The sequence below is a fragment of the Panthera tigris genome, chromosome B1, assembly GCF_018350195.1.
Source record: "Panthera tigris isolate Pti1 chromosome B1, P.tigris_Pti1_mat1.1, whole genome shotgun sequence".
Classification (NCBI taxonomy): domain Eukaryota; kingdom Metazoa; phylum Chordata; class Mammalia; order Carnivora; family Felidae; genus Panthera; species Panthera tigris.
In genome coordinates, this window is record NC_056663.1 from 50,596,080 (window position 1) to 51,498,793 (window position 902,714).

General features: G+C 40.4%; 4 protein-coding genes, 2 long non-coding RNA genes and 1 pseudogene across 28 annotated transcripts; 3 read left to right on the top strand and 4 right to left on the bottom strand.

Moving 5' to 3' along the window:
• The first annotated feature begins 115,436 nt into the window (after positions 1-115,436).
• Positions 115,437-130,447, top strand: LOC122237634. Its single transcript, XR_006216221.1, has 3 exons — positions 115,437-115,524; positions 127,375-127,522; positions 130,338-130,447. It is a non-coding gene; the product is annotated as an uncharacterized LOC122237634 (long non-coding RNA).
• Positions 130,448-168,072: 37,625 nt separating this feature from the next.
• LOC102963536 lies at positions 168,073-176,045 on the bottom strand (annotated as a pseudogene).
• A 50,738-nt stretch (positions 176,046-226,783) lies between these two features.
• MSRA (methionine sulfoxide reductase A) lies at positions 226,784-682,414 on the top strand. Of its 10 annotated transcripts, XM_042983565.1 has the most exons (10): positions 227,485-227,641; positions 272,474-272,704; positions 377,720-377,815; positions 403,423-403,491; positions 407,967-408,056; positions 449,774-449,893; positions 530,294-530,398; positions 573,458-573,564; positions 681,652-681,761; positions 682,098-682,414. In XM_042983565.1, the coding sequence occupies exons 6-10, from the start codon at positions 449,776-449,778 to the stop codon at positions 682,393-682,395; spliced, it is 738 nt and encodes a 245-aa protein (XP_042839499.1). In that variant the 5' UTR covers positions 227,485-227,641; positions 272,474-272,704; positions 377,720-377,815; positions 403,423-403,491; positions 407,967-408,056; positions 449,774-449,775; the 3' UTR covers positions 682,396-682,414. The 10 variants fall into 10 exon arrangements, with proteins under 10 accessions (XP_042839491.1, XP_007097185.1, XP_042839499.1 ...); XM_042983559.1 differs by lacking the exon at positions 407,967-408,056; XM_042983560.1 differs by lacking the exon at positions 407,967-408,056 and having other exon boundaries at positions 272,629-272,704.
• On the bottom strand, positions 482,370-503,923 carry LOC122237913. Of its 2 annotated transcripts, none has more exons than XR_006216670.1 (5): positions 503,780-503,923; positions 503,339-503,486; positions 502,893-502,940; positions 494,157-494,220; positions 482,370-482,481 (listed from the first exon to the last, which is right to left on the bottom strand). It is a non-coding gene; the product is annotated as an uncharacterized LOC122237913 (long non-coding RNA). The 2 variants fall into 2 exon arrangements; XR_006216671.1 differs by lacking the exon at positions 482,370-482,481 and adding an exon at positions 491,251-492,033.
• On the bottom strand, positions 680,398-762,429 carry LOC102966428 (serine protease 52-like). Of its 5 annotated transcripts, none has more exons than XM_042983554.1 (5): positions 762,252-762,328; positions 755,935-756,032; positions 754,877-755,130; positions 753,411-753,553; positions 680,398-680,779 (listed from the first exon to the last, which is right to left on the bottom strand). In XM_042983554.1, exons 1-5 carry the CDS (start codon positions 762,315-762,317, stop codon positions 680,489-680,491), a joined length of 852 nt encoding a protein of 283 aa, XP_042839488.1. In that variant the 5' UTR covers positions 762,318-762,328; the 3' UTR covers positions 680,398-680,488. The 5 variants fall into 5 exon arrangements, with proteins under 5 accessions (XP_042839488.1, XP_042839486.1, XP_042839489.1 ...); XM_042983552.1 differs by having other exon boundaries at positions 680,402-680,779; positions 755,935-756,130; positions 762,252-762,333; XM_042983555.1 differs by lacking the exon at positions 680,398-680,779 and adding an exon at positions 748,928-749,053 and having other exon boundaries at positions 755,935-756,130; positions 762,252-762,429.
• A 282-nt stretch (positions 762,430-762,711) lies between these two features.
• LOC102966720 (serine protease 55-like) lies at positions 762,712-814,384 on the bottom strand. 8 transcript variants are annotated; one of them, XR_006216668.1, is made up of 8 exons: positions 803,682-803,800; positions 795,352-795,449; positions 794,367-794,626; positions 793,236-793,378; positions 767,100-767,294; positions 766,484-766,585; positions 765,894-766,015; positions 765,697-765,787 (listed from the first exon to the last, which is right to left on the bottom strand). XR_006216668.1 is itself a non-coding variant. In XM_042983567.1 (7 exons), the coding sequence occupies exons 4-7, from the start codon at positions 795,390-795,392 to the stop codon at positions 792,760-792,762; spliced, it is 741 nt and encodes a 246-aa protein (XP_042839501.1). In that variant the 5' UTR covers positions 795,393-795,449; positions 804,383-804,587; positions 813,831-813,965; positions 814,329-814,383; the 3' UTR covers positions 792,754-792,759. The 8 variants fall into 8 exon arrangements, 6 of the variants coding, with proteins under 6 accessions (XP_042839501.1, XP_042839503.1, XP_042839502.1 ...); XR_006216669.1 differs by lacking the exons at positions 765,697-765,787; positions 765,894-766,015 and adding an exon at positions 762,712-762,777; XM_042983567.1 differs by lacking the exons at positions 765,697-765,787; positions 765,894-766,015; positions 766,484-766,585; positions 767,100-767,294; positions 803,682-803,800 and adding exons at positions 792,754-793,056; positions 804,383-804,587; positions 813,831-813,965; positions 814,329-814,383.
• PRSS55 (serine protease 55) lies at positions 811,762-828,732 on the top strand. 2 transcript variants are annotated; one of them, XM_007097125.2, is made up of 5 exons: positions 811,762-811,904; positions 815,983-816,175; positions 817,484-817,734; positions 819,134-819,276; positions 828,383-828,732. In XM_007097125.2, exons 1-5 carry the CDS (start codon positions 811,826-811,828, stop codon positions 828,683-828,685), a joined length of 969 nt encoding a protein of 322 aa, XP_007097187.1. In that variant the 5' UTR covers positions 811,762-811,825; the 3' UTR covers positions 828,686-828,732. The 2 variants fall into 2 exon arrangements, with proteins under 2 accessions (XP_007097187.1, XP_042839485.1); XM_042983551.1 differs by lacking the exon at positions 811,762-811,904 and adding an exon at positions 814,062-814,231.
• The last annotated feature ends 73,982 nt before the right edge of the window (positions 828,733-902,714 follow it).

Sequence of the window (902,714 nt, forward strand, 5' to 3'; positions counted from 1 at the left end):
TTCTACTCTCACAGCTAGTACTGAAACATACGCCGTCGGTAGGCTGATACCACACCTGAAAATAGTTGAATAGATGACATTGGAGACCCTGAGAGCGATTTCTTCAGACTTATTTCCCGCTAACCTTAAAGTTTGATCCCCGCCTCAACTTCCTCTGCCTGGATTGCACTCCCGGCCTTGTTTGCTGAAATCTTCCTTCAAGATAAGGCAAAAGTTAACCTCTTCAGGATGTCTTCATAGATCCGCAGGTTAACCGTATACGACCTCGCCCTCTGAGCCCCTATCAATCTATTCCAGTCTTGACCTTGGGCTCTGGAACCAATCTGAATTCAAATCCCGCACCAGCACTTTGCAGCGGTGTGACCATGGACAAGTGATTTGATATTTAGTGCTTGTCTTTTCATGATTAAAATGGAGACATTAATGCCTACTTCATAGGATTGTTGCAAGGCTTAAATGAGTTAATACGAATAAGTTCTTTTAAAACTCCCTGGCACATAAGAAGTGATCAATAAAAGTAAGTCATTATTATCTTTGCTTTGTTATAGCACTTATGCTGCGATTATTTGTTCTCCTGCCATATATTTTTTAAACCATACCTTATGTGTGTAGCTTAGCAGGTAGTAGAGACCCAGTAAACATTTATTGCGTGAATGAGTGAATGAATGAATGCATGAAGCCGCGCTAAAATTAGCTCGTTATTAAACCCAAGCAGAGACTACTAACTGGTGGCCTACTGGCCAGATCTGACCTGTAAATATGTTCCATTTGGACCAACAGTACTGTCATGAAAATTAGGAGACTTGTCTGTGTAATTCTGGGCCTGTGCAATTACATCCTGAGAATAATGGATTAGAACTAGGTGGCAGTGGCCACTTTTATGAGAGGCAAGTTTCTCCCTTTCACCATTGCCTACTTCCACTCGGCTTTACCACTCATGTCCCTGGATCCTGTAGGTTTGTGATGCCTACTTGGATATGTTTTAATGATAGTACAAAACTCAGAACTATTTTACAGGTGAATAAATACAGAAAGCCAGCATGACTTGCCCTTTTACCAGCCATCCTATCGTTGACCTGTCAAAAAGGTTAAAAGCACCTTTAAGCGGAATGTAATTCTTGTACCACATATAGATGAACATTGAAGACATTATGCTCATTGAAATAAGCCAGACACCACACACAAAAACACTGTATGGTTTCATGTATATGAGATACCTAGAAAAATGAAATTCATAGAAACAGAAAGCAGAATGGTGGTTGCAGGGGGTTGGAGGAAAGCAGGAATGGTAGTGTGTTTTGTTTTGTTTTGTTTAATGTTTGAGAGAGAGAGAGAAAGAAATGGAGCTCGAGCAGTGGAGGGGCAGAGAGAGAGGGAGGCACAGAATCCAAAGCAGGCTCCAGGCTCTGTGCTGTGAGCTGTCAGCACAGAGCCTGACACGGGGCTCAAACTCATGAGTTGTGAGGTCATGACCTGAGCCGAAGTCGGATGATTAACCGACTGAGCCACCCAGTGCCCCAGTGAGTTAGTGTTTAATAGAGTACAGAGTTTCTGTTTGGAAAGATGAAAAAAGTTCTGGAGAAGGATAGTGATGATTGTTGACAACAATAGGGATATACTTAATGCCACTGTACACTTAAAAGTGTTTTAAATGGTAAACTTATGTTATATTTTACCACAACTTTTTTTTTTTTTTTTTTGAGACAGGGAGAGACAGAGCATGAACAGGGGAGGGTCAGAGAGAGGGAGACACAGAATCCGAAGCAGGCTCCAGGCTCTGAGCTGTCAGCACAGAGCCCGACACGGGGCTCGAACTCACGGACCATGAGATCATGACCTGAGCCGAAGTCGGACGCTTAACCAACTGAGCCACCCAGATGGCCCTACCACAACTTTTTAAAAAGGTTTTGTTATGTCCCCTTTACCAGAGTTGGGTACTCTGGTCCTAAACATTCTTCCTAATAACCGTCTTCCCACATTCAGATTATAGCAAATAAGGATTTGCAATGTGTCAAGGTTCCTGGGCAGCCATTCTTCCCTTTATATCTCTTTTATAATGTGGCAAATGTTGGTTTTAAAAGGCATGTTGTTGGGGTGCCTGGGTGGCTCAGTCAGTTAAGTGTGCGACTTAGGCTCAGGTCACGATCTTGTGGCTGGCGAGTTCGAGCCCCACGTTGGGCTCTGTGCTGACAGCTTGGAGCCTGGAGCCTGCTTCCGATTCTGTGTCTCCCTCTCTCTCTGACCCTCCCCCCATTCATGCTCTGTCTCTCTCTGTCTCAAAAATAAATAAACGTTAAAAAAAATTTTTTTTAAAGGCATGTTGTGATGATAGCTTGAATCTAGCATTGTAAACCGAGGTCAGACAGGCAGAAAAAGAGAAGGCTGCACAGTTTCTGTGGGAACCTTGTGTTTGAATTTATGCTCAAATTTCAGAAGAAAGCCCCTAAGGAGGTGAAGTGGGGGTGGGGCAGAAATTAATAGGGAAGAGGTGAGGACTTTCTCTAAAGTTCCAAAATCATTTAAATTGTTGGGGAAATGTTTGATTGGAAGAAAATGATAGTAGCTTCCCAAAGGACTGTAGAGAAAACCCCTGTGGGCCATTCTCTGTTCTGACTTCTATTCACACCAACTTCTCTCTTTTAACTTCTGCAATATAGATGAGGAGAGAGGATTCTTAGAGAAGAGAGTCCAAGACCAGAAGTACCTTTATCTTCCCATGGAAAGTCTTCCTGAGGTAGACCAGAGAGAAAGGACTGAGATACAGGTTACAACCTGCAGCCCAGGAACTTGGGGGCTTTAACATCAGGCGAACCTGGAAAGCTGCCTAGTCACTATGCAGGGGGTGTGGGCTCAGGCTCCAACAGGAGACAGGAAAAGTCAGGTCTCTCTCTTAACTACTCAGAGGAATGAGGGGAGAAAAAAGAACTTGGTAAATAAAGCACTCCCTTGGACCTTTGTTTTGTAAAGCAAGGATTTAAGAAGCCAACCAATATTTATTGGGTACCTACTAGATTCAAGGCATTGTGATAGGTCTGTTTAAGGTTGATTTTGAGCTGTGTTGATTAAGTGTCTTATTTTTTGCCCTGACATTTTGCAAATTTACTCATTCTAAACCTGATTTCTGGTTTACTTTTTGTTACTTTGATCCACTCATTCAGCAGTTTCTGGAGACGCCTGCGTAGACTGAGGAATACATTTTGCTTTCTCTTTATAAGATCATCACTTACAGAATAATACTAGCTAACATACTCTGAATGCTCACTATGTGCCAGATACTGTCATAAACATTTTACACGAATTAATTCACTTACCACTCACTAACTCTGTGAAGTACTTACTGTTATTATCCTTGCATTACAGATGGGGAAACCAAGGACCTGAGCAAATCACCGAAGGAGCCACGGTGCTCCTACTGTTCAGACCTCCCATCCACAGTCTTCCCAGATGGGAGGTGTCTACATGCAGATTGCTCAGCCCCTTGGAACTTGAGATTTATTTTTCACCATTCTACTTTCCAAAAATCGTTTCTAAAACTCCATTATTGTAAAAAAGTGGGAACTGTGTACTAAGTTCTGTTTTTGCCTTTAAAAAGGAAGGAATGAGCTAATGGCTCCATCAGGCAAAACATTTCTTTCCAGCATAAATCAGGATTTACCTGTGTGTCTTAGCTGTGCCAGAGCTTAGTTTTCCCAATTAGAATTGTCTCTTCCAGTCTCCTCAGCTATACTGTGAGCACAAGGAGGGTGTCTTTTTCAAGTCTCTTTGTCTCCGACACTCACTACAATGCCTGGAACTGAGTAAGCAGGCACTTAATACATTTAGGGGAATGAAGATACTAGCAACACAGCATCACAATTGACCTCAGACAGATTGATTAGATGACTTGCCTCAGATCACACAGTTAGTAAGCGGCTGGGCTGGAGGACAAACACAAATTGGTCTGATTCCAGAAATCTAGGCTGTTTTCACAAAGAAGCCATCCCCATGGGTCCTTTCATGTATTTTTCATGCTTTTCTACCTTGTGAATCCTTGGTGGGAGACTCTGCCTCCATAATAGCAGTCATCATGTCATAGCTGTTATTTATGGAATGCTTCTGTGCCAGGCATTGTGCTCAGCACTCCCCATATATGATCTCATTTAGTTTTCACAACTATCCCATGAAGTGGGTGCTATGATTATAGCCTTTGACAGATGGACAACTGAGACTTAATAAGGCAAGTTAACTCACACAGTAGCCTGAGTAAGAAGTTCCTGAATGCAAATCCTGGGTGTCCCTTGTCTAGACTGCCAAACCATTACCACTACCCCACCCTGTCTCTTCATGTAGTACCTGATGCTCAGCTGGTCTTGCAGTGTTTACTGACACTCCTCATCAACCACCCACTAACAGGACCACACCTGGATCTTGCCATGACCTAAGACTGCTCCACCTATGAAATTCAATAACTCTCATCCATAACCTCAACTTCATCCAAACTCCCTCACCCTCCTACTCCCAAGGACCAAGTACATCGTTCTTAAGCCTCTAGTTCCTCAACCTACCTCATTTCTCATACTCAAACTCCTCTAAAAAAAAAAAGTTTATTTATTTTGAGAGGGAGAGAGAGGGGCAGAGAGAGAGGGAGAGAGAGAATCCCAAGCAGGTTCCATGCTGTCTGTTCAGAGTCTGATATGGGGCCCAATCTCACAAACCTTGAGATTATGACCTGACCTGAAACCAAGAGTTGGATGCCTAACTGACTGAGCCACCCAGGTGTCCCTCATACTCAGACTCCTTCAAGGGTTCATTTTTACCTTATTTTCTTTCTTTCTTTCTTTCTTTCTTTCTTTCTTTCTTTCTTTCTTTCTTTCTTTTTCTTTTTTGTTCTTTCTTTCTTTCTTCCTAGAGATAGTGAGTGGTGCAGGGATAGAGACAGAGGGGGACAGAGGATCTGAAACAGGCTCTGTGCTGACAGAGAGCCCGACATGAGGCTTGAACTCACGAGTTGTGGGATCATGACCTGACCCGAAGTTGGACGCTCAACTGATAGCCATCCAAGTGCCCCCAGAGATTCATTTTCTTACAACCCTAGTCTAAACCTTGCTCTTGACTATATCATCAACACCACTCATGACCTGTAAATCCTTAAACTTATGTAATCAATTTCCCTTATCTTGTGTGCCCAGGAACCCAGCTAGAGGAAGTCACATATCCATACACAGTGGTGGTCTTTGATCAAAGACCAAATCTGTGGCCTTTGATCTCAGCGTGGCCCTCAGTAGAGCTTGAAAACTGTTCTCCTGCTCAGGTCTCCCTCCTGTTCCTCCAGAGGCTTTTACCATCTTCATCACTCTCTTCAAGCCCCCAGCCCAACAAGGCCACCCAGCCCAGCATGGCCACTCCCAAATCATGCCACTCCTACATTGCCGTAAAAGATCAAGGCTCTCAGGTGAAAATTCCCTAAATTTCCTATGCCCGTAATTTTATCTAGGACTATATTAGCACAAACTTTTCCCCTCCAGTTGCAGAGGTAGGTGTACCTCTTGAGCCTCCAGCTCAAGGCTAAGATCTCTTTTCCATGATCTTTCATCCTACCTCCATGGCAAAGTTGTTCTGTTAGTCATTCCCTGTCTAACCAATTAAACCTTTCCTTCTCCACTAGCTCCTTCTCTTTAGCTGGTATCTCCCACAGAAAAATCAAAACAAAAAATAAAACTCAAGGGAAAAAAAAAACAAGGACAACTTTGTGTCAACCCTTGGTCCACTTAGAGTTACCAGCCTTTCTGCCTCGTAGCCAACTTCCCCCAAATAATAATCCATACTCATTGTTTTTCCTTCCTCACCTGTCATTAGTCAACCAACTATTAATTTAATCATGCTTTCACCCACCCTCACCCCTCTAATAAAACTGTCATTGCAATCAGCCTTCCTATTGCAAACCCAGTAAGGTATCTTTCAGCATTTTACTTGATACTTGATTTCTCTGTGATATTTGGTGTTATTAGCCATCCCTCTTCTTGAAGCTTTTGAATCTGTCCCTTGATTTCTATGGCAGCACTCTGTTCTCCTTGTTTTAATCAACTTATTACCCCAGTCAACCAACTTCCCTATCATGTGCTTGGCACTACTGTGTTAGGTGCTTTGGATACAAAGATAAGAAAGACATGGTAACTGTCCTTAAAAACTAAAAGATTTGCTTAGATTTCTGGCAAATTATAACTTCTTCAAGTTCTTTTGCTGCCTCTTTGCTTGTTTCTCAGTGCCATGTAGGAGTCCCCTTTAAAGACAATGGCCTCAAAAAGGGGCAGGCTCAGTATGCCAGGCCTGAGAGATCACACGGAAGGCAAAGCTAAGGATACTCCAGCCAGTTCCAGGGTGGGGAAGGAAGAGCCAAGAGATAGAATGGGCAGCTAAGAGGTAGAGAAAGTAGGCGCAGAAGAAGGCAAAGGAAAGAAACAGTAGTATGCACTCTCCTAAAAGGGTAAGGCCACAGCCTTGGGGTTTAGGAGGCTGAATGGAATTAGCTTGGATTTTGAGAGGTTTAGATGATTAGAAGGGTGCTCTTGAGTGTTGGAGATTAAAGATCTCCTCTGAGGGGCGCCTGGGTGGCTTAGTCAGTTGAGCATTCAACTTGATTTCAGCCCAGGTCATGATCCTGAGCCCCATATCGGGCTCCACATGAGCATGGAGACTATTTAGGATTCTCTCTCTCTCTACCTCTGCCTCTGCCCTTCTCTCTCTCTCTCTCTCTCTCATAAAAATTAAAAAAAAAAAAGATGTCCTCTGAATATACTAAGTAGGGTGGCCCCAGGCAAGGCCCTCTTTCCCTGGGATCTCATTTGGAATGAGATATGGTTTATGAGACCAGAGAGCAAGGTGTAACTTGTAAACTCAATTATTTACGTACTAATGTTCTTTTTGTTCTCTTTTTGTGCTTAGTCAACTTTTCTTAAACTTATGTTTATTTGACCTATGCTAAGGGGAAGCAAAGGAAGGGGCTTTTTAACAGATCTTTAAAAAGCAAGTCTATCTCTGAGGCCAATGTGGTAAGGGCAGTGGGGACTGGGAAAAGACCACAAGAGTCAAATCAGAAGTACAGATTTGAGATCACTGGGTTCTGCTCCAGTAGAGTCCTCTCTTCATGCTGGCTTCACAGACCTGGGTTTTACTCTTTTATGGAGCGTGGCATTCCTCATCTGCCCTTACCACTTACTGCTGTCTCCAAGACTGTTGGTACAGTCTCTATCATCCCTCACACTTGCTTTGATTACTCTCACTCAAAACTGCTACCGTCCTTGGGATGCCCTCCCTCTGCCGGTTGAAATCTAACCATTCAAGCCCTATTTTCTCCGTAAAGTCATCCCTCACTAATCCTACACGCATTACTATTTCCCTTCTGGAAACTTTTCTAGTACTGTACTAGGTTAGCATCAGGTTACGAGCCGACTTCAATAATGTATATAAGTCTTGTCTTCTCCAATTAGACTGAGAACTCAGTAGCAGGGATGATGTCTTCTCATTCTTGGTATTACTCAAAGCAAGGAGCACACAGCCAACACCGCATATACTAGGTGACTGAATTGTTTCCATTTTTAAAAGGCACAGAGGTGAAAGAGCCAGGAGACAAGAGAAGGGATTTAAGTTAATTATTTTGACTGATATTCTAGAGTAACAAGAAATTCCAGGAATAAATAAACCTGGAGAGGAAGTGGGGTAGAAGATCTTTAGAATAGGGTTGCCTGGGTGGCTTAGTCGGTTGAGCGTCCGACTTCGGCTCAGGTCACGATCTCATAGTCCGTGAGTTCGAGCCCCGCATCAGGCTCTGTGCTGACAGCTCAGAGCCTGGAGCCTGCTTCACATTCTGTGTCTCCCTCTCTCTCTGCCCCTTCCCTGCTCATGCTCTGTCTCTGTCTCAAAAATAAATAAACATTAAAAAAAATTAAAAAAAAATAGAACATCATTTGGCCCTTTTTATTGAGGAAATTTAAATTCCTACTAATCTCTGAAGAGCCAGAAGATGGCCTTCCAAAACACAGATTTTACACCAAGCTCCCCCAAAGTGTTCACTCTACGTACAAACATAAATTTACTTCCCCCTTTGCTGAAAAGCATCTCTTGGGATGCCTGGGAGGCTCAGTTAGTTAAGCATCTGACTTAATTTCGGATTAGGTCATGATCTCACAGTTTGTGGGTTTGAACCCCACATCGGGCTCTGTGCTGACAGTTTGGAGGCTGCTTGGGGTTCTCTCTCTCTGCCTCTCCCCTGCTCGTGCACTCTGTCTCTCTCAAAATAAATAAATAAACTTAAAAAAAAAAAGCATCTCTTCTTAAGGACATCAACAACGAATCTCTGATAGGCTTAGTGCATCTCCATAAATCATTCAGGAACAGAGGTCAAGAGGAGGTATTCTTTTGATATTATTCAAGCCAGATTGTACAGATCAGTGCCCGTAAGTGAGCACAAAGGGACATCTATAAAATATTCATGGGCTATGGCACAAAGCACTGACTGCTTGGGGGACCCGCTGCACCACCTAAGGGATTAGATTAGTCAGATCTGTGGTTGCAGTGGTCTACTCCCTTAAACTCAGAGATTTCCACAGCTCATCAACAAATCTGACTTAGAATTTAAAGGGATTTTTTGAATCTTTGAAAGTTTAGGGCAGGCTGGAGGTAAACTATTTGGCTCAGGCTCCTTGCCTAAGGGAAGTGACTGACTTTCACAAAGAAGGCTATCTGGAAAAGGAGCAAAAACCTCCTCTGGGAAATATTGTATAGAGCTGGAAGAAAATTAATCTCTCAGGAATATACCTTGAGAGGAATCTTTGCCATCAAAGATACTCTCCTCCCTTTGTTCCTTATTGATATTGTTAAATCAAATATTATTTAATCTAACCAATATTTATGGGTTTTTTTAAGTTTATTTATTCATTTTGAGAGAGTCAGAAACAGCATGAGCAGGGAGGGGCAGAGTCTAGAGAGGGGAAGAGAATCCCGACCAGGCTCCACACTGTCAGTGCAGAGCTGGACACAGAACTCTATCCCATGAACTGTGAGATCACGACCTGAGCTGAAACCAAGAGTTGGACGCTCAACTGACTGAACCACCCAGGTGCAACTAATCTAACCAATATTTGATTGCATGTGTGTGTGATCAAATACTTGCCTGTGATAAGGAAGCAAAAAATGAGTATGACAAGCTCTACATTTCCAGAAGGTTATAATTTATTTGAAGATAAGTATGCTGTTACAATGGAAGGAAATATCCACAGAATTCCACCTTTGATACGAGGGAGGTAATTAAGATCCTGTTTTCCCGGGGAGATTGTCACATATCACAGTAGCAGGTGGGTGGGGTAGAGGCCAAAGTGTAGCTGGGTAGAGAGGACCATTCTGAGTCACCACAGATTCAGATCTAGAAGGTGTCACCTAGGCAGGAAGCATGAGGGTGGGGCACCCAAATCCCGATACTGGAGGGAAGACAAGAGGAGAGGAAATGTTCCAGGCTAGGATAGATGCCACGTGTGGTTTTAATCTTCTAGGCACCAGGCATGAAGTGGTTAAAGAGAAACCCAAGACAGCTGTAGCCTGGGGGGGCCTCTGTAATAGGAAGTATCATAGAGTTCATTTTTCTATGTCACCAAGGGAGACTTCATTCAGCTGGGACCCAATCTGGAAGCTATTCTACCCACTAGAAAGCCAGGAGCTATAACACCCGCCCAATGCCACAGAATGACTCAGAGGCAGCTGAGCAAGCCCCAGAACGGAGTGGGGACAGCTGCACTATTCTCTCACTGGCACATCATCTGTGGAAGGAAAAGCAAAACCTCCTTCGAAATATAGAAAGATGTAGCCATCATTCACCAGTATGATTCCAGACAGATCAAAGGCTTACATGCATCAACTTGAACTAGAGAAAAGTAAAAGTGAATATTTAGCTGATCGCAAGCAAAGAAAGAAGTCATCAGTAATAGTACAAGTACCAAGAACTTGTTCGAGGTCTGTATAGGTGGAAGTGGGACTCAAACGTGGGTCCGGGCAACTCCAGAACTCTATTCTCAACCCTGTACAAAACTGCTTCTTTAAGAAAAAACAAAAACAAAAACGGGTAGTTCAAAAAACAAAGATTTCTAAAGTGTGCCCAAAAACTTCACCAAAAAAATGGAAAGACCAAGCCACAAATTGAGAAGTGTGGCAAGTTTGATTGACGTAGACTTACAGTCCTAAAGAAGATTTATAAATCAAAAAGACAGAAAGAGACCAATAGAAATGTTTTTAAATTTATTTTTAAGACCAATAGAAATTTTGATAAAAGTAAGAAACAGGCTGTTTCCAAAGGAAAAATATGTGGTTCGTGAACGTGTGAAAAATGCTCAATCTGCTTCATAGTAAAGAAATGCACGTTTGATGGTGTGCCTGGGTGGTTCAGTCAGTTAAGGGTCAGGCTTTGGCTCAGGTCATGATCTCGAAGTTCGTGAGTTTGAGCCCCATGTCGGGCTCTGTGCTGACAGCTCAGAGCCTGGAGCCTGCTTCAGATACTGTGTCTCCTTCTCTCTCTGCCTCTCCCCCACTTGCACTCTGTCTCTGTCTCTGTCACTGTCTCTCTCTTAAAAATAAACAATAAAAAATATTTTAAAAAGAAATGCACATTTGACAAAGACATGGCAATTTTCCTTCTAACAAATTGACAAACTTCTAACAAAAAATTAATGCCTAGTTTTTGGTGACATAAAGTTGGTAAAGGGACTGTTTTTTTAGAGAGCCAACCCAGGACACAATCATTCCAGAAAACAATTAATAACAATAGAATATATAATAAATAACTAGATATATGTGTTATTATTTTAACATAAAAATATGAAAACAAGATATTAATCTAAAACTATATGTTATTTAGTATTGTTTACTTATCCATTACATAAATGCTATTTATTTATTTATTAAATGTTTATTTTTGAGAGAGTGAGTACATGCACACACACACATATGCATGAGCAGGGGGAGAGGCAAAGAGAGAGGGAGACAGAGGATCCAAAGCTGGCTCTGCACTTACAGCAGAGAACCCAATGCAGGGCTCAAATCCACGAACTGTGAGATCATGGCCTGAGGCAAACCCAGACATTTAACCAACTGAGCAACTCAGGCACTCCCATAAATGCTATTTAAACAAAACCACAATAAGACTAGTTAACAAGGGCAACATATATTTGGTAACAAGACAAATTAGAAAATGATGTGCAGGAAAAATATGATTTTTTTAATGTTTTTAATTTTTAAGTAACCTCTACATCCAATGTGGGGCTTGAACCCACAACCTCAAGATCAAAAGTCGCACACTCCACCAACTGATCCAGATAGGTGCCTTGAAAAATGATATTTTTATCATGTTTCTTTTGATTCTCTGATACAGCAACTTACTTTTAACTTTTTAAAACTCTTTTTTTGGATATTTACATTTTGTAGGCTGTATTATTATTGTGTATGCTTAAGATACACAAATGTAATACTTTTCAAAAGGGGAGTGTAAAAACAGTAGGACTAATTAAACAAACCTTAACCTATGTTTAATAAAAAAAAAAAAAAAGATGTTTCTTTCTCTCCCATAATACCATAGGATATTTTTACCCTTTCTGTTTCCTTTTATAATAACTTAGAGCCTCCTTTTGTTTTATATAGTGATAGAATGAATATACTCAAATGTAAAAGTCAGTTTGATTTACAGAGATGCTCCTATCAAGCCCACATTACACTAATTCCAATGTGATGGAAACAAGCTAATATCCTCTCAACAAAGCATTTCAGCATGGAATACTTAGGATTTTACCTACTAGTAATAGCACGGTTTTAGACATGTAAGAATTTGTATCCAACTCTGCAAAAATGTTCATCCACTTTGCAACTACAAGCTTGTTTTGGCAGAAATAACAGCTTATCAATGTCTTTATCAATAACGTCTTTGCGTCTCTACATCCATCTTATCAACTATTCATATCTAAAATGCTCATCATTCGTGAGCACTCCAAAGCAAGCCATTCTCCAGGCCCATGTCTCAGAAGGCTATCTCCTTCCATTTTTATAGCCAAATATCTCATTAAGTTATTCTGCAGTTTTCAAGAGCCTGAAAAAGGACCAAATCTTTTGTAATGAAAATTTCAATTTCATAGGTGAGCAAATCACATTCCTCTTTTAGCAATGTGGTGGTGGTGTACAAGGTATGCAAAATATGTAGCAGAAAAGATCTTTTTTCATAGTCTTTGGTGAAAAAAGTATAGACTGAATGTAATTTGCCCAAATTTACATTTTGAACTGTCTGCCAAATATGCAGATAAGCATGATCCAGCTTGTAGTTGGATAATATATCAACAACCTTTTGTTTTATGTTTTCTATAGTTGCACTAAAGTCTTCATAGAAATCAAGAAGATGATTTGGAATTCCGTTTTTCCTATCAAAGTACCCAAGAAATAGAACTTTTTTTGCTGTCAGGGAGGAAGTTTTCCTATGCCCTCTTAGTTCAGTAGCTGGAGCCTGTGAATTAAACTGACAGAGACCAATTAACAGGAGAAAAGGTATAATTTTTATTTAATATTTATGTGCCCAGGAGTTCACAGAAAAGAAGTGAAACTCAAAGAAGCAGCTAGACTTGGGGGTGTATATACCATTTGAACAAAGGAAAGGAGGTTTGGGTTCCAAGATATGATAAATCACAGGGAAGAGATTGGGGAATATATGGGGGAACTAATGGAAAATAATGGATATTTTAGTAAGGTCTGTTTATGCAAACCCATCTCAGTTTCGACTCCCTATTTCTGATGATGAAAGTGCTCTTCTTCCTGGTGCAAGGGGCAGGGCTGGGGGGAGGGGTGGGGAGGCACCTTTCTCCAGGGAAAATTTAATGTTTTTTTATTTATTTTTGAGGGAGATCGCATGTGAGGAGTGTAGGGGCAGAGAGGGGGTTGGGGGGACAGAGGATCCGAAGCAGGCTCTGTGCTGACAGCAGTGAGCCTGAGGCAGGGCTCCAACTCAGAAACCGCAAGATCATGACCTGAGCTGAAGTCAGATGCTCAACCCACTGAGCCACCCAGGTGCCCCCAGGGAAAATTTATATAGTGCTTTGAGGCAGATGGAAGAGGGCAGAGAGCATGTTTTGTATCCGCTGTTTCTCTAGTGACTTCAGCTCAAAAGAATATGCCAAGCTGGCATATTTGGGGGTGGCATATCCTGATCCCCTTTAGTATCACCACTGTTGCTGTGATTTAACTTATCACTTGATACACTGTAGAAAGTGTAATGTTGGTGAGCTCTGCCAGAGTCGCTCTCCATTGCAGGAGGCCAATACATTCGTTATCAGAATTTCCTCTTTTCGTTCTCCCGTTCTCCCACAGGACACTTCAGTTTTAACCTCTGAATCAGGAAATGTGACTTCACTCAGTCACAGAGCAATCAAAAGGAGAAATATGAAACTGTGTGTTCCTTAGTGTGGTATGTTCACACTAATTCAATGGCCACTCCATTCCACAAAGCATTGGTACCCTTTGGAGAAACAAACAAACAAACAAACTTTTGATTGTCTCATCCCAGACTTCTGAGATTCATTCTTCATCTGTGATTTTATATCTTCTCCACCATACCTGACTCCAATTTTTTTTCTGCACCTGCATAGTGTGCCCTGTTTTGGTTATTTACCTCCCCAACCCCATCCCTGTGTCTTTTCATCTGCCAGTAAAATGACACAGTTTAGCCTTCATTTTCAGCGACTTCTGGGTCATGCTGGAGTTGGTATTATAATCTGAATTCTTAGAAAACATGATCACAATATTCACGATGTTAAATATTAAACTCGCACTCAACACAAATTCTCAGTACAAACAAAGCACAACAGTTAATCCATAGACAGAGACAAAGACAGTTAAGCCTCACAGTTACAAGGCATTTTGAGTTACACTCTTAAGTCAAATCACGCTGATGATCACAAGGAACTGAAAGTCATGGCAGCCAACATGGGTAGTTGGTGACCATGGAGGGTGGATAATCTATGCCATATCCATTTGACGCTAAAAGCAATGTTGTTTTCAGCCACATGTTTTAGCAACCACATGCATCTTATACTTTTCCCCCAAGCCTCCACACCCATACTGAATGAAAACTTGGAGATCTAGAGGGGTTTCCTGGAATGTGGAACTTTCAGTGCTAAAGCCACAGGGGGACAGTCCCTATGACAACAGCGCTTTCAGATGTTTCTGGTAGGAAGTATATATTGGTGCAACTTTTCTAGAGAGCAACTTAGACATTAAAGAGTCTTAAACATGTTTATACCTGTGAACCCTCTGGTCATTCCACTTCTAGGAAGTTTATCCTAAAGAAGTAATTAGAGGAGGTCATAAATAAACATTTACAATTATGGATAATCAGTTGGGTTTTATTTATAGTATTCAAAAACTGAAAATAGTTTAAATTTCCAACAATAGGGACATAGATAAACTGTTATATGTACCTTTTATAAGGAGATGCAGTCATTACACACAATCATTAAAATTCATGTTTTTGGAAAATATTTAATGGCATGGAAAAATACATTCTAACAATAATTTAAAAAAATTTTTTAATGTTTATTTATTTTTGAGAGAGAGAGAGAGAGACAGAGTGTGAGTGGGGGAGGGGCAGAGAGAGAGGGAGACACAGAATCTGAAGCAGGCTCCAGGCTCTGAGCTGTCAGCACAGCCCCCGACATGGGGCTTAAACTCACAAATCGCAAGATCATGACCTGAGCCGAAGTCAGACGCCTAACTGACTGAGCCACCCAGGTGCCTCCTAACAATAATTTTTAAAAACAGTTTTCAGTATGATTCCATTTTTACCTAAGATATGCATTTATACCCATATATAAACCTGTACACTAAAAGAAAAAGAACAACTAGAAATACCCCAGAATGTTAGATTTTAGTTGGGAGGACTATGGCTAATTTTAATGATTTATTATACTTTCCATATTTTCCTAATTTTCTATAGTCAATAAATTTTTTCTGACTTTTTTGCTTTTGTGACATTTAACCATTTCATATTTTTGAATTACATATTTCAATGACAAAAAAAGTGCTATAAAAATAAGACAGTAAACTTCTCTGTACTATAATGAAATCAGAGCAGTTTTAAGGTATGGCCAGATTTCTTGATTAGCCACTGTCAAGATGAGAAGGTTAAAACAATTTTGATAGATACCATCCAAGGTCCAAGCGAGTGACACCAAGGGACCCTACCCTTAGGGTCACTTCATTCAGCTACATTTTGCATAAAATTCAAGCTGGTCTTCATTCACAGGCTCTTCTCAGACTTGGAGCCATTGTTTCTTTCATAGACAATTGATGTAATTATCCTTCAGACCTTCTCTTGTAGATTTGCCTGATGGCTTAAAAACATAATTAGATCAAATGTTTTAATACTGTCTGAGGAAGGAGCAATTGCCAACCATGAATGTGAGTTTTCTGGAATTAGTCATAAGGGTCATAATGGAAGGAAATTACTTTTTTCATTATAGGCTAATATGGGATGCTACTGATGAAGTAAATCATAAGAAAATAGGAGACTCTGTGAAGAAATTTGTCCAAGTTTTCACCAAGATGTAGAAAAGGAATTAATATCAAACCGCTACTCCATATTATTTATAGTTATAATTTAAGTGATTATATTTAAGCTAACTATAGAGTAAATTGTACCCAGTTGTCATTTCCATAGTGTGGATTCCCATATTCTTAGGAAATCTTTTAGTTGCCTGTCAAGTCTTAAGTGAAAGAACCCCTTGAGGTGTCATCCCAGCTGGATTTGTGAGCTAGGTTGCCCTCAGCTGACAACTGCGGAAGGGATGTAGGTGCTGGAAGTGAGCTGATGTGAGAAGCAGCACCCCTTCTCCTAAATTGAGACTAGCTTAGACCTGCATGACCCAAGGCAAGGAGGGAGAAGATGACCATCTCAAGTCTACCACAGGGGCCTTAATTAAAGAGCAGGGCCCTTCCAGATTAACGATACAGACATTACGTGAGGGACCTATACAAATACTGAATCCTGGTACCTGTCACTTTCTTTGCCATTCTGCAGTGGTTCAATTTGACTCTGAAATCTCATTTTGCCCTCACTGTAATAGAAATTCAGATTTCCTATTTGGGCTCCATGTGTTTTGTGTGCTAAAAGGGAGGAAAGCAAAGCTGGAGGAAGGAAGAAATAAGGAGTGGAAAACATGCTATTTAGATGGAAAGGACTGTGATTTTTGCAGTCTACTGGAATACCCTATGCGTCACTTTAGGTTCCTAACACACACACGCAAATGTAAAACTGCCCCCCTCCCTTTTTCTCTGGATTAACTTATTCCAGACCTCTTGCTTCCTTGTTGTTCAAAGCTCAGCTCGTCACCCAGTTCTCTATCAGAAAAGTAAGTAGAATCTGGTCACCCCAAGTGTACTGATGGCTGGGATGGGGGCCGGGGGGGGGACCTGGGATGGGGTTAGAACCACAAGATGGAAGGTAAAGATTGTAAACGCTCAGAAGGCTAGGGGCTATCCAGGTGAAAGTCAGGAGGCTAAGTCCTAAGAGTCAAAGAAATAATCAACTCCTGCCAGTCTAAGACCAGGGAGGAGCCCAGAGAACGTGAAATTCCAGACCCAGCCAAGGGGTGAAGGGATCACTGCAGGTCAGAAACAGGTTCTCCAGCTAGGATGTTATCAGTAAAGTGTAAACTGGATCAAGAGTCCAGGAAGTTATGAGGGTGAGTCAAGATGTGTTTGTGGCCTGATTGAAGACAAGGCTTGTTTTCCTCCGAAGGTACTTCTTTATGAATCCTTCAGGGTAGGATGTGTGTCTGGGGCCTATACCAGGCAAACTGGGAACAGGAACAGCCAGCTAAAAAGCAAGAACCTCAGAACTGTGTGGTTGCAGGTAAGTTGGCATGAAATTCCTACCAGGTATGACAAAGCAGAGGTGATCAGAGTGCCACTCGATCCTGGCTGCATATTAGACTCATGGGGGAGCTTAAAAAAAAAAAAATCCCACCGTGCAGCCACACCCCCAGACCAATTAGATTGGAATTTCTGGGTGTTGGGCCTACTCTTTGGAATGCTTTAAAAAGCTCCCCAGGTGATTTTAATATGCACCTAGGGGTGGGAACCACTGAGTTTCAGTTAGGTTCTCAGAATGCTTCCCTGAAAGGTTAATCCTGACAGATTCATTTTCTTGTGATCAACTCCTAATTACAAAAGAAGCTTTACAAAAATGGTGCTTAAAGAAACATTTAAACAATAATAAACATGTTTATTTAAACACATCTAAACCATAAATCAATACCTACTGAAGTTAAGGAGTTGGGGCTTCATCCAAATTGAGCAGGCCCCTGGAGGATTTTGATCAGGGGGATGATATGACAAAAGTGACATTGTAGAAAGAGTAACTGAACATTGATGTACAGGGTAGAGGAAATTCAATTCAGCAAGCATTTATTAATAATGGTGGCTAGCATTTAAAATTTTTTTTTAATTTTATTTAAAAAATAATGTAATAATGTTTCAGGAGTGGTGTAATAATGGTTTCAGGAGTAGAACCCAGTGATTCATCACTTACATATAACACCCAGTGCTCATCCCAACAAGTGCCCTCCTTGATGCCCATCACCTATTTGGTCCATCACCCACCCAACATTCTCCAGCAACCATCAGTCCATTTTATATACATATGTGTGTGTGTGTGTGTGTGTGTGTGTGTGTACTCACACCACATCGTCACATTGTCTCTATCCATTTGTCAGTCGATGGACATTTGGGCTTTTTCCACACTTGGGCTGTTGTCGCTAGCACTGGAATCAGCTTTTTTGTATCCACTGGATAAATACCTAGCAGTGCAATCGCTGGGTCGTAAGGTAGTTCTATTTTTAATTTTTTGAGGAACCTCCATACTGTTTTCCAGAGTGGGTGCACCAGTTTGCATTCTGGTGGCTAGAATTTATTGAAGCAAACCCTGTGACAGTCTTACTCAATCCTGTCAACAGTCCAGTGCAGTGGGTACTTTGGTTACCTTGTTTTGTAGATGGAGAATCTAAGGTTTAGAAAGGTGAGGTGACTTGCCCAAAGTCACAGATGAGTAAAGAGCAGAGAGTCAGAATTTGAATTCAGGCAGTGGGACTCTGAAACCCCCTTCATAACCACTTAGCTGCACAGCTTCTTGTTCAATGAATGACTGTGCCCATGAATTCTTCGAGAACACAGAGATCACAGACAAGTCAAGAAATAACCACAATGCTGGGGGATAAGTGCCTTAATAGTGTTCTGAGGACACAAATGAGGCACAGTTAATTCTGCCTAGGGGAATGATGCTGGAAGAAAGCAACAGTGGGCATGTCTTTGATCTTAAAGAAGAGAAAGAATGGAAACAGGGGCCTAGTTAGAAAATTATTAGTAGGAAATAATCAGGTCAGGAGCTGGGACTGTGGCTTTGGGGTTGGAAAGCAAGGGTCAACAGGGTGGGACTAAGGTGAGTGTCCTAGTCCTTTCAGGCTGTTAAAATAAAAATAGCACAGACTGGGTGATTTATAAAGAACAAAAACGTGTTTCTCACAGTTCTGGAGGCTGGAAGTCCAAGATCAAGGTGCTGGTAGATTCGGTGTCTGGTGAGAGACTGCTTCCTGGTTCACAGCTGGCCATCTTCTTGATGTGTCCTCATATGGTAGAAGGGGTGAGAGATCTCTCTGGGATCTCTCTCTAAGGGTCCTAATCCCATTTACAAGGGTTCCACCCTCATGACCTAGGTCCTAAAGAATGAGGAAATCCAGGGTAAACCTGACCTTCATTCTCTAAATCTTTTCTGTATTTGGCTGAAGGGAGAGTGACCACTCTCCAAGTATATTTGGAAGAAGGTCAATCCATGACACTGATGGACTAGATGGGGGGGTGAGAAGACCCCAGCTCACCATCATAGCTTCTGTGTCTGTGAGCCAGCCCCTCCTTGGGCCAGTGCAGAAGAGGACTTAACCCAAGACTTGGACCAATAGTCAGGTCTGTATCATGCCCCTGTATCTATGGTATTCATTGGTGGGTTTGCCTCCATTCTCACACAAAGTATGCAATCACTTAAATTATGCAGTTCTCATTTGGTCCCTAATTACTAGTCAATGATTATATTTCTTGTGAAAGGTTTATTTATTTATTTTTGAGAGAGAGAGCACAACAGGGGAGGGGCAGAGAGATAGGGGCACAGAGGATCTGAAGCAGGTTCTGTGCTGACAGCAGTGAGCCCAATGCGAGGCTCTAACTCATGAACCATGAAATCATGACCTGAGCCGAAGTCAGTGCTCAACTGTCTGAGCCACCCAGGTGCCCCTATTTCTTGTGATTTTTAAGGACTATAACACACCTATCATTTATTTCCCTTCCTCTAATGAAATTAGCCATTCTGATATTTTCCAATCATGCTTCAAGATGCCCTTTTGGAAAGTTGTCTCCTCCTTATTTCTGAAAATTTTATTTACCTAGGCAGGAATTTTAGAAGAATGCCCTATGTCTGTTCTCTTTTGTCTTATTGTGACTAAAATAGAATTCTGAGTTATAAAATAGTTCCTCTTTCATCATTTCTATCCACTTTCTGTGGCAATTTTGCCGCTGTTTTAGGCTATGCCAGCCTAGTGGCTGTTGTTAAAATCCAGTGGGGTGATATACATGAAAGCACTTTGAAAAGCATGAAGACACCACTCAGAATGACTCGTTAGTGCTGTTATTCCAAATGGACTTTATTTTTATTATCATTTAAAAAATGTTTATTTACTGAGAGAGAGAGAGAGAGAGAGAGAGAGAGAATGAGGGGGGAGGGGCAGAGAGAGAGAGGGAGAGAGAGGGAATCCCAAGCAGGCTTCATGTTGTTAGCACAAAGCCTGATGTGGGGCTTGATCCCAAGAACCGTGAGATCATGACCCAAGCCGAAATCAAGAGTTGGACGCTTAACCAACTGAGCCACCCAGGTGCCCCTCCAAATGGACTTTAAATAAAGTTGTGTCTTTTTACTTTCAGGAACACGTACATTATTATCACTTGAAACTATATGTAACCTAACAGAAAGCAACTACCGGAAACAACCATCAGTTTTACTGTTTTTTTCTAGTGATGATTTCTACATTTTTCATGGAGTAATTTTTTATTTTATTTTTTATTCATTTTGTTTGTTTTTTAAAGACTTCATTTTTTTTTTTTTTGGTAGTCTTAGGTTTGCCACAAAATTGAGAGTAAGGGCCAGAAATTTCCCATATACTCTCTATCCCCACATATGCACAGCTCCTCCATTATCAACATCCCTCACCAGAATGGCACATTTTCTACTAATGATGAACCTACATTAACACATCGTCATCACCCAAAGTCCATGATTTACCTTAGGGCTCACTCTTGGTGTTGGACATTTTATGGGTTTGGACAAACAGTAGAATGACATGTACCCATCACTATAATATTATAGAGTGTTTTCACTACCCTCAAAATCCTCTGGACTCTGCAGATTCACTTTTCCCTCTCCCTAACCCTTGGTGACCACTGATCTCTTGACTGTCTCCATAGTTTGCCTTTTCCAGAATGTGATGTACTTGGAATCATATGGTACGTAGTCTTTTGTGTTAGCTTCTTGCACTTAGTAATATGCATTCAAGTTTTCTCCATGTCTTTTTGTCCTTGACAGCTCATTCCTTTTTATGGCAGAATAATATTCCAATGCATTTCAGTTTATTTATCTATTCATCTCTGAAGGACATCTTGGTAGCTTCTAAGTTTGGGCAATTATGAACAAAACTGCTATAAACATCTGTGTGCAGGTTTTTGAATGGACATAAGGCTTTTTATTTATTTATTTTTTAACATTTATTTATTTTTGAGAGACAGAAACAGAGCATGAGCTGGGGAGAGACAGAGAGAGAGGGAGACCCAGAATCTGAAGCAGGCTCCAGGCTCTGAGCAGTCACTACAGAGCCCAATGCGGGGCTTGAACTCATGAGCTGTGAGATCATGACCCAAGCTGAAGTCAGATGCTTAACCAACTGAGCCACCCAGGTGCCCTGAATGGACATAAGTTTTTAACTTCTTAGGATAAATACCAAGGAATACGATTGCTGGATCTTAGGGTATGTTTAGTTTTATAAGAAACTGCCAGACTGTCTTCCAAACTGACGTGACCATTTTGCATTCCCACCAGCGATGAATGAGAGTTTCTGTTGTTCCACATCTTCCTCAACATTTGTTATTGTTGGTGTTTGCCTTTGGGCCATTCTAATAGGTGTGTGGTAGCATCTCATTAAAGTTTTAATTTACATTTCCCTACTGACATGATGCAGAGTATTTCAATTTTTAAAATATCCCATTCCCCGGGCACCTCGGTGGCTCAGTCAGTTAAGTGTCTGACTCTTGATTTTTGGCTCAGATCATGATGTCATGGTTCTTGGGATCAAGCCCCGCATCAGGCTTTGTGCTGACAAAGCCTGTGTGGAGCCTGCTTGCGATTCTCTCCCTTCCTCTCCCTCTGCCCCTCCCCCTCTTGTGCACACACACTCTTTCTCTCTCAAAATAAATAAATAAACATTTAAAAATAATAATAATAATAATAATAATAAAAAAGAAAATCATTCAGAATGGAATTTGGCCAATGCTTAGATTTGGATTAAAAAAAGCAGAAACCAAGAGTGTCTATTACTGCTATGTGGAAGAGAGGCAGCACAGGCCACAGGAGGAAGCAGGGAGCCCATTTAGGAGTCCAGGTGAGAGATGGCGTGGCCTGGCCTTAGAGGGTGATGGGGGCCAAGGTGAGAGGCAGTCACCTTCTGGATCTATTTTGAAAGTAGAGCTAATGTGACTTGATGATGAATTAGATGGAGATAAAAGAGAAACAGACCTCAAAGGTGACTCTTGTTTTTGTTTAGAATTTTATTGTGGTAAAGTAAATGTCACAAATTTACCTTCTTGACCATTTTTAATACACAGTTCAGTGGCATTAAGAACATTTACATTGTTGGGCAACCATCATCACCACCCATCTCCAGAACTCTTGCCATCTTCCCGAACTGAAACTCTGTGTCCTTTAAAGAACAACAACTGCCCAATTCCCCCTGCACCCCCCACACCATCCCTGCCAACCATTTTTTATCCTATGTTCTGTCTCTATGATCTGACTACTCTAGATACTTCATGTAAGTGGAATCATATAGGATTGGTCCTTCTGGGACTGACTTGTTTCACTTAGCATAATGTCTTTATGGTTTATCCATGTTGTTACTCTCCTGGGTTTCTGGCTTGGCAACTTGGAGATACCATTTGCTGAGATGGGGACTAACCTTTCTACTCAGTTGGTTGTGAGTGCCCCCTCGAGGGCAGAGACTGATATCTCATCCCTATATGTCTGAAGGACAGGTACATGATAGGTGCTCCATAAAATGATTGAGTGAAATGCAGTCATCCACTATGTTTTAAGCTTTCATAATTAAGTAGACAGGGGCGCCTGGGTGGCTCGGTTGGTTAAGCGTTCGACTTTAGCTCAGGTCATGATCTTGCGGTTTGTGGGTTTGAGCCCGGCGTCAGGCTCTGTGCTGACAGCTTGGATGGAGCCTGCTTCAGATTCTGTGTCTCCCCCTCCCCTGTCCCTCCCATACTCATGCTCTGTCTCTCTCTGTCTCTCAATAATAAATAAACGTTAAAAAAATTAAGTAGACAAAGATGATCCTGAATGTGTGGATCTAAAAACTAGGAATAAAAATAGAATTATGAACTTTTGGGAAGAATAGAGAAGAAGAATTTCTTTTGAAATTCAAAGTTAAGAGAATCATGAAGAACAAGTACAGTATATTTCATACATTCACCTGCAGTGGGCATTTCAAAATACAGACTCAGCGAAGCACTTCAAACAAATGCCTGGAAACTTGAACTGTGCATTTTCTGTAGAATTTTCTTCTAGAAGCGTTTCAATTCCCACTGCAAGAGAACATGCATGTCAGCAAAGTTACTCTGTGAAAAAAAATGTGCTGCCATGATTCATCGTGTGCCATTCTGGTGAGGGATGTTGATAATAGAGGAGGCTGTGCCGGTGTGGGGGCAGAGAGTATATGGGAAAACTCTGGCTCTTACTCTCAATCTGGCTTGGCAATGTAAGGCCTTATTGAAATATTTGCTACTTCTTGCAGGGAGCTTCAAAGGAAAAAAGAGTGAAAGCATGCCTGACGGTTTTCTTCTGAAAACATTGCCAATCCAGATTTGATTAAAATGGTCCAAAATATTTTCTTCCTTCGTTCATAATCAGGAGAGAGTGGGAACCAGGGCAAGTGGCCCACTTAAGCACATGAAACAAGTAATTTCTCTTTTCTCATCCTGTGTAATTAATGAGAAATGTGATATTTCTGATACTGCTATGAAGTCAAATGTATTGAGAAAGTTGAAGCCACTGGCAATCTTTTTTAAAAATTTTTTTTAATGTTTATTTATTTTTGAGACAGAGAGAGACAGAGCATGAATGGGGGAAGGTCAGAGAGAGGGAGACACAGAATCCGAAGCAGGCTCCAGGCTCTGAGCTATCAGCACAGAGCCTGACATGGGGCTCGAACTCATGGACTGTGAGATCATGACCTGAGGTGAAGTCGAATGCTTAACCAACTGAGCCACCTAGGCGCCCCTAGCCACTGGCAACCTTAATCTTTGCCATCTTCAGCTCCAACTCCAGGTGCTGACATTTTTATTTTATTTTATTTTATTTTTTTAACATTTATTTATTTTTGAGACAGAGAGAGACAGAGCATGAACGGGGGAGGGGCAGAGAGGGAGGGAGACACAGAATCGGAAGCCGGCTCCAGGCTCTGGGCCATCAGCCCAGAGCCCGACGCGGGGCTCGAACTCACGGACTGTGAGATCGTGACCTGAGCTGAAGTCGGACGCTTAACCGACTGAGCCACCCAGGCGCCCCAGGTGCTGACATTTTTAATTGCTCAGAGGATGTTTGGGGAAAATTGGGCTAAAAAATGTTTAGTGGGGGATGCCTGGGTGACTCAGTCGGTTAGGTGGCCGACTTTGTCTCCGGTCATTATCGCACAGTCTGTAAGTTTGAGCCCCGTGTCAGGCTCTGTGCTGACAGCTCAGAGCCTGGAGCCTGCTCCGGATTCTGGGTCTCCCTGAATCTCTCTGCCCCTTGCCAGTTCATGCTCTGTCTCTCTCTCTCTGTCTCTCAAAAATAAACATAATTAAAAAAAAATTTTAGTGGATTCATATGAATAGCATTGGTATGAATGGACCTCTCTGCCCTTTCCTGCCTTTAATTTTTTATGGTCTTTGCTGGGTATTTTTTTTCCTCTTTTGGGTTAAAAAAAACAAACACTCTCTAAGATGGTATAGAATAATGCATATAATAATATTTCTTTGCAACTATAAAAAATAATACAAGTAAATAAACTGGCATGCATAAATGCTGTTTTCTAGAAAGGTATGCCAGCAGGAGCTTGGCAGAGAAAAAAAGACTTTTGCTTTTATTTCATGCATTTTTTGTAAGTTAAAAAAATTGTTTAACTACATGTATATATTTTATTTTATTTTATTTTTGGTCAATATTTTTCAGTGATGGGATTGTGAGTCTTCTAGAACGCTTTTCTGGGGCACCTGGGTGGCTCAATCAGTTAAACATCTGACTCTTGATTTTGACTCAGGTCATGATCTCACAGCTTGTGAGTTCCAGTCCTGCATGGGGCTCTGAGCTGACAGCATGGAACCTACTTGGGATTCTCTCTCTTCCTCTCTCCCTGCCCCTCCCCTGCCTTAGCATGCTCTCCCTCCTCTCTCTCTCTCTCTCCTGTCTCAAAATAAATAAATAAACTTAAAAAAAAACATTTTTCTATATTCAAAAGTTAATTTACACCACCCCCCTCACCCCCACCACATGTGTTGGGGCAGGCTCACTGCTTCTCTGTGGTCTCTCTCCTTTGCTTCTTACTCATTTGTTCCTCCTCTTGCCAGAAGTTATCACTAAAGTCTTTGACTCTACACACATCGGGCCTGGAGGTGCCCAGGGTGCACACTCTGGGACTATGTTTCTTTCACTGCAATGACCACTCAAGCAGGTGTTTCATTTGTCACCCCTCATTTTTCATCACAGATTCTACTTACACCTCTATAGCCATGTCGGTGGTGTCTACTGATGGGAAGACCACTCTTAATTTTTTCCCTTCGTTCTAGAGCTCAGAAATTGATGCCATAAAATACTCTGATGTTTTTGGGGTTTTTTGTTTTTTGTTTTTTAGGGAAGGTCTGCTAATGGGCACATGATATATACAGATACACCCATACACATATACATATTATCTCCTCCTCGTATAAGCCACACAGGGGCTTCTCTGACACATGTTGCTGTCCTACCAGCGGCCTCCAGAGCAGAGAGGTATTTCTCTGTTGACCTCTCACTTTGACCTGCTGATCTCTTTGGCTGTTTTTTTTTTTTTTTTAATGTTTATTTATTTTTGAGACAGAGAGAGACAGAGCATGAACGGGGGAAGGTCAGAGAGAGGGAGACACAGAATCCGAAACAGGCTCCAGGCTCTGAGCGGTCAGCACAGAGCCCGATGCGGGGCTCGAACTCACGGACTGTGAGATCGTGACCTGAGCTGAAGTCAGACGCTTAACCGACTGAGCCACCCAGGCGCCCCTGTTGTTTGTTTTTTTTTTTTTTTTTAAAGTTAGTTTATTTATTTTGACAGAGAAGAGGGAGCACAGCGGGGGAGGGGCAGAGAGAGAGAGAGAGGGAGAGACAGAATTCCAAGCAGTTTCCATGTTCGGCCAGGAGCCCAATGCGGGGCTTGAATCCATGAACTGAGAGATCATGACCTGAGCCGAGATCAAGAGTCCCACGCTTAACTGACTGAGCCACCCCGGCGCCCCCCACCCTTTGGCTGCATTGGCTACAGTTTATTGTTGTTGTTGTTGTCCCTACCAGGTGTGGCACTAAGTGAAAATTGCTAGAAATGACTCCATAAATTGTCTGCTTTCGGTGATTCAATTTTTTACATATTCTCAGCACACCCCAAACAGGCCAGAAAGAGTCCTGATAATGACTAGCGTAGAGGTGTTCTCGGATGAAGCCGCCAGCCCCTGCCTTGCAGACTCTCCCAGTCTTTTGAGAACGATGGGCAAGGTTTCTCATAAAATGAAACAGAAAGACCACACGATCCAGCAATCCCACTTCTGGACATATACCCAAAGGAAGTGAAAGCAGGGTCTGGAACAGAAAGCTGTACATAGCTGTGCATTATTCACAACAGCCAAAAGGAGGAAACAACCTGTGTCCGTGGATAGATAAATGGATACACAAAATGCTATACACGTTGGATGGAATATTATTTAGCCTTGGAAAGGAAGGAAATTCGGACACAGGATGAAATTCGTTCACATGGATGAACCTTGAGAGCCATCAAGCTCAGTGGAATAAGCCAGTCTCCAAAGGACAAACACTGAATGATTCCACTTACAGTAGTCAGAGTCAGAGAGGCAGAAAGTAGAATGGTGGTTGCCAGAGACCTGGGGTGGGGGAAGCGGGGAATGGGGAATTGTTGTTTAGTGAGTACAGAGTTTCAGTTTGGGGAGGTGACACTTTCCGTGGATGGATGTTGGTGATGGCTGCACAACCATGTGAATGTACTTAATGCCACTGAAGTGTACATTTGGAAATGGTTAAGAGTAAATTTTGTGTTATTATATCTTACCCCAGTTTTTAAAAAAACAGAGAGAGAGGCAAGTTACAAACGAGATCAGCGTGTTAGTGTGGAACAGGCAGGTGATCAAGGCCCTTTGAGGGAGGGGGGTGAGAAAGCACTTAACTCTGCCCACGGCTGCCAGGGAAGGCTTCTCCAAAGAGGGTTAATTCATGATGTGGTGAATTCTTTCCTCGGTCTGTCTTCTCCTCCATTCAGTGTTGCGGGGCTATGAGCCGCTTAAAGTTCCTTGTATGTACATCCTTCCCACATTCCTACCACCTCTTGTGTAGACTGTCAGCTGCACGCTGGAATCACTGGGGAACTGTAAAAGCCACTGATGTCTGAGTCTCATCCCGGAGATTCAGATTTAATTGGCTCGAGGTGTGCTCTGGGCAGTAAGGGAATTTTGAAATCCCTCTGGTGACGACAGCATGCGGTCTGAGCTGAGAACCCTTGGACACTGTAGTTCAAGACCAGCAGCCTGGGAAGCTTGAAATGCTGAAAGCTGGGCCCTCCTCAGCCCTGCATTTTAACACCATCCCCGGGTGATTTGTTTGCAAATTAACGTTTGAGGAGCTCCATTCTTCCAGGATGCTCTTCTTGCACAGGATCTTGGGTATGAAGTCCCTCCAAGGACGTTTGCTTGCTTCCAGCATCTGGTCTGCCATTTCCTCACACTTACCCACCCCGTTCAGCAGGCCCACCTGCTTTTAGGTTGCCTCCGGCTTAAATTTTCTTTCCTGGGGCCCCTGGGTGGCTTGGTTGCTTGAGCATCTGGCTTTGGATCAGGTCATGATCACAGGTTCGGTTCGTGAGTTAGAGCCCCGCGTCAAGCTCACTGCTGTCAGCACAAAGCCTGCCTCGGATCCTCTGTTCCCCCTCCCTCTCTGTCCCTCCCCCACTCACACTCTCTCTCTCTCTCTCAAAAACAAATAAACATTAAAAAAATAAATTTTCTTTCCTTTCCTGTTTACTTGGGAACTCAGCTAAATGTCCCCTCCTCTGGGAAGCCTTCCCTGACAGCTTTGGGCAGATTTAAATGCTTTCTCCTTCCTTCACCCTTGAACAGCAACACATTGTTCTCCTTGTTTGTAACTATCTCTCCTGCAGGGCTGAGAGACCCTGCATGGCAGCAGCCAGTGGCTTCCTCTGTCAACCCTCTATGGCTAACGAGAGCTTAGCACACAGTAGGCACTCGAGGTATGCACTGTCTCATTGATGGAATTGAACAATCTTCATTAAAGTCATATCAGAGCCTAGTCCCACTGGTTTGGCTACAGGAACAAAAATAAAGTTTTCATAATGTGCAGAGTGGAGCGTAAGGTGTTTTACCTATATTTAATTCCCTAAATTCTCACAGCAACTGGATGATGGGTACTCTTATTCTCCCTCATGTACAGATGAGGAAACTGAGGCACAGAGAGGTTAAGTCACTTGCTCCAGTTTAGATGGCTTTAGTGACAAAGCTGACCCTAAAACCACTTATAATAATAATAATAATAAAAAACCAACCATGAGCATATTACTGTGGAGCCCCCACACTGATCCTCACAAAGAACCCCACTTCCAGTACAGGGCCCCTGGCCCCACCTCCTTTGCTAAAATTTGTGGGAGAGGCTGCACAGGCAAAGCAGAAAGAGGATTCTCTGAGAGGAAGATGTATTCACATCTCAGAGCCACCGTCAGCTGTGTGCCTCCAGCCAAGATCATTAGCCTCAGTTTTGCCTCCATAAAAATGGGGCTAATCGGGGCATATGGGTGGCTCAGTCAGTTAAGTGGCCAGCTCTTGGTTTTGTCTCAGGTCATGGTCTCATAGTTCATGGGTTTGAGCCCTGCGTTGGGCCCTGTGCCAATAGCATGAAGCCTGCTTGGGATTCTCTCTTTTTTTCTCTCTCTCTGCCCCTTCCCCCTCACTCTCTGTCTCAAAATAAATAAATAAACTTTAAAAAATGGGGCTAATCATAGATTCTTCTTGGGACTGTTGTGAGGATTAAATAAAGAATGGCCCAGAGTAGATACAAATGAATTGTTTGGAGGACAGGAGGTGAGTGGGTGCATTCTGCTGAATTGGGGTCATTCATTTATTTGCTTCCAGGTTTGAGACTTTACATTTATTGCAGATTCAACTTCACCTAATTGGGTCTAGCTGTTACTGCCAATTTAGGTCGTTCTGAATCATGATCAAAAGTGTTTGATAACCTTCCCTCCTTTGTGTTGTTGAAAACAGGGTCAGGGTCTGGTGAAACACAGAACTTTTAACTCACCTCTGGAAACCTCCCTCCACACCCCCCCCCCCCCCCCCTCCCCCCCCTTCCCCCCCCCCCCCCCCCCCCCCCCCGGTGTACACACATTCAACCCTCATTTCTTTCTTCCACAAAGAATATGACCTTGGCCATGTCTTACTGAATGACCGCATGGAGTAGACAGAGAAAATCGAGCCCAAGCAGAGTATACTTAACCTCTTAGCTGAGTAACCCTATCAGAAATAGGAAATGAGCTCTAAATTTTGTCTCTCTCTTTTCTTGCTCTGATGAAATCAAGTTGAGTCTCAGATGGACCCAAAGGTAGAGACTGACTGTGATTTCATCATTGTGCCCATCATTTTTCCTCACTTTCCAGATTTAGTGATTCAAACTAACGTGGGGATCATTTAGTCTGATGGGTGGAGACCCGGCATCCCCGCTGAAAGGAGAGGCAGAGGAAAGGTTGACGCTAAGGCAACAGCGCCACCTTGTGACCAATATTTTTCCTGCAGTCAACGTGTCCCAGCAGTAGGCTTCAAAAGCATGTAAAGAATATACACATTCCTTTTCAAATCCTTTGAGTTTTGTCAACTGTTGAAGTCTTAACTTGAGCATCGAACATGGATTATATATCTAAACCATAGATGTATATAGTATGTTACCCATTTCCACATGTATCTTGAGAATCGTAGATTCTGGAGAATTGATGCACTTTATTTCATTAGAGGCTTGCTAGCAAGTCTTGGTTTAAAAAAAATTTTTTTTAACGTTTATTTATTTTTGAGACAGAGAGAGACAGAGCATGAACGGGGGAAGGTCAGAGAGAGGGAGACACAGAATCTGAAACAGGCTCCAGGCTCTGAGCTGTCAGCACAGAGCCCGATGCAGGGCTTGAACTCACGGACCGCGAGATCATGACCTGAGCCAAAGTCGGCCGCTTAACCGACTGAGCCACCCAGGCGCCCCAACAACTCTTGGTTTTTACTACATTATCGTCAACCCATCGCCAAGCTCTGTAGTGACACTGGAGAAGACATGACATATGGTATAGAATCTCTGACTTCAAGCAGATTACAACCTGGTCAAGGTGATTAAATTCATCTTGCCTCAAACTGGCCTGATGTCTCCTTCCTGCAAGCTTATGACACCAAAATGTGAGCAAACACCGACATTCAGCTGATGCCAAATACCACCACTTAATTCCAACACATTTGTCATTGGCCAAAAACGTAATTAGGAGCTTGCTTGATCTAGAAGATTTCCTCAATACATATTTAGTTCTTCCCTAACCCAAGGAAGCTCTATCCAAGGACATATGTCTTCCTATATTGAAAAGGAAAATATAATTATCTTACCCTGAGTAGATAGTTGGACTTCTCTAGCTAAAACTGGTGTTTCCTAACATCCGGGCCTCTGCATCCCAAGGGAATTGGGAAGCCCTATACATCTCAGATTCCCTCTCTCCCTCTCTCCAACCCTCTCTTCTTTCCCCTCCCTCTCCTTCTTTCTTTCTTTTTAATTTTAAGCATTTCAAAGCTCCACTGGATGTTTTACATTTCCCCATGGGAAAGCTAACTAAAAACTATTGGGGGGGGTGGTGGTAGAATTTTGTAATACTGGTTATCTCAGAGTGATGATCTGAAATGTATGGAGGCTATTATTTGCATCTTTGATAAATAAAATTTTGAAACCCAAGTTGATTATTTCTTTATAAACTCAGTTTGTTTGGCAGACAAAATATTTCAAGGCGGTTAGGCTTTAAATGAAAAAGGTAGCAATTCTGCTTTAGAAAGGGAGAAGTGCTGACCTCTAGTGGAACTACATAACATTACAACCTATGAATGAGGATGGGGGTGTGGGGAAAGATATTGCTGGACAAGTGGCTATAGAATGCGTTCTGTAGAGTGCTGTTTTCTTCTTTGAGGATTCTTTGGGGAACGCCTGGGTGGCTCAGTTGGTTTAGCATCCAACTTGATTTTGGCTCAAGTCATGATCCCAGCATCATAGGATGGAGCCCCTCATCAGGCTCCATGCTGAGTGTGGAGCCTACTTGAGATTTCTCTCTCTCTCTCTCTCTCTCTCTCTCTCTCTCTCTCTGTCTCTTCTCAACCCTGCTCATGCAGGTCATGATCTCACTGCTCATGAGTTGGAGCTCCATGTCGGGCTCTGTGCTGACAGCTCAGAGCCTGGAGCCTGCTTTGGATTCTGTGTCTCCGTCTCTCTCTCTCTCTCTCTCTCTCTCTCTCTCTCTGCACCTCTCCTGCTGGAACTCTGTCTGTATCTCAAAAATAAGTAAATATTAAAGCAAAAAATTTTTTAAATGATTAAAAATTTTTTAAAAAGTAAGGTTAGCATCCAACTCTTGATTTTGGCCTCAGGTCATGATCCCAGGGTCATGAGATCAAACCCTATATTGGGCTCCGTTGCGGGTTGTGGAAGCTGCTTAAGATTCTCCCTCTCCTTCGCCCCTCCCCAGCTCATGTGTGTGTGTGTGTGTGTGTGTGTGTGTGTACTCTCTCACTCTCTCAGAAAAAAAAAAAAAAAGGATTCCTTGGGACCCTGAAAAATTCTTCTTTATCTTCTTAACCATCTTCCACGTCCTAGCAGCCACAAAATATCTATAATTCCCTGACTAATAAGCTACCTAATCATCTACTTCTCATAACTAGTACCTTTCCTCTTGCCTGCGTGTGGCCTGATTACAATTTCTTATTCATAAAGCATCCAGATAACCCATTAACCAGGGCTTCTCCTAGTTCTGTTCAGTGTCCATTTCTTGCTGCTGGGGCAAAAGGTAGAGAAAAGAGAATAAGGAGATATTGAGCAATTTCTCTTCATTGTGACCATGAAGGGCCAGTTGCCGGTGGTCTTTTACTCTTGCAACAAGTATCCATTACTTCATAGCATATACAGGCCATTTATATAAAACATATTAGTGAACAAAACCCAAAAGGCATTTTCCCCTTCCTTAAATAGCAAAGCAAACGAGGATGAAGCAGTGTAAAGTCTTTTGGCTGGGGAAATGAACTAGGTTCTAGCCCTAGCCCTACCCAAATGGCCATGGGGCACTGGGAAAGTCCCAGTCCCTCAGTTTCCTCAACTGTAAAATGAAAGCATTGGATTCAGTGAGCTTTAAGAATGAGTTCAGTTCCACTTTTGTAGTTTTACTTGTATTTTTGTCTGGATTTCTCTTCAGAGGTACTTTCTCTGATGATTTTAATTATGTGTTAGTGTATAAACATGCTCAGGAAGACAGTGTGGTCTCAGTTAGACCTGTCCAATATCAGACTACCTCATCTTAGCAGTATGTATTTGTTCTCTACTGTGTACACATGACTCCAAAGCTTAGTGGCTCCAAACAACACTTACTATCTTACAGTTCCCATGGGTCAGGAATGTGGCCATCACTTAGCTGGGCTTTCTGGCTCAGGGTCTCTCAAAATGCTGCAATCATGAAGATAGCCGAGGCTGCAGCCTCATCTGATGGCATGGCTGGGGGGAGGATCTGCTCTCATGTTCATGTACGTGGTTGTTGGCAGACCTCAGTTCTTCTTGGGCTGTTGCACTGAGGGCCTCTGTTTGTTTACATGGGCCTCTCCATAGGACAGCTCATGACATAGGCGCTTGCTTCATTGGAATGAAAAGAGCCAGAAGGAAATACAGACAGTGAGATTAAAGTTAGTCTTTTATAACCTACTCTCAGAAGGGACATCCAACCACTTTTCTTTATGCTGTTGATTAAAGTGAGTCACTACTTTTAGCTCACTTTTTAAAAAAATTTTTTTTAAATGTTTATTTATTTTTGAGACAGAGAGAGACAGAGCACGAGCTGGGGAGGGGCAGAGAGAGAAGGAGACACAGAATCTGAAACAGGCTCCAGGCTCTGAGCTGTCAGCACAGAACCCGTGGGGCTTGAACCCACGAATCGCAAGGTCATGACCTGAGCCAAAGTCAGACACTTAACTGACTGAGTCACCCAGGTGCCCCTACTTTTAGCCCACTTTCAAGGAGGAGGGATAATACACAGTGTGGTGGGGATACCAGGAGGCAGGAATCTTTGGGAACCATTGTGGAAGTTGTGTGTCATGCAGTGTGACTTCAGGAAAGTGAATGTCTTCCTACCTCAGTTTCTTCACTTGTAAAATGGGGATAATAATGCTTATCTCATAGGTAAGAAATAGATGTAGAGTACTGGGCACCTTGTAATTAAGAACTCAATGACCATTAGTTCCTATGTATTCCTTCTGGAAGACCTCTCATATAAATAATTGTAGATTGAATTACCCAGGCTGCTTCATGTTTTCTCCCCAAATAGGCTTTGAGCTCTCTGAGGAACAGTAACAAATGTAAAATAATGGAAACACAATGATTTATTTTACCCTAAAGTTATCAATCAAAATAATAAAATAATCTTTAAGCTGCCAATTATATCCAGGAAAGAAATTAAGTAATCATTAGAAGGCTGGTTTCTGTATTTCTCAGAGTTGTTCTTAGCACCACTGCATCTGATTCATGGCAGACACTTAATAAATATCTCCTGAATTATATGCTCTTTTGTTTTATGAACTATTTCCCAAGGAAACTAACATAACATGTTGCTTTAACTTTAAGGGACAAGCTTCTTAATATATTCTTAATTCATAGAGAATGTTATTAAAAAGAAAGAACCCAGACATTATTGTCTTCTCCTTGTTTAAAGCTAGATATTTCTCCACATGGAACACTGAAATTTCTGGTACTCTAAGAGAAAAGTTCCCAGTGAAGGATATTTTGAATGAAGATCATAATATGAAACTCAGAGAGCCATATCTTTAGAGTAGTGATGACCTCAGAGGGATTTGTTTGTCAGGTTTATACCATCTGAGTGGTTCAGGAAACTTTGGGCAGTGTTGGGACCTGTAGCATCTCCACACCAGGGAGAAGCAAATGCAAATCCTCTCTGGGCAAAAAAACTTCATCTGAGGCCTCAAATACTTCTTGTAAGTAATTCTCTCTAGTACATTAGCAGGACACATAGATGATAAATGCAAAAGGAGAACAAAACTATGACTGAGAACCAGAAGAAACAATAAGACAAGACTCACAGAGACACAAGTTATTGGAATTTTCAAGCATAAACAACTGTGCTTACTATATTTAAATAGATAAAAGATAAGCTTGAATATATTTATAGGGAAATGGAAATAAATGGCAAGAACAAAGTTATTTTAATAGAAAAAGGACAAAATAGAATATCTAGAGGCAAAACTTCAATAACTGAAATTAAAACCTCAGTGGATGAATTCACCACTAGATTAGACATAGCTGATGAGAGAATAAATCATTTTGAAGAAAGGTCTGAAAATTATTCCAGCAGGTAGCACAAAGAGCAAAAAGATAAACACACACACACACACACACATGAAAAGGTTAAAAGAATGAAAAGGTCTAACGTGTATTTAATCAAATTTCTATAAGGAGAGAAGAAAAAAGGGCAACAGCAATACTTGATGAGAGAAAGGCTAGGAATTTTCTAGAACTTTCTAGAAACAATAAGAGACACCAACCCAGAGATGTAAAAACTTAAGAATCACAAGGTGTTTCAATTTCTTTTTAAGTCCATATTGAGATTAGAAGACCAAAAACTAAGACCTGATCTGAAAAGTATCCAGAGAAAAAAGATCTTCAAAGGATCAACAGCAAGACTAATAGCTGACTTCTCAATAGCAACAATGGAAGCCAGAAGACAATGGAATGAAATTTGTCAATTCATTAAAAGAAAATAACTGTCACTTTCTATACAGTGAAGATAGATTCCAAGAATAAGGGTGACATAGAGATTTTTTCATACAGAGAAACATGAAGAGAGAGAGTTTGATAATATCAGAAGCTCAATAAAGCAAATTCCAAAGGATACTTTAAAAAAAAATTTTTTTTAATGTTTATTTATTTTTGAGACAGATTCAGACAGAGCATGAATGGGGGAGGGTCAGAGACAGAGGGAGACACAGAATCTGAAGCAGGCTCCAGGCTCTGAGCTGTCAGCACAGAGCCTGACGCAGGGCTCAAACTCACAAGCCGTGAGATCATGACCTGAGCTGAAGTCAGAGGCTCAACTGACTGAGCCACCCAGGCACCCCAAAAGGATACATTTCTGGGGCGCCTGGGTGGCTCAGTCGGTTGAGTGTCCGACTTCGGCTCAGGTCATGATCTCACGGTCTGTGAGTTTGAGCTCCGCATCAGGCTCTGTGCTGTCAGCTCAAAGCCTGGAGCCTGCTTCGGATTCTGTGTCTCCCTCTCTCTCTGCCCCTCCCCCGCTCATGCTCTGTCTCTCTCAGTCAAAAATAAATAAAAAAAAAACATTTAAAAAAATTAAAAAAAAAACAAAAAAACCCAAAAGGATACATTTCTAACAGAAATCATATGATACCAAATTAATAAATAATAAAGACAAAGTGGCAAATATCCAGATAAAATCTAAATTAACATAAACTAGATAAAACAATAATAATGTCTTGTAAGGTTTAAAATAAAATTAAACTACATAACAATAATAGGAAATATGTTGGACAGAGATAAATGGAGTTAAAGCATTCTAAAGATTTTTAATTGTCTAAGGAAAGAATATCAACTGACTAATCTTAGATTTTGGTAAGTTATTTATGTATGTTTTAATTTTTAGTTATCCATTAAAATAATAGAAGTACAATATTATAATATATAAATCAGTAGGGAGGAAAACAGAATCATAAAACATAATCAAGTGAAAAGATGCAAGGAAAGAGAAAAGAAAATATATAAGCAAAAAAAAAAAAAAAAGAGAGAGAGAATAGATAGGATAATTAGAAAGTATCACATAAGGTATTAGACTTAAACCCAAATATATATAAGCAATTGCATTAAGTGTAAGTGGATCCTATGCTCCAGTTACAAAACAAAGATGATCAGACTGTAAGGAAAAATAAAAGCAAAATTAAATCATATGCTGTCTACAAGAGACTTTTTTTTTTAATAAAAAATTTTTTTGTAACGTTTATTTATTTTTGAGACAGAGAGAGACAGAGCATGAACGGGGGAGGGGCAGAGAGAGAGGGAGACACAGAACCAGAAGCAGGCTCCAGGCTCTGGGCCATCAGCCCAGAGCCCGACGCAGGGCTCGAACTCACCCTGAGCTGTAGTCGGACACCCAACCGACTGAGCCACCCAGGCGCCCCTACAAGAGACTTTTTAAGCATAACACTTAAGAAGTATGAGTAAAGGGATAGTGTATTACTTTTCTATTTCTGCTGTAACCAAGTTACATGAACCATGATCTTGGTGGGTTAATACAAATGAGGTCTCACTGTGCTAAAATCAAGGTGTTGTTGGAGCTGTGTTCCTTCTGGTGGCTGTAGGTGAGAATCCATTTGTTTGCCTTTTCCAGTTTCTAAAGGCCGCCTACATTCCTTGGTGCATGGCCCCCTTTCTCTGTCGTCAAAGTGAGCAATATTAAGCTGAGTCCTTCTTACATTGTACCAATCTTACCTACTCTTCTCCTCTGCCTCTGATATTTTAAACAACCTTTTTGATTACATCAGACTCATCTGGATAATCCAGGGTAGTTTTTCTATTTTAAGGTCAGTTGATTAGCCTGATCAGTCTTAATTCCATCAGCAACCTTAATTCCCCTTTGCCATGTAACCTATCATTATGCACAGGTTCTAGGGATTAGGATGTGGACATTTCTGAGGGGGCACAGGTAGGAAAAGATACACCATGCAAATATTGACCTAAAGGAAAGCTGGTGTACCTATATTTCTATCAGGCAAAATACACTTTAAGAAAGATATCAAAGACAGTCTAAATAAATGGAGATACATGCTCTGTTCATCAGTTGGAGGACTTAATTTCATTAAGATGTGAATTTCCCCTAGTTTGATTTGTATCTTCAATGCAATTCCAATCAAAATCCTAGCTGGAGGTTTTATAGATAGACGAATTAAATCTAAAATTTACATAGAAAAGCACAGGAGGGGCACCTGGGTGGCTCAGCTGGTTAGGCTTTGGGCTCTTGATTTCTGCTCATGTCATGATCTCACGGTGGTGAGATTGAGCCCTGTGATGGGCTCTGTGCTGACAGGGAGGAACCTGCTTGGGATTCTCTCTGTCCTCTCTCTGCCCCTCCCCTGCTTGTGCTTTCTCTCTCTCTCTCAAAATAAATAAAATAAACATTTTTTTAAAGAGCACAGGAAATAGAATAGTCAAAACAATTTTGAAAAGGAAGAAAAGTTGGAGAATTTCCATTACCTAACTCAAGGAGGAAAGAGTAATCTTTTCAACAAAAAATACCAGAACAATTGGACAATTGCAACCCTTGCCCCCAAACAAGCCCCTCAAAACCCTTGACCCATACCTTAGATACTATATAAAAACTAACTCAAAAAATCATAGACTTAAGTGTAAGATGTCAAACTATAAAACTTCTCAAAGAAAACATGTGAAAAAAACTTTTGACCTTGAGTTTGAGAAAGTTTTTGGACATGGCACCAATAGCATGATCCATACAAGAAAAAAAAAGGGAGTTCAATAAAATTAAAAACTATTTAGTGGTGCATCTGGGTGATTCAGTTGGTGAAACATCTGACTCTTGATTTCGGCCCAAGTCATGATCTGGTGGTTGGTGAGCTTGAGCCCTGCATCAAGCTCTACATTAACAGTTCAGAGCCTGCTTGGGATTCTCTCTCTCCCTCTCTCTCTCTGCCCTTTCCCTGCTCTCTCTCTCTCATTCAAAATAAATAAGTAAACATTTAAAAAATTATTTATCTTTGAAAGACATTGTTAAAGGACTGAAAAGACAAGCCACAAACTGGAAGAACGTTATTTGCAAATAACCTTATATGGCAAAGGACTTGTGCACAGAACTCTCAAAACTTGACAACAAAAACCAACTAAAATTTTTAAAATGAGCCAAGGTTTGAACAGACACTCACCAAAGATATAATGGATACCTGTGTAAAATTGTTCAGTATCATTAATCATTAGAGATATGCAGATTAAAAGCCCAAGAGATACTACTACATACTTAACAAAATGGCTAAAATAAAACAAACAAAAGCCTGATAATACCAAGAGCTGACAGCAATACAGAGCAATAAAACTCACACCCATCACTGGTGGGAATGCAAAATAGTACAGCTACTTTGGACAATAGTTTGACAGTTTCTTATGAAGTTCAATGTTGATGTACCATATCACCTAGCAATACCACCCCTTAGAAGAAGAAAAGGTTTGTTTTCATGAAAACCTGTATGTGAATGTTGATAGCAGCTTTATTTCTAACCACCAAAAAAACCCTGTAATGAACCCAGGTGTTTCTCAGGTGGAGAATGGATAAGTAAATTTCAGTACAATCATAATATAGAATACCACTTAGCAACAAAAAGAACAAATTATTGATGTACACAATAATATGGATAAATCCTGAATGCATTATGCTATTTGAAAGAAGCCAGACTCAAAAGGCTGTATACTTCACAGTTCTCTGTGTGTGATATTTTGGCAAAGGCAAAACTATAGTGATAGAAAACAAATCAGATCGCCAGGGATCAGTTGTAGGCGTGTGTACAATGGAGAAGCATAAAATCGTTTTGGAGGCTGAAGGAATTGTTCCATATCTTGATTGTGGTGGTGGTTACACAAGTCCATACACTTGTCAAAACTCATAGAACTGTACCAAAAAGAATGAATTTCAGTATTTGTAAAATAAAAAGACACTATAAAAGGACTTTAAGGCAAAAAGCAATTCTAGACATAAAGAAGGTCACATGAAAATGATCAGAAATATTGATTAATTTCTAAATTTGTATTTACCTAATAACCATTCACAAAACTTAATAAAAGAGAACTTGACAGAATCATAGGAGAAAGAACCAATCTACAATTATCCTAGAAGATTAAAAAAACTCTCAATAATTTATAATTTAGGGATATAAATTTAATAATTCAGGGATCTCTCATTAATTTATAGAAGAAGCTGCAAAAGAATTACTAACAATGAAGATTAGAACATCATGATTAACAAAAGGGAACTAATGTAAATATTTAGAACACTGCTTCCAATAACTTCAGAATAAAAACATTTCTTTTGAGTGCACATGTTATACACTTTTTTGAGTGGCCACTTCTGGGCCACAAGTGAAAAAAATCTTGATGTATTAAATCGTGCACTGCTTATTTTTTGAACAAAATATGATTAGGCTAGAAATCAATAATGAAAATATAACAAAATGATCTCCATAAATTTGGAAATTAAGAAATGTACCAGTAAATAACCATGAATCCAAAAAGAAATAATAACAGAAATTTTGAAATATTTTGAGTTGAGCAATAATAAAAATATTACATTTCAAAACTCATTTTTACAGCTAAAATAATACTTAATGGGGCATTTACAACTCTGAATAATTCTACTCTAAAAGAAAAAAAAAAGACTGAAAATAAATGAGTTCAACATCCATTTTCACTACTAGGAAAGAATAATAAAATAAACTTCAGAAAGTAAAAAGAAGGATTAGTTATGATGAAAGCAGAGATTAGTGGAATGAAAAACGAATCTACAGCAGAGAGGTTTGATACGACCAGAAATTGTTCCTCCAAAAAGATTAATAAATTTGACAAAACTTTGGTGAGACTGATCAAGGAATAAAGAAAAATAGTACAAAAATACAGGAATGGAAAGGAGAGATAACTTAGATACTAGAAAAATTAACAATATAATAATAAGGTATTATAAACAACTTTATGCCAAAACACTTGGGTGACATGGATGAATTCTTAGGAAAAAAAAACACTTGCCCAAACTGAGTCTGAGTTCTAAAATAGGATTGTAGGTGCACAACTCTGCAAATGTACTAAAAATTATTCAATTATACACTTAAGATGCTTGAATTTGATGGGTGCTTGGGTGGTTTAGTTGGTTAAGCTACTGACTTTTGGTTTTGGCTCAAGTCATATCTCATGGTTCGTGGGTTTGAGCTCGACGTTGGGCTCTGTGCTGACAGCGTGGAGCCTGCTTGGGATTCTTTCTCTCTCTCTCTCTCTCTCTCTCTCTCCCTCTCCCTCTCTCTGCCTCTTCCCTGTTCACTCTCTCTCTTTCTCTCTCTCTCAAAATAAGTAAACTTAAAAAAAAGATGCTTGAATTTGATGCTATATAAGTTATCCCTCAATAATGTTTAAGATGAAAACTGACTCTGGAAGAGAAAAAAAAAACCTGAAAATTTGTAGAAGTGATTGGAAAAATTTAATTAGTAATTAAAAATCTTCCTACAAGCAAAATCCCAGGCCCACATGGCTTCACTGGAAAGTTCAACCCAATACTCAAGGAACAAGTGATGGCAGTCTTAAACAAATTTTCAGAAAACAGGAAAAGAGTTTACTTCTAATTTGTTTCTGAAGCTGTCATAATTTTGCTATCAAAATCTGATAAGGGTATGGGGCACCTGGGTGACTCAGTCGGTTAAACATCTGACTCTTGGTTTCAGCTCGGGTCTTGGTCTCAGGGTCATAAGTTCAAGCCCCCAGTTAGGCTCTGCACTGGGCTTAAGGACCACTTGCAAAAAAAAATCTGATAAAGATAGTATGTGAAAAGAAACTTCTAGGCCAGTCGCACACAGATACAAAAACTCTAAACAATATAATAACAAATAGAATCTAGCAATGTAAAAAGGATAATATATTAGCACCAAGTTGGTTTATTCTAGGAAACTAGGGTTGGTTTAATTAGAGAAACAATTAATGTAAATCAGCACAGTAACAGATTAAAGAAAAAACACTTGTGATCATTTTAAAAGATAGAGAAAAGGCATTTTATTAAATTTAGTGTCCATTCATGGTAAAATTCATAGCCAAATGGGAATAGATTTTTTTTTTAACTTTATGAAAACTGTCTTCAAAACAAAACACAGTAGAGTAAAACAAACAAATAAAAAACAAACCCTCAGGGCCCCTGGATGGCTCAGTCAGTTGAGCATCCAACTTCAGCTCAGGTCATGATCTCATGGTTCGTGGGTTAGAGCCCCATGTCAGGCTCTGTGCTGACAGCTTGGAGCTTGGAGCCTGCTTTACATTCTGTGTCTCCCTCTCTCTCTGTCCCTCCCCTGTTCACGCTCTGTCTCTCTTTCTCAAAAATAAATAAACATTAAAAAAAAATTTTTTTAAATCCTCAACAAGCCACACACTTAACGAAACTTCACTTTCTGTTTGAGATGGAGAACCAAATAAGGATCCACTATCACTGCTGTATTCAGTAAATAGAAGTCCTCATTAGCACAGTAATGCAAGAAAAACAAAATTAATAAGGAGGAACAAAAGTGTCATCGTTTTATGTAATCTGGTTGTATGCATAAAAATTCCCCAAGAATTTATGGTTCAAAGGTTAATATCAATGAATGTTTAGCCAATTGACTAGATACAAAAACCAGTTATGTTTCTATTCTACTAGTCACAAACAGAAAATGAAAAATATTTAATGTGTATATAATTTTATAACATAAAAAACGTGAAGTACATAAAAATGTCTATATAATACTTTTACCAAAATAAATAAAAATCTTTAGCATGAGACATTAAAGCATACCTAAATAAATGGAGAAATATACCATGCTTGTAGTTTGGAAGACTCAATATTATAAAATGTTATCTTGGGGTGCCTGGGTGGCTCAGTTGGTTAAGTGTCCGACTTCAGCTCAGGTCATGATCTCACGGTTGGTGGGTTCCAGCCCCGCGTGGGGCTCTGTGCTGACAGCTCAGAGCCTGGATCCTGCTTTGGATTCTGTGTCTCTCTCTCTCTCTGCCCCTCCCCCACTTGCACTCTGTCTCTCTCTATCTCTCGAAAATAAATGTTAAAAAAATTTGTAAGTAAAATCAAAATAAAATAAAATAAAATAAAATAAAATAAAATAAAATGTTATTTCTACTCAAGTTTATCAGTAGATTCAGTGCAATCCAAACAAATTTTGAGGGGAACTTGATGAAGCCAATTCCACAACATGTATAGAAGTACAAGGGGCCAAGAAGAGTCAAGGCACTCATGAAAAGAAACATGGTTGAAGCAGTTATTTTACAAGTTATTGAAAATAATTGTAAAATTGTAATAATTAAATTTTTTTAATGTTTATTTATTTTAGAGGGAGAGAGAGAGAGCATGAGTGGGGGAGGGACAGAGAGAGAGGGAGACACAGAATCTGAAATAGGCTCCAGGGTCTGAGCTGTCAGCACAGAGCCCAAGGCAGGATTTGAACCTGAGAACTGTGAGATTATGACCTGAACTGAAGTCTGACGCTTAACCAACTGAGCCACCCAAGCTATAATAATTAAAAAGGGTAGTATTGGGATAAAAATAAGCAGATAGATCATTGGAACTCCAGAGATATCCAGAAACATTTAAGGATACTACATGTATTCTAGAGTTGGCTCTGCAGAGTAGTGCAGAAAGAATGGTATTTTCAGCAAACAGTTTTAGGATGAGTGGATACCCATTTGGGGGAAAAAATGAGGGTGGATTCCTATGTAACATCATCATTTGCAATAAAGCATCCCAGATGGAAAAAAGTTTTTAAAATGAGAAGAAGAAAAATTATGAGATACAATAAGAGACTATTTTAATAATCTTGAAGAAGAGAAGGATTTTTTTTATGTAGGACATACAAAATTTCCTAATCTTATGATGAGGAAAAGACTATATATTTGACTACATAAGCATTAAGAATTTCTATTTATCACACCATATGGTACCTAACTTGAATGTAAATTAAAAAAAATAAATAAAATTTAAAAAAGAATATAGTCAAAGAAAAAAAGAAAAATAAGAATTTATATTTATCAAGGCTATGAAAAGCCTTTTTAAAAAGACACAGAAAAAAAGATATTTGTTTCAGCACATATAATTTACAAAAGATAGATCTAGAACATAAAAAGAATCTCTGTAAATCAATAATAAAATGATAAACAGCCTTCCCCAAATGAGCAGAACACTTGAATAGAAGAAAATTCAAAAGTTCAATGAAAATATAAAAAATTATTCAACTTTTGGTAACCAGAGAAATGCAAATTTAAACGACTGTGAGATACCAATATGCATTCATCAGCTGGTAGAAATAAAAAAATCTGCCAACTATCCAACATGTCAGGAAAATTTAATACCAATTGTTCACAAACTTTTTCAAAAAACAGTAGAGAAAGGAACACTTTATTTTATGAGGCTGATATTATCCTCATATCAACACCAGGCAAAGACATCAGAAGAAAAGGAAACCACAGACCAATATCTCTTATGAATATGTAGTTGATATGGGTTTGAATAACATGGATTTGAACTACAAGGGCCATTTACATGTAGATTTTTTATAGTACAGTCCTATAAATGTATTTTCTCTTTTTCATGATTTTCTTAATAATGTCTTATTGGTTTACTTTATTGTAAGACTACAGTATATAATACATATACAAAATACATGTTAATGGACTGTTCCTGTTATTGGTAAGGCTTACATTGACTGTGTGTGAGGTCAGGGTCCCCACATTATTCGAGAATCAACTGTAGACACAAAAATCCTCAACAAAAATTAGGAAATTGAATACAGCAATATATGCAAAGATTTTACATTGTGACCAAGTGGGATTTATCCCAGGAATGCAAGTTTGGCTTAACATTCAAAAATCAGTGCAACATTTAAAAAAAAAATGTGTGATGCACAGCATCGATAGAATAAAGAACATGATCATCTGAAAACATGTGGAAAAAAGCATTTGACAAAATCCAGCACATTCCATCATGATGAAAGCACTCAACAAACCAGGAACAGAAGGGAACTTCCTTCATATGATAAAGGCCATCTATAAAAAGCCCACAGCTAACATCTTACTTAATGTGAAAGCTTTTCCCCTAAGATCAGGAATAAAACAAGGATGTCTGCCCTCACCACTTCCATTCAACATTGTATGGGAGGTGCTAGCCAGGAGGATTAGGCAAGGAAACTAAAAATTACAGAGCATGGTTGACAGGAATTAAAGGCTCATTCTTTGGGCCTTTAATGATGAGAAGATATCCTGTGTTCATGATTGATTTTGTTACCATGATTGATATTGTTAAGATGGCAATACTCCCCAAATTGATATACATATTCAATACAGTCACGATCAAACTCCTAGTTGACTTTGCAGAGATTGCCATGCTGATCCTAAAATTCACATGAAAATGCAAGGGATCCAAAAACAATTCTGAAAAAAGACAAAGTTGGAGGATTCATACTTCCCAGTTCAAAATTTACCACAAAGCTGTGGTAATTAAGACAGTGTGATATTGGTATAAGGATAGACACATACATTAATGGAATAGATTGAGAGTAGTCTACAAATAAGCCCTCACATTTTCAGTTAGTTGATTTTTAACAAAAGCGTCAAGACAATTTAATGAGAAAAGAATTGTCATTTCAACCAGTAATATTAGGAAAACTGAATATCTATATACAAATAGATATCCTCATGGAATAAAATTGGACTCCTATCTCACAGTATATATAAAAATTGATTCAAAATAGGTTAAAAATCTAAGTGTAAGAGCTGAAACTATAAAAGTATTAGAAGAAAATGTAGATGTAAATCTGTATGGTCTTGAATTAGGCACAATAGTTTCTTAAATACAACACAAAAACATAAGCAATAAAATAAAATATAGGTAAACTGAAAGTTAAATTTAAAACACTTGTGCTTCCTGCTAGGAATTTACCCAAGGGATACAGGAGTACTGATGCATAGGGGCACTTGTACCCCAATGTTTATAGCAGCACTCTCAACAATAGCCAAATTATGGAAAGAGCCTAAATGTCCATTAACTGATGAATGGATAAAGAAATTGTGGTTTATATACACAATGGAATACTACGTGGCAATGAGAAAGAATGAAATATGGCCTTTTGTAGCAATGTGGATGGAACTGGAGAGTGTGATGCTAAGTGAAATAAGCCATACAGAGAAAGACAGATACCATATGGTTTCACTCTTATGTGGATCCTGAGAAACTTAACAGAAACCCATGGGGGAGGGGAGGGAAAAAAAAAAAAAAGAGGTTAGAGTGGGAGAGAGCCAAAGCATAAGAGACTGTTAAAAACTGAGAACAAACTGAGGGTTGATGGGGGGTGGGAGGGAGGGGAGGGTGGGTGATGGGTATTGAGGAGGGCACCTTTTGGGATGAGCACTGGGTGTTGTATGGAAACCAATTTGACAATAAATTTCATATATTAAAATAAAATAAAATAAAATAAAATAAAATAAAATAAAATAAAATAAAATAAAACACTTGTGCTTCAAAGGACACTAACAAGAAAGCGAAAAGACAGCCACAGGATGGGAGAAAATTTTTGCAAATCATGTATCCAGTAAAGAAGATATATCTATCTTACAACTTAGTAATAAAAAGACAAATAGCCCAATTAAAAAGTGGTCAATGGATACAGAAAAAAAATCACTTCTCTAAAGGAGACATACAAATGACCAATATGCACATGAAAAGATGCTCAACATCAGAAGCCATTAGGGAAATGCAAATCAAAACTAGAAAGAGATACCAAATTACATCCACTAGAATGGTTATTATAAAAAACCAGAGATAATAACAAGTGTTGGAGAGGATGTGGAGAAACTGGAACCATCATGCATTGTTGGTGGGAATGCAAAATGGCACAGCTGCTTTGGAAAACAGTTTGACAGTTCCTCAAAGGGTTAAACATAGACTTCATGTGATCAGGATCTCCACTCCTAGGTATATAATCAAGGGAAAAGAAAACACGCGTCCATACAAAATCTTGTATGTGAATGTTTCATAGCATATGTTCACAATAGCCCCATAGAGAAAGAACCCTAATGTCCATCAACTGATTAATGGATAAATAATATATGGTATACACATACAGTGGGATATTATTTGGAAAAGAAATGAGACACTAATACGTGCTACAACATGGATGACCCTTGAGAAATTATGCTAAGTCAAAGATGCCATCATTAAGTTCCACATATTGTATGATTCCACTTATATGAAATGATCAGAACAGGAAATGTGTAGAGACAGAAGTAGATTAATGGTTGCCTAGGGCTGGGATTGGACGATTGAGCAATGAAGTCTAAGGAGTGTGGGGTTTTTATTTGGGTGGTAATTAAAATGTCCTAAGAATTTAAAGATATTAATTCTTATTTTTTCAGCTTTATTGAGGTATAATTGACAAACAAAATTGTGAGATATTTGAAGTACACATTTTGATGCTTTGATATATATATATATATATATATATATATATATATATAGTCCCCAAAATTTATTATGATGACAGAAGCACAACTTTGTGACTATATTAAAACCCATCAAATTGTACACTTTGAAAGGGTGAATTGTATGGTGTGTGAATTATATCTCAACAAAGTTGTTTTAAAAAACTCTCTGACAATACCACGTATTAAGGGTTATATAGAGCAATGGGAAATCTTAGGCACTGTTGCTGGGGGTGGAAACTAGTATAACCTCTCTGGAGAGATGTCTGGCAATATCTAGTAGTTGAAGATATGCATACCCTTGATTCAGCAATTTTACTCCTGAGTGTACCCCTAGGGAAACTTGTACACACACATACCAGGACGCATTTACAAGAATACCAGCATTACTTGTAATACACAACCCAAATGTGCATCATCAGTAGAATGTGTCATTAAGGTATAGCCATATAATGGAAGACTATCAAGAAAGAAAAGAAATGATCTAAAACTGTTTTCAGCAGAAAATATAAATTAACAAAAATTAAAAAAATAAAACTGTTTGGGGCGCCTGGGTGGCTCAGTCAGTAGAGCGTCAGACTCCTGATTTCAGCTCAGGTCATGCTTTCAAGGTCACGAGATCGAGCCCTGCATCAGGCTCTGCACTGAGAATATAGCCTGCTTGGGATTCTTTCTTTCTGCCCCTCCTCTGCTCAAGCACATAGACACATGTGTGCATGTGCGCTCTCTCTCAAAACAAATAAATAAAATAAAAAAATAAAAATTTAAAATTTAAAAACTCCTATTCTTAGCAAACATGAATAAATCCTAAAAAACCCAATGTTGAGGGAAAGAATCAAAATACAAAAACACACAGTCCATTTACATAAAGCCCAAACCAGCCCAAACTAAAGTTTAGCATTTAGGAGTATATCCATAGACGGTAGAACAAAAAGAAATGCGAGAAAATGATTATCTCAGAAGTCAGGATGGTGTTTACCTTCCCTTTGTGGGAAAGGGACACACAGGGGGGTTGGAGACCCTGGCAATGTTCTTTCTTGACGTGGTATGAGTACATAGCTGTCCCTTTAGCATGGTTCATTAAGCTGTATATTTATACATTTTTGGTTTTTTTTCTGCATGAAATAATGCACAATAAAAAAGGGTCAAAGAAAAGTTTGAAGAAACTTTTGGAACCAATACAAGGAGCATTGTGTTAATATTTTAAACCCACTTTTATTTATTATTTATAGGTATTTGGAGTGAAGTGGGAGAATTATATGTGCTTACATATAATACTGCCCTCCTGACCCAGAAGTTGATATACTGCATTATAAACAAAAGAACTCATTGTCGGTAGTGCCTGGAGTGGGACCATACGCTGAGGTTCAGGAGAGGTTTAGATGAATTGATGGAAGAGAGATCTCAAGTGGTGATACATAAGATAAATTCCTAACCTTTTGAAGTGGATGTCAAAGAGGGTAATTGGATTCCCTTCAACATGTTTCTTGTTGCTGCTGTCAGATAGAAAGCTAGACTGGATCGATGGAGGGGCTGACCCAGGAAGGCAAATCTCATCTTCTTCTGTAACTACAGAAGATACAATTCTTCCCCAGAGGATCTCAGCCCATGTCAGGTGCCCAGAATGAAGGTTGCAGCTGATCAACTAGAATTTGCCATATAATCTTGGACGAGATGAGATTCTTGGTCCCTGGTTTCAAAGAATTTTCAATCTGACTGGGGAGACAAAACTGACACCTGAATGGAAACTTTGAATTTTGAATTATGGGGTTTTAATCACCAATGTATTAAGAGGGAAAATATTTGCAGATAGAGTGCCAAAAAAATTTACAAAGCAATAAGATAGAACAATCCAATAGAAAAATGTGCAAAGGATCTGAGTAGGCAGTTCACAGAAAAAGAAATTCAAACACACGAATAATAAGCATATGAAAATCTGCTCATTTTCCCTCATAATTAAAGAACTGTATATCAGAGCTATTTCTTATCACCTGTCAGATTGGCCAATATTTACTGGTTTGAAAATAGCTGGGGTTGGTGAGGGTGTAGGGAAATAAACATTGTTTGTGGCTGGTAGAAGTGCAAATTGGTATTTAGTAAGTCCTAATTAGTATTACTAATTATTGAATTGATGTTTATTAATAACTCAATATTTACAAATTATGTGAGTAATTTTATATCATAAACTTTATATGAAATTTATTGTCAAATTATGTGAGTAAATTTATATCATAAGTTTTATATGAAATTTATTGTCAAATTGGTTTCCATACAACATGCATTGCTCATCCCAACAGGTACCCTCCTCAATGCCCATCACCCACTTCCCCTCCCTCCCACCCCCCATCAACCCTCAGTTTATTCTCAGTTTTTAAGAGTCCCTTATGGTTTGCCTCCCTCCCTCTCTAACCTTTTTTTCCCCTTCCCCTCCCCCATGGTCTTCTGTTAAGTTTCTCAGGATCCACATAAGAGTGAAAACATATGGTATCTGTCTTTCTCTGTATGACTGAGTACAAACTTCTTGAAGGACAAGTTGCAGTATCACCTAACAACCCTACAAAACCACTATTCTTTGACCCAACAAAGACCCCACTACTCCAAGCTATTACTTGGAATATAGCTCTTGGATGTTCTCTTCACTGTATGGCAATGTAGACATAGGTAAGAAAATAGTGACATTAATTGCCTCTATGGATGGGGCAACTGGGTGGCTGGGGGTTGGTGGAATGGGGATTATAGGAAAGAAGAGGAGACTTTTTACTCTATACCCTCTTGTACATTTGGATTTTGAACCATGTGACGTGTTACTCTTTTTTAAAAAATAGACTTAAAAAGGGGACCTCAAGCCAACTTCATTGGAACATTATTACAACAAAGAACTGAAAATTACCCAATATCCACCAGTAGGGAGCTGCTTAAGTAAATATGCATGTGGTAGAATACTATGTAGTAGTTTAAAATAGTGAGACAGGGGCGCCTGGGTGGCTCAGTCAGTTGGGTATCCGACTTTGGCTCTGGTCATGATCTAGCAGTCCTTGGGTTCGAGCCACGCATGGGGCTCTATGCTGACAGCTCAGAGCCTGGAGCCTGCTTTAGATTCTGTGTCTTCTTCTCTCTCTGCCCCTTCCCCACTCAACTTCCGTCTCTGTCTCTCTCTCTCAAAAATAAATAAACATTAAAAGAATATTAAAAAAAATAAAATAGTGAGACAAATTCTATAGAAAATCTCCCAGATGCATACAACAAAAGCAAGCTGTATATATACATATATGCAGGGTAATTCCATTTTTTAATAAATATATGTATGTGTGTGTGTGTGCGTGTGTGTGTGTGTGTAATCTTTGGGGAGAACTGGCATTGGAGAGGGAGATTTATCTTTATTTTGTAATTTTTGTATTGCTTGAACACTTTACATTTTGCTTTTTTAAGTATGATTTTTAATTTAAAATATTTTAGTAAAGTTCTTTGGGACATCATTAATTTGGCAAACACTTCCTGACGTTTGTTGTGTTCTACACTCTGTCCTCGGCAGAAGAGATGAGATGTGAAAACACACAGCACCTTTGCTGGAGGAACTCAGTCTAACTGGAAACCACAAAAGTGTTTATAGGGAATTGTCATATAATGGAATAAGCCCTGCTGGGAAAGAGTAACTGACACTATCTAGAGAGTCAAGGGAGACCTGGATATTGCAGAATCTGTGAGGGTGTCCCAGGCAGCGAAGAGAATGTTGTCCCCAGCCAGGCAAGTGATGATCAGGATCCAGTCTGGAGCAGTAGCAGTGAGGATGGAGAAGAGATGAGGGATTGGAAAACTGTTTCAGTAGTGGAATTGACCCAATTTAGGTGACTCATGGGATGTGGGTGGGGCTAGGGGGTGAGGGAGGGTTATTTCCATGTGATTGGGTTAGAGACATCAACTGAATTTGGCATTATTCTCAGAGCAGCAGAAGCTTTTATGCATACGGACTATGCTAAGTGTTGGCAAGCAAGAAATGTACAGTAGGGTCCTTATCCCCAAAGAGGGTTACAATCTTGTTGATAAGAAAAATAACATTGGCTTCTACTGACTGTTGGTTTCACTGATCCTTCCGTTCACTGAAACCTGCCCTTTTACTGACAACCACTCATTGTCTCTGTGCAACATTTGTTAACAAGCACCATCAAACACTGTCATTGTGCAGCATTGTTGTGTGGAACCACCCTGTCTGACTTCGTCACTTAATGGCTGTATGATCTTGAGCAAGTGACCCAGCTGCTCTACACCTTACTTTCCTTATCTGTGAAATGGGCATGGTAATAACACCCACGAATCAGACTTTTTATGACAAGTAAATGATCAAAGATGTATAGAGAGCTTAGCACAATGCATGACACATATTTATGCTCAATACATGTTATCCCCTATTGCTACTATGTTGTATTTATATATATTTATATATTATTCTTATGTTATTTATGTTATAAAAATTGTGGAGGTAGGAACTTAGATCCTCATCAGCAGAACTCCTCCTGGATATTTTAAATTGTGAATAGGCAGCAATGCTACTTGAGCTATGAAGGTTAAATACATATATGCAGGCTTTGAGAATAAAGTCCGCAATGAAGGTGGTCCAACCATCTGAGGGAAGTGTATGTTTGTAGTTGTGCTACATGGCAATTAGATATATACAGCAAGCCATTTATATAAATAAAAATAATTAGTGTTTCCTTTTATAGTTAAATAATATTCCATTATGCATATATACTACATTTTATTCATCCATGCACCGGTCGATAGACATTTTTGTTGCTTCCACCTCTTGGCTATTGTGGATAGTGCTGTTCTTAACATGGTGTGCAAATATCCTTTAGATCTTGCCTTCAATTCTTTTGGATATATAACCAGAAGTGGAATTGTTAGATCCTATGGTAATTCTATTTTTAAATTTTCAGGAACTACCATACTATTTTCTATAGTGGTTGCACTATTCTGTAATCCTACTAACAGAGAACAAGCATTCCAATTTCTCCAAATCCTTACCAACACTCACTATTTCTTTTTTTTAAATTTTTTTTTTTCAACGTTTTTTATTTATTTTTGGGACAGAGAGAGACAGAGCATGAACGGGGGAGGGGCAGAGAGAGAGGGAGACACAGAATCGGAAACAGGCTCCAGGCTCCGAGCCATCCGCCCAGAGCCTGACGCGGGGCTCGAACTCACGGACCGCGAGATCGTGACCTGGCTGAAGTCGGACGCTTAACCGACTGCGCCACCCAGGCGCCCCGACTATTTCTTTTTTTTTAAATAGTAGTTATCCCGATGTGTGTAAGCTGATATCTCATCGTAGTTTGATTTACATTTCTATGATGATTAGTGACACTGAGCATCATTTCATTTTGGCCATTTGTATAATTATCTGTGGAGAAATGTCTATTTAAAGTCTTCTGTCTGAGTGGCTCGTTGGTTAAGCGTCAGACTTTGGCTCAGGTCATGATCTCACAGTTCGTGGGTTCAAGCCCCATGTTGGGCTCTGTGCTGACAGCTCAGAGCCTGGAGCCTGCTTTGGATTCTGCGTCTCCCCCTCTCTCTCTGCCTCTCCCCCACTCACATTCTGTCTCTCGCTCTCAAAAGATAAATAAAACATAAAAAATTTTTAAGTCTTCTTATTTTTAACTGGTTATTTGAATTTTTTGTTGTTAGTTGTAGGAATTTTTTGTATATTCTGGACATTAACCCCTTATCAGATATATGATTTGCAAATATTTTCTCCCATTCTGTAGATTGCCTTTTCACTCTGTTGACTGTGTCCTTTGATGCGCAAAAGCTGTGAGGCTTGATATAGTCCTATATGTCTACTTTGCTTTTGTTGCTTGTCCTTGCCATATCTAAGAAATTATTACCAAATCTATGATCACAAGTATTTCTCCCTGTTTCTTCTGGAAGTTTTATAGTTTGGAGTCTTATGTTTAGGTAACACATTGATTTTTAAAATTTCCATGAGTCCATACTAATAGCTAGAATAAAGATAAAAATAAAATTAATGATAGAAGAAATGATAGAAAGCCATTTTTTTAAGTTCATTTATTTACATTGAGAGAAAGAGAGAGAGAACAAGTATGTACAAATATCAAGGAGGGGCAGAGGGAGAGAGGAGAGAGAATCCCAAGCAGGCTCCACACTGTCAGCACAGAGACCCACGTGGGCCTCGAACCCACAAACCATGAGATCATGACCTGAGCCGAAATCAAGAAGAGTTGGGTGCTTAACTGACTGAGCCACCCAGGTGCCCCAAAAGCCATTTTTTAAAACCTCTAATGTAATAGTTGATTCAGGTATGGATTATGAGTGGATGAATACAATTGTTGAAGAATAACTTATTCCCATGGTCTCAAAGTTTCCCCCCTCAGAATCTTACTAATTACCAAGGACAACATGGACTTTTAGAGTGGGCCATTACCTGAGCTCAGAGATTAAATTTAGCATCACTAGTCATGGGACATCCTAACATTCTGTGCCTCCTGAAGTAGAGTGATGGACAAGAGGTGCAACATCACCTAGGATGTACTCTTGCCAAAAATGTCTAACTTGAAACTAAGTTATGAGGAAGCAATAAGACAAATCCAAAACATGAGGCTTTCTATAAGACAATCAGACAAGTGACCCAGACTTGTCAAAAACTATAATAAATATAATATAATATAATATAATATAATATAATATAATAATATAAGCAATATAAGACAATATATTAAAAAGGCAATGAGACCATTTTAACTTAAAATAGAGTAGAAAGTCATTATACCAAATGCATGACATTTGATTAGATCTTGGATCAAAATAAAACAATACCCTAACCAGCAGAAATATTCTTAGATGACTAGAGAAATTTGAATACTAACTGTATATTGGATAATGTAAAATTATGGTGAAGTTTTTAAGTGTGATAATGCTGTTGTGGTTCTACAGGAGATGTTCTTTTCTTAATGCATTATGGAAATATTTAGGGAAGAAATATCACTATATGAAAAGAGAATGGGCAAAATGGCAAATATTAACTAGTGAAGGGTTTGTGGAGCTTCTTATGCTAGTCTACCACTTTTTTGAACAAATAAGTTGGGAGAGAAATGAAATGTTATGTGCCTGATAATGCAGCAGGTGATCAAAAAGTCACTATTATGATGATCATATGTTCATTCATGCTAATGTACGTGCTTATGTAGCCCTTAAGGATTTTTCGTTTTGTTTTGTTGTTTTGTTTTTTTGGTTTTTTGGTTTTTTTAAAACTATGTTCTCAGGGCGTCTGGGTGGCTCAGTTGGTTAAGCGGCAGACTTTGGCTCAGGTTATGATCTCATGGGTTATGAGTTCGAGCCCCACATTGGGCTGTCTGCTATCAGCACAGAGCTTGCTTTGGATCCTCTGTCCTCCTCTGTCTCTGCCCCTTCCCTGCTCCTTTTCTTTCTCAAAAATAAATAAACATTAAAAAACTTAAACAATTAAAAACAACTATGTTCTCTCTGACACATTTTAAAGTTGACACTAAAAATGTTTCATTATAAGTTTAAATATTTGCAAGAGCCATGAAATCCAATATACTGCAAACACTGAAAATTTTAAACAAACTATTATATAACTCTTAGTATATCCTTTGGAACATAAATGTTATGGTGATTTGATACCCAGAATTACCCACTTAAAAAACTAAATTAAACATTTCTTTAATAGTTAGAAATTTTACATAATTCCATTTCTCCTTGGAACTTATAATTTTACTATACTTCCTGCACAGAATTTTATCCTAATGTGACTTTTTTCGTGTGTTGGCAGATTCTTCATTGATCATCTTATCGTACTTTGCTACTATAAAATATGTATATAAAGTGAAACGTTAAATTTGAAATCATAAGGCTCTACAGTTCAACACATTTTTTTTCAGGGTTGAGTTAGTTTTATCATTAATATGCAATCAAAACAACCTAAGTATTTTAGAAATAATGATTCTCTCCATATTCATTTCCAGGCTGGGAAGTTAGGCTGAAGGCTCACTATTTAACCAAAAAGATAGGGGTTTTTTTTGCCTGGGCTTTTCCTGTGCCACAACCAGTTTGGTTCTTTCTTGGATAAATGCTTGGGGTTGTAGAAAAGTGTGCTTGCAGCCGAGGGGTTTCCCCTCAGGAATGCAGGGCTTTCAGGGATAACACTGGGACAGTCCCAGCAAACCAAGACGGTTGGTCACTCTATGTCTGCTTACAAAGCCTTGGTTTGGACTCTGGCTTGGCTATTGTATCAGTTAGGGATCAACATAAATAAATTATACCATGCAAATTAAGATAATTCAGAAAAGTAGAAGAATAGTACAAGAAACACTCATAAACATGTCACCTATTAACATATACCACATTTGGATATGCTTCCACTCTCTCTTTCAAATTAAAACAATTTGAGAGGGTTTTGTTTACAGAGTAACTCATTTCAAAAGTGTTTTTAGGTGAAGAGGAACTACAAGAATGTTGTAGGAACATGGGGCTAGCAGCACTGAAGGTGTTACCACTCTTAAGGTTGAGGGGAAGAAGTTTCCAGAACTGGGAGGGAACGTTATGTAGAACAGGTTGCCTTGACCTTTGGTCCAGAGCAATGACCTTTGGTCCAGGTTCATGGTGCTTTGAGAAAACTTTATTTTTTTTTTAATGTTTATTTATTTTTGAGGGACAGAGCACTAGTGGAGAAGGGGGAAAGAGAGGAGGAGACACAGAATCCAAAGCAGGCTCCAGGTTTTGAGCTGTCAGCATAGAGCCCAACGTGGGGCTTGAAATCACGAACTGAGAAGTCATGACCTGAGCTGGGGTCATGAACTGACTGAGCCACCCCGGCGTCCCCCTTTGAGGAAACTTAAGGAGAGAAACCAGGGGAATAAATATCCTGACCTCTGTCCCCTCCTTCCCTTCTTCTGATCCCTTGCCAAGCTCCTCACTGGCCAGACTCAACCAAAGTCACATGGCACAGGACCCTGCTGGTCACATGAAAGTCAACTTTCTGTGACACTGATAGGGTGGGAAGAGTGGATGTGGAGGGGCCAACAACAGATGTTTGGCGCATGTAGATATTGGCTCTGTGGTTCGAGGCAACCTTAGAGTTGTCATAAAAAGTAAATGGGGGTGATTCTGGTGAAAACGTTGGCTAAGCCGTAAAGAGTTATTACATCAATTCTATTTCATAAAAACCATATCTGCTCCAACTTAAATCCATTGCTTCTTGTCTTATGCAATTCCTAGTGTGGTCCCTAGTACCAACAGGAATCTGGTAAATGTTTGTTGAATATATGATTGGTGGTAGTAATTAGTGGAGGTGGGTTGAGTGGGTGGCTTGATCATAGCTAAATACCAAGATATGCTCGGTTCATATTATTACTCTTATAATTAAAAATAAATAAAATGCCATAAGAAGAAAATGCATGGCTAATAAACTCAGAAAATAATGAGAGAAATTTTTGGTAGAGAAAACTTAGCTAGGGTAAAGACGTAAGGAAGAAACCTCAGAGATTCCATGCCAATGATAAGGGGATAAAGTGCAAAGAACAAAATGTGAAATGAAAGGAGAGGCATTTCTGGAAGAGGGAAGAGTCCTGAGGCACCATGCATGTGTGGGGCAAGGGGTCTGTGGGAAATGTCTATACCTTCTCCTCAATTTTTCATGAACCTAAAACTGCTCTAAAAAATAAAGGCACTAAAAAAATGAGTGAGAAGGGAAGGGTAGGGACAGGCAGTGACTTTTTCTGCTGCCTAAAATGTCTCTTCAAGGAGAAAAGCATCTATTGATGAGCTGTAATACATTCCTCCACTTGACATTTGGAGGTAGTTTTTTTTTTTTTTTTTGGATGGTGTTAACAAGGGAGAAATGAGCAGTATTCTCCCATCCCTTTTGTCTTTTTTTTTTTTTTTTTTTTTTAATATATGAAATTTACTGTCAAATTGGTTTCCATACAACACCCAGTGCTCATCCCAAAAGGTGCCCTTGGAGGTAGTTTTGAGAAATCCTGCCTCAATATACTGGGGGTTGCATGTTAAAGCCTGTCTAATGCCAGATGGCTGGATGGGGGTGGGTTTCTTTCCTCTTGTGTTCTGTGCCAAAGATGCCTTTCGAATGAGGACCCCTTGGCCTTATGAAAACACAAAAGGGGAAGTAGGCTTCCTTGGGTGTAGAAAGTCAATGCTGGGTAGAGTGGAGAATATGGGGTCCAGTTGTTTACTGGTGGCCTGTGCCTCCATCACTATGCCACGTCTTCAAGCCCTGCTGACATGTATCCATGCAAATACATAAGCATGTCCATCTCAGCAGATGTCTATTCAGCAACAGCAAGTTCAAGTGCTAATGTGTGGGCTGACCCATATGATCCTTCCACCAAAAAGTGGAAAGGAGGCCACCAACTCCTAAGAAGCCATACGCTTTTCTTTCTCTTATTTCTCCCAGGGACACCCATTGACCTACAGGTGGTCAATGTTAAATTCATGTGCAGAGGGGTGGAAGAAGAAGAGGAGGGGAACACAGACATAGTTCACAATTTATCGAGAGTGATAGTGGCCATGCTTTATTAAAAGTATCTTTCTAGAGCACCTGGGTGGTTTGGTCAGTTGGGCGTCTGACTCTTGATTTCTGCTCAGGTCATGATCTCACGGTCGTGGGATCAGCTCCCTGTCAGGCTCTACGCTGACAGCACAGAACCTGGTTGGGATTCTCTCTCTCTCTCTCTCTCTCCTTCTCTCCCTGCCTCTCCCCTGTGCACACTCTCTCTTTCAAAAATAAATAAACTTAAAAAAAAAAACCTTTCTATATTATTGGCCCCTTTTAGCAATTTGCAATGTCACTTTTTATATTAGGATCTACAGTCATACTGACTGAGGCTTGTAAGCTTTTAAAGAGCCTACAAAATAGATGGAATGAGACATAGAAAAAAAATGCATGGCTCCAAAATTAAAAAAAAAAATAAAAAAGAAATTAACAGATGTTGAACTAAATATCCACAAAAGATAATTTTATATCAATTTAATAAATTATTAAAGTTATTGTTCATAAAATTCATTATATTTATTATACATATTATATATACATATATTTTTTAGAGAGAGAGGGAGAGAGAGCATGAGCGGGGGAGAAGGGCAGAGGGGAGAGAGAGAATCTCAAGCGGGTTCAATGCCCAGCATGAGGTGGGGCTCCATCCTATAACTCTGGGATCATGACCTCAGCCAAAATGAAGTCAGACACTCAGCTGACTGATCCACCCAGGTGCCCCTAAAATTCGTTATATTTAAAAGCTATCTGTAGGTTTGATTTTTCTCAGTTTACAAGAATTCTGCTATATGGTAAATGATTGCTGAAAAGTCATAGCCAAATTAAATGTGCTCCTTACAGCTAAATTATTTCAAAAGCAACTTATAAAAATCCTTTACATTTTTACTGCAAAAACAGTGATGTTTGATGTGAGCTGGAGGTGTATTTTATAATGTTTGGTATGATGTGGGATGGAGCTGTAAGAACAGGCTGTAATCTTAAAATGGCAATACATGCAAATACCTTTCTACAAGGATGTTCATCACAGTGTGATTTACTTACAAGGTTGTTCATCACAGTGATTTGAAACAACCCAATTGCCAACAACTGGAGACCATTTTAACAAATGATAGTACCACATAATGGATACTAGATGACCATTGAAAATGAAGTTGTGGGAAAATATTTAATGATCAAGAAGGATGTTCACAATACATTAAAATATAAAAAGTTTGTGAAATTATTGCTCTTGTTTGTAAAAGAAAAAAAATATTCTTAGATAAAAGACTGGGACAACATATACCAACATGGTAATGATTAGTGGTTACCTCTGGATGGTAGAATTATAAATCAGTTAACTTTTCTTTTTCTTTCAATTCTCTGTATTTTCTACCACGAACATTTATCATTTCTGGAAAGCAGATAGATAAGGTTTATAGAGAGAGGAAACCCTTTTGATTTGATGGTTCTTTCTCTGATAATTAATAAATTCTAATCCCAAAAGCTTATGTGTGGATTGAGTAGAGGTTGCTCACATTTGCCTTTCTCATGTCTAAGGTTGAACACCATGGGAACATCATTTCAATGTAGATTTTTTTTACTGAATAATGGCAATAAACAAACAAATAGTGACTTGTTTTGATGCAACCAGTGGTCAGAATAAACCACTTAAAAAATAAATTAGGGGCGCCTGGGTGGCTCAGTCAGTTAAGCATCCGACTCTGGCTCAGGTCATGATCTCGCGACGGTGAGTTCGAGCCCCACGTTGAGCTCTGTGCTTACAGCTCAGAGCCTGGAGCCTGCTTTGGATTCTGTGTCTCCCTCTCTCTCTGTCCCTCCCCACTTGTGCTCTGCCTTTCTCTATCTCTCAAAAATAACTAAATGTAATAAAAAATTTAAAAAAAATAAATTAAATTTTGTAGTCCTTTAATGTCTTCTCCTTATTCTTAGGATAAAATCCTAAAGCTTTATCACAACTTACCCCCTTCTCTGCAACTCTCTCTGTATCTCTAGGGTCATTGTCAGCTACTCGTATGCTCCAGTGTGAGAATCTGTAGTCATGAAAAGATGCCCCTATCCCACTGGTGAGGGAAAGGGCAGATTACCGAATCATATTTATGGCTTATCCCCATTTATGTAAAAGTGAATACCTATATTTTAATTTGAATATATGCACAGGATATACTGGAAGTATATACTAAAAAATGTTAACGGTGGTTAACCTTGGGTAATGTCATTTTGAGGAACTTAATATATGGTTTGAAATTCTTACAGAGAAAAAAGGTCACTTTTACAAAATTGATCTGTGACTCTTACGTTGTTTGACGCACTGCTGTTTACTTTAATAGCTCTGATGGAGAAAAGCAAATTAAATAAGGTCTCAAAAGTAAATTTTTAAAGAGAGAAATGGATGGAAATTGTTCTAGAGCAGTAGGATGAAGTAGAGCTGCTGAAATATTTGGTTTCATCCTGTGAGCATGCATGTCTGGTCTTGAGGCTAAAATAACCACTGAGTGTGTTATGAGAAGGACATGAGTATTTGTTGATTTTCTGCAGGCTAAAGGCTCAAGATGTCAACACTGCTGAGGCCACTCTTCTTCCATAGAGGGGAGGAGAGTCATTCTCCTCTAGGCAAGAGTCATAAATGTGCCCAAGGGCCCTACTATCTTGGAGGAGGATACCAATTTGCAGGCAAAGCGCATAAAAGAAGAAAACCATCTTTTGAGAGCTGAAACTTAAACAGTCAATTTAAAGAGTTGTGGGAGGTGCTATAGAAAGCTGGTTCATTGGAAAGGTATGGAGTCAGAGAGGCTTCTGTTCCAAGTCTGCTTCTACCACTCACTGGGTTTGGACCTTCTTAACATTCCAGACTCATCAAATGGGTGATGTGCCACCCATTTCCTGTGTCAATGAAGGACTCTTTGCCCCAGCTGCCGGAAGTGTGATGAGCAGACTTTTTCCAGTTGTCGGCCTCTTTGGGATTTACTTCAGCTGCAGAGCCACCTTACCTAAAGTCCACCCTTCTGAAGGATCCATGTTCAATGACTGATTGAGAGGGAATATAAAGACCTGGCCATCTCAGCCCAATTTGAGGCAATTCTGAAGCACCATTCTGGCTCCAGAGCTACCCATGGGTTGGCTGAGGCTGTCAATGGGCATCATAGCTCAACTTCTCCTTCTACCCACTCCCATTACCACCCCCTCTGCTCCACAGGTCCTAATCTCAAGGGCATTCCCTAACAAACATCCAGCACAATAACTCCAGGGTCTGCTTCCTGGGCAGCCCAATCTGGGACAATTCAGTTACTTGACCACTTGGAGCCTCCACTTCTTCATCTATAAAAATCATCTTCATCTATAAAAACCATAATAATAATAGGCCCATTACATATGGTTGAGAATTACATGAGATTATGTATGTAAAATGCTTACCAAATGCCTGGCATATAACAATTATTCAATAGATGGTAACCATTATTATTGTAGTTACAAAAGAAATAGCCTATCCTTGACCACCCACCACCATCATTAACAGTTTATCAAGAGTTTGTCTCAAAGAGAAGGGTTTTGAAGACATGGATATAGGGTAAAGATATGTTGGTGGAAAGAAGAAGGTTGGGAGCAAAGGTTATTACCAAATGAGGACAGCCTACAGGATATGCATTCTCCTAATAAAAGAGTCAGTCAACAGACATCTGGTTTACCAGTGAGTCTCTTACAAGATTGGTCAGCACAAGGCAGTCCTGCAGGGCCTGGCCACTTTGGAGCAAACTGATCAAGTTGAAGTCCTAGCCTGCAAGGCTGAGAGAAGGAGCTATAACCTCTGTGTCTTCTGGAAGACGGAAGTATTCTAAACAGTTCACCTTCTTGATGCATCATACATCACCATGGTGGCTTACATGGGTAGCGTAAGGGCCCTTAGCAGGGCCATGGGTATGCATGAAGGCAAGCCCTAATTCTTTAACAAGGAATGGAGATCAAGTGGACTGTGTTGTTAGAGGAGCATATGCCCTCCCTCTGTTACGACTGTGTTCTACTGACCTCCACTCACCCTGCACATTTCCAGGGCTTTGGTGTCTACTTTGTGGTCCTCCCCTACTCCCCCACCCTATGTGCACGTGGTGCTCAATTCTGAGTAGCAGAGTGATCGATGACTTTATAGTGACTGGGACTTTTTGTTCCCTGGGTTGTTTTTGTATCAGTCTTGGCTGCATTTTATTCTAGAAATCTGTGTCCTGGGTATAGATTTGGCTTTGAGAGAACTGTCCATCTGGATTTGTTTGATTGTAAAGTTCTGTCTTGTATTTAAAGCTATGGTTGTTCATGATGAAGAGCAGACCCGTGGATGTGGTTTTCTAGTGCAGAGATTGCACAAAGTCTCTGGGGCTTAGATGAATATGGGAGGCGTGTGGTCTGTAAAGTCATCTGGTGTTCTGAGACACCCGATTTGTCCCTGAGCTCTGGCAAGTAATGTTCAGAGCAGCCTTTGGCTGCCAATCTCTTTACACAGTGCCTATAAATTTTAGAAATCTTACTTTAAGGATATTGTTTAGCTAGCATATAATTTTTCTGATGGTTTATTGACACTCAAAAATAATATTTGCAATATTCCAAGTTTGGACCAGTATGCACTGATGGTCTACCATCTGGATCATTAGGAAAATAGGGTAATCCTCTCTCTAAAAAAATGATAATCCTATTACATAGGAAAGTCACTTTCAAGGTAAACATTTCTAAGATATAATACATACTTCATCTTTTTTCAAAAATTTCTATTATTATTGAATAATAATAATAATAGCCATGTACATACATTATTGTATTCAGCCCTTAACAACCCTGTAGATGGGTATTATTATCACCCTCTATGCAGTAAGGAAAACGGAGACTCAGAGAACTTATGTCACTTGGCTAAAATCACATGTTGGGTGAAGGCCAGAATGGGGATTTGAATCCAATTTTGTCCAACTCCAAAGCCAATGTTATTGCTACCACACTGTGATAACTCTCCTACTTTTTACAAATTAGAGATTATCAAGTATATATTTATTTTTTAATTTTATTTTTTATTTTTAAAAATTTACATCCAAATTAGCATATAGTGAAACAATGATCTCAGGAGTAGATTCCTTAGTGCCCCTTACCCATTTAGCCCACCCCCCCACCCCTCCAGTAACCCTTAGTTTGTCCTCCATATTTATGAGTCTCTTCTGTTTTGTCCCCTCCCTGTTTTTACATTATTTTTGTCTCCCTTCCCTTATGTTCATCTGTTTTGTCTCTTAAAGTCCTCATAAGAGTGAAGTCATATGATTTTTGCCTTTCTCTGACTGACTGATTTCACTTAGCATAATACCCCCCAGTTCCATCCATGTAGTTGCAAATGGCAAGATTTCATTCTTTTTGATTGCTGAGTAATACTTCATTGTGTGTGTGTGTGTGTGTGTGTGTGTGTGTGTGTGTGTGTATATATATATATATATATATATACCACATTTTCTTTATCCATTCATCCATCGATGGACATTTGGGCTCTTTCCATACTTTGGATATTGTTGATAGTGCTGCTATAAACATGGGGGTGCATGTGTCCCTTCAAAACAGCACACCTGTATCCTGTGGATAAATGCCTGGTAGTGCAATTGCTGGGTCGTAGGGTAGTTCTATTTTTAGTTTTTTCAGGAACCTCCATACTGTTTTCCAGAGTGGCTGCACCAGCTTGCATTCCCAGATTATCAAGTATATTTTAACCTTTTCTTGATGAATTAGAGACAAAATTATAAACATTAGTGATAACACAGTGCTGAAGTACTGCTTTTGGTGAGACCCTTGGTTGAAGTAACAGAAATCCAGCGATGCTCACATAAGCAAAGGAAGAAAGATTTATGAGAAGATCAGGTGCATTGCAAGGTGTGAGAGCAGCATGCAACCAGGTTTAGCAATGAACTGGGACTTGACACTCAAGCCCATCAGACCTTCCCTGTTCCTCATCCCTGCTTTACTCCATGCATCTTTTTTTCTATTTTCTTGTTTCTCTTCATGCAGACTGGTCTGAAGGTAGGCAGTCCAGGGTTGGTGCCATGGTTCTAGATCATCAAAGACCTAGATACCTTGTAGCTGCCTGCCTGATCTTTCTTTTACTTTTGTTGTCATTATCAGATGGTTGCCATATCTCCTGACATCAAGTTCTTATTTCAGGATAGAAGACTGGAAAGGTGATGGGCAAGAGGGAATTTGCCTTCTTATTCAAAGGATGTTCCAGTGCACAGAATGATTTCCTCCATCTTTTTTATGCTTACATAGTATTCCAAATATATGGATTTATTATAATTTATGTGAATCTTTAAAATTTTTTTAAGGTTTTTACTTATTAAGGGCTGTTTTGTGACCCACTATGTGACCTATCTTGGAGAATGTTCCATGTGCACTCAAGAAGAAAGTATGTTTTGTTGCTTTGGGATGCAGAGTTCTAAATATATCTGTGAAGTCCATCTCATACAATATATCATTCAGGGCCCTTGTTTCTTTCTTTATTCTCTGTCTAGATGTTCTATCCACTGCTGTAAGCGGAGTATTAAAGTCTCCTGCAATTACCACATTCTTATCAATAAGGTTGCTTATGTTTGTGATTAATTGTTTTATATATTTGAGGGCTCCCGTATTTGGCACATAGACATTTATAATTGTTAGCTCTTCCTGATGGATAGACCCTGTAATTATTATATAATGCCCTTCTTCATCTCTTGTTACAGCCTTTAATTTAAAGTCTAGTTTGTCTGATATAAGTATGGCTACTCCAGCTTTTTTTGACTTCCAGTAGCATGATAGGTAGTTCTCTATCCCCTCACTTTCAATCTGAAGGTGTCCTCAGGTCTATAATGGGTCTCTTGTAGACAACAAATAGATGAGTCTTGTTTTTTATCCATTCTGATACCCTATGTCTTTTGGTTGGAGCATTTAGTCCATTTACATTCAGTGTTATTATAGAAAGATATGGGTTGAGAGTCATTGTGATGTCTGTAGGTTTCATGCTTGTAGTGATGTCTCTGGTACTTTGTGGTCCTTGTAACATTTCACTCACAGAGTCCCCCTCAAGGATCTCTTTTTTATGGTTGCATAGTATTCAAAATATATGGATTTACTATAATTTATGTGAATCTTTAAATTTTTTAGAGGTTTATTTGTTTATTTTGAGAGAGAGAGAGAGAGAGAGGGAGGGAGAGAGAGAAATTCAAGCAGGCTCCGCACTGTCAGGGCAAAGCCTGCTGCTGGGCTCAAACCCATGAACCGTGAAGTCATGACCTGAGCCCAAATCAAGAGTAAGATGTTCAATTGACTGAGACACCCAGGAGCCCCTATAATTTATGTGACTCTTGAGGACTTTTAAAAAATTCTCATGCTCTGGGTTTGCCCCAGATTTAATATCTGGACATGATGTGCAGACAGATGTGAGAACCACTGGGGTAGTTTATTGGTATCTTTCTTCTTCAGTCTATGACAGGAATGAGGCTGGTTTACTAGAGCTCAGAAATCTGGTTCAGGGCTCTGGAAAGTCAAGTGAATCCCTTGCTTCTGATGAACAGAAAGCAGTCATAAATAAGATACTCCTTAGCGAGAGACACAGTCACAGGAAATTGAGAAAATCTGGCTTGAAGCCCTGGACCTGCACACAAAAGGAGGGTAGGGGATTGCAAGGTGCAGTCTCCAAGTATGCAGACTGCACAGAACTTACCAGGTAGTGAAAACACAAACTGAGGGTCATAGGATGGAAGAACCTCTTGCCATACTCTTTGAGCTGCAGAAAAGTATCAAATGAGTTTCAGCATGGCTAAATAAAAGATGGAGTATTGAGAAAAATAATAATCCAAACTATACTTACAGCTTTTTGGGCTAATTGTCTGTGGAAAATATTAGACTGTTCTCTGAGTTTATCAGCTTCATGTAGCCAAAAAAAGTTAACTAAGTGTGGGTCCAACCAAGAAAGGTATTAAAAACATAAGAGAAAATATTATCATTGTACTATCATTTAAAAATATTGCATTCTTGATTCTGATTTCTATGTGGAATTTTAGTCAATAAACCTCAGAAAAATATGCTAGGACTCTGAAAAATATGCTAGGATTTTAAAAAGTTAAAGGAACAAACAACAGTAGGGATAAGAGAGGAAACAAAGTATTTGGGCTTTTGAATATGATAAAACTGATGGCTAAAGACCTAATTTAAAATTATTTATTTATTTAATTAATTAATTTTATTTTTCAATGTTTCTATTTATATTTGAGAGAGAGAGAGAGAGAGAGAGAGAGAGAGAGCCTGAGCGGGAGAGGGACAGAGAGGCAGAGACAGAATCTGAAGCAGGCTCCAGGCTCTGAGCTGTTAGCACAAAGCCTGACGTGGGGCTCAAACTCATGAGCAGTGAGATCATGACCTGAGCCAAAGTCATATGTTCAACTGACTGAGCCAACCAGGTGCCCCCAAAGACCTAATTTTTTGAAAAAAAATTTATAAAATCAAATAGATTTTGAAACTGGAAACAACCCAAGTGTCCTTTAGTAGGTGAATTATTCAACTGTGCTACATACTATGGAATACTATTCCATATATACTATGGAATACTATTCTGCCAGAAAAAGAAATAGACTATTGACACCTGCAGCTACTTGGGAGGATCTCAAATCTTGAAAGGTTACCTACTATATGGTTGCATTTATGTAACATTCTATTAACAAAATTATAGAGCTAGAGAACAAAGTAGTGGTTGCCAGGGGTTAGGGAAGGAAGGGAGGAAAGGAGGTGGCTTTGGAATGGTAGCATGCCAGATCTTTGTGGCAAGAGAACTGTACTAAAGCGTGATTGCGTGGTGAGTACACAGGTCTACACCTGTGATAAGATTACATAGAACTGAACACACACACACACACACACACACACACGTGTATGTAAAACTAGTGTCTAAATAAGGTCAGTGGATTGTAGCAATGCCAATTTCCCAGGTGTGATATTATACTGTAGTTATGTAAAATGCTTCCATTAGTAGGAGACTGGGTGAAGGGTGCATGTGATCACTTTGTATTATTTCTTACCCCTGCATGTGAATCTACAATTATCTAAAATCTAATTTAAAAAATTAAATAAGCCTACAATATTAGCATTAGAGAAAATTAGAAGTGGACAAAGCAACACTGACATTGATTTTTATCCCATTCAAAAAGGGGCAGCTCTTGACCTTTAATAGAAGTAGATTTAAAACCAATGGGACTATGTATCCTTTCACACACTGAGTAATGAACTTACAAAATGTATTCACCTAAGAGATGTGAGATAAGCACACTTTTAAAGATTTAAATATACTTTTAAAAAGCAACAATGGTCTCTAAGACACATTAAGATGTTTTGGAAACTTTTTGAATCTTGGAGCTCGATGTCACAAAGAAGAGCTACATACTTTTACAACACGGTCATAATGTGAGATGTAGGAATTTTTAAATTTATTCAGAACACCTTTGCTGAGCTCCCATTTTGTGGCAGGCACTGTCCTAGGTGCTCTGTGTCAGAAAGGCAAATGACACAGCCCTGTCCTCCAGAAGCTCATTACCTAGAGGTCTTCTGTAACTCTGTAAATGTTCCACTGTTCAGGAATTCAATGCTGGTGACATTATTTATGGAACAGAAATGAATGTCATCCTGACAGATATTATTTTTAATGATATCCTGATTAATAGTCACACTTGAGGCTATTTTAAAAATGGAAGCAGCCACCACGAAGTGTGATAGGAGTTACCCCAAAATAGACCATTTTATCCTCTGTGAATAATTTAGACCCTGGCACTCCAAATGCAGTGAAGAGCATGAGGACTGTGGAAGAGTTGATTGGGAGCTTTCAGAAAGTAGGGCCGCCATCTTATTTCTGTATTTCAGGACTTAACAGTGTGTGTTTGGTATGCAGCAGGAGCTCGATAAATGCTGAACTGACAACCTAGAGGATCTTTTTCTCTAATTTTATATGAGTTAGGCTAGGAGGAGCTTATGAACTTGCCTTTCATGACTGCGAATTGATTTTGACTAGTGTCAGAAGGATCTGGAATGGGATATAAAATAAAAGAAAAAAGCTGAGTAGAGATATAAAAAACCATTGACAAAGGACTGACATGTAATTGCACCCGGGGAATGCCTTTGTCAACCAGAGGGACTCAGGCTTGCACCAGATCAACTCTGCACAGTGGCCACTCTGCTCCCATGGACTTGAGTTTCTCCTTTCTGGGTAAAGGGACAGGATCCCACCTGCCCACTCCTTTCCTTTCAGAGGTAGCATGGGGATATGCTTTGATTGACCATTAAACTTTCATGCACAGAGATTAGCCTCACATTGTGAACATTATAAAATGATGCCATGGCAGTGGCAAATCATTGTGAACACTTCTCAGTGGTGAGCTTCTCAGAAGGCAATTATCAAAAAAATTATGGGGGGCAAAGTGTGAAGATGGCCTTTAGCACCCTTGCCTTCATGGACTGCCATCAGTGTTGTTTTTGACCTGTGGGAGAAAATAACAAATACCTACCAATATGGTGGAGATTATGCAGTGATAAGAAGTTTACCTCTGCAATTAATTGGAAGAAGTGGATATTGAGATCAACATTCAAGGATTTAAAAACATGATGTGTTTATTCTTTTGTTGAATGTAACATTTTTTTTTCTCTTTCTTCCCGGTTGGAGTCAGAGAAGGCCTGGAGCACTGTGGAGTAGTGACTGAGCTTGGCCGACTTCTAGCTACAGGGATCATAAGGGACCAATTTCCCTGGCTCTTTTTTCTGAAATCCGCAGCAGTATTTGTGCTGAGTCAGGACTTCCCATTGGGTACTCCCAGTCAGTGACTAAATGTGCAAGGATACTGATAGTTGATGTTGACTCCAATACTTCTTAGTGGCCTTGCTGAAACTTTCTTAGACTTCATGGCAGTCCAGGATGTTTCCATCTAACCTTCTTTCCCCCCTCTCTCCTTCACCTGGGAGAAGTGATCTGACATGGCTCTCTAGCCTTTGGGGCTTTCTTCCCATTTGCTCTCCCATAGGCATTTCCCCTTGCATGCTTATTCCTTTCATGGGTTTGATTCTCAGAGGACTTGGACTAACACAAGTGAAGTGGTGTGAGAGTGGTGTGAGAAAATAAGGGGCAAGATGGGTGTGCCCACCACTCATCCAATATAGAAAGAGGAAGCCATTTTGATTAGTAGGTGGGTCACAAATAGTCACCACAATGTGGTGGCTCAATTGCTAAAACTATCACTGGTGGTGACTTGAGAAAATGTCATGGTGGAGGGTAATTCTGTGGCAGGTGTGATGATACAGGAATTTGGGGAGAAAACGGGGAAAACAGTGCCTACAGAGACAATGGAGCTGACTGATTACTGCAAAGTTGTACTGGTATCCTGCAAAAGGATAATGAGAGACTGAAGGCTATTAAAAAGCAGATAATGGCTAAATGCAAGATCCAGAATGCCTTGGTGGTAGTTCACAAAGAGGCTTTTTTCCACCCAGAGTAAAAAGGCAGACACACTTGAGCAGCAGGCTGAAGACCTCATTGTGAGTCACAAAGCCCCAAATATGTTTGAATGCTCAGCTAAGGCAGGTGCATTATGCAAAGGACAGGGCACTGTGAAAATCTGTGCTATGAACTGAATTGTGTTCCCCTCAAATTCATATGTTGAAGCTTTAATCACCAGCATGATTGTATTTGGAGACAGGACTTTTAGAAGGTAATTAAGTTAAATTAGATAATAAGAGTGAGACTCTAATCTGACAGGACTGTGGCCTTCCAAGAAGAGAAACAGAGATCTCTCTTCCTGCCATGTGAGGACACAGAAAGAAGGCAGCCAATCTGTAAGCCAGGAAGAGAGCTCTCACCAAAAACCAAATCGGTCAGCACCTTGATCTTAGATTTCCAAGCTTCCAGAACTGTGAGAAAATAACTCTCTGTTGTTTAAACTGTGCAGTCTGTGGTATTATGTTATGGCAGCCTGGGACCCTAAAACATGAGACTGGACATTTGGATGGATGTTGAAGATATTAACTCTACAACCACCATAGGACCTTCTGGGCTTGCAGAGGTAGCTCATCCTTCCCTAGTAAGGCCCAGAACTTTTGTTGTGCTGGAAGATGCTGCAGAAATCATTCCCCTACAATCGGGTGCTTCCCCTAAGGAGCTGACCTCATCTCCTCTCCTGGCTGCCAGGCCGATAACTAGTTAAATTTCAGCATAGATTTAAATCTGACTGGAGATGTGCTCAGCAAGAGGAAGGAGAAAAGAGACTTTATACCTAAAGAATTATAAAAACTAGATGACATATACTGGCAGGAGCCGGGGGGCATGTCTGGGATTGAATTTTAGGGGTACTTGACCAAGTACATGGGATGTGATGCTGGACAGGCAAGAATGTATTGACTTGATGGGGCACCTGGGTGGCTCAGTCGGTTGAGCGTCTGACTTCAGCTCAGGTCATGATCTCGCAGTTCGTGGGTTCCAGCCCCGTGTCGGGCTCTGGGCTGACAGCTTAGAGCCTGGAGCCTGCTTCAGATTCTGTGTCTCCCTCTCTTTCTGCCCCTCCCTCACTCATACTCTGTCTCTCTCTGTCTCTCAAAAATAAAGATTAAAAAAAAATGTATTGATTTGGAGGCCCCTCATGAGATTTAACACTCTATTGAAGACCCCAGAGGATGGAAAAAACTCAGCTGCTTGCTGGGGTTGCTCTTAGAAGCCTGGAAAAAGACAACGACCAACACTAAGCAAAGTGGAAAATGCCTGAGTTACTCTGGAAGATGGTAGTAGAAGGCAGAAAGAGGAAGTGGGTATACTAGAATGGACTTATAACAGGAGGCCAGAAGAAGATCCGCCAGAGGATTATGTTCCATGGGAAGGCCTGGAGGATACATCATTTTACCAAGGGCATCAGGAATGAATGAGAAAGTTCTGTAGTGTCTTCCCTCTGCAGGCCAAGATGGGTAGAAGAAGTGGTCGCAGAGCTAAACCCATTAATCTCTATTGGGATTACTTATTACTTATTATTACTCCATTACTGTTGCAGTGGAACAGGGAGTACTCCTCCCCTCTACCCACAGCATCTCATGGAACTAGTGTTCTGTGGACCACACCATGGAAACGCTAGACATGCTGGCATAGAGAATAAAATCCTGGATTTCAAGGCCCCATCGTCTAGGCTGTTGAAGCCTATTTTCCTTCCTAAACGCTTGTTCCAGGAAACAAACCACTCACTGTGTCTTCTTATGAATATGTCTGCCTTTGGATATTTTGCATTCTTCCTTCTGTTTCTATTGTCCTTTTTCCTCTTTACATGTTGAAATTTACTGCCCTTTCAGGCACAGGTCCATGCTACCTCTTCCAGGAAGTCTTGTCTGAAATAACATGATATTTTTAAAAATTGTGGCAAAATACACATTTATAAAACTTATCACCTTGGCCATTTTAAAGTGCACCATTCAGTGCTAATGAAAAATACATTCATATTTTTGTGCAGTCATCACCACCATCTGTCCATGGAACTCTTCATCTTGCAAAACTGAAACTCTGTGCCCATTAAACAATTCCCCAACCTTCCCTCTCCCCAGGCCCTGGCACCACCGTTCTGTCTTTCTCTATGAATTTAACCATTCTAGGTACCTCACGTATGTAGAATCATCCAGGATTTGTCCTTTTGTGACTGGCTTATTTCACTTAGCCTAATGTCTTCAAGGTTCATCCATGTTGTCATGTGTGTCAGAATTTTACTCTTGTTTAAGACTAAGTAATATTCCATTGTATGGATAGATGACATTTTGTTTATCCATTCATCTGTTGATGGGCTCATGGGCTGCTTTCACCTTTTTGGCCATTGCAAATAATGCTGCTATGAACATGGATGTGCAAATATATGTTTGAGCCTTTGCTTTCAATTCTTTTGGATTTGTACCTGGAAGTGGGGTTGCTGGACTATGTGGTCCTTCAATTTGTAATTTTTGGAGGAAACTGGTACTGTTTCCCATGGTGGCCGCACCGTTTTACATTCTTGAAACTACATGACTTTTTTAACAGCAGTCTATGTTAATTATCACTTTCTGTTATGTTTTTAGCCCTTTATACAAGTCTTCTCTTCCCTGTATTGTAAGTTTCTAAAAGTTAAGATCCATATCCAATTTTTCTTTGTTTCTTCCCATACATCTGGATTAGTGCCTTAATGTAGTGCTGTTCTGCCCATTACTCCTGCTTGCTGGACTGAATTTCTATTTACACTGACATCCTACTAATGGTATTCACAAAGAGTCACACGTACACACTCACATCATAATCTTTCTACTCTTCATCATGGCAAATGAAACCTCTATCACAGGATATCAAGGAAAATCAATATATTTATTTGCACCAAAAATATGGTCCTGATGCACCAAAGTGCCCCAGAACACTGAGTAGAGATGGGGCTTTTTCAGTGTTAGTTATTTGTTGCATCAGAACAAACCCACCTCACAGATTCACAAGTATTGCTTTGGGCTGGATGTTTCCATCCTCCCCTACCCCCAAATCTATATGTTGAAACTCTAATCCCCAGTGTGATGATATTTGGAGGTGGACCTTTTGGGAGGTAACTGTTTGAATGAGGTCATGGGGATGGAGACCCCATGATGATTGGTGCCCTTATAAGGGGATAGAGAGACCAGAGCTCTCTCTCTGCCACGTAAGGACATAGGAATAGGGGCACCTGGGTGGCTCAGTCGGTTGAGCGTCCAATTTCAGCTCAGGTCATTATCTTGCAGTTTATGAGTTTGAGCCCATGTCAGGCTCTGTGCTGACAGCTCAGAGCCTGGAGCCTGCTTCAGATTCTGTGTCTCCTTTACTCTCTGCCCCTCGTCCACTCATGCTCTGTCTCTCTCTCTCTCAAAAAATAAAAATAAATAAGTAAATAAATAAATCTTAAAGACACAGGGAGAAGGCAGATGTCTGCAAACCACGAAGGGAGTCTTCACCAGCAATTGAGGTGGCTTCCCAGCCTCCATAACAGTAAGAAGAGTCTGTTGTTTATGCTACCCAGGCTATGTACTTGTTTTTTTTTTAAATGTTATTTATTTATTTATATTTATTTGAGAGAGACAGAGAGAGAGAGAAAGAGCACAAGTGCGGGAGGAGCAGAGAGAGGGAGACAGAGGATCTGAAGCAGGCTCCACGCTGACAGCAGAGAGCTCCATGCGGGGACCTGAACAGAAGTTGGACACTTGCCTACTGAGCCACCCAGGTGCCCTATGGTATTTGTTATAGTAGCCCTAACTGACCAAGATAGGATACAAAACTGGAAGGCTTCCAGGTAGCTCCCAACCTCCCTGTCAAGGTCAGGCTTGGTACCCTGCTTCCATTCCCATCTTGGAGCACAGCTTCTCTGTTAAATGAAGATGGTGAAAATCTCCATCTTTCCTACCTGAGAAGGAAACGAAGGGGAATGGGAAGCGGTTCCTAAGCATTCTCAATCCCCACTACTTTGGGAGGAAGACATCCACACAGCAGGCCTTTCTTTCTGTTTTCTCTTTTACATTCTTCTCCCATAGCTCCTGTCCTTCTTTCCTCAGGTTAACATTTAACTTGGGGAAAAAAATCAGCTACTTAGAATTTTGAGCAAATGTTAATCACCAACAGCAGTCTTAGTAATCTGCTTTTAACATTTCTCCTGAGGTGGGCAAGGCTAATTTAGCTCTTCAGTGGAGGTTCTGTCTGCTATTAACCTCTTCACCTCTTTGTCTTTCCCAAGTCTAGTTGCTTTTGCAGGTTTAATTGGATTAGGGTTAGGGTCTCAGATACTTTCAGATCTGGAACTTTTATTAGATGAGACAATGGAAAACAGGAGGTATGGGGGTTGGGGGACAGTAATTCAATGCCTGGCTCACAGGAGAGAATTAAATCCAGAATTAGTGAGGCCTGGAGGCAGGGCCTTTCTGTGGGGATTTCCTTCAGGTCCCAAATTACTCTCTGTCCAGGAACCCCTGGGAGATGAGGCCATAGGCATTTCTGGTGCTCCCCCACCTTTTCCTTTCTTAGGGAGGAGATAAGTATTAGTGGCTTGTGAGGGAGAGAGCACAGTAAGATAGAGAAGCAGGGTGGTGTTGTGAAAAGCACCAAATGTTATACAGTTGGTTAAAAAAAAAAAAAGTAACAATTTGTGGTCTTCACAACCAGCTTCTCTCATAAACTAAACTTGACCCTGAAGCTTGCTGGGAGCTTGGCACCAGGGTCAGAAGTGATTAACATTTTAAACTACAGGACTCCAGAGGATGTAATGGGCTCTGGTGCTGAGGCCTTCTGAAGAGGGAGGATATAGGAGAGAGATACCAGCCTGGTGGCTTTGAGTCCAGAAATAGGATTTCTACCAGGACCTCCATCACAAGTCCAAGGGCACCATTCACAGGACATGGGTGGTCACAGGACATTGTGGTATTAACTAGCCAGTACCTTTTTCTAGGTGGACACCCCTCCCTTACATCCACAGTTAACATGGGAGCTCCATGCCTACACCTAACTCACACTTAACCAGTTGGGGCTTTCCACCTCTTTGGTCAAGTTGATTGGCCCAGGGTGGGCATCTGACCTAAGCAGGCTATAAAATGTAAAACCCAGGAAAATCCCAATGGCCACATGTCTTGCTGTGAAGACCTGGGAAGCAGAGGCCAGTTTGCAGAAAGAGAAGAATTAAATACAAGCAGAAAGGCATAGAGACAGAAGACTAAAAGAGTGCATGTTTCCAGCCGTCCTTTAGTTACAAACAGATTCTTGTACAGGGTTTCATGAGTCACTAAATTCCCCTTCATGCTTAAACTGGTTCACATTGGGTGTCTGTCACTTGAAATGATCAGAGTTCTGAATAATATGCCAGAGGTCAGGGTCATGGATGTAAACATACTACTGTTTGAAGTCCTTCATCAGATTTGGAATAGGAATCCTCCAGTGGTCAAGCCTTGCCCTGAGGAATTGGAGTCAGGCAAGAAGGGTTTCAGAGATCCAACCAAGGAGGAACATTTGAGGATTTAAGCACAAAGTGCCAGGAGACATGTGATGATCAGAGGGTATGCAGGTGACCAGGGCGACTACCTGATATTAGACTTAGGGCAGTAAAATTTTATTCAGTGGGTTAGGACTCCTGACTCCACTCCATTTGTCAGAACTGCCTCAGAGTAATGATTGTCACAGCAGCAACAAAACCCAATTGAAAAATGGGCAAAGGACTTGAACAGACATTTATCCAAAGAAGATCTATAAATGGCCAATAAGCACATGAAAGATGCTCCAACACCACTAGTCTTGAGAAAAATGCAAACCAAAACCACAACGAGATACCACCTCACATCCACTCGGGTGATTGCTATTAAGAAAAAAACAACAACAGAATAGTAACAAGGGTTGGCAATGTTGTGGTGAAATTGGAATCCTTGTGCACTGTTGGTGGGAATGTAAAATGGTGCAGCCACAATAGACAACAGTATGGTGGTCCCTCAAAAAATTAAAAATAGGATTACTATGTGCTATGAACTGAATTGTGTCCCTCCCACCCCAACTTCATATGTTGAAGCCCTAACTCCCCATGTGATGGCATTTGGAGATGGCAAATAGTATTTGGCAAATGGTATTTGGGAGGCGATTAAGCTTGGGTGAGGGTGGGACTATCATGATTGCCCTTATAAAAAGACCAGAGTTCTCTCTTTCTCCCTCTTTGTCACATGAAGACACTGCAAGAAGACAGCCATCTGCAAGCCGGGAAGAGAGCTCTCACCAGAACTCGACCATGCTGGCACTCTGATCTTGAACTTCCAGCCTCCAGACTTGTGAGAAAATACATTTCTGTTGTTTAAGCCAGCCAGTCTGTGGTATTTTGTTATGGCAGCCTGAGCTTACTAAGACATTATATGATCCAGCAATTCCCACATGCAATCTGGTCCCACACTTTCTTTCTGGTATGTTGTCATTATACCTAGGCTTAGTCTTGCAGAGTCTTCACATACCTGGGATGGTCCTCAAGCTAATCTTTCCATTTAGGATGCTCCCCTCCCCTCAATATCCCACCTGCCTCTTGAAGTTTCCCTAACTCTCTCATTGGAAAAGGCATTTCTTTCGTTTGAACTCTCCTAGCATTTTGACTGTCTCTCTCATATGACACCAATCACACTTATTTTAGTTTTTCTACTGGTCTGTAAGATTACTGAAGGCAGAGAGGGAGTGAATCCTATGTATCTACAAGTTCCTCCTAGCTGACACCAATGTTTGACACACAGCAAGATTTTAATAAAAATTGCTTGAAAAATGAATATGGAGAAAGCTAGAAAAGGTCCGTAATTAACAGTATGAGAAATTAGCACAGAATTAAATTTAGGAGCATGTCCCATACTCGTGTCTATTTTCTCTCACATACAATTTGGTCTGTGAATAGGAACAAATGTCAGTCACTAGTGTGACCACGTTAGTCCTGTCATTTCTGTTGCACAGATGTACCAAGTTATTGTTGCCAAGAATAACCCTCCACAAAAGCCTTGCTCTCCCTGCTCCTTACACATGCACATAGCAAAATAATCCTAGCAATTGCAGAAGGCTTCATGAAATCACAGAGGGGAAGGTCAGGAAGGGCTTGTCTCACAGGCCCTGGGTAGAGCAAAGGACAGGCCTGGTCCAATCTAGAATCTGAGGGAAGAGAAGGAGTCATTCCCTGTGTCTGGGGAGGGATGGACCCTGAGAGTAATGGCCAGTAAGCATTTATTGAGCACTTACTGTGTGCCAAGTATTATGCTGAAACCTGCATTGTCTGGCATGGGGAGCCACTGGCTACATGTTGTTAGTGAGCATTTGAAATATGACTCCTACAACTGAAGAATGGAATCTTTAATTTAAGCTTAAAAACACATGCTCTGTTTGGTTATTAGAAAATGTTAAAAATGGTTAGAACTAACTTGGGCATGTGAATTTACCTCTTTAACTATACACTGTATGAAATTGGAATATGAAACAAGTATTTCTGATGAAAATTTAGCATATGAATTGAGTCATTCTATTGACTAAAATGGTAAGTATAACATACACATCAAAGTTTGAAGACCAACGATGAATAAAAGAATGTTAAATATCTTAGTAACAATTTTTATATTGATTACATGTTGAAATTATAATGTTTTGGGTTACATATATTGGGTTAAATAAAACATGATTAAAATTCATGTCACGTGTTTCTTTCTACTTAAAATGTGGCTACCAGAGAGCTTAAAATTCCATATATGCTTGCATATAATTCTGTTGAATACCGCTCCGTGCTATGCTAAACATTTTAACACGCGTTGTCTAACTTAATCCTGACAACAACTCTATAAAGTAGGTAGCATAATTATCATCACTGTCTTACAGAATATGCTCAGAGAGGTTTAGCAACGTACCTTATTTCACATAGCCCAGTGATGGAGCCAAGAATCAAACAGAGGTGGTCTGATGCTAGAGCTTGCAATCATATACCCTATGCTATGCTCTCCCTGGGGGCCAAGGGCTATGCCTGAGCATACAGGATTTTCTGCTCGGGTGCCAGAGTCACAAAGGGTCTCATATGCAGACTTTTTGGTAACATTTTTGGAAGATGCTATACATACCACCCAGGTTGAGTAGCAGAATTGAAAGCAGACATTAATCATGTAATTTCAAATTCTTCTTTCTTTTAAAGATTGATAGTTCCTCTTTTTATTTCATGTATTATTTTTTTAATATGAAATGTATTGTCAGATTGGTTTCCATACAACACCCAGTGCTCATCCCAACAGGTGCCCTCCTCAATACCCATCAAATTCTTAACTATAAGCACATAAAGTACATCACAAGTTTGGTAACCCTGCTTTTGGCACGTCTTAATTTTATAATATCCTGGAGGCTTCAAAAAATGGAAGAAAACCAAATCCCTCTAGACTTCTGGGAGGCTCTGGTATTGCATTAAATAATGTTCCTAGATGCCCCAAATGCTGTCTCGGATAGGTTTTAGTCAATAGAATGATGAGTGATTCAGGAATTGAGTAAGACAGGTTTAACACAACAGGGATGCAGTATGGCCTGGCAGCAAGATTATGCTCCTAACTTCTCATGCTACCTTGTTGCTATTGATTAATTGTCCACAAGAAGGTGGCGAGATGCTGAGGTAGAAGAGGAAGAGTGGAAAGATGAGAGACATTTGACATTTTCCAAATCCAAGTTTTCTAAGAGGTTGGCAGAAAGCTGAGAAGGCAGTTACTGTATGTGCTGGAAAAAAGTCACAACCTTTTCTGCTTCTTGCCCTACAAGAACATGCTCCGGGTCCTGGCTTTGCCATTGTCTGAAACATAGGTGCGCTGTGGGGACAGGACACAGTCAGGGTGCCAAGGGGAAGAGGGAGCTCCACTAGACAAGGGAAGGGTCAATTAGAGAGAGGAAAGTGAACAAAACCAATGCTGGACTGTGGCAAAGTCAAGCTCTACCCAATTCCAATTGTGCCTGGAACTCCTTTGAGTCTGCTTTGGATTCTGGAGTGAAGTGGGATTACCATGCCATATAGGCCAGCATTTAAGTGAATAATTAATTGTGATTCATGGAACAGCAAAATCAGAATTCACAATTATGCAAAGTGACATGAAAGGGCTGGTTTTAAATGTGGTGGCCATAGCCTGGGCCAGTAGGTATTTATTATGCAAAAATCACAGGTGTTTTTCTTAAAGGCTCTAGGTGCTCCTCCCTGCCTTCTATACTGACTAGTATAATGTCAGAGCTTAAGGTGGGAACCAACAAGGATTCATTTGGGGTTCTTGGAATGTGGGATTTTAAAAAAAAATTTTTAAATGTTATTTATTTTTGAGAGAGAGAGAAAGAGAGAGCATGAGCAGGGAGGGGCAGAGAGAGAGGGAGACACAGAATCCGAAGCAGACACCAGGTTCTGAGCTGTCAGCACAGAGCCCAAAGCAGGGCTCGAACTCACGAACCATGAGATCATGACCTGAGCTGAAGCTGGGCACGCTCAACCAACTGAGCCACCAGACACTCCCTTGGAATGTGTTTCTTAATGAACTATGTCATATCTATGTGTTTGGAGCATTGGTCTGTCTGGCAACGATGCTTTCCTCACACAAAAAGTGGGAAAGCTGGTATTTTCCAACTTTCCCAAGTTGATGTTTCTCTGCTTTCCCACTTTTAAATGCCTTTACAAGAAACTCCAACAACTGAATCTCACTTGTTACATTAAGCATCTCTTCTAAAGTGGAAATATCTCTGGGACAGTTCAGAGACTGAGCCATTCACATATTGGTATGAGATGGCTTGGCATCACTGATTTTCTCCTAACACCTGTTGACCGTTGAGAATATAGATGTTTTCACCGGGCTGGGAGGAGGACAGTAGAAGGGAATAGAATTGGTATTTTTGTGTTTACTTACAGCACACCCCCATGGGGTAGACCTTGGATGATTGGGGGTGATTGGGGGTGATGAAAGGGAGAGATTTGCATAGAAGGGTAATTAGAAAGTGAAAGAAGTGCTCTACAAGGAAGATAGAAGGATTTGTTTGTTTGTTTGTTTGTTTTTATTCTGAATTTGTGTCTGGGACTGGGCATGTACACAGTCTCTACAACGCATGGACCACTTGGAAATCAAACTCCAGACACCTGGATGAGTTAAGCAAGGCTGAGGCTAGGGGACGAACCAGAAACATCTTTAGACCCCTTCATTCTGTGAGGTCACTCTATTCTCTGCCCCAAAGGCCTGAATGCACAATTGGAGCTTTTCTGCAAGAAAAGCAGGACAGCTGCTGCTAATTTAATTACATCCAATTTGGTGGTATTTACTGAGCCTTATGTGTAAGGCACCTTCTTAGCAGTGTTCCAGACCTACATGCACCCTCACTTCCTTCCTCTGAAAAACCTGACCATGGGATTCCCAGGCCATGGTGAAAGCCTTCAGCCTCCTCTGGCTTTATCAGAAGGGGAGGGAGCCTCCAGGTGGCTCAGGGAGGCCTCAGCTAAAACCATTTGCTCTGACATTTTGTTTTCTCTCCATTCGATTCTGATGCTGACACTATGCAGGTTGCTATAGAACTGCCAGAGATAAATGTAAGAGCACAACAGAGCATTTAAAGCATAAATTCAAAGGGGGGCTGGAAGAAGGGAAAACAAAGAAGGATCTTCCTGCTGTCGTTATGATTTTTACTTCTATTTTCCTGTTTCCAGAGCACCAGTAACGGGAAGTGCTTGCTTCTGTGTATCAGTGAACTCGGGGCACACAAATAAAAGGAGGCAAAAAACTACTTTTTTTTTTAAGGCTCTTGTCCCCGGTTGCATCAGCTCCACATGCTAAGGAGGGAAAGCAGGAGCAGTTTCCAGGGTATCTGTGGTAGAGACAAAAGCTGCCTCCTCATCTCTGAAAATGGTTCCTTTTCCAACTCGCATTTTCAAGTTTTCCTCCTTGAAATATGAAATGACATGGTCTGGGCACTGTTAGAGTCCAAGGTGTCATATACATGCAGTAGGTAGCTCGCAGGCGGCCCCTGGGGGAGGTGACAGGAGAGCCAGGCTGCAGGGGAAACTCTAAGGATGAGGCACCCTTGCTTCTGGCTGAAACAGGCTACTCCAAAAACCGCTCCAGAACAGAGAAGCCCAGAGGTGGTGAAGAGAGAGTTGAAAAACTTAAATTTTCTTTTCTAAAAAGTGCCGATTGTATACTTCACCTGTGAAGAAGAAATTTCTCTCAAAAGGAGAAAAAAAAGTCTCAAAGTAACCCCCCACCCAACTGCGCTAAGTGCTGGAACAAACAAAATGACTGATGTGCCCTGTAAATCATCTAGGGGTGGGGGAGGGGTCTGAATCAGGCAAAGGGAAAAAAAGCAGAAGCCAGGCATAGTGTTAGCTGATTCCAGCAGAGGCAGTAAGCAGCAAGGGGCCTGGGCTATGGGATACATAATTGGCTAACGAATAATAAAGCCAAAATTGGATATTAACAGCAATTAGTTTCTGTAGAGGCACTAGGGAAAAGAGCTGCAGAAAACCCCATTGGGCCTTAAACCGAGGCAATCTGAAATTAAACCAGTGTCTCAATTAAATGGGAATAAATATTGCCACATCAATCTGTGTAAGTGTGAGAGGGGGTTGAAGGGAGGCCCCCTGTGAAGTCCAGGTGCACTTTCCTGTATGTCAGAAGCTTTCCCTGGCATGACCTTTGCCAGGCACGTTCTGGTCCGGACCTGTGGTCTCTTGAGGCCAGTGGGCCTCCTTTTCCTGGGGCACATGACCTTGAGACCAGGGCTCTAAAGGTTATCTCAGGGCACTGGTCTGTTAATCCGAAGGAGCCTCACATCATGGACTCTGCACCCTGGTGGGCCTAGCAGGTGAGGAAAAGGAGGGAATTAAGTTCTTTTTAGAAGAGAGACCGCGCCCAGGGGACAGGAAGGACTCCTGGGAGAGCGGCAAGGGTTCGGAGGTTCACGAAGAAAGAGCATGTCTGCTTCTCTCTTTCAGACCAATTTCTCGGCTCCCTTTCCTGTGGTGTAAGACTAGCATCAAGGCTAAAGGAGAAACGTGTATTTTCCTTCTGGGTTGAGGGTTTTGTGTTGCTGTTTTGGCTTCTCTAGAGAGTGCTGTGAGGGTGCGGAAGGAGGGTGTTGGGGATGATGAGGATGTGTTGCTAGGTCCTGGGGGAAGGGGCCCACTGCCCCGGCCCCGTGGCCAGGTCACTGTGGGTATGGGGATAGGGGAGGCTGGGCGCCGTAAAGGGGAGTCACGTAGGATGCACTGGGACGGAAATCCCTCCCCTTCCAAAAATCCACCCTTAAAGTGCTTTCACCCTGCTGCCGGGTTGGTGGGGAGTCAGGGGAGTGGCTGAACAGTGACCTTTCCGTAGAGCCCCAGTCTCAACCAACTCCCTGGGCTGTGCCCGCCCCTCTTTCTCGCACATGCTGAGGCTTTCCGGGGTGCGGGATGAGGTTATGGAGACTGCAGCTTCTAGAGTGGACAGGAAGGCGGCCTGGAGGAGGATAAGGGGAGAAGAACAGCCTCTGGCCCTCCCCGCGCGCGCGCAGGCCAGGCCGGGGGCCACGGCGGAAAGGCGCAGGGTCTAGGCCGCAGCCTGCGGCTGGGCAAGCGCTGGGGTGCCGAGAAGGGAGGACATTCCATTCTGCCAAGGCCTTAGGTTTGCCACGTCCCATTTTTCAAAGCTAAAGATGTACCCCCGCCTTGGCCCTCCCCCTATTCCCACCCCGACTCCGTAATCATCTCTAACGTTGACTGTCGTGTGTCCATCTGGCGCTTGAGCCAAATTGGGAAACGGAGGTGAGCGGCAGGGGAAAAGAGGTGGGCCCTCCAGGGCTGTCTTCACCGTGGGGGTTTCCGAGGCTACCCCCGAACCTCGGATCAGTCCGAAGCTTTGGGAAATACAGGACCACCCAGGGCCTTGGGGCCCAGCTACTGCTCCTCTTCGCCTTGCTCAATTTAGGTCTCAGGGGCATTGGAGAAAGAGAAAAGTGAAAGCCTCCTGCACGCTGGAAAGCAGGTCACTGGGAAGCCCTGGGGGTGGGGCCGCAGGCCGGGTGGGTGGCGAGGCCTAGCCGGGTATCCCCCGCTACCGAGGCTGGACTGCACACTCGTGCTTTCCGCAAAGACCGGCTTTAAACGGGGTAGGCGAAGTAGCAAGTTGAACTTCCCCCGATAGTACTGCCTCCTAGGTTCTAAGTCTCAATATTTGGACATGTTTAAGAAATAGACTGGATTTTAATTTAAAATAAACCTGCCCCCACTTTAATTCTGAGAAAGCCCCTAGTGATCCTCGAGGTTTATTTTGGGGGGCTTATGCAGCAATGACCCAGGTCCTCATTTCTGGGGAAACACTTCTTAGGACAAAGGGAGAAGGGTAAGAAATGAGGTGAGCCCTATTGAGAGCTGCTGACACTTCATTTCTGACCTGGAACATTTTTTGCTCTCAATAAGGCCTGCATTTTTTCCAGGCCATCTAAATTTGGTGCAGATCTCTCCAGGCCCCGGGCATCCGGGATAAGGTGGCACAGAGCACAACACATTGACTGGACTTCAGCCCCTTTGAAGTCCTTTCTCTTGTTTTAGGTCTGCATTGGAGATGCAATGAACTATTAAATATTTTAGTTTTTTTTTTCTTTTAAACTGGAGTCAAATTGAGTAAGACTTGGCAAAAACACCCCAATGAAAGAATTGTAGATGGGACTTGGAAGAAAAAAATCTTTATTAGGCATCATAATTCTCATAATTGTTATTATTGACATACTCATCACTGTGAATCAGCCAGGCGAGCCTCAAACACGTACTACCAGCACAGCCCTCAGTCCCGGTTGACTCATGGGGCTCTAAAACCACCCACAGAGTAGATGAGGGAGGCTCCATCTGTCCTAGGGAGAGTGCTTTGCAGCTGCCCCCAGAGGACTCCATTCTAAGGTTGGAACAAGGGGGTGGGGGTATTATGTAAGTTCAGTAGAGGCAAAGAGAAAATTATTTCCCTGTGGAGACAGTATAGATAGATAGATTTCTGTGTGTGTGTGTGTGTGTGTGTGTGTGTGTGTGTGTTTAAATGCTTTCCTATAAATGTTAGCGATGGATGTGGTTAGGAGAGAAAATGTATGTATATATGTACATACACGGGCATATGCCTGCTCAGAGAGCATGCTTCCGCCCAATTATTTATTTCTCTGGCTAAGGCTCCTCATGCAACCACAAAAATTGTCCCTGCTCCCCACCCCTTTGGTGATAGAAATGACAGAGGAGTTTACCTTAGCTTTTGTTAAAAGATCAGTTTCTTTTCTGCTTAAACAGAGATCTCGGCCTGGGCCGTCGCTGGCAGGGGAGACAAGAATATTACCAATTTTTCCTTTGATACATTTCTAAATCCATCTTAATGTATCTCATACAGTCACCTTGGGCAACATATGAGCTCCCATGGTCACGAGGACCATAATGATGGTGATGTGTGTGGACTCATGGGGGCCTTCTTAGCATATTCAGTCAGCACACTGCCTCAACGTGTCCTGTGTTTTAAAAATCATGCATTTTTCCCTTGGTTTAAGTCACAGGATGTAATTAGAGGGGCTCAAATGGACAGGGAGGGGATCTGAGAAATGCCTTGGAAGAGCATCAGTCTTCAGTTTTCTTACATAAATATCACTAGGGATAAATAGGCCCAGAATATAGCAGAAGGGAAGAAGCTAGGACTGACCTTCACTCAGATACCTCTGTTTGGTGAACACAAAGGGGGCCTTGAAATTACACCAGGAGCAGAGTGTACATTCATCTCTGCCATTTGCAGCCATTAAAGCCCCACATAAAAATACATTTCATAATGAGAGCTGGTGAACACAGGAAAACCCCACACCCATGCACACAGACCCGACAAACCTAGAACACTCCCACACCCATTAAAGCTTTCTGGAACAAGAGTTTACATAAGTAATAAAAAATACGCCCCTCCCTTCCATAGTTTATCAGCAGCAGGAACCTGGCAGGCCTTGTCCATGGTGCCTGTGGTTGAAGCTCTCAGGGAGAAGCGTGTTAGGTTTCCACCTAAAAGGGCCATTACTTGGGGGAGGCATCTGGAGATTGTGCTGACGGGCAGGCACATCAGTGAAGGGTACAGCCCTGTCTGATGGAGTTATGGGAAAATAATCAGAGATGAATCACTATCGTGGGCAACCGTAGGGCAAAGGGTTGGTCATCGGAGGCTTAAATTGTGCCCCCCAAAACCACAAGAGCAGCCTTCTTAGGGAGGAGGGTGGGGAGAGGCAAGGGGATTTATACCCCAAGGAGGCACCATTTGGAGGATGATCTGTTTTGAAGGCAGTGGCTGCCTGTGCCTCTTAGGACAACCCTGGCTAAGGTTCAGGGGGCAGAGAAACTGCGCTCTCTTCTGTCCTTTAGCCAAACTTGCCTTCTGGGAGTTGAGGGATAGCACCATGCCTGCAGTTTGCATGATGGAAACTGCAGCCTTCTAGAGAGAAGGGGTAAGCAGGTGGTGGCAGAGAAGGTTCTGGGAGTATCTAGATGGGGTACAGCACGTTTAACCTCTCCTGACTCCAGATACTCCTTTAGGAGGGCAGAGGAAGAACCTAAGATATAATCATTACACGGTGATTGGCACATAATAGGTACTTAATAAATATCTGGGAGGAAATGAGGCTTGGGATCCATGGTATCTTTAAATGCTAATTTGCTAAGTGGGCTAGACTGAGGCTTTGCAGAGGAAAGAATGCCTCAGTAAGCTTCACCCCGAAACTCCTTTAGGCCTTGGTTAACGCGTGAAGAATCAAGACTAAAATCCTGTGCATCCCTTATGGACTTGGTCTTGCAAAGACAGGCCTCTGCCAAGGGTGGGAAAAGGGATGCAGCCGGCTTCCTGGTAGGATGATCCAGCTCTTGGCCTCCTTTCTCTGCAGGGACCTGTCCCTCTCCCATTTCCTCCACCTGGAAATTTATGAGTTTAGGTCTTGCCACCATCCACTGCAGCTACGGGGGCTCTCTAGGATCAGCTGCTGGTCTGTATCGAATGCTGGGGAGGAAGGCCTGATTTGGGAAGCAGGTTCTTCAGAATGAGGGAGGGTTAGCCCTTTCCATTCCCTGACAGCCCCTTTCAAAAGAGGCTTTCCTCAGAATCAACACTTGTGCACATTCTGTTTTTCCTTCAGTTCAGATTTAAGAAGGAATTCATCCCCTCCCCCCTTTGGTACATGTAGGTTACTGCGCCTCTCCCTTCCTCTGCATCTCCTGGATCTCTGCCTGAAACTACAATTACAGCCGCAAGGAGGAAGTGAGATGCTCCTAAGAGCCCTGGCCACGCTTTCAGCCCTGATTGAGCTTATGAACCCTCCAGGAGTTTGTTCCTTCTTCCTTCTATATCCCAATGACTTCCTTAAGCTTGTCAGGTGCCCACAGCTCGACAGCAAAGAATGACAAACACCTCCCTCCTCCCTTCCAACTGGCTACCCACTCCGCCCCCCCCCCACACCCCCAGCCTCAAGGAGAACACAATATATCTGTGGTCCAAGCCCTGGCACAGACTGCCAGTCTTCTGGATGCCAGATTATTTTTTTTAAAGGGCGAACCAAAAGCTAAGCCCAGAACAAAAACACAGCCACGGAAGGTGTCGACCCACATACAATGCGCCCCGAGCCCAGAGAAAAATATGCACACAGAAGCACTCCGTAATGCGCTCACAGGCACCCCCCCCTCCGCCCCCATCGCATCTGTGCTTGCACAGATCTGTTTCTGTCACAGAATCAGCTTCTCTCCCTGAGTCTGTCTGCCTCTCTAAGCCCATGTCTGTCACAAGCTGCACACCTCCCCGCCCCAGGGGCTCCGGTTCAGGGTTAGCCCAGCCAGCGGGAGCCCGAGACCCCTCCCGCCCGAAGCCGCGGCGCTGAGCTCTGCGGAGGGCGCCTCGGCTCTGTGGCTCCTTCCCGGCGGGCCCTCGCGGACCGACGGTGCTCAGCCAGCCCCATTCTTGGCATTCACCGCGTGCCTTAATTGTATGGACATTTAAATCAAGGTCCGCTGTGAACACGGAGAGAGAGGCCTTTCTCCTGAGGAAGTAAAGGAGGAAGGAAGGACAGGTGGAAGAAAGGAAGGGGGGTGGGGAGAAGATGGGATGAAAAAAAACAAGGAAAAATAAGTAAAAAGAAGGGCGCGTGCGTGCGCACTGACAGCGGGGAGAGGGTTGGGGGTGGGGAGGCAGGGAGAACAGGACCACAGCATCCTCCCTACCGCAGCTCCCCCAATCACACAGACAATGAGATAACAGCGACGTCTTCCAAAGGCTCTTTGTTCTCCCCCATCCTTTCGGATCCAGGCTTTTTCCTGCAAAGCGGAGGGGGTGGAGGGTTGGGGGTGTGGGTGGAAGTGGGAGACGGAGGGGTGCCTCCCCCGTGTTAATTACCCTGACTCCCTTACCCCCTTCCTCACGCCTCGCCTCCCCTGCAGCTCCAGACAATGAAAAAACAAAAACAAAAACAAAAACAAAAAAAACAAAACACAACACCAACCCCACCTCGCCCCAGCACAGCAAACCCTACCCACCCATCTCTCACTCTCAGTTTAGCCCAGTAAACTGAGGGGGCCAGGAGGAGGAAGTCGAGGGCACAGAAAGCGGAGGGCAGCGGGGGCTTGGCAGCGGCTGCCAGAGCAGGGCGCGCCGCCGCCGCCTTTACCTCGCTGGCTGAGAGCGGGCGCAGCCTGGCCGGGCGTGCCGCAGGGGCGAACTGCCGCGCTCCGGGCCGGGATCAGCCTTCCGAAACTCGCCTGCTGCAGTCCTCTTGCTCAGGTCCCAAGTGGTGGAGGGGAAAAAGGAAAAGAGGGGGAAAAAAAGGGAAAAAAAAAAACCCATAAGAGCGAGGCCCATCTGGCCCCTCATCAGCTTTGTCAAGTCTTGCATACGCTAAAATGCTAATGACCTAGATAGCTCATGCAAAATGCAGCAGGGAGGGAGGGAGTGAGGGAGGTGGGAGGGAGGAAGAGAAAGAGTGATGGGGGGAGAGCGAGGGAGGAGGAGACGGAGGGGAGGGGAGGAGAGGAGAGGAGGGAGGAGGGAGGAGAGAGGGGGAGAGGGAAAGGGAGAGGGGGGCAGAGAGAGGGAGAGAGAGAGAGAATATATATGTCTTCGAAACACCCCTACCACTCTCCTCACCCCACCCCACCCCACCCCAAACTGTCAACGGGCTTTACCAGGTAAAGGGTGGGCGTAGATTTAAAAGGTCACTCGTGTCTAATGCAGCTGGATCCCTAGGTCAAAAAAGGGGGGAGGAACAGAGGATGAGAGTCCCCAAAGCCAAAGGGATAATAAGACATTATTTTAAGCCCCCTCCCTCCATGCGCTCCTTCACCTCTCCACTCTGTTTACACACAAATCCAGACGCCTCCTTAAGTGTGTACATGGACATATCAATTTTTCATCAATTTCTCAGAGCTTCTATCGGCAGACACCCATATTCTCCTCCCCAGCAAAACTCATCTTGTGAAGCTGAAGGGGGTTTAAAAAAACCTCTTTTTTTCCCCAAAACCCTCCTCCAGCTGGCCAGTCCCCACTCACCTACACCTCACTCCACTCTCCCGTTAGCCCCCGGACAACATCTCCGGTGTCTACTTTTTTTCTAAGCCTTCTACTTCCTAGTCTCTTCTCCAACACCTGGATCTCGAGGAGGGGAGGCAGGGGAGCAGAAAAGCCAACTTAAAGTCTACCTGACCTCCCACCATTCAGTTCTCTTTCCCAGAAAAAAAACGAAACAAAACAAAACCTTACCCCTTTCCAACAATGTCATCGTTCAAGCATGCCAAAAGGATAAATAAAATTGAATCCGAATATACCCTCAGAGGTCCGCACGCTTCATGGGCGCTCTTTGGCACGGGAGATCACTCCAGTTCCCAGCCAGCGCTCCCGCGCGACCCTTCTTGCCGAGCCCAAAGTGCTTTGTCCTGGGGTCCACTCAAGGTCTTCCTCTTTTTGTTCTTTTTAAGAGACTGGTCGCAGTCCGAAGTGTTTCAGCCAACCCATCGAAAGGCAGTAGATCTACTGGAATAAAGGGATCAAGATATATACATGCAGATGAATGAGGGAGGGATGCGGACAGGCAAAAGGAAGCCCACATCTAGGGAGCGGCCGCCCCGGCCCGGCCCCAATTGCTTCCTTCGCTGGGGAAGGGGCGGGTGGCGAGAAGGCGCTGGTGGTCGCTCCACCTGGCAGGAGGAAATGATAACCATGATAAGGAGCATCATGGTGATGATCATAAGCATGATAAAAAATTCAGAATCTCCCTTTGGTGAACCAGAGCATGCGTGCAGGAGGTACTGCACTGCTGGCTGCAGCGGCCGGGGGGAAGGAGAGGAGCGCAGGAGGCAAAGGTTGTGGCGGCAGCACCCTCAGATGAATAATAATAACGCGCAGCGCAAGTTGCGGTTCAGCCTGAAAATCCAGCCCTCCGCGTGAACTCGCGTCGAGTGCGGATTGCAGGGGATGAGGAGGAAGGGGGGGAGGGGAGGGAGGTGAAGGGAGGGGGAGGCGGGTAGAGAGGGAGGCAGAGAGGGACAGACAGAATTTGGAGCCTTTTAATTTATCCTTACCAAGCCCTAATCTCGTTCGCCATCCTCTTTGGGTGAGGTCGATCTCCTTTTTAAAAATTATTATTCCTTTAACGGATTATTCAGCTAAAAGAAGCCACATCTGCTGACTGTACCGAAAACAAGAGGATTAGGAGCCGGTCCACAGAGCGGGGCCCGCAGCCCCCCACCCGCTCTCTGCACCAGCACACGTCATTCTCACTGCCCCCGGGTACCTCCCTCTCCTTCTTGCTCGGGGAGAGCTGTGCCAAGGAAAATGCGGATTTGGGGAAAGTGAGAAGTGGGAGCGCTCGGAAGAGCGGGAAAGCCAAGGTTGGAGGTGGCAATTCGCACCCCCACATTCACACGCGCTTCCGTTTATCCGTTTCTATCCTGGGCAAAGGGGGCGCTTTCGCGGTGCCCGCAGCGCGGCACCTGCAGTGAAGCGTGCCCTCCGCCCCCTAAACGTAACCGCGGCTGCACCAGTCCGGGGCAGACTCCCTTCAGCAGTCCTGGGTGTCAAACCTATACCTTAGGTCGACCGCCCCCTCCCCTTCCTCCGCCCCCGTAGCCGCGGCACCAGGGTTCACCCACTCCCTGTCTCTTCCGCTTTTGCAAATGGAGTGGGGGGCTCAGGGCACCCTCACGCCCCCAGCTTCTCGTCCCCAGGCTGGAGGCGCCAGACAGAGGTTTCCGCGGACCGCGGCGCGGGCGAGGCCCAAGGTGGGGGGTGGATGGGGGGGGGGTATGCTGCGGCGGATGCGGTTGACATCACTGCGGAGAGCACGCGGCTGTCCGGCCGCAGCAGCGCCGCGAGCGTCTTTGCACCTCCCCTCCTTCCCTCCCTGCCAGCCTCCAGCAGCGTCTGGGCAGGACAGTGGCGGGGGTGGGGTGGCGTGGGGAGAAGGGTTGTGGTGGTGGGGGAAGGTAGTCCCTTCCTCCGCCCCCCGCCCCCCCGCAGTCAAGGTGAATGTGAAGGAGAGCGGGAGCGCGTGCCCGCGCCTCTGGGTACGTGCGCGCGCCCCTCCCGGGTCCCCTCCTCCCGGTTGCCACCCCCCCCCCGCCCCCCGCCCCCCGCCGCCGCCGCCTCCGCGCCCTCCAGTCCGCCCGCGTCCGCCGGGGCCAGATGGACTCCCGAGATTAGAGAGGCACAAAAGTGCGTCTCCACGTCCGGCCGCCACCCGTCCCGCGTACATTTAGACTCACTTCGGGAGGCGCCTTTGTTGTGTTGGTTGTGGCCGTGTAGTGTGTTTTTCCGGGAGCACGGGGTTAGCTTGGCCTTAAGGAAGGACTCAGGATGAATCTGCCTATGAAAACAAAACCCAAAGGCACCCCCCAGACCAGACCCTCCGCAAAAACCCAGCGCCAGCAATGAGAAATCTTCGGTCTTTGCGAAGAGTCCGTTCTGCAGTCGCGGGAGTCCACCTCAATCCCGGCGATTTCCGCACACGCAGGGCCCATCTGCTTCTCCTGTTCGGGCTTTTCTTCTTTGATGACTTTTAAAAAATCCACCACCACAACAACAACAACAATAATAACAACAGCAACAACAACAACAACCCAAACTGTTCCTTGGGCAGCACTGGATTCAATGCAAGGAGGGATGGATAGGTAGAGCAAGCCCCTGACAGCTAAGAGCGGCTCCTCAAATCAGATGGCCCGTGCGGGGCGGCCGAGAGAGCGGTCCTGCGGGGGTCGCTGCAGATGGGCGCCCACCGAGCGGGAATGGTCCAAATGAATGGAGACCCTGGGCGCTGTCCTGCCAGCTTCAAGGCCATTTGGGCTCTGGTCAATTACTAGGTGTTTGTCCCAATAAAAGAATAGCAATCTCAAAACCTCTTAGCACTGGCTTTTTGCCTCCAACAGTGTACCACGAGAAGCTTAAAAATAAGCAGTTTTTGTAAATTCTAAGACAAGGAAAGCTTTGGTTTAAATTGAAAAGGGAGACTGAGACAGACAAGGAGAAATAGAGCCAGAGAAAGAAGAGAATATAAAACACTCCTGCGATAGATTTTTTTTTTTTTTACTTCTGAAGACTGTAGTTAGTTGGAAAGAGCCATCATCTGGGATACCTTTCCGGGGGAAAACTTAACCATTCTGGTAACGTACCCCTCAAACTAAAATACTTTTCTGGTGGAAAAACTATACTGGCGGTAGTTTGGTTCAGGACTTCCACCATTTTGGTAAGGGTTTTAGATTCAGGACTATTTGTTTTCTATTCACTAAGAATTCCTTAAGCAGTTTCTGAACCCCTTCTACGTGGAGGGATGGGGCTGTGACTTGCAGTTTGTCTTGACTGAGAGGAGGCAGGGCACACGGCTGCTGCCCTTTCCTAGGTTTCTCTTAAAGGCCTGGTTTTGTTTGGCTTGAGGACGGTTTCAATGCAGTCCTCCCGCGCTGTTGCTGCAATGCAGGATATTTGCTCTCTCATCTTGCGGCATGGGGGGAGGGGAGCAGAGAGATGGTTTTGTAACAGGCTCTGCAGGCCTGAGTGGGAACGCCTTAAATGATGAGCCCCGGGTTAGAAAAGAAAAGAAAAGAAAAGAAAAAAAAAAAAAGCAGCTGATGCTGAATTAATAGTTACAGCATACCCCTGGGGCTGTCTCCAACGAGGGGGTCAGGAGTCCTTTCCCTTCCCCCAGTCACACATTTCTTATCTGTTTTTAACCAGTCTGATCAGATGCTGGGACATTTGTGATGGCTTCTTAAAACCTAAACCCTTGGGCTTAAGAGCTGTCTCTACCCCTGATCAAACTCACCCCAAATACTAACACGTTAAGAAATTACATTGTAAAACCTCCCCAAATCCGATTGACTGGGCTGTTTGGGGCCCATATGGCTGGACAGCTGTGCTGCTCCACGTGAAAAGACACCATTGCCCCTCGGATGGTATAAAGCGGGGTTCCCCAGAGAGCTCAGACATGACCTAAGTATTAGCTTAGCCTGGGGTGAAGACTGAGTTAAATCTCTCTCTTCTTGGAGGTTAAAATAAAGACAACAACAAAAATCAAAAGAGGTGCACTTTTGAATTCATTGTAAATTGCATGCCTCCTGCTGGTTCCACCAAAGGAAGGAAAGAAGACCGGAGAAATAAACTCTCTTCAGCTTACCAGGAGCATGACGTTAGGCAAACTGAAGACACAGGAGATTGGAAAGAAATATATTATTTGCCAGGCGTACCATGTGTCTGTGACATTTGTGGTTCCCTGTTCAGAGAAGCAGGGTTCTGACCTCAGCCGATGCCTCAGTGTTAACCATAAAGAACAGCCATCAGAACGCAATTTCCATGGTGAGAAGATGAAACCGTGCTTTAAAAAGGAAAGCCCATTATGAAATGCAGCCGGATTTAATTTTTAATATGATGGCGGATCCTCTAACGCATTCTTTGCTGGTGTTTGCATTCAGGAGGAGTGATTCATTCAGTGGCAGAAATCAAAATAACACTGCAGTACTTTTAACCGGCCTCCTCGTTCCTAAAGGTGTCCTGAAATAGAATATTCTATAACCTTCAAGTTGTGGTGGCTGAAGAAACTGAATACAGAGCTCTGTTCCCACTGAAGTGTTCAGGCTAGATAAGAACCAGGCTTGTTCTTACTTACTTATGGGTGCCTACACTTAACTGCCTACCTATTCCTAGTTCTCATCAGGCCTTAACAAACCTTTTTAAATAAGGAAGAGGGGAAAAAAACCCCTCACAAGTCAAGCTGGAAAGTGAAATGGGGAAAAAAAAAAATACTGGTTAGAGGGTTGGATTCATAAGCTCTTAGTCCAAAGTCAGTCACCATTGTTTTGGAGAATTATTTCAATAGTGAAACTACCTCCTTTGAAAGCTTTACATAAATTTAGCAGACACTTCCTTTAGTATCAGTTCACATCTTGGAAATAGCTACAGATAGTTCGGCAGTTACTGTGGCTTCCAAAAACAAATCCGTTTTGGAGATATCATTTGAATAGCATAACTAATGATGGAACCCTGGAGAGCATTTGGTTTTCTTCTTATTTAGATAAAGAGGAAAGCAAGAGAAAAGCAAGGCCCAGAGAGAAGGAAACATTGCTTCTAGAAATCATGTGTATGGTGTGTAGCAAATCCAGTGATAAAGTTAAAAAGAAAGCCAGTTCTCTTCGTTCCTTGCCTGTATATTTTCCTCATATCACATTTGACCTTTAAGTTTTCCTACGACTTTGGTAAATACAAGAAATAGCAAACTGACCCTAGCAAGTACATTCAGTGAGTAACTTGGATTTAATTTTGAAATTCAAGTCTCTATTTAAATTTCTCTAGTTTCAATGATATTTCAGAACATATTTAGAAAAACACACACTGCCAGCCTCTTGTGGCCCCAGAGGGATAGGGCGAGAGTCACACAAAAGTTTCAGAGCCTTTGGCCAAGTACCACAACATGCCTAGAAAATAATTACGTTAAATCCTGGGCCGGAGGTTTTGAGGAAGAACCCCCAAAACAGAGGTCTGGCAAACAGCACCCTTTCATAATCATTTTGGGGGAAGGATGAGGCATGTGGCAAGAGTATCTGACCCATATCTAGTTTATCAGGTGGCAGTTACCAAGTCAATTTGTTTTGTTTCTGCATTATTTAATCAATTATTCATATTGTACAAAAGTGAATCTCTAAAAGAAAACAAAAGAAAATGAAACAGTTGTATGATGAAGGTGACTTGTATGACCTTGGGCAAGTAAGTCACTCTCCTCCTTGTCTCACATCCTCTCATTCAACATGAGGTGGTTGGAGTACATGACTTGTAAAGCCCTTCTCGACACAAATAGTGTAGGATTCTATCGTTTAAAACAAAATCCACATGTTCCTGAGTCTGAAAGATACGCTCTCCCTTTTAAAATCTATCTGGCAGACACTTTTCAGGGCCTGAAAAGTTGAACACAGAAGGCTTAGAGAGAAGTTGTGTGTGTGTGTGTGTGTGTGTGTGTGTGTGTGTGTGTGTGTAAATGTCATTCATCTGAAAGTACAACCCTCTTTGTTCTTGATTACTCTTTGGGTCAGGAAAAGGCCCCTATATCAGGTGAAAGCATTTTTCTATCCCCCTTAAAATGTCTCACCACAATGTAGCTGTCTGTCTCTTGTGCCTTCACATAAGCAGATCCAACCTGAGCCCTGTAGCCGATTTAAAAGCCCTTCCCTTTAGCTCCATCCTGACCTAGATTGCAGGATGACGACTAATGATTCATTTGCAATGCTTATGATGGGCATTTACTGCATGGCTCTCCCTCCCCCTTGCTCAGAAAGAAACCCTGTTACCCTTATCATCTGATATTACCACAAGTAAATATTTTTGTTCAATTGCTACATAGGGCATGAGGCTATTTCCTAATGAATTATCTGCCCCAGGGAGAAGATCTATAACTCGCCAGTGCTTCAGGCAATTTTTAGCCTGTGTCAGATTGTGTTTGCATTGGAGAACTTGGACTGTTTGTGTGTGTGTGTGTGTGTGTGCGCACAGACAAACTGTTTTTCTTTTCGTCCTTATGCAGAGATATACAATTCAACATACCTTTACAAAGAGAAAAGCCTTGTTTGGGTTTAACAGCCTGACGGGAGCATGCAAACAGTGTTCATGTGTATAAAGGATGAGAGCCTAGAGAGGATATGATGTTTGTACTCACATGCCAGATACTGTTTTCATGCAAACTGGACAAGGCTTTCTTTGAGTTTCACTTAATGGCAGCTACCTTGTACTGTAAATTATGAAGTCAGTGCATTAGACTGGAAAAAAATGGTCCTGACTGATAATGAGGTGCCGATTGGTGTGTTCATTAGATATACAGATTTGAAGCAGAATTAGTAGAAATTAACTGAAATGGAAATCTTGTCAATCATAAATGAGACAGCTGACAAGTCAGAGGGAAAAAAAAATCCCGAACGTGATTCATATCTTGTAGGATTGTGTCTGAGGATGATTTAAATAAATTTGGACATTAGGTGGTGACAAGATGAAAATGAAAAATAGCATCCAATTGGGCAAAAGACTGTAGTAAGGCCTGGGGGAGTGTAAAAAAAAGTACAGGGGAAAAAGGAAGAATGAGGGGGTCGTTTGGAGGATAGCTTGTTTGTAATGAATGAATGAATAAATGAAATCTACAATATTTATTTCCCAGTAGCCGACACTCCGGAGACATTCAACTATTGTTCATAAAATAAAATCAGTGTCCCTTCTGTGTTGAGCAGCACCAAACAGATTATCTGCATATATAACTCTGCTGGAAGGCCAAAGAATCGTCAGCCAGAAGTAGAGTGCAGGGAATGTCAGCTTACTTTCAATCTTTAATTTCAAACTGCCGGTAAACAGGCATTTAAAACCACTGTATGTGAAACAAAGGGGGCTGCTGTATGCCAGTCAGCCGCGTGCCAGGCACAGTGCTGTCTAGGTGTTTTTCATATATTATCTACAATCTCACAGCCTTGCTAACTCCATTTTACAGAAGAGGTGGCTGCTTCCCCGAGCGGTTAAATGACTTTCTCAAGTGCATAAGCTGGAATTGGAATTCAGTTATGACCGGCCCCAAAGATTCTGCTTTTTCCATTACAACTCCATGCTGCAGGCTTCCCAGAAGGAACAAGAATAACATTATATAATGTAAAGCTGATATAAAAAAAATCATAAGCGTTTGTCCTACCTCATGTACCAAGTTAAAGCAAGCAGTGTGAGACTGACAGAGCAGATGAGAAACACCACTTAAGATAATTTTTCCTGCTAAACTCTGTTGTACACTATGCAAATATGATTGCAAAAGTGGAACATTATCAACACTTTAATGCTAGTTATCTTTCAAAGATGATACTTAGAGTAATCAACATAAACTTAGTATACTGTATCCTAAATAATAAAAATGTTGGCTTGCATCATTCTGACATCTTAGTACGATCTAGAAAGCTGATCTGGATGATATATGGTGATAATAACATTCTGCATTTAAACAGCATCTTAACCAGTCACAGTGTTTCATCACCTGGGATGAGGTGGGGGAGGGGAGTTGGAAAATAGAGAAGGACTTAGGGGCTCTTTTAAGGGCAGAGTTCCCTAAAGGAAATTCTTGGGATGGAGGATGGTAAACCAAGGTGAATATACTTCCATTTTGTTCTGGGTGATCTCAGGTTCCCTGTCTCCCCCAAGGCAGGGCTGATAAGCAGGACTCTTGCTTGGCAGAGATGTTCCCTGTTTTTGGTGCATGACCAGATACTCTGAGCTGATACAATACGAAGGAAAACAGTGGACTGAAGCAAGTGATAGACAAGTTAGGAGGGAATAAAAGGGACAATGGGAATTTCTTTTTTTTTAATGGGAATTGTTTCTCTCTTTAATATACACTTTTTAAATTATGGGCTACCCTAGGACAGGAAAAGAGGGCATTTCATCCCAAGTTCTTTACTCATTATATGTCAACAACCACAATATTACCAAGAAAGTTCCTTGCAGCATGCAGCAAGACACTGGTCTGGGAGGCCTGAGTTCTAATTCTTCCTTTGCTGCAAGTAGTGACCTTAGACAAGTGATTTTTCCTTTCTGAGCCTAATTCTTGTCTTACTGGGAAATGGAGGGTGAAGGGATTTTTTCCACTCACTCAGAGCTCCAAGCTTTCTTTGTTCTGTTCTCTTCTCCCCTTTCGTGAGGCTCCCTCCTGATGCTTCCAGAACAAGATCCCAGTTGAGTAACCTGTACCTAACTATGCTTCTTCTCTTAGGGGAATTTTTAAAAGGTGGTAACATCAATTAATAGCATTTTGGGGACTCATAAGCCAGTGAATGATGGATGTTTGGGGAAGACAGAGGATGTTTTCCTGGCACTTCTGAAATTGTGCTCGATTTACATAGGTCTTTGACTTCTACTGGAGAGTGTGGATTCTATGGGAGAACAAGTGTGGGTTTTAGAGCCAAGACAGATGTGAGACCACATACTAGTTCTACTACCTATGTACTTTGGGCTGTTTTACATACAATACAAGGGATGATGATAATGCTGGCATCATAGGACTATTGTTTACTGAGAGCACATCTGTACTGCTCTATCTTTCTGCCTTCTCTTTGAAGATGGGCCCAGAGATGATTGGGTTCCTTTCATCGTCTCCTCCACCCCAGAGAAAGGGGTCAGGGAAGCAGGCAGGTGAAATGCAGTGTCACATGCTGTGTGACCCATGTCAGCCCCAGTCTGAGCAGAAGGGAAGCCTAGGGAAGGATTATTTCATGATGTATCCTGTAGTTGACCCACAATCTGACTGAACACGCATTGTAAAAATAGCATATTATGAAACAGGGAGAAATACAGCCATGAATTCCTTCTGAATTCTGGGGAAAGATTTTGAATCCTGAGGATCTCAGAAGCTCCAACAGAAACACAGCTCTGCCTCCCCCTGGTACACTGGCAGTCTGGACCCCATTGTATGTGAAGTCGTCAGAGATGAGAATCTTAGAGCTAAAAGATAAGGAAACTGAGGCCCAGAGGAGTAAAGCATCTTGCCCAAGGCTACACAGTTACTAAGTGGCTAGAAGTCAAAGACAAAAGGGCTGTACAGTGTAGGAAACCAGAGTTGAGTACAGATGAGAAGAAGTAGAATTCTATGTTGGGAAACTGTAGAGTCTGTTGATTTGCTTTCTCCCTGGGCCTGAGCCCAGCTCTGACAGAACCTCAAACTTTGGAGGTCCTCTTTTACAGGGATAATAGTTATATCTACTTCAGAGAGTTATTGTCAGGATAAAATGACATAATGCATAAAAACAACAACAACAACAACAACCACCACAGTGCCCCATCATAGTAAGGGCTAAACAAATATTAAAGACCTTCTTTTTCAACTTAAAAAAAAAAGGTAGCTATTGGCAAAGAAAGACTGTTAGTATAATTTGTTATTAATGAAGCCAGATAAATTCCTCAATGCCTTATGGTAATAGCATACCATTAATTTCCAAGAAGGCCAATTGTAACCACATTTTCCAAGGGTCTAAATAACTCTATTTCCTTTGAAGACCTGAGCCTTAAAGTTAAGGTCTGTTTTCAAGTAAGGGCCAATCTATAAGATCTACTTCATCATTTCACTTCTGGTACAAATCTATTAGCAGGAATAAGAGGAGACACTAAAGACTTCAGTTGTAGATGTGAAGTTCTTTGGGGATGTCTGGGAGGGACAAGATGAAATTTGGTGTAATGGAACAGCACAGACTGAGTGAGAGAAAGGGCCAGTTTTTAACACTCTAAAGGGAGAAACAGTGAGAAGCACCCTTAGAAATCTTACTAAATAATGTGGTCCTAGACCCTTCATTTCTGGCAATAAGAAACCTGAAAACCTCCTAGAAGTCAGTATCTAAAATTTTCAGATAAGATATATCAATATTCTTCTAATGGCATAGCAGAGCTCAAAGGAAATAAATATAACTGGACCAGAAATAAAAATCTAGCTATGTGCTGTTTGAAAGAGATGCATAAAAACATGTTAACAAAAGGGTTGAAAGGAAAGGATGGAAAAGAAATAACAGGTAAATACTAACTAAAAGAAAACTGTGTAGTTCATTAATGTCAGATAAAATAGACTTGAAGACAAAAGACTTTACTGGTGATTAAGATGCTCTCCACATAATAAACAACGTAAGAAGAAGAATTAAGTAGAAGAACAGTTTTAAACTTGTAGGCCCCTAGAAACATAGCTTCAAAATACAATGGCAAAAAAAAAATAATTTTAGGAAGAAAAAGACAAATTGGAAATGATAGTAAGAGATTTTAATGTAGCTCTCTTGGTAATTGATAAGAATAGTTGGAAAGGATATAGAAGATTTGAACTATCAAGCTTGCTGTAATGGACAAGCTTGGAAATTCCTTACCAGTAATTAGAAAAAGTACAATTTTTTGGAGTGTACATGGGACATGTACAAAACTTGATCATGTAGTAGCCCACAAATGCAGACTGAACAAATACTATGATATGATATCATACTGATTGTATTATTTGACTACAATATAATTTAGTGAGATATCATTACCAAAAAAAAAAAAAAAATCCACTTGCTTCTTCCCATGTGTTTGGGAACAAAAGACATTTCTAAATTACTCACTGGTCCAAGAATAAATCATATTGTAAAATATTAATTATTTGAAATAATTAGTTAAAATATCAAGACCTTGTGTCTTGCAGTTATTAGAAGTGCTTAAAGGAGACCTTGGTATTAAAATGCTTATATTAGTAAAGAAGAAAGACCAAAGATGAGTGATCTAAGTGTCCAATAGAAAAAGTTTAAAAAAAGGAAAACAGAGTAAGCCTAAAGAAAGAATGAGAGGAGAAGAAAAGGAAGGACAGGTGGTGAGATTTTCCCTCTAATAACATCTGGAATAGATTCATGGCTATTTAATGGATGAGGAGAAAAATCCCCCATGCAAATACCTTTCCATCTCAACAGAATGTATAGTCTCTCCCCTTTGAAGGCCCTTCTCACTGAATCTGTGCCATCTTTGCTGCAGACTGAAACTGTTTTGTTCGTCTCTGTAGCCTTCACATCTAGCATAGGTGCTCAGCAATTCTATCCAATGACTTTGCTTCTTCGTATTTCTGTATTTGCCCCTTTTGCTAGACTGCAAGCTCTTTGAGGCAGAGATGATATCTTTCTCATCTCTGCTCCCCAAAACATGTAAGCCAGAATCTTGTGCAAAGAAGGTACCTGATATTTAAATGTGTTTGAAGTTGAATTGAGTTTGCAGATAGAGCTTTAGCTTATAGACTGGGAGAAAAATGGGAGAAGAAACATGGAAGTGATTTCTGACTCTTCCAGACTTGGGAATCTGTTCATAAATAGGTTACTGTTGACCTTAAACACAGAAAGGAACTTTCCCAATGTGTGGGCTTTATTTTGTGGCTTCTTAAGAAACAAAAACAAACAAACAAAAAATACCTAAGCCCTCCATTAGAGAGGGAACACATTCCTTTCTGAGTCCTGTCTGTGGTGAGAATAAATGAGGAATGGTTGAGGTAGAAGACTTTGGAGTCATTCTACCTAGGTTAAATTTCTCTGCTGCTGTATTTATTATCATGGTAAAATATACATAATATAAAACTTACCATTTTAACCATTTTAAATTGTGCAATCCAGTGACATTAAGTGCATTCATAATGTGGCACAACCACTACCACTATCTATTTCCAAACATTTTTCATTATCCCAAACAGAACCTCTGTCCCCACCACTTTCTAACTGCAATTTTGGTCAAGTTGCCAGTTTCTTCATCTGTGAATTGAGACTAATCATATTATATACTGAATAGGATTATTGTCTGGATTAAATGATGTAGTGCATGAAAACTGTTTAGCACAGTGCCTGGCACTGTGTTTTACTGAGTAAGTACTCAATAAGTGTTATTATAGAAAAGAGCAAGGGGAAAGGAAATTCAAATCATTTCCAGCTGGGAGGGGACTTGAGTAGGGCATACTTGGTTCCCAGAAAGCATGCTGGATCATGTCTTGATGGAGCTTGACTAGAACTACACCTGCGTGAGTAACTCTGCAGGCTTGAGAGGTATGGGGCTGGAGGAGGTTATCTCTGAAATTCCTTCCACCACCAACACTACATCTGGTATGTCATGGGAACTCAAGAAACACTTAAGTAAGTGAATGAATGAACACATACATAAACATTTCAATGCTCAAAGGGAGGATAGAGATCATCTAGTCTTTGTTGTCAGTTTATCAATGAGAAGATTCAGAGAAGTAAACTGACTTATTCCAGATCACACAATTAGGGGTAGAGCTGTATTTAAAGAGCCAAGTTTCTTAGCCGTGTTGTGCAATCTTAACTTGAACCAGAATCCAGAAAAATAGGAGAAAAACCTGAGAAAACCCCAAAGGCCCATACAATGCCTAATTTGGAGTCAAAACCTGCAAATGTTCAATGTCATTTTCCCTGATGTGACTACACATTTGATCCAGAGTGTTGCAGATAATGGCTTTTCGTTAAGGAGAGAACATTTCCTTCTATTTCAGGGGCAATGGTCATTCTGGTAAAGAGGATCATAGAAAATAACTATTTTTAAAACCACAATTCTTAGAACGAGGAACTTTTAAAGGCACAAAATAGCCTGCATACTTGAACCTCCCTCAGCCTCAGTTTTACTTGTCCAAGATGGATAATAATGCTTCACAAAGCTGTGAGGAGAATGAACTGAGGTAAAGAATGTGATGGTGCCTGGCATATGGGTGGCACTCAGCAAATATTTGTTCCAAGCAAAGGGGGATATTATTGATGAAGCACACTCTCCAGCCCTATCAACAGCCCACTTGACCCCGCTGGGAGGATTTGCCGGTGCTGTATACACTTTGTTTGCTGTGTGACCGGAGAAATCACCTCGAGGGAGGAGGTTGCCATTAGGACTGGAACAATTTACGGCAAACACGTGCTGCTGTTTTTCTGCTGTGCCCCAGATTGCAGTTAGTCAGAAATGGCTCCCCATGCTTACTGGAAACATCCAGAAGGGTCTCAGTGACACTAATGCTGTGGTTACAGGTTTCAGGGATACAGGTCACCTGGCATAGAGGCAGTCATCTTATACCCATGTATAGCAATGGGAAGAATCCTGCACTGGAGATCAGAACACTAGGTTCTAGACCTGGCCACTTACTAATTCTGTAGTCTCAGGCAAAAGTCTTCACTTCTTTGGACGTCAGGATCCTCTTCTGTGAAATAAGGGGCTTGGAATGCATGATTTCTGTGACCCCCTCCAGCCTGAAAACACGACATTCTATCTATTTATTCCACTTATAGCTTTCCAAGTATTGCTGCTCAGTGAAAATATGAGTGCCCATATATGTGTACAATTACATATGCACACACACACACACACACACACACACACACACACACACATCCTCTTACACCCAGAACCTTCACTTAGGAAAATAGCACAAAAACCTAATGCCCCAGTGAATAGCCATCTTACTCACCACCTTTAGAGTGACATAGCCCAGCTGCTTCTGGACTAGAACCTCATCTTCCCTGTGACTCGGTGCTTCTGCTGCCAAATGAGGTAGAAATGGTGCAATCTGATTTCCACCCCCTAGAGCAACTGCTGCTGCTGCGGCTGCTGCAGCCGCCCGCCTTTTTTGACCATGGATGCTGCATCAGCACAGAAATGCTGAGCACAGCACATTTCTGAGCTTTGGGAGGCAGACCGGCTTGCTGCAGAGGGAAATGGGTTTCCATTCTTCCAAGGGCTATTTCCACCCAGTGAGTTTTAGTGGTGGGAGGAAATTTTGTTTTAAACATTGCAGCCCCCAAAGGGATGACTTTGAGAAACCTTGGCTTTTGCCAAGATCAGGCCCCCCTTGTAAAGTCAGATTCCATCATCTGGGACTATGATCTCGCTTCTGACTCCAGACATATACACTAAGGCAACATTTGTGTTTGTTGATGGGGATGGTGACAGTGTCTTTAAAGCATCCTAGGACAAATGCCTGGCTTTTTTCGTAAAAGATGATGTTTCTGCAGGCTTCCTGGGTTCAGGACAACATCATTCAGCCTGATAGAATGAGATATTCTTTGTGGTGCTGGCTTTCCTGGCATACTCTGTTAGGAATAGAACAGAGCAGATCCTGGGACTCAGTAGCTATGGGGGTGGAGTTTGCTTGTTAATTTCCACAGCTGTCTCCCTGAATTGCTCACTCAGCTTTTGGGGTGCCAGTTTCATTGGTGGCCAGACTTCACTTCCACATAAATGTTTTAAATTTTATTTTCAAGAGAGAGTGAAAGCAGGGGGGAGGGGCAGAGGGAGAGGGAGAGAATCTTAAGCAGGCTCCACACTCAGTATGAAGCCCGATGTGGGGCTCTATCCCACGACCCTGGGACTACGACCTGAGCTGAAATCAAGAGTCGGACACCCAACCAACTGAGCCACCAAGGTGCACCTACTTCCACATAAATTTTATAGCTCATGGTCTCTGGGCATTTTTTGCCACTCTGAGTTTCAGTTTTCTTAACTACAAAATAACACCACTCACAAGTGATTCATGAGGAATTGTTCAAATGAGTTATGACAATGGTCTCCAAATCTTTTTGAGAATGTTTTCCATCAGTAAACATGTATTTGTGTGTGTACCCCCAATATATGTATGCTTATGTATTTGTAAATTGCATCACTTATATCATTAGCTAATATCTCAAGTCATAATATACACAAAGGATAAGGTTTATTATTGATGGTAGTGGATGTCAAATGATATTTTAAACAGTTATGATAATTTCAAAAAATTTTGGCCAACTTCCTAGATATGAGTAAGTCCTAATTGTCTTGATCTTGTATTATGGCTATTATATGGTTGAGCTCTTACTAGGAGTGGAAGTGTCAGCCCTGCCTATTCTTGTTGCTTGTCTTATAAGTATTCACTTCCATTTGCGATTTCTATTTATTTATTTATTTATTTATTTATAAATTTTTTAATGTTTATTTTTGAGAGAGAGAGAGAGAGAGAGAGAGAGAGAGAGAGAGAGAAATAGAGAGCACAAGCAGTGGAGGAGCAGAGAGAGAGAGGGAAACACAGAATCTGAAGCAGGCTCTAGGCTCCGAGCTCCGAGCTCTCAGCACAGAGCCCAATATGAGGCTCAAACCCACAAACCATGAGATCATGACCTAAGCCAGAGTCTGATTCTTAACCTACTGAGCCACCCAGGCATCCCTCCATTTAGGATTTCTTTCTGAACCAAGCATCCACTTTGTGTGTGTGTGTGTGTGTGTGTGTGTGTGTGTGTGTATGTGTGTGGTGGGGGGGGGTTAGTTTAATTAAAACTAGATCATATAATCTGCAACCCCACATAAGCCTTCCATGTTGTTGTGGAGCTCTCACTCTTTCCCCAGGTAACACGTATCCTGTGTGTTACACTTGTGCTTCTGACACAGGGACAAAAAGTCATCAATGTCAATCCATGTATTAGATATTAATAAAAATCAATTTTGGCTATTTAACACAGGGGCTCAGATACTTTCTTTCCTACAGTTCATGGATGGTTCTGCCTATCCCCTGGCATATGTATGTGCTTGCACCCTTTTTTGGAGATCCCTAAGTTAATGAATGTAAATGTGCTTTATAAGCTGCAAAGCACTGACTACAGAAAGCAATGGTGAGCAAGTATATTCAAAGAGGAATGTGTTCATGAGCAGAGGCTATACTTACCTAAAGCTTTATGGACCTGTGAACATTTTTTAAAGAAGGATCAATCCCACTGGTGCCTGGTCATTCCTCCTTTGTGATTGGAGTTCCAGGCAAGTTGGGTGGTCACACTTGGTCGTTTCTGACTCCAGCTATGCTCCCTGCATGACTATTAGAAGCACCTTGAGTATAGGTCTCTGCTCCTCCTTCTCTGGGTTGGAGGCCTAAGAGAATGCTCTATAAGGATGATTTCTGTGGGTTTAGTGTGGCTAAAGAATTATAAATGGGAAGAAAGAAAAAATGCTTTTGCATTGCAACTTTGGAAGGCTTTGTTGGACTTCAGAGAATCAGAACTATTATCCTTCCCTGGATCCTGAGAAATTCCAGTTCTTTCTTCAAAAGCAGGTTACAAGGTTCTGATATGAAATATGTGAGGTCAGGTCATATTGGGCATTGAGCCAGAAGAGACGTTGCTATGACCAGCTAGATCTGGGGAGAGATAGGATATTCACAAATTATTAGATAGCTAAAACTTCAACCTGGAAAGTCTCTGTAGCTGATCTTGCATCACATACATAAGGAGGGGAAAAAACTATAAGCCATTGTGCCCTCCAGATTTTATTGAGCATGGAGAAACTCTAGAATATAGGTTTTCTCTAGAACAGATAGTCCCTGAAAGTCTCTTTGATAGTTTTCTGGTCACTTTGAGGGCAGGTGAGAATGGCCCCTATCTGGAGAGCAGTTTGGCTTGACCACTGCCTTGGAGGGAGTGATTCTCTCTGGAATAAATTTGGCTTCAGAAAGAATAATAGAGTAGAAAAGTCTCAATGAATATGTGTTATCCAGCCCCAAAGGGAGGAATAAAACACAAAGAGATAATTTTAGGTTCCTCTTAGTAAGCTGTCTCTTGAAAGTGGAACAGTAGCCGGACACATGCTTTGTGGCAAGACTACCATTCCCAGCTTCCCTTGCTATTAGGTATAGCTATGTGACTGGGTCCTTGGCAACAGAATTTGAGCCACTTCTAGGTCTGTTACTTAAGATATTGGTGTGTCTCCACCATGCTGTCTTTCTCCTTCCCATGACATGAACCCAGACAATATGGTGACCCAGCTTTGGAAATGTGGATGATGTCAATTTTCTAAGGATGGCTAAGCAGTGATGGGATCCTTGAATGGCCATGTAGAGTCAGATTGCTGCCCCCATTCCAAAAGCTGAACTACTGTGTGGTGAGCTGCCTAAATTTCCCCCTTCAGGTTGGAAGCCCTCATTCCCCCTGATTTGGGGAACATTGGCTGCTGAGGGTGCACATTTGGACTTTTTAGGAGTTGCTGTTGGCCAAAGAGAGTTGCCCCACCTTAAGTTCTATTCCCTCCTTCAGGGGAAGACCACCATCCAGTGATGGTCAATGTGTGGTCAAAGGGCCTGGCCCCCATGCCTCAATTTTGGACAACTGTAAAGGGAATCCCAGCTACAGAGCTTCCTGTGATATTCCCTGAAGTTTCTATTGCAATTGCAACAGCCCCTCGGCCAGTTCCTGTTCCAGAAAGCACTCCCCAGTAATGCTCTGGCATACAAGTCTCCTTATCAATCTATTTTCTGGGCCATCCGACCCCATATACCACTCACATTGTGACTGCTACATGAATGGGTAAAATTCTTATTTATACTTCATGTCTCTGCCGTATTGGGTTTATTTGTTGCAACACCTCAAACTTCACCTTAATTCAATTATTGAGTAGTGAGAAACAAATTGACCTGGGAATTAGAAGACACGAATCCTAGTTCTGTTTTCTCAGGAACTCGTGTTTTGACTTTGAACTTCACCTCTCTTGGCCCTAATCTTATCTGTAAAATGAAGGTGTTAGATTAGATCATTTTAAAGATCTCTTTCAACTTTAATAATCTGTGGTTATGCTCTTTCTAAAAAGTATCTCTTCATGAGGCTACAGCGATATCCAGTGGCAGTTATATCAGTTGAAAATTTCCACCCAAGCCAAGGATTTAGAATGTAACCCTATATCATGACCTCTCTTTTGCTTCTCCTCATCCCATCTCCTTTCCCTTCTGCCTGCACCACCTGTCCTCTATTCCTTTCTGATTCATCTCATCCACCAGCCAGAGAGTAGGTCCAGAAAACCTCAGTCATTTCTTTGAGCTCAGCTGCTGCTGTATGCTTCCAGCTGAAATTCCATCTGGAGCTACTGTTTTAGGCCAACTCCTCCTGTGAAAGCCGTCTTTTTTCTATTGCACCTCTCAGCTCTTCACCCCAGGGATGGCTTGGGCAGAACTGGCCACTAAGGACAAACATTGTCCTTTTTCTTTCTCCAAGTCAGAGCTCTTTTGGAATAAGAATGTTCTTGACAACTCTCTCTGGGAACATGATACTTTGCTAGGCACTGGAACCAGTGAGAAGAACCTAGCCCTGCCTTCATGGCACTTACACACAAGCTCAGGTATTGTCACTCAAAGAATCAGAAAATGGTTAGCCTTTTGTTTAATAGTACTTTGCAGTTTAGGAAGTATGTTTTCATATTATGTCAATTCATCTCTGAAATAACTCAGGGAGTCTAGTATTATTACTCTTCTCACTTTGCATGTGAAGAAAGAGAAGCTAAAGGACTTTCATAAGATCACACTGTAATTGGCAGAATTAGGACTGGAGCCCACATCTTCCAACCATAAAACCTGCACGTTTTTTTTTCCTTACCCTTTTATTAACCTGATAAACTTATTTTCTAGATCATTGCCTAGATCCCCTAGACAGGTCTCTGGGCCTCCATTAAACTTGGCTCATGTCTTGATATATAAATTATTAGTTTGCATGATGCCACCCATCCCCTCAACTGTGTTGGGGAAGCTTTGATAATAGAGCTTGTGTCTTGGTCATCCTTATATTTTACCTGAATGACCAAATATCTATCTATCTATCTATCTATCTATCATCTATTTTTATTTAAATCCAAGTTAGTTAACATATGGCCTAAGAATAATTTCAGGAATAGAATTTAGTGATTAATCACTTACATATAACATCCAGCACGCATCCCAACAAGTGCCTTCCTTAATGCCCATTTAGTCCATCCCCCATCCCAACACCCCACCAGCAACCCTCAGTTTGCTCTCTGTATTTAAGAGTCTCTTATGGTTTGCCTCCCTCTCTGTTTTTATCTTAGTTTTGCTTCCCTTTCCCTATGTTTTGTTTCTTAAATTCCACTAAATATTTTTGGTTTATAGTAAGTTCAATGTGTTTTTTCCCTATAATACTAAAATTTTTCACATTGTGTAATGGCAATAATAATGAGGACTGGTTATATGCAGAGACAATAGGAGGCTGCTTATGGGTGTGATGTTGGAAGTCTGGAGGAATCTCCTCCTTCCTTATTGCCTCCCAAATACCTTTATTAAATGGTGGTGTAACCTTTCATTTCATGGTATGTAAGTTCTCAAATGACTTAAATTCATTCTAGTTTAGAAAAGATTACTCCCAGACTCTCTTCCAAGAAAAGGAGAAGCAGATTGTGGAAGACATGTACTTGAGACAGGGTAAGGAGGAACCACAGGTAAACAAAAAGGGACACAAAAAGTGGATTCCTAGGATATTAGTGGCAAATGATCTCACCTTCCAGTTGGCTTGGTACATGTCTCAGAGCTTCAAAAATCCCTTTTCTGTTTCTTCAAGAAGCTTGTGGGAGTGGTGGGAATAAAGGTAAAGGTGGGCATTTTAGGCACTTTTGTCTCAGTTCTGAAACAAGCAATTCCAGGGTTGATGGAAACATGACTCAAGAGAAATCAGAAGTGGAGCATGGCACAGCCCGAAATCACCCTTTGCTGTCTCTGCATGTTCGGGCACTAGGCTGTGCTACTTCAGCACCGAAGACAGCGCCACGAGGGCCCCCATCCTCTGAGCTGGGGCTCTGTGGCTGTTTACACTGGGGAAATTTGCATGTTTGATTCAGTGTCCTCGGCAAGCTGTGCCAAAGATTGGAACCTGGAGTCTTAAGGAAGGCTCAGCATCCAGGAGTCTAACTCAGATTCCTTTGGGTTTTACTCTAGGCTAGTAATCACTTCTTTTTTAAGTTCATTCTTTGGGCTTTAAGCCTCTCCCCTTTCCCCCCAGGCTACTTGAGGCATTTATCTAATCCTTTCTGTCCCATTCTATCAGAAAGAAGATGGAATCCTGTGGCATCTCCACCTCCCCCCCCCCACCCCCCGCTGCCCCCAACTAACCTCATCCCTTTTGGTTTAAATATACTCTTTCATTCCTTGGATCTCAGGCTGTTTTCCATGTAAGATTTGGCTAAACAGCCCTGGATTTCAGGGAAGCATGGATGGACACTGAAATATAATTGACAGAGAATTGGATGCCCATTTCTTTTCCATTTTCCAAGGCAGTACTTGGACCCTATGGCAGGGATCTTTTGAAGACATCATGTCTTAGCTCAATGGACATGTTCCCATGAGTAGGAATTTCAGGCTTAGCTTCAGGGCAAGATTGAAGAAAGTCTCTAAGACTCTTCAAGGCCTCCAAAATGCCACAAATTATGCAATAAAAGGCACATTGATATTCTGCCTCTATGAAAGACCACCCTGGATATAGTTTTAATTTTTCACCATCAAGATTAGAACAGGTCACTCAACTTCCCTGAGTCTCAGTTTCCTCAACTGTAAAGGGTGATAATAAGAAATACCTATCTTATATAAAAATTAATGGGATCAGGGAGCCTGGGTGGCTCAGTCGGTTAAGCGTCTGACTTCGGCTCAGGTCATGATCTCGCGGTTCGTGAGTTCGGGCCCCGCATCGGGCTCTTTGCTGACAGCTCAGAACCTGGAGCCTGTTTCAGATTCTGTGTCTCCCTCTCTCTCTCTGACCCTCCCCCGTTCATGCTCTGTCTCTCTCTGTCTCAAAAATAAACGTTAAAAAAAATTATTAAAAAAAAAATTAATGGGATCATCTATGAGAAATTGTTTTGTTAACTGCAGAGTGTTACCCAATAATTAATAATAACAGTCTCTACAAAAAATTTGATGGGAAGATATTGGCATTTCTGGTTTCATAATCATTATGGACTATAAAAATGTCAAACCATGCCCGTCAGAGATGAGAAGATAGTGATGCCAGGACAATTCAAAGAGAAACTTGTTATCCTGCTTTGAGTTGGCTGTTGCTTGTGAACTTGGCTTTGGTCCCTTCTGCATCTTAAATTTTTTTTTTCTTGTATTAACTTAATAAACCAGGGACACTCACACTGACACTCTTGATTTATCAGACAGTCACAGTGCTGCTGGAAACAGTTAGTGACACACCCCCTCCTCCACTCTCATTTCCCACTGGCAGTTAGACATTTCAGACCCTTGCAGAAGCCTGTGGGTTTTATTAGTCATTGCCCACGTGTTTCCATCCATCCCCCAGCTACCTTCATGTCACTTCCACTCATTGCTGCATATCTTTTTGATGATTTGACCTTTTTCTGGAGTTCCTAAGAAAGATCACTTTGTATTGTGTCTAAGAAAGAATAAGCCCTATCATCCCTAAGTCTGTGGACAATACACTTTCTGCCTATATGCTCATTTAGGTGTTTAACCCTTGCCAGTGGTCCCCTTAAGACCTTGGATGGTTTGGGTAATGTTTGGTTGTCTACACACCTCCATTTCCCCTTCTTTCCCAACAGAACTCCAATTGTGTTCATTCATATGTCCTCCATTCTCCATGTAGCCATGTGCCAACCTTACCTCCCAGCTCCAGAGTAGGTCTGAATGGGGAAGGGGGTATTTCTCTTCCCTGTACCAGTGGCTAGTCCTGCAAAATCTCTGCAAAAGGCTTTTTTACTCTTAAGACTCAGTGAAGTGTCTGGATGAGATGCTGAGAATTGTTGTTGCCAAGTTGCTACGAGCCTAATATTAAAGCTAATACTGCACACCGTAGGGCAGAGACATGAAGAGAACCTGGTTCCTTGGTGACATCGACAGGCCACTGAATCAATTCTGAAACTTGCATTTCTTTGGCCTTCCTGTTATGTGAGCTAGTCAAGTTCTTTATTGATTGAGCAGGGGTTTCTGTCACTTGCAGCTAAAAGCATTCTAATACACTGAGTTGCTAGTCTAGGTCATTTGTGGAAGATACAGTGCATGCTCAGTCTACTGTTGAGCCCCACAATCAGTATTCCAAATTAATCTACAGAGCTTCTTAAACCAATAGCATTTTCACTCACTCCTGCCACTTTTAGCCACATGTGTCAGATGATGTAAGGTGGCAGCAGTTAGGAGACATATTCTGCCAGTTTGTGGATTCTATGTTGTTGGGGGTATTCTGATTCATTATTGATCATCACTGGTTCTATTTCCTCCAGGTGCCAAGCCTCATTTGCTAACTTAATTGCTTAATTCCTTGATTACTTTGTTTTAGTAAAAGAAAGAGTTCTTTCAGCTACATAGAACAATGAATTAACCAGGGAGGGAGATATTTGTCAAGTAGAAAGACCCTTTGCTCCTTGGAAGCCCATGTAGGGGCCCAGGATTCTGTAAATAAAAGATTTCTGGGGGCCACATTTATTAAACTTCTGTAAAGGAATATGTTGGGAGGGTGTCACAACCCCTCTGTGCAAGACTCTCTGATGATCTGTCAGTGGGAACAATAATTTTCTGACTCACAAGGGTGGTAGAAAGTGGAGGAAGCCATTTTTAAAGACTGATTCTTCACACTCATAGACAGAAGGTTGATAAGTTACTGAGGGAAATTAGAAAAGAAAGGACAGATGGGGAAACTGAGGCACAAAAGGAGCTGTGAGGAGATTAATTACATATTCCCCCACAGATCCGGTAGTCAAATCCAGTCAAGAAATCATACTGAGTGCCTCCAAGTGTAAGTTTGGTGAGAGAGGCACTGACTTTCTCTGTCATTGGGGTTTAATTGTCTAGTTGAAAGATGATATAAACAAGCAAAAAGTTACTTTTAACTATAAAACTGCCTGAATAGAAGTTATGAATAATTGTTCTGGACAACAATAAGAGCTACAATGAAAAGATAGGTCATCAATTTTTCAAATGAACTGTACAGATAATAATCTAGAAGAGAAAGGAAATGGAAGCTACTATGGACTAAGAAATAATGGAAGATGTGGGGATGATTTCACTACCTCTGCTGTCCTAATTACTATTACCACTGTTACTCTGACAAGAACAGACTCTGTTAATTGAGCATCTATTCTAAGCCAACACTAGGCACTTACTACAGCCACTCAGTCTTCACAACAACATTGTCAGGTATTATACCCGCTTTGTAGCAATGAAACTGAGAATTAGATGCTAGGAATTTTTAAAAACAGTTTTATTGTGGGGAGCCAGGATGGCTCAGTTGGTTGGGCATCTGACATAGGCTCAGGTCATGATCTCACGATTCATGAGTTCAAGCCTTGCGTTGGGCTCTGTGCTGACAGCTCAGAGCCTGGAGCCTGCTTTGGATTCTGTGTCTCCCTCTCTCTCTGCCCCTCCTCTGTTCTCTCTCTCTCTCTCTCTCTCTCAAAAATAAACATTAAACAATTTTTAAAAAGTTTTATTGATATACAATTCACATAGCATAAAATTCACCCATTCAAAGTCAACAATTTGGGGCACCTGGGTGGCTCAGTTGGTAGAGTGTCCAACTCTTGATTTCAGATCAGGTCATAATCCCAGAGTCATAGGATTCAGCCCTGCTTGAGATTCTCTCTCTTTCTCTCTCTCCCCTTCTGTCCCTCTCCCCGCCCACCACCAAAAAATAAAATAAAATAATTAAGTGTACAATTCAATACTTTTTGGTATTTTCACAATTACACAGCCATTACCACAATCAATTTTCAAACATTTTCATCACCCTGGAAAGAAACCCTAAATCCATTAGCTCCATTTCTCCCCAAATCCCCAAGACCTCTAAGGGTTTTAACTCAGGCCTGTTGAGCACTGAAGGATTTGTGAAAGATTACAATTCCTGAGTTACTAGAATATTACTTAGCTCTCCAAGCCCTACTAAGTTTGAGACTGATTCTGACAAGACAGGTAAGTAAATGGTTTAATTGAAATATGAGGGTGAATTGCTGGATGGATTCTTACTACATAGTGTCTATTGTGCTCAGTTTTCAAAGGTACTGACTGGGATAGGAAGTTCTACATTTGCACTTTTAGGCCATTTCTCTTTTCTCTGTTTATGTGCTGTCCAAGGGTGGGACTATTGCAAATTTCAAATAAAATTTCTTTTGCAGTTTGGGCTGAGAGCAGAGAGCAGAGAGAGCTGATTCACAGATGACTAAACAAATAATGTTTAACATCCTTGGCCTCACCTTCAAACTGGGAAATTGGTTACTAAATAGCATGCTTTCCAGAAGCAAAAGCTCTGTCTTTTCTCCTTTCATCATTGAGTGGTTTAGCCAAGTTGGAAATTGGTATGTGTTCCCGTTATAGAACTCCCAAAAGATCCCTCTGTATTGAGAACCAGTCAGCAAGACTTAAACCCTAATGTCTAAATATAAAAACTTGGTGAATTTAAGATGTGGAATCCAAAACTGAATGTTAAAAACATTTGAAACACAAGCACTAGGATACTGAAGCATAAAGCAAGGACCTGGAATCTTCTGATATCTTACTTTCAGTAAACAAGGACAGGAAATCAGAGAGTGAATGGGTCTGTCCAGACTGTCCTTTAGCTCTGAGATTGAGAGCATATTGAGTAACTTGTCTAAAATCACTCAGCTATACAGTTGAGGAAGAGCTGAACTTTAAACCCAAGTCTGCCTGATTCCCAAGGGCACGTTCTTTCCACTATACCAATGCGCTAAGAGCAAGTAGAGTCATGGAGAAAAACCAATGAGCCCAGAGAATGAGTGATAACAAAACATACTCTGAGCATCCTAGTGGGGAGTAGAAATTGCTTCTCCCTGCCAGCAGGAAAGGTGGGCTCAATACGAGGTTATTTTGAAGGGGGGTAGCAGAAACTCCTTCCCTTTCATTTGCTTATTCTCTCAGGACTTCTGTTTGTTCCTCTAGAAGATGCCATGTGAGTGCGGGGTGGGGGGAATAGGGCTTGAAACACTAACATCCTTCTCATCTTTATTGTTATTTTTTTTTTTAATTTTTATGTTCATTTATTTTTGAGAGAGACAGAGTTTGAGCGGGGGAGGGGCAGAGAGAGAGAGAGAGAGAGAGAGAGAGAGAGAGAATCTGAAGCAGGCTAAAAGCTCCAAGCTGTCAGAACAGAGCCCCCGACGCGGGGCTGGAACTCATGGACCACGAGATTATGAGTTGAGCTGAAGTTGGCCGCTTAACCCACTGAGCCACCCAGGTGCCTCTATCCTTCTTATCTTTAAGAGGCTACAGACCTTGCAGCATATTTATTTCTTGATATTTTAAACTTGATGGAGCAAACCGTGGCCCTCACATAAATTCCCATTTACATGTAACAGTGCCAGGAGCATGACATCTTTATCTTTCATGCCAGGCAAGAGAGAAGTGAAGAGGAACAAGTTCAGACACATGGGCAGGGGCCATGAGCCTCCTTCTAGACTCAGCCTACAGAGAATTGTCCCCGTCCCTCCTCTGGGCTTTTGCTAAGAGCCTGTGGAGAAGAATGTGATCCTGTCTGAAAAGTGAACTGAACTTGGAGCAAGAAGCTAAATAACTCCAAGGTCCACAAGTGCCATTATCTGTCTCCTGTTTCTAATCCTGATTCAAGGACCAGATTGAGTTTATCTTTTAAAAGAACTGGTCAGCTCTCAAATCAAAGAGGCTAGTCCTCTTATTTTCCTTTTCTGGGTTTTGGAATAGTGACGAGAGCCCCCAGTGCCATGGCAACAGAGCTGTAGAAAACCTAACCCAGAAATGTGAGATGGAAAGGAACTCGTGGAGATGGCAGCTTCTGAGGGACAAGAGAGTCATCCTCCTGAAGGCAGATGGGAAACTGGTCCTTCACTCCATTGTGACTGTTGCCCACTGCAGCCAGGATTTCAGGGACTTGGCATGACAGGGAGCCAAAACATGCAGTGCTCAGTCTGAATGCCAGCCCAGATACTTACCAGCCGTGTGACATTTGGCAGGCTGATTAACCTCTCTGAGCCTATGTCATGGGACAGTTGTGTGGATTATACAGAGGCTGAATGATTTTAAGTGCTTGGCACATATTAGATGCTGAACAAATAGAAGTCATTATGGCCTATTTTACGCATTGGGTTTCTCACTCTAAGTTTTTTCCGATGATGTGGTTTGTCTATTTGGAAGAGGCATGGTGAGAACAAACTCCCATATCTCAGGCTTACTTAGATCTGGGAGAATCTGGGGAAAACCTGCCTGAATTTTCCCTATATATGCAGCTCTTCCTGCTCAAGTTGTGATGATAATGGAGGGAAGAGAAAATTTGCAGGCAGAGAGCCAGGAATGGAAAAACCTGGATTTCTACAGCCCAACTCACAGACAGACCCTGGGCAAGTCATTTCCTCTCACTGGCTTTAGACTTCTGCTGTCACATGGGTTCCAAAAGGTTGCAAGCTCATTTAAAAAAACACATATCAGGGTTTGGACAAGGTTGCCCTCCTCTGCAAAATACCTTTCTACTCAGCTCCCTGAGGCCTGAAACCCTACTGCCAGAGTGTCCTTCCCTGCACTAATCCAAATAGAGGTTTTGTCTGCTGGGCCAAATGCAATCACTGGATGAATCACCGGGTACATCACAGCTCTGGGGAGGTTGGGAAAGGACAACCCTGTGCAGGGAGGAGGAAGGAAGGTAACAGAAGGCCAAAGCTGTAAGGCCCCAGGGCATCTTCTACCTTCAGCATTTCCTCAGAGCTGGTCCATTGGCTACCTACAAACAAAGTCCCCATGAAATCAGTAGAGATGATAGAGGGACTCAGGGGCTCACTGGGGACCCTTGGGAAGGTCCCTCCACCTCACCGGGTCCCAGTCCACATCTGTAAAATGAGAGGGTTGGACCATTCAAGTCTGGAGCTCTGATTGGGTTGAGCCTGTGGGAGGATGCTGCCCTCCTGGGTTCAGACTGCCAGGGGTTAGCGGCCAGGAGCTCAGAGTTGGTGCTTTTAGCAACAGCCCTTCTGAGGCTAAAAGCCTGCTCAGAGGGAAAGGCACAGCTCACTGCTGAAGGAAGGTCCTCTTGAACTCTCTTGCAAGAACTCAGTGAGAGAAAAGGGCCAATTGGAGACAGGAATTCTGCAGGAAGTGGTGGCTGGCGCATGGACAGAAACCCCTCTCCCTTTCCTGTTTACTGTTATTTTATCTTTTCAATACGTATTGAGCACCAAAGGTATAGTAGGTAATTGTTCACATCAGTATACAAAGCACACAAAAGCCATGGCTTTGTAAAGCATATGGTCTAGTACAGGGAGATAGGCGGTAAAAATTAGAAAACACTAATTTACAGTGTCTTGATGATAACGACTATGGGAGACAGAAGCAGGGTGTCACGGTGTGGTTTTGACGGGGGTGTGGTTGTGATGAGAATAAGTGACTTTCGAACAAAGATTGGAAGGACGTTGGCTGGTGGAGGGGAGAACATTTGGAATACAACTACCTATGAATATTCACAAAACGCCCTTTAACGATGCTATGCATTAGTGCTACTTGTTTGTTAATAATTAATAAATGAGCCATCATCTGTTCATTCGTTTTTTCCCCCTTCGCAAAGGTTTATGCACGCTTTGTGTTCCCCAGGCTGTCCAACTTTTCTCTTTGTCTCCCTCTTCTTAGGGATGCTACTGTTTCTTCCCTCATTTCTTCCCAGTCACCTGGGGTTTTTCCATCCCAGTTGTTGCCACTGCCGCGCCCCTCCCTGCTTCCCTTCCCCCATGTCGCCCCCCGCCCCGCCCCCCCGCCCCGTCCCGCCAACCCGCACCCCGCTCTGCTTCAGCTCCCCGCCAGCCTGTCAGTTTCAGTCCGCTGCTGCCCGCAAACAGAGTGGAACAGCGGGGCAGAGGGAGACGAGAGGCAGGAAAACCCTGGGGCCATCAGAACTCATTGCGGGTGCTCCTTGGGGGCGCTTCTGCTCAGTTCTCCTTCCCAAAGTGATTGGGGTGCTGAGGACAACGGAGGACGGGGAGGAGGCCTGAGTTGGGGGCGGGGAGGCTTGAGTCCCCTTTCTGATGCAGCTGGGCCGCCTCGAGGAAAGGCACCCCAACTGCAAGCCCGTTTCCTCAAATTGGGAATCAGAATAATGGTAATATTAATCATCATACTAGCTCAGAGTTCTTGTGAAAGTGGAATAAAAAAAAAAGTATGTGACAGTGCTTTGGTAACATGCCCTACTGAAACTCAAGATGTTATCGGGGACGCGGGGCAGGAGGCCCTGTACTGGGCTCTGAGGGGGCTCCCCATGAACACACAATGGCCTGCAGGGGTTTGTGTTTCCCTCTGGGGCAGAGAGAGGTGTGCCACTGGCTTTAACAGCTCACAGACTATGGCAAAGCCCGGCACAGAGCTCTATCCTGGCCTGAGGATTAGCAACTATCCCTTCTTTGTATTGGGCTGGAGGAGTCTAAATGTAACTGTGACTGCAATATGGTAAGGAGCCGATGATGATGGGGCTGGGGAGGTGCAATTCAAGGACAAGTGTCCGTGTGGAATGGGCTTCCATTTCCCAGGAGTTTGGTGACCGGACATGCCGGGTAGCAGGGAGGATGCTGAGCCCAGCAGGATGAAGGTAAAAGGGCTGAGGATGTGGTTAAGATGCTGCTGGAGCCCTCTCCCCGCCTGCTCGCTGATGTCACTTCTGGTCCTTCAGAGTCTGTGGTGAAGGGGGTGTATTTTTACATTCCGTGGAGGCAGAACAATTTTATTTTATTTTAATTACTTTTTATTTTATTTTTTAAATTTATTTTTGAGAGAGAGAGAGCAAGCAGGGGAGGAGCAGAGAGAGGGGGAGAATAGAGAATCCCAAGCAGGCGCCAGGCTCCATACCATAAACCGTGAGATCATGACCTGAGCTGAAATCAAGAATTGGAGGCTCAACTGAGCCACCAAGGTGCCCCACACAGGACGATTTTTGTGCAAGCATGTTTGTCACTGTACCCGTTTTCCATCTCTCTATTTGTATTGTTTTGTCTTATTTTTTGTTTTATTTGTATTTTTAAATTTGCTGAGGCGCTTAATATACTGCAAGCAGTACTCCTTTTCTGGCCTGCTGTCAGTACTTTTTCCAGTTTGTGTTTTAATTTGTTTATAATACTCTTGACACATTTTTTGGGGTTTAGTTGGTGTACAGTAAACTGAGCATATATAAAGTGTTCAATTTTATGAATTTGGAAACGTGTGTATCAGTGAAACCATTATCGTGATCAGACTAACATGCGTTTTTATCACCCTCTGAAGAGTCCTTCAGGCCTTTGGTAATCCCTTCTTTTTCTGCCCTCATCCACAGGTAACCCCTTGGTCTCCTTTCTGCCACTATAAATTAGTTTATAATTTATAAATTTATTATAAAATTATAATTTATAAATTATAATTTATAAATTAGTTTACATTTTCTAGAATGTTATATAAATGGAATTACACAGTATGTATTCTTTTTTGATCTGGCTTCTTTTACTCAGCATAATGATTTTAAGATTCACCCATGTTGTTACATGTACGAAAAGGGTGTTCTTTGTTGTTGAGTAGAAGTCCATTGTATGGATATACCACCGTTTGTGTATCTGTTCACCTGTTGATGGACATCTGTATTGTTTCCAGTCTGTGGGTATTAAAATTTTAGCTGCTGTGAATATTTGTGTTTAAGTCTTTGCATGTCAAGTGGGATTTTGATGGCTAGAGATGCAAACATGTTTCAGACAGAGGGAGTACATGGCCACAGAGAAGTAAAGACAGGACACAAACAAAGATTGGTGTTGTTGCCATCTGGGGTAGGCAGAATATAAGATATTACCTCAGAGAGCAGGGGAGAAGAGAGGTAGGTTGGAGTTGGATCTCAGAGGGCTTTGGAGTTGATGGTTTGGGCTTGTTTTATTCTATACACAATGGGGAGCCATGGCAATTTTTTTTTTTTTAAGCAGGAAAGACACAATTAGAATTTCAACTCTGTTCAGATTAATATCTCCTCAATCCATATTTTGCTGAATAGTTAAGCTAAATAGTCAGGTTGCTTTTAATGTTAGCATTGGGAGAAATTTGCTTAAACTGAAGCTTGGAAGTAGCCAGTGGCAGAGCCCCAGGGACTTGGGATGAAAGTAATGTCCTTTATCTCTTATTTTCCCAATTGTATGATAAAATAATTATAATGAACTGTCCCTTGTGCAGGTATGCCTTTCTGTAGTGGAATATATGTATTCCAAAATGGTTTGTAAGATGTAAAAATGGATTTCTGGTAAATAAATTCTAATTTCTCATTTATTTCCATTGGAAAATTGGATATTCATTACTGTAGAAAAATGGCACCTTACAAAAATAATCCTTATAAAGTGAATTAGTCAGGGTCCCAAGAGGAAAAAGGCAACAACTCAAAATGGGATAAGTAAAAGGGACTTTTTTTTTTTTTAAAGAATTTTTTTACAAAGGCATGAAGCTATAGTGTGGGCCCATAAGAGACTGTGTGAGAGTCAGAAGGGACATGTGGAATGAGCATTTCTTATGGAACCTGAGTGGAGACTTGTGTTCTCAGCTTCCCTTTGTTAAGGTAGAGATAATACAAAACAAACAAACAAATAAATAATAAATAACACCTTGATCATATTCTCATCTCTGTCAATGGCTAAACCCAACTAGAAGCCAGAGATCATGGGATGTGGCCCTTCAATGGGGTCCTCACAAGTAGAAAGTAGGCTAGAGAAGGGTAAGAATACATTTATGAGGTGTATGAAATCAACTTCTGTCACATTTGCCTCGGGCACCCCTTCCCCCTCCTGCTCTACTCTCCATTCTTCACTCCACTTTGCCTCTCAGGGTCACCCCTGCCCTTTGGTTTCTGGTTAGATTTGGCCAACAGGAGGCACCACCAGAAAGAGTGGTAGGGTATTAATTCCCCTGGCTCCCTCCTTGCTGTATTGCTGCAGGCTGGCTGTGCCCTGTACCAAAGGCCACAGCTGCTGTCAGGGAGCGTCTCCCTATAGAGCTACTTTCCCCCAGGGTCTGGCAACCTTTGTCCCTGTGGGTTCAGAAATGGTAATGAGTCCCTGATGTTTTAGCCCCGGGGACATCATCCCTGGTTAGTTTCATCTAAACTGCCAACTTCTTTATAAATAATTTCTTACCATCTCTCCTCTTTTACCTGGCTTGGATTGTTACCCATTTCCTGTCAGACTCTGATGGATAAAAAGTCAAATACAAGTAAAATTGCATTGGCTCTCTTAACATGCAAGTGACTCTCTGCATCTAGGTAGACTAACATGGCGCCTGGAAAAGTTGGCCCATTCCACATCTCCTGGCCTCGAGTTTCCGTACAGATTGTATTAGAGCCTCAGGGATGCTCTTCTACTTCTGCCTCCTACACCTGACCGCTCCATCTTATCTGATCACTTTTGGGGAGCCTCCACTTCAGGCCTGCTTCTCACACACGCAGCCGTGTGCAAGGAGGCACAGCAATGGGGAACTTCAGTTTCCCTCTGCTTGCTCATAGCTGCATCCAGCCTATCCCAATTTGTGTTGTGCAGAAGTGAGATCTTTCCTTGAAAGACAAGGGAAGCCAGGCCATACGTTGGAGTAAGACTTGTTATTACAGTTTCTCCTACCAGTGAGCAGTTGTTAGCAACATAAACTGCATTATGGGTACGTTGACTAAAGATCACAGAATAGGAATAGTGGGTCAGTGGTTCATACCTGTTTTAATTTATCTTTCGATGCATGGCTCCATGTCTAATTCTCTGTCCATTTTTCTTAATTAGGTTGCTGGCATGTACCTTGCCATAGAATTTTTGTTCTCCTCAGAGTCCATCAGCTTGCTCCCCACACTGCCCTGTCCAGGAGCTCCTTGTCATTCCTTGTCTGGGCGAGGTGTTTTCTCTGGCTTCTGGTAGAGTTGCACACCAGAAAAGCTTCTCTTATGACTCCTGGCTTTCTTCAATTGATGGAGGGGTTACGAAAGGCCAGGTGTCACTTAATATTACCGAGCTCATAGACCTTATGAGGCCAGGTGCCTGGTTACACACAAAACACAAACAACAATCATAAAATAGTCAAGATATTTGAACATGAAAATGAATGGAAACCAGGAGTAAGTTTATTTATTCAAAAAATATTTATTGAATATATACTATGTGTCCAGCATTGTTCTAGTTAGCAGGGAATGGATCGGGTCCATAGACTATTTCCAGCCTAATGGTATTAGTATTAGGCTACTGTCGATAGGTATGATTAGATATTAGTGGCTTATTGAGGTATTGGTAAGTCATCAGCTAATTAAATAATTAACTTATAGACTATTTAGCACATACGATGGGGATTTATTGGGCTTGGTAAGGTTAACTCTGAGGAATGTTAATGCAGTTTATTTAGAATCTTATCACATCATCACATTTGCAAGGTAGCATGTTATCAGACTGTATTGTGTATTGTGGTTGAGAAGACAAGATTTGCAGTAAGAAAAGCTGGTCTTCAAAATCTGACTCTGCTGCCCACTGTCTGTGGGATTGTGGGCAAGTTAAGTAACCACTCTCTCTCTTAGTTCTGTTCCTTATCAAATGGGAATAACTGGAGTATCTACCTCGGGTAGATGCTTCCTAAATGGTAACTGATACAGACACAACCCTTATGACCTGCACAGTCTGTCTTTGAATTGTAGTTATTTTTGTACTTTGCATCTCCCCTGATTGCATGTAATTTGGGCTACTCTCAGGCTGCTCTCAGAGAATATCATCAACTGGGTGGCTTATACAGAAGAAAGATTTATTCCTCATAGTTTTAAAGTCTGGGAAGTTTAAGATCAAGGTGCCAGCTGAGTTGATGTCTGGTGAGAGCCTGCTTCCTGGTTCATAGACAACTATCTTCTTCTCCCTGTGTCCTCATATATGAGCAGGAGAGAGGGGGATAGTTGGAGAGGGGCGGGGGGGGCAGGGAGGAGAGAGAGAGGGAGAGAGAGAGAGAAAGAATCTTAAGCAGGCTCCATGCTTAGCACAGAACCCGATGTGGGGCTCAATCCCACGACCCTGGGATCATGACCTTAGCTGAAATCAAGAGTCAGATACTCAACCACATGAGCCACTCAGGCACCCCTGTGGGGTGTTTTTTATAAGGGTACTCATCCCAATCATGAGGCTCCACCTTCATGACCTAATCACCTCTCAAAAGGCCCTGCTGCCTAATGCCATCATATCTGGGGGACACGAACATTCAGTCCATAATGTACCTTTAGTGTATCCCTGTGTTTCTCATGATGCCTAACATAGGAGCTTGACTGGCAATTACTGAAAAATGTAAAATAGCTGCTACCACTTACCAAATGCTTACTACATGGTAAGCATGTAAGGTGGTTCTGACCTTTGACGTAAGAATAGTCCTATGAAGGAGAAACCACTATTATTACAGTTTCACAGTTGAGAGAATGAAGGTACAAAGAATGTTAAGATTATAGAGATAGTAAGAAACAGTATGAATTTGAACCCACAGGCTAACCACTGCGTTAAAATATCTCCCAGAGATGTGTTTGATGGGGCCCTGTACTGAGGCAATTATAGTAGGCATATAGGGATGGATAAAGACAGCTGCACAGAACCTCACTTTCTCCACACTGGGGAATGGTACAACTTCCTTATGTCTCTATTTGCTTCCTTATTTGTCCTTATTTGGTTCCAAGTCCTGTTCAAGTCTGGCATCTGCATTTGAAGAAGTTGTTGCTGACTCCTTAGAGTAGATTTGCTTATTCTTTTTCCTGTACTCTTGCAGATTTACCTGGACTCTCATAGTCTCTGTTATGCTTTGCAAAAGTCAGGGCTTAGATTATGCTATGGAGCAGAGTGAACCCAACTAACTGAGTATGTGCTCATGACTTTTTAAGTTCTTGTCAACTCTTGTCAACTCTTGCTGCCCAGAAGGCCCTCCAACTCAAGAGATGGTGGTCTGGGACCCTGAGGAAAGAACACTGACCTGGGACTCAGATATTTGGCCTTAATTGTGGTTCTGCTTTTCATTAGCCAAAAGTCATACACAAGGAGTTCAACCTCTCTGAGCTTCACTATCTATTTGTGTAATAGAAAGGCTTTTCCTAGCTTGACATTTCTGATTGCATGTAATTTCTGCCCTATTTATTTGAGGGCTGGCCATGTGCTAAGCACAGCTAAGTATGAGTGAAATATGATTTTTGCCTTTAAGGAACTCTTGGTCTGGTGGGCCTGGGGAATTGATATGTTGAAAAGGGGATAATCAGGCATCAGAACAAGCTGAGGTGCCAGTTAAGAATGCAGATTCCTGGGCCCCACCTCTAACATATTGAATTAGACTCTGGTTCTTATGCACAATAAGGTGGAGGACTCTTGCTGTGTTGTATTTGGATGCTGGTGGTGATGGAGCACAGATGGAATGCCCAGCAAGAGGTAACTGCCCCACAGAGGATGGCATCCGTCCCTGTACCACCTTCTTGTTCTTTGCCATAACTATGTAAGCCTGCTCTGTCATTTACTTAATAGTTTTCTTTAGATTCATTTAGTTAATGATCTGAAATATACTTATTTAAAATCAAAAATTTATGCCGTAAGTGTAGATGGTAAACAAATACTGCTTGTCATGATAGAAGGGAACTGCAAGGGGAGCACAGTGGGAAAACAGGTTACACAATGCCTTGAGTCCACATTTTCCCAGTTAAAGTAGGAAATTAGCAAATGTTAGAGAGATGGGAGCTTGTGCTCAGAGAGTAAAAGAGGAGTTACTGAACGGAGGTCAATTTGATGTCTGTGGTGCTAAACACTTGAATGTTGAACAAGAAGAGAGCTTTGCAAATTTATTTCTTGACGCTTCCTCAGAAAACACTATACGGAAAGACTAGTGTGTAAAACAGATTAAAAGCAACAATAACAAAACACAAAACAAAACAGCCGCTCTGAAAAAAGCCAAGATAGGGGACCCATTCCCTACTATGTCAGAACCCAAAGCATTCAGACTGCACTTGGAGAAACACTGGCTTTAGGGACCTGGGGAGCCTGGGGGCATGGGAAGTACCCAGAGCTGGAGGACTTGGCTACAAGGACAGGACTCTGCAACCTCAAGGACAGTGGGGACAGTAGAAGCATAAGGGGTAGGTGAGGGAGAATGATCAGAAGAAATTAGCCATACTTGGGGTAGGACGAGGGTTATGAGATTTCTGACCTAAGAATGAGGCTATTTTATTTTACTAGTTTCTTTAGATCTACGGAGGCAACAAGGCAGCGTTCTCTTGGTCTAGAGCAAATAGCTGGGTTTGGTCCTTTGGTTCAGGAGGTTCAAGGGAAATCCAGGCATGGTGGTTAAGAGAGCTGAATTTGTATTCCAGATTATTTGTTACGGAAAAGGTTTCTGGAATTTGGGATTACTTGAGGCCTGGCTCCTGCCCTGTCGCTCTGGTGAATCAGGGAATCTTTGGAGCCTAGAAAGAAACATCATATGATGATCATTCTAACCACTCCTTGGGAATCTTTTATGACACCTAATTGAAAGCCTTTTTGACTCTAGGAAAAAGTCTATGGTGAATCAGTGTGCTTAATTTTGGAGGAAAACCAGAATTAGATTAAGTCACAATTTTTAACATGAGAAGTTCAGTCAAGATAATAGCCAACTGTAGTGAACATTGTAGGGGTTCAGAATGAGTTACCCCAAGATAGTCAACTTTGGCACACAGATTATTTTGAGTTAAAAACAATCAAGGCCCAAAAGACTCAAGAAGAACTTTCACTTTCTCTCTAACTACCTAAAAGATAGAGGACATGCTCCAGGAAGAGAGCTAACACCCGAGATATCTACATTACAGTATGAACTAGTTATGGTAGACAGGGAGGAACCTAGCAAGGCCAGTTTGATCAAAGTCCTTTCTATGTCTCACTGTTTCTGGATGGCCCCCAAAACACTTGTTCACCAAACATTTACTCTTTCCATTTGTCTTGTGAATTGCCTTTCTTCCCTTTGAAGCCCCAGAACCCTACCCTTTCCTCCTTAGTTCAGGATGACATATGTACCTCATGTTGCCCAACTGGTTCGCAATCTCATGCTTATGTGCATTCCCCATATGTATGAAATTAAAATTGATTTTCTCCTATTAATCTGTCTCATGTCAACTTGATTTTTATACCAGTCAGAAGAACCTTAAAGGGCATAGAAACATTTTTCTTAACCAAGAATATTGTGGCATTCCTCCTAGATCCCCTTTCTGGGGCCAATATGCCCATCCCCGCCCCTGGGAGCACTGGTTTACGAAGGGCTCAGAGTTGCATCTCCTGCTCAGATTTGCCCTTGGCAACAGAGAACGGCCTCTTCCAAGGTTATATTCCCCTCAGGAGGAATCCTGCCTGATGACTGGCTGATATAGGAATACAAAGGCTGACCCCTTGGCTTCACTCTGGGACAACCCTGAAGGGCCATCCTAGCTTAAGAGTCTTCTGTGGGGTTGATTTAGGTCTCAGTTGCAAGCTCATCCTAGGTCAGCTCCCATCTTCCTGCATTCTTGGTGACATCATGATATAAAACCAGACAATGGAATTAAATAATATTAAGTTTCCAGGAAAGTGAAATTCTCCTCAGGAGTAAGGATGCCTCCAGGCAACAAAACTGCTCAGAACTGTAGAACCTGTCTTCCAAGCCTCCTGTATGGGGTGGGCTCTCCCTGTATTCAGGGGACAAGTAATAAAGGCAAGTGAATACTGATAACACCTGAATGTGTGTACATAGATACACAATTCCAATATAAAAGTGGCATCCGTGTCCATCGGTGTGTACATCTGTTCCAGATCCAGTTTATACTCCTTCCTGATTTGCTCAGTCTCAACTACCCTCTAGTTTTGGCTGTCTGATCAGTGAAGAACTCCAGCTGCTTCTTCTGTCACCTCATCTCCTAACACTGCCATCTGTCTCAGCCTCCCCCGAGTAAGGACCAGACTTTGGCAAGGCCTCTGTAACGTCTGCTGTGGTGGTAGCCACAACAGCTCCAGTGTGTAGGGGTGACCTGATACACCCACAGAGGCATAGGTGCCCTCATGTCTGGTTGCAGAGGAAGCACCAAGTCATGGACATGGGGCTTGGTTTCCCTAGTGGCTGCCCTGAGGATGTGGATGACACAACCTGGACATGTAGAAACAGGAATTTTATTTTTAATTTTTTTGACATTTATTTATTTTTGAGACAGAGAGAGAGCATGAACAGGGGAGGGTCAGAGAAAGAGGGAGACACAGAATCTGAAACAGGCTCCAGGCTCTGAGCTCTCAGCACAGAGCCCGACACGGGGCTCGAACCCACGGACCGCGAGATCATGACCTGAGCCGAAGTCGGACGCTTAACTGACTGAGCCACCCAGGTGCGCCGAAACAGGAATTTTAATGCCCATTGGATGAAGTTTGACCAAAGAGAGCCAGGAGACAGAAAGGAACCAACAAATAAATGACTCCCTTTTTCTCCTTCCTGGTGCCACAAATTCCATGTAGTCTTTCTGGAGACTTCCATTGTGACTAAACAACTGGCTGTTTTGTTTTGTGAAGCTGTAGCCAGCTTGGTATTTGTCTCTGTTCTTTCCCACCTCACTTCCCTTTTCCCCCTCACCCTGGTGGCCCTGTGATTGTATCGCTAGTAATATGTTGGCTGATCAGATTTGCATCAGACTGCTTTCTTGGGAACCTGGGGTAAGGCAGCATCTGAGAATTTTCATGTACATTGAAATGAATATTTTATATTTAAGTACTGTGTTTAGCATTCAAATGTGAATAAAACACCAACATGAGCATAACAACTGAACTGAATATGTGCAAAAATTGAATAAGTGTATTAACATCTGAACGGACCTGGGGAAGAGCTAAAATGGGGATGCAGAGCTTGTGGGGGTCGTACATGTTAAAACTGGTGCATTGGTTATCTATTGCTGCATTACAAATCACCCCAAAATACAGCAGCTGAAAACAGCAAACATTTATTATCTGACAGTTTCTAAGTGGGTCAGGAATCTGGAAGTAGCTGAGCCAGCGATTCTAGCTCAAGGTCCCTCAAGAGGCTGCAGTCCAGTTGTCAGCTCAAGGTTCCACTGGGGGAGAATCTGCTTTCATGCTCACTCCTGTGGCTATGGCAGACCTTAGGTACTCACCATGTGGGCTCTTCACAGGGCTGCCTTGCAACGTGGCAGCTTGCTGTTTCTAGAGAGAGCAAAGGGGATCCCCAAAACGAAGCCATAGCCTTTTTACAACTGCATCTTGGAAGTGACATACCATCATTTCTGCCATAATCTATTCATTAGAAGTGAATTGATAAATCCAGACAGCACTTAAGGGGAGGGGATTATGCAAAAGTATAAATACCAGAGGGGGGGATGATTGGGGATATTTTAGAGGTTACCTACCACAATGAGCATTCTCTTCCAGTGTAATTTATACCCACTGCCTCTGCTTAGTCTTAGAGAAATCTCCTCATGTCTTATCCCAAGTTCCCTTGGATTTGTTCTGATGATTATTCTGAATGAGCTGAATAATTCTGCTGTTTTTGTTTCCAGTTGTGTGGGATCTGAAAATCCCAGTTTTCCTAACTGTGTTTGTGATGGTATTTTGTTCAAAGCTGGGAGAAGTATGGCATTTATGTGGGAGCAAAGGTGGACAAGGCTCTATTGGAATGCCATGAGGACAAATCACCCTGAGAGTGAAACTATAGGCCTGAGAAATGAGGACAGAACTTTCTAGGTGGCATGGCCAATCTTGCCTTTGTGTTTAGGAGGCAGAGAGTTTCATGCAGCACTTCCCACTGAGACTTACTATCTCAGTATTGCCCTAGGTACTGTGAGGAATGCACTGATGAATTAAGACAGAATCCCTGTCTTCATGAAAGTTATTTACAAGAGCCTAGAGCTCAGAGAGGGAGGTCAAAGCTACAAGGGGAATATATTTGGTAAAAACATCAAACTATGGGACTATTATAGGGGAGTGGGTGTAGATAGAGCCCAAAGGGGCTGAAGACAGATCAATGGGCACTCCAATATTTAGTGATTGGGAAGACCTAGAAGGAAGGGAAGTCAGGAAGTCTCATCTTATTTGTCCTTAAACAACATTTGACCCAGCTTGGTTAGTACCTTGTTATGAGACTGGCTCTGGCTCCCCCTGAAACCCAGTTGCAGGTCCCCACACCCCCAGTTTAGAATAACCACAACCTCAGGGGGCTCTCAGCAATAGTTTTTTTTAAATTTTTATTGTAAATCGACTCCTTTTTAGAATGGTTTTAGGTTCACAGCAAAACTGAGCAGAAGGTACAGAGATTTCCCATAGACCCCTATTCCCATATATGCATGGCCTCCCCTACCAGAGTGGTACATTTGTTATAACTGATAAACCCACAGTAACACATCATAACCACCCAAAGTGCATAGATTACATTAGGGTTCACTCTTGGTGGTGTATGTTCTATAGGGTTTGGACAAATGTATAATGACATGTATGTACCATTCTAGTATCACACAGAGTAGTTGCACAGCCCTAAAAAATTTGCTCAGCAGTTTTTAAACCCTTTTTGTAACAGAAAAGTGGAGGGGGTTGGGGAAGTAGAGTGGAGCCACTCTACATGTGGCTTCAAGGATAAAGCAAGATGTCATCCTCAGTCTCACAAAGGACACTTAGGCTGACCACTGCCACTGTCTGTCCCTGCACCCTGGCCTGCCCGGTTATGGCTTCAGTCCTGCTCACTCTTACTCTGTTTCTCTGTTCCCTTTACAACATGTGGGAACATTTATCTGGTTTTTGAGTCAAGCTATCCATGTTTAAATGTTTTCTAAAAAACATGTTATCTGTAAGTGCTATGTGTTAGAGCAGATATGTCCACCAAAATTTGAACTTACTGCATCATCTTGACTGCAAGTTTCTGTATGGAGCCAGATTTGCTTTCTTTTGGGTGTGAGTGATCCCTGAATCTCAGATTCCAAGAGTTGAGTGTGATGAAGGCACACGAAGACTGAATTTTATTTAGGTCATACCAGAGGGAGGTGGGTGATCATTATAGCTGAGGGAGTACTGATTTTTGATTGTGAAATAAGAAAAATAATATCTTGCTTTGCATTGAGTCTTAATGAAATGGTATATGTGGAGGTGCCTTGGGAATTGTAAAGTGTCCTATGAGTTATAATTGTGGCCAAAGAAGTGTCATCAACAGGGAGGAGACTCTTTCCAAAGATTTGATTCACAGAAACCTAGGGTACTCAGTCTAATTTATTCAAACAAAGTGTGGTAGGCAGAACCCTGGGTTTTAAAAAATGCATATTCACTCCTCATTCATCCCTCCTTTCAGGCTCTAGGGCTGTAACCAGATATGGACCTGAGGCCATGCCAAAATGAAGGGAGAACCTCTGGCCAATAAAAACAACCTTTCAAACTGGTCCAAAGATTTGGAGCCCAGATCTCTGGTAAATGACTGGCTGAATTTTCTGATTCAACTGGTAAGATGTTTTGGGGTTGCATAGACACTACTTAAGAGATCAAGGGTCAAACAACAAATGGAGAGTTTAATTGGGCTTAAAACTTAGAGTGCTTGTGTTGAGCTAGGCTGAGCTCACCACCCAGTTCTTGGGAGGGGCCTCTGAGTCTGTAGGATGGAAGCTGGGGAGTCAGGGAGATGAGTCCTGGAAGGAGCTCAACCAGGTTCATTTTTCTGGGCGTTAGTCAGGGAGCTCCTTCCTGTCATCCTGGTCCTCTGAGTCTTCCCAGCTCCATTTTAAGTGTCAGCAGTGATGGATCACTTCCTAAGGGATGCCCCTTCCTTTAATGCACCTGGTCTCTGGGGAGCTGTTCTTTCCTGCTCTTCTCCCTGGATGCTTCCATTCGGGTCAAGGCCACCCTGGGGACACTCAGCTTATCAAGACCAACCTATTCTCATTCCCAGAATCATTTCACAGACTGAGATCAAAGAGGCTCAGAGGCCTTCATGGCAGGAAGAAGGCTCAGGAAATAGAAGTCAGAATTATTACGGGAAAACTGAGACATGGAAGGGAAAAATTAAGAGACCTCTCCATAGCACATTGTCTCAATGAGATAATACATGAAGAATGCTTAGAACAGCACTTGACATACAATTAATACTCAAAAGATGTTAGGGATTATGATGATTATTAGCATCATTACCATCTGAGTTTCTCATAGAAGTTTGTTCCTTTTCACTTTGTAAGAGAGACCTCTGAATCTAGTGAGATAATGGATACAAAGCTCCTAGCACTGGGCTTGAAAGTTGGTGCTCAACCCAAGTTTTCTTCTATGTACGTGTCTTCTTCTAGTCTTCTCTGTATCTGCCACAGTGCCTAGCATAAAGTTGATGCTGGATTCAGTCTCCTGACTGAATAAAGAAGCTTCATTTTATTTGACATACCAACAAACAGGCTGTTCCTTAATGGTTCTCAGTTGAGAGAACTCTTTTCCTAGAAAGGGGAACCATGGCCACTCATACCACTGCATGGTAACATGGGTTGGATGTCTGCAAAGATAAGGACTGCCATTTTTTTCTCCTCACTGGGAAATCCAGGGTGAATGTGTCCTCCAACCTTTCTTCCAGGAAGCAATACAGCCTTCCTGGATTTCTCAGTGAATGTTGATAGCTGCTTTCTGCATTATATCCCCACTTACCTCCTTCCACTCCTAACTGGCTGCCCACAAAATACTGCCCCTGAATTTCACTTAGTCCTCATACTACCTTGTGGCTAAGCAATATCCTGATCCCTCTCTCAGAAAGCTGCCATTTCAGACCTATTTCCTGCCTCTCCAGGGCCTGAGCTGTAAGAGACTCTGAAGCTCATACAGTTGAAAAGACTAATCCAGTCAACCAATCAATGAAGAAGCACAGCTGCAATCAGAACACAGGGCTTCAGACTCTCCATCCAGTGCTCTTTCCATTTTACCTAATCTAGCTCTCACTTCCTTTCAAATGTGTGACCCATGTGAGGTTCCTTTTCCTTTTGTTCTTAGTTGACTGTCTATCGAAAAGGGAACGAGTTACTTCATTTCTTATAAGCTCAGCATGAATAACATCTCCCAGAGATGCAGCTACTTTTCAAGGCTACCCTAACGTGGTATCTCAGGTTGGATGGCAGAGTGTCTCTCGAGAAGGAGTCTCTTTAGGGGATGAGAAGAACCTGTGGGATGGCTGGGAAGTTGGCCGGGAATTGGTGGTGGGTGCATGAGCTCCAGAATTGAGAGCCTGGATCATTTGTCAGCAGGTTGCCGGACAACGGTATGTCATGGTGTGGCCTCATCATAGTTTATGCTGAATATCCCTTTCCTCTCAGTCGATCTGTAGTAGTTTAATTTATTTATTGAAAGTACAGGTCACAGAACAGACCTGCTTGAATTTTTTTTTAATCATTCCTTGGGTCCCCTCTCTGGATGGCAGAAAGGCTAAGTACGTACATTAGGGTAATCAGTCAGCCCTGGCTTCCCATACTGCCTCTCCTGATCTACCAGTTATATTAGCCTAGTCAGGATAATAATACCTATGGGTTGTTGTGGGACTAAATATAATGTATGTACCTAGTAGGTGTTTCATAAATAGTAGTTAATATTGTCATGAACATTGTTAATTATATAATCTTGGGCAAGTTACTTAACCTCCCTGAGCCCCAGCCTCTCCTCTGTAAATTAGGGATAATTTTATGTTTAGTGTAATCAAATGTATCAAACTTTTTTTTTTAAAGAAAAAGTTGTTTTGGACTCTGAGGCTGTAAAGATTCAAGCTTCCTATTAGTTTTATATTCATGTGCACCTTTCTTGCCTCAAAAGTTCTTTCTAGACATTAACATCACTTTGTAACACAGAGTTTTGCTTGCATACCTCCTGTGATAACTAAGGAATATCTAGTGCTTTAGCTAGGACCTGAAGTGCCCCATGTGTCCTGTGTCCTATGGGCACCATGCCATGGAGCTTCATATAGTCCCTATGAAATAGATTCTAGAGAAATTCTACTCTGTAGACAAAGAAGTAGCCTTACAGTGGTATGTAGCCTAAGAGTGGACAGGTTTTTTGCTTATGGCAGACATGTTAGCTGATCTTTTTAATCCCCTCCTGCCTTGCTCCCTTTGGTTACAAAGTGTGGGAAAGCTAACTGCTCATTCTCCCAGCCTTCTGTGTACTAGAAGTGGTCATCTGCCAGTACTGGCCAATGAGGCCTAAGTGGGGCTCTCTGGTTCCTTCAGGAAAAATCTTTGTTTTCTTAATGGACAGATTTACAGGAATGACATCCCTTCTCCCTTCTATCTTTCTTGAATGCAGATGTGATCCTTGGAGCAGGGGCAGCTATCCTGAGACTTAGTGACAAAAAGCCAAGAAGCTAAGCCTGGCAGAGTGGGAAGATAGAAAGATCCAGACTTCCTGGTGGCATTACTGAGGTCTAAACAAATAACCACCTACTTCCAATTAACTCTCTAAAATGAAAAGCTATATGAACATCCATATTGTACATATGTGGGGAGGTGTGAGTCCTCTTTATGCCGAGAGAGGGTAATAGAACTTCTTGGCTCTGTCTCAGGGCAGAGTGAAAGGGATGGCTGAATGCACAGCTAAGAAGTTTGCTTTTTTTACATTACTGAGTTTTGAACACATTTCTAGCACAATCTCCACAGAGGGCCCTGCTATGAGCTGTCCGCCAGGGTGGTGCTGATATGCACATAAGCTGCCTAGCTAGTGAGGATCCTAGGAGCTGTCCCTACTACAGCCACAGCACGGCAGCAGCAAGGAAATGACAAGGTGTGTGTGTGTGTGTATGTGTGTGTGTGTCTGTGTTTCTACCATTCAAGGGAGAGTCATTCCTCATAACTGGAATAACTCACTGGCTATGGCATTTTCAAATATTCTTCGCAAAGAAAAGAGAATGTTATGGGGATGGGGGCTAGAGTTCTTGTGCAAGCCCCACTGACAACTGTATGAGAGCCTGATTTATTTCCCAGCCCCTTTGGTTCAGTGTGGGATACAACAAGGGGGTCTATGAAGTCTAATCACGTGGGCAATTGGTTCTGATTTTCAGGTAGATGAAGAATAAAATCCTGAATCATCTCAAGGACATGTCCCACAGGAGCCTTCTTCTGGGACACACTGTCATGAGGACATATCTGGATCACAAGAACAGCCTTTAGGGTTTGATTTTTCCTTTGAGAACCTGAAAGATTGGACATTTTGCTCATCCTTTTTGCTGTCCTGTCTTGTCACAACCTTACCAAAGAGGGCATAGCACATAATTTTCCCCCCTCTCCTCCCATTCCTTGGTGAATGCACAATCCTAAGCATTTTTGCTGAGAGTGATTCCAGAGATACTGACATGGATAAAAACAAAACAAAAACCAAACATAGGTCAGTTGCTAAGTTACATGAAGTCGTAAAAGCTTTTGAGAAATAGCTGGTACTGATCTTGGTTGAAATCTAAATGGAGCTTCTTTTGACTCTATTTAACCCCTTTCTGACCTTTTCACAGGCCCATCTCTTGGATTTTTTTTCATCCCTTGAATTCTGATTTGATTCACTGGACTGGTGCTTTTATATCTCTCAACCTCCTTCTCATTCAGCCTTTGGCTATAGAAAGGCAGCAATCCACTTTATGGAAAGTGCGAGGTACTCAAGAAGACAAGGACGATCCTAGGGGGCTAATGGGAAGTGAAATGTGCTGGTTCTTATCTTCACCCTGAGCTCTTTCTTGGAGGTCTATTCCATGCTTATAGTTGGATATATATATATATATATACATATATATATATATATATATATATATATATATATTTGTTTATTTATTTATTTCAGAGTCCATGACTTGTGCTTAGTAATTTGAAGAGAAAGTCTTAAATAGTTATACCTTTGGATTTAATTATGACAATCTTTTCCTACTTTTCTTTCCATTTTTAGTTTTCCATTCAAGCTCCATTTTTTTTTTTCTGTGAAGGCTTCAAGTAGTCCAGCATGGAAGGATGTATCCTTTTGGCACTTAGAGTTAAGATATGCAGGATGACTTGATTAACACTAAATTACTTGTGTATTGTGTTGCTCCCAACCAGAATGTCTCTGTAGCTAGTTAAGAACTCACAGATGCTCCTCACGTAATTGAATTGACTGTATTTTGAAACATTTTGGATACCATCACGATAAATCCAGAGATGAGTAAAGGTGGATTTAATCATGATTTAAACACAGTTTTCTTATTTTTTGGTGATCATTCACTTTTTTTTCTGTCTACCTCTGATGAGCTGTCTACTGATCAATCTACTCTCCTTACCAGTCTCCCACCTGCTTCATTTGATCCCCGGATCTTCTAGTTACAAAGTTACGTGTTCTTTTATCTATCTACATATCCACATTTCCCCAATGCAGGACTCCTTTGAGCATAGGTTCCCTAACCACTGGACTCTCTTTACAGAGCTCAGTTCTCTGGCACACAAACAAATTGTACTCTGCCAGATATCTATGGGTTGATCTTCCAATCACAGTCTGTTTGGGAACTTCAGCTCTGTAGAACTCTAGATTTAACAAAAGCTTCATTAGTGGGTGATTATCCATTTTACAAAGGATTCCTTTAAATAGCAAATTCCCAGAATGGGCTTAAAATAGGTTTAATTTAACTCCAGTCCAATTGTACACTCTGTTCAATAACATGATGATTGTTAAAGATAAGGTACACTTATGCTTATTTATAGACTAATTGCTTGTTTGTCCTTTTAGTCCCCCTACTTTGTACCTAGTAGATCACACTCCCTCTTTCAAATTCTTCAAGATTCTCTCCTTGGGAAAGCTATTTTCTCATGAAAAAGAATACCGTCAGGTAGCTCCAGCTTAGTCTTGTCATCACTACTGTCCATGATCAAAGAGAAGAAATTATCTCCACCAAAGGCCACCCCTATACACATAGCCTCTCCTATCTCTCTTTGTCTCTTTATTGGTCTCTCTCTCTACCTCTCAGAACACCTAACCAATGATTGTAAAGTTCATAATTGACTTTAGTCTGGGTCTCTGGGTCCCCTTTACTGAGATAGTGTTCAACCCACACATGGTCTTTGAGATAATAGAGAGAAAGACTATGGTCTCATTGCCTGTACTCATCATTAAAACTAGATGAAAGGAAATCTTCCTTCTGCTGAAATTGTACCTGATATTCCACAATAGATATCACTGCATATTTCAGTGCACATAATCTGTGATTCTCATGCTATGGTTGTGTCTATAGGATTCTGACTAAGCTGGTAGTGGCTTGAGGAGAAAATTCAGCTTATCTTTACAAGTATTTTTTGAGTGTTTCACTCATAAACTGAATGTTTTGGAAGGTGGCCTATAGGTGGGTCTATGCATAGGCCATTGTTAAAAAGCTGTTTAAAAGGATGGTTTAGCTAAATGGGTGATGGGTACTAAGGAGGTCACTTGTTGGGATGAGCACTGGGTGTTATATGTAAGTGACGAATCACTAAATTCTACTCCTGAAACCATTATTACACTAGATGTTAACTAAATTGGATTTAAATAAAATTTTTAAAAAGAATGGTTTAACAAATTGTTGCCATAGCCTTTTGACTGGTCTTCCTAAAATCCCACCTTTTTCATGAAAATATCTCCTCTTTAACTGTGCACCTCAAACTTTAATGCATGTGGATCATCTAAGGAGTTTGTTAAAATGCAGATTCTGATTTAGTACATTTGGGATAGGAGCTGGGATTTTTTTAAAATTTCTAACAAGCTCCCATGTTATGCTGATGATGCAAGTCTGTGGATTGCACTTTTGAGTATCAAGGCTCTATAAACTTCTAGAGTCATCATTCTAAATGTGAACCTGATCATATCATTTTCCTACTTGAAATCCATCAATAACCTCCATCACTTCCAAGGCCAAATCCAAAATCTTTAGATGGCATAAAGAGGCCTTTATAATCAGCTCCTTGTGTTCTAGTTTCATCTGCCACTTACATCATTTCCAGAACTTGTCATGTTCTTTGTCACCTTGGCACAGATTATAGACCCCATTGACCTAGCAGAGTTCCACTCACCCTTCTAGATTCAGCTCATAGTTACCTTCTCCAGGAATCCTCACCTGTCATCATGAGGCTTCTATACTTCTTCCTTGTGCTCCCCAAGTACCTGCTATGTATCTCAATTACATATTGCATGGGTGGAAAGTTTTGTCTATATTTTGTTCTCCCTATTAGACTGTCAGTTCCTGTGGGGGCATTGGTCATATTCTCTTAATCTCAGACTCACCAGCCCCTAGCACTGTGAGTGGTACACTTAATAAATACTTGAGTTAATGTAGAAATGAGCTAGTAGTTTTGTCTTTTTGATCGCTACATGGCACTTTCTCAGCTGGGGTCAGCCTATCTCTGATTGTTGTCTGCCAAGCTCTCGTTCTCAGAAATTCATGTTCTACCTTCTATCCGGGGAGATGAGTCTGATGCCTAAAGTCATGTCTAATTCCATGGCCTGAACATTAGCAGCAGTTAATTCATTGCTGTTGTTTGGAAAATGCTAATTAATCAACATGATTTGTTGGGTGCCCAAGGGAAAAAATCAAAAACTATTTTAAAAACAGCACTTACTTCTTTAGGTAACTAAGTTCTGTTAAGTAAGGCAGTGGGTCTTAACCCAAGCTGCCCATTAGAACCACTTGGGGGTCTTTTAAAAAATGCTGGTGCCTGGTCCCAACCCCAGGGAATTCCAGTTTAATTGTTCTGGGGTTAGGGTCTGTCAGCAATATTTTAAAGAACTACCACTGAAAATCACAGTACCAAGTTAAGTGTCATAACTAGCAATCATATCTCTTTCCTAATAGAGTTGCCACTTATCTGATGATGGATTATCCAACCATTGTTCCTCCCTGGAAACTCTTGATTTAAATTTCTTCTTGACATAATTAGCAAAAATGATAAAGTTCTTATTTCAACTTATTCAGTAGCTCTCATTTACCGTTATGCTTCTGTGCAGTCTATAATTTTACTAAGAGGCCTTTTGAATTAAAACCCTTGCTTATCAACTCCAATCGGGTTTGAATCAGAGAGAGGGAAAATCAGCTTCAGGTTGTTTTACATCAACCCTAGAAGTTTTCACTGCTTATCTCTAGAACGTACATATGTATGAAGAAAAGTTCAGGCAAGGATAGGGGTACAACTTTTTGGCTCTCTCTGGGTCAGTTTGGATGGAGTAATTTCTTTATAGCACTGTGTAGTCTTAGAGCCCCCAGATATGATTTATGAATTAGTTATAATTTTGAAGTAAAGCTGTTAATGATATTTCTCTTTTTGGCACAGAGAATTGACAGTAGAACTTATAAAATGTTACCATGGAATCTTGTAGAATCAGAGGTGATTTTTCATAGGGGCCCTGCTTTCCCTTCAGAAGGAATGAGGTTTTTAGGGCCTGGTTTGGGAAGGTGCCTCTCATGTGTTCTCTCCTCACTTGGCAGATACAGGCAAACAGGGTCCTAGGAGCCACTATCCCATAAAGGGAGATTTTAAGGAGACCCATAAACACTGGCCAAGAACACCATCACACATTTCGTAAGGTTATAATGCTTTCTGGCACCAAACACATGGGTTCAAGGGCCCAGTGTGAGGGTCAGAGCAAAGGCTACTAAACTTTTTGTTGACAAGTGGTAGTTTAAAGTCATTCATAGTGCCTGGTCTGGTTCAAAGGAAGGTTAGCTTTTTGGATCATACATGTTTCAGTAGATTTCCCACCTTCAATTTATAAAGCTGTCTCCTAAATAAGATCAAGGGTTTTAGAGTGGTTTTGACTCAGACTGATAATGCCTTGATAATCCTAGAAAAAAGTCAAGAATTTTTTTTTCCTGGTAAATTTATAGGAAAGCTTTATTTTATTTTATTTTATTTTATTTTATTTATTTTATTTATTTTATTTGAAAGAGAGAGAGGTGGAGGGAGCAGAGGGAGAGAGAATCTTAAGCGGAGCCTGACACAGGGCTCAATCCCATGACCCTGGGATCACAACCTGAGCCTAAAACAAGAGTTAGCTGCTTAACCAACTGAGGCGCCCTTTTAAATGCAACCCCACTAGGGGTGCCTCCAGTTCCTGAGATTAAGCTCTGCACCAAGCTCTGAGCTGACAGTGTGGAGCCTGCTTGGGATTCTCTCTCCCTCCCTCTCTCTTTGCCCCTGCCCCAGCTCATGCTTTCTCTCCCCCACCTTAAAAATAAATAAATATGAATAGCCAAAGTAATTTTGAAGAAGAAGACCAAAGCAGGAGGCATCACAATCCCAGACTTTAGCCTCTACTACAAAGCTGTAATCAAGACAGTATGGTATTGGCACAAAAACAGACACACAGACCAATGGAATAGAATAGAAACCCCAGAACTAGACCCACAAACGTATGGCCAACTAATCTTTGACAAAGCAGAAAAGAACATCCAATGGAAAAAAGACAGTCTCTTTAGCAAATGGTGCTGGGAGAACTGGACAGCAACATGCAGAAGGTTGAAACTAGACCACTTTCTCACACCATTCACAAAAATAAACTCAAAATGGATAAAGGACCTGAATGTGAGACAGGAAACCATCAAAACCCTAGAGGAGAAAGCAAGAAAAGACCTCTCTGACCTCAGCCATAGCAATTTCTTATTCGACACATCCCCAAAGGCAAGGGAATTAAAAGAAAACATGAATTACTGGGACCTTATGAAGATAAAAAGCTTCTGCACAGCAAAGGAAACAACCAACAAAACTAAAAGGCAACCAACGGAATGGGAAAAGATATTTGCAAATGACATATCAGACAAAGGGCTAGTATCCAAAATCTATAAAGAGCTCACCAAACTCCACACCCGAAAAACAAATTACCCAGTGAAGAAATGGGCAGAAAACATGAATAGACACTTCTCTAAAGAAGACATCCGGATGGCCAACAGGCACATGAAAAGATGCTCAACGTCGCTCCTTATCAGGGAAATACAAATCAAAACCACACTTGAATATCACCTCACGCCAGTCAGAGTGGCCAAAATGAACAAATCAGGAGACTATAGATGCTGGAGAGGATGTGGAAAAACGGGAACACTCTTGCACTGTTGGTGGGAATGCAAATTGGTGCAGCCACTCTGGAAAACAGTGTGGAGGTTCCTCAGAAAATTAAAAATAGACCTACCCTATGACCCAGCAATAGCACTGCTAGGAATTTACCCAAGGGATACAGGAGTACTGATGCATAGGGGCACTTGTACCCCAATGTTTATAGCAGCACTCTCAACAATAGCCAAATTATGGAGAGAGCCTAAATGTCCATCAACTGATGAATGGATAAAGAAATTGTGGTTTATATACACGATGGAGTACTACATGGCAATGAGAAAGAACGAAATATGGCCCTTTGTGGCAACGTGGATGGAACTGGAGAGTGTGATGCTAAGTGAAATAAGTCATACAGAGAAAGACAGATACCATGTTTTCACTCTTATGTGGATCCTGAGAAACTTAACAGAAACCTATGGGGGAGGGGAAGGAAAAAAAAAAAGAGGTTAGAGTGGGAGAGAGCCAAAGCATAAGAGACTGTTAAAAACTGAGAACAAACTGAAGGTTGATGGGGGGTGGGAGGGAGGGGAGGTTGGGGGATGGGTATTGAGGAGGGCACCTTTTGGGATGAGCACTGGGTGTTGTATGGAAACCAATTTGACAATAAATTTCATATATTGAAAAAAAAATAAAAATAAATAAATAAATAAACATTAAAAAAAATAAGTGCAATCCCACTAGATATAATTTCTTTGTGGATAGGTGGCTATTTTGTTCACTTTTGTATTATTCCCTCTACCCCTTCCCTACATTGCTTTGCATATTATGGACATTCGTAAATGATAGTAAATAAATACAGCTAAAATTATATACAGCACTTATTATATGCCAAGTACTCTATGTACAACCTTTAATTAAACCTTATCAGTAACTCTGAGTGGTCAGTGATATTATCAACCAGTTTTACAGATGGAATTATTGAGGGTCAGTGAAATAAAATAACTTTCTCAAGGCCATATAACCAGTAAGTTGCAGAAATAAGATTCAGCCTAGGTTTGTGTGATTAACATTTGCTCTTAATCTTAAATAGAGCTAGGAGTGTCTCAATCCGAATCATGGGGTAGGGTAGACAATTTGTAGAAATGCAGATTTCTGATTCAATTGATTTGATTCTGATTTAATTGGTTTGATGTGGGACCCAGGGGTCTGCTGTCTCTCAGTTACTTGCTTGTTGGATTGCCTGGCACATCAACTGAGCTTTCTTGGAGAATAAGCATCTTTGTCTTCCTCTCCTGTGGGTGTTGTCAGGACACCCAAAAATGGTTCAAAATTTCCAAGCTCAGACTTTCCTTAGCAACATTAGCCCTCTACACATCAAGAAGAGTTCTTGTGTAGCACAAACACACATTTCACCTTGGTCTCTTATGAGGCAAGTAGCTTCACCTGTTTGCTGAAGTGGGTCCTGTATTACCTACATCAGTATTAATGTATGAATCACATACAGTAAAAGCTCTTAGAATCTCATCAAGGAGTTCCTCAATACCCTCTATCACTGTAAATTGTGCTCTTGTAGGTTTTCTCAAGTGTGGCATTTCCGTCAGCCTTAAATGTTAATTCTGCATCAATTTATAACAGTATTTGTTCAGATTCTCAGGTAATGTGGGCTTCCTCCTTCCCATGAGTTCTAGAATGTGACTTAAGGAAGACTCTTAGACTAAGCAATGGAAGGAAACTTTGAGGTCCTTGTCTGACTTCCCAGTTCCACATGTCTGATAGAGGAGAATTGCCGTACTTGTCTGCTCCATTAGGGGGTGCTCACCCTCTCTACAGACCGTGGATGCCATTGGTTGACAGCTCCAGGTACTCCTTAAATTTTTTTTTTAATTGTAGAATGTATCATACACATACAAGAGTGTATAAAATGTACCATGTAGAGTTGAAAAATAATAGTGAATGAACTCTGTATATATCTCTCACCAGGTTTAGGCACTAAACATGACCAGACCCTTCAAGCCTGACATAGGTACCTCTCTGTATTCCTTCCTCCCAGAGGGGTCTTCCTTCTGGAGTTTTGATATTCATCATTTCTTGATTTTATTTCTATGTTACCACTTACATATGAATCAAGTTGTTTCCTATTTTATTGTAGAGTCTCATGGCAGAGTCCACTAGTGTGGACTCAAAAGCCACACTTCCTGGATTCTCATCTGATTTGTCACATGCCAGTTATGCAATACTGGGAAAACAATCTATCTTCTGTTTTCCTAAGTTTTCCTCATCTGTGAAATCAGAGAAATGATAACAGTTCCTGCTTTACAGGGTTGTTGGGAGAAGTAAATGAGTTTACATTGCAAGCATTTATAATAGGACCTGATACATAATATTATGACAGTGTTATTGTTCTTTACATTAAGCTGATGTCTACCTTCCTGTAGATCAGTGCTTTTCAGATATCTCTGTGGTGGAGGATTTAAAAAAAATTTTTTTCCAATCCATTGTGGACTGATAATTTTGTAAAATATAATAACATTGAATAAGTAGAAAAAATGAAATAAACAAAACAGACATACAAAATTCAAACTCTAATTTTTTATTGTTAGAGTCAACAGAAATAAAATTACCATGTTAAATTGCTATAAGTGTTTTTAGATAATTACTTTCAATTTCTGCACTTACTTGTCATGAGCTGGTAGCAAACAGCTTGTGGATAGTCACTGGCTCACAGACACACTCCACGTCTCCCTGCTCTAGACTTCCACACACTGGCTTTTGCCCAGTTCTGTATGAGGCCCATTTCTTGGTTTGGCAGTCTTTGGTTGGGTGGCCAGGATGTTGTTTTTCTCATAACTGTTTCTTAGAACTGCTTTTCACCTGTTAGAAATAGAAATGATTTTATAAGTTTTTTACTTATTTTTGAGAGAGAGAGAGAGAGAGTTGGGGGGGGGGAGGTAGAGAGAGAGGGAGACACAGAATCCAAAGCAGGATCCAGGCTCTGAGCTGGCAGCACAAGAGCCCAATGCAGGGCTCAAACCCAAAAACCATGAGATCATGACCTAAGCATACCTAACCAGCTGAGCCACCCAGGCGCCCCAAAATAGAAATGATTTTAAAATAAACAAACATAGGGGCACCTGGGTGGCTCAGTCAGTTGAGCATCCAACTTCGTCTCAGGTCATGATCTCACCATTTGTGAGTTTGAGCCTCACATTGGGCTCATTGCTGTCAGCACAAAGCCTGCTTTGGAAGCTCTGTCCCACACTCTCTCTCTCTGCCCCTCCCCTGCTCGTGCTGTCTCTCTCTCAAAAATAAATAAAGCATTTAAAAATAAAATAAACAAACACATTTGGTTATAAACAATAAAGAAACAAAATAAGTGCTTGGCTATTACCAGAGATCACAGTTCTTTTTCCTTCCTTCCTTCCTTCCTTCCTTCCTTCCTTTCTTTCTTTCCTTTGTTTATTTGTTTTGTTCTCTCTCGCTCTCTTTCTCTCTATCAAGAAATGATTTCTTGTGTTAAGGAATCTTAAAGACAAAGAGAAATGTGGGTCTACATTCTGAATTTTCTATTTAGGACTAAGAAAAGAGCAAAATTCTAATTTTCTGAGTCGAATTAGATTGTGAGCTCTTTTTTTGGCAAAAGTTTATTTATTCTGAGAGAGAGCGAGAGTATGTGCACAAGCTGGGAAGAGAGAGAGAGAATCCCAAGCAGGTCTACACTGTCAGAACATCCAGAAGTACAGAGCTGGATGCAGGGCTTGATCTCACAAACTGTGAGATTATGACCTGAGCTGAAATCAAGAGTTAGATGCTTAACTGACCGAGTCATTCAGGCACCTCTAGATTGTGAGGTCTTAAAGCCTTCTGTCTCTTCTCCTTCCTGTCTCTCTAGTAGCACCTTGAGTCTAGTGGACACAGTGGGATTCACAAGACAGCAATCAAGAGACCCATTCATGTTATAAGGTTGAACCACATGACCTTGCTAATGCTCTACCATTTTTGATGACACAAAAGGCAATTTCATATGGTCCAATGTACTATTTAGGTTTCCAGGTTTGACCCATTTCATCTGGAGCCTCTCCCCACAGCTCTGTTGAGTCATCCTTATCTGGGAATGGGATGCTTCCATTTCTAGGTACTCACAGAAGTCTCAAGTCCTGGGTGGGGAAGGGTGGCCTATTGGCCTCATCTTGCCTCTGTGTCCTAGCTTTTCACAGTCGCTACTGGAACTCAAGTTCAAGGAGTGACCTTCCTCCCACCCCAGGTATCTGTCAAGGAAGAATCTGTTTTACTATTAGAGATGAACAAAATCTGGCTGACTTGAGAACTGTTAAAGAAAAATTACTCGGGACACTTGTTAGAGATGGTAAGAAAGATGTTGTTGAAAGGTTGCTACTACAATGAGGTTGTGCGGTAGGAGAGAGAAATTGGGATCAACTCCAAATACAGGAAAGAAGGGGGGATTTGTAGGTGAGGAGCGGAGAAGCGATCAGTGGATGGAACATTACTAAGACAGCACAACAGGAATGGGGGGGATTCTTGTCAAACAGACTCAACATGATATGTGTTGAAGGCAGGCCACGGGGATCCCATGTTACCAAAGGTGGTGGCAGATGAGGCAATCTGAGCAGATATTGAGGGTGATCAGCTATTGAGGACGGGCATTCACTCCAAATTGATTTAGCAGGATTCTTGCCAAAACTAGATTTAGAAGAGCAGAGATGAAAGCCCAAGGTGGAGCCTAGTCAAGCAGGGCTCAGAGGACCCTGACTAAAGTTTGGGCAAGGAGAGAGTCTTTGTCAGAACGTAACCGTCGATCAAAGTTGGAATGCCTGAGCTCTGCTGTGAATTTGCAGAGGGTCATTCTGTCTCATAAATGCAACATTCCTGCAGCAACCCAAAGACATCTACACATGACTGAGATCAGAATTTAAATCAGATGGTAGTTCAGAGCTTCTTCTGAGCTAGGAAGTCTACTATTTATTTTTAAACTATTAATGTTCACCTAAGAGTAGGGGTCAGAGGCTCTGTCTATCTGATATGAAAATAACTGTTTTCAGTTCTAACAACTGACCAATTCTATGGGGGCAAAAACCAGAAAAGCTGTTTGAATTTTAGTCAAAAAATTGTCAATCTGTTGACCCTGGATTAACATGTGTGTTTTCTGAAAGCCCCCAAGAGATGAATTTTCATTGTCATCTTATCTGAGAAAAGGAACATGTCAGTTTCTGCCTGCCAAAATCTGCCATACAAAATTCATGCCTTCCACTGGCCCTCAGACTGAAGGACGAGCTGCCAGAGGCTGTCACAGGTTACTGATCCTGTGTTGAGAGGTGTGCGCTTGAGAGAGCAGGAGGATGGCCACCCTGTGGTAACCTCAGCCTCGCTCCTTCAACAGACACATGTGCTGAGGTTTGCACACGGCCACGTTCATGCAAATGCACACTTGTAGACACAGACACATAGATCACCCACAAACATTCCCAGTCCCATACTCATGCCATATGCACTACCACACACCCCACTGCTAGCGGGAAGGGAGTTAGAAAGATGGTTAAACTCAATCTCAGCATAATTAGTGGACAGTATCTCACATGGGGTAAAGGATGAGGAAGACAAGCACAAAGGATAGTCCAACTTAGAAAAGTGGTAAGGGAGAAAAATTAAGAGGTTGAGCAAGCAGCAGGTGGACTGAGATGGGGAAATTACCCGGGGGGGGGTGTACATGAGAGTCACTCAGTGGCAGGTGGTTTGTTTTGGGCAGTGAAAGGTCTGGGTATAAAGTAGCTGTGCAACTTTGGGGCAGTCACTTTACCTCTCTGGGTCTCATGGGCAGCCACAAGGACTAGATATAACTCTAAGTTGTTGCAGTTCTCAATCGTCAGTGATTTTGTCCTACAGAGGCCGTTTGATGATGTCTGGAGACATTTGTGATTGTCTTCAATCAGGGAATGTGCTATTGGCATCCAGCAAGTAGAGGCCAGAGATGCTGTTAAACATCCTACAATGCACAGGACAGTCCCAACCCCCAACAAAGAATTATCTGGTTTAAAGTATTAGTAGTACCATGGTTAAGAAACTTTGTTCTAAGTGATATTCAGGTAGGTTTGATTTTGGATGAGGTTGGTAGATGCTGGAATACACTGGGTAGTAAGATGGATGTTGAGTTCTCATACCCCAGGAAGGAAAACGTTTACAAAACTGACCCAAGACTCTGCGAGCTAGGTTCTGCTCCTTGTCCCAAGACCTCACTCAAGGCTGAGCAGGGCAATTGTGACCCTTTGGAAGCTTACAGATCTCAGATCCAGGGAGGCTGCCCAACGAAGCACAAGGGCTGGCTCCCAGCAGAGTACATTCCTGAAGCCATATCCATCCAGGCCCTGCACTGGATTAGGACAGTACTAGGTGTTGATTGCATTGTGTTTCCTTTCTCTGCTTCCAACTTGTACGCTAGTGAATGAGGACAGCCCGTGCACGTTCTGATTGCAAGCTTCACATTATCAAGTCCCTAAATTTGCAGAATGTTGTAAGCCAGAAAGACGTGTGTGTGTGTGTATGTGTGTGTGTGTGTGTGTGTGTTGTGTGGTGAGAACCACATATTCAAACCATTCCCTATTTCTGCACCTCATCCTGCCAATTACAATCTGCTTGGTGGTGTGAAACTGACAGCCGGCAGTAGTGATGGAGACAGGAGAACGATGAACAGGGCTTTGTGCATTCTCAGCTTTAGAGAGAATGTTCACTGGGGCGGACAGGCATGTAACTGGCAGGTTTAGGAATCAGTAAAAACCAAGAACTGGAAGTCCTAATTTATTGTCTGTTTCAATACAAGGCTAGACACAGGCTATTTAATATAATGCATTGTTTACAAGTGGAGGAGAGTGGAAGTTATTGATGCATTACAAATGCAGGCAAATGCATCTCATAAGCCAAGGGGTAGGTAATAACAATTGCAGAAGACTAAATTTGACTTTAATCCCCCCGAAGAATGGCATGCATACAGCTTAAAATGATAAAAGCTGGAGGGGTGTGGCGTGGGGGAAGAAGGAAAGAAGGAAGGGAGACAGGGGAAGAGAGAAAGAGACAGAAAGAGAAATGAGAGCTGATTTTCTCCTGGGATTATGCATTTCTCAATTAGGAAATAGAGTGGAAATTGAAAGAAAAGATTTTTTTTAACCTTGTTTTGATAAACAGCATCATGCTTGGCAGTGTGTTTTCGGTAGCAGGTCTGGCGTCGTGGTCAAGCAGCTTGGAGTGATTTAAAGACCTGCCAATCCCTTAGATAATCCTAAAGACAGAAATAGAAAACAAGTCTTCGTTTGATTAGTGCATATAGCCTTTTCTGTGTCCCCCCTTTCTGGGGTTGTTAGAGCCAAGGCCACAGTAGCTGGGCGTAAACAAGCTTGCCCTCCTTTGTGGCTAAAATTCCCCACTGCTGACGCTTGGTGCATGATGCCTTGGAAAGAGCAGGTGTCCGTGAATGTTGGCTGAGTGAATAGGGGCAGTGAAGACGCCGATGAAGAAACGATGTCGCTGGACTCCATGTTTCAGAGTCTCAGCAGCCAAGTGGCTTTACAGTAAGCAAAACTGAGTCCACTCCCCCCCAACCCCGCCAAATCCCCTTTGCAATATTACTGACAAAAAGTGTTCAGGGGCACCTAAGGGGCTCAGTCGGTTAAGCATCCTGCTCTTGATTTCGCTCAGGTCATGATCTCATAGTTAGTGAGACTGGACCCCATATCAGGCTCTGTGCTGATAAGGCAGAGCAGCCTGCTTGGGATTCTCTCTCTGTCCCTCCCCTGCTCTCTCCCTCTCACTCTCAAAATAAATAAGCATTTACAAAAAGTGTTCAAATGTAGAGTGAAAAATCATGTGATAGGGCACCTCTTGTCCCTGATGCACCCCAACCCTTCATGGAATAGGATTTAATAACTGTCAATATTTATTGGGTGTTTTCTGCGTGGCAGTCACTGTGCTAAAATCTCTATGCGGTTTATCTTTATGCGTATATCCAACTTAGGAGGTAGTACGCATCTTTTCCTTTTAAAGATGTTAAAATTGAGGCACAGAGAGTTTTCACCGCTGGTAGGTGGTGGAGGAGGCTCACTCAGTGGGTCACACTAGGAAATATTGGGGACATTCTTTGTGTTGACCCTGAGTTGTGCCTCCCACTGCACCCAATGGACCCATGGTAGGCGTCAGTTCTATGGGCTGGTGTGCCCAGTGTTGGATTTCTATTATCAACATGGTTCACATTTGCCTGGTTTATGGATGTGTTTGCAGTGCACCATCTGCCTTCTCTGGTGATCCAGTGGCAAACAGAGGGAAAAGGAAGATTGGCACTGGAAGATCTTTCTATGACAGCTTTCTAAATGTGACAGCCAAGTGCATCTAGTTTGGGTCATGGAGCACAGAGTCCCTGGTCATAACTGCAGGAAGCCACTATTTGTGGATCACTCTAAGATAAACAAGTGAACTTACTCTGGAGAAAGAGCAGTGGTTTCAGTGGCCCCCATCTGTGCGCTTAAGCTGGTTGAATCCTAAGGGGAGCCAGAATTTCCACCTCTCTAGGCTAACCCCAATATGGTAGGCCCTCGGCAAACATTTGTCAGCTATCTGATCTGACAGCATTTCTGCTGATGGTAATGCTGCCAGCTCATGGCCTCAGAAAGGCTGAGCCTGGAGAGAGGAAACATTTTTTATTTGGAAGGATGATCTTGACCATTTGTCTGTGACTTTGGGGGTAAGAAGACCTCACAACCTGGAGTCCTGTTCTCTTGCAACTGGCTTATATTTTCATGCTTTGTGTTATGGGCGTTTGCCCTTTAGGCACAGTGGAGGTCTTTGCTTGCACCTGGTTTCCTATGGAAAGCTGTGGACAAATCACTTCCTGTCTCGGGGATTAGAAAGGTCTCTCCAGATGCTTCAAAGAGAGAAGCTAAACAATTTCCAACAAAATATATGGCATACCTCCAAACTATTGTGATTATTTCCTTCTCTTTCTGAGGACTGTTTCTTCTAATGGAATCTTAATTTTTGCATTCAAACAAACTTGAAAAAAAAAACAGGGATATCTTTGTCCTCTCTCCTGACTCTCACATTTAATCAATTGCCCATCCTCATGACTTTATTTCAGAAGTGTCTCCTAGGCCAGTTTGGGTCTTCATCATCTCTCAGTTGAGCAGTTGTGGGAATCTCCTAACTGGCTTTCTTGCCCCCAGCTCTCAATCTACTTTGTTCCTGCACACAGGCAGAGAGAATTTCCTAATGAGGTGGTATTCAAACTGTGCCCCAGGAGCCCTAGTGTTTCCCAGAAGTGTTGTAAAGTAAGAGGCTAGGGCTCCAGTCTCCAGAGGTCTCTGGGGGTCCTCAGTGCACTTTAACTGCTTCTAATTTGAAAATCTTTTGAGATTTGAAATAGAAAGACTTAAAAAGCCATAGAAGATCAGCTCTACTTTTTGTCTGTTGTGGGACTTTTGTATGAAATTTTACTTAGAGAAATCTATAACTAAGATTTTTGAGAATCCTGGTCTAAAACACAAGACTTTGTTGAAGAAACTATAAGATGGAGACTTAGTCTAGATTTGAAAGCTTTCCTGGTAAGAGAATCATTTTCTCAACTTATGTCTTTGGTTTCCAAAGGCTAGTGGGGCATGGGGACATTTGGGTTTCTTACAAACCAAGTGGGGGATAGTGGGAGTGAAGACAGTCCAAGGAAAGGTTGGTTGAGTTGATTCAGTTACTCTAAGACTTTTTATCTAATCCCTGAGAAGACAAAACAGGAAATGGCTTGAACTAAATCTGAAATTAAACAGGGGAACCACTTAGATGTCACTGCCACAAATCAGGGAAAGGTATTTATTTCTTCTCCTACTGTTGGTAAGGTGACATACTTTGGAAGTCTAGAGAGGGAGAAGATGTCTAGTGAGTCCTTGTCTCATTTGTGTTTTACAAGCAAAGCCAAAGATGATGGCAGCTTGGTTCAAAGTTCTCAGAACACAAGAAATGAGGCATCTATTCTCTAGCTTTCTTTCTGGTCTCTGGTATGGAGCATGTGAGGTTTCCCAAAGCTGGGATCAGGTGTGCACTGCCCTGGAAAAGCTGTGACTTTTGTTCAGGAATTTTTACAGGTTCTGGTTGTCATGTACATGAGACTTGGCTGGGATGGATGGTTGGAATAACTGAGTCAGTGAATGTGAAAGGAAATCTAATATTTATCAAATGCATCCTTTATGCCAAGATTCAAAGCAGGTCAGTCTGATGACCATGCCTGTGTTCTTACTGCCATTAGCATGCCATTGAGGTAATTTAGAAAGTCTAATTGCTATACAAATGTGAAGTATTATGATGATGATTATTATTACTCTTAGTGTCTGACACAGCATGAAACTACAGGTCTCAAAGAGGAATGTGGCTGTATTTTTAAGTGATTTTACTATGCCCTCTTCAAAAAAGACTTAAATAAAAGACATAGAGCTAGTAAAGCTTAAACCATGAAAACAAGAGTAAGATAACAAGAACCAAGTAATAAAAAGGAGTCAGGAAGTACTTATAAATCAGAAAATGTAGGCTAGATAGCCATTTGTCCTGACTTCTAAGAGCCAGTTGTGAATATCTCCTTTAAACTCCACGCTCAACAATATCCCATCACAAGTAACAATGGTGGGAGTATTCACACCACAGAAATTGGCAAATACCTCAGATCAGGGATCCCCACTCCCCACCTCAAGAGCCGGTTGTTAGCTATTTACCAGCACACCAGTGGACTATGGACACTGCTACACTAGCATGGTGTGCTTTAAGCATTTAGACCTGCTATCCACGAAGTCCTTGTTCCTTACTATCAGCGTGAGTGCTTTCCATTGTGACTGCTGGTGGCAGTGGTGATGGCATCCCCCAGTTGGGTGAGTGGCTAGGATGAGAAAGATTATCTCAGAGACTCTTTGTTTTTAGGGGATAAGATCCCCTAAAACTGGCTTAAGCAAAAAGAGAAAGTCATCAGAATGATAGAGGCGTCTCTCGAAGATCCCAAGGACAGAGTACACGCCTGGGTCTCATAAAGGGTTGGAACCAGCAACTGGAAGACTCACAGGAAGAAGGCTTTCTCAGTCTCTCTCTCCCCCTGCTCCTCTTTCTCTATCTCCCTCCTCCTCTCTCCTGTGCATATTCTCATTCTTCTTCTCTCCAGATACTTTATTTTTTTTCTCTCCGCAGACCACATTTCTCAGTTTGACTTCCATATGGAACAATATAGTCTATTTGTCTTGACCATGTTCCAACTTAGTACTCAAAGGAGGCTACTAGATTATCTGGAACAATGATTGCTCCTTGGAAGAGAGAATCTGGTTGGCACAGTCTGGATCAAGTGGTCATCCCTGGTCCACTGGCTGTGGTTGAGGGGATAGGTCACTTGCTACTGCTTACTCAGCAGGAACATTGAGAGAAGGCAAGAAGACAAATTGACTGATATGTGGTTGTAAGTATGCATTAGTGTCCCTTGTGTCTGCACCAATACCGAGGGGTATGGATGTCAAATCTGGACAACAAGGCATACCATATTGGTTACATTTCCCTTTTAACGTGCATGGTCCTCCCTTACAACAAAGAATGAGTTGTATTAAAGGAAAACTTAACTCTGTTCTTAATCTTTTAATGTTCATATTTCAGGTAGTTCATGCTACATAAAAAGAAAGAGAAGGATAGTGGTAATGGAGCAGGACAAAGAGAACCATGGCAGTGAGGGAAAATATCAAGCAGTCTTCTGGCCCGGGCCCTGTGTCTTGATAGTCAGCAGGTCATTTTCCCAAAACAGATATGTCCTATTTACATGTTGAGTGTTAAAGCCTGGTGCAGCATTTACTGGAGAAGGAATTCTTTCTCTTTTATTTTTTTTTAACGTTTATTTATTTTTGAGAGAGAGACAGAGTATGAGTGGGGGAGGGGCAGAGAGCAAGGGAGACACAGAATCCGAAGCAGGCTCCAGGCTCTGAGCTGTCAGCACAGAGCCTGATGTGGGGCTTGAAATCACGGACTGCAAGATCATGACCTGAGCTGAAGTCGGATGCTCAACCGAACTGAGCCACCCAGACGCCCCTATTGGTGACGAAATTCTTACTGTATTTGTGTTATTTGCCCATCTTTCCACACTGATAAAATGGGAAACAGTGTCTGGAGAAAGAACTCGGGTAGGCTGCTATGTGCTGTTTACCTATGAGTATGAGCCAAATGCTGGTTACCAGGGAAAGGAGGAGAAGGTGCAGGGCTGCTGTGCAGCGGGGTGTGATATCTGCCACTGCGTTGGGATGTAGGCATCATGAGCATGGCTATAATTTATTGAGCACCTACTCTGTGCCAGGCATTGCTCAAATGCTGTTCATACATAATTTCTAATTCTTGCTACAGTTTTGCAGTATAGATGCCTGTATTATCATCCCTGTTTTGCGGATCAGCAGCTGGGGTTCCGTAGAGAGTCAGAGCTACATAGTTGGTACTTGGCAGTGCCAGGAATTGGGTCCAGCTCTTTGGCTTTAAATCCCACCCCTCTGTTCCCCGTCCTTTTCCCCACATCACCCTCCTTCCAGAAAGAGTCAGCGATGGAAGAAGAAATCAAAGGCAGAGTCATCTGCAAGTCACTGAGAAAAAAAAAGGAGAGGAGGGTAATGACTTATTTTTGTTAGGATTTCATTTAGGCTTTATTTTATTTCGGCTTTCACATGGTGATGCTATATGCCTTATCTGAAGTTGCTATCACTGATAGTTATATGATGGGTAATGTGGGGTCTTTAAAGGTCTTTCTTTAAAAATGAAAACGTACTTTATGTGTATATTTTATTTTTTGGGGGTATGGGCCCTTGATGTAAGACATCTCCAGAATACAATCACAGCCGGAGAGCAGTGGACAGGGCGAGGGGGTGCCAGAGGGTCTGGGGTCTGAGAGGCAGAATGGTAAACAACACTGCTTCTGGGGGCATAGGTTTCAAGCCAGAGAAAAGCATTCCTGTGTGATGTGTTGTGGAGAACTATTTGCCACGCATTTGTCTTTTTAGCTGTGTCTGCTCCCCTTGAGAGGAAAACAACAAGACATACCTGTTTTAATTTTGAAGAACTGGAAAGGCTCTTAGGAGGATTGTCCAGAAAGCCAAGAAAAAGCATCAGTGATTTACTTCTTTGAACTTTGAAATCTTTGTAGTTGGATATTACTACTTTCCCATATTTCTGATGCCTAGATAGTCTGTATATATTGTTGAGATCAAGTAGGCAACTAATTTGGAAATCGTTTCATTCATTTGGAAATTGATTCATTTGGGAATTGTTTCAACCACAGAGCCAGATATTTTGGGAAATATTATTAAAAATTCTCACTTGAAAATGAATGTTTATATAATATTTTTAAAAATTGTGGTGAATTAGGGGCACTTGGGTGGTTCAGTTGGTTAAGCATCTGACTCTTGGTTTCGGCTCAGGTTATGATCTCATGGTTCATGAGTTCGAGCCTCACACATCAGGCTCTGTACTGACAGTATGGAGCCTGCCTGGGATTCTCTCTCTCTCTCTCTCTCTCTCTCTCTCTCTCTCTCTCTCTTTCTCTCTCTCTCCCCCTCCCCTGCTCGTGTCTCTCTCTCATTCTCTCAAAATAAATAAACGAACTTAAAAAATTAAAAAAAAATTGTGGTGAGTTATACATAACACAAACCCCACCATTTTAATTATTTTTAAGTGTACAGTTCAGTAGCACTAAATACATTTACACTGTTGGGCAACCATTAGCACCATCCATCTCCAAAACTTTTTATCTTCCCAAATCGAAAGTCTGTCCCAGTATTTAAATTTTTTTTTAATTTTTTAAAATTTACATCCAAATTAGTTAGCATATCATGCAACAATGATTTCAGGAGTAGATTCCTTAGTGCCCCTTATCCATTTAACCCATCCCCCCTCCCACACCCCCTCCAGTAACCCTCAGTTTGTTCTCCATATTTATGAGTCTCTTCTGTTTTGTCCCCCTCCCTGTTTTTATATTATTAAAAAATTTTTTTTAATATTTATTTTTGAGAGAGAGAGAGAGACAGAGCGTGAGTGGGGGAGGGTGGAGAGAGAGGGAGACACAGAATCTGAAGCAGGCTCCAGGCTCTGAGCTGTCTGCACAGAGACTGATGTGGGGCTTGAACCCATGAACTGCGAGATCATGACCTGAGCTGAAGTCAGACACTTAGCTGACTGAACCACCTAGGCGCCCCCCACCCCATTATTTTTTTTTAAAGTTAAACTACTTTTATGATTTTTTAAAATGTTTATTCATTTTTGAGAGACAGAGAGGGACAGAGCACGAGCAGGGGAGGGGCAGAGAGAGAGGGAGACACAGAATCTGAAGCAGGCTCAGGCCCTGAGCTATCAGCAGAGCCCAGCATGGGGCTCTAACCCATGAACCATGAGATCATGACCTGAGCTGAAGTTAGACACTCAACCAACTGAGCCACCCAGGCACCCCTAAAGTCTCTCCCCATTAAACACTAACTTCCCATTTCTCCCCCCAGCTCCTGGCAACTACCACTCTACTTTGTCTCTATGAATCTGACTACTCTAGGTATTTCATATATGTGGAACTGTTTATCCTCTTGTTCCTGGGTTATCTCACTTAACATAATGTCCTCAAGGTTCATCCAAGGCATGTGTGGCATGTGTCAGAATTTTGTTCCTTTATGAGGCCAAATAAAATTTGTTGTATATATAGATCACATTTCATTTATCCATTCGTTCCCCAACAGGCACTGGGTTGCTTTTACCTGGAAATGAATTTTAAAGCAATGTTTTATGTGGGAACAAATACTGATGACTCAGAGACAACTGTCGTAAGCTTGCTTCACAGGGCCATTGGAAATATTTTGATAAAATTGCTGTTTTATACATTCAGAATCCAAACATTTTCTGTAGGATTGTAGTCAGGTTGCTCATATCTAGATCTAAACCAAGCTGGGGGCCAAATATTTTGGTGATGCCACATTTAGACCTGCCTGTGGTAATCTACCCTGAACCAATCCCTAGAAAGTAAAAGGTGTATCAAGGCGGGAAAATGTGATTCTTTTTCTAGGGTCACATATCCTTGAAACTTTTAGGGTCTTAATTTTATTTTTGATGCAATTACACTGTTGCCAGAGTCAGAATTCAAGGAGAGCCCACTTTGGCCAGGGGTGAACTTGGCAAGTTTGCTCTGACACAACAGAGGATGTGAAGTGGTTAAGGAATCACATCTAGGGATGCTGCAGGCAGGGATCAAGTGCCAGAAGTGGTCAGCCAGCAATGCTTTTACAGAGGCAGGGAGAGGAAACAGTATCTATTTGAATTTGCAAATTAATATTCCCATCAAAAGGAGCAAGCTTAGAAGTTCTCTACCTTCCTCTAGGATTTTGAGGGATCATGGAGATTTCAGACAGAGGTAGTCAGGGAGAGACAGAAAGCCACAGTCACGTATGAGGAAAAACCAGTCCTGAGATGACAAATGACGGGCAAACAGGCATTCAACAGAGAGCACTAAAAGAAAAGCAAGCATTCTTCTCTAACTACAGTAGTTGAAGACTCTTAAAAATCGAGGGCAAGAGACAGGTACTTTCTGAAATTAGTAATAATGACACTAATCTCAGGAAGTAACCATTCCAGCACAGAATGGCATAGAACAAGAACAGCTTGGGACGCACAGGACCAGCAGAACCTTAAATCACTTGAGAAGAAAATAAATCCCCACAAGACCAGACAAAACCCATTCCCTGCCACACCTGACTTAAAGGCTTTTTCACCAGTTCCCCAATGAGGGGAGATTGGAAGTTAACATCAGAACGTTGCTGTAGATTTCTTGTTGCTGTTGTTTGTATAATTGTGTTTAAGTTAACCGAATATTAAACCGTATATACTTCTCATTCCATCGTGCAGACTCATTGATTTCCAACCAGCCTTTTCGTTGTCTTCATAATGCCTTGAGTTAGAGAGCCTCTTCAGGTGTTCTTGTAGACTGATTTGTGAACAGGCTGGAATCTTCTTACTTCTGCAGGGAGAATTCTGGTCCTGAGCATCTTCCTTATGGAAGACAGCCTTAGCCTGGAGTATTTCTGTCTGCATGGGCTACACAGTACCCAGCTATTGTTAACGAAATGAAAATTTAGCTTCAATTTACTGCCTCGATTGATTTTGTGTTCTACCATCCTTTTTGTTTCTTTCCAGTACTTTCTTGATGCTGCTAAAGATCTCAGCAGATGCAACGCATGAGTGGGGAGGAACTGAGTTTCCCAAATGGCTTCACTCTCAATAGAAAGCAAAGAAAAGGCTAGCTGGGCTAGTAATCACCAGACTGACCTTGGGAACAGGTAGAGGCCATTTGCAATGACAATGCAGCAGCCTGAACACAGGGCAGGGAGCAGCTGAGAGGGTGGCTGCTGGCCAGCCGTGCCTCTTGAGGTATGACCCTAAAGCTTATTAAAGCGATTAGCCTTTGGGGTTGCCTAAATCTTCCCTCCTAACTCCTGTTGACACACCTGGATGCAGAGCACTTGCTCAGCTAACATGTCCCTCTGCAGGGCTGCTCTGTGCCAGAAGGTGTTCCCTGTGTTCGCTGCCCTCACGAGCTGACATGCCTGCCGGGCTTCCATGTATGGAGACACTGAAAATTACTTTTCCCCCCCAATTCTTTTTTTTTCCCATAGGGAAAGGGAAAACGGATAAGGGTAGGCTCATTTTCCATTGAGTTAGAGCTAACTGTCTTATTTTTAGTTGATTCCTACTGGGTGGCGGGGGGGCTGGCTTCTGGGATACAATATGATTTTCGCTCATCAGTTTCTAAGTCACAATTGATTTTCTGGATCATCTCAGATGGGACCTTTCCCTTTGCCCCTGTTTTGACATCTGTGAATTGGAAAATTCTAGGTCGTTTTTCTGTATACTTCACAGGCATATAGAACAACCAACAAAGCTGTGTTCTATTACAATAAAATAAGTATTTGGGGGAAAAGAGTCTAGACTCAGTTTTCTGAAGTGTTTTCATAGATAGGAAAGGCAAGTTGAGAATATTTACACTTCGATATCCTCTATTACATATGACAGAACTGTAGTCCAGAGAAAGCATATGACTTGACAAAGGTCACAGAGTAGCTTCATGGCAGAGCTGGGTCTGGGACTCAAAGCCTCTGACTCTCAAATTATGTCTCCCCCTGACCCCCATTGTGCTTTGCTCTTTTCCTATTGTCTTTGTTTAATGTATCTTGTCAATTCTGAAACCCCAGACATTTAGGTGCCTGTGTACACCACTCAAAAATGATTCTGTGTAGAAATGAATGTAATTAAACTAGCTTTTCCTTAACAATGGGGCAAGATTGACATTTTAGCAGCTTAAGTCCTACCCACCCCCCCAACAGATTATTTTCTTTATTCAGATAAAGCCTGTGTTCTATTTTGAATGCTGGGAGAATGTAGATTTTTTTTTTCATTTAGAGTTTGAGGCAATTAGAGCCACAAATTAATTTCTCACATTAAGAGGAATGTTTTGTCCTCTGATCTGCACCTGCTCAACCCCATTTCCAGCGATTTGTAGGTTGTAATACTAAAGAGGAAGAGGAAATACTTAGGCAGGGTCAGAGGGAATTACTAATGGCTAATCAATAACTATGGAGGATTTCAAAACTCTAAAGAGACATGGCATAGTGTTGTGGAAGATAGTGGGACCACTTAGTTGTGGTTTACTTGTATGGGGTTTCCGGAAAGATCCAGAATTGACCACCAAGCATCAAACAACTCCATTTATATGTCTTTTAGTCACTTCAAACTCAAGGACAAATTCATGTATCTCCCTTACCTCTCTGTTCTACTCCCAAATTTACTTCTTCTCTGGTATTTCTAGTCTTTGTTAAGGGTGTCAATGTCCACAGCTATCAGAGCCAGGAATCTTGGTGTGTCTTTGGTGCCTTGTTCCTCCCCTTCCATCCATGGATAGGTTGGCTTCTTCCCCAGCATCCATTCCTTCCCTTTCCCATTGTTCACAGGACCCCGCTTTCCTTTGGAGGAATCACTCCCCCACCCCATCCTATATTTGTTATGTGATTTGGGTAGAATTCACCCTGCCCCTAGCCCCACTGGTGCACCAATCAACATGGTTCCATCTCTCTTGCTACAGAGATTGGCTCAGAGGCCCAAGCCATTTAGTGTATGGCCCTCCCCTGGCCCAGAGGGTGGTCCACTTTGGTCTAAATAGAGTAAATGCAGGGGCTTTGTGTGATGACTGCAGAAAAACCTCTTTTTTCCCACCAAATGGGGTGATATGCAAATATGAAGTCAGAAGAAGCTGAGCCCGTTTTGCTCCCATGAAGAAGGCCAGTGAGAGGGTGCAACCCATTCACCTGGGACAGCAGAGCTAAGCGAATCATGGCAAAACAGAGTCAGAGCCCAGGGTCTTTCTCACTGAGGCATGTCTGGAGCCCATTCTATAGCTGGATTCTTTCAATTACATGGGTGAACCGGTTTCCTTTATTGTTTATGCCAGTTTGTGTTGAATATTCTGGCAATCAAAAGTATCCTTAGCTAATATACTCTCCTCCAATCATTCACTACATCCTCCTGATTTTGCTTCCTTAATATATCCCAAATCCAGCCTCCCTTTGCTCTCCATACTATCACTGGATAATACACTAGATAGTCACTATCTTAGTTATTGGGACCCAACTTAATTTTTGAAATAACATTTTTATGATTGAGAAACTTTCTAATAAGGAAGCCCAAAAAGTCTGAGATTAGAAATCTGACTGATGATCCCCAAAGCTACCAAATATGTGGAGTGTTTGTTTATTTAGAGTGACAGAGAGAGAGAGAGAGAGAGAGAGAGACAGAGACAGAGACAGGAGGAAGGGGAGAGAGAGAGAGAGAGAGGGAGAGAATCCCCAGTAGGCTCTGCCAATGCGGGGCTCCCTCTCATGACTGTGAGATCATGACCTGAGCCAAAATCAAGAGTTGGACCCTTAACAGACTGACCCACCCAGGCGCCTCTATGTGGAGTGTTTTATATTCCACACAAAAGCCTTATGTAAACAAGGCCCTTCATGAGTTTGTTCCAGTTTCCTAACCTCACCTTCCACACCCCTTGTCCACATGCCTCATGCTTTCTTGAAGAAACCACCCCATGTTTCTTGAAGTTTCTTGAGTTCTACAGTCTGTTATTGTTCTGTATTTTCTACTTCTTTTTTAATATTTATTTTTTTATTGTATTAAAAAACACATAACATAAAATTTAGCATCTTAACCATTTTAAGTGTATGGTATTGTTGTGCTATTCGCATTGTTGCAAAATAGTTTTCCAGAAGAACTTTTTTATCCTGCAAATCTGAAACTCTATACCCATTGAACACACTACAGCTCCTTTATTCTCCTCCCTCAGCCACTGGTAACCATGATTCTACTTTCTTTTCCTATGAATTTATCTATTTTAGATACCTCATATAAGTGGGATTGTACAGTGTCTTTTGTGAAATGATTATTTCATTTAGAGTAATACCTTCAAGATTCATCCATATGTTAGCGTGTGATAGAATTTCCTTCCTTTTTAAGGCTGAATAACATTCCATGCATGCATATGCCATGTTTTTTAAAAATCTGTTTATGTGTTAATGGACATTACTTTGCTTTCACCTCTTGGCTATTGTGAGTAATGCTGCTATGAACATGGGTGTGTAAATATCCCTTCAAGACCGTGATTTCAATATTTTGAATATATACCTAGAAGTAGAATTCCTGGATCATATGATAATTATATTTTTAATATTTTGAGGAAACTCCATACTGTTTTCCATACACTTGTATCATTTTTCTACTCCACAAACAGTGCTCAATCCCTCCTTTTCCTACCCAGAAAGCTGCCACTCATCCTGTAGTGTAAACTGGAAATGTATTAGTCTGCCATATTGGGACAGATGTAGAGACACACAGGCCTGACCAGGACCAGGGGTCAGAATAGATTGACCCAAGACTCTTGAGTCAGGTGATCCAGAGACTGGTGATTGAAGCATAAATAGGGCTCAGGTGGTTATAACAGGTTCACACAGGCCAGAAATCAGGGCCAGAGTATCTGGCAGAGTTAGAAGGGGGGTCATGCAACAGCGGCCCAGTTAATGGTGATGTTGAGCAGGACTTGAAAAAGAGAGTGCAGACCCCAGAGCTCCAGGCTCCGTGTGAATAGTCCTGAGCTCACTGTGGCTAATCTTAACCAGAAGAAGTCAGAAGATAGGAAAAGAATCCTACCCTTGATTTAGGGACCAAGAGAGTCATGCTGAAATTAATTTCAATGGTCATTTTAACTTAAGATATGAATGACAGGAAAGGAAGGCTAAGAAATGGCTCAGAAATCACAACTCTATGGGGGAAGAGTACCCACATTGTTTGGCTATTTTCAGAAAGAATTTTTGAGGCCACTGAGAAGAAGGTATTCTCCCCCTCAGGAATACTAGGATCTGGAGATGGGGGAGATGGTGATGTGTGATTTTTGAAGAAACTCTTCAAGTATTCCTGATGCCCCCCCCCCCCAACCTGCACTTCATACCCCAGGATTGCCCTGAGGGTGATCCTGCATCTGCTTGTATTTGATTCTTCTGCCCTCACTTCCTCCCTGTATACTCCCTATTTACAAGTCCCTGCCTTTGCTTGTGTTGTTCCAGAGTGTTCTTTTTCCATGTTGTCCTCTGTCACACACCAGCTCATTCTATTCATATCAGCCATCCTCAAGCATTCTATTCTCAATTCTGTCCCCAAACTTCTCTCCCCTTCTACTCCAAGTTAAAGCCCACACTCCCTCTGTTGTCACCATAACCTGACATTCCATTTTAGGATGCATGCTTTGTCTTGCCATTATTTACCTGCTTTTCTGTCCTACCAGGGGTGAACTTTTTGAGGGCTAGGACTGTTTTTTCCTCTCTAGAGCCATAGCTTTTCCTGAACATAGTAGGCTCAATTACTAAGCACATGAATATATGCATGGACCCATCAAATGGAATAAAGGCTGTGAGGGCACTTTGTAAAGCATAAAGTATGGCAGAGATGGAAAGCATTATCACCACTAGTTAAAAACACTGAAAAAATCTCAGAAGTCTTCACATTTTACATTTCCCTTGAATGTCCCCCCAAGACAGAATCAATGACTATTTTCTTAGAATTCTCTCAGTGTACTGCACTTGGCATCTTTTTCCCAAGATGCTTTATGCAAATTACAAGCTTATGCACTTGTCTTCTTTGGTAGATAGAAAAGTCCTTTAGGAGAGAAACGTGATGGCTTTATCCTGGGGATCCTTCCTGGAACCACCCCAGTGCTTTGAACATTAATATTAGTGGGCTTCCTGCCCTCCTCCGTCCCCAGGGCAAATATCTGTATCTGCATCCAACTTCTCTCCTTCCCTGCTCTCAGAGGAAGAAGCAAACCTTTACTCCATTCTCCTGTGCCCTTGGGGTTGAAGATGGGGCTGGATCTAGTTTCCTTTAATCACTGACAGCTAATGTGTCTGCATGATGGATAAAGAGAAGAGGCCTCTTTACCTCCCTGAAGAGAAGCCTCAGGGAGAATTAGAGAAGGGACACAGGAGCCATGTGGAGGACAGGACTTCGGATGGTGAGGGCTTCCTGAGCAGCCGATGGAGCCCAGTGGGGTTCTGCTGGTGTCTGTGCAGAGTCCAAAGCATCCTTGATGGGGACTGAGCCTGGGATTGGCTGGATTTAATCAGGTTGTACAGCACCTTGTGGAAGCAGTCTCTGCTGCTGTTCCTAGGTCAGCAGAGCTGACCTCTGCATCTAGCCTAGGATTTGGTGCTTGCCTGAGCTTAACATAAATAGTGTTACCCTGCTTATTGGTCCTGTCTGTCCGTGGTGAAGCAGCTGCTGTTTTCCTCAAATGGAGGCCTGTGTGAGCACTGTGAACTGATGACCAGCCCAGGGAGGAGGCTGGGGGAAGGGGAAGGGTTTCAGTCACAAATAAAGCCTGGAGCCTCAGGGATGGCAGATGGAGCTAGCTGGCATGGTGTGGAATCATGGGATTCTGGGGCAGGAGGGGTAGAGATCATACAGTGCATCATTTAATGGATAAGTACCTTACAAATGAGGCCCAGGGACTTGCACAAAGTCATTGAGTTAGGCAGAGCCTTAGTGAGAACAAGTCTTACAGCTGACAGACTAGAGCTCTGTCCATGGTACCACAGATTGGGCACCTTTGTAGACAAAAGGGCTTCATGGAGGTCAAAACAAGAACAGTTCTTCATCCTCAAGGGTTGAAAGCCCATGGATGGATCAGGAGAGAAGCTGGCTTGGACCAAGAAGATATTGGGATGGGGCAGAGAGATTGGGGCATGACATCTCTTGGTGGCCCCTTTGCTCCAGTGATGGGCCTTACCTATGTTATCTTGTGGCTATATTAGCTCAGTTCTTTTTTTAAAAAAAATTTTAATGTTTATTTTTGGGAGACAGGGACAGAGCATGAGTGGGGAGGGCAGAAAGTGAGGGAGACACAGAATCTGAAGCAGGCTCCAGGTTCCCAGCTGTCAGTATGGAGCCCAACGCGGGGCTCAAACCCATGAACCATGAGATCATGACCTGAGCCAAAGTTGGACACTTAACCGACTGAACCACCCAGGTGCTCTGATTAGCTCAGTTATGTTACTACATGCTACTTGTCTATTCATGATGAATAAAGCCGATTTCCTCCTTTTCTCTGTCCCTCTCTTCTCTTTCATTGCTTCCTCCCTCCTTGCCTCCCTTTCCTTCTCTATTCCTTCCTGTGTTTTTCTTCCTCCCCTGCCTCTCTCCTTCTTTCCCTCCTTTTTTCTTTCCTGAGCATCACTCTTGTGTCAGACATTGTGTACTGCTGATTCAGAGATGAAAAAGATCGGTTTATGTCCCCTAGGAACACATGGTATAGAGGGGAAGAGATGGGCAGCCAGTTGGGTTCTGTTGGGGAATTAATCTTTGGTTTGAGGACTCCCTCACATGGAAATAATAAAAGAACATCAAAATAACTCTGGAATAAAACAAGATCCTCTTAAAGGCAACCCTCATTATTCAGTGTGAGAATCATTCACGTATGACTCCTTCCCTGATACCCCCACTTCCCTGATACCTCCTTGAATTTATTTATATTTGACCTTCAGCAAAGTTTCATCTACATTCATGCATTTTTATAAACAACAAACAAGTAGAAGGACCATGCACACAGATATGCATTTATGGAATGACAGCTCTACACGAATACACATCCCTCCTCAAACATTCATAAGTATAAATGTGTACAAATGTCAGTTTACGTGGAAACACATATATACAGATATCAGCAGAACTACATAAATGTATACATATACACGTACATGAAAAAAGCTGTATTAGGATTTGCATAACAGCATTTTGGTTGAGGAAGGACAGATAAGTGCTTTTTCAAAACAACAACGACAATGAGAACAACAACACATCGTACCTGAAGAAACATGGCCAGGTTTCAAGTAATTACAACTTTGAATGCCTTGACTCTCACAGCAGAGCTCAGTCAGAGAAAATTCTTCAAAAGAATCTGGTGTTCCATCAAAAGAAGCAGTAGAAATCTGGTTTCTTCTTTCAGAGGAGCACTTTGTGCAGGAGAAGCCCTTCCTTTGTTGTCATCACTGGCTTATTGATTTGTTTCTGCCACTAGACCATAAGTTTCTTAAGGCACCTAGTGTTGCAGTCACCCAGCTCCTAGCACAGTGCTTGATTCAGAGTAGGGGCTCAACAAATATTTATTGACTAGTCAACATGACTAATCAAAGAAAATACACACGCACATGCACACACACAATTGGATACTAGTTAGACGTAGAAAGGAAGGAAATCCCACCATTTGTGACAATGTAGATGGACCTTGAAGGCATTATGCTAAGTGAAATAAGTCACACAGAGAAAGACAAATATTGTATGATCTCAATTATATGTGGAATCTAAAAAAAACCCAACCAACAAAACTCAGAATAGAAATTAGATTTGTGGCTAGCAAAAGTGGAAGTGGGGACATTGGGTGAAGGTGGTCAAAAGGTACAAACTTCTAGTATAAGATAAATATGTTCTAGGGGTGCCTGGGTGGCTCAGTGGGTTAAGCATAGGGCTCTTGATGTGAGATCAAGCCACACTCTCAACCCAGAGCCTGGTTGGGATTTTCTCTCCCTCTCTCTCTGCCCCTCTCCCCTCTCAAAATAAAATAAATAAACTTAAAACAGATAAATATGTTCCAGGGATGTAATGTACAATATGATGACTACTGTTAATAACTATATAGTTATGACTACAGTTAATAACCATATAGTTAATGACTATAATTAATAACCTAATACTGTTTTACATGTTTGAACATTGTTAAGAGACTAGATCTTAATGTTTTCATCACGAGGTAAAGAAATGTGTAACTGTGTGAGGTGATGGATGTTAACTAAACTTATAGACAGTGGTGTTCGTTTTGCAACATACAAAGGTCACCCCTTCCATTTTGGTGCATTTCCCTTCCTCTAGGTGTAGCAGATAGTGTGGCTGGGATCCCTAAGCCTCTATTTCAACCTCCTTCTCTCTAGAGTCGTATTATTACAGACTCTGGAAAGCCAGGAACGACACTCTCCAGATTCCTTTGCAGCTATACTTCTGGATGTGATTTAGACCGTGTCAATCAGCTGCACTAGCGGCAGATGCACAGTTGATGCTGAGAGGGGCAGGCAACTGCATTGCAGCAGACGTGGTGGGGCTGGGGTTCATTGGTGTAGTGGTAGCTCTCTGATTCACTCAGGAATTTCCTGATTGAGGTAGGAAACTAGGTGGTCCAGTTCTGCACTGTGCTTTTTGGAAGGTCAGTGTGGAGCTCTCTGAAGCTGTCTGTCTCTGATACCATGAGCCGCACATGGGATTCCTTGTAAATCCCTTTCTGTTCAAATCAGGGAGAATGGGGTGTGTTCTTTGCAGCTTATCCTGACTAATCCACTGTCTCAGGGACAAGTGTGATCTGTGCTTCAATTTTAGGGAAGCCAGGAGCACAGTTCACATTGAACAGATTAGCCTTCTCATTACGGTATCCATGTGAAATAGTTACAAGCTATAAAGACTGCCCATCTTCTCAAATAATAAAACCTGACATGTTATTTGAGATACAGAGATGAAAAAGACCAATTAGCCTGCAGTCTAGAACGGGAGAAAAAACAGGGAAGCTGCTAGGAGGCGGTTAGGCAGCAAATCTAGCAAGAATGCATCAGAAAGTGGGGGTCACGTGACACACCGGGACCCATAATGGTCAGACCCTGTAGGAGGATGCTCTGGACTGTAGGGAGTATAACTCCCTAATAAGGAGTTCAGAGAGAGCTCTTTCTCTCTCTGCCATATGAGGACACAGGGAGAGGGCAGCCATCTACAAGCCAGGAAGAAGGCTATCACCAGACACCAGATCTGCCGGCCTCTCGATCCTGGACTTCCCTGCTTCTAGAGGTGTGAGAAATAAATGTTCGTGGTTTTACCCACTCTATCTATGGTTATTTTTGTTATAGCAGCCCAAGCTGTGAAGACAGAGGGGTAGTTGATGCAGCAGTGAGCAAAACAGATAATGTTCTTGCCATCATGGGGCTCACCTTCTGATAGGTGACTATGGATAGAAAAAAATGGCAATTAAATACATAATATGTCAGGTCAATTCTCTGACAGTTTATGTATGTTTGCCTCAATTTTTCAGGAAGTTTTAAGGACCTTGTGGGCAAATGGTCTACCATTTTGTGACCCCATAATAATGCCTAGCATTGAACTTGTGGTAAATAAGAGATAAATGCTTGTTGACTTATTACTTGAGGTTAGCTGGATTGCATGGCAAGGCAGAAAGATATGAAAATTGGGCCTCGCTTACATAATTCCAAATGCTATGGACAATTTGCCTCTCACTGGGTTGGAAGTAATATCTCTTGTTTTAAGATCTACGCAATTTTTTTTCTCTGTAACTACCATGATTGCTTTAAAAATCCAATGGTACAAATACAGGCTGAACATATATTACATTTATTTCATCATGACTTGGTTACAGAACAATATAAAAAGGAAAGAGAAGGAATTTTATTAAAATCTTTCCAAGCACTATCCCCAAAGTACCACTGTAATATGTGCTATTATCCTATACTTTCCCCTTTAAAATGGATTTTTTCCTACAAACCTGCATAAATTTTGCTTTATAGCCATTTACCTTCTATATCTATATATCATTAAAACTTTATTGCTTTAATACAAAATTGTATGCTCCTTCTAATTACAACCAAGCAAAATGATGTTTGCACATTGACAAAAGCCAGAAGAGAATAAGAAAAAAGGAAATCAGTTATTGGGTGAGGCTCTGAGACTAAGGGTGGTTCTCTCTTCTTTTTTAGGTATTCCTTTCATGCTCTCATCTCGCATTTATACAAGACTATAATTTACTATTGATTAGGTTTAAAAAAGAAGCTTGTCTGATTGAAAAGAGTTTAAAACCCAGCAGAATGACCCAGAGAGCACTGGTCTGTGCCATGATGCTGCTGGCCTCAGTGAAGCAGCCTGAGGGGTGTCCTTGAATGCACTCTCCACACCTAGAGGATGCAGAAAGGATTTGCTCTCCCCAGATGTCGTGGGCTCCAAGGGCCTCAGAAGGGCCTCAGAACTCTCTGGAACTGGCTTCAGTCAGGGAAAGCACTGGGTAAGGAGGTCTCTGGGGAAGCCATTGCCATCCAAGACCCCTTTGGATCTCTGTTTATGTCCCTTATTTGATTCCGCAGACTTGATGTTATCATTTTGCTATTATCTCCCTTCCTCGTCTCCCCTGTCCCCACTCCAAAGATGTAACACAAAGAGAAAGGAACTATGACTCTGGAGAAACTCAGGTCTAGTTCTGGTTCTGCCACTGCTGCTTAGCACATCCTCTTAACAAATTAGTTCATCTCGCAGAGTCCCAGTTTCTGACACATAAAAATGAGGACGTTTGGTGATCATTTCTGGTATTCCATGATTCGAAGAATAAAAAAGGACAGCAATGCATTTTGTTCATCAGGCAGAGCTTTGGGTCTCAGTCCAAGAATACTACTGTTGTGGCTACTTAAGAGGCCCCCAAACTCAGAAATTTAGGCACCCAATCTAGTGTCTACAAATCAACAAACAATGCTTCCTTATCTTTTCCTTTTTAGTTTATTTATTTATTTATTTTGAGAGAGAGATTGCAAGTATGGGAGGAGCAGAGAGAGAGAGAGAGAGAATCCCAAGCAGGCTCCACAAGCGCAGAGCCCAATGCAGGGCTCGAACTCATGAGCCCAGAGATCATGACCTGAGCTGAAGTCCAACGTTTAACCAACTGAGGCACCCAGGCACCCCTCTACCTCTTTATTTTTAAAGACAGCATTGCTAGGTAAGCTTGGAATTGCCAACAAAAAAAAATTCTACTATTAATTCACATAGCTAGGAACTTCTAACTTGTTATACACACAACAGAAGGCATGAAACAATGCAGGTTTATAAAGACAGGAAGACAAGGACCTCAACTGGAAGTGGGGAGGGGATAGAGGGAGTGGAACAGTTGTTGAATACTAAGCTTTTTTTTTATTTTTAATTTTTTTTTTTTTGAGAGAGCGAGCGCAAGTGGGGGAGGGGCAGAGGGCGAGAGAATGCCAAGCAGGTTCCACACTCAGCACAGAGCCTGATGAGGGGTTCAATCTTATGACCCTGGGATTATGACCTGAGCCAAAATCAAGAGTCTGACACTCAACTGACTGAGCCACCCAGTTGCCCCCATACTGGGCATTTGTAAAGGCAAGTTCCAGAAACCCAAGTCAAAAGCAGACTTTATTGGCTTATGCTATGAATGTGTTCTCCCAAAATTTGTATGTTGAAATCCTAGCCCCATGGTGATGGTATCAGGAGGTGGGACCTATGGGAGGTGACTAGGTCATGAGGGTAGTGTCCTCATGAATGGGATTAGTGTCCTTACATAGGAGGCCCCAGAGAGATCCCTTGCCCCTTCCACCATGTGAGGGCACAGTGAGAAGACTCTGAGGAAGCTGTTCCTCCCCGGACACTGAATCTGCCAGCACCTTGATCTTGGACTTCCCAACCTCCAGAACTGTGAGAAATAAATGTCTCTTGTTTACAAGGCACCTGATTTATGGTATTTTGTTGTAGCAGCCCTACGAACACACCAAAAGAGCTCACATAATAAAAAATCCAGTTTTGCATTCAGCTTGACTGAGGGACTCTAACAATATCATCAGATCTAGATTGTCCTCTTTCTCTGTCCCTGATGCTGGCTCTTCCATGTTGGTTTCACGCATAGGCAGGCCCTTCTTTCAAGATGGCCTCTGTCCCTTGGAGCGTATATCATGCTCACTTCCAATCTCACTCCCCAGGGCACCCACTTTTTCAGCCATCCTTGTTTTGGGTTCTTTTGGTTAGTCATTTTAATAGTCTCTAAAACAAATGATAATATACCAATCTAATCAGGCTTCTGTCACTATTTCTTCCTTTATCAATATCAATTTCTTTTCATGATAGAGAAAGATCAGGTCATTCTTACCTTGTCTAGCCCAACAGAGTTCTAACACTATGCTTGGTTTCTTCTTCTCTGGATGACTTCAGCAGCAATCAACAACATATTTATTCTTCATTCTTGTTCCAGTCACTGTATTTTTACTCTTTATTTTGTAAGAGGAGGAATCTGCTCTCCTCCTTCCTTCCATTCCTCCCAATTGCTTTCCACCTCAAAGTTGGTAACAACTACAATGTATTCCATAACTACCGTGGATTTTTCCAAGATTTCTCAATGTGTTGATTCTATAATCTTAAAACCAGGAAGCATTGTTTACATTATTATGATCATGTAAATATTGTTCACTGATGTGCAAAGTACCACACCCAGGTTTATTTTCTGTGGGTGTAATACCATCACCACTTTGCCACTTGATGGAGATTGTACCTAACGTTGAGTTCAAGCAGATAATTTTTTACACTCCACTACTTGCTTCTATCATATCCTCAACTTTTTCTAACTTCAAACCCTATTTCTATTGCTGTTGTTGTGGTTATAGTTTATATTAGTGTATGTGTTTTCTTGTTTTTTTTCTGCTTACTTTTACAATCCCTTTATCCTTGGTATTCTGAAATTTCATCATGCCACATCCAGGTAGGGATCTTTTTTCATCCTTTGAGCCTTTGCTCAAAGGCTTTCCTTTTAATCTAAAGACTTGTGTCTTTCTTCAGCTCTGGGATGTTCTCTTACATTACTTCCTTGATAATTTCTTCTCTCCTGCTTTCCTTGTTACCGCTTTCCAGAACACTTGTTAATCGAATGTTGACCTCGTGTCTGATCTCTCACTCTTAAAATTTCTCTCATATTCCTCAAAATTTTTTCTTCTTCTACTCTGGAAAATAGTCTCAAACTTATCTTTCCATCCTACTATGGCACTTTTCAAATCTCAACAACTGTACAGCCAGATTTTTGAATTCTAACAGCTCTTCCTTATTCTCTCTTGGCTCATTCATAGAATATAATTCTTGGTTTTACAGACTTTGCTTTGCTTGTGTTTTTAGTTTTCTTCTGTTCCCTGAATTGGGGTGTGTGTGTGTGTGTGTGTGTGTGTGTCATTTTTCCTGCTTGATTTTTTCATTTACATTGCAAACTTTTGTTTACATTTAATACCAGAGCAATAGAAAATGAATTGGGATTTCTGTGTATAGAACTGGGGTTGTTGACTATGAGGCTTTTGGACAGGACAGGTGGGGAGCAGACTGTTATGGGGAGCCCTCTATATGGAACTAAATGGAGGACTCTATTCTGTGGGGATACTGATTAGTGGATGCCCTTATTTCCCCCCAGATAGCATTTAAAGTTGAGAATAACTTTTTTTATAAGTTAAGAATAACTCAATTTCTGGCCAGGGAGAAATATCTGACTGTGGCTGTCCTGCGTTGAGGGGCCACATATCCAACAACTGGCTTTCATTTGCTCCTGGTGTTCTCAGCTCTGCTTCTCACACCTGTGCCCGAGTCACCTGCTATCTCAGAATCTAGAGTTTTTCAGGTTCTGCAGATCCTTTTATTTATATCTGAGGCTGATGCATCCTTTCTTTCCTTTCACCAGTCAACATTCTCCCATCTGCTTTATGTCTTCCAGCAATTTATTCAAACTTTTCATCTATGTTGGCTCTTCTCTTGGTTCTTTTGGGGTAATATCTTTGAAATGATTTTACCATCTTTATCTTTTTTTTAAATTTAAATCTAAGTTAGTTAACATATAGTGTAATAATGATTTCAGGAATAGAATTTAGTGATTCATCACTTACATATAACACCCAGTGTTCATCCCAGCAAGTGTCCTCCTTAATGCCCATCGCCCATTTAGCCCATCTCCCCACCGCCATGCCCCACGAGCAACCCTCAGTTTGTTCTCTGTATTTAAGAGTCTCTTCTGGTTTGCCTCCTTCTGCTTTTATATTATTGTTGCTTCCCTTCCCTTATGTTCATCTGTTTTGTATCTTAAATTCCACATGTGAATGAAATAATATGTTTGTCTTTCTCTGATTGGCTTATTTCGCTTCACTTAATACACTCTAATTCCATCCATGTTGATGCAAATGGCAAGATTTCATTCTTTTTGATTGCCAAACAATAATTCATTATATATATATATGTATATATATATATATATATATATATATATCACATCTTCTTTATCCATTCATCAGTTGTTACTATCTTTTTCATGAGATCTTGGAAGGAGCTGAGATACCCATGTGTGCTTGGCACTCACCCTGCACCACCCAACTTTATGCTGATGTTTTGTGTTGGATGACTCTCTGGATTTTCAATTGATTATGAATGTGAAGAGACTTTGAATTTACTTCAGAATCCTCCAGTTTAGGGTTGGAAGGAGCTTTGGACTGTAATAAAGAAATCCCACCCACCTCTTATTTTATCAGTCATGGTGCAAACAGAGAAGCATGACCACTAGATAGTCATTTATTTTTTATAGGAATTTGACCTTACACCATTGTGGGAGGTGACGAAAAAGTCTCTCTATGACCATTATCTTTGTGTTAGATCCTGGCATTTGAATTCTGCAGGGTGGGCAAGAGAGATAAGTGTAAAGCAGGGGACAGTAGGAACAAGGTGGAATCCAGAAGCATGAGCTGGAGCCTATGAGGATGGAATAAAACAAACCTGTGTCTGTTCTTATTGCCTTTGACCTTGATGGTGTGGATGTCCTGCTGAAGAAGCTGGTGCCCTTCATCACAGTGGTAAACACACATCTATTCCAGGATGTGGAGAAGCTGAATGAAGATCTGAGGGAAGGCAGAGGAGTTTCAGACTGACTGCTGCCCACACTAACAAGTGGAGACAGCATGTGACAATGCACATGACTGCCTGGCCCCCTGCACCAACCTGCTGAGCATAAGAACAATATGGCTACTACTTTACTATGACCTTCCAGTTTTGGAGACCTGTCCTAGGTGGGAATTTAAGGGAAGGGAATTTTAGGATCTGGTCTAGTTTCATCAACTTGACACATTGTTGAGCCACCACATTTCAGATTTGAAAAATTAGGCTCAGAGACATGATGTGAATTAGCTAAAACTCAGTAATTTTTTCAGTGGCAAAACTTGGACTACAACTAGGTCTCTTGATTATCAATTCAAATATTTTCTAAAAAGTTCCCCCTCCATCACTAATGGACACAACACATTCTTATTCAAAAAAACTAGAAAATTAAAAGATCACCCAGAGTTCCATCATTTAAACTCAGCCATTAATATTTTAGTGTATTTCCTTTTTATTCCTTTTCCTATGCATATCTGCCAATATTTTCAAAATTATACTATACATACATATATGTGAATAGTTTCTTATGCATTAAATCCTTATCAGCATCATAAATAATTTATTTAACTATTTGTCTAAAATAGGCATTAAGGATATTTCTAATTTTCTGGCTATTACAAATAATGCCGAGTAATACAAATAATGATGAATATCCTTGTGTATACATTTTTATTCTATCCTTATAATAGAATGTTAAAATTGGCGGCAAATACTCTGAAATTGCTTTCAACAAAGATTATACCAATTTATCAGAAGTGTGAGAATATCTGTCTTCCTCAACCTTTGACAGCATTGGATATCATCTTTTAAATACCTTTGTTATCAAATTTTATCTTATCATTTTTTAAATTTGTATTGTTTTGATTACTTGAGAGGGTGAAAATTTCACCTGAGTTTGTTAATTACTTGTGTTTAATTTTGGTGAACTCTTTGTTTATGCACTTATGAATTGAAGGTCTTAATTTTATGTACTGTCTTTCACTAGATTAAATATATTAACTCCTTGTTATTTTGTTACAGATACACTTTTCTCCTGAGCAATTTGGTGCTCTTAGTCATAACGATGACAGACAATGGGCCCCTGAGAACAGAACCGCAGCCATGTGGGGATGGGAACTAGCTGACATTTAGAAATATTCTGGTCAAGAGTTTCGATTGCTGTTTGTGTTTTGGGGATGCTGGTGTGAAGCCCAGCTAAGTCATCAGGTTTAACAGGTAACCCCTGAGTAGATCAGCAAAGCCCTGTGGGGCGCAGGGAGAAGACAGAAGCTGGTGAAAGGCACATGCCTAGGCCTCCCTGAGAATCAGGAAGAGTGTCTGGTGAAGTGGATGTGATGGAAACAGTTGGAGAGTGTGACTCTGACAACTTAGAGTTACAGGCAAGCACTGTCCTCAGACTTTGGGGGAAGCGTATTTGAAAAAGTTCAGATGACAGATGGATGCAACTCCATTCCCTAGGATGAAGGAAGCTGCTCAAAAACAGAACTATGACAAACGCATGTAAGAGGATCCTAAAAATTTAAACTTGGAGGAAGCAGCCAAAACGTTTTGCTTTTCAATGTAGGGAGAGCAATGGGAAGTATGTTTGGATACCGATTTCATTCTCAAAGGACCAATGAATTTTGTACATAGTGAATGGGAATAGATATTCTCACCTAAATAGCTTGCATATATCATATATCTCATATACGTTGCGAATATAGAAGTTAGGACATAGAACATAAATGATTAATGTGGGTGTGTTTCCTTCCTCTGTCTGAAGAAGGCTTTGTTTATTTGGAGGGCCTGTCAAGGGGAGAGGTTCTGGCCAGGTTTAGAGTATGAGAGAAATAGTATAAGAAAGGGGATTTTTACTAACAGTTGATGTAGTCTATGTAAACTCCCTTTAATGTTCCAAGAGATATGAGCAAATAATGGTATCCCCTCTTGTTTTTCACAGTCTGTTGAACTGTACCTTTGGTAAGGAGTGAACCATCCATGTCTCATAAAATATTGCCTTCAACTTTGGTGTATAAAAAAGTGAGATACGAGGGTATATAGCTTTGTACCCTCAAAGGCCTTTGTGTTCGTTTATTTTGGGCTCCATTTCATTCTAGGGTTTGGGCTTTCCTGTTTTTCCTCTGCTGCTTCCTTTACTGGGAATAATTCCTCTCCTTCTCTTCTCCATGTAGTGAACTCCTACACATACTTGAAGAGCCAACCCACTTATCACCTGCTCTCTGAAACCTTCCCCAGCTTCCCTGGGCATGAAGAACTCCACTTTTGCTGATGGACGGCTACCACGTTGGATTGTTAATAGTTTCTGTGAGATTATAAACTCCCTGAGGTCTCATTGCTCTCTATATCCTCATTATCTAGCCCAGAGCCTGCCAAGTATACATAAATGATTGAAGCATGAAGCACAGAAAGTCCTTCATGGTGAATGGACTTCGTTTCTTTTTGTTTTTCTGTGTGGAGGGACTGAGAGCAACATTTCCGGCCTCCCCTTGCTCTGCTCCCCATCCCCTTCATGTCTCCCCAGGGGAGGAGGAAGGATACCTCTGATTAGCTTGGGCTCCTTGGTCAGTCTTCATGCAGTTGGACTTGACTGAGAGGTGAGTTTAATTCTGGGGTGAAGCATGAGGAAGTTCACTGTGGCCCTGCACCTGAACCAGCTGTTATCAGTAATAAGTCTGACAAGCTGATCTCAGTCTGGCTGACTCCCTGTGTCTCTTTCTCAATTGGTTCCTGACTCAGGAATGGAAGAGAGGCATTATCTATTGCTCCCCTGCTAAACCCCCAACATCTGACATTTGTACAGTGCTTTTCAGTTTACAAAGCACTTCCACATCCATTATTTCGAGGGTTGTAAATAAGGTAACAAAGTGCTGTGGGAGTTTTGGGAGCAAGTGATTAATATCAGCTGGGGAAGCCACAGCTCACATGGAGCTTCGTGTCTGTAGGCCTCGTTTAGCACAGGTGTCTGGCTGAAAAGTCTCTGAATTCTGCCCCTTCCAAGCCTTTATAAAAAGAAGGGAACCAGCAGGGGACATTAGCCTATTTCCAGAATTTGCCTTATCTACCGCCTAGTTTGCTTTTTCTGATCCCCTGCACATCTTGTGTGTCTTCCCCCGAGTTCTGACGTCTATTGGTTATTCTCTGTTATTTCCAGTTCTTACCTCAGGAGGCCCAGGCTTTGTCAATCTCTTTGGACATGCTACTGCTCCGTGACCTGGCATCCCTATGGGTCAGGACCTGATAATCACTCTCTAGGATCATGCTCTGTGACCATTGCTCCTTTCCCCAATCTCACCACCATAAAATCAGCTGGCACAGACAGCTTCGAGCTCTAACGTTCTATCATCATTGGCCTTAATAGCTTTAGAAGCGACTGGATCTCTTTGCTCAGTCACAGCAAAGGCCTCATGACATCAGAGGTATTGTCACATTGGAGGCACACACCGGGTGACTTTGTAGATGCCAGCAGTTTTCCCAGGATGTGGGTCCACCAACAGACACTGCATTGATGTGGATGTGCTAAAAGGCATTTTGGAACAAACAGCTTCCACAAAAGTGCCAAATTCTAATTGACATTGTTTTTCAAAGTGTTAGAATATAAATTGAATTTCAAGGCAAAGGGAAAAAAATTAGAATTGGAAGTAAGAAAGTGAATTTGCAAGCAGAAATGAAATGAGTCAATCTAATTTCAAAGTCTGTCCTGAACCAAGGGTAAAATAACAAACAGTGTTTGTGAAAAAAGAGAATCTAATATTTATAAGGGGTTCAACATCTAAGGGATGATAAATTGCACTTGAGAGGAAACGCTGCATTAGATAAATTTTATCTTGACACTGAACCCTTTAACATGCCTGTAGAGCTTGTCTTGTACATCTGTTGTAGCCCACATACCAGTCTGTCCCTGGTAGTCACCGAAGGGTTATTTTGCTGAGAAAAATCTGTTTGACTTAGAAGCTGGAAGAAGGGAGAGGCAAGCACAGAGATTGGAATCTAAATGAGTAACAGAAAAATTTCAAATGCCACCATGGCAGGAAAAAGATGAACAAGTCTATGATAATTGACGCCTCTTCTTACATCCAATTCCATTCTATATGATCTCCAAACACATTCTTAGCCTGGTTTGACATCATTTACGTCTGTTTGGAATCACAATAGAGAATGTGACAAAGGAAGTTGAAATCAGTGGAGTGCATTGTTGGGTGAAATTATCTGTGGAGATACAAACCCATGGAGATGGGACATGAGGTGGTTCTGTTTCACTGTGGGCCCTAAGTACCTGTGGGTCTTCTTTGATAACAGGTGTTGATGGGACAGAAGAACAAGGAGAGAAGGACAGAGTTCAAGGTTGGGAGTATATAGGCTTGGGTGGGTAGGGAGTTAGGGGCTAACTGAAATCATGTGTGTGTCTGTGTGTATGCGTGCACATATGCATGAATGCCTACAATGAATGTAGAGTGAAAATCGGAATCTAATGAGTGGGGTATGTAGCTGTGGTCGGGTGAGGTTATGGCCAGCAGTTTCTGTTATAACATCTCCTTTCTTTGCTTCATGATTCAGCTTCTTTAGTTGGTGATTGACTTCACTCATCAAAGCTTCAGAAGGGACATGTAAGACAAGGCACTTAATGCAAATAATCCAAACTATGCCTTTAGGATAATCTAGGTAAAGGATAGACATTAACCAGTGTTTGTTTAATATCAAGTATGATAGTTTTATATGAGTGCATTTTAATTTTACATATAAATAATGAGATGATCGTGATATTTTCTTACCTTATAAGTATTTGCTGATGAATATTTGATTTGACACTATAGATATTAAATTTTTTTAAAATGTCATTGAGTTTTGAGAGAGAGAGAGAGAGAGAGAGAGAGAGAGACAGAGTGTGAGTGGGTGAGGGGCAGAGAGAGAGGGAGGCACAGAATCTGAAGCAGGCTGTCAGCACAGATCCTGACGTGGGGCTCGAACTCATGAACCGTGAGATCGTGACCTGGGCCGAAGTCAGACGCTTAAACAACTGAGCCACCCAGGCACTCCAATACTATAGATATTAAATAGATCTGGATTCGAATCCAGTTTCCACCTTACCTTGGGAACTTTGAGTTCTTTGAACCCAGTTTTATCATTTGGAAAATGGGGATAAAATCCACCTTGAAGGCTTCTGATGAGTATTGATTACATGAAAAAAATTGTAAAGAACCTAGAACACATTAGGTGCTCATTAAATTCCCTTTTCCTACATTCTGGACAAATAAAATTTGATTTTCTTAAAAAGAGAAAAGTGTCAAATGGTAGATTTTTGTTTCAAAAAGTCATTTTTGTTTAGACCTTAAATATTTGATCAAGGCACTTCATCCCAAATCTTCAAAGTAAAAGTAATAAAAAATACTATATAATTCTTTTGAAAATAACTGAAAATTTGAAGAAAAGTTTCAAGAATAGGAATAGTACAAAGAAGACCTGATTACATTTTATATGGATTTACCTTTACTTAACATGTTACCTCATTGGCTCTATCATTCTCTCTTTCTCTCTCTCTGTATGTATACACATATACATATATATATACACATTTTTTTCTGAACTGTTTGAGAGTGTGTGGCATACATCCCAGTCCTTACCCTTCAATATTTCAATGTATATTTTCTAAAAATAGGATGTTCTCTCATATTACCACAATACAGTTATCAAGCTCAGCAAAGTTAACATTGATAGAATACTTTATAGCTAATCTCCCATCCTAATTCCAGTTTTGTCAATCAACACAATAATGTTTTTTACAACATATTTCTTTTTTTTCTGCCAGTATAGGATTGGTTGCTGCATTCAGTTGCCATGTCTCCTTTAATCTGATTAACAAAAATTATATATTACCATTTATTTGATCATTGATAAATGATATACATGGCTGGCTAATTTATTTATGATTTAAGTAACAGTGCAATAGAGTAATCAACATAGCAACAATTTTAAACTCATCTGCCTAGCTTTCGAGTCCTCTGTAATCAGCCCTCATTTTTTTAAAAGTTTATTTATTTATTTTGAGAGAGAGAGAGAGAGAGAGAGAGCACAAGTGGGGGAGGAAGAGAGAGAGAGGGAGAGAGGGAGAGAATCCCAAGCAGTTTCTGCACTGTCAGTGCAGAGCCCAAGGCAGGGCTTGAGATTACCACCTAAACTGAGATCAAGAGTCAGGTGCTCAACCAGCTGAGCCACCCAGGAACCTCTGCCCTTACTTTAATTACCTATATGCTGCTCTGCTATGGTGGCAGCACCTTGTAGCTGGAAAAACACAAGCTTGGGGCAGGTGCTCTGGGTGTGAATCCTGGCTCTACTGCCTTTTGACTACATGGTCTGTAACAAGTTTCTTAACTTCTAGCTCCTTCCAAAAAACTTGTAGCTATTCAATTAATAATTGAGGAACCAATAAATAAATCTAGTGCATAGGCTTGGTAGGAAAATCAAATGCAATCATTTGCCTAAATGAGCCCACAAATGTTCTTGGCACATAGGAATTTCTCTGAAAATGTTTATTCTTTTGCCTTCCTCCTTGCCGGAGCCTGGTTTTTGCTATATTCATTCCTGCCTCCCTAGCTTTGTTCACGCAGGTCCCACTTCTGCCTCTTTTTGAAGCCTACCCAAAGCCCAAGTATTTGTTAAGATTCAGCTCTACTTTTTTTTTTTAATTCTTTTTTAATGTTTATTTATTTTTGACAGAGAGAGAGAGACAGAGCATGAGCAGGGGAGGGGCAGAGAGAGAGGGAGACACAGAATCTGAAACAGGATCCAGGCTCTGAGCAGACAGCACAGAGCCCGACGCGGGGCTCGAACTCACAGACCACGAGATCATGACCTGAGCCGAAGTCCGACGCTCAACAGACTGAGCCACCCAGGCGCCCCCCAGCTCTACTTTTTTTATATTCGTCATGAAGTCCTCATTAATCTCAGTACTCTCTCTACCTTTGAAGACTTTATGATCCTTTATTGAAATATTTTCCTTTGTAGTTCTTAACTAGCTGGGCATTCCCCTGCGCCACTGTCGATGTCATCTATGATGTCATAAGGGTGGTGGCCATCAATATGGCAGCTCACAGATTGGGCAGTCCCCAGGATCTTTCTAGTGATTCCAGAGAGTTCTCTGGCTAGAGATCGGTGCTGCATCTGTCAGGCAATGTTGATAATCTTGTCGGAAGCGATGTTTCCGCTGTGCTTGATGTTTTTCTGCTCCTTTCTGTATCTTGGCGGTTCCTTGAGGGCTTTGATCATCGGAGCAGGGCCCGAAGGTACCACTTCAATCTGGGCCTGTGTATTCTGAATGGTCACTTTCACTGTCATCCTCAGACCCTTCCCATCACCAGTTGCATTGGTGATGTCATCACAAACTTCTTTTAGAGACAGACCCAGGGGACCGATCTTCGGGGCCAGGGCAGATGTGGCACGGACTGCCCCACCTGTGCACCTCAGGTATATGCCTTTGATCTCTTTGGAGAATAACTTAGGCAGCATGGTGGAGGCGGCTAGCGTGGGACGAACCAGGGTTTGGGATAACCGAAGAGAGTTGCACCTAGGCCTCCTCCCAGCCAAAAGCCTAAAGTGAATGAGATATTAGACACTAAAATTTAGGGGTCCCAATAAGGCCATAAACAGAGAGAAGCTCTCACATAAAGAAAGGAAAACACTCAACAGTTACTGAGCAGTGACGAGTGCTTTCCCTGCACAATTATGTTTATCCTCACAATGGTCTCAACAGGGAGGTCTTCATAGTCCTATTTTGCTGATGAGAAGCCTTTGGTGCAAGGTCACAGAGCTGGAGATGGCAAAGGTGGATTTTGAACCCACGGTTGGTTGCACACTTCCTTTTAGGTTGGATTGCCGCCTTCACTGACATTTATGTTAAAAAATATTGGTTTTTAACTCACGAGTGATAAGTCCACATTAAGTTTTTGAGAAACTACAATGGTAGCAGAGATGGGCATATCTAACCTCTCGTTCAACATAAATTAATTTTTGTCCCCGTGAGTCAAGGTAGCCTGTGGTTTACTCAGTGTGACTCAAAAATGACAGTTTTATGTGCTTCGGAGGGAGAACTGGTTGACTAATGGGTAGTTCAGAAACCTTTTACACACAAAGAGCTCAATAATTTCCCACTTTAAAAGTGTCACTTGCAGGTATCAGTTAATGACCAGCAATGGCTACTCAACAAACAGGCATTTATGATGAGTGCTTCAGTGTGAGAAGTTGGACAAAATGACCTCTTGGGGCCCTCCCCATGGATGTAATCAATCTCATCAAACCTCAGGCTCAGTTGGAGGCCAGAGTGGAGCACTGCTCTCCTGTTTTGAGCTGTTACGTTCCTATTTTGAAGGAACACACCTTATCTCCCCAACTGGGAGGTTCTGTGAGGGCAGAGACTTGACTTTTCGTTTTTCTCCCAAAGCAGCAGGTGCAGAATTGAGCACGTAGTAGGTACTCAGTAAACACTAATTGAATGATTACTTCAAGATCTTGTAACTCCAGATGCTTATGATACGGGGACACTTAAAGCGGGGTCAGAGCAACAGGGGACTCTAAATAATGGTCCTGAAAAGCCATTACAAAATAGATTGGGCAGACTCCCCAATAACAGACAACATTTATTGCTTTAGAGATCTAGTAGCCACTTTGTTATTGTTGTTGTTAAACATGGACTTAAGTAAAAGAATAGGTCTCTTTTCTCAACTCTGATTCTATTTTGGTCTTAACCCTGACAACATGTGATACAGAAATAAGCCTGTCTTTGTCCCTAATAAAGGAAGTTTCTTGAGTTAGAAACACTAATCAATTTTAGCGGTTTAGAGATGTGTGAGCCAGCATCAAGATTTTTCATAAGCAGAAGTATGGGACACCTTTGTAAAGAAGATAGAGTAAAACTAGATCATAAGCTCTTACTCCTACAGTACCTGATGGAATGAATGACCACGTTAAAAAGTCAAAACAAGGGGCGCCTGGGTGGCTCAGTCGGTTGAGCGTCCGACTTCAGCTCAGGTCACGATCTCACGGTTCGTGAGTTCGAGCCCTGTGTCAGGCTCTGGGCTGATGGCTCAGAGCCTGGAGCCTGCTTCCGATTCTGTGTCTCCCTCTCTCTCTGCCCCTCCCCCATTCATGCTCTGTCTCTCTCTGTCTCAAAAATAAATAAACATTAAAAAAAATTTAAAAAAAAAGTCAAAACAAAATAAAACACCAGAGAAAGTTTTTAAAAAATGATGAGCAGCATTTAAACAAGAAAAAGTGTATTATTTTCTTTATATTTGATCCTAATTTTATAAAAGTATTTCTTATATCCAGTTTATTTAAAATTTTTTAACTGTTTATTTATTTTGAGAGAGAAAGGGAGAGAACATGTGTGTGAGAAGGAGAGAGGCAGAGAGAGAGGGAGAGAATCCCAAGCAGGTTCTGTGCTGTCAGTGCAGAGTTGGACGTGGGGCTCAAGCCCACCCACAGTGAGATCATCACCTAAGCCCAAACCAGGAGCCAGACGGATGCTTAACCGCCTGAGCCACCCAGGCGCCCCTATCCAGTTTATGCACACATGGAGAGCTGCTGAGGTGATGTGCACTTTAATATTATGGGGCGCCTGGGTGGCTCAGTTGGTTAAGCGTCTACCTTCGGCTGAGGTCATAATCTCACCATTCATGAGTTCAAGCCCCACACTGGGCTCTCTGCTATCCGTGCAGAGCCTGCTTCAGATCCTCTGTTGCCTCTCTCTCTGTCTCTCCCCCATTTGCACACTCTCCCTCTCTCTCTGTCTCAAATATAAATAAAACCTTAAAAAGATAATTAATAATGATTTATTTCATGTGGTGGTGTTTGAGCTAAAACTTCACATTTGCATATTCTACATTACTTGAATTCTTTGCTATGTATATACATTACCAAAAAGTCAATATATATTTTGAATGCTGCATTAGCAACTTTTCAGGGTATTGCAAACTGAGGCAACTTCCTCCTGCTCATGTATGGCTGTACTCATGGCCTGCACTCAGCTTCGCTTCTTTTCTTACTCTGGACACTAGTCAATGTATGCACAGCTAATTCTAGATGTAGAATTTCTTCTCCCCAGAGTTCTGCCCTGTGGCGTTGCTATAGATTGAATGTTTGTGACCTCACCCTCACCCCCCCAAGTCACATGATGAAATCCTAACCCCCAAAGTGATGATATTGGGAAGTGAGGCCTTTGAGATGTGATTAGGTCAAGAGGGTAGAGTCCTCATGAATGGGATTCATGCCCTTATAGAGGAGACCCCAGACAGCTCCCTTATGCCTTCTACCATGTGAAGACATGGTGGGAAGATGGTCAACTATGAACCAGGAAGTGGGTTCTCATGAGACACAGAATCTGCTTGCACTTTGATCTTGGACTTCCCAGGCTCTAGAACTATGAGAAACAAATTTCTTTTGTTTACAAGCCATTCACTCTACTGCCTAAATGGATTGAGACAGGTGTCCAGTCTGTCCTGAAGTGGCCTCCTGGCCACTATTTTCTTAATGTTGGAGTTTTACATTGCTTCTGCTAAGGATGGAAATTTTAACTTGTCATCACTGTTTTTCTACATAAATCTTCATTCATAACTTTGACTACTTTCTAGGAGAAAATCTTAGAAGTAGGGTCAAAGCATATGACTTCTTTTCTCTTTTAATGCTCATGATTTTATATAGCCAGATTGATTTTCAAAAAGGCTATACTAATTGATGCTTTCACTAGAGGTATTTACAAAAGTGCCTCTTCTGTAACTCTCTTACAGTCCTAATCATTTTTTGTTTGACATTTGTGCCCATTTGATAACTAAAAATGATATTTAATTGCTGCTTTCATTAGCATTTTTATTATGAGTGAGGTTGACTGGTTTTCATATGAAGATTGAATTTTTTAAATTTCAGTGGAATTCTATAAGTGGGCAGGCAACACAAGTATATTTGTTTATTAGAATAAGAATTTGGGGGAGGGTGTTGCACATGGGTGGCCAGAGGAGCCCCAATGTCAGGGATACCAGAGAGGAGACCTCAGTGACCATCCTGCTGGTAGGTTATGAGGGCCTGAACCAGGCAGGGAAGGCAGGAAATTCGAGGGCGTTCCACCTCCACCTCTGACTTCCTTTTAGGCTTCCAGATTTCCTGTTACAGTTTTCCACTCTGAAAAATTAGTATAGCAATAACCGTGTGACCCAATTAATTTCATGATGTTTTTAATCTCCTTATTGGGGGAAGGTTTGTAATTCTCCTGAAAGATCCATTTCTACATTCCGCATCTAGAGAATCAATCATTCAGAAAAGAATTTGGCTGCAAGGTGATGAATTTTCTTCCCTGTGACACATTTGTGGGGAAAGGTGGAAATGGATTCTACAGATCTAAGTATGATGAAGAAATGCCCTGATTTGCTACCAGCTTTTTGCTAGTGCTGGTTAGTCTCTTGGCTTTTACCTTAGAGTCCTTGTATGTTACATTTTTAAAACAGAGAAGCGAAACATACATAGGTTTTAGCCAAAGCAAATCCTGATGAAAAAACCACCGGCCCTCTGTCATTCTGAGCTGGATTGTAATTCTTTGTTCTCTGTAGACTTCAGATAAAAGGATTCATGTGGGATGGTAGATAGGGCGGTTTTAATTTGGATCAACTGGACTTACTGCTGGATTTTACACCAGCCACGCTGTGAGGCAGGTTCTTTGTTTTCAGCAATTATCAAACTAAGCCTAATTAAACTTGCTTTGCTTTGATGTACTGTAATGTTTTCCATAATTTTATATTCCGAACCATTTTCATAAGTCCTTGTTTGAAATCAAGGATGGACTAGGGATTCATTTTATATCTGTCATGTCATGATTTAGCATGTATCTAATCAGGCTTTAAGATGCTTACTTTGGGTTGATGTAATTCGACATTCTTCTTGTTGTTGTGTTTTTGCAACTGGGACCCATGGGATTGCTTTTAAATACAATATGCTAATATAATAAATACAATAGATATATGTGGAAGGAAAGTGCAGACTTTCAATCCTACCAATTAAATATAGCTCTTAAATTGTATAACACACTCCTCTAGCTTGTAAAATTCAATTGATTTCCCTTTTTGTTGTGTTGTTCCTTAAGGGGACTTTTTTTTTTTTTTTTTTAAACAGCCTGTTTGGCCCAATTGACTCCATGTATATTTCTTTTGTGTAGCTAGGTTAAACAAGGTACTTGGTTTTTTTTTTTATATTCACAAGTTGTTCATTTCCCACTTAGTGGAGGGTCCATTAGATCTCTTTTGCTTTATGGGTGCTAGCACAGAAGAGGTGAATGTTTTTCAAAGAGAATTTTTCTTCATCAAATATAAATAATTTAAAAACACATGTACTTCGTTCATCTAGTATCATACTTGGAGTTCTTGTTGCCACAGTGCCCTTTGCTGCCTTTCAAAATACACTTAACTGGTTTTTTTTATCCTAATTTCCTGTGGCTTTTAGCTTATCAGTTGGAATGGGCAGAGGATACAAAACTTGATCAATTATGTTGCACAGATTCCTCTTTCAGCCCATCTGTAGAGGGGACTTTGCTACAAGACTCTCTTACACATTTTCGAATGAAGTAATTCCTCCGTCTTCAAGATTTGTCATGAAGAAATATTATTCTTATCTGTTGCCATGAAAATCAAGAAAACTTAGGGCTAGAAACTATTATCGATATTAGAAAAACTTTGTATTGCTGGGCATAATTTGATAACATTTTTTAAAACTTTGTGTGGCAGTATAATCCATATAGAAAAGTGAGTGCACAGCTCAATGAATTTTCACAAACTGACCACACCTGTTTAACCAGTACTCAGACCAAGAGAGAACATCCCCAGCATTCCAGAACATATACCCCCTCATGCTCCTAACTAGTCACTGCTTCCCACAATTCACCCCAGAATAACCACTTTCTTGACTTCTAACACCATAGTTCTGCCTGCTTTTATGCATTATATACATGAATTATACAGTAGGCACCCTTTGATGTGTGGCTTCTTTTTTTAACATTGTGTATGCAAAATTCATCCGTATTGTTGGATGTGGTTGTAGATGTTCATCCGCATTGCTTCATCCATTGTATGACTCTACCACAGTTTATGTATCCATTTTACTGTTGAAGGGCAGCTATGTGGTGGTGGGAGGTGGTGAGAAGGCACTGGAAGAGGGGTCAAATGACTTTACCTTTAATTCCTGCTCTAGTATTAGCAGGAACTGTACACAAGTTAAACAGATTTGGTTCTAACCTCTCAGTGCTTGTTCATTCTAGATAGTAAATACCTGGAGGATAAGGGACTAGTTTGGTTTATTTTTCTCCTCCCACTAACTCAGTGCCTCCTACAAAGGCACTCAAATGAATGTTGATACGATTCAAAATAGCTTGCCCAGGCAGAGAAGCAATAAAATGCAATTATGAGATGTACAATGTGAGACATGAGAAAAATAGTGCAGGAATTTCCAAAAGAAGAAATGGCTGAAAGATAGAGAAAGGGGGAAAAGATAAAATATAATATAAAACAGCATAAAACAATACTTATTTATTTTGCTATCATGTAAATGAGCCTAATTAAATAGAGTTTGTAGGGCATTACTACATCATCTGTTAAAATGTATAAATAAAACAGTGTTTTGGTTTGCTGTTTTCTTGTTCACTGCACAGTAACCTCCCTTGATCTCCCATCTTTGATTATTTTACATGTATTTTGTTCAATTCACATGATTTTTTTGACTGCCCAAAGCATCAACTGAACTGAATAAACCAATAATTGTATGAAGTTGACATTCATCACAGCCATGTAAATGTTTGGTATTTTAGCCAATTTTGCTTTTCCATTTTGTTTTTGTATCAGGCTTCACTGTGGATTCTACAAATTCTGGTTGTTGTTTTTTTTAAGAACATATCATAATTTATATTATTTTATTTATTTCTTTTATTGACTTGATTGAAGTTGATCCACAATCTCAATAATCAGTACACTAATACATGAATAATTATTGCTATGTCCCAGTAAGGGGTAGTAAGATAATTATAGAGCTAATACCAGTGCAATAAATAAATTATTCATTAAAACATACAGTGCCTATTTGAATATATTGTTGCATTCTACTAGCAAAAGCATCTAGTACTTTACTGGAGGCTCTCATTTTGATTTAAAAAAAAATAAGATGGCCCATTCATTCTGGTAGATTCAGAGAGTTAATAATTTGACTACTCTAGGAATTGGCCTCAAGGGAATGTAAACAAGTGACACACTTGGAAGAAAGGCAGGGTGGAATTTGATATGGCTGATTTCTGATCTTTGTGTATTAGTTTGTTAGAGCTGTCATACAAAATAAAATAGACAGTGGCTTACACAATAAAGGTTTGTTTTCTCACAGTTCTGGAAGCTGGAAGACCAAATCAAGGTGCTAGCAAGTTGGTTTCTTCTGAGGCTTCTCTCCTTGACTTGCATATGGTCATCTTCTCCCTTTGTATTCATATAGCCTTCTCTCTGTGTGTGCCAGTGTCCTAATGTCCTCTTCTTATTAGGACACTAGTTATATTGGATCACAGTCTCCCTAATGACCTTATTTAACCTTAATTACCTCTTTAAAGACCCTATTTCCAAATACAGTCACATTCTGAGAGGGCTCGGGGGAGCTAGGACTTCAACATACAAGTTTTGGTGGGGAGATACTTTAGCCTGTAACACTCTGTCAAAGACAATACTTGAAACTGATATGAAATACTCAGATCAGGCACATCTCATACTCCTTCTAAGACTCAATGCTGTCACATTCGAGTCCTCAGCTGCTTGTTCTGCTTCAGCTGCTGCTCTGGCCTTCCCCCTCTGGGGCTGCATGGCTCCATTACCTGGACGTGGCCAGTCACTGGGGCCTGATGCACAACCAGACTGATCAGTCACCACCCTGAGTTTTTGTCTTTTCAACCTCCTATAGATCATGGATGAGATGCTGTGTGGTGGGGCATGGGATCTCATTTTTAGAGCACCAGCCAAAGAGGCTACAAGATGCAACTGAAAAATTCAGATGGGTTAAGTCCCCACTGGGGCAAACTTTGACTAACAGAAGGAAATAAGAGATGGGAAGGAGCTGGGTAGATGAATTACTGCTCATTACTGTTTCCCATGGCTGGTCCCAAGCCACAGTTTCTCTGTATTAGCCTGTCTAGAGACTCTGGCCCAGTGGTTATATCTACTGAGTAGTCAGCTTTATATCCTCACAGCTTATCCCTTTTCTCTCTCTAACTTCCCTGGCACTGCAGCTATCAAATGAAGCACTAAAACTCAATCCTTGTCTCAGGCTCTGCTTTCTAGGGAATCTGGAATAAGATAATATTTTTCATGTTATAGAAATCTCACCCTAATTGGAGGGGTAGGAATAAATTTGAATATAGAGACTATTATTATTTAATATTTATTATAGAGCAGTTAGTCACTGTTCTTGAGATCCTACTAGCAAGGGGGCTACAATAAAGTTATGATAAATTACAGTGCACAGTGACAAATATTAACTCAGTAGCACCCCTAGCCTTATGTAGATTCATCAACTGGACTCATCTGCTTTGCTAAATAATTTTTCATTTTAGTTTTTATGAGAAAATGTGTTTATAATTTGAACAAGAGCATTTCTTTTTAAAAAATTTTTTTTTAACATTTATTTATTTTTGAGACAGAGAGAGAGCATGAACAGGGGAGGGTCAGAGAAAGAGGGAGACACAGAATCTGAAACAGGCTCCAGGCTCTGAGCTGTCAGCACAGAGCCCGACGCGGGGCTCGAACCCACAGACCACGAGATCATGACCTGAACCGAAGTCAGACGCTCAACCGACTGAGCCACCCAGGCGCCCCTGAACAAGAATATTTCTTAAACCACATCTTTATCTGCTATGAAGAATGTGCTTTTCTTTCTAGCAGAATCCATGTTGTCATCCATGATGATGACATCATAATGGAGGAATTCATGAATAAAGTTTCTTAAACTGTTAAAAAAAACTCATCAGAGGGGCGCCTGGGTGGCTCAGTCGGTTAAGCATCTGACTTCGGCTCAGGTCATGATCTCACAGTCTGTGGGTTCAAGCCCTGCATCGGGCTCTGTGCTGACAGCTCAGAGCCTGGAGCCTGCTTCCGATTCTGTGTCTCCCTCTCTCTCTGTCCCTCCCCTGCTCATGCTCTATCTCCCTCTGTCGCAAAAATAAATAAAAACATTAAAAAAAATTTAAAAAAAAAACTCATCAGAAAATTTTACCTTCTTCAAAATCTCAAACATTGAAATATAATGTGTTATTAATTATTTTGTATAATCACTAAGTAGTACTAATATTTGGCCACTTGAAAGAATTTCCTGAAAATTCTAGTTTTCAGAAAGTAATTTTTCAATTCCAGTGAATTCTTCAGATAGGTAGTATATAGTAAGACCATACACCTATTATATACCCATACGCAAATAAAGTTCACCTGAACAAATGGGTTAGACTCTTGTGCAAACTTTCTGATGCATTGTGTGGCATTAGTAAATGAGCAGGAAAAACTGTAGATCTGACAAGGGGTTAACATCTGAACTATATAAGAGACTCCTACAATTCAATACCAAAAAACAAACAACCCAATTAAAACATGGCAAAGGAACTGAATAGATATTTTTTCCACAGAAGGCATACAAATGGCCAACAAGTACATGAAAAGGCGCTCAACATCACTAATCATCTGGGAAAAGGAAGTGAAAACCACAATGAGATATCACCTTGCACCTGTTAGAATGGCTGTCATCACAAAGAGAAGAGCTAGGAAGTGTTGTTGAGAATGTGGAGAAAAGGGAACCATTGTGCACAGTTGGTGGCAATGTGAATTGGTACAGCTATTATGGAAAACAGCATGGAGGTTCCTCAAAAACTAAAAATAGAACTACCATATAATCCAGCAATCTCCTGTCTGGATACTCAACAGAACTGAAATCAGCACCTTAGAGAGGTATCTGTGCTCTCATGTTCATTGCAACATTATTTGCAGTAGCCAACATATGGAAACAACCTAAACATATGTTGATGGATGAACGGACAAAGAAACTGTGGTATGTATATAGAATACTTTTCAGCCTTAAATAAAAAAGATCTTACCCTTTGTGACAACATGAATGAAACTGGAGGGTGTTATGCTAAGTGAAATAAGGCAGATACAGAAAGGAAGAAACTATGTGGTCTCACCGATATGTGGAATCTAAAAAAGTCAAGTGAATATAAAACAGAGAGTAGAATAGTGATTACTAGGGTCAAGGAGTGAGAGGTAATGGGGAGATTTTGATTAAAGGACATAAAGTTGTAGTTATATAGGAAGAATAAGTCTAGCGATCTAATGTATAGCACGGTGACTATAGTTAATAATATTGTACTGAATACTGCAAATTTTCTAAAAGAATAGATTTCAGATTCTTTCACCATAAACAAAATCATGGAGACTATGAAAAGGAGATACATTCATTAGCTAGACTGTAGTAATAATTTCACCATATAGATGTAGGTCAAATCATCATGTTTTACACCTTAAATATATACAGTTTCTATTTTAAAATGTACAGGAAATAGAATTTCCAAATTCATGACAGATGTGAGTATTTAGAATTAAAGAATGAGAAGTTAGAATCCCCAGGGATTTCCAGGAATTCCCAAAGCCAAACCTTATATTGTACTTTTTCACAGTTTATTTATGAGTTTAAAAATAATAAGCAACCATAATAATAAATAGTGAATTTCTGTGATGGTGTTATATATATAGAGGTTTTCTATACAAAAATTCTACCCCATGTAATAAATGACTGTTTTATATAAACTGATATATTATGAACAGATTATACATTTCAATAACACACAGAACAATGTTTTCTTGATATAAACATTTGATAGTAGAAAACACCAAAAGAAGGGACCATTGGCACCAAATAAAGGCCAAAAAAACCCCCTCTAACAGTTTGAAAGATACTACAAATATTTAATATTTAAAAGCTGTCATCCTAAAATAAAAATTTTAAAGCACACTACACATGAATTGTCCTTTCCAGTAGTTTTGATCTCTGTTTTATGACAAATATTTCAGACGTAGAGAAATTTCTTTCATTTTACAATATTGGTAGGAATATTTAAGGGTGCATCCAAAAGCATCTCCAAGTTGGATATCAGGGTTTGTGCTGCTTCATTTAAACTCATTTCCTTTTTTAATGTTAAAAATAATTTGTTTTTCCCTATTTTGGTATTGCCATTGAAATCAATATTACTTTTGCCAGTTTGGATTTGAGATCAATTTCTAATTTCATACTTAAATATTCTATGACAATTTTCACATCTTATTCTCTTTGCATTTTTTTTGGTAAAATATTTATAAAAAACTATAGTCTGGGGGTGTCGATTAAGCATTGGACTCTTGATTTCTACTCAGGTCATGATCTCACGGTTCTTGTGAGATCAAGCCCCAAATCTCCTTGCTGACAGTGCTGAGGCTGCTTGGGATTTTCTCGCACCTCTCTCTCTCTTTCTCTCTGCCCCTCTCTCCCTCTTGCTCTCTCAAAAATAAAATAAAATAAAATAAAACAAAATAAAATAAAATAAAATAAAATAAAACAACTTAAAAAGAAGAAAAAAAACTATAGTCTGTAGATAATATTCAACTGTTGGAAAACATCAGTCAATATTATTGGGGAGTGTTTGAATAGTATAACATTTGGATATCCTAGTAAGTTTAATAGCACTACACAGAATCATGTGTTGGTATTGCCAATTTAAGGACTTATTTGGGTTTCAAAACTTGTTATTTCTTAGAACATCACTCATAGGATATTTATAATGTATTCTATGTGTTAAAATTTACTAATATCAATTTTATTTGTAAGAATGATTTACCTACCATTAAGAGCAGCAGCAGAAAAAGAGGCTGTGCATGTGATCACTGATCATCTCGAGACTGATTTAGCTTAAGAAAATAGGTGTCATCATAGAAATGTGTGTATCAAGAAACTGAAAAGAACAAAACCATGCATTTTAAATGACTATGACCCTTGGCATACAGGGCTCTTCTCTCCCTTTATGAACAGAAGACTTTACCATCTCCATGTTATCACAAGTGCTGGGTATAGAAATGCTGGGAGAGTCCCCTCATATTTCTCTTCATGGCCAGAAAGGATCTACTGTTTCCCTCAAGGTTTTGAGATGGGACTACTAGTACTTTGAGTTATCACAAGAAATCTCTGATAATCTTGAAAGACTTCTCAGGTGAGACTATAAAATACCTGGGCACATTTGGCCAGGATTTTGGTATAACTTCTCAAAAAAAAAATTGATCCCCATCATGGATTATGCTGAGCAGACTACCATGTTTTACCCTTACATGTAGTCTTTGGCTGTAAAAGTTTGTATCAGAGCACATGGCATAGTCTGTACCCTCTTTGTTAAGACTATTTTCAGCACTAACTATTGCTTAGTATAAGCAAGGTTAATAGGGAACTGTTTTTTTAGGAATGACAGTGTGATTGCCTCATACAAGGCGATGTGTAAGTAGTCATGTTGAAGTCTTGTGTATGGTTTCATCTCCTTAAGCAGTTTCTTGTAAGGCATTTCAATATAGCATTCCTCCCCATTAATCCTTCAGGCTTGATCAACATGGAAAACAAAATGACCTATGGAAGTGACACCTTATAAGCCAGTGTATTCAATAGCAGATGATTCAATCCATTCATATTCATAATACTGTAGACAGGCATATAGATCTAAGTACCAAGCTGCATATGTAACCCACACATGTAAGAAGGCGTGAAAGAGTAAAGTAGTTAAATCCTATGGGGCAGCAGGTGGCTGCTTTTAACTCTAGCTGCAGTGAGGGAAGGGGGCGGGGTGATGAGTGAGGGAAGTTTCATGGTGGGAGACAGGGCATAATCATAGAAAAACTGGCTGCTGTGTGATGGCTCAGTCCTTCAGGCTGCACTTGGAATTAAAGGCCATTACACCTGAGGACATGTGGAGGCTGGGCAGAGTGAGGGCCAGTAATGGAGTCCTCTGGCATTGGAGGGGAATTACCTCCACAACATTTCCGGCATTTCTTGGCTTTTTTGAAAGGCAACAGAGAAATCACTGGAGCAATAAAAATGCCCTTAATGTTTTTGAGGCACAAGCAGGTAGAGTGATTTTTGAGCAGTTGCAGACAGCAACCAAGAGCACTTCAAAACCAAAAAGCAAATGGACTCTTGTGGGACCTGCAGGGAAAGCAGGTGGCTAGGCAACCCTGTGCACCCAGCTGCCCCAGCCCAACCTGGACAAGTCATTCTTGACCCCTTCAGTTTCCACCTCTCACCTTCAAATGAGTTGTTTCTAGTTTTTTTCCTCTTAAGAACTATATTGCTATGGACATTTTATACATATTTCCTGGTCCATTTGTGCAAGAGTTTTATCAGGTAATGCTAAATTGTTTTTATTAAAAAATTTTTTTTACTATTTTTTTGAGGCCGGGGAGGGGCAGAGACAGAAGGAGAGAGAATCCTAACCAGGTTCCTCACTGTCAGCCCAGAACCTCATGTGGGGCTCAAACCCATGAGCCATGAGATTATGACTTGTGCTGAAAGCAAGAGTCCGACACTTAACTGACTGAGCCACCCAGGTGCCCCTGACTTTTAAACTTTTTAATTGGGTGGGAGTTTTCTTTATTTTTTTAATGAAAAAATTTTAAGGTTTGTTTATTTTTGAGAGAGGGAGAGAGACAGAGTGCAAGCAGGGGAGGAGCAGAGAGAGAGGGAGACACAGAATCTGAAGCAGGCTCCAAGCTGTCAGCACAGAGCCCAATGTGAGGCTTGAACTCATGAACTGTGAGATCATGACCTGAACTGAAGTCAGACGCTTAACCAACTGAGCCACCCAGGTGCCCCTGGTAGGAGTTTTAATATGCATTTCTACTCAGCCTTCATGGCGAGCTTACGTGTTTCTTCCTTGGAGATGCTATCTCCGACCCTAAATCAGCGTCTCCTGCTATACTCTTTGTATTCCAGATTTCTCCTGCATTGCACTCCTCACAATTAATAATTATATATTCATTTGTGAGATTATTTGATTAACATCAGTCTACTGTGCCGTTGTGTAAATCCACCAGGTGGGATACAGCTTTGTTTTCTGCTGTATTTCTAGTGCCCAGCACATTGCCACACACATAGTAAGCACTCAATTTACAGACTGAATGGATGGATGAAGAAGGATCATATATGACACCAATCCTAGGCATATAAGAAGACCTGGGTAGGACTGAGAAGTCACTTCTGGGTGAGAGCTATGTCAGCCACAGTGGCGGTAGGGGTTCATGCCAGAACCCCAAGAATTGTGCCATTTTTTTTGTAATTTGTTCTATATATTTTTACAATTTCTTATAAATATTAACTGTTAATAAACTGCATGTAATTCCTTCTGAGGTAGTGATTCATTCACAATCAATGGGTTATGAAATCCAGAATAAGAAGAAGTCCTCTAGTTGGGGTTCCATACAAAGAACTAGTAGCTAAATTAACTGGGGCCACATGCATGGTGACTGACAATTCTGAAATTTTCACAGACTTGGGAATTTCGGTGCTAAAGTAATGAAACTCCTGGGCAAATCCAGGGTTGGATTGCAAAATATCATTTGCAGTTACCACACTGGGTGCCCACTGGGAAGTCCTGAAAGCATCAGCCTTTAAAGGACAGGATCTAACATCATAGGAACACATTAAGTCTTAAACCAGAGATGTTGGTTAATTTTAAGAGGCCTGTGTTCACAGGCCTATGTTTGCGCATGCATGCATTTTGGAGGGATTTTTATTTATTGTTTGTATCTTCTAATATGTATGCATGATGTGACTGAAACAATCAATAATTTCCAATGGAAAATGTTAAATATTTAATGGGAAATGATAAAAACTCCCCTGAAGAAAGAAACCAGGCCAATGGTAAAGGTACAGCCATAGGAGCAGGGAAGGTTTTGGTCAATTTGTGCATGGGTGACCCTGTAGTTGTATAATAAGCAATGGACAGTGTAGAGGTCTATCATTTAGGGGCCACACCCATTTGTAACACCAGAAAGGAGAGCTATTGCTTATGAGACACAGCACTTGTGTTCATTGACATAGGCTGTCATGGACCAAGAAGTCAGTAACTGAGTTTCCAGAAAACGTCTTCAGGCTGTAGAGTCTACCAACTCTATTGGATGATGAAGTGGTTCAGTAATGGCTGCATTTTGTGGGGGGTAAACTCAACGGCTTTGTGAAACAATTTTTTGAAGTTGCATTTACGGATTATATATTGAATATCCAGTTGATTCCATGGATGACCATTTACTGGTGTGGTGGCAAACATTGCCATATTGAGAAACCTCTCCCTTCTTTATGAAATTCTTACCTCTACTGACTTCTGTTAATAGCCTCCCCTCCTGGTTTTAGTTCTACTTCTCTGGTTCCTTCCTTCCTTCCTTCCTTCCTTCCTTCCTTCCTTCCTTCCTTCCTTCCTTCCCTTCTTCTTCCCTTCTTACTTTCTTTATCATATATATATATATATATATATATATATATATATATATATATATTGTGCTAAAAACACACACAACATGAGATCTGCCCTCTTAATAAAACAATGTCGTACATCAGATCTTTAGAACTTTATCTTGCATGGCTGAAACACTATACCCTTTGAACACCAGTTCCCCATCCCCCCCGACACCCCCCAAGCCCTTGGCAACCACCATTCTACTTTGTTTTCTAACTGCTCTTTCTTGTCCTTTGGGCTCCATTTCATCCCAAGGGGCCTATCCTTGTCACCAGGGCCATTTTGTCCCTGCTTGTCCTCTTCTCATGGAACACACTCTTCCCAGGGTAACCTCATTATAGTATCATTTCTAATAGCAAAACCATGATTTTGAAACAACTCAATAGTTCAACAGTACAGGATTGGATAAATACGGGTTGTTATTTAAGTGGAATACTATGCACCATTTGTTGAAAATTGCACTGTACAAGTACATTTATTGACATAGATGTTCATGCTACTGCTTAGTTAATAAACCATGTTATAATATTGCATGTGTAATGTGATCCCATTTGTGTAAAAAATAGGTAAATATACAGTGACACTTGAATGAACATTCACCAAATATATTAACAGTATTTATCTCTGGGTGGCAGGATTATGCATGATTTAAGCATTATTTCTGCTTGTCAGCAGTTTCTAGTTTTTCTACAAGGAACATATATTTCTAGCGTAATGAAAAAGAAATATATGTTTTATGAAAAAATTCTCTTAGGATCTGAATCCTGGTCAGCCAGTTGACTGCATAAAACTCTGCAATAAATACTCAAGCAATCACTTCAGGTGCAGAGCCAGCCCCGCTCAGGGAAGGAGGCCATGCTCAGTTACTTACCAGTCCTTTGTAAAGACACACTTTTCTTATTGTAATAGAGGCCCAATTCTTTTTTTTTTTTTTCCTAGAAACTCATTGTGCTACAGAGCAGTAATGAACAGATAAGAAATGATCAGGACTTGAATATGGCGTTATTTTCTTGTTGCAACTATTGTAAGAGCCAACCTCACTGCAAAGTGTGGGAATGCATTCAACCTACTGGAATGCAGAAGACACCAAAGCATTCACTTTGAACTGCTTGTCCTGCCCCTGGACCCATGTAACAGGTACCAGAGCTTAAACACCTAGATGAATGTTCTGGAGTCTATATCTTCAATTGTGTTATTATTATTCAAAAAAATTTTAGAAGCCTTTTTAAAAAAATGTTTATTTATTTTTGAGGGCAGGGGAGGGGCAGAAAGGGAGGGAGACACAGAATCCGAAGCATGCTCCAGGCTCTGTCAGCCCAGAGCCCGACATGGGGCTCAAACCCATGAACTGTGAGACCACGACCTGAGCCAAAGTCAGATGTCTAACCAACTGAGCCACCCAGACGCCCCTAGAAGTCTTTTTTGATCCATAATAATAATAATGATCATATTCCTTCTGCCTGGTTCCAAATCCGGTGCAGAAACTTGTCCATGCTGTCTCCAGATCCAGCCTGAAATCCTGTATCTTTATAGCCAACCACATTTTTGACTGAAGACATTAATGACTAGTTTAATCATCTGCTCAGAAAGACTTCAGAGTTAAAGATTAGGCACCAGAAATCATACTTAAAAGGATGTCCCTCAGGTTCTGAAGCCCCGAATCTTCAAAGAAGCATTCCCCAAATGAAATGAAGAGCCACAAATCATCAGAACTGCTATTTAATTTTCCAAGGGATGGCTGTGAAGAACACCACCCATTTGAACAAGTGATTCCAAGTCTTCTTGGGAAAACCAGTTGGTTATTTCCTTTAGAATTCTGTCACTTTGAGAGTCTGAATGGAGTTTTTAGAAAAAACCATGGCTTTAGTCAGAGACATTGGGCTCCATCCCTTAGCAGCTATATGACCTTGGGCTTGTCACTTAACCTTGTTGAGTCTCAGTTTCACCATCTTTGAGGTGAGTCTTATACTAACTTCATTAAGTTGTTTTGAGGATTAATGATCAGACACCCATCTCTCTCACCTGGCCTGCAGTCATTCTTCATAGGATATGAGCTCTGAGAGTCCTTTGTACTATTAAGTAGTTTTGATCTTTATATGACTGATTAACTCACAGAGGTAGTATCTTTTAATGCAAGTTTTATACATGAAATGAGGTGCCAAGTTAACAGCCCAGGAAAACAGAAGGCTTATGTTTTTCCACATAATAAACTGTGAAGAAATGAATTGGGCCAGCTCTCTGGCCTCTCTGTGAGTGCAGTGTGCCTATAAAACACACAACGTACACACAAAATCCTCTTTGAGACCCTGGGTGGCTCTGACTAAGGAATGGAATGCTATGATTATCCAGAAATTTTCTAGAATCTGTAGCCAGAATAGAATAGCCAGGTTTGTTTAGTGCTGCACTTGCACAGAAATCCTATTATTTACCAGACACTGGATATTAGGAGTTCAGAAATAAGACCACCCCCACCAGGATCCTCAGTCTTGGGGGATGAGAGAAGCACAAGCCAGTCGCTTCAATAGCCTGGGGCAGAGCCAAGAGTGAAGTTTTCCCAGGGTGCTCTGGGAGCACAGAAGAGACATGTTCAGCTCATTCCCTTACAGAAGATTGGGACTGACACATTTCGATATCATCAGTAGCAACACAAGCCCCAATGAGGCTCCCAAGTGGCCTTCGAGAATACAACACAGACATAGAGGGAGCAAAAGACTCTTAATTTCCCAGGGAAATGGAACCCCATTTCCTACCTAACACTTGTATGTCAAAGGAGTCGCTTAGTCAACACAGGGCTGGGGCACAGCTTTGGGGAACTTATGAGTAGAATAAGTGCTTCACTTCCTCTGGCTCAGCACCTTCCATAAACAGTCATTGAGGGGGAAAGTGAGCAAGGTGTCGCCTGATTGCCAGGAACGTATAGTCTAGTGGAACGGATTAGTTCCCCAGGGCCGCCATGACAAATTACCACAAGCTGGATGGCTTAAAATAGCAGAAATGTGTTCCCTCACAGTCCTGGAGGCCAGAAGTCCCAAATCAAGGTGTTGGTAGGGCCATGCTCCACCTGAAATGATGGGTAGAATTTTTCTTGCCCCTTTTTAGCTCCTAGAGGTGACCAGCAAGCATTCCCATTCCTTGGGTTACAGCTACATAACTCCAGTGTGCCTCCACCATTACATGGCATTCCCCCTGTGTCTCCACTTCATGTTCCCATGTGGATACTAGTCATGTTGGATCAAGAGTCCACCCTATTCTGGTATGCCCTCATCTTAACTAGTTATATCTACAATACTCTATTTCCAAAGGAGGTCATATTCTGAAGTACTGGGGATTCTGACCCCAGCATATCCTTTTGGGGAATACAGTTCAACCCGGGAGATAAGGTGAATGCACCAATGTGAGGCCATGTCAGCAATCCTCCAGAGCTCTCCGGAGCCCTCCCGTCTCTGTTCCCTCTCCAGCTTCTGTGTGCCTACAGGTGCTCTGCCTACATTTGCGGAGCTCCTTGCCTGGGATTTCACATCTCTCAGAGCAGCCCTTAACCTCTTGCCCCAAGAAGAACAAATTTAGGTATAATTTAGACTCCAAAGGTCCCTGGGGATGAGGCTGAGCCTGGGTCTTTGCCTGAAGCTACGCATTGATTGGTTTCTTCTGCTTTCCTCTCCTATCCCCAACCCCACCCATTCCTTTCTTTAATAAATGAATTGTACCTGAGTCGTCCTCTAGGGGGTGTGCCTCTGGGGAACCAAATCTATGACAACAAGTTACTGTAATACAAGGCAGAATAGAGCAAGACCAGACAAAGTATGTGGGGACCTTAGAGGAGGAAGGGTAAGAGCATACTTGGATGAAAGAATCAGGAAACTGGCTGGCAAACAATTTTTAAAAAGGTGGAGGAAGAGGGAGCATGGAGGGGATTATGTGCTTTTCAGAAGAGAAGCAGCCTACTGTGAGGCATCTGGCAGCCTCTAGCATTTGGAAGAGCCACTGAACAGTTTCCAATGATTCTCTAAATGCACGTCTCTGGTTCAACTCTAAGAAGCCAGAGATGAGAATATAGGAGCTGGGGATTTTCCAGTCTTTTTGCAGGGGACAGTTCCCAAAGCCTGTGCTGTTGGGACCCATCATACTGTATGGTAAAAGGAATGTGGATATAGAGATGGAAAAGCCTGGGATCCTGCCTCACTACCTTGTGCTGCTTACCTCTTGGGCCTGTGTCTTGCATCAGTGAAATGAGATGGTGGGGCCACCTGCCTCCTAGCACGTTCTGAGAACTTTGGTGAGCTCCATTCCCATGACCGAGTTGGGCCTCAGCACGCATAGTAGAAATATTGCAGTGCATAGTCTTTGTGTCTAGTGGAGAGCACTGTGCCTACTTTTTGAGAAGTTATTATGTTTTATCAGGTTTGTCTCCCAACTCTTACTGCCCCCCCCACCCCCAGCTTTTGGCACCTCTTCTCTAATCGCTTCCAGTTAGAACCAAGAAGAATAATTTAGAATTTTCCATCAACTGTTAATTACTCTTTAGGGTGAAGGAATTACCTATCCTAAACATTTGAAAATAAAACCTTCTGACTCAGTGTCTTAAAGGAATTGAAAACACCTGCAAGCAGGCAGGCACGTTCTTTGTTTCAATTCAAGAGATTTGCCATTATTTCTAAAATCACACTTTGAGGGGCGCCTGGGTGGCCCAGTCAGCTGGGCATCTGATTTCTGCTCAAGTCGTGATCTCGCAGTTCATAAATGAGTACAAGCCCCACATCAGGCTCGCTGTTGTTAGCACGGAGCCTGCTTCGGATCTTCTTCTTCCTCTGTCTCTGACCCTCTCCCACTTGTGCTCTCTCTCTCAAAAATAAATAAACCTTAAAAAACTCACACTCTGATGATCATCAGAGAAACCTGAAGTTAACCTACTGAAACCTCCTGGGACAGCCAGAGTTGGGTGGGGCGGGATGGCCTCCATCCACCCCTTCTCCTCTTTATAGAGGCTGATTTGCTGCACCTTTGGGGGTCTGGGGCTCAGACACCTGCAGGTGTGAGGAGAGAGTTTTCCAGCTCCAGGACCTGGTTCCTATCTTGGCTGTGCTTGGGATGGCTGGGCAGGCCTCTCTCTCTGAAGCCTCCCTGGCCAAGTCCCTGCTTTTTGTCTGAGCTTAGGGACAGACCATGTCCTTTTTCACTGTCTCTAGACTCTGATTCTGGGAATGCAGACAGAGCCTTTCTGGAAGTGCTCGCTGAAGTTGGGGAAGGGTGCTCTTGATTTCTTGGGAGGCCCCACACACAGCCTCAGGGTTCTAAGTTTCTGTTGTCCCAAGTCCCCTGCTACTCAGGACATCACAGACAAAAAGCAGAGAGTGACTGACTCTGCTGCTTATGGACATCTCAGCTACGAGAGAGGCCATGGGATGTGCAGAAAGAGGCTTCTTTCTGAGCAGCCAGGAGACTGCGTTTGTGGGAGCTGAATCCTTTACCTCATGTGAGAAAAGGTTCTCAATATTGATGCTGACTGTCGTTACAGTAAAGTAAGGAGATGATAAGTAGAAACATGTGCTAACTGGAAAAGCAAGCCCGCTCATGGCCATTTACGTTGATACCATTCCAGTTGATGCACCAAAATGCCCATCATATTTATAATAATACTGATGTGTATTTTTTAAGGTTTATTTATTTTGAGAGAGAGAGAGAGAGAGAGAGAGAGAGAATCCCAAGCAGGTCCCACACCATCAGCACAGAGCCCAACTCAGGGCTTGAACTCACAAAGCATGAGATCATGACCTGAAACCAAGAGTAGGATGCTTAACTGACTGAGCCACCCAGGCACCCAATACTTATGTGTATTTTTACGTGTTTTGGATTAATGTGATTTATACTTTATATATACTCCCAGCTTTCTGTTGCTATTTATTATTTCCCCTTGCTTCATTGAAGTATAATTTACATACAAAAACATTCCCCAAGATATAGAACATTTTAGTTATGCAAAAATGTTTCCTCCTATCTTTTCATGGTCAGGCCAGTTCCCCAATACCTGGCCTAAGGCAACCATGATCTGCTTTCTGTCACAATTCATCGTTTCTAGAATTCCATGTAGTTAGGATCATACAGTATTTAGCGTGTCTCACTTAGTGGAAAGTTTTTGAGACTCACCCATGTTGTATGACTTAATATTATCTTCCTTTTAATTGCTAAGTAGTAGTCCATTTCATGGATGTATCACAATGTATTTAAGCCATGTATCATTAATGGATATTTGGGTTGCTTCAAGTCTGGGGGGCAGATAGACACATTCACGTACAAATCTTTGTGTGGGCATGTGTTTTCATTTCTGTTGGGTGAATACAGGGCTGTACTCATGGGTGTGTAACATGAGTAGTGGCAGTTAGAAAGGTCTTGTGCTTGGTTGGACGTTCTCCTTTGTGTCTTGAGCAGTTGTGCCATTTTTGCTTCCCCACTGGCGATGTACAAGAGTTCCAGTTGTTCTATACCTTCATCGGTTTCTGTTACTTTCTACTGTAGTTATCTCTTCACCTCTCTAAAACTAGAGAAGGGATTGGTATGTTGTGAAAATGTTGATGCTTATCCATGAACATCTTTACCACCTTCCCACCCTTTGCCATTTCTCCTTTGGACTTTGGCTTCCATGAGTTAGTAAGAGGCTAAATAAACTGGTGGAGAAACTAATAGAATTCATGGAATCATGAAGTTACACAACTGTGGGTCTCTCTTTGTTCTCAAGCTGACACGGTCATGTTGTCTAATATCTACAGTTTATGGAATTTAGGCATACGAATGTTTTCCAAGCAAAGAGACCAAGAGAATTAAACTTCTTTTTTGTCTGTGACCAATAGCAACTCTGAAAAATGCTAGTTGAATTATCCTATAAGAATAATGTGTGTTTGCCATGGGCTGGTTGTCTTTCAATTTAATAAAGACACGTAGAGTTAAAAGGATATCTCCCTTTCAAGTACAACTTCTCCTCCAACAACGTAGCCAGCACCAAACAGTTCACTACATTCTTTGTGACAGAATCATATTTGTTAGAATAAAGGCTTCCTGAAATCCAGACACTTTACATATAATTCTTTGCCCTTATCTAAAAGTCAGTCACCCTGCTCTAGAAGAAATCAGATTCATCTGACATGTTGTGCTCTTCAAAAAACCACATTTGCTGCAGTCACATTGTGATTTTATAGGCATTTCCTTAAAGCAACCAAAATATAACTTGTAAGATGAGCCGTTTCTTCATAAGCAAAGATGACTGTGATATTTTCCTCTATTTCCTGTGATTTCTTAAAATGTCATAACAGAAACATTTTGGTATCTTTTTCAAAAAAATTTTTAAACATTTATTTATTTTTGAGAGACAGAGAAAGACAGAGCATGAGCAAGGGAGGGGTGGAGAGAGGGAGACACAGGATCTGAAGCAGGATCCAGGCTCTGAGCTGTCAGCACAGAGCTGGATGTGGGGCTCAAACTCACAAACTGCAAGATCATGACCTGAGCCGAAGTCGGATGCTTAACCAACTGAGCCACCCAACTGAGCCACCCAGGCACCCGTAAGCATTTCAGTTTCTCAAACATTCTGGTAAATATGACACTCTGGATTGCACTTCTGGACACATTTTGTTGCAAGTTGTTATAAAGTAATAATGAATCCATTTAAGAATTAGGTAGACCTATGTAAAGAAAATGCTAAAATTCACTGAGGCAGAAATTTAAAAAAAAGAAATGGGGAGACCTATCACTTTAATGGATACAAAGACTAAAGATGTCTGTTTTCTCCACCTTATGACATAGGTATAAAAAGATTCCAATCAATGGGGCACGTGGGTGGCTCAGCCGGTTAAGCGTTGACTTCGGCTCAGGTCGTGATCTCAAGGTCCGTGAGTTCGAGACCTGCGTCGAGCTCTGGGCTGACAGCTCAAAGCCTGGAGCCTGTTTCAGATTCTGTGTCTCCCTCTTTCTGACCCTCCCCCGTTCATGCTCTGTCTCTCTCTGTCTCAAAAATAAATAAACATTAAAAAAAATTTTTAAAAGATTCCAATCAAAACCCCAAAAGATTTGGGAGGCAATTGACAACTTATTCAAAATCTGTCAACAAGAATGAATAGGAAGTAAAATGATGACATTTTTAAACAAGAATATTAACAAAGAAATACCTCACTAGATGTCAAAGCATTTTATTTTATTTTTATTTTTAAAGTTTATTTATTTATTTTGAGGGAGGGAGGAGAGAAGGAGGGAGAGAGAATCCCAAGCAGCTCCTTGCTGACATAGAGCTGATGTGGGGCTCAATCCCATTAACCATGAGATTATAACTTGAGCTGACACCAAGAGTTGGATGCTTAACTGACTGAGCCACTCAGGTATTCCAGATGTTGAAACACTTTATAGAAAGTGCTTGGTGTCACTGAGAAATCTCTATTTTCTTGTTTATCTGACCATGCAGGGTTTGGTAAAGACAATAGTAAATATTTCAGCATAAATGTGGTAAAATAGGTTTATATTTTTTACTTTTTTAATGTTATTTTTTCATTTGAGAAAGACAGAGCATGTGCGTGGGGGAGAGGGACAGAGGGAGGGAGGGAGAGAGAGAGAGAGGGAGAGAGAGAGAGAGAGAGAGAGAGAATCTTAAGCAGCCTCCACACCCAGGTGGGAGACTGATACAGGGCTCAATTCCACAATCTTAAGCAGCCTCCACACCCAGGTGGGAGACTGATACAGGGCTCAATTCCACAATCCTGGGATCATGACCTGAGCTGAAATCAAGCAACTCAAACAACTAATCCCTAGTTTTTGTTTTTTTTCTTTAAGATTTATTTATTTAAGTAATCTTTATACCCAGTGTGGGGCTCGAACTCATGACTCTTGAGATTAAGAGTTGCATGCCCTATCAACTGAGCCAGCCAGGTGCCCCTATATGTTTTACTTTTGAACATTTCGATAAGGGAAAACCGAACAATAGCTTGCTCTGGTTGGGCTGAGGGTTTTTCCCACAAGGGTCAAATTCATTCCAATACTATCCTTGTGTGGATGTCATGCTTTCCTTTAAGATGGTCCCTGCTGATTGCCTGAAAGTGACATGGTGCTTTTAATATTAGTAAAGGGGCACAGTAGCTTTCCATTAGTGCATTCCTTATAATGCTAGGATGTTCTGATTGGTTCCAAGAACAGATGGATACTGAGAGCATTTAAATGAGAGAAAAATAAGCATATTATTGATACCTAGATTAACAGACAGACTTAGTGAATTGCTGGGGCTGCATCCGTAAGCATCCTTCATAACTTCTGGCTTCTCATTTTCATATTAACTGGCATGAATTTCTTCTAAAATATGATAAGTGGGAAGATGAGAGGGGGGGAAATGGACTTATTAATGGAAGGGGAAATAATCCCCTCCCCCAAGAATTTGGTAGCTTTTTAATTTCAAATTCCAGTAGATGAATAACACTGATATTTCCCCAGGGTGACCTTGATTGGAATTCTCACCCCGTCTGAGATAGCCGGGGAAAAGACAGAGGTGGATTTTGTAGCGCTGCATGCCAGGGGGAGTCTCCCATTCCTCCCCACTTCCCATCCATAGCGCTGATCAGGTCCAGGGCTCAGTGCTCCAATCAAGGCTGAAGATAATGAGTGATGGCTTGCCCTGGACAGGAATGACTCAGCACGGTGACTTCAAGTACAGGATGTTAATGCAGCGAGATACATACTTGGTGGAAATAATTATTTTTGAAACTATTCATAACATCTTCACAAAACCAGCCCTTCACCTGGCTCTGGGTCTGCGACCCCCTCAACTCCAACCTCATTTCGAGGCACTGGTTTGCAGAGTATGTTAGGTCAGTGTCTTCCTATTCGGCCTGCCAGCTTATCTGTAAATACTCAGGTGGATGTAAGGACGCATATTTAGTCATCTGACATTTATTTAACACATCTCTTCCAAATGTGAGTACTATAATATCGTGGGCTGGAATAATCTCTTTCTTTCCCATAGCACTGATGCTGATCAGTTCCAAATTTATATCTCTGGCCCTGACATCTCATCGTATTTCAGACCTGTATTTTGTGCTGCCGATGGAACATAGGTTTATGAGCCAGATATCTGGCAATCATCCCAAACTCCTCTATGTATCTAATCTCTTATATCCAAGTCACAAAGACCTGTTCATTATAACCTCTAAATATTTATCAAGTCCATCTCCACTTGTCCCTCTTTTGGGCCACTAACTTCATCTAGAAACCCTCATAATGTCTTGCGTGGAACATATTAGCAGCCACCTAACTGGCCTTGCTGTGTGTCCTTTCAAGCTAATATCCATCACGCTTCCAGGGCAGTCTCCCTAAAATGCAAATGATTTTATTATCACCCCATTTAAAGTCCTTCGGTGGCCCCATTAGCAGCAGGGCTAGAGGCCCATCTCCTGAGCATGCCATGTTCCACCCTCGGGAGTGGGCACTTGCTTACTTCCCCAGCTGCAGCGTTCACCATCCCTGTTCACAGTGGCCTTTCGGGCCCCACCAAATTACCTGCAGATCCCCAAATAAGCCTTGCGTTTTTAATCCTTTGCATTTCTGCACGTGTCTCCATTAAATGGAATGGCTTTACCCCTGTATCTGTCCGGTGAATTCCTATGCATTCTGCCACATTCAGCTCAAACTTAATAGCCTCTCAGGAACCTTCTCTGACCTTGCAAGGCAGAATGTGCTCCAGTAACACTTTGTTGCTCAGGGGTAATGAGATAGAGCTAGAGGGGCACACCTGCAGTCTGGAACACAGACTCAGACTCCTTTTTGCTGTCTTACCTCTTCCGAAAGCTGAAGGTCGGGAGGTGGTGTTTAACTAAGTTAGGTGGGCACCTGGAGCTTATCTACTGACCCTGGGGTCCCTGGATCTGCAACTGTGATCCCATTTAGGGTAACATGGCTTTAAGGTTATACATTATGCAGAAATATAAACATTTTTGGCTTTTGAGGAAGGTAGGATACAAACTTACACAATACATGTATAACTCCATTATTTTCTTAATCATTATTTTCAGCTGATTCCAGAAAAGAATTTTTATTTTCTTTTCTGGTGTTTTGCCTATTCCATGAGGGGATAGAGTCCATTCCCTCGTGTTCAGTGTGGGATAAAAGAGCCCCTGTCAGGGTTTTTCCAATCTCCACCTCAGCAAGCTGATTGTAATACTGTTCTATTTGTTCAGATATCAATCACTTTGCCTGTATTCCCTGAGAACATTAGCCTCTCGTATTGGTTTTCATCACCTAGGCACACTGGCACGTGGTAGGTGCTCAGTAAAGCTTGTCTTAGCATACAATTACAATAAAATAATATAGGTTTTCTTATTTCATCACTCATAGACTTTACTATGTTGCTCTTGATATTAAAGTGGCCCTGAGGTTAGAATTATGAATATTTCTCGTGGATTTTTAATATTCTCATATCACTTACGTAGCATTTCATCGTAACACATCTTGTAAGACACACAGGAAGAAAAGGACAGTCCTGGCGTTTGTTGAGGAACGCAGAATAATTTCCATGTTTGGCCTTTCACTGATGTTGTAGTTACAAGTGAAAGCCACCAGATGGCTTAAGGAAATGAATTTATTTCCAATCGAGGTTTTAGCTTAGAAATCTGGGACCAATAAAAGCATGAGTGGAGGGAGATCAAAAGGCTCTCCATAGTGAACCCCAAATAACTGACTAGTACCCACTGACTAGTATCACCTGATACAGAAGTGGGGTGGGTGTGTAGGGGTTTTGCAAACTTCACCAGTGAAAAACGCTAAACTGTATCATCCATCCAGTGTCCACATGCTTTAAGAATTACCAAATAATTACCGAAATTCAGTTCAATTCCACCTATATTTATTGAGTGCCTAAGTTCCAATTAAATATTATGAAAGGCCTATTGAAGCATATGCCACATGGAGCATAGCTTCCTAAACATGGAAAAATGTACGGCTGACTAGAAGGAGAGACAGACATCTTTTTCTCATGAGTGCACTGGTGATGGTTAGTTTTTCAGGGAGAAATGCTGATGGAAAAAATAATTATGACTTGGAAAATTTGTGCATATTATCTACAAACAGAAGAGGTAAAAGACAAAACAAAACAAAGCAAAAATCTAAATGACTATAGTATTTATAAATCAAAATGTACTGTATATGGTATTTGTATATGAAAACCAGAGTTGAAATTAGATTAGATTAAAACATTTTAATGAGGTAATTAAAAATAAACCCATATATAAAAATATCTGGGAGGATATACATCATTGGTAGAATATGTTCAAGTGGCTCTTTTACCGTATCCTCCAGATGCTCTGTACTGCATGAAGGTTTTGGAATGAGCACATGTTTATTTATAGTTTTGAAATGTAAAGAGTGAAATATCAGCCTAGTTAAAGATAATTCCATTCATTTATTTGACAAATATGCTATGGGGTAGGCACCGTGAAGGAAGCATAGCTCAAAGATAGAGTCGTGAAATAGAGATGCTAATTTCTATTTACACTAACAGATAGTAGGCTTCATTAACCTTTGCAGACAATTAAAAAATTATGTCAACCTTCAGGGGCATCTGGGTGGCTCAGTCAGTTAAGTGTCTGACTTCGCCTCAGGTCATGATCCCACGATTTGTGGGTTCAAGTCCCACTTTGAGCCCCTGGAACCTTCTTCAGATTTTGTGTGTGTGTGTGTGTGTGTGTGTGTGTGTGTGTGTATGTGTGTCTCTGCCCCTCCCCCTTCATGTTCTGTCTCTGTCTCTGTTTCTCTCTCAAAAATAAATAAATAAACATTAAAAATAAATAAATAAAAAATTACGTCAACCTTCAAGTCTGCTTTTTAACATATACATTAAATATATATTTAAATGTGTTAAATATATGGGGCACCTGGCTCACTCAGTCAGTGAAGCATGTAACTCTTGATCTCAGGTTGGTGGGAATGCAAACTGGTGCAGCTTCTCTGGAAAACAGTATGGAGGGTCCTCAAAAAGTTAAAAATAGATCTACCCTATGACCCAGCAATAGCACTGCTAGGAATTTACCCAAGGGATACAGGAGTGCTGATGCATAGAGGCATTGTACCCCAATGTTTATAGCAGCACTTTCAACAATAGTCAAAGTATGGAAAGAGCCTAAATGTCCATCAACTGATGAATGGATAAAGAAATTGTGGTTTATATACACAATGGAATACTACGTGGCAATAAGAAAGAATGAAATATGGCCTTTTGTAGCAACATGGATGGAACTGGAGAGTGTTATGCTAAGTGAAATAAGTCATACAGAGAAAGACAGATACCATATGTTTTCACTCCTATGTGGATCCTGAGAAACTTAACAGAAGACCATGGAGGAGGAGAAGGGAAAAAAAAGTTAGAGAGGGAGGGAGCCAAACCATAAGAGACTCTTAAAAACTGAGAACAAACTGAGTGTTGATGGAGGGTGGGAGGGAGGGGGATGGGTGATGGGTATTGAGGAGGGCACCTGTTGGGATGAGCACTGGGTGTTGTACGGAAACCAATTTGACAATAAATTTCATATTAAAAATTTTTTTAAAATAAATAAAATAACTGGGTAAATAAACATTAAAAAAATTAAAAAAATTAAAAAATAATTTAAATAAAAGAAAAATAAAAGCCCTTCAGAAATATTCACTATCAGGAGCACCTGGGTGGCTCAGTAGGTTAAGCATCCAACTTTGGCTTAGGTCATGAACTCACGATTTGTGAGTTCGAGCTCTACATCAGGCTCTGTGCTAACAGCTCAGAGCCTGCTTCAAATTCTGTGTCTCCCTCTGTCTCTCTCTGCCCCTCCCCTGCTCATGCTCTGTCTCCCTCTCTCTCAAATATGAATAATAAAATATTTTTAAAAATTAAAAAAAAAGAAGTATCCACTATCAGATCATTGTTAAACTCCTGAGCAAAGTTTGAAGTAGGTACAAAGGAATTCAGCAAAGACCTCTGAGGGTATAACAATTTTGTAATTGTTGGTTAGCGATTTAAAAATATTTATTTGCTAGTGAGAATTTCATAAAAGAAACCAAATAAATACCCTGTTTTCAAACATGACCTAAAAGTGGACAGTTAACTAAAGCACTAATTTCTTCTGAAGGTGCAGAAAAAAAAACAGCTTATTTTCTTTAGACATCTTATCTTTCTATTCTATTCAGGCCATGAATAAACCAAAGGAGAAAATAGCCTACATTAATGAGGTAACCCAGTATTTGAGATTAAAGGAATAAAGTTGAATTGGTTATGATAATTTACTTGCGTTTTCATTTTACCAATCTACAAGTCATCATTGCATTGATACTTTTTGGTTAAATAAGTTGTTTGCTTCCTCATTACAAAAGTGATGTATGTTCATTCTAGAAAACTTTTAAATAGAAAAATGTGAAGGAAAAAAAATAAAAATTACCCACATTTTCATTACAGAGTAAAAACGGCTATTGGCATTTTGGGTTATTTCCTTTCATTCTTTTTCCTATGAAACTAAAATGACATTTATGTAACTGGATGTTGAGGGAAATCTCACCTGTTTCCCAGGAGGTGGCAAAGAGGACCCAAAACTTCAAAAAGAGAGCATCAAGTACTCCATCAAGTACTCCATTTAGACATCTTGAAAAAGATCTTCAAGCAGTAGGGGTCTCACTGCTCACCCAGAGTTTATTAAGAAATGGTCAGGGGCGCCTGGGTGGCGCAGTCGGTTAAGCGTCCGACTTCAGCAAGGTCACGATCTCGCGGTCCGTGAGTTCGAGCCCCGTGTCAGGCTCTGGGCTGATGGCTCGGAGCCTGGAGCCTGTTTCCGATTCTGTGTCTCCCTCTCTCTCTGCCCCTCCCCCGTTCATGCTCTGTCTCTCTCTGTCCCAAAAATAAATAAAAAAAAAAAATGTTGAAAAAAATGAAAAAAAAATTTAAAAAAAAAAAAAAAGAAATGGTCAAACTTCTCCAATGTCTATAAGCAAAAGGCTGATGGGGGTGGGGTGGGGGAAGATGCATCAGAGTCTAGAATGGTCTGCCCCATGCAGAGGACTCCTCCACTCCTCCCACCAAAGCTAAAGGGACTCTTGGCACTTCTCCCCTGGGTAAATGCTGCTAGCACCCTATCTTTGTAGACCCACTCTGTACTCTTGCTAGTAGGGAAAAGGAGAATGAAAAGGTGAGACAGGATTGAGAGATAAGTGGTCCCACTCTTCAGTAAGAAGAGCTTGGATAGGCTCCTCTGGGACAAAAGGACAGCTTTGGAAGGCAGTTTAGCCTGATTCAACTTGCTTCTAAAACACCCAAGAGGGTTTCCTAAGGGAGCAGGGGTTGGGGGAGAGACAGGTCCTAGGAGCCAGACACCATGGAGTGTACCTCCAGGCCAGGAACTAGAGTGTGTTTCCTGTCTGTGGAGCCCCCATATTAAGGTGCCATGCTAAGGTGCCAAGGAGGCTCACTTGGCCATCCAATCAAAGCATCTGCAAGTGACACTACTACATGGGAGCTTCTATGCCAATGGGTGTGGCCTGAGAAGCCAGTAGAGAAACCCCCAGAGAATCACACTGATGGTCCACTTGAGGAATGGTGTGTCCCGTTTTTCCCATCCTTCTTCTCAGTTCCCAGTCCTAAAGAAAAGCTTGGTCCTAGGAAAAGGGAGACGATAGAACAAAAGTGATCCCTTCCCTCTTTATAGCTTTTGGGATGGAAGCCAGGTTTGAGACTGGGAAAGGGAGTAAGTGGGAATTAAAATAGATATGAGTGAAATCTCCAAATATGGACTGAACTGGACTGGATTTTTAATAACTGGAAATAAGCAGAAAGTTTGGGGAATCCTCTAGACATCCATAAGGGTTGGGAAGGGAGATTTGGCCTAGTATTTTATGAGTAATTTGTTTTCTCCTTTACATTTGAAATTTTCTTTAAGAAACTATACTCTTTTTATAATTAGAAAGTAAAGGCAGTTAGTTAACCATGTTTATATCCCCTATGTTCAGAATATTCAATAATTACAAGACAGAATTAAAAAATAAACATGCAAAAACCTTCAACAAAATATTAACAAACTGAATTCAATAGCACATTAAAAGGATCATACATCATGATCAAGTGGGATTTAGTCCAGGGATGCAAAGATGGTTTGACATCTACAAATCAATCAACATGGTACACCACCTTAACAAAATGAAGGGGGGTGGGAGGGAGGGGAGGGTGGGTGATGAGTATTGAGGAGAGCACCTTTTGGGATGAGCACTGGGTGTTGTATGGAAATCAATCTGACAATAAATTTCATATATTGAAAAAAAAATGAAGGGGGAAAATGATATAATCATCTCAGTAATAGATGCTGAAAAAGGATTTGATAAAATTCACTATCTGTTTACAGTAAAAATTCTCAACAAAGTGGGTATGGAAAAAAGCACCTCAACATAATAAAGCCCATAAATGACAAACCCCAAACTAGCATCATACCCACTGTTGAAAAGTTGAAAGCTTTTCCTCTAACATCAAGAACAAGACAAGGATGTCTACTCTCACCTCTTTTAGTCAACACAGTATTGAAAGTCCTAGTCAGAGCAATTAGACAAGCAAAAAAATAAATAAATAAAAGGCATCTAAATTGAAAAGGAAGAAAGAAAACTGTCACTATTTGTAGATGATTTGATACCACCAAAAAACCTGTTGGAACCAATGAAGGAATTCAGTAAACTAACAGGATACAAAATCTGGTGTGTTTCTTTACATTGATAATGAGCTACCAGAAAGACAAATTAAGAAAATAATCTCACTTACAGTTGCATCAAAAAGGGTAAAATATCTAGGAATAAATTTAACCAAGCAGGTAAAAGACCTCAACCTCAAAAGTTTGTGGGTCAGTGAATTTAGAGAAATTGTGTCTTCTCTCCCTTTCCCTTCTACTTCACAGATGAGAAAAACTGAGACATTAAAATACTAGGCAAAGGTCACAGAACTAGTTAACCCAGAACTAGTTAATCCTAAACTAGTACTACAATCCAGACCTCCTCTTTTTTTATGAATTCCCTTTGCCACCTATTCATTTAATTATCAAATGTTTATTAAGTCTCTCCAATGGAAGTCCAGGGCCAGGCTGCTCATGTCTTATCATAAAACCAAAAATAATAAAATTAAAGCTGTTAGGCATTTGGCACTATATGAAGTATTTTCACTAGCATTCTTTTGTTTATTGGTCCCATAATGTTAGCAAGCACTTAGAGAAAAAAACACAATGTTGACAAATTGTAGTACTCTCAAAAAACATTTTGGGGTCAAGGGGAGAGATGAATTGGCAGAGTATGGAGTTAATTTTTAGGGCAGTAAAAGTAGTCTGTATGATAATATTAGATACATGTCATTATACATTTGCCTACATTCATAGAATGTACAACACTAAGAGTGAATCCTAAGGTAAACTATGGACTTTGTGTGATTATGATGTATTAATGTAGATTTATCCTGTAGCATTCTGTAGAATGATGTTGGTAATGGGGGGGTGCTATTCATATGTGGGAACAGAGGGTATATGGGAAATCTTGGTACTTCCCTCTTAATTTTGTTGTAAGCCTAAAAACTGCTCTAAAAAAATAAAGTCTTAAAAAAATTCTAAAGAGGTATCTATACTCCCATATTCACTGAAGCACTATTCGCAATAGCTAGGACATGGAAACAATCTAAGTGTCCATCAATGGATGAATGGATAAGGAAAATGTGCCATATACGACACCTGAAACTAATATTAAACTTTATGTTAACTAACTAGAAGTTAAATAAAATCTTGAGAAGGGGTGCCTGGGTGACTTAGTTGGTTGAGCATCTGACTCTTGATTTTGGCTCAGGTCAGGATCTCATGGTTTCTGAGATCAAACCCCTAGTTGGGCTCTGTGCTGACAGGACAGAGCCTGCGTGGGATTCTCTCTCTCCTTCTCTCTCTCTGCCCCTCCCTCCCCTCAAAATAAACAAATAAACTTAAAAAAAATCTAAGGGAAAAAAAAGAAAAAAGAAAAAGTGGCATATACATACAATGGGATATTAGCCAGTCTTGTAAAAGAGGGAAAGCCTTTAATTTGCTACAGTGTGGATGAAACTGGAAGACATTATGCCAAGTAAAATAAGTCACAGAAGGACAAATACTGCATGATTCCACTTACATGGGGTATCTAAAATAGTTAAACCATAGAAACAGACAGTAGAATGGTAGTTGCCAGGGGCTGAGATGAGGGGAAAATGAGCAGTTGTGCTTCAGTGGGTATAAAGTTTCAGTTATGCAAGATGAATAAATTCTAGAGAGATCTGCTGTACAGCATAGTGCCTATAGTTAACAATATTGCACTGCGCACTTAAAATTTTATGAAGAGGGTAGATTTCATGTTAAGTGTTCTTGCCATATAAAAACAAAACAAAAGGGACACAGGAATTATTTTGAGCTTTTTATCAAGTTTTTTTTTTAATTAAAAAATGTTTATTTATTTTGAGAGAGAGAGAGAGAGAGCAAGCTCAAGTGGGGGAGGGGCAGAGAGAGAGAAGGAGACAGAGAATCCCAAGCAGACTCCATGCTGTCAGTGCAGAGTCTAACTGGGGGCTTGATCACAAGAACTGTGAGATCATGACCTGAGCTGAAACCAAGAGTTGGATGCTTAACTGACTGAGCCGCCCAGGTACTCTAAGTTTTTCTAATTTTAATTTCAGTATACTTAACATACAGTGTTATATTAGTTTCAGGCATACAATATAGTAATTCTTTTTTTTAATTAACGTTTATTTTTGAGAAAGAGAGAGAAAGAGTGCAAGTGGGGTAGAGGCAGAGGGAGAGAATCTGACACAGGCCCTGGGCTCTAAGCTGTCAGCACAGAGCCCGACATGGCACTTGAACCTACCACCCATGAGATCATGACCTGAGCTGAAGTCGGACACTTAACTGACTGAGCCACCCAGGTGCCCCTACAATATAGTAATTCTAATTCAATACATTGTTTAGTGCTCATCATGATAAGTGTACTTTTTAAGTCCCATTCCCTATTTCACCCTTCCCTCCACCCACTTCCCCTCTGGTTACCATTAGTTCTCTAAGAGTATGTTTCTTCATTTGTGTGTGTCTCTCTTTTTTCTCTCTTAATTTGTTTTGTTTCTTAAATTCCACATATGAGTGAGATAATATGGTATTTTTCTTTCTCTGATTTATTTTGCTTCGCATTAGCTCCATCCATGTTGTTGCAAATGGCAAGATTTCGTTCTTTTTTATGGCTAAATACTATTCCAGTGTGTGTGTGTGTGTGTGTGTGTGTGTGTGTGTGTGTGTATCACCTCTTCTTCATTCATTCATCTATCAATGGACACTTGAGTTGCATTCATGGGCTGTATCCATAGATTGGCTGTTGTCAATATGCTACAATAAACATAGGGATGCATCTTTTTTTTTAAAATGTTTGTTCATTTTTGAGAGACAGAGAGAGACAGAGCGTGAGCAGGGGAGGGTCAGAAAGAGAGGAAGACACAGAATAGGAAGCAGGCTTTAGGCTCTGTGCTGACAGCACAGAGTCTGATGCGGAGCTCGAACTCACAAACTGAGATCATGACCCAAGCAGAAGTTGGATGCTTAACCACCTGAGCCACCCAGGCTCCCCTGATGCATGTATCCTTTTGAATCAGCGTTTTCATATGTTGGAGGTAAATACCCAGGGTATTTCTACTTAGAACTTAGGGTAGAACTTAGGGTAGTTCTACTTTTAAATTTGCTAGGAACCTCCATACTCTTTGCCACAGTGATGCATCAGTTTGCATTCCTACCAACAATGCATGAGGGTTCCTTTTTCTCCACATCCTCGTCCACACTTGTTGTTTCTTGTGTGTTTGAGCTTAGCCATTCTGACAGGTATGATGTGATATCTCATTTCAGTTTTGATTTGCATTTCCCTGATGATGAGTGATGTTGGGCATCTTTAATGTGTCTGTTTGCCATCTAGGTATCTTCTTTAGAGCAATATTTGTTCATGTCTTCTGCCCATTTTTAAGTTGGATTATTTGCCTTTTGGATATTGAGTTATATCAGTTCTTCACGTATTTTGGATACTAACCCTTTATTGAGTATGTCATTTGCAAATATCTTCTCCCATTCAGTACGCTGCCTTCTAGTTTTGTTGATTGTTTCCTTCACTGTGCAGAAACTTTTTGATGTAATCCCTCAATATCATTTCTTTACCAGAAAATGAGTTGGCTAGATGTTACTTAGACAAATTCCTCTGCTCTTAATCTATTACTTAGATTTTTTAAAATCTAAATGTAAAACAGAATGGAATGATTTGGGCAGAAGGTAAAAGTTTCCTTTAGGGTCTTTCCTAAAAGATTACCAGTTATCTCCCAATATCCATTACCCACTTCTTCAGTCAATAACTCCACCTCCACCCAAAGTTGTAATTAGGCCCAAGATATAAGGTAAAGATGACCAGGTATGGTCATGTGACTAGGTGAATGTCAACAAGATTGGAGTAGAAGTAATATGTGCAACTCCTAGGTCATGACCCTAGAAGGAAGAAGAATAATCTCTTTTTACCCTCCTTTCCCACTGGCTAAAACTCAGGTGTAAGAGCCAGACTTGAGTAACCACTGCAGACCAGGAGATCGGAGCTGTATATTGAAAGGAACAGAGTGACCCTAGGTCGCCAACCTCATGGAACTGCCAATTCATTCCTAGACTAATGCATTAGTCTAGGAATGAACTTCTATTTTATTCAAGCTACTGTGGTTTTTCATAGCTTAGTGGTTCTGAAGCTCAGCATATATCAGAATCACTTAGAGGGCTTGTTAAAACATAAATTTGTGAGCCCCACCAGAGAGTGTCTGATTCAGTAGTTTTCTGAGGGGGGTGTTGAGGCTAGCATTTCTAACAAATTCTCAGGTGATGCTGACACTGATGGTCTAGGCACCAAATTTCTAGAACCACTGTACTAGGAGGTACTATACTTCCCACTACCTACTACCCCAACCCTCCATAAACATGCCTCTGGTACCCCCGGAGTCTAATGATATTCTCAACTGCTTTCACCCACATCAGATCACACACTGAACCCTAGATCAGTATTAATTTCTCTACAGCTATCATTGCTAAATCTAAAGAGATTTGTAACATACCAGAAATCACACAAAGAGCTAGAAAATACAGTATATCCAATGGCATCTAAGAGAATCTGTTGGACCTCATAATCTGGATTCTAGAATCTAGATAATTTCAAACTTCTCTTTGTCATAATCCATCATTTTCATGAATTACAACTGGAACTTCAAAAACAAAAATTTTAAATTCCACGTTTTGTTTCCTATCAAATTAAATAAGGCTCTGATTTTCAGTAGTTCATCTTCCTACACCAAGCACGTCTTCAATAGGATCAGAAGCTACAGAGAGGGTAGAGCATATGAAGCAACAGCCCAGTGATTGAATATGAAAAATGAGAATCCCCAGGGGAGATTCTTAAAGTTGTAAGTGGCAAGAGTGCTCAGCAGACAATACAGGCAGTGACAAGCTGAATGCTTGGGAAACAAAGTATCAAAAGATGCTATAAGAGAATATGCAGGGAAACATTTAGGTGTGTAACTTACATGTAACTCAACCTTCCACCAAGCCACACTGGCCTTTAGAAGCATCTGATGAGAGATATCTCTGAGCTTTTTCCCTGGCAGCATCCCAGGTGACTTGTGAGCTTGCCTCAGCTGTCACTGGTGTCCCCCCACTGCCACCACAGATGCCACTCTCGTACTGCCACCATCAGAGCATCTGACACTGCCAACCCCGTGCTGCTGCCACTCCTTAGGGTTCAGGGGTCACCTCGTTTTAATTAGATACCCCTATGGGTAGCCTGATGCACTTCGTCTCTGAACCCCCCCTCTTTAAAGAACTCAGGATCAGAACTTTCAAGTGAGGTCAGAGAATAATTCAGGAATAAGGTTCGGTACTGCACAGACTCCGGCATATAGGAAGCAGTATGTAACAAATAAATGTTCATTTCCCACTATCTTGCCTCCTACTAACAATTCACTAATACCCCCAAAAGAGCATGCTTCCAGCACTCCCCTACTGCTTGCAGGATACCCTGCCCACCTTGGGAGGTGAGGCAGCCCAATAGTCTTTTCTCAGCCTTCCTTGTCCCCCCGGCTAGGTTAGTTCTCTCAGAGAATGATTTCATCTCACCATAAACCTTTCCTTCATAGCTTTTATCAGATATACAACTGGGGACAATAATAGTAACACCGAGCTCACAGGTCTTTTGGTTTTGTTTCAGTTTTTTCTTGGTGATGATTAAATAAGTTAATACAGGAATAGTGCCTGAAATTATGTCTGACACATAGGAAGCCCTCAATAAATATTAGCCATGATTATTATATACATTTATTTGTGTGATCATTTGAAATATGTCTCCTCCACTAGATGTAACTATAGGAAGGCACGGATTGTGTCCATTTTTTGGTTTTTATTGTATCCCATCTGCTTACTCAGTGCCAAGGGACATAACAAACACCCAGCCAATATTTGTTGAAGGAATTCATGAATCACTCATAGCATCTCTTGAGCCAGCCACATAAGTCCCTGTAAAAGTCTTTCCTTACCCCTTCTCCTGGGTGTCTGCTGGGTCTCTATGCAAATAGGACTTCTTGTTTTGTTAGCTAAGTGTTCTCTGGTTACTATATAAATTAAATCCCTTCATATACACACATGTGCGTGCACACACACACACACACACATGCCACAAGAGCACCCCCCCAAGCATGTAAGTGGATTTTTTGTATATTTGTTTGTTTTAATAACTTTACTGAGAAATACTTGATAAGCTGTGCATATTTAACGGATAAATCTGATGAGTTTGGACATACGCAATCACCTATGAAACCATTACCACAACTGAGGTAATACACATATCCACCACCTACAAATATTTCTTGGGTCCAAAGAAGGCATCTAGATGGAAAACAGACACATTAAAGATGCCCAACATCACTCATCATCAGGGAAATGCAAATCAAAACTGAAATGAGATAACATATCATACCTGTCAGAATAGCTAAGCTCAAACACACAAGAAACAACAAGTGTTGACGAGGATGTGGAGAAAAAGGAACCCTCATGCATTGTTGGTAGGAATGCAAACTGGTGCATCACTGTGGCAAAGAGTATGGAGGTTTCTAGCAAATTTAAAATTAGAACCACCCTAAGATCTAGTAATCACACTACTGGGTATTTACCTCCAACATATGAAAACGCTGATTCAAAAGGATACATGCACCCCTATGTTTATTGCAGCATTATTTACGATAGCCAAGATACGGATGCAGACCATGAGATGAATTGATAAAAAGGTGATACATATACATGTATGTATATATATGTGTGTATAATCTACAATGGAATAGTATTTAGCCATATAAAAGAATGAAATCTTGACATTTGCAACAACATGGATGGAACTAGAGAGTATAATGCTAAGCAAAATAAATCAGAGCCCAAATACCATTTATTTCTCACTCATATGTAGAATTTAAGAAACAAAACAAATGAGCAAAGGAAAGAGAGAGAGAGAGAGAGAGAGAGAGAGAGAGAGAGAGAGAGAGAGAGAAACCAAGAAACAGAGTCTCAACCACAGAGAACAATCTATAACTATAACTTAACTATAAAGATAGCTACCAGAGGGGAGGTGGGTGGGTGGATGGATGAAATAGGTGATGGGGATAAAAGAGTGCAACTATTATGATAAAAGATAAAATTACTTTAAAAAGATTAAAGGTACATACCCAAACACACAAAAAGAAAAAAATGACCTTGAACTTGAGAGTTAAGAAAACTCAGGTTCTTCTTAGTAGCTCTCTTTGCTTGCGTTTCTTCATGTATAAAACTGTGACAATAGGTCAGAGTGAAGGTTAGAATAGTATATGTAAAGCTCCTAAATGGTAACTGGAGGTTAAGAGGTGCTCAACAATTAGTATTGTTATTATTGTTATTTTTATTTTCCTCTTAAAACTCAGTGAAATAATCCATGTAATTAATTAAAATGCTTAAGATAGCTTTGTATCTTCTACAAATACACTGTAAATAAGGCCACATGGTTTTTAGTATGCTAATGTAAAGTGTCATACTAAGCTTTCATTTATTCACTTATAAAGGTGTCTGTACCTAGTTAAGTGGATTTTTATCCAAAAAGCCTGATTTCATTTTGAGTATGCCAGGGTATCCCCGCAGTTTTTCAGGGTTTTAAAAGAGCATGGAAATAAGATCTGAACTGTCTCTGGGAGGGGACAAAGACTTGCCTTTTGCACAAGCTGTCCTTGACTTCATTTCCTGCACCTGTGACAGCTCCTTTTTTTTTTCAGTCCTGATGCATGGCCCTCCTTATCTACTACGACCTGCAACTTCACAAGTTGAGGGTCTGATCTTCTCTCTCGAAAACCCCCACAGCTCTTTCTCCAGGGCTATGCTACGGAGCACTCGTTGGTCTGCCTTGTGGGGTCCTGTGGCTGGCTGGGCGTGGGATGTCTCCCCACCACACTGTGCACCCTTGGAGTCCTGGAAAGGCCTTACTCTTTGATGTTGTGTGCCATCCGCTTGGTGCTTTGCATATGGCATGAGTTCAATAGTTTTTACTAAACAAATGAGGGTTTCAGCAGGATCTGCATGTAGGAGCAATACAAAAAACACTCTTAAAGCACTACCTCAAAAAAAAAATTATAACATTTGTCCGAGAAGCAGACATGTTCTCTATAATTTAGTTAATGACATTCTGCTACCTTACATAACAATTGATTTCCCAATTCTTACTAAATGAAAATGTCTTCGTGTATTATCTGACTTTTCAGGGAGTATGTTTTTCTTCCTTATTTTTTTAGTAACCCTGGCACATAGATGGTTTTATAAAAGAAAATTAATTGACAAAATCACTTGGCACTGAAGTTTCTAAGTTTCTAGAAGGGTGTCAGTATGTAATTAGGCTCATTTTGTCAGTGCACAATTAGTATCATGATGGAGCTTAGAAACTGGGTAGTGACACAATTTTATAGATGCTTCTGGGCTGGCACCTCTTCTTGCCCTCCTCTTTGCCGAGCACTAGCAATCAATCCTCAGCTTCTTCCCCATCCCTATGGATCTTTCTAGGATTCCATCCCCAGGTTCATGCAAGGGCAGGAGGAGGCTTGGCCTTCTCTCTCATCCCTTAAGCCCTATCTTTTATAACCTTTCTAGTCCACCTGGGGAGAGGTGGCTTAGAAAAATGTGTGGTTAGGAAAGCTGAGAGGGAGAAAGAGATGGAGCCCGTGAGAAAAAGAGCAACAGCTACGTGTTAGGAAGTGGGATGAAATTGGGAGGGTGGATGGTAAAGACTGGACAAGGGAGGAAGAGAACTTTTGTTAATGGAATACCTATTCTGTGCAGGGACTGTTATATACAGTACTTCAGTGAGTGCTACGCTTGCATTTCAAGAGCCAGTAAAATTGGACCAAACCTTTTGGAAGCCAGCATAGGTTGTCCATTTAAAAAAATTTTTTTTAATGTTTTGTTATCCATTTTTGAGAAAGAGAGAGAGAGAGAGGCAGGCGTGAGCGGGGGAGGGACAGAAGGAGAGGCAGACATAGAATCCGAAGCAGGCTCCAGGCTCTGAGCTGTCAGCACAGAGCCCGATGCGGGGCTGGAACTCATGAACCATGAGATCATGAGCTGAGCTAAAGTTGGACGCTTAACTGACTGAGCCACCCAGGTGCCCCATGGTTGCTCATTTTTGACTTTGCCAAAAAAGGGCCTTAAGAGAACAACTGCTGTCTCTCACTACCACAATATAAGAAGGGTGTTTTGACAGCAGAAAAGTCAGAGGTATATTATTTTAGAATAAAGGATAGCTTTTCAAATTGAATACATTTAGCATTATGAAAAGAGTTGTCACATTATCTTTTCTCCCTCTAATTTGGCCATTTTGTTGTAGACTGTTACCATACAATATTTCATTTGTTTACAAGATATTCTAGGAAGTAGAGAGCATCCCTTACTCGTAGCCAGGGGTAAATACCCATTCCGTATGCTTTGATAGATCACATGTAACAATGCCAAAATATAAACAACATAACTCAGATGTATGAAAAAATGTTAATTGCCCTGTTTGCTATAACTGATCTCATCTTGCTCTCATTATTCCTAATGATAGAGGAAAACACTTGATCTTGCCAAACAAAAGTGGCTTTTTGGTGGTTTTTAGTTTTAAATTGCCTATTTGGGCAACTGCTCAGTCCTTCAGGAGTCTCTCCTTTTCTCCTCTCTTTTCTCCTTTTCAAGATGACATCTGGGTACTGGGAGAGCTTATGTGTCCTCCTGGCCTAGTCGCCTCCCATTGAGGTGTCTCTTGGCCTTGGCCTCTGTCCTAGTGTATCTGCCTTGGTGTGGTTTGGACTCCTGGCCACTGATCTGCTGCACTGCTGAGACACAGCTGCTCTTGCTCCCATCCTTTGGGCATCATGCTGGCTCCTGCTACTGAGGACTGAGGTCTTTGTTTTTGCATCCCATCACAAGGTCTGAATACTTGGGTCTCCTTGTATATAAAGTCTCCAACTCCAGACTTTATTGGGGTCATTGGTTCTCTCAGTCCTTCCATATCCCCAACCCTTTTGTGGGACCTGGGAATGCTCTCCTGATTTCTCCACAGTCATGTGCAGGATCCTGTGAGGTTGCCCTCAGGTCCATTAACTTTGGCCCCTGCTCTCAGCCATTGCTTCGCCTCTGCGCACACATCACGTTGCATGCCCTCCCAAATGCAAGACTCTTCTGAGAGATTTATAGTCTCTCCAGACCATGGATTTCCAAAAAAATTTTTTTATCAGAGGCTACACTAAGAAATATATTTTATATCTAGGTACAGTGCATATATAGTACACACACACACACACACACACACACACACATATATATATATATATGCCAGAGAAATATAAATTTCCCCAAATTATATTTATCCTCACTACTTATGGATGCACTCTGATATCTTCTAATCTAGGCTACTCTAAGTCATTTAAAAACATGCTGATCCAATCCATTAGACTGATTTATTTATGCACCAATGGGCCACTTTCTGAGGATACGCCCTAGGAAATGAAACACTAGCTCCCAAATCATCAGATTCTTCCCCAGCTCATACAGGATGTTTTGAAGCTTCCATCCCCAAGTTCATCACAGGGTAGGAGACTAAGATAAAGATGTTTGATATTCTTTCTTATCTCTTAAGTCATGTCCTTTATCCTTTCTAGTCTAGGGTTTATTTTAAAGTCAGTTCTGTATACTTTGGTTCTTATGTATAGTCAGTTAAGAAAAACCCGTTAACTCTGATAAGCCTGATTTTTAAGAATATTGTCTCCTTATCTCACCATGTCTTTAAAAAAGAGTTAAAAAAACAAATATTTTTCATCTCATGGTTTCTGTGGGTCAGCAATTTGGAGGCACCATGGAAGATGGCTGGTTGTGGCTCAGGGTCTCTTATGAGGTTGCAGACAAGATGTCATCTGAAAGCTTGACTAGGGCTGAAGAACCTGCTTCCAAGATTGCTTACTCACCTGGTTGTTGGCAGGAGAACTCAATTCCTCCCCATGTGAACTTCTTCATAGGGCTGATTAAAGATCTTCATGATGTGACAGCTGGCTTCCCCTCCAGGGGGTGATCCAAAAGCAAGGAAGAAGGAAGCTGCATTGCCTTTTATGACTTAGTCTCAGAGGCCACACACCATCGCTTCTGTCTTATTCTATCCATTAGAAGCAAACACTAAGTCCAAGTAAAATGTAAGGGGAGGGGAATTAGGCCCCACTTATTTAATTTATTTATTTATAGACTTTATTTTATTTTATTTTTTTATTTTTGCATTACCAGGGTATTGTTAGAAGTTTTTTTTTTTTTTTTTAATATAATTTATTGTCCAGTTAGCTAACATAGAGTATGCAGTATGCTCTTGGCTTTGGGAGTAGATTGCCGCGATTCATCACTTACATACAAAATCCAGTGCTCATCCCAACAAGTGCCCTTCTCAATGCTCATCACCCATTTTCCCCTCCACCACACCAACCTTCAGTTTATTCTCTGTATTTAAGAGGCTCTTACAGTTTGACTCCCTCTCAGTTTATAAGGGAGTGTCAAATAATTCATATACATACTTTAAACCTCCACAGTAACTTGTGTATCTTTTCGGATAATTATTAGCACAAGGCAGTATACGCTATGCGCTGAGTGGTGTAAATAGTGAGTTTTATGGGAGAACCCAGACTGCATGAACAATCATTGTTTTCTTGTGCAATCAGGGTAGGTTGCACAGAGAAGATCAGTCTTGAATTGAATGGTGAAGAATAAGGTCAGAAAACTAGAGAGAAACAGGCAGGGATTCCAGTTGGTATAAACAGAACGAGTAAAGTTGTGGAGGAAGGTCCGAGAGCCCTGAGAGTGATCCATATTACTCACTCTGGTTTCCCATCCACCACATTGGACTCTTAACAGCAATTCACACTCCTGACATCCAACACTCTCTTTAACAAAGCTTGACTGTCCTATGTCTCATGACTTCTGGGCTGCTTTCTGAAGAACAAGAGGCAGTTATGTAGGTGGATCTGGGCTTAAGCATCAATGTATTCACTCCATCCACATAATAGAAACACACTTTTAAAAAGTGTGTATAATTCAACAGTGTTCTAAATAGGGATACACTTGGGAAACCATCACCACAATCAAGCTAATGAGCATATCCATAACTCTCAAAAGTTTCCCTTCAAACCTTTTTATCCCTCCCTCCCATCCCTTACCCAAATTCTCAGGCAACCACAGATCTGCTTTCTATTACTACAGATTAATTTGTATTATTTTAGGATTTTAAATAAATGGAATCACACAATTCTTACTCTTTTTTTACTTTGGTTCCTTTCACTCAATATAATGGATCATCTGTGTTATTGAGGGTATCAATAGTTCATTTACCCTTACTGATGAGTAGAATTCCATTGTAAGGATATACCACAATTTGTTTACCCCTTCACCTGTTGATAGTCTTTTGGTTATTTCCAGTTTTTGCCTATTACAACAAGACTGGTGAGGGGGGTGTGGGTGGTGCAGTCCATTAATCATTTGACTCTTGACATTGGCTCAGGTCATGATCTCACCGTTTGTGAGATCCAGCCCCATGTCAGGCTCCACACAGTCCTGAGCCTGCTTAGGATTCTCTCTCCTTTGCTCTCTGCCCCTCCCCCACTCTCCATCTCTCCAAATAAATAAATAAATAAATAAATAAACTTAAAAAATTAGACTGCTATGAACATTTGAGTGCAAGACTTTATATGGACACATACTTTCATATGAAATTGTTGAGTCATGTGGATGATGAGTGCTTAACTACTTAAGAAATTGATGAACTGTTTTCCAAAGTGGTTGTATAATTTGGATTATTACCAGCAGTGTATAAGAGTTCCAGTTCCTCAACATCCTCATCAACACTTGGTATGGTCAGTCTTTTAAATTATAGCCATCCTGATGGGTGTGTAGTGGCATCTTATAGTAGTTTTTATTTGCATTTCCCTAATGGCTAATGTTGTTGAGTAGTTTTTTTTTTTTTTTTTTTTTTTTTTTAAATGCATGTTTGATGGGCACCTGGGTGGCTCAGTCAGTCGAGCAACCGACTTCAGCTCAGGTCATGATCTCACAGTCCGTGAGTTCGAGCCCCACGTCAGGCTCTGTGCTGACAGCTCAGAGCCTGGAGCCTGCTTCGTATTCTGTGTCTCCCTCTCTCTCTGTCCCTCCCCTGCTCATGCTCTGTCTCTCTCGATCTCAAAAATAAATAAATGTGCATGTTTGAAATCCATATATTTTTCTTGGTGAAGTGTCTGTTTTTGTTCATTTTGCTCATTTGAAAAATGTGCTGTTGATTTCTTATTATTGAATTTTGAGGGTTGTATATTCTGGAGACAAGGCCTTTATAAGAAATATGATTTGTAAATATTTTCTGCCCATCTGGAGCTATCTTTCTATTCCCTTAAGAGTATCTTTTGAAAAACCAGAAGTTCTTAATAAAATATAATTAATCAGGTTTCTTCTTTTATGGATCATGCATTTTGTGTTATATCTAAGAAATTATTCCTAGTCTAAGGTCACAAAGATTTTCACCTATGTTTTCTTTTATAAGTTTAGAAGTCACCGTTTTAGAAGTCTCAGGCTTTGTACCTTGATTAAAAATTAATTGAACACATGTGTGTGGGTTTCTTTTGGGACTATTTTGTTCCATTAATCTGTTTGTTTCTTGTGGCCAATATCACACTTTTTTTGGCTATTGTAGCTCTGTAATAGGTCTTGAACTCAGGTAGTGAAAGCCTTCTAATTTTGTTCTATTTCATATTTTTTTGGGTCAAATTGTCAGGTGTTGGGGTGGTCAGCAAGGAAAACAAGCAAAACTGAAAGTTACAATCAAGTCTTTATTCACTTACTGTGATAGTGTAGGTAGGAGGCCCAAATGGAAAGTGCTGGCTCCTTCTGTTCCATTTTTCCCCCATGGAATAACATTGGGTGCAAGGATCAATCATATGACTGCAGAAAAAGTGGGTGAAATTGTCTCTCTGCTGAAGAGCATTGGACAGAAGTCTCTTATATGGAGGGTAGGGTAGGGCATGGAGAGAGAAACCTCTCAAGGAGGCTTCCAAATGAAGATGCCTGGGCTAGAAAAACAGTTATGATTATGAGCATGGCTGGTGTGGGGTGAGTCCTAAGTCCTTGACTGCAGTTCCCTCCAGGAGACTGCAATTCATTGCCTGTGCACCAAGTTTGGTGTGAGGACGGCAGTTTTCCCTTGTGAGGCCTGTCAGGAAAAGCTTTTGTAATTGCCTGTTGTTAGCCCTAAAAGATGACATGTAGGATTATGGCCTGGAGCTGGACTCCTCAGTTTTTGCTATTATAGGTCCTCTATTTTTGCACTTGAGTTTTAGAATCAGCTTGCCAATTTCTAGAAAAATATCTGTTGAGATTTTCATTGGGATTTCATTGAATCTATACATCAATTTTAGGAGAAGTGGCATCTTAACAATATTGAGATGTTGAATCTTCTGATCCATGAACATGGTATATCTCTGTATTCATTTAGATCTTTAAATATTTCTCTTAGAAGTGTTTTGCGGTTTTTGGCATAAAGGTCTAACACATCTTTAGTTAGGTTTATCTCTAGATACTTAATATTTTTTGAATGCTACTTTAAATGGTGTTTTTAAAATTTCCATTTCCATTTTTTCTTCATATAGTAATACAATAAATTTTTGTGAATAGGTCTTGTATCCTGAAGTGTTGCTAACAACATATTAGTTCTAGCAGTTTTTCTGTAGAAGCCATAACATTCAACTAAACTATAATGAATTGGTTTAATGGCAGGCAGCAGACAATGACACAGATATTACAGGCTGAAGAGCTGGCGTTCCTTTTTATGCTGCCATAAAACATTTGATAAAACTGTCAACTCAATACCTTGGAAGGCAGACCACATGCTCTTTGAATCTGTAACTTTAGGGAAAATGGTCAGAAGGATGATTCTCCGACCAATGAGAGAGTATTGGCTATTGCCTGCCTCCTTCAGCAAAGTCCTTTGAGAAAGATGGACTCAGGTAGATGCAGCCATTTTGTTAACAGAGATGAAAGGAAACAAAACTCTGCTAGGACTGGAATTCTTTGTCTGCAGCCTGCAATACAAATTGACTGAGGGTGGTTATTTAGGGCCTTCTAGTTTTGATTAAGCCAAAAGCTATTATACTCCCAATAGCAGAAGATAAAACTGCAACCCAAAGCCCTTCTCAAGGGCCATTAGCAAAGTGTTGTCTGCCAGATGATGGAAGCCAAGCATGGGAGGCAAGCGGTGAAGATCATATTAAGGGGATTGCCTTTCCAACCAAACCTGCTGTTTTTGCTGGCTGCAAGGGCACTGTAATTAAGTTAATAGATACAGGATAGATGGGACAAACAGAGCCTAGTAAATAAAAATGAAGAGTAATTAGGCATAAGAAATATGACTAGCTGAGATCTTTAGCTGTGGTTATTTGTACAAGGAATTGTAAAAGGAATAAACCAGAAATATATCCTGTATTTTTTCAAATGGAATTGACAAAAAAGCTGCAAGTCTAGCTTGCTGATACCTGTGTGTCTTTGACCCTGAGGTAATGCATAGTCCCTAAAAACTGCACCAGTAAGAAACCGGGCACAAAAAGATGTGTAGCCTCCTAGGAGGGCATACTTTTCAATATACCCTTTAAATGCAATCACGGAGGATCACGAATAAGAACCTCCCAGACGTAAAGCCAGTAACTTCAAATGCAACAAGCAGGAGAGTTCCTTCTGGAAAGCAGAAATGGGGTTTAAGAATTTACTTGACTTCTTGGGCAGTCTTTGAAGTTTCCCTTTTGCAGCATTTTGCTAGGCTGCAGACCAGTGATTACTTTTTCCACGACCATTTTTTTTTTCCCAAATAGTTTTCCATAGTCTTACCTCACCAGGTGTGTGAGGGACGATGTGGGAGAGGGGAGCAGATACCTCATCTTTTAGCAAATAGATCACTGTGTCATAAGGAATTACATCCAAACTTGTAAAGGACTTTACATCATCTCCAGATCATGGACTTAGAACTGGATTCAAATACTGTTGGAACTTAGGCTTTTCTCCCTTTGGAATACTGCGTGTTCTGTGTTAGAAGAGGGGCATATATAAATATTTAGATGGCCAGAAAAGTGTACTGTGATGGAGTTGTCCGCCAATGTACATTCTCACCTTCTTCCTTTATTACTAGAACTGCTAATTATTAGTGGTATCCATGATTGCCCAGCTAGAGAATTTTATTTCCCAGCTTTCAGTTATATGTGGCCATGTCTTAAATCAGGTCAACGGAATAAGTAGAAACAAGTGCTACTTCTGGGACACATCCCCAGGACTACTGAGATGTACACCTCTTTGCTTTTTGCTGGGTTAAGATACAGATATGATAGGGGCGCCTGTCTCAGTTAAGCATCTTGACTTTTGCTCAGGTCATAATCATCACGGTTCGTGAGTTCAAGTCCTGCATTGGGCTCTGTGCTGACAGCTCAGAGCCTGAAGCCTGCTTTGGATTCTGTCTGTCTCTCTCTCTGCCCCTCCCACACTCACACTCGGTCTCTCAAAAATAAATAAATGTTAAAAAAAAAAGATACATATATAATGGGGGTGCCTGAGTGGCTCAGTTAAGTGTCCGACTTTGGCTCAAGTCATGATCTCAAGGGTTCGTGAGTTCAAGCCCCACACTTGGCTCTGTGCTGACAGCTCAGAGCCTGGAGCCTGCTTCAGATTCTGTGTCTTCCTCTGTCCCTCCCCCATTTGTGCACTCTCTCTCTCTCTCAAAAATAAACATTAAAAAAAAAATAGATATGATGGAGATTATGTAGGAGGATAGCAGCACTGCCCTACTAGTCCTGTACCACTTACCTCTGGACCAGTATGTGACAGAAAAACCCTAAAACTGTTGTCTTGCTTCAGACCCATAAATACACAGAACAAACTAATGGTTTTGAGGGGAAGCAGGTGGGGATGGGTAAAATGGGTAAAGGGGAGTGGGAGATATAGGCTTCTAGGTATGGAATGAATAAGTCACAACATGGGGAATATACTCAATGGTATTGTCATAACATTGTATGGTGACAGATGATAACTACATTTGTGATGAGAATAACTATAGATTTGTTTAATCACTAGATTGTAGATATGAAATGAATGTAATATTGTGTCAACTATGCTTTAATTAAAAAACCTATCTTATTTCAGATACAATATTCTCAGGTCTCTGTTAAAGCAACCTAATCTATATCCCAACTAAAACCTAGGCCTAGATTTGGGATAGAGTATTAAGTATTCTTGTCTCCAAGGGCCAAGGCAGAGCTGTTCTTAAACAAATGGGAAATAAACTTTGGTTAATCTAAATCAGGATTTTGGCCCAATTAAACCAATACTAACCACTGGGCACTGATGTAAGCTAATTCAGTAAGAGATAGAAGAAAATACATGGTCCTGTCAGTACTTAACTACTAGCTACTTACTAGGTTGTATGTAAAAGAGAAATAAACTTCTATTTTGTTTAAACTGTATTTTGAGTCTTTGTCTTATCAAAAAGGATGCTTAGGCTGCAGCCTAAGAACATACATGGTTAGAATTGTTGGAAAACCAGTGCATAATCTCACACACACACACACACACACACACACACACACACACACACACACACACACACAAAACAAAAACAAATTAAAGCAGTGTGTGCCCAACATGGACAAAAAAAAAAAAAGTGTGGAGCTCAGAAGGGATTAGGAGAGTCTGAAGAAAAGGAAGTCCTAGTGGTGAAAATGGCATCACTGAAGGCAGGAATTTTTAATTTTCTCCTCCAACCAACCAACCAACCTCCCTGCGTGTAACTTTTCTTGCAACTATTCTGGAAAATGAGATAAGAAGCCCCTGCTTTATGGGAGGGAGAAAGCTTTGAAATAAATTGAGGTATTTTTCCTTTAAAAATATTTTTTTTGTAATTTAAGTATCAGGCATTGGAACACTTAAGAACACTGTAACAATACAGACCATTTTAAGAAAGTGACAATCAGTAGACCATTACCTTGAATAACAACAAATCTACAATCATTATTTAAATTTTTTTCTAGTCTTTCCTTAGTGGGTATAACAAGTGGAAGTATACGCATTTTTGTATATACTACGTAGTACATATACACATACTGTAGCTCTGTAGTGCTTTTTAACTTAACATTATATAAGTACTTTGCAACATGAAAAACTCTTCAGTTCTTGGTTTATTTCTAATGTTTAATTTCATACAATCAACCACAAGACATAAAAACAGAAAATCAGTATGTATTAAAAGGCAATAATTGAAAAAATACACATACACAAAATATTTCCTCTGACAGAAAAGTGATCTTAATTTTTCAAGTGCTTAGCAGTGACCAAACATGGAAGGGATTACCTTGGAGTGTTTTCAGGAGGCCTGTAGAAACTACTCTGTATAATCTCATAGGATAAACAAAAGTAAAAACCGAGGCAAATTGCCCAGACGAAATCTAAATTACAAACTAAAGAATTTAAGCTTAATGTTACATGTCTGACTTTATTCTACAATACTGTACGGCCAGTTCTCCTGTCCTTGTTTCAGTCCAGACCACATTAAAACAAAAAGGTAACTCACTCACGGGAGGTCAAGTCAAAACCTTCTCATGTCTGTGAGTGCTAATCTGAAGTTCCTTCCCTCGTGAGACTATCTGCCCATTCTGGCAGAACATTTGTGTGAAACCAAAATTTCACATATGGAACTCCCAAGTCACCCATCTGGCTTCACCCACCTTATTTTTTGGGTTGAAAATTTGTCAAAGAAACAAATGTTATCTCCCACGATTTGAGAAACAAGAATGATCCAACAGCAGCATTAAATTCACACAAACTGCGTTAATGGTGGTATTAGCGCCGAGCTTCTCTATTTTCTTCCTCGCAAAATGGGCTTATCACTGTATATGTATGTGTGTATATACATAAAACATTATTTTGAATTATCTTCCCTATACTGAGCTTTTTGAAAGTTGTGCTTAGTTTTTATTTTGGATCATCTTTTTGATAATTTACCATTACAATGGCTCCAGTGGAAATACACATACGTCCTCGTTGCCTGTAAAGTAGGTCGTCTTATGCCTTATTGGGCATACTGAACAACTGCTAAGGTTTTTAAGGAGGGAACGAACTTTAAAATCAAAGGCTAGGCATTATTTGTTTTTGACCTCTGCCGCTTCACGTACTTCGTATCTCAATTAGTACATTTGTTCTCTCCCTGGGAAGTTTGTACTGAAGCCGAAGCCGAACCAGAAACACTAGCTGATGGCCTCCTAGGATCAGGCCCCCCTCAGACGCCTACCCCACCCCCTACCCCCGGGCGGAACACGCCCTCAGTTACAGCCCTTCGGCCAGAGCCTTAGGTAACCTTGATTCCGGGTCGGCAGCGGCCACAGCCCGCAGCGCAAGCGGCCTCGGCGGACCCCCTGCCTGCAGCGCGGCCCAGTGCACGCCGGTCCCACTGCCGGGCGCCAGCCGCCCACTCCGCAGCAGCCGCTCCGCTCTCGACCGCGCCGTTCCGCCCGTCGGCCAGCGGCCCGCCCATGCTCTTGGCCACCAGGAGAGCTAGCCAGCTTTTCCACAGCCTCTTTCCTGTCCCGAGAATGGGCGACTCCGCCTCTAAGATCGTCAGCCCCCAGGAGGCATTGCCGGGCCGGAAGGAGCCGATCCCCGTCGCGGGTAAGGACTCAGGCACGCGCAGAAGCACGGTCTTCGTCGCTGCGCATGCGCGTCAGCGCCCTGTGGCTGCGCGTCCTCCGCCCTCCCGGAAGAGAGCGGAGGGCCGGCTTCGGGCGGATTAGCTAGGTTGGGGTCTGCGCAAGCGCGAAGAGGCTTCGCTAGGGGAGGGGGGGCGGAGGGGTCTTCGGTCCTCTTTCTTTGTTTGGCTTCTCACTCTCTCAAACAGCATGTAGCACGTTGATGGAATCTAGTATGTTGGTAAAACTCACCTAGAGTGCAAATACCCCGGTGGCTCCCAACTTTGGGTAGGAAAAGCGCTGACCTGATTTCCGATCTTGCTCACAGGTGCGTGTGCCCTCAGTGCCGGCTTCTGTGCCTCCTCTTTTGTGCACGGTTCGCTGGAATAGTGGCCACTTGCAGCGATGGTGCCGTGTTGTCACTAGAAGCAATGGAATGATACAGAACGATGAAAATTGCAGCTTTGAAATTGTATCTCAGTCCACTGTACTGGTTGCAAGAATTACCCTCGGGCTTCTGTTATTCTCCTTGACTGCCCGGTTTCTCCTAATTGGCGGGAGCTGCCCCTAGCCCCGTCCTTGCGGGTCTGCCCGTGTTTGAGTCAGTAGTGCGGAGGTGTCCGCTTTAGAGCTGTGCCTTACAAAGTTAAACATTTTCCAATCTCATACCAATACTTTTGGAAAATACAGTAAGAAAAAAAAAGTCAGAAAAATGCTTGGGTGCCCAGTAATGTTAAACTACTCTAAAGGTTCTTTTCGTAAAGCTTAAGCCTCATTTTCTGTTGCAGAAGGGGACCATACTTTAAGTAGAATTACCTTGGTGCAGTGCTTCTCAGAGTGTGGCCCTGGCAATTTGTACTTTAAACAAACACGTCATAGTTTGTAAACCACTGTGTTAAGAGTTGTTGAAGGATTAAAGGGTGATTAGTCCTCTACATATGGCTCAATGCCAAGGTAAATCCTACATTTAAAAATTTTTAGGAATTCTGTTTTTCTTTTCCTTAAAGAATTATTGGGTATATATAGGAGGAGGTCACAGCGAGGCTCTGCGTATAGTACACACTAATCAGTATGAGGGGGAGAGGTAGAGTTTTTTTGGATTTGAGGCAGTTTGGAAACTGACACTGTGTGCCTTGTTTCTCCATCTACATTAGCAGTTCTACTTCTTACACTTCCCTCACTTCAACCCCAACTCATAGCCAGCCCTAAAAATTTGTTTCTTTTTTGGCTCAGAGAATTAATTTTAAACTTTTATTTTAAAAATAATATTTTTTACACTTTACAATTTTTTTTACAATTTTATTTTTAAAAATAAATTATATATATTTTTACAAACCAGTATTCATAAATGGATACTTAAAGGTAGTGCTTTTTCAATGTTGCACATCCTCAGCTTGTCCTGAACTTACTCTTTACACACTATGGGTGTTTTGGTATGCCCTCCCAGAAATCTAAAAAACAAACAAATGAACACAAACATCTTGTTCAGAGCTGCAAACTGGTTCAAGATTAGCTTTGACCAAAATTTAGTTCTGCTTAATCTTAACCAAAGTGTTCCCAATCAATTACCTGGTACATAAATGACACTTTTGGTAAAAGATTAACCAACATGACGGAAATGAGCCAATGATTTATTTGTCATATCCACCTAATAAATCTAACAGAAAACCTCAGGGCCTGGTTCTGTTCCAGGCTCTTCCATCTTGTCTTTTTATATAATCATGCATATACCTCTGTATCTAGACCAGTGAACTGCTTTTTTTGGGTGTAGGGCTAAGCCTACAATGCATATGTATATGCAGTGCCTATGTCCTTATTGCTTTGCTGTTGTAACTCTTCCCCCCCCCCCCCCAAATATTTCAGTTTTAGATTGCAGCCGGTCCAGTCCCCACTTCTTGTACAACTCCTGCTTTGACAGATTGTTGAAGGTTCTCAGATTGGCCCCAGAAATGGGCAGGATAGTATTACCTCCTTGGTAGGTTTTGGTGGCTGTAAGCTTGAAGCTTATGGATTTAATAATATTGTTTTGAAAGTCAAATTCATCTCTGCCCCAGCCTCCAATCTGTTTAACAGCCCTTCACTTCTCTTTGTTGTTTCTGTGTCTGTTATTTGTGCCCTGACTCTCAAAATTTCTGTGATAAAAGCATCACCTTTTGATTTTAGAAGATAAGTCTTATTTAGTGTCTTTGGTTCAGCTTAGTACAAGGCTCTGTCTTTGTGCACTATTACCAAATATTTTTCGTGTGAAGAGTTACATCTTAGCCTTAATCCTACCTTTTTTTGATATTCGTAGGGAAACTTAACACTTTTTTTTTTTTTTTAATAAACTGTGGCCTAATAGTAGATTTCTACTTTGCAAGAAGGTTAAGATTCAATCTTTCAAACTTCTTTAATGCTTAGTTTCTCCCAGGCGACCTATAGTGGATCAAAACATGAGTCGTCCTATTTTGGGTGATTGGTTACAACTAAACTTGGACTGGACTGCCTCATTTGAGGCACACTCTGTTCAGGTTAGTGGCGGGTCCTGGACAGCATTGGCTGGCTGGCAGGGCATGTGAGCAGTTTGCCTGATCTTCTATGTGGAGGCAGTCTCTCTCTGTTTTAGTGCCTGACTAGACAGCAATACTCAGAGAACTTTGGGGAAAAGTGGAATTCATGCTTGTTGAACTGAAATGGTGGGCAATTAATTGCTAGAGACAGGCAGGAGGTGGAAGGCTTATAATTAAAACCTCAGAGTGTCTCCTATGTTGTTAAAATGTGAATTTATTATAGTTAGAACTAATCTTATTTCCAGTGAATTAATTACTCTAAAAGCCCAGTTTTTTTTTTTTTTCTAATAGCACTTTGTTTTTGGTTTGTTTTGCCTATTGAAGATATTGCTAATCTGTTTTTTTGATCAGATGTTTGGGATTTGGAGATATCATTCAAGATAACACTGACAGCTCCTATGTGATCTCTACTTTCTTGCCTTTATATTCTTAGTGTTCACTAGGTGAACACTGTTCTATAGTCTTCACTGTATTACTGTGGTCTTTTTTGGAGAGAGGAAGAGATGTAGAACACCTGCCCATGGTGTCCTCTTTTAAGAACTTTAAATATAAATAGAAAAACAGTAGAACAATATGAGTAGTCCAAAAGGCGCCTCTTTGAAAAACAGTTGAACTATGACAATGAAATTTATGGGCTGTAGCTGTCTAATAAAGAAAAAAGGGAAAAAGTACAAATATACAAAATTAGCAACTGAAAGGGGGGAGTAATAGAAATTGAAAATTTAAAGACTCATGAGAGACTGTTTGTTTAACTCTTTGAAAATAAATTCGAAAACTTGGATGGAATAGACAATTTTTAGGAAAATATAACTGACCCAAACTGAAACCGGAAACATTTAGGAAATCTAAACACAATGATTTTTCTAGCAGAAATGAAGTTGTCAGAGTTGCCTCCTCTCAAAGCATCATGTTCAGACAGTTTTACACTGACACTTCTACTAAATATTTAAAGAGCAGATTATTCCAATCGTATTTAAACTAAAAGAATTGTCAGATTCTTTTTAAGCAGTAAGTATAATATTAAAACCAAACCTGATAAAGATTGCACAAAAAAAAGAAAACTGCAGACCTGTCCCACTTATGAATATTGATGAAAAACTGCTAAATAAATATGAGTGAACAGAGCCCAGCAATGGGAGTTAGTTCCAGAATGTAAGGATGGGTCAGTATTAGGAAATCTATTAATATAATTCATCATTTAATTGATCTATGAAGAAAAATGATATAACTGTCATCTGGATGCTGAAAAGTCATTTGACTACCTTTAACAACTATTCTTGATAATAACACAGATGGCTACTTCCATAACATGATATAATAAATCTATTTCTGCTCAAAGGCCAACATCATGCTTAATGAAGAAACATAGAAATTCCCACTGAAGTCCTAATCCGGGAAAAATGTGGAGATGGTCCACTCTTGCTCAGCCTAGTAGCTGGTATGCCCCATTACTAAATGCTTTTGTTGTTAAGGTTATCATGTTAGCTTTAATCTCTATAAAATTTTTTTTTAACATTTTATTTATTTTTGAGAGACAGAGCAAGACAGAGCACGAGCAGGGGAGGGGCAGAGAGAGCACAGGGGGACACAGATTCTGAAGCAGGCTCCAGGCTCGAGCTGTCAGCACAGAGCTTGGTGCGGGGCTCAAACTCATGGACTGTGAGATTATGACCTGAGCTGAAGTCAGATGCTTAACCAACTGAGCCACCCAACTGAGCCACCCAGGCATCCCTATCTTAGCTTTAATCTTAACTTTTTGTGTTAAGAAAATTTTCATGTTTAAAAATTTTTTATTTAAAATTTATTTTAATTCTAGTGCAGTTAACATCTAGTATTATATTAGTTTCAGGTGTACAATATAGTGATTCAATAATTTAGTACTTCACTCAGCGCTCATCTTAATTGCCTTCACCTATTTTATCTCCCCCGCCCACCTTCTCTCTGGTAACCATCAGTTTGTTCTTTATATTTAAGACTCTGTTTTTTGATTTGTCTCTTATTTTCTTTGTTTTGTTTCTTAAATTCCACATATGAGTGAAATCATATGGTATTTACCTTTCCTTGACTTACTTCACTTAGCACTATACTCTCTAGATCCATCCATGTTGTTGCAAATGGCAAGATCTCATTCGTTTTTTAAATTTTCTTTTTTTTAAAGTTTATTTATTTTGAGAGAGAGAGAGAGAGAGAGAGAGAGAGAGAGAGAGAGACAATGAATATGAGTGGGGAGGGGCAGAGAGGGTGGGGGGAGAGAGAATCCGAAGCAGGCTCTGTGCCGTCAGCATGGAGTCCGATGTGGGACTTGATCCCACAAACCCTGAGATCGTGACCTAAGCTGAAATCACAAGTCAGATGCTTAACCAACTGAGCCACCCAGGTGCCTTGATCTCATTCTTTTTTGTGGTTGAATACTATTCCGTTGTGTATATGTGTATACGTATATAAAACCACATCCTCTTTATCCATTCACCTATTGATGGATACTTGGATTGGTTCCATAATTTGGCTATTATAAATAATGCTGCAATAAACAGAGGACTGCATGTGTCTTTTTGAATTAGTGTTTTTGTTTTCTTTGGATAAATACCTAGTAGTAGAATTACTGGATAATATGGTAATTCTATTTTTAATTTTTTGAGGGATCTCCATATTGTTTTCTCTAGTAGCTGTACCAGTTTGCATTTCTATCAACAGTACTTGAGGGTTCCTTTTTCACCACATCCTCACCAACACTTGTTTCTTGCGTTTTTGATTTTAGCCATTCTAACAGATGTGAGGTGATATCTCATTGCAATTTTGATTTGCATTTCCCTGATGATGAGTGATGTTGAGCATTTTTTCCATGTGTCTGTTGCCATCTGTATGCCTTCTTTGGAGAAAAGTCTGTTCATGTCTTGTACCCAATTTTTAATTGGATTATTGTAATTTTTTTTGAAGTTGAGAAAATTTTCATCTTTTTATAGGCTACTACTGTGGCCTGATAGGTGAGATTCACATCTTCAAACTTCTTTACTGTGCAACTTTTCCAAGGCTGCCTAAAGTGGGTTAAAGCATGACTAGGCCTACTCTGGGTGATTGGTGTTATTATTTAGCATTGTTTTGTAAGTGGTAGCTAATGCATTTATATAGGAGAAGGCAATTAGAAATGTACAAATTGGAAAAGAAAAGGTAAAACGGACACTAACTTGCAGATGATGAGATTATATACCTGGAAAATCTAAGAGAATTAATAGTATGGTATCAGGATATATACTAGACAACAACCAAGAGTTTTACTCTGTGTAAACAACTTGTTAGAAAATATATGGAAGAAAACACTCCATTTATAATATCAACCAAAAAAGTTAAAATTTATGAATAAACGTAGCAAGAGCTGAGGGTCCTGAGTTCAAGCCCAGTGTGGGGGTTCTGTGCTCGGTGTGAAGCCTACTTAAAAAAAATTAATAAAAATTCATAGGGAAAAATAAACAGGAAGAGTTACAGTAACTGTTAAAGAAGAGCAAAGAGGGGCAACTAGCCCTACCATATAGTAAAAGTAAAGTTCGATAATTAAATCAATGTGATACTTGTCCATGAATAGATAGGTCAATGGAGCAGAATAGAAAGATGAGAAATTCTTAAATACCTATGGGGATGTAGTATATCATAAAGGAGATATCTTAAATCAGTGGGGAAAAGATGGAATATTCAAAAAATGGCTATGGGACAACTGGGTAGCCATATGGAAAAAGAAAGTTGGATCTGTATTTCACATCTTAAACCAGGATAAGTTTTAAAGAGATATTTGACAATAGCTCATGTTTATTGAGTGCTTACTGTATGTCAGACACTCTAGTAATTACTTTTACCAAGACATTTAATCCTCACAATAACCCCCCCCCCCCATGTGGTAATTATTATTATCCTCATTTGTTGATCTGGAAACAGGCCCATAGAGATAGGTGACTTATCCCAGGTCACATAGCTAATAAATGGTGGATCTGGAACAAGAATGTGGGCGGTTTGGCTCTAGAGTTTGTGATGTTATCTACTCTACTGTTTCTCCATTTAGTTACATGTAAAAATGAAACAGGGGTGCCTGGGTGGCTCAGTTGGTAAGTGTCCGACTTCAGCTCAGGTCATGATCTCACAGTCTGTGAGTTCGAGCCCCGCGTTGGGCTCTGTGCTGACAGCTCAGAGCCTGGAGCCTGCTTCAGATTCTGTGTCTCCCTCTCTCTCTGCCCCTCCCCTGCTCATGCTCTGTCTCTTTCTGTCTCAAAAATAAATAAAAATTTAAAAAGAAATGAAACAAGTAAATGTTAGAAAAGGAGAATTCCTAAAAATTCCTTTATAATCTTGGGGTAAGGAAAGCCTTTCTAACTATGACTTGAAAATCAGAAGACTTAAGAAATTGGTAAGTTAGATCACATCAAAATAAAAATCTTCTCATGGCAAAAATTACCGTAGACAAATTCAAAAGAAAGACTGGGGTAAATATTTGCAACTTATAAGAGAAGGACTATTCTCCCTAATATGTAAGAAGCTCCTAGAAATTAATAAGAAAACACCAACATCCATTATAAAAATAGGCAGAGGTTATGAACAGATAGTTTATAGAAAAGGAGGTACAATTGGCTCTTAAACATATAAAAGAGTGAGCAACTTCTCTCATAATGAGGAGAATGCAAACACCATTTTTCATTTTTCAGATTGGCAAAAATCCAGAACTTTGATGGTACACTCTGTTGGTAAATCCTTAAGGAAAAAGGCACTCTTGTACATTGCTGGCGAGAGTGTAAATTGGCTCAACTCTTACAGAAGGCAATTTGGCAATATCTGTAAAAAATTTAAATGCATATACCTTTTGACCCAGGAATTCAATTCTGGGAATTTATCCTACAGATACACTTGCACGCATGCCAAATGATGACTATACCAGGTTATTCACTGCAGCTTTGTTTGCAGTAGCCAAAGATTGGAAACAACCCAAATGCCCATCAATAGGGGCTAGTTAAATAAATTGTGGTTCGTCTTCACAATGGAATATGCAGCTGTAAAAAAGAACGTGGAAAATCTATATGAATGGGTGTGGAGCGATTGCCAAGATATAGCGTTAAGTGAGAAAAGCAAGGTCAGAACAGTGTTGTATGGTATGCTAATTTTTGTGTGAACAGGGAGGAAAATAATAAGATGTATGCACAAAGAAACTCTGAAAGGATAGCTAAGAAACTAAAAGCTGGGGAGAGGGCTGTGCAGTGAGCTGAAGATGGATGGGACACACAAGTGGGAGATTTTCCTTCAGGCTTTCGTGTAACTTGATTCTTGATAAGTGACTGCATTATTGAGTTAAAGAACTCTGCTCTGAGGATGATCCTTTTCTGCGGTTTTTAGTTTAATTGACCACCTTTCTGTCATCTTTTGTCATCCCTATTTCAAATTCTGTTTTTTAAATTTTGCTCTTTTTCTTGTCAAGTAAGTCTTTTTTTTTTTTTTTTCTTTTCCTTCCCAACTTGCTTTTGTAATCAAAATCTACATTTTGGCGTGATTTAAAAATCTAAATTTAGAGGGTGAAATTGGAATAAGTTAATCCAAGTCATTTTACATTTCATAAATATTCATTTTTATTGAAGCATCAATTGTGGTGGCATCATTTATACAAAGAAAAGATCTTTGGGGACAAATTCCTTCCACTATTATGTAGAAGGCATTATGTGTATTTCTTTTATTTTGAGTGATGTACATAGACTTTTAAAAGAAAATGATAGAAAACAATTTTCCTTTTAGAAAAATTTTCCCCAATGTGTGATTAATTTCTAAATTGTAGGACACAGAGCTATTATTTCTCCTCTTTGCATCTTGTCTACAGCTCTTTATTTTACCCTCTGTTTCAGAACCCTCAGTGTTTCCCTGAAGTCCCTGGCATAAGGGTATTCCATACCTCTCCTGATCTGATGATCCTTACTGTCCCAGCCTTTCTTCCCACCTTGCCTCTGGCTAACATGTGTTTCAGTGTTTTGTCTTTCGAGCTGCTCATGTGATTCTACCCAAGTGGGTTTCATATACCGGTGTTTTCATTTAGCCATTCATTAAATGTTTGTTAAATGCTTGCCCAGGTGAAATATTGTTTTCCATATATCCTTATGCTACCTCTTCCTCAAAACTTGCCCTGGTTCCCTTTTCTTTACAACCTAAGTGATCCCTTTCTTTTCTTCTGGGCAGATAATTATGCACTATTTCATGAATCCTCCTCTTGGATTTCACATTGTTACTTAGATATTGTTCTACTACCCATGTTGTTAAATCAATATCTTTTCTCCTCATATGAGGGAGAGCTACCTCGAAAGATGGCTGTTCTGGGGTGCTTGGGTGGCTCAGTTGGTTAAGTGTCCAACTTTGGCTCAGGTCATGGTCTTGCAGTTTGTGGGTTCAAGTCCCATAGCGGGCTCTCTATTGTCAGTGCAGAGCCCGCTTCAGATCCTCTGTCCCCTTCTCTCTGCGCCCCTTCCCCACTCTCTCTCGCTCTCGCTCAAAAATAAACTTTAAAAAAAAAAAAAAAAAAGAAGGCTGTCCAGAGGGAGGAGCCATGTTTCACTCCTTAAAGGGGGGCACTGGCCATGGTTGATCCTGTTTTATTCCTTAGTCCGTAACGGTTCACAGAGGACACTACCCACATCAGGCACTCAGTTATGGTGTATGGATATCAGGTAAAGTATGGTTAATGTTGGCTAAAGGTGGTCTTTTTGTGTGAACATTGTGTGACCAGGATGACACAGAGAAGCTAACATAGCTGATCTTTTGTCCCTGCGATATATACTCTAAATAATTTTTTCACTAGCGGTGATAGACTTGGGCTGATTTCAGACTGTCTTACCAATCATTCTTGTGACCAGTAGTAAACTCTTCTACTTGCCAGGATAAATGATGAGGAGCCCCCTCATCTTTAAATCTCTAAGCTGGGATTTGTTAGGAATCTGCAGCAATGGTTGGGAAAGATGCTCTGGGGAAGGGAGGAGAGTGAGGACAGCTGAGGCAAGGAATGGGGAGCTAGTTGGGTGAGGAGACATCAGTTTGTGACATGGGCCCCAAGAGTACCAGAGGCCTCCAGGCCTTCAGCAAGGACCAGAGTGGAGGTCTCTTTGCTAGGCTTGGTCTGCCCCTTCATAGACCCCAGTGTCCTGCCAACCCGGCAGATGGCCCGATCCCTTCCCATGCCACAGCAGCTGGCCGACCCTGTCATCTTGTGCCAGCCAAAATCTTCGAACTCTGATGAAGTATGAGAGACTGAATTCTGCAAAAGATGGGTTCAGAGTGTAAATGCATGATGAGTGAAAGTTGTGGGGCCTCTATCCTATTCTTTCGTCTCTTTTCCATCATAAATTCCCAGTTTGAGAGCATCAGACACACCCATAAAGAAGATTTTCCTCATCATCTGGGTATCCCTTAGCCAGGTCAAGTTGACACATAAAATAACCATCACACTTTCCTTGGTCTCTGCCTTTATCCTTCTCAGTTTACTGTGAGCACCGCTTTAGACATCTGTTTAAACCTCAAATTTCATACTACCACTGCGTAGGAAATAACAGTGACTATGTGATCGGTGCGATTGTAACTGAACTCAAGGCAAGTTCAGTTGCACTTTGGCTGCAAGTTGAACACAACCCAAAGAAGTATTGAAAGCAGAGAACTTTTTATTGTTATAAGTAAGGAGACAGAGTCATAGCTCTCAAAGTACTTTCTCCCCATGGGGTTAGCACAGGAAGCTTTTATTTGGTGTATTGGGAATGGGGGCAGGGAGCTAACATATACATAAGGAACTTATACATATTTTATTAATTAGGCACTTCGGTTCGATTGCACATGCCTAGCATGTCAGTATGGTAGTGCATACAATGTATGTTCAAAAAATGGCAGGAAACTCCACCCACAGGAGGAGGTCTTAGTAGTATAATGAACTAAAAGGTAACTTCAGGATAACTCAGGGGCTTTTGCACAGATCATTAGCTCCAACCCACTCAAGCTGGCTCACGTGAGGAGTGATTGGGCAAACGCGTATCTGGGCATCTCCTTGGCAGGAACTGCTGATTTTCAAAAAACGGAACACATTCCTTCCTTGCTTTTGTCTTTTCCCTCTCATCCCTTCTACTGATAGCTTGCAGCCATCTGATTTGAGTAATTTCTGTTGCGTCCTAGCTAACGTGATGACACTTTTCATCCTGGAGTTAGAAACTTCCTGTAACTTGTTAACCTCAGTGTTCCTGAGCTCTGCACCGCCCATGCCCCACACCCTCAGCTGACTCCGATTAGTTCCTTTCTTCCAGGACGTTTGCTTTCTTCCTCACAGCCCATGTAAATCTTCCTGGGTCTTTCAAGGCTCAACTCACTTCTTCCCCTTCCATGTTGCCTTTTGGGAGCAGTTTCAACTTCGATTGTTCTTGGAGTTTGTGGTGGAGCTAGGGCTTTGGGGCCTTGTTTTGCACTTTCATTCCACTGTGTCTCCCTAGGGAGGTGAAAGTTGAGTTCATGTAATATATGTGGAGCTCAGTGATTGCTATTTTTCTCCCTGGTGGTTCCTGAACTCTTAGTCTGGTTATGGTGCCCTGCTGGCATGGCCAGAGGTCTTGCTTAGATTACAGTGGCTAAGCTGCTTGGTTTTCTGGTATCTTTCCCCTGGATGTCCTATCAAAATGTTCTTCCCATTTGATGAGATACTTGACTACTTTGACTCATGATCCTGTTAGAAGATAAACTGAGACATATTAATTTTTTTAAGAGTTTATTTGAGCAAAAGTTGACTCAAGTTGGGCAGCATCTGATCTAGCAGATAGAAAGGAGCTCCAAGGAGCTTGTACACAAATGAAGGGCTTTTACAGGCGAAGGGAATGGGAACAAGGAAGTTATACTAGGCAAAAGAGCGGGTTGGTTATTGCAAGGATATGTTCCTCTAGGCAATGGCAAACTAGTTAACTAGTGCTGATCAGGCAATTCCTGATTGACTGGTTTAAGATCTCATTTCTGGGACAGCCAGAACTGTAGGTTAAGTCTTGGATTGGTGGTGTGGGGCTTTGCATAAGCGACTCCATTTTGAGCCAAATGTCTTATTTTTTTAACAATGCCAAATGCTTGATTTTACCTTGACCAAAGACCACCATATCCTCTGGGTTAGCTGGGATCTCTTCTGTAAGCTGAGTCTTTTATGAGAGGTCAAATAAGGTTATTGTCCTTCATAAAGAAAGACATGGTTCCTTAGTATGAGCATATCTGCAGTGTTTCTCAGCAGGGTATATTTCTAATCTACTAGCTTGTTGTTGAGTAAGTGTATTAAATTTGCATTATAATATAAGAAAGATTGGTAATAGTGAAACTGGAAGAAATGCAGAGTTACAGTATGTTCCAATGAATGTATTATCATTACATTTTTATAAAATGAAGAATAAAATTTAGAAACATTGAATGTCTTCCCCGAGCATATATAGAAAATGAATTCTTTTCACCATGTTACCATGGTAAAGTAATAACATTAGTGTTGAATTTTCTTCTGTAACTTTTTCCTATTTTACCTTTGATTATTTTTATTAGTAGTTTACTGTTAGGTAATTTATACTTTGCTTAGGTCAAATGCACTGTGAAGAATTAAAAAGCATTGTTCACATGAGACCAAAACTTACTCCTTGGCCAACTAAAAAAATAAAAAAGATATTTTAACAGATTTTACCCAAAAGGCAAGAGTCATGAAAATGAAATACTGTGAGGGAATGCATAACTTTCCAGCTGGAGAAAATGAAAGCTAAAGTGAAAAAATCCTGAATGTACTGTAGTTAGCAGATGAAAAGAAAACCACGTTAGGGTTTGCAGAATGGAGTAGCCAGCTGTCAAATAGAGCCCCGGAGAAAACACTGCATTGCCGAAAACCTCCATTTCCTTATCTCTTTTTGAGAGCCAATTCATAAGGAGCTACGTCATCTAGCAGTAAGCCCTCTGCAGCAACTCCTGCTGGTCCCCAGAGTTCCTAGCTAACCACTTAGCATTCCTTGCACACCGAGACGTGTGCACTGGCATGAAGAAGCGCTGCGCAGAGCTCCCGACTCCCCCCACCGAGGACTGCAGCGGGCCTGATAACAGCCCCGGCTCAGGCGGGGTCTCTCCCTGACAACCGGAGCCAGGTTGCTGGGAGACAGCAGACCTCCAAGAGTAGAAACTGCACCCAGCTGCCTCTGCATGTAAAAGGAGGGCTGAGGAGCCCCTTGCAGATAACTTTTTATTTTAAGAAACTGAAAAAACCCTCAAAAACCAAAAACATTTCTTCTTCTTCTTCTTCAGGATTAGGCTGATACTACGAAGCTCTGTGGATTTATTTTGTTAAGTGGAATAAAAGGGAGTAATTATTTTTTGGTGAAAATTAGGAGTTGGACGAATAAGATTAGGTCGCTCTCTGCTGCAGTACTTACGGGACAATGCACGCCCGATTTAAGGAATAAGCTGCATAAATTTAAATATGCATTTCCAGGGGCAAGATATGAACCAAGGGATTTCTATTAATATAATGCTGGAACTTAAGCCTGAACTATTTTGGTTCATTAAAAACCAGACAATTTTTTTTTTTTTTCCAGGCTAAGGGGATTCGTTAAAGAGCTGAAATCTAGGCTTCATTTTATGTATATGTTTGCTTTGGAACTTGTAGGATGGTTGACAAACAAAATTGATAGAATTTAAAAAATGAGGATTCTCTATGGTTATCTCCATATGGTTGTATTAAACTAATTAATAAGGAAACAAGTGGTCTTTACTCTGTCTCTGGTTTCCAGCCAGTGGGTCTGGTACCAGGTTCTTCTCACTGCCCCAGAGTGGGCTGGTCCTACCCAATCTATGCTGAGATGGCTTCTCCTTGCTTCAGGGGCTTTTTTATTACTTCAACCTCAGATTTTTATTTATAGTTTCGCTCAAGGTTTGATCTGTCAGTGAGTTCTTTTTAATTGTTTTTTTTTAACATTTATTTAATTTTGAGAGACACAGAGAGACAGAGCACAAGTAGGGGAGGGGCAGAGAGAGAATGAGACACAGAACCCGAAGGAGGCTTCAGGCTCTGAGCTGTCAGTACAGAGCCCAACAGGGGGCTGGAGCCCACAAACTGTGAGATCATGATCTGAGCCGAAGTTGGGACGCTCACCCAGGTGCCCCTGTCAGTAAGTTTTTAATCATTTTCATTCTCTTCTCCCAACTTCCCAAGTAACCAGTGTCCAAAATGTTGGTGTGATTATAAAAATGGATCAGCTTATAGTCTGCATCTTATTCTTCTCACTTATTAGTATATCATGGAAATATCTCCAAGTAGCTGATATATCTTAAAATATTCTTTTAAAAAAATTAATATACTTTATTTCTTTGAGCAGTTTTAGGTTTATAGGAAAATTGAGTGGGAAGTACAGAGGATTCCCATATATATACATGTGCCCTACTCTCCAGGTTTACCCTGTTGTTAACTTTTGGTATTAGTACGGCACATTTGTTGTAATCAATGAGCCAGTATAGATAACCAAAGTCCATACTTTACATCAGGATTCATTTTCTCGTATATTCTATGGGTTTTGAGAAATCTGTAATGTGTGTTTGCAACAGTTCTAGTATCTTACAGAATAATTTCACTGCTCTAAAAGTCCCCAGTGTTCTGCCTGTTTATCTCTTCCTCCCTCCTGAACCCCTAACAGTCACTTATCTTTTTGGTGTCTTCATAGTTTTGCTTTCCCAAGAATGTCATATACAGTATGTATATGGAAAGGAATTATACAGTATGTATCCTTTTCAAATTCGCTTCTTTCACTTAGCAGTATGCACTTAGGGTCCCTCCATATCTGGATAGCTCATTTCTTTTCAGTGCTGAATAATATTCAATTGCATGGGTGTACAACAGTTTGTTTAACCATTCACCTATTGAAGAATAACTTGGTTGCTTCCAAGTTTTGGTAATTATTAATAAAGCTATTATAAACATTCTTGTACCAGTTTTGTGTAGACATGCTTTTAACTTTGGGTAAATATCAAGAGCCATGATTGTTGGATCATGTGGTATGAGTATGTTTCATCTTATAAGAAACTGCCAAACTATTCCAAAGTGGTTGTACCATTTTGCATTCTTACCAACAGTGAATGGGAGCTCCTGTTGCTTTACATCCTTGTCAGCATTTGGTGCTGTCAGTGTTTTGGATTTTAGCCTTTCTAGTAGGTATATAGTGCTATCTTGTTGTTACAAATTTTTTTTTTTTTTTTTTTTTTTTTACATTTTTTTATTTTTGAGAGACAGAGTGAGACAGAGCACAAGCAAGGGAGGAGCAGAGAGAGAAGGAGACACAGAATCTGAAGCAGGCTCCAGGCTCTGAGCAAGCATTCAGCACAGAGCCCGACTTGGGCTTGAACCCATGAACCATGAGATCCTGACCTGAGCTGAAGTTGGTCACTTAACTGACTAAGCCACCCAGGCGCCCCAAAACATTTCTTTTAACATTTATTTATTTTTTTGCGAGAGAGAGACAGAGCATGAGTGGCGGAGTGTCAGAGAGAGAGGGCATCACAGAATCCGAAGCAGGCTCCAGGCTCTATCTAGGCTCTGAGCTGTCAGCACAGAGCCCAATGTGGGGCTCGAACTCAAGACTGCGAGATCATGAACTGAACCGAAGTTGGACGCTTAACTGACTGAGCCACCCAGGCACCCCTGTCCATTTTTAAATTGGATTTTTTTCTTGTTGAGGTTTTTAAAGTATTTATTTTTTATTGTTCAGAGAGAGAGAGAGAGAGAGAGAGAGAGAGTGTTAGCTGGGGGAGGGGCAGAGAGAGAGAGAGAGAGAGAGAGAGAGAGAGAGAATCTTAAGCAGGCTCCAATTCCTGGTGTGGAGCCCAACATGGGGCTTGGTCTCATGACCATCAGATCATGACCTGAGCTGAAATCAAGAGTTAGACAATTGACCCACTGAGTCACCCAGGTGCCCCTTGTTGAATTTTAAGAGTCCTTTGTGTATTTGGGATAGCAGTCCTTTATCAGATGTCTTTTATAAGTATTTTCTCCCAGTCCGTGGCTTGTCTTCTTATATGCTCTTTACAGTGTCTTTTGCAGAGCAGACGTTTTTAATTGTAATGAAGTTTAAGTTACCAGTTTTTTCTTTTATGGATTGCACTTTGAGGTAGTATCTAAAAAGCCATTGCCAAACCTAAGGTCACCTAAATTTTCTCCTGTGGTACTTTGTAGAAGTTTTATGGGTTTACCTTTAAAAGTTTGAGTTAGTTTTTGTGAAAGATTAAGATCTGGGTCTAGATTTTTTTTTCTTTTGCATGTGAATGTCTGATTGTTCCAGCACCATTTGTTAAAAGGCTATTTTTCTCCATTGCATGGCTTTTGCTCCTTTGTCAAAGATTAGTTAACTATATTTGTATGTGTCTGTTTCTGGGCTCCCTACTTATTTCCATTGGTCCATTTGTCTATTTTTTTTTTTAACCAATACTACACTGTCTCAATTATGGTAGCTTTATAATAAATCTTGAAGTTGGGTAGTTTCAGTCATCCAACTTTGTTCTCAATTGCATTGGCAACTCTGGCCTTTTTTCCCACTCTAAATATAAACCTTAATATCAGCTTATCAATATCCACAAAATAACTTAATGGGATTTTGATTGGGATTGTGTGGAATCTATAGATCAAGTTGAGAAGACCTAACATCTTGACAATATTGAGTCTTTTTACTCATGTGCATGGAATAATTCTCCATTTATTTAGATACTCTTTAATTTCTTTCATGAGAATTTTATAGTTTTCCTCATATAGATCTTCTGCATATTTGGTTAGATTTATACCTCAATATTTAATTTCTTTTGGTGCTAATGTAAATGGTATGTATTTTCTAAAATTTCAAATTCCAGTTGGTCATCACTGGCATGTAAGATAGAGTTAATTTTTGTATATTAACCTTGTATCCTGTAATCTTCCTGTAATCACTTTAGTTCTAGGAATTTTTTTGTTTATTTATTGATTCTTTGGGGTTTTCTACATAGACAGTCCTGTCCTCTGTGAACAAAGACAGTTTTATTTCTTTCTTCCCCATATGTATATCATGTTTTTCCTTTTCTTATTGCATTAGCTAGTACTTCTAGTATGATGTTGAATAGGAGTAGTGAGAGGGTACATCCTTGCCTTGTTCTGATCTTAGTGGAAAAGCATCAAGTTTCTCATCATTAATTATGTTAGCTGCAGGTTTTTTGTACATATTCTTTTATCAGGTGGAGGAAGTTCCCCTCTATCCCTAGTTTGCTGAAGGTTTATATGTTTTTTTTTAATGTACATTAAAAAAAAAGTACTATGGGATATAGTACTATCCCATAGTATGTATGTACTATAGTTTATTAGAATAAAACAAAATAAAGGTGACCTCTATATCAGTTATTAAATATTTGGCTCCACTAGTACAATAGATATGTTTAGTAATCATGGTATGTGGTATATGTATGGTAATAACTTATGAGTACTTTCCTTGTAAAATCTAGCCAAAGGAGATAAAGTTTGTGTTAGGTTATGCAATGCCTTGAAGTCATCCGAAGTAAGGAGTTTGGATCAGAATGGAGAATGAAAAGAATGTAGCTTCTGTGATGATGCATGCTTTGGGGGGAATCAGAGGTTCAGGCAGGCAGATGATGAGTATCTTATCCATAAAGTATAAACATCCTATGAGTCTTTGATGCTTGCCAGTGCATTTGGATTGCACTAGGTACAGCTTGGCAGCCAGTTATGGTATTGTTTGTTCTGAGAACTTAAAGGTCAATTTGCATCTAGAGTTATGACCCAATTACATTCGACGAACTAGACTAAAAAGTTTTAGCACCTTTGCTATAAACCAGAGGTTGGCCAAATAGGCCTGTGGGCTAAATTTGACCTGCAGCCTGTTTTTGTTTTTTAATAGCAGTGCTGCATTAGGGGAAAATTTTAATTTATCTTTTAATTTAAGATGATAAAGGACTCTTAAAACCTGATGAATTTTAAGTTATACCAGTAGTCAATCTAGTTCATTATGGCAAAATGTCATGTAACAACAATGATGTAACAATATAATAAAAACAATGACAAAACCCCCACATTATCTGAATAATCCTCACTGTTAGTATGAACAGGCACCAAAGTTATTGGATTGTTGTGAAACCTCTGCTTTGCTTTGGCAGGGTGGGTGTAACATTTTGCAACATTTGGTTTCCCTTTCTGATTAGAAATCATTAATAATAGGGGCACCTGGGTGGTTCAGTCAGTTGGATGGCTGACTCTTGATTTCAGCCCCCATCATGATCCCAAGGTCGTGGGATTGAGCCCTGCATTGAACTCTACACTGAGTGTGGAGCCTGCTTAGGGTTTTCTCTCTCTCCCCCCCTCTGCCCCTCTCCCTTACTTGGTGTTCTCTCTCTCTCCCTCTGTCTCTCTGTCTGTAAAAAATAAAAAAATTAAAAAAAATATAAAAGAAATCATTAATAGTATAGTATACTTATCTTGACAGTATAGAGAAGTGATTTCATTGGGAATTATTAGGGTTTACTTATCAACCCATGAACTAATTTTACATGATCCTGAGTCCAAAATTAATCATTACTACCTCTGCAATCTTGTGTTTTATTTATATCTTCTCCTAATACTTATATTTTGCATCATAATTACATGTGCTCATGTCTATCACTGCCACTAAATTATGAACCCCTCAAGAGCTGAATCTAGATTTTATTTATCTTTGTGTTCTTGTCAGGGTATAAGATAGAGTTTTGTGAATACTAGATGTAATAAATGTTGAGTGAATGAACCAATTGTCCAGAAATACTAATAACAGCCCTACATACTGTCTGTATAGAATGTGTTCCAATTGACACATAGAACACATAGAATGTGTTCCAATTGGATTCCATGTGGATCAAAGGAAACCAACCATGATCTAAGAGTCCTTCAGTATTTTATTTATTTATTTAGTGTTTATTTTGAGAGAGTGAGAGAGAGCACAAGTGAGGGAGGGGCAGAAGGAGAAGGTGACAGAGGAGCTGAAGCAGTACACTGACAACAGAGAGCCCAATGTGGGGCTTGAACTCAAGAACGGTGAGATCATGACCTGAGCCAAAGTCGGACACTTAACAGACTGAGCCACCCAGGTGCCCAGAGTCCTTTAGTATTTTAAATCTGTTGTAACAATTTTGTTTCTCTCCAGTCTACCCCTGCTCCCAAACTCCTGTGAATGGCATATTTGATTATTGTGAATAACTTTTCAACAGAAACATCCATTTACGTAAAAAGTGGCAAGTTAGTAAAAGATATAAAGTAAATATAATACAATATTAAGTATCATAAAGAGGATACAACAGAATTTGCTCATTTTTTAAAATACTTTATAGCATTTTCCTTTTTGTGAAATATAGTTTGTGTTAATCTCTTTAAGAGAGGATCTAGGGTGGTAAATTTTCTGCCTGAAAGTTTGTATGTCTGAAAAATTCCTTTATTTCACCTTCGCATTTGAATGCTAATTTGGCTAGATCCAGAAATCTCCATTAAAAGCCCTGTTTTGTTTTGTTCTGGTTTGTTTTTCAGCACTAGAGGTTCCTGTTTCCAGAGAGGTTGATGAGAAAGAATTATGCTTTAAATCAGATTCTTTTTTAAAAAATATTATATATTGGGGCACCTGGGTGGCTCAGTCAGTTGAGCATCTGACTTTGGCTTAGGTCATGATCTGCGGTTTGTGGGTTTGAGCCCCGTGTCAGGCTCTGTGCTGACAGCTCAGAGCCTGAAGCCTGCTTTGGATTCTGTGTGTCTATCTCTCTCTCTGTCCCTCCTCTGCTTGTGCTCTTTCTCTGTCTCTCAAAAATAAATAAACATTAAAAAAATTTTATTTATTTATTTTGGGGGGTGGAGGGGCAGAGAGAGAGGGAGAGAGAGAATCCCAAGCAGGCTCTGTGCTATTAGCACAGAGCCTGACACGGGGCTTGATCCCACGAAACATGAGATAATGACCTGAGGTGTAATTGAGTGTTGGACGCCCTACCGACTGAGCCACCCAGGTGTCTCTAAATCAATCAGATTTTTGATTGTTAATAATATTTTTCTTCTCTGATAACTTTTGGGATTCTTTTCTATGTTTTAAGTTTCTAAAAATTATTATACAGCTTAGCATATGGTAACCCTTTCATTCTGAAGTTTATGTCCTTTTTTTTTTCAGTGCTAAGAAATTCTTAGATATTATTTCCTTAACCATTGGCTCCTCTGCATTGTCTCCAATTCTCCTTTATAAACATCTGTTTGTTAGATAGTGGTAAGTCTAGAGCTATTTTCTCTGATTCTTTTAAACTTTCTATCTCTTTATCCTTTCATCTTACATTCTGGAGGAATTCCTTAGTCTCGATCTCTTAGCTGACTGATTTTGCTGTTTTTTTCATTCTGCTCTGGAGCCATTCTATGAAGTTCTTAATGGCCACAATTCCATTCCTTCATTTTTCAGGTCTCCTCTTGAGTCTGTTTTATAAAAATGAAGATCCTGTTGTTTCATGAATGCAATACCATCTTTTACATATGTGAAGATATTAATCACTCTTCTAAAGTTTAGTTGTGAAGCCCTCCAAGCTGGAAAGCTTCTTATTCTGGTCTTTCTCCAACTTGGCATTCCACATATTTCTAGTTGTTCCCGACTGTGAGCTCATCTTTTCTAGACTCTCAACCATGGGCAGCTGGTCCTGGAACAGGGACTGAGCAGCTGTGGGTTCTTGTGTTCCTTATTGTTCTCAGGGAGAACAGGGGTGGGCACAGCTGAGGACAGCAGCTGGCCTTCAGAGCTTGTCTGGTCCCCAATTTGTCCTGGATATCATCAGCTACCTGGGGCCCTTCCCTGTTTCTCTATACCAAACACTCACCTAAACATTGGCTGGAGAAGGGAAGAAGGAGCATGTAGGGATTCACTGGCCAAGCTGTGCCCACTTCCACATCTCTGCCAAATCCTGGCAGGCTGTTCCTAGCTACCACCCATGGTCACGGAACTTTCATGGCACTACACTCCTGTCTTGGTCTGTCTTTTCCTCTTGCTCATCTCAACCACACCTTTCTGTCTGCTAGGGATTCCTTGAAGCCTCTAGTCTCTTGAGAAGTTTACGTCTTATTCTTGAGTGTGGCTAGAGGCCTTCAGCCTGTTTAAAAAATTTTTAAATTAAATTTCTTATTTTGAGGTCATTGTAGATTTACTTGCAGCTGTAAAAAAAATAATACCCTTCAGTCAGTTTCCCCAGCGGGGGATCTTGCAAATCTGTGGTACATCACATCCAGGATATAGATGGTGATAGAGCCAACGTATGGGACAGTTCTATCACCACAAGGATCCCCTGTGTTGCCCTCTTATCGCCATGCCCCACCTCCTTCCCCACTCTCAGCTGATCCCTAACACCTGACAACTGCCAGTCTCTTCTCCATTTCTGTAATTCTGTCACATCATAGTTATATAAATGGAATCATACAGCATGTAACCTTTTGGGATTAGCTTTTCTCAATCAACGTAATTCCCGGGAGAGTCACTGAAAGTGTCATATATGTTAATTCTTTGTTCCCTTTAATTGCAGAGTAGTATTCCATGGTATGGCTCTGCCACACTTTGTTTAGCCATTCACCCATTGAAAGACATCTGGATTATTCCCAATTTTTGACTATTATGAATAAATATGCTATGAGTTTGTGTGCAGGTTTTGAACGTAGTTTACGTTCTCTGGGATAAATGGCCAAGAGTGTAACTGCTGGGTCACATGGTAGCTGCATGTTTACTTTTATAAGAAAGTGCCAGAATGTTTACTGAGTCGTCCCATTTTTACATTCCCATCAGCAGTGTATGAGCAATTCAATCTCTCCATCCTTGTCAGCATTTGATGTTGTCACTCTTATTTTTTAGCCATTCTGATAGGTGTGTAATGATATCTTATCGTGGCTTAAATTATTATTTCCCTAATGGTTAATGATTTGAACATCTTTTCATGTGCTTTCATGTCATTTATATGTCCTCAATGAAATGTCTTTGATAAAATGTTAGACATTTCTAATTGGATTTTTCATTTTTTTTTTACTGTTCAGTTTTGTGAGTTCTTTGTATGTTCTGAATACTAGTTCTATGCCAGATACATGGCTTGGAAATGCTTTCTTCTTGACTGTAGTTTATTTTTTTTTTTTTTTAAATCTTGATAATAGGGTCTTTTGCAGAGTAAAAGTTTTCAGAATTGATGAGTTTATATTTATCTTTTTTTTTCTTTCATGGTTTGTGCTTTTTGTGTGAAGTCTAAGAACTCTTTGCCTAGCCTTGATTCTGAAGATTTCTCCTATTTTTTTCCCTAAAAGTTATATATTTTTACATTTTACATTTAAGTCCACAATCCATTTTGAGTTAAATGCTTGAAGTTTGAGATTTGGTTTGAGGTTCATTTTTCTTAAGCCTATGGATATCCAGTTGCTAAAGCACCATTTGTTGAAACCTTTCCTCCACTGAATTGCTTCTGCACCTTTGTCATAAATCAGTTGGACATATTGTGGGTCTACTTCTGGATTCTTATTTTCTTCCATTGATCTATGTGTCCATCTCTCCATCACACTATCTCGGTTACTATAGCTTTATAGTAGTCCTTAATATTGGGCAGAGTCATCCTTCACATTTTGTTCTTTTTCAAGATTGTTTTTAGTTCAGGATTGTTTTTAGCTATTCTGAAGCCTGTGCTTTTCCATATAAATTTTAGAATAAACTTGTCTGTATTATGCTTCTGCTTATATAAGGTATTGAGAGTAGTCAGAATCATAAAGTGAGAAAGCAGAATGGTGGTTGCCAGGGGCTTGGTGGGGAGGAGAGAATGGGGAGTTGGTATTTAATGGGCATAGAGTTTCAGTTTTACAAGGTGAAAAGAGTTATAGGAATGGATGGTGGTAATGGTTGTAGAACATGTAAATGAATGTATTTAATACTATTGAACTGTACACTTAAAAATGACCAAGATAGTACATTTTATGTTATATGTATTTTACAATAGTAAAAAAGAATAAATACACAGAATAAACTTATCTATGTTTACAGAAAAATCTTGCTAGGATTTGATAGGGAATGTACTAAAATTATAGATCAATTTGGGGAGAATTGTCTTTACTGTGTTGAGTCTTTCAGTCTATGAGCATTTATTTCAGTTTTCTTTGATTTATAAGTGCTTTATACTTTTTAGTGTATAGATATTGTACATGTTTGTTAAGGTCATACCTAAGTTTTTGAGTTTTGTTGGAGTGATTGTAAGTGGTATTATGTCTTTAATTTTGGTTTCCATATGTTCATCGTTGGTATATAGAAATGTGGTTGATTTTTGTGTGTTCGTCTTGTATCTTCCAATATTGACGAACCCACATATTAGTTCTAGGAGAAGTGTGTGTATGTGTGTGTGTGTGTGTGTGTGTGTGTTATGTGTACATATTACTTAGGATTTTTTACGTAGACAACCATATCATCTGGAATTAGACAGTTTTATAACTCATATGCTTTTTATTTCTTTTTCTTGACTTATTGCAGTGGCTATATCTTCCAGTACTATGTTAAATAAGAGTGGTGAGAGTAGACATCTTTACCCTGTTCCCTATCTGAAACCCTTCAGTCTTTTCACGATTGTGAGGTTAAGTGTGTGTAGGTTTTTTGCAGATGTTCTTTATTGAGTTGAGGTAATTCTCCTCTTTTCTTAATTTGCTGAGAGTTTTATCATGAACAGGTCTTCCACCACCTGTTTTTATAAGTAAAGTTTTATTGGGACACAGGCACACTTAATTGCTTCATTTATTGTCTATGTCTGCTTATGCATTATAACATAGGACCTGAGTAGTTGTGATAGGGATCCTATGACCCTCAGAGCCTTTTTATAGAAAAAAGGTTTTCTGACTCCTCTTGTAGTTTCATGAAGTCTTTGTTTTGGTTTGCCTTTTTGCTTTTTTCTGTTAGAGTTACTCCTATCCCTTGATATCATAAGATGATTGCAAACTCTTAATCACTCCAGATGTGCATCTTCAATTAACTGAAACCTAGACCCCGAGTTGTTGGCCAGTGTCCATCTCAAAAGAAGGCAAAGTATGGATGTGTGTAGATCTAGCTGACTTCCAAAGGCCCTCCCTACTCAAACCTGCCTGTGTTTCTATCAGTGGTGGTATTTTGGGTAGTTCTTAGCCTGATAACTGCTGTTAACTCCTTACCTTGATCATCAGCCTGAACAAATTACTTGAACTGATTTATTTCACAGCCTGACCTTTCCTGTCCAGATTCCCTGACTTTTACTGTAGTCTGCATTGCTGTGTTTCAGAATGTTTACATGATGGCAAGATACATGCTTTTAGTGATCTCTAAAGTGTCCAGTGGAGTGTAGCATTCTAAAGTTGATGACTCCTTACACTGTGGTCACATATTTATTGTATTTTGTCTTTCTAAGGGAGTTTTCAAGTCTTTCACTTTGACAAGTTTGTTGTTTTGGCTGAAATGAGCTGGATAAATGATGGCCTCAGTCCTTAAGTTAGGAAATAAGCATATGTGCTCCTTTGATCTCTGAAAGGTAAACTTATTGTGGTTTTGTGCTTATTGATTATTAATTGTTAGAGATATTATGTCCTGAATCTCTCTACATACACATTTTGTTCTAGCTTGCTTGATCTACACTCTCCAGAGCCTGGCTTTACTAATAATATCCCTTTGTCTTCTCTTTGTGGAGCTTCCTTTTACCCAACTGCCTCCTACTTTCTCAGTGATGCCTTTCCTTACTCTCCAACACATTTTGACCCTCCTCTCTTATAAACTTCTAGCTATTTCTTTTCTTTGCTCTACTCATTTGGCACGTAATGAGACTGCTTGAAGACATCTTGCATTGTTGTCTTATCATTGTTTAACTTTACAGCAGTGATCTAATTTAATATATGCATCTATTTTCTTTATAACAGCATTTAAAGCTTCATGAGGGCTTATTTGTATACCCCCATGCCTATGCATGTTGATTTTGCACGGTAATTATTAGATGAATGAGAGAGTGATTGAGCGTGTACTCTGTGTAATATTGTGTTTGGAAGTTGTCTGTTCAATAAAATCCTTTTAGTAGTGCAGGTCAATAGATATTAATATTAATGAATTTCGATAAGTGGACATTCTGTTTTTAACTTTTCTTCCAGCCCAAACTATCTGTCTTTAGAAATTTGATTATGACTGCTTGTGTGAGCCCAATGTCTGACTTTTCAAATAGTTATTAGAGGAGATCGGAGCTTTTACATACGATTTGTGTTTAATATTTATGGAAGAGAAGTCTTTCTCCAAATATGTAAAAATATTGGTGAGTGAAGGAAATGGCTCCCGGAGTGACAGAAGAAAATACCTTAAAAAGATCTGCAGTTACCTACAGTTTCCCCAAGGTTGTGTTTACATAAAAAAGATACTGTTTTATGTTCTAGAATCCAGAAATGATTTTATGATTTAACAAGTTCCACAAAGAACCTTTGTAAGGTTATCAGTACCAGCATAACTACTATAGAGATCACACAGCAATACTAGTCTCTGGATTTATTGACTTTTCCGCGTTCCTTTAGTATCAGTCATATTTTTCTCCCGAGGGTACCACTTTCCTCTCTTGACTTAATACCCAGATATGGAGACCTATTTGTGCTGCCGTGTGTGATCCTGGGAAATGGATGCGTGTTTATCATCTCTCTCTACAGGACCTTTCGTGACCATAGGTATATGTTTGCTGCTTCAGTATAAACAGGCAGCGTTCAGAAATGTATTCTCTAGAGAGGGACAAGTTGGTTTGGTGGAAAGCACAGACATTTCATGTTTGGACAGTGATCATTGAACTTCAACTTCATATGGTTACTGGCTATGTGACCTTGAACAGATTTACCTCAATTTTCTCATTTGTAAAATGGAAACAGTGGCACCTGCCTCAAATGGATGTTTCTGGGAATAGATGAGACAATGAAGAAGGAGCCTTGCATGGTACCTGGCTCCTCGCTTATGTGCAGAATGTTTTTTTGCAGTATGATGTGTTCAACGGGGACGTTTAGGGGACAGTTTGCTTTGTCATTGACCCCTGTTCTGTAAAATTGGCTGATGGCTGTGTCATAACATCACACTCACCAAAAGAGCTGCAGTGTGGGACAGGGAGGCAACCAAGCCACAGGCTCATTGTAGCCTTAATTTCCTTTCCTGGGCCAGCCTTCCTTTCAGAAGGATTGGCTGCTGGATCCAGCTATGTGGCAGGGCAGCCGATCATTATTTAAGTCCATATTCTTCTCAGCTCTTGGGAAAACAGGGTCTCTCAGATGACTTTGGGTGGCCAACATGGGTGATGGGTGTGCATTTACTGAGTCTCCATTTTTCCCCCTTCCCAGAGATGGCATCCTTCCTGATTAGCCAACACCAGTTTCTCACAATTGAACTGTGGGTCATCGCACTCTCGGTCAATAGAGGAGTTCAGGTAGAGCTTGGGTAATTCTTTTTTTTTTTTCTTTTCTAATTTTTAAAAAAATTATTTTTAACTTCATTTTTTATTTTTTAGAATTTACATCCAAATTAGTTAGTATATAGTGAAGCAATGATTTCGGGAGTAGATTCCTTAATGCCCCTTACCCATTTAGCCCATCCCCCCTCCCACAACCCCTCCAGCAACCCTCAGTTTGTTCTCCAAATTTATGAGTCTCTTTTGTTTTGTCCCCCTCCCTGTTTTTATATTATTTTTGTTTCCTTTCCCTTATGTTCATCTGTTTTGTCTCTTAAAGTCCTCATATGAATGAAGTCATATGATTTTTGTCTTTCTCTGACTGACTAATTTCACTTAGCATACTACCCTCCAGTTCCATCCACGTAGTTGCAAATGGCAAGATTTCATTCTTTTTGATTGCTGAGTAATACTTCATTGTATATATCTACCACATTTTCTTTATCCATTCATCCATCGATGGACATTTGGGCTCTTTGCATACTTTGGCTATTGTTGATAGTGCTGCTATAAACAGAGGGGTGCATGTGTCCCTTTGAAACAGCACACCTATATCCCTTGGGTAAATGCCTAGTAGTGCAATTGCTGGGTCATAGGGTAGTTCTATTTTTAGTTTTTTGAGGAACCTCCATACTGTTTTCCAGAGTGGCTGCACCAGCTTGTATTGCCACCAACAATGCAAAAGAGATCCTCTTTCTCCGCATCCTCGCCAACATCTGTTGTTGCCTGAGTTGTTTATGTTAGCCATTCTGACAGGTGTGATGTGGTATCTTATTGTGGTCTTGATTTGTATTTCCCTGATGATGAGTGATGTTGAGCATTTTTTCATGTGTCGGTTGGCCATCTGGATGTCTTCTTTGGAGAAGTGTCTATTCATGTCTTTTGTCCATTTCTTCACTGGATTATTTGTTTTTTGGTGTTGAGTTTGATAAAGTTCTTTGTAGATTTTGGATACTAACCCTTTATCTGATATGTCATTTACAAATATCTTCTCCCATTCTGTTGGTTGCCTTTTAGTTTTGCTGATTGTTTCCTTCGCTGTGCAGCAGCTTTTTATTTTGATGAGGTCCCAGTAGTTCATTTTTTGCTTTTGTTTGGTTTCCCTTGCCTCCGGAGACGTGTTGAGTAAGAAATTGCTGCGGGCAAGATCAAAGAGGTTTTTGCCTGCTTTCTCCTCGAGGATTTTGATGGCTTCCTGTCTTACATTGAGGTCTTTCATCCACTTTGAGTTTATTTTTGTGTCTTGTGTAAGAAAGTGGTCCAGGTACATTCTTCTGCATGTCACTGTCCAGTTTTCCCAGCATCACTTGCTGAAAAGACTGTATTCCATTGGATATTCTTTCTGCTTTGTCAAATATTAGTTGCCCATACATTTGTGGGTCCATTTCTGGGTTCTCTATTCTATTCCATTGATCTGAGTGTCTGTTCTTGTGCCAGGAGATTCTTTATCAGGGTGTTTATAGAGCCGCAGTGGTGGCTGCGGTTGTTGGCATTGAGAGTGGCTGCCATCTCTGTGTTCCATTTTTCTTGAGTCCAGTGTCTTTTCCCTGATGTCTCATCACAGGTCCAACAAAGCATATAGCATCGGAAGAGGAGAGGAGGGCCGAGGGATGAAGTGTGGAATCCCAGTACCTAAGAGCAGAGGAAGAAGAGCCACTAGGGAGATCTAGAAAAAATAGTCAGAAAGGAGTACTCATGAAACCAAGAGAGGAGAGAATATCAAGAAGAAAGGGAGAATAGGCTGTAACTATTAGATTTGGTGAGTATAGAGATGAGAGGCCAGAGGCCAGTGAAATATGGGCTATGTGGTGAGAAAGTGGACACCAGAATAGATTACATTTCTTTCAACAAGCTTGACTGGAAAAGAAGGGAAATAGGGCAATAGTTAATGTTCAAAAAGGATATAGTGTTTAAAGATGGGCGATATTAAAAAAAAAGTGTGTATTTTGAAGGGGGGAAGATATGGGAGGATGGTGGAGAAGATAAATCCATTTAAATTTGTACTAATTTTGTCATTTTGCATGTGGATTCTGATCTTCTTTACTACCTGTCCTCTTTTGTGTTTTTAAAATTCATGGTTGTTTTCTTGGTCTGTCTGCCTTCCTTGCTCTCTCCCTGCCTCCATCCTTCCTTTTCCCTCTCTCCTCCTTCCTTCCTCTCCTCCTCTCCCTCCCCCCTTTTGAGATTTCTGACAATTTGTGTATTCGATCCTGTTTCTTACTATCCTGTCCTTCTGGATGTCATCAGTACCACATGGGATCTGGGTATGGCAACTTCTTACTGTACTTTTAGGAGGAGACTCATGTAGCCCTTTTGTCCCCATTCATCCATCCTCAGCAATATGTTAATCCTTCCTAATTATCTTTAAATTGTTACTGCATGATTTCTGTGTCACGGAGTATCTCAGAACATTGTATTCACCCTCAATTTACTAATTTTTCCACTTTCATGCTTAATTCTTTAAAGGTTTTGGGATGTAAGCCTATCCAGTTTCTGTCAAGAATTGTGGCATGGGAGATGAAACACACGAAACAGTTTCTTGATTTAGAGATGATACAAAGCCAGTGTAGGAAAATTTAGTTACTGCTCCCTAATAAGTATATTGTAACTCGTTTTTAGAGGGGGAGAGGTGAGTGCACTGAAGATGTCTGCAGTTCTGAAACTTCCTTTTTGTTCCTCTGTTCCCTCCCTCCTCCCCCTCCCTACCCTCTTCTCCCTCCCCCTTGTCTCAGCCAATTTGGTACTGAGGGTCTTAAGCCATGTTGGAGATAAGAATGGAAGCTGAAATATGAGAGATTATATGCACGGGCAGTTCACATAGGCATATGCTTGTGAACAAACCTGTTACCCTGGGCAATACATAGAGATGGGGGTAGCTGCTTCATGCTCACACAGGTTTCACTACCAGGCCTCTTGTCTGGGAGCCATTTCAGTCCCCTTCACGTGGCTCCTGTGAGAGCCTGACTGTCCGCTGTGACTGCCCTGGCTCTGCTGGTTCCTGCAGTGGGGTCTGACCCATCTGGGCTGGGCCTTCCTCCCAGGGCCTCTTCTCTGGAGTGAGGAGCTGTAAACTGTACAAGTCTGGAGCTGACTTAGGACGGCTGACGGAGATGCTGTGAAGCTGCTTCTTTGGAGAAGGTCTGTTTTCACTAGGAGAGGAGGAAATTCCACGCTGAAGGAGGCAGAAATGGCAGGCAAACCTGGTTCCCACTCTACTTGCTTCTGAGGTCTAACTGCCTTCCCGCCCTTCCTGCGGTGTCACTGTTCAACATTTCTTTGGGCTCCTTGAACCAAAAACCAGGTTCTCTATCTTTCTCTCCCTGTCTCTCTTTTTGTCTCAGCCTGTTCAAGTTGGATGTTGTCACTTGTCACCAACTGATAATAGGTGCCTTTCTTACACTTAACTCCAGATTTGGTTTTAATGGGAAATGAATGAGAGTTGCCTGTTTCAAGGCAGTGGCCTCTAGCTAGCCCTTCCCAAGAGCCATAGTTGGAAGGCTCTGGTAGAGCTACATGTGTGCTAAACATTTAGACTGTTCCAGTTTTCCCTGTTGTTTTCAAACATCCTGCCACTGGTGGGGATTCCTGCCTAATGCGTCACTGGGAAGCCCACCCCACAGTGGTGCCTGTGGAAGCTGTGGATTTGCTTCTTCATGGCATTGCCCACAGATTGAGCATTTCCCTCCAGGCCGTAGCATGTGACATATTTAGGTTGCCAGAACCACATGAGTGCTAGAACCTCGCTCATCAATATGATTCGGTTACTTCCTTTTTTTTTCCTAGAAAAATAAAACACTCTATTAAAGTAGCATTACTGGGGCACCCTGGGTGGCTCAGTTGGTTAAGTGGCCAACTCTTGATTTTGGCTCAGGTAATGATCTCATGGTTGTGGGATTAAGCCCCATGTTGGGCTCTGTGCTGGCCGTGGGGCCTGCTTAACATTCTCTCCCTCTTCCTTTGCCCCACCCCTGCTCGTGCTCTTGCACTGTCTCAAAAAAATAAATAAATAAAAAAGCATTACCAATGATTGCCATTCTTCCTCACTGCAGGAGGTAACATTTATAGATAGGCAAACTCCCAGTATAAACTAACAGCTTTGTTGTTAAGCCCAACTGTTATCAAGTATTATATCATAAAAGTTTGGCTCTTCCCCTTCACCTCTACTTTAAAGAAAACTTTTTACTAGTCTTCCACATTCAGCATTTCAGAAATTAATGATCACAGAGTTCATGGCCTATACAATGACTCCCATAAGCCATGTAAATCTTTTCTCCAAGGGCCAATCTCCAATGGCCAAACAAGGTGAGAAGTTGTTGTGGCCCAGTGGGATGGCCACTCAGGGTGGGCTCATGAGTTCTGGGTTTTGCCTGTGCTGCTGAGCTCTGAGCAACTTTGTGCAATTTACTTATCTCCTCTGGCTTTTTGTTTAATTTTAAAAGAATGCTTGCAAGCCAAGTTCCTATAGGTTCTTTTTCCATTCATGCAATGATTTTAAGTGGTTTCTTCGTATTATGCTTAACACTTCCTCTCTTCCCTTCACAATGAATCTCCTTTCCTCAGAAGTTAATAACTTGAGCCCTAAGCCCTTCATCTTTCTTGCATTGTTGCACTTGCTTTTTCTTTTTTTCTCCTCTCCTGTTCTTTTTCTCCCTTGAGGAAAAGGCAGAGAAAGAGAAAGAAAATGGAGGCATGCAACATAGATGCAAATATAGTTACAACTTTTCCGGATAGTCTCATTCTCAGTCTGGAGGAAGTTGCTTTGGCAACAGTGAATCTCTCTTTCTCTCTGCCTCTGAACTAAGTTTATCCTTCCTTATTATTATTTCATTTCTATGGAATATGGCTACTTACAGTTTTCTTTTAAATTATAGTTTTCTTCTTGAAATTTCTTAGAGACCATTTTTTTTAATGTATCTGAATGTTTGAAAGTACAATTGAAGCAAATCCATGGGCTGTTTAAGAGTAGAACCCCACCATGATTTCCCCAATGAGCAAAAATTCTTTCCACCAGACCACATGTGGACCTTGTTCTTTGCAGACTGTTAGCTCGTACCAGCCTGCAACTCTGTCTCCTAAAAGTGAAATTTGTGTACAATTTTGACTAGTTTCCTCCTAATTACTGCATACCAGGTCTTGCACACTGGCCATGTAGCAAGCCATTGTCCTATAAACTGTGAGTCAAGAAAGAGAAATGGCAAACAGAATGCACAGGCAGGTTGATGTTGGTGCTGGGGAAATGCTTGGGCAAGATGTCACAACAAAGATTGAAGCAGAAGTAGTTCTGGGGGCAGAAGTAGTCAGGAGAGGGCCTGACACCAGAAGGAGGTAGCAGACCTGGTCAGACCTGCCCACAAGGTCTAGTCTTAGGGAAGTCTCAGATTGCCATCAGGAAGGGGTTGATCAGGAGAGACCCATGCATGGGTGGTCTCTGATCCAGAGACCATACATGGCCAGCCTGGATGAGGTGAAGTGCAGGAGTCCTCCTGTGAAGCTGCTGGCACCCACTTGCCACTTGAGGCCTCCTGCTCTTGGCTTAAGCCCCAGGGCCTAATTAGGGAAGTCCAAAGCCATCCTTAAGATTGGAGTGTGTGTGTGTGTGTGTGTTGTGTGTATAGGATGCTTATGTTCACTTGGTTACCTCCGCCTCTAGGTTCCTGCATCCCCAAACACTCTTTTTTTTTTGCACTGAATTGACCCCTTTAGCATTGTATCGACCAAACCCCCACTCATGATAAAGGTGGGAATGTTCTAGACTTCACTGAAGACTGGGGAGTGACAGAGGAGTGACCGAGTGCATATGGCACAGCACAGAGGTGCGATCCAGCCTTGGATACACCTGATCCCAAGTGCTGCTGGCTGGCCCTCCAGTCGCAGTTCCCTGCAGCCTGTTTCAACGTGCAGGGCGAACCTCGCACCTCTCAGGATCCAACCTCTCACCTATCCCTGTCCTCATTTTTTTGCCCCCACCCCCTTCCTGAGAAAATGTAAATCTTCTCTTACACAGAACAGATTTAGCACTTCTCTTTGACATGGGTTCTAGTTAATACCCATGCTTTAAGGGCCTCACCTTGTATTTTAAAAACCATAGCAAGTTATTTTCCCAGAGATGGTGGACTTTTCCTACATTGACCTAGGATTACATTTTGTGATGTTGGAGCTTGAATTGGATGCCAAACTAAGTAGGAGAGAGAATGGGGAGACTGAATGGTAATGAGTGATTTGGTTTGGAGGGCTCTTTTTTCCGCTAAGGGGTATGTGTGAGCTCCCTTTGTCTTGTCACGCGTATTACATTTTAGTGGATGATTATGTATGTACGTATGTATTTTTAATGTTTATTTTATTTTTTGAGAGAGAGAGAGAGAGAGAGAGCAAGCGAGAGAGAGAGAGCATGTGCACAATGGGGGGAGGGGCAGAGATAGAGGGAGACACAGAATCTGAAGCAGGCTTCAGGCTCCAAGCTGTCAGCACAGAGCCCAACGTGGAATTCAAATCCACAAGCCATGAGATCATGACCTGAGCTGAAGCTGGACGCTTAACTGACTGAGCCACCCAGGCACCCCTGAATGATTTAAAAAGTTAATAATCTCTTAAGGAGTTTATAGTTTTGTCAGGAAGGCAGACATAACATAGATGAGCACAATTAAGCCATGAACTTTGTGGCACTGTTGAGGGGGTGAATTTATCAAGAATTTGGAAACGGTTAACTGAATTTATGTTGTGTACACAGTATTTAAATGAAATTTGGACTCCCATCTAACTTATCACTAATTCAGATACAGTTATTTTTCCAGATTAAAAACAAAAATGTAAAGGCATATTTTCAGAGATTTTTAAAAGGCACCAAAGTTTACTTAATTTCATTTTAGCATCAGCAAATGACAATCCAATTTTAATAGTTATTTTGAATTTAGTACCTCTAAAACTCAGGGTGGTTTTGTTTTCTGGCTAATTATTCTACTGGGGAAACATTTCCAGGTTAGGATAAAATATTGTTTTTGGACATTTTGTTTTGTGACATATTTCCTTGTATTTTAAAAATCTCTTGGGTATTTTAAGGGAAATTTAATCCATCTGCTTTTGATCTAAATGTAATTCACTCAGAATAATGGAAAAATATTTGATATGCAGAGAAATCTATTGATGCTCTTAAAGCTTTTCTCCTGGGGAATAAGAAATCATAGTTTTTCCACGAGTAAATCACAAACTTACAATGTCTAATTTTTCTGCTTATTTAATGAAACCTGAGTTAAGCATCAATTGGGCAGTCCAAATCAGTTTTTAATTTTTTAAAACTTCCTTTTCAAACCATGCATAGGATATTTTCTTCAAGGAGGTTTTCTTTTTCTCTTATCCTGACAGTTTTATCTACTACCCTATTTTTTTTTTCAATGATTTTGGAAGATTTAAGGTAATAAAATGATTTTGATGTCTGTGGATTAATAGTGTCTGCATTTAAGATGTTTCAGACCTGTCAGAAGCCTGGAAATGGCATTTGAATATATTTCTTAATTTTAATTTTAAAACACTTCCTCTGAGATTTAGCTACCAGTCCTAAGGGAATATTTTGAATTTGAAAGAGGAAGTTCAGGCCAAGGTACAGCCAAACTCTGTACTCTTGGAAGACCTGAAATCCAATTACAAATAATAAAAGAGGTCATGATATCACTATTATGGTTTGTAAGTGCCATGTGAAAGAACTCAATGGGGAATTAGATCATAAGAGGGTCTTGGGTGGCCACTAATTGAAGGGCAGGGCCTGGTGTTTTAGCCACTTGGCTGCTCCAACACACTGTTCTTTCCGTATCTGTTTTCAGGGGTGGGGGGTGGGGGCCTTCATCCCACTTTCCAGGACTGACTTCTTCTGACCCCCTAAGGACAGTGGCTCTCACAGCTCTAATCTTCCAAGGGTAGGCTCTGCATCTTTGATTTGGGCCTTGGCCTTTTGCCTTCATATTCCCTTTCTCCACTGGAAGCCAACCTGCCGGAAGTCTGGGCAGGAGCCTCTCTCCTGCTCCACAGCCCTCTGCTGCCCTCTGCTGCCCACAGCAAATGGCAGTAAACCCTCCTGTCTCAGTGGGCCTGTGGGATCTGATGCCTGGGTGGTTGCAGTAGTCTTCTGGCCTCTTTCCTGTAGTTAGCAAGCAGATCATAGCCAGACAAGTCTTCCTCAAATATCACTTCACATGAGAATCAGCTCAGTTATAGCGATTAGGTGCACAGACTGGATATAGACTGCCTGGGTGAAGCTCCAGCTCTGCCCTTTATTGTCTGTATGACCTTGAGTAAGTTGTGCGACCTTGGGCAAGTTTAGTTGAAGTCTGTATGCCTCAGATTCCTGGCCTGAAAAATGGGTTGATAATGCTCATATGAGGTAAGTATTATTTTATGAGGGATAAATGAAATAAGTGTTTAGAGCAGTGGCACATAGTAAGTTCTAAATAAATATTAGTTATTGTTATACTTACCACCCTGCCCCCCTTTATTTAGGATTTACTGTAGACCAGCATTTCCCAAAATGTGGGGGCCCTAACACAAGACAATATTAGATGGTTCAAGGGTATGGCATTGAATGACATGGACCACAGTGAGAAAACCATTCCTTTTTTTCTAGTGTCTTTCAGCTCTTCTGATTGTATCAAGGTACAAATGTCAGTTTGGTGCTAGAATGCTTTTAATCCTCCAACACTTGTTAGAGGCCTCATGCTTACAGGTTGCTATAAGCATTGACAATTTAATAGCACCCATTTTAACAGTATTTTTTATTTCTGGCAAATGATACTGGTTTTCATTTTACAGTTGTATTATAAAATTTCTTTTATAAAGTTAATAATAAATTATAAAATTTCCTTCAAAAACTAACATAGGTTTTAAAGAAGTTAGTTTAGGGGTGCCTGGCTGGCTCAGTCAGGGGAGTATGTGACTCTTGATCTTGGGGTTGTGAATTCGAGCCCCACATTGAGTGTAGTAGAGATTACTAAAAAAAATAAATAAACTTTAAGAAGAAGTTAGTTAAAAGAATGTTAAGTAAATAATAAATCATGCTATGATTTCAAATATGGCAAAAATCACGAACATGGTGCCTGAAGTTGAGGAAACCCCATGAAAGAGCATATGACTTGGGACTTCGTAGTTGGTCCTCAGCTGGCCTGGGGCCCTTCCTGCTCCCCTTGTGGACCTTCTGCTTTGTCCACACTCTTTTGCTAATTGCTGCCATGTCTTGAGAATTCCTGCCCTTGATTTTTTTCTCAAGAATTCCCCCCAGGTTCTGCTTTTTGGATTTTCAGTCGTCCTTCAAGGCCCCATTAAAAGTAATATCCTCTGTAAGGCCTCCTTGAACCGCTGGCTTTAGTCTTCTCTCCTTCCTTCAAACTCTCATTCTTTGTCTGTTCCATTTATTGGCAGTCATTTTTTGGCATATGATATTTGTTATTTCCATTTCCCTGTCCTGTTTCTGCAACTGGAAGAAAAGGACTTGGAAGCTCCTTGAGGGTGGGGACAGTGTCTTAGTCATCTTGTATCTCCTTTAGGCTTGATACAGTGCCTTGGATGCAGTAAATGTTGCTTAATGCTCTAATTGTTGTGTGTGCACATTGAGGTGTCATTTATATAGCATAAAATTCACCTGTTCTGGGTGTGCAGTTTGATGATTTTAATACTGTATGCAGTTGTGAAGCCATTGACACAGTCCCATCTAAAACACTAGGATTCCCTCCAAAGTTCTCTCCTGCCTATTTGAAGCCCTCTCCTACCCCAGTCCCAGACAACAAGCAGTCTCCCTTCTCTATATATACTTTTACCCTTTTATCGAAATGGAATCATACAATATGTAGTCTTTTCTGTCTAGCTTCTTTCACTTAGTGCAGTGTTTCTGAGGTTCACCCATGTTGCTGCATGTATTAGTAATCTGTGCCTTTTTGTCCTGTAGCAGCAATAGACTATAATTTGTTTATCCATTTATCATGTTGTGAACTTTGGGACTGTATTGAGTTTTTGGCTATTAAGGATTGTGTTTTGACGAATGTTCACACACAGGTCTTTGTGTAGACATATGTTTTCTCAAAGATAGACTATGGTGAGTATAAGTTGAACTTTTAAAAATCCTGCCAGACTGTTTACCATTCTGTATTCCCACCAGCAGGTGTTATGAGGGTTCCAGTTTCTAGCAGCCTCACCAACACTTTATATTATCTCATTCTTTCCTTTTAGCCTTTTTAGTGGGTGGTGAAGGATGAATCAAGGATGACTCTTGGATTTTCAGGTTGAGCAGCTAAGTGTTTGGTGCTACTATTAAATGGAGGCTGAAAGAGGAATGAAAATTTTTTTTAATATTTTAATTATTTTTGAGAGACAGAGAGCATGAAGGAAAGGGGAAAGGGAAAGGACAGAGAGGGGGACAGAGGATCCAAAGCGGGCTCTGCGCTGACAGCAGTGAGTCTGATGTGGGGCTTAAACCCACGAACGGTGAGATCATGACCTGAGCTGAAGTTGGACACACAACCGACTGAACTACCCAGGTGCCCCCCAGAATGAACTTCTGTGAGAAAATCATGAGTTCTGGTTTGACAAGGTAGATTTTGAGGTATCTATTAATCATTCAAAGGGAATGTTAAGTACGTAGTGGGATGTATGAAGCTACCTGTGTTCATTCTGTTTTCCTGAACTCATTAAATAATGGAATCTGGAATAGTTGCTTCAATTACCTGTACTCTAAACATGTGTTTAATGGTCTGGACAAGTCACATAACTTCTCCTGATGTCAGTTTCTCATCTATAGAGTAAAATAACACCTGTCTTCCTCCAAAGATTGGGTGAGGAGTGAATGAATTAAGGAATGTGAAAGTGCTTATTAGCATAATTATTAATGCATGATTACCTTTTTATTTCATTGCTGTGTTCATTGTGCCTTCTAACCCTACTTTTTGTACATAAGCACGTACTCAGTAAATACTGGCTTAGTAAATCAGTAAATGCAGATAATGACTAAGTGCATAATGGGGAGAAGGAAGAGAGGAGAAAGAAGAAAGAAAGAGGAGACTGAGGAGAGGGAGGCGGGGGAGGAGAGGACAGCAGAAAGAGAGAATGGGTAGGATTTGGATGGGCCTCAGAAGGGATGGTCATCAAAATTCCACATTTGAGCTTTGTGGAAACGCAATGTTCTTTTATTTATGACATCAGGAAGGAACATGAAAGAGTTAGGAATTGGGGAGCTATTTAAATAATAACACTTATTATGTAAAGTGTGGTATTTCTTAAGTGTCTTTATATTAGACTTTAAGCTTCTTGAGGGCTGGGGTGATTTCTGATATGCCTCTGGATTTTCTAGAACCTCAGCTTACTGCTTTAAGCATAAATGAACACGTGTAAATGTGTATAAAATGAATGAATAAACCTTTTAAACTCTCTTTGTTCTATCTAAAGTGACATGTATTTGATATTTGGTTGGTCAGTAGATGACCCTTCAGCTTACTTCCTTCTTGTGTTCCTAGGACGTCGTGAGTGTGCTTCTGTCATAGCTGATGGGTGACCTGTAGTTGTAATTACTTGTTTACAAACATGCTCCATGATGGCAGTGGTTCCTTATTCCTGTCATATGCCTGGCATGTGCTGGTTGTTTAGATAATGTTTGAGAGAACTATCCCTGAGTGGATATCAGTATTCAAAACTTAATGAATATCTGGGAAAGAAGACCAGATCCATGCCCTTTGGGGTTTCAGATTATAGACCTAACGATCTAAATCTAAGGAGGGAAAAGAGGGTGGGGAAATGGTTCAATAATTCTATTTTCCCTCATTTAAAAAAAAAAAAACATCTTAAAAAGTTTATTTAGAGAGAAAGAGATGGAGAGAGAGAGAGAATACCAAGCCCCACATGGGGCTTGATCTCACAACTGTGAGATCATGACCTGAGCTGAAATCCAGAGTCACATGCTTAACTGACTGAGCCACCCAGGTGCCCCTATTTTCTCTCATTTCTTCTTTTAAAAAAATGTTTATTTTCGAAGAGAGTGAGAGACACAGTGCGAGCAGGGGAGGGGCAGAGAGGGAAGGAGAGACAGAATCTGAAGCAGGCTTCATGCTCTGAGCTGTCAGCATAGAGCCCAATGCGGGGCTCGAACTTATGAACCGTGAGATCGTGACCTCAGCCAAAGTCGTATGCTTGACCGACTGAGCCACCCAAGTGCCCACCCATCATTTTCTGTCTAATGGACGAAGTAGATATATTCTTAGTATGGTTAGGGAGTACCTTCCCACTGCCATCTCACATTTTAGGTGACAATATTAGCTCATGTTGTAAATATTCTGAGAGTCACAACCTCAAAAGTTCTTGTTAGTTTAGCTCATTAAGAAGTATTTTTCTGGACTGGCCTAAAACAAAGTATTTTAAACATTATTTAAAAAAAAATTTTTTTTTTTAACGTTTATTTATTTTTGAGACAGAGAGAGACAGAGCATGAACGGGGGAGGGTCAGAGAGAGGGAGACACAGAATCTGAAACAGGCTCCAGGCTCTGAGCTGTCAGCACAGAGCCCGACGCGGGGCTTGAACTCACGGACCGTGAGATCATGACCTGAGCTGAAGTCGTCCGCTTAACCGACTGAGCCACCCAGGCGCCCCTAAACATTATTTTTTAATAAAAACGTTTGTTAAAATCTGGTATGAACCTCGTACCTATACATCATAAAAAAAGAGCTACTGTGGTTGCTGCAGGTGGTGATGTCCTAGAACCTTGCCTACTTATTCTTTCTTTGTCTAGTTTGAAGGCCCTGCAGCCTCTGGGGAGCTCCAGGGCTCCCTGGAAGAAAGTTTGAAAACCCACAGGTTTACATGAAGTTTGTACATTTTGACCCCCTGTTTCTTCTCTTACTCACATAGACTGTGCTAAGTCAGTAGGAACACTTAACCATGCTACCATCAGCAACCACTAACTTACAGGCTATGTAAAACTTTTAAGAATCAGCCTTTTCTGGTTGTATTTTCTGTCTGAGAGCTTGAATCAAAAGAAGGTTTTGAGGCTCCAATAAATCATAAACAGTACACACTGGGAAGAAAATTCCCCGTGTCTGTGAATTTACCATAGTGAGTTTACATTCTAGGGTCGGTGTCCTGTGTAGGTACAGAGTGTGCCCTGTCCAAATAGGTGGCTGGGAGAGGGAACCACAGAGGGGTGGAAGAGAGACTGGGATTAAAGTGAAGTCAGATCCTGGGTTAGTATTGGGGAGGCCTCCCTAAGCCTGCTGGGCTCAGGGTGCCTGTGAAGAGTTACCCGAGTTGTGGGAAGAGAAGATTTGCTAACATGTAGCCTAGGTGTCCGTCAAAAGTTTGAACTCCCTAGGGCCCGGCAGTTAGGGAAAGAGGACAGAGTGACTGCGTGCTTCAAGGAGGGCCTGGAAATCCAAGAGGGTGCACAGAAGGGAGTATTTGGAGAGGCCGGGAATGCTGGTGTTGACTAAGTATATCCAAGAAGTCAGAACAAAGTAAGGCACTAGAATGTGCTGAGTGGATTCCTGAAGCAGATTCACATGGTCAAGGTTTTAGGTAATGCGTAGTATTTTTTTATAAGAAGGACTTTGGTAGGCTTACCTTGGGCTGTAATCATTCACAACAATGAAAAATACTGGAGAGATGGATTGCAACTTTATTTTTATTGAGATATAATTCATGTACCATAAAATTCATCTTTTCATAGTAAACAGTTGAACAGTTTTTAGTATATTTACGAAGCTGTGCAACCATCACTACTAGTTCTAGAACATTTTCATCACGCCAGAAGGAAACCCCGTACCCAGGAGCCCCTCCCCATTCTTCTCTCTGCCCTGGCATCCACTAGTCTGTTTTCTGCGCCTATGGGTCTGTCTATTCTGGACCTTTCATATAAATAGGAATATACAATATGTGGCTTTTGTGTCTGGCTTCTTTCACTTAGCATGTTTTTTTTCAGAGATTCACCCATGTTAAAGCATTGTATCAGTGTTTAATCCCTTTTTATGGCTGAATAATATTCCATTGCATGTTTACACCACTTTTTGTTTACCTGTTCAACTGTTGATGGATATTTGGGTCACTTTCACTTTTTGGCTGCTATAAATAACACTGTTAGGAACATTTGTGTACAAGTTTTTGATCCACTTTGACAATCTCTGTCTTACTAGGCACATTTAGACCATTGATGTTCAAGATGATTATTGATATGGTTGGATAACTATCTACCATATTCATTACTGTTTTCTATTTGTTGCCATTGTATATTTGTTCCTATTTTTGTCTTCTACTTTTTTCTGCTTTTTGTGGTTTTGAGAATTTTATATGAACTCATTTTTTCTCTTTTCTCAGTATATCAGTTACAGTTTTTTAAAAGACTTTTTTTAGGGGCACCTAGGTGGCTTAGTTGGTTAAGTTCCAACTTCGGCTCAGGTTATGATCTCATGGTTTGCAAGTTCAAGCCCTGCATCAGGCTCTGTGCTGACAGCTCAGAGTCTGGAGCCTGCTTTGGACTCTGTGTCTCCTCTCCCTGCCCTTCCCTCACTCACACTCTATGTCTCTCTCTCTCTCTCTCTAAAAAATAAATAAGCATTAAAAATATAGAAAAAACCTTTGTTTAGTGATTGCCTTAGAGTTTGCAGTATACATTTACAACGAATCCAAATCCACTTCCACCTAACACTGTACTACTTTAGGGGGTGTCTTATAATAACAAAATAATCCTGATAACTCTCTTCCACCCTCAAATCATCACTGTCTTTCATTTCACTTATAAATAAGCATATACTTGTACACACAGACACAGACATACACACATATGTATAGACATAAGCATAAATAAGTACATTGCTGTTATCTTGAACAAACTCTTATCTGTTAGATCAATTAAAAATAAGAAAAATAAAAGTTCTTATTTTACTTTCACTTTTTCCATCTTCAGTGCTCTTCCTTTATGTAAATACAGCTTTCTAATCGTGAAAAGGTATTAGGTTATTTACCATAAAAGGTAAAAGGTAGTATCATCTCAATAGACACACATGCTTTCTGTGTGTCTATTGAGATGATTGAGTAGTTTCTGTCCCTTCTTTTATTAATATGCTATAGTACATTGATTTTTTTCTGTGTTGAACCAACCTTATATTTCTGGGTTAAATCCCACTTGGTCATAGTTTATAATCCTTTGTATATGTTGCCAGATTCAGTTTGGTAGTATTTTGTTGAGAATTTTTGCATCTATATCCATAAGAGATATTGCTCTGTAGTTTTCCTGTAATATCTTTGTCTGATTTAAAAAAAATAGTTTTTTCTATTCTCAATTTCCCTTATTTCCACTCTAGTCTTTATTATTTTTCATTGGTTATTTAGGAGCATTTTTCCCCTTGTATTTGTGATTTTCCCAATCTTTTTATCTTGTTATTGATTTCTACTTTTCTTCCATTGTGGTTGAAGAAATACTTTGTATGATTTGAATCCTTTTAAGTTTATTGAGGCTTGTTTTATGGTTTAATATATTGTCTGTCTTCGAGAATGGTCCATGTGCACTTGAGAAGAATTGCATTCTGCTGTTGTTGAGTGGATTATTCTATAGTTGTCTCTTTGGTCTAGTTGCTTTACAGTGTTGTTCAAGTCTTCTGTTCCTTGCTGATTGTCTATATTGTTGTTCTATTATTGAAAGTAGAGTCTTGAAGTTACCACCTATTATTGAAGAATTGTCTATTTGTTGAATTGTCTGTTTCTTCCTTCAATTATTTTGTATTTTATTTATATATTTTAGAGCTCTTTTGTCGTGTATATATGTTTATAATGATTGCATCTTCTTGATAAATTGGCCCTTTTATGACTAAAAAAGATTTTTATTTGTCTTTATTTAAAATTTTTTTAAATGTGTATTTATTTTTGAGAAAGAGAGACACAGAGTGTGAGTGTGGAAGGAGCAGAGAGAGAAGGAAACACAGAATCTGAAGCAGGCTCCAGGCTCCGAGCTGTCAGTACAGAGCCTGATGTGGGGCTTGAACTCACAAACTGCGAGATCATGAGCCGAGTGAAAGTTGGATGCTTTACCAACTGTGCCACCTAGGCACCCCTATTTGTCTTTAGTAACAATTTTTTTCTTAAAATTTATTTTGTCTGATATTAATATAACCATTTCAGCTTTCTTTTGGTTGATGTTTGCATGGTGTATATTTTTTCATTCTTTTACTTTCAACCTCTTTGTGTCTTTGAATCTAAAGTGTGTCTCTTGTAGACAGCACATAGTTGGATTATGTATTTTAAATCCATTCTTCCAGTCTCTGTCTTTTAATTTGAGTCTTTAGTTCATTTAAGTTTAATGTAAATATTGATGAGACTGTATTTATTTTTGCCATTTTGCTGTTTTCTGTATGTCTTTGTCTTTTTTGTCCCTCTCTCTTCCATTACAGTCTTCTTTTGTGTTAGATATTTTTGTATGATAACTTTATAATTCCCCTATTTTCTTTGTGGTTGCTCTTAAGTTTATGTCTTTTTTTAAGTTTATTTATTTATTTTGAGAGAGAGAGAGAGAGAGGAGAGAGAATGAGTGGAAGAGGGGCAGAGAGAGAGAGGGAGAGAGAGAATTCCAAGCAGGCTCCACACTGTCAGTCCAAAACAGGAGTCCAACACAAGTCTTGATCCCATGAACTGTGTGATCATTAACTGAGCCAATGACAAGAGTTGGATGCTTAACCAACTGAGCCACCCAGGCTCAGCCCCTGAGCCCCAGCCCCTCTTGAGTATTCCTTATAGGGCAGATCTACTAGCAATAAGTGTTCTGGTTTTGTTTATCTAGGGATGTCTTAGGGTGTCTGATTTTTGAAGGAGATTTTTGCTGATGTAGAATTCTTGGTGGATGTTTTTTTTCTTTCAGCACTTTGAATATGTCATCCCACTGCTTTCTGGCCTCCATGGCTTCCGGTGAGCAATCGGCTGTTAATCTTCTTAAGGTCCCTGATATGTGAGGAGTCACTTTTCTCTTGCTGCTTTTAAGACTCTTTCTTCATCTTTCATTTGTAATCAAACTGTTTATTATAAATTGCAAATCCACCGTCATCCTGCTCATGTTTCATCACTCTTATTTGGAAGGATTGCACAGAACACTTGTTAGTGCTTTAATTCAACACTTACAATATCTTGTGGCATTTCTCTGATCTATCAATTTGTGATTTAGTAATATGTGATTTTGTTTTTCATGATCATATATCATAGTTTTATGGAACTTTAGAATAATATTTATGCGATCCATAGCCATAATTTATTCTCCTTATAGATTCATTGAGCACCTGCATAATATGGAAGCCTTATGCAAGACTTTCAGTTTTCTTGGATTAGTGACACAGCATGGCACAGCCTGAGAATGACACATCTGGTTGATAAAAGACATACTCAACTAAGTCCTGTACAATTAGAATGAAGGTGTATTGGGTTTAGACAGAATATTTTGGGACCACAGAAGAGGAAGTTACTGATTTTTATATTTGCTAGATGAGCAAACTGAGGAATGTATAGATTAAGCAATTTGGGACCTTGAGGTTAAATACCTTAGAGCCAAGGACTAGAACTTGCTGTTCTGGGCTCTTTCTATGAAACCATGGGGATTCTAGAGTATAGCTACCCTGTACTTTCAAGCATCAAAGGTCACAATGATATCTTAAATGAAATAGCAGAAAATGGTTTATCAGAAGTCAATGCTGTTGGTGCGAGGACTTGGGTACCATACCGTGGCTTCTTGTTTTTGCATGTATTAACTGAGCTGCAGAGGATGAGGCTTTAAAAGATGTGCATGCTATAAATAAAAATAAACAGTATTTATTTATACTTATTAAATTGTAGTGGTATGAATTTAGTAAACAAGTGACTGTGTTGAAACTTGAGGTTCAAAATATGAAAATATACTTAATTTTACTAAATCCACCCCTGAGTTTGTTCTTTCCCTTTTAATTGATATTTATGTTTTGCAAAGAATTCTCTCCCCCCCTTCATATCCAGGAAAATTTTGCATGGGTACAGCTTACATTAGAATTTCCTTAATAATAGGATTCACTGTTCAATCAGAACTATGTTCTTTTCCCATAGGGTAAAGCATGACTTATTTGGGCATACAGTTTTAATTTTAATCTGCATGCCTCCTTTTCTATCCTCCCATGATTCTTTGCAGCAGGGCAAGGAAAAGCAAGTCTTATAAAAAGAAATACAGTATGTGGTGCTTATTAAAGTTACATACATCTCTTCTCACAGGAGAATTTTGATTTACTGCAGGTTGTGCATATGTCGCATATGGACATTTCTAGGGAACAGATTCCTTATCGCTGAACAGTGAATGGCTTCTAGTACTCCATTATTGCTCCGGGAACATGTTAGTAATGATTATGAAAGGTAGGATACCATGAAATCTGTAAGGTGATTTGGCAGAAGTCGATGCTGTTGGTGCCAGGATTTGGGTACCGTACCACAGTTTCCTGTTTTCAAATGTATTAATTGATCCGCAAAGGACATCTTTTGGAGACAAGGATTCAGACAGACTGGCACAGGCTGGACCTCCGCCAAGACTGCTCGGAAGGTTGCCATACTGGGAGCAAAAGAGTGAGAGAGAAAGAGAGAGAGAGGGAGAGGGAGAGAGAGAGAGGCAGAGGGAGAGCTGAGGAAAGAAAAAAAGGCAAGACTTGGCACAGCTCAGTCAAATCAGCTTCTTTTGTCTGCTTTCTCGGCTTGAGCTTCAGGAAAGAAAACCGTCCTGGGGTACAGAAAAACTCAGAACTTTTTGGTTTTCAAACTTAGAAGGCTTTTTAAGTCTCTTGGGCTATTTGAAAGTGTTGGTACATAACAATGACGTTTAGTCACCAGTATTAAGGGAAATAAAAGCCTTTTTCAAAATGAAGCTTCCACAGTGTCCATGCATTTGGGAAATACTGTATTTGATTTTTTGCATGTATGATTATATCATGAGAGACAGGATTAATATAGAAGATGGCAAGGCAAATTTCTAATTAGAGAGAATATTAATTTTCTACAAAATAAAGTTTGTTCATCAGTACAAACCTGCTTTCAAATCAAATCAGACATCCTTCGGAATGTGTTCAGAACGTAAGTTTTTAGATTTTATTTTATTTTATTTTTTCCCATTTGTAGACATTCACGTTTCAAGGAGCCTTTCTAAGATTTTATGCAACCCAGCCAGGAAGTCAGAGTAAAAGTTGTTTTATCCATGTGTTTAAGAAAACGTTTTCTTAAAGCAACAGCTTTTATTTCTGCTGCTTCATGCTGTCCTAAACTACATCCCCCAGCAAATGAGTGACAACACTGAAGACCAGAAAGGCAAGCTGAAGACACCAGACTTCGTTTGAAGGGCAAACAAGAAATGTGAGCTTGGTCATTATTTTTGTGTGTGTCTTTGCTCTGAACCAGTTTTTGGAGGTGGGTGGGGAGGTGGGTGGGGAGGTGTCTATGTCTAAAAGATGTGTGCGATTAGGGAATTCTCATTGTGAGAAGAAAATGATAAAAGGTAATTTTTATGATGTTGGCAGAAATGGCTGGGAATGGTAGAGAATAGAAATTTAATCTTTTAGATAAGAAGTAGCAAGCTGTGTTTGCAATACTTGGAGAAAAATTCCATTATTTTTAGTTGATTAGATTGTATAATTAAACGATTACTGTAGCTTGGCTTTCTCAAAATGTTTTAAGTAGAAGGAAAATCTAGAAAGTTCATGGATTTGCTTTTCAGTACTACCCAGTATTTTACTTAGATGTACACTTTGTATCTAATTTCTTAATAATAAAGTTTCTATTAGGCCTGCTTATGGTTGGATTGTGATAGTTCTGCTCTTAAAAATCAGCATTATTGTAGGAGAGGGTAACTGTAAGGCACGTATTTTTGTGGACCACCCTCATTGTCAGTAAGTAATCTGTTTCTAAAGAAGAGAGTTTGAGTTATAGCATTAGGTTATAACTTACTGTGATAATATGTGTTCTTTTTATTTTATATACTAAAAGAATACAGGGAAATCGTATATTCACATAAGTACTAACCATTTTGGGTAATATAAAAGACTGCTCCATGATCTTTCCTTTTGTTTTGAGTATGTAATCATGGATTTCTTAATCCTTTCACAATTTTTTTTTTGTTTATAGCTTTATATTACCGCGCGCCTTAAATGATCAATTGTTTGAAGTGTTTTTTATGGTATTATAATGACACACATCAGCAATTCTGAGAATGGCATTTAATATACAAATACGAGTTAAAAATATGTGAAATCTAATACAGGTGTTTGCAGAGTTGAGCTTAAGTATTTCCTTCAACTTTTTTACTAATCAACATTTTGATCTCCAATAAAATGAAATCACTTAATGTTCACGTGGGTTGCCAAAGTGACAACCTTTGTTTTATAAGCTTCTTTATACACCACCTCGCTGATATTCCTAAAATGGACGCCAAGACATAAAAGACATGCTGATAGGCACTGGAAAGGAGATGCTTGCATGGCTACAGTCTTCTTGTTGAACTGCTCACGGGATCATTCACGCCTATGCTAGCAACCAACAATATATGACACAAAAAGAAAGTTCAGCAAATAAGTTTAAATTAGAGCTACGTTTTCATTCTGACCGTCTTATTACCGATTTATATTTACTTTCATTTACTTTTTAAACCTTTAACATAACCCCGTGTCATTTTTAGGTTGCCTAAATATGTGACTTCTTTAGTTTCTCTAAGACCATCTCCCTTAAAGTTAAAAGGATCATTTGCTAGCTTATTTCATAACTTCTTTGCAGCGAACTCAGTGAGAATAAACTGATCTTCAATCCAGACTATTTTATGTCCAATTTTTTCTGACAGGATAATAAAAAATAAGTGAATTAGAAAACAGAGATCTCAGAACATACCTTAAGAAATATTAAATTTTTTGATACTGCTAAAGCTCCATTTTATGGTGTTTAGTAGACTTAAGATTTGATAATAAATATTAGCTGTTACACCCAGTAAAAGTTTCTGACTAATATATTCTCTCCGGCCTACTTGTTACATATCTTAAAATGAAAAAAATCCCATATTAAAATGTCCCTTGTTGACTGAGTGTCACAGACACTCCTTTGTACAACCTTTTGAAAAGTTAGGTTTAAAATTATTGATTACATTTTCAAACACATACATTTAGACTTAGGCACTTTGCTTTGCTTCTAAACCTTTTATTTTACAAACACACTGACATTTAGGCTGTGAATTATTTCCATATCAGTATTAATATTTCAGATCTTATTTTAAAGTGTGTAAATACTAGTAGTACGATTGTAAACGAACTCTATCTCAGCGTATATCACCGTGGTTTGAATTATATATTTTGAAGTAGAATTATTAAGATAGAAATGGATTAATATTTAACTGCTGCTTGATACCTATTATTTAGTCCCATTTAGGTATGTATACCTGAACATGCAAGCACGTAATTCTGTAAACTAATGGAAACCTCTTAGGGGGACTTCGTCCAGGGTTTTATAATTATTCAGTCATTTCTTCATTCATTGAACAAATGTTGATTGAGTACCCACTTAAGCATGCTAATATTTTATTGACGAAGTTATTTTGGGTGACAGGGAAGGATACCACATGCATAGATGGAAGAGAGAATAGATTTAAGGTAGAAGTACAAAAGCTTAGAAAAGAGCAGCACTGTAATGAGATTTATTTCAGCAGATTAAAGTATGTTAACTTTTATTGTACAATGTACGTATTCTAGAGTGTTGTTTTGAAAACTCAGGAGATTAGTTGTAGTCCATACAGCTATAGGAACTTTGTTTTACCATTATTTAGGTTGCCGTATCTTATTCGCCAGAAAGCTTCAGTTGTTCAAGTCTTCTGATGGACATGTACAAAAAGCAATTCAAATGTTGTGAGAAAGAAATTAAATAGGGAAGATTGAACCACTGCTCACGTGCTAGATTTTACAGGTATCAAAATAGATGTCATTGAACCTTTGAAGATATGGCTGCAACATGAAACAGTGGCCTGTTTATGAGGGATTTTTTTTCCTTTTTTTTTTTTCCTGACAAAGAGAAGAAGAGGTCAACCTCACATCAGTAGCCCTTAGGAAGTAAGTTTGCTGGGGGGTGGTGTATTTTAAGTGCACCAGTCAGCCCACTCTCCGTGCTGTCTGGTGTTTTGTTTTGTTTCCTTAGTTTTGTTCACTAACATAAAGACTCATAGGCATAATACATCTCTTGACTCTAGACATTAGTGAGCATTTAACTTAGTGGGCTAACTTTATTCCATGTGGTTGTTCTTTCATCTGAAAAGAAGGTTCATATTCTTTTTCTTAAAATTTTTTAATGTTTATTTATTTTTGAGAGAGAGAGAGAGAGAGAGAGAGAGAGAAAATGCAAGTGGGGGAGGGGCAGAGAGAGAGGGAGAGACAGAATCTGAATCAGGCTCCAGGCTCTGAGCTGTCAGCACAGAGCCCGACGTGGGGCTTGAACTCACAAGCTATGAGATCATGACCTGAGCCAAAGTCGGACGCTTAACTGACTGAGCCACCCATGCGTCTGTAGAGGGTTCATATTCTTAAGAGGAAATAAAAGTCACATGAACCAGAGAGGTGAGCTTGGAGGTTTTTCTGATGGCCAAGACCTGTGTCAGGGCTGGTGGCAGATAGAATGAGACGAGAAATGTTTCAGCTGCAGGTATGCGCTGCTGAGATACTCAACAAATATTCCCAGAGGGCCTGCTGTGTGCCAGGCCCCATGCGGGATGTAGGGGAGACAGAGTTATAATTTCTGCCCATTAGGAATTCAGAGTTGCAGCGAGAGGAAGGATAAGAATAACCAATGTGTATCTCTCTACAGTTTGCCAGTGCTTTCACCTGCATCTCATTAATTCCAGCAACAGTGCCTCACACTGGTACATTCACATTGGGTGAATCCACCCAATAAGGATTCATTGAAGGAATAAACCAAGTTGTGAGGCAGATTATTATCTTCTTGAGTCTTATTTGATTGAGAAAACTTTTCCCCTAATGGTTGAGGAACAGAAAGTACTATGTTTACTTTTAATCTGAGTCTGTGTTGCTGGTTATGAGTGTAGAGGGAGTAGCATGTAGGGCCACATTCTTTGTCACCAAGTTAGAATCCCCTGAGGTAACCATTGGAGACAATATAAAATAAGGACTTGACTGGTATACAATGGCGCCAACTGCTCATTCCTCCCATGCCAACCCTTTATTGTTTTGCATTCTCCCTCTCCTCATTTCTCCAAAGGATCCCAGAGCTGTTGGCATTGGTGGTGTGGCCTAGGCCAACTGATTGTCTAACAAGTTGAAAGTCTTCCTTATGTGCTCCTGTGGGAAGAAGGCTGAGGGGATCATGGTGAGAGAAAATTGTGGAGAGCTGAGGGTGCTGCTCAATAGCTGGTTTAGTCCTGCCAATAACTTCTCTGAGAGTGTGAGAGTTGATGTGGGATCTTGAGGCTAGACTGGACTATCCAAAACAGTCAACACTGAGAGTGTGATTAAGACGTTATGAAGGTTTGCTCTGGTCAGTTCAAAGGTCTTTCTGTAGAGGTGTTTTGAGGCCCAGGAGAGGGCGGGGCACAGTCAGGACTGTTGTGTATAGTTATGAGGGGGTTGAAATTCAGGCCCAACTTTCCTGCTCTAGGAAGGTACAAAGTCACCCCAGATGAAGTGGTGGCACTGAAGAGAGAGAGAGCATGGGGGGTGAATCCAGGCTTGGAATCAGGACAGCAAGAACCAAAGAAAGTCTGGGGGTCTGGGGCAAAGGAGGGCAGCATTCCAGTGTTTGCCTGTAGGATCAGGTCAGATAGGAGATGTGATCAGCAGGGTTCCAGAGAACATAGTGAAATGGGGTGAGATGGATATGTAGAAATTCTGGTAAGGTGAAAAAAAGGTTCAGAAAATACTGAAGTTAGGAATTTATTCTGAGACCAAGCAGGTCATGAGTAATAGCACCAACTACAAGGCTTGACTTAATTTGGTCATTGGTTGTGCCAAGGTTATTTTATTTTCCTAAAAGCAATTGTAGAAAAGGAAAGAAGTTACCTGTTTGTGTTCTGTATTTCACAATGTTCTAAGAATTAAAATTTTCTTTTCTGTTTTATAGTTAAGAATCTCTTGCTTCAGTATAATTATAATGCCTCTAATGTATGGATCTTGAGGTTTTGTGGAAAATATGGTATTAAAGTTTGGGGTTTTGTTTTTTGTTTTTTTGTTTTTTTGAGAGAGTGAGCGAGCGAGCAGGAGAGGGGCAGAGGAAGAGGGAGAGAGAATCTTTTTTTTTTTAAAATTTTTTTTTAACGTTTATTTATTTTTGAAGGAGAGAGAGACAGAGTGTGAGCAGGAGACAGAGAAGGGCAGAGAGGGAGACACAGAATCCAAAGCAGGCTCCAGGCTCTGAGCTGTCAGCACAGAGCCCAACGTGGGACTTGAATTCACAAACTGTGAGATCATGACTTGAGCTGAAGTCAGACACTTAACTGATTGAGGCACCCAGGCGCCCCGAGGGAGAGAAAATCTTAAGCAAGCTCCACACCCTGCACAGAGCCCAATGTGGGGCTCAGTCTCCTGACCTGGAGATCGTGACCTGAGCCGAAATCAAGAGTTGGCTTCCTAACCAACTAAGCCATCCAGGTGCCTGTAAAGTGTGGGTTTTGAAGAGTTAGCCCCTCTGTAGTGATGCCATCCTTTTCATTTCAGATGCCTAGTGACATTCATATCTCCTTTTTTGCTAGGCACTGTAAGTTACTTTCCCTTACTTAGAAAGGTTGAATTGTTCCCCGGGACTCAGGAATGCTTTATCCTGGTCCTTTGAAACAAATAGTCCTCCATCATGATGGGTTAGAGGAAATGGGTTTCAGAGTCTCACCAACCTCAGTTTGAATTTTGACTCCATTTTTTACTTGTTGAACTTTGGTCAAGTTATGTAAACCCAGTTTCTTCATGTGGAAAGCAGAGATCATGCTATCTTCCTCCAAGTTTGTTGGGAAGAGACATAAAGAAATATATGCAAAGCTCTTAGTGTACTCCATGATCCAAAGTAAGTGCTCAATAAATGATAGATACTGTTCTTTTTTTAGTTAAAATTTAACAAAACCTGTAGTAAAAATACGTAACATAAACTTTACCATCTTAATCATTTTTCAGTGCACAGTTCGGTGGCATTGAGCATATTCACACTGTCGTGCAGTCATCACCACCATCCATCCATAGAACTCTTTTCATCTTGTGAAACTGAAACTCTGTACCCATTAAACAGCAGCTTCTATTCCCCCTCCCCCTAGTCCCTGTCAGCCACCATCCTACTTTCTGTCTCTATGAATTTGACTGCTCTGGGTACTTGATGTAAGTGGAACCATATAGTATTTGTCCTTTTGTGACTGGGTGTTTTACTCAGCCATGATATAGTCTGTGTCAACATTTCCTCACTTTTTAAGGCTGAATGATACTCTGTTATATATATATGTAAAATCATGTTTTATTTACCTGTTATTCTGTCCATGGACACTTGGGTTGTTTCTACCTTTGGCTGTTGTGAATGATGCTGCTTTGAGCATGGGTGTGCACATAATCTGTATGAGTCTTTGCTTTCTGTTCTTTTGGGTCTGTACCCCAGAGTGGGATTGCTGGATCAATAGGCAGTATTAGCACTCATCATAGGATACATTTTTGAAAAAGTTGTAAACTACAATGATATGAGTTGAATTTGACTTTTCAGTATAGATAATGATAGAAGGTTATAGACTTGACTATGAGCTCATAATGTCTACCTTCTTTTTTTTTTGTAGAAATAACCCAAATATTACATTCATCATCTTTAAATTATTTTACAGTATAGAATTTTTCATGGTATGTTAATCAGGGCAATATTCTAATTACTCACATAAAATAGTATTTATACAATGTCATGGGATGTAATAGTCATATTTCATTTTTAATACAAAGTTGTTTCTTAGCCTTCTTACCATTTCTGTTTAGAAAACTTCCTTTTGCCATTCTAACAGGGTCAGTCTGCTGGTAACAAGTCTTTTAGTTTTCCTTCAGCTGAGAATGTCTTGATTTCCCTTTTTCCTGGAGGATATTTTTGTTGGATATAGAATTCCAGGCTGATAGTTCCTTTTTTTTTTTTTTTTTTTTTTAAGCACTTGAAAAATGTGCCATTTCCTTCTGCCTCTGTGGTTTCTGGTGAGAAATCTGCAGTTATTCAAATTGTTTTTCCATTCTAGGTAAGATGATGTCTCTCCCCCACTACTTTCTTTTTTATTATTTAAATTTATTTATTTAAATTCAAGTTAGCATACAGTGCAGTATTGGTTTCAGGAGTAAAACCCAGTTATTCATCACTTACATATAACACCCAGTGCTCATCCCAACAAGTGCCCTCCTTAACACCCATCACCCATTTAGCCCATCCCCACAACCACCTCCCCTCCAGCAACTCTCAGTTTGTTCTCTGTATTTAAGAGTCTCTTATGGTTTGTTTCCCTCTCTGTTTCTATATTATTTTTCCTTCCCTTCTACATATGAGTGAAATCATATAATTTGTTTTTCTTTGACTGACTGACTTATTTCACTTAGCATAATACTACACTCTAGTTCCATCCATGTTGTTGCAAATGGCAAGATTTCATTCTTTTTGATGGCTGAGTAGTATTCAATTGTATATATAAATACACCATATCTTTTTTATCCATTTGTCAGTTGATGGACATTTGGGCTTTAACCACACTTTGGTTGTTGTCAGTAGTGCTGCTACAAACATTGGGGTGCATGTGCCCCTTTGAATCAGCACTCCTGTATCCTTTGGATAAATACCTAGTAGTGCAATTGCTGGGTTGTAGTGTAGTTCTATTTTTAATTCTTATGAGGAACCTCCATACTGTTTTCCATAGTGGCTGCACCAGTTTGCATTCCCACCAACAATTCAAAAGGATTCCCTTTTCTCTGCATCCTTGCCAACATCTCTTGTTTCCTGAGTTATTAATTTTAGCCATTCTGACAGGTGTGATGTGATATCTCATTGTGGTTTTGATTTACCTTTCCCTCATGATAAGCGATATTGAGCATCTTTTCATGTGTCTTTTAGCCATCTGGATGTCTTCTTTGGAAAAGTATCTATTCATGTCTTTTGCCCATTTCTTCACTGTATTATTTGTTTTTTGGGTGTTGAGTTTGATAAGTTCCTTATAGATTTTGGATACTAACCCTTTATCTGATATATCATTTGTAAATATCTTCTCCCATTCCATTGGTTGCCTTTTAATTTTGCTGATTGTTCCCTTTGCTATGCAAAAACTTTTTATCTTGAGGTGCCTGGGTGGCTCAGGTGGTTAAGTGTCTCACTCTTGGCTTTTGGCTCAGGTCACAATCTCACGGTTCGTGAGTTCAAGCCCCATGTCGGGCTCTGTACTGATAGCACGGAGTCTGCTTGGGATTCTCTCTGTCCCTCTCTCTCCGCCATTCCACTCCCTCATAAATGTAAATAAATAAACATTTTAAAAAAGAAACTTTTTATCTTGACAAGGTCCCAATAGTTATTTTTTCCTTTATTTCCCTTGCCTTCAGAAACAAGTCTAGTAAGAAGTTACTGTGGCCAAGGTGAAAGAGGATGCTGCCTGTTTTCTTCTTTAGGATTTTGATGGTTTCCTGTCTCACACTTAGATCTTTCATCCATTTTGAATTTATTTTTGTGTATGGTGTAAGGAAGTGGTCCAGTTTCATTCTTCTGCATGTCGCTGTCCAGTTTTCCCAGCACCATTTGCTGAAGAGATGGCCTTTTTCCATCGAATACTCTGTCAGGGGTTCTTTATTCTGTTCCATTGATCTATGTGTCTGTTTTTGTGCCAGTATCATACTGTCTTGATGATTACAGCTTTGTAATGCAGCTTGAAGTATGGAATTGTGATCCCTTCAGCTTTGGTTTTCCTTTCAACTTTGCTTTGGCTAATTGGGGTCTTTTCTGGTTCCATACATATTTTAGGATTATTTGTTCTAGCTCTGTGAATAATGCTGGTGTTATTTTGATAGGGATTGCATTGAATGTGTAGATTGCTTTGGGTACCATAGACATTTTAACTATATTTGGTCTTCCAACCCATGAGCATGGAATGTTTCTCCATTTCTTTTTGTCTTCGATTTCTTTCATAAGCTTTCTATAGTTTTCAGCATACAGATCTGTTATCTCTTTAGGTTTATTCCTAGGTATCTTATGGTTTTTGGTGCAATTGTAAATGGGATCAATTCCTTGATTTCTTTTTCAACTGCTGCATTATTAGTGTATAGAAATGCAACTGATTTCTGTACATTGATTTTGTATCTTGTGACTTTGCTGAATTCATGTATCAGTTACAGCAGTGTTTTTGGTGGAGTCTCTTGGGTTTCCTATGTAATGTATCATGTCATCTGCAAAGAGTGAAAGTTTGACTTCTTTGACAATTTGTATGCCTTTTGTTTCTTTTTGCTGTCTGAATCCTGAGGCTGCAACTTCCAGTACTATGTTGAGCAACAGCGGTGGGTCTCTCTCACTACTTTCAAACTTCTTTCTTTCTTTAGTTTTTTAAGAGTTTGATTATGATGTGGCCTTGGCCTGGATTTCTTTGGATTTATCCTGGGTTCACTCAGCTTCTTGAATATGTAGGTATATGTCTTTTGCCAGATTTTTTAAAAAAGTTTGTTGGTGTGTTTATATATTTATTTATTTTAAAGTTTATTTATTTATCTTGAGAGAGAGAAAGTGAGAGAGAGCATGAGCAGGGGAGGGGTAGAGAGAGAGAGAGAATCCTAAGCAGGATCTGCACTGTCAGTGCAGAGTCTGATGTGGGGCTCGAACCCACAAACCCATGAGATCATGACCTGGGCTGAAATCAAGAGTCACCTAACCAACTGAGCCACCCAGGCACCCCAAAAGTTTATTTATTTTTTCAGTAATCTCCACACCCAACATAGGGCACATGCGACTCATGACTACGAGATCAAGAGTCGCATGCTGTACTGACTGAACCAGACAGGTACCCCTGTCTTTTGCCAGATTTGCAAATTTTTCAGCCATAATTTCTTTAAGTAATTTTTTTAGGTTTTCCCTCTATTTTCTTTTCTTCCAGGACTTGGGATGACATAAGTGATAGATCTTTTGTTATAGTCCTATGGGCGCTTGACACTGATGCCTTTTGCTTTTTTATTTTTTTATTTTTGTTCTGTTTCTTTCTTTGTTGTTCAGACTGGGTAATTCCTGTAGTTTCTATCTTCAGGGATACTGATTCTTTCCTCTGTCATCTTCATTTTGCTATTAAGCCCACCTAGTGAGTTTTAATTTCAGTTAATGTATTTTATCTGTTGTTTCTTTGCTGAGACTTTCTAATTTTTCATTTATTTCATGTCTGTTCATAACTGTGGAAACATTTTTATGATGGCTGCTTTAAAAATTGTTCTCAGGTGATTCCAACATTCTTGGTGTGGGCATCAGTTGATTGTCTTTTCTCTTTCAAGTTGAGATTTTCCTTGTTCTTGGTATGATAAGTAATTGTGATTATATCCTGGACATTTTGCTATTACGTTATGAAACCCTGGATCTTATTTAAATCTTCTTTTTTAATAGACCTCTCTCTCTGACACCATGCCTGTAGGGGAAAGGGGGCACTTCGTCATTACTGCAAGGTGGGATTGGAAGTCTAGGTTCCTTATTGGCTTTTATTTACAGCCTGGAGTGAGAGGAGTGCCTGGTTACTGCCTTGTGAGATTCAGGTTCCCTATAGGTGATACTGTTATTTAGACTGTTAGTTTTGTACTGGTGAAATAACCTGAACAGTCCCTGGAATGTGTATTCCTTATAGTTAGCTTCTATTGTTTGTGCTCTTTGTGTTTGATAACTTATTTCATGATGTGTATGTTCTCACTAGCCCTAATCACCAACTTCTATATGATTAGTGTTTACCCTTAGCACAGTGAATAAAAGATTGGAAGCGAAGAAACAAGATTATAGTTTCTACTTTATTAACTTTGAAAATTTATTTTTTAAAGGAGGGAAAAGCTTGTCTGTGCAAGGTTTCCATTTTTCCCACTAATAATATGTAACATATTGTAACTTATTTTTAGAAGAGGTCGGTGTATTAGAAATAGAAGAAATGGATTTGATGGGGGACTTGAAACATTTCAGTGATAAAATATTTCATTTGCTAACTCACACCTATGGTTTCAAGTTTATAACACTGATCTTAAAGATGATGCATATGATTTTAAAATAATAGATTTTTGGGATTCTTAATGGTCATCTGTGCAATAGTAATGACAGTACCAGATCCCAGGACTGAATCACTTACTAACTGGTTGATCTTAGGGAAAAACTCCACAACTCTAAACATTGACTTTTCTTCTCAGAAGAATGGGTGTCATAATACCTAAATCGGAGGTTGTTAGGAATATTAAATGAGGTAGTACACCTGAAGCCATTTAACTGAGAGCTATTACACAAATATGAGAGATAATTATCTAGTCTAGCTACTTCAAGCATATGACTGTGATGGGTAAAGATAATGCACCTGATTCTGTATAATTTGCAGGGCTGTGTATCCATAGACTAGGGGTTATATACATATACCTTTAAAATGCTTTAAAAGGTCTTAATTATGAAAACTTTGAAACATATCGTGAGGTACTGAATAAAACAGAGTAAATCCTCAGGTACTCATTATCCCAAATTAACAAATGCCATATTTATTTGCTCCAGATCTTTTTTTTTTTTTTTTAAAGAAAATGAAACATTAGGAATATAAATAAAGCCCCATTCTTTCAACCCTGAATTGGTGTAGAACATTTCTATGCACATTTTTGTAGTATTACTATGTATATATGTAACTATGTTTTGCATAATTTAAAATGCATTTAAAATGATCTTCTACTGCAGCTGTCTTTTTCCTGGATAGAATTAGATAGTTCTGAGATTGATCCATGTTGTTACTACAGGTCTGATGCTGCAGAGCATTTCATTTTAGTTTATCCTTCTTCTGTTGTGGCCATTTCACATTTGTCTTGTGCTAACCATGCGATGATGGACACCCTGCACATGTCTTCTGTACATATTTGTGGTCTCAAGGGGAATTACCTAGAAATGAAGCTCAGTTGCCAAATATGTCAACTTTACTCAATAATACCAAATTATTCTCCAAAGCATTTGTACCAGTTAACATTCCTGCACTATCGTATCTCTGTATCTCCTATACCTTTGCCAGTACTGGTGGTATCAGACTTAGATATTTTGGCAATCTGATGTGCAAGAAATATTTTGCTGTTATTTTTGTTCATTGATTACTTAGTGAGTTTACCCATCCTTTTTTTTTTTTAATTTAATGTTTATTTATTTTTGAGAGAGAGACAGAGTTTGAGTGGGGTAGGTGCAGAGAGAGAGGGAGACACAGAATCTGAAGCAGGCTCCAGGCTCTGAGCTGTCAGCAGAGAGCCTGACGTGGGGCTTGAACTCACGGACCATGAGATCATGACTTGAGCCAAAGTCGGATGGTTAACTGACTGAGCCACCCAAGTGCCCTTTACCCATCCTTTTTTAAAAAATGTTTATTTATTTTGAGGAAGAGAGAGTTTGTGCACCCACATGAGTTGGGGAGGGGCAGAGAGAGAGAGAGAGAGAGAGAGAGAGAAAGAGAGAGAGAGCATCCCAAGCATTCTCCGTGCTGTCAGAGCAGAGCCTGACACAGGTTTCATTCCACGAACCATGAGATCATAACCTGAGCCAAAATCAAGAGTTGGACGCTGGATGCTTAACCAACTGAGCCACCCAGGTCCCTGCACATCCTTTTATATCCATAATTTAGGTTTCCTTTTCTTTGTATTCTCTATTCATACTCTTGGCACGTTTTTATTTTAGTTTCATTCTTACTAATTTGTAATATATTTATTACAAATATAGTACAGTTCTTTATTACACGGGTTAAAATATCTTCTTCAATCTTTGACTTGTTAATTTTCCTTATGGCAGCTTTTGAAATCAGCCATGGTATATGTTTGACAAATTAGAATAGTTCCATTTTTTATTTTCAGAGATGATTTTAGTGGTACTACTTACAATCCATGCTTTTGGATGTGGCAGGGAGGGCTAATGAGACTAACATTTCTTTTAATGTACCAGAATTGTATCTCCTTAATTTTAACATCTGGAGGATAAAATTTCTTAATTTCCACATAGACTGTTGGTAAGGTGAAGTCAGGGGCAGGTTCTGAGCACCAATCATTGAATTAATGACTATTGTGAAGTTTTATTTTGTTATTTGCATAGCCTCTTACAGCACACCGATAACATGGGCACATTCCCATTGCATCAGCAGCCTTAGCAGATAGGATTTCTCGAGTCCTTAGAATGTTCTGTTGATCTTATTACAGTGATTTCTATACAGTGAATAATCGCGGTGCAGTAAGCACTTTCTCCTTTCTCTAACCAGTCATCTTGCCAACAAAATAACTTAATTGAGAAATGCAAACTGTTGGGGCAAGTGGAATTGAGTTGTGGCTGAGGCTCTTTGGGTATCTTTTGTTGTGCAATCAAGTAGCACTTATTCACCAACTTTCCTTGCTGTCCTGCCTAAAAAAATCCTACCTAATCTCCCAAATCATTTTGTAAAACAAAAGAACACACAGAAGATTGAGAAACCAGGAGGACTGGGGGAGTGCTGGGTAGTAGGGCCCTCCCTCTTCTTTCCTTGCTAGTTACTATTTATATGTGAACTGCTTTGATAACTATATATAATCATATCTCTGTTTTAAAATCTGAGTGTGAAAGTATGCTCTCTTCACTATACTGGCAGGCATTTTGCATTTGGCACCCATGCCCATAAGATGATAGTTTGTCGTAACCAAGGGTCAAGTTCTAGGTAGAAATGAACAACTGATGGAAAACTGGCCTGCAATCCAAATCTTCTTTCCTTTTTTAATTTTATTTACATTTATTTATTTATTTTGAATGAGAAAGAGAGCTAAAGTAAGGTAAGGGCAGAGAGAGAGGGAGGGAGAGAGAGAATCCCAAGTAGGCTCTGTCCTATCAGCAAGGAGCCCAATGTAGGGCTTGACCCCACAAACCATGAGATCATGACCTGAGCTGAAATCAAGAGTTGGTCACTTAACTGACTGAACCACCCAGGTGCCCTGCAAGTCCAAATCTTAAGGAAAAGCTCCTGGTCTGGATTTTGCAGATTTGCCTTTCTTAAGGGCAGTGGCCTTATGCTTCCCTCAATGCATGTTCGCTTTCTTATACTTGCTTGCTATTTAGTGCAGTGAATGAGCCTCAGACAACACAGAAGGAAACCAGCTGAATGTCCTGTCACTGGCTGAACTTTGATCAAAGTCTTCCTTCTTCCACTTACTGAATTCTTCCCTGGAATCAGCAGTTGGCATCAGTCACCATCTCTGTACAACTCCTTCACTATTTAAAAGTTTTATGGAAAACTTCAATAAAGAATGTGTGAAAAGATTATCCTTTGTTTAATTGCAAACTCTGTTTTTTCTATGTTACTTATGTTAGTATAATCCTCTGACACACACACACACACACACACACACACACACACACATACACACACACACACATTTCAGGTGTGAGAAAATTGAGGCTCAGCGAATTCAAGTGCCTGGCTTAGTGACAGCCTCAGGGCTCAAATCAAGTCTTCTGCCTCCAAATTCCTTGTTCATTCCATCATATGGCATTTGTTCACCCTGTGATGGGCTCGCTAGGAGAAGAGCAAGTTGCTACTATTATACTAGCCCTTCCCATATACCACTTGGGACTGTGTGCATAGGTCAGTCCCCTGCCCTCCGTTCATTCGTTCAAGTGGTCAATCCATTTATGTAATATCTGAGTGTCTGTTAGAGCTAAGTGATGAGGATACAGTGATGGACCTACACACTGCCTTCATGGGGCTTCTTCACTGGTGAAGAAAGACCACACATAAATTCAATCAAGTGTAATGACAGGTATGACAGGAAAAGAAGAGGATCCTAGTTTAAAAAGCCTCTTTTCCTTCTTCAACATAAGGAGAGAATAAAAATTCAAGTATTTTAGAGAACATGGACCTCTTGGAATGTGAGACTCTTTTGCAGTTTTTTAATATGACACTGACTAGAGAGCCAGAGAATAAACAAAGAGTCCAGAATTTTAGAATGCTAGATATCATGTAGTTTGCTTTTTTGTAGCTGTACCAATGGGAGTCTCCTTTTTTAGCCTTCTGAGAAGCAGAACTAGAATTTCTGGGCAGCTGTTTCCCATGCCAAATAGCACCTAGCAAAGAGGTGCATAATAAATTATTCTGTGGGTCTCTGACTCAGAATATTCTCCTCAATCTTCTACCTGGATTCCTTTTAATGCTTTGGAATAACAGATCAGTAGAGATGAGCTTTGTTTGGCTATTTCTGGATGTAAGTGTTAGGAAAGAAAAAGAAAAAGAAAACCACAAAAACCCAATGTGCAGTTTAAATAAAGAAAAATGAGTTTTATTTCCAAGAGAGCTTTTGCCATTTTATTAATGCTTATTCTCCTTTAGAGAGCTCATTATTGAACGGAGTGTGACAGTAGTTTACCATGGTGAATGTGTCTTGTCTGGGCCAGGGGATGAATTAGAGCGTTGATAAAGGCCAGAGGAGGGGGCGGAACTGTACCTAAATTACCCCTAGATAGTTGCCAAGCTATTCTACTTTTTTAAAGACCTCTAGAGAGCATCCTTAATCGCCTCCAGTTTCCCTTTTCAGTGTTTAATACCTTTGCTGTCAGGAAATTCTTCCTCATATTTAACCCAATTTTCCCTTGCCACGGCTCGATCCCATTTCTCTTGTTGTCCTTGGCGGTGACAGGATAGCAGGTCATTATCTTGTTGGTAATATCCTTAATGTCCTTGAAGGGCATCGGGAAGTTTCTCCTAAGCATACACGATCCCCAGTGAAATGAAACATGTTCCTTTTCTCTCCCCCCACCCCCTTCTCAAGGGTCCTATTTGGAAATATAATCTTTGACATTTTGCACTTAAGTATCTGGTCTAAATATTCACACCAGGCCTGTCTTGAGACATCCATTGGTTCCATTCTTATTCCAAGAGCAAGATTGTTCGGTCGCTTCCCTTGCTATTGGTTCATTCCACTGGCTGGTCTTTGCTGCCTGCCCTCTAGGTGTGAGGTGCCATTCTGGAGGCTGAAGGGGGTGTGACAAGGAGTTTCTGTCTCTGACTTACACTTACAAAGAGGGACTGTGGTGCTTCTCACCATTCATAATCTCACCACAGACTGACAGTTCATGGATTGGGCCTGCTCTTTTCTCTTTTCCATGAAAATATTTTATTCCAGTTCACATTTTGGTACATTTAGTACCTTTTCCTCGGAAATATACGGTGTGTCAATGAAGTTGGCAGTATCTGGCTATTAGTGTGCTCCTCCCTCTTGATTTAATTTTATGAATGCCACAAGGGAAGTTGGAACATACAAACTTTGCTTCACAAGTGATGGGTGAACATGTGTGTTTCCCATGGGATTTCTGAACCATCCTCACAAGGGGGTGTGATTGATCTTTTATCTCCCCAGCACTTCTCAGAAACATGTGACATGTTTTAAGCAAACTTCATCACCGTTGGTTGGTTGTCAAGTGAGTTGTTGGGAAATTTACTTTATTTTGTGGTTGTTGGTTTCTGTCTCCTTATTCCTTTCACCTAAACACAAAAGCAGCTCAGAGCTTTTGCCTGGCTGCCAGTGTGGGCAGCCCTCCCACCTCGGCTGCCAAGCTTTTAGCAGATGAAATAAAAATCTATTTATAACTGGTCTCTGATGGGTTTCCTCCCTACCTGTGGTAGTGCTCCATCAGCAGGTGTACTGAACAGATGGAGAAAGGTTTTAATTTTTTCAGTTCAATTAGATCAACTCTCCAGGTTCAGACCAGCACATTCCCTTTTCTTACTTAGTTTCTTCCTCTTGGCATTAAAATTGTTGAGCATAGCAAAACACAAATTAAGACCAGGAGATGAAATGCATATAGTGCCTGCCTTTAAAATAAATACTCTGGCAAAGGAACCACATTTGACATTGGACAATGTATCAGTTTTAACCCTTCTCTCCCTAGCACCTAATTTTAATGTTATTTCAATTAATATTTGGAGTATGAAAATGCTGAAGTGTACACATGCTTTCTGTTTCCTTATGTGCTTTTAGCGTTTGAATTTATACATTTTGAAAATCTATCATGCTGTTTCTGAAGAACAGTTTGTCTCTGATGGCAATTCAGTAAATATTGCGTAGAATTGAAATGAGGAGCTGAAGTCATTAATTTCATGACGTTCACTTGACATCTTTTTTCGCCGATGGTTGAGTTGTCCAGGATGTGATGAAATGGTAGCATGTCTGAACGTGACCTTACCTAGCTCTGGATTTTACCGTCACTGGCCAGTGTAAGATAGGTTGCCATCATTTCAGACTTCAGCATACTTCTAGGAATGTTCTGCTTACCACATTTGCCCTTAGTAGGTTCTATCATCTCTTATTCACAAGATCCTAGATTGCAGTTAATCCCTGGCCCTCGGATGTGAGGCCAAGGCTGACTGCCTCACTGAATGATTCACGCATTCAGCAGACATTTACTAAGCTCCTGCCCAGTGTTATGACATTGCTGTCACCGAGGCCCACATTTAGGCCACACTGTTTCCTCCAGCACCATCCCAATTATTTAGTTAATATCTATTTGTAGCTGGGTTTGAAACAAGCAAGATTCAGCCTATTTCAGTATATTTTTTATTCAGATATTAATAGAAACAGGCTCCTCTTCCCCTACCCCCTTTATTTTGCTCAATTCTTAATTGTTTTTGGGTAATTTTTTTTTCACGGATGTGGATTGCCAAGATTTATGGCTTGCTCCCTAGCCTCTTTTCCCATCTTCTTGAAGGCCCAGTAGGATTCATATCAGGGGTGTCTGGAGCAAAGAGAAATTCAAATAAGTTACTGCTGGCTAGAAATAGGGTGAACGGTTTAGTTAGGAGAGACAGTGTGAATGAGAACCACCGCCGTTCCCTCATGTCATTGTCGGATGAGTGTATTTGAAGATTCTCTTTAGTTGTTTCCTGTACTTTTTTAAATGCCTCTCATATTTGGACAATAACTTAAATATTATCCAGCAAAACCACTCCTCTGATCCTTCTATCTCCTTTGCAGAATCTGTGTCAAGTGACTGTCTTGGTTTTCACAATAGAGATCTCGCTTTCTTCAAGGCTGGCTGACCTGTGCTATCTTTGGTAGGTTTTTCTATTAAGCTGTGATGCTGTGATCTTTCTTCCTATTACTTTCATGTGCTGATCCTCCTTGTACCTTTTGGGGTCACACAGAACAAAATCTAATTCCAACATGTGGCAGCCTTTCACACATTTGAAAAATATTCCTCTGTATTCAACCATTTATATATGACATGATTTAGCTGCGTGGCTTTCCTCTAACCCGCTCCAGTTTAGTGACTTCTTTATTACGGAGTGGCATGCACAACAGGGGGCAGCATTTTAGCCAGGTGCAGTCTGACAGGTGCCAGGAAAAGCCAGATCATCACTGTCCCAGTCGGAGGTCAAACAAGGCTGAAAGTTTCTTATTTGCTTGATTTGACTAAATAGAGCATCTTACTCCCCCAGTAGGACAACAGAGTTTCTCTCATATCCAGGGACAGGAGGAGTGTTTCTGGGCTGTGATGGATTCACTTTGATCATCTTGACCTGGCTTCTGTCATGCCTTGGTACCTGCTTACATGGCTGTATGATCATGGTATGCGGATGTGTGGTGAATGATGTTAAATGGGTGCCTAATGACAAATTTGGGGCCATCGGGAATGCTTCTGTGGCCTGTGAACATAAATCATTCCACCTCCCTCTGGCTCCTTCCTTCATTGCAATGCTACACCACTGCATAGTTTCTTTCTCATAGGGCCACCTAATCTTGTCTCTTTTTTTAAATACTTTGTAAAAACCAAAGCAATGGGATGCTAGGCTCTCAAAGTATATAAAATAGGTTCCCAGGTTAACTCTATCCATCTCTTCTCCTGTAGCAAGAAGAAACATCATAGGGAGGGACCATCAGACAGGCTTCTTGGTAATTTCTTTTTTTTTTTTCTTTTTTTTTTTTTTTGCTTAGCATGAACATATCATGCATCATTTCCAAGGGGAAGGCAATATGACTGGGATGGGAGTATCTTAATGTGGAAGTGGTCAGTCTTTCCAGAGGTACCTGGCACAAGGTAGGCACTCTAAATGTTTGCTGAAGGAGTGAATGAGGCAGAAGCTTTTGTTCCATGTCATGGATACTATTGTTTCAAAAGCTACTGTGCCACGAAAATAGCAGAGTGTCCTTCAGCCTCCTTATGGGTCCTCACCTAATTACCACATTTAGGTGGCTCTAGAATAAAGATGTCTCAAATCTCTATTAAATATGTCAAATCCCCAAGCTGCCGTAGATTAATACTATTTCTCTTTCAAATAGTTGCCTAATGGAGATTCAGCCATACCTAGTTTCCTTTAAACAGTACTCATTTAACAGATAGGTTTTGAATATTTTTCATGTGCTAGGTGTTATGCTGAGAACTGGATGCGGTGGAGAGCAAAAAATTCAGATCTCTGTCCTCAACACAGTGGGGGGAAAGACCAAATATCTATTACATAGGTGTGTGTGTGTGTGTGTGTGTGTGTGTGTGTGTGTAATATATCACCACAAATTGTAAAGTACAAGTTTCAGGAGCTATGAGAACATATATATATATATACGTATATATATATATATATATATATATACACACGTATATATATACTTATACACATATATACACATATATGTGTGTGTGTATGTATATATATTTTATGTATATATATATATATTTTTTTAATTTTTACTTTTTGTATTTCAGAGAGAGAGAGAGAGAGAGAGAGAGCACCTGAGTGGGGGAGAGGGACAGAAGGAGAGAGAGAATCCTAAGCAGGCTCCACACTCAGCATGGAGCCTAACGGGGGGCTGGATCCCATGACCCTGGGATCATGACCTGAGCCAAAAACAAGAGTTGGACCCTCAGCCAAATGAGTCACCCAGGTGCCCCAGGGAAGATTGAGAACATATTTTTGAGCTACTACTATGTGCCAGGCATTTTGCTAAGTACTAGGATTAGATAGAGCAAGGATGTTAAAAAAAAAAGGAAAAGAAATTTAACTAGGTAGAGTCCATCATAAGGAAACTAAAAATCCAGGTGCAGAGAAATAGAAACCATTATGGCACAATATGAGAAGTCCCATGAGAAGTGTTATGAGAAAAGGGCTATCCAATTACAGAGGTAGGAATGACCAATTCTTTGCTTCAATGAACTTGACATTTGAATCGGATCTTAAGTGATGAGTAGAATTGTATCAAGTGTAGAAACCAGAAAAAGATATTCCAGGTTCCAGGCAGGGAAAAGCGTAAGTGAAGACAGAGCCAAAACTACATGGGATACCTGGGGCCTGGCAAATAGTTCTGGGCGCTAGAGCATAGAGTGATGGGTGGAGTTCTAGAAGGTAAAGTGGGAAGGAGGTGGTGTACTTTGTTGAAGACCTAGAAAGTTAGGTCCTTGCTGTAGGGTAAACCTCAGATGCACAACCTCAGATACAGAGGACATAACAAGGAGAGTGCTATGTCAAACTCTGTAATTTGAAAATACTAGGTTAAATGGATGATTTTCTAAGAAAATAGAAAGTACCAAAATCTCCTTTAAAATAGGTAGGAGAACATAAGTAGGTAAAGAATAATGAAAGGCATAGAGAAAGCTGTTAAGAAATTAGGATCTAAAATGCCATTGGGATTATGTAGGTTATGAAAATCTTCCAGAACACAGGGAAAGAAGGAACATGTTCTTACTCATGTTATTAGATTGGAATAGCCTGTTAAGGACAGTCAGGATAAAAGCCCAAATGTAAGATGTTAGGAGTTTTAAAAAGAGAACTTTTAGTTTCTCAGTGGAGCCAGCACTGTGCTCCGTGTGCTATGTCCTTTGAACACACCATCTCATTTAAGCCTCACACGGCCCTTAGTGACTGCATATTCTGTGATTACTGGGGGAAACTGAGGCTTTAGTGAAGACTGGCTGGGCTCATTTCATCTGAGCATACAGCCTTTATTCCTCATGTTGTATTTTTGTGGTTGTTGTTTTTTCTTGGTCAGATTTGTCGGCAATTGGTCTACTTTATTATTCTTTTCAAAGACTCAGTCCGTAGGTTTATTTATTAATCCTAATAGATTTTTTCTTCTTTATGTGCATTTTGTTTGTTCTCTAATTCATCAGTCAGTTCTGATACCTAAGTCCCAGCTTTTATCAACATTCCTAGACTGCCTACTTATTTGAAAAGAATAATTTACCACTATCAGGTAGAGTTTACTTCAGAAACACAAGGATAGTTCAATATCAGGAAAGCTAGTATTGTAATGAATCGTATTCATTCGTTAGAGGGAAAATGCTCTATGATCATCCTGATAGTTACTCAAAACCATTTGATTTAATCCAACATCTACTTTTCCTTACAAATAAAGAAACAAAAGCTCTTTGTAAATGAGATCTAGAAAGTGACTTTCTTCACACAATAGAGTATCTATAAAAAGTCATTAGCAATGTCAATTCCTTGGTGAAAAAAAACATTCCTACTAAAGTCATGACCAGATAAAATGCCTGGTATCTTCATAGCTATTCAACCTTATTTTAGAAATTTTAGCCTATGCCATAAACAATATAAAGAAGTAAATACAAATATTGGAAAGGAAGCAAACCTTTATTTTCAGTTATAACTACCTGGAAAGTTTCTGAAAAGATACTTGTTGAGTGTCTATCGTGTGCTAAGCTCCCTCTTGCAAAACTTACAGTGTGTTGGGGAAGACATTCAACTAAATGCAATTCCAGTTGCATTAAATTAATTAAATGCAATTAATTATTAAATTTTGAAAGTAATATTACATTTAAATTAGTAAATAATTAATTAAATTCCAAGGAAATGCAATTCTAGTATAGTGTTATAAATTCCATGATGGAGAAAACAAAGTGCTATGGGGCTTTCTTAACTTTGGAAGATTGGGGAAATTTTTCTGTTCTTCAAATTTGCCAAGTTCATTATTGCTTTTCACTGGTACCGTTTCCTCTGTCTGGAAACTATTGTCCTTGAACTTTTATGGCTGACTTCTTGGAATCCCCCAGGTCTCAGCCCAGGAGTCTCCTTTTCAGAGAGGTCCACCTTATCTAAAGCAGCCCCTCACCTCTACCAGTCACTCCTTCACTTTTTTTTTTTTTTTTAATTTTATTCACAACAAGGTCACTCTCTGTAGTGGCTCATCTATTTGTTACTTGTTTATTGTCTTTTTCTACTCCCATCACTTAGAATGTAGGAACAGCACAAGAGTTTAGGAACCTTGTTGGTCTTGCTCACTGTTGTATCCTGAGTGGAGAACTGTGTCTTCACCTAGTAGGTGCTCACTAAATATTTGCTAGGTGAATGTTCTGGAAGATAAGGGGTGGAGATAGAGATGCCAGTTGGCAAAGAGGGCAGGTCCTAGGCTGGGTTGGACTGAATGTTTGTGTCCTCTCGACCCCACCAAATTCATATGTGGAAGCCAAATCCCCAATGTGATGGTATTAGAAGGTAGGGCAGTAACCTTTGGGAAGTAATTAGGTCATGAGAGTAGAATGCTATACCCTTATAGGAAGAGACACGAGAGAGCTTGCTTCCTCTTGCTCTACTCTTCACTATGTGAGGATACAACAAAAAGATAGCTATCAGAAAAGTGGGCTAGACTCACCAGACAGCAGATCAACTAGCACCTTGATTTTGGACTTCCTAGCCTCCAGAACTGTGAGAAATGAATGTTTGTTGTTGAAGCCACCCAGTCTGTGGTATGTTTGTTATAGCAGCCTGAGCTGGCTAATAACACAGAATATATGGCATTGATGAGGATAGTTTTTTTTTTTTTTAACAGCTTTGTTGAGATATAATTAACATATAATATTGTATAAGTTTAAGATATACAAAATGATGTTACATGTTAGTTAACACATATAAGGCTAATTAACACATTCATCACCTCACATAGTTACCATTTTTTGTGTGTGTGGTGAGAACTTTTAAGTTCTATCTTAGCAACTTTCAAATATACAACACAGTACTGTAAACTATAGTCATCATGCTGTACATTACATCCCCGGAACTTATTTTAAAACTGGAAATTTGTACCCTCTTATCACCTTTGCCCTCTCAACCACTCCCCTCACCCTGTAACTACCAGTTTGCTCTCTGTTGCTATGAGGATTGTTTGTTTGTTTTAGCGTCTCCATGTAAGTGAGATCATACATACTTCGTCTCTCTCTGTCTGACTTATTTTACTTGGCATAATGCCCTTAAGGTCCATTTATATTGTTTTAAGTGGCAGAATTTCCTTTTTTAAATGGCTGACTAATGTTCTGTTGTGAGATAGATATATAGATATTTTCCGTCCATTGATAGACATGTAGGTTGTTTCCATATTTTGGCTATTGTAAGTAAGACTACAATAAACATGAAAGTGCAGATATCTCTTTGAGATAGTGATCTCCTTTCCTTCAGATATATACCCAGAAGTGAAATTGCTGGATCATACAGTAGTCCTATTTTTATTTTTTTTTGAAGAGCCTTCATATTGTTTTTCATAGTCACTGTACCAGTTTACATTCCTACTCACAGTGTGTTAGGGTTCCTTTTTCTTCACATCCTCATCAACACTTGTTATAGCTTGTCTTTTTGATGACAGCCATTCTAACAGGTGCAAGGTGATATCTCATGGTGGTTTTCATTTTCATTTCCCTGATGATAGTGATGTTGAACACCTTTTCATATACCTGTTGGCCATTTGTATATCTTCTTTGGAAAGATGTCACTGGCTGTTTTTTATCGAGTTATTCCCTCATTCATTCATTTATTCATTCATGCATGCATGCTATTATGTGAGTTCTTTATATATTTTGGATATTAACTCCTTATCAGATATGTAGTTTGCAAATATTTTCTCTCATTCCATAGGTAGGTTTTCATTTTGTCGATGGTCTCCTTTGCTGTGTAGAAGCTTTTTAGTTTGATCTAGTCCCATTTGTTTATTTTAGCTTCTGTTGCTTCTGCTTTTGGTGTCATATCCAGAAAAATCATTGCCAAGACCAATATCAAGGAGCTTTTTCCCTGTGTTTTCCTCTAGGATTTTTATGGTTTCAGGTCTCACATTTAGTCTTTAGTCCATTTCAAGTTAATTTTTGTGAATAGTATAAGATGGGGTCCAGTTTCATTCTTTTGAGCGTGTTGTTTTGGTGCCATGTGTTTGTGAGTTTTCCAGCTTTTCTCTTCTACTCACTTTTAGTTTCATACCATTGTGGTCAGAAAAGATACTTTATATAATCTTTTTTTGTCTTCTTGAAAATGTTGAGACTTGTTTTGGGACTTAACATATGATCTATCCTAGAAAATGTCCCATGTACGTTTGGGAAGAATGTGTATTCTGCTATTATTGGGTGGAATGTTCTGTATGTGTCTGTTAGATACATTTGGTCTGTAGTGTTGTTCAAATCTGCAGTTTCCTTATTGATTCTCTGTCTGGATGATTTATCCATTGTTGAGAGTGGGGTATTAAAGCTCCCACTATTGTTGTGTTGCTGTTTATTTCTCCTTTTACTTCTTTTAGTATTTTGCTTCTTATAATTAGGTGCTCTAATGTTGTGTATATAAATATTTATAATTGTTATATTTTCTTGATGGGTTGACCCCTTTATAATTATATAATGATCTTCTTTGTCTCTTTTGATCATTTTAAGATTAAAGTCTATTTTGTCTATATAAGTATAACTATCACTGCTTTTTTTTGGATACCATTTGTTTGAAATATCTTATTCCATCCCTTTGCTCTCAGTCTGTGTCCTTAAAGTGAGTCTCTTGTAGGCAGCATATCATTGGGTGTGTTTTTTTAATCCATTCAGCCATTCTGTGTCTTTTGATTGGAGAATTTGCTCCATTTGCATTTAAAGTAATTATTGATGGGTAAGGAATTACCACTGCCATTTTACTAACTATTTTCTGTTTTGTAGATCCTTTGTTCCTTGTTTCTTCTCTTGCTATGTTTTGTGTGTGTTTGTGTGTGTGTGTGTGTGTGTGTGTGTGTGTGTGTGTTTTGATGACTTTTTGTGGCTGTATGCTTTGATTCCTTTATCATATTCTTTTGCGTATTTACTATAGGTTTTTCCTTTGTGGTTACCATGAGGCTTACATAAAATATAGCATCCTATTTTAATCTTATAACAAGTTAACTTCAATGGTTTCTGGTCTGCAGAAACATTATACTTTTATTTCTCCCCGTCCCCGCCCCCCCCCCCCCGACTCCCACATTTTAGGTTATTGATGTTACCATTTACATCTCTTTTATATTGTGTATCCAATAACAAATTATTGTAGTTGTGGTTATTTTTAATATGGTTCGCTTTTAACTTTTAAACTGAGCTGTAAGTAAATTACGTACCAGCATTACAATATTAGGGAATCTGACTTTGACTATGTATTTACCTTTACCAGTAAATTATACACATTCCTATGTTTTTAAGATGTTAATTAGCATATTTTATTTCCATACAAAGAATGCTTTTTAGCATTTCCTGAAAGGCTGATCTGGTAGTGATGAACTACCTTAGCTTTTGTTGGTTTGGGAAAGTATCTCTTCTTCATTTCTGAAGAACTGCTTTTCTGGGATAGTATTGGATGATAGGTTTTTTTCTTTCAATATTTTGAATGTATCATTCTACTGTCTTCTGGCCTGCAAAGATTTTACTGAGAAATCTGCTTATAGTCTTATTGGGGCTCCCTAATATGACAAGTCACTTTTTCTTGCTGCTTTCAACATTCTCTCTTTGTTTTTGACTTTTGAAAATTTAATTATGTGTCTAATTGTAGCCCTTTTTGGTTCAATAAATTTGGAATCCTTTGAGCTGCACGAACCTGCATCTCCATTTTGCATCCCAAGTTTGGGAAGTTTTCAGCCATTATTGCTTTAAATAGTTGTTCTGTCCCTCTCTCTCCTTTTTTGCCTTCTGGATTCTTATAATGTGTATATTGTTTCTTTTGGTGGTATCTCCAAATCCTATAAGGTTTCTTCATTCTTTTTCATTCCTTTTTGTTTTTGCTTCTCTACTGGATCATTTCAAATGACCTACCTTCCAGTTCAGTAATTCTTTTTCTACCTGGTCGAGTCTGATATTGAAGCTTTCCGTTGAATTCTTTAGTTCTGTCATTGTATTATTCAGGACTAGGATTTTCTTTCTTTCTTTCTTTCTTTCTTTCTTTCTTTCTTTCTTTCTTTCTTTCTTTCTTGGTTTCTATTTCTTTGTTGAACTTCTCATTTTGTTCTTGTGTTATTTTCCTAACTTCGTTTAGTTGTCTGTGTGTTCTGTAGTTCACCAAACTTATTTAAGAGGATTATTCTGTTTGTTTATTTATTTATTTAAGTTTTAAATTTTAATTCCTGTGTAGTTAACATGCAGTGTTATATTAGTTTCTGGTGTACAATAATAGTGATTCAACAATTTTATACGTCACCCAGTGCTCTTCATGATAAGTGTATTCTTAATCCCCTTCACCTATTTCACCCATCCCCCCACACACTTCCCCTCTGGCAACCATCAGATTGTTCTCTATGGTCAAGAGTCTATTGGGGTGCCTGGGTGGCTCAGTTGGTTAAGCATCCTACTTCTGCTCAGGTCATGATCTCACAATTTGTGGCTTCAAGCCCTGCATAAGGCTCTATGTCAAGAGCTCAGAGCCTGGAGCCTGCTTCAGATTCTGTGTCTCCCTCTCTCTCTGCCCCTCCTCTCTCTCTCTCTCTCTCTCTCAAAAATAAAGAAACATTAAAAATAAATAAATGAAAGTATTCTGTAAAAAAAAGAGTCTGTTTCTTGGTTTCTCTCTCTCTCTCTAAAGGATTATTCTGAATTCTTTGGTAGACAGTTCATAGATCTCCATTTCTTTTGGGTCAGTCATTGAAGCTTTATTAGTTTCCTCTGGTGGTATCATGTTTATCTGATTCCTTGTGATCCTTGATCCCTTCCATGGGTGTCTACACGTTTGAATAAGTAGTCTCCACTTTCAGACTTTACAGGTTTGCTTCAGCAGGGAAAAACCTTCATCAGTTAGCTCAGCTTGGGGTACTGAACAGGTCAGCTGGTAACGTTCATAGCAGGTGGAGCTTGCTGTTTTGGTCTCTGCCTGTGTTCTCAGGGTGACACTGGCTGGGCTATGTGGTTGGATAGGCCTGTTGGCTTGCCTTCACACTCAGGCAGGGGCCACTGGGTGGGCTTCCTGATCTGGCAGAGCTGCTGGCTATTGTCAGGTGAGATAGCTAGATAACTAGTTATACTCTGCAGTTACTTCTGGTTGAGCAAGGTCACAGACTTTGTTCCATGGCAGGGTAGTTCCACTGGTTGAATTGTGTGATTGGGTAGATATCAGCTCAAGTACAAGGAAGTGTGTGCTGCCTGGAGGATTCATTTACTCACTCAACATTTGGGAGCACCTCTATGTGTCAGAGGTGGGGAAACAAAATGAACAGAGCACAGCCTACAACCCCATCCTGCATCAGAACAGAGCCTACAGCCTTACTCAACTGCTTAGCATAGCCTATCGCCTCACCTAGGCAGGCAGTCCAGCTAGAGACCCTGCACATTCTCGGATCATAGCCTGCAGCCCCATGCAGTAAAGGAGCCTGGACAGTTTCCCTGCTTGACGGTGAAGCCCAGCCTCTAGACCCACCCAATTTCAGGATATAACTGAGGGCTCCTCCAATCAAGGAGCTCAGCCAGTGACCTTGCCCAACAGCAGAGCATGGCCAGCAGCCTACCTGGCCATCCCCAGCCTATAACCCACCCAACTTTGGGGCATAGTCTGCAACCCCACCTGATTGCAGAGAAGAGCTTGACTTCCCTTCCAACCGGAAAGCCCTGCTGCAGCCCTGCTTAAAGATGGAGTCCAGCCAGTGGCACTATCCAGTCATGTTGCACAGCCTAATACCCCACTCAGCCAGAAGTGACTGTAGAAACCAAACTAGTGCACATGAAATGGTATCTCATTTCAAGCTGAAGAACTTGGACTGAAGCTGAGAACTTGCATTGGTCCATAGTTGGGATTTTTCTAGGAGGCTCCATGGAAAAAGAAAGCCCTTATGCATGAGAGTGATGGCAAGTAGATGGTTGAATGAAGTGATGGGCCAGGGAATGAGTTAAAGAAATTAAAGAAAGGACATATATGAAGGAACTATAAAACTCCACTAAGGGGCATAAGGGAAACCTTACATTAATGAAAGAATCAATATTGTAAAGGTGTCAATTCTTTCAAAATCTCATATGCAAATGAAATATAAATCCAGTAAAAATCCCAATGAAAAATTTTTTGAAGGATTTACTAAAAGAATTACAAAGTTCAGATGAAAAAATAAATGCATGAGAACACCCAATGAAGATGAGGACTTATACAGGAGATATTAAAACTTACTATAAACTTAGTAAACAGTGTGGTTTTAGTAATGGGATAAGCCAATGGGCTGATGGAAAAGATGACCCAGTTTAGATAGGAATTTATTTTAAGATAAAAATGACATTGTATCCTCAGAGTTGAAAGCATGGATAATTTCATTAATGGTGATATGGCGATTGGCTAACTATATTAAGAGTGAGGTTATGTTCTTGTCTCACACCTTCTAGCAAAATAGAGATGGATTAAATATTTATGAGGAAAAACATATCCATAGACATTAGAAAAGAGACTTTGCAATCATGTGGGGTTTAGATTTTGTGGGAGGGGAGGGAGATCAGAGATACAGAGAAAGCCATGCAAAGACACATGGGACAGAAGGCCATGTGGAGAGACACAAGGAAGACAGATCATGTGAAGATACCCAGAGAAGGAAGATTATGTGAAGATGGAGGCAGAGACTGGAGTGATGCAGCTATAAATAGAGGGATAGCAAGAATTACCGGGACACCAGAAGCTAGTATGCAGGAAAGGAATAATATTTTCTCAAAGCCTTCAGGGGACCATGGCCCTACTGAGACCCTGATTTTGGACTTCTGGCCCCCAGAAGTGCAAGAGAATAAATTTCTGTGTTGAGGCCACCAAATTTGTGGTAATTTGTTATCACAGCCCTAGGAAATGCATGCAGTGACTAATCCGATTTGATTTGATAGAGGGAGTAGTCAGAAACATTACTGAGTTTTCTAAAAAATTGATACCATAACCTGTATTCGATTATTCAGTTCTTGGGAAGACAAGAGGTTCAATTTCATGGTTAGGGGAATCCTCATAGATCTGTATGATGAATTTGAGATATCTGGACTGGTCCCACGGGGACAGGAATTTTGTCTTAGTCACCCCTGATTCCCCAGCATTTAGAACACTTAGAGCAGAACATAGCTTACACCCAGTACCTCCTTAAGGAATGAATTAATAAATAGAGAATATACAAAGATACAAACTGTGCCAGTTTTTAAAACGATAGAGTCTTTGGTTTTGGAAAAAAAAAATCAACATGTGGTGGGGACAGTAGGACCAGAAGAGCTGCAATTCCCTAGGTCCTGCACATGTCTTTAGTCTATAACCCATGGTGGCTTAGAGGGGAAGGAAGTGTCAGTTCATAGTTAGAGCCACTGCTACAATTCAGTGCTGCTGAAATAGTACCTTTGCTCTCTTCTGTCCTGACATATGGCTTAAAGCTGCATGTCAAAGAAGGAAAGAACCATCCTTGCAACTAATGACATTAAAACACCAGTTCGATCACAGTGTTAGTGCACCAAATAATAAATAGTTCCTTAACTTTACACATTGAGTAAAAATGTATTCATCTGGCAGTTATTGGAAAACATACTTATTGTATGCTGAGCACTGTGCTAGGCTCTAGGGTACAGAGACTAAAAATGTATCTACAGGTTGTTGGGGGCAAGAGGCTAGACAGATACATAATTTTGATATAGTGTGATAACATGCCATTGTTATAAGCTTAGGATCCTGAAGGAGACTGGAGCAAGGTCTGCTCAGGTGGAAGTAGGCATCTTAGAGTTTAAAACAAGAATAAGTTCTATTTGGGCTGTATTTTGTATTAGCAAAATAGTTGGTTTACCTCATGAAATAATTTGAGGGTGCTGAATATTCACAGCTGCCCAAAATAACTCTGGCTGAATAATGCCTGAACTTCTATCTTGGAATTTGTCTTGTATATCCCAGGAGTTGTCTTAAAAAAATTTTTTTGTTTACACTTACTTATTTTTGAGAGACAGAGACAGAGCACAAGTGGGGGAGGGGCAGGGAGAAGGAGACACAGAATCCAAAGCGGGCTCCAGGCTCTGGGCTGACAGCTTAGAGCCTGACGTGGGGCTCGAACCCACAAACCGTGAGATCATGACCGAAGCCGAAGTTGGACGCTTAACCGACTGAGCCACCCAGGTGCCTTTCAGGAGTTCTCTTTTAGAACTGGATTGTTCTGTAGGACTTTATGAGGCGTCTAATTAGGCGTCTCTACTTTGTTGGGGATTGATTTCCCAAGTTGGTCTTGAAGGGAAGAGCAATGACAAAGGATGGAACAGAGGATAGGTAAGTGTAGAGGGTGAGGTTAGAGAAGAGGGCTCTCTGGGACCAGAGAGAGCACTGGGCATTTAAAGAGAAGGATTGCAAAGAAAGAGAGGAGAGAGTCCCTAGAAGGAGCACCAAAGATAGTTGGGGAAAATCCACAGCTTTCCCTTGGGCTGGGTCTGCACAGTGCTCTCACCCAGCATGCTGGCCAGCCACAATGTACATAGAAAGGGGACCGTGGGCTATGCTGTCCTGAATAACTGTGAACTGTTGGCTCTTCTCTTTGGGAGTGGAGAAAGAGACTAGATTTCTATAAATGTAAGTTTCTATATTCTGGGTATTAGAATGCATTTTAGTTGTTGGGACAATATCTTTGTTAATCCAGTGAAGTGTCTTATACATATGGATAATCAATAATTTGATGGTGTAATGGGAGTACAATCAATACATGTGCTTGCCCATTTACCCAGGCTCTTTGTTGATAGCTGTGAATGTTACTTGCTAGTATTAAAATATTTTAATTTTTGATAACTTGGACTCTCTTTGCTCTGATGAACCAGTTAGAAGTATTGTCAGAGAAAACCCAAATTTGCTGTCATTTTCAGTCATGAATGAATCTCTGATTGCCACAATAAAGAAAAATCCTGGGTCCCTGCCTTCTTGCTTGAATTCACACAAATATAACATTCCGTCTTGATCAGAAGATACCAAAGGTTGAACATAAACAAAAACATACAAAGCACTTCATCACTCTGAGGAGATACTTAATTTTCATCAGTCAGGAAAGACACAGACACCAAATCAAAAGTGTTTACAGGATTTTAGTGAGTTTCTGGTTATTTTATTTGTACTGGCTTTTAACTATATCCCCCGAGCTACTGTTGGTTGGCAGATCTTGAATATTAGCTTTAGCTTTTCTTATTCCTCACTCCTGCTTTGGAGTAATGTCTTCACTTCATTGCCTATATAGCTTTGGTAGGTACAATTAGTCACGGGTATGCATTCTTGATTATAGGAAAAACTTCATAGTAATGACTCTGTTATTCATTTATTCAGCAAACATCAACTGAGTATTAGCGTGCAGAGAACTATGGGAAATGCTAAGGGGAAACAAAGATATGTAAGTCATGGTTCCAACTATGTGTAAAGGCCCTTGGATGGCATAAATAATCATAGAATACCTGTCTTTACCTCGAGATGTTATAACCCTACTGATTAATACTATGGGCCTAATCATCACTTCTCTTTTCAAAGACCTCCAGTGGCTCTCCATTTTCCCCACAGTAAAGTCCATATTCCTCAGCGGGATACTCACATTTCTTCATACTCTAGCTCTATGCCACCTTGATATACTCATCTCCCAGGTCTTCCCATATACTGTGTTTGAATTTTTTTTTTCCCTTTTCCCAAATTCCATGTTCTTCGCTACATTTGTGCTTTTAGTACTTTGTTTTCTCTGCTTAGACTTACCTCCCTTATTTTCACTGACTGGTAAACTTGTACACATTCTTTGAAACCAGCTCCTCTGTTACCCTTTTTGTAAGGCTTTAATCCAATCTTCTCCCTTCCCCCAGGGGCAGAGTTGGCATCTGGGCTTGTGCTATAACAGCAGGGATGCAGGACCATTTTGGGGAAAAGTCATTGGTGCCAAGAGTATTAGCTTTTCTGGCTTAGCCCAGGCTGGTTTGGCCCTCTCTAGAACGATGTCAGTATTCATAAAGGTGAATTCTAGAGACCGTTAAGGAAAACTCCCCCTATTTCTGAGGCCTCTGGAATCCCCTGTGAATGTGAAGGACCTGGAGTGTGGCTTTTAGCTCTTGTACACCTGGGTAGGCTCTTGTTCTGCCTCCTTGTATTTCATAGTTTGTATCTATACAAACACTCTCTGAGAGCATGATAGTGAATTGTAGCTATTAACTCCATGGAAATGCATTGTCCTGGATATTATTTCTGGTATGTTTTAATATTGCTATGTAATTTGTCCTTAAAATGCACGTGTTCATAATAAAATATGAATGGGTGTCTGTTGAAGGAAAATGATTGTTGGTGAACAAGATGATGACGGGACACTGTAGGAGCTTGTTAAGTCTTCATTGAGTCACCTTCTTTAGGATCTAGAGGAGATAATGAAGTCGATTTGGTTAAGGTGTTTTCTGTTGCAACCCCAGAGAACAGTGATTAAGTTAGAACCACTTAAGTGGTTTGTAGTGGACTAAATGATTGAAGTGTGGAGTTACTCTAGCATGGAAAAGCAATCATGGCAAAGTATTTCTTTTTTTTTTTTTTTTTAATTTTTTTTAACGTTTATTTATTATTGAGAGACAGAGACAGAGTATGAGCATGGGAGAGCAGAGAGAGGAGGAGACACAGAATCCAAAGCAGGCTCCAGGCTCTGAGCTGTCAGCACAGAGCCCGATGCAGGGTTCGAACTCACGAACTGCGGGATCATGACCTGAGCCAAAGTTGGCTGCTTAACTGACTGAGCCACCCAGGCGCCCCTGGCAAGGTATTTCTATATGTATATGGTTCTCTGATAAGCACTCGGGTACTGAGGTGATTAATATACAACTTTGTCCTTTTGGAGAGAAAAAAATTCAAAGAAATATGTCACAAAAGTGTTGAGTGCTCTAATAGAGGCTTGTGTTTGATTCTTGGGGAGTACCAGGTTGTCAGTGGAGAACAGCATTAGGGTATGAGAAGAGGTGGGGTTGAGTGAAGACTTTTTATAATTTGGGCCTGGAGTAGAGTACTGAGAGCAGTAGAGCCTTGGAATTATCTCTCTGCATAGTGGACAAAGGGACTGTCTTGGTCAGGGTCAAGAGGGATAATTGGAGAAAGTTGAATGAAGGCCTGGTTACAAAGGTGGTGGGCAGGGCTAAAAGAAACCAATGGGAGATGGCAGAGCACCCAGGAGCTGGAAACAACTTTACTGCTACTAAATCCAAAGAGGGGCAAGAGGAGGAGGCTTTATGAGAATGGAACTGTGGCTGTAGGAGAGAGGATCACCCCACAGCAATTGTGCCCTTCAGTAGAGGAACACAACCACTGCCAAATTCTGGCCTGGAAAGGAGATAGAGCCAGAGGAATACACTTCTAGACAGTTTCTCTATTGTACCTTCTTCTGCTAGTGTCTCTCATTGGCCAAACCCAATCAGAAGCCTGAAATCAAGGGAGCCCTTAATGCATGGTCCATACAGGACAAAAATAGGGCAGAGAATAGTGGATAGTGATTCTGAAAGAGCAAGTAGAGTATCCAGCACAGGAACTGATTAGGCATAAGTGAACATAGTATTTAGAAACATTGAGAGTTCTAAACAATGGAACAATGAATTTGTAATTGTACCAGATAGGAAGGAGATAGACTTTACAGTGTGTCAGCAAGAAGAGCTTTCTCTGCTAATTGGAAGAGATGCCTCGCTCTCTAAGACCTGTTACCTGCCAATCAGTGTATGGTTTGTTAGCATTATGGAATGTGTACAAAGGGGGAAGTGACACCAAGCTTTAAGGATTTACTTCTCTCTGTATGACTCAGTCATACAAAACATGCATCTACAACTTTTTGGGTGTTGATATATTTTAGCCAGTATTACCTCAATTAAATTCATTTCGATTCAAGTCAAAACATTTGCTGAAAATCTGTAATTTCCTTGAAACTGTACTAGATTTGCTTAGTATACCAAGAAGGCACAGAACCTTTCTTCAGAGAGATTATAGTGGAAAAGATGGTTATGTAAAAAAAAATTGTATAATTAAAGGACAGAATATGACAGTGGAAGCTCTCTTGACTGATTTTCACCTAATAGACTCACTGTACTAATTGATAAGCCTTATTCTCTCCTTAACTGTTGTGGCTGATGTGTTGCTAGATGCAATGTTTTTAGCTAGTAGGCTATGTCTCTGTATATCTGTGTACTTCTGTAATTTTTATGCTTTACCAAGAGTCTGTTGTGTTTGTTCTCAAATGTTTTTTATGTCAGTTGGGCTTGTTACTAAATTTACACAATTTAATTATATATACAGTATTAGGCAAACCAATGAAATGGAAGTATAAAACAATAAGATGTTGTTTGCATTAAAATCAGATCAAACATTTTGGAAAAACATAATAAAAATTAGTCACTTAAAAAATGCCATTGAAGGGGCTCCTGGGTGGCTCAGTTGGTCAGGTGTCCATGGTTCAGGTCATGATCTCATGTTTCCTGAGTTTGAGCCCTGTGTCGGGCCCTCTGTTGTCAGCACAGAGCCTGCTTCAGATCCTCTGTCCCCCTCTCTCACTTCCCCTTCCCCGCTCATGGTTGGTCTCTCTCTCTTTCTCTCTCCCTTAAATGTTTAAATAAACATTTTTTAAAAATGCCATTGAAATAGATATAGATAAGACAGTCCCTTATCCTTTGAACCTGGCAGTAAAGATGATCTTGACACAGATAATTTTGTTGATAGTGGGCAAGATTAAGACAGTATCTTCTTGATGGTTTCTAGATTTTTCTGTGAGGTACCAGTGGACACTGAAATGAGGAGGGGGGTGCTTGAGGAGGGTGAAGAAGGTTTGAAATAGATAATGTGGAGAGTAGAGAGGGAGCTCACTGTAGGCATATAGAAGGACTTCTGGGTGGGACTGATGGTGTGCCTGAGGCTGAAGACCATGACTTTTTCATGGCACCAACCGAAATGACTATGTGACTTCCTCTTCCTCTAGGTGTGGGATTTTGTGGGGCAGGTATGGAGGAAGTTTAAAGGAGAGTTGGAGGTTGGGACAAAAAGTGATTTAAGCCTTTTGTTTGGAATCATCCTATTCTAGTAATTTGCCAAAATGATGAACATAAAGGAAAAAAAGGTATTTGCTGTACGTTCTCTAGGCTTTTTAAAAACAGAGTTGTTCCTTTGGCCACATACATGTGAATCCACAATAAAGGTGATATTGTAGATAACCAAGACATGGCCCACAAGTGTTACTATGGCATTGTTGTAAACAAACAAGTTAAGGACAAGGTTGTTGCCAAGAATTTTGATAGAGAGACGGCATGTTTCCCAGAGCAAGAGACAGCCTATTAAACACTCTAAGAACCAAGATAGCTTCCTGAAATGCATGGAAAAAAAATAAGAAAAAGAAGAAAGCCAAAGGGAAAGGTACCTGGGTTCAACTAAAGCACCCGCCTCCCTTGCACGCAGAAGCATGGTGTGTATTACCAGAAAAGAACTTGAGCTGCTGGAGCTTATTCCTTATGAATACATTGTGTGATACATATGTGAGAAAAACATACATCCAGATTGTTAAAGAAAAAAAACTGACTTTCATGATGAATTGTGATGTGTAGTCTTATTAGGAATGTTAGTGGATCTGGAGAACATAGTGACGCCAAGGGAATGGAAGTCTTGATGAAGTTAGAGAGTAAGTGTGATGAGAGAGAGAGAAAGTTCTGTGAAGGTATGGTCAGAGAATGGTTCATTGGTCAATGAACCAAATGGTCAATGGTTCACTGACATTTGCAGGGACAGGAGGATTTCTTGGCTTAGGTGTGGCTGCAGATGTGTGTGGTATAAGTGGTGATGAAGGTCAATAGAATTGAAGACATTTATGAACTTAGAGGCAAGGGGGTTCCAATGTCTTCTTTGGGGACATTGAGACCACTCTTAAATAATGCCAGGATTTGGGATGGAGAAGTGGGTGGTAAAAACACGGAAAAAGTGGGAGCACTTCCAAGGAGGTCAGTAGGTAAGGTGCATGACCCTCAAAGGGTTTTTCACTAAGGAAGGAAATGATGGTGTCCACCTTCTGATTTCTGTTTTCTTAAAAAAATTTTTTTTTAATTGAAGCATAGTTGACACACAATGTTACATCAGTTTCCGGTATACAACATTAGCGATTCAACAACTCTATATGTTATGCTGTGCTCGCCACAAGTGTAGCTACCATCTGTCACCATACAACACTATTACAGTACCACTGACTATATTCCCTCTGCTGTATCTTTCATCCCCATGACTTATTCATTTCGCACCTGGGAGCCTGTACCTCCCACTCCCCTTCACCCATTTTGCCCATTCCTCCCGGCTTTGGCAGCCACCAGTTTGTTCCTTATATTTATGGGTCTGTTTCTTCTTCTTCTTTTTTTTGTTTGTTTGTCTATTCCTTTTTAAATTAAAAAAAAGTGTTATTTATTTTTAAGAGAGAGAGCACAAGTGGGGGAGGGCAGAGAGAGGGGGACAGAATATCTGAAGCAAGCTCTGTGCTGGCAGCAGAGAGCCTGATGCAGGGCTCTAACTCATTGAACTGTGAGAGATCATGACCTGAGTGGAAGTGGGACATTTAACTGACTGAGCCACCCAGGTGCCCCCCATTCCTTTTTTTTTAAAGATTCCACATATTAGTGGAATTATGGTATTTATCCAAAGAAAATGGAAACACAAATTCAAAAAACCTCTGTTGCAGCATTATTTACAATAGCCAAGATATAGAAGCAACCTCAGTGTCCATCAATAGATGATTGGATAAAGGAGATGTGTGTGTGTGTGTGTGTGTGTGTGTGTGTGTGTGTGTACATGTATGTGTGTGAGAGAGAGAGAGAGAAAGAGAGGGAGAGAGAGAGAGAGAGAGAGAGAGAGAGAGAGAGAGAGAGAGATGGAATATTACTCAGCCGTAAAGAAGAATGCAATCTCACCATTTACAACAGGGATGGATTTACTTATGCTAAGTAAGTCAGATGGAGAAAGACAAATACCCCTTTCTGATTTCTTTGTGACAAACAGATCTTTTCTTTAGGCACAAAATGTATGCTTTTAGTTGGGCAAGGTATCTGCTCCCATTTAAGAGGGCATCTGCCTGCTATATTTGTGAATCTTAAGGAAAATCCAAATGTGACTTGGTGCCATAATTGGAACTAAGACTCATTTCTTGCTTCTGTGATTCTACTTGGTACTAAAAAAGTTTTCCTTTATGAGACATCAGTTAGTAGATAGAACAGAATGTATGGTTAAATAATTAAAATTACTTTCATCATTACAATTATAATATGCCTTGCCATTTCAAATACCAAATATATGCTTATCTTTCCTGAAATTTTGCAAGAAATCTGTTACTCAAGGGTGAAGAGATGATTTTTTAAGTTGAGTTAAACATTTTTATGGATTAGATATGAATTCAATAAAAATAATTGAATTAAATTGGATGACATGAATAATTCATGACATGTAATATCACATCAATTCTAGCATAAAAATAAAGCTATTGGTTTATGTGCTGGGAAAGTATATTTTATTATTTAGAAAGGTAGTGAATGTTTATTATTTTGGAAGATAATTTACTTTATGATTAAATTGAGATACTAAATTGTAAGATTGAAAGAAAGTATAAAATTGAACTAAGAGCCTTTGATGCAAATCACCACTTCCATCTACTTGATGAACCACTTGTTGATATGTCTTGGTCATTAATGATTTTAGATGATTTACCATGATAGTCTTCCAGATCTTGAGGACAAGTCCAGTCATTGTGCCAGAACATTCTAGAGTGTGTGAAGGCTGCCAGGTGTTGCCTTTGAAGAGCAGAGGGCAGCTTTCTGGCTAGGTCTGTCCTCCGGGGCTGGGCTCTCAGGTCCTTGACCACCTGGGAGACTTCCTTCCTCCTTCATCCTACTTCCTTATGTGTGGGCCAGGTGCCCCTTTTTTCCTGGTTAAACTTTAAATCCTTGCTAGGAGAGAGCATACAACTGGGTGGTTGGGCTTACTCCTGATGTAGGTGGAGAACTGGCCTTTTCACACCTCTCATTTGATCTGAATCTAGTACTACTTGGGACAGCTTGTTAGAAAACCTGACTCTGTGGGAGTTGTCATTCTTCTTAACATCAGTTCCATGATATCACTCATTCATTAGTTCCATGATATCACTCATTCATTCAAAAAAGTTTACTGTATGCTCACTCTGTATAGCCCAGGATCCTGGGACATTTGGGTGAGTAAGGCTCAGTCAGAGGGTTTCTCACAGGGTTGGCAGGGTTGGCATGGTGGGGCTGAGGGTCAGGAGCAGGGAGGCCCAGGTAAAAATTTTAATAGAAAATTGAACTTGGAGAGTCAAAGACTTGGCCTGAGCCTTGTAGGGGGAGTAGGAGTTAGCTAAGCAGAGAGGGGTGAGAAGTGGGGAGATTCCAAGGGTGGGAATAACCTGTACTGTGGTACTAAGGTGAGAGGCAAACAGTCTAGAACTGCTGGCTGTTGCTGGAGGGAAGTAAAATGGTGGGAGATGAGGCTGGAGAACCAGGTCATAAAGGCCCCCAGCTACCAGGCTAACAAGCTTGAACTTGATTCTGAAGGCAAAGCAGGGAACCGTTGAGTGACACTGAATGATACATAACATTCTGTGGGCTTCAAAGTCATCTGAATGTCTCTAATGAAAGTTCTTCCTCCTAAACATTTTTGGTTGTTCAAAATATCAATTGATCCACAAAGGTATTATATAATAGATGATGCAGTATCTTAACCTCTGCCATCATTTAATGAGGACAAGAAGTTCATTCTCAGAAATAGATACCAATACATGTTACTACCTACGGCAATTTTTCAACCTCCATTAGGCTACTAGAGCCTTTTGGCCACTTTATAGTAAGATAACTATATTTCTTTTCAAAATGCCTTTGCCACAGCTTTTATGATTTGAGATTAATAAAGGCACCAAGGGTCAGGTTTTTTACAGAACTCAGCCAGATTTTGGAGGAAAGCTCCGTATTTATCCATCTTTAAATGGAAAGAAAGGAAACCATGGAAATTATGCTACTTTTAGTCTTGGAAGATTATCTCCTGGGTAGGAATCTAAGGTTCCTATAATTAATAAGTTAATAAATACTGCCTGATGAGTGGGATTGTGTCTCAGGTCAAAGTTGTTGAAGCCAGATAAAATGGAGGAAGACGACAGACAAAATGGACTCCATTGCACAATGTTTTAGTTTTTCTTTGTGAAATAACTATATTTATATTGTTTAAGTTTTTAGTTTAGTTCCAGTTAGTTAACATACAGTGTTATATTAGTTCCAGGTATACAATGTAGTGATTCAACATTTCCATACATCACATGGTGCCCATCACAACAAGTGTGCTCCTTAATCTCCATCACCTCTTTAACCCATCCCCCCCACCCCCTTCCCTGTGATAACCATTAGTTTGTTTTCTCTATAATTAAAAGTCTGTTTCTTGATTTGTCTCTTTCTCTCTCTTTTTTCCCCTTTGGTCATTTGTTTCTTAAATTCCACATATGAGTGAAATCATATGGTATTTTTCTTTGACTGACTTATTTTGCTTAGTGTTATACTCTCTGGCTCTATCCATGTCATTGTAAATGGCAAGATTTCATTCTTTTTTATGGCTGAATAATATCCCATTGTATATATACATACTACATCTTCTTTATCCATTCATCAGTCAGTGGACATTTGAGCTGCTTCCATATCTTGACTGTTGTAAATAATGCTGCTATAAACATAGGGGTGCATGTATCCTTTTGAATTAGTGCTTTCATATTCTTTGGATAAATAGCCAGTAGTTGCATTTACTGGATCTTGGGGTAGTTCTATTTTTAACTTTTTGAGGACCCTCCATACTGTTTTCCACAGTGGCTGCACCAGTTTGCATTCCTACCAGCAGTGCATGAGTGTCCCTTTTTCCCCATATCCTCACCAATACTTGTCATTTCTTGTTTTGTTGCTTTTAGCCATTCTGACAGGTGTGAGGTGTTATCTCATTGTAGTTTTGATTTTCATTTCCCTGATGGTAAATGATGATGAATGTCTTTTCATGTGTTTGTTGGCTATCTGTATGTCTTCTTTGGAGAAATGTCTGTTCATGTCTTCTGCCCATTTTTAAATTGGATTATTTGGTTTTTTTTCGGGGGGGGGGTGTTGTATCAGTTCTTGGATACATATTTTGAATGCTTTTTATTAGGTATGGCATTTGCAAATATCTTCTCCCATTCAGTAGATTGTCTTTTAGTTTTATTGGTTGTTTCCTTTGCTGCACAGAAGCTTTTAAATTTGTTGTAGTCCGGTAGTTTATTTTGCTCTTGTTTCCCTTGCCTCAGGAGACATATCTAGAAAAAAGTTGCTACAGCCAATATCAAAGAGGTTACTGCCTGTATTCTCTTCTAGGATTTTTATGATTTTGGGTTTCACATTTAGGTCTTTAGTCCATTTTGAATTTATTTTTGTGTGGTGTAATAAAGTGGTCCAGTTTCTTTCTTTTGCATGTTGCTGTCCAGTTTTCCCAGCACCATTGTTGAAGAGACTGTTCTTTTCCTTTTTTTTTTTAATGTTTATTTATTTTTGAGGCAGGGGGAGTAGGGGCAGAGAGAGGGAGACACAATCCAAAGCAGGCTCCAGGCTCTGAGCTGTCAGCACAGAGCCCAGTGTAGGGCTTGAACGCACAAGCCGTGAGATCATGACCTGAACCAAAGTCAGACTCCTAACTGACTGAGCCACCCAGGCACCCCTGTCCTTTTCCTATTGGATGTTCTTTCTGGCTTTGTTGAAGATTAATTGACCATATAAATAACTGTATTGTTTTTGTTAAACAATGAATGTTTACTATGAATGAAGTGGAGTAGTACCTCAAAATACAAAGAAAATAAAAATCACTTCTCAGTTGGTTTAGCATCTGACTCTTTATTTCAGCTCAGGTCTTGATCTCACAGTTCATAGGATTGAGTCCTGCATCTGCTGTCAGCACAGAGCCTGCTTGGAATTCTCTCTATCTTCCTGTCTCTGTGCCCCTCTCCTGCTCATGTGCACGTGTGCATTCACTCTCTCTCAAAGTAAATAAACATTTAAAAAAAAGTAAAAATCACTGAGAAACTTCATCCCCTAAGGATAGCCACAAATGATATTTTGGTGAACATAACTTCCAGACATTTCTCTGGAACTTGGAGCCTTATGTTCTTAGTCACCCTCAGTTTATAAATTCTGGAATGCTCTGTTGCTTCTGTAGGATATCTATTGTGATTGTCTAGATTTTTTTTTTTTTTTTTTTTTTTTTTTTACTTCTCAAGTTTCTTAAATTAGGGATTATGTTCAATTTTGTTTGTTTTTCAATTTTGTTTTTTCTCTTCACAGTGCTTGGCTGTTTTATAAATGAATAAGATATAGATAGGGTATGATGAGGGGAAGGAGAAAGTGAATCATTTGTAGTTATCCTTGATTTGGATAGCCTACTTTTTGTATTGTGGTAAACTATATGTAATGTAAAATTATCATTTTCACCATTTTTAAGTGTACAATTAAGTGGCATTAAGTACATACACAGTGTTTTACAACCTTCACTATCCATTTCTAACAATCTTTTTTTTTCATTTTTTTAATGCTTATTTTTGAGAGAGAGCACGCGTGCGTGAGCGGGGGAGGGGCAGAGAGCGAGGGAGACACAGAACTGGAAGCAGGCTCCAGGCTCTGAGCTGTCAGCACAGAGCCTGATGCCAGGCTTGAACTCACAAGCTGTGAGACATGACCTGAGCCCAAGTCAGACGCTTAATTGACTGAGCCACCCAGGTGCCCCTCCACTATCCATTTCTAGAACTTTTACATCATTCCAAATAGAAACTGTATCCATTAAGCAATAAGTCCCCATTTTCCCCTTCCCCGAGCCCCTGGTAACTTCTATTTTACTTTCTCTATGACTGCCTATTCCATGTATCTCATGTAGGTGGAATCATACAGTGTGTGTCCTTTTGTCTCTGACTTACTTATTTCATTTAGCATAGTATTCTCAAGGTTTATCCCTGTTGTAGGATATATCAGAATCTCATTCCTTTTTAAGGGTGAATAACATTTATTTGAATGTATGTACCACATTTTGTTGGATAACCCACCTTTTGAATTTGGTTTAGAGTTCATATTTGTGTTTGGTGGTCATTTTACAAGATAGATTTATTTCGCAAGAGTAGATGTCACTAGAGACATCACCCAGAAGGAATAAACAGAGGATGATATATTAAATGATATTGTCTAGGGATCTGTCCTGAAGCTTACTATTTAGCATTAAAACAATCACTGAATATTTGATACTGGGGTTAAGGACATTTGTTATATTTACGATAAAAGAGAATTGAGTAAATTAGCAAGTACTTTAGCTGACTTGATTAAAATTCAAAAGGTTGTTGTTAAGTAGAATAAATACATAATTAAAAAATGCCAGAGTTTGAATAAGTACAAGTAGAGAAGTTCAGATATGAAAACCAAACATTATTATCTCTATGGTGTTGTAGGAATTTAAATCTTATTTAATTCCATATTTTTTCTCAGACATTTAAGAAGAATGGGTTTTTGTATTGTCCACATGTGGAATGATGTCTCTTTGCAGGCAGGTATGCTGTCAGCTGTCTTTTCATCAAAGGGCAGTGTTTCTCAGACTGGAGTGAGTCATGGCCGCTCCTGTGGACTGTGGTGCCCTGGGGGAGAGCAGATCTATTCTCCCTGTGTGTTCTTCAGGAGATCTTTAAGAATGTTCTGTTTTAGTTCCAATGATAATAAAGCATTAACATAAACATATTAAAGATCATGTGGCATTACTGGGTTTGCCATTTCTGACTTTGACTGTCTTTTAGTCTATGTGCACTTCGTTGACTCATATTAATTTACAATTCTCCCGAGGCATCTCTGTTGAGGCTGGTGTGGCTCCCTTAGCTAGTAGCTGAGCCCAGAAAATGAGATACTCAGCATTCACCTCTCAGCCTGGCTTTGTTGTCTGTGCATTTACGAGGGAAATTCTGCCCGTGGTGGTATTCCAAATTTAGGCCAGTCCCCAGAAAGGGAAGGGGCCTGTATTGTATCTTATTCCTTTAGATAGTGCTAAAGACCCACTGAAAAGTTCTTTGCTGTTTAACTCCTTATGTTTTATTAGCGGTACTATTCATTACCTTATTTATTCATCCATCTCACAAATATTTACTAAATGTTTACTATGAGATGGACATGTTATAATGAATCGTATCAAATGCTTGTTATGTTAATTATATTTAAATTGATTTTTCTTCCAGGACAGGAGTTGAGGAAGACATTCAAGTCTCCTTGGTAAATTTCCAAATGCTTTTACTGTCAGCCTTGCTTAGGCGGCAACATTGCATAATATGCTCTGTCTGTAAGTCTTCATTTTCTCACTAGTTTGCAAACCCCTTGAGGGGAGAAGACTCTATCTAACACTATCCCAATTTTGTTCTGCACAAACAGAGGTACTTTGGGGCTAATTGATGGATTCTATCAACCAGAACATCCTATTCCTCTAGCTTCTGATTGCCTGAAACTTACTTTTAAACAGGCAGACACAAATTTGCTGCATGTTCTTTCCTGCCATGGACACTCAACAACAACAATTGGCATTATTGTTATTCTCATTGTTATTATTATTAGTGGTAATGATGTTAGTGGGGTATTGTAGAGGCAGGATGTAAAGAGAAGTGAGCATAGCTTTAGAGTGAACAGATTGGCTACCCTACTTGGAAAATTCATTTGACCTTAGAAATGAGAATTAAAATATGCATCCTTCAGGGTTGTTGAGAAAATCAAACGAAACAGGTGTATATAAAATGACGAGGTGAAGAAATTGCTGTGGCGGTCACTTGGAACAATGATTTCTCTTCTTTTGCCCTTAAGCAGATTCCTATATCCACCTCCCCCACCCCACCCAGCCTTGGGTCCAGGGGAACCAGAAAGCAGGACTTCCAGTAGGGGAAGGAGAAAGGCCAGTTGAGAGAAGGAAGCCTGATTGTAGTAACAATTAGAACAGAGTATTCACTGGATAGGACCGTATGGGTCAGAAAAGGTAGAAGTGTTGTTAATTGGTGTACTTAGGTTTTCTTTTCCCATTCCTCTATCCTTGAGTCCCAGGAAGGTAACAAATGCAGAGATGCCAGTGACTAGGAAATATAAAGACGTTCTGTGTTTGTAAATAGTCGTGTTGAATCTGTGTCCAAACCTGCTTGTGCTTGTGAAAGAGTGCACATCTGGCTTGCTCACATTTGGCATTTGGCAAATGTTAGTTCCACTCTCTACATTCCCTTTTCCTTATTTCTCTCTCTCTCTAGTGATACATGTATACATATAACCCATAACATATGTAGTAGCAATATGGATTATAAAACATGTGTGCATGTGTGTATCCCCATCGGTTTAAGCACTAGCAATACTTACTTCCCTTAGCAGTAGCTGGGTACTGGGATGTGTTGGCAGGTCCATTGCTGGTAATCGTATTGACTGGGGATGGGTACTGGTGTTCTCAGGGATGTAAATATTCAGCAGAGTTAGGGATGATCCCCCACAACAGAGAATTGCCCTGCCCCAAAGTGCCAGCAGCACCCCCATTGAAAAACGCTGTGCGTTTGCAGTGTGGAGGAATCCTCAGCAACTTTGGGAATTAGAGACTCTATAATTCTGTCATAAAAGATAGCTGCTTTGCCTTAACAAATGGTGTTACTTGATGAGAATAGTGACTGTATCTTGATTCTTGTGAAATTCTAGGTATGTTACATTCTTCCCTGTACGTGAATATTATTTTGAATTTTAGGGCATTGCTCTCACTGTTCTCTTAATACAGGTTTATGGTGAAACAAAGGTGGTTACTGTTTGGATTCCTCCCCCGCCACCCAGACATTCTTTCTTTGGGAAGCTATTAGATAAAAATTGGGTAGGCTTTGCGGACAAGGCATTTCACCAGAAAAATAATCTTAGCATCACTGTGCACACACACAGAGGCTACACACACAAAGAAACTTGCAGGGCTCTTTTGATATGACATAGGGAAACTGACAGTGCCAATAATAGCACAGAGCTGTATCTCTCACGGTGCTTTTGAAGGCATAGAGAGCAAATGGCAATTCCAGCGGTAGCTGAGATATATTTTGCAGTGGCTAGAAAGAAACTGGCATTCTTATAGGAGTCCAGGAAATTGTCTTTGAGCCTTTGAAGGCACACAGAAAGCTAATGACACCTCAGAGGAATAGTGTTCTCAGGTTTTAGATGCCACAGATGCCAGCAATGCTAAAGCCAGGATATAAAACCTTTCTTATAGGGCCTTTAAGAATCCTCAGTGTGCTTTTATTAGCAGGCTGAGTGTGTATATAGAAATGTTAATGGTCTGTGGAGCAAGCTCAGCTTGTTTTTGCAAACTACAGAACTATAAAAGTTATCAGAAAGGACACACATTCTCCTTCCTTCCTTTGTTCTTTCGTGTTTTCTGTTTGTTTGTTTCCTTTTCTGTATAATAGAGCACCTATCATGTGCTGGGTTCTGTGGATACAAAGGTGAATCCCATGCGGATTCTTCTATCTAGAAGCCGACCACCTAATATGGGAAGAAATGTGTGCTCTAATATCTACAGTGCAAGGTAGAAGGTGATAATGATGCAAGTAAAGCACAAATTAAATGGAAATTTAGCCACAGAAGAAATTACTTCTGGCTGATAGGATCACAGGAAGCGACATAGAGGAGAGAGTGGAAATGGTATTGAACTGTTTTCAAGAATGTGTAGGCTTTGGACAGGTAGCAATTAGCTTGTAGGGAAAAAGAAGTGAGCATTGTAAGGGAGGACACTGCATGCTGGTGGAACAGCATTGTACAGGTTAGGGCAGGAGTGGTACAGAGTGGGGAACAGGGAACGGTTAGGAGGTTCTTGGTATGTACTTCTGATTATTCAGACAATGAACCTCCATTTATTCCTCATTAATTAATGATCTGGAATTCTGGTCCTTTACATTTTGATGTGCTATAGAAATTCCTATGGAGCTTATTAAAGGGAGCCCTTCTGCACACCTTTGTTTAGAAGATCTGAGATCCTCGTCGTCCCTTACTGCCCGTGGCCAGTGTGGGCCCAGCAGCAGCCATTGGGCACTCTAGCCACATGTGTCTCCGAGCTGGGACACAACGCTGGAATGCGGGGGTTGGGGGGGGGGGTGGGCAGGAGGGAAATGGAAATTATTTTTCTAAGAAGTAAAATCCCAAATCTCCTCTTAAGCAACTGCAATAACACCTCATCTTTTATTTAATTTTCTTTTAATGGAAAAGCCAGTAATGCTAAATGAAAGCAGATGACTGGTAAAGATTTGGATGTTGTTTATAAGTCTTTTCTATGATTTTTTTTATTGAGTTTTTTGGTTTCCTAATTGATTAATAAAGGGAAGAATGGGGAAGACTGACGTGTGTTATATTCTATCAGGGTTCAGATAGAGTGAAATTATTCCCACCTTGCCAATAAAATTCTCAAGGTTGATTGCTATTTTTAATTTATCTGAGCAGTGTTTGTTTTTCAGTGAAGGGACATTGATCCTGATCATTCTGTTAATAGGGAGTTTTACCCAAGGAAGTGAAATTTCCCCTTTTCCAAATTTGAGCTTTCAGATTGCTTATGTGACATGAATGATGTCAGACCCATACTCCACTGCGGTCCTGCCCAGGCCTGTTGTTTTTGTCAGTAGATTCCCTGAAGTGGTTTTGGCCCTAACTGGGTGCCCTGTCCCTAAGTGCAGGGTCTGGCTGTCATGGTGTACCCTCTGTGACCCACCGAGAGGCGTGAAGAGCATTCTGCCAACAAATAAGCCCCACAGGCACATCTGAAACATCAGGGGCTGCTGCAGTAGCTTGCCTTACAAGTTCCCTGCTGCCCCGCTCACTCTAGCCCACCTTGCTCTCTCCTGACATTTCTATACAAGGCAGTTGTCCACACATTTAAAAGCCCAACCCACAATCCTAGGAGGTATGTAATAGTATTAAGCATACTGGTTGCTATTTACCAAGTGCCTGTTGTATCTCCACAGCAGGGCTGGCCTCACGTCAATTGTACTTTACTCAGAAGAGGTGCAATATGGGATCCTGGGTCACAGCTGAGTCCTACAGGAGTGCCTTTTAAAGGCCTGGAACTGTCCAACTCTCAGAGAAGCAAAGCCATATTGGGTGTGGATGCTCTGGGAAGTTGCCAATGATCCCTGCATCCATTGTCAATGAGACCTCCATTTTTCATCCTGTTTTTCATGAACTGTGTGGGGAGGCGGTGAGGGTGGTTGGAGGGGAGAGACTACCGTTGACTGAGCCTCAGCCACATGGTGCTAAGTGTGGTACATTCTCTTCTAGCTCATTGGGTCCTCATGACCACACTGTAAGATTCATATTATTGACATGTATTAGAAATGAGGACAGTCCTGTGGGGCACTCTGGCTCCTGTGTTCCCCAACTCAGGGAGGTGTGTGGTCCATAGTGAGGACCTGCTTTGCTCTTGCCTCTGTGTTTCAGTGCTTCAGACAAGGTCCTGGTCATGAGCAAGACTGGATTGTAGGGTTCTCCCTTCTGGCCCTCCAGGGAAGATGTTTTAGAGGCAGTCTACATTAGGGTCAACTAGCCTAGTAGGTGGGCTTTGCTGCCCACTAGCCATGTGGCCTTTCCAGCCTGAAACGATCCAGACGTTAGTTTTATTATCCCTTAGTTAGGGGGGAGAAAAAAAACCTAAGTCAAAGAATTATCATTAGGTTTAAATGAGAAAATTGATATAAAGTACTAAGCACATGGCCTGGCATGTGGTGAGTGCTCAAGAAATGGTAGCAGCTATTGTTATTGTGATTCTTTGAGGCTGATTCTTAACTGGATACATATCCACACCCCTAAATCTACCTCTTTAGATCCTGTCTTAAAAGAGTTTATGTCATGTTAAGTTATAAAATGTCTTTTCCATGCTGTCTGGTTTTCTGCATTCACTCTTCCACCCCCTACTACCTTTCCATGGTTCTGTTGAGGTGAGTTTCACACTCCCAGGTGCTCATCATTAGCTATTACCATATAAGAAAATGAGAAAATAGCTTACTGCTTCCTGGTATTGTTCGCCAGTTGGAAAACACAGTATAACACTTTAAATCTTTTTCTTTTTCTTTTAATTTTTTTTTTAATTTACATCCAAATTAGTTAGCATATAGTGCAACAATGATTTCAGGAGTAGATTCCTTAGTGTCCCTTACCCGTTTAGCCCATCCCCCCTCCCACAACCCCTCCAGTAACCCTTTGTTTTCCATATTTAAGAGTCTCTTATGTTTTGCTCCCCTCCCTGTTTTTATATTATTTTTGCTTCCCTTCCCTTATTTCATCCGTTTTGTATCTTAAAGTCCTCATATGAGTGAAGTCATATGATATTTGTCGTTCTCTGACTAATTTCACTTAGCATAATACCCTCTAGTTCCATCCACGTAGTTGCAAATGGCAAGATTTCATTCTTTTTGATTGCTGAGTAATACTCCATTGTATATAGATACCACATCTTCTTTACCCATTCATCCATCGATGGACATTTGGGCTCTTTCCATACTTTGGCTATTGTTGATAGTGCTGCTATAAACATGGGGATGCATGTGTCCCTTTGAAACAGCACCCCTGTATCCCTTGGATAAATACCTAGTAGTGCAATTGCTGGGTCGTGGGGTAGTTCTAGTTTTAGTTTTTTGAAGAACCTCCATACTGTTTTCCAGAGTGGCTGCACCAGGTTGCATTTCCAACACTTTAAATCTTTTAATGTTGAGCTTGCGTGGAGTTTGCATTCAAACTGGAGATGAATTCTTTTCATGCCTATCTAGGTGGTACAAATGGAGATTGTAATTGATACCTTGTCTGTGTTGTTCTCCAATACCCATGACAGTAGGACATATCCATGCCTGTGTGACACACACAGCAAGTCACTGTCAGTGCTTGTTCTGGCTTGGTGACCCTTTGTTAAGAGGTTCATTTTCTTGCACAATCTCTGGTCTAATTTAACCTGCGGCCCATTGATATTTCATGGCCAGCACTCCAGGCCAGACTGCGTGTGCCATGTTGGATCCCTGAAGCCAGGTGGTGGCAGAAGCAGCCCAACTGCTTTAGAATGAAATGTTTAGGAGGGAAGTCATTTCCTATGGCAGAACAGAGCAAACAAACTGAATGTTTGGTTGAAATGTGTCTGCCATGAACCCACTTTAATTTTGGTTGAAAAATGTCATTCATTACATTTTTCTGTTCAAATGTTTTACAAGCTGTGTTCTGACACAGGCTTTCTAAGAAATCAATCCCCAAGAACTCTTGCTGGAGTATTCTGTATCCAAGGTAGGCTATACAAGTTAAAGCTGTTGCTAAGGGAATGAGCTGAGGAATTTGAATGTATAAATCTTGCTATTATATTTAAATTTTATGTACCATCTTACCCAAGCTTTACTTTAGGGTGACTAGGGGAACGGAGTGGGATTTGTAGCTGGCGAAGACTAACGAGAGAGGCACCATCTTGTCAGAACTCTCTACCAGTAGTGTTTACATTGCACTCTCTTCATAAACAAAACATTCTATTTTTCTTTTTAAAAGGGTCCTAGATAATCTCTACCTGCAAAGCTACTCTCCGTTTCAGGCCATGCCCTCGAAGATGCAGTTTCCATCACTAGGGGCTGCTTACTTCAGTGAGAGGAAAGTGATGGGGGAGGAAATAGTTTTCTTAATGTTTTAACCACTGAAACAAATCTCTAGAGTGACAAAAGAAATTCCACAGTTTACTGGGTGTGATTTTTTTTTTTTGGCCAGTTCTTTTCTACCTGAGTCTTGCCTATTCCATTCTACCTAAAATACTTTTTTGCACTCTTTTATATTCGATAGAGAGAAAGACTTTTCTTATACTGAAAAACAGTTAAAGCAATTCCAATGGGTAATATGACTGATTTTATTAGTAATATTGATATATGACTAATGTGCCAGGTATTGTGTTAGGAGTTTAATATACATTATCACACTTAAGTTTATACTGTGGCAGACAAAGGTGTGGTTCATGATCCCAAGCATATGAAATGCCTAGCAGCTGAATATAAGATGACAACAATATTCTCTGCATTTGTGTGCCCCTGTGCTAAATATATTTAGATTGAACCACATGACATTGCTCTTTCGTGAGCAAAAAGAGCCAAATGTTGGCAGTGTCTTACGGTTCAACCCACCACATGTGTGTGTATACTCACACTGCCAGACATAGTTCTAGAATTTCCTTGGGACATACCTGACATGTTTCACAGGCATAAAAATGTGGGATTTTTGACAAACGTATAACTAACAATGCAGAGAAGTAAAATTCTTCAATGCTTTGTCTATTCATCCCAGAACCGAAGAGCCATGAGGTTGTGTGGTGGCCCTGCCTTGTTTTACAGAAGTGAGGCCCCGAGAGGTGAGGGGACTTGCTTGTAGTCATGGGGTGAGTTAGTGCCGGGTGTGAGGCTGGAACTTAGGCCTTTGTGGCTTCTGGAACAATGTTTGACCTTCCTCTATTGATTTTCAAGTATAGGCCTTCAAAGCCCATTTTGCATGTGATGTCTCTAACTTAGAAGTAAAGTAACTGGTATAGTCCTGCGGCTCTGCTAGGCACAGGCGTTCCACGGGGTAGGGCATTCTGTGGTGCAGAGAAGAGCGATGGGAAAGAGTAAGACATTCCATGTGGAGGTGACAGAGAATGTTGGGTGGTCAGGTGGGAAGGGATGGGCAGCACAGAGCAGGGGCCTGCATGTGCACTCGGGAGGGCCACAGGAGAGACCGTTTGCAGATGAGGACCAGGCCTGGCTGGCTGAAGTGACTGCCTTGGGCCCTTTGGTGGTTCCTTCCTGCTGCCCTATTAGAAGCGCTCTGGGTTCCCTCACATGGCCTCTTGGCCAGACACAGGCCTGTGCTGCATTGTTGGTCAGGAGTGGCCCCGCAGTTCTCTTTTTCATCTCTTGGGGGTTTTACCTCAGGGGGGGTCTTACTGTCCTTCCCTGCCCCTGGCACCATCTTTGTCCATCTCAACAGGCTTCAGTAATTTTGAATTTTGGGGAGAAAAGGTTCAGTGCCCAAGGCCTAACATTTCCTTTTCTCTCAGAAGGGCTTCTGCACTGCAAATTTGCTCAGCCTGTGTCGAGCAACTTCTAAGTTCCTCACATCCATCCTGACGCTCACACGTACAAGAATAAAGTTCCACTGCTTTAGATCACTAAATTAAAATGTGTAGAGAGTAAGTAGACGTGTGGAATATGTATATCTCGGCTGGGACAATGGGCTTGTGATTTTTAAAAGTATAAACAAATTTATAAATTGAGACAAAGGTAAACCTGTGCATTATATGAGCATGTTTCTTTTTACATAGTAGAAACCAGTGCCTATCAAGTCTAGGGGCTCAAACAGACACTGGCACACATTTTTCTGGAATTCTGTGGCTGGGGCAAGAGAGCACAAAGAGTTTAATACTGGATCACCTCTCCTTGTCACACCTTCAATTGCCTCTGGAGGTTTACCTGTGACTCTGTCTTTGCCTTTGTCCTTCACCATTCTCTGTATGTCTTTCTCAAGATTAGGAATTGCCTCTTCTTTTCTCCCCCACTGAATTTCCACCCTGTTGGTTATCCATGGTGGAAGGCATACTGTCATATCAGAAACACCGCTAAGTCATTGTTCCCAGGGATCTGAGAAGACTGTTTTCCTCTTTCCTCAGATAAATCAAATATACTTTTCTCTTGAATTCTCCAATAACCTATGATGTGTTCTGGTCTGAGAAAATCTGCTTCCATCTCGAATCTTTGTTGTATACTGAAGAGGGTATACATTTAACAATACAACCAAGCTCATTCTCCTCCCTGGGTTTATGGGTATCTCAATAAATTATTATTGGGGTCTCCCTTACTCTGACAGCAGCTTCAGAAAATAGCATTTCTTCCTTTATTTCCTAAGTTTACTTAAAAGTACATTTTTTAAAAATTGGCTTTCAGTATTTGTGTATAAAGAAGTTGTTTTCTGGCTTTATCTAATTGAGGAACTTTGAGGTGCCTGCCATTTTTCGTGGCAGATCCTTTTGACATTCAGAAATTAAGTGCTCTTTTCTGACAGCAGAAAGGGCTGTCTCAAATACACACTTGGAATTGGCATTTATTATTATTATTTTTTTATTCTGTGCCTGTTTCATTGTAAGGGGATATTGTGGTACGCTGGGAAATAAAAAAGTCCCATGAAAACTCATTTCATAGTAAATGAGCTAAGCCATTAGGAAAAATTGACCATGAGCTTAATAGGAACCAGTCATGTGATATTGGAACGAAAACAGTTAGTGCAGTAGGTTTCAATCTTTTATAAAGTAGAAGAACTCTTTTGTCAACAGAAAGTCTGGAACCCTATGCTTAAAACAGACAGAGGCACTGAGTGGTGGTGGTGCAGCTGTGAGGAGCCCAGTGCTATCTGCTCTAACCTTTTCTGCCTTTAGTAATTTCCTTCTCAGAAACTGGAAAACCATTTTGCTAATACATTAATTATACAGGTAGAGTAATCCCTTATGTAAATAAAGTGTTACAATTTTAGAGGCATGTTTTTATACATCATTTTATTTCCATTGTCCTCATTTCTTATAAAAGGAAACTGAGGATCAGAGAGGTCCAGGGCCACACAGCTAATCTGTAAGGCAGCAGGATTGGAATGTAGTTCTTCTGACTCTGAGTTTAGGGCTCACTTCACTGAATCCTAGGGTTGTCTGTTAATGATGTAAAAGTCCAGGCTTCTTTGAACTGGTGAAACTCTTTCTGGAATGTTTTGTTCAGTGATGGATTGTAAATGGAAAGATGTCCAGAGCAGGGTGACTGGGGTACAGCTTTTCACATTACAGATAGAAGCAAAAGACTGTAAAAATGGAAATCTCTTTGGGAGTTCATTCACTGGTGTGAATTGGCTTTTAGTAAGTGCATGAGATGCTATGCAAGGAGGGGCTAAAGGCTCTGAAGGCTTGCAAGGTTTTGGATACTGGGTGTAGATGTCATAGCAAAGGAAGGGAAAGTAAGAGGACAGGAAGGCTTAAACTTCCTGTAACTTCAGAGATAAGCAGTCTGTGGCTCAGGGGACACATGTAGCCCATGAATTTTCAAAATACAGCCTTTGTTCTTTTTTTCAGGGTAAAAATTAGAAGGCTGCTTTCATGTTTCTACTTCTCAAATATGTCAGTTTTTTCAATGACAGTCTTTTATTCAATATAGTAGGTAATCTGAATTGTAAAGAATATTGTATGTTTCCCCATGGGACTAAATTAAGCTATTTGCATTTTGAATGGAATAAAAAGCTCTAAAAACATTTTCTTTCCCCCTTCTGAATCATCTTTGGAAAAAGAGGTTGCTCACCACTGATTTATTTCATAATTTTATCTGGGTAAAAGCTGCTTTGCAGAAAAAAAACACCTATGTGAGTGCAATGATGCTAGCATGGAATTAAGCCCAAAGGGTGGAAAATTCAGTGAGGGAGATTTGGGTTCAACCTGTCAGCAGCAGTAGCAAAATCACAAGAGCAGAGCTAGTCACCCAGAGCAGGTGGCCTAGAGGTGCCAGGCTCCCCATCACTGGAAATGTGCAGAGGCTGAGACTGAGAACCGCATCTCTAGGTCAGGGCTACCTTAGACCACTCTGTGCTTTTGAGATCCAAGGTTGTGTTATGTTAAAGGTTTTCACTGAGCCATCACTTCAGTATGAGTCATTTGACTTTTTTGCATTTGAGTAGATGATGCTGAAGAATGCTTAGGTTTGAACACTCTATTCGAGTTTCAAATGGTTAGGTTTCTTATGTTGAGTTAGGTTTCTTATGTTTTGTGAATTTCTCACTCTTGAAATGTTCTCAGAAGCAGTCCGAGAATGTTACAATGTTCACTGGGCCAGATTTGTTAATATATTTTAAGAGTTTGTGATCCGTGAATAAAAACTGATCTGAATATTGTATGGTAAAACAGTAGTCTCCGTACTTTTTATTTTAAAAATACCATCTGTGAGTCTTGGAATGACCCTGCGGTTGGTAAATGTGTCCCCAGTGCAAAACATACAGAGCTGTGTTCCTGAAAGTTGTGTATTAAGTGACCATATTTTCCATTTATTTGCTTAGGTTCTCAAAGATTTCCCATTTTTATTTTTGATTCATCTTCAGATTTCAGGTAGTTTTTCATAACTGTTTATTTAGCTTTACCTTTCTCTATCAGCCTTAGGACTTAATGGTCTGTAATAAATTCATGTTTTAGTATACTAAGGGCATGATATTACAAATGAAAAAAATGAACAAACCAAAAAAAAAAAACCTAAGTAAACTCTTTTGTAATACACATAATTTCCCAATTTGCCTATTTTATAGGTGCTCACTTTTTCTATCATAAGTCACTGATCCACAGGAAGAATGAATCAAGGTCTGCTAAGCAAAGAACAACTTAATTTCTTTGAGAAAAATATATCCTACTTCTCTGCCTTAAAAAAAATAAGAACAGGGAACATAAAAACTGTATTTAATAAAAGGGGTAAAAATTAAGAGAGTCTGAGGATGAAAATAAAGAGGTTAAGAGAGCTCACAGAAAGAAACACCCCCCCCCCCACCACACACACAGGAAAAAATGAGGACCTAGAGTAAGAGATAGAGACAAAATGAAGCAGACGCCCAAAGATGAATCTATAGGAACACGTGCAAGGTTGTAAGCTGAAACCCTTTTTGAGGACCAGGCAGGTAATAATGTAACATCATGAGAAATGGAGGCAGATATGAATTGTGGAGTGCCTGGTCTGCCTAAAAGCACCCAAATCCAACAAAACAAAACACTGTGCTGACCAAAGGAAATCCATTCGTCACCTGCTGGCCACCAGGGTAGACCTCTAGGTTATGACCACCCACGGAAATAAGAGCTAACATTTACTGAGTGCTTACTATGTGCCAGGCCTCGTTCTCTGTGCCTTACCTATAATGACTCCAATCCTCATAGGGTCCTTGGAAGCACATGCTGCTGTCATTATCCTCACTTCAAAGATGAGGTAAGTGAGGCTTTCAGTATTCAACTGAGGTTATTGTACTTCCACAACTGGTAAGTGGTGTAGCCAAGGGTTGAACAGTAGATACCCTTGCAATTGTCAGGATGTATTTACATGCGGTATTTTACTGATCATCTTGGAACCTTCTTGAGGTAAGCAAGGTAGATATTGTTATTCCCATTTTACAAATGGGGAAACTAAGACTCGGAGGGCTGCCTTGACTGAGGGCTTCCAGCTGGCAAGTGATGGACCTGGTACCCAAGGCCTCTGCCTTTAAATCTAGGTTTTTTCTACTAGACTGCACCACCCTGCAATGATTTAAACTGAAAGCCCCGGGGTCAATCTTGAGGAGTGGTAGCATTTCTGAAAAACATGGAGCTCTGACTTATTTTTTCTACCTTGGGGGAGGAATATTAAATATTTGCAGTGTTTAAATTCCCTTCACCCCCTTTCAGGCCTTGAACCCCTCTCAGAGGATGTTTAGGGCTATCATTTTCCTATTTACTTTTTAATGTCACACTTTTTGTTCCTCTGCAATTGAAAGAGGACGTGGAGTATGATATTTTCATGCAGAGTTTTCCTAGGCTATTTGATAAGATCTGTTTTCTAAAGAAAGGTTCACTGCCAAAGTCAGTTACAATAGTAACTGTAAGAGTTTTTAAGTGATATTTACCAATGCACATTTTCCTGTTGCACAGTTTTTGGAATTATTTTGAGTAGACATTGGAAAATAGCATTATTTTAAAACTGTGTTCTCAGTTTTTAAAATCTTAATTGAAAATTAAACATCATTGGGAACAAAGGAAATACTTTCCTTTTCCTGATCCCCGTTCCACTCTTCCATTTTGTGCCTCTGTCCTGTAAATTCAGAGAACTTTGTTATATGGAGTGAGAGCTGGAATATTTTACTGGGACATGCTTCGACTTCCCTCTCACCCTACATCAAGAAACTAAGCATGATTTTATCAAAAGAATGATATGAAAAGAAGATTCCCTTTCCCATAATTTTGTTTTGTCCTTTCCTTACAGGGGAGAGAGGGGCCAAAATGTGCTTAATTATTTGCTACATTTCCTGTGCCTACATATTTATCCCTCATATTATCTGAGACCAACTGAAGAGGGAGTGTTTAGAAAAGAGAGGAAAGCTAATACAAGTTGAAAGTAAGATGCTTGCATCTTAATTTTAAGAGAACACAGAAAGCCAAATGCTTTCAGAAAAGGGCCCCTTCATGGAGTAATTTGCCTGGTATGGCATCACAGTTTGCTGTATAATTTCAGCCCTGTTACTATGGAAACCTGCTTTAGTGTAGCAGTGATTGTTAATCAGGATTTGTCGTTATTCCCCTTTCATCACGAGGCTCTATATCCTTATGGATTAAATCACAGTTCTCATTGACAATGGCATAGATCAAACATTATTGCCACACATAAAACCCTGGGCCGCTCCCTGTCATTTCCCCCCATTACTGGCAGCCGTGAATGCCAGCTGAAGTCTAACTCTTACAAGGAAATCAAGGCTCCTCTTGGCTCCTCTGCTCTCTACCCTCATGACAGAATGCCAAGTAGGGGAGGAAGAGGGCTACTTTCATTTGAACTCAGCCTGTGCCTATGGGAAAGGCAAGCATCGTTTCATGTCATTGCCAAACTGAGTCTGTAGCTACAAATTCAGGCAGGAAGTTGGTTTCAGTGTGACCTCTGACTTCTTCAATACTTTATCTGTGTTTGCACATCAGGCATTTAACCGAACTCTGTTTTCTTGGTGCAACCGTCTTTCCCTTTCTTTCCAGTCGGTCTTCTGGATTCCTAGCTGCTACTTTTCCATAGGAAGGCTGTCAAGGTGGGGAGGGCAAGCTGCTACCCCAGTAGTTGTGGCTGTCCTGCCATAAACCAGACAGTGCTGTGGGGCTCATAGGGAAATGGCTTCCTCTTCCCACTTGGGAGAGTTGGGTGATGACAGTAGCTGGATTTAGTAGTGCCAGATCGTGCCCATATTCAGAGAAATCAGCTTTAAGGAATATGGGAATGGCCATGCTCTAGTTACACAGTGTTATGGTTTAGGGCCCATCACCAATCATGGCCTGCCTTCGGATTGCTGACAGGTTTGTTTGGGAGCAAGAACCTTTAACAGCCTCCGCAGCCAGTCTACCTGGATTCCATTTCTGGCTCTCCTGCTTACTAGCTGTGTGACCTTGGTAAGACTTCTAACCTCTCTGAGCTTCTGTATGTAAAGCAAGGATAATAATAGTACCTACCTCATGGTCTTGAGGATTAAATAAGCCAATATTCCTGACGTGCTCAGACTGACGAATGGCACATTCATTGTGAGTGCTGTATAGGTGTTTGTAAATAAATGAAAAAGAAACAACATTGTGCTTACATGTATTCAAAATATATTCCAGATTGGATTACCCAAATATTAGTGAGGTGTTGAAAACAGCACTCCCCTCCCCCTCTCATCTCGTCCCCCCTTCTACTCCCTGCTTTCTCTTCTTCATCTCTGCAATGTGCCCAACCCCCAAGTATAATTCTGATTGGCTAAATTAATTCTGCAGCATCCTGCTGTGAATAATTATGTTGATCCAGTGTGTATTCTGATGCCTTTTTTTTCCCTTTGCCTAAATTATAATGTGACAATTGCGGCTCACAGCTGGCTCATCAGAGGTGGGCAGTTTGGGAATTGGCGCATCTGAATGTGCTTCTCTGTTAACCCTCTGCCTTGATTGCTTAAGACAAGACATATGTAAACCCCATGATTATTGTCATTTGTTTGGACTTTGCAAAGACTCTGCCTTCAAACATAAAGCTGCTGGGTTTGTTTTGGGGGAGGGGGGCCATATAGAAGTCCCCTCCCCCTCTCCCTTCCCCCCTCTTCCCTTTCAGACAATAAATAGCTGTCAGGCTTATGTCAAGGATGAAATTATAGGTGCACATGAGGCCTTGATTACATTGTTTTGGAGAGATTGCTATTAGCATACTGAAATGAAGTCTAATTTTTCACTGACGGGGCTGAGTCAAAACTCAAGTGACAGAGGCTGGGCATCTATGGTATAAGGGAAGAAAGGTCCGAAAGGAGCCTCTGTTTTATACCGAATGGGCTTTCTCCTTATTTAAAACAAACGACGAGAACAAAATAACTAATGTGAAGAATATCGTGTTGGAAAAGAAAGGCCAGCTGATCAAGGATGAAATAAGACATTTGGGTTAGATAAGGTTCTTTGTGAAATTACTGTGTGTGATTTTCAAGTGTATTTAATCCATTTGGAGGCAGCATCTCGATTCTTAAGCGTATGTTTTAGCTGAAGAATGCACTGTCTTGATTTTTTATTTTGCTTGCTGCCTGCATAATTCATTTCATACCGCCACATCCTCCATGCACGCACCCTCTGAAGACGCATGCTTATGATCACCCCATCTGCAGGGTGAGTGCCCTTGTTGTACTTCTGCTGTTTACACATTCTGAGGATGTGAACATGTGGCTTGTTCATTTTCAAAATCCTTCATTTAAAGAAAAGTTCTTTGCATGTGGTTCCCCTGAAATGTTTTATGGAGTGGTGTCTCATATGATGGTAGGTTGATAATTATACGTGTTTTATTATAACTGTCCCTGCTCGCTGTGATGGAAATTTAAAAATTATAGACACACATACACATACACAGGCACATACACCCACCCACGTAGGGTGCATATGCATGTGTATGCATATAAAGGTTTTGACAATGTAATTAACTTGAAAGGTTATTCCATACCATTGTTTCATTATGATTGTTATTAGAGGAGAAACATGAAGATTTAATGTGGAGGGGGAGAAAAGAGGGTGTCCTCCAATTTGAAATCTTGTAACAGTGGGGAAAATTTGTAGACAGACCCTATTTTTATTTATTTGGGATATCTATTTTCAGAACTTACTGAGTAGAAGACACTGTTCTGTGGTTACTGTGGGGATTCAGAGGTGGATTAGTGATGGTGCCTGCAGTTCAGGAATGTGTGGTGTAGACTGCAAGAGAACACATGCCCACGTAGCTCTAGTAGAGCAAAGGATAGTGGGATTGTGGAGGAAGAACTGATGTTTGCTTTGCTGTTCTGCTGTTACATGGTGCAAAGGTGAATTGAGGAAGAGGAGGGATCGGTGAAGGTTTAATGGAGGAAGTTGTATTCGAAGTGCAAGGAAAATTTAAACTTGGAAGTGGAAGAAAAACATCCCAAGCAGCCTGAAAAACATAGAAGCCAAAGCTGGGAGCTAAACTAGTGAGGGCTCTGGCTTGGTCAGAGCTAATCACCCCTGGCTGTGCTTTGGCACTGCCTACCTGGTAATAAAAATGCCTGCTGCGTGGGGTGTCTGGGTGGCTCAGTCTGTTAAGCAGCCAACTCTTGATTTCGGCTCCAGTCATAATCTCATGGTTCGTGGGTTTGAGCCCTTCATCTGGCTCTGTACTGACAGCATGGATCCTGCTTGGGATTCTTTCTCTCCCTCTATCTGCCCCTCTCCAACTCACACTCACCGTTTCTCTCTTAAAATAAATAAATAAACTAAAAAAAAAATGCCTGGTGCCTGAAATCTCTAGAGACAAAATTAGTCACTTCCTAGGGCGGGGAGCTGCTAATGGCTATGGGGGTTCCTTTTGTGGTGATGAAAAATGTTCTACAATTGAATGTGGTGATGGCTGCATGATTCTGGATATGCTAAAAACCACTGCATTATATACTTAAAAAATTTTTTTTAATGTTTATTTTTGAGAAAGAGACAGCATGAGTAGGGGAGGAGCAGAGAGAGAGGGAGACACAGAATCTGAAGCAGGCTCCAGGCTCTGAGCTGTCAGCACAGAGCCCGATGTGGGGCTTGAACTCACAGACCGCGAGATCATGACCCGAGCTGAAGTCAGACGCTTACCAACTGAGCCACCCAGGTGCCCCTGCATTATATACTTTAAGTAGATCAGTTGTATGGAATGTGCTGCCTGGCTCCCACATCAGGCCAACGAGATCAGAATCTTGGGCCTTCTGTGACAGGTCCTCAGGTGACTAAGCTGTGTCAGGTGCCCCTGGACTGCAGCATGGGCTAGATAGGGGAGACAGTGGGAGTGCAGGCTGGAAGGAAAGAGAGTCTGTTTATCTTAGAGACTCTCGAAGGTCATGCTGCAAGGTTTGTGCTTCTCCCAGCTCAAAGGAACCATTGTAAATTTTAAAGTAGGGGCTTGGTACATTTAGACTGTTTTAAAAAGCTGCTCACAGACATATGGAGGATGGTTTCTGAAAGCTGGGATGCCAGCTGAGGCTATTTTGGGTTACCAGTGGAGAGGCAAAGTGGCCCTCATCAGTGCCAGTGGGGAGAGGTTGCAGTGAGAATGGAAAGGAAGGAGCAATCGAAGAGATGCTGAGGAAGCAGAAGCCAGGCCCAGTGACTATGTGGGCAAACGGGAGAGGCTCTGAGTCAGTTTTCCAGACTGTGTTTTGGGGAGGATGGGGGAGTGAGACCAGATGAGGAGCAGAGATGCAGAGAAGGGCAGGTTTATAAGAAATGACGTGTAGTTTTGCATATGCTGGACTCAAGGGACCAGTGGTCCATCCACAAGCAGATGTCTGGCAGAGAGTTGGAAATGTGGCAGTGGTCCCAGTTTTCTGAGGCAGGTCACAGAGGCTTGGGAGTCCCATGTACAGGAGGTATGGACAACCTGCTTCCACAATGGCTTACTCACCTGGCTGTTGGCAGGAGGGCCCAGACTCTCATGATGTGAGTCTTGCTGTTGGCTGCCCAAGTATCCTCACAACATGGCAGCTGGCTCCCCTGGAGTGAGTTACCCAAAAATGGGCAAGTGAGAGGGTGGAACAGAAGTCTGTATCTTTTGTGAAAGCCTGGGGAGTGACATCACTTCTGTGGGATGCTCTCGGTCACACAGAGCCGGGTGATGCAGGGTCAGGGAGGGAATGCAGGAGGGTGTGAGAACCCAGGCCCACGGGGGCATTCTGGAGCCTAGCTACCACACTTGATTCCTGACACTACAGAATAGTAACAGTAAATGCTGTGGTCACTGACACTGGAGTGTCTGTGAAGGGAAGGACTCTGAGATGCAAGGTAGCTACAAGCTCAAGGGCAAGGGAGCATGTGCTCCCTGGAGGATTCGTTCACTCAGTGTCTGAGGGCAGCCCTGTGTGTCAGAGGCAAGGAAACAAAATGAACAAGGCCTTGTCTCTTGGGATTGTCCCTCCTGGGAGTTTCTTGTCCCCGGACTCTGAGGAGCCAGAGGGGTGGGGCAGAGATTCCTAGACCCCCCACACTGTCCCCAGTGCCAGGCCATGGAGCAAATCTCCAGAAAGGAAGGAAACATAATTTGGAGGGAACTGGAGAAGAAGTAAGTTTCTTCATCATCTGAAACATGCTAAAAAGTGCCCATCCATCTAGGCCCATTGCCAAGTGACTTCACTAAGGACACTGCTATAGAGGGTATCTGAAAGGGCTGCACGAATGATCCCAGGCCAACTTCAGATCTAAGCCCAGGTAAGTCAAGAACTAGGGTGGGAATGGACATAAATGAATCTTTTCAGTTCTGTAGTGTATTTGACTTTATTCCATGAAGCTGGAAAGGAAAGTTCTTTTTAGAATAAGGGTTATAGATAATCTATTTCTGGGAACACAGGGATGAGATGAACCTTCTCAAATAATGTGGCTTCTGATCCATTAGCAAGTGTGTTAAAATTTATCCCCTAAAGAAATTCATCCTATTTTATATTTTATTTTAGAGAGAGAGAGTGAGCAGGGAAAGGGCAGAGGGAGAAAGAGAGAATCTTAAGCAGGCTCCATACTCAGTGTGGAGCCCAACGCAGGGCTCGATCCCATGACCCTGAGATCATGATATGAGCCGAAATCAAGAGTCGGATGCTCAGCTGACTGAGCCATCCAGGCACCCTGAAATTTATCCTATTTTAACTTTGAGGTTGGGACTGAAGAGTTTGTTTTTTTCAGAAATGGAAAATGTTGCTTTTAAAATTAAGAATAAGGAATTTAATTGTATTTTTAAAAATAACAAGTTCTAGATCTTTAGTTTGATTATAATTTATTAAGATGAGGAGAGGAGTGGAGAAGCAGAAAGACTAAGAGTGAGTCTCAGAGAGAGGACTTTGCATGTGTGAGGAGTGAGAGAGCAGGTGATCCATGAATGCGTTAGTTGGTGGTAAATTCTGTTTACATCAATTTCTGTTTGCCTGGTCTAGATCTCCAGGTCTCCTTAGTCCTTCTGCTCAATGAAAGGAGGTCACCTTAGCTGCCCCATCAACACTTCTCTATTACTTGTGAATTCCCCCACCTTTTTTTTTTTTTTTTTTAACAAAGAGAGAGGAAGCCTTCACTAGGCTAAATTTTAATGACACTGTTTGGTTTTTATGGTATTTATTACACAGCTACCTTCTGTTTGTGGACAGTGATACTTGGCTTTCCGTTTATGATGGTGGTATCTCTTTGGAAAATAAATGAATATACATCTAACCAGTGGTTTACATGAAAGATACTATGTAAATAATATTTCAACTGGCAGAAATCATGAACTGTGGTAGTGAAATGACTAACAATTAGGAAACACTACCAGAGGGCATGCTAGTTTGGCTTTGATTTATTTAGTCAAAATCTGGTTGTCTTAGACATGTGGGCTGCTGTAACAAAGTAACACAGACTGGGTGGCTTAAACAACTGACATTAATTTCTCTCCCTTTTGGAGGCTGGGAAGTCTAAGATCAAGGGACTGGCATGGTCTGGTTCCTGGTGAGGACCCTCTTCTGGTTCACAAATGGCCACCTTCTGTGTCCTCACATGGCGGAGAGAGCTCTGGTCTCTTCCTCTTCCTGAAAGGATGCTCATCCCATCATGGACACCCTGCCACATGATATCATCTAAACCTAATCATCTTCCAGAGCCCCACCAACTAATACCATCACATTGGGGGCTAGGGCCTCAAACATGTTTTTTTTTGGGGGGGGGGTTGGAATGCAAACATTCAGGCCATAGCATGGATGTTGTGATATCTTTGTGTCATGAGAAATGTCATTCTGTCAGTAGTGCTGAAGTTGGCATCATCACATCTTGGGTGTGTGGCTACTGGCAGATCATTTAGCCTCAGTTTCCACATCCCTAAGGTGGGATCGTAACCCCTGTTCCACTTACATCACAGGACTATGGTGAGACCCAAGTGAGATAATATTTGTGCAGCTTGTGTCACTTAAGGCTGGTAAACTGCCCTTCTGTTGAACTGTCTTTTCATTATGCCAGATGACTGCTGAGTAAGCTGTTTTATGTTGTTATAGATATTTGGAAAATATTTAAAAACACATTTTAGAATAAGATCAAGTGTTACAGTTTAGTTTTGTCATCTTGATTTTCAGATGATAATATTGATCTCCAGGACTAACTCCTTCTCATGTAAATGAAGGAAGAGTTATGGCCTCCTCTCCCTCACCCCCCTGGCTTTTTCTATGGTTCTATGATTGCTTTCTGGCCAATCATATTCTTGTTCTCCAGTCTTTAAGTTTATTAAATTAGGATTTTACTCATGCTTGCTCATTCATTTTATTTTTACCTTGTGAAGACAGTGAGTTCTGGATTGTGGGGGGATGTCTCTAAAATATGGATTATGTGCAACCTGGGATGCTGTGGCCAGGGAGAGGGCAGGCTACCCCTCTTCCTCTAAAGAGGGCGAGGAGTGGAGACATCCACATTTTTTGATGGAGTCACATCTTTATTCCACCACAGGTGCCTTTTTAGTTCCCACCCTGTGCTGAGAGACAGGAGCAATGAAGGCAGAGGAAAGGATCCAGAAGGGCAAGCACAGGGCCTTTTTTTCTGGCAGCATCTGGCTGCCCTTTGGGAGATACAGGAACGACCTCTTCTGTGCCCACAATTTGGGGGAGCCCTAGACCAGTATGTTTGCTGGGACATACCAGGTGTTTCTGGAACCCAGTGGGTGGAGGAGACCTAGGTCTATAACAGCAGTTTTGTTGATGGACAGACAGGTAGCACTTTAAAACTGAGCCCGTAGTATTCGTGATTACTTCTTATGAGTTTTTTTGTTTGTTTGTTTTTCTTTCTTTTTTTTTTTTTGTAAGGAAAGCAGTTTTAAAAAAAAACACAACACTGAGCTTTTTGCCACCTTCCTCTGTCAATTTACAAGTAGTGATAACTCAGTCCATTGGTGAAGTGCTATGATTTTCTAGCAGATGTAGTTAAATCATGATGGGAGGCTTTACCACTCTTGGATTATGACTACTCTGCTGGGCTGGGGTAAAGAGTACCCTAATAATACAGGAATGCTTTAATAAAAAGGTTCAGTTTAATACTGAGGGAATACTTTGGGCTGACTAAAAATGCAGAAGAGCTCTCTCTGTGAGCAATTTGCAAAGAGGCAAAAATGGAGCTCGATGTGGCTTTTAGGATGTCCTTTGTCCTTATGGCTTCTCAAAGCTCTTTTCAGATGAAGCAAGTGGCTGACACAGAGATGTTGCTAATTACATCTGTGAAGGAAGTGAAACAGTGTGACCAGCTCAGAGCAAAGACCAGAGCAACTTTAGAGAGAAAATCACTCTGTCATATTTGTACAAATATGTGCACTTCAATGATAATTATCATCATCATTGTTTACTATTGCTACACTATATTAATTATCTATTCAATGATAATTAAATACATAATTCTAAACATCATCCCCAAACAAATTACCTTTTATCAATTGAAACAAACCAATTAAAAATTTCAAGATGCAACCATGTAATCAACAGCTTAATACATGTTAATTATGACCAAAATTTCAATTAATGTGTTAATATATGACCTCAAATCTCCAGAAACAAACAACGAAAAAAGCAGCCTCACATAGCAATTATGGCCTCATTTGATTGACAGATATCTGTGAGTTTGTTTTGGTGTCTGACTTGGTAATTTGACTTATATCAAAAGAGCCAGCCTATTCTCTCTGCTGTTGGAAGTGGCCGTGTAAAAAGCGTGCAGGGTTTTGAAACAGCTCTCTCGTCGTCTCTTCCCTGCACTGTGCTGTCAGTTGTGTTTCTTTAGAGCGTCATCTCAGCTGCCCCAGGAGCCTGTGGAGTGGGTAGCACAGGCTGTGATCCCTTCATTTTATAGGTAGGGAAGGCGTGGAATGGACAGGTTCATGCAGCTGCCTGAACCAGTGCAAGTGATTTCAGGGAGTGCACGGTAGCTTGGACATGGGTGTGCTTGGAGGGCAGAGGGGACAAGACATGGTGGTAATCCATCACATTTCCTTTGTTCCAGTTGGGAGCCATAATGAGGAAGATTAGAGCAGAGAGGAATCATGCTGTGTATGGAGGTGTCAGAAACGGTCTCATGGAGGCTTGGTGGATGGAAAAGATTCAGACAGGAAGAGATTGGGGGTGGAGAACACTCTAGCAGAAGGAAGGGATTAGAGTTTTTCACGGGGTCAGGACACAAGTTTGGCTAGAACTTAAGAGTCGCTGTAGAAAACCAATGGGGAGATAAGTTAGGCTGGGGAAATTAATCTATCAACCTTCTTTCTTTTTTAATGTTTATTTATTTTTGAAAAAGAGAGAGAGAGAGAGAGTGAGTGAGAGAGAGCACATGCACGTGTGTGCACAGGTTGGGGAGGGGCAGAGACAGAGAGGGAGATAGAGAATCCAACGCAGGCTCCAGACTCTGAGCTGTCAGCACAGAGCCCAACACAGGGAGTGAACTCATGAACTGGGAATTCATGACCTGAGCCGAAGTCAGATGCTTAACCAACTGAGAGCCACCCGGGTGCCTCTGTCAATCTTATTTCCTATTCTAAATTATGCTGCTTGGCCAGAAGGCCACGTTCAACCTGAACTCAAGGACAAGGTCATTTATAAAGGTTGCCTCACCTTCTTATCTGACTTAAAATGTGTAACACAACTTTACAATCTTGGTGTCCGATCACTTGACCCTTATTTCCTTGGTTTCTTATGACCAATTCATCAAGAGACTGTGTTTTATTCAAAAGGGAGCTGGATGTGCTTCTAAATAGTTCTTTTAAAAAATATGTACATACCTCTACTCTGAAACATGGCTCACTTAATCGCACTGGCAATTTTATTATGTGCAGTTAAGTTGTGAGTGTATTTTTTTGTGTATTGAAGTGGAAATCCCCTTGAAAATTCAGCAGATTGGACTTGAGTTTGAAAAGGATAGATGAAGAATAGAAGTCTCTGTGTGTAAATAAATGTATGTATGTGTATAAAAATAAGATATACATACACACATATAAACACGTATGCGTATGTTTGTGTATATAAATAAATAAAATTGGATTGAGTCATAAAAGTATAAATATGTCAAATGTAAAATCTATTAGAGAAGGAGTTTGTTTTTATGACTCAGAGGGGAGGTGTAATACAGAGGTATTTTTAAGACCAAGAACTAATGCGTGTTGATTTCTTTTTGCCCAATTCCTCATCTTCTTGACAGGAAGATGAGTCACTGGATTTGAATCATAAGGCTGTAAAGAATCCTGGGGCAAACTTATTTCAGGCTGGATATTTAGAAACATTGGCTAAAGCAGTGATTGGATATCTGGGTGGATTGAGGAATCATCAGAACAAATCTTTCTCTTCAATTTTTTAGATTCTGTAGATCTCCTGCTAAGGACAGAAGTATCTATTTAAAAAAACATATATATATTTTAGAGAGAGAGAGAGAGAGCATGAGTTGCGGAGAGGGGCAGAGGGAGAGAGAGAGAATCTTAAGCAGTCTCCTTGCTCAGCATGGAGCCGGACGTGGGGCTCAATCCCACAACCCTGGGATCATGAGTTGAGCCTAAATCAAGAGTTGGATGCTCAACCTACTGAGCCACCCAGGCACCTCTGAAAGTATATTTATAAAGAGGTAATGCTGTATGTACATTTTGAAGGAGGTTGTTAAAATCTATTAGAGGTGGAGGAGCCTGAACACCCATGTTTGTGCATTATTCACAATAACCAAAAGGTGGAAACAGCCCAGATGTCCACTGATGCATGAGTGAATAAAAAAGTGTGGTCTGGGGAGCCTGGGTGGCTTAGTCAGTTAAGCATCCAACTCTTGGTTTCAGCTTAGGTCGTGACCTCATGGTTCATGAGTTCAAGCCCCACATCAAGCTTTGTGCTGGTAGTGTGGAGCCTGTTTGGGATTCTCTCTCTCCCTCTCTCTCTTTGCCCTCCCACTCTCTTTCTCTCTCTCAAAATAAATAAACTTTTAAAAAAAGTGGTCTGTACACACAGTGGAATATTCTTCAACCTTAAAAAGAAGGAAATTCTGACACATGTTACAACATGGAAGAAAGTTGAGGACATTATGTTAAGTGAAATAAGCCAGTCACAAAAGGATAAATACTCTGTGACCCACTTATATGAGGTACCTAGAGTAGTCCAATTCAAAGAGGCAGAAAGTAGAACGGTGGTTGCCAGGGGCTGGGAGGAAGGGGGAATGGAGAGTTAGTGTTTCCTGGGGGCAGATTTATAATTTGGGAAGATGAAAAAGTTCTGGAGATGAATGGTTGTGATGGTTTCACAACAGTGTGAATGTACTTAATGCCACTGCTGCACACTTAAACGTGGTTACGATGTAAATTTTACGTTATGTGCATTTTACCACAATTTAAAAAATGAGTGGAAGATTTTATTCAGAACACGAGGAAGCAGAAGCCTGGTGAAGCTGTTGTGGCCAGATTCTTGTCTGGTATGGAAGCACTGATGAACAATGAGGTGAGGAAAGAAGGCAACTAGGCTTTCTTCCAACTGAATCGTTCTTCCCTCCCTGTCTTCCACCTTCACTTCCCTCCTTTTAATGTTTATCTATTTTTGAGAAAGAGGCAGGGGGAGGGGCAGAGAGAGAGGGGATTCCACGCTGGGCTTTGTGCTGATAGACAGAGCCCGATGTGGGGCTCAAACTCACAAACTGTGAGATCATGACCGGAGCCAAAGTCGGATGCTTAACCCACTGAACCACCCAGGTGCCCCTTCATTTCCCTCCTAATAATTAATCTTGTCTTCCTTACTTTCCCACTGTGTACATTTTCTCTTTTCTCCTCTTCATTCACCCAGGCTATTTTTACCCCTTCACTTTTACTCTTCTTTACCCTGGGAGAATACTCACACCAGCTTCTTTCTTCTGCTCCAGCCTTCTAGTCTCTTTTTCTCTTTTTAATTTTTTTCAATGTTTATTTATTTTTGAGAGAGAGAGAAAGAGCACGAGTGGGGGAGGGGCAGAGAGAGGGAGACACAGAATCTGAGGCAGGCTCCAGGCTCAGAGCTGTCAGCACACAGCCTGACAAGGGCTTGAACTCACAAACTGTGAGATCATGACCTGAGCTGAAGTCGGATGCTTAACCGACTAAGCCACCCTAGTGCCCCTCTTCTTCTCTTTTTAATGCATAAGATCAACATAGGGGTAGCGATCTAGTGAGGACCATTTTTGACTAAAAGTTAGGTTTTCACTTTGGTCACTTCCCAAAGCCACAGCAGTTGATAGCACAAGTGAAGATGTTGCTGATCATCAGAAAAACATATGCATTGGATGCTTTTTCATAATGAGGAGTGTGCTATGGTGTTACTAAATATTCTTCTGGAAGAAACCCGTGAAACAGATTTAGAAGAAATTTGAGAACGAGGACATGAAATTAGTTTTGAATCTTGTATTCTCAACTTCAGTCTAAAATTCATTTTTATTTAGGATCAAGGTCTTAGGATGCTTCTTGTTGACTTCATTAATTAAAAATTATTGAGATGTTTAACCTTGTACAGAAGGAAACAAAACAATGGTGTTTTGACCATTTTCATGTGGGTAGTCAATGCCTGATAGTATAAGTTTAAGTCAAAACCACTCAGTCTGCACTTTCAGAGATAGTCATGGAGGAGAGCAAATACTAGTCTGGGATCCTCAATACATAATGTAGGTTTTATCTATTGAAAGTAGAATGCAAGGAATAGTAAGACCTGATTTTCTTGAGGGATGAGAAATGGTCAAAACACATTTACTAATGAAATCTGTATGGGTGGGGACACTTGCTTTCAAGTCTTGGAGAAGAGTAGCCATCTTACCAAGGTTACAGCAGATGTGATAACCCAATTAAAAGCACTAACTAACAAGATACTAGCAAAATCCCTCAAGGCCATATTTATGTTTTATAGGAACAATAAATTCCATTTTAAATAGAACAATTTCACTTATTTCTTGTGAAATAATGTTAAAGCATGGGTCAGACCTGTTAATTGTTGGGGGGTCATCTTAAGAAAATTACTTATGTATTGAAAATATTTTAATTTTTTTTCTTGGAAATAGTGATCTATTGTTTCTATGGAAATTGGGACCATGGTCTTTAAATGCTCTGCAATGTTGATTCACAAAAGCTAACATTATCTATTTAAATACCACAGGTACTGTAAAGCTTAGTGTGAAGGCTAATTTTAATACAAAGAGTTTGATTTTCATATGTATATGTATTGATATTATCTTAAATTCATATTGGAGGGAACAAGCTAATTTTATAATTAATGGAATTATTAAAAAGATCTTTTTATTCTAAGCTTGCCAAAGGGTCCTGTATTTAAAAAATTATACCCACACTGGATATAGTCTAATGACAAAAAGAAGTATAAAGAAACATTGAAGTTTTTTTTCTTAAGTTTCTTTATTTATTTTGAGAACAAGATAAAATAAGGTTACAGCAGTAACCTTATAGTGCAGAGCCTGACATGGGGCTTGATCCCATGAACCCCTGAGATCATGACCTGAGCCAAAATCAAGAGTCCGATGCTTAACCGACTGAATCACCCAGGTGCCTTGAAGTTTTTTTTAGTAGACTTGTGTTGGTAGAGATATTAGTGGTGAAAATCAGAATGTATTTTGTTCCTATTTAAGAGAGAGCAAATGAGTACATATAATGATGTGTTGGAACCAGAATTTTTACTGCAAATGAGGGTGGGGCACAAATATGGAAAAGGGGAATGTAAGGAAGGATCTCAGGGTATTAGTTTTGAGTGAAAAGTATCAGTATGAGCTGATGTTATGTATATTCACACACACCCCCTAGCTGTGATTACTGTAAGAGCCTAGAAGCTATGTCATGCCACTAGTAATGAGCATCTCCAATGCCCAGATCTTGACTTCTAAATCCCATATTTCAATGGAAGAAACCATTGGAAAAATTGTGAGCCTGAGGTATTTGTGCCAGAAGCAAGGAGGTGCTGAAAGACTGATGAGGTCAGGTCAGTGGACCAGCTGAAAGAGACTCTCATTAGCCAAACTTGGAACCATTGCAGCATCAAAAAGAATATTGAAGATTATGGATTATAACATATTAAAATTTTAAAAACTTATGAACCCACAGTGATGAGAGAGGGTCAGGCAGGTGGAAGTAGGGAGAAGCTCTGCTTTGGAGAGGAAAGTAAGATAAATACACAAGGAATTATGGCATTAAAAAATCATCACTTTGTAACACCAGTGTAAGCATGGACTCATGGATGCTAAAACTCTTGGGAGATAGGTTGTTGATGGTGAAGAACAGAATATTCTCATGTTCTCTAGGTATCCCTCCACAGATTACTTAAGAGAAAGATGTGCCTTTGACAAGGAAAGATTGACTCTCAACGCATTAGCTAAATGGTCAGGTTTGGCATCCCAATAGTGAGAGTCTTGATGTGATGGAATGGGGGGTACCTGACTTCTGCAGGATTGGTCCAGACCCCTTAAATGATTTAATGTCATAAAGAAGAAGTACAGAAACTGTTTCAGATTAGGGGAGCCTAAGGAGAAATACCAGCCAACTGCAATGAGTGGATTCTGGAGCAAAACAAACAAAATAAAGGACATTTGTGAAACAAGTGGGGAAATTTGAGTATAGGCTTCATGTTGGGGGATAATATTGAATTAATGTTCACTTTTTAAAAAGGCATGGTTAGACAGGAGAAAGTCCTTGTTTTTGAAGGATGCTTGTTAAAGTAATTAGGGTGAAATTTTATCATGTCTTAAGTCCACTTTTGTATAGTGTAGCAAAAGGAAAATTTGTGTATGTATACATGTGTGTGCATGTGAGAGATTTGTTGAGATGTTAATAGTTGATGAACCTGGGTGAGGAGTATGTAACTGTTCAGTGTACTGTTGTTTCAACATATCTGTAGGTTTGAAATTTTTCAATTTTGAAAATGAGAAGTAATGAAAAATAAGTAAAAAAGATAACCCATTAGTCCTCCCCTGCCACAGAAACATAAAGATATGGTGCTAACATGGTGTCTGGAAAATACTTTCCAATAAGACAAATGTATTCTTTCTGCACTACCCTTCACTGTAGAAACATGAATGCTGATGGATTTTTTAAAGTGTTTATTTATTTTGAGAGAGAGAGAGAGAGAGAGAGACAGCATGCATGCACATGCCCAACCCCCCCCCCCCCACCATGCATGTACATGTGAGGTGGGGGGGCAGAGAGAGAGAGGAGAGGGAGAATCCCAAGCAGGTTCTGCACTGTCAGCAGATGCTGATCACCTGTTGCGGGGCTCGAACCCATGAACCTTGAGATCATGACTTGAGCCGAAGTCAAGAGTTGGAGGTTAACTGACTGAGCCACCCAGGCACCCCACTGGTGGATTTCTATTGACTAGTGGTAATGGAGTGGAATTTTCCAGTAATGCAGTTGTACTTATTTTCTTCTGGTTCTGTACCAGTAAACTTAATTCTTTATAAAATTAGTAGATTATTTATATATTAGATCAAAATAGATGTTTTTTGCATTTGTTCCAGTGAATTATGGCAAGTAACAAAGGAATTACTCAGAATGCTATCATTGATGGAATGCCTACTGTGTGCTTGGGGATGTGCTATGCTTTTTACTGAAGTTGTCTCCATTCTTCATTATCTCCATATTATGATGTGGAAATAGGCTCAGCGTGTTTAGTGCCTTTCACAAGGTCACATGGTGAATAAGGTGTTCAAGTTGAGATTTAAGCCCAACTCTGATTCTTTTTTTTTTTTTTTTAACATATTCATCTTACAACATCAGCCTGCTAATACCTGAAAGTAAATGGTTTCAAATGGTCTCCAAAGTGATGACATTTTTTGAGAAAATTCATGGTAGTAAAGATCAAGTTAATACTTCTTGAATTATGTGGTATTTAAGTAAGCAGACAATGGAAATGGAGTTGTACTAGGATTAAGAAGCCCTGCTCTAGTTCCAATTCTGTCCCTGTCTAACAGTGTGACCTGAGGGCCTTAGTCTTCTTGGATATAATCACTGGTTGGCCTAGTTGATATCTCTATTGATTTGAGGAATTAAAATACCATGACGCTTGCAAAGAATTTCTAAAAAGATCATTGTGGCTGAAATAAGGTTTACAGGTGGGGCTGATAAAGAGGGCTTGGGAGTGTACAGTGGTGGGAAATGGCTGCAGAGAGATGCAGGGCTCAGCTGTTAGGGGTCTGGTACCCATCTTTAGGAGTTATAATTAATTATGGGGCAAATGATGGTTCTTGTAGGGTTTTTTTTTCACTCCAAAAATTTAATATTTATTCTCTAATTTTAATATCATTAAATATTAGGGTCAGAATCAAATTTTCTTCACTTTGTTCAAGTCAGGATCTTAAAGAAGGTCCATTTATTGCAATTGCTTGGTAAATCTCTCTCTCTTTCTTTCCTTCCCTCCCTTTAATAGCAGTTTTATTGATATATAATTCATATACCATATGGTTCACCTATTTAAAGTATACAATGCAATGCCATACAGTTGTTCAGTCATCACCACAATCAATTTTAGAACATTTTCATCAACCCCCAAAGAAACCCTGTACTTGTTAATAGTCATTCCTCATTTCCTCTCACCTCATCCCTAGCCCTAGGGAAATACTAATATGTTTTCTGTCTCTGTGGATTTGTCTGCTGGGGAAATTTCATATAAATGAAATAGAATCATGTAATATGTGATCTTTTGGCATCTTTCACTTAGTGTAAAATTTCAGGGCTCATCCATGTTGTAGCATATATCGGTACTTCACTCCTTTTTATTGCTGAATAATATTCCATTGATGGACATTTGAGTTGTTTCTACTTTTTGACTATTATGAATAAAGCTGCTCTGGTCATTTGTGTATGAGTTTTTGTGTGGACATTTGTTTCTCTTGGGTATATTTCTAGGAATAGAATTTCTGGGTCATACAGTAACTCTGTGTTTAACATTTTGAGGAACCATCAGACTGTTTTCCTGTACCATTTTACAATCCCACCAGCAATGCGTTCCATCAGCAGAGGGGTACAATGTCTTCACATCCTACCCAACATTTCTTTTTATCTGTCTTTTTTATTATAGCCATTCTAGAGGGTGTGAAGTAGTACTTAATTATACTTTTGATTTGCATTTTCCTGATGGCCCTTGGAGGGTTTTAAGCAGTGGAGTGATATTATCTGGTGTGGATTTTACAATGATTACTCTTATTGCATTGTAGAAAGTGGATTAGATGGGGATAGGAGGTAAGCATGTGAAAGATGACAGTGGACAGACCAACGTGGTAGTAGTGAGGGTGGTGAGAAGCAGATGGATCACAGGGGTGTCTAAGAAGTACAGGCTATAAGGATTTGTGATTGCTTGGATGTGGGGATTGCGGGGTGCTTGTGGCTGGATTTCCTGCATGGGCAGTTGGGTGTAGGGGGTAATGCCATTCGTTGACATAAGGGTCAGAGCTGGGTGGAGGAGGAGAGTGATGTATTTAGATTTGGATAGGTGGAGTTTGAGGTGAAGTGCCTATTGTCAAGAGAGGACATCTGGAGAGATCTCTGGGCTGGACATACACTTTTGAGAATTGTTGTTTTTTAGAAATAACTCAGGATGTGGGAATGGGTGAGACTGGGAGAGTGAGAGATCAGGATTTGGACAGAGTGTGTTCTGGAAATGCAGAGGGGAGGGATAGAACACTTCAAGATGGAACCAGTGCCTGGCGCCATTAATAAATGGTTGAATAAAAGAAATCACCATTAAATTTCACTGGATTTAGCATCACGAAGGTCGAATTAAGGAGAGATGAGGCAGGGAGTAGCCTAGGGCATGAGTGCAAGTCAAGTAGTGAATGTAGCAAGATAAACTCTTTTGGGACAGTGGCTTTGAAGAGAAAACAGTGGTAGCTGAAAGGAGATGTGTTAATTTCTTTTTAAATTGGGGATTTGTTGGAGCATCAGTTTACATGTTGATGGGAAGAATCTAGCAGTGAGGGAGCCACTGAAGGTACAGGAGAGAGATGGCAGCATCCATTGAGTTGGGTCCATGGGAGGTGAAAGGGATGGGTTGACATCTGGTACCCAGATATTCATAGGCAGCAGGAAGGTGGCTTTCATTGTTACAGTTTAACCAGCCACCACAAAATTTTTGCTTTGGTTTATGGAGATGAACTAGTAATATAAACCACTAACTCAGCGTTCCAAATGGTGAGCTTCAAAAGTATGCTAAGAGCCACTGTCTTGACAACTCGGATTAGCTGACTTAATCTGGTGAAGCAGATTAATCTCCTTTCCAGCTAGCTTGATCTAGTGCATCACTATTTAACTAAATGCTTTTGTAATAGTGGAAGAATGAATAGAGGCTCTTCATTAGATACTGAAGTGAAATCTAAAATATGAACTCAAATTGGAGTTGTTGTTTTTTTTTTCTACTCCAAAAAATTGGTCCTGTCTGGAACATTTCAAATTAATTTGACAAAATTTGTGGTGTGTCTGCTATATGGTTAAAAAGTACAAAGGAAACTAGTTGGTATAACACCTTTTTCCTACCCTCAAGGAGGAGAGATGTGGAAAGGGAGGCATGGCATTGTCTGTGCCAGGCTGCTGCAGTAGTTGGTGCTAGAGCACAGAGATGGGGAGGACAGGATGCCTGCCCTCTGGGTTCCATAGCATCCTAGTGGGAGGGGGAGAAAGCAGGAAGAGTGAGGAGGGAAGGAGGAGAGGATGAAGAGAGATATGATATAGGTAACTCAGCATCTGTCAAAATCCACTCATTCAGTTAATATTTACTGAGTGTCTTCTGTGTGCCAGGTGCTGTTCTAGGCACTGGGGATCCAGCAGAGAACAAAAGATTAAAAAAAATTTTGCCATCATGGATTTTAAATTCAGTTGGGGAGGGTGGGGGTGCCAGACTATAAATATTAAGTAAATTACATATTATATGAGAAGGTTATAAAACAAGGAAAACCTAAAACTGTAAGGGGGTAGGAATGTGGTACAGTAAGGTGGGGGGTGGTGGTGGTGTAGTTTTAAATAGGATGACCAGGTGTGAAGATGAGTCATTCCGGCAAAGGCTTGAAGGTAGCAGGGGAGACTGCCTTATAAATGTGTGGGGGAAGAGCATTCCACGCAGGGAAAGTTGGTGCAAAGATCCCAAGGCAGGACTGTGCCTAGAAAGTTCAAGGAACAGCTGAAGGCCAGTGTGGCCAGAGTAGAGTGAATGGAAGGTAGAGTAGTTGGAGATGAGTTCAAGGAGGAGGTTCAAGGGGGTGGGTGGGGGAGAAGGGGAGGCACGGGATTATGCAGGTTATCTGGGCCATTTTAAGGATTTTGTCTTCTACTGTGAGATTGGAATTTACTGGATCAGAGGGGCAACAGGATATGGCTTAATGGCTTGAAAGCATCATGCTGGCTATTGTACTGAGAGTTCATTGAGATGTGATGGCCAAGGTGGAATCAGAGAGGCCAGTGGGGGACATTAGTGCAGTAATTCTGATGGGAGATGGTGATGGCTAGGGCCATCATGGTGAGTAGTGGTTGGATTTTGGATTTACTGGGAAGGTACAGCCAATGGGATTATGCAAAAGATTGGTTGTGGGCTTTGTGACCCAAATGAGGAGTAGGACGACCCCTGGGGAAGGAGAAGGGATGGTACTGAGTGAGTGAGGAGAAGGTTTGGGCAGAAGGCTTGCCGGCTCCAGTTGCCATGTCTGTTACAGGTCTAAGTGCAGATGCTGGACGGGTTGGGGTGCATTGAGCAGTCAGCCCACAGGAGCGAGGATTTCTGAGGAGCCAGAGGTATTGATGTGGTGCACGTTCCCACCCCTGCAGGCAGGGGCACGGAACCCACACAGATCATGCTCCCTACAGGAAAAGAGGGTTGCGAGACCGCAAGCTCTGCAGCCTGTTTCTCTACCGCTCTGTCACCAAATCAGAGACGGTTCAGGCTGGATGTGATGACCTCTAAATCCTTGCCAGGTCTCAGATACAAGAATCGGGGTGGGACTCCAGACCCTCGGTTCTGGGGTGCATGTGGAAGGATCTTAACTCTCATTTCTGGAGCCTTGTGATGCCTTGTCCTTTAACCCTTTTGAAAAATACACAGAAGAACTATTCTCGCTCCATACAGAATTCAGTAAGAATTGCAGTTCCTTCAATTCACAGAAATTTGTTCGGGGATAACATCTCAATCAAAGCTGTCTAGTAAAGTATGTGGTGAGGAAACTGGAGAGAGGTTGTCTCTTCTAAGGCAGAATTTGATTGGCATTGCCTCTTAAAATCGTTATTTCTAGCAAAAACCTTGTTAACATGCTATTTGATATAAATGATGAGGGAACTGTATTTCATGAAAAGGTACACTGGCAGAAAATTGTCTCTGAATATGTAACTAATTGTTTTTTTAGGAGACACATTTGTAATTTTAGAATATTAATTCTTAATGGACATTTCACTGTTAAATTTGGCAGAAAATGCTCATAAAGTTTCCCTTGGTTTTTCCCAGGAAGATACCTTTATAGCTTGAAATCTTTTAAAACCCTTTAGAAACACTAGTCAGTATAATGCTGTGCAGGGTGTTAAAATCAAACGCTTTCCTTTGTGTTCTTTGCATTTTGTCAATTGCAAATGTGCAAAAAAGACCACTTGAAATTCTCCTTGGACCACTTAATTCAGCTTTCATTACAGTGGGAGTGAGATAAAAACAATATCAAACAAACCTAACAGGTGACTAGAAATATAGTTGGGGGTGAATCAGTGGCTCATCCTTAAAATATCTTTATTTTTCCATTTCATGAATTTAGCCTGAGGACCATTTTAGCTAAAACTCTAGACAATGCAGGGGCGCCTGGGTGGCTTAGGCAGTTGAGCGTCCAACTCTTGACTTTGGCTCGGGTGATGATCTTGCAGTTCCTGAGTTGGAGCCCTGCATCGGGATTCGTGCTGTTGGTGTGGGGCCTGCTTGGGATGCTCTCTCTCTCCCTTCGTCTCTATGCCCCTCTCCTGCTCTCTCTCTCAAAATAAATTAAATAAACTAAAAAAAAAAAAACAATAAAAACCAAACTCTAGACTCTGTAGGCTTGGTTAGAGAGGATGGGCAAATAGATTTTAGTTTTTAAAAATGTGAATCCAATAAGTCACTCAACTTCCAAATAGATAAATTTATAAATTCACTTATGTTCTAGAATAAATGGAAGTAATTATGACTGCATTAGTACAGCATTAATTAACATTGCTAATTCTTTTGTATGTAATTATGTCAAGTAATAACACTAATAAAATGTAAATATCAAATGACTGGGAGAGGAGCCTCCCTCCTCTTTTTAACACTACCATATTACAGCGTCAGATTATGAACACACAATATCATTAAGCTTCCAGACACCTACTTCCTAAATACAGGCTGCATGAATTCTAATGAAAACATGAAGTCTGTAGTATAAATCTCTGATGCCTGGTTCAGTGAGGGGCTGCCCAGCAAACCAATAATTCCATTCCTCAGAGCATTGCTGAGAATATTTATATAATTAAATATCATCTGTTTCCCCATTTAATTCCTGGTGGCTTTTTTTTTCTTCCCCCTGGCTGTTTTTGCGATTTCCTTGGGTGGGAACGGCCCAATAATGTTGCACAGCTCTGATGGATTATCTTCATTAGCTACTTGGGGTGATGAGTCCCTGAATAATGCTGAATTTGATTTACCACGCACAAAAGCCAAACCTTACGTGGAAGTTCTAAGTAGGGCAGGTTTTATGTAGCTTTAAACTAGTTTCTTTGAAGAAGAGAGAAAAAAAATAAAGTTCTTTAGGAGACAATTTTGGGGACACACAAAATCATTTTTGATGAAGAAAAGGTGAACGAAGAACACCATGTGCCAAAAACGCAGGCGGCCTGGGCCCTGAATCTAGGGGTACTGCTGACTGTCAGCACCGATTCTTCGGTCTTGGTTTCTGTGTGTGGGAAGCGAGGGAAATGGATGGGAAGCTCTCCAAGTCCCCCTCCAGCCAGAACCAGGTTAGAGTGGACAGACCTGTGTGTGAATCCTGCTCTTGGCCTCTTACTGTGTCTCCTGGGCAGGGCACCCAGTGTCTCAAATCCTCCAGTTCTGCATCTTTAAAATGGAACATGTTACTCACTTGGTGCAAGGTACTTGTGCAGATTAAATAGGAGAGACTCTGAGAGCAACTGCACAGAGTCTGGCTTCCAGCAGGTACTCACAGAACGCTGGTTCCTTGCCCTTCCCTCCTGTCCCAGAGTCTAGAAGGCACAGTGTGTACGACTTTGAAGCAGGGTCTTAGGACTTCTGACATGAAGTGATTCAATAATCAAGTGACAGATGTGGGCCTGAGATGGGGAAGGGTCTGCAGTGGAACAATGCTTGAAATATTCCTGTTAACTCTGAGCCAAAGCTCTTATGTATATTTTTGGAAGGGGTGCTGGCAGAATTGAGGCTCTGCATCCTGCTATCATTTTGAGTATTTAACACACCTATTGAGTGCCAACAATGCTTCTCCTTTAATTCACAAGTATTTGCTTTCTGTGAGTGCCCTGGTTCTGAAGGTGCTGGAAGGAGCCTCCTGCTGAGCTGGCTGTGTGATAAATGGAGGGTCAGCTACCATGGAATGGGTGGGGGAGGAGGGTGGAAGGGCTTTTATTGCAGAGCTCCTTAAACTATGGCAAAGGGGAAATCTGTAGCAAGACGGTTGCCCTAATGAATCAAGTACAAGACAAGACCAACTAAGAGAACAATTTTCTTTTATATTCACAGGCTGGATCCAGCATTATTAGCCTCCCTTGTGGGTTCAGAAGACACGGTATATTCTAGCATGTGAATATATCTGTTCCTCACCCCAAGGCCATTGCTCCAGAAAGAGTCACTTTGTTGTGCTGCTGTCATTTTTTTTTGGCTGCAGGACATCCTCCATTATTTCCATAGTTATGCCCTGCCCTTCTTTCCTCAGAGACCTTGGAGAAGGGAGGGAGAAGGAAGGCAGTGGCCTGGAGGTGGGATTTGGAGGGTGGGAGGCGGTGGTGCAGGGGTTTCTAAAGAACAGAAAAGAAGGAATGCAGAATTCAGCAGTCCCCTCAGTGAATGGCCTTGTAAAAGGCATTCGTGCAGACGGCAAGAAAAATCTCCAGAGCCTGACTGAGAACCATATGTGTGAGTACATATACTCCCAGATATACACATAAAGGTAATAATAACAATAGTAGCTTATATTTATTGACTGATTTCTGTGTTTTAGACATTATACTGAGGACTTTATATATACCATTTTATTTAATCTCACAACCTATAGAGTAGGTATTAATATCATTCCCATTTGTAGCTTAGGGATTTTAGGTGGCTTGACCAAGGTCATCTAGGGAAGGGGACTAGGATTCAAAAACAGGCATGACTGGAGTCATGTGCAGTGGGAGTTCAAAAGGTCTCCCAGAGCCTTAGAATCGGTAGACTGGTACAGTAAGTACCTAGGGTGGATCCTTAGCTGTTACTTGACCTCTCCAAGGTAATCTGTTTTATCTTCAGCAAAGTGGTACTTATCTTTTGGGCCTCTGTAGAAGAAACTGAGTCCAGGTGAATGAAACTGTTGTGTGTACTGTTAAAGGAGCTATAAATGTTTGTTCCATTTAAACTATCATGAAGCTGTTGATCATTGACCATAGCTTCTGCCATTTCCCTTGGGGGTGCGGTGTTAATACCTGTGGAGTTGGAGAGAAAAATTCCTGTTTTGGTGTTACACTAGAAAGTCAGATTAAGTCAGCACATATCCTGAAGTTGCAAGGATAAGTGTGAAATCAGTATGGCGTTGGGTAGAAACAGAAGTCTCTGGCATCCTGGTGTACTCTGAGATCAGAGGACCATGTGTCCATTGGATGGATGATGTGGGAGCCAAAGGCATCATGAAGAGGAAGGTGGGCCTGGGTAAAAACCTCATCAGGGACTACAGACCCTGCTGAGACAGACACTGGATGTGGTGTGGCAGCAGATGGCCCATTGAGACAGAACAGGTGGGAGGAGTGCCATTACCAACATAGCATCCTCTGCCATTTTGCCTTGAGTCAATGTTGTCAGCTGCCACTTTTTAAAATATGAATACTTGAAGTATTTTATAGAACTAGCTTTTCCATTTTCTGTGTTCTGAATCCATAGGGGAGATTAATATTTCCAGATCTACTCCCAGAAATATAAAAGGAAATCATTCTCTTAGTCTGTCTTATCTTGTACTTGATTCTTTAGGTCCTTAAGGTTTTTGTTTCTTGCTTTTTTCCACTATTCTCCTCTTAAGAAATCGGGCTTTTCTTTTTAAAACCATATACATACCACAGCTAAACTTCTATATCATGGAGTAGTACTTTTACTGGAATATAAAGAGAAAATAAGTCTAAGGGTTAGTAGTATTTTTTTCACTAGTCCTGAACTATTATCATTCATAGTTTAAGGTAATCCTTCCTGACCTCATTTTCCCATTAGAATGTTTCCATTAAATTTTCTTCTTTTTTAATTAAAATTTTTTTCTATTAAATTTTCTGTAAATACTTTCTGGGTGAAAAGATCCCTCTGTGGCCTGTTTACAGCCTTGGGGCTTCAGTGTATTCGGCACCAGATCCCTTCTCTTAGCTGCTGCTCCAGGTTCCCTATCTCACTGCTGTTTAGGGCAACCAAAGAGATGGCCCTGGTTGGCTTCTTGAGTTTTGTGGAAATTTTATGCTGTGCTGGTTCTGACCATTCCCCTCTTTTATAGGACTCCTCCATAGGCCAAATAAAAGTGAAATACATTTTCTTCCACTTTATTTTATTTTACTTTATGTGTGTATTTCATTGAAGTATCGTTGACATATAGTGTAATGTTAGTTTCAGGTGTACAACATAGTGATTTGACAATTCGGTACATTATGCGGTGCTCACCACAATAAGTGTAGTTGCCATCTGTCACCATACAGTTATTAATGGTATTATTGACTATATTCCCTATATACTGTACTTTTGATCCCTGTGACTTACTTATTTTAAACTAGAAATTTGTACCTGTTAATCCCCCTTACCTGTTTTACCTGTTCTACTTTTTCCCCTCTGGCAACTACAAGTTCTCTGTACTTATGAGTCTGCTTCTGTTGTTTGTTTGTTTGTTTGTTTGTTTGTTTTAGATTCCACATTTAAGTGAAATCATATGGTATTTGTCTCTCTCTGTCTGACTTATTTCACTTAGTACAATACCTACCAGGTCCATCCATGTTCTTACGAATGGCAAGATTTCATTTTTTTTTTTGTGGCTGAGTAATTTATATATATATATATAATATATATATATATATATTATATATATATATTCCATATCTTCTTTATCCATTTATCTATCAATAGACACTTAGGTTGCTTCCATATCTTGGCTATTGTCAATAATGCTGCAATAAACATATGGGTGCATAAATTTTTTGAGTTAGTGTTTTTTGTTTTCTTTGGGTAAATATTCAGCAGTGGAATTACTGGATCATATGGTGTTTCTATTTTTAATTTTCTGAGGCACCTCCACATTGTTTTTCATAGTGACTACAACAGTTTACATTCCTTCCCAACACTGCATGAGTGTTCCCATTTCTCCACTTCCTCTCCAACACTTGTTTTCTTTGTCTTTTTGATACTAACCATTCTGACTGGTGTGAGGTAATATCTCCATTGTGGTTTTGATTTGCATTTCCCTGATGATGAGTGATTTTGAGCATCCTTTCATGTGTCTGTTGGCCATCTGTATGTCTTATTTGGAAAAAATGACTATTCATATCTTATGCCCACTTTTAAATTGGTGTTGAGTTGTATGTGTTCTATGTATATTTTGGATATTAACCCCTTGTTGGATATATCATTTGTAAATACCTTCTCCCATTCAGTAGGTTGCTTTTTTGCTTTGTTGATAGTTCACATTGCTGTTCAGAAGTTTTTTATTTTGATGTAGTCCCAATCATTTAATTTTTATTTTTTAATTTTTTTTTTTAAAGTTTATTTATTTTGAGAGAGACAACAGGGAAGAGAGTGAGTGCAAGCAGGGGAGGGGCAGAGAGAAAGGGAGAGAGATAATCCTAAGCAGGTTCTGTGCTGGCAACACAGAGCCTGATGCAGGGTGAGATCACGATCTGAGCCAAGATCAAGAGTTGGATGCTTAACTGACTGAGCCACCCAGACTCCCTCCAGTAGTTTATTTTTCCTTTTGTTTCCTTTGCCTGAGGATTCATATCCAGAAAACGTTGCTAAGGCGAGTGTTGAAAGAGCTTGTTTTCTTTTAGGAATTTTATGGTTTCAGGTATTACATTTAGGTAATCCACTTTGAGTTTATTTTTGTGGTGTAAGAAAGTCCAGTTTTATTCTTTTGCATTGTATATTTTTGCTTCCTTTGTCATAGATAAGTTGACCGTATACACATGGGTTTATTTCTGGACTTTCTATTATTATGTTCCATTGATCTATTTGTCTGTTTTTGTGCCAGTACTGTACTGTAGTTTTGATTACTAGAGTTTTGTGGTATAGCTCGAAATCTGGGATTGTAATACCTCCAGCTTTGTTCATCTTTCTCAAGATTGTTTTTGGCTATTTGAGATCTTTTGTGATTCCATACAAATTTTAGAATTATTTGTTCTAGTTATGTGGAAAATTAAAAAAAAATTAATGTTTATTTTTGAGAGAGAGAGAGACAGAGACAGAGACAGGGGAGGGGCAGAGAGAAAGAAACAGAATCTGAAGCCTGCTTCAGATTCTGAGCCATCAGCACAGAGCCTGACACAGGGCTTGAACTCATGAACTATGAAATCATGACCTGAGCCAAAGTCAGGCACTTAGCTGACTGGCCACCCAGACACCCCTAGTTGTGTGGAAAATTCTGTTGGTATTTTGATAGGGATTGTATTGAATCTGTAGATTGCTTTTGGTAGCATAGACATTTTAACAATATCAATTCTTCCAATCCATGAGCGTGGTGTATCATTCCATTTGTGCTGTTTTCACTTTCTTTTATTAATGTTTTATAGTTTTCAGAGTATAGATCCTTTGACCTCCTTGGTTTACTTTATTCTTAGGCATTTTATTCTTTTTGATGCAATTATAAATGGGATTGTTTTCCTAGTTTTTCTTTCTGCTACTTTATTATTAGGGTATAGAAATGCTACAGATTACTGTATGTTAATTTTTATATCCTGCAACTTTACTGAATTCATTTATTCAGTTTTTTGGTGGTCTTTAGGATTTTCTATATATATGTCATGCCATCTGCAAATAGTGACATCTTTACTTCTTCCTTACTAGTTTGGATACTTTTTATTTCTTTTTGTTGTCTGCTTTCTTCAGGTGGGACTTCAGTACTATGTTGAATACAGGTGGTGAGAGTGGGCTTCCTTGTTTTTTCCTTATCCTAGAGGAAGAACGTTCAGGTTTTCAACATTGAGTAATGTATGTTTGTCATATATGGCCTTTACTATGTGAAGTTATGTTCCCCCTAAACCCACCTCTTTGAGAGTTCTTATCATGAACAGCTGTTGAATTATGTCAAGAATTCTATGCATGTATTGAAATTATTATGTTTTTTTAATCTTTCATTTTGTTAATGTGTTGTATCACAGTGATAGATTTGCAGATACAGACCATCCCCGCATCCCTGGAATAAATCCCACTTGGTCATAGTGAATGATTTTTTTAATGTATTGTTGAATTTGGTTTGCTAATATTTTGTTGAGGATTTTTGCATGTATGTTCATTAGGGATATTGGCCTGTAATTAACTTTTTTTGTAGTGTCTTTGTCTGGTTTTGGTATTGTGGTAATGCTGCCTTCATAGAATAAATTTTGAAGCTTTCCTTCCTCTTCTGTTTTTTTGGACTAGTTTGAGAGAGATGCTCTTTTTACATGTTTGGTAGAATTCACCTGTGAAGCTATCTGGTCCTGGACTTTTGTTTATTGGGAATTTTTTGATTACTGATACACTTTTGTTACTGATAATCAGTCTGTTCAGATTTTCTATTTCTTCCTCACTTATTCTTGGAGGATTGTATGTTTCTAGGAATTTATCCTTTTTTTTCTAGGTTGTCCAAATTTGTTGGCATATAATTTTTCATAGCAATCTCATATAACCCTTTCTATTTCTATGGTGTCAGTTGTTCTCCTATTGTACTTCTGATTTTATTTTAGTCCTTTCTCTTTGAAAAAGCAAAATATTTAATAAACAACCCCATGTCACAGAGAATGGACTAACTCTTGGGATTACATGCTTGTACCCAAACATTAATACAATTCTTATTTTTAAAGAAATACATTTTGATTGTTTTTAACGTTTATTTATATTTGAGAGAGAGAGGGAGAGAGAGAAGTGCGAGCCGAGGAGGAACAAAGAGAGAGGGAGACACAGAATCTGAAGCAGGCTGCATCTAGGCTCTGAGCTGTCAGTACAGAGCCTGACACAGGGCTTGAACCCACAAACTGTGAGATCATGACCTGAGCCGAAGTCGTACACTTAACCAAGTGAGCCACCCAGGTGCCCCTAGAATTCTTTTTTTTTTTTTTATTAAAAAAATTTTTTTTAACGTTTATTTATTTTATTTATTTATTTTTAAAAATTTTTTTTAACGTTTATTTAGTTTTGAGACAGAGAGAGACAGAGCATGAATGGGGGAGGGTCAGAGAGAGGGAGACACAGAATCTGAAACAGGCTCCAGGCTCTGAGCTGTCAGCACAGAGCCCGATGCGGGGCTCGAACTCACGGTCCGCGAGATCATGACCTGAGCCGAAGCCGGCCGCTCAACCGACTGAGCCACCCAGGTGCCCCTAACGTTTATTTATTTTTGAGACAGAGAGAGACAGAGCATGAACGGGGGAGGGGCAGAGAGAGAGGGAGACACAGAACCGGAAGCAGGCTCCAGGCTCTGAGCCATCAGCCCAGAGCCCGACGCGGGGCTCGAACTCACGGTCCGTGAGATCGTGACCTGAGCTGAAGTCGGACGCTTAACCGACTGAGCCACCCAGGCGCCCCTAGAATTCTTATTTTTAAAGTTAATAATATATTTGAAAACAAAATGCAGTACCTGGAACATAGAAGGACTTAAAAAAAATATTAGTTTCCCTTCCCTTCAGGATGTGATCCTCAACCCTGGCTGCTCATAAAAATTGAGAAACTTTAAAGAAAATACTGATGGCTGGGCTCCATCCTAGACCAATTAAATCAGAGTCCCAGGGGGTGAGGTATAGGTGTAAATATGTTTAAAAGCATCCCAGATAATTCTAATGTGCAGCCTAGGTGGAGAAATGCAGCTCTTAGAAGAATGCAACTGGCCTTTTTTTTTTTTTTTTTACCCTCTTTATACTTCTCAAGCTGCTGGTTTCTAATTAGAATTGATATTATTACAATACATAATGCAGTTGTTTTGCATTAAACTTATTGAGAACTAGTGCCCCTCTTTCCAGCTTTCCAGTAACATCTCCCCTTACTCTGGCTTAAGCACTCATTTAAAAAAAAACAAAAAACAACTGGGTTTCTTTTTTTTAAAAAAATTTTTTTTAATGTTTATTTATTTTTGAGAGAGAGAGAGAGAGAGAGACAGAGCATGAGTCGGGGAGGGGCAGAGAGAGAGAGGTAGACACTGAATCTGAAGCAAGCTCCAGGCTCTGAGCTGTCAGCACAGAGCCTTATGGGGGCTTGAACTCACAGACTGTGAGATCATGACCTGAGTCAAAGTCAGACGCTTAACCGACTGAGCCACTCAGGTGCCCCAAATAACTGGGTTTCTAATTAAAAAAATCTAAGCTTATACCAGAACAGAACCTTTGAACTGCATTCAAACAAGACTTTAGATTGTGGGTTTCAAATGGCTTTCTGGCAAAACCAGCCTGAAGACAGGAAAGGGGGTAAGAGAAGGGTGGAGAGAGGAGGATAGGCTAGCAGTGAATTCACCCCTGGATTATTTGCTAGGAAATGAGGGACAGTTTGTGTATAGGTGGCTTTAGTTTCCTAATGATACTTTATAAGGATTTTTAGGTTTTTGTAGGCTCATTCAACTTTCTAACCGCCAAATCAGGGCACACTGTCTTGTAAGTGAGAGAGGACATATGAGGACATTGTCATTGGAATCTGAACCTCAGTTTTCTTATTTGTAAATTGGAGGCATTGAGGAGTCCCTGAGGGGACTGCAAAAAGATTAAATAATTGCTAACATTTACTGAGTGCTTACTATATGTCAAAGGCCATTCTAACTTAAAAAATGTATGAAATTATTTAATTCTCAAAACAAGTTTGAAAGGTATCATCATCACCTCTCTTTTACAGATGGAGAAATGAAAGCATAGAGGTGCTAAGCAACTTGCCTGAGATTGCAGGGCTGGTCTGTTGGGTACTGGGATTTGAATCTATCAGTGTGATTCTGGAATCTGTGCACATAAAACTCTCTGCTGCTTTGCCTAGGACACATGAGTTTGCCTGAGATAATGCCTATCACAGGATAGGCCCTCGAATGAATCTGGGGCTGGTAAAATTGGAAGGAGCAGAAGTGATTTTGTCTACACTCAAAAGAGCCAAGGCAGAGAATTGGCACCTGGTCGGGGGTAGCCTGGTTGTAGGCTTTTTAAGAAGTTTTGGAGGGTTTGGTTACCTAAGTTGCAGGGGAGGGTGAACTTGGAATGTCATTAATTAATGAAACCGTCAAAGGTTGACATGTATAGGAGATGCATTTTAGCATAATGGTATGTGTGTGCGCATGTGTATATGTGTTTGTACATCTGTGTATGTGCCCTTGTATTTGTGTGTGTGTTTGTCAGCATTTATGTATGTGCATGTGTGTTTATGCACATGTGTGTTTGTGTGTGGGAGAGTTACCTGACCAGTGACCTGGCCTCCACTGTAAACTTCTCATTATCTGGGCTGGGGCTCTATGTTTTATCTTCTGGCATCTTGTATTACCCCAGCCCAGTTACTCACTTGCTCATACTTTCAGAACTGGATGCTAGTTTTGCTGACTCAGCCTTGCCCACACTGTGGTATAAAGGGTTCAGCCCACATCCTGAGGTCGTGAATAGCCCAGATTGCCAGCTGTGTGGCCTACCTGGCTCTCAGTTATCTGCAGAACCCACGGACTTGCCTCCAAACCACAACCACAACCCTAGGCGCATGTCAGCATCCTCTGGGACCGGTGTCCAAGTTGTTCACAGTCTCCCTGCCAACTGTGTACCCCCTCACCCTCCACATTAAATCAGGTCCTCTGTAGGAGGGACCTGCATAAATCTAGTGTATTCCTAGGGTTGAGAAATCCTGGTTGTATTTACCTCACCTATGTGAAGACGACAGGGCTGTGTGGAGAAGTTAGTCTTCTAATCACTACAGAAAAGCAGTAGGGCCAAATACCTTAACTCCAAGTCATTATACCTTTTCCATTCTCCCCTTTCTCCTCCTCCTCTCCTTTGCATCCTCTTCCAACATTGCCCTTGCCCCGAAGCCCCCCTCTCCCTCACAAGGAATTAAAATGTTTTGTCTGGAAATAAGCGGACTTGGCAAACACAGCCGGGGCTCCCACTGCAGCTGTGTTCAGCATGTTTGGATGCCAGCAACGTGAGCTTTAACATGGAGATTGGTGTCCAAAGGCACCCGATATCGCTGTGTCCATTTCCATTGTGCTGAGCATCACGTGGTCAGCAATCAAATAATGATCTTGGGAATGAAATATTCAATATACAATGTTATTAACATATAAAAGACTTATGGACAAATCACTTTTAAGTATGACAGGGCTTCAAAATGTGTTTCATTTGAGTATAGGGAAAAAAGATTTTTGGGGGTTGTTTATCAGCAGTGCCATGAGGGAGGCTTATTTTTCCCTTTAAATCTGGATGAATATGCATGTGTGCACTGCATGATAATAACAATCATGCCAGCCAGGAGATTAGCCGAGCTTTTGCTGGAGTAATTCTAGCATGCAAATTCAAAGTATGCAGAGCAGGCAGAGGAGGCACGTGTGGCATCTTTTGCTTGTCTACTTCCCAACCTTTGTGCTGTGTCCTAGGGGTGCATCGGGGACAGCTGAATATGGAGCTTTCCCAGTGTTAGAAGCCTGCGTCATTGGGTCCTTGCGTGGATGCCGATCCATTTTCCCTTCTTGGGAGATACACACAGAAAAAAGTACATGGAACTTAATGAATAGTTACAGAGATCTATGTAACTAGCCCTCTCCCAAGGAAAAGAATATTGCTGATCCACTAGAAGGCCCCTCACGTACTTGAGGTCGTTTAGGAGAACCAGGCATATCGAGCAGGCAGATGGGTTGCCAGGAATGGAAAAACTCTTTTAGGATGTGGCAATTGACACTTCTTGACCAGAAGACAGTTCGTTTCCTTTCTGATCTTTCGGAGACAGTAGGGATTCTGGAACCCAACTGTGGATTTGCATCTCATCTTTGTCACTAGCTTTATGACTTTGGGCAAGACCCTATTCACCCTGTGGCTTAGTTTTTCTATCTGTGAAATGGGGATAATAGAAGTACCTACCTCATAGGATTGTTGGGAGGATCAAGTGTGTAAATACAGGGAAAACACTACAGTGTCAGGCACTTATATATTTACTGCTACTACTTTTATTATTATTAATACTCTTGAGTCTCTATATTTGTCTGATTTTATGTCTGGAATTCTCATTTTGGCAAATACCATTAACATATGTAGATTTCTAGATTATTCTGGTCCATCTTCATCATCCCACGCTAGCTCAGATGTCACTGGGTAGGTCTCAAGCATCTGCAATTTCTCCCTTCACTTTCATGCAAAACATTTCAGCTTCACACAAAAATAATTTTTGAAAGAATTCTAGACTATGAATTGTTGAGAGGTAAGGAGGAGAGATCCAGCATTGACTGAGTATCTAAACAGTTCCATTTAACCCCAGAGAAGAAACCCTGTATGATAAGGAGCTTTTAGTTCATTTTACAGACCAGGAAAATGAGGCTCAGAGAAGTGAATCAACTCCTTGATGTCATGTAGCTGGTAAGTAGTTCAGCTGAGATTCGAACATGCATCTATTTTCAGGGAGGACTTTAAGCTCACTCAGTTCAACCTCCCACCCATGCAGGAATACTTTTTTCCACATACCCGCAAAGTGATAACCCAGACCTTGCTTTAATAAATCATAAATTTGGAAGAGCGTGACATCTCAAATATGCTAAGTACCCATCAGTATACCCGATTAATTGTTTCTAGTCACTGGTAACGCTAATTGGCTTCAAGGCATGTGTAGATATTCATGATCAAAAGACAGACAAATTATTGGTGATTAATCACCATGTGGTATGGGCAGGATTATAGGTCAACCCTAATAAAGGGCATGTTATAAGGACTTTGGCATTTGTAAACTTTTTATCATAACCTTCTCTCATGGGGGCGGGAGATAGCTTTCTTATCCAGATACTTAAATTGAGACATCAGCTGTGACAACCTGCTAAGGCTTCAACGTGACAATGTAGTAAAGACAGTGGTAGAATTCTGAGTCTGTGGCTTTGCATAGGGACTGCTGTGCTCTCTTACTTTATCTGTCTAACTGTCCAACTGAAGAATTTATACAACAGGAAAACTGGTGAAAACTTGAGCCTATTCATCAAGCTGCATTATTACGTAAATAAAGCACAACTCTTTGCCTCAACCAAGGGAAATTAGCAGAAAGGGTTATTCTGAGTTTTGTCTGTGTCTCAGTTTCCTGTGTTCTTGCCACTTTAGTAGTATTTGTTTATTTCAGAACTACGTACCTTTCACTCCATATGAAATGAACTCAAAATGGAGCATAAACCTCACTGTAAAACAAAAAACCCATCAGATTTCCTGAAGAAAACATTGGAGATATTTGTGACCTTGAGTTAGAGAAATAATTCTTAGGACACAAAAACCCCAAATCATAAAAGAAAAAAAAAACCTTGTAAGTTGGGACTTTATAAAAAAAATTTAAAAAGTATTCTTCAAAAGACATTGAGAAAATGAAAAGACCAATCTTGCACATATTAATTTCTAATGATTTCATTTTGTTTGATGCTGTTATAGGTGGTATCTTAAAAACATTTCAGTTTCTAACTGCTTGTTGTTAGTACATAAAAATTAACTTAATTTTTGTATATTGACCTTGTATTCTGAGACCTGTTAAATTCACTTATTAATTCTAGTAACTTTTTTTGCCCATTCCTTGGTATTTTCTATGTGGCCTGTCCTGTCATCTGTGAATAATGATGGTTTGATTTCTTCCTTGCCAATCCAAATGCATTTTATTTCCTTTTCTTAATCTTATTGGGCTGGTGAGGATTTCCAGCACTATGTTGAACAGAAATGGTAGAGAGGCGCCAGGGTGGCTCAGTCGGTTAAGTGTCCGACTTTGGCTTTAGGTCATGATCTCGGTGGTTCACGGATTCGAGCATTGGGCTCTGTGCTGACAGCTCAGAGCCTGGAGCCTGCTTCAGATTCCATATCTCCCTCTGTCTCTGCCCCTTCCCCGCTCATGCTCTGTCTCTGTCTCAAAAATAAATAAATGTTAAAAAAAAAAAAAAAAAAAAAGAAATGGTAGATAGAATAGAGTGGATAGCCTCACCTGATCCTTGATCTTAGGGGACAAGTATTCAGTCATTTATCATTGAGAATAATTCTGGCTATTTGCTCCCAAGCATCTAGCTAGCTTTTCTGCCATTCACTTTTACTTTAGGCATATTGATGAGAAGGCTGTGCCTCCCCACTGACTTTTTCTCTGTATCTTTAACATTCTGCTGAAGGGTAGAGAAAGAGAAAGGCTGGGTCAGATGTAGTCTAGTTAGAAAAAGCTGCTATATGGGAGTCAGTTTTAATTTGTTTTAGAAATATTTGATCTTTCTCTCCTGTGGACCAGTTCGGGAAGATACGCACCCCCCGCTCCCCCTGCCCAGTGTGTCCTTGTTCTTTTCTCCCTCTACTCCTTAGCCTGTGAAAAAGTGTCAGGGTTAACATATTGTGAGGGTTACTCCAATTTAAACCTTCCTTTTTGAAAACAGAACTTTATGAAAATGAATTGCTCTCTATATTTCCTTGTATTTCCAACAAGAATTCTTACCAACTTTCACCCTCTAATTTCTGTGAGCGAAAACAAGGGCCTTAGATCTTTGTTGATAAGACATCAAATAAATGTTGTTAATGAGCAAAACTATAAGAAGAAATATACTGTTTAATTTGTCAGCGTTGTACTACCCCCAGTGACTAAATTGCAGCACATTCGATAGCACTGGCAGCAACCACAAACTCCTGATATGGAATCACCCAGTTAATTAAATAAAGATTATATTACTGGAAAAAGCTAAATCATCAACTCAACCCTGTGAAAAACACTTTTAAAATTATCTTTAAAATGTCTTTGCAATTTGTTTGGCTGGTAGTGGAATTTGTGCAAAGTATCAATCATTATAAGAGCATCCTAGTTCTAACAATAACTACTTGAAATCAGAAAGTAGTATATCTGTTGTTTAAATTTGCCGAAGTATTTCTTTTATAATGCTGTGAGGTGCGTATGTGTCTCTTATTAAAAAAGATAGCAGAGTATCTGAAGTCTGAAGTAGGCAATGGAGTCAGAAGAATTTAGGTTATGGGACAGGGCGTGTATAGGTAATACCCCATACACAGCGAGAGTGATAATGATGATAGTAGTGGTAGTAGTTGTAACAATAATAATAAATAATAATAATAAAACTAGCAAACTTCCTCCTAGATTTCCACCTGGACTAGGTAGGGAATACCCTCCGAGGTTGGTGGGATCAGAGGGACAGAAGTGTCGCAGGACTGTGGACATACTCTTCTTCCATGCCAGTGTCTGAAAGGGAGGTGACAGGGACAAAGGCAGTGGGATCTGGGGAGGAGTGGTGGCTGGGGTGGTGGCCACTCTGCATGGGAGATGATGCGGGGCTACTGGAGGAGTCATGCATTTCAGAATAGCAAAGGAATGGCATTTTAGAAGACCCAAGGAGGTGTCGAATGAGGTTGGAGGGACAGAATAGGCAAGAAGTGGAGCTAGTTGGAAGCTCATGGCTGCTAGAGTTACTTCTGGGGTTGACTCTGAAGCTTGAGCAGAAAATGTTCCAGTTGCAGTCAGTTGAGGGGATGGGCAGGGAAAGAGGGAAGAGACAAAGAGGACACAAGGCTTCTACTTGGAACACTAGCCAAATGGCAGACTTAACTGAGAGGCAGAGGTTAGAGAGTATGCCAGTCAAAGAACTAGTTGATGGAATGTTATCATTGACCTGAAACAGAGGAGGAACAAGAACTCAGGCCAAGGAAGCAAAATAGCCCAACTCAGTATTGGGAACGGATGTTAGGATGAACTGCTAAGAGAGAAGCTGGAACCAAAAGTGTTTCTTGGGATATGAGGAACTGGCTCACCAGAGAGGGGGAACCAAGGAGCCTTGAAGGAATAGAGTCGTGCTCTACTCAGAGGCAAAGTCATCAAGCAGCCAGAGACTTCGTGCCTGCAGCTCACTTTCTCCTTAAGTAGAATCTTTTTTTTTTTTATTAACTGGCCATACATATCAAGCACTTATCATGTGCCAGGCATGGTTGCTGTGTCACAAAGATGAATGAAAGCATCTTGAGGTTATGTGTGGGAAGGGGACAGACTGAACAGCTGCTTACAAATATTTCCAAGTGGAAATTAACACAACAAAAATAGGAGTAAAGGAAGCTAACATTTGAGTTGGGTCTTTAAAGAGTTTAGAAGGTGGCTGGGGGCAGGGGTGGGGGAGGGGAGGAAAGGGAAGAAGAACATTCCAGGCAGAAAGAAAGCATGTAGAAAGGCCTTCTAAAATAGTGCACTACTTGTGCAAATAGATGAACGTGGAGGGAGAGTTGCTTGTTTTCCCACAGCAATCTCTGTCCCTTAAGAGCCCTTTTTCTGTTCAAAGTCTTCCCCTAAGATTTATTTAAAATCTTAGTACCTTTGGGTCATATATGTGGGTTTTCGCTTTTCAGTTAAATGCCAGGGCAGCTATGAGCTGAAGGTTCTCTGTGTTTGACTCCATTTAGTCTTTGTTCTCTGCCACATGAGAGATTAGAAATGGTATCAGCTCTGTCACACCCAGTTATTTGGAAATCAGGAAATCTGTTGAAGAATGTGAGACCAGTAGAACCCGCCTACCTTTATGGTTTAACTTTGTTAAACCTCTCTGAGAGAGAGGGGTCTGGTCTCAAGGGTTGGGTTCCCTGCCTTCTGCCCTGGGCCAAGCAGCCTCTCTCCATCCCTGCATCTGAAAGAGTCCACCCCCTCTGCACCCTTTTGCAGGCACTGCCCACAAACTGAGGCTCCAGCGGCCCTCCAGGCGTCTCCCTGACACCTCAGGCTGAGCTCTCCTTGGGCTCCATGCCCAGCAGTCTTTCCGCTTGTCTCCTTCCTGGGCTCGCAGCCAGGCTCAACTTTTCAAGATGTTGTCATCCAAATCCCGCCTTGATTAACTCAATCTGCAGCCCCTTCTTTGTCACTGTTTTCTTGTCACTCTTTTAGTTTTGCCTGCAGTCATCTGTGTTCCTAGTCTGTCCCGTCTCAGGCATTTGCATTTGCAAATAACTACATTTACATTTAACTCCCAGGAGGCAGCTTGGGTCTGCCACAGAAAGGAACACACCTGGACTGCACAGCATACTGAGGAATTGGGTCGCAGTCCTAGGGTGCTGTGGGTTTGATCGACGGGGCTCAACCTCCAAACCAAAGAGGATTAGCCCGAGCACATTTCCAAAACAAGAGCTAAGATGGAGGGCTCCATGGTATGGAGCCACATGGTTAACCCAGCCACGTGGTTATCTGCAAAAGGTTTTGGGGAAGGGAGTAGGAGCAGTCTTAACTCTCCGTGCATCACAAAAAAGGGATGCGGGTGCTTGTTAACAGCTATCTCAGTGAGGTTGTGGAGAGGTAGAAGTAGGGAGCTTGTACCCAACCCAGTAAAAGGGGAGAAGGTGTGAGAGAACACAGATGGAAGAGTTTATGTGGCAGCTAGAAAAAAGAAAGTGGGCCAAGCAGTCCCAAGTAGCGCATGGGGCAGGTAGGTGATGACCAGAGGTGGACACCGGATGGGGGACCCCAGATTGACCAGTAGCAAACCAGTATGTTTGTATCGTGCAACTGTTCTTTCCCATAGCTTTTCCTTCTTGGATCTTAGGATGTTGTTATCCTGGCTCTTGTCCTGCCCCCTCACGGTTTCTTCTTTAGCTCACCTCGCCTCTTGCTTCCTTTCTCAAAATCAGACCCCAGCCCAAAGTCCTGCATTCTTCTGTTTCTCCTCTGGAGCTCATCCACACTCCTGGATTCAGTTATTACTTCTGTGGCGAGACTCCCATACCTATGTCTGCCTGCTTGACCTCTTATTTAATCCTGATCCTGTTTTTTATTGCTTGTTGGACGTTTCCAATGGCTGCCCCACTGTCACTTCAGGCTGAGTGTGGTATACTGACATCTAAGATCTCTTCCATTTCTGAATTTCTGTGGCTTATTGTCAAAAAGCAAACTCACCATCTTCATGTCCTTAAGTAGCATTTTCTTCTGTTTTCTTATATCTGTCAGTGGAGTAGCGCCTCAGCCTGGTAGGCTTCAACTATCTCTGGTGTTTCCTCTCCCTTCGCTGCCTTGTTGATCTTGCATCTAGCTCTTCCCCTTGGTCCGTGCAGTCACCACCAATTCTGAGTTTTATTCCTAAATGTCTGATCTCTGACTCACCTTCTATGATCCACTCTTTCAGCCCCTGTGGCCTTCAACACAGCTTTTGCCATCTGCATGACTTGGTCTTCTCTACCTACTGAACACTTTTCCCAACAACTTTTATGCACTTATCTTCTTACACTCCAGCCATGCCAGAGTTCCTCCAACACTCTAGAAACCCTTCCCTGCGACATGCACGAGAGGCCATGATGCTCACAACCTCACTGCCTCCTGGAAACCTTTCCAGCCTGTTATCGATCATTCTAGCTTTCCCTTTGCTCCTCTAGAACCGATAATCTCTACTACACAATTTAACATGTAGTCATATATATTTAGCATTTGCTGTTTCAAGTGTATCAGCCTTAGTTCCCTAACTTAAACATCTACTGTTATCAGATTACAGCGATCATTATTCTCGTATTCTCCCAAGTGCCAAGAATGTGAAGAGTGCTCAACAAATGTTGGTTAATTCATAACTGAGATTCTGGATTAAGGAAAAATTTTAATCTAATGAGCTTAAAACTGGGAAGTCTAGGTGGAAAATACCCTTAGTTTGGGTATGGTTAAAATGACTATCTTGAATCTTTCTTCCCCTTTCCATCCTCACGCCCTTTCCATATTACTGTAGATACCAGACAGTCTCCTTATTGTCAATTTCATGTCTTCTCACTCAATTGGTAGATGTTTCTATTAATTATGTTATGTTGCTTAAAAACCAAATGATTATAGGATACAATCTAAACCTTTTTTTTTTTTTTTTTTTTTTTTTGAGAGAGAGACAGAGAGAGAGAGAGAACATGAGAACTGGGAGAGGAGCAGAGGGAGAGAAAGAGAATCTTAAGCAGGCTCCACGCTTTCTGTGGAGTCTGATGCGGGGCTTGATCCCATGACCCTGGGATCATGACCTGAGCCGGTATCAAGAGTCTGCCTACTCCGGAATCATAGGTCTTCAAGACTCCCTACCCTTTTCCAGTCCAGGCTCATACTTCTTGCCCATCCATAAGTAATGGTAACACTCCTTCCATGCTCTGTCTCATCATTGTGTCCATGTTGTACCCTCTCCCTGGAATGTTGGTAGCCCCTTTCTTTACCTGGCTTAATGACCCTCCCTTTCAAGGCTCATCTTTGGCAGGCATTCCTTCCAGAATCTTTCCATGACTTCATCTGCTGTGGGTTAGATGCTACAGTACTATGATCCAGTTCTGCCCTGTGTATATTTCTTTTTTTTTTTTTTCCAATATATGAAGTTTATTGTCAAATTGGTTTCCATACAACACCCAGTGCTCATCCCAAAAGGTGCCCTCCTCAATACCCATCACCCACCCTCCCCACCCTCCCACCCTGCCCTGTGTATATTTCTATCAAACATGTATCACACTGTGTTGTAATAGTTGGTGTGTATGTATGTGTATATATATATATATATATATATATATATATATATATATATATATGTGCTTAATTGTCCTAAAGCTCTTTGCTGGCAAGGATAGTGTCTCATTAACATTTGTATCCTCAATACCTAGTATGGAGCCTGGTTTATTAGCAGAAGTTTATTAAATGAATACTTGACTAACTCATTTCAGCTTTTCACATTGAAGATATTTGGCACCACTTGGATCCAGTCCTTGTAGTACTTATGTAGCATTGTAAGTGATGATTGAAGGTCCTTCAAACCTGTGATGTATTGAAGGAGGCATTTTGCTTTCCTTTTTTTATCTAGGTAGATACAACTCTTTTATATTTTTAATATTTACTTCTGGACTTATCATCCTATCAAGTTTGTTTTATTTTATTCATTCCTTACAACTGATGTAGCAGAATGGATAAGGCGGCAGCATTTTGTTCCATTCCATTTTATCTTTTATCAGCATTTTGTTCTTCATGTGTAGCTTTGCCTGAGTCATCAGTATTGGGCTAATGGACTGGAACGGCCCAAGTTGAATGGTAATTACTTACTCTGTTGCTGATAGCTCAGATGAGAATAGGACTTATTAGATCTGTAATAATGGAAATCTGTGTTTAAGGCAGATCTTTGAAGCAGTTTGAAACGATCTCAAATTCATCTCTCTTTGCCATATGTTAAAATGTCACATTATGGTTTTAAAATTCAGGATAAGAACTGAAGTTTCAGAAGAAGTCTGCCTGTGGAAAAGTTCTCAAATCTGTCCTTTCTAAAATCAGAAGCATTTGCTCATCTCAAATCAAGTCTTCTCAGAGAAGCAGGCGTAGCTGAGCAGTTGCCCTGAGGGTGGGGTGATTCCTGGAAGAATAGGGCCTCAGTTCACAAGGACCCAGGACAGTCCGGGATAGAGAGAGGAACTGGCTATGGAGGCCTGGAGGTGGTGCCTGGAGGCCTTCCTAGAGATTTAGGCTGGAATCTAGTGAATGTATCCCTGTGGGGAGTTTCTTTATCTCCGTTGTCAGGCTGGGCCCCAGAAGGGATGCTCATACTTGTGTATCATCAGCCCATGTCTTGTTTCGGCTGTGGAAGACTTCAGCTTCTCCACAAATACTGTTTTCTTCTACCTCCTTTTTATGTGAAGAATAAAGATAGAAGAACTCTGACTTCAGAAACTTCTGTGAAAAGGTGTCCCATAATCATAGTCCATCCTCTTCATTTTGCAGAGCTGAAGACAGATTAGTGAAGTTACATGGCTTACCTGAGATCATATGATATTAATGTTGCAGCAAGAGCTGGAGGCAGAAACTAGTCCCTCCCCAGGGCTCCTGCCATCTCTAGAAGTATGTTCCAGCAGGGCCTGTGACCAGCCCAACAGCTGTTTTCAAGTTATTTCCACTAACCTGTATCCTTCTTCTTGACCGGAAATGGCCCTAAATAATTTAGCGTCCTCTCTTAGAATAGAGTCTTGTCTAGAGACTTATGAATGGGGGCTATAACCTCACCATATTTCATAAATGACGCTGGGTCATGATGGAGCTCTTGTTTCCCAATAAAGACCTTAAGGTGAGAAACGGTTCTGCAGACTTGTCCAGTTTATTATGTGCTGCTCTTCTCTTTGGTTCAGTGAGCCTCATGTGTCTTTGTAAATGGTGGATGTCCTGAGTGGTGGTATTATGATGCTAAAGAACTTGATACTAGTGAAATGCACCAAGTATGTACCTCTTCTGGTTTTGAAAACTTCACAGCATTCATAGACAGATTGATGCTGATTCATTGGTGAGGGATTGATTTGGATCTTCTGACTCTAAATTATTAGGTACTTCAACAACTCAATAGACCTTTCCAGGTACTCTGATGGATATAGTAGAAGATAACATATATGATTCTCTGAATTCAAGGTGCTTATATTGTATTTCCTTGTATAATGCTTTTAAAAAAATTTATTCTTGAGCTTTGATACTTTTTGTTGATAGATTTCTCTGGTTTCAGTGAGCTTGGTAGGTGCACAGTGCTTTACAAGTATGTTTTTAGCAACCCTTACTTTGGGAGCAAATGCTCGCATTTCAGTACTTACCCTAATGGCTGTAGAAATAATGGTTTTATGTGGTATATCAGCATTGACTTAAAAGATGCTTATAGTTATTTGGCACGTGTTTTAGTGATACAGTGTGCACCATTAGAGAAATTTAAGATCGTTTTTGGTAACAAAGTTCTCAGCTTATTATCTGGTATTTATATATTGGTGAACTTTTTCTAACAGTGATCTATGAATAGCTTTGAAATTTCTTGTAACCAGTCTCAGAAAGGAGAAAAGCTATGGATACCTTGGATGCTTGGTTGAAAATCACCTGCATAGTATCTTTTCCATTCGAGGATAAGTCTATCTATAGCTGAGGTAGGCTGAGATTTTTAAGAACTAGAGGGAGTCTTCTGGTTCCCAGTAGAGAAAACACAAAGAGGCAAAGTGACTTCTCCAGAATCACTTAGAATTAGGTCCAGAATCTGGGTCTTCTCACTTCTAGGCCTGTGCCCTTTCCACCATGTGTCACCCATTTATTTTATTTTAGAAACATAAACAAATATTTTACATCTGATCATTTCCTAATGAGTACATGTATTCCCGAGACTGGCAAACTTTGTGATTCTATCAGAGCAAGCAATCTTATTTGTAAAGATGCTGGCTAATTATCCATGACATTTCTAATGTCTGCATTGTCCTTGAGCTAAGAGTGTGAAAATCAGAAGACTCAGGGGTTCATACACTTCCTGGTAGATTTCACTTAGTTTAACACACTCTGACAGCAAAAACGAAATGAATCTTAGCTGTTCAAAAACAATAACATTCTAAGTGGGAATGCAATTTTAAAAACCTGTTAGCTGTAATATTGCTAATTTTCTATCACAGAAACTACCACAGAGTTAAAAGTGTAGCAACAAAGGTGTAAAAGCCATATTTTGTCTCAGAAAAATGAAAAAGACATATATTCACTTTGCATAGATATCAGTGACAATAACGGTCATTTTACTACCTCAGGTTTTCTTTCATCAGTTGAAATTTGAAGTAACCCAGGAGGATAGGAAGGCTACATAGGTGGAGGATTGGAAGCTCTTGATTTTATCAAGGATTGGAACCAAGTTGAGCTGCTGTGAGATGTTTCACTAGAGAAAGAGGCAGGGGAGAGAGGTGCTATTGTGTGTGATTTGGGAACCACAGATGGCACCAGTATCTGGACTGATTACTCAGACCTGCTGCCCAATGAAGAGATTCCTTCAAGAAGGCTTTTGTTTCCTGGTAATTCTGTTTTTAATGTTTTACTAGAGGGACATGACTCAGTACTTATTAACCTGGTTGCAAGTTTCTGGATATCCTGTTGATTCAGGGACATTAGAGAGAGTTAAAACATGCTCTTCATCACAAGTCCCACTTTGTGTTTCTGGTTAACTTTGAGAACTGTGGTAAGTCCATGCCCCATCCCTTGTCAACGCTTCCCCATGGCTCAGTGGTATCTTTTAATAATTGAAACAAGTATTAATATTTGCATTATTTTTTGGCCCCTCTAGTATTTATATACTTATAAAATTATTATTTTTGCCTATATGGTAATGTGATGACAAGACAGAATCATCATCTATTTTTAAATAGGAAAATTTTCACGTTTTGAATCAATCAAGTTTTTTTAAATTTTCTTATTTTTAAAAATTTACATGCAAATTAGCATATAGTGAAACAATGATTTCAGGAGTAGATTCCTTAATGCCCCTTACCCATTTAGCCCATCCCCCCTCCCACAACCCCTCCAGTAACCCTCAGTTTGTTCTCCATATTTGTGAGTCTCCTCTGTTTTGTTCCCCACTCTATTTTTATATTATTTTTGTTTCCCTTCCCTTATGTTCATTTGTTTTGTCCCTTAAAGTCCTCATATGAGTGAAGTCATATGATTTTTGTCTTTCTCTGACTAATTTCACTTAGCATAATACCCTCCAGTTCCATCCACGTAGTTGTAAATGGCAAGATTTCATTCTTTTTGATTGCTGAGTAATACTCCATTGTATACATCTACCACATTTTCTTTATCCATTCATCCATCGATGGACATTTGGGCTCTTTCCATACTTTGACTGTTGTTAATAGTGCTGCTATAAACAGAGGGGTGCATGTGTCCCTTTGAAACAGCACCTGTATCCCTTGGATAAATGCCTAGTAGTGCAATTGCTGGGTTGTAGGGTAGTTCTATTTTTAGTTTTTTGAGGAACCTCCATACTGTTTTCCAGAGTGGCTGCACCAGCTTGCATTGCCACCAACAATGCAAAAGAGATCCTCTTTCTCCGCATCCTCACCAACATCTGTTGTTGCCTGAGTTGTTTATGTTAGCCATTATGACAGGTGTAACGTGGTATCTCATTTTGGTTTTGATTCGTATTTCCCTGATGATGAGTGATGTTGAGCAGTTTTTCATGTGTCAGTTGGCCATCTGGATCTCTTCTTTGGAGAAGTGTCTATTCATGTCTTTTGTCCATTTCTTCACTGGATTATTTGTTTTTTGGGTGTTGAGTTTGATAAGTTCTTTATAGATTTTGGATACTAACCCTTTATCTGATATGTCATTTGCAAATATCTTCTCCCATTCTGTCGGTTCCCTTTTAGTTTTGCTGATTGTTTCCTTCACTGTGCAGAAGCTTTTTATTTTGATGAGGTCCCAATAGTTCATTTTTGCTTTTGTTTCCCTTGCCTCCGGAGACGTGTTGAGTAAGAAGTTGCTGCAGGCAAGATCAAAGAGGTTTTTGCCTGCTTTCTCCTCGAGGATTTTGATGGCTTCCTGTCTTATGTTTAGGTCTTTCATCCATTTTGAGTTTATTTTTGTGTCTGGTGTAAGAAAGTGGTCCAGGTTCATTCTTCTGCATGTCGCTGTCCAGTTTTCCCCGCATGAATCAATCAAGTTTCTTATAGGAACTGCAAATGTTTGGATCTGTACACTGAATAGGTACCAAGGACAGAAGACAAAGGGTTCATTTGCTCTCTCCAACTGTGGGACTCTGGGAGTTGGCCTCTTCATCTTTCAGGTAAAGGAATGGGACTGAGTAATCTCTCTGGTTCCTTTCAGCTCTAACAATGTATCATTTATAATTATAATGCACACTGCATCTGGACATTTCAGTCCTGAAACAAAGAAGGTTTTTGTCTTGCATTGGTTTCATTTTTAAATGGCACATATAGTTTTGTTGAGTGGATGCTTTCTGCCTGGTTCTGGCATGGTCTTGTCTTGCTTTCTTCTGTGTTGACATTCCTGGTTTCCAGTCCAAGCCTGAATACACTACTCAGCTGATGGGGCACATTAGTTAGCGATGCTGTCTTTGGAGTTAGACATACCTGGGTTTAAGTCTTGGTTCTAAATCCCAGTTGAGCTAGTTTACTCCTATGTGAAATGGAGGTGATGCTGACTTTGTGGATTGAAGTGAGCCTCACACCGGGACATGCCAGCTGAGTACCCTGGACCCTCCTCCCCAGGAAAGATTTTTATATGCAGAAGTGTGAGCCCCCAAGTTGTATAGTATTTATTTGTTTAGTATCAGACACTGTTTGAAATTGTTTTGTAGCTTTCTTCAGTTGACTGCATTGAAGAAATGGACAGGAAATCATATGTTATCAGAAGGCACTGGATCAAGAGCTGTGCTAATATGCTCTGCTTGCTTCTTTACTACCTCCAAATATTGCTGTAATTTTGAACCTACCATATCCCTTCACTTTAGCTGGCTTCCTGAACTTGACCTCTCGTCCATGATGTCTATCTTACTATCTTTCCCTTCCAGTTTTTCTCTAGACTTCCCTATCAAACCCACAGTCAATCCAGTAAATATTTATTAAACAGTAGGCACTGCCTTAGCATTGGTGATAAGTGAGAACAAGATGAATAGTATCTACACTCACAATAAACTTGCATTCAAATGGAGGAGGGAACAGAACATAACCAGTGAACAAATATATGATTTCATATAGTGCTAAATGTTATAAGTAAACTAAAGCAGGGTGGGTATGAGTAGGGAGCAGAGGGGTTGCTGTTGTAGAACGGCTGGCCGGGAAAGGCCTCTCTGTAGAGGTTGTGTTTGAGTAGAAACCTGAACAGGATGAGATAGTGAGTAAAATAGATATCTGCAAGAAGAATATTCCTGGAAAGACCTTGTGGGGGCAACAGTCTTGACATGTTCAAAAGACAGAGTGCAATGTGGCTGTGGAAGAGTAGGTAATGGGAGATGAGATGAGGCCAAAACTGGTCATGGACAGATTCCAGGGGGGCCTTTAGGCCCAGGCCAAGACTTTGGAATATATCCTGAATGTGATGGACAGCCTCCAGAAACTGAAACTGGGGAAGATATGATTGTATTTACTTTTTTCTTTAAGCTGAGATATAATTGACATATAGTATTGTAGGAGTTTAAAGTGTACAGCCATTGATTTGATACATTTATCATCACCACAGTAGTTTGTTAGCTAACACTTCTATCATATCACATAATCATCATTTTTTTTTGTGGTGAGAACAATTAGAAACTAGTGTCTTAGCAGCTTTGAAGTTTATAGTACCATATTGTTAACTATAACTTCTATACTGTGCATTAGATCTCCAGGAGTTATTTATGGACTGGTTGCAAGTCTGTACCCTTAAACGACATCTCCCCAATTTCCTTCTCCCCCGCGCCCCCCCCCCCAGCCTCTGGTAACCACTATTCTACCTTCTGTTTTTACAAGTTCAACTCTTTTGGATTCCACTTATAAGTGATATCAAGATTGTATTTACATTTAAGACAATTGCTGTCTTAGTTTCGGATTTTATAACAAAATACCATAGACTGGGCGGCCTAAATAATAGACATTTATTTTTCACAGTTCTGGAGTCTGGGAAGTTCAAGATCAGGTGCTGGCAGATTTGGTTCCTGATGGGAATCTTTTCCTGGCTTATAGATGGCTGCCTTCCCATTTTGTCTTCATGTGGAAGACAGAGAGCCAGCTCTGGACTCTTCTAAGAACACTAATCCCGGGGCACCTGGGTGGCTCAGTCGGTTAAGCATCTGACTCTTGATTTCAGCTCAGGTGCCGATCTCATGGTTGGTGGGTTCAAGCCCTGAATCAGGCTCCAGGCTATCTGATAGTGCAGAGCCTGCTTGGGAGTCTCTCTGCCCTCTCGGGCCTGCATGCTTTCTCTCAAAATAAAATAAAATAAAATAAAATAAAATAAAATAAAATAAACAAACAAACAAAACAAAACAGAACACTAATCCCATCATGGGGGTTCTACCCTTATGACCTCATCTAAACTTAATTAACTCCCAAAGGTCCTACCTCCAAATGCCATCATGGGAGAAAGAGAGGAAGAAGGGAACAGGACACAAACATTCAGTCCATAACTTCTTCAGTTGCTTAGTAGAGGGTAGACTAGCATGGAGGGTGTCCACGGGGAGGGTAGTAGTGGAATGGGTAGGTGTTTTACTAGAGAAGAAAATTGGATGAATTAGTTGAGTAGTGATGGAACTGCTGAGAGATGGTCATACTTCAGATATATTTTGAAAGTTAAGCCACTGGGACTTCTTGATGTCAGGTAGAGGTAGTCTGACAAGAGCATTAGTGCCCTGGAGGCCTTACTTCTAACCTGCATGTGAATTGCCTTTCCTCCATGCTTCCTGTGCCTTGGCCTGACAATGTGACTGGTGTACATTTTGGATAAAGGGGTGGCTGGGGAGAGATTGAGAATATATTTTCTCTTCTCCTTAAACTATGGATATGTAGGTGAAATATAAAGTTGGTTGGGGAGAAGAGATAGAATTATCTTGGCACATGACCTCGCCTACAGCTTTAGAGCTATTTTCTTAACCCTACCCCAAAAGTTTTTGCAGCTGGGGAGTGGATAGGGAGGTGATTGAGGGGCTTCCATGACTTGCCTGGTTTATTTATCAAGCTGCAGAAGCTAAGTCAGGTTTCCTGATTCTTGACCGCAAATCCAGGTGATCCTTCATTTGATTTATAGGATGCTATAAGAAGATCTTTTTTTTTAATTTTATTTTGTATTTTTATAAATTTACATCCAAATTAGTTAGCATATAGTGAAACAATGATTTCAGGAGTAGGTTCCCTAATGCCCCTTACCCATTTAGCCCATCCCTCCTCCCACAACCCCTCCAGTAACCCTCAGTTTGTTCTCCATATTTATGAGTCTGTTATATTTTGTCCCCCTCCCTGTTTTTATATTATTTTTGTTTCCCTTCCCTTATGTTCATTTGTTTTGTGTCTTAAAGTCCTCTTATGAGTGAAGTCATATGATTTTTGTCTTTCTCTGACTGACTAATTTCACTTAGCATAATACCCTCCAGTTCTATCCACGTAGTTGCAAATGGCAAGATTTCATTCTTTTTGATTGCCGAGTAATACTCCATTGTATATATATACCACATCTTTATCCATTCATAGGATGCTATAAGAATATCTTAAGTGAGAGGCAGAGGTGCAGCCTGTCAAAGCCATGGGTGCAAACAAAGCTGTGTGTATTAGTTACCTATTGTTTTGTAATAAATGGTTCCCAAACTTGAGTGGCTTAAAGCAACACACATTTATTATCAGAGTTTCTGTGGGTTAGGAATCTAGAGACACAGCTTTGCTTTGTCTTTTGCTTTAGGATCTCTCACAGGACTCACTCAAGGTGTTGGCCTAGATTGAGGTTTTTTCTGAAGACCCATCTGAGGAAGGATCTGCCGCCAAGTTCACTTACGTGGTAGTTGGTAGGATTTAGTTCCTCAACAGTTGTTGGGCTGAGGGACTCACTTTTTGCCTAGAGGCTGCCCTTGGTTCTTTCCCACAGTGTCCTGTCCATTTTTTATTAGTTAGAAGTAAGGTACTCAAGAAGAAGGGATTCCACAAAGCCATAAAGAACAAGAGGTGAGGATATTTGGGGACCATCCTGGAGACTGCCTGCCACAGCTGTGTATCACAGATTCACTCATAGACTATTAGAGCAGAAAAGACCTCAGTGATCACCCTTGACCCTTCTCATTTTTTATAGATGAGGAACCTAAAACTCAAAGAGGTGATATGATTTACTCAGGGGCATTGCTCCTCTGACGTAGAGCTGGGACTTCTGAGTTTCAATCCAGTGGACTATAAGATGATTATATTTAGCCTGCCACAGGCTGGCAGATTGTGGTTTTTAGGTCTGCAGTAGCAGTTTCAAGTAGTTTTCTTCTTCTGTACATTTTTAAATACATTGCTACTGTGTGGTGATCTCAGGCCTGGATGTGAACAGTATTTAAATGGCCCACCTTGGGCTTTGTGTGGGATCCAAGGTATAAAGGCTCTGCCTAACTTCATCCAACTTAAATCATGTGTTTTCTATCCTATTTCTTCCCTTTACATTAACACGTCTTTAAATCATGTAATATAGTTTACAGCATGTCTTTGAAACAACCACACTCCATGATCCAATTAGCCATCTCACTTATTTCTGACCTTTCCTTTATAATCTTTTCCAATGCTATAGATCACCATGTTCAAAATTCTCAATACTATAGTTTATCTTAAATCTTAACTGTACATTTACTCTTAGCTCTTGAGACCTGCTTGGTTCTCTAGAGTTGGTACTACGGTCCTTTTTGTCCTGGCCTGTTGTTTTAGACTGTTGTCACACCAGGATGTAGGACGTGATAGAGATAGATTATTTATGCTAAGGACTGGAACTGTGTGAGGACTAACACAAGACAGACCTGCAGCATGTCACCTGGTAATTATAGGGCCAAATGTGAATAATGGGTCAGGAAGTGGGAGGTTTAGAATATGGCTGTGATGCCTCCTGGGATCTATTGGTCAAAGATCCTAGAGTGAAGAAGCAGAGCAGCAGGAGTCTACTGAAGCCTCAGTCAACAGCAGACCAAAAGTTTGAAGCAGTGCAAGTCAAGGAAGAAGTGGTTTAAAATATAGAAATTCAGATCCCACACTGATGAGCACAGAGTAGGAGGCAGGCCAATCCATGGCAAGAATATTTGTCCCCAGAGTTTCTTTCTTTTTTTTTTTTTTTATTCTTCAGTGGAAGCCTAGGCCCGGATGTAGAGGCTGTGTCCTTTCTGCTAAATGGGCAGAAGGTGTGGCAGTAGAGGAGGCAAAGCTGAGGCTGGCACTGTCAGAACTGGTAGTGTTATTGTTGTGTGTTGTTGATGGTGGTGGTGGTGGTGGTGTTGGTGCCATTTTAGTATCCTCACTGCTCTCCGACACTGTCAGACTCTGAAATAATTCCTAACCTCTAAGGTCTCCCCTTCTTCCTTGGAGATTTATAGACACCAAACCTCTTCCCACTGAAGTAGAAAGAATCAGTTCCCTGTTCCTGGGAACAGTGCATGTTAATAACTATACTTCTTCTAGATGTAGAAGGCTTGTCTAGCACGTTATATTCAGTGAAAACCTTTCACCCCGGAATTAAATGGCTTAGTTTAACATTGGATTCTCTTCTGGTTTACAGTGTGTTTGTGTGTGTGTCTGTGTGTGTGTGTGTGTGTGTGTGTGTGTGAGAGAGAGAGAGAGAGAGAGAGAGAGAGTGAGAGAGAGAGTAAGAGAGAGAGAGAGAGAGAGCGCATTTTTAAATACTTCCTTGATCAGCTGTTTTAGAAACTGGCAAGAAATCTTTAAAGATGAAGACACATTTATCCCTTAGATTTGTCTGATGCTTTAAACTTACTCCGCCCATCTTCCCATATATTTTCACCTGCTCCACTTAAATACCTTGGTGGGCTGGTGGAGCAGGCATGGACCAAATCTGATGGATGAAGAGATCTAGACTCAGGAAAGTTAGTAACAAAAAGTTAGGAGTCAAAGTACACACAGATGTATGTAGTCAAGTTTCCTACCTCAGTCTTCCCTCTCCAAATCCAACACTCAAATTGAACAGAAATAGCCAGATTTTATTAACCAGCCTATGAAAGAAGAGAGAGCAAGGGTGAACGAAGGGAAAGGCAGCAAATGATTTTGAATAAAACATGAGAATAAATAGTTTGCATATGTAGCCTTATGATTTTTATTGCAGGGCTGAGACCTGGATCTTAACTGTTCTTTCCTTGTGCCTTCTGCTTTTTGTAAACATTCCCAACATTTACCATGAAATCCTCTATCTGAAGGCCAAAGGGCTGCCGTTCTCTTTTGCACAACCCCTGCTTCTCTCTCATCTCTGGAGATTGTCTGTGCCCTTAGTGAATAGGAATCCCCCTGTGGACAATTGGTGATTGAGGGACAGCTGGCTGCAAGGGACAGTTCATCAATATGCATCATGATTGGGGCCTGGCAGTCATTAGAACTCATTATAAATTACTCAAAGTCCCAGGAACCTCATTTAGTTCTCACTCAGCAGCTGGAAGATGCTACCAGCTGTGGATCTAGGGTTTCCCCCAAAGATTTCACCTAAGTGTGGGGGGCAAATAGGTCAAATGATCTGATGACGAGTAGGTGGGCATAAAACAGAAAAGCCTGTTTCTGCCTCAGAATAGATGCTCTAAAGATGCCACTGGGGGAGTGAATGGAGCTGTGGGCACAGATTAACCCTTGGTGCCTGTGATGAGCCAAGGAAGACTCAGCAGTATCTTTGGGAGTCATTGGGAAGAGGGCTATGAACAGAGAAGGGACATGAGTAACCAAAGGGAAAGTGGAGGAGAGAGTTGTACTTTGGTACTTTATGATCTTCAAGATCTGGCCTCTGCCTTTTCTGCTTCAGCTACTTTGACATGTTTCACTGAATCCTCAGTGGTGGCCACCTAACCAAACACTTGATCCTCTGGACCTTTGAGTCCTGTGTTCTCTCCATGTCAGATGTCTTCCTTCCTTCCCATTTTCTACCCGTGGGAACCTATGTTCTTTCAAGGCTCAGCGCTAACATGTGGATCAGGTACTGTTGTGTGGGTGACCCCTCACAATTCACACAGCAGCCCTCTCAGATAGATACTTCTATTCTTTTTTTTTTTCCCAGATGAGGAATTTGAGGCTCAGAGAGGGTATGTGACTTGCTCAAAGGCACAGTCCTGGTGGTAGGATGTGGAGCCCTCCAGCCTTAGCTCTTTCCACATTATACTGCACCAGTATCTTACTGGTGCTCCCTTCCCTCGTAAGGCATCCTGTAGTGGCCCTTATGCTGTGGCAGGGTTAAGCCACATTTGACTTCTGTGCCCAGATGTTTCATCATGTAGCCCTTCTCCTGTCATATATCTGTCTCCTTACTGAAGAGGAGGCTTCCCCATGACCGCACATTCTTATCCCCTTATACTCTGCCTCTTGGAGCTTTGTTCTGGGACAGGGGTTGGAAAATTTTCCTATAAAGGTGCAGATGGTAAATATTATAGGCCCTGCAAGCCATACGGTGTCTGTCACAACTAAGCAGCCCTGCTGTGGTAGAGTGAAAGCAGCCACAGACAATAAATAAATGAATGAGTGTGGCAGTGTTCCAATAAAACTTTATTTAGTGACACTGAAATTTGAATTTCATATAATTTGTAGATGTCATGAAATATTTTTCTCGTTCTGATTTTTTTCTATGATTAAAAAAATGTATATATAGAAATCACTTTTAGCTCAAGTGCCATACATACAAAAAGAAGCGGCAGGCTTTGGCTAGCGGGCTGTAGTACGCCAACCCCTGTTCTAGAGCTAACTGGGTAGTAATCATTCACTTCTGGTAAAATTGTCGCTGTGTTGGTTCTCTTGGAAGCATTGACAATTTAAGCCTTTTACTGTAGGTGAAAGGCTTTGTCACCTCCTAAAGGGATTTGGGGCAACTGTTGCCATGATGGCAGCGGGGTGGGCGAGGTGACACCAGGGGGATAGCTGCCTCTGTGTAAAATAAGGTCAGTCCTGCTGTGCTCCTATTGTCTTTTCAGTGAAAATGTTAGATTTAAATCCTATATGTCATTTATCTTTGAGCTCTGTCTAGAGAAAAAGGTCTTGCTTTGGTTTTGTAAAAATACCACGCTTAGATCTTTTTGTGTGAGCTGTCATCAGCCATTCCGATTGTTGATCTTGTAAATTCATGCCATTTAGTGCTGGCAGAGGGATTGCTTTTGTTTCTGAACAATTTCATGAAGTGTTTCTTTCAATAGGGACTTACATTGAATTTCAACTTGAGCTATATTTTTTCATCTCAACTAGATTTTAAAAAGACACAGGCAACTGCCATTATACTGCTGAGGAGTGCTTTGGAATACTTTTACGTGAGAGCTTGAGCAAAGGGTACGGTTAGCCACGGCTATCTGCTTTTGGCCGTGAAGACCACACAGTTGAGCCCTCTCTACATTTGGTCTCCACGTGACCCACAGTGACCATGCATTTTCTGAAGTCTGGCCAGTGATCTCTGGGTGTCTTGAAGGGTTTGTTTTTTATCAACTCTTGGGTACATCCTACAAAAAGAGCTTTCGTAAAATGTTAAGCCTATTTGTGGAATTTGGAAAGAAGCATAGAGAAGGAAATAGAGACTTACTGAGGAACTCAACTCTCAGTAGTACCCTCCCCTGCCCTGTGTTGTGTGTTAGGACGTATACATGCAATGTTGCACCCAGGATAATAGGTAGGTGTCTTGACTTACATGTGCACCCCTCCAAAAGACCAAAAGGCCATTTACAGCCCAATGGAACATCTGTTTAGATTTCTGTACAAATGAGGACGTGGTAATTTGAGAAATAAAAAATTAGGTGGATTATCCATTATAATAACAGGACACAACTTCTTCCTCTGTATTTGTTCCTAAAATGTTTTGATTATACTATTCATAGCACGTAGTCATCGCTTACTATTATTTTTAAATTAAGATTTCTAATGAGATGAGGTTCTTCAAGTGTGTTAGGTATAAATCATGTTGCCTGTCAGCATGGAGCTTATACTCTCAATTTCTGTTCAGAGACCATTCTAAGTAGTCCTGTTGTACTAAAGAAGTAGCACTATCATTATTCAAACACTCGAAATGATTACCCAAGTGAACTTCAGACACTTGGAATTTAATGTAAATGAGTGGTTAGTACCCTGGAACTTTGAAAATTATGTTCTGGGAAGGACAATCTTTTCAATTTGCTTTGCAAGCCTTGAGTATTCCTAATTTTCCTTTCAGATAATTAGGGAATATTGATGTGTCTAGTATTTCTCATAAGATTAAAAAATACTTTAGAATAGTTTAAGACTCATGGGAAGTTGCAAAAATAGTACAGAGTTCTGATGTGCCCTTCAGCTTGCTTTCCACAATGATAACATCTTACATAATCATAGTACATTGTCATAACCAGGAAACTGACATTGGTATAATGTTATTAACTCAAACATAGACCTTATTTGGATTTCATGTTATTGCATGTACTATTTTGGGTGTTTAGTTCTAAGAAATTTTATCATGCATTTAGATTTGTGTAGCTATCACCATAGTCAGGATATAGAATATTCCATCACTACAGAGAAACTCCCTTGAGTCCCACTTTAATAATCACTTGCCCCTCATAAGGATTGTTCAGAAAGCTTTCTTAGCATGTGAAATGAGCAATGAAAGCAGAGGTAGATTTTGGGAAAGTGTTTACTTTCCAATTGACTTCCACAGTGGTGTATTTCAAACAAAGGAGATAAAAATGGGGAACCATATCCAGGTTTTGAGCACTCCTACATTTACGTCTACAACCCATTTCAAGCTAAATGTTGTATAAGGTATGAGGTAAGGGTTCAAGTTTATTTTGTCTCATATAGATATCAAATTGTTCCAGCACCATTTGTTGAAAAGTCTATCCTTTTCTGATTGAATTACCTCAGGACCTTTGTCAAAATGCAATTCTACACTCTCCATTCTGTTCCACTTATTTATAGGACTCTCCTTATGCCAACACCACATTGTCTTGATTACTATAACTTAGAATAAGTCTTAAAATTAGGCAGTGGAAGTCTTCCAACTTGGATTTCAAAATTGTTTTGGTTATTTTATTTACTTTTTCCAATTTTGTTGAAATGTAATTGACTTATAACACTGAACTAGTTTAAGGTGTACAACATAATGATTTGATATATGTATATATTAGGAAGTGATTACCACAATAAGTTTAGTTAGCGTCTATGACTTTACGTAGTTACACTTTTTTTTCTTGTAATGAGAACTTTTAAGATTTACTCTCTTAGCAACTTTCAAATATATAATACAATGTTGTAAACTGTAGACACCATGCTATATATTATATCCCCAGAAGTTACTTATCTTATAACTGGAAGCTAATACCTTTTGACCACCTTCACCCATTTCCCAACTCCTTACCCCTTGTCTCTGGCAACCATCAATCTGTTCTCTGTTTTTATATGAGTTGGTTTTTTTTTGGGGGGGTGGGGGGTTCCACATATCAGATCATACAGTATTTGTCTTTCTCTGTCTGACTTATTTCACTTAGCATAATGCCTTCAAGGTCCATCCATATCACAAATGGCAGACTTTCCTTCTTTTTTATGTATGGCTGAAAAATATTCCAATTTATATATATACTCTATCTTCTTTATCTGTTTATCCACCAATGGACAAATTATTTCCACATCTTATCTATTGTAAATGATACTGCAGTGAATATGGGGGTGCAGATATCTATTCAACATAGTACTTTCACTTCTTTTGGATATGTCCCCAGGAAGTGGATTGTTAGATTATGTCATATTCATATTTAAAAAAAATTTAAATTAAAGTATTTTTAATATTTTGAAGAACCTCTGTACTGTTTTCCACAAGGCTGTACCAATTTATATTCCTGTCAACAATGCACAAGATTTCTTCTTTCTCCACATCCTATCAACACTTGTTATCTCTTGTCTTTTTGATGACAGTCATTCTAACATGTGTAAAGTAGTATCTCATAGTGGTTTTCTTTTTAACTTTTTATTAATTTCAATTCCAGTATGGGTAACATACAGTGTTATCTTAGTTTCAGGTGTACAGTGATTCAACAATTCTGTATATTACTAGTTCTAATCATTTTAAGTGTACTCCTTAATCCCCATCCTCCCCGCCCCCCATCTCCCCTGTGGTAACCATTAGTTCATTCTCTGTAGATAAGAGTCTGTTTCTGGGTTTGTCTGTCTTTTTTTCCCCCCCTTTTTCATTTGTTTTGTTTCTTAAATTTCATATATGAGTGAAATCATATGGTATTTGTCTTTCTCTGAGTGACTTATTTTGCGTAGTATTATACTCTGTAGCTCCATCTATGTCATTGCAAATGGCAAGATTTGATTCTTTTTTATGGCTGAATAATATTCTGTAGTATGTATGTATCTATTGTCAATTGATGGACACTTGGGCTGCTCCCATAATTTGGCTACTATAAATAATGCTTCCAGAAACATAGGGGTGCATATCTCCTTTCAAGTTAGTGTTTTTGTATAATTTTTTGGGTAAATACCCAGCAGTGCGATTACGGGATTGTAGGGCAGTTCTATGTTTAATTTTTTGAGGAACCTCCACACTATTTTCCAGAGTGGCTGCATCAGTTTGCTCCCACTATTCAACTACTATTGCAGTATTCCCACCAATAGTGTACGAGGGTTTCTTTTTCTCCACTTCCTCTTCACTTGTTGTTTCTTGTTCATTGTGGTTTTGATTGCATTTTCCTGATGATTAGTGATATTGAGCAACTTTTCATGACCTGTTAGCAGTATGCATGTCTTTTTTGGAAAAATGTCTGTTCAGGTCCTCTGCCTATTTTTAAATAAGATTGTTTTTTGCTATTGAGTTTTATGAGTTCTTTATATATTTTGGATATTAACCTCTTGTCAGGTATATATGATTTGCAGATATTTTCTCCCATTGCTTTTCATTTTGTTGATGGTTTTTTTTTGCTGTATGGAAGCTTGTTAGTTTGATGTAGTCCCACTTATTTATTTTTGCTTTTGTTGCCTTTGCTTTTGGACTCAGATCCAAAAATTCAACTCAAAAATCGATGTCCGGTAGCTTACCACCTATGTGTTCTAGGAGTTTTATGCTCTGAGGTCTTACATTCAAGTCTTTAATCTATCTTTAGTTAATTTTTGCATTTGGTATAGGTAGGTAGGGGTCCAGCTTTATTCTCTTGCGTGGGGGTCTCCAGTTTTTCTAGCACTGTTTATTGAAGAGACTATCCTTTACTCATTAAAGACTCCTTTATTTTAAATTATTTCACCATCTATGTGTGGGTTTATTTCTAGGCTCTCTATTCTGTTCCATTGATTTTTGCATCTTTTTTATGCCCATACCTTGCTGTTTTGATTGCTGTATGTTTATAATATAGTTTGAAATCAGGAAGTGTGATGCTTTTAGCTTTGTTCTTTCTCAAGATGGCTTTGGCTATTTGGGGTCTTTTGTGGTTCCATACAAATTTTAGGATTATTTATTCTACTTCTATGAAAAATGCCTTTGGAATTTTGACTAAGATTGCATTGAATCTTTAGATTTCCTTGGATTATATAGACATTTAACAATATTAATTTTTCTACTCCATGAGCATGGAATATCTTTTCATTTATTTGTGTCTTTTTAAATTTCTTTCATCAATGTCTTGAAGTTCTTGGTATACAGATCTTGTTTGGCTATTTTAAGTCTTTTGATTTTCTATTTACATTTTAGAATCCACTTCCTGGAGTTTTTATTTGCATTATATTAAACTCTAGATTTATTTGGGGAGAATTGACATCTTAAGGATACCAAGTCTTCCAATCCATGGACATGGTATATCTCTCCATTTATTTAGGTATTTTAAAATTCTCTCAGCAGTGTTTTCAGGCTATGGGTTTTATACATATTTTTAAAAAATCTCCCTAAGTATTTCATGTTATTTGATGCTATTACAAATAATACTACTTAAATATTTTTTCAGTTTCCATTTATTTGTTGCAACTATTTAGAAATATAGTGTATTTTTGTATATTGACCTAGTAGTCTGTGATGTTGATAAACTTACTTATTAACACAAGTAATTTCTTGATAAATTCCTTAGGATTTTTTATATTCACAATGATGTTGTTTACATATAAAGATAGTTTTTATCTTTCCTTTTTATATATTAGCTGTAGGATTTTGGTAGATTTTCATTATCAAACTCTTTCTAGTCTACTGAGAATTAAAAAAATTCATGAATAGGTGCTGAATTCTATCAAATGCTTTTTTAGCAGCTGTTGAGCTGATCATGTATTTTCTTCTTTTTTAGCCTTTTAGTATGGTAAATTACATTGATTGCATTTTTTGAATATTGAAACAATTTTGAATTCCATTGGTAACCCCACTTGGCCATCATTTCTATACTTTTAAAATATATTCCTGCATTTAATACTTATTAAAGGATTTTTGTTTTCATAAGGGGGATTTGCCTATAGTTTTCTTGTGTCTTTGTCTGGTTTTGTTATCATCATAATGCTGGTCTCATAAATGAGCTGGGAAAAATTCCCTCCTTTATTTTTGAAGGAATTTGTGGAAATTTGGTATTATCTCTTTCTAAAATGTATGTAGAATTTCCCAGTGAATGAGTCCAGAGTGTTCTACTTCAGGTTTTCTGTTCAGATTTTTCCATTTCTATTGTCAGTTTTTGTAATTTGTGTCTTGTATGGTATATTATTAATTTATTGCCTCTCAGCTCTCAATACATCATTCTGAATATGTTCTGTGATGAACAGGAATTTCTTTCGTATTTTTCTTTAATTTTTTTAATGTTTATTTATTTTTGAGAGAGAGAAAGAGAGAGAGAGAGAGAGAGAGAGAGAGAGAGAGAGAGAGAGAGAGATATAGATACAGAATCTGAAGCAGGCTCCAGGCTCCGAGCTGTCAGTATGGAGCCCGAAGCAGGGCTTGAACTCATGAACCATAAGATCATGACGTGAGCCAAAGTCAGACACTTAAACCAACTGAACCCCTCAGGTGCTCAGCATTTTTCTTTTAATGTGAACATGGTGTTAAGCTTTCTCAGTAGAGGGTACCTGGGGAGACTTTGTGAGAGGAAGAGGCTTTCCTGCCATTTCTGGTGTGGGCCAGTGTTGACTGGGGGAATGTGAGGACCTCTGGTGGAGCCTGTCCCAGCCACTGGCCCAGAGCTTTAGTCCTTGTGTGACTTTACAGCCTTTGCCAGGTGATAACTTTTCTGCATCTCTCTTGATAAGGAAACCAGGGCTCCTGTGCTGTCCATGGCACTCTAAAGGCCTCCTGGGCTGCCTGGACCTTCACTGCACACACACCATTGGTTTCTGATTGCCTGCATTCTGGAAAGTGGCCTGTTGCTTGCTTAGCATCTCCAGATCATCTCTGGTCTGGCCCAACCAGTGAACTTCTCTGCTATCCATTGGTTTAACTGCAACTTCTCCAGTGAGGTTTGAGCATTTCAAGTTTGTCATTCCTTGGGTAACCCCAGCCATAGAGTACCATAGAGAATTACCTTAGATTGTATACTTGCTTTTTAATCATAGTTAATATTCCTTATGGTAGACTTTTCCTGCTCAACCTACTGTGTGGTTTCTATCTCCTGATTGGACACAGACTTCTGCATAGGAACTTTCTGAGTTGAGACTTTTGTGACCTGTGGATTTTGTAGGAGACATTGCTATATATTTAACTGGTACTTTTTCATCTCCTCTCACTCACACTACTGCCCATGTGTTTTAACCTGGGTATTAACTAAAATGAGGGAAGGGAAGACCAGAATGTGATGAATGATATTTCTGTAAGAACTGAAATTTGGCAAACAATGAGCCAGGGACATGGTCTCCTGCACCACTGAAATGATCAGTTTCAGCTTGACTCTTCCAGTGTTTTGTGGTTGTTGGCAGAGATGTTTAAAGAATTTCTTGAAGTACAGTAAGCACAGGATACAATAGTATCTTACTATTTTTCTGTTTAGAATAGAAGTACTATGACCTTAAGCTATTATGGATGAAGTATCCAGGCTAATAAAAATCCTAGTTTAATATCAGCAACAATTTTGATTTTTAGAGTTGATTTTTATTCTCATAGAAAAGAGGAAAACCTGTATTTCTTATAGGTGCCATGGTGAATAGAAATGATCCAGCCATCTTCTTACTTCCATGCAGTCAGAGAAAAAAGCACCCAGACTCAACCAACCAAACAAAACTGCATCAAAATACAGAACACTTTCTCCATTGCAGTTAGGGCCTTTGGCATGAATTTAAATTTAGCTTTCCTGGGAATTTTGGAAAAACATTTTTCTTCATTGTGTTTGTAAGCCCTATGAGGCAGAGATATAACTTCTCCAAACAAAACAGCAGGAAAAGCAACTAGCAGTTCTCTGGATAATGCAAATGAATAAAAATTGCCAGAGTTATTTCAGAAGTGCTAAGAGCCTTACTCCGATACTTTATACACTATTCCTAGGCTTTAGTAGTTCAAGAATGCCTGTTTTAGCAATCCCAGAACACTAGGGAATAAAGTTTGTGGAGAAAATAAATTACATAGAAATCGTCTCCAACTTAGAAATGGATCACATGCCAAGAGTTGACTTGGAAATCAGCTACTGGAAATATCTTTGCTGTGTGTAGAAAACAGCTCTATGAAAGATGGTTTGATTTCCTGGTTTATGTCATTAGTTGTTAGTTGCTACAATTTATGTTATTTTTCCTTTATTAGAACATATTAGTGTATTAGTTATCTATGGCTATATAATCAATTGTCCCCAAGCATAGCAGCATAAAAGAACAATCGTGTATTATCTCACAGTTTCTTTGGGTCAGGAATATGGGTATGGTTTATCTGGATACCCCTGGATAAGGGTCTCTCATAAGGTTGTGATCAAGATGTCAGCTCTGCTGCATCTTCTGAAGGCCCAACCAGGGTGGGGGATCTGCTCTCAAGCTCACTGAGGCCTGCATACAAATGAGCTTGAGAATAGTCCTGGCCTGGTTGAGCTTTTGGGTGAGAGTGCAGCCCCAGCCAACACTTTGATTCCAGCCTGTGGGAGACCTTGAGTCAGAACTACCCAGCTTTACACTGTTATCTGAAATAAGACCACTGCATTTAGGATGTATTTTGCATTTGAAAGTGATTCTTGTGCAACAAGGGGCTTATATCCTCTTCTCCTTGGGAGGAAACTTCCTTTCCATAGTGATGAATAAAGTGGAGATTTTTTTTCTGTGGTTGAGATAGCAGTTGGGCAGCTTGGGAAAGTAGGAAAATGTTTTCTTTTCTCTGCTTGTGGCCTGTAACCAACTTGGCCAGTATAAAAGGGTGTGTTCTTGATGTTTGTGGGGTAGAATGTAGAGTATATTTTCACATGGAGGCAGTATCCCATAAATGGGTGGTTAGAATCCTAGGAAAGAGTTCTACTTACGGCTCATTATAAGTTGAGTAGGCCCTTGTGGGCTAGCTTACCACCATTTATAGCAGCGTGTTCATAAGAAAATGGATTCTATATCCCAGATGTCCATCTTATAAACACATCTTTTGAATGTGTTTTTCACATTCACATCTTTTGTGTGTGTTTTGAATGTCCATCTTATAAACATCTTTTGAAATGTGACTCATTTTTAAGTTGGAGACTTGCCTGTGTTTCACTGCGTCCTCTCAGCTACCTTTCCCAAAGTAGTTTACATTTTGAACTATCAGCCTTTTGGGGAGATAAAGTGACAGAAAATAGAGATTACTATAATTTACTCTTAGCATTAAGAGCCTGGCAGACCTATCAAGACATATCTAATACAGATTTCCTGCAGGGCCTGCACTGAAGTCCCTTTACACTTGAGTTATGCCAGGCCATAGCCATCTCCTTTTACAGGATTCTGGAGTCTCAATCAGGTATTTCCAAAAACAGATTGATTTAGTACATGGGAAACAGTTTTGGCCTTACACTTCCTTTAGCCCATATATATAGAGAAGCTGATGGCCTTCCACCATTCAGACCTCTGCTTGCTTTGGCCTCCCACATACTTGACATTTTCAGACATGGCTCTTGTTGGATTCAGCAGTACTGCAGTCAATCATTAGAGAATTCATCTAGGAATCAACCCATCACTTGAATATCCAAGGGGCTGCTTGAGCATATATTCAAGGCAGATAACTAAATAGGGCTCTGCACTGCCAGCTCTAAATCTCTATCCCTTTATTAAGTCAGATGACCAAAGGCATGTTTTAAGAGCCACTCTTATTTCCACTTAACTCCCCTAAGTTAAGATGTTCTGTTTTGCATCACTCTTTAATGGGAGACAAGTATTAAAAAGAAGTCATAAAATGCCTTTCTGTGTCATTTGTAGAACCATAGCTGAAGATTGTGTCTACCATGTTTCTTAATGTGAATATGTACTGGGTTATTCAGTTTCCCTTAATCAGCCATGTGACCAGGCCTGCTCTTTCCCAATGACAGATCCTTCAGTGAAATTTTCATAGTAGATGAGTTTCATGTACTGTTTATCTAATAAGAGCTGGATTAAAAAAAATTCACTGACTTATTGAAAATCAGTTGAAGGCTTCATAGTAAAAACTTCATTTCCCTTTTTTGAGGACAATGTAAAATGTTTCAACCACGTTTAAAATTAGGAATGGTGAGCATAATCTCTATTCAGTAAATCTAAAATAGATTTTAAAATACCCTTATCTTCTATTGTGAAGGAAAATTACAAGGGAAGGAGAAACAGGATGAGAAGCAGGAAGAACATAGAAATGATTAAAATATGTACCAAATTCCAGAAAGGCAAAATACTGGCTGTTGTGTTGGTCTCCCTCCCTCCCTCCCTCCCTCCCTCCCTCCTTCCCTCAGTCTCTCCTTCCCTTTCTCTCCCTCTCTCTTCTCTTTCCTCTAAAAAAAAAAAAGAAAAGATAAATCTGGAAACACCTTGTATTTTATTTTTAAGTAAATAATGTTTAAATTTCATCCAAACTTTGAAATGATTGATCCTCTTAAAATCCTTTCCCTCTTAAAAAGAGGACATTTAACATATTGCTTTGGAGAATGCTGATCAATTTTAGGGAGGAAATGGAGTGGTGTCTCTATCTTGAGGCCTTTTGGGATGCTGTAAACTACTGAGAATTTTAAAGCTGGTGCAAACAGTTCTGCTGAGATTCAGGTGAGATTGTCTTTGACATTTGTCCTGGGTCTAGATAAAATGTAAGTGTCATGCTGATCCAAGCCCAGGGGCTGCTAGCCTGCCACTGGCCACCGTGTGTCTCAGCATGGCACCTCTGCCCTGGGAAGAGGTTCTTGGGTTGCAGGGCTAATCACTGAGTAGCAAAGACTGGGGACATTTAAAATACTTTTCTATTTCTATTTTTGAAAATGTATTACATCACATGGACCAAAGTTCAGAAAGTAAAGACAGAATGTTGGAAACAAAAATAAACTGTAGCGCATTATACACGTTACCCTACTTGTTGATTTATTCCCCCCCCCCCCCCAATGAATGGTGTGTCTTATAGGTCCATGTCCTTACCTGTAGAGCTGTCTTATTCTTTATAATGGGTGCATATTATTCCATGGCAGAGATGATTTTATGCAAAAGTTGGTGCCAATCTTTTTATAGACAATCCTGAAATGACTTTGTACATGAGCTAAATGTACTATAGAAGCTAATCTCTGATGAATCTTGTTAATATTCAGTGTCAATGTTCGGTCTCTTTCTCAATATTTTATTCCCCTTAGAATCTTTTGTCTCCTTCTCCTTACCCCCACCAACAGATAATAATTTAATAAGTGGAAAGCTTATTGATTTGAATGGAAGTTAAGTTGACATTTATGTTTATATCTATGACTATTCCTCTTTCTTCTTAAAGTTCCATATTTAGCTGTATCTCCTTCATTTTTAATGTAAGGAGAGAGTTGAGACAAGTTTCCTGTAAAGTTTACAACAACATATTCCATTTTTGATTAGGAGCTTCCATTTAGAAATAAAGTCATAATTCCTTTTCCTGAAAGAACAGCAATAAGAAAGCAAACAGATCTGACCTTAACCCTGTAGCAGGCCCCTTTGTAGTGCTGATGGGGGTTGCTGGGGGGAAAGGTTGGTGTTGGTCTGGAACAGATTGCAAGGGGAGGTCTGGGCCCGTCAGGCTCAGCTGAGCAGAGGGCCTGATCATTTATCACTGTCAGAGGGGGTGGGGGTGGAGGGAAGGGGGAGGTACTGGACTGTTCCTGCCCATTGGCTGACTGACAGCTGACTGTGCCTCTTGCAACCTTCAGGCGGCCTATGTGCCATTGAGGGGCAATGTGCTTCCTGCTGAAGGCTGCTGACACATTCACAAGGAAGAAGAAAGAAGGTCTGCTGCATGCTGTGGCTGCTGCATTTCCATGTGGTGTACACAACCATTTGTAAAAGCCGACTTAAGAGTATCAGAAGCATACAGTTGGGCCCCAAAGTGATCCTGGCACTCTGATGATGGGTTGAGAAAACATCTCTGTGGTCTCTTGCCAGAATTACATTCACAGGACTTGGATACTCTGAACAACATTGATTATTTTAATGTGGCAGAATTGACATTGACAAATGCTGGGGAACTTGTAAATAATTTTGCTTCATCTATGAGTAAGGGACCAAAGCAATAGCAGCCAGGGAAGCCAGGGTCCCCTACAGGTCTTTGAAGGGCAAAGTTTTTAAAACAATACTAAAAAGTACGATTTCTATGTGATCCTTTATAATTATGTTTAACACCCATCTTATAAATCCAAACATGTTTTAGGATCAGTAAGAAGCATGTACTTTAGAATAAAATAAGATCATTTTGGTGTACAGTCCCATTTTTTAGTACAACTGTTTTCAACTGTCCTATTCACAGAGATGTCACATTCATCAGGATGACATATAGATTTTAATCCTTAAAATAACTTTATTTTAAATGGAATTTAAGTTCTCAAAATTATCTAATTTTGGTAGTCATTAGGAATTACATGGCTTAAGAGGGGGCGGGGAAATTTTTATAAAAGTCAGGTGGAAATTTTCCATCAGTTAATATTATATACATATCACAGATGCCTAAGTTAGACATGGTTCCTAAATGTGGTAACTAATAACACCATTACAAAGGTAAAAATGGAATTCTTCTAAAAATGAAATGAACGATAATGGAATGCTTTTTGGGGATAATGTAGTGTGGGAACTCATGTAGTCTGATAACAGGGTGGATGCATTAAGAGCTGTAGGCAGTGCTGCTAACACAGAAGCCTTGTCTAGGTAAACCTGATCAGCAGCCCTAAGAAGGGGGCTGGTTGGTGGTCAGTGAAGGATAAGGAGAAGGCAGGCATTGTCTTACTATTTTTGTTAAAGATTTTTTAAAAAATCTTTAAGTAGGCTCCATGCCCAACGTGGGGCTCGAGCTCACAACCCTGAGATCAAGAGTCACATGCTTTACTGAGCCAGCCAGGCACCCCTTGTCTTACAATTTTTGTGACACCGACGGTAAACCCAGTGCCTGGCACATGACTGGTGTTCAGTAGTTGTCTTCTGAACTGTGATGTTAATGGGGCAGGATGTAGATCCCTGTGCCTTGACCTACTGGGGTGGATATACCCGCCCTGCCCCCCGTTCCTCTGTCAACCTTCATTCACCTTTTCTCGCATGCCTACCTATGATTTCAGTAGCTCATGAGCCCTACCCAAGTGAGGGACAACGTCTGAGATGGCCGTCATCAGAGAGGATCTAACAGGCCTGAGATACAGCTGACTTGAATTAGTCTGGTAGCCCCAGGACAGCTCCAGCGATAATCACTTAGGGGGCAGTGTCTTCAGGAGCAAGACAGAGAGTTTGAGGTATTTAAAACTGCAGTGAAAAGGGCCCTTTGATGAGGCCTTATGTGATTAATCAGGAAATAATCTGCTCATTGGCTATTTTCATTTAAGAAGATTTTATGCTTTCTCTTGCTGTTTCCACTCAGAGAAAACGTTTAGATTGTTATAACTTGAAAGTATACCTGATAGGATCTCGATTTCTTCTTTATCAAGTTTCCCTTTTAGTTTTTTTCTACTTTTTATGGTTTACTGATTGTCAAAGAAGTATTTTCTCAAGAAAAATTTGGAAGCGTAAAGACGGAAGAAAAATCAGCCATAACTCAGCATATAGAGGTAGCCACTTTTACCTTTGTATTCTGTTTCCTTCTGATCATTTTTCTGTGCCTTTATTCTTAATTGAGTAAGATCCTTTTTTGTATCTTGCTTTTTTTCCCACTTAACTTTACCTTATTACTCTTCTGATGCCATGAACAAAACCTATTTATGATCATACTTTTAAAATTAGTATGCAGTATTCTACCTTAGAACTGTGTCTGATAATTTACTTCATTATCTCCCTTTTGTTGGGCCACTTAGGTTGCTTTACAATTTCTCATTATTATAAGCAGTTCTGTTGTCAGCATGTTTGGAAACCTTTGTCTCAGTTCTGATTTCCTAAGGTAGGTACCTACACTTAGAATTACTAGGTTGGGGATCTAAATGCTTTTGACGCTCTTGGCACGTATTGCCAGATTGCTTTCCAAATAGATTGTATTTTGTAGTGTGTCGAATTCTCACTTCAGTGAGTAGTGCGTGAGAAGGCCCATCTCCCTACACCTTCACTGGTACCTAGCATTGCTTTGTAAGGGTCACTACTTTCATGAATTAAAAATAGTATCTTGTGTGGTTGAGCATCTATTCATGTATTTACTTGTTGTTTATATATTTAGAATTTTTTATGTGTGATGCGTGTTCTGTCATTCTCCACTTTCTCTAAGGCAGTGAGATGGCTGTCTTTTACAGAATTGTGGTAGCCTGCTTGGGACATGTGCAAAAATCTTTCTGATGCTGGTTTCTGGGGCCTCTGGCTTGCCTCCTGAACTCTAGTTGCAGGTACCTCTGTGTTCACTTTCCTTCACTCTCCAGGACACTCTTGTGGCCCCAGGGGACACAGGAACACAGTAGGATCATTGTAGGCCAGTTTTTCTATGGAACAGAAAAGGGCTCGTGTCTGAGGGTGCGTGCATTTGGTGTGTCTGTTCCAGGTTTGTAGTCACACTTGTGGTCTTGTGCACTGAGCAGACCTCAGAAAATACAGCAGGCACTTCGTGAAAAATAAAAATTTCCCATGCTTGCATAAGGACTTACTCTTCTTAAAACACAGCCCTATCCTCAATGCCTCATTCTTTCGACTGGAAATCTCCCCTTAGGGCTCTCTCAACAAGTTTGTTGGTTAAATGGAGATCCTTAGTGTGGGATCTATGAAATTTATCTTTGTTCCCACAACACCAGGTTTCCTGCACATACTAAACACTCAAGATGTAATTGCCTGTGGATACGAGCCAAAGACCCCAGCCATAAGTATTAGCTGATGCTTCAAAATGTGTTATTGCATGGGCTGGGGTTTAGACCCTGCCTTGTGCTGCCCTGTTGTGCTCTGACATTGTGAAGTTCAACCTTCAGCAGAGGTACACTGGGAGGTGCAAGAGCTGCTTGACCTGGGGTGTCAGCTCCTTTCCTGGCTAAGACATGCAGCTTAGGTTTGCAGCATGTGGAGTGAAAGGAGAAGGGAGTTGTGTTGGATTTAACTGAAGGAAGGACAGCAGTCAGGGCATGAGGATAAAATCCTGAGTGATATATGAATTTTTTCCTTAGAGCTACAATCATAAACTGTTCCACCTGATTTTCTTCTGCTTTTTGTGCAGCTTATCTTTTGTTTTTAGAACAGCTCCCATTCATACATAGTTGTTGGTCACCATGTGAGGAAGACATTGAGGGCTGGCTTCCCCTCCTCCTAGAGCAACGAGAGGAAAGTTCACCTCTCGTTGCCCATGTCAGTTGAGGACTTTTGTCTCATTCCCACCATTGCCTTTACTGGGGGCTCCTTGCTAGCCTCTCCTAGCCACAGATTCCATCTGCCTCTAGTAGTGCACCTCACCCGTTGATATGAAAGACACAGACTTCTTTGGCCACAGGATGCATGGAGAGCAGAGGCTGGCCCTCAGGCTGAGCAGTGTCTCAGTAGCATTCCCACTGCCACCTCACTTCCCAGTCTTTCTCTCCTCACATACAGAGTACATTGTTGGGGCCAAAACCCACTCTGGCTTGACTTTCACCTTAAAACACCATAGCTAAAAATTATAGCAAGTGTAAAGGACCACAGTGTATAGGAACAATACAGAACCACAGTGCCTCTGGGCATAGGTGACTAGAAGCATCATTACCTCTCTTTTTCTAGTGCACCTGTCCTATATTTCAGTGACCTGGTGACAGGCACACCCTCAGGACTCCAACTCCTCTTTCTTTAAAAACCAACAGTCACACTTGTCAGATCATCCTTAAAATGCTATGGAAGGCAGCTTGGCAGGACCTAGGGCCCTGAATGCTCGGTCAATGTGATCCAGGGCCCCTTTACTGGAGACAGGAGAAGCTGGTCCAAAGCTAGGACTTGGGGGCCAAATACGAACCCTGCTTAATTCCAGCCTGACTTGTACCTTGAGAACCCCAGGAATTTGTGACCCGGCAAAAGAGCCACAAAGAAACAGACAATGAGAGGGAATGTGAGACCATATATTGCTTTGGGGCTTGACAGATTTTTATTACCATATGAATGAAATAAAGGTACTCTTACTCTGGGCCCCAGCTGAAGCTAATCATCACCAATAGGTTTTGTCTCAGCATGAATGATTGATAGTAACACTTGACAAGTATGGGTTGGGTGTTTGCAGGATTAATAATGTGACTGGGACACAAGGCTGTTCCAGTCCTGGGATGGTTCTGGGTCCAGCAGCTGACCAGGACTCCCAGGATAGCAGAAACAGTTCCTGGAGTCTCGAATTCGGGAGTGTAACCATGATCACCCAGACTGGAGGGGATTGGCCCTACAGGAGATAGGGAGGGTCTGGGGGCCCACCCTGCAGTCCCCCACTTCCTACCATTTACCTCTCGTCTCTCCACTCTCTCCCTCACCCAGAAGGTACAAATTTTAGCTCTCTCGCTTTGAGCACAAGACATGGAGCTAATCACTGTTGGTTTATGTCTGAATTTGTATTATCGCAGGTATATTATTGAACAGTTTCATTGTATTATTTTCAAGGAATAAAACAGTCACAAAGTTTGAAGTGCATTAGATATTCATAAAACAAAAGAAAAAAATGTGTTAGTATCATCTTCTGAAGCTTTTAAACGTGTCCCCCAGATCCCCTTCAAAATCTCTCTGATAGTTGACTTTGACCCAATCTTGCTCTAATTAACCTCGCTGTTCCACAAGCACTGGGCTTTCAAGATAAATGAAAATCTATTCCTTGTCCTCATATACCCTTGACTGAGGACACGTCATGGCCATCAGCAGAGGTTGTCTTCCTGGAGCATGTGGCTTTGGAACGTGCCCCCATGGAGTGGGGGCAGGGACATCTGCCCATCTAGCCAGATTGGAAGCATCCACCCTGCTGTGGCTGTGCAACAGATGTCCCTGTCAGTGACCCTCTCCCGTCTCCATTTCATGCTCTGCTGGTAATCAATAGTTAGTACCCAATCAATGAATGACTTTTCTGTTTAGTCAGTGTGATTGTTTCCGTGGTGACATGTGCCACCAATTTTGGAAAAAAAAATGCTCATTAGGTCCCCAAGTTAACCCCTCTCCCCCCCAATCTTATTTGACCTATTTAATGTGTTTAAAGGATCTCTGGTTCTTTGTCCCCCAAATACTTGCCTCAGCAGAGCTTCAATAGGAAAGTGCCCTTGGGAGCTAAGCCTCGGTTTCCAGGAGTAGAACTGCCATTGCTTGGTTTTTAAGAACTCACCATTCTCGCATTATGGAATGGAAAGTAGCAGTCAGATTTCCCCCTGTTCTTTCATCCCTAAAGCTGTATATAGAATTTTGGAGATTTCCAAAGGATCTTTTTTTTTTTTAATTGCATTTTTTCATATAGAAACGAGAAGGAAAATGGCTTCTGTTTTGGTCCATTTTTCTGTTTTATTAACTTAGACCAGGAATGACAAAAGAATTTCATCATACATACACATATATCTAAATAATAAGAGACTCTATGGGATGCTAGGTTGAGAAAAGATTCTGTGGTCACATTTGGGGACCAAGAAAGTATGCTTTGGTTGATTGGTGATGTCTTCCATGAGCATGGAAATGGAGGCGAGGTACATCACGTGTCATGTAGTTGTCATTCCTGACTCGGATCTTGTGAAAAATAAAGTTCACACATATAATAATGCTAGTATAACAGTTAAGAGGTGTTTACCAAGTGCCAGGCACTGATCTAAGTGCTTTAAATATATTAACTAATTTAATTCTCAAAGCAGCCCACAAGGTAGGTACAAATGAGGAAACTTACAATGAGGAAACTCTTACAAATGAGGAAATTGAGGCACAAAGAGGTTAAGTAACTAAGCCATATTCCAACAGCTAGGAAGTGGGAGCACTGAGGCTCAAAGTCAAGGCAGTCTTGCTTCAGAGCCCATGGCCTTAGCTGCTGATACTGTGCTATCTCTTCTTGGCTGATGCTGTGTCTTTGCTGTCTAGTAACTGACTCAGCTGCAGTTCAGAAGAAAATATAAAATCAGGGACACGTGGGTGGCTCGGTTGAGCGTCCAACTTTGGCTTGGGTCATGATCTCACAGTTCGTGAGTTTGAGCCCCCTGTCGGGCTCCATGCTGATAGCTCGGAGCCTGGAGCCTGCTTCGAATTCTGTGTATGTCTCTCTCTCTCTCTTTCTGTCTCTCTGTCCCTCCCTTGCTTGTACTCTCTCTCAAAAATAAATAAATATTAAAAAAAATTCAAAATCAGGTTTATGGACCCTGTTATCTTTGGGCCTCAGGTGCTAGAATAAAAGACAGGGCCCAAGGGAACCTTAGCATTGAGGCAAGAGTTGCATATGAACTTCCTCCTTCCTCTCCAGTTCAAGTAGCATTTTTAGTCTTCCTGCCTCTACCGGCACTGTCGCCTTGTCAGATGAGAGAAGATGAATGGGGAGGGAAGAGGGGCAGACATTTATAGAGTAGAACAGAGAGGAGTTCCTTGGACTCTGGGCCACCTGGCCCAGATCATTTTCAATGATCATTTTTGTGTAAAGGACATGTACGTATAAAGAGAACTACGTCATTAGTATAGCAAATAATAAAGCTTTCATAATGGCTGAAGAAAGACTTTTTAGTCTCTCTTTTTATACTGTTTCTTTCTTCCTTCATTAATGTAACAGCTATTTATTGAAACCTATGCTGTGTCCCTGTTGGACTAGAATTATAGAAATGGTGAACCAAAGGAGCTATGAGCCCTGTCCTCCCTGTGCTTATAGTCTGCTTGTCCAGGTAATGACTAAATGTGAGGTGCCGCTCTGGTGAGTGTTGTAGAAGAAGGCCTTTGGTCCCAGGAAAGCCACATGACTGTGGTAGAAGGAATGAGGGACTGAGGTGGTCATACCACATGGGTCCTTGAAGGCCATGTTAGAGTTTTCACTTTAGCATAAGAGCATTGGGAAGCCATGGAAGGTGGGAGAAGGTTGGGGAGTTTGTGTCATGCAGTCAGAATTTTTCCTTCTTTTTTGAAAGGTAATTGTGACTGCACTGGGAAGAGTGAATTGGAGAGGGGACATAGATGAACTAGAGGCATTTATAGGAGTCTGGGCAAAGAGGCCACGATAGTTTGGATTGGAATAATTTGGATGGTGAAGGGAAGAAGTAGAAGGATTCTGGATGTCTGGAAGGTGAAACTAACTAGATTTGGTGATAGACTAGATGTGGGTAGTGAGGGCTAGAGAATGGGCAAGGATGCCTAGAAAGTAGAATGGCAGTCTTATTCCCAGAGTTGGGGATGCTGGAAGAGCACCATGTTTAGAGTGGAAGGTCATCTTTTGTTGGAGGTGCTTTTGAGCTGTCTGAGAAGAGATGTCAAATAGGGTACGCTTTTCATTGTAAATGTGTAGCATTTCAACTGGCTATAAATAAGCTTTGTTCTGGGAAACCAAGTACTTACTGTGGCAAAAAAAATTTTTTTAATCTATAATTTCATTGATTTTTAAAATTCCAAACATATTTTCATTTAGAAAATAAGAATCTAACAGTAACAAAGGAAAATACTAAAGGTAAATATCGTGCATAATCACCCTGGTCATTTTTATTTTTGTATGTTTCTCTGCCAGAGCAGCATTTCTCTTTTCCTATAAGCATTCATATTTTAATTAGTTGTCATTATAATCTACCTCTAGTGTTGTAATAGGATTGTATTCAATTACCATTATCCCAAGTATTTTTTTCACATTTCTATATATATTTCTATATAACTCTCAAATGCTGTATTTAAAATATGTTACATCAACCCCGGTGGCTTGATCAATTAAGTGTCTGACTTCGACTCAGGTCATGATCTCACATTTGTGAATTCAAGCCCCGCGTCGGGCTCTGTGCTGACAGACAGCTCAGAACCTGGAGCCTGCTTTGGATTCTGTGTGTCCCTCTCTCTCTGCCTCTCCTCCTGTTCACACTCTGTCTCTCTCTCTCAAAAATAAACAAACATTAAAAAAATAAAATATGTTGCATAATATTCCATGGTTTTTTCCCATGCTTTTGATAAATCACAAACTATAATTTTCTAAGCAATTTTAGTACTTTTAGATATTAAGTTGATTTTAAGATTTCATTATTGTAAGTAATAAATATTGCTACGTGTGTCACCTTCCCCCCCCCCCCCCCATGTTTCTTTAGAGTGAGAGTTTCTTATGAGTGAGATGAGTGGATTAAAGAGTTTGAATGGGTTTAAAACTCTTGATTTGTGTAAAGGCAAACACTTTTAGAACCGCTGGCAGGGACTGTGGGGAGCTGACCATAGAACAGAACTCTGACCTCGACATCAAGCCTCATCACACTCCTTTGGATTTAGCAACCAATGGGTGCTAATATTAATGAGTGCTTGACAAGGTCCCATGGCTACCTGGGACTTGGGCTAGCCTCTTCCCTTCCTCCAGGTTTTCTGTTCCTAGGATAGTGCCACCATTACTTAGGAACCAGTGAGAGCCCCTGAATTGATGGTATGCTGAAGAGATTGTCTAAACTTGGCTGAGCCTCCAGATTCCAAAAGACTTGCAGTGTGCTGCAGGGCCTGCCTTGGGTTCCTTTGAGCTTAGATGGGGTTCTCAAGACCTTCCATGACCTGGTCCCTGCCTACCAATCTGTCCTTTTTGCCACTGCCTCCCAACATATCACCTTGGCAATGCCCAGGCTAGACTTTATTCTGGCCCTGGATGATGCCTTGGTTACATCCACACTCCTGGCTTTCATTCAAGGTGCTTCCTCACCCTCTGCCTTTCCAAACCCTGCCTCTCCTTTAAGATTCTGCACTAGTTATAGTTCCTCCAGGTTGCTGGCTCCCACTTCCCAGCTTGCTGTTACTCTGCCATGAACTTTTACAGTACCTTTAGTCTCCATTCCAAGACTTAGCACATAATTGTAAGCTTTCTGGTAAAGTTTGACATTTTTACCTCTTGAAGATAATTATACTCTCCAAGAGGGCCGTGTCTTACTCTCCCCAGTCCCCTCAGAGCCTAGCTATGGTGCTAAGCCCTTGCCAGTGCTCCATAAATCTAATGTGACCCATGAAATCAAAATATATGTGCTATGTGATGCGGTGTCAAAGCTTCTGAGCCATTCTTAGGTATTTTCAACATAAATGCCCACATGCAAAAATTGCTGAGGATATTTTAAAAATACTCATAGCTGGACATACTCAGATTTTCTCTACCTGACTGCATTTTGGGAGGTTTTGAGAACAAGTTAATGCTGGAAAACCAATACCTGGTCACATTTTATTTCTAAGTCCTTGATATGCACAGGGTGGGAAGGATGATTGGTGGAGGGAACCAGGGTGGATGAAGGGTAGGTAGTAAGAAGCACTGGGACATCCATCTTGTCTTTAAGAAGCCAAGTGTCTGTGGCTCCTGGAAATAGTACTTGAATTGTAGTGCAGTGATGTGTTCTGCTATTCTATTTTTTGAAAATTGGCCCTGATGTTATCCTGCTGTCTTCACGGCTCACTTCCTTGACTGGGTCAATATTGTGATCATCAAGAGTCTTCAGATGAAGCCTCCCCAATTTTCCCTGGAACCTGGAGCTTCCTTGTTCTTTAGGACCTGGCCTGGTGCAGTGGGGCCCTGTGGCTAGGAGTCGGGAGCTTTGGGGCTGGGCTGGCTCTGTGGCCACTAGCTGTATGGCTCTGCATGAGCTCGGGCCCTGGCACCCTTCTTTGTAAAGCCACACACTCAACTAGATCATTTCTAGGCTCTTCAGTCACTGAGACTAAAAACAAAATAATTGGAGCTCTCTTAAAAAGGGTAAGCTTTGGTGCCACTTCTAACTAAAAATGAGAAATAGACTCTTTGACACATTTAATGACATGTGTTAGTATGTGTGTGGAACTTTACACTTAACTTGTATTTCTTTCTTTCCTTCTCTCCCTCTTTTTTTTTTCTAGCCAAACATCATGTCAATGGCAATAGAACAGTTGAACCTTTCCCAGAGGGAACACAGATGGCTGTATTTGGTAAGATATCAACTCTGAAAGAAAACCCAAATTGTGTGCAATGACTAGTGCCAAATTTCTGAGTTTTAGCAAGTGTCCTCAGGGCTTCAAAATCTGGGCTCTTGTAGATATTTACAAGTCATTGGAGCCAAAAAAAAAAAAAAAAAAAAACTATTGAGTTCCTAGTATTTCTGGGATCAGAAAAGATTATTCTATAGAATTTAATATGCTTTCTTTTCTCACTTTGCAAACCAAATATCAAACTGTGTCTTTGCTATTTCTTATGTCCACACTGTGAATTAACCTGATAATTTACAGTTTGAGTTTTTCTTTCCTTGAAGGCTCCCCCCACCTGCCACATTGATACGTAACTTTGTCAAAGGCTGGGATTCAAGTAGTTTTGAGTTGTTATTCCACAAAAATCAATCTAATTGAATAATCTCTTTCTCCTCCATTATGAATTCAGCATATTCCTTAGAAAAGAAGTTAATTAAAGTGTTTTAAACAGAAAATCTAATCTCTGAGTATATATTTACCATATACAATTATGTGGTTGAGCAGAACTTCTCTGTTAGCTTCCAAACCTTTTGGTGATGAGGTCCTTTTTAATTCATTGTTCCTTACCTCCATATTTAATGTCACCTAAACTTCCTTTAAAATGTCCCTACACTTGGCACTTTCTTTGCCTACCTTCCTCCTTTTCTCCCTCCTTCCCTTTTCTTGCTGACGTCCTCTTTCCTCTTGTTTTTGCCTTCCCCCCTCACTCTTCCCTCCAGCAATGCCCTGGGGTCCATCCCTTATCACCCTCTCTGGGGTCACTTCCTCTGTCCCCTGAATTTTCATTTTCTTGTAGCTTCTGGATCCTTCCCCTCAGCCTTTAGACAGGTTTTATGGTCTTTCCCATCCTAAAAACCTGAAGTCCCTGATTTTATGCCTTCTTCTAGTTCCCATTCTACCCTGGTCTTGATGATCCTCTTCTGTAAGGCTTTTGATGTAAAGCTGCTTTAAAGCATGGAGTTCTCCTTGAGCTGCAAATTAGCTTCAGGATCACCCACCTCTAAATTAGCCTATTCAGCATAAAGTATTAACTTATTCACAGAGATGGAACCAGAATTAGTAATCAATGATGATTAACGGTTGGAGAGTTATGAAATAGGGAACTAATTCTGCCTGGGTGTTTGTAAATCTTGCTCCATATGGGCTAGCACCCTTTAAAATGTGCTTATCAGTGGTTAGAAGTTATTATGCTCAGAAATTTAAACAGAGAATTTGATTTTTGTAGAAAAAAGCATAATGGACACTCTAAAAATGTGTGCTAAATATTTGCTTTGTTACTTTTCCTCTGTGTACTTATGTTCACACGATGCCATTTTTCTGGAGTTGTAGGTTTGAAACTATCAGGGGACAGTTACCAGGGGACAGCAAATGTCACATCAGTGTGCAATGGGTTATTTTGATAATTTTTTTTTGTATTTCAGATTTTTCACCCCCCAGACATGTTACACACTCAGTTCCATGTCATATTGGGCAATATAAAATAAGGCTAACCTATCTTAGCAGGGTTTCCTCTGTTTTGCTATTAGAGGAGAGCTTCCTTCCCAAGGGACAGACCCAGCACCAGGCAGGTATGGATGTTGTTTGGCCACAGAATTGGAAATATCAGTGAATAAAGCTCTGTGATGAGATTATTATTATAATTTGTCACAGTTTTGGTTTGTAGTGGCTTTCCTAAAAATCCTAACCCGTGGCATTGCTTGGCTTTGGGCAAGCACCTTTCCCTTTCCAGGCTTTAGCATTTTTCACCAATAGGATGAGAATTGACTGCTCTGAGACACTTGCCTTTGCTTCTCCATCTTACATATTCAAGACCCAAGGCTTATCTGGCGATAGGCAGTCCTCAGGAAACCCACTGTGAGTGGCCAAGGTGTGTGGTTTTAAGAGGTGAATCGTGTATCATTTCTGCAAGTTCAGAAATATACAGATTGTAAACTAGAATGTCTTTTGACATCTAAGAATGTTTACATTATTAGAACTTCAGTTTGACTCTTCCAGATGCTTAAATTAAGGCCCTATTTGGGTTAAGTAGGTGCAAGCATTTTATATTAATGTTTTAAAAACTGTTCTCATTTTATATCACTTGTCCACCTGGCCTGCAGTGAAGAGAAGGAGCAGATGGCTTTTGGGGTGGGCTTCTCTCATTCTGGGTCGTTTATAGCTCTACTGAAAAGGTTAAACCAAGTATATAGCACTTGGCTCTTTGACATATGTTGGACATTTAATCCTCCTGGCACCTTGCAATCCTGGTATGAGTATGTAATCCTCTTCTCAGAGAGCTCATGTGACTTACCCGAAGTCACTCAGCCAGTGATATAGTGGAGGGAGAATTAGAGTCCAAGTGTAACTAACCCTGAAGCCCACACTCTTCTTATGATGTCCCCTGACTCTTAGCACTGGTTGAAGAAGCTGTGGGCAAGTCTGGTAGATTCAGAAATGTCTTTCAGCTGGATCCATGCACAAATGCACGATTTCCAGCCAAGCCAATTTAGCAAAGTGATTTGTGAATTTCTGTGCATTCCCAGAGTGTGCTGAAGGACTCTTGACATATAGCTTTTGCTGGGAAAATACTGCTTGGAATGACATCTCCTACTACTTATCACTTTTACCCATTTGATTTTAGTAGCATGTGTTAATATACAGGGGAATGTCTTACATCTACTTGACTGTGAGCTCACCAAACACCAGTGGCACTTTCTAGTTGTCCCAACTTACTCTTCAGCCTTGGAGGTGTTAATATTTTATGACAAAATAGTATCGCCAGTTGCAATTTTATTATCTATTGGTTAATCATTTGAAGATGCTTTACAGAATGCTATCTACATAGGAACTTTTAAATTAAATCCACTCTGAAAGTGGTCGTTGAACTGCCATTAGGCATTTAGAGTGGATAATGTAAGGAAGTATAAAGGACAGGGTACGCTCCATTGTAAAAAATACACAAGTGCGTCATTGTGTCACGTGACCAAAGAATATATAGGTGTCCCTTAGTTTCTGGCATGTAATCGTCACAGATTATTTTTAAGCTAAGATGTTTATTTTTTCAGATTTTCTTTCGTAGCCCATTTGTTAGTCCTCGTCTTGTTTTTGTGTGGCCACAGTTCTTAAGCTTCTTTGTTGCTCTTTCTCTCCTCTGTACTTTAGGACAATGATAATGAAGGTAATAGGCTCTGCTCTCCCAGTGGGCTTCTCCTCGTCTGTGTATGATGCTGTCTTTCAAGTCAGTGGGAGCCCTTTTTCCACAAGCTGGAGAAGCAGAACCGAACATTTTGCAATTACTTCATGCCTTTGTTCCCAGTGGCTGACAGTGCCCTATGGCTATCATCCCTTTAATCCTACAACAGCCCTGTGAAGTGGGCATTATTGTGCTCTGTTAGAGACAGAGAAACTGAGGCACCCAAAGATGAAAGAAATCTGGTCAAGTGGAGGGAATGCTTTCTCGGGCATGAGGACACATCCACATTACATTTGCCAGCATGCTGTGCCTGACTTAGAAAGGTTCTCTCCAGCTCTCAATAACTTAATGAAAGTGACATCCCATTGGCAGTGAGCCACTCCATCCATGCAGAGAGCACAGAGGCTCCAGCCATTCTGTGGTGGTTTTTTTTTTTTTTTTTTAAAGCACAGAACAAAAAAAATAAATAAATAAAGCACAGAACAACTATTCATTTTATTAAATATACTCTGTAGTCAAGAAGATTTATCATTTTCAAATAAAATAAAAACTTATTAATTGAGGAAAATGCAGAGAAGCTGGGGGTTGGGAAGATGTGTGAATTTGCGAAGGTTTTTAGTACAACTTAAAAAAATGAAATACAACTTTTAAAAACTTTAAAATACAGTACCGTGCCATAAAATTTGTCATCCAAAGTAGTATACTTTTGAGAGTGAAAGGGTGCTGTTAAAAATTACATTAGATAATGAGGTGCAAACCTGAAGGGTTTCAGCCAATTGGGATATAATGTCACCCTATAACAAGAGTGTATATTGTAAAATATTGTGCCAAGAGTAATAAATACACATTGAGTCAAGTTGAAATTGAACTTAGATATATAAAATGAAGTAAACAAGTGAAAAAAACAATGCAGACTATACTATATTATATATGATGTAGTATCAGCACCAGTAGTTTCACTAACTTCCAAGATTTTCCTCAGTAAATATTGTTATATCTTTCTGAATGACTTGAAATTAAAAGTTAATTCATATTTATAAAACCAGGTTCATAGCTCTTTCATAAGAGATGGAGAATTGATCATCACAGGTCATGCCTTTGCAATTTTAATATTGTACTTATAGTATCCAATAACATAGGGTGGTGAGTTCTCCACCACTAGAGGTATTTAAATGATAGAGTGGTCATTCCTAACAAATTGGAAAATGGGACTAAATAGCATATAAGAGTCTTTCTTTTCAATTAATGAGCATTTACTTTATTTCAGAATGTTAAACCCTTTTGAAAAAATTCCTTCTAGCAAGAAATTCTTTGATCCTATCATTTAGAAACCCACACCAAGCCTGTCTGCAGAAAGGTAAGGTTCTGTAGCAAGGAATCTTAATGTATAGGAATTGATATCAGTGACAACACTAGGAGTATCTCCATGAATTCTTAGGGTGGGTTTTTAGGCTCTCAGTATCCTGACAGCAATGGCTCTGTGATCTCAAACATGTTTTCTTTGTCAGGTTCTCTTAGGGCTTCTCAAATGAGAGGGAGCAAAAGACAATCCAAGACATCATGAAAATGTGCTGATGACCTTGTTTATCTCTGTTTATAGCCAAGGTGCCAAGAATTTACCAGACTGTTTCTCAAATAGGTGTGTGGAAGGGCTGATTCCAGAGAAAGGGCTAGTGACTGTTTTAGGGCCACAGATGCACCCCAGTCCAAGTGACTCACCTTGAGCACTCCAAAGGAGAATGAGATCCATGTCTGTAAGATGAACCAATCATAAGACATTTTTTCCCCCTGACTTCAATCGGAGGTGAATTTTGAAACAGCCACAGTTATTTTGTCTGCTAGCCAAGAAAACAGCATTGAAAGCAGCAGGCAATATGTCAGACTTCAAAGGAAAATATATTGGTGGCTCATTGGCTTGAATCCAACATTATGTTGGTAAATAATCAAATCCCGGTGTGGCATATTTCTCCCTGAACCTTGACTGAAAACCATTGAAGACCATTCTGTGAGCTGTAGAGTGGCAGTCACTCATTCTAGGAAAAAGGCCAGAAAGAATGACTTTGAAATGTGTTTATAATTAACTAAACAATCTAAATTCACAAGACTGTTAGAACAGCAGGCTGCTAACTGGTGCAAACTTCTTAAGTGATGAGGCACTTGGGGAAACAAAAATAGGCCTTCCTCCCATGATAATCTGAAGCACCTTCAAGGGACAATAATTGGTCATTTAGGGACATGTTTTAAGATATATTTTATTTTATTTATCTTTTGTGTGTGTGTGTGATGTTCTCAATTTTTATTTCCTTTTTGAGCGTGGAGAGGTTAGATAATACAGGGAGAGGGGAAGAGACCTCCCTGAAAATCCCATTTGGATTGTATGACATTGCTTGTTATGGCACAGCACACCTCGTCCCAGTCAGGAAGAGCACAGGTGTGGAGGTGGAGAGGGTATCCTGGGGGCAGGGAGGGTGTGAGAGGGGGATATATTTAGAATAGGGAAGCTGGAGTGTGGGTGGGGATTTTTGTGCTTAGAGAATGGAACTGAACCCATTGTAGAAAGGAGTAAACCCAAATCCAGTAATGTTTGATAATCGTGTATCCACCAACCTCAACCATTTGGAATGCATGTGAGAACCAGAAAATAAGCTCTACCCCCCACCTCCCACCACACACCTGAAAGTTGTGGAGGAGTCTATAAATAATTCTGAACTCACAGAGGCCTTTGCAGTCAGATAAACCTTGGTACATGACTCTAGACAAGTACCTTACCTGCTCTAAGCCCCATTCCTCATCTGTAAAATGAGGTGAAGAATGTCTACCTCACAGGGTTGTTTTCAGAATGTCATGAGCTAATGCCTCAAGGCATTTAGGGTATGGGGGACAGATGGGACAGATCTCAGGCACTGCTGCTCATAGGACAGCCTGTGCAGTGTTCCCCGGGAGGCCACCTGCTCTCCTCAGCCAGAATGCGCTGTGATCCAGGCCCCAGGCGATTGACCCCAACATTAGTCAGTTCCATTTGATCCATAATCTCTCTTGCATAATACCTGATGAGCGCTGTAACTCAGGGATTTTGAAGGAAAACAGATTGCATTAGTGGAGAACTCAACTAATACTGGCCCAGTACTGACCAGCCCTTGTTAAAACTTTCTAGTAGGCCACTCTCATTATGGGTCTAAATGAGACTGGTTGCTTCCTTATGAATCAACACAGAGCTCTCAGAAAATGCCATGATTTCTCTTTTGGCCTCACCTATTGAGTTGATCAGTTGTGGCTAATTATTTCACTGTTATTGCTAGTATATAGTGACCATCCAATTGACCAACTTTTTGTAAACTTTTGAAAATGAAGATTTATAGAATTTATTTTACCTATATGGCAGTAATTTCTTAAATTTCTACCGAAAAAATATGCTCAAGAGGATGTGCTAGAGAAACAATTATGTATCTACTGCTTCTCTGTGATTTAGCTTTTTTAGAAGAAAAAAGGAAATATGGAGAATGACAAAAACTGAAGTTAATCGTTAATCAGTTTAGCTCAACTAGCATTTTTAAGAAAAATACTGAGCCCCATGTTGCAGATGATATAAGACAGCTAATATATTCTCTCTTGCTCTTACTCTTCCCAATCATTTATCTTTGGCCTTGTTATAAAACAAAATAAAGGAAAATTAAAATAGATACAAGACATGGAAAAATTGCATACATTAGAATTAGCTAAATGTTAGACCAAAGAAAAATATGAGAAATGAAATACAAATAGTACGTGCCACGATACAATATAATTTGTTAAAGTTGTTCACAGATTTGGCTCTATATTTTCTAGCAGCATTGTGAAGACCAATTAGTTGTATGATTGGTTTCCGTTTTTAAAAATTGTGGTAAAACACATAATATAAAATTTGCCGTTTTAACCATCTTTAAATGTAAAGTTCAGTGGCATTAAGTACATTCACATGGCTGTGCAGCCATCACCACCATCCATCTCCTGAACTTTTTCATCTTCCCAACTAAAATTCTGTATACCTTAAATAATTATTCTCGATTCTGTCTCCACCAAGCCCCAGCAACCCTCATTCTACTCTCTGTCTCTGTGAGTTTCACTACTCTAGATATCTCCAATAAGTGGAATCATTCAATATTTATTCTTTTGTGACTGGCTTATTTCACTTGGCATACTGTCTTCAGGGTTCATCCATGTTGTGATGTGTATCGGAATTTATTTATTTTTATTTATTTTTGAGAGAGAGAGAGAGAGTGTGAGTGAGCAAGGGGCAGGGGGAGGGGGAGAGAGAGGGAGGGAAAGAGAATCCCAAGCAGGCTCTGCACTGTCAGCATGGAGCCTGAAGTGGGGTTCGAGCTCACCCAGTGAGGGGCTTGAACTCATGAACTGTGAGATCATGACCTGAGCCAAAGTCGGATGCTTAACCATCTAAGCCCCAGAATTCAGGTGCCCCAGAATTTCCTTCCTTTTCTAAGGCTGAGTAGTATTCCACCAAACATATATACCGCATTTTGTTTATCCATTCATCTATCAAAGGACACTTGGGTTGCTTCCACCTTTTTGCTATTGTGAATAATCCTGGTATGAACATGGAAGTGCCAATATCTCTTGAAGACCCTACTTTCAAGTCTTTTAATGAGTATACCTAGAAGTGGAATTGCTGGATCAAATGGTAATCCTCTGTTGTACTTTTTGAGGAACTGCCAACCCATTTTCTACAATGGTTGAGCCATTTTACAGTCCCACTGGCAAAGCACAAGGATTCCAATTTCTTCACCTCCCTGCCAACACTTGTTATTTTGTTTGTCCATAGCCATCCCGATGTGTGAAGTGGTGATGGGTTTCAACGTTTTACTTACTGATATTGAAAATCTTCATGCTTGGGGGAATCTTAAAATTTCCTGATTCTAGAACCAGAAAGAAATTTCTTTTAAGGGTATGTGTAAGGAGAACACTGTAATGTGAGACAGTCAACAGTACTACTGCTAACCCTTTAGAGTGAGCAGCATGAGGAGATTTGTGAGCTGTTGGTCACACTGCTCTTTTCTTTGGACTGCTGACACACACCAGGGAATATTTAGGCCACACACTGTGATGGGTTGCACAGTATGCTTCTCTGGCTTAACCCATAAATTACTTGTAATGCATCTAAAACAATCAATAGACTGGTTATCTTATAAGGAATTTTCTATCAATATTATTTCTTTAATGGATTTTAAAAAATATTTACCTTTTAGTTTTTTATTGTGAAAAATTTCAAACATACTAAAAATAAACTGATATAAGGAAGCCTCCCTTATTCAGCTTCAGGTTATCAGTTAGGGCTGAGTGTTTTTCATGTATATTCTCAGTTGCTCTCCACCATCTCAGGTTATTTCAAAGCAAATCTCACATATCATCTAATTTTTTAAATTTAATTTTGTTTTGTTTTGTTTTATTTTGTTTATTTTGTTTTATTTTATTTTATTTTATTTTATTTTATTTTATTTTATTTTATAGAAAGAGAGAGAGAGAGAGAGAGAGCATGAGCTGGGGAAGGGCAGATGGAGAGGGAGAAAGATAATCTCAAGCAGGCTTCACGCTCAGTGTGGAGCCCTATGCAGGGCTCAATTCCACAAACAGGAGACATTATGACCTGAGCTGAAATCAAGAGTCAGACCCTCAACTGACTGAACCACCCAGGTGTCCTACATATCATCTCACTTTATCCATGAATATTTGGGTACATATCTCTAAAAAGAGCAGCTGTCTAGAAAACATACCATAATGCCATTATCACACCAAAAAAATACAATTATTTAATATCATCAAGTATGCCATGAGTCCATATTTCCACTATTGTCTCATAAATATTTTTTCAAACCATTTGTTTGAGTCAAGATCCAAATGAGTCCATACACTGTAATTGGTTGATATAAATATTTAGTCTCTTTTAACCTGTAAGTTCATCTCTCTCTTTTTCCTTGTAATTTATTTGTTGAATAAATTAGATAATTATTCTGCACTATCTCCTTCAGTCTAGATTGAATGGCCATATTTGTCAGTCCTCTGTACTTCCTAAAAATTGGGAGTTAGAGTCCTGATCAGAATCCATAGGTGGGGTGTGTAAGCCATTCAGGAGGCATTTAATAACTGAATCATTAAATTAGCAGCCCTTAATGATCATTGCCTAGGTCCATTATTTTATCCAAGGCTATAGGATGGTGCTATTTTAATTCTAACATTTCCTTTTACTTATGAACTAGCCCTTTTATTAACTATTTGGTTATCTTGACATCCAGTTTGATTAAGAAAGAAGTGTCATTCCCCCCCCACCCCCCTTATCTATCACTTTGCTCCATGGATCTGAACATGGGTTAAAAGTATATTCATGAGTTAGAAGCATATATAAATACAGTTGCTTAAGTCAAAAGTGATTTAACAAATGATGGAAACCTCTTTAATTTGACTGAATGACCATTTTCACTTGGGCATTTAACCAAATTATTGAAATTTGTGACCATTTGGCTAAACTTGAAAATGCAATCACAATAGACAGATTGCCTCAACAGATTTGGGCAAAACAAAGTAGCAGACACATACATAGTCAGGTGGCAGAAGGTATGTCTCCGGCAAGGCTGGATCTGGGAGCAGCCATCTTCTCTGCTGTTCTCACCCAGGTCTTGTGACCAGGGGACATGTTGCCTTGTGGATTCTAGTCCTGAACCTCAGCAACCCAGGATGAAAAAGCCAACTCCAGAGAGGGGGCCATCTTGTTTCTAGATGTGGAATGCTGTGAAAATATTGGAATGATGAGAATGGATAAGCAGCCAGGAAATGACAAAGCCTCCTCAGGAATGCTGCCCACTGTGAAGACTAACAGCTGAGCTATCTCACCTGGAGTGCTTTTTCCAGGTGAATATTTTTCCTGGCTTAATATTGTGAATGCGTTTGAGGGTAGCAGAAGACATATTTTTCAGAGTGCTTTTCCCTTGTCTCTGCCTTCCAGTTTTCACAGATAGAACAGGTAGGACTATCTGCAGTTTTCACTACCAAGTATTTTGGGAACTGTCTACTGACTCGCTTATTTTTTTAATCTCATTTTATCTTTATTATTTATTATCTTATGTATATATAATTTTTTATTTTTGGTGAGTTGTCTCAAATTTTCCTTTTGGAATGATGCTGTGTATAAATAAATAAGAGTAAAATAATTCCTATGAATGAAATTTCTTAGGCCTAGTACAACATACAGTTTTCTTTTTAAGGCATTCAAAATCAAAAATGCCAGATCTTTTTTTTCAGAAATAACTGGGATGTTATCACCAAACCCTAAGAAGTGGGATTCTGTTGAAGCAACATGTTTGGTTCACACTGAGAAATGATCGTTTAGCTTTGCCTACCTTTGGCCAAAATAGCGTGAACGGTGATGAAAGAGCCCCTGTGAACTTTTCATGAATTCTTGTGTGTAAGTGTCAGCAACATCCCAGGTGTCCTTATATACCTGGAGTTACTACACGGAACACCTTTCATCTTCCTCTTATGTCATTGGTACCCCAGGATTTAGACAAAGGATTATAGTTGATCAAGACCAATCGCATTGGGACCAAAGGTGGTGCTTGCCAGATGGCTATCTTTCTGGTACAAGTCTGACCATAGATCCTTCCAAGTCCCAGCTGGGATGCCAAGACTCATGATAATATGGTGACGATTAATGATAGTTCATAATAGGCCTTATCATGAATGAACTCAAAAAGATATTTTAAAATATACTTACTTTAAGATGATTGAGGGGCACCTGGGTGGCTCAGTCAGTTAAGTGTCTGACTTCAGCTCAGGTCATGATCTCACGGTTCATGGGTTCAAGCCCCACGTCGGGCTCTGTGCTGATAGCTCAGAGCCTGGAATCTGCTTCTGATTCTGTCTGTCTGTCTGTCAGTCTCACTCTCTCTGCCCCTCCCCTGTTTGCCCTCTGTCTTTCTCTGTGTCTCAAAAATAAATAAACGTTAAAAAAAAAAAAGATGATTGAAAACACTTTCAGGGGCACCTGGGTGGCTCATTCGGTTGAACGTCCGACTTTGGCTCAGGTCATGATCTCACGGTCCGTGAATTCGAGCCCCACGTCGGGCTCTGTGCTGACATCTCAGAGCCTGGAGTCTGCTTCAGATTCTGTGTCTCCCTCTCTCTCTTTGACCCTCCCCTGTTCATGCTCTGTCTCTCTCTGTCTCAAAAATAAATAAACATTAAAAAAGAAAAAGAAAAAGAAAACACTTTCAGATGTGGCTTTCCAGAATCAAGCTTACTTAGTGGGAATCAGTGCTGTCTGTTTTGTGGGAAAATAAAGTTTAAGTTTTTTGGCCATATCTCTTTGGACTCCCCTGAAACCTCCTCTTGCAGTCATTTGAATCTCAAATGTCTTTCTGTGATGGTCCTTTCCCAGTTTCTTAGTTTCCATCATATTGTCACTTAGGTCAAGATGAATCCCTTGTGGAAGCCTGGCATTCATCTTGCTTCTAACACTCATGCATTCATTTAGTACTTGGGAGAATTTCTTGTCACCCTCTTTGCCACCAGCCTTCCCTTTCCTTACCATAAAAGTTGTCCAGGTGGCATTGACATTTGCATTGAGAGGAGTGGAAGAGTTTGTATTCACCTCATAGGGAACATTAAGAAGGAGGAAGGTTTGGGGAGGGTCACCTGGGAAAATTCAGGAATATGATGATACTAGGAGCTTAGAGTGAAAACAACCTGTGTATCAAATGAACTGTCAGGAATGCATAGGAACTGCTTCTTAGCATTCCTTTTGGCCGAAGAGCTCATGTTTGGCAAGTACGTCCTTTGGCCAGGCCTCCCCTTAACAGCTTTGTTGTAGAAATGTGCACTAGCATGACCATAAGATGGAGAAGGCCCCATACGCATGGGTTCAGCATTGGTCTTGCTTTCAAACCACCTGTAAAAGTAAGAGCTGGATTCCCAAGCAAATCATATGTGCTTTAATCCTGGTGCTAATACATGGGTCTCCAGTCACACATAATAAATAGGTGGGCAGGTGTACCAGCTGAATGACAAATAGCTTCTCAGTTGCTATTGATGCATTCATGACTGGACTGAAAGTCTTTTTTTTTTTTAATTTTTTAATGTTTCTTTTTGAGAGAGAGAGAAAGCCAAAGCGTTGGTGGGGGGGAGGGGTGGGCGGGAAGGGGCAGAGAGAGAGGGAGATGCAGAATCTGAAGCAGGGTTCAGGCTCTGAGCTGTCAGTACAGAGCCCGACGTGGGGTAATGGACCATGAGATAATGACCTGATCCGAAATTGGATGCTTAACTGACTGAGCCATCCAGGTGCCCCTGGACTGAAAGTTTTGTCCCTGTTTTTTTTCCTTCCATGTAAGACATTTTTATTCTACCTAGCAATGAAGTGACTGTAAAAACACCACCACTTATAACTAGTTAGTTATAAACTAACTTTTATATTGAATAGTAATTTTTATACTTTAAAGTATTTTTAGATATATTATGTTACTTGTTCTTTGTATTTAGCTCTGAGATGAGAAAACTGAGGCCTAGAGAGATTAAGGGACTTTCCTGGAGTCAGGCTACTAGTTAATGGTAGAACTAAGTCTAGGACTCATATAATTTATTCACTTATTTATCAAGTTGTTTATTGCAGCAGGAAACAGGAAAAATATCTCCCCTCAAAGACTTGATAAGATAAAAAATAAGATAAATATCTAAAGTATATGGTACAGAATATCAGATTGTGATAAGTGCTGTGGATTTATATAAAGCAAGGGAAGAGAATAGGAAATGCCAGGTTGGGATTGGGGTGAGGGCTTGCAATTTAAAATGATAGTCAAGGGACACCTGGGTGGCTTAGTCGGTTAAGCCTCCAACTTCTGCTCAGGTCATGATCTTATAGCATGTGAGCTCAAGCCCCACATCCGGATCTCTGCTTTCAGCATGGAGCCTGCTTGGGATCCTCTGTCTCCCTCTCTCTGCCCCTCCCCACCCTAAAAAAAAAACACATTAAAAATTGTTTTAATAAAAAAAATAAAATGATAGTCCAGGAAGGCATCAATGAAGTAATATTTAAACAAAGCTCTTAAAGAGGTAAGGGGGTTGTTATACAGAGATCTGTGGAAAAACCATTCTAGGCAGAAGGAATACAAGTGCAGAGTCCCTGAGGCAGGAGTGCGTGTGACACAAGGTCCATATGCTGGAGTGTAATAAGCAAAGAGGGGAGGAAGAGGAGCTGAGGTCAGAGATTAAGAAGGAGTTAAATCATGAAGGGCCTTGTGGTTACTGTGGGGACTTTGACTTTTATTTTGCATGTTATGGGAAGCCTTTAGAGGATTTTGGGCAAAGAAATGAGATAATATGACTCATTTTTTAAAACAATCACTTTGGCTCTGATGGTAAGAAAAGAAGCAGAGATACCATTTAGGAGGCTGTCTTCTCTCTGTCCAGTACTTGTTGTGTGAACACACACTGCCTTTAATTGATAATAATAATAAAAAGCCTATACCTTTGTGTATCTTTCCCAAATGCAATATCTTCATAGTTTTAGGATATTTTCTTTCCCTGGGTATTAAGAATTAAGTGCCCCCCCCTTTTTTTTAAAGAGGGGAAGATTTAAAAAATTTTTTTTCTTTTTTTAACATTTATTCATCTTTGAGAGACAGAGAGAGACAGCATGAGTGGGGAAGGGGCAGAGAGAGGGAGACACAGAACCCAAAGCAGGTTTCAGGCTCTGAGCTGTCAGCACAGAGCCTGACACGGGGCTCGAACTCAAGAACTGCGAGATCATGCCCTGAGCCAAAGTCAGGCACTCAACTGACTGAACCACCCAGGCACCCCTAAGTGGCCCTTTTAAATGACACATTAGCTAAGAACAGATACAAATCCTTTGTAGAGAGTACAGTTGACGCTTGAATAATATAGATTTGAACTGCGTGGGTCCACTTATATGTGGATTGTTTTCAATAAATTTATTGGAAAGTTTTTTCGATATTTGTGAAAATTTGAAAGGACTTACAGGTGAATGACGTTGCCTGGAAATATTGGAGAAATTAAGAAAAAGGTATGTCATGAATATGCATAAAATATATGTAGATACTAGTCTGTTTTTATCATTTACTACCATAAAATACAGACAATTGTATTTTGAAAAGTTAAACTTTATCAATACTTGGACACACACTTAATGGGCCATGCATGGTGCCATTTGCAGTTGAGAGAAATGTAAACAAGCATAAAGATGCAGTATTAGATCATAACTGAATAAAATTAACTATAGTAATACTGTGCAATTGTCATAATTTTGTAGCAACCTCCCGTTGGCATTGTGGTGAGCTCAAGGGTTGGGAGTATCCGCTTAAAATGCCACTTGATACTTATCATCTCTACATGAACAACTCATCTGTTTTTTAAATTGCATATCCCGGTTAAGAGTGATCTCTCATGGTTCTTGCGTATTTTTCATCGTGTTTAGTGCAATACCATAAGCCTTGAATAACACCACAGGACTCCTACAAAGTGCCGCTGGTGTTGCTGGAAGTGCTCCCAAGAAGCAGAGAAAAGTCATGACATCACAAGAAAAAGTTGAATCGCTTCATATGTGCCATAGATTGAGGTCTATAGCTGAGGTTGTCCGTCATTTCAAGATGAATGTGTCCAGTGTTAGGACCACTGTAAAAAAAAGAAAAAGAAAGATGTGAAGCCAGCAGGTACAAAAATCTTGCACTTTTTGTGAAATACCTATTTATCTCATATTGAAAAGGCAGTTTTGGCTGTAAGAAAGGCCTCCCAATAGATTCAAATATGATTTGAGAAAAAGCGAAGTCATTAAACTTAAAGCAGAAAGATGGTGAAGGATCTAAAGGTGGAGAATTTAATGCCAGAAAAGGATGGTTTTATAATTTTAGAAAGAGGTTTGGGTTTAAAATGTCAAGATAACTGGAGAAGCAACTTCTACAGACCAAGAGGCAACAGATAGGTTCTCCGATGCCATTAAGAAAATCATTGCAGACTGTTGGTGGGAATGCAAACTGGTGCAGCTGCTCTGGAAAACAGTGTGGAGGTTTCTCAAAAGATTAAAAATAGATCTACCCTATGACCCAGCAATAGCACTGCTAGGAATTTACCCGAAGGATACAGGAGTGCTGATGCATAGGGACACTTGTACCCCAATGTTTATAGCGGCACTTTCAACAATAACCAAATTATGGAAAGAGCCTAAATGTCCATCAACTGATGAATGGATAAAGAAATTGTGGTTTATATACACAATGGAATACTACGTGGCAATGAGAAAGAATGAAATATGGCCTTTTGTAGCAACATGGATGGAACTGGAGAGTGTTATGCTAAGTGAAATAAGTCATACAGAGAAAGACAGATACCATATGTTTTCACTCCTGTGTGGATCCTGAGAAACTTAATGGAAGACCTTGGGGGAAGGGAAGGACAAAAAAAAGGGTTAGAGAGGGAGGGAGCCAAACCGTAAGAGACTCTTTAAAACTGAGAACAAACTGAGGGTTGATGGAGGGTGGGAGGGAGGGGAGAGTGGGTGAAGGGTATTGAGGAGAGCACCTGCTGGGATGAGCACTGGGTGTTGTATGGAAACCAATTTGTCAATAAATTTCATATTAAAAAAAAAGTAAAAAAAAAAAAAAAAAGAAAATCATTGCAGAGAAAGAGTATCTGCCTGAATAGATTTTTAATGCAGACAAAAGTGCCCTGTTCTGGGTGGGTGGGGGGCGGCAAGACACAAAGGACTTTTATTAGTAGGAAAAAGAAGCAAGCACCAAGATTTAACTCTACTGATTTGTAGAAATACAGTTTGGTTTATGATCAGTATCTATAAATCTGCTAATCCCTGAGTCTTGAAGGGAAAGGTAAGCACCAACTGCCTTGTTTTGGTTTTACAATAAGAAGGCCTGGACAATGAGAACCCTTTTTCTGGATTGGTTCCATTGATGTTTTGTCCCTGAAGTCAGGAAGTAATTGCTGGTAAGGGACTGCCTTTTAAAGTTCTTTTGGTACTGGAAATGCTCCTGGCCATGCAGAGCCCCATGAGTTCAACACTGAAGGCCTCAAAGTGGTCTGCTTGCCCCCAGACACAATGTAATTCAGCCTCTAGATCAGGGGGTCATAAGGACCTTTAAGACTCATTATGCATGACACTCTGTGTAAAGGATTGCCAATGCAGTGGAAGAGAACCCTCATGGAGAGAACATCATGAAAGTCTGGGAGGATTACATCATTGAAGATGCCATTATTGTTACAGGAAACGCCATGAAAGCCATCAAGCCCGAAACAATAAATTCCTGCTGGAGAAAACTGTGTCCACATGTTGTGCATGACTTTACAGGATTTACAACAGAGCCAATCAAGGAATATCATGGCAAAGATTGTGGATATGACAAAAAAGGTGGGGTGTGAAGGGTTTCAAGATATGGATATTGGAGAAATTCAAGAGCTAACAGGGACACACTGGAGGAATTAATAGAAAATGACTTGATGTAGACATGTGGTTCAGAACCAGTATGCAATGACGAGGAAGACGTAGAAGAAGCAGAGAGAGAAAACAAACTGACGTTGGAAAATCTGACGGAAGGTTCCAATTATTCAAAGGTGTTTTTGACTTTTTTTTTTAAATGACTTCGACCCTTCCATAATATGAGCACTGAAACCAAAGCGAACAGTGGAAGAAGGCTTGGTACTGTATAGAAACATTTCTAGAGAAAAAAGAAGCAAAGTCAGAAATTACAGTATGTTTCTGTAGGGTTACATGGAGTGTGCCTGCCTCTTTTGCCTCCCCTTAACCTCTTCTATCTCCTCCACCTCTTCCACCCCTGGAACAGCAAGACCAACAACTCCTCCTGCACCACCCCCTCCTCCTCTTCCTCCTCCTCCTCCTCCTCTGCCTACTCAATGTGAAGACAATGAGGATAGAGACCTTTATGATGATCCACTTCCACTTAGTATTAAATAATCATCATGCTGTACAGTTAATAAGCTCATCTGTTGTATATGTGTGTGAGTGAATTTGTGTGAAGATCTAATCACTGTAGGCAAGAACTGCATGAGATGTTTTTGTGTCATAGTCACCTAAGTATTCATCGTGTAGAATATCGTGTGAAAGACTTGCATGGAAATGGATAGCCTATCTTTACAGAGGCATAAGATGAATGATATATAATGTAAAATTAATGTGCCAGCTTTCTTACTGTTATAACTATGCTTTCAAAGAGTTATATTGCCATATAGTATGCTTCTCTCTCTCATAATTGGAGACACTGCATATCAGTCTATTATCACAGGGAAGTGGTTTTTTTAAAGGTAACAATATTTCCAATAGTATATTATGAAGACTGTAATACTGTATGCCATAAAAATTTTATAATAATTAACTCATTAGTGTGTAGTCTAGGATACCATGAAGCAATCATACTGCTGCTTCTTTGTTATCAGTGCATGAATCGTTTTACTTGTAAATAAATATGCATTTATTTTTCACATTATCTTTTCCTTTTTGATATCTAGTGTTAGTAATATGTGTAACATCAACAGTGATTTGTATCATATAATACCATATTGATATAAGTACTGGTAGATAATTTATTTTATAAACAGACAGTGTAAACTTATGGTATCGATAAATACAGCAGTACTGTTTTTTGTTCCTTAAGATTTTCTTAATAACATTTTCTTCTCTGTAGCTTACTTTATTGTAAGAATACAGAATATAATACATATAATGTATAAAATATGTGATAATCAACTGCCTATATTATTGATAAGGCTTCCAGTAGACTATTAACAGTTAAATTTGGGAGAGTCCAAAGTGATACCTGGATTTTCAATTGTACAGGGGCTTGGTGCCCAAACCCCTGTGTTTTTTAAGAGTCAATTGTATGTAGGTATTATTATCATTCTACTTACAGATTGATGTTCTTGCATCTTTAGATGTAATTGAATTAAACCACTTAGAATCAAGTTGAACGAGTGCATAGGAGTCCTTTCAAAATGGTTGTTCTACAATACATTAAACAGTGTAGAAGTACTTCAAATTGTACTTCTGGTATACACAGAATACGGAATGGAGCACAGGTCAAAGGAATGCGGTGATGTGATTTAAAATGTGAAATCACAGGATTGTGCATTCAAGCCCCATGTTGGGTGTAGAGACTACTAAAAATAAATAAAATCTTAAGGTAAAGTAAAGTAAAATAAAATAAAATAAAATAAAATAAAATAAAATAAAATAAAATAAAATAAAATATGAAATCAATGCTTACAATAAGATTAAGATTTATCAGTAAAATAAATTGGTATTTCCCTAAACCTCTTAACTCTTCCAGCTCCAAAAAATGTTGGGATGGAATGTCAGATATGTTATCATCCAAATTTGGGTTTAAATTCTAACTAAGCTGATTTCTGAACTTGAATATGTTTCTGAAGCTCCATCTGATAACAGCTTTGACTGTGGACAAAACCAAACAAACAAAACCAAAAAACAGTTACTTGAAGGAACTGGTGAACAACAAAATGTTGTTGTCTGGGCAGAATCTGGAGGGAACATAGCTCTTAAAATAAGGGAAACAAACCTGATAAGCACCACATTTAACCAGGTTTTTCCTTGAGGGTGCTTTCCAGTAGTCAGTTGCTTAGGAACTGCTTAGTCAGTTGCTTAGGGAATAAAACGAGTACAAATAGAAAGTAACTATCTTACCAGGCTGAATAAAAAGAGGTCAAATCCAGGGCCTGCAAGACTAGCTAGAAATCAATGCAAAACATTCTGGAAGGAAGGAGCAGTAGAGGGAGAGCCCCCACAATCTCTTACCAATTCCCCTTCAAATATGTGGCTGCCTCTGTCTGTACATGCACAGAGTGAGATTCCAAAGAAATTCCAGCAGAAAGCAGCTGCTAGAAGGCTGAGTCAGTGGAAGCTTGGTTCTGGGAGAGAATTGGAGTTCAAGGCTTGCTAGGTTAAAGAGACTTTAAAAACTTTGGGCTTTTATTTTAAACTCTAGGAGGGCCATGTCTTAGAAGTAAACCCAGGATAAAGGGTTACATCCTAGGGCTAAGGAGAAAAAGCAAAATAAACCTATTCTTATAACTCTAAATCTAAGCCTTTATAGGATCAAGATGACCCACCAATAATTTACTTGTTTGTTGGGACAAAATTCAACATTCTTTGGAGAAGAATCACAAAATCTAGCACATATCATCCACAGTGTTTAGTATGCAATAAAAAATGATTAGATATGTGAAGAAACAAGAAAATATGGTTAAAGAAGAAAAAAAGTAAATAGAAGCAGGACCAGAGATGAGTCAGACATTGAAATTGGCAGACAAGGACCCAAAACATATTATAAATACCTTAAAGAATTTATGGTAAATGATGGACTGAATGAGTTAATAGATAGGGAAATATCAGCAAAGAAATGGAAATTATAAAAGAGAATAAAATGGAATTTCTAGGACTGAAGAATACAGCATCTGAAATTTAAAAACCCCACAACTATTCAATAGACTTAACAGGAGATTCAATATTGCTTAAGAAGGGATGAGTGAACTTGAAGACAGGTCAATAACAATTATACAAATTTGAGAAATTTTTTTTTAAATGAACAGAATCTTGGTGATTATGAGATAATGTCAGTTGGTCTACTATATATGTAATGGAGTGTCAGAAGGATCCCAGAGAGAGAGACTGGGACAGAGATATATATAATAACCATGAATTTGATGAAATGTTTTTTGGGGTTAGTCAAAATGAGTGCCAAATCTAGAGAGTCAAAGGTAGGGATCTAATGAGGACAATGGAATAAAGAGTTTTGAGTGGGAGTAAAGATTAAATAAAAATGACTGTAAAACAGGGAAGGTCCATCTTGCCCAAAGACCACCCCTATTCCCACATCTGTGTTCAACTCCTGTACCCACCTCCTTTGAGAACACTTTGTTTCTTCTCCTCTGGTTCCATGGTGACATTGTTTTGAGATGGACTCACTCTTGGGTTCAAACCCTAGCTACCCTAGCTTTGCCTCAGCAACATATCCTTACGGTCTTCATCCTGGGATCATCCCTTATCAAATGAAAATAACAATAACTTTCTCAGAAGGATTCCAGATCCCTCTGGAATAGACTATGTACATTTTATAGGGTAGTGCTGGCCAGATCATAGTCAGACCCTTGGTAGTTAGAAATTTCCTTTTCCTACTTAACTTGTTCCTATTGTGGTTTTCTGACATCACTACCTATCCAGTTAGTGAGGTGAAGGAAATTGTACCTTATCTTAAGAGCAAGAAAAACCATAGAAATGATGGGATCATGGTTGAATTTTAGAAAGATCACACAGGCTTCAGGGTGAAGAATGGACTAGAAAGATGTGAGATAAGATTTGAAAAGATCAGATTGGATGCTATTGAAGGCCATTTCTCATGCCTTCTTTTTATACTCTTTTTAAAACAGCTGCATTATCCTCTTTTCTTTCACAAGAGACCCTGCTTTGCCCATATTACAGCTTCTATCATTACCAGTAAAAATAAAATCAGGTTCCCCTTTCCTCAAGGACAGGGATGCTCTGTCTTTATTTTTTTATTATTTATTTATTTATTTAATTTATTTTTCAATATATGAAATTTATTGTCAAATTGGTTTCCATACAACACCCAGTGCTCATCCCAAAAGGTGCCCTCCTCAATACCCATCACCCACGCTCCCCTCCCTCCCACCCCCCATCAACCCTCAGTTTGTTCTCAGTTTTTAAGAGTCTCTTATGCTTTGGCTCTCTTCCACTCTAACCTCTTTTTTTTTTCCTTCCCCTCCCCCATGGGTTTCTGTTAAGTTTCTCAGGATCCACATAAGAGTGAAAACATATGGTATCTGTCTTTCTCTGTATGGCTTATTTCACTTGGGATGCTCTGTCTTTAAATGGTGTGAGATGATGGTTATCTGAACCAGGGTGGTGGCAGTGGGCATGCATCCAGTGGACACATCTGAGGTTCTCTCTGCAAATCTGTCATTGTCTTTTTGTCTTTTTTTCCCCAAGAGATTTGATCACATACCTGACAGAAATACTTCTCAAAGTACAAGTACGATTATACCATTCCTTTACGGGGGGATCTTTGTCTCTAGAGAGATGTGTCCCTTCCTTAGTGTAGCATTTAAGGCCTTGTAAAACCTACTTCCAATCTGCTCAATAAGCTTTCATTTTTAATGTGACTTTTCACCCAAATAGTGAGGGGCCTCCTCCTAGTTCTCTAACCGCTCCATATATTTCTACACCTTCAGTTTAAACCCTGCTCTTCTTGGAAGTCTTGGCAACTTTTCCCCAGTCCCCCCCCCCCCAGATCTTTGTGCCTTTGTACATCACATAAGATTTGTCATCTTGCATTATGATGAGATATTGAATTGACGATCTCCCTCTGTCTACCTGCTTTCTGATGAAAGGGAGCATGTCTAGGTATCTTTGTGTTACCAGGCCCTAGTCTTAAATACAGACTTGCAGTAAAAATATTTGTTAGATGAAAGAATGAATAATAGCAGAAGGTACTTGCAAGGCAGAAAAATAGCAGAGGGATAGGAAACTGAAGGAGGGAGTAATATAACCATGCCCACCCCGCTCCCTGCCCTCCCCAAAAAGAAGAAAAAGTATAAATGACTGTGAAATGCCAGAGGAAAGATGGAATGTCTTAAATTCCTCAGATTCACTGTACAGGCAACCTGGGGAATAGCCTAGGATGCCATTCAAGTTATCTAGTTGCACCTGGATCCTGTGGATACTGTCATGAGATCTGGTGTAATGTGGTGGCAGAGACCCATGCTTCTAGTGTGTTTTCACACCTATTCATAGAGCAAAAAAGTACCTGACCAAGTCACTAGGGGTCACTTTAATACTGCTTAGTCTAGGGGTGGCTCAGTCAGTTAAGTGTCCAACTTCGTCTCAGGTCATGATCTCCTGGTTCATGAGTTTGAGCCCCCCATCAGGCTCTGTGCTGATAGCTCAGACCCTGGAGCCTGCTTCGGATTCTCTCTCTCTCTCTCTCTCTCTCTCTCTCTCTCTCTCTCTCTCTGCCCCTCACCCACTCATGCTCTGTCTCTCAAAAACAAAACAAAGCATTAAATGCTGCTTAGTCTAATGAAATCACTTAGTATCTCAAACTAGTTGTCTTGTCTAATCCTCAGTTTCATACTGGTACAATGAAAGCCTTGGTTTTCACTAACATCCATCCCAGCTACACTGTTTCTTCTTGATAAAGTGGAATGATCCAGGTTGACCCCGGCCTCTCTTTATTGTCTTTCTGCTTCTCAAGAAAAATAAGAAGAGGGTCACATTGTGGTTACAGATTGTTTTGGAAGTTTTCTTCATCTGGGACCTCTTTCCACATCCATATGTCTTCTGTTTTCTCTTAGGATGGAGCTGGAATTGAAAACATTCTACTGTGTTAGTCAACACCCACTGGTAAATGTCATGGTCATTTATTCGTTAAAACTCTAGAACTCTCCTACCCATTTTAAAAAGGGAAATACAATTGCAGGCACCTTAGAGAAGGCAGGGACCATGAACAGACAAATCTGGGAAATTAAAAAAATACTTTGCCTCTTGGGAAAACTGAATGCTATTTTTTTTTCTTCATGGCTTTCTTTTCTTTGCCCCAGCCAAACTGTTAAACATATTTGTCAGGTTTTGATAAAAATCCCATAGCTCACTCTTACCATGCCTTATCTCTAGCCTCATGCTCATCCTCAGGAGAAGTATGGTTCTCTTCGATCAAGGTTCTATTCTCTTTAATTATGATCCCCTAGTCTAGCTAGCAACCGCTTTCTTTCCAGTAGCTGAAAGAACTGTGCTGTTTCCAGCAAGCTCGGTTTTCAAAGCCTGGTGTTTCACAGTGCAGACACACCCAGTGGTCATCCTTCACAGAGGAATCCACTGCCTCATCAGCGTGTACCTGGGGAACAGTTGTGGCTTCACGGTTCTTAAGGGATACAGACACACTTGTGCACATTCTGATGAGAGCAGTTAGTGAGAGAATTCAAATATATGTCTAATGAATGGATGAAGGAACTTGTACTCAGCTTGGACAAGAGGAACTCAGTGGAACTGTCTTCAAATGGCCGAAGTGTTGTAGGGTTGTCATGCAGAAGAAGGGCTAAATTTGTTCTTTTATAGCCTCAAGGGAGAGGATCAGAACAAAGGAGGGGCTCTAGGGTTTCTATTCAATGTAGGGAAGACCTAGCTATCATTAGAGGTAGACTGGACTGCTTCAAGAGATTGAGGGCAATTCAGGCTTTGACTGGACAACTATTTGCTGTGATGCTAAGGGATTTTTTACTCTTCTCAGGGCATTTAAGCTAGATGAGAGGTAAGGTCCATTCCAACTTTGCAATTCTGGTTCCTGAACTCTCTAGGTGAATAAAGATCTAGTGCTCTTTAGAGACTATGCCGAGGTTAAATGCTAAAATACAGCAGTGTGTAGAAAGGTTGCCGGATGGTATCAATCACAGCACAGAGGTAGAATGGCAGATGCATGTGTCCATATGGGCATATTTTAAGTTAGGGAAGAAACCGCAAAAAATAATCAAACTAGAGAAGCATTAGGAATTGATGTGGTAATTAATTGTCATCAAATAATGAAAATATTAATCAGACTCTAATTGCCATATGATTTCTCTTTTAACAGAAGTTACTTTGAAATTTTGTAGCTTTCTTTTTTTTTAATTTTATTTTTTATTTTTTAAAATTTACATCCAAATTAGTTAGCATATAGTGAAACAATGATTTCAGGAGTAGATTCCTTAATGCCCCTGACCCATTTAGCCCATCCCCCCTCCCACAACCCCTCCAGCAACCCTCTGTTTGTTCTCCATATTTATGAGCCTCTTCTGTTTTGTCCCCCTCCCTGTTTTTTATTTTTGTTTCCCTTCCCTTATGTTCATCTGTTTTGTCTCTTAAAGTCCTCATATGAGTGAACTCATATGATATTTGTCTTTCTCTGATTGACTAATTTCGCTTAGCGTAATACCCTCCAGTTCCATTCACGTAGTTGCAAATGGCAAGATTTCATTCTTTTTGATTGCCAAGTAATACTCCATTGTATATACATGCCACATTGTCTTTATCCATTCATCCATCGATGGATATTTGGGCTCTTTCCATACTTTGGCTATTGTTGATAGTGCTGCTATAAACATGGGGGTGCATGTGTCCCTTGGAAACAGCACACCTGTATCCCTTGGATAAATGCCTAGTAGTGCAATTGCTGGGTCATAGGGTAGTTCTATTTTTAATTTTTTGAGGAACCTCCATACTGTTTTCCAGAGTAGCTGCACCAGCTTGCATTGCCACCAACCATGCAAAAGAGATCCTCTTTCTCCGCATCCTCACCAACAGCTGTTGTTGCCTGAGTTGTTCATGTTAGCCATTCTGACAGGTGTAAGGTGGTATCTCATTGTGGTTTTGATTCATATTTCCCTGATGATGAGTGATGTTGAGCATTTTTTCATGTGTCGGTTGGCCATCTGGATGTCTTCCTTGGAGAAGTGTCTATTCATGTCTTTTGCCCATTCCTTCACTGGATTATTTGTTTTTTGGGTGTTGAGTTTGATAAGTTCTTTATAGATTTTGGATACTAACCCTTTATCTGATATGTCATTTGCAAATATCTTCTCTCATTCTGTTGGTTACATTTTAGTTTTCCTGATTGTTTCCTTCACTGTGCAGAAGCTTTTTATTTTGATGAGGTCCCAGTAGTTCATTTTTGCTTTTGTTTCCCTTGCCTCCAGAGACATGTTGAGTAAGAAGTTGCTGCGGGCAAGATCAAAGAGGTTTTTGCCTGATTTCTCCTTGAGGATTTTGGTGGCTTCCTGTCTTACGTTTAGGTCTTTCATCCATTTTGAGTTTAGTTTTGTGTATGGTGTCAGAAAGTGACACCATACACAAGTTCATTCTTCTACATGTTGCTGTCCAGTTTTCCCAGCACCACTTGCTGAAGAGACTGTCTTTATTCCATTGGATATTCTTTCCTGCTTTGTCAAAGATTAGTCGGCCATACATTTGTGGGTCCATTTCTGGATTCTCTGTTCTGTTCTATTGATCTGAGTGTCTGTTCTTATGCCAGAAATTTTGTAGTTTTCAAGTAAGAGAGTGATAAGGAAAGTATCTTATTGAGTTATTTAACATGATATAGGTTTGCTAAAAAGTAAAACTAGCAAAGAAAATATACTGAGGCCCCGTTTACATTTCTACCACCTCTTTTCATCTTTGGGAGATAGTCATAGCATTTTAGAACTGAAAACTGTCTTCAAATCCCTCTTTTCCACCTTCCCCTCTGCTGGATAGCTGACCAGTGGTGATTTGCCCCAGGCAACACACAGCCAAGGTTTGTAAATGTGTGTTGGTGACCAGTGCCTGGCCACCTCTTGTCTTAGGTCTGCTGAGTTGCCTTTCTAGAATGTAGTCTAGGACATTCCCCATCTCTGCCCAGGTTGTCATATTGTGGCTGGAACCTGGGTTTGTTTATTGCCCTGGTTTGAGCACTCATCTAGACCAGAGCGACAACATTTAGGTGTCATCCCTGTGCTTTATAAAGGATAGGGACCCATGGAAAGGAGTGCCTTGGAAATGTGTGAATAGTGCACTGTGTCTTTGCCATTGACTCTTTAGATACTTTATTTATATCTAGTAAAATCCCATTACAGAAAATGCAGTTCCAGCAGAGTGCTCCATAAAATCACGCTGCTTTTACAAGATTCACATGAACTGCCTTTTATTTACCAGGTGCCACTGAATACCCTGTAATGAATAGTGTGGTAGATCAGAAGCATCCTTCAAACCCTGTGACTGTAATAGGGAGGATCTTAATTCAGCTTGCTTACAGGTCTACACAGTTTTCTACAAAGATAAGCTTGTGAAGTTGTTTCTAGGAAAGCAGCATAGCATAATGGAAAGAACACCAGCTTTGAATTCCAGGTATACCCAGGTTGGAATCCTGAGTGTGCCTTGGTTCTGTGTTTTTGGGCAAGTGACCTACCCTTTCTGAATCTCCATCTTCTCATTGTTAAAGTGGGGCTGATTCTGCCTTCCCTGAACAGTTATTGGGGGATTCCATGTGTACAAAGATACTGGTACAGTGTGTGGCTCACACCAGGAATGTGGCCTCCTTAATTCTTTCCCTTTCCTTCCTTTTCTTCTAGGCATGTAAGGAAAAGGATACCAGGTTATGTGCTGTTTGTAGGAAAGATTTTATTTGCCCACTGATCACAGTCGTAAAATCACAGTTAAAGTTAAGAAGAGGAATATAGATTTCAGTTCTGCCTCTTATTCTCTCTACAGAGCCATCAGATCATTCAGTGATCAAGCTGGATGTTAAAAATAACTTAACTCATTTTTCAGATGACAAATGGATGCTTAAAACATCCCAGTGAATGGCCCAGAGGCACACAGCTCTGTGCCCCTGGTTGAGGCTAGCCTTCTTTGTTGCTGTGGCATGATGAAGACCTGGCTGATAACATTGGGCAGGAAGGAATCAGTGAGCAGGCAGAGATGTGAAGAGATGTTAAGCTTAAAAAAAAGAAAGAAAGAAAGAAAGAAAAAAGTGATGCCTTCAGAAGTAGCTGTTAGAGAAGGGATGTCTGAGTTGAGTGGTAACTAGAGAGTTATATGCTCAGGAAATGGGGAAGCTAGCTTAGAGAATTCTGTGGGCAGAAATCCAGAGAGGCTACTTAGGAGACCATAATGCAGTCTGTTTCATTTGAGATCAGAGGGGATGGCTCTCACATTTCACCATGGGACAGTATGACACCTCAGGGACCAAGGGTGTCAGGAAAAGTAGCTCTCACCTTGGGTGAACTGAGAGAGGGAATTTTGAATGTATGTACACATTGCTACCATACTACCATACTACCCATTACCATACCCCACATTGGTAGTGGGACATGGAACAAGCAGGGAAAATGAGAGAAGAGAATGGAAATGAACACTTATTGAGGACTTACCATATGCTTGTTGACATGTTTTATATGTTATCTATGAACTTTTTTCAATGACTCTGTGATTAGTACTGTTAATCTTCCTACTTTATAGATGAGGAAACTAAAACTTAAAAGTATAAGGAGCTTTCCTGAGTCCACCAAGGTGGTAAATGTTTGAGCATACAGGCCTGGTTGAAATATCCACCTTCGATGATTCTGAATCTGTCTACAAAAATACAGGAATTTGGTAGAGGAAAGAGAAAGTGAAATGAGAACTTTTTTTCTTTCTATGTTAATGCTCTATTTTTCTCCATATAATCACTCAGTTTCCACTTTAGAAGCCTCAAAGGAAGATCTGAGTAGTCCATAAGCTGGCACTGTGATTTCTAGGAATACCTCCTTTATAAACACCATGATAATGATCAAAGATGGTCCATTAAATTTCAGTGAATTCCAATTCCATTCAAAAGATTACTCCCCTGAGGGGCCCACCATGCTAGGTGATAGGAGGAAAACCAAGTCCAGAGAGATAGGCCCATCTTGTTAGTTCATAGTGTAGGGAGGAGGTCACAGTACAGAAGTCAATAGTCATTACATAGGGCAGACTATATAAATGCCTGAGGTAAGAGGGTGGAAATAGTTTGGGGTTCTAAAAAGAGATACTTTATATCTGAATGGCCTTCTGGAAATACTTAAGGGAGGAGATGATATCTGAAATTATTCTGGATAGATAGGATTTCCAAAGGTGGAGTAGGGGTGAAGGATGTGGAGCACAAGCAGATAACATCGTAGTCGAGGACAATGGTGTTGAATGGTATTCCAGTTTGGCTAAGGATAGGGTATGAGTATTAGAACTTTAACAATTACCTTAGTTTTCTTGGTTATAAAAGTGGCACAGGGGCACCTGGGTGGCTCAGTTGGTTAAGTGTCCCCCTTTGGCTCAGGTCGTCATCACATAGTACGTGGGTTCGAGTCCCACATTGAGCTCCATGCTGACAATGCAGAGCCTGCTTGGAATTCTCTCTCTCTCTCCCTCTCTCTCTCTGCCCCTCTTCGATTCACAGTTTCTCTCTCAACATAAATTAACTTAGAAAAAAAAGTGTTAGAGAGAATTTGGAAAATATATAAAAACACGAGAACATGAAAATGCAACTATTATTCCAACATTTTGTTGTATTTCCTTCCATACTATCTGTCAATCTATATAAACACCTAAAAAAACCCTCTACTTTTTGATTATGACAGTTGGAGTACATATTTCTTTTTTAAAAATTTTTTTATGTTTTTATTTTATTTTTTAGAGAGACAGACTGCGAGTGGGGGAGGGGCAGAGAGAGAGGGAGACACAGAATCCGAAGCAGGCTCCAGGCTCTGAGCTGTCAGCACAGAGCCTGGTGTGGAGCTCCAACTCATGAGCCATGAGATCACAACCTGAGCCAAAGTCTGATGCTTACCCAACTGAGTCACCCAGGCACCCCTGGAGTACATATTTCTTATAGAAATTTGGAGAATACCAAAGAGTATAAGAAGAAAATGAAAATCACTTGTAATCTTGCTATTAATATTTTGGTTTATTCCCCTTGAGTCTGTTTTTCAAAGTGTATACATTAACCCAAATGTGAACCCATTCTTCATGTAGCTTAATACCCTGAATTTTCTTCCTTAACATTATATTTTGAATATTTCTATGCAATTAAATAATCTTAGAAAAATGGATGATTAGTACTCCAAATTATGGGTGGACCATCATTAAATACTTTCTCTAATATTGATTATTTAGGTTGTTTCAAATACTTAATGGTTACAAATAATGTTAAAAACATTTCTGAAAAATCAGTATTTGTTAATTAAAAGGACTTCCTTAGGACTTCCTTAGGACTGCTTCTCAGGAGTGGAAGCATAGGATAAAAGAGTGTTATGACTTTTAAGATTTATGCATACTACCTACTTGTGGTTTTAAAGAAGACAAATAACATGTTGGAAAGTGTAGGTGAGGAAGATCAACCTGAAAGCAATGTGAAATATACATGTCAGTGAGGGAGCTGAGGTGGGATGACAGTTGAGGGGGTTGTTGTCATCATCTAGCTGGTGAGTTACTGGACCAGGGTGATGGTGATGGGAAGGGAGTGAGAGTATGAAGGACTGACTACCAGGAAACTGGTTAGGTTGAGAAAAGTAAAAGTGAAGAAACAATGGGGACTCTCAGTTTTCTTACTATGGTTTTAGGAAGAGGCTGATGCAGTTAAAACAAATAGAGACATCAGAAGAAGATGCTGGCTTGGTTGATCTATTAGACATTAGATATACTGAATTCAAGGCATCAGGGAATCTTCCAGGTGGACATACCAAGCAGGGAGTTGGAAATGCATGTCTTTCTAAAGCTTTCTTAGGTGGATGGTCAGGGGTTAGACCTATGGATTAAGAGCCATTTTCAAATCGGTGATATGTGGTTTGAACAATATAGAAAAGGGCTGTTTAAAAGTGCAAACAGGAAAGTATAAATGTGTACCTCACAGTAAGCTGAACCAGGCAAAGTGATCTGGGGACACTGAATTGTCAGAAACTATAAGTTGTTGCGGGGAGAAGTATGCAGTCTCAGAAGTGGGATGGCTGTGTCAGTCTTCTTATTCTCTCTAACTTTCTGGGATTCTAGTAGTGGAGGTAGCCTTGGAAGTGATTGTGAGCACAGCTGTTTTCTGTGTAAAGTCTAGAAGTTGGGAAAAGAGCTGGAAGAGAGGGAACATTTGGATAAAATGCTAAAGGAACATGTGATGACTGCACATGTTCTATTGAAAGCCTGGCCTCCCTGTTGGTTTCCACTCTGACAGGACAGACCGCTCTTCCTATCCCATCTGTTGTCTGAAGGTTTGTTATTCAGTGACACCCCTTGCAGGCAGAATTAGGAGAGTGGGGTATGCTAGTCAACAGAGCATGGAATGCACTGGTGAGCAGAATTTGCCCTAGCCACTCTGTGCAGGGTCCCAAGGCAGACAAGTGAGAGCACCCCTCAGGAGTGCCCAAGTTGTAGTGGTCAGCCTCTCACTTGCTTTTAGAAAAATACCATTTCAACAATCACAGATCTTTACTAATCAGGTCAGAAGTTGCAGTGTGAATGTATAGGGCTTTATGAAATTTTGAGCTTTCTTTAAAGTTCTTTCTGAAGATTTTAGCTGAGGTATCATAAATCTTAAGGGAAGATAATGTAATTCCCACAAATATAAAAAAATCCTGTAGCCACAGATAATATTCATGAGAAATGACAGATAAAAAGTTTGACCAAAAATACAGGAGTATCAAAGTAATTCTTAACAAACAAACAAAACAAAAAAATTTTTGAAAAAATTTTTGATAGTGTAAAAAATGTAAATCTGATCCAATGACACAGTTGTAATTTTGATATGATCTTTAAATCTCTTAGATGCTTAAATTATGATATAAATTGGAATCTTCACTTCCCTTCTGTTCAAAAATTTATTTCTACTGAATGCAGAATAGATGTCTTTCAGAAGTTCTGGAGTGATGGTGGTGGTGACAAATAAATTCACTGAATTCATGACTTCCAAGGATCAGTCTGCAAACCACGGGCATCACTATTGCTTTAGGATAAAATATTATTGTTTTATATAACTAAAGAACCGTTTGGGGCGCCTGGGTGGCTCAGTCGGTTAAGCGTCCGACTTCAGCTCAGGTCACGATCTCGCGGTCGGTGAGTTCGAGCCCCGCGTCGGGCTCTGGGCTGATGGCTCAGAGCCTGGAGTCTGCTTCCGATTCTGTGTCTCCCTCTCTCTCTGCCCCTCCCCCGTTCATGCTCTGTCTCTCTCTGTCTCAAAAATAAATAAACGTTAAAAAAAAAATTAAAAAAAAAAAAAAAGAACCGTTTGGTTATATTCTTTAAAAGAAAGGCGTTGTACTCCAGGAATCTAGGATTTACCTTTCTCTTATAGCAGGTCACTCTCAACAGGTTTCAAAAGAATATAAGAAAGATCACATAGTCTAAGCACAGTGCAACAAAATTGCATCAAAATGAGAAGATAGTCTAAAAAACATACCATATGTTTGAAAACTAAAATGTACACCCTTGAATAACTTATGGGTTAAAAAGAAAATAACATGGAAATCATAAAATATTTAGAAACAAAAGACAAGGAAAATACTACATATCTAAACATGTCTAAATATGTGGATATATCTAAAGCAAAACTTAGAGGTAAATGTATAGCCTTAAATGCATTTATCAGAAAACAAGAGAACTTGAAAATAAATAAGCTAACTATTCAAATTCAGAAGAAAGGAAGGAACAGATCAAGAGTAAACTGCACAACATAATAGTAAAGAAAGGACAGAAATAGAAAACAACAGCAGAAAAGAGGATCAAAGTCAAGGTTTGTTCTGTGACTGAAACCTCAAAGAACAGAAATAGAAGTAAGAAAACCTGAATAAACAAGTAACAGTGAAATCATCTCCCCCATTTCTTCCTTTCTCTCTAAAGACACAAGGTCCAGGTAGCTCAGAAAGTTTTATTTAACTTCAAGGAACAAATAATCCTTTTCTAATGCAATGTTATGTAAGGGGGGGAAAAGTTAGCTAATCCATTTTATGAGGCCAATATAACCTTGAAACTAATTCTGGACAAGACAGTACAAGAAAATAAAATTATGACAAATCTTCCTTAACATAAATGAGAAAATTTGAAGTAAAATATTAACAAAAGTAATTCTTCAATATCAAAATACATTGTAAGTAGGTAAGGTTTATTGAAGGATGGCTCAGAAAAATATATAAATGTAATATACCACTTTAAGAGATGAAAGGAGGGAAACCATATGATCACCTCTAAAGAATGGAGTTTTGTTAAAACTCAAAACTCATACATGAAAAAAAGCTATTTACAAACTAGGAACTGAAGGAAACGTTTCTAATCTGATAAAGAGTGTCTAACCAAGAACCTACAGCAAAACTCACTGGATCATTCTCACTAAAATTAGGATGAGACAAAGATTCCCACCATCACCCTTATTATTCAGCATTGTGTGGGAGGTCCTAGCTGATGGAATAAAGTAAAATAAGAGAAGAATAATTGGACAGGGAAATATGAAACTGTCATTTGTACGTAATATGATTCTTCGTAAAGGAAGTGGAAGAGAACATGGAGACAAGCCGTTAGAACTAATGAGAGAATTCTCTGAGTTTTCTGACCATATGGAAAGCATACTAAGATCAATGGTGTTTTTGTATCACAACTATAAGCAGTAAATAAGTGTGATAAGAAAAGTAGTGTTTATAGCAGCAGCACAAATCATAGGATATATAAAACTCTATGCAATACAAATGTACAATACCTTTATGGAGGAAATGACAATGTAGTATTGAAGGATGTATAAATGGAATATTTATATATGGACATATATATTTGGACAGCTGAATAATGGACAGCTGTAATTGTGTTCATTGACAGACTCGTTATTAATATGACAACATATTTTTTCAAATTAATCTATAAGTTCAATGTAATTCTAATCAAATTCTGAACAGGATATGTCATAGAACTTGACAAGCTAATACTAAACTAAATTTAGAATAGAAATGGGCCAAGAATAGCAAAGAAAATTTTGAAAAACTGTAAGTTAGGAAGACTTGCTAGACTGGATATTATGACTCATTAAAACTAGAGTAATTGCAACCCTTGATTTTCCCCTACAAACCTGCTCCATCCACAATTCTCCACTCAAGCCAACAATTTTAGAGTCAACTTTGACTGTTTCTTTTAAACTCTGCTTCTAAATCGGTCAGGAAGTCCTTTTGGCTCTATCTTCAAAATGTATCCAAAACCTGATCACGACTTCTTCTGCTACCGCCTGGTCTAAATAACCCATCATTATCTCGCATTTGGATTACAGCAATAGTTTCCTAACCATTCCCTGCTTCTGTGCTTGGTCCACTCCAGTCACTTCTCAGCAGAGGACAGCCAGAGAGATCCCTGTAAAATGGAAGATCCTGGTGAAACATGGCATTCCCTTTCCCGCTCAAAACTCAACAATGGCTATCCATTTCAGTCAGCGTAAAATTCATAGCCCTTCAGTAGTCCAAAAGGCCCTACACAATCTGGCTTTCTTGATTTATGTTCAGATTTATCTTCAGTCAAGCCATGTGCTTCTTTCCTGCCCCTTAAGCATAGGAGGCATGTTGTTAGTGCCTTTGTAGTGACTGTTTCCTCTGCCTGAAACACCCATACCCTGCTTGTCCCTGGACATAAGAAGTCCAGAGTACCTAGAAAACAGCTTCAGCATATAGTTCAATGGATTCTTGCTATGTCTCCTGATGAAAGTTTACTATTCTGGGGGATCAGGACCTCTAACTTTGCAGAGCCAAGAGTTGTGGGGACAGGAGTCCAAAGTTCCCCAGTGGTCATTGGGAATGGTAGTAAGTAGAGCCAATTCTGTTTCTACCTTTTGTTTTTTTAATGCATACATTCATTTTTGGGGTCTCTCATTCAGTGCATATTCAGTTTTCTGAAAGATAGCTCCCAAGTCTCCCAGAGTATTAGCTCTAAACTGGTGTTGCAGCTTTGCCTCTGGGCTGTTCCAGTGCTGCATCAGGATGGCAGCTTCTGGGTGGTGTGGTATTCATGGGTTTGTTGCTGCATCTTCTACACTGTAAACTTGGTTCTCTGGTCTGATGCAGTGTTATATGGGACAGGAGCTGACTGAATTCTGAAGGCAGGAAAGTGAAACCCATACATGGAATATGTGTCTGTTACTGTGAGAACACACCAGTGGCCCTTTCAGCATGGAAGGAGCCTAGTATTTCCCCCTTGGCACCTAGTGGTTGCTTGGACCCCTTGAGAAATGGTAGTATATAAGGTGCTTGGAGACTGTCTCTGTTGCTGGCAGGTTAGACATCGGTGGTGGCAAAAGTGGATAAGATTTGGTAAGTGGGAGTCCATTGTTGTGCCCATGTGTGTCCTCCATCTTTGTCACCATGGCCATTTTGTTCCTGTACCTGTGATACTAGTACTGGGGTGGCCAATGAAACAGGCTGACTGATGTTCATCAGCCAGGTCATTTGGTCAGTTTTGTATTTAGTGCCCATTTCTTGTCAGATGCTCTCTACCTGGCATTAATATTAACATGTGATGCAAATATGCTTCTACCTTAGATTTCCTTATTTTTAATCTTTCAGGGTTTTTGTTTATTTGTTTGTTTCTGGATTCTCACTAGCCAGCCAAGCCATTTGCTACTGCCTATGAATTTATGTATGTTATAAACTTGGGCTTTTCCTTACACATGAAGTGGACAACTGGTACACTTCTTGAAGTGTCCTCACCAGTTGGGAGGAATTATCTTTTATGGCCACTCCTGAGTGAGACCACAGTGTGACTGCTATGCATTTTTGACTTGCATCTGTACACAGTAAGCCAACTATCCATAAACAAAAATCTAGCCTTTTTCTTGTCCTTCAGCTGGTTGTATAGAAGCTCCACTCAGACATAGGTTTGAACTGAGGGAGTGGTGTTGGTGCAATCCTGGTGGATGCTGTGGAGGTCTGACTACCTATTCATGCAGCTTATGCCCTGTTGTCCTGCTAGTGTATGATTCCAGATGTGTAACTCCTATCCTATGATGGATTGTTGTTGCACTCTATTGACCTTATGATTTGGTAGGTCTGACAGGGCTTAGATTTTGATGGACTGTTCCAGCCACATGGTTTCTTGGTGTCCCATAGCTGGCTGTCTTTGATAAGCATCACTAGTACCCAGGTCATGGTGTTGAAATCCCTTTCCTCATTTAAAGAAATCAGGCTTCTTAGAGAAATGGCTGATGGCAGATATGGGGTAAGAAATGTACAAGATGAGCCTGGAACATCCTGTCATACCAGATAGCAAGAAAGCAATAGAAGACTATGGAGGATGTTTCAAAGGAACTCCCAATTTGAACTTCAAAGGAACTTCAAAACAATTTGAAGATAATTTTTCTTGCCAAAGATATGTCAAGTGGAGTTTACGTGAAAGGAGTGATGAAAATGGTGAAACACGGCAAATATGTTTAAATAAATGATACAAATATATTATTAAAAAAATTGGTCAACCTTGGAATGGAGAAGTTCATCATCTTAAAGACTGCTAAATAAATGGACATAATTAAATACTTAGTTTCCCTTTCTTTTATGAACTATATCACTGAGTAACAGAGTAGTTGAGAAAAAGTATTCTCCCTCTCTCTCTCTCTATATATATATATACATATATATATGTACATATATATATATGTATATATATATATATTCTCATTATAAAGACATTTCAACTAATAAATGTAAAAGAAGTGATAGAATTAGAAGGTCACCATTTCACAATTAACATATCTGCTAAACATTGAGTATCAATGGATGTTAACATCACCAAATGAGAGACAACTAGACATTATGTGCTTCATGATCAAAGAACATAGAAACCAGTCTGTAAAGGCTAGAAGAGGTAAGTGCTTCTTCAAATGCACAGACACCAATGCAAGGCTATGTGAATTTTGAAGAATCAGGCAAATATGAGACCACCAAAGGAAGCTAATAAAGTTCTGACTGCAAATGGAGATCTATAATTTGCCTGACAAAGAATTCAAGATAATTATCATAAAGAAATTGAATGAAATTCAAGAGAACATTCATTAAAAAACTAAATGAAATCGGGAAAAAATGCATGAACAAAATAAGTTTAATAAAGAAAGAAAACCATAAAAGAGAATTAAGCAGAAATCTTGGAGCTGGAGAATACAATGACAGAATTGGGAAATTCAGCAGAGAGCTAAATGACCAATTTGTTCATGGATAAGAAAAATCAGCAAACTCAAAGACAGATCATTTGGAATCAGCCATCTAGAGGAACAAAAAGCAAAAAGAGAGGGATGTAGAAAACCTCTGTGAACTATGGACACCCTCAAGTGAATGAACATTTGTATCATGGTAGTCCCAGAAGGAGAAGACAGAGAGAAAGGGGCAGAAAGATTATTTAAAGAAATAATTGCTGAAAACTTCCCAAATCTTGGGAAAGATAGGGACATCCTAGTACAGGAAGCTCAAAGAACTGCAAGCAGGATCAACCCAAAGAAGATTAATCTGAGCCACATTATAATTAAAATGTTGAAATTCAAAGACAAGGAGAGAATCTTGAAAGTAGCAAGAGAAAAAAAGACTCATCACACACAAGGGAAGCCCCATTAGGCAATTAGTGGATTCTTTTGCAGAAGCCTTGCAGACCAGTAGGCAGTGGGATGATATATTCAAAGTGCTGGAAAAAACCCAGAAACCTGTCAACCAAGAATACTATACCGATCAATACTGCCTTTCGGAAATGAAGAAGAAATAAAGGCATTCCCAGACAAACAAAAGCTGAAGGAGTTCATTACCATTAGACTTGCCTTGCAAGAAATTCTAAGGGGAGTTCTTTATGTTGCAATGAAAGAATACTAAATAACAACATGAAAACATATAAAAGTATAAAACTGACTGGTAAAGGTAACTATGTAGTCAAATGCAGAATAATCTAATACTGAAATGTAGGTGTGTAAATAACTTTAACTCTGGTATATAAATTAAAAAACAATAATAAAAATATAGCTATAATAATTTATTAACAGGTACACAATATAAAAAGTGTGACATCAATAAAATGTGAACATAAAATATGAGGGGAGGAGAAATAAAGTGCAGAGTTTTTGTAAGTAATGTAAAGTAAGTTATAATCAGCTTAAGATATTTTGTGTAAGCCTCATGATAACCACAAAGAAAAAAAAAACGTATAGTGGATACACGAAAGATAAAAAGAAATGTATTATAATATACCACTACAAAATACAAATAAGGAAGACAGTAAGGGAAAAGAATAAAGGAATTTTAAAAAAAATAGCAAACAATGAACAAAATGGCATCAGTAAGTCTTTACCTATTAATAATAATTACTTTAAATATAAATAAACTGAATTCTTTATTCAAAAGACCTAAAGTGGTTGAATGGAGAAGAACACAAGATCCAACAATATGCTGCTTTTAAGAGACTCACTTTAGCTTTAAGTACACACATAGGTAGAAAGTGAAGGGATAGAGAGAGATATACCATGTAGATGGTAACCAACAGATAGCAGGAGTGGCTATACTTATATCAGATAAAATAGTCTTTCATTCAGAATTGATCACAAGAGACAAAGAGGGTCACTAAATGTTGATAAAGAGACTAATTCATCAAGAGGATATAACAATTATAAATACACATATAGCCAACATTGGAGCACATAAACATTTAAAGCAAATAACAACAACCAAAAGGAGAAATAAACAGTAATACAATAATAGTATGAAACTTCAGTGCTTCTCTTTAAACATTGGATAGATCACCCAGACAACAGGTGAATAAGTAAACAGCAGATCTGAATAACACTCTAAACCAAATGTACCTGACAGACATAGAACATTACATCCAACAGCTTCAAAATACACATTCTTTGCAAGTGTACATGGAACATCCTCCAGGATAGGTCAAATGTTGGACCACAAAACAACCTTAACAAATTTGAGAAAATTGAAATCATATCTGATATATTTTCTAAAAATAATAGTATGAAAATAGAAATAAATAACAGGAGGAAAATTGAAAAATTAAAAAAATATATATGGAATTTAAACTACAGACTCCTGAGTTAAAGAAGGAATCAAAAGGGAAATCAAAAGTATTTTGAGACAAATTAAAATGAAAACACACATACCCAAACTTATAGGATGCAGCAAAAACAGTTCTAAGAGAGAAGTTTATAGAGATAAATATCTCAAATAAACAACCTTACTTTACACCTGAAGCATTTAGAAAAAGAACAGACTAAGCTCAAAGTTAGCAGAAGGAAGGAAATAATAGGAATCAGAGCAGAAATGAATGGAATGGAAACTAGAAAGATAATAGGAGAAAAATAAATGAGACTAAAAGTTGTGTTTTTTTAAAGATAAATAAAATTGCCAAACGTTTAGGGTAATGAAGAAAAAAGAGAGGGATCAAATAAAGCTATAAATGAAAGAGGGGACATTACAATTGATACCACAGAAATACAAAGGATCATAAGAAACTACTATGAAAAATTGTATGGCAACAAATCAGATAACCTAGAAGAAATGCATAAATTCCTAAAAGCATACAGCGTCCCAAGACTGAATCATGAAAAAGTAGACAATCTGAACAAATTAATATGACTAAGGAGATTGCGGCAGTAATAAAAAATTTTCCAACAAGAAAAGTCCAGGATCAGATGGCTTCACTGGTGAATTCTACCAAACATTAAAGAAGAGTAATGCTGATCCTTCTCAAATTCTCCCAAAAAATTAAAGAAGGAACACTCGAAAACTCATTTAATAAAGATAGCATTACCCTGATACCAAAGCCAGGTAAAGATGCTATAAGAAAACTAGAGGCCAGCATCTCTGAAGAATATAAATGCAAACATTTTCAACAAAATATTAGCAAGCAAAACTCAATAGCACATAAAAGGATCATACACTGTGATCAAGTGGGACTTATTCCTGGTATGCAAGGATGGTTCAACATATGTAAAGCAATAAATGTGATATATCACATAAATGGCATGAAGGATAAAAATCATATGACTCAAAGATGCAGAAAAACGGTTTGCCAAAATTCAACACCCTTTCATGACAAGAGCTCTCAACATATTTGAGAAGTTATAGCGGGAACATACCTCAACATAATAAAGACCATACATGACAGACCCATAGTTAACATTGTACTCAGTGGTGCAAAAGCTGAAAGTTTTTCTGCTCAGATCAGAAATAAGACAAGAGTGCTCACTCAAAAGTCCTATTTAACATAGTACTGGAAGTTTTAGCCAGAATAATTAGGCAAGGAAAAGAAATAAAAGGCATCCAATCAGAAAGGAAGAAGTAAAATTTTCTCTGTCTACAGACCACATTATTTTATATGGAAAAAACTCTAAAATCTTCACCAAAACAACCTGTTAGAACTAATCAGTGAATTCAGTAAAGTTTCAGTATATAAAATCAACGTACAAAAATCAGTTGCATTTCTATACACTAACAATGAAATATCTGAAAGAGAAATAAAGAAAATCCCACTCACAATGACATCAAAACCAATAAAATGCTTAGGAGTAAATTTATGTGAGGTAGTGGAATAATCTGTGCACTAAAAACTATAAGATATTGATGAAAGAAATTGAAGAAGACAGAAATGGGAGATATTCCATGTTCATAAATTGGAAGAATTAATATTGTTAAGATATTTATACTCCATAAAGCAATCTATATATTTACAAACCTAATATCAAAGTTCCAATGGCATTTTTCACAGAAATAGAAAAACAATTTTAAAATTTGAATGGAACCACAAAGGACCCCAAATACCAATTCTGAGAAAGAAGAACAAAGCTCTAGGCATCACATTTTATGATTTCAAGTTATACTACAAAGCTATAGTAATCAAAACCGTAGGGGACTGCCATAAAAACAGACACATAGACCAATGGAATAGAGTAGAAGGCCCAGAAATAAGCTCACACATATGTGGTTAACTAATAATTGAAAATCAAGCCAAGAATACCCTATGGGGAAAAGTTAGCCTTTTAAATAAATGATGTTGAGAAAATTGGATATTTACATGTTGAAGAATGAATCTGGACCCCTATCTTACACCATTCACACACACACACAAAAATAACTTGAAATTAATTGAAGATTTCAGCGTAAGACCTGAAATAATAAAACTTTTAGAAGAAAACTTACAGGAAAAACTCCTGGACATTGGTATTGGCAATAATATTTCAGATACCAAAAACACAAACAACAAAAGCAAAATCAAGTGAGTGGGATTACATCAAAATATGAAGTTTCTGCACAGCCATAGAAACAATCAGCACAATAAAGAGGCAATGGAGGGGTGCCTGGGTGGCTCTGTCGGTTGAGTGTCTGACTTCGGCTCAGGTCATGATCTCACGGTCTGTGAGTTCGAGCCCCGCGTCAGGCTCTGTGCTGACCGCTCAGAGCCTGGAGCCTGTTTCAGATTCTGTGTCTCCCTCTCTCTCTGCCCCTCCCCTGGTCATGCTCTGTCTCTCTCTGTCTCAAAAATAAATAAATGTTAAAAAAAAAAGTAAAAAAAATAAATAAAATAGCATGTGATTCTTTAAAAAAAAAAAGAGGCAATGGAATGGAGAAAATATTCACAAACCATGTATCAGATAAGAGGTTAATATCCAAAATATATGAAGAACTCATACAACTCAATATAAAAAAAAATAATTTGAAAATGGCAGAGGACCTGAATAGACATTTTTCCAAAGAAGGCATGCAAATGGCCAACAGGTACATGAAAAGACACTCAGAATCACTAATGACCGGAGAAATGCAAATCAAAACTGCATTAAGTATCACCTCACACCTGTGGGAATGGTGGTTACCAAAAAGACATAAGGTCACAGGTGCTGGCTAGGGCGAGGAATAAAGGGGACGCCAGTGTGCTGTTGATAGGAATGTAAATTGGCACAGCCATTATGGAAAACAATGTGGAAGTTCCTCTAAAATTAAAAATGGAACTAGCATGTGATCAAGTGTACTACTTCTGGGTATATATCTGAAGAAAATGAAATGACTATCTTGAAGAGATATCTACACCCCCATGTTCATTCCAACATTATTCATAGTAACCAAGACATTGGAAACAACCTAGTGTTCTTTGACAGATTAGATAAAGAAAATGTGGTATGTATACAGTGAAATAATATTCAGCCATAAAAAGAAGGAAATCCTGCCATTTGTAACAACATGGACAGACATTGAGGGCATTATGCTAAGTGAAATAAGCCAGACCAAGAAAGTCAAATACTGTATAATCTCACTAACTTTGGAATCTTAAAAAAAAAAAAAAAAAAAAGCCAACCAAATTTGTAGGAATGGAGAGTAGAATGGTAGTTTCTGGGGGTTGGGAGGGGTGGGGGAAATGGACAGATATTGGTCAAAGGGTACAAACTTCTGATTATAAGATGAATGGGTTCTGGAGATCTAATATTTATTATAATTACTATAGTTAATAATACTGTATACCTGAAGGTTGCTAATAGATCTTACATATTCTTACTACAAAAAATAAATTGTAATTATGTGAGGTGATGGTTGTGTTAACTAACTTTATTGCTGTAGTTATTCATAATATGTATGTATGTATGCCAAATCATGTTGCATACCTTAAACTTACACAATGTCATAGGCCAATTATATCTCAATAAAACTGGGGAAAAAATTTAAAGTTACATAAAAAGGAACATAGTACCACCAGTAGTTTTGTCAAAAGGATGACATCTGAGCCTGATCATGGTTCTTGATCCAGCTGCAAATTTTCAGTAAATACTGAGGATAGAGGAACAGGTTGAATTGCACTATGAGAATGCAGTTGGCAAGATGTACATTGTGGGAAGCTCTGCAGGTCAGTTACCCTTGTTTTCTTCATGGATAAATTAGAAGGAAAGAAAGGAGAGGGCACATGTTGATTAGAAGAACTTAAGGATGTATCAAATTTTTTAAATATGAGCACCACCAAACTATAGAATTGGGATGGATACCTTGAGTGATAAAAATATTAAAGAAACACAAGGAAGTGAATATTGTAAAAGTCAGATAGCAGTTACTTTTAGAGGGAGGAAGCGAGTTGTGATTGGGTTGTGACATGAGGAAGGATATCTGAGGGCGATGGCAAACTTCTATTACTTGACCTGGGTGGTGGTTACAAGGATGCTTGCCTAATAATAATGCATTGAGATATGTATCTGTTCTGTGCGGCTTTTCTCTACCTATGTTTTCCTTTATAATAAAAAGTTAAAGTATAAAATATCTTAAAGAATATAGTACGTATTCTGTCTTTTTTATTATTTATGTTTTTTGCTAGATTATGTTTACTAAAGTTAGTCTAGTAATGTGTTACTAGATTGTGTTTACTGAATTCTGAGAAATTCTGCCATACACTTGTTTTCTTTAAGTGCATGCACACACACACACACACACACACACACACACACACACACACACACACTCAAAACCAAATAATTGAATGCTTAGGTTATACTGGAAGCCACCAGAAAATATCTGATTGCTTCAAGGAGGAGTTTTATTCTTATAATAACCCTTATCCTAAGCTAAGTACCTCTCCAGAAATTTTGACATTGATTACACACCAGGCCCCTGAGGCATTCTTTCAGCCACACATGACCACCCCCTGCAGGCCTTTGCCCAGCTGGAGTTGGGTCATCCTCCCTCTAGCAGGGGGTCTCTTCTTGATCCCTATTAAACATCAAAAGGAGGTTAAATAACTTGCCACAAAGATTTTGTTTGGTTTGGCCAAGATCCATTTTAAGTGTTATAAATCTATAAAGCATGAGGATATAGGGAAGATATAGGGTCTGGGCCATCAGTATGAGACTATAGACAATGGTCAGGTTAGGCTGATTGCTAAAATGGCCCATCATTTACATTGTACAGAAAATACCGAAAGCTTGAAGTACCCTTTTGTACCATTAATGTTAGTCATTGTGCATGAAAGAAGTATTTTATTCAGTGAACTTAGCAGATTTCTGAACTTCAGGGTCTAGAGTGCCTTCAGCGTATCACACTACTCAACTCCTGGGTGTGTTTGGGCTCAGTAATGCTTCCCAGCTTACTTTTTATTTATCCTCCAGAGGTTCACTGTTGTCATTCCTGTGATGGTTAATTTTATGTGTCAATTTGACATGGCTAAGGGATGCCCAGGTGACTGTTTCTGGATGTGTCTGTGAGGATGTTTCTGGAAGAGATCAGCATTTGAATTGGTAGATTGAGGAAAGAAGGTCACCCTCACCAGTGGGGTCATCATCCAATCTGTCAAGGGCCCAGATAGAATAAAATGCTAGAGGAAGAGTGAACTTACTTGATCTTTGAGCTGGGACATCCATCTTCCCCCGCCCTCATACTTCATTGTTCCTGATTATCTGGCCTTCAGACTTTGGACTGGGACTTACATCATTGAGCCTCTTGGTTCTCAGACCTTTGGGTTTCAACTGGCGTTATGGTACCAACTTTCCTGGGTCTCTGGCTTGCAGACTATGCATCATGGACTCCTCAGCCTCCACAATTGCAGGAGCTAATCCTCATAATAAATGTCTCTCACTCTCCCTTTCTGTATATCCTATTGGTTCTGTTTCTCTGGAAAACCTTGACTAATATAATTCCTTCATCCCAGAAATGCAATGAATAAAATTAATAGTGAATTCTTGTTCCAGAGATTTGAGGATAGTCAATTTTTCAGTAAATATTTCACTATATTCTCTAGCAGCAAACAACTTGCAAACAGGGAAGATGGTCTAGCAGTTGTAACTCAAACAATGCATATGGTTATGTTTTTCTTTGAATTTTTCTTTTTTAAAAATGTGTATACATTTTTCATTTTTAAAATAATATGAATCTACTACATAAAAATTTGAAAAATGAAAAAATTTCCTGTATTCTCCTATAAAACAATCATGGTTATAACTTTGTATGTTTCTTTCTAGTCTATTTTGGTATGGATGTTTTTTTCATAGTTGTAATAAGAACGTGCATATATGTATGTTTTTTTCCTTTTAAATTTAGCCTTAATTATAATGTAATCATATACATATTTCCATGTTGTATTGTTATCACAACAGTAATTTTTTACTGCATTAATTTTTATCATTTGGCTCTATCATATTGTTTAACTGTTAATCTATTCTTAGTGTATTTCCCCTCACATTGGAGCAAATATATTTTTGTATAATGTATAGCATTATGCACAATGTGTTTTGGTTATTACTGCTCTGAATTTTTTAAAGTAGATTATTAACAAATGTCAAAAATTTCAGTAGACTTCCATCTAATTTTTCTTTCAGCTCTGTCATCAAGTCTAACAAATCCAGTGATTGTAGGAGTAGGAGGCATATATTAATTTGCCAACTGTTAGTCTACCCAAGATCTTAATTATATATGACTTAATAAAGCCATATAAAACTTGAGCGAGGCAGTAATCTTGTTTACATGTAGATATTGGTCACAGAATAGTAGTTGTGGATGGTTTAGAAACTTCTGGTAGAAAATTAGGGTTCTTTATTTGAAGCCCAGGGAGATGTAAAGCAACATTTTGGAAGTGTGTAAATATGTGCATTCTTGGGAGATTGGTCTTCGTTTTTACCGTATGTTCAAAGGAATCCAATAACTAGTGATATGAGCACAGTGTTTGCTAGTTGAATAGAATACTATTTTTTTGTGAGTTTCTTTGTATATTTGTCATCTCTTTTTTCTGCCTTTCCCCTTCTCTCTCTTTCTTCATTCATTGTATTTAGTAATAGAACTCAGAAAAATATTCCCTTTCGTGAGCACTGATTTATCACAGGAAAGTTTATAGCGACTTAAATATTTTTGAAGAAACTGAACACATGTGTAAAATTGTTAATTGAAAACTGCATCAGTCTGTGTTGATTTTGCTAAGTTTTCCTACTGAAGTCGGTAAGTTAGAGTTACCTTTATTTTTTTGTTTGTTTGTTTTGAGAGAGAGAGAGAAAGAGAGTGCGTGTGCACATGCACACATGTGCATTAGGGGGTGGGGAGGGACAGAGAGTGAGCGAGAAAGAGAGAGAATCCCAAGCAGGCTCCACACTGTCAGCACAGGGCCCCACACCAGGCTGGAATGCACAAACCATGAGATCATGATCTGAGCCAAAATTAAGAGTTGGACGCTTAAGTGACTGAGCCACCCAGGTGCCCCAGAGTTACCTGTCTTTGCTAGAATTTTTTAAAAAAACATAACCATAACATAACTCAGTCAGTAAAGCATCAGACTCTTGATTTCAGCTCAGGTCATGATCTCATGGTTTCGTGAGTTCGAGCCCTGAGTTGAGCTCTGTGCTGACAGCTCAGAGCCTGGACCCTGCTTGGGATTCTGTGTCTCCTTCTCTCTTGTGCTCACTCTCTCTCTCTCTCTCTCTCTCTCTCTCTCTTTCTCTCTCTTTCAAAATAACGTAATAAACTTAAAAAAATAAAAATAAAAAAGCATAACTAGGATGCTGATCATTAAATAAATTTATGCTATTAATATAGGTTATTATGTTTTGGGAAGTCCAAAATGAATTGAGTGTTGAAATCATTCATCAAATGCAGTTATCTTTTTACTCAGTTATTTGGAAAGGTATGCTTTACTAACTTCATTAAAATTTGAGGCTTCGTAAGTTTTTGCACAACTAAAGCAAATAGGCATTCTATGCAAATAACCTTAAATAAAATTATTTTTAGACGTTAAAAATTCTTCTTAATTAATTTTTTTATTCTTGACTTCTAACATGTTTCATTTTTAATTTGAGTATAGTTGACACACATGGTATAATAGTTTTAGGTGTACAGCATAGCAGTTCAGCAAGTTTAGACGTTATGCTGTGTTCACCACAAGCACAGCTGCCATCTGTTCTGAAACACTGCTGTTACAATATCGTTGACTATATTCCTTATGCTGCACCCTTTATTCCTATGACTTATTCATGACATAACTGAGAGCCTGTATCTCCTACTCCCCTTCATCCATTTTGCCCAACCCCCTTCCCCCTTCCCCTCTGGCAACCATCAGTTTTCTGTATTTATAGATCTGATTCTATTTCTTGTTGTTTGTTCATTTGTTGTTGTTGTTATTAGTTTTTTGATTCCACTTATGAGTGAAATCACATGGTATTAGTCTTTCTGACTTATTTCACTTAACATAATACCCTCTAGGTACATTCATTTTGTCTCAAATGGTAAGATCTCATCCTTTTTTGTGGTTGCATAATATTCCTGTGTGTGTGTGTGTGTGTGTGTGTGTGTGTGTGTGTGTGTGTGTGTACCACATCTTCCTTATTCATTGTCAATAGATAGATACTTAGGTTGCTTCCATGAAGCTTTCCTTCTTTAAAAGATAACATCTTAGTTATTTTTGATTACCAAATGACATGAACAACTTCTGTTTTCTAGGATAACAGAGTTTCTAATATGCAATTACTAGTTGTTTTTGACAAAGGACTAATCAGTATCTTATGTTTTTCTTAGGAATGGGCTGTTTCTGGGGAGCTGAGAGGAAATTCTGGACTATAAAAGGAGTATATTCAACTCAAGTTGGTTATGCTGGAGGCTACACTTCCAATCCTACTTATAAAGAAGTTTGTTCAGGTACGAAGAATTTTTTCCAACTTCTGTTATAAGGAGCAAGAAAGGGCTTGTCTCTTCTGGCAGGTGACAGGATCTTTAAAATGCAAATATGATTTTTTGTGTTTCCTCAGTCTTTTCTTTCCCATTTCTATGAATATGTTTGTTGGCCTCTCACTTTATATTTAAGCAGATAATAGATTTCTTATGGAATGTATCGTTTGGCTATTGTTGCATAATAATCACCATAAAAATTCTAAAGCAATCATTTATCAGCTTATGATTATGTGGGTCAGCAATTTTAGCTGGGCAAATCTTGGTGGTTCTTCTGCTGGTCTTGTCTGAATTCACTCATGTGACTCCAGTCAACTGGTGGGCTGCCTGGGGACTAATTGGTCTAGGATGGCTTCACTGATAGGTCTGCATTTGTTGCTGGCTGTTGTTTTTTGTTGGCTGGGGTAATGGGAATGATGGACCATGTCTTCAGCACATTGGCTCCGGGCAAATTCACATGGCGGGTACAGAGATTCCCAGGAGCAGCAAGAGAGGATAAGCCCCATTCTGTTAGCACCTTTTAAGTGTCTGTTAATATCACATTTACTGTTTCCATTGGCCAAAGCAAGTCACATGTTCTAGCCTAGAGAAAATGTGGGAGGGATCCCCTAAAGGCAGGACTGCAATAGTTTATTACATGGGACAGACATATCACACACCATAATTGTTTGTCTGTGGGTAGGACATTAAAATTTAGGCTATAATGAAGGGATAGCAAACTGGCTTATAAGCTGCCTACTGCCAGTTTGTGTAAATAAAGTCTTACAGAAATACAGCCACACCCATTTATTTATATATTATGTGTCAGTGTTTTCATGGCACAATGGCAGAGTTGAGTGGATATGACAGAGATGGTATGGCGAAAAGCCTAAAATATTTATGATCTAGCCCTTGTCAGAAAACTATTTGGCTACCAGGATAGGCAGATGCCCCATGGCAAATTCTAGCTCAAGTACCAGGTAACCATTCTGGATTTGGTTTTTGTTCTGGCCTTCAAGGATTTCCTTTACTTCTCTGCCAGCTCAGTTAGTATTTATTTCTTTATTTTGAGGGTGTGGGGCAGGGTGGGGGGAGCAGAGAGAGAGGGAGAGAATCTCATGCAGGCTTTGCACTGTCAGCACAGAGCTGGATGCAGGGCTTGAACTCATGAACTGTGAGGTCATGACCCAAGCTGAAATCAAGAGTAAGACACTTAGCCAATGGAGCCACCCAGGAGCCCTATCAGGTAGCATTTAAAGCATAGTTTTTTTCTTTTAAACACTTTTTCTCATTTTTCAAAAACAAATGGTATATGTTTAAGGAGTATGACATAATGTTTTGCTATACATAGTGAAATGATTACTAATAGTCAAGCTAATTAACATTAGCTTAACTAATGTTCATCTCATTATCATCTCCAACATTTCCCTGTTTCCTTCTACTCTTGTCCTGGTAACCACCTTTTTATTCTCTGCTTCTATGAATTTTTTTTTTATTTACATTCCACATACAAGTGAGAACATGCAGTATACATTTTTTTTCTGTGTCTGGATTAATTTCACCTAGCATACTTTCTTTCAGTTTCATCCATGTTGTTGCAAATGGCAGAATTTCCTTCTTGTGTAAGGCTGAATAATATTCCGTTGTCTATATGCCATGATATCTTTATCCATTCTTCTGCTGATGGACACTTAGTTTCCAAACTGTGGCTATCATGAATAATGCTGAGGTGAACGTGGGGAATAGCTCTCTTTGAGTTCCTGATTTCATTTCACTAGGATATACAGCCAAAAGAGAGATGGCTAGATCATTTGATAGTTTTATCTTTAATTTTTTGAGGAACATCCACACTGTAAAACACATTTTTTTGAAAAGAATATTTCATTCAATATTTTAAGAGTTCTTGATAGGGAACATTTATTATCTAGATGTGTAGTATAGATAATATTGGTAAAAATTGGATTTTAAAAATACATAAATAGTTTTATCTTTTAAAAATAAAGGGTTGAATTGGTGTAATTTGGGGAGGGCCCTCTCAACTCTCCAAGGGTACTGTGGATGCAGGTCAGGGAGGAGTTGGAGTACGGGAGTTTGTTCAACAATGAGCATGTTGGTTTGTTTGCTACAATATTAATTCTGATTTGGAAATGAAATTTGAGCTGTGCAATATTGAAAATATCATGAAAACATGCATTTTCTTGCTTTACTTGCCTTTACAGAAGAATTGAAATATATTCATTAGTGTTGAGAATGTGGAAGATCGAACCAATACTTTCATGGTTCATCCAGTTTTTTTCCTTGCATCTGTTTCAAAATTAAACAAATGCTTATGCAGAGCTATAAATAGATTCAGACGAACCCTGGAGACTGCCCAGGTGTATCCTCTTAAGTCTCAGGAATGGAAATGAAGAGATTCCTTCCCATGATTGCAGACATGACTTAATAACCTAAGAGAAAAGGTTGCTAAGAAAACCTCCAAATATCTACTGCTTATGCTATTATTCTCCACCAGCAAAATGTTAATAATCAATTAGAATACTGTGGTTGCTTGTTTGCTCAGACTTGGTCCCATTCAACTCTTTATGTTAATAAGAAAAGCATTCTAATTGCCCTTTGTTGAACTCCTACTATGTGCCACTGTAATAAGCACTTTTTGCATTTTTCCTTTCATCTAATCTTCAATAGAATTCCATGAAATGTCTCAGTTTCTGTCTTTTACAGAGGGAGTGTTGAGGCTCAGAGAGGAAAAGTAACTTTCCCAAGGCCATGTATAGCAGGAATTCCAAGCTCATCAGCTCTCAGCTCTAAGTTTGTGCCACTGACCAAGGTGTCAGTCACCCACTTGTCATATCCCAGTGATTCTCCATTCATTCATTCATACTTTCCTCCACCAAGTCACACAGTCTCTTCATGTCAACCCTTCTGCTATACTTTTGAAAAATTGGTGTGCTTTTTAATGATTACAGTAAAGAAAATACCAAGCAAAAATTTTTTTTGTCTTTCTGATGTTTAGAATGACAAAGAACAAAACTCTTTTAAGATACAGTTCACGCAAACAGCTGGTATCTTAGAGTCTTATACAGAAGCCACGGAGGTTGGTAAAGAACTCTATTTGATATGAACACTACCTGCTAAGTTAGTGGTGGCATTGGGAAACATGGTTGTCATGGAAACTTGTTCCTGATTGGGAAAAGATGGTTATGGGGTCTCATCCAGACACAGAAAGAGATGATTTCTTTCCCTGGGCTTTTTTTTTTTTTCGTCCTGATCATGAAAGGAAAAACAAAAAGAGAGAAACTGTGATAGAAAGAACCCTCTGGCACAGAAGTAGTAGAGCCTTCAGATCCCTGAAAATAGCAGGGAAGGAGAACAAACAAGGTCCTCAGCTAAAGTAATTATGGCAACCAGCTAATTAAAGATTTTTGACCGAGGAAAGGATGGGGGAGACAGAAAGCAGGTTATACCGGCAGGGCTTCCCTGCTGAAGCCTTGGGTCCTCAAAGCCTTATTGAAGGTGTCAGCCCTGGAGGGGTCTGACTTGCAAGGAAGAAAAACTAAGGCTCCACTAAGATGCATAATAATTGCTGAGGTTTCATATGAGAGAAACACTAGTCTGTGCTCCAATATTTGGATTTATTTCAAAATGGCTTACTCTTGTGTTTGTAATTAAGTTTGTAAAATTTTGGTCACAACAAAAAGTCTTTTGTAAACATACTCATTCATTCATTCATTCATTCATTCAAGAAATGAAGCCCAAGGACCTGGACTGTCTGCCAAATTCCTTCTCTCATATAGCAAGTACACTTGAGCCTAAGATACCATTTGGTTTCTTGGGGCAGGTGCTAGAATTAGAGGGGTAGCACTTGGAGTGGGGGTGGGAGGCAATTTTCAAAATCCAAAAGAGGTAGAGCTAGCCATTGTAGCTCTATCACTTCCCCTCCCCCCAGCCCAACACATGACTAATGGCAGAGCTTCCACATCACTGTCTTGGCACACAGATTGGTGACCACAAGCCATGGAACCAGAAACATTGGCTGAAGTTTGTCATGACCACATGCTGGTGGGTAGGCACTGCCTCAGGGGATGAGTGAACAAGCTAGGGTGTGTGTGAGTGTAAAAGCTGGTGTGTATCCAGGTAGGATGCATATTAATGTTGGAATGGTATTTCTTTGAAGCTATTGATGCCCCTGTGATTCTGAAACCCGAGCTTTAGGCACATAGAAAAGCTGTATGACTTCTAGTAACAACCAGGAAAAGAGGTGATCCCATGGTGACACATGAATAGAGTTGACTCTGACCTGTCAGTAGAACATTCATTGATGGCTCACTAATAGGTATGTTACATGCCGGGTGATCTGTGTGATACTTGAGCCTGACATCTATACAAGATACAAGGGACAGCAATTCCTCAAGGCAATAAAGTTGCCCTTTGGGAATAAAGTATAAAATAAGCCTGCAATGCCTCAGAGTGGAGGCAGGAAGTCACTTAGAAGAGAGCTTGACTTCCTGGTCTGTAGGACCTCTAAGTAACCCAATGGAATGCTGTGCCCTATGTAAAAAGGATAAAAAAGAGGGCCTCTGCAGGGAGGCTGTTCAGCCAGGCCAGCCTGGGAAAGGGGAAGTCCAGCAGGCACCCTCCAGGTTGTTCTGTAAGGTTTGGCTGCTGGACAGACTCCCAGAGCCTGATACCTGAGGCTTTTAAGTTTTATCAGTAACTCCTCTTATTCTGATCCACACTCTGTAGAAACTTCTCATCTTTTGTCCTCCTGTGGAGATTATTTACAGAAAGAAAATGCAATGAGACCAGGTTGGTCAGCCAGACAGTCCTAATTCTCATTTCAAATTCAATTAAATGCCATTCTAAGATGTATATCTCAGTTTATTGTGAGTTTAGTCTACACAGGTCATTCTCTCCATATCACATTAACCTTGGGTTAAATTAAATGATAAAAATGAAGTTTTGGCCTTCAAAGCTGAGAGAAGGCAAACCACAGTGATTTTCCAAAGGCTGTGACTGCCTCCTTGCATTTCCTTGGAGATTCCTGTCCCTCCCATGTGTCCCTAATTTCAATTAAACCTGTTTTAAAAGTGACCTTTCTCCTGGAGCAGGTATTTAAACTTCCCTTCCTTGGATTCATCAATTAGCACTGAACCCAGAGCCACAGGCTAAGAAACTTGCATCTCCTATAGCTGTTCCAGGACTGAATTCTGAGCCCTTGGAGAGCTGCCCACCACCAGCTCCTGCACTGGGAACCCCAGTCATAGCTTGGATATGAGGTGGCATTGTTCATGACCGCTGCTCAGCCACTGTTTCTTGTGGTGTTTCAGATCTGTTTCTAATAGTGTGCTGAGAAGTAATCTAAGTCCTAGTGGCCACCATTCTAATCCTAAAATGACTTCCAAGGAGTTATTCATTCATTTGGTGTTCCTTAAAAGCTCAGTATATGCCTAGTACTGGAGAACCCATAGAAACCTAGAATGGCATAACCACGAGGAGCCTAGATTTCATGTAGCCTTTCTTGAATGAATTAAATAGTACCTGTCTTCCAGAATTCTTTCTCTGAAGTCAAATGGAGGCTTGATCTTTCACATTTGTTTTAAAGTGTTGCGCTGACCCTGGATTTCTCTTTACACACACATGCATGTGTGTGTGTGCATGCGCGCGCACACACACACACACACACACACACACACACACACACACACCAACTCCCCCAAACATTTGTTATGCAAACCGACTGATTAACTGGCATGCTGTTGCTTTACTACATTGATTTTAGAAGTAATTGAGCTATTCAGATTCCTGAATACCCTGATAGAGAATTATTCTTACATTTCATAATAATGACTACACAGATGAAAATATGAAAAGACATTCTGCAATGGGTAAGCATTCTGGGTTAATTTCAGTGCATTAGCCTAATACACAAATAACCCCATTTCTGGCTAGAAAACCCAGGATGTTCATTCACTGGGTAATATCTTTTCGTATTTTGCTTACAGATGTTCAGAACAATTCCATGTTTATTAGTCTATTCAAAAGCTTTTAGAAATCTGCACAGCCAAGTAGCACCAAAACCAGAAGCATGAAAGGGGCTGCATAACTTTTTCTCAGAAGTGACATTTACACAATCACCACTCAGAAGCTGAGGCCCAGATACTTTCTTTCAGTGGAACACTCCAGTGGATTTTCAGGCATCATGTCCAAATGCAGTCCTGAGCCAGAGCCTAGTCTGGGAGGAACAGAGTATGGGAGTCCTCATTTTACCTTCCAGTGGTGTCGGTGTTCAGGCAATTTTGCTTCCTGGACTGTTTCCTCTCTTGTAAAATGGAGGCAGTGCTATTTTACGAAGCCAGTATTGTTGTGGTGAGGTTCTTATTTGAAATTAAAATTATTTCAAATTGGAAATGTTCTAGAAAACTGAGGATAACATATGCTTTCTACCACTCTAGCTCTTGGGCATTACACATCAAAGTGAAGGGGTGCCAGAGTGGCTCAGTTGATTAAACATCTGACTTCGGCTCAGGTCATGATCTCATGGTTCGTGGGTTTGAGCCACGTGTCGGGCTCTGTGTTGACAGCTCAGAGCCTGGAGCCTGCTTCAGATTCTGTGTCTCCCTCTTTCTCTGCCCCTCCCCCCCTCAAAAATAAGTGAAAACATTAAAAAAAAATCAAAGTGAAGGATCATGAAGCATCGCTTGATAGTGGACTGGGGTCCGCCCGCAGAATGTGCACACGACATAACAATGGAAGCCGTTTGCTCCTTTTCCTCTTCTGTGTTCGTTGTAGGTCATAGCCACCCCCTCTCCAAATGCAGATCCTTATTTCCTTGAGCTGGAGAGCTCTAACAAAGCAATGAATAATTTCCTCATTAATATAAAGCAACTCAGTATACTTTTTTAGTTTGACTTAATTTCTGAAGTGTTTGGGTGGATGTACATGTCTATGTATCTTGCATGAGATTAATGATCCCATTTTTCTTTGAAGTAGTGATGAGTTCTGTTATTAGCAGATTTTACCAAGCAATGTAAAACTCTTTCTAAATTCCTTGCAGACTACATTAAATCTCTTTTTAGTGTGTAGTAAGTCTTATTGTACTCATTTCAATGTCAGTCAAGGTAAATTACTAAGTTATTGGCATATCCCTAAAAATTCAAGAATTCCGGTGTTCAGTTCTTGCTATAAGCGATTTGATCACTTTTTGTTCCTCAGATGTCAGACATAAAATTGACCTTGAACTTGTAACAGGCAGGATGAAGATGCTTGTCTGTCTCAAATCACCTGGCAGAAACCAAGCCCCGAGGTCAGGGGTCCTGTGACTCAGAGTTATAATTCCTGGGACCTAATATAGCCCCTCCATCCAACCCATCCACAGAGCTGTTCAAGACAGATTAGTTCGGTGAATGGACCCACTGCCTGAACGGACAAAGTATAGGTCATGAGAAAACTACCGTTTTTATTTATTTTCTAAGCCTCGATCACTAGAAAAGACAAGCGTGGCTTCTTGACAAGAAGGGCTACCCCTCTGAAATGCTGACATCAGTTCTGAGGCATAGGTCATGGGGGGCATTTCAGGCCTGTAAGAGACCATCTTCTAGTCCTGTGGCTTTCAAAGTGGGTGACCGTAGAACACTTGGGCTCCAGGAAGGTGCTTCAGGGGTTCCACTAATAATGAAGAATTTTCTAACTAAATAACAACGACTTAAGCTGCTCAGAGAATTCATTCACCCTTTTAGTTATATGTTGCAGTCTTGACTAATGTTTTATTGCTTTAAAAAGTTTTTGAGAATTTTTGAAAACCACTGAGACTACTTTGTCAGATAAGGAAACTGAGGCCGAGAAAAAATGATTGGGGAGATAGATTTGAGAAGGGTTGAAAATTTGTCTTGCCAGGTCACTGTGTTGCTGGAATCCTAAAAGGAAGTTGAAATCTGTGTCCATTATGTTTTTTTTAAGTGAGAATGGGGATCAAGGATTCAGAATGGAGGCAGCTTTTCAGTTTGAAATGTTGAGATTTCAAGATATCAGTATTTTGTCAACTAGATCCTGGTTATCTTTTTAGTTAGGCTGGAATTCTTTTTTTTTTTTTTTTCTAAAAACTGAGTACTGGGATTTTCTAGTAGACCATTCTAATGTCTGCTAGATGTGCTAAGTGCTGACTGCTACAGCCAGGAGCAGAGCTGAGGGTGTGACAGTGGAGCCTGCAGGAGCCTCTCTTGTTAACCACTGCGTTGGTACCTTGTTTCCCCTAGACCTACAAATGAGAAAAGAAATCATTCAACAAGAGGACATTGTGGACTCACTCTCTTTCCAAGCTTCTACAAATTTGGTTTCCAGCCTGGGCTGGGACCTGCAGGGTCTGCAGCGTTAGGACACGGAATCTGCAAATTGATTTGTCCACTGAGCGTGGCCTCATGACCTGAATAATCACCTCGCTCATGTCTACTTCCACTTTTCAATCTGTAAGGGAGCTGACACTGTGATAAATAAAATCTACATTCATCCAGCATTACTGACCTCAGAACAGCTCTTTGTCATCAGAGATGCTCTTCATCCCTGGATTCTAAAATAAGAGTGACTATCCTGGGAGCTCTCATGCAGAATCTTGACCAATCACTTGGTCTCTCATGCTGATATGGGATCACCATGCTAAAGGGTTGTCCTAAGTTCCCAATGGGAAATGAAATACACACAGGTACACTTTGCTAGAGACATTTTGAGCTTGACAGAATACTTCAATCCAGCATTAGACATCACAGAAGATAGGTATTTTCTATAGATCAAAGGATTGCTAGCTGCAAACACCAACAGATGAGGCAACACAAGACCTCTGTGCTCACATGGTCAACGAAGTGTTGGTGCCTTTCCTTCATGTTGGATTTATTGGCCAAAGATCCCGGTCGTGTCAGTGTCTATTCTTTGTCATTTAAGGGAAGGGGTAGTGAATACATTTTGATGGTTTATGGATCCTCTGAAGACTACAGCATGTTCCATATATTCTTCGTATGACCTTTATATTTTCATGTTCTCTAGCTTATTTCGCTGTTCAATCCATCTTTCCCCTTGAGCAGCTTAAATCACTGCTGGGAACAGGTGTGGTGGTCAAAGGTCAACAGACCGACAGACTTTAAGTAGTTAAATGTGTCAGTATTTCAGCATATCTGATAGTAAAATTCTCATAGGCTCTTCACATGGAAAATAAATTAAATGAAAAGGAACAATAATAAAAACATTCTTTACATTCACCCAGCAGTAGAAATAGGTTCTTCTTTCATTGTTTCAGGATTATATTCTCAAAGATTTAGGAGGGAGATTAAGAGGAATTTGCCATAGCAAGCAGTTCTTAAAACATAATTGCAAAAGCAATTGATGAATGTGCCTACACTGATATTTTCAAATCACATAAAATGGAGGCATAATGTAATATGAGAAAATAACCTTATAGGGGGTTGAGCTTCTCTAGGAATTTTATGTGATACTCTGGGTCTTAATCACTTCATAATGATGGACAATTTTTAGAGCCTTCGAATGAGCTTTCTTTTTTTTTCCCCTAAGTTACATTAAAAATAAATATCTGGGTCAATTACTGCCCCATCTGCCAGTTACAATTTAAACAAGAGGGACCCATATGAAAACACGGTCACCCATCCTGTGAGCTACTGGTCTAGTAGGAACAGAGCAGCTTCAGAAGAGGTCACTGCTGTTTTGCGACGCGGACACCTCTGATTCGCCCAGGCCTCATCGGCATGTGACTCAGCTACAAACCACTGAGTCCCTTCAGCTGTGAACTAGGCTTTGCTTAATAAATCCTGGCCTCTGATGGTAGTATTGCAGTCTATCAGGGAGCACTGAGGGACCAAAGTGATCTCAGCGCCTTTACTCTTTGCAAATGGGAGTTAGTGTGGTTTCTGTGTGGCGGAAGCTTTATCAGGAGGACTGCTTACCCACAGTGGGGCGGAACCCTGTTATGTGTCGCTGTCCCCTTCCTCTTCTTTTCGGTGATTTCCTCTTCCCCTCCTCCTCCCCTTCCCTTTCTTTCTCCTTCTTTCCTCCAGTTACGGATACCTTGCCTTTATACTCCAGTACTATTATTATTACAATAGTCCTAAAAAAAATCACAAGTAGTGACTTACACAGTGCCCATCTTAGGTTTAGAACCGTTTGTAACTTAATATTGTCCACAGGTGTTCTAGTAGCTCATATTAATCACTAAATTTATAAAATCTACAAAACATTTTCCTGGGATGATCTTTGTCATGGGCCTATGAAACAGTTGCATTGTCGCTCCCACTTACAACAATGCCAAGCACTCAGAAACAGTGAGTTGCTCAGTGTGACACCTGATAATTAGAGGTACCCACAGGCTCTTCTGATAGCATTTCTTTTGAAAAGGAAACAGAGGTTGTATTTCAGACGGTCTCCTTCTAAGCTTTTTCTTTATCCATTTCCAATAAATGCTTTGTCACATGTCCTTCTTGAGCATTTTACGATACTTTGAAAGAAATTAAGCTTGTGAAGTTGTTGTAGGAATAAACTAGAATTTTGAAAATGGTTTGTAAAAAGTGTCTGGGACTTTAGGTGAACCTGATCTATAGAAACATAGATTTCTTTTTCTTTTTTTATTGAAATACAATTAACGAAGTTCTATTAGTTTCAGGTGTACAACATAGGGATCCGACAATTCTATATGTTACTCAGTGTTCACCATGGTAAGTGTAGTCACTATGCAATGTAATTATAATATTATTGGCTATATTCCCTATGCTGTACTTTTCATCTCCATGACTTAATCTGTTTTATAATGGGAAGTCTATACATCTTAATTCCATCCCCCTACCCATTTCTCCTCTGGTAACCACCAGTTTGTTCTCTGTATTTAAGAGTCTTTTTTTTTTTTTTTTTTCAAATTTTCTTTTTAAGTTGGATAGATCTTAAGGGTCATCTGTTCCAGTGAGTTTTGAAGCTTCTAATAAGCATTAGAGTATTTTCTCCAGATAAAAAATTTGCACAGGTGTCTAATATTAAAACCATGTCCAAGATACTCTGAATGAAAGAGGGGGCTTCCCCCTACAGCATCCTCATTCTTTAGACCAAGGAGGTGCATCTCTGGAACTAAGTCTAGAAGCAGTTGAGGATCAGGGACAACTTCACTCTGGGCTGAAACACATGGAGGAGGAGGAGACCTCCCTCACCTCGTTAAATCCTCAGGCCTGCTTTAAGCCTGCACACTGGAAGTTATGAAAATCCCCAGGATTTTGAGAGAGTCCATCCAGAGAAAAGTGCTGGAAGGCATGAGAAGGGGGCCTTTCCATTCTCCAGAGTCTCAGAGCTATATCTAGGCACCTAGCTGTATCTAGGTTCCGAAAGCATAGATGTTTTTACATGAGTTTCAGGTCGCAAAGCAGAAGGGCCCAGAGCATCCAGTTTCTTCCAATCCACTTGTGTTCCTTTCGTCTTCAGTTTCAGTTCTGGCTCCTTGAACATGTTTATTTGAAAGCGCTCCCTCCCCTCCTTAGTTCTGAAGATGAGGAACTGTTAGCTACCGTAACACCCATGCCCCTGTCAGCAGACCTGCTTTGCTCCTGAAGGGTGGGTTGACAAAAAGTCATAGGTGCCTGAACTTGCGTATCTTTGTACACAAGAAAAAAAAAAATCTGTCACCTTGTTTAAGGCTTGTTAGGTTGTGTTTGATAGTTTGAAAATGCTCCAGGGAAAACCATCTGTCTACTTTTGAGACTCAGGTTGTAAAATGGCTAAGCCACATACTGGGGGTGGGGGTGGGGTGGCATCAGGAAGAAGCCATCTTTTTTTGGATCTTCAACAACATTTTTAAATTAATACATTTTTTAGGGCAGTTTTAACCTCACAACAAAATTAAGAGTAAGGTACAGAGATTTCCCATATATCCCCTGTCTCCCCTTCCCAATATGCTTCCCCCCCCACCACATAGACTCCCCTACTATCAACATCCCCCTTTAGAGTGGTACATTTGTTACAACTGATGGACCTACTTTGACACACAATTATCACCCAAAGCTCACAGTTTACATTAGCGTTCACTCTTGGTGTGCATTCTACAGGTTTGGGCAAATGTATAATGACAGGTATCCACCATTATACTATCATACAGAGTAGTTGCACTGCCCTAAAACTCCTGTGCTCTGCCTATTCAACTCTTCCTCCCACCCCCACCCCAGCAACCACTGATCTTTTTACTGTCTCTATAGTTTTGCCTTTTCCAGAATGTCCCATAATTGGAATAACACAGTAGATAGCCTTTTCAGATTGGCTTCTTTCACTTAATGATACACATTTAAGTTTTTTCCTGTCTTTCCATGGCTTGACAGCTCATTTCTTTTTGGTGCTGAATAATATTCTGTTCTCTGGATGCACCACATTTATAAAGCCGTTCATCTCTTGAAGGGCATTGTGGTTGCTTCCAGGTTTGGCAATGATGCATAAAGCTGCTATAAACTTAGGAAGCTGGTTTTTAAACCACACGGCACAGGGATTAACTCTGGGGTGAGGGCATCCTGGAAGGCTGGACTGAAGGGACACTCTGCCAGAGAGGATTGCTATTAGATAACTTTAGGCACTTGGGGGCTTTATCCACCAGAAACACACCTTTTGTTAAATTCTCTACTTGAATTTGTGTGTGTGTGTGTGTGTGTGTGTGTGTACCACATAGGTAACAAGAATTTGGACATGGTGCCTGTGTCTGGGTGGCTGGTGGTTACAAGATCTCAGAGGAAGTAGCTTTTCTCTCTCCTCAGAGTACCCAAATTCAGATAGTCCTGTTTTCATGCTGCACTTTTGATGGGCCCAGTGTCTTTCTCTGTTCACGTGTACATTGAGGATGTTGTTCCATGAAGTCCCACCTCTATGGGGGTGGTTCCTATTAGAGTCTTCATCTCGGGGAGGTCCCTAGGCCTCACCTCCTGCCCTCCTTCCCCCACCCCAGGTAGCTACCAAAGTAGGTTCAGAAGAAACTCCCAAGTGCTTTTGAGCTTGTGCCCCTTCTGGGATTCTTATTTCACCTTGTTTTTAGCTCCTACATGCTTCTTTCTTTCATAGCAGCTTTGTGAAGAGTTTTTAGTATTTTATTGTTAAATGTAACATTTTTTTCATATATGTTTTAAATATGGATTTTACCCAAAGTTTTAGTTTTACCAAATAGGGAGGTTGCGTAAGATGTTCATCTGCTGTATTCTTGGCCAGGGCATTCTGAGGACTGGTTAGTGGTCAGAGACAAATGGGGGTTGTTGGAAGTGGGAACACCATTGCTTGTTGGTGTGGCTAGGCACCTGTCTGAACAGAATGTTCAGGAAGGAATGACCTGGAAGGGTCCTTGGGCAGCCTGGAGGTAAAGAGGAAGATGATAGGCCTTTTCCAGCTATAAGCAGAAACAGTGTCCTTAAATATGGAATACCTTACATCGGTGGAATTGAGCTTAGAGGTGTTGGGCATCTGGCCCACTTAGAGAGTGCATCAGGCAACTGAGGTCCTCCATCAGCCCATGTATTCTATTCAGTATGTGTCCAAGAGCCTTTTTCATTTATTTTAAATTGTTGTATCCCTATGACCTTCCATTTGAGTATAGTCAAAGGAACCTATAAAAATGGTCGGAACAAGGTTCATAATCATTCAGATGGTAAAGTACATACTTCATGGTGAAACCAGGTCCTTAGGGACTCATGTCATTCTCAAGTCTGTAGTAATGTTTCTCTCTCTTCCCTGCTGTCACGGGATACATAAGTCATGTTCCCTTTTCTTTCCCTTCCTATATGTATCGAGTCTCCACTAGCTGAACAGCATTCTTCTGGGCATCTGAGAAAGTTAATGAAGAGTATATTGAATATTCTTCTCTAGGAATATATACTGTGGTAGGGGACATAGGACTCAAGGTAAGTGATCTGGGCATATGCTGAGGAGAGAAGCCAGGTGTGGTGTTTTCCATTTTCCTGGATCTTATCTTCCACATCCCTGACTTTGTCTTTGCAGATTGTGACAGCTGCTCTCCCGGGCTTTTCCCTTTAGATTTGTAGCTTTGGTCTGCTCATCAGTGTTCTGGGCATTGGTTCCTTTAGGTTCTGCCTGCCTCACCCCAGAGGCCCTCATGACAGGTGGTTGCTAGTCGTCCTGCTGTGATGTATGCCCTCAGAAAACCTCGACACAGAAACTCCAGAAAAGGGGCCTGGCCCTGTTGCCCTGAGATTCGATAACCTACAGACATTCCATAAAAGAAAATACAACCTAGTTATTTAGGTCGGTTTCCAAATGTGGATTGGAAGCAAACACCGCCGAGACGAAACAGACACAACAACTATAAGATCTGTCAGAACGAATGGTGAGTAGATAGGAGAAATCAGCGGCTGTGTGTAGGTGAGCCGCTGATGAATGAGGCTCACCCTGTAATTTAGACCAGTTGCAGCAGAATGAAAGCGCCACTTCTAGATGAGGAGTCACACACGACAAGCAAGCGAAAGCGATTTAACACCACCATGCCTGGCTAGTTGTATGGGGCACAGAGTTCAGTTTAGTGATGCAAGTGCAGCAAAAAAGCCACAGGTAGCCCAGGGTATCAGTGGAACAGAGAAGGAGCAAAGTTTCCACAGGTGTGTGTGTGTGTGTGTGTGTGTGTGTGTGTGTGTGAGAGAGAGAGAGAGAGAGAGAGAGAGAGAGAGAGAATATGAATGTGTGTGTGAGAGACAGAGGAGAGAATGAATGTGTGTGTGTGTGTGTGTGTGTGTGTGTGAATGATAGAATGAATGTGTGTGTGTGTATGTGTGAGAGAGAATGAATGTGTGTGCGTATGAGAGACAGGAGAGAATGAATGTGTGTGTATGTGCGTGTGTGTGTGTGAAGGATATAGAGAGAATGAATGTGTGTGTGTGTGTGTGTGTGTGTGTGTGTGTGTGTGTGTGTGTGTGTGAAAGAAAGAGATTGAGTGTGTGTGTTGTGTGTGTGTGTGTGTATGTGAGAGAGAGAGAGAGAGAGAAAACGCGTCACAACAGCACATGCACATGAGCAGGGCAGCCCATACTGTCAGGAAGCACAGATGGACTGGTCACATGGCCTGGAGGTAGGGCAGCAGATGGATGATTGATTGTGTAAAGTGGACACCCACAGACTACAGCGCCTGCTAGGAAATCCAAGGACGGATCAGGTTGACCCAGTAACAACAACATACCTGGGCAGAGATAGAACCAGGGTGCCCATGATCTGAGAGGGAAGTGTACAGTAATTTACACTGATGGGGAGAGAAACAAATGAAATTCATTAAGGGAATAAAGGAAGTCCTAACATCTGTATATGAGTGTTTTAAAATGATTTTTTGTCTCTTCATAAGAGGACTCATTGTCTTTCATTCATCTTTAGAAGACTTCACATTATGATATTGCTTCTGAGTACTGTAGTCATATGACATTCAGTTCTGGAGGAGGAACTAACATTTAGGTATTTCACATATATATTTGAAATAAATTTCCTTGGTGCTGAATAAAGCTTTCTTGAAAATAATTACAGAATATGGTTTGGTTTTTAAAATACACCATAAAATGCAAGATGAAGCCTTCATTGAAAACCAAATAGTATTAAACTAAAACAAAAATCATTGTGTCTGTCATATTTGAGTCATTTTAATAGTGTACCACAAAACCTGTAGTCTGTGCTGATAGTACTGATAACATCTCTCTTAATTTGATGAAAAAAAAAGTGAATTGGCACGTTTTTAAGTGGCCTCACACTCAATAATACATTTGGTATATACATACATTCATGTTAGGAGTTCTCTTTTGAAAAGTTTTCTAAAATTTAGTACCTATTCTGTGAAAGTAACTGTGTGAAGTGTCAGATACAGTGGTAGGCAGGGCAGATTTCTTTTCATTTTCATGAAGGCTTGCATCCATTAGGTTTTTTGTGTTTTTTTTTTCTCTTTAGGCTTAGAGAAACATGAGCAGGAAGTACAAAGAGCTCTTGTGTCATTATCCATGACCCCAATCCCACACATAGAGTTTTGCCTTTTATTAACACCTTGCGTTGTGTGATACATTTGTTATACTTGATGAGTTAATATTGATACATTATTTTCTGCTGAATCCATAAATTTACATTAAGGTTCATTCTTTGTGTTGTACCTTCTATGGGTTTGGACAAATGTATACTGACGTGTAGCCACCATTATGGTATCATACAGAAGAATTTCACTTAAAAATTCCCTATGCTCCACCTCTTTATCCCTTCCTTTCTGCCTCTGAATCCCAGGCAACCACTGACTTCTTACTGTCGGTATTTTTACCTTTTCCAGAATATACTTGGGAGTATATGCTACACAGCCTTTTCAGACTGGTGTTTCACTTAGCGATATGCATTTAAGGTTATTCCATGCCTTTTTGTGGCTTGATAGCTGATTTCTGTTTATCACTGAATAATATTCAATTGTATGCATGTATAATAGTTTATCTATTCCTCTGTGGAAAGGCATTCCAGATTTTTGCAATTATGGGGAAAGCTTTTATAATCATTTGCATGCAGGTTTTTGCATGCACGTGAGTTTTCAACTCATTTGGGTAAGAGCCTAGGAGCGTGATTGCTGGATCGAACGGTAAGATGATGTTAGCTTTGTAAGAAACTTCCAAAGTTCTTCCCAAGTGGCTGTGCCATCTCTCTTTCCCACCAGCGATGAATGAGAGCCTCCGTTGTTCCACATGTTCACCAGAATTTGGTGTTGTCAGTGTGTGGGGTTTCTGTCATTCTAATATATGTGTAGTGGTATCTCATTGTTTTAATTTTCAATTTCCTGATGATATATAATGCTGAGCATCTTCTCATTTGCGTTCTCAATTTGCATATCTTCGGTGAAGTGTCTACATATATCTTTCCTCCATTTTTGTATTTGGGTTTTTTGTTTTCTTACTAAGTTTTAAGAGTTGTATCCATTTTCGGATATATGACTTGAAAACATGTCCTACTCTGTGTCTAGTCTTTTCATTCTCTAACAGTTTGTTTTACAGATCATCCATTAAGTTTCCAGTGCTTGGGTCAGGCACTGGTAGACTAGAGCTGGTTTTGGTGTGGAGTGGGGGTGGCGTGAGAGTTGGGACTTCAGATCAGGCTCTGTTATTCCAGGCTATTCTTCCAGAAAAGCACTTTGGGCTGTACCATACCTGAATCCTGGTACTCTTATCTTTCCTTTTCACTTGGGTCTATTGACCTTGACACTGGGTTGTATTGAAGTTTCCATCTCTCATGTTTTGCACTCTCGGACATGTTGTCCTTCTGCTGATTATAGTAGCTGACCCTGGCTATGCTCCCTGATGTCACGCTCATTCTGTTACCTGACTGTGACTGCCCACCTACCCTTGGCTGGTGCTAATAGTTTTGTCTGCTGATGGTTTTGGCTTTGTTGATACAGCTCATCATGTCCTACACTGATACCTAGTGTCTAGAGCAGTTATCATAGTTTCAGTGGTTGATTATGAAACCACTTTTCAGCAGGGTATTTATTGTTTTACATGCTAAACCCAAACCTTTTATCACTCTCACTCCCAAATTAACTTCTCTTTCTGACATTCCCATTTTTCCCCTGCCAATGGCCTCACTTTTCTAGCAGTCACTCAAACTGTAAACATCACAGGGTTATCTTTGATTTATGCTTTGCCTTTATCACATGTAGACAATCAGTGGTCTTGTTCTCCAGCCTGAGTCCTTTAATGCCTACTATTTACTACATCAAAGGACCTGGCTTCTACTGCAATAAAGAAAAAAAAAAGGTTACATTGTCCCAGAAAGATATTTCTGTCCAGACATTCTGTTAATGCTGTATACATTTTTATGAAAACACTGTGTATCTTCTTTTCTGTGACAGCCTCCAAGAGCCTTTTTTGAAAACTTTTTTAAAGTTTATTTATTTATTTTGAGAGAGAAAGAGAGGGAGGAGAGGCAGAGAGAGAAGGAGAGGGAGAATCCCAAACAGGCTTCACACTGTCAGCACAGAGCCTGATGTAGGGCTTGAACTTTTGAGTTGTGAGACCATGGCCTGAGCTGAAATCAGGAGTCAGATGCTCAGCCAACGGAGCCACACAGGCACCCCTCCAAGAACCTGCTACATTCTGGAAGGATTCTTTGGCTTTTTTTTAAACCCTAAGATGTTTCCAAGTCTTATCTTCTCTTTTTTTATTCCAGCTCCCACCAGTGTGGAAGTCGCTCCGGTTTTATGATTGGCCCATTGAAGGGAGCCTGTCCAGTGGCAGGAATAGAGATGGATGGAGCTGAGTAGGAGAATAAGACAGAGAGGACCAGATACATTTTCAACCCATCTTATAGTGATGAGTTTGCATGACTTTACAGCATGATTTTGTTACTCTATTTGAAGTGACTATCCAGTGCTTTTAGAAATCAAATATAGATAGAAAACACATTATAAAACTAAGCTTTAATAGTTTTAAAGCCTTTGTCATTTGCTTATTCATACTGTCGTTGCCTCCTTTTTGTTCAGACAAATGATGATTTGACTTTATGTATTTTTTTTACTTTAAAAAATATTTCCTTACAAACTTCAGGTCTCTGTGTCTACTTTTCATGAAAGTCTTTTTTTCCTTTAATGAGCTAATGTTTATTACAACTTTGTACTAAAGGATGACTTCACAGTTTTGACTAAAGAGCTACCTTTCTAAAAGCCAATCTTTTAGAAATTCACCCTTAAACTTTCCCTGTGTCATTAAGTCACAGCTAAAATGATCTTCTCATTTCCACTAACTTATGAGAACTATAGCTATTAGCATGTAGTATTTTCACATCATGTAATGTTAGGACATTTGGTGTCCTTAAGTGTCCAAAACAATCTTATCACTGAATATAGCTATTATAAATTATATGCACCTAGTTTAAAATAATTATAAGATATATTTGGTTCCAAGTTTGTTTTAGTTTTTTTCAGAAACTCAACATTGAATGTTTTCAAATTTTTTGATTCTGCAACTTTTCCAGATATATTTCAACTTGTTTGTTGGAACTGTGGTTGTTTGGGCTAATGCTAGAATTGCCAGGCAAAACTGCTCCCGGTTGGGACCAGGCGGGTGCAGCAGGATGATGGCTGTTGGGCTGGGCCTAAGCTGCTTGGATAAGCAGGAGTGAACAGGTGGGCATGACTAAGGGCATGGCTGGAGTGTCCAAGGTGAAGAAGGGGTACCTTCTGGAGTACATGGTTATTAAGTTGACTAATTGTGAGGAACCTTTTACCTTGATGAATGGACCGAAGATATAGTCCTATATGTCAGGTCCAAGGAAGTAACCTGGGAATAAAGTGCACAGCCAATGAGGAGGGTCCTAGGAAGTCAGTGGAATAGATAGATAGGCTAGTATGTGGAGGAGGTTGAATGAGAGACCAGTGGGGGATATGGGGGCCAGGTCACCCCATAGGGGGAAAAAAGCTTTAAACTCACTTCTGACAAAGTGCTGCCACAGGAGCTGGAGTAAGGTTGAGGGTTTGGTGGAGTCATAGGTGGCCACTCGGATTAATCCTGACAAACTGAGGTTTTTGACTTTGATTCAAGGAAGCAAGAACCTTGAGGGTTATTACTCACTTTTCACCTGTGGCTGATTTGATGCTTTGTCTGACTATCCTGGTGGCGTTTACCCAATTAAGTCCTGGATGTAGGAGAAGCCAATCCGTATTCCAGAAATCAGACCAGATGCTAAGGTACCAAGTGGCCGGCTGGAGGAAAGCCTGCTCAAACACCAAGGGCCGGGGGAGCCGAGGGTGAGGGGGCGGGGAGAGAAGAGAGGAACAAAGGAAATAGGCTGGTCTGGAGCAGCCGCATGGAATCAAGGTTGACTTTTGGTTCCTGGAAGAGGTACATGCTGCACACAAGATGTCAACCAATGGGTGTTTCAGGCAAGACAGATATGTCACTGGGGCTTCCGGGCAGCGGGCAGCTTGGGGCACTCCCTCTATGTTGGGTCTTTAGGCTGACTGAAAACGCCTGAGGTTGTCACAGACTGTGATGACTGCTGGAACAAGTGACCCATGCCTCAACCAAATTAACAGAGCTGGAGGGGACTTTGGAATCATTTCTTTTCACTCAGTGGGAAATAGAAACTCAATAAAGTTAATGACTTACCATTGTCAGACAGCTAGACTATAGCAGAGACTAGAGCAGGACCCTGGTCTTTTAAAAAATATATTAATTTTTTAGAAACCGCTCTCTTGAGATGTAATTGACATATAGTAAAATACACATATTTGAAGTATATAATTTGACAGGTTTTAACATATGAATACACACTGTAAAACTATCACTGCAATCAAAACATTGAACCTATCCATCACCCCCAAGGTTTTCTCACGTACCTTTATAATCTCTTATCCTGCCTCCCTCATCCGCCTCACCCCCTGCCACTCCTACCACTGGTTCCCCACCCCCCATGCCTAGGCAACGTCTGATCTGCTTTCTGTCACTATAGATAAGTTTGCGTTTTGTACAATCTTATACGGTATCATACAATATGTGCTCTCTTATCTCTGGCTTCTTTCATTCAACATAGTTGTTTTGAGGCATCCATGTTCTTGGATGACTTTTTATTGCTGAATCATATTCCATTGTGTAGATACATTATTCATTTACCCGTTGGTGAACATTTGGATTATTTTCGTTCTTGCCAATTACAAATAACACCACCACAAACATTCATGTACAAGTCTTTGTGTGGATATATATCTTCATTTATTTTAGAAAGACACCTAGAAATGGAATGACTAAGTCACATGGTAGGTACATGTTTAACTTTTTCAGAAACTTCCAAGCTGTATTCCAGTGGGAGTTCCACTTCCTCTACATCTTCACCAACACTTGGTATGGTCAATCTTTTTAGTTTTAGCCATTCTAATAGATGTAGAAGATACCCCTTTGGTGATTTTCACTTGTATTTATTTAATGAATAAATGATATCAAGTATTTTTTATGTGCTTACTTGCCATCTATGTACCTTCTTTCATAAAAATGTCTGTTCAACTCTTTTGTACATTTCTATGGGATTTTCTTATTTTAGAGTTTTGAGAGTTCTATATGTATTAAGATTACAAGTCCTTTAGCAGTGACATACTTTGCAAGTAAGTTTTCCAAGTCTGTGGCTTGTCTTTGCGTTCTTTTAACAGTATCTTTTGAAGAGTAGAAATTTAAATTTTGATGAAGTTCAGCCCATCAATTTATTCTTTTAGATCATCCTTCTAGATATAGTATCATGTCTAAGAGATCTTTGCCTAACCCACATTCACAAAGATTTTCTCCAGTTTTTTTTTTTCTAGAGGTTGTATAGTTTACCATATGCATTTGTACGTGGGCCTGTGACCCATTTTGAATTAATTTTTGTTTATGGTGCAAGAACCCCATACTCTTATGACATATGTGCAATATAGTAAAAGGCACGTGGAGTCTTTATTCACACACGATGACAGGAATCTTCTACCAGCATTGTCATATGTAAATGCAGAGGTCAACCATACATTAAATATATACATCACTCAAAAAACCCACTGCAATACATTGCCCAGTTTTCATAATACATTTAATGAAAGAATAATAAGGTCATTAAGGGCAATCAGTGTTCTGTTATATTCTTGATTATATTCTTGATTATAGTTTGTTCTATTTCTTGATATGAACATAGTTGTAGTAAGAAGTGTGCCTCTTCCCTTTTAATGGGGACCAACATAGTTCTGGATTGAAGTTTAAAACCTTGTCAACAACTATGATTGCACGTTGTTTACCTCCACCTCCTCCTGTTGTGGTAATTGTGGCACTTTAGAATTCCTGGAGAGGATGCGGTGCTTAATCAATCATGTAATTATGTCCCAAGCAATGTGGGGCATTCTCTTTGCCATTCATAGGAACAGCCAAAAGAGAAGTTTGTTTTGGTTCTTATTGTGAAGACCCAGCAGGAGGGGAGCCGCCAGTGGCTCATGAGAACAGCTCATGGACAGAGAAGGAGTTGATTTGGAGAGAATGAATAGGGCCATGTAGGGATATCTGGGGTTTTATCCGTGCTTGTCTTTGTAATTATGAAAGGAGGAAGAGGAGTTCTTAGCACCATCTTCTTGACCATAACATACAGTGTATGACTCAAGTCCCATGACACAGGTAATTGGTATTGGAGCTAGTCATTTCATCCCTGGGGATTCTTTATAGTCTCTAGTATTCAGTCTTCCACTGCTCTCTGGCCATCGGGGTGTGCTTGCTTTCTGAAAGGCAATAGAGATGTACAGAAAGGGGGAGTAGGATAGGTGTCAGAAGATGGAAATGCTTGTGTTCTGACCTTACACCTATGCAAGACCACGAGTAAGTCCTTTAGCCTCTCCCAACACCAATTTATTTATCTGCTAAATGAGAATATCTTTTTAGTGCATGCATGGGCATGCTAGGAGAATGTGTTCTATACATGTACAGTGTTACTGTTAATGGGTCGGGGCCATGCGTCCTTTCATATGGACAAAAATGCTTGCATGTATTCTTTAGGAAGGCATCATGAAAATGTCCTTACCTCCTCTGGGGATCTTTCCGAACCTCACCTCCAGAACTCGAGGCCAGGTTAGGTCTGTCTCCTTCTCATTACCTATTGTATATCTTCCTCTACATCTCAAAGATTATCTTCCTCCTTATGTGGAGCAGGAGTTCCTTCAGAGCCAGGACATTAAATTTATCTTTATAATCTGAGTGCCATTTAATAAAGGTTTGATGAATAAACAACTAAGTGAGTAAATGTAGAGATGAGAAAGGCATTCCTTGTATTAAAGGAATTCATAGGAGAGATGGGAGAGATGGATGTGTATATGAATACCTGTATCACACTGTTCCAACTACAACAAGCCATTCATTTATTCATTGTTAAACAGAATGGGAACACTCCATTTCTTATCTAACAAAATAGCTTTTATTGGCACTCAAGACATTTGGGTGGAAAGTATGCTGCTGAAAAATGATTTCTAAAGAGAGTAGAAGAGATGAGGAGAGACATTATTCCATTATTCCAGGCATTACTCTGAAGTCTTTGATTTGTGTGGCACCTCCCCATCTACTCCCTAGATTAGATTAGGTGCCCCCCCCCCCCCATTGTGCATTCTCATAGCACCGTCCTTCTCTTTTCTGACAAATTATTTGTTTAATATCTACCTTAGTAACTGCCTTGTTCACCACTCTGTCCTTATCATCTAGAACAGTGCCTGACATATAACTAAGGTCTCTGTAAATTGATGTTGAATAAGATTAGTAGACATGCAGACACGTTCTGACCATAAAGTATTTTAAACAAATGACATTTCTTCAAACCTGTTAAGGCCTTGAGTTCTTTTACATCATCATGGGATTTTAATATGACTGTGACCCAGTATTCCTTTTGAGCAAGACTACTGGCTGATTTTCTCAGTAGACCACACTAAGCCATTAAATGGATCTCCATATACCTAGTTGAGCTAACCTATGGAAGAGAATTATTTCATGTTATCCTCCTGAAATTTAGGTAAAATTTAACTTCTTGCTGTTGTCACACAACTTTATAGTAGTAACCTTTTCCCACCTCTTGGGACCCTTATTTTTAGTTTTTCTGGAAAAGATGCAGATTTGAACACAATTGCTACAAATAGATAAGGCATACCCCACAAACCCTTTTGCAGGTGCTCCCTGTGTTTCCTCACACAGCCATTTGTCTCCAGGTTTGAATGCTTCTCCTGCGCCTTTATTGGCAGTCGAAAATAGAGTTCTAGCCAATGTAGATGCATTGTTACCACAAAATGCAATTTGCTGCCACACGTTGTGTTCAGATAATGGGAAAGAGTAGAATTCATCCAAACAATTGTGCTCAAACAATTGTGCTCAAAGAAATGATACCACAGAGTGAGCCATTCTCAGTTTTCTGAATCATTTAAATGGTTTCATTGTAAGATATCCCTTTGTCAACTATTTTTCAGTGGGAAAATAAAGGCTTAAAGGAATTTCTTTTCTTAAAGAAACAGAACTTACAGCAGAATCAGAAATATGTCATGACATATACCCATTTATGAAAAAAAAAAGTTACCAACGATTACAGGATCACTTTTGTGAGGGTAGGACTGCATTGTTAATTCTTTGAGTTCTCTGGATGCATCAGGCATAGGCTTGTGTGGAAAACAGGGGACTGTTACCTAGGGGGAACCAGGAGGCACAGTGACCATAGGATGGGGTTTACAGGTGGAGAACTTGGCTGTCAGCCTTGTGGCTCCCACTTGTTCTCTCTGTGATCATGGAAAAATGAGCCTCTTGGTCACCATCATGAGTTTGTTATGAGTGTCAAAGAAAACAATGCAGATGTACATAGTATTGTTTGGAGAATGAAGGAGGAAATTTTTTTCATTGCTATAAAAGTGATATATTCTTCTGTGAAATGAAAAACTCATTAAACTTTCACATTGGAGGCTTGGTCTTTCCTTAATGCAATACTATTAGAAAAATTAGTTTTGTTATGTATCTATCTCTGGGCATTTCACTATACCAGATTCTGTTCTAACTAGTAAACTAAAGGTCTGTCTATCACTAGCTATTTTTGTTTCAGGGTAATGCACCCAGCTGCAAGATTGCATATAAAAGGCAACCTGATATCCTTTGGGAGGCCGCATTTCTATTTGTTTTCCACAGAAATGATGAGTGTGGCTTTTTTGGAAGAAAATCCATAGAAAAAATAATGTATGATCTACTAGTTGCCTTATTCATGTAATAGAAATTTTGAATCCAGGTTTAATTATAAAAAGTAATAAAGAGAATTTTGCAAAGTGGCAGCTGCCGAAAGTCATATGTAAGATTTTCACATGGACTGCTAGCAGGGTCACTGCTAGCGTAAAATCACTAAAACCATGTCACCTGGCTTTAGTTCCAAACACTTGTGAGGGATGCTGTCCAGGAGAATCAAGAGTCATATGGGAGGGTGTGTCTGAAATTGTCTGATTTTATGAGCACTTATGTAAAGTATTGACACAATATATAACATTAGTTCATTTGTATATGATCTAACCCCATGAAGAATTTAGGAAAAGTTTGCTTTCATGGTGTATGGGTTTTTTCTTCAAAAGGAAAAAATTGTTAAGCCAAGCTGAAGGTACTGCAGTGTGGGAATCCGTGAAGCAGGAGATGGGCATCCAAACAGAATAGAAAGCCAGGCGTCTTTCCCCACCACTTGGCTTTACCACTACAGAAACACTGAGTTGGCAGAGATCTCATTTCATCCCTGGAAGAGGGCTTTATTTTATTTCAAACCCCCAGCTGCCTGGTGCACATTTTTGTTCTGGCAGTAAATAGCTTTAAGCTCATTTATGAGTTCTCTCTCTTTCTCTATTCCATAAAGAATAAAAGTTTTTATATAAAGAATAAGGAAACAAACAACTTTTAAAAAGTAGGCAAGAGATTTGAATAGACATGTCACCAAAAAAGACATACAGATGGCATATAAAAAACATTTAAAGGTTCTCAACATGATTAGTCATCAGGGAAATGTGAATTAAAACCACACTGAGGTACTATAACTTAGTAGAGCGATTAAATCAAAAGTACTGACAATACCAAGTACTAGCGAGGATGCAGATCAACTGGAATTCTTCATATGTGGCTGGTGGGAATGTCAAACGGCACAACTACTTTGGAAAACCATTTGGAAGTTTATCGTAACGTTTAAGATACCTTTCCCATATGAACTGGCATTCTCACTCCTGCGCATTTACCCAAGAGAGATGAAAACTTACATTTATACTAAAACCTATACAGGAATGGTTATAGCAGCCTTATTCATAATATCCCCAAATGAGAAGTATCTCAAATGCCCATAACAGGTGAATGTATAAACAAATTTTGGTACCTGCATTCAATGGAATATTACTCAGCAATAAAAAGGAATAAACAACTGATCCACATAATAACATGGGAGAATCTCAAAACAATTTTGCAGAGTGAAAGAAACCAGACAAAAATAGTACAGACAGTATGCTTCAATGTATATAAAACTCTGGATATACAAACTAATGTACAGTAACAGAAATGTTTGGTTGGGGCCAGTGAGGGATGGGAAGGAAGAATTACAAAGGTGAATGGGGAAAAACATTTGCGAGGGATGGGGATATGTTCATTATCTAGATTGTGGTGATGGTTTTAAGAGTGGATATATATGTTAAAACTTCTCATGTACATTTTAAGTATGTGCAATTTATTGTATGCCAATTATAGTAATTCCTATTTTAGATATTTTTAATTCTTCTACTTTATGACTGAAAGTCATTTCTATAAAAGAATTTGAGCTATTAATGTAGAGGTAATTGGAGAACTAGCAAAATCACCTCTAATGAAGTAGTTTCTTTTGGCAACATTCACCCTGCTGAAACCATTAGGATAAACATTTCTGGGAACAGGTTAGATGGCTCTCACACCCTGAATCCACTGATCAGTTTCAGCATTACTGGAAGTGGAACAGCCACACATTATACATCTCCTGATTTGATGCAAGATGAACTACACAGTACCATCTATGAAGAATTCTTGCTAAGATAGTTGAACCTAAAAAAAGCCAAAACCTTAGATCTGGATCCATTTAACATGAAATAAGAGGCGATAAAGAAACAGCTTGCATGATACACATACCATTCATTAGGAAGCAATGTTGCAAATATAGAACGTAGGATATGCTAAGGACAACTGACCTGATTTCTTAAATATATAAGTAAGTTAAAAAAGCATTGTCAATTGCATAATATTTAAGAGACATAGCAATCAAATAGGATGTGTGGACCATGGATGGAAATTGATTTGAAGAAAACAACTCAAAAAGGACATGTTTTGAGGGCAAACATGTTTTGAGGGCATGTTTTCAGGGAAATTTGGATACAGACTGGAAATTAGATGATGCTAAGAAGTAACTAAGTGCACTAAGTACACTATCTAATTTTGTTAGATTAGATAATGAGTTATGAACAAAAATACCCTTATTTTTCTTAGAAATTATATAGGAAAGTATCTAGGTGTGAAACAATGTGAGAAAATTTGCTTTAACATACTACAAAATAAAGGAAAAAGGAAGGGAGGAAGAAAAAGTATGTATGTATGCTCAAGTAAGTATGCTCAAATGTTGGCAATTTTTGCATCTGTAGGATAGGTGGGTAAATGGGGTTTATTTTAGTATTATTTTCACTTTTGTATATGTTTGAAAACTTCGATAATAAAAATTCTTTATAACCATTTTTTCTAGGAATTATGCAGAATATAAAATATGAGTAAATAGGCACATAATTTTTGGAATAGATTACTGTGCATTTTACATGCAAGAAACACCTGCCCGTAAATTCAATTAAAAATGGTTTTATCTCTATTAAAAAACTCAGATTTATCAACTGTCTATTAGCATTACAAAGGGGATTTTTTCTTTTATAGAATGGTTTACCATGGAACTTCATTACATGATTTATTTAATTCCCATGAATATTCTCTTCTAAATCCTCACAATTTAACCTTTCTCTTTCCTCAGTTTCTTCTACTCGCTAGCCAAACATACCGAGTCTCTCATGTCTCCAAAACTTGATGAAATCTTGTTTCCTTTATCTGAAATTATTTTCTTCACTTTGTACTTCATGAAGGCTTATTTTATTTATCAGGGTTTCCCAAAGAAACAGAACCAATAGGATGGTGATCAATCGATTGATCTAACTATCTATCTAACTAAGAAATTTATTATAAGGAATTGGCTCACAGGATGATGGTGGCCGACAAGTACTAAGATCTGCAGTGGGCAAATTGGAGACCAGGAAAGCTGATGTTGTGAGTTCCAGTCTAAAAGCTGGCAGACTCTAGATCCAGGAAGAGTTGATGTTTGAGTGTGAGTATGAAAGCAGGAAAAAACTGATGTCCTAGCTTGAAGGTAATCAGACAGGAGGTGTTCCCTCTTAACTCAGACTTTTTGTACTACTCAGGTCTTCAACTGATAGGATGAGGCCCACCTGAATTAGAGAGGGCAATCTATTTTACTTGGTCTACTGATTCAAATGTTCCTATCATCTAAAAACACCCTTACAGATACACCCAGAATCATGTTTGACCAAATATCTGGACACCCTATGGCCCATTCAAGCTGATACATACAATTAACTGTCACACTTCTGCATGTTTTTAGATCTAGCTCAAATACAAATTGTGTAGTAAAGGCTCCCAATGTCTATAGTGTATGGATTCGCACATCTGTATTTTGTTCTAGGCTATACATTCCTTAATGCAGAGGTTGTGTCTTACTCATCTTTCAGTTACTAGAGACTAGATGAGGGCAAGGCATAGAATAGCTGTCAAATAAATGTTTGTTGAGTTAATGAATGGATGAATGATTGCATATACAGTAGATTTAGGAGAAACTCCATAGGTTAGCAAATATCAAATTTTAATCTTCTGAATTTGAATATGACTTTCTTTTTAAAAAATTTTTTTAACGTTTATTTATTTTTGAGACAGAGAGAGACAGAGCATGAACGGGGGAGGGTCAGAGAGAGGGAGACACAGAATCTGAAACAGGCTCCAGGCTCTGAGCTGTCAGCACAGAGCCCAACACGGAGCTCGAACTCACGGATCGCGAGATCATGACCTGAGCTGAAGTCGGCCGCTTAACCGACTGAGCCACCCAGGCGTCCCTGAATATGAATTTCATAAGTGGATGGGTTAGGGGATTGATAGAAGTAACCCTGAAGGATGATGGTCTATTCAAAGGTAGACGAAATACTTGTTCAGTTATATTGCTTATATAGAGGAGAAAGCAGGCCACAACCTCTTTGACCTCAGCTGCAGCAATTTCTTACTCGACACATCTCCAAAGGCAGGGGAATTAAAAGCAAAAATGAACTATTGGGACCTCATCAAGATAAAAAGCTTCTGCACTGCAAAGGAAACAATCAACACAACTAAAAGGCAACCGACAAAATGGGAAAAGATATTTGCAAATGATATATCAGATAAAGGGCTAGTATCCAAAATCTATAAAGAACTCACCAAACTCCACACCTAAAAACCAAATAATTCAGTGAAGAAATGGGAAGAAGACATGAATAGACACTTTTCCAAAGAAGACATCCAGATGGCCAACAGACACATGAAATGATGCTCATTGTCACTCATCATCAGGGAAATACAAATCAAAGCCACACTGAGATACCACCTCACGCCAGTCAGAGTGGCTAAAATGAACAAATCAGGAGACTATAGATGCTGGTGAGGATGTGGAGAAACACTGTTGGTGGAAATGCAAACTGGTGCAGCTGCTCTGGAAAACAGTGTGGAGGTTCCTCAAAAAATTAAAAATAGATCTACCCTATGACCCAGCAATAGTACTGCTAAGAATTTACCCAAGGGATACAAGAGTGCTGATGCATAGGGGCACTTGTACCCCAATGTTTATAGCAGCACTCTCAACAATCGCCAAATTATGGAAAGAGCCTAAATGTCCATCAACTGATGAATGGATAAAGAAGATGTGGTTTATATACACAATGGAATACTACTTGGCAATGAGAAAGAATGAAATCCTGCCATTTGCAGCAACGTGGATGGAACTGGAAAGTATTATGCTAAGTGAAATAAGTCAGTCAGAGAAAGACAAATACCATATGTTTTCACTTATATGTGGATCTTGAGAAACTTAACAGAAGACCATGGGGGAAGGGAAGTAGAAAAAATAGTTACAAACAGAGAGGGAGAGAGGGAGGCAAACCATAAGAGACTCTTGAATACAGAGAACAAACTGAGGGTTGATGGCGGAGAGGGGAAAGTGGGTGATGGGCATTGAGGAGGGCACTTGTTGGGATGAGTACTGGGTGTTGTATGGAAGCCAATTTGACAATAAATTATATAAAAAAAGTAGATGAAATAAAAGCAAAATAAAGTCATCAAGTTCATTCTTAAAATAAATACAATTCCTGTATAGATTTGAGGTTATAGGTATGATCAGGTTATCACTCAATTGAATGTATTTGAATTTGTTTTAGTCTTACAGTGAGTTATTTTATAAGATATTTATATACAAATGGATAAAATCAATTATCATTTAAAGTAAAAGCAATATTCATCTTCCTTATTCTACTCTACCTTAAATACTGCTCCCCAGAAGTCTGTACTTTATTTTAGCTGTTTCTTCTACTTGTGACCTCCATGTCTTAAAATAATATGTTTACACTGCTGTTTGTTAGTTTACCCATTTTAGACATTAATTCCACTCCCTAGTAGGTGTAAAGCTTTGGACAGGTTATTTGACTTTGTTATGCCTCAATTTCAAGTTTTGTAAAAGAGGGAAAATAATATTACTGTATCTGCCAACATTCTTGTAAGGATTCAATGAGTTACCATATGTAAATTGCTTGATATATGGTAAGAATCATGTAGTCTTTAACTATGATAATAATAATGGTAATTATTATAGTTGCTAATAATAGATGGAAACTTAGATTTCTTATATCACCCTCCCACCATCTCATCCCCTCTCATTCTTCCTATATAACTATAGCAGAGTTTATCAACAAATCAATACAAAATGTTATTATGATTATGTAAATGTGTTGTCAACTGAAGTAGATAATATATTCTATATGTTAGGGTTCATTTGCATTAACAAAATGATTCACATTACCTTAAGTAAAACCTGATGAAGTTAACTGGGGGCTGACAGTGTGATCACAGCCAACAGTTGGGTTTAGCAGCTTTCTATGGGTAGATGAGGTGGCAGTTTCCCTAATAACCTTGAGAGCAAACCCTTATATAGGAGGTGAAGACTGGAGAGAGTCCTGTCCTGTCCGAGGAGGGAAGCACAGGGGAATCTGGTAGAGAAAAATTCTTTCCTCCTCTAGGGTCCCTCTGACACCCTCTAGTGACAAGGTTGAACATCACGGCATCTGGCAAAATAGAATATTTTTTACAAAGCCCACCTCCATTATCACAGAGCAGGAAAGAAGGGTGGATTTGGAGCTAAGAGGCCATGACTTAATAACTGCCACTTCTATTATTCTTCTATTATTATTATATATTATATATATTATAATTAATATGTATTATATATATAATTCTTCTATATTATTCTTCTTCTATTATTCAGAAACCTTTTAACATATTATTAGGGTTAAGTTCCAAATACTAAGTCAAAGGCTTGGGTATGTATGGTGGGAGATGGGGAGTTAGTTGTTTTCAAATATTTGAAGAACTGCCACATGAGGGAGGAAATCATTACTGTGTGTTGTTCAGAGGGAACAAGACTAGTGAAAGGTATTGGAGGGCGATTTTGGCAGATCCCCTGAGGAATTTGGACACTTCTTGCCACATGTTGTAATTATCCTGACACTAAGAATGATCCAACAGAAGGTAGGGTGACTCTCCACATTTGGGAGAACAGCTGGGGTAGGATGTTGAGATAGGTGATTTCCAAGCCCATTCCAATGTGGAGAAACTATGGACTTTTCAGGAATACCTCTTTTCCTAAAGTGAGCGTGCACGTATATCTATCCATCAGTCTCCCTGTTTTATCTTTCTATGCATTATGCCCACCCATCCATTCTCTTTTGAGTTGTCCTAAAAGCCAATGAAGTAATTTCACTCAGAACTAATGTCATATGGACCAGTGTTTATTGTTTGGCTTCCCAGAGCTATTATATTAACAGTGGAATTGACATTACACACAAAGGCATTATTTTTCTCGGTTTAAATATTAGAATAGGTTTCATTTGTTGTCTTTTATATTCCACGTGTACTTTTTCTATTATTTATTTATTTATTTTTTAAAGTAAGCTGTAGGCCCAACAGGGCTCAAACTCACAACCCTAGGATCAGGAGTTGCATCCTCTACTGACAGCCAGCCGAGTGCCCCACAGGTGTCCTTTTTCTAAAAATTTCTTTTATTTATTTATTTGTTTATTGATTTATTCAGAGAGCAAGCACGAACAGGGGAGGCACAGAGAGAGATGATCCCAAGCAGTCTCCACTGTGTCACTACAGAGTCCAGTGCAGGACTCGATCCCATGAATCGTGAGATCATAACCTGAGCCGAAATCAAGAGCCAGATGCTTAACTGACTGAGTCACTCAGGCACCCCAGAAATTTCTTGTAATATGCCAAAAAGATAGGAGCAATATCAGCAAAGAGACTGAATAAACCATATACAACCAGTGGCTCAGTTGGGTAAGCATCCAACTCTTGATTTCAGCTCATGATCTCACAGTTTATGAGACTGAGCCCTGCATTGGGCTCCATGCTGACAGTGGGAGCCTGCTTGGGATTCTCTCTCTCCCTCTCTCCTTCTCTCTCTACCCCACTCCCCATTCGTATGCTCTCTCTCTCTCAAAATAAATAAACATTTAAAACAACAGCAACAAAAAACCGCATTGCCAAAGCAATAAAATGAGAAAACAGCATATTGTACAATAAATTAAGGGACTCCAAGGTAATTCCCCCTTACAAGTTTCAGGAATGTAGTCCACAGTTTTCTCAGCAGAAGAGCTGGGCCTACGATCTTGGATCTTCTGTGTCTCTCATGGCTTATTTTCTGAGTTCAAGCTTTGTCTGAGAGAGTTAACAGGATGATTTTACTTTTGGAAACTGGATGTGTTTTCTTTTCTGACACGTGGGAATTTTAGAGAATTGGGTTGCTAAAACAAATGAGATCATTCAAAGCATTTCCTTGGTAGGGCCCCTTCATTGCTCCGTGTCGAAACGCGTACTAATGATGCCTCGCTCTTTGCCGCTGTGCGGTAGTATCTCCCGATATGTTAGAAAAGATGGAAGTGTAAGGGGTGCGGTGGCAAATACGCAGTTGGTCAACTCTGTTGCTCACAGAGCCATGTAACATGAAGCCAGAACCGTGGCTTGATTCAGTGAAGAAAGTAGGGCCCAGAGAAAAAAGTGGACTGCCTAAACATCACACGACAGAGTTGCACATCTGGGATTAGAAATTAGATCTCTTGATTCACAGCCTGGAACTTTTTTTTTTTTTTTTTTTTTTTGACCTACTTTTAGTTTTGTTGCATAGAAAATCATTAAGATAATTGCTCGGGAAAATAACAATCCTCCTGCTGAAAACCTGTTCTCTGGTACTCAGGGGTCGGTCCCTTCTGTCCCTCAAATGCTTTGGCATCATTTCCTTGCTGTTGCCTATCCAGCCCCTCTGTCCCTGTCTGGATCAGCGCAGCCGCCATCTCAATGGAGGAGACAGGCGGCATGTGTGAGCTGGGCTCCACAGTCGTGCTTCCTCCGCTTCTCTATGGACAGGCCTTTTTCTAATCAGTAACCCAAAGTAGTGGCTCCCCGACGATGCTTCCTGCGGCAGCTGTCTGGGGCTCACCGTCTGGGGGCACGGTCGCAATAGTGCATACCACCCCGTCCTGACAGTGAGAGCTGGTTAATCACATACAATCCACCAACAGTGGGCCGCCTTGTAATTGTTACAGAGCCCTTTCAATTTCTTGCAATTTCTTTTGTCTCAGCAGTTTTGGTTGCATCCTGAAAACTGTCAGGCTTCCTTGTTTCTGTAAGGACCTGACAATTCCGGCCTCACAATGCAGCTTAAATTGGACCAGCTGCTGCCTCAATGGAGCAGTCTGCCCATCTCCAAGGCATTAAGCCCAAAATTATTTCGAAAATTGAAGCCTTTGACTCGCTCTGGATTAATGTGATTAAGCAGGGCTTGCTTTAATTTGTAGCCATCTCTTCCTTTATTAATAACATCTCATCAATCGGAGCAGCATGTATGTATGCGAGACAACAGAAAGTTAGGTTGATTGCAATTTGTCTGTAAGAAGTCTTTAATGTTTCAGTAGCAACTGTTACAAGGCTTCAGTTGTGGGCAGATTTAGATCTGCTTGTTATTCTTAATTTTTTTATGGAAACCTAATAAGCAAATGAGTCTTCCCTCCTTCTCTTTGTCCCCACCCCCCTGAGGTCTACATTTGATTTACAGCTCTCTTTAAGTAATAAAGAAAGGATCTTTTTTTCATCTGAATTGTATCAGCTGGTGAAATCTGGAAGAAATATCATTCAGGGTTAAGAAAGGTAGAATTAAAAGAGATTTGATTTTTTTCCCTCTGTGTAATTGAAAGTGTGTAACCATTATGATGATTAAAAATAATCTGTTAGCTTTTCTAAATAAGAAAGTACATACCTCACTACTTGAGACCTAGATTTTAATAATAATAATAATGGTGGTTTATAGTGGAAGGAATAAGGGCAATGTTTAAAAAATGTCTTTAATAATTTCTTTAAGCTCAACTAAGTTATTCTTACAAAATGTATCTTGGCCAACATCCGATAGTTCTAATTTTAGGTCGTACCTCTTTTCCCCTTAGTATAGTTTTACTAATTGGAAGTATAGTTCAAGTCTTTTTTCGAAGTTGTGTGATCTTCCTTTTATACTAACAGAGACAAAGAACCCAGGTCTGTGAGTCAGCAAATCTGGAGTTACTCTACTTTTTTTTTTCCCCCACCAAAAAGCTGTGCCACCTTGGGAAAGTGAGTCAACTTCTCTGTGCCTAAATTTCCTTGTGTGTGTGTGAGAGAGAGAGAGAATGAGAGAGAGAGAGAGAGAGAGAGAGAGAGAGAGAGAGAGAGACTGCACTCATGCATGCATACAAGCTGAGGAGGGGCAGAGGGAAAGGGAGAATCCCAAGCAGGCTCCATGCCCAGCTCAGAGCCCTGTGTGGGGCTCGATCTCACAACCATGAGATCACGACCTGAGCCAAAATCAAGAGTCAGACACTCGGGTGCCCCTCCTCATGTTTAATTAGGATATCTTTTTTTTTTTTTTTTTTTTTTATTTTTTATTTTTTAATATATGAGATTTACTGTCAAATTGGTTTCCATACAACACCCAGTGCTCATCCCAAAAGGTGCCCTCCTCAATACCCATCACCCACCCTGCCCTCCCTCCCACCCTGCCCTCCCTTCCACCCCCCATCAACCCTCAGTTTGTTCTCAGTTTTTAACAGTCTCTAATGCTTTGGCTCTCTCCCACTCTAACCTCTTTTTTTTTTTTTTTTTTCCTTCCCCTCCCCCATGGGTTTCTGTTATGTTTCTCAGGATCCACATAAGAGTGAAACCATATGGTATCTGTCTTTCTCTGTATGGCTTATTTCACTTAGCATCACACTCTCCAGTTCCATCCATGTTGCTACAAAAGGCCATATTTCGTTTTTTCTCATTGCCACGTAGTATTCCATTGTGTATATAAACCACAATTTCTTTATCCATTCATCAGTTGATGGACATTTAGGCTCTTTCCATAATTTGGCTATTGTTGAGAGTGCCGCTATAAACATTGGGGTACAGGTGCCCCTATGCATCAATACTCCTGTATCCCTTGGATAAATTCCTAGCAGTGCTATTGCTGGGTCATAGGGTAGGTCTATTTTTAATTTTCTGAGGAACCTCCATACTGTTTTCCAGAGCGGCTGCACCAATTTGCATTCCCACCAACAGTGCAAGAGGGTTCCTGTTTCTCCACATCCTCTCCAGCATCTATAGTCTCCTGATTTCTTCATTTTGGCCACTCTGACTGGCGTGAGGTGGTATCTGAGTGTGGTTTTGATTTGTATTTCCCTGATAAGGAGCGACGTTGAACATCTTTTCATGTGCCTGTTGGCCATCCGGATGTCTTCTTTAGAGAAGTGTCTATTCATGTTTTCTGCCCATTTCTTCACTGGGTTATTTGTTTTTCTGGTGTGGAGTTTGATGAGCTCTTTATAGATTTTGGATACTAGCCCTTTGTCCGATGTGTCATTTGCAAATATCTTTTCCCATTCCGTTGGTTGCCTTTTAGTTTTGTTGGTTGTTTCCTTTGCTGTGCAGAAGCTTTTTATCTTCATAAGGTCCCAGTAATTCACTTTTGCTTTTAATTCCCTTGCCTTTGGGGATGTGCCGAGTAAGAGATTGCTACGGCTGAGGTCAGAGAGGTCTTTTCCTGCTTTCTCCTCTAAGGTTTTGATGGTTTCCTGTCTCACATTCAGGTCCTTTATCCATTTTGAGTTTATTTTTGTGAATGGTGTGAGAAAGTGGTCTAGTTTCAACCTTCTGCATGTTGCTGTCCAGTTCTCCCAGCACCATTTGTTAAAGAGACTGTCTTTTTTCCATTGGATGTTCTTTCCTGCTTTGTCAAAGATGAGTTGGCCATACGTTTGTGGGTCTAGTTCTGGGGTTTCTATTCTATTCCATTGGTCTATGTGTCTGTTTTTATGCCAATACCATGCTGTCTTGATGATGGCAGCTTTGTAGTAGAGGCTAAAGTCTGGGATTGTGATGCCTCCTGCTTTGGTCTTCTTCTTCAAAATTACTTTGGCTATTCGGGGCCTTTTGTGGTTCCATATGAATTTTAGGATTGCTTGTTCTAGTTTCGAGAAGAATGCTGGTGCCATTTTGATTGGGATTGCATTGAATGTGTAGATAGCTTTGGGTAGTATTGACATTTTGACAATATTTATTCTTCCAATCCATGAGCAGGGAATGTCTTTCCATTTCTTTATATCTTCTTCAATTACCTGCATAAGCTTTCTATAGTTTTCAGCATACAGATCTTTTACATCTTTGGTTAGATTTATTCCTAGGTATTTTATGCTTCTTGGTGCAATTGTGAATGGGATCAGTTTCTTCATTTGTCTTTCTGTTGCTTCATTGTTAGTGTATAAGAATGCAACTGATTTCTGCACGTTGATTTTGTATCCTGCAACTTTGCTGAATTCATGTATCAGTTCTAGCAGACTTTTGGTGGAGTCTGTTGGATTTTCCATGTATAATATCATGTCATCTGCAAAAAGCGAAAGCTTGACTTCATCTTTGCCAATTTTGATGCCTTTGATTTCCTTTTGTTGTCTGATTGCTGATGCTAGAACTTCCAGCACTATATTGAACAACAGCGGTGACAGTGGGCATCCCTGTCGTGTTCCTGATCTCAGGGAAAAAGCTCTCAGTTTTTCCCCGTTGAGGATGATGTTAGCTGTGGGCTTTTCATAAATGGCCTTTATGATCTTTAAGTATGTTCCTTCTATCCCGACTTTCTCAAGGGTTTTTATTAAGAAAGGGTGCTGGATTTTGTCAAAGGCCTTTTCTGCATCGATTGACAGGATCATATGGTTCTTCTCTTTTTTTTTGTTAATGTGATGTATCACGTTGATCGATTTGCGAATGTTGAACCAGCCCTGCATCCCAGGAATGAATCCCACTTGATCATGGTGAATAATTCTTTTTATATGCTGTTGAATTCGATTTGCTAGTATCTTATTAAGAATTTTTGCATCCATATTCATCAGGGATATTGGCCTGTAGTTCTCTTTTTTTACTGGGTCTCTGTCTGGTTTAGGAATCAAAGTAATACTGGCTTCATAGAATGAGTCTGGAAGTTTTCCTTCCCTTTCTATTTCTTGGAATAGCTTGAGAAGGATAGGTATTATCTCTGCTTTAAATGTCTGGTAGAACTCCCCTGGGAAGCCATCTGGTCCTGGACTCTTATTTGTTGGGAGATTTTTGATAACCGATTCAATTTCTTCTCTGGTTATGGGTCTGTTCAAGCTTTCTATTTCCTCCTGATTGAGTTTTGGAAGAGTGTGGGTGTTTAGAAATTTGTCCATTTCTTCCAGGTTGTCCAATTTGCTGGCATATAATTTTTCATAGTATTCCCTGATAATTGTTTGTGTCTCTGAGGGATTGGTTGTAATCCTTCCATTTTCATTCATGATTTTATCTATTTGGGTCATCTCCCTTTTCTTTTTGAGAAGCCTGGCTAGAGGTTTGTCAATTTTGTTTATTTTTTCAAAAAACCAACTCTTGGTTTCGTTGATCTGCTCTACAGTTTTTTTAGATTCTATATTGTTTATTTCTGCTCTGATCTTTATTATTTCTCTTCTTCTGCTGGGTTTAGGCTGCCTTTGCTGTTCTGCTTCTATTTCCTTTAGGTGTGCTGTTAGGTTTTGTATTTGGGATTTTTCTTGTTTCTTGAGATAGGCCTGGATTGCAATGTATTTTCCTCTCAGGACTGCCTTCGCTGCATCCCAAAGCGTTTGGATTGTTGTATTTTCATTTTCGTTTGTTTCCATATATGTTTTAATTTCTTCTCTAATTGCCTGGTTGACCCACTCATTCGTTAGTAGGGTGTTCTTTAACCTCCATGCTTTTGGAGGTTTTCCAGACTTTTTCCTGTGGTTGATTTCAAGCTTCATAGCATTGTGGTCTGAAAGTATGCATGGTATAATTTCAATTCTTGTAAACTTATGAAGGGCTGTTTTGTGACCCAGTATATGATCTATCTTGGAGAATGTTCCATGTGCACTCGAGAAGAAAGTATATTCTGTTGCTTTGGGATGCAGAGTTCTAAATATATCTGTCAAGTCCATCTGATCCAATGTATCATTCAGGGCCCTTGTTTCTTTATTGACTGTGTGTCTAGATGATCTATCCATTTCTGTAAGTGGGGTGTTAAAGTCCCCTGCAATGACCACATTCTTATCAATAAGGTTGCTTATGTTTATGAGTAATTGTTTTATATATCTGGGGGCTCGGGTATTTGGCGCATAGACATTTATAATAGTTAGCTCTTCCTGGTGGATAGACCCTGTGATTATTATATAATGCCCTTCTTCATCTCTTGTTACAGCCTTTAATTTAAAGTCTAGTTTGTCTGATATAAGTATGGCTACTCCAGCTTTCTTTTGGCTTCCAGGAGCATGATAAATAGTTCTCCATCCCCTCACTCTCAATCTAAAGGTGTCCTCAGATCTAAAATGAGTCTCTTGTAGACAGCAAATAGATGGGTCTTGTTTTTTTATCCATTCTGATACCCTATGTCTTTTAGTTGGCGCATTTAATCCATTTACATTCAGTGTTATTATAGAAAGATATGGGTTTAGAGTCATTGTGATGTCTGTATGTTTTATGCTTGTAGTGATGTCTCTGGTACTTTGTCTCACAGGATCCCCCTTAGGATCTCTTGTAGGGCTGGTTTCGTGGTGACAAATTCCTTCAGTTTTTGTTTGTTTGGGAAGACCTTTATCTCTCCTTCTATTCTAAATGACAGACTTGCTGGATAAAGGATTCTCGGCTGCATATTTTTTCTGTTTAGCACACTGTAGATATCGTGCCAAGCCTTTCTGGCCTGCCAAGTTTCAAAGGAGAGATCAGTCACGAGTCTTATAGGTCTCCCTTTATATGTGAGGGCACGTTTATCCCTTGCTGCTTTCAGAATTTTCTCTTTATCCTTGTATTTTGCCAGTTTCACTATGATATGTCGTGCAGAAGATCGATTCAAGTTACGTCTGAAGGGAGTTCTCTGTGCCTCTTGGATTTCAATGCCTTTTTCCTTCCCCAGTTCAGGGAAGTTCTCAGCTATAATTTGTTCAAGTACCCCTTCAGCACCCTTCCCTCTCTCTTCCTCCTCTGGGATACCAATTATGCGTATTTTTTTTTTTTTAGTGTATCACTTAGTTCTCTAATTTTCCCCTCATACTCCTGGATTTTTTTATCTCTCTTTCTTTCAGCTTCCTCTTTCTCCATAACTTTATCTTCTAGTTCACCTATTCTCTCCTCTGCCTCTTCAAGCCGAGCCATCGTGGATTCCATTTTGTTTTGCAATTCGTTTAAAGCGTTTTTCAACTCCTCGTGACTGTTCCTTAGTCCCTCGATCTTTGTGGCAAGAGATTCTCTGCTGTCCTGTATACTGTTTTCAAGCCCAGCGATTAATTTTATGACTATTATTCTAAATTCACTTTCTGTTATATTATTTAAATCCTTTTTGATCAGTTCATTAGCTGTTGTTATTTCCTGGAGATTCTTCTGAGGGGAATTCTTCCGTTTGGTCATTTTGGAGAGTCCCTGGCGTGGTGAGGACCTGCAGTGCACTTCCCCTGTGCTGTGGTGTATAACTGGAGTTAGTGGGCGGGGCCGCAGTCCGATCCGATGTCTGCCCCCAGCCCACTGCTGGGGCCACAGTCAGACTGGTGTGTGCCTTCTCTTCCCCTCTCCTAGGGGCGGGATTCACTGTGGGGTGGCGTGTCCCGTCTGGGCTACTTGCACACTGCCAGGCTTGTGTTGCTGGGGATCTGGCGTATTAGCTGGGGTGGGTAGGCAAGGTGCACGTGGGCTGGAGGGGCAGGCTTAGCTCGCTTCTCCTTAGGTGATCCACTTCAGGAGGGGCCCTGTGGCAGCGGGAGGGAGTCAGATCCGCTGCCGGAGGTTTGGCTCCGCAGAAGCACAGAGTTGGGTGTTTGCGCGGAGCGAGCAAGTTCCCTGGCAGGAACTGGTTCCCTTTGGGATTTTGGCTGGGGGATGGGCGGGGGAGATGGCGCTGGCGCCTTTGTTCCCCGCCAAAATGAGCTCTGCCGTCCGGGGGCTCAGCAGCTCTCCCTCCCTTTGTCCTCCAGCCTTCCCGCTTTCCGCGCAGAGCTGTTAACTTATGACCTCCCAGACGCTAAGTCGCGCTTGCTGTCGGAACACAGTCTGTCCGGCCCCTCCGCTTTTGCCAGCCCGACTCGGGGGCTCTGCTTGGCCGGCGAGCCGCCCCTCCGCCCCGGCTCCCTCCCGCCAGTCCGTGGAGCGCGCACCGCCTCGCCGCCCTTCCTACCCTCTTCCGTGGGCCTCTGGTCTGCGCTTGACTCCGGAGACTCCCTTCTGCTACTCCTCTGGCGGTTTTCTGGGTTCTTTAGGCAGGTGTAGGTGGAATCTAAGTGATCGGCAGGACGCGCTGTGAGCCCCGCGTCCTCCTACGCCGCCATCTTCCGGAACCCCCCTAATTAGGATATCTAAGAGGAAGCTTTCTAAGATCCCATCTAGTCCTATTCTTCTATAGATCCAACTTTAAGATTTCTTACCCTGTTTAAAAAATACAGTTCACTGGGTCTGATTCCAATGTAGTGTTCTTGCCTTTCCCTTTCAAAGTATAAAGTATAAGTGATCAAATTTACTGATATTTGGGTCACATCCTCAATTTGGTAATTTCTGGAAGTCAAAGAGTCTCAAGTAACTCAATATCATTCATATACTTACAGTTTTATCTAAAGCCCCAGACATGTGTCTTCCCTACAGTTTTCATTACATGTACACATAAATCAAGGTTTTTATTCCTTCATCCTGTTTCATTTGAAGGTGTATATCTAACAATCCTCACTTAGGAAACCTAAAAAGGAACTTAATACTTAGAGCTATCCCTGCTATAAATAAATGGTCATCTGAATTATAGTTTCTTGGCTCCTTATTGACATAAATTTGATTTGTATTATGAACTGTTTAGACAGGCAATAAAAACCCATATCAAAGAGCAATACATATTTTGCCAAGAAGCTCTAAAAACATTTTTCATTTCTTCCTCTTATGTTGCCCAGTATTTTGATATATCTTATAACTCAGATGTTCACTGTCCTATTCAACACTTTATAATCTGCTGAATCATTCTTTTACTTATTCTTTAGATCTCACTTCCACAAATGCTATGCGGTAACCCTGGACTGAGGGAGGCTGGCCCTGGGCTCCAGGCACAGCAGCAGGTAGCACCTTGGAAGAATTCACAAGTTGTGCTGTGGAGTTTCCGTGTCAGTCACAGTCATCTGTTTTGTAAATCTCTTTAGTATATGAGAGGCCTCATACCTGTTTCTTGACCTGGTTATGCCACTGTCTATGGGATTGGACTCCATTTGTGACAGATAAACCCTAAAAATGTGCAGTGGCTCAGACACAATACATATTTAGTTTTTGTTCATGTAGCAGCCCAAAGCAGGCATTCTTAGTCGGTGGGCAGCTTTTCTCACATGGTGATTCAGAGAACCAGGCAGCTTCCATTTTCTGACTCTGCTGCCCACTCCATGCTTGTTGTCATTTACTTCTGGTCTACCAGATGGGCAGAGAGAGCATGGCAAGGGCGAACATGTTGCTGAAAGGCCATGGCTCCAAAATGGTCCACATCGCTCCTGCTCATGTTCTTGGTAGAACTCCATCACATGGCCATACTAACTCCAAGGAAAGCTAAGAAATGCAGTTAAGATGGGCTTCCCAAGATGCAGAAGTAGATTTCTGGAGCAGACCTGGCAGAATCTGCTGCAATCTTTAAGTCATTTTCATCTCCACCTTCCTGCAATTTCATGGTAACTCCTGGAAGAAAATGCCAAAATGGTTATCATTTGTGAATGGAGCTCTTTATGGAACTTTAGACATTTCTGGTGCTCTTCTTGAGTTGATTTCAAAGGACCTAAGCATCTTAAGCCCCCTTCTGACTAATTTGACTTCTGGCTTGGTCCTTTGAAGTTCATTGGAGCTTTAAGCCTTATTGGTACCATTTGGGTGGCAGTCAGGTAGTCTTCATTGAATGCCCAGAATAGATTTTTGCATTCAAGTAGAATTAAATTCCCCCCCCTTTGTTGTTGTTGTTGTTGTTGTTTTAACAAAGAGCATGTAGGTCATTGATTATATGGGGGTCATGCTGTTGTTTTCTTCTTCTTTCCTACCATATTGTTTTCCAGGCTCTGTTGCTAAATGGCTACATAATTTTGGGTATCTGTTTGAACCTTTACGTCTTCATTAGTAAAAGTGGGAATACTAATTCTCACCTTGATAGATGTTGTGATTATTAAAGCATGCATTACATGTTTTCTGTGTAGCTACTCAACATAGCCCTGTTAAGAGAACTAATTAAAATAAAATAGCTGGCTCTACAGACATGTGTAATGGGTGAAAATGGCCAGGGATCGAAGTGGGGGAGTATGAACACTCATTTAGAAATACACGTTCTTAGAGGTTTAAGAAATCAGTTATATTAAAGCTATTCCCACTGAGAACTCAGTTTAGCCATTTCCTCTTTAGGGCAATGTGCCTTGACTTCACAAGTTGGGGTTCAGTGTCTCCCGTGTGCTGATACCTCACTCTGTACACAAACCCCTATGGAACACTCATCCATTGTATTGCTCTTGCCAGTTCATGTTCCTACTCTTCATAACATCGAAAGCTTTTTATTTTCTGCTTTATCTCTGGGTCTAGCAAGGTTGAAATGCACAGAATTGCCATTTTTTTTAATAGTAGAATGATATTGGATGTTAGCAATTTCATATGGCTGAAGCTACTAATACATAAGTAGCATGAGATGTTTTGTTGGCTGTTTAGTGACATTTGATACCTAAAAGCGGGATCCATGCTACTTTTGAGTTTCATGCTGTTTAATATCTATTATGGCATCATCGACATCATATGGGCTAATATATGATGTAGTTCTTAGTGTGTTTCTTCAGCTATTTCAAGTACTTATGACTCAGATTCTCAGGTGAACAACTTCCTTAAGAACAAGCTAGTGTCTGGTTTATTGTGAAGCTCCCACAATGCCAAACAGTTGTAAGCAAATGGTTGGCACTTTAATATTTTCACATTTGTCTTGAATCCACTTGTTTTAAATTTTAGTTGAAGAACAAGAGTCTCCTAATTGAGAAATGTTAAGTGATTCAACCATAATACCAGAGTCTTTGACAGAACTAGTGTTTACACTCAGTGGCTAGTCTGTTTCCATGATGGCACGGTTGCCTTAGACTTACTTGTTAAGGATGTCAGGATGATTTGACAGTATATTTTCTTGCTCTAGGATTTTTTGTGTGTGTCATCAGGTTTCATGGGAAGAAACACCAAATTTGGAATCAGACCTGGTTTCAGATCCAGTTATGCCATTTATAGACATGTGACCTTGGCATAGCCATTTACATATTTGCTATTTTATTTGCTTCATTTGTAAAGTGCCTGCTTCACACCATTGTTGTGAGAATTTAATGAGATCCAATATGTAGATACTTTTGGCAGGGAGTAACAGAAATCTCAACTAAAATTGGCTTAAAAATAGGAACATGTACTGTTTTTTTTTACATAACTGGAAGTCAAGAAGTTCCAGGGTAGTTAATTTAGTGATTCAAAAAAGAAAAATCATCAAGAATTCAGGTTCTTCCTATCTTTCTATTCTGCTATTCTCAGCTTTGGCAGCATCCCTCACTGGCCCTGGATGGCTGCCACCGTTTCAGGCATCCAGGTCCTCAACTTCAATATCCACTGTCAAGAAAAGGGAGTTAATGCTTCATTTTTGTGTCCTTTTTTATAAGAAGGGAAGGAGTTTCTTAGAAATCCATCAGAAGACATCCCTTTATGTGTCTAGAGCTAGAATCGTTTCATGTGCCTGGGCCTAGACCAGTCACTGGAAAGTGGAATGCAGTGGCCATGAAGAGTAAAGAACAGTCAAAACTTACCCCTGGTGTGTCAGAAGGGCCCAGCCTGCCCACTGTTGCCTGACCGCCTGCCATTATCGATATTCTATAAGCAAAGAAAACATGGGGAGTTGTTGGACAGCTGACAATGTGTGCCATCCCATGTGACAGTGCTTGGCTAACCATAAAGTATGATGTAAATGTAGGTTTAGGATTATAATATTTAACTGCATGGTTATTGGTGTGTGTCTAAAACCCCAGAGGCATTCCTTCCCTGTGTTTTCATTTCATACACACAAGTTGAAGTTCTTGTTCATTAATCCTGTTTCATTTGAAGGTATATGTCTAAGAACAATCTCCATAAGAAAATAGAACTTCAAAAATGTAACAAGATTTGAATACTTAGAGACGTCAATTTGATAAAACGTGTGCTTTCTGAGACTTTGCCAGAAGAATAAACAAGTAGCTGTATAGGTCTTCAGACATTTCATCCAATTACCATACAAAAGTAAAAACAAATTAAAAACAAAACCAAACACTTGTCATAATAAAGGCTGGGCTCACAAGAGAAGTGTTGCCATAAGATGATCAAATTTATCTTACTCATTATTGTAGACTTGATATAAGATATGATTTGCTAATGGGAGAATAGCAGATTTGCAAAAACGTTTGTAAGCATTTATCTGCATATTTTTACTTTCTGAAAAAAAATTCATGACTTTGTTTTACTGTTCAGCAACTGGGACCAAATGTATAAATCAAAGGTATGAGTTAACCTTCTTTGTCATTGTCTTCCATCACTGAAGAATAACGTATGTGCATTGTTAAAACATAACACGTATACAAAAATTCTTTCAATGCTTGTTAAGTGCTATTCTACATATGTGTCAGTGTGGGTGCTGTGGGGGATACAAAGGTTCAGAAGATAGAACTTTATGGTAATTCAGGTAGCAACAATGATTTCAGGAGTAGATTCCTTAATGCCCCTTACCCATTTAGCCCATCCCCCCTCCCACAAACCCTCATGTAACCCTCTGTTTGTTCTCCATACTTAAGAGTCTCTTATGTTTTGTCTCCCTCCCTGTTTTTATATTATTTTTGCTTCCCTTCCCTTATGTTCATCTGTTTTGTCTCTTAAAGTCCTCATATGAGTGAAGTCATATGATATTTGTCTTCCTCTGACTGACTAATTTCGCTTAGCATAATACTCTCCAGTTCCATCCACGTAGTTGCAAATGGCAAGATTTCATTCTTTTTGATTGCTGAGTAATACTTCATTGAATATACATACCATGTCTTCTTTATCCATTCATCCATCGATGGACATTTGGGCTCTTTCCATACTTTGGCTATTTTTGATAGTACTGCTATAAACATTGGGGTGCATGTGCCCCTTTGAAACAGCATGCCTGTATCCCTTGGATAAATACCTAGTAGTGCAATTGTTGGGTTGTGGGGTAGTTCTATTTTTAATTTTTTGAGGAACCTCCATACTGTTTTCCAGAGTGGCTGCACCAGCCTGCATTCCCACCAGCAGTTCAAAAGAGATCCTCTTCCCCTGCATCCTCATCAACATCTTGCTATTGCCTGAGTTGTTCATGCTAGCCATTCTGACAGGTGTGAGGTGGTATCTCATTGTGGTTTTGATTTGTATTTCCCTGATGATGAGTGATGTTGAGCATTTTTTCATGTATTTGTTGGCCATCTGGATGTCTTCTTTGGAGAAGTGCCTATTCATGTCTTTTGTCCATTTCTTCACTGGATTATTTGTTTTTTGGGTGTTGAGTTTGATAAGTTCTTTATAGATTTTGGATACTAACCCTTCATCTGATATGTCTTTTGCAAATAGAGAAGATAATTCTAATTGAAGGTAGAAAGTGCTGAGAGCTACAGGGCAGACCCAGGTGGATAGCTCTGAGAACTCAGAAGATTTCAGTGAGAAAGGTGTCATGTAGGGGCTGACACTGGACAGGTGGAGGATGATGGGGAGGAAGTGGTCAGGGTAGAAGTGTGTGAGGGACAGTGTCAGGAAAGTGGTGGGAAAGGCTGGCAGGAAAGGGAGATTGAGGCAAAATCCTGTGGCTCACACACAGCATAGAGTAATATTATGACATTGAATAATTTCCCATGGATACCAAAATGCGTTTTTAAATAGTCAAAAAGATAATGAAAATTCATCAGTTGCCTTCTATTTTCACTAGTTTCTCCACAAACCTCAGGGTAGTCCTACTCTTAATGGCTCATATTTAGAATTCCATTAAAGGAATGTTCATTTGCTCCATGGAAGGCACTGACCTTAGATGCTTGGAGCTCAAAGGCAGAATGTGATTTAGCTCCTACCCTTGAGAGGTTAGGCTCCAGGTTTCTTCCACCAGCTAATCCCAGGCTTCATCATCCCTTGGCCTCTATGATTATTCTAAAATTTCTCTCTTTGAGAAACAGGCTAGTTCTTCTACCTTGTTACATGGGGAGTTGGGAACAGCTACACTCCCTGGGGGTAAATCATCCAGCCAAACTGCAGGGGCTAAAACTTCAGAGAGGAAAAACTGTGGAGAACCAGCCTGCACACCCCTGTGTCAGCCTGTATCTGGCTTCTGCCTTTCAGTCACTTCTACCAATGGATTCCTTCTTAGCATCCAGGCAGGGAGGCAGAGCAAAAGTCAAGTGGAACCGGATGTTAAATTCTACTCACCAAGGTCAACAGACCCCCCCAGAACCTAGAGCAATGGAGGTGGCACCAAGCCCCACATTCTGCAGAGAGGTTTTAGACCACCTCTATAGGACATTCTAGGAAATTGCTAAAATGCTTTATACCAGCATTATACCAGGTTTATATCAGGCTTTTGGAGAGTTGAGAGTGAGGATTTCTTCGGAGGATGTGTTGGAAAATGAGGCATTCTCTCCCACTCAGTACCTAAGAAGAGCCAGTAAAGTGGATACCTTGTTGTTACCTCAAGCCAAGTGAAGGAGGCCTCAAGAAGATGACCTGAGGAATTTCACATCTGCTTCTAGAATTTGTAAGGATTGGTGTATAATTCCTGCCCATGGAGGGCAAAGGCTAAGGCTGCGGCAAGAGCTGGCTGGCTGGCAATGGAAAGAAGACACAACCAGGGATATCATGGGATGGAATCTGTTGTGCTTCTCCCATCATGGTGGGGCAAAGGTGTGTGTGTTTTCCAGAATTGGACCTTGTGATAAGAAGCCAGTCTGGGATCTTTTACAAAGTATGTCTCCCAAGAAGACCACACAGAGGTGCAAAAGGAGTCCTACAGAGAAATCTATGGGGTGGATTGCTGGAAGCCCAGAGGTTAGCAGCAGGTAGGGGCAGTAGTAAGCAGCTGGATGGAGCAGTGGTCACCTCCAGGGAGCAGTGATCAGAGGTTCTTAGAGGGAGGATCCCTGGAAACCTATAAAATTACCCAGTGAGGAAAAGAAGTTTAAGTTACCCATTTACCATATATAGAGGGAAACTCAATACCAGATGTATTTTATAATTTCATAGGACTGCCATAGCAAATTCCACAGACTGGGTGGCTTAAACAATAGCAATTCATTATCTCACAGTTCTGGAGGCTGGAAGACCAAGATCAAGGTTTCTTCTGAGGCTTCTCTCTATAGCTTGTAGATGACCACATTCTCACTGTGTCTTCACTTGGTCTGCCCTTGGATGTGTCTGTGTCCTAATCTCCTGGTTTTATAAAGATTCCAGGCATATTTAGGGGCTTCCCCAATGACCTCATTTTAACTTAATTACCTCTTTAAAGACCTACTTTCAAATATAATCACATTCTGAGGACTTGGGGCTTAGGACTTCAGCATAGGAGTTATGAGGGGACACAATTCAGTCCATAACACAGATTACAAATACCACCTACCATATATGGCTGAGTTCTTTCTCCCTTATTGTCTCTCTCTCTGGGCTCAACCATGGAAGGGTCAGGATGACAGAGAAAGGGGATAAAGCAGAGCATGAAGAAGCTAACCATGTCCTCCCCATTCAACTCTAAGGTTCCTGGCCTGAAGCTGCCCAAATGAGGAAAAGAAGTTATAGTGTCCTCAGAAGGCTATCATCAGGAAGCCTTTGAACCTTGCAGGCTATGAACAATACAGCCGTCCTCTCAGATCCTGATTTTTAAATTAACCCAGTCATTCCATGAAGGCATTGTCTGTGGTAGGAAAACACCTAGTTTATTTTAAAGTTTATTTCAAAAGGCAACCATATTTAACTTCCTAGAAGAGACCTCCCAAGAGTCATTGAACATTGTCCAAGCCACTTTTTTAGTTTTATCATTTACAAGGCTTCTGAAGAGTAGCTTTTAGTAGAATAGGAAAAAGAGTTTTGAATCCTGGCCTTTCTAATGAAAATGATTATTTTCAGTTCTAGATTGACACAGTACAACTTAAAAAAATTAGTAGACTAGTAATTAACTTGTGTGCTTGTATGTATAATTAAAGTTAATACTCAGGTGAGGTATTCAGAATAACTTGCTCTTAAAATGAAAAATAAAGGTTAATATCCATAGGCTTTTTTTTCTTCAATAAAAACAGATATAAGTCTGATATAAGGGACATTACAGATATTCCTTTTAAAATAAAATTAAGTATTTGATCCATGAAAGGTATTATATAAAGTGAATTTAATTTGTAAAGCTTAATAGAATGAACCCATAATTCAACTTAAGAACTAGAACTTTACCAGTAACATCCAAGCCCTTGGCATGACCCTCCCTAATTTTATCCCCAAGCTTCTTCCCAGCATTGTCTACTATCTGAATATGGTTTTGATTGTTCCTTTGCTTTTCTTTGTAGTTTTGTCACATGTTTGTGTATCCCAAAGCAATATATTATTTAGTTTTGCCTGTTTGGACCATTTCATAAGTGGTGTCCTATTGTATGGATTCTTGCATGAATTACTTTTCTCAGTCAGCATTTTATTCCTGAGATTCATCCATATTGAGCCACATAGCTGTAGTTCATCACCTCTTTTCTGCTGATGGCGTATTATTATATGGCCATGCTGTTATTTATTTTTTCATTTTTCTATAGATGGACATTGAGTTGTTTCCATTTTTTCCTCCTATTATAAAAGATGCTGCTTTGTGCATCCTTACATATCTCCTGGTATCCTTGTGTTAGAGTTACCTACAGGTCGTTCTGGAATTTTGAGTTGTAGAGTATCGGTAGCTTTTGATTTACAACGTAGGCTAGACCTTTCTCAGTGTATGATTTTTTTTTTTGCCAAATCTATTGATATGAAATAGTATCTTATGGTTTTAATTTGTGTTTTGTTAATTACTAATGACTTGTAAGTCATTTTCATATATTTATTGACAATTTGTATTTCTCTTCTGTGAAATGCCTATTTTGATCTATTGCTAATTATCCTATTGAGATTTTTGTCTTTTTCCTTCCTCATATAAAGTTGTTTTGTGTGTGTGTGTGTGTGTGTGTGTGTGTGTGTATTCTTGATGCTAATCCTTTGATACTTAGATGTATAGCAAATATTTTTCTTATCTTTGGTACCTTTTCTTTTAAAAAGTCTTTATCTTTTGATGAGAAGTTCTTAGTCTTAATGTGGTTGAATTTACTAATCTTTTTCTTTATGGTTTATGAATTTTGTGTCTTGCATAGATTCCTTAACCCAGGATCATAAATATCTTTCCCACTGTTGGTTTCTAAAAGGAAATAAAGGAGTTTTGCCTTTTACATGAAAATTTTTAATGTAAATACAATTGATTTTTGTTTTTTATGTGAGGATCTGATTTTATTTTTGTCTTTATGAATAATCACTTGTTCTGGGGGTTCCATAATGTAACCATTACCATATAGTAAGTTTACATACTTGCATGGGTCTCTATCTGGGCTCATCGTTTTGTTCTTTAGCTTTATTTATTGTTCAGTGTGCCAATGTATCACCTTAATTATTAATTATATATTTGGTAAGATAGGTTTTTGTCCACTAGTTTTTAAGGAGAGTCTCGGCCATTCTAGCCTTTGCTCTTCCATTCTGACTTTATCAACCTAATGAAAAATTCCTGGTCATGATTATGATTACATTTTTGTGATAAACCTAATAAGTTGGCCATGAAGTTTAGCTTTTAAATGTATCATTGGGTTCAGTTGCTATTAATTTTGGTTTGGAGTTTGCAGTCAGGTTTGCATTTTGGTTCATAAATGAGATTGGCCTATAATTTTCTTTTTTAAAATACTGTTCTTATCTGATTTTAGTATAGAATTATACCAACATCCTAGACTGTTCTGGAGAGCATTCTCCCTTTTGTCTAATATTTTAAGAGATTGTATAAGATTTGGATAATCCATTTCTTGATTGTTCTATTAGAATTTACTTGCAAAGCCCTCTAGGCCTTATGTTTTCCTTTTGGAAAGGTTTAACTAAAAATATACATATTTTAAAGGCCATTAAAGAGAATCCAGCCTTTCTTTTTCTTTATGGGCCAGTTTTTTTAGTTACATTTTTCAAAGAAATTTGCTGGCATGAATTACAGTGTTTTTCTCATCTTTTGAATCTTTGTTGCATTGGTAGTTTTGGCCACATCTTACTTGTAATAAATTTATTTGTGCTTTCTCCTTTTTCCCTGATCAATTTTTGGCTTCAGGATTCTTTATATTGAAATTTTGTTTTATGTTTCATTAGTTTATGCTTCTATCTTGTAGTTCCTTCCTTCAAATATTTTTGTTATTCTATTGTTCTCTAACTTGTTCCTTTGTTCATTGGTTTTTAAAATTTTTGCTCCTTCCTCATAATGAAAGTTATTACTATCCAACAAAGAACCAGTTTTGCTGCTTCCCAATAGTTTATTTACTTTTTTAAGTTTATTTATTTTGGGGGAGAGAGAAAGAGCATGAGCAGGGGTGGGGCAGAGAGAGAGGGAGAGAGAGGATTCCAAGCAGGCTCCATGATGTCAGCACAGAGCCTGACATGGAGTTCAAACTCATGAACCATGAGATCATGATCTGAGCTGAAATCAAGTCAGAGGCTTAACTGACTGAGCCACCCAGGTGCCCCCCGATAGTTTTGATACTACAGTTGAACGTTGAAGAACGCAGAGGTTAGGGGCACCGACCCCCCATGTATAGCTCTTGACTCCCTCAAAAGTTAACTAATAACATAGTGTTGATCAGAAGCCTTATTGGTAACATAGTTAACACATTTTGTATGTTATGTGTATTATATACTGTGTTCTTACAATAAAGCAAGCGAGAGAAAATAAAATGTTATTAAGAAACTCATAAGGAAGAGAAAATACATTTACTGTATGGCACTATAAAAAATCTGCATGTAAGTGGACCCATGCTGTTCAATCCCATGTTGTTCAAAGGTCAATGGTAGTATTTTCATTGTAATTTGGCTTTAAGTATTTAAAAATTTTTATTGTGATTTCTTCTTTTTGACTTGTTTAATTTTCAATTTTTTTTTTATACTGATAACCTAATAGTCTTAAGTCAAAAAAGCATTTGTAACCCTCATACCTTGCTGGGGGGAAGGGGAAGTGGTGCAGTTACTTTATATTTTTGTTATTCTGTAAACAATATTTTGTTATGCTGGAAACTTTGGAAAGCAGTCTGGCAGCTCCTTGGAATGTTAAACGTAGATTTACTGTATGACCTAGCAGCCCCACTCCTAGGGATATGACAACCTATGTCCACCCAAAAGGCTATGCATGAATGTTCATACCAGCATTGTTTGGCTATTCAGCATAGCTAAAAAGTGGAAACAACTCAAATGTCCAGCAACTGGAGAATGGATAAATAAAGTTGTGGTGTATACATAAAACGGACTATTATTTGGCAATAAAAAAGAATGAAATACTGATACATGCAACAACATGGTTGACCTTGAAAAGATTATCTCAAGTGAAAGAAGCCAGACACAAAAGACTGCATAATGTATGATTCCTTGTATTTGAAATGTATGTATTTTCAAAGTACGGAAATCCATAGGGACAGAAATTAGATTAGTGGTTGCCTGGGACTAGAGGAAATGGATGATTTGGAGGATAAGAATGAAAGGGTATGGGATTTCTCTTTAGAGCTATGAAAATGTTTTAAAATTGATTGTGGTGATGGTTGCCCAATTCTTTGAATATACTAAAAACTGTTGAATGGTACACTTTAAATGGATAAATTGTATAGTGTATGAATTTTATCTCGACAAAGCTGCCACCAAACAAAATTGTCAATGCAAGAGTTTTCTTTCTTTCCCTTTTTAAAAAATGCTTATTTATTTATTTTTTGAGAGAGCACGAACGCACGCATGCACACGCACAAGTGTAGGGAAGGGGCAGACAGAGAGGGAGAGAGGGAATCCCAAGCAGGTTCCATTAGCTCAGAGCCCAATGCAGGGCTCAATCTCATCACTACAAGGTCACAACCTGAGCTGATATCCAGAGCCGGATACTTAACCAATTGAGCCACCCAGGTGCCCCAAGAAAGCATTTTTCTATCAAAATTGCCAATAAGTTATAATAGGTCTAAGCTACTAAGTTTAAATTTGTATGTGCCAATTCTTATTCTTTCTCCTTTCCCTTTACCAGTCCCCCTTCTTCTTCCTCCTTACCCTCCTCACCCCCACCTTCTTTCCCTCTCTGTCACTGGAAATGTTGAATAACAAAACTTAACTTATTTATCAAAAAGGATTGATTTAACGAAAATTAATGGAGAACACTGACGTGAACATAATTTTCCAATTTCCACCCTCATGGATGATTGTATACAAACAGACTGAGATGACTCAAACATGGGGATATGAATACTTACTAACTAGCACACAAGGCTTAGACTCAATGGTTTTGAGAAAACAGAGTCCTGAAACGATACAAGCACAGTGAATGTAGGAACAAGTAGGCCATATATAACATACCTTAGAAAGTGCTATAGATAAGAAATGATCTTTAAGGGATGATTTCCGGCGTGTGCCACAGGGGAAAATGGTATCAAATCTACACAATGACCGGGTTCTATGGAGTGACTCCTCTGTGGAGAATTTTACTTTATTCTCTGTGTCAGAGACCTTGACCCCACCCTGTCTGTGAAGTAGGAGCCTGCTTTGTAAAGGGGCCTGATCAAGACGATGGCCATTATCGAGCTGGGATCCGAACATCTGAAGCATATAGCCAAGCACAATAGTGAAGGCTTCTTATCCACGTTTCTAATTATATTTTTTCTGCTTTTTAGATAAAGGGACAAAGAAATATGGGACTTACTTTTCAGGGTTTTCAGGCTGCTCTGAAGTGTTCTTTTTAAGGTAGAGGGATGTAGTTCTGTTTAATAGCGGTGCTGTGAACAGGGTGTGTTCTTCCAGACTGTCCCCTTGTGTATAATAGCACGTGGATGTCCGAGATGCATTAGGAGCTGAAATAGTTCATTTGTTCTTTCTAATGAATAGTAATAATTTACAATTTGTCCTAATCAGAAACCTTTCATCCACAAAACCCAACAAGCTTTCCAAACATTATCCTCTCACGAACCTCGAAGTAAGTGTCTGGCAAGTACAATTATCCCTAATTTGCAGAAGGGCTAAGATGGAGAACACAGTACAGAAATAGTTATTGATGTATCTGCAGCTTGAAATTTATATTTTGGAAGTCACTTTGGCTTCTTTTCATCAGTTATTTTGGTGCTTAAGGAATATAATTTATACTGACCTTACATAATGGCTATGTACCAAGGTGAAAACTATAAAATTCATTTATCCCAGGTGTTTTCGATGTTAACAGACCTAGAGAAGCTCACATTTGCCAACACCATTGCCATTCGGGGGATGGGTGTCTATTCTGTGCTCCACTCCTGTCCGGTCCAATTGTCTGCGCAGTCCCAGACAACAGAAGCAGCTATGGGGGTGCTTGCATAACAAACAGCGTTCAGCGCATTCTAGTCTATTCTCTGAGCAGTGAGTGATGGTGACATGGGTGAGGGTAAACCCAGAAGAATGGACTTGCCTCTTTAATCACAACCTTTGCCTCTAGACCCCATTCCCACCAAAATAGCCCACACGGGGTTGAATATAATCTTTTTTTAATGTTTATTTATTTTTGAGAGAGAGAGAAAGAGAGAGAGAGCAAGCAGGGTAGGGGCAGAGAGAGAAGCAGACAGAATCTGAATCAGGATACCGGCTCTGAGCTATCAGCACAGAGCCTGATGTAGGGCTTGAACTTGTGAACTGTGAGATCATGACCTGAGCTAAACTTGGACACTTAACCAACTAAGCCACCTACGTGCCCCTGAAGTTAATTCTTTAGTGTAACTCTCACCAACTCACTTTCTTGCCACCAAATCTGTACTTTTGATCCTGGAATTCAGAACTCTCCATCAAAAACATAGAAAAACATACTGGTTCCATTGCTCTGATCAATTCCTCTCTATAGTTTGTTAAGGAAAAGACTTGGATTTGATTTAACTAACATCCTTCCACCCCCTCTCCTGCAAAAAAGAAGAAGAAGAAGAAGAAGAAGAAGAAGAAGAAGAAGAAGAAGAAGAAGAAGGAGGAGGAGGAGGAGGAGGAGGAGGAGGAGGAGGAGGAGGAGGAGGAGGAGGAGGAGGAGAAGGAGAAGGAGAAGGAGAAGGAGAAGGAGAAGGAGAAGGAGAAAGAAGAAAGAAGAAAGAAGAAAGAAGAAAGAAGAAAGAAGAAGAAGAAGAAATTAAGTCAGTGCTGACCCTCATAAAATTCATAGCACTTGCAGACTGCTTTTGAAGACAAAGGATGGAAAATCCCATTCTTGGTTCCAGGAGCTTCCTTAAACCTAGCCCAGAAGGCTTCTCTGAAAGTCCAGCCAATTCAAATGATAGATGCAGACACATTGTAGATGCATATATTCACACACACACACACACACACACACACACACACACACACACACACACACACACAGCTTTCTTCTTGCTTGGAAAAGGTTTCTTACAGGAGTTTCTATTCTTATAAACCATGCGAGATGCACCCAGATGTTCTCTTAGGTTCCAGTGGCACACAATGAATCTAAATTTTGTCATATAAAAAGTACACATCATTATCAGCTGACTTCAGAGCTGTCTCTGTAGTCTCTGTGTTTGTCAGGAAGACTACCGGCTCCTGTCATGCTCAAGCAGCTGAAGCCATTCCTTCCTGTGGATTACCAGTGTGGGCTGAGTGCTTGCCTCCTGGGCTGCATTAGTCTCTGAGACTTGAGTTAGGATGAATACAGCAGAAATGTCTTAGCCACTGCTTTTTGGGGGATGATAATTGTTTAAGTAGGAAAATTGATTAAAGGGAGGGTGAATCATTAAAAAAAAGGGTTTATAGAAACCTTAACTTTTTAGACTTAAATAGACATACCTTCTTGTGCCGACCTTTGGTTGTGGGGTCAGTGTCTTTCCTTTCATGGTAAGTCTCTTTCTGGAATGCCTCCTTATCTTCCTTACCTAGCCTGGTGGGGATGGGGGTGGGTAAGAGTGCATACTCTGGAGCTAGACTCTAGCCTGCACTGTGAACTCTGTCCATTACTGATGCTGTGATCCTGGCCATGCCATTTAACCTCTTGTGCCTAACTGTCCTCATCTCTAAAATGGGTATCATAATAGCCCCACTCTGATTGGCTTGTTGGGAGGATTAAAGAAGTCATATGTAAACTGTCTAGAACTGTCTTTCATACAGACTAAGCCCTGTTTGCCATTATTATTATTATTATCTACAATTTCTAGTTTTGTCTTCTTTCAAATTAAGACACATGTGAAGCAATCTGAACATAGAGTTTATCTAGATTTTTATGATTTCCTCCCTAATTTTTTTCTTTTTTGTTTTTAATTGTGGTAAAATACACATAACATAAAATTTACCAATGTAACCATTTTTAAAATTTTCTTTTTTCTTCTTTAAAATTTACATCCAAATTAGTTAGCATATAGTGAAACAATGATTTCAGGAGTAGATTCGTTAGTGCCCCTTACCCATTTAGTCCAGCCCCCCCTCCCACAACCCCTCCAGTAACCCTCAGTTTGTTCTCCATATTTATGAGTCTCTTCTGTTTTGTCCCCCTCCCTGTTTTTATATTATTTTTGTTTACCTTCCCTTATGTTCATCTGTTTTGTCTCTTAAAGTCCTCATATGAGTGAAGTCATAGGATTTTTGTCTTTCTCTAATTTCACTTAGCATAATACCCTCCAGTTCCATCCACGTAGTTGCAAATGGCAAGATTTCATTCTTTTTTATTGCCAAGTAATACTCCATTGTGTGTGTATGTCATATATATATATATATATAAAATTACGACACACACACACACCACATTTTCTTTATCCATTCATCCATCATCCATCAATGGACATTTGGGTTCTTTCCATACTTTGGCTATTGTTGATAGTGCTGCTATAAACATGGGGGTGCATGTATCCCTTGGAAACAGCACACCTGTATCCCTTGGATAAATGCCTAGTAGTGCAATTGCTGGGTCATAGGGTAGTTCTATTTTTAGTTTTTTGAGGAACCTCCATACTGTTTTCCAGAGTGGCTGCACCAGCTTGCATTCCCACCAATAATGCAAAAGAAATCCTCTTTCTCCACATCCTCACCAACATCTGTTGTTGCCTGAGTTGTTCATGTTAGCCATTCTGACAGGTGTAAGGTGGTATTTCGTTGTGGTTTTGATTCATATTTCCCTGATGATGAGTGATGTTGAGCATTTTTTCATGTGTCGGTTGGCCATCTGGATGTCTTCCTTGGAGAAGTGTCTATTCATACCTTTGCCCTTTTCTTCACTGGATTATTTGTTTTTTGGGTGTTGGGTTTGATAAGTTCTTTATAGATTTTGGATATTAACCCTTTATCTGATATGTCATTTGCAAATATCTTCTCCCATTCTGTCAGTTCCTTTTAGTTTTGCTGATTGTTTCCTTCGCTGTGCAGAAGCTTTTTATTTTGATGAGGTCCCAGTAGTTCATTTTTGCTTTTGTTTCCCTTGCCTCCGGAGACGTGTTGAGTAAGAAGTTGCTGCGGGCAAGATCAAAGAGGTTTTTGCCTGATTTCTCCTTGAGGATTTTGATGGCTTCCTGTCTTACGTTTAGGTCTTTCATCCATTTTGAGTTTAGTTTTGTGTATGGTGTCAGAAAGTGACACCATACACAAGTTCATTCTTCTACATGTCGCTGTCCAGTTTTCCCAGCACCGCTTGCTGAAAAGACTGTCTTTATTCCATTGGATATTCTTTCCTGCTCTGTCAAAGATTAGTTGTCCATACGTTTGTGGGTCCATTTCTGGGTTCTCTGTTCTGTTCCATTGATCTGAGTGTCTGTTCTTGTGCCAGTACCATACTGTCTTGATGATTATGCTTTGTAGTATAGCTTGAAGTCTGGGATTGTGATGCCTCCTGCTTTGGTTTTCTTTTTCAAGATTGCTTTGGCTATTTGGGGTCTTTTCTTGTTCCATACAAATTTTAGGATTATTTGTTCTAGCTCTGTGAAGAATGCTGGTGTTACCTTGATCGGGTTTGCATTGAATATGTAGATTGCTTTGGGTAGTATCAACATTTTTTTTTTTATTTTTTTTTTTAATTTTTTTTTTTTTAAATTTTTTTTTGAACGTTTTTTATTTATTTTTGGGACAGAGAGAGACAGAGCATGAACGGGGGAGGGGCAGAGAGAGAGGGAGACACAGAATCGGAAACAGGCTCCAGGCTCCGAGCCATCAGCCCAGAGCCTGACGCGGGGCTCGAACTCACGGACCGCGAGATCGTGACCTGGCTGAAGTCGGACGCTTAACCGACTGCGCCACCCAGGCGCCCCAGGTAGTATCAACATTTTAACAATATTTGTTTTTCCCATCCAGGAGCATGGAATCTTTTTCCAATTTTTTGTGTCTTCTTCAATTTCTTTCATAAGCTTTCTATAGTTTTCAGTGTGTAGATTTTTCACCTCTTTGGTTAGATTTATTCCTAGGTATTTTATGGTTTTGGTACAACTGTAACTGGGATCGATTCCTTGATTTCTCTTTCTGTCGCTTCATTGTTGGTGTATAGGAATGCAACCGATTTCTGTGCATTGATTTTATATCCTGCAACTTTGCTGAATTCATGAATCAATTCTAGCAGTCTTTTGGTGGAATCTTTTGGGTTTTCCATATAGAGTATCATGTCGTCTGTGAAGAGTGAAAGTTTGACCTCCTCCTGGCCGATCTAGATGCCTTTTATTTCTTTGTGTTGTCTGATTGCAGAGGCTAAGACTTCCACTACTATGTTGAATAACAGTGGCGAGTGTGGACATCCCCATCTTGTTCCTGATCTTAGGGGGAAAGCTCTCAGTTTTTCCCCATTGAGGATGATATTAGCATTGGGTCGTTCATATATGGCTTTTATGATCTCGAGGTATGCTCCTTCTATCCCTAATTTCTTGAGGGTTTTTATCAAGAAATGATGCTGTATTTTGTCAAATGCTTTCTCTGCATCTTTGGAAAAGATCATATGGTTCTTGTCCTTTCTTTTATTGATGTGATGAATCACGTTTTGCAGGTATTGAACCAGCCCTGCATCCCAGGTATAAATCCCGCTAGGTCATGGTGAGTAATTTTTTTAGTGTATTGTTGGATCCGGTTGGCTATCTTGTTGAGGATTTTTGCATCCATGTTAATCAGGGAAATTGGTCTATAGTTCTCCTTTTTAGTGGAGTCTCTGTCTGATTTTGGAATCAAGGTAATGCTGGCTTCATAGAAAGAGTTTGGAAGTTTTCCTTTCATTTCTATGTTTTGGAACAGTTTCAAGAGAATAGGTGTTAACTCTTCCTTAAATGTTTGGTAGAATTCCCTTGGAAAGCCATCTGGCCCTGGACTCTTGTTTTTTGGCAGATTTTTGATTACTAATTCAATTTCCTTACTGGTTATGGTTCTGTTCAAATTTTCTACTTCTTCCTGTTTCAGCTTTGGTAGTGTATATGTTTCTAGGAATTTATCCATTTCTTCCAATTTTACCCATTTTACTGGCATATAATTGTTCATAATATTCTCTTATTATTGTTTTTATTTCTGTTGTGTTGGTGGTGATCTCTCCTCTTTCATTCTTGATTTTATTTATTTGGGTTCTTTCCTTTTTCTTTTTGATCAAACTGACTAGTGGTTCATCAATTTTGTTAATTCTTTCAAAGAACCAGTTTCTGGTTTCAATGATATGTTCTACTGTTTTTTGTTTGTTTGTTTGTTTGTTTTTGGTTTCTATAGCATTAATTTCTGCTCTAATCTTTATTATTTCCTGTCTTCTGCTGTTTTTGGATTTTATTTGCTGTTCTTTTTCCAGCTTCTTAAGGTGTAAGGTTAGGTTGTGTATCCGAGATCTTTCTTCCTTCTTTAGGAAGGCCTGGATTGCTATATACTTTCCTCTTATGACTGCCTTTGCAGTGTCCCAGAGGTTTTGGGTTGTGTTGTTATCATTTTCATTGGTTTCCATATACTTTTAAATTTTCTCTTTAACTGCTTGGGTTACCCCATTCATTCTTTAATAGGATGTTCTTCAGTCTCCAAGTATTTTTTACCTCTCCAGTTTTTTTCTTGTGGTTGATTTTGAGTTTCATAGTGTTGTGGTCTGAAAATATGCACGGTATGATCTCGATCTTTTTGTACCTCCTTAGGGCTGATTTGTGTCTCAGTATATGGTCTATTCTGGAGAACATCCTGTGTTCACTGGAGAAGAATGTATATTCTGCTGCTTTAGGATGAAATGTTCTGAATATATCTCTTAAGTCCATCTGGTCCAGTGTGTCATTCCAAGCCATTGTTTCCTTGTTGATTTTTTGATTAGATGATCTGTCCATTGCTGTGAGTGGGGTGTTGAAGTCTCCTACTATTATGGTGTTACTATTGATGAGTTTCTTTATGTTTGTGATTATTGATTTATATATTTGGGTGTTTTAATATTTGGCACATAAATGTTTACAATTGTTAGGTCTTCTTGGTGGATAGACCTCTTGATTATGATACAGTGCCCTTCTGCATCTCTTGATACAGTCTTTATTTTAAAGTGTAGATTGTCTGATGTAAGTATGGCTATTCCAGCTTTCTTTTGTTGACCATTAGCATGATAGATGGTTTTCCATCCCCTTATTTTCAGTCTGAAGGTGTCTAGGTCTAAAGTGGGTCTCTTGTAAACAACATATAGATGGATTTTGTTTTCTTATCCATTCTGTTACCCTATGTCTTTTGAGTGGAGCATTGAGTCCATTGACGTTTAGAGTGAGTACTGAAAGATTTGAATTTATTGCCATTATGATGCTTGTAGAGTTGGAGTTTCTGGTGGTGTTCTCTGGTCCTTTCTAATCCTTGTTGCTATATATATATATATTTTTTTTTTTCATCTTTTCTCCCCTCAGAGAGTCCCCCTTAATATTTCTTGCAGGTCTGGTTTAGTGGTCACAAACTCCTTTAATTTTTGTTTGTCTGGGAAACTTTTTATCTCTCCTTCTATTTTAATGACAGCCTTGCTGGATGAAGAATTCTTGGCTGCATATTTTTCTGATTCAGCACACTGAATATATCCTGCCACTCCTTTCTGGCCTGCCAAGTTTCTGTGGATAGGTCTGCTGCAAACCTGATCTGTCTTCCCTTGTAGGTTAGGGGCTTTTTTTCCCTTGTTGCTTTCATGATTCTCTCCTTGCCTGAGTATTTTGTGAATTTGACTATGATATGCCTTGTTGATAGTCTGTTTTTGTTTAATCTAATGGGGGTTCTCTGTGATTCCTGGATTTTGATGTCTGTATCTTTCCCCAGGTTAGGAAAGTTTCCCACTATGATTTGCTCACATAACCCTTTTACCCCTATTTCTGTCTCTTCCTCTTCTGGGACCCCTGTGATTCTGATGTTGTTCCTTTTTAACGAGTCACTGATTTCTCTAATTCTTAAATAGTGCTCTTTTGCCTTAATCTCCCTCTTTTTTTCTGCCTCATTATTCTCTATAAGTTTGTCCTCTATATGGCTGATTCTCTGTTCTCCCACATCCATCCTTGCTGCCGTGGCATCCATCCATGGTTGCAGCTCAGTTATAGCATTTTTAATTTCATTCTGGCTACTTTTTACTTCTTTTATCTCTGCAGAAGAGATTCTAATCTGTTTTCGACTCCAGCTAGTATTCTTATTCTTGTGATTCTAAAATTCTGGTTCAGATATCTTGCTTGTATCTGTGTTGGTTAAATCCCTGGCTGTCGTTTCTTTGTGCTCTTTTTTGGGGGGTGAATTCCTTCATTTTGTCATTTTGAAAGGAGAAAAGGAATTAATGAGGTAGAAAAATTGAAATTAAAAAAATTAAAATAAAAAATATTAAAATTAAAAATTAAACACACACACACACACACACACACACACACAAAATCAAATAGATGGTGCTAGATCCTAGGTGTGTTTTGGTCTGGGTATTGAAAATGGTTTGACAGATTAGAGGAAAAAAAGGTGGGGGGAGGAAAAAAAAAGAAATCGTCTGAGAATTTGAAAAAATGAATACACTGAAGTAGACTAAAATGAGATGATGGGAGTAAAATAGAATTTGAAAAAATATACACAAAAGCAAAGAATATAGTAGAAAAAATTAAGGAAAAATAGTTTTAATAAAAATTAAAAATAAATATGATTTTTTTCTTTTACTGTATTTAAGAAAAAAGAAAAGAAACAAAAAAGAAAAAAGAGGAAAAAGAAAAAAAGAAATCGTTTGAAAATTTGAAAAAGTGAATACACTGTAGTAGACTAAAATAAAATGATGGAAGTAAGATAGAATTTTAAAAAAATTTACATAAAAGCAAAAAATATAGCAATAAAAATTAAATAAAAATATTTTAATAGAAATTGAAAGTACAAATGAAGTTTTTCTCTTTCTGCATTCAAGAAAAAGAAAAATGAAAAAGAGTAAAAAAATTAAAAAAAGGAAGTTGTTTGAAAATTTGAAAAGGTGAATACATTGAAGTAGACTAAAATAAAATGATGGAAGTAAAATAGAATTTGAAAAAATTGACACAAAAGTAAAAAATATAGTTATAAAAATTAAAGAAAAATATTTTTAATAAAAATTGAAAATAAAAATGATTTTTTTCTTTCTGTATTCAAGAAAAAGAAAAGAATTGGAAAAGAGAAGAAGGAAAAAAAAGGAAGAAAATTGAATAGATGAACCTGCTAGGAGATTGAAGTAGGACTGAAATTGCTTCGTTTACTCCTAGAATCAGTCTATGTAGCTCTTTATAGTCCATAAAGTAAGCCGGTGGTGAGACTTGTGTTCTTGAAGAGCGAAGTTGGCCCAGTTGGGCAGGGCTCAATGTAACAGCTCTGCTCTCCACTAGATGGCGCTGCTAGCCTACTGGGGTGGATTGTGTGCTCGTAGGTGCTCATGCGTATGCGTGGGAGTGGTGAAAATGGCACCACCCAGCTACCCAGTCTGTTCTCCCTGATCAGCAGTCATGCACCTGTCCTCTGTCTTCAGCTTTTGTCCACTCCCTGCTTCTTCACTGTCTGTGACCAAGCCCCAGGCAGTACCTCTCTCCTGAGTTTTGTCTTAGATGTGGCTGTTTTCCCCGGCCCCTTACTTCTGAAGCACTGTGGCTTTGACCTGTTCTGCCCCTCTGGGGGAGGGTCTCCCTGAGAAATGGCCAAATGTCAGCTGCACCCAGGAACGCTTGCGGGACCCTGCTGCTGCTGGTGCCCTGAGGCTACGGCCAGGTGCCAGCCCGCCCCAGGAAAAGTTCACGAGATAGTGTAGCATCAGCATTTCAGGGATTATGGAAAATCACAACACATGTCTGGCACCAGGCTTCACCCTTAACGACCTTGTTCCAGCACCAGCAAATGTGGCCGTTTTCTGGGGTGTGCTGGGACTAGGTGGCTTCAACAGTCTCTACCAAATGTCCTTCCAGCAGTGGAACCGCTTTTCCCCATGTGGCCTGAGACCCTCCCGGACCCCACTCTGTTCCTGGGGATTCTTCCTTCCCACCAGAGCGCTGCCAGGTATCGAGCTGCGGAGTTGCAGCCTTTGAGCTCCCTTTGTTTACAGTCTTAATGGAATTTAAACCCTCTCCTTTCTCCTCTCTCCCTTTTTAGTTTAGTCTCTGCGGTTGTTTCCAATTTTCCACTGTCTCTCCAGCTCCTTTTGGGGAGGGTTGCTTTTCCCATATACTTCCCCCCTCCCCAGTCTCCGTCCTGTCTCCACTGCAAAAGCGGTGCCCTACTGTCCATGGCTTCTTGCTCCCCAAATTCACCTCTCCGCGCCACATGTACCTGCTGAATTCTGTGGTTCAGGTTGTGCAGATTGTTGTGTTAATCCTCCAATCAGTGTTCTAGGTGTGCAGGATGGTTTAGTGTTGGTCTGGCTGTATTACATGGATGCGAGACACCCAGAAAACTTCCATGCTGTTCCGCCATCTTGGCTCCTCCTCCCCAACTTAACCATTTTGAAGCGTGCAGTTTTGTAGTATTAAGTTCATTCACATTGCTGTGCAACCATCACCACCATCCATCTCCAGGACTCTTCATCTTGCAAAACTGAAACTGTCCCCATTAAGCATAACGCTCCATTTTTCCCTTCCCCCAGCCCCTGGCAACCACTCTTCCCAATCTTATGTAGTAGTCTTTCCCACACTTAATTTCATAGTGTTTTTTTTTTAAAGAGACCCAGTGTGGGGCTGAAACGTACAACTCTGAGATTGAGAGTGGCATGCTCTACTGACTGAGCTGGACAGGTGTCCCTTAATTTCATTGTATTTTTGAATAATTTTCTTTTATTGCCTTTTTCTAAAGCCTTCAACTTAATTCTTAATAGAAGCAAAACTCTTTCTTCTGTATGTAATATTTAATTAAATTTGTAAGTACAACAAAGAGTAAATTGGTCTAAACAGGTTTGGGAACAAACATAACCAACTTGGTAAGGCTTCCTTCAATTGATGGGAGCAGAAGGGTGCAGGTGTACCAGAGAGAGTCGCATGTATTCTGATGCTATGGTCTTTGGCCACCATGTTTGCCAGAAGGAATGATGTGGATCAGTTAATTGGAGACTTTGTGTCAATTCTGCGGTTTACCTTTTCTGCTGTATAGTGCTTGTCATTTTCATCATCTGAAATACCTACATACCCAGCTCTGTATGTCTAAATTGTACCCACTTTTCAATGTCTAGTTCAGATGCACCTCCTATATGAAAACTTCCCTGTTCTTTCCTTTCAAACTTCTTTCTTTTAATGTTTATTCTTGAGAGAGAGAGAGAGCAAGAGAGAGACAGAGCGTGAGTGGGGGATGGGGAAGAGAGAGACACACACACAGAATCTGAAGCAGGCTCCAGGCTCTGAGCTGTCAGCACAGAGCCAAGTGTGGGGCTTGAACTCATGAACCCTTGAGATCATGACCTGAGCCAAAGTCGGACACTTAACTGACTCAGCCGCCCAGGTGCCCCAAACTTACATCAGGGGCACCTAGGTGGTTTAATCTGTTAAGTGGCCAACTCTTTTAATTTTTATTTCTTTTCTTTTCTTTTTTTTTTTTTTACTTTGAGAGAGAGAGAGTACAGTCAGGGGAAGGGCAGAGAGAGAGAGGGAGAGAGAATCCCAAGTAGGCTCCACAGTGTCAGCACGAAGCCCGACACCAGGCTTGAACTCATGAACTGTGAGATCATGACTTAAGCCGAAACCAAGCATCAGACACTTAACCAACTGAGCCACCCAGGCACCCCTTTCCTTTCAAACTTCAAAGGCACTGACCTGTACCTCTACAATGACATCTAACACCTTCTACCTTGCATTGTTAGTATTTCTGTGAGTTCCCCAAGAGCAGGCTCTGTGTCACATTTCTTTAGATTTCTCATATCATTGGCTTGGTGCTGTGCATGTAGTCATATCTCAGTCTCACATTTATTAAATTACTGCCTTGCCAGGATGGGACAGAGAGAATGAGAAGGGGTAACTAACTATTGGAGCACTTTTAGTTAACAAAACCTGTGTGGGTGTGTGTAATACAGTGTATTTTTTGACACTTTTATTGTAACCGTTTTGTAGATGAGGAACCTGAGACTCAGAGAAGTTAAATAATTCATCCAAATCAAATATTCTGACTGCACTGTCAATGCCCTTGGCATAGTGTCTCAGCACTTCATTGTTGAAACCATTGGGTTTTGTTTAGGGTAGTTCTCTGGGTTCATAAATTAATTACTAACTGTCATCAAAGAACTGCTAGTCAAGACTAAAAGATTCCCAGTATCAATCAAATTCCAGCTGAATTGGATCTGTAGGCAGTCATAGGCAACAATCATTTGGTGGTTACCCTCAGGATCAGTGTTTATGGGCAAAGAGCAAAAGGCTATGGAATCAATAACTGGGTTGGAGCCTTGGCTCTGACCTACGTTCTGGGGCACCTGGGTAGCTCAGTTGGTTAAGCTTCCGACTTTTGATTTTAGCTCAAGTCATGATCTCATGGTTCATGAGTTGCAGCCCCATGTCAGCCTCTGTGCTGATAGCATGGAGCCTGCTGGAGATTATTTCTCTCCCTCTTTCTCTGTCCTTCCCCTGTTCGCACTCTCTCTCAAAATAAATAAATAAACTTTAAAAAGCAAACAAACAAAAAAACCCTACTAAGTTCTGCTACCTACTGAGTGACTTTAATTCAAATAATGTGACCTCCTTGAGTCTTGGTTTTCTCATCTATAAAATGGATGTGATAATACATGGAGTTACCATGAAGATTTAGTTAATGCATATGAAAATATTTTGTGCTCTATAAGGGTATTACACAAATCCAAAGTATTGTTGTCATTAACCTATACTTACTGAGTACCATTGATCTCAAGGTACAAAAAGTCCAGTGCAGAGTTTGGGTTAATATGGAACAAAGTACCTTCAGTCCAAAATCAGGACTCTGGTGTTAGTTACTGTAGGACCCCTATGGGGACATATACCCATCTAATATGGTGTGGCTAGTATTAGTATCTTGTACTGATGGATTTTTTTGCTCAGAGACTTGTTTCCCTTCACAGGCTAAAATAACTATAAGCAAAGGCATGTAGTCTAAGGAAATGCTCCCCATTTGTGTTTTGGATTGCCGGGATATCCAACAAGTATGAGGTTGCCAAGAATGAGGGAGGCCTAGGGGTCAAGTTTGGCTATGGTAGAGCTTAGTATTAAGAGCACTGGAGTGATCCTCTCCACTGAGAAATCTTCCCTGAATCTTCAAGGCTGACCTTGGTACTCCTCCTGTGTGCTCCCATAGAACTCTGAGCACACCCCTCTCCAAACAGCAGTTGCTTCATCCTGTACATTTCCATTTACACATTTCTCTTCCCTCTTGGACTGTGTGCTCCTGTAGGCTGGCAACTGTCTTATTCATTGTTGTCTTAGTTGCACCCAAAAGAGTGCTCAGAGTTCAGGCTAGCTGTGCAGTAAGTACTTGTTGAATGAATCCCTCCTCTGGCAGTCATGTTCTATTATAAGCCCCATCCAGAAGTGAAAGTGAGGTGGGAGTTATGGTAAATTGCTTCACCATTTTGATTGTACTGTTGTATTAATTAATTAGATCAGTGTTTCTCAATCTTTTAAAAATTATAGGCACCCTTCGGCCCCATTTTAGCCATTTCTTTTTTAATTTTCTCCCCCTATTCCCCATTAAAATTTAATCTCACAGATATACTATATGTTAGTTTATATACTGTGGCCCTTTGAAAGGCCACAACATTTCGATATGTAGATGGTTTTGTCCCTTAAGAGACAATTTTTTTCCCCTAGGAGTGATATCACCCCATGAAGAATGTCTGAATTAGATTCTATGTGACTAAATGTGTAGAATCAGCTGGTTTGGTATTGTGCAGATATTTTCTATTTGATATTTACATAGTTATAACATTAAGATTAAGCCTTGGTTGCTCATATTATTGATACGCTTTCAAGATAAGGCTGTGGGATTGATTTTTTTTGTACAACGTAACTGGTGCCTTTGGTGCTATTTAAATAAGGAGACAAAGCCAAGACTTTTCCCAGACCACCAACAGTATTTCAGTGTGGGGCTATTATGCATAAATCTGAAGGCTTGGTTCACAATTCCATTCTTCTCAAAAATATTTAAACTAAACAAAAAGTTATATTTATTGCTAATGAATGTAGACATCTAAATAAGTCAGAGCCATGCTGCTTGGACGATCCTGCCAGATTGTTCCTGGGCGGGTTATTTATAAATAATGTACCATTCAAGTTGGGAGAATATGCTACTACCACATGAACTTCAAAAGCAACTGTCATGTGGTTTATGTTCAAAATGAATAGGCAATTATTATCTTTGTATGACTTAAAGCAACTCTTCTGGAAATTCCATGTAAGCAGCCACAGTATTAGCAATGACAAGCTTCAACTGGGTTGCCTTTTCTCCTCCGTGTTATTATAAATAGAGAATAGTTTTTGAAGACTATAAAAAAAAGTCTGACTTGGTTTTAAAGACCTTTCAGTTCATGATTTCAGGGGTTCTCTAGCTGTCTTTTCACTTGGATTCAGAGCACATGCACTTTTAGGAAAGCACGCCCTTGGCAGCCTATGCAGAGAAACCCATCTTTGCTTGGAAAGCAGTCCCTGTTGTTCTGTTTATATTAACCTAGATCCTAATGGTTTGGAAGTTGTTGGCTTTTATAGTGAAGTTCCATCATGAGATGTTCATCATTAGTAGTATGTGGCTATGGAAACACTAATTGTGATATAGATTCGATTACTACCAGTAAGTCCCCAGAGTGCTTTCCCTTTATCTCTGTTATTGAATGCTCTCAACCATACTCAAAGATTGATAGGGACAGGTCTTAGTATTCCCATTTTACAGATGAGGAACTTGTGAGGAAGGGGAGTGAAACAGCTTATCTGGCAGATTATATATGCTCCACATTAGGTTTTTTGATTCCAAAGGCAGTGCTCATTTAATTGAACCACGATGTCCTATGCTTTCAGCCTTTTCAAGGGTCATTATGGATGAGTGACTGGACGTCAAAGGCATAACCTGGACCAGTGAGTAGAAGGAAGTAGACTTGACTCAATAAAGGCAGAACTTCCCAGCAATTAGAACAGTCCAACAATGGCATGGATACTTTGGTGAAGTAGTGTGTGTCCTGTGACTTGAAATGGTCATCTGAATGTTGCAATGTGGTAAAAAACAACGTGGCATTTGGCTAGATGATCTTTTTCAAGTCCCTTATAATCCTGTACATTATTTTTAAAAATCTTATGTCTTACTTCCTCTCCATTGATATAGCTTCATATATCAAACACCTAATTTCATAGTTCTCTTTCCCAACTGCACATCAGAAGCACCTGTCAAGCTTTGTGAAGATGCACGTGCCTAGGCCTGACCCCACGCCCCCTGTGTCAGAATTCCAGTGTGGGGTAGAGTGGGAGGTATGAGAATATTCTTTAAAAAGTGTGATTAGAAGGCATAGGCATAGGGTCGTGAACCACTCTTCTGGTGTAACCCACTGATAACAAGGTACAGACGGGCCTCATTTTGGACTTGGTGTCATTTAACAGCATCCAGAAGGCATAGTTTCTAAGCATACAATATCCTTTTAAGTGTTAATCAGACCCTTAATAAAAGTGTGTTTGTTCCCTTGGCTGCGAGAGTACCATGATTCCTTGTTGGCAGGTTAGTTTTACCAATATCTCATAATGCTTGTCCCCCTCATGGTAAGTTGGGAGTAGGTGCTGGTCCAGGAAATGAACATTTGATCAACCCACCTACAAGAACCTTTCATATACTTCTTGTTCTGGAAAAAACACCTCAAAGGGTGTGAAGGTCAGCCTCTATAATCAGCATGTTGGGTACAGAAACTAGTCAGCTGCTCACTCCTAGACTGCTTACCCACTAGTTAACTTCATAGCAGTGAGAAACCTCCAGCACCACAAAGAAATGAATGGTTGTAGTTTATTGCTTTCTTGAGGAATTTTCTTAGCAAGTACTCAACTATGTTTATAGCATTCCTCTGAGAGAATAATCTCTGAAGAATGTGCCTGTATTACATACACACCAGAGGATTATAAATTCCCCACTATGTCTCCCCATGATGGACCGGAAAAAAAATCGCAGTTGTTCCAACAGGATTTTTTTCTACTTTTCAATCAATAGGATGCTTTTGAAAGCTTATATTTCTCTTTGGACACTTTAAGTGACTGAAGAGACAAAAGAAAAAAAGCAAAGATAAAATGACAGTATAGACACTCCTCAAATCCTATAATGAACTCCACAGGGCACCCAATTTTGATGTATTAGGATTTTTTTTATAATGAGTACATTGTTGGAAATCACATTTTCTATCTGCAGGAGCTGGAGATGAAACTGAGCTGACATCTTACCTCTTTGTAGTTAATTAGCAAGAGGGAAGGAGTGTTTTGAATCTTGTATGGGAAGAGGGAGGTATTAGTCATCCAGTACTCCCCCTTTCCCTTCAAACACCTGGATCTTTTTGTGTGCTCTTTGATTTGGTTTAACAGTTTGGATGGGTCTTGTTGGCTGGGAAGGATGAGGGGAGTTGGAAAATGGCTATTATTTAATGAAAAAATAACTATAGCTGACTTCTCCCTGCCATCTTCCCTGTAGGATAAATAAAATAGGTCAGGTCGTTTTCTTTAAAGAGGAGTTCCTTACCTGGACCCAGACTGTGGGCAAAATCCAGGCTGCCAGAGTTTTTGTTGTTGCCTTATTAACACTTGTCATCATTGAATCCCCAGCACTTAGTGAAGTGCCTGGAACTGAGTAGGCATTCGAATATTTATGAGTTTAGTGAGTAAATAAAACATTATGCTGACCCATACGGTGAGGTAGTTAAGTTGTGTTAGTTGTATCTAATACCTTTCTCTGGGTAGGTATGGCGAGTTTTACATAGAATTCAGCAGTTTGGGACAGAGAGGCAGAGCAGAGCATTTATATATAATTCCATTTAGGAGACTGGTCCTTGGGCAGGTGAGCAGTGCTGGGGCCAGTGTGGACACTCATCCAGATGAAGGCTCGATAAGTGGCAGAAAAAAATCAGCACAAAGGATCCTTCAATCTGTGTGTATTTATTAATATCAGATCATGTGCCCAGTCCTGGGGGATGATAGAAAAGAGCCAGTGTCATGGTTCCTTTTCCCAGGAGAACTCTGTATACACGAAACACTGAGCAAGCGCTCAAAAACAGTCAGGACTCAAGTGTTACAAGGTGAGGGACTGATTCCAAGTGGAAGAAGGAGGCTGGATCGGTGGTGTTTGGAAGACAAAAACCATTTTCTGAGTACCCTCTATGAGAATCGCTAGATCCTACCTGCTACATACATCTCTTTTCATCACAGGGGTTTGGCGAGAGACCTCAGGGGACCTGACTCAGTCAGCAAGCCTGGATCTGAGCAAAGCAGATCCCATTGGAGCCCACTGACTGTGCTTTCTCCCCTATATCGTGCTTCTTGTCCAGGTCCTATACGCAGGGAGGGCTTCCTGGAAGAAGCAGCACCTACGGGGACCTTGAGAGTAGTGGAGGGCTTTGATTTCAGGTGGCTGGAGGGTGTGTACTGCAGGCTGGGGGACTACAGCAGCAAGGGGTGTGGATGGGGATATGGACTGTCTGGATCAGGGAGAGTGTGTGGGGAAATGAGATTGGAGGCGTGGAGAGGCCTGGTGGCCAAGAAGGGCTCCTGTAGGCCCCTGGGCAGAGGGCAGTTGTGGGAGAAGTGGCTGGGAGTGGAGCCCATCGACAGTGGTCAGATTCTCGGTTGTCTCAATTGCTTACAAGCTCTGAGACTTCAAGCAAGTTATTCAATCTCTTTAAGCCTTGGCTTTCTTGTCAATAAAATGGACACAATAGCATTAATCTTACTAATTGCCCTGGGAAGGTGGCTGTGATACTAAAATGAATTTGTGGAGCCAGAAGCACTTTGAAAATATAAAGTGCTGTGTCCAAATGCAGGGGGGTTTGTGGTTATGTTGGGTTGAGCAGGGGAGCTTGGAGGGTGAGCCAGCTAAGAGGCTTTTCCAGTTACAGCACATGATAGCAGGTCTGTGGTGTTGCAGCAGAAAAGAGCTCCCTGTCTCTTTGCCTGTCCTTTTTGAAATCTTGTTTTTGTTTATGACTGTGGCCGTGGCCTGAATGCACCCCCCCTCTTCCATGAAGCACCTCTGACTTCTTCTGTCCACAATGGCCATTTCCTTTCTCTTGTACCTGATGTCTTGATAAGGATGTTGCCCGTTCACAAACCTACCTTACTCACGCTGCCCTCTAGTCTGTGAGCCGTGTCATGGTGGGCTCAAGTCCAGTCTCTGCCACTTAATCTTTGACTTTGGGTTCTTTTACCTCTTTGCATCTTAGTTTCCTCCTTGAAAAAGTGGGAATAATAATATTATTTATCTCAGGGTTTTTGTGAGTGTTAACTTCATCAATTTGTATCAAGAGTTTAGAGCAATGCATGGAGTTTAATAAATGCTACATTTATTAAAGGTATTTTGCTATTCATGTTTTCCTATCACCCACCTCCTCCTCATTCATTCCACAGATCTTTGTAAAGAGTGTTAAATTAATTAAACAAGGAGGCCATTAGACTGAGGTGGGTCTATTAGTGTGGCACCAACATAAGCAAATCACAGTCTAGGCCTGTAAATACCTCAAGGTTATGAAACCAAAATGCTAAGGACAGCCAATCACAAACAGCTAACTAACAGCTTTAGCTAGTCAAATAATTTCCTTTATTTGCTTCCACAATTTCTCTATATGTTTCTCCCCAGCTCCTGTCTTTGGAGTGCTCCTAGCCCCTTCCTGTTTGTCACTGCCCTATTTTGCATAGATGTTTGCTCAGATAAACACTTAGGATGTTCAGTATCCTTCAGTTTATTTTTTTAATGTTTATTTTTATTTATTTATTTTTTATATTTTAGAGAGAGAAAGTGATAGGGGAGAAGGGCAGAGGGAGAGAGAAAGAGAGAGAAAGAGAGAGAGAGAGAGAGAGAGAGAGAGAGAGAGAGAGAGAGAGAGAATATCCCATGTAGGCTCCATGTTCAACACAGAACCCAATGCAGGGCTTGATCTAACAACGATGAGATCATGACCTGAGCTTAAATCAAGGGTTGGACGCTTAACCCACTGAGCCACCCAGGCACCTCCAGTGTATTCTTTTAACAGGGGTTAATATCCTTCCTCCTTTCCTCTGTGCTCCTCTCCTTCCCTCCTCCCCTCCTTCCCTCCTCACCCATTCCCGTCCAGCCTGCCTGCCTGCCTGCCTTACTTAAGGACTGTGGGACTCCCATGCACCTCCTGATAACTAAGACAGTGAGCACTGAGATCCAGGAGAGGGAGGTTGACAGCTGGCTGCTTAAGGGGTGCACTGGGCTCAGGATGAGTGGTTTTTACACTTTTACACTTAATAGTAGCTCTGTTAAGAATCACCTGGGGAATCTTATAAAAATACAGATTCCTGGACCTTCCCCCCCAAATTATGAAATAATAGTGGCAATAGTAAAAATAACAATACTAACCATACTGTTATGAATAAAGCTAATATTGGGTGGGCCAGACTATTCTTAGTGCTTCCTGTGGATTATCAAACTAATCCTCACAGTAGTCCCTGAGGTGAGTATTATGAATATCCTCATTTCACAGATAAGGAAATGAAAGCTTAGAGAAGAAAGAGCTTGGTCAAGGTCACACCACTGCCAGGTGGCCACGAGGCAAGCCAAGGAAGCACAGTGCTGAATGCTTCCTTGGGCTGAGTGGTGCCCAGCAGGCTGGGTCTAGACAGGCACCCTGTCGACTGTGATGTGTGGCTCATGGCTGGATCACAACATGGGGAGAGGAGCGAGCAGGCCTGCAGGTCTTTCATTGCCTTGCAGATACAGCAGAAGCCCTGCTCGCTGCAAGGGGTACCCATGTGGCTATACTGTCTGCTGGGGGACCAGGTGGGCGACCGTTCCCCGACCCTTCCCACAGCAGCAGCAAAGGGCCCCAGGAACCTTGATACTAGGAGCGGAAACCATGTGCACAGGTCTTATCTGCATCCTGCTTTCCTTGTCTCCTTTCCATCTCTCTTTGCTTTCCTCCTTTCTGCCCTTGACACACCCCCTTCCAGAGGGCAGGGGCTCTGCCCTCCCAGGCTTTTCCTCCCACCCTGGGACCTAGGAATCCACACAAACCATGCAGGTCTGGGCTGCTCGGCTTGCCTTTGGAGTCCCTTTTGCTCAGGCCAGACGCCACACCCAGGAGCCCCTCACAGGCTCAAGCTGCCCTTGGCACAGATGGTCATGCTCATTCGCCTTATGGAAATCTCTGCATCAGATTTGCCCGTGCTGTGGGGAAGGAGCCACCATTTCTACCGAGAATTTGGAATAGAACTCAATTCACTTGCTTAGCTCACTTGCTTATCATGCCAGCGGTGTGATTCTGACCACTTGTGACTGCCGCCTGCTGGCCTGCAGCCATTTGGCTTTGACTTGAGAGAGGTGGCCTCACATATTCTGCCCTGGGGACAGTGGGAGGGCCTTCAGCTCTTCTCAGTCCAGGTGGCTCTTCACCGTCTCCTGAATATCATGGACTCTGATGGACATAGGTTCTTGTCCAAAAGAAGTTGTTGACAAGTGTGATGGCATAGTAGGAAACAGTGTCTCCAGGGAGGCAAGATTCCAAACTGCTTCCAGAGGCTTCTTTTTACCTGAATTAAGAACTCTCTCATTAAACCCATGTCTTTTAGTTCTGATTCTAAGGTGAGGAATCACACTTGATTCATTATAGTTCATCAGAAGAATGGGAATCTGGGTCTTTGCCTGGTGTGGATGAAGGCCTGACTACAGCTCCCATCGGGGCTGGAATGTGTCGGCTGGGACCTCACCTGAGCACCTGATTGAGTAGATGTAGACACTTAGCTGATATTTCTAGAATAGATGCATGAAAGAAATCACAATTAGACACTTACAGAGATAAAATTTAGTTTGATGAACTAGAAGCTTCCTTGTATCATCTGTTTTCTCCTGTGATTTAGTCCTTATGGGGAAGGCATCCCTTTTAAGAAAACTCAAAAGGGAAATAACAATAGAAATCTTATTTATGTATAGAGAGCTTTACTCTTCCCCAGTACTTTCCCACATATGACCTCATTTAATCCTGATGAGTCTTCTGTCACAGAGGTTATTTTTATTTCTATCCAAAAAAGAAGACTTGGGATCACAGTCAAAAAAGTGTCAAACTACTTGTTAGACCTATGGTCTAAATTACTTTTTGTGACTTTAATTCTAGTCTTTTCCCCTTCTACCCCAGCTGAGTAGAGAATCACTATAATAATACAACTTTTGATAATAAGACATAGAGAATTAGAGAGACTTACATCCTATGTGGAGGCATGTTCTAATTCCACATTTAGCAGATGAGGAGACTGAAGCAAGTTTCCTCAAGTAGATGAAGCAACTCAATAGATAAAAGGGCCTTCAAAAATTCATGTGGGCCCCTTAGGGAAGGCATGGCTCATATGCCATGGAGCTCTGATTTGAACCACCCTTTTCTTCTATCCCTGGCCATGCCAAGGTCAGGCAGTTGCCACGTGGCTGACCCAGAATGGTAGCCCAGGCAGTGTGTGGCTCCTGAGTAGGGGCTCCCTACGAGCACACAGCACTGCCCTCTGCTACGCTCTCCCTGCCCTTGCATCTCACCAGCTTCCAGGCTGTCTCCTGTTTTTATCTACTGGGCAGACCACCTTCTTGCTCTCTCCTCCCTTTTTACTAGCCTGAGTATAGCAAAACAAATCACACTAACCTGGAAGAGTTGAAGATAATGTTTTCCGCATGGGATGGAAAGCCATGACATAGAACTTTAAAGACAGGCTAATTATCTTGGGATTCTCCTTTAAAAACACCTGGTTCACTTGGCTTCCACAAAGGTCTAGGTGACTGCACAGTGCCTGATTTTTCAGCGCCACTCCCCCCACCCCAAACATTCCTTTAGGTTTCTTCTGGGATCTTTTGTCTTATAAGGAATGACTGCCCATAACCTACTTCTCTGCATTCATTACTTTTCTTTGGGCTCATGGGGTAAGGAAACACTGGGAAATGCTCAGAGAAGACATTAGTCCTTTTCATTTCAAGACATTTTTGAACAACAATGTTAGAACCCCTCTGATGCTGCTGTGAATTGTTAACAAGCATGTTTGCACATCACATCTATCATGGTATTTGCACGATGTTATATGAAGAAACAGCTCAAAGTATTTTTAAGATACAGCCTTTTATCTCTGGAAGCACCAGAAAGTATTTGCAGATTGGTCCCGGGAATCAAATTAGCCTAGCACATTGGTGAGTTCCTGGAGGCGTGGGCATTTCTGTAAGTGGTTCCTAGCTCCTTAATCCTTTTGATCATTTGCACTGTGTATTTTTACACAGACTCTTGTACTTTGGAGAAATAAAATAAAGAAACTTAAAGGTGAGTTTGATGAGGGCTTCTCCCCACTGTTTGTCAATGCAGATGGATCTTGAATTTTAATGGTAGCAGTTTCTTTTAAACCACCAAGCTTCTTTAAACCTCTCCACAAATAATGTCCGTGCTTAGATTATGTCTGAAAGTGTTTATGGAAATCTTTCCTGACCCCATATTCCTACCACAAAAGAAGGGCCTAATCCTGTAAAATAGTCTTGACAGCCTGGATGTCAATTACTCCACAGCTGTGATTTCTCATATAGGGCCACTGCCTATATGACATTTGCAGCCACTTGCTGACTTCAGCGGTCTACAGTCAGGAGCCTGGCTTACGGGCATAGAATGAGCACCTCACTAGATCCTGCTGCTTATTGGCTGTGGGATGTTGTGTGAGAAAACTTGTGGAGAGGACTTAGTTGTCTTACCTTTAAATGGGGACTGTATCTCTCTTATAAAATTGTGAGACATATTTGTATGCCCATGTTTATAGCAGCGTTATTCTCAGTAGCCAAAAGGTGGAAGCAACCCAAATGTCCATTGACAGATGAATGGATAAGTCAAATGTGGCATATCCATATACTGGAATATTACTCATTCTAAGAATGAGGGAGGAAATTCTGACACTTGCTGCAACATGGGTGAACCTTGAGGATTGTGCTAAGTGAAAATTGCACTTTTCTGAAGTGTCTAAAGTGGTCAAATTCACAGAAACAGAAGTGGAATGGTTGCCGGGGGTTGTGGGTAGGAGAGAAACGAGGAATTAGTGTTCAGCGGATACAGTTTCAGGCTTGCAAGGTGAAAGAAGTTCTGGAGATGGATGGTGGTTGACAGTAGCACAAATACTACTTATGAATAGTAGTTCACACTACAGGTGTGAATGTAGTTTATGCCACCAAACTGTGCACATGAAAGATGGTTAAGATGGTAAAGTTTGCTGTGTGTATTTTCCACAATAGGAAGAACTCGGGAAAAAACTTGTTATGAGCATTAAAGAAGGTCAAGTAGGTAAAGTGCCTACCGTTTTATCAGACTTCAGTGAAGGTAACACTTTTTACTAGGGTTAGGACATTGTATTGTAACGGTCACATGATACTTCACCATGAGGTTATACCATAATTGGTTTCTTTAAAAAAATTCTTTTAATGTTTATATATTTTTGAGAGAGACAGAGCATGAGCAGGGAGAGGGACAGAGAGAGAGGGAGACACAGAATCTGAAGCAGGCTCCAGGCTCTGAGCTGTCAGCACAGAGCCTGATGTGGGGCTCGAACTTAGGAACCAGGAGATCATGACCTGAGCTGAAGTCAGACGCTTAACTGACTGAGCCACCCAGGTGCCCCAGTTGGTTTCTTTTTTTATTTGACTTTTGGATATCTTATAGTATTCCAGCATTGTAATGATGGAGTAAAAAAAAATTTTTTTTTGCATGTACATATCTTTTCCATTATTTGGGGTTGTATCTTTGAGATAGATTTTCTGTATCACTTAGTGGAGGTGAGTTAATCCTTGTGGCTCTTGATACATATGCCTGTGGGAGTTGGTCATTTATACTGTCACCAGCCAAGTAAAGATGCCAGTTTCAGTCTCCTCATCAGCGCTAGTTACGCTTTTAAGCAGTTTTATAAAATGTAATGCGAGATGGTATGTTCATGTTTCAATATGCCTTTATTTGCTTTTATCACTAAAAATGTTGAGCATTTTTCAATCTTGACTTACGTTTATTTCTTCTTACATGCACTGCCTGTTTACATCTTTTACCTGTATTTCTAGTGTGGTTTTCTATGCTTTTGTTACCAAATATATTTATCATAATTGTTACACATTGTTGCTACTTTTAATATTTAGGGAGTTTAATTTTTATTTAATTAAATCATTCACTTAAACATTTCAAAATACAAAATAATAATAAGATTTTAAAGTAGGATCAAAAGTGGTTTATAGTAACATTATTATACTTAATGTATCTTCTTCCCATAATTCTCCCATAATTCTTTTCATATCTGTTTGCATAAAATCTGTCTTTTGCTTACTTACATGCCTATAGTATTTGAATTGAAATTATGTAAGATGACCAATTCACTTAAATATAAATACATTTTTATTTATTTATTCATTTATTTATTTATTTTTAAGTGTTTATTTATTTTTGAGAGGGAGAGAGAGCACAAGCAAGGGTAGGGCAGAGAGAGACAGACAGAAGATCTAAAGTGGGCTCTGCATTGACAGCAGTGAGCCTGATGTGGGGCTTAAACCCATGAACCATGAGATCACAGACTGAGCTGAAGTTGGATGCTTAACTGACTGAGCCACTGAGGTGCCCCTAAATATCTTTTTAAAAAATAATAAGAAAAATAAAAATATAACCCAATATAAAAAGGATATTGCCAAAATCAGAGCAAATAAATTAAAATTATTAATAAACATGACCTTTTTCTTTGCCTTACTAATAATTAAATTCATTGAAAATAAACTGATAGGGTACAATTGTCCAATTGGTAAGAGTTAAAAACATTATAATAGTCACTGAGATTGGCCTTGAAATATACTGCCAATAGGGAGAGAAAATTGGGTCAACTTTACCGAAGCATTTAAGCACTAGATATCAAGAAACTTAAAAATGTTTGTAAACATTGGTTTAGAAATCCCACTTATGTAACTGTGGCTTGAGACAGTCTTGGAAATGTGGAAAGATATTTATGTTGATAGATAAAAATAGGATTGAGTCTAAACTCCAATGACAGGGAGTGATTGAATAATAGTACAACCATCTTTGGAGTGTTATATAGTCATTATAATGGCTTTTTCTAAAAATTTTAGTGATGTGGGGACAAACAATATGCTGGTATGTAAAAGAAAAGCATGATGACAAGATTACAATAAAGCAAATTGTGCATGGTGTGGTGGTGTGTGTGTGTATGAGCACATGTGCACTTGTGTGTATTTGGTACATATCCAGAAAGAATTGTGTAAAAAATGTTGATAGTACTTATTTTATGTGGTCAGATTACAACACATTATTTTTTTTTCTTTTTTATACTTCTGCACATTTTCTAAGCTTCATATTATTTGTAAATTATTATTTCTACCATCAGAAATAAATTTAAATATTAAAAAAAGATTAAAGATAATGAATAGATTTTTATTTTCTTTTTCTGGATTCATGTTCACTTTGCTTTCTTTGCTTTGTTTATTGGAAAGAATCCTGGACAAAACACCAGAAGGTTTTTAGGTTATGGTCCAGAAATTCACTAGCTCTATGTGAATTTGGGGCAAATCCAACTTCTGTGTATCTCAGTTTTCCAATGGTAAAATGGTTGAGAATTAAGGTGAGATTAACAACCTATGGGCAAACACTTTGCAAACTAAGTTGCAAGTTCAAGGGACTCCTGGACCACTGTGTGGTCTGAGAATTTGTTAGGACTCAGAGAACTCACTGAGAACAGTTATCCTCAGAGTTACAGTTTATTATAGGGGAAGGGTATGGATCAAAATCAGCCAAAGGAGGAGATGCATAGGGCAGGGTCTAGAAGGGTTCCAGTGCAAAGTTTCTGTGTTATCTTCCATGCAGTCAGGATGTATTACCCTCCTGGCATCCGTGTGTGACAGTATGCAAAGAGTATTGCCAACCAGGAAGCTCACCCATGCTTTGATGTCCAGAGTTGTTATTGGGGCTTTTTTACACAGGCATGATTGATTGATTGCCCACAAGGTTGAATTCTGTCTCTGGGTCAGCTGATGCTGTGTTACCCAAAGACCCTACTCTCGGCACAAGGTTGGTCTGTCTGGCATGACCAGCCCTGAACCTAACTAACACTGTTGGGTGTGGCCAACCCTACCCTATGATTCAAAGTGGCCAGCTCCCACCCTAGGACTGTTGGTGTGGCCGGCACCACTTTAAAGAAGGACATTCCTATCAGGTATGACATAAATTACCTTCCAGAGGCCAAGGCTAAGGCCAGATATATCTTTGGGCAAAGCTAAATTCTTAACTATGCATAAGGTGACTGGAAAGAGATGGAAAACAAATTTAAATATAGAAATGATATGTATGGAGTCTTCTATCACTTACTGCACTCTAACACCGTAAAATAAGGCAGGGTATGAATTCTATAGATACAAGTGCAAATACCCACTTCCCTGATCTACAGAACCTTGGGGACCACCTCTGAGAATGTGCATGCTAACAGAGACACATTTGCTGCAGTGGTTGTTTACCACGAGACGAATTAGACTGAGAAAACACTTACCACCCTGCTGGGTATGTGAACCTGACCCTTGCCTCTGTGTTAACAGCACAGCAAATATGTCCCCCCATTAACGAATTTATCTGATGCAATATAAGCCTGCTTGTTACAGGTTTCTTGATCTGGCACCATCTCATTCTGTTACAGCAAAACTTACTGCATATAGCACAGTGTGGTGATGATAAAAATAAATTGGCTCATTCCCCTCACAGAGTTTCAAACCATGAGCACTATGTCAGATTGGATGCGTAAGGTTTGATAAGAGTGAGATAAAAAAAAAAAAGAAAAGAAAACCCAAGTTTGTTTTCTCATGAAATTAAAAAAAATAATTAGAGCACAATGACGAGAAGTCATCATCCTCAGGAAGCTTGCCAGAGGACAACTGTGTGCTCTTATGGAGAAAGAACCAGTGACAGACTTACTATGAAACCATTCGCTAATGTAGTTATGCTCCCACCCTTCCTTCGGAGGAGGGAAGAATTTTAGCCCTTGTCTGGTGATTTTTTGGAAATGAGCAACTTGTAGTAAATTGGTGTTGTCAGTAAATTTTGGTTGTATGTTCTGTTTCTTTCAAGGAAAAACTGGCCATGCAGAAGTAGTCCGAGTGGTGTACCAGCCAGAACGCATCAGCTTTGAGGAACTGCTCAAGGTCTTCTGGGAGAATCATGACCCGACCCAAGGTAGATGAGTGAGCCAGTATTTAATTATCTTACTAATTACAGCTGGGATAATTAGTGTTTGAGCTGCATGGAAGAGATGAACCTTGAAATCACACAGGAGCTCAAGAATATGATTGCAGACATTTATTGACGGAGAAGAGGAGGGGCTGGGGAGCAACCGGGGGGAGAGAATAAAGGCGCAGCCACAGTCTGCACTCCTCCCCCCTTTACAGCTGTCAAGGGTGGGAAAATTCCCACAGAGAAAGACGCCAGACAATAGAGATTCGTTCACCTTTGATTATTGCATTATTCCTCCTTAATGCAGTCTTTTGTCTACAAAATTAAAGTGTCTTTCTAGCAGCTCCAAAGTTTTCCTGATTTATGGTTCCTTTATTTCCCTGAATTTAGCCTTTCTCATCTTTTGACATTATCAGGCTCTTTTTTTTTTAAATGTCTGCGGGTGATAAAAAAAAAAAAGAACATAAAGGTAAAACGCAATATTCAATGGGTCCACAATGCTTAAGTTATTTACATATTTCATTTGTCTTCTTTGAGATTTGTTATATGGAGACATTAATATGTTTGGGCTATAAACAATGGTGGCCAGAAATTTTATTTGAATGCACACACAAGCAAAAATCCCCTGTTGGCAAATATCATTTGTAATATTCAATAATGAAGCAATTTCCAGATTTCATCCTAACAACCTTACAAGCACTGCCTTGCCAATATGATGATCTGATATTATGAGGCTTATGAACTGAAAAGTCCTATATAATAGATGTGATTTTCACAAACCCTGTTCATTTAGCAATCAGTCTATTTAACAAAAATATTTTCCCTTTGGTGTCAGGTTTTTGTGTAGCGGGTATGCTATGTTGGCTGTTTCTGAAGAAGGGATCTGTTTTTCCAAATGTGCATTGTGCTTTGTGGTGGAATTTTAATATGACGCCAGCAGCACAGGATGGTGGGCCCTGAGTTCTGGTTCTAAGAACCACTCAGTGCCTGGGGGATTTACTAGAGGGCAAAAGTCAGGGCTAAGTATAGTAAAATGATAAATAAGCCAGGGTACTGCAGATACAGGATCCAAGCAAATCCATCAGGGTGGGTGAAGGCCTAGGAAGGAAGCCAGGAGCAGGAATTCCATTATAGTGAAGTCTGGTTTGACATAGGGGGATGAGTCCCTAGCAGTAGAGGGATAAGGTATGGGGCAGGGGAGGTAGAAGACTAGTAGGGCAAGAATACTATAATGAGAAGATTCAGATGTCACCCTGGTCTGGACTACTAGACTGGCCTATCATATGAGAAAGGCAGGTCTGACAAACTTAGTCTTGGCTCAAGCAGGAGGCTCTGACAATGAGCATCATAAACAAGAGTGATGATGGCTAAGAGCTTGTGCTGGTGGGCCTTTGATCCAGGTGGAGCAGGCATTTGGCTCTCAAAGCCAAGGGTCATGGCAGATGCTGAGAGCTCCAAAATTCTCAGTGAAGATACACATTAGGAGCCCAGGCAAGCCTGAAGTCATGTAGGAGACAGGATCCCCACAGGCTTACAAGGTTAGGTACATGGCCTTTGGCCTGGCCATCCATAATGTCCTGTCCTGATGGAATCACTTTATGCTTAGCCCTGGCAAAATTTCCGAGGGTGAAGTCTGTCATGCACTTCTCTCCTTTCTTCTCTTCTTACCTATTTTATCACATCTTTACCAGCACACCTCAGTTAATTATATCACTAGTACTGGCCCCTAAATCTTAGAGGGAATTCTACTTTTAAAAGAACCTTAAAAGAACCTCTTGTTCTCCCCATCCCACATATCAAATTTGTCTCAACTGTGCTTCAGCCCTCTTTCAAATTCTTTGTTTGCTGTGTATTCTATTGTTTGCTAATAACAAGGTACCACAGATCCGGTGGCTTAAACAACAGTAATTTATTTTCTCACAGTTGAAGAGGCTAGAAGTCTGAGAGGAAGGGGTCGGCAGGGTTGGATTCTTCTGAGGCTTCTCTCCTTGGCTTGTAGATGTCTGTGTTCTCCCTGGGTCCTCACATGGTCTTCCTTTCACATGTGTCTTTGTCCTAATCTCTTCCTATAAAGACACTGTCATGTTGGATTAGAGCCTACCCAAATGACCTGATTTAATCTTAATCTTTAAAGACCGTCTCCAAGTAAAATTATATTCTGAGGTACTAGAGTTTAGGGCTTCAACATACGAATTTGGGAAAGATACAATTCAGCCCATGACACTGTTCCATAAATTATAGCTTGGTATACTATTCTTCCAGAGGTATTTTGATTCTAACAGAGGGTTTGTAGATTCATAGACTAGAAGGGATGTTAGAGGTCATCTGGTTAATCTTCAGCTTCAATTCTGTAAGTCAAAAGATGAAATTGCTACTGACAGCGTTCACAGACAATAGGATTTGATTGTTGAGTACATATTTTTTTCACTGATATTTTAGAAAAATTATGCATGGACAGGAATAGTTTTTCTACCCTCGCATATGTCTGTTTCTACTTACAATATTGCTTGATGCAGTATATATAGTCACAGGTATTAAATTGCAAGATATCTGATCTTCCCACATTATTAGTAGGATTACTTTTGTTGGATAGTTTAATGTAATGGGCTATGGTAACAATCTTTTTCTGTATTCCAGAGTTTCCCATGACACTTCTGGAAATAGGGTGAAAGGAGTGATCACATGACCCAGTCCTGGCCAGTCACAGTATCTTTTTCTATTGCCAACAGTGTTTGATTCAGGGAATGGGCATGGGACCCAAGCATGACCAGTTGGAGCCCTTCTCTGGGACTGTTGTGTGAGAGAAAAAGGTGTTCTCCCTTTTCTGGGGAGGTGGAGGTGCTCTGTATGTGGAAAGAGCCTGTCCACAGAAGAAGCAAGGGAGGAAGATGGGAAGAGACACTGAGAGACAAGAGATAGGAAGAGAGAACCTTCAGGAGACTGAGGTCCTCTCAGCTATGAGAGCTACTAGGTACCTACCCTCCGTCTCCATCTTTTTTTAACTTAAGCTAGTTTTTTGGGTTTCTACTACTTGCCACAACAACAACCACAAAAATTACTGCTTCGCCACTCATTCAACTTAATCATTGTGCTTATTATATCCAGCCACTGTTAGTTAACCATGTTCATGGTCAACCATGACCTCTATAAATTAGAGGTTTAAAGCCATTTGGTTAATAATTTTGTCATTGACTCAGACACGAAGTGGAGGACATTAAAGATTGTTTTCTCAATACCTGTTGGTGGTTTGATTCTGGGGTTCCTTGGTAATTCAGATTGAAGAATTGGGATTTAAGATTTGAGATACATGGCTTGAATATATACCAAATCATCTCAATGTTTCTAAACTGCTATGAAAGACTATCAGTCATTAATGACACTTATCTTGTATCTACTCTGTTTGCCAGGCACTTTGTTAGGTGGTGCTAAATCACCAAGTTGTCTATAAAATGCAGCAGTATCCAGCCTCTTGGCTAATTCATAGAGAAAATAGATTTCTATAGGCAGAAAATAGTTTAATCTGATGTACCAAGATCAAATGAGCATTCAGATAAATGTGTGTAAGACCAAAATATTAACCTGAAATCATTAAAACAAGTATATGCTAACATTGGAACTTTAAAAGCAAAAACATAAATTCAGAAGAAAGCCAGTGTCAATGAATTTAATATTCCCAGGGAACCCAGAGGAGCCAAAACATGTAGTCACATGTACTTTTTCTGAGGTAAGAATTTGAAGCCCACTCCCTGAAGGATGGTCACAAAGCAGGTGAACTTGGCCATCTGAACACAACTTCTGAATTCTCTGCTTAAAGTCACATGGTGACTCCTGTCACTTTTCCTAGTGCAAAGTGGCCCAGAAAAGAGAACCACCCAGTAGAACAGAGGAGGGACAGAGAGAAGTGTAAGACTGACTGGTGTTACTCGGAAAGTGGATGTTTCAGAAGACAGCAGCATGTTGGCTTTGGAGAGACTCTCACTGATAAAGCAATAGCCAAGTCTAGGTTGTTTTCTGAAACAGGAGTGATTCTTAAAACTGTGTAAGGAATACTCTTGCCTATGCCTGAGTTGCTTACCAGCAAAAAGACAAAACTTGAGTAAAGTTGAGAAGACATTGACCTTTGGTGTGAAGATATGCTCAGGAAACACATGATCCTCAACAGTAATATGGCTCAAGAGAAATGTGTTTTAATTAGCATGCTTGAAGACTTCAGTACTTTGCTTATAGAGTCGTTAAACATTTGAAGGAGTCACTTAAATTTTTTAGGTATGATTTACTTCATTTTGTGAGAGAAGAAATATCCTAGAATAATATTTGCAAATGTGGAGACTCTCGCTAATGTTCAAGGTTTACTATGGTAGCAATGGCATGAATTTAAGTGTAAAGTCCCTTTCAATTAAATTAGATCTTCATGGCATAGGCCAGACAGAAAAAATCCTTCAAGGTACTGAAGCAGCTCTCACGATATCTGCCCTAATGGCAAGAAAGAACTTCCCATGGTCTGCATTTGGAAGGGAGCAGAGCTGGAAAGAGAACCATCAGAAAGTGTAGGCTTTTCAAGGTACAGGTGGGGCCAGAGACCTGCTATTTCACAGCCAATAGGCAGTGGGTCCTGAGAGAGTGCTACTCAGTGGATTAGCTTCAAGTGAAGTAACAGACCTAATAGCATCATTATACGTTTGGCCAGTAATTGGAATAGTCTTTTCTCTTAATTTACCAATTACCACAAAATCTCTATTTTGCCGAAGCACTCAGATACCACCGTTTAAGCTAATATGACTTGTTCCAGCGTTCTGTCTTATTCATGAGACAAATATGGTCCCTCCAGGTTTCTAAGGATAGACTGGAGCATGCTCATTCCTGTGTGGTCTCCAAACCCCCCAGTCTCCAGGAAACATGGCAGAGCCTGAGATTTAGGAGATTTGGGGTCTGGGCCCACCTCGCCCCTTCCTAACTGTGTGACCTTAGCCAAGACACTTTATTCAATCTGAGCCCTCTATTTTCTCATCTGTCAGAAGGGGATATTAATGTCTATACTGCATGGGTCATAGGTTGTCATAAGTGTTCAATGAAATAATGTGAAAATAACTTGAAAACGGTCAAGTACCATGCAAGTGCCAGGCATTGTCCCTGTGTCCTCCTCAATACAATACAGTTTCACTGGGTTTATTTATTTTTATATCTACAATTTCTGCGGGAAAATATTTACCCTCTGCCTACAAAAGTGTGGGTTTTCTACCCACAAACTTTCTTTTGTCCTTCCTGTTAGTTGAAAAGATTTCAGCATTGTTGATGTTGTCATTCTGTGATGAAACGGCTGCTGTCGCTGCTGCTGGGGTGGTGGCTGTGAGGCTGATGGACAGGTGGCTCTTTAGCTTTGCTGCTGACACAGTCATCCAAAGAAGCAGATCACATCCCAGACTCTCATGCTTGATCTGTTTCCTGCCTGGTACCCTCTGTGCATCAGTTACACCATTTCAGTCCTGTTCCTGCACCGACCCATACCTTGGGCCAAGCCACAAGGACACGGGTGCAGAATGTAGAGATTTCAACTTCGTCTCACTTGATCCCCCAAGTCTGACTTCTCTGTCCCAACCTGTTTTATTCTCCTCAATCCTGGGAGAAGGGATAGCAACATTTTCTAAGCACCTTTTATGGGCCAGTCTTAGTGATAGATGTTTTATATTTATAATTTCATTTAATCCTTACCACAGCCTTAGGAAGTGGGGTTCATTGAAACCCCATTAACTGAAGAGAAGAAATAAGGTTCCGAACAACAATCTTGTTTGGTATTGATGGCAGTATTTGGACTCGGCTCTGTCTAAAGCTCAAGGCTGTTTTCTTTCCCCTTTACCAGAGGGGTCCAGACTTCCAGACTAGGGGAAATTCTTCCAAGGACAAATGATTTTATGGATCCCCTCTCCCCATGTGATCTAGTTGTGTTCTTAGTAACCTTTTTAAAGCAAATATGTTAAGATGCCACTATGAAGTTAATTACACTTTAAATTGAATGCTTATTTTATTAACCACCACAATATCACATACCTCTGGAAAATAGAAATGCCCACACACATAATGCATTCTACAGACTCCAGGCAATGCCTGCTGCATGGTTGGATTTACGGACTTCTTGTAGTAGCTCTAAGCCTTCTCAGAGGACTGTGGCTATAGGTGGAAGCTCCTCCAATGTGCTCCTGAGGGAGCAGTGACCCTTCTGCAGATGCCTGCTGGCTGAGACTGCTCATTGACCCCAGTATCAGTTTCCCCACTTCTGTAGGATTGTAATTTTAACTAGATTGGTAGCACCAATTGAAACTAAATTTCTCAGACTCCTTATGGCTAAGTATGGCCACGTGTCAGAATTCTGACTATCAGGGAATGAGCACACATGATGGTTGCAACTTCTGGGTTGTATGTACTTAGAGCAAGGAGTATTCTCTTGCTCTTCCTTCCTTCCTACAAGTTGCCTCTAAAGGTAGTGGTGAACCAGCCTGGAGCATGTGGATGGGGGTCTCACCCTTGTAATGGAGGCACTACAAACTAGAAGGCTCCAGAGTCACTATTCCAGGCTGAACTGTGTGTAAGAACTATCTTCTTTAACCGATTGTTATTTTGGTTCAGTTAGGCTTTCCCCACCCTCCCCCCCAACCTTTTCTACAACAGCTGAACTTATATCTTTACTAAAATAGCCTTCAACTAGAAGCTGGTGATGAACTCCTCACTCTTCTGAAGATCTTAATTAAAATGTTTCCTTAATTAAAGCATCTTTAATTAAATCTGTTAAGAGTATGGACCCTGGGGTTAGAGAAGATATGGCTTTAACCAGGTCTGCTGTGAACTAGCTGCATGACCTGGGGAAGTTACAGCACATCACCAAGTCTCATTTCTCTCTGTCTTTACTTGAACTCCTGGGTCCGAGCTATCATTATCTCTCATCTGGCTGCTACACTAGACTCCTGACTGGCCTGTCTTGCCCTTTCCCAATCCAGTCTCCTTAATGACCTGTTAAATACACATTACAGAGTATGTCCCTCTTCTGCTTAAAGCACTGCACTGGTTGTCCATTTTGGGGTAGGATAATATACAGTCTCTTTACAATGGTCAGCCTGACCTGGGATTAACTGATTGGCACTCACTTGTGCAACCTCAGCACCTGCACTTCCATGTAGCTCCCTGCCTCACCCCCACATCCTATTCCACTGCACGTCTGGTGCTGTGCCCTCCTTCACTCCATTCCTGGAAGACTCAAGTGCTTTCTTGCCCCGAGACCTGTACCTACTGCTCACAGTCTGCCCACAGCTCTAGGCATGACTGGCTCCTTCCTTTTCTTCAGCTTGAAGTGTCATATCCTCAGAGAGGTCTTCCCTGACCCACTCTAACTGAAGTAGTACCCCAAGCCCTCACTCCCAGGTTTTGCTCGCCTCCCTAACATTTGTCACAAGGTGTGGTGATCTAACTGTTCACTTGTTTACAAACAATCTCCTCCTCTAGAAAGTAAGCTTCACCTGAAATATTTTGTCATTGAACAAATGGATGAAAACCTCCATTTTCCCATCTATAGAACAGTTCTTACCCCATAAATGTGTGTTGGGATGTATGAGGAAATGTAGTCTGTTGTGTGGAGGCCAGGGCTGAGCAGAGTAAGCATGTCATAGTTAATGGCCACCTACTCACCCTGCCTACATAAGAGCCATTTCACCAGTTTTTGTTTGCCTTGCTCCTTCCTGAACCCCAGTATTCCTCCAGTTTTTCTCTATCATTTTTCCCTCAGCTTATTTTCTGAATATCTTTGATCATTTCCTGTGCTTGGTTCATACCTTTTATGCTCAATCAACTTCTCAATACCCCTTTCCCTCCCACACCCACTCTCCCCTTCCTGCAGTGAGTCCCCACTTGTCCTCAGAAAGCTTTGTCTAATTCTCCCCAGTTGGCCATACTATCTATGGTATTAGGCTTCATGGGGCCCCAGGACTACACACCCTGGGCCTGCTGCTTAGCCCTCAGAGTCATGAGTAGGGGATTAATGGGACTCTTCAGCCCATGGTTAGAACTAGCGACCCCCACCCCCCACCAAAGACTCTTTTCCATTCAGTGACCTTGCCCTCCCTCCCCACTCCATGTCCCAACACACTCACCATGAAACATTACTTTAGGTGGGTTATTCCCAAGAAGCCCGAGAATTGTGGGTGGGGTTGGTCCATTCCATCTTCAGCAGGTTTGCTTCATAGCCTCCTTCCAGGTGTATGGTAGAGAAGAAGCCCCCTCATGCTGTGTAGTGGGAAACATTGATTGCAGAGAGAAGAAAATCTTATTTCCTTCTGTTTCTCATCAAGTTGGCAATTACATGCTGGTGTTCATACATTTGAACTTGCCAAATTAATATCTGAACTTGGTTGTGCTGACCCTTTTAAGTTAGTTTTTTTTTTAAATAAGTCACCAGTTTTGAAGGACTCTTCTTTTTTTAGACCATGCACAAGGAATCTATCATCTGCAAATAATTAGACAGTGGGAATTATATTGTATTGCTAATGAGCAGATGTGCATACTTATAGTGGAGGAACAGCTGCACACATATAAAATGCAAAAACGACCCAAACCCAGCATTATGAATTCTGAAAGGGATTTCATTCTTTTAAGAATTTCAGAAACAGAGAAAAATGAAACAAAGCATTTAACTGATATTTTTCTTTATTAATTGTTCTTTCAATCGTACTTTTCCTTGCATAACATTATCGTACATGTACATTGTATCTTTGCTATTTGCAAATGTGCTATTTGCACTTTTAAATCCCTCCCTCATGTAATACTATAGAGCTTATATTTAACATTTTTCCTTTGCTTTCTAGTTCTGTAAGGGTTTGGTGCCTCCACATTGAAGGAAAGACTCTTCCTGGGTGTTTTTTTCTGGGCTGGGCATTGTGCTAGGCACTTGAATGCTTGTGATCCCGACCTGTGAGTAGGTGGCTTTAGACCCATTTTACAGATGAATAAATAGGCCCAGAGAGGTGAAGAGATTTGTTACAAGGAAGCTATTGTATGTGACAGAGCTGGGATTTGGACCTAAGGGCTTACTTAACTCAAAACCTTATTTTCTTTCCATTGTATGGTCCACAGTCCCACATTGTTAAACATTAGTATATGAGGCTATCAGCCAACAGAAAACACAGCGCACTGTGAAAACAGCAGTGCATTATTCAGTGAGAAGTTTCTGTCCTCATGAGCTCCTTGTAATATCCATTACATTTTTATAATCTTGTTAAGCAAATGCAAGATGAAGGAGTTCAAATAGTTTGGCTTTTGAAAACTTGCAGCTCTGAAGAATTCCACATATTTTAGACAGAAATAGTTAGGTCATTTAAAATTTGAATAAATTACTGAAATTGTATAAAATCAATAAAAAGAAATGAACTCAGAAGAATTACATTACTTCATATGAAAGAGAAATTCGAAAAGAGAAAAATCAGTGCTCAGCTAACATTGGCAGGAATTAGAATTTCCAGGTTCTGGTAGTAGCAGGCTAAGTTATTCAGATCAACCCTTTCACCGAAAGCAACTCAAAATGTTGAGATAATAAAGACATATTTAAAACATTACATCAAAGATGTAATTCCTAATTATTAGGAATTACCAGGTTAAAATTGAAGGGAACACAGGGACCCAGACAGATAAGCAGAGGAGTGAAATTTCTCTGAGGGAATTTGCAAATCCCAGAAAAGTTGTTTTGAGGGCCTCATTGAGGATGTAGAGGATGTGGCCAGCACAGTTAAAGGACTTGACCTAATGGATATATGTAAAACATCGTACCTACATCTGGGCAGTGCACCTTCTTAATTACACATAAAACATATACTAGGCCATAAAGGCTCAAACCTTTCAAAGGGATTAAAATCCTATAGATTGTTTCTCTTACCATAATGTAATTATGTTAGAAAGCAATAGCTAAAAGATATCTAGAAATCCCTTTTATGTTAGAAAATAAGAGATTCTCTAAATATCTTCTGGGCCAAAGATAAATGGTAATGGAAATTAGAAATTATTATGAACTGACCAGTGATTAGAATACTACACATAGAAACTTATAGGGCATAGCTAAAGCAGTTCCTAGAGAATATTGAGGCTTAATTCATATACTAGAAGAGAAGGACTGAGCTAAGCATCCATCTCCAGAACTTAGAAAATCAACAACAAAATAAACCAAACAATGAAGAAGAAAGAAATAATAAAGACCAGAAATAAATTAAATGGAAATTAAACAAGTAATAGAGAGGATTAATAAAGCTGAAAATTGGTATTTCAAAATGGCTAATAAAATTGATAAAACTTTGGTAAGTTGATCAAGAAAAAAGTAAGAAGACACAAATATCCAATATCAGGAATAAGAAATGCTCACTACAGATGAGCAACCTTATGTCAATAAATTTGAAAAATTAGATAAAACAAATTTCTTAAAAATATAACTTGAAGCTGAATAGATCTATAGTCATTAAGAATTTGAATCAGTATTTAAAAAGCTTCTCATAAAAAAAGTTCACATGGCTTCATTAATGAGTTCTACCAACATTTGTTGTTGCTGTTGTTGTTGTTGCTTTTTGAGAGAGAGAGAGAGATACAGAGCATGAGCAGGGGAGGGGCAGAGAGAGAGGGAGACAAAGAATCCAAAGCAGACTCCAGTCTCCGAGCTGTCAGCACAGAGCCCGATGCGAGGCTCAAACCCACAAACCGTGAGATCATGACCTGAACCAAAGTCAGACGCTTAACTGACTGAGCTACCCAGGCGCCCCAAGTTCTACCAACATTTAAGGAAAAAATTATTGCAATCTTCCACACACTCTTCTAGAAATTAAAAAAATGATGTGAGAAAAGAAATGAACTCATATGCATAAATCTTAAAGTATTAGTATACCAAGTTTAGTAATATATGCAAAGTGTGTGTGTGTGTATGTGTGTGTATATATATATATATATACATACACACACGTATATATGTGTATATATATCACGACCAGTTCCTTCAAGGAGTGCAGGGTTAATTTAGCATTTTAACATCAGCCAATACAATTTACAACATTAATAGATTAAAAGAAAAAAACGTATGATTATCAAAATAGATATAGAAAAGGTAGTTAATATAATTTAATATTTATAAATGGCTAATATATCATAAAAGATAATTTTCTTAGTGTGATAAAGAGTATGTACAAAAGCCTGCAGTAAACATACTTAATAGTGAAACACTGACAAGCTACAACAATGTCATTACAGCTTCTAAACAGCATTGTATGGGGGGGTTCTGGCTTATGCAGTAAGTCAAGGAAAGAAACAAAATGCATGTATGATGGCTGAAAAATGTGGCAGATACCTATTTGCCCTTCCTCACCTGGACACATTTTCCATTCTCCCTTGTCATGGCCACATGACTGAGTTCTGGCCAATGCAGCGTGTACAGAAATGACATATGCTACTTCTAGGCCTGGCCCGTTAACACCTCCTGCATGATCTTTCAACTTTTCACCTGTGTGCCCCTGAATGTGAATGCCAAGGGAAACCTTTGTAACAACATACTGAAGATGATTAAGCTTTGGTGAGCCTAGGTCTCTGAGGAGTTCATGAAATAAAACTGTTCTGAACTCTTTTTACTAACTGGACATCACATGATCAAGAAATAAACTTCTAGTAAGTTGTCACTAGAATTTCAAGGTTTATTTATTTACTAGTAATTGGCACATTGAAATAGAATGCTACCAAAATTTAAAGAAATGTGGCATTAGCTTGGTGGTTGGGCAGCTAGAAGATACAATATCTAGTCTTGCTTATGGTTTGTGAAGATTTCACTTGTCTACACATTATTTTATAAATTCAGTGCAAACCCAAATGAATGCATTTGCGTGGATCTTCAAAGCTGATTCTGATGTTTACATGAAAATGCAAAAAACTCATGAAAAGTAAAGGATACTCTTACATAAGAACAAGAGAATGGAAGGACTTATTCCTCTACGCATCAAGACTTATTATAAAGCAACAGTTATTAAAACAGTGCGAAATTGATGTAGGGACAGATGACTAGGCCAATGCCATGGAATGGAGAATCAGAAACAGACCCACAAATATATAGATATGACAGATGACACACTTGGCATTTTAGGGAACAGGAAAAGAACGACTTTTTAATAGTGGTGAGATGATTTGGGTTTTCATATGGGAAAGCATGCAATTGGATTTCTACCTTGTATCATCGCAAAAGTCAACTCTGAGTGGATTAAAGAGCTAACTAAAAACAAAACTACAAAACATAAAGGTTTTCTAATATTATTATCATATCACCTTGGGTTTAAGAAACGTTTCTCTTTTTTTTTTTGTTTCAAGTCTTTATTTAAATTCCACTTAGTTAACATATAGTGTAATATTAATTTCAGGAGTAGAATTTAATGATTCATCAGTTCCATATGACACCCTGTGCTCATCACAAGTGCCCTCCTTAATACCTATCGCCTACTTAGTCCATACCCCGCCCACCTTCCCTCCAGCAACCCTCATCTTGTTCTCTATAGTTATGGCTTGCCTCTCTCTTTTCCCCTTATGTTCATCTGTTTTGTTTCTTAAATTCCACATATGAGTGGAAACATATGGTATTTGTCTTTCTGACTTTTTTTTTATCCCTGACTTATTTTGTGAAGCATATTACATTGTACCTCCATCCACATCATTGCAAATGGCAAGCTTTCACTCTTTTTTTGATGGCTGAGTAGTATTCCATTTGTGTATTTGTGTGTGTGTGTGTGTGTGTGTGTATGTGTACACCACAACTTCTTTACCCATTTATCAGTTGATGGACATTTGAGCTCTTTCCATAATTTGGCTATTGTTTTTTTTAATTAATTTATTTTATTTTATTTTTAAAATTTTGTAATTTATAATTTGGCTATTGTTGATAATGCTGCTATAAACATCAGGTGCATGTGCCCCTTCAAATCAGTAGCTTTGTATCCTTTGGGTAAATGCCTAGTAGTGCAGTTGGTGGGTCATAGGGTAGTTCTTTTTTGAGCTTTTTGAGGAATCTCTGAACTGTTTTCCAGAGTGGCTGCACCAGTTTGCATTCCCACCAACAGTGTAAGAGGGTTCTCCTTTCTCTGCATCCTCACCAACATATGTTGTTTCCTGAGTTGTTAATTTTAGCCATTTTGACAGATGTGAGGTGGTATCTTATTGTAGTTTTGATTTGTATTTCCCTGATGATGAGAGATGTTGAGCATTTTTTCATGTGTCTGTTGGCCATCTGTAGATCTTTGGAAAAATATCTATTCATGTCTTCTGCCCATTTCTTCACTGGATTATTTGTTTTTTGGGTGTTGAGTTTGGTAAGTTCTTTATATATTTTGGATACAAACCCTTTATCAGTTATGTCATTTTGCAAATGTTTTCTCCCATTCTGAGGTTGTCTTTTAGTTTTGCTGATTGTTTCCTTCGCTGTGCAGAAGCTTTTTATCTTGTTGACATCATAATAAATGAGAGGTGGTTCAAGACGGTAGCATAGGAAATTCTTGCAGTCGCTTCCCACAGACACACCAAATACACAGTTATATATGGGACAATTCTGTTTTAAAAGAAACTGAAAACTAGCTGAACAGCTATTTCATAGCAAAGGATCAAAGGCCACATCAAAGTGTGTAGGAAAGGCAGATGTGTAGTCTCACCCCAAACCCCAAACTGGTCCAGGGGCACAGTATTGAGAAAGGTCCCATAAATATGGAACTCCTCCCTGAGGAGCAAGGGGCTTGTGCCTCACATGAAGGACCTGCACTAGAGAGATGGGCCACAATAACTTCTGGCTTTGATAACCAGTGGGGCTTACATCCAGGAGAAACAGAGGGCTATAGAGATTGGAGGTTCTGCTCTTAAATGACTTGCTCGCAATCTTACTTTGGGACCACTTCAAAGGCAGCAGTTTGAAAAGATCCTAGACCTTACGTGAAGGAGATGCATTTGCTAATCTTAAGGTGTCTTTTGAGGGGCAGAAGTCTTTTGGGACCTGCTGCAGGGACAGAGGCGCCGTTGGATGCCATTTTAGCACTCTCATTCTATCCTTCTAGCACCTGCCTGCTGAGCTGCTGCTGGGCCCCACCAGAGGTGGTAGGTGAGCACCCTATGCCCCTGCATTGTTGGAGCAGCCCTGCCCCTTCACACCACCACCTTGGCCTGCCTGAGGTGGGGAGCAATGGCTACCCTCCTTGGTGCTGCTGTAGCCCTGCAGATGCAGTGGGCAAGCACCCTGCATCCCTACAGGCCCCCAGACTAGCAGGTTCATGTAGCCCACAGGGATGTTCAGTGAGTAGTGGGTTCTGGTGGCCAGAGGGGGTTGCTGTTCTGGGCCCCACAGGTCTGAAACAGTCAGAAAGTTTGAGAGACAGTCAACAATTAGGGCAAAGTTAAAGGATAAGGCCACCCCTTGGAGACGTGGGGGGGTAACTGTTTCATGTAACACATAGAAACAAATAGAATCAAGCAAAATAAAGAAACAGAGGAATATGTTCCAATGAAAGAACAAGGTAAAACCCCAGGAAAAGACCTTAATGAAACAGAGAAGAGTAATAAATACCTAATAAAGTAATGTTATAAAAATGTTAACCAAACTCGGGGGAAGAATGGATGAGAATTGAAAAGACTTCCACAAAGAAATTGAAAATATAAGAAAGTACCAAACATAAGTCACAGAACTGAAGTTCATAATAACCGAACTTAAAAATTCACTAGAGAGGTTCAACAGCAGACTAGCTGAAGCAGACTAGATGAATCAGTAATCTGGAAGACAGGGTAGTGGAACTTACCCAAACAGAGCAGCAAAAAGAAAAAAGAATTTTAAAAGTGAAGATAGCTTAAGGGATCTATGGGACAATTTCAAATGGAATAAGATTCACACTGTAGGGGTCCCAGAAGGAGAAGAGAAAGGGGCAGAAAACTTCTTGAAGAAATAATGGCTGAAAACTTTCTACCCTAGAAGTAAAATGAATATTATTTGTGGACGAATTTTATATATGGAAAACCCTAAAGCCTCCACCAAAAAAACTGTTAGAACTAATAAATGAATGCAGTAAAGTTGCATGCTACAAAATCAATGTGGAAAAATAGGTTGCAATTTTATACACTAACAAGTAACAAAAAGAGAAATTAGGAAAACAATTCCATTTACAATTGCATCAAAAAGAATAAAATAACCTAGGAATGAACTTAACCAAGGAGATGGAAGACCTGTCCACTGAGAACTACAACACATTGATGAAAGATATGGACGAAGACATAAATAAATGGAAAGATATTCCATACTCATGGAATAGAAGAGTTGAATTTATTGAAATGTCCATATTACCCAAAGAAATCTACAGATTCAGTGCAGTCCCTATTAAAATATCAATGGCGTTTTTCACAGAAATGGAACAATCAATCCTAAGACTTGTATGGAACCACAATGGCGTTTTTTCACAGAAATGGAACAATCAATCCTAAGACTTGTATGGAACCACAAAAAAAAATCCCAAATACCCAAACCAGTCTTGAGAAAGAAGAACAAAGGTGAAGGCATCACACTCCCTAATTTCAAACTATGTTACAAAGCCATAGTAATCAAAACACTATGCTATTGGCATAAAAACAAACATATAGATCACGAGAACAGAATAGAGAGCCCAGAAATAATCCCATATATGTGTGGCCAATTAATTTATGACAAAGAAGGAAAAAATATACAATGTGGAAAGGATAGTCTCTTCAATAAATGGTGTTGAGAACACTGGGAAGCCACATGAAGAATAATGAAACTGGACCACTGTCTTACACCATATATAAAAATTAACTCAAAATGGATTAATGACATGAATACAAGACCAGAAACCATACAACTCATAGAAGAAACATAGGTGGTAAACTCTTTGACATCATTCTTGGCAATACTTTTTTGGATCTGACTCCAAAAGCAATGGCAGCAAACACAACAATAAACAAGTGGGACTATATCAAACTAAAAGACTTCTGCACAGCGAAGGAAACCATCAACAAAATTAAAAGGCAGTCTACTGAATAGGAGAAGATTTTTGTAAGTCATATATCTGATAAGGGATTAATATCCAAAATTTATAAAAAGCTTATAAAACTCAATAACGACAATAGCAGAATCTGAATTAAAAATGGGCAGATGATCTGAATAGACATTTTTCCAAAGAAGACATACAGATAGCCAACAGACACATGAAAAGTTTCTTAACATCACCTAATTATCAAGAAATGCAAATCAGAACCGTAATGAGATATCATCTCACACTTGTCAGAATGGCTGTTATCAAAAGGGTAAGAAATAACAAGTGTCAGTGAGGTTGTAGAGAAAAGGGAATCCTTGCGCATTGTTGGCAGGAATGTAAATTGGTACAGCTACTCTGGAAGACAGTTTGGAGGCTCCTCAAAAGACTAAAAATAGAACTACAATATAATTCAGCAATTCCACTTCTGGGTATTTTTCAAAGGAAATGAAAACACTAATTTAAAAGGTATATGTACCCTTCTGTTTATTTGCAGCATTATTTACAATTGCCAAGCTATGGAAACAACATAAGCATCCATCGACAGATGTATGGGTAAAAAAAAAAAAATGTGGTGAAAGTATACAATGAAATACTACTAAGCCCTAAAAAAAGAATGAAATCTTGCCATTTGCAATATAGATAGACCTTGAGGATATATGTTAAGTGATACAAATCACACAAAGAAAGACAACTGTCATATGATTTCACTTATATATGGAATCTAAAAAAACGAACAAAGAAAACAAAACAAAATTAAACTCAAATTGTACATAGAGTAGCTTGGTGGTTACCGGAGGGAGGGGAGTGGGTATGGGCAAAATGGGTGAAAGGGATCAAGGAGTTTAAACTTCCAGTTATAAAATGAGTAAGTCATGGGGATGTAATGTAAAGCATGGTGGTTATCGTCAATAATACTGTATTTGCAAATTTGAAAGTTGCTCAGAAAGTAAATATTAAAAGTTTGCATCACAAGAAAAATTTTTTTGTAACTCTGTATGGTGAATGATGGTAATTAGATGTATTGTGATGACCATTTCACAATGCATACAGAGGTCAAATCATGTTGTACACAGGAGACTAATATAATATATGTCAATTATACTTCAATTAAAGTCATACAGGAAATGTAAGAACAGAAAAGTTATATTTGACAAAAGATTAGTATCCAGGATATATAAAAATAGATTTTAAAAATATTTTCAATAGATATTTTATTAAAAGGGGCTCCTGGGTGGCCCAGTTGGTTAAGCGTCTGACTTTAGCTCGGGTCATAGTCTCGTGGTGTGTGGGTTCAAGCCCTGCATTGGGCTCTGTGCTGACAGCTCAGAGCCTGGAGCCTGCTTGGGATTCTGTGTATCCCTGTCTCTTTGCCCCTCCCCCATGTGTGCTCTGTCTCTTTTGCTCTCAAAAGTAAATAAACATAATTTTTTTTTTTAATATAATTAACCTACAGTGTTATATTAGTTTCAAGTGTACCATATAATAATTCAACAATTCTATACATTTCTCAGTGCTCATCAAGGTAAGTGCACTCTTTTTAAATGTTTTTTTAAATGTTTATTTATTTATTTTGAGAGAGAGAGAGAGAGGGTGAGAGAGAGCAGGGGAGGGGCAGAGAGAGAGGGAGAGAGAAAGAATCTCAAGCAGGCTCCACACTGTCAGTGCAGAGCCCAATGCGGACTTGGACTCATGATTTGTGAGATCATTACCTGAGCCGAAATCAAGAAGCAGGTGTTTAACTGACTGAGCCACCCAGGCACCCAAAATAAGTGTACTCTTAATCTCTTTTATCTACTTCACCCATCCTCCCACCCACAACCCCCACTCCTACAACCACCAGTTTGTTTGCTATATTTAAAGGGTGTTTTTTTTAATTTCTTTTTTCTTTGTTTACTTTGTTGAAGTTCCACATATAAGTGAAATCATATGATATTTGTCACTCTCTGATTGACTTATATCACTTAGCCCCTTATACACTCTAGGTCCATCTATGTTGTTGCAAATGTCAAGATTTTATTCTTTTTATGGCTAATATTCGTGTGTGTGTGTGTGTGTGTGTGTGTGTGTGGGTATGTGTGTGACATCTTCTTTATCCATTTATCATTCGATAGACAATTGTATTGCCTTCATATCTTGGCTATTGTAAATAATGTCTCAGTAAATATAGGGGTGCATATATTTTTTTGAATTAGATTTTTCATTTTCTTTGGGTAAATACCCAGTAGATTTTTTAGAAGATATACCACTGATTAGAAAAATGGACAAAAGATTTGAATAGCAGTGAGGAAACATATGAAATGATAATAGATGTCATCATTAGTCAGGGAAATGCAAGTTAAGATCAAATCAGATTCTGTTACACACCAAATATACTGACAAAAAGTAAAAAGCCTGACATTAACAGGTTTTAACAAACTGGCAGACTTTTGGAGCTTCAGGAACTCTTAGGCATTGATGTGGTTTTGTAAACTGGTACAATTACTCTGGAAAATGAATCAGCATCTAGTTAATTTGAAGACATGCAGACTTTATAAGCCAATGATTTTATTTCTAGATATGTATTCAAGAGAAACACGTATATGTGTATAACAGAATACATGGCAAGAATGTTCTTAGTAGCCCCTAGCTGGTAATATTCATCAACAGAATTGATAAATCACTAGTGGTCTCTTCATGCAACAGATATTATGAAGCAATGAAAATGAAGAAAATAGAAGAATCTCATGAATGTAATAGTAAATGAAAGATTAAAATAACAGTACAGTTTCATTTATATAAATTTCTCAAGTGCGCAAAACTAAACTATGCCTTTTCTAGGTGTGCCTATGCACCAAAGAAATTATTGTCACAAAAATCAGGCATGCTTACAACTAGAAAGACAGAAGGTATTGTCACCAGAAGGGACACATGGAGGGCTTTCAAGGATGATGGCAATGATGTGTTTATTGGACTGAGTGGTGGTTATATGAGTGTTCTCTTCATGATAAATATTTTAATGTTATATATAGCAACATATTCTATATAATACATATTATTGATGTGAACACTTTAATAAACTGCATTTGTTTTATGTACTTTTGTAAATTTATGTACCTTTTTGTAATTAGATCTAGAAATTACAAAGATTAATATGTTCATTTCCACTTCTGCTAATAAACAATGTCCATGAACAATGTCCATGCTGAAGGAATGTGTGAGCATGTGTGGTTGGTGCTGATTCACATGTAAACATCTTATAAATCTCATGTACGTGCTTAATGTTCAGTAGTGGAGTACTTTGGTGGTCTCATTGCTATGAAACTTTAAGATTTGAGCAAGAAATAGTGATACAGAAATTTGAAAAATTTGCAAGTTTTCTTATGCATTTTGATGATAATTTGAACATTTCAGGACTCATTATTTAAACTTGGGAGTTAATTGCATAAATGGATATAAAGTCCCAGACAGTCTAAGAAAGATATAATAATTTAAAATATTTCCTCTTGCCAGACATAAATGGAATTTCCCTTTTATGGAAGCAAAATCTATACTAAGATAACTTTTTACCTTTCAGGGAGAAATCACCACATCTTTTCAAAATAATTTATTTATGAATATAGAAGTAATGTTTCTCATTATTGAAAATGAAAATCTTCCTTTTAGGTAGAGTGAATATTTGGCACTTCTGCTATATAGCAATATCATTGTATCTCTCACGAGATGCATTGCATTAAAACATAGGAAGAATATTGTGAAAATGATAGGGAACACAGTCTTTCCTTTTAGAAGAGAGGCACATAATATCTTTCATAGTTCACTACATCCTACATCATTTTATTTTTACTTAAATTATGTATTATTTACAAATTGGGACCGTATTGGCTACGACATGGGGTTTGGAGTTAGCTAGTTCCAGATCCAGCATTGGCTTGGGTCAATGATTAATCTCTGAGTATCAGTTTTATCTTCTGGGAAATGGGTTTGATAATAATACTCCACATACTTAAAGAATTGAATGAACAGTATAAAATGTAATGGCACATGGTGAAGGCTCTAGGATCATTCGCTTTTTTGTTGATCACTTGAATGAAACATTAGTTGCATCTGTAGTTAAGATATGTTTAGTTTAATAGGCATTTATGTGTATAATTGTAACTAACTGGGAGAATTGTGTATTTTATGCATAATGTTCAGACATGAGAAGTGAAAAAGATCAGTTAGTTTTTCTTAACTGTTATGGCTTGCATTCTTGTCAGGCAGAGGTTGAAATGGGCCATTGGAGTTGTATTAAATCTGGACTGACCAGTTTCATAGTGGATCATTTGTCATATTTTCTCTGCCCCAATATTTTTTCCTCTGAGAGTTATTTTCACAGTCCACAGGAAGAAGAGAGTACTTGAAGAATAACATTTGTCTCCTTCTCTTCCTCCTTCTCTCCCTTCCTCCCACTGTCTTTCACTCCTTCCTTCCTTCCTTCCTTCCTTCCTTCCTTCCTTCCTTCCTTCCTCTTTTTCAATGTGTTTCGAATTCAAAATGAGATGTCATTTAAAATTGACAGAATTAATTTTTCAGTCAGGTAAAGTAAGGTTGTTCCATATTAATAAGGCTTATCTCAAACACCCGAGTTTAAAGGCCAGGTATGCCAGTAAGTGTCATGTGGGTGATGATAAGAAGGGCTGTCTATCACTGTGAGGAATGCAGGGTCATCTATCTGGTGGAGGACCTTAGGGCTCTGTGATTTTTTCCCTGCGGAGGCCCTATTTAGCCATACGCTAAGGAGAGTTGAGTGGAAATAAGAAATCTGAGTCCTTAAGGACCATGGAGCCTACCTTAGTAGCTTTCACTTATTTTAAGTGAAAAAGAAATATAATTCTATTTTGTTCAAGTCAATATTATTTTTGCCTCTCTGTTAAACTGATGGCGGTTCCTAATTGGTGTGGTGAGATAGGACCATACTAATTTTTGAGAGATATGAGACTTTATGAGAGATGTGAAAAGATGCTGTAGTCACCAGCAAACACATTATGGCAACTTTAATGTTTCTTTTTTTGCCTGCCCAAACTTTTAAATAAGTCGGAAAACAGACTTTTTTTCTTTCTTCTTACAATTGAGAACTTTATCTCTTTGCAATTGTATAGATGTTGATTTCAATTCCTGCTTATTCATTTAAAGACTGTAATATTCTTTCCTTCTTTTTAGATTTTCAATGTCTAACTTACAGTACTATTTTACCTGAAAAATTTTCCTTTTGCTTTTTTAAGTGTTTATTTTTGAGAGAGAGAGAGAGAGAAAGAGAGAGAGAGAATGTGAGTGGGGAAGGGGCAGAGAGAGAGAGAGGGAGACACAGAATCTGAAGCAGGCTCCAGGCTCTGAGCTGTCAGCACAGAGCTGGATGCAGGGCTTGAACTCACAAACTGTGAGAGCATGACCTGGGCCAAAGTCAGATGCCTAACTTACTGAGCCACCCAGGTGCCCCTGAAAAATTTTTTTTAATTTATTTTTTAATATATGAAATTTACTGTCAAATTGGTTTCCATACAACACCCAGTGCTCATCCCAAAAGGTGCCCCTGAAAAATTTTTAAAAGAGGTCTTGTATTCTCTAATGCAAACCTTCATTCTCTTGAATTTGGGGATAAGAAGAAAAGAAAAGAGAAGAGATGGGAAAGGAGAAGAGGGGAGGGAAAAAGGCAGAAATGAAGAAAGAAAGAAAGAAAGAAAGAAAGAAAGAAAGAAAGAAAGAAAGAAAGAAAGAAAGAGAAAGAAAGAAAGAGAAAGAAAGAAAGAAAGAAAGAAAGAAAGAAAGAAAGAAAGAAAGAAAGAAAGAAAGAAAGAAAGAAACCATAATGGTAATCACTAAAATTAGCGGATACAAAAGAAAATATGAATACCAAAGATGTGTAATACTCTTTTATAGCCATTGGTTTTCACTGTCCTAAAGCTTTCACTTCATTCATGTGTTGCCTTATTTAGCTGCCTTGAAAAAGGAGGCTTTAAAAGTGATGATATCAAAAGATGTTGCTCACTAATATATAGCAGTGGGTCTCAGGTGGGGGCAGTTTTGCCCCCTTAGGGGATATTTGGCAGTGTATAGAGATATTTTTGGTTGTCACAACTGAGCGGATGCTGCTGGAATCAATGGATAAAATCTAGGAATGTTGTTACACGTGCTACAATGCACAAGACAGCCCCTCACAGCAAGGAATTGCCCAGCCCACAATGTCAATAGTACCAAGGTTAAGAAACCCTGGCAAAGAATCCTTCTATTTTTAGTTTAGTTGCCTAGCAGTGTCTTTAAAAACACCTCAATTTCATTTATAGTATGTATTTTTATTTCTTAGCATTTGCTTCCCTCTTTTTTAAAATGGCTCAAGTACTTATGCCTCCTTCAAATGGTCTAGATTACAGTTTTCCTTTCTGGTAGTTCATCATCTCCTGGTACGCAAACGAGTGGCTGAAGGTTTATGCTTGACCCAAATCACATGGAAGTCCAAATTTCAATGTAATGTCCTGGGGTGGCTTGACTAAAAAGTCAGGAATTGGACATATTTATATTCTAAGTCCAACGGATTGTTTAAAGGAAATTTTACCTTACTTGCCTTCACTTTACTTTTCAAAAGCATCTTCCTTTAGTGACTATTGACATGGAGAATAACTGATAAATGTATTGGCTTTTATAAAGTTTAAGGGGATAAGTCAAAACTATAAGTCTAGCATAAGAATTATGAAATTGAGTATGTTTCCTAGGAGGGAGTTGCAGACCTGTTAGCTTTCTGCATTATATTCACTTTGTTCTGAAGGTGGAAAATCTGAAAAATGATACCCTTAGGCTTTGTACATGGGAAGAGGAGTGAAATATTAGGCTTGTAGTTCTAGAAGTCATAATAAGATTATGTAGTGAAATGATCCACTGTTACAAAGAACTACCAATTCGCTTATTGGATAGATACAGCCAAAAACAACCCAGAAGCATTTATCAAGCAACTCTGAATTGGGGCTCTACAGAAGATCCAAGTATTAATCTTGGCTTTATCATCATGCTTGATGAGGTATTGGGTTTAGATCAGAGTGGAGACAGTGGAAAGGGAAAGATTAGCGAAAGGTTTTACAGAAAACAAAGGTAAAGTTAAGTGACTGCCTGGCTTAAGGTATAAAGGATGTTTAAATGAAACATGGATTACTACAAGATTGAAAGCTTGGGTTGCTAGGGGAAAGATCATGTCGATAGAGATGAGCAAGGTGGGGGACAATGAAAGATAAAGAGGTCAAGTTGAGAACTGAGACACAAGGGAACCTAAGTATGTAAGTGTTTAACAGGAATGTGGTTCTGCATGACTGAAACCTGGAAGAGAATTTGGATCACAAATTTAGATTTGTAAGTTCTTATCACAGAAAAGGGAAATTCCATTGGAGGGCACATGGAAAGGAAGGAGATGGCAGAAGACTGAACCTATGAACAATTGTTGTCAGGACAATGGTGAGGGGAATGGAAAAGCAAATAGATAGGGACTATTCAAGTAACAGTGAAAGTCTTAGGTGAAGTGTAGTGTTACAAGGCCAAGGGGAAAAGCATGTAGGGAAGGGAGGTACTGTTAACACTGTCGGATGGAACAGGGATCAAGAAAAATGAAGACAAAGGGTAAAAAATGGAGGAGGAAATTAATTTTTTGATTAATGATAGAAGTTTTAAAATATTTGCCACCATCTAGATGGCATTTATATACATTTTTAATTTGAATTATTTTGCTGAAATAAATTTACAGAACCCATTTGTTAACAGAATATAAACGTAAAACAAAAAATTTAAAAAAAATGCACCCAGACATAAAAGAATTTTCCGGCCTAGCTACTTGTGCTCCCATGCCCATTATTTTAGCTTTAAATAATATTTTTTTTAATTAGAGCTAGAAGATATTTGGCCCAAAGATTTCTGCTTGGGATTTGAAAAGACTAAAATAATTAGACAAAATACATGAAATAATGGTTCTCAAGACATTGGACATCAGAGAAACAAGTAAACGCTGCACTTGCCCCATCTGATTTCCTAGAGAAAAATTTCTAGGCTGCAAAGCAAGGAGGAGGAACCCAACCCAGGCCTAGCCTCACAGTCTTGAGGGGTTGGGGAGATGGAAATGGAAGTGTAGAGATGCTGAGAAAGGCAGAATTTATAGAGCGGAAGAAGGGTGGAGAGAAATGTTGAGAGAGAGAGAGAGAGAGAGAGAGAGAGAGAGAGATTTCTGGAGATCTGCAAAGTGTTTAAGTGATTGTCTGAGTACTGACCAGCATATCATGTGATTAAACAACCCGAGGCCGCAAAAGAACCACCTTGAAGAATTCAATGGAAAAATTACCAGAGCTCACACAGGATTGGGAATACTGCCTATTCTCACCAGCCAGAGTAGAGAATATCAAAATACAGCAGGCATCAATCAGAGTACTTAGAAAGGTTTACCTCATTAGTAGGAAAATTAACCTAGATTAAAATCTTCTCTGGTCCAACATAACAGTGCTTGGAAGTAAAAACCAAAAGGATATGTTAAATTGTAAAACATTTTTTAACTTTAATTCCAGTGTAGTTAACTTACAGTGTTATATTAGTTTAAAATGTGCAATATAGTGATTCACCAGTTCCATACATTACTCAGTGCTCATCATAAGTGTACTCTTAATCCCCTTCACCTCTTTCACCCATTCCCCCACCCACCCCCCTCTGGTAACCATCTGTTTGCTCTCTATAGTTAAGAATCTGTGTCTTAGTTTCTCTCTCTCTCTCTCTCTTTCCTTTCCTCATTTGTTTTGTTTTTAAATTCTACACATGAGTGAAATCATATGGTATTTGTCTTTCTCTGACTGGCTTATTTCACTTAGCATCATACTCTAGCTTGATTCATGTTGTTGCAGGTGGCAATATTTCATTCTTTTGTGTGGCTAAATAACATTCCTCTGTGTATATATACCACATATTCTTTATCCATTTATCTACTGATGGACACTAGTGCTATTTTTATAATTTGGCTATTGTAAATAATGCTGCAATAAACATGGAGGTGCATATCCCTTCAAATTAGTGTTTTTTGTATTCTTTGGGTAAATACCCAGTAGTGCAATTACTGGATCGTAGGATACTTCAGTTTTTAAGTTTTTGAGGAACCTATATACCGTCTTTCATAGTGGCTGCACCAGTTTGCATTCCCACAATGAACAAGGGTCCCTCTTCCTCCACATCCTCACCAACCCTTGTTCTTTCTTGAGTTTCTTATTTTAGTCATTGTGACAGGTGTGAGGTGCTATCTCATTGTGATTTTGCATTTCCCTGATGATGGGTGATATTAGGCATCTTTTCATACGTCTCTTGGCCATCTGATGTCTTCTTTGGAGAAACGTCTGTTCATGTCTTCTGCCCATTTTTTAATTGGAATATTTTTTCAGTGTTGAGTTTCATAAGTTCTTTATATATTTTGGATACTAACCCCTCATTAGATATGTCATTTAATCTTTCATTCAGTAGGTTGTCTTTTATTTTTGTTGGTTGTTTCCTTTTGCTGTACAGAAGCTTTTTATTTTTATGTAGTCTCACTGCTTTATTTTTGCTTCTGTTTCCTTTGCCTCAGGAGACAAATCTAGAAAGATGTTGTTACGGCCACTGTCAGATTATCGCTTATGCTCTCTTCTAGGATTTTTATTGTTTCAGGCCCCACATTTAGGTCCTTAATCCATTTTGAGTTTATTTTTGTGTGTGATGTAAGAAGGTAGTCCAGTTTCTCGTTTTTGCATATAGCTGTCCAGTTTTTCCAATACCATTTGTTGAAGAGACTGTCTTTTTTGCATTGGACATTCTTTCTCGCTTTGTTGAAGATGCATTGACCATATAATTGTAGGTGTATTTCTGGGTTTTCTGTTCTATTCTGTTGATCTATGTGTCTGATTTGATGCTTGTATCATATGTTTTAATTACTACCACTTTGTAATATAACTTGAAATCTAGAATTGTGATACCTCCAGTTTTGTTTTTCTTTTTGAAGATTGCTTTGGCTATTTGAGGTTGTTTGTAGTTCCATACAAATTTTAGGATAATTTCTTCTAGTTCTTTGAAAAATGTTGTTGGTACTTTGACAAAGATTATATTAAATCTGTAGATTGCCTTGATAACTATAGACATTTTAACAATATTTGTTCAACATTCCATTTCTTTGTGTTGTCTTGAATTTCTTTAATCAGTGTTTTATAGTTTTCAGAGTACAAGTCTTGCACCTTTTTGGCTAAGTTTATTCCTAGATATGTTATTGTTTTTGGTGCAGTTGTAAATGCACATATTAGTGACCTAATATGTTATCTATTCTGGAGAATGTTCCATGCAGACTTGAAAAGAATGTGTATTCTGCTGTTTTAGGATTGAATGTTCTGAATATATCTGTTAAATCCATCTGGTCCAATGTATCCTTCAAAGCCACTGTTACCTTCTTAATTTTTCTTCCTGCTGCTTCATTATTAGTGTATAGAAATGCCATGGATTTCTGTACATTGATTTTGTATCCTGTAACTTTACTGAATTCGTTTATCAGTTCCAATAGTTTTTTAGGGGAATCTTTAGGGTTTCCTATATACTATCATGTCATCTGCAAATACTGAGAGTTTTACTTCTTCCTCATCACTTTTATTTCTATATATGTCTAATTGCTGTGGCTAGGACTTCCAGCACTAGGTTGAATAAAAGTGAGTGGAAATCCTTGTCTTGTTCCTGACCTTAGTGGAAAAGCTCTCAATTTTTCACCATTGAGTATGATGTTGGCTATGGGCTTTTCATATAAGGTCTTTATTACACTGAGATATGTTCCCCCAGACCTACTTTGCAGAGAGTTTTTATTATGAATGGATGTTGTACTTTGTCAAACGTTTTTTTCTGCATCTACTTAAATGATCATATGGTTTTTATTTTCCTCTTATTGATGTGCTCTATCACACTGATTGTGTTATGAATTTTGAGCCACCTTTGTATCCTGGGAATAAATTCCACTTGATTGTGGTGTATTATTTTTTTAATGTATTGCTGCATTCAGTTTGCTAATATTTTGTTGAGGATTTTCACATCTATATTCATGAGAGATAGTAGCCTGTAGTTAGCTTTTTTTTGTGGTGTATTTATCTGGTTTTGATATCAGAGTGATACTGGTCTCATAGAATGAATTTGGAAGTTTTTCTTCCTCTTGTATATTTTGGAATAGCTTGAGAAGAATAGGTATTAACCCTTCTTTAAATATTTGGCAGAATTTGCCTGTGAAGCCATCTGGTCCTGGACTTTTGTTTTTGGGGAGTTCTTTGATTACTGATTCAATTTCATCACTGGTAATTGGTATGTTCAAATTTATATCTCTTCCTGCTTTAGATTTAATAGGTTATATGTTTCTGGGAATTTATCCATTTCTTCTAAGTTGTCCAATTTGTTGGCATATAGGTTTTCATAATATTGTATCACAATAGTTTGTATTTCTGTGGCATTGGTTGTTATTTCTCCTGTTCATTAGCAATTTTGCTTATTTAGGTCCTCTCTCTCTCTTTTTTTAAATGAGTCTTGCTAAAGGTTTATCAATTTGGTGATCTTTTCAAAGAACCAGCTCTTGGTTTCATTCATCTGTTCTATTATTTTTTAGTTTCTATATCATTTATTTCTGCTCTTATATTTATTATTTTCTTCCTTCTGCTCGTTTTGGGTTTTGTTTATTGTTCTTTTTCTAACTCCTTCAGTGAAAGGTTAGGTTGTTTATTTGAAGTTTTTCTTGCTCCTTGAGGTAAGCCTGTATTGCTATAAACTTCCCTCTGAGAACCACTTTTGCTGAATCGCAAAGATTTTGGACCACTGTATTTTCATTTTCATTTCTCTCCATGTAATTTTTGATTTTTTGATTTCTTGGTTGACCCATTCCTTGTTTAGTAGCATGTTGTTTAACCTCCATGTATTTGTGGTCTTTCCGGATTTTTTCTTGTGGTTAACTTCTAGTTTCATAGCATTGTGATCATAAAAGATGCATGTTATGACTTCAATCTTTTTGAATTTGTTGAGACTTATTTTGTGACCTAATATGTTATCTATTCTGGAGAATGTTGCATGCAGACTTGAAAAGAATGTGTATTCTGCTGTTTTTGGATTGAATGTTCTGAATATATCTGTTAAATCCATCTGGTCCAATGTATCCTTCAAAGCCACTGTTACCTTCTTGATTTTCTATTTGCATGATCTGTCCATTGATATAAGTGGGGTATTAAAGTCTACTATTACTGTAATACTATTGATTATTTCCTTTATGTTTGTTATTAGCTGCTTTATGCATTTGGGTGCTTTCATGTTGCATGCATAAATATTTATAATTGTTATATTTTCTTGTTAGATTTTCCCCTTTATTACTATATATGGTCCTTCTTTGTTTCTTGTTACACTCTATTTTAAAGTGGATTTTGTCTGATATAAGTATTGCTACCCTGGATTTCTTTTCACATCCATTTGCATAATAATCCCTCACCTTCAATCTGCCATGTGTCTTTAGATCTGAAATAAGTCTCTTGTAGGCAGCATATAGATGAGTCTTGTTTTTTTTTTTGTTTTTTTTTTATCCATCCCATCACCCTATATCCTTTGGTTGGAGAATTTAGTCCATTTACATTCAAAATAATTATTGAAAGATATATATTTATTGCCATTTTGTTATTTGTTTTGTGGTTGTTTTTGTAGTTCTCTGATCCTTTCTTCTCTCGCTCTCTTCTCACACCCTTTGCTGGCTTTCTTTAGTGATATACTCCAATTCCTTTCTCTTTATTTTGTTCATATCTATTGTTGGCTTTTGATTTGTGGTTGCCATTATGTTTTGATATAACATTTTCTGCATATATCAGTCTATATTAAGCTGATGGTCACTTAAATATGAACACATTGTTTACTCCTCTCCCCACCCCCCTACATTTTAGGTATATGGTGTCATGCTTTGCATCCTTTTATTTTGTGTGTCCCTTGACTGATTTTTACAGATACACCTATTTTTACTGCTTTTGTGCTTCCTACTTTTCTTACTCTTACAGTCTTTACTTTCCTCTAAAAGAGTCCCCACCTGACATTTTTGTAGGGCTACTTTAGTGGTCAGAACTCCTTTAGCTTTTGTTTGTGTGGGAAACTCTTTATCTCTCCTTCTTCTGAATTATAGCCTTGCTGGTTAGAGTATTCTTGGCTGTAGATTATGCCTTTTCAGCAGTAAGAATATATCATTCCACTCTCTTCTGGCCTTCAAAGTTTAAAATGAAAAATCCGCATATAGCTTTATGGAGTTTCCCTTGTATGTAATTATTTTCTTTTCTCTTGCTGCTTAAAAAATTATCTCTTTATCACTACTTTTTGCCATTTTAATTACTATGTGTCTTGGTGTGGACCTCCTTGGGCTGATTTTTTTGGGAGACCTTTGTGCCTCCTGGATCTGGATATCTTTTTCAGCTGTCAGATATGGAAATTTGTCAGCTATTATTTCTTCAAAGAAGTTTTCTGTCCCCCTTTCTCTCTCTTCTTCTTCCAGGATCCCTGTAGTGTGAATGCTATTATGCTTGATGGAGGTGCTGAGTCCCTTAAATCTATTATTTTCCATAATTTTTTCTCTCACCTGCTCAGCTTGATTACTTTCCATTACTGTGTCCTCTAGGTCAGTGATTAATTCTTCTGCTTCTTCCAGACTGCTATTTATTCCATCTAATGTATTTTTAATTTCATTTATTGTGTTCTTCATTTCTTTTTTTTTTTTTTAAATCTCTGTATTAAGGGTCTCATTGATGTCCTCCATTCTTTTCTCAAGTCCAGTGAGTGTCTTTATGATAATTAGTTTAAATTCTCTATCAGGCATATTATTTATATCTGTTTCACTTAGGTCTCTTGCTGTGATTTTGCCCTGTTCTTTCATTTGGAAAATATTCCTCTGTCTCTTCATTTTTTCCAACTCTCTCTGTCTGTTGCTGTGTGTTAGGTAAGTCAGCTGTGTCTCCTGCTCTTGAAAGTAATAGCCTTATGAAGAAGAGATCATGTTGTGCCTTGTAGTGCAGTGTCTCTTGTTCCCCAGAATCTGGCACTTCAGGGGTTTCTACTGTGTGTGTTGCATGAACCCTGCCATTGTGTCTTGGCTGCTTTTTCCTTTGGTCCAGTTGTCTTCGGTGGTACTCTTTGCCTGTTGTGGGCAGTGTTTGATCCCTATGGTGTTAGTGGACCAATCTGGGGCTGCCATGGGCTTGAGTTGATTCAAAATAGACATTTGCAGTAGCACCAAACTGCAAGGCACTTTCCCTGTATTGTCCTCTGAGAAGTTTTCATTGGTGGGCAGGGCCTGCAATCACACCAAATGTCTTCAACAGCTGACTGGTGTATGTGGTTATCTTCTCCTCACTCCAGGGATGGACCCACTTTGGAGTGGTGCTGGCCCCTTTCAGGGCCACTTCCAGGCCTGTAGCCTCAGCTCGAATGGGCTCTAGCCAAGAGCATGTTGGAAGGGGGTGAGTTGAGCAGTGCCCATGGGGTTTGTGTGCCAGTGAGAGTGGGTGTGCCACTGCTGCCACCACTGGGACCAGGCAACCAGGGTGGTCATGCAGTCGGAACAATGTGTGCAAAGCATGCATGGGCAGGATGCATAATTTTAACAAGTGCAATGGTCTTCTTGGGGAGGGGACCCACAATACTGGCACTAAGGCAAGCATGACTGGAAAGGGTGGATCTGTGGGGTTGGGGGTTTGGGGTCAGAGCTTGGTATAAGCAAGTTAGGTAATGAATGTCAGCTCCATGTCAGTTCCCACAGGTGGCTGGTGGTTGTATGTTTACACTGGAGGTAGGGAAGGGAAATGGTACCTGCCAGCTCCTTTGTTCCTAGAGAAGGCCCTCAATGAACATTGCCCTTCTGGGACATACTCTGAGATTGATACATAATTCTCTCTCTCATATGCCCGAGGCATTTTTCAATCTGCTGCTTCTACTCTGTATCTTTGTGAGCTATTTGTTGTGCTGTCCCTCTAAGGGCAGAGAATCAGCTTCCTTTCACCCTCCCACAGCTCTCCCAGAGCCTAGCCCACTGATTTTTTAAATTTCAAGCTTTAAGTCCTATTGGTTGTAAGAACTCACAAAATTCAAAATTGGCCTCTCTAGTTTTCAAAGGCAAATGTTATGGAGCTATACCTTCCCTCCCTTCCCAGTATAAGGGTCTGTTTCTCTCCCTCTCTACACACACGACTGCCCACCCCCACCCCCTGCCCTGCCTATGGCCTGGTCCCTTTAGCTCCCTACCCTGTCTCTGCCCTTCCTACCCACTTCAATGTGGCGGCTTCTCTACATTTAGTTGTGGAGTTTGTTCTGCTAGTCTTTGGGTGGTTTTCTGGGTTGTTTTCACCGATGTGAGTGTTCTCTAGTTATATCTGTGGGATGAGATGAGCTTAGGGTCCTCCTACTCAGCCATCTTCCCCCAAGTTCAAGGATATATTACTTCTGCCAAGTAACAACCTCATTTTATAACAAAGAATATGAATATATATGTAGAATTACAAAATATCCAGCACCAGCAAGGTAAAATTCACACTTTCTGGAATCCATTAAAAATAACTAGACATTCAAACAAGCAGAAAAATACTGTATACAGTGAGAAAAATTAATCAATGGAAAATGACCCAATCTTGACACAGATAATGGAACTAGCAATAAGAATTAAGGTACTTAAAACTGTATTCATTATGTTTAAAAATCTAAAGGAAGTATTGAACACATTAAATAGAAGGATAGAATATATTTAAAAAAAGGCCTAACCCAATTTCAAGAGATGAAAATTGTAAGGTCTGAGATGAAAATAATTTGAACGTCAAAAAAAATTTCCAAATTTGATAAAACAACAAATCTATAAGAAGTTAAATGAACATCAAACACACACACACACACACACACAAAATGAAGAAAAGGACATCATGACACATGATAATCAAATCATTAAAATCCCTGATAAAGAAAAAATCTTATAAGTAGCCACAAAACAAAGGTAAATTTCATGCAAGGCAGCATAGATACAGAAGACAGCAGATTTCTCATCAGGAACAATGCCAGCTATGAGGCAGTGGAGCAATATCTTTTAAGTACTGAAAGGAAAAAAGGAACTGTCATATTAGAATTCTTTGCCTGGTGAAAATATCTTTCAAGTGTGTTTCACATGTATAGAAGCTGAATGAATTCATCACTAGCAGACCTGAGCTAGAAGGAAATGTGAATGGAAGTCCTTTAAGCAGAAAGGAAGTGATACCAGCTGGAAATATATATCTACACAAAGGAATAAAGAGTACTAGCAATGTTAACTACATTTGAACTAAACACAAAGACTTTAAAAGATGGAAGTCTCTTTAAAATATCACCCACTGTTTAGAGTCAAAATAATAAGTGTATTTTGAGGGTGGTAAGCTATGTAGGAGTTCAATGCTTTGCAAACACAGCACAAAGTCTGGAAGGGGAGACTGTAAAGTGGAGAAAGGATAATCTTTTCCATAATGGTGCTGGAACAATTGTATATCCTTCTGCAAAAAAGCAACAACAAAAGAACACAACAGCAATAACAGCAAGGAAACCAAAACAACTCTGACCTGTACCTCATGCCACATACAAAACACAAAATGAATCATAGCTCTAAATTTAAAGCCTAAAATGATAACACTTCTGAAGGGAAATATAAGAGAAGATCTTTGTGACTTGGGTTAAGTAAAGATTTTTAGGTATAACACCTAAAACATGACCCATAGAAGAAAACATTGATAATTTAGATTTCATCAAAATTAACTTATGCTCTTGGAAAATCACTAAGAGAATGAAAGACAAATCCAGACTTGGAGAAAGCAGTTTCCAGTTATATATCTGAGAAGACCCTTGTAACCGGAATATATAAAAAAACTCTAAAAATTCAACTATATGAAAACAAACAACAAAATTTAAAAATGTGTGAAATATTTGAACACTTTATCAGAGAAGATGTACAAATGGCAAATTATCACATGAAAAAGACTCAACATCATTAGGCATTAAGAAATTCAAATTAAAACCACAATGAGATACTACTACACATATATCAGAATGACTAAGATTAAAAGGACTTAGTGTACCAAGCGTTCGTGTTACTATGACAACTGGAGTTCTCATACCTTGCTGGAAGCTAATGTAAAATATTACAACCACTTTGAAAAAAGTTTGGCAGTCTTAAATGAAACAAAAATGTACCGGCCATTCCACTCCCAGGTATTTATCCAGAAAAAATGAAAGTATATGTACATACAAAGACTTGTGCATGAGTATTTATACTAGCTTCATTTTAAAAACCCAAGGCTGGAAAGAACCAAAATGTCCATCAATAGGTCAATGAATAAACAAATTGTGGGGTATCTGATTAATGGAACACTGCTCGGCTATTAAAAGAAGAAATTGTTGAACTTGTAATAACATGGCTGAGTTACCAACCATGTACCAACTATGTACCAACATAGTACATGCTGTTATTCCAGTTGTATAAAATTCTAGAAAATGCAAATGAATCTATAACTATAGAATGTAGATCAGAGTTTGCCTAAGGCTTTGGGGTGGGAACTGGGAGTGGTGGGAAGGAAAGATTTAAAAGGGGGTGTGAAGGGGTGCCTGAGTGGCTCAGTTGGGTAAGCATCCAACTCTTTATTTTGTCTCAGGTCATTACCTTGCACAGTTTGAGAGTTTGAGCCGCACATCTGGCTCTGTGCTGACAGTGCACAGTCTGCTTGGGATTCTCTGTCTCCTCTCTCTGTCCCTCCCCTGCTCACTCATTCTGTCTCTCCCTCTCTCTCAAAAATAAGTACATAAATATTTAAAAAATAAAAAAGGGCTGTGAAGAATATTTTGGAGGTATTCATGATCTTGATTGTGGTTATGGTTTCATGGTGTATATACATGTCAAAACTGATCAAATTGTACACTTTAAGTGTATACCATTTATTGTATGTCAATTTTACCTCAGTAAAACTGGTTTTAAAAGGATCTAACCCAAATCCTTGACTGTACAGATGATGAACTGAGGCCAGAGTCGTTAAGAGGTATGGATTCTAAACGGATCTCTGTTCATTCTTAATGAGTACATCTTGCTTCTCTTCATGCTTATTTGTTTGATGATACATTCAAGAAATTTTCTGAGAACTGAGATCAGGTTCATTGGTCTGTATGTTAGTCCTAGCAAGATTCCTGGATTGAGGTAGATTCTTAACAACTCTTCACTGACTTAGGAATTTAATTCTTAAGTAGTATGTTGAAAATATCTCCTTCTTGAATTTCTGCATTAGAAGTCTTGAGGGGATGGAGGGGTTATGTTTACTAAGCTCCTATATAAGATACCTAACAACCCTGTGAGGTATGTATCATCATCCTCATTTTTCCAAATGAGGAAGCTGAAGAGTGGATGGGTTTAATGACTTGGCTGACATTACACCGTTAGTAAACCACAGAGCTGGGATTAGAATTCAGAACTGTCACATGACAAAACCTGATTTCCGGGCTTTATGAAGCAGACTATAGGTCAGGATCCATTTTATTTTCTTAGCAACAGAATATGGATTCATATCCTAGAATATGGATTCATCCTAATGGAAGTCACCCTATCTATGCAACCAATGACAGTCCTCTAATGAGATTGCTCCTTTGAAGGTTCCTACCACGGTTAGTGATTGTAGGCCCTTATAAATGTGTCCTTCTCCACCTTGATGTTCACTATCAGCTGGTGAGTCCTGGAATTTCTTGAAGTAATCACCTTGCAATAAGTCATAGTGTGAACTTCCCTTTAAAATTCTCATGTTCAAGCATATTTCTCCTCTCTCCAGCTAAAAGGTAGGTATAAAACAGGCCTGGTACCCAAAAGTTAACTAAAGTTTAGAAGGCCCGCTGAGCATATGAGAACTTCCATCTTTTTTTCCTCATTATAGATTATTTCTCTGTTTTCTAGTGCTTTCTGTGGCTCTGCTGAGAGAAATCTTAGCACATATCAGGATGGTTTGTCCCTTTCAAATCTTATTGGAAGAAGGTGGTTGGAAAAATCTCAAATAGTTGGTAGCTGCCAGGAGGTCAGTCCTCTTCAAGAATGCCCCAAAGCCCACTCCTCATTACTTAGTTTAGAGAGCGTTATGGGAGAATGTTCAGCACAAGATGTTGTTTCTCAGCCAGCTATTTTCATTTCACCCACTGAGGCAAGACCATTGCTTGCTTTCCTGGGACATAAAAACAGCCAAATAGTGTCAGTAATTTATCTTCTTAGTTTTTCCAAAGCCAGCACAATGAACTTTGCAACACTTAGTGAATCTGTATGAAAGAGAGTTTTGGATTTTGGAAGATTATGCTTACCCAGGGTTCTACAGAACCCTGAGACTTCCCTGAGACTGATCTTTCCTGAGACTGATCTTTCCATACATATCTGGGCCCTGATGTGTCCTGTCAAGATATCTATGCGGCCTCATGCTCAACCAACCAGCTTCCTTTCCTTCCAACCCCCTTGTCAGAACCCAGCCCTGTCTCTTAGCTGTCCTCATCACATACCAAGCTTGTTCTTACTTCTGGACCTTAAGTGGTGATGCTTCTCCCCTGATGCACCACTGACAGGGCACTTTGTTCCATTGTCTTTAATTGTTTTGCTGTAACTTCTTTTTTTTTTTTTTAATTTTTTTTTAACGTTTTGTTTATTTTTGAGACAGAGAGAGACAGAGCATGAATGGGGGAGGGGCAGAGAGAGAGGGAGACACAGAATCGGAAGCAGGCTCCAGGCTCCGAGCCATCAGCCCAGAGCCCGACGCGGGGCTCGAACTCACGGACCGCGAGATCGTGACCTGAGCTGAAGTCGGATGCCCAACCGACTGAGCCACCCAGGTGCCCCTGCTGTAACTTCTTGTACAGCAATTTTGGTATTCGTTGGATCTAGCTTTAAATCCTAGGACAGCCATTTACCAGCTCTGTGACATCAGGCAGGTCACTAAATGTCTCTGATTCATAGCTTCCTTTGTGTCACAGAAAGTTAAGAATACCAACTAAACAGGGCTAATGTGAAGATTAAGGACAGCTGTCTGCAGTATGAGGAGGAATGTTGGCAAAAACTCAGTTTGGTGAAGTGTAGGGTCAAGCTTATAACCGTTCCTTTCATGCTTTCCCTCTCTCCCTTTTCCAGGCTATTTCTTGGGATCGAGACTCATAATTTAATTCTTCTGTGACCTCGATAGTGCTGAGTACACAGTTGGTACTATGTGAATACTTGATACTGGAGAGAATGTATTTGTTTGCAGAAGAAGGAAAGGCAAGTAGGGATTTTCTGTCTCTCAGTGACATTTTTCTGTCCTTTCTCACAATGCAGTTTAGGTTACTTTTGCCCTCTTGATAACAGCATTATAAAGGCTGTTTAGATCAGGTTGTAACAGTCAAATTTTGTGATTCACTGAGTTGGACCACTGCTTTCCAGTAGCTCCTAACTGCTGGTTTTCTCATGTGGGCTTCAAGCTCGATGGTAAAGTGTTCATCCTTCTTGAGAAGATGCGCCCTAGGACTCTGATAAAAATGCTTAACATGCCGCTGATGCTTTTGCAAATTGTATTGGTTCCTTCCAAGTCTTTGAAGACACCATGCTGTTCCATAATCCTTACTTTTGTCCTTCCACTTTCTGGAGAATGCCTTTCACCCCTTGTGCCCATCTACTGCTCTTTCAAGACAAAGTCACTTTCTCTATACAGCCTTTCAGGACTTAGGCCTTTCCCATATTGATCAGGTGAACTTAGCCTCTCCCTTCTCTGAATCCCTGTATTTTTCTAACTTACATAGATTTTTTCCCATAGCACCTTGTTATGGACTGAATATTTTTGTTACCCCCAAATCCATATGTTGAAACCTAATCCCCAATGTAATCTCCAATGTGAGGGTAGAGCCCTCATGAACGGGATTAATGTCCTTTTAAGAAGAGGCTAGAGAACTGGTCCTCTCTCTCTCTCTCTCTTTCTCTCTTTACCATGTAAAGATAATGCAAGAAGACAGCTGTCTGCAATCAAAAAGAAGGCTGTCCCCAGGCACTGAATCAGCCAGTACCTTGATCTAGGACTTCCAGCCTCCCAAACTGTAATAAATAATGTTGTGTTGTTGCTAAGCCACCCAGTGTGTGATATTGTGTTTTAGCAGCCTGAATTAAGACACACCTGTATACTTGATTGTGCTTACTGGTTTCCATGTGTTTCCCTTTACTGTCCTGGGAGTATGACCTACTTGAAAAATAAGCCTTGGGGTACCTGGGTGTCTCAGTTAAGTGTCTGACTTCAGCTCAGGTCATGATCTCATGGTCCGTGAGTTCAAGCCTTGCATTGGGCTCTGTGCTGTCAGCTTGGAGCCTGGAGCCTGCTTTGGATTCTGTGTTTCCCCCTCTCTCTGCCCCTCCTCCACTTGCTCTCTTTCTCTCTCTCTGTCTGTCTCTCTCTCTCTCAAAAATAAATCAACATTAAAAAAATATTTAAAAAAAAGAATGTGTCTTATTTCTGAATCTCAGTACCTAGTACCTTGCCTGAGACAGGACAAAATGGATGGATGGGTGGAAGGCAGGAAAGCACACAATTAGAAAGAAGGGCCTTTTAGCTATTTTTCCAGTGATTTTAACTATTTCTGTCAAACACTCTGCAGATCTTTCCCCTTTTGCAGTACCCCAGTGGCCGTGAGCTCAGGAGATACAAGATAATGCTGAAAGCCTGATTTTTCCAAACATAAGTTCAGAACTCAAGAGTGAGACATTGCTTTGGAAAGCTCTTCATGGGTAGGGGCAGGTATAGGAGAATTCACTCAAAGAGTTTTTCCCTTTCTTGGGTTTGTTTTCCACTGAAATTAGCAGAGTTAAAATTTTCATTAGGAAGATACTTCTGCTAAAAAATGTAATAAAGAGTTAAAAGCTAGCACATTTCTCCCCACATAAAAATGGATTTTGATTCTCTCTTTGGATTTTTCTGTGTGACTTTTACTGCATGGGTATCTGAGGGAAGAGTATTATTTAATGCTTTTCAGGGGATGAAAAGGGTTGCGCCTAGAGTATCTTGTGTGACATCATTTATTATTTTTATTTCAAACTAGTAATTCTGAAACATTCCAAGATTCTTAGAAGTTGTAAAAATGAAAGTGCTTATCACCTACATATTTTTTTATACTCAACAAAGTGTTTTACAGGTTTCATCTCATTTACTCCTCACAACAAACCTATAGTTTAGGTCCTTATAATCCTTATTTTACACATGAGGTTTGGAGCTCAGAATGATTAGGTAATTTACATAAAGCATGTCAGTGGCAGAGTCAGACTTAAAAAACAAGGTCTTGTTGCTCTGAGTCCTAGGCTTCTTATGAGAGATTTAGTGAACAGGTTTTTCTCACATGTGAATTACTGTTTTGTGTTCCTAACATAAACCAATGGAGGTTGAAAGAAATGATGAAAAATTTAACGATGCTAAACACCTGTAAATGCAATGTATTAAAAATAACGAGAACAGAAAATCCATAGTTCTACAGGTTTTTCTAGTTGTTGAGCATCAAATCATATTTCCCAGTGAGCTATCTGTTTCCAAATTTTAAGCTCCTATGCTTCTAATAACCCTCTTCATCAGTGAACTGAAAGGTACATGCATTGGATTTAGCCAAACACACACACAAGGATGTCGATACGTATGCATGGTTTTAAGATATTAATATCTCCTCCTCAGGATGAATTTTGATGGAAAAAAATTTCAGTCAAATTAACACTGTTGTTCATGAGTATACCAGAGCATTAATGCCTTATCCAGTATCACTCAAAATTCAAGAGTGTCTGCATAAAAGCTTTGATATTTTCTCTCTATCCCCTACTGTATCACTTTAGCACTTTCTTGCCTTCCTTCCTGGCCAGGCAGGGGTTTAGCCAGAGTGACTGGGAGGAGAGCATGCATTGATTCTGATGTGGGGAGCTGTCAGTTTTGTTAGAACATCCAAGAAGAGTGGGGATCAGAAGGTCAGGGCTGTAAATTCAATCTTTAAGACTTGAAGATGGCAGCTGTAACAGTGTGAATAATTCCCATCTTTCCAATGGATGAATAGTCAGTTTGTGTTAGTGCAAAGGGGAAAGGTGCGAGGAGTCTAGAGCAGAGCTGTGGATAATACCCACTATGTTACTCCTCTTTATAGCTGTCTGGGGTGAGTTGGGGACAGCCCAAATCTGCACAAAGAAAACAAGGACAACACTGACAGGAGCCCTATTGGTAATTAGCAGGTGATCAACTTAGAATTTAATTCAAGGGATCGTGGCTTCAAGGAAGGACTTATAAACCCCTATCCTGGATTGTAGTAGTAGTATAACCCATAATTACATAAAGAATGCATGGATTGTTTTTTTACAAAAATGCATTGCCTTACATACTTGCCTAGAAATGACAGTCATGTGCATCTTTTCTGCTCAACCACACAATTTTATGGAATCTTCCAGATGTCTCTACCCCGTAGGTTGTCATGTCACTACAAGAGAAGCTCTAAATGTGGATGTAAATCTAAATGTTTCATTGTGCACTCTTCTATCAGACCACCTGTGAAAATATGATCAGTGGAAGAGACCGCTGTTATACAGTTTCCTTGGAATAATTCTTAACTATTCCCATCTTGTTTGCTAAAAAGCCAGTTTTTATTCATAAGCAACAATTCCTCATAATCCTAGGATAATTCAAGGATCTTCATCCAAATGCAGAGATATTTGTTGTCCTCAATGTACAAGGCATATGGAATCTTGGCAAAATTTGTTGAAAAATATACATAAATCACACCTGCATGTTCTCTTTTACTCACATACTAGTTTATCTTCCAAAAGAAAGGAAACTTGAATCGATTTAACCAACTCCACATGAAGACCCTACTGTTGTGCATCTTGTGCTGACTGGAGGTGGGTCAGATTTTACTAAAAATCAGCCATCCAGCAATCTTTTTCTTCATGGAGAATATTTCAGAGGGGACAATAATGCTCCATCATGGCATTGTGCACAAAAGGATGTGAAGTAGTCATGCAAGAAAAGCCTTACTTATAAGTGAAGGAGGGAACATTGCAGAAGACAAAGAAAAAAATATTGCCACTGTGCCATTCTGGAATGTCTATTTATCCAGTGTCTTAAATTATACTAGAATGTGGAACCCTGGGGTTTGCTTTTATTCATTGCTGTATCCTCAGCATCTGGAAAAGTACTTGGCACATATTAGGTGCTTAATAAATAATACTGTAACAGTATTTATATAGCATATCCTATAAAAATATTTACACTGTAATAACACTTATATATTGTATACTATAATAACCATACCATGATACTTATGTGAATATATAACTTATACAGAAATAGGTATTCTAATGTGGTATTACACAGTGCTTATTGGAGGCATGGGCTGGTTTATTATATATTATTAAATTAATATTTTGGTGTCATTGGTATTGGCTCTTTAAGCCACTAATTAGCTCCTGGTCCCCACGTGGCCTTTGTGTATCAAGGTGAGGATGGGACTCTGAAGGTGGGAGAATGGAATTTCTAGGAAGTCAGCCAAGCTGGCGTGTGAACAAATAGGTGCCAGAAATACCTTCCACCCCATGCAAAAGTACACACGTTACACACCATAGATAGCCATAGGCTTGACCCTAAATCCTGCTAGTTTGTTATTATTTAGACCTCTATTTTTAGCTTGTAGTTTTGATCATGAATTCTAGCTTGTCAATTCATTTACCACCATAGTGAACCTTTGGTGTCTTCAGCTACTGCCCTTCCCTCTACTAGTCAAACGTATTAGCTCATTGGCAGCTTTTTCCTAGAGTTCTTAAGAAACATGATTTTATTTACGTTTGAATTAAAATTTTATTTACAAAGGAAAAAGCACTTTGATTAATTGATTTGGACTACAGTATTGATTGCTGGGCCTTGGGTCACAAGATATAAACTCATACATTCTTCATGCAACAAATATTGATGGAAGTGTATCCATCAGTCTGATGCTATACCAGGTACTATGTCTGTAAGGCTCTGCCCTCTGGAAGGCTCACAGACGAGGAAGAGGGACAACCACATAATAACAATGTAGCATGATAAAACCTCTAAGAGAGAGACCTGCCCAAAGGAGTCAGTGATTGGCACAGCTGTAAGGAACACTCAGGGAAGCTTCTGTCGAGTGAAGATGCTTCAACTAAGTCTTGAAGGTTGGATAGGAGTTCAGTGCAAAAGTGTGCGCATCCCAGGAGAATTGGGGGCAGGTGGAGGAAGCATTGTACACTACAAACTTCAGAAACGGCAGAGTCAGGTTTTCCTCAACACATTATTGGAATTAAAAATGTTGCTGATGTGTTACACAAAACCTTGAAAATATCTGAGCAAACTCTAAACTCTTGCTACTCAAAATGCCGTCTGCTGGTCAGCACCACCCATGAGCAGATTAGAAATACAGAATCTCACTCAGGCTCACCATAGACCTACCAGACCAGAATCTGCATTTTAACAGTATCCCCAGGTAATTCACATATACGTTAACATCTGTAAGTACAAAGCCAAAGCCGTTCTTCTGACAGAAGATTGAATCTTCTGTCAGAGGAGTTTTGGGCACTTTTAAAACTGAAACTGATAATTGAATAATGCAGTAAACATGTGTGAAGTTCATTTTGACAACAGCATGGAAATCTATAGGAGATCTATAGTAACCCTGTGGCTGTTTAACTTTGGGGACTAAATTTTTCAGTTAGAAATTGATCATTATCTACACTTTAGCTGCTGCGAAGGGGTGGAAAATGGGCTAGGCTCACCTCTTTTCCTTTAAGGAAAAGGCTCACGTTTTCCTTTGATTGGATGGATGACCTTAGGCGAACTCTTCAAACTCACTGAGCCTCAGTTATTTCATCATTTATAGGCATCTCCTTATTTGCCAAGTGAGGGACCATGGTACCTGCCACACAGGTGTCTCAGTAGGATCCAAAGAAATAATGTGTGGCACAATGCTTTGCAAGTGATGAATGGAATAGGTTATGATTTAAATATCTGCATAGAAAAATACATATTTGTAGAGCATTTACTATGATCTAAGACCTACAATAAACTTACTTAAGTTCAAATATATTTGTTGTAATTAAAATAAGCAAAGAAAAACAGATATATTTCATGCTTGTTTAAGGAGAGTAGTGTCAAGAGGAAATTAAAACAAGCACTGAGTAATATATGCACCCCTGTGTTATTGCAGTGTTATAATAACCAAGATATAGAAGCAATGTTAAGTGTTAATTGATGGATAAATGGATAAATGTTATATATAAATATATATGTATATATATATATATACACACACACACACTATATACACACACACTATATACACACACACACACGCAGACACACACACACACACACACACACACATATAATGGAATATTACTCAGCCATCTAAAAGAATGAGATCTTGCTATCTGTGACAACAGAATTGGGCCTAGAGGATCTTATGCTAAGTGAAATAAGTAAAACAGAGGACAAATAACATATGATTCACATATTTGTGGAGTCTAAAAACCAAAACAAAGGAACAAACAAAACACAGAAACAGATCTGTAAATACAGAGAACAAACTGATGGTTCCCAGAGGGGAGGTGTTGTTGGAGATGGGTGAAAAATGGTGTAGAGGTGCAAGCTGCCAGTTATGGAATGGATAAGTCAAGGGCATGAAAGGTACAGCATAGGGAATATAGTCAAAGGTGTTGTAATAGTGTTGTATGATGACAGATGGTAGGTACACTTGCGGTGAGTGTAGCATAAGGTTAAGACTTTGTCAAATCACTAAGTTCTATACATGAAACTAATATAACGTTGTGTGTCAACCATACTTCATTAAAAAAAAAAACCAAGCACTTAGTACATGAATCATAGAAAACTTGTGACACTGGCCTTGTTGCTCAGTCTCCTCCAGTAATCCTTTCTGATCTCCACTTTCCCAGGCATGCGCCAAGGCAATGACCATGGTTCTCAATACCGCTCAGCCATCTATCCAACCTCTACCAAGCACCTGGAGGTGGCCCTGAGATCTAAAGAAGACTACCAGAAGGTAGGGTCTCCTCTTGCTCCCAGATGCCCACTGTTGGCCCCCACCAAGTCAGACCCCACCTGTAGAGGGACAGTCTGGTTGTTTTCACCTGGCACTGTTCTATTTACATAGTTTTTGGAAATGTCTGTCATCTTCTGCTCTATAAATATGCTACATCATATTTTAGGAGTAGGCCCTTGTGCATTTCTCATAAAATCAACTCATCCAGATGAATATGTATCTTCTTTTCTCTCTATCTCTCTCTGCCTCTATCTCTTGCTGGATCTCATTCTTCTGTCTATAATTATTTGTTCAGGATGCTGTAACAAAGTACCACAGACTACCACAGACTAGGTGTCTTAAGCAACAGAAATGCATTGTCTCATGGTTCTGGAGGCTGGAAGTCCAAAATCAAGGTGCTGGCTCTGCTGAGTCAGTTCCTGCTGAGGCTTGCCACAGAGGGCTCTGCCCCAGGCCCCTTTCCTTGGCTTATAGATGGCTGTCTTCTCCCTGTGTCTTTTTTACATTGTCTTTCCTCTATCATATCTGTTTCTGTGTCCAAATTTCCCCTTGTTTTGACAATTCCAGCCATAGTGAATTATAGTCCAACCTAATGCCCACATTTTAACTTGATTACCTCTGTAAAGACAGTATCTCCAAATAAGCTTACATTCTGAGATACTGGGGGGGGGTGGAATTTCAACTTATCTTTTTTGGGGAACATGGTTAAACCCAGAATACTCATTCTTTCTTGCTAGTAACAGGAGATTAAATTATAATAAAAACACTTCTCAGAAATATAGATACTACATCATGAAATAATTATTTTTACTATTGTATAATACTTTAAAAAATCCAATAGAGCTTTGGTTTCTTTTAAAAGTAACTTGAGTTGCTTTAATTCTTAGAACTTTGTGATATTGTTTACATTTTAATTATTGTTATATTTTCCGATTTAGATTTATGCTTAACAATGAGGCCATTAGCTACTGTAATGCTGGTCTATTTTAGTATTAATATGAAAAGTCTGATATGTAACAGTTCCCAGCAATCTGTGGGATCTCCATCTAACCCCCATGGTGGCAAGGTGGCAGTGAGGAGGAGAGAGAGACAAGAGTGTATCTACTGATAAAAAAGTAGCAGGACATGAAGTTCATGGTCAGTTCAACTCTGGAAAGCAGAGAAGGCAAAGGGAGATGCTGGTAGGGCCTTATTTATTTTCAGCACACCTCCTCCCTCCAGGGCTATGATGTCTGCTTGGGGATAATAGCAGCCTCTGGGATGGCTCTCAGTGGTCTCTGCCCTTGTGTAAACCCCTATCCTTGAGTGTGGGCTAAATTTAATGACTCACTCCCAATGAATGACAGAAGTGGTGTGATGTTACTTCTGAGATGAGTTTATTAAAAGATCCGGGCTTCCATCTTGGAGGCCCTCTCTCATTGTCTCTTGGATCACTTGCCCTAAGGGAAATCAGCTGCCATGTTGTGAGGCAGCCCTGTGTAAAGGTCCCTGTGGCAAGGGGCAAAGGCTTCCAAGAACAACATGAGTAAGCTTAGAAGCTCCTCAGCCCCAGTCAAGCTTACTGGTGGGACGGCATCTCCAGTTGACAGTTGGACTGCAACCTCATGAAAGGTCTTAAGCCAGAGGCACCTAGCTAAGCAGTGCTACAGAAACCACAAGATAATAAGCTTTTGTTAAGTTGCTAAGTTTTGGAATAATTCATGTATACTTATATTGCCATTCTCAAAAGCTTTTCACTGCAAATTATCCTTTCTTATGTCTCTTTTCATCATGACTTTTCTGATAATCGTGGGCTTACCTGGGCATATGTGGTAGTGGTTAAGCATGTAGCCTCTAGCACCAAATAGTCTCAATTCATATGTCAGCTGTGGAACTTTTTATCAAGTCACTTGGAAAACTGTGTATCTTACTTAACTCAAACAAATCTATAAGGATGAGAGACCTCATTATTATCCTCATATTTCAGATGCCCAGAGTCATAATGTTAAGTCATAGAGTAACTAGAGTTACAGAAAAACAAACCAAATGCAGGGAGATGAGTCGGACAGCTGATGCAGGGCTCTAGGACAGAAACAATAGGAGCCTTCTCTAGGGTGCTGCCAGTCAGAGTGGAATAAGGGATATTTAGGAAGTAAAATAATAGATCTTGGAACTTGATTAGAAGTGGAGAAAAAGTGAGTGGGAGGAGTCCAGGGTAATTTATAGGTTTCTGGCTTGTGATATTGTATATGAAGGTATAGAGGTGCAGAGGTGTATTTGTTGTGAAGGTAAGTTAAGTCTGAACATGTGGAGTTTAAGGTACCTGTGATCTGGGCATCCAGGTGGTTTTTAGGAGAAGATGTGGGCTGTTCCTTCCTTGCAGGGAGGGTTGTTGTGACTCTTAACTGGGTTAATGCTTATATGGCACATGGCTTCACACATAATAAGTGCTCAACAAATGGTAGCCCTTATTATTATTGGGAGTTATCAACTTGGTTAGTGAAACCCTAGTTGCTGGTACAGTCACTTCGGGGAAGTGATAAGAGATGAGAGGAGAAAGCTCAGGACTGGTGGAATACCAACATTTGAGAGGTTGGGTAGGGAAATGCCTATGGCAGGCAAATGACATGATATTCTGGTGTTCACAGTGAGGATTTTAAGTTCCAAAGGTCAGTGCCTTCCAGGTGATGATGAAGAAGTTAACATGATTTTTTGGTTTCTGCCCCAACATAGTTTCTTACCCTTAGCTGTGAGTGGAGCCCATGTTGATTTAGATAACTGATACACATAGGAAATAAAATTTAGATATTAAATATTAATAAACTTTTAATAATTTATCCATTATTTTTGTAGATTTGGGGAATATTAATGTTATATTCTAGATAGTTTTTCTAACCACATGCTTTTTGGGTGTTTTGTACCTAAGCATATGGGATACACATACATGTACACATTTTTGCTTGGTTTTTAAAAGTAGGGTCTTTTTTTTTTTTTTTATAAAGATTGGGGTCTTCTGTCCTCCCAGTATCCAAATATACATTTCTGTTAATGTAACCACATATAATTGCTTTATTATCAACTCAGAGAACAAATACTCTCATGTTTCTTTTATTTTACCACATAAATAAAAGTGGCCCTGCATCCCCCCGATAGATGAGTGGCAAGTCCAGTACTTGTCTCCTGGCTAACTGGCTAAAACCCAGAGAGTCTTGACTCTAGACCAGCACCTCCAGTACAACTTTCTGCCATGATGGCCAGTGGTCTCTTCTGTACTCTCCAGTACAATAGCCACTAGCCACATGTGGCTATTGAACATTGAAGTGTGGTTAATGCAACTGAAAGCTGAGTGTTTTGTTTTGTTTTGTTTTGTTTTGTTTTGTTTTGTTTTGTTTTAATTTAATTAATTTAACTGTATATTTAAATAGCCACATGTGGCTAGTGGCTACCTGATTAGACAGCATAGCAGTCTATGAGGGGTGTGTGTATCTATGTTGAAGGGAGCATGGGGCATGCCAGTCTGGCTCCCTGGCTGAAGACTCAAGATTCCAAGCCTTCTGCTCTTGTGTTGGCTTATTGCAAGAGCATGGGACTGCCATGGAGCACAGTCCTCATGGCCATCAGAGATGCTGCACCAGGAACTGCTCCCTCCCTTTCTTTTTGGAGATACACAGCATGAGGGTCAGGTAGTTTTCCTTTCAGTCACCACAAGAAAGAGCTGAATACTGAAAGCCACAACCCTGGGGACCTTGGCTGAGCTCAGTCAAGTGCAGAGGTGTCTTTCCATTCTTGATACAGTCCTTGCCCAGGAGTCCTGGGTCAGGATTTATCCTTCTGTCCCACCTTGAGCACCAGGAACTACTGTCTCCTTTCCCCCTTTTCAGATCTATACCATGAGGGGTCAAGTCATTTTCCATTTTGGGAACCAAGAATGAAGGCCCTCATTGTGTCACCTTCCTTGGTGAACAGTAGGGCTAATTGCATATACCTGCACTCAGTGACCACTATAATTTTTATCTTAGTCCAGATCCCACGGAAAACAGAGCCTGTGGCAAAGGCTTGTGTGTGAGGACTTACTTGGGAGTGTGGTGCCGTGGAGGAGGAGTAAGGGGCAGGGGGCCTGGAAAAAAAAAAGAGGGAGAACCAATATAACTCGGTCTATACTATCAGTGATGGGTTGTTTGGTCCCTGTGAAATGACCAGTCCTTCTGGGAGAAGAAGGGAAGCATATGTCTGTTGGATGCCATTCCCCATGGGTTCACTCTGTGCTTCTGGGTCGCACGTGGGTGGACTTAGGAGACTATGTCCCTGCAGCAGGAAGGCAGGAGGCACATGGCATGAGTGTGAGACAAATCGCTGGAGGGCTCACCTGCATAAAACTAATCAGAGTCCATCCAGAGCTGAGCACTGCAGTGGGAACTGGAGGAGAGACAGGTGAGGCTGAAAGGATCTGAGCTGGCGCATGAGAGGTGGCTGATGCGACCGTCTACAGAGGGTCCTTTAGCCACTCCACTTCATCCGGGCCAGGCAGCTGACCGACTACAAAGCCTTGAGGATGATCTACCGTGATTTTGTGCTTTCTGGCACCTCTGTTAGAGCAGAGAAAGAAAAAGACAATTTTATTTTTCAACAGACATCCTGTTACAAGCAGATAGTTATATACTATACCATTACATGTGTAGTGTATATATTTACATATCGTATATGTATGTAGCTATATAATGACGATGCTGCTGCTGCTGATAGACAGCAACACCAGAACCAACTGAGTGCTTACTCCATGCTCATTACTATTTTAAACACTTTATATAAATGAAGCCATTTGTATATCTCTGACTCTATTTATCTATATACATACATAGATATAATGGATATGTTTAGATATAGGTATGCATGTATCTCTTAGTACCGTTATGTAGAAATGTATATATTCATGTGTTTCTTGTTCCTAGTTTTGAAAGTTGTATAAATTTCTAACTGTCCATTCAATTGGTATAATTGATAATATACACACCAAAAAAAATCACTAATTTGCAGTGTCTGTGAGAGGTGATATAATTAGCTTTTGCACCATAAAGAACTTGATCTGTGCTTTTGAATTTACCTTTAAAAGTAAATGTGGTTGCTAATAGATCCCACAAAGCAGGAAGAGAGTCTCAGATATCACCAGTTGCCTTAACAGGTGAGTAAAGGAGAGGAGAAAGCTAAAGAGTTGACTCCTGGAACCTGGAATTGGCTTTCCTGGGTTTTCTACTTAAGGTAACCTTGCACAAATTCCTGAAACAACAAGGTGTTTAATCTAGGGAGAGTCATTTCTTAACAGTACTAGACTGAGGTCTAGGATTTGTAATCTCATCACAAAAATATAGGTTTATTTCTGAGATTGGAAGATTCTGCACATGACTCATTCCATGCATTTTATGTACACTCATTTCCCCTTTAAGAGTTGGCATTTCCAGCCCTGTCATTACATTCTGGGAATTCATCTTATTTGAGTCCTGGTGGGACCCCTATGCACTAACTATAACATTGACTTAGGTTACTAATTTAATAGTCTTCACTAGTTTGCCCCCAGTGACCCCCTAGTAACCAGCTTCTTCAGCAACTTCTTTATACTTGGAGTTTAGAGTGACAGTATTGCTTACCACGGAGCAGCCATTTGAACATAAAATTAGCTGATTTTATCACAGGGACCAATTGTTGAGCTAATTAGATGTGCAGTACTGCTGATGAGCCAGAAACCCAAAGTGATTTTCCATCTAAACTGTGGTTTTCTGCAAAGTTGGCTGGGTTGTAGATACCAGACTCACCAACAACCTTAGGAAAGGAAAAATGGCTGAGGAAGTTTGTGAATTTTCATTCTTAAAGGAGTCTGGAAAACCTTACAGAAGGGGATCTGAGTGAAAATCAAACATCACACTGGATTCATTGACCTTGGAAGTGCTGGATTCTGTTCACTGAGTAGGACAGCTGCTTCATGTTCTTCATGAGCTGAAGACTTCGCAAAAAATATGGGGGGGGTGAAGACTACATTAGCTTTTCTTAACTGCATTTTCATATTTTTTTCCTTGAGTTTCGTGATGGAATTATTTCCTCATGGTCTTAAGTGGAGATAATCTAATGTATTATCAATTGCCTTTGGATTATCAAATATAGACAGCTTATCTCCCAAGTGACCTGTCATGACATGTGCTAATATTCCAAACTGAAACGTGGCCTGTTGTGGGGGAGGTGGGTGTTCAGATGCAATTCTCATATCCTGAAAATGCAACTCTTCCTCATTTAGGAATCAAATCTTTTGATCACTGATAGGTTTTGTTTCTTGAAATTTGATAGAGAATTAAAAAGTCTGAAGATAGTTTTCCTGGTCACATGACCTATCTCTTTCTCAACCTCTCAAAACTTCATGAACAGCCTTTCCTCTGGATAACCTTTTTGGGTGACGCTAAATTATCAACCATGTGCCAAATATAAAAATAATGTTTTAAAATCTGTCCCTATCAGTCTCTCAGTCTGTTTGTTCATCCATCCATCCACTCACCCACCCACCCATCCATTCATCTGTATCTTCAACATAGCTATAATCTCCAAGTATTTGCCATATTTTATCTTAAATTTCAGTTATCCTGCAGTCTGTCATCTGTCATCTATACTCCATATAGTGTCATTTTAAAGAAAAGTACTCAAAATGAAAGATTAAAAACAGTATGCAATGGTTGGATTACAGCAGCATTTTTTTAGGTTTGCTTCAGCTTTGATTATTTAATTTTCTTTCCCAAATTTTGAAATCATAGTAGAATTTTGTTCAGGTCTGATTATTCAGTTTTCTTCCCCGAGCACTTAGGCTATAGCCAGATAGTCAGTGACTGCCCATGCTCTCCAGTTAAGCCCTGACAAGTTGTGGTTTGGCTGCTCAGTGTGTATGCATGTGAGAGAGAGAGAGAGAGAGAGAGAGAGAGCAGATTTCGTTTCCAAATAACCTATCTACCTGTGCTACCAATTAAATTTTTGCTTCTTTTCTCTAGCATAGTTTAAATGCCATCATCTTTATACTGCTGACTCAAAATTTCTGGGCCAGAACTACTCCCTGGGCTATAGATCCCCATATTCCACTGCCTACTTGTTAATTCTCCTTACTTGTCAGCATAATCTTTCCTAAACTGGGAGGCTTGATTCCCACCCCTCCCCCACACCATAATAAGCCCCACAGCTTTTTTCTGACACCGCCCCCAACCCATTGCCTGCCCTCCCAGCCATCATCTTCTAACTTGCTTAAGCAAGATCTCTATGAGTCCTCACTGATTCACCCTTTCCCTTACTCCTCACCTCTGGTTAATCAGATTAACCTACAGTCTGCTTCTCAGATATGTCCCTCCTGTGCCTACTTCTCGCTCATTTTCATATTCACTGTCATAGTCGGACTACTGTTATCTGTTCCTAGACTACTGGGCTGTGTACCTCTCCACTACTAGCCACCCACACAGGGCAGCCAGAGCGACTTCCTAAATCTAATTCTAGTCATTTCCTTGCCCTGTGTCAAACTCATCTGTGGCTTCCCTACTACATTGAGAATGAAATCCAAACAATCATTTTGCCATCTTTCCATGAGACATCTTCTAGTCAGAGTGCCTGATTACCATGGTATATCTAAGAATTAACATACAATTCTTGCTCCGAGCTCCAAACCTTCTAATAAAGCTCAAGAACTTCTGGAATTCTGGGGACTTAGGATAAGAACCATGGTCACTCATAGAAAATTTTACGGCTATTCAGTGAACATTATAATAAATGTTTTTATGTTTCTTTGTATTTCAAAGTTAGTTCTTAATGCAGAGTCACCGTTTCCACAAATAGACCAAATTTAGAGGTTTGAGGAATTGCTGCTTTGTCTAGTATGTGTTATATACCAGGAGGAAATAATTATTGAGTTAACCATAGTGTTCTTGACCCCAAAGCCTATCTTGAAAACTCTCTTGACAGAAGAAATTACTAAATGTCACATCATAAAACAATATTTGGTAAGATTAAGTCAGTGGTTGGTACATAAAACCGTCTTCCTTTCTCTAATTTGCCATATCTCTGGCTTTTTGTCTCTGTCTTAGTTACAAATGGCCATTGCAGCTACTTACCACAAACTTGGTGGCTTAAAACAACAGAAATTTATCTTCTCATAGTTTCAGAGCCCAGGAGTCTGAAATCAGTTTTGCTGGACCAAAATCAAGGTTTCATCTGGGCTGTGTTCCCTCCAGAGGCTCTCATGGGCAATCCCTTTCTTGACTCTACTCCTCTAGTGACTGCTGACATTCCTTGACATGTGGCCACATCACTCCATTCTCTGCCTCAATGGTTACACTGCCTCCTCCTATTCTGTGTGTCTGATCTTCCTATGCCTCTTTCTTATAAGGACACGATTGTATTTAGGGCCCACCTGATAATGCGAGATAATCTCCCTGTCTCCAGATCCTTAGTTTAATCACAGCTCTGAAGCCTTTGCCATATAAAATAACATTCACATGTTCCAGGGATCAGGACATCGACATTCGGAGGTGCTATTATTTAGCCTTCCGCAGTCTCCAGGTTTGGTTTCCAGATTACCACTGTCACGTGTCCAGTCTTAAATGGGAGACTGAAACGGGGAGCTCTTCTCTTCTGGGCTTCTCAGGAGAGTCAAGCCATGTTCATTGAGTGGGCGCCCATCTGGGTTCTTCTGGATCCCGGAGCTAAACACAGAATACACTCAATTCTCCAGAGAGGATGGGGCTTGATCTCTTTCTTAAGGTCCTTGTCTAGTTTTGAAGGGAGATAGACATTCACATAAGCTTTTCCCCTTTCAAATATATCTACCTTCAAAAAAGACCCAACTTCACCCCTATACTACTTATCAAAATAAAGTAACAGACCAAAAATAACACCAGAAAAAAAAAATCCTAGGAGCTAGATTTTGGGGACAAAAGTGTGTGTGTGTGTGTGTGTGTGTGTGTGTGTGTGTGTAAGTAATCAAAATAATGTTTGAATGGTTGGCAAGAATGTTCTAGTACTCTCTTAGTCACTTAACATCAATGAGTCCTTGACTTCTCTGGTCTTCAGTTTAAATTACCTAACAAAATTTCCTCAAAGGTTTATTGTAGGAATTAAATGAGATTTTATATATATGTAAAATACTCCTTATTATGGACTGAATATTTATATAAGTAAATTAATACATCCATCATGCATACTAGCACACATACATACTGCTAGCATGTAGTAGTCAGCCAATATATATTAATTGAAGCTGAGACACTTCAGTTTTCCAATCCAGAAAACAGGTGTTTTTTTTTTTTAATTTGTATGTATTTTTGAGAGAGAGAGAGAGACAGAGTGCAAGTGGGGAGGGACAGAGAGAGAGAGGGAGACACAGAATCTGAAGCAGGCTCCAGGCTCCGAGCGGTTAGCACAGAGCCCTGTGCGGGGCTCGAAATCACAAACCACGAGAACATGACCTGAGCTAAAGTCAGACTCCTAACCAACTGAGCCACCCAGGCGTCCCCAGAAAGCAGTTTTAATTATGTCAACTCAACTGAAGAAGTTAAATATATTCAATAAATATCCAGTTATGCTATAATCATCATCCTGTAACTGGATCTGATAATTCCCTACCAGGAGGTACAGACCCTTTGTTTCCTTGTAAGCTTCTATAAGGCTGAAAATTTGAAAATATCCTTCCTTCCTTGTTTGACCCCATCTTCCTCAGGAAATTAATACATGAATTACCTTATCAAATATTAACTATGTACTGATTAGTTGCCATATTTGCATTACAGTTGTTTCAAACATAGCTATCTGAAGAAGGAACTCATGAAGTTGGTTATAATAAACTATGCTATACACAGTCACAAAAGTCCTTATGTCATAAATGCTGTCCCTTGTAGAACATTTCGTAGAACTGTCCTAACACTAAACTCTTTGGGGGCCCCTAGTCACCCTTGTTTCCCCTAAGGCCCGGTACTGTGCTTGGCACCTAGTAGCAAATATTTGTTGTCCTGAACTGAAGATATGGAGCAGGATAAAGAAGCCCATTGTTACCCCTTGTTATGGGCTGGATATTTGTGTTCCTCAGATTTTATATGTTGAAGCACTAACCTCCCAGTGTGACGGAATTTGGAGATGGGGCTTTGGGAAGTAATTAGGGTTAGATGAGGTCATGAGGATGGAACCCCACCATGGGATTAGTGTCCTTAAAAGAAGAGACATTGGAGTGCGCTCTCTCTCTCTCTCTCTCCATGTGCACACAAAGAAGAGGTCATGTGCACCCACAATGAGATGGTAGGCTGTCTCTAAGTCATGAGAAGAGTCCTCACAATGAAATCTCCTCTGCTGGCGCCTCCATCTGAGACTTCCCAGCCTCTAGAACTGTGAGAAATAAAGGTTGTGTTTAAGTCTCCCAGCCTGTGGTTCTTTGTTACAGCAGCCTAAGCTGACAGTTACCTTGGAGGGGTGGAAAGAATCACAGCTTTGGATGAGAACACGTGGCAGCGTTGCTCTACCTTTACCAACCGTGACCTTGGACAGGTCTTTACAGCTCTAGTTCCTTGTCTATAAAATGAGGAGAATAAGAACAGAACTCCTTATAAATCTTGAGTTTTCAGTGCTTTGTGTCATACTACACAAGTGACCCTTGTCCTTATACTGGGAGGTAGTTCAGGATCTGTTCTCCTACCTGCCTTAGGAAGAAACTGGAGCTCAAAAGGCTTTATTCACATTTTCAAAGTGACCTAGATAGTACTTTTATTATTTATATATTTTTTTAATATTCACTTAATTATTTTGAGAGAGAAAGAGCACAGACGTGAGCAGGGGAGGGGCAGAAAGAGAGAGATTGAGAAAGAATCTCAAGCAGGCTCCACACTGTCAGTGCAGAGCCAATGCAGGGCTCAAACCCACGAACAATGAGATCATGACCTGAGCCGAAATCAAGAGTTAGATGTTTAATCAACTGAGCCACCCAGGTGCCCCAGAGTTAGAGTCATTTGATTATGAATGCCTTGCTCAAATTTGGGGGGGGGGTATTTGGTAATCTGTCAAGCAGTTTACGAATATCAGGGTTTCATGGGGTGACTCCAGAGATGAGGCTGACTTCATTCTGCTTTTCCAAAGGCCCCCCAATTCCAAACCATTGTGAAAAACATTGGATCAGAGAATCTTCCTTTCTGTCACGAATTGAGAAAGTGTCAAGGTTATTTCTGTGTCTTTGTTTATAGAGAAATGAGTAGGTTATCCATGGTTAGGAGTAGCCCTGCTCGGTCTATTGTATGCTGTATGCTGTGATGTTAAAACCAGTAACTGCACTAAAAGATTCTGCTTTTACAAAACATCAAAAATCATTCCTCTGCATCAAAGGACCCTGAATAGAGTGGGTATTTTATAGTTTGGGGATTAGCCAGTTGTTCTTCTTTTTAAATTTGTGGTGTTGTTTAAAGTGTGGAGTTATGGGTTTTAAATGTCCATGGAAAGACCCTGAATAATTCATTCACTTACCTTAGTCAAAGAGAAGAATCCCCCTTTGTATGCCCAGCAGTAAAGATGAAATTCCTCTTACACCCCTCTTGTACCTTTGCAGTTATCATTATAGGTATTGTTAAGAATTCTTAATAAGAACTTATGAAATAAATGTTTTAAAAATGCCCATTTCTGGGAGGCAGGCATCTATATTTCCATGTATGCAGCCATAGAGACAGCTAAATCTTTAGCCTTAATGGTTTAGTTGCATCTGGGTGATTATTTTCATTTCCACTTATCACTGTGTGTTAGACTCCCTGTGTATGAGTACAGATTGCCCTTTCTTGCACTGTATTTAGAAATATCTGCATTACCCCTGGGCATTTGTTCATTAATAGGGGGTGGGGAGAGGAAAAGCTTGTAATAATGGGCTTTACATATTATTAAACTGTGTGCATCCGCATTTGGATCCAAATGAAAAATCTGGTTGTGTTACTGCCCTCTGGTGGTTCTGGCCCATTGCTGCAGTGGCAGGAAGTTGCGGCCCCCAGGGCGGAGTTGGGCTTGTGGTGGCAGCTTCCAGGAGCAATGCTGACTGTTGGGCATTGCTGGGCCATCAGTCTTTCATTCACGTTCTGCATTTCATTCAAGTGCACTGCAAGAACCCTACGATTCCACTTACTGGCCAGAATAATGAGAGAAGAAAGCATTCTTGTGAGGACCAAGAAGACATTTTCATTTCAGTGGAGGTATATGTGCAAAATAACCCTGACCTACATAGGATGAGAGTTGAGTGAACTCAAACTTTCCACGGGTTACACTCCTCCTCATCTTTCAAGGCCAGCATGGGAAAATGCAGGGGCTCTCAAAGTGTGACATATGTATCCCTTGTGTTATACAGGATTACTTTAGGGTATATCTAGATGAACCTCTTCAATTTTAATAGTTGCATGTTTATTTTAATATGTACTGGGAAACAAGCGGCGAGTGTTTGAAGTCCACAACTTCATGGACGCCATTGCATAGACCAGGATATGGTGCCTACATCCACAGCTGCGTTCTTTGCAACAGGGTGTTACTTCTGCTCATTGGTTGACAGAGCAAAAGCCCGTGGAGGTGGGTGGTTGACATGGATCACCAGTGGTTCCGCTGCTTGCTTGCGGTATGACCTTTGACTGCCAACCTCTCTAAGCTAGGGTTTCCTGATTTGTTAGGATAATAGCGACTACTTCTTAGGGTGTTAAGGCATCCTGTGATCTGGTGTATGTGTTGAGTGTGTATCACAGAAGAAGCTGTCTCGTTTCCCCACACCCCAGGACGCTTCTCAGAGCCTGCCTCCCTCCAGGTTCACATCATGCTTTGCCTGCTACACTTATTTCATCTTACCCATTACAAGCGTTTCCACATTTCTTTTCACTCTTGATTATAAGTGGGGCATCCTTTGCAACACTCCCTGTGGCACGTTGCACAAAGCAGCCACCCTGTGAATGAATGTTTGTCAGGGGACTTAAGCACAAGTGCAAAATAATTCTCAGCAACATTTTCCTCCGACGCATTCGGTGCATTTCATCTGTCAGATTAAGACTGGATCTATACCTTGTCCCTTATGCCTCCCTGATACATGTGGTCTGATAACAGGAATGAGATTAGGTTCCTGCCCATTGGCTGCAAGCAGGGAGGGAAAAAAGGCCTGCAGTGTCTTGTGTTTGCCTGCCACTAATATCCCCTCTTATCTTACCAACTAATATATAGGTTTATTCCGTGCACCCACATGCTCACACTCTACTGGTTAATTTCAGTGGCAGATAAGCGGAAGGCAGTGGAAACATTTTAAATACAGCATTTTATCTAGAATAGGATCTATTTTAGAGACAACAAAAGAGCCTTTGTTACTCAAGCAGGTAGATTTGTAAGGCTTGCCCTGGTTTAGTCTATATAGAATGGCCTTAGGAATGGTAAGATCAGAGAAACTACCCGTGGGGGAGGATAGTAGGAGCCCTCGCATGTTGGTGGTAACAAGAGTGAAACAGGGTTTGTTGTTTGCCTACAGAGGCGGTGCGTTTGCCTTTAAAATTCCTGTGGATTTTATCTCGGCTCCGTGTGGTTCTAAGTTTCCCCAGTCCCCCTCCACAGAGCTTCCCAGCCTGTTCCTAAATGGCTGCAGAATGCCCGCTTGCATTTCTGCAGTGAAGGCGATGTTCATTTAGGCTTCAAGAAATCAGAGCTTTCATGTTTGCCATGAAAGCCAGAGAGCCGCAAGCACCTCAGTAGCGGAGATAAAAGGACATTCGTGTTTGTGCATGTGTGTTTAGAACTTAAAGGACAGGGAAAAGAAAGAAAATAGCTGTTACAGCTTTGCACTTACTTCAAAATATGCCTCACTCCCTCTGGTGGGACCATTTAACTCCAAATGCCTCCCCTATCCCCCTCCACCCCCACCACATGCTCCCCACCCCCACCACATTCATCTTGGCTCATGTGACATCTGTTCTGGGCACTGCAGAGCAGTCTTCTCGTTGCCATGGCAGCCGGTGGAGAGAGCCCGCCCATTGGCTGCTCGCTGAGAAGAGGAAAAAAAGGCCCGCAGTGTCAGGGGTCGTGTGCCTAGTGCCTGCCTGCCACTGTTTTCAGTCAGCTGCTGGCTTGGCCACATTAACGGTGCGTGCTGCAGCGGGCAGGGGCCCTCGGGGACCGCCTGCCACAGCTGTGTGCACCGCCGGGCAGAATGGGGGCCCGAGGTCAATGTCATTAGTTTCTCCCTCAAGTGTGAAGTGTGTGAAGGACAAAAGCAGAGCATGTAAGGAAAAGTGGGCTGCTGTTTCCTTCACCTTGAACTCCTCTGAGCTCTTTTCTTCTGTTTGGATTTGGAATTTGGTAAAATGAGCCTTTCTACTTCCAGCCATCCTCATAGTGAGAGGGCCTGAGCCCCAGTCGAGCTGTCAGCATAAAACCTCTATTAGATTCCATTTCGTTGACCATTACCCTGTCACTCTAAAACGAAAAGAGGACAGCATTCCATTTCAAAATGGACACCCGAACCTGATTGTTTTTAAAATCATTTTCCTCTTGTTGGATTCACTTTTGAATTTAACAGTGCAACTAGAATCACGGTTCTGGCGTCAGAGACCATGTTCTGCATAAGTAGGTGAAGACCACGTGAATCCGTGCTCCCTCCCAATGCCTGACCTTGCACCTGGCCAATCAGACAGGTATAGAGAAGTAACAGCCATGAAAGCCTTCTTGGCTGAATTCCGGCTGCCTCCCTTGGGTTTTGAGGTCCCCACTGATGAGTGATGGGGATGTCTGTGCACCAGCCATACCCAGGGCCTTCAACCTCCAGAGGTGTGTACTAGTTGGGATTTGGCCGTGGCTGGTGACCTTGCCCCCTGGCACCAATACGAACATCACCAGTCAGCATAGTGGAGGGTGGAGGAGGAACTTTTGTGAACATTCTCTCATCTGTGCCTCCTGTGAAGCATGTGAAGTGGTGATTCCAAATCCCTGTTTTATAGGAGGCCGAGTCTGACAGTTTCCAAGATCACACAACCTGTAAATGAGTGAGGTCAAGATTCATACTCTGGTTCTTTGCTTGCAAACTATGCATACTTTTTTCCATTCTGTCACACAGCCACAGTAGATTCCTGGACATCGAACACCCCCACTGATTCATACATGGGGAAGTTGGGCTATGATCAGGTCATTCCTCCCATTTCTACTCATGCTTTATTATAATGATTTTACACTTAATAAGAATGTGTCATTAGAGGCGCCTGGGTGGCTCAGTCGGTTGAGCGTCCGACTTCAGCTCAGATCATGATCTCGCGGTTTGTGAGTTTGAGCCCCACATCAGGCTCTGTGCCGACAAACTCGGAGCCTGGAGCCTGCTTTGGATTCTGTGGCTCCCTCTCTCTGTGTCCTCCCTTGATCGTGCTCTGTCTGTCTGTCTCTTGAAAATAAAATTAAAAATTAAAAAAAAAAGAAGAATGTGTCATTAGTGTTTAATTTGTCAAGATCAAAAGCTAAGGGCTTGAGGAGTTTTTATTGTTCCTTCCAGTGGCTGCTTGTGATTATGGTCTGACTGATAGCACCGTATACAGTGCACCATCGCTGAGCAAAAAGGCTCTAGGCTCAGGACAAGGAGGGGATTTGTGCCAGAGCCAGTGAGACCAATTTAAAACTTACTGTTCTCTCTACTTCCCTCTCTCAAACTTATTTTGGGCACTTATTTATTTTGGGATGGTTCAAAATAGAAGTATACCACAAAATCATGACAAAGAAGGTCTGTATTATTAATGTCTACCCCTCAGCCACCTTTGTTCATTTCTTTCGTCCTGAATCTAGAAATTTGAGGATTTAGTCCTAAATCATTGAAAGGACTAAAGAATAGAAAGAAGCATTATGTCATTTTGCATGATTAAATGAGAGTGCTTTGCTGCTGCATCTTGGCAAAACCAGGACTGACTGTCAGTGATTCACGTACTAGTCTTTTCTATCCATATGCTGATCAGAGCCAGCAAAGTTAACAGACATTGGATCAGTTTGGAGCTGAGGCAGGGAGTCTCCGAAAGCTTACTCTCAACTCTAGTATCCTAATGTAGCAACAGCTTATTACACCTGCTGGTAAACTGAATTCCTTCCTTTCATCCCTCGTACACTGGGTATAGCATCCACTTAGGGGAATTTAAGCAAAAGTAGGAGCCTTTGCTTATCTAGAGATAGGACCTTAGCAAGCATTCAAAAGAATGTACCTTGGTGGCAACAAGAATGCTAAAATATGTCACATCATAACTCAAATGATGCTTTTATTAAAGCCTGAGTGGCAAAGCTACCATAAGGAATAGTATGCCCCAAAAAATAGGATGAAGTCTGTAGAGCAAAGATATAGGGACTATATCTTGACTTAAGAACCTACACACAACTGTTCTTCCAATTATACTTTCCATTTGCCAACCCCCCCCCCGCATTCATTGCTAATCCTCCTATTATTGTCCTTGATCAATATTTATAAGACCATAAGAAACATATAGTGAGAAACAGATTTTAACAATGACTTTTCCAGAGAGAAAAATTGATCAGGTAAAGTCCAGAGAAGTTCCTGATGTCTATTTAAACACCTGGAAATGAAATCAGTATGAACTCTGGATTGGTTAAGAAATCTCCATGGTCTATGATCATGATTTACTAGAGACACATAGGAATAAGACCATTAGCCAGCATTACTCCAAGTTTTTCCTTTTTCTCCATTTTCTTATCTATAATTATAGATTCATCTACCTAGAAAAAGTCCTCTAAGTCATTTAGTTCAATGTTATTTAGTCACAACGATGTGGATTAATGGTTATATAAAATGCCCTTTAATTTCCTAATTCTCAGATTGTAGAACATAATAGGAGTAAAGGAATATGGAGTGGGGTTAGAACTTGATATTTTCTCAACGAAGACTTATTGGGCACCTACTGTATACCAGGAGATGAAATGACAACATTTTCTTTGATCTAAACTATTAACTTTTTACACCTCTTTACATCTTCTTTGTATGTTTTTTAAACTTTTTTAACATTTATTCATTTTTGAGAGACAGTATGTGAAGGGGTGGGGCAGAGAGAGAGAGAGAGGCAGAATCTGAACCAGGCTCCAGGCTCTGAGCTGCCAGCACAAAGCCCGACGTGGGGCTCGAACCCGCGAACTGTGAGACCATGACCTGAGCCGAAGTTGGACGCTTAACCGACTGAGCCACCCAGGTGCCACTTCTTTGTAGGTTTTATAGAACATTAGGCCCTTTGCCAGGTAATAAACGCAATGGACAAAATCCTCCAAATGTAGAGCTAATGTTTATTTAGACATTTTCATTTCCTTAAGGAAAGCACCAGACCCTTGTGCCACAGTTATTTTACAAATATAGAAACACATTTACCAATACAAAAAGTTTATTACACAATAGCAAGATTTACTAGACAAGAAAAATAATTGGGTGAGAAAAAAGGAACCTGGATTTGGGGATATCATTGTTCGTGCCAAAGACACTTAGCTGAATGAAACACTAATACATTATTTTTTTACATATTTGCACAAAGGGTGTTGTGTGGTTTCAGGAGTCCACTGACTTTAACACCCAAGCACTCGTGACAGGAAAATGTTATTAAAGCATTATTAGTATGCAGTAAAGTGCCCTTCTTTCTGCCAAATCAGTTTGTAAAGTGGTCCTAAAAAACGCACACATCCTTTGTTGTGACTGCAGGGTTTTGTGTGTCTGATGCAAGACTAAGACTTGAAAGTAGAGAGATACATTAAGTAGCCTAGCAAGTCAGCAGCTAGAGGAGTTGGTGAAAGATAAGAGAAATGAACCGAAGGGATACATGAAGAGCAGCAGAAGAAAAATGTGTCCTTAGGTAGAAGGGAAAGGCAAATAGGATGTGTAGGGGATCAGGCGACTAAGAAAATGCGGGCCACTGTATGCACATCACGTGTGGAAAAGGAGCCTAGAAGGGTAGGCTGGATAAAGAAATCCTAGCAGCAAGTGAAAGGTGGCCAGGAATAATTGTGTTCTGGTAGAAAGAAAACCTAAATATTTTAGGGTTGACTAAACACTGGAAAAGAAGTCACACAGACAAAAAAATAACTGAGAAGTTCCTCATTTGTCCCAAAAGTTTCTAACAGCCTTGGATGATTTTTTTCTGTGGCTCCAACCACTCAGACAACTTTTAAAAAATAATTTCCTAATCTGCAAAGTCGGGCTAGTGATCCTCACCCTGCTTGCTCACGTTGTGGGGGTCGAGGATCTAGGGAGATTGTAAATGTGAAGAGGGTTGGAATCTAGAAAATGCTGCCCAGATGTAAGGTGTTAGCCAGATTGGGGTTGTGGGGAGCAAAAGATAGCCCCGTGTTCAATCCTTGCCAAACTGCAATTTCTAATTGGTGGAAGATCTGACATTTTATCCTTTTCTATTGTTCCATAGAATTTGGGTTATTACTTATTCTTGGGAAGTGAGTGGACCCTATTGCAGAGGTAAAATTGAGGGTGGCTTGTACATGAAAATGTACTTTATCTGTCTCTTGTCACAGTGGCCCCTCAGTTTTAGCATAAAACCCTAACTCATGGACCCTCCTCACTGAGGGGCCGCATTTCGGTTGGACTCTGTAAAATTCTCCCATTACTGTCCCTTTCTTTGAGTGGGGAGACGGGCTCTTTTCTGTAACTTTCCTGGCTAAATAACTTTTTTGAGAAGGCACCTCGCTCTTACAATCAGAGTTGAGTTTGTATCGTGAATCACCATAATTTAGAATTCGGTCCTAAATCGGCGACTTTTAAATTGGCTTTGTTCAGAAATTGAGATAGGAAGTCTACAGAACTAAATTCAGCACCTACCCTGTTCCTGGATGTCAGTTTTGTTTTGTTTTGTTTTCCCCTATAAAGTGATGGTGTTTTCACTGCAGGTTGTCAGACATTTTAAGAGTGGAAACACAGGGACTCTCATGGCCTCCCCTCTTGTGTCTCCATAGGCCCTGTCCCACCCAGGCCTCTGCCCTCCCTTTCTCCAGCTGTGGCTGAATCTCAGAGGCAGCAGCATTGGCTGGCTTGACTACTCTTAGGATGATAGCTCTTGTCAACATGGCCCCATTACCTGTCCTCTTTGGTATGAGAATATGAGTGGCCATTAATGATGTCATAGACCGCAAAAGAGACCACAAAGGGAGTATGTGACTACCAGAGACCACGTGGCCACAGCTGCCCACTCCCAGTGGGGCTGTGTGCAATCCTTAGTTCTTCCGAGTAGAATCCAAAGTACCCAGCCTTTTCCAGGTCAGTACCACTGGGTTGTTGATCCAGATTTTGGTGACTGATAAGCATTTATATTCCAGTTCTATTTACTGTGGAAAACCCATCAGCCATCACATTCCACATTTGGAATTATTAAACCTGCTTAATAGAGTTATGAGGATTATCTTCGATCACATTTCAATTTAATTTAAAGGTGTTTACCAAGGACCTGCAAATTGCTGGGAGAGAATTGGGAAAGGTGTATGCATGGTTGCTTAGAGCTGGGAAGAGCATTCTGCATCAGCTTCTCTGTGGGCTTCATCTCCAGTTAGTCATGGGTAAAGAACAGTTCTCACTGTATAATAAAAATACTATTTCTTCGAGAAAAGAAAAAAGGGCCCTGAAAACAAAGCCAACCAGTAGTGCCGGTGTGGAAAAGGCTTTCAAATGTGAAATCATTCAGCCACCTAATCATATAGCTATATAAAAGCCAAGGTAGCAGTCGACAGTTGGTAGGGCTCTGTGAATTATGAAGTCACACCCAGACTCACTGAAAGAATCTTCAAGGTGGGGCCAGGAAATGTGAAAAATTGGAAACTTTCCAAATGATTGATGCACAGCTAGGTTTGGGAATGTCAGCACAGTGGATGAGTCCTTAGTCTTGGGTATGCTTAGTCCTTAGTCTTGGAACTTGGTCTTGAGTGAACCTCGATAACTAATTTAACCACTCAGCTTCCATTTCCTAATCTCCAAAATGGGTCTAATAATATGTACCTCAGTAGATTATTGTGTAAAATAAATGAGATAATATGTACCAAGCCCCTGGTTTGTAGGAGGGCATGATCAATATTGGTTGTTTTCTCTCCTCTTCATGCCCTTTCTTTCTGTCTAGCACATCGTATTCAGTTTATATTAAAGTCTTCAGGGGGCCTGGGCGGCTCAGTCGGTTAAGTATCCAACTTTGGTTCAGGTCATGATCTCACAGTTTGTGAGTTTGAGCCCCAAGTCGGGCTCTGTGCTGACAGCTCGGAGCCTGGAGCCTGCTTCAGATTCTGTGTCTCCTTCTCTCTCTACCTCCCCTCTGCTCATGCTGTGTCTCTCTGTCTCTCAAAACTGAATAAATATTAAAAAATACAAAGTCTTCAGTTGCATTGGCAATTGATGTACAGAGGCAAATGATCAGCTCAAAGGACTTGGTATTGACACTCAGCTGTTGATGAGGAAGGTGTGGTCAGGACAGGTTGCCAACTGAGGTATGATTATAATGCAGTTTTCTATCAATACATTTTCTCCCCTGACGTAAGCTGCACCCCCTGAGTGATGGGCTCTTCATCACACAAAGATTTTGGGCAAGAGTTAACCCACGATCAAGCAGCTTTCTTTCTTCCTGTGCTGTGTGAGTCAGCTGGCTCTGCTCATTCAAAGAATTAAAAATCACTTTAGTAATCAGCTATTCAAAAGCAAAACAGGTCTTTTTGGTTTTAAGTTCTGTTTACCAGTATTTAAGATTTCAGACTATTTTGTTTTGATTGGTCCTACACACATGATCTGGAGCAGTAGTTCTCAGATTTTTTTGCTTCAGGAATTCTTTAAACTCTTAAAAATTATTGAGGACCCCAACAAACTTTTGTTTTCGAGGATTTTATTTATTTATTTATTTATTTATTTATTTATTTATGTTGACCATATTAGAAATTACAACTGATATTTTTGAAACACAAGGACACATTCCATTAGCCATCAGAGTGCTGGTGTCATCACACTTCATGTAGCTTCTGGAAAATTCTATCTATATTCATGAGAAAATGAGAGTAAAAGAAGGAAACATATCTTAGTATTGTGAAAAGAGTTTTGACCTTGTGGACCCTGAAACATATCTTGGGAGCCCTCAGGGGTACCCAAGCCACACTGAACTGTTTATCTTGAGGTTACATCTTGCCATGTTGATCTATCTCACAGAGAAGCACAGAAATCGAAGCAGAGATCATTGAATCACTTGCCGATACAGCTGGAAAAGCATATTAGAGAGGGCCTCAGAGCCCAGTTGTTGCCAGACTGAGTTTATAAGAGCTTCTGGCCACTTGGCTTGCCCTGGGTCTTAGTTTAGTTGAGTGGCTTAGGGCACAGGCTTAAGTAAAAGACAAATGGGTTCTAGTCCCAGCTATGCTGTGTGACCTTAGGCAAGTTTCTGAACTTAACTGGCCTCAACATCCTCTTCTATAAAATGTGGATAATACAAATATGTCATAGGCTTGCTGGGAAAATGAAATGAGATAATGTATGAAAAAGGATTGGCCTCTTGCATAAGCATCCAATAAATAGCAGCCGGAACTACACTCTGATAGAACTCTCTGACTTGTTGATCACTTTTATCTTCTTCCTTTAGCTTCAAAACAACTAACTCTTGGAAGTATACATTTGTAATATTGTAGCAGTTACCACTCCTAGGAAGTACTACCAGCTTTTCCCCATCTCCTGGTTCCAATTGTTCCTCTTTCTGACAACATTCAGGCTTGTTCAGTAACTGAGCAAAGCAAGGGGATTCCAGGCTTCATGGTGAATGCTGTATCTATCTGCCTTCCCAACGAGCTGAAGGCAGAGCTAAAATCAGATATAATTAGTTTACATGTCAGACCCAACAGTCCATGCTGTACGTCATGCAGGCGTGATCAGTGTTTTCAAGGTTGTATGAAACCTCATAATGAGCCAACGAATAGTATTATTACAGTTGAATAAACTGAAGCATGATTTATGATTAAAATTTGTAGCCTTTGTTTTTCTTTTTCTTTTTCTCCCCACCCACTCCCCCACAAAGTGGAACATGTGCTTCTGTGGCACCATCCATTTGCAAATTGCATTGCCAAACCACTTTTAATTGTCTACTAATCAGTTCAGGAGAGAGCTTAGTGATGGTAGGTGACCCAGTTCTCCTTTTTGACAAATGTAAATGTAATTCTTTGTTCCTTGTTGGTGGTTGTTGTTGTGGGGAGGTGGGGGGGGGGAGGTCCCTGGTGGCCCTCACATGTAAGCCAACAAATTTCTGCTGCAAAAATTTTAATGTTATTTTAAACAGTATATATGAATTTGAAGACTTCACTAGCAAACAAACAACAACAACAACAAAAAACCCAGAGATTTTAAAATAATGCCTGATAAATAGCTAGTTCTATGTATCCAGACAAATGAAATAATCTATAATCCATGATTCTGCTGTCTCAGACCCTGTTCAGACAATAATGAAAAAATAAATTAATTCATACTGTAATACTTGTCCCTGCAAGACACCTATTGTGGCTCTGTTGCTCACCTAAAGGTCTTTGAAGACATGTGATCACTATCTCTACACCTTGGGATTGGAGCTTAGTAGTAGCATGCATCACCCAAAAGATAATTGGCTTTGGAGTGAGACCTGGATTCACGTCCTGTCCCTTGTACCAACAGCTTGTGATCGAGGCAAGTGCCTTTGTCTCTCTGGTTGTCCTTTACTCCATCTGTACAAAGATGTCTCAGCAGCTGTCACCACTAATGTTGGTCTAGAGAGTAGTGGCAGTCCTTCCACCCTCAGGCATACCCAGTGGCTTTGAGGGGAAGAGTGTATGGCATAAGATGAGAATCAAAAATTGTTAAGCAGTTGGATGAACTAATCACAGAGATTTTGAGTGAATTTTGAACTTGGAATCTGAAATTTCCAAGTCAAGGATAGCTCTGTTCACCAAGACATTCTCCAATTTTGTGTGAGATGGTCGACTCTGAATACTGCTCTTGGGCCGGAGAATGACTGCCGCGGGCCAATCTCTTTTTTCTCTAGGGTATTGGTTATCCTTTGCTGCATGACAACCTACCCCAAAACTTAATAATTTAAAACAAAAATTATTTTCTATTTCTCATTGTTCTGTTGATTTTGCCTGGGCTCATTCATGTGATTACATTTAGTTGATATGTGACCTGGAAACTGGGCTCAGTTATGGGAGCTGGGGAGTCTGAACTTGTTTCTCGTCACATAGTCTTTCCCCTTCAGGGAGGTTAGCCAAAGTGGTGCATGCTGAGCCCCAATTGCAGATGCTTATGGAGCCTCTGCTGACTTTGCTGATGTTCTACTGGCTAAAGCTAGTCACGTGTTGAAGGCTAAAGTTGATGTGGGAGAGGACTGCACAAGAGTGTGGATATCAGCAGGCATGATTCAATGAAGCTATTTGTTTAATAGTCTACTCCCTCCCACACCTTAACCTCAGTCTTCTGGTCAGTGAGATGGGAATCAGGTTACTAAGAAGGCATAGAGGGCCAGTCTGAAAGTCAAAAGGTGTGTTTTTCCTGTCCAGTCTCTAAGTATGTGAGTGATCACAAGCTCCATTTTCCTCAGGAGTAAAGGGAAAATCTTGGACCAAGTGATCCAAGAGCCCATCTATCAACACACATATATAAACAACACACACACACACACACACACACACACACACACACACACACACCCTTTTCCATTTCCCATTCAATGTGGAAATCAAATGTTCTTGGTCAAATGTATCTTGAAAGTGGTAAAGAGCTATACAAAAGCAATTTATTATTACAAATAATATTTGTAATAATTCTGATAAATTTATAAAGAATTCTGATAAATATATTTTCAAAAAATCTTATGGAAAAAATCTTATAATGAGATTGTAATCATATCTATTAAAATATAGCATAATTAAAATAAGCACCTTACTCAAGGTTCCATTTACTTTCTTGTATTTTAAGTTCATTCTAAAGATGTTTGGCAAATCAAGGTGTGTTTGCTTAATGTTAAACATCATAAGGGGCGCCTGGGTGGTTCAGTCGGTTAAGCGTTCAACTTCGGCTCAGGTCATGATCTCACAACTTGTGTGTTCGAGCCCCACATCTGGCTCAGTGCTGACAGCTCAGAGCATGGAGCCTGCCTCGGATTCTGTGTCTCCCTCTCTCTCTTCCCCTCCCCCACTCATGCTCTGTCTCTCTTTGTCTCTCAAAAATAATAAACATTAAAAAAAAACATCATAGGAGGGGCCTAAAAGGTCCAATACACCATCTGGTTGTAGCCTTTGTTCAAAATGCAGGTGTTTTAGCTAATCCCAGTTTTTATTTACTCTAACCATTTGACAGCTTACTCTGATATGGACTCACAACTCAGCCATTCTCTCCTGTTTTGTGTTTTGTTTATTAGTTTGGTTCACTGAGTTGTGTTTGGGTTACATGTGTGTGTAGGGCAGCTCATGTGTCATCTCTTGCTTAGTTTTCCAAATTTTCAGAGTCCCCTAAGGGTTGCAGGGCATCTGTGGACCCCTCACTTCTTATATGATGGGCAAAGACTGAGTGAGTTTGAGTCACTGCTTCAGTAAAAGTAGTCTTGTCCCACCCATTCCTATTTTCATCCTCTGAAAACTAGTCCTGAGAAGGTGGGACTAAAGATTCAGAATTAGCTCTCACCTCTGTACAGATGGCTTTACACTTAGCATAGACATTGTACTCCTTCTCCTGTCTTAAAAATCATTCCTAATATGGCTGCTGATTCCCCACACTGCTTAGGAGAGAGAGCTCAAACTCCCTTCTTGGTTCCACTGACCCTTCATATACATCCACTACATTCCAGCCCTACACAATCACTTGCTGTAGTGGAAATAAACAAAGGGTACCAAATGTGAACGAGCTACAGCTATCCATTCAGAGCTTACTGTAACAAAGGAGTCAGCCATTTTCACTTGTGTTTGCAAAGACTCAAAGGCAAGCAGGAGTAGGAGAGCTTTATAGTGGAAGAAAGGGAAGGCTTTACGTGTGTTCTGATTGGAGGCTATAGGCATGTAAGAGTTGCAGGTGGGCTAACTAGAAGTGGGGTATCCTCTGAGTAGTTAGGGATATATATTTGGCTTTCTCTGGTTGGTCCTAAGTTAGGAAAGGGGTCAAAATATAGGAGAGGGGTCAGTTACTAACCAAGTCCTGGCTGTTTGGGGACAATTGTTATACGGGTTATTGTTTGGCTTCCTGGGCTGGTTACTATAGGTAGTAGGTTGGCTTCCTGGGCTGCTTGCTGCAGGTTGTGGATTAGAGTTCTCTCTTTTTAAAAAATATTTATTTACTTTGAGAGAGAGAGGGAGGGAGAGAGAGAGAGAGAGAGAGAGAGAGAGAGATGAGTGCAAGGGAGAGGCAGAAAGAGAGGGGAAGAGAGAGAACCCCAAGGAGTCTCCACCCTGTCAGCACAGAGCCTGACATAGGTCTTGAACTCACATACTGTGACATCATGACCTGAGCCAAAATCAAGAGTCAGACACTTAACAGACTGAGCCACCCAGGTACCCCCAGAGTTCTCTTTTTATAGATTGTCTGGCCATTGTCCATCTGTGTGTTCAGTTGCTCACCATTCTCCTAACTGGAGGTGCTGGTCTGCTGTTCCTTGTTGTCCTTCCTCACTCCCTTTCTTGACCCCATAATTCTGCCTTAAGTCCTCCTCCAATGTGTTTTCATAGTGCTTGCATTTTTATGACACTTAGCCCCCTTTTTACATTGATACTGGTTTATTTCCTCCTTCAGTTCAAAGCCTCTTTTAGGGCAGGGATTTTGTCTTGTTCATCATTGTATCTCCATTCCTTAGCACAGTGTCTGGTACCCAGTCAGCTTACAGTAAATGTAAATGTTAATTAAACAAATGATGGAGGGGCACCTGAGTGGCTCAGTCAGTTAAGCATCTGACTTTGGCTAAGGTCATGATACTGCAGTCTATGAGTTCGAATCCTGCGTCAGGCTCTGTGCTGACAGCTCAGAGCCTGGAGCCTGCTTTAGATTCTGTGTCTCCTCTCTCTGCCCCTCCCCCCACTCTCACTCTGTCTCTGTCTCTCTCTCTCTCTCTCTCTCAAAAATAAATAAACGTTAAAATTTTTTTTTAAAAAAGCAAATGATGGATGACTCTCTAATACAGCCCAGTTTATCCCCTACTTTCTACCTTCTGGTCCAATTTTTCCACTGCTTTATGGATATTTTCAGTTGGATACCCCATTTGCTTCTCAAAATTAACATGTCTATAATTAAACTTTTGGCCTTTCTCCCAAGCCTCTTTGAGATCCCCCCATTTTTTTAAAGTCCCACCATTCTCCTAGTACACTCTCTCTTGTCCCCTATAGTTACTTAGTCACCACTGGATCTCGTTCATCTTTACCTCTTCCATTTCTGCCCATGTCTTTTTCATTCCCTCCTCAACCCTTGTTCTGGCTTGGACTGTTACCTCAACCTCCTACCTAGTCACTGGGTTCCAGTCTCACCCTTTCTAATCAATCCTCCACATTGTTCCAAAGTTCCATTTTGGTTATGCTTCTCTCTTGTGGGAAACCCTTCTTTGGCCTCGCACTTAATAGCCTGGCATTTATAGGTCTGTACAATATGATCTTAAGTGATTATGTCCATCATAGTGCTCACTACTGCTTGACACATCCTTGACCTTCCAATCAAATTATCCTAATTATTATTTCTAGGACAGGCCTTTTCTTCCCCCCTCTATGCTGCCTTATCATCACTCCAGTGTAAATGAATGACTAAACATTCCCTTGTATCATTCAGATGGCACTTAGATATACTGCCTGTATCATAGTTATCAAAGCAGATATCTTCTGTCTTTTACTGGACTAAGCTCATTGAAACATCCACCCTACCTGGTCTTTGCCTTGTATATGGAGTAAACACAAAACAAATATTTGTTGAATGAGTGAATGTTGCAGCTAGTCTGTGCATCTAGAATAACCCTCACATAAAATGGGCTCATCTTTAGATTGATTTGGGATTGATTAGTGTAAACCTATAATTGAGGGTTTGCTTATAAGTCATGAAATCATATAGGCAGAGTATCAGAATAATTGTGTCTGAACTATCAGCATTTACTTTGTGCTTCCTTTTGTAGTGCTAGTAAATTGCTTTGTATTTGAGTAAGTGCTAGGGCCCTCTCCCCGGGAGATTTCTTTTTTTCAAGGTCTATAACAGCAGCATGGCCAAATGCCTGTTTCCCAACTTATATCCAGAGATAATTGGCTTCTCTTTAGTAGAAGTTCAGTTCACACTACCGAGGCATCTAAAATATTGATTTCCTTACTCATTAACGCTTTGCAGTCATGTGTTGTACTGGAAAGGGGCAGAATTTGGGACCAGCAGGTATCTGGGATCTGAGAGGTATTAGGGGAGAGAAGGCTTGCTGAAGAAAAGGAATACATAATGAGTCTCAGAGACCAGCATGGTAGAAAAGAAAGGCATGGCTGCTCCATGGCTTGTGCTATCTGAAAAAAGCTTGCCAACTTCGTATTTTGGTTCTTGGATTTTTGCATCTGATGAAGAGAATGACAGCACTGTGTAAAATGCCAGCCTAAGAAAATGGAATAAAAAGAATGCCTTCAAAATCTGAATAATCATATGCAATACATCTATTAGTTTTAAAACTTGATTAGATAATGCAAATTATACAAGATAATCACAAATTAAAACAATTACAAATAAAATGGAATACATTCATGTTTAAATCGCTCAAGTTTATATTTAGAAATTGCTTTTGGTAGCATCAACGTTTACACTGTCAGCAGATTCACCTTTGCTGTCATAAGGTGCAAGGCAGCCATTTCAAATGGTTTTAATAACATGCACAATATGTACTTCTGATGCAATGAAATGTTTCTCTGACCTGCTACACTCCTCTCCATTCTCCTAGGTTTCATCATTGTATGCCTTTTTACATACAATTCCCTCTGCCTAGAGTATCTTTACCCCTTCTCCATTTTTTTATTCTTCAAGATTTAATTAAAACCCCAACTCTTCTGTGATGCCACCCTAACTCCCTTTGGCATTGCTCTTTCCTCTGCAACCACATGGCATCCTGCTCATTTGCAAAACATTCGCACATTTGCACCCATGACCTTGCTAATGTACCTTGAGCATGAGTCTCTCTCTCCCTCTAACTTCTCAAAGATGGAGAGGCCTTGTCCCTCTATCAACTCATGAAGTCCCTCCATGCTACGCCTAGCTATTTGCCTGACACTGATTGGAGATCAGCAAATAATTTAAACCAAATTGGACTCATACACCATTAGATAACTAGCAGTTTAGTTCTTAGAGAAATGCTACCTCTTTATTGCTGTTAATTTGGCCTTCTAGCTCCACCGCCCTTAATGTCTATGAGATGTCATTCCTGAGTTCTCTTTGCGAGGCCCATGGATGTTAGAATGTTAGAGCCTAAGAGGACCAAGGGACCTTCTCATATAACCCCATTGTCTTAGTCTGTTCAGCTAAAGCAAAGTGCCTCAGACTGAGTAGCTTATAAACAACAGACATTTATTTCTCCCAGCTCTGGAGGCTGGAAGTCCAAGGTCAGGGTGCCCTCTTCATTGTACTCTCACATGGCAGAAGGGACATGGGAGTTCTGTCAGCCTTCTCTTGTAAAAGCACTAATCATGTTCATGAGGGCCCCGCCTCATGACTTACATCTCCCAAACCCTAATCTCGGGGTTTGGGTTTCTAACATGAGAATTTTACGGGAAACAAACATTCAGACCATAGGACCCCTCATTTTATAGGTACAAATCCCAGACAGGTAAAGGGACTTAAGTGAAGGTCACGGGTTCCCTTCAAGCTGCTTTAAGCTTCTTGCTTTAACACAAGCTTCTGTAAGGAAGAACTTTGGACTCCAAGAATCAGGAGACCTCGGTTTTCATTTTCGACCTTATGTTAACTAGCTGTGTGATTGGGGCCCTTCCCTCTTTAAAAAAAAAAAAGAAAAAAACAGTCACAAACCTGTGACTTGTAAATGGAATTTGGTCCGTAGTCCTTTCTTTTTCTCTAAAGCTTGAGTTTAAACTCCATTCTAAAAGTCATCCACTTTGCAGTTAGCTATAGTATCTATCCTTCCCCGTTGTTCTAGACTGGCGCTCTCCCACAGAAATATAATGCAAACCACAAACTCGTGTTACATATGTAATTAAAAATTATTGAGCATCCACATTAAAATATTAGAAAGAAACAAGTGAAAATAATTTTAATTCATTAACCCAATGTAATAAGATTATTTTCATTTCAACATGTAATTAATATAAAACTTACTAATAAGCATTTTACATTTTTTCTCCTTCTATACCTTTGAAAAGCTGTATATTTTATACTTACAGCACCTCTCATTTTGAACTAGTTACATATTAAGTATTCAGTTGTCACCTGTGGCCGGTGGTTACAGTATTGGACAGTGCAGTTCTAGATCCTTCTTGCTTAACTCGTTTTTACAGTCCTTGATGGTTTCTAAAGGCATTTGAATCTGAAGCGTCTGGATTAGAAGGTTATATAAAGTCCTTCCTGGTCTAACATCCAGTGAGTCTATACTGTTAAGGTGAATTTCTCAGTTAAATTAGTCCAGAACCACTGTGGTTGTTTCATCAAATTAGAACTCATTTATCAGCAGCCATAGTGTTGGAACTGAAACTGGAAATCACTTCTCAAATTTGCACGGTCAGATTTGCTGGCCTCTGGCTGAGTGGGCTTGTCGCTACTTCACCCTCTGTCTCTGGGTGACCTATTAGCCTGATGACCTATTAGCTGCCCTGTGCTCAACAGCACCAAGGCCAACACCCCAGTGACTCACCCCCTGTAGCAGCACCCACAGGGGCCTCTGCCTCCACCTCCACAGCAACACGATTTCTTTCACATGCGCTTCCTCTGGATCTCCTCTAATTCCTAGGATCCTTTCAGACATTCTTAGCCATTTGCTATAGTCAGCTGGTGGGGAAGAGAAAGTGGCACCATCTTGAGCTGCCAGAGGCATTCTCACTGTCCCCTCCTGCCTGTCGCCTCCCTTAAGGTGACAAATAGTATGTGCTCATTTATTTAATTTTGAGAGGGACAGAGAATGAGTGAGGAAGAGGCAGAGAGAGAGGGAGACAGAGAATCCCAAGCAGGCCCTGCACAGTCAGCACACAGAGCCTGATGTGGGGCTTGAACCCATGAAGCCATGAGATCATGACCTGACCTAATCTGGACACTTAATTGACTGGGCGACTGAGGCACCCGAGTATGTATTTTAAACCACCACACAGAACTATTACTTCCTGTTAATTCTAAGCAGCTGCTCCAGAATTGGCTGGAAAGAGAACCTCATTTAAGCTGCCTAAGGAGGAGAGAAGGCTGTGAGTCAGAAGATATCTTACCACAGGCAACTGGAGATGCTTCATTGGAAGTTTGTTTCTTAATAGTGACACTGTTTCCAAGCTCATCCATTCAATTAAAAAACACTATATACTTCCCATCCCTTGTGCTAATCTGTACAAAGAACACTTTGTAATGAAGAGTGAATTTTTTTTTCTTCTAAACAATGGAGTGACTTCTATTTGTATGGATGGTCACTACAAAAAAGTCAAAGGATTTTGTGAAAAAACCCTTTAATCCCTGTAAAGATAAATCCCTATAAAGATATTTTTACAATATCTTTACAGGGAGGGGTTCTAGATTAGTAAATTACTTGCCTGTTAACACAATACAACATATGGGGCTCCTGGGTGGCTCAGTTGGCTAAGCGTCTGACTTGGTTTTGGCTCAGGTCATGATCTCACGGTTTTCCTAATTTTGAGGCCCACCTCGAGCTCTTTGTTGACAGTGTGGAGCCTGCTTGGGATTCTCTCTCTCTCTCTCTCTCTCTCTCTCTCTCTCTGCCGCTCCTCTGCTCGTGCTCTCTCTCCCAAAACAAATAAATAAAAAAAAAGTCAGTGCACCCTGTAAGAACACTTGTGATCTGGATGCAATTGTTATACATAATTAGATGAATGTAAGACAAAGCTTCTCAAACTTTTATCTGTACATGAATCTCCTGGGTGGGAATCTTGTTAAAATGCAGACTTGGATTCAGTAGGTTTGGGGTGAAGCCTGAGACTCAGCATTTCTAATAAGCTTTCAGGTGAGACCCAGGTTTCAAGGCTATAACAAACTTTGGGCCCTGGATATCCCATAGTCATAGTCTATGAGGAAAGAACCCAGTGGTGCAGTTGTGGGCGTTGCTGGAAAAGAAGGAGAACTGCACTGACTTGTGAAGCTATGATTTTAATGTTCTCAAGCTGCGTGGCTGAGATTTAGCAGAACACAGGAAATGTGGGCGTTTAGAGAAGGGAAGACGTGAGCTATAGGAAACAGCTTCCTGTTTTCCTAATTCATTATTAATAGTGAACTATTTTGTTTGCTGATGCCGATGAGCAGGAAAACACTCTGTTGAGCAAAGTTCGATCACATTGGGACAAGATGGAGATTTTGTAGAATTAATTTCATGAACTTTTTCTGAATCCTAAAATTGTCATTACATATAAGGACATGGAGATAAGAATACCTCAAAAGAAAAAAAAGATTCTATGCACGTGTTTGTGTATACCCTATGACAAATGTTTTTGCTGGTATGTAAATGAGAAAATCTTATGTTTGGAATGAGTTCCACGTTGTGCTTTGGGACTGCAAGTTTAGCTTGGAGCAGAGCAGAGGGGTTGGAGAGGAGAAGGGTAGGACGGTGGGATGGGGCCATCATTCCTGTACAGTTCATAGCATATTACTTTAATCTCGGTCAGAGAATGATGAGAGCTGGCTTATCAACGTGTGGAAGATTGCAGCTGTAATTTGCTGGTTAGTCTCTGTTCTTTTAATGCTTTCCTGAAGTGCCATTTTGTCTCAGTAAAATGCTCCGGAAAAATACTCAAATATTTTTAGTTGTAGAGTACAAATCAGATTGAGCTGCACATTTCCCTGGTGAGCAAAAGTGATGAGTTTGTGTTCATTAACTCGAGGCCATCTGGTGCAGACACGCAGCAGTCTGTGAATCAAACGTGCATCAAACTCCAGGGATCAGAACCCGCGCCAGACCCAGTGTTTTGGAGAGTCAACAACAACCAGGGGGAGAAAAGGGCCTCGACTATCTTTTTCTTTTATTTTTAAAAATCGGTTCTGCCTTGCAGTATATCAGAGCATTCGCGCTGCTCAGCTGGCGAGCCACATTGCTTTCCCTTCATTGCCCATCGGAGCTGTCTTTGGGGTGTGCTTCTGCAGTGGAAGTCATTCCTGTCACCATCTCTGAGTGGGTGGGGGAGGAGAAGGAGAGCATTTGCGTCCCTCCCTCTGCACGTTCTGTAACCATAGGCCAGAGCCGCCCACATGTGTGTGTGCTCGCACACATTCTCACTGTAAGACAAAGAATGTGGAAGCACAGCAGCAATCGAGGTAGTGGGCACACAGCGGAACACGGAATGTTCTCCGGAGAACTGCCTTTTGCAAACAGTCCATGGCTGGAGGAGGGAGTGAGAGCTTCTCGCAGCCTTGCTAATAAAAAGCCACTCAGCAGCGGCTACCTTTCTGTTTAAGTGTGCTCACCACAATAGAAATAAGGAAAATAAATTGCTGTGCTGAGTGGTTACTGATTGCCACCAGACCCCTTAATGGAGTGGATAGAGAAGGACCCTGTGAGCCTTCGTGGGGCTGGCTTTCACCTCAGAGGCTGCGATTCTCGTATTTGAAACGGGGGGTCAGTTGCACTGCAGAGCAGCATGGCTGACTTTGCTGTGATTTAGACGCAGTTTCCTGGATGGCCTCTGTTTAATGCTTTTCTGAGTACTGCCTTCCTTGCGATGCAGTTCTCTTTAAGGCACCCATATATGTTTAATTGAGGGAACTAACTAGACAGAGGTGCCCCCTGGGGAGGCTGTGACCAGTGGTGATCCCTCTCTGTCCCTGCATCTAGCTAGTGTCCACCCTTCTGTGTTCTAAGATGCCAAGCAGATGACAGAGTTCCATTTGGAAAATTATTTTGAATCCCACCTAGGACAATAATAAACAGAAATAACTAAGTGGCTATACTCTCCATGCTGGTAACATGTCTTAGGAAACTTGGTATTTCAAAAATTTTAAAGAAAAACGATGAGACAAAGGACTTTAACGACAGATACAAACTTTATTATTAACAGAAAGCAGGAAACAAACATGTAATAAAATTTTCCCAAGTGCTGTAAAGAAAACTAAAAATAATTCTTTGTCTTTTTCCAATGAGTTAACTTTTAAAAGTACATATTATTCAGTGCATTGCACTGCAATGTTTCTTTTTTTTAATTATTTACTTTTTAGGTATACAGCTTGATAATTTGACATCTATATACACTACAAAACCAGAATTCTAGACTATCTCTCAACATGCAATTGCCCCTCTTTATCCATTTTGCCTACCCCCACCTCCAACACCCTGCCCCTCTATTAACCACTAGTATATTCTCTGTATCTATGAGTTTGTTTTCATTTTATTCTGTTTGTATGTTTCTTTTTTATTTTTTTTAGTTTTCACATATGAGTGGAATCGTAGGGTATTTTTTTTCTCTGACTGATTTCACTTAACATAATACCATCAAGGTCCATCCATGTTGTTGCGAATGACAAGATTTCATTATTTTGTATGGCTAAGTAATATTCCATTATATAAATATCCTACATCATCTTTATCTGTTCATTTATTGGTGGGCACTTAGACTGTTCTTGGCTACTGTAAATAATGCTTTAGTGAACATGGGCATATATCTTTTTAAATTTATGTTTCTATATTCTTTGGATAAATACCCAGAAGTAGAATAGCTGGGTCATATGGTAGTTCTATTCTTAATTTTATAAAGAATCTCCATACTGTTTTCCACAGTGACTTCACCAATTTACAGTCCCACCAGCAGTGTTCAAGGGTCCCTTTCCTCACCATCCTCTCCAACACTTGTTATTTCTTGTCTTTTTGATAATAGCCATTTTACTAGGTATTAGGTAATAGCTCATTGTGGTTTTGATTTACATTTCCCTAATAGTGATGTTGAGCATCTTTTAGTGTGCCTGTGGATCATCTGTATGTCTTCTTTGGAGAAACATCTATTGAGATCCTTTGCCCATTTTTTAATTGAGTTGTTTTGTTGTTGTTGAGTTGTATGAGTTCTTTAATATTTTGTATATTAACCCCTTACTAATGAGATATATGGATTGCAAATATCTTCTTCCATTCAGTAGGTTGCCTTTTCATTTTGGTGATTGTTTCCTTCTCTGTGCAGAAGCTTTGAGTTTGGTGTAGCCCCAGTAGTTTATTTTTGCTTTGTTTACTTTGCCTTTGGTGTCAGGTCCACAAAGATGTCATTGAGATCAATGTCAAGGACTTTACCACCTATGTTTTCTTCCAGGAATTTTATGGTCTCAGGTCTTATATTCAAGTGTTTAATCCATTTTGAGTTAATTTTTTTGTATGGTGTGAGATAGTGATCTACTTTTCTTCTTTTGCATGTGGCTGTCCTGTTTTTCCAACACTACCTGTTAAAGGAACTGTCCTTTCTCCATTGTGTGTTCGAGGCTCCTTTATTGTTGACTAATTGTCCATATATGTGTGAGTTTATTTCTGGGCTCTCAATCCTGTTCCATTAATCTGTATGTTTGTTTTTACACTAATAACATACTGTTTGATTAGTACAGCTTTGCAGTATGGTTTGAAATCAGGGCGCATAATACCTCTAGTTTTGTTCTTCTTTCTCAAAATTGCTTTGTCTATTTAGGGTATTTTGTGGTTCCATAGCAATGTTGGGATTATTTATTCTAGTTTTGTGAAGTATGCCATTGGAATTTTCATAGGGATTACATTATATCTGTATATTGCTTTGGGTAGAATGGACAGTTTTACAATATTAATTCTTTCAGTTCATTAGCACAGAATATCTTTTTATTTGTATTTTTTTCAATTCCTTACATCAATATTTTATAGTTTTCAGTGTATAGTTCTTTCACCTGCTTGGTTAAATTTATTCATTGGTATTTTACTCTTTTTAATGCAATTATAAATGGGATTATTTTCTTAATTTCTCATTCTGTTGTTTAGTTATTAGTGTACAGGGATATCACAGGTTTCTGTATATTGATTTTGTATCCTGAAATGTTCCTGAATTCATTTATTGGTTCATTTATTGGTTTCTATCTGCAAATAATGACAGTTTTACTTCTTTCTTTCTGATTTAAATGCTTTTCTTTTCTCTTTTCTTTTCTTTTCTTTTCTAATTGCTGTGGCTAGAACTTTCAGTACTATGTTAAATGAAAGTATGAGAATGGGCATCCTTGTCTTATTCCTGTCCTTAGAGGAAAAGTTTTCAGCCTTTCACCAGTGAGTTTGTTAGCTGTAGGATTGTCACGTATGCCCTTTATTATGTTGTGCTGCATTTTCTCTATACTCATTTTGTTAAGAGTTTTTATTATAAATGGATGCTGAATTTTATCAAATGCCTTTTCTGCATCTCTCAAGATGATCACTGATTTTCATCTTTCATTTTGTGAATGTGATGTATCACATTGATTAATTTGCAGATATTGAACCATCCTTGCATCCCCAGAAATAAATCCCACTGGATTGTAGTCTATGATCCTTTTAGTGTATTGTTGGATTCAGTTTACTAATATTTTGTTAAGGAATTTTGCATCTATGTTCATCAAGGATATTGGCCTGTAATTTTCTTTGTTTCTTTTCTTTGGTGCTCTTGTCTTGTCTTGGTATCAGAGTAACGCTGGTCTTATAAAATGTGTTTGGAAATTTTCCTTCCTTTTCAATTTTTTGGAAGAGCTTGAGAAGTATAAATATTAAATCTTCTTTGGGGCGCCTGGGTGGCTCAGTCGGTTAAGCGTCCGACTTCAGCTCAGGTCATGATCTCACAGTCCGTGAGTTCGAGCCCCGCGTCGGGCTCTGGGCTGATGGCTCAGAGCCTGGAGCCTGCTTCCGATTCTGTGTCTCCCTCTCTCTCTGCCCCTCCCCCGTTCATGCTCTGTCTCTCTCTGTCTCACAAATAAATAAACGTTAAAAAAAATTTTTTTAAAAATCTTCTTTGAATGTTTGGTAAAATTTGCCAGTGAAGCTGTCTGGTCCTAGACTTTTGTTTGTTTGGAATTTTTTAAATTACTATTTCAATTTCATTACTAGTAATTGGGCTATTCAGATTTTCAATTTCTTTATGATTGGAATCTTGGAAGATTGTATGATTTTAGGAATTTATCCATCTCTTCCTATTTGTCTAGTTCGTTGGCACATAATAGTTTCTAGTAGCCTCTTATGAACTTCTTTATTTATGTGGTATCAGTTATAACTTCTCTTTCATTTCTGATTTTATTTATCTGAGTCCTCTCTCTTTTTCACTTAGTCTCACGAAAGGTTTGTCAATATTGTTTATCTTTTCAAAGAAGGATTAGTTTCACCTATCTTTCCTATTGTCTTTTTAGTCTGTTTCATTTATTTCTGCCCTGATCTTTATTATTTCCTTCCTTCTACTAATGGTGGGTTTCATTTGCTCTTTTTTTAGTTTCTTTAGCTATAAAAATTAGATTGTTTGAGATTCTTCTTGTTTCTTGAGGTAAGCCTACATTACCATGAACTTCCTTCTTAGAACTGCTTTTGCTGCAGCCCTTAGATTTTGGTGTGCTGTGTTTCCATTTTCAGCTGTCTCTAGGTATTTTTTTAAATTTTTCCTTTGATTTCTTGGATGTCCCATTGGTTTTTCAGTAGTATGTTGTTTAGTTTCCACATTTTTGTGGGTTTTCCCATTTTCTTGTAATTAATTTCTAGTTTCATGCCATTATGGTTGGAAAAGATCCCTGTTATTATTTCAGTTTTCTTGAATTTATTGAGACTTGTTTTGTGACTGAACATGTGATCTATCCTGGAGAATAGTCCATGTACACTTCAGAAGAATGTGTATTCTTTTTTGGAAGAAATATTCTATATTATATCATGTGCATATGATCTAATGTGTTATTTAAGGCCAGTGTTGCCTGCTTAATTTTTTTGTCTGGATCCATTGATGAAAGTAGGATATTAAAGTCTCTTACTATTATTGTATTGCTTTCAATTTCTTTGTCTGTTCGTATTTGCCTTATATATTTGGATGCTTCTATATTGGGTGCATACATATTTATAAATGTTATATCTTCTTGCTGGACTGACCCCTTTATCATTATGTAATGTCCTTCTTTGTCTTTATTACAGTTCGTAAAGTATGTTTCATTTTATATGAATGTAACTACCCCTGCTTTCATTTCATTTCTATTTGCATGGAATATCTATCTGTGACTCTTCACTTTCAGTCTATGTGTGTCCTTACTTCTGAAGTGAGTCTCTTGTATGCAGCATATAGATGAGTCTTGTTTCTGTTATCCATTCAGCTACTCTGCATTTTTTGATTGATGAAATTAGTCCATTTACATTCACAATAATTATTAATAAGGATGTACTGAATGTCCTTTTGTTAACTGTTTTCTGGCTGTCTTTATAGTTCTTCTCTGTTCTGTTCTTCTCTTTGTCTCTTCACTTGGGCATTGGTGGCTTTATTTGGTGTTATGTTTAGATTCCTTTCTCATTTTCTTTTGTGTGTAAGTTTTTTTCCTTTGTGGTTGTGTTGAGGTTCATACCAAATATCCTATGTAAATATCAGTCTGTTTCAAGTTTGATAGCTTAATTTTAAAAACATTTCAAAGCTTTACCTTTTTACTCCTCCCACCACACTTTGTTTTGATGACATATTTTACATCTTCTTATTTGCCATAGTAGTTAATTTTACTACTTTTGTCTTTTAATCTTTATGCTTGCTTTATAAGTGATTGATCCACTACCTTTATTATATATTTGCCATTTCCAATGAGATTTTTTGACTTTCATATGTTTTCTTATTAATTAGTGCCATTTATATTTTTGCCTTAAGCAAGTCCCTGTAACATTTTTTGTAGGGCCAGTTTCATAGTGATGAACTGGCTTTTGCTTATCTAGAAAGCTATCAATCTCTCCTTCAATTCTGGGTAGAAAATTCTTAGATGGACTTTTTAATTCCTTTCTATGCTTTGAAAATTCCATGCCACTCCTTTTTGGCCTGTAAAGTTTCTGCTACAAAATCTGGTGATAACTTCATGGGATTTCCCTTGCATATAAGAATTCTGTCTTTTCCTTTAATTTTCACCATTTTAATTATGTGTCTTGGTGTGGATCTCTTTGGGTTTATCTTCTTTGGAATTCCTTGTGCTTTATGAATGCAGGTATCTGATTTATTCTCCAGATTAGGGAAGTTTTCAGCCATTATTTTTTCAAATAATTTTTCTGGCCCTTTTTCTCTCTCTTCTCCTTTGGGGTCCCTACAATGTGAATGCTATTCTGCCTGATGCTGTCCCTAACATTCCAAAAGGATTTTTTTTCCGAATTCTGTTTTCATTTTGCTGCTCTGTTTTGGTGAGTTTCCTTTCTTTGTCTTCCATCTTGGTTATTCATTCTTCTACTTCATCTATTCTGCTGTTGAACTCCTGTAGTGTTTTCTTTTCTTTCTTTTTTTTTTTTAATTCAGTTACAACTTCCGTATGGTACTTTCTTAGATTTTGTATTTCTTTGTTGAAGTTCTCACTGTGTTCATCCATTCTCTTCCCAATTTGGTGAGAATCTTTATAATCATTGCTTTGAACTCTTTAACAGGTAGATTACTTATCTCCATTTCCTTGAATTTTTTCCTGTGTTCTTTTGTTTTGAACACAGTCCTTTGTCTCCTCATTTTGCCTACCTTTCTGTGTTTGTTTGGATATTCTAGCTAAGTCAGCTACCTCTCTCAGTCTAAGAGAAGTAGCCTTATATAGGTGATGTTCTGTGGAGTCCAGAAGCACAATCTCCCTCAGTCACTAGCAGCAGGTGCTCAATGGGTGTCACCTATGTAAGCTATGTGCACCTTTCTGTTGTGGTGGGTCATAGCTGTGGAGTGTTGGTGGGCAGGGCTGGGCCCCATCCTAGCTCTGGGGTGGGGCCATGACTGTTGGGGCATATTTGTGGGTTGAGCTAGTGCCAAGCCTATCTACACATCTATATGGAGTGTCCATGCAATGTTTCTTACAACAACTTACCAGCTTTGGTGCTTTTTTTTTTTAATGTTTATTGATACAATAAGCCTAAAATAGCACTTTATTTTGTTTTTTATATCTTTGGTTGGCACTAAAGTTTCAACTTACTGTTGTTTTTAAGCCCTAAGTAAAGTTTTTTCTTGTACTTAGGAAAGCTCATCTTCTAATAGGCAGAGAAGGTAGCTCACTGAAGGTCTTGTTAAGACATTAATTGAACTATAATGCATTTTCTTTGGACTGTATTTCTAAGTTGGTGGAATCCACATTGTTTGCAAGATCAAATTGTAGAGTAAGAATACTCATTGAGAATGAGTAAGTAATACGATCAGATGAGTTTTGTTTTTAAGGAGTTTTCTGGAGGAAGAAATGTATTATTTTAGAAAATATAAAGAAAATAAAAATTACCTTTAATAATCATATTTTAGAACATTTTGATATATAAACTTTTGGTCCTTTCTCTGTGGGAATAAATACCTTAAACAATAGAATCTTAGTGTATGTTCAGTTTTTTAATATGTGTTTTCATAATCAATATTTCATGAGTATCTTTTCATAGCATTACATGCTATTTTCCCATATTATTTTTTGCTACATAGTTTCCACTGAATGGTCACATAATTTAGCCAATTCAATATTATTTGACATTTGTGTTGTTTCTAACTATTTATGATTGCAAACACTGCCATGATAAGCATAATTGCAGCAAAATCTTTTCATGTAGCCAAGATTACTTCCTGAGGATAAGTTCCCAGAAGGGGAATTGCTACATATATGGGCAGTGCAGACTTTTATAGCTTTTTATACCTTTTTCACATGTATGTGTCAATAGCACCATTCCTTTCTGTACCAGGCCACTTGTTGAGGATGGTAAGGAAGACTTTATTCAGTGGGGGCATGGTGATAGGTATAGGGGCCACTGCAGTGGGGTCGGGCAGTGGAGGGAAGATATTAGACTCAGCTTCAGCTATAGCATGGGCAAGTAGGAATTTATAGCCAAGGATCAGGGTGGAAGTCCCTGGATGGAAAGCTACTAAGGGGAAACATCAGAGTTAAGGGGATTCTTGCTAAACCAGCCTAACAGGATTCTTTGCTGGAGGCAAGCCAGTACAACTGGATATCATCTATGGGTGATGGGAGATGAGGACCATGATCAGATGTCAAGGGTGATCACATATTGACAGTGGGGGATTCTGGATAAAATGAAACAATACAGACGTGAACACAGAAGTCCAGAAGCCAGGCTTAGTTGAAAAAGAGTTTTGGGGAGTCTAAATAGAGTTTGATCAGTGAGAAAATCTGTGTCTTCACTTAGCATGTTCTATAGTAACTTCTTGTTTATTTTCCTCCCCATAAATCTTTATTTGTGTTAGGGAAGGACTTTATGTACCTTGTTCATCAACCTATAGCACCAAGTTGCCTGCCCCCACCCCTCCCCAGCACCATCTCCCCCTGCCTAGCATCATTCCTGGCACAGAGCTAATGGCAACTTGCATGGAAGTGCTGAGTATTATTAGTACATGTTTGAAAAGAGACAGTGGATAAAGATGGATGGATAGGTAAGAGGGAGAAAGTCATTGTCAGAGAATCTTGGGTTCTGGTACAAGCTTTGACACTGGTAGATGTGGGTTCTGCCAAACCAGCTATCGCTTTTTTGATGCTCAATTTCCTACCAAAAGCAAATGAGGTAATTTCAAAAGATAATCCGGCAGAGGGCATTTCCAGCTCAGCAAATATATGAGTCTTTGATTGTGACTCATGTGTAAGGGACAGAAAAATTCCGGCTTGGATGTTGTGCTGTGTTGAAGAAAAAGAAACTGCAATGAAGTTGGAGAAGTTGCCTAATAGATAAATTCCTTCAGAACATAAATGATAGCAGAAGGGCCTGGGCTGAAGCAGAAGAGTCATTCTTTGGGAAGTCATGCCATCAGTCTGACTCTTGGAAATAGGCAGCACCTAGAAGTCCTGGCTGGCTGGAGACCAGCCTCAGATTCCTGATATGTACCTGCATAAGGCAGATGATTGGTGATGGACCCAGGTGGTGTGTTCCAGAAGCAGGTTATGGTCAGAGGTCTAGCCAGGCAGAGGGACTGAATCAGGGAGACCCAAAAGTCATGGGACTAGGATTCAAAGTGGAAATCCAATTTCTTAGAGATTTGGAAATGATAAGGGCTTGGCAAGGAACTGGAGTTCTATAGTCTTGGCAAAAGGAAAACTGGTATCTAATGCTAAGACTGAGATTTGAAGAAAGGGACTGTTCACAATGTTCAGGATGGGGCCAGCATCCCAGACCACTGAGCTGTTCACCTGAAGCTCCTCAGTTTATCTGGGGAGCTGGGATTAAGTGGCTCCAGCTATGAAGAAGGAGTGGTTAGAGTCAGGAAATCTGGACATTCACTACTATTAACTCTTTAGTTGACAGTCTTATCTCTTAGTTTGCATCTAGATAGAGCCCAGAGCAGTCTGAACATCCTTTAAAACCGATCCCTATTGGAATTTTTAAAATGTTGTCTTCATCTTTTTATTGTAAAATTGAACAGATACAGAAAGCAATACTAAAATCTATAGCTTAGTGAATTTTTATAAGGCAAGCACTCTTGTTATCACAGAACTTTGCCAACCACCCTAAAAGCCCCCCTGTTTGTTCCATCACATTCATAACCTTCTCTATCTTCATAGGTAGTAATTACTCTCTTGCATTTCTCTGTGGATTTGTCACCTAAGTTTGCAATCCTCTCTGCTATTTTTTTAGTCTTGCCCATTGAAACAAACAAAAGATGTGTCTTTAAGTCTCTTTTAAAAGCTGCAGCATCTCCTCCATCCCTTTCTTTTCCTTATAGTTTTTCTATGGAAGGACCTAGGCTTTTTTTAATCTGTAGAATCCCGCGAGCTTACATACTTGTGGTGCATTTCAGCATATTCCTCTGTCTTTTGTACCTTCTGCACATTGGCAGCTGCATCCAGAGGCTTAATCAGACTTGGGTTCAATCTCTTTGGCAAAGGCAATGGTGTTTTTCATTAGGAAGCACATAATGTGTGATTTTTACTTTGTCATGTTAACACTCAGTGATGCTTAATGTCTAGATCCCCCACTTCACGGAAGGCTGCAAAATGGTGTAATTCTACTCTGTAATTTTGTTTTCATTTAATAGCTGGGATAATTTTTCAAGGAGAAGCTTCAATTTATCTATCATTTGGTTACCCAGTGGTACAATTCTTGTAGGAAAGGGAGAATAAATATTCAATGCATTTATATATCCAGTTTTTAAGATTTTAAATTAGCTTCCTGTCATCCTCAAAATGTAACCAATTAGTTCTTTTTAGATAGTATTATGAACTCATGGGTTTGCACATATTTGATGGGTTTCAATCCATTGCCAGTTGGAACTTCTTCAGTTGGCTCCTACGTCCTTTTTACATGACCTCAGGAAGTTACTGATCTTTCTTGCTGTCTTATATATGAAGACACTCCAGAATCCCATTGTGTATTTCCTTTCCCAGACCCAGAATTAACCATTTCTCCAAGAAGCCTGGTTTCTTGTAATGGGAAAAAGTATTTTAAGACTAAGTACTATAGATGCTTATTCTTACTGGGTTGGTCATTGTTTCTAGCTTTTTCATCAGATATAACATATACTTGTGTGTGTGTGTGTGTGTGTGTGTGTGTGTGTGTGTGTAATGTGTCTGATCAAATACTTTGTGAGTTCAAACTATTTCAGACTCAGATCCAAAACAATAGTTTTTACTTAACTAATTTTATATTACATTTATATCTCCTTTATTCCAAGCCAAGAATCTTGGTTCTTAAAAACAGAATTAGAATTAGAATATCCCATAATTATTATAAAAGTCTCAGAATAACAATAATATAATAACAAGACTACCACCATAAATTATAATTACTGAAAACAGTTAAAACATTTTTATACTCATATTCTCTTTCCTCCCCCCAATTTTTAATAGTTGTATTGTATTTGTGTTACCAAATCATTTAGCCAAATCTGTCCCTTTTAACTGTCATTTAGGTTTTAGTTCTGAGCTGTATATTTAATGCTATTCTTAATATTGATGCCAATTTAGTTATTTTGGTTGCCTGAAGATAAGTCTCTAGTAGATTCTTTAGTAAGAGTTCATATCATAGGACAATATTCTCTTGCTTGTTGATAACCATTTGTGTTCTTTATACGTGAAGTCAGTTTTGCTGGATATAAAATCCTTAGTGCACATTTTTTTCTTAACTATCATAAATATGAGTATTAAAAACATAAGAAAATAGTTTCTTCTGGAATAAAATACTGCTATCAAAAGCATGTGATAATCTAATTTTCTTTCCTTTATAAGTCATGTATTATAATGATATTTTATTTATCTTTGAAGTCTAGTAGTTTTACAATATAACGTCTAGATGGTGATCATTCTGGGTTAATAATATTAGATATGTGGTATATGCTCTTTCAATATGCAGTTTTGAATCTTTTAAAGAAAATTCAGGAAAATTGTCTTGATTCATACATTTTAGTATTTTTCTCTTCTCTTGCCTCGATTTTCTTCCTTAGAGACTGACTTCTATTCTCTACTGGCTTGATCTTCTTTTCCTATCTTCAATATTTATCCCTTTCTAGAGATCCTTTTTATCTCTTTCTTTCTTTATTTTTTATTTAAAAACATTTTATTAATTTTATCTTCTGTTTCCCCCGTAGGCATCATTTATGTATTAGCTTCTGTGTTCCATCTAGTTTAATTTTCACTTCTACAAATTTTTTTTAATGTTATGTCAGATTTTGCAATCATTTTCTTAAGGCCTTTAGCTGATTTTGATATATTGCTACAATTGTGATAGTTTACTAAGCCCACCTTTCTTTTATGCCTTCATTATCTGTAGGGATGATATTCGGCTCCTAATTCTTTCTTTCTTTCTTTCTTTCTTTCTTTCTTTCTTTCTTTCTTTCTTTTTCTTTCTTTCTTTCTTTCTTTCTTTCTTTCTTTCTTTCTTTCTTTCTTTCTTTCTTTCCTTCCTTCTTTATTTCATAATAGATTGATATAAAAGTCTACTTACATATACACTACCATAGGAAGGTCCCTTTTTCCACTTCCCCTACTAAACTCCCCAAGAGGAGGGTGACCTTAGGTGTGGGTTCTTTTGTAAAATGTGAATTTTTATGTGAATTTACGTATCCTGAATTTTTAGCAGGAAGATTGGTTTATTTGGCTTCCTAACTTAATGATGCTTCTTCTTCTGTTGTTGCACTTGGTGTCAAAAAAATATGGCAGCTTTCTTTTTAAGATTTCCTGTTTCTGTTCCCCTCCTCTATTTTTATCCAGACTGCATCTTTCCTTTATCTCTGTAATTTCTATCTGATCATTTTTTATTCCACGCTCAGCAGTGGAGCCCTGGAAGAGTTCATTGAATGTTCATAGGGACCATGTGCTTCAGATCTTCTAATACAGGTCCTTAAATGCTTCTATGAGAGTGAGTGAAACTGCTCCTAGTTTTAGCCTGTGTTTTAAACTTTGCCATCTGTGCTTTCCAGTAAATTCCTGTTGGATATTTTGGTGTCTTGTTCTCAGGTCCATCAGATGCCCTGCTGTATCCCTCTGCCTTCTCTAGCATAGATGTCCAATGATACACATCACATGTCTTGTAGCTATTGGTGGTTTTGACCATTGGCTTGTATTTTGGGGACTCATGGGGATACCTTGTCACCTAGTTTTGTTGTAAGTGTTGCCCATGCATTCTTGATTTTGTATTTAGTTCCTCTGTATGTTTTTTTATATGAGGCAATGGGAGAATGTTACTGTATGTGTTCTCTTCCTAGAATATCCCATCAGGGTTTTGAGCTGGTAGAAGGCAGGACGCATTGTTGAATCTCTGACAGCAATGCTTCACACTGTCCTGTGTATAACATCAATTTGATAAATGTTTGTGGAGTGACATGAAACTGTCTACCTCTAGATTAGAACCCCAGTCTACACACAGTCCTTTTGCTAACTCATCCTATTTCCAAAGAGACTAGCCGTTCATTGGGGTGCCACGGACATAGGATCTGGCCCTGGTGTGAGTGGCCTCACCGTCTAGTGGGATGAGAGTGTCTCTGCTGCCTGCTACATGGAGATAATGAGTTGCAACTGTTGAATTGGCTTTTAGAGTTCACAGCCTGCCACTTTGAACCACAACCAGGATGGAAATAGTTGGGTAAGCTTGTGACTTCCAGTGCCTTTGTCTATTAAAGCACATTATATAGCAATAACTTATCTGCTTCTTTGCTAGGTCCCTAATTAAAGCTTTTTTCAACCCAATAAACAGCCTCACCCCAGCTAATAGAGTTGGACAACTCCTTGGTGACCTCTTCTTTTGTCCTCTCAGGCTCTGTGGCTCTGGGGTTAAGTTCCTGCCGCCTTCAGCAGGGCCACCCACTGAAACATTTAATGAGGAGAAGAGTATTGTTTCTTGGAGACATAATTACAAGAGACACTTAATGCAACCTTTTCTGAGATAACAGGCCTTTTGAAATGCAATGTGTTGGGGGAAGATTTAGCTCAGATCAGTGACTGTCTTAGCTATTATGAAATAAATTAATAATCCTGTGTTTTTGCCTTGGCCAAAAGGCTCTGGGGTCTGTCTCTAAAGTTTATTAGACTTGTGTTTGAGAGACTTGTACTTGGGACTTGGGTTCTAGATCTTTTATTTCAGCTCTTTAGGCTGTAACTTCAGTTTGGTGGACTTTTGAAATAGGTAACTTCCCCTTTGAATCTTCCATTATTATCAAGCACATAAGCCTATTTTTGTATCTTATTAGGATTCCTAAAGACTGGAAACTCTGGGTGTGAATAAAAATTACTGCTGGGAAACACATTTGAGATATTTGAGGACTCATATTTTCCTACCTTCTCAGGAACCTACCTGTCTCCCTCAAGTACATGTGAAAATTTTTCATTTGGATCTTAGCTTAGAGGTACTTGGGAAGCTGTCTACTTAAAGTAACCTAAGAAAATCACTTTGCCAATCAAGTAAACATGTCTTTTGTAATGTGAAAAATATTTCCCTAATTTATCTGTTTTAAAATTTCAACTTTTTAATATCACCCTGTCATCCCTCAAGGCAAAACCGTGTTTTCTTTTTCTCGTTTTTTCTTCCCACCATCTTCCCTTCATTTCCTGGTAAGGGAAATAGTTTCCTTCGCACAAAATACATTGTTTGTCTTTCCTAGTTCATAGTTTCACTGTGTTTGAACCTCTTGTTTGTAAGGAAACAGAGGAGAAATCTTGGACTTTCTTGGATTTGGAGTGAGAGGGCCTAGGGTTTCTATCCTGCTTTGTTCTAACTTGCTGCAAGCTAGCTAACCTCTCTGACTTGTAAGGTATAATAATCCCTGCATCATTTTGTTGATGTAGGATTAATGTGATAATATAAAGCATTTGGTGTGTGGTACAATGTAGATTCCCCATGAATAATTACCCTTAATTGGGAGCTCTCCTGCCAATGGAAACATGACCTCTCGCCAAAGAGAAACACTTTGTGATACTTGCTCTCATTCCCTCTGTCTCCTCTGGGTGGAGCTTCATCTCTTTCTTCTTCTGCACTGTTGAGGATGTGTCTCTCCATACAAATTTTCTATAGATACTAAAACAAATCAGAAATATCCATTCACAGTGATACTGTATGCAAAGAAATCAAAGCCAAAAATGTGGTTGTGGAATCTTTAACAATGTGGGTGGTGAGATGGGGGAAGGGGTCACTGTGGCATCTCTTGCCTCCATTCCTATTTCTGAGTTTTTCATCCCTCAACTGTTATCTCTTCATATATGTGATGGGCTCTTTTCATAGACATGACTTCTAGCCAAGCAATCTCCTTAGAGTCCAGGTTCCACAGAAAAGCCTCCTCTCCCTCCTCCCCCACCATTGTCTCCCAGGGGGAAGGCAGTCTCAAATTTTACAAAATGTTGCCTGAGAGACTAGAAAATCAAGTTTATGCATGCTAGTCCTGATTTCTCTCCTGGCCTCGTGTCCCTTCTTTTTTCCTCCTTGTCAATTTTAAAAACACAGCACCCTCCACCAGTCTGTGCTGTCCTTGATATGCCCCACCTCTCCTGGCCCCCAGCTCTTTTGTTCTTCTGTCCCTGCCACTGCCCCCTCACCCCCACAGTACACTCAGCTTCATTGCTGCTTAAATGTCATTTTTGAAACAACAGAAGGACATGCTGTTTTTGCAGCATCTCAGAGAAAAAAAAATTTTTGATCCATTTGGTGTTAAGAGCACTTACAAGAAATATATTCAGGGACCCTCGCCAGCCTCTTTCAATGGTGTGGTTTGCATTTGATGGTTGGTGATAAAACAAGCACATTTTCCCCCCAGAAATGTCCATTCTCCTATCATCTGTTTCCTTCTTCCTTTAGATTTCTTTGTCTTTGGGGTAGTTTTATATTTGAAGCACAGCAGCTCCCAATTTATTTTCAAGCTGGGGACCCATCTTGATTTCTCAGGATTTCAAACCAGGTTCTCAGGAATACTATGAGGGAACATGGCCAAGTCAGGTTTACTTCTCCAGGCCATAAGATGGAGGGAAAGTCTTGAGACACTTTGTCCCCACCGTGACCCATGAGGCCAATGTAGAGCATGAGAGGAATCTGTCAGACTCATGTGTCGGGCCCTCTCTTCCAAAAGGGAATAGTGAACCTTCTCAGAAAATGAGGAATTCGGAGCCCCCTTTGTTCTTTATCTGTCTTTCCTCCAGGCCCTACCGTGCTCCATCTGTGAGTCTGTATATTCACACTTTATTATTCCTCATAGACTGGAAAGTTCTTTAGGGTAGGATTCACATCTGAGTCATCTTCATGGCCTCCAGTGCCTAGAACCACACCTTGTAGATGCTACACATTTGCTGACAGGAAGAGAACCACGCATAGTCACTCAGCTCAGTGTGTGAGGAGGAAGCAAAGAAAAGTACACACTTTCTCCAGACTTCTTCCTGGCAATGCTCTGTTGAAGAAGTGGCGCACGATACTTGTATTATTGTTTTAAAACCCAGAGACCCTTTGCTCATTACTGAAGGTCCAGATGAGCAATTAAGTTATGAATTGGAAGTTTAATTAGCTTGTTTTTCTGGCCAAAACACCTGCATGCAATATAGTGACCGGGATTGTCCGTGCCATTTGGGTTATTCAGTCATTAGGACTGTGGTGCTCTTAGGTTGTAATCCATGAACATCCAAGAGTGGGAGATTTGCTACTTTCCAGAATCATCAAAGCAAGCTCTTCAAGCCTTGAATATACCATAGGATCCTTAATACAAGAGTAGTTTGAGAGATATTGTTAGTCTCAAAATTTTACCTGATGGATCTCCATTCCAGTTCCTTTGCCAGGTCTCCTTCACCTTTGATACCCTAGGAAGATTATAGGGCACTTAGACACTCTCCTTCTAGCCTTCTGGCCATCAAACGAATTTGGAGGAAATAGGACATACCTCAATTCCCATGTGTGTGCACGCGTGCGCGCGTGCGCACGCATACACACACACACACACACACACCAAGAGTTCTTGTTCTAATGACTTGTTTTGACATTCCATTTGACAGGAGTTCTGACAATTTGAGGTTTGCAGCCTGAATGACCTTCTTTAAAAGGATACTGTGTCTTCACTGAATTTGAATAGACTTTCACTGGTGGGTGTGTCTGGGCAGAGTTCAGTCCCTCTAAGATGGGTATGCTAGACATCATCTATACCACCTAGAATCTAATTGAAATGCATAGTAGACATTACCTCCCTCAGACTCTGTTTTGGGAAATTCCCTGGATGTAGAAATACTAGAGTTGTCCATTTCATGTGTGTAGGTCTTTCCTAAACTGTGAATCTTTCCTTCTTGAAATATCATTAATTGATCCTGTCTTAAAAATCAGCTCAGAGGTGGGCTTCTTTTGTAACATCGCTCTTGGTGCCTCTCTGTTGAAGAACATGTTTGAGGTTCTCTTTATCAGCTTTTTCCTCACCTTTGGATTCCTCGTTGAGGCTGAGCTTTGCTAAACAGACAGCTATAGAGCAAAATTAGAATCTTTTTGCTGGACTGACTTCTAAGGGTCTTCCTGGTTTTCTAAGAAGCAACCAAAAAAAAAAAAAACAAGAAAGAAAAAAGAAAAGACAAGACAGAAAGAAAGAAGAAAAAGTAGAGACTGGAAGAAGCAAACTTTCAGCTAATTATCATCTTTTTTTCCCCTCTGAGCTCAGAGTACTGTTCTTAATTTCCTGACCAGCTTGTGCCCCTCCCCCGCTCCCTCCGAGCATCTGTGGTGGTTTCAAATTGAACTGCATACCTGCTGCTCTGAATTTCCAACATACCATACCAGTTGGTTTGCCAAACAGTGAACTGCCAGCCATCTGCCATCCAAAGTCAGAATTTACATTGTTTCATCTTAAAATAACGCCTCCGGAATAGCAAGCCACTCTATGCATCAGGTTTTAAAATTGACAATCAGCCAGAATTAAAAACAAATACCAAATGGGCATAAAAAAAGAACATGGGGCGGGTTGGGGGGGGGGGGCTGGCATTTGACGGAGAGTTTATTTTTCAGCATTTTTACCTGATTTTCCACCAAAATAGCCATGCCATTTAATTTTATCTGCAACAGCAGGAACTACTTACAGACTGAGAACATTAACTTTTTACTTGCCTGGCTCTAGATAGAAGAGGATTAGGACTAGGGGCTGGAGCAGTGGCCCTGGTCTCAGGGAGAACAGATGCCTTTATAATCTCTGGCTGAAGGAAAGGGAGACCTGTCTTACCCTCTTCTTGTCAGGCTTCCTGTTTGCTCAGATGAGAAAGCTGAGCTGCACGAAGGTGGGATGCCTGGTCCGAGGTCACATGCTACTTAACGGAAGGATGAAGTCATAAACCCAGAACTCCTGGCTCCCAGGCATACATAGCCTTCTGCCACCTCCTCCCCACCCCCATCTCAACTACTCATTATGGATGTGGGAGACCCTCCATCACCCATTAGTTCTTAAGTGACTATAGCAGCCTTTCCTGACTTATTCCCCTGCTGCTTCAGGACAGACAGAAGGGATTTCTACAGGGCTTGGAGAACACCTGGGGACCTGTGATGTTGGCCTTGTGGAAAAGCAACCATTGAATCTGGATGGCTTTCCAGAGCAGATGGGCTCAAAGGAGATTTTTTTTTTCCAAGAGAAAAAGAGAAGAGATTTCATGTTTCTTTTAGGGAAGCTGTTCCAGGCGAAGGCAGCTTGGGGAGAAGTGTGAAGTTATGAGTGGGCAGAGGAAGCAAAGGGCTCTAAATTTATACCAAAGCCACCTGCCTACAGTTTGGCACCCTGTGCCATGGGCATGCCAGCCTGAGCTGAAAAGATGCAAGAAATGTTTATACCTGACCCTGGGCTGAACAGGGCACTGGGTGATGTCTGAGCCAGGCCTTGCAAGCCTCTTTGGAATTCTGCTGGAGCTAATGGTGGAGACGGTGGCAGGCATCACCTCCACATGGACTTAGACATTCTGGGATCTAGGCAAGCTGCCTTTCAGTCTAGGTCTTAATGTGAGTGTCAGAGATGGGAACTGAGGTCGCAGTGCTAGTTAGGTTTGGTTTTTGGCCAGATGGTGGCATCTCCTAGAAGCTTCTCTCAACCCCAGCTAGACCCAAGGTCCCATCTTCCATGCTCCCATAGCCCCTTGCCCAAAGCTCTGACTTATCTACCCCATCAGCCATTCTTCATTGCTGGGACTGTACGTCTTTCCTGTAGATTCCTTGTGGTCAGAACTTCTGACTCTGAGCACTACTAGTATTTGCTGAACTCATGCTCACTTAATGAATGAGTGAATCAATGAGTTGCTGAGATAATACAGAATGAAATTGGTTGTATTGACCTCTGAACACAACCCCACTGTACTTCATCTGTGAAAGCTGCTTTCGATTTACTTGAACTCCTGATTTTGTTGTGTTGCAATTAGCATTACTGGTATTAGCTACAAGTCACTGAGAGTATACTCATGGCCATCCACTGTAGCTTATGTATGTTCTTATCCAATATGACTTAATTCCATTTATTAATAATAACCCTATAAGGTCACTGCTGTCATTATACAGATGAGCCAACCGAGGAACAGAGGTGTTAATTTTCCCCACGTCACACCTCAAGTAGGTATCAGAAGCAGATTGGAACCCAGGAGCCCAAGAGACCTCCTTATAGATGAACCCTGTTGCTCTGTATCTGGCATTGATTAGGCCCCTTTGTGCTTCTGCACACTGGAGCATTGTTTCTAGTACTTTGACACCTGATATGCCCTGACACCCACAGCACACTTGGAAGAGGGAACCTAAGAGGAAATGGGCCTTGTGAGGAAGGCTTAAGAAAGCAATTCTGTTTTGCTTGAGAAGAAAACAATGAAGTAAGATATGAAGGTTGCATTGAAGATTCTGATAGGCTGTCCTTGGAAGAGAGAAAGGATGTGCTCACTTACTCTGGTGGACAGGAGAGGACTTGGGGGTGAGAGGCAGATGTTGGCTCATCAGAAAGAATTTCCAAGTGAATGGAGCAGCGTATCAGTAGACTTCCCTTCCCTAGAAAGGAGTGAATGCCCCACACAATAAAGTTAGGCAACAGCTGTTGACCATTTGTCATGAAGCCATAGAAAGGTCCTTTACTGATATGGAGCTTGGTACAAGTGTGTTAAAATGTCCATTCCAACTCCAAAATTCCTCAGTTGTGTATTCTTAGTTTAGTACAATGGTGAAACATGATACAACGGTTATTATGATAATATAACACTGGTGATTATGATGATACATTTTTGAAACTTAAAATACTCTCAACTCATTTGTACAATAATGGGTCAATTTTAGGCCTCCTTTCCTTCCCCTGCCCTGAAAATCTGATCAGAAGAATCCCACTTTTCAAAAGACTGAGAAGTTAAAACCAAGATCAAATGCAACACTATCATTTTACTTCCTAAAACGTATTTTCCTTTGCAAAATTGGAAGATGAACGAGTGGCCCCTCCTGGGACTGTAGATGTTGATCTGCCTGAGTCCTGGAGGGAAGGCTGCAGACAACGCTCAGGAGAGGGGCTGAAGAGGGTACCACTTAGGGCCAAAGCTGCTGTAACAAGGTCTTGCCCATGATTGCCTCTAGTGATGGAAACCTCTAGATGTGAGTTTAAAACCCTCTACCTATCTGTACAAATGCTATTTGCAAGATGTACTGTTTTGTGATAAAAGATAAAAGCTCTTTTATAAAGCAGTTGTGAAACAGTTTGTACCTGACCCTGAGTTAGAGTCGTTACTAAGGGAACCACAAAGAGAGAGAGAAATGATATTTAAATGAACCAACAGCTCCAAATTCCCCTGGGCAGGAGGGGTGTTTCTCCCCTAAGAAAAGAGTGAAACATCACTTTCTTCCATGTAGTGAAAGGATTTGTGGTGTTTGCTGCCCACGGGCGCTTGTACCTGTCTGTTACTGCTTTTCCCTTCTGCCTGGGAGATTGGCCAGGCAAGTCTGAAGGGCTGTAGAGCTGATGGAATAGCCAGAGAAACAAAGCAAAACTTCCCCTCAGGTTGTGTCTAAGAACTAAGTAAGAAAATGGAATTCTTATACTTACGGGGGCACAGCTGTGCTATCAAGAGAATATGTCCCACAGGTGTGTTGAAGCAAAGAGCATGAAGTTCAGAAGCTAAAAGAGTGAGTGTCAGAATACAAGCTTAGGATTTGTAGTGAGTTTGAGATAAACTCTACATTCAGTTCTGGAGGACAAAAAATTATATTAATTAGTAACTGAGTAAGGATGAATAGTTGATGTCAAGTTTATAATGGTTTGATACTACTTCATATTAAGTATTACAAACTAAAGTGGTCTTTTCGATACTGTTAAAATGTGGCTCTTTTCATAAAGAGCTTTTTTCCTTTTTTTTTTTTTTTTTTTTTTAAAGGAAGAAAAATAAGTTCTCCCTCTCAGGTAAGAAAGCATCTTTTGTAGACAGAATCTTATTTGAATACAGCAAGACTGTGACACTACTGCCACCTAATGGGGGAGTGCCTTAATTGCAGACCAAGTACCTAAAGAAGTGTGCAGACACTAAAATTTCAAGAGTAAATGTAATTTTAGCAGACCAAATACCACTTATGGAGACTGGTCCTACATACAGTATATAAATTACTTCCAGACACAATTAATATAGGGTCATATTTTGACCTTTTCTTGCCTCTGACTTGTACTTTCTGCTTTACAAGTCCATCTGAAATTTAGGCAATATAAGAATTTGAGGAATTTAGAAGAATTATAGGAATTTATGGTATATCAAAATTTGACTTTAGAATGAAAGCTTCTGTTAAAAATGAAGTGTAGAATAAAATAAGTATTAATTTGTGCTAAGTAATGGTTATCAATGGTCATTCTATTTATGCATTGTCAATAGCTCAATAATTTCTTTAACTTAGTTAGGGCCAATTAATCACAAAACTGCTTTTTAAAACACTTATGGGAAGAAAAATACATATGTGAGAATTATGCATCATATTTCCAGGTTTAAAATCATCCTTACATAATTCATAGTAGATAAAAAGGGAAGACAGCCATTCACCCATTCTCCTATGTGATTATGAAACCATGAATTCATAACTGAAGTATCCACACATGCAAAGTGCCAAAATCTAATTCTTGATGGAAACCCAGCACATACATTCAATTCTTGTTGATGAGGAAACATGTTGAGTCCCCAGTAAGAGTAGATAAGGTCTTAAACTTGTGTTAACTGTTTTTGCTTTCTGGTTTAATAATAACCAACATTTTGCAGCTGCAGAATATTTTCATGTGTTGTTTTCATGGTCTCAACAACAGATAATTAGTACCTTTGTTTTACTGCTGAGGAAACCGTTACGTTTCTAGAAATGAAATGACTTGCCCAAGATCCCATAGTCAGTAAGTGGCAAAGGTGGGATATAAATCTAGATTTTCTGGCTCTAAATTTCATGCTCCTTTTGTTATATGGCAGTGTTTCCTAAGAGAAGTGAAGATGTGTTCCTCAAGATAGAAATCTTTGGTTTTGTTACATATGGTGGCATAGCATTCGTGTGTTGAGAAATAGCAAGATAGGCAAAGAATCATTCAATGTCTGAGGCTTCTAAGGAGAGAGATTTCACATTGAAACCATTAGAAATACTCTTCTTTAATGAGATATCAGTTATCATTAATTCATGTATTCATCCAACAGTAATTACTGTTAAGAAGAGAAACCACACCACCTACCCTGTCAGCGCTGAGAATGAAGCCCTGGCTATAGCCTGAAGGGGCCCATATTTTGGTGACTTGTAAAATGCCTCTCCCTTGTTGTAAACACTTTTTCTCTTCTTCACTTACCAGTCCATATTGGGAAGGGAAAAATATCAGTCCCCTGTCCAAGATCGAGTTGGGACTCTCCATGACACATGGTATCTTCTCCAGTCCATGTTATGTACCCAGAATATCAGAGGAATGTCATTGCGTGTCACAGTGAACAACAAGAAGGAAAATGTACTTTGTTAAAAATGCCTTTGGTTTTTACTTGTGAGGTCTTGTGGGTCAGCCTATGGATTGGCACGTGGATCTATTCTCCTGCCAAATGAGCCAGGCAGTGTGGGAACATTTTCTTGAGCAAATACATGGCCAGGAGAGAATTAAAGGTTCTGGCATTTTGTTCTGGGATGTACCAACACACACACGTGTGTGCACACTCACCGGCTAGTCATTAGAAAATGTATCTTAAGTATGATCCAAGGTTCCTCTCCATAATTCCAATCGTTTCCTGACTTTACACCTCCTAAAAATGAGGATTACTTCTTCACCATCCTAATGCTGCTCCAACTGGGGACTTCATAATCATCTGGGGATGTTTTCAGGCCATACACGGCCCCTGTACCCTCTCTGCAACCCCGGCTGAGAAACAGAGCTCTCTGTGTCATGATCAGTGGCTGATAAAAACTTAATTCATTGGTTATTTTTAGGGTATATTATTTTGGGACAAGATCAGGAGGGAGATAAATACCAGAAGGCACTTGAAAGTCAGAGAGGAAGTAATTTGCCATGTAAGCCATTAGAGGTGGTGCAGATTTAAGATTGGGGAAGCACATACATTATGGAGGATATCTGCTTCGGTGGACTGTCCTCCATGTTGGACACAGGAAGAATGTCATTAGCCTCCAAACCTCTCTGCTGGCCCTCACCTCATTCCCCAGTTTCCCTGACCCGACATGTGATGAATGCAGCATTGGCACAAGACGTCCCCCAGATGGCCCCTACGCTTTGGGAGTGACATAATTGTGTCTTGTTCTCAGCTTTTTGCCTGAACAAACTAAACAGCAGGAAAGAGATATATTCCTACCAGTTGGGAAGGGAGAAAAGGAGATTGGTCCCCTGGCCATGATAGAGTTTGGGCGCCCCAGCATGACACGTAAAGCTGTACACAATTTGCCAGGCTACCTTTTCTCTGCCAACCCCCATGAGCTTCTTTGTTCCCTTTGATACCTCTGCACCTCTGCACATGGGGTTTCCTCTGCTTTGGGAGGGCTCTGTGAGCTGTTCTCATCCAGGCATTGGGTCCTACCACCTTTCACCTCCAGCTCTGCTCGGGGCTTTCTCACTGGGTGTCATTGGCCCTGCTGGGCAGCCGCTGCCATATGAGCCAGAGGGGTCCAATTAGGAATTAAGAAATAGACTATTACAATCACAGGCCTCATTGAGCTGAAAGTGTTTGGAGTAATTTTCCAAGTGAACTCCACAGAGATTATCTTCACCACGCTTGCAAATAAGATAAACAGATTCCTTAGACATTTGTAGTGCTTTGCAGCTATAACATGCTTGTACATATACCACTATATTTTGCTCCCTGCAGTAACATTATGAGGTAAGTAGAGCAAGTGCTATTTTCCCTATTTCTAGGTAACTAAACTGAATCCCAGAGAATCTGACTTAGACATCCACCGGGTTCTTAGTGACAGAAATGATCCAGTCGACATGAATCTACCCCCACCTCCCTCTCTCTGGATGTGAACAAAGGGAGCAAACCTACAATTAGACAAAGCTAAGATATGAAAAACCGTAACGAATATCACTGAACGATATGAAACAGACTATAGGTGCTATGGGAATTTGTAAGAGGAGGTTGGAATAGGCAGGAAATAATAATTAAAATAATAGCTGCCATTTATGAGGGTTTAAAAGTTGAGGTAGACAACGAAAACTGGATTAGACTCCCTTTAAAATTAAAACTGGGAATTCCTATAAAGGTTTAACTGTGTGCCAAGCACTGTGCTAAGTGCATGTTTGCAAGCACGATCTTATTTAGCAGCCCCCATCCAGTCCATGAGGCACTTACTATTGTCATTTTCCAAATAGTAGACGGAGGACTGGAAAGGTTAGGTAAATTGTCCACAATTAGCTGGTTAGCTGGAGCTGGGTACAAAGCTAGGCCTACCTGACTGTGCTGACACGGCTCTGTGCTGCTGCCTTGGTGGGCTTCATGGATGAAGCAGGGCAGGACCTGGCCCTTGGCTGAAGTTAAGTTAGGTTTTTCTGGGGAGAGGAGGCAGGGTGCTCCAGGAAGGAAGCCAGTAGAACAGGAGGCACAGGGACAAGACATATGCCGTTTGTGGAACTCTGGGGACACCAGGAGAGAAGGCAGATGTCAAGGGGCTGTGGGGATCAAGTGGGAAACAGTGAGAATGGGTCAGATCATGATGGGCCCTCATAGTCAGATGGAGGAGTGTGGCCCTGATGGGATACTGGAGGCTATGGAGAGTTTTGAGCAGGTACAGGGCATGAGGAGGGGTGTATCTAAGGGCCACTGAAGTGCAGCCTTGGCTGTGGATCAGTCTTGTGGCCAATGGCTTTCAGAATCCATGGAAAGACCGAGGGCCAGACCTGAGGGCAGGTGTGTGACTCCTGCCACCTTAGCATCCTTGGCCGTGGTATTTGCCCTCCCCCAGCACACCGCACACCCTGTTCCTGGCTTATCTGCAAACACAGGGAACAGCAGTGGAGATGTTTCCCCTGCTATTAGGCTGATTGATGGAGAAGTCAAGCCTCCTTCTGTTCAGTGCGGGTGAGCTGATGGGCTTTTGTTCTCTAGGCCAAATTCCTAGGATCCTTTTGGTCCCAGAACACTTTGCCTGTGGAGTTTGTGATAAGAAAGTGCAGAAGTGATCTCACAGAATTGAATTTGGGGATTATGGATAGGTATAGTATGGGGGGAAAAGACAATTCTTCCAACTCCAGGGCCTTTGTGGTATGGGATCGGCTGGCTGCCTCAGGGGAAGTGGGGAGACCCCGACATCTTTGCTGGTCTGTGTTAGACATGAAATAAAAGCAACTGCTAATGTGCAATCCTGTGCTCCAGGACCCAGACTGGGTGCTTTACATATATGTCTTACAGAACTCTATGACGAAGGTCTTACAAGTCCAGTTTACTAGATTAAGTCTCGGAAATATTAAATCACTTGCCTCGGGTCTTATAGCTGGTAAATGACAAGTGAAAGTACAATGTAGGTCTTTCTGTGCCCTTCCCACTGTACATTGGCAGGAAGAGGATCACGGAGATGTAGCTGGCTGGGTCAGGGGTCTTTGCTTGGAAACATTCAGAGACCTTAACCGTTTAGTTGGTGTTTTCCCCTCAATTTTATCTTTGAGATTTATTGTATATTTGAACAGACAAAAGACTTTTAGAAATTGGTTTGTACAGACACATATCTGCTCCTCCACTTTCTGCTATTTCCTCTCTTTCTGATACCTTCCCGCCTCACCCTCCACAATAAATTTAGAAAAAATTAGCTAGCTGGGGCACCTGGGTGGTTCAGTCAGTTAAGCATCCAACTTTGGCCCAGGTCATGATCTCATGGCTCGTGAGTTCGAGCCCCGTGTCAGGTTCTGTGCTGACAGCTCAGAGCCTAGAACCTGCTTCAGATTCTGTCTCTGTCTCTCTCTGCCCCTCCCCTGCTCACGTACTGTCTCTTTCTCTCTCTCTTTCAAATATAAATAAACATTAAAAAATTTTTTGAGGGGCGCATGGGTGGCTCAGTCGGTTAAGCGTCCGACTTCAGCTCAGGTCACGATCTCGCGGTCCGTGAGTTCGAGCCCCGCGTCGGGCTCTGGGCTGATGGCTCAGAGCCTGGAGCCTGCTTCCGATTCTGTGTCTCCCTCTCTCTCTGTCCTTCCCCCATTCATGCTCTGTCTCTCTCTGTCTCAAAAATAAATAAAACGTTAAAAAAATTTTTTTGAAAGGACAAAAATAAGGCTAGCATCAGCTCTGTAGCAATCTGACTTACTGTTAGAGTTAACCCAATCAGGAGTTACTGGTATGCACACCACATGTGGTCATGTGGGGTGGGTCTTTGGCCCTAGAGGTGGGTGAAAAGCTCCATCTCTGGGGCACTACTGCATATGACTTTATATGCTTGTGTGTTTCTCTGAATGCCCCAATTGGATGGTGTTTTGTGGAGCCAGAGATTCTGTGGGTGCCTCAGTAGGAATAGGACGTGTTTGGGGAAGTAGAGACTGAGGGCAGGCCGCACATCCTTAACAGCCGAATAGCAGCAGGGAGTCAGGATTAATGGGTGATGCCCATTAACCAGCAGCAGGTCCCTTGCCTTTGGATTTTTCAGAATGGCAGCCTGTTGGTAACTCAGGCATCAAGCTCTCTTCTGTCTCTTTGCCTGCAGGAGGCTGCATCGCTAATGGGAACAGGGGAACACACACAGGTAAAACCCTGCAGGTGTCTGCCACCCCACAAAGACCAACATCAAGCTGGGGGTTGGGGGGCAAAACCAAGTCCTTGGGATTTCTACAAATGTTCGGTCAGAGTCATTCCTGTGCTTGGCCACTGCAGGAGGAAATTTCCTCTCACTTCTTTACATAGGAGTGGACTTGAGTATTAGGTCAACAAAATCAGCATTCTATAGGAAGTTTTAGTGTGGATTTTCAGACGGGGGTGGTTACTAACACAGGTTCCTACTTAATAATAGTATTTACCGGGGCGCCTGGGTGGCTCAGTTGGTTAAGCGTCCGACTTCGGCTCAGGTCACGATCTCACGGTCGGAGTTCAAGCCCTGCGTCGGGCTCTGGGCTGATGGCTCAGAGCCTGGAGCCTGCTTCCGATTCTGTGTCTCCCTCTCTCTCTGCCCCTCCCCCGTTCATGCTCTGTCTCTCTCTGTCTCAAAAATAAATAAACGTTAAAAAAAAAATAATAATAGTATTTACCACCACCCCCCCCCGCCCCGCCCCGGTCAGATTAAGGCCGTGCTTCTGAAGGGCCCTGGAATGATTATGCCTTCCTGGAATTTGACTTGATTTGTTCCGGCTTCTGTTAGTGACATCCCTTTCTGGGTTGCAGACTTACACTTCTGATGGCCTCAGCAGCCCATTGGTGCTTAGCAGATAGATCATCTATTCCTTTAACTGAATCATTTGGCAAATGTTAGAGCAACTTGTACACATAAGATGATGTATTCCTTAGGGCATTGATGTTTCTGGCATGGTTTGGGGGGATCCTCATAGCCCTCACTCCTACAGTCTGACCAGGAATAGCAAAAGCGTCTTGGCTTGCTTAACAGCAAGACACCTTCAGGACTGCACCTACCTTTCTAGTCAGGTGCATAACCAGGGGCAGTATAGCAATGTTAGTATCACGGGTTCTGCTGTTATATGGTCTAGGCTCAAATCTCTGCTGGGCCACTTAGTATGTGCTCTTCAGTGTCACATGTTCCTTCTCTACTCAGCCTGACTTACCCAGTCTGTAAAATGAGGACAACTATAGCACCTGCCTTCTAGGATTTGGTAAACAGTATAGAAGTTATTCCATGTAAATTACAGAAGAACAGCCTGATACACAATAAGTATTCAATGCATATTAGCTATTATGGAGCACTTCAAACCCCAAGGAAATCCTATTTTTCACTTTATTGGAATTTTAAACCCGTTGTAGCTTTATATCAACTTTGATTGAGGTTAGAGTTGTCAACTCTTATAACTACCAGCATTCTGTGTTTGTATACAATGAGCTGGAATAAGCCAAGTGCTGAATATATTAAGGCAAATAATCAAAAGTCCTTTTCCTTAAAGATATCATATGCTAGTGGAATCAGATATTCCTGGGGATAGCCACAAGCAATATGGAGGTGCCTTCTTCACTGTATCATTGCACATGGGTTAAAAAAAAAAAAAGACTTTTCTGAAACTTTGAAAAAGAAGTAGAAGGGTGTGGGGCTCAAGAGGACTGAGTCTAAGCCCAAATTTATTCACTGTGAGATCATGGGTAAGCCTTTCAAGCTTTCTGGATCTGACTTGAGTTCCTCATCTGTAAAATGGGGCTACAAAGTTATGCCTTAACTTCTAGTGACAGTTCATGTTATGCAGCTGTGTGAAAGGTCCACGGTGATCCATCTTACTGAAACTAATGATCACAACATTGTTTTGGGGAATAATTCACCTACTATACAGGTGGACCCAGCCAGAGGGTAAAAACCAGGCCAGTTTGCCTGCATGGTTTTACATTAATTACATTTGACATTCTTGGCTGGCAAAATCCCAAACCTGAAGGTGGCCTGAATCCCCTTTAAGGAGATTTCTGCCAGCATCTATGTGGGGCCTCTGATTTGAAGCACAGTTTGACCTATTAAGAACCAGATTCTCTGATAATACTAGTAGCAATGTTTTTCCATTAGCAGATATTGATTCTTTGTTCACTTCGGCAAAAGTTTATTACAATAACAGTAAAGGACTCTGTTAGAAGGCATGGTTTCTCTGTATCCTTTGGATGGGTGAAAAAGGGGGCTGGGGGTAAATGAGGTAAGGAATGCGGATATTTTTACCCAGAAATGCACTCTACACTTACAACCTTTTGGGTTTGCATCTACCCAGCAAGATATAGTACCAAAATGTCTCATGGAGACCCCTGGAGGCCTGTGAACTGGAGCTAGGGGACAGCAGGCAATGTGTGCCTTTCAGAACACTGGGCCAACTGATTTCAGGCTCTGAAATCAGATTTGAGCCTCTGCTGAGTCTCTCTGGGTGGCTTTAATTATGGCAAGTTCACAGGGCAAACTCCTGCTGCCAAAACACCTTTTCAAAGGAGGGTCATGAATACCAAAGTGCTGGGTGAGGAGGGGGTTCAGAGTCTCCCAAGGGCCAACCAGCTGGACGCCACTTAACACAGACCCCAGGAAGAAGTTTCCTGGCAGCACTGGCACTTGTGGTCCAGGAGGGTCTCGGTTTGAACTTGGGCAGTGGCAGCATGCATGTGACCCCCACACAGGGAGTGCTGGCCCCAGCACAGAAGCTTCTAATCAGCAACACCTGCTCAGGGTGAAAGGCTGTGGGTGGCCGGGCCAGCAGATATCTTTATCAGTGACTGAATGTTGGCAGAGGAGCTCCGCTGGTTTTTGAGAGCACAGAGCATAATGGGAAAGAAAGAGCTATGGCTCAGGATCCAGGAGCCCTGGGTTCTAGTCTCAGATCTGCCAGGAGCCAGCTGCATGGTTTTCTACTCTGGGCCTTGGTTTCTTCCCATATGAAAGCTGGCAGTGGGGGTAGATCACTCATGGGCCCTGATGTTGTGAAGCTCCATGTTCTGGATTCTAGGGGACTGCAGAGAAGAGCAGATATGGAAAAGCAGTCACCCGGCGAGAGATTCCTTAAATGAGCAGCTGCCTTAAAGGAGTATCTACTAGGGAGCCCTGGAGTCAGACACCATGGCACCCCCAGAAACTAGGGGGTCTGGCACCTCACCCATCTGTAACAGTCTCTCGGTCTCTGTAAGCCATGAGGGACTTTCTGATCAGGGTGGCAACGCTGGAGACCTCACCATATTGGCTCCTGACATCCTCCTCAGCAGCTCAAGGTTCATACTTTCATAGAGACCACACACTAGCCCAGTGGTTCTCAAAGCATGGGCCCACAGCAGCATCACTTGGGAACTTATTAAAAATGCAAATTCTTCTTTTTAAACGTTTGTTTATTTTGAGGGCGTATGGGGCAGAGTGAGAGGGAGGGAGAGAGAGAATCCCGAGCAGGGTCCACATTGTCAGCACAGAGCCCGATGCGAAACCAAGAGTTGGATGCTTAACCAACTAAGCCACCCCTTTAAATGTAAATTCTTGGGTCCCACCCCAGATCTACTGATGCAGAAACCCTGGGGGTGGGCCTAGCAATCAGTTTAACAAGCCCTATAAGTGATCCCAGGGAGGCCAAAGTTAGATTACTACTGTACCAGCCCAGCCCTGTAGTTTGAGAACCATTGTGTGTGTGTGTGTGTTTCTCTCTTATGTAAAACTGGATTGTAATACTAAGACAACCCTGTAAGAATAAAGATACTTTGAAAAATTACCTATAGCCCTCTGCCCCACTGTTTTTATCTTTCTGAGTTTTCTTTTGTCTTTGTCCATTTGCATACGTCGTTTTTACATGGATGACATTATATAGTTTTTTGTGCTAGACTTTTTCCACAACATTATTAGTACTTTTTTCCCCACATTACTTTGTAACCTTCATACTTGTCATTTTCAGTGAGTGCAGAACACTTCCTTCATGTGACTGGCTTTACATGCTTGACCACCTGTCCCTAGACATTTGGCAACTTGCTGCTTTCCACTATTGGAGAAGCTGCCCGCCTGTCCAGGGAGAAGTCAGCTTCTGGGGCATTGCATTTGACCTCCTGTTAGCTCAACATCTGACCTTCCTGTAAGTCCTCAATGTGAGATTATCAGAAAAAGGCTACTTAATGGAAAAAGCAACAAGAAACCCAGAACAGATACTAAATCTGCAGTGATGTATCACAACGGCAAGATCCCTGTTCTCCTTAGTTTTGTTAACCTGAGTAGCTTCTCATGTCGCTCGCAGGTGGCATCAGCACGGGGGGCATGGTGTCGGGGTGGGGATGGGAGCTTCTCCTGCTCTGACGGGCTAGAAGCCTGTGGCCTTGCCCTGTGCCAGGCCTGCTGTCGGTCATTTCCTGACCATCCTGGTCCCCAGCAGGAAGGCCCCTCCTTCTTTCTTGGGCTGCCTCCACCTTCTCCCTCTTCCACACCTGTGCACCCTCTTGTTTCCTTCTTGCTCCCAGCCTGGCATAGTCCTTTTGGAGTCCGAAACACGTAGCTTGACCAGCATGGCCCCTAGTGGTAGTCCCTTTGTTGTGACAAACCCACTGATCATTCTTCGGCCGTATAAATAATACTGTATCTTATAAAAGCGATTTTGTTAGAATAAATCCGTGGATGCAGGATTGCCAGGTCTAAGAGAAATCCTTAGGGTATCTTTTGTGAAATCGGCTGTTCTGTGAGTGCCGGTCTCTATTTATGTCCAGTCAGCAGCTGCGCATTACTCCTCGTGATGTAGCAAAGTAGGTTCTTTCTTATTTGGCTCACAGATCACAAACTGAATTCAGATGCCTAGAAGGGGCAGGCTGGTACCATAATTATCGACTGGGCCAGGCCATAGGAGAGAGCGGGCCTATAACGAACTGGAGAGCCCACCTAACCTGAAAGCATTCATGTGCACTGGGGGGAGAAAAGTTCCAGTGAAAAAAGACACATGATGGAGAATGCTGGTTTCGACCTTGATTTTGGTCTCTCTCTTCAGTTTCCTCTGCCTTGCATCTCCCAGCATGTTCCAGCCGTAACTGGGCTGTGCTTGCTCTTGGCTTGCTTTGGGTTCTATTGGGCCTTGTTTCTCTGCTTAGAATGTGTCCTTCTCCTTTGTCTGTGGATATGAGTCTTCATGATTTAAGACTCAGCTAGAAGGATCACCTCCTGCCAGAAGCATTTCCAGAACAATGTCTACAGGGCTCGGAAGAGGCCTGGCCTTTTGCATGGGCAACTGGAGAAAATACTCCCTGCACTGTGTGTGGAAGGTCAGGCCACAGGCATGAACCTCACTTCCCTTCGACGGCATTGTTAGTATTCAGTTTTGCAACTGCTTTCTTTAAGGCTATTCCAAGGGACCTATATAATACATTGATGGTATGGCCCTTTCCTGTGCAGCTATCCTGGTTAGCCCATGCCGGTTGAAATGCCCTGGATTCTTGACCTTCCTAGGGACAGCTCAGGATGGTAAAATGCAATCACATGTGGCCTACATTTCTTTCCTTTTCTAGACTAAAGACTGTGTTTTTTTCATCTCTGTCTCCAGAAACCAGAAAGATGCTTGACTCACAATACATACTTGGTAATTTTTTGTTTGGATGGATGGATGGATGGATGGATGGATCGATGGATGTCCTGTATCTGCCTGCCCTATGGCCCCTGAAAGGATACTGGGATGGCATCTTCTGCAGTGGGTCTCTCCCCAGCCTCTTCCTTGCTCAGCTTTCCCACCTTTGTCCTCCTTTCTTCCCACCTCCCTCTGGCCCATGCTCATCTTCCAGCTTTACTTTGGTGTAAGATTTTTTTTTTCTCCCTCCTTCCTTTTCTCTTGGATCCACCCTCTTCCTAACATAGAACAGCTCATTCCCTCCCTCCTTTTGCTTTTTTTGCCCTGACCAAATAAATCGTCAGCAGGTGTTTTGTTTAGGGCTCATTTCCAGGGCCTCAGAAAGGAAGTGGCCTGAGTTGCAGAATTCCTGGAACATTTCAGAAGAGTGGGGAGGAAGGGGGCCATGAGGCTTCTTCCATCCTGGAGCTGGGTCTGTCACACTGGTCCCTCTCCAGAGCGTTTCCACCACCCTTCTTCACATTGGAGTCAGGCCCATGAGCTGTCCTGGAGGCCAGGCTGGTAGGTGGGAACACGCTTGCTCCCACCCCTGGGGCTAGATGCTGTAGGTTCTGGCATCCTTTCTGCAGTTGCTAATCGAACCACCAAGGGGAACAACTTGCCCCACCCTCCCTGTAATGATCGAGGTACTAGATTCTGTTCCACCCTGCAGTGTTAAAGCAGAGCCAGGGCAGACCCTCAGGAAGCTAATGAGACCCATGCTTTTCCTTAGAGATCTAGGAACTATTTCAGAGAGCTCTGAAGATAGGACCATCCCCAGGGGCTGGAAAAATCACCCTGGGTTAGTCTGCTTCCTGCCCCACCTCAGGTACTGCCATTGTTGTGATCCTAGATGCCCAGGACAGACCTGCAGGGCCCAGATCACCAATAGGTAACTGAAGAAGTAACATGTAATTGGAGCATAGTAATGCTGAGAGCCACTTCATTCTGTGAGATAGGGGTCTCTCTGCCCACACTATAGTTGAGGAAACTGAGGCCCACGAGATTAAGTGGCCTGCAGTGACCGTTGGACTAGGACAAGAACTGTTGTATGTTACTTGGTTGTGGGTTTTTATTTTCACTCCAACAGATGGAGCAACCTCTTTCCCCTCCTTTGGCTGCTTCTGCAAGTCACTGAACACTGCCAGCAATCAGGAGCCTTTGGACTAGGAGACAGCTCTGCCCATATGCATCCCCTCCCCTGCATTGTGGTTCTCTCGTGTCTTTAGGCTAAGAGTCCAGGGCCATGCCTCCTTACTCTTTATCCCTCGACCCACACTGGTTTTGAGGAGATGCTTGTCACCAAAGTCTCCCATGAACTGCTTTTAGTGCCAAGATCCACTGGTAGCAGCTGACATAGAGGCTTAGCTTGACCTGGGAGGGTGGCACACCTTGAGTGCCTGATTTGCAAAATGACCAGAGGCTGTCATTCCACACCTGCCTCTCATTTGGAGACCTGGTCTAGAGTTGTGAAGGTGGTGCCAGGAGAGGGCTTTGCCAAAGCATCTCATGAAAATCTGGCCAGTGGGCCTTTGGGGGCCACTAGCCACATTTTCACATGGCAAACATCTCAGCTCTTTTTTTCATATTTGGCAGCTGGCAAAGGTCTTGAGGGGGTCATTCAAGGGCTGGAATGGTATTTCTTCTTTTTAAGTAGATACACCCTCCCAGTCATAGAAGACAAAGGCATGCTTGGAAGAGGTCCAACTCTGCCACCAACAAGCTGTTAGTACAGACTGAACTCACATAGTCAGCCCCCTGCTGACTTCCCTGTTCCTACCCACCTTAGATCCCATTTCCCTCCCTTCCCAGCCAACCCCCTTGTAGGTATTCAGCTTCCTAAATACATTTTCCTTCTTTAGAACTGCCGTCTTCTCCTGAGCTGCTGGGTGTGAGAATAGAATTCCCAGACCAGCCCTTTCTGAAAAGGGGAGAGGTGTGGAGCTTTCCTAGAACTATGGTAGTATCCATGAGAGAAAACTTATTTCAGTCACCTGTCCTGTGAGGCAGAATAGTCAAGGCCTGAGGTCCTCAGAGCCAGTTGATGGCTGGGTCAGAACTGTCCAGGGAAGGGTTCTTGCCAATTCTGTTGCCATCTAGGAGGCAAGAGAGCTGCAGGGAATGAGGGTGGGGTTCAGGCCTCAGCAGGATTGCTTCTGTGCTGTGGGTCAAGGGAAGCTCAGCATGACAAGTAGGGTAAATGGGGTCCTGTGATGGAAAAGTGTTCTGGTTCATTTCATACAGGGTCAGTTTTTCAGTTGAGATCTATCTGACGATTAGGAATTGTATGCATTTAAGGTGTACAATTTGATGATTTGATCTACATATATACTATGAAATGATCACCATATTCAAGCTGATTAGCACATTCATCTCTTCAGATAGTTACCACTGTTTGTATGCATATGTGTATGTGTATGTGTGTGTGTAAGAGAGAGAGAGAGGGCAAGTTTTGTGGTCTATTCTAGCTCAAGCAGCTTCTGGGATCTACTGAAGCAATACCAATTTGGTTCTTGTGGCTTAAAAGGTCCCTGAAACACTTCAGCAAAATTATAGCTCCTTAATTTAGCTGCCTGTCAGTTATTTTTTTCCAGGTGGTTTAGGGTTGACAGGGAGTTTGACATTTGCAAGAATGTTTTGGAAACTGTATCAGACACCTTGAAATCAAAAGGAATATAAAGTACATTATTTCAGGAAACATGATTGGAATTATTCTTCTGACCACCCCAAGTCATACCTCTCTTCTTTCAATGATCTTCACAGACAAAGCCCAGTGATGGGTTGTAAAATTGCAGGCTACTTCTGAGCCTGGTTGCCTTTGTGAATTTCCTTCCTGATCACTGTCACCCTCATTTTGATAACTTTTGCTTATTTATGCACCACTAAGGACAGGCATTTCTATTTTGTTTGTCAGAGCACTGTAGGATGTTACAGATGGAAAGAACTTTAGGGACCTTCTACATCTACTCACCCCAATTCCTTTCCCATGGGTGTGGAGGGCAGGGAGTGTGACTGTGTTCATGTGACTGATGCCTGCAGAGCTGAGATCCACCCCCAAATCAATGACTCTAGACCACCCATGTTTCATGAAGCTACACATTAAAATGCTAACTGTGACATTTACCTGCCAATTTAGGACAGCTATGAGCCCAGAGCTTGTACCTTAAATTGAAAATGCTTGCCGTGTAGGGTTGTGTCACCCTGGAGAACTATGTGACAATTCCTGTGCCCTTGTGAATGGGAGAAGTAGTAGCAGCTTGCCTTGAAACTGGAGGCTCTTCCTCTACCCCAGCCTACTTGCTCTGACTCCTGCGAATCAGTTCAAAAGCATTGCCAGGCATCTTGCCACCCACTTTGGGAATCCAAAGACTGAAAAGCCAGAATCCCTGCCCTCTGAAAAATGATGGTACAAGGTGATAAACACCCTAATGATGGTCAGTGTGGCCTCTCAAAATAGTATCAATAGAATTGATTTGTCTAGGTGGTGATGTTCTCAACTCTGGCTGCTCATTGAGGTCACCTGTGGAATTTAAAATACTTCCTGCTCACTCCCCCACACCTATTCTGATGTAACTAACTAGTCTGAGGTGGGAGCCAGACATAAGCAGACTTTTTTTTTTTTTTTAAGAAGCTTCCAGATATTTCCAGGATGCAACCAGGATTGATTACTGATAGTCTATGTAGGACTCACATTTGAGTCCTATTTGGGGAACTGTTGAAAAATAAAATTATTCATGGTACTTATAAAGATGGTAAGGAAGAGTTTATTCAAAGTTGGCCATTATGCAGTAGGGGAGAGAGACAGGGCTCATCTCCAAATACAACAGGAAAAAATGGGGATTTATAGCTAAAGAGCCTGGTGGGGGGGTCATTGCATGGAAAATGACTAACATCAAGGGTAAACACACCCAGTAGTGTGAGGGTGATCACATATAGAGGGTGGGGGTTCCAGCTGAACTGACTTAGCATGGTTCTTGCTAAAATTGGGCAAATAGAGACAAACACAGAAGTCCAAAAGCTAGGCCTAGCTGAGAGGAGTTCAGAGCAGCCCAAATTGAGTTTGCTTGAGGAGAGAACCTGTCAGAAGGGTGGGTGGCATATCTCAGGTAGAAGGTGCCAGATGGGGGGAAAAGAGGAGGTGGGAGATGTGACAGGTTGGATTTGATTTATGACTGGGGCAGGGTGGGGCAGGGGTGTGAGAAGATCAGTTCTGCAATTTTAAAAGATTATTCTCTTGTTAGGAGATTGGGAGTGCTGGCTCTCAGAGAAAGGGACTGTGTGGGCTGTGTGGCATCTGGGGTCCTCACTGGACAGTCCAGGTGGAGACTTCCAGAAGTCAGTGAAATAAAGGTCTGAAGCTGGGGATGCAGTGAAGAAGATTCAAAGGTAGGCGTGGTTAGCATTTAAAGACTGGTTGAGTGATGTGTGCACGTGTCACACACCACAGGGGAGGTGTCCTACAAAATCAGGCGAAGGACAGAACATCAACAATTGTGGAGGGAGCTAAAGAAGAGGAACTTGCAAAGGTGATAAGTGTAAATAGCGATGGAGGAAGACAATCATCTGTCATGGAGACCAGCAGAGGGTGGCTTTCTGGAAAAGTGTTCCTCCCTTTGTCATAACCCATTCCTCGGTGTCTCTATCTGTGGGTATTTCTTTTTTTTTTTTTTTTTTTTTTTTTTTTTAATGTTTTTGAGGCAGAGAGAGACAGAGCATGAACAGGGGAGGGTCAGAGAGAGAGGGAGACACAGAATCTGAAACAGGCTCCAGGCTCTGAGCCATCAGCACAGAGCCTGATGCGGGGCTTGAACTCACGAACCGCGAGATCATGACCCGAGCCGTAGTCGGACTCTTAACCGACTGAGCCACCCAGGCACCCCTATCTGTGGGTATTTCAAGGAGGGTGGTGATGGAGGGACAGTCTCATGTCAATTCCTCTTAAAATTTCAAAACATAGCTGCCATTCAAGTATATTTCAGTATTGTTGCCTATTTATTAAAAATAATGATAAATGAGTATGTACTGAAACAATGGTTCTATGAGGTAAGTATTATCATCTCCAGTTTACAAGTGGAGAAGCTGGAGCTCAGAGGTGAAATAACTCACCAGAGTTTCATAGCTAAGTGCAAGAGACAATCTAGGCCTGTCTGATTCCAGACTTTTCCACTGTCTCATGTTATTTTTGCATCAATTACTTTTCTCTGATTAGTCTTTGGGAAGATGTGGACAGCAGCTAAAGAATGAGTGGGGGTGAGATAGACATGCTTGAAGCAGAAAAGAAAAAGAGATTGTCATAGGATGATGTTCGTTAGGCATATTAGAACATGACTGACAGAACCGTCCAACAGCAGAGGAACGGTTCTTTCCTTAGGAGAGATTCTCAGAAGTGGTGGCGCCACTGGATCAAAGGCTGTGAACATTCACATCTGTGGGCATTCGTATCCGTATTCATAAGGGCTATAGGCTGCCCCTGTGGTTTTCAAACTTTAGTGTGGATTGCAAGCACCAGGAGGGCTTATTAAATCACACCAGGTGGTTGGGAACCACCTTGAGTTGGACTGGGCCCTCACCCTAAAATTTGTCTAACAAGTTCCCAGGTGATACCAATGATCCTGAGATTACACTTTGAAAACCGCTGGTCTAATTTAACACGTGCACGTGGTTTTATTTCCAAAACTATGGGGTGAAATGCATTTGGCTTTGGATCTCTAAACTGTGTTAGATGCCCTTCTCCAGAGGAGAATGCGATGCTCACCCTTTGAGGAGAGTCTTTTTAGGGTTTATTATTTTTTTTAACCAAGCCTTCAGAGTCTGCAGGAAAGCAGTGGCATAAACTGACCTGCAAGCTGGTTGAGCCACGCCACTCAAATGTTAATGTGCATGTGAATCATGGGGGAGGGGGGGCCTTGGGAAAATGCAGATTCAGCCGGCTGTGGGGGGCAGCCTGAGTTTCCGCATTTCTAGCAACTGCTGCCCTGCACAGCTGATCACCCTACGCAGCCAGGCTAGAGGATGCTCCATGGCACTGCTACCTGTGAGTTCTCATAGATTTATTGCCCACCCCCACCCCAGGGAACATTCTAGACATATGAAAATCTCTGTTTGAAAGCTTGTAAGGCCAAGAGGGTAGGTGAAGCAGAGCAAATGCATCATAGTTGTCGGGTTAGCTTGAAAACAGCCTGTAAGACAGGAGAGAGTATCTCCCACTTTTCTGGTGATAAAACTGAGCCTCCAAGAGGTGAAAGAGACCTGCTCAGTGTTCAAATCTTGGTTTCTTTCCGCTCCATCGAGCTCCAGATAGCACACACAACACAGCCCTCAATATTGTATTTAAGGAGAGTGGGACTTCTCAACAATTGACATTTGGAGTCAGGTAATTCTCTGTTGGGGAGTTGGGGGGCTGTCCTGTGCGTTGTAGAATGTTGAGCGGCTACCCTGATCTATCCTACCAGATGCCAGCAGCTCTCTTACCACCACCCTGCCCCAGTCACGTCAACCAAAACTGTCCTCAGACGTTATCAAATGTCCCGTAGGGGACACTTGTCTCCAGCTGAGAATCACTGAACCGGAGCACTGGTTCAGATCAGTGGCAGTCTGTCAGAATCACCTGGGTCGCACCCCAGACAGTCCAATTAGTGTTTCTCTGAGAAGGACCCTGTCGCTTGTAGTTTTTCAAGTTCCCCAGGTGATTTTAAATGTGTAGCCTGGCTTGAGAACCACTGCAGTAGCTTCTGAATCGAGGAGCGATGTACTTGTACCAGACATACTTTGGGTTATTTTGGAGTCGCGGTGAGAGAAAGCAGTGTAATTATAGTGTAAGGGTCAAAAAGTATATTCAGTTCCTTTTGCAATACATTATTTTAAATTTTTTTAATGTTTCTTTATTCTTAAGAGAGACAGAGAGAGAGCACAAGCAGGGGAGGGGCAGAAAGAGAGGGAGACACAGAATCCGAAGCAGGCTCCAGGCTCCGAGCTGTCAGCAGAGTCCGACACGGGGCTTGAACCCATGAACTGAGAGATCATGACCTGAGCTGAAGTCGGATGCTCAACCGACTGAGCCACCCAGATGCCCCTGCAATATATTTTTTTAAAGTAGTTATTGGGCGCTAAAAACCCATGGAATTAATTTATCAATGTTTGTGTTTTCCTATCTTCCTAACTTTCTTGTTACTGCTTCAGTAATCCCATTATTCTCTTAAAAAAAAAAAATGTGTGTGTGGGGGAGGGGGAGTATAAGAGTCCCAGACAGATTTCCTTCCTAATGTGTCTTTTCTCTTCCTGCTACTTCCTGGGATGGGTTGGAGGAGCCCCTGCACCCCCTCATCTGCCTGCCTATCTCCTCCCCAGTCATCTGGCTTTGTTGCTTGATTAACCTTCCTCAGCATCCTGGCACTTCTTTTTTCGGAAGATTTTTATTCCCTGCGCCCCACCCCCAGAAGTCTTTTTTCGGAAGACTTAACTGATTCCCATTGCCGACAACCGGACACTTTTGCCTGAAATTCAAGGTCATTCACAGTGTATCCCTGTGTGCACACCTCAGCTCAAGCCAGGCAGGTTCAGGTGCTCTGACTCCCCCATACCTGCTCCCAAGTTTTGCTCACATTGTCCTTCCTGCTGCAGGCTGGCTAGTTACCACCTCTGCTGTGTCCACTGGTCAAATGGAGTCTCTCTCTCTCCTCTATATTCCTGTGGTACCTGGCTGGGCCACTTTCAGAATTTCTCTGACTTGGAGACTGCTCTGGACGTGTGTGTTCAGGATAGTGCTCCACAAAGGGTCTTGCTGTGAGGAAATACAGGCATCCATCCATGTGGGGGGAGGGTGTCCAAGTTGAGTCAAGGCAGGGTCCTTGTATGGTCATGTGTCGGCAGCCTTCTGTTTCCTTGTGCAAAATCGAGGGCATGACAATTATCTGGTTAATGGGTCCATCAAGGACAGATGACCAGCCAGACTAGTCTGGTTAGCTGTCAGCTCTGATCAGACTCATCCATTAGGGTTCTTGCCTTTTGGATCTCATGGCCCAGCTCCTGCTTGCTTTCCCCACCCACTCAGGACGCCAGGGACATCCCTGTGAGTGCTGAGGTCACCACAGAAAGCAAAATGAAAGCTTCTACTTAGATCACATTATTATACATCTAACCATTTGTCACATGATGATTTGGGAAACTTCTTAGATGCTTATCAAAGCAAAGTCATAATTACAACAATGAAATAACACCTTACATTTGTTTTATGAACTGTGGTTATCAGTTTTGTACATATTACCTTACTTGAGCCTTTCAAGAGGTGTGGACATACATTAACTCCATTTAAAAGATAAAGAAATGAAGGATATAAAATTATATTTTAAAAACAGTATGAGGTATTGTGCTCTGAGGTTTTTTTTTTTTTTAATGTTTATTTATTTTTGAGAGAGAGAGAGAGAGAGACAGAATGCAAAGCAGTCTCCAGGCTCTGAACTATCAGCACAAAGCCTGATGCGAGGCTTGAGCTCACGGACCACGAGATCGTGACCTGAAGTTGGACGCTTAACCAACTGATCTTTTAAAGGTGCATCCTATTCATTCTCAAATGTAGCTCATGTTCTGGGACTTCAAAAAGCAAAAACAGAGGGAAGTATTTCTTGAATTTACTTATATTTTAACTCCATAATAATAACACTTTAAAAAAATGTTTAACCTAATTTTGCATTTCACTTCTATTTTCCCCTGAAACCTTTAAATCATCCATAACACAGCCCAGCTTAACCCAGTTAGAAAAGAGGTTTATTCCTCATTGTTGTGACTGAAAACCTAGATTCCAGTCCTGCTCTGACACGTAGCTCTCTTTTTTGCTCTTGGCAACTTCTGATTTCTTCATCTGAAAATGGGCATGATTCTTTATTTTGGCCCTGTCTGGGGGAAGTTACTCTGCTTTATGAGGCATCTTAGGCACTGCGTTTAATTAGAACGCTATTAAAATGTTTTTCATCACTCATTGATGATTCTGTGGGAATTTTACTAATAGTAAATCCAGTGAGTCCAAGAAAGTTTGCTAGAGATCATGTAAAGCCAACGGTGACACGGGTGAGGACGCTGTGGTCAGAAGAGGTGGGTGTGTCCCCAGGGCCACACTTCTGACCTCTGGCTAACCATGCTTAGAGGTCCATTCTCCTATGTGACCACACCTACCACGTCTGTCACCCGCTGTCCCAGCCTGATGTGCCCTTGAGTCCAGGAAGACTGATTCACAGCCTTATTTGTTCATGGCTTCATTTGTCCCACGTGAAAGGAAGTGACAGAATAGTGAGTGGGAAGATGGTGATGTCTTTAAAATACTGCATTCCACTTACTAAGGACTTGGGTCGCTGGCCTAGTTTTGCTACAGTGCTATTCATGCAGTGAACATTTCCTGATCTGTAGAAACGTCTGAAACATTTCTCTACAGTTCTAAAAATTGGTGTTTTAGGCTTAGTTTTGAGGCTCTCAGGATTAAAAGAACTCACTGCATGAACATGGAGCAGCCCGAAAACAAGGATCACAGCCTCCCCTGTTGGTTTTGAGGCAGAAGGTTCACCTCTGTGAAGGGAGGGAGACTGTGAGGACTGGCCTTTCTGTGTGATGATGACAGCTGATCTGAGAGCTTCAGAACCAGGGAGAGGGGAATGAAGATGTACCATCTAGGCTGGCCACAGCTCAGTGGACAGACATGTGTCTGCTTTGCCCTTAAATTTCAGCAGCCCGTATGGCAGGCTTCCTTACACATCAAATGGTGCTGATACCTCCCACACCTATCTGAATTGTGAATGTGAGAAGAGACAGTACAGGCCAACCCCCTCCTTTTATACCCCAAGAAGTGGTCAGCAAGAAAGGGAAGGTGGCTTCCTCTAGACCTTGAGGATGGTCAGTGTCAAAGCCCGTGTCAAAGCTGGGCCCTGAGCTAAGCCCTGCCCCCAGCTCAGTGTCCCTCCCTGCCAGTGCCCACCTCCAACCTTCTCTTGAGCTCTACTTTCCACCCTCACCTCCCACTTCCTTCCTCTCGCTGGATCTGGCCATGATGTTTTTTTGGTTATTAGTAAATATGCTCAGTAGCCAAGTATTCTCTGTAGTGAAAAATTAATCTGGTGGTGAAGTATGTCACTGTGAATACACTTTAGCCTTTAATCAGTGGTGTGGCTCATGGCCATCACCTTACCCCTCAGTTTTTTCACCTGTGGTGTCGGGAGAGTTGAATTAGCTGACCTCAAAGGAACATTCCTATAGTAGAGAAATGTTCTGTAATTCCGAAGCCCTGAGCCCTGGCCATAGCTATTCCCAAGTCTTGGGAGAATTGAGGGAAAAACAGAAAGCAGAGGCTCCCCCCCTCCAACCTCATTCCAGGGTTTCCATCTACCGTGTGAAGAGGAGTTAAAGGCCCCTCCTTTCTGCTTTTAGAGCAGATGCAACTACAGCTTGAGGTTTGTTTCCTTGCCATTGGTCAGGCTTTATTTTACATTTTTCTGCATTATTTTTCCATTGAACTTGCCATAATGGAGTTTTCAGACTTCAACCTAAAGTTATTATAGCAAGTATGGCTTTATAGCTGGGAGACATTTCTTGGCTTTAAATGGAGGCGAGTCTTGTATTCCAGACAAAAGGATGCCACCTTGAAGGGGATTGGCACAATAATTCCGTGCCTGACACACAGTCACTGTGTGACAGTATCGTGACCAGCACCTGGGTATTATAGATACGCAGCCACTTGGCAGTTGTATAGACATGGACAATGTAGTTCTAGATGACAGAATGTATATGGAAACATTGTGTATGTTTGATTTTAGCATGGGTATTATAAATATTCAGGACTGGCTAGTATGTAGCCATCCTGTATTGTTTATGACCTGCACAGGAGCAACATGAATCTCTACCTGTGTAGTTAGCACATGGGTAGCACACATGTGCCATGAAAAACTACATGATAACAGGTGAGCAGATAGGTGTGTTGGATCAAGACAGTTTTGTGACTGGCCCCTGAACATCATGTGTGCCTTTCTATATGGTTACTATGCACGTCATGTATAGGGCTGGCGTGAAGGTGCCATGTGAGTGGTTATATGGTCTGCAGGCAACCTAATGTATGCATGGCCACAGGGCCAGCCCACAGACTTGTGTCATTTGGGCTTTCTGCAACTGGTGGTGAAGTAAATGGCAGATGGGAGCGACCCTAAGACAACACATCTAGTGTTTGCATTGGGTTTCTGGTGATTTGATAGGAACTATTAGCTAGATGGCATTTGCATCTTGTATATTTATAATTATATTTAAATATCTTACCAGTCTCTTTATCTTCCTTGTTATGATAAGTTTTTCTCATTGACCTTTCCAAAACTAAAAGAGATTGTTCAATGCTTTTATTGTAGATAAACCAAATTTAACACTATGTATCTGTATTTTTGGTAGCCAGAAGCCTGTGGTCCCCCAAGAGAATAGTTTGTATTTTCAAAGGAGCTATCCCAAAGTATCAGACCCTTTACCAACACAGGGGTGTGAAACCATAAATAGTGCTTTCCGCTCTTTCCAACTCATCCCTGCTTTACAGTCCAAAAAAGGGGATAAATCATATATTAACCATAAAAATTTGCTTATCATAGTAGGATTTCCAAAATAATTATGTAAGTTTTCTCATTTGAATAGCACATTTTAGTTCTGAAGTCCCTTGATATATATTATCTGATTGATGCTCTGAGAAGCCTTGTTAGACTGGCAGAATTCTTACATCCATTTTATAGAAGGGGAATCCAAGGCTCAGAAAGGCTGTGCAACTTCCCCAAAGTCACACAGCTGCTAGGAGATAGAGCCATTTCCAGTCAGTTTGCTTTCTACACCTCCATTGCTCTCAGTAATGGCCTGGGACCTCTTTCTTTCACAGTTTGCTGTAGTGAACGGTATGTTACTTTCAAAATAGTTTGTACTGAGAGGTACAAATATGAGTTGGCTTCTCAAATTGCAACCTAATATTGTAGGTTATTTGTCTGAATTGCATCCTAATTTCTTTCAATAATATCCATACTTACTGGTCATAAATCGATGATCTGCAATTACATATTCAGTTCAGTCAAAACACAGACTATCTACCATGTTTAAGACACAGCCTTAAAATGAGAAAGAATGATATATGGCCTTTTGTAGCAACGTGGATGGAACTGGAGAGTCTTATGCTAAGTGAAGTAGGTCATACAGAGAAAGACAGATGCCATGTTTTCACTTGTATGTGGATCCTGAGAAACTTAACAGAAGACCATGGGGGAGGGGAAGGGAAAAAAAGTTACAGAGAGGGAAGGAGGCAAACCATGAGAGACCCTTAAAAATGGAGAATAAACTGAGGGTTGATGGGGGGTGGGAAGGAGGGGAAAGTGGGTGATGGGCATTGAGGAGGGCACCTGTTGGGATGAGCACTGGGTGTTGTATGGAAACCAGTTTGACAATAAATTTCACATTAAAAAAAAAAAAAAAAGACACTGCCTTAGGCCCTGGGATGCATGGGAGGCAGGTGGGACCAATACAAATCATTTCAGCTCAATCTTTGCTCTCAAACTGGCTCACAGTCCAATGGCAGAAGGCAACACACATACAGCAACCTAGGACAATTTGATAAGTGTGACAACAAGGACAAGCTCAGGGTGCTCTAGGAACACACGTAAGAGGGTAGTGAGTTCTGACCTGGGGGAGATGGGAAGGCTTTCCAGAGGGTGCTCCTCTTTGAGAGTGTGTCTTAAAAGTTGAGCAGGACTTTTAACCAGAGTGTGTAGTTCTGTGTGTATGTGTGTGTGCTCTCGTGCACATGTGTGTCTACAAAGGGCTGTGCTGGGTAAGGGGAGAGGGAATGCATTCCAGGGAGAAGCATGTGTGATTCTGAGAAACCATGTGTTTACTGGGGCAGAACCACAGGATGTGTGTAGAGAGGGGGTAAGGAGTGAAGGGATTCAGATTGCAAATTTGGGTGAGGGAACATTTCACCATATTTTTGAGTGGAGGGATGACATGGCCAGAGATGTGTTTTTAAAAATCACTCTAACAGTGGCAAGGTGAAGGGAGCCGAGGAGGAAGACACTTACAAACTGCTTTGAAGGCTGCTTTGGAGGCCCGTGCACAAGACTTGGCAGAGAGAAGGGTTGGGGTGAGAAGGGTTATTGCTGTCACCCCCCTCCCCCATTTTTAGTGAAATGTTGAGACTGCTTGCACGTCCGCGGACCCTGGGTCCACCCAGGCTACAAAAATTACCTTTAAGCACAGGACAATTTGAAACTCCCCCTGATCCAATGAAAATGCATTTGCCTGCTTCTGAGAGTGCTTTTCAGCTTCCTTTGCCCTGCGTCCTCGAAAAATGCTGGAGTCCTTGAGGTTGTAGATGCCCTATCTTGTATGGGTCTCAGAGGCACATGTCTTTAGTAATAATATAAAGTGGTTCTCCTACGTGCACAGACCCCTTCTCTACAAAAGCTGAAATCAGAAACAACATTTCACAAAGATTGCTATTTCTATCAGTCTTCACAAGGCCCTCCAAGTACGGTCAAGCTCAAGTGGGTGATATCTTGTCTGTACTTTGTACTGCACAGCTTCTATTGGAATAAGCCAAGTGTGATGCTGTTTGCTCCCTTCCCCCTTCCCGCAAGGGCCCATAGCTGCAACCTTTCATGTCTCAGGCTAGCATCTTCCCAGTACAAGGCCTGATACTCCACCTTCTTTTCCTTTAAAATGCTTTTTTCCACTTGTTAACTGGGACGTTGGCCAGTTGAATTACAGAGACAGGCAGGAGGTGTTGTTGTTATTGATGGTTTCTGTCCTTGGTGTAAGTACCAGGCGTCCAGAAAGACACCATTCATGCACTTAGCTGATGATGTTGTTCTTCAGATGAGTCTGTATATTTACACGTTGAGTGGCAAGGGCCATGAAAAAAGATGCAGCATTTCAATGGAAGAAGATATAACATTTCAGTAACTTCTCATGTTCTATATTTGGAGCTTCGGTGAGAGGCTGTATCACTAAAAGAAAATACTATTTGGAGGAAAACCAGATAAGTATTCCAGTAAAAATGGGATTCGTTTTTGAAGATTATGCACTGAGAACTTACACTGCGTTCCCCTAAAAGAGTATCCTGGCTGTTAAACCTTTTGGGAATGATTGTGGGTCATTGCAGATTCCTTAGAGGGTAAGGTATAGGTTGAAGGTACGAGTTGAAGAGATTTTCTGGTCTAGAACTTTCTAGAAGGATAACATGTTCCTGCCTGTTGAGTGATCTTGCCCCTTTACCCAAAGGAACTGCCACTAGTAATAGTTCAAGACTAGTACCTCCATGTACAATCTTGAGGTTGTTAAGTGAATGAAATCCCCCAAGCCAATGGAAGTTGAGGATCTGGGGTCTGGCTCTGAAACTGAGGTGCTGCCAGCATACCCTGTTGCTTGAGGAATTGTGTGGCATTTGTCTTCATAGTACCTTGTGCATTGTAATGTCAGTGGCAGCAGTAAGTACTGGCCTGGTGCCTTTGGGCAGTTTACCCTTCGAAATAGCCCAATTTACATGAGACCTTCCCTGACCCTCCCAGCCAAAGGGATTCGATTTGATGTCCATGCTCTGAGGTACAACCTCTTGGGACTGATGCCCCCAGTCTGCAAACCAACAGTGACCACTTAGAACACCTGCTGTGTGCCAGCTTCTATACTTTTATAGTCCAGACATTGGTATGAGTTCTCCATCTCTAGACAGCTTGGAGACCATGTCCTATCCAGGGGTCAATTTTGCAGTTCTATTTTAGTAACCATGTAAGACTTAATGACATGTGTACATTCACCTTTGTCTCCTGGCTTGATGTTCCCCTAGAAAGGACATTTTCCCTGGTCCTGTTTTATTTTTGTAAGCCATCTCTGATGCTTGGGGAATAAATTGAAGGCATAAACAAATGGACACATATTTAGAATCTATTCACCTTTGAACACTACTCCTGCAAGGCCCTAACACTGGCACTGGTGCTTTGTGGGAGGTGAACAAATGTTGCTTGGGTTGAGCTCATTTGTAACACAAGTAACCAGAGGACAAGTCTGTTGACCTGCAGAGTCCGCAGGGCTGTGCCAAGGGTGGGCGGGGCTGGGCGGAGGCTGGGCGGGGCCTGGTGGGGAAAGAGGTGAGAATAGCAAGGTGTGAACAGAGTCCTGGTATGAGTGCCATGGAGCGCATGGGCCTCTCTGAAAAGGGCTTACTCTGCCAGGCTTCAGTATGTTTCTCAGAAATCCCTGATGGGCAGGGGCCACAGCTTTTGTGTGCCTTTATCCATGATGGTAGTTAAGGTAGAGCCTGACGCACAGCAAGTGATCTCTGGATTTGGACAGGAAGGCTCTCTACAAGTGAAAATTCTTTTTCTTCTCTCTATTTCATGTTCTTCCGCTTTAGATTTCCATTTAAAAATACTCCACATTGAACACAAAGATGTTTTTGGAGTACTGGATATATGGATTGAATATAAATGGAAAAAGTTCCTTTGAAGAACATTCTGTTTTCTTGTAGTCCTTAGGACTTTTTATTTCTGTTGTTCTAAGTTAGCAAAAAAGAAAACAGCAGAAGTGAAGAAGTGAGCCCATTGTAACAGCTCAGTGAAGAGCAGAAGTGGGTAGGGGCCCTCTCTTCTCTCTTGTGTTATATGTGGAAAACCTTGAACCTGGGACATAACATCAACATTGTAAAAGGTAGTGTGGATTCAGCACAAAGTAAAGAAGATTGGCAATCACTTGGTGGCTTTAATCAAAGCAAAGAAAAAAATGTAATTTAGTATAAAAATCCACTTTGGAGTCTCTTGAAATGTTGGCATCCTCTTTCCAGTTGCCTGTCCACAGTGACAACATTTGAGCCCTGACTAGTCTGCACTGGCCTTTCTGACTTTTAAGAGGCTAAGTGCTTTTCACTCTATCCAGGAATCCCTGTTACAAAATCATTTGCAAACCGTCAGTCAGCCAGACTCTGTTTGAACAGTTCTGGAGCAAGCTATCCATCATGAGAGACCTCTCTGTGGAGGAGAGTTTTCTTCATAATGAAAGGACTAAATTCTGTGCTTCTGCTGGTCCTGGTCTCAGGTTTAGAACAGGACAGAGGAGGTCCTCCTTCTCCCCTTTTCCAAGAGAGCTTCCTCTGAAGCCAGCAATGAAATTCTGCTGGAGTCTCCTTTCTGGAGTGTTGAGCACCCCTTTCTCCTCAACGGGTCCCTCAGAAAGTCTTTGACCACAGGGGTTGCCTGGGTCCCGAGACAGTCAGATTTGTCACTGTCAGTGTAAGAGGAGGGCACCTGGGCCTGGACAGGGGTGTTGTGCCCAGATGGTGTCAGTGTCCCACACACTGTGCAGGGGAGATGCTGCCTGGTGCCAGCAATCCCTCCACCAGCTGTTCGACCAAAAATAAGTTCTCAGCTGCTGAGGGCTGATCTTTCCACTCCCTTTCTCCTCGGAAGCTGAGAGTCCAGCGGTCTGCCAGCTGGAACTGGGAGATTGGGGACTTTTTTCAATTCAGCTGAAAGGAAATGCAGCATGAGGTTTTTTTTCTTTTTTCTTTAACCTTATTCTGTCAAAGGATTTGTCTTGTTCTTAAGGGCAAAAAATATCACCATTGCCTCTGAATTTGCTTTTAAAGTAGCGTTGCAAATGGTGGGGCTCCATGGAGCCTTTCCTAGTTCCCTGGCAGGAACCCCTATCAGGAGAGTCAGATGTGGCTTCCACTTGAGTGGAGGGATGGCTCTGGGAAAAAGCCTGAGGGCTGAGTTCGGCTCAGCAGATCTGCTGCCAACCTTTGGATTGATAAACTGCCTATTTGCACAGAGGACACGAGCAGCTGCCCAAACTGGAATTTTCCAATGGCTGCAAAACTTTAAAGTGGGAGCTTGAAGTCATTCCTTTATTTAGCAAATATGTATTAGCACCTGCTGGGTGCGAGATACTGTGCTGGGGCTGCAGAGATGAGCAGAGGGCAGTCCCTGTCCTCAGATCTCTCACCATCTAGGGCAGGAAATGGACAAGAGAACAAATGAGTATGGTGTTACTGTGGTATTTTACAAGTGTCCCCCGTAGTGTTGGAGCAGGAGAGACCTGCAGTAAATGGAGGTAGTGGAAGCATTGATTATTTCTGTTGTTGTCATCCTTAAACCACTTGGGATGTGCAACACATATGAAGGAACAGCCAGCTCTACTTCAGATGGTCTTAAGGAGTAATCTAGAACTCATCACAAAGGAGGAGAGGTCTGATTTGCTTTGGAACAGTCAGGTGAACAGTGGGAGTAGGGACTTGGCTGACAAGGGGAACATAATGTGTAAAGGCATGAAGATTAAAATGGATTACTTAGGGACCAGCAGCAGCTTCAGTATATCTAAAGCATTCTGTATGTATTGGCCATGGGGAGCTGTGACAAACTGTACTCCCAGAAATGGGGAATCTTTGAGGAGCTCCAGGCAGCAGAGACAAAGTCCAATCTGCATGTTCCATGATCACTCTGGAAGAACTGTAGGGACTGGACGGAAACTAGGTGGGGTAGGGGCAGCGAATGGGGTAAGGGTGAGAAATGATGAGAGAGAGCTTGGATTAAGGCAGTGGATGGAGAGGATGGAAGAGAGGAGAGAGAGATTTAAGCAAAAAATCAGAGAGAAGATCAGGAGGACGTCATGACCTATGACCTATTCAGTCTGTGTGTGGGGATGGGGAGTAGTGGTTACAAGCAATGAGTGAATGAGGGCTGGAGCTCAGGATAGTATTAAGGTTTCCCCTTGTATGTAAGGCTGGCATTGGAATTGAGATAGGGAAAATAGGAATGAGAGCAGATGTGGGAGAACAGAGAGAGAATTATATGGATCCATGCTGATTTTGAATGGTGCACCTGCTTTCGGGGTCTGCTGCCTGGAGGCAGTAACGATCTGGTTAAAAGATGTAGGGGATGGGCAGCCATCAGCCTTTCAGGGGAGTCACACTGCTGAGGTGGTGGCAGAAAGAGAAGGGCAAGGGACAGTATTAAAAAGAAAGGCTGGACCCTTACATATATGGCCATTGATTTTTAACAAGAGTACTAAGACCATCCAATGGGGAAAAGATAGGCTTTGTAACAAATGGTGCTGGGAAAACTGGATATCTAGTTTTGTGGCTGAATTAAAGTGCAAAAGGATGAAGTTGGACTCTTCCCTTGTACTATATATAAAAATCAACTCAAAATAAATGAAAGACCGTAAAGGCTAAAACTATAAAACGCTTAGAAGAAAATATAGAGGAAAATCTTCATTGGATTTGGGATGGATTTAATGCATATCTGCATCAGATATGGCAGTGATTTCTTGGCCATGACACCGAAAGCATGGGTAACAAAAGAAAAATAAATAAGTTGACTTCAACAAAATTAAAAACTTTTGTACATCAAAAGACACCATAAAGAGAGCAAGAAGATAATCAACAGAATGGGAGAGAATATTTGCAAATTACATATCTGATAAGGAATTAATGTCCAGAATATGTAAAGAACTTCTACAAGTCAACAGCAACAAAGCAACCCAATTAAAAAATGGGCAAAGGACTCAAATAGACCTTTCTCCAAAGAACGTATCCAAACAGCCAATAAGCACATGAAAAGATGCTCAACATCATTAGTCAATAGGGAAATGCATATGAAACTGCAATGAGATGCTAACCACTTCATACCCATTAGGATAAATACTATGTTTATAAAAAAGAGGAGAAGAGCAAGTATCCCTTGTGCATTGCTGGTAGGAATGTAAATTGTGCAAATGTGGAAAGTAGTTTGGCAGTTCCTCAAAAGTTAAATGTAGAATTACTAAAAGACCCACCAATTCTACTCCTATTATACATATATATGTATATGTGTGTGTGTGTGTGTGTGTGTGTGTGTGTGTGTGTGTGTATGCCCCAAAGAATTGAAAGTAGGGATATAAGCAGATATTTGGACACCATGTTCATAGCAGCAGTATTCACAATGGCCAAAAGGTAGAAGCAACCCAAGTGTTCATCAAGAGATGAATAGTAAACAACATGTGGTATATCCATACAGTCGAATACTATTCATTCTTGGAAAGGAGTGAAATTCATCTGTGCTACAACATGGATGAACCTTGAACACATTATGCTGAGTGAAATAATCCAGATACAAAAGGACAAATATTGCATGATTCCATTTATATGGGGTAGTCAGAACAGGCAAATTCATGGGGACAGAAAGTAAACTAGAGTTTACCAGGGACTCTGGGCAGGAGAAAATGGGAAATTATTGTTTAAAGGGTATAGGACTCTGTTTGGGATGATGAACAAGTTCTGGAGATGGGTGGTGGTAATGGTTGTACAACAATATGAATGTACCTGTTAATCCATTGAAGCATATAAAGTGCTTAAAATGATAAATGTTATGTATATGTTACCATTAAAAAAAGAAGAAAGCGGCAGAGCAGGCCCTTACCCTTAGGAGGCTCTTTGCTCAGGTCCCCATAGTTCCTGAGCGTGTTTTGAGCTTTGGCATGGCTGAGGGTTGCCGTTCATTCCCCTGTACAACTCCCATTACCCAGGACTGTGCCGTAGGTTCATGTCCTGCCATCCCTAGACATCTGGCTGAGAAGGAGTTGTCTCCAAACTGGGGGAAGGAGGTGAGGCTACTCTCAGGGGTCCTGGCCTCTGATTTCAGCTCCTGCTGGGATAGGACAGAGAGAGCCTGGAGGGCTGAACCAACTGGGGTTCATCTTCTACAGCCACTAGCTGTTTTCTGGGCCAGGATTCTTTCCTGCATTTACAGCTTCCTCTTACCCTGCTTTCCTCAGGAGGAGAACCCTGAGGCTGCATTTTGTGTGTCATCATCCCTAAGGTACAAGCATTCAGAACCCCTGCAACATGCTGTCCCATAGCTCATGATGCTCCCTACAGACACCTATATGATACTTTCTAAACATGGCTCCTAGCTTGCAGGGAGGAATGGGAGAAGGATGGAGAGGTAGAGAAGGAGTGTCAGTTATGGAAACAGTATCCCCACAGAGGCATGGCCACAGTTGTGTCCAGATGTGCCCCTTTCACAAAAGGTTTAGTTGTAGATGGCCAAAGTATTTTTAAGAGGATAATAGAGTGGCACTTCTGAATGGTATTTATGGTAACTTTCTTTGGCAATATGGAATCAGTAGTGAATTTTGCAACCTTGAGGTTTAAACACAGAATTGTATTTTCCTTGCACTCAATGGCCCTGATGTTGGTGATGACCTTCGTTTCTCCTGCTATTTGGAGGAGTTTATTTCTGAGAAACAAAGAGTATACCGTGACTACCATGTTCCTGGCCACTGAACCCATGGTCATTGTAAGTACCTCCTAAGTAACAGAGTGGTTTCAAATATCTGAAAACCAGAGGAGAAAAAAGCTTTTGAACAACCAAAATATAAGTCACCAAATCCCTGCCCTAAAGCCAGTACACTCTACCCCTGTGTGGCTCTGGTTTTAGGCAGACATACATGTAAGCCTTGAGATTCTTATTTATTGGCCCCTATAATTTAGAAGCCACAGATTAAAATATCTTGGAACTGGTTTGAGAAAGACCCTTTGAAGGCACTAGTGAAGACTCTGGAAGCTTGGCAGCTGGAGAGGAAAGAAACAGCAGCTAAAAAACAGGGAAAAACAGATGTGAAGATTCCAGAAGCAAGGTGCTTCACTGTGAGACATCACAAGAGAAGAAACAGGAAAAAGTCCCACTGTGCTATGTGAGCAGGCAGGCGTGACATCTTATACAATCCACCAAGCTTATGGTGCACCTGACTGGTCTCTGCTCCCACAGAGCTCCCAGGCCACTGGAAGGGTGCCATGGGTAATTGGGTGGGATAAGGGAACCTAGGAGGGCTCTGCGAGCCTGGGCAAGGAAGACTTGCAACTGGGGTTCCTGAAGTGCTCTTGAGCTGTCTTCAACACTCAGGAGAAAGGCTGTCAGGTGGCCCTGTGGAGAAAAGCATTCCAGAAGAGACAGCAGTGTAGGCCTCATGTGTGTTTGTGGTCCACAGAAGCCCAACATGTGTGTGCTTTGTGAATCTTGGGTGTTCAGGAAGACCTTCCAAAGTTGAAACTGTTTGGGGGACACATTGCAGTGTGGCCAGTGGGTTCCAAGCTCAGGGGCTGGAGGCACGCAGGCAGACTGGAGCCCCAGGTTTCCCATACTGGCTATGTGTCCCTAATGAGAAATGTTTCCTCTTTAAGCCTTGGTCCTCCAGTCGGGTGATTAGGGATAAAAACCACACCTACCATATAAGATTATTGTGAGGATTAAAGACAATAAAGTAGTGAGATGTCTGCAACTAATGAGCATTTCACAATGGCAAATACTTAACAATATGGTAGGCAGGGGACTCACTTTAGAAAGCTTTCACATTAAAAATTATTAGATCTATTTTTATTTTATTTCATTTCATTTTATTTTATTTTATTTTATTTTATTCTATTCTATTTTAATGAAGGAAACTTTGTTTACCTGAAAGAAAATGCTTCAGAGGACCCATTCCCAAGCCACATCACCCTCTGATGCTCATTCCAACCTGTCACCTCAGCCCCCTGGTTGACACAGACGGAACATCGTGTTCCCCACAGGGCCAGAGAAATGGAGTGTTACTGTTCTTCTTCCAGTGAAGGGAAGGTTTTCACCATGGGAGTCTCTGAGCTCATCCCCTCAGAGAACAGTTGCTGTGGAATTTTTCTCTTCCCTCCAGGGAATCCTGAATGCATTTCTCCTCAGCCCCTGTGACAAGCAACTGTCATACCTGGTACTGAGGCAGCAAGGATGCTGGTGTTCCTCCCCTCCTTCCCGTGAGGAAGTAAATGAACAGCGAGGGATTTCATCACACCCCCTCCTAATGGAGATGGGCTTCAAAGTGAACAGTTGGCATTCCTGTGGGGACAGGCCGTGCGCTCCCTGCAATAGGCCATCCCGGGGTGGGGCTGCTTCCTCCCTCACCTACGATCTGCCATCAGCAGCTGTTTCCGACAGGTGCTCGGGCTCTCCACGACAGATGGTGACCAAAATGGGCTTGTTGGCAGGTTTTACCACACTCCGCCCTCCCATCACACACACTGATGTGTGTACAAACACACATCTGAGCGCATGGCTTTGTTCTAAAGGCACCTGCCTTGGGTTTCTGGTGGTGCCAGAGGGCTCATTCCAGAGGACACACTTGGTCCCCCAGGCCATCCCCATCAGCCTTAGACCCTTCAGTATTTGGCCACCAGACTGTGAATGTGGCTTGTGCCTGCTCCCAGGCACGGCTTTCTCCCTCTTCCATTCAGCAGCCACATGTCTCCTCTCTCCTCACTGGTGTGTTCACGCAGGAGCGTGGCTGTTTTCCCAGGGCATCCATGACGGCTTTGGGCTCGGCCTGGATGAAGCCCACGAAGGCCAAGCTGCCATGGCCATAGTCACAGAACTCCAGATGCACAGGCCACCCTGCACTTTGCCCCCACCATCTGCTTCCTGGAGAGGGGTCTTGGGTACACAGGATGAGGAGACCTACAGGGAACAGGAGCTGCTTTCCTGTTGACTGGATCCCATATGTGCCAGGAGCCTCGTCTTTGTAACATAGCAAGACATGTCTGTGTCCCCGTGCTGGGGGGACAGGATCACACAGCTCACCCTCAGGAGAGAGACAGAAGGGAAGAAGTGCACGTGTGGCCTTCCCAAGGGCCCCTTTGCCTTCCGCTGACCCTGCACCTGAGCAGAGAGCTGCCCCATAACCAGTGGTCCCCCAGCCCCCAGAGGGTTGGGGTGTCGTGAGGGCTGGCGCCCAGCTCCACCGCCCACATCCCTGCAGCAGCCCCGCCTGCACGGTGTTTGGGCTGCTCATTCCAAACAACTCACCAGCCAAGGCAACCAGATGAGGGTGACATCTGGCTTGAGATTGTTGCCAAGTCACTACTGTTCCATCTCTGGCAGGAAGGACGTGAGCTCTTCGTGCCAGATTCTTAAAGAGAGAGAGAGAATAAAAATGTGTGTTCTACGCCCCACATAACACTTTTTTTCTTCTTTTTACCCTGATGCCTCAACTGTCACTTTTCCTTCCCTAGAACTTGGACACCTAAGGACCCAATATCCGTAACGATTGTAGAGCAGACATTTACCACCTGATGGTGATTAAAGCATTGGAGTAAATGACGTGAATGGGGGTGGAGTGGAGAGGTTTAGAAGTGAACTCAGAGAAAATGTACACAGACGTGCGTGCATGCACACATGCTCACTCACATACACATACGTGATGGATCATAAGGGACAGAGGGTGACGAGAGGAACCATTCACTGAGTGATTTCCATGGGTAAGACTCCCTACTGTCAGGACCTTTCTAGTGAACTGAATATAATCAAAATAAGACAATAGCAGCTATAAGTATCATGTTTCCTGCTCTTTCTCAGTATGGAGGAGAAATGGTAATGGTTTTCACTACATCTGATTCTTTATAGAGTGGCAGGCACAGCCAGGCTGGAACTGTACACAGCACTCAGCCCATGTGTCCAGAAGGGGCAGGGGAGAGGGCGGGTATGTGCCCAGCCAGGGGGGCGGAGAGAAGATCTAGCTGGCAGTATGAGGATGCCATACAACACTCACAGCAACTTGTTAACTGTGTGATGCTGGGCTAGTTCCTTAACCTCTCTGGGCCTCTGTTATTCATTTGGAAAATGAGAATTTTGTGGACTTCCAACAAACACGTCTACCACACCTTTATAAGAGACTGTTATTTTTACTTTAGAGGTGAGGAGGCTGGGGTCCAGAGAGGATGAGTGCCTTGGCCAGGTTGGGAGGTAAGTGGGGTGTCCATTATAACAGGTAGTTAAGGCACAGAAAGGGCACAGGTGGTGTGGGGGATGCGCACAAATAGGCTGGCCAGACTTTATTTCGGGAACATCAGGTGGCAGTTATGGGGCAGCAAAGTCAGGGCATGTTGGTGTGACCTCTGCTGCATCAGCCTCTACGCATTGCTTGCTTACCTGCAAGGCCTCCACTTTTCCCTCTTGGCATAAATTAAGCTGACAGCCTACTCCCAGTCACACGTTGTGTTATTTTTTTTTCACATGTGAGCTGCGTCTCCCTGCTCTGTGCTTGCTCCTTTGGTTTCTTTGAAGCACACAGGGGTTTTCTTTCTCTTCTTGCAACCTCTTGCTTGGACTTACTTTTATGGCCAGCAGAGAACACCTTGAAATACAGCCAGCTCCAGGCACCAAAGTGAGATTCATGCTGAGGATGGCTTTGAGTCTTGCCTTGTTGGATGTGACATTTTCTTTGTCATTTGTGAATATGATAAACAAGAGTTCTATATTTCCCAATGCAGAGGTTGGTGTAACACACCTGTGTTCTCACACGCAGCTTTTCATTGGCTCCCCTCGCTCCGTGCCCAGGGTGGGGGTTAGATTTTAGGGTTGTGGCATCAGTCAGCAAGACCAGACGGAGGCTTATAACAACAGTCCAGACAAAGGCTGGTGATGACTGAGCCTGGAGAGTGTCAGTCTGGGTGGGGTGGATTCAAGATTTGCTTGATAAGTACGATTTGCTGTAAGATATCAGGGAGGAGAGGGTTGACAATAGCGATGAGATGTATAGCTTGGGGGATAGGTGGCTGATGACGTTGTGTACCAAGAGAGGGCACAGAAAAAGATGAGCAGCTTTGGAAGAAGGAAGAATAGTGTCTCGTTTCAGATATGCTGTGTCTGAAGCTCTGAGAGGGTGAGCAGCAGGACTCAGTAAGCAAGTAAAGAGAAGGATCAAGAAATGGTGGGGAATAGAAACACAGAGAGTGAGTCATCTGTGGTCCAAACAGCACAGTACCTGGAGTATAGGATAATTTGGACTTTTATTAAAATTCCTACTTGTTCATTATATTTATATTTTAACACCTATTCTGCATCCTATGATGATTGCATTCCGAGTCTTGATCAGATATCCATTCTCAGAGTTTTGTCAGGGATCACTTAAATCTATGAGTTCGTCTGGCAATGTGAAGATTCTTTGAGTGGATTAATAAGATTGCAAATAAGAACCAACAGATATAAACTTCTTAAACTTTCAATAAGAAGCACTGGACATGCTGAAAAGCTTCTACACCAAATTCTAATTTTGTTTCAAGGGTAATCAGGAGATCAGGAGCACAACAGAAAATCTGTGCTGTCACAAACAGGAAACTGGTTTACGGACAGGAAATAAAAGCCAGAAAGAAAAGGTCACATCACTGGGAGAAGTATAAAAATCAAGGTGTTCAGGGTCATTAACTTGCACCAGTCTTATTCTACATCTTGACAGTGATATTTCAAAGAGGATATGTAATCAAAACCCCCAGATTTTTAGATGACGTTAATAACCTCTTCCATCATATTGAAAGCAGATAATGTGAGTAAATATTCTACCAAGAGCCAGGTATATTGTCACATAGTGGACATGAAATACTTTTTAGTTAAGAAGGCAGCTATAGTGAGTGGTTAAGAACATGGGCTCAGGAGTTGCACTGCCTGGGTTCAAATCCTGGCCCCCTCTTCTCTGTGCTGAGTGCCCTCCTCATGGAAATAATACTCCTTTTGGCAGAAGGGCTGTTATGAGGACTGCATGGGTAACACACGCAGTGCCTGGCAGAGTCAACACTCAAGAGAAGTCAGCTCTTAGTTCCTCACCATCACTACCCCATCCCCCTATATGTACATTCTATTCCTTGTTTTCCAGAAACAATGGCTTTTCCCTGGGGTCTTTTTTTTTTAATGTGTATTTATCTTTGAGAGAGAGACAGAGAGAGACAGAGCGTGAGCCTGGAAGAGGCAGAGAGAGAGGGAGACACAGAATCTGAAACAGGCTCCAGGCTCTGAGCTGTCAGCACAGAGCCCAACACAAGGCTCGAACCCACAAACTGCAAAATCATCACCTGAGCCAAGTCAGACACCCAACTGACTGAGCCACCCAGGCGCCCCTTGCCTGGGGTCTTAATAGACATGATGATGATATTTCTTCATGGAGAAAATCAAAGGAAGAAATATTATCTTCCAGGGCCTGTGTCCAGATTCTCTCCCATGGCACTACCTATCTCACCCACTGCCGTGCAGTTTGTGGCATTTGTGTATAGACCGAGTGCTCAGCCAGGGCCACCAGCCTGCTAACGTGGGGAGTCTGGGCCACAGGCTATGTCTCCAAAGTACCAAAAGTCTCCGTGACATGGGAAATCTTGAGTCACTCATTTGGCTGTTCGAGGGATAAACAAGGAAGGCTGGAAAGAGGCTTCCACTAGTCAGGCTTTGCTTTTCTCACCTTCTCTGGGCATGATCCCTGCACCTCAAGTTCCCACAGTGTGACATTCCAAGGGCTTTAAAAGATCATAACATCTTCAAAGATAACTACCACAGTATGAGCAGTGCTACTGAAGTGGAAAATATTATTTCAGATATAAAACCTCATCTGTTCCTTCAAACAACACTGAGCGGTAGGTACCTTATCCCCACTTTACAGAAGAGAAGGCCAAGCCTCAAGGTCATATGGTTGGGTAGAGCTGAGAGTGGAACTCAGACCCCTCTCATCACTAACATCTGTATAAACACAGTCTACTTGAGAACCCCTGGAGATATAAGGAAGTTATGATACTTAGAGATACAGAGTGCTGCTTTAGATATACGGCATCATTGTCTTAACTCCAGTTAGCATAGATTTATATTGCCTTAACCGGAAACCGTGCCAATTATATTGTATTACCAAATTTAAGTTGTATAATTAGCTTATGTTCCTGCCACCTTCTCTTGAGGGAGTTCCAGTTCTTCCACTGGTTCTGAGCCTTGGAGAAAATTAAAATTATGTTTTGGCAAAGAACATCCACAGCCTATTTTGGATTCTTTCTTTTTTATTTCTCCATTTCTTTCCTCCCTCCCTTCCTCCTTCCCTCCCTTCCCCTTCCCTCCCTTCCTCTCTTCTCTCAAAACAAAACAAACCAAAAAAGAAATCCTGTCTATACTTCATTACTAAGAAGCTTAAACAGCCTGAATAGAGAGTCTTCATTAATGCAGACCCCTCCATCTTATCTCCAGTCGGGTTTTCTGTGTCCCTTTGTTATTGCATTAGCAATTAGAAGAAGTGAAGAGGCAAGAGTCCTCCAGTGATGCCTGCTTAGAAGTTTAGATGATGTTGCTGAAACTAGGAAGTAATACATGCCCATCACCTCCAGCTTCTGGGCCACACACTGACAGTATCAGAGGGAAGCAGCCCTTTGCGGGCCATCCTCCATTTACTCACACTGTGTGGTTTTTAAGCTTTAGAGGAAACCAACAAAAGCTCCTTTTCTTTCTTTATTTAACATCATCGTCTATTCTCTACCATGTGAGGCTGGAAGCTAAAGCATTAAAGCAAAATATATCCTAAATGCATTTTCCCTTCCAGCTTGTATTTTATTTTATAGTCCTATTTTTAGTTTCCTTTGATAATAAAAAAAAAATTCCAATCATTTCATTCTTAGCCCTAGACAATACAGTGTGAGGTTATACATATTACAGCCCCGGGGAGAATTTCTGCACACAAGCTGGCCAGCCTGTTTGCCGTTGACAGATGTAACCTACTCCAGGGCAGAGAAAGTCTCAAGGGAGGTTTTAATTTCTTAATATTGAAATGAGCACAACTTTTATCGTCTTAATCAGTGAATAAAAAAACAATGAAGTTGCTAAGTCTCATTTTTTTAAACTCTGTGTAAGAGGATTTTAAGAAACTGCAATAGCTTTTTAAGTTACTGTTGAAAGTTAATTTTCTCCGTGTTCAAAAAGATTCTTCCAGCAGCTCTGCAGATAGTCAATGCCGCAGTTGAGTGGGATACTGTTCTGAGCTGTTCTGTAAACACCTCTCCTCGGCAGGGAAAGGGTGTATGCTAAGATGTGTGCGGAGTGGTCGTACTCTGTCTTTGAAGAGAATGTGATTTGGCCTTCATCACATTTCATGAGCTCAGAATACAGGAGGATCCATTTAAAATTGCAGCAGAAATCTTTTAAGGCATGCTGCATTCTTTCAGACTGCGTGCTGCTTTAGGCAAGGAGCTGTACTGAGGAACATTTCTGACGATGAATAAAGAAAGGATTTACTTGTGATAATTAATGGCCTTTATAAAGTTCTAATGAACATGTTTCAGCTGTTGGTATGAACAACTAATTTTATACACTAAAAGCTGATGTGTTACATATAGTCATTCTTATGTATTTTTTAATGTAATCCAATTTAAATTCACATTTCTTAAAAGAGAAAGCTTCTCAGTTGCAGGGGCCATATGCTATTCGATTCTGCTTCCCTGGTATCTTGTACAGTTCCTTAATAGGGACACAGTAAATGTTTCTTGAATAAAACAAAAAGGAAAATTGCTTACAGAGCTGTGTGTGTGTGTGTGTGTGTGTGAGAGAGAGAGAGAGAGAGAGAGAGAGAGAGAGAGAGAGAGAGACATACAGAGATATTATATACAATATAAAACATTATGTTACAGATGTAGAGCCATTTAAGGTGCTCAGTGGGAGCACACCAGAGTCTAAGGGGAATGTTATGTGTTTGAAATCAAAACAGAACTTGGGAATATATAAAGAATTCTCAAAATTCGACAAGACCAGCAAATAAATCAATTTAAAAAATGGGTAAAGGAGTTAAACAGACGCTTGACCTAAGAAGATACACAGAAAGCAAATAAGAACATTAAAAGATGCTTAATGTTACTAGCCATTAGGGAAATCAAATTGCAACCACCTTGAAAGATGACTCCATACCAGTTAGAATGACTATATTAAGAAATAATGGCAACACCAAGTGCTGACATGGATGCAGAGCAGTAGGGACTCCCCCGCATTGGTGCTGGGAATGCAAAATGGTATAACCAGTTTGGAAAACCACCTGGAGATTTTTTTTATCAAGTTTTATATAAATTTGCCATGTGACCCAGCATCCCCATCTCTAGGTTTTTACCTAAGAGAATTAAGACTTATGCTCACTGCAAAACCTATTCTTGGATGTTTATAGCAGCTTTATTCATAATAGCCCCAAACTGGGAACAACCCCAATGTCCTTCAGCCGACGAATCAATAACCAAACCACAGTCTGTATATATGTGAAAGGGCCCAATCTCTCACCTCCGTGTGACCTTGAGGCCCCGTGCAAGAGAGAGAGAAGGAGAAACCAGGGTTGAAAACTGCTGTAGCCATGAGGTTATGTTTGCTCCAAAGCACACACACAGGGCCAAATGGAAGACCATTGCTTCATGGAATTTAAGGAACCCTGTGCCCACTCATTATCTGGTTATTTGTCAACCAAGCAGAGACTGCAGTGGCTACACATGAAAGGGCCACACTGACTTTATAGAATTGGTTTAAGAAAGTCACTAAACAAATGAACTGCAGGCAAATGAACAGCAATATACCAATGGGGAGGGTAGCCCGATTTTCAGAGTCGCCCCAATAAATTATTTAAAATGCCCAGTTGTCAAGAAAAAAACATAAGCTAAGGAAACATGGGAAGTAAGACTTACTAGATGAAGACTTGAAATAAGCTATTGGAAATATGCCCAAAGAACGAAAGGAAACCATGTCTAAAGACTCAAAGGAAAATACAAGGACAGTGTCTCAACAAATGAAGAATATCGGTAAGGAGATAGAAAACATAAAAAAGAAGAAGAAGAAAGAACCCAGACAGAGAAAGACAGATACCGTATGTTTTCACTCACATGTGGATCTTGAGAAACTTAACAGAAGACTATGGGGGAGGGGAAGAGGAAAAGTAAAAGTTTCCGAGAGGGAGGGAGGCAAACCATAAGAGACTCTTAAGGGCTGAGAACAAACTAAAGGAAGGTGGGGGGCGAGGCAGAGGGGAAAGTGGGTGATGGGCAGAAAGGAGGGCACTTGTTGGGATGAGTAGTGGGTGTTGTATGGAAACCAATTTGACAATAAATTATATTTTTTTAAAAAGAACTAAATAGAAATTCCAGAACTAAACAGAAATTCAAAGGAACGGTAACTTAAATGAAAACAAAACAAAACAAAACAAAACATAACCTCACTAAAAAAAAAAAAAAAAAAAAAAAAAAAATCCCTAAAGGGGCAGAAGCAAGAATCAGCAAACAAAAATTCATTGAGATTACCCAATCTATGAAACAGAAAATGGAGAAAAGAGAGAAGAAAAGAAAAAAGAAAAGAAAAGAAAAGAAAGATGGTGATGGTTGTACCACTCTTGAGACTATGCTACAAACCACTAAAGTATAAACTTTAAAAGGGTGAATTTGGTGACATGTGAACTATATCTCAATACAACAGTTACCTGGAAAAAGGAAGCACAATTCAGAAGAGGTTCTGGAACACATTGCTCAAAGAGAGACGGCATTCCACAACAGGAGGGCGACCTCCTAGGTTAGCCTCGTTTACAGTTGGGGGATCTGAGCCCTGGATAAGTGGAATAGACATGGATTTCTTTACCTATTCCACGATTACGGTGACCAGCCAGACTTTCCTGGGTTTAGAACTGACTGAAAAGCCCCTTCGCCCTGAGCGAACGAGGGCAGTTGGCCACTCTGCCTGCAGTTCAAATTGGGATGAATCTCCTTTCCTGCAGCTCTGAGTCCCCAGAGTCATACATAAATGAGAAATGGCGATATTCAGAAAAGTTCCTTTACCTTGCTGAATTCAGTGTTCTAAACTTACGCAGCTGGCATTTCACTTTAAGTTCTTTTCTATTCAACCTTTAGGAATGAAGGATCTTTCCTTTTAATGAAATCTGCATTTCATCCCCAAGGTGAAAGCCAATGTCCTTGGCTTCCTCTGAAAAGTGACAAGTGGATTCTTTTGTATACTAAATGCTAAGAAGATAGGGGGGAAAAAGAGGTTGTAGTTAATTGATTTCAGATATGAAACAGCAGATTATAACCCCTTAGAGATATATAGAGAGGAGAGAGAGAAAGAGAGGGGAGAGAGAAGGTGCACAAGAGAGAGAGAGAGATCCATTTCCTGTAAAACTAAAAGCCATGAAAGTAAAACTCATATAGGAAAAGTCAGTTTAATTCCTTTTCAAAACCATCAGACCTTAAAGGAAAGATCAAATCAAGAGAAACCAGTAGTCTTTGAATGTGTGATTGATGTAAGTCATCTCATGGATGGAGGAATACTGCATTGGCTGGAGCAAATGGGCAGTGGCACATTTCAGCCATACAACCCTGAGCTGTTTCCCCTGGTCCCAAGCTGAACTTCCCAGATCAGCCTCTTTTTCCTTTCCAGGCCAGGGCTGCAGCCCAGCCCTACCCAGCCTGGTGGGCTCCATCTTCCAAGGCACAAAATAGAGAAGAAGGAAGGACCCAAATTCTTGCACCCACGAAATGGTTCTTGGAATTGGTAAGGTATGGGGAAGTAAAAGGTAACAACTAAGTAATGGGAAAATAAACAATAGCTATATCCTTCCCCAACATCCCCATCTTGGCTCAGTTGGACTTAAAGGCATCACTGCAGGCAAGCAGGTGAACCTCAGAGGCATCTGCCAGCTTTGCCTGGGTTCAAGTGGTTCCTTTAATCTTACAAGATTACAAGACACTTTACAAAGTGCCTCTGCATGTCACCGTGGCTGCAGGGCAGAGGATGAACAGAAAGTGTGTACTGAGTTACCTTAAATGGGAACAGACAGAAAAAAGAACCATAACCTTGATGCCTCCAGAGCCCACTGCCCCATCTACTTTCATCTCTTCATGCTGTTCAGCTAGGTCCTTTTCAACTTTCCCACCCTTCCTCTCCAGACCTTTCAGCCAATTCCCAGTCCGACATGCGCCCCCTTCAGGACCCACCTTCTCAGCTCGATTAATCTTTCCTTCATGTGTTCCAGCAGAGTCCCTCTGCCTGTGCAGGTATGTCCTGTCTGTTCTGGCAGAATCTGACCTCCTGATGATGGATGGTGGTCCTCTTCAGTCCCCAGCATGTGGGCGTGGCTCTCACTTTGTCACATTTTAGCCATCCCACCACACCCTCAGGTGGTCACATCCTCATCATATAACATGACTCCATCTCTAAACCACAAACTCATCACAGGGAGGTTTGCCTTCTTCATTCCTACATCGCGGTGCCTGCTGCATAGTAGGCACTTGTGTTGTGATTGCTCACATACCCTGTCATTCCCCTGCCCTGGGGAGAGCCACCCCAGGCTGCCTGTATATGCCTAATGCCTTGCAGAGTCCATGGGACATAGTACGTGCCCCACAGTGATTGCTGAAGTTGGATTCTTAAGTGGAATTACAGAGTTCAAAATGTATTTGCAGAGAAGTGACCAGCCTACACGGAGCTGTGCCTGCCTTCCATGACCCCTCAGCATCATACCCCACACAGGGAAAACCAGGCACCTGTAATAGAGGAGATACAATATTCAGTGTGTGGACTCTGCTTCAGATTGTCATTGTCCTCACGCCAGGATCTGGGGTGATGGAGCCACCACCAGCTGGAACATTGCTGGCCACTGTGGCTGAAGGGAAAAATCTCATGCTGGATGGTTTCTGCCCAGAAATGACATAGGTCCCTTCCGCTCACAGCCTGCTGACCAGTCATGTGGGCAACCTGACTTCAAGAGGCAGGGTAGGGGATGTTGGTGACCACTGATACAGTCTGCCACGCTTGTCTGCTAGAGCACAGCTTCTCAAATTCTAACATGACCATGGATCACTTGGAAATGATTTTAAAATTTGGACTCTGATTCAGTAGGTCTGGGGAAGGGGCCAGATTTTGCATTTCTGACAAGCCACTGGCCCATTGTTGACACTCTGAGGAGCAAGGATAAAGCTTTGAATCCTTCCTGGCCAAACTGAGCTCTCTCTCTTTTCTCTTTCTCTGCAGAGACAAAATTCATCTTGTAGCTCTGTCATTTTGTGTTGCAAACCAAGAAAAATATCCTTGCTGGTCAGAAGACACTTGTGATTTACCACGAGGGTGAGGGGGACACAGAGAGATAGATAATGAAAGCCATTAACTGTTCTATACAACTGCAGGGTCCAGGGGGGAGACAGACCACAGGAATGCTGTAGCTGTTCTAAGGCCAACCTCATTCCATCCAGAGGCCACCATTTGCATAAGCAGGTTTTTTAAATGCACCAAATTAGATCTAATTATGTCACCTTTTTTCGACTTTGCCTCCTTAGTTTCATAGGAAGGGTCAGTGCAGCTCTGACTGGACCTCATGAAGCCTCCAACCCCTCTGAGCACTTGCCTTGTCTCGTCAGTGTCACATCATTGTCCCAGGGATCCTTCACTAGCTCTGACTCGTCTCCCCTGCATGTGATAACAGCCACTGATTGACTCACAGGGGTGAGTCCACGGTGCCAGAGCCTGGAGCCCCTCTTGTTCCAGGGTCCTCTGTGGTGTGGGACATGAGCAGCCTGTCCCTCTCCTCCTGTGGCCAAACCACTAAGGTCAGGGGCAACCTCCCTACACACCTGCAGTTTTGTGCGTGCTCTGTGCTGTCCCGAACTGGAAACACACGAGTCTCTGTTCAGCTTGGAATAGATGGTATTTTTCTTTCTAGAGGTTTTATTTAAAAGCCATGCCAGTCATTTTGCATCCCTTCCCAGAAGTTTTGATTGATGGCAATCTGGTCAGCTAGAAGCTGCCAATGGAATAAAACTGCTGACTTGGGCATTGGCATTGGCTGAGCTTGTTAAGCCTGCACGGGGTGTGTGACTGTGCATGTGTGTGTGCGCACAGGATGGAAACATAGCGAGGGATTTGATGGAATTAGGTCTGGAAAGAATTGAAGGGGTCTCTCAGTTCAGAAGGAGAAAGCAGGAACCAAGGAGGCTATGCCTCATATATGCTCCCTGCTGCCACTAGAGGGCAGAGTGAGGAATAGAATCCAGGTCTTCTGTGTTTGCTTGGATCAGACTTAGTTAAGTCTTTAAAAAATATGAATCAAATAAGGATTGAACTGCAGTTACCTTCCTCCTTTCCTGGTGACTTTCTCATCAGTGACACAGCCATTTCTCAATGGGCCTTCAAACTATGATTGAAATTAAGGACATCTGTCTTGAAAATGTTCCTTGCTGATTGGATGCAGACCTGCATGTTTCTAGAACCGTATGGATGGGGAATGGGCGGTTACCATGATGACTCTGGACTTGGTGGCCCCATCTGAAGCTTCTGAATGTGGGGCTGTTTGGTAGACTCCAGAGAGTCATAGAATCCTTTGAGATTATAAGCAAATATTTGATTGTGAGTTTATGTGGAAAGAGTGTCCATAGTGTTTATTGGATTCTCATGTGAATCTGTGACCCCTTAAGATGTAAGAACCACTTACTACTACAGATTCAAGGTTTTTTACAGTGGTACATTTTCTAAAAAGTGAAAGGTGTCTATAGGTTGCATGTATACCACAGAGCATCCTATGTGCACTTATATACACACGCATAAGCATGCACCCACACACCTCTCCCACATACATGTGCACATACACACATGTGTTAGAGTCTCTAGATCCAATGCACTCTCCTCCCTCCCTGCCCTGCTGTGTAGGGTTCTAATACGAGGTTCTTGGTGGGTTCATATTGACTGTTTCTGCCTCAAACATGCTACAGACTCAGCCCTCTGGGGTCTCACTTATCCTACATTCCCAAATTCTGGGCAAAGAGTGTATGTGGGAAGGGGGATGGAATCCAGAGCCAGACAGACCTGTGTTCTTGTCCCAGACTCACAACTAACACTCTGGGCACATGAAATTGAGCATGGTGTTTAACTTCTTTGGATTTACTTGTGGGTAAAGTCAGAATAAAGATCTCCCTGCCCCTTCAGGGTTGCTGGCATGATGAGATGAGAAAATGAGAGAAAACCCCCCTAGAGCTCATAACTGCCCCATTAGAGGGGCCCTGCAAACCTCTCCTCTGACATCCATTACAAATCGATACAGAGCCTGGTATTTAACACAAACTCTGCCTTCCTTGACACTTTGAGTAGGTTTTCTGTCATCTCTTGGAATCAGATAGTGCTTGGGAAGTTTGTGGAATTTGCTATTGGGAGGGCATCTGTCTGTCTGAGTAGATGAGAGGCAGGCAACCCCAGCTCTCTGTTAGGTGACCTTAGATGACCACTCTGTGTTAGTTTTCCATCTTTATCACACAGCCATTAGTACATGGGATCAGCTGAGGTAGGACAAGAAAAAGAATAACCGAACCACATGTTTGGAGCAAGTCTTTTCACTGTTGTTCTCCTTTGGCCCTTCTTTGAGGGGTTTAACATCATAACAGGAGGCTATTGATACAAGCAGGCCAGGAAATATTTAAGTAACTGTTGTGGGATGTGCTTGTTATGCAGCAAAATAATTATTTGACAGCTAACAAAACAATGGGAAACAACCTAAGTTCCACTGATGAATGAATAGATAAACAGAATGTGGTCTATACATATAATGAGTGTCATTCAGGCCTTAAAAAGGAAAGAAGTTCTGACACAGGCTACAATATGGATGAACCTTGGGGACATTATGCTGAGGGAAATAAGCCAGACACAAAAAGGCAAATACTATGTGATTCCACTTACGGGAGGTACCTAGAGTAATCAGATTCATAGAGACAGAAAGTAGAATGGGGTTGCCAGAGGCAAAGGGATGGGAGGAACGGACAGGTATTATTTCACGGGTAATGAGTTTTAGTTTTGTAAGATGAAGAGTTCTAGAGATTAGTTGCACAACAATGTGACTGTACTTAAAAATGGTTAAGGTGGAAAATTTGAAGTTATGTGTGTTTTACCATGACTTAAAAAACAAAAGTCAATGAGATGGCCTGAGAAATCTACATCACACATTTTGAGTTCCAGGGATGTGAGCAGGGTAGAGAGAGAGTATGATCCAAATATAGGATGATTCATAGTTAGAACTCTTTTGGAAATTTTGAAATAATAAACATCCCTCTCTAAGGGAAAGGTACATCTTTATCTGACCACCTGGGACAGTGTGCCTTATTGTAATAATGGAAATGATCAGGAAACAGGGGTTCTAATCCTATCTCTGCAGGCTTACTGGCAAGTGGCTTGAGACAAGCCTCCTCTTTCCCTGGGCTTCACTGTCCTGCACTGAGAAATAAGAAGAATAATTCCTCCCTTTTACAGTTAATGAAAGCCTCACTTAGACTAGAGTGTGTGAGGAAGCCCCTTGGAGAATCTGCAACTCGGGACAAATGCAAGGGCTTGGGATTAGTGCTGGCCTCTCTGCCCTGTTGCACTCCTAACCTGATCTGTTGATGCTCCATCATAGACTGTGTTGCCGTGACCGCCAGGCTGTGCTTTTTCAGGGTGGTGTAAGAGTCATTTCCATGCAATATGTTGAGTATACCTGGAGACTCAGGAAACCTTGGTGAAGCTAATAATAAGCTTGTTAGCAGGTTGCAGTAAGCAGAGCGGCCACTTGTTCATTAACTTTATTAAAAGAAAGGCTTCCTGTTGGTAGTTCTGGAAAGATGGGTTGGGTCCAGGGTGCTCCTGTGGGCAGAACATCTGTAAGGGAGTGGCCCAGTGACTTCCTCGGGTACTTGTGCTTGGCAGGAGTGGTGGGAACTGGAGACACCTGTTGGGGATGGAGGGGAGCTCTGCCACAGCTTATTGATGACCACCTCTTTTCCTTGCCCCACAGAGCTCAGCTGCACAGCTGTAGAAGTAGGGAGTGCATGGTGGGTGTACGTGGAGGCCTATTTTAGGAGAGGAGGATGGGTGGGCCAGCCTTCTTGCAGTGTGCATGGGAGCTGATAGCAAAGGAAGCCAGTACTGCCATGTGGTTAAAATATGCCAGAGTGCCATGCACTTTGTGTCCCTTTTCTGGGATCCTCATAAGAGCTGTGAGCTAGGTATTGGCCCACTTTACAGATAGCAAAGCTCCTTCTGGGAAGAACATGATATGAGAATAAAGGCATAGAAGAATTTGTGGGGTCATCTAAGAAAAGGGTGAAGTCAGAATCTGTGAGAAAAGCATGAACGATCAATTTTATTAGGTGACCTTCCAGAGATTTCCTGATCAAGATGTCACACTGATGTAGGTTATTTTAGATAGGTCTCACTTACTTCCCTCCAAAAAATCAGCAAGAAAAAAAATGCCACAAACAAGAGGCTTTGGTTAATTATATTGGAGCCAATAAGAGTAGGCAACAGAAAAATCAGGCGTACGGAGGGTCAGGCCTGATCATTTCTTCTTCTGGTGCTGGTCTTGGTTGAGGAACCCAGTCGAGGGGGCATGCAGGTCTTGGCTTTCCATGTGGCAGTGAGAGACCAAGCCCTGGAGCCTGGAGAAGGCAAGAACTAGTGGAGCCCTGAGGTTTGACCAGCCAGAGAGTGGATTTCCTGGCAGTGTAATCATGGAGTTTAAACTTTATTAAATGAGTATAGAGGACACTCAATATTACATTAGTTTCAGATGTACAACATAGTGATTCAATAAGTTTATACATTATGCTGTGCTGATCACAAATGAATCTACCATCTATTACTATACAATGCATCATGATTTCATTCACTGTATTCCTTAACTGTACCTTTTATTCCTGTGACTTCCTCATTCCGTAGCTGGAAGCCTGTATCTCTCACACCCCTTCACCTATTTTTCCCTGACTCCCCATCCTCCTCCTCTCTGGCAATCATCAATTTGTTCCATGTTTATAGGTCTCATTCTGCTTTCTGTTTATTCATTTGTTTTTCTTAGATTCCACATATGAATGAAATCATATGATATTTCTCTTTCTATGACTTATTTCACTTAGCATAATATCTTCCAGGTCCATCAATGTTGTTACAAATGGCATGATCTCATCATTTTTTATGGCTGCATAATACTCCACTGTATATACGTACATGTGTGTGTACCACATCTTCCTTACCCATTCATCTATTGATGGACACTTTTAGGTTGCTTCCATATTTTTATTGTTGTAAATAATGCTGCAATAAATATAGGGATGCGTATATCTTTTCGATTTAGTGTTTCATTTTCTTTGAATTATTGGATCATATAGTATTTATACTTTTAATTTTTTGAGGAACTTCCATACTGTTTTCCACAGTGGCTACACCAGTTTGCATTCCCACCAATAGTGCACAAGGGTTCCTCGTCAACATTTGTTATTTCTTGTCTTTTTTATTTTAGCCATTCTAACAAATATAAGGAGACATCTCATTGGTTCTGATTTGAATTTCCTAATGATTAGTGATGTTGAGCATCTTCTCATGTGTCTGTTGGCCATCTGGATGTCTTCTCTGGAGAAATGTCTTCTTGTCTTCTGCCTATTTTTAATTTGATTATTTAGGAGGGTTTTGGTGAGTTACATAAGTTCTTTATATATTTTGGATATTAACCCCTTATGAAACTGGGCCACTTTCTAACACCATGCACAAAAATAAACCCAAAATGGATGAAAGACCTAAATGTGAGATCTGAAACCATAGTGAAGTTTTGAGCCAACCTGGCAGTTACTTTGACCAGGCAAGTCCTTGATTACCTGCACTCATTCCCCATACCACAGGGCGGCTCTGTAGAGCCTGAAGGAAGACCGCAGTCTTCTGGGGTGGCATCAGCCTGGGGCTGGAGGCAGGGCCCCCTAGCCTGGGGGCCCCTCAGGGATTCAACCTGTCAGGATTTCTATGCTTCAGGCTAGAGCATTTGCTGCACTTACTTTCAACTCTTTATCTGCCCCATGATTTTCCTATGGACAACCCACTTTCATGAGTACAGACTCCTTTTTGGAAGCTACCAGAAAACTTTGCAGGTGATGTGATTCATCATTTCTATAATCAGGAATGCTACATCATCAGCATGGGCCCCCCTTATAGACCGTGGAAGAGACCACAGAGGTTGTGGATTATGTGCTGCCCCAATTTAGCTCTCCTGACACTCCCGTCCCTTCCACAGTAGCAGGCAAGAGAGCCGCAGTGATGCTTGGATTGAGATAGCCCTCTATCTGTCCTAATTCACTGAGGAAAAGTAAGTTACACAGAAACATTGATACAGGGGCATCTGTAGTTAGTTGGTTAAGTGTCTGACTCTTGGTTTCAGCTCAGGTCATGGTCTCATGGTTCGTGAGTTCAAGTCCTGTTTTGGGCTCTGTGTTCACAGTACAGAGCCTGTTTGGGACTCTCTGTCTCCTTCTCTCTGTCCCTCCCCTGCTCTCTCTCTCAAAAATAAGTAAATAAATGTTATTTTAAAAAATAAACATTGATACATTAGCCATTATTCATAACAAATTACTTAATGACACCCCCACTACTGAATAGACCACCTGATTTAGGAAAAGACTGAGGTTCACCCCACCAGCACCTACACTGCTTGCACATGGCCCAAATGACCAGTGAACTTTGGAGGCTAGAAGGATCATCTGTAACCTGGTCTTCATCTTTCACTTCCTCCTGCTCCTCCAAACCCCCCACCATCACCCCACTCACCCCCTCCCCAGAAGAGCTAACAGGCTTTTTCAAGAGCTATCAGAGATGCTGAGGTCATCCTTCTATGCAAGACGATTGGTCCCCCCTGTATGGACATGGCCACTGAAACAGTCTAAAGAATAATCCTACCTATGGAATTGGCCAAGGGTCTTTGACAAGGAAAGTGAGAGCCTAAGCACCCTGCTCCCCAAACTCCCTGAGGTCCCCAAGGATGTGCTTTGGCTTGAAGCAGCAGCAGGGACCCAAGTGGAAGCCCCTAAGGTGAAGTGAATCCCCAAGACTCATTAATCACTGAGATGAGGTCGAGAAATGAAAGTCCATACCCTCAAGGAGCACATGGATCTGTATGTGTATTGTCAGAAGGGAATGGAAGTGGCTTAGAGAAACAAAGGACAATTAGAATGCAATGTCATAAGTACCAAAAAGGATAGCCCTTTTGTGGGAGCCTAGACATTGGAGTAACTCCTGCCTTATAGATTCAGGAAAGGTTTTATAGAGGCGGGGGCATTTGATCTCCATGCTGAGAGATGGGTAGCAGCTCACCTGATCTGGAAGACAAGAAAGAGCATTCCAAGGAGGTTGTGTGCAAGGGAATGGAATGTTCAGGAAATGTATAAAGTTCTATATGACCCACAAAAAGAGTTTTCAGAGAGGAAGGAAAAGGAAAGAGTTAGGAAAGGACCAGGGACGTGAGGCCTAGGATGTGGAGTGAAACCCAGCACGGAAAGGCCATTGGGTTCTCCTAAGGGTTTGGGGAGGCTTCACTTCATGGTTTAAGGAGGTGCCATTACCAGCATGTGCTCTCCTGGTTTCTGGGGACAATAATCAATCCCAGTCCTGAGTCCTGTTCTCTTTAACCCTGTAGCTCAAATAGTACAGTGGAAGGGCTGGAACAAAAGAGTGATGAGGGTTGGCACAGCTGACTGGCCCCAACCAGGTCTGAAACAAATGGGCCCCGGAATCCCCAGCACTGCCTCCAGCTCTGTGTGTCCGGCAAAACCTCTCCAGGAGATGGGCCTGGGAGGGCTGAGGACAGTGACCTGCTCCTGAAGCCATGTGTGTGAGAAAGCAGAGGCAGGGGACGTGGGGGAGGAGGAAAAGCAGATACTAGTTAGGATTTCTGTTTTCCTCTTCCCTTTTCTTTTACATACAGTTTCTTTCTCATGTGTTTGTCCTCCCTCCCCAGTTTTAGAGCGAGGGTTGAGGACAGCCACAGCCCTGTGCTCAGGGACGGCCTCAGCCTCGAGGCTGGCCACCCCAGCGTGGATGGGACGATGTTGACCCCAGGCCCAGTGATGCCAGTATGCATCTCCGAGCCCAACGAGAACTGACCAGAACGTCCCAGCTTGTGCAGGAGGACAGCAAGTGCAGGAGGACAGCTTGGAGCTGTCTTCTATGGGTTTTCCTCACTGTTTATTTTAGTTTCTTCCTCTCAAATAAAAGTGAAGTGTCTGCCATCTTGTGGCAGAGGCCTGGTACTGCTGCCTAGGCCCCTACAGTCACCTTCCCACTGCTCCCCCAGAAGGGATGCTGGCCCTCTGGGGTGGTCCGTGGGCAGGGGTCGGTGGGAGCTGGTGTGGAGAGGAGGAGGGAGCCTGGGCAGTAGTGCTCACTGGCACAGTCCTCTCCGCCTTGGTAAATAGGCTTCTGGAGACAGTGGCTGTGGGCTCTGGGGCCTCGGAGGACAGCCTTTTATGAAAGAGAAATAGGGTGAGTAGTGTGGGAGGAGGTCACCTTCAGAGAGGACAGGGCCTGGAGGGGGATGAGGCGAGTGAGTGGAGACCCTGGGAGACCTGGGGGCTGGGTCCTAGCCCTGAGGGAAGGGGGCAGAGGAGCTCAACAGCAGGCAAGCTCCTGTGCAGGGTGGCCACAGCCAGGAAAGTCAAAATATGTGGTCACATCAGCATATGAAAGACTCATGTCAGGACTCATGCGGTTAGCTCAGGTGAGAACCAGAGGGGAGCGTCTCTTGTGAGTGGATGAGCTCTCTGAGAGCAATCATGTGTGCACATGATTTCTGGGCTCCTGACCAGTGAGGGTGTCAACTTATAAATCTGGAGCCCTTTTATTTGGTATTTGAATCCAGCTACAAGAGACAGAGATCATGTGAAACCAGTCCTAGAAGCTCTGTGCCTCTCAAGTTGCACCAGGAAGGTCAAGTCATGACCTTACATCCTGTCCTTTCCACAAGTTCTCGAGTACTGCCTAAAGCAGCCAGGATACTCCACAGGCCTCTTGCTTACCGTCTTCCCCAGAACAGTCCACAACCACAGCCACCCCATGTCCTGAAGTGGGCACTTACCTCACAGGCAAATACTAGCAGTAATTTTAGCAAATGTCCAGTACATACCCCCCTGGGCACTGACACATTTCCTATTGACAGTGATGTCATTTCTAACTCTAACTCTAACCAGGACAGTTAACCATTCCAGATTGTCATTCTCACTGAGGCTTTGGTTCCTGGAACCAATTGCTGTGTTAGCTGGAGTTCGGTCACGGAAACAGAGTGTTCAAGGTATTTCAAGCAGGAAGGTGGATTTTAAGCATCAAAGGGGTTTTGATGCTTCCAGACTCATTAGAAAGGCTGTTTGAGTGAGGATTGGGGAAAAGCACCACTGCATTTCAGGATACCAAGAAGTTACAGAAATTGCTGGGGATCACTGCTAATGACTTTGCCTGAAGCATGACTGTCAGTGATTGTCAGGAAGAGCTGTTGGAGTCTCCAGTCTGATCTTTGGAGACATTCACGGCTGCACCTTCCAAATAATGGCTTCTCCTAAGCCTGCCAAATTTCACGTGTGCTTCTCTCATTGGTGGACTCTAAACTGGCGTGCTGTTGGCAATAGAATCTGGGAAGTGTATTTTCCAAGCTTCCAGCCTGTGCGGTATTAGGGCGAGCTGAGACTGTCAGGGATCAAGACACGATATCTGACACGCACTTTTAAATATGGATGATAATAATAGTACTTCCTTCATATGGCTGTTGTGAGGCTAAAATTAACACTGTGAAGTCTTTGCACAGAGTGTGGCATATGGTAAGCCCTCGATAATTGCTCGTTTACAAAAAATTGTCAAAACTGAAGTAGGAATGGCTCCTTGTTCTCATTTCTAACCCCTGTAAGGAAACTGGCTGTTTCCAAGCTGTGGGGTCCAACCCGCCCGCCTTGGCAAGGATCCTGTTCCTTACCATCCTGGGCCCGTTTGGCATCAGATCCTCAGTCTGCCTCATTCTGGCTCAGAAGGCTGGATGGAGATGCAGGAGGAAGGGGAAAGTTCTTAGGGAAATAGTGCAGCAGTGAATTGTGCTGGATTAATACTGGATTCCCCCTGCTCTGCAGAGGGAAGGACTTCATTTCAAATGGACCAACAGTCCATTTGACCAGAGACTGGTCACTTCCCTCCTGGAAACACGAGTCGGGGCTGTGCCTTGCACTTCTGTACCAAATGGAGTTCGCAAACCCGGGGGTCGAGTCTCTGTAACGTTGTGCCCAAATGCTCCAAGCAGCCTGTAACAAGAAAGAATCAGGGCACAGCTGAAATCCAAAAGGGAAAGGAAACAGGCTAAGATCCATGGGGAACAATGTCTATTTCTTAATCTGTCTCCTGCCCCAAATAGCTCTGCTCTCCTCCCCCACTTGTGTTTATGTGTCTGTTTCTTTCCCTGGCAGCAGATGCCACCAGGCCTTCAAGTAGGTCACAGAGGGCGAGGATGAGCTGACACAGGCCCTCAGGCCACGTCCTCCCTTGACCTCACTCCCTGGTTCCTGGGTCTGGAGACCCACATGAGCCCATGCTCTCCAAGGCATCCTGGCAGGGTCTGTGCTCCCTAGAACCCAGCAAGTCAAGGTTCCTCTGTCCAGCCTGTGAGTGGGCAGGGGGCCTGTTCAGAACTGGCAGCAGAGGGGACAGCACTGAGATGGGCTGTAGCCCTCCCCGCCTCATCCTGCCCCTGCCCTTTCATCCCCTCCAACCGCAGCCCTGCTTTACCGCCCTCAGGGATGCCCATTCTTCCCAGGGCAGCCAGAGAGCCCTATGTCCCTGCTGTTTACCCTGAGAAGCACTGGGGTCCCTTTCACATAGACCCACAGGTTCCAAACCAGGGCTCCTAGCATGTACCAGGGGCAGCAGTGGTGGGATGGGTAGAGTGCACAAATTAGAGTCAGGAAACCAGATTTCAAACCCCAGTCACCTGAGGCACAGGCTAGTGAGAGCGTGCCCAGAATAACCCAGCTGGGAAGCCACAGGTCCCAGGCCTGCAAGAACCCACTGCACACCCCAAAGCCACATGTGCCTGCCTCCCTCACAGCCCAGCCTCCCATCCCTCCTTGGGACCCTCTCTGCCCAGCATCCGGTCCTCATGGTGCCTTTCTTTCTACAGGTTCTTTCAGAGCATGGCTATGGCCCGATCACGACCGACATCCGGGAGGGACAAACTTTCTACTATGCGGAGGATTACCACCAGCAGTACCTGAGCAAGAACCCTGACGGGTACTGCGGCCTGGGGGGCACTGGCGTGTCCTGTCCACTGGGTATTAAAAAGTAATTTCTCCCCATGTGGTCAGCACTTGAGGTCACAGCAAAAATGCTTTCAACAAATTGGGCAATTCTTTTGTGGTTCAGGTCAGCAGCTTTTCAAAATACACAGAGCACAAAGGCATTCATAAAAATCTGGTTTAATGAGGTGTAATTTACATGAAGTGCAATGAATGGCAAGTTGAGAACATGCAGTTTATCTTCTGATAAATTATGGTGGGACTAGAACTGTGACCTATTGGGGTCTGAATGAGGATAATGAGTATGCTGTGTTTCCCCTGCTTGGGCCAGGATGCCTGCCACAGAAGCTGGGGAAGGAAGCTGGGAGATTGTCGGACAGGATGAGGCACATCGGACACCCTTTATCTGTGCCCTTTCCCACCTTACCTGCCCTCTGCCCTCCAGTGCCTTAACATCTGCAAACATTTATAGCCTCAATGAATCATTCACTGCAATACTTTGCTCTTCTGATCCTGTATGTGTAAGGGGCTTTCTCTCCTTTTCTGCCCTCCCATGGCAGAGAAAAGATGTGAGTTGGCTTGACGAATTCAAACACTTTGCTTACAGCTATGAGAAATGCTTGTTCTAATAAAAGTTTACAATCCAATACAAAATGCCTCATGTCTCATCTCTCTTTTAGTTTTAGGTAGGATATTTCTAAGTATTGTAAGACAAAACCCTCAAAATTCCTTTCCCCTAAATGGAGAATATGATTGAAATTTTCAGGAACCATGTACACTTCTGGCTCCTTTCAACTTCAGTGATAATAGCTGTTTTCCACACGCCTGTTCTGTTACAGCCATCACAACAGGTACTATTCTAATTAGACATGTGCAATTCTTGCCCTTAAGAGTCTTTATACCCAAGACAAAGGGTGGGGGACCTAAGCAATGTCATCACATGAACAAATCAGATAATCACAGGTCCTGACAAATGATATGAAGATGATAAACAGGATAAGCTGTATCTAGGGGCTGTGAAGTTACACACAGAGGGGTTTTGGTTACATTGGTCAGGGAAGGCCTCTGTGGGGTGGAGAGACAAGTTAACTGATGCAAAGAAGAAATATAAACACAAGGGAGGAGGGCAGAGCTTTGGGGCAGGAGACAGATTAAGAAATACATTGTTCCCCATGGGTTTAGCATATTTATTTTCCCTCTTGGATTTCCTCTGTGCCCTAAGCCATTGTGGAAAAATTAAAAATAGAAATTTCATGTGATCTGATAATTCCACTCCTGGGTATTTACCCATACCCAAAGAAAATGAGAACACTAGTTCAAAAAAGATATATATACCCCTGTGTTTATCACAGCATTATTTATAATGGCCAAGATACAGAAGCAATCTAAGCATCCATCAATAGATGAATGAATAAGGAGAATGTGATTGATGCCTACACACACGCACACACACACACACCTACATACACATTGGAATATTATGCGGCCATAAAAAATGATGAGAGCTTATCATTTGCAACACATGGACAGACCTAGAAGGTATTAGGCTAAGTTAAATAAGTATTATGCTAAGATAAATACAAATACCTGATGATTTCACTCATATGTGGAATATAAAAAAAACTAATAAAGAAACAAAAAGCAGAAACAGATCTATAAATACAGAGAACACAATGGCAGTTGCCAGAGGGGGAGGGGATACAGGGATGACCAAAATGGGTGAAAGGGAGTGAGAGGCTTCCATTTATGGAAAGAATAAATCATGGGGATGAAAGGTACAGGCATAGGCAATGCAGTCAATGGTATTGTAATAGTGTTGTATGGTGACAGATGGTGGCTACATTTGTGGTGAGCATTGCATAATGTATAGAGATGTGGAATCACTGTGTTTTACCCTTGAAACTAATGTAACATTGTGTGTCAACTATACTTCAATTAAAAAATTATTATTGGGGTGCCTGGGTGGATCAGTCAGTGAAGCATCAGGCTCTGTGCTGACAGCACGGAGCCTGCTTGGGACCCTCTCTCTTCCTCTCTCTTGGCCTCTCCCCCCACATGCTCTCTCTCTCAAAATAAATAAATAAACTTAAAAAATTGTTATTAAAAAGAAAAATACATAAGTGGAGTAGATATGCCTAATCAGTCTCAACATCCCCATTTTGGTTGCCTGAGGGAAAACCTTTCCAAACAGAAGGGCCAGAAGGTGTAAATTCCTTCCTCCCAAGGGAGGAATTTGTAGTGTTTGAGAAATGGACAGGCCTGTAGAGCTGGGATAGTGTGAACGAGAAAGAGTATTGAAGAGAGGTATCTGAGAGGTAGGAAGAGCCAGATCATGCAGAACCTTCGAAGGACATGTTAATGGGACTTGTTTGTTCATTCTATTTAATAATTGATGGTCATTGGAGAATTTTTAAGTTTCTCTTTTTTTTTGTCTAGGCCGAGCAGCTAGAGGAAAGGTGCTGTTATTTGCTTGTGAAGGAGTAGACAGAGGAGACATAAGTGAATCAATCCATTTTGGCCACTCAAAATTTGAAGTTCGTCATCCTCATGGAAATATGAGGGAGGGTAGTTTGCTGTGCAGTTTTGGAACCAGGAGGGATCCAAGGAAGAGAAATTTAAGAATCACCAGTGTATGGATGACATTTGAGGCATGAAGCTAATTTAGATCATCTGGGAAAGGAATGTAGAGGAAGAGAAGAGGTCAGAGGATTAAATGCTGGGGTGTCCTGACATATGGAAAGATGGTAAAGAAGGAGCAAAGGAATTTGAAAAGTGACATTTGAAGGAGGCACATAAAGGAGGTGTGTCCTTGCAGTGGAAACTAGGCACAGACATATGCCCCAAGAACTGAATAATGATCTGAATGACGCAAAAGTGAAATGCAAATGATACATCATGAGTCAGGGTTAAACTCAGACCAAATTTTTTCTACATTCATATCAGACCATAATGAAAAATGACAAGCAAGGAAACCAGGTCCTTTTGAGGAAGGATCTTGCAGCATTTCAGGAGGTATATGCTTTGAATTTTGCCCTAAACTTTCCCCAGAGGAACATGGGTGCCTTTTACCAAAGTGACTCTTTATTCAAGAAGTGGAAATAACCCAGGCTCTCCTTGGAGTTATTACTTCCTGGCTATAAACTGACGTTTTGGGAGACCTGCCACCATGGTCCTGAGAAGGGTGGGATTTATAAAGACTGATGGAGTGTTATTCTAAGTCTATCTCACAGTGTGTCTAGCAAGTGTGAATAACAAGCTTGAAGTTCTTTCCTCACTCCCAGTATGCCTAGTGTGTATTAACTATGTTTATATTAACTATGTTAATTATGGAACATTAACTATGTTCCTAGCTTCTGTAAACTGAGATGCTTTAACATCTCCCTGCATGCATATGTTAGACATGCCTTGTCTGGACAACACTATAATATGCTTGAGCCACCTTGCCTTGGCTTCCTGCCTCCTTTGTCACTCTGCTTCTCTCTGGGAGGAGTCTTCCTCCTAGAGGTACTTTTCCACATATAAACTCACCGAGCCAGAGTTCACACCCCATTCACTGACTTTATCAGGCTCTCACACTGAAGACCACTGTCTACCTGCCCTAATCAGGGTCACCAGGTACCAGACAACTAGGGACAGCTCCTGTGCCCCAGAGCTAGCTAAAATTATTAAAATGAGCTAACCCTAAGTCGGCTTACCCTGCTTCACCCATTCCTTCCCTTGGGAACCACAATAAAGACTCTAGTCCACATTTCCCCCCTCTCCCTCGGCCTCTGCCTCCTGATAGACCCTGATGCTTATCCTGGTAGCCTCCCTATGGCATTTTAGTTCCCTGATTCATGGAATAAAGATCCCCAGACTTATCCACTCCCAGTAAAGAAAAAATATCTGTGAGGGAATTTAAAATAGTAGTGGCACCAGTAGCAAAGTTAAATGATTCAGAGGTTGAGATTAGTGCACATCCCATTTTGTTCCCGTTTGGCAGATATTAAAGCTAAATAGGTCTTGGGAAATTAATGTAGATTATTATACACTTAATGATGTGGTACAGCAGATATATCATACTTACCAGAACACGTTAATGTAGCCACTGGCATCTAATATGTAGGTATTTGCCCAACAAAAACTTCTTCTCTATCTCTACAAGTAAGGATCATCAGAAGCAGTTTGCCTTCACATAGTAGGGTCATCACTGTATCTTTGCTGTCCTGTCTCAAGGCCATGCCAATTCTACTTGATGTCATGTTTAGTCCAAAGAAGCCTTGATCATTTTGACATCTCACAGAACATCAACTGATTCACTGCACTGTTGACATTAGATGAATTGGATTTGGCAAGCAGGAAGGAACAAACAGCCTAGACAGTGAGAGATTTTACCCCAAAAAGTTCAAGGACTGCCACATTGGTTAAGTTTCTAAGTATCTGGTGATTTGGAGCATGAGAGACAAGTTACTATATTTTGGACTACCCATCATGAAAAAAGAGACAAAATATTTTGTGGACCTCTTTGGGTTTGGGAAACAACAGATAACCACATTTGGGGGATTTGAACTATGTACTGGATAACTCACCAGGTTTGAGATGGACCCAGAACAAGAAAAGACTCTTCAGAAGATCCAATCTGAGCTACCAGTCACCTTTCCAACAGCAGTCCTTAATGTATTGAACATATCTGTGGCAAACAGGGATGTTGGATAGAAATTCTGGCAAACCCTAGTAGGAGAATCACAGTGAAGACTCTAGGGCATGAAGAATATAGCTGTGTCCAATGTGTGTGCATTGAAAAGTAACTCCTGACTTGCTACTAGGCCCAGGTAGAGAAGTAAGCAACTCAAGTTATCTATCTATCAAACCCTAAGTACTCTCTGATTATCTGAATCACAAAATTGAATGTGCACAGCAGTAATTTATTGTTAAGTGGAAATTGTATATATGAGATTGGGCTCCGGAGCAGATTTAGAAAGCATGAATAAACTGCAAGATGGGTGGCTCAGAATCACATGATGCTTACTTTAATTTATTCATTACCTTACCTTTAATCCACACCTTTGACCTCATAGGCTGTTTCCTCTGACTAGGAAGGAGAAAATCGTGTGTCTTGTTTATAGATCGATTTTACTGTAGGCTGGCTGTAGCCAGAAGCAGTTGCTGCATTGCAACATCACTTGCTTTGCCCTGGACGATACAAGTGAGAAAATTCTCCCAGGGGCAGAAATTTGAGCAGTGCATTTGTTCGTCTACTTCATATGGAAGGAGAGATAGCCGGAGATACATATCTATATTGATTCATGAGCAGTGGCTAATGGGAAGAAAATAGGAAAGAAGAAAATTGAAAGATAGATGACAGTGAGTTCTAGAGGAAAATGATATGGATAAATCTCTTAGATTGGGCACAAATATGAATGGGACTAAATGCCTGTGAGAAACCACTTTGGAGTCAGTCCTGTGAATCCCCAACCACATGGCTGCTTGCTTAACAACCTCACAAACAAAATGGCCACAAGGTAGAAATGGAAGCTCTGCATGAATTCAGAAACATAGACTCACTAAGTCTGATCTGGTTCCCCACCTAGTACTGAGTAGCCAAAGGAGAATACCCCAGTATGGTCCTAATCATCTGTGGTAGCGTACATGTGTGGAAGGGAGGAAGGGGCCAACCAATCACCTGGTGGCATGTTAATTATTTTGCACACTTTGTATTGGAGGAGATTATGATTTGTGCTCATAGGGTGGGCACATATTCCATATGTTCGTTTGTATTACTATTCATAGAGCTCCTTTAACCACCCCCTATGTGGAGTTACAGGATGTCTTATCCATAGTTATGGTATAATGCTCCACAGCAACTCCTCCAATCAGAGGACATATTTTGTAGTGAAAGAAGCGTGGAATGAGTTTCTTCTCATAGAATTCACTGATATTGCCACATTTCCCATCACTCAGAAGCAGATGACTTGACACAATTATGGAATGGCCTGCTGAAGCCTTGGTTACTACATCAGCTGGGTGGCAACCTTCCATAAAGTTGAGATGTTGTCTTTTGGATGTGTTGTATGACTTAGATCTGCATCCAGTATTTGGTACTGTCTCCCCTTGAGCCAGAATGTATAGGTCCCGGCACCAAGACATGGAAGGGGGAGTAATTGGTCTCATCATAGCACTAAATAATCTGGAGAAATTTTTGATTCATATCCTCAAGACTTTTGACTCAGTAGATTTAAAGTTCTAGTGCTCTAGGGGTCAATGCTTCCATTAGAGAATGTTCATGATTCCCTTTGAATACGGAGTAGAAAATCTCCTCTGGACATTTTTGTCTCCTCTTGTTGATGAACCAATAGATGTATAAGGAAGTTTCTGTATTAATCAAGATGGAGGATCTCAACTTTCAAGGGGAAACAGTGAGAGTATGGATTATATGTGGATGCCTGTACCCAAGAGGAGTAGGTTTGGATCACCCAGCAGGCAGAGAACTTTGCCCATCTGATTTGCTGGCATAGAGAAAGGAGATCATGAAATGGGTGGTACAAGAAAGAAATTGTGTTATCAACTTAGTTCTCATGTTATGTTTTAGTGCATTAATTGTCCTCTTTCCCTTCCATTCACCCCACTACCTTATATGAAGAAATTATGTATGACATATGATAAATGTGTTAATGGGATTTTGTGTGTAGAGAACATGAATTCTTTACCCAGACAAAAGATGAGGGTGGGTGTGGATGTTGAAAGACAAAAGGCAGTGTTATAGATCGCATGTTTGTGTCTCCCCCAAATTTATAAGCTGAAACCCTAACCCTCAATGGGATGGAATTAGGAGGTGGAACCTTTGGGAGGTAATTAGGTTTAGATTAAGTCATGAAGGTGGAGCCCTAATGTTGTGATTAGTGCCCTTATAAGGAGATAAAGAGAAAGGAGCTCACTCTCTTGGCTACGTGAGGATGTGGCAAGAAGGTGGCTGTCTACAAGCCTGGAAATGGGCCCTCGCCAGACACCAGATCTATTGGCACTTTGACCCTAGACATCTCAGCCTCTAGAATTGTGAGAAATAAATGTTTATTGTTTAATCTGACTGGTCTACAGTATTTTTGTTAAGGCAGCTATAAGTATGTGACTAAGACAGCTTGTACTGAATAGTTTTTATACTCAGATCCAGATAACCCTTTTCCATCTTTCTCTGTGTCCTGAGAGTCCTGAATGGGATGTAACAAACAAAAGACTTCCTTGCTTTCTTGCTTTAATTTAGGTCTGGCCCACAGAGGCACTTGTAGGAGATTGAGGGTGGGAGATGATTAAGGTCAAGACATTTGTTTTCCCAGCAGGTCCCCACAGGTTGGCTGTGAATGGGTGATAATTGCTCCATGCTGTTGTTGATTATGGCCCACAACACTATCTATTTAGAGTTCTCCTAAACCCTGTTTACTTTGTAAATATTCCTTATATGAGCCTCTTAATTATCCAGATTGAGTGTGCTATTTATTTCCTGGTAAGACCTTCAAGATACAAATGGGGAAAGTAAACTTTCTTCTACAATTAATTCCAAAAATTCATATAAAAAGACATTTCTATTCTAAGGTTCATGCTAATTAAGTAAAAATATTTTTAACTACTATGGTTTTGCATGTAAAATCACAGCATTTTAGAATGGGAAAGAGTCTTATAGATTATTTAAATGGCTGCTTGTTTTATAGGTGAGAAACCAGAGGACACCAGAGGCAACTTTTTCACTATTAGAAAGTGCCACAAATCCATTTACATATCAGAAAGAAATCTTCCCCCTGATGTTGAGATCACTGGCTCTGGTTCTTCCCTCTGGGGCTACCAGGGTAGTTTGACCCTCTTCCTCAGGAGATAGATACTTGAGGATATTTGAAGACAAAATAAACTCTCCTCAAATGATCTTTTCTAGGCTAAATAACTTTCTATATCCCTTCTAAAACCTTAATTTATACCTGTTGACTACCACTACTAGATTTCCCAGGTTCACCAATGAATGTCATTTGTTTAAGATTTCACTCCAACATGGTACCCACCAACCACATGTAGCCATTTAAAGTTAATTAAAATTAAATATAATTAAAAATCTAGTTCCTCAGTTGCACTATCTACATTTCAAGTACTCAATAGCCACAAGCATCTAAGTGGCCACCATATTGGATGGTGCAGATTTAGAACATTTCCCTTACCACAGAAAAGTTCTATGGATAGCACTAATCCAAGGAAAGAGTTTGATGGGACTTGCAGGTCCTTCAGTCCTTATCATGTCCTTTTGTTTATAGAGCTAAGTCATTATGTTGGCCCAAAGGATCAATGAAAGGTTCATATGAACTACCTTTAAGCCAGGGATTCCATTCATATTCTTATACTCTCACTTTATTATTATCTTCTTAACCTTAGTTATCAGAATTTACATTCATTTGTTGTTGATTTTTGTTCTGTTTATTTTAGCCCTGCACTTCAGTTTGTTAAAATAATTTAATTTAGACTCTGACATCTGGAATATTGTTTCCCTTTCCCAGTTTTGTCATGCATGGGCTTCATTAGCATGTCCTCAGTGTCTTCTTGAAAGTCATTATGCAAAATACTAAACTGGGCAGTTCACTTAGAAAGACATGTCCTTTGTTTAAGGTCTTAGAGCATGTATTATAATTGGCGTGCCTTTTCACTCTACTGCCACTCCTGACCCTCACTCTCCCCAGCCTCTAGCAGAAATTATTGGTGGATTTCATGCTTTCTCCTGCTGAGCCCAGATGCACCTTCAGAATTCTTCTTCACAAAGGACTTTGGGCAGCCACAGCCAACTATCAGACTTGGTTTTCCAGGTGAAATCTATAGCTTTCTTTCCAGACCTATACCTTTTGACAAATGCTGTGGATATAATGCCTCAACTAGTTGTAAGTTTACCTATGAGAACAATCATACAAACAACATACCATTATTTTACCCACAACCTGATGATCAGAGAATGGGACAGATGTTTTGCTGAAATACAGAAATACCACTAAAGCTGAAGGAGAGATCAACTATAGCCTGAGAGATCCAAGTGAAAATGCTATATATGCCTCTTATAGGTTGAATGACCTTGAGAAGAATCACATGCTCTCTCTGAGACTCAGTTTCTTGGAGTGTAAAGTGGTGATGACAATACCTACATTGTTGGTTTTTTGGGAAGATTGAATATTTATATACACATAAAGGTCATTCCCTAGAAATTTTGTCAGCTATTCAAACAAACTAATATTGTTTGGATAAGGTCACTGATTATTCTGGGGCCAGGCTGGATTCACAAAAGTAAATGAGATTAAAAGCCTCATCAAATAATCTCCTCTTCATAAGAAGATTTAAAAATAATATCTGCAATCCAGGGAGCACTTACTATGTTTCAGGATCTGTACCCAGTGTATATATAATACATAACATATATATTATACATACCATATGAAAATATATCATATATATACTGTATTATATTATATATTCTTGTTTATATACATATTATATAATTTGTTATTTGGTGGGACTTAAAAATGTTTTTAATGTTTATTTCTGAGAGCGAGAGAGAGAGAGAGAGAGAGAGAGCAGGGGAGGGGCAGAGAGAGAGGAAGACACAGAATCTAAAGCAGGCTCCAAGCTGTCAGCACAGAACCCAATGTGGGGCTCGAATTCACAAACTGTGAAATCATGACCTGAGCCGAAGTTGGATGCTTAAGCTGAGCCACCCAGGCACCCCTTGATGAACTTTTAAAATATCATTTACTCTTATGAATCCACCCTGCCTCAGAATGATCGTGATGTTTTCCAAATATTATTAATTTGTAGTAATATTTTATAAAATTTCAAGGGAACAATCTTTTTTTTTCTACCTTATATTTGATTCCAAGATGCCTTTTTTGCCCCCTGAAAATCTAGATATTTCCATCTGAGCTCAAGCTATAGGTTTATGGCAATACCTATGTTTTGAGTTCCAACTGAGACATTGAGACACCAAGAACACATCTTCTCTGATATAAGCAATGGCTGTGGAACAGATATTCCTGGACACCCGCAGTTTATTTACTGGTGTTACTTACTGGTGCATACAGGATGCAACTCTATGGGCCATCTACCCTATCCTTGCTACACAGGTGTTCTACTGAGTGGCCCCCTTGGAGGTAGGAGTAAAAGGAATAGCTCTGGACTGAGGCTCCTGGATCACCTGTAAAAATCACTTGTGCATTAGAGAATTCCTTCCTTCTTCCTTCCTTCCTTTTTTCTTTCTTTCCTTTCCTTTCCTTTCCTTTCCTTTCCTTTCCTTTCCTTTCCTTTTCTTTCCTTCCTTCCTTCCTTCCTTCCTTCCTTTCCTTCCTTCCTTTTCTCCCTCCCTCCTTCCTTTTCCTTCCTTCTTTCCTTCCTTCTTTCCTTCCTTCCTTCCTTTCCTTCCTCCCTCTTTTCTTTTCTTTTCTGTCTTTCCATTAGAGGATTTCATCCATGATTTTCCTCTCACTGTTCATTCATTCATTCATTCAATCAACCTGTATTTATTGAGTTCCTAGTATGTGCCAGGGTCTATGATAGATGATAGGGTACCATGTGAGCCAAACATGGTTTCTGGCCTCATAAAAATCAGACTAGTGGGGAGAATAGACATTAAACTAACAACATCACAAATATATAATTACAAAATATGGACAGTGTTCAGAGGGAAAATTATGGTGTGTTATAAAAACATAAAAATGAGGAGTTCTGGTTCAAGCTGACTAAGTTCCATAAGGGCTGACTTTTGAAAGATTCATGAGAATTAACATGCAGAGGTGAAGATGTGGTCAAGGGGCACAGTCCAGTCAGAGGCATGTAAAGGCCCTGAGGTGGGAAGGAACAGAGTATTTGGGGGGAACTGAAGAAAAGATGGGAAAAAAGGATATCTAAGAGCAGTGGTGATGGTGATATATGTGTGGTAATGATTATTTTTTTTATAGCTGACCCGTATGAGGAGGAGTCTGAGGGATTAAGTTAGCAATGCCAACAAAGTAGGTTTCTGTCTTTTTGAGTATCCATAATTGAACTACTGCACTATGCAGCCTGTTTGCATGAGGCTGCTACCTCTTTTGTTTTGTTTGTTACTGATTTTGTTTTATCTATCTTCCAGGGTCACATCTTGAGGGCCCCCTGGGGCCTTTGGTTTTTATTGTGGATGCTTTTCTTAAAACTGCAATTAGCTATCAGATTTCCTTTTTTTTTAAGATTTTTTTTATTTGGTGGTGCAGTCTCTACACCAAACATGGGGTTTGAACTCATGACCCCAAGATCAAGAGTCGCACACTCTTCTGACTGAGCCAGGCAGGTGCCCAGATTTCTTCTTTTCTTTAAAAAAAGATATTTTGGGAAAAACGGGTACATTGAGATATTATTGACACACAACCCCCCCCCAAATTTTATACTTAAAATATGCTTTGAGAAATTTTTATAAGTTTCTGACATGCACATAACCATGAAACTATCACTACAATTAGGATAATAATATATCCATCACCCCATGCCTCTTTGACTCCCTCATTTGGGCATCTTTCCTCCACCCAATAACCTCTCCTGCACCCAGTCCTGAGACAATCAGTTTTATGTCATTACAGTTAGTTTGCATTTCTAGAATTGCTTATAACTAGACTCATACAGTATTTACTCTTTCTTTGGCTTCTTAACACTTGGTGTAAGTGTATTAAGATTCATCCATGTGGGTGCATGTTTTTTTGATTCATTCCTTTTTATTTCTGAGTAATATTTCATTGTGTGATTGTATCACAATTTGTTTATCCATTCATTTTTTTGAGGGGCATTTGAGTTGTTTTCCGTTTGTGACATTAATACATAAAGCTCCTATGGAATTCATGTGCTTGTCTTTGTATGGATATATGCTTTTATTTCTCTTGCATCAATAAAATGGCTAAACTGTATGATGGATGAATGTTTAACTTTTTAAGAAGCTGACAGACTCTTTTACAAAGTGTCGTAAGATTTTACATTATCACCAGCAGCATGTGAGATTTTCAGTTCCTTCATATCTTCATCAGAACTTGGCAATGGCCAGTCTTTTTGACTAAAGACATTTAAGATGGTGTGTAGCAATATCTCACTGTGGTTTTAATTTGTATTTCCCTAATGGCAAATAATGTTGAATACATTTTCATGTGTTTATTTGCCATGTCTTCTTGGGTGATATGTCTGTTCAAATATTTCCCCCCTCTTTTTTTTTGTTAGGTTGTTATCTTAATACTGAGTTTTGAGAATCCTTTATGTATTGTAGATACAAATCCTTAACAGTGTCTCTCAAAGATGGAAATTCTTAATTTTGATAGAGTCTGATTAATCAAGTTTTTCCTTTATGGATTGTGCTTTTTTAAATATAAATTTCAGTTAGTCAACATACACTACAATATTGGTTTCAGAAGTAGAATTCAGTGATCCATCACTTACATACAACACCCAGTGCTCCTCATAACAAGTGCCCTCCTTAATACCCATCACTCATCTAGCCCATCTCCCACCCACCTCCCTCCATCAACCCTCAGTTTGTTCTCTATTGTTAAGCATCTCTTGTGGTTTGTTTCCCTTTATTCTCTTCCCCAATCCCATATGTTCATCTGTTTTACTTATTAAATTCCACATGAGTGAAATCATATAATATTTATCTTTCTCTGAATGACATTTTGATTAGCTAGAATGCTATCTCCATCAACATAATTGCAAATGGCAGGATTTCATTCTTTTTGATGGCATAGTAATATTCCATTGTGTATATATACCACATCTTTATCTATTCACCAGTCGTGGGCATTTGGGCTCTCTCCATAGTTTGTCTATTATTGATAATGTTGCTATAAACATTGGAAAGCATGTACGCCTTTGAATCTGTATTTTTGTATCCTTTGGGTAAATACCTAATAGTGCAATTACTGGATCATAGAATAGTTTTATTTTTAGCTTTTTGAGGAACCTCCATAACATTCTTCAGAATGGATTGTGCTTTTGATAACATATCTAGGATATCTTTGCCTAGTGTTAAAAGTTTTATAGTTTAAGTTTTTACATTTTGGCCTGTGGTCCATTTTGAGTTGATTTTTGTATGAGGTATAAAGTATGAATTGAAATTCTATTTCCCTCCATACAGATATCTAATTGTTCTAGTGCCATTTGTTGAAAAAACTATTCTTTTCAACTGAACTGATTTTTCACATTTGTTGAAAATCAATTATCCATATATATGGGTCTATTTCTGGACTATCTATTCTATTTTATTGAACTATTTGTCTATATGCCAATACTGCACAGTCTTGATTGCTATGGATTACCAGATAAGTATTAAGATCAGGGAGTATGAACAGTGGAAATAAGTGAAGGTTAAAAATCAGAAGTTAAAGTCCCTCTCTGGTTTCAAATCAGGTACGTAAATGGTCTTTTTCTCATACTCAGCATGAATACTCCCTAAATTTCTTTAAAATTTGATTTTGTTCTTTATTTCAAGATAAAGTGCTATGAACAGTCAGAACCTATTTTCCCTGATCCTGACAAGTTCACATGAAGCTACTTCACAGGAATTGAATTTTCAAAGCAGCCCTTGGAGGGGCCATGTGGCCCTACAACAGTAAGATGCCAGCAGCCCTGGGAGCCAGACTGATGTGGGCATCTGGGAGGGAACACGGGAAGGATCTGCATGCAAACTGGTTGTGAATGCAACTGTTTTTAAGTCTTTCTCTGGAAACTTAAGCATTAGTAACTTACATCTTCACTTTATAGCATATTACATCACTTTATAATGTTTAGCAAATTCAAGTAGTGTAAGTTCTCCAATTTTCTTCTCTTTTAAACTTACTTTAGTTATCCTCGGTCCTTTGCATTTCTGTACAAATTTTATAATGTTTTGTACTTTTCAGTGTATAGGTCTTACACATATTTTTTAGATTTATCCCTAAGCATTTCATTTTTTTTTAGAGTTGTTTAAAAATTTTGCTTTCCAATTGTTCGTTGCTAATTTATACAAATACATTTGATTTTGGTACACTTTTTTATACTACCACCTCACTAAATTCACTGATTCTAGTCTCCTTTTGTGGTCTCAATGGGATTTCTTACATAGATGATCATGTCATCTGCAAGTAGACACAGTTATACTTCTTCATTTCCAATCTATGTACCTTCCCAGTCCCCAGCCCTTGCCTTATTGAACCTGATCTCCAGTGCAATATTGAATAGAAATGTTAAGAGCAGATGTATTTGTCTTGCTCCTGATCTCAGGGGGAAAGCATTTAGTCTTTCGCTATTGAATATGATGTTAATTGTAGATATTTAATAAAAGCTCTTTGTCAAGTTTCCTTCTATTCATAGTTCAGGAAAAATTTTGTTTTGTTTGGTTTTTGTGTTTGTTTGTTTTTTGATCAGGAGTGGAATTTGGTTTCATCAAATGCTCTTTTACAACTAGCAGATAATATAGATGTTCTTTATTAGTCTGTGAATGTGGTGAATTGTGTTGATTGTTTTTGCCTTGTTAAATCAATCTTGTATTCCTGGGTAAATTTACTTAGCCTTGATATAATATCCCTTTCATATATTATTGGATTTAATTTGCTAAAATTTTCCTAAGAATTTTTGCATTTATGTTTATGAGGAATATTCATCTGTAGTTTTCTTGTAGTGTCTTTATCTGGTTTTTGGTATTAAGGTAATGCTGGCCTAGTAAAATTAGTGGAAGGTATCCCCTCTTTTTCAATTTTCTAAAGAAGTTAATTAGAATTAGTATTATTTTTTCCTTAAATGTTTCATAGAATATGCCAGTGAAACCATCTAGATCTTTAGTGTTCTATGTGAGAGGGTTTTTAATTGCAAATTCAATTTGTTTCATAGATATAGGGCGATTCAGATTATCTATTTCTTTCTGAATTTGTTTTTCGTAAAGTTTGTCTATTTCATCTAAGTTGTTAAATTTATAGACATTATATTTGATAATCTTTTTAAGAATCATAGAATCTCTAGTGATGTTTCTCCTGTCATTCCTAACATTGGTAATTTGTTTCTTCTCTCTTTTCTTCTAATCAGTCTTTCCATAGGTTTATCAATTTTATTGGTCTTCTGAATGAACCAACTTTTGGTTTCATTGAGTTTCTTCTAAAATATTTCCTATCCAATTGATTTATATCCTGAGCTTTTTTATTTTTATTGTGTTTACTTTAGCTTTACTTTTCTCTCCATCTTACTGGTTTCTAGTTGGAAGCTAAGATTGTTGGTTTGAGACTATTTTTTTCTTTCATAATACAGGTATTAGGTGCTATAAATTTTTTTCTACTGCCACAAATTTTGCTGTGCTCTATTTTCATTTTCACTTAGTTAAAATACTTTTTAATTTTCTTCTATTTATTCTTTGACTTGTGAGTTATTTATAAGTGTATTTTTAAATTTCCAATCCAAGGATGTGTTATCAATCTCTAATTTCATTCCATCATTGTCAGTAAACATACTTTATGTATTTTGAACGCTTTTAAATTTGAGACTTATTTTATGGACCAGAATATAGTCTATTTTTAATGTTTCAAGTGAACTTGAGAAGAATGTATATTTTGCTGTTGTTGGTTGGAGTATTCCATAATTGTCAATTAGGTCAAATTGATTGATTATGCTAAGTCTTCTATACTTTAATGATATTCTACTTACTTGTTTTATCAATTATTGAAAGAGCAGTAATGAAATATCCAACAGTGGTTGTGACTTTGTCCATTTCTCCTTACAGTTTTGCTTCATGTATTTGAAAATTCTGTCACTAGGTGCATAAACACTTAAGGTTTTCATCTTTTCTTGATGAGTTGACCCTTTTATCATTACAATAAGTTTAAATTTATCCTTGGTAATATTCTTTGTTCTGAAATCCACTCTGTCTTATATTAGTATATTAATTCCAGATTTTTTTAGATTAATGTTCACATGATATATAAGTTTCCATTCTTTACTTTCAACCAATTTGTATCTTTATATTTAAAGTGAGTTTGTATGCAGCATATAATTGAGTTGTGCTTTTTAAGTCAATCTATCTCTGACTTTACGTGTATAAATTTAAGTTTGATGTGATGATTTATATAGTTAGGTTTATATCTTTTATACATTTATTTGTCTTCTACTTGTCCATTTGTTCTTTCTTCCTCTTTTCATTTTTCTCTCTTCATTTAAGACACTGAGTGTTTTTATTCTATTTTATCTCCTTTGTTGGCTTGTTACCTATATTTTTCTGTTGTATTATTTTGGTGGTTGCTTTAAGGTCTTTATATTTTTAACCTATCACCATTTACTTCAATTGATATTGTATCAGTATATACTACAAGTACCTACAAACAGTGTACTTCCATTTCTCTGCATCTGGTCACTATGCCATTGTTATCATACATTTTATCCTGTACATGTTATAAACTCCACACACATTGTTATTTATTTAAATAATTTATTTTTTGAGAGACAGAGAGAGACATGGTGTGAGCAGGAGAGGAGAAGAAAAAGAGGGAGTCACAGATTCCAAAGCAGGCTCCAGGCTCTGAGCTGTCAGCACAGAGCCTGATGAGGGGCTCGAATGCACGAACTGCGAGATCATGACCTGAGCCCAAGTCGGATGTTTAACTGACTGAGCCACCCAGGTGCCCCTGTTATTAATGCTTTAAACAATGATTTTATAAAGAGATATACATAAAAATAAAAATTAGTTTATATTTACCCACATAGTTACCATCTCTAGTGCTCTTCATTCCTTTGGTTAATTCATATTTCCATCTAGTGTCATTTTCCCTCTGCTTGGAAGACTTCCTTCAACATTTATTATAGTAGTGACATAGTGATGAATGTTTTCAGTATTTGCATGTCTGAAAAAGTCTTTATTCCACCTTTGTTCATGAAACATATTTTTTTAGTTTGATGTCTTTTTTTTTCCTCCAGGAATTTAAAGATGCTGCTTCCTTGTCCTTTTTTTGGCTTGCATTCCTTTCAATGAAAAATCTGCTATCATTCTTTGTACATATGTACATAATTTTTTCTCCCATCTGGCTGCTTTTAAGATTTTCTCTTAAATTACTAGTCTTTAGGTAAGTTGATTATTATAGTGTGTAAAATTGTGTTGCCCCACATAATATGTTCAAGTCCCAAGCTTTGATATCTGTGAATATGACCTTATTTGCAAATAGTCTTTGTAGATGTAATCCAGTTAAGATGAGATAATACTGGTTTAGGATGAACCCTAGTCCAATGACTGGTGTCCTTATATGACAAATTTGAACACAGATACACAGAGAGGAGACCACCGTGTAAAGACAGACACACAGAATGAACTTCATGTGATGATGGAGGCAGAGTTTGGAGTGATGCAGCTAAAAACCAAGGAACATCAAAGGTTTCTGGCAGCCACCAGAATCTAGGAAGAGGCAAGGAAGGATCTATCCCTATAGCTATCAGAGAGAGCATTGCCCTGCTGGCATTTTGATTTCAGACTTCCAGCCTTCAGAATTGTGAAATAAATTTCTATTGTTTTAAGCCACCCCATCTATAGTAGTTTGTTACAACAGCCTTGGGAAACTAATACAATTATAATATGCCTTGGTGTAATGTTCTTCACATTTCTTGTGCTTGGACTTTAATGCACTTGAAACTATGGGTTTATAGTTTTCATGAAGCTTGCAAACTTTCTGCCATTAAATTTTAAAATATTTTATCTGTCCCCTCCATTTCTTGGGGATTACAATTAAATGTCCCACTAATTAATAACTGATCATTTTTTTCAGCCTTTTTGTCTCTGAGTTTTATTGAAGGATTCAATTATCCTATTGCTTTCTAGTTGTCTTCAAGTTCACTAATGTTTTCTTTTGCAATCTTTAATCTGCTGTTAATCCCATATGGTGTATTTTTCATCTCAGATATTGTGATTTTCATTTCTTGGTGTTTGGGGATTTCATCTTCTGCGTCTCCACTAACATGTGTGATCTTTCCTCTAAGCTTTTTGAACATATTGAATACATTTATAACAACTGTTTAAGTGTATTCATCTACAAACAATATCATCTGTGTTACTTCTGTATCTCTTTAGGTTTACCAAGTATTCCTATTATGGGTCTTATTTTATTAATTATTTGCTATGCCTAGTAACGTTTGATTGAATGCCAGAGACATTGTGGATTTTACCTTTTGGATGCTGGATATTTTTGTACTCCTATAAGCATGCCTGAATTTTCTTTTCTTTTCTTTTCTTCTTTTCTTTTTTTCTTTTCTTTCTTTCTTTCTTTTTTTTTTTTTTTTTTTTTTTGAGAGAGAGGGATTGAGAGAGAGAGAGAGCATTCACACACAGGAGAAGGGCAGAGGGAAAGGGAGAGAGAATCTTAAGCTGGCTCCATGCCTAGTATAGAGCCCAACTTGGAGCTCTGTCTCATGACCCCGAGATTGTGATCTGAGTGGAAAATAGAGTTGGATGCTTAACTGACTGAGCCACTCAGGCGCCCCAGCCTAAACTTTATTCTGTGATGCATCTAAGTTACTTCTAAACCACTTAATCCTTTCAGGACTTATTTTAAGCTTTGTTAGGTGGGACCAAAGCAGCATTTAATCTAGGACTAAGACTTAACCCACTTAGGAACCTTCTACTTGATGCTTCAAGAATTATGAGATTTTCTACTCTGGTTGGTGGAAACCAGAACTATTTATTCCCCAGCCTGTATGAGCTCCGAGGCTTATTCTGTCTAACTCTTTCAGACAGTTATTTCACAGCTCAGGAGAATCATGTGTGCAAGGGCCTACTTATTCATTACATAAAATAGGCACAGTGCCTAGAGCCTATAATACTTTAAAGGAGCTCACAAAACTGTTTCGATTTCTTTTATGATTAAAAGAAAAAATTCTACAGAAAATGTTTTAATATATACTAACATTTTTATCTTTATACCAATGCACTTATAAAATACATGGATATATAGAGAAAGTGCCTCAAGAAGAGAAAAATGCGCACAAAATCATAAGTGGTCTTGCATGTAGATAGGAGATCACATCTAGGTTAAGAGCTGGGAATAAAGATCATCTCTCAACAAGTAGTAATTGAAACCACGTAATTGGGTGAACTCCCTAATGGACTGGTTTCCTGGGAAACAAGAAGAGAGCAAAGTCTGAGCCCTGGGTTTAGTACACAGTGTATCAGCACAAGGAGAAATAGGAGAGATAGAGGGAGAAGAGTAGTGAGAGAGGCTCTGTGGGGTGGTGTCAAAAGCAGGGCCTTTAAAGTCAGAATACCCAAGGCAAGTTCACTTACATTTCTCAGCTTGAGTTTACTTGTCTCTAAAAAGGAGTTAGTGCTACTGCATTACAAGTATCTGTGAGAATTCTTGACTGTCTGTGAAAAGATCTGTGAGAGATCTTGACTGTCCTCAGGAGATATCTCTGAAAGTTTTGTGTAAAGGACAAAACTCTGCAGGTATTTTCTTTTGGAGAAACAAGAAGGCTCTAAATAATGGAAACCAAGGTTATGGAGGGGTTGATGGTACTAAAGTCATCAAATGATAGAACTGAGAGAGGCCCTTGGGGCCACTTAATCCAACTTTTACACAAGAAGAAACCAAGGAGTCAAAGACATCAGAGACATTAAAGTGAAGGAGACCATGGACAGGGACTCACCTGCTACAGATAGTGTGGGAAACAATGTTTCTAAGATGTCAGTCACTATAAGCCTGGGAGAGGTTAGGAGGGCCAGCGTGATGCTAAGTATCAAAACCAGTATCTGGCACACAGAATTAAATGTGGATAACAATGTAGTACTTCCCCATTTAGTTGTTAGGATGATAAAATGACATAACACTTGGGGCGCCTGGGTGGCTCAGTCGGTTAAGTGTCCGACTTCAGCTCAGGTCATGATCTCACGGTTTGTGAGTTCAAGCCCCGCGTCAGGCTCTGTGCTGATGGCTCAGAGCCTGGAGCCTGTTTCAGATTCTGGGTCTCCCTCTCTCTCTGACCCTCCCCCGTTCATGCTCTGTCTCTCTCTGTCTCAAAAACAAATAAATGTTAAAAAAAAAAATTTAAACCAAAAAAAAAAAAATGACATAACACTTGCAAAGAACTTAGTTCTCAGAATTTGCTAGCTTACAAAGACAATTTTCTCAAAGCATACTTAGAGTGATTGACCACTCAATCCCTATTAGGGAACTAGATAATTTGATTCAACCTGTTTTGGCCTTGGTCAGTTTTCTCATTTTATCATCATAGGCCTGTTGGGTTTTAGGACCATTAGTCTCCCTTATTTTAGCTCAGAGGGTGAATGAAGAATCAGGAGTCCATGTGAGTGCTCAGGAAAAAAATGCATTAAGGAAATAAGCTCAATGTTGAGACTAGATCTAACATTCTTAGAAGACTTTAGTTCTTCCCTCTAAGCAGAATCAGTCAGAATGTAATCAATTCCTGTATGAAGGCACAAGCCCAGGACCTACATTATCCCCTCTGTCCCAAATGGAATTAATAAAACTAGAGTTGAATCTTTGTCATCCTGTGCTCAAATACCCTAGTTGCCTGGGAACAAGAAAGAATCAGGGCATTGCTCAAATACAAAAGTAGAAAAAGAAACAGGCTAAAATCCATAGGGAAAAATTTCCATTTCTTAATCTGTCTCCTGTCCCAAATAGCTCTGCTATCTTCCCCCCCAATTTGTTTTTATGTGTTAGATTTCTTTCTCTTGTAGCAGATGCCACCTGACTGACAGTCCCTAAATTAGGTCAAGGGAGTGGTGATGAATTGACACAGGCCTTCAGGCTATGTCGTGCCTTGTCCTCACACTCCCTCCAGTTCCCTGGCCTGCTTTACATGGCATCTTAGAGTGGTTTTCTGTTCCTCAGAACCATAGGATCTTGGGTAATCCTCTGTTCACCTTCAGGACCCTCAACTTGTGGATTTTCAGCCCTGTTAGATGGAAGGAGAGAATAAATAGATCTTGACTGTCCTCAGCCCTTTATGCCTTCCCCTAACCTTGAGTCCTCTCATTTTTATTCCATTCTAGCACTGACGAAATAATTTCAGAGGACAATTATCCTTTTTTCATGGCAGCCAGAAAACCACTCTTCTCTTCTAGGACTTCCACTGCATTAGGGTCTGTTTCAAACAGATCCAAGTCAGGGATACCCTATGTGTAATTGTGATAACATTGGTGTAGTGAGTAAAATATAGGTTTTAGAGTCAAATTCCAGGAAACTGAGACTGAGAGAAGTGGCTTGCCCAGTATAACCCAGTAAGAGGCAGAGTCCTGTGTCAAACCACACCCTTACAATTCTTACTCCAATCCACCTTTTGCTACCTCACTTAAAACTTGAATTTTAAACCTGAATACCTTCCTCCTTCCTTGATAATCTCTGTTAAGGACGTAAGGCCAAATTTTCCCTTTTCCTCAAGATGTTCTTTAAGAGAATAGCTATGGCATGCTTAGGACTAATATTTGAGAGGAAAAATCTAATATGCTGAAGATGCTCGTCAGAGGTGTTGAAGCAAGAATCCTGATGGATACTGTGGCCCTGTGAGCAGGGAATTTTCCTTTCTAAAGGTATTAAAAAAATAAATAGGGTCTTGATTTTCACTTCTGGATAGTATGCTGTAAGTTACGGTAGACCAGTGTTTCCATTGTATCAACAGAAAAGCCTGGATACTTTTTTCTTTAATTACAGCAAAGGAAAGCTGTGAGAGCCATGAGGACTAAATAAACTAAAATTTCAGAGAACCAACACTGTTAAGAATGAGCTGCATCCCTCCCCTTTTGGGGGGCCATTTGCCACCACTGGCTGTAAGTTGAGAATGAGATTTGCACCAGAAAGAGACCATCCACAGGAGCAGAGGAAACCACTGATGCATTAGTAGTAGTTGTCTGGGTCTGGAGGAGAGATGAGAAACTTGAGAGGCCCAAATGCACAATTGCAAGATGAATGTATTACTGGCAAGCTAAACCAGTATTTTATTAAAAGCCAGAGAGAATTATATGCAGTCTCTAAGATCTACCAGTTGAAGGAATCTGCCTCAAGATCACCACTCATGTCCTCCTTAGGACAGGTGCCAGGTTGAAGCTGAGAAGAGGCTGGAGATGTAGGCTGGGAACCCCAGATCTCCTGCAGACTTTCAAAGCTGAGAAATTTGAGACCTCCAGGCTCTCAATGAGAAAATATGGATTGGTGAGAGAAATACTGATTTTATCTGAGGTTTGACTGCAAAACATCCATAACCCAACTAAATCCCTAGTTGGTTTGAGATGGTCAGCCCTTTAATTTATCTACCCAACAGAGAACAAGGGATTCCTCTCATGTGGAAGACAACAGTAAGTGGAACCTCTCTTCCTTTTCTTTTTCTAAATACATAATGTTGTGTATTTGAATTGATTAAACTTAATTAAAATTTAAAAAATTTAAATTAACCATAGAAAGAAGCAAGAAAATATAGCTCCACAATCTAGACACTAACATTGCCAGTATGGAAAAGAAAAACAAGTATATGCTACTTACATATATTAAATATAAGAGCACAGAAGGGTTGAAAGAAAATAATATGAAGAAACTATGAAAAAACACTAACCAAAAGATGGCTGGTGAAGCTATACTAATATCAAAGTAGATTTTAAGACATGAACAGAGGTAGAATCACATAGGATTCACACATTGGAGGTAGTAGACAGGGGGGCTTTAGATTAACCATAATTAATATGTTAAGTAAAATGGAGACAAGGTAGATAGAATAAATGAAAAAAATTAACTAAGAAATATAAATTGTAAAGAGCCAATGGATCTAGTGGAACCCCCCAAAATAGTATCTGAAAATAATAATTAAATGGGTAGTTTCAACAATAGACACAGCCAAACACAAAATTAGTTAACTAAAAGACAAGTCAAGTGCCAAGATGAAAAAACAGAAAACATGCACAACAAGGAGTCATGTGGGACACATTTATAGTGTCTATTATATCTATAAGTATAGTTTCAGAAGAAGAGTAAAAGAGAAAGGAATGAGACAAAATCAATATTCAAAAAGTATTGAATGAACACTTTCAAAACTTATGAATATCAATCCCCATATTCAAGGTCAGAGAACCTCAAGGAAGAGAAACACAAAGAAAACCACAACCATACCATAGTAAAACTGTTGAAAACCAAGACAGTGAAAATCTTTAAAGCAGTCAGAAGGGGGGAAAAAAGCACATTATCTACAAGGAAACAGCAATAAAAATGAGAGCTGACTCCTCAACAAAAATGGTAAAACACATAAGATAATGTACTATCATCTGTAAAGTGATGAAAGAAAAATAAGAAACAATCTAGAATCTTAGTCCAGTAAAATATCCTTCAAAACAATAAATTATATTTCATAAAAAAATAATGATGTGAAATAAATTTTTTGAAGCAAATGGAAACTGAGGGAACTTGTTGCCAACAGGCTTTCATGAAGAGAATAATGAAAGGGAATTTTTTGGGTAGAATAAAAATAATCCTGCATGGAAATATAAAATATAAGATGGAGGAGGGAGCAAGATGGCGAAACAGCATCGAAGTGTTTTGTGTGTCTCGCGTCCATGTAATACAGCCAGACCAACACTAAACCATCCTGTACACCTAGAAAACTGATTGAAGGATTAACACAGAAATCTGCACAACCTGAACCACAGAATTAAGCAGGTACACGGCATGGACAGGTGAACTTGGGGAGCAAGAAGGCACGGGAAGGGAGGTGCTTTTGCGAGCGGAGAGAGGATGGAGACAGGGGGTGGAGGAAGGGAGAATATGGGAAAAGCACCCCTCTCCAAAAGCAGCTGTAGAGAAGATAGAAAATTGGAAACAGCTGCAGGAACTAAACTAAAAAGGGAGAAAGGAGAAAGGAGAGGGTTTAAATTCCATTAAGACTTTAAACAAGGGGAGCACAAAGTCTGCAACTCCACAGCTGAATACCTGGCAGTACTCTGGTGAGAAGGATGAATCTCCAGGAACAGAGTGGGGTCTGGGAGGCTCTTAGGCCACACGGGGAAAAGCAGTCCCTCTGCTGGAAGGACATTTGGTAGAGACTGTTGAAGCCACCTGGTCCCAGCAGACCCCAGAGAACATCCACATTTTCTGGCTCTGGAACAAAGTCATTAAGGGTGAAGCCTGGTGCCAGATGTGTGTCGTGATTTTCCATAATCCTGAAATGCTGCTGCTACACTATGTCGTGGACTTTTTATGGGGCAGGCTGGCACCTGGCCGCACTCTCGGGGCACCAGCAGCAGCAGGGTCCTGCAAGCATTCCTGGGTGCAGCTGACACTTGGCCATTGCTCATTCAGCTATTGCTCGGGAGACCCTCCTACAGAAGGGTGGAATGGGTCAAAGCCACAGTCCTTCAGAAGGGGCCAGGGAAAACAGCCGCATCTGAGACAAAACTCAGGAGAGAGATACTGCCTGGGGCCTGGTCATGGGCAGTGAAAAAGTGGGGAGTGGACAAAAGCCAAAGACAGAGGACAGGTGCGTGATTGCTGATCTGGGAGAACAGAGTTCTGATACTAGAGACTGGGTAGCTTGGGTGGCGCTATTTTCACTGCTCCCATGCATGTGTATATGCACCTGGGATCCCCACGAAAATCCACCCCAGTAGGCTAGCAGCGCCATCTAGTGGAGAACGAAGCCATTACTCTGAGTCCCACCCAACTGGGCCAACCTCACTCTTCAAGAATACAAGACTCACTGCCTACTTAGTTTGTGGACCATAAAGCGCTACATCGTCTGACTTCTGGGGGAAAACGAAGTAATTTCAGCCCTATTTCAATCTGTTAGCAGGTCCATCTATTCAATTTTCTTTAGTTTTTCTCTTTACACTTCTTTTCTTTTTCTTGAATACAGAAAGAGAAAAAATTCATTTTTATTTTCAATTTTTATTAAAAGTATTTTTCGTTAATTTTTTACTGTATTTTTTACTTTTGTGTAAATTTTTTCAAATTCTGTTTTACTTCCATCATTTTATTTTAGTCTACTAGAGTGTATTCACTTTTTCAAATGATTTCCTTTTTTTTCTTTTCTCTTTTTCATTTCTTTTCCTTGAATACAAAAAGAGAAAAAATTCATTTTATTTTTAATTTTTATCAAAAATATTTTTCTTTAATTTTTTTCTATTATATTCTTTACTTTTGTGTAAATTCTTTCAAATTCTATTTTACTCCCATCATCTCATTTTAGTCTACTTCAGTGTATTCATTTTTTCAAATTCTTAAACAATTTCCTTCCCCCTCCTTTTTTCTCTAATCTGTCAAACCACTTTCAACACCCAGACCAAAACACACCTAGGATCTAGCATCATTTATTTGATGTGTGTGTGTGTGTGTGTGTTTAATTTTTTAATTTAATTTAATTTTTTAATTTTTTTTTAAAGTTTATTTTGAGACAGAGAGCAAGCAAGCGTGGTAGGGGCAGACAGAGAGGGTAGCGAGCAAATTCCAAGCAAGCTCTGCACGATCAGTGTAGAGCCCGATGTGGGGCTTGAACTCACAAACCGTGAAATCATGACCTGAGCCAAAATCACGAGTCAGATGCTTAATTTGAAGGACAGCATAATGGAAAATAAGCTGAGCAGACGAGAGAGGGAAAAAAGAGTAAACAAAATAAGAATAGACTGAGGAAAGTCAATGATTCCATCAGGCGTAATAACATTCATATTATAGGGTTCCCAGAAGAAGAGAGAGCAAAGGGGGCAGAAAATTTATTTGAAGAAATAGTGGCCGAAATCTTGCCTAATCTGGGGAAGGAAACAGATATCCAGATCCATGAGACTCAGAAAACTTCCAACAAAATCAACCCAAGGAGATCCATTCCAAGACACATAGTAAATAAAATGGCAAAACAATAGTGATAAAGAGACTTTTAAAACCAGAAAGAGAAGACAGTTACATACAAGGGACACCCCATAAGGCTATGAGCAGAATTTCTGCAGAAACTTTTCAGAAGGGAGTGCATGATATATTCAAAGAGCAAAAACGAAAAAAATCTGCAGCCAAGAATACTCTATCAAGCAAGGCTATCATTCAGAAAAAAGGAGAGATAAAGAGGTTCCCAGACAAACCAAAAGCTAAAAGAGTTCATGACCATTAAAGCAATGGCAATGTTTCTTAAAAACAAGAAAGTTTAAAAGAGATACGAGTGGAAAGGAAAGACCATAAGTAAGAATAAGAAAAGCAGGAAACACAAAGGAGTAAAAATAAGCATATCTGTTAAAATCAGTCAAGAGACTCACAAAATAAAAGGATATAAAGTATGACACTGTATACTAAAAATATGGGGGAGAGGAAAAAAGAATGGGTTCAAACTTAAGTAACCATCAACTTAATATAGACTGCTATATGCAGAAGATGGTTTATATAAATTTAATGGTAACCACAAGTAAAAACCAGTAATAGATAAACAAAAAATAAAGAGAAAGGTATCCAAGTATACCACTAAAGAAAGCCAGCAAACTGTGAGAAAAGAGAACAAGATAAGAAACTATCAGATAACTACAAAAACAACCAAAAATACTGGTTCGAAGGAATACATGCACCCCAAAGTTTATAATGGCATTATCAACAATAGCCAAATTATGGAGACAGCCCAATGCCCATTGAATGACAAATAGATAAAGAGGTTGTGGTATGTGTGTATGTGTGTATGTGTGTGTATATTACTCAGTCATAAAAAAATAATAAAATCTTGCTATTTTCAACAATGTGGGTGGAACTAGAGTGTATTATGCTAAGTGAAATAAGTCAATCAGAGAAAGACAAATATCATATCATTTCACTCATATATGGAATTTAAGAAATAAAATAAATGAATATGGGGGAGGTGGAAAAAGAGAGGGAAACTGTAAAACAGACTCCTGACTATAGAGAACAAACTGAGGATTGATGGAGGGGAGGCGGACAGGGGATGGGTTAAATGGGTATTAAGGAGGGCACTTGTTGTAATGAGCACTGGATGTTGTAGGTAAGTGATGAATCACTAAATTCTACTCCTGAAATTAATATTACACTGTATGTTAACTAACTGGAATTTAAATAAAAACTTGAAACTACAAAAAAAACACAAGTAACAAAATGGCAATAAAGGCATGCTTATTGATAATTACTTTGAATGTCAACGGACAAAATATTTCAATCAAAAGACATAGGGTGACAAAATGGCTTAAAAAATGCCATGAGTCTGAAAGAGTCATTTCAGACTTAAAGACATATGCAGTTTGTAAGTGAGGGGATAGAGAAACATTTATTATGCAAATGGCCATCTAAAGAAAGCTAGGGTAGCAATACTTATATTGGACAAAATATACTTTAAAACAAGGATTATAAAAAGAGACAAAAGGACACTATATAATAAGAAAGGAGACAGTTCAACAAGAAGATGTAACAATTGTAAATATTTATGCACCCAACATGAAGCACCAAAATACATAAAACAGTTAATAACAAATATAAAGGAACTAATCAAAAGTAATACAATAATAGTAGGAGACTTTAACATCTCACTTACATCAACAGACAGATCATCCAAACAGAAAATCAAAAAGGAAATTGTGATTTGAATGACACACTAGACCAGATGGATTTAACAAATATATTCAGAATATTCCATCCTAAAATAGCAGAATACACATTCTTTACAAGTCTGCATGGAACATTCTCCAGAATAGATCACATATTAGGCCACAAATCAAATCTCAATAAATCAAAAAGAGTGGTCATACAGTGCACTTCTTCTAATCACAATGCTATGAAACTAGAAATCAACTACAAGAAAAAATCTGGAAAGACCACAAATACATGGAAGTTAAATAACATGCTATTAAATAATGAATAGGTAAGCCAAGAAATCAAAGAAAAAACAAAAATTACATGGAGAAAAGTGAAAATGAAAACACAACAGTTCAAAATCTTTGGGATGCAGCAAAAGTGGTTCTAGGAAGAAAGTTTAAAGCAATACAGGCCTACATAAAGAAGCAAGAAAAATCTCAAATAAACAACTGAACCATATACCTAAAGGAACCAGGAAAAGAACAACAAACAAAACCTAAAACCAGCAGAAGGAAGGAAGTAATAAAAATTAGAGTAGAAATAAATGTATAGAATCAAAACAAACAAACAAGAACAGATCAATGAAACCAGGAACAGACTCTTTGAAGAGATCAACAAAATTGATAAATCTCTAACCATACTCATCAAAAAAAGAGAGAAGACTCAAATAAACAAGATCACAAGTGATCTTTCACAAGTGAAAGAGGAGAAATAACAACCAACACCACAGAAATAAAAAGGATTGTAAGAGAATATTAGGAAAATTATATGCCAACAAATTGAATAACCTAGAAGAAATGGATAAATTCCTAGAAACATATAAGCTACTAAAATTGAAACAAGAAGAAATAGAAAATTTAAACAGACCAATTACCAATGAAATTGAATCAATAATAATAATTTAAAAAAAATACTCCCAACAAAGAAAAGTTCAGGGTCAGATGGCTTCACAGGCGAATTCTACCATATGTTTAAAGAAAAGTTGATAACTATTCTTAAACTTTTCTGAAAAATAAAAGAGGAAGGAAAACTTCCAAACTCATTCTAAGAGGTCAGCATTACCCTGGTACCAAAATAGAGAAAGACACCACAATAAAAGAGACTATAGGCCAACATCTCTGATGAACATAGATGCACATATCCTCAACAAAATATTGGCAAACAGAATCCAACAATACATTAAAAGATAAATCATTCACCATTATCAGGTGGTATTTGTTCCTGGGATGCAAAGTATTTCAATATTGCAAATCAATCTACATGATTCATCACATCAATAAGAGAAAACAGATTTCAACAGATACAGAAAAAACATTTGACAAATTACAACATCCATTCATGATAAGAACCCTCAACAAAGTAGGGAGAGAACATACCTCAACATAATAAAGGCCTTATATGTAAAATATCCCATCCTCAATATGGGGAAAAGTGAGAGCTTTTTCCCTAATGTCAGGAATAAGACAAGGGTGTCCACTCTCACCACTTATATTCAACATAGTGCTGGAAATCCTAGCCATAGCAATCAGTTCACAAAAAGAAATAAAAGGCATTCAAATTGGTGAAGAAGTAAAACTCTATTTGCTGATGACATGACTCTATACATAGAAAACCCTGAAGACTCCACCAAAAAAACCCCTGCTAGAACTGATAAGCAAATTCATTAAAGTTGCTGGACACAAAATCAATGTACAGAAATCCATGGCATTTCTACACACTAGTAATGAAGCAGCAGAAAGAGAATTTAATAAAACCCATTTACAACTGCACCAAAAATAACAAAATACCTAGGAACAAACTTAACCAAAGAGGTTGAAGACCTGCATTCTGAAAACTATAAAATATTGATGAAAGAAATTAGAGATAACACAAGGAAGTGGAAAGATATTTCATTCTCATGTTTTGGAAGAACAAATATTTTGTTAAAATGTCCATACTACCCAAAGCAATCTACAGATATAATGCAACCCCTATCAAAATACCAACAAGATTTTTCACAGAACTAGAACAAATGATCCTAAAATTTGTATGGAACCACAAAAGACCCTGAATAGCCAAAGCAATCTTGAAAAAGAAAAACAAAACTGGAGGTATCACAATTCTAGACTTCAAATTATATTACAAAGCTATAGTAATCAACACACTATGGTACTGGCACAAAAATAAACATATAGATCAATGGGACAGAAGAGAAAGCCCAGAAATAAACCCACAATTATATGGCCAATTAATCTTTTTTTTTTAATTTTTTTTAACGTTTATTTATTTTTGAGACAGAGAGAGACAGAGCATGAACAGGGGAGGGGCAGAGAGAGAGGGAGACACAGAATCTGAAACAGGCTCCAGGTTCTGAGCTGTCAGCACAGAGCCCGACGCGGGGCTCGAACTCACGGACCGTGAGATCATGACCTGAGCCGAAGTCGGACGCTTAACCGACCAAGCCACCCAGGCGCCCCCAATTAATCTTTGATAAAGAAGGCAAGAATATGAAATGAGAAAATACAATCTCTCCAACAAATGTTGTTGAGAAAACTGACAGCTACACGCAAAAGAAAGTAATTGGACCATTTTCTTACACGATGTACAAAAATAAACTTAAAATGGATTGAGGACCTAAATGTGAGACCTGAAACCATAAAGATCCTAGAAGAGAGCATAAGCAGTAATCTTTCTGATGTCATCCATAACAACATCTTTCTAGATTTGTCTCCTGAGGCAAGGGAAATAAAAGCAAAAATAAACTATTGAGACTACATCAAAATAAAAAACTTCTGTAAAGCAAGGGAAACAACCAACAAAACTAAAAGACAATCTACTGAATGGGAGAAGATATTTGCAAATGATATATCCAATAAAGGATCAGTATCCAAAATATATAAAGAGCTTATAAAACTGAACACTGAAAAAACAAATAATCCAATTAAAAACTGGGCCAAAGACATGAACAGATATTTCTTCAAAGAAGACATCCATATGTCCAACAGACATATGAAAAGATGCCTAACATCACTCATCATCAGGGAAATACAAATCAAAACCATAATGAGATAACACTTCACACCTGTAAGAATGGCTATACTAAGAAACTCAAGAAGGAACAAGTGTTGGTGAGAATGTGGAGAAAAAGAACCCTTATGCACTGTTGATGGGAATTCAAACTGGTACAGTCACAATGGAAGACAGTATGTAGGTTCCTCAAAATATTAAAAATAGAACCACTCTATAATCCAGTAATGGCATTACTGAGTACTTACCCAAAGAATATGAAAACACTAATTAAAAGGGATATATACACCCCTGAGTTTATTGCAGCATTATTTACAATAGCCAAACCATTCATTGATTGATGAATGTGCAAAGGAGAGGTGGTGTATATTATACACACACACACACACACACACACACACACTGGAACATTATTCAGCCATAAAAAATTGAAATTTTGTCATTTGCAACAACATGGATAGAGCTAGAGAGTATAATACTAAGTTAAATAAGTCAATCAGAGAATGACAAATATATTATTTCACTCCTTTGTGGAACTTATGAAACTAAACAAAGAAAAAAAGAGACAAACCAAAAATCAGACTCTTACCTACAGAGAACATTCTAAGTAGTAGCATTCTAAGAGGAGCAGATCTTTTAGGAGCAAATTCAGCTGCTTTCTCAAAGGCTTCTGGAAATACGGGGAAAAGACCATCCTCCATGGCAAGAGTACCTGGCCCCACAGACCTAAACTCGTGTCCTGGCTTTCAGGGAATTGACCTTCCAGGGCCAAATCCATCTTCCATGTCCAGGGCACCAGGACTCTAATTCAGTTCATTTTTCAAAACCTGCTGGGTGCAAAGGGGTAAATGCTAATCCCTTTCCAAGGGGGACAGATTCATGGGTGCTGAATCCATCTGCCTTCTCTGACTTCTGGCACATTGGCTTCAAATCCAATTACCTTCCAGAGGTCTGCTGGCATTCAGGGTACAAGTCCAGCAATTTTCCTAAGAACCTCTGGGCCACTAGGCCTCAACCCAGCTAACCTCCCAAGGGCCAGTGGCTTACAGGATCCAAGTCCCACTGCCTTCCCAAGGTCTACTGACCCACTAGGCTCTGGTAAGGTTACTTTCCCCAGGTCAGCTCCTGGGCCCCTGAGCTCTTCTCCAGCAGACCCTGTGGATATCAACCAAGTTCCTTTTGCAAGGCCAGCTAGGATCCTGTGTCTAAACCCAGCTTCCTTTCAAGGGATGAATGGCACTGTAAGCAAGACTTTAGTCCCATTTCCTAGAGTGCGGAGCCTACCTGGCACAAACACAGCTGCTTTCCCCAGAAATGTACCCAAATGGTGTGGAGCACTCCTGGACCACTTTGGTTTCCAAGCACTGTGGTTCTGGGAAGGCGCTGTGTTTTAGGGTAAAAGGGTAGATATGGAGTTTCACTCTGAAGTATATAGCTGGGGCTCAAGTTCAAATGAACCATCTTTTTCATCTGCTTCTTTTTTTAAGTATATTTATTTATTTTGAGAGAGAGAGAGAGAGAGGCAGAGAGAGAAAGAGGGAGAGAGAATCCCAAGCAGGCCCCATACTGTTAGTGTAGAGCCTGATGCAGGGCTCAAAACATGAGCTGAGAGGTCATGACCTGAGCAGAAATTGACTCGGATGCTTTGCTTAACTGACTGAGCCCCCTAGGCACCACCCTCCTCCTGCTTCTTTCTTTACTGAAGGTGAAATATTATTTGTGGGAGATGGACTATGGCAAGTGGGAATGATCCTGACCTTGAAAGAAAGGATCTCCAGGCTTCCAGAAGCCTCCTGTGCTTTTGTTTCACAGCTTTCTGTCCCTTGCTTCTTACTAGCTTCTTGAATTATTCTTGTGGACTTTTCCACAAGGGAAAAGTATCCACAGGGATATATTGGTATGCAGGTCCCAATTCATATGTAGTCCCCTGCTCACCACTGGAGAATCAGCTCACTGCTATCTAGAAATGTTGCATTGGTGAATGGACCATACTTCAGCAGCTTTGACCTGGACAGCTTGGACCTGGTCATCCTCTACTGCCATACCTTTCCCTGGGGGCTTGAACACAGAACAGGGAGGTGGACAACCACTTCAAAGACCCACCAAATACAATTTGTGCTTAATTGACTGGGCCTACAGTGTCCTTCTCCTGGGACTTAGAGGAGACCAGAATCAAGGCTCCACAACTCATCTAACTCCCTCTCCACTCCCAATCAAAGAACCTCAAAACTTAAACTGATGTGGATGGGAATATGGGAATTGGGGTAGGGGGTGGGGGACATATGGAAGAAATCAGGTGCTTTGCTTTGTTCAACCTGACGTGAAAGGATGGTTGATGTTTTTCCTGAATTGTATCTTTTCTTACCATTCCTTTAGTAAATGGGATGGGGGGGGGGAAACTAATAATCTTAATGTAAAAATTCTCAACAAAATATTAGCAAACCAAATTCAAGAACTCATGGAAAGGATTACATGCCATGACCAAGTGGGATTTATGCCTAGATGCAAGGATAACTCAACATATGCAAATAAATAAATGTGATACACAACATTAATATGATTAAAGATAAGAATCATCTGATTATCTCAATAGATGCAGAGAAAGCATTTGACCAAACACAACATCCTTTCATGATAAAAACCCTTAATAGATTGGGTATAGAAGGAACCTCCCTCAATATACAAACCCACAGATATCATTATACTCAATGGAGAAGAATTGGAAGTTTTAGTTCTAAGGTTAGGAAAAAGACAAGGGTGCCTAAATGTCACTACATTTATTTAACATAGTACTGGAAGTCCTAGCTATAGCAATCAGGCAAGACAAACAAAAGACATCCAAATTGGAAGGGAAGAAATAAATTTGTCATTATTTGCAGATATGATCTTATATATTAAAAATTCCAAGATTTGGGGCACCTTGATGGCTCAGTTGGTTGAGTGTCCGATTTCGGCTCAGGTCATGATCTCACAGCTCATAAGTTTGAGCACTGTGTGGGGATCTGTGCTGAAAGCTCAGAGCTTGGAACCTACTTGAGATTCTGTGCCTCCCTCTGTCTCTGCCCCTCCCTCACTTATGCTCTCTCTCTCTCTAAAATAAATAATTTTTAAAAATTAAAATTAAAAATAAATAAATATTCCAAGATTCAACTAAAAAATCATTGGATCTAATCTATGAATCCAGTAAAGTTAGTTGCAGGCTATAAAATCAGTACATATAAATAAGTTGCATTTCTATACAATCACAATAAAACATCTCAAAAAGAAATTTTAAAATTATTCTATTAACAATAGCATTGATAAAAAAAAATACCTAGGAATAAATTTAAGCAAAGCATTGAAAGATTTGTACAATGAAAACAGTAAGACTTTATTGAAAGAAATCAAAGACACAAACAAATGGAAGGACATCCCATGTCCATGGATTGGATGAGTTAATATTGTAAATATGTCCATATATATAGACTCAGTGTAATCCCTGTCAAAATGCCATGACATTTTTCACAGAAGTTAAAAAAAAATCCTAGGGGCACCTGGGTGGCTCAGTCGGTTGAATATCTGACTCATGAGAGCAAGCCCTACATCAGGCTCTGCACTGATGGTGCAGAGTCTGCCTAGGATTCTCTCTCTCTCTCTCTCTCTCTCTCTCTCTCTCCCCCTTCCCCGCTCATGCATACACACACACTGTCTCTCTTTCTCAAAATAAATAAATAAACTTATAAAAATCTTTATAAAAAAAAGCAATCCTAAAATTTATATGGAACCTACAATTTGTAACCCCAAATAGCTGAAGTAGTATGAGAAAGAAGAACAAAACTGGAGGCACTATACTTCCTGATTTCAAATAATACTACAAAGCTATAGTAATGAAAACAGTATAGTACTGGAATAAAAACAGACACATAGGCCAATAGAACAGAATAGAAAGCCCATAATTTTTAAAAACCATATACAATTAGTTAATACTTGATAAGTAACCAAGAATATCCAGTGACAAAAGGATCATTTCTTCAATAAGTGGTGTTAGGAAAACTGAATCAAGACATTCTGAAAAATGAAATTGGATCCCTATCTTATGCTACAAAAAATAACTCAAAATGGATCAAAGACTTAAGCATAAGACCTAATACTACACAATGCTGAAAGAAAGTATAGGTAAGAAACTTCCTTGGCATTGATCTTGACAATGATTTATTTTGCTTATGGCATCAAAGGCACAAGAACAGAACAACACAAGAAAAGTCAACAAGGAAAACTACATGAAACTTAAAATCTGCACTTAAAAGAAACAATTAACAAAATAAAATGGCAACCTATGGAATGGGAGAAAATATTTGCCAACCATTCAGATAAAGGATTAATATCCAAAATTTATAAAGAATTCATACAACTTAACAACAAAAAATTCTATTGAAAAACATGTATAGAAAACTAAATAGACATTTTCTCAAAGACATACTAATGCCAACAGATATATGAAAAAGTGCTTTACATCATTAATTATCATGGAAATGAAAATCAAAACCACAATGAATATCATCTCACACCTGTAAGAATGGCTGTCATGAAAAAGACAAGAGGTAAGTATTGGCAGAGATGTGGAGAAAAGGGAACATTTATGCACTGTTGGTGGGATGGTAGACTGGTTCAGCCACTATGGAGAACAATATGGAGGTTTCTCAAAAAAATTAAAAACAAAAGTACCATATGACTCAGCATTCCCACTTCTGGGTACATATTCAAAGGAAATGAAAACAGGTTATTGAATAGATACATGCACTCCCATGTTTACTGCAGCATTTTTTACAATAATTATTTACAATTATTTACAATAGCCAAGACAACCTAAGTGTCTGTCAACAAGTGAATGGGTAATGATGTGGGACACACACACACACACACACACACACACACACAATGGTATCCCTATAAACAGGGGAAAAAAAGGAAATCCTGGCATTTGCAACAACATGGATGGATCTTGAAAATATGCTTAGTGAGATAAGTCAGATAGAGAAAGACAACTACTGTATGATATCCTTTATATGTGGAATCTTAGAAACCAAATTCAAAAAAACCCAGAGAGTTAAATAGTCGTTGCTAGGGATGGGGGTGGGGGAATGAGAGAGATGATGTTTAAGGGTACATACCTGCAATTAGTATGTAAATAATTCTTGGAGATATAATATATAGTATAGTGATTATAGACAACAAAACTGTATTGTAAACATTAAATTTGCTAAAATGCTAAATCTTAATTGTTCCTGTCACTAGAAGAAACGTTAATTATGTGGCATGATGGAGGTGTTAGCTATCATTATGACGATCATATTGAAATATAAATGTCCCAAATCAATATGTTATACACTTTAAACTTATGCAATGTTATGTGTCATTATTTCTCAATTAAAAATGATACCACATATCAAAATTTGTAGGATGGAGGTAAAGCAGAGAATTTGTTAGAAAGAATCTTTTAGCTCTAAATGCATGTATTTGAATTAAAATAGTAAAAATAAAGTTTCTATCTCAAAAAGCTAGAAAAACAAGAGCAAATATAATATAAGGAAAGTAGAAAAAATAAATCATAAAAGCAGAAATTATTTAAATCTAAAATAAATGTAAAATAAATCAACAGAGTCAAAGTTGGTTCTTTGAAAAAAATGTATAAAATTATTTGCTGCTTGTAAAATCAATGATAATTCAAAGAGAGAAGAAATTTCCAATAACAGGAACTAAAATAACAGGCTATAAAAAGGAACTTTAAAAACAGAGCTATAAGTCTTACAGATATTAAAATATAAGATGTTATAAATAACATTATTACAATAAATTTAACAAGTTGAAGAAATGAACAAATGACTAAAAATAAAAATCAAATCTAACAGAAGAAAAAAATAGAAAACCTGAATTGTCCATATCTACTAAATAAATTGATTCTGAGTATAAATAAAAAAACATTTTCACAAAACAGCCCTTACATTCAGATGGTTTCATTGGTTATTTCTTTCAAACACCTAAGGAGAAAATAACAATCTTGCCCAAACTCTTCCAGAAAATAGAAAAGGAGATAACTCTTCTTCAGTCTTTTTATGAAGTCAGAATAAACTTGATTCCAAAATATGACAAGGATATTATGAGAATGAAAAATGACAGACTAATCCATCTCATTATCATATTGAAAAATCCTCCACAAAATGTTAGTAAATGAAATCTAGTATTATATGGAAAGAAAAATGCATTGTATTTTAGTGGAGTTTATTCCAAATATGAAAGGATGTTTCAAAAATAAAATATAAATAATTATACTGCTAATAATTATAACATTAACAGAAAAAGTGAAAAAATCATAATTATCTCACTAGGTGCAAAAAAACTGCATTTGACAAAATTCAACACTTTTTTTATGATACAATAATTTTTGCAAATTAGGAATAAAAAGAAACTACCCTATTCTGTTGCATAATGCCTGTCCCAAAAGACTCCATAGGAAACATACTCAATGGTTAATATTGAAAACCTCTCTCATAATATCAGGAATAAGACAAGTTCTATGTATCTTTATCACCACTACTATCCAACATTGTATTGGAGGCCTAACCAGTGCAACCAGGCAAGAAAAAAAACCAACAACAACGTATGGCATAAGGATTGGAAAAGAATAACTAAAACAGCTTTTATCCATGAATAACATGATTATATAACTAGAGAATCTGAAAGAATCTAAATACGTATGGTTAGAATTAGTAAATAAATTTAGCAAGGTCATTGTATACAAGTTTAGTACATAAGAAAATAAGCATTTCTATACCCCTGAGACAAAAATGAAAATAAAAAGTACAATTTATGACAAAAGAGATACTGATATGCAGCAGTAAAAAAATGGTCTTTTAAATAAGTAGTGCAAGATTATTTGGATACTCATATGGAAATATATCTTGACTTTTATTACTAGGCACAAAATTCCAGATTGATTTCAGATTTAAATATGAAAGATAAAATAATAAATATTTGGAGGAAAATATAGGACAGCATTTTCATAATCTTGGATTAGGCAAAAGTTTTTAGTGGTCTCTGAGACAATAGTTTACCAAAAAAATGCTCTAGCAACTTTGAAAATGTATAGGCACTGTGTGGAGAAATCTCACTGGGTATGACTGTGAGTGCATGTGTGTGTAGGGGGAGGCAAATGTCTTTATTATGTATCAGAATTCTTCCATAGTTGTCAGTGGAATAGGGAAACCACTTTAGAAACTAGGATAAATCCAGCAGTCCAAAATGCTAAGAAGGTATGCAATGCAGTTATAAAGGTAGTGTGTGTAGTGTGGTGGTACCAGGGGCTGGGGTGGAGAAGGAATGGGGAGATGTTGATCAAAGAATACCAACTTCCACTTAAAATATAAGTAAGTTCTGAGGATTTAATATATACCATGGTGATTATAGTCAATAACACTGTACTGGAAAGTTGCTAGGCAAGTAAATCTTAATTTCTCACCACAAAAAAGAAATGGTAATTATGTGACATAATGGAAGTGTTAGCTAAAACAATGGTGGTAATCATTTTGCAAAATATAAGTATCAGATCAACACGTTGTCCACTGTAAAATTACACAACGTTATATGCCAATTATATCTCAATAAAGCTGGGGGGTGGGGAAGGGTAGTGTGTAATCCTAAAGATTTTTTAAATTTTTTTGCTTTCATTTTGTAAACACCCTGAAGAATGTTTCTGATCTTCCAGGTTAGGGATTTGAACCTCAATAACCTTACCAGCATTAATATTCTAAATCAAAAGTCATAATAAACAATAACTGTGACAAGGTCACGGTGTAAATAAATCAACTAGCACTGAAATTATGTTTTTCTGGTTCTTTCCTGAGAAGTCATGTAGCTTTACCTGCCAACTAACAAATGTTTATTGAATGCCTAGCTGCACCTAGAGATGCCTTAGGTACTCAGGAGGAATAGGAAACAATAAGATCTTACCTTAAAGAACCCTTACTTTCAAGGAAGATTTGGGTGCAAAAACAATGTACAAGTTAGTAAAAAAAAAAAAAATGGTTCAGGATAAATCTCAGGTACTAATAGTATTAAGAAGGTAAAACGAGATATGCTACGGAGAGACTGGGGACTATGTGGGAAATGTTGAGTCACAATGTCTGATGCAGACAGACTAGTTAAAAGGTAAGAGATGTTGGGAATTTTGATTAGTTTGTAGCAGTGGGAATGGTGAGATGTAGTTGGATTCTGCATATAATTTGCCTCCAGTGCTGATAAGAGTTCCCAATAGAGCGCATATGGGGAGTGCTAAAAGAGAGTGATCAATGATAGATTTTAGAAATTTTTGTCTGGACAACTGGGTGAATGGTAATGCCATTTCTGCATTGTGGAGGACGTGTGTTGAGGGAAAAGATTTGGGATGGAATGGAGAAATCAATAGTTCAATTTGAGATGCCTCTTAGACATCCTAGTAGAAATGTTGGTTACAGCAGTTGTATATATGGAGCTGAATCTCAGAGGAGAAGTTCAGGAACTATAGTTAAATTTAATAAACATACACATAAAGATGGTATTTGAAGTAGTCACAGTGGATGAGATCATCTGGGGAGAAACCTGGAAGTCTTTCAGCATTTAGATGTGTGGGTAAAGATGAGGAATCAGGAAAGAAATTGAGAAGGAATGACACCTGAGATAGATGCAGAAGTGTTTTCCCAGTGAACACTAAATTCCTCTGGGCAAGTGTATTCTCCCAGTGAAAACAAAGCAAGGAAACATGCTCTATATTGCACCATGATTCAGATGCAAAGTTCCAACTGTCTGACTTTACTCTGCTTTGCCCACAGCAGAACTGACATATAGTCTCTCTAAATGAATGTGTCGTTGGTAAGTACAACGAAGGCATTATTATTACTTTATCTTCATATTTAAAGTCTTTAAAAAGTTAAATTATTGGCATAAAGTCACATGGCTTGCAAGTAACACACCCAGAGCCAGCACATGACTGGCCAGCCAGTCAGGACTTCTGACTAAATTATATACACCCAATGTCCCAACTCTGCCACCTAGGCCAGAGCAGGTAATTTCGATATTCGAACCACACTGGTTTCTGCAGACTTGATTTCTCTCTATTCATGCTTCTCTCATTCTCATTTTGGGAAGTATTCCTTCAACTGAAGGTCAGAAGCCAATGGTGAGAATCTTCAGGGAATAAAATGGCACCGAGGGAGGAAGCCAACTGTATTCAAAAAACTGACATGAGACCTCTTTGGTTCAAACTGTATGCTCTTATGGCATCCCATGTCCTGGCTAGATAGTCATTTTGGGAAAAATATGTACTCTGGAATACTCTAATTATAGAGAGGCCCAGAATCCATCAAGAGGCAAGCTTTTATATTCTCCATGGTAGGTCTTAGGAGATTCTGTGACTCTTTTTTGTCTCAGAATACCAGGCATCTGTGATCTCACTTTCTGCTTAAAAGCTCCAAACATTTGGGCTTCCTGGAAAGTCACAATCATCGCTCTCAAATTTTATAGGAGAGAGCACAAAGTTAATGTAATTTCCAATGAAAGTTAATCATTAAATGTGTATAACAATATTGTTATTTCTTCATAAGAATTTTAACTTAAAAATTTTTTTAACCACTTTATTAAGGTATGATTTACATACCTTAATATCCACTCATTGTAAACGTAGATGATTTTTTACTTTAGTAAGTTTACAGTTGTGCAGTCATCACCACCATCCATTTCCATCATCCGCCAAAATTTCATCATGCTATTCTACAGTTAATCACTGCTCCCACTTCAGCCTCTTATCTACTTTTTGTTTCTTATTTGCCTTTTCTGAATAGTTCGTGTAAATTGACTTATACAATAGGTAGCAATATGTGTCTGGGTTCATTCTCTTAGCATAATGATTTTGATGTTCATCTATGTCATTGAATGTATCAGACGTTCATTCCATTATGTTGCTACATAGTATTCTATTGTTATGGATATACCAAATTTTGTTTATCTATTTACTAGTTGATAAAAATCTGGGTTATTTCCAGTTTGAGACTATAATGAATAAAGATGCTGAGAATATTTATGTACATGTCTTTGTGTGAACAAAGGTTTTTATTTTTCTTGGATTCCTAAGAGTATAATTCCTTAATTATATAAATTTTTAATATTTTAAGAAACACCAAACCATTTTACAGTGGCTATACCATTTTACATTACCACCAGCAAGGTAGGAGAGTTCCAGTTTCTCCACTTCCTTGTCAATATTTGTTACTGTATCTTTTTTTTTAATTATAGTTATTCTGGTAGGTGTGTAGTGGTATCTTATTATGTTTTTTTAAGTTTATTTATTTATTTTGAGAGAGAGAGAGAGAGAGAGAGAGAGAGAGAGAGAGAGAGCCTGAGTGCAAGGAGAGGGGCAGAGAGAGAGAGGGAGAGAGAGAGAATCCCAAGCAGGCTCTGTGCTGTCAGCACAGAGATCAATGCGGGACACAATTTCACTAATCATGAGATCATGATCTGAGTCAAAATCAAGAGTTGGACACTTCGACTGAGCCACCCAGGCACCCCTCTCATTATCATTTCAATTTGTATTTTCCTAATAGCTAATGATGTTGAGCACATTTTCATATGTTTATTAGTCATTCATTCATCTTCTCTAATGACATATCTATTCAAATAATCTGTTAGTTTTTTTCTTTCAAATTATTGTTTACCTTCTTATTGAATTGAGTTCTTTATATGTTCTGGATACAAGTTACTTATCAGATATATGATTTGCAAAATTTTATCTCAGTCTGTGGCTGAAGTTTTCATTTTCTTAGTGGTGACTTTTGAAACACAAAAGTTTTTAATTTTTATGAAATTAATATATCAATTTTTAATGGATTATACTTTTGGCCATGTATCTAATAACTTTTTGTCTAACCCAAGATTATGAAGACTTTTTCCTGTTTATTCTAGTTTTGCAGTTTTGTAGGTTTACCTTTCACATTTAAGCCTATGAACCATTTTGAGTTAATTTTTATGTATGGTTTGCACTAAGAATCTCAGTTAATTTTTTTGTTTTCAGTTTTTTGCATATGGCTGTTCAATTGTCCCAAGACCATTTATTGAAAAGATTGCCTTTTGCTTTACTGAATTATCTAAGCATCTTTGTCAAAAATTAATTGACAATAAATTTCATAACTCTTAATTCTGTTCCATTGATTCATATTTCTATCCTTGTACCAACCCTACACTGTCTTGATTACTGTAGATGTATAGTAAGTTTTGAAATTGGGTACTATAAGTCCTCCAACTTTGTTCTTCTATTTCAAAATCATTTTGCCTATTCTAGGTCCTTTGCATTTCAATATACAGTTTAGGATCAGCTTCTCAATCTTTTGGTAGACCAAAAGAACCTACTCAGATTTGGATAGGGGTTATATTGAAGTTATAGATAAATTTGGAGAGAACTGCTATCTTGATCATTTTGAACCTCCCTATCTGTAAAATGTCTCTCCATTTATTTAAATCTATAATTCTCTTCACAATGTTTTATAGTTTTCAGTGTACAGGTATTCTACTTCTTTAGTTAAATTTGTTACTAAGTGTATTACTTACACTGTTGTAAGTGGAATTGTTTTTTTTAATTTTATTTTCAGGTTGTTAATTAGCAGTGTAAAGAAATATTTCTAATTTTTACATTGATCTTGTATTTTGCAGCCATACTACACTCCTACTAGTTCTTTTTTTTTTTTTCCGTCTTTGTTTTTGTTTATTTTGTGGATGCCTTGGGATTTTCTACATCCAGGATATGTAATCTGCAAATAAAAAAGTTTCACTTCCTCTTTCCAATTTAGATGCTTTCAGTTTCCTCTCTTTGTCTCTGGCCCTCCCTACAACTCTTTTTCCTTATTCAAGTGCCAGAACCTCCAGTATATTGCTGTATGGCAGTAGTGAAGGCGGCCTTCTTTGTCTTTTCTCCTAAGTAGAAGTCATTCACTATTATGTGTGATGTTAGCTATGGGTTTTTTATAGATGCCCTTTATGAGGGTGAGGAAGCTTCCTTCTATTCTTACTGTGTTGTGAGTTCATGACCATGAATGGGTGATGGATATTTTCAAGTGCTTTTTCTTCATTTATTGAGATGATGTGTGGTTATCCTCCTTCCTATTAACATTGTGAGTTAGAAAAAAAAAACAACAACCTATTTTATACCTTCTGGATAGGGAAAAAAACAATTTTTCCTTCCTGAGTTTCTCCTGTGTTTCCTTTACTTCTCACATTACGACCACACTCACACAGAATGCTACACTTCTGGTCACCAAATGTGTGAGATTTTCCCCCGACACCAAAAAATTCTCTACACTTTAATTCAATCCTGAAGATAGTGTCATCCCACGGGTTAAGGAGTCAGGCCCATGAGACTGTTCCCAACTTCAGATACCAATCACAAGTGGTAGGTCCCCAGGTTAACCACAACTTCTGTCTGACTTGGCTACAAATCAGAGATTCCCATGATCAGCTCCTTAGGTTTGATTAATTTGCTACAGCAGCTCACAAAACTCACAGAAATACTTATATTTGCCAGTTTATTAAGGGATATGATAAAGGATACAGATGAACAGCCAGATGAAGAGATACATAGGGCCAGGTGAAAAAACACAGACTGGATGGATCACCCTGCTGGTACATGGATGTGTTCACCAACCTGGAAGCTCCCTGAATCCCATACTATTGGAGTTTTGTGGAGGCTTCCTTGCATAGGCACAATGAATTAGTGGCTCCATTTCTAGCCCTTCTCCCCTTTCTGGAGAAGTAGGGGTGAGGCTGAAACTTCTAAGCTTCTAATCATGGCTTGGTCTTTCTGGTGACCTATCTGGCTCTCCTATCCAGGAGCCCACCCAGGGTCACCTCAATATAACAAAAGATACTTCTAGTGCTCTTATCACTTATGAATTTCTAAGGCTTTTAAGAGCTCTGTGCCAGGAATTAGGGGCAGAGACCAACATATATTTTCTGTTCTCTCCCACATGATTAGCTACATGATTAATTGATTTTGAGATTTTAAAACAATGTTTGCATTCCGTGGTGAATCCCACTTTGTCATGTTGGATTTGGTTTGCCAGTATTTTATCCAGTAGTTTGCATCTATGCACATATTGATATTGATTTGTTTTGTTTTATTTCTTGTGATGGCTTTCTTTTTCTTTTTCTCACGATATCTTTATCTACTTTGGCAACAAGGTAGCACTGTTTCATAAGTTAGGAAATATTCCTTTTTCTTATATTTTCTCAAACAGTATGTGAAGTATTGTTTCTTCTTTGAATGTTGGAGAGGATTAATAGTGAAGCCATATGGGGCTTTTATTTGTGGAAAAATATTTTGTTACTAAATCAATTTCTGTACTTGTTATTAGATATATCTATATTTCCTATTTCTTTTTGAGTCGATTCTGTTCATTTATGTCTTTCTAGCAATTTCCCAATTTTATCTAAGTGGTCTAGTTTGTTGCATAGCCTTGTTCATAATATTCCGTTAAATTCTTTGAATTTCTGGAAGATTTCTAGTGATGTTCCTATTTTTTTCTATACTGATTTTATAATTTATGTATTCTCTCTCTTTTTACATTGGATAATCTAAATAGGAAGTTATTAATTTTGTTGGTCTCTTCAGAGAATAAAGTCTTTGTTTAATTGATTTTTCTTTTTGTTTTTTTTTTATTTCATTGATTTCTGTTTTTATCTTTCTTAAGTCATATCTTATGCTTTTATTTGGCTTAACTTTCTCTTATTTTTCTAATTTCTTAAGGTGGGAAGCTTTGATTATTTATTAGAGAACTTTGTTCTTTTATACCATAAGAGTTTAAAGCTATATATTTTCTCTTAAGTTCTCCTTTAGCTGCACCCCATAAATTTTGACATGCCATTTTTTCATTTTAAGTCACTGTAAAATATTTTAAAATTGGCCTTGTAGTTTTTTGACAACTCAAGGTTTATTTATAATGTGTTGCTTGAGGAGCGCCTGGGTGGCTCAGTCGGTTAAGCAGCCGACTTCGGCTCAGGTCATGATCTCGCGGTCCGTGAGTTCAAGCCCCGCGTCAGGCTCTGTGCTGACAGCTCAGAGCCTGGAGCCTGTTTCAGATTCTGTGTCTCCCTCTCTCTCTGACCCTCCCCCACTCATGCTCTGTCTCTCTCTGTCTCAAAAATAAATAAATGTTAAAAAAAAATTTAATGCTTATAATGTGTTGCTTGACTTCTAAATATTTAAAGTTTCCCATATTTGGGGTTCCTGTCAATTTCTAATATAATTCCAATTTTTTCAAAGCATCTATTTTGTATGTTTTCACTCTTTTTAACTTTACTGATATTTGTTTTATGGCCTAGAATATTTTAAAGAATGTGTATTCTGAAATTGTTAGATGACTTGTTTAATATATGGCAATTAGATTTGTGTCAGTTATTAGTGTTGTTGAATTCTTCTATATCCTAACTGATTTTCTTCCCAGTTTTCTCAATTATTAAGTTTCCAACTATTACTGTATAATTGTCTATTTTTTCCTTTCAATTTTGTTAATTTTTAACTTTATTGGCTTTATTAACTTTGTTACCTTTATTGACTTTATTAACCTTATTAAGTTATTATTAACTTAATTGACAAATATAATTGAAGATATTTATAGTTCACACTGTGATGATTTGATATACATATACATTTTTGCTTTATGTATTTTGAGACTCTGTTGTTAGGTACAAATGCTATTGTAATTTGTATATCTTCCTGTTATATTGACTCTTCTATCATTAAAAAATTTCTACATCTCAAGTAATAATTCTGTCATAAAGGCTAGTTTGTCTGATATTAATAGAAACACTACAACTCTTATATAGCTATACCAGCATATCTTTTTTTAATCCTTTTACTTTTAACCTACTTGTATCTCTGAATCTACGGTGTGCCTCTGGTAGATTGTATAGTTGGGTCTTGCTTTTTAAATCTTGTCTGACATAGCATGGTATGGGCACAAAAACAGACACATAGACCAATGGAATAGAATAGAGACTCTGGAATTGGACCCACAAAAGTATGGCCAACTAATCTTTGACAAAGCAGGAAAGAATATCCAATGGAAAAAAAGACAGTCTCTGTAACAAATGGTGTTGGGAGAACTGGACAGCAACATGCAGAAGAATGAAACTAGACCACTTTCTTACACCATTCACAAAAATAAACTCAAAATGGATAAAGGACCTGAATGTGAGACAGGAAACCATCAAAACCCTACAGGAGAAAACAGGAAAAAACCTCTCTGACCTCAGCTGCAGCAATTTATTACTCGACACATCTCCAAAGGCAAGGGAATTAAAAGCAAAAATGAACTATTGGGACCTCATCAAGATAAAAAGCTTCTGCAGTGCAAAGGAAACAATCAACAAAACTAAAAGGCAACTGACATAATGGGAAAAGATGTTTGCAAATGACATATCGGACAAAGGGCTAGTATCCAAAATCTATAAAGAACTCACCAAACTCCATACCCAAAAAACAAATAATTCCGTGAAGAAATGGGCAGAAGACATGAATAGACACTTCTCCAAAGAAGACATCCAGATGGCCAACAGGCACATGAAAAGATGCTCAACGTCACTCCTCATCAGGGAAATACAAATCAAAACCACACTCAGATATCACCTCACGCCAGTCAGAGTGGCCAAAATGAACAAATCAGGAGACTATAGATGCTGGAGAGGCTGTGGAGAAACGGGAACCCTGTTGCACTGTTGGTGGGAATGCAAACTGGTGCAGCCGCTCTGGAAAACAGTGTGGAGGTTCCTCAAAAAATTAAAAATAGACCTACCCTATGACCCAGCAATAGCACTGCTAGGAATTTACCCAAGGGATACAGGAGTGCTGATGAATAGGGGCACTTGTACCTCAATGTTTATAGCAGCACTGTCAACAATAACCAAATTATGGAAAGAGCCTAAATGTCCATCAACTGATGAATGGATAAAGAAATTGTGGTTTATATACACAATGGAATACTACTTGACAATGAGAAAGAGTGAAATATGGCCTTTTGTAGCAACATGGATGGAACTGGAGAGTGTTATGCTAAGTGAAATAAGTCATACAGAGAAAGACAGATACCATATGTTTTCCTTCTTATGTGAATCCTGAGAAACTTAACAGAAGACCATGGGGGAGGGGAAGAAAAAAAAAGTTAGAGAGGGAGGGAGGCAAACCATAAGAGACTCTTAAAAACTGAGAATAAACTGAGGGTTGATGGGGGGTGGGAGGGAGGGGAAAGTGGGTGATGGGCATTGAAGAGGGCACCTGTTGGGATGAGCACTGGGTGTTGTATGGAAACCAATTTGACAATAAATTTCATAAAAAAAAATAAATAAATCTTGTCTGACAATCTTTGCCTTTTGATTGAGTCATGTAGGCAATTAATAATTAATGTAATTATTGATAGTGTTGGATCACATTTGCTATTTTGACATTTGTTTTTTTATATCTCCTGATTTCTTCCCTCAATTTTTCCTTTACTGCTTTCTTTTGTGTTAAACAAATATTGTTTAGTGAACACTTAAAATAATCTGTTGATTTTTAGTAATACATTTCGAAGGTATTTTTTTAGTGGTTGTTCTAGGGATTGTAATATATGTCTTACTAAACCACAGTGTAGTTCTGGTAAAATATGGGAACACTGCTTCTTCATATGTATTGCTTCATATGTATGGCTCCATTGCCCCATTTCTTTGTGCTATTGTTGTCATATAGTTTGTCATAAGATAAATTATAAACACAACAACACAACATTGTAATTATTTCTTTTTTAAAAGTTTATTTATTTATTTTGAGAGAGAGAGAGAATGCATAGGGGAGGGGCAGAGAGGGAGAGAGAGAGAGAATCCTAAGCAGGTTCTTCACTGTCAGAGCAGAGCCTGTTGCATTGCAGGGCTTGAACTCACAAACCATGAGATCATGAGCCAAGATGAAATCAAGAGTCAGATGCTTAACCAACTGAGCCACCCAAGTACCCCTGTCATTATTCCTTTACTCAATTCTATGTACTTTAAAGAAGGTAAGATACAAGAAAAAGTATATTCTCATATGTGGTTCTTCATTCAATCTGTGGTAATGTCACTTGGTTGAAGTATATGAAGAAAATCTATCTTTATACGTATAGGTGGAAGAGAGGATTATTTTGATAGACTATCCAGATAATCATGGATAGTCTTTGATACTAGACCAAAATTTGACAATTGACAATTTCTTATTGCAATTTAAGTTGCAGTGTGGAATCTGCTAACAAATCAATGAACTTTCTGTACTCTGTTACATTAATAGCCATTGGGTTTTGAGTGGATTTTTTACTTATGCTTTATTTTGTATTATCAAACATGGGTCATTTGGAAAATGTTGGTTCACTGTATGCAGATTTACCAAATGTTCACATAATTTGTTATACAATATCAAAGAATCAGTTTCATTTGTAATATCACCAATTTCATTGTAAAAATCTTTTTTGGGGAAGCTGTCAAGCTCATGGTAGTGGATATAAGTATCCCAAAATTTTAATTTTCATTTGAAATATGAAATTTTATCATTGACAATAAATAAAATCATTTTGAAAATATAGGATCACTTTATTAATTTTCAAGAAATGTATTTAAAATGTCCACATCTGAGTAACAATGGTATGTCTATAAGTTATTCCTTCCAGGAAAACAATGGTGTTCCATTAAAAAATGTGTCTAGTTCAGCTTGCAACTCAATCAATTCCACATGTGCTTTTCATTAGGATAATCATCACACTTCAGTGTATATCAGAAGTGCTTTATGTGTGCTTCCCATTTCTTCCCATAGAATATTAAAAAGATAGGGGCTTGTGGATGGCTCAGTTGGTTAAGTGTCCAACTCTTGCTTTTCGTACAGGTCATAATCTCACAGTTCTGTGAGATTGAGCCCCTTGTCAGACTCTGCACTGTCAGCACAGGCTCTGCTTGGAATTCTCTCCCTGTCTCTCTGCCCCTTCCCAGTTAACATGCTCTCCCTCTCAAAATAAATAAATAAATAATAAAAATAAATAAATAATAAAAATAAATAATACAGGAGGAGCCAAGATGGCGGAACAGCATGGAAGTTTTTTGTGTGTCTCACGTCCATGAAATATAACCAGACCAACACTAAACCATCCTACACACCTAGAAAACTGACTGGAGGATTAACACAACAATCTGCAAAACCTGAACCACAGAATTCAGCAGATATGCGACATGGAGAAGTGAACTTGGGGAGTGAGAAGATATAGGAAGGGAGGTGCTTTTGTGAGCAGAGAGAGGACGGGGTAGGGGAAGAATACAGGAAAAGCACCCCTCCCCAAAAGCAGCTGGAGAGAAAGTGGAAAATTGTAAACAGCTGCAGGGACTAAACTGAAAAGGGAGAAAGGATAAAGGAGAGGGTTAAATTCCATTAAGACTATAAACAAAGGGAGTGCAGAGTCTGCAACTCCACAACCCGATACCTGGTGGTGCTCTGGTGGGAAGGGCCAATCCCCAGGACCAGAGTGGGGTCCAGGAAGTTCTTGAACCACACGGGGAAAAGCAGTTCCACTGCTGCAAGGACATTTGGTAGAGACTGCTGAAGCCACCTGGTCCCAGCAGACCCCAGAGAATGGCCACATTTGCTGGTGCTGGAACAAGGTCCTTAAGGGTGAAGCTTGTGCCAGATGTGTGTTGTGATTTTCCATAATCGCTGAAACGCTGCTGCTACACTATGTTGCGACCTTTTTCTGGGTCAGGCGAGCACCTGGCTGCAGTCTCGGGGCACCGGCAGCAGCAGGCTCCAGTAGGCATTCCTGGATACAGCCGACACTCGGCCATTGCTCATTCGGCCATTGCTCGGTGAGATCCTCCCACAGAGGGCCGCAACAGGTCCAAGCCGCAGTCATTTGGAAGTAAGGGGCCAGGGAAGGCAGCCGCATCTGAGACAAAACTTGGGAGACAGGTATTGCTTGGGGCTTGGTCACGGAGAGTGAAAAATTGGGGAGTAGACGAGAGCTGAAGACAGAGGACGGGTGCACGACTGCTGATCCAGAACAGACTGGGTACCTGGATGACTTCATTTTCACCACTCCCGCGCATGCGCATATGCACCTGTGAGCCTCACAATAATCCACCCCAGTAGGCTAGCAGTGCCACCTAGTAAAGAACAGAGCCATTGCACTGAGCTCCGCCCAATTGGGCCAACCTCGCTCTTCAAGAACACAAGTCTCACCTCCTACTTAGTTTACGGACTATAAAGCACTTCATAGTCTGACTTCTAGAGGAAAATGAAGTAACTTCAGTCCTATTTCAATCTGTTAGCAGGTCCATCTATTCGATTTTATTTTTTTTTCTCTTTTTCACTTCTTTTCTTTTTTTGAATACACAAAAAGAAAAAATTCATTGTTATTTTCAATTTTTATTAAAAATATTTTCTTTAATTTTTTTTACTACATTTTTTACTTTTGTGTAAATTTTTTCAACTTCTATTTTACATCCATCATTTTACTTTAGTCTACTACAGTGTATTCATTTTTTCAAATTTTCAAACGATTTCCTTCTTTTTTTCTTTTTTCTTTTCCTTTTTTCCTCTTTTTTGTTTATTTTCTTTTTCTTGAATATAGAAAAAGAAAAAATCCATTTTTATTTTCAATTTCTATTAAAAATATTTTTCTTTAAATTTTTTCTACTATATTCTTTACTTTTGTGTAAATTTTTTCAAATTCTATTTTACTCCCATCATCTCATTTTAGTATACTTCAGTGTATTCATTTTTTCAAAGTCTGAAATGATTTCCTTTTTTTGTCCCCTCTTTTTTTTTCTAATCTGTCAAGGCACTTTCAACACCCACACCAAAACACACCTAGGATCTAGCATCATTTATTTGATTTGTGTGTGTGTGTGTTTTTAATTTTTTAATTTTAATATTTTTTAATTTAAAATTGTTTTTTATTTTAATTTTTCTACCTCATTAATTCCTTTTCTCTGTTCAAAATGACAAAACAAAGGAATTCACCCCAAAAGAAAGAGCATGAAGAAACGGCAGCCAGGGATTTAACGAACACAGATACAAGCAAGATGTCTGAACCAGAATTTAGAATCATGAGAATAAGAATACTAGCTGGAGTTGAAAATAGATTAGAATCGCTTTCTGCAGAGATAAAAGAAGTGAAAAATAGCCAGAATGAAATTAAAAATGCTATAACTGAGCTGCAATCATGGATGGATGCTGCGGCGGAAAGGATGGTTGCGGCAAACAGAGAATCAGCCATAGAGAGGACAAACTTATAGAGAATAATGAAGCAGAAAAAAAGAGGGAGATTAAGGCAAAAGAGCACGATTTAAGAATTAGAGAAATCAGTGACTCATTAAAAAGGAATAACATCAAAATCATAGGGGTCCCAGAAGAGGAAGAGACAGAAATAGGCGTAGAAAGGTTATGTGAGCAAATCATAGTGGGAAATTTTCCTAACCTGGGGAAAGACACAAACATCAAAATCCAGGAAACATAGAGGACCCCCATTAGATTCAACAAAAACAGACTATCAACAAGGCATATCATAGTCAAATTCACAAAATACTGAGGCAAGGAGAGAATCATGAAAGCAACAAGGGAAAAAAAGTCCCTAACCTACAAGGGAAGACAGATCAGGTTTGCAGCAGACCTATCCACAGAAACTTGGCAGGCCAGAAAGGAGTGGCAGGATATATTCAGTGTGCTGAATCAGAAAAATATGCAGCCAAGAATTCTTTATCCAGCAAGGATGTCATTCAAAATAGGAGAGATAAAAAGTTTCCCAGACGAACAAAAATTAAAGGAGTTTGTGACCACTAAACCACCAAACCAAATTCCTGCAAGAAATTTTAAGGGGACTCTCTGAGGGGAGAAAAGGTGAATATATATATATATATATATATATATAGAGAGAGAGAGAGAGAGAGAAATAAATACCAAAACAACAAAGATTAGAAAGGACCAGAGAACACTACCAGAAACTCCAACTCTACAAGCATCATACTGGCAATAAATTCATATCTTTCAGTACTCACTCTAAACATCAATGGACTCAATGCTCCACTCAAAAGACATAGGGTAACACAATGGATAAGAAACAAGATCCATCTATATGCTGTTTACAAGACACCCACTCTAGACCTAAAGACACCTTTAGATTGAAAATAAGGGGATGGAGAACCATCTACCATGCTAATGGTCACCAAAAGAAAGCCAGAATAGCCATACTTACATCAGACAATCTAGACTTTAAAATAAAGACTGTATCAAGAGATGCAAAGGGCATTATATCATAATCAAGGGGTCTATCCACCAAGAAGACCTAACAATTGTAAACATTTATACACTAAATGTGAAAGCACCCAAATATATAAATCAATTAATCACAAATATAAAGAAACTCATCAATAGTAATACCATAATAGTAGGAGACTTCAACACCCCACTGGCAGCAATAGACAGATCATCTAATCAAAAAATCAACAAGGAAACAATGACTTGGAATGACACACTGGACCAGATGGACTTACAGATATATTCAGAATATTTCATCCTAAAGCAGTAGAATATACATTCTTCTCCAGTGCACATGGAATGTTCTCCAGAATAGACCATATACTGGGACACAATACAGCCTTAAATAAGTACAAAAAGATTGAGATCATACCGTGCATATTTTCAGACCACGACACTATGAAACTCGAAATCAACCACAAGAAAAAATTTGGAAAGGTAACAAATACTTGGAGATTGAAGAACATTCTACTAAAGAATGAATGGGGTAACCAAGCAGTTAAAGAGGAAATTAAAAAGTATATGGAATCCAATGAAAATGATAGCACCACAACCCAAAACCTCTGGGACACAGCAAAGGCGGTCATAAGAGGAAAGTATATAGCAATCCAGACCTTCCTAAAGAAGGAAGAAAGATCTCAGATACACAACCTAACCTTATGCCTTAAGGAGGTGGAAAAAGAACAGCAAATAAAACCCCAAACCAGTAGAAGACAGGAAATAATAAAGATTAGAGCAGAGATTAATGCTATTGAAACAAAAAAAAAATGTAGAACAGATCAGTGAAACCAGAAGCTGGTTCTTTGAAAGAATTAACAAAATTGATAAACCACTAGCCAGTTTGATCAAAAAGAAAAAGGAAAGTACCAACAAAAATAAAATCAAGAATGAAAGAGAAAAGATCACAACCAACACTGCAGAAATAAAAGCAATAATAAGAGAATGTTATGAGCAATTATATGACAGTAAAATGGGCAATCCGGAAGAAATAGAAAAATTCCTAGATACATATACACTACCAAAACTGAAACAGGAAGAAATAGAAAATTTGAACAGACCCATAACGAGTAAGGAAATTGAATTCATAATCAAAAATCTGCCAAACAACAAGAGTCCAGGGCCAGATGGCTTTCCAGGGGAATTCTACCTAACATTTAAGGAAGAGGTAACAGCTATTCTCTTGAAGGTGTTCCAAAAAATAGAAATGGAAGGAAAACTTCCAAACTCTTTCTATGAAGCCAGCATTACCTTGGTTCCAAAACCAGACAGAGATTCCACTACAAAGGAGAACTATAGACCAATTTCCTTAATGAACATGGATGCAAAAATCCTCAACAAGATATTAGCCAACTGGATCCAACAATACATTAAAAAAATTATTCACCACGACCAAGCAAGATTTATACCTGTGATGCAGAGCTGGTTCAATAGCTGCAAAACAATTAACATGATTCATCACATCAATAATAGAAAGGACAAGAACCATATGATCCTCTCAATAGATGCAGAGAAAGCATTTGACAAAATACAGCATTGTTTCTTGATAAAAAACCCTCAAGAAATTAGGGATAGAAGGAGCATACCTCGAGATCAGAAAAGCCATATATGAACGACCCAATGAGAATATCATCCTCAATGGGGAAAAACTGAGAGCTTTCCCCCTAAGGTCAGGAATAAGACAGGGATGTCCACTCTCACCAGTGTTATTCAACGTAGTATTGGAAGTTTTAGCCTCTGCAACCAGACAACACAAGGAAATAAAAGACATCCAAATTGCCCAGGAGGAGGTCAAACTTTCACTCTTCACAGATGACATAACACTCTATATGGAAAACCCAAAAGATGCCACCACAAAACTTCTAGAATTGATTCATGAATTCAGCAAAGTTGCAGGATATAAAATTAATGCACAGAAATCGGTTGCATTCCTATACACCAACAATGAAGCGACAGAAAGAGAAATCAAGGAATCGATCCCAGTTACAGTTGCACAAGAAAATCATAAAATACCTAGGAATAAATCTAACCAAAGAGGTGAAAAATCTATAAACTGAAAACAATAGAAAGCTTATGAAAGAAACTGAAGAAGACACAAAAAAATGGAAAAAATTCCACACTCCTGGATAGGAAGAACAAATATTGTTCAAATGTTGATACTACCCAAAGCAATCTACGTATTCAATGCCATCCCGATCAAAATAACACCAGCATTCTTCACAGAGCTAGAACAAATAATCCTAAAAATTGTATGGAACCAGAAAAGACCCCAAATAACCAACGCAATCTTGAAAAAGAAAACCAAAGCGGGAGGCATCACAATCCCAGACATAAAGCTATACTACAAAGCTGTAATCATCAAGACAGTATGGTACTGGCACAAGAACAGACACTCAGATCAATGGAACAGAATAGAAAACCCAGAAATGAACCCACAAACGTATGGACAACTAATCTTTGACAAAGCAGGAAAGAATATCCAATGGAATAAAGACAGTCTCTTCAGCAAGTGGTACTGGAAAAACTGGACAGCAACATGCAGAAGAATGAACCTGTACCATTTTCTTACACCATACACAAAATAAACTCAAAATGGATGAAAGAACTCAATTTAAGACAGGAAGCCATCAAAATCCTCAAGGAGAAAGCAGGCAAAAACCTCTTTAATCTTGCCCTCAGCAACTTCTTACTCAACACGTCTCCAGAGACAAGGGAAACAAAAGCAAAAATGAACTACTTATCAAAATAAAAACTTCTGCACAGCAAAGGAAACAATCAGCAAAACTAAAAGGCAACCTACAGATTGGGAGAAGATATTTGCAAATGACACATCAGATACAGGGTTAGTATCCAAAATCTATGAAGAATTTATCAATCTCAACACCCAAAAAACAAATAATCCAGTGAAGAAATGGGCAAAAGGCATGAATAGACACTTCTCCAAAGAAGACATCCAGATGGCCAACAGACACATGAAAAAGTGCTCAATATCACTCATCATCAGGGAAATACAAATCAAAACCACCATGAGATACCACCTTACACCTGTCAGAATGGCTAACATGAACAACTCAGGCAGCAACAGATGTTGGGGAGGATGTGGAGAAAGAGGATCTCTTTTGCATTGTTGGTGGCAATGCAAGCTGGTGCAGCCACTCTGAAAACAGTATGGAGGTCCCTCAAAAAAACTAAAAATAGAACTACCCTACCAGCAGCAATTGCACTCCTAGGCATTTATCCACGGGATACAGGTGTGCTGTTTCAAAGGGACACATGCACCCCCAAGTTTATAGCAGCACGATCAACAATAGCCAACGTATGGAAAGAGCCCAGATGTCCACTGATGGAAGAATGTATATAGAAGATGTGAGATATATATATATATATATATATATATATATATATATATATATGATGGAGTATTACTCGGCAATCAAAAAGAATGAAATCCTGCCATTTGCAACTACGTGGATAGAACTAGAGGGTATTATACTAAGTGAAATTAGTCAGTCAGAGAAAGACAAAAATCATATGACTTCACTCATATGAGGACTTTAAGAGACAAAACAGATGAACATAAGGGAAGGGAAACAAAAATGTAAAAACAGGGAGGGGGACAAAACATAAGAGACTCTTAAATATGGAGAACAAACAGAGGGTTACTGGAGGGGTTGTGGGAGGGGGATGGGCTAAATGGGTAAGGGTCACTAAGGAATGTACTCCCGACATCATTGTTGCGCTATATGCTAACTAATCTGGATGTAAATTTTTAAAAATTAAAAATAAAATTTAAAAAACAATAAATAAAAAATAATTAAATAATACAGTCCATCTTTATAAAAAAAGAATATTAGGTTAATAAAATTAATGATTTTTCTAACTCAGGGACATTCTTAAGTAGAAGTAATATCTTTTTTTTATTTTACTGTGAATGATTGGCAGTGAGGAATTCAATAATATCATAATTTGTTACCAATGCATTGGTTCACGATAAAACATACTGTTTTTTTAGACTATTTATTAATGCAGATATCAGTACAGTGAAAAATGGCAAATGTATAATTATAAAATAGTTTTTACCTCTTGAATCCACTGAAAAATTTCAGGAACCTAATGGGTTCATAGACCACACTGAGAATCACTGTTTTTTTTTTTTTAATTAAATTTTAATTTTAATTCCAGTATAGTTAACATATAGTGTTATATTAGTTTCAAGTGTACAATATAGTGATTCAACAATTGCATACATTACCCAGTGCTCATGACAAGTACAAGCCTTAATTCCCATCACCTATTTCACACACACCCGACCCCTTCCCCCACGGGTAACCATCAGTTTGTTGAGAAGCCACTGTTTTAATAGAACTACTTGGTTTAAAGAAAAGGAAAAAAAATCATTCGAACATCTAGGCAAAAATGAAAAGGAAAAGAAAATTAGTTTGACATCAGACTTTTGACAGCAGTCCTTTTTGCTAGAAGGAAATGGAATACTATATTTAAGATTTAAAGAAATAAGGGGTGCTTGGGTGGCTCAGTCAGCTGAGCATCTGATGCTTGATTTTGGCTCAGGTCATAATCTCATGGTTTGTGAGATCTAGCTCCAAATTGGGCTCTGCCCTGACAGCATAGAGCCTGCATGGGATTCTCTCTCTCCCTCCCCCTCTCTGCCCCACCCCTGCTTATGCTCTCTCAAAACAAATATTTTGTAAAAACGATTTAAAGGAATAAAATAAGTGCCAAATATTTTTATCCATCTAAACTTACCTAAGTTATAAAGGCCACATCCAAACTTTATAAACATATAAGAGCTCAGGAAATTTTGTTGCCTTGAGCCCTTTCTGAGGAACCTACTGTAGAACAAACTTAAACCAACCAATGTAAGAAGCATCAGATAAGAATGGATCCTGGACACCTAATATACTTGTAGTAGAACCAAGACTATATAATGGAAAATGGAAGATAGTATAGTATGTAATTATATTTTGACAGTATAGCTAGAACACAGCCATAAAAAATTCAGAGAAAATAGCAACTGTCTAGAAAAAAATAAAATAAACCTCCTGATTGCCTTATTATTAATTAGGTAAAGTAATAGTACTTCCAATTAGATACTGGGGGGAGAGGAAGGAAGGAGTAGGAGGAAGTTTGTAGACCACTTCAATTTTGCTTAAAGGAGGAACTAACAAAGAGTCACCAAACAACAACAACAGCAACAACAACAACAGCAGCAGCAGCAACAACAGGAATGTACAAAGGACATTATAAAAAGAATTGGTAAAAAATAAAATAACAAATATTGGCAAGTATGTAGGGAAATGAGAAAAATAGAAGCTTGTTCCCTTGTTGATGGAAGTGTAAATTGGTGCAAACATTAAGGAAAACAATATGGAAGTTCTTCAAAAACTTAAAAGTAGAACTATTGTATGATCTGGCAATTCCACTTCTGGGTGTTTATCCAAAGAAAACAAAATCACAGTCTTGAAAATATGTCTGCACCATGTTCATTGCACCATTATTTATAATAGCCAAAATTTGGAAAAAACCCAAGTGTCCACTGATGGATGAAAGGATAAAGGAAATGTGACACACATACACACACTCACACACACACATATGCACACACTCACACATTATGGAATACCATTCAGTCATAAAAAAAAAAAGTAGGAAATTCTGCCATTTGCGATAGCATGGATAAAACATTGACATAATGCTAAGTGAAATAAGTCAGACAGAGAAACACAAATAAATGATCTCATTTATATCACTTATGTGTAAAACCTAAAAGTAAAACAAAGTACTAAATTCAGAGATACAAAGAACAGACTGGTGGTGGCCACTCGACCACTAATGCTACAAGAGAAAAGAAAGGTCAGATGAAGTTTCCCTAATAATTTTGAATTTATTTATTTATCTAGGGAGCCAATATGCATGTGCTTGTGGGGGAGGGGCAAAGAGAGAGGGAGACGGAGAATCCTGGCTGTTAGCATGGAGCTTGATGCAGGGCTTGATCTCACAAACTGTGAGATCATGACCTGAGCCAAAATCAAGATTCAGATGCTTAATTGACTGAGCCACCTAGTCACCTGATAATTTTGAATTCTAAGAGGGCATTAACTGAACCTTCTTAAACGCAAAAACTAATAGAGATAATTTGGAGTTAGTAAAGACAAGAAGATTTTTGCATGAAGGTAACCATTAGAATTGAAAAGTAAATTTGTATTATATATAAATAAAATATAAAACAACACATCAAAACTGAGACCAAATAAAAAGATCATACATCAGTAAGTGTACATTGACATAATTAAGCTCTTAAAAAGAAAGAAGTACAGATCAACCAAAAACTGAAATCCAAGAGTACGCTGTATTCAAGAGACACACTTAAAAGAAAGAAATATGAAAAGCATGACAAAAGAATGGGCAAAGACATATGAGGCAAATTCATAAGAGCTAAGTATAATGATGTTGATATTCAACATGGTTAAATTAAGACCAAAGTAATTAAAAGGACAAAGAAAAAGACTTCATAAAGTTTACTGTTACAGTATGCAATGAAGATATAACAGTTATTAATAGTTCAGACTATTTTAAAATACCTCTCTCAGACCTATAAAAATCAAATGGGTGAAAAAAATGAGTAAGGATTTAGATGAACAAACAACATAATCAATAAGCTACACCACATAAATATATATTAAAACCTTGAAACCCAAGAATAGAAAATCCACCTTCAAGTGCACATTGAACATTAATAAAATTCAACATATTTGGGCCACAATGAAAATCTCAATAAACACAAAAAGAAAATAGAAATAATAAATACAACATTCTCCAATCACAAAGCTAGAGATTGGTAACAAAATGAAATGATAAAACCCAAGTCTTCTAAAAAGAAAATCTGTGAATTTTAAAACATGTTATTAAAGCACCATTGGATCAAAATAGACATACAGTTCCAAATTGTGGAATGTTTTAAAAATATCAATAACAAAAACAAAACAAAATAAAACAAAACAAAAAAACCCAAGATGGATACCTCTTTCTCTGCTTTGAGCTTGCAATGCGTCATATGAGGCAGTAATCCCGGCTATCTAAATTGCAATCATACACCAGCACTATTGTGTCCATCATTCTGGTATATTGTGTTGCTTCTTTTCCACCAATAATTACATTGTCCCTTGTCTCAAGTAGTTGTCCTTCTCTACCTTGTGGACAAGGGTGATGATTCACATGGGGTCAGCAGTCCCTGCACTGGCACCAACTTGGTTTCAGCTGTGCCCATAGACTGGTTAGGCACACAGAGACTGAAGAGCAAGTGAAGAGGCCAGGGTTGTACTTTCTTCCACCTCTGTCATTAATCAGGCTCATGACCCTGAGATTATACAGGAAGTTCTATTTTTAAATTCTCTTTGTGATCATCCAATCATGCAACCATAGCAAGGGACATTTTTAAAATATAGTTTAAGGGGATCTTACCCTGCGTATTGGAATTTCCCTCAGCATATGGCTTTGCTCCAATTGGAAAAGGCAGAAGTCAAGGCCAGCATTCAGGTGGGAAGGGTATGTCAGCTTGGAATATGTTATGCTTTCTAAGATAGCTTTCAGGTGGTTCAGAGGACCAATCCAGAATATGCTGATGTTTTTAATTTCACTGGAGGAAAATGCACAAGAACTTTCTAGAAAGGCAGAGATAGACGGGTCCTTCTTTCCTCTGGCAGATGAGGCAACTTCATACTTGAGTAAAAACAGAAGGCAGGTACAGAGGCTGGAGTAGGTGAGAGTAGGTGAGTATTCCATGGAGTTCAAGAAAAAGTGATTGATGCAAAACTAGAGGAGAAACTAATTTTCTCAGGAAGGAAAGCTGGAAGAGCTTTCATGTAGAACTGAGGGCCTAGACTCTGCCCTCAAGTATACATGAGGTTTCTCCTTTTAGGCATGCAAGCTTGCCCCAAAGTTATCACCAAACTCAGCAGAACGAGTATGTGTTGGACACACAGAGGGACACTAGAAGTGCACGTGTACAGAGGGAAGACCAGGAAGGACACAGCTAGAAGATGGTCATGGAGAAGCCAGGGAGAGGGGCCTTACAAGAAACTAAACCTGCCAACACCTTGATCTTGGACTTCCAGCCACCAGAATTGTGAGAAAATAAATTTCTGTTGGGTAAGCGACCCTGTCTGTGGTATTTTGTTATGGTGGCCCTAGATAACTAGTAAAATCCCTAATAATTTTCAGATATGAGAAGACTTAACCCATCTCCTTTGTTTTCATGTCTTTGCAATTGTTCTTTCTGCCTTAGATACATCCCTTGTCCATCTGGGAAACTGTGTATCTTTTGTGTCTTCTGTGAATCTCTAGTGGACCATATTAGGGAATTAGTTGTCCTCTGTGCACTCAAAGCACCTTAAACAATACATTTTTGGAACATTCATCAAGGTGAGTTAAAAATACTTATTTACATCAGTATTTCCTTGATTAAACTATACACTTCTTGAAAATAGAGATCATCTTTAATTGAAATTCAAATGCACAGAAATATAATAATCAAAATCCTTTGTTCATAAGCATGTTTTGCTGGTTCATGTATGCTTTTAAAAAATAGGTGCTTTTTAATTTTAAATAATTCGATAAGCAATATTAACCTTGCTATATATTGAATGTTTGCATCCCTCAAAAATTCATATATTGAAACCTAATCCCCAGTGTGATGGTTTTGGAGGCGAGGCCTTTGGGAAGTGATTAGGTCATTAAGATGGAGCCCTCACGAATGGGATTAGCGTCTTCATAAGAGACCACAGAGAGCTTTTCCACCCCTTCCATCATGTGAGGACACATCAAGAAGACGGCTACCTATGAACCAGTAAGCAGGGTCTCACTGGACACCAAATCTGCCAGCAGATTTGTCTTGCACTTCCCAGCCTCCAGAACTGTGAGCAATAAATGTTGGTTGTTAAAGCCACCCAATCTATGGTATTTCTATTAAAGCAGCCTGAACTAATTATGACAAATCTATTACCTAAGCCCAAACTAGAATGTAATATCTAACTGCATCATCATTACCATCACCATCTTCAACCCCCACCCCCTGATAAACATCATCCTGGTTCCTATATTCATGATTCCCTTACCCTTCATATCTTTTTAATATGATTTAGTTACCACACACACACATGTGTAAATATATATGTGTGTGTATATATATATATATATAGTAATTATCTATATCTTGATATCTTTTTAATACATAGTATATATCTTTTTAATATATAGTATATATTAATATATAGTAATTATCTATATCTTGATATCTTTTTAATATTACTTAGTTACCACACACACACATACGTAAATATATATATATATATACACATATATATAGTAATTATCTATATCTATCCATCTGTCTTATATTCTGAACAAAAAGATGTATCCAGTGTATGTACTGTGTGTGTGTGTGTGTAGTGGTATAATTACTACACACACATACACACTACATATATCTATATATCTATATCTATCTATCTGTCTATCTATAGAGAGAAGGAATATATGCCTATTTAGATGTGCTTATAATAAAATGAGTATTATGCTGTATGTATTTTTTGATATATATTATTATAATCCATTTTACATTCCAAAAATTCATCTATATAGTTGCATATAGCTGATTATCATGTAATTGTGTGAACATGCATCAATTTATTCATCTAGTACTCAATTATTGGACTTTTGTTTTTGTTTAGATTTGTGCTAATCTGAATTGTCCTATACACTTTATTGTATATGTTGTCAACATGTAAATGTTTACATGTGTGTAAGTTTCTGCAATGCCTCTCACCCTCCGATGGCCACATTCTAATTCTCAGAAACTGCGTATACATTAGGTTACACAGCAAAGCGGAATTAAGTTTGTAGATGGAATTAAGGTTGCTAATCAGCTGACCTTGAGATGAGATTATTTGGATTAACTAAGTGGGGCCACTGTCATCCTAAGGGTCTTTATTAGTGGAAGTTCGAGGCAGAAGAGAGAACCAGAGAGATGACAGCTTGAAAGATGACAGCCCATTGTTTCTGACTTTGAGGATGGAGGAAGGGGGCCATGAGCCAAGGGTACAGAAGGCTTCTAGAAGCTGGAAAAAGCTATTTAATTGTCAGGGGCATTATGTAGGAACATATAAATTTTGTGGATGATGTTGACACTATATGTGTGGAAAAATATGTGCCGGCTCAGAAATGAAAAGAAGACTTTGATCTCTGGAGGTATTATTACAAAGAGGGGGAGCCTCCTGAAAATCATGAACATGAATATCTACCACAACTTGGTAGAATTCAATCCCAGAGTCAGGTCCTCTTGCAAAAGAAAGCAATGGCATTCCCAGATATGACTGTTCAAGGTTCCAGCTCCTTTTCTCCACCCTTCACAAGCAAAGGAATGACTAAATAGAGAACATAAATTATTAATACCCACCCCTGTAGGTAAGGAGGAAAGATCATAATAGTTATTAAGAAAAATAAGTAGGCAAAGATATCCCATATTTTTTTTTTTGTTTTAAGACTGAAAGGCTGATCTGGCTAGAACTAACCTGAATTCAAAGATAAACAACAAAACAAAAACACAGAAACAACAACAAAATAACATGAGTAAAATATAGCATTATAGCTAGCTAGATGATAGATTGAATGGTGGATGGAATGAATATAGATATAAATATGTGTAAAACATGAAACAATAAATAAAACAAAAATTTGTGTTGGATGTGCTCTAGGAAATAGAAAATTTACCTTTATTTTATCATCTTTACTCAAAGAAATTAAAGTTGACTCTATAATACATGAGTTCAAAAAAGAAAAAGAAAAGGAAGCCATTAGAGATATACAAAGTGAGAGAATAGAATAGAATTGATGAAATTAAAACCAAACTAAAATCAGCAAAACAAAAAACTAGTATCTTATGAATGAAAGTGAGGGCTAATACAAGGTAAGCATGTAGATGCAGATGAATTCATTGAGAAAACAGGATGAACCCTCTCAAAATATGGAGAATTTACATCTTGCATATGAACAATCAGTATACCTGAAGTAATGCAAAGGAAAAAAATGGAACTGAAAAAAATTTCAAATCTATAATAAAAGAAATGAAAACAATGACTGACATGACTGCTTTATTTAATGCAGGCCCCTTTTAAATACAGGTTTTAATGAACCAACCAAGCTAACTATTACAGCCACTTCCAGCTGTTAAGACTAGTTTATTGAATCCAGAATTTGTGGTGAGTTAACAATATTGAAAAATTTGGTCCAATCTCGTGCTTCATCCATTCCTTCCTGTTCTAGCACCCTTAGATTTTATTTCAACAGTATTTTGCAGGTTTATTCTGATACGTTAGCAAAATTCCACCACCCTTTTGTTTTTTAATGTCCCCCCAGATCCAATGTTTGTACTATTTCTTGTGGGATACTATGAAACTAAACTGTATTTAGAAACCTGGAGTTCGGAGGCACCTGAGTAGCTCAGTTAGTTGAGTGTCCGACTTTGGCTCAGGTCATGATCTCGGTTCTTGAGTTTGATTCCCACATTGGGCTTGCTGCTGTCAGCGCAGAGCCTGCTTTGGATCCTCTGTTCCCCTCTCTCTAACCCTCCCCCACTTGTGCTCTCTCTCTCTCCCTCTCAAAAAATAAACATTAAAAAAAAAAAAAAGAAACCTGGAGTTTGTGAGTGTTGGTGGGTTGAGCCTTGAGGCAAATTAGCATTCCTTGTAAGGAAACTGCCTCATGTGAGGTCCTTATAGTTCTTTCAATCTGGAAAGGGTTTTTCTGCTGGCAAGTGAGACTCAGTGGGGTACGTGAGGTCAAAGTACTCAGATACTGTATTAATCAGACTTTTTATTGAACACTCACACACTGAACCATAATCTTTCTGTCCCAATCACCTCAGAGCCAGACATCAGGAAATTAAAGGCAATCCCTACACCCCAGAGCTTGTTGAAATCATCCAAATTAGCCAATCCCAAACCTGTTTAGCTCACTTAGCCTGCTTCTCTCATTCCTTCTGGCAAAAGCCCCAATAAAGTCTCTTGCCCACATTCTCCCTTTGTTCCTTCTGCATCTTCACCAGTCTTGTTGTTTCCCCATGTGATCCTATGTGATCCCCTCTCTTCTTCCAAACTGTAACAAACTATCTTTTCAGTGACAGTCTTTCTGTTGACTTCCATATGTGAATAATGATGCTAATACCTCCATTTAAAAATAGATGCATGTAGGGGCACCTGGGTGGCTCAGTCAGTTAAGCATCCAACTTCGGCTCAGATTATGATCTCACCTTAATGAGTTCGAGCCCCACGTCAGGCTCTGTGCTGACATCTCAGAGCCTAGAGCCTGCTTTGGATTCTCTGTCTCCCTCTCTCTCTGCCCCTCTCTCACTCATGGTGTCTCTTCCTCTCAAAAATAAATAAACATTTAAAAAAATTTTAAATAAAATAAAAATAGATGCATGTAAAAACACCCAAATATTCCCCATTTCAAATTTTCAGGTTTCCCCTCTTTCCCCAGTCCTACCTTTTATATGAGAGACCTATAGAGGCTATAAATTCAATTTATACTGTATGTATGCAACCAATGGTACATTATGTATTATGTACCATTAGATTGGGGGTCTAAATTTTGACTACATTGGCTCTGCAGTTACAAGAGGGAAGATACTTTTTGAATAGCAGACATAGATACTCTCTGGTTGTTTGACCACGGCTTAAGCCAAAAACCTAAAACCCTGAGTTTACTAATTTCCTTAAGCTTTATTCTAAGCAGTTAGCCTCCCTCTCCACCCCTCCCACCTCACAGCCTACCCCGTAGTCCTTGTGTTTCTCATTCTGTTATAATGGTCAATTGCAACAACCATTTGATCTGCCAAAAGCTTGCTTTCAATAGTTACTTCATTCTAAGGTACTATAGGTGATAATTAACTTAGAACATGCTACAGACTACCTGTATCCCATTTTCAAGTGGTAATAAAGCTATCAAGATCAGATATCAAATAAAATCCAAATTAGACATCTAATCTTTCTACTACTCAGGAGAGCAAAACACAAAACAGAAAAATTTCATAAATGGACCCACACTTATATTTTATGGTCAGCTGATTTAGACCAAGACACCAAAGCTGTTCAATTGGGGGGAAGGAAGAGCTTTTCAACTTAATTGGCTATATATACGGAAGAAATTAATCTTGATCCATATCACATCACACATGGAAATTATTTCAAGATGGATCACAGACCTAAACATTAAAGCTAAATAAATAAATCTAAATAAATAATAAATAAAATTATATATCTCTAAAAAGGGCACATAGTCAGTATAAAAGCAACTCCAATAACTCAATAATAAAAAGACAATCCAAATTAAAAATGGGAAAAATACTTTAATAGGCATTTCGCAAAAAGAGTTATACAAATGGTTAGTAAGCATATGAAAACATTTTCAACCCCACTAGGGGGAAATGAGGTACCACTTCACAACCACAGAATAGAGAAATTAAAAAGACTGATAATACCAAATGTTGGCAAAGATGTGGAGCCACTAGAATTCTCATCTGTTACTTGGATTGCAGGGTGGACAGTATAAAATAACTGTGATATTTACCTGGTAATTTCTCATAGAGTTAAATATACACCTATTCTATGACCCAGAAATTTTACATCTTGTTTACCCAACAGAAATGAAAACATATACACAGAAATATTTGTTACAAGACCCTTGTAGTAGTATTTTCTTTATAATAGCCCCTAATTATAAGCAACTCATGTGTCCATCAAAATGGAATGCATAAATAAATTGCAGTACGGAACACTACAGTAATAAGGGGAGAGCTACAGATACATGCAACAACATAAACGAACCTCAAAAATATGTTAAAGTAAGGAAAACAGGCACAAAAAAGTATATAACATGGTGTTCCATTTTTTAAAAAATTCTATGACAGGAAAAACTAATACACACTGAAAGAACTGAAAGAAACCAGAATGGTGTTTGATCCTGGTGGAAGGGAAAGAGGGTGGGAGTAAGTTGGGATTGGTAGGGGAAGGCCTTGGAGTGGTCTTTCTACGGTGGTGGAAATGCTCTATACCTTTATAGGGGTGTGGATTACATGGCTATAAGCATTATTAAAAACTCATCAAACTATAAAGTTAAGGTCAGGGCATGTCTCTCTATGTAAATTATACCTCAGTTTGAAGAAAAAAATTACTAGTTTGAACTCTTATTTCTTCCTTACGGAATTGGCAAAAATTGGAAAGTTTGACAACCTGCTTTGCAATGGAGGCTAAGCAGCCCCCTTCCCGCACACACTCCCTTTCATAGGATCCTGGCTGAGAGGCCAGGCTGTTTCAACTTCTCTGTCAGCCGCTGCCCTAAGCTGAGGGCACAACACTGTGACCTCTCAGTCTCTCCTAGCCTCTACCTTCTGAACTTGAAGGGCAAATTGCTGTTACTTCTTTCACGAAAAAGAGGAAATTATTTGTAAACCTACCTTTCTCAGGAGCAGTAACCCAACTACTTGTAGTCGTATTTCCCTGCTTACCAACAGCCAAAAGTTTGGGGTAACACCGCAGTTTTGGCAAAACAGCTGTATATCGACTCTCTCTGCCCTCATCCACTGAAATGCTTCTTCACCCCCCTCTCTCTAGATTCAGATGGTGGCCAAGCTGTCCTGTTCTCATGCAGCCAATGAAAGTCAGCAGAGAGAAACTTTTTTCATACTTTCTTTTCTTCCCTTTCAGAATGCATATGCAGAAAATATTTCTCCTTTTTGTTTTATTTTGTTGTTATTCATAGCTCAAGGAATTCTACTTAAGGCAAACTCATATAAAAACACCCATCTTTTTGAGTATATTTTTCCCTTTCTCTTCAAAAATGTGCTGAGTTGCCTTAGAAAAGAATGCTACTTATTATGTCTTGCTTGGTTGGAAAAATTATGCTCATGACTGATTGCTAGAAGGATGGTCCGCCCACTCTTCCAGATGGTACAAAATGTCATCTTGGACTAAGTCAAACTTTCAGACAACTGTTTACTAGAATGGTAATTCCTTTGGTTCTGTGCTACCCCAGTATATTTATCATTCCCCCCCCTTTTTTTTGCGCTTCAGGTTGAGTTTCTAATGTTTGCATTCAAAAGTGTCTTGACTACTACAACTCATTTAGCTATGTGTATCTTTACCACCTCTCTTTAGGACATTTCTACTTCAATGATTTCCTGATCCTCAATCATAGCATTGTTGCACATGATCTCTGAGAGCTCAAAGCAATATTTACTGAGGCTCTGGACCAGGTGGTAGGTATGGAGGTGACAGGATCTTTCTGAAGACCAAATCTGTAGATCTCAGGGATTAGCTACAAATGAAAGGAGAGAAAAGAGTTGGAATGTTCCTTATTTCTAGAGCAAAAAAAAAAAAAAATGGGGAGCTGTCTACTCCTTTTGGAAAATGAAAGAATCTGTGGAAGGATACCTGTTTGTAGGAGAGAGAAGAATAGAATTTATGTTTCAGAGACCCTTGGCATGCCCCTTTCCATGCAAAGGTGCTGCATCCAAACTTCTGAAGAGGCCTCAAGCTGAAATTGGTAAACTGCCTCCAAGTTCCAGGGGAATAATAGGCCATGTAGTAGATCCCAGGTACACTGTAAGCACTCCTATAGGTATATGACTATTTCAAGAACAACTAATAGTATGAGAACCCTCTGGACCCCACCCTTGACCTTACTCCACAAAGTGAGGACACTTGTTTTTTTAATTTTTTTTATTTTAAGGTTATGTATTTATTTGGAAAGAGAGAGAGAGAGCATGAGTGGGGTAGAGGCAGAGAGAGGGAAGACAGAGAATCCCAAGCAGGTTCCATGCTATCAGCACAGAACCCAATGCAGGGCTCAAACTCACCAAATGTGAGATCATGACCTGAGCCAAAATCAAGAGTCAGACGCTTAAGAAACTGAGCCACCCAAGTGCCCTGAGGACACTTGGTTTTGAGGCAATACAGTGTTTAATCACGGGGTAGTAGAAGTATCACAAAATACAGTAACAAGATGGCCCAAGGTGAGAGAAGCAAACTGTACCCGGAGTCTGGCTCATGCACATAGGGCTTTCCTGACATCGCGGTCTCTGTGTCAATCCATGACAGATAATTAGACACCTTCGTGTACACTCCAGGCAGTTTCTTGCGGCCACAGCCCACTCCCCAGCTGACAATGCCTAGTTGGTACCATATGCTTTGGTGGTTGTTTTTCTGGCAAACCAGAGGACTCCCACTGTCACCCTATGAGAGAAAAGTTGTTTGGGAGTGGAAGGGACAGTAGCGAATAACTTCTATAGCCTATTGAGGTGTGGGCAACTGGCATAAGGCAAAAAGCACTTATGGTCTTTTGACAAGGGAACAGTTTACACTATCCAGCCACGTGACTATGCTTCCCAGCTGCATGACTGTCAAAGTTGCAAACAATTTGATCAAAAGCAATGGTAATAAATGACAATTTTATTTACAAAAATCAGTATCCATCATCATCATTATCATCTAGTCATATGGGTTCATTTTGATGTACCAAGAACTGGTTTTCTAATCCATTTTGCCTCTAAGCACTTTTGTTGTTTTTCAGAATTCTTCCAATTTCCCCCATACCTTTTTACTTTACATCTATTTTCAGCCAACCCATTTTGGTTTTTCTGTATTGTTCATAATAGCAAAAAGTAAAAAACAAACACAAAAGTCTATTGTGCCTCATAATAGATCATTGGTTGAAGACAGCAGGCAAGTAAACTGATATATATAAAACACATATGATATAAAATGTGGTTCAAAGCATTACATTACATTTTAAACAATTTACAAATTTTAAAATGTCACAAAAAAGATTGCCAAATAAGCACAAGTAAGGGGAACGACATCATTGACATGAAACTTGAAGAATACATAATCTTTCAATGCCTTCAAATCTTTGGGTCCATTTTTTAAATTTAAACTTTTATTGTTTAAATATAGTTGACATACAATGTCATATTAGTTTCAGGTGCACACCATAGTGATTCGATGATTATATGTGTTACACAATGCCGTGATAAGTGTAGTTACCCTCTGTCACCATTTAACGTTATTGCAGCACTATTCACTATATTCCCTATGCTATACTTTCCATCTCTGTGACTTATTAAATTCTACTGAAAATTATGTATCTTCATCTAAAAAATTAGAAATCTCAGGTATGGAAGAAGAACATGAAGAATAGTCATAATTATACAAATAAATAAATTTATATATAAACACACACGTATGATTGTGTATAAAAAGAATATTTCAGGAGGTGCCTGGGTGGCTGAGTCAGTTAAACATCCAACTTTGGCTCAGATCATGTTTCATGGTTCATGAGTTCAAGCCTTGTGTCAGGCTCTGTGCTGACAGCTCAGAGTGTAGCTCCTACTTTGGATTCTGTGTCTCCCTCTCTCTCTGTCCCTTCCCACTTGCACTCTCCCTCTCTCTCTCTCTTTCTCTAAAAAATAAATTAACATTGAAACATATAAAAAATAATATTTCAGGAAAGAAGGCAACACTGTAAAAATGGTTTCTCTGGAGAGTAAACAGGAGAACAAGTTTAAGATGTAAACTTCCTCTTCACTGTACTTCCAATTTGTACAATTCCAAATGAGTTAAATAAACATTTCTCATTCCAGCCATACAGAGGCAACCCCTTAGTCAAATATAATTTTCCACATCCTTGAATATGCAAATATGAATACATCATTATTGTTTTACAGAAGTAGGTTTGGGTGGTACATATTGTTTCACAGCTTACAAAGATTTATTTTTGAAAATGTTAAGTGACACCCCAAATGTTGAAAAGAAGCACCATTCAACAATATGCCAAAAGTCCAAATCCAAAACAAAACAAAAAACGATATGGGTTTATTTGATTTTTTAAACCAGATTGTTATCATGAACAAATTGCTGTGCCCATCAACTTACTTTGAACCAAACTGTTCTTTACCAAATTCCTTGAAGTCATTGCTAAGTCCCATGACCTATCGCTAAAATAAAGAATTATAATCCCTTCTGTGGATATGAGGGGATCTATGTGAAAGATGTCAGGCAGAACAGCAATACAGTTAAGATCGTAAATTTCTGGAGCCAAACAGATCTTGGTTGAAACTCCAGGGAGAAAATTTAGCTGAGGGAATGTGAAAATTTTCTTCAGCATTTTAAGGCTCAGCTTTTATGCTGGTGATAATAGCTATCTTTCCTGCAATACAGCTGTATGTATGGGAGGAAATGACAGCTGTGAAGCCCTGTGCACCATGATATATGGCAACCCTGTACTCAATGGTAGCTCCTTGCATTTCTGTGGCCATTGAACCAGCCAAATCTGTGCATGACCAGGCTGGGCTGCTAGATTTGGTGTCCTGTTTCCACTGGAACCCAAAAGATGGCTTCAATCTCAGAAGATAGTGTGCCTTCATTAGAATTCTGAGTCTGACATTTAACTTGTTCCTGTGTCCTCTGCAAGGCTGTCAGCTTCCCTGATCCTCAGTTTCCCCATCTGAAATAGGCCTGCCTCCTAGGGCTAGTTTGCAACCCTTTCGTGTATTTGTGGAAGCGGTTAATGTGCTACTAAGCACTGAACATGCATAAGAGATGGTGATGGAGAGGGGTGCCTGGGTAGTTCAGTAGGTTAAGTGTCCAACTTCGGCTCAGGTGATGACTTCGGCTCAGGTGATGACTTCGGCTCAGGTCATGATCTCACGGTTCATGGGTTTGAGCCCCGCATCGGGCTCTGTGCTGACAGCTTGGAGCCTGGACCTTGCTTTGGATTTTGTGTCTCCCTCTTGCTACGCTCCTCCCCCACTCACACTGTGTCTCTCTCTCTCTCTCAAAAATAAAGATTAAAAAAATTTAAAGAGATGGTGATGAAGAAAATTATATTTATAACATTTAGTATGACCATCTTCTGCTCTGCATCATTTTAAGTGCTTTTGTGCATTGACTCACTTAAGTTTCACACTAGTCCTAAAAGGTAGAAACTCTTAATATTCCATTTTGCAGATGAATAAATCTGAAAAAGCACAGGCACAGAGGGAAGTCACAAGCAATAAGTAGAGGAGCTGAGAGGGGGGAACTAGGGGACCCTCCACCCCTAATCACTATCCCACAGAGTCTCCCTTTGGTTACAGAGCATCTGTACAGGGCTGAATAGCATCCCTCCCAAATTTATGTCCATATGGAACGTCAGAATGTGAGCTTATTTGGAAATAGGGCTTTTGCAAATGTAATTAGTTAAATTAAGACAAAGTTCTACTGGATTATGGTGGGTCCTAATCCGACAACTGAAATCCTTATAAGAAAACAAGAGATACACATACAAGGGAGAAGTCCATGTGAAGATGGGGGTAGTAACTGGAATGATGCACCTGCAAGCTAAGGAATGCCCCCTGATTGCTGGAAACTACAGAAGCAAGAAGAGGCAAAGAAATATCCTTCCCTAGAGCCTCCAGGAGGAATATGACTCTACCAATGCCTTGATTTTGGAACTCCAGCTTCCAAAACTGTGAGACAGTATATTTCTATTGTTTGAATCCACCCTGTTTGTGGTAATTTGTTATGGTAGCTTTAGGAAACTCATCCAGAAGAGGAAGAGGGGAGCCAATTATCCTGAAAATATTGGCCAGCCCTCTGTAGCGACCCTTCTCCAAGCAAGGGACAAGCTCCATTACCTGGCAGGCGTCCTTCCCACCTTGAGGGCTCCCAGCACACAGCATGTTCCTGGTGAGTATAGGCACCTTATGGGAGCATGTTTCCCATTTGACCAGCTTGATGTTGACTTTTTGCAGCTGTGAAGTCATATCTTGCATAGGAACTGACACAAAGAAGAAGCAGATAAGGAAAGGACCCTGAGCTCAAAGTGGTCCCTTTGGGTTGAGGTCAAACAGCCACCCACCATCATGTCTTTTCAGCTCAATGGCAAAGGAGCTACTGTGTGACCCAGAGAACTACCCAGATATGGAATTAGTGAGGAGAGAATTGAGAGGCATTCAGGAGACTCTCAAGCCTATCTTCTCTGAATCTAGAGCTCCTCACAGCTGGGTCTTTATTGGGTCTCAGCCTGAGTGCACTCTTCTGCAGAAAGTGCCAACTCCAGGTACAGTCCTAAAAAGGTATTTCATTTAAATCCATAAGCACGTAAAGAGGACCCATTATGACAAATTCTGTCCAGGGGTCTATGGATCATAAAGATGGATTTGAATCATGTCAGGGCCTTCAACATGGAAGAGATGAACCTAACACCTAGAATGTTCACACCCTGAAGACGAGGACACTTCCCTTTTTGTATATTGCTGAATTCCCAGAGCCTAGAACACTGCCTGGGTCATAGAAGAGGTTCAATGAATATGTGCTGAATAAAGCATGAAGAACTCTAAGAAGGTGGCCTTTTTTGAATTTCATGGAAAGCTTCCAAGGGTAATTCCCAATGAGGAATTCTAAAACAGCTCCAAGCTTTGGGACCATGTGGGAATCAGTGTACTGCCATCTGTGTGCCTACTTAGAAGAATGGCACTAAGATTTTTCTTCTGTTCTTTTGATTTTGGACACATTTACCAAGAATAATGACAAAAGGGCACCATTTTATGGGTTGGCAGGGCAAAGTGGTGGGAGTAGGTTACAGATTAACTCTATAAGAACAAATTTATATTCAGTTTATCCCCTTCTTCTTGGCCTGGATCTGTGGTTTTCAAATATTTGGGCCAGCAAGCACTTTTCACAGGGGAGCAGAACTGACACCATCAACCAGAACAGAGTTGCTCTGCTGACATTAGTGTGGACTTCTTGCAGCCTAGTCAATTTTGCCACCCCTTTGCCCATTAACATGTTCCTCAAAATTCTCCCAAGTCATCCTTGGATTCTGAACACTTCTCCCTGGGTTATTACTGAGGCCCTGTTTAGGGTTTGTGGTCTATAATATGGACATAAAACTTGGTATAGGAGCCCAGGAAGGCCAAGGAAAGATGATTCACATGTTGACGGAGGAGAAGGTTCATCATGGGTTCTTAAATGAGAAACTGAAGTTTCCAAATCCACCAGACAGACTTCCCAGAGCTAGAAGAGCCTCCAGAGTTTTCTTTATCATTGCCTACATCAACCAGAGTGCCACCTCCCATTGGGTTGGGCTATAGTAACTCACTGGTAATGCCCCATCCAGTCACCCAGCAGTTTCTCCATTTCTGTATGTCATTAACCTCTGACAGGCAGATGGGTACTTCCTTGACACCCAATTTAAATGGAGATTTGAGTAAGAGCAAAGCAATGTCATTATCCAAGAACCAGCTGTCAAAATAAGGGTGAATAATTGACTTGTCCACTTTCATCCTTGTCAAGTTCTTGGTATCAATGTTTCTTTCACCATGTATAATCTCCAAGCCAGATTTTATCTCAAAACAAAAGAAGGAGAAAAAAAGGTAAGTTATGGAAGGGCAAAAAAAGGTGAGCCTTAAAAGAAAATAATTCCACCAATGCAAGGCTGTGATCCTGAGAGCTGGAGGGGTGGAGGCAGCCGGAGCCATGTACTTGGGCCCTGACCAGGCAAAAGAAGACTGACTTGAGCTCCATTCTTGCACTGTTGCCAACCAGCTTTTGACTTGATGGCTTCTTGGGCAACTTCACTTGTAGATTTTATTAAAAAATATCTGGAAGTCATACTATGCACAAGTAATTGAGGAACTTGATCTTTATTTGCAAGAAGGGGTAAACTAGCTATTGACAAACATCTGAGAAATTTCTCAAACATATTGATGTATAGACTTAAGGTAAGACAGCATCTCAGGAGCTTCTGTCATGCAAACAGGCCTGGTGCCCTGCCCTTGGGGACCAATCCTTTCTAGGATTCTCTGACTCTGTGGTTATTGTTAGCCTACTTTCTCCCAAGTGGCATAAAATGCTTAGGAAAGTACTTTCCAGAGTTTTGGATCAGAACAACGTGCACTTGACAAGATGCTAGGAAGTCCAAGGAACATCTGTTCTGCCATTTGAGTCTCACACAATAAGGTGTAGAATATCCTAGGAGGAAATCAGTGTCTATCCCACCTGAAAAGTGTGATATTCAACCACACAGGCATATATTTAGCCTCCTGGTATTTTGTTCTGTAACTGACAAACCTGGATGGAGGTTCCAGGAGAATAATGAGCATGTAAGGACAAGTATTCTACCACATTGGTTAAAAAAAATCTGTTGGCAATACTTACTTATTTCTGTTTATGAAGCAATGGGCTGCGGTTAAAATCCACCACTCGCTGAGGATTGATCCTCCACAAAGATGTCTCCCTTGGTAAAGAATCCTCACCTGCCATGGAAAATCTATTATGTCTGCAGATACGCCACCTGTGATTTCCAAAATTTCTGACTTCTCAGGTTTGGTACTTGTTCTTTGGCCACATGTCCCTAAAAGCAGAAAGAAGGAAGAGGGACAAGAGATCTAGGGCCCGTCAAAGTTGGTTGGTTTGGAAGAAATGTGAGTACAATGGCCCCTTCTTCTTGCCTCCCCAACACACAGTTAGCAATGGCTTAGCCAAGTTAACATCAGATGGGAGATTCATCAAACAAAAATTATGTCTCTTATGCCTACCAAAGGCATTGCAATTATAATAATGTGCTTATGGGAAGCAATGGCTGTTTCCTTCATTGTAGCGTTGATTTTTGGAAGGGTCTCCCTCTGAGGGCTTGTGAGGAGGGAGACACAATCACAGACCTTGGACCTGAATCTTGCTATTGCATCTCAGTAAGGAAGCCCAGACAGAAACATTCGTTTATTCAAACTTAGGCCTCAGCATCCTCTGAAAAATAGGGCATTGGTGTGGTATCTTGGCATAGACCATAAAATCCTTCTCCTCAGCTCTAGACTCATATTTTCATGGCTTCTATACCTCGATGACATGGACACCAGAAATTCTACAGGCAAAGGGAAACTGATTAGCCCTTCCCTTCCTAACTGATTGCTCTCCTGCATTTCTTACTGTGATTAGTGGCACCATTTTTCACGTGCTTTTAATTCTAAGGATTCCAACAGAACCTAGAAAGGAATAAAAATTTTGGCATTTCCTATGTGATAGGATTGTTTTGACATCATTTGGTGTTTTTCAAATGTCATTTGAGTAATGAGAAAAGTAAATATAAAATCTAAACTGTTGAGCACTTACTATTTGCCAGGCACCATTCTATTTTGCCTGAAACAATTTAATTTAACACGAACTCCATGAGATAACTGAAATTATTCTTGCCCCATTTTAAAGGTGAGACAATAAAGGCAAGTGTAAGGGTTAGCACATCTGGCCAAGACCCAACAGCTAATATATAACTGAGCTAAGATTTGAACCGAGGCACTCTGGCTCCAAAGTCTGTTTTCATTACTATTAGGCAAACTGCCTTCAAAGTATTAACCATGCTTATGCATGGGGAGAAAAGACAGTGACATTCAAAAATTTCCCCAGACAAGTATAATATGAAAGGTTATTCACATTATGAATTTAAAACCATCTCCACACCACACATCACTACCATCCATATGTTACCATCACCAAACATCACCATAACCATACAACCCTGCCACCATACAACCCCACCACTACATATCCCCATCACATGTCCCCACATCACAGGTCACCACACCACACAACCCCACCACCACACAACCTGGCCATCACACAGCACACCATACAACCCCACCACCACATGTCCCCTGTCCCTCTCTTCATACTGCTCATTACCACTACATTTTACCACAACCAGTGCACATCACCACTGTTGCCAATCACCACCACTGCCACTGCTTATCTCTGCCTTTGGGTTTCTCTCCTCCAACTTTCCTGGCCCTTCAGCTCCCCAGAAGAGCCCTGCTCCTTCCTATCTCAGGCTTTTCTCAATGCCTCTGCCAGAAAGACAGGCTACTCTCTCATCTGTCTTGCTCCTCTTTGCCTATTTAATTCCTGTGTGTCCCTCACATTTTAACTCAGTTATAATGTCCTTTTAGAAATCTTTCTTGCCTTTCAAGATTACATAAACTACCCTCAGTATAGCTTTCTTTTCTGACACTCTCCCTTCCACACAGAACACTAACAACAGAAATAAAACATTTGTGAAACTTTCATCTAGATCTAAAGCCTAATTATCTATTCTTCTTGCTCACAGCTTTCATGGTATGTCTATATTTCAACAAAACCTATGCTCAATTATTCAAGAATATTATTTGGCTAAAATAATGGTATGTAGTTTGATGATTGCTAAGGTGAACATCAAACAGGTTGAGACACTATTTCTAAAGCATTGATCTTCAATTCTGTATGCACCTGCAAGGGAAGCTTTCTGGAGTACATGGAGAGAAGGTTTTACCTGGAGAGCTAAGTCTGATTGGTGGACAATAACTACCAATCTGCAGTACTCTATGTAAAACAAGTCTAAAGGTGCAGCTAAGCTCAATGGAAAAGAGGTCTATGACCTATCAATAGTTTTTGCTGAAGGTCTGAGAGCGTCGGATTGGCAGTAGGATACCAAACCAGGCTAGCATTAATAGATACCTTTAAAATTTAAATGGGCAAAAAATCATCTTAAACTTGGGGGAGAAAGTGCACAAAAATGCATGGCGTGAAACTGAGAAAGAACCAATATTAAAGATTACAGAATTGAGATTGAAAATTATCTGGCTAGATCTGAATACTGGACATGAACCATCAATATCAAACTCAATGAAGAATAGATATAAAGAAAGTATTACAAACCCAAATAGAAAAATAATAGATCCAAATCTCTAGATTGTGAAGGGAGACTTGGCTTGGAAGTTTTCATAAGAACATATCAACCATAAGATGCTGACAACATGATACAACTGCTAAGCTCTGTATCTCATAGATGATAGCATTTGGATGGTTGTTAGTCTGGGGCCACAAGGTGCAAGAATGACATTAACAAATGGAGTATATACAGAGGTGTGTGGCCAACATATTGAGAAGCCTTAGAAGGAACATAAAAAGAAAGAAGACTCAGATGGGCCTTCAGACTCTTGCAGGGTTTTCTTAAAGATGAGGCATTAGACTTGTTCAGATGCAGCATCAGTGGGTGGAAACAACAGGGTGGTTTAAAAAATCTTACAGAAGTAGAAAAATTCCTCCATATGGTTATATTCTACTTTGTTGGTAATTATGCAGATTTGAGGCTGACAAGGACCATCTGAGACCTGTGGATGTGAAATTCAGGAGAGCCCCTGGGAGCCCAATTGCATATTCTTTGTATTGGATATTTGTAAATTCTTTAATATAAAAATGAACTTTGTGGAATTTCTCTATAGTGAAACAGGCTACCTGTAGACTGTACTTGTTGTGATGAGCACTGAGTGTTGTATGGAAATGTTGAATTACTATATTTTTTGTACACCTGAAACTAATATTACATTGTATGTTAAGTAACTGGAATTTAAATAAAAACTTAAAAAAATAAAATGAGAAGATTCAATAAAATTATCTCTAGGATTCTTTCCAGTTCTAAAACACTGTACTTTTATAGTTCAAAATGGTGACAGGGAAATACTTTTACTTGAATTACATTAGGTAAAAATGTCATCTTTACTTAAATTCTTCTAAACCATACATTTTAGCCATCTTATTCTTAATTTTTCCTTAATATATTATTTCAGTTACATTTTAAATGCTTTATTGATATTGATGTCAGGCTGACATTGGTCATGCAAACTGAAATATCAGTGTAATTACATGATAAGTCTCAGGCAAATGCAGAAATTTTCCCATATTTTCATATGCTAATGGCTCAACTTTGTTGAAAATTACCTAGAATTCAGACTGACTTGGAAAATAGGAGACCTGTGGTTGTGAATTTTAGGAAAGTCCCTGGGATCCCAAGTAATTGATATTTTTTGTTGATAAAGAACTAAATGAATTTTGGGGTCTGTCAGCACCACAGAGCAAAATTCCTGGTGGGGGTGTTCAGAAATATATCCTTGCAAGTCCCACCTGAATGAAATCACTTTAGATCCTAGATTTTTCCCACATGACTGGTTGATCCAGACCCAGAGATGTGACCAAACAGACTAAGATAAGAAAGTTTCATTTTAGCTTTTTACTCCAGTGTTTTCTCTCTGCCTGTACTATCAGGGTATCTCAAAAATAGTCTTTCTCCCTAAAGATTCCATTGATATGTTGTTGACTATGAGAGAAAGAGAATTACTGGAGAGACAGAACTCGTCAGCATAAAGCACTGTGTTCTTAGCATGAAAAGTTCCTGGCTCTGTCCAAGCTGGCAGAGCACCTGGTGCAGAGGGATGGAGGTAGGGTTTTGGAGTCAGAAGTTCTGAGTTGGCTTCATTGTTTGCTGGCTGTGTGACTTACAGCTACTGATTTAACATCTCTAAGCTTCAATGTTCTCATCTTTAATACAAAGGTAAGTATTAACATAGCCTGCTGCTGTGTTAATGTAACATTTCATGTAACATTGATTTAGAGGGATGGCATTTGGCGTCATTCCACTCTGGGTCAAGGAGAAAGAGTTCTGAATTTTGCCCAAGATGCTTAATCAAATCTGGGGTCACCTCTTTTGCTGAATCCTCCTGTCCTTCCAAAACCCAAGGCTTAATCTTCAAACCACTTATCTTTTTTTGCACTTTAGCTAGAGTATCTTCTCCCAGCCATAACTTCAAATATCATCTTTATCCAGAATATCTCACATTTGACCCCTCAGACCTCTCCACTGAGCCTTCAACTCTTTTAACCAACTGTCCTACTCAATGTCTCATAAGAATATCTAAGAGACATCTTAAACTTGATGTGGCCCAAACTGAAATACTGACTTACCTCACCCCTGTCCAAATCTGCTTTCCCATAAGCCATCCACAGTTCAGTAAAAAGTACCTATATGCATCCATTTGCTTAGATGAGAATATCATCTAGCAGCTATCCTTGACCTCTTCTCTGTCTTCTGACATCCAATGCATCAACCAGTCCATTCAGGACTACCAAAAGATATCCAGAAACCAATCATTTCCCTTCATGCCTGCCACTATAAACCAATCCAGGCCATCATCCCCTCATGCTCACTAACCCAAGGCCTGCCCCTGCACACTCTATCCTCTGCAGCAGACAGTGTCTCTTCCTTAAGTACCTCTCATTTCTAACTTTCCTGTATAGACTCTCTGATGACTTCCCATTGTAACCAGAATAAAATCCAAAGTCCTTACTCTGCCTTTATGAGGCTTAGCATGATCTGGGCCCCACCAACCCCTCTGAACCCATCTCTCTTCAGTGCCCCCTTCCCATTCACTTTGCCCCAGTTACACGGGTCTGTGTGCCTTCAAAACATACTGAGTTCATTCACTGCACAGGGCCTTTGCACTTGCTGTTACATCTGCTTGGAAATATGTCTCCTTCTCATCAGATGGGTCTTGACCCAAATCTTATCATCTCAGGAAGGCTTTCTGTGACCACTAGAACAATCTCAACAACCACCAGAGGCCTTCCATCATATAAGCCTATTTTCATGCTTCATACCATTTAGCAGGAACTAAAATTAACTTACTTATTTACTCATTTTATATGTTTAATATGTCCTTCTCCACACTACATAGTAAAACTGCAAGAAGGAAGGAAACAAGTATGTCATTCTCTGTTATAAACTGAGCTCCTGGGGACACCTGGGTGGCTCAGGCAGTTAAGTGTCCAACTTCGGCTCAGGTCATGATCTCACTGTCTGTGAGTTCAAGCCCCATGTCACGCTCTGTGCTGACAGCTCGGAGCCTGGAGCCTATTTCAGATTCTGTGTCTCCCTCTCTCTTCCCCTTCCCCACTCATGCTCTCTCTCTCTCTCTCTCTCTCTCTCTCTGTCAAAAATAAATAAACATTAAAAAAATTAAACTGAACTCCTAAAACAACTCCTGGCACATGGTGGAGGTTTAATATTTGTCAGCCAACAACTGACTGAACAGAACACAAGTCTCCAGAAATTCTCAGGACCCAGAGAGATGAATCCATAGTAGCTATTAATACACTGCCTTTGCTATAGTTATATCATGGTACTGTTTTGCATTAGGCAAGTTAGGCTCCACATGATGCTTTAGAATGCTTTCAAAGAGAAAGCAACCTGACTTGTGGTCTTAAAGGTGCAGGATTTGGCTAGCTGGTATCTCCAGCTTGATGGCTGGTTACCCCTCTCAAAGGGTTTTCTTACATTAACCATTCACTATGGAAAACTCTGGGACCTAATGTAGACATAAAATATGCACACGCGTGCGCGCACACACACACACACTCACCAGGCTCCTCCACATGTAACTTTAAAGTTGAAGGTGTTCTGGGAGCAATGATCTGAAAGTCTGGTCCAGGTGCCCCCTGCACCTAAGGGGCTTATTAAAAGTGCAGTTCCCTGGATCCCACCCAGAATTGTGGAACCAGCATCCTAGAACTTGACCTTTCGAACAAGTTGCCCAGGTGATTCTCTTGCCCCCACCCCCACCAAAGTGTAAGGGTCCTGGTGAGGCACAGACACAAGAACACCATGAGAAACCTACATGCTGGGGAGCTGTGTGCCCGGGGAAGCAGCAGGTTGACCAGCAGCAGAAGTACTGCTCTTCCATCCCTCCATCCTGTCATCAGCACTGGTCTTTACTCAAGCCAATGGAAAGCCTTCAAGTGATACTGTGCCGATTCAGTTCAGAGGGATTGAGTCTGGGCTTTGCTCTGTGTGCCTGCTATCTGACATCCCAACCTGACCATTGAGGTCACAATTGAGCACCGGGTAGAACAGTCATGGTCCAGACAAGGCAACCAAGTGGCGTCATGCATCCAGGACCTGATGATTTCTGTGAGCCACTTCTCTGGGATGTGGAGGTCAGTGTGGAACTGGGGGCCAGAGGCAGGATAGTGGGAGAACTTCACACCAGTTGGGCTCCTGCAAGTTGAGGCATCTCAGATTCTCTCAGATCCACTAATGCATCAGGACAGGAGAGCTAAAGGCACTCCCCAGGAGAAAGGATTCAAGGCTTCTGGTCCAAACAGCCCAGATGATACAGCAGAGCAACGATAACTAAAGGACTCCTAAAGAAGAGAGCTCACATTACCAGTGGGACCTTAGGGGAGCTACTGAACTTTGAGCCTCAGATTACTCCTCTGAAAAATGGAGATAATAATGCATTGTTATATTGTTGGGAGGATTAATGAGATAATGTGTGTATCCTGGCACTGGGCTTGGCAAACACCAAGCCCATGGTTTTAATTCTCTACTAATTTCATCTCTACTAATGTCATCTCTACTAATTGCATCTCTACTGGCTTCCAGCAAAGGGAGGAACATTAACCAGCAGTGTCTATAAGCAAGACATGCATAAAGTACAGATCCATGCATAGATCAGCTGCAGGGTGGTTTTTGTTGATGCAGTCTATTCATTTGTTCAGTAGGTTAGCTAGCACTTTATGGGACACGTTCCACATGCCAGGCTTAGAGGATGATGCAAAAATGAACATTATTTGTTCTGTCTCGTAGAAGCACATGCCCAACTGGGAAAGACCTGTGACCAAAGACAACAACACAGTGGAGTAAGTGTATCACCGTGAGCTATGGAGGGGCACCCAACCCAGTCTGGGAGGAGCATGTGTATGTGGTGGGCGGGAGAAAGAGGTTATTAAGGAAGATTCTCTAGACGAAATAGGCTCTGTCTGGGCCAAGTCAATCTACAAAGAGAAACGGTTTTAGAGAAGGGCAGAGAGGCATTTGTTATGGATAGAATGGTGTCCTTCAAAAATTCTTCTTTTGAAGTCCTAAACCTTAGTACCTCAGATTGTGCCTTTATTTGGAAATAGGGTCATTGCAGATACACTTAGTTAAGATGATGTCTTCCTGGAGCAGGGTTGGCCCCTAATGCAATATGACTGGTGTCCTTATGAAAAGGAAAAATTTGGATACAGAGAGAGAGAGAGAGAGAGGGAGGAAGGGAGGGAGGGAGGGAGAATGCCACATGAAGATTGGATTTAGACTGCCACAATTCAAGGAACTACTGCCTCCAAGGGAGTATGGCCTCCTGATACTTTGATTTTGGACTTCTGGCCTCTAGAGCTCCAGAACAATTTCTGTTGTTCTAAACCACCCAGTTTGTGGTACTTTTTTATGGCAGTCCTAGGAAAGTAATGATGGCATTCTACATGGGCAGAAAACATTTGCAAACATATAAAGGTGTGTGGGACCTATAGGAACTTTTAAGTCAAAACATATATAATTGCTGTTTTTCTAGCTCCAAAATATTGGCAATTTCAAAAGGTCCAAACTAAAATATTGAGTTGGAATAATGTACAAGTTTAAGCAGTAGACAGAGGTTAATTTATTGAACAAAGCTCAAATCTGAATCAACAGCCACTGAATAATTCTCATGAGTGATCACCATGGATGTGACAGGTATGTGGGGGACAGCATTATTCCTAAAGACCTGCAAGGCAGCGATAGAGATAAACATTTTCCAAAATTCTATACATAATGGATTTTCATTTCAGGGGAAGTGACTATGGGGACTGTTCTTTCCCTAGCTGTTTTGAGGCTTTAAAATTTATCTTTAAAACTCTTGGAAATATCCTGTCAGAATAAGCAAAAGGCAGATGAAATATTAAGAAGTTAGTTCATGTTATTGTGTATAGACTTTTCACACAAGAAGCATTTCCGATACTTCTCATAGCTGTAAGCAAAGCATCAGAATTCACCCACTTAGCTCATATTTTTCTATGCCAGGAAGGGGGCTGAAATGGGGAAGCTTCCTCATTGCTGTGCTTTGGAAAACAGCGTGAAGTTGAGTTTCACTAAGGCTGTAAATGCATACTTTGGGGGCACTGGAAAGCATGTGTTCATATGAGGTGGAAGAGAGCAGAGATAAAGAATTTCCAGTGTCACTCACAATCCTGCCTAGCTTAACCACAATGCTTCCATGGCTGGCCCCAGAGTCCAGAATGGGAAACACAGCATATGCATTATCTTCATTCGGACCCTAAAGAATCCCCAAATCTCCCAGCACATCAATGAATGAATTCACACTTTTATCAAAACACCTTTGTATGAAGACATGCGTCCACACTAAAATCTCACAATGTTTATAGTGACTTTATTCATAATTGCTAAAAACTGGTAACAACCTACATGTCCATCATTGGGTGAATGGATAAACAGTGGTACATCCAGACAAAAGCACTACTCATCAACCATGGCGGAACAAATATAGATACATGCAGCAACACGAATCTCAAATACATTATGCTAAGTGGAAAAGCAACTGCATTCGGTATGATGCCATTTAGATGGCATTCTAAAAAGACAAACAACAGGCACAAAGAATACATCAGTTGTTGCCAGGAGCTGAGGTTTGGGGAAGAGGATGGGTTCCCAGGAGCACGGGGAACATTTGGGGGGCGGGTAGGAAGTTTCTATGTCTGCATTGTGGTAATGATTACACAGACATTTGTATTTGTCAGGATTCTTAATTTAAAATTTTTTTTAGTGTTTATTTATTTTGAGAGAGAGACAGGGTGAAAGTAGGGTAGGGACAGAGAGAGAGGGAGACACTGAATCTGAAGCAGGCTCCAAGCTCTGAGCTGTCAGCATGTCAGATCATGACCTGAGCCGAAGTCTGATGTTTAACTGACTGAGCCACCCAGGCACCCAGGATTCTTCATTTTTTTTTAAGTTTTATTTCTTTATTTTGTGAGAGAAAGAGAGAGAGAGAGTCTGGGAAGGGCAGAGAGGGAGAGAATCTCAAGCAGGTTCTGTGCTGTCAGTGCAGAGCCCGATGTTGGGCTCGAACTCATGAACCACGAGATCTTGACCTGAGCTGAAATCAAGAGTCACACACTCAGCCTACTGAGCCACCTAGGTGCCCCTGTATTTGTCAGGATTCTTAATACCATACACCTTAAAAAAGTGAAATTACTAAATAAATATAAATTATACTTTTAAATCAGACTTTTAAAAATGACTTTATACTTTGTACACTTCGAAAAGCCACTGATGTGAACCACAAAAGACTTGCCCAGTTTGTTGAAAGCGTTTCTGCTGTGATCTCAAGGGCCAGCCCTGTGGGGGGAAATGATTTTTGTTAATACTGTATTAGTTTGTTCAGGCTGCCATAACAAAATGCCACAGACTGGGTGGCTTATGCAACAGAAATCTATTTTCTCACAGTTTTAGAGGCTAGAAGTCTGAGATCAAGGTGCCAGATTATTCTGTTCCTGGTGAGGGCCCTCTTCCTGGCTTGCACATGGCCAACTTCTCACAGTGTTCTCAGCTGGCATTCCTCAGTGACTGATTATGGAGAGAGGGAGAGATTCAGAGAGAGAAAAGGGAGAGAGCAGGAGCACATATTCCAGTGTCTCTTCTCATAAAAACACTAATACTGGGGCACCTGAGGTGCTCAGTTGGTTGAGCATTGACTTTGGCTGTCATGATCTCATGGTTCATGAGCTCGAGCCCTGCATCAGGCTCACTGCTGTCAGTGCAGAGCCTGCTTCATATCCTCTGCTCTCCTCCTCTCTTATACTCTCTCTCAAAAGCAAACATTTTAAAAAACACTAATCGTACCACATCAAGGCTCCACTCTCATTACCTCATTTAACCTTAATCACTTCTTTACTATTACTTGTAATTACTAGCCTTACTTAGTGGGACCCATCATCAAATAACAGCCACACTGGAGGCCAGGGTTCCAGCATATAAATTCTGAGCCCATAACACAGAGCAGACAGGACTCCAGTGCCCCCAAGGCCACAGTACCCATTGGGGTTCTTGCTCAGGTACTGCTGGTGGTAATCCTCCCAGTAGTTTGTACCTCCTGGATGTCAGTAGTGATCAGCCATAGCCATGCTCTGAAAGAACCTGTAGAGAGAAAGACACCATGAGGACCAGATGCCAGGCAGAGAGGGTCCCAAGGAGGGATGGGAGGCTGGGCTGTGAGGGAGGCAGGCACATGTGGCTTGGGGTGTGCAGTGGGTCCTTGCAAGCCTGTAACCTGTAGCTTCCCAGCTGGGTTATTCTGGGCACGCTCTCACTGGCCTGTGCCTCAGGTGACTGGGGTTTGAAATCTGGTTTCCTGACTCTAATTTGTGCACTCTACCCATCCCACCACTGCTGCCCCTGGTACATGCTAGGAGCCCTGGTTTGGAACCTGTGGGTCTATGTGAAAGGGACCCCAGTGCTTCTCAGAGTAAACAGCAGGGACATGGGGCTCTCTGGCTGCCCTGGGAAGAATGGGCATCCCTGAGGGCGGTAAAGCAGAGCTGCGGTTGGAGGGGATGAAAGGGTAGGGGCAGGATGAGGCGGGGAGGGCTACAGCCCAACTCAGTGCTGTCCCCTCTGCTGCCAGTTCTGAACAGGCCCCCTGCCCACTCACAACTGGAAGGAGGAACACTGACTCGCTGTGGTTCTAGGGAGCATGGACTCTGTCAGGATGCCTTGGAGAGCACAGGCTTATGTGGGTCTCCAGACCCAGGAACCTGGGAGTGAGGTCAGGGGAGGACATGGCCTGAGGGCCTGTGTCGGCTCGTCACCGTCCTCTGTGACCTACTTTAAGGCCTGGTGGCATCTGCTGCCAGGGGAAGAAACAGACACATAAACACAAGTGGGGGAGGAGAGCAGAGCTATTTGGGGCAGGAGACAGATTAAGAAATAGACATTGTTCCCCATGGATCTTAGCCTGTTTCCTTTCCCTTTTGGATTTCAGCTGTGCCCTGATTCTTTCTTGTTACAAGGCTTCTTGGAGCATCTGGGCACAAGGTTAAAGAGACTCGACCCTGTTACGCTGACTCCCATTTTGGACAAGGGTGCACGGTGGGTCCTCAGACTTGTTTTTCCACGAGGAAAACTGCCTGTTTGCTGATAGCTCATTGGTATTTTGGAGGTTAAGTCCTTACATCTGTCAAAAAGGGTGGGTGAAGTCTTTGTGTTCTGCATCATTCCACTGCCAGACTTTCCACTGAGCATTGTAATAACTTTCTGAATTTCCTTCCAGCCCTCTGTTGGCTCTAAAACCACAGGCCAGCTATTAAGGGAGATAATCCTGAGCATATCAGTTAGGAAGAGTCCCAGAAGGAAACAGAACTCCACTCAGAAGGTTCAAATGAAGGTACTTAGTGTAGGAACTAAGAAAGAGTTATGGGCATCTTAAAGGACCCACATGTAGAAGGCGTTCAAGAGACAGGTAACAGCAGTGAGTCACAGGGGCAAGGAGAGAAGGTATACTTACTGGAATCCAGTGAGAACAGCAGGTGTGGAGGAGGGGCACAGAGCAGGAACTGAGTCAAGGAGGGTCTCTGCCACTGGCAACACAATGTCTCAATGGGAAGGGAGAGGGAGGAAATACCCCTAACCCTCTCACTTCCTGCCAGTATCTCCCATTGCTGAGGGCAAGCCAAGTGACTTTTACTATCCCAAGTGACTCAGTGCCTAGAAATCAGCCTACCAGGACCCAGGGAAGGACAGTCATTAGATCTGCAGTAGGGAAATGGGGTACAAATGGAAAATAACTATACAGAGTCATCTAGTGCTTTATCCCAGAAAGCAGAATCGAAAGCTATAAGGGCATTCTTATTTTAGGGCTCATAAAGATATCAAGCTGCTCATTAAGCTTTTTCATGTATAATATACTGTGCTCAGGACTTTGCCAGTGTTATATTATCTCATTGAACACTCATAGCAATTGTCTAATGGAATTACTCTTCTTGCTTTCCACATTCAGTAGAGGATATGCCAGATATTGCATATTGATATTTAGCATCATCTCTGCCTTTCTAAACTCTCCCAAAAATTATAGAGGCTGAAACCTTGGGGTTACATGTCTGAGAACTCCAGCAGCTTTCAAATTTGGATCCTTAGCCAAATTTCAGGAGGCAAAAAACAGGGAGAAACCATAATTTTCTCATAGCAGCTGCGTACAGGCATGCAGATTTTAGCAGATGATAGTTGTGAGGTTTTTGCCATCATCTTTGGGTATCATCCTGAAAATTGTTGCTCTAATGCTGAAGAGAATAGTAAGATCATTGATTTGGGGGAACAGTAATTTCCCATGATTTTTGAAGTTTGCTAAGCTCTGGAAAGCAAGCAACTGTTTTTCCTGATGTTTGCACTCAAGCCCTTTTAATTGTTCTATAAACATCTATGTCTATGTCCTAAATCCCTTTCTGCTTGAGATAGTGTTTTCTGTTTTCCTCATAGAATCTTGACAGATGCAGCATTTGGTACTCGAAGTGGTTCCAGGAAGTTCAGCTACAAAGATGGAAATCCAAGATGCATTGTCAAGGCCTGGTTTGATTTGAATGCAGTAATGACCTCATCACTAGCAGAAAATGGGATTCAGGAAGTCCATGGTATGCAATGTCAGAACAGTTTCTCAAGTCATTACTTGTTATTCCTGGAATCAGTTACCTATTCAAAGAGACCAAGTGAATTTTGTGATAGAATGCTCTGGTGGAAGAGAGAAGTGCAAGGGTTAGTGTAATGGAATCCAATGGATGGCTTACAGAAAAAAAAAAATTGCCCTAAAAGAATCTCTTATCTATTGTATCAAAAATATGATCCAGAGTAAGTCCTGTAGGTGGCAGAATTACAATACAACTTGAATTCACAACTTTTTTAGATGCTCATGTGAAAAGTGATCAATTGGTAAAGAAGATGACCACAAAATTTGCCATGGGATATTTGGATGCACAAAGATAAATCAGTGTACTTTAAAACCCCAAATCCCACTGAGCATGCCTTTCTATCAGAGGCAGCACCTCCACGCCCTTCTGGGAAGGCCTTTTGAAGCTGGTAATGACTTAGCTGAAATAATTCTTTGTCCATGTAATGCTGATTCTCTACAACCCACTCCTACCACTTTTGGTCAGAACCAAAAGTAGAATCATCCCAGTAGACTTTACAGGGGATAAGTTCAAATCTGACCCAGTACATAGTATGCACTAAAAGAACTATGGGCTCCTGGGTGGCTCAGTCGGTGGTGACTTCAGTTCAGGACATGGTCTCATGGTTCGTGAGTTCAAGCCCCATGTCAGGTTCTGTGCTAACAGTTCAGAACCTGGAGCCTGTTTCTGTCTCCCTCTCTCTCTGCCAATCCCCTGCTCACATTCTGTCTCTCTCTCTCAAAATATTAAAAAAAAACTGCAACATTCTGCTAATGTATATCTGTAGAAACCTGAGGATTATATGTGAGAATGGATTCTAAAGAGATTAGGAGAGGGATAAAGTAAAATGTTATTGGATCAAATTTACCAGTCTAGATGAACTTGAGAGAAATTCTATATTCAAATGAGTTAGCTGAAGCAGCTGGAATGGCTCTGGCTGTTTGGTTGGAAAACTAAAACCTTGGACAAATAATGGCCTGTATGAAGTGGATAATCCTTTGCAGAATATAAAAGAAAAAAAATTGAAAGCCTTGGATAGGAATATCAGAATGGATTTATTAAGTGTGACCTGATTAGCCATCCTCTAACTCTATCCCTTATATGAGTCCTGAGGATTCTGTGTTTAATTAGGCATTGAAAAATAATTCCCATGAGAAGCATCAGCATCTTCATAATACCTTGTTGTGACCATCATCTGCAGGCTGAAGATGCTGTGACACATGAACCATCTGGGGAAGATTGACTACACTTGGCCCCTTCTTCTGTGGAATAGGCAGCGATTTTTTATCATAGTAATAGAAATTTATTTTTGTATTTGGATGTACCCACCTTGACCACATATTTCTGCCACCCCATCACACATGACTTACTAAATGCTTAGTTATTCAGCATATGGTTTTCCATTTGGCATAACTTCTGACCAACTGGTTATAATGCAACAGAAGCGATGCCTGTGAGATTCACTGATCTTAACATGAATCCCACCACCCAGAAGCAGCATGCCTGCCAGAGCAGCAGAATGGCTTACTGAAGTTTCCACAAGTGAGCCTGCTGAGATCTAACAACGTATGAGGTTGGAGTGCTCTTTTACAAGGTATAGTATATATTAAAAACTAGTTTCAACAGATTGCACTAGTTCTCCTATGGCTAGAAAACATGAGTGTGTAAATCAAAGGATAAAAATGTGCCTGACTCCAATCACTAGCCACCTAATGATCCATTCAAAAAATGTACTTTGTTTCACACAACGTTGAGCTTTGAAGGCTTAGAAACCTTAGTTCTCAAAGGAGGAGTGCTTCTGCTTCCAGGGGACACAGTGGATCTATTGACCTGTGAATTGAGACTGCTACCTGGCTGTGTGGGGCTCTCCATGTCATTGAACCAAGAGACAAACAAAGAAAGAGTTAATGTGTAGACTGAAATGATCGACCCCGACTATCAAGAGAAGAACTTTATTGCAAGTAGAGTTTAGACAAGGAGGAGTCTGTGAAATCCTTCAGAGATGCTCTTAGAATTTCATTATCCAAAAGGAGAAATGGAAAACTATAGCAACTCAATACCGGCAAAACCACCAAGAGCTCAGAAATGAAAATTTGGGTTACACCACCAAGCAAAGAACCACTATCAGCTGAGCTTCATTCAAGTTGGATGAAGGAATTCACACATACTGGCTATGGCCCAGGTTGTATACTCAAGAACTGTAGTAGCTGCCTAGATTTTCATATTTGTATATGCCTATTTCCCTTTTTTCGTTCCTTTTCCAGGTGTTGGTGATCATTAAATTTATTATTTAGTCTTTAGAAACAAGATTGGGATGGCCAAGGAGGTGCACCATTCAGATCTGCTTTGAGAGAAAGTGGTGCAGGGAGTGTAGTTGATAACAGCTCTCAGCTGCTACTCCTTTGAATCCATCATGGCAGTCAGGATGAGAACACCCTTCTTTTGGGCTGCACCCACGCAATGGCTGAGAGTGACATGCAGAGGATACTAGATCAGGTCCATTACTACTACTCAATGTGGCAATCTTTGCTCAAGATCTCCCATCAATTTTATCAAGACTTTCTCAGACCTGCAAGGGGGTTTGAAGACATCCTGCCTACTGTCACTTCCTCGCTTTTTATTCTTCCTAGGTACTTTCCCCAATAAATCCCTTTCACATATAATTCTGCATCAGCATCTGCTTCTTGGCAGATCCAAAGTGACACAAAGACATAAGTGGGAATTTCTAAAGGAGAAATGATTATCACCCAGAGATGGATGACGTGATTTATGAGATTTTGCTTCCCACTTTGGGGAAAAGGATCAGATTGCTTTTGTTTATATGAAACATATTTGTATTATGCTTAGCAAAAGACTGCTATTGTTTTTATTCTTATTTTCTAGAATTTTTAACATAGTAGAAGGTTGCTTGTGTATGCTGAGAAACCAAAGTGGTGTGGATTTACTAGATATAGTGTCTAGTAGCATTTGAAATTCAGTTCCCTAAAGCCTAAATCTCCATTTTTCTGTGTCATGAGCTCTGGAAGCCTATGAATTGCTATTCCCAGCTCCCTTGCACTGACAGTTTCGATGTGATTCAAGGTCCAATGAGGTACACTTGCTAATACTTGAGATGCAGAAGGAAGGCAGTTGCAGTGGCAGCTGAAACTGGACTCCAGTAGAGTCTAGTTTTTACAGTGGCCTAACTCTTCATTCCCTCCTTGTCTTTAGCCTCAGAGCTACAAGACAGCTGGGCAGGTGAAAGAGGAAGCTGTTTTCTGCTTCTTCCCAATTACTGGCTGCAGCACCAGCCTCTTGGTCTCAGGTCAGAGCCACAAAGATGTGGCCTGAAAAGTAGCAAGAGACCCATGACTTCTGCTTATAAAATCATGGGATGATTGGAGAAACAACCCCATAACTAAACCTGCTTTCGTAGTGAGTTTCTATCTGCTACCTTTACCCCACACTGTTTTATTCTCTTATCCTTTTTTTCTCTTTAACCATCTCTCATAAGTACTAGTTTTACCATTCCATATGCATTTTGCTTTCAAAATGAGAAGAGATTATAAACACTTCAAATGTCCTTCTTTTCTCCTTTTCATTTACTTTTATAAATTATGGTAAGGTATTTAAGACAAAAATGGGACAAATAATAATATAATAAACATCATGTATACTTCACACTTTAAGAACAAAAACACTATGAACCCACTTGAAGGTCTCCGTGGGTCTCTCCATCTCCTCCAGTCATAGTAAATGGCCTGAACTGTGTATTTATATTTCCCTTGAATTTATAATTTTTCTATATCTGAATATATACTAAGCAATTGTCATGTCTTGCATATTTCAAAAATGTATAGAAAGGGTTATCATAGTTAGTATATTCTTCTGCACCTTGCTTTTGCCTGTGATTGTGAACTATGTTGATCAGTTTAACTCTAGTTCCTGTATGTTATCACCTAAATGGTATTCTGTTGTATGGCTATACTAAAACTTAGTTATTTGTGCCTCTGATGATGAGCATTTATGTTTTTCTCTAATTTTTTATTACACACTGTGATGCTGTAGATATACCTACATAAATACCTTCTAAGTTTTAAATTATATGTTTTTAAATATTAAAAAATATTAGTGAAGATCTATTAATGATAAACCATTTTTAAATCTGTTTTACATTAATGATTTTGGTTGTCAACAATTTAAATACTTTTTGGTGTCAACAATTTAAATATGGTGGTTATTTTCTCTCAGCACATTGGTGATTCCATTATCTTTAGGCTTCCATTGTTGCTGTTGAGAAGTCTACCGGTTTGCTGTATTTTTATAAGTACATTTTCTCTTGTCTGTGCTGATTTTAAGATTTTCTCTCTCTCTGTTATTTTGCCATTTCACTAAAATGTGTTTGTCTATAAATTCTGCTGCAGGTTTGAGCTTTCCTGAATTGGTGGATTAATTTCTTTCATCAATTACAGAAAATTCTTGGTCATTTGATTCATCAACTATTTCCCTTTCTCCATCTTTTCTATTCTCTCCTTCTGAAAACTTCAGTAGCCATATGTTAGAGCCTTTCAATTTATCCTCCTTGTTTTGTAACTTTTTTCTCACATTTCTCATGTGTTGTTTTGTTTTTTTAGCATTCCACATAATTTCTTTAGATCCATCTACTGGTTTACTGATTCTATTTCTTTTTTCTTTTTACTTTTTTTAAAGTCTGTTTATTTTAAGAGAACGAGCAAGACAGCACAAGTGGGGAAGTGGGGAAGGAGGAGAGAGAGAATCCCAAGCAGGTTCCGCACCACCAGTGCAAAGCCCAATGTAGGGCTTGACCTCTCAAACCATGAGATCATGACCTGAGCCAAAGTCAGATGCTTAACCAATAAGGTGCCCCAACTGATTCTACTTATTTCCATAAATTCTATTTGATTCTTTTTTGATTTTGCCTGGCCATTTTTTGTAGTATTTTGTTTGTAGTCTCAAGTTTTCAATTCCTTCCTTTTTGTAATGTAATTATTTATATTCATTATCTAATAACTTAAATATCTGAAGGCTTTAGGTATACAATCTTCTGTTTTTCCTGCTGTTTCTCATGGTGGCTTGTTTCCTATATGAGTTCAGCAACTTTGCATTTTGAACTCATGACTGGCTAAACTTAATCTGTGGGCATCTGTAAGGAACTCTGATTAGAGCTGCCAGTTTAGGGGGAAAAAACAAGATACCTAGTTAAGTTTGATTTTCAGATAAACAACCAATACTTTTGTGTGTATTTCTCAGATATGTCATGCTGCATACTGAAACATTTTTTCATGGTTTATCTGAAATTCAAATTTAACTTTGTGACATGCATCTTATCTGGCAGCCCTACCTATGCTGAACATACAAGTCTCTAGAGGAGAGTCGTTCTTCTTTCTGAGAGATTTCCTGGGATACACACAACTGGGACCACTTTAATTTTTCACTTTGGTATTTTCTGGGCTACGTACAAAGTTAACTTGGAGCTGTAACACACTTATGAGGATAGGGTCATGTTTACCATTTCTCTGATAACCCTTCCCCATCTGTTACTGAAGCTAAAACAAAGAACAATCTTTTGCCAGAGGAGTTTTTTTGTTTCCCTAGCCTACACTTTCCCTGAGCTTATAAGTGTCCATTCTTTAAGTGTCCCTGTAAGTGTCTTTCTTTGCAAATGGTTCTCAGTTCATACAACTTACCTTCCAAAAGCTCAAGTCTTTATCCCCCACAGGACCATTAAAATTCAAGAGTCTAGATTTATGCAACCTGTTCATATAATGTAATTCTCTAGACCTCTTGTTGGCCTTTAATTCTGGATAACAACTCTGGACTCCTTCTGCTTTGTGTTTGACTTCCTAAACTTTTCCTTACTTTCTTATGGGATCGGTATGCACTTTGAAGGATGTTTGTTGAATTTTAGCCTTCATTTTTAGATGTTTGCTAAAAAGAAATTTTTTCAAATTTTCTTGTAGCCCTTATCACCTCAAAAATGTTTCTTTTTTATTTCCTTTAACAAATGTGAGAAAGATGCCAAAAAATGAAATTGATCTGAGAGTCAGGAAACAAGAATTTTAGTCCTGCATTTGCTAATGATGTTTAACAAAACTTTGCCTTTGTTTTTGAGACAGAGACAGAGCACAAGTGGGGGAGGGGCAGAAATAGAGAGAATGAGACTCAGAATCCAAACCAGGCTCCAGGCTCTGAGCTGTCAGCACAGGCTCTGAGCTGTCAGCACAAAGCCTGACGCAGGACTTGAACTCACAAGCTGTGAGATCATGACCTGAGCCACAGTTGGACGCTTAACTGACTGAGCCACCCAGGCACCACAAGCCTTGCCTTCTTTGGAGCTCAGTTTCCTTAAATGTAAAAGGAAGGTTAGGATTGATTTCCATCAGTGTTTTTCAAATGGTTATTCACATTTCACATCCTATTATTGAGTCATGGTATCAACTTAGTGGGGGGTAACTAGCATATAGGAAAGATATGTAACATTTCATGACACTTTAGCTTCAGGTGTGTGTGTGTGTGTGTGTGTGTGCACGCGTGTGTGTGCACACATACATGCATGTGTGTGTTCTAGGCCACGATACTCCATACTGTGGGTTACTCAGGATACCATCATAGGCATTGATTCCCTGTATTGATTAGAATCTCCACTGCAGTGAATACTCTCTAGTGCGCATTTATGTGAAACACAAAGGTTTCTCCTCAGGCCCATCCACCTCCTTTTTAGACCTAGACCTTTTTAGACCTAGACCTTTTTACCTTAGGTATTTCAATCTTGCCTTTTCCAAGCCCTTGACCAGCAAGCTAAGCTGTTCACCACTGCCCAAGAGGCCTTACTTAACACTATCTATTTCTCCATACAAAGGAGATGACCAAGTGTACTATTCAAAGCTCTGCCCACAGGGTTATTTCCCCTCCTTGTCACGTCAAGGCCAGCCCTGAGCAGGTCTGTATTGCAGCCTAAGTCCATCTTCAGGGCCCTCTGTGGAATGAGGACTGAGGGTTTTTCCTCTGTCATCATCTGGCATAGGGCTTCTTATTAAGTCAATATATAAGTTGAGAGAGCAGTTTTGTTGCAACAGAGGTAGGTGACATAAAGACACAAGTAACCTGTTCATGTTACTTAGACTTGTTTGAGTTCAATCCTGAAGTTTCATCAGAAGATGGAGTGTTTCTGGTCTGCCAAACCATGTGAATTGGTAGGTTACGATAGGCAGTTCTTGTCTCATACTTACTTGGTGTCCAAGGCTAGGTGCTCACTCTCTACTAGGACTCCGTAGCACAGCAGGAATTGTTTTACAAATTCTCTGCTGCAAGAGGCAAATTGCTTCAGATCCGTAACAGTCTACAATTCTCCTGTTCTGGCTTGACAGAGACTCCCTACAATGTCCATATCTACCGTAGTAACATGAGCACACACAGATACTAGACTGGGGTGGGGAACTTATAGTGGAGAAGTATTAGAATACATACAATCCCCTGAACCCTCATTACTTTAGGCTGGACACAGTAAATAGTATGGTTAGTGTTCCAGGAGAGAGGAGTTCCATGACCATAATTATCTACATTTTTACAGGATGGGGGAAAGCAAGGAACATCTCTGGGATTATGTAACATTGGAAGCTTCATGGGTTGAAAAGTGACCTTGTTTGAAAAGAGGAGTTTTAGGAGTTTAGTAGCCCATTAAAGAGTTAGCTTCTTCCTCATTGAGCTAACTCAGACTTACTAACCCAGGTCTCTGTTGAGCTCCCCAAAACAGGAAGAAAATGAGCCTTCAGGGCCATTCAAAATTGGATCCAGGGCCATTGGATCTATTGGCCATATGACCAAAGTGACAGGTCAGTTTGTACTGCATCTTGAACTCAATGCAATATCTTCCCTTGCTTTGAGCCCCACAATCAACTGAAAACCTTTTGAGGCACTGATAAATGGGTTGGATCATTATTTTCAACTATATTATATGCTATCTACAAAGTCTAAGGAGGACCCACCAACTGCTGGTGATAGGAGCAGTGATAGGAGGTGTACAGTGCAATAGGTTGTCCCTTCTCTTAGAGTGGATTCCCCGAGGATGTCCAGATCATTGGACCCCTAAAAGCTTTACCAATGTATCAGGCCACTGAATCTTTATCTTTCATCCTCTGGAGTGATATGTCTCATCTGGGCATTCAAAGTACTCTCTACTTCCTATTTCCCAGGTCTGATAAACAAGATGACATCAATATAGTAGGTTAATGTGATACTTTATTTGTGACAGAGAGCAAGACAATTAACATGGTCTTGGGCCAAGACAGTGGATGTGAGCTACTATACTTCTGGACCTGGAGTCAATGCAAACCAATTTTAATCTTCCTTCTCAGAGGAAATGGCAAAGAAGGCATTTTCCAGATCAATAACTGCATACTATGTACAATGTAATAACGATGCCACATGAGGCATAACAGCTCAATTGGGGCTGCCAATTGATAAAATGTATGGCAGTACATCATTGTCTGCCATGATTCATCTGGATTTCTGCAGAGACCGTATCTGTGAACTGAAAGGCACTGATATTGGCAATTCCACCTAGGATGCAGTACTACTTCTCGTTAACTACCGTAGTGGACATTGTGATGTGATGCTCAAATTCTCCCTTCAGGAATCTCTTTGACTTATTTCCTCGACTGTCAAGTCTCTTTGGGAATTGCTGTGGCTGAACAGAGCCTCTTCACCCAAGGTCATGATTATTTTCCAAAGGAACCCCACATTGAATGACTGATCAATGCAGGGCATATAAAATTCCAGCTTCCTCACCTGGAAAACTGTGGAAGGTGATCCCAGCTTCAGAGGACCTCATGGAGTTGCTGAAGCCTTCACTGAAATTGTATCACAGCCCAAGTTTTCCTTTATCTGTTCCTGCTTCCTTCCTTCTGCTGGTGTTTATCTTGAATGCACTCCCTAATAAATCTCTTGCATAGTCTCATAGTCTGTGTCCTAGGGAGCCCAAACTATGGCAACTATCTTGATCAATAGGGGTATTATCAGGTTTTTTTAAAACTATAAATAAAGGTTCCAGAGAATGAATAGAAGGATTCTGCTGGCTATTAAGTATAACCACTTTTGTTTGCACCCAGAAACCAGGAAAATGAATCTATTGGTTGGGGTCCATAAATCTGTTATACCCACTTTGACTCAGACTTGGCCAGGACTATAACAGGGAGGCCATAATGACATTTTGGGTCCCTAGTAACAGTATCATCTCCGATGACTTATCCAACAGTCTTTGAAAGATCTGAGTATTCTTCTTTCCCCCAGAGTATTCACTTTCCCCCTGGTAAGTGAAAAAGGTATTGATACAGGAAGGGATGAAGGACAGGGCCAATAATTCAGTCTGACACAACAAGCATGAGAGTGTATAAAAGAACTAAGGGTAGGAGGGAAATTATTTTATACTGAGTGGGCAGGGAGGTTCTCTCTGAAGAAGTGAAGTTTGAAATGAGACCTGGCTAAGTAGGAGTTAGCATAGGGAAGACTGGTGTAAAGAATGCTTCAGGCAAAGGACAAGCTTGTGGAAAGGCTCTGGAGGAGAAAAAGAACATAGCCCATTAAAAGAATGAAAAGATCAGTGTGGTCAAGCCTGGTAAACGAAATGGAGACAGCAGTGGAGATATGGGATTTGTGGGCTACACCAGGAATATTCAGAGTTACTGTCAAAAAGTTTGACTTAAGAAAAGGTTTAGGATATCATAAGCCTTTGAGAAATGTGTATAAAATAAAACATTTGGGCAAATGTCTGTTATCCAATTTAAATAAAGATCCATTACTTCAACTTAAGAGCTCCCCTATTTAATGACATAATAAAGTATGAATAAGCCTCTCTTAGAGAAGCTACAGCTACAAAACCCTAATATTTCCTTTTGGGTCATCTTCTTAAATATCATCCCCCAAATAATGTCCATTTTCATATTCCACCTATCCTGAAAGCAACACATACTTCAGGAAAGTCTCTCTCCTTCCTGGCCTTTAATACATGATACCTGTGCCTCTCTTAGTATACAGAAGACTTCATACTGCAAAACGATTTATTCATATACATGTAGCACAACCATTCTTACATGAGATTTAGAACTGTCTACTTATCTCCCATTACAAAAGAAGATTTAAAGTTACCCAGGAGTAAACCCTGAGCACAGTCTGAAGTTCTTTCCAGAAAATATCCCCACCCTCATCCCATCAAATGCCATAGATAAGGAAAGTAAAGTTTTTCCAGAAAGTACCTTCACCCCCATCCTATCAATGATGAGGGTGGGCATAGATGAGGAAAGACTGAAGCAAAGAAGCTAAGAAGAAAGTATGTTCATCCCTACATTTTGACTCCATTAAAGCAATAAACTGATTGTTCTCAAATATCAGCTACTGTGAATACTGCTAAATGATAGTGCATGATTTTGTATTTTTGTCTCTTTAAAAGATAACTATTTAAACAGAATTAGAAACCATTCTGTCTCTCTCTCTCTCTCCCTCCCTCTCTGGTTTATAACATAAATAAGCAAATTGTATGACAACAATAGAATAGGGGTTAAAGGTGAGGGGAAGAAGTGTACTATTATAAGGATTTTTATACTAAATATGAATTGTTATATTATATAACAGTAGTCTGCCATAAGTTAAAGATGGATACTGTAAGCCAGGGTAGCAAATTTTTCTTTAAAGAGCAGATAGTAAATAGTTTAGACTTGTGGGCCATATAGTATTTATCACAAATGCCCCACTTTCACTGTTTTAGCTTGAAAGGAGCCATATGCAATGTAAATGAATGGGTGTGGATGCCTTCCAGTAATAGTTGATTTACAGAAACAGACCCACAGGCCATAGTTTGCCAACTCCTACTATAAACATTAAATCAGTCACTAAAATAAAATTTTAAAAAAAGAGTTCTAGCTAGTGATCAAAGAAAGATAATACAATGGGATCATAATAAATACTTAATTAACTCAAAAGAAGCATTTTAAAAAGGACAAAGAAAGGAAAAACAAATTGTGCAAATAGAAAACACATAGCAAGATGCTAGACTTAAACCAATCATATCATTATTCACATTAAATATAAATGGTTTAAATACATCAATTAAAATGTAAATGTGGCCAAATTTGGGTAAAACAGTGACACCCAACTATATCCTGTTTACAATTAAGTCACTTCAAATATAAAGACAGAAATTTATTAAAAGTAAAAGAATGGGAAAAGTTATACCATTCTAAAACTAGTCAAAATACAGATAGAGTGGCTATATTACTATTAGAGAAAGTAGATTTTAGAGCAAAGAATTTAGCCAGAGTAAAAGTTATTTCATAATTAAAAAGTGACCAATTAAGAGGGAATAACAGTCATAAACCCTGTGCATCTAACAACTTTAAGAGACCCAAAACAAAAACTGATAGAATTGCAAGAAGAAATAGAAAATTTTAGTCACAGATTGCAATACTCCTGTCTCAATAATTGGTAAAATACGTAGACAGAAGAAAAATTTCTATATGAAAGGCATTAACTATATGATCAACCAACTTGGTCAGTTGGCCAGTGACAAAATACATTTTCCCCCCAATCACCCCAGAGCATTTGTCAACATAGACTATATTCTGGATTATAAAAATAGTATCAATGAATTTTAAATAATTGAAGTTATACAAAATGTATGTGCTATGACCACAGTGGAATTAAATTAGAAATCAATAACACAATAATATCTGGAAAATAGCCCAATACTTAGAAACCACATAACACACTTCTACATAACTCACGTCAAAGAATAAACCAAAAGAAAAAATAGAATGCATTTTGAACTGACTGAAAATGAAACTACAACATATTAAAATTTGGGGAAACATGCAAAACATTATTTAGGGGAAACCTATAGTACTAAATCTTTATATTAGAGAGTGACAAAAGTCTCAAACCAGTGAACTCAGCTTCCAATTTATAAAATTAGAAATAAGCAAGTGAAAATCCATAAAAGTAAAAACTAGGAAATAATAAATATGATATCAAAAATGAAATAGAAAAATAGTAGAGAAAATGAGTAAACCAAAGCCTGATTCTGTGAGATCAATAAAATTGATATACCTATAGTCAGACTGATCAAGAAAAAAGAGAGAGAGACAGATGGCACAAATCACCAACATCTTATGTTAAAAGGACATATGTTAAAAGGAAAATAAAGGTCATACAGATATTTAAAAGATAACATTATGAAAACACTTTATGCCAAGAAATTTGACAACTTAGATGGAAATAGACAAATTCTTTGAAAAATACAAATTACCAAACTGCCAAAACTCACTCAAGAATAAATATATAACCTGAATAGCTCTATATCTATTAAAGAAATGAAATTTGTGCTTAAAAATCTTACAACAAAGAAACTGCCAAGTCCAGATGACCCCACTGGTGAAGTCTACAAAACATTTATGGAAGAAATAATACCAATTCAATACAAACTCTACTAGAAAGTTGAAAAGGGGGGATTATTTCCCAACTCGTTCTATATGAGGGTCAGCACTACCCTGGTATCAAAATTAGACAATTACAAGAAAACTTCAGATCAATATCCCTCACCAGCATAGATGTAAAAATCTTAAGCAAGATTTTAGTTAATTGAATCCAACAATATATAAAAAGGAAAATAAACACAGTCAATTGGAGTTTAGCCTAGGAATGCAAAGTTAGTTTAACATTCAAATTCAACCTTTGAAACTACACAACTCTGATTAAAGAAATCAAAGAAACATAAAATATATAAAATGAAGAGATATCCCCTATATGTGGATAGCAAGATTCAATAGTGTCAAAATTTCAGTTCTTCCCAACTTAATCTATAGATTCAACACAATTCAAATCAAAATCCAAGGAAGTTCTTTTGTAAATATTGACAATCTGTTTCTAAAATTTAATTGGAAAGGCAATACACAAAGTTGAAAAATGGAGACTACTGGACTTAAGACTTACTGCAAAGCTACAGTAATCAGCACAGTGTAGTATTGACAGAAGAGTAGACAAATAGACCAATGGAACAGAAATAGATCTGTGCAAATACAGTCAACTAGTATTGAAAAAGGAGCAAACAGAATTTAATGAAGAAAAGAGAGTCTTTTCAACAAATGTTGCTGGAAATACTGGACATTCAAAAAATACAAAAATATCAAAAATACCAAAAAACTGAATCTAGACACAGACTTTATGCCTCTCACAAAAATTATCTCAAAATGGATCATAAGCATCAATGTAAAATGCAAAATTTTAACATTCCTAGAAGATAAAATATAAGAAATCCTAGGTGACCTTGGGTTCAGTGATTACATTTAAGGTACACCAAAAGCATGATCTGTGAGAAAAAATATTGATTAAAATGGACTTGAGTAAGATTAAAAACTAATGCAAAAGACACTGTTAAGAGAATGAAACAACTCACAACCTGGGGGAGGGGAAGTAGACATCTTTGCAAAACAAACATCTGATAAAAGACAGATAGCCAAAATATACAAAATACACTTAAAACTCAACAATAATAGGAGGAGCCAAGATGGCGGAACAGCTTGGAAGTTTTTTGTGTGTCTTCTGTACATTAAATAGAGCCAGACCAACATTAAACCATCCTGCATACCTAGAACACTGATTGGAGGATTACACAACAATCTGTGCAACCTGAACCACAGAATTCAGCAGGTACATGGCGCAGAGAGGTGAACTTGGGGAGAGAGAAGCCGGGGCAGGCAAGGAGCCACTTTTGTGGGTGGAGAGGAGGGAGACCAGGGGAAGAATACAGAAAAAGCACCCCTACCCAAAAGCAGCTGGAGAGAAAGTAGAAAATTCAAAACAGCCGCAGGGACTAAACTAAAAAGGGAGAAAGGAGAAAGAGAGGGTTGAAATTCCATTAAGATTATAAACAAGGGGAGCACAAAGGCTGCAACTCCACAGCTCAAAACCTGGCGGTGCTCTGGTGGGAAGGGTGAATCCCCAGGAACAGAGTGGGGTCTGGGAGTTTCTCGGGCCACACAGGGAAAAGCGGTTCCACTGCTGGAAGGACATTTGGTAGAGACTGTTGAAGCTACCTGGTCCCAGCAGACCCCAGAGAACATCCAGACTGGTGCTGGAACAAAGTCATTAAGGGTGAAGCCTGGTGTCAGATGTGTGTTGTGATTTCCCATAATCCCTGAAACGCTGCTGCTACACTATCTCATGAACTTCTTCCAGGGCAGGCTGGCACATGGCCACAGTCTCAGGGCACTTGCAGCAGCAGGGTCCCGCAAGCTTTCCTGGGTGCAGCCGACACTTGGCCATTGTTCATTCAGCCATTGCTCGGTGAGACCCTCCCACAGAGGGGTAGAACAGGTCAAAGCCACAGTCCTTTGGAAGTAAAGGGCCAGGGAAGGCAGCCGCATATGAGACAAAACTCAGGAGAGAAGTATTGCCTGGGGCTTGGTCATGGAGAGTGAAAAAGGGGGGAGTGGAAGAGAGCTAAAGACAGAGGAAAGGTACGCGATTGCTATCCAGAACAGACTGGGTACATGGGTGACATCATTTTCACCACTCCCACGCATGCGCATATGCACCTGTGAGCCTCACAACAATCCACCCCAGTAGGCTAGCAGTGCCATCTAGTAAAGAACAGAGCCGTTGCACTGAGCCCTGCCCAACTGGGCCAACCTCGCTCTTCATGAAGACAAGTCTCACCACCTACTTAGTTTACGGACTATAAAGCACTTCATAGTCTGACTTCAAGGGGAAAACGAAGGAATTTCAGTCCTATTTCAATCTGTTAGCAGGTCCATCTCTTCGATTTTCTTTTTTTTTTCTCTTTTTCACTTCTTTTCTTGAATACACAGAATAAAAATTCATTTTTATTTTAAATAAATAATTTTATTTATTTATTTATTTACTAAATAAATTTAGTAAATAAATTTTACTTTAGTAAAATTTTAGTAAATTTTAGTAAACTTTAGTAAATTTTACTTTAGTAAAAAAATTTTACTAAATTTATTTATTTATTTATTTATTTACAATTTTTTTACTGTATTTTTTACTTTTGTGTAAATTTTTTCAAATTCTATTTTACGTCCATCATTTTATTTTAGTCTACTACAGTGTATTCACTTTTCAAATTTTCAAACGATTTCCTTTTTTTCTTTTTTCTTTTTCTTTTTTTCTCTTTTTAGTTTCTTTTCTTTTTCTTGAATATAGAAAAAGAAAAAATTCATTTTTATTTTCAATTTCTATTAAAAATATTTTTCTTTAATTTTTTGATACTATATTCTTTACTTTTGTGTAAATTTTTTCAAATTCTATTTTACTCCCATCATCTCATTTTAGTATACTTCAGTGTACATTGTTTTCAAAGTCTCAAATGATTTCCTTTTTTTTCATCCACTCCCTTTTTTTCTCTAATCTGTCAAGCCACTTTCAACACCCACACCAAAACACATGTAGGATCTAGCATCATTTATTCAATTTGTGTGTGTGTGTGTGTGTGTTTAATTTTTTAATTTTAATATTTTTTTAATTTAAATTTTTTTATTTTAATTTTTCTACCTCATTAATTCCTTTTCTCTGTACAAAATGGCAAAATGAAGGAATTCACCCCAAAAGAAAGAGCATGAAGAAACGACAGCCAGAGATTTAACCAACATAGATACAAGCAAGATGTCTGAACCAGAATTTAGAATCACAAGAATAGGACTACTAGCTGGAGTTGAAAATAGATTAGAATCGCTTTCTGCAGAGATAAAAGAAGTAAAAAATAGCCAGAATGAAGTTAAAAATGCTATAACTGGGGCGCCTGGGTGGCTCAGTCGGTTAGACGTCCGACTTCGGCCCAGGTCACGATCTCACGGTCCGTGGGTTCGAGCCCCGCGTTGGGCTCTGGGCTGATGGCTCAGAGCCTGGAGCCTGCTTCTGATTCTGTGTCTCCCTCTCTCTTTGCCCCCCCCCCCCGTTCATGCTCTGTCTCTCTCTGTCTCAAAAATAAATAAACGTTAAAAAAAAAATTTAAAAAAATGCTATAAATGAGCTGCAAACACGGATGGATGCTGTGGTGGCAAGGATGGCTGAGGCAGAACAGAGAATCAGCCATAGGACAAACTTATAGAGAATAATGAAGCAGAAAAAAAGAGGGAGATTAAGGCAAAAGAGCACGATTTAAGAATTAAAGAAATCAGTTCCTCGTTAAAAAGGAACAACATCAGAATCACAGGGGTCCCAGAAGAGGAAGAGACAGAAATAGGCGTAGAAGGGTTATGTGAGCAAATCATAGAGGGAAATGTTCCTAACCTGGGGAAAGACACAAACATCAAAATCCAGGAAGCATTAGGACCCCCATTAGATTCAACAAAACCCAACCATCAACAAGGCATTTCATAGTCAAATTCACAAAATACTCAGGCAAGGAGAGAATCATGAAAGCAACAAGGGAAAAAAAGTCCCTAACCTACAAGGGAAGACAGATCAGGTTTGCAGCAGACCTATCCACAGAAACTTGGCAGGCCAGAAAGGAGTGGCAGGATATATTCAGTGTGCTGAATCAGAAAAATATGCAGCCAAGAATTCTTTATCCAGCAAGGATGTCATTCAAAATAGAAGGAGAGATAAAAAGTTTCCCAGACGAACAAAAATTAAAGGAGTTTGTGACCACTAAACCATCCCAACAAGAAATTTTAAGGGGACTCTCTGAGGGGAGAAAAGATGAAAAAAAGATATATGTATATAGAAATACATACATACATACATACCAAAAGAAACAAAGATTAGAAAGGACCAGAGAACACCACCAAATATTCCAACTCTACAAGCATCATACTGGCAATAAGTTCATATCTTTCAGTACTCACTCTAAACATCAGTGGACTCAATGCTCCACTCAAAAGACATAGGGTAACACAATGGATAATAAACAAGACCCATCTATATGCTGTTTACAAGACACCCACTTTAGACCTAACGACACCTTCAGATCAAAAATAAGGGGACGGAAAACCATCTACCATGCTAATGGTCAACAAAAGAAAGCCAGAGTAGCCATCCTTATATCAGACAATCTAGACTTTAAAATAATGACTGTATCAAGAGATGCAGAAAGGCATTATATGATAATCAAGGGGTATAGCCACCAAGAAGACATGACAATTGTAAACATTTATGCACCAAATGTGAAAGCACCCAAATATATAATAAATCAACTAGTCACAAACATAAAGAAACTCATCGATAGTAACACCATAATAGTAGGAGACTTCAACACTCCACTCACAGCAATGGACAGATCATCTAATCAAAAAATCAACAAGGAAACAATGGCTTGGAATGACACACTGGACCAGATGGACTTACAGATATATTCAGAATATTTCACCCTAAGGCAGCAGAATATACATTCTTCTCCAGTGAACACAGGATGTTCTCCAGAATAGACCATATACTGAGACACAAAACAGCCCTAAGTAAGTACAAGAAGATCGAGATCATACCATGCATATTTTCAGACCATAACACTATGAAACTCGAAATAAACCACAAGAAAAAATTTGGAGAGGTAAAAAATACTTGGAGACTGAAGAACATCCTATTAAAGAATGAATGGGGTAACCAAGCAGTTAAAGAGGAAATTAAAAAGTATATGGAAACCAATGAAAATGATAACACAGCCAAAACCTCTGGGACACAGCAAAGGTGGGCATAAGAGGAAAGTATATAGCAATCTAGGCCTTCCTAAAGAAGGAAGAAAAATCTCAGATACACAACCTAACCTTATGCCTTAAGGAGGTAGAAAAAGAACAGCAAATAAAACCCAAACCAGGAGAAGACAGGAAACAATAAAGATTAGAGCAGAAATTAATGCTATTGAAACAAACGAAAAAAAAAAATGTAGACCAGATCAATGAAACCAGAAGCTGGTCCTTTGAAAGAATTAACAAAGTTGATAAACCACTAGCCAGTTTGATCAAAAAGAAAAAGCAAAGGACCAAAATAAATAAAATCAACAATGAAAGAGGAAAGATCACAACCAACACAGCAGAAATAAAAACAATAATAAGAGAATGTTATGAGCAATTATATGCCAGCAAAATGGGCAATCTGGAAGAAATAGAAAAATTCCTAGATACATATACACTACCAAAACTGAAACAGGAAGAAATAGAAAATTTGAACAGACCCATAACCAGTAAGGAAATTGAATTCATAATCAAAAATCTGCCGAAAAACAAGAGTCCAGGGCCAGATGGCTTTCCAGGGGAATTCTACCTAACATTTAAGGAAGAGGTAACACCTATTCTCTTGAAGCTGTTCCAGAAAATAGAAATGGAAGGAAAACTTCCAAACTCTTTCTATGAAGCCAGCATTACCTTGGTTCCAAAACCAGACAGAGATTCCACTACAAAGGAGAACTATAGACCAATTTCCTTAATGAACATGGATGCAAAAATCCTCAACAAGATACTAGTCAACCAGATCCAACAATACATTAAAAAAATTATTCACCACAACCAAGCAGGATTTATACCTGGGATGCAGATCTGGTTCAATAGCTGCAAAACAATTAACGTGATTCATCACATCAATAATAGAAAGGACAAGAACCATATGATCCTCTCCAAAGATTCAGAGAAAGCATTTGACAAAATAAAGCATTGTTTCTTGATAAAGACCCTCAAGAAAGTAGGGGTAGAAGGAGCATACCTCGAGATCAGAAAAGCCATATATGAATGACCCAATGAGAATATCATCCTCAATGGGGAAAAACTGAGAGCTTTCCCCCTAAGGTCAGGAACAAGACAGGGATGTCTACCCTCACCACTGTTATTCAACATAGTATTGGAAGTTTTAGCCTCTGCAACCAGACAACACAAAGAAATAAAAGGCATCCAAATTGGCCAGGAGGAGGTCAAACTTTCACTCTTCGCAGATGACATAACACTCTATATGGAAAACCCAAAAGATGCCACCAAAAAACTGCTAGAATTGATTCATGAATTCAGCAAAGTTGCAGGATATAAAATTAATGCACAGAAATCGGTTGCATTCCTATACACCAGCAATGAAGCGACAGAAAGAGAAATCAAGGAATCGATCCCAGTTACAGTTGCACAAGAAAATCATAAAATACCTAGGAATAAATCTAACCAAAGAGGTGAAAAATCTATAAACTGAAAACAATAGAAAGCTTATGAAAGAAACTGAAGAAGACACAAAAAAAAATGGAAAAAGATTCCATGCTCCTGGATAGGAAGAACAAATATTGTTTAAATGTTGGTACTACCAAAGCAATCTATGTATTCAATGCCATCCCTATCAAAATAACACAAGCATTCTTCACAGAGCTAGAACAAATAATCTTAAAATTGGTATGGAACCAGAAAAGACCCCAAATAACCAAAGCAATCTTGAAAAAGAAAACGAAAGCGGGAGGCATCACAATCCCAGACATCAAGCTATACTACAAAGCTGTAATCATCAAGACAGTATGGTACTGGCACAAGAACAGACACTCAGATCAATGGAACAGAATAGAAAACCCAGAAATGAACCCACAAACGTATGGACAACTAATCTTTGACAAAGCAGGAAAGAATATCCAATGGAATAAAGACAGTCTCTTCAGCAAGTGGTGCTGGGAAAACTGGACAGCAACACGCAGAAGAATGAACCTGGACCATTTTCTTACACCATACACAAAAATAAACTCAAAATGGATGAAAGACCTCAATGTAAGACAGGAAGCCATCAAAATCCTCAAGGAGAAAGCAGGCAAAAACCTCTTTGATCTTGCCCTCAGCAACTTCTTACTCAACACGTCTCCGGAAGCAAGGGAAACAAAAGCAAAAATGAACTGCTGGGACCTCACCAAAATAAAAAGCTTCTGCACAGCGAAGGAAACAATCAGCAAAACTAAAAGGCAACCGACAGAATGGGAGAAGATATTTGCAAACAACATATCAGATAATGGGTCTGTATCCAAAATCTATAAAGATCTTATCAAACTCAACACCCAAAAAAACAAATAATCCAGTGAAGAAATGGACAAAAGACATGAATAGACACTTCTCCAAGGAAGACATCCAGATGGCCAACCAACACATGAAAAAATGCTCAACATCACTCATCATCAGGGAAATACAAATCAAAACCACCATGAGATATCACCTTACACCTGTCAGAATGGCTAACATTAAGAACTCAAGCAGCAACAGATGTTGGGGAGGATGCGGAGAAAGAGGATCTCTTTTGTATTGTTGGTGGGAATGCAAGCTGGTGCAGCCAGTCTGGAAAACAGTATGGAGGTTCCTCAAAAAACTAAAAATAGAACTACCCTACCACCAGCAATTGCACTCCTAGGCATTTATCCACGGGATACAAGTGTGCTGTTTTGAAGGGGCACATGCACCCCACTGTTTATAGCAGCACTATCAACAATAGCCAAAGTATGGAAAGAGCCCAAATGTCCATCGATGTATGAATGGATAAAGAAGATGTGATATATATATATACAATGGAGTATTACTTGGCAATCAAAAAGAATGAAATCTTGCCATTTGCAACTATGTGGATGGAACTGGAGGGTATTATGCTAAGTGAAATTAGTCAGAGAAAGACAAATATCATATGACTTCACTCATATGAGGACTTTAAGAGACAAAACAGATGAACATAAGGGAAGGGAAACAAAAATAATATAAAAATAGGGAGGGGGACAAAACAGAAGAGATTCATAAATATGGAGAACAAACTGAGGGTTACAGGAGGGGTTGTAGGAGGGGGATGGGCTAAATGGGTAAGGGGCACTAAGGAATCTACTCCTGAAATCATTGTTGCTCTATATGCTAACTAATTTGGATGTAAATTTTAAAAAATTAAAAATAAAATAAAATAAATGTTTTTGAAGAATTGAGGTGCCTGGGTGGCTCAATAAATTGAGCATCTGACTCTTGACTTCTGCTCAGGTGATAGTCCCAGGATCATGAGATTGAGCCCTGTGTTGGGCTCTGCACTGAGATTGGAGCCTGCTTGCTTAAGACTCTCTCTCTCTCTCTCTCTCTCTCTCTCTCTCTCTCTCTCCCTCCTTCCCTCCCTCCCTCTCTCTCTCTCTCTCTTTCTGTCTCTCTTCCCCTCTCCCCTTCCCACGCATACTCTCTCTCTAAAATAAAAAATAATAATAAAAATAAAATAAAAACAAAAATTTCAAAAGAATGACTCAGAGAACTTCTTAATGAATATGCCCTGAACCTTACCCCTAGAGCTCCTAATTTTGTAAACCTGAGATAAAGTCCAGGAATCTGCATTTTTACCAGACATCCAGGTTAATTCTAGTGGGTATCTGAAACACTGTCCTAATATATAAGCAGCAAAATTAAGAGTAACCTCATAGATGCAAACCCCAAGGACCTTCCAGGGAAAGCATAATAGCCTGAGAAGACTAGAAACAGAACAGGGAAGTATCTCTCAATGGCATGACAGAGAAGATCTCACAAGTCCCTCCATCTGTAGGATAAATGGCATCAAGAAGTGTGGTGTTTTAGTATTATAAGAGCATTTCAGATTCCTTCTTTTTTATCATTTAATATTTGGTGTGAGTTACATTTTGTTGAACTGCAAAGAGAACTAGCCTATATTATGTTTTTCTCAGCAGCTCTAAGAGGTGACACTTTATCAATGTGATGATTTCATCTGTCAACTTGGGTACCTTATAGTATCTAGTTGTTTGGTAAAGCACAAGTCTAGATGTTGATGTGGAGGTTTTGGTTTTTTAAAGATATGATTAACATTGAAATCAGTAGACTTTGAGTAAAACAGATTACCTTACGTAATGTGGATGGGACTCATCTAATCAGTTAAGAGAAAATACTTAGGTCCCCTGAGGAGAAAGGAATTATTCCTCCAGACTTTCCTCAGACTCCTGACTACAGCATCAATCTTTCCCTGGGCCTCCAGTCTTCTGGTCTCCCATACAGAGTTCAGACTTACCAGCCCCCATAATTGCATGTGCCAATTTATTCTATTCTATTCTTTTCTATTCTATTCTATTCTATTCTATTCTATTCACTTATTTGAGAGAGAGAGAGAGCGAGCAGGGGAGAGGGGCAGGGGAGGAGGAAGAGAGGAGAGAGTCAGAGAGAGAGAGACAGACAGAGTGAGATAGAGAGAGAATCTTAAGTAGGCTCCACATGTAGCACAGAGCCTGATGTGGGCTCAATCCCACTACACTGGGATACTGACCTGAGCTATAATCAAGGGATGGATGCCCAACCAACTGAGCCAAACAGGTGTCCCCCAATATCTTTCTTTTTCTTTAATGTTTATTTTTTAGAGAGAGAGAGAGGCAGAGTGCGAGGGGGAAGGGGCAGAGAGAGAGGGAGACACAGACTCTGTGCTGACAGAGCCTGAAGCGGGGCTTGAACTCACAAGTGGTACCCAGGGCTCGAACTCACATGCCTGCGATCATGACCTGAGCCGAAGTCACATGCTTAACCAACTGAGCCACCCAGGCGCTCTCCCCCCACCCAATTTCTTAAATAAAACTCTAGTTTTCTCCCTCCCCTGCCCTACACACAATTTTTTTCTATTTTTCTGGAGAACTCTTAGTAAAATAATAATATCCCATGAAACTAATCACTATGAGACCCTTTAAAATATTCATAAATTTGGATGTGGCCATATGATTGTGACTCATACACATTTGAACACATGAACTTTACATCATTTACATCCTTATACCTTTCCAGTGCCTGATACACGTTCAGTATTCACAAGGTATCTGAATGAACTAATGTGTTTCTCTTTATGGACTCCAGTGGGACTGCATGTGGTTGATTGTCTTCTTTGCATCTGCTAATTCTGATCATGTCTATGCCAGGTAGACTTAACCAAGGAAGGACCTAGAAACGACCCTATTACTCGTCCCTGATTTCACTTTATAGCCCTGATCTTTAAACATTGTCTCACAATTTTCTAAAAACAAATTCTTATACTTTGTATTATAATCTGGCCACACAAGCTATTCTGTTTTCTCTGACTTTCTTGCCTTGAATTTTTATCCTTTCTCATTTTATGAGTAATGACTTTGGCTACTCAAGAGTGGCCCTTATTCAGTTATCCATGTCTATGGAAAGGGATGATTTTGCTGATTCCTCCAAGCCACTTCATTATGCTAACTTTTTATTTGGATATATTAAGGGGAGGGAAAGAAAGGTGTGGTCTTTAAGTCCCAAGTCATAATCATCCCACTTTCAACTCCAAACAGGACAAGAAACCCCTGATCATTACTCTACCATAGACCTTCCTTCATAAATGGCCCAGTAGATGAAAGCTTTTGTACCTCAGATGGGGAGCTCTCTGTGTTGGGGGTCTATGTAAAGCACTGAGCTGACAGAATTAAAGCTGGTCATTAGCTAGGTTATATTGTGTTCCATAAGAGAAGTAAAAGAAGTTACTTAACAACACAAAATGTTGGGGTGATGAAAGACCTCTTTTTAGTGTTTTATTTTGTCTTTATTCATTAGATTTGTGATATTTGGGAGAGATGAATGTCTAACTTCCAGGGTCTAGCATAGAAGCTAACTCATAGTCTATGCTCCATTGATGTTTATGTAAAGATGGGAGGGAAGAAAGGAGGAGGAGAAGTGAGGGTGGGTCTAAAGCTTAGTGATTTGATTTATCACCAGTAAATATGGTCACAAGCAACATTTGAGAACCCAAACCCAACAGTAAGGGATACTGTGGAACATGAGGCAGGGAGCTTCTCCAGGCTCCTGAGATGGTGTAGGCTTTTCTCTCCTTTTCTGTCTCTTCCTGGATCCATGGAATAAATTGAGCCACAGACACAAACATACCAGGCCTCCCCCTGAAGCCAGATCTTAGGCCCCAACTGAAGACACCCACTTGGAAGAGCCTCTGGGTTCCATGGATAGTACAGACCATAGGTGCCCCACTGTCTCCCTGAGAATGAGAGAATGAACAAGGTACAGTCTGCAAGGAATCAACAGTAGCTCTAGCAAGAGGGCAGGATAAGAGGGTCCTAGTGGCATGGGTTAGGGGCTTCACTCCTGAGCTTTCTCCTGAGAACCTAGAAAGTGGAGGGGCATATGGAGGATGGGGCTGAGGCAGGGGCCAAGTACCTGGCAATTGCCTTTGGTGCCTGGTTCCTTCCAAGCACAAACCATGTTCCTGGAGAGCTGATCTACCCTCTTGCTGCATTCTCTCCAGCTAATCTGCAGCACTCTCATCTTCTGCAGGTACATGTTTAAGTTGTCATGTTGGTCTGGGAAATGAGGAAGCTAGTGTGAGAATGAGTGCCAAATCAACCACTGAAGGTGACAAGCCTATGAATGATCAGGGTTGAAGTCATGGAATGATGCAAACACTTAGCAAATCACAATGTAGGAAGGCCTTAAAGGTGACCTAATGGAATGCTCCACTCAATCCAATAAGTGAATTCTTCATTTATGCTTATATTTATTCCTTTTGGGAAACTCATTTCCTCTGGAACAGCCTACTAACCCCCCTAGCACCAGCTCCTGCCATAAAAACATAGGATGAGTTTTCTCCATGCGTCCCCCCATCTCCCCACAGCCATGCTTGGTCCTTGTGCAGAGATTCAGAATAGCCCAGTTTCTTAGTGTTTTCCAATGTCTCTGCCAGGCCAGTGGAGGAACCAGGAAAATGACACACCTGTAAGAGCCAACTTGTGGAAGGTAAACAACTAATTCTAGAGGAACTTCTGGTCTTCCCCCCATCCTACTCCCACCCTCCCAGAGTTTCTCCCTGTTTGGCCAGCCTTGTGACCTGGGAAAGGAGTGGAGTCATTGATGACAAAGATTGGTTGGGGAATCACTGGCTCAGTTATCTCAGGATGATGGTCAACATGGACTTCATCAAATGATAAACATATGGGGAAGTTCACATTGTAAAACAGTCCATGGAGGAAGAATCCAAACTGGTTTTCTAAAGGCCTCTGGGCTCCAAAAAATGATAACTCTCATGTTTTGAGATTCTTCTATATTCCAGGCTTTCATTAGGGACCTTACAAGTACAATTGCATCTAATTTAATCCACATAATGGATGTGAGGGTGACATTGCTGTCATTATACAGATGAGAAAAGGTAAAGGTGAGTAAGGTGAAGGAGCTAGCTAGCTCAAGATCGCAAAGTTAGAGTAGTGAGGCCAAAATCTTCCAGAGCAACATGCTTTCTAGCCCAGGGAAACCTAAATGTAAGCTTTCTATGGATTTTTAAGGGAAGGCGCATACCATATTCATAAGCTGTCACCCACTCTGCCATCCAACATCTGTCCCAGATCCTTTCCTTCTTCTGCAAGCAGATGGGCATTTTGAAGTTAGTGAATTTTACTGGTGTGGCAAGCAGGAGCAGGGAGAGATCACTGTCAAGGTGGGGTGGTTTATAATCTTTGTGAATAATTATCTTCTGCACTTGCTTTCTCTCCAAGCGGACGTCGCTGAATATTCTGGTTCCCATGACCACAGTAACATTTCCCAATGCTATTTCTAACCTAAAAAATGAATATAATAACTCCAAATTATAATAATACTTACACTGTATTTCACACTTGTAGACAAATTTATCAACAGTACAATTTACAACTGAATACTGAAAAATCCAAAGCAGTGGGTGTGCAGTGGCCTAGAGAGTGGCTAGAGACAAGAGTGGCAGGAGTCAGCAGCCCAGACTCTGAGCTAGTGAATAATCAGCCCAGGGAAATTTCCTGGCTCAAGGAAATGGAATGAATAGATAGATAATAGAATGTGAATTCCTTGACAACAAAGAGTTTGACTGTCTTGTTTACCACTATATCACCAACACTTGGAATAGCACAATGGTAGGTGTTCATGAGTGTGTGTACAATGAACAAATACAGTGTATTGTCTACACATGTGGCGGGCAGAAGGGAAGACTTGTACTTATTTTCCATTACTGGGTGCATAGCTACAACTAGAAGTCAACCTTTGGATATGGCTCACTTAGAAGGAGAAAGTGGGTGTAGAGAAGATACTTTCTGGTACAAAGCCAATGGGAACAAACAGAGTTCATAAGCCTTGTGCACTAACCCGTTAAGCTACCCGGCCCAGACAAAAGGTAGAGAAGATTTGATGTAAATTAAGACAACGCTTCAGAAACTTACAGGGTTCTTGGGAAGCAATGTGCAGCTGTCAAAACCCACCACTGATGTATGATTGAGCCTCCACAGAGGTGTTTCCGTGAGATCTGGATACTCACTTGCCATGGGAACTCACCTTCCTGGACTTCAAACAATTCATGGAATCGTAACAATGATGAGTTTGAAAAGGCAGGTCGGTGGCCACATTGAACTTTGTCTGAGAGAGAAATGGAAGAGCCATTTGTACATAATGAGCACTGAGAAATCCTTTCTATCTAATATTCCCAGCATCTTCCTAGCTTAGACTAGTGCTAAAGTTGAGTGAAATAAGTGAGCAGGCACAGAGGGGACAGGTCTCAGAAAACACTAACAAAACACACCTCCAATGTCTGTCCCTCACATTCAAAAATAGCCGTGAGACCTGGAGAAGTCAGGGTGGAGATTCATTAGAGCTGTTAAGGGGTTGAGGTGACAATATGAAATGGCTAAAGATATGCAGGATCCATTCAGGAGATTGCAACCATGCAGAATTGGAAAAAGAAGAGTTAATATCAAGAATTTTAAACTATGCCAGAGGAATAACTACAAAGGGCCAAGAGGACTCCAAGAATACCATAAAGTTAGGGGAGAGTGAAAGGACTCAACTTGGCAGGGGAGCTCCTCCCCAAGGTTGGGGTTCAGAAATCACTAGAGAATGTGTGTTTGCAGCCCAAGGGAAAATAGAAGTTTTTAAGTCCCTATTGCTATTAAAGCAGGAAACACCCCTCTGAAGTACAGCTGGAGTGAGGCTGGAACGTCCCTTCTAGTAACAAGTAGACAAGAGCAGGTGGGAACTTAGGTGTCAAGAGACTGTTCATCAGCCAGGGGTGTCAATGTCTATGTTGGAATTGCTGCTGTGAGGGGGTGTAGGAGATTGGAAGGATTGGGGGAGATGATCAAAGAAAAAGATATGACCACAAGGTGGCAGTAGCACACACATGCTTTATTTGAACAGGTTTGCATGCAGTAGAAGCCCATTAACAGCCTGAGACCATCCAGAGGCTAAGGTATGAGAGCTACCATCCAGAAGGGGAGGAGAACAAGGGAACTCCCAGGTGAAAGAGATCAGAGAAGGAGCTTAACATCTAGGTAATATTGCTCAGCGGCACAAATGGGAGTCTCTGAGTCAGAGAGCAATGAAGGGCAGCAGTGGTGTGGGGTGTTTATAATCACAGGCTTTATCATACCTGTGACTAGCAGATATTGGATGCAGTTTCATGGGGTATGCAAGACAGGCAGGCTCTAAACATCTAAACTGCTTAGTTATGTTGAAAATAAATGGATGTGTAAAAAATTAAGTTTGGGACCAGCAGGCTTTGAGCTAATGGGTATCAGCTTGATATGAAGAAATAAACAATCTATGGTCTAGTAGACAAAAGCCATTTTGGGGGCCATTGATATAACAGCAGATCACTAAACAGGGGACAGGGTCAAGCTTATAGAAGGACCCATGGCAGGAGCCAAGCACTATTGGATGTCCTCTCCCTCCAACAGTCATATTGTAGGAGCAAGGAAAAGCAAACAGAAGCATGCCAGACAGAACCAGGAAAAATCGCCTTCCTTCTTCAGTATCTTTCTAGTACTTTCTACTGAGGATAATTTTTGTTTTACAGGTTGATTAAGATATAACTGACATATAACAGTGTGTAAGTTTAAGATGAACAGTGTGCTGATTTGATACATTTATATATTGCAAAATGATTACCACCATAGCGTTAACATCTCCACCACATCCCATTATTACCATTTCTTTTTTGTAGTCAGAACATTTAAGAACTCCCCTCTCAGCAACTTCCAAGTATATAATACAGTATTATTAACTATAATCACCATGTTATACATTATGTCCCCAGAATTTATTCATCTTCTAACTGGAAATATGTATCCTTTGACCAACCTTTCCCCATTTCTCTCACCCTAGGCCACTGGTAACTACAATTCTACTCTGTTTCTATGAGCTTGTTTTTTTCCAGATTCCATATATAAGTGAGATCATAAAGTATTTGTCCTCCTCTATCTGAATTATTTCACTCAGCATAATGCCTCAGGGTCCATTCATATTGTTGCAAATGGCAGTATTTCCTTATTTCTCATGGCTGAATAATTATCCATTCATCCATTGAAAGACACTTAAGTTGTTTCCATAATTTAGATGTTGTGAATAATGCTGAAATGAACATCAAAATACAGACATCTCTTTGAGATCCTGTTTTAATTTCCTTTGGATATATACCCAGAAGTGGGATTGCTGGATCATACAGCACCTCTATTTACAATTTTTAAAGAAAACTCCATTCTGTTTTCCATAGTGGCTGCATTAATTTACATTCCTTCCAACAGTGCACAAGGGTTCCCTTTTTTCTACATCCTTGCAAATACTTGTTATCTCTTGTCTTTTTGATAAAAGCTATTCTAGCAGGTGTGAGGTGATATCTAATTGTGGTTTTGATTTGCATTCTCCTGATGATTAGTAATGTCAATGTATCTATTCATGTTTCATGTGTCTAGTTAACCATTTGTATGTCTTCTTTGGGAAAATGTCTGTTCAGTCCCTCTCTCCATTTTTTAAACAAAAAAATTTGGCTATTAAATTATATATTTATATTCTTTATATATTTTGGATATTAAGCCCTTACTGGGTATTTGATTTGCAAACATTTTCTCCCATTCAGTAGGTTGTCTTTTAGTTTGTTGACTTTTTCTTTTGCTGAAGCATTTTAGTTTGCTATAGTTCCTCTTATTAATGTTTCCTTTTATTGCTTGTGTTTTGAGGGTCACAACCAAAAAATTTTTGTGAAGACCAATGTCACAGAACTTTTCCCCTTTGTTTTCTTATAAGAGTTTTATTGATGTTTAAGTCTTTAATCCATTTCAAGGGAATTTTGGTGTGTGGTATAAGGTATTCATTCATGTAATCATCTAGTTTTCCCAGAACCATTTATTTAAGAGACTGTTTTTCCCCACTGAGTATTCTTGGCTCCGTGTCAAATATTAGTTGACTATGTATGTGAGAGTTTATTTTTGGGCTGTCAATTTTTTCCCACTGGTCTTTGTGTCTGATTTTATTCACTATAGCTTTGTGTGATGTCTCCAAGTTTATTCTTTCTCAGAATTGCTTTAGCTATCCAGGGTCTTTGGTGATTCCATACAAATTTTAAGATTTTTCCTATTTCTGAGAAAAATGTTGGAATTTTGATAGAGATTACATTGCTTCCATAGATGATTTTGAGTAGTATGGAAATTTTAACAATATTAATTCTGATCCATAAAAATGGGCTATTTTTCCATTTGTTTGTGTCTTCAATTTTTTTCATCAAAGCCATAGTTTTCAGCGTAGAGATAATTCACCTTTTTGGTTAAATATATTCCTATTTTTGATGCTACTGTGAATGGGATTATTTTATTTCATTCTCAGATATATTATTGTTTGTCTATGGAAATGCAACTGATTTCTGTGTGTTGATCTTGTATCCTGAAAGTTTACTGAATTCATTGATTGTTTTTTTGGTGGAATATATGTATTTTCTATATATAAGACTACATCATCTGCAAACAAGACAATTTTACTTTTTCCTTTTTAGTTTGCAAGCCTTTTATTTTATTTTATTGCCTGATTTTTCTGGCTAGAACTTCCAGTGCCTTGTTGAGTAAGTGAGAATGGGTACCTTTGTCTTGTTCCTGGTCTTAAGAGGAAAAGCTTTCAATTTTTCTCCATACTCCATTGAGTATAATATTAGCAGTGGGTTTGTCATATATGGCCTTTATCATGTGGAGGAATGTTCCTCCCATACCCAATATGTTGAGCATTTGTATAATGAAATGATCATGTGTTTTGTCAAATGCTATTTCTGTATCTATTGAGATTTTTATCTTTCATTCAATTAATGTGGTGCATCACATGTATTGATTTGTGAACCTTGCTTTCATCCCAGGGATAAGTACCACTTGATCATGGTGTATCCTTTTAATGTGGTATTGATTTTGGTTTGCTAATATTTTGTTGAAAATTTGTATATCTAAATTCATTAGGGATATTGGTCAGAAGTTTTTTTTTTCTCTTATATCATCCTTATCTGGCTTTGGTATTAGAGTACACTGGCCTTGTGAAATCAGTTTGGGAATATAATGAAATAATACAATTAGAGTTTTAAATAATTTTTTTCAGATGAAATTTAACTGAGGTAAAAATGTCCCTCATAAATTAAATAAAAAGTATTATGTCCCTGTGTCTAGTGAGTTCAGCTGATGTAACTTAAGCAAAGCCATGTCCCATACTTGAGGACCTTGTTGGGTGCTTATTCCCCAATAAGTACCTCTGAAAGTCACTTCTTGTTTTTCATGTTAGTTGTAGAGGCCACCAAATACATGACCTAAATATGTGTGTAAAATTCATACTTAAATTTGTAATTTTATGCTAAAACTTTATATTATTAAGATTCTAGATTCTATTGTGTGTTAATAACCACTGGGAATGGATTAAAATTATCTAAAAATTCCTTACAAAGTTGTTGAAACATCTAAATGTGATTCAATGTAAAATTCAAACTAAAGTATTTTCATCAAAACATGTCAGTATGCTTTATAAGTTCTTATTGAAATCCAGAAAATATTTAAAAAATAGAAACCTACTACTCTCGTATTAAAGTTTTTTTTTTTAATTTTATTTTTTATTTCGTATGGAAGTTTTAACAGTCAACTGTTTTAAGATGTATGTTCTGTTAATTCCAAATATTATTTAGGTTACATTTTATGGTATTCTTAATTGGCTTTTAAATATTAGCTTACTAAGGGTGCTTGGGTGGCTCAGTTGGTTAAATGTCTGACTCTTGATTTTAACCCAGGTCATGATCCCAGTGTCATGGGATCGAGCCCTACATCAGGCTGTGCACTGAACATGGAGTCTGCTTAAGATTCTCTCTCTCTCTCTCTCTCTCTCTCTCTCCCTCCTTTGAGAGGGAGACACAGAATCTGAAGCAGTCTCCAAGACCTGAGCTGTCAGCACAGAATCTAACATGGGGCTCGAACTCAGGAGCCACAAGATCATGACCTGAGCCAAAGATCATGACTGAGCCACCCAGGTGCCCTGATACATTGCATTTCCATTTTTATTCGTTTTGAGATTTTAAATTTTCTCTTTTGATTTCTTCTTTAACCCATTGGTTGTTCAGAAGTGCACTGTTTAGTTTCCACATATTTGTAGATTTTCCATCTTTCCTTTTCTTCATTTCTAACTTCATTCCATTGTGGTCAGAAAAGGTAGTTGATATTATTTCAATGTTCTTAAAACTTCTAAGATTTTTTTTTGTGTTTTATCATATAATCTATGCTATAGAAGGTCCCCTGTGCACTCCGGAAAAATATGTGTTCTGCTGATGTTTGATAAAACATTCTATATATGTCTATTAAGTTTATTTGTTCTGGATTATGATTCAATACCAATGTTTTCTTTTGATTTTGTCTGGGTGTCCTATCCATTGTTGACAGTAGGATGTTAAATTCTCCTATTGTTAATTACATGTCTATTTCTCTCTTTGTATCCATTAGCATTTGTTTAATATATTCCAGTGCTGCAATGGTGGGTGCATATATATTTACTATTGCTATATTTCTTGATGTATTGACTTTTTATTTTTATTTATTTTTATTTCTTTATTCTTCTTTTTTCTTAATTAAATATAATTCATTGTCAGATTGGTTTCCATACAGCACCCAGTGCTCATCCCAACAAGTGCCCTCCTTAATGCCCATCACACACTTTCCCCCTCTCCCCCACTCCCATCAACCCTCAGTTTGTTCTCAGTATTTAAGAGTCTCTTATGGTTTGCCTCCCTCCCTCTCTGTAACTTTTTCCCCCCCTTCCCCTCCCCCATGGTCTCTGTTAAGTTTCTCAAGATTCATATATGAGTGAAAACATATGGTATCTGTCTTTCTCTGCCTGACTTATACTTTTTAATCATTATATAATATCCTTCTTTATCTCTTGTTATCTCTTTTGGCCTAAGGTATATTTTGTCTAATGCAAGTATGGCTACCTTCGCTTTTCTTTTGTTTCCCACTTGCATGAAATCTCTTTTTCCATCTCTTTACTTTGAGTCTAGGTGTGTCTTTAGAGATAAAATGAGTTTCCTGTAGGCAGCATATAGTTAAGTCTTCTTTTTTTTTTTTAATCCATCCAGACATTCCGTGCCTTTCCATTAATTAATTTAATTCATTTCATATTTAGAGTGACTGTTGACATGTAAAGACATACTACTGCCATCATTTCATTTGCCTTTTGGTTGTTTTGTATCTCCATTGTATCTTTTCCCCTGTTTCTGTCTATCTTTGTAAAGTGGTTGTTTTCCCTGGGGATTTGGTCAGTCTCCCCTTTTTTTATGTTTTGTGGCTCTACTCTAGGTTTTTAGTTTGTGGTTACTATGTGGCTTACATAAAACACTTCATATAAAAAATGTTGATAGCACCTAATCTTCATTTGGCTATAAAAGTTCTACCTTCTTACCCCTTTAATTTTATATTTTTAATGTCACAATTTACCTTTTCTTATTCTGTGAATTCATTGAGAAATTATAGTAGCTATAGTTATTTTTAATGCTCTTTTCCTTTAGCCTTTATAATATAATTAACACTGCATTCTAATATAGAGTGCCAGTTTCCTAATTCTGACTGTTTGTTTTTCACCTTTGCTAGAGTATTGTATACTTTCATTTGCTTTTATGTCACTGATTAGCATTTTTGTTTTTTTCATTTCATCCTGGAGGACTCTTTTCAGCATTTCTTACAAGACAGATCTAGTGACGGTGTACTCTCTCAGCTTTTGTTTGTCTGACAAAGGCTTTATTTCTCTTTCATATCTGAGGAATACCTTGCTGGATAAAGTATTCCTGGCTGGCAAGTTTTATCTTTCAACACTTTGAACATGTTGTTCCACTCTCTCCTGGCCTGTAGATTTTCTGCTGAGAAATCTGAAGATAGATGAATGAGGGTTCCTTTGTAGGTTACTTTCTTTTAAAAAAAAAATCTTGAACTCAACTTGTTTGTACATAAAATTTGAAACTAAATGGGTTGCATATCTAAATGTAAAATATGAATAATAAGCTTCTAGAAAATAACATAGGAAAATATCTTTATCAACTTGGGATGAGGAAAACGTTAATTTAAGACAAAATCATATAAATGCTGGAATAATGGCAGCTAACAAATTTTCAGTATTTACAAGGTGCCTGGCACTGTCCTCAGAACTTTATGCATATTTAACCCTCACAGTAACCTTAATATTACCATTTTACAGATGGAGAAATGAATACAAAGATATTTAGTAATTCATTCTGAGATGACATAGCAAGTATGTGGAGGAAATGTAATTAGTTGCAGACATTCTAACTTCAGAGCTCACATTATTCTACAGGTCTGATTGTGTTTATAATCTGGGATGAGAAGATCTTTCTAGCACATCAAATAAAAGCTAAGAACCATAAGTAAAAATATTGATGAACTTTTACATAAATTTAAAACTTTTACATTTTGTCCAAAATAGAGTTTGAAGAGTGTTGAAGAATTAGGAGAAAATGTTTTGCAGCACACATAAGAGACATAGGGCTAATGTCATTAAAATTTTTTTTTAAAGTTCCTACAAACCAGTTTACAACACCCATTCAAGTAGGAAAAATGAGAAAACTATAGGAACTGGTAATTCTCAAAAGAATAAATCAAAAATGTTACAAATAAGGAAAATGTTACAAATACAATGTTTACAAATGTAAAGGGTGGTCTTGTGACCAGATACATTTCAGAAATACCAGATTAAATAAAATTGTTCTATTTTCTTTACAGTGAGATTTCTCATAACTTTTACTTTGTGAGTATCCACTGTGACTCTACAGAAAAAGTAATGAAGAGAACATTTCTAAATCTTGTCTAACCATAAGCTTCTAATAGGACAAGGGGTCTACAGAACATACTTGAAAATGCTGCATTCATTCACTTGTTCTTATAATAATAGTCCTATAACTTTTCCCACTTTATGAGATTACATAATCTAATACGGGTTGTCTAAATTAATAAGGTATTTATTCCACTTATTCCACTTATTCCATAGTGGTCCCAGCACTATGCTGGGCTCAGAAAGGTGCTTAATACATTTACAAAGAGGGGAGTGGGGACTGGAGAAGCAGAGGCAATTGCTAATGTAACTCCAAGTCTCCTATATTTCCAGATCCTGAGGGATCATTTTAAATGGCATTATTCACTCAGCTCAAAATATCTACTTTGATTAATCAGTTGGGATCTCCTCATTTCCTGAGCCATTTGCTCTAACTCAACCTTCCCTCAGAATTCTACATCAACTCTACAGGAACCAGGTAAGAGGTTGCAGGCCTCTCTCCATCCTCTGCTCTGTTAGCCTGGCACAGACCTGACTCTTCTTGCGCATGCCCCTTGAGTGCCATGAGCAGTGGAATTAGAAGCTGGAGCATCTTCTTTTCATTCCAGTCCAGAATTGCTCAACCTATGCCTCTAGCCAAAGCTGATAAAGTGCCAGCTGCAACTGTTTCAGTTGGGGCCATCACAAATACATGGCCAAGCTGGTCCTGGGTGACATCATAGTAAGTCTGGGGTTAGAGAGGAAACAGGGGATGCAGGAAAGCCTGGCTTAATGAATCTGTGTGACCAATCCTTCCCTGTATTCCCTGTGCAGTGGGGAATAAAGAGATACCATGTTAGGCAAACTTTAATCTGCACACTCCCTTCCCGCTTTTGACTCTGAGCCTCTTGAGGAGCCACATAGTCTACCATTTGCTTTGGCATCAAAACTTCCTTAGGTAAGTTTTCATATGTTTTATCTCAAAGCCCGCTCTGACTTTTTAGAATATTTAACTGTCTTGTGACATTAATGGGGAGAGTGGTGGAGTGAAAGTATGTCATATAGTCACATATGCATGAAAAGATTACTCTGAGTATAACACAGAGATTATTTTAGAGAGGATGAAACTAGAAAAGAGAATAAAATTTAAGAAGTGGCTCCAGAAATGCAGATGAAAGATGGTGGTGGCCTAAAATAGTAAAGAGGGTGGGTGTATTAGCATGCCAAAGTTACCATAACAAAATATCACATACTGGGTGGCTTAAACAGCAGAAATTTCTCAGTTCTGGAGGCTAGGAAGTCCCAGGTCAAGTTTGTCAGCAGGATTGGTTTCCTTCTGAGGGCGATAATGGAAGAATCTGTTCCAGGCATCTCCCCTTGGTGTGCAGATGGCCACCCTCTTGCTACCTCTTCACATGGTCTTCTCTCTGTGGACATGTCCTCCTGGTATCTCTCCCTCTTTTTGAAAAAATTTTATTTTAATTCCAGTGTAGTTAACATACAGTGTTATATTAGTTTCAGGTGTACTATATAGCAATTCAACACTTTTAGACATGATCCAGTGCTCATCACAAGTACACTCCTTAATCCCCATCACCTCTTTCAACCATCCCCCACCTATGTCCCCACTGGTAACCATCTTCCTCTGTTTATAAGAACACAAGTCATATTGGATTAGACATAATTTTAACTTAATCATCTCTTTAAAAACCTTACCTCCAAATATGGTTACATTCTGAGGTACTGGGGGCTGGGACGTCAACATACAAATTTTAAGAGGGACACAGTTCAGCCTGTAACAGTGGAGTTACCAAGAAACAGATGCAATTGAGAGATACTAAAGAGGTTGAATATAAAAGTAATGTGATCAATGAGCTATACAGGATGAACAGGCAGGTACAAGTACAGATTTGAAAATTAGGGGTAGAAGTGTCAGTTGGAAAGTCATCCATTTATTGAAATCACCGGAATGAATGAGATTGTCCACTCAGAAGGTGTGGAGAGAAAAGCAAAGAGGGCCTAGGTCTGAGCCTGGAAGAACTGCCCACATTTACCATCATACAGAGGAAGCAGAGCTGGAAAAGGAGACTGGCAATTGTCCGAAGTACTATAGGAAAATAAGAAGAGGGTGTTTACTGTGCAAAATAGGACTAGAATGTTCCAAAGAGGAGCAATGCCTCCTGATTAAAGATAACCCCTCCACGTGTCCTCTGAACCTCGCCATCCTCCCACATCCTTAAGAATCTGATATTATCAATTATATACTCCCTTCCTTGTCCTCATGCTCCTTTTCTCTTCCACATCTTTCTCATCCCCATTTAAATGTGTTCAAGTCATTTCCACCTTAAAACCTTCTAAATAAACTACAGTCTCAAAATGCTCTCCCTCTACTCTGACTTACTCTATAGCTACCACACTATCTCTTCCCAGGTACAACAGTCTTTGTAAAGAATTTAAAGAATGACTATATGAGAGGTTAAATAAGGAAGTGCCAACTGCCTAAAGTAGCTGTTGTCTACAAGTAAAATAAGAACTCCTATTTTCCTTTATTCTCACAACAGTTCTGATAACAGATGTATGGGTTTTTCCACATCAAGCACTTCTCCAATTTTTAGTGGATATTGAATGGGTGTTCTACAGTTGAACTCAATTCTGACAACTAACTACCTGGAGTTAGTGCAGACCCCACAGGTTAAGGGCCAGTCCCACAACACTGCATCCACTTCAGATGCCAATCACAAATCTAGGTTGTCACTTACACTTCTGACTGACCCTCTATATATAAATCAGGAGTTCCTACGACCCCCCACCTCAGTTTCAATAATTTGCTAGAATAGCTCACAGAACTCAGTAAAGTGCTTTACTCACTATTACTAATTTATTATAAAGAATACAACTCAGGAATAACCGAATGGAAAAGATACATAGAACAAGGTATGGGAAGGGACATGGAGTTTTCAGGCCCTCTCTAGGTATGCCCCTGTTCCAGCACCATCATATGTTCACCAACCCAGATGTTCTCTGAGCTCCTTCAGTTAAGGTTTTTATGTAGGCATGATTGGCTAAATCACTGGCCACTGGTGATTAATTCAATCTCCAGCTCTGGGGCTGTAAGTTCTAACCTTCTAATCAGGAGATCTTCTAATCAGGAGATCAGTTCTCTATCCTAAGGGGTTTTTCAAGTCACCATATTAACATAAACTCAGGTGTGGTTGAAAAAGGCTTGTTATGGATAAAAAAAGAGACACTCCTTTCTTCTTTATCACCTGAGAGCTACTTTAGGGGCCACGACGAGAACCACATATTAAAACAAAGATGCTTCTATTGTTCTTAGACTTAATAAATTACAAAGATTTTAAGGGTTCTGGCCAGGGACCCAGATGAAGACCACAACATATATTTCTTATGATATTACAAGATTACAACCATATTCCTCAGTTACCTACAAGAATCCCCAGTTACCTACAAGTCTCCCTAGCTACCTAGAAGGCTTTCCAATTATGTACAAGTCTTGCTCCCTCATTCCTTAAGGTCTCTTCTGTCACCTTGTCAGTTAGACCTCCCCAAACACTCTGTTAAAAACACCTGCTACCTTCCCAATCTGCACTCCCTATACTCTTTCCCTGCTTTATTTTCCTATAGTACTTATGATCATCTGATAGAGTCTATATCTTCAGGATTTATTTAATTTCTTTCTCTTCCACTAGACTATAACCTTAGTGAGGGCAAGGGCTTCTCATTTTGTATTTACTCCTACATCCCTAGTTGTTAGAGAATTGCTTGGTACATATTAGACAATAAATAGTTGGAATGAATGAATGAATGAATGCCCTGAGAACAAAGGCTGGCCTCCCACTCAAGGTAGTTTGACATGGGAATGGTGTGCTTTTCCCTGATGAGTTGTATTATCTTGAACAAGTCAAAGTTTTTTTTCTCTCTCCTCCTGGGTTTTTCCAGAGGATGAGCCAAAATAATGTGAAAATTAACTATGGCTATATGTCTAAAAGCACAATGTGGAGTAGTAATGGACTTGGAGCTGGGAAGAACTGGGTTTGGATCCTGGCATATTTAGAGTAATTAGTCAGCATTATTCAGGTAAACAGAACCAATAGGCTATTATATATCAAACATGTAATGATTTATTATTATAAGGAATTGGCTCATGCAATTATGTAGGCTAAGAAGTCCCATTATCTGCCATCTGCAAACTGGAGACCCAAGAAAGCCATTGATGTAGTATGAAGCCAGAGAGCCAGAAGGCCAATGGTGTAGTTCTAGTCCAAGTCCAAATGCCTGAGAAACAAGAAAAATGGTGATGTAAGTTCTACTCCAACTCTAAAAGCCTGAGATCCAGAGGGTTAATTGTGTAAGTCAGAGGGCCGAAGGCTGATGTCACAGCTCACATAATCAAGCAGAGAGAAAAATTTCCCCTCTTCCACCTTTTTGTTCTATTCAGGCCTTCAAGTGATTGGAAAATGTCTGCCCACATTGGGAAGGGCCATCTTCTTTATTCTATGGACAAATTCAAATGCTAATCTCATCTGAAAACACCCTCACAGACACACTCAGAAATAATGTTTAACTAAATATCTGGGCACTCCATGATCCAATCAAGTTAACACATAAAATTAACCCCTAGATCCAGTAACTTGTGATCTGGTCTGGTTCCTTAACTTGTCCTAGGTTGCTTTCTTCACTGTGAAATGAGGAAAGGAGATAACTTGGTCTAGTTTACAGAGTTGTTCTCCAGATTAAATGTGATGGGAAATGCAAAACCTTGACATGCAGGAAGCCATCAGAACCAGCCAGTGCCTTATCCTTCCACAACGCCAGGTACCTCACTCAGAATCCAAGAGGGTTAGATGTAAAGATGACCTCAGAGACTGTATACCTAGGACAATGATCATGATCTTCCCCTGACCAAAAATGCAAAGTTGGTGATTAACTTGTAAACTGGACTCCAGAACACTACTGCATCATCACAGCAAGTATCTTTGGGATGCATTACAATGCAGTTGTGGACTGCATGTGTGTATCCCCCTCCAAATTCATTTGTTGAGACCTAACTCCAATGTGACAGGATTTGGAAGTGGGCCTTTGAAAGATAATTAGGTCATGAGGGTGGAGTCCTCGTGAATTGGATTAGTGTCCTTATAAGAGACAGGGAGAGATCTCTCACTTGCCATGTGAGGACCCACTGAAAAGGCAGCTGTTTGAAAACCATGAAGAGAGCCCTAAGAACCAACCATACTGGCACCCTGAGTTTGGATTTCCAACTTCCAGAACTATGAGATATAAATATCTGTTGATTAAGTCACTCAGTCTAGGGCACATGTAGGCCTTGAATAACATGGATTTTTAACTGCACAAGTCCACTTACACATATTTTTTCCAATAAATTCTGTGGAAAAATTTTTGGAGATTTGCAAAAATTTGGGAAAACAGACAAATTGCATAGCCTAGAAATATCAAAAAAATTTAAAATTTTGGTGTGCCACAAATGCACAAAATATATGTATATACTAGATTATTTTCTCATTTACTGCTATAAAATACACACATATTTCTTTAAAAAGGTTAAAATTTGTCAAAGCATAGGCACACAAAAATTATAGACCATACATGGAACAATTCACAGTCAAATAAGAAATAATAAGTAAACATAAAAATGCAGTATTAAATCATAACTGCATAAAATTAACCCTACTGTATACTGTACTACTGTAATAATTTCATAACCATCTCCCATTGCTATTGCAGTGAGCTCCACTGTTGGGAGTATCCACTTAAAATGCTGTGATGCCAAGCTGTTGTCTTTCCAGTAAATTGTATATTGCAGTAAAAAGTGATCTCTCATGGTTCTTGTGTATTTTTCATTATGTTTAGTGCAATACTATAAACCTTGAGTAACACTATACACCCATATGAAGTGTTACTAGTGATACTGATAGTGATCCCAAGAAGCAGAAAAAAAGTCATGACATTACAAGAAAAAGTTTCTTTCAAATGTATCATACGCTGACATGTGCAGCTGTGGTTGCCCGCCATTTCCAAGATAAATGAATCCAGCATAAGGACGTTTGTAACAAAAAGAAAAGGAAATCCATGAAGACATCACTGCAGCTATGCCAGCAGGTGCAAAAACCTTGAAATTTTTGCAAAGTATCTTTTTATCTCATATTAAAAATGCAGCTTTCATATGGGTGCAAGATTACTATAAGAAAGGCATGCCTCTAGCCTCTAATATGATTTCAGGAAAAGCAATGTCATTATATAACAACAAAGCAAAAGGAAGGCAAAGGATCTAAACTGGTGAATTTAATGCCAACAAAGGATAGTTTGATAATTTTAAAAAGAGGTTTAGATTAAAAAATGTCAAGATAACAGGAGAGCAGCTTCTGCTGACCAAGAAGCAGCAGATGAGTTCCTAGATGGCATTAAGAAAAGGACACCTACCAGAAGAAGCCAAGATGGCGGAACAGCATGGAAGTTTTTTGTGTGTCTCGCATCCATGTAATACAGCCAGACCAACACTAAACCATCCTGCACACCTATTGGAGGATTGGAGGATTAACACAACAATCTGCACAACCTGAACCACAGAATTCACCAGGTATGCGCAGCGCTGACAAGTGAACTTGGGGAGTGAGAAGCTGCGGGAAGGGAGGTGCTTCTGCGGGTGGAGAGAGGATGGAGACCAGGGGGAGAACACAGGAAAAGCACCCCTCCCCAAAAGCAGCTGGAGAGAACGTAATAAATTGGAAATAGCCGCAGGGACTAAACTAAAAAGGGAGAAAGGAGAAAGGAGAGGGTTGGAATTCCATTAAGACTGTAAACAAGGAAAGTGCAAAGGCTGCAACTCCACAGCTAGATACCTGGCAGTGCTTTGCCTAATTCAGGGGGAGGTATTTCAATTGTAGTCTATAGGAATGGTACCCACTGGAGATGTGGCTGTGTACAGTGGCTCTGTCCCCACCTGTTCCCCTCCATCAGTTCAGGCATTTTGTAATCTCCTGTTATAGTGAAAAGGCTTGACAAAAGAGAAAAAATGCTGGGCAGTGAATGAGTATTTCACAAGAAACAGGGCCCAAGTCATATTAACAGGAAAGATATAGACACAGAAGGAAATGGATCTTCCTAGAGGTGAGCTGTGCTTGTGTCCAGATATTTTTGTAGAAGATGAGCAGCAGTTTAGGGGATGTGCCCATCATCCTTGCCTCCCCACAAGTAGAGATTAGCAGTAAGGGTCCAGGTTCCTCCCCTCTACATCCACATCCCCAGAACCTGAGCAAAGGGGAAAACCACCAGCATTCAGTAGCGGTGTGAGTAGCAGGGCCAGGGGAGGAAGAAAGCTGAGTCTAAAGAAAGAGCAGAGGGAAAGCAGGAGCTTCCCAGTGAGTAGGGCCCAGTGACCCGGTATGCTTTGGTACCTTTACCCATATGCAAGTAAAAGAAAAAAAAAAAAAGTTAGCCCTTCATCAGGCCTCCTCTGTTTGAAGAGGCAGATTATCATAAAGAACAGATGGGGAATGCACCATCCCATGGCCACAAAACAGGCCCTGGCCCCACCCTCAGAAAGGACACCTAGATGCTGAGGAGCAGCTACCTGCAAGGGTAGGACAAGAGGAGGAGTGAGTGACTTGTCCTGGAATTTCTCCCCTCAGGAAGTAGCTGGAGCCACATTCTTGGTATAGTAAAGAGGGGCCACCACCCAAGTCACATGATCTTATTTTGGGCTTTATAACTTTACTGGTGGACCCTATCATTCCTTTTTTTGGAAGTAAGAACACCAAGGGAGCAGGCTAGACAGAGTAGACATCGTGGTCTGGAAAATGACCTGTGGTCACTTTGGGAACTGAAATTAGTGAGATTCACTTCCTAACACTGGGCCTGGCCAGTGGCCAGAAAGGCAGTACTGAGGATGGTTAGGTAAAGTCCCAAATAAGTGTGCTGAAAGTTCAGGGGGAAAATAGTAAGGTCTAAATCCCATGACTGAGGTGTTGACATAAGGAGAAGCCATGGACCAGGAATTTACACCTCAGATCTGACCTTTCCATCTTTAGAAATGGACAGGGGCATATCTGGAGATTTGGAGGCCATGCATAATCAACCCAGAAAGTGGTGGGAGCAAGGATTGTCACCGGCTGGGTTGGGCATGAGGGGACGCCAGAGCCTCTGAACCCAGCATGGGAGGGTCACACCTGCAGCTTCAGATCAGAGGCCTGAGCAGAAAACCTTAAGGGCAAATGTACTGGGTAGAGCATTAGTGCTGGGAGAGGCCTCTTGGCCTCCTGGAACTTCTGCCCAATCTATAGATCCAGCCTGGCAACCCCTTGCTGATGTCTTATACACAGATTCACAGAGAACCCTTTACATGACGAGCTTTGTGGAATAGGCATTTGAGCCTTTAAAAAGGGTGGGAGTGACAGAGACAAAAGCAAGGTGCCTACCAAGGACTCAGTGAGGGACAGGTCCTGCCCAGATCAGCAGGAAGGGAAGCTTAGACAAGAAGGCTTCAAGGATGAGGTCCTTCTGTGCAACCACCTTGAAAACAAAATGGCAGGAGGAGAAGGCTGCATGACCTGACTGAGTTCTCAAACTCACAGCCCATTGTGACATCACCAGCCAGGGACTGGCTATAATAAGGGAGGATCTGTCAGCATCATTTCCCTCAGCCCTGGCCTCCATCACCTCCTATGCCAACATCAAAGTCAAGGGCCATGCTTCTGTTATCAATTCTGCTGCTCATGTCCCAAGCCAAGGGCGTACATCTCGGTATGTGGACCCCTCTCCCAGTGGTCAGAGTAGCTCTCCCAGGTGGGGCTGGGCATGACGATGGCCCTGCTCACATCACTTTCATCCAGTCAATGGTGAGCATTAAGGGCTGAGGTACAGATCTGGTTAGCGAGTTCATTGATTAGCTAATTGGCCACTAAGAGGTTGGCCCAAAAGAGCACAACAGCAGTTCCTTCAGGTTTTCCCACAAACCCTTCCTGAAAATACTTCCCTTTCTTCTCTTCTCTTCCTCAGCCCAAAGTTCAACCTGTCTGACCTTAAGTTTCAGTTTTGAAATCCTAGAATTTATCCCTGAATGAGTAATGGAGTACCTAGAAGCAAATGCCCAGAATGAGCTGAACATCAGACCTCTAAATCAGAGGAAGAAGAGTGTGGGGGTTGGGAGTATTACAGAGCTCCCATGAACTGCAGATGCAGAGCAGAAGCATAGCTAGGCACACTCACATGTGTGCAGGAGGGCAGGCGGGCAGGAGGCCAGGGTCTTCTGTTATCAGTAGGCAGCTCCCTCATGGGTTTTCTCTCCAAGGGTGGCTGAGGTTGGAAGGAAGGGTTACTTAGCTGCCTTTATGGGTCACATAATTCTCCATGTTTAATTTACACACCCCCACAGTGGGGTCTCCACTCTCATCCCCATGCATGTGCTAGGAACTCTGAGCCTTACAAAGGTTGAAGATTTGTCCCAAGTCACACAGTGGGGAAGTGAAAGAGCTGGGATTTGCACCCATCTGACTCCAAGGCTTACATTTCCCTCTCTGCACACTACCCCATGAAATGAACACAGCCTATTCACCTGGCCTCCCTCGTTCTAGCCTGGGGTTGACTGAAATATGATTGGGGGATGGTGCATGGTGTTGGGAGAGAATCAACAGAATGCACCCTTCTGCCAGTGTGTTCAGTTGCAGCTGATTCTCACCCATTTCACCACTGTCTCCATCACAGCTTAGGGGTTTTGTGCTCTGGTATTAATCTACAAGTCCACACGATTCTACACTGGTGATATTGGTTGTTCTCAGGACAAAGATGGAGAATGGAGCCCAGCTGCCAGCCTTGTGGAGACTTTGGTACAAGAAGATAGGAGAAATTCTGACAGCTAATGTGGCTTGAGGATTTACTCTATGCCAATCACTGTGTTGGGCACTTTAACACCCATTATCTCATTTAATCTGTGCATCTGGGTTGTTTTTTTTTTTTTTTTTTAGTTTATTTATTTTGAGAGAGACAGAGACAGTACAAGCAAGGGAGGGGCAGAAAGAGGGAGAGAGAGAAAGAATCCCAAGACTCCACACTGTAAGCACAAAGCCCCACATGGGGCTCAAACTCACAAACTGTGAAGTCATTGCCTGAGCTGAAACTGAGTCAGATGCTTAACCGACTGAGCCACCAGGGACCCCTGTGTATCTGTTTTATAGGGTAGGTCCACTTTAGGAATGAAGAAAGGGAGTATAAGCAATGTTTTTAAGTTGCCTACAAATCATTCAATCAGTAAACAACAGAGTCACCATTTGGATCTTGGGCTGTGGGAGCCCAGGGTCTACCTCTTAGCAAATGCCATATTCTGCTTTTCAGAGATGTCACACAATTGGCACCCATAGCAGTCATCCATCATTCAATCAAACCTGAAGTTCATAGTCAGTCTTAGTACTGTGACACATTTCTTCCTACATGCATAAGGCCAGCTTGTTCACATGATTGAAACCATAAGTTTGTATATGATTTTTTTATCCTGACTTTCCCCCGTAACATTGTCTCATGACTCACATCATTTAAAGCTCTTCATAAGCATAATTTTCATGGCTGAATGGATATGCCCTACTTAGTCATGACCTTGAGGATGTCTTCAATCTCTTGCCATTATAGAGATCACTGTAGTGAACATCTTCATACTTCTGCATTCCAGATTCTTACCTTAGGTTAAGTTCCTAGCAGTGCAGCCACTGAGTTAGAGGATCATTCACCATTGCTGAGTGTCTCCTGCCTGCCAGCTGTAGTTCCACTAGCAACAAGGCCTCCATGTCTCCTTCCCTAGATGCTTCTTATGTTCTGATGTCATAATCAGGCAAAGAGGGATGAATAATGTCTGACTTAACACAATGATAAAGCAATGAAGGAACATAATGCAGGGTAGGAGATAAAGAAGGGCCAGGACAGGAGGGGCTGGGAAGACCTGTCCAAAGAAGTGATTCTTGAACAAAGGCCTGAACAAAGTGAGCCATGCAACCATAGGAGAGAAGAATACTCCAAAGAATGGCACTGAGTAGTGCTAACAGAACCAAGCCTGAAGGCAGACTCTCTAGGTTCAAAACTGGGTATGGCCATGATTAACTGTGTCACATTGGGCAAATTAAACTCTCTGTCCCTCAGCTGTCTCAACCGTAAAATGAGGATGGTAATAATAGTACCTACCTTATAGTATTGTTATGAAAATTAAGTAAATTGGTCTTTGTAGAGTGTTACTGTGTGTGACATATGGTAAGCACTCTATGTGTGTTTAGCAAATAAAAGAGGAAGTACAGATTCAAAAGTTCCACAAAGAGGGGTGCCTGGGTGGCTCAGTCAGTTGAGTGTCTGACTTCGGCTCGGGTCATAATCTCACAGTTTGTGGATTTGAGTCCTGCATTGGGCTCTGTGCTGACAGCTTGCTCAGAGCCTGGAGACTGCTTTGGATTCTTGTCTCCTTCTCTCTACCCCTCCCCTACTCACACTCTGTCTCTCAAAAATAAATAAATGTAACAAAAAATTAAAAAACAAAGTTCTGCAAAGAGCCTTAATAGATTCCTGACAGCTGAAGTTTCTTGACACATATTGCTAAATTTTCACTCTAGCTTTTTTTTTAAAAACAAAACAAAACAAAACAGACCACTACAGGTCACTCCAACCTACACTACAAAATCCTCAAAATGTTCATTGAGTGAAAATTTGGGAAAGTGGCATCGAGAAAGAGACAAGAGGAGAGCTTAGGCTCCTTAGAGTCAAACTCATTCCTTGTTCCAGAACACAAGGTGGAACTTCAAGTCAACAAATATAAATGGAGTATCTCCTCCTCCTGGGGCAAGGAGCTGGACACATATTCTCTCCAGAGGTGAATTCTCTTCTCTGCACAAGCAGTCACAGCCTTTGCTCTCAGCTTGCTGGGGCATGGAGCTGCTTTGCCTGGAACACAAATGTTCTAACCTACCACAGCTCAGGGCTTGCAGTAGGTCCCAGCCCTTTCTGGGCCACCTTTCTGGTTTCCTGCATGTATGTTTCCTGTGGCTGCTGAAACAAACCACCACAAACCTAGTGGTTTAAACAACATGCATGTTTCATCTTACAGTTCTGTAGGATAGAACTCCAGCACAGTTCTCACCAGGTGAAGATCAAGCTGTCACCAGGACTTTGTTCCTAATCTGAGGCTTTAGGGGAGATTTTTGTTGCTTCAGCTTCTAGAGGTCATCTGTATTCCTTGGCTTGTGGACCCTCCATCTTCAAAGCCAACAACGTTGCATCTCTGCATGCTTTTCTTCCACAGTCACATCTCTCTCTTGCTTCCTTCCACCATGTTAAGGACCCTTGTAACTTCATTGGGCCCCCTACCATTATCCATAAATAACCACCTTATTTTAAGGTCAGCAGATTAGCAACTTTAATTCCATCTCCCAAATCCCCTTTGCCCTGGAAGGTAACATAGTCACAAGTTCCAGGGTGTGGTCCATTAAGACATGGACATCAATGGTGGCGGGGAGGGCATTATTCTGCCTACCACTCCAGGGATGGCTCTGGGCCAAGTATTTTACTCTGATTTCTCTTGGACTAGAGCAGAAATAAGCTCAGTGAGTTGACTTGCCTGAGATCACAATGCTGTAAGAGGGGACAAAGCCAACACTTCTGACCCAAGTTCCAGACTCTGTTTAACAAAATAAACCATCTGTTGGCTTACTCATCTTCCTAGAGATGCTTCACAGGGCCAGCCTCAGTTTCCTCATCTCTAGAATGGGTATAGTGATAGCTACTTATAAGCCTCTATGGAAACTGACCAAATGTTGCATCTTTTCCCTTTTTGTCTCTTTCATTCAACCAGAATGTGGTAAAAGGCCCATTTTTGAGGAAGGAACTCAGTATTCCAGAATCATAGGGGGGATGGAGGCTGAGGTGGGTGAGTTCCCATGGCAGGTGAGTATTCAGGCAAGAAACGAACATTTCTGTGGTGGCGCAATCATCAACGAGTGGTGGATTGTCACTGCTGCTCACTGCTTATTTTATGAAGAGCTATCGTGAGTATCAAGAGCCCATTGCTTCTGACAATGTTCACCCCCAGGACACACCCACACTCAACAAGACTCAATTTCTGAAGGAAATCCTAGACCTGGTCAGTCCTGAATCAGACAGGAGTGACTACCACCCATGGAAGATAAGACAGTGAACCTGAGGCTGGCATCTGCTGTGCCCTCCTCATGGTCACCTAGGACTAATAACTATGGTTTCCCTGAGGTCACACACTGTCCTTTTCAGGAAAATTTGTGGTTTGGTGGAATCAAAAGGCTTGGTTCATTCACCTCTTCTAGGACATTTAAGTCCTTCTAGGAAGAAATCCTCCTAATTCTGGAAGTCTGAGATCCTGGGCTGACACCCTATTTACTTGCGCCTTGTGGGGTTTTCTCTGCACTCCAGGAGACTGGCTGTAAATCTAGTGTAATCATGATTCTGTTACTTGCTAAGAAACTACCTGCATTAACTTATTCATTCAGACACCAACCCTGAAGAAGGTAGATGAATAACCCCATTTTAACTCATTCAATCTTACAACAGCCCTCTGAGGCAGGTAGAATGAACAACACTATTTTACAGAGAGGGAAACAAATCCAATAAGGCTAAGTGACTCACCGAAGATACACATAGAGTAAACAGAAATAGGATTTGAATTCTGGCTCCAGAGCTTATGCTTTCTGCTATATCTGCTACACTACCCCAAGAAAGTTTGAAGATACACAGGAAGATTGACTTTTAAAAGTTAATAAAAAACAGGGGAAAGTTTCACCATGGCATAACCAAGGAAACTTGTTGCATATGCTTCCATAATATACTTAAGGTTGGCTATTGGGAAGTTTCTGGCCATTCTGCTTGGAGGGAAGTCCTTAATTATTATTGAATATTCTTTCTGCTTAATCAATGGTAGGTCTAGATTAAATTCTGTGCTGGGTCTGTTAAGTTGCTGGTAGACAAATCAATGTAATAACACCTTACCTATCTGAAGCATGTTTGATCTATGCCAAGTGGCCTTTTCTGTATCTTTGGAGTCTCCAGAGCTAAGAACTTTGTCTGTAGCATTAGGCAGGAGTATCTCATTCATATCTCTAGGACTGTGCTGGAGCAGCAATGTGGCTGTGGTCTGCCACCCTTGCTGTTTCACTTCCCTCTACCTTTTTCAAATTCTCACATCTTCTGAACAACAGCCCCAAGAGGACAAGTCCTAGTGACCCCTAGAGCCATATGGGATTAGGTTGTTTGGGCATAGCAAATTCTTTGTACCTTGTGACTTCTCTTCTCCTCCCACCTCCCCCTGTCTGGTTCTGTGCCACCAGTCCAATGGACTTGAGTGTTGTGTTGGGAACAAATGACTTAAGAAGCCCATCCTTGGAAATAAAGAGGGTTACCAGCATAATTCTTCACAAGGACTTTCAAAGAGCCAACATGGACAATGACATCGCCTTGCTGCTGTTGGCCTTGCCCATCACTTTCAGCGGTTTGAAAGGGCCCATCTGCCTGCCCAGGAAGCTCAGCCCCTCCATGTGGCACAAATGCTGGGTGGCAGGATGGGGTCAGACCAACACTGGTACGTGACTGCTCAGCATTTCTTGAGAGTTTCTGGGGGAAAAGCCATATCGTTGGCATCTGAGGAGGGGACAGTAAATCAAAAGATATGGGCAGGAGCATGAAAGGAGAGAGGGCCAAGGAAGGAGGGAGGAGACAAGGACTTGGATTGGAGCAAATCCCTGCATACCTGAGGTTCATAGATGCCAAATATCAGCTCTTCCTAGTGCCAAGGAAGCATCTCCTCAAAGCCTCAAGCTGAGATGTTAGGTCCAAGCCAAACCCTGGGTGTGGTCATATTCAGCCAGCACAGAGCAGCCTTGTTTGTTTGTTTAACTGAATTTAAACTCTCCGGTTTGCCAGGGGCCCCTACACTTTTTATTCACTCACATCTCCCTTGATTCACACATTGATGTTTCTCACCTGGTTCCTATGGGCATTTAAGATGCCTGCCCTGGCCCAGACTTTTGATGGTCCTGGAGTGTTGCCCAACCATTCTTAGAAATGAATCTGTTGTTACTTGTTACATTGTTACCTGGCCAAAATAGGAGAAACTGTACCAGGGTAGAAAGGGATTATGAAAGCCTCATTGGATTATCCCCAAAGAAAATAGGTAAGGGAAGGTATGAGAACAGTACAGCATAGTCTCAGGCCTGAACAAGACTCTAGGTCCATAAGGAGCTTTGCAACCAGCTGGGGTCTGGAAGATGGTAAGTATTTCAGGAGTTTGGTAACTATAGAACAATTAGAGTAGCACTGTTTCTGGGCTCTGGGCACTACTGGAGAGTTAGAAGTGAGGAGGTTGCAGATGAGTACCTTTAAGATTAAAACTAGTCAATAAGGAGAATAATTTGGAAATCTGTGTGGTCTGGGTTAATGAGATAGACGTCCAGACAAATTCCTGAAAGCTGGCAGTCCAAAGAGGGCCTTGGCAAATCCCCTATAAAGAATCTTAACCAACCTACCCCTCATCTGGAGGACTTGAAAGCGTTTTCACTGGGAGTGCAAACCCACTTTCAGCAGCCCTGTGTTGGGGAAGTGCCATACTCACATATTAAAAAAGTAGCAATAGGTACACATGCTGAAGAGGCAAGATTATGCTAAAAAATGATCAATAGCCATTTCCAAGAAGTCAAGTCTGTAAGGCTGGTTGCAGTCAAGCAGGAAGCCTGCTTAGAAGCAGGAATATGATGTTGAATAAGAGGAATAATTCAAGTAGATAGAGAATTGTTTAGAAAAGCCTGGGGTGGCAGAGTGAGTGAACTGCATGGGATTACTGGAAGGAAGTGGAGAATGGAGGATGTGGTGGAAGGTGGACAAGTGGCTGGTGGGACACGGGGAGGCACAGGGTGATCTAGTTGCATTATCAGCACTGAGATGCTGTCTAATGAGTTTTCTAATGTGCCTTCTCTGTGGGCTAGATGACAAAAACTCTATGAAAACTGATCTGATGAAAGTGCCAATGATCATAGTGGATTGGAAGAAATGTTCAAAGGCATTTCCGAGACTTACCAAGAATATGCTGTGTGCTGGATATGAGAATGAGAGCTTTGATGCTTGCCAGGTAATTAGGAGGTAACCCCACCCTCATCCTATAGGGTCCTGTCATCTCAGGACTGCCAATGCAGGGGTATCCTTTCCTCACTGAGAATAGACAATAAGAGTCTGGACAATGTGTAGGAATCAGGGCTCAGCCAGGGCAATGCGGGCATGGACTGTGGAGTACTTTTTGCCAGGTCTTTGGAATATTAGTGCATGCCCATGATTCAGTACGCAGCACACTGCATAAATATTTCTGCTCTTCTACAGATATACTACATAAATAGGACTCCAAGATTTTTCCATTTCTTGGACTTCTTAAAAAACAGAATTTGAGATTCATATAAGGAACTATTGTATTTTCATTAATTTAGCAACTACTGTTGTGCACATTAAGCCCTGGGGAATCTATCCATAAATGAGATATAGTTTCTCACCTAAAGGAACCCATAATCTCCTGGGAAGGAAGTTGAGTAAACGTATAATATTTAGGATGATACATGTGGGTGTCAATGAACTAAAAGCTGATGACTTAGCTTTAATAAAATGAACACAACAATGTAAAAAGAAAAATATTTTTGATTGATGCTAGAAAAAATAGAGAAAAACTCAGAAATTAGTTTTTTATGGCTCTAAGGATGAATGATGGGTTTTGTCTTTAAAGCTTAAGGATGCTCTCTTTGTCTTGGGAGATGCTTTCTTCATAATCACCTTGATGAGCCCACTTACTCCTACTAATTTGCTAGGCAATGGATCTGGTCACTGGTGTAAAACTATGAATGCAGATGTTAAATATTCTATGGAGTAATGAAAAGCTGTCTCATGGAAGGGGAGAGTATTTATCTACAGAATTATCTATTATTGTTTAACCCTGGTAGGCTCTGAGATAGGGCCTTAGGAGGGAGTTGCTTGGATAGGGTTGAAGAAATCAAGGGAGAAGAGAATGGAGAAGGGGCTCTGAGGTAAGAAAGAATGGCCTCCAGCAGCAATGATGCTGAGTTTATTTTTTATTTTTTAAATGATTATTTATTTACTTTGAGAGAGAGAGAGCAAATGGGGGAGGGGCAGACAGAGAGGGAGACAAAATCCCAAGTAGGCTCCACACTGTCAGCACAGAGCCCGATACAGGGCTCAAACTCACGAATGAGATCATGACTGGAGCTGAAATCTGGAGTCAGATGCTTAACTGACTGAACCACTCAGGTGCCCCGATGATGCCGAGTTTAGGAGTCTCCCATGTAGTGAATACTGTGAGGACCAAAAGGAGGGACAAAATCCATGTCACATTAACCTTGTGTTTTCTTCACATTCTGGACAATTTAAAACATTTTAAAACAAACAAACAAACAAACAAACAAACAAACAAAAAGAATTGGAACTTGTGGTTCCAGACAAGATGGAGTAGACACATTTACCCCAATCTCTCCCACTTAGTACAGCTAAAAGTACTGGACATTATATTGTAAAACAAAAATAAAGACTAAAAGGTAGAGATGGACTGACTAGATATCCCAATGCTTAAGGAATGACACAACAGTGTGTTCCTTGGGTTTTCTTTTTGCCTCTTATATATCCCACACTGGATGCTAGACAAACCTGCAACCCAGAATACCAATGATCACAGATGAAACTAACAAAACAAGAAAGACTTCCCTCTCTTTGGACCAGGAGACAAGCAACCTAGCAAGGCAGAAACATTTTTGACAATAAATATTAAACATTGTATTCCAACAACAACACCAACAACAAAAAAAAAAAAACAGGAAAAAAACTGATAGCCCCTCTACCCCATCAACCAAGGTCAAGTGGACAACCTCGACTTCCTCCCTTCCCCTGCCCTCCACGGTGGTTACAGAGGAAGCTAAGTGGGGCTTAGCTTTAACTATCATCTAGTAGTAACAAACCACCCTCTTCCTCTCTTGATGTCAGTGGAGGCCACCTGAGGAACTTGAGCTTCCACCACACCCAGGTGTGCCACCCAGGTATAACTGGACACTCCTGCTCCTCCCCTGGCTGTGATCGCTGGTCTGCTGGGCTTCCACTCCAATCCAATGGCAAAGAGTTGCTATTTCCCTTCCTCTGCTCCCAATCTCAAAGAGCCCTGTTAAAACTGAATATTTAAATGAGAACCAGAGTGTTATAACCTAATACTCAAGGCAGGATCTGTCATCACTAGAATAGAGAGTTGGATTTAATCTATTGATAAACCTGGGATAAGGAAAATAAAGAAATAAAGAAAAATAAAGCCAAAAGTCTGAGTAAAAAATCTTTTTAAAATTGAGAACCATTAATTCCTAGAATAAGTTCAATTAAAATGTAACTCAAAGTGTATTATGCACTAAAACTATAGTTTTATAGTAAAAGTATAAACATTTTTAGAAATATAACACAGGAAATCTTTAAGACATAGAGTGACTTCAAAAACAATTCATAAAAGGAAAAACTGATAAACTGGACCTCATCAAAATTAAATATTTTTTCTCTGTGAAAGACCCTATTAAGAGTTTTACCAAATCCAAGTTCAGCTGCCCTGTCACTTGAAAGGCCATAACTCAAGAGACGAGTTTTTGATTGGGAAGAAATTTGAGCTTTATCCAGCAACCCAGGGGGAAGGTGGACTCTTGACCAAAAGCCAAGTCTAAGGTTTCTACCTGGCCCAGGGATTTTTGAAGAGTTTGAGGGTAGTTAATCAGCAAAGGGAGTGCAGTGGCTGGCAACGTTTCTTGATCATGTGCAGACTCAATGATGCCAGCTATAGATGTTATCTCAGTGCTTGGAGGTTGTGCAAGGGGGTCTGGTTCTTTTTTTGTGATGTACAGGAGTACTCCATTCTTTCTGCAAAAGAGGACCAGGTCTACAGATGCACAAAGGGAGGTTAGTAAAATCATTTGTGTGACCTAAAGAAAACCAAAAAACAATCATTTGCAGGACCTAAAACAACAACAACAACAACAACAACAACAACAACAAAACAAAAAATGCTAAAAAACCTATTAGCTAATCAGAAAGCCAAGTAGACTTCAAACAGAATTGCTGGCCTCTGTGGCCTGGGAAAGTTCTAGTCCTTTAACTCCTCAAGATCCATGGTCTGCAAATCTCAAAGAAAGTAAATTATTTCTGCTACACATCAAGGGACTTAGGTCAGCAAGTAAGGAGTATGTTAACTTGAAGCTAGTCAACCCTTATGACTGGTTGGATTGCTCTTACAAGAGGATGGAAACAAAACTACAGATTGGGAGATAATACACAGCAAAGGAATTACCTAGAATATATAGAGAACTCTCAAACTCTCAAACAGTAGGAAAAAAAAATCCAATTAGAAAGTGGGCAAAAGACATGAACAGACATTTCACTAAACAGGATATATAGGTGGCAAATAAGAACATGAAAAGAGGTTTAATATCATTAGCCACTAAGCAAATGCAAATTAAAACTACAATGAGATATCACTACATACCTCTCAGAATGGCCAAAATAAAAAACAGTGACACCCTCAAGTGCTGACAAAAATGCAGAGGAACTGGATCACTCATACAGTGATGGTGGGAATTTAAAATCGTCCAACCACTCTGGAAAACAGTTTGGCAATTTCTTTAAAAAAAAAACCGGATGCACTCCTGCCACACAACACAGCAAATGTCACTCTTAGGCACTTAGTTCAGAGAAATGAAGTCATATATTTGCATAAAAATCTGTACAGGAGTGTTTATAACATTCATAATAGCCAAAAATGGAAAACAAATGTCTTTAAAGATGTGGACTGTTAAACTGTGATACACCAATACCATGTAATACCAGTCAGTTATGACAAAAAGAAACTATCGGTACATGTAACAATGTGGATGGATCTCTCGAGACTTATACTGTGTGAAACAAGCCAATCCCTAGAGGTCCCACACTGAATGATTCTATTTACATAACATTGCAGAAATGACAAAATTATAGAAATTGAGAACAGGTTCGTGGTTGCCACGGATTAAGAAAGGGTTGCAGGTTGGAGGGAAGTGGATGTAGCACAAAAAGGGCAACATGAGGGATCCCTGTGTCAATGTCAAAATCCTGGTTGTGCTAATGTACTATACTTTTGCAAGATGTTATTATTGGAGGAAACATGTAAAAATGTTATTTTTGGAGGAAACATGGGATCTCTTTGTATTATTTCTTACAACTGCACATAATTCTACAACTATATCAAAATTAAATAATGAAGAGAAGACAAAGCTTCCCAGTAATAGCAGTTACAGAAAGATTTTGAAACATAGCCAGGCCACAGACTCAGACAGCAACCATTTCATAGTGAAGCAGGAGGAAAAGGACTCCAATATCAATAGAAAAGGGGAAATAACATTTAATAGATAAGATTGGAAAGGTAGAGCATTTGGAGAGAATGTGGGAAAAATCACAAAGGCTTGAAACAACTCATATGTTCAGGGAATTTCCAATATTTCAGAAGCCAAAACTCATAAAAGGTGAGTCTGGGGAAGTGGACAGAGCAAGATCACCAAGGGAGGTGTGTGCCAGGCATGAAAGACTTGCTTTTACCCCAGGAATCCCTCCCACTGCTCACCCAAGAATATAAGAATCAGGACCCATGGGCACTCCCACCTCCTATTTCAATCTCTTTGATTCAACATTATCCCACATTCAAATGGCCAAAGCCAACTATGACAAAATTTAAAATAATCAAGAGTCATTTTTGAGGACATTTTTGGTACCCTTTGCTTCAATGGCTGGATCTACCATCTAGAGTCTAGGATTTTTGCTATAATACCTCTCCTATGAACATATACTTTAGTGAAAGCTTCTAAAATTAAGTATCTATTACCTAAGAGTGTTATAAATGAGTGTGCTGTTATCATTTTAGGCCTTGTTTTTAAAATTGTGAAGTGAGAAGCCTTGCTCTCTGTTCAGATAGCTTTCTATTGCTAACAATAAGCTGACAGTGATGCGTCAAGGAAATTTTTCTGAAAGTCTACAATATTATCATCACTTAAATAGATAAACCAGGCAGACCGTCCCCTATGGTTTAAAAATAATTGCCTTTAAAAGGAAAATCATACTTTTAAATTTAGCAAATTTCTAAAAAAACATGCCATCACATAACTCAGGGAAATGATAATTTTATAATGAAAATATTTAAATCTGTTCAAAATAATAGCAATAGATCATGCTATACTTAAAATACAAATTAAAATCAAATGTTACAGGGGTGCCTGGGTGGCTCAGTAGGTTAAGCTTCTGACTTTGGCTCAGGTCATGATCTCATGGTTCATGAGTTTGAGCCCAGGATTGGCCTCTGTGCTGACAGCTCGGAGCCTGGAGCCTGCTTAGGATTTTGTGTCTCCCTCTCTCTCTGCTCCTCCCTCACTCAGGCTCTGTCTCTCTCTCTCAAAATAAATAAACATTTAAAAAATTTTAATTAAATGTTATCATTAAAAACAACTGAATTTTTTATTTATTCTTCCCAACACTTTTCCTATTTGTAATACCCTTACAAAGATTATACTATGAAAAATAAAGAGTTCAGTTCAAAAATAATTTTTAGGGGTGCCTTGGTGGGTCAGTTGGTTGAGCATATCACTCTTGATTTAGGCTCAGGTCATGATCCCTGGGTTGTGGGATCAAGCCCCACATCAGGCTCCACGTTGAATGTGGAGCCTGCTTAAGATTCTCAGTCTCTCTCTCTCCCTCTGCCCCATTCACACTCTCTCTAAAATAGTTAAACTTAAAAACTAAAAGAAAGAAATGCACTATTTTCTTATATGTCTTGGCTCCAGCAGAAACGTTGTCTTATTCGTGTGTAAATTCTCAGTGCCTAGTGCAGCGCTTGGCACGTGAAAAATGCTCAACAAATGTTTGTCAAATAGATGAACTTTCCAAGGAAGCCAGGGACTATGTATCAGTAAGGTAGCACTAGTGGAGGGGACGTCTGAGAGGTCCTCAAGGAGGCTAAGAGTCTGCAGGTGGAGAGGAGATAAAGAGCTGGCAATCAGCTGGGCTGTTGGGAAGTCTGGTCATGGGATTGCCAAACTGACTTGGATTTAGACCTGAGCTGCTTTTTTGTTTTTAACTACTTTATTTTTTTAGAGCAGTTTTAGGTTCACGGCCAAATTGAGAGGGAGGTATAGGGATTTTCCATTTACCCCCTGTCCCCACAATATGCTTAACCTCTTGTACTACCCACATCCCCACCAATACCAGGGTACATTTGTTACAACTGATGGACCTACACTGACACTTCATTATCACCCAAAGTTCGTTTTTTAAGGTTCATTTATGGTGCTGTCCATCCTCTAAGTTAGGAGAAAAGTATGATGACACACATCCATCATTATAGTATCATACAGAGTAGTTTCACTGTCCTGTGTTATCTTGAGCTCATCATGCATGACACTTTCACAGAAGTCTTATTTCACTCCACAGAATCTTTGACTTTTAGAATCACAGACTTTTCAGAGCTGGAAAGGAATATATAGAAATATTTAATCAAGGCTCTGTTTCACAGATGACAAAACATGCTTATTTCAATCATCAATCATTCCCTTCACTATCTGAATGGATCCAAAGCAGTGTAATAACTTCCTAGCTCTTTTACACATATTCAATAATTTCATTTTTTCCATTACCCTGTACCATGGGCTGGGCAGTGCTCACTATCTCTGTTTAACAGATGAGAAAACAGGGATTTAGAATTTAAGTGATTTGCCTGAAGTCCAGGTGGTAATGTGGCCATGCTGGAAGTCAGGTCATCTGGTTCTACCCCAAAACAGACAGGAGTGATCACATGGTGTAATTATCTCACTGTGGTGAACTTGAGAGGCTTCTGTGGTCCGTATGTTTCTTACCAGACAGGTCCCTAGCTATCGGACTTAGTCCTTGGAAGAAAGTCCCCCTTAGTCACTTAACTATTGTTAATAAGATGACAGTGATGCAGCAGCAATCTTTGCTTTTTCTTTCCAATAGAAAGAAAGAAATTAAGTTTATGCATAAAAGGACATGTATTTATAGATGTCCCTCTTGGTCCCAGGAGTCTGTGAAGACAATCTCTATTTCCTAAATCTACAAGCAATGTTTGTAATACATAAGGGTAAAATAACAATATTAATACACTTCAAGGCACTTACTACATAGCATTTACCCTGTGCCAAGTGATCTATAGATTCTAAATTTTCATCTGCTAACAATCACGGGAAGTGGTTGGTATTATCTCCATTTGAACAATGTGGAAACTGAGGCTTAAAAGAGTTGCTTGCCCAAGGACTGTTCTCTCCATGTTGTGTAAGAAAATAGCAAATAACCAAGGCAACATATTAGTCACATTTTTTATAAATTCATCCCTTCATAAATGAAGAAAGTTATAAAAACAAAATTTATGGAAGGAGTTATTTGAGTGGAAGTCCTGTTGATCTGGTTCTTGCCCAATGACTGAAACAAAACTAGCACAAAGAAAAACACACACCCACAAAAACCAAACAAGTGTTAGAGGTAGTGTTTTGTACCGGAAAGGACAGTTTTGGTTTTGACCCACATTTACTGGGTATCCTTGAACCTTGACCTCTTTGTTAATTCTCTGTATATCCCTCTGCTTGGGGATGTGTTCTTCAGTCAACCCAAACTCCATTTGAACACATTTATTCATTATCTTCCTCTGCACTTTATCTCTGTTATCCACACCCTATGACCTTGGAACTAGTCCTCATCATTTATACCCCCAAAGTCATCCATGGTTCAGATCTTCATCATTTTCATGTCCTCTTAACTAGTCCCTCTACTTCCTGTCTGACTTCCCTCCAGTCATTGCCACACACAGTCTTCTTGTCAAATTCCTATTCATCCTTCAAACTAAGTGCTTTGAAGTCTATCCTGACAGACCTTCCCATAAACAGAATCAATTTCTTCCCCACTTTGTACTGCTTTTATATTGTGTTCATACTTCTGTCCAAACACAGTTTATCCCATTGGTTTACATTTTTCTCTCTTCCATAGAGCATAAGGTCTTGTATTCTGAAGGCCTGACAATTAGTTTTCCACAGTGAAGATTTGTTAAAAATTGATCACTTTTTGATAAATTCTGACCAATTTTTGAATTATAAAATGGGCATAAAAATGCCTACCTCATGTGAGTAGCGGGGTTGATGAGAAACAAAAGTCAAGGGGATAGCTCTGTGCCTCACTTATTATGCCTGGGAAACATTAATCTTTCACCTCCACCTGTTAGAGCTTGTTATAAGATTCCATTCATTCTAGTTACCTGTTTATGACATTGGTAAAGGAAGCTATGTCTCCACTGAAGAAAAGCCTCCTGAATGATTGTAGCCACTCAGCAACTTCCATGAAAGGCAAGTAGAAAGGTGGAAAGAAAGTGTGCTTTGGGATCAGGAAGTTCTCGTTCCAACTCTGGTTGGGCTACTCTGTACCCCTGATCAAGCCTTCATTCCCACTTAAGCCTCATTTTCCATGTATCAAAATGGATAAAAGGAAGCCATATATATGTGTGGTACATGTTAGGGACCTGGTATATATTTTCTCTATATATAATCATGTGAGTCATGGACCCATGGGATTCCACACCAGAGGGGTCACACATTCAGAAAAGCTTAGTTCACTTGTGCCCTGAAGACACCCACACCAGAGAATTAAAAAGGAACATCATTCTCCTTCATGGCTCTGGAAGTACATCAAAGGAGACTCAATTCATTTCCACAACTCTAATAATATTTCTTGTATCCTATTTTCATTCCTTTCTTTTATAGCCCTTCGTGGAGCTTCTGATTTGATAAGGCCTCACTCTTCTTCTTCATCTGTGTAGCATTCTCTCTGTCTTCCATCCCCTCTCACTGCATTGTGGATGCAATTATTTTTCTCATAAATTCTTTGTCCTCCTCCCTCTTCAGTGTTATCCTCTCCACTGTCTATAATTTACACCTGCAACTCCCAGAGCCAGCTTGACAGCTGCATGCTGCTCCCTTGGACCCAGGAAAGGGGTGGGCATTGGTCAACAATGGCAAGATTTCCTTTGGCATCCAGGAGCAGGGGAGACCAGTGCATTCTCTCAATTCACAAGATATGCTCTGTATCAAATGAACAGTCAAGAATTGTACTCACTATTAAACTGTGTTCTCTGTCCACAGGGTGACAGTGGGGGGCCTCTGGTGTGCACCACAAAATCTGACAAGAACTGGTACCAGGTAGGCATCATCAGCTGGGGCAGGAGCTGTGGACAGAAGAACACTCCAGGAATATACACCTTGTTAGAAAATTACAACCTCTGGATCAAGAATGTGACTGAGATAGAGGGAAGGCCCTTTAATGCTGAGGAAATTCAATCTCCTCCCAATAGGAAACGACTGAGGTCCCACACTGCAGAATTTCCAGAGACAGGCAGCCCCAGATTCTGGCTCCTGATTTCCCTTCTGTCCTATATGCTATTCTAGGTCATTTTCTACTGATAATAAAGCAGATGCTATTCCTTACAAGGAAAGTGTGTGAAAGTGTGCTACCAGCAGAGGGACTGGCTATGAGATTAGATCTAAGGGCCAGGAATTGAGAGTGATATTAGAAAGTAGGACCAGAAAGACAGGCTGGATCACTGGTTTGGGGAGTGGGCTTTGGGTCCCCCCATTAGTCAGGATTCTTTCCATTGCAGGTGAGTTATCTATCTCAAACCATCTAAGGGCAAAAACAGTTATTTACAGATGTACATAAGAGAAAAATACCTAGAGTGGTGTTTGGCTTCAGGCATGGCTGAAACTAGGGGCTCAACAGATGTTGACAGGGACTATTTATTTATTTATAGCCATCAGAAAGAGCCTCCAAGTGGTGGCCATAATGACAACCAGTATGTCCAGTTTGCATCCTACTAACTTAACATCCCCAGTAGAAAGAGAGAAACTGTTTATCATACTTCCAGCAAAAGTCTATGGTCTAATTATTGTGACTTATAAGCCTATGGTCCATCACTATTCCAGTTACTGTGGCCAACAGTGGCACTCTCCAAGATGAGAGGCTCAAGTCACAAGTCCATTCCAGGAGCCAGCAAAGGGCCAGCCATTCAGAACTATGTTCACTGATAGTGGGTGCAGGTGGCACTCCACACAGAAATAAGGGTGATATTAACAGGAAAAGGGGACTGTGTACTGAACATGTCCTTTGATGGTGGACATTCTGGCTGGCTGGCCTCCAAGGCAACCAAATCTCAGGCTCCCAGGAGCTTGTGAAGAAATTATATGGCCAGAAATTGCTGCTTCAGGACCACTGGAAGAACAGGGTTAGAGTGGGGGAAAATAGAACTAGGAGGTGTTTTGTCTCATAATCTATTTCTAAAGAAGTATCAGCCATGCTGTAGATCATGGAAAAGGTCCAGCCTTCCATTTAAAGTTTTGAATTTCCTAAATTGCCACTGTATCTTTAGTGTGGCCCAGGGAATCCAAAGGAGACCAAAGCCAGAGGAAAGAGGCACATAGCAACACTCAGTAATTCAGTCTTAGATTGACAGCTCACAGTGTCAGATGTTGGAAGATTTAGCATAAGGCAGGACCGCATCCTCAAGAAGCTTCTTGGAAAATAGTTAAAAGTCCCACACCTGCCCCTCCCAATTGAGTGCTAGAAAGGACCTGGGCAGAGGGGGCATCTTCACAGGCTGGCAGGATCTAGAGGTGTCCTCAGAGAGACTGAAACAGCTTGAGGGAGAAGTGAAGTTTTTCCAAGCATGGAAAGAAGAGCAAATGAAGGACTAGTGTGAGATGAGCATCATTAATTTGACTCAAGAATAAACTGGAAGTGAAAATTGGTAGCAAGCTGAAAGCAAGGGGGAAAGATAGTAGACCCTTCTGTCATGCAAGAGAGCAGTTCCAAGGTAGAAAATAAAAATATGATTTTTAAAAAGAGGGTCCTAAGAAATAATTAAGGTTGCTCAAGAAAGGGATAAAAATGGGGTGCCCAGGTGGCTCAATTGGCTGTGTCTGACTCTTGATTTCAGCTCTGGTCATGATCTCACTGTTTGTGAGTTTGAGCCCTGCCTCAGGCTCTGTGCTGACGGGGCAAAGCCTGCTTGGGATTCTCCCTCTCTCTCTGCGCATTCCCTGCTCCCTCTCTCTCTCTCTCTCTCTCTCTCTCTCTGAAAATAAATAAATTTAAAAAGAAAGGGGTAAAAATGAGTGTCCTTAAAGTACAGGGGGAACTTTAGTCACTCAACTGGGAAGCCTAACCATAATGAGATTAATTGGGACCTGGGGTGGCAGATACCTAATGGTGGCACTCAACTACCCAAGGCAAAGGAGAGCATGGGTACCATAATAGACAGCAGAGTCAGCACAGTGATCAGAACAGGCTGACATGCACAGACCCGCAGTGTTAGCTAGTTGATCATGGTGTACCTAGAAGTGAAATAGATAGGAAGCCTACTAAATTCTTACTTGTTCTGTATAAGCAGAGAAGTTCTAGGTCAAGTGAACAAAGGTCTAACTTGAATCATAAAAACAGACAGTTGTGTCTCCTTAATCAATTCTCAGACTTTAACAAGTTACAGACCCAGAACTTCTTAAATTAAAGGGAAGCTGGGTATCCTTGATGAAGGATCCTAGTATATTACCAAATATTTATACTGTTAATTTTCTCAGCCTTTCCCAAAGGGATAGACAGCTTTTTTACCAGGATAACTGTACACTGGGGAAGAGAAAATAATCAGCCCTTTGGGGGACTACTAGACACTGGCTCTGAACTGACACTGACTCCAGGAGGCCCAAACATCACTGTAGCCCTCCAGTCAGAGTAAGGGCTTATGGAGGTCATATGATCAATGGGGTTTTAGCTCAGGTTCATTTCACAGGAGGCCCAATAGGTCCCAGAATTCACCCTGTGGTTGTTTCCCCAGTTCTGGAATGCATATTTGGAATAGACATACTGAGAAGCTGGCAGAATCTCACATTGTTCCCTGATCTGTGGAGTAAGAGACATTATGATGGAAAAGACGAAGAAGCCACTAGCACTGCCTCTACCTAGGAAAATAGTAAACCAAAAGCAATACTGCATTCCTGGAGGGACTGAAGATATTAGTGCCCCATAAAAGACTTAAAGGATGCAGGGGTGGTGATTCCCACCATATCCTCATTCATCTTTTCTATCTGGCCTGAACAGAACACTGATAGATCTTTGAGAATGACAGAGGATTATTGTAAGCTTAACAAGGTGGTGACTCCATTGCAGTGACCCTACCAGATGTGCTTTAATTGCTTGATCAAATTAACACATTGCTTAGTATCTGCTATGCAGCTATTGATCTGAAAAATGCCTTTTTCTCCATCCTTATCCATAAGGTCCACCAGAAGCCGTTTGCTCTCTACTGGCAAGGCCAGAATTATACCTTCACTGCCCTGCCTCAAGGGCATATAAACTCTTTAGGCCTATGTCATAATTTAATTCATAGGGATATTGGATCATAAGATCCTTTTCTCTTCCACGAGATATCACACTAGTCCATTACATTGATGACATTGTGATAATTGGACCCAGTGAGCAAGAAGTAACAATTATTCTAGACTTACTGGTAAGACTTTTACATGCTAGAGGGTGAGGAAAAAAAATCTAACCCATTTAAAGTGCCTCCTACCTTGGTGAAATTTCTAGAGATTCAGTGGGTGGGACATGGTGAGATGTCCTTTATAAGGTAAAGCATAAATTGCTGCATCTGTCCCCTCTTACAACCAAGAAAGAGGTTTAACCTAGTGGGCCTCATTGGGTTTTGGAAGCAATATATTACTCATTTGGGTGGAATGAGGAATCTGGCCTATTTACCAACTGACCTAAAAAGCTGCTGAATGAAGCCCAAAACAGGATAAGGCTCTGCAACAGATCTAGCCTGCCATAAAACTGCTCTACACTTGGGCCATATGATCCAGCAAGTCCAATGGTGCTTGAAATATCAGTGGCAGATAGGGACACTGTTGAAAGACTGTGGCAGGCCCTTAAAGGTAAATTATAGCACAGGTATTTAGGGTTTTGGAGCAAAGTACTGTCATCCTTTGTAGATAACTACTTTCCTTTTGAGAAGCAGGTTTTGGCCTGATACCGAGACTTGTAGATACTGAACATTTAACCATGGATCACCAAGTTAACATATGACCTGAGTTGCCCGTCATGAACTGTGTATAATCTGTCACACCAAGCCATAAAATTGGGCATGTACATACGGTAGCACTCCATAATCCAATGGACATTAGTATATATGAGATTAGACTCAAGTAGCCCTTGAAGACACAAGTTATATCGAGAAGTGCCCCAATGCCCATGGTTCACTCCAACCCAGCCACACTACCTTCCCTCTCCCAGTCTGTACCTATGGCCTCATGAGGAGTTCTCCATGATCAGTTGACCAAAGAAGGGGAAACTCAGATTTGCCTTACAGGTGGTTCTGCATGATATGCAGGCACTATCTGAAAGTAGACAGCTGTAGCATTATAGCTCCTTTTTGGGATATATCTCCTTTTTGAAGGAGAGTGATGAAGAGAAATTCTCCCAGAACTTTGAGCAGTGCACCTGGTTCTTCATTTTTCTTAGAAGGATAAATGGCCACATGTGCAATTATATACTGATTCATGGCTGTGGGAAATGGTTTGGCTGGAGAGTCAGGGACTTGGAAGGAACATGGTTGAGAAAATTGGTGACAAAGAAGTCTGGAAAAGAGACATGTGGATAGACCTTTCTGAATGAGTGAAAAAGTGAGGATACTTATGTTCTATGCCAATGCTCACCAAAAGGAGACCTTGGCAGAGGAGGATTTTAACAATCCAGAGGATAGGATGACCTTTTCTGGGAATACCAGTCAGCTTCTTTCCTCAGCCACCCTTATCATCTACCAATGACTTCATGAACAAAGTGGCTGTGTTGGCAGGAATAGAGATTATGCATGGGGTTAGCAACATGGACTCCCAGTCACCAAGGCCAACCTGGCTATGGTCACTGCTGAGTGCTCAACATACCAATGACAGAGACCAATAATATTCCCAATATGGCACCAGGGTGATCAGCCAGCTACTTCTCTCAGGTTGATTACATTGGACTACTTCCATCATGGATGGGGCTAGAAATAAAAGGGGCATAACTCACCTGCTAATAAAATTTTTGCTTCCAGTCCCCACAACTTATACATAGAGGTTGTAGTTATAACTGGAGGAATATTTCCACCATGAGACATAACAATGACTTCATTGCACTGGAAGTTAAGACTGACATATGGCCATTTTGGACTCCTCAAAATGGATACCTCTGAATCAACAGACAAATAAGGGTGTTACTGTGCTGGCTAGGGTAATTAATCCAGATTACCAAGGGGAAATTGGACTACTACTCCATAATGGAGGTCAGGATGAGTATGTCTGGAACCCCAGCAATCCATGAAATTAAGGTTAATGGAAAACCAAAACAACCCAATCTAGACAAGACTGCTGATGGCCCTAACCTTTCAGGAATGAAGATTTACCACCAGGTAAAGAACCATGGCCAGCTGAAGTTCTTGCTGATGGCAAAGGAACTACAGAATGGATAGTGGAAGAAGGTAGTTATAAATACCAGATATAACCATGTGACCTGTCACAGAAATAAAAACTGTAATTTTATGAGTATTTTTCCTTTATTTTGTTATGAATGTGTATGTATATATCAAACAAATATCTTTGTTTTCTTCCTTCTTCTCTTCTTATTATGTAACACAAGATGTATTTACTTTATATCATAGTATTTAAGTATAGTTAACTTTATATGGAACTTTATATGAAAGCACTTAATTACATGATATCAAGAGAAAACTAAACATCACAAAAACATTACATCCTCTTCTGGAGAAAGACTTAGTGTATTTTCTATTGTATGTAGAATAGTTGTACCATGTTAGATGGAAGTATGAACTTGTTGCCTTTATTTGGAGACTAGGTTTGACTTAAGGAGATATATGTGAGTGATAAAGGGTGGACTTCTGTTGATTAATTTTATGTGCCAATTTTGAGGATATTTTGGATAAAACTAACATTTAAATTAGTGAACTTTGAGTAAGTGGATTTCCCTCCATGATGTGGGTGAGTCTGAACAGAAAAAAAAAAAAAAGAAAAAAAGACTGACCTCCCTGATCAAAGGGAGATTCACCAGCAGACTGCCTTTGGACTTCACCTGTAGCATCAGCTCTCCTGGGTCTTGAACATGCCAACCCCACTGCAGATTTGGACTTGCCAGTCTCCGAGTCAGAGGAGCCATTTCCTTATAACTAATCTTTCTCTCTCTTTCTTTATATATGTATGCATTTCCTTTTGTTTCTGTTTCTCTAGAGAACCCTAAGGAATACAGTGAGGACTATCTTCAGTATAGTAAAGGGACCTGCTAAGAAAATGAGGTGGAAGCAATGTTGCCATTTAACATTTAACCAACCAATGCAATGCTTCCTCCTGATACAGAGACTATAAGTTTAAACATTATCCAGTCAACTGACTTGTGATTAGTTGTGCTACATGATTGTCATGTATGTCCCATCAGAATTTTGAAACCTTAGACTGTAATTCCTAAACTGTACTGAGGTGCCCCAGGGCACTACTACAAACTTGTAGGGAAACAAGTGGAAGCAGAGACATCTGTGGGACAATGAGCAGGCTACTACTATTAAGTTATTTGGACCCAACTACTTAATAAGTGCAGTCATTAGGTATTTCTTTTGGCCTAGGAGTGCTGTGAATAAAATTACTAAGACACCAAGGGCCCATGAACTGGGGAAGTTTGGGAACCTCTGATGCAGTGCTATGTGAATATTTTGTTTTAAAAGTATGAGCTCTTTTAGTAATATTGTGCACCTTGGCCATACTGGTCAAGTACATTGTTGAATGTCATTCTATTGGAATTTGTATTATCTTTTTCTCATGATTATACTGGAGCTATGGATTTTCGGGAGGAAGATCACAGAGATTAAGTGTATTTTTATCATATCATAACAAGAGGGCATACTATCAACACGATTTTTTGACTCTTGATCTTGGCTTTGATTACCTGGCTGAGGCAATGTTTGTCAGGTCTTTTTACTATAAAGTTGCTCTTTATCCCCTCCTTTCCATACTGTACTCTTTGAAAGCAGTTGCAATACATAGCCCAGTCTTAAGGAATATGGAGTTATACTCCACCTCCTATAATGTAGAGTGTATTTTTTTGGAATTCATCTACACAGGAAACTTGCCTTTTGTACCCTGTATACTATTTTATTTAGCCATTTACATATACCAATATGGACTCACTCTTTACTTTGGGTTTAATCCAAAACTTTTTTTTTTATTTTGTTGCTCAAATTATCCAGCTGTAATCACTGGGAACTCTCTGTTGGTTTCTGTGCTCCTATGACATACCTTTATCAATGTGTGTGTGTGTGTGTGTGCGCTGCACACTTCATCCTGGCACTGCAAGATGCTAAAAGAGAGCACAGACTTCTTTTTATTATGAACCCATGAAATTCTTTTTGTTAAAGTTTGATTTCTGTGTCTTACAACTAGAAGAGTTCTGACTGATACAAACGGGACCAGCCTTACTCTTGCACATTATTTTAAAAATATTTTTATTTGTTTTTGATAAAATTGTATATATTTAAGGTGGACAATGTGATATTTTGACATTTGTGCACATTGCGAAATTATCACCAAAATCTAATGAACATAGCCATCACTTCCCATAGTTACCTCTTGGTGTGTGTGGTGAGAATACTTGAGATTCACTCTAAGCAAATTTCAAGGGTAAAATATATAGTTATTAACCATAGTTACCATGCTTTAATTTAGGTCTCCAGAACTTATTCATCTTGAGACTGAAAATTTGTATTCTTTAATCAATACCTCTCCTTTCTCCTGTACCCCAGCTTCTGGTAACCACCATTCTACTCTCTGTTTCTAAGAGTTTGACTTAAAAATTTTTGTTTTTAGATTTCATATGTAAGTGAGATCATGTGATATTTGCCTGTCTGGATTATTTCACTTAGCATAATGTCCTCCAAGTTCATCCATATTGTTGCAAATAGATATCTTTCCTTTTAAATGATGAATGATATTCCACTGTATACCACATTTTTTAATTCATTTATCTGTCAATCGACACTTAGGTTGTTTCCATATCTAGGCTATTGTGAAAGGTGTTGCAATGAACGTGGGAATGAAGATATCTCTTTGAAATAGTTATTTTATTTCCTTTGTATATATATATACCCAGAAGTGGATGCTGGGTCATTTTTAATTTTTTGAGGAGCCTCCATACTATTTTCCAAAGTTATTGTACCAGTTTATATTCCTACCAACAGTGCACAGGGTTTCCTTTTCTCAACATTCTTGCCAACACTTGTTTTCTTTAGACATTTAGAGAATAGCCCTCCAACAGGTCTGAGGTGATATTTCATTGTATTTGATTTGTATTTCCCTGATGACTAGAAGACTAGTTAAGCATCTTATCATATATCTGTTGGCCAATTGTATGTCTTCCTTAGAAAGATGTCTACTCAGTTCTGCCCATTTTTAAACTGGGTTACTTGGTTTCTTGCTATTGAGTTGTATGAGTTCCTTATATATTTTGGACATTAACCTCTTATTGCATATACGGTTTGGAAATATTCTCTTCCATTCTTAGGTTGCCTTTTCATTTTGTTGATTGTTTCCTTTGCTTTGCAGAAACATTTAGTTTGATGTAGTCCCACTTGCTTAATTTTGCTTTTCCCTTAGGTGTTCTTCTAGAAGTTTTACAATATCAGTCTAATGATTAAATCTTTAATCCATTTTGAGTTGATTTTTATGTATGCTCTAAGGGTCTAATTTTATTCTTTTTATATAGATATCCAATAATCCCAACACCATTTATTGAAAAGACTATCCTTTCCCCCATTATATATTTTTGTCACCTTTGTCTAAAATTTGTTCACCGTCTATGCATGGTTTTGTTTCTGGCTCTCTGTTCAGTTCCTTTGGGCTCTGTGTCTGTTTTTATGGAAGTGCCATACTCTTGATTATTATAACCTTGTAATATAGTTTGAAGTCAGGAATGTGATGCCTGTAGCTGTGTTCTTGTTCAAGATTGCTTTGACTATTTTCTGGTTGTTGTTTTGTTTTTTCTGGTTCCATATGAATTTTATTGTTGTTTTTCCTATTTCTGTGAAAAACTCCATTGGAATCTTGATACAGATTGCATTGAACCTATAGATCACTTTGAGTTGAACAGACATTTTGACAATATTAATTCTTCCAGTCTGCACACTTTAAACTCAAAGGGTTTTCCCATGACACTGAACTGCAGGTGCTGATAAGATAGGAAAATCCCATGTGCCATTTGAGTCTGGAAACCATGACAAACCAGCTAGGCAAGATGTAGGAGCCTTCAGCACTTTAAATCTAAGCAAAGGCATCTTCAGCCCCAGGCCCTTTGCTGGCTCTGTGTTAGGCTATTGTTTGAGCATCTGGGGGAATTGAAGTTCCCATTCCACTGATTGAAGGTGAGTGGGAAGGCAGGAAGGGGAAAGGGAGGAGAAGAGATAAAATGTCAAGTTCATATTTTGATATGTTGAATTTAAGCTCTCAGTGGGACCTCCAGTAGAGATGTTTAATAGGCATTTGAATATATGGTTTGGAGTTCAGGTGAGAACACAGAATAGGAGAAAATAAATTTTACAGTCACTCACATAAAAAGTCAATTGAAACCATGACAAAGGGAAGATTGTCAAATCAGTTTCATGACTCAGATCTTTTACCCAGTAACAAGTTACAAGTTTTACTGATAATTTCAAAGATACAAGTAATTGAAGGGCACAGGCAAAGCATGACAATCTGAGGATGCTTTCCAGATCTTTTCTGGCTGCCATGAGATAAGCTCTGGCCTGGATTTAACATATAAGTTCTCTAAATAATATCTGTAGGAACATTACTTACACAACAAAGAACTATTTCATTAAGAAATTTCTCCATTTTCTATTTATTTAGGTACATGATTTACATGATATTTTCCAGAGCATCATGCCTATAGATTCTAGGTTTATTTACTATAAGTAATACTAGATAGACAGGTGCATCCTACCAAATGCATTCAGTAGAAAACATCCCACTAGAAAATATCACTCGTGTATTTTCCAAGAGGTCTGGCATTACTCTGTTTACAAGGGGACTTGACATGAGCATCCATCTTTCCCAGGGTACCCCCACAGTAAAGAGAAGATTGGATTGCAGACTCTATTGAATAGAGTGAAAGATATTGTCAAGGGAGAATATAAATGAAAATAAATAAGGGCAAGACCAGAGTCCTAGAGAAAAATTAACATTTGAAGAATGAGCAGTAGAAGAAAACCTGGTAAAGGGGACTGAGAAGTGGCCTCCAGGGCCAGGAAAGTGACAGGAGAGCCAGGAAAATGTGCTGTCCCAGCAGCTAGATGGAGGGAGTTGTCATTTCCTCCCAATGTGGATGAGAGATCAGAGAATATACGGACTAGAAAAATGCCCATTGGACTTAATAAGGAGGTCATTCATGACCTTGGGAAAGTCAGTTTTCATGGCATGGTGGGGACAGAGCTACATTGTGGTGGATTGAGGAATGGCTAGAAGGTGAATAACTGGAGACCGTGTTGGTGGGCAACACAAGAACCTTGATTGGTAAGGTCAGGAGAGAAACAGAGAAATAACAGAGGGAAATTTTAGATGAAAGAGTATTTTCCCCTTTGGAGAATATTTTTAAATTCTCATATGAATGTATCCGTAGGTATCGGAATGGGGATAATGGATGGAACAAGAGTACAGGTGGCATTTTAACAAACGGTCCCTCTGAAAAAAGAAAAAGCACTGATTTGTTGTTTATGCTGATTTCTGTTATGTAATACTACCACATTGGCTGATTTTAAAGCAACCAGGTCTCAAAATTCTTGCATATTTTTTTACAAATGACTTTCACAGGTCAGTAGGAACAAGCCCCAGCACACTGCTGCGTGCAAAGGTAGTATTCAGGAGCCACTGGGGAGAGGAGTTGGTAGCCAGTGTGTCCAGAAGCTGAGGGAATTCTCACCTAGTGGCTTCTAATCTTTGGTGAAGTAAGAGCCAAGATACAGCTTTAAGAGTAAAGGGAAAGAGAGTGGGATAGGAAGTTTTAGGAGAATGGGAAGTTTTGAAATAGCTACTGCAGAGATTAGAATAGAAAATTGGTAAATGAGAGAAGAAATTCAGGTACCGTTGACCACTTAGTAGAAGTAGGAAACTGTGTGTAAGGGTGGTTCATTCCAATGAGTCTGAGTTTTTTCAGCAGGGCTCAGAAGGCCAGGTGCATGAACTTAAGTGCCTAAGTAATATCTCAAATCCCACACTAAAATAGAACACTTTACTCTCCCACCAAATGTGTTACTTCCTCCAGTCTCCTCAAGGTAGGTAAATGGCACACCATTATTCACTCAATTGCTCAAAAATCTGGGAAACATTCTTGAATGTCTCATTCCCCATGTGAAACCCATTTTCATATATTTTAGATATTTCTTCCAAAACAAATTTTCCATTTCTTTCTACCTCCACCACCAACCTAAGCTAAGCCATTATTTCTTTCCTGGATCACTCTGGCGTGTGTGTGTGTGTGTGTGTGTGTGTGTGTTCTGTGTTTCTACTCTCTAGCCTTTCATTTACTACATACCGGAGGAATTTTTTAAATGTCTTTATCAAGATATAATTTACATACCACACAGTTCACCTATTTAAAGTGTATACATCAGTGATTTTTAGTATATCCACACAGTTGTGCAACCATCACCACAATCCAATTTTAGAATATTTTTGTAACCTTAAAGAATCCACATGCCCAATAGCAGTCACACCCCATTCCCAGCTGCCTTCCCTTTTCAGCCCTCAGCAATTATTAAATGGGATCTTTCTGTCTCTATAGGCTTTTCTATTCTGGCATTTATTGTAAATGGAATCATAAAATGTGTGTTCTTTTGTGACTGTCTTCTTTCACTTAACATAATGTTTTCAAGGTTTAATGATGTTATTGCGTGTATCAGAACTTTATTCCTTTTTATTGTGGAATCATATTCCATTGTCATGATATGTTACATTTAGTTTGTTTACTCATAAATTGATGAATGTTTAGGATGTTTCCACATTTTGGCTATTGCAAATAATACTACTAGAACATTCATAGACAAATTCATGTTTGGATATATTTTCATTTCTTTTGTGTATATACCAAGAGGGGAATAGCTGAGTCATATACCAAATCTATGTTTAATTTTTTGAGGAACTTCCAAACTGTTTTCCAAAGTGACTGCACCATTTTACATTGTTACCAGCAATGTATTAGAGTTCCTGTTCTCCCACATTTTCATCAACACTATTATTGCTCATCTTCTTGATCTTACATCCTAGTGTATGTAAGTGGTATCTCACTATGGTTTTGATTTTCATTTCCTTGGAGACTAAATAACATTGAGCATTTTCACATGTGCTTATTGCCCATTTAGATATCTTCTCTGGAGAAATGCCTTTTTGGATGCTTTCCTCATTTTTAAGTTGAGCTATGAATTTTTTTCTATTATTGAGATGTAAGAGTTCTTTATATATTCTACAAGTCTCTTATAAGATGCATGATTTGAAGATATTTGAAAATATTTTCTTATCTATTTTTTTCCTTTAGTCACTTTTGTGTCTAAAAAACCATTGTGTTGTATCTAAGAAATCATTGCCTAAACCCTGTTCACAGAAATTTACTCTTATTTTCTTTTTAGGAGTTTAATATGTTTAGCTCTTACATATAGATTTATAGCCTGGTTTGAGTTTATTTTTGTGTATGATATAAGGAAAGAGTCTAACTCCATTCTTTTCTGTTATCCCATCATCATTTGTTGAAACCCTATTCTTTTCCTATTGAATTGTCTTGGCACCCTTGTCAAAAATCAATTGAACTCAAATGTAAACGTTTATTTCGAGCTGTCAGTTTCATTTCATTGATCTATATATCTATCCTTAGGCCAGTACAATATTGTCCTGCTTACTATACCTTTGTAGTATGTTTTGAAATCAGCAAGTGTAAGTCTCTCAACTTTGTTCTTCCTTTACAAGATTGTTTTGGCTGTCTGAGTACCTTACATTCCCATATGACTTTAAGGATCCGTTTGTTAATTTCTGCAGAAAAGGCATCTGGGATTTTGTGTGTGTGGGGGGGGGATTTATATGAAATCTGCGGTAGAGTAATGCCATCTTAACAGTATCAAGTCCTCTGCTTTATGAACATAGTATGCCTCTCAATTTATTCAGATTTTCTTTCATTTATTTCAACAATGTTTTATAGTTTTCACCAACTCTTGCACTTCTTTGTTAAACTTATTCTTGAGTATTTGATGTTTTGGTGTTATTTTAAACAGAATTCTTTTCTTTTTTTTTTTAAATTGTTTTTAAGTTTATTTATTTATTTTGAGAAAGACAGAGAAAACGAGTGGTGGTGGAGCAGGGAGAGAGGGAGAGAGAGAAAGAATCCCAAGCAGGCTGCTGCACTGTCAGCACAGAGCCTGACATGGGGGTTGAACCCACAAACCCACTGTCAGCACAAAGCTCGACATGGGACTTGAACCCACAAACCGTGAGATCATGACCTGAGGTGAAACCTAGAGTCAGACACTTAACCAACTGAGCCACCCAGGTGTCCCCAGAATTATTTTCTTAATTTTATTTTCAGATTGTTCATTCTAGGATATAGAAATACAATTGATTTTTGTATACTGATCATATATCTTGTAAGCTTGCTAAGCTTGTTTGTTAGTTCTAATAGTGTTTAAATGGACTTCTTAGGATTTTCTATATACAAGATCATGTCATCTACCAATAGTATAGCTATTCCTTTTCCTTTCCAATCTGGGTGACTTTTATTTCCTAGATTAAAGGAATAATCTCTGAATTTCCCCAGTGAGAATATAATGGTAAAGGCATATAATGGTAAGAATGAGCATCCATGTTCTGTTCCTGATCTTAGGGAAAAAGCACCCAGTCTTTTACCATTACATATGATGTTAGCTACAGGGTTTTGTAGAGGTCTTTCATCAGATTAAGGAAGTTCCCTTCTATTTCTAATGTGTTGAGTGTTTTCATTATGAAAGAGTGTTGAATTTTGTCAAATGCTTTTCCTGTGTCTATTAAATGATTTGTTTTTGTCCTTTATTTTATTAATATAGTGCATTACACTGATTGATAGATATTAAAACAAACATGCGTTCCTGGGATAAATCCCACTTGTGTATAATCTTTTTGTGTATTCTTTGATGTGTTTTTCTAGCATGTTGTTGAGGACTTTTTGTGTTTATATTTATAAAGAATTATGGCCTGTAATTTACTTTACTTGCAATATCTCTTTTTTAAATGTTTAAGTTTTAATTAATTTTAATTCAGTAAGTTAACATGCAGTATTATATTAGTTGCAAGCATACAATACAGTAATTCCAGAATTCTATATATTACTCTATGTTCATCAAGATGAGTGTACTCTTAATCCCCATCACCTGTTTCACCCATCCCCCCCATCCACCTCCCCTCTGGTAACCATCTGTTTGTTCTTTATAGTGAAGAGTCTATTTAAGGTTTATTTCTTATTTTTCCTTTGTTTCTTAAATTCCTCATATGAATGAAATCATAATGGTATTTGTTTTTCTGTGACTTGTTTATTTTGCCTAGCATTATACTCTCAGATCCATTCATATTGTGGCAAATGGCAAGATTTCAAAATGTTTTACTTATTTTTGAGGTGGGGTTGGTGGGCAGAGAGAGAGGGGACAGAGGATCCAAAGAGGATCTGAAGCAGGCTCTGGGCTTACAGCAGTGAGCCCAATGCAGGGCTAGAACTCACAACCTGTGAGGTCATGACTGGAGCCGAAGACTGATGCTCAACTGACTGAGCCACCAGGTGTACCAAGATTTCAGTCTTTTTATGGCTAAATAATATTCCATTGTGTACCTATACCACATCTTCCTTAACCATTCATCTATTGATGGACACTTGGGCTGCTTCCATAATTTGGCTATTGTAAATAATGCTGCAATAAACATAGGGGTGAATATATCCTTTTGAATTAGTGTTTTGTGTTCTACCCAGTAGTGTGATTACTGGATCATAAGGTAGTTCTATTTTTCCTTTTTTGAGGAAACCCAATACTGTTTTCCACAGTGGCTGCACCAATTTGCACTCTTACCAACAGTGTACAAGGGTTCCTTTTTCTCCACATCCTCATTAACACTTGTTCCTTATGTTTTTGATTTTAGCCATTCTGACAGGTGTGAGGTGATATCTCATTGTGGTCCTGATTTGAATTTCTCTGGTGATGAGTGATGTTGAGCATCTTTTCATATGTCTGCTGACCACTGGATGTCTTTGGAGAAATGTCTGTTCATGTCTTCTGCCCATTTTTAATCAAATCATTTAGGGTTTTTTTTTTTTGTTTTTTTTTTTGGTGTTGAGTTGTATAAGCTTTTTATATATATTTTGGATACTAACCCTTTATCAGGTATGTCATTTGCAAATATCTTCTCCCATTCAGTAGGTTGTCTTTTAGTTTTGTTGGTAAGTTCATTTACTGTTCAGAGCCTTTTTATTTTGCTATAGTCCCAATAGTTTGTTTTTGCTTTTATTTCCTTTGCCTTGGGAGATGTATCTGGAAAAATGTTGTTATAGCCTATGTCTGAGATATTACTGCCTGTACTCTCTTGTAGGATTTTCATGTTTCAGGTAACACATTTAAGTCCTTAGTCCATTTTTAGTTTGTTTTTGTATGGTGTAAGAATGTGGTCCAGTTTCATTGTTTTGCATAGAGTTGTTCAGTTTTCCCAACACCATCTGTTGAAGAGACTGTGTTTTTCCCATTGCATATTCTTGCCTCCTTTGTTGAAGATTAATTGACCACATAATCATGGTTTTATTTGTGAGTTTTCTGTCCTGTTTCATTGATGTGTCTATTTTTGTGGCAGTATCATACTGTTTTGATTATTACAGCTTTGTAGTATAACTTGAAATCTGGAATTGTGATACCTCCAGTTTTGTTTTTCTTTTTCAAGATTGCTTTAGCTATTCAAGTTCTTTTGCAGTTCCATGTAAATTTTTGTATTGTTTGTTCTAGTTCTGTGAAAAATGCTGTTCATATTTAGATACAGATTGCATTATATCTGTGGATTGCTTTGGATAGCATGGACGTTTTAACAATATTTGTTCTTCCAATCCATGAGCATGGAATGTCTTTCCTTTTCTTTGGGTCATCTGTAATTTCTTTCATCAATGTTTTATAGTTTTCAGAGTACAGGTCTTTCACCCCCTTTGTTAAGTTTATTTCTAGGTATCTTATTATTTTGCTGAATTTGTAAATTGGATTGTTTTCTTAATTTCTGTTTCTGCTGCTTCATTATATGGATATTTAAGTGCCACGAATTTCTGTACATTGATTTTATATACTGCAACATTACTGAGTTCATTTGTCAGTTCCATTAGATTTTTTGGTGGAGTGTTTATGGTTTTCTGTATATAGTATCATGTCATCTGCAAATAATGAAAGTTTTACTTCTTCCTTACCAGTGTGTATGCCTTTTATTTCCTTTTCCTTCTCCTTCTGGCTAGGACTTCTATATTGAATAAAAGTTGTGAGAGTGGACATCCTTGTGTTGCTCCTGACCTTAGGGGAAAAGCTCTGTTTTTCCCCATTGAGTATGATGTTAGCTGTGGGTTTTTCATATATAGTCTTTGTTACATTGAAGAATGCTCCCTACAAACCCACTGTGTTGAGGATTTTTATCATGAATTGACGTACTTTGTCAAATGCTTTTTATTCATCTATTGAAATTATTATACGGTTTTTATCCTTTCTCTTATTGATGTCATGTATCACATTGATTTGCAAATATTGAACTGCCCTTGTATCCCAGTAATAAATTTCATTTGATTGTGGTGAATAATTTTTTAATTGTATTGTTGGATTCAGTTTGCTAATATTTTGTTGAAGATTTTTGCATACATGTTCATCAGAGTTATTGGCCTATAGTTCTCTTGTTTTGTAGTGTCTTTATCTGGTTTTGAAATTAGGGTGATGCTGGCCTCACAGAATGAATACAGAGGTTTTCCTTCCTCTTCTAGTTTTTGGAATAGTTAGAAAAGAATAGATATTAACTCTTCTTTAAATGTTTGGTAGAATTTTCTTGTGAAGACCTCTGGTCCTGGAGTTTTGTCTGTTGGGAATTTTTTTATTACATATTCAATTCCATTGCTGATAATTGGTCTATTCAAGTTTTCTATATCTTCCTGACTCAGTTTTGGGAGGTTATATGTTTCTAGGAATTTATCCATTTCTTCTAGGTTGTCCAATTTGTTGGGATATACTTTTTCATGATATTCTTTTATAATCCTTTGTATTACTGTGTTGTTGGCTGTTATTTTTCTTTTTTCCCATTTATGATTTTGTTTATTTGAATCTCTCTCTCTCTTTTGATGAGTCCGGCTAAAAGTTTATCAATTTTGCTCATCTTTAAAGAATCATCTCTTGGTTTCAATGATCTGTTTTATTTGTTTTTTTTAGTTTCTATTTCATTTATTTCTTCTCCAATCCTTATTATTTCCTTCCTTATGCTTGTTTTGGGTTTTGTTTTTTATTCTTTTCTAGCTCTCTTAGGTGTAAGGTTAGGTTGTTTATTTGAAAATTTTCTTGCTTCTTGAGGTAGACCTGTATTGCTATAAAATTTCCTCTTAGAACTGCTTTTGCTGCATTCCAAAGATTTTGGATCTTTCTGTTTTCATTTTCATTAGCCTCCATGTAAATTTCAATTTCCTTTTTGATTTCTTGGTTGACCTATTCATTTTTTAGTAGCATGTTATTTAACCTTCATGTATTTGTGCTCTTTCCATACTTTTTTCTGTTTTTGCTATTTTTTCTAGTTTGGGCATCAGGGTAACACTGGCCTAATAGAATGAATTAGAGAGATTCTAAATTTTGGAAGAATTTGTGAATAATTAATCTGGATTTTAAAAAATGTTTGATGGAATTTACCAGTGAAACCATCTGAGCCTGCTCTTTTCTTTGTGGAAATTTTTAAGATTTCTCTTTCAATCTTTTACTTGTGATAGGTCTGTTCAGATTATGTGTGTCTTCTTGTGTAAGTTTTGGTAGTTTGTGTCTATCTAGTAATTTCTCAATTTCATCTAAGTTATCTAATTTTTTGGAATATTGTTGTTTATAGGATTCTTTTATATTTCATTTTATTCCTATAAGGATAATAGTGATGTCTTATCTTTCCTTTTTGATTTTAAAATTTGAGTCTTCTCCCTTTTTCCTTGGTCAATCTTGCTAAAGTCCTGTCATTTTTGTTGATCTTTTCAAAGAATGGCTTTCCCTATTTTTTTCCATTCTCTGTTTCATTCATTTTCATCTGATATTTATTATTTCTTTTTCTTTTCTTTCTCTGGTTTTAGTTTGCTCCACTTTTCACAGTTTCTTAAGGGAAAAAGTTAGACAACCGATTTGAGATCTTACTTCATTATTAATATACATAGTATTTAAAGTTATAAATTTCCCTGTAAGTACGCCTTAGTTTCATCTCATATGTCTGTCTTAGAGAGCGTTTCTTGTAGAAACTGTAGGGAAAACTGTGTATTCTGCTATTATTGGGTGGAGTATTCAATAAATGGTTGTGAGATCTAATTGGTTTATAGTGTTGCTAAAGTCTTCTATATCTTCATCAATCTTCTATTTGTTCTAGCTACTATTTAATATGAGATATTTAATTCTTCAACTTATATTGTTAAATTGTTCTAATTTTTTTCCTTTTAATTCTGTCATTTTCACTTCAAGTATTTTGTTTTCATTTTTGAAAGATAGTTGCTGGATATAAGACTCTTGGTTAGCAATTTTTTCTGCCACTTTTAACATATCATCCCACCGTCTTCTGACCTGTGTTGTTTTTGACAATAAGTTATTAATTTTGGTGAGTTTTCCTTGTGTGTAATGAGTTATTTTTCTCTTGCTGCTTTCAAGGCTTTCTCTCTGCCTTTGACTTTCAGTGTTTTAACTGTGATGTGTCTGGGTGTGGCTGGTAATTTTAAACTATTAATTTTTTGAATACTTTTTCTTTTTATTTTTCTCTGTCCTTTCCTTCTGATACTGGTGCCCTTAATGGAATTTCACATTTCTCTGAGACCCTGTTTATTTTCCTTCATTATTTCTTTCTGTTTTTTTCAGATTTTATACTCTCTATCAACCTATTTTGAAGTTATCTATTATTTCTTCTGCCAGCTCAAATCTACTGTTGAGCCCTTCTAGTGAATTTCCTATTTTGGTTATTTTACTTTTCAACTCTAAAATTTCCATTTGATTCTTTTAAAACATTTCTATTTTGTTATTGATATGTTGTATTTGGTGTTATATTGTCTTAATGCCTTCCTTAATTATTTAGACATGATTTCTTTTGGCTTTTTGGACATATTTATAATAGCTACTTTGAAATCTTTACCAGATAAGCCTGACATCTGGGCCCTCTCACAGGTAGTTTCTATTGCTTGTTTTGTTTTTGTGTATGTATAATACTTGCTTATTTCTTTGCATGTCTGACAATTTTTTTGTTTAAAATTGGCCATTTTAGACAATATGTTATATCAACTTTAGGTACTGATCCCAGGGCTTACTGTTGTTTGCTTGTCTGCTTGTTTCTTATTGACTTGGTTGGACTACTTCAGTGAAGTCTGTTTCCCCCATAGTGTAAAGCCTCTGATGTCCCTGCTCAAAGGATGTGGACTTAACCATGAGCATAGTCTGCCTGGAGCCTCTGTTAGTATCACACTCAGCTATTAGCCTCCATGAACTGCTAACTGGTTACTCTATTGTTTTTTGACAACACTCTAGGATATAAAATGTTCCACAGTCTCATTCAACAAAAGTAGATCCCTTTTGCAGAGGTGGAATGTTGCTAGTGTTTGAACTGCTCTGACTCCAAGAAGGCTCTTCCTTGCTGTTTCTTTTTCTGGTTCTGTCAAACTTCTGGTCCGTACCCTGGTTCACTTGTTGCTATGAGTACCATGTAATTATAGCCTCCTTAATTGTTTACAGCCAAGATATCCATTGTTTTAAATGATGTTCTTAGGCAAGAACTTCCCTAAATTCTGTTCCAAATAAGTCAGTCCTATCAGGCAGAACTGTTCTTAACACCTGCCCCTCTCTGGACAGAACCTCTGTGCCACACTGTAAGGTAGTGAGGGGTGGTGACAGTGGCTTGCTTCTCCAAGAGTGACACCCCTGCTCTATAAGCAGGATTCTGGGTGGAGATAGTAGTCTCTGGTTCCTTGGCTTCCCCCTCCAAGAATGGAAAATTTGCCCTACAAATGATCTGGGGTGGGTTCCAGTGTTCTCAGCCTACTGCACCTAGAGTAGAGATTCCACCCTGAGTGAGGACTGGGTGGGAGAAGAGACACCAGTCCTCTCAGCACATCTAGCCAGAATAGTTCCTGCAATGTAGGGATCAGAGAATTGGAGATGCCAGTGGCCTGCCTTCCCAGTGTGAAACCATAGCCCTAGACTGGGAGCTAAATAGAGAGGGAGCCCCAACTTCTTGGCTGCATATTCTGGAAGTAGAACTCCTGTCACACTGAAGGTGTGAAGGAAATATAAGTAGGTCACGGTTCAAAGGTCACAGACTCTCAGGGTTCTTAGTAATATTTAGTATATTTCCTTGAGTAACTTTCTCCATTTATGGTATTCCTTTAGGACCATTTTGTGCAAATTTTAAGTAGTTGGATTTTAAAGCATAATTTTTAGTAGTTGTATTGTTGTTTTGCTCAAGGAGAAGGTTTGTCATACTTTTCATGCTACAATTCTGAAAGTCTCAGAGTGATATTTTTTAATATAAATCAGACTATGTCAGTCCCAAATTCAAAACTTTCTGATGATTTCCAAATATGCTTAGCATATAGTCCAAACTTCTTTCCATCAATGTCTATCCCTGCTCTGCCTGGTCTGAATCAGCTTACACCTCTATTCCAACTCACCCACGCTACTCCAACCACATTGTTTTCTTTCCACCCCTTGAACACAGTCAGCTTTTTCCTACATCTTGGTTTTTTAAGACATTTGGCCCTTAGAATGTCCTCCTTCCACCTCTCTGCCTGCCTTGCATCACTGGATACTTCTCACCCTTCAGTTGTGATATGTCACCTATTAAAGGAAATGTCTCTAACTGTCCTATCTAACTTGGTCCCCTTGTTACTCTTCAGTTAAATATCCTCTTATGGTTATCGTAGTATTGCACTTACTTATTGATTATCACCTTCACTAGACTGTAAACTTCAGTGAAGGCCCATGAGGGCATAAACCATGTTGGGTTTTTTTCACCACTGAACACTCAGAGCCCATCCTGGCACTTAATAGAACAGGTACTCACTAGATATTTGTTAATTAAATGACTAAATAAAAGAAAAAAGAAGAGAGAGATGGGAAAAGTGGGAGGAAGGAGTGACAAAGAAAAAGGAAGAAGGAAGGAAGGAAGGAAGGAAGGAAGGAAGGAAGAAGGAAAGGAGAGGAGACAGTTGAACTGGTCCAGAGTTGGATTTTTGCTGACAAGTAAGATGTAAAGACAGTGGTACAAATGAATTATGGATATGGATAGTAGTGCAGTGGGGAAGATTTGCTGTGAGAGACAAACTGACCAAAGGCTCTGAGAAGTAAGAGGATAGTCAGTCTGCCTTAGGTTTCAAGGATCAAGGAAATCTTTCTGGTGAGGAGGTAACATTTGAACAAGATCTTGAAGACCAGCATCAAAGACTGAGCTGAGCTTCTGTGACTGGATTAACTTATAGAATTGTCCAAGATATACAGGAATTGAAAAAGCAGTGAGTAAACACACAACATTTATTCTTTGTTGTAAAGAAAGTCTGGAGATAGGCAGTTTATGGTGGATATGTCCCCTAAAATCCAGATTCTTTCTTTCTCCCTGTACCATTTTCTTGACTATAGGAAACCAGGTATCTCAATTTGTTTGGCTTGTGTGACACAGGGCTCTGAGAACCTCTTCTATGTATTCCTCCCTCCTTCAGCACATAAGCTGATATCTGTGTCAGAAACCCAAGGCTAGTTCTAACTGGGGTTACTTAAGCATTTTCCTTTTCTATGCCTCAGTTTACCTGAAGTAATTTTCAATCTTATGAGTTCAATATTCAATGCTTCATGAGTGGAGTTTCTCAATTAGCTCCAGAATATCTGTCATTATAATGAAAACAAAACGAAACAAAACCACAAAACCTAAGCAGCGCAATCCATATGGATTGAAGCATATGTCATGGTGTGCAGTGGGTACTCAGCTGTCCCATCTTCCTTTATGATGAGCCAGCTGTACTTCTCAGTACCAAATCTGTCTCCATTTTGTTTGTTACCTGCAGAATTAAGGTCAACATAAATCTCAGAGGTATTCTTCATTGATTCAGGATTTGAATACTTGTTGATAAAATGTTAAAGGCCCATTGTCCAATTGGGGTACTTTCCAAACAATTTTTTTTCTATGATTCTCAACCTAATGGGGACTTTGCACATACCTCACCCCCACCACCACCCACTGCTGCCCCTGCCTTCAGGAAGCACTTGGCAATATCTGGAGACCATTTTAGTTGTCACGACTGGGAACTGGAGTTGGGATACTACTGGCATCTATCTAGGGATGCTGCAACACACAAGACAAGCCCTACAACAAAGACTTATAGGGTCCCCAATATCCATAGTGCAAAGGTTGAGAAACCCTACTGTAGATTTTCATTCTCTTAAGTGGTCAACAGATTGGTGGTGTGGCTCTTCAAAGTCAGGTAGGTGCTGTCGGTGCTGGAATTCAGAGTCCTGGCTCTTGATATCCAGGCCAGCCCTTGTTCTAAGGAACCCCTCCCCCTGCACCCCAGCCTTTTCTCTCTTTACACTGTCTCTTATCTTTTGGACTGTCCCCAGTAACAGCCTCCAGCCCTCACATTTCCTTCCTCCCAGCCATATGTCTCTGCCCTTGTCCAGTCTCTATTGCTGCTCACAGCACAGTTGTGACCATTTGGCCCCCCAGGAAAATGCACTCTGCTGCCAGGCATCACAAATGATTTGGACTAGGGTTGGCACCTTTCTGGTCGCAGAGATTCCATTACACGCAAGGGAAATAACTCCTTTTGAAACAACGTGGTATAATTTTGAACCCAGACAGCATTTGTGGTTAGGGAGTGAGGAAAGACAGAGTGAGAAGTGGAGTGAAGTAGCCTGGGGAGGTAGCAGAGGTCAAGGGAGAGAGACGAAAGCAGAGAGCCTTCACAGAAGAGTTGGAGATGGGATGGATAGGGAGTGGAGAGAAGGAAGTGGCCATGTTTTCCACAATCTCCTGCCATCCATCATCCTTTCTTGGCGGGGAAATCAGTATTCCTCTCTCTTGTTCTCTCCCCAAACATTCTGAATTTAGAAAAGAAAGAGCAAAACCCTGACAAATGCATCTGCTCCTGCCCGCACAGATGTCACTGCCTCTTCCCGGCTGCCCAGTGTCGGTATCACTGGCCTGGGCACTCTGCCACCTCCGCTGGCAGTGCCCACCCTGGGCACAGATGTAGCCAATAAAATGAACTGTTAATTTGCCACTCGATATCATCTGGTTTCCTAAGAAGCAGATTCACAGCAATTTCTTCCAGGAAGAGTATTTTAGACTCAAAACTCCGTTGGTATTTTCCCCCTGACAACTTGTTTGGAAAAATGATTGTGAAAACTTTCATTTTTCCTGTTTAAAATCACCTTCTCACCCATCTCTGTTGCCCTTGTAGGTAGCAGGGCAGAGATGACCATTTCCTCCCTTCAAATGAGGAAACTGAGGCTCAGAGAAAAGAAGGTATTCACTCAGAGTGAAGTGCTAAGAATCAGGATTATTGAGGGACAGCCATACTTAAGCCCTGAAAACACCCCCATGAGCCTCAGTTTCCTAAGTCCTAATTCAACCTCTCACTTGCCACTGAAATCAGGAATGTCTCAGATTTCATCCCCTCCAATCACTGGATTGGGTGGCTCTGAACAGACTAAGAAATACCACGCAACCCTTTTTGTTAATAACAGATAATATTTGCATAGTGTTTCCTATATGCCAAAAACACTTCTAAATACTTTTATATGCTTTTCAATACCCATCAGTCCTCAGTAGGTATTATTGTTATGCCTTGTTTACAGATTGAAGAAACCAAGCTGAAAAAGGTAGAGTGACTTGCCCAACGTCATGCAGGTAGGAGGTGGTAGAGCTAGTATTCACACGCAGACAGTCTGATCTAAATGGAGGCAGATTTAACTACGGGGTCACACAGCTTCTGGACACTGTTCAAGGTGAGGACTCTGCCCTGGGTTCAGGTACCATTCTCAGGCGTATGTTTAAACTTTGTGTCCTCCTTGGTAAAAGGGATCTTTAGAAAAACTCTAAAAGCCTCTTACAGAGTAAAAATTCATGACTTTACCTTTGAAAATAATGTTGAGGCAGAACCTCAGCTCTTTATTGGGTGGGAAGCCATTTCCTCGATTCCTGGAAGAGCAATGGGAGATGGAGGAGACTTCTCATTCCTTTCTAGACTGTGGCTCTTCCACCAGGAACATAGAAGCCATCAGTCAATAAACTATTCAGTTAACACACATTTATTAAGCATCTATAGTGTCCCTAGGTATGAGCACATCACCATGATTAAGGTAAGCATTGGTGAATGCCTTCTTGCAGCTTGTATTGGTAGGGAAAGCCAACATTGGACAGGCAATAAAAGAGTGGCAAATCTCACTGAAGGGAAGTCCAGTGTTCTATGGCAAATTTAACCAATTCTAGGGTTAAGGAAGACAAACCTGAAAGATGAAGAGTAAGACAAGTTCCCAAGGTAATAACCTGTCTTCCCCCTGACTGTAATTCACACGTGGTGTTCTTCAGACCAATGAACTTACTGCGTGCTAACATATTCCAATTCCTATAGCACTCCAAAAAGAAGTCTTTGTGTTTTAAGATATTTGTTTGCAGTCTGCCATCATGTGTCTGAGCATCGTTAACAATGGGAATTGTTTGCTAGGTTTTTTGGGGTAATAAGCAAATGTGTGGAAAGCAAGAGGACAAAATGATCTACATAACAAAAGGCATGTGGTCACATGGAGAAGAAAAGATGGAGTTGGGGGGCAGAGACAAACTGCTTAATGCTTTCTTTAGAAATAACTGGTTCCCCCACACTTATTCCCCAGACAATATATATAACACCTGACTATAGGCTTTTTTACAATAACGTACAACCAACATTCGATGAGAACACATGAAGCGCCAACATTTCCCCAAAAAAGAGACAGACAAGATCCCTGCCCTGATTCAAGAGCTACTCACTATCCACCATTGAAGCTTTTTGTAACCTGAAAAAAAGGGGCTGCCTTGAGGCCAACCTCAGCATACTGTTGCATTCAGAATTCTGGAGTGCATCCAAAATTTTGAGGTGCATCAGAGTCTTTACTGGAAATTGTCTTGAAAGGGAGATGAAGAAGAGAGAACACTATATGCACACATTAAAACTTGCAACAGATCCTCTGGTATCAGCTGTCTCTTCCACAAATACATATTTCACAAAAACTGCTCAAATTAATCTCTCCTCCTCTTCAAGTCCTTGGACTGTTTGGTCTTCCTCCTCATTTCTGCCTCTCCTCTGTTGGCAAACTTCCTTTCCTACCCTCTTCTTCTCCTCCTCTGGTATCTAGAAGCCCTTTCTTATGCATATCACTTTAAATCTTTCATTTCATTCAAATCTGCTTGTGCACACATCTCCCTGGCCAACATCACAAAAGTCAAATACAACAATTTGAGCTCTCATTAGGCCTCCATGTTTCCCCTTCTTCCTCTCTCTGGCTGGGGGTAATCACTCCCTCATTCTTCAGCCCTTGGTCTCTTGTTCTTTTCATGTCCTCTACAGACTTGATCTGCATTTCATGTAACAGAGTCCACCAGATCTCCCTTGATGATTTCACCAAATCTTTTCCCTTGGCTATAGTTTCTCTGGATAGTTGGTAGGGACAGTATGAATCTCATTTGTCCATATTCTGCTGAAGTTTTCCACTTATCTTTATCATCATCTCCTAAAATTCAATAGACCTGAAATTATGCACACTGTCCTACTCACAAAAAGTATTCCACCTTCACTGGGCCTATTTCTGCCACTGGCACCAGCCTCATCATCCTTTTCCAGGCCTGGAAATTTAAAGCTTATGTTCTTCACCTGGGTCCATGACTAGGCCTCAGTCACATGGATGACCTTATAGAGAGTTGTAAAGCTCCTTGAAATTGTACACGATCAAAAAACTGACGATCGAGTGTTGGGACTGGGAGAAAATACTTGCAACATGTACGTCAAACAAAAGACTTTTATCCAAAATATATAATGAATTCTTGCAACCAAATTAGCCAGTTTAAAAATGGGAAAAGATTTAACAGACACTTGACAAAAGAAGATTTACAAATAATCAATAGGCACATGAAAAGATGTTCAACTTGATTAGTCATAAGGGAAGTACAAATTAAAACCACACTGAGACACTACTATGCATCTTCCAGACAGTTACAATTTAAGACCAGCAGTACTGAGTGTTAAGGGTGTAGAGCAACTGGAATTCTCAACAAATATGATGGAATTGTAAAATGGTACAACCCACTAAAAAAACAGTGGGTAATTTCTTAAATTGTTTAACATATACCTACCTTATGATCCAGCCATTCAAATCCTATGTATTTATCCAAGAGAAATAAAAGCACATGTTCACACAGACTTTCCATATGAATGTTTAGTAATATTCGTAATAGCAAATGCTAGAAACAACCCAAATTTTATCAACCAAATTTATCATCAACTATTGAACAGATAAAATGTTGTGGTATATCCATATAATGCAATAAAAAAGATTGATGCACACAGCAAGATGGATAAATCTCAAAATCATTATGCTGAGTGACAAAAGACAGGCAAAAAAATGTACGTACCATGTGATTCTATTTATGTAAAATTCTAGAAAATGCGACCATCTGAGGTGACAGAAAGCAGATCATTGGTTGCCTGGGGCCTAGAGGTTAAGGGGATAGAGGATTTTGGAGGGGCATAAGACAACTTTTGGAAGAGACGGAAATGATCAGTACACTTAACCCTTGAATAACATGGGTTTGAACTATGTGGGTCCACTTTATGAGGATTTTGTACAGTATATAATTGTAAATGTATTTTGTCTTCCTTACAATTTTTTAATAACATTTTCCTTTCTTTAGCCTATTTTTATGGTGAGAATACAATATATAATACATATAACGTGTGTTAATCAACTGTTTATGTTATCGATAAATCTTCCAACATTAGACTACTAGTAGTTAAGTTTTGGAAGAGTCAAAGTTATACACAGATTTTCAACTGCTTGGTACATCTAACCCCTGTATTGTTCAGGAATCAACTGTATTTTGGTTGAGATGATAGCTTCACAGGTGAATGCATATGTTATAATTCACCACAATATATACTTCAGATATGTGCAGCTGTTATATTAAATTAAACCTTAATAGATGTGTAAGAAAATTTGAGTGTTGGATGTCAGTGCTTCTTCTGGGTCCAGGTTGAGAAACTGCTTTCAATATGCTGTGAGAACTTATTTAGAAATATGGCCTTGAGGGTTGATTGGGTGGCTCAGTTGGTTGAGCATCCAACTTCAGCTCAGGTCATGATCTCTCGGTTCATGGGTTTGAGCCTTGCATAGGGCTCTGTGCTGACAGTGCAGAGGCTGGAGCCTGCTTTGGATTCTGTGCCTCCCTCTCTCTCTGCCCCTTACCAGCTTACACTCTGTCTCTCTCTCTCTCAAAATTAAATAAATATTAAAAATTTTTTTAAGAAGTATGGCCTTGATTTTCTTGTTTTAAAATGGACATCGTGGCGGTTCCCAAGAGATGTTGGAGTCATAGAATGAAAGAATGGGAAGGGCTTTTGAAATGAATTTTTTTTTCATTTTACAAATGAGAAACCTGAAACCCAAAGAGAGAAGTGACTTAGCCAAGGTCAACCAATCACTTCATGGCAAAGTCAGGATTTTAAACTTTGATGACCTGATTCCGTGACTGGTCTGCAAGCCCCAGGAGGACACTGTGGCTCCAGGAAGATCAACTGTGGTCTTGAGCTAAGGGGCCACACAGTTGGTGCTCAGCACCGAGAACCTCACAGTGAATGCAAGTCACAGCCCTCCTCCCCAGGTGCTTGAACCGCTGCCTGCCACCTTGCAGTAACTGGGACTGAGAGTCATGAAGTTGACCATGTGCTATGCAGAGTCTGCAATGAGCAGGAAGGACCATGGCCTGGACCCACACTTCTTAGACCATCTGTGGGAGAAGAACAAGGGCTTTTTTAAAAATTTTAAATTGCTAACTTATTGCAAACCAATATTGTCATAAAACATAATAAAATTGAATTACTAGAAAAATGAACTAAAAAACAAACATATAAACATTTAAAGCAGAGATAATACCTATCCTTCTCAAGCTATTCCAAGAAATAGAAAGGGAAGGAAAACTTCCAGACTCATTCTATGAAGCCAGTATTACTTTGATTCCTAAACCAGACAGAGACCCAGTAAAAAAAGAGAACTACAGGCCAATATCCCTGATGAATATGGATGCAAAAATTCTTAATAAGATACTAGCAAATCGAATTCAACAGCATATAAAAAGAATTATTCACCATGATCAAGTGGGATTCATTCCTGGGATGCAGGGCTGGTTCAACATTCGTAAATCGATCAACGTGATACATCACATTAACAAAAAAAAAGAGAAGAACCATATGATCCTGTCAATCGATGCAGAAAAGGCCTTTGACAAAATCCAGCACCCTTTCTTAATAAAAACCCTTGAGAAAGTCGGGATAGAAGGAACATACTTAAAGATCATAAAGGCCATTTATGAAAAGCCCACAGCTAACATCATCCTCAACGGGGAAAAACTGAGAGCTTTTTCCCTGAGATCAGGAACACGACAGGGATGCCCACTGTCACCGCTGCTGTTTAATATAGTGCTGGAAGTTCTAGCATCAGCAATCAGACAACAAAAGGAAATCAAAGGCATCAAAATTGGCAAAGATGAAGTCAAGCTTTCGCTTTTTGCAGATGACATGATATTATACATGGAAAATCCGATAGACTCCACCCAAAGTCTGCTAGAACTGATACATGAATTCAGCAAAGTTGCAGGATACAAAATCAATGTGCAGAAATCAGTTGCATTCTTATACACTAACAATGAAGCAACAGAAAGACAAATGAAGAAACTGATCCCATTCACAATTCCACCAAGAAGCATAAAATACCTAGGGATAAATCTAACCAAAGATGTAAAAGATCTGTATGCTGAAAACTATAGAAAGCTTATGCAGGTAATTGAAGAAGATATAAAGAAATGGAAAGACATTCCCTGCTCATGGATTGGAAGAATAAATATTGTCAAAATGTCAATACTACCCAAAGCTATCTACACATTCAATGCAATCCCAATCAAAATTGCACCAGCATTCTTCTCGAAACTAGAACAAGCAATCCTAAAATTCATATGGAACCACAAAAGGCCCCGAATAGCCAATTTTGAAGAAGAAGACCAAAGCAGGAGGCATCACAATCCCAGACTTTAGCCTCTACTACAAAGCTGTCATCATCAAGACAGCATGGTATTGGCATAAAAACAGACACATAGACCAATGGAATAGAATAGAAACCCCAGAACTAGACCCACAAACGTATGGCCAACTCATCTTGGACAAAGCAGGAAAGAACATCCAATGGAAAAAAGACAGTCTCTTTAACAAATGGTGCTGGGAGAACTGGACAGCAACATGCAGAAGGTTGAAACTAGACCACTTTCTCACACCATTCACAAAAATAAACTCAAAATGGATAAAGGACCTGAATGTGAGACAGGAAACCATCAAAACCTTAGAGGAGAAAGCAGGAAAAGACCTCTCTGACCTCAGCCGTAGCAATCTCTTACTCGGCACATCCCCAAAGGCAAGGGAATTAAAAGCAAAAGTGAATTACTGGGACCTTATGAAGATAAAAAGCTTCTGCACAGCAAAGGAAACAACCAACAAAACTAAAAGGCAACCAACGGAATGGGAAAAGATATTTGCAAATGACACATCGGACAAAGGGCTAGTATCCAAAATCTATAAAGAGCTCATCAAACTCCACACCCGAAAAACAAATAACCCAGTGAAGAAATGGGCAGAAAACATGAATAGACACTTCTCTAAAGAAGACATCCGGATGGCCAACAGGCACATGAAAAGATGTTCAACGTCGCTCCTTATCAGGGAAATACAAATCAAAACCACACTCAGATACCACCTCACGCCAGTCAGAGTGGCCAAAATGAAGAAATCAGGAGACTATAGATGCTGGAGAGGATGTGGAGAAACGGGAACCCTCTTGCACTGTTGGTGGGAATGCAAATTGGTGCAGCCGCTCTGGAAAGCAGTGTGGAGGTTCCTCAGAAAATTAAAAATAGACCTACCCTATGACCCAGCAATAGCACTGCTAGGAATTTATCCAAGGGATACAGGAGTACTGATGCATAGGGGCACCTGTACCCCAATGTTTATAGCGGCACTCTCAACAATAGCCAAATTATGGAAAGAGCCTAAATGTCCATCAACTGATGAATGGATAAAGAAATTGTGGTTTATATACACAATGGAATACTACGTGGCAATGAGAAAAAATGAAATATGGCCCTTTGTAGCAACATGGATGGAACTGGAGAGTGTGATGCTAAGTGAAATAAGCCATACAGAGAAAGACAGATACCATATGGTTTCACTCTTATGTGGATCCTGAGAAACATAACAGAAACCCATGGGGGAGGGGAAGGAAAAAAAAAAAAAAAGAGGTTAGAGTGGGAGAGAGCCAAAGCATTAGAGACTGTTAAAAACTGAGAACAAACTGAGGGTTGATGGGGGGTGGGAGGGAGGGCAGGGTGGGAGGGAGGGCAGGGTGGGTGATGGGTATTGAGGAGGGCACCTTTTGGGATGAGCACTGGGTGTTGTATGGAAACCAATCTGACAGTAAATTTCATATATTAAAAAAAAAAAATTTTTAAATTGCTAACTTATTGCAAACCAATATTGTCATAAAACATAATAAAATTGAATTACTAGAAAAATGAACTAAAAAACAAACATATAAAATGCAAGCCCAAACTTTCATTATTAGATTCCACCCACACAAAGTCACTCTGTTAAATTATTATAAAGGCTTCTAAGCATTTACTCCCCATTTCTGTGCTTATCTCTTCATGGACCAGGAAAAGTAGTTTGCAGACCAGCAAGGGTCCATGTTTCACCTTTGAAAGGAATTTTTCCAAAAGAGCCAAACTTTAATCACCAAGAAATAGAGGAGCCCAGGCTGCGAAGCCTAGGGTTTTTGAAGTATAGGAAGATCACATCAGAATGTGGACAGGATTGGAAGGAAGCCTTCGGTGTGACTGATGAGTCATCATTTGAATTGAGACTGTACAGACTCATGTATTATTCATTGTCTTGAGCAATAAAAACTCACAAAATTCCTAAGTGCCCCTAGGCCCCAGAATAGCTTAATTAGGCACTATTGCTCTGCAATGCAAAGTGCCTGTTTAATTCTGAGTTCTGCATTTTTACATCAGAACAGGCCCAATAAGAGGCATTTTCTATCTTTGGTTCTTGGCTCATTTCTCTCTGCTTGCGTATGTGAATGGGCTGCCCCTCCCTGCGGAGCAACTTTCCAAAGCACTGTCCCCAGATCACCCAGGGGCTCAGATGCTGTGTGAGCAGCTGCTGGCACAGATGTGGAGAGCAGAGCCAGACCTCAGTGTGACCCACCCCAGGGGAGCTGGCAGGCCTGGGCTCCTTTGTCCTGAGTTGGCCTTGGGAATAGTAGTGGGCAGTGGACCTGCGCTATTGGGTCAGGTCCAGAATCACACTGGCCAAGGTTTAGGGCTTATCCCCAAGAACATGAGCATCTAAGCTCCACATTCCTTGCCTATAAAATGGGAAGAATTGTCACATGGACTGCATAAGGCCAATACCAGGGAATAATGATGCACAAAGCCTGGCACACAGTTAACACTCAGTAGAACCAAACCCCCATCATAGGGCAAGCTGAATGATAAGATCTCAGATTGGAGTGGGTCCTTACTGAGTTTCCTCTCCTCCCCTCACTCCATCCCTGGCCTGGACTTGGGTCCCCTTGAAGTTCTTTATATCAACCCCAGCAAGCAGTTATTCCACTTGAATGCCACAAATGACAGGGAACTCACCACTTACAGGCAGCTCTTGTCAGCTTTACACACTTTTGAACAAAGTCCCATGCTGAACTACATCAGCCTCCCTGTAGCTCTTTAACACAAGCACTGGGTGCAGCTCCTTGGGGACTTTGCAGCTTCTACAGGGGCAGCTCCTAGTAGCTCAGGTGGACAGTGTGTGTGTGCCTGAAGACGAAGCTTCTGGCTTCACAGAGTCTTGACCTCACTAAGTTGCACATCCCACATCTCCTGTTTATAGTTTTACAATCTGAACTATTCTGTCACTCACCTGGGAACAAATCCCCATGTGAGATAGCCTCCCAAAGTGAGACCCATACCTATCCTGCTCTTCTGGGATTCTCTTTCTAGACCCCAAAAGTGAACTTCATAGGCATCCCTGGAATGTGCAACACCTGACTTAGTGCCCTCGGCTTCCTTGTTTTTCTGTTCCTGACCCCACTAAGAACCCTCCCTTAAATCCTGGGACCTCCTTGTCCTTCTCTTCCTTCTTATTGACTCCCAATTAGCAGGCATCATCCACACTCAGAGGACACACTCATGACTAAAGTCCTAAGCTACTATCTTCCCTTTCACAAAGAACTATTTGGTCATGAAGCCATGATGTGTGATGGAGTACCTATTGTGTCCTCAATTCAGGGACAGGACAGCCACAGTCTCAGAGCTGCAGGAGACCAGTGAGGAGGACACACACAAGGAAAGGTGCCTGGCCAGGGATGGTGGAGCCAAAGCCACGCAATGAGGATATCTTCAAGGAAAAGTGATAATCAGAGCCTGGAGGGGGAAACAGGCTGTCCATGCAGCAGGATGAGTGATGTGGGAAGTCAGAGTCCAAGTGAAGTGTCCCTGTGAAGGGGGGCTGGCAATGAAGAACATTCTACAAAATAACTGGACTACAATCTTCAGAAGTATCAAGGTCATGAAAATCAAGGAAAAAATGGAGGTATTGTCCCAGACTGAATACGACTAAATAGAAGTGACAACCTAAGGCAGCACATCATTATGAACGGGTCTTTTTGCTTTGAAAGATCTTATTGAACCAATTGGTGAAACGTCAACGAGGTCTGAAGATTACAATGATAGCAATGTGTCGATGCCAATCCCCTGGTGCTGATAGTTGTGTTGTACTTATAGAGGCAAATGTCCTTGTTTGTGGAAACACACTTATCTCAAATGTGATCAGGAAGGAAAAGGTTTTGTTATATAACCGTACTTCCTATGTTTTTGTAAGTTTATAACTGCTTGAAAATATTTTAAAACAGAGAATTTTAGAAACAGTGCTGAATTCCAGATTACCTGATCCTACTCTTTATTTATGATGTGGATACTAAGTTGCAGAGAGGTTAAGTGACTTGACCAAGGTCATACAGTTAGCTGGTATTGGAGCTGGGACCCAAACCTTCCTTTTAAATCTTACTGTTAGGTCTAGTCCAAGCCCCTCACTTTATAGGTTAAGAAACTGAGGTCCAGGGTCACAAAGAGGTTTGCTCCAAAATAAGCTGAACAAATTTCAGGTGCCAGTTAATTGGAAAAAATTTGGAGAGCTCCTTAGGTCTCTAAAATTAAATTCTGAGTGCTTGCCTCCTCTGTGCATGTGCACAGAAAGTTCTAGATGTTGGCCCTAAGGCTTTCCTCTTAGAAGGAAAGTACTCTGTTACTCAGGATGTTAATTTGTTGGCAGGCAAAGTGGTTGTAGTTCACAACAGCTGATTTTCCTGCAGGGGTCTCTTGGGTTTGTGGGGTTTTCCACCCTTTCAGCCACTGGCAGCCTGGGATCTTGTCCTGCCACAAGCCAGTAATCAGACAACCAGCCACAATTCTGAACAGGCAGGAAGATATCCAAAGACTCTCCAAGGAGTGCACAGACCTGTGGAGAAAGAAGGTGATATTTGTCTGATGGAGGTGAGTACCAGGGGTGGAATATTATGGGCTGAATTGCGTGCCTTCAAATTCATATGTTGAAAGGCCTCAGAATGTGACTATATTTGGATATAGGGCCTTTAAAGAGGAAATTAAGGTCAAATGAAGTCACTAGGGTGGGCCCCAGTCTAATATAACTGGTGTCTTTATAAAAGAAATTAAGACATGAACACACACAGAGGAAAGACCAGGTGAGGACACAGGGAGAAGGTGGCTGTCTACAAGCCAAGGAGAGAGGCCTCAGGAGAAACCAACTCTGTGGACACCTTGATCTCAGACTTCGAACCTCCATAACTATGAGAAAATAAATTTCTGTTGTTTAAGCTTCCCAGTCTCAGGTACTTTGTTACAATAGCATATTAATACAGCAGAGGCAAGGAATGCTAGAGAATCAGCTTTTCTACAGATCACAGGCCCTTTGTACAGATCCCCTCTGTCCACATTGTGATGTCACATTTTCCCAACAGCCTCATCTCAGGGACAGTCTCTCCATTTGGATGCTAATCAAGAAAAACAAGGAACAGATGTTCAGTCTGGAGTCAGAAGTCCCAGCACATCCACTCAGGAGCTGTGTGATCTTGGGCAAGTCATTTAACCTTACTGAGCCTTAAGTTCCTTATATAAAAATAAGATTCGTAATTCCTATTTTTAATCTTTCATAGATTGTTGAGAAGATCAAGGGTAGAAACTATAAAACAGATTATAAATGTGAAGGATTATTATGAATGATAATAACATGATCATATTCATAATAAATATTTATTTATTGAGCTTCAGTTTCAGTTAGAAAATGCAAACATAATATCCTCCAGAATTTGCAATCCAGGAGAAAATATGAGATTACATACTTAATGCTATGTAAAGATAGCACATAATGGAATACAGTTCACAGACCTGAAGTCAAGTGTTCAAAGAAAGCAAAATCATGGACTAGTGTGTATTTGGTACTGTGTATTCATTCATCAAACATTTAATGGGAGCCTTTGTGTGTCAGTGCTGTTCTAGCCACAGGGATAGAAACTTGAATAAGATGTACACCCTCAGAAAGCCTACATTCTAGTAGGGTGGACAGATGCAATAAACAAACAGATGTTATCAAAAATTACAGGATGTGACGGCACAGTGTAGGAAAGGAAAGAAGGTAGAGAGGAGTGGGGAGGAGGATGGGGTTCCTTCACAGCAGTTATTAGGGAGGACTTCACTGAGAGCTCAGACCTAGAGGAGGTGAGGGACAGAGCCAGGCTACTACATGGGAAAAGAGCGTTATTGATGCTGCTAGGTATCTTTACAAGATAGAGCTTCACAGAGTTTGCAGAATGATTGGAGTCCTATTATGTTGTTGGAGAGGGCTTTGGAGGTGGGGCAACCCAGCCAACAAGGATTCTCTGGATTGGCCAGGATGGGATGCAATTCCTAGATATTGCCACCAGGTGGTAGGATGGCTTCAGACAAAAGGTCTACCAGGTGTCAAGGAAGAAAGTTCTTTCTTTCTCCAAATGAGTGCTTGGACAGGCCCCAAGGTATCCCAGAAGCAAGAGAGCCACAGATACAGCTTTAAAGGGTGAAAGGGAATAAGAGCTTTCTTGCCTCACATATAGTTGGAGTTTTCTGGGAGTCATTGGATTCTCCCACTCTCCCAATGGCTACCATGAAGCTCTGGGCCCAGAGCAGTCATAGGTAACACATTTTTGAGACAGCCTGGCCCCATGAGGTTTTGCTCAATACTGGGAGCTGGTGAGTGGCTTCCCTCACTCTATGGCTGAGTCATTTGGGGGCCTTCCTGTCCCTATGCCATAGAGATAGGAATCTCACTCTAAGCTTACCCAATGCTAATCTATGAAGCCTGGGGTTTCTCCTCCTGAGATCCAATGCTGGAAGCAGAAACCCTCATCTGGCAGCAGAGTCTAACCCTGCAGCCTGAGCTTGCTGACGATGCTCTAGTGTTAGACTTGGATCTGCAGGAAAAACAGGCCATGCCCTATTGTTCCCTCCACACAGCTGTCCTGGTCATATGTTCATTCAAATTATGGGGTGGCTGCGTTGCTCAGTCAGTTAAGCGTCTGACTCTTGATTTCAGCTCAGGTCATGATTCCAGGGTCATGGGATCAAACCCTAGCAGGCTCTGGCACTGAGCATGGTGCCTGCGTGGGTTTTTTTTTTCCTCTCTCTCTCTCTCTTTCCCTCTGTCCCTATCCTTTGCTCGCTCTCTCTCTCTCTCTCTCTCTCATAGAATAATAATAATAACAACAACAACAAACATATTTTATGAAACATCAACATGGGCCAGACAGTGTGCTGGGGACCTTGGGGCCCATGAGAGAGTCATTAAACAGACCATTGATGGTCCCTGAGTGGGTACAACCTGGGGGCTGAATCCAGCCCACTGCTTGTTTCTATAAATAAAGTTTTATTGGAAGACAGCCTTGTCAATTTGTTTACATATTGTCCGTAGCTGCTTTGTGCTATAAAGGCAGAGTTGAATAGCTGTAACAGAGAGCACATGGCCAACAAATCTGAAAGTATTTACTATCTGGCTCTTAAGAGAACATGATTGCTGATTGCTGGTCTGGAGGAAGAGACAGGGAAGTAAACAGATGATTGCATCACTATAACAGTGCTATGATTGAGGTGAGCAGGTAAGAGATGAAGCCAGGCAGGAGCATGGAGGAGGGTCCAGGGGTGGTTATATCCTTTAGGGTCTCAAAAATTCCCTGAAGCAGCCATGGGGAGCCATTGAAAGACTTGAGCAGGAGTGACATGATCACCTCCCAAAACTAGTGCATGGAAAGTGGAGGAAGACAGCAGCAGAGCAAGGGGGCCCAGTGAGAGACTGTTGTGATGGTCCAGAAGGGAGAAGAGAAGAACCTGAATGGATCAGGAGCTGTGGACATGGAGAAGGCAATGCTGGAAAGATCTTGAAGGCTGGGTAACAACATCTCATTGGGAAGGAGGGGAAACGAAGGTGAGGCCTGAGTCAATGTCTAGCTTTCATCCCAGCACTCTGAGGTCACACAGGAGCTCACCAAGCCCTGCCAAATTCAACAGTGGATGTAACCATGTGGATAATCAAAAGAAGCCCCTCATTCAAAGATGGGGAAATGAAGTCTACAGTTAGACCTCCAGCTGGTTAGTGGCTATGTTAGAAATGCCAAGCAGGGGCATCCTGAAGTCAGTGTCAGTGCTCTGCTCTCCCTTTCTGGCTGCTTCTCTCCACCTGATGGAGTACTCAGTATCTTCCAAGAGTCTCCTAACCAGTGACAAAAGCATAGGCCTGTCAGGATGCTCTATGGGTGGGACCAGGGTTTGTGTGAACTCAAGGAGTCTTGAAAACCCAGCACATTCCAGTTTAAGGCATGTGATAAAAGGGAGAGAAAGCAGAGAAGAAGTAGCCTGTTTCCCCCAGAGTGCCCACAGTGACACAGTGGAGATAGCAGGTGGACTCTGTTATCCACAAGACTTCCACAAGTATGAGGAGCTTCTGAAGCCTCAGGTTTTCTTTAAAATTCAGGTGATTTTTGCATTCTGTTCCATAATATATCTTTTGTGTTTTGACATAGAATAAATTTTTAAATTACTTGTTAAAAAACACTGGTGTTCTAAGAAGATGTTTCAGAAGAATGTTCAGATTTATTGTGTAGCTCTAGGTATCCCTGGCTTAACCATGTAAAGGAGGCTCATTTTGAAAAAAGACTGGATCCAGGGTGTGACAATGAGAATGTGGCTGCAGCCCTGAGGAACAAGGTCCCAGAAGAGAGAGGGCCCAGCTCTTTGTGCTGTTACAACAGCAAGATGGGTGACCAGGCTCAAAGATTCATGAGAGCAGGTACACACTCCTTCACCCCTGGGTCCCTTGAAACCCCTGATACAGAGCCTTTACACATTGCAAACACACCTCAGATCAGTGAGGAAAAAGATAGAATTCTCAGGGCCATGAAGCAGCTGAAGCATGGCCAGGCATTCCTTTCCTCTGTGATTTCTCTAAACTGCAATTTTCTTGCCTACAAGATGAAAGTAATGACCCCACCCTGTTTACTGTCAGCCTACTTGCAATGAGGTAAAGCAAAAGCAAGCACCTGATAAACTACAAGGTATTTTAGATATGCAAAGGATCATCATTATCCCATAGAGATTCACTCTAGTAAAATCCTAACATAAAGCCGTAAGTGGAGGCTGAGAAACCCAAGCTCCTAAAATGCAAGACTGAGATGTTGTGAAGTCAATGAATGCTTGGGTGCACCTCAGATCCATGGCACTGTGTGGTCTGTTTCAGCCCAGGCTCTGGTTTGACACCACTGGTGGCAGATATCTGCTCTGGTTTAACCATCAACAATGGTTTGGGGTCCTGGGACTTTTGGTGGGAAACTCAAGACAGATGCAGATTCCAGGACTCTTAATTCATACCATTTTGTTAGCCCTTTTGGAGAAAGCTGAAGTGCAGGAACCCATCCTCTGCCTCCTCATTTTGTAAATCAGGATTACCTGTGGTTTGCCCATGCAGCTCTTCCTTCTCCTCTCAGCCTGCCCCTCCATGAGAATAGTTGATATTGACTTTGTTATATCCAAATTCCTGTTACCTAGGCTATGTTTTCTTGGGATCTTAGTGTATTAACCTATTCTGAAGAAGCAACTTTCCATTAAATACCTGTGTCTACCACATGGTTTACTTCCCAGAGGACATGATATGTTTATATTTATTGTGTGTGTGTGTGTATGTGTGTGTGTTTGTGTGTGTGTGTGTGTCTGTGTGTGCTTGCATTCATGTGTACACATAGGTACACACAGGTGCACATATTTGCATGGGGGTGTAGGAAAAGCTCGAGGGAAAGGTATTTTCTCAATTATCCTGTCTTCTTTGACATTCAGTTGGCTCTTAATGAATCAGCTACTTCCACTAAGAGTTTTTCCTACCCCATCAGCCCAAATGGACCCCGCCTCCCTCCGGGACTGCTTGGAAATTCCCTACTGCTGTCACCTTCCCTTATTGTCTTCTTATTTCAGAGAAGGTTAAGAAGGCCCTGAAAGTGGTGGGCTTTGAGAACCTAATCTAATCTCCCCTTCCTTCTAGGAGGGCAGTGGAAGGATATCCTTTAAAAGCAGTCTGTGCTCAACAAGCAGTAAAGGTCATGCTTCATAACTCAAGGTTAAAAGGCACAGGAAGCAATTCTGCACACAAGACTTCTTACTGATCTCTTTCTTATTTGCTTTCTTTCCTCATAAGACAATGACTTTGTGAGACAAAAATACCTTTGTCATTAAAATGCACTCATTCATCCATCCATTCATTCACACCTTCATTGTGTTATTGGATCTAACTAGTGTTGAGTGCCTTTCTCTGAGCTGGGAAACCAAGTGACAGGATGTCCATGATTACCATCTTGGGGGAACTCAACGTCTGGTGGGAGAGGCAGAATTACTGGCAGCATCACAAGTCAATGGATGCAGTAATAGAAGCACCAAATCTAAGGCATGAACTAAAGGCAATGTGTCCCAGGACTGAGGCTAAGGTCTCCTGTGATTGTGCTTGCCTTGCTTGTTCAAGACTCAGGAACTGCACAGAGGGCCTTCACTTCCTTATCCTGGTAATGCTGACCAAGGCACAAACAAGAGGGGCTGACGAGAACTGCCAAGAATGATTGCAGTGTCTCTTCATCCTGCACTGGCCCAGAGGCTCTCAGTGACCAGATAGAAGACCCTACCCCATCCTTTCAGGAAGCAAACAAACAGTTGCATATTGCTTTGTCCTGGTCAAGTCCCCAACTATCCTCACTATAAAGCATTCCAGATTCCCTTTTCATTCAATGTGTTTGTTTGATAGGTACCAACAAATAACTTCCAGGAGCAGAACCTTTGCAAAATCCCTGCTTTCAAATGTTCTTACCCAGAGGGACAGTTAAATGACAGAACCACTGCACTGGGTAATTGGGTAATGGAGCAACCAAGGGGTGGAGCACTGGAGAAAATGGCTGGAGGTTACCGGGAAAAAAGCGTCGTTCTCCTGCCTTGCCTCAGTAAGCCTTAATGTGAGTTGTGCAAAAGAGAGTATCTTCTTGTGTTAGAAGAAAATATATTAGAAACTCCTGAAGAAGCTCCCTAGTACGAAGGCTAGGGACTATTTAATTTAAACCAGAGACCTCATTTCTAACTTACTAATGCCCTAAAGTTGGAACTTTTGAGAAATCCCTTTCTTTGAAAGAGTGAAATCATGAGAGTGTTAATAATGGCAAAGCCAGTGATGACTGGAGGGGCTCCAGGGAACATCTTCCTACTATAATCTACCAAATATTGGCTTGAAAAAGCAAAGCTGTTTTCCCACTTTACAAGAACTGAATCCAGGAAGCTAGCAAACAAGGGCCTTTTGGATCCCATGCCTTTCATCTGCAAATTTTGTGCTTTTCTTTTTCTTCTATGTGAGCTATTTTTCAGGCAGAAAACACATTCCTTAGGCACAGTCTCAAGTTGAAAATCTTCAAGAACTTCTGTCCAAATGAATGGAAAAATCAAGTAAAGCCTCTCCATTTTGATAATGTTTGTACTTTGTGGTAAAAGTAGCCTAAAAGTGTAAAAATGAGGTCATTTTTCGTGCCTAATCATGAAATTTCACACAATTACCAAGAAAAGGAACATGTTGCACTGATAAGGAGAATTAGGTCTCTTCAACATTGTGACTCTATTGGTTTTGGTCCACTGCAAAAGAGGGGTCCAGGAACCTGTTTTGATGAACCTTTGGATAGTGATTAATGTAATAAAGATATTTGTTGAACACAGATTATATGTACTCTTAAATACCATGTGTGCTATAAAATCTCTTTGAAAGTTCCATATGACCCTACTATTGATCTCCATTTGACAGATGAGGAAAATAAGACACATAGGTCTCATAACATGTCCAAGGGCACACAGGAGCAAGTTGAACTTGATGCTCCTAGGCCATACCCATGAGGTTGCTGAGAACCACCTAGGAAAATGCAAGCCCTACAGAGCTGGCCAGTCTTTGGTTCAGAATTGCATGTGGTCTCCCACCTCAGGGAACGGGGCTCTAAGAACTCCTTCTGCCCTTGTTTCATGGTATTTGTTCCTGTGGCATCCCCTCAGCCTCCAGATCCTCCAACTGAGATGCACACATTGAAAAAAAGATTAATATGTATCACTGCATCATGCAGAAAAGAAACCAACAATTATTTTTTAAAAAGGATCTAAGAGAGAGACAAGTGCTAATTATAATCCCTTTCACTCTAAATGTTCACCCCTGCCTACACTGCCCATTTTATTTGTCCTTCAGAACCTCCATTTTGTCTTTCACCCATTTAACAGATGTCTGCTGAGCAAGCTTCCACAGGCTAGGTGTTGGGGAATTAGTGAGAAAAAAGCAGCAGCCATTACTCTGTGCAGCTTGTATGGGTGTGGGGGAGAGAGTCATCTTAAAATGGTTGCAGCTGCGATCAATGTGATGCTGGAGAGAGAACCGATGACAGGGAGGAGAAAAGATGAGGATCTGCCCTGTAGGATATCCTGGAAGCCTTCCTGCGTGAGTGACATTGAAACTGAGATAGAAGGGAATGAGTCAGAGAACACTGAAGGAAAGAGCAATGTGTGCAAAAGGCTCAGCAAGAGGGAACATGATGAACATGGCGAGTCCTGGAGTCTGAAAGAGGTCAGATGGCCATGGAGAAAGAACTTAAGGATGTGCATGGTTCTGGCCAGGCTTGACAGCTGGGCAGAGGCAGAGCAGGCAGGACCAAGAAGGCATAGTCAGTTTTGCTCTCCTCTTATGAGCCAGAGGAAGCCACTGATGGGGTTAAGCAGAGGGTGATGTGATGGAATTTTTATTTCGGGGGAGGCCAGTATGGCTATAGCAGGAGGGGTTGGTGTCAGGAGTAGAGTACGGTAGATGCCTGTGGGTTAGCCAGGTGCTGTGATGTGGACTGAGGAGAGGCTGATAGCTTGGAGGGGTGTCAGTGGTATAGGGGGAAGTGGGAGGAGAACACTCTAGGTGAGGGAGTGAGGTTGATAGGCTCAGGAGATAGTCTGGAAGCCAAATTGATGGGACTTGATGATGGGCTGGACAAGGGTTGAGGGGTAAGGAAGTAATCTAGAGTTCGGGATAGAGAAGGATGCAATTCTGTAATACAGGGAAGAAAGAGAGTGAGCTAGACTGCCTCTGACTTTCCTTGAAAGAGACAGAATGCACAACTAATCTGGCGCAAATTTACCTGGCCAGCCTGCTTCCCCATTGACAAGCACAGCCAGCTGTTAACAGACTCTAATGCCTTTCTATTTTGAGTGACTTCAGGAGGGTTTTAGAGAAACAAGTCTACACATCCAGGAAAGGCCCTGGCCACTGCTGAGGTGTTTACTGACTAGATTCCATCCATGGGTCCTCAATCTATTTCCATGATGTTTAGCATCTTCTTGCTCCCTGCCAACCCACCACCCAAAACCAGGTACATGCAATAAAGTAATATATGCAACATAAAGGCAGATACTAGGAGCAGAGAAGCTTACATTTTTGGAAAATTCCTGGACTCTTAGCAAATTCTTTTGAAATCTATCAAAAATCCCATGCCTCCACGTTCTCTCAGGGTTGAAAGGAAAGACAACAATGTACAGAATCCAAGCTGGGTGATTGGCACCCCCTGTAGGTTGCTGTGGGAATTCCTGGTTGAGATTTAAAATGTCAGAATTTTGAGGCCATTTGTCCCAGTGAACCCATACCTGGGCTCACCTGTGTCCACAGGCCCTGACACTTCCCAAGACCTCCAGAGCTGCAAGCCATATTCTAGGGTCCCAGCCAGGATTAAGAAATTAGGTCTCAGCTAATTTCAAGTTCCAGAACCTCCTTCTGTTCATGGAGACCTGCCACAAGGTCAGTGTAATTCTCTGACTCCTCAGAGAGAAATCTTATTGGGTCCATCTCCTCCCTTTTCCCACCCATCTCCAAGAGCTTCTTCCTAAAGACTAGAGGAATTCAGGCCTGTGGCCTAATAGAAGGCACAGAATCTGATCCAAAACAAAAAAAAAACAAAACAAAAAAACCCCAACAACTTCTGTCCTGACCCAGGGAAGTCCCAACAAAATCTTGTTAGGACAACCTCTGCACATCAACCACTCTGAACACCACAGTTACTCACTGGAGCCTCTGAATCTAAGGTCAAAGTTCCCACAGCCAGAAGCTTGGCCCCTGCTAGGTGCCCAGGCCCAAAGGAGTCTCATCCCAGCTGTGGTCAGGCCACACCTGCAGCTGGCACAGCAGACCCCACAGCCTACCTGAACCTGGGGAAACTTGAGAAAGGGCCCCTAAGAGCAAGTGACTGCTGCCCACCCCAGCTCTAGGAGGAAACAAATGCTGGAATTTCTCTAGTGCTGGAGCACCCCACCCCCACACAGACCCCCATCTCTTAGCTTGTGAACCACCTCCTGTTTTAATCATCTCCTCTTCACTCTGTTGGGGAAGGAGGGTTTCCCACCCCAGAGTTATGGGGAAAGCCTTACATAACAAGTGAAACTGAACTGATGAGATTGACATAGACTCACAACCCCAGGGAAGAAGGAGACCCCCCCACACCCACATCGGCCACACTGACCAGAAACAGCATCAACAATCGGGCTGTGGGAGGCAGACTTTGTATCAACAAGAGGGTTGTGTGATCCCTGGTTCTCGAAGGAGGATGGGATTGTGTTGTTCAAGCGGAATACCATTGACTGGCTGGCTTATACAAGAAATTTATTTTCTTATAGTTCTGGAGGCTAGAAGTCCAAGATCAATATGGTTGGTCTCTGGTGAGACCTTTCTTCCTAACTTGTAGATGGCCACCTTTTTGCTGTGTCCTCACATGTCCTTTCTTCTCTGCACACATACCTCTGGTATCTCTTCCTCTTTTCATGAAGACATCAATCCTGTTGGGTTAAGACCCTATCCTAATGACTTCATTTAACCTTAATTACCTCCTTAAACTTTCTCTTTCCAAATGCAGTCACAGTGAGGGTTAGGGCTCTGACATATGAGTTTGGGGGCAGGTGGGAGGACAAATTCAATCCATAACAGGAGCACATAACATTGAGCCTCAGTTTTAGGCCTTATACCACACCTTTAGAGCCAATAAAGCAGCTTAACATCTGGTAGCACTCCCCCAATTGCTCATAATGAGAAAGACTTCCAGAACCAAGAGTCACCATTTACTGAAGAATTTGGCCCCATGGTCACCAATGGAAGCAGGTCAGGTTGGCCTCCCCAGCCCATAATCTTGGTTACCAGTGGAGGCCCAGACCTGCTAGCTTTATAAGTTCTTTAGGGCCTGATTCAAAATGTAATCTGCACCTGAATTCCACCTGAAATCCTGACAGCTCTGACATGATTGTAGAGAAGGGGTCATTTGTTTAGCTTAAATCCCAAGCTGCGAAATGAAGTCTTATGGCCAGGCAAGGCCATTATTAAGGAACTCATAATGCCCTCATCTTTTCAGAGCCCCATCTGTCTCCGCCTGGAGTGAACCACTGCACTGGCCTCATAGGTAGCACCAACTGATAGCACCAACTATTTCCCTAGTTCCTATCCCACCCGATGTGCAGGCCTAATCCTAACACTGGGCTCCTTCTTGTGCTCCTTGTTCTGCTCTAAGGGGTGGATCAGCCCCTGCACCTCCCAAGCTTCATCTTGAAGCCAATGAGCAATTGCTGGGTTCCATCTATAGTATGCAGTGCCCTGCATAGTACTGGGCACTTTCAAGAACCTGGCCTTATATACCCCTCCCAACAATTCTGCAAGCACATAGTATCATCATCCTTATGTGGTCAAGAGAGTAATGGCTCCAAAAGATATCAGGTCCTTATCCTGAATCCTGTGAATGTAATCTTAGTTGGAAAATGAGTCTTTTCACATATGAATAAGGTAAGGATCCTGAGGTGGGAAGATTGCCCTGGATTATCAGAGTGGCCCCTACATGCAATCTTAAGTGTCTTTACAGGAGGAGGTAGGGGAATACGTGACAAACACAGAAGAGAAGGGGATATGAAGACAGACCAGAGAGAGATTTAGAAGATACTGGCCTTGAAGATTAGAGCCATAAACCACATACCCAGGAATGCTAGCCGCACCAGAAGCTGGAAGAGGCAAGGAACAGATTTTGTCCTAGAACTTCCAGAGAGAGCACAGCTCTTCTGACACCTTGATTTCAGCACAGTGATACCGATTTAATTTGATATATATATATATATATATATATATATATATACACACACACACCTCCCACTCCCCTTCACCTATTTTGCCCATCCCCCCACCACCCTCCCTTCTGGCAAACATCAGTTTATTCTCTGTATTTATGAGTCCGTTTCTGTTTTTCGCTTATTTGTTTGTTTATTCATTTGTTCCAGTGAAACAGGTTTCAGATGCCGGTCTACAAAACTGTGAGAGAACAAATTTCCATTGTTTAAAGCCACCCAGATGTGGTCATTTGTTACAGCAGCCACAGGAAACTCACATAGCCATTTAACAGATACTTCCAAGTGCTGACCTCTTGTAATCACCATCCCATTTACAGTTACTTATCCCCATTAATATCCAATCATTATCCTCATTTACAGATTGGGAGACAAGGATCCAAATGATCCCCAGACATTGAAGTTGGTTCCTCTCTTCAACTACTCTCCAGTGGGGCCTCCATATCCTTCTAGTACACTCTCCTAATTCCAGCTGCCTGCCTGGGATTTTAGTTGGATGGTCCTCTTGTTTTCTGGCCTTTTTCTGATTACCTGGAGCTATTCCACTCCATGCCCCTCTGGCTTACCCTTGGGAATATCTGGGTACAGGAACTCTCTTCCCAGACTGACTTGGCCCTTGGCTATAAGCTTCCTCTATTATGCCACATGCTGGCCATACACAGAGCCAGAAGTTTGGGACCAGCAGAGAGGCCAGCATGAAATGACTCTTAGGTTTCACATGGAGCAGTCCTGTGGTACAGAACAGTTCCTACTGATCCTATGTCCCAGGGGTCAGGTGTCTGCTCCCATAGAGTGCTACACACCCCCATCAGTGCAGAGTCCCAGGTTACCCTTGGAAGGCCTGGGCTCTCTGCTCTTCCAGTGGGGGAAGTGTAAGACTCACAGCCTCTTGGAGTGCAATGTGTGTGTACTAGAGAGACAACAATTTCTTGGCTGCAGCTCTTGAACCTGAAGCCCCCAGTAGGGTATCAATGACTTGCTCACAACAGAAACACTTGGCAAGGGGATGGATGTCAGAGACACCATGCAGGAGGCCTGTGAGTGTGACAATTGTATCCTGGGCCAGGCCTTTGCTGTTCTGGGGAGGGAGGAAAGGGATGATTTTCAGAGGAAAGAATACATTGATAAGTCATTGATTTATAATAAAAAATTGTTCCAGGTTGTTCCACGGGTTGTTCCTCAAGATTATTTAAGCCAATCTTCAAATTTTATAGATGAGGAAACCAAGACCAACAGAGGGAAAAAGTCATGAAATTTAGGGGAGGAAGCTCATATTGGGAGTCAAATTCTTAGGTTACCAAACCCAATGTCCTGACCCACACTTCAGATTCTTGCATGCACAGATTTCTCCAAGGAGATCTTTAGCTAGTTTATCCAGAAGCCTGTATCTTTAATCAACCCATTTACTGGAACTAGAGAAGCCATCAATATCCACCTTCCCCAATTTCCCATCTGTTCCATTTCAGAAGCCCCATCTTCTGGAGAAGTCCCAAGTGTCCTACCAATTCTTGTGTTACCCTCAGACCATAAGATTCTTTAAGAGATATGTTCAAGTTCAAGGCCATTAAAGACTTTGGACCATTCAGGTGAGGTCTCCAAATTTCACCAAGACCTGCCTGAAGACTTGTCTATACTTTCAAGAGGAAAATAAGGAATGCTGCTCAGGTCAGCCTCTGCACTCTCACCCATGAGATCAGGCTCCTGGGAGTTCATATTCTTTTTTAACTCTGCAGATCAACTGGGAAGAGCTTGCCTTGACAATCTTTTCTCTCCTTCCCCAGCTTTTTGCATGCCTGGCTGCTATTCATTTTTTAGTGTCATCTAGGACGTCACCTCCCTTTGGAACCCTGTATAGTCTACCAAGACTGGTTGGGTGCATTTGTGCCAAGCCTCCATAACTGGGCATACCTCTAGTGTGGCTTCTAGCACCCTAATTGTAACTGCTTATAAATTTGTTTGTGTTCACTACCCGATTATCCTTGTTTAGGACTACTATCCTTTCTTCAGCACGCCACTCCTGGTAGGCATGCAATAAAAGCATGGATGAACAAATGAATGGGTGCATGAATGAAGTATTGTTGCTTAAGGCACAGTGAAGGGTACTTGAAGAAGGTGCTCCCCAGGTCCGGCTAGGCAGGTGAAGAAGCAAGTCTCCTCACTGGCAGAATTTCATGCTGTGCTTTCATCAGTGGCAAAACCAAGGAGAAGAGTCATATGTCCTAGTGATTAACTACAAAGAAAGTCTCCCAATACACTGGCAAAGAACTGAAACTAAAACCCAGGAACTAAAAACTTGAAGTACCTTCAAGTCTCCTGGCATTCCACAGTGGAAATATAGATTGATAGTTCCACTATAATTGGGTAATTTTTATGGAGAAAAGAGAGCCCAGAGCCAAGAAGGCCTTTCCCTAACTCCGACATCTGTACTGGGAGCATATATTCATCACCTAAGAGGACTTTGGAGGACAATAAAGACATGAGATCCCCGTTGAGTGAACCCCAGAATTAGTGGGACGGCTTGGGACATGGACTCCTGGTCTGCCTGCTCCTGAAGAGTTTTGGATTCCTGTGAATCCAAGGGCCTAAACACAGAAGGACAAATGGGGATATACAGGTCTGGGAGTAAGAAGTGCCATTCCCAAATGTACTGATGCTATCATCTGGAACAGATCAGCAACTCATAATTGTGCAGCAGATGCCTTGCATGAAATAAGATTCCATTAACCACATGAAATCTGTGAAATGTTCATCTGCAGTATGCAAATCCATTGTCATGCAGCATTTTTCTCAGCCACTAGGTGGCAGATGTTCGTGGTTTCTGGGACTTCCTAGGAGACTAGGGCTTACCAGGAAGGGAAGATTCTGGTTCAGACTGGGAATCAGGCCTCATGCTGTCTGAGCTGTTAAGTCTAGAAGCTCTTCAGCTGAGGAAGCCTCTGCAGCTACCCCGGAGCTGTCCCTTCTTTCACAGATTCTCTATGTTCAACAGTTGTGACATTTACACTCCTTTTCTGGTTCTTCCTTAGTTGACCTCCCCTCTAAGCCAAACTTTCTGTCTAATCCTTGTCCCATAGTCCCCAAGACCCCAGGGGGAAGAAGAAGTCTCCTCCTCCAAAGTACACGGGATGCCTCCCTGTTGCTTTTAGGTCACTTGTCCCAAATCCCAAAAAAATCTCCTAAATGACATTTTGTCTTCCTTTACCTATCTCTTGCCCCTGACCTGGCCACCTGACCCTGTCTGTTCTTCACATGAGCCTGGCCTCTCCTGAGGTCCAGAGTCAGCCCTCCCTTTTCCAACAGATCTTGTCATTGGCATCAGAAAACATTTCCCAAAGAGTGTTCCAAGGGTCTCATGAAATGCTCTGTGTTCAAATGGGTTTGGGATATTCCTCTGACTACATCTCCAACCTGGGGCTACATGGTGCATGTTAGCACAGTAAAGGCTCTAGAGAGTCCTATACAAAGGTTACTGTTCAACTGGGAGGAACCGGGCTTCCCTAGATATCCCAGGCCCAGTACTCTGCAGGCAAGGCGTCAAACTCAGCTATATCTGAGTCTTGGCAGAGCAGGTCGTGATAGTCCATGGATGGAAGCCTGGGAGGAGCTGATACAAGACTGCCCCACATCCCTTGTTGCAGTCATCCCTCCTCTTTTGTATCCATGTTTTCCTTCCAGTGTGTGGGACAGGGGTCTCTAGGAGATGACATCCTTTGCTTGTTCTTCTTTTCACCATCATTATAAGAAATAAACAAATAGTGGATTTTTATATTAGTTGGGTCTTGACCTTGTCTTATGTGTCTGCTTGACAAGCATCTGACTCAATGGTAGAGATGAAACCCAGAATGTTTCATTTTTTATTGTGATTTTAATTTCTTATTTTGGAAACTATTATAGATTCACAGAAAGTGGCAAAACAATGTTCAGGAGGTCCTGTGTACCCTTCACCCAGTACTCTCCAGTGATAACATCATTTAACTACAGGACAATATCAAATCTAATATGTTGACATTGGTATAATCCACAGAACTTCTTCAGATTTCACCAGCTTTACATGCATACATGTGTGTGTGTGTGTGTGTGTGTGTGTGTGTGTGTGTGGTTCAGTGCAATCTCACCCCACGTGTAGATCTGTGTGACCGCCACCATCAAGATACAGAGCCATTCCCTCCCTGGGAGGCTGTCATGTGCCATCCCTTTACAGACTCACCTATCACTGCTGTTCCTTCCCCTGGCAACCATGCATCTGTTCTCCATCTCTATAGTTTGGATATTTCAAGAATGATACAAATGGAATGAAGCAGTCTATTGACATTGGCTTTTGATGGTTAGAGAGGGAGGGAGCCAAAACATAAGAGACTCCTAAAAACTGAGAACAAACTGAGGGTTTATGGGGGGTGGGAGGAAGGGGTGGGTGGGTGACAGGTATTGAGGAGGGCACCTGTTGGGATGAGCACTGGGTGTTGTATGGAAACCAATTTGACAATAAATTTTATAATAAAAAAAAGATTGGCTTTTGAGATTGGCTTCTTTTACTCAGCATGATTCCTTTGAGGCCCTCCAAGTTGCTGCCTGTGTTGATAACTCACTGTGTCACTGACCAGTATCCCATGGTGTGGACGTACCACAGTTTGTTTATCCATTTGTCCATCAAAGGTCATCTGAGTCATTTCCAGTTTGGGGCTATGTTTTTGTTTTCATTTCTCTGGAATAAATGTCCAGGGGGAGTGCAATTCCTGGGTCACATGATGATTCCATGTTCAATTCTATAAGAAACAACTACCAAACTCTTTTCCAGAGTGGCTGTCTAATATTTGGTTTTTCCTCTCATATGACTGTACTGTGCAGCCAGGGCTAAGAATCATGGCTCTGGAAGGAAACTGAGGCATTCCCAGGAGCCACAGGCACTTCAGCTAGTGGAGTTGAGGTCTCACACTCCAGTTTTTCAAAGATAATTCCTGGGAAAACTTCCAAATTTTTCCCTGAGGACAAACATGGGCTGTTTCCTTCTTAATTATTTATGTATGTCCTCTCAAATAGGAGCTCAAGAGAACGGGAGTATCCACATTACATCTATACAAACTTCAGTATGTGGTAGAAAGCCAGCCTAAGTTCTTCTGATTGGGGAATTAGGTTGAACTTAGCAGCTGGGAGCTATTGTTCCTTTGACTCCTGCCACCATCTCATGGTGGCTAGAAGTTTTCTAGAAAATGGAGCTCTTCTGTCATAGCTGAGCCTCTCAGTACCCTGAGCCCCACCCTGGAGCTCTTGTAGATAATTAAAATCAAGGAAGTTTCTCTCCCAAGTGGTGTGACTTCTCTGGGCTCCCTTGGGTGCTCTGGGATAAATCTACCACAGACAGATAAATCTGTCTCAGCCACAGGGAGCACGCAGGGTGGCATTTGCAGTAGGATGTTGGCAGGGCTTCTCTGGACCCAAGCATGGAACCAAGGAGTGACTGAGTCACAGACCCCATGACACTTCCAGATGTCCCTGCAGATAGAGCTCTTGGCCCTGCATCCCTCCACATGCCCTTCAACCAGTCATCAAGCACTTACCTTGTGTGTGGTCTTTGCCCAGGGTCTCAGGTACACTGTGCAGAGGCCCTCACAGGTACAGCTCAAAGGCTGGGTCTATCTGGCATGAAAAATCTGGTGACCATGTCCCAGCATCTTACTCTCCTGGCCTCACAAAGCCCTAAAACTTCCCCTCACAAAGTCTCCCCACAAAAGCCACTGCTATCCCCATTCCTATGTCAACTCCCTGTCTGCTCCTTCAGAGAGTTCTCCAGTCTCACCTGCTGGCATCACTGCCCCTCCACACTCTAGAGCCCAAGCCTGGGGCTAGCCAAAGGCCAAACAAAAAAAAAAGGGAAACAAAAGCAAACAAAAGAATTCCCCTGACCCCCCAATAAACACACACACAAAAGAGCAGGCTTGTGGGAAGAGGAAGCTTGCACCAGCATCTACCCTGAGGGGGGGCCTGGGGCTCCCCTCATTGTTCTCCCTCCCCAGGCCTTGTGATGACAATCCCAGCCCCAGACAGGTTGCAGCCCCCCTGCCCCACAGCCAGCACCCCTCCTCTTTTCCCACCTTGGGCCCCCTGAGAAAGACGCCTTGAAGCAGATGTCATAGCCCCAGGAGTGGTTCCCACAGGAGGAGGAAGTAAGAGCTCACAAAAGCCTGGGCCTTTCCCTGAGGAAGTAGCAGTGGCTTTTCAGTGACAGACTCTTACAAGGATGAGGGACAGGGCAGGCTGGGGGCCCAGGGGACCAGGGCCAGGAGAGGAGCTGGCTCTTGGAGGAAAGGAGGGCATTGTGAGCCCTTGTTTACGGTGCCTGGCGGGGGGCCCTGACCTTGCTGCTTGTCAACAGACCCGCAGCTCCCCCCACCCCACATCTTCAGTATTGTTGTGGAGGCAGCCCATTCATAATTTTATTTGGGGGCGGTTGTTTTTGCCTCCAGCCCCTCCCCCCAACTGGCTCACTTTCAGCATTGTAACCCGGATAAAAAGGCAAGATATCCTTCCCCTTTCCTGGAGCCCGCTTCCTATCCTGACCTTGTTGGCTGGGGACTCTGTTAACCCTTAGGAGAGCAGGAGAAGGGGGCTCTCCTGCAACAACGGGCCTCCCAAGCAGGCCTGGCACCCCCACCCCATCACCCCAGTATTGTTGGAGACATAAATACATGGTTCCAGGAAAGGCCAGGGAGAGAAGCAGTTTGGGATCACGCATTTAGACACTGAAGTGCCAGAATGTTGGGACATGAGGATGGGATATTAGGGACTGGGGCTATCCTGAAAAAGGGCTGACATGTCACCCATCACAGAACTCATGAGGAGAGCACACACACTTTCAAAGGAACACTGACCAAACATGGCAATGCAGGAAGGGGCTGCAAACTAAGAAAGGCCTGGAAGTTGTGTCAAGGGCAGGGCAATTGAGTGGATATGGGACTTCCAGCCTGGAGAAGACTAGGGGGCCATATCAGGGTTCTCTGGCATATTAGGGGCTGTCACAAAGCAGAGGGGAGAGTTTACTCTAAGTAAGGAAAGGGCAGAATTTGGGTTAGGGAGGGAACTACTGGAGGTCTACTTTCTGTGAATAAAGGACACTCCCCAATATTGGAAGTGAGCCCTGGGAAAGCAGTGAACCTCATCACTAAAAGCACAGCCTAGGCCAGGGAAAGACAGAGGGTGCTGTGTACCATTGAGACCAGGCATCATGGGGCCAAGAAGCAGAGGCTCACCCTGTACATGGGCCACACGGGGAGCACAGGGCACAGGGCACACAGGGAGCTCAGGGCCACACGGGGAGCACAGGGCAGAGTCAGTACCCAAAGTGAGGGCTCTGGACTCCTGGAGCAGAGCTCTGCCTCACACATGTTCAGACTGAGGCTGGCTGCCCTTGTGAGGTGCAAGCCTGCAGATGAAAGAGAGTCTCAAGGGAGCTTAGGGCTCCTTCCATACTAAGATCTGTAGCTTCAATGACTCTTTGGCTTCACCCTTTTACTCTGCTTGCTCTTCCTTCCTAACACCCTGCACATTTATATCCATTTTTCTCTGACCTGGTCACTCATCCTTCATACCTTCTCTCCTTGCATCTTGGCACCAGCTCAGAAAATGCATAGGCTTTGGACTCACAGCCCACTTGTTCCACCTTCCACCTGCCAACACTCACACCCTCCAACCCCCTGTCTGAAAGGCTCTAAGAATTTCTTACCCCTGTGCTCTGTGACAATACAACCCCCTTTTGCAATGTATTATTTCTCCTGACTGAGATTGTGTCCCTGGTGCTCCTGAGCAGTTTCTGACATTTAGGTCTCAATTCTGCAGTTGAAGAGGAAGTTTTCAGAAGATAGAGCCTCACTTCCAATCATGCATTTGGGGGCTGTGACAGGACACAAGAAAGACAATGGCCCTACCTTTATGAAGTCCACAGATCAACAGCATCCTCTGTGCTCCCCATAGAAGCCTGCACAGTGCTGAGCACACACCTCAACAGCCTTGTTCCTCACATGATGGAGTGCACATCCTGAGTCGTCCGTGCATTCTGGGGTGTACTGATCTGCTTTGGGCAGCCATAACAAAGTACCACTGTGGGGCTTAAACAACAGACATTTATTTCCTCACAGTTCTGGAGGCTGGACATCTGAGGGTCAGCAGGGTTGGGTTTTTCTGAGACCTCTCTCCTTACAGGTGGCCGGGTTCACTCTGGGTCCCCACATGGTCTCCTTTCTGTGTGAGTCTGTCCTGCGTGTGTCCTGATCTCCTCTTCTTATAAGGACACCAGTCATCTTGGATTAGGGCCCGTCCACATGGCCTTATCTTAATTTAATCACCTCTTGAAATGCCCTATTTCCACATATTGTCACATTCCGAGGTGTTGGGACTTAGGACTTCAACATACAAATTTTCGGGAAACACAGCTCAGCCCATAACAGTGGGATTTGGAGTGCCTTTTTCTTTAAGATCATCTCCAGGAGCTCACTGTTTCTGTGAATAGTCAAGTGGCAAGAGAAATAGAACAATAAAGAGAAAGAAAGGACAGTGGGATCTGAAATTGAAGAACAGAACCCTCAGAGAAGCATGTCTCACCACCTCAGCTGTCTCTTCAAGCATATAGCCCATTGGCATCATGGGAGCCCACATTGGCATGTGGGAGCCATCCACAGACTCTCGGTTAAGGTCTCTTAAGGTCTCTTAACATTCATGTAAGTCAGTAAGGCCTGGGTGCAAGGATAATGATATTTGTGACTGTGATAGAAACAGGCTGAATGGAGGTCAGGGCCACTTTTGGGAAATGGATAGTACATTGAGAAAAGTAGCCTAGCTGGTGGCAGGGAGGGACATATGGGGTTGGTACATTTAGGGATTAATGATACCCAGAAAGTCTGTTAATTCTGACCCATAGAGGCCACACAAACCATAGGGTAAGCAAGATTTCCCATGAATGCCCAGATGGCTGATGGGGAGCCAGCCTCTCCCCCAAAACCCTTGCCATGGGTGTGCGTGTATATGCCCACATATGTGTTTGTGTGTAAATGTGTGTTTGTGTGTGCGTGTGTGTGTGCATACATGTGTGTGCACATATATGTGTGTGTGTGTGTGTGTGTGTGTGTGTGTGTGTGCCTTTGTGTACTATGAGTGGCCAAGTGCCCGGGATGAGGTGAAGAAGAGACTTGGGCCCAGCCAGAATTGGGAGGTTGTAATTCGGGACACAGGAGTCTTTGCCACTGAGTGGCCATGGCACACCAAGTACCTAGTTTTACCCAGGAACAGGTAAGGGCACCCAACTCCCCACATTCCATTCTCTCAAAGGTTTCCTCTGGCTCCTTGTTGGCCTGTTTGATTTTCTCCAGGAAGCCCCTGTTTTACAGTGACCGAGACCAGCTGTATTTGAAAGAAGGACTGCATTCTGCTCAGGCTCAACATGAGGGATTCTGAGAAGCCCTTACACACAGCACATTGCTCTAGAGCTCAAAGACTCACTCTTATGAGTTCCTTCATGCGATTTTCACAATGGTACTGAAAGTGGACTACAAAATCATCCCCATTTTGCAGCTGGGCTGGGGAGATGTTGGTCTAGGACTTGGGAGCCAGGGGAACCCAGGCTAGGATCCTGCTCAGTCACTTAGGACATGTGACTTAGGACAAAGCCAAATTTCCTGAAATTCAAAGTAGGGATATTAATACTCACTGGAGAACTTTTGTGGTGGTTGATGAGTTAAAGCATACAAAACATGAAGCACAACTCATAGTAGGCAGAGTAACCCCTCCTCTCCTCCTTTCCCCATCAAAGGTGGCACAGGGCTGGCTCAGGGTCACTGAGAACACAGCTGGACTTGACTCAGCAGCATGTATTTTCCACTGTCCCTCTGTCTGTCCTTAGAAATCTCTTTGCCCAGCTGTCCCACCTCAAGGCTGCTTCCTTTCTGATCTTCCAAAGGCTGAGAAGTTGGGTTGACCAGCATATTGTTTCCAACTTTTCTTCACTTCCAGTGATCCCCAAGCTAATAAAATCCCAGATCAGAACTAAGAAGACAAGACAGTGTAACTTGGATCCATTTCAGAACCCATGGTGGGCCGAGGGTCTCTCAGCCTCATAGAACTTCATCTCCCCAGGGGTGAGCCAAACAGTGGCTCAGAGGCCATGAATGGCCCACCACCCTGTTTTGCCCTCATCTTTATCTCTGTATGTGGGTCCCTCACATATTCACATATTCACAGATGCATTCACATACTGCTCACTGAGCCCCTACATGGGTAAGCAGCAAGGTCCTGGCACACAGCAGAGAACAAGCCCCACGGCCTCCCAGGCTCCCTGGAGCTAACAGTCCATGTGGTTCCCCACCCAGCCACAAGCAACTAAGTGAGAGGAAAACGCTGAAGAACAGCAGCAAAGGTCAAGTTACCCCCACGCTGCCCTGAACGGAGGGAGGAAACCCAGCAGCCCTATATATGTCATTCCCATAGCACTTCTCCAATTCTGGACTCAGGATCAAAAGGCAATTGAGTCAGGATGTAGACTAACTCCCACTCAATGCAGGGCCTCTGTCCAACCAAGAAATAACAAGGAGAGAAGTCATGGATAGCGGGCCCTGGGAGTCAGGGTCAGTGAGACCCAAAGAAGAAGACATGATTTGCCCTTGGCAAATCCATGTCCCATGTGCGAGGTACGGTATGATAAAGAATGTCTCCTTGACCAAACTTTAGACAGGTCCTCTGAGCCCTTTTTTCAAGTAGCCCTCATCCTTGTTCATTCTTTCAGAGTCCAGTTTTTGTTAAGAGTCCTTGTAAGTCAGTTTAGAAATAATCCTGTATCCTTGGTATCTGATGACCCTCAATATCTGATCAATTCCTTCATTCCCCTCACCCCACTCCAGGTGAAATCTGAGTACCCTGACCTGCCTCCTGCAAGAGTCTTCTTAGGTCTTTTTAGCAATAATCCCCTACCTTGATGTCTCCTCTTAGTAATTTCCATCTACTTATGCCACAGACTGCTCCTTGGCTATTAATCCCCACTTGTTCCAATTGTATTTGGAGCTGAGCCCCATCTCTGTCATCTCAATAATCTTGACACCTATCATGGTAGTCCTGAATAAAGTCTTTCTTACCATTTTAACAAGTGTAAGAATAATTTTTCTTAGTTACTTAGTTAGTTAGTTAGAAGTATGGAGGGACAGAGAGAGAGAGAGAGAGAGAGAGAGACAGAATCTTAAGCAGGCTCCAGTGCCCATGCCCAGCATGGAGCCCAATGCAGGGCTTGATCTTACGACCATGAAATCATGACCTGAACCAAAATCAAGAGTCGGATGCTTAACCGACTGATAATTTTTCCTTTAACAGGAAATATTAAAAGCAAGCAAACAGATATCTGCTTTTTTCAGGTTTTATGCATATGAGTTTTACAAGCTGCCTAGCTGACCAACTACAGAATAATCGTGAGGATTATTGGCAATACACAAAATCGTGATCAGATGGAAGATTCCAGGCTATTGGATTTATCTTTCATAGAGAAGAACCTAGGGACATGGGCAGAAGTGTCAGCAGCTCCAGGCACCATCCCTGGAGCCAGTCCCCTGGTGGGGTGGGGCCACCATTTATTGGTGACTGCTGAAGCCAGAGCCTGAGCTCATGGCCACCCTCTGACAGTCTCCCATCATTATGTGGTGCTAGCCAAGTGACTTTTGGAACCTGTGATATCTATAGTTCTGGCTGCCTCTTGCATGGGGAGGAGCAACCACCTAAAGTCTGGTCTTTTCTTCTCTAAACAGAGATTCCCCTCCATGGGCCACGTCCAAGAGGAATGTACACTATTTGTATTCACAACACCTGATTCTAAAAGAATCCTAGATACCTGGCTCACTTTCTCACGAGGCAGTTGGGACTCAAACCATTGGGTAAAATCCCTCACCCACCACCAACCAGTGTGGGCACAGCTGGGGTTTGAATCTAGAACTAGAGATAAGGAGACATTCCTTTCTAGTTAGCGGGATCCCACATGATCCATGCCAAGTGAGTCTGAACAGATTTCAGTTATTTTTCACCCTTGAAGTTGGGAGAAAACTACCTTCTAAAGTTTTCTTTGTGGGAGGAGGAAAAAATAAGAACCCGTAATTCAGCAGGGAATACAATTTTAAAAATAAGCCTTTGGGCCAGTGTATTTAATGCCCGCCCCTTGGGGATCTTCAGCCCATAACTCAGGAGCACAATGGCTTTTCTTGTTATGAATGAGTGTGAAGTGCCAGCAGAGGAAATAGGAAGCCCCCAATGTAGTCTGAATGGACCTGTGAACAGGGATAATAAAAGTTGTCCTGGATTTCCGTTACCACCAGGTGTTTCCGCTGGGGGCTTCTATTCATTCAGGCTTTGGGATGGCCACGGTGCCAAATCTTCCAGGCCGACCCCAGCCCCTTGTCCATGCCCCTGACCTCACCACAATCACTAGGGCCCACCCAGGCCTGGACTCCTGGGACTTCTTGATGAGCATGTTCTCACTCCTGGGGCACCAACACTGGGATTTATTCTAGAGTAAAGGTGAGGGGTGAGAAAGAAGAAGGGGCACCAAATTACAGCCCCCAGACATTTTGATAAAAGAAGCTCATGAGAGGGAATGCAGGTGCACATGGAGACAGGCGATCATGAGCTATGGGTGACAGAGACACAGTGAGGGACTTGGGCCAGGACCCAGGAGAGCCCCAGCAATGGCGAGGACTGGGGTTAGATGCCGAGAAGAACACCCATCTGTAAGGAAGGGCTAAGAGAGGTACACATCAGAACAGCTGGAGGCAGGCCCTGGAAGCCTGCTCTGAAGTCTAACCCTAACTTACCCTGTGACCTTGAGCATATCACTGCCTCACTGAGCCTGTTCCTTAGTTCCCAAACAAGAATATTGGAACATGCTGCTCATCTAGTGCTACCTTCTGTGATCTGACATCAGACTGTGAGACAGAAATGCTTCCAATTGAAAGGGAAAAGCAGGCTCCAGTCTCAAATGCCCACATGAACTAGATAAGAGTGCAGATGAGTGAGGTCAGCCTGGTGCAAGAAGAGGGACTTGGGAGGGTGGGCTGAAGTCACTTGCCTGTCACATATTCCAACAGGATACAGGCCACAGAACCTGCCCCCTGCCAGATGAGAGACCCTGTCAAGGCACCCTTCTTATCTCCAAATGCTGAGGAAGCCATTGGGATGGGCAATGCTGCCCTTTAACCATTTTAATTAAACAGATTCATAGATATGCTGCCATGGCAGGGGGTGGGGGCCTTGTCATTCTAAAGTGGAGAGAAGTATTTATTCTGTTGGGGTAGAGAATATATGATAAATGACTTAGCTTTTTACATGGGAGATGGTTTACAACACACACCAGCTGGGTGAATGAGAGCTCTTGGATCAACCATAACCCTGACCCCATCACAAGTAGGAAGAAGGCCCACCTCCTCCAGAAAGCCTGTCATGGTTTCCCAATCCTGGGGGACACTGTCTGGAACCCATGGATAGGTGACTACATGGTCACTGGAACATATTAACTGGGATTGTTCCTCTCTGGCAATATCACTATGACAGGTGGAAGAACTTCCACCTGGGAACCCCAAATCCTACCATTTCTAGTCTTTCTTCATTCCATCTTCAGGGAAGGTGGGTGTGCCAAACAATAAACATGTACTAAGAACCCGGGAACCTTGGTGGCTCAGTCGGTTGAGCATCCGACTTAAGCTCAGGTCACAATCTCATGGTTCTTGAGTCCACACCTCGCATTGGGCTCTCTGCTGTCAGCACAGAGCCTGCATCAGATCCTCTGTCCCCTTCTCTCTCTGCCTCTCCCCTGCTTGTGTCCTCTCTCTCTCTCTCTCTCTCTGCCTCTCTCTCAAAAATAAATAAACATCAAAAAACATGTACTAAGAACCTACTTGGGCGAGAGCAGCCCTCTGGTTGCCATTGTTTGGAGAGCAAGTTCTGACTATGGACAGTCCAGGTGTTTGACTGATATCTTTATTAGTCGCCTAAGGCCTTTGGTAATTAGTAATTAAAGTATGCATCATGACATCCAAGATAATGTATATCTTCAGTTCCTCAGGCAAGATGATGGTGATAGTGGTGATGTTGATGGTACATAGATAAACAGCTTCAGACTAAATAGTCAACTATATACGTTTTGTATCCCAGTTTGCATTTTTGGGTCTAGTAACTAAATGATGCAAGAAGGGTGTATATTATAATACAAGTAAGAGCATTGAGGCTCATCAATGTCAGAGATCTTGTAACTAGTAAGTGGCAGAGAAAATCTTGTTTTCTCAGCTGAGAAAGCCAGGTCTGCAAAGCACTGTCTGCCACAATGGCATCACCCAGAAGATGCTGAGTGGGCTGAATATTGCTGTCCACACTGGGGAAACACCCCTGGGACTAGATGACTTTAGTTTTTCTTACAGCAGACATGAGAACCCTGGTCCTGCTCCAACTCCTAGGGAAGCCAAGTGGACCCACATCTTCAGCTGGACCTTGAAAAATGGTGATATCCATCCTTTAGTCTGTACACACATGCTGGGCACAGGACTGCCAGGCACAGAGCGGATGAGAGGTGTGGGTAGTAAAATGATCACCAGGCTAGAATCCAGAAATCTACATTAAATTACAAGGCATTCACCTGCTAGCTGTGTGATCTTAGGTAAGCACCTTCCCCTCTGACCTTCAGTGTCCTTATCTACAAAATGAGGGAATTAAATTAGATGCTCTTTTGTAAATCCCCTGTTGTATTATTGAACAATTCTACAATGGCTCCCATGCCCTTTGGGACCCACTAGCACCTTCCAGAAGCCCACCCAATGGAGGCTGCTAGGAATCCATAACTTTACCTGGAAGAAGAGAAAATTGAGAGCAGGAAGCAGGTGCTTCTCTGAGTGGAGGTTTTTTTCCATTTGCTCTAGCCATCCAAATCCCAGCCACCTTTCAGGTCAAGACTCAGGTGTGAAACAGCAAACGCAGCAGCCACTGCCTGTCTTTTCCCACCCCCACGTCCCTGCTGGCCCCAGCTCTCCCTCCTACTTCCAGGGCACCCCCTCTCTGAACCTACTACTAAACCATATCACTTGCAGTTTTGCAATTTCCAAACTGAGCTCAGACTCTCACTTTCCAGAAATCCTCACATGCAGAAACTTTCACCCCTCCAGGCTCCCCTTGGCCTAGAACTTACCACCCTACTTTGGGCCTAGCTATGTTGGTCATGGATTTATTTATGATGCTCATGCTTCTTGGAAGGGTGCAGGAATGGAGGTGGGGGAAACTGGAGGGTTAGGATTGCCATGGGTTCATGCAGATTTTAAAGTTTTGCACCTGGTCTCTGACTTGGCTCACAGTTGCTGCCAGGTCTGGGAGGTGGCTGAACCAGCAACATAGCAACCATGCCCAGGGCTAAAAATCCAGCTATGGAATCCCCTTGGAAGGAGGGCAAGAATATGACCACCAGCAAGACCACCAATTACATGCCTTTGGGGCAGGGGGCAGCAGGCAAACAGAAGAAATGCAAAGTTTCAGTCATTTCAGGCTGCTATAACAAATTACTACAGATTTAGTGGCTTAAACACTAAAATTTATTTCTCACCAATATGGAAGCTGTAAAGTCCAAGATCAAGGTGTCGGCAGATCTCATGTCTGGTGAGAGACTGCTTCCTGGTTTTCAGATGGCCTCTTCTTACTGTGTGCTCACATGGTGGAGAACAGAGAGAGGAAGCCAGCTCTCTTGTGTCTCTTCTTATAAGGGCACAAATCCTATCATGAGGACTCCACTCTCATGACTTCATCACCTCCTAAAGGCCCCATTTCTTTTTTTCTTTTAACTTTTTTTTGTTTTTACTTATTTTTTGAGAGATAAAGACAGAGCTATGAGCGGGGAAGGAGCAGAGAGAGAGGGAGACACAAAATCTGAAGCAGGCTCCAGGCTCTGAGCTGTCAGCATAGAGCCCGACGTGGGACTCGAACTCACAGACCATGAGATCATGACCTGAGCTGAAGTCAGACACTTAACTGACTAAGCCACCCGGGTGCCCTAAGGCCCCACTTCTAATAGCATCCCATTGGAGGTTAGAATGTTAGCATATGAATTTGGTGGGGGGACATGAGGAGGCAAATAATGGTACAGTTATGGAAGAGTGCTCTCCTGGCTCCTGCCAAGGCAGAGGATAGAGTCAGTAGAGACAGACCCCTTCATTCCTCTCTCTTTTTTTCTCTACCTTGTTCATATTCTCCATAACAGTTATCAAGTTATCACCACCTGAAAGGATCTTGTGTATTATATCTTCACTGTTTCACTTTCTGCTTTTTCTCATGAGACAGAAAGTTCCTTGAGAGTAGTCCCTTGGTTGTCACATCTGCTGCTGTGTTTTCAGAGCCCAGAAGGGTACCAGTTGGTACTCAGTAAATGAGTTAGTGAACAAAGAAATAAACCCTTGTTATCATTAGCATTATCCCCAAATTATAGTTAAAGGAAATGGAGGTCCAGGGAGGTTAAATTACTTGCTCATGACACACAGCTAATAAAAGAGGTGAGAACCCACCCTAGGTCTTAGAAATTTCTAGTTGGTTAACAGTCTCATACATCATATGAATTGTTTCATTGTCCCTGAAAGCAGTCACAAGCCCAAGTCAGATGTCTAGAGGCTTTCTCAGCTCTCAAGTCCAGAAGAGTCAAGGAGGTTGCAATACCTTTAAGGCTTGATATATACCACTGATGCCATACATTTTAGTTGGGGGAGCACCGCCATGTTTTTCCCTCTACTTAGGAGTCTAGTTCAGTAAATATTTTTTGAGGTTACCACACATATGTGGTATCAGATAGATGTTATTCAACTGAGCCCAGCTGTGGTTGACTTACTGACCCTTCCTGAGAGTTAGCACCCTAGGGCAGGTTCCGAGTCTCTATCATTCCTCAACCACCATGGTTTCCAGAACAGGCTCAGTGTGGAATTGTGTGTGTGGAATTGAACCAAATTATCTTCATCCTTTATTGGTGCCCCTCTTGTCTAGTAGGCTCCTTATGCAGGGGATCCCAGCCTGAGCCTGTTTCCTTGACAACAAAGTTCCCACTTTCTTGCAGGCCCTAGGCAGTTAACACCTGCTCTAAGAAAGGTGTAGAGAGAAGACTCCCTTTCTCCAGGAGTCTTTTCCTTTGCTTCCCAAGAAGTAGAGGCTAGAGATCGGCTGCTGGTGTCCAGTCAAGGCCCTAACTTTTACATGCCAAGCCTGAGTGCACACTTGGTGAAATTTCCCAGCTGAGGGAATGTTCCCTTCTCCACCAGCCTCCTCCAGCCTACTCCATATCTCCAAGCACCAGAGCCTCCGTCCCTGGGCCCACACAAACTCATCTTTACCTACTGCTCCACATGAGATCTTTCCCCAGAATTCTCTGTTCTCTAAATGGGCACTGCACCTGTCCTCACCTTTTGCATCCTTCCTCTACTCCACTAAACAGTGGGAACCACATTCAAGCCATACGAAGGTCATAGTTACTGATAAGCATCCAGTCAGAGCTCCTGCCTGGAGGGTTTCCATCTCATCCTCCATCCACGGGGGCTGAACTGCCCCAGTTCCCCAGTGGGACAGTTATCAGACCTGGGCTTTAACCCAGCTCTGCCATGTTCAATGGCCAGTGGCTGGAACTCTTTGAGCTCCAATTATGCCAACTGTAACACAGAAGTAAACACACTTCACACAGTTGTTATAAAAACTAGTGGGAAAAATGCCTAGCTTAGGTGGGTTTTCTAAACACCATCTCCTTAAGAAAGTGGAATAATAATACCTAACTTAGGGGGGTGGTGAGGATTAAATGAAGTGCCATATTTAAAGTTAGCAGAGTGTACCATACATAGTTGTGTCTCAATAAATGGCAGCTAATGTCATCAATATTGTGGTCTCTAACAAACGGACTGCCTTAACACCCAACCTGGGCTTGACCTTATTTGCATCTTGTGCTTCCTGACTTCCAGCAGAACCTGTAAAGCTTTGGCACCTCATTCTTGGCAGTGCATTAAGTATGTTATCCCATGTGTTCCTCCCAGGAAGATAGGATTCAGTAGAAAGATCCTTGATTTTGGAGTCTGACAGGCCTGGCTTGAAATCTGTATTTCACCACTCACTGGTTGTGTAAACTTGGGCAATTAATTTAATTCTACTGATCTCCTATTTCCTCTTTTTCAAAATAGGATCATTAGGAAAGGCTTTGCAAAGAAGCCATCATTTGAAATGTGCCTGGAAGGACAGGTAAGATTTGGAGAAATGGAGGGGAGGGGAGAGCCCATGATGGGACAGATGCAGATGAGTGGGGGAGACAGAGGGAGGGGGACAACAACTCTGTGTCACAGGGCACAGGGGAGCCAAATCATGAAGGCCTTGACTATCAGGCAGGCGGGACTTTACTCTGTAGGCAAAGAGGAACCACGGAAGCTTTGCAGGACAATGAGGCCACTTGCACTGCATCTCTTGGCCTGTGTTAGAAGTGAGCTCATGCTACTGGTTTCTGGGAATATGGAGATCCCACTTGTAGCACCTGCAATGGGGGATCCATTCTTGGCAGAATGAGTAAGGACCCCAGGCTTGTCTCATGTTCTTTCATGTCTCTCTACAAGTATGTGTAGTTTGGACACATGCTTGCTAACTGGGATTTTGTTCTCATTACTCCTACCATGTGGATGATGCCCAGAAAAGTAGAGGAAGGGATATGAAGTCACCAAAAGTTGTACCCCTGAGAATATGCAAAGAGTGACTACGAGGAGTGAGTGAGTGGAGTCTCTAGTCCAGGTGGATATATGCGATTTGGCCATTCTGAAAGGTGGGTACCAAAGCTCATGAGAGAAGAAGAAGGCCAGGCCAGAGGTCTGGCTGAGCTGGAAGGACTGAGAGCTTCCTTGGGCCAATACCAGGATGGGCCAAAAACCATGGAATCAGGCCACATGTTGTGCTAGAAAGAGCACCAAACCTAGAGTCCAACAATTCGGAGTTCAGCTTCTGTTCCAGCCATTGATTAGCTATGGAATTAGCGTGCAAAGTGAAGTCTTTATGAGCTTTAACTTGCTGCTCTACATAATAACAACATTGCCCTCTCAGGGCTGTTATGAGAAGCACATAAACACACCTAGGTGGTTGCCATAGGAGGCACTGGATTTAAACGCTTGATATGAACAACACAGAAGAAAACATAGGCCAGTTGTAAAACTGGAATCTGATGTCTCTGATTAGCAAAATCAAGGAGCAGCACACACATGTGGTGTCCAGGCCCTGTCCCATCCAGGAACCCTACAAAGAAAGAATAGGACTGTGACACCCAGTTCTACAGCAGAAGCTACTTGCTCTGTCTTCCAAGTCACAGAGCTGATTGTGGCTAATAAAAGATCAGAAGCTAGGGTCCAGCAAATGACCTGCTTGGATGGGAGGGAGGCATGGACAGAAGTGCTTCTTTTTCCTCTGGTCCCTTGCTCAGGGACAACATCTTTATTATTCTATATAGTTGAAGGTAGCTGGCTTCTCCACCATGGAGAAAAGTGGACTATAGTGGGTCATGTCAATTCACCTTGTTTGGGAATGGAAACAGCACAGATTTTTATTTTAGGACTCTTAAGGACTTTAAATTATTAGGACCACAGATTTCAGTCTGAACCCACAGAAGTTGAGCAATGGTATCTAATATAGGTTCAAAAGTTACCAATTGTAATGAACATAAGCAAACAAATAAATGCTCATTCCTGCATCATTGAATACTATGTTGTGTTTAAGCAGAAGTTTTGTGGATTCAGGTCCAGGGAGATTTGGTGGAACAAGCACTGGGCTTAGAGTCAAAGGGCCTGAAAGGATCCTGAGTACAGGACTCACCACTGGGTCCTTGATTGTAGGGAAGTTACTTAGCCTGTGGGCATTCACTTTTCTCATTTGTAAATGGAATAATGGGATACTTTATGCACAGGGAAGTTGTCGCAGTTGAATGGGATGTAGACGTGAAGTGCTATATAAGTGGGAAATGTTTGCTTGTTGGGTTCTAGAATTGATTTACTTGGCCTGAAGATTCTCTTGCTCAAAGTGGTCATCCATTGGCCTTGGCTGTCATCTTCCCACTCTCCCTGGGTGTAGGGAAGGCAGAGCTGCCTGGAATGATGTGCAGTAGTAGGTCAGAGGCTTCTCTACCCTGGTCAGGTCTTGCTCTTAGGGATTGGAGAGAGTGCCCAGGGAGACTGGCTCCCCTCCTTCCCACTTAGAGGCAGATAGTACCAGGTGAATGCAAGATTCCTGAGCAGGAGGACCCTCGGTCAGGCCTTCCCGGCTCTTGAAAAGCCCTGTGGATCACAGGGCATCTACTACCATGGTGGTCTCTATGGGATGAGGCAGTGAGGTGTGGTGGGAAGGATAGACTTAGGAAGTTGAGCTTCTCATTCCTGCATTTCAACTTTTCTGCAGCCTGGGTGAGTCACACCCTCCCTCTGAGCTATGTTTTTGTCTTGGAATGATCTCTAAGATCTTCGCCATCTCTGAAAAGTAAATTCCTGTCCTTCAAAACTGTAAATGTATTGCAATGCCTTTGCTCTTAGATCTTGGAGTTTATTGATCACTTTTTATCCTCCCCTCTGTCCCACTGACATTTCCAAAAGTCCGCATCGTCAAAAGTTAGCCTTCTTTGTACCTTCTGACACTAGAATGTCTCATCCAGGCCCTGACAGTACTTCATACCACCCTCCAACCTCCCGGGGCCTGTCTTTCCTGCCCTCTCTTCCCAGATAAAGAAATTCAGGCACAGAGAAAGCCATGGGATACTCCAGTGGCCCTAGATTTCCTTCTCAGGATATGTCCTCACTGACATGGGCTCTTCTGACACAATGTCCCCATTCACAATGCACCCCAAATTTTAGATTAACCCAACGAACTTAAACAAATGATGGACACTTCCTTTCAGATAGAAACCGGGTGATAAGTGAAAGATTTCGGAGTCAGGAAGACCTTCCAAGGTCCTCCATGTCAGAACACATGGGGTCATGATCACCCAGCCTACCTAGTTGGAGGGTGATACCTAATTGTATCATGACCAGGGCAGGTTAATATGGGCATGTGTTGAGTAAGGATTGATAGAAGGCCAGGATGCCTGTGCTGATAGAGCAGTTTGGAGGGCAGAAGATAAGTCTCACTGCAAACAGTTTTGCAATTGCCCAGTGCTCAGATACTTTATAAAACAAAGCCATTTCTGCTACTTCTTCTGTAATCTAAAAGCACTGCCATCAATGTAGCCCTCAGAGGAAACAGAGCAGAGTAGTCAGAATTCATTATTAGGATGGCCTTTTATAGATGGGGAAACTGTAAAAATTTCCAGAATTCCAGGACTGGCTTGGATGAGCTTACTTTTATGAGTGGTAAGACCTGGAGTGTGACACCAATCTTAGTGCTGGCAAAGACAGGACACCTGTCCTAGCACAGTGCCCCAGGCCTCCGGAAGGTCACCCAGGGAACCAGACACACAGCTCCCAGCAAGCCACCTAAAAATAACATTGAGATCTGTACCTGCACACTCCCAGCCACCATGTGCAGGGCGGTGTGCACAAGCCCAGGGCACAATGAATGGGGATTGTTAAGCAGGAGATGGCTTGTATTCATCTGCATTGCTTGGGTCTGCGCCAGCCCCTTTTCTCCAAGTAATCCCATTTTGGCTATTGTGCCCATTATGGCTGATCATTATCTTGGTTGTTTATCCAGTTGCTGTATAGATTGACTTTCTGAATGTTAGGGTTTGGCTGTTTCCATAACAGGAAGCTGCTTGCTGTCTTACTGTGTTAAGAGACTCCAGTCTACACAATAGAATCCCAGCAAAACCCTAAACACTCCATTTGCTGGGGAAACCTCATTGAATCTAGCTTATTGTTTCTTTTATAGGCTGAATCCTGTATTTACAGTCAGAGTGCTGTGTGTGTGTGTGTGTGTGTGTGTACGCATGCACAGGATATTCAGTATTCAGCCTGGCTTTTCACTTTCCACCTGAGCCTCAGCACAGATTAGGGTGTGAAGATTCCCCAGCGCAACTAAAGATTCCCCAGCTCAACTAAAGTTGAGGGTGTGGGGAACACAGGCAGGACCTGTTCCTGCAGAGTTTCTCCTGCTTCTCCTCAGGTTGCCTTGTACCCAGAAGGAAGTTGGTGTTTGTGTTGTCATATCAAGACACAACCAGCAGAACAAAACACTCAAGTCTGCGTTGAACCCAGGCACCAAGACCCCTATGGAGGAAATAGAAGGTCAAAAGGGAGACATTTGGTCCTTGTTGCTGTGTGTCACTATTATTTATTATTTTCTGAGATGGTTCCCATGCCCATGAGAGTTTTCAACAACTCCACTCTGGGCATCTGGTTAAATATAATGAATTCATTTTTTATTTGACCAGGTTCCCTCCTCTCATCTCACCTATCAAGGAGCTTAGAGAAGAAATCAGGTGGAGCACAGTTGGAAGAATCTAGATTTCCATGGAGAGCTGCCTCCTTCAGAACAGAGACTTGACACATCAGAGAATCAGGTGTATAGAGCTTGGCTGGACACTCCCTGAGAACACAGTCCTCAGCCTGCTACCTGGTGGGGTAAGCCTGCCAACTTGACGTTTTAAGGACCTTTATGAGCTTACAGTTCTTTGGGATGCAGTTCTAGGTAGAAAATAAGCCTAGATCCCTTAGGGTACTTTTAAACCTTGTAGATCCCATAAATACAGATTATTTTAGCATTTTACTTGATGTAACCAGTGAAGCTAGTGAAAAAGCTTGTCAAATCATCCATAATGGTTAAGTGAGTATGCAAACTGTAAAGAGAGTAGTAAGTATCACAGATTACAGAGGCTACCTGCAGTCAAACACTGCCAGGACCCTTTCTCTGCTCATCAGTAGAGTGCAACTGGTTTACCCATAATGAGCCAGGCAGAAGCTTGAGGTAAAATGAAGTGAGATTGCTGGGTCTCAGAGGAAGCTGGCAGATAATGCAGACATCACCTAGTTCAATCCACTTCTTCACTTTATAGTAGAGAAGAGTGAGGTCAAGGAAGTCAAATACTTGAGGTCAAGTGACTAGTTAATGACACAGTATCAGGGGAGGATGCCCTGTTCCCCAGTCCACAGTGAGGGGCAACAGAGAGAGTGATCATTCCCCTCAAAAACCCAGGTGGGAAGGGATGGCAGCCACACAACCCAGAAAGCCAAGGCACCAAGAGAATGTGGACACAGGGCTTTGTCTCAAATGATTGGGCCTGGGTTACTTTATTTCTTTTTTAATTTTTTAATGTTTATTTATTCTTGAGAGAGACAGAGAGAGAGAGAGAGAGAGAGAGAGAGAGAGAATCTGAAGCAGGCTCCAGGCTCCAAGCTGTCAGCACAGAGCCCAATGTGGGCTCGAACTCACGAACTGTGAGCCTAAGTCAGCTTAGATGACTGACCTGAGCTTAAGTCAGATGCTTAACCGACTGAGCCACCTAGGCTCCCTGAGCCTGGGTTACTTTAAATCACTACATATATTGTAGCTTCCAAATGTCTTTAGAAGAAAATGCAAGAGAAGGAGAAGGAGAAAGAGGAAAAGGAGGAGGAGGGGCTGGCGAGGAGAAAGAGAAGACAAAAGGAGAAGAAAACTCAAGTTTCCTGGGGAGATATTTCAAGTTACATAAAGCATGGGAGTCAATGGTTTTAGCAACTTTTAAAAAAAATTTTTTTAACATATATTCATTTTTGAGAGACAGAGAGAGACAAAGTGTGAGTAGAGGAGGGGCAGAGAGAGGGAGACACAGAATCTGAAGTAGGCTCCAGGCTCTGTGCTGACAGGCTGACAGCAGTGAGCGCAATGTGGGGCTCGAACCCACAAACTGTGAGATCATGACCTGAGCTGAAGTCGGACGCCCAACCAACTGAGACACCCAGGCGCTCCTAACCACTCTTAAATAAAATTGGAGGCCCCAGTGGCAGAGGCCTCCAGTGGGGAGGGGTGGGGGGTTGGGCAGGGAGGGGGAGGAGAGAAGTGCTTTAAACTCTTGACTCTTAGAATAAGTTCTGAATTTCCAAAGCCTTCTGTTCTGCTTGCAAAGAACTGATCTGGTGAGATAGCTATAAACACTAACCAATCCATCTGATCCAAAGAGGTAGAAAAAGTGTTTGCTTGTGTGTGTGTGTGTGTGTGTGTGTGTGTGTGTGTCTACTCTTTCAAACAAATGGGAAAATGTGAATATTCTTGTATCTGGGTGCTGATAGAATTCTAAGGGCCCCATAATCTAACCTCCATTGGATGCCTGAATCTAGATCTTAATCAGAAACCTCTCTTTTAGTTGAAGGCTCTTGGTGTCCCATGGATCTAACACTATTTCCACCTTGTTCCACTCCTCTTTGGGGGTTCCTGTAGACAGAGCCTCCTGGGGAAAGCCATCACCCAGAGAGCTGTCATGAGAGCTTTTTAGCAGTAGAGGGCGTTGTTTACCTAAAATCCAAGCATGAACTTGTCCTACAAGACAAACTTCGAATTCTGATGCCTTAAGCATGGTCATCTGGTCATCTAACTGGTTCTCTTGTCTCCTCCAAACCATGTACAAACCAGCCCAACAGATGAGAAGGTCGTAAGTTCACAAAGTGCTCCCTTGTCTTACTCAGGAGCTCAGTCCTGTGGTAGCAATTCTCCTTGTCTGCCTGCACCCATTGTGTTACATTTCCTTTTGTTCTGTTCCACTGACTTTGAACCTTGTGTTCATATTGCCACAGATCAAATTACTTCCCCAAGATGCCTTCCCTCTATTATTCTCATTTAGCTAGCATTCAGTACCATGTTAACATCCTTGGGGTGGGACACAGGGTAGGGTTGGGCAGTGCAAAGTGGGCCTAATCTGAACATGGGCAGATTAAATCTAACATTGTCTGAGAGTTTGGGATAAAGCTAGATCTTGTAAACAGTAAATAAAGAGCATTTGCTTATTTACTGGGCTTACATGTCAGAAGCCTGGTTTCTGTAAAACACACATAAAAACCAGAATCACTCTTACAGGACTATGCTTCTTGGAAAAAAAAAAAATGCCCCCAAGACATTCGGAACACTGGAAATAACCAGACATCCACAGTGTTATTCTCTAAATATTAGCCATATTTCTGTGGATAACATTAACTTTACTTGTGTTGAGATTTGGCCTTGGTATGTATAAGGTTAAGCCTTGGGGCCCCCCATTCTAGTCAAAGTGCCTTACTACAGCCATGTCCTTTGTGGAATTTGCAAACGTGAGACATATTAATCACAAATTGGTTAAGACTATTATTTTTTCCACTCTGCCTTCTCCTCTGTCATACTTGCCACGTATATACATACGTCAGTCACTTCTGTGTAGTTAATCATTGCTAACCATCCAGGTATAGAAATGGCTTCCAGGCAACACCCAAGGGACCCAACAGTGCCATGAGGTGAAGGTGCAAGGCCCAAAGTCTTGCTTCAGTGAGCACATGTCTCAGGGCTCCCAGCACTGAAAGTATGTACCAAGCAGAAGAGACCCAAGATTTGAAGTACACAAAGCCAGAAGCTTGTATGGATTATTTTTCTGGTTTTGTGATACTTGTTGAGTTTTTTTTTCTTTTAGAAATATGCTATTTGGACAAAACTATGGAGAACATAAAAAGATCTGTGATTACTGGGGGTTAAGGAATAAGGAGGGTTGAATAGGTGAAGCACAGAGGATTTTTAGGGCAGTTAAACCACTCCATATGGTTCTGTAAGAGGAAATGCATGCCACTATACATTTTTCTAAATCCACAGAATGTACAATACGAGGAGTGAACCCTAATATAAACTATGGACTTTGGGTGATTATAAGGTGTCGTTGCAGGTTCATTGATTGTAACAATGTACCTCTCTAAAGGGGATGTTGATAGTGGGGGAGGCTGTGCATGTTAGTGGGCAAGGGGTCCATTGGAAATCTCTGTACCTTTTGCTTTATTTTACTGTAAATATAAACTTGCTCTAAAAAATAAAGTCTATCTTTTAAAAAAAAATAGATAATTTTTTGTGATTCATTTATTCATTCCAAATAAATATTCACTTTTGAGCTTAGATATGCATTCACAATCTTGTATTCTATTTCTTTAAGAGGCTTCCAAATTGTAGAGTCCCCTAAAAAACCTGCTGCTGCTTTGGTTATAGATAGCAAATTCTTGCAGCTGTATTAGCTCACACTTAATAACTATGTCATTTTCCACTCAGATTATAAATATTTTTTTAAAATTTTTTCACACTTTTATTATTTATTTATTTATTTTTAATTTACATCCAAGTTAGTTAGCATATAGTGCAACAATGATTTAAGGAGTAGATTCCTTAATACCCCTTACCCATTTAGCCCATCCCCCCTCCCATAACCCCTCCAGTAACTCTCTGTTATGGTATACCGTATTTAAGAGTCTTTTATGTTTTGTCTCCCTTCCTGTTTTTATATTTTTGCTTATGTTTATCTGTATTGTATCTTAAAGTCCTCATATGAGTGAAGTTTTTAATGTTTATTTATTTTTGAAAGAGACAGAGACAGAGAGTGAGCGGGGGTGGGGGTGGGGGTGCAGAGAGAGAGGGAGACACAGAATCCAAAGCAGGCTCCAGGCTCTGAGCTGTCAGCACAGAACCCGATGTGGGGCTCAAACTCACGAACTGTGAAATCATGACCTGAGCCGAAGTCAGATGCTTAACTGACTGAGCCATGCAGGCGCTCCCAGATTATAAATACCTTGATGGTGAAAAAGTACTATTTCTTGCATTCCATACATGAAGTAAAACTATTCATTGGCTGGCGTTAATAGACCCCTCTTAGTATACTCCACTGGCTGTTATCTGTAGGAATTGTGTTACTGGCCTGTTGAGTACAGCATAGGAAATTTTGTCCTGAGATTTCTGGTCTCTCGGAAGTATCTTGAGCTAAAACAGAAGAAGTATCACAGGAAGCATCTAATTATCCATGTCAATAGAAGGGAACAGAAAATTGTGAACTCCACAAGCCAGTGACTTTAGAACTGAGTTCGTGGTACAGTGAATGTGATAATGGCATCCTGCCCTGGTGAGCTAGGTCAAGAGGAGATACAAGCCCCTTCAGTGTGGTCATCCCATACTCCTGTTCTCACCGCTGTTAATGACACTGAGAGACATTACTTCGCAGAATGTTGCATACTTTTTTGTTTCTAGAATTTTCCAAGTTCACTCCTTATGGGAGACAAAATTAGTGAAACTTTAGTTTGTTTTCTCCAAGTTCCTTCTTGGCTAGAGTGGGAAAAATTTTCTTCAACCATCGAGATTTTTTCAACAATCAAGATTCACAAGGGTGAATTTTTCTTCACAGGAAAGCCACAATTCAGATTCTCCCAGAGCAGATAAAGAACTGAAGATAAGCTGTAAATTTGGCTTACCTGGTAATTCTCCCAGAGACCAACTCTGAAGGAAAAATCCTGTCATATCTGCATTTGCCAGCAGAGGGCGGGACATCCTGCAGGTGGGAACAAAGTTGGCTCACCAGCTAGGGGTCTTCCCTTGGTCCATCTCCATTACTGGGCCAGTTCTGCAGACTTCCTCTTATGCACCCACACCCCCTGATGAGGTGCCCCCACCTGAGGAGGTTGCACAGAGTCCTGGGCCTGAACATCTGGCCGGGGCTGTTCTAGGGGCCATAGACTTGGAAGATCTTCTGTCCTGGAGATCCACCTGCAGGCTACAGGTCACCTCTGGAAAAGGTGCTCCAGAGAAAATTTAGGGAATGAGACAGATATGGGAAAACCCTCCCCCATCTTCCCAATCCTGTCTAAACTTTCCAAAGAATGCCCTACAGCATTCTAGACCCCACACTGGGGGTCTTAAGTAGCATCGCTAGATAAAATACAGGACATCCAATTCAATTTGAATTTCAGATTTAAAAAAAGAATAGTTTGGGGCACCTGGGTGGCTCAGTCAGTTAAGTGTCCGACTTCAGCTTAGGTCATGATCTCACAGTTCGTGGGTTCAAGCCGAGCATCAGGCTCTGTGCTGACAGCTCAGAGCCTGGAGCCTGCTTCAGATTCTGTATCTCCCTCTCTCTCTGCCCCTCCCCCACTCTGTCTCTCTCTTTCAAAAAAATGAATAAACGTTAAAAAAAATTTTTTTAAATAATTTGTTTAGTATAGTTATGTCCCAAATATTGCATGGGACATACTTAAATTTTACAAATCATTTTTTTATCTGAAATTCAAATTGAATTGGGTGTCCTATGTTTTTACTTGCTAAATTTGTACCACCCAGCTCTCCTGAGATTCCTAGAATATTCTACACTGGTGCAGACCAAAAGTAGGAGTTTTTTCTCCTTTCCCCCAGCCCCATCTCCCCCAAAACTCTAGATAGGAGCTGCTTTATTGGTCCTGCTCTAATCTAAACCCCTCACTTCAGAAAGGGCCCAGGTACTGTGGGCAAGGTGTGCCCTTCACACTTCCATTTCCTGGGCCTCATTTGATCCTGTTAATAGAACAGGCAGGCCTGTGCTTAACAGAGTAGGAAACAGAGACACAGGAGAGAACAAACAGGTTCTGACAGACGCAGGACATTGATACTGATGGAAAGAGGTAGAGAGACTGCATGAACCTCCTGACATCACAGCTGGGCCCAGGGTCTCCTGCCCCCTACCTCAAGCACAGAGAACCAAGATACCCATAGAGAGCACAGCACGTGCCATGTTCTCCAGCCGGCCAGGACTCTGGCAGCCCCCGCCAACAGGACACCTGGGCCTTGTCAGCCGGCCTCAGCAGCGGCCTCAGCGGCAGCCACGCTTTCCTGTGCAGCCGCTGCAGCGTGTAGGATGCTGATAACGGGAACAATGCGGCAGAGGAAAAGTGGCAGGAGTGGGACAATGAGCCGGCCATGGGGACTCTCCCAGGCCAGGCGGGATCAAGGAAGGATCTGCAGGTCCCAGGGGCCCGGCTGGAGACTGCTGTGTGGCGGGGTGGTTAGGGGGGTGCCCAGTGCCCTAGGAAGGAAGACT

Excerpts from the sequence above, each read along its gene's own strand:
- MSRA (XM_042983557.1), top strand. The coding sequence starts at position 227,161 with ATGCTCTTGGCCACCAGGAGAGCTAGCCAGCTTTTCCACAGCCTCTTT. Across the intron at positions 403,492-449,773 it reads AACACAGATGGCTGTATTTG|GAATGGGCTGTTTCTGGGGA; the intron begins GTAAGATATCAA and ends TGTTTTTCTTAG. Across the intron at positions 449,894-530,293 it reads TTATAAAGAAGTTTGTTCAG|GAAAAACTGGCCATGCAGAA; the intron begins GTACGAAGAATT and ends GTTTCTTTCAAG.
- LOC102966428 (XM_042983552.1), bottom strand. The coding sequence starts at position 762,333 with ATGACAGGATGGAGGGATGGAAGAGCAGTACTTCTGCTGCTGGTCAAC. Across the intron at positions 753,554-754,876 it reads GACTGGATGGGGCATTACCA|TTCCTATGCAAGATATGACT; the intron begins GTGAGTTACTAT and ends TCTTTGTGTCAG. Across the intron at positions 680,780-753,410 it reads GTGGGAAGGACGCCTGCCAG|GCTGCTTGGAGCATTTGGGC; the intron begins GTAATGGAGCTT and ends TTCTTGTTACAG.
- LOC102966720 (XM_042983566.1), bottom strand. Across the intron at positions 794,627-795,351 it reads AAGGTGAGTTCCCATGGCAA|GTTAGAAATAGCATTGGGAA; the intron begins GTGAGTATCCAG and ends TTCATTTTTTAG. Across the intron at positions 793,057-793,235 it reads GCACCAAAGGCAATTGCCAG|GGAGACAGTGGGGCACCTAT; the intron begins GTACTTGGCCCC and ends TCTCATTCTCAG.
- PRSS55 (XM_007097125.2), top strand. The coding sequence starts at position 811,826 with ATGCCAACATCAAAGTCAAGGGCCATGCTTCTGTTATCAATTCTGCTG. Across the intron at positions 816,176-817,483 it reads TTATTTTATGAAGAGCTATC|TCCAATGGACTTGAGTGTTG; the intron begins GTGAGTATCAAG and ends CTGTGCCACCAG. Across the intron at positions 817,735-819,133 it reads ATGGGGTCAGACCAACACTG|ATGACAAAAACTCTATGAAA; the intron begins GTACGTGACTGC and ends TCTGTGGGCTAG.